General features: G+C 43.7%; 2 protein-coding genes and 2 long non-coding RNA genes across 14 annotated transcripts; 2 read left to right on the top strand and 2 right to left on the bottom strand.

Annotated features, from left to right (window-relative positions):
• Positions 1-75,847: 75,847 nt before the first annotated feature.
• Positions 75,848-201,064, bottom strand: LOC141098924 (uncharacterized). The gene is made up of 2 exons (XR_012234388.1): positions 200,786-201,064; positions 75,848-76,535 (listed from the first exon to the last, which is right to left on the bottom strand). It is a non-coding gene; the product is annotated as an uncharacterized lncRNA (long non-coding RNA).
• TJP1 (tight junction protein 1) lies at positions 200,415-813,459 on the top strand. Of its 11 annotated transcripts, none has more exons than XM_073586922.1 (31): positions 200,415-200,804; positions 294,245-294,377; positions 324,186-324,239; positions 676,791-676,847; positions 700,831-700,955; positions 724,183-724,285; positions 724,631-724,910; positions 727,492-727,595; positions 740,236-740,404; positions 743,148-743,292; positions 752,139-752,281; positions 759,948-760,053; positions 760,186-760,336; positions 760,678-760,786; positions 761,438-761,657; positions 762,152-762,336; positions 763,534-763,629; positions 765,363-765,445; positions 769,533-769,743; positions 771,002-771,102; positions 771,537-771,881; positions 773,288-773,536; positions 774,051-774,905; positions 776,234-776,328; positions 776,982-777,206; positions 781,822-781,872; positions 782,798-782,949; positions 783,133-783,601; positions 784,042-784,259; positions 784,350-784,493; positions 811,757-813,459. In XM_073586922.1, the coding sequence occupies exons 1-31, from the start codon at positions 200,710-200,712 to the stop codon at positions 811,849-811,851; spliced, it is 5,568 nt and encodes a 1,855-aa protein (XP_073443023.1). In that variant the 5' UTR covers positions 200,415-200,709; the 3' UTR covers positions 811,852-813,459. The 11 variants fall into 11 exon arrangements, with proteins under 11 accessions (XP_073443023.1, XP_073443026.1, XP_073443024.1 ...); XM_073586923.1 differs by having other exon boundaries at positions 200,419-200,804; positions 784,350-784,454; XM_073586926.1 differs by having other exon boundaries at positions 200,422-200,804; positions 784,350-784,433.
• On the bottom strand, positions 420,249-437,541 carry LOC141098922 (uncharacterized). The gene is made up of 3 exons (XR_012234387.1): positions 437,411-437,541; positions 428,038-428,157; positions 420,249-420,551 (listed from the first exon to the last, which is right to left on the bottom strand). It is a non-coding gene; the product is annotated as an uncharacterized lncRNA (long non-coding RNA).
• A 231,517-nt stretch (positions 813,460-1,044,976) lies between the features above and the next one.
• LOC141098999 (uncharacterized) lies at positions 1,044,977-1,046,897 on the top strand. Its single transcript, XM_073587046.1, has 2 exons — positions 1,044,977-1,045,291; positions 1,045,403-1,046,897. Exons 1-2 carry the CDS (start codon positions 1,045,083-1,045,085, stop codon positions 1,046,673-1,046,675), a joined length of 1,482 nt encoding a protein of 493 aa, XP_073443147.1. The 5' UTR covers positions 1,044,977-1,045,082; the 3' UTR covers positions 1,046,676-1,046,897.
• Positions 1,046,898-1,049,875: the final 2,978 nt, after the last annotated feature.

Genomic DNA, 1,049,875 nt, shown 5'->3' with positions numbered 1-1,049,875 from the left:
CCGTGTGTCCATGTCCGTGTATTGAAACAATTTGCTTCAATGTTAACCCTATGACTTTTATTACGCACACAGAAGCACACGGACGTCATCCATGTGCGGTAGATGTTTACACGGACCCATTGACTTGTATGGGTTTGTGTGATTCGTGCTGTCGCTCAAAAACGGACATGTTAGCGTGTTTTGCACACGAACACAGGATCCGTGAAAACACGCTGACATGTACATAGACCCATTCGTTTGAATGGGTCTACGTGTGTCTTTGTCTCCGGTACATGAGAGAACTGTCACCACACGTACCGGAGACACTGACATGTGAAACCGGCCTCAAGTGGTAATTTCTCCCCTTACTGTCATGTGCATCTCCCCAGTTATATGATGACTGTTCTGATTTCTGTGTCCCCACTGTTCTACCCCATTTACACTGTATATATGCTGCACATGTGGTGGTGCCTTCAAACTTTGCTAGTGTTGTTGGTGCAGAAAGACAATAGGGCTGATTCACTAAGGCTATGGGCACACTGAGTATTTGATGAGTTTTTTTTATCTTCGTATTTATAAGCCAAAATCAGAGGAAAAGTGTAATAGAAACACGTCACCACTTCTGCATTTTTCCCACTGCTGATTTTGACTTACAAATACTGATGTAAAATACTGACCAAATACTGAACATGTGCACGTCGCTTTAGACTACGTTCCCATGATGAGCTTTTGGTGAGTTTTTGATGTTGCAGAGTTTCTGCACCATTTCTGCACCCATTAGGTAAAATCGGTTGCTTGCATTTTTTCTAAAATACGAAGCGTAAAACACTCACTGAAAACTCAATGTGGCCTAAAGAATGGGCGTTGAGAAGTAAGATGCGCTTAATTCATTAACAGTTGCACATCTATTCATGATTTAGGCTCATCTTATAACTGATATATGCCTCCGCCAGAGATGTACTCAAGTCAGGGACTGGAGTACATTTGTGGCTTATGTTACGCCACTAATGTGGCATAACGTTTCATTAAGTAGATGGCTAGAAGTAGCCATGCCCCATCCTGCTCTTGCTCCTCCCATTATTTTGCTGGACTGCAATGAAAATGCCAAAAGTTACAACTTTCAAGTTGTGCAAACATTTTGTAACTTAGCATATTTTACATCAGCATTCTGGCATAAGCCTCTTAATGACTCAGCCGCATAGTCTCCAGTCACCAATTCAGGCCCACACACAGCGTCAGTCTGGAGCACCTTGGGCCCACCAGAGAAAATCATTCTTGGGGCCACTATGTAGCTACATAGAAATAAATACAAGACCACCAATTGTGTGGTAAAGCACACGAATATCCGGGTATAAGGTAGTACAAGTCTTAATTATGTAGCAGGAGTATGGGTAGCCCCCCTCATAGAATATAAAGCAGCCCCCTCATAGAATATAATGTAGCCCCCTCAGAATATAATGTAGACCCCTCATAGAATATAATGCAGCCCTCTCATAGAATATAATATAGCCCCCCTCATAGAAAATAATGTAGCCCTCCATAGAATATAATGCAGCCCTCATATAGTATAATGCAGCCCCCTCTTAGAATATAATGTAGCCCCCCTCATAGAATATAAGCTGTCCACCATAGAATATAATGCAGCCTCCTCATAGGGTATAATGCTGCCTCCCCTCCTAGGGTACAATGCTGCCCCCTCATAGGGTATAATGCTGCCCCCCTCATAGGGTATAATGTTGCCCCCTCATAGGGTTTAATGCTGCCCCCCTCATAAGGTATAATGCTGCCCCCCTCATAGGGTATAATGCTGCCCCCCTAGGGTATAATGCAGCCTGGACTCACTTATATATAGACAGATAGATAGATAGATAGATAGAGATGAGATAGATGGATAGACCTGGACCCATAGAAGCGAGTAATTGCTAAACGGCCGTTGTCTGGCACCTCTCTCCCCTGGCATTCCTCTAACGTCCTGCATGTCCACATATCCATTGATGGAATTCATGTGAAATAAAGACACACAGTTTTTCAGCTATATTGGTGAGTGCTGCATATTTCTTCTTTTTTCATTTCACATTGAAATATTCATGTTTTTTCATGCAAGCACTTCCGTTTTTTGACTGAAATATATACCGCAATACTTCAGATAAATAGCTCCATCTGTTAATGTGGTGATTTGTGTGCCCTAGTTTGCCGTTCATCTGTTTGCTCTTTGCTGAGATAGATAGATAGAGATAGACATAGATAGATAGATAGATAGATAGATAGACAGATAGATACCCGTATTTTTCGCTTTATAAGACGCTCCGGATTATAAGACGCAAAACCAAATTTTGAGCAGAAAAATAAGAAAATATTTTTTTTCATAAAATGGTGGTGCTTCTTATAATCCTTGCATCTTATTGCTTACCGGGGTTGGTGGCTGCGATGTAGTGGGGTCCCAGGCTCGCTGCTGGAGGAGGCAGGAGAGGAGTGATGCTGCAGGCCGCATTCAGGGATGAGGGGGGCTCCGATGTGTGCCGTTGCTGCGGGGGTCTTGTGCTGCTGTAGGGTCTTGTGCTGCTGCTGGGACTCTCCGGGTGTCCGGCGGTGGCTGGCCGGTGCTGCGGGTGTCTCCGGTGCCCAGCGGCGCTGCGTGTGTGCCTGGCGCTGCCTGGGGCTCTGCCAACATTGTGCGACAGGCCAGAGCCCCGGCATTTCCACGGTTCCCCTGTGTGTGCGGTGGTTACGGTAAAAAATGTCCGCTGCCGCTTGCGCAGATGGAATCTCGGGACCCAGCTCTCGAGAGATGAGATTTCAGATCTCTCATAATAGATAGAGATAGATAATAGAGATAGATAGATAGATAGATAGATAGATAGATAGATAGATTGCAGAGTATTAGATCAGCGACCAGGGCAGGTGAAAGTTTATGTCCCATCATGGGACAAGGTAAAAAGCTTAAAAAAAGTTTTAAAAATGTTTAAGAATATAAAAAAAAATCACAAAATAAAGAAAATAAAGAGCAAAAAAAGAAATATTAATCCAATAGATAAATTTATTTATGTAAAAAAACAAATAAAGTACAAACAAATAAAAGTATAAACAATTTGTTTTTCTATAAAATATCTTATTGTGTAAAAGCATCAAAACATTAAAAAAATGATATAAATATGGTATCGTTGTAATTGTACTGACCCAAAGAATAAAGTTGTCTTATCAGTTTTACCACACAGTGAACAGCATAAGAAAAAAACAATTAATGAGTTGCTGGTTTTTGTTCATTCTGTCTCTCCAAAACTGGAATAGAAAGCGATCAAGCGTTATGTGCCTGAAAATAATACAAAAAAAGTCAACTCGTCCAGCAAAAAAGCAAGCTCTCACATGACTCAGTTGGCAGAAATATATAGAAAAAATTATAGCTCTTAAAATGTGGTGATGCAAACTCGTTTTTGCAAAAAAAGAGTCTTTAGTGTGTGATAGCAGCCAAACTTAAAAAAACAATATTAATCTGGTATCGCTGTACTCGCGACCTGAAGAATAAAGTCATCTAATCACTTTTACCGCACAAGGATTGTAGTAAGGCTCGGCGCACATTTATCCTTCGCTCTGCGCTGAGCGCTTACATCGCGGTTTCTGTGTAAATCTCTGAACTACGTGATTCAGACATAACCCTTGGTGGAAGATTCCCTTTAGTGAGGTAGAAGGAGGCACTGTGGACGTCGTCTGACCTATGATCTGGTGGTGTCTGTCTTTTAAAACTCGCATAACAGCACGGTCGGCCACAGTTTTGTGCATCTCTGAAAAGGACAACACTAAACAAAGGCCAGATGCAGTAAGTCTGCTGCCTCATTATAGTGAATGGATCCCTAGGAGGGTTTCTTCTGAATCAAGCCACTCAGAGATTTAGATGGATGCCCCAAAGTAATTGCTCAGCGTAGAGCACTGGATAAATGTTATCCAAAATGTTATGTAAAATGTTCCCAACAAAAGCTGCAACTCAATCTTCAAAAAAGGCAAACCATCACTCAGGTCTGTCATCTGTTAATGGCAAAATAGGGGGCTTCCACATTACTGGTATTACAAAGGCTCTGGAAAAGCACTATGGCTCCTTGCCCCTAAAATGAATCTAACAAATTCTGCTTTCTCAAATGCCCCCCTCCATTCTGAACCCCAGTGTGTCTAAACCGCTGTTAGCGTCCACATGTTTGACATTTCTGTAGTGATGAGAGTCCGCTTAACTTACAGGTGCATGTGGACCTGATTAAGGCCTACATGGCTGAAATACGTTGTGTTTTTAAAAAAAGTTTTTATTGTCTTTTATAAAGTTTTGTATTTGCTGTACATAGCCAATAAAATATCATATGATTCAACATAAGAGATACTTGGTTCTTTGGCTATATAAATTTCTTACTCTAAATTGGGTTAAGGATCCTCTGAAGGAAGTGCCCTGAAACATCCTTATTCACATTATACCATTCCATACCTGGTCCCCCACGTTATAGAAAGTCAAACCCCCCAACTGCTACACTCAGAAACCCCTCTAATCTTATTAATATTCCCTACATGCCATCTGTCTCTCTTAATTGTGCCCTTTGGAATTCTTGCTCAGTGTGTAACAAACTCTCCTTCATTCATGACTTTTTCCTTTCTAATTTTCTTAACCTTCTGGCTCTTACCGAAACCTGGATCCAGCAGTCAGACATTACCGCTGCTGCTGCTCTTTCATATGGTGGACTACACTTCTCTCATACCCCAAGATCAGACAATAGAGCATGTGGAGGCGTTGGTCTGCTCCTATCACCAAAATGTACCTTTCAGGTTATCCCTCAACTACCCTCACTTGTCTTCCCTTCTTTTGAAGTCCATGCTGTCAGACTCTACACCCCCTTCTCCATGCGAGTGGAGGTGGTGTATCGTCCTCCGGCCACTCCCATCAGTTCCTGGATCATTTTGCCACTTGGCTTCCACATTTTCTCTCCTGTGACATCCCTACCCTCATCATGGGTGATTTCAACATCCCCATTGCTCTTCCCCTCTCCCCATCTGCTACTCACCTTTTATCTCTAACCTCCTCGTTTGGCCTTTCGTAGCTTACTAATTCTCCAACGCATGAAGACGGAAACTCCCTCGACTTGGTCTTCTCTCGGCTTTGTGCAGTGGATGATTTTGCAAACTCCCCTCTCCCGCTCTGACCACAACCTTCTTTCATTCTCTATCAAGAACTACCAGGCCGCTCAGTTCACCCCCACTGTCCATACTTATAGAAACATACAGGCCATTAACACCCAGAAACTTATGAAGAACTTGCAGTCTTCATTGGCCCCTATCTCCTCCCTCTCATGTCCTGATTCTGCATTGAAGCATTACAATGAAACACTTCAAAGTGCCCTGGACAAATTTGCACCTCCTATAAATAGAACACCACAACACAGATGGCGACAACCCTGGCACACCCTGAAAACACATTTCCTGCAGCGGTGCTCCTGGTGTGCCGAACGTCTGTGGAGAAAATCCAATCTACACAAAGATTTCATCCATTATAAGTTTAGGCTTAGAACATACAACATTGCCCTTCACCTCTCAAAACAAATCTATTTCAACACCCTCATCACCTCACTGTCCAATAACCCTAAACGTCTCTTTGACACTTTTCATTCTCTACTCAACCCAAGAGTACAGGCCCCAACCACGGAGCTTCGAGCTGACGATCTGGCCAATTACTTCAAATAAAAAATTGAGCAGATCCGACAGGAAATTATCTCCCAATCACCTCATACCACGCACTGTCCTCCCTCCCCCACTGCATCTAGCTCACTCTTTGATTTTGAACCAGTCACAGAAGAAGTAAACAGGCTCCTTGCATCTTTTTGCCCAACCACTTGCACCAGTGACCCATTTCCGTCACATCTCCTCCAGTCCCTTTCCCCGTCACATCTCCTCCAGTTCCTTTCCCCTGCTGTCACCCCTCACCTAACTAAAATATTTTACCTCTCTCTCTCTTCTGGTATCTTTCCCTCCTCATTTAAGCATGCCATCATACATCCACTACTTAAAAAACCATCCCTCGACCAAAACTGTGCCGCTAACTATAGACCTGTCTCTAATCTTCCCTTCATCTCTAAACTCCTGGAATACCTGGTCCACTCCCGTCTTATTCACTATCTCTTTGATAACTCTCTTCTTGACCCTCTCCAATCCGGTTTCCGCTCTTTACACTCTATTGAAACTGTCCTCACTAAAGTCTCTAATGATCTACTAACAGCTAAATCAAATGGTCATTACTCCATGCTAATTTTCATGGATCTCTCTGCAGCATTCGACACTGTGGTTCATCAGCTCCTCCTCACTATGCTCCATTCCATTGGCCTCAAGGACACCATTCTCTCCTGGTTCTCATTCTCTCCTGGTTCTCCTCCTATCTCTCTGACTGCTCCTTTACTGTATCTTTTGCTGGTTCCTCCTCCTCTCATCTTCCCCTTACTGTTGGGGTTCCTCAAGAATCAGTCCTAGGCCCCCTCCTTTTCTCTTTGTACACTGCCCCTATTGGTCAAACAATCAGTAGATTTGGTTTACAGTACCATCTCTGTGCTGATGACACCCAATTATACGCTTCTTCTCCTGATATCACGCCAGCCTTTCTAGAAAACACCAGCGATTGTCTAAACGCTGTGTCTAACATCATGTCCTCACTATATCTGAAACTGAACCTGTCAAAGACTGAATTCCTTGTGTTTACTCCCGCTACTAATGTACCTATACCCGACATTGCCATTTCCGTGTGTGGTTCCACTATTACTCCCCAGCAACATGCCCGATGTCTTGGGGTCATACTTGACTCCAAGCTTTCCTTTGCCCCCCACATCCGATCACTGGCTCGCTCTTGTTATCTGCACCTCAAAAACATTTCTAGAATTCGACCTTTTCTTACTTTTGACTCCACAAAAACTCTTAGGCTTTGTGCACACTCTGCGGATTGGTCTGCGGATTTGTATCTGCAGAACCGCAGGTAAAACCACAGGTAAAATGACCTGCGGTTTTACCTGCGGATTGGCCTGCGGTTTTCCCCTGAGGTTTATCACCTCTACAATGGAGGAGATGGTAAACCGCAGCAGAATCCGCAGAAAAGAAGTCACATGTCATTTCTTTCTGCGGATTCAAAACCGCAGCTTTTCCGCAGATAAAAATCCACAGCATGTGCACAGCAAATTGTAAATCACATAGATTTACATACTACTGTATACTGTCTGCAGAACTGCTGCAGATCCGCAGCGGCCAAAACCGCAGCGGATCCGCAGCAAAAACCGCAGCGTGTGCACATAACCTTACTGTTTCTCTTATTCATTCATGTCTCGACTATTGTAACTCTCTTCCAATCGGTCTCTCTCTTACCAAACTCCAATCTGTCTTGAATGCTGCAGCCAGGATCATATTCCTCACCAATCGTTACACCGATGCCTCTACCTTGTGCCAGTCATTACACTGGCTACCCATCCACTCCAGAATTCAGTATAAACTTATTACCCTCACCCACACAACCCTCCATGGTTCAGCACCACCCTACATCTCCTCCCTTGTTTCAGTATACCACCCTACCCGCGCCCTCTGTTCTGATGATGACCTGAGGTCAGCATCCTCAATAATCAGAATCTCCCACTCCCGTCTCCAAGACTTTACACGTGCTGTGCCAATTCTTTGGAATGCACTTCAAAGGTCAATACGATTAGTCCCCAATCCCCACAATTTTAAGCGTGCCCTGAAAACGCATTTATTCAGACTGGCCTACCGCCTCAACACATTAACCTAATCTATCCCTGTGTGGCACAGCCAAAAGTTTTACCATAACCAGGTTCCCCGCATCATGTTCCCACATGCTTTATGCCTCCAATAGCCCTCTGTGTCTGTACTGTTACACAGTTAACATTATGGCTGGTCCATACCAATCAGGGCAATTGTTACCACCCACCTTTCGTGTCTACCTTTTTTCCTCATAGTTTGTAAGCTTGCGAGCAGGGCCCTCATTCCTCTTGGTATCTGTTATGATCTATGTGATTATTGTTATGCTGTAATGTCTATCGTCTGTACATGTCCGCTCTGAAATGTAAAGTGCTGCGGAATATGTCGGCGCTATAGAAATTTTTTTTATTATTATTATTCTGTGAATTGCTTGAGAGTTAAAAATGCTCACAGCACCACTAGGTGAAGTCCTCAGGATGTATAGTTTCCAAAATGGGGTCCCTTATGGGAGTTTCTGCTGTTTTCACATGTCAGGGGCATTCACAATCTGTTCCAGCCAAAATTGCGCTCCAGATTTCAATTGGTGCTCCTTCCCTTCTTAGCCCTGCCTGGCACCCAAACAATAGTTTACTGTACTGTTTAGTGTACTCAGAAGAAATTACACAACAAATTCTACTGTCCATTTTCTCCTGTTACCCTTGTGAAAATTAAATATTTGGGGCTAAAGCAACATTTTTGTTGGAAAAATGTATTTTTTAATTTAATTGCATTAATTCCTGTGATGCACCTGAAGGCTTAATCAACTTCTTGAATGTTGTTTTGAGGAGTGCAGTTTTTAGAATGGTGTCACTTTTGGCTGTGTCATATAGGCCCCTCAAATTCACTTCAAATGTGATGTGGTCCCTATAAAAAATGATTTTGTAAATTGTGTTGGAAAAATTAGAAATTGCTTCCTAAGGCTGGTTTCACATTTGCATTGGGCAGAGTTGTGGAGGGCTGCGTACCTCCTCCGTTAAGCCCCTCCCACTGCCACACCTCTTCCATTCAGCTCCGCCTACGTCTGCATGTGTCCTGTGTACCTATCTTTAACATTGGGTACGCAAGCCATGCGGACGTATGCGGATGCATCCGCATGCGTCATTTTGACGCTGTGCCAAACTGCGTCGACCGCAACATGTTGCATTTTGTTGCTGTCGGCGCAGCGTCAAAACAGAATTGAAAAAATTGGCCTGGTCACGAAGGTGTAAACAGCCTGTAGGGTGAGGGGGTTATCCCCTTTCCCTCATCAGGCGTAATAGTACGCCGATGTCAGACTCCCCCTGTTTGGCGCAGTTTCCAGTGCTGAGCCCGCACCTTTCCAGGCACATGTCAGCTGATATATACAGAGCCGCAGGTTGAAACGTGATCCACCTGCGACTGTTAACTAGTTAAATGCCACTGACAGTGACATTTAACTCACGCTTACCGGAAGTGCGTCGTAAATCCCACCCATCGGTGACCCTCTCACATTATTACGGGTCACCGATGGGTCGGCATGACAACTAGACGTCTAAAGCAGACCTCTATGGTTGTCATTGCCGGATTGCTATAAGCATTGCTCCTACTGGCCAGTTTCCTACTCCACACTGATGAGGGGCAATACCCCGAAACATCTGTCTGTGGATGGATACCATGTTTTGGCATAGGTGGTTTCCTTCATTGGAGACTGCCCTTCCCATGGTTGTTCCCACCCAGGGAAAGACATGGCTAGTCATTGCTTGCGTTGAGAAACTTGTGATGTTGTGTCCGTGGCTTGTGTTTTGCATATTTTTACATATTTAATTATATAAACATTCTTTAATTATATAAACAGTAAAAAGATTAAAATTGATGGTGTCGGCCCTTAACAGAACAATGAGGGTGAAATTATAGAGAGCGATGTGGGAAAAGCAAATGTTTTAAATACTTTTTTCTCAACAGTGTTCACACAGGAAAAGGATTTGCCAGGGGAAATGCATAGTGATAATGTAAACTCCCCATTAAGTATTACCTGCCTAACCCAGGAAGAGGTGCAGAACCGCCTTAGTAAGATTAAAATTGACAAATCACCAGGCCATAATGGCATTCACCCTCGGGTATTAAGGGAGTTAAGTAATGTGATAGACAGGCCTCTATTCCTTATATTTAAAGATTCTATAGAAACAGGGTGTCACGCTCGCGCCTTGGCTGAATGGCGCGAGCCGGGGGGTTGTGGCCCCACTGTGCCACAAACCAGACTACCCTGGAAGGGGCGTGACTACGACAGCTACCTTGGTCTTCACTGGAGCCTCTGATCGTGAGGTCAGGCTTGTGCGGCAGATAGCTGCCGGGTGCCACTCCAGGGTGGTGTCTGGCTGTGGCTGCTGATCCCACTCGGGAACAGGACACCTGGACAGGTGCGAGTGACAAGCAGGCTGAGGCACAGGGCAAGCCGGCACGGCTTGGAGACACAGGACAGGCGGGCACGGCTTGGAGACACAGGACAGGCGGGCACGGCTTGGAGACACAGGACAGGCGTGCACGGCTTGGAGACACAGGACAGACTGGCGTGGCATGAGAAGGGGCAGGTAGGGACCTGTTCACACAGCAGGTGTAGGCAGGAGGGAGTGGTGTATGATGGAACAGGATTTGGACCTGTTCACACAGGAGGTGCAGTTATGGATACAGGCAGGAGTGTGGAGTAGGCTGGGCGGCTAAGGAGCCGAGCAGGCAGAGCGGCTAGGGAGCCATGCAGGCAGAGCAGCTAGGAAGCCGTGCAGGCAGAGCGGCTAGGGAGCCGTGCAGGCAGAGCGGCTAGGGAGCCGTGCAGACAGAGCGGCTAGGGAGCCGTGCAGGCAGAGCGGCTAGGGAGCCGTGCAGGCAGAGCGGCTAGGGAGCCGTGCAGGCAGAGCGGCTAGGGAGCCGTGCAGGCAGAGCGGCTAGGGAGCCGAGCGGCTAGGGAGCCGTGCAGACGCACAGATAGGAAGGACACAAGGAGAGACACGGCAGAGAAGGAACCACAGACAAGGAGACTGACAGACAGAGGTAAAACTGAGTTCAGACAGAGACTCAGGGACAAAGACACAAGGACCAGGATATTCTGCCTCCTGGCAGGCGGACAGAGTACAGACAAGGTACTAGGAACAAGACTCAAGGGCCAGGATATTCTGCCTCCTGGCAGGCGGACAAGGTACAAAGCGAGACAAAGAGTATTCCTACAGAGAAGGAGATACACAGAACAGGGCCTGGCTTCCTCAGCAGCAAGATACTAACTGAGTATAGACATTGCACAGGCAATGTTCCAGTGGGTGTGGCAGGGTAAAATAGCCCAGGGCTCTAGGTGATGGGTCCCTGACCAATTAGCCAGGTGCACCCAGACTGCATAAGAACCAGAGAGTTCAGGCGCCGTCCCCCTATACACACAGTCAGGAAACATGGAGAGCAAGCAGGAAAACAAGAGGCATAGCATATGGAGCTCAGGGCTGGCAACAGACAGAATTCACAGCATGGCTTGAAGCAGAAAGTAAGTTGGGGTGCGGGGGATGGGAGGCCATGCAGTGATGCCAGCAGGGTTGTTAAACAGGGTCTGTTCCTGTTGATTGGCGGCAAGCAAATGTGGTACCAATATTCAAAAAGGGGTGTAAAAGGGAACCTGGAAACTATAGGCCGGTAAGCTTAACATCTGTTGTGGGTAAAATTTTTGAAGGGTTTCTAAGGGATACCATTATGGAATATCTCAATGTTAATAAATGTTTAACTCCATATCAACATGGATTTATGCAGGATCGCTCCTGTCAAACTAACCTGACCAGCTTCTATGAGGATGTAAGCTCTCAAATGGACCAAGGAGAATCATTGGATGTCATTTATCTCGACTTTTCTAAAGCATTTGACACTGTCCCACATAAAAGATTGGTAAGTAAGATGAGAAAGCTTGGGCTAGGGGAAAATGTGTGTAGATGGGTAGGTAGCTGGCTTAGTGTTAGAAAACAAAGAGTGGTTATTAATGGTGCATACTCAGATTGGGCCAGGGTTAGGCCTCTTTCACACTTCCGTTTTTTCTTGTCAGTTAAAATCCGCCAAAATGGCGGAAAGCGGATCCGTTTGTAACTGATGGAAACGGATGCCACCGGACCGTTTTTTTGACGGATCCGTTGAATGCAGAATTGTAAAGGAACCGCAATGAGAGAGAGAGAGAGAGAATTTTTTCCACTGCCAGAAAGGATTTCAGGGTTAAATCCCCGGCTGACTTCCTTTGTCCGGGCAAGCGCACTGTAAATTGCGGATCCTACAGCCAAAAAAAGTTGCAGGGTCCGTCCAGGCATGCCGGCGGACGCAAACATTTTGGCGGATCCGCAAAAAATTGGATCCAACGGATAGCCATCCGTCAAGATCCGCCGGTAATGCAACTCAATGGGGAAAAAAACAGATCTGCCAAAAAAAATTGCGGATCGTTTTTTTTCAAAAACTGGCGGATTTTGACTGATGGTCAAAAACGGAAGTGTGAAAGAGGCCTTACTAGTGGGGTACCACAGGATTCTGTATTGGGCCCCCTACTATTTAATATATTTATTAATGATCTAGTGGATGGCTTGCACAGTAAAATATCAGTATTTGCAGATGATACAAAACTATGTAAGGTAGTTAACACAAAGGAGGACAGTTTGCAACTACAGACAGATTTGAGTAAATTGGAGAATTGGGCTGAAAAATGGCAAATGAGGTTTAACACAGATAAGTGTAAGGTTATGCACATGGGAAGGAGAAACAGATGCTATAATTACTTACTAAATGGGAAACTGCGGGGAAATCAGACATGGAAAAAGACTTAGGCATCTTAGTCAATAAGAAGCTAAATTGGAGCGCCCAGTGTCAGGCAGCTGCCACCAAAGCAAATAGGGTCATGGGATGCATTAGAAGAGGTCTGGGGACACGAGATGAAAACATAATTCTCCCTCTGTACAAATCACTCGTCAGACAACACTTGGAGTATTGTGTGCAATTTTGGACGCCAGTGCTCATGAAAGACATTACTGAACTTGAAAGGGTTCAAAGGCGGGCTACTAAAATGATAAATGGAGTTGGTTCACTACAATACCCAGAAAGGTTATCAAAATTAGGTCTATTTACTCTAGAAAAGAGAAGACTTAGGGGAGACCTAATATATATGTACAAGTATATCAGAGGGCAATACAGAGATCTCTCCAATGAATTGTTTGTACCAAGGACTGTGACAAGAACAAGGGGGCATTCTCTTCGTTTGGAGGAAAGACAATTTCTGCACCAGCATAGAAGAGGGTTCTTCACGGTAAGAGCAGTGAGGCTCTGGAATTCTCTTCCTGAGAAAGTGGTGATGGCCAACTCACTGAATGAATTTAAGAAAGGAATGGATGCTTTTCTTGTGAGTAACAGTATAGAAGGTTACAAATAACAGAATATTATAGGTAGATGGTTCACCCAGCTTAGGGGAAGGAATTTTTTTCCCTATGGAGAAAAATGGCTTCTACTCTGAGGGTTTTTTGCCTTCCCCAGGATCAACAATGCAGAACAGCTGCACTAAAAATAGGCTGAACTAGATGGACATAAGGTCTTCCTTCAGCCTTCAAAACTATGTTACTATGTTATATTTCCCATAAGGGATGGGGGCATTGCTCTAGAATCACTGCGTTGAGAAACATGTGATGGTGTCTCCGCAGTGTTGGATGTTGATCTCCATGAGTTCATTCATCCTCATTTTTCACAGTCTTCTACTAGGCATTGCTCCTACTGGTCAGTTTCCTACTCCACACTGATGAGGGGCAATACCCCGAAACAGCTGTCTGTGGATGGATACCATGTTTTGGCATAAGTGGTTTCCTTCATTGGAGACTGCCCTTCCCGTGGTTGTTCCTTCCCGGGGAAAGACCTGGCTAGTCATTGCTTGCGTTGAGAAACATGTGATGGTGTCTCCGCGGCTTGTGTTTTGCATATTTTTACATATTTCCCATAAGGGATGGGGGCATTGCTCTAGAATTGCTGCGTTGAGAAACGTGATGGTGTCTCCGCAGTGTTGGATGTTGATCTCCATGAGTTCATTCATCCTCATTTTTCACAGTCTTCTACTAGGCATTGCTCCTACTGGCCAGTTTCCTACTCCACACTGATGAGGGGCAATACCCCGAAACAGCTGTCTGTGGATGGATACCATGTTTTGGCATAGGTGGTTTCCTTCATTGGAGACTGCCCTTCCCATGGTTGTTCCTTCCCGGGGAAAGACCTGGCTAGTCTCATTGCTTGCATTGAGAAACATGTGATGGTGTCTCCGCGGCTTGTTGATTGCTATACGCATCGCCCGGTGGTCAATGCTCATAGCAAGTGAGCATTTATAGTACACACAGGCGATCTGATCATTACCTGTGTGTAGCAGAGACTATTCAAGCATGCAAAAGGTAAAGAAAAGTTTTTAAAAATATTAAAAAAATAAAAATATATAAATGTTCAAATTACCTCCCTTCGCCCCATTCAAAATAAAACAATAAAAAAACAAATATACACATATTTGGTATTTCCGCATTCAGAATCACTCGATCTATCAATATAAAAAAAAGAATTAACCAGATCGTTAAATGGCATAACGAGAAAAAAATTAAAAACGTCAGCATTACGTTTTTTGGTCGATGCTACATTGCAATGAAATGCAATAACGGGCGATCAAATGACTGTATCTACACCAAAATGGTATTAATATAAACTTCAGCTCAGCGCGCAAAAAATAAGCCCTCACCCAACCCTAGATCATGAAAAATGGAGACACTACAAAAAACAACTGTGGAATTGAATATTTTTGTTCCTGTTTTCCAGTACACAATATGTTAAGACCAATGGAGTCTTTCAAAAGTACAATTTGTCCTGCAAAAAACAAGCCCTCACATGTCCATATTGACTGAAAAATAAAAAAAGTTATGGCTCTGGGAAGAAGGGGAGCAAAAAATGAAAACGGAAAAACCTCTGGAGGTGAGGGGTTAAAGAGTAACCTTAATTTTAATTTATAAATGAATAGTGCACATTAACCTTAGAAACTTTGTAATATATCTTTTCAAGCAAATCTGCTTCTCCTCTTAGACTGATTATTCATTCTCTAAATTCTCAATTTGCAGGTAAAATCTGTATTCAGTAAAGACAAATTTTCTCGTTACTGAGATGGGAGATGGCAATTGCTGAAGATGAAATTCTAGTGAGAGAGAAGAGTATGGAGGGGCTAGAGACAGAGCTAATCCATCCTCCTCCCCCACGCTTCTACATAGAATCTTAGCATACTGTCATCTCCTATTGCAATAAAATCTGTCTTCACTGAATACAAATTTTATTCATGAATTGAACATTTTAAATATGAATGATCAGCGCAGGAGGAGAAATAAGGCTGGAGTCACACTAACCAGCGCATAATACGCTCCGTAGTTTACATGCGTAATACGGATGAATGACCCCTAAATAGTGCTCCGTAGGTCATCCGTAAGCCAGGTGCGGTCGCGTATTTTGCGCTTGTCTGCATCCGTATGTAATCCGTATGGTATCCAGATGCAATCCGTATGGCGAGATTTTCTCGCAGCCTTGCAAAATGGACATTTAACGGTTTTGAGGTCTGCTAACTATTTAAATCATTAGCCCGCACCCTATTTATACACTCAGAAACAGGTGGCTGCCTCCATACTGTCCATTTGTGAGCTTGCTTTCACGAGGTGTGTTGGTGTTCTTTGTGCAACATGGCAGAGGGTCTGACATTCAATACAACAGAGCAGGTTCTCTTTAACTGGCTTTTGTCACGGCACTTTGGGCAACCAGACCCAGTGATAGTGGATCCGCGGAGGAGGAGACGCATGTGGGTCCATCCACTTTTGAGTTAACGACTCACAAGAGGTCATTTTCACCGCCTCTATTCTTCTCTGCGGGAGCATCCTGATAAATTTTACCAGTACTGTCGCATGAGCATTTCCACATTTGATTGACTCTTGGAGACAGTGCGCCCTGGGATAACCTTTCAGGACACAAGGATGCGCAAAGCGATATCTGCAGAGGAGCGACTTCTACTCACAATACGGTATGTACTACACAACCACATTCTCTATGTTCATAATGTGTGTGCTAAAATATGTTTTTTTGCCTTCTTGGACAACGTTTTATGCCCTCATCTTACTCCAAATATGTTTCAACTTACACACCAGAATGTTAGCTCTAATATGTACTGCATATCATTTAGTCATTGTGGAACCAAATATGTGTGTGTTATTCTAACTCAATTCCTCCCAAGTTTGGTTGGCATGTAAGTGATGTTTTTGGACTTTAGGCATTCTAAACTTATCAATTTATGTTGTTCTACAGCTTCCAGTCCACTGGCCTGTCTTATGCCGCCCTCCACCATGAGTTTCTCATTGGAAGATCAACCATTTCAGGCATAGTGAGGTCTACATTTACAGAAATCTGGACAAGACTCCATCAAGTGGTCATGCCCGAGCCCAGGATGGAAGACTGGTTGAGGATATCAAGGGACTTTGAGGAGGACTGCCAGTTTCAAAATTGTATTGGGTCCCTGGATGGCAAACATATCCAGGTGCGTAATCCGCCGAACTCTGGCTCCCAATTCTTCAATTATAAACAATACTTTTTTGTTGTATTGTTGTCTCTGGTAGACCCTCAATACAAGTTTATAATTGTTGACATTGGGGCCTATGGAAGGACGGGAGACTCTAGAGTCTTCAAAACTTCCATAATGGCTCGGCGGCTACGCACCAACCAGTTGGATCTACCACCACCACGCCAGCTACCAGGCTCCCCTGAAGAATCAGTCCCTTATGTCCTTGTGGCAGATGAGGCCTTTCAGTTATCGCGCAATGTCATGAGGCCATATCACCGGCGCAACCTTGACCACAGGCGCAGAATTTGTAACTTGCGCCTATCACGTGCTAGGCGACTGGTGGAGTGTTCCTTTGGGATTCTATGTGCCAAATGGTGGGTACTACAGTCTGCCATTCAGTTGAGTGAACAAAATGTGAATGAAGTTGTGAAAGCCTGCGTTGTTCTGCCTAACTTTACCAGGATACATGATTGTTCCTCCTCTGATGGTGTTGTGCGTAGGCCGGACAATGTGCGCAGGGTGAGACCACCTATGAACCCTCAACGTAGACCGCTCTCTGGCCTCAAAGTGCGTGATATTTTCACTAATTACTTTCTCTCACCTGAGGGGGCAACTTCTTGGCAAGAGCATGCTGTGTCTATGTTATAATTTTTTTCTTTAAGTGTGTCTAAATATATATTACTCAACCCCTTATCATTCTTTGACTGTTTCATTGCATTAGTTAGTGTATGTTTGTATGTTGTGAGGGTTTGTGAAAAATCACACAGAGACGTTAACTATAGTAGACAAATTTTTAGTTTTGCCTTTTTGTTTTGTTTGGTTAAAGGCAAACATAATATTGCCATAAGAACATTTTGGCAATGGGCAAAATGACCCTTTGTGCCTTCTTTAACTTTTTTGAAAAGTAACATTACATAACATAACCCAAAAAAAGATTAGGCAATAACAACATTGCTGCATGAGAATATTAAACTAGAATTGAAAAAAATAGTTGAGCTCCATCACCAAAATAAATGCTAAAAGATGACACTCACATTTCTTCATAATGTTTTCCAATCATAGAAAGATTCCACCATGACAGGCAAGGCTACCTCACGGCTTTCAGACAGATATTACCTGTCTGTAGAATAGAGAATATTTAACCATGCTATACTGTAAACGATGAAAAAACAAAACTAATTTGTTAAGACATAGAGAGAGTGTGATATTCTGAAGGCTGGTCGCCTTGATTTGTTTTACTAGAGATTGCTAGCAAAAAAGGTGACTACTTCACTAAGGCCAGCACGCCTTTTCTAGGCATTAGCAAGTGAGTAGTGTATTTTCATCCTTTCATTTTACAGTATAGCGCGTTGAAATATTCTGTTTTGTACAAACATGTAATATCTGTCTGAAAGGCGTGAGGTAGCCTTGCCTGTCATGATGGATTCTTTCATATGATTGGAAAACATTGTGAAAAAATTAGAATGTTAAATTAGGTAAAAAAGTTTGGTGATGGAGAACACCTGTTTTTTCCTTTCTATTTGGAGCACCAGTTAAACTGCACTGGACATCTCCGGCCATCAGACTTATAAATCCTCATAGGTTGCGGAAGGGGAACGTGGAAGAGCAGCCTGTGGGTGCTGCTGGACACTGTGGCCAACATCGCCCTGTGTGGGGCCATACTGTTGCCCATGATGCTGGAATTGTCCTGCCTCCTGGGACTGTTCGGGATACTGGCCAGAGTAATGATGATGGTGAGGGGCATCTTGTTGGCTGTGGTAGGCACGTGGCTCATACCCACCAAGATAGCCAGATCGTCCCCAACCAGGTTGGGACCAGCCTCCAACACTGGGTGGGTACAAGTGGCCATATTGGTGGGGTTGGCTAGAGGCTGACATTGGGGGCTGCGGAATAGAAGGTTGGGTAGTGGGAGGTAGGGGTTCAGGTGTTGGCCCACGTATTAGGGGCTGTTCGGACCCTGCTTGAGCAAGCATCTGTGTGGATGGTCTCATGCGCATTAGATTTCGGGGGGAGAGCTGCCACCTCTCCAGATATTCAAATACCTCATATGGGGTATTGGGGGGGGGTGCTTGCATCAAGCAGGATCTGAATACATCCCCTAATACGGAGCCTGACCTCACGGGTAACGGCACGGAGATAAAGGGTGAGGCTATGTGCGTAGGCCTCCTCCCCATCATCTGTAGTTACTCTAGATAAATAATTGAGCACCCCTGTGTCCACATTGGTCCTGCTCTCTTGAATAGTGACCTGACGCCTTCTTCGTGTTCGCCATGATGTAAGAGCAGCCTGTGGGGAGGCCCTGATCTGGCCAGTTGGGCTGCTGCTCAAGTTGCCCGGCTCTCCCAGGATGGGTGATGGGGCAGCAGCAGACCGTCCTGGTGGTGTTGTGTGTTGGGCAGCCATTGGGTTGTCCTGTGATGCCTCATCTTCTGCCATCCTTCTTGTAGGGGGAGAAGATGGGCCAGCCACCTCATCCCCTACAAGATCTATTATGGGCTCTGCCTCTGAGGCCTTTCCTCGATCCGTAAGGTTGGATTGAGTTCTGTTATGAAATAGAACAGAGGCAAAAATACATCAATATTTTTGGCCCTGTAAAGTATTTGTGTAATGTGGTGTGAGGTATCTACTTACGGTCTCAGATCCAGAATTGGGGCGAGGAAGGACAGGCGGTCATAGTAGATGTATTTCCTTTTAACATATCCAGCATCCCCACTCCTGGACCGCTGCTGGCATTCCCGGCGGTACTGGTCCCGGATGCTTCGCCAGCGTTTCATCACATCTTCCACTGCAATGTGACAGGAAATATTGTCAAATTCACATATTTGAGAGGTCACATTTTCTACCAGTAGTCTAGGCATGGGACCTTCTGGGGTGTGCGTTGTACCCATGGTGGCATATGTAATTGGGCAGATACACAGGGTCTCTTTAGCTACACTTAATAATTGTTTTGTCTAGGAGGATGAGGAGCTTGTGGCCTAACCCCAAATTATGGCTGTGTGAAGCCATGTGTCACATCCAAATGTAACGGCCTCATGAGGCTAAAAGTACATGCACAGGAAGGAGGGTGCTGATTCTATATTCCTTTTTTCTTGCGCGCTAAGGTTACTGATGTTTTCCGTTGTACTTACGAATTTTATGCTGCTCCTCACGTGGTCGGTCACAAAAGTCAAGGTACATCTGGCGACAGATGCGCCTCCATGACGCCTCCCTTCTTGCCCGGTTTGCATAATTTGCATCGCGTTGGTCCCAGATTTCGGGACGCTCCTGCACCAGGACAATGAGCATCTCAACATTTATGTACGTGGACGCCATGCTGCTGCTGTACTCCGTGGAGGCGTACTTCCTGGATGTCTGGAGCACTTTTTGAGCTCATTTGCATGTCTAGGCTTCCTGATGATGGATTGGCCCATTTCCTGTCACCAGCCAAAAGACCTGTGTATTGCTCGCAGGTCACACGTCTGGTCCGTGTGTAATCCGTATTTTTTGCGCGCCCATAGACTTGCATTGGCGTACTACGGGCGTAGTACGCTGACAATCGCAGCATGCTGCGATTGGCACGGAGCGTAGGATACGGATGAGAAATATACGGCTGGTGCGAGTGACCCCATAGAGAAGCATTTGTCCGTGTCTAATGCGTGCTTTTAGCGCCTCTCACTCGGCCGTATTCCTCGCCAGTGTGACCCCAGCCTAAGCAGATTTCTCATATAAGATATACAGTGGGGAAAAAAAGTATTTAGTCAGTCAGCAATAGTGCAAGTTCCACCACTTAAAAAGATGAGAGGCGTCTGTAATTTACATCATAGGTAGACCTCAACTATGGGAGACAAACTGAGAAAAAAAAATCCAGAAAATCACATTGTCTGTTTTTTTTTCATTTTATTTGCATATTATGGTGGAAAATAAGTATTTGGTCAGAAACAAAATTTCATCTCAATACTTTGTGATATATCCTTTGTTGGCAATGACAGAGGTCAAACGTTTTCTGTAAGTCTTCACAAGGTTGCCACACACTGTTGTTGGTATGTTGGCCCATTCCTCCATGCAGATCTCCTCTAGAGCAGTGATGTTTTTGGCTTTTCGCTTGGCAACACGGACTTTCAACTCCCTCCAAAGGTTTTCTATAGGGTTGAGATCTGGAGACTGGCTAGGCCACTCCAGGACCTTGAAATGCTTCTTACGAAGCCACTCCTTCGTTGCCCTAGCGGTGTGCTTTGGATCATTGTCATGTTGAAAGACCCAGCCACGTTTCATCTTCAATGCCCTTGCTGATGGAAGGAGGTTTGCACTCAAAATCTCACGATACATGGCCCCATTCATTCTTTCATGTACCCGGATCAGTCGTCCTGGCCCCTTTGCAGAGAAACAGCCCCAAAGCATGATGTTTCCACCACCATGCTTTACAGTAGGTATGGTGTTTGATGGATGCAACTCAGTATTCTTTTTCCTCCAAACACGACAAGTTGTGTTTCTACCAAACAGTTCCAGTTTGGTTTCATCAGACCATAGGACATTCTCCCAAAACTCCTCTGGATCATCCAAATGCTCTCTAGCAAACTTCAGACGGGCCCGGACATGTACAGGCTTAAGCAGTGGGACACGTCTGGCACTGCAGGATCTGAGTCCATGGTGGCGTAGTGTGTTACTTATAGTAAGCCTTGTTACATTGGTCCCAGCTCTCTGCAGTTCATTCACTAGGTCCCCCCCGTGTGGTTCTGGGATTTTTGCTCACCGTTCTTGTGATAATTCTGACCCCACGGGGTGGGATTTTGCGTGGAGCACCAGATCGAGGGAGATTATCAGTGGTCTTGTATGTCTTCCATTTTCTAATTATTGCTCCCACAGTTGATTTCTTCAATCCAAGCTGGTTGGCTATTGCAGATTCAGTCTTCCCAGCCTGGTGCAGGGCTACAATTTTGTTTCTGGTGTCCTTTGACAGCTCTTTGGTCTTCACCATAGTGGAGTTTGGAGTCAGACTGTTTGAGGGTGTGCACAGGTGTCTTTTTATACTGATAACAAGTTTAAACAGGTGCCATTACTACAGGTAATGAGTGGAGGAAAGAGGAGACTCTTAAAGAAGAAGTTACAGGTCTGTGAGAGCCATAAATCTTGATTGCTTGTTTCTGACCAAATACTTATTTTCCACCATAATATGTAAATAAAATGAAAAAAAAACAGACAATGTGATTTTCTGGATTTTTTTTTCTCAGTTTGTCTCCCATAGTTGAGGTCTACCTATGATGTAAATTACAGACGCCTCTCATCTTTTTAAGTGGTGGAACTTGCACTATTGCTGACTGACTAAATACTTTTTTTCCCCACTGTATTACCAAATTTCTTATTTTCATATGTACTATCGATTTATTAAATAAAAATTAAAATAATCGTGACTAAGGACTCATAAGAATTTCAAATATGTAAGCTGGTCATTTTAAACAGCATACAGTATTTTAATTCTGATGGAAATATAAAATCTATATTTTTTTTTTCACTTTTTTCAATGGGTGCAGGATTGCAGCTTTTTTTGTCCACTTTTTATTATTCACTCCCAAAGACCTTCTCTGAGAATTGTTGGATGGATGATACCTTGTATTTCATAATTTGGCAAGGCCTTTGGTAGATTTATCATACAAAGAATTCTTAGAAATACTGAAATTCTAGTGTGCAAAAATAATGCTTTAGAAGATGCACACAGTAAAATCAAATTTATACTGAGGGCACAGGAGAGATAAAATGTCTGACAATTATAGAGGTCGGGTAAACATTGTGTCCAGATTTTTCTGCAGGTTATGTCAGGAAAGCTAAATTATTACTTTGCAAGGAATGAAATATGACTCAACCAAATCTCAGCTCCAGGTTTTAAATTGATTGTAAAATCTTACAGTACATTTAGATTGATGGAAGTTGGAAGCAACAGCAGCGATAAACACCATAGTAATCAGAAAGTTGCTGTGAGAATTCCTACCTGGTATCAGATCCTTTGTGGCGTGATATTCTGCTGCCATCTGCGAGTACATGGATGTGTCTCCGTGGAGCTAAGCTTTAGCTGTGTCTGGATCTTCAGTTATTTTAAAAGTTGTACATGTAGTTAGAGATACAGCCTCAGTGGACGGATGTATTCATTGTGTTATCAGCACAGCTTTGAGAAATGTATCCAGTTGTTGTAAGTCACACTTTCAAAAAGTTATGCTAATTTGAAATTATTTTGGTTCATCCATACTTGAATACTTCTGTCTGATGCATCTTTTTTCATGCTGCAATTTTTTTCATACCTATCGCATATGTCACTTGCACCCCAGTAAGTTTTCATTGAGATGGTGTAAGGGGGTTGAAAGAGGAACATGAAATGAGCCAACATTCCACAGCACTCATAACCAAATTGTCAGGAACACCGCACTACACTTGCTCACTGAACCAGTGCGCGTGTCCTGAGTAAGACAAACTGTGCTCAATGATACCTGTGGAGAGGGCAGCAGCAGAGAAGGTGCGTTCTTCAGACCAGCAGGACCTAAAGCACATGACTGCTGGGGGCGTGGCCTAAACCTCAGAGAGCTAGGAGCTGAAGGAAAACTCCTAGCAGGGTAACTACGGGACAAAGTTACCAAGGGGCATAGACAGGCTGGGGTCAAAGCACAAGATAGCATGACAAAATCAGAGGATAGACAGAACAGGGAGTCGTGACGTAGCCAATGAGTCATACGCGGAGATAGCTGCAAAGTACAAGAGAGGCGAGCAAAGAATAGTCAGGTCACAGGCAAGGAGTCATACACAGAGAGGGTAGTGCAGTACAGAATCAACAGGCAAACTCACAACAGGGGACAGAACCAGGTCAGAACCATATAAGCAAGCTAGAAGACAACGAACAGGCACAGGCACACAGGGGTCAACACACTCGGCCAAAGGCAAAAGTATAACTGACGGGGATTGGAGTTTCCCAGGGCTGAGGAAGCTCTCCCTGAAGCAAAGAGAGGCCACAATAATTAACCCCAGGCGTGCAGGTCAAAGCCTGCACTGGGCTCAAGACATTAACCCCTGACTTTCAGGTCAAAACCTGAACTGGGATCATGACACAAATGTCACCACCCACTGGTTGAGCTAAACAAGAAGGGAACCGAAAGATGGGAAGAGTATTCCCGGAGGGATGAGCTTGAAAGGGACACCAGGTCACGTGACAGCTGTGGCGCGGTTGCTAAATATAAAAGGCTGGGACGTTGAAGCGGGAACTCAATTAGTGTCAGGACTTGAGAAGAGGAGGACGCATGAGCCACGCAAATAGCTTGTGGCAATGCCCTGAGTGCCCCATTAAAATTTAAGCAATTGAAAAAAAATTAAAATACCCCCATTTTAGTATTGCTGTGTTCGTAAAAGTCTGATCTATCAAAATACTAAAAAAATTAATCAGATTGGCAAGCAGTGTGATGAGAAAAAAATCAAAGCACCATAATTGAGAGCTTTTTGGTCACCGCAAGATTGCAAGAAAATGCAATAAAAGACCGCTAAAACATCATATCTACCCAAAAATTGTATCAAACTCTGCTCAGGGTGCAAGAACTAAACCGTCACACAGACCCATATCCCAAAAAATGAAAACTTTGCTGGTCTCAGAAAATAGAGACACAAGCAAAATTTCTTTTTCTTACACATTTCCAATTTTTTTGTTCGCCACTTAAATCAAAAAAACTATACTGTACATGTTTGGTATCTCCATACTTGTACTGACCTGGAGAATAATAATGCCAGGTCAATTTTACCATATAGTAAACACAGTAAATACAATAAACTAAAACAATTGGGCAATTGCACATTTTTGACAATTTCTACAGACTTGGAATTTTTTTTCCCAATTCCAGTGCATGACATGATAAATGAATGATGTAATTCAAAAGTACAACTTGTCTTACAAAAAACAAGCCCTGGTATTGCTATATTGACAGAAAAATGAAAAACTTATGGCTCTTGAAAGGAGAGGAAAAAACAAAAAATCAGAAAATTGCAAGGTCGTGAAGGGGTTGAAGAGAACCTTTCACCAATGTTAGCATGTTAAACTGGCCACACCATGTAATAGTGGCTGCGGAACTTCATAAGGCAATGCATTTATTTTTTTCATCTTTGCTGAGGAGATATTCACTTGTAAAGTTTAGATAATAATTTTTGCTTACAAACAAGGGAGAGAGATTCCTCTTTTGGGGTACTGACTTTTTCCCCTGCATGAGGTTGACTATAATTATAAGTAGGAGGCGTTATACACGAAAAAAACACACACCCTCAGAGAATGTCAAACCCAGCTTTCTCTGTGTGAGACATTTCATGACACACAGTTCTGCTCTCCTCACTGATCTCATTGTTGGCTTCTAGTGCAATTATAAGCAGGGGAAGGTTGCAGAGTATAGCTGTGTGTCACTACAAACACTTCTTTCATCTGCAGCTCTCATCTCAGGGGACTGTTACCTCTCCTCTGCTTTTCCTCCCCCTGCACTGACAGTGCCATGAGATGAGAGCTGCAGATGCAGAGGTGTTTGTATTGACTCTCAGCTATGCTCTAGTCCCCTTCCCTGCTTGTAATTACAGTAGATTCCTGTAGTAAGATCAGTGAGGATAGCAGAGCTGTGTGTCATTACATATGTCATACAGAGGTATCCAGGTCTGATATTCTCTGGAGTCATGTTTTTTTATGTCATGTAGAAGAAAAAGTCAACTCTTGCTAAAAAAAATACTCCTACTAACACTACCTAGGTATTAATAAAAAGTTAAAATCTAAATTATGCAACTAAAATTTTTGCAAAGAAGAGAAACTGAAAAATAAAAAATGTTGCTTTATTCAGCTCTGCAGCCTCTATTACATATTGTGGCCAGTTTAACCACTTATTGAGTGTAAGGGGATGAAGCACAAGAAGACTCAGATGGGGTTACCTTTTCCGCTCCTGATCTGGAACCACTTGGCCAGACAGCAGGGTTGCTAGGGGGAAGACTTTCTGCCCTGGACGTGCTTGGTCATGTGACTGCTGGGAGGAGAGAGGAACAGAAAGGAGGGCAGCCTGGGAGCACACGAAGCTCAGAGCAGCGTGTGCAGGGGAGAAGAGAGAACTACCGTTCAGAGGACAAATCTAGGGGGACTGTGCAGAGAGTCTGCATCTTGTGAGACCAGAGACTGGAGTGGTGTGCTCTGACCCCCGTAGAGACAGTGACCACCGTGCGTAGCCCCGATACCTGCGGTGTTGGTGCAGAGCCCCTGACTCCTGTTGAGAGACTTATAGTGACACAAAGCCCTTGATTCCTGCATAGAGACTGTTTAGTTTTGGAGCATAGACGCAGAGCTGGGGACACCTGGAATGCCTTAGAGACTGCAGAGCCTACAGCGACTAGAGAGACGACAAGTGCCGCTGCTGACGGTGCCGACGCGGGAGAAGACGACCCTACAACCAAGTACTCAGCAGACTGATAAGTTCCAAGAACACCTGTTTCTAACTGTTATCCTTTTTGACTGTTTGATATACTGCTTTAAAACCAGTTTAACCCCCACAGCTTTCTCCCTGTGAGGAGTATCATATCCCTGTAAATAAAACCCTTTAACCTTTGATCTGTCCCGGTTCCGTGGTGACATACCAGCACCTGCATGTTTACTACATGAGCACCAATGCAACTTAAAACTGTCCTAAGATACAAGAGAATAGCAACTCTCGATGGATGAAAGCTGCACACTATAGCTGACACCCTGCTGCATCAGTCATGATCGGTGGCAGCACTGACTATGGCCGTTTCACCCCTTAGATGCTGCTGTCAATAGTGACGATGGCAGCTAGCTGGTTAACAGAGTGTGAGGGCCCCTTAACACCATTGGTTCACTGAGTTTATAATTCAGTGGTCCTGATGGTTGCATTGAAATTCATGACCAAATATAGTGACCTGTTCATAAGTTAACAATATTTAGGTGGTAAAAAGAACATTTTTCCTTCCTGTCATGCCACTTTGCATTAATGCCCGAAAAGCACCTGAAGGGTTAAGTGAACTACCTGACAGCAGTTTTGAATATATGTTGAGGGAGGCAGCTTTTAAAATAGTCTCACTTTTGGGGATTTCTCCAAAATACAGGTCCCCAAAGTCATTTAATCAAACTAAATAGGACCCTAAAAAATAAGTTTCAAAATAAGTTCCCTTGAAAAAATGAAAAAATACTGCTACAAGTTGAAAGCTGCTAACAGCCTAAGAAAATATAATAACATTTTACAGATGTTGCTGATGTAAAGCAGACATGAGAGAAATGTTATTTAATGACTATTTTGTGTTTTATTACTATCTGGATTAAAGGAATAATCATTCAAAGTTTGAAAATTTAGAAATTGTCAAATTTCTGATATTTTTATAATCGCAAAACATAGCAACCTAAATTTACCATTATCATAAAATATAATGTGTCAGGAAAAATCAATCTCAAAGTCTCTGGGATATGTTCAAACATATGTATAAAATGAATTATTAGTTAACGAAATGACACAGTGTGAGTGAAATATGTGGGTGTCCTTGAGGTTTCACTTCACTCATGTACTGAAAGTGGAATAATTTAAGCCAGTGTCAAGGGGGGACATGATACAAGCATTTGTATCAAGTTTTTGCAGTCACAAATCAATGGTGGCCAAAACTGCACAAAAATGCCACTAATTATTCCAGCTTGACATAAGTAAAAAAAAAGTGTGCAACTTGAGTGTAGAGTGGTCTTCATTTTTCTAATAAACAAATCTCCGCCTGTTCAGATGTAATAGTTCACTGCTAATGGTTTAGATAATGGTCACTGCTCCAGTCTATCAGAGATGTCTGGTTTCCTATGCAAGGAAAAGCGCTTACAAGTTCTTTGGTATAGAGCTTGTAAGCACTGCTCTGAATCTGGCTGGATCATCCTTCGATGTTGCTGAGCCAAAGCAGCCTTTGCTTGCAGCATGAGCAAGTGCACAGTTGGGATATTGATGTGTTGACGCCACAGGACAATAAAGCAGGCGCATACTTTCTCGCAGAAGATGTGAAAAGCCCCTTAAGCTCAGCTACTCAGCTAATTTATTCACATAAAGACAACTGTATGAAAAAAAAAATTTGTAAAATTTTCATTGCAGAAATGAATTAAACTGTTACATTTCAAAAATATGTCAGAACTGATATGAATGGCGTAAATGGATCTGAATTGTCTAAATCTTGACGCAAATGGTAAATAAGTCTGTCACACAGCTAATCACTATGCTGGCTTAAAAAGTGTAAAATTAAATAAATAAATGTATTCCAGGGTCTTTTTGCCTGCAATACGAACCCAAAGGCTTCTGCACCATAGTTATTCTTCATTTTCATTATATTTGGAACCTGTCCCCGAAATATTTAATGAGCAGTAGCGTCTTGCTTCTTTGTGTCCCTACGATAGGCCGTTGTGGGGGGTCTTATGTGTGCGACATAAACAGTGTGGTCATAACAAGTAGGTACGTGAGAGACGAAGTTGTAATACTTCTGCATCATTTCTAGAAATGTTTGCAATCTGCTACTCCAGCTTCTATTGCAATTCTCTAAAACACACAAACACATTGGAAAAATGCTTTTTAAAAAACAGAAGCGTTAATAGTTTATTTTTATCAATAAAATTTTGGATTTTGGATGTTGCAGCATTATACACAGGTGAATGAGTAGCCAGCGATACCAAGCTGTGCATGTATGTGTATATTGCTATGTTACCAAATGTGTTTACAGTAAATAAAACTATGCTTGCACATATGCCTTTTTACCAGAAGATGGCAGTGTTTGCTAAAAATCTAAAAATGATGGTTGCAGATAAAATATATATCCACAGTGTATATACAATGTATGAGTGTTTACAGTGTAAGATATACTGTTATGAGGTGTATGTATAGTGTGTGTAAGGGAAAGCTCTATCATGCAAAGAAGAAGCCAAATATCAACATCGTCCAGAAATGCTGCCATCTTCTCAGGGTCATTTATAATGGACTGAGGTCAAATAGAAAACTGTTCTCTGGTTAGCTGAAACAAAATTGAAAATTATTTATGGGAGCCACAGATGCCGTGTCCTGCAGACAGAAGAGGAAAGGGACCATCCAGCTTGTTATCAGCGCATAACTCAAAACTCTGATGGTCTGGGATTGCATTAGTGTCTATGGTCTGAGCAGCTTACACATCTCTAAAGGCACTATCAATGCTGAGCATTACATAGAGGTTTTAGAACAGCACACACTCCCATCCAGACAATGTCTATTTCAGGGAAGATCTTGTATATTTCAGCAGAACAATGCTAAACCACATACTGCATCCATCACAATATGGCTTCCCAGAAGAAGAGTTCGGGTGATGAATTAGCCCGCTGTAGTCCTGACCGTTCACCAATAGAAGACATTTGGTGCTTTATTAAAAGAAACATACGACAAATACCCAGGACTGTGGAGAAGAGCCAATCCTACATTAGACAAGAATGGGACAACATTCCTCTTCCATATCTCAAGAAAGTTGTCTCTTCACTTCCCAGACAACTTTTTTGAGATGTGTTGCTGTCATCATTTTCTAAATGAGCGATTTTTTTCAGATTAAATAGAAAAATGTCTAACGTTCAACTTCTGGTCTGTCTTCTATCTTCTGGTGTAAATTAAATATGGCTACAGAATAAAGCATTGCATTCTTGTGTTCTTTACATTTTATAGTGTCCCAATATTTTTGGAATTGGGTATATACAGGGGTTGGACAAAATAATGGAAACACCTAACGTTTTGGCATCATAATCTTCGAAACATGTTATAAACATGCAGACCGTGACATATGGTAATGTTTTGTAGTTGATTATTTGTGTTATGTGATATGTGTATGTAAATTAACTGTTTGTTTTGCAGAATTGTAAGAACATTGATGAGAACCGGATACCAATGGCAGAACTCTCAGATTTTCAAAGAGGCCAAATTGTTGCTGCTCGTATGGCAGGCGCTAGTGTAACAGAAAGTGCCCGAATGCTTGGCGTGTCAAGAGGTACTGTCTCCAAAGTAATGACTGCATTTGAAAGAGAAGGAAAAACGTCCGCAGCAAAGCACAGGTCCGGCCGAAAGTCGAAGTTGACTGAGAGAGACCGTCGGACTCTAAAGCGAATTGTGAGAGAGGATCGCAAGACCACGGCTCCAAAAATCACTGCTGAGCTCAATAAACACCTACAGAACCCAGTTTCCACGAAAACTGTTTGTCGGGAGCTGCACAAATCTGGATTCCACGGAAGAGCTGCAATTAGAAAACCGCTGCAATTAGAAAACCGCTGCTCTCAATGACAAATGTTTCCAAGCGTTTAGAGTGGTGTAGAAACCTCCAGAATTGGTCCCTCGAGCAGTGGAAACATGTGATATTCTCAGACGAATCATCGTTTACTCTATTTCCGACCTCCGGCCGAGTGTACGTTTGGAGACAGCCGAAAGAAGCATTCCATCCAGACTGCCTTCTCCCAACCGTAAAACATGGCGGAGGTTCTGTGGTGATCTGGGGTGCTATTTCGTGGAGATCTGCCGGGCCAATGATATCCCTTCATGGAAGAATTAACAGCTGAGATTATTTAGGCATTTTGGGTGACCAAGTGCATCCTATGGTTCAAGCACTGTTCCCGGAGGGGCACGCCATCTTTCAGGATGATAGTGCACCAATTCATACAGCTAGAATCGTTACAGCATGACACGAGGAACATTCTAATGAAGTTGAGCATCTCATCTGGCCCCCACAATCCCCAGACCTCAACATTATTGAGCATTTATGGTCGATTTTAGAGATTCAATTTAGACGTCGATTTCCGCCGCCATCGTCGCTCAAAGAACTGGAGGGCGTTTTAACTGAAGAATGGGCTACAATTCCTTTAGAAACAATTCACACCTTGTATGAATCCATACATCGGAGAATTGAGGCTGTAATCGCCGCAAAAGGTGGACCTACACCATATTAAACAAACTTTTTTTTGATGTTTCCAGGTGTTTCCTTTATTTTGTCCAACCCCTGTATATAAATTTTTATGTATATATACAGTGGGAAAATAAGTATTTGATACACTGCCAATTTTGCAATTATTCCCACCTACAAAGAATGGAGAGGTCTGTAATTATTATTGTAGGTACGCTTCAACTTTGAGAGACAGAATCTAAAAATAAAAACACAGAAAATCACATTGTATGATTTTTACATAATTGATTTGCATTTTATTGCATGGAATGAGTATTTAATACAGTAGAAAAACAGAACTTAATATTTGGTGCAGAAACCTTTGTTTGCGATTACAGAGGTCAGACATTTCCTGTAGTTCTTGACCAAGTTTGCACACACTGCAGCAGGGATTTTGGTCCACTCCCCCCACACAGATCTTCTCCAGATCTTTCAGGTTTTGGAGCTGTCGCTGGGCAACATTGAGTTTCAGCTCCCTCCAAAGATTTACTTTGGGTTCAGGTCTGGAGACTGGCTAGGCCACTTCAGGACCTTGAAATGCTTCTTACGGGACCACTCTTTAGTTGCCCTGGCTGTGTGTTTCCGGTCATTATCATGCTCAAAGACCCAGCCAAGACCCATCTTGAATGCTTTTACTGAAGGAAGGAGGTTGTTAGCCAAAATCTTTCGATTCATGACCCCAGCCATCCTTTCTTCAATATGGTGCAGTCATCCTGTCACCTTTGCAGAGAAGCACCCCCAAAGTTTGATGTTTCCTCCACCATGCTTCACAGTTGGGACAGTGTTCATGGGGTTCTACTCATTATTCTTCCTCCAAACACAGAGTGGAGTTAATACCAAAAAGTTCTGTTTTGGTCTCAACTGACCACATGACCTTCTCCCATGCCTCCTCTGGATCATCCAGATGGTCATTGGTGAACTTCCAACTGGCCTGGATATGTGCTGGTGTGAGCAGGTGACCTTGCATGCCCTGCAGGATTTTAATTCATTACGGCACAATGTGTTACTAACAGTAATGTTTGAGACTGTGGTCTCAGCTCGCTTTAGGTCTTAACTATGTCCTCCTGTGCAGTTCTGGGCTGATTTCTGACCTTTCTCAGAATCATCCTTAACCCATGAGGTGAGAATCTTGGATGGAGCCCCAGACCAAGCAAGATTGACAGTCATCTTGTGTTTCTTGCATTTTCTAATAATTGTGCCAACAGTTTAAGCCTTCTCACCAAGCTGGTTGCCTATTGTCCTGTAGTTCATCCCAGTCTTATACAGGTCTACAATTTTGTCCCTAGTGTCTTTAGACAGCTGTTTGGTCTTGGCCACGGTGGAAAGTTTGGAGTTTGATTGATTGCGTGTGTGGACAGGTGTCTTTTATGCAGATAATAAGTTCAAACAGGTGCAATTAATACAGGTAATAAGGGCAGAGTAGGAGGGCTTCTTAAAGAAAAACTAACATGTCTGTGAGAGCCAGAATTCTTGCTGGTTGGTAGGTGATCAAATACTTATTTACTTATTTCATGCAGTGAAATACAATTTAATTATGTAAAAATCATACAATGTGATTTTCTGGTTTTACTTTTAGATTCTGTCTCTCACAGTTGAAGTGTACCAAATAAAAATTACAGACCTCTCCATTCTTTATAGGTGGGGATTGGGGAAACTTGCAAAATCGGCCGTGTATCAAATACTTATTTTCCCAACTGTATATATGGTCATTGAGAAAACTTTCATATAACAGATCCGTTCTCATTATTCAGATAAACTTTTATATAATTTGAAATGTTGAAAATAGCACAATATCTTCTATTCAATATTCTAAATTGATTTGTAAGTATAATGAAAAAGTACAAATACATCACATCACCATTTATGAAGATCCCTCAGCCGTGAGTTGATATACAGTAATTTACTCCCTTGATCAGTTCCAATAAAGTGTTACTCCACTACTTTCTTATTGATGACCTATCCTAAGGTTAGATCATTTATAGTAGACTGATGGTGGTCAGACAACCGGCACCCCCTCCCCCCTCGATCAGCTGTTTTTCATGCTGCCAGTGGTTATTGAACAGCACAACTCCATCAGCTGTGTACTTGCCTCATTCAGGTACTGCAGATCTCTTCAGCGGCCATTACAGACTGGACGAAGCTATACTTTTTAGCTCTAGAACTTCTAACCTCCGGATGCCACTGGCACCTAGAACAGCTGGTCACTCATAGTGCCAGATGTCGGAGCCCCACCAATCTGATATTGATGACCCATCTTTTGATGTTCTATAAGAGTAGTGGCGCAACCCTTTAAATAATTTTAATGATTCACCCTATGGAGATTTTACATTGAGTCAATTAAACCGCAGGAGTGTGCTGTGGCCATAATAGGTGTTCTAAGAGTTAAACTTTCTCTTTGTGTAGAGTGCCAAGAGGGCATATGAAGCCAACCTAAATTAGCAGAGACAGAGCTATAAAAAACATTTTAATTATTATTATGGTACCTACATAACTCATAATCCAACATTTTCTTTGCCAATACAAATGATAAGTAACTGAAATATAGATATAGGTTTTAAAGTTATTTTTTTAGGGTTCATATAGAACAGTGATGTGTGGTGTTTGATGCAGTTTTTGGGCTTGATTGTTTAACTTTTTATAACTAAAGATAGGAGTAAATCATAAGTAGAGGAAAACTTTAAGGCACTGACACTAAATTTTCCATTGTAAACAACGAAACTGGGAAAGAAAGAAAGCGCAATAGGGTCTTAACTGGTAACAAAAAGGTGGCAAGGAAAGGGATCCGCTCACCTTATATAGTTTCTACAAAGCAACATGTAACTGGCATGACATAGCTATCAGCTGCAAGGACATCGGTCACTAGAAGGACCAAACAATGCGAAACGATCCGAAGGGAGATGTCACTCCTGCGCTTCTGATGACGAATCCACAATGGCTTCCAACGGACAAAATTTTATTCAGAAAACAGGTTTACAGGGTCAACATGTTTCGAGGCCGCGCAGGACCTGTTCATCAGGACTGAAACCTGGTGTGATTGTCAGGAATGGTTGTACTTTTATACTGTATTCTTTTGAAAAAAAAAGCCAAACTGGGCACGTGGCAGTGTCAAAGTTCAGCAGAGTCATTGGATGAATGTTAGTTGTAGATCTAAAAGGACACTTAAGAATTTATTATACAATATCTGTGACATCCGTACGCGGATCTGGACTGCAGTAGGGACAGCACCCCCAGAAACCCTGAGACCCTTAACCCTTATACAGGGATCTGGAATTGTAGCAAGGCCCAGGGGGTGGCTGTCTGGAGGAGCAGTGCGCAAGAGCAGGACGGTCGCCAATAGGGAAAAAGGCAGGGAACCAAAAACGAAGTCAGAAACAGGGAGAGAAGCGGAGCTACAGAAACGGCAGGCAGTGGCAGAGTCGACCGTCCAGGCCAAGGTCACAAAACAGGAGGGCGGCAAGGTCAAAAACGGCAGGCAGTGGCAGAGTTGAATATCCACGCCAAGGTCACAAACCGGGCGAATAGCAGAGGTACAAAATCGTCAGGCAGTAGAGGGGTCAGAAATTCAGGCTGAGGTCAGAGTTAAACAATAGCAAATCACACAGTAGCACATAGGGGAACCAAGAATATATCCGGCGGCTTGCAAGACCAGTCCCAAGGTATTTGAGGGATCAGGTCATCCCTCACAGGCTCCCGGACTGATGATGTCATCAGGACCGCCCCCAGGACCAGGCCAGATGGTGATGCACCAACCCCTTCATGACTGACAGAGGAGCGGAGCCTGCGTCCATCAGATGCCTGCGCAGGAGCCCTTTCTCTGTAGCCGCAATCAATCGGGGGTGAACCGCGGCGCCTCCCAGTGGCCGAGGCAGGAACAGCAGGCCCCGAGTCTGACGGCGATGCTACAAACCGGCGCCTCCTAGTGGCCGAGGCCGGGACAGCAGGCCCGGAGTCTGACGGCGACGTGACAGTCCGGCGCCTCCTAGTGACCGAGGCCAGGACAGCAGGCCCCGAGTCTGATGGCGACGTGACAATATCACCTATATTCCACACCTGAATAAAAATGAAAAATAAAATATTAATGATAGAATGCATTATAAGAAAGATAAAAGCAATGGAATAAATATATTATGAATGTATAAGTACAATGTCCATGTATAATATACATTCACATTCTATTTATTCCAATGCTTTTTTGCAGCGCAGTGAATATTTATTTCTCTTTAACAGCGGTCACAGGCTTTAGCCTCAGCTGCCGGCTCCTGCCTCCTGTGACCCACTGCTCCGTTGCTGCTGCTTCCCCTCCCTCAGGTATAAGCCGAGTGGGGTTTTTACAGCACAAGGAAATGTGCTGAAAAACTCAGCTTATACTCGAGTATATACGGTAACTTGATCTCTTGGACCCTAACTCAAACAGAGGTTTAAACCATTTTTACAAAATCTTATGTGTTATGAATTTCACTGGTCTACTAATGTGAATTCAAAGAATATATAAGCCAGCTCACCGACTTCCATAGGAGCACGGATCACCATCCCACAGTGGCCAATTCAACAAAGAAATGAAAAAATTATCCAGCTCCAAACGATGATTAATTTTAAAAATTTATTCCAATGAAGACAAGATTCAAGTCAGCTCCAGGGATGCATAGCTCACACAGGAGCGGCATTTAGCTAGCGACGCGTTTCGATCGCTGAGTGCGATCTTTATCAAAGCTACTAAATCAAAATCACACACAAGTTAAAAAGGAACACAGACCAATCCAAAGTCCAATACAAATCACATGATTGGAAGGTCCTGTTCCATTAGTGCAATACAGACAAACAACGAATTTATGAAATATATCTCAAACATAAATGTAAAATATACAAAAAGAAAACTATATGAATGTGAAACACCCATAATAGGAAAAATACACAATTTTGACAAAAACAATAAGGCTACATGTATAAATTCATGAATCATGTGACCGCAAAAAGTGACCTAATCAGCGCAAAAATCAATTAGCGGTATCACATGTATTTGTCACAAAACATGAAAAATATCATGCACAAAATATATACATACGAAATAAATGTAAAAAACATTATATTGAAAAACATGCTCTGAAATACTAATAATGAAACATGATTTCATTCTTTTTGTTTAATCCATCAGGAAATCTCGTCCCCAGGTTAAAAATCCAGAAAGCCTCCCGGGTGAGCAGAGTTCTTCTAAGATCACCACCCCTAGAAGATTTCCTGATTTTTTCGATACCTGTCACCTGCAGAGAAGCAACATTACGAGAATGGAAATTAAAAAAATGTTTGGCTGCAGAAGAAATATTGCGGACTCCACTTGTAACATTAATCACATCATATAGATGTTCAGCTATCCTCGTCTTTAATTTTCTAGATGTACAACCTATGTAGGATTTATTACAAATAATGCAATCAATTTTATATACCACAAAATCAGTGTTACAATTAATAAAGTTATTAATTTTAAATGATGTAAATTTGTCATTATTATAAAAAAATTTAGTTTTTACCATATATTTACAAGTCCTACAATTATTGCCTCCGCATTTATAATTGCCCTTATTGTCCAGCCAAGTACCTCTATTATTTCTGGATGAAAACAGACTTGGTGATAAAATATTGCCTAAAGACGGAGCTCTACGTGCAACTATATTACATCCCTCTCCCAAAACAGCAGCCAAAATAGGGTCCTCATATAATAGAGGTAAAAATTTATTAATAATCTTTTTAATTTCAACAAATTGAGGACTGAATTGAAAGCATATGAAAGGATTTTTGGACAGAACAGATCTCTTATTCTTATTATCAACTGAAACACCACTATCCTCTGTAACTAAATCCAAAGCTCTATTCAGCATCCAATTGGGATAATTTCTATTTCTCAATTTATTGCAAGACCTATTAAATTCCTCCTGCAAACTGTTGTTATTTTTACAATTCCTTTTAATTCTGGTAAGCTCACCAACAGGAATCGACTTTACTGTATGTCTCGGATGACTGCTATTAGCATGCAGGATCGTGTTTCCTGCCATTGGTTTGGAATAGGTACGGGTAGAAATGAGCTGACCTGGAACACCCTGCAAAAATAAATCTAAAAATGAAATTTCATTTTTATTGTGCACAAAAGTAAATTTTAAATTATAATCATTAGAGTTAATGTATTCCACAAAGTCCGGTATGGCAGACACATCTCCTCTCCAAATAATTAAGGTATCATCAATGTATCTGCCATACCAGACAATGTAATGAGCAAATTCATTAGACAAAGAATACAAAAAAATTATGTTCCCAAAAGGCCATAGCGATGTTTGCCAATGATGGTGAAAATTTTGCACCCATCGCTACGCCCTTACATTGTAGATAACAGACGTGATCAAATGAAAAAAAATTATGAGTCATAAGATAAGAAGTGACCTGTAACATATAATTAATTAAATCAGAAGAATAATCACTATATTCCACAAGATGGAATTCCAAAGCTTCTAGAGCAATGTTGTGGGGTATATTAGTATAAAGAGCTGTGACATCACAGCTCAACCATGAATAATCTGGTAACCACTTTTTCTGTGTCAAAATATCAAGAACATCACCAGTATCCTTAATAAAACCAGGAATCATACGAACTAGAGGTTGCAATAAAGAATCCAGCCACTCACCCAGATGCTCATTAATGGAACCAATTCCTGAGACTATGGTCTCATAGATGGAAAATCCTCATTTTTATGAATTTTGGGTAGACCATGTAAAATAAGCAAAACCGGATTTGATACCTCCAAAAAATCTGCCTGTTTCTTCGTTAATACCCCCAATGACAAACCTTCCTGAAGAATTTTATTAACTTTAATTTTATATAAAGAGGTAGGATTATTTGGTAATTTTTTATAAACAGAAGAATCAGAAAGCATTTCTAGAATTTTAACCTGATAATCACAGGAATTCATCACCACCACTACTCCACCTTTGTCCGACATTTTAATAATAATATCCATCATATCCTTCAATTCTTGTATTGCCTTTCTTTCTTTGATAGACAAATTAACTCTTCTACTAAAATCCTTGTTCTTATTGTGTAGAATCTTTAATTCATGTTCAATAGCATCTTGGAAGCGATCCATGCATTCTGAACGCGACTGAATTGGATAAAAAAATGGGTTTTTCGTTTTTAACGCAGCAGACTGATTAATAGAAACATTCTCAACAATATTTTTCTTTGACAACTCTTTCAAAGATATGAGAGAAATCTGCTCCTGAAAGTCCAAATCATGATATTCATTGAAAAAAACCGCATCAGAATCTTCCAAGACATCAGGAGAACCAGTCCAAAAATGCTTCCTAATAGTCAAATTACGAATAAATTTGTTAACATCAAGCAATGTTGAAAAGAGATCAAAATCTTTATCAGGAACAAAATTCAAACCATATGCCAAAACTTTGATATGATCAATAGACAAAGTCCTAGATGAAATATTTAGCACATTGTCAGAAACATTCAATTCCTTCTGTAATCCTTCCTGCGGCGAGTCATCATACCAAAATTGTTTTCTATGTTTGCGCCCACCGCGCCTTTTGCGTTTTTTGACCTATTAAAATTAACTGAACTGCTGGAAGAAGCTTCTGATGTGTCCAAATTATTTTCAGTAGAGTCTCCTTCAGATGAAAAACTGACACGCTGTCTAGAATATATTTTCTTGTGGTTACCTCGCTTCAAAATGGATTTGGGTGATTTGGACACATCCCAGGTGTTCCAATCATATACTTTATTCTGGGAGTAGTCTTGTAGATCTCTCTGAAATTTACTTTTTTTTCGTTGCATGATTTCATCCTCCAATACATTCATATTATCCTGAATGTTTTTGATCCAACCTTCATATTTAATCAAGGAGTCTGATGCATTAAAAGATTGTTTGATATCAGAGATTTCTTTTTTGTATATCAAATAATTTGGTCTCTTCATATTGTATGATCAAACGCATCAAATTAAGTGAGCAGTTACTTAAAACTGCATTCCACTCATCCACAAATTTGTCACAAAAAAACGTAGTACATTTCTTCTTAATTCTTAATCCACGAGGAACCATATCTTTAGAGACATAATTTTGCAACGTAGTCAAATCCCACCAAGTCTTCGTCTCCTGTGTCATCAGCTTATCCAGCTGCACATAAGAAGCTGACACACCAGAGGGAACATTCACATCCACAGGTGCATGAAAAACTTGGGCAGCTTTTTTTATTTTGTCCATTGATGGATCAGACATGTTTCAAAATTAAACACAATCGTGAGATTGATAAAATGCCGTCCTGATATACTGAGAGCAAAAATAAATGCAATCCCATATACATGCAATATTTGGAGCAAAGTCAGGTGCTCGGCTAGCAGGAAAACAGTCATTCAAAGAATATATAAGCCAGCTCACCGACTTCCATAGGAGCACGGATCACCATCCCACAGTGGCCAATTCAACAAAGAAATGAAAAAATTATCCAGCTCCAAACGATGATTAATTTTAAAAATTTATTCCAATGAAGACAAGATTCAAGTCAGCTCCAGGGATGCATAGCTCACACAGGAGCGGCATTTAGCTAGCGACGCGTTTCGATCGCTGAGTGCGATCTTTATCAAAGCTACTAAATCAAAATCACACACAAGTTAAAAAGGAACACAGACCAATCCAAAGTCCAATACAAATCACATGATTGGAAGGTCCTGTTCCATTAGTGCAATACAGACAAACAACAAATTTGTGAAATATATCTCAAACATAAATGTAAAATATACAATATATAAAATTGTGTATTTTTTCTATTATGGGTGTTTCACATTCATATAGTTTTCTTTTTGTATATTTTACATTTATGTTTGAGATATATTTCATAAATTCGTTGTTTGTCTGTATTGCACTAATGGAACAGGACCTTCCAATCATGTTATTTGTATTGGACTTTGGATTGGTCTGTGTTCCTTTTTAACTTGTGTGTGATTTTGATTTAGTAGCTTTGATAAAGATCGCACTCAGCGATCGAAACGCGTCGCTAGCTAAATGCCGCTCCTGTGTGAGCTATGCATCCCTGGAGCTGACTTGAATCTTGTCTTCATTGGAATAAATTTTTAAAATTAATCATCGGTTGGAGCTGGATAATTTTTTCATTTCTTTGTTGAATTGGCCACTGTGGGATGGTGATCCGTGCTCCTATGGAAGTCGGTGAGCTGGCTTATATATTCTTTGAATGACTGTTTTCCTGCTAGCCGAACACCTGACTTTGCTCCAAATATTGCATGTATATGGGATTGCATTTATTTTTGCTCTCAGTATATCAGGACGGCATTTTATCAATCTCACGATTGTGTTTAATTTTGAAACATGTCTGATCCATCAATGGACAGAATAAAAAAAGCTGCCCAGGTTTTTCATGCACCTGTGGATGTGAATGTTCCCTCTGGTGTGTCAGCTTCTTATGTACAGCTGGATAAGCTGATGACACAGGAGACGAAGACTTGGTGGGATTTGACTACGTTGCAAAATTATGTCTCTAAAGATATGGTTCCTCGTGGATTAAGAATTAAGAAGAAATGTACTACGTTTTTTTGTGACAAATTTGTGGATGAGTAGAATGCAGTTTTAAGTAACTGCTCACTTAATTTGATGCGTTTGATCATACAATATGAAGAGACCAAATTAATTGATATACAAAAAGAAATCTCTGATATCAAACAATCTTTTAATGCATCAGACTCCTTGATTAAATATGAAGGTTGGATCAAAAACATTCAGGATAATATGAATGTATTGGAGGATGAAATCATGCAACGAAAAAAACGTAAATTTCAGAGAGATCTACAAGACTACTCCCAGAATAAAGTATATGATTGGAACACCTGGGATGTGTCCAAATCACCCAAATCCATTTTGAAGCGAGGTAACCACAAGAAAATATATTCTAGACAGCGTGTCAGTTTTTCATCTGAAGGAGACTCTACTGAAAATAATTTGGACACATCAGAAGCTTCTTCCAGCAGTTCAGTTAATTTTAATAGGTCAAAAAACGCAAAAGGCGCGGTGGGCGCAAACATAGAAAACAATTTTGGTATGATGACTCGCCGCAGGAAGGATTACAGAAGGAATTGAATGTTTCTGACAATGTGCTAAATATTTCATCTAGGACTTTGTCTATTGATCATATCAAAGTTTTGGCATATGGTTTGAATTTTGTTCCTGATAAAGATTTTGATCTCTTTTCAACATTGCTTGATGTTAACAAATTTATTCGTAATTTGACTATTAGGAAGCATTTTTGGACTGGTTCTCCTGATGTCTTGGAAGATTCTGATGCGGTTTCAATGAATATCATGATTTGGACTTTCAGGAGCAGATTTCTCTCATATCTTTGAAAGAATTGTCAAAGAAAAATATTGTTGAGAATGTTTCTATTAATCAGTCTGCTGCGTTAAAAACGAAAAACCCATTTTTTTATCCAATTCAGTCGCGTTCAGAATGCATGGATCGCTTCCAAGATGCTATTGAACATGAATTAAAGATTCTACACAATAAGAACAAGGATTTTAGTAGAAGAGTTAATTTGTCTATCAAAGAAAGAAAGGCAATACAAGAATTGAAGGATATGACGGATATTATTATTAAAATGTCGGACAAAGGTGGAGTAGTGGTGGTGGTGATGAATTCCTGTGATTATCAGGTTAAAATTCTAGAAATGCTTTCTGATTCTTCTGTTTATAAAAAATTACCAAATAATCCTACCTCTTTATATAAAATTAAAGTTAATAAAATTCTTCAGGAAGGTTTGTCATTGGGGGTGTTAACGAAGAAACAGGCAGATTTTTTGGAGGTATCAAATCCGGTTTTGCCTATTTTACATGGTCTACCCAAAATTCATAAAAATGAGGATTTTCCATCTATGAGACCCATAGTCTCGGGAATTGGTTCCATTAATGAGCATCTGGGTGAGTGGCTGGATTCTTTATTGCAACCTCTAGTTCGTATGATTCCTGGTTTTATTAAGGATACTGGTGATGTTCTTGATATTTTGACACAGAAAAAGTGGTTACCAGATTATTCATGGTTGAGCTGTGATGTCACAGCTCTTTATACTAATATACCCCACAACATTGCTCTAGAAGCTTTGGAATTCCATCTTGTGGAATATAGTGATTATTCTTCTGATTTAATTAATTATATGTTACAGGTCACTTCTTATCTTATGACTCATAATTTTTTTTCATTTGATCACGTCTGTTATCTACAATGTAAGGGCGTAGCGATGGGTGCAAAATTTTCACCATCATTGGCAAACATCGTTATGGCCTTTTGGGAACATAATTTTTTTGTATTCTTTGTCTAATGAATTTGCTCATTACATTGTCTGGTATGGCAGATACATTGATGATACCTTAATTATTTGGAGAGGAGATGTGTCTGCCATACCGGACTTTGTGGAATACATTAACTCTAATGATTATAATTTAAAATTTACTTTTGTGCACAATAAAAATGAAATTTCATTTTTAGATTTATTTTTGCAGGGTGTTCCAGGTCAGCTCATTTCTACCCGTACCTATTCCAAACCAATGGCAGGAAACACGATCCTGCATGCTAATAGCAGTCATCCGAGACATACAGTAAAGTCGATTCCTGTTGGTGAGCTTACCAGAATTAAAAGGAATTGTAAAAATAACAACAGTTTGCAGGAGGAATTTAATAGGTCTTGCAATAAATTGAGAAATAGAAATTATCCCAATTGGATGCTGAATAGAGCTTTGGATTTAGTTACAGAGGATAGTGGTGTTTCAGTTGATAATAAGAATAAGAGATCTGTTCTGTCCAAAAATCCTTTCATATGCTTTCAATTCAGTCCTCAATTTGTTGAAATTAAAAAGATTATTAATAAATTTTTACCTCTATTATATGAGGACCCTATTTTGGCTGCTGTTTTGGGAGAGGGATGTAATATAGTTGCACGTAGAGCTCCGTCTTTAGGCAATATTTTATCACCAAGTCTGTTTTCATCCAGAAATAATAGAGGTACTTGGCTGGACAATAAGGGCAATTATAAATGCGGAGGCAATAATTGTAGGACTTGTAAATATATGGTAAAAACTAAATTTTTTTATAATAATGACAAATTTACATCATTTAAAATTAATAACTTTATTAATTGTAACACTGATTTTGTGGTATATAAAATTGATTGCATTATTTGTAATAAATCCTACATAGGTTGTACATCTAGAAAATTAAAGACGAGGATAGCTGAACATCTATATGATGTGATTAATGTTACAAGTGGAGTCCGCAATATTTCTTCTGCAGCCAAACATTTTTTTAATTTCCATTCTCGTAATGTTGCTTCTCTGCAGGTGACAGGTATCGAAAAAATCAGGAAATCTTCTAGGGGTGGTGATCTTAGAAGAACTCTGCTCACCCGGGAGGCTTTCTGGATTTTTAACCTGGGGACGAGATTTCCTGATGGATTAAACAAAAAGAATGAAATCATGTTTCATTATTAGTATTTCAGAGCATGTTTTTCAATATAATGTTTTTTACATTTATTTCGTATGTATATATTTTGTGCATGATATTTTTCATGTTTTGTGACAAATACATGTGATACCGCTAATTGATTTTTGCGCTGATTAGGTCACTTTTTGCGGTCACATGATTCATGAATTTATACATGTAGCCTTATTGTTTTTGTCAAAATTGTGTATTTTTCCTATTATGGGTGTTTCACATTCATATAGTTTTCTTTTTGTATATTTTACATTTATGTTTGAGATATATTTCATAAATTCGTTGTTTGTCTGTATTGCACTAATGGAACAGGACCTTCCAATCATGTGATTTGTATTGGACTTTGGATTGGTCTGTGTTCCTTTTTAACTTGTGTGTGATTTTGATTTAGTAGCTTTGATAAAGATCGCACTCAGCGATCGAAACGCGTCGCTAGCTAAATGCCGCTCCTGTGTGAGCTATGCATCCCTGGAGCTGACTTGAATCTTGTCTTCATTGGAATAAATTTTTAAAATTAATCATCGTTTGGAGCTGGATAATTTTTTCATTTCTCTACTAATGTGAAGCAGAGGTTTTTAAGGCATCAGGGCCATACAAATTGCAACATAGATACCTTGTACCGATGTCCCTGGAAATAAGGCTGTGTATTATATCAGAATTACCTACCTGTATGATGATGTTTCCATTTTTTATACATTTTAAAAATTACTTTTAGTTGTTTTATCTATATGAAATGTAGAAAAAAAAATATTATTAGAAATAAGCAGACTGCCTACTGTTAGGTTTGTGAAGATTGCACTATTTTTATTCTAATTTTGCTTTCTTGGGCAGGTTCACTCAGACATGAATAATATACTTTCATTTACTTTGAAAAATCAAAAAGTCAAATGGACATAGGAATAACTAATACTTTTGTGAATATTGGTGGTAGGAAGTCAATGAAAACTACAGTCTATTTTTATTATTGCAATATTACCATTCAAAGTATTAATTATACAAAGATGATAGAAAGGATTAGTCACCAGCATCTATGTATGTGTCATGATCCAGGTTGGATTATGAGAGATAAAGGCACTAGTAACCTTTTTTTCTTCCTTCAAGCCTTTGGCTTTAAGGTAATTTTGCCCCCGGTGGCCATTAGGGTCATTGCACTTTGGTGATTTCAGTTCTAGTTCTGCCCCCAGTGGCCGGTAGGGTCATTGCACTCTGATTGCTTTAGTTTAGTGCATGTGATTATCACTATCAGGTGTGATTGCTTTGGTTTAACTATATAGGTGTGTCTTGTTCTCTCACTCACTGTTGGTGATATTGCTCATTTCCAACCAAGTCTGGTGGAGGAAGGAACTACAGAGAGGAGTTCCTTGCAGCTCAGGCAGAGCTCTGGTGAAGTAGCTTCGTGTGGAAGCTGAATTCTGGTGGTGGACTGTTGCTGGGAGCAAGAGCAACAGAGCAAAGCTAAGTAGTGTTACCCCTGTTTTGTAACTTTCCTTTTGTGTGTTTCAGTGCAGTGGTGGGATTAGTTTCTGCACCGTCCATTTGACTAGAAAGGACTAGGTACAGGGCGAGCTAGGGTTTTTAGGTTCCTGATCGGCGCCCGGTGCGGAACCGGCCTAGTGATCGTTAGGAGTGTAGAGAAACTGACTCAGGGGAGTGCAGGAGGTCTCCACGTCCCCGTTCCCTATCGCAGGGCCCTCCATTGTAAGAGTTTCCCTGGTGTTTCCCTTTATTATTTAAATTTGCCCTGCTGGAGGCGGTGTATCCTGTTATACGTGTAATTCTGAAATTCACCTGCTGGAGGCGGTGTATCAGGCTGCACGTTATTTTAGTTAAATTCGCCCTGCTAGAGGCAGTGTATCCAGGTTCACGTGTGCCATAGAAATTCGCCCTGCTGGAGGCGGTGTGTCCAGTCACACGTTGACCATCACAGAATGGTTTTTAGGTAGCAACAACAAATGTTAGTTCATTGCATAAAGTAGGCTGAAAAGAAAAATACAGTAAGTCAAAACAGTTCCATAGATACGGACCATTTTATTTAGTTATCATTTTTATTAACTTTCCAAGGAGCTGTGGCTTACAGGATTCTCTAAATCCACCATTGGATGGCGTTCATAGCAGTTCAGCAATGACAACTACAGGGGTCTCCTGCAGACCCCAGGTTGTCATGCCAACCCATCGGAGACTCGCATCCAGTTTTCATGGGTTAAAGAGATTGACAGCAGCATTTAACTAGTTAACAGCCACAGGTGGATCACAATTCTACCCACGGCTGTTAGGGGCATGTGTCCGCTGATTAGATCAGCTGTCATGTGCCGTAAAAGGTACGAGATCAACACCGGAGCCCGCACCAAAGAGGAGAAGGTGACCCTATGACAAACATTGTACGTCATAGGTCAATATGGGGTTAAACACAATAGATTTCTTGATTCAATGACCCAACCACATACTGGCCTCCCTGAAAGCTGCTACTTCTACACTTTGATATAACGCATAATCATATGACTCAAATATGAGAGGTTTTGCAGATCTTTTTTTGTGAAATTTAACGAAGCAGGAGATAGAATTTCCCTTTCCATTCTCCTGTCAGTGCTCTCAGATCTGTGTTGCATGTTAGCCTCGGATAGCGTGCAATGTCAGTCTTATGTATAAAGTAATAATGTAGACTCAGTAACGTTTGTAGCGCCTGACAGTTCAAACTAAACACACTGTCATTCAATCTGACATGTTCCAACACTATGTGTGCATGTACGGAGCAGAAGATCAGTGTGAAACCATTCCTGAACTAGGCCTGTGAGTGCATTTATTGTTCTGTGTATTTATATCCAGATTTAATCCTCTTTACAGTCTAGTAATACTATTTCCAAAGACAACATCTTAATGGTAAATGCTTTAATTGAAGGAGAATCGGTTTGGGGTCCAGCATCTATCATATTGCTGCTTTGTTGTAGATCCATAAAAACATCATTTAATTGTTCTGATCAGATCACTCTTTTATGGTCACTGCATATTATTATATACGGTATTACTTAAAATACGTACAAATGATCCTCATCAGCCATGACCCGGGTTACATACTCTCTCATTCAATATAGATGCAAGTTCTAGAGCTGGGTACACAATTATTATGCATTTATGGCATCTTAAGCAGCTATTTTTGCCCTTAAGGATGCTTTCACACTGGCGTTTTTCGACACTAGCAGCAGATCCGGCAGACTTCTGCACCTCTGCCGCCTAACGGGCGACTTGTGGCACCGATCCGGCAAGCCACATTCATTCTCTATCAGGCTTGCGGCCGGCCGTGGCAAGTGCAGTTGTGCTAGATCTGCGTGCCACTAAATATGCAGCGGATATGCGGTTTTTTTAGACCGGGAAAATCTACACCATGTCAATTTTTGCTGCGGATTTTCCCACCGTAAATGTACTGTATATCTAATATTGAGGCTTGCAGGGCTGGATATAATATCCGTAGGATGCTGCTGGGCTGTATTTATTATTTGCCAGTTGCAACCTCCAAATTATATATACAGGCCAGCACAACCTCCAAATAACATATATAGCCCACTAGCCCAGCATTGCCTCTAGTTGTTAATATGTACAGCCCAGCACAGCCTCCAGTTAATATATACAGCACAGCACAGCCTCCAGGTAATATATACAGCCCAGCACTGACTCCAGTTAATATATACAGTACAGCAACAGCCTCCAGTTAATATATACAGCCTACCACAGCCTCCAGGTGATATATACAGCCCAGCACAGACTCTAGGTAATATATAATACAGCCTAGCACAGCCTACAGTTAATATATACAGTTCAGCATAGCTTTAAAGGGAACCTGTCACCCCCCACAGGCGTTTTTAAGTAAAAGAGCCACCTTGTGCAGCACTAATGCTGCATTCTGTCAAGGTGTCTCTGTTACTTAGCTTCCGTTCCACCGCTGAAATAATCGTTTATATAATTGTTCAAAAATACCTGAAATTTGACAGGGGGGCAGGTCTTTCCCCCTCTGACAGACGCCTCGTATCCATCAGTCATTTCGTATTTGGCGCCGCCTCCATTTTCTTTTGAAATGCGGCGCCTGTGCTGTACTGTAGTTTAGTGAGCATGCACAGTTAGCGCTGCCCGACGTGCCCGTGCTGTCAGATAACATGCCGGCCTTCATATCGCGTGGGCCTGAGATCCCGCCCCGCAGTCGTTTAAGATTTATTCACACTGCGGGGCTGGGAATCTCGGGCATGCGCAGTGGTTATCTGCAGTTCTCCGCCTCCCGGAAATCCCTCCGCCTCATTCCTACATTGCATCGCCAGCGTTGGAATAATCAGCTCCTCCATTATTGACGTGGCATCGCATCCTCCCCTCTGAAAGCTCCTAAAGCTGAGCGCTGGTGTGTGGGTCTGCCTGTGTTGGTTCTTTGTGGCTGTGGCAATGCTGGGGGTGATGATTGCATGGCACTGTAGTGCCAGGTAGCAATGCTGGGGTAATGATAATACTGCACTATAGTGCCAGGCACCAATGCTGGGGGTGCTGATAATACGGCACTATAGTGCCAGGCAGCAATGCTGGTGGTTATGATTGCATGGCACTGTAGTGCCAGGTGGCAATGCTGGGGGTGATGATTATACCACACCATTGTGAAAAGTGAAAAGCAGCAATGATGGGGTTGATGATTATACCACACTATAGTGCCATGCAGCAATGATGGGGGTCATGATTATACCGCACTATTGTGCAAAGCAGCAATGATGGGTGTGATGATTATACCGCACTATTGCACCATGCACCAATGATGGGGGTCATGATTATACCACACTATTGTGCAAAGCAGCAATGATGGGGGTGATGATTATACCACACTATTGTGCAAAGCAGCAATGATGGCTGTGATGATTATACCGCACTATTGTGCAAAGCAGCAATGATGGCGGCAATGATTATACCGCACTATAGTGCCATGCAGCAATGATGGGGGTCATGATTATACAGCACTATTGTGCAAAGCAGCAATAATGGGGTGATGATTATACCACACTATTGTGCCATGCAGCAATGATGGGGGTCATGATTATACCGCACTATTGTGCAAAGCAGCAATGATGGGGTCATGGTAATACCGCACTATTGTCCCAGTCCCTCAGTCCTGCTCAGCTCTGGTACTCTTACCTGGAGCAGGCAGGGCAGGCCAGAGTGCCAGACCAAGAGGATCCACACTGTCCACTCCACTCTCCAGTCACAGTGTCCGCACTCCGCACATTCCTCCTGAGCTGCTGCTATGGGCAGGGGCATGCACACAGTAGTGACTCACACAGACACGCGACGTCACACACTGACCTGCGGCTGAACTGCAGCCATCGTTTGGCCAGCACCACAGGACAGACAGTATGAGTGACAGTCTGTCTCCTCCTCCTCTCGTCCCCCTCACGGCAGCACAGCACTGACGCTGCTGGCTGATGATCTCACCTTAGCCCTCAGGGCTGCTCTCCTCTCCTCCTTGCGTGCTCTGCAGCACTCGCACTCCACATGGCTAATCTGCATTGAATAATTAGCCATGCGGTGCTGGAGGCTGGAGGGGCCCCCGTGCAATGAACGGGCTGCACGGGCGGTATTATTTAGTGTTAGTGTCACGGATAGGTGGCTATGACCTTTGGCCACACATGGCTATCACATGTGCAGCGGGACATATCTTAGTTATCACTCCACTGCCACACTGTGATGAAAAACAGCAAGCTAGTCTTGATCTAACAATTTACCGCAGGGGAGCTTATTTTAGTTATCTCACCACTGCCAACAATGTTACAAACTGCCGGGATTTATGTATATCCCACTTTCCAGTTCCGCTTTGGAACTTGCAGCTCTCCGGCGCCCCCTTACCCTCAGGTCAGTCAGGGAACTGCACCTAGGATAATTAGTCGCCGGATGTGCTAATTGTTGTGCATTGGCTATTAGGCCCACTGCAGCAAGGGAATTATAAAGGCTCTGGCCGCAGCCAGACAATCAGCTTATAAAACCCCTTCTGTCACTGCCAGCTAGCCCACCTAGCCCAGAGCACACTTCACTGCCACTAGCTGCCAATTTCTCTACTAATATTTAAAATTGATAAAGAGGGTCCGAAGCCAACACAAATTAGTAGCGTAATTAACTTTAGGCATGTGAAGATTCGTGATAGAACATGGAGATGAACTAGTAATTTTATATTTTACTCCAAAAGGTAGGCAGTATTACAGAAGGTATAAAAAGATTTTACAATATGAAACAATTAAAATATGTACAAAGCGCTTACAAATAAAAAGGGAATTAAACAGAAATGAACACTCACATGTTACTTAGATCATCTCAGGCAACCATGCTGGTGGGAGGGGTGAACATCAAAATGCATTGGAGGGTCTTATTGCAACAGCGTCCAGGCAGCAACTAACTGGGTTGGGCTGGGGGGAAGTAGCTTATACTCCTGGGTCATGACATCACTAAAGTGGGTTGAGTCACCACCACCCTCCCCTTTTTCCAGGGTGCACATTTTGGTCAGAAAACTTGTAATAATCATAACTTGGCTTGAGAACCTAGCAGAATAATGGCAGGTCCATCATTCATCTTATATTGAAATTAACTTTCTAAGGATTCCAAACTTGGACTAGCTACTCCACTCTGTTCAGGAGAAATCCATTTCTTGGGTTCTTTTGGTGCTAGGATGCAGCAAAAATCACTGTAGTCTATCGAAGCATGTCCCAATATGTCATTTTCATTTTTCTGTCATAAACTGCCGTCGAGTTATGTCGAAATGATTGGTTTCTATTTATAGGCTATGAGAAGAGCTGGGCACATTTTGAAAGACAAAGACATTCCTTTGGGAGGGGGTGACAGGAAGGAGTGAGTGAGCTGTAGTTTCAGGTTATAATGCTAAGGAGAACACACAGCTGCAGTTGCTGACAGGCAAGGGGAAGGAAGGGGGGTCGCTTGTCGCTGGCAGCTATGAAATTGGCATAAAGTCCTAGAGAAGTGTAGAGGGTGGAAGATTCCGGAAGGTGTGCTAATAAGGGAGATCATAGCTCATAATCACCTTATCGCGACAGTTAGTTACTTTTTTAGTCACAAATATTTTAGCTATACTATTATGGTGGCACGGTGGCTCAGTGGTTAGCACTGCAGCTTTGCTCGCTGGGGTCCTGAGTTTAAATCCAACACCTGCAAGGAGTTTGTATGTTCTCCCAGTGTTTGCGTGGGTTTCCTCCAGGTACTCCAGTTTCCTCCCACACTCCAAAGACATACTGATAGGGAATTTAGATTGTGAGCTCCATCGGGGGCAGTGCCAATAATGTCTGTAAAGCGCTATGGAATTAATGGCACTATATATATGAGTAAAATAAATAAATGTAAATTTGTATCAGAAAATATGGTGCAATAAAAGATAATTAAAATATAAATGAACTCTTAGAAAAACAAAGTTCTCAGTTTGCTTTAAATCTAGATGTTAACAATTGTAGTTGCAATATTACGGCGTGTGCAGTTTATCAATGTATGTACTCCACAGAACACCATTTATTATCAATAGTGTTGTCTGTTACAAATGACTAGACCAATCTGCACCAAGTTTACCACATACAGTAGGTAAATCACGAGATTCCACTCCAAGCTTCAACTCTCCAGGACCTGCCATTCTCTACATATTTGCAAAAAAATGGAATAGAAAAGAAAATATTCATTTACATCTCTTTGGGACACCACTACAATGATGTAAATCCTTTGCTCATAAAAATGTACGAATAACAAACAGTTAAACCAAGTAGACAAGTGTACATATACGTATATATGCTCAAAAAAGTAAAGGGAACACTTAAACAACACAATGTAACTCCAAGTCCTTCACACTTCTGTGAAATCAACCTGTCCAGTTACGATGCAACACAGATTGTGAATGAATATCTACTGCTGTTGTGCATACGGAACAGACAACAGGTAGAAATGATAGGCAATTAGCAAGACAACCCCTATAAAGTAGTGGTTCTAAAAGTGGTGACCATAGACCATTTCTCTGTTCTAATCCTATTTGGCTGTTGTTTTGGTCACTTTTGCATTGTGTTATTGTAAGGGGAAGGAACTAACTAGGCATGTCTCCTCCGTGAAGGGTCCGGAACCGTCGGAGCTGTCATCTATATTGCGAGGTAGAAAGCTTGAGACTCCAGACCGTACTCTGTGTTTGAGAAAAGGGGGCGTGGCTAAGTGGACAGAGCTGTAGCGCGGGAGTGACCAGACAGTTTGGGCGGGAACTTCGGGCGCATGGGACACCTGTGAGGTAAAATCAGCTGAGAGGCATTTGGGCAGAGCAGAGCCTGGGACGGCAGAGCGCTTTGACAGGAGACAGTCGACTAAGTACCACTCAGACACCACTGTCCTAGCTGACATCACTGCCCTTGCTGAGACCACTGACACAGCCGCCCCCGCTGACAGTACTGTCCATGAGAGGCAAGGTCTGTGAACGGGACTTAGGCTTGTGTAGATTCGGCACAGCGAACCGGGCTGCCCATTGTAAACTGTGTTTGGGCAGTGCTGCAAATCTCCATAGTGTTGGGACACTCACCGCTGAGGATAAGGATGTATCCCTCTTCATCACCTCATCTGCTGGACCCAAGACCGCATCAGGATCCCGAGGATTCGCCACCATCATCAGAACCACAGGAGGACACAGCCAGTGTCAAAAGATACGACATCATTTACCTCAGGATTGTTGCAGACTCCCACTGTGACGCAATCTAGGCAGCACCAGTCACAGACAGAAGTTCAACCGTGACTGGCGCCTGAGTGATAAGTTATATTTTATTGTATTATCAGCTTTACTTGTCCCCGTTCCTTAAGTTATCCCCATTAGCCTTTTGCTGTATTAGGGAACGTTATCCCTCTATTTTCTCCCTGCATGGAGTTTCTACTGTATAATAAACCCATTCACCCTTGGTCTGTGTACAGTCCGTTACTGCATCCTACGTGCCTGCAGTCTCCTCACACTATTGCTCTCACACCTAGAGGTACAGTAGCACCCCACAGAAGTTGCTCAGTTAGTGTAGCTCATCCAGGATGGCACATCAATGTGAGCTGTGGCAAGAAGGGTACCTTTGTCTGTCAGCACAGTGTCCAGAGCATGGAGCAGATATCAAGAGAAAGGTCAGTACACCAGGAGATGTGGAGGGGGCCGTAGGAGGGCAACAACCAAGCAGCAGGACCACTACCTCTGCCTTTGTGCAAGGAGGAACAGGAGGTGTACTGCCAGAGCCCTACAAAATGACCTCCAGCAGGTCACAAATGTGCATGTGTCTGCACAAATGGTTAGAATCTGACTCCATGAGGATGGTCTGAGGGCCCGACGTCCACAGATGGGGGTTGTGCTTGCAGCCCAACACCGTGCAGGACACTTGGCATTTGCCACAGAACACCAAGATTGGCAAATTTGATGGCACATCAATGTGAGCTGTGGCAAGAAGGGTAGCTTTGTCTGTCAGCAGTGTCCAGAGCATGGAGCAGATATCAAGAGAAAGGTCAGTACACCAGGAAATGTGGAGGGAGCCGTAGGAGGGCAACAACCCAGCAGCAGGACAGCTACCTCCTTCTTTGAGCGAGGAACAGTAGGAGCAGTGCCAGAGCCCTGCAAAATGACCTCTAGAAGGCCACTAAAATCCATGTATCTGCTTAACAGACTCCATGAGGGTGGTATAAGGGTCCGACGTCCACAAGTGAGTGTTGAGCAGGGAGACTGGCATTTCCCCGAGAACGCCAAGATTGGCAGTTTTGACATTGGAGCCCTGTGCTTTTCAGAGATGAGAGCAGGTTCACACTCAGCACAGGTGACAGACATGACGGAGTCTGGAGATGCCGTGGAGAACATTCTGTTGCCTGCAACATCCTTCAGCATGACCAGTTTGACAGTGGTTCAGTAATGGTGTGGGGTGGCATTTCTTTGGAGGGCCGCGCAGCCCTTCATGTGTTATCCAGAGGTACCCTGACTGCCCTCAGCTACCAGGATTAGATCCTTAGACCCATTGTGAGACCATATGCAGATATGCAGGTGCACTGGGCCCTGGCTTCCTTCTGATTATTATTATTATTATTATTTATTTATATAGCACCATTGATTACATGGTGCTGTACATAAGAAGGGGTTACATACAAATTACAGATATAACTTACAGTAAACAAACTCACAATGACAGACTGATACAGAGGGGAGAGGACCCTGCCCTTTCGGGCTTACATTCTACAGGATAGTGGGGAAGGAGACAGTAGGTTGATGGGTTGCAGCAGTTCCAGTGTTGGTTGAGGTGATATCTCCGGTAGTGGTGAGGAGGCAGCGGGATCATTGCAGGCTGATGGCTTTCTTGAAGAGGTGGGTTTTCAGGTTCCGTCTGAAGGATCCGAATGTGGTGGATAGTCGGACATGTTGGGGCAAAGAATTCCAGAGGATGGGGGCTATTTGGGAGAAGTCTTGGAGGCGGTTGGGTGAGGAATGAATAAGTGGGGAGGAGAGAAGGAGGTCTTGGGATGACCGGAGATTACGTGAGGGAAGGTATCGGGATATTAGTTCAGAGACATATGGAGGAGACAGGTTATAGATGGCCTTGTAGGTCAGTATTAGTAATTTGAACTGAATACGCTGAGGGAATGGAAGCCAGTGAAGAGATTTGCAGAGGGGAGAAGCGGGGAGAGAGATGAATTAGTCGAGCAGCAGAGTTAAGGATGGACTGGAGAGGTGCGAGGGTATTAGCAGAGAGACCACAGAAAAGGATGTTGCAGTAGTCGAGGTGGGAGATGATGAGGGCGTGCACAAGCATTTTAGTAGATTGAGAGTTGAGGAAAGGACGGATTCTGGAAATATTTTTGAGCTGGAGGCGACAGGAGGTAGAAAGAGCTTGGATGTGCGGTTTGAAGGACAGGGCAGAGTCAAGGGTTACTCCGAGGCAGCGGACTTCCAGTACTGGGGAAAGCATGATGTCATTAATTGTGATAGATAGGTCAGGGAAGGAAGATCTGAGATATGGAGGAAAGATGATGAGCTCAGATTTGTCCACATTGAGCTTGAGGAAGCGAGAGGAGAAGGAGGATATGGCTGATAGACACTCCGGGATTCTGGGCAGCAGAGAGGTGATGTCTGGGCCAGAGAGGTAGATCTGAGTGTCATCAGCATAAAGGTGGTACTGGAATCCATGGGACTTTATGAGGTGACCCAGGCCAAGGGTATAAATTGAGAAGAGTAGGGGTCCTAGAACAGAGCCTTGGGGGACTCCAACAGAGAGAGGGTGGGATGAGAAGGTAGTGTGGGAGATGCTGAATGTGTGGTTGGAAATGTATGAGAAGATCCAGGATAGGGCGAGGTCTTTGATGCCAAGGGAGGAGAGCATCTGTAGTAGGAGGCAGTGGTCAACTGTGTCGAATGCAGAGGAAAGGTCTAGAAGCAGGAGTATAGAGTATTGTCCGTTTGCTTTGGCTGTAAGTACGTCTTTAGTAATTTTGTTCAGGGCTATCTCAGTGGAGTGATGGGGGTGGAAACCAGATTGTAGATTGTCAAAGACCAAGTTAGATGAGAGGTGGGAGGAAAGTTCAGCGTGGACGTGCAGCTCCAGGAGTTTGGAAACAAATGGGAGCAGTGATATTGGGCGATAGCTGAACATAGTGGTTTGGGTCGAGGGTTGGCTTTTTAAGGCTAGGCGTGGTTGTGGCATGTTTAAAAGCAGAAAGGAAGGTACCGGATGTTAGCGATAGGTTGAAGAGGTGGGTTAGGGATGGGATAAGTGTGGTGGTGAAGTTGGGGAGGAGATGGGATCGGGTCAAGTGCACAGGTTGTGAGGTGCGATTTGAAGAGGCGATTAAGCTCCCCTTCAGTGATGTTGGAGAAGGAGGTTATGGGGTTTGGGCATTGGTCTGGTATACAAAGGGGTTGTGGTGGTTGAACTATGAAGACCTGCCTTGTTTGGTCGATCTTATTTTTGAAGTGTGTGGTAAAGTCCTCAGCAGAGATGAGGGAGGTTGGAGGGAGCAGTGGTGGGAGGAGGAGGAAGTTAAAAGTTTCCGGTGACTACCTCTTGAAGCTCATCAAGAGAATGCCAAGAGTGTGCAAAGCAGTAATCAAAGCAAAAGGTGGCTACTTTGAAGAACCTAGAATATAAGATATACAGTATTTTCAGTTGTTTCACACTTTTTTGTTAATTATATAATTCCACATGTGTTAATTCATAGTTTTGATGCCTTCAGCGTGAATCTACAAATTTCATAGTCTTGAAAATAAAGAAAACTCTTTGAATGAGAAGGTGTGTCCAAACTTTTGGTCTGTACTGTATATGTGTATATATATATATACACACACACATATATGTAGATTAATTTCTCTTATCTGCTGATCTGCAATCTGCTCTTTTTGCTGGACTAATTCATACCAAATAGGTTAAACAGTGCACTTCGAAAGGTTATAGACCAGGTTTCAGCTTTCTAGGACCTACCGTTCTTGAGCCCGAGCTCACATGAGTGTGTCTCACAGTACCACGCCGACACCTGGTTCGTAATGCACCACCTGAGGAAACATCACAGTGTCTGAGCAGCAGGAATGTGCGGAGTATCACGGCGGTAGATGAGGATGTACAACACATTAGTATTATGCTGGTACAGTTCTTACCTTCTCTATGGGCATTTCATTTCGGTCAGAACTGTGGGCGGCAACTTTTTTACCCGTTTGACTCTGCCTTTTAATTACTGATTATTCACAAATATCCACAAGTAATCATAAATGGCACTACCCATATAACTCAAACCACTGACTCAGACTAGGTGTTCACAAGACTGAGTACTGAAATTAAAAATAGCTTTTATTGAAATAACAAGATATTTACAAAAGCTTTAAAAAAGCAGAATGTCCAGCAGGGGACGCTAGTGTAGCCAAGATAGTATATACCATCCAAATAATAAAAGATATGCAAATGTACAGAAGTGGTATTGAAAAAATTCCGGCACTGTGACCCCCCTCCCTGCAAAAAAATGTTAGAAATAACAGGTATCATATATGTGGAATCAAGTAACTTAAACAAGGAGTCTGATAGATATAAGCATCATGTAACTAAGCATTCAACAAAAGGGAGGTATATAGATCAGGCTGATCCCAAAATAGCAAAAATGTCCTATAATTCCTATATAAAATATAAGTAAGAGTGAATCAAAGAATATATATATGAAATCAATCTTGGACCAACAGTTAAATGGTTATGTGCAATGACAGGAATTTATTAATATCAATACCAGAAGAATCTGGTGGTGAAACGCGCCTCGGGGGTGAGGGACCCCAGTGGTGGCCATTTCTACTCCAGTGTTATTATCTACTTTTCCTGATATATTCATCAATTCCTGTCATTGCACATAACCATTTAACTGGTGGTATGATATTGATTTCATACAATATATAAATATATATAGTATATTTTCTTACTTTGATTTGCTCTTACTTATATGCTATATAGGAATTATAGGATCTTTTTGCTATTTTGGGATAAGTATGAACTATATACCCTTTTGTTGAATGCTTATTTACATCATGCTTGTATCTATCAGTCTCCTCGTTTCAGATACTTGATTTCACGAATATGATACCTGGAATTTATAACATGTTTTTGTAGGGGGGGTCACAGTGTCAGAATTTTCTAAACACTCCTTTTGTACATTTGCATATTCTTTACTGTTTGGATGATACATACTATCTTAGCTACACTAGCTTCCCCTGTTCCCTGCTTATTTAATATTTCTAGAAATATTTTGTCGTTTCAATAAAAGCTGTTTTTAATGGATCTCTTCAGCACTCAGTCTTGTGTACACCTATCTGAACTGGTGGTTTGCTTTATATGATTGAACAGCATCATAGTGGGATAAAAGTACTCGCCCACAGAGCTGAACAAAATGAAATGCCCAGTTGAATGATAAAAAGTTAAAGCATTAGGCACCAGTAATTTTGCTGGACAAGTATCTCCACAATGGAGAGGAGAAAAAAAGATATATACGTTTTTGTCTACATTTCTGCTACTGTATACAGGCATGTACTTACTATAAAATCAAAATTTATGAAAGGTACGAAAATGAATGATCAAGAATTTACTGCTCTAGCGGAAAAGTCAGATTACCCGATTTACCACTTCCACTTGATGGTTCCTGCACTTACTTTGCTGAGTTTTTTTAAATATCTGGGTGTATGACAATGCCTTCCAGACAGGGCCGCAGCTACAATGAGCCAAGTTGAGCCAGGTACTGAAGCGGCAGGCAGCAGGGGGCGAATTATGCGCTCCTCCACCCGCAGCACCTACAATTTAGCCTCTGCACGCTGGTGCTGCGGTCGTGCAAGAGGCTGTAATTGATGAGATCACAGGAGGGAAGGAGTCAGGGGCCCCCTGATCATGTGACCCCTGACTCCTCCCCTCCTGTGACCTCATCACAGGTCCTGTAGTCGCTCCTCTCCTCATCTGTAGCGTCTTCAATCGGGATATCATGTGACCCTGACTCCTCCCCTCCTATGACCTCATCACAGGTCCTGTGCGCATCAGCCCTTGTTTTATGCAGGACTCTGCTGTCTGTCATCGTCCTGGATGAAGGAAGTTTATTTGTGGGGTCAGGGGGGTTTACAGGGTGTATGTGGCAGAGCCGCGAGTGTGTGAAATGTACGGAGCAGAGCTGCAAGTGTACGAGGTTTACGGAGCAGAGATGTGTACGGAGTGGAGCTGTGTGTGTACACGGAGTGGAGCCGTGTGTGTGTACGGAGCAGAGTCGCGAGTGTGTGAGGTGTACGGAGCGGAGCTGTGTGTGTACGAGGTGTAAGGAGCAGAGCTGCGTGTGTACAAGGAGCAGAGCCGCGTGTGTACGAGGTGTAAGGAGCAGAGCCGTGTGTGTATGCGGTGTAAGGAGCAGAGCCGCGTGTGTGAGGTGTAAGGAGCAGAGCCGCGTGTGTATGAGGGTTAAGGAGCAGAGCCGCGTGTGTATGAGGTGTAAGGAGCAGAGCCGCGTGTGTATGAGGTGTAAGGAGCAGAGCCGCTTGTGTACGAGGTGTAAGGAGAAGAGCCGCGTGTGTACAAGGACCGAGGTGCACGGAGCAGAGCTGCACGTGTACGAGGTGTACGGAGCAGAGCCGTACGTGTACGAGGTGTACGGAGTGGAGCCGTGTGTGTGTACCAGGTGTACGGAGCAGAGCCTCGAGTGTGTGAGGTGTACGGAGCGGAGCCGTGTGTGTACGAGGTGTAAGGAGCGGAGCCGCGTGTGCACGAGGTGTAAGGAGCAGAGCCGCGTGTGCACGAGGTGTAAGGAGCAGAGCTGCACATGTACGTTGTAGAGATGTGTACGGAATGGAGCTGTGTGTGTACGGAGTGGAGCTGTGTGTGTGTACGAGGTGTACGGAGCAGAGATGTGTATGGAGTGGAGCTGTGTGTGTACACGGAGCTGAGCCGTGTGTTTGTACGAGGTGTACGGAGCAGAGCCGCGAGTGTGTGGGGTATGCGGAGCTGTGTGTGTGTGTGAGGTGTATGGAGCGGAGCCATGTGTGTGCGAGGTGTAAGGAGCAGAGCCGCATGTGTATGGAGCAGAGCCGTGTGTGTGTACGGAGCGGAGCCGTGTGTGTACACAGAGTGGAGCCGTGTGTACGGAGCGGAGCAGCGTGTGTGCGAGGTGTACGGAGCGGAGCAGCACGTGTGTGAGGTGTACGGAGAGGAGCAGCGCGTGTGCAAGGTGTACAGAGCAGCGCATGTGCGAGGTGTACAGAGCGGAGCCGCACGTGTATGGAGCAGAGCCGCACGTGTATGAGGTGTACGGTGCAGAGTCGCATGTGTGTGAGGTGTATGGAGCGGAACTGCATGTGTACAAGGTGTATGGAGCAAAGGCGCATGTGTACAAGGTTTACGGAGTGGAGCCATTTGTGTACAAGGTTTACAGAGCGTGGCCACGTGTGTACAAGGTGTACGGAGCAGAGCCGCATGTGTACGAGGTTTACAGAGTGGAGCCATGTGTGTACTGAGTGGAGCCGTGTGTGTGCGAGGTGTACAGAATGGAGCCATGTGTGTATGAGGCATAAAAAGCAGAACCGTGTGTGTATGATGTATGCGAAGCCATACGTGTACAAGGTGTATGGTGGGGAGCATTCATACCTGCCAGCGGGACAGTCCCGATTTTGAGAGAGACTCTGCCCCACTGCCCCGGCTGGGAGCTTACTTTTCCCGCGGACACAGGAGTACACGGTGGAGCCCCAAGGAGCACTTTATAATTCACACATGATGTTCCACCGGAAGTGACGTGCTAGAAGCTGACTGGAAATGAGGTAATTTCGGGAGGAGATTGTGACGGAACCATGGAGGCACTTCAGGGAATGCTTCAGATTCATCACCGTATCCTCCCCCAACAGTGCGGACAGCAGGATCGCTGTGGACTCGGGATGCCGGCCATGTGAGTGGATCATGATATGTCCTGCATCGGGAGGCTCAGGTGGGCACTACAGTGGAAGCCGGGCTGCTGTAGTATCTTTATAGAATCTTTCTTTCTTTCCTTCTTCTTTCTTTCTTTCTTTCTTTCTTTCCCCTCTTTCTTTCTCTCTCTGTTCTTTGTTTCTTCTTTCTCTCTCTGTTTTCTTTTTCTCTCTGTTCTTTCTTTCTTTTCCTCAGTACAAGTCAGTGTGCCCACAGTACCAGTCGAATAAGAGGGGTAGGAAACTAGGTGGCACTGGTCACACTGAGCCTCTCATACTTTTTACTGGTGTATAATCATATGCCCTGAGCACCCCAATAAAGTGGGCAAGCGCCAGACAACAGGGTGCGAACAAATCACTATTACTATCAGTCCAAATGAACAATTATATAGGTATACAGGTAAAGTTAATGATGTCCCTGTGCCAAGCACTGCAGAGGATCAGAATACACTGAGGAGACCAGAACAGCGGGGTTTGGGTAGAAGAATTATATGGGGTCCATTATGCTGTATGAAGTAATATATAGTGCCCATTATACTGTATGAAGTAATATATGGTGCCCATTATACTGTATGCAGTAATATATGGTGCCCATTATGCTGTACGAAGTAATATATGGTGCCCATTATGCTGTATGAAGTAATATATGGTGCCCATTATACTGTATGAAGTAATATATGGGGCCCATTATGCTGTATGAAATAATATTTGGGGCCCATTATACTGTATACAGTAATATATGGGGCTCATTATACTGTATGAACTAATATATGGTGCCCATTATACTGTATGAAGTAATATATGGTGCCCATTATACTGTATGAAGTAATATATGGTGCCCATTATGCTGTATGCAGTTATATATGGTGTTCATAATACTGTACGAAGTAATATATGGGGCCCATTATACTGTATGAAGCAATATATGGTGCCCATTATACTGTATGAAGTAATATATGGGGCCCATTATGCTGTATGAAGCAATATATGGTGCCCATTATACTGTATGAAGTAGTATATGGTGCCCATTATGCTGTATGAAGTAATATATGGGGCCCATTATATTGTATGAAGTAATATATGGGGCCCATTATACTGTATGAAGTAATATATGGCGCCTATTATACTGTATGAAGTAATATATGGTGCCCATTATACTGTATGAAGTAATATATGGTGCCCATTATGCTGTATGAAGTAATATATGGGGCCCATTATACTGCATGAAGTAATATATGGGGCCCATTATGCTGTATGCAGTAATATATGGTGCCCATTATGCTGTACAAAGTAATATATGGTGCCTATTATGCTGTATGAAGTAATATATGGGGCCCATTATACTGTATGAGGTAATATATGGGGCCAATTATACTGTATGAAGTAATATATGGGGCCCATTATACTGTATGAAGTAATATATGGGGCCCATTATGCTGTATGAAGTAATATATGGTGCCCATTATACTGTATGCAGTAATATATGGGGCCCATTATGCTGTACGAAGTAATATATGGTGCCTATTATTCTGTATGCAGTAATATATGGGGCCCATTATGCTGTGCGAAGTAATATATGGTAACATAGTAACATAGTAACATAGCTATTAAGGTTGATGGGAGACTTTAAGTCCATCTAGTTCAACCCATATCCTATCCTAACTTGCCCTAACATGTTGATCCAGAGGAAGGCAAAAAAAAACCCCATGTGGCAACAGTAAGCTTCACATTGGGGAAAAAAATTCCTTCCCGACTCCACATACGGCAATCAGACTAGCTCCCTGGATCAACGCAATATTAAGGTAACTAGTGTATATACCCTGTAATATTATACTTTCCAAGAAAGGCATCCAGTCCCTTCTTAAATTTTAGTAGGGAATCACTCATTACAACATCATATGGCAGAGAGTTCCATAGTCTCACTGCTCTTACAGTAAAGAATCCGCGTCTGTGAGTTTGCTTAAACCTTCTTTCCTCCAGACGTAGAGGATGCCCCCTTGTCCCCGTCACAGGTCTAAGAGTAAAAAGATCATTAGAAAGGTCTTGGTATTGTCCCCGCATATATTTATACATTGTAATAAGATCACCCCTAAGCCTTCGATTCTCCAAACTAAATAACCCCAAGTGTAATAACCTGTCTTGGTATTGCAGACCCCCTAGTTCCCTAATAACCTTGGTCGCTCTTCTCTGCACCCGCTCCAGTTCAGCTATGTCTTTCTTATACAACGGAGACCAGAACTGTACACAATATTCTAAGTGTGGTCGCACTAGTGACTTATATAGAGGTAAAATTATGTTCTCCTCATGAGCATCTATGCCTCTTTTAATGCATCCCATTATTTTATTTGCCTTTGCAGCAGCTGCCTGACACTGGCCGCTAAATGTGAGTTTGTCGTCCACCCATACACCCAGGTCTTTTTCAGTGACAGTTTTGCCCAGTGTTTTACAATTAAGCACATAATTATACATCTTGTTCGTTCTACCCAAGTGCATGACCTTACATTTATCCCCATTAAAGCTCATTTGCCATTTATCAGCCCAAGCTTCTAGTTTACATAAATCCTCCTGTAATATAAAATTGTCCTCCTCTGTATTGATTACCCTGCAGAGTTTAGTGTCATCTGCAAATATTGAAATTCTACTCCCTATGCCCCCTACAAGGTCATTAATAAATATGTTAAAAAGAAGCGGGCCCAAAACTGACCCCTGTGGTACCCCACTGCTAACTGTGACCCAGTCCTAGTGTGCTCCATTAATAACCACCCTTTTGTTTCCTATCCCTGAGCCAGCTCTTAACCCACCTACACATATTTTCCCCTATCCCCATTGTTCTAATTTTATGTATCAACCTTTTGTGTGGCACCGTATCAAAAGCTTTTGAAAAGTCCATGTACACCACATCCACTGCATTCCCTTGGTCCAGTCCGGAACTTACCCCTTCATAAAAGCTTATCAGATTAGTCTGACAGGAACGGTCCCTTGTAAACCCATGTTGATATTGGGTCATAAGGTTATTCTTCTCCAGATACTCCAGTATAGTATCTCTTAGAAAACCCTCCAGGATTTTACCCACAGTTGAGGTTAAACTTACTGGCCTATAATTTCCAAGTTCAGTTTTTGTGCCCTTTTTAAATATTGGCACCACATTTGCTATACGCCAGTCCTGTGGTACAGACCCTGTTATTATGGAATCTTTAAAGATTAAAAATAATGGTCTATCTATGACTGTGCTTAATTCCTGCAGTACTCGGGGGTGTATCCCATCCGGGCCCGGGGATTTGTCAATTTTAGTGATTTTTAGACGCCGCCGTACTTCCTGCTGGGTTAAGCAGGTGACATTTAACTGAGAATTTTTATCCCTGATCACGTTATCCGTCATGGGATTTTGTTGTGTAAATACTGTTGAAAAAAAGTCATTTAGCATATTGGCTTTTTCCTCATCCTCATCCACCATTTCACCCAGACTATTTTTAAGGGGACCAACACTATCATTTTTTAGCTTCTTACTATTTATGTAGTTAAAGAATATTTTGGGATTATTTTTACTTTCTCTAGCAATGAGTCTCTCTGTCTCAATCTTTGCCGTCTTGATTTGCTTTTTACAGAATTTATTTAATTTTCTGTATTTGTTTAATGCCTCATCACTACCTACTTGCTTTAATTCTCTAAATGCTTTATTTTTATCTCTTATTGCGCCCCTTACAGCTCTATTTAGCCATAGTGGTTTCCGCCTATTTCTAGCATGTTTATTCCCATACGGTATATACTGTGCACAGGTCCTATTCAGAATGCTAATAAACGTCTCCCATTTTCTTTGTGTATTTTTAAGTCACAGGATATCGTCCCAGTTAATTCCACCAAGATCATCTCTCATCCACTGGAAATTTGCTTTCCTGAAGTTTAGTGTCCTTGTAACCCCTCTACTACACATCTTATTAAAGGATACATGAAAACTTATTAATTTGTGATCACTGTTACCCAAGTGACCCTCAACCCTTACATTTGATATGCGGTCTAGCCTGTTGGTTAATATTAGGTCTAGCAGTGCCCCCCCTCTTGTTGGGTCCTGAACCAGTTGTGAAAGGTAATTGTCTCATAGTAGTCAAAAACCTATTACCATTTCTGGAACTGCAGGTTTCGGTTCCCCAATGTATTTCAGGGTAGTTGAAGTCCCCCATAATAATGACTTCTCCTTGAGTCGCAGCTTCATCTATTTGCTTTATGAGGATATTCTCTGTTGCTTCCATTATTTTTGGAGACTTATAACAAACCCCTATCAGTAATTTATTATTTTTCCCCCCTCCCCTTATCTCCACCCACAGGGACTCTACATTTTAATTAGACTCATATATATTATCACGAAGGATGGGTTTTAAGGATGATTTTACATATAAACACACACCTCCCCCTCGCTTATTTGTTCGGTCATTTCTGAACAGGCTATAGCCCTGTAAATTAACCGCCCAGTCATGCCTCTCGTCCAGCCATGTCTCAGATATCCCCACCATGTCATAATTATGTTCCAACAACATTAACTCCAATTCCTCCATTTTGTTGGCGAGGCTTCTGGCATTAGTATACATGCACTTTATGTATCTCTCTGTACCTCTATTCTTTCTTCATAGAATCATAGAATCATAGAATTGTAGAGTTGGAAGGGACCTCCTGGGCCATCTGGTCCAACCCCCTGCTCAAAGCAGGATTCGCTAAATCATCCCAGTCAGATGTCTGTCCAGCCTCTGTTTGAAGACTTCCATTGAAGGAGAACTCACCACTTCTCGTGGCAGCCTGTTCCACTCATTGATCACTCTAACTGTCAAAAAGTTTTTTCTAATATCTAATCTGTGTCTCCTCCCATTCAGTTTCATCCCATTGCTTCTAGTCTTTCCTTGTGCAAATGAGAATAAAGTTGATCCTTCTACAATGTGACAGCCCTTTAGATATTTGTAGACAGCTATTAAGTCTCCTCTCAGTCTTCTCTTTTGCAAACTAAACATTCCCAAATCCTGCAACCTTTCCTCATAAGACAGAGTTTGCAGACCGGTCACCATTCTGGTCGCTCTTTTCTGAACTTGCTCCAGTTTGTTGATGTCTTTTTTAAAATGTGGTGCCCAAAATTGGACACAATATTCCAGATGAGGTCTGACCAAAGAGGAGTAGAGGGAAATAATGACTTCACGTGATCTAGACTGTATGCTTCTGTTAATACATCCTAGAATTGCATTTGCCTTTTTTGCTGCTGCATCACACTGTTGACTCATATTCAGTCTGTTATCTATTAGTATACCCAAGTCTTTTTCACATGTGCTGTCACTTAGCCCTATTCCTCCCATTCTATATATGCTTTTTCCATTTTTATTGCCCAGATGTAGTACTTTGCATTTCTCCCTGTTAAAAACCATTCTGTTAGTTGCTGCCCACTTCTCCAGTTTATTTAAATCTTTTTGAATCCTCTCTCTCTCTTCTCTAGTATTAGCTATCCCTCCTAGCTTTGTGTCATCAGCAAATTTAATCAGTTTACCCTCAATTCCTTCATCTAAATCGTTGATAAAGATGTTGAACAATACAGGGCCCAGGACAGAGCCCTGTGGTACCCCACTTGAGACATTCTTCCAACTGGATGTGCAGCCATTTACGACCACTCTTTGGGTCCGATCACTAAGCCAGTTATGAATCCACCTAACAGTTGCCTTGTCCATTCCATACTTAATCATTTTTTCAATAAGGATTGTATGAGAGACTTTGTCAAATGCTTTGCTGAAGTCAAGATATACTATATCTACAGCATTTCCTTGATCCACCCAATCAGTGATACCGTCATAGAAGGAAATTAAGTTAGTCTGACATGACTTATTAGTTACAAACCCATGCTGACTCTGTTTAATCACTTCATTCTTATCCAGGTATTGACATACATGTTGTTTAATAATTTGTTCAAAGATCTTTCCTGGTATAGAAGTCAGACTCACCGGCCTATAGTTACCTGGGTCCACCTTCTTCCCCTTTTTGAAGATAGGAACAACATTTGCTCTTCTCCAGTCTTCTGGCACTTCTCCTGTTCTCCAAGAATTTTCAAAGATTATAGAGAGGGGTTCAAAAATTTCTTCTGCTATCTCCTTCAGTACTCTGGGGTGTAATTCATCTGGACCTGGAGACTTGAATTCATTTAGGCTAGCTAAGTGTTTCCTCACTATCTTTCTGTTTATAGATATCCTGGATTCTTCTATTCCCTTAATAGGACAGTGAATAACAGTTGATGTTACATTTCCTTTCTGAGAGAAAACAGATGCAAAATAGGAATTTAAAAGTTCAGCCTTCTCAACATCCTGTCTTACCATTTCATCATTTTCATCCTGTAAAAATCCTATAGCATCTTTGACTTTTCTTTTACTTTTGACATATCCCCAAAATCCTTTATTATTGCTTTTGACATCTCTTGCAAGCCTCAATTCATTTTCAGCTTTAGTTAATCTGATTTGTGCCCTGCAGGTTCTGCAGACAGCATTATATTCTTCTTTAGATATGCCTCCCTCTTTCCATTTTATAAACATTTTTTTCTTCCTTTTTAGCATGTGCTTAAGTTCTGTGTTCATCCATCCTGGTTTCCTTAACTGCTTCCTATTCTTCCCTCTTTTCGGAATTGTTAACAACTGTGCTTTGAGAATTTCATTTTTCAAGATTTCCCATCCTTCCTGGACATTTTTGTCTTTAAGGATATCCAGCCATTGGATCCCTCCAATTCTCTTTCTGAATCCCTTAAAATCTGCCTTTCTGAAATCTAACCTTGACGTCTGAGTCTTCACAGGTCTTCCGCCTCTAGTTATCCAAAATTCTAAAATAGCACGGTCGCTACCTCCTAGGGTCCCAGCCACTTTTACCTCCTCAACCATTTCCTCCCTGTTTATAAGGATTAGATCCAAGGTAGCAGTTCCCCTTGTTTTCTCCCTTACCTTTTGGAAGATAAAGTTGTCAGCAAGAGAGGATAAGAATTTCCTTGACCTGTTAGTTTTGCCTGAGAGAGATTCCCAACAAATGTCTGGATAGTTGAAATCTCCCATGACAACTATGTCATATTTTTTGGAGAACTTGGCCATTTGATGCATAAAGAGTTCATCCATATCTTCAGCTTGCACAGGCGGCCTGTAGTAAATGCCTACAATGGTGTCCTTTCCATTGTTCTGTCCTTGTATTCTTACCCAAACAGTTTCCACAGAACTCCCAGTCTCTGAAGCTTCAATCTCTGTGCAGATATACGCGTTTCTAACATACAATGCGACACCCCCTCCTCGTTTATCAAGTCTGTTTCTTGCAAATAAGTTGTATCCTTCTAGTCTTGTATTCCAATCATGTGTATTGTCCCACCAAGTTTCAGTGATTCCAATGACATCATATTTCTTTTCCTGTGTTAGTAGTTCCAATTCTCCTTGTTTGTTGCCCATGCTTTGTGCATTAGTATAGAAACATTTTAGTTTGTGATTGGTTTCTCTTTCTCCAATATTTTTATTAATTAGATTCTTTCGTCTTTGTTCTTCCTTTCCACTTCTAATAGCAGAGTTCTCAATAGCATTTGTCAGGTGTATGGCTTTTTCTGGTCTTTTGCTTCCCTTCCCATGTTGTTCTAGTTTAAAGCTCTCCTTACAAGTGTAGCAAGGCGACTTCCAAATACATGCTTTCCAGTCTTAAATTATTAACTGTTCTAACCCCACCCCCCATGCCTATCATTCTGTATGAAGTAATATATGGGGCCCATTATACTGTATGAAGTCATATATGGGGCCCATTATACTGTATGCAGTAATATATGGGGCCCATTATACTGTATGAAGTAATATATGGTGCCTATTATGCTGTATGAAGTAATATATGGTGCCCATTATACTGGATGAAGTAATATATTGGGCCTATTATACTGTATGAAGTCATATATGCGGCCCATTATACTGTATTAAGTAATATATGGTGCCTATTATGCTGTTTGAAGTAATATATGGGGCCCATTATACTGTATGAAGTAATATATGGGGCCCATTATACTGTATTAAGTAATATATTGGTCCCATTATACTGTATGAAGTAATATATGGGGCCCGTTATACTGTATGAAGTAATATATGGGGCCCATTATACTGTATGAAGTAATATATGGTGCCTATTATGCTGTATGAAGTAATATATGGTGCCCATTATACTGGATGAAGTAATATATTGGGCCCATTATACTGTATGAAGTCATATATGCGGCCCATTATACTGTATTAAGTAATATATGGTGCCTATTATGCTGTTTGAAGTAATATATGGGGCCCATTATACTGTATGAAGTAATATATTGGGCCCATTATACTGTATGAAATAATATTTGGGGCCCAATATACTGTATGCAGTAATATATAGGGCCCATAATACTGTATGGAGAATTATATAGGGCCCATAATACTGTATAGACATTATGTGGGGATACGGGATGACTTTCTGTTTGTTGTGGATCAGACCGCTGGGACCCCCATGATCCTGGGAAACATAGCTTTGAAGAGCACCATGTAAATGGAGCTGTGGTCAGTCATACGCACTGTGTTTGCCATTCACATGTGGCTCTTCAAATAACTCCTTAAAGAGAGTGATGAGGGGACAACAAAGTATAGCAAAAATTAACTGATTGGGGTGAGGAGTGTTATAGTTTGTGGGCTGGTGGGATTTGTGTGGCAGGTCTGCATTTTTGTCCCAGTCCGGCCCTGTGCCAGGCCTACCATTGCCATTATTGACCCTTGTTCTAGATACTTACGTGTTGTTCTTGTATGTGTGTGTGATGGCGCTGACATCCTTGTGTTTGGACACCTTTTTTTTTCCATTTATCTAAATCAAAATGTCCACTATTGTACTCAGTTTTATAGGATAGATATGAAAATTTACTTGTGTGCGGGGGGGGGGGGCGTCATTTTGCTGTTCGCCTCAGGCAGCAGATAGGCTAAGTTCACCCCTGCTTCCAGAAGGGGTTGTGTGGATGTGCAAAACGTGTGCATGAGTCGGGATATGTGCCAACATTAAAGATCCAGGACCATGTTTTTTTAAAAATATTGGCTTCATATTAGTAGCAAACAATGTTTTTAACCACACACACAAACAACAAACAGTTAACCAAAATAGAAGAGTGGGGACGTGGGTAATTCTGCTCGTAGCATATATTAATTATCTGTTCACGGTCTGTTAATTATACTATGCTTTATTTTAGAAAATTTATACTTGCATAACTCAGTAATACAATTATAAACAACATAATTAAAACATAGGCTTCCCAGCAATAATGTGGAATAAGCATATTCCACCTAATGTAGGCCGCGGATAACAGGAAAAGTGCAGTGTTTGCGCTCGACATTTATTTGGTTTATTGTGCATAATTGAAGGAAATCATTGTTTTGCTCCAAATAAAAACAGCTCTAAGATTAAAAAAGTGATCGTTTTTCATCCTTAGGGTCCCGTTACACACAGCGAGATCACTAGCAATATCGCTGTAACGTCACCGATTTTGTGACGTAGCAACGATATTGCTAGCGATATCGCTATGTCTGATACTTACCTCCGACCGGCTCCCCCGCTGCTCATCGCTGGTCACGCGAGAACGTCCTGGACCATTTCTCGTCGGGTGCTTCCTGCTGGGCTTCCTGTGGCGCCAACGAGCGATGCGTGGATGCGGGCGGGAGGACGTCAGGATCGCCGCGTCTGACAGGTAAGTAGTGACCCCCGACCCCAGCGATGTCGCTGGTGAGATCTGCCTGTGTGGCAGCTCACTAGCGACCACTTAGCGATGCACCAGCGATCCATATCGTTGTCGGGATCGCTGGTGCATCGCTAAGTGTAACGGTACCCTTAGTATCTCAGCCAGGACAGAATGCTGTGTCTCAGGAAGCTTTGCACATGTAAGAATTAATAGAAGTCTGCTCAGAGACAGAGGTTTAACAGGAAAATCACCAAGAGGCAACACACTAAATCAAAAACGGCCAAGTTCTAAGAGGTTGTCAAATTCTTATCTCTGAAAGTCACCTGTGTGTGCCAGAGATTGGGAAAACAAGCTTTAAATTGAGAGACTTGGTTATCTCTTAATCTTAAACTGTCATATTAGTATCAAAGGTTTTAAAAAGTTCCCAGAGACTTGAAAGTAAATAATTTCTTCACATCTTGCAGCTTTTTAACTTTAGTTTGGCATTTAGACAGTATCTGGATAAGAAGCTCCACATTTATATGGTAGACAGGGCTGGTATTGGGGCACCCCCTTAAAGGCCTCAAGTGTTTACAGCAGAAACTGCATTGATAATATATAGCACATCTAGCCGAACTTAATAGGTAGCGATAGACTGGTAAGTCGTCTATAGTTTATTATAGTGTGTGTAAATGTATGTGTGTATGTATGTGCTCTGTGTGTACATGTGTGTGCATGCATGTGTGTTGTGAATTCTCTCTCTGTCTTTCCTCTGGTGATTACTGAGGGTGGTGGAGCTGGTCAGATTGACAGAGGGGTTGCAAGTTCTCTTTCTGGGCTCCCTCTGGTGGTTACTAGAGGTAGTGGAGCTGATCTGATTGACAGAGGCTTGCCACCTGATAATGAGGAAGACGATTGGAGATCTGGGGTTTCAGACTGGGATTTAAGACAGCCGACTCCCTCAATCCCTGCTGGTGATTTTCTTCCTGTGCCTCCTGAGGTCTGATGTCTCCTGCTCTGTCCCTGCATGTTCAGCTAAGTGGTTCATTTGCTACTCTGTTTGCATTTTATCTGGCTTTGTCTATCTCTGCTTTGTGCGGGTCAGCCAGCTCCGGCTGGGGCTGTGCTGAATCACCGCCCATATGTTACTGATTATGCCAGTTTGTTTTGTCCCCTGTTATATTGGTCTCTTTTTGCTTTGTTTTCAGAATATACCAGAGTGCTGATATAGTGGGGTGAAGTCATGAGACTTCAGTGTTTTTTGTGAATCAGACGTGTTGGACTTTTGCAGGGTTTTTTGCGCAATTGCAGACAGTGTCTTTCCTTTCCTGTCCTGTCTAGTCAGTGTGGGCCCCATCGTTTGCTCAGTCTATTTTTCTGCCTGCGTTTGTGTTTTCATCTTGTCTCACCGACAATGTATGTTTGGGGGCTATCTATTCCTTTTGGGTCTGCTCCGGGACAGTTTAGATTTCCCCTCTCTTGCTTTAGGCTTAGTTTGCTGTCCGGCTGTGACGAGGCATCTAGGATCATCGTAGGTACGCTCCACGGCTACTGCTAGTTGTGTGGACAGGATCAGGGGTCTGCAATCCACTTATTTACCAACCTCTCTGGTTTTCTGTGGCTTAGCCTGGGCCTGCTATCCTCCTCGGTGACCCATTCATAACACATGTGCTTTATCTACAGCTCTGGCAAAAATTAAGAGACCATTGCACAGTTTTATTAAAATCAGCTTCTCTACATGTCTGACAGCCATGCCATTCCAGTGTCAGTTGAATTCCAACCAGAGTACACCTCATTCAACTTAATGTGCTTCTGATTAGGTGATCACCTGAACCAAATCTTATTTAACGAAGGAAAGTATAAAAAACTCTTCTATGGTGTTCACAATCCTCTTGCAATAGGACAAGCTGGATGGCAAAACAAGTACTAGTAATATCCCAAAAGTAATAGGAATGAAAAAATAACTTTTAACCATGCCAAAGGAGTTGAAAAGAAAAGTCTTGAATGAGGAAAAGAAGGGCTCAATTCTGGCTTTACTAGCAGTGGGATACTGTGAGCGTCATGTTGCCTCTAGCCTTAAAATTTCGAAGATGGAAGTCCATTACAACAAGGTCAAGCAGCAGAAATTGGGGACAACAAAGCTGCAAACCAGCAGAGGGTGAAAATGACTCTCCACTGACTGGGATGACTGTCATCTTATTTGAATGTCATTCAGCAACCGCAGGATGACATCAAGTGACCTACAAAAGGAATGGCAAATGGCAGCTGGGGTGAAGTGCACGGCAAGAACAGTTCGTAACAGGCTCCTAAAGGCAGGGCTCAGTCATCTAAAGGTAGAAAAAAGCCTTTCATCAATGAGAAGCAAAGGAGAGCCAGGCTGAAGTTTGCCAAAGACCATAAGGATTGGACTATAGAGGACTAGAGTAAGGTAATATTCTCTGATGAGTCTAATTTTCAGCTTTGCCCAACACTTGGTTGTCTAATGGTTAGATGGAGACCTGGAGAGGCATACAAGTCACAGTGTCTTGCACCCACTGTGAAATTTGGTAGCGGATCGATGATGAGCTGGGGATGCTTCAACAAGGCTGGAATTGGGCAGGTTAATCTTTGCGAAGGATGTATGAATCAAGCCGCATACAAGGTTATCCTGGAAAAACAGTTGATTCCTTCTGCTCAGGCAATGTTCCCCAACTCTGAGGACTGGTTTTTCCAGCAGAACAATGCGCCACGCCACACAGCTAGGTCAATCAATGTGTGGATGAAGGCAGTGGCGTAGCAACTGTTTGTGGCGCCCGGGGCGGTCGAAAAATTTGCCGCCCCTTTGGTCAATGATAATCCGGATTCCGGAAGCATCCGAAGAGCCCACACTACACTCAAAGATATAATTTTTAGTCTGCTACTAAAGGTACAGTCACACTTAGCGATCTACCAGTGATATGACGCGGTCAGGATCGCTGGTACATCGCTAAGTGGTCGCTAGTGAGCTGCCACACAGGCAGATCTCACCAGCGACATCGCTGGGGACGGGGGTCGCTACTTACCAGTCAGACGTGGCGATCCTACGTCCTCCCGCCCGGCTCCACGCTCGTCGCTCGTCTCGCCGCAGGAAGCTGACGACAAGAAACAGTCCTGGACGTTCTCGCGCGATCAGCGATAATCAGCGGGGGAGCGGGTTGTAGGTAAGTATCACACACAGCGATGTCGCTAGCAATATCGCTATATCGTCACAAGTTATAGCGATATTGCTAGCGATATCACTTAGTGTGACAGTACCTTTACTCTGCTGTTATTATTTCTAAATTTCTAGACTTTCATCTTCTTGCAGTTCTCTATATATACACACGGGTATAGGATGTGTATGAAATCCAGCAGACCTGTGTATGCGGTCATACATGATGAGAGAGGAACCCCGGCCCCTGCACTCGGCTGGGGGCCACCGTACGGCTGTGTACTTAAGGAGCATCCCCAGAATGACAACCGATGGCGGCGGTGTGACATCACATCACTACGACCATTAGACAGGACGGCTAGATGAGGTCTCCACCATCATCATCTACGACGCAGGACAGAACACTGCAGATGATTGGTGGCATTGGACTGGCTGCAGCGGTCACGCGACACCCCTTCCAGACATTGATGACCATAGATTGCCCAAGACTCTGCTGTGAGCGTGATGAGCGGCGCTGATCCAGGGGGCAAGAATAGGATTTGGGGGTCTCGGCTTAATTATTCCACCTTGGACCCAACAATAAGTGATGGAAATCCCCTTAAACTGTGGTGTAGAGATGAGGAGACCACCCAGCACCGGCCTCACTATCAGGGGGCGCAGAGAATTGCCCCATTTATATCACATCAGGACTACAACCCCCAGCAGACACCCCCACAGTAATGTGCCTGCCCCACACCCCAGGACGCAAGTAATGAGGGGCAGAGAACTGGTGACAGTACAGACCCCAAGGAGCCCTTGTGGGGTCCCAGACGAGGACTGTGAGCTGCCAGTGTGTGCGCCCACCTCCACCTGCCCTGCTGTACTGGGCACAGGAATGGCGCTGGTGTCGGGCACTCACACACCACCGGAGACCTCTCACCTTGTCAGACGGCGGCTCCGCCATGAATGAATGGGGCCTCGGCCCATCCTCCCGGGAAGGCTGCCAGCGTCCCCACTTCCTCCACAGCCCCCAGCGCCGAAGCCGCCTCAGTACCGAGGAGCAAAGGCTGGAGGGGGCGGGACGTTGCTGAACGACATCACAGCCCGCCCCTTCTATCGATGGCGAACAGGCCGCTCTGCTCAGCCTCATGTGCCCGCACACAGGCCAGCCCGATGCTGCTGCACTGTGCCTCCGCGCTTCTCCCACAGAGGAGATGAATTGCTGCTGCTGCCGCGCCGCCCCCACACACGTGCCGCCTGGGGCGGACCGCCCCCCCCGCCCCCCCCACGCTACGCCACTGGATGAAGGACCACCACATCCCTGTCATGGCCATCCCAATCTCCAGACCTGAACCCCATTGAAAACCTCTGGAATGTAATCAAGAGGAAGATGGATAGTCACAAGCCATCAAACAAAGAAGAACTGCTTAAATTTTTGTACCAGGAGTGGCATATGTTCACCCAAAAGCAGTGTGAAAGACTGGTGGATAACATGCCAAGACGCATGAAAGCTGTGAATAAAAATCATGGTTATTCCACAAAATATTGATTTCTGAACTCTTCCTGAGTTAAAACATTAGTATTGTTGTTTGTAAATGATTATGAACTTGTTTTCTTAGCATTATTTGAGGTCTGCAAGCACTGCATCTTTTTGTTATTTTGACCATTTCTCATTTTCCGAAAATAAATACAAAATGTAGTGCTTGGAAATTCGGAGACATGTTGTCAGTAGTTTATAGACTAAAAGAGCAATTTACATTTTACTCAAAAACATACCTATAAAGCGAAAAATAAGACAAACTGAAAATTTTGCAGTAGTCTCTTAATTTTTGCCAGAGCTGTATGTATATGTAGATATGTGCACTGTGTATACATATGTATGTATGCATGTGCTCTGTGTATACATATGTCTGTATGAATGTGCTCTGTGTATAAATACAGCTGGTAAATTAAGGATTGAACACGTCACAAATTTTCTAAGTAAATGTATTTCTAAATTTCCCATTGACATGAAATTCTCGCCAGATGTTGGTATCAAAACATCCATTCCACACAGGCAAATTAATCAAACCATAGATGTCCATAAATTAAATGAAGTGTAATATTGTAAAATGACACAGGGAAAATGCATTGAACACATGAAGAAAGAGGTGCATAAAGCCATGGCTATTCATGACACCAGCTGAAATCTATCAGTAATTTAAAAGCAAACCAGCTACTTAGTGAAAAATAATATCAGCTCGTTCAACTGATAGCCTAAAAAAAGTGCCTCATTTCCAAGGTGCCACACAAGAAACATCTCATGATGAGTAAAGGTACTGTCACACTTAGCGATGCACCAGCGATCCCGACCAGTGATATGACGCTGTCAGGATCGCTGGTGCATCGCTAAGTGGTCGCTAGTGAGCTGCCACACAGGCAGATCTCACCAGCGACATCGCTGGGGACGGGGGTCGCTACTTACCTGTCACACTAGGCGATCCTGCGTCCTCCCGCCCGACTCCACGCTCGTTGCTCGTCTCTCCACAGGAAGCACCGCAGGAAGCTGACGACGAGAAACAGTCCAGCCTGTTCTCGCGCGATCAGCGATAAGCAGCGGGGGAGCGGGTCGTAGGTAAGTATCAGACATAGCGCTATCGCTAGCAATATCGCTATAACGTCACAAGTTATAGCGATATTGCTAGAGATATCACTTAGTGTGACAGGCCCTTAAAACCAGTGAGTTGTGTCAAGACTTTCGCAATCTTATTGTTGCAAGACATATTAATGGCATTGGTTACAGAAGAATTTCTAAACTTTTGAAGGTTGTAGTGAGCACTGATCAGGCCATAATCTGGAAATGGAAAGAACATCATTACACCATAATCTGGCCATGACAAAGTGCTCCCAGCAAGATTTCAAACAGAGGAGTGAAAAGACTTATGGGAAGAATTGTCCAAGTGCAAAGGACCACCTGTGGAGAGCTACAGAAAGACCTAGGTTCAGCCAGGTACAATTGTTTCAAAGAAACATCCATGGCCTATATGCACACTCATCACACGAGACTCCATTGCTAAACAAAAAGTATGTTCAAGCACGTTTAGTGTGCTCAAAAACTTTTAGACAAGCCTGTGAAAAAGTGGTAGAATATAGTATGGTGAGATGGAACCTAAATTGAACTTTTTGGATGCCATAATACACACCATGTTTGGAGGCCAAAATGCACCGCATAGCTCCCCAAAAACACCATACTAACATTGAAGTTTGGTGGTGGGAACATCATGGTGTGGGGCTGCTTTTCAGCGTAAGGCACTGCCAACTTCATATGATTGAAAGAAGGATGAATGGACAAATGTACCATGACATTCTTGATAAGAATCTGCTGCCATCTACTAGGATGATGAAGATGAAACAAGGGAGGACATTTCATTCAAGACAATGATAACAAACACACAGCCAAGGAAACTCTCTATTGGTTTCAGAGAAAGAAAATAAAGCTAGAATGTCCCAGCCAATCACCTGACCTGAATACAACAGAACATTTATGGAAGGAACTAAAGCTCAGGGATCATAAAAGAAGGCCATGGAACCTTCAGGATGTGAAGAGTGTTTGTGTGGAATAATGGGCCAAAATCACCTCTGAGCAATGGATGCAACTAGTTTCTTCATACAGGAGGTATCTTGAAGCTGTCATTGTTGAGGTAGGGCTAAATTAACCCTTCGCGGTTGAGCCAGTGATTTCCAAATTAATTTACAGGGCGTTGCTAGCAACTGGGAATGACCACACGGAGACGGGGGTCTCTGTACGGGAGGATCGAGGCAGATCACTGAGCCCCTTTACTGAATCTCACATTACATAGCATTCTGCTTCATTATGCAAAGTATACAGCTACCAATAGAATCGTAATACATTTAAGCCAATAGTATTGTAAGAAAATCAGAATATGTCCCTAGCTGCGTGACGTAGAATATAGAACAATAGCACATTCTTTTAGGGTCTCATCTCATATCTCATATCTCGTACAAGCTGGAACAGTGTGGTTTCATAACAGCCGTGAACTTTCATCTAGTTAAGTTACAAAATTTAACTTGTAAACAGCAAAATGGCGTCGCAAGCACAAAGATGGATCCCGGAGAACAAGATGTCCCGTACATCTGAATACCGTACTTCACAATTCCCCCCTAGATAAATTTTGATAACACATATGCAGCATCAGAGGTGCTATCCCAAGCTAACAGCTTGAGGGGTACTGGTCTTCACATGACTGATGCCATGTTACCAGTCATGGCTGTCGCGGCGCACTCGTCCCCCCTGTATACTGCAGTTCACGAATAACAATTTTTGATGACAGTGGTGGAGATCTTTTGAAGGTAGCCATGTGCTTGGCTTCAACATCTTCATCAAGTAGCCTTTTGAGATTGGTGCAGAGAAGAGCAGGGGCAACGACGCCTTTGCATCATCATTATCTGGCTTAGTGCAGAATTTCCTAATACATACAGAAATACACCAAAGAACAAGTTTTAGTATCACATATACAACAAGGATACAGGCAGCGGTGTGTAACAAGCTTTGTAAGATCCCAGCTATCCAGCCCCCAATTCCCCTAAACCAACTGGCTGGATTGAGAAAAGAGAAGGTGTCTGACCACCAACTGTCCTTATTACGATCATTGTCTTTATCGTATTGATCTCTGAGTCTTTGAATGTCTTCTAACTTTAACTTCATAGTACTGTTAGGATCTATATAATGACAGCAAGCGGGTCCAATGACCTGACACATACCACCTTGTGCTGCTGTTAAGGAATCCAGCACTATAGTATGTTGATTAGTGACTATAATAAGTTGATTTTGGACAGCAACAGTAGTATTAAGTATGTCCAATATATCCCAAATTTGATCATCTAGATAATCTGTGGCTCTAACCAATTTATCACACATTTGTGTAATCATAGGGTAAATGAAAATGGAACTGACAACTTTATTGGCCACACTCATCTGCACTATATGTGGTCTCCCTGAAGGGCGGGGTGAATTGTCCGCAGCTCTTTTGTATAATGTATGTTTGGGTATAGCCTGTGTATACAACTGTTTGTTCAGAATAACAAAGGTGGCCGGGGTCAAGCGACCCAGAGTACAAGTACCTCTTACCCCTACTGGCAACCATTTATAAGCATTGTCTCCACATACCCAGAACATGTCATCAGGTAAATCCCATAGGGCTGAATGTTGCAGTACCAATCTATGAGCTGTCTATGAATGCAGATGCATTCTCAAGCATACACCAAGCTGGAGATTGTCCTAAAGGACTACAATAACCTACATCGGGATTTCCACAAGTGGGGGTTCCTGGCACATATTCAGAGGACTCATTACAAGATATATTGCCAGGAATACTGGCACAGGTTTCGTTAGAACCCTGGGGAAACAAATTAGAAAATTCCCATGACGTGTTATGTAACCTTCTTTCTAGCAACATTGGTTTGAAAGCATCAGTAGAGTGTGAAGTTACATTGAAACTGACTTGTAAACCATACGTTGGAACTTGCCCTAGATTGGTTAGACTAGTCTTATTCTTAGGGACCCAAGCCCCCCCTTTGTAGGCCAAATATTGAAGTTGTGTATTACTTCCTGACAGATAACCTTGTCACCAGGGGTATCCTACCCATCCCACAATAGGTATTATTATTATTATTATTATTATTTATTGTTATAGCGCCATTTATTCCATGGCGCTTTACATGTGAGGAGGGGTATACATAAAAACAAGTACAATAATCTTAAACAATACAAGTCATAACTGGTACAGGAGGAGAGAGGACCCTGCCCGCGAGGGCTCACAATCTTCAAGGGATGGGTGGTAATACAGTTAAATTCCATAACTTAGCATTATCTGTGGCATTATTAGCGAGTGTGTCAAAACAGTCAGTCCAAGCAAATAACTCCTCGGGTGGAACAGGGATTTACCAATAATAATATGGAAAATGCGAAAGACCAAAACATTATGCCCCTTCATTTGCTATTGACTTGTTGGGTGATGAGGAGGACTTCATAGGGACCATCATACAAGGGTTCTAGTCCGTGCTTCCTGACATGCCTTTTCACGACTACCAAATCACCAGGCTTCAGGTTATAGCAGGTGTCGGTTTCTGCTGAATCTGGAAAAGAAGAGGAAACTAGAACATGGGTGTTAGTAAAAAAATCTTACTAAGCTGAATAACATATTGAACAGCACGGTCATTTTCTTCTGATAACTGCTGAGGCTGTAAATTTGCAACTGGGGGCCTAGCACCAAACAATATCTCATATGGGGACAGGCCAGGTTTTGCAATAGGGGTAGTACGGATGTGGTATAGTACAAATGGGTAGGAGCTCTGGCCATGGAGCCGTAGTCTCCTGCATCATTTTGGTCAATTGTCCCTTCAGTGTGCCGTTCAGCCTCTCAACTTCCCCTCTGGATTGTGGGTGGTACTGAGTATGGAGGGCTACAGTGGATCCAAGCATTGTCAAACCTTCTTGGTACACATGAGAAGAAAAGGCCGGACCTTGGTCACTTTCAACAACTTCTGAAACCCCATATCTGCATATAACTTCCATCACCAGTTTCTTCGCTGTGGTTTTTGCAGTCATGTTGGTAACAGGGAATGCTTCCGGCCAACTGGAGAACCGGGGCCCAGTAGAATTTTTGCACCAGTGCGAGGGCCTGATTCTTTCCTCGATGTGTAGGCCCATGTGCCCATATGGCAATAGCAGGGTACATCCGCTTAGGGAGACACACGAGTTGGTCCTTTTTCCAGAGACCATTATCCATACGTGCCCCATCAGTCTTCCATTGCTTCACCTCTTCCTTTGGAGACATTCTCTGCATCGTCATTAAGCGGTCTCGCGGGGTCCGACATAAAACTCCAGTCTGTTGTAGATCATCAGGTTCTTGTAGGGTCAGTGCTTCTTGTAACTGTTTACGCTGAGAGCGTGTGGTCACCATAGTAGGTATGGTTGGTTCAACGGGTAAGAGAGCGGCGGCTTTTGCTTGCATATCCGCAAATTAGTTGCCAACAGTCTGTGGACTGGTCCTAGGACCGTGCGCCTTAACTTTGATAATGGCCACCTGAGTAGGTAATTTGATCGAGTCCATGAGGGTTTTAACAGCTTCAGCATTTTTCACTGGGGTTCCGGCAGTAGTAATAAACCCTCGATTGGCCCATAGAGCCCCAAAATTATGAGCAATACCAAATGCATACCGTGAGTCCATGTATATATTAGCCCGTCTGTTCTTGGCCAAAGTACATGCAGTAGACAGAGCCTGGAGTTCTGCGTCTTGTGCTGACTGTGAGGGCGGGAGCGCAGCTGCGTGCACTACAGTGTCCTCTGTGGTAACAGCGTATCATGTGTGGAATCTACCAAACTCATCAGCATATCTTGAACCATCCGTGTATAACACCAGATCAGGATCTGGGAGTGGATTCTCACTGACATTTGGTGGAGTAGCTGTTTCTTCAGTCAGAAGTTGGGAACAATCATATTGGAGGTAATCCTCATCACTGCCATCTCTTCATCTAGTTCATTATACCGTCTTTCAAGGCATTGTAAAGGGGTTGCATTATGCGGGATGCATCCGGTATCCACTGACAACAATAAGTGCACAGGAAAACGCTGGAGTTCAGTTTCATCTTTCGGGAAAGGAAGGGAGCTGACAGCTATTTTTCTTTCTTCTGCGAGGTGTCTAACACCCTGAAGGAGACAGTGACCCAAGAATATCACTTGACCAAGGCAGAACTTAAGTCTCGAGGCCGAAACCCGACAGTTCAGTGATGCCAGATACTTAAGGAGGCTAACAATGGCAGAAATGGCTAAAGACACCTGCTCATATTTTTTTGCAAACTGGTTGGGACTGTTTTCGGCCCCTTGTGACATAACTGTCCATGTTAACTGTCGTCCCTGATAAGTGAATGCAAATAGAAACTGGCAGTCTGGGTGTAACAGAATGCTAAAGGCGTTGGTAAGATCAAACCAAACAGCACCTGGGGTATTTGGGACAAAAGAGTATGAGGATTAGGCACCAGGTTTTAGAAACACTCTTACTGGTTCTACAGGCATTTTCCCTATATCATTTGGCCCTTTTGACCAGAGTTTAGATAGTATCTCTGAGAGGTATGGGGTGAGTCATTGATACTCAGGCAATATTGGGGGTGGATCTGGGCCTATCAGGGCCATCATAACTGTAGGAAGGGCATGCAAAATACAGATTTCCTCACTGTCTTCATAACATAAGAGCCATCTGACCATCATCTTGGAATTGTATTCCGGAGCGGAACTGTGATAATAAATCTGCCCCTAGTAAATTTACTGGACATGTGGGGGAGATTACAAACTGAACAGTAACCTTGGGAAAAGGTCCCACAGAAATAGGGTTTATAAAAGTATATTAATTGGGTCTACCATCTACTCCGATTAAAACAGCAGGGGAATGACAATCTCTGAAAGTGTTCGAGTCTGGCACAGCGCCAGCATTAGCAGGGAGGGGCTGAGGAGCAGGTTTCCCAGTAGCTGAAGTCTGAGGGGGGGCCAGAGTTTGCTGTGTGGGCTGAAGGGCACACTGATACTGATAAGGGACTGTGAACTCGCAGCCTCGCTGGGCACAATGGTGGGGGCTGGAGCAGCTGCTGGCTGCTAGCTTGCTTTTTTTTTCTCTGTACGCTGAACAGACAGGTTAAATTCTTCTGAAAACTTTTTTTTTTGCGGGGACTGAGGCTGGCAGCGGTGGCTGATAATAGATACTGTGAGCGTTTAACAAAGAAAAGGTGGGGGCTGCCTCTCGGTCTTCTTGTACAATTGTCATCTAGCAGGGAGACCTCTTCTTTCAAATCATCACTTTTAACTATTCGTCTGCCTAACACATTAGTATCATTAATCTCAGTTCCTTCTTTTAATCACTTCCTCACTCCACAGTCACTTGCTTGAACCACAATACATCCCATCCTTGCCATAATAATAGACAATTTTTCCTTCTTCAACATAGCAGTAACAGAAACAATCAAAATTCACTTCCTCTGTTCTTCCTAACACCTTCGTCACACAATTCATGTGCCAAGCCACAAAATTCTTCTTTTCCTTCCACGGATTCTCTCATTTAGAGCTAAATATCCTTTAGTTGTGTACAATACTGGAGCGGCCGTCTCAGTTTGTTCCACAGGGTCAATAATCCCCCTCTGGGATTGCCCAAAATTCGCGGTACTCAGTGAAAGGAGGAGGGCGTCTCAGACTATCCCTCCGGACACCTCTGGTTATATATATCTATCTATATATACCTGAGTTACGTATCCTACCCATCTTCGATCACTCACCACGCCTGATTACTAACAATGATCAGGAATTCAGGATATTTTGACTATAAAGAGAGTCACAATCACTGGTCAATCCGGGGTGTCCATCCCTTATGAGGTATGGTTCGAGCACTGGGCCCCCAACGGGACTACACCTCTATATGATTCCACCCATGAATCACCCCACCAGGGGACAAACCTCAGATCCTCTTTGCAGCAACAAGCACAGGAAAACCACACCAACGGTCAGTCTGAACAGTATAACTGCCAACTTACCGTGGTTGTCATGGGGGGGTGATCAGTCCCAATTTTCCAGCACCTGTGTCTGCTCCGAGGGTCCTTTGTCTTGTTGTCCTCCGGGGGCAGAGGCGTCCCTATTCGGGGGCCGCACGTTGGGCGCCAAGCTGTTGAGGTAGGGCTAAATTAACCCTTCACGGTTGAGCTAGTGATTTCCAAATTAATTTACAGGACGTTGCTAGCAACTGGGAATGACCACACGGAGTCGGGGGTCTCTGTATGGGAGGATCGAGGCAGATCACTGAGCCCCTTTACTGAATCTCACATTACATAGCATTCTGCTTCATTATGCAAAGTATACAGCTACCAATAGAATCGTAATACATTTAAGCCAATAGTATTGCAAGAAAATCAGAATATGTCCCTAGCTGCGTGACGTAGAATATAGAACAATAGCACATTCTTTTAGGGTCTCATCTCATATCTCATATCTCGTACAAGCTGGAACAGTGTGGTTTCATAACAGCCGTGAACTTTCATCTAGTTAAGTTACAAAATTTAACTCGTAAACAGCAAAATGGCGTCGCAAGCACAAAGATGGATCCCGGAGAACAAGATGTCCCGTACATCTGAATACTGTACTTCACATCATCACCAACATTTCAGTAAGTGCGTTCAATACTTTTTCCCTGTGTTATTTCTCATTATTACTTATAACTTAATTTATGGACATCGATGGTTGGATTTTGTTGCCTGTGTGGATTATATGGATTGTCACTGACATCTGGTGAAAATTTCATGTCAATAGCACATGTAGAAATATATTTACTTAGAAAACTGGTAACGAGTGAAATTTGAGCAGAATTCAATTCCACTCATCTCTAGTACAGTCATATGTTAAAGTTTGGGCACCCCTATTAATGTTAACCTTTTTTCTTTATAACAATTTTGGTTTTTGCAACAGCTATTTCAGTTTCATATATCTAATAACTGATGGACTCAGTTATATTTCTGGATTCAAATGAGGTTTATTTTACTAACAGAAAATGTGCAATCTGCATTTAAACAAAATTTGACCAGTGCAAAAGTATGGGCACCCTTATCATTTTCTTGATTTGAACACTCCTAACTACTTTTTATTGACTTCCTGAAGCACTAAATTGGTTTTGTAACCTCATTGAGCATTGAACTTCATAGCCAGGTGTATCAAATCATGAGAAAAGGTATTTAAGGTGGCCACTTGCAAGTAGTTCTCCTATTTGATTCTCCTATGAAGAGTGGCATCATGGGCTCCTCAAAACAACTCTCAAATGATCTGAAAACAAAGATTATTCAACATAGCTTTTCAGGGGAAGGATACAGAAAGTTGTATCAGAGATTTAACCTGTCAGTTTCCACTGTGAGGAACATAGTAATGAAAGGGAAGAACACAGGTACAGTTCTTGTTAAGCCTAGAAGTGGCAGGCCAAGAAAAATATCAGAAAGGCAGAGAAGAATGGTGAGAACAGTCAAGGACAAAGCACAGACCACCTCCAAAGACCTGCAGCATCATCTTGCTGCAGATGGTATCACTGTGCATCGGTCAACAATACAGCGCACTTTGCACAAGGAGAAGCTGTATGGGAGAGTGATGCGAAAGAAGCCGTTTCTGCAAGTACGCCACAAACAGAGTCGCCTGAGGTATGCAAAAGCACATTTGGACAAGCCAGTTACATTTTGGAAGAAGGTCCTGTGGACTGATGAAACAAAGATTGAGTTGTTTGGTCATACAAAAAGGCGTTATGCATGGAGGCTAAAAAAACACAGCATTCCAAGAAAAACACTTGCTACCCACAGTAAAATTTGGTGGAGGTTCCATCATGCTTTGGGGCTGTGTGGCCAATGCCGGCACCGGGAATCTTGTAAAAGTTGAGGGTCGCATGGATTCAACTCAGTATCAGAAGATTCTTGACAATAATGTGCAAGAATCAGTGACGAAGTTGAAGTTACGCAGGGGATGGATATTTCAGCAAGACAATGATCCAAAACACCGCTCCAAATCTACACAGGCATTCATGCAGAGGAACAATTACAATGTTCTGGAATGGCCATCCCAGTCCCCAGACCTGAATATCATTGAACATCTGTGGGATGATTTGAAGCGGGCTGTCCATGCTCGGCGACCATCAAACTTAACTGAACTGGAATTGTTTTGTAAACAGGAATGGTCACAAATACCTTCATCCAGGATCCAGGAATTCATTAATAGCTACAGGAAGCGACTAGAGGCTGTTATTTTTGCAAAAGGAGGATCTACGAAATATTAATGTCACTTTTATGTTGAGGTGCCCATACTTTTGCACCGGTCAAATTTTGTTTAAATGCAGATTGCACATTTTCTGTTAGTACAATAAACCTCATTTGAATCCAGAAATATAACTGAGTCCATCAGTTATTAGATATATGAAACTGAAATAGCTGTTGCAAAAACCAAAATTGTTATATAGAAAAAAGGTTAACATTAATAGGGGTGCCCAAACTTTAACATATGACTGTATGTATACATGTGCTCTGTGTAAACGTGTATGCTTGTGTGTATGTGTGTATAAAACGTTATGATTATCAGAATGCAATTATTAAAAAATTAAATATCTGCATACTTAATGGGTTTATCTAACACTTTTTTATTTTAAAAATGGTCCCATGGTGGTAGAAGATAGAAAAAAGCTATATACTCATTTCTTGAATTCCAGCAGTTACTCAATATTGCTGCTGATACCCCATGCCGATCTCTTAACTTACTCATCTAGCAGGTGACGTCACATGATATCATCATTCTCTCTTGGCTCAGCAATCACGGTCAGTTGGTATTGTTAAACAGGGTTATTATATGGACAATTAAATTCTAAATGTCACCAACCCCTTAAAAAAAATACTGTATCCCTAATTGGCAAAGATGCTATCTGATCTCATAATCTGAATTGTGTGTACCCTCCATGTGCATCTGTGACATTACAATTTGTGACCTTGCAGTTCTTGCTGAATAGCTCTAGCTATGACTCATTGTCTAAAACAGGGGGTGTAACCTCATCCTTTAATAGTTATAGAAAGTATGTCACCACTCCTGATGTCTCTTTTTCAGTGAATAGTTGTATTCCCCATGATATAATAAATCTCTAACATTTTAGTTATATCTCTGTTTTGTGCTGTACCTCTATTATTTGTGCCAGAGATTTATGAAAATAATTCGATTTGGGTGTTACCTTTCCCATTATCAGAGGCGTGCCTGAATACATAGTCTGGAAATGTCACACCTGATTGGACAATGTCATAATGTTTAGGGACACACCCCTAATTAGTAACACACTGTTGTAGAGTTGAGCAAAAAACTTTGCAGGATCCTGGACCAGTGTCCACATCCGTAGATCATGTCCGCCGGGCTAGACCCTCTTCTTCCTGCTGGCATTCCCGGAGTCTTTTCTGATTAGTAGTGAAAGGTAACTTGGCACTCAACTTAAGGGTCCATAGAAGAAAATTTTATTATGCAGTCTGCAAAACGTTTCGGCCTACATGGCCTTCATCAGTCTGTAATGGAAAACATGTAGGTGAGCTGTCCGGCTCCCTAGTATCGTATATTAATTCAGAATAGTTGTAGGAAGAACCTGTTACATTGAAAAGGAGGCTTGTTAGCAGTTTCTCTGTAGTTACATTAGTTGCCGTGTGGTAGTATAGCAGGTCCTTATGAGGCATGGGAGGTCAGTGGTGATGGGCATCAGGCTGGACGCGGTTTCCGACGCTTGTCTCGTCACAGAGTGACTTTCACGTAAGGCCTCTTTCACACTTCCGTTTTTGACAATCAGTCAAGATCCGCCAATTTTGAAAAAAAAGGATCCGCCATTTTTCTTTGCGGATCCGTTTTTTTCCCCATTACCTTTCATTATTGGCGGATCCTGACTGATTGCCGTCCGTTGCATCCGTTTTTTTGAGGATCCGCCACAATGTTGGTGTCCGTCAACATCCTCAAAGATTTCCAAACGGAGCTTGCAACGTTTTTTTGGCCGGCGGATCCTCCAGACACTGAATTAACCCCAAAATCTGTCTGGGTGCCGGACAAAAAAAAAAAATTCTCTCTCTCTCTCTCTCCTTCCCGGCCAGCGTTTCCTTTAAATTTCCTCATTTTCAGGATCCGTCTAAAAACGGATCCTGTGCCATCCGTTCACATCAGTTGAGAACGGATCCGCTTGTCTGCCTTTTTGGCGGATTTTAACTGATGCAAATAACTGAAGTGTGAAAGAGGCCTATCAGGTTCTTCCTACAACTATTCTGAATTAATATACGATACTAGGGAGCCGGACAGCTCACCTACATGTTTTCCATTACAGACTAATGAAGGCCATGTAGGCAGAAACGTTTTGCAGACTGCATAATAAAATTTTCTTCTATGGACCCTTAAGTTGAGTGCCAAGTTACTTTTCACTATTGAGCTTTGGTTTGGGTAACCTACTTGCACACCCTGCAGTAGTGCCACGCTATATTATACACGATTCTTTTCTGATTAGTAGGCATCATTACATCGTGTAGGGTCTACTAATCAGATGAGGTGCCTGGGATGCTGGAATTTTGTAGGTTAGAGTGCTCTGATTTGGTTACTAATATAGCCACTGGTACAGAATCTTGCAACTCTTTTTGCTGAACTCTACTCACTTAATTTATTCATAAATTTCAAGAAGGAACATCAGAAGAAAAACACAAGTCAGTATTTAAAAAAAAAAAAAACTGCTTCAGATCAAGGTCCCATATCAATATATTACGTTGGTTTACTAAAAGCACCCAAAAGAGTATATGCACACAATGTTTTTTTCGATGTAGGCATACCCACATTGAACCTTCAGAAAAATGCCAAAGGTGTTTACCATGAAATGTCTTTGTGGAGTCTTTTTGCATGTCTTTTGTAGTGGGTTTATTTATTTTTTTAATTATATACTGTATATAACATAATGGTGGCTTTCAAGCCATCAGTAGAATGCACCGGTCACTTCTTTTAGTGGCTTCCTGCCTTTTAAAGCCTGAAGCGGATAAAAGAAGATACAAAAGACGGAACATATGCAGAGCAAGTCGTTTTGAATTTGCTGTGTACTGTATATGTTCATTCTTTTAGGTGTTTTTTTTTATTAGCGCTTTTCCACTCTCCACTCTTCCACTTTCCAGAATCTGCCTGAAAAATATGTTTTGTGCACATACTCTCATTGATGTATTCCCCCATATAAATGTTACGCATATGTGTATTGGGATTGCCAATGTACGGTATATCTAGAAACCGTGTCTCCCGTAAATCTGAGCACATTACAATTTGCTCTGGAATTAATAAGCAGACATGGGTTTCAGCAGTCATAAGAAATAACCTCACTGTATCCAGAGATAACCTCATATATGCTCACGGCATTTCAAGGAACACATAATGTATGCACAAGCCACTAGCGTAAATTAATCTTTACCATTTTCTGACTTGGGGAGAGACGTGTAACAGACATATTCTCCTCAAGCTGCGGATGATTACAGTTCAGTGAATGAAGCCAAAATCTCAGCAAATCACTGATTTCAGGGTATCAGTGACAATAATATATATATATATATATATATATATATATATATATATATATATATAGGATCGTGGATATGTATGATGGGTATATGGGCACGGGACTATGGGATGGAGGATAATTATAATTTGCTATAACTAACCACAGTTAGTTACTATGCCCGGGCAGTGCCGGGCTCTTCAGCTAGTATATATATATATACAGTCATGGCCAAAAGTATTGACACCCCTGCAATTCTGTCAGATAATACTCAGTTTCTTCCTGAAAATGATTGCAAACACAAATTCTTTGGTATTATTATCTTCATTTAATTTGTCTTAAATGAAAAAACACAAAAACAATTGTCCTAAAGCCAAATTGGATATAATTCCACACCAAACATAACAAAGGGTGGACAAAAGTATTGGCACTGTTCGAAAAATCATGTGACGCTTCTCTAATTTGTGTAATTAACAGCACCTGTAACTTACCTGTGGCACCTAACAGGTGTTGGCAATAACTAAATCACACTTGCAGCCAGTTAACATGGATTAAAGTTGACTCAACCTCTGTCCTGTGTCCTTGTGTGTACCACATTGAGCATGGAGAAAAGAAAGAAGTCCAAAGAACTGTCTGAGGACTTGAGAAACCAAATTGTGAGGAAGCATGAGCAATCTCAAGGCTACAAGTCCATCTCCAAAGACCTGAATGTTCCTGTGTCTACCGTGCGCAGTGTCATCAAGAAGTTTAAAGCCCATGGCACTGTGGCTAACCTCCCTAGATGTGGACGGAAAAGAAAAATTGACAAGAGATTTCAACGCAAGATTGTGCGGATGTTGGATAAAGAACCTCCACTAACATCCAAACAAGTTCAAGCTGCCCTGCAGTCCGAGGGTACAACGGTGTCAACCCGTACTATCCGTCGGCATCTGAATGAAAAGGGACTGTATGGTAGGAGACCCAGGAAGACTCCACTTCTTACCCCGAGACATAAAAAAGCCAGGCTGGAGTTTGCCAAAACTTACCTGAAAAAGCCTAAAACATTTTGGAAGAATGTTCTCTGGTCAGATGAGACAAAAGTAGAGCTTTTAGGGCAAAAGCATCAACATAGAGTTTACAGAAGAAAAAAGAGGCATTCAAAGAAAAGTACACGGTCCCTACAGTCAAACATGGCGGAGGTTCCCTGATGTTTTGGGGTTGCTTTGCTGCCTCTGGCACTGGACTGCTTGACCGTGTGCATGGCATTATGAAGTCAGAAGACTACCAACAAATTTTGCAGCATAATTTAGAGCCCAGTGTGAGAAAGCTGGGTCTCCCTCAGAGGTCATGGGTCTTCCAGCAGGACAATAACCCAAAACACACTTCAAAAAGCACTAGAAGATGGTTTGAGAGAAAGCACTGGAGACTTCTAAGGTGGCCAGCAATGAGTCCAGACCTGAATCCCATAGAACACCTGTGGAGAGATCTAAAAATGGCAGTTTGGAGAAGGCACCCTTCAAATATGAGGGACCTGGAGTAGTTTGCCAAAGAAGAATGGTCTAAAATTCCAGCAGAGCATTGTAAGAAACTCATTGATGGTTACTGGAAGCGGTTGGTCGCAGTTATTTTGGCTAAAGGTTGTGCAATCAAGTATTAGGCTGAGGGTGCCAATACTTTTGTCTGGCCCATTTTTGGAGTTTTGTGTGAAATGATCAATGTTTTGCTTTTTGCTTCATTCTCTTTTGTGTTTTTTCATTTAAGACAAATTAAATGAAGATAATAATACCAAAGAATTTGTGTTTGCAATCATTTTCAGGAAGAAACTGAATATTATCTGACAGAATTGCAGGGGTGTCAATACTTTTGGCCATGACTGTATAGTAGAACAAGGATAATAATGGCAGAGGTAGGTTAAGAAAAAGGTAGCAGATAATAGGTTTTCTTTCATGTTTAACTTAAAGCAGGAGTCTCATATAAATATGTTTTCTGATAGATCTAGGACAGCAAATCCCTTCTGGACATCCATCTCCAAAATTATACTGTTATATAAAAAAGAAAGAAACAGTTGTTGGTTTTCTACTGTAACTGTTGAATCATCGGATTGCTGACTCAGAGACTGCATATGTTGTGGCGATGTGCTGCAGCCAGGCGTCGGAGCATGTCATTGTTCTGTCTGGCTGCATGCTACTTAAAGTAGAAGATGCATAGTATTGGAAACAATGTATAGCAGTGAGATGTATGCAATCTGACTTCTATCTGCTCATTAACTATGGCAAGAAGTTAGTAAACAAAGCAATAAAATGTTCACTGAGGAGGAAAATAATCCTACATTCAGTGAGCTAGAAAATTGCTCCTTTCTTTCTTAAGACTTTGTTTTGTTATTTTATGGTTTAGAGGTGTCGTTCTGCTGACCCAAAACTGCGTTCTTAGGACAGGATGCAAAATTATTGTAATTTCAAGTCCAAAATTCTACTGTGAAATTAGAACACCTGTAACAAATCCATGAACTCAACGTGACCATCCACAGTTAGACATGACTCTAGCCATTCTGTGTAACAGGACCAGCAGCTACCTGGCATTTACCGTACATCCTCTATGCAGGGATCTTTCCTTCTTTCAGGGACAATTACAAAAAAAAGAAAAGAAAATGCCAAAGGCGTAAACATGGGTCCTGGAGCTGAATCAAAAGTAAGCCTAGACTCTCACATCGTGTAGATTTCACGTGCAGATTTCTAAACTGAAACACGCAGAATATCTGCATCTAAAATTCATACATATTTTTTCCACTCATTCATACATTTTTATAGGCATTTTTTGCAGCACAAACATACCTAGATTGCAAGAAAACAATTCCAAGCCCGTGGTTTAGGGTATGTGCACACATTGCGGATTTGCCTGTGGAATTTTCTGCGCAGATTCTGCATCTCTTGGCAGAAAATGCAGTTAAAAATCTGCGCATTTTTAATGCATTTTTGATGATTTTTTAATGCAGATTTTCATGCGTTTTTCATGCGGATTCATATGCGTTTTTGTAAACTAAATAAAGATCTATTATTTAACTTTAAAAAATTGTGATGTCATTTCTTTGTCCAACCTCTTCTTCTACATACTCCATCGAAGAATAATGTTTACACACAGATAGATGGATAGATAGATCTAAAAATAGATCTATAGATAGGGGTCCCCCTTTAATTAACAGCCAGAAAAGGCTATGCAGACAGCTGTGGGCTAATATTCATAGCCTAGGATAGGGCCATGGATATTGCCCCCCCCCCGGGCTACAAACACCAGCTCACCGCCGCCCCAGAAATGGCGCATCTCTAAGATGCGCCAATTCCAGCACTTAGCCTCTCTCTTTCCACTGCCCTGTAGTGGTGGCATATGGGGTAATATTTGTGGGCTTGATGTCACCTTTGTATTGTAAGGTGACATCAAGGCCGTCTTACTAATGGAGAGGCATCAATCAGATACCTATCCATTACTAATCCTATCGTTGTTAAAGGGTTAAATAAAGACACAGCCATAATAAAATATTTTAATGAAATAAAACACTAAACGCAGTTTACCATCTTTATTGTACTCCTAATTCCTGTGACACCCTCGATCATCTGTAAAAAAAAAAAATAAACCAATAGTATACTCCCTGTTCCAACGTAATTCATTTAATACATAGTGTCCCATGATGCTCTCCTCTATAGGGCTGTCACATCAGGAGATGTGACCACTCTACAGGGGCTCCAGTGACACTCTGACAGGAGATAATGGCTCCTGCAGCGTTATAACTGAGGGTTCACTGGAGTTCATGCTCTGACTTTACAGCACTGCTACATGAGAATTTTCACACGCAACGGTGCTGCAAGTGACAGCATGAACTCCATTGACCTCTGAAGGCGGAGTGATTCACTGCGGGAGGATACCTGCCATTATTGTATCACCGGAGGCCCGGTGACAGCTCTCTATGGGAGATTGTCGTGGGACAATCATTGTGCATGAATTACGTCGGAACAGGGAGTATATTATTGCTTTATTATTTTTTTTTTACAGGTGATCGAGGGCGTCTTGCGATTAGCTGTATGGTGAGTATGTACTGTATATGTGTGTATGTGTATTTTTTACACTTGAGCACAGTAGCTGGATGATGGGACTACTACTGTCCCATCATCGGCTAGCTGCCACAGTAGCAGGTATAGCCAGATGCGATTAGTAGTGCCATCAGATGATGCCTGTCTTCACACAGGCCCACACACACACAGCCCCGCAGGCTCCCGTCGACCCCCCGCACACGCACACACATACACCCGCACACAGACACACACATCTTCTCCGAACACACTTAGTCTCTGCCCACACACTCTTACTCCTCCCGATCTGCAGCGTTTCACGCACACAACTCCGCAGCAAAACTGCAGATATTTTTAAACCTGCGGTTTTGCTGCGGATTTGCCTGACTCAATGGTAGTCAATGGGCGCAGAAACGCTGCAGATCCGCAAAAAGAATTACAACATTTCTCAATTTCCCATTCACTAACATTGGTGGTGCACTACACTGCGGATTTGATGCAATCCCGCAAGTCCAAAAACGCTGCAGAAACGCATCAAAATGCAACGTGTGCACATAGCCTTAAACTGCATATGTTGGGTCCTTTGTTAAATTAAAAAGTAAATAATGCAACAGAATTGTATGTTGAAGACAGGAAAAGCTTGCATAGGAGAATTTCAAGGCGGTCTTACTGCGCATACTTGACTATCAAATGAAGAACTACTAGGGATACTATCCAGTAGCAACAAAATGTAACCTGGCAGTAATAATGGAAATAATGATTTTGAAGGTATTGTTACAGTAAGAAATTTTAATAGCTTCTGTTACCCTTTCAGAACTTTTAGCAGCATTTTGGTGCTACAATACTAGCACTTTCTAACTCAAGTGAGAAAGAAGGACTCTTCATGATACAGGATATGAGTCTGTTTAGTACATTCAGACAGCAAAAACTATTTATATGTGCATGTCTTTCACAGACAAGTCCAGCAATACCTTTTACATGACCAGTCCATTCTTCCATCTTTGAAAAATCAGGTTTTGAATCAATATGTAAGGCTGAAGAGCTTTAGGCACTTTGAATCTCTTTCCAAGCCTCTGTCACTCCAGCTCTATTGCCTGCCCAGAACTCTTGTTCCTTAGCTATGTGACTACAAGAAAAGGGGTTGTCAGTCACGCAGGAGGCATTGGCGTTGAGTGGGGAAAGGAGCTGGGAAGAGCAAAGGCTTGGGAAAACCTAACACATACTGAAAGCACTTTAACCTCATTTGCATATCTATTCAATCTCTGATTTCTTAATAGGGGACAAACTGACTAGCCATGTAAAGGTATTGCTGGACTTCTCTTTGTAAGAGTTACATGTGAATATAAATAGTTTGTGTGGGAAATGTAATCTTGGTGACAGATTCCCTTCAAAGAAACAGAAATGATTATGTCAATAGTGGCCAAATATATTGTCCCTTGCAGGAGAGATTCAGGCTGGCATCACATTGTATTTCTAAAGTATTTTATAATCTTGTAGTTTTACATCAACTGGGCAACCAGAGGTTGGCATCTTGCGGACCACTAATAAGTTAACCCTTAAGGGCATGTCACACTAAGAGATATCGCTAGCGACATCGCTGTGTCTGATACTTACCTACAACCCGCTCCCCCGCTGGTTATCGCTGATCGCACGAGAACAGGCTGGACTGTTCCTCGTCTGGCGCTTCCTGCGGCGCTTCCTGCTGTGACGACGAGCGACGTGTGGACGCGGGGGCGGGAGGACGCAGGATCGCCTGGTGTGACAGGTAAGTAGCGACCCCCGTCCCCAGCGATGTTGCTGGTGAGATCTGCCTGTGTGGCAGCTCACTAGCGACCACTTAGCGATGTACCAGCGATCCTGACCGCGTCATATCGCTGGTCGGGATCGCTGGTGCATCGCTAAGTGTGACAGTACCTTTAAAAACATGGACTTTTTTTTATTTGAAGCGTCGGTCCTCAGTGATATTGTGCAATGCCGTTGGTGTACTACGAATCTAGCTATAATCTGTGGGAGAACCTCTCAGCACATTCTCATTTTCCTTGCAATGCAGTTGCTGAGGAAACAAAACATTACAAAATAGCTTTTGAATAGGCTGTCCTCATATTGCATGGATGTATATGCACTTTAAAAGCAAGAGAAAATTGCTCTTTCAGACAGAGCCAGACAGAGCTTCAGGTCATGGCAGTGGTGAAGCTGAAAACCAGCTGCTTTGGTTATGTGATTGTTTAACAAGCAATCACTTGATTTTGCATGAGAACAGGCATTGCAGGCAATAACATGTGTAAACCATATAAAGCTTTACTAACATAAAAAAGCACAAATACTGCATGTGTTTAAGGGTGTGCGCACGCGCTGTGGATTGTCCTGCCGATTATTCCGCGCGTATTAGTCAAAAACCGCAGGTTAATCCACAGGTCAAAAGACCTGCGGTTTATCTGCAGTTTTTCTGCGGTTTAGCCTGCGATTTTCCCCTGCAGTTTGACACCTGCCATGGAGCAGGTGCCAAACCGCAGCGGAATCCAAACAAAGAATTGACATGCTGCGGTTTTGAAACCGCAGCAAATCCACGCGGAAAAATCCGCACTGTCTACACTGCGGTTTTCATTTTTCAATGATTTTAATGGTACTGTACACCGCAGCAGAAACTGCAGCGGATCCGCAGGACCAAAACCGCTGCGAATCCGCAGCAGAATCTGCAGCGTGTGCACACACCCTAAAGGTTACAGACACCCTTGACATGGAAAAACCAAGGTTTACATATGTTAATGCTTTACTAATGTTAATAAAATGACATTACCTTTCAAGTTGTATTGCAGCTAAGGGAAAAGCAACTGTATCTAAAGCATCTGAAGTCGTGAGTTAAGGAGCTTGAGAGTGATTTATTTCAAAGTGTGGTATAATTAAATTGTCACTTGTGATTCAGTATCTTTGGATTCAGGGAGCTTAGAAGAGTTTGACTAGTACTAATTCAGGGTTTGTATTTACTAGTTTGTATTCTGGTGTTTTGTCATCCTCATTAGGAAAATGTACTCAGTTTTTGACAATGCCATCCAGTGTACATCTTGTCGCATGTATAAAATCCTTGAACAGTCATTTGAGGTTGTATTCTGCTGTGCAAAATATGAGCACATTGAACATTTGGAAGTGCAGGTATTGAATCTAAATGAACAGCTTGCATCGACATTATCAGATAATACAGTTGTGCTCAAAAGTTTACATACCCCGGCAGAATTTTTGCTTTCTTGGACTTTTTTCAGAGAATATGAATGATAACACCAAAACTTTTTCTCCACTCATGGTTAGTGGTTGGGTTAAGCCATTTATTGTCAAACTACTGTATTTTCTCTTTTTAAATCATAACGACAACCCAAAACATCCAAATGAAAGGTTCACATATCCCATTTCTTAATACTGTGTATTGTCCCCTCTAACATCAATGAAAGCTTAAAGTCTTTTGTGGCAGTTGTAGATGAGGTTCTTTATTTTCTCAGATGGTAAAGCTACCCACTCTTCTTGGCAAAAAGCCTCCTGTTCCTGCAATTTCCTGGGCTGTCTAGCATGAACTGCATGCTTGAGATCTCACCAGAGTGGCTCAATGATATTGAAGTCAGGAGACTGAGATGGCACTCCAAAACCTTCACTTTATTCTGCTTTAGCCAATGACAGGTCGACTTGGCCTTGTGTTTTGGATCGTTGTTATGTTAGAATGTCCAAGTACGTCCCATGGGCAGTTTCTAGGCTGATGATTGCAAATTTGCCTCCAGTATTTGCTGATAATGTGCTGCATTCATCTTTCCTTCAACTTTGACCAAGTTTCCTGTGCCTTTGTAACTCACACATCCCCAAAACATTGATCCACCTCCGTGCATTACAGTAGGAATGGTGTTCCTTATATCATAAGCCTTGTTGACCTCTCTCCAAATGTAACATTTATGGTTGTGGCCAAAGCTCAATTTTGGTCTCATCACTCCAAATTACCTTGTTCCAGAGGTTTTGAGGCTTGTCTCTGTGCTGTTTTGCATATTGTAGGCAAGTTACTTTGTGGCATTTGCTCAGTAATGGCTTTCTTCTGGCGACTCGACCATGCAGCCCATTTTTCTTCAAATACCTCCTTAAGGTGCATCTTGAAACAGCCAAACTGCTAGTTTTCAGACAGTCCTGTATTTCAGCTGATGTTATTTGTGGGTTTTCCTTTGCATCTTGAACAATTTTCCTGGCAGTTTTGGACAAAATGTTTGTTGGCCTACTTGACCATGATTTTGTTTTTACAGAGCCCCTGATTTTCCATTTGTTAATCACAGTTTGATTGTTGCTGACTGGCATTATCAATTCCTTGGATATCTTTTGTATCCCTTTCCTGTTTTATGCAGTTCAACTAACTTTTCCCATAGATCCATTGACAATTCTTTTGCTTTCCCCATGACTCACAATCCAGAAATGTCGGTGGCTGGATGAAAGATGCAAAAGTCTGTCTGGATCCCAGAAACTCACTCAGATTTTATGCACACACACTGATTACAAGCAAACAGGTCACAGGTGAGGATGTTACCTTTTGTAGCCATTCAAACCCATTTGTGTCAACTTCCGTGCATGTTATCAGGTCAAAATCACCAGAGTATGTGAACTTTTGATCAGGGTCATTTGGATGCTTTGAATTGTCATTATGATTTGAAAAGAGAAAACCCAGTAGTTTGACAATTAATGGCTTTACCCAACCACTAACCCTGAGTGGAGAAAAAGTTTTGGTGTTATCATTAGGGATGAGCTTTCCGACATTAAAATATCAGAAATTGGCCCGATATTTGCGATATCGGAATTCCGATTTCCGATTCCGATATTTTTTTCACATCGGTAATCGGAAATCGGAAATCCCATAATCCTTCAGCCTCTGAACCTCTAACCCTAACTATCCCTAACACTTAACCCTTACCACTAACCCTAACCCTAACTAACCCTAACCACTAACCCTAACCCCTAACCCTTACCCTAACCCTACTAACCCTAAACCATAACCCCTAACCCTGCTAACCATAAGCATAACCGTAACCCTAACCCTACTAACCCTAACCCCTAACCATAAGCATAACCCTAACCCTACTAACCCTAATCCCTAACCCTAATAACTATAAGCATAACCCTAACCGTAAACCCTGACTCTACTAACCCTAACTAACCCTAACCCCTAACCCTTACCCTAACCCTAACTATCCCTAACCCTTAACCCTTACCACTAACCCTAACCACTAACCCTAACCCCTAACCCTTACACTAACCCTAAACCTAACCCCTAACCCTGCTAACTATAAGCATAACTGTAACCCTAACCCCTAACCCTACTAACCATAACCATAACCCATAACCCTAACCCTACTAACCATAAGCATAACCCTAAACCCTAACCCTACTAACCTTAACCATTACCCTAACTATCCCTAACCCCTAACCCTTGCCACTAACCCTAACCCACCCTAAACACTAACCCTTACCCTAACCCTACTAACCCTAAACCCTAACCCTGCTAACCATAAGCATAACTGTAACCCTAACCCTACTAACCCTAACCCCTATCCCTACTAACCATAACCATAACCCCTAACCCTACTAACCATAAGCATAACCCTAAACCCTAACCCTACTAACCCTAACCCCTAACCCTAACCCTACTAACTATAAGCATAACCCTGACTCTACTAACCCTAACTAAACCTAACCACTAACCCTTACCCAAACTCTACTAACCCTAACCCTAAACCCTAACCCCTAACCATAACCCTACTAATTTTAACCCCTAACCCTACTAACCCTAACCCCTAACCCTACTAACCATAACTGCTAACCCTAACCCTAATAACCCTAACCCCTAACCCTAACCCTACTAACCATAAGCATAACCCTAACCCTACTAACCCTAACCATAACCCTAACTAACCCTAACCCCTAACCCTAACCCTACTAACCCTTACCCTAACCCTTACCCTACTAACCATAAACCCTAACCCAACTAATCCTAACCCAAAGAAAAAACACAGCTGTTAAGAAGATGGCGACCAGTTTTCCTGCTACAGCTTTCGCTCTGTGCATTTTTCTAGCGATTTTATTTGCTCCTCTGCCTCTGCAAACTCCTTCCCCATTATCCTGAGGTGTTTCCTGCCTATTTTATCCATTATATAGCACTGTAGTGGTCATTTTGTAATTCTGATTTTTTTCTCCCATTGATTTGCATTGATATCGGAAATCGGAAATTCCGATATCCGATATTTTCCAATATCGGAAATCGGATTTCTGATACGATATTGGGCAATATCACTCATCCCTAGTTATCATTCATATTTTCTGAAAAAAGGTCAAGAAAGCAAAAAGTCTGCTGGGGTAGGTAAACTTTTGAGCACAATTGTATGTAAGCAGATGCTCGCTGAGGTCAATGTGGGGGAGAATCGTACAGAGAGTGGCAGGACAGATAGGAAGTTAGCTGGGTGACAATTAGAAGGTGGGATAGAGGGATTACCAGGGTGGCTAGTCTTGATCTTGCACACCTCAACAAGTTTGCTAAGTAGGCAGATGAAGGGGATGTCAGTACATGGGCAATGCTACTACAGCAAGACACACCCTCTGAAAGCTGGAAGAGTGTTTTCTCTAGTAAGGAGGGGAATAGGAACGTGGAACAGGCCAGACAGGTGCTGGCAGTGAGGGATTCCATTTTTAGTGGAACAGATAAGGCAATCTGCCACAAAGACAGGGATCATCAAACGACTATGGCAGACAACATGATTAGGGATACCATAAATTCTCTATTAAAAGTCACTTTGCTTAAACAGTAGGAAGTATGGCGCCACCTCAAAATCACTGAAGTAGACAAATCTCTGGGTCTGGTTAGCATACACCCTGAGCATTGCAGAAATTAAATAGACAGACCATTATTTGTAATATTCAAAAATTCAATAATAACAGGGTTTGTACTCCAGCACTGGCGCATAGTAAATATTAAAACATGGGACAAAATGTGAACCTGTAAATTATAGGCCAGTAAGTTTACCTTCTGTGAGTAAAATCCTGGAACATTTTCTAAGAGATGCTATGCTGGAGTATCTCGATAAGAATAACCTCATAACCCGGCATCAAAATGGGTTTATGAGGGATTGGTCCAGTCAAATTAATCTGGTCAGCTTCTATGAAGAGGAGACTTGCAGATTGGACCAGGTAGATGTTGTCAATATGGACTTTTCAAAGACATTTGAAACAGTGCCACAGAAAAGGTTGGTAAATAAATTGAAAGTAATTGTACTAAGGGAAAATATGTGTAATGGGATTACCAACTGGCTCAGTGATAGGAAGCAAAGGGTGGTTATTAATGGAATAGTCGGATTGGGTCACAGTTAGCATTAGGTTGCCGCAGAGGTCAGCATTGGGCCCTTTTCATCTTAATATACTTATTAATGGCCGTGTAGAGAGAAAACAGAAGTAAAATTTCAAATATCTCTAAATAACATTAAACTCTGCAAGGTAATTAACACCTAGGAGGATACTTTAATATTATGTAAGCTGGAGGCTTGGGCTGAGAAATGGCAGTTGAAGTTTACTGTAGATGAATGTTAGATCCTGCACTTGGGCAGAGAAAATGAAATATATAATTATGCTCGGGCATGTAAAACACTAGGTAAAACTGTCACTAAAAAAGACTTGGGCATATGGGTGGACTGCAATCTCCTCTTTAATGACCAGTGCCATGCAGCTGCTGCCAAAGCAAGTAACATAATGGGATGCATTAAAAGAGAAATAGATGTTTATTGCAAGAACATAGTTTTAAGTCTATACAAGTCACCAGTGTGGCCATACTTAGAATACTGTGTACTATTTTGCAGAGAAGAACGACCAAGGTTGTTAAAGGATTAGGTAAACAGCTTATAAAAGTTTCATTTATTCAAAATTGGAAAAATGAAGGTTTAGGGGCTACCTTGTTACAATGAACAAATATATAAGGGGACAGCACAGAGATTTTTCTAATTACGGTATATAATTACACCTAGGCCTGTGACGGTGGCAAGGGGCATCATCTTTGTCTAGAGGAAGGAAAGTTTAATCATAATCACAGACACAAATTCTTTAGCAGCAATTAGCATTTGCCCCATGGTGTTTTTCCCTTCTCTGGATCAACATGTTAGGTTATAGGCTGATCTCAATATTTTTATGTTGTAGGTGTATCTGTCCTAGTAATATAGGCTAGAGGTGAGGTCTGTGTATACCAAGAACCTGCTATTTCTACCATTTATCCTTTATTTATTTCCTCTTTACTTGCTTTCCTCTTGATCTACAACCTAATTTCTTTTCCCTCCCTGAAACTGTAGATACTTTCTCCCCTCCCCATGCTGGGGAGAGCTGTGTACAACCCCGTCATCTGCTCTATTGCTGGTTTTAACACTGAGAGCAAGAGTTGTGACAAATTTCCTAAAATTGTTGCAGAGCATTAGCTACACATATGACTTACAGGCAGCAAATTGACAGTATCTGTTCGAAGTTGTACATAGCCTTAAGGCACACCATGAGTTACTAGTTTAGAGAGTTAGCAGGAAGCTAGTCATGCTGAGTACGATAGTTAATTTATGACTACTTACTGAAGCAGGGGATTTAGAAAACTCTTCTTATAAAGTAAATGGAATATGCAACCTAAGTGCAGCCGGATATATGAAACAATAGTCATTTTTTTACATAAAAAATATTTGCTTAATAAATACTGTTGTATGCAAACAAGCAAAATGATTTGGTATAAACACAAAAAGAATGTTATGTAACAAAGAACAAAGTAAGATTCCCCATCGGCATTATATATGCAGAAAATGTACCGGAGAAAATGGTATACCAGACATCACTCTCACTCCAATCCTCAGTACATTTACTTATCACTTCTGAAGACATCCTTTATTTCGATGAATATATTTAGCACTGTTTAAATAAGTCACAATTTCTTACTTTTAAATCCATTTAGCCTTTGGTGTTTTCTGAAGAAACACCCTCCTGTGAAATCCTAAATACTTAAAGGGTTGTTTACTGCTGAACTGCATTATTAAAGGAGTTTTCCTAGACTACTATTATGTGTATGATGCAGGCAGAGGAGCTGTTAACCCCTTAGCTGCTGCTGTAAATCTCTGACAGCGACCTTTAAGTGGAGAGAGCATGGTAGCGCTTCAAGTGATTGATAGATGCTGATGGGCTGCCATGGCAGTCAGTGGCTTGTTGATGGCCCCAATGGCTGCCATCTTACTATCTTATTACTCCTGTGAAGCTTATCCCTTGATTGGGCTTCATATAAGAACTTATTGTTCACTTCAATACTGAAATATTGCAATATATAAAACAAGCAATCAAACTACTGCAGATCCCTAATGGGGAATGAAAAATACAATAAAAAAGGAGCGCAGAATATATGAGCTGAACTGCAGCACCTAGCAGTAGCCGCAACACATTGACGGTCGCACCGTCCAGGTTGAAAAATATCCCCCAGACATGGATTACGGCATGGGACAGAACGACCAACAGGTGAGGGATATTGTTGTTTTTTTATTTTTGTTTTATTACAGAAGACAAGGTATTCAATGGAATGGGCATTCTTTACCCCCTTCATTTCTAATAATTTCTCTCGATACCCACGGTTTTTAAATTTCATAGTCATTTCATCTAACCTGAAATCTAATTTTTCTGCATGTGTTAAACCTTTTGGCATTGTGAGTGAGTTAGAGATCTTTGTAAATGTGAAGGGAGAAATGCAAAGTACTACATCTGGGCAATAAAAATGAAAAAAGCATATATAGAATGGGAGGAATAGGGCTAAGTGACAGCACATGTGAAAAAGACTTGGGTATACTAATAGATCACAGACTGAATATGAGTCAACAGTGTGATGCAGCAGCAAAAAAGGCAAATGCAATTCTAGGATGTATTAACAGAAGCATACAGTCTAGATCACGTGAAGTAATAATTTCCCTCTACTCCTCTTTGGTCAGACCTCATCTGGAATATTGTGTCCAATTTTGGGCACCACATTTTAAAAAAGACATCAACAAACTGGAGCAAGTTCAGAAAAGAGCGACCAGAATGGTGACCGGTCTGCAAACCCTGTCTTATGAGGAAAGGTTGCAGGATTTGGGAATGTTTAGTTTGCAAAAGAGAAGACTGAGAGGAGACTTAATAGCTGTCTACAAATATCTAAAGGGCTGTCACATTGTAGAAGGATCAACTTTATTCTCATTTGCACAAGGAAAGACTAGAAGCAATGGGATGAAGCTGAATGGGAGGAGACACAGATTAGATATTAGAAAAAACTTTTTGACAGTTAGAGTGATCAATGAGTGGAACAGGCTGCCACGAGAAGTGGTGAGTTCTCCTTCAATGGAAGTCTTCAAACAGAGGCTGGACAGACATCTAACTGGGATGATTTAGCGAATCCTGCTTTGAGCAGGGGGTTGGACCAGATGGCCCAGGAGGTCCCTTCCAACTCTACGATTCTATGATTCTATGAAGAATGGTTACTCGAATTATGTAGTAAATTGTTTCTATCAGTGGATTTTCTGAACAAATACGTGATGAGGGTATCATCAGCAATTTTTAATACCATTTTGTACAAAAAGATAAATTTTTTTCAATGCTATAATTGACCATACATTTAAATTCTGGCCAAACCGAGTAGATATTTAGTACAAACTTGTGTATCGTCTGAATGTTACACCCCCATGCGCTAAAAATATCTCTATAAAATTACGCCAAAAGATACAATGGATTTGAATTAGTGGATTTCTGCACATGAATTCCTTCTCTAATCATGCTATGTATGTATTAGCATATGGAGGTGCGACAGTCTAGCCCATCGCAGTACCGCTGTTTATAGAAGGTTTCTTGATACATTAAATATTTTTTATTTATCACAAATACTACAAACTCTAGAAAAAAGTATTTTTGTAATTTTGTGTAGTCATTAGTATTTAACGGTCATTCCATGGCTTCTATGGATTTAGAATGTTCGATAGATGTGTAAAGATTACACAAGTCTAGCTTAACTAGTAAACTTTCTGAGTCAATTGTAATATCTTTTATCTCGTTTAAGAAAATGAGATTTGTCTAATAAAAATAAGGTGGATGATTTAGCTAAGAGAGTAAACACCTTTTCAAGGAGAACAGATGGAGACAATAATATGGAATCCATTGAGGCCACTATGGTTCTGCTTGGACGGTTTTGTAATGTCTTGTGTATCTGTGTTAAGACATAAAATACAGGTGTGATAGAGTGTCTGTCAAAAAGGTATTCATTTTGGCATTTTTTTTCAGTGTATTTGTCTACTATTTAGGTTCATTTATGTGATATACTGTATACACCTGGGGATCATTTTTGAATTTTTCAGATATTTCCCCTTTTGATAGTTGAGAGCTAATTTCTCGCACATAGTCATCTTTATCCATAACAATCAAACACCGTCCTTTATTAAAAGATTTAAAAATGAAATAGGTTGACCACTACCTCACTATCGCTATTTGCTCAGTCTGCATCATGTGATCCCCGGCTACAGCCGCTGCTGACATCCATTGATGTCACGTCAACTTCCGGATTTTCTGGATTCACCCAGACATTACCCAGGTGCATGCATTCTCTCTGACTGGGCTTGGGCGGCAGTATCCAGCACACATGCAGCCAATGAAAGCAGAGGAGAGAGGGAAAGCACACGCTGAATACTGCTGGAGATTTCCTTACCGAGATATGTGGATGGTTTGGCAGTTCTTCAGCAATCTTGCCATCGATACACTTTATTGTTTAAATAATCTTCGGTGCACCAGATAAATTTACTTGTTTGTTTTCCAATGTCTTGCTTGAGTTCATTTACTCCTGATTTACCCTGCACTACTTCATACACTCTGCACAACTTAAATAAACCACCCTGATGCACTCTACAAAACTTACATATACCTCCACATTATAAATTCACATACTAGTAAACTACACCCCCAAATCATTTGCAAACTGGAGTCACTTGTGAGGGGGTATCCATTGTTTTTACACATCAGGGGCTCTTCAAGCGCGAGTCGACATAGCGCCCGCAGACCATTCTCCAAACTGTCATTCCTTAATTTCAAAGCTCCGCAGTGTGTTCAAACAGTAGTTTTCCACCACATATGTGAAATCAGCGTACTCAGGAGAAATTGGGTAACAAATTTTGGGGGTCTCTTTTCTCCTTTTACCATTGCAAAAATAAAAAAATTGGCCCTAAACAACATTTTTGTTAGAAATTTGGATTTTTTTTTATTTTGTGAGCTCAATGTTATAAAATTCTGTGAAGCATCTTGGGGTTCAAGGCGCTCAACACATAACTAGATAAATTCCTTGAGTAGTCTGGTTTCCAAAATAGGATCACTTGTGTGGGGTTTCCACTGTTTAGGCACATCAGGGGCTTTGCAAAGGTGACATGACGTCCGCTATCGATTCCAGCCAATTTTGCGCTCCAATAGTCAAATGGTGCTCCTTTCCTTCCGAATCATGTCGTGTGCCCAAACACTAGTTTTCCACCATATATGGGTGTACTCAGGAGTAATTGGACAACAAATTTTGGAGGTCATTTTCTCATGTTACCCTTGTGAAAGCAAAAGAAATTGGGAGCTAAAACAATATTTTTGTAGGAAAAAAATTGATTTTCTATTTTCATGGCACCATGTTTTCCTTGAGGGTTTCCATAATGGGGTCACTTCTGGGAGATTTCCACTCTTTAGGCACATCAGGGGCTTTTCAAACGTGACATGATGTACGTTACTCATGCCAGCAAATTTTGCGTTTCAAAAGTAAAATGGTGCTCATTTTCCAAGCCATGCCGTGCCCTCAAACAGTAGTTTTCCACCATATATGGGGTATTGGCGTGCTCAGGAGATATTGCACCACAAACTGTGTAGTCCATTTTCTGCTGTACCATTGTGAAAAAACACCATTTAGGGCTAAATCTACATTTTTATAGGGAAAAGAAAAAATTTCATTTTTTTCCTTCCACATTGCTTTAATTCCTGTGAAGCACCTAAAGCATTAATAAACTTTTTTAATGTGTTTTTTAGCCCTTTGAAGGGTACAATTTTAAAAATGTTGTCACATTTGGGTATTTTCCTTCAAATAGGCTCCTTAAAATCACTTCAAATATGAGGTGGTCCCTAAAAAAACTAGTCTTGTAAATTGTGTTGAGAAATTGCTCATCAATTGTTAACCCTTCTAACTTCCTAACAAAAAAAAGTTTAAAAAATGATGCTGATGGAAAGTAGACATATGGCAAATATTGTTTGTTAATAGTAAGGAGCGAGTACACTCATTGCTCCTGTTTCCCCAAGAATGCTCGGGTGATCTCCGAGTATTTTGGCGTGCTCGGAGATTTAGTTTGTGTCGAAGCAGCTGCATGATTTGCGGCTGCTAGACAACTTGAACAAATGCGGGGATTCCCTAATAAACATGCATTCCTCACAGGTATTCAGGCTGTCCAAGCACGCCAAAATACTCTGAGGACACCCGAGCATGCTCGGGAAAACCCGAGCAACGAGTATACTTGCTCATCACTATTTGTTAACTATTTTGTGTGTCATAACTCTCTGTTTTAAGAACATAAAAATGGCATAAAAATTTGGCAAAAATTACGATTGTCACGTACCTGCTCCTCAACACATGACTTGGGGTTTGCGCCTGCAAGGGTTAATCTGTCTCCTCTCACTCAGTCCAGCATTCAACCTCTGTTCTATGCTGCAATGGAAGCATATATCACACCCCGACACAGACCACACACCCCGTTTCATACATGCTGCCACCACTCACCGAATACACAGGCGATGAGTCCCAGAAATATTACTACTACTGTCTGCCAATCACCAGGGTCACACACTTTAAGGCTATGGATACTTTAGAGCATACAAGCTTCAGACTGATTAAAGTTTTAAGCTTTAATAATAAAGGTACAGTGCTTACAATATAAAGATATAAAAATGGAAATATAAAGTGACATACAAATATACAAAAACAGCGATAAAATAAAAGGGAGAAAACTTACAGAAATATCAAACTTTGCAGTCTGGTATTCTGTCCCCAAGGGAGGGTGGAATATGAAATGTAGCACATCAGCTAGGCTACCCCTCTCTGTGAACAGGTTTCTATGTGTACAGGCCTAATTTATACAGTAGATTAACCTGGAGATCGGATTTCTAGACCAGCCGCTCATGTTAATTTTATAATCCTTGGTTTGTGACTGTATCCTAGCTATTTTACAAATTAATACATTATTTTTCTTTGAACACTATTTGTGTGACCTTTCTCATAGTAAATAGTGTCATGCTGCAATTGGCGTCACTCCATCAAAGACACCAGAAGGTGTGAAATGTTTCCACTTTGTATGTTCTCAGGAAATCCCCTGGGGTGGGTACCAGAAAGACTGTCTCTTCTCAGGATAACATAGGTCATGACCTGTGTGAAGAGCTGCAGTCTAAGGACAGATGTTAATTTACTGCTGGTTATACATCCATATATATACATATTTCACTACAACAATATTTTCACAAATAAACACTAAACATTTCCACATAAGGCTGAGTTCACACGTGGCTTTTTTTTGCATTTCCGCGGCGGTTTTAACCACTCGATTTTGCCGTGAAAACGCGAAAAATAAGCATCCCATGCATTCCTATGGGATTCCGCAGTGCTGTGCTAATGCTGCGGTTTTTACCGCGGCGGAATCGCTTAGCGGTAAAAAACGCAACATGCTCATTAATTTGCGGAATCGCGGCGATCCCGCACCCATAGGAATGCATTGTTCCGCTTACTTCCCGCTTGTGGCTGTGCACACCATGCGGAAAGTAAGCAGAACAATTGCGGATGGTACCCACGGTCCGGAGGAGAGGAGACTGTCCTCCAGGCTTTGGGTACCATATCCCTGTAAAAAATAGAATTTAAAATAAAAAATATTGTTATTCTCACCTTCCAACGTCCCGCGCAGCCTTCCTGCCTCTCTCCACGCTCTCGTTCCCAGTAATCCTTTGCGAAAATGCCCGCGATGGCGTCCGTTCTCGCGGGATCGCGAAGTCTCGCGGTCTTTCGCTCGACGTCATCGCGAATTACCGCGAGACATCGCGATCCCGCGAGAACGGACGTCATAGCGGGCATTTTCGTAAAGGATTACTGGGAACGGCTGCGCGGGACGTCGGAAGGTGAGAATAACACCATTTTTTATTTTTTTTACATTTTATCTTTTACTACTGATGCTGCATAGGCGGCCCCAGTAGTAAAAAGTTGGTCACACTCGTCAAACACTATGTTTGACGAGTGTGACCAACCTGTCAATCAGTTCTCCAAACGATGCTACAGATCGCTTGGAAAACGCTAGCATTTTGCAAGCTAAATACAGTACGCTTGCAAAATGCTAGTTTTTCCACGGGAAAATCGCGGAATTTAAAATGCGATTTTCCCGCGGAATGGAATTCCGGAACTCTCGCGGTAATTTCCGCAAGAGTTCCGGTACGTGTGCACTTAGCCTGAATGTACCACTATCATAAAGTAAAATATGTCATGAAAAATAAATCTCAGAATCACTGGGATTCGTTGAAGTGCTCTAGAGTTATTACCACATAAAGTAACACTAGTCAGACCTCTAGCGATATTTTATATCCAATGGAAAGGTGACAACTTCCAAAGTTTAGACATTTAAATATTTAATAATGGTAGAATAATTTTGAACTAAATAAAATGGAAAATCTTGTAACAAATAGTAACAAGGTATGTCATATTGTGTTGGGTCTGATCGGAAATCATAATGCTCAATAATTTGTACAGTGAAAAATAGATGTGGGCATAGTATTGTTCTCCTCCAGATGGTTCTGTGTCATGGATGATTGAATGCCCACTGAAGATGATGAAATGTCTGGGTTATCTATTCATTTGAGTTTCTCAAGAGTGAAACATTTAATGCACTATTACTGCATGTAGCAAGTCATAACTAATACTTCTGTTAAACCATTCCATTATATACATTTTATAGTTTTTTTTTTAGATAATCAGCTCCACTATATTCAGTTATCGGGCTCCACAGGCCGCTATACACAGAATAATGGCTCCATAGTGGAATTGTCCACTATGTACAGAACAGCCTCCAATACACAATATGATGTCTGAAGCTCCCCTACTTACAGTATGAGACCCCCAGCTCCACTATATATATGGTAGTAAGGCTAGTTTCACACTAGCGTTTAAACGACGCGCGCACGGCGCCGCTAAGCCACGCCCCCTGTCGGCTCCCTGCCCGCCCCTTCCTGTTATCGCCTCCTCCGAGCGCAGAGGGCTGCATGCGTTATGCGCACCCTATCTTTAGCATAGGGTGCGCAGGCCATGTGCAACTATGAATATAGCGTGCGCTGCGCATTTTTGGAGGTGCGCCGTGCGCGCCGAACGCAGCATGTTGCATTTTGGCGCGCACGGCGCACATTCAAAAATGTGCAGCGCACGCTATATTCATAGTTGCGCACGGCCTGCGCACCCTATGCTAAAGATAGGGTGCGCATAACGCATGCAGCCCTCTGCGCTCGGAGGAGGCGATAACAGGAAGGGGCGGGCTGGGAGCCGGCAGGGGGCGTGGCTTAGCGGCGCCGTGCGCGCGTCGTTTAAACGCTAGTGTGAAACTAGCCTTATGGGGCCCTACAACCTCTTATACACAGAATGATCTTTAAACAGCTCCCCTATTTACAATATGTTGGCCACAACAGCTCCCATATACACAGTATGGGGGTCCCTCAGCTCTGCTATATAGTATGGGACTCCAGAAGTAATAACTAAAGATGGGCAAGCCCGAACAGTAAAATCCAGCATCCATACCCAACACCTACTGTTCGGGTATGGACACCGAACACGGACTTCACCAGGAACTCCATGCTACTGTTTGGGTTCGGCCCCCCAAACACTGGGTATTTATTTCACTGTGATGTGCATCCCTACTCTTAAGGCTACATGAGGGAGGGCCATGGCTGTAGTCATGGCCAAGGACACAGCACGTACCCATGTCGGACCGTATCATACGGCTCCTCAGCATCCTCCCTGTTCAACTCTGCTATGGCTAGATACTCCCTAGTTAGTTTCGCCCCAGACATGAGGGTATCAGCTGCCACATGGTGATAGACCTGCCCTTCTGTACTGTCTCCTGCGGTGACACAGCGTCCTCCCGGTCCAAACCCACTGCATCTGGGGGTTCCCTCAGACATTTTGCCCCGGATCTGAGGGCATCAGCCCATGCGATAAGTTGCCACATTATGGAGCCACCTGCTTCCACGGACTGTCAGTTTCTCTCTTAATCCTTTACCTACATTAGAAGTACTATTCCATCCATGTGACCTGGGACCTAAGTCCCAAGGATGGACTAGTACGTCCAACGCGATCAGCGGTGCTCATGGGGGGAGCACCACTGATCGCGTCCGGGTGTCAGCTGATTATCACAGCTGACACCCAGCACTGTGTGTCAGGGTCGGTCACGGACCGCCCCCGGCACATTAACCCCTGGCACACTGCGATTAACGCAGTGCACCAGGCGCACAGGGAAGAATCGCGCAGGGAGGGGGCTCCCTGCGTGCTTCCCTGAGACCCACGAAGCGACGCAATGTGCTGTGTCGTTCCGAGGGTCCTCCTCCCTGCAGGCCCCCGGATCCAATATGGCCACGGGAGCCTGCAGAGAGGCAGTTTCCTCAGTGCCTGCAGAGAGCAGGCACGGAGGAAGCCTGCAGCAGCACCTGTCAGATTGCTGATCTGACACACTGTGCAAGGTGTCAGATCAGCAATCTGACAACTAGATAGTGATGTCCCCCCCGGGACAATGTGATAAAGTAAAAAAAAACACTTGTAAAAATAATTTTTTTTTAAAATCCTAAATAAATTTAAAAAAATTACATAATAAATTCTTTTTTTGCTAAGAAACAATAAAAGTACACATATTTAGTATCGCCGCATCCGTAACGACCCGCCCTATAAAACTGTCGCACTAGCTAACCCCTTTAGTGAACGCCTTCAAAAAACCCAAAAAACAAGCAAAAGCAATGCTTTATCATCATACCGCCGAACAAAAAGTACAATAACGCGCGATCAAAAAAGACAGATATGAATAAACATGGTACCGCTGAAAACATCATCGTGTCCTGCAAAAAACAAGCCACCACACAGCGTCATCAGTGAAAAAATAAAAAAGTTATAGCTCGCAGAATAAAGTGTTGCAAAAATAATTATTTTTTATATGAAATTGGTTTTATTTTATAAAAGTGCCAAAACATAAAAAAAAGATATAAATGAGGTATCGCTATAATTGTACTGACCAGAATAATAAAACTGCTTTATCAGTTTTACCACACGCAGAACAGTGTAACCGCCCCCCCAAAAGAGAAATTCATGAATTGCTGGTTTTGGTTCATTCTGCATCCCAAAAATAGGAATAAAAAGCGATCAAAAAATGTCACATGCCCGAAAATGGTACCAATAAAAACATCAACTCTTCCCACAAAAAACAAGACCTACATGACTCTGTGGGTCAAAATATGGAAAAATTATAGCTCTCAAAATGTGGTGATGCAAAAACTATTTTTGCAATAAAAAGCATCTTTTAGCGTATGACAGCTGCCAAATATAAAAACCCGCTATAAATAGTAAATCAAAGCCCCCTTCCCTTAGTTAGGGAAAAATAATAACATTTAAAAAAATGTATTTATTTCCATTTTCCCATTAGTGTTAGGGCTAGGGCTGAAATTAGGGTTAGGATAGCTCCGGCCAGTAGCGTCGTGGCTCTGTCCAGCTCATTTCTTTACTTGCACCCCAGTCAGCCAGCTCATTCACTTCATCCTCCCAGCTTCTCACCTGCTTATCCAGCATTTCTGTGGATCATTCACTGTGAACAGCACAGCACCTTCATTCAGCAGAGCTAGGGTAAGTTTGTATAAGTCCTTTACCGTTCATCAGTGTATCTTGCTGTTGTAGATTTGTATCTCCTGCACGCTTTGACTATTGGGCGTATGTGTGAAAAGCAGGACTTTCACTTTTACTTTTACGTTATCATCTTTGAATCGTCCTGTGAGCGTGGTGCCTTTCTCTATTTAGTGATTTTTTAATTGTACGGCTGTACATTATAAACTTCTGTGAAGCCCTTCGGGGTTCAAAGTTCTCACCACATAACTAGATAAGTTCCTTTGGGGGTCTAGTTTCCAAAATGGGGTCACTTGTGGGGAGTTTCCACTGTTTAGGTACATCAGGGGCTCTCCAAAAGTGACATGGCGCCCGATCTCAATTCCAGACAATTTTGCGTTGAAAAAGTCAATTTGGTGCTTGTTCCCTTCCGAGCTCTGCCATGCGCCGATACAGTGGTTCCCCCCTCCATGTCAGGTATCAGCGTACTCAGGACAAATTGCACAATAACTTTTGCAGTCCAATTTTTCCTGTTACCCTTGGTAAAATAAAAAAAATTGGACCTGTAGTAAATTTTTTGTGACGAAAAGTGAAATGTTCATTTTTTTTAAACATTCAAAAAATTCCTGTGAAGCACCTGAAGGGTTAATAAACCTCTTGAATGTGGTTTTCAGCACCTTGAGGGGTGCAGTTTTTAGAGTGGTTTCACTTTTGGGTATTTTCTGTCATATAGATCCCTCAAAGTGACTTCAAATGTGATGTGGTCCCTAAAAATAAAATGGTGTTGTAAAAATGAGAAATCACTGGTCAACTTTTAACCCTTATAACTTCCTAACAAAAAAAAAATTTTGTTCCAAAATTGTGCTGATGTAAAGTAAACATTTGGGAAATGTTACTTATTAAGTTTTTTGTTTGTCATATCTCTGTGATTTAAGGGCATAAAAATTCAAAGTTGGAAAATTGCGAAATTTTCTAAATTTTAGCCAAATTTCCATTTTTTCACAAATAAACGCAAGTTATATCAATGAAATTTTACTACTAATATGAATTACAATATGTCATGAGAAAACAATGTCAGAATCACCAGGATCTACGGAAGCGTTCCAGAGTTATTACCTCATAAAGGGACAGTGGTCAGAATTGTAAAAATTGCCCGGGGCATTAACACGCAAACCACCCTTGGGAGTAAAGGGGTTAAGCTTCTGTTCTAAAACTACTGTGGCCCTCTGCTGTTCTGGCCTGCTGCTGTTCTGGCCTGGTGCTGTGGATGGCTGGGCTTCTCCCTAAACAAACGTTGCATGGTCACTGATATCATTCCGGGCTTTACAGCCCATGCAGGCGGTGTGGGAACCCTGGCCTGACTAACTCCTTTGAGGAAGTCCTCCCTCTCTTAGATGCAGCTGACCCCTCCTATGTTTAACTGTTTTCTAACTGGTTTCACTGCACTATATTACATCTACTATCCTGTCTCATCTAGTGGCCAGAAATGGGTACTACACTTGCCCTAATAACAGGTACACAAAATAGCAAATATATACATTACATTATGCACATAGCAGCAACACAAAGAGAGGGAGTGGGGTATTACACGATCCCGGTACTCCCCTTACAGCTACACATACCGAAAAATGAAAATGTTTTGACTTTTAGAGTATAATTGAGAAAAAGTCAGGCTCTGAAATAGCAAAATATGAGCTGACGTGTTTTCAGTAGAGAGAGCAAAGAAAATGAAAATGACCTTACAGCATAAACCAGTCCATACATAACGGTCAGTACTAGGCGATTTCCAGATTAGTAAAACGGCATAAATCTGAGTAATATGAACTCATAGGTATCCTGTGTGCCATCGGACAGGATCGGTGTATACAGGGATGATGCAAAGAACTAGTTCTGCTTAGCACATTGTGCACAATAGATTCTTTACTGCTGTGTTGTATATAACTGATTTCATTGTTGTGCAAAAGGGAACAAAGACTGATTTTTTTATTATATGTGAAAGCTTATAACTATGTTTGTTATTATGCAAATATACCTGGAATTAATTTACTTTATTAAGTCTTCTACTCGCCCACTCTTTTATAGCAGGAAGCCACCTAAGGAGGCAAATGCTTCACTCACACAAAACATACAGCATGATTCACAGCTATAAGCTGAATAGTTATGTATGCAGCATTATATGTCACTGGGTGGGCGCAACCTTGATTAATAGAAGGGACCAAACCACCTCTAACCTTGTATTTAGGAATGTGCTACATGTTCACTAAACCTGAGAAAATCTTCTGCACCATGGTAAAAGCTATGTGCTGTAAGAACACAGTTAAAAGGATTTTGTTGTGAGTTCATTTTCCCCTTCACCATTGAGGTCTGATGAACTCCCTCTTCTGGTGAAGGAAGGTAGTGAGGCTGATTACCAAGCACCTGAGCAGAATGATGATGACTGGGTGACTGGAATTGCTGACTGGATATAAGGCAGCCGACGCCCTTCTGCCTTGCTGGTGATTTCTCAGAGGGATTCTTGGAGACGAGTCTGATTCCTGCTCCTCAAAAGCTAAGTTTTCTGCTCTGCTTTTTGCATTTGTGTTTTGGTTTTGTTTTTCCTTGTTTTTCTGGATTTCTGCCATTCCTTTTTACTCTGTCTTCAGAAAATACCTGAGTACTGATATAGTCTTTTTGAAGCCTAGCGTCTTCAGGGCTTTTTTCCCTATCAGTCTGTTGGCTCTTGTTTTGATAGGGTTTTGGCAGATTGCAGACAGCAGCTTTTCTATCCTGTCCTATTTAGTTAGCTTGGGCCCCATCATTTGCTCAGCCTATCTTTCTATCTGTGTGAGTGTTTTTTCATCTTGCTTCACCGTCATTATATGTTGAGGGCTGCCTATTGCTTTGGGGTCTGCTCTGGGGCAGTTTAGATTTCCCTTTCTGTCTTTAGGCTATTTAGTTCTCCGGCTGTGATCGAGGGGTCTAGGGCACCGTAGGAACCCCCCACGGCTACTGCTAGTTGTTGTTGATAGGTTCAGGGGTCTGCAATCCGATAGCTGCCAACTTCTCTGGTTTTCTGGACTTAGCTAGTATTTCTGTTTTTGCCTCCTACGGTGACTCATTCATAACAGGATTTTTTAATCCAGGTAAACAAAAGTAAATCTGCAGGTTGCTATTTATTCTGAGGACAGTAAGAGGTAAGTGCTGAGACACTGATTTCAGTGATGTGTCTCTTATTAGGCTGCGTGCTGTTGTTTTAATACAATGAGCGTTTTATCAGCAGATTATCAGTGTCCAGACAAAAGCAAACATGTGTCCTGGTCCAACCATGCCCTCAGCACTGATTAGATTATTGTCAATATAGAATGTGCACAGAAAGCTGCTAATCAGGGGTGTGGCAGGGTTAGCTACGTGCTACGGCCGGAGTCACACTACAGCGAGATATGGCCGAGTCTCACAGGTTAAAACCAAGCTCTGGCACCGGCACTCCGGAGCGCAGCGTGCAGCTCCATGTATTGCTGTGCAGCTGCACTCTCCGCTCCGGAGTACCGGTGCCAGAGCTTGGTTTTAACCTGCGAGACTCGGTCGTATCTCGCTGTGTGTGATCCCGGCCTACATCTAAAACTCTGAATTGCAACTGCTGCACCCAGTAAAGTAAGTGATACATAGCTGGAATCAGGGTCTTCTTTCTATATTGTAGATTGTAAGCTTGCGAGCAGGGACCTCACTCCTAATGTCACTATTTAAATTGTCTTAACTTTTATTGAATTTATTGTCTGTACATGTCCCCGCTTAACTGTAATGTGCTGCGGAATATGTTGGCGCTATATAAATAACAATTATTATTATTGTTATTATTATATTACTCTGCTTTCAGATTAGGTAACCAAAACCTGTGACAGATTCCCTTTATATCAGAAAATTAATATTTTTTATAAAATCTGTTTTCATTTTCCAATTGTAGATTTATTTATCTATTTTTTGCACATGATTATGAAGGGAAGCCAAACCTGCTGCTTCCAGCATTTAGAAATATAACCATTCATAGGAAACAATTGATGTCTTTTGGAGCACAGAACTTTTTTGCTACCTCATGTAAGTATTAAAATGGCCACTACCCCCAAAAAAAATATTAGTAAGAAATCCCCAAAAAATAAAATCTCATATTGTCCTTCTATAGCATAAATATATAGCATGAAATCAAACACACAACGAATACCAACCGTGAATAAATGCATACAAAAATATATTCCAGTAGTGAATAAACTCATACATAATTCCTGTCAGGAGGGCTCTGTTCGTGGTAGCCTGGCAGCTATATTAGGGATTCCATGGACAGGTTTAGTGCTAGCCACTCTGTATACCAAATCCCAAGGTGTTAGGCATCAGGTTCCTGCAACTGCACAGCAGGAATCCAGAGCCTTGCATTCAGCAGCAGTTTCTCATTCTCCACCAACCGCTCAGGAGCTTGCACAGCAATCCTGGCGTTCCAGACGTCCTGCTCAGACCAGCTCTGTGGGTCACGCTGTTGCTGCCACCTCTGGGCCAGCAATAGCAGTGCAGGCTGCTCAGCAGCAAGCTACTTCAGAGGCTAAGTCCTCAAGTCGCGCTACTGGGCATGCTCACAAGACGATCTCCTATTGGAGATCGGGAGTCACATGCTCAGGTCCTTCTCGTGATCTGATTGGTCCATCTCAGGGATCTGGAAGCTTCCGGAAGGTCCCGGCTATAAAAAGTTAGCATGGCCGCTCGGCCACGTGCTAGTATAGACTCTACTTGCTACATGTGTGAATGATGACGGATGCATGAACCTGCGTATGACTCATTAAGACACCCCTCCCTCTAATATTACGTGTGTGGATAGGGACTTAGTCATAGAGTCAGTGCCGGTCAGTGGCACGCTACAGGCCACAGTGCATATCATCACCTAACTAGCGTCCGACAGGGCGCCCCTCCTGGGCACTGTCACATAGCAGCTGTGTCAGTCACCGCGCTGCAGTCTGCAGCACCTGTGGGCGTCCGGGTAGCGACGCCGCATGCACGGTAGGTCTAGACGGACTCTGTCCCTCTGCCTTGGGCTCAGCTCCTGTGACCATATACCGTGCGTACATTTCTCTGAGACCTGTGAGTCCAACAGGCTCAGTACTTATGTTTATGTCTAAGGCATCTCTGTGAAGCTAACAAAGTACGCCCAGTGCACACCGGGTGATGTTTAACCCGTGTGCGATATACCGCCATATTGTGCGTCTGCCATTATATAGCAGCAGTTTAACACCTCTGCACGGTGGACCCCGGGGCGGCGAACGCACTTTCTATTATTTTATATTTAGTGCGTTCCGCCATCCCTAACACAAGGGTTGCGTTGGCTTTTACCTTTTTAGAGATTTATGTTGAACCCAATCTTTAATGGCTTGGACCTTAGAGGGATCCATAGAGACACCTTTTACAGACATGGTATACCCTAAAATGTTTACTTCTTGAAGGAGAAAAACACATTTATCAAGTTTTTCAAATAAAGAATTGTCTCTGAGTCTTTGAAGTACATGTCAGATGTGTAACTCCTAATTAGGCAAAAAAAACAACAATATATTATCAAGACATACAACCATATATTGACGACTTATATCATTAACAACATTTTGAAAAACAGTTGAGACATTACTTAGCCAAAAAGGCATTAACAGACACTCTGAGTGATAAACGGTGTCTTCCACTCATCCCTTTCCATGATAGGGATCAAGTTATATGACCTCTGATTTCCAGTTTGGTGAACCAATAGATTCCCAACAATTAAGCCCCCTTCTCACATAGCGAGATCGCTAGCGATATAGCTAAAGTGTTACTGATTTTGTGACGCAACAGCGATATCACTAGCGATCTCGCTACATGTGACACGTACCTGCGACCCGGCCCCCCCGCTGGATATCGCTGATCGCGCGCGAACGTCCTAGGCCATTTTCTTCTTGCTGGCGTCCCGCTGGTGCCGACTAGTGACGCATGGACGCAGGCGGAAGTCGTCATCATCGCTGCGTGTGACAGGTAAGTAATGACCGCCGACGGGCTGCTGCGTCCCTGGTGAGATCTGCCTGTTTGGCAGCTCACTAGCGACCATTTAGTGATGCACCAGCGATCCTAAACAGGACGTATCGTTGTCGGGATCGCTGGTGCATCGGTAAATGTAACGGGACACTTAGTCTTAGAGATCAGTGATGAGGGGCAGAGGATGCTGATTTTTTTTACTGTAATTTCGTTAAGTTTCTGGTAGTCTTAAAGGACCATCTTTTTACCATGAAAATAGAAACTTGTTCCAACTTTTGACAGGTAAAGTCTGATGTATCTCTTTTGTAGACTGTCTGTTATATAATCTTTTGTGTCCTGATGCCCTGTACCCAATGTCAATGTCCCTGATTCATCAAGGCTGGAGTTTTTATCGTCAGTCTTGATGAGTGGGTGGGGTGCAATGCGAAGTGCTTGATTCATTGAGAGGTGCATAACTCTTAATGAATTATGTGAGTCACAAAGTGCTGTGCACTTGCATATGAGTCTGGTCACAAATCTTACTCTAGTCAATAACTGGAGTAAAATGTTTATGGCTTTAGTAACGCCACCACTTGTCATGAGGTTGATGAGGGGGGGGTCGCCACGCCCTGCCACATCAATCTGTCTCACCCAGGCCTGCCAAGTTTGTCTAAGGGCAGTTTCACACGTCCAGATAATCCCGGTACCGGAGCTGTCCGTGTGTCCGTGTGCATACGTATGCTATCCGTGTGACATCCGTGTGCTATCCGTATGTCCGTGTGTACCATCCGTGTGCTATCCGTGTGCTGTCCGTATGGTGTCCGTGTTTTTGAAAAATTATTTTCAATGTTAACCCTTTGACTTTTAAAAACGCACACGGACAGCATCCGTGTGCGGTACGTGTTTACACGGACTCATTGACTTGTATGGGTCCGTGTGATCCGTGCTGTTGCACAAAAACGGACATGTCAGCGTGTTTTGCACACGGTCACACGGTCCGTGAAAACACGCTGACATCTGCATAGACACATTCATTAGAATGTGTCTACGTGTGTCAGTGTCTCCAGTACATGAGAAAACTGTCACTACACGTACCGGAGACACTGACGTATGAAACTGCCCTAAGTTGGATGAAAAAGTTAAGACTTACGTTGCACAAAATTTTTTTGCAAGAAAAAAAATTGATCCAGCTCCTGATACATTACAGATAAAATCCAAGATTTATTCTTATTCATTTAACCCCTTTCTGTCATGTGACATACTATCCCTTCCATGTGCCCTGGGACTTAATTCCCAGGGACGGGATAGTATGTCACAGCGATCAGCGTCGCCCACGTGGTGAGCGCCGCTGATCGCAGCCGGGTGTCAGCTGATTATCACAGCTGACACCCGGCACAATGCGTCAGGGGCGGTCACGGACCACCCCGACACGTTAACCCCTTGCACACCGCGATCAAACACGATTGCGGTGTACCGGGGGTTAAAGGGAAGTGTTGTGAGTTCATTTTCCCCTTCATTACTGAGGCCCGAGGAACTCCCTCTTCTGGTAAAGAAAGGTAGTGAGCCTGATTATCAAACACCTGAGGCTGATGATGATGACTGGCTGAGTGGAGTTACTGACTGGATATAAGGCTGCCGATGCCCTTCTGCCCTGCGGGTGATTTCTCTGTGGGATCCTTGGAGACCAGTCTGAATTCCTGCTCCTCTAAAGCTAAGTTTGCTGCTCGGTCTTTTGCTTTGGTGCTTTGACTTGGTTTTGCTTTGTTTTTCTGGATTTCTGCCATTCCCTGCTGGGGTGTGCTGAATTCATTTAGCTCTGTCTTCTGAAAATACCTGAGTGCTGATTTAGTTTTTGAAGCCTAGCTGCTTCAGGGCCTTTTTCATATCAGCTTGTTGGCTTATGTCTTTGATAGGGTTTTGGCAGATTGCAGACAGCAGCCTTCCTGTCCTTTCCTATCTAGGTAGTTTTGGGCCCCGTCTTTGCTCAGTCTATCTTTCTGTCTGTGTTAGTATTTTCATCTTGCTTCACCGTCATTATATGTTGGGGGCTGCCTATTACTTTGGGGTCTGCTCTGGGGCAGTTTAGACTTCCCCTTTCTTTCTTTAGGCCTATGTAATTCTCCGGCTGTGATCGAGGGGTCTAGGGCATCGTAGGAACCCCCCACGGCTACTGCTAGTTGTGTTGATAGGTTCAGCGGTCTGCAATCTGATAGTTGCCAACTTCTCTGGTTTTCTGGACTTAGCTTGTATTTCTGCTTTTGCCTCCTACGGTCACTCATTCATAACAGAATCACCTGCCATACCGCAGATCCTAGGGTACTCAATAGCAGGAAAGAATTGTAAAAAAAAAAAAAAGTGTGTATATTTTTTCCTCTATATCTCTGAGGCCGTAGGGGGAATTTTTTTTTTTTCTCTCAATGGAGATAAAGCAATTGTCTGATCGTGTGGAGCAGCTCGCTGCGGAAGTGCGGGGAATTTCCGCCTACCTTGCTCATTCACATGCTGCTGAACCAAAGATTCCTACACCTGATGTATTTTTTGGGGATCGGTCTAAATTTTTGAATTTCAAAAATAATTGTAAATTATTTTTTGCCTTGAAGCCTAACTCGTCAGGGAGCTCCGCGCAGCAGGTTAAAATTGTCATCTCTTTGCTGCGTGGCGATCCCCAGGATTGGGCGTTTTCTTTCAAACCAGATGATCCTATTCTGACTAATGTGAACGCATTCTTTCAAGCTTTGGGGTTGTTGTATGACGAACCTAATGCCATTGATCAGGCTGAAAAGACTCTGCTGGCATTGAGCCAGGGTCGTGATTCTGCAGAATTGTACTGTCAAAAATTCCGAAAGTGGGCAGTACTTACTACCTGGAATGATAATGCCTTGGCTGCTCTCTTTCAGAAGGGGTTGTCAGAAGCCGTAAAAGATACTATGGTGGGATTTCCTGTTCCCTCTGGTCTTGACGATTCTATGTCATTAGCCATTCAGGTTGATCGGCGTTTGCGCGAACGCAAAGCTGCACGAGAGGTGTTGCCACCTGTTGAACAAATGTCTGAACCTATGCAATGTGATAGTTTTTTCCAGAGAGCAGCGTCAGGAGTTCAGAAGGCGTAATAAGTTGTGTTTTTTCTGTGGAGATGCCTCGCATATTATTTCTGTCTGTCCTAAACGAGAGAAACGCTTTGCACACACGTTTTCTGTTGGGGGTGTTCAACCTAAGTTTCTTCTGGCTATTACTCTGATCTGCTCCCTGTCCACATTTTCCTCCAAGGCTTTTGTGGATTCGGGAGCAGCCCTAAACCTAATGGACTTGGATTTTGCTAAACGTTGTGGATTTCCGATGACACCTCTGCAGACGCCTATCCCTTTGAGGGGGATTGATGCTACTCCTTTGGCTAAAAATAAACCCCAGTTTTGGACCCAGGTGGTAATGCGGGTCGCCCCAGACCATCAAGAAAATTGCAGATTTTTGGTGTTGCATAATCTGCATGATACTATTGTTCTGGGGTTTCCCTGGTTACAGATTCATAATCCAGTTTTGGATTGGAAATCTGTGTCTGTGGTGAGTTGGGGTTGTCGGTGTGGCTTTAGTGAGGCTCCGGTGTTTTCCACCTCTCCTCAGTCGCATGATGTTCCTGATTATTTGGCGGACTTTTATGATGTATTTAGTGAGAATGAGTCTGCGTCTCTGCCTCCTCATAGGAGTTATGACTGTGCAATTGAACTGAGCCCGGGGTGTAAATTTCCCAAGGGTCGGCTCTTCAATTTATCTGTACCTGAGCACGAGGCTATGCGATCCTATATTAAGGAGGCGTTGGAGAAGGGTCATATTAGACCATCCTCGTCACCCTTAGGTGCCGTTTTTTTTTTTGTAGCCAAAAAGGATGGATAATTAAGACCTTGTATTGATTATCGTGCCCTCAACAAAATTACTGTTAAATATCAGTATCCATTACCCCTGATTTCTGATCTATTCTCCAGAGTTAAAGGTGCTTGCTGGTTTACCAAGCTTGACCTCAGGGGGCGTATAATCTTATTCGCATTAAGCATGGGGATGAATGGAAGACGGCGTTTAATACTCCGGAGGGACATTTTGAGTACCTGGTGATGCCTTTTGGGCTCACTAATGCCCCTTCTGTCTTCCAGTGCTTCATGAACGATATTTTCCGAGATTTTGTCGATAAATTTTTGATTATCTATCTGGATGATATTTTGATCTTCTCCAAGGATTGGGATTCTCATGTGGAACATATTCGGACTGTGTTCCGGATCTTGAGGGAGAATTCCCTGTATGTCAAAGGATCTAAATGCCTTTTTGGAGTACAGAGGATTTCTTTTTTGGGATTTATTTTGTCCCCGTCAACTATTGAAATGGACCCAGCCAAGGTACAGGCCATTCACGATTGGGTTCAGCCCACTTCTTTGAAGGCCCTCCAGAAGTTTTTGGGTTTTGCTAATTTTTATCGGAAATTTATAGCAAAATTTTCTAGTATTGCCAAGCCATTGACTGATTTGACTAAAAAGGGTGCTGATGTGTTAAATTGGTCTCCAGAGGCTGTTTCTTCCTTTCAGGAGCTGAAGCGAAGATTCACCTCCGCCCCGGTTTTGCGGCAACCTGATGTCTCACTTCCATTCCCGGTAGAGGTGGATGCTTCTGAGATTGGTGCAGGAGCTGTTTTGTCCCAAAAGGATCCTGTAACATCTAAAATGAATCCCTGTGCTTTCTTTTCCCGAAAGTTCTCTCCATCTGAACGTAACTATGATGTGGGGAATAGGGAACTGTTGGCCATGAAATGGGCATTTGAGGAGTGGAGACATTGGTTGGAGGGAGCTAAGCATCAAGTCGTGGTCCTCACTGACCACAAGAATTTGATTTACCTAGAGTCGGCTAAGCGCTTGAACCCTAGACAGGCTAGGTGGGCCTTGTTTTTTACACGTTTTGATTTTGTGGTTTCTTTTCTTCCTGGAACAAAGAATGTCAAGGCAGACGCCCTCTCTAGGAGCTTCTTTGCTGATTCTCCTGTGGTGACCAAGCCTGCTACCATCTTAGGCGAAGGGGTAGTTCTTTCTGCCATCTCGCCCGATTTGAGACGTGCTCTGGAAGAGTTCCAGGAGGACAAACCTGAGCGTTGTCCCAGTGGAAAGTTGTATGTTCCTGACCAGTGGAAGAAGAGAGTGATGTCTGAAGTTCATTGCTCTGCTTTGGCTGGTCATCCAGGTATTTTTGGTACTAGAGATCTGGTGAGTTGGTTTTTTTGGTGGCCCTCCTTGTCTCGTGATGTCAGGAATTTTGTGCAGTCCTGTGGGACGTGCTCCCGGTCTAAATCGTGTTCTCGCTCTAGTGGGTTGTTGATGCCTTTGCCTGTCCCCAAGAGGCCATGGACCCATATTTCAATGGATTTCATCTCTGATATGCCTGTCTCTCAGAGGATGACTGTTATTTGGGTGATTTGTGATAGGTTCTCTAAGATGGTTCATCTTGTACCACTCCCTAAGTTGCTGTCTTCCTCTGAGTTGGTGCCCCTGTTTTTACAACAGGTGGTTCGTTTGCACGGGATTCCTGAGAACATTGTATCTGACAGAGGAGTCCAGTTTGTGTCTAGATTTTGGAGAACTTTCTGTTCCAGGCTGGGAATTCAGTTGTCCTTCTCCTCTGTTTTTCACCCTCAGACCAATGGGCAGACAGAGAAAACAAACCAGACCTTGGAGTCATATTTGAGATGTTTTGTTTCTGCTGATCAGGATGATTGGGTTTCATTTTTGCCCTTGGCCGAATTTGCTTTAAATAATAGAGCTAGTTCTGCCACTTTGATGTCACCTTTTTTTTGTAACTTTGGGTTTCATCCTCGATTTTCTTCAGGGCAGATGGAGCCCTCTGCCTGCCCAGGTGTTGACACTGTGGTGGAGAGAATGCACCAGATCTGGGACCAAGTGGTGGATAAGTTATCTCTCTCCCAGGAAAAGGCCCAGCGGTTTTCCAACCGACATAGGACCATTGGTCCCCAGTTTAAGGTTGGTGATATGGTGTGGTTATCATAAAAAAATATTGCTATGAAAGTGGCTTCTCCTAAGTTTAAGCCTAGATTTATTGGACCTTACAAGATTGTGGAGATTATTAATCCGGTCTCTTTTCGTTTGGCTCTTCCTGTCACATTTAAAATCCATAATGTGTTCCATAAATCTTTGTTGAAGAGGTTTGTTGAACCTGTTGTTCCGGGGGTGGCACCTCCAGACCCTGTATTGGTTGAAGGTAACATGGAATATGAGGTAGAGAAAGTAATGGATTCCTGTCTGGCTAGACGGAGACTCCAGTATTTGGTTAAGTGGAAGGGTTATGGTCAGGAGGATAATTCCTGGGTCTCTGCCTCTGATATTCATGCCAAAAGATTGGTGCGTGCCTTTCATCGGGCTCACCCTGATCGCCCTGGTGGCGTAGATGAGGGTTCGGTGACCCCTCCTTAAGGGGGAGGTACTGTTGTGAGTTCATTTTCCCCTTCATTACTGAGGCCCGAGGAACTCCCTCTTCTGGTAAAGAAAGGTAGTGAGCCTGATTATCAAACACCTGAGGCTGATGATGATGACTGGCTGAGTGGAGTTACTGACTGGATATAAGGCTGCCGATGCCCTTCTGCCCTGCGGGTGATTTCTCTGTGGGATCCTTGGAGACCAGTCTGAATTCCTGCTCCTCTAAAGCTAAGTTTGCTGCTCGGCCTTTTGCTTTGGTGCTTTGACTTGGTTTTGCTTTGTTTTTCTGGATTTCTGCCATTCCCTGCTGGGGTGTGCTGAATTCATTTAGGTCTGTCTTCTGAAAATACCTGAGTGCTGATTTAGTTTTTGAAGCCTAGCTGCTTCAGGGCCTTTTTCATATCAGCTTGTTGGCTTATGTCTTTGATAGGGTTTTGGCAGATTGCAGACAGCAGCCTTCCTGTCCTTTCCTATCTAGGTAGTTTTGGGCCCCGTCTTTGCTCAGTCTATCTTTCTGTCTATGTTAGTATTTTCATCTTGCTTCACCGTCATTATATGTTGGGGGCTGCCTATTGCTTTGGGGTCTGCTCTGGGGCAGTTTAGATTTCCCCTTTCTTTCTTTAGGCCTATGTAATTCTCCGGCTGTGATCGAGGGGTCTAGGGCATCGTAGGAACCCCCCACGGCTACTGCTAGTTGTGTTGATAGGTTCAGGGGTCTGCAATCTGATAGTTGCCAACTTCTCTGGTTTTCTGGACTTAGCTTGTATTTCTGCTTTTGCCTCCTACGGTCACTCATTCATAACAGGGAAGCATCGGCAGGGAGGGGGCTCCCTCCGTGCTTCCCTGAGCCCCCCACAGCAGAGCAATGTGCAGCGCTGCTGCGGGGGTCTCCATTCCTGCAGGTCCCCGAATCCAAGATGGCGACAGGGACCTTCGGGGGCCTGCAGGGAGCTGGCTTCCTCAGTGCCTGCAAAGCGCAGGCATGAGGAAAGCCTGTGCAGTGCCTGTGACAGATCGCTGATCTGTTAAGATATTTCTCTGGTGGTGGGAGTTGACTCGGGTTTATCCATCACCAGTGTCACGGTCACGTGTGTCTGGACGCAGCGAGTACCGCAAGGTGAACCCATATGACACACGTGACCCTGGATACACCGCCTCCAGTTGGGCGAATTTAAATAATAGGATGTGCAGCTGGATACACCGCCTCCAACTGGCGAATTTAGGTATTACACATATTTATACAATAGTCTGGAAACCCCGCCTCCAGTAAGGCGAATTTAAATAATAAAGGGGAACCTGGGTAACATTAACAATGGTGGGCCCTGCGATAGGGATTTGGTCAGTGCGGAAACTAATCCCACCACTGCACTAAACACACACAAGGGAAAATGACAATATAGGGGGAACACGCTCCTAGCAACAGAGCCCACCACCTGCTTGCGTCTTCTCCTCCACCCGGATCCATCACCATACCCGGATCCATCACCATAGTGCAGCCTTGGAGCAGAGTCCACCACCAGTTGCAGCTGCCCAGTAAACAGAGTCCCAAAGATGAGTCCAGCTTCTGCCAAAAAGTCCAGCAAGCTTGAGTCCAGTTTTCAGCAACCAAGTCCAGCATGCTGAGTGCAACTCTCACCATCATCGCCACTCCACCAAGCCAATGAAGAGAAAACAGCTGCACTCTGGGAAATTTTGATTTTCAATGCAAAAATTTTTTTTTATTATTGAAGACACCACAGGGGAATAGTGCTTTGAGGTAACGTTATGACCCTATGTCATGTCTTTTTCAAACCTCACTTAAAGCACAAGAGAAAAAGAAGCAATCACGGCAGTATGAATGTGCAGGAGGGGCTAAAGTGCCATATGTAGAAGTCCGGTCTGGCAGGGACCAGGCAGAGATCCTAAGATGAGCTGGAAGTGTGGGGCAGCTAGCGCCATCTGTGGTGTGGTCTACTCCACCAAGCCATGCAAGCACCTCCTGCTGACACCATAAACTGTGACTCCACCACGCCATGCCAGCCCTCCATGCAGACTCCATAGCTGACTCAACCCCTCTGGCTGGGCTGCCCAGGACTCTCATTCAGCTCCTTCTTTCACCCAGGCTTCCTTGAGAATGACTAACTCACAATATCACCAACAGTGATTGAACACACCTGGCTCTCTTTTATAGAGCCTCACACCTGATTTATAATTAAGTGCACATTAAACCAAAGAAACTAAAGTGCACTACCGCTCACCACCACCGGGGCAACTTAGAATGAACGACACCTCGTGTAATAATTCTAATGGCCACCGGGGGCAATCAACCCACTTTGGCACCAAGCCAAAGGAAAAAAGTTTACTTTGTCCATTTACTTGTCAGATCCACCTTGGATCATGACAACCAGTGTTCAAGGACCATGTTTTCAAGTGGTGGCGCTACGTAGATGATGTCCTTTTATTATGGACAGTACCACCGGAAAAATGTAGGAAGTTTGCTGAGAGCCTCAATGATAATGTATTTAATATATGTTTGACAGCTAATTTTGCAGGTAAAGTGGCAGAATTTTTGGATTTAAAATTGACCATTGATGGACAATCCATTCATACTATTCTTTACAGGAAACCTACCTCCACCAACAGTAATTTACACTATTCAAGTTTTCATCCAGAGCTCTTGAGAAATGGAATACCGAAAGGACAATTTTATCGGTTAAAGAGGAACTGTTCTGATCAACAAGATTTCTTAATACAGGCTAAGGATTTGACCCGACTCTTCTAAAATAGAGGATATCCACCTAAGGTAATATCCAGGGCTTTTTCATCTGCCAGGGATAGGGATCGTGTTGACCTCTTAGGTCCACGACCTCCTAAGGCTTACAAACCTTTAAGTTTGATTACCACCTATAACAAATCAGTGGCAGGATCTACGGGGTATCCTGAGTAAATATTGGGGCATGTTAGTGAATTAGCCCAAGCTTATGCCCCATATAGCATCTCAACCTACTCTTGTAGCCAGGAAGGCCCAATCATTAAAGGATTCCCTATGCCATAGCCATTTTAAACGGCCGGTGCATAGTTTGAATAGAGGCACACGTCTGGTGGGTACGTATGCCTGTGGCAGATGTAATATATGCCATCTAACCACTGGTAGTGAAAGGGTCTCTGTCCCTACCCTGACTTTTCCTGTTGCTTCTAAGACCTTTTTTAATTGCAGGTCTAGGAATCTTGTCTATGCCCTGTTTTGCCAGTGTCCAAAAATCTATGTGGGACAAACCACACAAGATATCCGGAAAAGGATTCAACAACATCTATCTAACATTAATACTGCTAGGACTGACCGTGAAAAAGGTAAACCCCTGACTTCCGTGGCGGCTCATTTTTTATGCGAACATAATAGTTGTGTGACTAGCATCAGGGTAATGGGCTTGGAAGCAATACAAACAAACATCAGAGGGGGTAATATTTCTCTGGAACTACTGAAACGTGAATCCAGGTGGATCTTTGATCTTCGAAGTCGATCACCTGTGGGTTTGAATGAGGAATTATTATTCACTGGTTTTTATAAACAGGTTTGAGTTTTCAATTAGTTATATCTCTTCCTTGTTCTTATCCACAGGTTACCGAGCCTCTGTGCTTGACTTGCTTTCTTTGGACTTCCCTTGATGTTTTTTTCTCTGCGGGGTTCAATACTGTACATCTGGATAATACAGCTTCCCATAAGTCTGGATCAAGTCTCCTTTTCGCCACTTCGATATATCATCTTCTCAAATAGGCCTTGATGATACTTATCTGGACATACAACTAATGAGGAAATTTTGATGTAATGGTGGACTCTTTTGGTTCCATGTGGTTTAGTGATTTGGCCTCTATTGACACCTTTTTTGGCCTTTTTTGCGCTCAAAAGTCTTGTATTTCTAGTGTCTTCTATGATTATGCTAATCTTATTTGATTATTCTAGGGGATTTGAAAATCAATTAACTTTCATGGGTACTTCTCCCTTCATATACATTTTCATACATAGTTAATGTTTAAATTTATTGGAGTGTGTGTGGACATTGGGAGGAGCTTGTGGAGTTTTTTTTTTTTTGCACCCTCTATCGTACGGTTTCACCGTCTTTAGAGGTTGATTATTTGACACTTTCCACTCCCATGATAATGGGGTTTATTTTGTGGAATCACTTTTTCCATTGTGTGTGATTCCCTTCCTTTGGTAGGGTTTCCAGTTTGATAGCGATAAAGATCCTTACGCACATTTTTGGCTACCTTGCTTTTTGACCATCTAGTTTGTCTTTCTCCTATATGAGAATCTTTAGCAGCCACCATTTGATATCTTCAGGAATTTTGATTATAAATCCCCATAAGTACTTCCCCTTTTATACAATCTTTTTATATATGGTCAACATTTAATTCTGGTTGAGTGGTTTTCGACATGGGGAGGATCTTGTGGAGTTTCTTTTGAAGTTGACTAGTTCTACCTTTTCAATGCCAATGATTATGGGGTGAAACCCATGGAGACATTTCTGTCTCTATGGGATTTCTCCCTTCTGACATGGTACTTGGTTGGATAGGGACCGTACTTTTGTACACACCCTGATCATTTGGGGTCTATCTGTTCTCCTATTTTTTGACCCTTTCTCTTATATTCATCTTCAGTATCCATTAAAGGATTGTCTTGGTCTAATATGAGTACATGATGAGACTCCTTGTTCTTCTATGGGGTGATCATTTTTTGTTTATTGGGGATAAATCTCACAATGATATTGTATCTCATGTTGGGTTTGTTTCAATATGTGTGCATATGAATAATATTATACGTGCTGGCTTTCTCCAGAGTCATGTGGCTACTGTATGGTTAACCTCTTATGTATGCATACTTTGGGGGATAGATCCCCAGTAGACGCTATTTTGCATCTATGCACATGTTGAAACTGCGCCATCTTGTGTGTAACACCTTAGTCCTCCTTTGCAAGGTGATGTACCGTCTTGTGCTTGCACAGTAGGTATTTGATGTGTTTTTTACGTGGTGACCATTGTCTGTATATTGGGGATAGATCTCATAATGATACTTAATCTTATGTTGGTTCGCCTCCATAAGTATGTATATGAATAACATGACATGTGCTGGCTGTTGCCAGTTTCATGTGTCATTTAGGCTATCGTATTGTTAACCCCTTGCGTGTACAGACTGTGGGGTATAGTTTCCCTGCAGACGTTACCCTGCATCCATGCACATGTTGCGATCGCATCATTATATGTTCAACAACTTTTTATAATGATGTTCCAACATTGGTGACATTATCAATGTTTTCTATGTGTCGGCGCAATGTCAAAATGATATAATATTATTCTCTGATTATGATATTTCACTATTAGATCAATGCTCTTTTTGCGCCTGCGCAGTATGGATTATGTGTCATATAAGGATTGTTCATATTGCTATATTTGCGCCTTTATTTCTTAGGGAATTGCGCCTTTTCCCCGTTTTGGGTATATTACATAATAATTCAAATCTGTATTGCTGCCTATTGTGCGTCGGCGCAATAATAAAGTGCTACAATCATGATATGCCATTGTTAGACCTAGCCTTTTTTGCGCGTGCGCAGTACAGATGGTGGGTGACATAGAGATCTATTTTGATTTGTATACCGCGCCTTTATTCCTTGTGCAAACATGTTTTCTCATTCCTCCCCTTTCTGGGGATGCTATGATCTGGACCTCCTTCTCTGTAAGGTGATGCATCCCCCTGCGCTTGCGCAGTGGGAATCTGATACGTCACACTACTCTAACCAGGAAATGATTCCCGGGACTACCCCTCTTCCTCTGGCGTGACTGCGCCTCCTGGCCTCCATGTTTAATGCGCCTCTAACAGGTATATCGCTGCGGCTGTATCTTATTATCAATAATTATTGAACATATTTAAATAGTATTTTGCAGACTGACTCTCCAGCCCCTGACGAAGCCACCTTGCGGTGGGGACACGCGTCGGGCACTCCACAAGCTCCCCCACATGTGAGCGATACCACTCTTAGATGATTTAGGCAGGATTTATTTGCTGTATCTGCAGCCTTCTTTGGCGTATGCATTGGTCATGACCTTATTTATAGGTATTGGCATTCTCCTGCCTTATTGAGTGTGTTTCATTATTGTTTTCAGGTACGGCTTCTACATGGCACAGTTGTGCAGGGTGCTAACATGCATTGCTTTTTCATATATTTCCATCACTTTTAGGCCTTTTTTATTGGCATCTTCTTTGGCCTAATCTGTTTTGGTGTATTTATTTCTATTTCCTTAGGAACAGCTTTGACCCATATGACCCTGCGTTTAATATTGCTGCATATGTCACATGTATTATGTCCTGTACCTATGCATTAGCTCTCATGTTCTAGGGTGAGCTTTGTTGGCCCTATTATGGGCCTTGTGTGTGTTTTCTGGTATGTCATTGTATGACTTTTTAATGTTTTTATACATGGTGTGTTTTTTTCTGCAATAAAAATTGTAATTATTTGTGGTGATCCCTGTGTTAGTGATCAGTAGCTTTCTTCTACTTATTCTACAGATCGCTGATCTGTCACAGTGATCTGTGATGTGACAGATCAGCTATCTGTCACATGACAGGTATGTCTCCCTGGGACAATGTAATAAAGTAAAAAAAAAAAGATGTAAAAATAATTTAAAAATCGCTAAATAAATTAAGAAAAAAAAATATTCCCTAATAAATTCATTTTTTGGAAATTAAAAAAAAAAACAATAAAAGTACACATATTTGGCATCGCCGCATCCGTAATGACCTGCCCTATAAAACTGTCCCACTAGTTAATCCCTTTAGCAATTCCCTTAAAAAATAAAAATAAAAAACTAAGCAAAAAATAATGATTTATTATCATACCACCAAACAAAAAGTGCAATAACGCGCGATCAAAAAGACGCATTTAAATATCCATGGTACTGCTGAAAATGTCATCTTGTCCCGCAAAAAACGAGCCACCATACAGCATCATCAGCAAAAAAAATAAAAAAGTTATAGCTCGCAGAATAAAGCGATGCAAAAATAATTATTTTTTATATAAAATTGTTTTCATTGCATAAAGGCGCCAAAACATAAAAAAGACCTAAATGAGGTGTCGTTGTAACCATACCGACCTGAAGAATAAAAGGGCTTTATCAATTTCACCGCAGGCGGAACGGTGTAAACGCACCCCCCAAAAGAAATTCATGAAACGCTGGTTTTTGTTCATTCTGCGTCCCAAAAATCTGAATAAAAAGCGATCAAAAGATGTCACATGCCCAAAAATGATACCAATAAAAACATCAACTCGTCCCACAAAAAATAAGACCTCACATGACTCGGTGGGTCAAAATATGGAAAAATTATAGCTCTCAATATGTGGTGATGCAAAAACTATTTTTACAATAAAAAGCGCCTTTTAGCGTGCGACAGCCGCCAAAAATAAAAACCTGCTATAAATAGTAAATCAAACCGCCCGTTAACACCCCCTTAGTTAGGGAAAAATAATAAAATTAAAAGAAAATGTATTTATTTCCATTTTCCCGCTAGGGCAAGGGTTAGGGCTAGGGTTAGGGCTAGAGTTAGGGCTGAGATTAGGGTTAGGGGTGTGTTGGGGTTAGGGTTGGAGTTATAATTGGGGGGTTTCCACTGTTTGGGCACATCAGGTGCTCTCCAAATGCAATATGGCATCTGATCTCAATTCCAGCCAATTCTGCGTTGAAAAAGTCAAATGGTGCTCCTTCCCTTCCAAGCTCTGCCATGCCCCCAAACAGTGTTTTACCTCCACATATGGGGTATCAGCCTACTCAGGACAAATTGCAAAACAACTTTTGGGGTCCAATTTCTCCTGTCACCCTTAGGAAAATAAAAAATTGGGGGCAAAAATATCATTTTTGTGGAAAAAAATGATTTTTTTATTTTCATGCCCGGGTGTTATAAACTTCTGTGAAGCACTTGGGGGTTCAAAGTGCTCACCACACATCTAGATAAGTTCCGTGGGGGGTCTAGTTTCCAAAATAGGGTCACTTGTGGGGAGTTTCAATAGTTTAGGTACATCAGGGGCTCTCCAAACTCACATGACACCTGCAGACCATTCCATCAAAGTCTGCATTCCAAAACGTCACTACTTCCCTTCCGAGCCCCGACGTGTGCCCATACAGTAGTTTTCTCCCACAATAGGGGTATCAGCGTACTCAGCAGAAATTGGACAACAACTTTTGGGGTCTATTTTCTCCTGTTACCCTTGGTAAAATAAAAAAATTGGGGACTAAATTATCATGTTTGTGGAGAAAATACGATTTTATTTTCATGCCCGGTCGTTATAAACTTCTGTGAAGCACTGGGGGGTTCAAAGTGCTCACCACACATCTAGATAAGTTCCTTAGAGGGTCTAGTTTTCAAAATAGGGTCACTTGTTGAGGGTTTCCACTGTTTAGGTACGTCAGGGGCTCTCCAAAAGCAACATGACACCCGCAGACCATTCCATCAAAGTCTGCATTCCAAAACGTCACTACTTCCCTTCCGAGCCCTGACGTGTGCCCATACAGTAGTTTTCTCCCACATATGGGGTATCAGCGTACTCAGGACAAATTGGACAACAACTTTTGGGGTCCAATTTCTCCTGGTACCCTTTGGAAAATAACAAAATTGGTGACTAAAAGATCATGTTTGTGGAAAAAATACGATTTTTTTATTGTCACGCCCGGGCATTATAAACTTCTGTGAAGCACGGGGGGGTTCAAAGTGCTCACCACACATCTAGATAAGTTCCTTGGGGGGTCTAGTTTCCAAAATGGTGTCATTTGTTGGGGGTTTTCACTGTTTTGGTACATCAGGGGTTTTCCAAACGCGACATGGTGTCCGATCTCAATTCCAGCCAAAAACGTCAAATGGCGCTGCTTCCCTTCTGAGCTCTGCCATGCGCACAAATAGTCATTTACACCCACATATGGGGTATCAGCGTACTCAGGACAAATTTCACAATAACCTTTAGGGTCATGTTACCCTTGGAAAAATAAAAATTGGGGGTGAAAAGATCATTTTTGTGGAAAAAGTATGATTTTTTAATTGTACCGCTGTACGTTATAAACTTCTGTAAAGCCCTCGGGGGTTCAAAGTTCTCACCACATAACTAGATAAGTTCCTTGGGGGGTCTAGTTTCCAAAATGGGGTCACTTGTGGGGGGTTTCCACTGTTTAGGTACATCTGGGGCTCTCCAAACGTGACATGGCATCCAATCTGAATTCCAACCAATTTTGCATTGAAAAAGTCAAACAGCGCTCCTTCCCTTCTGAGCTCTGCCATGCGCCGAAACAGTGGTCCCCCCCCACATATCAGGTATCAGCGTACTCAGGACAAATTGCACAATAACTTTTGCAGTCCAATTTCTCCTGTTACCCTTGGTAAAATAAAAAAAATTGAACCTGAAGTTTTTTTTTGTGAAAAAAAGTTAAATGTTCATTTTTAAAAAAATATTTAAAAAATTCCTGTGATGCACCTGAAGGGTTAATAAACTTCTTGAATGTGGTTTTGAGCACCTTAAGGGGTGCAGTTTTTAGAATGGTGTCACTTTTGGGTATTTTCTATCATATAGACCCCTCAAAGTGGCTTCAAATGTGATGTGGTCCGTAAAAATAATATGGTGTTGCAAAAATGAGAAATCGCTGGTCAACTTTTAACCCTTATAACTTCCTAACAAAAAAAAAATTTTGTTCCAAAATTGTGCTGATGTAAAGTAAACATGTGGGAAATGTTACTTATTAAGTTTTTTGTGTGCCATATCTCTGTGATTTAAGGGCATAAAAATTCAAAGTTGGAAAATTGCGAAATTTTAAAAATTTTTGCCAAATTTCCGTTTTTTTCACAAATAAACGCAAGTTATTTGAATTCAATTTTACCATTAACATGAAGTACAATATGTCACGAGAAAACTATGTCAGAATCACCAGGATCCATATAAGCATTTCAGAGTTATTACCTCATAAAGGGACAGTGTTCAGAATTGTAAAAATTGGTCCGGTCATGAACGTGCAAACCACCATTGGGGGTTAAGGGGTTAAAAAATAAATATCAAAAAAGATATTTGGAAAAAGGGGGGGAAACATGGGAGGAAAAAAGGACACCAAGTCTAAGAACATGTCCTGTTCGAAACGCGTATGGCGAATATATGTCCTTTTTTCCTCCCATGTCACCCCCCCCCCCTTTTTCCAAATATCCTTTGGCAAAAAATTTTTCGGATATTTATTTTTTTTAAATGAATAAGAATAAACCTTGGATTTTATCTGTAACATATCAGGAGCTGGATCATATTTTTTTTTCTTGCATCTAACTGAGAGCTCACAGGATCGCTGATCACGGACTCCGGAACCTGCTGCAGCTGGTGGAGGGTGAGCTGGTTTATTGCCTTGTATTCATGCAAAATAATTTTGACTTTTCAAAACTTTTTATGCCAGGTTTATTTTGTACAAGATTTGATGATTTGGGCTCTATGTATTTTCCCCTTGGGGAGACAGGAGTTAGGTACCAGATAGATGGGACAATTATACATTCTATGTGATGGTAATTTTCCAGATTCTGAAACAGAAAAAAAGATCAGCAAGATTTTCAAATATTTCAGGTAAACCAATGGGTAAGGTTTAGATGGGTTCACCGATAAAGACAAATATTTCTTCTGACAATCAGGATTCCAGCCTACAATATCTCTCCGGGCTATGCTTACGTAACTAAAGCATGCCCAAGACCACAGCTACAGAAAGATTTTCAAGAGCAAAAAACAAAATGAATTAACTACACAGGGTTCCAATAAGCAGGGACACCTCCTTAGTGATATACTTCACCAAACACTGAATAAATGGTATATTATATTGGCAGTGACTTTCATAATATAAACATAGTTTTAGCATTGATAAACCAAGCTCTTTAGTCACTTTGACAAGAACAAAATTTACAGCGGGATTGCAATCAAATGCAAAAAGGCTTCAAGCTACACAGAGTTTTCAGGTAAGATTAACAGAGAACAATACATTTTCAGAATCGTAAGGAAGTACCTGTTAGGAGTCTGAAACATAGGCAACAACTTTTCCTAAAAGTAAAAAAATGTTGGTAGCCTATTGGAAAGTGTCGGTGGTCCTGAACTAACTGGTTTAGGTCCTGCTTTTCATCAGGTGATGTTTGCAGGTGATCCATAGTTTTGGGCTAGCTATTCTGTCATTAGGGCACTGCTCATGCTAGCCTTGCAGATCTTAATAGGGTGTCATGGTATGCCTAGGTTACTTTAGGCAAAAACCCCGGGACCCCTGCGATGTCCCTCAGACTAGGGGAACCCTGTCTGTCCCTCTACCCAGGGTTTACACTGAAGGTGTGCCTGCCTGAGCCTCCACCCTGTCCCTGTCTCCTGTCCAGCCCTAAGCTGAACCCACCACCCTCCACCCAGTGAGGGGACCAGACACCAGACCCCACAAATACGTATGGACAGGGGTAAAAGAAACACCACACAGTTAATACACAAGGGAATACAATAATTTGCAAGGGCAACAAAATATGTATATAACAGATTGGAGAAAGAACCACTGAGGGATATACTGCACCAGATATCAGACGCTCCAACACCACCACTGCTGACCGGTATTGCTAGCACTAGGCTAAAGCTATAGTCGGCGACGCCCATAGTCAGGACGAACTATTTAAAGACCAAGGGCGTGGCCCAGCCCTCAGCCAGCATGACAACCTGGTTAACCCTATCCCGACTGGAACAGAATACCCAACAGGGTATTACCGCTGTCTGCCGGACACCCTGGTGTGAACAGTGTCCGACATGACAGTACCCCGCCTTCTACGAAGGACCTCCGGAACCTCACCATGTCGAGGACCTGGCTTGTCCGGATGGCGACGATGGAACATAGTAACCAGTCGATCAGCATGAATGTCAGAGGCCGGCACCCATGTCCTCTCCTCAGGACCATAGCCACGCCAGTGGACCAGGTACTGTAGAGTGCGACGCACAACCCTAGAGTCCACCACTTTGGACACCTCAAATTCCAACGCGCCATCCACCAAGACGGGAGGTGGTGGCCCGGGGGAACCATCCACCAAACCCAAGACCTTCTTTAGCAATGCTTTGTGAAATACATTATGAATCTTATACACAGCCGGCAACTCCAAACGAAATGCCACGGGGTTGATCACTGCGGAGATTCTAAATGGGCCAATGAACCTGGGACCCAACTTAAGTGACGGTATCTTGAGCTTAATGTTCCTAGTAGATAACCACACCCAATCACCCACACACAGGTCCGGACCTGGCACACGTCTGCAGTCAGCCACCCGTTTGTACCTGGAACCCACCTTCAACAAGCGCTGCTTGACTCTCCTCCAAACAGACGACAATTGAGCTCCCAACTGGTCTTCCTCAGGGACGCCAACTGAGCACCCCTGACGCAAGGTGCAAAATTGAGGATGTTGACCATACACACAAAAAAAAGGAGATTCCCCAGACGATTCCTGGCAATGGTTGTTTATTGCGAATTCTGCCAGAGGAAGAAACGCTGACCACTCTTCCTGATTGTCGGAAATAAAGCAGCGCAAGTATTGCTCCAGGTTTTGGTTCATCCGCTCAGTCTGTCCATTCGACTGAGGGTGGAAAGCCGATGAATGAGATAATTTGATTCCAAGGCGAGAACAAAAAGCTCTCCAAAACTTTGCCACAAACTGCGTACCTCGATCAGACACAATGTCAGACGGGACACCATGAAGTCTGACCACCTCGCGAATAAATATCTGAGCAAGAGTCTTAGCATTGGGCAAAGACGGTAAAGCAACGAAATGTGACATTTTGGAGAACCTATCAACAATTACCAAAATGACCGAGTTCCCTGCCGAGGCGGGCAAGTCAGTAATAAAATCCATGGAAATCTCAGTCCATGGCTTACTGGGCACCCCGAGAGGCTGCAAGCTACCAGCGGGACGGGAACGAGGAGTCTTGGCCCGTGCGCACGTGGTACAGGCAGCCACATATGAGGCCACATCCTGCCGGATTTTAGGCCACCAAAAACGACGCGATACCAGTTCCAGAGTGCTCTTAACCCCTGGATGACCTGCCAGTACCGTGTCGTGATGTTCGCCCAACACTCTAGAGCGTAGATGTAGCGGCACAAAAGATTTATTAGCAGGCAACCCCGGCGGTACCACCTCCTGAGCCTCCGCAATCTCTGCCTCAATCTCTGTCGTGATGGCAGATACCACCACACCCTTTTGGAGAATAGGCACCGGCTCTTCAAATAACTCTCCACCAGGAAAACACCTGGATAAAGCGTCTGCCTTAACATTCTTCGACCCAGGTCGATAGGTAACAATGAAGTTGAACCGGGTGAGGAATAATGCCCAGCGAGCCTGTCTGGAGGACAGGCGCTTAGCAGATTCTAAATAAAGCAAATTCTTATGGTCGGTTATCACAGTAATCTGATGAACAGCCCCCTCCAAGAAGTGTCGCCACTCCTCAAATGCCAATTTGATGGCCAATAATTCCCTGTTGCCAATATCATAATTACGCTCCGCAGGCGACAGCTTCTTGGAGAAGAAGGCACACGGATGCAACTTGGCCCAAGAAGGGCCCTGAGACAGTACAGCCCCCACTCCAACCTCCGACGCATCCACCTCCACGACAAACGGTAAGGAGACATCGGGCTGCACCAGAATGGGCGCTGAGGCAAAACTATTCTTGAGGAATTCAAACGCCTGTACCGCAGGCTCAGACCAGTCAGAAAAGTCGGTACCCTTAGTCATGTCAGTCAGTGGTTTGGCAATCATAGAGAAGTTCTTAATAAATTTCCTATAGTAATTGGAGAAGCCAAGAAATCGCTGAAGCGCCTTAAGATTATCAGGCCGATCCCAATGTAGTACCGCCTGCACCTTTGCGGTGTCCATCTTAAAACCTGAGGCGGAGATTATATAACCCAAGAACGGTAGCTCCTGTACGAAAAACACACATTTTTCAAGCTTGACATAGAGCCTGTTCTCTCTGAGCAACTGCAGAACCTGTCTAACATGCTCTATATGTGTATCATGGTCGCGAGAGAAAATGAGAATGTCGTCAAGATAAATTATAACGAACCTCCCCAACAGCTGAGAGAAGACATCATTGATGAAGTGTTGAAAGACCGCCGGTGCCATAGTCAACCCAAACGGCATTACCAAACTCTCAAAGTGACCCTCAGGGGTATTGAACGCCGTCTTCCACTCATCCCCCTGACGGACTCTTATAAGATTGTACGCCCCCCTGAGGTCCAGTTTGGAGAACCACCTGGCACCAACCACTTGGTTGAATAAATCGGGTATAAGTGGCATAGGGTAAGGATCACGGACCGTAATCTGGTTGAGTTCTCTGAAATCCAGACACGGGCGTAAACCGCCATCCTTCTTTTTAACAAAGAAGAAGCCAGCAGCCAGAGGAGAAGAGGAAGGTCTAATATGACCCTTGCTCAGGCTATCCGCAATGTATTCCTTGAGAGCTAGCCTCTCGGAACCTGAGATATTAAACATTCTAGCTTTAGGTAACTTGGCCCCTGGTTTCAACCTAATAGCACAGTCATAGGGGCGATGCGGTGGTAGTTCTGAACAACCCTTCTCAGAAAATACATCCGCATAGTCCAGCAACGGCTCCGGGATACTGGGGGTCAAAGCGGAAATACATGTAGCCAGGCACCTCTCCTGACACTCCCTGCTCCACTGAATTATGTCCTGGGTCTTCCAATCAATAACAGGATTATGCATTGACAACCATGGAAAGCCCAGAACCATCTGAGCCGGTAAGTTACTAAGCACCTTACAAGTTACCCGCTCTGAGTGTAATACTCCGATGTGGAGTTGTATATCCAACACACACTCTGTGATCTCCCCTTGAGACAATGGAGAAGCATTGATGGTAACCACCCGGATGGGGTTCGGCAATTTCTCCACCGGAAATCCCGCTGTATGCGCGAACCTCTCATCAATGAGATTGGCAGCTGAGCCACTATCAATAAATACTGTAATAGAGAGCATTTGCCCCCCAAGTACCACCCTAGCAGGGAGCATAAACTGGGAAACCATGACGGAGGATACACAAAGGCTCAGACTAGACTCCTCCAAACCCTCTGAGCCTATCAGTTTTCCGCCGGCGCGCCCTTCTTAGGTACCAGGGGGCAAGCGTTAATAAAATGTCCTCCTTTGCCACAAAAAAAACAGAGCCCCTGCCTTCTGTGCCAAGGACGTTTAGGCTTGTTACTCGGTGACTGTGCTATACCAGCGATCTGCATGGGTTCCACGGATTCACCCGCGGCAACCTCACCGACCACTCCCCCACCTCCCGGAGGCAACGAAACCAGCGCCCCCTGACGGAGACGTCGGTCTATGCGTACTACAAGTGCCATCGCAGCCTCCAGAGAGGCGGGAGTCTCGTACATTAGGAGAGTCTGTTTAACCCTTCCAGAAACCCCATGCAAAAATTGACTTCTAAGCGCAGGGTCATTCCATTGCGTGTCCACCGCCCAGCGCCGGAATTCCGTGCAGTAATCCTCAGCTGGTCGATCACCCTGTAGCAGTGAGCGTATCTTAGACTCTGCTAAGTTTAATCTATCCGGATCGTCATAGATCAAACCCAGAGCAGAGAAAAAAAAATCTACAGATTCAAATGCCGGTGAGTCTGAAGGGAGTGAAAAGGCCCAGGCCTGTGGGTCACCACTCAGCAAAGAAATCACCAAGCCCACGCGTTGAGCCTCATTACCTGAGGAATGTGGACGCATACGGAAATACAATTTGCATGATTCACGAAACACCATGAACTTACCACGATCACCAGCAAATCGTTCAGGAAGGGGAAACTTGGGCTCAGCTGCCCTGGCTGCAGCCTCAGCAGGTACTGCAGGAGCTGACAGACCTTGTTGCTGGACCGCCCCCCTGAGTTCAGTGACCTGTATGGATAGAGCCTCCAGCTGCTTGGTTAGGGAAAGTATAGGATCCATAGTAAGTAACCCCTATATTCCCTACCTTTTTTTTTTTTTTTTTTCTCTCACTTTATTATTTGGGCCGACTATAATGTCATGGTATGCCTAGGTTACTTTAGGCAAAAACCCCGGGACCCCTGCGATGTCCCTCAGACTAGGGGAACCCTGTCTGTCCCTCTACCCAGGGTTTACACTGAAGGTGTGCCTGCCTGAGCCTCCACCCTGTCCCTGTCTCCTGTCCAGCCCTAAGCTGAACCCACCACCCTCCACCCAGTGAGGGGACCAGACACCAGACCCCACAAATACATATGGACAGGGGTAAAAGAAACACCACACAGTTAATACACAAGGGAATACAATAATGTGCAAGGGCAACAAAATATGTATATAACAGATTGGAGAAAGAACCACTGAGGGATATACTGCACCAGATATCAGACGCTCCAACACCACCACTGCTGACCGGTATTGCTAGCACTAGGCTAAAGCTATAGTCGGCGACGCCCATAGTCAGGACGAACTATTTAAAGACCAAGGGCGTGGCCCAGCCCTCAGCCAGCATGACAACCTGGTTAACCCTATCCCGACTGGAACAGAATACCCAACAGGGTATTACCGCTGTCTGCCGGACACCCTGGTGTGAACAGTGTCCGACATGACATAGGGCTTCCACGCACAGTTTTTTGTGCTGACCACTCAGTTTACCAGATTCTAGGGGTTGCCTTTGTCTTCATCTTTTAACAGGGATGTAGAATTGCACAGGGGCTTTTGGGTTTGGAACATGGAGTAGGCTGGTGTCTGGTGGAGCAGGCTGGTGACAAGAAAGATAATCATGTGGTCACGACAAGTGATGGGCGGACTCGTGAATGTACGGGTCGTCGGGTTTGGCTGAACTTTAAAAAAAGTTTGTTTACGGTACTCGAACTCGAACGCTGTGACAGTGATAGAAACACTCGCTCTAATTGTCAGTAACGTTACATGGTTACATGTTAACACTGGTCACAGCGCTGTGGTTCCCATGCTGTCATACAGATGAGAGCGTGAGATTGATATAGCAAAATAGTAAAATTTAACTTTTATTAGTCTTATATAAAAAGGTTACTGTCTGACCTCATAAAAAAAGTGCTAAAGTGCTCAAAAACGTGAAAAACAAAAAAATGGAAAATAAAAAAATTGATGCAGCTTTAAAAGCCACAAAGCGTGTGGATCGATCGGTTGGTTTATTACCTGTATCCTCTTTTTAACAAGCAAGCAAATATCTTAGTGGCATCGCCACTTATTACACACAATATTAAACTATTGAGCTGTGGGTTCCATAACTCATTTATACAAAACTGTAAGCCATTAAAGGGGATCATAACAACTCCTCAACCAGTACCCCTTTATATCAAATGATAACAGCAACTAATAAAGTGCATTTACTGTAACATCAATGACCTATACTTATTCAAGTCAAATATAGCACTCTCGTGTATTAGCAGCAATGTGTTAAGCACATATAAATAACTGACACATAAAACTCTGTAGTCAATGTGGTGCTTAATGGAACACTCTCACCAGGCATTTAGGGGGGATCCCATCATTCCCTCATTTACTCCCATTCTAGCATCCGATGTGCGTCCTGATCATGGCCTCCCTCCTGACGCGTTTCGTCGTGCCAGACTCATCAGGGGAGCTGTATATGGCCTTCATACAATGTATCTGGGAGTAAATGAGCCATTTCTGGAGCAGCTGAGGGCTGTGGCTTTTAGTCTGGGAAGGTGCCAATATCCATGTTTCCTTCCCAACCTATTAAGATCAGCCCCTAGCTGTCTGCTTTAGCTTGGCTGGTCATTAAAAATGGGAGGCCCATGCCCTTTTTTAAATTATTTAAATAATTTTAAAAATGGCATGGGTCCCCCTTATTTTTGATAGCCACCAAAAGCTATGCAGACAGCTGCATGCTGATATTATTAGGCTGAGAAGGGGCAATGGATATTGGCCCCCTTCCCAAGCTAAAAACATGAGCCCTCAGCCGCCCCAGAAATGGTGCATCAGTTAGATGTACCAGTTCTGGCGCTCAGCAGTGGCTCTTCCCAATTCCGGTGGTGTGTGTGCAAGTGGTGCAATGGTTTTGGGGTTAATGTCAGCTGACATAAAGCCCAGGGTTTAGTAATAGACAGGTGTCAGATACCCCTAATACTAACCCTGTAATCAAATGTAAGAAAGATAGACAGAAAAAAATCCTTTAATTTAACAAAACACACAGACAAAATGTCATTTAATTTAAATAAACATTCCCTGACTCTCTTTTATTAATTTATTAATGTAAAAATATATAATCAAAGTTATGCAGTCACCTGTCCGTCAATAATCCATAATGCTGGTGTCCTATTATGTTTCCCAACCCTGCTACATCTGGTTGCATTGCTGAGTGGTGACATCAGTAATGGTACTGCTCAGCAAGACAGCCAGCTCAAACTACTGTATGTGTGAAGAAACCGGATTATATTTTAATTACGCAAACGACTATTTTTAGCAAACCGTGGGGCCACGGTTCTCTTCTACTCGGAGCTCTGATTTGGGGGGTTTTGGTCCTGCTATATACACTGCATATCTGGTAAACTAAACCTTCTATTTCTTTCAGGCTTTCATGGGGCCATTGTTTCCACTATCCTATTAGCATTTCCAGTTATTGTACTGGCATATGTCTTTTTTGAGGGGGGCTCCTTATCATGAGGGCTGTCCCTCTCACTTATGTGGGTTAAACCAGGTCTTTATTTTCCTGGTTTCTATATGTATTATATGCCTCATGAGCCATTAGGTTTAGGGTTGATGTTTTTTCAGGTAACGGCTATGCATTTTGTACATATTGGGCCTTATGGCTACTTTTCTGAGTAGATATGTGCTTTTGGTTTTAATTGTGTTTCAATATCTCTTGTTGTGCCAATAAAGCTTGTACCACTATATTGTTTTAACCAAATTATATTTGTGGTGTATAAGTGTGGGGAAGGTGACTTGACGGACAGACGTGACTGGTAGTAGGAGGGGACAGTTTGTGCACTAGAGACAGAGATTGACAGGATAGAAGGGTGACAGCTGGGAAAGGTGGATAGGAGCGTGCAGTACCTAGAAATGACCACAAGATGGCAGGGGGGACTAGCTTAGGACTCAACATCAGCTTATGGCTTGAGAAACGCTTAGTCATGGGGGGCGGGGAGATAGGAATCCAGGAGGGGAATTCCCGGTGAGAGAGGGGATAAATAGAACAGGATAGGGTTCCAGGCAGGCTAGTCCAGAGAGGAGCTCGGTAGAAGATGGTGAAGAGAGAAGAGCTTGACCAGGGGACAGACAGCAAAGAGAAAGTCAGGGGGTGGCCCTGACCCGACGGACCGCAGGACAGACGAGGCCCGGGGGGTACCGGTTGGGCGACGACCTCGGGCAGGTGAAGCGCTGGCGGTAGATTGGTCTAAGACAGCCCCAGCGAAAGATCCGCGAGGGACGTTACTTCGACTGGAGCAAAGGTGCAGGTACCCGGGCCTGGAGACAGAGAACTGTAAAGAGGCTGTGGTGCGTGGTTGTGGTCGTCAGGAGGGCGACGAATAAATCCGGAACTGTTACTATTGAAATCTGTCTCCACCTCGTCCTTGCATCGCCTGGTGTCTGTGTCATCCGGACAGGGGAAGCAGTGGTCCACCCCTCAATCCCGGCCCCTACCACACATTATTTACAGTAGTGCCTTTCTTGTTTTAGTGCCCGTGCGGCAGTTTGACGTGCCCGCCGAACGCAACATGTTTAATTAAAATTACAGGAAGAGTAATGGGGGTGGGTGTCTTATGGATGCCTCTCCATTACTAACCGCTGGGCTTGATGTCAGCTGACATTACAAAGCTGACATCAACCCCAAAACTATTACCCCATTTGCCACCGCACCAGGGTAAGTGTGAAAAGCTAGGCAAGCTGTGTTTCGTGATAAGGAAAACTGAACCTTTATATGTTTATTTCTTGAGAGATCGGATACACGGACTGTGTCGTATGTTTTGTTTTGTTTTCCTGGTAAGCCAGAAAGGCCATGGTTATTTTGCTAACTCAGCACTGGTTTATGCAGTAGGTTTTATAAGCTAGTGGAAGATTTAAAGACACAGAGTTCATGTGTTTACCTCCATGTGCAGCCGAGACGATCTACCGCACACTATTGAATAGCATGGACCAGTGTGCTGTCCGTGTATTATCTGATCAAAAATCCGACAACATAAGTTTGACTTACATGCTCCTCTGCATGAGCCCTTGTACCAAAAAGTAATCTACTAGACCATTTCCTGTCAAAATCCATGCTAAGAATAAGGTTGCCTTTGCCATCAGAATCTGATGGGTTAATCAACTCGTAGTTCATAGGATTGTAGTTCTCTCGAATGCCAGCTGTTAGAATGGGATGTATAATACCACCAATTCGTCCTGTGGATGGCTCAAGCTAACACAACAGATAATCGAATAGAGTTAATTTATCCCATGCAAAGGTTTTACATTATACTCTAAGGCCTCATTTAGACGTTCATTTTTCATGTATGTGTTCTATCCGTGGTTTTCGCAGATAGAATAGATAGAACCAGTTATAGTCTATTTGTCTGCCACAGTGACCAAACACTAATGAAACTCAGATCCAAAACACTGATGCATTTGGACAATTTTTTTTTGCATACAGGAAAAACACTAAGGTTTGAATGAGCCCTAAGAGAGTGAGGGTAGATTGTGTAAATCGTTGCAGTCTCAAACTATTTCTATCTCCCATTTTAATTTTCCCTGGGCACCTAGCACATACCATTAGACACTTCGGCCATGTTCGCATGATTAGTATTTGGTGAGTTTTTGATGTTTTGGACAAAAAAAATTTGGTTTCAGCTCCAGGATAACATTCAAATGCTTTATTTAAACAAGCTTTAAATAGCTTGGTACTAGGTTTGCGTGAGTAAATGAATAAAAGCAAGATGACAAAGGGACACGTTTTGACCGCAAAGGCAGTCTTAAGGGCTTACCTCCGACCGGCTCCCCCGCTGGCTATCGCTGATCGCGCGAGAACGACCTGGGCCGTTTCTCGTCGTCAGCTTCCTGCTGGGCTTCCTGTGGCGCCGACGAGCGACGAGCGTGGAGTCGGGCAGGAGGACGCAGGATCGCCTCGTCTGACAGATAAGTAACGACCCCCAACCCCTGCTATGTCGCTGGTGAGATCTGCCTGTGTGGCAGCTCACTAGCGACCACTTAGCGATGCACCAGCGATTCTGACAGCGTCATATTGCTGGTCGGGATCACTGGTGCATCGCTAAGTGTGACAGTACCTTTAGTGTGAGCTAGTCTCTTCACAAACAAACACAGGTTAAATATACAAATGAACCAATTATGAACAGTTAAGAGTATCACATGATAAAAAAATCAACAGCTCATCAAGAAAATTCCCAAATATATAGCAAAAAACATATTGTAAGAGGGTCACTGTTAATGTGCTGGAGGGGACATATGTTTCATTGAGGTAATTAGCTTCAGTGATATAAACCTGGATGTTTTGCTCCAGCATGTTATGTGCTGAGAGGGGTTAAGCAGTCATGACAGGCCCAGGTCTATCATGAACAGCTGAAGAGGTGGACGGGACAGCTGTTCACCATATCTCCACCCTAGGGAGGAATCCAGAAGGTAAAAGTGAAGCCTTTGGACTTAATGAGTGTTCTGTGTACTCTGGAGGGGAGTTGACCTCCAGAGCTGGGCTGGAATCCTGTTTTCTGTGCAAACCCCGCAGCTATAAGGTCTATAGTGAGTGCTGTATTGTTTATGTCAAGAAGACCGAATAAGTCTATAAATTCTGTTTCCACTGGTTTATGGAAGCTTGTTTTTAATAAACCAGTTGAAAATTTAACCCCTTTACTCCCAAGGGTGGTTTGCATGTTAATGCCCGGGCCAATTTTTACAATTCTGACCACTGTCCCTTTATGAGGTAATAACTCTGGAACGCTTCCATGGATCCCGGTGATTCTGAAATTGTTTTCTCGTGACATATTGTACTTCATGTTAGTGGTAGAATTTCATTCAGATAACTTGCTTTTATTTGTGAAAAAATTGTAAATTTGGAAAAATTTTCGCAATTTTCCAACTTTGAATTTTTATGCCCTTAAATCACAGAGATATGGCATTCAAAAAGCTTAATAAGTAACATTTCCCAAATGTTTACTTTACATCAGCACAATTTGGGAACCAAAATTTTTTTTTCTTAGGAAGTTATAAGGGTTAAAAGTTGTCCAGCGATTTCTCATTTTTACACCATTTTATTTTTAGGGACCACATCACATTTGAAGTCACTTTGAGGGGTCTATATGATAGAAAATACCCAAAAGTGACACCATTCTAAAAACTGCACCCCTCAAGGTGCTCAAAACCAGAGTCAAGAAGTTTATTAACCCTTCAGGTGCTTCACAGGAATTTTTTTAATGTTTAAAAAAATGAACATTTAACTTTTTTCACAAAATAAATTACTTCAGGTTCAATTTCAAGGGTAACAGGAGAAATTGGACTGGAAAAGTTATTGTGCAATTTTGAGTACGCTGATACCTGATATGTGGGGGGAACCACTGTTTGGGGGCATGGCAGAGCTCGGAAGGGAAGGAGCGCCGTTGGACTTTTTCACTGCAAAATTGGCTGGAATTCAGATCGGACGCCATGTCAATTTTGGAGAGCTCCTGATGTGCCTAAACAGTGGAAACCCCCCACAAGTGACACCATTTTGGAAACTAGACCCCCCAAGGAACTTATCTAGATATGTGGTGAGCTCTTTAACCCCCAAAGGCTTCACAGAAGTTTATAACGTACAGCCGTACAATTAAAAAATCATATTTTTTCCACAAAAATGATCTTTTCACTCCCAATTTTTATTTTTCCAAGGGTAACAGGACCCCAAAAGTTATTGTGCAATTTGTCCTGAGTACGTTGATAACCCATATGTGGGGGTAAACCACTATTTGGGTGCATGGCAGAGCTCGGAAGGGAGCAGCGCCATTTGACTTTTTTGGCTGGAATTGAGATCAGACGCCATGCCGCGTTTGGAAAGCCCCTGATGTGCCAAAAAAGTGGAAACCCCACAATTCTAATTCCAACCTTAACCCCAACACACCCCTAGCCCTAACCCTAGCGTTAACCCTAGCCCTAACCCTAGCCCTAGCCCTAACCCTAGCCCTAATGGGAAAATGGAAATAAATACATTTTTTTATTTTATTATTTTTCCCTAACTAAGGGGGTGATAATGGGGGGTTTGATTTACTATTTATAGTAGATTTTTATATTTGTCAGCTGTTGCTCGCTAAAAGACGCTTTTTATTGTAAAAATAGTTTATGCATCACCACATTTTGAGAGCTATAATTTTTCCATATTTTGACCCACCAAGTTATGTGAGGTCTTATTTTTTGCGGGACGAGTTGACGTTTTTATTGGTACTATTTTCGGGCATGTGACTTTTTTGATTTTTGAGGCGCAGAATGAACAAAAACCAGCGTTTCATGAATTTCTTTTGGGGGGTGCGTTTACACCGTTCCAAGTGTGGTAAAATTGATAAAGCGGTTTTATTCTTCGGGTCAGTATGGTTACAGCAATACTTCATTTATGTATTTTTTTATATTTTGGCGCTTTTATGAAATGAAACAATTTTATATAAAAAATAATTATTTTTGCATCGCTTTATTCTGCGAGCTATAACTTTTTTATTTTTTCGCTGATGACACTGTGTGGTGGCTCGTTTTTTGCGGAACAAGGTGATGTTTTCAGCGGTACCATGGTTATTTATATCCGTTTTTTTGATCGCGCGTTATTGCACTTTTTGTTCGGCGGTATGATGATAAAGCATTATTTTTTGCATCATTTTTTATTTTTATTTTTTAAGGGGTTCAATAAAGGGGTTAACTAGTGGGACAGTAATAAGGGCGGGTCGTTACGGATGTGGCAATACCAAATATGTGTACTTTTATTGTTTTGTTTTTTTTATTTTCAAAAAATGAATTTATTAGGGAATATATATTTTTTTTAATTTATTTAGCGATTTTTTATAAATTATTTTTACACTTTTTTAATTTTTTTTAACTTTATTACATTGTCCCAGGGGGGACATCACTGTCATGTGACAGAACGCTGATCTGTCACATCACAGATCACTGTGACACATCAGCGATTTGACACAGGCAGCGCAGAAGGCTTCTTCATGCCTGCGCTCTGCAGGCAGTGAGGAATCTGGCTCGCTGCAGGCCCCCCGAAGGCCCCCACTGCCATATTGGATCCGGGGACCAGCAGGGAAGGAGGCCCCCAGAGCAGCGCTGCTCCGGGGGTCTCAGGGAAGCACGGAGGGAGCCCCCTCCCTGCGCGCTGCTGTACTATGCCGCCGGAACACTGCGATCATGTTTGATCGCAGTGTGCCGGGGTTAATGTGTCGGGGGTGGTCCGTGACCGCTCCTGACACATAGTGCCGGGTGTCAGCTGATTATCACGCCGTGAGCGTCGCTGATAGCGCTAGACGTACTATTCCGTCCTTGGGACTTAGGTCCCAGGTCACCTGGACGGAATAGTACATCTAACGTAGGAAAGGGGTTAAACAAGAAGCATTCCTGTGACTACCTTGTTAAAACAGCCAAATGAACCGATCTACCACAATATATATATAATACGAAACCTCACTAAGGAGAAAATATGACTAATATACACTCAAAAATGAAACATAATTTAATTCCATTTGTTTAAACATGCAGGAGATCTAGTCCCAATTAATACCGTATATACTCGTGTATAAGCCAAGATTTTCTGCCCATTTTTTTGGCTGAAAGTCCCCCTCTCGGCTTATACACGAGTCATATACGGGAGTCGGCGGGGGAGGGGGAATGGGGGGTGTCAGAGACCATAATCCCCTCTCCTGGCACGGTCTCTGCAGCCCCCCAGCTTCCCCCATTATTTTAGTGTCCCAGCTGTTCCTGCATTCAGCGGTCACGTGGTACAGTTCATTAAACTCATGAATATACGCATACCACGTGACCGCTGAATGCAGGAACAGCCTGGGACGCCGACATCATGCTGGAAGCAGCAGGGGCTGAAGACTAGAGACCAGGCTCCAGGAGAGGGCTGGTGAGTATGACGGGGAGCAGAGCAATACTTACCGCTCTCCGTTCCATCGCTGTCTCCGGGTCCTATGGCTGTGACTTAGCGGAGGGCGCGGTGACGTAGTCAGTGCGCACCCTCTGCTAATGTCACTGCACAGGACCCGGGAAACAGCGATGGAACTGGGAATGGTAAATATAGCCAGTTCCGGGGGCCTGAGCCAGGGCTATACCGGCACCTGGCCCCCAGCGACGGAGAGGTGAGTATGTGTTTTTTTGTTTGTGTTTTTTTATAGCAGCAGCGGCAGCAGCTTATGGGGGTATTTTATTTATGGAGCATCTTTGGCCACCATTAACCCCTGTGCATCATATGGGGGGTATTTTATGTATGGAGCATCTTGGGCCACTATTAACCCCTGTGCATCATATGGGGGGTATTTTATGTATGGAGCATCTTGGGCCACCATTAACCCCTGTGCATCATATGGGGGGTATTCTATGTATGGAGCATCTTTGGCCACCATTAACCCCTGTGCATCATATGGGGGGTATTTTATGTATGGAGCATCTTGGGCCACCATTAACCCCTGTGCGTCATATGGGGGGTATTTTATGTATGGAGCATCTTGGGCCACCATTAACCCCTGTGCACCATATGAGGGGTATTTTATGTATGGCGCATCTTGGGCCACCATTAACCCTTGTGCAGCATTTTATGGGGGCATTTATCTATGGAGCATCTTTTTGGACCACCATTAACCCTTGTGCAGCACCACCCTCGGCTTATACACGAGTCAATAAGTTTTCCCATTTTTATGGCAAAATTAAGGGGGTCGGCTTATACGCGGGTCGGCTTATACACGTGTATATACGGTAGATCCAAAAAACTTAATGACTGAGAAGGTGTCTCCTCATATCTTCTCCACGAAAGGGTTGACTATCCCTCTCAATGCCAAAAACATGAAAAAAAGAAGTGTTCATTGATGACACACAATAAAATGATTAGCTACTGATAAGACATTGTGGTAAGTATTTTTATTGTTAGAAATATTGTACAAATGTTCAGATATTTGAACCTTAAGTTTTCAGGAAGCACATCCTATGTAAGTTTTGAGATATGTATTGCGTAGTTTTTTTTTGAAAATTGTAATTAATAAAATGTTCGGTGTTGGACACATTAGATTTATCACAATTGGAGTAAGATTTAGTGCTGATCGTATATCTACAGATTTTACAGTTTCCTGCCACACCTAAAAAAGCCCTTACAATTTAGCCATGTACTTCAGGGCTTAGTGGATAAAAATAAACTTCCAGATAACATATTGCCCAATGTGGTCGCTTGTCTGCCTACAAAATTGCACCCAGACTGTAGCACTGTATTCTCACTAAAAATAGGTAGGAGTTGTTTAATTATACTTTTGATGTCATTAAATTGAGGGATATATTGCAAATAAAAGGTTTATCTGAAAATGCCCACTGTTTATTTAATTTTTTATGTTTTTTATCCACTGTTATTAAATACTCCCACTTATCCTCTTTTGCGTAAATTGCTACCTTAATGGATAACTTCTGCATGTAACTGATCCATATAGTATTGTTGCAGTTCCTTTTAATCCTCGTAAACTCACCAACAGGAATTGACCTGATGGTGTGTTTTGGATGGCTTCAGTTTGCATGCAGAATTGTATTCCATGTGAAAAGTTTCATGTATGTTGAAGTACAGATCATGCTGCCATGTTCACCTGACAATTTGAGATCCAAAAACAAAATTTGAGAAGAATGAAAATAATGAGTGAATTTTAAATTAAATTTGTTATTGCTGAAATAATCCATAAATTTCGGTATGGCAGATACATTGCCTGGCCATATAGTCAACAAATCATCGATGTATCTGCAATACCAATGAATGAAATTAGCAAAAGGATTAGATGTGCCATGACCTAATTGGCCAAAGAAAGTATAATTTGTTGGTCAAGTGTTTTGAGAGAAATGTTCCAGGATGTCCCTGGAATCTATGATATAACCTGGATTTCTCTGGACCATCAGTTATAATAGTGAGTCCGGTCATTCACACAGATGCTCATTCATAGATCCAGTCCCTGAGACAATGGTTATTATGGGGGGGGATCTGTTGCTTTATGAATGGAGTTTTTGATGTTGCAGATTTTACCCAGCATTTTTGCACCTATTATTAGATAAATTAGGATGCTTGCATTTTTTTCATTATTTTTTTTAACATGCATAGTTATCATTTCGTATTTAGATTTGTATGGGTCTGATATACGCTGTTAATTGCAGCGTGCATTGATATTTTTTCTCATCTTATGTAACGAATGGCATCTGATAAAACATCGGATAGCACTCGTCTGAGTTATACGCTGGCTACTTGACAGTGTGAGTGAACCCTTAGGGTGTATGTTGGGGTCATTATGAATTAATAAGCATTAGGGAAGGTGCAGATGAGCGTATTTTCGAGCCTAGTGCAATCCAACAAAACATGGGATTGCACTCGGATGTTACCATACGGGGTCATGCACATGTATGATTTTTTTCCTCGGAGAGTGACTGTCTAAGGAAAAAAATGCTGCATACCCAAATTTGATCTGACATTTGGATCACACTCGGCCTTGCAAATTAGTGAGTGCGCTGATGACATCTGAGTGCAGTCTGATTTTCATGCACTGACAGAATGGAGAAGATGAAGACATTTTTTTTCTCCATCTTTTCTTTGTCCAAGAGAATCGGAGCACAGAGTGATCAAACTCTGATAAGAGCATAATTTGCATGATCAATCTGATTTTCTTGTATGAGAGAATCTACGGCCGTCTGCATCCACCTTTACTATGAAGTAGTAAGCAGTGGTATCTGACGTGGCTTTTTTTTCCCCAAAACTGTGGAAGAGCTGAGGCCGACGTTGGGAGGTGCAGTTCAATCAGCAAGAAGTCGAGGTCTGGACTTTTAACAAATGCTCAGAGAACAGTTACAGAGACAGTCACACAGTGCTAAGATTTATGCACAATTATGGGCTCGGAAACTGCGTGGGGGTTGTGAATTTTTCCCTTTTGCGCCTGATTGCTGAGTTTCAGCACCGTCCCACTGAATACTAAAGTATTTTTGTGCCAATGTAAGGCCGCCTGCAGCCAGAGTTGTAAGCAGCAATTAGTTGCACGATTGCTGGAGTTACAAATGGAAATTCGACAAGCAGTTTCAGATGCACCGAGTCATCTAAGCCTTCTGTTATATGTCTATATAATAGATTGACAAATAAGCATCTGAGAAAACAATGAATAAGATGTGTGCGCCACTGGGGGAAAGAAAGGATACGCTTGATCAGTGATGGTATTTTATTTCTATACTTTATTTATTTGTGTCCTGCGTTTTCTCTCCACTGTTACAATTCTTTGTAATCCTGCCTGTGGTGATAACTGAAAGAGTACTGGAAAGGGGTCTCCACAGGACATAAAGTGTCAGTCTATTACAAGGCTCAGAGTCCAGACTGAAAAACTGCAAAATTACATGATTTCTTTCTTTATAATATGGATGGTTAAATGGAAAATGAAATTAAAAAAATCAGCAACAATTTACAAAAAATTCTGAAAACAAAGGGTAATTCTCTAAAGACACATTAACTTTAATAATTATATGAAAATTGAAAAGGATGTGTAGGAATATAATAAAGATATGGACTTGTGGCAAGATTATCTGAATGCAGACAATTTTCAGGAAGAGGTCAGGGCTTTACTCTTTGAAGGGAAAAGTGAACATAGAGTGTTTGATAAATCAATGAACTCAACTGAATGTATCAGCGGTTTTCAGCGCTTGCTGTGGAAACCCTTTGTGCTTAGTGTACTGAAAACTACAGTGGAGGTTAGCAACCCAAGAAACATGAAGAGTAATATCTAAAAACTGGTATTTCTAGTACAATGTTTAAACCAGGAAAATTGATCTGTGCTGTTTATGCGGAGGAACATAGTAGTGCGTATAAGGAATATACCATACACAGGAGATCTCCTACGGAAATTATTTGCTTTGTACCTTTTTTTTTTTCTATAAAAATGTCACACAAAGCAAAGTGCTAATTAAAATATTCCTACATTAAAAATAAGAATTTTATTTTTATAGGGACTGTATGATAAAGCATATACGGTATGTTCAGATATATATCATAGTGAGCATGGATGTGCAGATAGAAACAGACTTATTTTACATCTGGAGTGACACTTAATTTATGCTGCAGATTTTCTCCGCAGCATGTGGATAAATTTGTTTGTGCTTTTCAGAATTTCTTCTATAACACTGCTACTGTAATAGTTTGCGAACTCTTCCTTTTTGTACCTACTCTAAGACCTTGAAAACTGCAGAAGCAATGGCATAAACAAAATGTTGCAAAAAGAAAAAGAAAACATTAAAATGCTTGCAAAAATTGTCATTAAATAAAAGTGTTGTAGAATGCTAAAATAAGCTCTTGCTTATATACAATTGTGCTCCAAAGTTTACATACCCCGGCAGAATTTTTGCTTTCTTGGCCTTTTTTCAGAGAATATGACTGATAACACCAAAACTTTTTCTCCATTCACGGTTAGTGGTTGGGTGAAGCCATTTATTGTCAAACTACTGTGTTTTCTCTTTTTAAATCATTATGACCCTTCAAGTGCTTCAATAGAACTAAAGCAATTTGGAAGGAAAAAAATTAACATTTTACTTTTTTCACAAAAAACTTACTTTGGAGCCAAACTTTTTTTTATTTTTACAAGGGTATCAGGAGAAAATGGACCATAAAATTTGTTGTGCAATTTCTCCTGAGTAAACCAATACCGTTATGTGGGTATAAGCCACTGTTTGGGAGCAAGGCAGGGCACAGACGGGAGGGAGCACTATTTGCCTTTTTGAACGCAAAATTGACTGGAATCAATGGCAGGCATCATGTCACATTTGGAGACCCCTTGATGTATCTAAACTGTGGAAACACCCAATTCTAAATCCAACCCTAACACAGCCCAAACTGCAATACACCTCTAACCCTAATCCTAACCCTAACCACAACCCTAACCCCAACACCACCCTAACCCCAACACAATTCTAACCCCAACCCTAACCCTAGCCCCAACCCTAACCCTAGCCCAACACTAACCCTAGCTATAACACCAACCATAACCCTAACCCTAGTCCAACCCTAACCCTAGCTATAGCCCCAACTATAACCACAACCATAACCCTAACCCTAGCTATAACCTCAACTATAACCCCAACCATAATCCTAACCCTAGCCCTCACCCTAATAGAAAAATTGAAAAAAAATACATTTATTTTATTTTATTATTTTTACCTAACTAAGGGGGTGATAAAGGGGGGTTTGATTTACTTTTTTATTTTGATCACTATCACAGTGATCAAAATGAACCCATTAGAGAAATCTATTGTTGCCGGGTGCCGTGCGCCCATTTTTTTCCTGGAAGATGATGTCGAGGGCTGGAGGGACCGGGGGCATCTTAGGTTCCGGGGGACCCCATTTCTCTCTCCTCTGATGTGCTAGATTATATCAGAGGAGAGAGACATAGGAAATCTGACTTTTTTTGTTTTGTGGTCACCGTTATTCCATGAATAATGGTGATCGCAACACTGGGGTCAATAGAAAATGACCCAAATCATGTAATCCGGGATCTCAACTACCCCGGTAGCCAAGACCCTGGAGAATTTCAGACGCTGTAGGGCGCTATAACATTATTTCTCAGCGCCGTTAAAAAGTGGTGCTAAAGAATAAGTACCCTTACCTGTCGCCATTAAGAGACGTATTGGTGGTCGTTAAGGGGTTAACCAGATAAGTGTCATCCATTTTTGCACTATAGAAAAACAGCAAAACACAGTTAAATTTTCTTCAATGCTTCATTTATAAAAAAATATACTTTCATTTCCAGTATATTAAATACTTTTCATGGAAATATAATAAACAATTTACAGTCACCATATTCAGCCTAGTGGACTCAAATGCTTGAGGACGGAGGGATCCCAAAACATCCGCCACAGGTGGAGACCCTCTGAATGTTTGAATGACGTCCCTGCCTATGCTGGAGTGGAGAGGATTGTCTACACCGAATCTGCTGCATTGAGTCCACTGCGGTGAATACGGTGGCTGGAAATTGTTTATTATCTAATATTTCCATGAAAAGTATTTACCGTAATATGTTAATGAAAATTTAACTTTTATAAATGAAGTATTGAAGGACATTCAAGTTTGTTTTGCCTTTTTTATATATTGTGTACTATATGGTAGTAAAAGGAACAACTGTATCTTGACATTATTAACACAAGCTGAAGGGATCCCGAAATTAGGGTCTTTTTTTCTTTGTTATCTGTCATTCATTTTTGTCATATGCAAACAGAATCCATAATTATACTGTCATTTTTTTCCCTGATCCATTAATTTTAATATTTGACTTTTGTTCCCAAAACAGACCAGAGTAGAATATGTTTTTTTTTTTTAATATCTATAATCAGTCAGCAAAAAAAATAACCATGTGAATAAACTAAATGAATCAGGAGTGTCTGAAAAGCAGTATGCGCCTCACTTCTAATCTTATTCCAGTCGGGGACAGGAGTAAGATCTCTGGCATAAAGTATGCTACAGTTTGCCATGAATTCTGCAAGTTCCAGCGTCATGCTTTTGTCGCACCATAGCGTTGCCTATTTTAACAGATAATGTCAAAAGTCACCAACTTTTGCACATCTCTGCCTTGTGAAAAAATCTGGCGAGAATAAAAAGTGATTTACACCAGAATTCTGACATAATCACTCTGATGAACCAAGGCCATAAAATATAGTGTTTTAATCTGCTATCAGTGAAAAAACAGCACACAGGGGGAAAAAAAAAAGTTATGAATAAGACCTAAAAAGACAGTGCTATGCGAGTCACGTAAGTTTCTTCCACTTTGTTTGAGTAAGGTTTGTTTTATATTAGGAAGCATTTCTTCTAGGGGGACAATAAATTTATAAAACAATATCCATAGAAGATGACATTTTGCTTTCTGTCAGATTGATATTAAATATAGCAGAAAAAACTCTATGTAAAAAGACTCTATATAAAGGTAGAGGTTCAGAGAAGTATAAGGGTATGTTTCCATGGTCAGGAAACGCTGCGGGTTTGACGCTGCGTATAGCCGCAGCGTCAAAATGTTACAGCATAGTGGAGGGGATTTCATGAAATCCCATCTCCAGTATGCATTTAAAGATGCAGGTGGAAAAACCTGCGTATCCGCACATGCGGCGCGTCTTTCCAGACTGCAGCATGTCTATTTACGTTGTAAGGTCTTCCATTTGAGCAGTTCCAAAATTTCTCCTCAGAAACCCCCAACTCAGGAATCTTTGCCTCTTGGGTCACCATCTTGTCCTTGTCGCCAGCAAGGACACACAAGAAGAACTCAACAAAAAAAGTGTCTGGCAGCACTCGCTGTGTGGGAGGATTGTTCATGCTTACCAAGGAACCCACTTGGAAATGTCCCAGCAACCAATCCAGAGTGTTGAATTAAAAAAAAAGAAGTTTATTCTGCCATAAATAGCACGTTTTGACCCACACTAGTCTTTTTCAAGTCCATGAATGGCCTCTGTGAGGAGTTCCATCTGCCGCATAAGCAACTCCTGTTGCCCGTTCCTGCTGCTGTTGTTGTTGAATCTGCTGCTTCAACAGTTTATTCATTTCCTGTTGTGTTAGATGATGCTGCTGTTGGGCTTGGACCAGGTGCTTGTTCAGCTCCTCCATGCTATCTGACTTTGCTTCCTGGCTTACCTTCACCCAATACATGTAGTTTATCCACAGCTGGCACATGTGCTCCCTGGTGAAATGCCAGAATTCCACATCAACTGTGTTAGATTGGTTCACTTGGTTGCTCACACAGGAGCGTTTCTCGTTATCTACTGGTTTATTTAAAAGAGGCGGCATTAATAAGTGCAAAGTTCAGCAAAATAAACACAGCCTTTCTGGCATAATGGTGAAATAAAAGGTAACATACTGCACAGGTTATGTGGCTGTGGGATCTGCCCGCTCAGGGTAAACAACTATATTCAGCTCTCTCTATCACAAACTCCACTCTGGAGCTTTTGTCTCCAGGAACACAGAACACTGGATGATTCAGAAGGCTTACTATTTACCTTCTAGGCCCCACCCTGGGGTGGAGATATGGTGAACACCTCACACCCACTTTTCAGCTTTTCACATAGTGTGCTAGAGCATTTTGCCCAGGTTCATATGGTCTGAAGCTAACATCCTCAGTGATACATATCTACCCTCCAGTACTTTACCAGTGACCTTGTCACAGTGCATGTCTGCGTACCATGTGTGTGCATGTCTGTGTACTGTACAGTATGTGTACAAGTCTGTGTGCGTTTGTCTGTCTGTGTATGAGTGCATGTTTGTATAGCGTATGTGTGCATAGGTGTATGTCTAATTGTGCATGTCTGTGTATTGTATGTGTACAGGTCTGCGTGTGTGTGCACGTCTTTGTGCCGTGAGTGTGCATTTCTCTATTGTATGTGAGCATCTCTGTGTACTGTGTGTGTATGTATGCGTAAATGTGCATATCTGTGTATTGTAGGTATACATCCAAGGCCACCATCAGGGCATTACTGCCCTTACTGAAGGTTCAGGGCCCCGCTCTTGTGCTTCTACTCACCGGGCCCCACCGTGCACTGAAGTGCTGTGAGCAGCGGCGCTGGGAGCTTTCTTGGAGCTGTGCACGGCCGTCTAACATTGACGGCTGTGCAGCTCCCGCTCCCTCCATCTTCTCTGTACTTAAAGTCAGGTGACGGCACATACGCGATGATGTCATCACGTACACGCCGACATGTACCGGACGCTGGAAGCAGAGATGCACCTGAAAGGGATCGTCAGGGCGATAAGTATGAAAAACAATTTTGTCTTCTTTATAAAATGAATTAAATGAGTAAGGAGAGGAGGAAGGGGACTGCAAATGATGAAGTGCGGGTAAGGGAGACTGCAAATTATGAAGTGGGTGGTTAAGGGGGACTGCACACAATGAAGTGGAGGGGTGAGGGGGACTGCACATGATGAAGTGGGGGGTAAGGGGGACTGTACATGATGAAGTGGGGGTAAGGAGGACTGCAAATAATGAAGTGGGGGAGGGGAGTGCACATGATGGAGTGGGGGTTAAGGGGAACTGCACATGATGAAGTGGGGGTAAGGGGGACTGCACATGATGAAGTGGGGGTGAGGGGGACTGTATATAATGAAGTGGGGGGATGAGGGGGACTGCACATGATGAAATGGGGGGAGGGGGACTGCACATGATGAAGTGGGGGGAGGGGGACTGCACACGATGAAGAGCAGTTGATAAAGAGGGTGGGAGAGAAAGACATGAAAATGAAATGGGATGGAAGGGGCATGTAAATATAATGAATCGGGGTTAGGGTTAGAGGTGGGAGGCACATAGTGGGGGCGTTGAGGATAAAGTGATTGGTAATGAATTGGGGGAAATAGCAAAGGTGCTAATTAATATATATTAGCTGGGGAAAGTGGCTATGTATAGATAGTGGGGGCACAGTGGCGGATTATAATTTATATTTGGAATGGTGGGTTGCATAATAACAAGTTATATATTAATGGTGGGTGCATTCAGATGTGTAGGGTAGAAGAAAGGGAAAAAGTGGGGAATGTGCTCTGAAAGCAGTGCTCTAGGTAACTGTGTGTTATTTTATGCAGAAATGAGTCCTGGCTGGAAAAAGTAATGGCAGTCTGCGCTGGATGAAAAAGAAAAGCAAAAATGAAGGACTTCAGCTAGAGATGTCTCTGATGAGTCAGTGTGTTACCTGTACACTGACACTATACACTTTATACTATATACAGAGGTCCTGTGTATATCACTGGTGATCACTACATTACCTGTACACTGACAGTAAATACAGAGCTCCTGTGTGTAATGTCACTGGTGATCCCTGTATTACCTGTACACTGACACTATATACAGAGCTTCTGTGTATTATGGCACTTAATATTGTGTTTCTTTTTTATTAATGATCAGTATTGTAGTATTCAGTCACCATATAGTGGTAATATATGATCTGCTCATGGTGTTGCAGTATTTGTTCCTTGTTGTGAGTTCATTTTCCCCTTCACCATTGAGGTCTGATGAACTCCCTCTTCTGATGAAGGAAAGCAGTGAGGCTGATTACCAAGCACCTGAGCAGGATGATGATGACTGGGTGACTGGAATTGCTGACTGGATATAAGGCAGCCGACACCGTTCTGCCTTGCTGGTGATTTCCCTGAGGGATTCTAGGAGACCAGTCTGATTCCTGCTCCTCAAAAGCTAAGTTTTCTGCTCTGCTTTTTGCATTTGTGTTTTGGTTTTGTTTTGCCTTGTTTTTCTGGATTTCTGCCATTCCCTGCTGGGGTGAGCTGAATTCCTTTTGCTCTGTCTTCAGAAAATACCTGAGTACTGATATAGTCTTTTTGAAACCTAGCGTCTTCAGGGCTTTTTTCCCTATCAGTCTGTTGGCTCTTGTTTTGATAGGGTTTTGGTGGATTGCAGACAGCAGCTTTCCTATCCTGTCCTATTTAGTTAGCTTGGGCCCCATCATTTGCTCAGCCTATCTTTCTATCTGTGTGAGTGTTTTTTCATCTTGCTTCACCGTCATTATATGTTGGGGGCTGCCTATTGCTTTGGGGTCTGCTCTGGGGCAGTTTAGATTTCCCTTTCTGTCTTTAGGCTATTTAGTTCTCCGGCTGTGATCGAGGGGTCTAGGGCACCGTAGGAACCCCCCACGGCTACTGCTAGTTGTTGTTGATAGGTTCAGGGGTCTGCAATCCGATAGCTGCCAACTTCTCTGGTTTTCTGGACTTAGCTAGTATTTCTGTTTTTGCCTCCTACGGTGACTCATTCATAACAGTTCCTTGTATGTGGTATTATTTGGTCACTATGTGGTGGTAATACGTGGTCTGGTCATTGTGTGATGGTATTTGTCCCTTGTATGTGGGATTAATGGTCATTTAAAAATATGTATGGGACTCATTCCCTTAGAGAAAAATACATAAAAATATATTTATATTTATTTAAAAGGTTAGCATAGAGTAAGGCCCTGCCAAAAGAGTTTATCATGTCATGGTGGCGGTTTAAAAATTATTTTGGCCAGAACAAAAGCTGCTGGTTATGAATGTGATCTGATGTTTGATGGGAACTGTTAATATCTGATTGGTGAGGACACGATGAAGATGTTGAGTTTTTCCAAGAGTGGGCGGTGGGACTGTGAAAGTTTTGAAGGATAGAGGCGGAGCTGGGGTGGAGCCTGGGCGGAGTCTCAAGGGGGCCTGAAAATTTTACAAGTATGGGGCCCCGAAATTCCTAGTGGCAGCCCTGTATACATGTATGCATGTGTGTGCATTTCTGTGTAGTGTGTGTGCATGTCTGTGTAGTGCATGTCTGTGTTAGTGTGTGTATATCTGTGTTTATGTGGGTGTGCATGTCTGTGTGTTTGCATGTCAGGGTATTGTATGTGTACAGGTCTCCGAGTTTGTGCATATCTGCGTATGCTTGTCTATGTTTCTGTGTTTATGTCTGTGTGCACGTCTGCATATTGTATGTGAGCGTGTGTGCCTGTCTGTATTCTTTGTACATGTCTTCATGTGTGTGCATGTGTATGTCTGCATACTACATGTGTGTATCTTGAATTGTCTATGTTTGCAAGATGTGTGTAAGTAATAGTGTATTGTGGTGTGTAATAACATTCATATGTTTGAGGCATATTTATTAAATCTATAAGGACTCTTTCACATCTGTGTTGGTGAATTCCATTTGTCTTTCCAAGTTTAGGAAAACACAAATGAAATGAATCCCTGTACGCACCTTGATGTATCTTTGTCACCATAGGTATGTGCTTGTATGGAGCGGGTTCAAAAGCTAAGCCCATTCCATATTGGGCAGATGTTGGCTGTGATACACAGCTGGCTTCTGCCTGTAACAGCAGTGATCAGAGCTCGCCTTGATTGCTGCTGTTTTAAGTATTTAAATGCCCTTGTCAATGACTAATAGTGGCATTTAGATGGCCGGTGCATGCGCTCACCTGCTCCCATCAGCCCAACCTGACGTAGTTACAGGTTGCCATGTGTTGCTGCCATGTTGGTTGTTCTATGAAGCACAGTCTGAGGCTGAGCTTCTATAAATCATCACAATCAAAGTATCCGGACGTTGTTACAGCATTACTGTAACGGCACCTTGCACTGACTGTATGACAGGATGCAAGTGGCGGCAGGGAAAATAAAACATAATTTTCTTCTGTATCCAACGATTTTCCAATAACCTGGCTAACCAGGCTTTAAATGCTATTCACCTGCAGATTAACCCTAAATCTGCAGATAACTGGTGATTCTTGAGATAATAATAATAATAATCTTTATTTTTATATAGCGCTAACATATTCCGCAGCGCTTTACAGTTTGCACACATTTTCATCACTGTCCCCGATGGGGCTCACAATCTAAATTCCCTATCAGTATGTCTTTAGATATGACAGGTTCTGTTTAAAGAGGTGTCCAGTACACTTGTAGGATTTCACTGTAACACTTAACTTACTGATCCATATGCAATTTGCATAGACACCATCAGATGACATCCTGCTTTTCTTTCTGCTTCTTTCATTGTTTCAGTTGATAAAAGCAGAAGAGAAAGCGGTTGGCCAATAAGTAGGTAAGATTTTAAGTAGGCAAACTGTATATGGAGTGGTAATATGGCTAGTGCATAGAGTATGTAAACAACCGTATCCTAAAACTAAATCCGTATATATATTTTGAAGGTGGAAAATATTCCAAAAGGTTTTTGTTTTTTTAAAGGTGGTGTGAAAAAGGGCCTTGCTCTATAACTTTTCCTTAGTATTCAGTTTTTGTCAACACAACTTTCTGCTTGATGAATTCCGCAAAACTATGAGAATAAATTACAATCTCCAGTCCACAGACTTTTTATTCTGTCATCATGTTCTGTGCCCACATATCTGCGGTAAGCTGGTTTTTGATCCTGTATCTATGTAGTAAGCTCAGTTCTGATACTGTATCTGTGCAGTAAGCTCAGTTTTGATCCCATACTTATGTAGTAAGCTCAGTTCTGTTCCTTTATCTATGTAGTAAGCTCAGTTCTGGTACCATATCTATGCAGTAAACTTGGTTCTGTTCCTGTCTCCATGAAGTGACCTTAGTTCTGCTCCTCTATCTATGTAGTAAGTTTGGTTCTTTTCCATCTTTATGTAGTAAACTTGGTTCTGTTAAAGTATCTGTGTAGTAAGCTAGATTCTGCATCTATGTAGTAAGCCCAGTTCTTTTCTCATATCTATATAGTAAGATCCATTCTGTTCCATATCTATTTATAAGCCACAGTTATTTTTAAAGCGTGTTCATAGAATCATAGCATCATAGAATCGTAGAGTTGGAAGGGACCTCCTGGGCCATCTGGTCCAACCCCCTGCTCAAAGCAGGATTCGCTAAATCATCCCAGACAGATGTCTGTCCAGCCTCTGTTTGAAGACTTCCATTGAAGGAGAACTCACCTCTGCTGTTTTAATACAGTAGCCAGAAATAAGCAGGCTAAAGTAGAGCTGCCGGAACTCAAGAGCCACTGCTTTGTGATTTCTCCCCAGGCCAACATTTGCCAGCGAGCCCCTGATACAATGGCTGTAGAGAAGCATGTGACCAGACCTGTCAATCAGCTCATCCAATTGTAAAAGAAAGCTGTATGTAAAGCTGCATTTCTATTGGAGGCGACTGATGGACTGGTCTGGTTACATGCTCCTCCAGCAGCCATTTTAAGGACAGAAGTGCTGATCCATTCGATTTCCATTTACTACACAGACTACGCTTGTTAGAACATGCCCAAAGGGAGATTATAGTCTACAATCGGACATTTAGCATGCTTGTTATGTTGATTCCTGGAAAAAAACCTCTCATAATTGTCAACACATGCCCCCATTGAAATGCATTACTTCTGTATTCTGATATTTATCCTATATATGAGAAGGCCGCTAACTTCTATCTACTGGGTCTTCCAGAAAAATGTGACACAAGACTCCTAACTATCGCACATCAATTATAGTACAGACCTGGATAAACCCCAACCTATCACTATCCTATAGAGACATCCTTGGCCACATGCATGAGCCTTTACCACACAGCGTTAATATTTCTTCAAATGAGCTCCAGCTTATTTTTGTAATTTATAGAAACCATTTGTTCCTTTTTACTGAACACAATAATTTGAAAAAAAAATTGTATTTATTTTAGATAGATTATATTCACAATTCATACACTTATAACAGATCAGCCATTATTTTTTTTCTCAATAGAAATAAAATGTCACTTTCATTTTCTTTTACTATTGTACATCAATTCCTGTGATATGTTCTCCCACAGAGCTGCTGCTGCCATTAGGGAAAAAGCATCAATCAATTAAGTGGGTAGGCAAATAATATTAATTTGTTACCTTGCTCTTAGTAACCATGAGGGTGCTGCTAATGTCCTCCTCATGGCTCGGTGTATGTGAAAACAATTTAAAAGTCATTAAAATTGCTCTGGGCAAAGTTCTTCATTCCAGAATGCCAACATGTAGGATGTAAAGTTTAATAACATAAACCCAGTGGTAATACAAAATGGACTACAAGACCACTGCTGTGGAATGTATGTTCATTTCATTAGTGCTCATACATAATGAAGGACATTTATGACAGCAGAGGTTTTGGAAGACTTGTAAACTTTTATTCTAGCATTACTTAATGATGAGAGCACATATATCCATCACACTTTACAGTATACCCTTGGGGAATATCTATTCATTCTGGTGGGGTGTGTAAACCTTTGTGGCATGATATCAACATTCATCAATGCAGAGAATTCCTTCTTGATGAATGTGGTGCAGACTAAAAACACATGGCATTGTTTTCTACCCAATCTGGCATTGTTTTACAACACTTTCCTAATAAGACTTTCACTGCACCTAAAGCCCCCGTCACACATAGCGACGCACCAGCGATCCTGACAATGATATGACCTTGTCAGGATCGCTGGTGTGCCGCTACATGATCGCTGGTGAGTTGCCAAACAGGCAGATCTCACCAGCGATCAGGACCAGCGACGACGCGGTTAACAAGCGCGCGCGTCGCTTAGTTACCCGCTGTGTACCTTAGATACCAGAGTGCAGGCGCTCCGAGCTGGTATCCAAGGTAAACAGCGGGTTTCTAAGTGCCGCGTGTGCGTTGGATACCAGCTCGACGCGTGCGCTTAGTTACCCGCGGTTTACCTTGGATACCGGCTCCAGCTCGCTGAGCGATGGTCTCCCGCCTGTCACATGCAGCGATGCATGCTGGTCAGCAGGAGACCAACGATCAAAAAAATGTCCAGGGCTTTCGAGCACCATCAGCGATACCCGGCGGGGGGCCGGTCGCTGATACATGTCACACACAGCGATATCCCTGGTGAGATCACTGTTGCATCACAAAACTTGTGACTCAGCAGCGATCTCGCTAGCGATCTCGCTGTGTGTGACGGGGGCTTTATGGACATAGTCATAACTGTCAAAAAACGGTACACTGGTTTCTGAAAAAAAAAATTAGTCAGCCCAAATATCATATCTTTCAATGAATCAATGACAGAATACTCAAATTTTGGCATCCCCCTACGAAATGAGAATGCATTCATGGCCTGGAGGCATACTATAGGCTAGATTGTACCAATGGCGTACAATCAGATCGCCACCTTTAGTATCTTGAGATGAATAGACAAGCCTCATATGTGAGTCCTAACTCTTTTTCTCTGATTAAACATACAAAAAGAGACCCCACTAGACTGTGTGTGGAGCTCACTAATAGACATTCATGCAAAGATCTCTTAACAGGCTGAGTAGTGAACTGATCCCTTGAACGTTGATAAACTGTACTATGCACAGTCCCTCTTCCCATGAGAACTGGCCAAGAGAAAAGTCTGCGTTCTCTCTTCCTAAGACTACTACCATCCAATGATACTTGATCTGGATGGCCGTCTTATTCGTCACTTTATGAAGCAAAACTGGAGTCATTCTGGTTAACTGTGTTTAATAAAGCCCAGGAAGAAGTAACAAGTTTATCTGCCTGGGTCACCAAACAAGTTTTGCTCCAACTTTGGGTTTCCTACAATTGATGTTTCAGATTTAATGGGGGACATTGTGCACTAAAAGAGCCTGTTACGATTCCTTGACCCAACCTCATGGGACAAAGTTCTTGACATTCATGCTATGGCTTTAGTATAATATAAGCACAAGTTAATTAATATGCTACATATACTTAACTATTCTCTTTCTGTTATTGCTAATCATTTTACATTCATTTCAACCTTTTGACTTCTTTTTCGCAACAACCAATACACCTTGGGATCGAGCATTTTCTCTTCTGCATACAAGTTGGTATTACCACAGGAGTGCTACCAGTTTGCATTTTTTTGCTCGTGCTACATCATTAACCCATGGCCGGACCTAACATGTTATTTTCTGTTGTTCTTGTTTCTGCTTCAAATCTTATATTTTGAAATAGTGACAATATACTGTAGGAATTTCCTATTTGGAATAAATGGCTCTTCATAGGTTTTTGGTCTGGTACTAGCTTTTTGTACTCACTTAAATAGCGCCATTAATTTTCACAGCACTTTATAGATATTATCATCACTGTCACCATTGGGGCTTCCAATCTCAATTCTCTATCATTAGGTCTTTGAAGAAACCGGGGTACCCAGGGAAAACACACAATCCTTGCAGATGTTGTGCTTGGTGGGATTTGAACCCCGGACCCCAGTGCTGCATGCAGCTTTGCTACACACTGAGCCACCATGATGCCCATGTACTTCCTTATATATACTATTTTATTTTCTCATATATTATGTAACAAAAATGTAACAAAATGAAAATAAAAATAATGAAAATCATAAGAAAACTTTATTGCACTGTAGCAACTAAATACCAAAACCACACTTTAGAATATGTGACAGACAAGTATCTGTGACATATATGTGTAAAGAAGAAATATAAAAACTTATCCCACAATATATTCTGGTTGTCATCACCAATGTTTACTTAAGTCATGAATTGTGCAACTGAGATCTGTGCTGTGTAGTATGATATTAAATTATCAGATACAGAATCCTTGTAATGAATTACTATCTCGATTCATTAACCTTTTCTGTTTATTATAATTATAATTTAAAGCCATCATTACATAAACCTTTTAACTAACAGAAACAATGCAATTCTTGGATGTGTATAATTTATCGCAGTAAATGAAGAACATTGAGAGTGGCAGGTGGAAACTTACAATGGATTATTTAGAGCATATAATATGGAAATACTTAGAGACCAAATTATTCACATGGTTTATTATATACTCAAAAAGCTATTTACTGGTCATAAAAAGTTTAGCATGGTTGTAAAATTAAACAAATACAATATGTGTCAAACTTCAAATACTCACTACTTAGAAAAATGTGTTCTTTCCTATATTGATGAATTAAATGAATCATCTATGCTTTACCTATGGACTGCTAATCCATGCAATTAATTACTAAAAAAATGCCCTAGAAATCTTGCAAAGTTTATTGAATTTTTAATTATCGCGTAGTGCATGCCATAATAATATTATGTAGGAGATATACAGTCGTACAGAAGTACAGTAGGTGTTGTGCTCTGTAGATTTCTTGGTTGGTGCCTCTTGAGCCAGTCTTGACAAAGCCATGGTCAGAAAAGCCATGGTGCCTCTTTTGCCTAAACACCACTGCTCTCCTTTGCTTGTGATGTGCGACTCCATCCACAGGGTTAGGAACCAAAATGGTGAGTAACATCACTATGCCAGAACCTTAAAGGAAATGTACTAGCAGGTTCCACGTTGTATTTCTGTGGACTTTCAATATTTGAGCTGGCTTACCTGGCTATGATTGACTTTGGATTTTGCATGTGCAAAACCCAGCCTGACCTTCCGTTTGAACCTGATGTCACTTGCAGTTAGCGACCTGAATCTGCTCTTATTATCCAGCGCAGCCTCCTGCACTACTTAAGTCACTTATATAACAGTTCAAATATAGGAAGATATAAGTCCTGAAACTGCCACAATGACTGCATCAAAGTTGTCTCACCTAAACCGTAATGAGGAAAGACAAGGTTTTAGCAAACCATGAGGTAGTTGAGGTAAGATATAGGAAGAAGGGAGGACTGTTTTCCTGGAAAGCAAGAAGCATGAAACAAATAGAGAAAAAATAAAAAATGTCCATGCAAATAGTAAGCAACTATAGTGTAACATAGTTATCATGCCTCAATCTAGGCTTGTCTCTACCTGTCAGCCACACAATAGAAACCTAGGCTGAGCTGGCAGAGAAGAGATGTGACTCATGTACAGAGTGCACAGCTGCCCAACCAGTCAGATTGCCAGGTACTAGAATAACTGCCCTCTTCCCCGGCAGAGACGCTGACGCTCTCACCTCCACAGCCCTGCACCTCCCCCTCCTCCTGCTGTCTCTGTCATGGTTCTGGAGTCTCTGCACTCTGCCTCCCTACCCCAGCAGTAACACCAACATACTCACCGCCATGGTTTTGCGCCCTGTCCTCATCCTCCTGCGGCTGATTGGGGTCTGCGCACTGCTCGCAGATGCCCAGGCACTGTACTTAGGACGCGTGCGTGGTCCCAGCATATTAAAGGGACAGCACGCACAATCTTAAAGTGTCCCAGCCAATGGCTGGAGAGCACTTATTATTTAAGGCACCTCCACCTGGTGGGAGGTGCCTGTGCAATATTGTAAGTTTGTTCCTAACACTCTTGTTAGTTCTCAGGTCCCAGTACTTATATTCCTGTGTACCTGTGTTGTGAGCTCATTTTCTCGTTCACCTTTGATGTCCGATGAACTCCCTCTGCTGGTGAAAGGAGGTGGTGAAACTGATTTGGATGGGAGAAACCTGTCACCTGAACAGGTGGATTGCGATTGGACATCTGGAATTTCTGAGTGGATATAAGGCAGCCGACGCCCTGTAGGGTTGCTGGTGATTTCTCTGCTCTGAGCTCTGGCCTTCAGTTCAGTTCCTGTCTTCTAAAGCTAAGTTTACTCTGTTATTGTTCCATGAGATTTTGTCTGATTTGCTTAGTTTTGTGTTCTGCCAGCCCCGGCTGGGGCTCTGCTGAATTTCCATTTTTGTCCCTGATCGGTTAAATCTCTTTTGCTCTGTCTTCAGAATATATCGGAGTGCTGATATAGGGATTTTGAAATCTAGTGACTTCAGGGCCGTTTTTCCTATCAGACGTCTTGGGACATTTTTGGTAGGGTTTTTGCGGATTGCAGCCAGCATCTTTTCTGTCCTTTCCTATCTAGTTAGTTGGGCCCCATCGTTTGCTCTGCCTGTCTTTCTGTCTGTGTTTTCATCTGTTTTCACCAACAATACATGTTGGGGGCTGTCTATTGCTTTGGGGTCTGCTCTGGGGCAGTTTAGATTTCCCCTTTCTTTCTTTAGGCTTATTTAGTTCTCCGGCTGTGAAGAGACGTCTAGGACCACCGTAGGAACGCTCCACGGCTACTGTTAGTTGTTGTGAATAGGATCAGGGGTCTGCAATCCGCTAGCTACCAACCTCTCTGGTTTTCTGGACTTAGCTTGCATTTTTGTTTTTTCCTCCTCCGGTGACTCATTCATAACAACCTGCCTGTCTATCAGCTGTGCCCACCAGCCTGTCTATTAACTGTGTCCATCGGCCTGGCTACCGGTCCAGCCTGCATCTGCCAGTGCACTTCTTTAGGTCATCCGGTCCAGCCTGCACCTGCCAGCGCTCATCTCTATGTCAGTCGGCCTAGCTGCACCTGCCAGAGCTCATCTCTTTTTCAGTTGGTCGAGCCGCCCCTACCAGTTCTCATCTGTACATCAGCTGGTACTGTCTTGCATCTGTGGTTCCCGTGTTCTTAAGCGCCTGCCTGCATCTACGATACCTTCCTTCGGGCCGTCCCAGCTACCTGTCCCTAGGGGGTCAGCTGTCATCTACCCAAGGTCAGTCCTGGTGTAGCAAGTACACTGAACAAAAACCCTTTAAAATTTAACTTTTAATTATTATATCTACAGTAAAACTCAATTACAAAAATGAACAAAAATGGAAAACCATAACATCTCCCAAGCCCTCCAAATAGGGGATATCTTGACAATTTATACAGCAGAGACTTTGGGCAGAAAAAAATGGTATGGTGTGAACACAACAAACCTACACTGACCCTAATGGGTCCCTTAAATCTGTGTTCCTGCCTAACAGCGGAGGTTGGCACCCTAAAATTCGATATGGTGCCCCTGCTCAACATCGGCAGTCCCTAAAAGTCCCTGCTTGCCCCTATGGTACAGCTATAAAAATAATTCAACATGCATCCAGTATGCAATTTTTCTTTAATAACACTAGGCTGTTGTTATCAGGGAAGCTATATCTTGCAGTGTTACTATAGATGACAATATGTTATACTGCTGAGCAAATATCTAAAGGGTTTTTGTTTTTCTTTGGTGTACTTTATAAATTAAGCCCATATAAATAATTTTTGGCTGTTTATCTGAGATCGCAATGGGTGAGACTCCTAATTATGCCCCTTCAGACTTTCCTTGGACCCTGGCACAGTGGTTTCACCACCCAGCCCGTTACGCACACTACTGACAATAGTTATGCATTCTTTTCTCAGAGGTCAATTAAGTTTCATTATCCTGCCTTTCTCTTCGGGAAGTTTGTCCAATGCTAATTCCTTATTGTAAAATTCCATTTCCTTACAGGCAAGAACACTATTCCTCTTGTATCAAAGAAGCAGTGCCTTTGGAGAAATCAAAATCATATGTCCATACTGGCTGGCAAAATTATTATTATTTATTTATATAGCACCATTGATTCCATAGTGCCGCACATGAGAAAGGGTTACATACAAATTACAAATATCACTTACAGTAAATAAACTAACAATGACAGACTGGTGCAGAGGGAAGAGGACCCTGCCCTTCCGGGCTTACATTCTACAGGATGGTGGGGAAGGAGAGAGTAGGTTGGGGGGTTGCAGCAGCTCTAATGTTGGTGAGGCAGTAGCTCCAGTAGTGGTGAGGAGGCAGAGGGGTTATTGCAGGCTGTCAGCTTTCCTGAAGAGGTGGGTTTTGAGGTTCCGTCTGAAGGATCCGAATGTGTTTGATAGTCGGATGTGTTGGGGCAAAGAATTCCAGAGGATAGGGGATATTCGGGAGAAATCTTGGAGGCGGTTGGGTGAGGAACGAATAAGTGTGGAGGAGAGAAGGAGGTCTTGGGAGGACCGAAGATTACGTGAGGGAAAGTATTGGGAGATTAGTTCAGAGATGTATGGAGGAGACAGGTTGTAGATGGCCTTGTAGGTCAGTATTAGTAATTTGAACTGGATACGCTGAGGGAATGGGAGCCAGAGAAGAGATTTGCAGAGGAGTAGCGAGGAGAGAGATGAATTAGTTGGGCAGCAGAGTTAAGGATGGACTGGAGAGGTGCGAGGGTGTTAGCAGAGAGGCCACAGAAAAGGATGTTACAGTAGTTGAGGTGGGAGATGATGATAGGCATGCACAAGCATTTTAGTAGATTGAGGGTTGAGGAATGGACGGATTCTGGAAAGATTTTTGAGCTGGAGGCGACAAGAGGTAGAAAGAGCTTGGATGTGCGCTTTGAAGGACAGGGCAGAGTCAAGGGTTACTCCGAGGCAGCGGACTTCTGGTATGGGGGAAAGCGTTATCATTCTGGACAGCAGAGAGGTGACGTCTGGGCCAGAGGTAGATCTGAGTGTCATCAGCATAAAGGTGGTACTGGAATCAATGGAACTTTATGAGTTGCCCCAGGCCATGTGTATAGATTGAGAAGAGTAGGGGTCCTTGGGGGATGTCTTACCGAGTCAATATGATGGACTTATGGTCCTTACATACGTAGCGCTCACTAATTGTCATGTCGGACACTGTTCACACCAGGGTGTCCGGCAGACAGCGGTAATACCCTATTCCATTACAGTATTGTCATGTCGGACACTGTTCACACCAGGGTGTCCGGCAGACAGCGGTAATACCCTATTCCACTACAGTATGCTCAGGGCCTTTGTTGGGTATTCTGTTCCAGTCGGGATAGGGTTAACCAGGTTGTCATGCTGGCTGAGGGCTGGGCCACGCCCTTGGTCTTTAAATAGTCCGTCCTGACTATGGGCGTCGCCGACTATAGCTTTTGCCTAGTGCTAGCAATACCGGTCAGCAGTGGTGGTTTTGGAGCGTCTGATATCTGGTGCAGTATATCTCTCAGTTGTTCTTTCTCCTATCTGTTATATATATATATATATATATATATATATTTGGTTGCCCTTGCACATTATTGTATTCCCTTGTGTATTAACGGTGTGGTGTTTCTTTTACCCCTGTCCATACGTATTTGTGGGGTCTGGTGTCTGGTCCCCTCACCGGGTGGAGGGTGGTGGGTTCAGCTTAGGGCTGGACAGGAGACAGGGTCAGGGTGGAGGCCCAGGCAGGCACACCTTCAGTGTAAACCCTGGGTTGAGGGCCAGACAGGGTTTTCCCTAGTCTGAGGGACACTGCAGGGGTCCCGGGGTTTTAGCCTAAAGTAACCTAGGCATACCATGACACTAATATACTAATTAGGCAAGAGACAAGAAGTCTGTGCTCAGTAAAACAATAGTATTTTATTCTATTGAAATCAGAGATATTAATGAATTAACATATAAATTTGCACATGAATTTTAGCAGCACTAGTCTAACATTACATGATCAATACATCATCTATTCATAGAGAAAGTAAGCATCAATATATTACTGGATATTGTAGCATCACTCCTCTATCAGGGGACTCGATTGGCGAGGAGGAAATATCCCGTAAAACTCCATCACAGAAGATATGCGTCCATAAGTCTCCTGGAACGTCCCTACTCGCCAGTGGAAATTCCCTCGGTTATATACAAACTGTTCCTAGGTATGAATCTAGTCCTGCGCACTACAACTTCTACAAGTAATGTTTACACAAGCTGTACAGCTGCACAGTGAACATTTCAACTCGTGCTCTGCTCGTGTTACGCAAGCGCTGTATGGTTGTTTTTCACATTCCTTCTGCATGTCCTAGTCATGTACTCACAGAGGTCATTCAGCGGTCAAATCCCAAGTCTCTTGTAATGTTGTACTGAATACTGAGTACTGAAGAGCAAGTTAGATGAGAGGTGGGAAGAAAGTTCAGCGAGGACATGCTGCTCCAGGAGTTTGGAAGTGAATGGGAGCAGCAATATTGGACGATAGCTGGACATAGCGGTTGAGTCGAGGGTTGGCTTTTTAAGGATAGGCGTGGTTGTGGAATGTTTGAGAGCAGAAGGGAAGGTACCAGAAGTTAGTGATAGGTTGAAGAGGTGGGTTATGGATGGAATAAGAGTGGTGGTGAGGTTGGGGAGGAGGTGGGATGGGATGGGGTCGAGTGCACAGGTTGTGAGGTGCGACTTGGAGAGGAGACAAATAAGCTCCCCTTCAGTGATGTTAGATAGGGAGGTTATGGGGTTTGGGCATTGGTCAGGTATACAAAGGGGTTGTGGTGGTTGAACAATGGAGACTTGCCTTGTTTGGTCGATCTTATTTTTGAAGTGTGTGGCAAAGTCCTCAGCAGAGATGAGGGAGGTTGGAGGGGGCAGTGGTGGGCGGAGGAGGGAGTTAAAAGTTTTGAATAACTGTTTCGGATTGTAAGATAGGGAAGATATGAGGGTTGTGAAGTAGGCCTGTTTAGCAGAGGTTAGGGCAGATTTGAAAGCGAGTGTTGCCTGTTTGAACGCAGTGAAGTCGTCTTGCGAATTTGTTTTCTTCCAACACCGCTCTGCAATCCTGGACACTTGCCAGAGCTTTTAGTGGTGTTATTGTGCCAGGGTTGTCTGTTGATGTGTCGCACTCTGCCATGAACGAGAGGGACAACTGAATCAATAGCTGATGCGAGAGTGGCATTGTAGAAAGCAGTGGCATCGTCTGTGTCGTGAAGTGAGGATATGGATGCCAGTGGTAGAATAGAGTCAGAGAGTGTGTGAGTGTCTAGGTGTGCAAGGTTTCTGCGGGGGTGCGCATGTTGCTGGACATGGGTGACAGGAGAGGAGAACAGGGATGAGAAAGTGAGTAGATGGTGGTGGGATAGAGAGAGGGGAGGTGGTGAAGTTAGATAGAGAGCAGAGGCGGGTGAAGACCAGGTCTAATGTATGTCCTTCTGTGTGGGTGGCTGAGAAGGACTACTGAGCAAGTCCAAAGGATGAAGTAAGAGACAGGAGTTTGGAGGATGCTGATTGAAGGGTATCAGTGGGGATGTTGAAGTCACCCATGATGATAGTGGGGATGTCAGTAGAAAGAAAGTGAAGAAGCCAGGTAGAGGTTAAAGGTGCAGTTGGAAGAAATGAGAAGACCCACTCTTCCACCGTGTCTGTTGCCAGGGTGAGGAGTGTGTGTGAAATGGAGGCCGCCATAACACAGCACTGCAGGGGAAGTGGTGTCAGAGGGTGTCAGCCATGTTTCTGTGAGGCTAATGAAGGCAAGATTGCGAGAGAAAAAGGTCATGAATCACATGAAGCTTATTGCAGATGGAGCGGGCATTCCAGAATGCTCCAGAGAGAGGGAGCAGGGGGGTGGGCGTCAAGGGCACAGGTTTTACGTTGGAAAGATTGCGATAGTTCTTATTAGATAAGGAGCGGTAGGAAGGGGTAGTAATGGGAGGTATGAGCTATAGGGGTCCAGGATTGGGATATATGTCACCAGCAGTGAGGAGAAGCAGAGAAAAGCAGAGCAGGTGGGAGGAGAGTGGGTAGCTTGTTTTATGTTTAATTAGGACAGATTTGAGGTTGAGGAGCAGGTCAGTAGAGGAGGTCAGTTGGGGAGGAAAGAGGGAAGGGGAAATGATTATTTGGTTAGAGGGTGCTGGGGTTTGGGGATAGCGAAGGAGAGTGAGGATTAATGGAGCAAACACTGTGAGGGCATATGTAAACATGGTGAAGGAGTAAAAGGGTTAATAGAAAAACTAGATCCAAGTAATAGGAAGTGCTTACTCAGCAGACATACCCGAAAGAGACAGATTCACAGTGTGGGGTCCTGACTCCTGCCTTGACTAACTGCCGCTGAAATAACTGCAGCATCTCGATACTTTAGCTGCAGTGATACTTTTGCTGCAGGGAGTTAAACTTACCCCCTTTGGGGGTTTCAGCTCTCTCGTAGGCAAATGGATGTGCACAGGCACAGGATTTTTATATCAAAACAGAATAAAGTTTATTGATCTTCATAAACTTTACAACTCCAAAATGAAAACAACCTTTCTTCAGCACAAAAGAACAACAAAAAAGTGCTTTCTCTGTTTAAGGCAAAGTAAATCACACGGTCTCACTTGACATTACAGGAACCTTTCAAGCTGCGGTACAGACTATTCACTAGGTCTGTCTTTCTCCAGTCACAGACCTCAGGTGAGCTAGACTAGGTGCATTTTATTAGGCAAATAAGACCCGGACTGGAGTATGGGAGTGACCTTTCCCACCCAGGCTCTTTGGATTGCTCCTAAATCCCAGACCAAAATCCAGTCAAAAATAAAACCATCTCAGTAATACATACCTGCCATACATGACCTTACCTCTCGCTTTCTTACACCACTTATAAACTCTAAAATTTCTTAATTCTTTTCAGCTTTACAACCAGTGATGATATGTATTTTTGTACTGTACAATTGTAACTATGACCCAAAAATGTTTTTAAACTAGAATTGCAGTTTTCTCTTACTTTAAGAGACTCTACATACCAAAAGATTAATTTATAGCATAATCATCTGAAAACCATTTTACAAAAAAATTAAACTTACTTGTACATTTTAATTGCCATAATTGCCTTTAGTGAAACTCTCCCTACGTTTTTCTCTTTACCTACATTGGCATGTAAAAGTTTGGCACCCCTTGTCAATATTACTGTTATTATGAACAATTGAGCAAGTTGAAGATGAAATGATCTCTAAAAGGCCTAAGGTTAAAGATGACACATTTCCTTTGTATTTTAGGCAAAAAAAAATGTATTGTTGTTTATACATTTTAAACATTGCAAAAAGGAAAATGGGACAATACAAAAGTTTGGGCACCATTGGAGATTTGTGTGTGTCATGCTGTAGCTCTGCAAGTGATTGCAAACTCCACTAGATGGCAGCAGAGTGGAGTGAGGTCTACAATACAGCACAGAGCAAACCCGCAGCACTGCAGCAAGGCTACCACCAGGTGGCAGCAGAATAGTCAAACAAGCCGGGTCGATAAAAGAGAGTTACGTAGTACCAAGGGGAATCCCACACACAGAGTCAGAGCGCAAAAAGGTCAGTACCGGTCCGTAGCAGAGAGTAACTGAGTACCAAGGGTAGCACCAATTTCAGAGTCAGAGCCGCGCCAGAAGATCAATGCCAGTCAGAAGCAGATTGTCACAGTCCAATTCTTGGATCTGTGTCAGATTCTGGGTTCCCTCATTAAAACCTTTCCTTTCAGGCCTGGGAGCTTAAAATGGGTTTTTGTCCTCGGTGGCCATAGGTATTATTACATGCATGTTTTGTTGTCCCTGTTCATGTGACCACTCCCTTTTCCTATATAAGGTCAGCTGGTCTATAAGCAGGGGTTGGTGGTAGCAGATCCTTTGTGGATTCCAACCACGGTGAAGTTAGCAGCGGGCTGTGAGGTGTTGAGCCACTGCTGAAACCTGGTGAAGTGAAGTGAGCAGCTGCTGAAACTGGTGCTGAACTCTGCCTGCCCGGTGTTTGCAGCAGAGAAAGAGGTGAAGGTGGCAGCTGGCTCTGAGGTGTCGAGCCACTGCTGAAACTGGTGCTGAGCTCTGCTGCCTGGTAACTGCAGCAGACAAAGATAGTGAAAGTAGCAGCTGGCTCTGAGGTGTCGAGCCACTGCTGAAAGCTGATCTGGTGCTGCACTCTGCTGCCTGGTGACTGCAGCAGAGAAAGATAAGTTTTTTGGTGTTTTCCCTTTTTTCCTTCGTGTGTATTAGTGCAGCGGTGGGACCAGTGTCCGCACTATCCAGTTCCCTAGCAAGGGATAGGTGCAGGGATAGTGAGGGACTCAGGTATCCTGATCGGCGACAGGTGAAGAGCCTGTATAGGGAACGTTAGGAGTGTTCAGGGACACTGCCTCAGGGGAGTGCAGGAGGTCTCAAGTCCCCGTTCCCTATTGCAGGGCCCACCGTTGTAACTGTTTCCCCTTTCCCCTTTGTATTGTTGTTTCAGTTACTGACCTGCGGGTCGTGTCACACAGGACAGTTACACGTGTCAGTCTTGTTGTTTCTGTTACCGGCCTGCGGGTCGTGTCACACAGGACAGGTACACGTGACACAAATATAACAGAAACAAGAGACAGAATCAGGTCAGAGCCAAAGCAGAGTTAGATACTGAGAAATCCAAACACTAAGGGAGACACAGAGTCGGGATGGGAGGAGAGGAATGAACAGACATGGGTAAAGTCAGCTAAACACAGTAGGACAAACCAGGGTATCGCCAGTCAGCTACTCACGCCGTAGGCAGAAAATATAATTAACACTGCCTGCAGGAAGCAGTGGAGAGAAATAGCAGTCCTGACACCAGAACGAGGCAGAGAAAAGTTAACCCATGGCATGACCATACCGGGATAGAGGAATACAGAACTCAATGCACGGCCTGGATCATGACAGTGTGCTCAGATAATTTTCACCAAGGTTTCAGACCTTAATTAGCCTGTTAGGGTTATGTCGTGTTCACTATAATGGTTAGGAAAGGCCAGGTGATGTAAATTTCTCAGCTTTATAAAAACCCAGTCTCCTCTAACGCTGCAAAAAAAACTGCAGCCATGAGTTCTTCTAAGTAACTGCCTAGCACTCTGAAAATGAAAATGATGGAAGCCTAAAAAGCAGAAGAAGGCTATAAGATAGCAAAGCATTTTCAAGTTGTCCTTTCCTCAGTTGAAATGTAATTAACAAATGGCAGTGAACAGGAACAGGAAGAGGTCAAGATTAGGTCTGGAAGACCAAGCAAATTTCAGTGACAGCTGCTTGTAGGATTGCTAGAGATGCAAATGAGAACCCAGCTTGACTGGAGAAGACCTTCATAAAAATGTAGCAGACTCTGGAGTTGTGGTCCATTGTTAACAGTAGAACAGACACCTGCACAAATATGACCTTCATGAAAGAGTCATCAGAAGAAAACCATTTCTTCTTCATCACCATAAAAACCAGTGTCAGAAGTATGCAAAAGAACATCAAGACAAACCTGATGCAATTTGGATCAAGTCCTGTGGACTGATGTGGTCAAAATAGAACTTTTTGGCTACAATGATCAAAGGTATTTGTGGAGAAAAAGGGGCACAGAATTTCGAAAAAGAACATCTCGTCAGCCATTAAGCATGGAGGAGAATCAATTGTGCTTTGGGGTTGTGTTGCAGCCAACGGCGTGGGGAACATTTCACAGGAAGAATGGATTCAATGAAATTTCAACAAATTTTTTTATGCAAACATAATACCATCTGTAAAAAATCTGCAGTTGAAAAGGGGATGGCTTCTACAAATGGATAATGATCCTATAAACATGTCAAAATCCACAACAGACAACCTCAAAAGGTGCAAGCTGAAGGTTTTATAATGGCCTTCATAGTCCACTGAACTGAGCATCATTGAAAATCTGTGAATAGACCTCAAAATAGCAGTGCATGCAAGATGACCAAGGAATCTCATAGAACTGGAAGATTGTTCAGAGGAAGAATGGATGAAAATCCCTCAAACAAGAATTGATGGACTTTTGGCTGGATACACAAAAGTTTACAAGCTCCGATACCCACTTTCCTTTTTGTAATTTTTAAAATGTAAAAAATGACAATATTTTTTTTTTTGCAAAGTAAATGTGTCATCTTTAACTTTAGCCCTTTTAGCGAACACTTCATCTTGCTTAAAGGGAATCTGTCACCCCTTTTTTGAGATATCATATAATGATATCATTCAATTGTGTGTCACATAAGGATTCTCTTAGTATTTTTGCTTCCCCCTGACCCCGCACCTTTCATGCATAAATACCTTTTTTATATTGGTTCAGATGTATGTAAACTGCCGCTGTCCAGTCCGATGGGCGGGGCTTATTCACCTGCTCCCCCCCTCCCTGTCTTGCTCTACACAAGAAGAAATGCATAGAGCAAGACATGGAGGGGGGGAGCAGTTGAATAAGCCCCGCCCATCGGACCGGACAGCGGCAGTTTACATACATCTGAACCGATATAAACAAGGTATTTATGCATGAAAGGTGCGGGGTCAGGGGGAAGCAAAAGTACTAAGAGAATCCTTATGTGACACACAATTGAATGATATCATTATATGATATCTCAAAAAAGGGGTGACAGATTCCCTTTAAGCAAGATGAAGTGTTCGCTAAAAGGGCTAAAGTTAAAGATGACACATTTACTTTGCAAAAAAAAAAAATATTGTCAGCACTCACCATATACTGTGTACAAAATGCTTGGCCAGCGTTGTGTATGCCTTCTCTATGGGGAAATTGACTGCGTCTGACAATTGTTACCCAGTTCCCACAGCCATATGATTTTGTGCAGCTGCTACACTATGCAGTGACATTTAGGATTTTACTGCAGAGTATAAAGCAGACCGCCTGGATGTTCATAGTCTAGAAGTGGACCGGAATCAGTTAAAGTTCCATAGTGGGTATGGATTCTTAGGATCAGTGTTGATGAATAATATATCTAGATATTACATACTTGCTATTATACCAACTAATATTCTTTTTATTTACTTTAAGAACAACCACCTAATATGTCTAGTGTTTGTCAGTAGAAGTGTCACCGATTTTTAGTGGCTGGCCTGCACAATAATACCAATTACATTGATACCTGTGTACATGAAGCATGCGACTCAATAACTGAACACCTGTCGGTACTATACACATTAGACGGACATTCTAAGAAGGGACCAAACGAAAACCATGGGGACATCATATCAAGTATGCAATAGCAAAATTCAGACACATGAATATTAAAAAATCCTGTTTTATGTAAGCTAATTATTATTTGTGAGATAAATATAATATACAAATTAAAAGGAACTGCTGTAATTGACTGTGATTGAAAGAACACTGGGGGGTGCTGTAACAAGTATGTAACCGAAAAATCTAGACTCAGGAGCATGAAAATATGTTAATCATTATTAATGAGAAAAACCTTTTAGCAAACATTTTTGTGGAGGAATATTTGGGAGCGTAGGAAAGCTGTCATCTTTATCCTTCCATTTCACTACATATAGACCCATGTAACTGTGATCTTTCAGCCACTAGACAGTATTTTTCCTTGTATCTTTCTATTCTAAGAATTATTCTGATTTTATAATAACATCAGGGGTTTCTATGGCAACTTGACAGACAATTTAGTTGTTTCACAAATCCATTCCAACCACTGTTGTTTTCTCACAAGTTCCAAAATTATCTGATTTAAAAAGGTGCTTTCTCATTTTGTTTAGCCACCCATTTAGTGGCCCCATTGAAGCTTAAGTCCGAACTCCCACAAAACAGGATTCATGCTCTGTCGACACCATAGATAATGGTGTCGACAGAGCAAATGTGCACGCTGCCATGCATAATTTTCGGGCAGACACACGCAAATTGTACTAATTGTACTAAATATGGGATCAGTCATGTGAGTGCTGGCATTCATTTTACAACAAGGTTACAAGACATATGGTATTTTTCGGATTATAAGATGAAAAATTTTGGGGGGGAGAATGTGTGCGCGTCTCATAATCCGAATGTAACTTACCGGCTGCAGTGAAGCGGGGTCCCAGGGTCGCTACTGCAGGAAGCTGGTAGCGGCAGGAGTGGAGCGATACTGCAGGCCTCAGGCTGGTAGGAGGGGGTGTTAGTCGGTGCGGATGCTCTACCGACATTTCGTGAAAGCCACGGCACTTTCCATGGTTTTCAATATGGTGGACATTGGGAAAATGGCTGCCGAAGGTGGATCGTGCACAGATTGAGATCTTGGTACTGAGATCACGTCTCCTGTACTTCCAATCTGCACATGCGCCGCCTCTGGTGGCTATTTTACTAAAGTTCACCACATTGAAAACCATGTAAAGTGAGGGGCTCTTGGCTTTCACAAAATGTCGGCGGAGCCTCTGCACCATCGGACACCCCCTGCTACCAGCTTGGGGCCTTTAGCATCTCCTGACCTCTGCCGAACCCCCCCCCTACCAGCCTAGGGCCCGCAGCATCTCCCCACTTCTGCCTCCGCTGAACACCCCCTCCTACCAGCCGGGGCCCGCAGCATCCCCCCACTCCTGCCCCCGCTGCCAGCTTCCTGTAACAGCAATCTTGCCTCCTAGGACCCCGCTCCATAGCTGTCACTCTCAGGTAAGCTACCATACAAACAGACTATAAGATACACCACAATTTTATTAAAACATTTTTTTTCTATTTTTCTCCACAAAATTTGGGGTGCCTCTTATAATCCGATGCATCTTATCATATGCTAAATTCAGTATTTGTGCTGGATTATCACATTGGACACTTCCATTTGACAACTAAATCGGACTAATCATGGAATAATTATTTTCAATGAGGTTATTACAACCTCCAATTCTCCAAAAAGTTGGAATGCTGTGTAAAATGTACAGAAATGAACTGTTTTGGGAATCTCTTATAGCCATATTTTATTCACCACAGAACATAGAACACAGACCAGAAGTTAAAAGTTAAACATCATTCCATTTAATTTGAAAAAATTTACTCATTTAGAAATTAATGGGGGCAACATGTGAAAAAAGTTGGGACAAGGTTAGCAAAAGGCTGGAAAAATTTTATGATAGAGAATCAACTCATTCGGGAAAAATAGATTGCACCCTAAATACTGTAACTGACCCTGCAAGTACCTGTACAAACTAGAGATCCTGACCCAGCAGTCTCTAGCGGTTTCTGCGTGTGCTGATCTAGCCCTAATCACAGACTAGATTATGGCAATTTAGACCTAGGCTGCCTGAAAGACCATCGTGCGCTTCACGTTCCTCCTAAAGAACCGGAGGGCAGAGCAGAGCGTAAATTACCTACAGAATGGAATGTGTACTGTAATAGAACTGAGCATCATTGAAAATCTGTGGATAGACCCCAAAATAGTAGTGCATGCAAGAAGACAAAGGAATCTCATAGAACTGGAAGAATGTTCAGAGGAAGAATGGATGTAAAGGTGCTGTCACACTTAGCGATGCACCAGCGATCCTGACCAGCGATATGACGTGGTCAGGAACGCTGGTGCATTGTTAAGTGGTCGCTAGTGAGCTGCCACACAGGCAGATCTCACCAGCGACAGAGCAGGGGTCGGGGGTTGCTACTTACCTGTCAGACGAGGCGATCCTGACGTCCTCCTGCCCGCATCCACGCATCGCTCGTCGGCGCCACAGGAAGCCCAGCAGGAAGCTGACGACGAGAAACGGTCCAGGATGTTCTCGCGTGATAACCAGCGGGGAGCCGGTCGGAGGTAAGTATCAGACATAGCGATATCGATAGCAGTATCGCTGCTACGTCACAAAAACCAGTGACGTTACAGCGATATTGCTAGCGATATCGCTTAGGCCTCTTTCACACTTCAGTTTTTTGTGTCAGTTAAAATCCGCCAAAAAGGCGGAAAAGTGGATCCGTTCCTAACTGATGTGAACGGATGCCACAGGATCCGTTTTTTGACGGATCCGCAAAATGAAGAATTTTAAAGGAACCGCTGGCCGGGAAAAGAGAGAGAGAGAATTTTTTTCGTCCGCCAGAAAGGATTTCAGGGTTAATTTTCTCCCTGACTTCCTTTCTCCAGGCATGCGAACTGGAAAATGCGGATCCTACAACCAAAAAAACATTGCAGGGTCCGTCCAGGCATGCCGGCGGACGCAAAAAATTTGGCGGATCCGCAAAAAACAGATCCAATGGATGGCCATCCGTCAAGATCCGCCAGTAATGCAACTCAATGGGGAAAAAAACGGATCCGCCCAAAAAAATGGCGGATCCGTTTTTTTCAAAAACTGGCGGATTTTGACTGATGGTCAAAAACGAAGTGTGAAAGAGGCCTTAGTGTGACAGGCCCTCAAATCCCTCAAACAAGAATTGCAAGACTCTTGGCTGGATACAAAAAAAGTTTACAAGCTCTGATACATTGTGTGTCTAGTTCAACATGAAAAATTTGGTGAACGGTTCTCTTTAATTTAATCCCTTATGGAATTAACCAAGCTTCATTTTTGAGTTTTAATTTTTTCCTTCTCCTCTTACAAGAGCAGGGCCGGCGTCAGTACCCGATGCACATGGGCAAGTGCCAGGGCCCTGAGCAAGCGGGGAGGCACACTCGCTGTTGGGGACACCGGCACACTATAGGGCCCATAAGTTGGGGGGTCTGTGCTTTAAACTGTTGGAAATACTCACCTCTCCTCGTTCCCTGCTGACTGCAGGTCTGGTCTCTTCTGCGTCTTGTGACTCTGTAACGTCTCAGGGCAGTGGGTGTGGTGACGTCATTAGAGCACGCCTTCTTTGCTGAGCAGTTCAGAGAAACAGAATAGGCTGAAGAGACACAGGAGCTAAAGAGGCCAGAGCTTCGGCAAGCTGAGAACAAGGAGAGGTAAGTATTTGATTATTTATTTTTTATGTATAGAGCCCATTCTCTATGGAGCATTATATTGGGCCCTTTGTTCTGTATGGAGCATTATATGGGGCCGATTCTGTATGGAGCACTATATGGTGCCCATTCTATATGGAGCATTATATGGCGCCCATTCTATATGGAGCATTATATGAGGCCCATTCTGTATGGAGCATTATATGTGGCCCATTATTTTGTATTGAACATTATATGAGGCCATTATTCTGTATGGAGCATTGTATGGGGCCCATTCTGCATGGAGCAATATATAGGCCCATTATACTGTAAGGAGCAATATATGAGGTTCATTATACTGTGTGCAAGATTATACGGGGCCCATTATACTGTATACAGCAATGCGAAGTATATGGGGCCATTATTCTATGTGGAGCATTATATGGGCCCATTATTCTGTAAGGAGCATTATATGTGGTCCAATATTCTGTACAGAGCATTATATGGGGCCATTATTCTGTATGAAGCATTATATAGGGCCATTATTCTGTATGGAGCAGTAAATGGGGTCTATTATTCTGTACAGAGCATTATATGGGGTACATTATTCTGTATGGAGCATAATATGGGGTACATTATTCTGTATGGAGCCTTTTATGGCTCCAATATTTTGTATGGAGCATTACATGGGGTACATTATTCTGTATGGACCATTATGTGAGGCCCATTTTTCTGTATGGAGTATTATATGGGGTCCATTATTCTGTATGGAGCATTATATGAGGCCAATTTTCTATGGAGCAATAAATGGAGGCCATTCTCTATGGAGAATAATATGGGGCGAATTATTCTGTACGCAGCATTTTTTGGAGCACATTATACTGTATGCAGCATTACAAGGGGGGCATTATTCTGCAGAGAGCAATATATGGGGCCATTATACTACATGGAGCATTATATAGGTCTATTACACTGTATAGAGTAATATAACAGGTTCCTTAATCTGAATGGAGCAGTTGTGAGGCCCATTATTCAGTATTGAGTGTTATATTGGGCCCATTATTCAGTATGGAGTATTATATGGGGCCCATTATTCTGTATGGAGCATTATATGGGGCCCATTCTGTATGGAGCATTATATGGGACCCATTCTGTATGAAGCATTCTATAAGGCTCATTATACTGTATGCAACATTACATGTGGCCCATTATTCTGCAGAGAGCAATATATGGGGTCATTATTTCTATGTGGGATGAGTTGTAGTTTTAAAGTATATCATTCATTTTACCATATAATCTTCTGAAAAACAGAACAAAAATCCAAGTGAGGTGAAAAATCAACAACACAATTCCATCTTAGTTGTTTCGTTAGTACGGTGTTCACTGTGTCATAAAAATGACCTAGTAACATGATTCTTCATGTCAGTACGATTATAGTAATACCAGCTTTATATGTAAATAGCTGGCTATATTAGAGGTTTTCAAATATGGAAAAAAAAATTGTTTTGTGTCACTATTTTCTGAGATCCATAATTATTTTATTTTCCATCAATGGACTTGTATAATTATATAATATTTTGGGGAGATGTGCAGCTATCAAAAAATGACAAATCTGCTGGTTTGATTTTTTTTATCTGTATTGCATTTATCAAATTAGTTAAATAATTGTACATTTTCACATATTGATACCAAATGCACTATTTTTACATTTTTTAATTCCTTTATTTTTAACTGCAAGAAAAGGAGGTGAACCAAATTTTTATGTTTAAAAAAAAATAATAAAATAAAATAAAGAACAAAAGCGATTGGAGCTAGTTATCCAGTATGGAGTGAACTTGGATCCTAAGCCCACTCCATAATCTTCCTATTCTCCATGACGAATGGTACATTGTGGTGCCAGAAGGGGTTAAAAAGTAATACCCATCAAGGAAAAGGTCTTTTAATACCCTAAAAACACAAGAACTTACACACAATTACCCATGAGTCTTGTCACAATTCAATACCAAGTAAATCTCAAAAGCCTCCCAAGCTACAACCATCTCACCAACTCTCTAAGGTTGTTTAGCCAATTTAACTTTTAGAACTTTCATTTTATTACCCGTTTTTCCAAGACTGATAACTTTTTAATTTTTCCTTCAAAATAGCCATAAGAAGTCTTCATATTTGCGGGAGTTGCAGTTTTGAATGATACCATTCATTTTACCATACAAAATACTGGATAATGGTAAAAGCAATGCAACACAAGAAACAGAAGCAAGAACACTCATCAAAAGTTTTATTGCAAAAAGTCAACAGTTTCACAAAAAATGTATTGAGAAGAAAGGATCCAAAGATTTCACTAGAATTAAACGTGACGCGAGCAGGAACCCATTATCCTCCAGTGCTGTCATATTTCAGAATTGCAATGTCCCTGGAGTGTCCAGAAGCACCAGGTGCTAAGAAACATGGCCAATGTAAGGGAGGCTGAATCAGACACAAATGAAACAAGAGTGGGTCGAGAAATATCTGAAGACAGGTTTTCCAAAGGTTTTATGGACTGATGAGATGAAAGTGACCCTTGACAGACTAGATGGATGAGTGTGAATTAGTGGTGGGCACAGACCTCCACTTCCACTTAGATGTCACCAAGGAGGAGAAGGTGTGGGTACTGCTTTGGGCTGGCATTACTTGAGATGAGTTAGTTGGGCCTTTTGGGGTTGAATATGCACTTAATATCAACTCACAAACCTACTGCCAGTTTTTAGAAGATATTTTCTTCACGCAGCGGTAGGAGCATCTTTCAAGAAAACCATGATTTTTATGCAGGACAATGCTCCATCGCAAGCAGTGAAGTCTCTACTGCTTAGCTAGTGTGTCGCTAGTCACTTCTCACAGCAAAGCCGTGAGTCAGAGTGGTCAAGGAGTCCAAGGTCAGAAGCCAGGAGAGTACATCATAAACAGAAGGAAGAGACAAAAGCGTAGTCAGGTAACGTTCTGAGGTCAGAGTACCGGGAGGTTAACGGATCAGAACTGAAGGGGTTAAACAGGCGGATGGTCAGAATGAAGTCCAAAGTCAGGCAACAGATCAAGCAAACAGAACACAAGGCACAGGAGAGCACAGAGCACAAACCTCACAAGATGAATGTACATCTGGCAGTGGTCTGGGAGAAGCTGCTCAGTTAAGTAGGCATTGCAATTACCTGGGATAGTGAACACCTTAGACAACCGACACCTCCCAGCCACAGATTGGCTAGTCGAACTGTCAATCAACACAGTGACAGCTAAGCACACCCCTGTACCAGATTGGATGGCCATGCTGTCCATCAAAGTACTGATAGCTTCAGTACGCCCCTGTACCAGATTGGACGGCTGAGCTGTCAATAACTGCATCCCAGAAATCCTGAGGGGTGGAACTGTGACAGCTAACCAGAAAAGGCTTTAAAGAATAATAACCCCTTCGTCATCTGACCTAAACAGTATTGAGAACTTTTGCGTCCTTGACTGGAGATTTAATGTGAAGAAAAACAGTCATCTCTCTGAACAGTGTCTGGGAGGCTGTGGTTGGTGCTGCCCAAAAAGTTGATCTTACAGATTAAGAAACTGACAGACTCCATGGATCGACGGCTTATGGCTATTATTGAAAATGAGGGTGGCTATAATGGTCACTAATATTTTTTAACATTTTCAGTTGGTTTATTATTCCCACTATAACAGATGAAATTAAACAATTGAGATGGGAAAATTTATGTTTTTCAATTAGTTGCATAATAATTCTGCAGACTGAAAGTTGCCCAATAATTCTACATACATAGATATTCTCCTAAGAAACAACAAAATTCCCATATAGAGTTAATACAGGAATAAGAAAAGATCCCAAAAACATTTAAAGATAAAACCATAGATTTTGTTAGACCATAATTAAAAACCTTTCACATAATAAAAATGCAGAAATGCTGTTTAGGAGACGTGGAGCATTAAATGCCAAAGGGGGACAGAACAGTATCACATAAGGTATAAAGTGGCTAGCTGCATGGGGCTAAAAACAGGTACCCTATAGCAGATGAACAATCACAAAGTATATAAACATCTATATGTGCAATTAGGCTACATGAAACAGGTCCCTCACTCAATGGCAAGCCTACAGGATAACTTGATAAATCACTAGGCAAAGTATAAATGTAAACACGAAATTAAATAGGTATACACGGTAATCAGAGACAGTTTTGGTCAACAACCCCCCGTGCCCTTCCTCCTACCTGCCCTGCCCTCCTCCCCCAAAACCAACTTCTCCACCATTACAGAAGATCGACTCTCCACTCTACTCTCAAGATCACATCTCACTACCTGTGAACTTGACCCGATCCCATCCCACTTCATCCCAAACCTAACCCATCTCTTCAACCTATCACTAACAACTGGTGTTTTCCCCTCAAGCTTTAAACATGCCTCAATCACACCTATCCTCAAAAAGCCCTCTCTTGACCCATCCTCTGTATCTAGCTATCGCCCTATATCACTTCTACCCTATGCCTCAAAACTACTGGAACAACACGTCCATCTTGAACTATCCTCCCACCTCTCTTCTTGCTTCCTCCTTGACCACTTGCAATCCGGCTTCCGGCCACACCACTCCACTGAAACTGCCCTAACTAAGGTCACCAATGACCTACTAGCCGGCAAGGCCAAGCGACACTACTCTGTCCTCCTCTTCCTGAACCTGTCCTCTGCCGTTGACACAGTGGACCATTCCCTATTACTACAGACCCTCTCATCTCTTGGTATCACAGACTTGACCCCCCCCAACGGACCTATCTATTAAAGTAAACGGCTGCCCACTCTCTCCAGTCCCACAAGCTCGCTGTTTGGGGTTCTCCTTGACACTGATCTCTCTTTCAAACCATATATCCAAGCCCTTTCCACTTCCTGCCGACTTCAACTCAAAAATATTTCATAGATCCGTACATTCCTCAACCAAGAATCTGCAAAAACCCTAGTCCATGCCCTGATCATCTCCCGCCTTGACTACTGAAACCTCCTGCTCTTTGGCCTCCCCTCTAACACTCTCGCACCCCTCCAATCTATTCTTAACTCTGCTGCCCAACTAATCCACCTGTCCCCCCGCTATTCCCCGGCCTCTCCCCTCTGTCAATACCTGCACTGGCTCCCCATTACCCAAAGACTCCAGTTCAAAACCCTAACCATGACATACAAAGCCATCCACAACCTGAGTCCTCCGTACATCTGTGACCTAGTCACCCGGTACTTACATGCACGAAACCTCCGATCCTCACAAGATCTCCTTCTGTACTCCCCTCATCTCCTCTTCCCACAATCGCATACAAGCTTTCTCCCGCGCATCCCCCCTACTCTGGAACTCTCTACCACAACATATCAGACTCTCGCCTACCATGGAAACCTTCAAAAAGAACTTGAAGACCTACCTCTTCCGACAAGCCTACAACTTGCAGTAACCACCGATCCACCAAACCCTGCACGACCAGCTCTACCCTCGCCTACTGTATCCTCATCCATCCCGTTGTAGATTGTGAGCCCTCGCGGGCAGGGTCCTCTCTCATCCTGTACCAGTCGTGACTTGTATTGTTTAAGATTACTGTACTTGTATGTATTATGTATACCCCTCCTCACATGTAAAGCGCCATAGAATAAATGGCGCTATAATAATAAATAATAATAATAATCCAACTATGCAGTTCCTTTGAATACAATAAAACCAGGGCTGACCGCGTAAGGATGGAGATACTGATGGTAACCACCATATGTCATGTCATTTAATGTTGTTCCCAGCGGTTAAGTAACTATACCAGTGACATAGTTAAGTAACTATACCTTTATACTATACAAATTTTATGAAAAAAGTAAAATAAATGAATAAGAGAGAAATCTATATCTAATCAATTTAGTGTGGCATAAGCCTGTCTATAAGTCTACAAAATCCATGACTTTGTGCAACTGTACCTTGAAGAATTGATGTTTTAATGTTGTTTTAAAGGCAAGGGGTGGTCAATAGTTATGGTAGGAAGGTTGATTCGTGGAACTCAGGACCATCAGAAAGTTCAGTGCTCTGTGACAGCTTGAAGGGAGCTCTTTGAATTTCTTACTTTCCAGGAACCCTGGCGCAGCTTTTGATTAGCTGGTCTGTCATGACATCATCTGTGCATCATGTCGCAATGATGACATCATGCCAGCCCAGCTATTCAAAAGCTGTGTTGGGGATGCTGCAAGGTAAGAGGTTGACAAAACTCCTGTCCAGTGGACCCAGATCCCTTAACTGGCAGGTGGGCTGGAGTCTCACAAATTGATCTGCCCAACTCTATGAACCACCCATTGTCTTTAAAACAACATAAATTCTTCTAGATACACTTACACAAAGGTGATAATGATCAGCATTTTGATAAGTAGGTCATTAACGAAAACAGAAACAGCTGTGTAGGAGTCTTAAAATTGGGTGAGGAACAGCTAAACACTACTTAGTGAGGTTGTGGAAGACAGTTTCATTTAGTTCATACATCCTGGCAAGACTGAGCACAGCAACAAAATACAAGGTAGTTATCAGCAAGGTCTCTCCTGGTCAAAGATTTCAACTAGTGTTTCAATATGTGCTGTTCAAGCTTTTTTGAATACGCAATGGGCAATGTTAAGGACTGTAGACACAGTGGTTAGCCAAGAAAACCTAGTGCAGCAGATGAAGGACACATCATACTTACTTCGTTATGAAATTGGAAGATTCCAGCAGTGTCATCAGCTAAGAACTGGCCGCAACTAGTACGACCCAATTGCATTAAAGCTATACCTTTACCATGAAAACTTGGCCAAGTGACTCAACTACAGGTATGTATGAAAACATAGGAACTAGGTTGCAGAGAAATCAGAAAAATATCATCAGGTGCTCTGAAAGTTTGAAATATTTGACTGTAACAGAAAGAGTTTATTCACCGAAGGGCTGAAGAGTGGTTCAATAATGAGTGTCTGCAGGCAACAGTGAAGCATGGTGGAAGTTCCTTTCAAGTTTGGGGCTGCATTTCAGCAATTAGACTTAGATATTTTTTGAGGATGAATGCTAAAAATAATGGAGATACTTATCCATAATGAAATACCACTAGGAAGGTGTCTAATTGGCTCCAAATTTATTCTGCAGCAAAACAACAACACCAAACATAGAGCCAATGTAATTAAGGACTATCTTCTGCATAAAGAGAAACAAGAAGTACTGGAAGTTAAGATACAACACCCACAGGGTCCTGATGTCAACAACATCAAGTCTATCTGGGATTGCAAGAAGAAACAGAAGGATTTGCACAAGCAACTTCCACAGAAGATCTGTGGTTAGTTCTCCAAGATGTTTGCAACAACCTCCCAGTCAAGTTTCTTGAAAAACTGTGTGCAAGTTTACCTAGAAAAATTGGTGATATTTTGAAGGCAAAGGGTTGTCACAGCAAATATTCATTTAGTTTAGATTTCTCTTTTGCTCATTCACTTTGCATATTTACACTTCTGAAAAAAAAGTTTTGACACAAATTTTAGTATTCTACTTCAGTGCTTTTAAATCTTATAGTTAGATGTTTCTTTTGTATAGTAAAGGACAATGATAAACAATCCAAAAGTTTTTATTCAAAGACTCAGTATTTATAATATTAGCCATACTTTTTAAAGACTTCTGCAATTCTCCCTGCCATGATGAATATCAGCTACTGGGGCAAATCCTCCTTGGTGGGAACGCATTATTATTGCCTAATCAATGCCTGGAATTTATCACAATTGCTGTGTTTCTGTTTTTTGAGGATTGACCACAGGTTTTAAAGGGAATCTGTCACCCCTTTTTTCAAATATGAGCTGCCGGCATCGCCATCAGGGGCTTATCTACAGCATTCTGTAATGCTGTAGATAAGCCCCTGATGTAACTTGAAAGATAAGAACAAAGAGTTAAGGCCCTGTCACACACAGTGAGATCGCTAGCGAGATCACTGATTTTGTGACGCAACATCGATCTCGCCAGCGATATCGCTGTGTGTGACATGGATCAGCGACTGGAACCCCGCCGAGTATCTCTGATCGTGCTCTAATGTCCTGGGCCATTTTTTGATCGTTGGTCTCCCGCTGGCCAGCACGCATTGCTGCGTGTGGCAGCGGGAGACCAACGATCAACGAGCTCCCAGTGCTGTAAGCAGACGCTGGTATCCAAGGTAAATATCGGGTAACTAAGCACGTCGCTTAGTTACCCGCTGTGTACCTTGGATACCTGCGTGCTCACACTGGGAGCTGGTATCCCAGGTACACAGATGTTACTAAGTGACACGCGCACTTAGTTACCAGATATTTACTTTGGATACCAGCGTCCTTGTTGGTCCTGATCGCTGGTGAGTCTGCCTGTTTGACAGCTCACCAGCGATCATGTAGCGAGGCACCAGCAATCCTGACAAGGTCGTATCATTGTCGGGATCGCTGGTGCATCGTTTAGTATGACGGCACCCTTAGATTATACTCACCCCGGCGTTCGGTCCGGTCCGATGGGTGTCGCCATCCGGTCCGGCGCTTCCCATCTTCATACGATGCCATCCTCTTCTTTCCTTCCTGTCGTGGCTCCTGCGCAGCCGCACTGCTCCGGGAGAGGTCCAGCTCCTGCGCACTGCAGTATTCTGCTCTGCCCTCAACAGGGAAGAGCAGTGCGCCTTCGCCGGAGCCATGACAGGAAGGAAAGAGGACGGCATTGTATGAAGATAGGAAGCGCCGGACCGCAACACCCATTGGACCAAGTCCAGACCGCCCCCCGGTGATTATAATCTAACACCTTTTTCTTCTCTTTCAGGTTACATCAGGGGCTTATCTACAGCATTAAAGAATGCTGTAGATAAGCACCTGATGTCGGTGCCGGCAGCTCATAGATGAAAAAAGGGGTGAGATTCCCTTTAAATTGAATTGAAAACATTGACATTTTGTGGCCAAAGACCCAAAATGTCAATGTTTTGTTCTCCAATCTACCTATCACTTTTGCCTTGTGGCATGGTTCCCCATCATGATGGTAAAAGCATTGTTCATTATGAAATTGCTCCAGGATCATTGGGAGAAGTTTCTCTTTGCTCCTTCCTTGATGGAATATCACATTAGTCCTGCAAAAGAATTCTGGTGTGGTGTAGAGTAATGTACAAGAGCCGCAGCCCTTTTCTCTTAATTCCAGATACAGATCAGTGTTACATTGATTTGGTAGTCCAGCCAGTGGTAGGGCCATTTCTCCACACTGTTCGAGGAGCGGTTATTCAATATGACACCAGGCTGCACATCATTCGCACAACTCTGTGCAGCTTGCATGGACTAAACGTACTATCATGGTCGGCAGAAGGTTTGGACTTGTCTCCGAACAAGCACGTATTTCATAGTTACATACTTTGAATAAAGACCTAGGTCCATCAAGTTGAAGCTTTCTCCACCAATTGTACATTTTCACTAATTTAACTATAACTCACAATGTTATGTGTATTCAGGAACTCATCCAGCCCTTTTTTAAAAGTTATTATAGTATCTGCCATTACTACCTCCTGTGGTCGAGCTTTCCACAGTCTGACTGCTGTAACTGTAAAAAACCCTTTCCTATTTAGCTGCCGAAATCGCCTTTCTTTCACTTGTAATGAGTATGGAAGGAATAAGTCATGTGCCAGTCCTGTGTACTGACCACACATGCATTTATACATGTAATTAACATCTCTTCTGAGGCGTCTTTTTTCTAAGCAAAACAAGCCCAACTTTTCTAACCTCCCATCATATGAGGCCTTCCATCCCTTGTAATAATCTAGTTGCCCTCCTTTGAACTCTAACTTCTGAATATTCTTTTTAAAATGTGGATCACAAAACTGGATTCCATATTCTATATGTGGCCTCACAACTGATTTATAAAGGGGTAACAATACCTTGAAATCGCAGGATTCTATCTCTCTTTTTATGCATTGAAAAATCTTGTTTGCTTTTGCAGCTGCTACTTGACATTGAGTACTACAGCTCAGCTAACTTGTAATCAGAATACCCAAGTCCTTCTCCTGTTCTGTAATCCCAAGTACACTCCCATTTAATGTATATGCAGCAATAAGATTACTCCGTCCTAGGTGCATTCATCAACATTAAATCTTATTTACCAAGTGTTTGGATCTTCCTTCTTACCTTTCTTAAATATTGGTAGCGCGCCTGCCATCCTCCAATCCTGTGGCACCAATCCTTTTACAAGAGAGTCTAAGAATATGAGATCCACGGTCTGTCAATTACCGAGCTCAATTCCCTCAGTATCCGTGGATGAATGCCATCTGGGTCTAGGGATTTGTCAATGTTTAATTTACTCAGATGCAACCATACTTCTTTTTGTATTAAGCTAGTTATATTATGTGGTGAACTTTGATTTTTTTTTTTCCCTGTTGAACGTTCACTGGAACAAACAGATCATTAATGAACATAGACAAAAAGTGCCTGTTTAATATTTCAGCCTTTTCTTTGTTCTCTATAATTATATTGCTATTATCGTCTTTTAAGCCAATGCCATCTGTTTTTTTCTTTTTGGCATTGATATATTTATACAGTTTTTGGGGATTCAGCTTAATGTTGCTGGCTATTTGTTTATCTGTAGATAACTTTGCTAGCTTGATTTATTTTTTAATTTTCTTATTTAGATCTTTATACTCCTGAAATGCTATTTCTATTTTCTCAGCCTTCAGGATTTTGAATACCCCTTGTTTTTGTCTTTTGAATGTTTGATTGAAAATTACATTGAAACTCACCATATTATGGTCACTGCTTCCCAAAAGCTTCATGACTTGTAGATCTGAAATTGTACCTGGTCTATGACACGCTTGGACAGGTGTAAGTCTGGCGGATGACACAGCATACACCAAAATAGAAAAGGGAGAGTAAAGCTCTAACAGTAGGGAGCGAGGGATGGGACACAGCCTGTCACGACCCATTTTTGGATCTGTGTCAGAGTCTGGACTCTCTTATATAAACCTTCTTCCTTTCTGGCCCTCGGGGGGTTAATATGAGTTTTTGCCCCTGGGTCCGCTGGTATTACTATAACTGTAGTTGGTCGGCCGCTGGTGTTACTACATATTTAGTTAGTCAGCAGGTGGTGACTACTTCCACTTCCCTTTGTAAGGCCACCTGGTGCTGCAGATCACTGTTGGTAATACTGGTCATTTGCTAACCAACCTTGGTGAAGACTGGACCTACCTGGTGCAGAGGGGGTTCAGCTTATCTGGAGCAGTGGTGATGCTGCTGGATGCTGATCGGGTGCCTTACTCTGCTGCTTAGCAGCAGATAAAGCTAAGTTTTGGTTTTTAGTTGCTTTAACCCCGTGGTGTCTGTTTTATCTTTTCCTTTTGTGTTATTGGTGCAGTTCACTTTATTCCCTGTTTCACCTCCTGGGGAGGGGGTTGGGTGTTTAGCTCAGGGCTAAACAGGAGAGAGGGACAGGTCGGGGACTTGGGCCTCACTACCATCAAGTGTACCCCCAAGTTAAGGAGAGTCAGGGCACCCCCTTAGCCTGAGGGGCAGTTCAGGGGCCCAGGTTCCTCGTCTCCCGTTTTCCCCCTACTGCCCCGTAACACAGCCTGACAACAACCTGTGCCTGTCCCTAAGCTCCCCTAATGCCCTAAGTAGGTCCTTCCTCCCTCCACCGTCATGTGCCTAGTTACCCTGATTGTCATCTCAATATACCCTGACTAGTGGGTTGGCCGGCAAGGACTCTAGCATCACCACTGCACATGGTAAAAACATAGTGACGAGACAAACACCGGACAGAAAGAAAAAGGATTAAAATACTCAGCTTTAGGCACTATGTAGTAAAATACAGCACCAGGATTCTGAACTCCAACTGCAGCAGAAACACCACTGATACAAGCGAGCTCCTCACTCCAGGCTGGTCTTCATAGAATAACTTTATTACCGACAGTCAACTGATGAGTCATGTGACTATTTAAAGGATGGTGGGAGTGGTCACCACTCAACATCAGCTGATCAGCCAAAAGGCGGCTGCCAGCAAGGATACTGACTGGATCAAAAGGAAAAAGCAACATTTAAATTATAACCGAACCAGAGCTGCAATTAATCCAATAATGAATCGTCACAGTCTATTTGACAGGACCAGATCCAGCAGATTACCTCCCCTGGTTGCTTAATCTACCAGCTGAGAGAGGTAATTGTCCTGAATTGTGGATAAGAACTTGCAGCCTTCAGCACAATCAGAATAGTCTATGTACCATTGAATGCCTGGATAGTTAAAATCCCCCATAAAAAGGACCCAATTATTATATGCTGCCTTTTAATTTGCTGCATTTCCTCCTCTACCTGTTCAGGTATATTATGAGGCTTCCAGCAAACTCCAATTAGCAGCTTTCCATTATTACCATCCCTATGTACATTGACCCATAGTGACTCTATATTGTCGCAGCTCCCCCCAATGTCATCATTGAGCACAGGTCTTAAGTTGTATTTGATGAAAATACATACCCCTCCATCTTTTTTGTCTTTCCTGTCCTTTCTAAATGTAGTGTAACCCTCTACATTTGTCACCCAGTCATGGCAGTCATCCAGCCCTGTTTCCGTAATGCCCAGCACATCATATTCTGTGACTGACCTAACAGTCTCCAGTTCATTCATTTTGTTTGCGAGACTTCTTGCATTTGCCAGCAGATATTTAATACTATTAGCACATTTGTTATGCACTACTCAACTCCCTACTTTCCTTGCATATCCCAGCTGTCTTGGCCCCTGTAGCTGGTCCTTAGTCTCTGTAGCTGCTCTCAGCTGCTGTCTCGGCCCCTGTAGCTGCTCTCTCTGCCCCTGTAGCTGCTCTCAGCTGCTGTCTCTGCCCCTATAGCTGCTGTCTCTGTTCTCAGTTGCGGTCTCTGCCTCTATAGCTGCTCTCTCTGCCCCTGTAGCTTGTCTCAGCTGCTGCCTCTGGCTCCTATAGCTGCTCTCTCTCTGGTCTCAGCTGCTGGCTCGGCCCCTGTAGCTGGTCTCTTAGGCCTCTTTCACACATCAGGTTTTCGCCGTCAGGCGCGATCCGGCGCTTTTGACAGAAACCGGATCCGGCGAAATGCAATGCCGGATCCGGTTTCCCCCCCATTGACTTGCATTTGCGCCGGATGGCCATGCGTTTCATCCGGTTTTCGCCGGATCCGGCAATGTGTCGCGATCCGGCGTCTGGAAAAAACGGCTACTGTAACGTTTTTTGTCTCCGGCGCGTCCGGCTTTTTCACACAATGAAAGCCTATGTGCGCCGCAATGCGCCTGATCCGGCGAAAGCCGGATCCGGTGGCCGGATCCGGTTTTTTTGGTCTGAGCATGCTCAGTAGCTCTGCCCACTACAACCTGTCAAAGAAGGGCTGTAGGAACATGCTATATATAGTTTTCCAGTAGCCAATCCCGTTCGGAAGGCCACAAGGGTCAATTTTAAAAACCGGATCCGGCGTAATCCGTCGAAAAACGGATAGAAAAACGGATGAACCGGATGAGACGGATCCGGTTTTGTCTGTCAAGAACAAGACGGATCCGGCAGAAAACCGGATCCGGCACATCAGGTTTTACAACACATTCGCCTGACGCCGAAAACCTGATGTGTGAAAGTAGCCTTAGGCTACTTTCACACATCAGGTTTTCGGCGTCAGGCGCGATCCGGCGTCGTGCCGGAATGCCGGATCCGGCAAATGTTTTGTAAAACCTGAAGTGCCGGATCCGGTTTTCTGCCGGATCCGTCTTGTTCTTGACAGACAAAACCGGATCCGTCTCATCCGGTTCATCCGTTTTTCTATCCGTTTTTCGACAGATTACGCCGGATCCGGTTTTTAAAATTGACCCTTGTGGCCTTCCGAACGGGATTGGCTACTGGAAAACTAGATATAGCATGTTCCTACAGCCCTTCTTTGACAGGTTGTAGAGAAGAAAGTGCAGGTTGGAGAGAAGAGCAAGTTACTGGCGAAGATGGATGTTGTCATTGGAAATATTACCACTAGAAGTTCTGTGACGGTTTCAGGGACAATTTTCCACTATACTTTATGTCACCTCAAGGCAGAGTACACTGGGATGACAGAGTGTGAAAGATTTGTGCCCTAAACTTGTGTACCTTCTGGACCAACAGTATATACCTTTGCCAACCAAAGTTGGCTATCTTGTCATGGTCTTACTATTTTTACCTTTAGGCCACAGGTGTGTACCTGGTTGTGTTTTATGCAAAGTATTTCACCTTTTAACAAAAGTTGTGTACATTGGTAGGAAATCACCAACAATAAACACAACTTTTTAGGTGAAATACTTTGCTTCAAACACAACCAGGAACACAACTGTGGCAAAAAGCTAAAATTTACCCACAGTTATATACCTGGTTTTGAATACCTTTTTACCTTTTAAATACCCTGTATTTAACCTTTTTTTAAAACATAGTTCGCCGCAGAAAGAAATGACAGACAACCATTGTGAAACGATAATTTAACTTTTATTTAAATTTTTTTTTTTTTTTGTAAAATGTTTTTAAAGTGCAAAAAACTTTTTTAATAAAGGTTTTAAACCCAATGGGCATTTTTATTACAAAAAACACACATTACAAATCTGTGTACTGTGGGGTGGAAATACTGCTGGAGGGGCTGCGGGACACTTCGACACAGGGTGTGTGGAGAGAGGACTGGGATCGTGGTGGGGAAGGAACAGTTAGAGGTGAAGGTGTGGAAAAAGATACAGAATGGGTGGACATGTGGGAGGCAGAAGAGGTGGTGGGCGGTGGAGTGGAGGGTTGGGCAGGGACTGTAGGAGCAGATGATGTTGATGGAAAGTTGTATGGGGAAGGAGTTTGGTACGGGGAAGGAGTTTGGTACGGGGAAGGAGTTTGGTACGGGGCAGGTTGCTGGAAGTGGGGAGATGTCTGGTACTGGGGAGGTTGCTGGTACTGGTGAGGTTGCTGGTATGTAATAGGAGGGGGAGGATGGAAAGTGGCTGGAGGGGGTGCAGATGTAATAGGAGGGGGAGGATGGAAAGTGGCTGGAGGGGGTGCAGGTGGAGGAACTACAGTGGTGGGAGGTGGAGGTTGGGAGGTAACCTGCTGTAGAGCACCGTGGCACGAATGCATTACATGCATCTGCTGGGTAGGAGATAGCGTTTCCATGCGCTCCACAACAGACCTGAAAAAGGTGTGGTTTGGCGAAGATCTTGCTTCTGAATGCATGGTTTGCAGAAGTGTCTTCACCTCCAGAATGCTGGAGTTGATCTGCTGAAAGCCTGCGGAGATTTGCTCTGACAAGACTTTGAGACAGTTCTGGAAAGATGCATTCAGATGCAAGAACTCTTGCGCATAACTCTTTTCCTGACCCCTCTGCCGCTGCCGCCCAGTACCCGCAGGTGTACTAGAGGTGGCAAGGGCAGAAGGGTGGGGTAAAGGGAAAGCGATCTCCTCACCAGCAGCTTCATGTAATGTAGGCGGCCACGATGCTCCTGTGCTGGTGGATGGGACAGATGGGTCGAATGTGTGGGAAGGCTGGGAAGGTGCAGATGTACCGGGGCGGTCGAAGTGTCCCTCGGTGCCGGTCTCCTCAGGGATCGCCTCAGAAGGGTCCAATCGTGCAGGCTCCCGAGTGCTGCTCACCGTGCTGTGTAATAAAGAGAAAAAAAAACAATTAAAATACTGACATGGTATGGCCCTGGCTGAAAAAAAAAGTTACATCTAACATTTTTTTCACATGTGGTGTGTAATATTTACCTTCTGGTGAGCATTGTTTCCCGGAGGAACGACAGGGCTTGTGCGTACTTGTACTTGCTCCTGCGTCCTCCAGATCCACTCGGGGCCCGCATCTCTTTATTGAACTCCTTCTTGAAACGATCCCTCACAGACCGCCACCGATTCACAATTCTGTTCCCTGAAACGAGAAAGGAGTGGTTAGTATACAACATCAGTGTTTCCCAAACTCCAGTCCTCATGGTCCCCAGGGGTCATGTTTTCAGGATTTCCATAGTAAATAGAAATCCTGAACACATGATCCGTGGGGACCACGAGGACTGGAGTTCGGGAAACACTGGTTTACATCAAGCAACCGGTACTGTATATACTTACGCTCTTTAATCTGGGCCCGAGCTTCGAGGTCCTCCCAGCGGCCCACAAGGAGAGAACAGATTTCCTCCCAGAGTCGTCGGGTAACGATCAGGTCAGCGTGGCGGCGGTCAGCCATATTCCAGAGCGGCTCCCTTTCTCTGACGAGATCGATGAGGCGGTCCACATCAATCCCTCCATCCTCACCGTCAGAGTCGGGAGCACGCTGTGAAGGCTGTTAAAGAAAAAGACAAAAATAACATAATTAGCCTCCACAAAAGAAATGAAATAAAAAGTGCAAAAAAACAAAGCAAAAATATTTATACTTACACGCTGGTGACCGCCGCATTGCTGTCGCCGACGACCCTGGGAGGCACTGCGAGGACCTCTTGGCCGAGCACCAGATTGGGAAGACTAGAGAAGAAAACAAAAAATGTTATGTCTTTGGATGTAGGCATTTGTTTGCTGTGTGTGGTCGGCAGAACGTTGTTTTCTATGTGTTGTGTGTAGTGTGATGTTGTGTTTCTGCGTTTGATGCAAAAAACTTACCAATTGTGAGCCCACTCCAGGTGTCTGTCCACCCCTTCCTTCTTCTTCTGGGAGCTCCTCTTCATCTTGTGATTCCTGTTTTGAAATAAAAGGCAATGAATAGACCTATATTACAGAGATGATGGATTTTGGAAATAAAAACTTACCGTCAAACGCTGACGATGCGAGGGAGGGCTCCCAGAAGAAGATGTGCTGTCCTGCTGATGGCCAGACTCCATGGCTGTGGGTATTGCTGCTGCTGTTGCTGCTGCCAGTGATGCCATTTCTGCTGCTGCTGCATCTCTTTGGCGGCTGTTGAATAAAGAAAAACAAAGGGCCAATGAATATCTTGATATTCCATGGCCCTAGTTTGGAGGAATGGGGGATTTGATAATTACCGTCTCTCATCTGCTTCTGGACTCCCCTCCTCAGCATGTTCCATTTGCTGCTCCATTTGGGGTGGTGGTGGTGCTGATGGTGCTGCAGATGTCTGCTGCCTTCTCCTGGTTCTTGGCTTGGGTGGCATGTTGGGTGTGGCTGTGGGTCCCACTGTCTTGCTTTTATATATGTCTTGTGGGCAGAGCTACTGAGCATGCTCAGACCAAAAAAACCGGATCCGGCCACCGGATCCGGCTTTCGCCGGATCCGGCGCATTGCGGCGCTCATAGGCTTTCATTGTGTGAAAAAGCCGGACGCGCCGGATCCGGCGTGTCCGGCTTTTTCGCCGGAGACAAAAAACGTTACAGTAGACGTTTTTTCCAGACGCCGGATCGCGACACATTGCCGGATCCGGCGAAAACCGGATGAAACGCATGGCCATCCGGCGCGATCCGGCGCAAATGCAAGTCAATGGGGGGGAAACCGGATCCGGCATTGCATTTCGCCGGATCCGGTTTCTGTCAAAAGCGCCGGATCGCACCTGACGGCGAAAACCTGATGTGTGAAGGAGGCCTAAGTCTCCGTAGCTGCTCCCTATGGCTCCTATAGCTGTTGTCTCTCCTCTGCCCCTGTAGCCGCTGTCCAGGGTTTCAGCAGCCCTGGTCACGTGGTGCGCTGCCATCCAGCCCCTGCCGCGGTCTCTGCTCCTGGCTTCTCTGGGTGGTATCTAATAACACAGGTCAACGAAAAAAAATTTTTTTTCTGGTGTCCAAAATATTTTAATGAATTTGGGGTATTTTTGGGGTGCTGATTCTGAATATGTCATCAGTTTTGCCAGATTGGCTCAAGTTTTTGAGATTTTTGGTATCTTATTTATAGCACTTGTTGGTAAATGCGACGCATCATCTCATTAATTTCTTTGGATTAGTACTTGAACTGAGCAGTTCTCAATATAGTTTTGTGTTAATTAGTGTTCTAAAAGTTTGTTCATAGCTTGATTTTTGCACTAACTTTATGTTGTTGTCTGTTTTCCAGTGAAAAGCATGAACTCATCATGAAGAAGTTGTCTTAACGATCCAGACTCATTCTGTTACATTTGTGGTGAATATACACTGCCAAAACATAGAAGAAACATAACACACTTCGTAAAAAAAGTGTATTTTGCCTATTTTGGGGTTATGCTTGGGGACCAAGACAAGTTTTGGGCACCACACATAGTGTGCAAAGCATGTATCGAATTATTACGAAAATGGAGCAAAGGACAAAGAAAAAGCTTCAAATTTGGTGTTCCAATGGTGTGGAGAGAGCCAAAAAATCATCATGATGACTGTTATTTCTGTGCAGTGCAAGTGCAAGGATTCAATAAGCATAAGAAACGAAAATGGGAGTAACATGGAATCTGCAAGAAGGCCTGTCCCTCATTGTGAAGATGTGCCTGTACCTGTGTTTACCATAAATAACAGTCATCATGATGATTTTTTGGCTCTCTCCACACCATTGGAACACCAAATTTGAAGCTTTTTCTTTGTCCTTTGCTCCATTTTCGTAATAATTCGATACATGCTTTGCACACTATGTGTGGTGCCCAAAACTTGTCTTGGTCCCCAAGCATAACCCCAAAATAGGCAAAATACACTTTTTTTACGAAGTGTGTTATGTTTCTTCTATGTTTTGGCAGTGTATATTCACCACAAATGTAACAGAATGAGTCTGGATCGTTAAGACAACTTCTTCATGATGAGTTCATGCTTTTCACTGGAAAACAGACAACAACATAAAGTTAGTGCAAAAATCAAGCTATGAACAAACTTTTAGAACACTAATTAACACAAAACTATATTGAGAACTGCTCAGTTCAAGTACTAATCCAAAGAAATTAATGAGATGATGCGTCGCATTTACCAACAAGTGCTATAAATAAGATACCAAAAATCTCAAAAACTTGAGCCAATCTGGCAAAACTGATGACATATTCAGAATCAGCACCCCAAAAATACCCTAAATTCGATGAAATATCTTTGGCACCAAAAATGCTGTTGACCAGTGAATTGCTTAATATGCTTCTTGCCCGTGGCCCGCCCTGCCCCCTCCCGCGCCCTCTGCAGCGCCGCCGGGGACAGGGGACCGGGATGCTCTGCTAATTTCGGCGTGATCACCGCTAGGTGTTTGGAGCCACAGCCTGCTTAGACCTAGACCAACAGCGGGGATTAATGGGACGCTATTCTAGGTGCTAATAGGATTGCTGGGCTCCGGTGACAGCAGAGGAGGGAGGGAGCAGAGACAGCACAGGGAAGAAGGATGGCGCTGCCACCGCGAGCTGTCAATGTTATCTCTATGTGCCGCTCACAAATGGTGCTCTGCTGACAAGACACGCCGAGGACACAGCCCGGAGAGGGAGGGCGGACAGCGGTCACAGGGCGGCACGGCAGATGCCCGGGAAGCCCAATTTCATGATCGCATGCAGAGGTGTGAGGGGGGGCATCGGAGGGGAGCTACAAGGGGGGAGGCAAAATGAAATACCAGAAATACCTGACTGTGCTGCAGATGGCGATCGGAGTGACTCCATCCAACAGGGGCAACATCCTACCTATTAAGAGGAAGCTGTGGTGAGTACGGCGCCGTGCCATGGCTGCGATGACTGTGCATGCTCCATTACCGGGCCACATGTGTATTCCGCGTGCTGCATTGGGTGCTGGTCGGTGCCGTACACCGCCAGGCGTGGGGGTGCAGTGGTGGGAGCACCGCTCTATGGCCGTCGGTCTGCACGGACGGTGCATTGTCCCCAGCATGTGTAATAGATGCTGAGGCTGAGGGACGCCGGCAGTGGTGCCAGCTGCGGAGTCTGTGCGCCATGCAGGCTGGCAGATACACCCACGGGGTGCTGTGTCGTGTTATACTGGCATTGTGTGCTGTGTCGTGATATACAGAAAATGTGCGTTGTGACATAAGGTGTGGTGATATACTGTATATACGGTGTGTGGTGATACACTGTATATACGGTGTGTGGTGATACACTGTATATACGGTGTGTGGTGATACACTGTATATACGGTGTGTGGTGATACACTGTATATACGGTGTGTGGTGATACACTGTACATACGGTGTGTGGTGATATACTGTATATACGGTGTGTGGTGATACACTGTATATACGGTGTGTGGTGATACACTGTATATACGGTGTGTGGTGATACACTGTATATACGGTGTGTGGTGATACACTGTATATACGGTGTGTGGTGATATACTGTACATACGGTGTGTGGTGATATACTGTATATACGGTGTGTGGTGATACACTGTATATACGGTGTGTGGTGATACACTGTATATACGGTGTGTGGTGATACACTGTATATACGGTGTGTGGTGATACACTGTATATACGGTGTGTGGTGATACACTGTATATACGGTGTGTGGTGATACACTGTACATACGGTGTGTGGTGATATACTGTATATACGGTGTGTGGTGATACACTGTATATACGGTGTGTGGTGATACACTGTATATACGGTGTGTGGTGATACACTGTATATACGGTGTGTGGTGATACACTGTATATACGGTGTGTGGTGATACACTGTATATACGGTGTGTGGTGATACACTGTACATACGGTGTGTGGTGATATACTGTACATACGGTGTGTGGTGATATACTGTACATACGGTGTGTGGTGATACACTGTACATACGGTGTGTGGTGATACACTGTATATACGGTGTGTGGTGATACACTATATACGGTGTGTGGTGATATACTGTATATACGTTGTGTGGTGATACACTGTATATACGGTGTGTGGTGATACACTGTATATACGGTGTGTGGTGATACACTGTAAATACGGTGTGTGGTGATATACTGTATATACGGTGTGTGGTGATATACTGTATATACGGTGTGTGGTGATACACTGTATATACGGTGTGTGGTGATACACTGTATATACGGTGTGTGGTGATTATTATTTATTTGTATAGCACCATTGATTCCTGGTGCTGTACATGAGAAGGGGGGTTACATACAAATTACAGGTATCAAAACTAACAATGATAGATACAGAGGGGAGAGAGGACCCTGCCCTTTCGGGCTTACATGCTACAGGATGGTGGGGAAGGAGACAGTAGGTTGGTGGGTTGCAGCAGTTCCGGTGTTGGTTGAGGTGATATCACCGGTAGTGGTGAGAGAGAAGGAGGTAGTGGGGTCATTGCAGGCTGTAGGCTTTCTTGAAGAGGTGGGTTTTCAAGTTCCGTCTGAAGGATCCAAATGTGGTTGATAGTCGGACTTGTTGGGGCAAAGAATTCCAGAGAATAGGGGCTATTCGGGAGAAGTCTTGGAGGTGGTTGGGTGAGGAGCAAATAAGTGTGGAGGAGAGAAAGAGGCCTTGGGAGGACCGGAGATTACGTGTGGGAAGGTATCGGGAGATTAGTTCAGAGACATATGGGGGAGACAGGTTATAGATGGCCTTGTAGGTCAGTATTAGTAATTTGAACTGGATACGCTGAGGGAATGGGAGCCAGTGAAGAGATTTGCAGAGGGGAGAAGCGGAGGAGTAGCGAGGAGAGAGATGAATTAGTCCGGCAGCAGAGTTAAGGATGGACTGGAGAGGTGCGAGGGTGTTAGCAGGGAGACCACAGAAAAAGATGTTGCAGTAGTCGAGGCAGGAGATGATGAGGGCATGCACATGCATTTCAGTAGACTGAGGGTTGAGGAAAGGACGGATTCTGGAAATATTCTTGAGCTGGAGGCGACAGGAGGTAGAAAGAGCTTGGATGTGCGGTTTGAAGGACAGCGCAGAGTCAAAGGTTACGCCGAGGCAGCGGATTTCTGGTACTGGGGAAAGTGTGATGTCATTAATTGTTATAGCTAGGTTGGATAAGGAAGATCTGTGAGATGGAGGAAAGATGATGAGTTCAGATTTGTCTACACTGAGTTTGAGGAAGCGAAAGGAGAAGAAAGAGGATATGGCTGATAGACACTCTGGGATTCTGCAGAGCAGAGAGGTGACGTCTGGGCCAGAGAGGTAGATCTGAGTGTCATCAGCATAAAGGTGGTAGTGGAATCAGTGGGACTTTATGAGTTGCCCCAGACCAAGTGTATAGATTGAGAAGAGTAGGGGTCCTAAAACAGAGCCTTGGGGGACTCCAACAGAGAGTGGGTGGGATGAGGAGGTGGTGTGGGAGTCGGAGACGCTGAATGTGCGGTTGGAAAGGTATGAGGAAATCCAGGATAGGGCGAGGTCTTTGATGCCAAAGGAGGAAAGGATCTTTAGTAGGAGGCAGTGGTCAACTGTGTCGAAAGCAGAGGACAGGTCTAGAAGGAGGAGTATAGAGTATTGTCCGTTAGCATTGGCTGTAAGTAGGTCATTAGTAATTTTGGTCAGGGCTGTCTCAGTGGAGTGATGGGGGCGGAAACCAGATTGTAGATTGTCAAAGAGCAAGTTAGATGATAGGTGGGAGGAAAGTTCAGCGTGGACGTGCTGTTCCAGGAGTTTGGAAGCGAATGGAAGCAATGATATTGGGCGATAGCTGGACATAGCGGTTGGGTCGAGGGTTGGCTTTTTAAGGATAGGCGTGATTGTGGCATGCTTGAAAGCAGAAGGGAAGGTACCGGACGTTAGTGATAGGTTGAAGAGGTGGGTTAGGGATGGGATAAGTGTGGTGGTGAGGTTGGGGAGGAGGTGGGATGGGGTCAAGTGCACAGGTTGTGAGGTGCGATTTGGAGAAGAGGCGATTAAGCTCCCCTTCAGTGATGTTGAAGAGTGAGGTTATGGGGTTTGGGCATTGGCCTGGTATACAAAGGGGTTGTGGTGGTTGAGTGATGAAGACTTGCCTTGTTGGGTCAGTCTTGTTTTTGAAGTGTGTGGCAAAGTCCTCGGCAGAGATGAGGGAGGTTGGAGGAGGCAATGGTGGGCGGAGGAGGGAGTTAAAATTTTTGAACAACTGTTTTGGGTTGTAAGATAGGGAAGATATGAGGGTTGTGAAGTAGGCCTGTTTAGCAGAGGTGAGGGCAGATTTGAAATCGAGTGTTGCATGTTTGAATGTGGTGAAGTCATCTTGCGAATTTGCTTTCTTCCAGCGCCGCTCTGCAATCCTGGACACTTGCCGGAGCTTTTTAGTGGTGTTATTGTGCCAGGGTTGTCTGTTGATACGTCGCATTCTGCCATGAACGAGAGGGGCAACCGTGTCAATAGCTGATGCGAGAGTGGCATTGTAGAAAACAGTGGCACCGTCTGTGTCATGGAGTGAGGATATTGTTGCCAGTGGTAGAATAGAGTCAGAGAGCACGTGGGTATTGTCACGCCGTGCTCACCTGGGGGCGGGACCTCGGTCCCGACGTCATCTCTTCCGGAGCTGCGGTCACTCCGGGGGTCCCGTAGGGTGCGCACGCGCAGCTCTCGTCCCCGGGCCTCCTCCTACATGTCACGTTTGCGCTTGCGCGCTCCTGTCAGTGCTGTATAGGGCTCGGTCCTCTCTATGGTAATGGAGGACCTGACCCGGAACCTGTAGTGGTCATGTGCTTTCTGGCTAGGTCCTGACCCGGAACCAGTAGTAGTCATGTGCTAGGGGAGGTGCCTGATTATTGTTGTGCTTCCTGGCTTGGTCTGCCGTGTCCCTGCCTGGCTGTGCGCTGTACTCAGGTCCTCTGCCTTGCACTCTGTTGTGCCTCTTGGCACACGCTCTGAATCTGCACTCTGCTTTGTACTTGGTTGTGCCTCCTGGCACACGCTCTGACCCTGTGTTCTGTCTCGTACTCGGTTGTGCCTCCTGGCACATGCTCTGACACTGTACTCTGTCTCATACTCGGTTGTGCCTCCTGGCACACGCTCTTACCCTGTACTCTGTCTTATACTCAGTCGTGCCTCCTGGCACACACTCTGATTCCGTGCTCTGTCTTATACTCAGTTGTGCCTCCGGGCACACACTCTGATCCTGTACTCAGTCTCTTACTCTGTTACACCTCCTGGCACACCTGCTGCCTGACTCAGTGCTCTGACGTGCTCCTTGCACGCTTCCTGCTTCACTCACACCCGGACGAACGAAGTCTCTGTATACCACGTGTTCCCGTGTCCACACTTTACACGTTCCTGCAGACACTCTCACCCACTCGTGTCTCCTGTGAGCCGGCCGCCTGGTGCCAGCAGTCGTGGTGCCTCACCCCCTGGGGCTTGCCCCTGACACTCCCTGTATAGGGGGTGGTCTTCACTAGGTCAGCTCGCCCTGGGAGGGTTGGTGTCACGACCCAGAGGGTCCACTCCAGGAGTCGTCATAGGTATCTAGGTGTGCAAGGTTTCTGCTGGGGTGTGCGTGTTGCTGGACATGGGTGCCAGGTGAGGAGGACAGGGATGAGAAAGTGAGTAGATGATGGTCAGATAGAGGGAGAGAGGAGTTGGTGAAGTTAGAAAGAGAGCAGAGACGGTTGAAGACCAGGTCTAATGTGTGTCCATCTGTGTGGGTGGCTGAGGAGGACCACTGAGTAAGTCCAAAGGATGAAGTAAGGGACAGGAGTTTGGAGGCTGCTGACTGAAGGGTATCAGTGGGGATGTTGAAGTCACCCATGATGATAGTGGGGGTGTCAGTTGAAAGAAAATGAAGCCAGGTAGAGAATTGGTCAATGAAGGCAGTGGTCGGGCTTGGAGGTCGGTATATGACGGCCACTTGGAGGTTGGAGGGAGAGTAGATGCGTACAGAGTGGACTTCAAAAGAGGGGAGGATTAGGGAGGGATGAGGTGGGGTTGGGTTGAAGGTGCAGTTGGAAGAAAGGAGAAGACCCACTCCTCCACCGTGTCTGTTGCCAAGGCGAGGAGTGTGGGTAAAGTGGAGGCCGCCGTAACACAGCGCAGCAGGGGAGGCGGTGTCAGAGGGTGTCAGCCATGTTTCTGCGAGGCCGAGGAAGGCAAGATTGTGAGAGAGAAAGAGGTCATGAATCGCATGGAGCTTATTGCATATGGAGCGGGCATTCCAAAGTGCTCCCGAGAGAGGGAGCAGGGGGTTGGGTGTCAATGGCACAAGTTTTAAGTTGGAAAGATTGTGGTAGTTCTTATTGTACAGTTGTGGCCAAAAGTATTGACATCCCTGCTATTCTGTCAGATAATACTCAGTTTCTTCCTGAAAATGATTGCAAACACAAATTCTTTGGTATTATTATCTTCATTTAATTTGTCTTAAATGAAAAAACTCAAAAAGAATTGTCCTAAAGCCAAATTGAAAATAATTCCACACCAAACATAAAAAAGAGGGTGGACAAAAGTATTGGCACTGTTCGAAAAATCATGTGATGCTTCTCTAATTTGTGTAATTAACAGCACCTGTAACTTACCTGTGGCACCTAACAGGTGTTGGCAATAACTAAATCACACTTGCAGCCAGTTGACATGGATTAAAGTTGACTCAACCTCTGTCCTGTGTCCTTGTGTGTACCACATTGAGCATGGAGAAAAGAAAGAAGACCAAAGAACTGTCTGAGGACTTGAGAAACCAAATTGTGAGGAAGCATGAGCAATCTCAAGGCTACAAGTCCATCTCCAAAGACCTGAATGTTCCTGTGTCTACCGTGCGCAGTGTCATCAAGAAGTTTAAAGCCCATGGCACTGTGGCTAACCTCCCTAGATGTGTACGGAAAAGAAAAATTGACAAGAGATTTCAATGCAAGATTGTGCGGATGTTGGATAAAGAACCTCGACTAACATCCAAACAAGTTCAAGCTGCCCTGCAGTCCAATGGTACAACAGTGTCAACCCGTACTATCCGTCGGCGTCTGAATGAAAAGGGACTGTATGGTAGGAGACCCAGGAAGACCCCACTTCTTACCCCGAGACATAAAAAAGCCAGGCTGGAGTTTGCCAAAACTTACCTGAAAAAGCCTAAAACGTTTTGGAAGAATGTTCTCTGGTCAGATGAGACAAAAGTAGAGCTTTTTGGGCAAAGGCATCAACATAGAGTTTACAGGAGAAAAAAAGAGGCATTCAAAGAAAAGAACACGGTCCCTACAGTCAAACATGGCGGAGGTTCCCTGATGTTTTGGGGTTGCTTTGCTGCCTCTGGCACTGGACTGCTTGACCGTACCAACACATTTTGCAGCATAATGTAGGGCCCAGTGTGAAAAAGCTGGGTCTCCCTCAGAGGTCATGGGTCTTCCAGCAGGACAATGACCCAAAACACACTTCAAAAAGCACTAGAAAATGGTTTGAGAGAAAGCACTGGAGACTTCTAAGGTGGCCAGCAATGAGTCCAGACCTGAATCCCATAGAACACCTGTGGAGAGATCTAAAAATGGCAGTTTGGAGAAGGCACCCTTCAATTATCAGGGACCTGGAGCAGTTTGCCAAAGAATAATGGTCTAAAATTCCAGCAGAGCATTGTAAGAAACTCATTGATGGTTACCACTTACCGGAAGCGGTTGGTCGCAGTTATTTTGCCTAAAGGTTGTGCAGCCAAGTATTAGGCTGAGGGTGCCAATACTTTTGTCTGGCCCATTTTTGGAGTTTTGTGTGAAATGATCAATGTTTTGCTTTTTGCTTCATTCTCTTTTGTGTTTTTTCATTTAAGACAAATTAAATGAAGATAATAATACCAAAGAATTGGTGTTTGCAATCATTTTCAGGAAGAAACTGAGTATTATCTGACAGAATTGCAGGGGTGTCAATACTTTTGGCCACAACTGTATATACGGTGTGTGGTGATATACTGTATATATGGTGTGTGGTGATATACCGTATATATGGTGTGTGGTGTTATACTGTATATTTGTGTGGTGATATACCGTATATATGGTGTGTGGTGTTATATTGTATATATCTGTGGTGATATACCGTATATATGGTGTGTGGTGTTATACTGTATATATGTGTGGTGATATACCGTATATATAATGTGTGGTGATATACTGTATATATGTGTGGTGATATACTGTATATATGGTGTGTGGTGTTATACTGTATATACGGTGTGTGGTGATATACTGTATATACGGTGTGTGGTGATATACTGTATATATGGTGTGTGGTGATATACTGTATATACAGTGTGTGGTGATATACTGTTTATATGGTGTGTGGTGTTATACTGTATATACGGTGTGTGGTGATATACTGTACATACAATGTGTGGTGATATACTGTATATATGGTGTGTGGTGATATACTGTATATACGGTGTGTGGTGATGTACTAGCTATGAACCCGTTCTACAACCGGGTGGCGAGCATTTTTATTGGCATATGGTCTCCCATCCTGGTATGTGCTGCCCCCTCCTATCCTGGTGTGCATGGAACCCCTCATCCCTATCCTGGGATGCATGGTACCCTCACCCCCCCAATCCTGATATGTATGGTCCCCTCATCCCCCAGTCCTGGTATGTATGGTCCTCTCACCCCCCAATCCTGGTATGCATGGTCCCCTCACCCCCCTATCCTGGTATGCATGGTCCTCTCACTTCTGTATCCTGGTATGCATGGTCCTTTCACGGCCTATCCTGGTATGCATGGTCCTCTCACTCCCCTATCCAGGTATGCATGGTCCTCTCACCCCCCAATCCTGGTATGCATGATGTGTGGTGATATACCGTATATCTGGTGTTATACTGTATATATGTGTGGTGATATACCGTATATATAATGTGTGGTGATATACTGTATATATGGTGTGTGGTGATATACTGTATTTACAGTGTGTGGTGTTATACTGTATATATGGTGTGTGGTAATATACTGTATATATGTGTGGTGATATACTGTATATATGGTGTGTGGTGTTATACTGTATATACGGTGTGTGGTGATATACTGTATATACGATGTGTGGTGATATACTGTATATATGGTGTGTGGTGATATACTGTATATATGGTGTGTGGTGTTATACTGTATATACGGTGTGTGGTGATACACTGTATATACGGTGTGTGGTGATACACTGTATATACGGTGTGTGGTGATATACTGTACATACGGTGTGTGGTGATATACTGTATATATGGTGTGTGGTGATATACTGTATATACGGTGTGTGGTGATATACTGTATATATGGTGTGTGGTGATACACTGTATATACAGTGTGTGGTGATATACTGTATATACGATGTGTGGTGATATACTGTATATATGGTGTGTGGTGATATACTGTATATATGGTGTGTGGTGTTATACTGTATATACGGTGTGTGGTGATATACTGTATATATGGTGTGTGGTGAAATACTGTATATACGGTGTGTGGTGATATACTGTACTAGCTATTAACCCGTTCTACGACCGGGTGGCGAGCATTTTTATTGGTATATGGTCTCCCATCCTGGTATGTGCTGCCCCCCTCCTATCCTGGTGTGCATGGCACCCCTCATCCCTATCCTGGGATGCATGGTACCCTCACCCCCCCCAATTCTGGTAAGCATGGCACCCTATTCCTCATCCTGGTATGCATGGTCCCCTCACCCCCCAGTCCTGGTATGTATGGTCCCCTCCTCCCCCTATCCTGGTATGCATGGTCCGTTCACCCCCCAATCCTGGTATGCATGGTCCCCTCACCCCCTATCCTGGTATGCATGGTCCTCTCGCCCCCCCTTTTCCTGGTATGCATGGTCCTCTCACCCCCCCATCCTGGTATGCATGGTCCTCTCTCCCCCCAATTCTGGTATGCATTTGTCCACTCACCCTCCAATCCTGGTATGCATGCTACCCCTTACCCCCCAATCCTGGTATGCATGGTCCTCTCACCCCCCAATCCTGGTATTTATGGTCCCCCTCACCCACAATCCTGGTATACATGGTCCCCTCACCCCCCTTTTGTGGTATGCATGGTTCCTCACCCCCCTTTCATGGTATGCATGGTCCCCTCACCCCCCTTTCGTGGTATGCATGGTCCCCTCACCCCCCTTTTCGTGGTATGCATGGTCCCCTCACCCTTCTTTCGTGGTATGCATGGTCCCCTCACTCCCCTTTCGTGGTATGCATGGTCCCCTCACTCCCCTTTCATGGTATGCATGGTCCCCTCACCCTCCTTTCATGGTATGCATGGTCCCCTCACTCCCCTTTCGTGGTATGCATGCTACCCCTCACCCCCCTTTCGTAGTATGCATGGTCCCCTCACCCCCCAATACTGGTATGCATGGTCCCCTCTCCCCCCTTTCCTGGTATGCATGGTCCCCTCACCCCCCTTATCCTGATATGTATGATCCCCCTCACCCCTATTAAACTACACACATACAAAAAAAAACCATTTATACTCACCCTTCTTTCCTGTGCTCCAGCGCTGTCACGTTCTGCTGGTGGCCAGGCGAGGAGTGTGGCAACGGAGTACGCGCATACCCATAGCTCTGTCCGGCGCCATATTGCTGAAGACACACTGCAAATGTGTCTTCAGTAAGATTGTGCCGGATCGCGCTATGCGCATGCGCGATTCCGGCCGAACTCCTTCCCCGGTCTCTGGCCGAAGAGAAGCGCCTCCTGGTCAGGTAAGTATGTAAGGCCTGTTTCATACTTCCGTTTTTGACCATCAGTCAAAATCCGCCGTTTTTGCAAAAAAAATTTTGGCGGATCCGTTTTTTTCCCCATTGACTTGCATTAGCGGCGGATCTTGAAGGATGGCCATCCGTTGGATCCGTTGTTTTGCGGATCCGTCAATTTTTTTGCGTTCGCCGAGATGCATGGACGGACCATGTAACGTTTTTTCTACTGCTGGATCCCCATTTTTATAGAGCGCATGCCCGTAGGAATGAAGTCAGGAGGAAATTTAACCCTGAAATCATTTCTGGAGGACAGAGAAAAAAAAATCTCTCTCTCTCTATTCTTCATTCGGCGGATCCGTCAAAAAAACGGATCCGGTGGCATCCGTTCACATCAGTTAGGAACGGATCCACTTTCCGCCTTTTTGGCGGATTCTAACTGACACAAAAAACTGAAGTGTGAAACAGGCCAAAGTATGGCGCCGGACACAGCGGTTTGCAGTGTGTACACGTATCGCCAGCGCCATACACACTCCTCACCACTGGATGCCTCATTCTGTCTGAAGCCAAACTGCACAGGCGCGTTGCGCTTGCGCAGTCTATAAAGGCTTCGGACAGAGTGACGTTTAGCTCGTTATATTATAGATATATGGTGTGTGGTGATATACAGTATATATGTGTGGTGATATACTGTATATATGGTGTGTGGTTTTATATTCTACAGTATATACGGTGTGTGGTGATATACTATACAGTGGGGGAAATAAGTATTTGATCCCTAGTTGATTTTGTAAGTTTGCCCACTGACAAAGACATGAACAGTCTATAATTTTAAGGGTAGGTTAATTTTAACATTGAGAGATGGAATATCAAAAGTAAAATCCAGAAAATCACATTGTATAAATTATATACATTTATTTGCATTTTGCAGTGAGAAATAAGTATTTGATCCCCTACCATCCATTAAGAGTTCTGGCTCCTACAGACCAGTTAGACGCTCCTCATCAACTAGTTACCTGCATTAAAGACAGCTGTCCAACATGGTCATCTTTATGAAGAAAAAAGACCAAAGAGCTTTATAAGGATGTCAGGGACAAGATCATAGACCTGCACAAAGCTGGAATGGGCTACAAAACCATAAGACAGAAGTTGGGTGAGAAGGAGACAACTGTTGATGCAATAGTAAGAAAATGGAAGAAATACAAAATGACTGTCAATCCACATTGATCTGGGGCACCATGCAAAATCTTACCTTGTGGGGTATCCTTGATCATGAGGAAGGTGAGAGATCAGCCTAAACTACACGGGGGGACTTGTTAATGATCTCAAGGCAGCTGGGACCACAGTCTCCAAGAAAACCATTGGTAACACATTACGCGTAAAGGTTAAGGGTATGTGCACACGGTGCGGATTCTGCTGCGGTTCCGCAGCGTTTCGGCAGCTGCGGGTCCGCAGCAGATTCTGCTGCGTTGTACAGTACCTTTATTTCCTATGGAAATTAAAAAACGCTGCGCACATGCTGCGGATTTTTCCGCTTGGTTTTGCTGCGGTTTACAATCCGCAGCATGTCAATGGTTTGGTGCAGAAACGCTGCAGTTTTACACCTCATCCATTATGAGGTGTAAAACCGCAAGGCAAAACCGCAGATAAACCGCTGGACTTTTGTCCTGCGGATTTACCTGCGGTTTCCTCTCCAAAATCTGCACACCAAAAAAACTACGTATGCACATAGCCTTACAATCCTGCAGTACCCGCAAGGTCCCCCTGCTCAAGAAGGCACATGTGCAGGCCAGTCTGAAGTTTGCCAATGAACACCTGGATGACTCTGTGAGTGATTGGGAGAAGGTGCTGTGATCAGATGAGACAAAAATTGAGCTCGTTGGCATTAACTCAACTCGCCATGTTTGGAGGAAGATAAATGCTGCCTGTGACCCAAAGAACACCGTCCCCACTGTCAAGCATGGATGTGGAAACATTATGTTTTGGGGGTGTTTCTCTGCTAAGGGCACAGGACTACTTCACCGCATCAATGGGAGAATGGATGGAGCCATGTACCATAAAATCTTGAGTGACAACTTCCTTCCCTCCACCAGGACATTAAAAATGAGTCGTGACTGGGTCTTCCAGCAAGACAATGACCTACAACATACAGCAAAGGCAACAAAGGAGTGGCTCAAAAAGACGCACATTAAGGTCATGGAGTTGCCTAGCCAGTCTCTAGACCTTAATCCCATAGAAAACTTATGGAGGGAGTTGAAGCTACGAGTCGCCAAATGACAGTCTCAAAATCTTAATGATTTAGAGATGATCTGCAAAGAAGAGTGGTCCAAAATTCCTCCTGACGTGCGCAAACCTCATCATCAACTACACAAAACGTCTGACTGCTGTTCTTGCCAACAAGGATTTTGCCACCAAGTATTAGGTCTTGTTTGCCAGAGGGATCAAATACTTATTTCTCACTGCAAAATTCAAATAAATTTATATAATTTATACATTGTGATTTTCTGGATTTTATTTTTGATATTCTATCTCTCAATGTTAAAATGAACCTACCCTTAAAATTATAGACTGTTCATGTCTTTGTCAGTGGACAAACTTACAAAATCAACAAGGGATCAAATACTTATTTCCCCCACTGTATATATGATGTGTGGTTGTATACTGCCGATTTTGCAAGTTTTGCCACCTACAAAGAATGGAGAGGTCTGTAACATTTATCGTACGGATACTTCAACTCAAAATCACCTTGTATGATTTTTACATAATTAATTTGCATGCTATTGAATGAAATATGTATGTGATACAGTAGAAAAACAGAACTTGATATATGGTACAGAAACCTTTGTTTGCAATTACAGAGGTAGTTCTTGACCGAGTTTGCAGACAATGCAGTAGGAATTTTGGCCCACTCCTCCATACAGATCTTGTCACGACACAGTGGTCGGGTGACCCAGGACTAGGGGCTCCTTCCCTGTCCCTAACACTAGGGGCCTCCACCCTTACCTTATCTCATGAGTTAGCCCTCTGTCCTCTTCCCGCACCCTTGGAAGAGGGGCGCTACTGTGTACACCAACGCGACAAACAAGGCATCACAAATAAGGGTTAACAAAAAACTCCAGGCATGCAAAATATTCACTCACATATAACAGAGGAATGGGCGTGGAGGTAGGGGAATAAACCCAAAACAGAGGATAGGGCATTACCATACATACAAGCCAACAGTTACTGATAACTCCTCCATGTCTCCTCATATGAACTCCTCTCCGTCTGTTAGCCATGCAGCAAATGCTAACTCTGACAAGGATTTGTAACAGAGCCCAGATTATAAAGGGGAGAGGAGTGGCTAACCAAGATCAGCTGTGAGCACAAGGATTTGCAACATGGCTGATTAACCACTGTTTTGCCCAAAGGAATTAACACATTTAAAAACAAAGGAGAAGTGCTTCTCTTTCTCAGCGCCAGAGTAGGAGCTATCAGATGCTGCGGTCTTCTGGCTCCACACTGTCGCAGTAACATCTTCTCCAGGTCTTTCAGATTTCGGGGCTATCCCTGGTCAACATTGAGTTTCAGCTCAATCCGAAGATTTTCTATGGGGTTCAGGTCTGGAGACACTCCAGGACCTTGAAATGCTTGTTAAGGAGCCACTCCTTAGTTGCCCTGGCTGTGTGTTTCTGGTCATTGTCTTACTGGAAGACCTAGCTATGACCCATCTTCAATTATTCTGTTACCGAGGGAAGGAGGATGTTGACCAAAATCTTGCGATACATCATCCCATCCATCCTTCCTTTAATACGGTGGTGTCATCCTGTCTCCATTGCAGAAAGGCACTCCCAAAGCATTATGTTTCCCCCACCATGCTACATGGTTGGGACGGTGTTCTTGGGGTTGTACTCATCCTTCTTTCTCCAAACACAGCTAGTGGAGTTTATAGCAAAAAGTTCTATTTTGGTCTCATATGAACTCATGATATTCTTCCATGCCTTCTCTGGATCATCCAGATGGTCATTGGTGAACTTCAAATAGGCCTGTACATGTGCTGGTGTGAACAGGGGGACCTTGCTTGCCCTGCAGGATTTTAGTCTATGATGACGTAGTATGTTACTAACAGCAATTTTGAGACTATGGTCCCAGATCTCTTCAGGTCATTGACCAGGTCCTCCCTTGTAGTTCTGGGCTGATTCCTAACCTGACCCAGAATCATCCTTACCCCACGAGACGAGATTTTCCATGGAGCCTCGTAAGATTGACAGTCATCTTTTGTGTTTTTCCATTTTCTAATAATTGTGCCAACAGTTGTTGCCTTCTCACCAAGCTGGTTGCCTATTGTCCTGTAGCCCTTCACAGCCTTGTGCAGGTCTACAATTTTGTCCCTGGTGTCCTTTGTTAGCTCTTTGGTCTTGGCCATGGTGGAGAGGTTCAAGTGTGATTGATTGAGTGTGTGAACAGTTGTCTTATATACAGGTAACGAGATTAGAGATGGGCGAACCCGAACAGTAAAGTTCGGCGTCGATACCGAACACCTAATGTTCGGGCATGGACACGAACACATTCTTCACCAGGAAGTCCGTGATACTGTTCGGGTTCAGCTGCCCAAACATCGGGTGTTTGTCATGCTGTCATGTGCATGGCAACGTGGCAAACACCGCTTCTGATTGATGGTGAAATCATCCCCGCCGGTCAGAGAGCCGCGGTTCCCACGCTGTCAAAAGACAGCAGGAGCGCTCATCTGTGATCGGAGGTATAAAGTTTACCTCACTCGTGTCAGCTGATGGGACTACAGCTCCATCATCTCACACCTGCAGCCGCTAATAACAGTGAGAACAGGAGCGGCAGATGGGAGTATTCATTAGCCGCTCCTGCTCTGTATATAAATAATTTTTTTTAAAAAAACGGCGTGGGTTCCACTGTATTTTTGCTAACCAGCTGGTGGCTGCAACCATCAGCTGTCAACTTCTGCAAGGCTAGTTATCAAGAATAGAGGGGTCCCCACGCTGTTTTTTTAATTATTTAAATAAATAATTTTAAAAACTGCCGTGGAGTCCCCCCATTTTTGACAACCAGCCTTTCTAAAGCTCACAGCTGGTGGCTGGTATTCTCTGGCTGGTAAGGTGCCATGGATATTGCCCCCCCAGCGTAAAAATAACACCGCAGCTGCCACTTTTCCCACTTGCCCTGTAGCGGTAGCAAGTGGGGTGATAGTTGGGGGGGTTGATGTCACCTTTGTATTGTCAGGTGACATCAAGCCCCGAGGTTAGTAATGGATAGGCGTCAATAAGAAAACACAGACACCCAGAAAAAAGTCCTTTAATTGAAAGAATGCACAGACTCCTTTAATAATCTTAATTAAACCATATTTACGACGTCGCCTAATTCCACCGAAGCCCTCGATCTCCTGTAATAAAACTAAAATCAAAAAACAACAATATCCCTCACCTGTCCGTCGTTCTGTCCCACGCCGTAATCCATGTCTGGGGGATTATTAGTTTTCAACCTGGACGGTGCCAAGATGCGACCATCCAGGCTGAGAACCACTGGTGACTGAGCAGCTGCAAGCGCGGCCTCAGTGACTAGCTCTGACATCATTGAGGTTATGTCCAGTTACTAAAGCTCTGTTCCCAGCCGGGCTGACTTGCGGTGCCCTCAGGGAGGTCCTCGCTAGCACCTTCAGAAAAACTCTCACACTGTCTGGGTACTGTACTGGTACCCGAAGCCGAACTTTTTGTAACTGTTCGGCCGAACCTGAACATCCAGGGGTCCGCCCATCTCTAAACGAGATCAAATAGGTTCAATTAATACAGGTAATGAGCGCAGAGTAGGAGGGCGTTTTAAAGAGAAACTTACAGGTCTGTGAGAGCCAGAATTCTTGCTGGTTGGTAAGTGATCAAGTACTTATTTCATGCAATAAAATGCAAATTAATCATGTAAAAACCATACAAGTTGATTTTCTGTTTTTTATATTTAGATTCTGTCTCTCACAGGTGAAGTGTACCTACGATAAAAATTACAGACCTCTCCATTCTTTGTAGGAGGGAAAAACTGCAAAATCGGCAGTGCATCAAATACTTATTTTCCCCACTGTATGCTGTGTGAAATAAGTATTGACTATACCACCAATTTTGTAAGCAAATAGGTTTCTAAAGGTACTAGTGACATGAAATTCTCACCAGATGCTGATAACAACCCATCCAATCCACACAGGCAAAAAGAAGATCAAAGAAATAACAGGGAAGAAGTATTGAAAACACTTACCGTATATACTTGTGTATAAGCCGACCCGTGTATAAGCCGACCCCCCTAATTTTGTCACAAAAAACTGGGAAAACTTATTGACTCGCGTATAAACCTAGCATGCAAAATGCAGCAGCTACTGGTTAATTTCAAAAATAAAAATAGATACCAATAAAATGAAAATTTATTGAGGCATCAGTAGGTTAAATGTTTTTGAATATCCATATTGAATCAGGAGCCCCATATAATGCTCCATACAGTTCATGATGGGCTCCATACAAAATACACCCCATATAATGCTGCTCAAAGGTTAATAATGTCCCCATAAGATGCGCCAAAGAATAATATGCCCCATATAGTGCTCCATAAAGGTTATGGCCCCATAAGATGGTCCATAGATTATGCCCCCATAAGATGGTCCATAGATTATGCCCCCATAAGATGCTCCATAGATTATGCCCCATACGATGCTCCATAGATTATGCCTCATAAAATGCTCCATAGATTATGCCCCAATAAGATGCTCCATAGATTATGCCCCAATAAGATGCTCCATAGATTATGCCCCCATATGCTACTCCATAGATTATGCCCCCATATGCTGCTCCATAGATTATGCCCCCATATGCTGCTCCATAGATTATGCCCCCATATGCTGCCCCATAGAATATGCCCCCATATGCTGCTCCATAGAATATGCCCCCATATGCTGTGCCATAGATTATGCCCCCATATGCTGCTCCATAGACTATGCCCCCATATGCTGTGCCATAGATTATGCCCCCATATGCTGCTCCATAGACTATGCCCCCATATGCTGCTCCATAGAATATGCCCCCATATGCTGCTCCATAAGATGCTCGATATATTATGCCCCCATATACTGCTGCTGCAAAAAAGCCATACTCACCTCTCCTTCTCAGGACCCGGCCCCTGAGATATTCACCTGCCCGGGGTCCATCGCTGCTCACCGCTGTCTGCCACGTCGTCTGTCAGTGACGTTCAGACAGCAGAGGGCACAGCGCGCACTAACCACATCACCACACCCTCTGCTGGCTAAACATCACTGACACAGGACTCAGCAGAGAGCAGTGAGCAGCGTGGGAACGGGGACAGGTGAATATTGCTATACTTACCCCCTCCTGGCGCGGTCTCTGCAGCCCCGCTTCTCCACTTTCTCCCTTCCTGCCTTCAGCGGTCACGTGGTACCGCTCATTACACTCATGAATATGCACATATTCATGAGTTTAATGAGCGGTACCTTGTGACCACTGAAGGCAGGAAGGGAGACCAAGGATAAGCTGTGGGGGGGGCTGCAGAGACCACGCCGGGGGGTAAGTATGATATGTGACACCCCCGCTCCCCCTACCCCGCCGACTTCCAGGTATATGACTCGTGTATAAGCCGAGAGGGGGACGTTCAGCCCAAAAAAATGGGCTGGAAATCTATCTCGGCTTATACACAAGTATATACGGTACTTAAAGGGAATCTGTCACCCTTTTTTTGGCTTTGCATCTGCTGGCATAGACATAGGGGGCTTATCTACAGCATTGTGTAATGCTGTAGCTAAGCCTCCGATGTAACCTGAAAGAGAAGAAAAACACGTCATATTATACTCACCGAGGTGGGCGGTCCGGTCCGATGGGTGTCGCCGTCCCGTCCGGCGCCTCCCTTCTTCATGTGATGACGTCCTCTTCACCCATCCTGTAATAGCTCCGGCGCAGGCGCACTGCTTTGCCCTGTTGAGGGCAGAGCAGAGTCCTGCAGTGCGCAGGCGTCTGGAGAGGTCTGGCGCCTGCGCACTGCAGAATTCTGCTCTTCCCTCAATAGGGCAGAGCAATGCGCCTGCGCCGGAGCCATTTCAGGACAGGAGAAGAGGACGTCATCGCATGAAGAAGGGAGGCGCCGGACCGCTGTAGATAAGCCCCCGATGTCTATGCCGGCAGCTAATAGGGGATAAAAAGGGTGACAGATCCCCTTTAATGTATTTACTAAAGCCTTTGTTGGTGATGACAGCTTCAAGATGCCTCCTGCATGGAGAATCTAGTCGTATGCATTGCTCAGGTGTGATTTTGGCTCATTCTTCTACATGAACACTCTTCAAATCCTGAAGGTTCAGTGGGCTCCTTCTATGAAATCTGAGCTTCATTTCCTTTCATAAATGTTTTATTGAATTCAGGTCAAGTGATTGGCTGGGCCATTCTAGAAGCTTTATTTTCTGTCTCTGAAACCAATTGAGAGTTTCCTTGGCTGTGTACTTGGAATCATTGTCTTGCTGTAATGTCCACCATTGTTTCATCTTCATCATCCTGGTAGATGACAGCAGATTTTTATCAAGAATGTGTTGGTACATTTGTCTATCTATTCGTCCTTCAAGCATATGAAGTTTCCCAGTGCCGTATGCTGAAAAACAGCCCCACGCCATGATGTTCCCACCTCCAAGCTTCATTGTTGGTGTGGTGTTTTTGGGGTAATATGCAAGGCATTTTGGCCTCCAAACATGGTGTGTATTATTGCATCAAAACAGTTCAATGTTGGTCTCATCTGACCAGGTTATATTCTCCCAGTATTTCACAGGCTTGTTAAATGTTGAGCAAATTTTAAACACGCTTGAACATGCTTTTTGCTCAGCAATGGAGTCATGCGTGGTGAGCATGCATACAAGCCATGGAGGTTGAGTTCATTACTATGACTGGGGTCACATGAGCTTATTTAAAATTGGTACAATTCTCATTCAGAAAGTGGTACCATTTTTTTTCTCCCTTGTCATCCATGTGCAATCCATTTTTTTTACTCATCAGCTAGTAATCTTTTACACTACCATCTGCCATTTCCCATCTTACAGAATTGCAATATATCCATAAAAATCAGATGCCATACTGATGGTCTGTATAGTATCTGATTTTTCTCAGTGAAAAAAAATCATCTATCACCACTGCCTCATTGAATAACATGGGACAGTGTGCTATCCAGTAAAAAAAATCAGGTAGCACTTGTCCGAGTTATATGCTCTTATGAGCGAATCCTTAAGGCCTCTTTCACACATCAGTTTTTTGCCTTCAGGCGCGATCCGGCTTTTTTTGTAAAACCGGATCCGGCAAAATGCAATGCCGGATCCAGTTTTCCCCATTGACTTGCATTAGCGCCGGATCGTGCCGGATGGCATTGCGTTTCATCCGTTTTTTGCCGGATCCGGCAACTTGTCTCATTCCGGCGTCTGGAAAAAACGGCTACTGTAACGTTTTTTGTCTCCGGCGAAAAAGCTGGAAGCGCCGAATCCGGCGCTTCCAGCTTTTTGCTACAATGAAAGTCTATGGGCGCCGGAATGCGCCGGATCCAGAAAAAGACGAATCCAGCCACCGGATCCGGTTTTTTTAAGTCTGCGCATGCTCAGATCCAATTGGCCAGCCCCCAGGAACAGATATAACCTGCTAGACGGATCCAGCAAAAAAACGGATCCGTTTCTACAGTTCTCCAAAATTTATGCCGGATCCGTTTTTTCAAAAAATAGCCGGATCCTGCCTGACGGCAAAAAACTGATGTGTGAAAGTAGCCTAAGAGTTTTCTTTGAAACAGTTGTACCTGTTGATTCTAGGTCTTTCTGTAGTTTTCCCACAGGTGGTTCTTAGCTCTTGGACAACTCTTCTGATAATTCTTTTCACTTCTCTGTCTGAAATCTTGCTGGGAGCATCATATCATGGCTGTTTTATGGTGAAATTATGCTCTTTCCACAACAGTTCTCACTGGACCCTTCAGTAGTTTAGAAATTCTTCTGTAACCAATGTAGTCAGTGTGTTTTGCAACAATAAGGTTTCAAAGGTTTCTTGAGGCAGCTCACTGGTTTTACTCATTATAATGTTTTTTTTGTGTGACACCTTGGTAATGAGACACCTTTTTATAGGCAATCATTTGAACCACCTGATATTATTTTTCTCTAAGTGGCAGGATTGCTTTCTAATAGCTGATAGATTTCAGCAAATGTCCTGACTTTCCATGACTTTTTGCACTTCTCTTTCTTCATGTGTCCAATACTTTTTCTCTGTGTCATTTCTCATTATTACAAATAAGTTAATTTATGGATAGCTATGGTTTGATTTCTTTGCCTGTGTGGATTGGATGGGTTGTTACAGACACCTAGTGAGAATTTCATGTCAATAGCACCTTTAGAAATATGTTTATGTTAAAATTGGTGATGTGTTCAATATTTATTTCACCTTCTGTATATACAAGTCAAATAACTACATTATTTTGCAAATATGGTAATATTCATGAATATATCATTTTATAATACTGGTTTGAATTCAATAGGTGGGAGCAATTCTTCCCCTTATGACACACAATGGGATCTTCTGGCAATTTATTTGCCAGTGGATGCCTATCCATGACGCCTGAGCTGTGTTTTGCACATACACAATACACCACAATGACATCATCTGGCAATATAAGACTACTTATGATGTCTGTGCTGGGACACGAATAATTTGCGCCATCGGTAAATAATTATCTTGTTACCGTATATACTCGAATATAAGTCGAGAGTTTCAGCCCATTTTTTTGGGCTGAAAGTCCCCCTCTCGGCTTATATTCGAGTCATATACACCGGGGGGTCGGAGGGGGAGGGGGGCGGGGGTGTCAGGTCATACTTACCCGTCCTGACGCTGTCTCTTGAGCCCCCAGCTTCTCTGCGCTCTCTCTTCCTGCCTTCAGCGGTCACGTGGTACTGCTCATTAAAGCTCATGAATATGTGCATATTCATGAGTTTTAATGAGTGGTATCACATGACCACTGAACGCAGGAAGAGAGAGCGCGGAGAAGCTGGGGGCTCAAGAGACAGCGTCAGGACGGGTAAGTATAGCGATACTCACCTGTCCTGCTTCTATGGCTGCTTGCTGCTGTCTGTCATCGGTCAGTGACTTCAGACAGCAGAGGGCGCGGTGACGTGATTAGTGCGCGCCGCGCCCCCTGCAGTCTAAACGTCACTGACCGATGACGTGGCAGATAGCAGTGAGCAGCCATGGACGCAGGACAGGTGAGTATCTGACACCCAGCGACGGAGAGGTGAGTATGTCATTTTTTTTTATTTTTACATGCAGCAGCGGCATGGGGTCAGCATATGGTGGAATAATCTATGGAGCTTCTTCTGGGGTCAGCATATGGGGGAATAATCTATGGAGCTTCTTCTGGGGTCAGCATATGGGGAACAATCTATGGAGCTTCTTATGGGGGCAGCATATGGGGGAATAATCTAAGGAGCTTCTTATGGGGGCAGCATATGGGGGAATAATTTAAGGAGCTTCTTATGGGGTCAGCATATGGGGGAATAATCTATGGAGCTTCTTATGGGGTCAGCATTTCGGGGAATAATCTAAGGAGCTTCTTATGGGGTCAGCATATGGGGGAATAATCTAAGGAGCTTCTTATGGGGTCAGCATATGGGGGAACAATCTATGGAGCTTCTTATGGGGTCAGCATATGGGGGAACAATCTATGGAGCTTCGTATGGGGTCAGCATATGGGGGAACAATCTATGGAGCTTCTTATAGGGTCAGCATATGGGGGAACAATCTAAGGAGCTTCTTATGGGGTCAGCATATGGGGGAACAATCTATGGAGCTTCTTATGAGGGCAGCATATGGGGGAACAATCTATGGAGCTTCTTGTGGGGTCAGCATATGGGGGAACAATCTATGGAGCTTCTTGTGGGGTCAGCATATGGGGGAACAATCTATGGAGCTTCTTGTGGGGTCAGCATATGGGGGAACAATCTATGGAGCTTCTTGTGGGGTCAGCATATGGGGGAACAATTTCTGGAGCTTCTTATGGGGGCAGCATATGGGGAACAATCTATGGAGCTTCTTATGGGGTCAGCATATGGGGGAATAATCTATGGAGCTTCTTATGGGGTCAGCATATGGGGGAATAATCTATGGAGCTTCTTATGGGGGCAGCATATGGGGGAATAATCTATGGAGCTTCTTATGGGGTCAGCATATGGGGGAATAATCTATGGAGCTTCTTATGGGGGCAGCATATGGGGGAATAATCTATGGAGCTTCTTATGGAGTCAGCATATGGGGGAATAATCTATGGAGCATTTCCCACCCTAGGCTTATACTCAAGTCAATAAGTTTTCCCAGTTTTTTGTGGCAAAATTAGGGGGGTCGGCTTATACTCAGATCGGCTTATACTCGAGTATATATGGTATTACATACTATTTATACGAGGATTACCTCCATATTCTCTACGTCTTTCCCCTGATGAATCTGATCTGAGCAGCGATTTGCGTGAGGTTTGTCTGTGCTGACATCCTTATTTATTGGATTCCATATTATGGTTTGATTTTCTCTATACTACGCATTTCTGCAGTGTTCACGTTCTGTCCTGCATCGTAGATGATGATGGTGGAGACCTCATCTAGCCGTCCTGTCTAATGGTCGTAGTGATGTGTTGTCACACCGCCACCATCGGTTGTCATTCTGGGGATGCTCCTTAAGTACACAGCCGTACGGTGGCCCCCAGCTGAGTGCAGGGGCCGGGGTTCCTCTCTCATCATGTATGACCGCATACACAGGTCTGCTGGATTTCATACACATCCTATACCCGTGTATATATAGAGAACTGCAAGAAGATGAAAGTCTAGAAATTTAGAAATAATAACAGCAGAGTTAGTAGCAGACTAAAAATTAGATCTTTGAGTGTAGTTGTAACAACCCTGCTGGCATCACTGCATGGCCTCCCATCCCCCGCACACCAACTTACTTTCTGCTTCAAGCCATGCTGTGAATTCTGTCTGTTGCCAGCTCTGTGACTCTGCTCTCCATGTTTCCTGACTGTGTATAGGGGGGGCGGCGCCTGAACTATCTGGTTCTTATGCAGTCAGGGTGCACCTGGCTAATGGCTCCCTGACCAATCACCTAGAGCCCTGGACTATTTAACCCTGCCACACCCACTGGAACATGGCCTGAGCAATGTCTAATCTCAGTTAGTATCTTACTGCTGAGGAAGCCAGGCCCCGTTCTGTGTATTTCCTCCTTCTCTGGAGGAATACTTCTTGTCTTGCCTTGTACCTTGTCTGCCTGCCAGGAGGCTGAATATCCTGGCCCTTGAGTCTTGGTTCCAGTACCTTGTCTGTACTCTGTCCTACCTTAGTCTCCCTTTCTCCTTGTCCGTGGCTTCCTTCCTTGCTGTATCTTTCCTTGTGTCCTCCCTGTCTGTGAATCTGCACCCTTGCAGCTCTGTCTGTGAATCTGCACCCTTGCAGCTCTATCTGTGAATCTGCACCCTTGCAGCTCTGTCTGTGAATCTGCACCCTTGCAGCTCTGTCTGTGAATCTGCACCCTTGCAGCTCTATCTGTGCATCTGTTACATTGAATTGTTCTAGGAACCAATGGTACAGCCATTTCTCTTAAAGGGAATCTGTCACCCCTTTTTTTGAGATATCATATAATGATATCATTCAATTGTGTGTCACATAAGGATTCTCTTAGTACTTTTGCTTCCCCATGACCCCGCACCTTTCATGCATAAATACATCTGAACCGATATAAAAAAGGTATGTAAACTGCCGCTGTCCGGTCCGATGGGCGGGGATTATTCAACTGCTCCCCCCCTCCCTGTCTTGCTTTACACAAGAAGAAGTAGTAATGTATACTGTGTATGTGGTGGCGTGCTGTAGTAATGTATGCTGTGTGTGGTGGCGCTCTGTATAGTAATGTATGCTGTGTGTGTGGTGGTGCTCTGTATAGTAATGTATGCTGTATATGGTGGTGTATTGTTGTAATGTATGCTGTGTAGGTGGTGTACTGTAGTAATGGATGCTGTATATGGTGGTATATTGTAGTATATGCTGTGTGGTAGTGTACTATAGTAATGTACATTTAGGTTCAGAAATATTTGGACAGTGACACGTTTTGACATTTTAACTATTATTTTGAATATAAACATATTCAAGTTATACCTATAGTTATATAATCAAAATGGGCTTAATGTGCAAACTCTCAGATTTTAATTTTAGGGTATTCACATCCTAATTGTAGTAAAGGTTTTGGAATTACTGCTGTTTAACAAGTAGCTGCCTCTTTTTCACTCCTTCACGACCTATGACGTGTATATAGCAAGTCATAGGTCATGTCCCTGCATTTCATGCGGGCTCTGGTGGTGAGCCAGCATGTTTTCCAGCACATGACAGCTGATTTCATCAGCTGACATGTGCCGCTAACAGCCGTGGGTGGAATCACGATCCACCCGCAACTGTTAACATGTTAAATGCGCTATCAATCTCCCGAGAGCGTCATTTAACATGGCCACGCTAGAAGCGCGTCACTACTCCCGCCCATCGGTGCCCATGTCACATGATCGCTGGGAGCCGATGGGTTGGCATGACAACCAAGAGTCTGCAGGAGAGACCACTGTGGTTGTCATTGCCACTGTGCTATGAGCGCCGCCCTGTGGCGGGCATTCATAGCAGATGATTTTTGCTACCCATAGGGCTGAAGTCCTGCTATGTGTAGCACAAGCGATCAGGCTATCGCAGCTTCAAGTCTCCTAAGGAGACTATTTAAGCAAGTAAAAAGAAAAAAAAGTTTTTAAAAATATTTTTAAAAAAATCTAAAATTTCAAATCACTGCCGTTTTTTTATTATTTATTTATAAAGCACCATTGGTTCCATGGTGCTGTACATGAAAAGGGGTTACATACAAATTACAGATATCACTTACAGTAAACAAACTAACAATCACAGACTGATATAGAGGGGAGAGAGGACCCTGCCCTTTCGGGCTTACATGCTACAGGATGGTGGGGAAGGAGACAGTAGGTTGGGGGTTTGCAGCAGCTCCAGTGATGGTGAGGCGGTAGTTCTAGTAGTGGTGAGGAGGCAGCAGGGATCATTGCAGGCTGTAGGCTTTCCTGAAGAGGTGGGTTTTCAGGTTCTGTCTGAAGGATTCGGGAGAAGTCTTGGAGGCAGTAGGGTGAGGAGCGAATAAGTGTGGAGGAGAGAAGGAGGTCTTGGGAGGACCGGAGATTACGTGAGGGAAGGTATTGGGAGATTAGTTCAGAGCTGTATGGAGGAGACAGGTTGTAGATGGCCTTGTAGGTCAGTATTAGTAATTTGAACTGGATACGCTGAGGGAATGGCAGCCAGTGAAGAGATTTGCAGAGGGGAGAAGCGGAGGAGTAGCGAGGAGAGAGATGAATTAGTCGGGCGGCAGAGTTGAGGATGGACTGGAGAGGTGCAAGAGTGTTAGCAGGGAGGCCACAGAAAAGGATGTTGCAATAGTCGAGGTGGGAGATGATGAGGGCATGCACAAGTAGTTTAGTAGATTGAGGGTTGAGAAAGGGACGGATTCTAGAAATATTTTTGCGCTGGAGGTGGAGAGAGCTTGGATGTGCGGTTTGAAGGACAGGGCAAAGTCAAGGGTTACTCGGAGGCAGCGGACCTCCGGTACGGGGGAAAGCGTGATGTCGTCAATTGTTATAGAAAGGTCGGGTAAGGAAGATCTGTGAGATGGGGAAAGATGATTAGTTCAGATTTGTCCACATTGAGTTTGAGGAAGCGAGAGGAGAAGGAGGATATGGCTGATAGACATTCTGGGTGTCAGGAACACCGCACTGCACTTGCTCAATGAGCCAGTGCACGTGTCCTGAGTAAGACAAACTGTGCTCAGAGATACCTGTGGAGTGGGCAGCAGCAGAGAAGATGCATGCTTCAAACCCACAGGACCTGAAACATGTGACTGCTGGGGGCATGGCCTAAACTCTAGAGAGCTTGGAGCTGCAGGAAAACTCCTAGAATGGTAACTACGGAACAAAGTTCTAATTGGCATAGACAGGGACATAAACCAGATCAGGCCAGGGTCAAAGCACGAGATAGCACGACCTAAATTAATTCAAGTCTCCAGGTCCAGATGGATTACACCTCAGAGTACTGAAGGAGATAGCAGAAGAAATTTTTGAACCCATCTCCAAAATCTTTGAAAATTCTTGGAGAACAGGAGAAATCCCAGAAGACTGGAGAAGAGCAAATGTTGTTCCTATCTTCAAAAAGGGGAAGAAGGTGGACCCAGGCAGCTATAAGCCGGTGAGTCTGACTTTTATACCAGGAAAGATCTTTGAACAAATTATTAAACAACATGTATGTCAGTACCTGGATAAGAATGAAGTGATTAAACAGAGTCAGCATGGGTTTGAAACTAATAAGTCATGTCAGACTAACTTAATTTCCTTCTATGACAGAATCACTGATTGGGTGGATCAAGGAAATGCTGTAGATATAGTGTATCTTGACTTCAGCAAAGCATTTGACAAAGTATCTCATACAACCCTTATTGAAAAAATGACTAAGTATGGAATGTACAAGGCAACTGTTAGGTGGATTCATAACTGGCTTAGTGATCGGACCCAGAGAGTGGTCGTAAATGGCTGCGCATCCAGTTGGAAGAATGTCTCAAGTGGGGTACCACGGTTCAACATCTTTATCAACAATTTAGATGAAGGAATTGAGGGTAAACTGATTAAATTTGCTGATGACACAAAGCTAGGAGGGATAGCTAATACTAGAGAAGAGAAAGAGAGGATTCAAAAAGATATAAATAAACTGGAGAAGTGGGCAGCAACTAACAGAATGGTTTTTAACAGGGAAAAATGCAAAGTACTACATCTGGGCAATAAAAACGAAAAAAGCATATGCAGAATGGGAGGAATAGGCCTAAGCAACAGCACATGTGAAAAAGACTTGGGTATACTAATAGATCACAGACTGAATGAGTCAAGAGTGTGATGCAGCAGCAAAAAAGGCAAATGCAATTCTAGGATGTACTAACAGAAGCATACAGTCTAGATCACGTGAAGTCATTATTTCCCTCTACTCCTCTTTGGTCAGACCTCATCTGGAATATTGTGTCCAGTTTTGGGCACCACATTTTAAAAAAGACATCAACAAACTGGAGCAAGTTCAGAAAAGAGCAACCAGAATGGTGACCGGTCTGCAAACCCTGTCTTATGAGGAAAGGTTGCAGGATTTGGGATTGTTTAGTTTGCAAAAGAGAAGACTGAGAGGAGACTTAATAGCTGTCTACAAATATCTAAAGGGCTGTCACATTGTAGGAGGATCAACTTTATTCTCATTTGCACAAGGAAAGACTAGAAGCAATGGGATGAAACTGAATGGGAGGAGACACAGATTAGATATTAGAAAAAAACTTTTTGACAGTTAGAGTGATCAATGATTGGAACAAGCTGCCACGAGAAGTGGTGAGTTCTCCTTCAATGGAAGTCTTCAAACAGAGGCTGGACAGACATCTGACTGGGATGATTTAGCGAATCCTGCTTTGAGCAGGGGGTTGGACCAGATGGCCCAGGAGGTCCCTTCCAACTCTACGATTCTATGATTCTATGGCAATTACCAAAGGGCAAAACAGAACGGATAGTCAAGATGTAGCCAAGAAGTCAGAAACCAGAGAAGCAGATATACAGTACAGAATCAACAGGCAAACTCACAACGGGGGACAGAACCGGATCAGAACCATATAAGCAAGCTATAAGATAACGAACAGGCACACAGGGGTCACAACACTCGGCCAAAGGCAAAAGTATAACTGACAGGAATTGGAGTTTCTCAGGGCTATAAAAAGCTCTGCCTGAACCAAAGAGAGGCCACAATAATTAACCAAAGGTGTGCAGGTCAAAGCCTGCACTGAGCTCAAGACATTAACCCCTGACGTGCAGGTCAAAACCTGCACTCGGATCATGACAGTACCCCCCTCTCAACGGGGGGGCCTCTGGACCCCCAGACTTCCCCGGGTACTTGGCATGGAAAGTCCAAACCAGGCGATCTGCATGTACAGAGTGAGCAGGGACCCATGAGCAATCCTCCGGTCCATATCCCTTCCAGTGGACCAGGTACTGCAAAGAGCGGCGCACCCGCCGAGAGTCCACAATATGTCTAACCTCATACTCCAAGTGACCCTCCACCAACACTGGAGGAACAACAGACTCGGCGTCCTCCTTGACAGACCCCACGGGTTTCAACAGAGATTTATGGAACACATTGGATATCTTTAAGGAGGCGGGGAGACGCAACCTATATGCCACCGGGTTGACTATCTCCAAAATCTCGTATAGACTAATGAACTTTGGTCCCAATTTAGCTGAAGGTACCTTCAAGTTGATGTTACGTGTGGAAAGCCAAACCTTCTCCCCCACCTGAAACGTGTCCCGGGGCCCACTTTTTGTCAGCTAAATATTTGTACCTCCCCTGGGTCCGAGAGATATTACGCTGGACTTCAGCCCAGAGGTTTTTTAATCATTGGACGGACCCCTCTGCCCCTGGACAACCGGAATCCACCCGTGAAAACTCCCCACAATGAGGATTAAACCCATAATTGATTAGGAATGGGGACATGTTGGTGGACTGACTCACCCGGTTGTTAAAAGCGAATTCCGCCAACGGTAACGCATCACACCAATCCTCCTGTCTGGCAGAGGTCAGACACCTGAGAATTTGTTCCAGGGATTGATTGGTGCGTTCCGTCTGACCATTACTCTCCGGGTGATATGCCGACGAGAAGGAGAGTGAGATGCCCAATTTCATACAGAATGCCCTCCAAAATGTGGCCACAAATTGCACACCTCTGTCAGACACCACATTCAGGGGTACCCCATGCAATCGGACCACATGCTGCACGAACAACCTTGACAATGTTTCTGCTGAGGGTAGTGCTGCCAAGGGAATGAAATGGGCCTGTTTTGAAAACCTATCCACCACCACCCAGATCACGGTATTGCCCCAGGAAGGTGGAAGACCGGTAATAAACTCCATGGAGAGATGAGTCCATGGCCTATCAGGAACCGGTAAAGGTATGAGTTCCCCAGCCGGCCGGTTATGCGAGCTTTTGGAATGGGCACAAACTCCACAAGCAGCAATGAATTTCTTAACATCGGACCCCAGTGAAGGCCACCAAAAAACCATGGCTACTGCCTCTCTAGTGGCCGTGATACCGGGATGAGCACTCAGCCTAGACTCATGAAACTCCTGCAGAAGTCTAGGCCGCAATAAATCTGGAACAAACAATTTATCCCCTGGCCTGGTCGTCGGAGCTAGGAACTGAGCCCTCAAAATTTCTTGTTCCAACTCTGATGAGAACCCCGCCACTACCTCCCCTGAGGGAAGAATGGAGGACGGCGGCTCGGGGGGAGACACCGGATCAAAACTTATGGACAGGGCACCTGCTTTAACATTTTTGGACCCTGGTCGAAAAGTAATGGAGAATTGAAAGCGTGAAAAAAAAGTGACCAACGGGCTTGTCTAGGAGTAAGCCTCTTAGCAGATTCAAGGTATGCCAAATTTTTGTGATCCGTGATAACAGTGATAGGGTGAGCCGCCCCTTCCAAAAAGTGCCTCCATTCTTCGAATGCCAGCTTGACCGCAAGAAGTTCTCTATTGCCTACATCATAGTTTCTCTCGGCGGATGAGAACTTCTTGGAGAAGAAGGCACAGGGTTTAAGATTAGTAAGGGTGGCCGGACCTTGGGACATCACTGCCCCCACCCCTACTTCAGAAGCATCCACCTCCACAATAAATGGTTTGGACGGGTCTGGCTGGACCAACATCGGGGCGGACATGAAACATTTCTTAAGAGCTGAGAAGGACTCCTTAGCGAGTTCAGGCCAATTTTTTACATCAGCCCCCTTCTGGGTAAGATCTGTGAGTGGTTTAACCACTTGAAAGAAACCTTTAATGAATCTCCGGTAATAGTTCGCAAATCCCAAGAAGCGCTGGAGCCCCTTGAGATCATGAGGCTGAACCCAGTCTGCGATCGCCAGCACCTTCTTAGGGTCCATACGAAACCTCTCACAAGATACAATCAACCCCAAAAAAGACAGTTCCTGTACGAAAAACGAACATTTTTCCAATTTAGCAAACAGGTGGTTCTCGCTGAGTCTCTGGAGAACTGTCTGTAGATGTTGTAAGTGAGACTGACTGTCCGGGGAATACACCAAAATGTCATCCAAATAAATGACAACAAAATAGCCTATCAGGTCAGAAAACACAACATTGATAAAGTTCTGGAAAATAGTGGGGGCATTAGTTAACCCAAAGGGCATAACCAGGTTTTCAAAGAGTCCCTGTGATGTGAGGAACGCAGTTTTCCACTCGTCCCCTTCCCGAACCCTTATCAGGTTGTAGGCACCCGGAGATCTAATTTGGAGAACCATTGGGCCCCAGATAACTGGTTACATAGGTCTGGGATGAGGGGAAGTGGATAAGTGTTCCTTACCGTTATCTTGTTAAGTTCCCGAAAGTTGAGGCACGGCCGCAAACCACCATCGTTCTTCTTCACAAAGTAGGGTCTATGTGGTGGCAGCGCCACAGCCTCACTTTCGGAAAATACGTCTTCGAAATCCTTCAGGTACTCTGGAATACCTTCCAGACCGACAGACGACACAGATACGGTTTTAACAGAGTTAACAAGAGGCCCCAGGTTACAACATTTATCTTTACATCCCCATTGAGTGATCTCCCCGTCACTCAATCAATGGTAGGATTATGGCATTGTAGCCAAGGCATCCCCAGTACCAGTCCTGCAGGCAAGTTATCTAACACAAGACAAGTTAATTTTTCCACATGAGTGGAACCCACTTTCAGAGAAAAAAGGTCCGACCTGAAACAGATACCGTCCCGGGTAAGAGAGGACGAGTTAATTGCCACAAGTTTAACAGGATCTTGAAGCCTGACTGTCCCTATCTTATTAAGAGTCATAATCCGGGCAGCAGTCAGGTTAACAGCAGAGCCACAGTCAACAAAGGCGGTAGTCTGAATAGGACCATCACCAAGTTCCAGCTCCACCCGAAGCACAAGTTTTGCATGTGAGGAAAAAGGTACCTGAAGGTCTGGGTAGCCTCCTCGACTACTACCCAGACCTAGTTGTTTCCCGCCACCTTGGAGGATGACGGACAGGAGGGGCAGTCCTTCCTCCAATATCCAGATTCCCCACAATAGAAGCACAACTGCTTCTCCCAGCGGCGTCTTCTTTCCTTCTCATCACAGGTGACAGCGCTCACCTCCCTAGACACCGGAGGAGTCCGGGTCTCAACTCCACTGGAGAATAATGATGTTTCAAGTTGCATAACACCTCTTGCCCGCAGTCTGCGATCCATGTGAACCGCTTGGGTCATGGCATCCTCCAGGGAGTCAGGTGGAGGATGGAGTTCCAGGGCATCCTTCAGACGTTCACACAGGCCTCTACGGAACAGCCCCCGAAGGGCAGCATCACTCCAGGAAACTTCAGCTGCCCAACGCCTAAATAATTCAGAACAGAACCACTCGGCCGAGTGCTTCCCCTGACAGACACTCATCACCTTGTCCTCAGCCAAACGCACTCTATCTGGCTCATCATAAATAAGCCCTAAGGCCTCAAAAAACGCATCCACAGTCATTCTCTCTGGGGCAGAAGTGGAAAGAAAAAATGCCCAGGCTTGTGGGGACCCCTAAGCAGGGACATAACCACCCCCACCTTCTGTTTCTCATCCCCAGAGGAGCGGGGTCTCAAGGAGAAAAAGAGCTTACAGCCCTCTTTAAACGCTCTAAATTCATTTTTTTCACCAGCAAACGTATCTGGTAACTTAACCGGGGATTCAGGTGGGACTAAAATGACATCTCTATTCCCCACCTGCTGAAAGCCTGCAGAAAGCACCCCCTGAACTGAGTCCGCAACCTGCCGTTGGGACTGGGCCAGAGCTTGGTGTTCCAAACTTAGCTTCTGCAGCGTCTGAGTCAAGCATTTCACCTACTCAGATAAGGCATGCATTGGGTCCATGCTGCAGAAGTGAGGAGAGGAAAAAAAAGTTCACGGTCAGTTATAATGTCAGGAACACCGCACTGCACTTGCTCACTGAGCCAGTGCGCGTGTCCTGAGTAAGACAAACTGTGCTCAGAGATACCTGTGGAGCGGGCAGCAGCAGAGAAGATGCGTGCTTCAGACCTACAGAAACTGAAGCACGTGACTGCTGGGGGCATGGCCTAAACTCCAGAGAGCTATGAGCTGCAGGAAAACTCCTAGAATGGTAACTATGGAACAAAGTTACTAATTGGCATAGACAGGGACATAAACCAGATCAGGCCGTGGTCCAAGCACGAGATAACACGACAATTACCAAAGGGCTAGACAGAACAGATAGTCAAGACGTAGCCAAGAAGTCAGAAACCAGAGAAGCAGATATACAGTACAGAATCAACAGGCAAACTCACAACGGGGGACAGAACCAGATCAGAACCATATAAGCAAGCTGTAAGACAACGAGCAGGCACACAGGGGTCACAACACTCGGCCAAAGGCAAAAGTATAACTGACAGGGACTGGAGATTCTCAGGGCTATAAAAAGCTCTACCTGAACCAAAGAGAGGCCACAATAATTAACCCCAGGTGTGCAGGTCAAAGCCTGCACTGAGCTCAAGACATTAACCCCTGACGTGCAGGTCAAAACCTGCACTGGGATCATGACACTGGGATTCTGGACAGCAGAGAGGTGATGTCTGGGCCAGAGAGGTAGATCTGAGTATCATGGGCATAAAGGTGGTACAGGAATCCGTGGGACTTTATGAGTTGCCCCAGGCCAAGTGTGTAGATTGAGAAGAGTAGGGGTCCTAGAACAGAGCTTTGGGGGACTCCAACAGAGAGAAGGTGGGATGAGGTGGTGGTGTGGGAGTGGGAGATGCTGAATGTGCGGTTGGAAAGGTATGAGGAGATCCAGGATATTGCGAGGTCTTTGATGCCAAAGGAGGAGAGGATCTGTAGTTGGAGGCAGTGGTCAACTGTTTCGAAAGCAGAAGACAGGTCTAGAAGGAGGAGTATAGAGCAGGGGTCCCCAATCGCCGGTCTGCGGCCCAGCACCGGGCCGCTGCAGTGCCCTTGCCGGTCCGCGGACACAAGGGGAGCCAGGGGCGGTGCAGCAGCTGATTCTCCTAGCCGCGGTCAGTGGCGTAGCGCGGGGGGGCGGTCCGCCCCAGGCGGTACGTGTGTGGGGGCGGCGCGCAGCAATTCCTAGATTGCCCTCATGTGTAGCGGCGGCCAGGGAGCGATCCAAGCAGCTCCACTGCCTGCAAGAGGGAATAGCAGGAGCGGAGCTACAAGGACCCGTCCAGCTTCCTGCCCGCCGCCCGCGCTTCCTGTCTCTGACTGACACAGAGAGGAGCGCGCCGCTGAATGACGTCATCATTCAGCGGCCGCTGCTGTGTCAGAGCGAGGAAGCGTGGGCAATGCTGCGGACAGGTGAGAGGAGAGAGGTGGTGTCTGTGTGTGTGTGTATATATAATGTGTGTATGTATGTCTGTGTGTGTGTATGTATGTATGTCTGTCTGTGTGTGTATGTATGTCTGTCTGTTTGTCTGTGTTTGTGTAGGTTAGCCTGGCCCTGGAGGAGATGGGGACATGAGGAGAGGACCGTGATGGGGAGAGAAGGCCATGATGCCTGGGGTGATGGGAGAAGGCCATGAGGGGGTGATGGGAGAAGGAATAGCAGGAGCGGAGCTACAAGGACCCGTCCAGCTTCCTGCCCGCCGCCCGCGCTTCCTGTCTCTAACTGACACAGAGAGGAGCGCGCCGCTGAATGACGTCATCATTCAGCGGCCGCTGCTGTGTCATAGCGAGGAAGCGCAGGCAATGCTGCGGACAGGTGAGAGGAGAGAGGTGGTGTCTGTGTGTGTGTGTGTATATATAATGTGTGTATGTCTGTGTGTGTGTGTGTGTATGTATGTCTGTGTGTGTGTATGTCTGTCTGTCTGTGTATGTCTGTCTGTGTGCGTATATGTATGTATGTATGTGTGTTTGTCTGTGTTTGTGTAGGTTAGCCTTCCCTGGAGGAGATGGGGACATGAGGAGAAGACCGTGATGGGGAGAGAAGGCCATAATGCCTGGGGTGATGGAAGAAGGCCATGAGGGGGTGATTGGAGAAGGTCATGATGGGGGTGATGGAGAGAAGGCATTGATGGGATCATGGGAGTGATGGGGAGAAGGCAATGATGGGAGTGATGGAGAGACGGCAGTGATGGGGTGATGGAGAAGGCAATGATGGGGAGAAGGGAGTGATGGGGAGAAGGGAGTGATGGGGAGAAGGGAGTGATGGGGTGATGGAGCAGGCAATGAAGGGGTGACGGAGCAGGCAATGATGGGTGCTCTTCAGATGCTTCCGGATTATCAACGACCAAAGGGGCAGCAAATATTTCAACCGCCCCGGGCGCCACAAACAGTTGCTACGCCACTGACCGCGGTCCCTGTCGTTGTCGGCTTCATCCAGCGCTGAGCGGTCACGTGCTACCGCTCAATTAAGGTCATGAATATTGACGTCACTCATCTCCCATAGGTGTGGCGTCCATATTCATGGACCTTAATGAGCGGTAGCACGTGACCGATCTGCACAGGAAGAAGCTGAAGCACCGCGAGATGCAGGGATGTGCAGCGACGGGAAGGAAGTTCAGCGACGTGAGGGGTAAGTATGTTGGGGGAGCCGAGCGGAGCCATATATACATGGGATGGAGAGTGGGAGCGGAGCCATAAATAAGGGAGGGAGAGTGGGAGCGGAGCCATAAATTCATGGGAGGGAGAGTGGGAGCGGAGCCATATATTCATGGGAGGGAGAGTGGGAGCGGAGCCATATATACAGGGGATGGAGACTGGGAGCTGAGCCATAAATACATGGGATGGAGAGTGGGAGCGGAGCCATAAATACATGGGATGGAGAGTGGGAGCGGAGTCATAAATAAGGGAGGGAGAGTGGGAGCGGAGCCATAAATACATGGGATGGAGAGTGGGAGCGGAGCCATGTATACAGGATGGGAGAGTGGAGCCATGTATACAGGATGGGAGAGTGGAGCCATGTATACAGGATGGGAGAGTGGGAGCAGAGCCACGTATACAAGGATGGGACAGGGGAGCCATGCATACAACAGGGGGAGCCACACAGAGCTGGACAGGACGGGGGGGAACCACACATACATTTTCTGATGATTAGAAAATAATCAGCATGTACAGTACTCCAGTACAATTTTTCTTAAGTGCTCAATGCTCCATTTCTTTGTAGGTTCCAATCATCATTAGCAGTGATGGTCATCAGTAGAAGTAGCCCAGTGCTCCCACTGAAACAGAGAAACAAGCCAGGTGCTCCCACTCATTCAAAACCTATGGTGAATTGAGTCACATTATAAATGTTATAATTAAATAAGTATGCACTGCTAAACTACAACCGTGTCCATAGCCCCGCCCCCTTATGACCAAAGCCCCGCCCCTGCCACATCTCCATCCCCGCCCTGCCGGGCCAGGGAAGAATGGTCTTGCTTGAAACCGGTCCCTGGTGCAAAAAAGGTTGGGGACCACTGGTATAGAGTATTGTCCGTTAGCTTTGGCTGTAAGTAGGTCGTTGGTAATTTTGGTCAGGGCTGTCTCAGTGGAATGATGGGGGCAGAAGCCAGATTGTAGATTGTCAAAGAGCAAGTTAGATGAGAGGTGGGAGGAAAGATCAGCGTGGCCATGCTGCTCCAGGAGTTTAGAAGCGAATGGGAGCAGCGATATTGGGCGATAGCTGTACGTGGCTGTTGGATCGAGGGTTGGCTTTTTAAGGATAGGCGTGATTGTGGCATATTTGAAAGCAGAAGGGAAGGTACCAGAAGCAAGTGATAGGTTGAAGAGGTGGGATAGGGATGGGATAAGAGTGGTGGCGAGGTTGGGGAGGAGGTGGGATGGGGTTAAGTGCACAAGTGGTGAAGTGTGATTTGGAGAGAAGATGAGCAAGCTCCCCTTCAGTGATGTTAGATAAGGAGGTTATGAGGTTTGGGCTTTGGTCGGGCATGCAAAGGGGTTGTGGTGGTGGTTGAGCAATAAAGACTTGCCATGTTTGGTCTATCTTGTTTTGACCCCATTCAAAATAAAACAAAAAAAAACCACATAATTGGTATCACTGGATTCAGAATCACTTGATCTATCAAAATCTAAAAAGAATTAATCTAATCGGTAAACGGCGTAACAAGAAAAAAAATCAAAACACCATAATTACGCTTTTTTTGTCGTTGTAGCATTGCAATAAAATGCAATAATGGTGATCAAAATTATATCAATAAAAACTTCAGCTCAGTGCACAAAAAATAAGCCCCCACCCAGCTCCAGATCCCGAAAAATGGAGACACTACTGGTCTCGGAAAATCGTGCCTTTTTTTTTTTGTTGCAAACTTTGGAATATTTTTTTTCACCACTTAAATAAAAAAGAAGCTATACATGTTTGGTATTGGCAAACTCGTAATGACCTGGAGAATCATAATGGCAGCTCAGTTTTAGCATTTAGTGAACATGGTTAAAAAACAGAAAAACAAAAATACAATTGTGGAATTGCACTTTTTTTGCAATTTCACCACACTTTGAATTCTTTTCCTGTTTTCCAGTGCATGATATGGTAAAACCAATGCTGTGCTTCAAAAGTACAACTCATCCCGCAAAAAACCAACCCTAACACGGCCATATTGACTGAAAAATAAAAAACTTACAGCTCTGGGAAGAAAGGGAGGAGAAAACGTAAATGTAAAAACGGAAAACCCCAAGGAGTGTAGGAGTTAAAGGGATCAAAAGTAATTGGCCAATTATTTCAAAAGCTCTCTAATGGTCTTGCTGAGCTATTCTCTCATGAATCCATCATCAATTAAGCAGTCTAGGGATTCAAGCTTTCTTGTAGCTGTTTGGGTACAAAACGGCACTTGATTCTGGTGTAAAAATAGGATTATTACGGTAATCTGTCATAAACCATTAATAGAGTACACACGAAAGCAAAATAGCCTTTACTTGATAAACAACAAAGAAACAGTCCCTTCTCTGGGTAAGCAAAAGATACACAATGTTCTCACCCGTACAGCAATCCAGGCACTGCTTCTCTCTCAGTTTGGTCAGAAATAATGAATCCTCTGCAGTTCTCACATGTTAGACACACCTGAGCCATGTCAGCTGTGTTTTGTATGACCTGCAAAGCCCAAACTGGAGGTTTGGGAACAACCTTTCAGACCCAGACTTTTGGTCACTCCTAAATCCTGAACCCAAAATCTGGTTGCAATATGGCCCTTCTCAGCAACGTACCATTGCAGGGGCCTTCAATTCTGGGACTTCACATCACAGAGTTCAGCCACATCAGTGACACATATCTGCCATAAAGGACTTTTCTAATTCTTTAAAGCAGGTAAAAGGAGTTGATTCCAGGTGTAGTATTTGCATTTGGAAGTTGTTGATGTGAACCCACAACATGCAGTCAAAGGACCTCAGAAATGTTAGGAGTGGACAAATCAGTTTGGTACATTCTGCTAAAAAGAGCACACTGGTGAGCTTGAAACTCAAAAAGGTCTGGACATTGTAACGTGGACTATCTGTGGACAGGGCGTACTCACTTGACAAAGACCATGCTGTGAGGTCGAAACGATGCACCGCTTGGTGCTGGATTAAAATCCACAACTTATCCTTGAACTGGAGTGCTGCCTGATTTTTTTCCATTTATATTTTGCGTTGGACAACCGCATTTTTCAGGAAGTATTGCACCCAAAATCTGCTCAAGTTTGTGCTGCTGTCTGTTTTTTCTATTTAATATATATATATATATATAACACAAAAATTGAGCTTGGTTTGAGTTGGTACACATGCAGCATATAAATGCATGTTCATATGGCCAAAAAGCATACAAATCCTACAAAAACACAAACCCTGCTGTAATTAAATAAGAAAAAAGTAAAAGTGCATTTAAATCATACAGAGTTCTTAGTAATACTGTATTTGGTCGAACATAGCATAAAAGCCGTCCCACCATCGACAAGATGACTCTGTGGTCGGGGCGGTCCTACACTGTCTAATATTAAAAACCTTATCATGGGTATATATATATATATATATATATATATGTGTGTGTGTGTGTATATATATATACTAGATTATGGCCCGATGCTATCGCATCGGGAGGATGTGGTAGCATCACACCTCTTGCCATGTTAACCCTCAACACACACACACACACATACTCCTCTCACCTTTCACCATCTCCACTCACTCTTTCACTCCACATACGACCCCTTCTCTCACTCCATCTCTCATACTCACGCCGTCATCGCCGCTGCTCCACGATCCCCGACATCTTCTTCCGCCGGCGCCATCCTGGATCCAGACTTCCACGCCGGCGACATGTTCTTGCGGCGACGCCATCTTGAGTATCGTGAAATCCCGCGATAGTCAAGATGGCGTCGCCGGAAGAACATGTCGCCGGCGTGGACGACGTCGGGATCCAAAATGGCGTCTGCGAAATCTCGCGAGTTTTCGCCGACGCCATTTTGGATCCCGACGTCGTCCTCGCCGGCAACATGTTCTTGCGGCGACGCCATCTTGAGTATCGCGGGATTTCGCCGATCCAAAATAGCGTCGCCGCAGGAACATGTCGCCGGCGTGGATGCCGTCGGGATCCAGGATGGCGCCGGCGGAAGATGTCAGGGATCGTGGATCAGCGGCGATGACGGCGTGAGTATGAGAGACAGAGTGAGAGAAAGGGTCGTATGTGGAGTGAAAGAGTGAGTGGATGTGAGTGGAGATGGTGAAAGGTGAGAGGAGTGTGTGTGTTGAGGAGTGTGTGTTGAGGGTTAACATGGAAAGAGGTGTGCGGTGACGTCACCGGTTACAACTGGACGGAAGTTGTTACAACCGGAAGCTGCTTAGGGCATTTATTATTATAGATATATATGTATGTACTGTATATATATATATATATATATATATATATACACACTGCTCAAAAAAATTAAGGGAACACTCAAGACATCCTAGATCTGAATGACTGAAATATTCTCATTGAATACTTTGTTCTGTACAAAGCTGAATGTGCTGACAACAAAATCACACAAAAATCATCAATGGAAATCAAATTTATTAACCAATGGAGGCCTGGATTTGGAATCACACACAAAATTGAAGTGGAATGTAATGTCCTTAAAACAAGTCAAAATGAGGCTCAGTATTGTGTGTGGCCTCCACGTGCCTGTATGACCTCCCTACAACGCCTGGGCATGCTCCTGATGAGGCGGCAGCAGATGGTCTCTTGAGGGATCTCCTCCAACACCTGGACTAAAGCATCCTCCAACTCCTGGACAATCTGTGATGCAACGTGACGTTGGTGGATGGAGCGAGATATGATGTCCCAGATGTGTTCAATCAGATTCAGGTCTGGGGAATGGGCGGGCCAGGTCATAGCTTCAATGTCTTCATCTTGCAGGAACTGCTGACACACTCCAGCCACATGATGTCTGGCATTGTACTGCATTAGGAGAAACCCAGGGCCAACCACACCAGCATATGGTCTCACAAGGGGTCTGAGGATCTAATCTCGGTACCTAATGGCAGTCAGGCTAACTCTGGCGAGCACATGAAGGGCTGTGCGGCCCTCCAAGGAAATGCCACCCCACACCATTACTAACCCACTGCCAAACCAGTCAAGCTGAAGGATGTTGCAGGCAGCAGATCGCTCTCCACGGCATCTCCAGACTCTGTCACGTCTGTCACATGTGCTAAGTGTGAACCTGCTTTCATTTCTGAAGAGCACAGGGCACCAGTGGCGAATTTGCCAATCCTGGTGTTCTGTGGCAAATGCCAAGTGTCCTGAACGGTGCTGGGCTGTGAGCACAACCCCCATCTGTGAATGTCGGGCCCACAAACCAGCCTCATGGGGTCAGTTTCTAACCGTTTGTGCAGACACATGCACATTTGTGGCCTGCTGGAGGTCATTTTGCAGGGCTCTGACAGTGCTCCTCCTGTTCCTCCTTGCACAAATGCAGAGGTAGCAGTCTTCTGCTGGGTTGTTGCCCTCCGACGGCCCCCTCCACGTCTCCTGGTGTACTGGCCTGTCCCCTGGTAGCGCCTCCAGCCTCTGGACACTACACTAACAGAGAGAGCAAACCTTCTTGCCACAGCTCGCATTGATATGCCATCCTGAATTAAATTGATTGTCAATCAGTGTTGCTTCCTAAGTGGACAGTTTGATTTCAAAGAAGTTTGATTTACTTGGAGTTATATTCGGTTGTTTAAGTGTTCCCTTTATTTTTTGGAGCAGTGTGTGTGTATATATATATATATATATATATATATATATATTGTGAGGTAGCGCTGTTATTCAAGGTTGGGGGACACTCGCTTGGCAGCCACACAATCAGATCCAGCTCGGGTTTTCATAAGCCATAACAGTCCATGAGTTTTATTTGCCATCATAAACCACAGCAGCAATATACAACAGCGCAGCTTCCATTATATAGCTTCACATGACAGCATAGCATCCATTATACAGGCTATTTAGCCCCAGGGTTATCTCACCCACGTCAGGGTTCCCATATGACTGTTTCTCCAGGCTGCAGACATCCACTCACTCCTCAGGGACTCTCAGACACTGGCCGCCATTACCCACACAGCCGCTCCACAGGCTGTTAGTGAGGAGATCCTTCTCACGGGACCTTCCAAACTGGACCAATCAGGTCCCAGCATTCACTCTTGTGACCTACCCTGGCTACGTTATATGGTCCGTAGCCACGCCCCCTGGGTCACATGGCTATGACCTCATCACAGGTCCTTCACCTACTCACACAGCCTTTTACTATAGGTGTTATCAGACACACCCCTGGGTGGGTTTGTGGGCAGCTAGAACCCACCCATCTCTCCAGCTGCCTGAAGGCTTCTCCCTAACACATAGGCACGACAGATCAGCTCTGCTGATCAGCACATAACCAAGCCTTCATCTCAAAGCCACCCACTTTGAGACACACCACGGCCACTCCGTATTCTGCCACTCATCCTCTCTCTTGGGACATCCACACAGCGCCCCCTAGTGGACACAGTGGTCATTACACCACATACCCCGCCCCTCTGTTCAAACTTGTGGGGTTGAACACACAATCTTACACCAGGATCTCGAGACCGGGCACACATTACACCTTGCCCCACAGGTCGAGAGAACCGTCTCCATCTGTCATACGGCCTCATCTCTGCATTAGGCCTCCCCCGCCCCAAGCGGTCAGAATATCGGTCATTGTCTTTGACCCTCCATTTGCAGTCTGTCTGCATCATCAGACACTGTTTAGTCACCACCCTCCTAGAGTGCGCTTCGTCACCTGACCGTTCTCCCACTGACCGGCTCTCCCGGTTGGTACGGTCATCAGTCTTAATCGGTCCTACTGTCTGGCCTGAGTCTGACCCATTCAGCGTCTCACAGGAACTGCTGTCTCTCAGCCTCGCACGGCCCATCGTACTGCCACTTTCTGACATTCTTCGGCCACCTGCCATGTCACTACTTGGAGGAACCCTTCGGGTCCTTACATCTTGGGTTGGAGGCGGCCGCCACCTGGTATTCCGTACTTCTTTATTAATTCGCTGACAGTCCAGCCTCAACTGCTCAATTTCTTGCAGGTACCCCACCCGATACTCCACGAGCATCCGAAAATCTCTCAGGCTCTCCATGGAGCCAACCACGATGATGGGAATTCTACCCACTTCACTGGATACCGGGTCTTCATCATCAGGAGAGATCCTCACCCTCATCACACCGGAGATATTCACGAGGTCTTGCATCACCTTCCCTGATCTTCCAATGATTCTCCCAATCAGAGCTTTGGGTACCGGAACCAAATCTTTCCGCAAACCCCGCCGATCCATAGCCTCTCTTGCTATCTCTAGGCGTCGAGCAGCCTTCACATTACTCTGCCTAACCAATTGTTTGACACGTAGACACTGCAAATGCATCTCTTTCAGGACAGCTACTCGGTTTGATGTATCTTCTCTGGCTGATACTATCACTAACTGCCGAGTCTCAGGTGCCCAGTGCACCTCACACGCCTTGACCGCCTCTTTGAAAGCTTCATACACACCTTCCTCAGCACAGGCTTCTTGCATGTCCTCTGGTACATCAATCACAGACTGGAAGGTCATGGTCTTGCTCTCTTCCTGGACCGAAGGATCTGGCTTTACCACGGACACTTCCCTCACTACAGTTGCCCCGACCGGGTGACTGTCTTCTTTAGTTCTTAACCCACCAACTTCACACGATGGGATCACTTCATGTCCCTTTGCCACGATGGCTACTGGCAGTTCTTTCTTATTATCACTCGCGTTCACCCGCGGTAAGTCTTCGTCCAACTTCTCTCGCAGAAGACTTTTTACTACTTCTCTGAGTTCCTCCATCTCTTCCTTGAGGTTCTTGTTCACACTTTGCCAGGTGGACAGGTGACCTCTGAGCTCCAAGACTTCTCTCTCAAACTCCTCGACCCTGTGCTCGGCCATTTGTCTCAGTACGCTTTCTCGTTTGACATGTTCATCCACCTCTTCTCTGAGGGCCTGATTCAGTCCTTGCCACGTTACCATGTGACCTTTGAGCTCAGAGACTTCTTTCTCTAGCCCTGCTATTCTGTGCTCCCTGTCTCTCTCAGAGCCACAGTCACCCCCAGAGTCTGAGTCATCCCTCCAGTTACTCACTAACCGTGTGAGTACTTCAGCCGTCTTATCCACCAGGTCAGTGCCAGTTTTGTCACGAGATGTCTGGTCCGTCCGTTGGGCTGACATACCCCTTTTCCCGGTCACTTCCACCTCTGACCTTTCCACGTCAGGAGCCATCACCGTCTTCGTATTGGTTAGCCCAACAGTAGGAATGTCTCCACCCTCCTGGCATATATCATCAAACCTGACAAAGTCCCGGCCCCACTCCAAGGCATACACTAAGTCTGATGGTATACTGCCCCCTTGGCACTCACTGCCTTCGAGACCCTCAAACATTATTCTGTCTACCGCATAGTTCACTGTGACCCCATGTGCACAGCGAACCTGGACCATTTTCTCGGTCAGACAGAAAGTGAGAGGAGTTCCTACCAGCGTCACCTGACTCTTTGAGTCCAACCGTCCCGAGATCCCTTCCCGGTGTAGCATCACGGAACACACTTGCGGCCAGTCATCACTCGGAAAGAATATCCCACATTCTGGAAATGACATACATGAACACTGCAGTTTCCCAGACATACCCACTGAGCCAACCAGTGCTGCCATTTCATCAAACTCGGCCCCTTTCTGGACCACCACCCCAATTTGGGTTACCGCCTCCCTCTGAGACTCCACCCCTTTTTGGGTTACCACCCCAATTTGGGACTCCACCCCCTTTTGGGACTCCACTTCTTTTTTGGCTACCACCCCAATTTGGGACTCCACCCCTTTTTGGGCTACCACCCCGGTTTGGGTCACCGCCCCCTTTTGGGACTCCACCCCCTTTCGGGATCTCCCCATGTCTGTTATACCGGTCTTCTCAGACCACAGTTCACACCACACAGTTTGTCTCTCACGATACCACACAAGTCCTTGCTGGCACCACCACAGCTCCTGCTGTCACCGATCACCGGCACCACCGGCTGCTGTTCACACACACAGCGGCTGGAGTCACTGCATCTCCTACTGCGCCATCTTCGTGGACCCGCCGATCCACCGGAAGCCGCTTGTCACCTTCGTGGCCCCACCGAGCCACATCAAGCCGCTTGTCACCTTCTTGACTCCCACTGAGCCACGGCAGGCTGAGTCGAGAAAAAAGAAGAAAAAAAACACACCACAAAAAATTCAAAACTCACGTGTCCTGACTGTGTGCTATTCAGGACGCTCCTGTCTCCACTTGAGACCGTCCAACACACAGGGCGCACCGGGTGCGATTCAGGGAGCGACCCTCCTCCCAGGGTCTCCCCACACACCGGCCTCACCAGGTTCAGGGGCTTGGCGGGTGCTCTTCAGGACATCTGTCTCCGTCTGAGACTGCCCAACACTCGCGCCTCACCAGGTCCAAGGTCACACCACGAGCTCCTGGGATCCGACTCTGCTCCCAGGGCTGACCCTCCAGGACCTTTCCTCACTGGACCCTCCAGGTACACTGTCTTCCTCACTGACCCAGGTCAGTACCACACGAACAGCTGTCCGATACCTGTGTCGGCCACACGGGTCACCGTTTTACTCATTGACCCAGGTCAGTACCACACGAACACCAGTCCGTTTCTCCTGTGTCACCCACACAGGTCCTCGGGTACCTCTTCTCCACAGAGGCACCCTAGCAATCACCAGTCTCTTTCTCCTGGGGAAGCAGCCGCACTGAGCTCACCGATCCGGACAGCGCCTTACTCACTAGGCCGCCCCACGGTTTCCATAACCACAGCCGGACAGTGGCTTCCCCACTTGCAGGCCGTCACAGACTCTGCTCACACATGGCCGGTCAGCAGCACATCACACGGCTTCCACAACCGTCAGCCCTCCTGGCTCAGCGTTGCTCTTTGCCACCGAATTTTGCCGTCCTTATCCGTTGCTCACAGCAACAAGGCTACACCACTGCCCATAGCCTTCTCCACCAATTGTGAGGTAGCGCTGTTATTCAAGGTTGGGGGACACTCGCTTGGCAGCCACACAATCAGATCCAGCTCGCGTTTTCATAAGTCATAACAGTCCATGAGGTTTATTTGCCATCATAAACCACAGCATCAATATACAACAGCGCAGCTTCCATTATATTGCTTCACATGACAGCATAGCGTCCATTATACAGGCTATTTAGCCCCAGGGTTATCTCACCCACGTCAGGGTTCCCATATGGCTGTTTCTCCAGGCTGCAGACATCCACTCACTCCTCAGGGACTCTCAGACACTGGCCGCCATTACCCACACAGCCGCTCCACAGGCTGTTAGTGAGGAGATCCTTCTCCTCACGGGACCTTCCAAACTGGACCAATCAGGTCCCAGCATTCACTCTTGTGACCTACCCTGGCTATGTTATATGGTCCGTAGCCACGCCCCCTGGGTCACATGGCTATGACCTCATCACAGGTCCTTCTCCTACTCACACAGCCTTTTACTATAGGTGTTATCAGACACACCCCTGGGTGGGTTTGTGGGCAGCTAGAACCCACCCATCTCTCCAGCTGCCTGAAGGCTTCTCCCTAACACATAGGCACGACAGATCAGCTCTGCTGATCAGCACATAACCAAGCCTTCATCTCAAAGCCACCCACTTTGAGACACACCACGGCCACTCCGTATTCTGCCACTCATCCTCTCTCTTGGGACATCCACACAGCGCCCCCTAGTGGACACAGTGGTCATTACACCACTATATATATATATACATTAATATATTGTAATGCAGCAGTAGCACACCTATGCAGTGATGAGTCAGTGACCCTGCATAGTTCAAAGCAAAAGTCTCTTTAATGTGTTTACTTTACACAATATTAATGTCCAACATACTGTATAAATGCTTAGCATTAATGTCCATTTCACATATCCTCTTGATCAGTAAGGCTAGTTTCACACTGCATTCGGCACTGGCAGAGCTGTGGAGGGCTGCGTAGTTCCTCCGTGAAGCTCCGCCCACTGCCTCACCTCTTCCTTTCAGCTCCGCCTACGTCTACATGCGGCCTGCATACCTATCTTTAACATTGGGTATGCAGGCCGTGCGGATGTATGCGGATGCGTCCGCATGCGTCATTTTGATGATGTGGCCACCGCAACATATTGCAACACATTGCGTTCGACGCAGGTTGCAGCATCTTCAAAACAACGCATGCAGAGGCATCTGCATACATCCGCATGGCCTGCGTACCCAATGCTGAAGAAAGGTATGCAGGCCGCATGCAGACATAGGCGGAGCTGACCAGAGGAAGTGCAGCAGTGGGCGGAGATTCACAAAGGATCTACGCAGCTCTGCCGAACGCATATGTGAACCCGGCCTAAACACGCTAGTCCTCCTCTGACCAATTGCCATGGGTGACTGCGCCGCTGTGTTAATGTCTCTTTTCTCACAAAATTTCACAGTACACAATATCCTTCAGTTTACAGTCACTAAACACGCAGTTTTTCTTTTAATAAATTTGCAGAAATTTCTACATTTGTTTTGGGGTGCAGAGTGTACATTAATGAGAAAAAAATGAACATTTTTGAATTTACCAAATGGCTGCAATGAAACAAAGAGTGAAAAATTTAAAGGGGTCTGAATGCTTTCAATACCCATTGTATGTTGTGTGTGGTATACTGTAGTAATGTATGTGTGTGGTGTAATGTATGCTGTGTGTGTTGTACTGTAGTAATATATGCTGTTTTTTGTAGTAATAAATGCTGTGTGGTGTACTGTAGTAATGTATGTTGTGTTTTGTGTAGTAATAAATGCTGTGTGGTGTACTGTAGTAATGTATGCTGTGTTTCATATAATAATAAATGCTCTGTGCTGTACTGCAGTATTGTATGCTGTGTGTGTTGTACTGTAGTAATGTATGCTGTGTATGTTGTACTGTAGTAATGTATGCTGTGTATGTTGTACTGTAGTAATGTATGCTGTGTGTTGTACTGCAGTAATGTATGCTGTGTATGTTGTACTGTAGTAATGTATGCTGTGTGTTGTACTGCAGTAATGTATGCTGTGTGTTGTACTGTAGTAATGTATGCTGTGTGTGATTTATTGTAGGAGTGTATGCATGTGTGGTGTAGTGTGTGCTGTAGTAGTGTGTGCTTTGTATGGTGTACTGTAGTTGTGTGTGGTGTACTGAAGTGTGTGCTGTGTGTGGTGTACTGTAGTGTGTGCTGTGTGTGGTGTACTGTAGTGATGTACGCTGTGTGGTGTAATGTAGTAATATATGCTGTGGTGCAGTGTATGCTGTGTGGTGTACTGTACTAATGTATGCTGTGCAGTGGACTATAGTAGTGTATGGTGTACTGTAGTAATGTATGCTGTGTGTGGTGTACTGTAGTAATGTATGCTGTATGTGATGTACTGTAGTATTGTACGTTGTGTGGTGTACAGTAGTAGTGTATGCTGTGTGTGGTGTATTGTAGTGTGTGCTGTACTGTAGCAGTGTGTGGTTTACTGTAGTAATGTTTGCTGTGTGGTGCTGTATAGTAGTGATACATTTTTTGTGTGACGGTATACTGTACTTTGTTGTTATATACTAAAGCAATGTTTTGTGTGTTGGCACAGGATAGCATTGTATGCCATTAGACTACTGCTATGCCAGTCTAAATCATAAGTCGACCCCTCCAGCACATGGCCCATGGCGTCCTGTACTGTTTGTGTGGTGGGATGGTATCCCTGATTAATATACAGTTGAAACCAGAATTTTACACTATATAAAAAGTCACATATGCATGTTTTTCTCAATATCTAACATGAAATCAGAATAACCTTTTCCCTTTTTAGGTCAGTTAAGATTATCATAGATATTAATATTTGCCAAATGCAAGAATAATGAGAGAGAATTTTTTTAACCCCTTAACGACCAAGCCATTTTGTAGGTTAAAGACCAGGCCTTAATTTTGAAATCAGACCACTGTCACTTTATGTGCTTATAACTCTGGAACGCTTCAACGAATCCTGCTGGTTCTGAGATTGTTTTTTTCGGGACATATTGTACTTCATGATAGTGGTAAAATTTATTTGATATGACTTGTGTTCATTTATGAAAAAAACGGAAATATGGTGAAAATGTTAAAAATTTTGCAATTTTCAAACTTAATTTTTATGCCCTTAAATCAGAGAGATATGTCACAAAAAATAGTTAATAAATAACATTTCCCACATGTCTGCTTTACATCAGCACAATTTTGGAACCAAAATTATTTTTGTTAGGAAGTTATAAGGGTTAAAAGTTGACCAGCGATTTCTCATTTTTACAACACCATTATATTTTTAGGGCCACATCACATTTGAAGTCACTTTGAGAGGTCTATATGATAGAAAATACCGAAAAGTGACACCATTCTGAAAACTAAACCCTTCAAGGAGTTCAAAACAACATTCAAGAAGTTTATTAATCCTTTAGGTACTTCACAAGAATTGAAGCAATGTGGAAGGAAAAATGAACATTTAACATTTTTTCCCCAAAATTTATCTTTGGACACAATTTTTTTTATTTTGTCAAGGGTTTCAGGAGAAAATGAATCACAATATTTGTTGTGCAATTTCTCCTGAGTACACTGATACCCCATGTGTGGAGGAAGACCAATCTTTAGGCGCATGGCAGTGCTCAGAAGGGAAGGAGCCTTATTTGAGATTTTGAATGTCAAATTGGCTGGAATCGAGAGCGAACGCCATGTTGCGTTTGGAGAGCCCCTGATGTGCCTAAACAGTGGAAACTCCACATAAGTGACCCCATTTTGGAAACTAGACCCCCCCAAGGAACTTAGCTAGATGTGTGGTGAGAGCTCTAAACCCTCAAGGGCTTCACAGAAGTTTATAACATAGAGCCGTAAAAGTAAAAAATCATATTTTTTCCACAAAAATGATCTTTTCATCCCCAATTTTTATATTCCCAAGGGTAAAAGGACCCCAAAAGTTGTTGTGCAATTTTTTTCCTGAGTACGCAGATACCCCATATGTGGGGGTAAACCACTGTGTGGGTGCATGGCAGAGCTCAGACGGGAAGGAGCGCCATTTTGGAATGCAGACTTTGATGGAATGGTCTGCGGGCGTCATGTTGCGTTTGCAGAACACATGATGTGCCTAAACTGTGGAAACCCCCCACAAGTGACACCATTTTAGAAAATAGACCCCCCCCTGACATTCTTATTGGTACCATTTTCGGGCACATGACGTTTTTTGATCGCTTTCTAATTTTTGTTGAGGCAGAATGAACAAAAACTAGCAATTCAGGAATTGTTTTTTTTTCTCTTTCATCGTTCCGCGTGTGGTAAAATTAGTATGGCAGCTTTATTCTTTGGGTCAGTACGATTACAGCGATACCTCATTTATATATTTTTTTATGTTTTGGTGTTTTTTACCCAATAAAAACTTTTATAGAAAAAATAATTATTTTTGCATCACTTTATTCTGCGAGCTATAGCTTTTTTATTTTTCCGCTGATGATGCTGTTTGGCAGCTCGTTTTTTGCGGGACAAGATGATTTTTGAACGGTACCATGTTTATTTATTTCCATCTTTTAGATCGCGTGTTATTGAACTTTTTCCAAGCGGTATGATGATACCGCTTGGAAAAAGTATAATTTGCTACTTTTTTGTGTTGTTTTTTTTTTTACGGTGATCACTGAAGGGGTTAACTAGGGTGACGCTTTCATAGATGGGATTTTTTGGACACGGTGATACGAAACGTGTATTTTTTATTTTATTTTTTTACATAAAAATGTGTATTTTTAGGGGTGAGGTCTCAGGGGTAAGGTTTCTCCTTGTGGAGAGTGACATGCCAGCTCTGGCTTGTCAAGGTAAGGAGGATTATTCGCCCTGCAATGCTCCTCTGGGAAAATAATATGCAAATTGTCTCTTCAGAAAGAAAGAGGACTTTTAATCTATAGCGCCACCTATTGGTAGTAGCGATCCTACAAGTCACAATCAACCCTTTAACGAGTCTTGTAATATGACTTAAGATAAAAGACAAATCAGAATCTCAATTTGCAGACACGGTGTTTCAAGCTATTGGCTCTCGTCAGAAAGAAACAGAAACCTTACCCTTAGACCTCAGTCCAGAGCCTCTCACCTAGCCAAATCAGATCTCATACTTTGCACTGACGAGAGCCAATAGCTCGAAACACCTTGTTAGCCTGCCTTCTGCCTCCCCCTCTGAACGCTGCGATCGCGCTTGATCACAGCCCTCGGGGTTAACAGCGGGGGGGTGGCGGGGACGCCGCTCCCAGCTGTCAAAGCAGAAGATCAGTGACTGCAGCGCTGAGCTCCTGCACTAAGATCGGGCAGGAGAGGCTGAAATTTCAGCCTCTCCTGACCAATCGCTGCTGTGTTTGGTCAGTCAACACATTGCTTCTTTGTGTAGCATCATGAGAAAGTCTCAAGAAATCAGCCAAGATATCAGGAAGAAAATTGTGGACTTGCACAAGCCTGGCTCATCCTTGGGTACAATTTCAAGATACCTGAAGGTGCCTCATTCATCTGTACAAACAATTATATGCAAGTATAAACAAGATGGGAATGTCAAGCTATCATGCCGCTTAGGAAGAAGATGGGTTCTGTGTCCCAGAGATGAACGTGCTTTGGTCTGACATGTGCATAGCAACCCAAGGACTAAAGCAAAAGACCTTGTGAAGATGATGGTGGAAGCTGGTAAGATTGTGTCAATATCCACAGTAAAACGTGTACTGTATCAACATGGGCTGAAAGGCCACTCTGCCAGGAAGAAGCCATTACTCCAAAAGATACATAAAAAAGCCAGATTAATGTTTGCAAAATGCACACAGGAACAAATACCTTAATTTTTGGAGACATGTCCTGTGATCTGATGAAACTAAAATTGTACTGTTTGGGCATAATGACAATCATTACGTTTAGGGGAAAAAGTGAGAAGCTTGGAAGCCTAAGAACACCATCTCAACTGTGAAACACAGGGGTGGCAGCATCAGGTTGTTGGGTTGTTTTGCTGCAGGAGGGACTGGTGCACTTCACAAAATAGATGGCATCATGAGAAAAGAAGATTATGTGGCAATACTGAAGCATCATCTCAAGAAATCAGCTAGGAAGTTAAAGCTTGGGCGGAAATGGGTCTTCCAAATGGACAATGACCTGAGTCATACTGCCAAAATGGTAACAAAGTGGATTAAGAATGACAAGTCAGTGTTTTGGAGTGGCCATCACAGAGCCCTGATCTCAATCCTATTGAAAATTTATGGAAAAAAGCTGAAAAGGCTGGTGCAAGCAAGGCGACCTACAAACCTGGATCAGTTCCATCAGTCTTGTCAGAAAGAATGGGCCCAAATTCTGACCAACTATTGTGAGAAGCTTGTGGAAGGATATCCCAAATGTTTGACCCAAGTCATTCAGCTTAAGGGCAATGGTATCAAATACTAATGAAATGTATGTAAACTTTTGACTTTGCAGTAAGTAATAAAAATGCATAAAACATTGTCCCTCTCTCTCATGGTAACACAAAACCCATTCAGACATACACAAAAGAAAGAATACACCAGGGCACCAATGATGGATAGAGAAAAGGTAATGATGTTTGTTAAGAGTAACGTAGTAAATTTTAATAAATGACCATAACTGAAGATATAACCACCATTAATTATATCATCACCATAAGACCATATCCACCCTGCCAGGTTGGGCGATTTTCCAATCAAATAAAGTTGAAAAAAGAGGGAGGGTGCTTCACTGTTTTGCAGGTTTAATGAACGCTGACAGAAAACTGGGACGTTTATAAAAATCATCCCGCACTTTTTCAAATTAACCAATCAGATTTAAATAAAAAAAGACCGCCAAAAAAACTGGTTTGAACCCTGTAACAACCTGCTCGTGAATTCACAGCTGACTTAGAGTTGATCTTTTGACGACAGATGAAAACCATACCATACACCATAAATACTCCACACAAGAAAAAAGGGGACGGTGTTGTGTTATCATGAGTCCCCCATTATATTTGTTATAGGGGACCTCCATTATTCTGGCATTTTGCAAATATTACTAATTATGGTAATCCTAATTGACCGAAAACGGGAAAGGTTTGTTCTGATTTCATGTCGGATATTGAGAAAAACATGCAGATATGTCTTTTTATATAGTGTATGCAAACTTCTGGTTTCAGCTGTATGTGTGTAGGTGGTGATACATTGTACTCTGACTTATGGCTGTGAACACTGTATGGTCCCAGTGCAGGTACAGACCAGTATGCACAATACGTGTGTGTATTCACTAAAAGGTTGAAACAAGAGCGCAATAGGGTCTTATCCGGGTAAAATGTACAAATACTAAAAGTATTATACTCACCTTCTCAAAGAGAAAGTAAAGCCTGCATAGTATGTCAGCCTGCTGCACGTCCAACGGTCCACAGCGGAACCGCACCACAGTTCAATAAGGAATAAATTCTTGGACTTTAAGTGCGCTGCCAGACAGATTCCATAACCACACAAGGTTAAAAAAGTTAACCCTTTCATCCCTACGCGTTTCGAAGCATAACGCTTCTTCTTCAGGTGTCAACCCCTGAAGAAGAAGCGTTATGCTTCGAAACGCGTAGGGATGAAAGGGTTAACTTTTTTAACCTTGTGTGGTTATGGAATCTGTCTGGCAGCGCACTTAAAGTCCAAGAGTTTATTCCTTATTGAACAATACGTGTGTGTGACATTCGAGGAGTGTGACTACTGAGCACATTGTTATGCCGGTACATAATGCAATCATCTTTTCCCTGGACAGTGACGGAGACATCTTTCTGTTGTGTATTAGTTTAGTGCCGCACCGTCGGCTCTGTCACAGGCGGCCTTCTCTCTCCTAAAGCCTGTGCAGAGTAGCAAATGAAAACCAATGTCATATAAGCCTATGCTGCTAATCTTTGGCCTTCAGCCAATTATGTCTATTACTTAACTATATAAACAGCATAAGCTTCAGTAACTGAGGAGCAACATGGCGGAAAGCTGTGGCAGCCGGCTCAGGTATAAGCCACAAGCCTGAGCCCGGGCAAGGAGGCACTCGGCCGTCCCTGGTACAGGACAGCAGGCAGTGTGTTCTGAATATGCTGATTGTTGTGCCTGCAATGCAGAGAAAACCTCCTGGGAATAACTGTGCACAGGGATCACATAGTAAGAGAGCAGAATACCGTATATTTATTACATCCTCGGCCTCTGGATACATTTTAGTAAGGATAGATTTTTATATTCATGGGACTTTTTGTACCTTTCTGTTTATTCGTGTCCAGTGCAGAAAATCTAGCAGAAAAATGATACATCCGTCAGTGCAGGAGGGTGGAAATGCATGACTGGAAATAAATGAAGACGCACTGTAATAATGTAGCAAGTCTGGAACACAATAAAGCACATATGTTAACCCGTTTTTGCTGGTGAAGTGTGTGTCTGGCAGGGTATAGTCACACGTGCATTTCTGCTGCAGAATACCACAGCAAAATCCGTAGCAGTAAATTCCGCTGTAGATATCATTGAGACAGAAATGTGGTGAAGCTGAACATTTCCAATCCGCAGCGCTGGTCACTTTCCTTTATTACCACAATATTTTTCACAGTGTGTACACAGAGTGTCTTATACCTAATGTTGGCATTGTAAAATGTAGAGATGGACAATCTGCTGTGTCAGCGAAGAGTAAGAGCGTGCCCACGGAGGTAGGGCCTAGATCTTGGTACAGTTGTGAAGTCTGCATCAATGTTCTAGGTGCCAACTTAGTTAGCAGACTAAGGCCTTAGTCACACTCACACATCTGTATTTAAACACGTGAAAAAATGGTGCCTGTGTCATCAGTGTTTTGGATCTGTGTATGATTCGTGTGTCCGTTTTACCATCAGTGTATGGTCCTTGTGTCCCTTTTTGCCATCAGTGTATGGTCCGAGTGTCCCTTTTTATCATCAGTGCATGGTCCTTGTGTCTCTTTTTGCCATCAGTGTATGGTCCGAGTGTCCCTTTTTATCATCAGTGTATGGTCCGTGTGTCTGTTTATACCATCAGTGTATGGTCCGTGTGTCCCTTTTTACCATCAGTGTATGGTCCGTATGTCTTGTTTATACTATCAGTGTATGGTCCTTGTGTCCCTTTTTACCATCAGTGTATGGTCCGTGTGTCCCTTTTTACCATCAGTGTATGGTCCGTGTGTCTGTTTATACCATCAGTGTATGGTCCGTGTGTCCCTTTTTACCATCAGTGTATGGTCCGTATGTCTTGTTTATACTATCAGTGTATGGTCCTTGTGTCCCTTTTTACCATCAGTGTATGGTCCGAGTGTCCCTTTTTACCATCAGTGTATGGTCCGTGTGTCTGTTTATACCATCAGTGGATGGTCCGAGTGTCCCTTTTTACCATCAGTGTATGGTCCGTGTGTCTGTTTATACCATCAGTGTATGGTCCGTGTGTCCCTTTTTACCATCAGTGTATGGTCCGTATGTCTTGTTTATACTATCAGTGTATGGTCCTTGTGTCCCTTTTTACCATCAGTGTATGGTCCGTGTGTCCCTTTTTACCATCAGTGTATGGTCCGTGTGTCCCTTTTTACCATCAGTGTATGGTCCTTGTGTCCCTTTTTACCATCAGTGTATGGTCCGTGTGTCCCTTTTTACCATCAGTGTATGGTCCCTTTTTATAATCAGTGTATGGTCCGTGTGTCCCTTTTTACCATCAGTGTATGGTCCGTGTGTCCATATTTACCATCCGTCTATGGTCCGTATGTACCTTTTTATAATCAGTGTATGGTCCGTGTGTCCCTTTTTATAATTAGTGTATGGTCCGTGTGTCCCTTTTTATAATCAGTGTATGGTCCGTGTGTCCCTTTTTATAATCAGTGTATGGTCCGTGTGTCCCTTTTTATAATCAGTGTATGGTCCGTGTGTCCCTTTTTACCATTAGTGTATGGTCCGTGTATCCATGTTTACCATCCGTCTATGGTCCGTGTGTACCTTTTTACCATAATGTATGGTCAGTGTGTCCATTTTGCCTGTTTGTTAGGTATGGTAATCCCTACATGTGTTGACACTGTGGAACAGCCATGAGACATGCAGGCACAGGGACTCACACATAGGCCGGGGTCACACTGGCGAGGAATACGGCCGAGTGAGAGGCGCTAAAAGCACGCATTAGACACGGACCAATGATTCTCTATGGGGTCCCTCGCACCAGCCGTATATTTCTCATCCGTATTCTACGGTCCGTGCCAATCGCAGCATGCTGCGATTGTCAGCGTACTACGGCCATAGTACGCCAATGCAAGTCTATGGATGCGCAAAAAATACGGATTACACACGGACCACACATGTGACTTGCGAGAAATACGCACCCGGTGTCTTTTAGCAAAGCCGGCAATTCAGTGCACGATACAGTAAACTCACACTGACAGGTTTAATAAAGAAACGAAAGAAGAGATATATACACATAGAATACATATATATATTTATATATATATGCATTCTATGTGTCTATATCTATTCTTTGGTTTCTGTTAGAAACCCTGTCATAGGGCTCCATTATATGTCCATTTTGCAAGCCTGCGAGAAAATCTCGCCATACGGATGTCATACGGATTACATACGGATGCAGACATGCGCAAAATATGCGACCACACCTTGAATACGGATGACATATGGAGCACTGTTTAGGGGCCATTCATCCGTATTACGCATGTAAAATACTGACCGTATTTTGCGTCGGTTAGTGTGACCCCGGCCATAATTATTCGAACACGCCGATGGCACTCAGATAGTACCAGAGCATGCTCAGATAACACCTTATCCTACCACGTTCGCTCATCACTAGAGTTGAGCGAAACAGGTCGGCCAGATTCATAAGTTGTCGACTTATGGCAAAGTCGGGTTTCGCCGACCGAAACCCGACCACAGCGTGAAGTCGGCCATGCGGTCGGGAAAACGAGCGACAAAGTCGGATTTCCCAGAATGCTTGCACGTGACTTTTTTCAGCCACTGAGCAAGGAGGTACACTGTGGGCAACGAGATGACATGTGCAGCGTCTGGGGAGAGAGAGAGAGTTTTTGCTCACTTTAAAAAAGCAGTCCGGCATGTAGGTGTGTTTACTGTCCTCCACTCCCTGCCGACTTTTCTTCCCCATTGACTTCCATTGGGCTTCGTGTTTCAGTCGGACCTTCGACTTTTCACGATAGTCGGCCGATTTCGTTCGACTCGACTTTTGAGAAAGTCGGGTTTCATGAAACCCGACTCGACCCTAAGGCTGGAGTCACACTAGCGATTAACCCCTTCACCCCCAAGGGTGGTTTGCACGTTCATGACCGGGCCAATTTTTACAATTCTGACCACTGTCCCTTTATGAGGTTATAACTCTGGAACGCTTCAACGGATCTAGGCGATTCTGACATTGTTTTCTCGTGACATATTGTACTTCACTTTAGTGGTAAAAAATTTTCGCTATAACTTGCGTTTATTTATGAAAAAAACAGAAATATGGCAAAAATTTTGAAAATTTTGCAATTTTCAAACTTTGAATTTGTATGCCCTTAAAACAGAGAAATATGTGACACAAAATAGTTACTAAATAACATTTCCCACATGTCTACTTTACATCAGCACAATTTGGGAAACAACATTTTTTTTTGTTAGGAAGTTATATGGGTTAAAATTTGACAAGCGATTTCTAATTTTTACAACAAAACTTACAAAACCATTTTTTTTAGGGACCACCTCACATTTGAAGTCACTTTGAGGGGTCTATATGGCAGAAAATACCCAAAAGTGACACCATTCTAAAAACTGCACCCCTGAAGCTACTCAAAACTACATTCAAGAAGATTATTAACCCTTCAGGTGCTTCACAGGAGCAGAAGCAACGTGGAAGGAAAAAATGAACATTTAACTTTTTAGTCACAAAAATAATATTTTAGCAACAATTTTTTTATTTTCCCAAGGGTAACAGGAGAAATTGGACCCCAAAAGTTGTTGTCAAATTTGTCCTGAGTACGCTGATACCCAATATATGGGGGGGAACCACTGTTTGGGCACAAGGCAGGGCTCAGAAGGGAAGGAGCCCCGTTTGACTTTTTCAACCTAAAATTGGCTGGAATTGAGATCGGACGCCATGTCGCGTTTGACGAGTGTCTGATGTGCCTAAACAGTGGAAACCCCCCACAAGTGACCCCATTTTGGAAACTAGACCCCCTAAGGAACTTATCTAGATGTGTGGTGACCACTTTGAACCCCCAAGGGCTTCACAGAAGTTTATAACACCCAGGCGTGAAAATAAAAAATCATATTTTTTCCACAAACATGATCATTTAGTCCCCAATATTTTGTTTTCCCAAGGGTAACAGGAGAAATTGGACCCCAAAGGTTGTTGTCAAATTTGTCCTGAGTACGCTGATACCCAATATGTGGGGGGGAACCACTGTTTAGGCACATGGCAGGGCTCAGAAGGGAAGGAGCCCCGTTTGACTTTTTCAACCTAAAATTGGCTGGAATTGAGATCGGACGCCATGTCACGTTTGACGAGCGCCTGATGTGCCTAAACAGTGGAAACCCCCCCACAAGTGACCCCATTTTGGAAACTAGACCCCCTAAGGAACTTATCTAGATGTGTGGTGACCACTTTGAACCCCCAAGGGCTTCACAGAAGTTTATAACACCCGGGAGTGAAAATAAAAAATCATATTTTTTCCACAAACATGATCATTTAGTCCCCAATATTTTGTTTTCCCAAGGGTAACAGGAGAAATTGGACCCCAAAGGTTCTTGTCAAATTTGTCCTGAGTACGCTGATACCCAATATGTGGGGAGGAACCACTGTTTGGGCACATGGCAGGGCTCAGAAGGGAAGGAGCCCCGTTTGACTTTTTCAACCTAAAATTGGCTGGAATTGAGATCGGACGCCATGTCGCGTTTGACGAGTGTCTGATGTGCCTAAACAGTGGAAACCCCCCACAAGTGACCCCATTTTGGAAACTAGACCCCCTAAGGAACTTATCTAGATGTGTGGTGACCACTTTGAACCCCCAAGGGCTTCACAGAAGTTTATAACACCCAGGCGTGAAAATAAAAAATCATATTTTTTCCACAAACATGATCATTTAGTCCCCAATATTTTGTTTTCCCAAGGGTAACAGGAGAAATTGGACCCCAAAGGTTGTTGTCAAATTTGTCCTGAGTACGCTGATACCCAATATGTGGGGGGGAACCACTGTTTAGGCACATGGCAGGGCTCAGAAGGGAAGGAGCCCCGTTTGACTTTTTCAACCTAAAATTGGCTGGAATTGAGATCGGACGCCATGTCACGTTTGACGAGCGTCTGATGTGCCTAAACAGTGGAAACCCCCCACAAGTGACCCCATTTTGGAAACTAGACCCCCTAAGGAACTTATCTAGATGTGTGGTGAGCACTTTGAACCCCCAAGGGCTTCACAGAAGTTTATAACACCCGGGAGTGAAAATAAAAAATCATATTTTTTCCACAAACATGATCATTTAGTCCCCAATATTTTGTTTTCCCAAGGGTAACAGGAGAAATTGGACCCCAAAGGTTCTTGTCAAATTTGTCCTGAGTACGCTGATACCCAATATGTGGGGAGGAACCACTGTTTGGGCACATGGCAGGGCTCAGAAGGGAAGGAGCCCCGTTTGACTTTTTCAACCTAAAATTGGCTGGAATTGAGATCGGACGCCATGTCGCGTTTGACGAGCGTCTGATGTGCCTAAACAGTGGAAACCCCCCACAAGTGGCCCCCTTTTGGAAACTAGACCCCCTAAGGAACTTATCTAGATGTGTGGTGACCACTTTGAACCCCCAAGGGCTTCACAGAAGTTTATAACACCCGGGCGTGAAAATAAAAAATCATATTTTTTCCACAAACATGATCATTTAGTCCCCAATATTTTGTTTTCCCAAGGGTAACAGGAGAAATTGGACCCCAAAGGTTCTTGTCAAATTTGTCCTGAGTATGCTGATACCCAATATGTGGGGGGGAACCACTGTTTAGGCACATGGCAGGGCTCACAAGGGAAGGAGCCCCGTTTGACTTTTTCAACCTAAAATTGGCTGGAATTGAGATCGGACGCCATGTCACGTTTGACGAGCGTCTGATGTGCCTAAACAGTGGAAACCCCCCACAAGTGACCCCATTTTGGAAACTAGACCACCTAAGGAACTTATCTAGATGTGTGGTGAGCACTTTGAACCCCCAAGGGCTTCACAGAAGTTTATAACACCCGGGCGTGAAAATAAAAAATCATATTTTTTCCACAAACATGATCATTTAGTCCCCAATATTTTGTTTTCCCAAGGGTAACAGGAGAAATTGGACCCCAAAGGTTGTTGTCAAATTTGTCCTGAGTACGCTGATACCCAATATGTGGGGGGGAACCACTGTTTAGGCACATGGCAGGGCTCAGAAGGGAAGGAGCCCCGTTTGACTTTTTCAACCTAAAATTGGCTGGAATTGAGATCGGACGCCATGTCACGTTTGACGAGCGTCTGATGTGCCTAAACAGTGGAAACCCCCCACAAGTGACCCCATTTTGGAAACTAGACCCCCTAAGGAACTTATCTAGATGTGTGGTGAGCACTTTGAACCCCCAAGGGCTTCACAGAAGTTTATAACACCCGGGCGTGAAAATATAAAATCCTGTTTTGTTCCCACATAAATGATCATTTAGTCCCCAATTTTTAATTTTCCCAAGAGTAACAGGAGAAATTGGACCCCAAAAGTTGTTGTTCAACTTGTCCTGAGTACCCTGATACCCCACATGTGGGAGAAAACTACTGTTTGGGCACACGTCAGGGCTCGAAAGGGAAGTAATGACGTTTTGGAAAGCAGACTTTGATGGAATGGTTTGCGGGCGTCATGTTCCATTTGCAGAGCCCTTGATGTTCCTAAACAGTAGAAACCCCCAATAAGTGACCCCATTTTGGAAACTAGACCCCCTAAGGAACTTATCTAGATGTGTGGTGAGCACTTTGAACCCCCAAGTGTTTCACTAAAGATTATAATGCCCAGGCGTGAAAATATAAAATCCTGTTTTGTTCCCACATAAATGATCATTTAGTCCCCAATTTTTAATTTTCCCAAGAGTAACAGGAGAAATTGGACCCCAAAAGTTGTTGTCCAATTTGTCCTGAGTACCCTGATACCCCACATGTGGGAGAAAACTACTGTTTGGGCACACGTCAGGGCTCGAAAGGGAAGTAATGACGTTTTGGAAAGCAGACTTTGATGGAATGGTCTGCGGGCGTCATGTTCCATTTGCAGAGCCCTTGATGTTCCTAAACAGTAGAAACCCCCCATAAGTGACCCCATTTTGGAAACTAGACCCCCTAAGGAACTTATCTAGATGTGTGGTGAGCACTTTGAACCCCCAAGTGTTTCACTAAAGATTATAATGCCCAGGCGTGAAAATATAAAATCCTGTTTTGTTCCCACATAAATGATCATTTAGTCCCCAATTTTTAATTTTCCCAAGAGTAACAGGAGAAATTGGACCCCAAAAGTCGTTGTCCAATTTGTCCTGGGTACTCTGGTACCCCACATGTGGGAAAAAACTGTTTAGGCACACGTTGGGGCTCGAAAGGGAAGTAGTGTTGTTTTGGAATGCAGACTTTGATGGTCTGCTGGCGTCATGTTCCATTTGCAGAGTCCCTGATGTGCCTAAACAGGAAAAAACCCCACATATGACATCATTTTGGATACTAGACCCCCAATGAACAAATCTAGATGTGCCCCCAACTAATCTAATGTAAATTAGTAGTGCATGGAGGTGTGGTACAATTTGAAGCAATCCTTCATGCACAGGCCAGGTTTTTCGGGGCAGGTGTCGCACTGGTAAGTGGTGTCCCTGCGTATTCCTTTTTTGTAACACACTCGACACCTTTTTTGCGGCTTACCTTTTCTTGGGGTTGGCGGGACCACCCCCGGAAAATGCTGACCTGGGACAATACGAGCACCTTCAGTTCCTGAAGTACTGGGGCCCGCTCCTTCCTGAGCGCCAAACATCATGGCCTTAACCACTACCTCCTGGAAATGAAGGTACGCCGTATCGCTGGGGCATGCACATTGTGACAGCAGGAATGCGTTGAGCATTGCCATTTGGACGATGTGCACGGCCAGCTTTTTGTACCACACCTTGGCCTTCCTCAATGCATTGTACGGTTGGAGGAGTTGATCGGAGAGATCAACTCCCCCCATTTTTTTGTTGTACCCCACTACACATGTCGGTTTGAGGACCTGTGTAGAGGTACCCCGTACAGTGCAGAGGGTACTGCCATCACCGTGTATGGTGGTCAAGAGATGGACATCTCTCTTGTCCTTGTACTTGACCACCAGTAGGTGGTCGCTACATTGGGCTCTGCTCTCACCTTTTCGGAGCATCTGCCCAAGTAGCATCTTCGGGAGGCCTCTCTGATTTTTGCGGACAGTACCGCAGGCTGCGGTACGTCGCTCAGAGAGGGATTTGTAGAGTGGGATGCTGGTATAAAAGTTATCAGTGTAGAGGTGATAACCTTTATCCAGCAGTGGGTGCACCAAATCCCACACAATTTTCCCACTCACTCCCAGGAAAGGAGGACACTCAGGGGGTTCAATCCGGGTGTCCTTCCCTTCGTAAACTCTAAACTTGTGGGTGTACCCTGAGGTACTCTCACACAACTTATAGAGTTTGATTCCGTACCTGGCCCTCTTACTGGGCAGGTATTGACGGAATCGCAGCCTTCCCTTGAAGTGAACCAAGGACTCATCCACGCAGATGTCCCTTTGGGGCACGTACACTTCAGCAAACTTTTTGTTGAAGTGTTCGATGACCGGCCGAACTTTGAACAGACGGTCAAAGTTGGGGTCATCTTGTGCGGGACACGCTGCATTATCAGTATAATGCAGAAACTTGTGGATGGCCTCAAAACGCGTCCGGGCCATGACCATTCGGAACACTGGAGTGTTGTATAAAATATCAACACTCCAATATTGCCGATTTTCCGGCTTCTTCAGTATCCCCATATGGAGGACCAGGCCCCAAAACTGCGTCATTTCAACTGCGTCTACAGGAGACCAGTTTGAAAATGTTGAACGTGGGTTTTGCTCCAAAAATTGACGAGCGTACAAATTAGTTTGCTCCACCATGAGGTTAACAAAATCCTCAGAGAAAAAGACTTTGAAAAAGTCAATTTCTGTGAGGCCGGTGGTGTCAAACTTGATTCCTGATTCTGCCACAAAATCAGGAATCAGTGGCTCGTAATTTTCGTGGGGCGAGGTCCATACGGGGAGCACTGGGTCAGCTGCGGGCATGGTGGGCGCTGCCTCATCTTCTGTCCTGGAGCGTCTGCGTGGCGGTTCCGCAGGACCCGAGGAGGAAGATGAGGAGGGAGAAGAGGAAGAAGAAGAGGATGAAGAATCCGAAAAATAAAGAAAAGTCGGATCGTCATCCAAATCGCTATCAGTTTCGGAGGCAAGTAAAGCATATGCCTCCTCCACTGAATAGCGCTGTTGGGATGAATTTGATGACATTTTTGTGTAAATATGGTGCTTGGGTGTACACTTTATTGAAAACTGTATGTGTACGTGAGGGGGGGGGAGTGATTGGTGTAAACTTTCTGTAAAGAAAAAGCTGTGGAAAAAAGTATAAAACAGCAGGCCCTAGCTGATAAGTGTCACTTATCAAAACTAGGCTGCTGGATGTGCGCACGGGGTGGCGCAAGGGGGGGGTGGAAAAAAAAAAAAAGGAAAACGGCAAACTCTGATAAGTGAACTGTGTCACTTATCCAAGTTTCGCAGCTGCGGGATGTGTGTACGGAGGGGCTAAGGAAAAAAAAGCGAGCTCAAGTGTTGATCGGTGAACTGCGTCACCAATCAACGCTCGGCGGCTGCGCACGGAGGTGGCGCAAAAGTGGGGTGGAGGGGGGTAAAAATAGGGGGATGGGGGGATTGGGGTGGATGAAGAGAGATTGGGCAGGGATCAACAGTTAGGGTTGTAGTTAGGTGGCACAAAGGGGGGTGAAAAAAATGAAAAGCGGCAGGCACAAGCTTGGATAAGTGACGTGTGTCACTTATCCAACTTTTGCGGCTGCGGGATGTGTGTACGGAAGTGGCGCAAAGGGGGCTAAGGAAAAAAAAACGAGCTCAAGTGTTGATCGGTGAACCTCGTCACCAATCAACGCTCGGCAGCTGCGCACGGAGGTGGCGCAAAAGTGGGGTGGAGGGGGGTAAAAATAGGGGGAAGGGGGATGGGGGGATTGGGGTGGATGAAGATAGATTGGGCAGGGATCAACAGTTAGGGTTGTAGTTAGGTGGCACAAAGGGGGGTGAAAAAAATGAAAAACGGCAGGCACAAGCTTGGATAAGTGACGTGTGTCACTTATCCAACTTTTGCGGCTGCGGAATGTGTGAACGGAAGTGGCGCAAAGGGAGCTAAGGAAAAAAAAGCGAGCGCGAGTGTTGATCGGTGAACTGCGTCACCGATCAACGCTCGCCGGCTGCGCACGGAGGTGACGCAAAAGTGGGGTGGAGGGGGGTAAAAGGGGGGTAAGAGGGGGGGTGGAGGGGGGATGGGGGGATGAAGATAGATTGGGGGGTGAAGATAGATTGGGCAGGGGATCAGGGATCAATTAACACTTACAATTGTAGTTTTCTTTCTTCTTCTTCTTTCTTCTGCAGGGATTGTGATGCTACAAGCTGTGGCACCACAATACCCAGCACAGGAGCTCTTGCTGCGTCCGACCTCTCTGCAGGAATCCTCAGCTAGAGTGAGGACCCCTGCAGACAGGTCAGACAGGTCAGAGGCAGGTCAGGGGGCAGGTCACAGAGCGGTCACATCGCTGCTGTGACCTGTCATTGGTGGGATCGAATGATTACATCGATCCCACCAATCCCTGATCTGCCTGGTGACCATGGCAACTGCCTAGAATCGGAGCTCACAGCGCCGATTACTAGGCAGGTCATGCCCAGGTCACCAGCAGGGCACAGAGCGGTCACATGGTGACCGCAGCTGTGCCCTGTGGTTGGCGAGATCGCCGATCTAATCGATCGCGCCAGCCAACTCCTGCAGGCCTGGCCGGTACTGGCAGGGCACAGCGGCGATATAGCGCCGCTGTGCACTGCGATTGGCGCGATCGATCAGATCGGCGATCGCGCCAATCCGGGTGCTTTTTGCCGGTGCCTGGCGTTGCCAGGCACCGGCTCTAGGATCGAGTACATCGGTACTCGATCCCCGCCTAGGACATCATTGTTTCAGCCAAGCTGATTGGCTGAAACAATGAGAAACGCTGCGATTGGCTGTTCAGAATTGAACAGCCAATCACAGCGCTCTGGATGCCGGGGGGGCGGGATCGCAGCCCGGGATGCCGACGCCATCTTTTCTAAGGTGAGATGGCGTCGGAATTTTAATGCGATCACCGCGACTTTAGTCGCGGTATCGCATTAAAGGGCCCGACGTACTATCCCGTCCCCGGTCATACGGGCCCGGGTACCGTGGACGGGATAGTACGTCGGATGGCAGGAAGGGGTTAAATCGGACGAATGCAATGCGATAAAAAATCGCATTGCAGTCGTCCCTATGTTATTCTATGGTGCTGCTCCCATCATCCGTTTTTTTATTGGATCCGTTCCTCGGACCGAGACAATCGCAGCATGCTGCGATTGTCACCGATTTTCGGATCGGATTCGACAATGCAAGTCTATGGATGCGATTAAAAATCACATTGAAAACGCACCACACGTGTGACTTGCGATTAAATCGCAAGACTTCTCCAGGTCAGAGGAAAGAGCATCAGGCATTGGCAGTGGATGTCAATTTGATGCTTAGATGCGAATAAAATCGGTTCATCCCTGGAAAATGGGATGACAGACGGATCTCTGGACAATAAACCTTTGTGCGATTTCGTACCGTTAAAATCGGACCGATTTTTAAAACGTTGTGTGTGACTCCAGCCTAAAAAAGGCAAAGTCGCTCATCTCTACTCATCACTAATACCAAGCCATAGTGAGTTTTGTGGTAACTGACTAATTTGGAATGCGACAGAATAAAATTGTGCCATACTATGGAGGTACTCTCATCTGGAAAATCTGCCTTAGGCTATGTGCCCACAGTAGCGTTTTTAAATGCTCAGGAAATGGGTCTCCTTCCCAGAAAACGCGCGTTTTTTCCACGCGTTTTTTGGACTATAAGAGATAGCCAAAAACGCGGACCTAAGCGGAAATTAATGAACATGCTGTGTTTTTTACCGCAAAGCGTTTCCTTAGCGGTAAAAAGCGCATCCATTGGCACAAAAAGGCCAAAATGCATTAAAATGAATGGGATGCATCTTTTAAGCATTTTTGATGCGGTTTGACCCCAAAAAACGCATCAAAAACGCTTAAAAAAATGCAACTTGGGCACACAGCCTAAAAGGAACAATGTTCAATTAAAGGTCAGTAGATAAGAAGATAGGAGAAACAGAGATCAGAGAGCTGCCGATCTGTATACGGTAATTATGCGTGTGAGGCTGGATTCACACATCCATGTTTGTGGTCGGTGTACAGACTGTAGTGCATGGACCTACCCCAGGCCTTCGAAGTGAAATCAACAGCCTCGTAAACATTTATCCGTGCACCGAAGTCCTGAACATGGATGTGTGAATCCAGCTGCAGCAGTATTTTAGTGGCAGCATGACTTTTAAACTAAAATTTTACTCCAATCACATTGGTGGCAGTCGCCTGGCTCAGAAGTATATTTCGGTTTCTGTATTGAGGAATCGGCAAACCCTCCCCACTCTGCACTTGGTTGATGGCGCCGGTGGGCTTCTGGTTGAATGTTACAGACATTAATCAAACGAAGGTGTGCAGGGTTGGGGAGATGGCAGTGTTTTTCAGAGCTAGCAGGGTCTGTGCCAGTGCCATTGTGGGAGCGGCAGGCATTGAAGTAAATATTATTATTTTTATTTTTTTTATTTTTAGAGCACCATTGAGTCCATGGTGCTGTACATGAGAATGGATTGCATACAAAATACTGACATAAATTACATTGAAAAAACTAACAATGACAAACTGGTACAGAAAAGAAAGGGCCCTGTGCTGGCGGGCTGCCGGATAATGGGGGAAGGAGACAGGTTGGGGGATGTTGCAACAGCTTTGGTTGTGGGGAGGTGGCGAGATTAAAAATCTAGCTGTTACTTACAGGTATATTTATGCAGATCTCCTGTTCTCCAGTCTATCGCTGTCAGCAGTTTTTCAGAGTAAAAACTGCTGACAGGTTCCCTTTAATATTGGACTGCATTATATGATGCTGTGAGACACACCATATGATGGCAAATGCTCCAGAGCAGCAGGCACTGTGTGTGCTGTGTCTAGGCTTATTACACATTGCTAGAGCACAGCCATATGCAGTTTCCTCTGCAAAACCACAGCAGATTACATTTTGGTACCAAAAGTAAAATAAAAAGTAAAATATTAGTATATTCTGTACAAGTCACTTTTTATTATTCAATACTTAAGCTTTTTTATATAAGGAGGAGGATGCTGAAACAACCTAAGGTTATGTGCACACAACTTATTTTTGAGGTGGGTACACTGCATAACCCACCAGAGAAAGCAGTCAACATTAAAAAGAATGGATATATGCACTGCAACTTAATATGACTTGCTGCACATATGTTCAGCCTTCTTTATCATCTTTTAACCGCTTCACATCTATAAAAATGTGAATTGGTTAAAAAATAAGTGACCGTTACATTCTTTAGGTGGCCTCCGCTCTCCAGCTACACTGTGCATACAAGTCACTAAAGAAGGCAAAATTTTGGCTAAAAACAACCGAGAGCAAGAGGACAGGAACTCAGAGGAAGAGGATAGGAGCTCTAGTGCTTCATGTCGGAAGTAGCAATCTTAAAAGTCAATATCAGCCTTCTAAAGGGTCTTAGGCTAGTTTCAGATTTGCATTGGTCAGAGCTGTGGATGGCTGCATAGTTCCTCCGTGAAGCTCCGCCCACTGCTGCACCTCCTCCGTTCAGCTCCGCCTACGTCCGCATGCGGCCTGCGTAGCTATCTTTAACATTGGATACGCAGGCCATGCGGATGCATCCGCATGCGTCGTTTTGACGCTGCGGCGACCAGCGTCGTACACAACATGTTGCATTTTGTTGCGGTCGCGTCGTCGTCGTCAAAACGACGCATGCGGAGTAATCCACATACATCCACATGGCCTGCGTACCCAATGTTAAAGATAGGTAAGCAGGCCGCATGCAGTCATAGGCGGAGCTGAATGGAAGAGGTGCGGCAGTGGGTGGGGCTTATCAGAGGAACTGCGCAGCCCTCCGCAGCTCTGACATCCGCAAATCTGAACCTAGTCTTAATGGCTTATAATTAGAACCTCCATTTGCAGACACAAGTTTTGAGGTGTTTGCTCCTCATCCATGTACACAACAAGAGAACTGGATGGCTGGGTGAAAGGTCTTTGACAGGGGCTTTAACAGGTAACATTTCTTCCTAAAAGTCAATATCGACCCTTAAAAGAGTCTTACCACATGAATTAGGATAAGAAGAGGAGCCAGAAACCACATTTGAACTCGTAGTATTGAAAATTCCAAAGTGCTAAGAAGTATGCTAGTGTAGGGTCACACTGGTTCATTGGATGCTGAATTTACAAAATCCTTCTCCATTTTCACTGAACATATGTTCATGAGTCAACTATAACTTTATTGTGTAGCCCTTTGGAGTACATTGAGGTTTGAGATGTGTCCAACTTTACATTTTCTTCATTTAGGTGAAAGGGGTGGTCCAATCAAAAGATACTGATCTTTAAAGACGTTGTCCACTTTTAGGAAAGTGGGCCCTAAAAACAACAAACTCAGCAAGTACTCACGCTCCCTTGGTCCAATGCCAGCTCCCCGCCACTGCACCAGTCCCGATGTTCTGACTCGAGCATGTGCCACTACTCTAAACAGTCGCTGACCACAGTGCTCATGCTCAGAGGTTGATCGCAGGCGACATTGAGCTCAGAGACTTGCTAGAGTGATGATGCGCGTTGTTGATGTGACTTCTCTGCTATAGCCAGCCAGTCACTGAGCTTAGCAGCTCGTGAATTGAGCTTAAGAACTTGGATGGGTGCAATGGCGGGGATTCAACTCTGGACCCAGGGCCGGTGAGTACATGCTGAATTTGTTATTTTATGTATTTTACTCAGTTTAGATTCCTTTTTACCCTGAAAGTTGATAACCCCTTTAACATCAGATCAGTGATTGATCCAATAACTGGTACTCCCTCTGTTATCAGCTTCTGTATTGGCCAGATGGAAATATATTGAAAGTCCAGTCGTTTTTGAAAACCCTGTTCACATCATACCAAGAAGACTCCTAACGTACATGCTAAATGAATCCAGAAGGTTACATCAGCGAGCTTGAGGCCATAAGAGTATCCTTTTGGCCTCTGATCGGTAAACGTCTGTATGCATAAAATAGTTATGGAATAACGTATGCTTTTTCCATGCTGTGGAGTTTGTTTAAAAAACCACATTGTCAGGAACACCGCACTGCACTTGCTCACTTAGCCAGTGCGCGTGTCCTGAGTAAGACATATTGTGCTCTAAGATACCTGTGGAGCGGGCAGCAGCAGAGTAGATGCGTGCTTCAGACCAGCAGGACCTGAAGCATGTGACTGCTGGGGGCGTGGCCTAAACTCCAGAGAGCTAGGAGCTGCAGGAAAACTCCTAGAATGGTAACTATGGGACAAAGTTATCAAGGGGCATAGACAGAGACGTAAACAGATCAGGCCGGGGTCATAGCACGAGATAGCACGACAATACCAAAGGATTAGACACAACGGATAGTCAGGACGTAGCCAAGAAGTCAGAAACCAGAGAAACAGATATACAGTACAGAATCAACAGGCAAACTCACAACGGGGGTCAGAACCATATAAGCAAGCTAGCAGACAATCAGAAGACACAGGCGCACAGGGGTCACCACACTCGGCCAAAGGCAAAAGTATAACTGACGGGGATTGGAGTTTCCCAGGGCTATAGGAAGCTCTCCCCTAACCAAAGAGAGGCCACAATAAATAACCCCAGGCATGCAGGTCAAAACCTGCACTGGGATCATGACGCACATGCTGTATGGCAAACATTATTTTACCATCTATAGGTGTTGGATGTCACTGTATTGCTTCCGTCACCGTCTCCATGTAACATGTACAGTAAATACACTGAACTTACCATGAGCATTTTCTGTGCTCTGGAGCTCCATACTATGGCCGGGGTCACACTTGCCAGTGTGATGCGAGAAACTCACGCAAGTCTCTTGCATCTCTAGCCGGCACTGCCACTGGCACTCGGGATTAGAGTGTACGACTGCATAGAAATACATGCAGCTGCACACTCCGGTCCCGAGTGCCGGCGGCAGCGGCGGATATTGAGGTGAGAGACTTGCGCGAGTTTCTCGCATAACACTCGCAATGTGACCCCGGCCTAACATTATGGCTCCCATCACTGAGCACTGATGCCAGTAGGATGGCACGTGACCACTGAGGCCACTGATTAGCTGCAGTGATCAACTGCCAATCTACCTGCAAACAAAAATGGGAGCACTGTCCCAGGGCCGGAGCAAGATTTGCCGATCAAAAAGGTGCAGTATAGTTTTTATTGTGTTTCACAACATTTGAGCTTGTTTGTAAAAAAAAAATAGAAACGTTTGATGACTACGAGACCTATTTATATGAAACACAAAGGAAATAAGAAACGTAATATACAGTAGTTTAGCAGAGAAATCTGCTTCTCTCTCTACCTGGACTGATCATTCATTCTCAATTCTCGGGTAAAGTCTGTTTTCAGAGAAAACAGAGTTTCCCAATAATAAGGTAGAAGATGACAGTTGGTGGGTGCTCATAATGTCCTGTGCAGAAATGTAACAGGAGAATTTGCTGCAGAATGTCTGTCTGCCTCTTTCCCCTCCTCCTCTCTCCGTAGAATGTTATAAGCACCAACTCTCATCTCCTATCTCACTAATGTGGAAAAAAAAAATCTGTTTTCACTGAATACAGATTTTACCCATGAACTGAACGTGAACGATCAACCCAGGAGGAAAAAGAAGCAAATTTATCTGGTAAGATAAATTACAACGTTGCTTATTTTTATGAGTCATGTTGATTTATGAAATAAAAATTCAAATGGCAGTTACCCTTTAAGCCTATGACTTAAAAATTGTACATAAGCTTACTGGAACAAAAGGATTGAAGGCGCTGCCCACGAGGGCTTTCATTAAGTCCATAAGTATCGAGCAAGGTGACAGCCATGGTCATCAAATGCATGAAAGTTTAACAAAGACTCAGATTTATACTAAGGCTGGAGTCACACTAACCGACGCAAAATACGGTCCGTAGTTTACATGCGTAATACGGATGAATGACCCCTAAATAGTGCTCCGTATGTCATCCGTAAGCCAGGTGTGGTCGAGTATTTTGCGCATGTCTGCATCCGTATGTAATCCGTATGGCATCCGTATGCAATCCGTATGGCGAGATTTTCTCGCAGCCTTGCAAAATGGACATTTAACGGTTTTGAGGCCTGCAAACTATTTAAATCATTAGCCTGCACCCTATTTATTGGCTCAGGAACAGGTGGCTGCCTCCATTCTGGCCATTTTTGACCTTGCCTTCACTAGGTGTCTTGCTGTTGTATGTGCAACATGGCAAACAGTCTGAGTTTCATCACAACTGAGCAGGTTCTCTTCAACTGGCTTTTGTCACGGCGCTTTGGTCAACCATACCCAGTGATGGATCTGCGGAGGAGAAGACGCTTGTGGGTCCATCCACTTTTGAGGCAACGACTCACAAGAGGTCATTTTCACCCCCTCTATTCTTCTATGCGGGAGCATTCTGTAAAATTCTACCAGTACTGTCGCATGAGCCTTGCAACATTTGATCTACTCTTGTAGACAGTGCGCCCTGGGATAACCTTTCAGGACACTAGGATGCGCAAAGCTATGTCTGCAGAGGAGCGACTTCTACTCACAATACGGTATGTACTACACAACCACATTCTCTATGTTCATAATGTGTTGGCCAATGTATGTATTTTTGGCTTATTGGACAAAGTTTAATGCCCTCATCTTAGTCCACCTATATATTTCAACTTACAGACCAGAATGTTATGTGAAATATGTACTGAATCTCACTTAGTACTTGTGCAACCAAATATGTGTGTGTTAGTCGCTCTGAATTCCTAACAAATTAGGTATGTATGTACCTGCTTTTTTTGGAATTTGTGCATTCTAAAATCTTCCTTTTCTGTTGTTCTTCAGCTTCCTGTTCACTGTCCTGTCTTATGCCGCCCTCTACCATGAGTTTCTCATTGGAAGATCTACCATTTCTGGCATAGTCAGGTTGACATGTATTGAAATCTGGACAAGACTACATCAAGTGGTCATGGCCGAGCCCAGGATGGAAGACTGGTTGAGGATATCAAGGGACTTTGAGGAGGAATGCCAGTTTCCAAATTGTATTGGGGCCCTTGATGGCAAACATATCCGGGTGCGTAAGCCGCCGAACTCTGGCTCCCAATTCTTCAATTATAAACAATACTTTTCTGTTGTATTGTTGGCTCTGGCCGACCCGCAATACAAGTTTATAATTGTTGACATTGGGGCCTATGAAGGACAGGAGACTCTCGAGTCTTCAATACTTCCATTATGGCTTGGCGGCTACCCACCAACCAGTTGGATCTACCACCACCACGCCAGCTACCAGGCTCCACTGAAGAATCAGTCCCTTATGTCCTTGTGGCAGATGAGGCGTTTCTGTTAATGCGCAATGTCATGAGGCCATATCCTCGGCGCAACCTTGAACACAGGCGCAGAATTTTTAACTTGCGCCTATCACGTGCTCGGCGACTGCTGGAGTGTTCGTTTGGCATTCTTTGTGCCAAATGGCAGGTACTCCAGTTTGCCATTCAGCTGAGTGAGCAAAATGTTAATGAAGTAGTTAAAGCCTGTGTGGTTCTTCATAACGTCACCAGGATACATGATTGTCCCTCCTCTGCTGGTGTTGTGCGTAGGCCGGACAATGTGCATAGGGTGAGACCACCTATCAATCCTCAACATAGACTGGGCTCAAAGTGCGTGATATTTTCACTAATTACTTTATGTCACCTGAGGGGGAAACTTCTTGGCAAGAGCATGCTGTATCTATGTTATAATTTTTGGTTTTATGTGTGTCTAAATATATATATTTCTCCCCCTTCTGATTCTATGTCTGTTTAATTGCATTGGTAAGCGTATGTTAGTATGCTGACACGGTTTTTGAGAATTGAGACAGAGACGTAAACTGGAGTAGACAAATTTTTACTTTTGCCTTTTTTTTTTGTTTGTTTTTTTAAAGGCAAACATATTATTGCCATATGATAACTGGGGCAATGGGCCAAATTGGCCTTTTTGCAGATGTGAACATTTTAGAAATATGTAATTTTCACACATATCCAAACCAAACAGAATGTAATAACAAAATTGCTACATGAGACATTTTGAATCCAAAGGAAAAAAGAGGTGGTCTGCATCAACAAAATTATATAAAAAAGATAAAACTCACATTTATTAGGAAGCTTTTCTAATCATATTAATAAGCCACCATGACAGGCAAGGCTACCTTACGCGTTTCTGACACATATTTCATGTCTGTAAAAAAAGACTATATTTCACCAAGCTATAATGGGAAAGTCAAAGGATCAAAATAGACTACTCACTTGATAATACATAGAGAGAGCGTGATGTTCTTGAGGCTGTTCGCCTTGATTCTGAAATATATTTAGCTGCCAAAAAAGTGACTACTTGAATAAGGGCAGCACGCCTTTTCTCGGCATTATCAAGTGAGTAGTCTATTTTGATCCTTTGACTTTCCCAGTATAGCTTGGTGAAATATAGTCTTTTTTACAGACATGTAATATGTGTCAGAAACGCGTAAGGTAGCCTTGCCTGTCACGGTGGCTTATTAATATGATTAGAAAACCTTCCTAATAAATGTGTGTTTTAGCCTTTTTATCTAAATTTGATGATGGAGACCACCTCTTTTTTCCTTTGGATTGGGATTTTGAGCACCAGTTGAACCACACTGGACATCTCCTGCCATCAGACCGCTTATGGACACTGATGTACAGTATGCGTAAACAATTTGCATGTTTTTATGCTGTTATAAATTGTGGAAAGTTGGGGAAGGAGAAGGCGGAAGAGCAGCCTGTGGTTGCTGCTGGCTTCTTTGACCTACATCGCCCTGTGTGGGGGCATACTGTTGGCTCGGGTAGGCCCGTTTCTCATACCCACCAATATAGCCATGTCGTCCCCAACCAGGTTGGGACTAGCCTCCAACACTGGGTGGGAAAAAGTGGCCATATTGGTGGGGTTGGCTAGAGGCAGACATATGTTGCTGCTGTTGTGAAGGTTGGGTAGGGGGAGGAAGGGGATGAGGTGTAGGCCCACGTATTTGAGGATCTTCAGACCCTGCTTGAGCAAGCATCTGTGTGGGTGGTCTCATGCGCATTCGATTTCGGAGGGAAAGCTGCCACCTCTCCAGATATTCAAACAGCTCATATGGGGTATTGGGGGGTGTGCTTGCCTCAAGCAGGATCTGAAAACATCCTTGAATACGGAGCCTCACCTCACGGGAAAGGGCACGGAGATAAAGGGCCAGGCTATGTGAGTATGCCTCCTCCCCATCATCTGTATTCACTCTAGCCAGATAATTTAGGACCCCTGTGTCCACATTGGTCCTGGTATCTTGGGCAGGGATCTGGCGCCTTCTTCGTCCTCGCCGGGATGTTACAGCAGGCTGTGGGGAGCCCCAGATCTGGGCAGTTGGGCTGCTGCTCATGTTGCCCTGCTCCTCCAGTATGGGTGATGTTGCAGCAGCAGACGGTCCTGGTGGTGGGGTTTGTGGCGCAGGCAATGGGTTCTCTCCTGAGAGGATTCTTCACCCATGCTTCTTGTAGGGGGAGAAGATGGGCCAGCCACCTCATCCCCTACAGGGTCAATTATGGGGTTCTGAATCTGAGCCCGTTCCTCTATCCGTAAGGTTGGAGTGAGTTCTGTTATGGAATAGAACAGAGCCAAAAATACATTAATATTTTTGGCCCTGTAAAGTATCGGTGTAATGTGGTGTGAGGTATCTACTTATGGTCTCAGATTCAGAATAGGGGCGAGGAAGGAGAGGCGGTCATAATAGATGTATTTTCGTTTGACGTAGCCCGCATCCCCACTCCTGGACCGCTGCTGACGTTCCCGCCTGTACTGATCGCGGATGCTGCGCCAGCGTTTCATCACATCTTCCACTGCAATGTGACAGGAAATATTCTCAATTTAACATATTTGATCGGTCACATTTGCTACCAGTAGTCTAGGCATGTGGCCTTCTGGGGTGTGCTTTCTACCCAGGGTGGGATATCTAATTGGACCATCCAGGTCAGATTGGTTGGCTAAGAGGATGAGGAGCTTGTGGCCTGGGCCAAATTATGGCAGTGTCAAACCATGTGTCACATCAAAATCTACCCGCCTCATGAGGGAAAAAGTAGAAGCACAGGAAGGGGGGGGGCTGATTCTGTATGCATTTTTTGATGTGAGGTAATTTTAATCATTTTTTGGCCTTGTACTTACTCAGTTTCTGCTGCTCCTCACATGGCCGGTCACCAAAATCATGGAACATCTGGCGACGTATGCGCCTCCATGACGCCTCCTTTCTTGCCCGGTTCGCATAATGGGCATCACGTTGGTCCCAGAGTTCTGGCCGCTCCTGCACCAGTGCAATGAGCATCTCCACATTTAGGAAATATGGCGCCATGATGCTGCTGTACTCCGTGGAGGCGTACCTCCTGGATGTCTGGAGCGCTTTTTGAGCTCATTTGCATGTCTGGGCTTCCTGATGATGGATTGGTCCATTTCCTGCCCCGGAGCAGACCCCAAAGGAATAGATAGCCCCCAAACATATATTGTCGATGAGACAAGATGAAAACTCAAACACAGGCAGAAAAATAGACTGAGCAAACGATGGGGCCCACACTAACTAGACAGGAAAGGAAAGACACTGTCTGCAATCACGCAAAAAACCCTACAAAAAGTCCAACACGCCTGATGCACAAAAACCCTGAAGTCGCACGACTTCGCCCCACTATATCAGCACTCTGGTATATTCTGAAATCAAAGCAAAAAGACCAATATAAAAGGGGACAAAACAAACTGGCACATGCAGTAACATATGGGCTGTGATTCAGCACAGCCCCAGCCGGAACTAGCTGACCCGCACAAAGCAGAGATAATCAAAACCAGATCAAATGCAAACAGAATAGCAAATGAACCACTTAGCTGAACATGCAGGGAAAGAGCAGGAGACATCAGACCTCAGGAGGCACAGGAAGAAAATCACCAGCAGGGATAGACGGAGTCAGCTGTCTTAAATCCCAATCAGAAACCCCAGATCTCCAATCGTCTTCCTCATTATCAGGTGGCAAGCCTCTGTCAATCAGATCAGCTCCACTACCTCCAGAAACCACCAGAAGGAGCCCAGTAAGAGAACTCTCAATCTGACCACCTCCACTATCTTCAGTAATCACAAGAGGGAAGCCAGAGAGAGAATTCACAACAGTTTATGGACGAGGTCAGCAACCACAAACCGAGTATACGGAAGCATCACCGACACCTAATCCAGGAACTGCCAACATTAAATAGCTGCCCCAGAACCAAATAGAGGCAAACTAGAATTAACCCTGACCAGGATGGAGGCGAAACCATCCTGTCCAGAGTCATGACAGTACCCCCCTCTCAACAGGGGGCCACCGGACCCCCAGATTTCCCAGGAAACCAGGCATGAGCGCACCGGATGATGGGAATGAACCGATCGGGCAGGAACCCATGATCGGGCCTCCGGATCATACGCCTTCCAGTGCACAAGATACTGGAGGGAATGGCAGACCAACCAGGAATCCACGATGCGCTCCACCTCGCACTCTTCCTGACTATCCACCAATACAGGCGGCGAGGGGCCCAATGATTCTTCCACAGCCCCCAATGGTTTCAGCAGGGCCCTATGGAATACATTGGGGATCTTAAAAGACACTGGGAGGTGCAAACGAAACACCACTGTGTTAACCACCTCCATGATCTCATAAGGGCCAGCCAATAAACTTAGGCCCCAACTTTGCCGAAGGAACCTTAACTTTATGTTCCTAGTAGACAGCCACACTTTATCCCCAACCCGAAGGGTGGGTCCCGCCGTCCGTCTCCTGTCCGCAAAAACCTTTATCTTCCTCTGTGCCTCCCCAATATTCTTTTGGACCTCCTGTCATAAATTCCCCAACTGCTGAACAGCTATATCAAACCCTGGGCAATCGGAGTCCAGACGAGAAAAATCCCCAGAGTGTGGATTAAACCCATAATTACAGAAGAAAGGGGAGGTACCTGTAGAGTGGTTAACACCTTTATTGAATGCAAATTCTGCTAAGGGCAAGGCATTGGACCAGTCCTCTTGACTGGAAGTGGCAAGACAGCGCAAAATTTGTTCTAATGACTGATTGGTCCGTTCAGTTTGACCATTGGTTTCCGGATGGTATCCAGACGAAAAGGACAACTCGATACCCAAACTTTTACAAAACGCCCTCCAAAACCTGGACACAAACTGCACACCACGGTGAGATACCACATTCAAGGGTACCCCATGCAAACGAGCCACATGTTGAACGAACAACCTAGAAATGGTCTCAGCAGAGGGTAGTGCCACTAAGGGTACAAAGTGTGCTTGCTTCGTAAACCTGTCCACCACCACCACCCAGATGACAGAATTACCCTTTGGAAGAGGAAGATTGGTGATAAAATCCATTGACAAATGTGTCTATGGTCTATCTGGAACTGGCAAAGGCACCAATTCCCCGGCCAGCTGGTTATGAGAGCTCTTAGCGCGGGCACAAACTTCACAAGCAGACACAAACTTCACATCAGATGTAGGTGAGGCCCACCAAAAAATCCCTCGTGATGGCCGCACAAGTAGCCGAAATCCCAGGATGTCCACTCAGTGCCAACTCATGAAACTCCTGGAGGACTCATAGTCGAAGTTGAAGCAGAGCAAACAATTTTCCCACCAGCCTGGATGGGGGAGCCTTAGACTGGGCTTCCCGAATCTCACGTTCCAAGCCTGCAGACGCATCAGCTACCACCACCCCGGGTTAAAGAATGGAGGATGGAGGCGGGGGGAGAAACTGGATCCAAACTTCAAGACAAGGCATCAGCATTCATATGCTTGGATCCTTGACGAAAAGTGATCGAGACCTGGAACCGGGAAAAAAAACTTGACCATCTGGCTTGCCTAGGTGTCAACCTTTTAGCAGACTCAATATATGCCAGGTTATTGTGATCAGTAACTATAGTAATGGGATGAACCGCCCCTCCAAAAAATGCCTCCATTCTTCAAAGGCCAACTTAACTGCAAGTTCCCGATTACCCACATCATAATTTATTTCTGCCGGGGAGAACTTCTTGGAGAAGAAGGCGCATGGCCTCAGATTGGTCAAAGTGGCGGGCCCCTGGGACAAGACCGTCCCTACTGCCACCTCCAAGGCGTCAACCTGCACCACAAAAGGCTCAGATGGATCAGGTTGAACCAGAATCAGGGAAGTCATAAAACATTTTTTCAGAGTGAGAAACGCAACTACCGCTGAGGCAGACCAGTTCTTAACTTCAGCCCACTTTTGCATCAAGTTGTTGAGGGGCTTGACCACCTGAGAGAACCCTTTAATAAACCTCCGGTAATAATTGGTGAATCTCAAGAAGCGCTGAAGGCCCTTCAGGTCCCGGGGCTCCATCCAATCCACAATGGCCTGCACCTTCTTGGGATCCATGCAAAACCCCTCACTAGAGATAATGAACCCCAAGAAAGGTAGTTCCTGGACAAAAAACGAACATTTCTATAGCTTACATAAGAAAAAATTTGAAAAAAATTAAAAAAAACCTTGCATATGAAAGGTAGACTCACCAAGCCCTGACTGATGCACTAGCAGGACAGCCAGTAACCAAAAGAAAAAGAGGAGCTGGCTGCCTAGTGGGAAAAATGCACACAGATAAGGCTTGCATAGGACATAAGTCACACAGTGCGTTGCAAAGTGTCTGCACAGCCTATTGATCACACCCATAGTATTAGCAGGCGGACTGTTCTTCACTTATACATGCATCACACAGAAAAAAACAAGCCAACATAAAGAGACCCAGCTGCATCCTGCAAAAATGATAAAAAGTGCAAAAAGATAAAAAGTCATGGGGTATTAGTTACTATTTTGGCCAAGACAGATAAGCTCGCAATCCAAACGTCAAGAATCCCCAGATTTCTCTAGATTAGGAAAAAGTTGGTTCTCCCTGAGCCTTTGAAGAAACACCCGAAGGTGACCATGACCAATCTGTGTCTGCTTATCAAAAGAAAAAACCAGAATGTTATCTAAGTATATGTTAGGCGTCGGATTCCTGGGACTGCACAACAGGAATCCAGAGCCGTACATCCAGCGGTCTCCCACTCTCCTCTGACCGCTCAGGGACCTGCTCAGCAATCCCAGCGATCCAGGAGTCCTGCTCAGACTCGCTCTGTGAGCCTGGATGTTGCTGCCACCTCTGGTGCAGCAATGGTAGCGCAACCTGCTCTGCAGGGAACCGCTCCAGAGGCAAAGTCCTCTCGCCGTGCTGCTGGGCATGCCCGCAAGATGACCTCTCAGAGGAGAGCAGGGGTCACATGCTCAGGTCCTGTATCGGTTCTGATTGGTCCTTCCCAGAGTACTGGAAGGTCCCGGAAGCGCATGGCTATAAAAAGCCCTCATGGCGGCTCGGCCATGCGCTAGTGTAGACTATTATGCTATGTGTGAAAGGTGATGGATGCATGTGTCTGGTGACTGACTTATTTGAAACCCCCTTCCCTCTGATATTACGAATGGTGACAGAGTGTTGGTTTTAATCAGCGCCAGGTAGTGGCTAGCTATGCGCCACTGAGCTTACCACGCCATACACTAGCGTCCGACGGTGACCGGTTCCCGGCACTGTCGTTAAGCAGCTACAGTTTACAGCCGCGCTGCAGTCTGCAGCACTTTTTGGCGTTCGCGGCTGCGACGCCACACGCCGGCAGGTCCTGTGAGGTTAACAGGCCCAGCGACTACGCCTAATTTCCTCTAGGGCATCTCTGTGCCTGTAACAAGAGATTGTCCTAGCACCTCGGGTGACGTTAACCCGAGTGTAGTGCTCCGCCTCATAGCGAGTCTGCTATTATTCAGCAGCGGTCTTTACATCTACCGCACGGTGGACCCCGGGCGGCGAACGCACCTCCTATTATTTATATTTGGTGCGTTCCGCCGTCCATAACAGTATATAATCACAAACTGCCCAATATAATCAGAGCATACATGATTAATGAAGTTTTGGAAAACCGCAGGGGCATTGATCAAAGCCAATTGTTTAACCTTTCTGGTCCCGAGCTGGTTGCCATGAAGGTGTACATATCTGAGAGTCTCCGCAAGGGGCATATCCGCCCTTCTGTGTCTCCTGTTGCTGCAGGTTTCTTTTTTGTAAAAAAAAAAGAATGTGGTCTCCGCCCATGCCTTGACTTTCAGGAACTGAACAAGATTACTGTAAGAAACACATATCCACTCCCACACATCCCCGATTTGTGTAATCAATTATCCAGGGCCAAATGGTTTTCAAAACTAGACTTGCGTGGGCATATAACCTTATCCGGGTGTGGGAAGGGGACGAGTGGAAATCTTCGTTTCTCACCTCAGAAGGGCTGTTTGAAAATTTAAGGATACGCACCGCTTGTCTTGTCACCAACTACCCTGTCACCATAATTTATTAGCAGTCAGACTGACGAAGGCCGATAATAGGCCGAAACGTCTTGAAGACTACACAAAAATAAAATTTATCTTTTTAAGGACAATCTAAGTTGAGTGCCAAGTTATTCTATTATCTTGCTTTGCTGTGTATGACCCAGTTTGTCCCCTGACTTTTGCCTCTGTATCCTGCCTTGTACTGCTCTGTCCTTCCTGGTTATCTGACCCCTTGACATGTCTCTGTTTACTCTCTGTCTGTGGAGAGGGAGGAGGTGCTGGGGGATGGAGTAGAGAATTGAAAGAGTTGAAAAGCTGTTTAGAGTTGTGATACAGGGAGGATATGAGAGATGAGAAGTTTATTTTGCGGCAGTGAGTGTGGACTTGAAGCTGGCGAAGGACTGCTTGTATGCGATAAAGTGCTCTGCAGTACGGGATCTCTTCCATCTCTGCTCAGCAGCCCTGGAAGCCCGTCTCAGTTCTTTGGTCAGGCTGGTTAGCCAGGGTTGCCTGTTGATTGTACGAGTTTTGCTGTGCATGAGGTGGGCGGCCTAATCGAGTGTTGGTGTTATTGTGGTGTTATATAAAGTGGCAGCAGCGTCTGTGTCCTGTAGGGAAGCTGTGTGTGTAAGAGGGAGAAGGGACTCAGAGAGTGAGTGTAAATTGAGGTTTAAAAATCTTAAAATTCTCAACGTGTGTACATAGCTATAGACTTTTTCTGGAATATCTAGCCTCTTCATGCTTTCTAGTATGAATGGTGCCATTGACTCCTCCTTCAGGGATTTTTGAGTGTCCCTAGGCACAGGATATACTCGTAGATTGCTACATCAGCGTGCCTTGTATACCTCTAGGAATGGCTGACAGCACAGTTCTGGTTGCAGAACATAATATCCCAGGAAGAACACAAACACTTCTCCTTTTAGTCTACTTCTATCAAACTAGCGTAATTAACATTTAGCAGTTTGCAGATATAATTATACAGGCTCTTGAGAGCTGATGTATATATGTATATTGAGCTCTTTTTTTCTGCAAGATGTACTCTTTTTTTAGACCGAGTGAGGCCAGTATGTTATTGATTCTGTGTCCATCATCAGCTTCCACTGTTCCAGCTCACCACGGTTCTACTGCAGATTTCACCAAAGAACCTTGTGTAGACTTACTGTGGGGTATTGTGCCATTTTTGTCTGCTGTAAGCTTATAAAGAAGAAATCTGCCTTTACATTTACCCTTCAACATGCTCCTCTACTAAATAGTGGCGTAACGTGAAGCTTGTGGACCCCAATGTTAAATCTCAAATAGAAGCCCCACGTGTGTTTAAGAGTAATAGTAAGAAATTTACAATTCGGGAGTAAGCTATACAATTTTTGTGGTGTAAATTATGGTGACTTTGTTGGTGGTGCTCAGCCATGCCCACATATCGCTAAGCTCCATCCACTTCTCAACAATTGGCAGAGCTGGCTCAAAAAATGGCAAAAGTTTCACATTTTGTGACATTTTCAGATTGTTTTACGACAGATTGTTGGAGCAAAACGTTTGGTGACTTGGCCCCTATGAATGTTAGAAAAACAGTCCAAGAAGTGGGCAGCCATCATTCATACTCTATGGACATGTCATAAATGTATTCAGGAGGAATACTTATGTAGGGTGGTTTCACAGACTGCATAGTCTACAAAAAAGGCAATGCAATTTTTTTATGCCATTTTTGGAGCCACAAGTAGTACATATATGCCTCCTTGCTTCTGAACTCACTTTTGACTATGAACATGGCTGTTTAGATGTCGCAATGTGACCCTATTCACTTTTGTAGTGCTGAGATGTGGAAGCGGCACCGATTGAACTTCTGTCGTGCGACTGAGGTCGTTGCCAAAGTCGCTGTGTAGACCTAGCCTTATAATGTAAAAAAAAAAAAGAATGTATTTAATAGAACCCCAAAATTTATTTTTATTTTATTATTATTATCCAAACTGGAAAATTGCTTCAGGTTGTAATGGAGGTGGTAGAGGAAGAAAATTTTGAGCTCTGTATGGTTACTCAGTATGCTCTATCCTTATTATATTGGTCTCTTGACTTTTTTTTAATGTTTTTTGATGTTTCTTTCTTTACTAATTACAACATCACGAAACAATCACTGACCTCAGGGAGACCAGTAAAAGAAAACACTGCGGCAGCCGGCAAAGGCGCTCAATCAGTGAAATCCTAGGTTGGTCTACTAGGCATTGCTCCCACCTAGCCAGAATCCTACTCCACACTGATGAGGGGCAACACCCCGAAACAGCTGTCTGTGGATGGATACCTGGCCTTGATATTTCCCTTGTCATATCTGCAAACTCATAAAGAGCTGTATATTTGTAACGCCGGTGTGTTTGTACTTTGCTTCCCCGGCGTTACTCTGCATGTCTGCATTAACCCTTTGCTCCTCTCCTCCTAACTAGCAGGGATACTGTTGCCTGTTACCGTTATGGATGCTGCTCAGGTCCCTGCCCCGCTGCGTAGCAGTACATGCGTGCTTGGCTCCGCTGCTTTGCAAGACCACCCGCTGGTGCGGTCCCTGGCTGCTGCTGTGGAAAGCTATCCGTGGGTTAATAGGTCCTCTACATTGTGTATGGCTTACCACATTTGTTCAGGCTTGCAGCTCTCGCCAGGTGTCCTCTGCAATGCCGATTTGTTTGGCCTTGCTTAGGGTGCGCACGGCCACACCTCCCCTGCTTTTATGAGGAATGGGTGTGTGCTACAATTGCTGCTCCAGCCTATCACTGTGAGGCAGCTGCTATATAAAATTCCCTCCCCCTTTTGGGCGTCGCCAGAGCTTCACATTGAGTTCCTGAACCTAGTGATGTGAGTATGTGTGTTCAGCTCCTGCTCTGATTGCGATCAGTTCCGGGGGAGCTGTTGCTCTTTGTCCCCGTGTGAACTGTGTTTTGCCACCTGCCAGGAGGCAGAATATCCTGGCCCTCGTTCCTGTCCGCCTTCCCAGGAGGCAGAATATCCTGGCCCTCGTCCCTGTCCGCCTTCCCAGGAGGCAGAATATCCTGGCCCATGTCCGCCCTCCCAGGAGGCAGAATATCCTGGTCCCTGTGTTTGTGTGGAGTCTTGCCTTGCACCTGTGTCTTGTTCCCTGAATCCTGGATCCTGGATTTGTTCCTGTACCTGACCCTGTCTGAACTGTGTCCTCTGTGGGATGTTCCTGAGGTCCCTCCATGTCTTGAACCCTGTGCCCAGTGACTGTGACTCTTTGCTACCTGACTTGCTGTGATTTAACCTGGGTTCATCTTGGAAGTAGGAGTCTGGTGTGTCCACTGGGTTTCTGCCACTCTGTGCTCAGCTGGGGATTCGGTGCAATTCCCTGCCGGTTCCAGTCCAACCCGGCAGGGTTTGCACCAGACCGCTGGGCTTCCTTTCTAGGTCGCTGCCAGATGACCGGAGCCTGATGAACGTGGCCTCTCGTCCGGAGCCTGATGACCACGGCCTGATGTCCGGTGTCTGACGACCCCTTCCAGATGCGCTGTGCCTGATGTCCTCTGCCAGATGTCCGGATCCTATGCTTCTCTGCCCGATGTCCGGAGCCTGCCGATCGCTGCCAGTGGTCCGGAGCCTGATGACTGCGGCCTGATGTCCGGAGCTGATGTCCGCAGCCTGATGTCCGGATCCTGTCGGTCGCTGCCAGATGTCCGGAGTCCGATGCCAGTGTGCTGATGCTCTATCTAATATCCGAGTCCTGATGCCATGCCTGTGTCCTGATGTCCGTGTTCCTGGTGTCCTGATGTCCGTGTTCCTGGTGTCCTGATGTCTGTGTTTCTGGTGTCCTGATGTCCGTGTTCCTGGTGTCCTGATGTCCGTGTTCCTGGTGTCCTGATGTCTGTGTTCCTGGTGGCCTGATGTCCGTGTTCCTGGTGGCCTGATGTCCGTGTTCCTGGTGGCCTGATGTCCGTGTTCCTGGTGGCCTGATGTCCGTGTTCCTGGTGGCCTGATGTCCGTGTTCCTGGTGGCCTGATGTCCGTGTTCCTGATGTCCAGTCCGTGTTCCTGATGTCCAGTCCGTGTTCCTGATGTCCAGTCCGTGTTCCTGATGTTCTGCCCGTGTCCCAATGTTCCGCCAATTCCCTGAGGTCCACCCAGTGATGACATCCTTCTGGGATCGGTGTTTGATGTTCTCCTGCTGAGCCTGTGCTACGCCTGAGGCCTGAGAGAGAGGCCGTCCTAGTATGCCCGTGCCAGAGGATCCTGGACTGCATCAACCCGTGATGACTCCTGCCATCGTCTGACGTCTGTCCTGGGTATGTGTCTGATGTTCTCCTGCTGAGCCAGAGATATGCCTGAGGCCTGAGAGAGGCCGTCCTGATATGCCCGTGCCAGATGACCCTGGACTGCATCAACCCGTGATGACCCCTGCCATCGTCTGAAGTCAGTCTGAGGTCGGTGTCTGATGTTCTCATGCTGAGCCTGTGCTACGCCTGAGGAAGAGGCCACCCTAGTATGCCCGTGCCAGACAACCCTGGACTGCATCAACCCGTGATGTCCTCCTGCCTTCGTCTGTTATCCTGAGACGTGTACCCTTCCCTGATGTGCGGAACCGGGAGCCTTGCATAACTGTTTCGTTTCTGTACCATGTCTTGTTCAAGTAAACTTTGTCTATACCTGAAGTTATGCGGTGTCGTTCTGCCTCCTCGTCCACATGCTCAGCTGCCACAGACCCCGGTCACTACCCTAGTCTGGGTATGCCAGGGTCCCCCCTGTGGTCCAGTGGGTCCACATTCCGTTCCCACCTGGGATGCTCGCCCCACGTCGGCGTGGTCGGTCGACGTGGAGGCGCCGGCTCGGCCGCGAACGCGGTCGCTAGTCGTGACAATATTGACTTAAAGGGCCACTTAATATGGTGGTAATGGTGGTTTCCGAAAGGAGCCACCCCTTGGCTGTGTCTTTCCCTGGAGGAAAATCTGGCTAGTCCCGTGTTTGAGACTCTTAAATGAGGCTCCACGGACTTTATTTGCATATTCGTATTTCCCAGGGAGCATTGCACCTAGGATTTCACTGATTGAGCGCCTTTGCCGGCTGCCACAGTGTTTTCTTTGACTGGTCTCCCTGAGGTCAGTGATTGTTTCGTGATGTTGGTGTACTAGGCATTGCTCCCACCTAGCCAGAATCCTACTCCACACTGATGAGGGGCAACACCCCGAAACAGCTGTCTGTGGATGGATACCTGGCCTTGGTATTTCCCTTGTCATATCTGCAAACTCGTAAACAGCTGGGTATTGACTTAAAGGGCCACTTAATATGGTGGTAATGGTGGTTTCCGAAAGGAGCCACCCCTTGGCTGGGTCCCGTGTTTGAGACTCTTAAATGAGGCTCCACGGACTTTATTTGCATATTTGTATTTACTAATTACAGACATTTTAGGTCACCCAACCCTGGGCGTCTGTGTTTGCTCTGTGGTCGTGCTCTTGGCCTCTGGCACGTCTAGCGGCTTCTAGGGTGTCATCACTTGTTACTCACAGTAGCGCAGTCATTTCCCAGTTCTACTTTAATGGTTTCAATACTCGGTAGACTGCACAGATTTATACCTTATAACTACTAAGGCTTCCACTTGGCAATGTGATGCACTTGTATATTTAAACTTTTATGTTTAGCAGAAAATCATATAATTTAATGAGTGATTTTAAAGTTAGTGCAAATAGAGAACAGAAATCGAAAGCAAGTGGGAATAACACGTCTTTGATGAAATAGAGTCAACCAGTAATAAGTACCGGATGAAAATTTCCCACTGAGGTTATTAGAATATGATAAAAAGTAAGTTTATTATTCCTTCAATTAAGCCTCTGTCTCAAACTGCTCATGAATACTTCTCGGATCTATGTATTTTTCTAACCCAATTCATTTCTATTTGTATATACTTGTTCACTCAGCAGTGCTATTAGGTGAATTAATAAAATGTGCACTTAAAGGAAACCTGTCAGCTGATAAATACTGTCTAATTCATGGGCGGCATGTATTCAGAGAAAAACGCTGTAAAAGTCACCGGGGACAGAGACTACATTGTAGACTAGTTAGACAGGCGGGTCCCCAGAATCTCTTCCCTGTCTGCTACCTTTGATTGACAGGTCTCTGCCTACATATGCCTATAGACAAAGACCTGTCATTCCAGGGCAGTGGGTGGACAGTAGCCGCGGGGACCTGCCTGTCCAGCTAGTCCACAGCGCAGTCTCAGTCCCCCGTGGTTTTTCAAGTATGTTTTTTCTCTGAAATGCTGCAGGATTTCAGAGTCAAACAAACCTGGTTGAGGTCATACAGCCAGTGCCTGATACATGCTGCCCACGGATTTAGCAGCATGTGTCAGGTTCTCTTTACCTCCTTATCGACCGCCAATAAGCATTAAAACCGCAATCGTTACAGGGCCTTAGTTTCTTACTGCCGTTTTAAAACAGCAGTCGGGAGTAAGAGATAGCACCACCCCGTGGCCGCCATTAACATGGATGACAGCTGTACATGACAGTTGACAACCTGCGGTATAAGCCCCGGCCGGTTTTGTTACCGATCGGAGCCGATTAACCCCTTACATAACACTGTCATTCGCGACAGTGATGGCATTCAAGTAGTTAAGAGTGGGTTAAAAGACCCCCTTGATAGGATCGACCCCTGAGTTCGTAATCGTGGGTGCCAATCATTGCCACAGTAGCATGAGGTCATCTGATAACCCCAGAGTATGGTGGCCTGTAAGATTCAGCTAGAAACCGGGTCTCACAGGCACTGTGAGGTCTCAGGCACATGAGGACTAAGTAAAAAATTGAAAAATAAGTAAAAAAAAAAAATACAGAAAAGTGGATAAAAATAATGGAAAGTCATTTCACCACTAAAAAACGCAGCCTTTGTGATAAAACTAAAATAAAACAGTACACATAATTGGCATCACCGCGTCCCGAATGTCCTGATCTATAAAACCGGCACTTTATTTATTTCGGATGGCGAATACTGTAAAAAAAAAATAATAAAAAACTCACCGTAAATGTATCTTTTTCATCATACTGATACACAAAAAACTGAAAAAGCGATCAAAAAGTCATATGTTAAGAAAATGATAAAAATGAAAACACCAGCATGTCGCTCAAAAAACAAGCCCTAATATGGCTCATTGAGCCCAAAAAATAAAAAGTTACAGCTTTCACAAAGTTACAGCTCTGAGAAAATGTTGATGCAAAAACAAATTGATTTTTGAAAAAATATTGGTTTTAGTCTGTAAAAGTAGCAAAGCATAAAATTCAATATAAATCTGGTATCGCTGTAATTGTACTGACCCGACGAGCAAATCTGTCTTATCACTTTTATTACACGATGTACCGTGCAAAAAACAAAACATAAAAGCAATAACTGAATTGCTTGTTTTCGGTCCTTCTCTGTCTGAAAAATCTGAATAAAAAGTGATCAAAAAAGTTATGTGCCCCAAATTGGTACCAAAAAAATCTTCTACTCATCACGCAATAAAATAGCCCTCATACAGCTCTGTACGGCAATAAATAAAAAGGTCACAGCTCTCTGAATATGTCGATAAAATAACAATTTTCTTAATGAAAAATCATTTCTACCATGCGGTATTAGCAAAACATGAAAAGCTATATACTGTAAATCTGCTACTGACCTGAAGAATAAAGCAGAACTATTCTTGTACTGCTGTCTATATGTTCATTTTGCCTCTCAAAAATCGGAATAAGGTTCATTTTGCCTCTCAAAAATCGGAATAAGGTTCAGGTCACCTTTATACTGTGCTCTCCGCTGAATGCTTACATTGAGGTTTCCATGTAAATCCGAAAAACCACGATGCAGACAAAACCCCTGACAGAACTACTTATGAGGCAGATGGAGTCACTTTGGACTCCGTCTGGTCTCCGTCCTGGCAGTGACCCATCATTTTAGGCGTCTTTTTAGCACACTTGTGATCGACCACGGTTCTGCGCACACCTAAAAAGATTGATACCACTAGAGCAAACTCCAAATGAAAAACAATGTGTCTCCATCTACCTCATTGTGGTGGGTGGTTCCGTTGGGAGTCTGAATCGCAGTTTTGTGAGATTTACACGTAAACCCTGACATAAATGCTAAGCGTAAAACACAAGAATGTGATCCCGTCTTATACCGAAAGTGATCAAAAAATGTTATGTACCCCAAAATGTTACCAATAAAAACCGTGACTTATCCTGCACCTCTGGGGCTCAGTTAATAGAGCACACAATCTATTTAAATGGAACCTGCATTCTATAAGCCAAGTAGCGCTCCTTCCCATCCGATCTGTGTGCTCAAACAGTAGTGTACAACCACATATGTGGTACTGACACATTCGGTAAAAATTACATAAATTATGGGGCCCTGTCTCGCCGTTCTATTTGTATTTGGCTGTCGGTGTGACAATGCATGTTTTTTGCTTTAACCCCTTACTCCTTTCCCCCTAATTGAGCTGGGATACTGCTGGCTTTTACCTGTGTGGAGCCTGCTCGGTTCTCTGCTCTGCTGCGTAGCTGCACATGTGGTGTTGAGTCTTTGCTCTGCTGCTTGACCATTCACATGTGCGGTCCCTGGTCGCCGCTGTGGAAGCTGTCCGCAGGTTGTGAGGTCATTTGCAGCTGGTGCATGACTTTCCACGTGTGTCTTGGCTGGCAGCCATGGCCAGGTGCTCTAGGCTGCAGTTCCTGCACTGACTGTGCTGTAATGGTTTCTGTGTGTGCTTAAGGCATGCGCAGCCACACCTTCCCTGCTTTTATCAGGGTTAGCGTGTGTACTTGAAATGCTGTCCCCAGCCAATTGCTGAGGGGCAGCCCCTTTATAAACTTACCCTGCCCTATGGGCGGGCCAGAGTTACTCAAAACTCCTGGACTTTGCTATGTGTGTCTCGTGTCTGTGGACCTCGTCTGTCTCGGTTATGGTATCAAATTCCCTGCCTTGATTCCTGCTTTGTCCTGTTCCCTCGCCCTGCCCCGGGGGGCGGTATATCCGGGCCTGAATCCAGGCTCCTGTACCTGACCCTGTCTAAATTCGCCCTGGCCTAGAGGCGGTGTATCCAGGCTTGAATCCCTGATCCTGTACCTGGCCATGTCTGAACTGTCTGCTGTGTTATGTTCCTGGAATTCCTCTGTGTTTGGAACCCCGCACCCAGTGACTCTGAGACTCTTGTAACCGGTGTTCCTGCTGAGCATCTACTATGCTATACTCTGACTACCTTGCGGTGCTTGCTCCATGCAGGCCCAGCAATCCTGTGGTGTTAGCACCATCACGCTTGAGTTCCTTCCTAGGTCCGATGCCCGGAGCCTGACTACCACAGTCTGGAACCTGATGACCGGTGCCTGGAGCTGGATGACCGCAGTGGTGCCTGTAGGTCGTTTTGGATGTCCGGAACCAAACGACTCCCGTCTGATGTCTGCCGGTGACTCTGATGTCCTGTGGGTGACCCTGATATCCTGCCTGCGTCTGGATGACCTCGTGTATCCTGATGTCCCGATGACCTCGTGTATCCTGATGACCTCGTGTGTCCTGACGTCCTGATGACCTCGTGTGTCCTGATGTCCTGATGACCTCGTGTGTCCTGATTTTGTCTATGTACTGTGACTTTACTTTAAGTAAACTTCACTTTATTTATACCTGAAGTTGCGCGGTGTCATCAAGTCCTACGTGTCCTTGTCCACATGCTCAGCTGCCACAGAATCCCGGTCGCTGCCCTTCCCTAGTTCGGGTAGGCTCGGGTCCCCCTCTGTGGTATAGAGGGTCCATATTGCGTCCCCGAGGGACGCCTGCCCCCTCGCTGTCGGCGTGGAGACGCCTGCTGGGCCGCGTCTGTGGTCGCAGTCATGACAGGCCCATTTTCTTCTATTACCCCTTGTGAAAATTATTTATTTGGTGCTAGAACTGTATTTTAGTGGAAAAAATGTTTTTGTTTTTTTTTCACATCTAAATGTTATGAAGTTTTGTGAATCACCTGTAGGTTAGAAATTCTCAGTATATCCCTATATGAATTCCTTCAGGGGTCTAGTTTCTAAAATGGGGTCACTTGTGGATGATTTCTGCTGTTTTGGCGCTGCAGGAATTCAGTTAATAGAGCCCACAATCTGTTCAAGTAGAATCTGCTTTCGATAAGCCAATTGGCGCTCCTTCCCACCCGATCAGTGCCATGTGCTCAAACAGTAGTGTACAGTCATGGCCAAAAGTTTTGAGAATGACACAAATATTAATTTTTACAAAGTCTACTGCTTCATTTTTTCTAATGGCAATTTGCATATACTCCAGAATGTTATAAAGAGTGATCAGCTTAACAGCAATTACTTGCAAAGTCAATATTTGCCTTGAAAATTAACTTTATCCCCCAAAACACATTTCAACATCATTGCAACCCTGCCTTAAAAGGACCAGCTAACATCGTTTCAGTGATTGCTCCATTAACACAGGTGTGGGTGTTGATGAGGACAGGGCTGGAGATCAATCTGTCATGATTAAGTAAGAATGACACCACTGGACACTTTAAAAGGAGGCTGGTGCTTGGCATCATTGTTTCTCTTCTGTTAACCATGGTTATCTCTAAAGAAACACGTGCAGTCATCATTGCACTTCACAAAAATGGCCTAACAGGGAAGAGTATCGCATCTAGAAAGATTGCACCTCAGTCAACAATCTAATGCATCATCAAGAACTTCAAGGAGAGAGGTTCCTTGTTGCCAAAAAGGCTCCAGGGCGCCCAAGAAAGACCAGCACGCGCCAGGACCGTCTCTTAAAAATGTTTCAGCTGCGGATCGGGCTACCAGCAGTGCAGAGCTTGCTCAGGAATGGCAGCAGGCAGGTGTGAGTGCATCTGCACGCACTGTGAGGCGGAGACTCTTGGAGCAAGGCCTGGTCTCAAGGAGGGCAGCAAAGAAGCCACTTCTCTCCAGAAAAAACATCATGGACAGACTGATATTCTGCAAGAGGTACAGGGAGTGGACTGCTAAGGACTGGGGTAAAGTCATTTTCTCTGATGAATCCCCTTTTCGATTGTTTGGGACATCTGGAAAACGGCTTATTCGGAGAAGACCAGGTGAGCGCTACCACCAGTCTTGTCTCATGCCAACTGTCAAGCATCCTGAAACCATTCATGTGTGGGGTGACTTCTCAGCCAAGGGAATGGGCTCTCTCTCAGTCTTGCCTAAAAACACAGCCATGAATAAAGAATGGTACCAGAATGTCCTCCAAGAGCAACTTCTCCCAACCGTCCAAGAGCAGTTTGGCGATCAACAATGCCTTTTTCAACATGATGGAGCACCTTGCCATAAAGCAAAGGTGATAACTAAATGGCTCAGGGAACAAAACATAGAGATTTTGGGACCATGGCCTGGAAACTCCCCAGATCTTAATCCCATTGAGAACTTGTGGTCAATCATCAAGAGACGGGTGGACAAACAAAAACCTTCAAATTCAGACAAAATAAAAGCATTGATTTTGCAAGAATGGACTGCTATCAGTCAGGATTTGATCCAGAAGTTGATTGAGAGCATGCCAGGGAGAATTGCTGAGGTCCTGAAGAAGAAGGGTCAACACTGCAAATATTGACTTGCTGCATTAACTCATTCTAACTGTCAATATAACCTTTTGTTACTCATAATATGATTGCAATTATATTTCTGTATGTGATAAAAACATCTGACAAACACACATAAAAACCAGAGGGCAGCAGATCAAGTGAAAATATAATATTTGTGTCATTCTCAAAACTTTTGGCCATGACTGTACAACCACATACATTAGGTAAAAATTGTGTAACAAATTATCGGGCCCATTTTCTCCTGTAATTTGTTGTTTTTGCATCTAAATGTTATAAAGTTGTGTGAATCATCTGTAGGTTAAAATGCTCAGCACACCACTAGATGAATTCCTTGAGAGGTCTCCAAAATGGTAGCAGTTTTGGGGGGGTTTCTGTTGTTTTGGCACGTCAGGGGCTCTACAAAGGCACTTGACATTCACAATCTAATCTGTTCCAAAAAAATTTACGCTTCAAAAATAAAATGGCGCTCTTTCCTTTCTGAGCCCTGCCATGTGCCCAAACAGCAGTTTTTGACCACATGTTGGGGTAGTATCGCGTTCGGGAGAAATTGCGTAACAAATTATGGGGTCAATTTTTTCTTATAATCAATTGTGAAAATTGATAATAAGCACAGCATTACATTGGCGTGCATTCGCGTATAATAAAACAAGTCCGTGGCCGTGGATACTTCACTGGCGGTCCATCGATCAGCAACACATTATGTAGGCTCTGACAGTCTACATTGGAGCACTCCAAACAAGGAGCAAGAAAATAGAGTCTTCAGTGTGGTTTTGAAGAACATTGAGAAAGACTTGAAATTCTACATAATTCTCCAGTGTATTATATGGATATAATTTATAGGCTCTTAGTCAGTATTAGCCTTGAATGGATGCAGTGTGCAGTATCAATATTTTCGGATGACTTGACTAATCTATGCCACCGTTCACATGTTAGGGCTTGTCTTCATACACACTGACAGTTCTAATAATGAGAACGTCATACTTTTGCTTGGTTTTGCAATTCATTACAACATTAATTTGCAGGAAAAAAACATGTGTCATTGTTCTCATTAAGTACTGTCAGGCCCTTCTGCTTTCAATAGACATTACCATGTCAAATAAATCTGCTTACACTAAATGGTACTGTACTTTGCTGATGGAAGGGACGTGTGCTAAGCTTTTGATGTGTTGTGGTTAACCTCTTTTCTTCGTCTTATGAAAACTTCTGGATGTGTTTAACACTAGATCTACTAAACAGGCCCAGTTTTAATACAGATATTTCTGGTATTAGAGAAGGTGCACTACCTATAGTAAAGTACACACCACTCGCAAGGTGATAACAGATGGGTATTTAGGTATTATTTAGTATTTGTGAGACACAACTGGAAAGAAATAACTGGACTTAAGTTGGTGGAAGTAAATAACTCCCAAGGCCAAAGGTAGTGCAAGTGTTGTGTTAGGAGAACACCCAGGCCTTGATATCACTAGCATTATGTAGACAAGGATGTAAAGTGTAAATCTAACCACCAAAAGTAGCAGTAAACTTGCTGAGTAAGGTGTTAGACAAACTGCCGTATTTCCCGTGCAAGGATCGCATTGCAGTGCATGGATTGGCCCGTCACCTCTCCTGACCTGAGCTTGGCAGCATGATGTATTTCTATGCAGCTGTCACGCTCAGGTCAGGAGAGCCAACTGTCAGTCCGAGTATTCCAATGTGATCCTCTCATGAGAAATACGGCCATCTGTCTGCCCTCTAAGGGCCCTCATGCACAATAGATAGTTGTCAGCCAATGGATGGTTTGGCCAATCGTTTGATCGACAACTATATCTCCTGATTACTCAGGACACTAAAGCGCTTGCCTAGCACTCTTGTGTGGTCTATGAGAGAGACACTGCAGGGATTTCTGGTGATGGTTTACGTCACTAAGAACAAAAAGATTGGCAGTCTGAAATTGGACAAGCTGGATCCTTATCTCCCCTCACATCATCTGTGGGAGTGGAGTCGATATACTCCCATGCACATTAGACTGTGGCCTTAGCCCGTCAATCTTGAAAATAATGTACGGAACTTAGTTGACTCTATTTTAAAAAGCGTAAAAGCCATCCCACCGCAACAAGGTGTACTGCTTAGGATGGTTCCTTCACTTCACTATGTGTCAGTAGGCCTTAAACTAGACGGGGGGCAGAGCAGAACCTAGACATGAAATTTCACACCTACCCATGGAAAGTTAAATAGAAAAGATGCAGAACCCAAAAAGGGGGGACCATGACCCTATATGTACAACGTACAAGGAACTAGAGGTAAACCGAAGAAATTGTCTTTCTCTTGCCTTCTCAAGACCTTACATAATGACAAAAAGGTTTTTTTTGTTTTTTTTTACGCAGGAACGGAAGCCAGTGGCCGTACGCTCGAGGGGTTGATCAGGCCTCTCTGCGTACGGCCATCGGTCCGCGTCCTGAAGAGGTTTCCGCCCTGCACCAGAAGGGGGGATACGCGGCAGAGGCAAACTTGAACCCCTTTTTGGATGGACAAAAGTCAAAAAGTTTTTTAATATCCAAGTGAATGCCTCCTCGGTGCTTCAAATGATTAGGAATACTGTTAATGTCATTTAAAACAATGAATGTTATATTGCAGGGTCACCCCATCCTCGGAGAACCCCAATGCAGCCGCTTCCAGCACTAGTCAAGGAAAGCCATCTCTACGGAGAATAAAGGGACGAATCCACAGAAGCAAAAGCCTCGATAGTGTGGACCTCTGTGAGTTCAATGTAAGTGTTCAAAAATATTTATTTTTCATTGTTAGATTTTTTGTGTTTTGGAGATAAAGCGACTCTTGTGCTTTGCTTTCTCACTGCCACTATTTCCCAATGAATATAGAAAAGTAACCAAGTTACACAAACCTATACAGAATATTGGTCCATTGCGTACTGATTTATCTATCTATATACCGTATCTATCTACTACCCATTGACCCAATACCTATAGAGTACTCATAGTATAAAGAGATGCATTTTTAATTTTGGAAACCTTGATTTGGGAGACAGCATATTTCTGCTTTCTGGACGGCAGTGAGTAAAGCCAGCATATCGCTCACGGAAATGATTTGCAGATAAACACATTTTCATCCTGATCCATAGGTTATTGTTACAAATCATCTGAAAATGCTGTACCTTTTTTATTTTAGTGCCAATATCAACTTGCATCAGTTATATAAACTATTTTGTTACTCTTAAAACCTGAGATTAACTTTTCAGTTACTGCCTCCCCACTCAAAAAAAAATTCATATACTTTGCAGGCATTGGAGGAGTATCACGTTAAAATCTTTATGAAGCGTCTCTCGGATAATGTCTTGAGTTGATATGGGCGCCATTTGATGCCATTCATTGATTTTAGAAACTATGTACTAGTTATAGCCTTGCATTTTTAGATGTGTCAGCAAGGCAATGTAACCTAGTCTGCTGCCTTTCAAGGTGGTTTTCCAGGGCTTTCATTAAAGGAAGCATATATATCTAGCAAATACAAATGGGGTAAAATCACACTGCAAGATGGGAACCGCAAGGTGGTAGTGATTTTTTTAATCAGGGGTACTTGAAAGGCATCTTGGATCTGCACTAGTAATCAGAGTTGATATTTCCCCTGCATTCTTGCAATGCTATATTCAGACATGCTAAAGCACATTTCTTCCAATATTGGCCTTGTTGAAGTGGTGTGTATTTGCTCTGTGCTCCTGGGCTTGTATTCTCATCTTTCCTGCTTGACCTGCTTGATCATCTGTTTGCCTAGCCCTTTTGTTGTGATCTGCTACCTTCTTGGAATTCTGACTTTGGACTATTACCCGACTACACCTTTGTCTCACCCCTCTGTCTATGACGTACCCTCCTGGCTTTTGACCTAGGACTTCTTTTCCACCCATCCTCACGGCGTGTCACATTACAGTTAGGGCATGTGTACACGGTGCGGATTCTGCTGCGGATCCACCGCAGATTTGCCTCTGCGGATCCGCTGCAGTTCCGCAAGCATTGTACAGTACAATGTTAATCAATGGATTTTAAAACCCGCTGTGCACATGCTGCGGAATTTTACGCGCGGATTTGCTGCGGTTTTAAATCCGCAGAATATCAATTCTTTCTGGGGATTCCGCAGCGGTTTGACACCTGTTCCATTGTACAGGTGTCAAAACGCAGGGGCAAACCGCAGGCAAATCCGCAGGTTAACCGCAGGTCATTTTACCTGCGGATTTACCTGCAAATCCGCGCGGAAAAATCCGCAGCAGAATCCGCACTGCCTGCACTCACCCTTAGCTTATATATTTGTCTTTTTCGCCAATATGAATCCTGTTCACACTTTCTGTGATCCGATGGCGACTCTCACACACGCAGATGTTTCAGGATCTGGCTAAGAAACGGCAGAGTCTTGACTCGTCACAATATCAGTTGCAAGGTGAGATAATTAGTTGGATGAAAGTTTCCCATAGCTCTCCATTGCTGGCAGTGGCTGTGGAGTCAGTACCCTCTGAAATGCAATTGGTTTATCCTTCCTGATAAATTTTCAGGGGAGAAAGACTAGTTTAAGGTGTTCAGGGAGAGCTGTAGGCTACTTTTTACCCTGTGCCCCCAGTCATCGGGGAATGAGTCCCTACTGCGAGGGGGTCCTTAGACTTGATGAGTATAGCTAGGAGATTCTCCCTTCTTAATAAAACATAACTTTTAATACAACGCTAAAATCATGGACAAAAAATGACAAAAAAAAAGAAACCACATATATAAAGTGCTCGTGCATACAAGTGCTTAAGTTAAAAAATGGTTTGATCTCACCAATGTAGCAGACGTTTTCCCATAGCAGGTCCACCTTTAACCATTTATTTTCATAAAGAGGGAAGGGATAGAGCAGAAATGGTTCTCTCTGACTCCCTGTCGTGCCCCTGTATAGCTCCCGTCCTCACAAGGACAGGCCCCAAATATGCCCTGCTATGGGCAACCCACCAACCACAGAAAAAAAAAAAATATCTTCCCTACGCATGTCCTCCCTGTTCCTGGGGATTCATCATGGGAACTGCTAAAATAAAGTCTGTGGGAAAACTCATATGTGTCTGTCTTCATTAAAGGGCCCTGCAGTGGCAGGATATCCCTAGGGCCGTTGTGGTCATCGGTGCCTCAGCCTATGTATGGGCCATTGGAATGAAGAATGTGAGGACAGGAGCACGTGTATCTGAATGAGCTCACAGACGGGTTCACTGTTAAATCATTCTCCAGTCTGCTACGTACGATATCAAATTTTAATGAAAATCTTTAGGTAAAAACACATACTTTTAAGTAAAACAAACATGTGCATAGCCTTTAAGACTATTAAACAATTTGCAATAAAATTTGGGCCTTCTGTGGGCTCATATCAAGAAGTTCTGGTCTAGTAATAGAAGGGGTGGTCTGAGGGTTAAAAGGTGTTTAATTTACCATGAGGTTTTGTGAGAGACGTCACTTTGTATGGTTGGATTAAAAGACATAATGTTCACATGCATTAACAATGCAATTCAGGTTCAAGGTTAATTTTTTCGATTTTTACATTTGATATCTATTTTATTTGATGTACAGGAGGAGGAATCTTAGATCCCAGCCTCCTTCTGCTTATAATGAAGGTCATCACATTTGACATGATTTCCTTACCTCGGGCCAATGTTTCTGAGTAACGGTATCATCCTTTGCTGAATTCTTACATTTTCCATGCCAGGAATGCTTTTGAGAATGATTGGCGAGATGCGCTCGATCTTGTTGTGTTTTCTGCCCAGGTACTTATGCGTGTGTCAGCTAACTAGCAAATGGATGGCAAAAACTTGTCGAAATGGTATTGAAGATTCTTGCCAATCTTGTGAATTATTTGGTACATTTGGTACATGGATAAGAGATCTATATATCAAAATAGATATTGGAATTAATTAAAGGATAGGATGGCTTTTAAAGTGATATTTCCCAATATAAAAATAAGTAATAGTAATTCTTTATTACAGTGTCAACTGCAAAATATAAAAATTCATGCCAACTTCCATTGTAAAATAATTTCTAAAATGTGACAAGGGAGTCTTAATGGGCAGAAAGAAGGTTATGATAAATGCCTTCAGAATATGCTCGAAGGAGTAAAAAGAGTCTAAGAGGAGGAGTCTACTGTACCGGTGTTCACCATCTCAGCCATAGGAGATTTTTAGAACTATGAATAATAATTATTTTTATATATCATCATTCCGCAGCTCTTTACAATTCAGAGGGGACATGTAAAAAGAAAATAAGAAATGACAAGAATAACACATAATTCATCAAGTAACATGAGGAGTGAGAACTCTGCTCCCATACTTATAATCTATGGGCAAATAGTGAGGACCCCAAAGGTAAAAATTACTTGAACGGTCCAGTCATCTTTTATGATAAATAAGGTAATTGATGTGAAACTGCATGAACGGGTCACCAGCCAGTATATGGACAAATATAAAATGCTAACTGAGTGCATGTAGAGTGTGGGAAACTGATGAAAGAAGAGACCAGATGCTGTTAAGAGAAGGGAAGAATTGAGAAAGCTAAGTTAGCCACAGTAGTGTTATAAGCCTGCCTAAAAAATGTTTTTTTAGGGCTCACTTAAAGCTGTGGACACTGGGAATAAAACTGATTGGGGTAGTGCATTCAAGGGAACTGGTGCAGCACGAGAGAAGTCATGTGGAGGGGAATAGGAGGTTTGGATTATGGTCCCTGTTTTTTGCTGCCAGCACACTTACACATAATGTTCTATGTGGCTACTCACGTTACAGTAAGTTCTCTTTTTTGCTGACTGGTAGTCTGCATAACAGAATTATGGACTCTTGGACCAAAAACGGGAGATAATTGGTCTATCCGTTCCACACCAGAAAAAAAATGAAGTATGAATTCAGCCAATTTATTAAGCCTCTTTTATACAAAAGTGTTTTGCAACAATATTAGTGAACCTGCTTCGTTTGTAAAAATGAGTTGTACAGTCTCACAATAAACATTCTGGTGCAGCTTTTGATAGCTGCAAAAACTCCAGAAAAAAACCCCCACATTTTTATTAATTCAGTTAGAAGCAAAGCTGATTGATTTTCTTTATCAGCAATACAGAAGATGTCACAGCCAGTGTGCAAACGCTAATATATACAGTATCTATGCAGGTCCAAATTTTTCATTAGGCTCAAGAATCTATGTCTATGAGTGACCCGGAAATAATACTGTCTAAGGGCGCAGTTAGACGGCCGTAAAAACTGGACCTAGATCGTACTGTAAAGCACAGACCGTCTAGCAGCTCTCCTGACCCGAGCATGACCGATTCATATATTTCTATGCAGCTGTCACACTCAGGTTGGGTTAGGCACTGGCCAGTCGATGCATTGCAGTCCGATCTCAGTTCAATTTATACTGCTGTCTAACTGCATCCTAAGACTGAATCATACAGAGATTTTTTTACTGCAGTATTCTTTTAACTTACACCAAGTGATCCCTTTGCAATTTTTGTTTTGGGGGTTTTTTTTCCACAAATTTCAGACAGCAGAAGAATTAGATGGTACAAGGCTGCTGGGCCTATAGTGATAATCTTTTACTGATGAAACACTGATTTTATTGAAACAGTAACACACATATCAGTAAGTGATAAATTACTGGAATCAGGCTCTCGGCCATTATATCATGCCTCGCTGAGATCACATAGCTAATCCTGCTGACAGATTCCCATTAAATCTATCACATAGAATAGCTAATGATTAAGATTCCTATATTGGTATTTATATTGGCATCTTTTTTTTACATCCGTTTATTTTCTCTTGAACGTTAGACGACTTAGAAGTTTAGCAGCAATTTTTCAAATTTTGAAGAAACTTCCTATTGTTTTAGAGGTTAGCTGAGTTCTCAAATCTTTGAGAGGACGATATATTAGAAACCCCACATAAATCATCCCATTTAAAAAGTCCCCTCCTGTAGTAGTTAAGATGTTTGTTAATGTGACGCTAGTCACCTCTCATGTCAGAGTGGTCAAGGGGTCCAAGGTCAGAAGCCAGGAGAGTACATCATAAACAGAAGGAAGAGACAAAAGCGTAGTCAGGTAACGTTCCGAGGACAGAGTACCGTGAGGATAACGGATCAGAGCTGAAGGGGTTAAAAATGTGGATTGTCAGAACAAAGTCCAAAGTCAGGCAGCAGATCAAGCATATAGAACTCAAGTCACAGGAGAGCACACCTCACAAGATGAATGTATGTCTGGCAGTGCTCTGGGAAACTCAGCTCAGTTAAGGAGCATGGCCATTAATTGGAACAATGAACACATGAGACAGATCACAGACTGGCTTCCTGAGCTGTCAATAAACACACCGACAGCTCAGCACGCCCCTGAATAAGACTGGATGGCCATGCTGTCAATCACAGTACTGACAACTTCATTACGCCCCTGTACCTGATTGGATGGCCGAGCTGTCAGTAACTGCATCCCAGACACCCTGAGGGGTGGAATTGTGACAGCTACCTTCTCAGGTGCTATACATGAACTAGCGTAGAGTGGAAAGAAAAAAATGAAAAAAAAAATCCATGTTTTCCATTAAATATTTATAATAATAATAATAATAATCTTTATTTATATAGCGCCAACATATTCCGCAGCGCTTTACAGTTTAACAGTTTCAAAACACAAGTCATAAGTAACAACATTAACAATACAATAATTAAAGCAAAATAAGACGACCCTGCTCGTGAGAGCTTACAATCTACAATGAGGTGAGGGAGATACAGAGTACAGGTGTGTATTTACAGTTGTATATTTACAATGAAGGTCCAGCCATCTTGAGGGAGTGAAGGAAGGATGGAGATAGTGAATGGGCTACACATGCACACTTACACATAGAATGACTTTGATTAGTGAACGTGATAAGCCGCTCTGAACAAATGTGTTTTGAGGGAGCGCCTAAAACTATGCAAATTGTGGTTAGTCCTAATTTCTTGGGGTAGAGCATTCCAGAGGATAGGAGCAGCACGGGAGAAGTCTTGGAGTCGGGAGTGGGAGGTACGGACTAGTGCAGAGGTTAGTCGAAAGTCGTTTGCAGAGCGCAGCGATCGGCTAGGCCGATAGACAGAAATGAGGGAGGAGATGTAGGGGGGTGCCACACCGTGGAGAGCTTTGTAGGTGAGAACAAGTACTTTGAATTGGATCTTGTAATGAATGGGCAGCCAGTGTAATTAGCCAGATGGACTACCCTGGCTGCTGCATTAAGTATGGACTGGAGAGGGGGTAGTCGAGTGATGGGGAGGCCAATTAATAGAGCGTTGCAGTAAACTAGGCGGGAATGGATAAATGCTACAGTGAAGGTTTTTGTTGTTTCCATGGTGAGAAAAGGGCGGATTCTAGAGATGTTCTTTAGGTGTAAGCGGCAAGAGCGGGCAAGAGATTGTATATGGGATGTGAAGGAGAGATTGGTGTCAAACATAACGCCTAGATAGCGCGCCTGCTGCTGGGGTGTTATTGTGGTACTACCCACGGAGAGGGAAATATCAGATTTAGGGAGGTTAATAGACGGCAGATATTTATTTTATTATCAAATTTTTGATTTTCACCAAGAGTAATATGAGAAAAAAAAACTCCAAAATTTGTTCTTCAGTTTCTACTGACTACAGTAATACCCAGTATGTGGGCATACTCTACTGTTTGGGCACACAGAAAGGCTCAGATGGGAAGAGAGCGCCTTTTATCTTTTGGAGTGAAAATTTTGCTTTATTAGTTTTCATGTGCCATACCACATTTGAACTCTCGAGGCATTAGTACAAAGGAATATCCCCATCTAATGACACCATTTTGGAAAGCTACATCACTCAAGGAATTCATCTTAGGTTGTTGTGAATATTTTTACCCCACAGAAAAATAGATTAATAGTTTTTTTTAATATTAACCTGTGAAAATGAAAAGTAATCTTAAAAGTTATGTATATTCAATTCTACAAGAGATAATAAGAAAACATATACCCCATATTTTCATACTCAATTTCTGCTGAGGAATGGCAGTACTCTTTCTGTGGGATGAACTATAATTTTAAAAGGTATGATTTTTGGGCTTGTGACTTTCTGATTGCTTCTCATTCCATTTTTCAAGACAAAGTTAAAAAAAAATAGCATCAATACAATTATTTTTCTTAGGGCTAGATCATCAATACAATTATAGTGGAAAAGCCCTGCAATCAGCGGCACTAGGATATGAAACTTTGCTTGGGATTATGTAGATGTTTAATGATTCTAATATATATGGCACTGACAACACTGTACATTACATTCTATGGGCAAGATCGGTAACACTGCAGAAAAGATAAGAAGAGATGTTCCTGTTACCAGAGACTGAGATCAATGCCGGAGCCGGATGCTTCATGCAGCAGATAGCAGTAGGCTGCCGCATATAGCATCTGGCCAGCAGAACGCTCATCCCATGGAGGAGAGAATGAGGGAGGAGGGGACCACTATGGCTACTTCTTGGGTATTTCTGCTGTGTGTTATGCTGTATATATGGGGATGGTTAAAATCTCAAGTGATGTGTAAGACTAGACTCACATAAGGCATTTAGCTTAGACACAAGCATGCTGAGAATGCCCCCAAAGAGAAATCAGCCCACCCAGCACATTACATCAGTCATATTCATTTTTTGTGCACATATTGACCCCTAATGGGCAGGTAATTTTGAATGCCTATGGCACCTAGGGATCGTTTTTCTATAAAATGAGTCATATTTTTCAAAGGTGCCATTTTAGGGTACATACAGGTGCTTCTCACAAAATTAGAATATCATCAAAAAGTTAATTTATTTCAGTTCTTCAATACAGTCATATATAGAGTCATTACAGAGTGATCTATTTCAAGTGTTTATTTCTGTTAATGTTGATGATTATGGCTTAATTTTCTGAATGGCCTTATCTTAACAATCCTTTCAAGACTGCGGTTATTCCGATTACTTGTGCACCTTTTTCTACCACACTTTTTCCTTTTAAACAACTTTCCATTAAAATGCTTGGATACAGCCCTTTGTGAACAGCCAGCTTCTTTAGCCATGCCCTTTTGTATCTTACTCTCCTTTTGGAGTGTGTTAATTACTGCCTTCTGGACATCTGTCAAGTCAGCAGTCGTCCCCATGATTGTGGCGCCTACTGAAACAGACTAAATGTTAGGGCTGGCGGAACGCACCAAATAATAAAGATGGTAATAAGGTGCGTTTGCAGCCCGAGGTCCACCGTGCAGGGGTGGTAACCTGCTGCTCAGTAATGGCGGATGCTATAAAGTCACACGCGGGTTATCGTCACCCGGTGTGTACGGGGGCGGACTCTGTTGCTTCACAGAGCCGCACTACCGCTGAACATAAACGCCAGAGCCTGTTTGTGCTGACAGAGCTCGGCTAAAAGAGCGCACAGTGAACGGCCACAGAACGCTACCCCAAGGACACGGGGTTAGAGTCCCTCTAGGCCCACTGAGCGCGCGGCGTCGCTGCCGTGAGCGCTGCTAAAGACGCTGGCAGAGGAGTGTGGAGCACGTGCACTGAGGCGTGCTGGATCACTGGTGAGGACCAATGTCTGACTCAAACCCTGACCTACCTACACCTAAGCCTGGGCGCTAGCAGGCTAGGCTGCACAACACATGTGTACCAAGGGTAGGGGTTTCATAATGAGTCAGTCACCAGATACATTCATACGTGCATACATCTCTCACACCTTATACTCTGTAAATACAGTCTATCCTAGCGCATGGGCGAGCGGCCATGCGAACCTTTTATAGCCACGGGCGTCCGGGACCTTCCTGGCTTCTCGGATGGGCCAATCCGAACACAAGCAGGACATGAGCACGTGACCCTCGATCTCCAATGGGAGATCACTCCACGGGCATGCTCAGTGGCCCGACATGAGGACTTAGTCCCTGGAGAATCTCGCTGCTGATCAGCATGCATTGTCATAGTTGTGCCAGAGGTGGCAGCAGCAAGCAAACCCACGGAGTTGGCCTGGGCAGAGCATCGGGACCAACGAATCTGCTGAGCAGGCTCCACTGCGGCCAAAGAAGAATGGGAGACCGCTGGGTGCAAACCTCTGGATTCCTGCTATGCAGTGACAGGAACCTGATGCCTAACACTAAGGGGCCTTTTTAAATACTTAGGAATCCTTTGCAAGTGTTTTTGTTAATTATTCTAATTTACTGGGATAATAACTTTTGGATTTTCATTTACCGTAAGCCATAATCATCAACATTAACAGAAATAAACACTTGAAATAGATGTTTATTAAGTTTTTTGCTTTCTTGGCCTTTTTCAGAGAATATGAATGTTAACACCAAAACTTTTCTCCACTCATGGTTAGTGGTTGGGTGAAGCCATTTATTGTTAAACTACTGTGTTTTCTTTTTTTAAATCATAATCACAACCCAAAACATCCAAATGACCATGATCAAAAGTTTACATACCCTGGTGATTTTGGCCTGATAACATGCAGAGAAGTTGACACAAATGGTTTGACTGACTACTAAAGGTAACAGCAGTACACATGCACATCATCTGCACTGTCTGAATGATTTTGTGGAGGCCCAGATGACCTATTTTGCTCAGTATATGCTGGATCTTCAGAAGCAGCTTGGCAGGCTGAACAGGAACTCAGAATAACACAAAGTGAATTTGACCGTCAAGCTGAGATTACATGTCTGCTGCTAGAAGGCATAAGCAGTACACATGCTCATCATCTGCGCTGTCTGAATGATTTTGTGGAGACCCAGATTACCTATTTTGCTCAGAGTTATCAGTGTATGCTGGATCTTCAGAAGCAGCTTGGCAGGCTGAACAGGAACTCCGAATAACAAAAAGTGAATTTGACTGTCAAGCCGAGATTACACGTCTGCTGCTAGAAGGCATAAGCAGTACACATGCACATCATCTGCGCTGTCTGAATGATTTTGTAAAGGTTACATCCTCACCTGTGACCTGTTTGCTTGTAATCAGTATGTGTGCATAAAAGTTGAGTGAGTTTCTGGGAACCAGACAGACTCTTGCATCTTTGATCCAGCCACTGACGTTTCTGGATTGTGAGTCATGGGGAAAACAAAATAATTGTCAATGGATCAATGGAAAAAGGTAGTTGAACTGTATAAAACAGGAAAGGAACAGAAAAAGATATCCAAGGAATTGATAATGCCAGTGAGCAGTGTTCAAACTGTGATTAACAAATGGAAAATCAGGGGCTCTGTAAAAAAACCACGGTCAGGTAGACCAACAAAAATTTCATCCGCAACTGCCAGGAACATTTTTCGGGATGCAAAGAAAAATCAACAAATAACATCAGCTGAAATACTGGAGACTCTGAAAACTAGTGGTGTGGATATTTCAAGATGCACATTAAGGAGACACTTGAAGAAAATTGGTTGAGTTTCCAGAAGAAAGCCATTACTGCCCAAATGCCACAAAGTATCTCGCCTACAATACGCAAAACAGCACAGAGACAAGCTTCAAAACTTCAGAAACAAGGTAATTTGGAGTGATGAGACCAAAATTGAGCTTTAGCCACAACCATAAACGTTACATTTGGAGATAGGTCAACAAGGTCTATGATAACAGGAACACCATTCCTACTATAAAGCACAGAGGTGGATCGCTGATGTTTTGAGGATGTGTGAGCTACAAAGGCACAGGAAACTTGGTCAAGGTTGAAGGAAAGATGAATGCAGCACGTTATCAGCAAATACTGCTGTGCATGGGACGTACTAACATGACAACGATCCAAAACACAAGGCCAAGTCGACCTGTCATTGGCTACAGCAGAACAAAGTGAAGGTTCCGAAGTGGCCATCTCAGTTTCCTGACCCCAATATCATTGAGCCACTCTGGGGAGATCTCAAGCCCTCAGTTCATGCTAGACAGCTTAGGAATTTACAGGAACTGGAGGCATTTTGCCAAGAAGAGTGGTCAGCTTTGCCATCTGAGAAAATAAAGAACCTCATCCACTACTACCACAAAAGACTTCGAGCTGTCATTGATGTTAGAGGGGGCAGTACACGGTATTAAGAAATGTGGTATGTAAACTTTTGATCAGGGTCATTTGAATATTTTGGGTTGTCATTATGATTTAAAAAGAGAAAACACAGTAGATTGACTATAAATGGCTTCACCCAACCACTAACCTTTAGTAGAGAAAAAGTTTTGGTGTCATCATTCATATTCTCCGAAAAAAGGCCAAGAAAGCAAAAATTCTGCCAGGTATGTAAATTTTTAAGTACAACTGTATGATGGCATGTTTAAATGAGGAGGGGAAAGATACCGGAAGAGAGAGAGGTTGAAAATTTTTGTTAGGTGAGTGCTGACAGCAGGGGGAATAGACTGGAGGAGATGTGACGGAATAGGGTCACTGGTGCAAGTAGTAGGGCGAGAAGATGCAAGGAGCCTGATCACTTCTTCTTCCGTGACTGGTTCAAAGTCAGAGAGTGAGCTAGATGCAGTGGGGGAGGGAGGACAGTGCATGGTGTGAGGAGATTAGGAAAAAATTTCCTGTCGGATATGGTCAATTTTTTCTTTGAAATAATTGGCCAAATCGTCAGCGCAGAGATCCGTGGTTGGGGCCTGCACTCTTGGGTTGAGTAGGGTATGAGACGTTGAGGATTATTGGATAGTGAGGTGATGAGAGTGTTGAAATAGGTTTGTTTGGAGAGTTGAAGGGCAGAGTTGTATGTTTTAAGCATAAACTTATAATGGATGAAATCTTCGTTCAGATTGGATTTTCTCCACATACGTTTGGCACACCTGGAGCACCGCTGTAGAAAATGTGTTTGCAGCGTGTGCCAGGGTTGTTGCTGTCTTTGTCAAGTTGTTCTGTGTATAGGAGGTGCAGCTTCATCCCGGGCAGTTTGCAGTGTTTCATTATGTTTTACTGCAGAGTCATGACATTAGAGGGAGGAGATAGGGGCCAATGATGACTGCAAATTGTTCATAAGTTTCTGGGTGTTAATGGCATGTATATTTCTATAAGTGTGGAAAGTGGGGGTGTCCTGAGCGGGATAACCGTTCTTGACAGATAATTAAAGAAGGTTGTGGTCAGAGATCGGGAGAGAGGAGTTGGTAAAATCATACACTGAGCAAAGCCAGGAGAAAACCAGGTCAAGGGAGTTTCCGTCATCATGCGTAGGAGAGTTAGTAAGGCCTGTTTCACACATACGTCTTTTACGTCAGCTGCAATCCGTGGAAATGGCGGGACACGGATCCGCAACTGTTTTGAAAGCAACGTGTGCTACCGGACCGTGGCTTTGACGGATCCGGGGAAGGCAGAAATTTAAAGGAAAGAGAGAGAGAGAGAATTTTTACTAGCCGCCAGAACAGGATTTAGGGTTAATTTTCCGGCAAAGGCAATGCTTCCGGGCATGCACAGTGACAAATGCGGATCCGGCCAGCCTAAAAAACGTTTCATTGTCCATCCTGTCATGTCAACGGACGCCAAAATCTTGGCAGATCCTTAAAAAAAACGGATACAACGGATGACCATCCGTCAAGATCCGCCGATAATGCAAGTCAATGGGAAAAAAAACGGATCCGCCAAGAAAAATGGCGGATCCATTTTTTTTTGCAAAACGGCGGATTTTGACTGATAGACACAAACAGATGTGTGAAACAGGCCTAAGCTGCGAAAGGTCGAAGGAGGAGGTTAGAGATAAAAGGTGAGAGGCAGATGGGGAGAGGGCAAAAGCAATAGGAATGTTAAAGTCTCCCTTGATTAGGGTGGGGATGTCACAGGAAAGAAAATGTGGAAACCAGATGGCAAAGTGATCCAGGAACTGACGAGAGGGCCCCGGAGAATGATACACAGCTGCCACTCTCATGGAGAAGAGGATGTAGAGTCTGACAGCATTGACCTCAAAAGAAGGGAAGATAAGTGAGGGTCTGGGGGGATGACTTGAAAGGTACATTTGGGTGATAGGAGCCTACCAACGCCTCCACTTGGTCTGTTGTCCGATCTTGGGGTATGACAGAAATGTAGTCCACCATATGAAAGAGCAAACCAAGTAGAAAAAGAGAGACAATTTTTTCTGTGGTGATCTGGCCGGTGGAGAAATATGAGAGGGAGGCCTTCAAACAGTTGCTGGACAAAGATATCTATATACCCCTTCCTCAGAACCCTATGCTGACTTTTATTGAGTAATATACTTGAGATGGCATGTGAGAGGGGTGTAATTTCAAAAAAGGTAGTGGAAGGATTCATTACAAATTTTCCGGTGGTCCCTACTTTCTACCTTCTCCCCAAGGTCCACAAAGATCCTGTGAATTCTTCTGGGCATCTGATCATCTCTGGAATAGGATGATTATGCGACCCTGTGTGCAAATTCGTGGAACATTACTAGCGACCGCAGGTGGAGACGCTGCCCTCCTACACTACTTACGTCCTGAGACAGTTGGACTATTTATATCTCGAACTGGATATGTTGCTTGTGACAGCTGATGTTAAATTGCTGTATAAGAGTATACGACATGAGGATGGTCTGAGGGCTACTCAATTCTTTCTTGAGTCAAGTAATTTAGATGCAGACACTAGGGGCCTGGTGTTGTAGCTGTTGGAGTTCATCCTAATACATAACTTTTTTACATTCAAGGATCAATTCTTCATCAATGTAGGGGTACAGCTATGGGGGGCAGCGTGTGCACCTTCGTATGGTAACCTCTTCTTGAGGTACTGAGAGAGGGGCATTTTTCCCGATGATGCGCACGACACCTCCCAGATCCTTGGATGGTATAGATATATAGATGACATCTTGTTCATATGACAGGGATCTGTCAATGATTTAGAAACTTTTATATTGGGATTGAACTGCAATTACTCCCAACATCAGGCTCACATACTGTTACCATCAGGAGGAGATCCCTTCCTGGACATCATAATCAGAAATCAAAACGATCGATTATTACATACTGACTGATATCTACAGGAAGATTACCTCAGTGAATGCACTTTTGCAGGCATCTTCAGCATATCTTGGCTCGACTATTAGGGCAGTTCGGACAGGCCAATTCCTCTGTAAGATGAGATTATGCACTTCTGATTCACTATTTGAGAACCAGGCTGTGGACCTTGGGGAGAGGTTTTTGAGTCAGGGCTACAGTAAGAGATGTATTAAACAAGGCTATCATAGGGCTAAGAGTTATTTCCACCCATAACCAACAATGGAATAAAATTAGGGAGATCCTCCATAGACATTGGCCTGTATTGAAAACAGAACCAACACTCTCCAAGATAATTCTATCATCACCCCTTATGACAGCAAGAAAAAGTAGGAGCCTTAAGGATTTTCTTGTTTATAGCCATTATGTGTCCAAATTCCAGGATCTTTTTAATGCAGGACAACAGAGAGAGGGGTTGCTTTCATTGTGGTGACTGCTTAGAGTGTAGAAATTTAGTACATGCCACATCTTTTACATCTGCAGATGGGAAGAAGGAGTTTAAAATCCTTGATTACATCTCCTGCAGCACTACACACGTTATATAGTATGCAACCTGCTCATGTGGACTAATTTATATTGGTCTCACATCACGTGAACTAAGGGATAGGGCACGTGAGCATGTTAGGGAAATTATGGCGGCTAAAAATGTAGAGAATATGAGTCTGTGTATATACACTGGTATTTTAATCATGTGTCTAATACAATTTGTTATGTTTTATATTGGACAAATTGTCTGTCTTTTTCTTCTTGGTTTGCTATGAGACATCTGAGAGTGTCCTGTAGATTAGGCCCTTGGTGCCACTTGGCTTAGGGTTTCATTGAGAATATTATGTTTTTTGTTCTATGGATACTGTTTTCACCATATGAAAGAGCAGCAGCAGTGGTGGTGTCTGACTTCTGGATCCAGGTTTCAATAAGAGCCAGAAGGTTACGAGAATCAGAAAGGAAGAAGTCATGGATGAAGGAGAGTTTATTACACACTGAGCGAGAATTCCAAAAGGCACAATTAAAAGAGACAGAAGGCATGCAGGGAATATTAATGAGATTTGAGGGGTTTCTGAATGTAGTAGATGAGGGGTTCAACTTAGTATAACATGAGGGACTGGGGTTGGGAGAGATATCTCCTGCGACTAGGAGAAGGAGGATAGAAAGAGTGAGCAGATGGTTAAGTGATTTGTGAGAGCGTCTCTTGTGTTGGATGGGGGGACTGAAAGGATATGTGCAGTTTAGCAATGTGAAATGTGCATGAGTGCATATGAGAGGAAAGGACAGAGGGGCTGATCAAGATGGAGTGTAAAGAGTTAGTGCAAGAATGGTGGATGTGAGTGAAGGCAGCTGCCAGGATATAAATTATACAAATGCATATGGTGAATATTTGATGCAATCCAAATGTTCTGGAAATAGGTTTCTTTAAATGTCTTGCCTGTCTCCTGCCCTGTCTAAGTGCCATGATTAACTGTAAGGCACTTTGAAAAAATGTGCTGAGAATAAAATGTACATAAATGCATCCCCAAAGTTATGTCTGAATGTATAGGAGGTTTGCTCTTAGATCTAACAATACTTTGACTCTTTAGCAATCAATCAACTAAGTTAAGACAGCAGGAGACAATAAATGTAGAGATAAATAAACAAGTTTGCAGGCCAACATGGATCATAAACCTCTTTGAGAAAGTGACATGACCTTACAACTTAAGGGACAAGCAGTAAGATGAATGAACTATACTATTAAATATGCTAGCAGAGATGGAAATGTGGTTACAGATGACATGCAGGACATATGCAGCAGATGAATGAACTATATACCATTATTGTAATTATGGGGATACCAAATTTATGTAGTGGTTATTTTTTAATCACTTTTATTTAATATTTTCATGAGGAAAAATGTGTCTAATTATATGTGTATTTTTTATATGTTAATTAATTGGTTTTTCACTTTTATTTGCCCAACTAGGGTATTTACTCATACTTTTACATACTAGGCATTGAACCTTCTACGCATTCTGAGCACATTACTGTCTATCAGTAAAACTCACCACCACCTACAAGGCTATGTAATCCCATATTAAGAATTCCAGGGAATTTTAATAACAGAAAAACTAAATTCATACTCAAACGGATCTGTCAGATGATTGTCACAAATGGTGCCCGACAAATACCGTAGAATATATAACGATCTGTCTGGTTTCTGTAATTTTACTAGAAGAAAAAATACTGCATGTTGCTCAAAATGGACCCCCAAATTCAAATGTAAACAGCTCCTAAAATCACATGTGTATGCAGAGAATATCCTGTACATATTATTTCTAAGTTCCACGGTTTCTAATTGGTGAATATATTTCACCTTATTTCAGATTATGTATGGAGCATAAAATAAGTATACTATATGTAATTCGCTGTAATTCTAAGTGTGAGGCACTTGCTTGGGCCTTTCTTGCATACTTACATGCTAGTCCTACATTCTTGTGAATTTGGCATCTATCCAGTATAGTCTGCACCATCTTACCAGGAAGTTTTCCCCTCTGTGACTCCCTTTTGGTCTGTGCTTAGATTGTATCTTTGCACTGACGTTGTGCTGCATTCTTCCATCATTTTGATGCAGTGACATCTAGCCGAGTGATATCAATATCTTGTCAAGGTTAGACGTGTCAGAAATACCGAGATTTGCTTTACTCCTAATAGAAATTATACATACACATGGAGAATTTTACATAAAAAATGAATCATGGGGGTTGACAGACGCATGTTAGTAGGCTCCAGGCTGGTAGGACCTAATCCGTCACATCTAACCGCATCTGGGCCCCTCACACTGCTATACCACCGACTCTGTCACTCCCCCAATAACCCTCATCCACGCAATTCCTCCACTACCTGTAGATTCGGCGGCATTTTGAGACCGAGCGCCGAGGTTTCCCTCCTCTGGGCCTGGCGGCTGGACCGGGGCGCGTTCTGTAACGTAGAGGCAACGGCTGCTGTACCGTCACGGGGCGCCCCCCGCCAACTGCGTTCTGACACCTGAAGTGCTCCTGACGGTGGGCTGGGAGGCTCCCCGAGAGAGAGGCAGGTGCCCGGAGGCTGGCGGGCAAAGAGGAGGAGGTGGCATTGCGTGGGGTCGGGCACCGGCACCATACTGCCGTTGGGCCCTTTCTGTGGTGGCGTCTGTGGCCCGCACACTCTGCTGTTGGCAGCCGACATGGGATCAGCGATTTGGAGTCCCCTCGGCCTATAGGCAGGCATCGGCTGGAGCTTACGAGGCAACGTCAGTGCTCTGGGGGCCCAGGTGAGTCGTGCACCCTGGGCAGAGGTGAGCTGACTGACGCAACCTGAATAGCTACAAGTGGACATTGTGGAGGAAAAAGGGGCCGCAATTTGAGCCTGGGACTTTAATAAGGTACACAAAAATGTCCACTTAATGGCACAAAAATTTTCCAAACTCTATCTATGACAACACAAACCATCCACGAATGCCACATTTAGGGCTCATACTCACTTGCGAGAGACTCACATGATTCTAGTGCGTGTCTCGCATGAAAACCTGGCACTGCACCCGGCACTCGGACCGGAGCGTGCGGCTGCATAGAAATACATGTAACAGCACGCTCCGGTCCCAGTGCCGGCAGCAGTGCCAGGTTTTCAAGCGAGAGACACGCACAAGAATCATGCAAGTCTCTCGCAAGTGAGTATGAGCCCTTAGGCAGAGAAAGGGAAGTCAAGAGTTATTTTATGCATAAATAATTTTATTAATTCAGCAAAATTGCAAAAAATCAAGCAAAGAATACCGCTAACCAAGCAGGTAAAAGGGGAGAATGTCATCACAATTATTATATTCAATTTCACAAAAATATCAAAGAAGTCAATTTGTGGACACAAGAGAGGGTATTTAATAAATAAAGTGCAAATGCTATATAAATTAAGGTGCCAACAGCCTAGTAGTATGATAATAAATACATAATAAAGTGACAGTGCACAAAAACTATACCAATAGCAAAAAAGTTGCCTTTTATTTTAGTGCATATAGCTGAATGGGTAAATGTCCTCAGAAATGCCCTAGTCCATACAAATAGACTATCAGTACACAACCATTTTTATTTGAATTGAACCGCATATAAGCAGCACCTAATGTCCACAGGGCAAAAAAACAGCCTAGAAAGTAAAGTGCATGAACCTATAGTAAAGTGACTTACATGTAATGAAAATAGACCCCCGCCTGCTCCCTCAACGCGCGTTTCGCCGTTCTTCGTCCTGACAACAAGAGGCATCTGTTAATACCAAAAACTATATGGCTTCCGGGTCGGGCGCTGACTGTGTGAATGTATATGATCTATGTCCCCCAGCCCTCCGCCGAATCCGGATAACCGCCTATAGCTTGGCACAGTTGAGCTGCGACCTGATAGACCACAGTTGATCAAGGCTGTGCAATATCTAGCCCCTATATGTGGTCAAAGTGGTCAGTGGTCAAAGGCAACGCCGACCCTCTAGGGAGCCCGCCATTATGATGTCTACTGGGATGACTTTTGACATTAGACCTGTTGAATCCACCCAGACCGCATCACCATTATCTGGAAACCTAGATCTTCAAATAAACATCCCCTCTGTGGTTGCTAACATGATGGCTAAAATTATGCCAGAAATCAAATCTATCAGTGAAGATTCTTTAAATACAGCCCTAAAGTAATTACAAGATCGGCAAGATGAAGAGGCCAAAAGTATCTCTGAATTGGAAAAGAGAATGTCAAATATTGAAGACAACACCTATAGTGACCACAATAAAATCATATCACTCACCAAGGAGATTGCCTTACTGTGGGATAGGGTCGACGATCTGGAGAATCGGTCACGGTACAACAATTTACGTCTAGTGGGTTTCTCGGAATCTTTTCCACCTAAGGATTTAAAGACAATTTGTAAAATCGAGCTATACAAGGCCCTACATCTTTCTGCAGGTCGCAGAGTTGAGAGGGTCCATAGGGTGGGGCCGCTGACTTCCTCGAATACAGCTGAAGGGAGAAATTTGAAACGCCCACGCCAGACCATTATACGCTTCCTGGACTACAATGACAAAATGGATATCTTACAGGCCTATCGGAGACGTACCCAACCGGTGATGTTGTGTGGTCACAAAATTCTCATTTTTATGACTTCTCAACGGAAGTTACTAGATGACGTAAGGCTTTTAGCCCTATTTGCGCAAGACTATACCAGGAGGGTGTTCGCTTCCAACTCAGGTACTCGATGTTCTGCTGATTAAGGAAAGTTCAGGCATTTCCCACACTTTTGTTTCCCCGGACAAAGGACACGTTTTCTCTAAAGAACTACTAAAGTCAAGAACACAGTCTGCAGACGGCTGTTCTCCGGGAAGACCAAGGGATCAACAAACACCGAGAAGGTCGGCGGATAATACTGTCAACGGACTCCCGGGAGGACATGATCCGCATACCTGACTGTTATGGGTCTCACTGTTAATATTTTCATTACTCTTGCCATGTTACGTGTTTCTTTTTAGACATGTTGGAGGGTTGAGGAGATTCTTGTTTCACAAGGTCAGGTATAAGAGAAGCCCAATTACTGTTCATTTTCCATTTCCCTATGGGGTGAAAGCCAATCCACCTGGCACCCTCTGGGTGAAATGGTCTTGGTAGGACTGTTACTCAATCTCCCAAGGCTGTTTTCTTTGTAATTGTGGATATTACCAAAGTTAATGTTAATGTTGACTGAATGTTTAACAGATAAGTTTTTTCCCCCACTGTCCTCCCCCCTTTCCTTTCTCCCTCTTCATTTGCCTCAAATTACATAAAATGTAGAGAGAGAACTGAAACATGTTGTCTACAACAACTCTCAGATGGCTCTGACTTGACATCTAGACCCACTTTATACATACTTATATATGAGAGTATTGTGCTGGAATGTTAAGGGGTTGCACTCCCCTCAAAAATGAATGATGGTTCTTAGACATTTGAAACAATTTAAACCAGACATAGCTCTGTTAGGTTGAACAATAAGAAATGTTCACTAGATGCCTACTCCTGGCCTAATGGGTATTGATCAAGTCCATGCACTAAAGATATAGCACCAGACACACACAGTAAGCTCTCCTTGGTCAATCTATGGCTCAGTTCCAAGACCTTTATTTTATCCGAACATAGATTTATATAACCCCTGTAAGGGGACTCGGTTAGCTCTAAAATGGGAGTGATTGGATGTATTCCATTGGTTAGTGGGTTGGGCAATGAACTAGTCCATGGTCGGATTCATGAAGTCATCAGGCTGGGTTGGTCCATGAGGTCATCAGGGTGGGCGTCATCATGGGTGGATCCATGAGGTCATCAGGCTGGGTTGGTTCATGAGGTCATCAGGGTGGGCGCCATCGTGGGCGGATCCATGAGGTCATCAGGGTGGGCATCTTTTTGAATACCAGAGCATGGTGTGTGGTGAAACAGGAAATGGCAGCCATGTTTAGTGTCACACTTTGATCTGAGCAAGCTTATGTAAGGTGAAATAATACACTTTATGGGTCGGTTCTCTCAATCTCTTATGTCTTGAGGTAAATTAAGTATTTGATTTTATGGCTCTCCTCAACAGCTTTCCTTCAGGAGACTCATCTGCCTGAGGTGGACTTTGTCCGTATGCGGAGACTTTGGGTAGGGAGTGTTTATGGATCATCATCTGATCATAGAAAGGCTGAGGTAATTACAGTAGTCAGCAAACATTTTGTACACCGCTTGGTTAACCATCAGACTGATGGAGAGGGAAGGCTATCACATTTGATAATGACTGCACAAGGGAGGATGTCTTGATTTTTAAGATTTACGGCCCTAACAACAGTAACAAATCATTCTTTAAGTACTTGGAAGACAAAATTAACTCTGATCATAATCCAAACAAAATAGTAGAGGGGGGATTTTAATTCAGTACTATCTGTTTTTTTTTTCATATGAGTATTCTATGCGCACACTTCTCTTTTGGTGATTGACTTATTTCTTTTGACATTTTGTGACGAGTGTCTGAGTGACTGCTGCTGGAATATTCTTTATGTACAGAAGCGCCACTGAATTCTATTTGGTTTATTTGAAAGATATGCTTGGTCACGACCTGTCAAGCCCCAGCTACACCTATTTTTCTAAAAATTAGTGGAGCTGGTTGGGAGTGGCGTAAAAATGACAAACATGTTTACACAACTTTGAGCTGCACAAAAACCTTGTGACATTTTAACATGTTTTATGGCAGTATTATGGTAAAAACACCCTTATAAATTGGGCCCAATATATGTATTTTTTTCTGTGTGCCCATTTACACAAGCAGGGTCAGTGCTAATTCATTCCATGTAAAGCCAGTGAGGCCCATCCAGGACGGAAACATAAAAGGGTGATTTGATTTTGTAAAGAATACATGAATCAAACAATAAACACAAATCTTTGATGTGACTCGTTAGAAATAATTTATTGTAGAGAAGTAAAATTGGGACACTTTGCACTCTGGATTCAATCACAGCGATGGCAGAGAGTCATTTACATGGAACAGTGGTGGTCTTATCAGTCACACGCAGCTTTCCACCTGATGGGGTCTGTGGCATGAACAGGGTGTATTTTCCAATGATTTAATAACATCCCTTTAATCTTCAGCAGCACTACACAATATTGTGTGCAGTCCCCGAGAAATCCCATATACGCGGCGTCTGGGCTATCTGTACACTGTCAATCTAACACTGTGAAAAGAGGAGAATAGTTTCTGCCAGATGATCCTGTAAATTTAAAGATTTTTCCTGTGACTGATGCTTAGCTTTGACAGGAAAGCGTGGATTAAAACTAAATAAATATGCTTTCATGGAAATGGTAGGTTCTTTGCCATAGCTCTACTTATATTAAGTCCAGATTATGGCATTCAAAGATTAAAGGCAGTGTCAGAAAAAACACACAATGCTTTTATTATAGACCGCTTAGCTGGAGTTGCAGTTTTCTTCACAATTTCTGGATAATTTGATGTGATAGAAGATATGTGGTCTGAGGAATTACGTTCTTTGTGTTACACCAGAATCTGCCATTATGTATTTCTTTAGTAGCATCTTCTGCCAAGTGCCGGTATTTGTGGTCTGTATTTTGTAGATGTCCTTTCTCATTCATGTAAGCCTAAAGTATGAAAGGTCTGCATGTCCCAGTACCCAGATAAGGATCGGGACCTGCCTTAGGGCTCATTCAGGCATCAATTTTTCACCTATGAGTTTGGTTTGTATTTTTCACTCTTACTTATTTTATCTCATGTGGCTGTTCTCCCGTCCGTGTATTTTTGAGGACTAGGTGGTCTGTGCAAAATCATGGAGCCACCTGTTATTTTGATCTGAGTTAAGGATCAAGCTCTCCAGTGCAAGTCTATGGGTCTGTGAAAGAATCGGGCAGCACTCAGAAGTCATCCTTGTGCTGTCCGTTTTTCACTAACTGGTAGGAGCAGCTTGACAAAGCTCTATCATTTTTTTCATGCGAGGACAACTGATGAAACTGACCCATATCTTATGAAACTCTCATAAAAATAACACTGATGAAATTCGGTCTGTCTTTTTGCATACAGGAAAAATCTGTGAATTCGGAATTATCCCTTACCCTATGTCCTGCTGGACTATTGGGATGTGCTTTCTTCTGTGAGTCAACCCCTGTTAAAGGGGTTGACTCATGACACCAACCCCATCTATAAATAAAAGCTAGGAATTCACCATACGTTTGGCTTCTGCAACCAAACAAACATCTGTTATAGTCAGGGACAGTTGTAACCAGCCATACTTGTAAATGAGTGGTAAATAGAAATAATCAAAAAGTTTAATGGGCATAAATTCCAACCTCTGGTCCCTTCTTCAGTTGGACTTCATTTCGGTAGCCGGCATCCTAGGTCCAGCATCTCCTGGGCACCTCTGTCATTTCCCAGGACCCATGAAGTCATGACCCTACGCTTGGTATGCAACAAATCTTTTTGCTTATATCTAATGGCTTATATATGATATAATGGCCAATACATGGACGGTTGTGTCCATCACAACATAAGACACTGGTGTTCCTTTACTCTGCTCTCCAGCTCATTCATGGTGCTCCCAAGAGAGCGACCCTCTCTGAAGCATTCTATGCACTGTCAATCACTGTTGACTCATACACATGGATGCCCAGTTTGTCCAGGTATGCATGTGTTTTCAATGGGGAGAGGTGAGTAGGAAGTTGGCAGACATCTCTTATTGAGAGTCAGGAGTCCCCTATACACATAAAATAGTCAGCCACTTCCTCTGAAATCAGTCTGTTTGGTGTACTTTGCTCTAATGTTAATGGGCACCTTAAGATACCCATAAGTCTTAAAAGGTCCCATTGATTATTCTCATGTGGCCTCCATCTTTAGGAATTGTGGCCAGAAGATGAACACATAATGTAATCATTTCACAAAGCATATAAAGCTACAAAAAAAAATATATATATATACACACACACACACACACAGTATATACATGGGTGTGCATATATAGTAGGTGTTAGGGTTGGCACTGACTGTGGACTGGTTTCAGACCACCGTGCCATAGGAGGACATGTAAGTCCATGAGCGCTGTAATTATCTGTTACTATGGTAACACGTATAATCGCACTAATAGCATCAGATGCAAGAACAACTACTGATAAAATGTCAGATCTGTGCTCAAGTCTGAATAACCAGCTGTATAAATAGTCTGCAGCATTTTTCTGCTGTACACAACTGCAGACCATGACATTTTATTGTCCCTGGAGGTCCACTATTAGCTAAGTATAGAGCGAATAATAAACTACTGATCGGAGATTCTCACTGAAATGTTACATTTGTCCAAAAAATAAAAACGAAATACTTTTGCAGATATTCACTATTGCTTGCATCAGACAAGTCCGGGTGCCTGCAGTGCTACTGAGGGGTCTCCATCTATTTTATCTCATGCAAAAGCCAGAGTGGGTAAAAAATAAAACCGTCACATTGAGATCACACCTAATACTGCTACCACGGGTTCAGGGAATAACATGGTAAAATGGAACGGTTTTATCAGGAGGTCATTTCCTGCCAGCCCAGTGTGTATAGACATGACAGATGTGTATAGATATTAGATGGCTCTTGTGCTAGGTTCACACTTGCACTCATTTGAGGGTATGAGGTTTTTTATCTCCTTTGATCTGGGAAACTGATTCACAAAATTAAAAGGGTTTCCATATTAAAGATATTAGCAAATATGTGTTACAAACAGAGCTGACTAGGGATGAGCGATATTGCCCAATATCGTATCGGAATTCCGATTTCCGATATTGGAAAATATCGGATATCGGAATTTCCGATTTCCGATATCAATGCAAGTCACTACAGTGCTATATAATGGATAAAATGGAGGGGAAACACCTCAGGATAATGGGGAAGGAGTTTGCAGAGGAGCAAAAAAATCGCTAGAAAAATGCACAGAGTGAAAGCTGTAGCAGGAAAACTGGTCGCCATCTTAACAGTGGTGTTTTTTCTTTGGGTTAGGATTAGTTGGGGTAGGGTTAGGGTTTATGGTTAGTAGGGTTAGGGTAAGGGTTAGGGGTTAGGGTTAGTTAGGGTTAGGGTTATGCTTATGGTTAGTAGGGTTAGGGGTTATGGTTATGGTTAGTAGGGTTGGGGTTAGGGTTAGAGTTATGGTTAGGGTTAGTAGGGTTAGGGGTTATGGTTATGGTTAGTAGCATTAGGGGTTAGGTTTAGTAGAGTTAGGGGTTAGGATTAGTAGGGTTATGGTTAGGGTTTAGGGATAGTAGGTTAGGGTTAGTGGTTAGGGTTAGTTAGGGTTAGGGTTAGTGGTAAGGGTTAGGGATAGTTAGGGTTAGTGATTTTACATTATTAAATTAAAACTGCCGGTGGTGATGTCAATATGCCCTTTGACTGACATGTGTCCGCGTTCAGCTCACTGTTAGCGCACCGTTAGGCAAGGCAGGCTTCCCGGAGTGGACCCTCTGGACCGTGGCACCGAGGGGCCCCGGATGAGCAACCAGGTGGAACCGATCCCTATACAGGGATCGTTTGGAGCAGGTCCAGGGGTTCGAATGCCACGGCAGCCGGAACCAAGAGGGGCGGCTCGGAATGGACTGCAGGGACTAACACGGGTAAGCAGGACTGGAGTAGGACTGCCGGAACAGACACGAACAGGCAGGGCTGGAGCAGGGCTGCAGGTACAGACAAAGATTGGCAGGACCGGAGTAGGACTGCAGGTACAGACACGGGTAGGCAGAACTGGAGTAGGACTGCGGGTACAGACACTGGTAGGCAGGACTGGAGCAGGACTGCAGGTACGGACACGGGTAGGCAGGACTGGAGCAGGACTGCAGGTACCGGACACGGATAGGCAGGACCAGAGCAGGACTGCAGGTACGGACACAGGTTGGCACGACCGGAGTAGGACTGCTGGTACGGACACGGGTAGGCAGGACTGGAGGAGGACTGCGGGTACAGACACGGGTAGGCAGGACTGGAGCAGGACTGCGGGTACAGACACAGGTAGGCATGACTGGAGCAGGACTGCAGGTACGGACACAGATAGGCAGGACCGGAGCAAGACTGCAAGGAAGAACAAAGCAATATGAGAGCGGAAGCCAAACACAAGGCAACCCACGGGGCCTAGAATGCTGAAGAAACATCAACGATCAGGCGCCTCCGTTATGGGAGGGCGGCCTGATATACCCGCAGATATGCCCCCATTAGTCCGGCGGTGCTACCGGGTCAGGGCACCGCTGGAGTATAAGATCAGCGAGGGAGAGCCGGCCGCGGCCTATGGCGCATGCGCAGGGCCCGCAATGACGTCACAGGCCGCAGGCCGGTCAGATGAGGACGCCGCCGCCGAACCAAGGGGAAGCGAGGCGGCGGCGCTGGGTAAGTATGAGAGTGCGTGACGGGGGGCATGGCGGCGGGGACCGTGACAGCGGGGGGCATGGCGAGGCGCGCGGCAGGAGGCATGGCGACGGGGACCGTGACACTCACCTTGCAAGTTTGGACGCCTCCTACCAAGCTTAGGGGAGTTACACAATGTTGTCAGCAATTCTTCAGCTCCTGATTGGAAATTTTAGGCTACATTCCCACGATGAGCTTTTGTTGCGTTTTTGATGTTGCAGAATTTTTGCACCATTTCTCTGTGTTATTTAAATTAGGTTACTTGCGTTTATCCATTGCTTTTTTGTATGTTTTTTAGCATGTGTGTTTATCGTGTTTTTAACGCTGCATTTTTTTGTTTCTTGTTGATGCGTCATGCTTTAAATAAAGCTTCTTTGTTTTTGATACTTCCTGTTTTTGTGCTTTGACAAAGCTTTATTGACATACTTAGGTGCAGACTACGTGCATTTTTTTATGTGTTTCTGCTGAGCAAACGTACTAAAAACGCATGCGTTTTTTTGCTGCGGATATTCCCCATCTAATGCAAGTCTATGGGGAAAATCTGCACATAAAACTCAGCGTACTTACAAGAGAGATAGACATGTTGCGGATTTGAAACACGCACCACAGGTTACTTTATGCTGAGTAAAAAAGAACAGTGGGCATGAGATCTCTATAAATCCTGTGGTAGGGGCCGGGATTGGGGGGTGGACCGCTGCTTCCCAGATGAGGCACAGACGAGACGGAGACAGAATCCAGTTGTAACAGTTCCAGGTTTATTTTGTCGTCCTCCTGATGACCACTGCCACGCACCGAAGCCGCCTGTACAATTCTCCGTTTCTAGGGCCGGGTACCTTTTCACCTGTCTTCTAGTCGTGTTGGCGGCCCTCGCGGATCTTTCACTGGGGCTGTCCTAGACCCATCTACCGCCAGCACTTCACCTGCCCGAGGTCACCGTCCAGTCGGTACTCCCGGGGCCTCACTTGTCCTGCGGTATGTCACCTCGCCTGTCCTGCGGTACGTCGTGTCAGGGCCACCCCCTGACTGTCCTTTCTTTCAGTCCCCTGGCCGAGCTTTCTCCGTTCTCTGTCTTCCGCCTTCCTCTGCTAAGCTCCTCCCGGGACTGAACTCTCTGGAACCCCAGCCACTCCTACTTATCCCCTCTCTCACCGGGAATTCCCCTCCTGGGTTCCTGTCTCCCCACCCCTCATGACTGTGTGTTTCTCGAGCCATAAGCTGTTGTTAAGTCCTCAACTATTCTCCCCTGCCATCTTGTGATCATTTCTCTGTACTACACCCTCCTATATACCTTTCCTATTTGTCACCCTTCTATCCTGTCAATCTCCGTCTCTTGTGCACAAACCGCCCCCTCCTACTACCAGTCATGTCTCTCCGTCAAGTCACCTTCCCCACACTCCTCCTCTTTGCTGGAGCTGTAAGGAGATATGTTTTTAACACAGCAAAAACACGCAGCGTGAAAAACCCACCAAAAGCTCATCATGGGAACGTAGCTTTAGTAAGAAAAGATAATGAAATTCTAGAGCCTCCATGCATCACTGCCACTAGTTATCCTGCCAGTGCTGCAGCTCAGACCAGTAACTGTTCTTTTTCTTTGCCCATCCGCTCTACTCCACCTTCACTGGTATCCAGCCCAGTAATGAAAAATCAAGCGGTATGTCAGTCACAGAGAGGGCTGTGACTTGTGACTGCTGCAAAACCTCCCAGATGACTAGCGAGTAGCACTTTCAGTAGGGGGATCTCTGCCATGGAATTTAGGAGCCATATGGTAACATGCCAGTGGGTTAAAGGAAACCTCTCGCCTCCAAAAACGCTATTTGTCTGCAGATATAGTGGTAGTCTGCAGCTAAATAGTGTTTATACCATGCCTCACAAGCGTATTGGAGCAGCGGCTAAGGCTACTTTCACACATCAGGTTTTCGGCGTCAGGCGCGATCCGGCGTCGTGCCGGAATGCCGGATCCGGCAAATGTTTTGTAAAACCTGATGTGCCGGATCCGGTTTTCTGCCGGATCCGTCTTGTTCTTGACCGACAAAACCGGATCCGTCTCATCCGGTTCATCCGTTTTTCTATCCGTTTTTCGACGGATTACGCCGGATCTGGTTTTTAAAATTGACCCTTGTGGCCTTCCGAACGGGATTGGCTACTGGAAAACTATATATAGCATGTTCCTACAGCCCTTCTTTGACAGGTTGTAGTGGGCAGAGCTACTGAGCATGCTCAGACCAAAAAAAACGGATCCGGCCACCGGATCCGGCTTTCGCCGGATCAGGCGCATTGCGGCGCTCATAGGCTTTCATTGTGTGAAAAAGACGGACGCGCCGGATCCGGCGTGTCCGGCTTTTTCGCCGGAGACAAAAAACGTTGCAGTAGCCGTTTTTTCCAGACGCCGGATCGCGACACATTGCCGGATCCGGCGAAAACCGGATGAAACGCATGGCCATCCGGCGCGATCCGGCGCAAATGCAAGTCAATGGGAGGGAAACCGGATCCGGCATTGCATTTCCGGTTTCTGTCAAAAGCGCCGGATCGTGCCTGACGGCGAAAACCTGATGTGTGAAAGAGGCCTAAGGGATGGCAATTCAAGATATATTCTCCCAGTAGCCTCTCGCTTCCAGTCATTGGGGCAGTGCGAGGAGCCATTAAAGTCTCCACTCACAGTTTGGGTATGTGCACATGTTGCGGAATCGTGTGCAGAATTTTCCACGCAGAATCTGCTATTTTTGGCAGAATCCACAGGTCAAAATCTGCGTTTTTTCCTGCGGATTTTGTGCAGATTTATTGCGGATTTTGTGTGGATTTGGCATGCGTTTTTACACCTGTGGATTCCTATAATGGAATGGGTGTAAAAATGCTGCGGAATCCGCACAAAGAATTGACATGATTTTTCCGCAGCATGTGCACAACGGTTTTTATTTCCCATAGATTTACATTGTACTGTAAATCACTAGGAAATCTGCAGCGGATCCGCAGCAAATCCGCAACGTGTGCACATACCCTAAGAGTGCTCTAATCATACCTCTGCGTATTGATTGACAGTTTACTCTGCAGCGTTGTGTGTTGAAAGTGACTGTCAGTCTGTGTCCCGGGAATGATTACAGCCACACTCAGTAGAGTGAGCGCTCACTGTCATAGCACGCTACTCCGCCACAATGACTGAGCACGAGCAGCTGCAGGCAAAATCAAACTTCATTTTCTCCCTGTAGCTGCGCTTGAAAAAAAACAGTCAGACATTAAACACTATTTACCTGCAGATTACTTTTATATGTACAGGTAAAAGTGATTCTGGAGCTAACGCTTCTTTTAACAACCACTTTTTTCAGACAGGTTTCCTGTAAACCTTTCTAAAACGAGAATGTTGGCATTGATTTGAAATATGGGATCCATTTGTGTATTCACAACATATACTGTAATTATAAGCAAAAAAAAACCCATGAAATGAATTAATTTGTGTATATATACGTATATATATACTGTACTTATCAGATAAAATCAAAACGCTGGTTTGAACCTAGCCTTACATGTGCTCTAAAATGAAGTTTCTCATGGTTATCTGCATATGAATGTTCCTGAGGGTGCAGTGATATTGGCTCTTCTGCATTCATTGCACTATATGAATGATACTTTGTGCTGTAGTGTTTCCTTTTAGTTGTTAATTCTGATGTTTTCTTCTACTTCTCTGTTTTCTCATTGACTGTTTGTTTTAAATGCATTTTCCAACAAGGATATACTACATTGTGAATCCGCCTACATGATGGGAGACCTTGAAGCTCAGCAGGTGAGTAAGTACCTATATTTGTCCATAGATGCAGGCGTGTGAGGACAGGTGCCTCTTTTTATGCTTGGCATACAGCATGTTCTGATCTATAGTAATAATAGTCATAGGAGTTTGTGTATCATGAGAGATTATTCAGGGTTTACAAAATCCATCAGATATTATTTCTATACACCTTCTTATTGCTGATGATCTGCTCACTTTACATTATGCACTGTATGTAATGTTATTCCAGAACTCAGAACAGAAAAACATGGCTGCGGGTTAACTTCAAGAGCATAATATGCTTAAAGGGACTCTGTCTGCTCAGAATGACTGATTAAACCAAGTACAGGCATTCGGGGCACCACCTTGTGGCCAATCATTTAACTGCACCTTCCCACCTACTTGGGTTCCATCTATCTCCACCCTTCTCTGGCTCTATCAAGCTAGAGCTGTCAATGAAAGAAGAGGATTTGGTTGGAGAAAAATAAGCAGGTGGGCAGGAGCACTTCAATATTTGACCACGTCATGAAGCACCAAATGACTGTACTTGGTTTGAACAGTCACTCTTTGGTGACACAGCTCATTTAAAGAAGGCCTGTGACTTAAGGCCCCGTCTCACTAAGCGACTCACCAGCGATCCCGACACCGATATGAAGGTGTCAGGATCGCTGGTAAGTCGCTATGTGATCGCTGGTGAGCTGTCACACAGACAGCTTCACCAGCGATCAGCACAGCGACGCCGAGCGCCCGGCATCGCTGGCTATCGCTGTAGAAAATAGTATCAAAATAAAAAATATAGTTATTCTCACCTTCCGACGTCCTGTTCAGCCATCCCGCCTCTCTCCACGCTCCGGTCCCAGTGATCCTTTGCACGAATGACCGCGAGATGTCACGGTCTCGCGGGATAACAAAGTCTCGCGGTCATTCATGCAAAGGATCACTGGGACCGGAGCGTGGAGAGAGGCAGGATGGCTGAACGGGACATCGGAAGGTGAGAATAACTATATTTTTTATTTTTTTTAATTATTTTTTTACACCTGATCGCTGGTCTCCCGCCTGTCACACACAGCGATGCGTGCTGGCCAGCGGGAGACCAGCGACCAAAGAAATGTCCAGCGGTTTCTTCCAGCGATCAGCGATACCGGCAGGGGGGCCGCTCGCTGATCGCTGTCACACACAGCGATCTCGCTGGTGAGATCGCTGTTACGTCACAAAAGTTGTGACTCAGCAGCGATCTTGCTACCGAGATTGCTTAGTGAGACGGGGCCTTTACCCCAAAAAATCTAATGAAATACCTTGAAAAATTCTGGATGTCCCCGGATTGTGCAGCTCTTTTCTGTTTTGTACTGCAATGCTCTGTTTTAAAGATATTCACATTTGTTGAGTGTGGTTGTAATTTTGTAATGTTTGTGCTTGCCGTTTTCCTCAAGATGCTTTTGTCTATTTTCAAAAATTCTAAAAAAAAAAATTCTTACATGTGTTGTAAAACCTGACATATGGGGAATGTTTTATTTGAAAAAAAAAGTTGTAGTCAGTGTGGATCATTTTTCAAGAGGATCTGTCAGTTCTTGTGACTTAACTGCTTCAGTAAATGCTTCCATTCTCCATACCAATTCTAGTTGATCTATTCATAGAATTCACATTATGCAGGAGCAGGCAAGCGTATTTTCGGTCTGGGTGCGATCCTGCAAAATATTGGATCATACCCGGACCAATGTTAGTCTAGGGTCCGTGCACATGTTCGGTCTGCCAAGGAAAAAAATCACTGCATGCCTGAGTTTAATCCAATATTCAGATAGCAGTCTGCCATGCAAATCAATGAGTGCTTGTTTTGAAACATTGGACTTCACTTGGATGACATCTGAGTGCAGTCCTAATTCTGTATCCACACAGAATGGAGAAGATGGCTGTCATGTTCCAGGCCGGGGTTTGTTTCTTGTTATTCTCTTCCCGGTCTGGTCCTGCGGGGGTTAACCTTCTCTGTCTCATTTGGGGTTCTGTGTGGCTAATTCAGTCTGCTGCGGCCTGCAGACCTGCATCAGTGATAGTTTATGCTTCCAGGCTAAAGCAGCTGATCCCTTGATACTGTGTTTTGTCTTCTGCCTGTTTACTCTGTTCCCATGACTTCCCTTTCCTGTCACCCCGCTTGTCTTAGTGTTCGCTCCCTGTGCTTGGACCCGTTGGTATGTGACCCGGCTTGTCTTCTGACCTGTTTGACTGTCTCACGTCTCGGTTATCTCTGCTCTCATCTGGCTCTGACTTCTGGCTTGTATTTGACCACGTCTATTGCTGTGACCTCTGGTACTTCTGCTGCTGACTGTTTCTGACTCGGCTCGTCTGACCACTCTTTCGCCACCTGGTGGCGCTTGTGCTGCTGCTCAGTGTTGCTACGCTGTGTGTGCAGCCTCTTTTCCCTCACCAGCACCTTCTGGTGGAGGTTACGCTATTCTGCACTGCAGCACCATTACAGAGGCTTTTTTTCTCCATCTTCTCACTTGAGAGAATCAGAGCACGCTGTGATCAAGCTCTTCTCAGAATGTCATTTTCATAATTGACCCCTTTCTCTCGTATGAGAGCATCTACGGCCGCCTGCACCTGCGCAAATTGTCACCCATTTGGGGATGTATCCTACACCTTGACCTTGCTCCAGTCAATGCTGACAGTGCAAGAAAGTGTAGGCACATGCCTCTCTGATAAGAAAAGTGGTAACACCCATGTGTCAGTCCCCATAAATGTTAAATAGGAATAGCAAAAATTGAGTTATTAGAAAATATGCTCCAGAATTGTTATTTCATGGAGAATACTAGTATCTACTAAAACAGGCGTGTCCGGCAATGTGACAATTCGTCTTTAGGTAAAATCACACCAATAAGTCATGTAGCAGCAGTGCAGCTGAAGGCATATCCCATCAGTGATATCTATTATTATGAAAACATTATGGATTGTACAAACATTTTCACTGATCCTGCACAAAGAAAATGTAATTGAATTAGCGAAGCAAAAAACATTTCCGATAATAATGAATATCTATTAGTTCCAATGATCCGTTACTGGACTATTTATTGTCTTGGATCAGAATCAACCTTATTTCGGACTTACATTTCCACTCCTCCTTTTTATCAGCCAAATCGTTGAACAAGTGAACAACCTCCATTTACATTACACAATTTCTGGAAGTTGAATGAGAATTTTTTCGCTCGCCCGATCAATTTCATGCACTATGAACGAGCGTTTTTGGACAAATCGTTCAGTCGTTCAGGTAGAATCTAAAGGATTATTGGCCAGGGTAAATTAAGCTTTAGTCTAAGGCCAGGATCACACATGCGAGAAACTCGGACGAGTTTCGCACGTCAATACCCGACACTGGTGCCGGCATTTGGGAGCAGAGCGTGCGGCTGCATAGCAATACATGCAGCCGCACGCTCCGCTCCAGAGTGGCGGTGGCAGTGCCGGGTATAAAGGTGCGAGACTCGTCCGAGTTTCTCGCATGTGTGATCGCGGCCTTATTGTTATTCCGGATAGGTGAATTTAGGAATTCATCCTACCATGTCTCTTTTGTAATGTCTGTGCTGTGAGCAGTTAGGTGCAGTTTGCCACAATTCCACTAAAAAGAACTTGTGGATGATACTTATAGGGGTTGTCTACCTTTAGGGTAATTTTGATTTTGTGCTAATAATAATGTTTTACTATTGGGTTTTATTAAAAACTATAAGGAGGCCTGATACTATCGCATCGGGAGGGCGGTAATGTCACGATGGGGCAGGCTTTGCAGTGTTGAGAATCTCTCCCCCAATGTGCTCACCCACCTATCCACTCTCTCTTTCCCCATGTGCTGACTTCTTCTGTCTGTGCGCTCTTCTTTGACCTATGTACCCCATGTGTTATCCCCCTTGTCTGCTGTCTCTCTCCTTCCTTCCTTCTGTCTGTGCGCTCTTCTTTGACCTATGTACCCCATGTGTTATCCCCCTTGTCTGCTGTCTCTCTCCTTCCTGTGCTGTGTTCTCCCCTCATGTGCTGTCCCGTTTGAGCTGTCTCCCCCCTGTGCTCTGTCTCTCTCACCCCTGTGTCTGACCATGTACAGAACATACCACAGCTCCTGGGCAGGGGAGGAAGCAAAAGACAATACTGACATTACATCAGGAGATCGCAGAGGATACATTTTGTGAGGTAAAATATTGTTTAAAAACAGTCAGTGAAATATTTTGCCTCACAAAATGAATCCTCTGTGATCCCCTGCTGTAATGTCAGTATTGTCTTTTGCTTCCTCCCCTTGCCCAGGAGATGTGGTATGCTCTGTACACGGTCAGACACAAACAATTGTTAAAATGAACTTTCGTTCATGGGAAAACCCCTTTAATGTAACCGGCTTCCTCTGCCTGAGGACACCTGCCGCTGGGATCGGCCGAATGATTCACTGTACCACCAGCGGAACAACGTCGCACTGCGCCTGCGCAAATTCTGCACAGGCGCAGTGCGACGTTGTACTGCTGGTGGTACCGCGCAAGAGGCTGCGTGAGTGTGAGTGAATGTGTGTGAGTGTGTGTGAGAGTGTGTGTGAGAGTGAGTGTGAAAGAGAGTGTGTGTGAGTGAATGAGTGTGAGAGTAAGTGTGAGTATGAGAGTGAGTGTTAGAGAGAGTGAGAGTGTGTGTGTGGTGTGACGGTGTTCCACGTGTGGTACCGCGCAATAGGTTGGTACCAGCAGTAGTTTCCATATTGAGACACCCATCACTTGGGTGTCCCAATATGGCGGTCGGTGAACTTCCTCCGCTTGGAATTCTGGGATACGGTGACATCTGGACAGAACAGGAAATGAAAACATTACAAGTCAATTATATAAATAGATTTGGCACCTTTTGCCTTCTGTAGCCTTTGTGTTGCACTGTCTATTGCTGGCTGCAGAATGGTCATCTGATAATTTGTCAGTAAGCTTGTTCTGATCCTTTGATGGTAAAATTTGTAATTGTTTTATCTGTATAATTATCAGCTCTTATCACCTCATTTCTAGCTGCAGAATACATGCAGTGAAAAAACAACCTGTAAGGCTGAGTTCACACGTGGCGTTTTTTTCACGTTTCCGTGGCAGTTTTAACCGCCTGATTTTGCCACGAAAACGCGAAAAATAAGCATCCCATGCATTCCTATGGGATTCCGCAATGCTGTGCTAATGCTGCGGTTTTTACTGCGGCGGAATCGCTTCGCGGTAAAAAACGCAGCATGCTCATTAATTTCGCGGAATCGCGGTGATCCAACACCCATAGGAATGCATTGTTCTGCTTACTTTCTGCATGTGGCTGTGCACACCATGCGAAAAGTAAGCAGAACATATGCGGATGGTACCCACGGTCCGGAGGAGAGGAGACTGTCCTTTGGGCTTTGGGTACCATATCCCTGTAAAAAATAGAATTTAAAATAAAAAATATTGTTATTCTCCCCTTCCGACGTCCCGCGCAGCCTTCCTGCCTCTCTCCACGCTCCCGGTCCCAGTAAGCCTTTGCGAGCGATGACGTCCGTTCTCGCGGGATCGCGAAGTCTCGCGGTCATTCGCGCGACGTCATCGCAAATGACCGCGAGACGTCGCGATCCAGCGAGAACAGACGTCATCGCGGTAATTGTGGCAAAGGATTACTAGGACCGGGAGTGTGGAGAGAGGCGGGAAGGCTGCGCGGGAGGTCGGAAGGTGAGAACAACAATATTTTTTTTATTTTTATTATTTTTTACATTCTATCTTTTACTATTGAGGCCGCATAGGCGGCCTCAATAGTAAAAAGTTGGTCACACTCGTCAAACACTATGTTTGACGAGTGTGACCAACCTGTCAATCAGTTCTCCAAGCGATGCTCCATGTAAGGATTCCCAAGGGTGAACCCACTGGACCGCGGCAAGCGAACCTCCCCTGGGCGAGCGGACCAGGTGGACCACCCCCTATACAGGGAGCGTTTGGGACAGGCCCAGGGGAAACTACTCACCACGGCAGCTGGTACCCGAGGACGGAGGTGCACAGTAGAGGGTGCAGCGGGCAGGCGGAAGGATGAGCAGGACTGGAACCGGTAGGACTGGAGGCCAGGAACGGAGGCTGAAGGATACAGGCAGGCAAGGCTGGAACGGCAAGACACGGGTCAGACGCAGGGCACAGGCTGAACACGGAGACGAGATGGCGGGCACTGGGAGGAACACAAGGAACGGTTAGACAGGAAGCACGAGGAAAGGGTAAGAGCAGCAGGGAAAAAGGCAGGCAGGCTGGAGCCAGAGTCACAGAGAGAGGAAGTGATGATCAGGCGGTGAGCTGGAGGAAGAGGCTGCCTCTTATAGAGGCAGGAGTTTCCGGGTCAGGTCAGCAGGGTCAGGAGGGCGGGGAGAAGGCCTGGCTTGGCCTGTAGTGGGACCTGGAGCGCAGGGTGCGCATGCGCCCCGGGCCGAACGCCGGGACAGAGCGCGGGGTGGAGGACAGGCGTGCAGGTGAGCGCGCGCCCGCCACGGGAGCACGCCGGAGGCGGCGGGCGCACCCAGCGCGGGGAGAGGCGGCAGCAGGAGCCGAGGACGCGGCGGGAGCGGCGAGTGTGGAGCCGGCGGTGAGCGTGACAGTACCCCCCCTTTTACGCCCCCTCTTCCCACGGCCAGAAAGAAACTTAGCTAAAATCTGGGGAGCTTGAATGTTCTCCCGGGGTTCCCAGGATCTCTCCTCAGGGCCAAAACCTTTCCAGTCAATTAAAAAGAAAGTTTTACCTCTAGATCGTTTCATAGCAAGAATTTCCTTAACCTCAAAGACATCCTGTGCGGAAACGGGCGCGGGAGCGCTGCCAGTAGAAGCATGAAACTGGTTGAGTATGACCGGTTTTAAGAGGGAAACGTGAAACGAATTAGGAATCCGCAGTGAAGCGGGGAGTTTCAGCTTGTAGGCAACGTCATTGATACGGGCTAGAACCTCAAAGGGACCGATGTAGCGGGGACCCAGTTTGTAGGAGGGAATTTTGAGACGAACAAATTTTGAGGATAGCCAAACTTTATCCCCAGGGTGGTACAGCGGAGAATCTAGGCGTTTCTTATCAGCGTGCTTCTTGAACCCGTCTCGTGCTCGCTTAAGTGCGGTTTTGGTCTCCTGCCAGACCCTGGAGAACTCCTTGGTCAGAAGATCGGCCGCCGGCACAGCCGAGGTCGGGAGTACCGGCAGAGGTATACCAGGATGTTGACCGTAGACCGTAAAGAAAGGCGACTTGGCGGAGGATTCGCTGGTATGGTTGTTGAAAGCGAATTCGGCCCAAGGAAGCAAGTTGGACCAATTGTCTTGATGGCCGTTGGAAAAATGTCGGAGGTATGCTACGAGGATCTGGTTCGTGCGTTCCGCTTGACCGTTGGACTGAGGGTGATAAGCGGAGGAAAAGTCCAACGTTACCTCCATCAGCTTGCATAGAGCCCTCCAGAAACGCGAGGTAAACTGAACCCCTCTGTCCGAGACAATGTGCTTGGGGAAGCCATGAATCCGGAAGACATGAGATATAAAAATTCTCGCCAGGTCAGGAGCGGAAGGAAGACCGGGCAGAGGGATGAAGTGGGCCATCTTGGAGAAGCGGTCCACGACCACCAGAATGACCGTGTGACCTGAGGAACGCGGTAGATCCGTAATAAAATCCATCACGATATGCTGCCACGGAGCCGAGGGAACCGGAAGTGGATGCAGAAAACCGGACGGTGGCTGACGTGGGACCTTGTTCTTGGCACACGATGGGCAGGAGAGGATGAAACTTCGGACATCTTGAGACAAAGAAGGCCACCAATAAAAACGAGAGATGAGGGAGAATGTTTTCTTGAGGCCGGCATGACCCGCTAACTTGGTAGCATGACCCCAATGTAGAACTCGCCTCCTGTCATCATCTTGGACAAAAGTCTTGCCGGGGGGCACGGAAGTCAGGTTAACAGGCGCGACTACGATGAGCTTGCTTGGCTCCACAATGTGTGAAAGCTCCTCCTCGTTGTCGGTGACCAGAAAGGATCGAGACAGGGCATCCTGCAGGTGAACAACTGGCTACGTCGATGGTGCCGTCAGCAACGATTTGGATTTCTGGATCACGGAGTGAACTACTTATACGATGGACTACTTGCTAGAGATGGGGTGCACCTTACGAAGACTGGAAAGCATGTATTTGGAAGTCGCCTTGCTACACTTGTAAGGAGAGCTTTAAACTAGAACAACATGGGAAGGGAAGCAAAAGACCAGAAAAAGCCATACACCTGACAAATGCTATTGAGAACTCTGCTATTAGAAGTGGAAAGGAAGAACAAAGACGAAATAATCTAATTAATAAAAATATTGGAGAAAGAGAAACCAATCACAAACTAAAATGTTTCTATACTAATGCACAAAGCATGGGCAACAAACAAGGAGAATTGGAACTACTAACACAGGAAAAGAAATATGATGTAATTGGAATCACTGAAACTTGGTGGGACAATACACATGATTGGAATACAAGACTAGAAGGATACAACTTATTTGCAAGAAACTGACTTGATAAACGAGGAGGGGGTGTCGCATTGTATGTTCGAAACGCGTATATCTGCACAGAGATTGAAGCTTCAGAGACTGGGAGTTCTGTGGAAACTGTTTGGGTAAGAATACAAGGACAGAACAATGGAAAGGACACCATTGTAGGCATTTACTACAGGCCGCCTGTGCAAGCTGAAGATATAGATGAACTCTTTATGCATCAGATGGCCAAGTTCTCCAAAAAATATGACATAGTTGTCATGGGAGATTTCAACTATCCAGACATTTGTTGGGAATCTCTCTCAGGCAAAACTAACAGGTCAAGGAAATTCTTATCCTCTCTTGCTGACAACTTTATCTTCCAAAAGGTAAGGGAGAAAACAAGGGGAACTGCTACCTTGGATCTAATCCTTATAAACAGGGAGGAAATGGTTGAGGAGGTAAAAGTGGCTGGGACCCTAGGAGGTAGCGACCATGCTATTTTAGAATTTTGGATGACTAGAGGTGGAAGACCTGTGAAGACTCAGACGTCAAGGTTAGATTTCAGAAAGGCAGATTTTAAGGGATTCAGAAAGAGAATTGGAGGGATCCAATGGCTGGATATCCTTAAAGACAAAAATGTCCAGGAAGGATGGGAAATCTTGAAAAATGAAATTCTCAAAGCACAGTTGTTAACAATTCCGAAAAGAGGGAAGAATAGGAAGCATTTAAGGAAACCAGGATGGATGAACACAGAACTTAAGCACATGCTAAAAAGGAAGAAAAAAATGTTTATAAAATGGAAAGAGGGAGGCATATCTAAAGAAGAATATAATGCTGTCTGCAGAACCTGCAGTGCACAAATCAGATTAGCTAAAGCTGAAAATGAACTGAGGCTTGCAAGAGATGTCAAAAGCAATAATAAAGGATTTTGGGGATATGTCAAAAGTAAAAGAAAAGTCAAAGATGCTATAGGATTTTTACAGGATGAAAATGATGAAATGGTAAGACAGGATGTTGAGAAGGCTGAACTTTTAAATTCCTATTTTGCATCTGTTTTCTCTCAGAAAGGAAATGCAACATCAACTGTTCTTCACTGTCCTATTAAGGGAATAGAAGAATCCAGGATATCTATAAACAGAAAGATAGTGAGGAAACACTTAGCTAACCTAAATGAATTCAAGTCTCCAGGTCCAGATGAATTACACCCCAGAGTACTGAAGGAGATAGCAGAAGAAATTTTTGAACCCCTCTCCATAATCTTTGAAAATTCTTGGAGAACAGGAGAAGTGCCAGAAGACTGGAGAAGAGCAAATGTTGTTCCTATCTTCAAAAAGGGGAAGAAGGTGGACCCAGGCAACTATAGGCCGGTGAGTCTGACTTCTATACCAGGAAAGATCTTTGAACAAATTATTAAACAACATGTATGTCAATACCTGGATAAGAATGAAGTGATTAAACAGTCAGCATGGGTTTCTAACTAATAAGTCATGTCAGACTAACTTAATTTCCTTCTATGACGGTATCACTGATTGGGTGGATCAAGGAAATGCTGTAGATATAGTATATCTTGACTTCAGCAAAGCATTTGACAAAGTCTCTCATACAATCCTTATTGAAAAAATGACTAAGTATGGAATGGACAAGGCAACTGTTAGGTGGATTCATAACTGGCTTAGTGATCGGACCCAAAGAGTGGTCGTAAATGGCTGCACATCCAGTTGGAAGAATGTCTCAAGTGGGGTACCACAGGGCTCTGTCCTGGGCCCTGTATTGTTCAACATCTTTATCAATGATTTAGATGAAGGAATTGAGGGTAAACTGATTAAATTTGCTGATGACACAAAGCTAGGAGGGATAGCTAATACTAGAGAAGAGAGAGAGAGGATTCAAAAAGATTTAAATAAACTGGAGAAGTGGGCAGCAACTAACAGAATGGTTTTTAACAGGGAGAAATGCAAAGTACTACATCTGGGCAATAAAAATGAAAAAAGCATATATAGAATGGGAGGAATAGGGCTAAGTGACAGCACATGTGAAAAAGACTTGGGTATACTAATAGATCACAGACTGAATATGAGTCAACAGTGTGATGCAGCAGCAAAAAAGGCAAATGCAATTCTAGGATGTATTAACAGAAGCATACAGTCTAGATCACGTGAAGTCATTATTTCCCTCTACTCCTCTTTGGTCAGAACTCATCTGGAATATTGTGTCCAGTTTTGGGCACCACATTTTAAAAAAGACATCAACAAACTGGAGCAAGTTCAGAAAAGAGCGACCAGAATGGTGACCGGTCTGCAAACCCTGTCTTACGAGGAAAGGTTGCAGGATTTGGGAATGTTTAGTTTGCAAAAGAGAAGACTGAGAGGAGACTTAATAGCTGTCTACAAATATCTAAAGGGCTGTCACATTGTAGAAGGATCAACTTTATTCTCATTTGCACAAGGAAAGACTAGAAGCAATGGGATGAAACTGAATGGGAAGAGACACAGATTAGATATTAGAAAAAACTTTTTGACAGTTAGAGTGATCAATGAGTGGAACAGGCTGCCACGAGAAGTGGTGAGTTCTCCTTCAATGGAAGTCTTCAAACAGGCTGGACAGACATCTGACTGGGATGATTTAGCGAATCCTGCTTTGAGCAGGGGGTTGGACCAGATGGCCCAGGAGGTCCCTTCCAACTCTACGATTCTATGATTCTATGATTCTATGATCCGCTTTGAGATTCTTTTCACCCGGACGGAAATGGAGCTCAAAATCGAACCGGTTAAAGAATAATGACCATCGGGCCTGCCGGGGATTAAGCCTTTGTGCTGATTGAATGTAGGCTAGATTCTTGTGGTCGGTGAAGATGTGGAGTGGGTGTACCGCTCCTTCCAGAAGATGCCGCCACTCTTCCAAGGCTAACTTAATGGCAAGCAGCTCTCTGTCCCCGATGGTATAGTTTCTCTCCGCAGGGGAGAAAGTCTTGGAGAAGAAGCCGCAGGACACCAAGCGACCGGAAGGAGATCTCTGGGAGAGAACCGCACCGGCTCCGGTGGCAGAAGCGTCTACCTCTAGGGTGAATGGTTTGTTCGCCTCTGGACGATGTAGCACCGGGGCTGTGGCAAAGGCTTGCCTCAAGGTTCGGAAGGCGTTCTCGGCCTCAGGAGGCCAGTGGTGAGGATCGGCTCCCTTTCGGATCAGAGCAGAGATGGGAGCAGTCAGAGAGGAAAAGTGCGGAATAAACTGCCGGTAATAGTTGGCGAAACCCAGGAACCGTTGGATAGCCTTAATTCCCTGAGGACGCGGCCAGTTGAGTACCGCAGACACTTTTCCCGGATCCATGCGCAAGCCAGAATCGGAAATGATATAACCCAAGAACGGCAGAGACGACTGTTCGAAGGCGCATTTTTCCAGCTTGGCGTAGAGACGATGTGTTCTCAACCGAAGTAAAACTTGACGCACGTCTTTTCGATGTGTGGACAAATCAGGAGAAAACACCAGAATGTCGTCCAAGTAAACCACCACGCAGGAGTAAAGAAGATCTCGGAAAATGTCATTGACAAATTCTTGGAACACTGCGGGGGCATTGCATAGGCCGAAGGGCATAACGAGGTATTCATAATGGCCGTCACGAGTGTTGAAGGTGGTCTTCCATTCGTCACCGGAGCGGATCCGGACCAGATTGTAGGCCCCTCGAAGATCCAATTTAGTGAAGATCCGTGCACCCCGTAGACGGTCAAATAACTCCGGGATGAGGGGCAGAGGATATTTATTCTTGATGGTGATAACGTTGAGCCCTCTATAATCAATACAGGGACGCAGGGACCCGTCCTTCTTCTTGACAAAAAAGAACCCAGCGCCTGCAGGAGAGGAAGACTTACGAATAAAGCCTTTGGCCAAGTTTTCCTGAATGTATTCGGACATGGCCTGGGTCTCGGAGGGAGACAGCGGGTAGATGCGACCACGAGGCGGCGTAGAACCGGGGAGCAGATCGATGGGGCAGTCATATGGACGATGCGGGGGCAGGACCTCTGCTTCCTTCTTGTCGAAGACATCCAAAAAGGCCCAGTAGGCGGAGGGTAATTCGGTAGACATCGACGTAGGACGTGGAAATTTCGGCGGCTGTACAGGGAGTAAGCACTTATCTTGACAAAGTCGACCCCATCGCAGAACGTCACCAGAGCGCCAATCCAGGATAGGCTCGTGGGTCTTTAGCCAGGGAAGTCCCAGAAGGATGGCATGGGACAAAGAAGGCAGCACATAGAATACTATCTTCTCCCGGTGTAAGGCTCCGACCTGAAGCTCCACCTCTTCGGTAACCTGAGTAACGGACTCCCGCAGGGGTTGACCGTCGACCGAAGCAATCTGCCGAGGGGTCTCCAGGGATCTGACAGGAATTCCAAGTCTCCTAACCGCCTCAAGTTGGATGAAGTTACCGGCCGCCCCAGAATCTATATAGGCCCATTCAGAAAAACGTTTAGAATCCAGGTGCAAAAGGACAGATAGGGTCAAGGGTAGAGAGGAGTCAAAATTACCTAGGAAGACCTCTCTTACCTGTCCTAGGCGGAGGCGTTTCCCGGACGAGTGGGGCAGGCACGAAGAAAGTGGGACGCACTCCCACAGTAGAAACAGAGCCCCTGTTCGACCCTCTCTCTCCGACGCTCCTCCACCGGTTTGAGGCGATCCACTTGCATGGGTTCCGGTAGCGGGAGCGTGGAGGCTGGAGTCGAGCGGGCTCGAGGTGGACTCCGAGCGGCCGGAGGAGCGCGGAGAGGTCTCCTGTCCCTAGCGAGCTCTCGGGAACGTTCTTGAAAGCGGAGGTCGATGCGGGTGGCCAAGGAGATTAAATCCTCCAAGGAGGTGGGGGTATCCCGCCCCGCCAGCTCATCCTTGATCCGCCCCGAAAGGCCCCGCCAAAAGGCTCCCACCAAGGCCTCATTGTTCCAACCCAACTCTGAGGACAGGGTGCGAAACCGAATGGCGTACTGACCTACTGAAAGCGTGCCCTGATGCAGATTGAACAGTGCCTCGGTAGCGGAGGCAAGGCGACCGGGTTCATCAAACACCTTACGAAAGGTGTCTAGAAAAATGGAAAGTTGAGTGACCACGGGATCGTCTCTCTCCCAGAGGGGGTTAACCCACGCTAGAGCCTCTCCTTCTAAGTGGGACACGATGAAGGCCACCTTGGCACGGTCAGTGGGGTACTGATGTGGCAGCAACTCAAAATGTAGCTGGCATTGATTTAAAAACCCTCTACACATCTTGGGGTCGCCACTATAACGCGGGGGTTTAGCCAGCCGAGGGGAGGGGAGCGGAACCGCAGGCTGTGCCGGGGCTGCGGCCGCAGTCTGGAGGGCCAGCAGGCGGTTGTCCACCGAGGCCATGTAGTTCAGGATATGAGCCTGAGTGTCGCGCTGCTGGGCTAGCTCCTGTTGGAGGCCGGCGATCTGGGTGGTACTCCCTGGATCCGAGGCCTGTAGTGACGAGAGACGAGACTCCATGGATTTGAGGAACGACATGATCCTCGCTTGATTCTCCCGCAGGAACAGAAGTTCCTTTTGGGTCGGGGTAGAAGTACCAGCGGGGTCCATGGCCTGATCATTCTGTAAGGATTCCCAAGGGTGAACCCACTGGACCGCGGCAAGCGAACCTCCCCTGGGCGAGCGGACCAGGTGGACCACCCCCTATACAGGGAGCGTTTGGGACAGGCCCAGGGGAAACTACTCACCACGGCAGCTGGTACCCGAGGACGGAGGTGCACAGTAGAGGGTGCAGCGGGCAGGCGGAAGGATGAGCAGGACTGGAACCGGCAGGACTGGAGGCCAGGAACGGAGGCTGAAGGATACAGGCAGGCAAGGCTGGAACGGCAAGACACGGGTCAGACGCAGGGCACAGGCTGAACACGGAGACGAGATGGCGGGCACTGGGAGGAACACAAGGAACGGTTAGACAGAAAGCACGAGGAAAGGGTAAGAGCAGCAGGGAAAAAGGCAGGCAGGCTGGAGCCAGAGTCACAGAGAGAGGAAGTGACGATCAGGCGGTGAGCTGGAGGAAGAGGCTGCCTCTTATAGAGGCAGGAGTTTCCGGGTCAGGTCAGCAGGGTCAGGAGGGCGGGGAGAAGGCCTGGCTTGGCCTGTAGTGGGACCTGGAGCGCAGGGTGCGCATGCGCCCCGGGCCGAACGCCGGGACAGAGCGCGGGGTGGAGGACAGGCGTGCAGGTGAGCGCGCGCCCACCACGGGAGCACGCCGGAGGCGGCGGGCGCACCCAGCGCGGGGAGAGGCGGCAGCAGGAGCCGAGGACGCGGCGGGAGCGGCGAGTGTGGAGCCGGCGGTGAGCGTGACACTCCAGATCGCTTGGAAAATGTTAGCAATTCTGCAAGCTAATTACGCTTGCAAAATGCTAGTTTTTCCGCGGGAAAATCGCAGGAATTTAAAATGCGCTTTTCCCGCGGAATGGAATTCCGGAATTCTCGTAATTTCCGCGAGAGTTCCGCTACGTGTGAACCCAACCTAAAAGTCAAACCATGTAAAATTGTATAACAGATTTATAGTCCAAAATACATGCATTTAAATAAAGATAAAGGTGGTGCGCAAACCCTTTAATGAAAAGACCCATTTCATTGATTGGCTTTATTCAACAGTTGTATTGTTTTATTGTTACTGATGATTGGTGGTGGACCTGGAGACTTACAGTGGCATGGAAAAGTTGGGGCACCCCTGGTCAAAATCATTATTATTGTGAAGTTTAAATGATCTCTAAAAGGGCTAAAGATACAGATGACACATGTTTCTTTTCTTTAGTCAAATACACTACCGTTCGAAAGTTTAGGGTCACCCAATTTTGTGTTTTCCATAAAAACTCAGATTTTTATTGCTCAAATGAGTTGCCAAATGAATTGAGAATCTAGTCCAGGCATTCACAAGGTTTGAAAAAAAGATTTTTATTGAAATAATAATTTTCTCCTTCAAACTTTGCTTTGGTCAAAGAATGCTTCCTTTGTAGCAATTATAGCATTGCAGACCTTTGGCATTCTAGCAGTTAATTTGCAGAGGTAATCTGGAGAAATTCAGTCTTCTCTTTTGCAAACTAAACATTCCCAAAACATTACAGCATAACAATAATCACATACAGTAGATTATAACAAATACCAAGAGGAATGAGGGCCCTGCTCGTAAGCTTACAATCTATGAGGGAAAAAGGTAGACACGAAAGGTGAGTGGTAACAATTGCCCTGATTGTTTGGACCAGCCATAATGTTAAGTGTGTAACAGTACAGACACAGAGGGCTAATAGATGCATAAAGCATGTGGGAACGTGATGCGGGGAACCTGGCTATGGTAAAACTTTTGGCTGTGCCACACAGGGATAGATTAGGTTAATGGGTTGAGGCGGTAGGCCAGTCTGAATAAATGCGTTTTCAGGGCACGCTTAAAATTGTAGGGATTGGGGACTAATTGTATTGACCTGGGAAGTGTATTCCAAAGAATTGGCGCAGCACGTTTATAGTCTTGGAGATGGGAGTGGGAGGTTCTGATTATTAAGGATGCTAACCTCAGGTCATCAGCAGAACGGAGGGCACGGGTAGAGTGGTAGACCAAAATGAGGGAGGAGATGTAGGGTGGTGATGAGCCATGGAGTGCTTTGTGGGTGAGGGTTATAAGTTTGTACTCGATTCTGGAGTGGATGAGTAGCCAGTGTAATGACTGGCACAAGGTAGAGGCATCGGTGTAACGACTGGCAAGGAATATGATCCTGGCTGCAGCATTCAAGACAGATTGGAGGGGGGAGAGTTTGGTAAGAGGGAGACCGATTAGAAGAGAGTTACAATAGTCGAGACGAGAATGAATAAGAGAAACAGTAAGAGTTTTTGCGGAGTCAAAAGTAAGAAAAGGTCGAATTATATAAATGTTTTTGAGGTGCAGATAACAAGAGCCAGCCAGTGATTGGATGTGGGGGGCAAAGGAAATCTCGGAGTCAAGTATGACCCCAAGATAGCGGGAAAGTTGCTGGGGAGTAATAGTGGAACCACACACGGAAATGGCAATGTCGGGTATAGGTACATTAGTAGCCGGAGGAAGCACAAGAAGTTCAGTCTTTGACAGGTTCAGTTTCAGATATAGTGAGGACATAATGTTAGACACAGCGTTTAGACAATCGCTCGTGTTTTCTAAAAAGGCAGGTGTGATGTCAGGAGAAGAAGCGTATAATTGGGTGTCATCAGCGTAAAGATGGTACTGGAAACCAAATCTACTGATTGTTTGACCAGTAGGGGCAGTGTACAAAGAGAAGAGGAGGGGGCCTAGGACTGATCCTTGAGGAACCCCAACAGTAAGGGGAAGATGAGAGGAGGAGGAACCAGCAAAAGATACAGTAAAGGAGCGGTCAGAGAGATAGGAGGAAAACCAGGAGAGAACTGGGTCCTTGATGCCGATGGAGCGGAGCATAGTGAGGAGGAGCTGATGATCCACAGTGTCAAATGCTGCAGAGAGATCCAAGAGAATTAGCATGGAGTAGTGACCATTAGATTTAACTGTTAGTAGATCATTAGAGACTTTAGTGAGGGCAGTTTCAGTAAAGTGTAAAGAGCGGAAACCGTATTGGAGTGGGTCGAGAAGAGAGAGTTATCAGAGAGATAGCGGATCAGACGAGAGTGAACCAGGCGTTCCAGGAGTTTAGGGATGAAGGGAAGATTAGAGACAGATCTATAGTTAGCGGCACAGTTTTGGTCGAGGGATGGTTTTTTAAGTAGTGGATGTATGATGGCATGCTTAAATGAGGAGGGAAAGATACCAAAAGAGAGAGAGGTTAAATATTTTAGTTAGGTGTGTGGTGACAGCAGGGGAAAGGGACTGGAGGAGATGTGACGGAAATGGGTCACTGGTGCAAGTGGTTGGGCGAGAAGATGCAAGGATCCTGCTTACTTCTTCTGTGACTGGTTCAAAATCAGAGAGTGAGCTAGATGCAGCTCAACAGCTCAATGGGGTTGAGATCTGGTGACTGCGCTGGCCACTCCATTACAGATAGAATACCAGCTGCCTGCATCTTCCCTAAATAGTTCTTGCATAATTTGGAGGTGTGCTTTGGGTCATTTTCCTGTTGTAGGATGAAATTGGCTCCAATCAAGCGCTGTCCACAGGGTATGGCATGGCGTTGCAAAATGGAGTGATAGCCTTCCTTATTCAAAATCCCTTTTACCCTGTACAAATCTCCCACTTTACCAGCACCAAAGCAACCCCAGACTATCACATTACCTCCACCATGCTTGACAGATGGCGTCAGGTACTCTTTCAGCATCTTTTCAGTTGTTCTGTCTCACAAATGTTCTTCTGTGTGATCCAAACACCTCAAACTTGGATTCATCTGTCCATAACACTTTTTTCCAATCTTCCTCTGTCCAATGTCTGTGTTCTTTTGCCCATATTAATCTTTTCCTTTTAATAGCCAGTCTCAGATACGGCTTTTTCTTTGCCACTCTGCCTTGAAGGCCAGCATCCCGGAGTCGCCTCTTCACTTTAGACGTTTAGACACTGGGGTTTTACGTGTACTATTTAATGAAGCTGCCAGTTGAGTACCTGTGAGACGTCGATTTCTCAAACTACAGACTCTAATGTACTTGTCTTGTTGCTCAGTTGTGCAGCGGGGCCTCTCACTTATCTTTCTACTCTGGTTAGAGCCTGTTTGTGCTCTCCTCTGAAGGGAGTAGTACACACCATTGTAGGAAATCTTCAGTTTCTTGGCAATTTCTCTCATGGAATAGCTTTCATTTCTAAGAACAAGAATAGACTGTCGAGCTTCACATGAAAGTTCTTTTTTTCTGGCCATTTTCAGAGTTTAATGGAACCAACAAATGTAATGCTCCAGATTCTAGCTCAAAGGAAGGTCAGGTTTATAGCTTCTCTAATTAGCCAAACTGTTTTCAGCTGTGCTAACATACTTGCACAAGGGTTTTCAAGGGTATTCTAACCATCCATTAGCCTTCTTACACAGTTAGCAAACACAAAGTACCATAAGAACACTGGAGTGATGATTGATGGAAATGGGCCTCTATACATTTATGAAGATATTGCATTACAAACCAGATGTTTGCATGGTTAATACCTAGTAGCACCCTATTTTGAAAGTATCACACTTTGTAAACGCTTTTTGTAACCAGTCAAGGGTCTTTACATTCTTGTTTGAGGCATTTTCATCCATACTTCCTTGGAAAATTCTTCTAGTTCTGTGACGTCTTGCATGCACTGCTGTTTTGAGGTCTAGCCACAGATTTTCAATGATGTTCAGATCAGGGGACTGTGAGGGCCATTGTATAACCATCTTGTGCCCATTGAGGTAGTCTGTTGTGGATTTTGATGTGTGTCTAGGATCATTATCCATTTGTAGAAGCCATCCTCTTTTCAACTTTAACTTTAGCTTTTTTATAGATGGTGTTTGGTTTGCATCAAGTGTTGGTTTCAATTTCATTGAATCCATTCTTCCCTCTAGGCGCGGAATGTTTCCCGTGCCTTTGGCTGCAACACAACCCCAAAGCATGATTGATTCACCCCCATGCCTAATGGTTGGCGAGTAGTGATGAGCGAACGTTCTTGGATAAGTTGTTATCTGAGCATGCTTGTGTGCAAGCCGAGTGACTTCAGCATGCTTGAAAAATATGATCAAGTCTACGCGGCTGCATGTCTCGAGGCTGTTAGACAGTTGCAACACATGCATTGAGTTCCTAACAAACAGGCAATCCCCGCATGTGTTGCGGCTGTCCAACAGCCGCGAGACATGCAGCCGTGGGGACTCTAACACATTTTTTGAGCACCCTGAAGTTAGCACACAACCATGCTCGGAAAACATCTTATCCGAGCACATTCGCTCATCACCGTTGGTGAGATGTTCTTTTCCTGAAACTCTGTGCCCTTTTTTTCTCCATCATACCTTTGATTATTGTGGCCCAAGAGTTCTATTTTAACCTCATCAGTCCACTTGTTTCCAAAATGTGTCAGCTTGTTTAGATGTTCTTTTGCATAGTTAATGACCAGATCAGAAGCAGCTGAAACGGAGCTGCATCTTTCTAACCAGCATAGAAAGGGTTGTTGACCTCTTCTGCACCAAAGGACACCAAATTACTTTAATATGGTATATAAACACACAGGCCAAATGGAAGATCGGCAATTCACAATACGCAGTGATCTTCTACCCCCAGGTCTCCCAGGTTGGCATGACACACTCGTGGCACTACATTGTGAAGGTGTCTCTGAACAGTAGAACAATGTGCCACGATTCCAGAGTCAGCTAAATCTTTCTGAAGATCTTTTGCAGACAAGCAGGGATTCTGATTTGCCTCTCTAGCAATCAAACGAGCAGCTCTCACTGAAATTTTGCTTGGTCTTCCACACCTTATCTTGACCTTCACTGTTGCTGTTAACTGACATTTCTTAATTACACTTCAAACTGAGGAAAAGGCAACTTGAAAAGGCAGCTGCTTAGATACTGTGTTTTTGGTACAAGGTTAGAGGAGGCATCTTTAACTTTAGGCCTATTATAGATAAATTCAGCTTCATCTTGCTTAACTGTTCACAATAACAGTAATTTTGACCAGGGGTGCCCAAACGTTTACATACTACTGTGTAGGGCTCTCCTCTTTGAGCACAGACTGCATTTTCTTCTTATAGTCTGCCGTTTACACAGGAGCAGACACTGACAACCTTGGTCCCCTGTGCAAGAAATGTGTCTGGCTCCCTTCCTTTTATGGCGACAAAGCTACATACATAAAAATATATTATATATATATATATATATATATACACACACACAGGGTGGGTCATGTATATGGCTACACCTAAATAAAATAGGAATGGTTGGTTATATCAACTCTCTATTTGTGGCACATTAGTATATGGGAGAGGGAAAACTTTTCAAGATGGGTGGTGACCATGGTGGCCATTTTTAAGTCGAAAATTTTGGATCCAACTTTATTTTTCCAATGGTAAGAGGGTCATGTGACACATCAAACTTATTGAGAATTTCACAAGACAAACAATGTTGCGCTTGGTTTTAACGTAGCTTTATTCTTTCATTAGTTATTTACAAGTTTCTCTTTGTTTACAGCCATTGACATGTCGCAGAGGTTATTTACAAGTTTATGACCACTTATATTGACAATCCAACACAATGGGCAGCACTTTGAACACATTTTATAAGTGGTCATAAACTTGTAAATAACTCATGAAAGAATAAAGTTACATTAAAACCAAGTACACCATTGTTTTACTTGTGAAATTCTCAATCTGATGTGTCACATGACCCTCTTCCCATTGGAAAAAATACAGCTGGATCCAAAATGACCAACTTCAAAATGGCCGCCATGGTCACCACCCATCTTTAAAAGTTACCCCCCTCCCATATACTAATGTACCACAAACAGGAAGTTGATATCACCAACCATTCCCATTTTATTTAGGTGTATCCATATAAATGGCCCACCCTGTAAATACATTACACATACATTACAGACAGTACATACAGCATATACCATAGAGTTCATACTCACCAATCACCTAGTCCCTGTCAACCCTCGATCTCCTGTAATAAAAAAAATAAACCAAGCTATACATTACCTTTCCACCGTAGTCCAGTTAATAACGAATGTCCCACAACGATCTCCCGTGTAGGACACTGACATCGGGTGAGGTCAGTGTTCTACAGGGGCTCCTGCGAGGAACTGACAGGCGGAGGTAATCCTCCTCGTTGTATCCCTCCACCGCCGGGAGAGAGGTCCCCTAACTCTAACCCTAATTCTGATGCTGCGTTGCCGTAAAGTGAGAGGATGAACTCAGGTAACCCCTTCAGTGATGCACTGCAGGAGCCATTGTCTCCTGTCAGTGCATCATGGGAGGCCCTGTAGAACAGTGACATCACCCGATGTCACAATTCTATAGGGGAGATCGTCATGGGACCCTCGTTATTAAATGGACTACGTATGAACAGGAAGTATTTTTCCTTTTTTTTTTTCAAAATTAAACATATTGTTCATTAATAAATATCGGCCTTGGTATTATATATCTATACATATATCTATCTATATCTATATATCTATATATCTATCTATAGATATATTTATGGATAGATAGATAGATCTATGGATAGATATATCTATAGATAGATATATTTGTAGATAGATAGCTATATAACAATGAAAAAAAAGGAAAAGCACAATTACTTATCTTCAGGTGCAAGACCCCCCTGGCAGAAAGTCCAATGATTGACCCTAAATACATACAATTCAAAAATGAAGGCAGCACTCCATGTTCTTAGTGGAAAAACGTGCAGGATTTATTCAACCCACATGTCTGGGCGACGTCTCGGCTCTGAATGAGCCTTTCTCAAGCCTTCTGGCATCAGTCGAGCATCCCTGCGGCTATTAGCTACTCACAAATGGTACCCTTACAAAATCCATCTGCTGCAGCATCTCAACAAAAATGACCCAGATCGGTACACTGAATTTGCAGAATGGGCAAAACAAAAATTGGAACAGGACCCTCAGTTTACACAGAACATTGTGTTCGGTGATGTGGCAAACTTTTTTGGGTGGGCCATTTATATGGATACACCTACATAAAATGGGAATGGTGACAGTTTTCTTGCGTAGGTTGTTTTACATTGAAATCTGCTGCAATGGCCCGGGTACTGCGTTCACCAGACATCAACACAATTTCTATCCGCTCCTCACGTGTTAACCTCTGCGACATGTCAATGGCTGTAAACAAAAAAAAACTTGTAAATAACTAATGAAAGACTAAAGCACACCATTGTTTTTATTGTGAAATTCTCAATACGTTTGATGTGTCACATGACCCTCTTCCAATTGGAAAAAATAAAGTTGGATCCAAAATGGCCAACTTCAAAATGGCTGCCATGGTCACTACCCATGTTGAAAAGTTTTCCCCCCTCCCATATACTAATGTGCCACAAACAGGAAGTGGATATCACCAACCATTCTGTCATGATACCAGTGCTGGTGGACCTGCACTTCTGGGGTTAATGTTTTGATCTCAGTACAGACTCTTACCTGCACACCTGGGACTTATTATGGTGGCCTCTCATTGGTTCTGGGAAAGCTTCTTATAGCCTCAGGAAGCTCCCATCCCCGTCAGTTATACTTTCGCCCTTGGCATAGTGTGGTGACCCCTGAGTGTGTTTGTGCTGTGTTCTGGTTGCTTGATACTCTGTGTACGACTCGGTCTGTTCTCTGGATATTGCTTGTTGGATTCTGCTTGGTACCTTCTATGTCTGATTGGTTTTGACCCCTGCTTGGCCCCGACTATCCGTTCTGTCTCATCCCTGGTACTTTACTGCTATCTCTGTGTATGACCTCCGTTTTGCCTGACTCTGAGTATTTCTGTTTAGTGTCCTGCCATCTCTGGAAGCAGGATGCTAAGCCCCACCCCTTGCAGTCACATGACCGTAGGTCCTTCACTGGTTGCTAAACTTCAGCGTCCCCAGGTCCTGTTTGTACTTTCCGGCTGTACCTGACCCTGGGCCCCCCTACAGTGCGGGTGAGTCCCTGCTCAGCGGAGGCTGTATGCTGGCGCTGACAGGACCCTGACATTATAACTGACCATTAAGTTTTTGGTGCAGAGAATTATGGATCCTATACAGTCTCTGGCTGACCAGATGAAAAATATGAGTCATATGTTTCAGGGTTTATCCCTGGAGCAGCAAGCTCTGGCTCATTCTCAGCAGCAGGTTTCTGAGACAGTGCGAGGGGTTTTATCTGCTGGGTCTCCGGGGGCTGGGGCGAGGGATGTTTTTCTGGTGTCCCCGGAACCACCTGTTAAACTGCCTGACTTCTTTTCTGGGAACAAAAAGGAGTTCAGGGTTTTCATGGATGGGTGCAAACCTTTTTTTGGTTTGAGACCACATTCCTCTGGGGACGAAAACTAGAAGGTAGGGGTCATTATGTCCTTATTAAGAGGGTCTCCACAAGCTTGGGCTTTCTCCCATCCTCCCACTGCCCCTGAGAGAGTGTCTGTGAATGCATTCCTTGAGGCCCTCGGGCACATTTATGATGAGCCTGACCGAGTGCGATTGGCAGAGGACATGGTGATGAGCGTCAAGGGAAACACTCGGCTGAGTGGTTTTGTACTGAATTCCGCCGCTGGGCTGCAGAGATCTCTTGGGGCGACGCTGCGCTCCGAGGACTCTTTCGCAGAGGCTTGTCCGAGCGGCTGCAGGATGCCTTGGTGTTACATCCCCCACCTAACTCTCTTGAGGACGCCATGACCCAGGCCGTCCGGATGGACCGCAGGCTGCGGGCCATAGGGGTGATGCAGGTGGAGACTCCACTGTTCCCCAGTGGAAAAGAGACTGCCCCTGAGCTCATGGATGTAGGCGCCCTCTCCCTGAAGGATACGGAGAGGAAACGCCGGAAGGACAAGCAGTTATGCTTTTACTGCGGTAAAACGGGACATTAGAAAAGGGAGTGTCCTGATTGCCCGTCTTCGACCCGGTCGGCGGGAAACGACTAGGTCTGGGTAGTCAGCGGGGAGCCTACTCAGACCCTCAGGTACCCTTTTCCTCGTTTTCTAAGGTTTTACTTCATGTGGAACTGTTTGTGGACGGTAGTTCTTTTCCCTCTACAGCCTTCATGGACTGCGGATCATCGATTAATCTCTTTGACTCCCAATTGGTCATACGCTGCAAGATAGGGACAGTTAGGCTCAAGGTTCTGATCAAGGTGGTGGCCATTGACTCCTCTCCCCTCACTAAAGAGGGAATTCTCTTTATGTCTGATTTGTTTTCGCTCAGAGTGGGCGCTACTCATGTGGAAAACCTAAGTTGTTTGGTTCTGGACAATCTACCTGCAGGGTTGGTGTTAGGCATGCCCTAGTTACAACGCCATAACTCAGTTATCCACTGGAAAACGGGGAGATTGTTCAATGGGGGTTTAATGATTTTAAGTTGTGTGATAAATCTGCACTGCTGGTTGAACCTGTTAAATCTGTGTCTGTATCATCTGTCGAGCTGGAAGGTATTCCGGAATGCCTGAAGGACTTCCAAGATGTATTCTCTGAAAGCGAGGCCGAGACGTTACCGCCACATAGACCCTTTGACTGCGCTATCGAGCTGGTCCCGGGGGCTAAATTACCTAAAGCCCGTCTGTTTAATTTATCCGGCCCTGAGCGCTTGGCTATAAAGGAGTACATTGCTGAAAGTCTGCGCAAGGGACACATACATCCTTCAGTCTCACCTGTGGCGTCAGGTTTCTTTTTTGTAAAGAAAAAAGATGGCGGGTTACGTCCCTGTCTCGATTTTCGGGAGCTTAATCAGATTACTGTACGGAATACCTACCCCCTTCCGTTGATTCCCGATTTGTGTAACCAACTATCAGGGGCAAAATGGTTCTCTAAACTGGATCTTCGGGGGGCATATAATTTGATAAGGGTCCGAGAGGGGGATAAATGGAAAACTGCGTTCCTCACGTCCGAGGGACTGTTTGAAAATTTAGTCATGCCGTTTGGTCTTACCAATGCCCCCGCCATATTTCAGAATTTCATCAACGTGGTATTCTTTCATCTCACTGGTCGTTTTGTTGTTATCTACTTAGATGATATTTTGATATACTCCTCCGACAGGCATTCTCATCTGGAACATGTACAAACTGTTCTCCCAAGACTGAGAGAAAATCATTTGTTTGCTAAATTGGAGAAATGTGTATTTTGTGTTCAAGAATTGTCTTTTTTGGGATTAATTGTATCCTGTGAGGGGTTTCGCATGGACCCCAAGAAGGTGCAGGCCATTGTGGATTGGGTGCAACCCCGAGATCTTAAGGGTCTTCAGCTCTTCTTGGGGTTTGCTAATTATTACCACAAATTTATCCGGGGGTTGTCGCAGGTGGTCAAACCACTCACGGATCTAACATGCAAAGGTGCGGAAGTGAGAAATTGGTCCTTGCTCGCAAAAGAGGCCTTTGCGACTCTGAAAAAATGTTTTATGTCTGCTCCTGTGTTGGTACAGCCAGATCCGTCCAAACCATTTGTGGTGGAGGTGGATGCCTCCGAGGTGGGGGTGGGGGCAGTGTTGTCCCAAGGTCCTGCCACTCTTACCAACCTCAGGCCATGTGCTTTCTTTTCCAGGAAGTTCTCTGCTGCTGAAAAAAATTATGATGTAGGCAATAGAGAGCTTCTTGCGGTCAAGTTGGCGTTTGAGGAGTGGAGGCAATTTTTGGAGGGGGCCAGTCACCCGGTTACTGTAATCACTGATCACAAAAATTTGTCATACATTGAGTCTGCTAAAAGACAAACGCCAAGACAGGCCCGTTGGTCGCTTTTTTTTTCTCGTTTCCAGTTTACTATTACATTCCATCCAGGTTCAAAGAATGTCAAGGCTGACGCCTTATCTCGCAGTTTTCATCCTATGTCTGCCCCTGAGCCACCGTCCTCCATTCTGCACCCTGGGGTGGTGTTAGCAGGGATCTCGTCTGAATTGGAACGGGAAATTGAGGGCGCCCAGTCGCTGGCTCCTGCAGCCAAGCCAGGGGGCAAGTTGTTTGTCCCAGAGCAACTTCGCCTTAAACTCTTGCAAGAGTTCCATGAATCCAAGCTGTGTGCTCACCCTGGCATATCAGCCATGCGACTGGCGGTGGCTAGGAACTTCTGGTGGCCTACCCTTGGTTCTGATATAAAGAAATTCATTTCTGGTTGTGGGGTCTGCGCTCGTTCTAAAAGCTCTCATAGCCGGCCGACGGGGGAGCTGATGCCCTTGGCAGTTCCCGAAAGACCATGGACTCACCTGTCCATGGATTTTATAACCAATCTTCCCTCTTCCAGAGGTAATACGGTGGCATGGGTAGTGGTGGACAGATTTTCAAAGCAGGCTCATTTTGTACCTCTGTCCACATTACCTTCTGCTGAGACCTTATCCAGATTGTTTGTGCAGCATGTGGTCCGCTTGCATGGGGTACCCCTGAATGGGGTGTCTGATCGTGGTGTGCAGTTTGTGGCTAAGTTTTGGCATGCTTTCTGCCAAAAATTAGGGATATCTCTGTCCTTTTCGTCTGCATACCATCCCGAGAGTAATGGTCAGACGGAACGCACTAATCAGTCTCTGGAACAGATCCACAGATGTCTGACTTCTGCTAGACAGAATGACTAGTGTGATATACTGCCGTTGGCTGAATTTGCCTTCAGTAGTCGGGTGAGTCAATCCACTGGTATGTCCCCTTTCTTGATCAACTATGGGTTCAGTCCTCATTTTGGTGAGTTTTCTCATCTAGATTCGGGGTGTCCCAGGGCTGAGGACTCTGTTCAGCGGTTAAAAGATACCTGGGCAGAGGTCCAGCGGCGTATATCTAGGTCTCAAGGCAGGTATAAGTTTTTTGCGGACAAGAAACGAAAACCTGGTCCCATGTTTCAGGTTGGAGAGAAAATTTGGCTCTCCACGCGAAACATTAAGTTAAAGATTCCGTCAGCCAAGTTGGGCCCCAAATTCATTGGCCCGTACAAGATTGTGGAAAAAATCAACCCAGTGGCGTACAGGGTGTGCCTTCCACCCTCTCTCAAGATCCCTAACGTCTTCCATAGATCTCTACTGAAACCTTTTGAAGCAGTCCGGGGAGAATCCGAGTCCGCTGCTCCTCCGGTTTCGGTTGAGGGACATGTGGAATATGAGATTGGTCACATCGTAGTTTCCAGGTTGGTACGGTGGTCAGTACAGTACCTAGTCATTGGAAGGGGTATGGGCCGGAGGACAGGTCCTGGGTGCCGGCCCGGTTGATGCATGTGGATCGCCTGGTTCGGGCTTTCCATGCTAGATACCCGGGCAAGCCTGGGGGTCCAGAGGCCTCTCGTTGAGAGGGGGGTACTGTCATGATACCAGTGCTGGTGGACCTGCACTTCTGGGGTTAATGTTTTGATCTCAGTGCAGACACTTACCTGCACACCTGGGACTTATTATGGTGGCCTCTCATTGGGTCTGGGAAAGCTTCTTATAGCCTCACGAAGCTCCCATCCCCGTCAGTTGTACTTTCGCCCTTGGCATAGTGTGGTGACCCCTGAGTGTGTTTGTGCTGTGTTCTGGTTGCTTGATACTCTGTATATGACTCGGTCTGTTCTCTGGATATTGCTTGTTGGATTCTGCTTGGTAACTTCTATGTCTGTTTGGTTTTGACCCCTGCTTGGCCCCGACTATCAGTTCTGTCTCATCCCTGGTACTTTACTGCTATCTCTGTGTATGACCTCCGTTTTGCCTGACTCTGAGTATTTCTGTTTATTGTCCTGCCATCTCTGGAAGCAGGATGATAAGCCCCGCCCCTTGCAGTCACATGACCGTAGGTCCTTCACTGGTCGCTAAACTTCAGCGTCCCCAGGTCCTGTTTGTACTTTCCGGCTGTACCTGACCCCGGGCCCCCCTACAGTGCGGGTGAGTCCCTGCTCAGCGGAGGCGGCATGCTGGCGCTGACAGGATCCTGACACATTCCCATTTTATTTAGGTGTATCCATATTCATGGCCCGCCCTGTATAACTCATACATACTCTCTGGTCCCAGCTCAGAAAACTGCAAATCCCACAGCGCATAGTGTGTGCTCTGGGGGGATTTATTAGTCTGCAGGCACACTGAGTTACTGCAGACTTATCGATTTGGACTGGGCAACCCCTTTAAACTGCAGTACTCAAAAATGACAGTGTACAGAGTTGTGGTGTTTTGGCTCTGTGCACTGTGTATTGATAACCTATTGTAAGGATAGACCATCAAATAGTGGACTAATCCTTTAATTTTGTGGTTGTGAAAAGAGACCTCTGATGAAGGGTCAAGCAATGCAATACACAGTTGTTATTATTATACACTGTTGTCATTTCATATAATCAGGCTGGTTGTGTATGTAATTGTACCTATGAAGACTCGGGTGAGGATTGAAGAACATATGGTAATCGTGTAAATGCTAGTCTTTCATGTCAGTCCATACTGTTTAGTCTGGCTCTGATATGGAGTTAAAGAGGGAATTGATCACTTACAAAGGATTATGTTGTTTAATACATTGTTTAACTAGGTTGAAAATGACTGCCTCAAATTGTTTCCACTGTATAAGTGCCCTAATTTATGGAAAATGAGGCACAGCACTTTTCTTTATTCTCATGTCAGTTCCTTTGATGTTTATTAGCTTCTTTCTTGTAAACCAGTCACTTAGTTTCTCTTATACTGTAGAATAAGAGTAATTGCTTGCCAATTTAGCTTGGGTGAGGTATTCGAGAAACACAGTCCGGGAAGAGTATTTGTTTGAATACATTTTTAAGCAAGTTAGAAAGACATTAAAATAGAACCTAGACTGGCAGTAGGAGATGTGGATGTGTTTGGAGACTTACTGGAGGAATCTGCCACTTTTAAAAAGAAAAGCAAAATGTAAGAAAGTCAAGACTGAAGAAATCTAATTTCTAGTTGGATATTTTGAAGAAGTGTGGGAACATCTTACTTTCTCAAAGTATTTCCTATTTGGAATAGTTTATGGGTAGATTAGATTAATGTCAGGTACTGCTTGTCTTGGAAATGAAGATTAAGAGGTGCATGTAAAGCAGCGCTGTCCTGGTATTTATATGAAGAGAGACAAGTACATGCAACATCCACCAGAATGTCACTTGAAGGCCTGGAAGAGAAGGTTTTTAGTATCTGGCCATTTTCCATTAACCCCTTAACGACCGCCGATACGCCTTTTAACGGCGGTAATTAAGGGTACTTAAACCACAGCGCCGTTAATTCACGGCGCTGTGATTTAAGTGAATAGCGCCCCCAAGTGTCGGATTTTCTCCGGGGTCTCGGCTGCCAGGGGTAGCCGAGACCCCAGAGAACATGAATCGGTCGGTTTTTACCGACCCCCGCTTTTGCGATCGCCGTTATTAACCCTATAACGGCGACCGCAAAAAAAAAAAAAGCCGCGATTTTACATTTAATTTCTCTTTCCTCTGATGTGATCGCACATCAGAGGATAGAGAAATAGGGTCCCCGATCCCCCCGGTCCCCTCCCGGTACCTCTCCCTTGTCCTCCGTCCCCTCCCGGTGGTCCCGCGCCCGCCGGCATCATCCGATGGGCGCCGCCATCTTGAAAATGGCGGGCGCATGCACAGTGCGCCCGCCGGGAATCTGCTGGCTCCGGCTGGCAGATTCCATTCATTATTTTGATCACTATGATAAATGATCATAGTGATCAAAATAATAAAAATAGTACATAACCCCCCCTTTTATCACCCCCTTATTCTGGCACACATAATGAAATAAAAAAAATATTTTTTTTTTCAGTTTTCCATAAGGGTTAGGGTTAGGGTTAGGCTAGGGTTAGGCTAGGGTTAGGGTTAGGGTTAGGGTTAGGCTAGGGTTAGGGTTAGGGTTAGGCTAGGGTTAGGGTTAGGCTAGGGTTAGGCTAGGGTTAGTGTTAGGTTAGGGTTAGGCTAGGGTTAGGGTTAGGCTAGGGTTAGGCTAAGGTTAGGGCTAGGCTAGGGTTAAGGGTTAGGGTTGGGCTAGGGTTAAGGGTTAGGGTTGGGCTAGGGTTAGGGCGAACTAGGATTAGGGTTAGGATTAGGGATTAGGGTTGGGATTAGGGTTAGGGGTGTGTTGGGGTTAGGGTTGGAGCAAGAATTGAGGGGTTTCCACTATTTACCCACTTTGGGGGTCTAAAAATTGGGGTCTAAAAAATCACTTTTGTGGAAATAAAAAAGACTTTTTATTTTCACGGCTCTGCGTTTATAAACTTCTGTGACGCGCTTGGGGGTTCAAAGTGCTCACCACACATCTAGATAAGTTCCTTAGGGGGTCTAATTTCCAAAATGGGGTCACTTGTGGGGGGTTTCCACTGTTTAGGCCCATCAGGGGCTCTGCAAACGCAACATGATGCCCGCAGACCATTCCATCAAAGTCTGCATTCCAAAATGGCACTCCTTCCCTTCCGAGCTCTCCCATGCGCCCAAACAGTGGTTCCCCCCCACATATGGGGTATCAGTGTACTCAGGACAAATTGCATAATAACTGTGGGGGTATGATTTCTCCTGTTACCCTTGTAAAAATAAAAATTTGGGCGCGAAAAGATCATTTTTGTGGAAAAAAAATGGATTTCTTATTTTCACGGCTCTGCGTTTATAAACTTCTGTGAAGCACTTGAAGGTTCAAAGTGCTCACCACACATCTAGATAAGTTCCTTCATGGGTCTAGTTTCCAAAATGGAGTCACTTGTTGGGGGTTTCCACTGTTTAGGCCCATCAGGGGCTCTGCAAACGCAACATGATGCCCGCAGACCATTCCATCAAAGTCTGCATTCCAAAATGGCACTCCTTCCCTTCCAAGCTCTCCCATGCACCCAAACAGTGGTTCCTCCCCACATATGGGGTATCAGCGTACTCAGGACAAATCGCATAATAACTGTGGGGGTATGATTTCTCCTGTTACCCTTGTAAAAATAAAAATTTGGGGGTGAAAAGATCATTTTTGTAGAAAAAAAATGGATTTCTTATTTTCACGGCTCTACGTTATAAACTTCTGTGAAGCACTTGAAGGTTGAAAGTGCTCACCACACATCTAGATAAGTTCCTTAATGGGTCTAGTTTCCAAAATGGGGTCACTTGTTGGAGTTTTCCACTGTTTAGGCACATTAAGGGCTCTCCGAACGCAACATGGCATCCGATCTTAATTCCAGCCAATTCTGCGTTGAAAAAGTCAAACGGTGCTCCATCCCTTGCGAGCTCTGCCGTGTGCTGAAAAAGGGGTTTACCCCCACATATGGGGTATCGGCGTATTCAGGAGAAATTGTACAACAAATTTTGTGGTTGATTTTCTCTTTTAACACTTGTGAAAATAAAAAAAATTGGTTCTGAAGTAATTTTTTTCCAAAAAAAAGTTAAATGTTAATTTTTTCCATCCACATTGCTTTCGGTCCTGTGAAGCACTTAAAGGGTTAATAAACTTCTTGAATGTGGTTTTGAGCACCTTGAGGGGTCTAGTTTTTAGAATGGTGCCACTTTTGGGTATTTTCTGTCATGTACACCCCTCAAAATGACTTTAAATATGATGTGGTCCCTAAAAAATGGCTTTGTAAATTTTGTTGTAAAAATGAGAAATCGCTGGTCAACTTTTAACCCTTATAACTTCCTAACAAAAAAAAAATTTGCATCCAAAATTGTGCTGATGTAAAGTAGACATGTGGGAAATGTTATTTATTAAGAAATTTATGTGACACATCTCTCTGATTTAAGGGCATAAAAATTCAAAGTTTTAAAATTGCAAAATTTTAAATTTTTTTGCCATATTTCTGTTTTTTTCATAAATAAACACAAGACTTATCGAAGAAATTTTATCACTAACATGAAGTACAATATGTCACGAAAAAACAATCTCAGAATCAGCAGGATCCATTAAAGCGTTCCAGAGTTATAACCTCATAAAGGGACAGTGGTCAGAATTGTAAAAATTGGCCTGGTCATTAAGCTGCAAACTGGCTCTGTCGCTAAGGGGTTAAGTTACCGTACATTCTATTTTATCATAAAACTACCCAACACTGAAAACTGCTAGGAAAATGATAACCAAGATATTAATTCATTTCTTATCTCATGTCAGCACACTCATCTTGTTCACATTAATAAAGGGGAAAAGTACTAGATCAATATAATACTGCTGTAATGGGTATCTACCGACATTGATTCAATTAGTTGTGTCTCTCCACAGTGATTGAGATAGCCCATGAAAGAAGTCTCTGCCAGAAAGAGCTAGCCACACGTAGAGAAACCAATGCTTATGTACAGGCTAGTGACAGGTATTTGTATGGTTCCTCCTTAGGCTTGAAACTAAAGGTATATACAGTATATGGCAGCTAGCCACAAGCACACTGATTTCTGTTGCATTGCTTGACCATCTAATATTTATGAGGACCTCTGACACTCATCTGACAGATGATGTTTAGGAAGATAAGAATTGGGCAACCATTTTGTTCTTATAGGAAATAAGGGTTGGGGTCTTTGACATCAGCTTTCTTCCGGGTCCCAATTGACCAAGCCAAGCAGTCATATATATGTTGGTTGAAGTCAAGAGAAATAGTTGACTACCATTTGGCTGACCGCTAATGTATGACCACCTTGAAGGCAAAGACAAGAACACTAGTCATTTTTGGAAAGATTTGCATAGAGAGGTAAATATTTCTCCATTTACCCATTAATAATATGAAGCCAAAATGAAATGGTTCTATATTGTAATTATTTTAAGATTCTAAGATAATAAAAACCTAGAGGAAAAAAAAGCTATAAAGCTTATGTCCCAATAAAAACATAGCCATAGACTTTTTATGAGAATTTAGTTTCTGCTGTTCACCAGGTAGTATTTTATTCCCGTTTAAATCTTCATTCTAATATCCGCTAATGGAGCCAAGGGTTCTGGTTGAATGAGAAACCAAATGGGACTTCACATTATTGATACACAATATGTGTAATCCCAGCAGAGAGGAAAGAAATGATGATAATACTTGTGGAAGTTTTTTTGGAGTTTGTTACGGTGATTTGTAATTGATAGCTCTGTTTAGTTTGGCTTAAATTAGAAATCACTTTTAATTTAATCCAATCCAGAGATTGCCTTCTTATTCCTATAAAGATAATTGATTTTGATGAGATTTAATGGTAGTGGAAAGCTAATCCCCTTGAGAATGTTATAAAAATGTCAGGATGTTGCCATGAAAGCTATCCAAGTCTTCTCGGGAGATGTTTCAACATCTTACTGCAACTGTACCTGCTTCCAAAACCAACAATGAAGCACTTGTCTGTTGAATAGGATGCGATCCTCGGTGGCACGTCAAGCTCGTTGAGTCTATCGGTTTAGTTTCCAATATGAAGAGATACATGTTAGATAACTCACTAGCCAGCACCAAACAGAGAAGCAAAGTACATTGGATTACTTATTGTGAGTAGACTTCAAATCGTCTAAATCGTCGTAACATGACAAAGAATTTCGACTATTTACAGATGCTCCATTTTGGCTCACACTCAACCTGTGTGCATCTTAATACTATTTTATTCTATGCAATGGTACAGTAAAAAAAACGCACTGCATGGTATAAAGTTTGTTTTACAAAAGTGAGTCAGTGGCCAATACATGTACGTCTGATTTTTACAACTGAAAATCATTTCTATACAACTAAAAGAGTTTAGCTCGTGTATGAACATAATAACATCATACACTCGTCAGCATTCAAATTCCAAGAGCGAGAAGGAAAAGTCATTTAGTTCTGGAAATCGCAGGACCCATAGACATATTAATGATATGCAAATGGTGAAACAAAATGTTTAAAATGCCTCAATTTATTCAGTTTTGAGCATGAGCAATCTGAGCAGAAATACACCACTTACGGTTGAAACCAGAAGTTTACATACACTATATAAAAAACACATATCCATGTTTTTCTCAATATCTGACATGAAATCAGAATAAATCTTTCCCGTTTTTGGTCAATTAGGATTAGCATAATTATTAATATTTGCCAAATGCCAGAATAATGAGAGAGAATGTTTTAAGGCATTTTTATTACTTACTGCAAAGTCAAAAGTTTACATATATTTCACTAGTATCTGGTACAATTGCCCTAAAACTGAATGACTTGGGTCAAACGTTTTTGGGATTCTCACAATAGTTGATCAGAATTTGGGTCCATTCCTCCTGACAACTGGTGTAACTGATCCAGGTTTGTAGGTCGCCTTGCTCGCACCTGCCTTTTCAGCTTTGCCCATAAATTTTCAATAGGATTGAGATCAGGGCTTTGTGATGGCCACTCCAAAACATTTACTTTGTTATCCTTAAGCCACTTTGTTACCATTTTGGCATTATGCTTAGGGTCATTGCCCATTTGGAAGACCCATTTCCATCCAAGCTTTAACTTCCTGGCTGATGTCTTGAGATATTGCTTCAGTATTGCCACATAATCTTCTTTTCTCATGATGCCATCTATTTTGTAAAGTGCACCAGTCCCTCCTGCAGAAAACCAACTCCACAACATGATGCTGACACCCCTGTGTTTTACAGTTGAAATGGTGTTCTTAGACTTCCAAGCTTCTCCCTTTTTCCTCCAAACGTAACTATGGTATTATGCCCAAAAAGTTAAATTGTAGTTTCATCAGACCAAAGGACATGTCTCCAAAAATTAAGATCTTTGTTCCTGTGTGCATTTGCAAACATTAATCTGGCTTTTTTATGTTTCTTTTGGAGTAATGGCTTCTTCGTGGCAGATTGGCTTTTTATTCCATGTTATAACATTTCACTGTGGATATTAACACAATCTTACTATCATTTTCACAAGGTCTTTTGCTTTAGTCCTTGGGTTGATATCCACATGTCGGACCAAAGCACGTTCATCTCTGGGACACAGAACCCGTCTCCTTCCTGAGCGGTATGATGACTGGACATTCCCATCTTATTTGTATTTGCGTATAATTGTTTGTACAGATGAACTAGGCACCTTCAGGTATCTTGCCCTTGTACCCAAGGATGAGCCAGACTTATGCAAGTCCACAATTCTCTTCGTGATATCTTGGTTGATTTTTTTATACTTTCCCATGATGCTATACAAAGAAGTAGTGTGTTTCAGGTGTGCATTAAAATACATTCACAGGAATGTCTCTAGTTAACTCAGATGTTGGCAAAAACCTATCAGAAGCTTCCAAACATATGGCATCATCATATGAGCAGTCCAGAATTATTTAAAGGCATAGTAATCTTAGTGTATGTAAACTTTTGACTTTGCAGTAAGTCATAGAACTGCCGTAAAACATTCTCTCTCATTATCTTGGCATTTGGCAAATATTAATAATTATGGTAATCCTAATTGACCTAAAACGGGAAAGGTTTATTCTCATTTCATGTCAGATATTGAGAAAATCATGCATGTGTCTTTTTATATAGTGTATGTAAATTTCTGTTTTCAACTGTATATACCTTTCTATCAATGAGGTTATTAATGGTTGTCCGAGGAATGTTCACACATGCTGAATGCACTTGGTTCACACGAGTCATCAAGATCTGCTGCTGGCAGATCCCTTTGTAATTGCTGACCAATGACGCCTGAATTGTCCAGAGACACTGCAAGCCATGGTAGGACATTTAGGCCATACAAGCTGATCATAGGTGGCATAAGCAACATGTGGCTTGGCATTTTCATGTTGAAAAACAGCTCCTGGGACACTTTGTGCAAATGGACAACCACTTTTTCTATAACCAAAACAATGTTAAGCAAAGCGTCTTAGGTTGAGAATCTATGACTAAATTGTTGTTCGTGATTTTAGGGATGGTTTTAAAAGTTGAAAGCTATAGGTGTGTGCTGCTGCAACCTTGTTTTTTGCTCCAGTGACATAAAATAAAGAAAATGCAGTACCTATGTGTCTCCATGGTTGCAGACTGAAAACAACCATTTTGTGTAGTCAGAATCATCTGCATTCAAGTGTGACTCAGATAATAATAATAATTTTATTTCTATAGCGCCAACATATTCCGCATCACTTTACATTTTAGAGGAGACTTGTACAGACACTAAAAGACATTACAGAATATCAATTATCACATATAATATCAGATACCAAGAGGAGTGAGGGCCCTGCTCGCAAGCTTACAAACTATGGGGAAATAGGGGAGACACGAAAGGTGGATGGTAACAATTGCTTGTATTGTCCGGGCAGCCATCAATATAATAAATAGTGTGTTTACATAATGCTGCATGAACTAGTCACCAACCAGTAAGTGCACGGACACAGAGAGCTATTAAGTGCATGTAGGGTGTGAGAACAAATAATCCAAGGGACTTAGTTTTGAAGAAAATTTTGTATGGACAAAACAGGGATAGTGAGATAAGTATGTTGAGGCGATAGGCCAGTCTGAACAAATGCGTTTTTAGAGCAGGCTTAAAACTGGGTATTAAGGATTAATCAAAGTGTCCTGGGTGGTGCATTCCAAATAATTTGCGCAGCTCGCGAGAAGTCTTGGAGACGGGAGTGGGAGGTTTGGATTATTGACGATGTTGATGTTAGGTCATTAGCACTCAGATCCATCTGCGCTATCTTCTATTGGGTTAGCAAGAAGACCAGGCAGATGGAACAGAGTTACAAATGACTGCACACTACAAACATTTGTTTGCAGTTTGTAATCATGAAGATAAATGTCTGCCTAGAAGCAATATGCGCTAGATGGACAGTGCATCGGAGAAATGCAAACAACTGGTTGGGAAAGGGCCCACATACTTTTAATTAGTTTTTCCAACCTTTCCACCTTTTCAGCTGCAAAATTATAAACTTTGGCACGAGGTGAAATGTTTATTTTTTTTAAATAATGTACTGATTGCATTTTATCCTATATAACAGAGACATTTTAAGACATGATTTAACTATAATAACTATTTTCCTTACCCATGTACTAATACCTAAGCAACTGAAAAGTTATGACTTTGATTGACAGAGAAAAAACATAAATAATTGGTAACCTTGAACTTTAATATACTGACAGCCTCTGTGCTGTTACTTCAGGCAAATGAGTTGTCAGTCAAGCAGGAGTAGGCAGCACTGGGCAGGGAATAGAGCTGGAGTGACGGAAGCTTGAGATCTAGAATTGGTCTGTAGCCTCATCTGCATGTAAATTCAAACACTGATCTCTCAAACTGAGGAATGGACTGGCCATGTGAAGGTACTGCTGGACTTGTCTTTCTAAGAGTTATATGTACATATAAATAGTTTGGGGTGAAATTCTGATAACAGATTCCCTTTAATTACATTGACTGTATGTGTCACGGAGTGACTGACCAGTGTGGCACAACCCAACAGTTGGACGGTTACCAAACAGCACAACAACACAACACCGATGGAGTAGGGGAGAGGAAGGCCCTGACAATAGGGAATCAGGAATGGTCACCTCCTGAGCTCCACCCTGAGCCTGTCCCTGTTCTCAACTAACACCCTATGCAGGTCCTTGCCCATGCCGACATCAGGATACCTCGTCCCTATTTGTCACCTAGATCTGCCCTGGCTAGTGCACTGGCCGGCAAGGAGCGCTAGCCTCACTTCTGCAGATAAAACACACAAGGGGAAGTGACAGACACTAAAGGGATAAGGTAACAAAAATACAACACTTAGCTTGTGCACACCGCTGCTTAACTCCACACTACAGATAGCACAACTACAGGACTCCAAACACCAGACTTGGCTGAACACCAGACAGCTGCTTCTGCAAAGGTTGGTCTCCGAAGAGGAACTGTTTCACCAACAGTCAGCTGATGCATCAGGTGACCTTTTAAAGGATGTGGGAGTGGTCACCAGCAACATCAGCTGACCCAGCAGCATTGCAATAACACCAGCTCACCAGCAGGGAAAAACTGCAATTAACCCCCGCTGGCCTGAAATGAAAAAAGTTTCAATGTGAGTGGAACCAGAGCTGCCACAAATCCAAAAATGGGTCGTGACAGTATGTTTATGGTTGTTGTCCTGCTGTAGCATACATTTGGAGCCAATCAGATGCCTTCCTGATGGTATTGTATGACGGATAAGTATCTGCTTGTATTTTTCAACTTTGAGGACACTATTATTGTTGACCGAATCCCCAACACCATTTGCTGCAATCTAGCTCCACACTTGCAAGTAACCTCCACCATGCCTCACTGATGCCTGCAGACACTCATTATTGTACCCTTTCTAGCACATTGGCGAACAAGCTGCCTTCTTTTAAAACCAAATATTTCAAATTTTGTCTTATCAGTTCAGAACATCTGCTGCCGTTTTTTCTGCACACCAGTTCCTATGTTTTTGTGTATAGTAAAGTCGCTTGGCCTTGTTTCAATGGCTTTTGTCAGCAATTTTCCCATGAAGACCACTTCTGGTCAGCTTCCTCTCAACAATAGATGGGAATTGCTGCATTCCAATGACAGCTGCCGGTGGCTGAATTGATAGCACTGCTGAACATCTCAACAAATGACCCCATTGTGGAAAAATATTCAGAATTAAGAGTCCTCAGTGGTTGATACCTTTTAATGGCTAACTGAAAAAATGGTAACACATTGCAAGCTTTCGAGACTACTCAGGTCTCTTCTTCAGGCTAGACTAATACAAAATCTGAAGAGTCACATATTTATGCACAATACAACACAGAAAAAATGCAATAGATAAGACAAGCGACGTGAAGCAGAACTATCAATATGGGAGAGGGAGAAGCATAAATATTGGACCAGTTCATAGATAAGGAGTCCGGATGTTTTTATAGTCCTCTGAATGGGGTCTCCTAATGTGTTGTGATGCCTCCACAAGGTCTTGAAAGCAAATTCCTTAATTGATGTAAAAAGACATAAATCCATGCGACACATTCATTCCAGCACTGAGAGTGTCAAAGGTCGTCATAAATTTATACTCCCAAACATGTCTCTCTCTCTGAGATGTGAAGTTACCTTTCATGCTCATCGTCACACAATAAGAGAAAAAAGAATGGATCTACCTGTGGCAAAACATTTTTGTATCCCTGATCACAGCAACATGGATATGAAATTACAGGTATTGAAAGGTAACTTCACATCTCAGAGAGAGAGACGTGTTTGGGAGTATAAATTTATGACGACCTTTGACACTCAGTGCTGGAATGAATGTGTCGCATGGATTTATGTATTTATGTCTTTTTACATCAATTAAGGAATTTGCTTTCAAGACCTTGTGGAGGCATCACAACACATTAGGAGACCCCAATCAGAGGACTATAAAACATCCGGACTCCTTATCTATGAACTGGTCCAATATTTATGTTTCTCCCTCTCCCATATTGATAGTTCTGCTTCACGTCACTTGTCTTATCTATTGCATTTTTTCTGTGTTGTATTGTGCATAAATATGTGACTCTTCAGATTTTGTATTATTATAGCCTGAAGAAGAGACCCGAGTAGTCTCGAAAGCTTGCAATGTGTTACCATCTTTTCAGTTAGCCATTAAAAGGTATCAACCACTGAGGACTCTCAATTCTGAATATTTTGCTATCTACTGGCTAACACGGTACAAAGATATACATCTTTCCCATTGTGGAAATCACTCTCTTCAAGGAATTCATCTGGTGTGTTGTGACTATTGTGGACTCATAGATTTTTCACAAATGTTTATAACATCTAGATGCAAAAATGACAAAATTACTTTTTTGTGCAAAAATGTTGTTTTAGCCCCATATTTTCGATTTTGGTAATGGGAGAAAATGGCCCTCACAATGTTTTCCTAACTGCAGCGGTGCCCAATATGTGTCAGAAACTACTGTTTGGGCACACGGCAGTACACAGAATGAAAGAAACGTTATTTGGCTTTTGTCAGAAAAAGTTTGCTGGTTGTATTTACAGAGCTCTTGTTTGCCAATACAGCAGAAAATCGCCACAGTGACACCATTTCAAAAACTACACCCCTGAGCGAATTCATTTAGAGGTATAATGAGCAGTTTTACATGACAAGTGTTTCACTAATTTCTTCACCATTGGGCTCTGTGAAAATGAAAAAATTAAATTTGTATCAATAATAAGTAGATTTTGCTCTAAATATTTCATTTTAACCAATCAATAATAAGAAAGTTTACCCTGTAAATGTAATTTCTTCCAAGTACAGCAATATCTTTCAAATAGCCTGTATATGGTCATACACTACTGATTGGGTGCAGAAGAGAAAGAGCCCATTTGCCTTTTGGGGCACAAAGTTTGCTGGGGCACTGTCTGTAGAGCCCCTAAGATGCCAAAACAGCTGGAATCTGTAGAAAGTGAGCCCATTACACTAAGGAAATTCATCTACAGAAGTAGTGATTGTTGATCCCATTGGCATTTTCCATTTTCCACCCGTAATAGGACTACAAGTGCACTACGCTTCCAAGGCTGGGCACCCAGTTTGAGAATCTCTGGTCTACATTTACCTATTAATAGGGGTTGTGCATTTTATCTATAGATCTGTCAATTCCTCTGTCTGTTTCCTCAACAATGAAAAAAGTAACTTTTACAAGAATTTAACAAAATCCCAAACTTAAATAGTGGAGAACTTTCAGGGACAAAGTTGAGGAGTGATGTATATGATGTATATATACAGTACATTAATGGTTCTGCCAATTTGAATGTACTACTTGAGCATGCAAATCATCAAGATCCGCTGCAGGAAGCTCTCTTTCTGATTCGCAAGCAATAACGTCCCAGATGTGCTGAATTGGAGACAAGCCCCAAGATGCTGCTAGTCATGGTAGTACAGGGTGGGCCATTTATTTGGATACGAGATGTGCAGCATCTGAAACAACGGATACTGGAAGCCTGTGCTAGCATTTCTGCTGCAGTGTTGCTATCAGTGTGTCAAGAATGGGAGAAGAGGGTTGCATTGACAATCCAACACAATGGGCAGCACTTTGAACACATTTTATAAGTGGTCATAAACTTGTAAATAACTCATGAAAGAATAAAGTTACGTTAAAACCAAACACACCATTGTTTTTATTGTGAAATTCTCAATAAGTTTGATGTGTCACATGACCCTCTTCCATTTGGAAAAAATAAAGTTGGATCCAAAATGGCCAACTTCAAAATGGCCATCATGGTCACCACCCATCTTGAAAAGTTTCCCCCCTCCCATATACTAATATGCCACAAACAGGAAGTTGATATCACCAATCACCAACCATTCCCATTTTATTTAGGTGTATCCATATACATGGCCCACCCTGTACATTTTGGCCACAGTTTAGGCCGTGCAGAGTGCTCACAGCAACAGCGACATGTGGCTTGACATTGTCGCTCCAGGGATTTAGGCCACGGTTTAGGCCGTGCAGACTACTCACAGCAACAGCGACATGTGGCTTGACATTGTCGCTCCTGGGACTTAGGCCACGGTTCAGGCCGTGCAGACTGCTCACAGCAACAGCGACATGTGGCTTGACATTGTCGCTCCTGGGACACTTTGGAGAAATGGCCATACGATTGGATCCACAACCAAATCAATGTAATTCCAAGCTGTTAATGTACCTGGAGTGAAGGTTAAAAGGGTCTGTACATTATGCCTCCATATACCATAATCCTGGGAATATGACCGGTGAGATCGGAGACTGTACAATGCAGGGAGGAAAGGAGGTCTATCCCCTTCTGCGATGAGTGCCGTTTTTGTCTTGGACGCATTGATAGCCAGAGATTTGTTTGAGGACTATCTGGGTGACTGTATACTATAAGTTATTTTTAATGGTTTCAACACTCCAATTAATTATTTTACTAATTGATATGGTTTAATATATTATATATATATATATATATCTCTTTCTGCTAAGGTCAGATCATTAGAACTTGTTCAAACTGTCCAAACAGGGCAAAATAACTGTTCTTTATCATCTTAAACATATCTTCTAAACAAAAGGACCTTTGATATCCAAAGATGAGAGTTAGTTTTATAGACCTTTCCCAGGAGATGTTTATCAGTTTCAATGTCCAGTACACATACAGTACCTTGTTGACATCAAAGAAGTTTATACACATAAAAGAGCACAGAGATATAGAGGGAGGAGGACACGCACAGAGAGCAGAGGGGAGATGTGACAGACGAGAGACAATACGGATGGACACAGATTGAATTCTACCTGAATAATGTAATGTATGTTTAATTCACGTGTATATTTATTGTTTATACTGTTTATTATTTAATCTTATCATTTCTTAAGTAAATTCAACTAGTTTTATTCAATTCTTGTGTGAGCATTTTCTTATTCATTACAATCCATTCAAATCCGTTACAAAACAGTCACTCTATGAAGAGGACTTAACAAGATAATGTTACAATAGTCCTACTCCAAGGATTACAGTGTGGGGAGACATAATGCACAGTAACCAGAACCCTCTAGTCTTTACTCTAGGTACACTCAGTTTGGCATTACACTCATTTGGTTGTCCAGCCAGTGATATAGCCATTTCTCCAAAGCGTCCCAGGAGCCGTTTTTCAGCACAACTCATGCTGTGAGCATCTTGCAAGGATGAAACGTGCTACCACAGCTTGCAGTTTCTACAGACTTGTCTCCCATACAGCACATCTGGGACATCATTAGTCAGCGATTACAAAGAGTTTCCAGCAGCAGTTCTTAAAGATTTCAGTGCCCAAGTGCATTCAGCATGGCAGGACATTCCTCAGGCAACCTTTGATAGCAGCGGAGTGTTTGTGTATTTCTGTTCAAGGTACTCATACTTGATGCTGAATAGATGTAGAAGTCTTGAAAATGTTGTTTACATTTTTTTAATTTTTTCATAATTTTGCATATCATTTACATGTCTATCAATCCTATTATTTCCATAACTCTACGACTTATCCTTTTTGTTGTTGCAATTTAAATGTATATATACAGCGGGTGATATAGAAAATTGGTGACATGTTCAATATTTAAGTAAATGTATTTCTAAAGGTGCTATTGACAAAAAAATTCTCACCAGATGTCAGTAAAAACCGATCCATTACACACAGGCAAATAAATCAAACCATAGATGTCCATAAATTAAGCTATGTATGATAATAAGAAATGACAAAGGGAAAAAGTATTGAACACATGAAGAAATAGAGGTGCAAAAAGCCATGGAAAGTCATGACACCAGCTGAAAAATATCAGTAATTAGAAAGCAATCCTGAAAAATAATATCAACTTGTTCAACTGATGGCCCATAAAAAGGTGTCACAAGGTGCCACACAAGAAACATCTTGTGATGAGTAAAACCAGTGAGCTGTTTCAAGACCTTCGCAACCTTATTGTTGCAAAACATACTCATGGCATAGGTTGTGACACTGAGTCACTACTCATGAGCAAGCTGTTAGACAGGGTAGTCAGGAGGTCCATGGTCAGATACCAGGATGGATCATAGTATAGAAGGGTAAGATAAAGGCTTGGTCAGGTAACAGTCATTGGTCAAATGCCAGGAGGGTACATCAAAACCAGGGAGTACAACAAACAGATAGAGGCCAAGTCCAGGGTCAGATACCAGAAGTCAGAGAGTGTCAAAAGCAGAAGGGATGATTCACATGGATAGTCACAACAAATCCTAGGTCATCAGCAAGATCAGAAGTCAGACATAGAGCAAGCAAATACACCTAAAGCAAAGCTACAAGTGAAACCTACTGCTCACAACAAGCCAGCTAAATACCTTGCAAATCATTAGTGGACAAGCGACACCTGGGGAAACGCCTGCAGACTAGACCAGATTGAACAGGGCTGTCAATCAAATTGTTGACAGCACAGCACGGCCCAGCATTAGATTGGATGACTGGACTGTCACAAAACCGACAATCCAGCATACCACAGATCCCATAGGGCGGCTGACCTGTCACTCACAGTGTCCCCATTTATTATTTTATTTATTATGCTTTGCTTATATAGCATTATCATATTCTGCCGCACTTTACATATACAATATTATCATCGCTGTCCCCAATATGGCTTACAATGTAAATTCCCTATCAGTATGTCTTTGGAATGTGGAACAAAACCGGAAGAAACATACACAAAAATGGGGAGAACATACAAACTCCTGGCAGGTGTTGTCCTTGATGGGATTTGAACCCAGGACTCCAGCTCTGCAGGGCTACATTGCTAAGCACCATGATGCCTATAAGCCATAGTCAGTGATGAAACCATGACAGGTTACATAAAAATTTCTAAACTACTCAAGGCTCAGGGCCAAATTCTAGAAGAGGAAAGAACATTATTTCACCATAAATTGGCAACGACCAGGTGCTCCCGGCAAGATTTTAGACAAAGGCGTGAAAAGAATTGTCAGAAGAGTTGTCAAAGAACCAAAGAGGACCTGTGGAGAGATACAGAAAGACCTGGAATCAGCAGGTAATGTTGTTTAAAAGAAAACTATAAGTAATGCACTCGACCTCAGTGGCCTTTATGCACGCTCAGCACGCAAGACTACATTGATGAACAAAGAACATGTTCAAGCGCGTTTAAAGTTTGCTCGACAGCAATTAGACAAGCCTGTGAAATACTAGGGGAATATAGTCTGGTCAGATGAGACCAAAATTGAACTCTTTTTAAATACCCACCATGTTTGGAGGCCAAAAGGCACTGTATATCACCCCAAAAACACCATACCAACAGTGAAGTTTGGAGGTGGGAACATTATGGTGTGGGCTTGTTTTTCTGCAGACGCCACTGGCAAATTTCATATAACTAAAAGAAGGATGAATAGACAAATGAACCAAGACAGTCTTTATAGTCTGCTACCAGGATGATGAAGATGAAACGAGGGTGCACATTACAGCAAGACAGTGATCCCAAACACACAGCCTATGAAACTCTCAATTAGTTTCAGAGAAAGAAAATAGAACTGTGAGAATGGCCCAGCCAATCATCTGACCTGCGTGTAATAAAAAATGTATGGAAGGAACTAAAGCTCAGAGTTCATAGAAGGAGCCCACAGAACATTCAGGATTTGAAGAGTGTTTGGGAGAATGGGCCAAAATCACACCTGAGCAATGAATGCAACTAGTTTCTCCATACAGGAGGTGTCTTGAAGCTGTCATCACCAACGAAGGCTTTTGTGCGAAGTACTAAATAAATTTCAGTAAGTGTGTTCAATACTTTTTCCTGTGTCATTTCTCATTATTACACTTAATTTATAAAGGAAAAACAGCGTATGCACAACTTCAGAAGGTGCTCAAGTAGGGCCCCACACCATACATGAATAATAAAGAAAACTTGGCACTCAACTTCTAGAATATTATTTTGGATTTTTTAATGCAGCCAGAAAATAATAGACGTTTCGGCCTCACTGGCCTTCATCAGTAACTATAAGTGAAAAAAATATATACAGCATATAATTGACAATGAGAATATATCAATGAAAATTACAACAAAAACAAATAAAATGAAGTATATACAGGATTGGGCAAGGTAATATCTAGACATAAGGTCATGTCAGAATTGAACAGTCAGATACGCTTACTGTGGCATGAAACTACTATTACATTGCACAAAAAAAAAGAGACATACCAGACTGCAGTATAATAGTTAATCGCACTCAGTGCGATAATAGAATTGACACCATAGTCTAAAAAGGTAAATAAGCAGAGTTAAGGACACCAGACTAAATATACATAAATTGGAGGGCATAGTGAAAAAGATGAAAAAGGAGGCCTACCACTTTAAATGTGCCTGGTCATGCACTAGGCGCTGGGCATGGAGCCTGAATCAAATAGTACTTACCTCACTTATACAGAGCTCCCCACATGTTCACACACAGCTGACCAACAGTGGATTCTGGGTCGCTGATGTCTGCATGGCACCCCCACCCACCCAGGTGAGCCTGTAACCCCTTTCATACCGGAATCTGTACTTTCATTGCTTTGGACCAATTTTTATGGCTAGTTATTTCCCTCACTAAGTACTATTTGATTCAGGCTCCATGCCCAGCGCCTAGTGCATGACCAGGCACATTTAAAGTGGTAGGCCTCCTTTTTCATCTTTTTCACTATGCCCTCCAATTTATGTATATTTAGTCTGGTGTCCTTAACTCTGCTTATTTACATTTTTAGACTATGGTGTCACTTCTATTATCGCACTGAGTGCGATTAACTACTATACTGCAGTCTGGTATGTCTCTTTTTTTTGTGCAATGTAACGGTAGTTTCATGCCACATTAAGCGTATCTGACTGTTCATTTCTGACATGACCTTATGTCTAGATATTACCTTGTCATTCTAGATTGCCCAATCCTGTATATACTTCATTTTATTTGTTTTTGCTGTAATTTTCATTGATATATTCTCATTGTCAATTATATGCTGTATATATTTTTTTCCCTTATAGTTACTGATGAAGGCCAGTGAGGCTGAAACGTCTATTATTTTCTGGCTGCATTAAAAAATCCCAAAAAATATTCTAGAAGTTGGGTGTCAAGTTTTCTTTATTATTAACTTAATTTATAGACATCTATCGCTATCTCGCCCAGAAAAATTGCTGTAACTTATAAAAGAGACGGTCTATCATACTGAAATTTGGACTGTACATACCTTGGATCATGAAAAACTGATGTTTTAAAGAAAGTGTTGAAAATGTCCACCGTTCATATCCTAGCATGCCTGCACGTGCCGGTCATTATGGTTGAATGTATTCTGTAGGATGTCTGGGGTCATAGCCTGAATTTCTTGCAGTCTTTTTTCTCGGAGTGCCTGTAACACTCGTCACTTGTTACTGTACTCCTGATCCTTCGAATGACCCAAAAAGAAAAAATCTGGCAATAACTAGCTCTTTTCTCTTGATCGGGCCCTTATAATTTCTGAATGACAGTGATCATGTACGGGCGAACACACCCTTTCTTAGCTGCTCGTTGACATGCGGAATACGACATGCTTGTCTCCTGGTAAAACATATGCAATTATTTTCATGGCGATGCCAGAATTTGCTGCTTCACATCTTGAATTGTTTTGTCAGACATTTTCAGACGTTCGGCATCATGCCTATTCAGTAATGTTCCTGTACATTCCAGCCTATTCACCAATGACAGAATAACCGTTTTGGACGGCGGATTTCGAACTGCAAACTTTTTTAGAAGCTCACTTTGGCACCTCTTTAAGGACTCATTTTTCTAATAAGTTTTCACAATGAAACATGCTCTTCCAAACTGTATCTGGACATTGTTAACAAATGAAGAAGGATTTCAACAGGAGTGAAGTGCAAGCACCACACAAGAACTACCGACACACAGAAAGGTGCGCAGCAAGTCTAACTTATAGTGGAGACCACTCGGAGCGAAAATGTTTCTCGGTGCTGTCGCTAAGGTTCATTGCACTCTCACTTCTCATGAAATAAGGTTTATACAGTCCAAATTTCAGTATGGACGACTATCTCTTTTAGAAGTCACAGCAATTTTTCTGGGTAAAGTAGCAAGTGAATCACTATATATATTTATACTGTATATATATATATATATATATATATATATGTATATTAAAATGACATAATTATGTGAACACAGTATCCTTGGCTCAGTGCATCTGATGCTAATAAATGGATGCAATGTCAACGGTACATTGAATTGGGGCAGATTTGCAAATAGAAGTGTTTAATATATGAAAAGGTGTTATTTTAGTTGTAAATAATTTATCACAACGTTGTACATTAATATATGAGAAAATATAGACTTTTACACCGCACTATTGTATTGTATTTTCTTTTCTCTGCATATGTGGGTTTTGTCCCCTAGAGGGCAGCAGTACAATTTAAGTGACATAAAAAATAGAGTATATGTATTTTTGTTTTAAACCCTCTTCATTATCCGAAGTAGAAGGTATCTGCTATCACCGTTTAAACCCAAAATAAAATATAGGATGCTTTTCACATATTATTATTTTCTTAAAACTGTAGAATACTGTAATCTAATATCATAGATCATGTGAAATGTACATACAAAAGCCTAAACATTTATAATAATTATCACAACCACTATGTGGTAAGCATGAATGTAATACACTGAAAATCTATAACGAAATAAAGAAAAGAATGATTTAAAGCGGTAGTCCTATCTGGAGTAATGATGACATTATTATGTGGCATAATAGATTTTGTTTCCACTGTTGAGACCTGACTCTGTCTTGAGAACTGATACCTTGTTGCACGCTGTTTGGGATGGCGGTTGTGCATACCCATTTCTCTCCATTTTTTCTATAGAGCGCCAATATGCATTGTCCATCTATTGGACTTTATGGATTATCCTGTCAATGAAACTTTAAAGGAGACCTGTCATGTAGAATAAGGCTGTTAATCTGCATATATGAGGTTAATCTGCAAGTTGATAGTGTTCTGACACGCTGTGGCTCCTGCACTGAGAGCCCCGCTGCCAGGAGGAAATGAACTTTATTTTCCCCAGCAGCCTCGCTATTGTGGCGCCAGCGCGGTTTCAGTGAACACTCTGTGTATAGTGAGCAGTGGCAGTAGAATCATAGAATAGTAGAGTTGGAAGGGACCTCCTGGGTCATCTGGTCCAACCTCCTGCTCAAAGCAGGATTCACTAAATCATTCCAGACAGATGTCTGTCCAGCCTCTGTTTGATGACTTCCATTGAAGGCGAACTCACCACCTCTCGTGGCAGCCTGTTCCACTCATTGATCACCCTAACTGTCAAAAGGTTTTTTCTAATATCTAATCTGTGTCTCCTCCCATTCAGTTTCATCCCATTGCTTCTAGTCTTTCCTTGTGCAAATGAGAATAAAAATGATCCTTCTACAATGTGACAGCCCTTGAGATATTTGTAGACAACTATTAAGTCTCCTCTCAGTCTTCTTTTTTGGAAGCTAAACATACCCAAATCCTTTAACCGTTCAACATAGACATGGTTTGCAGACCGGTCACCATTCTGGTCGCTCTTCTCTGAACTTACTCAAGTTTGTTGATGTCTTTTTTAAAATGTTGTGCCCAAAACTGGACACAGTATTCCAGATGAGGTCTGACCAAAGAGGAGTAGAGAGCAATAATGACGTCACGTGATCTAGACTGTATGCTTCTGTTAATACATCCCAGAATTGTATTTGCCTTTTTTGCTGCTGCATCACACTGTTGACTCATGTTCAGTCTGTGATCTATTAGTATACCCAAGTCTTTTTCACATGTGCTGTTGCTTAGCCCTATTCCTTCAATTCTGTATATGCTTTTTTCATTTTTTATTCTCCAGATGTAGTACTTTGCATTTTTCCCTGTTAAAAACCATTCTGTTAGTTGCTGCCCACTGCTCCAGTTTATTTATATCTTTTTGAATCCTCTCTCTTCTCTAGAATTAGCTATCCATCCCAGCTTTGTGTCATCAGCAAATTTAAACAGTTTACCCTCAATTCCTTCATCTAAATCATTGATAAAGATGTTGAACAATACAGGGCCCAGGACAGAGCCCTGTGGTACCCCACTTGAGACATTCTTCCAACTGGATGTGCAGCCATTTACAACCACTCTTTGGGTCCGATCACTAAGCCAGTTGTGAATCCACCTAACAGTTGCCTTGTCCATTCCATACTTAGTCATTTTTTTAATAAGGATAGTATGAGATACTTTGTCAAATGCTTTGCTAAAGTCAAGATACACTATATCTACAGCATTTCCCTGATCCACCCAGTCAGTGATTCTGTCATAGAAGCAAATTAAGTTAGTCTGACATGACTTATTAGTTACAAACCCATGCTGACTCTGGTTAATCACTTCATTCTTGTCCAGGTACTTACACACATGTTATTTAATAATTTGATTAAAGATCTTTCCTGGTATAGAAGTTGGAATCACTGGCCTATAGTTGCCTGGGTCCACCTTCTCCCCTTTTTGAAGATAGGAACAACATTTGCTCTTCTCCAGTCTTCGGTGACTTCTCCTGTTCTCCAAGAATTTTCAAAGATTGTGGAGAGTGGTTCAAAAATTTCTTCTGCTGTCTCCTTCAGTACTCTGGGGTGTAATTCATCTGGACCTGGAGACTTGAAGTCATTTATATTAGCTAAGTATTCCCTCACCATCTCTCTGTTTATGGATAGTGTGGATTCTATTCCTTTAATAGGACAGTGAAGATCAGTTGATGTTACATTTCCCTTCTGAGACAAAACAGAAGCAAAATAGGAATTTAAAAGTTTGGCCTTCTCAACATCCTTTCTTACCATTTCATCACTTTCTTCCTGTAAAAATCCTATAGCATCTCTGACTTTTCTTTTACTTTTGACACATCCCCAAAATCCTTTTTGTAACCACGTCCCTGGTACTGAATGATGGAAGGCACAGCATTAGGGCCGGCTGTCAGTCAGTGTCAGGGGACGGATACAGCCACTGCTCTCTATACACGGAGTGGTGACTGAAACCGTTCCGGCGCCGACCCTATGACTGAAAGCGCGATGTTGCTGGGGGGAATAAAGATAATTTCCTCCTGGCAACATGTTAGAGGAACATACGACAAACATATGACATTGTGAGAGCAAAAATTGCAATATTGATATTTCAAGTTTTTTCTTTTTTTTTTTTTCAGTATGTACGGGTTAAATTATTTAATATTTTTAAAACTTTCATGAATGCAGCATTATCAAATATGCTTAATTTTTTTCATCTTTAAATTGGGAAAAGAAGGATGAATCAAATCTATGTTTTTAATTATTTTGTTATTTTTGAAACACTTCTTTTTATTTTATGTTTTAGTCCCCATCAGGTAGCTTGTTATATATACTGCAGTGGGGGCAGTGTGTTTACTAAACTGGGAGCTATAGGGGCCTTCAGCAGAGCCCACCTGCCATGTCCTACGATCTACACTGTATCTTAGGGGGAGAGGTTGATGGGCTTTCAAATGGACATCCCACCATGCTCGTGTCACTTAAAGTCGTTGTCCCATGAACAAAGTTAATTTCAATCAGTAGATCTTGGAATAATAATAACTTCTGCAATTAGATGCACTTAAAAAATGTTCCTGTGCAGAGATAATAAATGTGCTCCTTCTATGTGCCGTGTAATGGCTGTGTCTGACCATACACCAGTCGCTGCTGTTAGAAGCAGGTGGTGGCTGTAAAACACGGCTGGCACCTACCTTGTGTGGAGCGTGCTCATCTCCTACTAATTTTGATAATAGAATGTAATGGGGCAGAAAGGTAGTAAAAGGCTACCAAATGTTCGACCCTGTGGTATCTAATTGATACATGGAATGCAGTCTAGAAACTGTTAGTAAAAGCGGATAGGATCAAGCTCGACCACTGTTAGGTGCTCAGGGGTAACACAGTAAGACAATACAAAAAATCTAACCCCGGCATACTCAAAAAATATGAAGAGAGAGCTTGTTGCTTTTAGAGATTTATTAGTTTGTCTTGTGTAAAAAAGAGTGGTTTCCAAACAACGTTTCAGCTCAGGCACGAGCCTTCATCAGTGTGGGTCCCGGATTTTCAGATTGTTCTATGAAGTCTGTCAAAACAATGGTTTTGCAAAGATGATGAAATGCCCATAATGTGTTATAAGAGGTAGTTCAGACCACAATGAGCCTTAATCACTTTTCATACAGAAGGCTCCCTGCCTCCACAATGAAGTGATCACAAACAAGGACACAGGTGGGAGCCACATGCCAGTTGCAACCTTCTGTATGAAAAGTGATTAAGGTTCATGTGGTCTGAACTACCTCTTATAACACTTTTTGGGCATTTCATCATGTTTGCAAGACCACTTTTTGACAGACTTCATAGGACAATCTGAAAATCCGGGACCTACACATGATATAACTACCAGAAGATTGTCTTCCTGACGAAGGCTCATGCCTGAGCTGAAACGCTGTTTGGAAACCACTCTTTTCAAACTAATAAAACTCTAAAAGCAACAAGTTCTCTCTTCATATTTTTGGAGTGTGCCGGGGTTAGTTCTTTTGTATTGTAGAAACTGTTAGTAATTTTAACCAATGCATATGTTAACAATTTAAAGACCAATAGGCATTAATAAATGTGAGACGGACAAGTGTGTGATGACAGGAATTGCATCGTGATTGATGCGTGAGAAGCTGACATCGCCATTACAAAGTATAATGCATTTGCCTTCACAGGATGAGTCTGTTTTACTTTTTCTTAGTGGCTTTTTCCTTGTGAATTTCTGGGAGATGTTTTCAGTGGTAACGTTATGAGACTTCAGGGTCACTTGTCACTTGCAGAAGCAGAAACATTCGGACATCCCATCATACATTCACGCACATTGCTGAGGAGACGAGGCGTTTGTTATTCTGTCTGACAACCAGTAAGTGAATGACCTATTACCCTACGAACAACTTCATACTGGACAGGGCACCCTATGGGGTGGAATGTGCAAAAATATATATACGTAATAGCACCATAGAAATCACTTAGTTATTATATATTTACCATATCAAAGTAGTAAAGAGATATATATATATATATATATATATTCAGAGAGAATTATAGCCAAATATATGAAATATGTGGTAAAATATGGTACAACTACCACATAATCCCCCCTGAGACCTGTTGTACAGCTGCACGGTAATTTTTGCCAAGTCTTATTTTTTAATCCCCTTTTCACATTAGAAAAGCCCTCGTTAATACTTGTATCGTGCAAATCTGTGCCCTTCCTGTTATTTCACATTTTGTACACTTACAAGCAAGGTCACTGAAAAGGGAAGTCAATGCATAGTGTTAATTTCACTGTCCTGAACATAAGGGATAAATATTATTCTAAATGTAATGCTATAAAATGTTAACATCAAAGAGTTTGTCAGTCATACTCTATATCCTACCAATCTTATTATTATTTTTTTTTTATTATTGAAAATGTTCAACATTTTATAAAAACACAGACAAAGACCATCTCCCACCACCCCTCTTACAAAAACAAAATCCCTTCATACTGAACATAATTGTTATAGTTCACCAATACGGTAGGAACAGACCACAATTAGCACAAAAAAAGTTGTGTAATATATACAGCAGTAAAACAATTGATAAATCTGTAGCAAATGCACAACACCCCCTTTTTTCTTCTCCAGAATACATAAAATCTTTAATAAACCTCAAATGAGAGAAAAAGGATTGGTATATATTACCTTACATCTTCCTCCCCTTGAGTTGGACGTTAAAGAGTTGGTCTGGTACCTATAAATCCCATGTAAATACATATCTTTAAAGCGAATCTGTCACCTCATTTTTGGTCTATGAGGTGCAGCCACAGCCATCAGGGGCTTATGTACAGCATTCTGTAATGCTGTAGATAAGCCCCCAATGTAACCTGAAAGATGAGAAAAACGAGTTAGATTATACTCACCCGGGGGTCCAGTCCGGTCCGATGGGTGTCGTGGTCCGGTCCAGCGCCTCTCATCTTCTAGCGATGATGTTCTCCTTCTTACTTCTGCCGCGGCTCCTGCGCAGGCGTACTATATCTGCCCTATTGAGGGCAGAGTAAAGTACTGCATTGCTCAGGCGCCGGACCTCTCTGACCTTTCCCGGCGACTGTGCACTGCAGTACTTTACTCTGCCCTCAACAGGGCAGATATAGTACGCCTGCGCAGGAGCCGCGGCAGAAGTAATAAATAGGTCGACATCGCTAGAAGATGGGAGGTGCCGGACCGGACTGCGACACCCACCGGACTGCGCCCCCCCCCGGTGAGTATAATCTAACTCGTTTTTCTTATCTTTCAGGTTACATTGGGGGCTTATCTACAGCATTACAGAACCCTGTAGATAAGCCCTTATGGCGGTGCCGGCAGCTTATAGGTCAAAAATGAGGTGACAGATTCCCTTTAAGCCTTAACCACTTTTGTAATTAGCTTTATTATCATATACCCTATACTTCTATCCTGCTATTTCCCCTTATGTGGTTTTTACGTTACTAGCTGTACCTTTTTGCTTGAGAGGACATTACAGGAGACTGGAGCTGCACTCGCTTCTCTGCTGCGTCTATCACCCCTCATGAAACAGGACGTCATCAAAAGGCATCGCTGCGGTCATTTACCACAAGCTAATGTCATCGCCTTCCACTGATGACATCCTGGTTTGCTAGAGCTAATAGAGAATGACCATATCTTGTTACCAGTGTAACAAATCAGTTCATAACATTTCTTCCCTCTTATACAATCCGCTATCAACTGTTAGTATTATTGAAAGCGGAAGCATTTACTAACCACAGCAACTCAACCACAAATTGGCAGACCATATAAATTTACAGAACTGGATGATCGATGACTGAGGCACATACTGCAAAAAACTACTTCTGGCCTTAGCATCAGCATAAAACCTCTGATAGATAAAGAAATATCCTGCTCACCGTTCAGTATATCTTTGGTTTGTTCGGAGCTCGGAAAGTGTGAATGTGTCAAAGCATGAAGGTATTCACAAAAGTGCATAGTGGGGATTAAAACAGGATTTTCATGATCATGTTCATGAATAAGTGTGCTTGGTCACTTGAAACGCGTTGGTGGCGTCTCCTTTCATGTAACCATCGCCATGAAAATCGTGTTTTAATGCCCTTTCTCCATTTTTGTGAATAAAGATTGTTCAATGTTCATGAGCTGGATCCTCTTTAATAGATAAAGAAAACTCTGCTCCTGGAGCTTCATAACATGGCTTTCTATGGCCAAGTAGCTGTATGCATTTCTCACATCACCAAACACAATGCTGGTGAAGTGGCGTACAGCACGACACCATTGGACTCTGGTCTAGTGGCAATGTGATCTGTGGAGTGATTAATAATGGTTCTCTATCTGGCCGTCCAATAGATGAGTCTGGGATTGTCGAAATGCCAGGAGAACTTTACCTGATTGAGTGCATTGTGCTAACTGTGAAGTTTTGTGGAGGGGGGAGGATGCTCTGTGTTTCTTTTTAGGGGTTGGCCTATGATCCTTTGTTTCAGTGAAGGGAAATTAATTAGCATGTTAAGACTTTTTGGACAATTATATGCCTCCAACTTCTTTCGGGAAGACCAACAAGCAAAGTCCAGAAAGGCATGGTTAGGTGAATGTTAAATGGAAGAACTTGACTAGCTTACGCAGTGCCTTGACCTCTAACCTATCAAACAGCTTTGGAATGAACTAAAATGAAGATAGCAAAATCAGGTCCAAACATCTAACATCAGTGTTGACCTCAGAAATGCATTTATGAGCAAATGTACAAAAAATTCCCAGTGACATCTTCCATAATTTTGTAGAAAGCCTAGAAATCCCAGAAAAAAGTGTTAGATGTTTTAGCTGCAAAGGAGTGACCAACTGTATAAATGGCTTTGGGTTTCAATTAGGATGTCATAAAAGCTTCTGTACATGAAAATGTAGGAGTTACAATACTTTAGTCCCTATAGTTTTTCTTTATCTGGGAAGCTAGCAAGGATGGGAACTAGTACCTTCTTGTTATTGGGGTTTTCTGGGATTCCAGGGTTTGAAAATCTTTCATGCACATATTATTATTGAAACAGATAGCATTTATTAGGAAATTACAGAATGCAATACATACTACAGTAGAATAAACAAGTCAACTCTATATCTAATGTACAGCCAGGAGGTACCGAAGTACAAAGAAGAAGATAATGAGAATATTCCAATCTGTCAAAACAATACAGTAGTTTTCTGCTGTGAAAATATTGTGGTGTAGTGTCCACTGTGTCCGCTAGAGGGCGCTGTGTGGGTGTCCCAGGACCGGCGTATAGCCATATCCAGGGTGGTAATAGGAGCAGGATCCTAAATGACCGTTATGTATCCCAAGGTGGGTGGCCTTGGGATGAAGGCTTGATTATGTGTTGATCAGCAGGGCTACTGCTGATGTTCTGTTCCAATGTGTTAGGGAAGCCTTTAGGTGGTTGGTGAGACGGGTGGGACCAACCACCTGCAAATCCACCCAGGGTCGTGTGTCTAAAACGCCCATAGTGAAGAGTATGTGTGTGAATGGTTGTAGGACCTGCGATGAGGTCATAACCATGTGATCCGGTGGGCGTGGCTATGGACCATATAAGGTGACCAGGGTAGGTCACATGAGTGAATGCTTGGACCCGGTTGGTCCGTTTGGAAGGTCTCGCTGGAAGATGTGTCTGTCTTCCTGAAGTGCCTGTGTGTAATGGCTGCACGTGTCTGAGAGTTCCCAGAGGAGGGAATGGACGTCTGCAGTGTGGTGAAGCAACCATGAGGTAACCCTGACGGGGTGAGATAACTGTGAGGCTAGAGAGCCTGCAAATTGGACATTGCATAAACCTGTGTGACTACAGGGTTAACAGAGTGGAGCTCTGTCATGGACGCTATGCTGTTTGATATGAACTTTCTATTGCTTTGGGTTTATGATGCCTGAATAAACCGCATGGACTGTTATTGTTTTCTGGAAAACCCTTGCCGGATCTGGTTATTTGGCTGCAAAGCGAGTATCCCCAACCTTAAAGACAAGCGCTACCTTACAATATACATTAAGCAAACCTGCGAGCAAACTAACTGATCAATAAAATAAGAAAAATCAACTACTTCTACAGTATATCTGCTCCCACCAAGGGTGAGGAAAGTAAATAATGGAGCTGGCAACCTAAAGACTTTCAAAGGAAAAATAATCTGCCCCCCAATTACTCTCCACCCCACACACACACACAATTCTCCAATCTTCTCTACTAGCTGTAGGTATCAATTCACTGCCCTCAAATGGGTCACCATGACCATATTTTTATGTTATATGTAATTGACATAGCATAAAAATGTATTAGCTTAAAAACCCCTTTAGGGATGTGAAAAGTGCATTGTAAACAGGCAAGCTATGCGGTCAGTTGTCACTATAGTTTATTACCCTCAAGTATTTAGTGGCCTGTAAGAAGTAGTAATGCACACATAGGATTAAAATTACGTCCATTTTTCTTGTCACGAACGCCAACCACTCGCTGCACCTGTGACTTGAGTGTGACTGTCATGAGGGACTGCACTACTCACGCGCTCTTGTCCATGCAATTATTCTGACAATGAGCTAATTGCATCCCATAGCCAGTTCCCACACCACACTTCTTGCCGCCATCCTTGCCGTTTTGTTAGGCCAGCGAAACACCTACCCTAGGTGATACACTAGCACACATGCTCACTCAATTTTTCCAAACACCTGACAAGTACATTTATTGCACTTTGGCATACACAGGGTAACACAGCTCGGCTATACTTTTCCTATTTCAGAATGATAGTACTTTAAGAGCAGCAAGGAACAAACGTATTACATCATAGATTTAATATAAAAAGTACAGTGCTTTCAAAATGACAAAAAGACGAAATAATAACAAGACATAAAGGGCAGAAACAGTACAAAAGCAGAAAGGACAAATAAAAATCTACGGGATCTGACAATGATTTTTTTTTTCTGGATGAGATATTATCAACGGTTTTACCATTACCCCTCACTCTTCCCCCTCAATAGGTGAGCAGAGGACAGCTAATTGTATGCAAGGAAAGATGGTGCAAGGCATTATTCTAATATATGTCATATTGCCCACAGGAACCTCCTAGTGGAATAATATAACCACTATATTTCCTAGCATACTTTCACCATCCTAGACACACCAAACACAACTATAGTCCTGTCTGCCTTATCTTTACCCTTGATGTAGCACCTATTTGGTGGCGAGAGAGTACGCAGTAAAAGTTTCCTCTTCCAGCTATTTGGCAATTAATGTATCTACATAAATACATACTGTCACGATCCATTTTTGGATTTGTAGCAGATCTGGTTTCTTCCTTTTTGGCCATCAGGGGTTAATGTCAGTTTTTTCCCCCGCTGGCCTGCTGGTGTTATTGCATCGCTGCAGGGTCAGCTGATGTGGGTGGTGACTACTCCCACCATCCTTCAAGAGGTCACCTGATGCATCAGCTGACTGTCAGTGTTAGTTCATTCTACAGCAACCAAGCTTTAGGAAGGACCTCTCTGGGTGCAGTGGTGCGTTGCTGAGTTCGCTTGTCAGGTGCCTTACTCTGCTGTGCAGTGCTTTGTAGCAGAGGGAGCTAAGGGTTGCATTTTTTGTTTACCCTGTCCATTTTGGTGTCTGTCTGTCCTTTCCTTTTGTTGTATTAATGCAGCGGTAGGATCAGTGCTCTCCACCTGCCAGTTCCCTACTTAGGGATAGGAGAAGTCAATTGAGGGATTAGGTATCCTGCTTGGTGATGGGGTGAGAGAACCCTTATAGGGACGCTAGTAAGATCAGGGCACTTCCTCAGGTGAGTGCAGGAGGTGTCCATTTCGCCCATTCTCTATCGACAGGGCCCACCATTGTTAAAGTTTCCCTGGTATTCCATTGTATGTTGTGCCATCCGTTGACCGACCTTTTGTGGGGTGGTGTCACACCACTTCAGTCACATCATGACACATACAGAGCAGGATGATTTAGTGATTTTTTGTATTTGGATTTATCTGATCCATAAGTCAATCCATAACACTTGTACAGTACTTCACTTTTGATTAAATAATGGCCCACGTATCAATGTATTTGTGCCTTTTTTGGTGCAGTAGTGGTCCATATTTAAGGAAAAAAACAGTGATAGAATGAGAGAATTGCAATTCAATGGAAATCTAAATGTCTACATTCATGGCCAAAAGTTTTGAGAATAACACAAATTTTGGTTTTCACACAGTTTGCTGTTTCAGTGTTTTTTGTTATCTGAGCCTAGTCTAATAGTTACCACTCACTGTCTTCAGCTGTTCCCAGCACCGCTGCAGTCCCGCGCCACCATCTTGACCGCAACTTCTAACTGACCGTAAGTCAGCGGTAACAGTCATGAGATCCCAATATTGGTCTATGAGACCCTCATTATGTCCTCGTTCTGTGTCTCATAGACTTACATTGAGTTATGACTTCCAGATCACCCAGCAAACACTGGCATGATCTTGGCAGGTCACAAACTGCTGGAGACTGACTGGAACAACCTTGATAAAGATGAACATGGCGGCTGGTATGTATAAGACTAAGGGCAGGGAACTTCAATTAGTAGCACCAGTCCAGCAGTGCAATAAAAGGAAAACTGCTGGGGTGGTGCTTTAACATATGTTTATGAAATAGTCTTTTTAAAAAGTTACAAATTATTAATTAATCACATTTTATAAGTCAGAATTTTCCCCTTTCCAACTGGTGCTGTGACCACTGACTGGTGAGGTGGCCATGTGCGGCACTCTACTCAATTCTGCAGAAGTTTTGAAAGCAAACATGCTTTACAGTATTCAGAAAACTGCATAGTGAAATAGTGGGAAAGGGGTGTGACGAGGTCAGCTTACGCAGAGTCGATTTCTTTAGAGTGGACACTCTGGGTCGTGGCACCCACCCACCTAGGCGAGCTGACCTTGTGAGGAACCACCCCCTCTACAGGGAGTGTCAGGGGCAAGACCAAGGGGGTGAGCCACCACGACTGCTGGAACCAGACGGCCAGCTCAAGTAGACACTAGGTACGAGTGTGTGACGACAAAGGACGTGCAGAAAACAAGACAATACGTGAATTCAAGGTATCTTCATTAAGGCAAATTCAGGAAAACATTAAGTGCAAAACGTCATGGCATGGTACGTGCCAGAAGGTAAGCCCAGTTACCGGCAAGGACACGATGGCATCGGACTCCGGACAGCTTGCAAGGATCAGGGCATCAGGCTGCAGACACCAGCTCTGGACATCAGGCCGCAGTCTTCATGCTTACGATCTCTGGCAGTGATGGCAGGTTCCGGGAATCCAGCAGGCAAACCTGGGTACAGGCAAGGAGGCACGACAGATCTCCAGACATGGTGCGTGTTAGGGAAAACCAGGGTCCAGGGCAAGGTGCAAGGTGCGTGTGTAGGGGACACGCCAGGTTCAACGTGCAAAGTGTGGTGCGTGTATAGGGGACACGCCAGGGTTCAAAGTTCAACATACGAGACAGGGTGCGTGTGTAGAGACACACCAGGGTTCAAAGTCCAAGGCAAGGTCCTGCGCATGCCAAGGGACACGCCAGGGTCAGGGTACAAGGCAAGGTCCTGCGCGTGCCGAGGGACACGCCAGGGACAGGGTTCAAGGCAGAGTCCGCGTGCAGAGGGGCACGCCAGGGTCAAGGTTCAAGGCAGAGTCCTGCGCGTGCAGAGGGGCATGCCAGGGTCAGGTTCAAGGCAGAGTCCTGCGCGTGCAGAGGGGCACGCCAGGGTCAAGGTTCAAGGCAGAGTACTGCGTGCGCAGAGGGGCATGCCAGGGTCAGGGTTAAAAGCAGAGTCCTGCGCGTGCAAAGGGGCACGCCAGGGTATAGGCTAGGACCTGTGCGTGCTAGAGGGCACGACAGGGTACATGGCAAGACCTGCGCGTACTTTTACAGAAGCACGGGGAGGTATGCCACAGGGCAGGCGAGGGCCTGCGCATGCTAATAGAGGAGCACGCAAACACAATGCAGAGACAGCATGAGACATAACGGGCATGAGAATTCAGTGCACGTGCACACTGCTCCAGGGGTCATGCGGCACAACACACATAGCGGGCATGACAGTGGGACTCCCAATTTGGGAGAACACAGCATGAGCAGTAAATGTCTGTGATGAGACTACAACTTTAAAAGGAATCTGTCCCCCCTGGACGATTTTGACCTATTACTTTGGGCATACAGGTAATACGAGTGGTTTAACTATTCTTACCTATACCTTACCCTCATAGCTGTGGTGTAGATCTTGAGAAATTATTTTATAATATTATATGTTAATGATCTTTTCTAGGCAGATAAGGTTATGAGAACCTTATCCGCCCTTCAAAGGGCAGAGTCTTCATCGATCTTCTGCGCAGGTGCTGGGGAGGCTCTGCTACTGCTGCAGTGACTCACCAGCGCCTGCGCAGAAGATCGATGAAGGCTCTGCCCATAGAAGGGCAGATAAGGTTCTCATAAGCGTGCCAGCGGACAGCTCATACGATGACAGCGCCGCGACTACACGTCACAGGTCAGTGTGATGTGCGTGGGAGTGGGGTGCCATTATATTTAAGTCATGGGGCAGGGCTTCCTTCCAGGCACAGCACGCCCTGGAGCCTGGAAGAAATCATTAACATATAACATTAACTGCTTTTCTCAACATCTACACTGCAGCTATGAGGCATCCAGGTAAGACTGGTTTAGCCATTCTGTTACCTGAATGTCCATAGTAATAGGTCAATATTGTCCGGGGATGACAGATTCCCTTTAAATAGTGAAGCTGTAATTTGCAAAAATGGTATCAGGAAAGTTTGCAAGGTTTCCAGGCTTTTTTTAATTTCATTAAACTGAAATGATGTTTTCGCAGCACCACACACGCAGCAACTGTGTGCAATGAATAAAGCACAGCAAGATCCCGAAAATAAAACAGATGTCCAAAGTGTTTTCGATAGAGGAGCACTTCCCGGCACACAGCTATGTCATTGCAGTGCTGACAAGGGACAGCTGCAAGTTCCAAGCTCAGCACAACTGATGCGCTTAGAGTGCTGACTGGGCACTAACAGTGCAGATCCCAGGTGAGGCCTCCACCATGCCACATTAGCCATCAGCAGAGCAGCTGTGTGAGATGAGCGTCTTGTACGGCCACTCATGCATACACATGGACGCCTAATGACAACCAGTCACACGAGAGCTAGTGGCAGACAAACATTTTTAGATCTGAAGCACAAGCCCAACTCCATCATGTATGATACATAATAAATGATATTTATTATAAATGCTTTATAATAGAACATAGAAATGTCTTATTGTTAAACTTCAAGGCCACATCTCGGCTAATTAATAGTTGTCATTATAGAGCGGTGAGCTTCCATATGTCACTTCTTTGCCCATCTAATTATGCTGTTTCAGACCTCATATAGACATCAGCTTTATATGTTGCCTTATTATTTATATTTGTATCCATACAATGGAAATAGCCCTGAGTAGCATCCACCCATTATTCCCTGTTATATTCCTTTTTTTTGTTACCATGTGTAGATGGTATAAGGAATACGGTACTGGCACACCTCTCTTCTGTGCTCCTAAAAATAGTTGATAACTGATTATCTAATTGCAGGGAGAACGTGGTAGAAGATGGGGTGAATAATGCTCAGAATTCAGTTATGCTTCCGATTTCTGGGATCACGGGTTGAACTCATTTTGCTGTTCTTTGCCGCTAAGAACCAGAAGAATCAGTGAACTTGTTATTATAGGGTACAATGCATCTTTGTAATAAACTGTGAATCTGATTACAGATGGAGACAGTGGCCTTTTCAGAAAGCAGTGATGTCATTTATGTTGGTGATTTGGCACAATGTACATTTTGTGTTTGTAAAAGCTACTGTGGATTTTAGGGAGATTAATAGTCCACATTAAAAGTTAGCAGTTCTGGTTTTCTGTGCGGTCAAATGACTAGAACTTGTGTAAATTTTTACATTTTATAGAAAAATAGTACAATTTGAGAGATCTTAGTGGTTAATACCTTTTAATGGCTAACAAATTGCAACTTTCGAAACAACTCAGGTGTCTTCATCAGGGTTAGGGCTCTCAGATTTTAAGATTTTTCTATCTACTGGCTAACAAAGTACAAAGAAATATTTTTCCTGCATCACACATTTTATAGGGGATTATTGCCCCCAAGGTCAGTCCACAGGACATAGACTAAAGGGGTAGGACTAGCAATGGGGAAGACTTGTTAAAATTGTTGTGAAGCCACAGAAGAAAGGTCTGCAGTCTCTTTATGTGTCTGCGGACTGCTGAGTCCTGACAGTGTGCAATACTCACACCGTCACGTTTCCCCTCCCTCACGTGAATGCATGTATGCGCTTTGCATACTCGTGGTCACATGCTGACTAGTCTCACCCAGCTTTTTCAATAGAAGAGAACTGAGAGAAGCACAAGAGTCTAGTTGGCATGTGACCACAAGTATGGAAATCGCATGCGTGAAAACACAAAAGATCACCCGCACAGGGACTACAGGGAAATCGTGACAGTGTGCACAGTGCACACTATTGCAATCGGGACGTCTGGAGTCACATAGGGTGACTGCAGTCTTTTCATCTGAGGCCAGACAAATGCTTTAATGTATTCATATTTTTTCTTGATGAATCTGGTGCATGCAGCTCTGGAGGAGAAACTGATGCTTCTACATTTGACTTGTATTAAGAAAAAAAATCTCCCCTATTGTGTCGCTGCTGCGGCATTTTATGTAACACGATGACCAGATATTAGTCCATCAGACACTATGTCACTTCATTATTTTCAAGCTTTTAGTAAGGTGGAAGTTGTCAGCGCTGTGTATTACCAAGTGGCGCAGGCTCTCACACCATGCTCTGGTCATTGGGATAATACTAGTAATATGTTTCATACACTTTCCACCCCGAATGAGATGACGGAAGTAAATGAATGAATTCATCACAGCTCATTTTTGTGCTGCTAAACTGGGAAGATCAGAAGTCCCTTCTCGTACAAAGCTGTTTTGGAGGAGAGTGAAGAACTAATAGACATTCACAGGACGTCCTAAGCAGAATGACGGCTCCTCGGCCGCGCATCCTGTGTTTCCCCTAATAGAGGACAACAACGTACTGAGAATATTAATGGTTTTGTGCCAAATAACAGGGGATGATGTGATTGCATAACTGATTGTAGGCACAGGGGATAAAGAAACACTGATCATAATCAATTTCTATAAGGTCTCGTTCTTTCTCTTATGAGAACGTCTCACCAGGACAGACGACATTAGGGAAAATGTATGATGATCTATACATGTTAAACTGGTGCGTGAAATTGCACCTACTCAGTGACCACCTAGAGTGCCAGCTATGGCCCCAGAAAGAATAAATGCCCGCATCGTAGAAAAAGTCCTGGTCCTTAATTGTCAGGGTGGCAAGTAGGTGCGTATGTGACCACTTAGCTCTGTACACTGCCCAAGAGGCTCACAGAAGGAAGGCCCTGTGTGCCAACACTGTTTTGGGAGGCTGTTTAGTAAGTGCACCCTCATTTCTCAAGATTTTCTATTCTGGTTTCTGTTTTTTTCTGTTCTGCGTTACGGAAACCTCTCTACATTCTGTCGAATATCAGTCATCTCCAGTATATACAGGAGAGCAAAGTGAAAGAAAAAAAAAAAGCATACCTTATACAAGCACAAAGGTTATTATCTGCAAAGCATATGCAGGAAATTGTAGGACGAGATCAGTGTGATTGCATAGCTGAAGCAGGGTACAATAGCATGTAAAGTAGGCAGACAAGTAGACAAAAAGTCACTTTAGAACGGGGTCACACCAGTGTATTTTTGCTCATCTGAGAGAATTGGGCCGATTTATGCTAATAATACTCTGATCAGAGTGTGATCATAATGTTATCCAATTTTCTCGGATGAGAAGAAGTTGGAAAAAATTTTTTTTTCATGTTCTCTATTTCTGTCCTTGAAAATCGGACTGCACTCAGATGACATCCGAGTGCATTCTGATTTTTCCCAAACACTCATTGACTTGCACGGTTGCGTGCAATTCGAATATCGGGTACAAATTGAGCATCCTGTGATTTTGTTTCTTTAAACAGACTCTGAAAAAATCAAACATGATCTGTGCCCCATAGAATAACATTGGTCTGGGTGTGATTCAATGTTTAGCCATATGTCAGTTGGACTGGAAATACATTTGTCTGCAAGAGCCCTAAAAGGAAGCTATTATCAGAAAATTATCAATTGTTTGGGTCAGGCTTTTGTGTTACATATATAAAAAATGGCAATGTTTTAATATCACAATCTTAAAAATAGAAAAAATAAATACAAATTAGTAATCTTGCAATTTTCATACTGACCACTTGGACTTTCTTTAGACTGACATTTACTGTCCTTTTGCAAAGAGTTTTCAGGAGGCTCTTTATCATCAGAGGAAGGATTGCAGTGACAGGTAATACCTCTATTCATAGCTGATAACGCAGGATCCACCAATAATGTTATGCTTGACCCTGTCTCCTCTCCCTTCACAATGACCTTTGAACAGTCTCAATATAAAAGATGAGGCCTGACTATTGTGGCTATGTACACACGTTGTTTCCTGAAACAATAGGAAGTTAGTGTCTAAAAAGGCTTATTTGGCCAGTGTGAAAATGACAAGGTTTTTCTTTTTTTCATTTTAATACAAATTGTGATATCTAAAAACAAATTGCTGTTTTTAAATACAATCAACACATTTAATTTATTTTCTGATGATAGCTTCCCTTTAAAGTTAGGAGAGTCCAATGAGCGGCTATGATTGCGGCTTAATGTGGCTTCCAAGCAATTAAAAAAAAAAGGTGCATTAACATATGGATGATTATGGTTGATTCTCACCGAATAGCTTTTTTTGGTAGAAATAATAATACAATTTATCTGTAGTTGATTTCCAGATCAGGAGATCCAAGAATTTACAGTATTCTGCTACATTAATGTTGTGAAGGATCTCATATTCCCCTTCATACAGTATTAGGTGCCTGGAAATTGCTCTACATTGGCTTTTTCCTTGCCTTCTTCAGAATCAGCATTGTAGGAGGTGGAAATTGATGGACTTCTTTTTTTCGTTCTTACACAAAAATAACGAAAAATCTTTGTAGACAACAGGGAAGACAGATCGTTTCATCTCTCCGCTGTACTCTAGTGTCACAATGAGGTATCTATCTGCTTTAATGCTGAGAATTCCCTATGAGATCATGTTCTGACACATGGATTGTCTATTCATTATTAGTGCTGAGTAGGTGAGACTTATTCTACACATCACATATACTGGTCTCCAGAGTCTGATACTCATCATTCCACAAGGTTGATGGTTGAAAGTGTAGCCGTGACCTGCCTGCATGTCAAGGTCCTGGGCTCCTCAATGTCATCACATACTATATATTACCCCACTCGGTCAGTCTTTCTCAGGGCAGACACAAAGATTTAGATTATATGCCAACTAAGTAAATATAATAGAAAAAAAGTGCCACTGTGAATCATTTAGTATTTGTAGACTGTGAATTCCCAGGAGGGCGTTTAATCTAATTGTCTATATGATTTATTTATAAAGCACCAGCACTTCTCCAACAGCGAGCTACAGCTATAAGCGCCTCCCTAGATCATCTACCTGGGTGGATGCATAGCTGCCTGTATATTGGGAAAGATGCAAATTACTTCCACAGTAAAATAATTGCTCTGATCTTTACAGATATCTTGCAAGACAAGACATGGCCCTTAAACAACTGGTAGAAACGAAAAACCTGGCACTCTTGATTAATAATAAGTGATTTGTAATGATATTTGCAATCCAACATGCTGCTGCTAAAATGAATCAGTTCTTAAGTGGAAACTCTATAGGCAGTGGGGTTGTAGGACTGGGTAGTGTGTGGACGCTATGGCACTGTTACGCTCAACGTTTCAGTTACTAGAGGAGAGTCAGTCCATATCAATATCATACAGTCTGAGTGAAGAAGGTCCACTTATGGACTGAAACGTTGCAATAACAGCATCTTACGCATCACTTAGCATCCGAGTGTGGGGTTTCTCCTTTCTCTTAGCCAAAGAAGTGGGATCCTAACCGGGCACCACCTGTCGTATAAGCTCTAGATTTTCTCTCCTTAAGGCCATGTTCATACGTTCAGTATTTGGCAAAAAAAAAAAAGTGGTGCACGTGTTTCTATTATACTTTTCCTCTGATTGCTCCACTCCTGGTTTTGGCTTACAAATACTGATGTAAAATACTGACCAAATACTGAGCGTGTGAACGTGGCCTAAAGGGGTTGTCTAATTATAACTAATTATCAATATATGTTAATCATCCTCGTTACAAGATGGAATTCCAACTGGCAACTCCATTCCGTCTCTATGGGGCTGTGGGGAGTAGAGCCAAGTCCAGGACTTAGCATCCCCATAGGGAATGAATGGCAGCAGAGGTCGAGCATGCACACTGCATTCTATCAGGGATAAAAGTTACAATTTTTACATGAAGAGACTGAAGGATTTGCGCAAGCCTACATCCCTGGAAGATCTGTGGCTAGTTTTTCAAGATGCTTGAAACAACCTTTCTGCCGAGTTCCTTCAAAATCTATATGCAAGTGTACTTAGAAGAATGGATGCTATTTTAAAGGCAAAAAGTGGTCACACTATATATTGAATACATTTAGATTTATATATTTATATGTCTTTAAAAGGAGTTGTCTAGGTTTGGCACAAAAGGCTGCAGTCACTCTATGTGACTGCACACCTGTGAATCTTCACAGCACACACAGTGCTGTCAGAATGATCTGGTATCAGCATTGGGAGAGGGCGGTCATGTGACTGCAAGTATGGGATATGCATGCTTCCAGCCACATTCTGATTAGACGAGAGCAGCCTCACTCAATTCACTTGCATTAAAGAAGGTTGTGCACGTCTAGTCAGATCATGGTAGGGAATATGCATATCCCATACTTGCGAACACATGACTGCCTGCTCCCGGCACAGAAGTATTCTGGCAGCATGCGCTTGGCATGCTGTGAAGATTCACAAGTCTGCAGTCACATAGAGTGACGACAGGAAATATTCTGTCACGACCACAATGGTCGGTACAGTGGACAGCACAACAAACACCAACAGCGGGATGGGAAAAGGGGTGGGGGAGGCCCTAATAGTAGGGAACGAGGGATGAGGCACCTCCTAACACAGCCTGTGCCTATCCATAAGCTCCCCTAACGCCCTATGCGGGTCCTTCCTCCCGCCGCCGTCACGAACCTGGTCCCTAGCTGTCACCTCATTTAACTCTGGCTAGTGCACTGCCCAGCAAGGACACTAGCTTGACCACTGCAGATGATACAAACACAGGTGATAGTGACAAGCATAATACAGACAAGGTAAGAAAACAAGTAACTTAGCTCCAGGCTCCTCTGCCAAGCTCCACACCGCAGAGGACACAGAAACAGGACCTCGAACTCAAGAAGTAGCTGATACAGCGCTGACACCAGAGAGCTGCGCTGCATAGAATAACCCTATCACCAAGAGTCAGCTGATGCGTCATGTGACTATTTAAAGGATGGTGGGAGTGGTCACCACCCACATCAGCTGACCTAGCAATTCAGCAGCTTGCAGCAAGGAAAACTGACATTAACCCTTGCTGGCACGAAAGCAACAAAACAACATTTAAATTAAAGCAGAGTCAGAGCTGTCACAAATCCAAAAAATGGATGGTGTACTATTCTTGTTAAACCTGGACAACCCCTTTAAACATCCTGGCTATGGTAGCACTAATATTCATTGTGTTTTATCAAAACAAGACAGACGGTTGTGAATACTATCCTACACAAGAGGCAAATACCCAATTCTATTCTCATGCTTTCAGTATGACATAATGCAGTTGCAACATAAAAAAAAAATAAAGCATAAGAGGGCCTGTCTGCTGGATGAGATGAGGGACGCAGGGGGGTTTATGTATGGCACAGGTATGCTCTTCTCCTAAATTGAGGTGGTCATGGTCTTTGTTATGATGGCAGCCTTCTCCAATTTCCAATGTATCCATTGCCCAATGTACTACAGCACTTTACCATGCAATGATGTAAGCAAACAAGTTATTGAGTGCAGATTCTGTACATCATGGGCAAAAATTCAATATTAAGCATTTGTCATTTAGTTATTCCTAACGAGTATTATTTATCCCTAGGTTTGGCAGAAAATCCTGTGCTCTTTCTGATTGATGAATACCCAGTCTGTCTAAAAAATACTAGAATGATAACATAGTATCGAGCTTACACATTCTCAGATGATAACACCATTTGGCAACTATGTTCATGACAAAACTGGACAAGGGAAGCGATGTCTGCAGAAGAGTACACCGCAGAGAGGGGGAGGACAGGCTTTGCTAAGGTTCATCCTTCTAACAATGCATAGGCAGAAATGATGGAGGGTACACATTGTAGGCCACCCGGTCCAGCACATTTCTGAATGCACCAGTGAACATGCCTCCTGTATAGCCAGACATAATCTGTTCTAACTGCTGGTGAATTCCACACATAGTTTAGCAACAGCGTGGCATAACACTGTTACAAATTATACTTCTGTAGTCAAGGTTAGGAATGTGAAAATACTATGAGGTGTGTACAGTAAACTGCTGAATAGTCAAGTATGGAGAAAACGGGAAATAATAAGCCTGAGAGAATACAGGATGCCACATTTATTGGATTAGATGCCTACAGGGTGATTTATGCCTGCCTTGTATTAACAGAAAATCATAGTAATTATGACCTGGATATAGGTGATGATTATGTGTTCACACAATCCATTCAAGGTTACATCCAAGAAATGTGAATTCCTGCCTCTGTCCCGTCATACGGGGAAAACATTCCGGCATGTTCGTACATAACTGACTCCTGCAGATGATCTTCTACTTATAACATGTCTGTATCGCTATTAATCTGCCGCTAAAACAACCATTGTTCTGAGCATCCAGATCTGTGGTTAGTTATTCAAGATGTTTGGAACAACCTCCCTGCTGATTTCCTTAAAAACAGTATGTACCTGGGAGAATTGATGTTTTGAAAGCAAAGTGTAGTCACACCAAATATTAATTTGATTTAGATTTCTCTTTTGTTCATTCACTTTTTATTTTGTTAATTGATGATAGTAAACTATTAACATTTCTAGTTTTAAAAACATTCTTATTTTGTGTCATTTTCCACCTTCACGCCTTTTATTTAATGCATTGTGTAATGTTTTGAGAAGTAACCACACATAATATCATAATTAATAAGAATGTATTGATAGTGCATTCAGTTTCTGTGTAAATAAATCACTCTTCTGCTTTGGAGCTATTTATTCCAGTTAATGCACTTGAGTTAGTTGGAAGATATCCCATGGCTTCCATAGTTAATAGGTCTGATTGTGAAATGAATAGCCTTGTGGTTATCTCCCTATAGCCCAGGCACAGACATAATAGTGCACACACTAAAAGCCAAATACACCACTCCAGGATCCATTATGGATAGACAACACAATAACATCATTATTTTAGTGTCCCACTAAGAACTTTTATGGTTAGGGCCCCGTTACACGCTTCAATGTCCCAGCGATCCCACCAAGGATCTGATGTGGATGGGATCGCTGGGACATAGTTAGCTGATTGCTGGTGAGCTGTCACATAGACAGACCCACCAGCGATCAGGACCAGCGAGCACGCTGGTATCCAGGGTAAACAGCGGGTATCTAAGCGCCGCACGGCTCTTAGTTACCCGTGGTTTACCCTGGATACCCGATCAGGACCAGTGAGCACACTGGTATCCAGGGTAAACAGCGGGTATCTAAGCGCCGCGTGGCTCTTAGTTACCCACTGTTAACCCTGGATACCAGCTCCCCGTGTCTGCTGTATGGCGCTGGGAACTCGCTGATCGTTGGTCTCTCGCTGTCACACGCAGCGATGTGTGCTGCCCAGCGGGAGACCAACGATAGATTTATGGCCCAGACCATTAGGCAACGATTAACGATCAGCTAACTGATCGTTGATCATTGCTACGTGTCACAAGCAACGATGTCATTCCGACATGGCTGCAACGTCACCAAACTGGTGATGTTGCATCGATATCGTTCACAATATCGTTGCGTGTAACGGGGCCTTAAGTCCTAGAATAGAGACAGATTGCAACAGACTGCACTCCTCCATACACAAGACTACCGTATCTGTACACATGCGGGGAGGGCCGTGTTGCATTTTTCATTACTTGTAAGTGGCTAGGTGTCTGTTTTCCAAGGATTTTTCTTTGTAATTCTTTTTACATTTCCTGGTTGAAAAAAAAAATCTTTTTTTAATTACAATGTGTTCTGAAACTATGTAGCAAGGTAAAATACAATTATTGTAAATTATTTCTAAAATCCAATTGATATGCAAGAAGCTTTAGGATAACTTCACACAGCAAAAAAATATGTACCTGGGAGAATTGATGTTTTGAAAGCAAAGTGTAGTCACACCAAATATTAATTTGATTTAGATTTCTCTTTTGTTCATTCACTTTTTATTTTGTTAATTGATGATAGTAAACTATTAACATTTCTAGTTTTAAAAACATTCTTATTTTGTGTCATTTTCCACCTTCACGCCTTTTATTTAATGCATTGTGTAATGTTTTGAGAAGTAACCACACATAATATCATAATTAATAAGAATGCATTGATAGTGCATTCAGTTTCTGTGTAAATAAATCACTCTTCTGCTTTGGAGCTATTTATTCCAGTTAATGCACTTGAGTTAGGGGCCTTTTACACATAGCGATATCGCTAAAGTGTCACCGATTTTGTGACGCAACAGCGATATCGGTAGCGATATCACTACATGTGACACTTAGCTCCGACCGGCACCCCCGCTGGCTATCGCTGATCGCGCGAGATCGTCCTGGTCCATTTCTCGTCGTCAGCTTCCTGCTGGCGCCGACGAGCGACTCCATGGACGCAGGAGGAAGTCGTCACCAGAGCTGCCCTCTGACAGGTAAGTAACGACCGCCAAGCATCGCTGCATTGCTGGTGAGATCTGCCTGTGTGGCAGCTCACTAGCGACCATTTAGCAAGGCACCAGCGATCCTGACCGGGTCGTATCATCGGCATCGCTGGTGCATCGCTAAATGTAACGGGACCTTTAGTTGGAAGATATCCCATGGCTTCCGTAGTTAATAGGACTGATTATGAAATGAATAGCCTTGTGGTTATCTCCCTATAGCCCAGGCACAGACATAATAGTGCACACACTAAAAGCCAATTACACCACTCCAGGATCCATTATGATCGTTGCTACGTGTCACACGCAACGATGTTGTTCCGACATCGCTGCAACGTCACAAAAATGGTGATGTTGCATCGATATCGTTCACAATATCGTTGCGTGTAATGGGGCCTTAAGTCCTAGAATAGAGACAGAATGCAACAGACTGCAGGATCTGTACACCTGTGGGGAGGGCCGTGTTTCATTTTTCATTACTTGTAAGTGGCTAGGTGTCTGTTTTCCAAGGATTTTTCTTTGGAATTCTTTTTACATTTCCTGGTTGAAAAAAAAAATGTCTTTGTAATTACGATGTGTTCTGAAACTCTGTAGCAAGGTAAAATACAATTATTGTAAATTATTTCTAAAATCCAATTGATATGCAAGAAGCTTTAGGATAACTTCACACAGCGGCAACACCTATTCCTTATGGTGATCGAAATCCGAACCAGTTGAATAATGAGATATCAGTTTCTTAATATAGAATAATTTGATTTCTAAAAACTTCTCCCGGCAATAATTAATTTGTACTTGCGACCACACGGTCGAGCTATTGGTGAGCCGACTCTGTAACCACCATGTTCCTGTGCTGGTTCAGGGACTGGTAAATCTGACTTCCAATATAGTGACATATCTTGTAACAGTGTAGATATAACTTGTGGGTATGACCTAGGACAGAGATACTTATTGCTGGAGGGAACCTCTGAAAATGTTTCCACTCATAGGGCAATGCCTAATGCCATTCTTGTCCTGTGTGCCCCTATGATTTAGTATCTCTGAGCAGGCCAAGAACAATTTGCCTTCCCTGTTTTAAAGATGACAGGTTTTGCCTTTGCTGTGTACTGTGAAATCCATGACATTTGGTTTTGGGTGGAATTTTATTATTGCATTTACTTTTTAAAGTTAAAGACTGTGAAATAAACATATTGAAAGTGTAACATTGTGATGCTTTATGACTGGTATACCCTGTATTACCTATATGTGGCTAGTAGAGACTGTGGCTAATAAAGCCTCCCAAAAAACAATTGACTAACCTCAACCATTCCCACCGATATTGATGTATTGGGCTGACACTCTAATGTCATACAACTGATTGATGAGAAAGTTAAAGATCCGGCATGAGTGATCTTGGACAGCTGATCCCTATGTTCAGAGATAAGCATACAAGCTGTGACTGTGTTCACATAGAACACAGGGATATTAGGCCGAATGCTCCTGTGTATGGGAGAGATGGCTGCCAGCTGAATGATCAACCAAATCATACTTCAGCTGACAACCACCCAATGTGTATGGCGGGCTTAAAGGGAATCTATCAGCAGGTTTTTGTTTTGAACCTGAAGACCGCATTCTGTAGGGGTAAGAACACATATTCCAGCAATTCCTCTGGTATTAAGATCTGTGGTTTTGTTTACTTGCAATGATTGTTTTAGCACCAGGAGCTTCTCATTGTTGGACTAGAGCAGCACCTGCCTCCTGGTCCGACTCTGCCCCCTCCTGTGATAAGCAGCTCACTGTCCATAGATATTGTATATACAGAGCCTGGTGTGGGTGGCGGCAGTTTTCTCATCTCTGCTTAATGCTAACTCTAAAAGCTCTAATTGTGTCAGAACAGCTGAAATCCAGTAATCTAAGTGATACATTGTTGGAATCAGGGTCTCATTGCCTACAGCAGCCTCCTCTAAGATGAGGTAGCAAAAGCTGCTGACAGATTCCCTTTAAGACTACAGTGTGTAGAAATGAAGGTTTGTCTCTCCTACACCGAGCTTTCAGATTTTCTTGTATATGTAATAATCACTGAAATATCATGTTCAGGTCAGTATTGACCCAGCTTTCCATAGTGAATGTGGGAAACGTGTTTTCATGCTCCAGCAGTTTTTCCTTGATTAAACTTCTAATGTACAAATCCCATTCTCAGCTAAGAACAATAAGGCCGATCATGTGCAAATATGTGTCAGGTTCCAGAGACTGGTGAATTACTGTAGTGCAGCGCACCATTCTAGTGTTCATATGCCAGCTGGCAAAAAGCGGGGGTAAACATTTGTCATGTTTAGTGGAAGGACTTGTAATGATTGGAAATGAAAGTGCATGTGTTTCTGCTCGTGGACCTTCGGTAAGAGATGGCAGCCCAACAGAAATGTGAGAAGGAGCCATGGATCTGATTCTATACGCTGGGAGCATAATCCAGAAGTAGATTCAGTCAAGTCCTTTATGGATGGCATATTCAGGATCTGACTTATATGTAGCCATGTGTATAATGGGGCAGCAAGGTGGCTCAGTGGGTAGCACTGCAGTCTTGCAGTGCTGGAGTCCTGGGTCCAAATCCCACCCTGTCCTCCCTGTGTTTGCGAGGGTTTCTTCTGGGTTCTCCAGTTTCCTCCCACATTCCAAAGACATACAGATAGGGAATTTAGATTGTGAGCCCCATCAGGGACCGCGATGACAGTGTCTGTAAAGTGTTGCAGACTATGATAGTGCTATATAAGCAATGCATAAAAAATAATATTGCCTATAAGTCCTCATTCACACGGTCAGTATTTTACATTAGTATTTGTAAGCCAAAATCAGGAGTGGCTGAAATATGTGGTGACGTGTTTCTATTATACTTTTGCTCTGATTGTTCTACTCCTGGTTACCCTGCACTTTCTTACCAGGAGCCGAACAGCAGACCTCTGTTGGCCGCATGTTATGTCTTATTATATATACTATTAACAGTTAAGTTATACTGTAATTCTATTGGTATTGTGTTTTGGTCAGTGATTTGATTTTTTGTGGCACTTAATGATTCACCGAAAGCAAATTATTATTTGTTAATATATGGCGGTTTTCCTGTCTGGGACAATCAATAGGGAACAGTGGGTGACTGACGCTTTGGATGCCTTCTACATATTAGAGGAGGACTGTGGTACAAAAACCAGTGGGGGCGCCACAGCGCAGGTCCTAGGGTGCCAACCTCCGCAGTAAGGTAGGGGATTAACAGTTGGACATTAGGGTTAAGCACCCTTTACATTTAGAGATGCACCAGCGATCCCGACCACGATACGACCCGGTCAGGATTGCTGGTGCATCGCTAAATGGTCGCTAGTGAGCTGCCAAACAGGAAGATCTCACAGCGACCCAGCAGCGGTCATTACTTACCTTTCAGACGCGGTGATGATGACGTCCTCTTGCCCGCGTCCACGCGTCGCTCGTCGGGGCCAGCAGGAAGCGGCCGACGAGAAATGGATGTGGACGATCTCGCGCGATCAGCGATAGCCAGCAGGGGAGCCAGTCGGAGGCAAGTATCACACATACATATGGGACTTTTAAGTGATACATTTTCACACAAATTATTTGTAAAGAATAATATGTCTTCTGGTTGGTGAAAAAAAAAAAATAATGAATACTATTCCTACTGCTGATCACAGATGTTGATCCTGGTATTTTTCAAGTGATAGATGCTGAACATGCTGTTACATTGGAATTTTGGTAGCTGAAGATTTATGTATTTTCCTTCTGTAAGAGAATCCAATAGAAAGGACAGTTAATTTTCTCATTCGAGAGAATCGGGTTGATTATGCTAATGTATCTCCGCACTGGCGTAGCGTGGGGGGGGCGGTCCGCCCCAGGCGGCATGTGTGTGGGGGCGGCGCGGAAGCAGCAATTCCACCCTGCAGTGCAGTGCAGCGGCGGGCAGGGAGCGATGCGATCACGGCAGCTCCGCTGCCTGCAAGAGTGAATAGCAGGAACGGAGCGGCAAGGGTCCGTCCTGCTTCCTGCCCGGAGGCCGCGCTTCCTGTTTCACACAGAGGAGCGCCGCTGAATGACGTCATCATTCAGCGGCCGCTGCTGTGTGAGGGAGGAAGCGCTGGCGATGCTGCGGACAGGTGAGAGGAGAGAGGTGGTGTCTTGTGTGTATGTATGTGTGTATGTATGTCTCTGTGTGTGTATGTCTGTATGATGGAGCAGGCAGTGATGGGAGTGATGGTCTAGAAGGCAGTGATGGGGGTGATGGAGCAGGCAGTGATGGGGGTGATGGAGCAGACAATTATGGGAGTGATGGAGCAGGCAGTGATGGGGTGATGGAGCAGGCAGTGATGGGGGTGATGGAGCAGGCAGTGATGGGGGTGATGGAGCAGGCAGTGATGGGGGTGATGGAGCAGGCAGTGATGGGAGTGATGGGGAGAAGGCAGTGATGGGGTGATGGAGAAGGCAGTGATGGGGAGATGGTCGAGAGGGCAATGATGGGGTTGTGGGTGAGAATGCAATGATGGTGGTGGTGGAAAGGGCAATAAATGGGGGTGGTGGAGGAGGAGGAAATGATGGAGGTGGTGGAATGGGCAATGATGGGAGTGGTGGGGGAGAAAGCAAAGATAGTGGTGGAGAAGAAAATTATGGAGGTGGGGGAGAGGACAATAATGGGATGCGAGGGGAGGAGGACAATGAGGGGTGTGGGGGATTGGGATATACATAATAAAGGAGACTATGTAATATATACCTGTATGTGTGTGGCTATATAACATCAATAATCTATATATATATATATATACTCACTGGCCACTTTATTAGGTACACCATGCTAGTAACGGGTTGGACCCCCTTTTGCCTTCAGAACTGCCTCAATTCTTCGTGGCAGAGATTCAACAAGGTGCTGGAAGCATTCCTCAGAGATTTTGGACCATATTGACATGATGGCATCACACAGTTGGCGCAGATTTGTCGGCTGCACATCCCTGATGCGAATCTCCCGTTCCACCACATCCCAAAGATGCTCTATTGGATTGAGATCTAGTGACTGAGGAGGCCATTTGAGTACAGTAAACTCATTGTCATGTTCAAGAAACCAATCTGAGATGATTCGAGCTTTATGACATGGCGCATTATCCTGCTGAAAGTAGCCATCAGATGCCTGTTCTTAGCTGAGAGGAGTGGTACCCAGTGTGGTCTTCTGCTGCTGTAGCCCATCTGCCTCAAAGTTCGACGCACTGTGCGTTCAGAGATGCTCTTCTGCCTACCTTGGTTGTAACGGGTGGCAATTTGAGTCACTGTTGCCTTTCTATCAGCTCGAACCAGTATGCCCATTCTCCTCTGACCTCAACAAGGCATTTCCGGCCACAGAACTGCCGCTCACTGGATTTTTTTTCTTTTTCGGACCATTCTCTGTAAACCCTAGAGATGGTTGTGCGTGAAAATCCCAGTAGATCAGCAGTTTCTGAAATACTCAGACCAGCCCTTCTGGCACCAACAATCATGCCACGTTCAAAGGCACTCAAATCACCTTTCTTCCCCATACTGATGCTCGGTTTGAACTGCAGGAGATTGTCTTGACCATGTCTACATGCCTAAATGCACTGAGTTGCCGCCATGTGATTGGCTGATTAGAAATTAAGTCTTAACACACAGTTGGACAGGTGTACCTAATAAAGTGGCCAGTGACTGTATATATACACACACGTAGCTTTGACGCCATAAAAGGAGGGGGGCCCGGACACATTTCTTGCACAGGGACCCCAAGCTGTCAGTGTCCGCCCCCTGTCCGCCAAAATAATTTGTACTTTCTGTTTTTTTTTCTGTCACATTATTAAAAATTAGTATTAAAAAAAGCCATTAGGTCTTCATCCAGCATCATCAAGCTAATACATACATATAGAGAACTGCAAGAAGTTGAAAGTCTAGAAATAATAGCAGAGTTAGTAGCAGACTAAAAATTAGATCTTTGAGTGTAGTGTGGGCTCTTCGGATGCTTCCGAATTATCAACGACCAAAGGGGCGGCAAATTTTTCGACCGCCCCGGGCGCCACAAACAGTTGCTACGCCACTGTATCTCCGATCAAACTTTGATCCGAGTTTGCTTAGAGTATCAGCATAGTGTCATCTAATTCTCTCAAATGAGAAAACCATAGAACATTGTGTGGAGAAGATGTAGAACAATTTTTTTCCATCTTTTGCATTGTATGACAGCGTGGAAATCGGACTGCACTCAGATCTCATCCGAGTGCAGTCCGATGTTTTCCACTCACCCATAGACTTGAATCGGTGAGGGGCATCTGATATCAGAGTGAAATCTCAGCATGCTGCAATTTTTTTCACTGAGAGATTCTGTCTTTGAAAAACATCGGTCATCAGCACTGCCCCATTGAATAACACTGGTCCGAGAGCTATCAGATACAGAATCGGATAGCACTTGTCCGATGTACACGGCGGTATGAGAGAGCGCTTAGATGCAGTCTCTGGTCCTGGTGTAAAGATCCTTTGGGCATTGGTTTGGAATGGGCATTTGGTGATGTAACACACAGGTATTCAGGAAATTACAGTCTGCTCGCTGTATCCTTGCATTATGACATGCTTGCTGGGTAAGTAATTTTCATTCAAGAAGCTAATGTGTGGAGTAATGAGGCGATGCGTCTGTTCCCTCACATAAAATGTACAGGGTTACCACAGTTGGAAAGAAATGTTTCTGAAATAACATTTAAAGTTTCTACCCCTGTTACAGTTTCATAAGAAATTATAATATTGGTTATATTATTTAATATGAACCGTCAAAACTATTTCAGTATTATCCCCAAATAAAAATTGCTTAAAATAAATATGAGTTTACAGAACTGTGCAAACATTTTTAAACAGGAGTGGAAAAAAAAATACTAAAACTAGTAGTGTTAGTAATTTATTTTTATCAATTAGCATAATATAAAGTGAATAATCAAAAGAGAAATGTTAATTTAACATCATCATCAGTTCTTATCAATTCTTCCCAGTACATGTGGACACAGTTTTAGAACAAACTCAGTAGGGAGATTGTTCCAAACATCTTGGAAAGCCATATATGATGATAAATGGGAAAGATGCAACCAAGCCGTCAGGAAGAACAGAATTCTGATAATAAGAATAATAACCTGAGGCTGAAAGAGCTTTTTTTTGATATGCTTGATTATTTTATTGAAAATAACAGTCACACAAATCACCCAACGTTTCGGCTTTACTAGCCTTTTTCAAGGGTATCTTATCTAGGTAAAACAAAAAATAAACACCAAATCACAAAATATGAATTATACAAAATATGAATTATTATACAAAATAAATGAATTGCTGACTGATACATATTTATATATCAATATTAAATCTATGATATTGTAGACATATCACTCAAATAGCAAAGTTATAGATAGTTCTGATATCCATCATTGGAGGCAGTTCACATTGAGCAGAAAAAAACATATTGACAAAAAGGTCAAAAAATTCACTAGAACCTAAGGCAGTTTCTGGTATCTCACCAGTGTGGTATAGAAAGAGGAAAAATATATATAAAAAAATTTTTGTATATACCTGTGTAACCGTGAGGATAATGATAAGATTCTAGAAAAGGGAAAGGAAAAAAAAAAGGTTTTTGCCAAATGAAACCAAGTCCATAAAAAACATATTATATACACCACCATTATTGTGAAGCAATCAATTCCAGATGACAAACCTCTAGCAGGATAAGCGGAGAACAGGACAGCGCCGCAGTCAAGGGAGAAGTGAATAGAACACCAGTGAATGAAACTATTTAAAGCATTTTAATTAGGAAAATGTGGAGCAGCTGAAAAGATAAGCTAGCGGTAAAGGCGCGTGAGGAGACCATCAGTCAGGACGGAAGTGTGGCATGTCAGAAAAAGCAAAGAGAAAAAAACGATGTATGAGACATCTGTGTATGTGCACATGCGTCGTCCTGCACTAAAGACGGAAGTGGGGCATGTTCAGACCAGAAGAATGGCTTGATAGCCAGCGAAATATTGAAAGCAATTATCTGTAAAGAATATCTATGGAATGTTCGTATTAGACGCAGTAAATATGTGTGTCCACTATGTGAATAAACATACTATATAGAAAAAGTATTATAAACGCGCCTGGGAAGCAGATAATAAAATCTGATGATAGTAAGTATCATAATGAGCACCATCCACTATAAATACATAGCGGCGCAGCAATGTGGGCATATATAAAAGTGATGTGTATACATGCAAAAGGAAAAAGAAAAATAAGAAAAAGGAAAATAATCTTTGAAGAAAAATAAAAAAATAAAAGATATAAAGGAAAAAAATTTTTGAAAAAATTTTTTTGAAAAAATTTTTTGGGAAAAAAAGGGGAATTTTTTATTATTTTTTCATATGTAATAAGTCATATTTAATATCCAATCATTGATAATGAAAATTAGAACCAGAAGGTGAGTACCATACTCCCACGATTAGGTCTGTGGAAACAAAAACAAAAAATATTAATAAAAATTCAGAATAATTTTTTCAAAAAAATTTTTTCAAAAATTTTTTTCCTTTATATCTTTTATTTTTTTCTTTTTCTTCAAAGATTATTTTCCTTTTTCTTATTTTTCTTTTTCCTTTTGCATGTATACACATCACTTTTATATATGCCCACATTGCTGCGCCGCTATGTATTTATAGTGGATGGTGCTCATTATGATACTTACTATCATCAGATTTTATTATCTGCTTCCCAGGCGCATTTATAATACTTTTTCTATATAGTATGTTTATTCACATAGTGGACACACATATTTACTGCGTCTAATACGAACATTCCATAGATATTCTTTACAGATAATTGCTTTCAATATTTCGCTGGCTATCAAGCCTTTCTTCTGGTCTGAACATGCCCCACTTCCGTCTTTAGTGCAGGACGACGCATGTGCACATACACAGATGTCTCATACATCGTTTTTTTCTCTTTGCTTTTTCTGACATGCCACACTTCCGTCCTGACTGATGGTCTCCTCACGCGCCTTTACCGCTAGCTTATCTTTTCAGCTGCTCCACATTTTCCTAATTAAAATGCTTTAAATAGTTTCATTCACTGGTGTTCTATTCACTTCTCCCTTGACTGCGGCGCTGTCCTGTTCTCCGCTTATCCTGCTAGAGGTTTGTCATCTGGAATTGATTGCTTCACAATAATGGTGGTGTATATAATATGTTTTTTATGGACTTGGTTTCATTTGGCAAAAACCTTTTTTTTTTTTCCTTTCCCTTTTCTAGAATCTTATCATTATCCTCACGGTTACACAGGTATATACAAAAAATTTTTTATATATATTTTTCCTCTTTCTATACCACACTGGTGAGATACCAGAAACTGCCTTAGGTTCTAGTGAATTTTTTGACCTTTTTGTCAATGTTTTTTTTCTGCTCAATGTGAACTGCCTCCAATGATGGACATCAGAACTATCTATAACTTTGCTATTTGAGTGATATGTCTACAATATCATAGATTTAATATTGATATATAAATATGTATCAGTCAGCAATTCATTTATTTTGTATAATAATTCATATTTTGTATAATAATTCATATTTTGTGATTTGGTGTTTATTTTTTCTTTTACCTAGATAAGATACCCTTGAAAAAGGCTAGTAAAGCCGAAACGTTGGGTGATTTGTGTGACTGTTATTTTCAATAAAATAATCAAGCATATCAAAAAGAGCTCTTTCAGCCTCAGGTTATTATTCTTATTATCTTGGAAAGCCAACCACAGATCTTCTATGGATGTAGGCTTGTGCAAATCTTTCTGTCTCTTCATAGAATCGCAGACAGTCCTGATGTGGTCATGGCAGGTACGCGGGATGCAGTGAGGTAGTAACTTTTATAGACTGATGCCGTTAGGGCTAGCCTAAGCAACCAAACAAAATAACAGACATTGTCCTTGCAGGGACCCAATACAAGCAAACACTGGTTATGAGAACACGACTACTCCGGCAAAGGCCTGTCACTATAGGGCCACAGTATGGCCGACTGCGGGTCCTTAGTTATGTTGTGTCTCATCCGTTTTGACGTCCCTCGGCATCCTGGTCGATGGTGCTTCGGCGTCGCAGCCGCTGGGCCCAGCTGCTGAGGATCTGGCATAGTCTTCGGGCGTTCCGACGCCCAGGCGAAGCAGGGGCACAACAGGCCCTAGAAAAGTACTTTGGCGGAGTGTCCCCCAGCAGAGGCAGTGGGATACTGCCCGGGAGTGGGAGAGTCGAGGCCACAGCCCCCCGAACAGGGGCGGACAGCGGCGGTGCTGAGTGGCGGTTGGTAGGCCACCTGCGCAGCCAGCGGCTGCACTAGGGAACCCGCGGCGGGCGACGGCCCCCCTTTCCACGGACTGGAGCGGGGCGGTGGTGGCTGCGGGCGGCAATGGACAAGCCACAGCCGCGATCGGGAGTGGAGCGGCAGCGGGCAGCAGCGGGCAGACTGCAACCGCGAGCAGGAGTGAGGTGGCTGCGGGCAGGCCGCAGCCGCGAGCTGGAGTGAGGCAGCAACGGCCGCGGGTGGCTGCGGGCAGGCCTCAGCCGCGAGCTGGAGTGAGGCGGCAACGGCCGTGGGCTGGAGTGAAGCGGCGGTCTTCTGTCGGTTGGCTCAGCGCCGTCTCCCTGCAGTCCACCGTGAGTCTCTCTCCTGTCGCTGTCCTCTCTGGTTACTGCTCGTGGTTCTGGCTCCCTGGCGCTCCCACGGTCTCCTGCTTCTTCTCTCTGGTTCTGCTGACTCACTCTGACTGGCGTCCCCCGCCCCTTTTATATAGGCTCCTCCCCCAACTGTCCTGTCAGTCTCAGCAGTCCATCCCCTAACTCTGCTCCCTGGAAACAGACCCCCAGGAACCTAGATGAGGGTCCCCTTGGTTCCGGCCTGGACACTCGGCGGGGGCCCTTCCTCCTACACTGATTATGGGAGAACATAGCTCGTCATCCCAGGACCCTTTATTCTTCATGTTGAAGATAACCAATAACATTGGCTGTATGTTTGGGGTTGTTGTCCTGGTGTAGAATACATTTTGGAGCCTATCAGATGCCTCCCTGATGTTATTGGATGATGGATAAGTACCTGCCTGAAAGGATTTTTAATACGAGGTTAATTTAGCAAAGTTGCTTGTTTTTGCCAACATTTGTCAATTTTGACCATTTATGATCATGAGACAATCCCTTTAATTTGTAAATACATAGAATTGTAACCATTTTAGATCAGCTGCACAGTCCCATTTATTGTAATCGTGCTTACCTCCAGAACAACGCCATTAGTATCTATTTATTTGTATATGTATTCTGAAAATAGAGATTACTATTCACTCTCTTCTATAGACAGAAAAAGAATTGATGGTTTATTGATGAAAGATGTAAATGTATGGTAATAGCAATAGGAAATAAATACAAATAGAATATAGATGAAAATCAAACAAAAATAAAAATACAAACGTGGAGTGCTAACAAAGCTGGTGGCCAATGGAAATTACCTCTGCTAATGACTTGTACACCTGCCCTTTGTAATGTGCCAGTTAGTCATATATTGCCATCATATTCCGCATTGCTTTACAGACATCATCACTGTCCCCATTGGGACTCAGTATCTGAATTCTTTATCAGTATGTCTTGGGAGTGTGGGATCTATAGAACTAGTCACAATTTTTTGCAGCAAATCTTGTATCAATTCATCCTATGAGGATTGTTTTAACCATCCAATCCCTTATGTCTTATACCAGCTCAGCTGCAGATTCTTGCTTGTAGACTGCTAGAACACATTGTTAGGTGTGATTAGTTGTACTCATCATTCACTATCATATCCCTTCATAGACATTTTTTTAGGTAAGTTCTCAATCTAAAAATCTTTGCATTTTTCCTTAATTCCATCCTTGACCTTCTCTTCTGCCATGACTGTCATTTGTCATATTGGTAGGCTAAAGACGCGATCGTATACAAAATTGTTGAGTTTCATCCAGAAAGCCTGGATGGGTTTTTTTTTTTTTTTTTTTTTTTTTGTCACTTCCCATCCATATGCAATTCATATGCCATCAGTGTTTTCTTTTTTTTTTTTTTTTTACAGCAGCAGGATGTTATACGGTGGCTCTGTATGGCATCTGATTTTTTTTTCTATGTCCCCCCTTTAGGGTATGTGCACACGCTGCGGATAGGGGTGCGGATTTGGCCGCACTGATTTTGTAAAATCCGCAGGTAAATCTGTAGGTCAAAAGACCGGCGGTTTTACCTGCGGATTAGCCTGCGGTTTTTCATCTCCACAATGGAGAAGATGGCAAACCGCAGCGGAATCCGCAGAAAGAATTGACATGTCAATTCTTTCTGCGGTTTAGAAACCGCAGGAAAACAGCGTGGAAAAATCCGCACCATCTGCACTGCGGTTTTTAATATCCATAGGATATTATGGTACTGTACACCGCAGCATAAACTGCTGCGGATCCGCAGCGGCCAGATCCGCTGCGGAACCGCAGCAGAATCCGCAGCATGTGCACACACCCTTAGACTTGAATTGAGGAGTCTTATTTGACATACGGAAGAAATAATTGCATGCTGCGATTTTATCTTCACATGCAGATTCGGTGAACCTACCCGTAAGGTGATCTGACTAAGGGACGGTTTGGCCCTTCTCCTTGGTACTGTTTCTATGCTGTAATCTCATGTGCCTGAGATAGTAACATAGTTTTGAAGGCTAAAGGAAGACCTTATGTCCATCTAGTTCAGCCTATGTTTAGTGCAGCTGTTCTGCATTGTTGATCCTGGGCAAGGCAAAAAACCCACAGAGTAGAAGCCAATTTTCTCCATAGGGAAAAAAATTCCTTCCCCTAAGCTGGGTCAACAATCTACCTATAATATTCTGTTATTCGTAACCTTCTATACTGTTACTCACAAGAAAAGCATCCATTCCTTTCTTAAATTCCTTTCCACTCCTGTGTCTCCATTCAATGTCAGCAAGCAGTTAATCCTGAATGCTATCTATGTGTTTTCAACTCTGCAAGCTTATATCTGGTAACCAGCTTTTCCAATCTCTGCTCTGAATCCACTCCTGTGTCTCCATTCAATGTCAGCAAGCAGTTAATCCTGAATGCTATCTATGTGTTTTCAACTCTGCAAGCTTATATCTGGTATATAGTTATTTCAACTTACTCTGCTTGTCCCCTTATGTTGTGAGGTCAAGAAACTTTTCAAAGTGCTTTATGATCCATGTAGTGCTGGACATGTGTTTATTTGACCACAACATTTTATTGGGTCCTGGTGTCTCAATTTAGTGTGATTGATTAACGAGAAGAGAGAGCCAAAAAAAAACAAAAAAACTTAGCCTTAACCTCCTATATATTCAGACATAGCTAGGGGGAGCATTTATGCACATGTTATCGAAGTACATGTATCAAAGTACTTCTGGCAGTTATAACATGGAAGTTAGACAGGGCAGGAGACAGGTAAGACATTTATATACATCTACTCCCTGTACATTAGGAGTACAACAAATATATACCATATGCATTTGTGTAATTTATATCCTGGCCGCTGCATTCACACACATCCACCGCCCTGGCATTAACTCTCCACACTCCATCCATATTGGCCCCTCGCTCCTTTCCTCTCCTATGTATAGCACTCATGCTCTTTTCTCATTGTTAAATTGCACAGATCCAGCCAGTCCCACCATTCAACACCAGAGACGCTCTCACAAATCACTTAACCATCTGCTCACTCTTTCTATCCTCCTTCTCCTAGTTGCAGGAGACATTGCTCCCAACCCTGGTCCCCCATGTTATAGAAAGTCAAACCCCCCCACTGCTACACTCAGAAACCCCTCTAATCTTATTAATATTCCCTGCATGCCATCTGTCTCTCTTAATTGTGCACTTTGGAATTCTCGCTCAGTGTGTAACAAACTCTCCTTCATTCATGACTTCTTCCTTTCTAATTCTCTTAACCTTCTGGCTCTTACTGAAACCTGGATCCAGCAGTCAGATACTACCGCTGCTGCTGCTCTTTCATACGGGGGGCTACACTTCTCTCATACCCCAAGATCAGACAATAGAGCTGGTGGAGGCGTTGGTCTGCTCCTATCACCAAAATGTACCTTTCAGGTTATCCCTCAACTACCCTCACTTGTCTTCCCTTCTTTTGAGGTCCATGCCGTCAGACTCTACACCCCCTTCTCCATGCGAGTGGCGGTGGTATATCGTCCTCCCGGCCCCTCCCATCAGTTCCTGGATCATTTTGCCACTTGGCTTCCACATTTTCTCTCCTGTGACATCCCTACCCTCATCATGGGAGATTTCAACATCCCCATTGCTCTTCCCCTCTCCCCATCTGCTACTCACCTTTTATCTCTAACCTCCTCATTTGGCCTTTCGCAGCTTACTAATTCTCCAACGCATGAAGACGGAAACTCCCTCGACTTGGTCTTCTCTCGGCTTTGTGCAGTGGATGATTTTGCAAACTCCCCTCTCCCGCTCTCTGACCACAATCTTCTTTCATTCTCTATAAAGAACTGCCAGGCTGCTCAGGTCACCCCCACTGTCCAGACTTGTAGAAACACACAGGCCATTAACACCCAGAAACTTCTTAAGAACTTGCAGTCTTCATTGGCCCCTATCTCCTCCCTCTCATGTCCTGATTCTGCTTTGAAGCATTACAATGAAACACTTCAAACTGCCCTGGATGAATTTTCACCCCCTATAAATAGAACACCACAACGCAGACGGCGACAACCCTGGCACACGGTGCAAACACGTTTCCTGCAGCGGTGCTCCAGGTGCGCCGAACGTCTGTGGAGAAAATCCAATCTACACGAAGATTTCATCCATTTTAAGTTTATGCTTAGAACATACAACACTGCCCTTCACCTCTCCAAACAAACCTATTTCAACACCCTCATCATCTCACTGTCCAATAACCCGAAACGTCTCTTTGACACTTTTCATTCTCTACTCAATCCAAGAGTACAGGCCCCAACCACTGAGCTCCGAGCTGACGATCTGGCCAATTACTTCAAAGAAAAAATTGACCAGATCCGACAGGAAATTATCTCCAAATCCCCTCATACCATGCACTGTCCTCCCTCCCCCACTGCATCTAACTCACTCTCTGATTTTGAACCAGTCACAGAAGAAGAAGTAAGCAGGCTCCTTGCATCTTCTCGCCCAACTACTTGCACCAGTGACCCATTTCCGTCACATCTCCTCCAGTCCCTTTCCCCTGCTGTCACCCCTCACCTAACTAAAATATTTAACCTCTCTCTCTCTTCTGGTATTTTTCCCTCCTCATTTAAGCATGCCATCATACATCCACTACTTAAAAAACCATCCCTCGACCAAAATTGTGCCGCTAACTATAGACCTGTCTCTAATCTTCCCTTCATCTCTAAACTCCTGGAACGCCTGGTCCACTCCCGTCTTATCCGCTATCTCTCAGAAAACTCTGTTCTCGACCCTCTCCAATCCGGTTTCCGCTCTTTACACTCCACTGAAACTGCCCTCACTAAAGTCTCTAATGATCTGCTAACAGCTAAATCAAATGGTCATTACTCCATGCTAATTCTCTTGGATCTCTCTGCAGCATTCGACACTGTGGATCATCAGCTCCTCCTCACTATGCTCCGTTCCATTGGCCTCAAGGACACCGTTCTCTCCTGGTTCTCCTCCTATCTCTCCGACCGCTCCTTTACTGTTTCTTTTGCCGGTTCCTCCTCCTCTCACCTTCCTCTTACTGTTGGGGTTCCTCAAGGATCGGTTCTAGGCCCCCTCCTCTTCTCCTTGTACACTGCCCCTATTGGTCAAACAATCAGTAGATTTGGTTTCCAGTACCATCTCTATGCTGATGACACCCAATTATACGCTTCTTCTCCTGACATCACGCCAGCCTTTCTAGAAAACACTGGCGATTGTCTAAACGCTGTGTCTAATATCATGTCCTCACTATATCTGAAACTGAACCTGTCAAAGACTGAACTCCTTGTGTTTCCTCCCGCTACTAATGTACCTACACCCGACATTGCCATTTCCGTCTGTGGTTCCACTATTACTCCCCAGCAACATGCCCGCTGTCTTGGGGTCATACTTGATTCCGAGCTTTCCTTTGCCCCCCACATTCGATCACTGGCTCGCTCTTGTCATCTGCATCTCAAAAACATTTCTAGAATTCGACCTTTTCTTACTTTTGACTCTGCAAAAACTCTTACTGTTTCTCTTATTCATTCTCGTCTCGACTATTGTAACTCTCTTCTAATCGGTCTCCCTCTTACAAAACTCTCCCCTCTCCAATCTGTCTTGAATGCTGCAGCCAGGATCATATTCCTCACCAATCATTACACCGATGCCTCTACCTTGTGCCAGACATTACAATGGCTACCCATCCACTCCAGAATTCAGTATAAACTTATTACCCTCACCCACAAAGCCCTCCATGGCTCAGCACCACCCTACATCTCCTCCCTTGTTTCAGTATACCACCCTACCTGCGCCCTCCGTTCTGCTGATGACCTGAGGTTAGTATCCTCAATAGTCAGAACCTCCCACTCCCGTCTCCAAGACTTTACACGTGCCGCGCCAATTCTTTGGAATGCACTTCCCAGGTCAATACGATTAGTCCCCACAATTTTAAGCGTGTCCTGAAAACGCATTTATTCAGACTGGCCTATCGCCTCAACACATTAACCTAACCTATCCCTGTGTGGCAGAGCCAAAAATTTTACCATAACCAGGTTCCCAGCATCATGTTCCCACATGCTTTATGCATCCATTAGCCCTCTGTGTCTGTACTGTTACACACTTAACATTATGGCTGGTCCATACAATCAGGGCAACTGTTACCACCCACCTTTCGTGTCTACCTCTTTCCTCATAGACTGTAAGCTTGCGAGCAGGGCCCTCACTCCTCTTGGTATTTGTTATAATCTACTGTATGTGATTATTGTTATGCTGTAATGTCTATTGTCTGTACAAATCCCCTCTGAAATGTAAAGTGCTGCGGAATATGTCGGCGCTATAAAAATAAAATATTATTATTAAATAAATTCAGTGAGTTGGCCATCACCACTTCCTCAGGAAGAGAATTCCAGAGCCTCACTGCTCTTACCGTGAAGAACCCTCTTCTATGATGGTGCAGAAAAAGTCTTTCCTCCAAACGAAGAGAATGCCCCCTTGTTCTTGTCACAGTCCTTGGTACAAACAGTTCATTGGAGAGATCTCTGTATTGCCCTCTGATATACTTGTACATATATATTAGGTCTCCCCTAAGTCTTCTTATTGACTAAGATGCCTAAGTCTTTTTCCATGTCTGATTTCCCCAGCAGTTTCCCATTTAGTAAGTAATTGTAGCATCTGTTTCTCCTTCCCATGTGCATAACCTTACGCTTATGTTAAACCTCATTTGCCATTTTTCAGCCTAATTCTCCAATTTACTCAAATCTGTCTGTAGTTACAAACTGTCCTCCTTTATGTTAACTACCTTACATAGTTTTGTATCATCTGCAAATACTGATATTTTACTGTGTAAGCCATCCACTAGATCATTAATAAATATATTAAATAGTAGGGGGCCCAATACAGAACCCTGTGGTACCCCACTAGTAACCCTGGCCCAATCTGAGTATGCACCATTAACCCCTTCCTGACATCAGACATTAATAACCACTCTTTGTTTTCTATCACTAAGCCAGCTACCTACCCATCTACACATATTTTCCCCTAGCCCAAGCTTTCTCATCTTACTTACCAATCTTTTATGTGGGACAGTGTCAAATGCTTTAGAGAAGTCGAGATAAATTACATCCAATTATTCTCCTTGGTCCATTTGAGAGCTTACATCCTCATAGAAGCTGATCAGGTTAGTTTGACAGGAGCGACCCTTCATAAATCCATGTTGATATGGAGTTAAACATTTATTAACATTGAGATATTCCATAATGGTATCCCTTAGAAACCCTTCAAAAATTTTACCCACAACAGATGTTAAGCTTACCGACCTGTAGTTTCCAGGTTCCCTTTTACACCCCTTTTTGAATATTGGTACCACATTTGCTTGCCGCCGATCAAAAGGAACAGACCCTGTTTCTATAGAGTCTTTAAATATAAGGAATAGAGGCCTGTCTATCACATTACTTAACTCCCTTAATACCCGAGGGTGAATGCCATCAGGGCCTGGTGATTTGTCAATTTTCATCTTACTAAGGCGGTTCTGCACTTCTTCCCGGGTTAGGCAGGTAATACTTAATGGGGAGTTTACATTATCACTCTGCATTTCCCCTGGCAAATCATTTTCCTGAGTGAACACTGTTGAGAAAAAAGTATTTAAAACATTTGCTTTTCCCACATCGCTCTCTATGATTTCACCCTCATTGTTCTTTAAAGGGCCGACACCATCAATTTTAATCATTTTGCTGTTTATATAATTAAAGAATAGTTTGGGGTTTGTTTTACTTTCCTTAGCAATGAGTCTCTCAGTTTCCACTTTTGCTAAATGTATTTGTTTTTTACACATTTTATTTTTTTCTCTATAACTTTTTAATGCTTCTTCATTGCCTTCTTGTTTTAGCTTCTTAAATGCCTTGTTCTTGTTATTTATTGCCCTTTTTACATCCTTATTTAGCCACATTGGTGTTCTCCTGTTCCTAGCCCTTTTATTTCTGTACGGTATGGCTAGCTCGCAGTGGGTGTGTAAAACTGACTTAAATTTCCCATTTATTTTCTGTGCTCCTATTTTTGAGGACATTGTCCCAATCAATTCGGCGAAGGTCCTCTCTAAGCTGATCAAACTTTGCTTTCCTGAAATTCAGCGTTTTCGTAACCCCCTTCCAGGGCTCCTTACTGAAGGACAAGTGGAATTGTATTACATTGTGGTCACTGATCCCTAGGTGCCCATCGACTCGTTCTTCTGTTATTCTATCTGGCCTGTTGCTTAAAATTTAAGTCCAGAAGGGCTGTCCCTCTAGTTGGGCCCTGCACAAGTTGTGACAGATAATTATCCTTGGTTTCCTTTCTGAGATACGCAGATTTCAGTTTCCCAGTCTATGTCGGGGTAGTTGAAGTCCCCCATAATAATCACCTCATTGTGATTTGCTGCTTTGTCTGTTTGTTTCAGGAATACATTTTCAGTGGTTTCTGTTATATTTGGTGGCTTATAACAAACCCCTATGAGGATTTTATTACTTTTCCCTCCTTGTATCTCCACCCATAGATACCGGGGTCACATGAGAGTTGATTTTCTCATGGGATAGAATCATGCTGATTGTGCAAATGACACTCCAATCAAACTCTGATCCATGTTTGATCAGTGTCAGCTTGTTGTGATCCGATTCTCTCACATGAAAGAATTGTATCACAGGTATGGAGAAGATGGAGTGTGTCATTTCTCCTTCTTCTCCATTGTCTGAGTGCACAGATTACTTCCAAGTGCAGTCTGATGTTTTACACGCACCCATAGACTTGAATGGGTGCCTGTGATCTGATCGGAGGCACTCGCATCAAGCTGCAATTTTTTTCTCATTCCGAAGCGGTCAGCGTTGCCCCATAGCATAACATTGGACCAAATGCTATCCCATAAAACATTGCATAGCACCTTTCTGATGTATACACTCGTGTGAGAGAGCCATAAGGCTAGTTTCACACTAGCATATGGAGGAGCTGCGGAGGGATGCGGACTTCCATGAAGCTCCACCCACTGTCACGCCTCCTCCGTTCAGCTCCGCCTACATCAGCACGTTTCCTGCATACCCTATCTTTAGCCATGGGGTACACAGGCCATGCCGATGTATGCGGATGCCTCCGCATGCGTGGTTTTGACGGTGCGGCGACCGCAACAAAATCCAACACGTTGCATTCGGGTACGCAGGCCGCATGCCGATGGAGGAGGTGCGGCACTGGGCGGAGCTTCACGGGGGAAGTCCACATCTCTCTGCAGCTCCACCATACGCTAGTGTGAAACTAGCCTTAGAAGGACATTACTGGGGAATCAAACAGAGCTTGTAGCTTCTATCCTGACTTTTCTAGTTAATGTGAATTTAATCTTAACAAATCAAGTAGAAAAGTGCAACATTTTGCAGAAGGAAAGCTAATATACAATATGCACGTTTGTGTTCCACATGCACCATGAGCTTTTATATTATGACCAATTTTTATGAATCGGTGATCTGTAACTCTGTGATTTGAAAGCCGCATTCTCTGCTAATAATACTTGTTACATCGGAATAATGTCCCACTAAAATATAATTGTAGTATTCAAAAAGTTCCCCATAAAAAGATCATCTCCAAAATAACACATAGTGTTTAGTCTTAGTAAAAAAAAAAACTGTCTGAAGCACAGGTCACCTAAATGATCACGGCTGAATCACATGAGCAAGATTCCTGCAATCAACTGCCGGAACTACAAAGAAGGGCTCAATTTGTTTCAGATGAGTGGCAGTGTGGTATTTGGGTTCAGCTCAGAGATAGTTAATTTCATTGCCAATGAAATGATGAAAAATGTCATATCTAGGAGAGTAAGGCTGTGTGCCCACAATGAGTTTTCAATGCTGTGTATTTTTGCTGCATTAAAAACGCAGCATCTTACAGTCCCGGCAAAGTGGAGGGGATTTATAGAGATCTCATGCCATAAACTGACCTGTGGTGTGTATTTCATATCCGTAACAAGACAATTTCTCTTGCGGGTCCACTGAGTTTTCTCATTTTTCAGACCCATTTATTATCATGAGACTAGAAAACATATAGAAAGAACACCGTGAGCACAACTCAAGATGGTGCTAAGGTTAGGTTCCCAAACCGTTGAAGCAACAAATATGAACCTAGCACTGAGCTTGTCAGTATATAGGAGAGGGGCAAACGTGCCTCAAGATGCGGGATGGCCGGTGGACACCGCATCTTGAGGCACGTTTGCCCCTCTCCTATATACTGACAAGCTCATTACCTTAGTGAGATCATTCTCCTCAATGCCTAAAGCACCATCGTCCTTTCTAATAGATGCCTATAAGCGCTACACAATCTATATACCACACGTAACTGAAGAAGGTCACATTGACCGAAACGTCTTGTCCTGCGGATTTACATTGTGGTTTTCTCTACAAAATCCGCAGACCCAAAAAACTACGTGTGTACATAGCCTAAGGCTTCTTATGAAATCATCCTCAGGCCTCATTCAGACGGCCGTTTTTTAGTTAGGCCAGGTTCACATAGCGCATAGCGTTGACGGACTGCATTAATGCTACTGTCATATTGTGATGGCGTTTACTGATCACGCTAGCGCAGCTTCTCTACCTGCGCTAGCTGTGACGGACCCCTGAACGCTGCAGACCACGTCCAAGGGTCCGTCACAGAATGACGGCACATGTCCTAAACGTCATGCGTTAGCGATGCGCTCGGTAATGGGAGTGAATGGCAGCGTTAATGGATGCGTTACATCGCGTTACTGCCCTGGTGTAACGCTATCCGTTAAACGGACCTGCCAAATGCTATGTGAACCCAGCCTTACAAGTGCTATGCACATTTTTCATGAATGGCACTCGTACCTATGATACATGCCCATTTTTCTCCTAGGAACAAGTGGTCCATGCAAAATCACGGAGACATGTCTAAAATTGATCCGAGTGTACGATCAAAATCAGCAATGCAAGTCTATAGGTCAGGGAAAAAATTGGACTGCATTCGGATGCCATCCTTTGGGCTCTCTGTTTTGCAGTGACTGGTAGGGGAAGGTGGAGAAACTATTCTCATCAGTGAAAAAAACTGATGACACTGTCATGAAAATCTGACGAAATTCCAAAATCACTGACGAAACTAGGTCCATTTTTCTCGTACGTCACTGATGTCTGAGGCTACGTTCCTATGACGAGCTTTTGGCGTTACAGATTTTCTGCACCATTTCTGCCCTCATTAAGTAAAATAGGTTACTTGCATTTTTTGACAATACGCAGCGCAAGAAAATCACCAAAATCTAATTGTGGGAACATAGCCTAAATGAAGCCATAGGCCTCATACAGACATCCATGATTTTTCATCCATGTTTTTGATCTGATTTTCAACAATGTCTGGTCAGTGTTTTATCAGTGCTGAAAAAAAGAAACCTATAAATGATAAAGCTTCTAATTTACATGGCAATGGTAGTCTCTAACAGCAGATGGACTGCGCACTAATGCCATCCGTGTGCTGTCCATGATTTTCATACACCCATAGACTTGTGTGGATAATTTTGATCCTGGACTCCAATCAAAAACAGACATGTGGCTGTGATTTTTTTTTTTTTTTTTTTTTTTTTTTTTTTTTTTATCGTGGGGCATAGACCACAAAAAATACGGACATGTGAATAGCACCACGGCCTCTAATGGATGCATGTTTTAGCTGACAACATCACTTATGATTTTGTCAGATAAAACACCTTGTAGCTGCCTGGCAATTACTAGTAAAATAGTTATTTTAAAGACTAATGAATTAAAATGACAATTCTAATTTACCATACATACGGTAGATTAGATTGTTTGATATGCGTGTACAATCTAATCTATTTATGGCAAATTAAGATTGTCATTTTAATTAATTACTCTGTAAAATAACTTTTCATGTAGTACAATAAAATGTAACTTTTATTTACCTGCTAGTGATGGGTCATTTCAAGTGGGTCTTTGTCCCCCAGATTACCCCGAATGGGAGATGCTGGGGTCACGTTCATTGCTCTGCTCCTATCTTAAACCTTATCTGTTTCCTCACCCACCCAGGGAGGTGTGAGGCTGAAGTGTATAGTGTTAAGGCCCGTGTTAAGGCCCCGTCTCACATAGCGAGATCGTTAGCAAGATCGCTGTTGCGTCACAGATTTTGTGACGCAACAGCGACCTCGCCAGCGATCTCGCTACACATAGCGGCGACCGGGCCTACGCTACGATCTCGCTGATCTTGCTCGAATGTCCTGGGCCATTTTTTGATCGCTGGTGTCCCGCTGGCCAGCATGCATTTTTGTGTTTGATGCCGACGAGCGACCTCGTTGGCGACTCAGAAGTCAGGGACGCAGGTGGGAGTCGTCAGAATAGCTGTGACAAGGTCCCAACGACCGCTGAGGTCGTTATACGGATCGCCGGATCGTTGCTGCGTTGTTGAGATCTGTCTGTTTGACAGCTTACTAGTGACCTTTTAGCGACGCACAAGCGATCCTTACCAGGCCGTATCATTGTCGGGATCGCTGGTGCGTCGCGTAGTGTAACGGTACCCTTACACTAACCAGATAAACAAGTGTAGACAGACAGGGATGAAAGAAAATTAGATACTCACAAAACAACAGAGTGGAACACAGTTGAGGGATAGGTAGGAGAAACCAAATAGGAGAGAATGAGGATAAGCAATGCAAACCAACTCCAAGCAGAAATCTCCTGAACAACTCTGCAACCGCCTACTCCAAACACTGGATTTCTCCTTCATCACCTAACCAGGAAGTAGAACTACCACTGGCAATTCCCAAGTGCCATTGGTGAGCATATGCATATGCACCAGATGGGAGTGGCCAACACAGAAAATCCTAGACAACTCAGAATGGAGAGCTCCAGGAGAGCAACTGAACTGATTAACCCTTGCAATGACAGAGCAAGGAAAACCTTCATTGTTTAATAGGATGGGGAAGCAGTTCTAACCAGTGCAGGAGTTTGTGTAACCAGACACCGCAATCTTCTAGCCCCTCTGTCCATTTGTGTTTTTTTAAAACTATATTAAATCATGGCATGAGCGCAGTGGCTCAATAGCATACCTAAGCCCAGCTTGTGGAGGAGATGGAGGGTAATAGACACTTTGCGCTTTGAGTTATATAGGAGAGCAGAAGGGGAGTGTGCGCTAATGTAGGGAGAAGCGAAGAGAATAACCGGATAGTTAAGATTAAGTGCTGTGTCGTCAGAGTAGCAATTGATGAATCAGTCAAAAACAAGGTGTAAATGGAATAAGGAATCGACTCAAGTTTTAAAATTATTTTTGGGTTCTAATTTCAGTGGAAACCGTGATTTTTTTTTTTTTTTTTTTTTTTTTTTTATACTTTTCATCTGCATTTTTTATGGGTACGAGCTAACCTTGTTCCGCTAAGCCATTTTCCCTTTGACCAACCTGCTTTGTAACTGGAATTTCATGATGTTTTAGACTAAAATTTGAAAATTTGCTCTTATAAAACGCTGATGGAGGGATCATCTCAGCTATCAGTATAAAGAAAAAAAAGCCACCTCTTGCAAAGCTATAATTTTGTAGAGTTTGTACTTTTCATTATGCGCCATTTTACAGAAATGTTATATGAAACATAATTTCCTGCAGCTGATGGTCCTTATCTCTTCAGGAATTATATATTTTGGGTATCATAAGCTCTGGAGTATTTGAATGTGGCTATTGTGTGTTAGACAGATTTATAAGTAGAGATGAGTCACATGGATTATCAAACATTTTCTGGAAGAACGGCTTTAATCAGTGATTGATGGCAGTATCCATCACTGCTGAGACCTGATTTAGTCACGGAGATGAATGCTCTCATTCAGAGATGGCGGGCAGGTCAGGATGTGTCATTGGTCTCTGCATTAAATTTATAATCGAATTACGGTGTTTTCTAATTACGGGGTTGATCACAGGGAAACATTAAAAAAAAACATTTAAAGCGAGTCTTGAGGACAAAGGTTGGAATTAGTCTTAATATATTAAACTGTAAAAATCATAAATGGAAATACATATGTTACATATTCCTGCTGTTATGCAATAAAACATTCTGAAATTAATATGTACAATGAAAGACTTGGACACAGACATCTCTTTATTATGGCAGATTTTGGGATTATCATATGTTCAATGGTGTAATAAATATGGTACTGTATGTTACAGCAAATCTCCTGACACTATGCAAGTGGTTTCATAACAGTTGACAAATCTCAGAACCTGACTTTTGTTTACAAAGCAAATTTTTTTGGGACGGAAAATCCACTGCAGCTCATTCACATGACCATGTTTTCTTTCTGTTAAAAAAACCGGACAGCACTCGGACCAATGTTTTTCAATGGGACAGTGCAGATGGGCGACTTTTTTTCACTGACCGAATCTGCAAATGAAAAAAAAAAAATTTACGGCATGTACTATATTTTTTTTTTTTTTTTTTTTTCCCAAAAAATCAGATGAGACTCATCCATTTGAGTCTATGGATGCATGAAAAAAAAATTGGAGACACAGTTTAGCATTTAGTGTTTTTACGGATACATTGCAGTTCTGTAACATAAGAGACTGCAAATGGTTCTGTAAATGATTAATAGCTGCTGCTGTCAAATACAGATTGTATACAGATGACAAGGGAGAAAAAATTGTCCCATTTTTCTGGATCAAATCTCATTCGTACACTGCAGGTAAATTGGGAAATCTGCACTATTTGGTACTAATAGTGTTGCTACTGATTTTCTTCTGCCGAATTAATGACCGATGTTGAAGTGCCCATGTCGTATTGGTGACTTTGAAAATGTTTATTGCATGTCTATTAAAAGTCCATTTGGATACTGAATTTTTCTCCTAAAACAAACCGTTTTATCAGCCCTTCCTGCCGGTGTGGCACTGTTCATAGCTTGAGGTTGCCAGTTCCACTCCTGGATGCTTTTGTGTTGTAAATATATTTTGCTTATGACAGTTTTTGTTCTTGATGCTAGATATGTATTTCCTTTAACAGTGTTGTTTTCTAAGCTTTTGGCAATAAAGGAATGCAGATTGCATTCTTTGCTTTTGGTCCAGAAATGGGCAAGAGGTTATTAAGATACCGCATACAATAAAGTGGTTTTCCACTTTCAGGTAAGAAGACCCCAAGCAATGGAAAATGCCTAAAATGACAAGCAGGTACTCACCCTCCCCGGGTACAGCACCAGCTCCCCACCTTTGATTGGGCCTTGGTGTCTTGCCTGCCGCGGTAATATTGTCGACAGCGTGCACCGCCGCTGTAAGTCAGAGAGCTCAGGTGCTCATGTTGTCTATCTCTGTGTGTGCTGTCGATGTGAAGTCACTGCTGAGGCCAAAATACAGAGACCTGAGCAGGGGTGGTGAGACGGAATTGGAGGATGAGTACCTGATCTACTAATTTTTTTTGGGCTCGTACACATGGACATATAACATGGCCAAGTGCTACCCAATATTTTCTCAGATAGCCCTCGGACCAATATTATACTACGGGGCAGTACAGATCTGCTATTTTTTTTCTCATGCCAATTTGGTGCAAGAAAAAAATTGCAGTCATTCTTCGAGTGGCTTTGGAATTTTCATTTACAAATGTATGGGTGTGTGTGAAACATCGGACATCCAGCATGCAGTCCAATTACAACAGACTCAGGCAATGGAACAGATGGAGAAACGAAGTTCTCCATCTTCTCCACACCTGTGCTCCGTTTCTCTTATGCGAGAGAATTAGATCACACTAAGATGACCCGCAGATCAGACTCTGACAGAGTTTGAGCTAGATGTCACTGGCCTTATTCTCTCACATGAGAGCATCATCGCTCGTGTGGCCCTGGCCTTAGAATGGGGTCCACTTTCCTGAAATTGGAAAAACCATTTAATAAAAAAAAAAAATATGCCATATTTGTGCCCAGGTTGAGGTGTGGCTTGAGATTAGACTTGAATATTGGATTGTGCTTCACTTTCTATTAAACATAAAGATGTTAGAAGCCATCAAAGAGTAATACTAATTGAATAAATTGATGTGTGAAGTAGATTGACACTTACAAATATAACGTACGGATCTACTAAAAAAAGATTGACAGCCTTACACAGTGTCCACGGTAAGAGTAGGGATTACTGTCACAACACAGAGTTACAAAGGCCTTAAAAGATCATTTAATCATGATGTCATGTCAGATAATACACCTATTCTGACCCTATTATTAGTGAAGCATAATCCGGAGGAGAGCTTCGTGGTGGCAGCTTATTGCCCTCTGAACAAGTTGATGGATTCATTCACTACATCATAAAACTGATGCTACTAGACATGTAAATTTAAATGAAAGATTTTTTGATGTGATTGAGTTTAATTAGATTTTGGGCTGTTACTTCAGAAACCATTACACTGGGATCACATATTGTGATCTGTTTCAGTTGAGCATTTTACTTGCGCCCATCTACTGAAAGGTTGGTCTTGTCGCGTGATCGATCATAGCCTGCTGAAGGCATCTGATTGCCAATTTTGTCTGCTACTTTATGTCAGTCCTTTGTGCTTTAAAACCTAAAATCATGGTTCTGTTAGATGAGACTCATGATCTTAAACAGGAGCCCGCCATCCTGCAGGTAGAATTCATAGAGCAGGAGGAGTTTAAGAGATTTACCGTACATACATTTTTGCAGGACAGGATTCAGTATAACTTGTATTAATGAAATCCCTGGTGTTTGCATACATTCCAATCCAGTGTGTGGTGCTATTCACTGAGTTACACTCTTCCCTCTACAGAGATAACTGTCAGTCACTGAGAAGGACCGCCCACTGGACTACTATGGGCGGTCAAGGGATTTCAAGCACAAGGGATTTTTAACGAATAGAATTCTAGTTATTAGAGTTGAGCGACTTTGGTCGGATTGGCTTTTGTTTTGAGCTCATTTTCTCCTTCATCTTTGATGTCCGATGAACTCCCTCTGCTGGTGAAAGGAGGTAGTGAAATTGATTTGGATGGGAAAAACCTGTCATCTGAACAGGTGGAGTGTGATTGGACATCCGGAATCTGAGTGGATGTAAGGCCGCTGACGCCCTGCTGGGTTGCTGGTGATCCTCTCTACTCTGAGCTCTGGCCTCCAGTTTAGTCCTGTCTACTAAAGCTAAGTTTTTGCTCTGCTATTGTTCTGAGATTTTGTCTGTTACTTAGTGTTTGTGTTCAGTCAGCCCTGGTGGGGACTGGCTGAACTCCATTTTTGTCTCTGATCAGTTGATCTTTTTGCTCTGTTTTCAGAATATACCTGAGTGCTGATATAGTGATTTTGAAGTCTAGTGACTTCAAGGCCTTTTCTATCAGAAGTGTTGGAAATTATTTTTGGCAGGATTTTTGCGTGATTGCAGACAGTTGCTTTTCTTTCCTGTCCTATCTAGTTAGTGAGGGCCCCATCGTTTGCTCAGCCTGTCTTTCTGTCTGTGTTTGTGTTTTCATCTGTTTTCACCGTCAATACATGTTGGGGGCTGTCTATTGCTTTGGGGTCTGCTCTGGGGCAGTTTAGATTTCCCCTTTCTGTCTTTAGGTTTATTTAGTTCTCTGGCTGTGAACGAGGTGTCTAGGACCACCGTAGGAACACCCCACGGCTACTGTTAGTTGTTGTGAATAGGATCAGGGGTCTGCAATCCGCTAGTTACCAACCTCTCCGGTTTTCTGGACTTAGCTTGTACTTTGTTTTTTCCTCCTCCGGTGACTCATTCATAACAGGATTTCATGAAACAAAATTTGTTTCAGATGAAACTGGTCTGACTAGGGCAAAAAAAGTCGGTGTTTCGTCCGAAACCCAACCCCAATGCAAGTCAATGGGGAATAAAAGTCGGCATTGAGTGGATGAATGTCATCCGCTCAATGCCGACTTTTATTTCCCATTGACTTGCATTGGGGTCGGGTTTCGGACAAAACTCCGACTTTTTTTGCCCTAGTCGGACCAGTTTCATCTGAAACAAATTTGGTTTCATGACACCCGATCCGACCAAAGTCGCTCAACTCTACAAGTTATAAAGCACAGCTTCTTCTCTATACATTGATTTCCACATATCGGACTACATGTACAACTTGACACGATCTCTTTAAGAATGAAAAGAAAAATAATCCAGACCTCTTGATGAGTTTTGTGACTTCTTACTTTCCTCATGAGAGGAAATGTGCGTACCTAGTCTTGTGTACCATGTTGGGGGTAGAACTGCCTAATTGTTATTGGACAGTTCCCAATTGTTTGACCCCTGTATGACATGTCTGATTGATGTAAAATATATGAGAGAACCTCGACCTGGAGTACTAGGGTTATCTAGTAGAGGGTAGTGTTTGTTTTTACTTTTTTTTTTTTTTTTTTTTTGCCTTTAGGTTTGTTGTGGTTAGCACAGCAATGTGTACTTTTTTTTTTTTTTTTTTTTATTTTCCAGGTCTCAGACGGCTTCACTTCCCTTCTGGTGACTCTTTGTGTTGCGCGCCATGCTCATTGTTTGGTTTGTGACCTTGCTTCTACAGGGTCTGTCTGATTCTGGTTACCTGATCTCTTGGTTCAGACCTTTGTCTATTCAGCATAGTGTGCATCCACTGAGCCATCCGATCTTTATGTCCTATACTAATGAGCACGACACACATGATATGGTCACTCACTGCTTACAGAAAGCTCTTTGTGTTTCCCATAGTTAGTCTTTAATGAATTCTGCTAATTGGTTTATTTTTCTCAGCTCGTGTTTTTTTTTCTCGGCTTTTTTACTGTTTTATTTATAGACAATAAAACCTCTTTTTTTTGTATACTTAAGCTGAAGATGTGATGACTCGAGCTTGGGGTTCTTATGACTTGCCATCTTAGAAATGCTGCTCCTTTTTGCCTAAGGTTGCCTGTCCATAACATTTGGCTCAGAATCCTTCTCCGCCACTCATTTGGTACAATGCATTGCACTCTCCCAGCCATGCCAATCTGGCTTCCATTGGTGGAGTGTAGGTAGCTCTTGTCCTTTTCACTTTGATCTTGGTACACAACGACGCGCGTGCTCGTCGTCGCTGGTGCTGATCGCTGGTGAAGCTGCCTGTTTGGCAGCTCACCAGAGATCATGTAGCGACACACCGATGATCCTGACAAGCTCATATCGTTGTCGGGATTGATGGTGAGTCGCTATGTGTGACTGGGCCCTAAGGGCGCGGCGCTTAGAAACCCGCTGTTTACCTTGGTTACCAGCTCCCTGCACCAGCGCGTTTGTATCTAAGGTACACAGAGGGTTTCTAAGCGCTGGTGAGATCGCTGTTGCGTCAAAAACATTAACAAGTTTTGTGACGCAACAGCGATCTCACCAGCGAGATCGCTGTGTGTGACACCTGTCAGCGACTGGACCCCCTGTCAGGTATCGCTCATCGTGCTCGAAAGCCCTGGACTTTTTTTTGATCGTTGGTCTCCCGCTGGCCAGCACACATCGCAGTGTATGGCAGGCGGGAGAGCAACGATCAGCGAGCTCCCAGCTCATATCCAAGGTAAACAGCAGGCTTCTAAGTGCCGTGCGGCGCTTAGAAACCCTCTGTGTACCTTAGATACCAGCGCGCTGGTGCAAGGAGCTTGTAACCAAGGTAAACAGCGGTTTTCTAAGCGACGCACGGCGCTTAGAAACCTGCTGTTTATCTTGGTTACCAGCTCCCTGCACCAGCGCGCTGGTATCTTTTAGACTAGAGTCACCATCGGGGGAAACTTCATCATGTCACAGTTCGGGTGAGTCACTGGTGTAGGATATAATGTAATGCATGTGTAGCTGTGCTCTAAATTCTTCTATTTCATATAGTCTTGGATTCGATAACTGAAATAATAAAGGATTTTCTAATATTTCTATTTTAAACAAATATGGCTGTCATGCAGTGAATCACGGCCCTATAACGTTTTTCTGGGCTTGATGCCTTGAGATTACGCAGTTAAGTCTCGGAATTAGAAAGCATTAATATTGCACTTGGCAAGGATACACCCCGGGATGAAGGAATCTTGTAATCTTCACCCTAAAATGCTACATCTGGAGGTATGTACTTTACGTAGGGAATCCCCGGGTCTTGTCCCTGTTGTAGTCTCCAACAGAAAGTCCTGACTGCTTGCAGGTATTTCCAAAGTCAGGTACCAGCATTAACAATCAAAACAGAGTACTTCTTATCTGCGTTCATGCAACATGGCAAATCAGCGATCCCAACGTGATAATACCCAAAGGCAAAATTAGGAGACATTCCGGGTCAAATGCAAAAAAGCAAACAGATATGTTCACTAAGGATCCAAAGAACATTGCTGCTCAGCCAACATGTAGGAGATGTAAGCAGGCTTAAAGAAGAGAACTGGCTGGGAGACTTAGGCCGGTCCATATAATATGTCATTCTAGCATTAACATGTAATGGGTCATGTAACAATATGGACAGTGTGATGGCAAAAGTGAGGCAAGGAGACTTATATCAGCTGTAAAGATATGCACAGTGGTCGGCTTCAATACAGCAAAAGCTATAAAATACTGTATATTAATTTAATTGCAATTTAAAGAGATAAAAGTCTTTTTAATTTTTTTTTTTTTCAAAAATCAATTGTATACATGAAAATTATGCCAGAAAGGAGGACCAGGGAATGGTACTGTCTTTGCCACCGAGATAAATCAAGGGCCATAAATTTCAGATTGCTTGTAGGTAAAAAATGTTTTATTCAAACTGAAAAAAGCTATATACACAACATGTTTTGGCTATTTGCCTCGCGTCTCTGCAAGATAAATTGACATGCTGTGGTCTGGAAAGATGCGCCGCATGTACGTCTCAGCGGGTGATCCAACCCGCAGCGTTTACTGACCGTGGGAACGTACCATTACACTACTGGTTTTGGCTTACAAATACTGACCAAATACTCAATGTGTGCACGTGGCCGTACAGTAAAAACTATGTATGTTGGTGTCTATAAGACGTCGTGTGAACAATCCTTATAGTTCTCCATGCGACTTTTTAAGAACCAACATTCAGCTCCTATTTCATTAATGAAAAAATATGTACAGTATTCACTGAAGACAGATTTTGCCCATGAATTGAGAATTTTGAGAGTGAATGATCAGTCCCGGAGGGGAAACAAACTGATTTCTCCGATAAGATATATTCCAGATTGTTATTTTTTATCTGTACTAAATTAAAATGACTCTTTATGTATCTAAGCCTAAAAGACTCAAACCTTAACCACGATGGCAAAGAATAGACCCAACCATGTTCATAACAAAAAAGTTTATGGGAAACGTGTCTAAAAGTGAAAAAAGTATGGAATTTAGTGTTTTCTGATAATAAAAATAGTAGGGGTACTTCTAGGTAGACACAGACAATTAATTTACCACTATGTTATAAAGTACAGAAAAATGAGATATAATACAGAACAAGCTCCATGCAGATGGCGGCTTGTTCAGAAACTATCAAATTTGTTGCTGTAGATTCTTGTGAAGTTTTCCCGCTGGATTCTCATACCCCGGTAACACACTTGCTTAATAAAAGCTGATGTGTGTCTTAGCTGGTGAGATCCTGAAATATCGCTTGTGTCACATTGTCACATAGTGAGAATATGGTGATGAGTGACCAGTGATTGTTGTGTCACTCTATTACGAAGGCAAGGAGATAAATTGCTTCTGTTCATCTACACAAAAAGAACTGTCAAAGTGGCGAAAAGATTGAGGCCCTCAAGATTTCCTTATGTTTATGCAATGTTAATATTAGTTATATATTTCATTTGCCAAAAGTAGCTGAAGTACACACCAACTATGTTATCCAGAATTTGTTGTAATTTTGATAGTTTTGGAAAATACTGTAGTCTGAAAAAGGCATGACACACTTTGGGGGCAAATTACTTATCTACATACTCGCTTCCTCTCATACCTCTCTGACCGCTCCTTCACTGTATCTTTTGCTGGCTCCTCCTCCTCTCATCTTCCCTTACTGTTGGGGTTCCTCAAGGAACAGTCCTAGGCGCCATCATGTTCTCCTTGTATACTGACTCTATTGGACAAACAATCAATAGATTTGGTTTTCAGAACCATCTCTATGCCGATGACACCCAATTATACACCTCTACGCCTGACATCATACCTGCATTATTCCAAAACACCAGTGATTGCCTTACAGCTGTCTCCAACATCATGTCCTTCCTCTATCTGAAACTGGACCTGTCAAAAACTGATCTCCTTGTGTTTCCTCCCTCCGCTAACCTACCTATGGTCGATAGGGTCATACTTGATTCAGATCTTTCCTTCACCCCCCACATCCGATCACTCGCCTGCTCATGTCTCTCCCCTCTCCAATTTGTCCTGAATGCAGCAGCCAGCATCATGTTCCTTGCCAATCGCTACACTGATGACTCTACCATTTGCCAGTAGTTGCACTGGTTGCCTATCTGATCTAGAGTTCAATATAAACTCATCACTCTCACCCTCAAAGCGCTCCACACTTCAGCACCACCCTACATTTCCTCCCTCGTCTCAGTCTACCACCCTACCCGTGCCCTTCTTTCTGCTAATGACCTAAGATTAACGTCCTCAATAATCCGAACCGCCCATTCCTGTCTTCAAGACTACTCGCTTGCTGTGCCAATTCTTTGGAATGCACTACCCAGGATATTTTGATTAATCCCCAGTTCCGACAGTTTTAAGCGTGTCCTAAAAATGCATTTCTTTAGACTGGCCTACTGCCTCAACATATTTATCTAACTATCCCTGTTTTGCTCTTACAAAGTTTTCTTCAAAACCAGGACCCTTGTATCATCTGTTCTCACACCCTACATGCACGTAATATTATTATTTAATATTATAGCGCCATTTATTCCATGGCACTTTACATGTGAGGAGGGGTATACATAATAAAAACGAGTAATCTTATACAAGTCACGACTGGTTCAGGAGGAGAGAGGACCCTGCCCGCGAGGGCTCACAGATTACCCTCTGTGTCTGTATACATACCAACTGGTGACCGGTTCATGCAGCGTTATATGAACACTCTATTTTATTGATGGCTAGACCGGACAATACAAGCAATTGTTACCATCCACCTTTCGTGTCTCCCCTATTTCCCCATAGATTGTAAGCTTGCGAGCAGGGCACTCATTCCTCTTGGTATCTGTTGATTTATATGTTTATTGGTATTTTGTAATGGTTTTATTGTCTGTATAAGTCCCTTCTGTAATGTAAAGTGCTGCAGAATATGTTGGCGCTACAGAAATAAAATTATTATTATTAGGCTACAGTATTTGGTGAGTTTTTGATGCTGAAGATTTTCTTCACTATTTCTGAACCTATTAAGTAAAATTAGCTTACTTTTTTCATTGCATTTTTAGTGCATTTTTTTGTACATGTTTTTATCACATTTTTGATGCTTCCTTCATTTTTTGTCCCGTTAGTATTCTCTGTTTTAAGAAAGCTGCTTTGCTTTTGATACTTTCTGGAACTTGGCTATGACAAAACTTTAATAACAATGTCACGTTCAGATTGCATGTAATTTTGATGCATTTCCGCTGCGCAAATGCACTAAAAATTCATGTGCATTTTTCTATCTGCAGATTTTTTATATTTAATGTTAGTCTATAGGGAAAATCTGCACATAAATCTCAGCGTACCCGCAAGATAAGTTGAAATGTTGCGGGTTTCAAACACGCACCACAGGTTAGTTTGCGCTGAGTAAAAAACAAAAAAAGGAAAAAACTTGAGATTTCTATAAATCCCATCCACTTTGGTTGAACTGTAAGGACAGAGTCACACATTCAGTATTTGGTCAGTATTTTACCTCAGTATTTGTAAGCCAAAACCAGGAGAGGAACAATTAGAGGAAAAGTATAATAGAAACACGTCAGCACTTCTGGATTTATCACCCACTCCTGATTTTAGCTTAGAATTATTGATATTGACCAATTACTGAACATGTGAATCTGGCCTTAGATGCTGCGTTTTTTAACTCTGCAAAAATATGCAATGTCAATAATTCTTCGTGGGAACACAGCCTTAAAGGTGTGCGTCTGTGTTGTCGAAACTGTATTTCTGCTATGGTTCACATATGATAAATGTATATTTTTCTACGTCACTTTGGATAAATGTTCATCCTTGTCTCATTGTCATATTTTTCATGGTTGTATTTCACATTTTATGCTTAGCACATTTATGTAAGCCTGTGCTCTCACCATGTACGTGTGACATGTTCACACCATGTTCAATCCGCACACCCAGTGTGTGTGCTCGCGTCAGGGTTGCGAACCTCCTTTGATATTTTTTCTAGACAGCTAGACCAAAGATCATGGATGGCCCCAAACTTTTTAACAACATACACCAAGTCACTTTTCACAAAGAACTCAACATGTAAGAGTTTATCTATTCAAGAGAAATGGTTCTGGGAAAACAAAGCCTTCTGCTATGTTCTTTTTAGGCAGTAGCCAAACCAGGTAAGCCTCCATATCTGCAAACAGATTTATTGTTCAAAATTGCCCGATATTCTGCACATACAGTGGGGGAAATAAGGATTTGATCTCTTGCTGATTTTGTACGTTAAAATCCAGAAAATCAGATTGTATAAATTATATAAATTTATTTGCATTTTGCAGTGAGAAAAAAGTATTTGATTTCTCTGGCAAACAAGACCTAATACTTGGTGGCAAAACCCTTGTTGGCAAGCACAGCAGTCAGATATTTTTTGTAGTTGATGATGAGGTTTGCGCACGTCAGGAGGAATTTTGCTCCACTCCTCTTTGCAGATAATCTCTAAATCATTAAGATTTTCAGGCTGTCACTTGGCAACTCGGAGCTTCAACTCCCTCCATAAGTTTTCTGTGGGATTAAGGTCTGGAGACTGGCTAGGCCTCTCCATGAACTTAATGTCCTTCCTTTTGAACCACTCCTTTGTTGCCTTGGCTGTATGCTTTGGGTCATTGTCTTGCTGGAAGACCCAGCCACGACCCATTTTTAATGTCCTGGGAAGGAGGTTGTCACTAAGGATTTTACGGTACATTTTTCCATTGATGTGGTAAAGTAGTCCTGTGCCCTTAGCAGAGAAACACCCCCAAAACTTCATGTTTCTGCCTCCATGCTTGACAGTGGGGACGGTGTTCTTTGGGTCATAGAAAGCATTTTCTCTGCCTCCAAACACTGCGAGTTGAGTTAATGCCAAAGAGCTCATTTTTTGTCTCATCTGACCACAGCACTTTCTCCCAGTCACTCACAGAATCATCCAGGTGTTCATTGGCAAACTTCAGACGGGCCTGTACATACGCCTTCTTGAGCAGGGGGACCTTGCGGACATTGCAGATTTTAAACCTTTACGGCGTAATGTGTTACCAAGGGTTTTCTTGGTTACTGTGGTCCCAGCTGCCTTGAGATCATTAAAAAGTTCCCCCCATATAGTTTTAGGCTGATCTCTCAACTTCTTCACGATCAAGGATACCCCACGAGGTGAGATTTTGCATGGTGCCCCAGATCGATGTCTATTGACAGTCATTTTGTATTTCTTCCATTTTCTTACTATTGCACCAACAGTTGTCTCCCTTTCACCCAGCATCTTGCTTATGGTTTTGTAGCCCTTTCCAGCTTTGTAAAGGTCTATGATCTTGTCCCTGACATCCTTATAAAGCTCTTTGGTCTTGCCCATATTGTAGAGGTTAGAGTCTGACTGAGTAATTGAGTCTGTGGACAGGAGTCTGTTATAAACGTGACTATGTAAGACAGCTGTCTTTAATGCAGCTAACAAGTCTAACTGGTCTGTAGGAGCCAGAACTCTTAAAGGTTGGTAGAGGATCAAATACTTATTTCTCACTGAAAATGCAAATAAATTTATCTAATTTATACAATGTGATTTTCTGGATTTTATTTTTGATATTCTATCTCTCAATTATAAGATTAACCTACGTTTAAAATTATAGACTGTTCACGTCTTTGTCAGTGGGCAATCTTACAAAATCAGCAAGGGATCAAATACTTATTTCCCCCACTGTAGATATCTCGCCACCATTTCTGCTGTTTTGAGCTTCCTTGAGTTCTGCTGCAGCTCATGAGCTGTAGTTAAGGGGGCTAAAGGGGTTGAGGATATTGAGTCCACATCCTACATTGCTGAGGCCCCTGTAGGGTTATCATACTGTGCATTTGGAGTATTGTGGGGGAATTCACGGTGGGGATATCATACTGTGTGTGTGGGGGTCATATTTATAGGCATCATACTCTAGGGGGCCATCATTGGGGTATGTTAGTGAGTGAGAGCACTAAGGGGCTTCAATGAGGCAAAATTGTTCAGTAAGAGCAGAAATACATTTTCCTCTCCTGACTTTAAAAGTTGGAAGGTATGTCCTTCTGTGACTGCGCCTATGCACTATGACCTCAACCTACTGTGCCAAATATTTTATTTGGGGGGGGAAGGAAGGGGCTTGACGAGGACTTTTGTTATGGTAACACATGATTTCTATGTATGCCCCTGACTGCATTCATGATGATAGTGATCCTCTGATTACCCGAGTGGTGATTGATAGACTGCACATATCTACATTCTGTATATACCTGCCTATTGCAGCTGATCTCTTCTATGTTTGATCACAGCTTCTTTATAATTGCTGGCCTTTTTTTGTCCTGTATGTCGCCTGTTGTAAGAAACCTGGTCAGCTGAAATTAGAATGCTGAGCAAACAAACTTAGACAAGCAGAGCAAATAAAAGGAGCAACATTGTGCTAGCAGTGCGGGAGGTTGCATAAGGACAGCGCTCTGATTACACAGGAGATTTCTATAAGAAGAGTTGCAGCATCCTCGGCTTTGATTTCACTGGGAGTCATGTAGAGAAAGTGTTGTGTCCGCGTTATACTGTCGCAATGTTCATGTTACAAAGCATGCACAGGTTCTGCTCCAGCCCTGACTTAGCCTACATGTGAGCCACTGTACAGTATAAAATCCCGTCATTAGAGATTGAGAAATATGCCTCACCTCTTACAAGAAACCCCCCTCCCCCCCTTTCTGTGTCAGGGGTCTTATTCTGGGTTCACATATTTTGGTTGTGGTACGCCATTGCATTTGTTACATCACATAACACAGTATGACGATATTAGCTGTGAAGGAATATTGAAGTTTCCATTCTCACAAGAGGGAAAGCTTACTAATACAGGTACGCGGTGTTAGCTATGCGTCAGTATCTCCCCAATTATCCCGTGTTGTTTTCTGACACTTTTCAAAGTAGAAGACTGTCAAGAATTCTTCAGAAATGTAATACGTTCAGCACAACTGTGAAACGTGCCTGGTTTTTCCAACACAATAATATCTGACACATGAACAAAAAAGATGGGCAGCACTCCTCCATCACTTACTAACATTACTAATAGTGATGAGTGACCTTACACGGATAAGGTGTTATCTGAGCATGCTCGGGTGCTAACCGAGTGTCTTCAGAGTTTTCGAAAAATGTGTTCGAGTCCCCTCTCCTGCATGTCCCGCAGCTGTTAGACAGCCACAACACATGCAGGAATTGCCTGTTTGTTACACAATCCCTGCATGTGAGCCCGCTCATGCATCACTAATTACTAACCATCCTGCTTTTTATTTTATATGTGACAGAAGTGGCATATGGCTCAATATATCAATACTAGATAGAGGCCCGATGCTATCGCATCGGGAGGGCGGTAATGTCACTATGGGGGCAGGTTTGTAGCATTGAGAATCTCTCCCCCCATGTGCTCACCCACCTATCCACTCTCTTTCCCCATCTGCTGACTTCTCCCGTCTGTGCTCTTCTTTGACCTGTCTACCCCATGTGCTATCCCTTTTGTCTGCTGTCTCTCGTTCCTGTGCTGTGTTCTCCCCTCATGTGCTGTCCCGTTTGAGCTGTCTCCCCCTGTGCTCTCTCTCACCCCTGTGTCTGGCCTTGTACAGAACATACCACAGCTCCTGGGCAGGGGAGGAAGCAAAAGACAATACTGACATTACAGCAGGAGATCGCAGAGGATACACTTTGTGAGGTAAAATATGCATCCCTGGGAACGGAAGTTGTCGCCAGCGCCAATGAGGATTCTGGGGGCCGACAGAGGGAAGTATATCCCGTTTTTTTTTTATTATTTTTAACATTCTATCTTTTACTATGATGCCGCATAGGCAGCCTCAATAGTAAAAAGTTGGTCACACTTGTCAAGCACTATCCTTGGCAAGTGTGACTAATCTGTCAATCACTTTTCCAAGCGATGCTTGAAATCACTTGGAAAAGCGCTAGCATTCTGCAAGCTAAAAACGCTTGGAAAATGCTTGTGTTTTGCGGTAAAACGCATGCGAATTCCACATGTGTTTTACACTCGGCGGGGAGTTGCGGATATGATGTGGACAATTCCGCAGCACTTCTGCAACGTGGGCGCATAGCCTAAATGGTTTGACGCTGTTCGCCAACCACCGCAACTTTGACAGTGCACCATGCTGCAAGGTTGATTTCTAATGACTCCAGACCACACCGCCTCACAGGCACAAAATTGCAGCTACAATGGCTGCCATACAGCACCAAGGCGTGAAACAAAGGTACACATTTTTTTATAACCCAACCCTGACTTGTATTTCTGAACAACTTTGTCCCAGACTTGTTTGGTGATCTCCTTGGTCTTCATGGTGGTGTTTGGTTAGTGGTGCCTCTTGGTTAATGGTGTTGCAGCCTCTGTGGCCTTTCAGAAAAGCTGTGTATATGCTGACAGACCATGTGACACTTAAAATGCACACAGGTGGACTTCCTGTCACTAAGCATGTGACTTATGAAGGTAATTGCTTGCACCAGAAATTTTTAGGGGCTTCAAAAGCAAAAGAGGGGATTACATATGCAGAGAGAGGAGATGCTACGCAGAGGTAACTTTCCGCGCACGCGCGCTTTGCATATAGATTTGAGAGATTGAGGTCAGGTGATTATAATCACATCCGGTTAAAAGGCACACACATAGCCTCTCCGGTACACATCTCCATGAAACGCTGGCGGTGCGTGGACAGACCCTGGTGACTTGGGTAATTCCTTGTAGCATATACTATTTTCAGTATTTCCTCTCTCCCTCCTTGTTTGATGCACTTCTCACTTGTAGTTTCTTTTTCCACATTTTTTTCACCCTCCATACTTTTCACATCAAGGTAATCTTCTTTCTTTTATTCATGTTAGCTGCTATACCTGCCTACACAGTGACCCTATAGTCATTATTAGAAATGCATTTATTATTGTTTTTTCCTGTTGTATGATATGACCGATATTCCTATATAAATTACTTTATAAATTATTGCAATTGATTGATATATAAGGGGTGGAATTTTCTATCTAGTCTATTGTCTAACATTAATGTGAATTATGAATTTTCAACTTCCAGATGTTGATTTCTGGTGCAAGAGGATCTTCTCTACTGTTTTTTATGCTATCTTTATTTTTAGAAAATGATTCATTAAGTTATTTGTATATATTCGACATACATGTTGTATGCAGTTAGTCATTATTATTGTTTTTTCTACATTTAGATAAACCGTGAACAAGGCTATTTAAGCCAAAACGTTGTTTGTTTTTTTTTGTTATGAGCCAAGCGTGTAATTTTTGATACATGAACTGACTATATGCGAACAATTTAATAAACTGTCACTTCTTGCATGAAGTTAGTGCCTCATGGGGCTGTGCGGCGGTCTACCGTGTGTATGCAGGCATCGTCCGATGGGACTACAAGTCCCATCTGACTATGCCTGCTACAGTGGTTGACACATTGGCCAATGATGGGACAGTAGTAGTCTGATCATCCGGCTAATGTGTTGAATGTAAAACAAAAAAAACACACATACATAGTTTATACTCACCATCTACACCTAATCCCCGAAGCCCTCGCTCACCTGGAAAAAAAGCTATAATAAACAAACAATATACCCCCTGTATCCGACGTAATCCAATTAATAACTATTGTCCCACGATGATGTCCCGTGGAGAGCTGTCGCATTGTATCACGCCGCCGCTGACAGGTCACCTGAGTTCACCTGTCACTTTGCGGCACTACAGCATGAGAATTTTTTCACGCTGTAGTGCCGTAAAGTGAGAGGCTTATCTCCAATGACACACTTGCGGGAGGGTTATCTCCGGTCAGTCTGTCATCGGAGGCCTATAGAGCAGTCACATCTGCTGATGTGACAGCTCTATAGGGGAGATCGTCGTGGGACAATCGTTATTAATGGGATTACGTCGGACAGGGAGTATATTGTTGTTTTTTTTTGCAGGTGATCGATGGGTTCAAATGGATTTAGGCGTACAATAAAAATTATGAAAAGCTGTCGTGTTTTATTTAAAATACTTTATTCTTATGTGTGTGTGTGTATTTTTTTTTTATCCCTTTCTTACTATAAGATTAATAATGGCTAGGCCTCTCTATTATTAACCGGGCTTAATGTCACCTTACAATAGCAAAGTGACATTAACCCCTTATTACCACATATGCCACTGCTACACGGCAGTGGGAAGAGGGGGGCTAAGTGCCAGAATTGGCTCATCGTACAGATGCACCATTTCTGGGGCGGCTGCGCTCTGGTATTTGAAGCCGGGCTGGCCATATCAATGGCCCCTTCCTAGGATATGAACATCAGTCCGCAGCTGTCTGCTTAGCCTTTCTGGCTATAAAATATAGGGGGACTCCACGTCTTTTTTTTTTTTTTGGGGGGGGGGGGATCTCCCTATTTTAATAGCCATTAAAGGCTATGCAGAAAGCTGAGGGCTGATATTCATAGCCTGGGAAGGGACCATGGGTATTACCCCTTTCCCAGGCTACAAATATTGGCTCCAGGCCGTTGGCTTTCCCTCTCTGGCGCAGAAAATTGCGCGGGAGCCCACGCCACTTTTTTTTCCCGTTTTATTTTTTCAAAATTAAACATTGTTCATTATTCATTGTTTTCAAAATTAAGCATTGTTCATTATTCATTGTATCATTGTTCATCGGCCGTGCTAATATTTATCTTTATCTATCTATAGATATATCAAAAGATAGATATATATAGGGATAGATATGGATTTATATAGTGTGAGGTAGCGCTGTCATTTACTTGGGGAATTCTCGCTTGGCAGCGAACAAAACACATCTGGCCCGGGTTTTCCATCAAACATAGCAGTCCATGCGGTTTATTATGCAGCATAAACCGATAGAAGCAACCAACAAAACTTCACATAAACAGCAGAGCGTCCATTATAGCTTCCCACTGTAAACCCAGTGTTCACACAGGTTGTTCAATGTTCAGCATACAGGCTCTCTTAGCCTCATTTATCTCACACACGTCAGGGTTCTCTCATGGCTGTTGCTCCACGCTGCAGACATCCACTCTCTCCTCTGGGGAACTTTCAGGCTCTGGCAGCCATTACACACAGCCACAGACCGGCTGTTAGACGGGAGACAATCCTGCGCACGGGACCTTCCGCTCTGGACCAAACAGGTCCCTGCATTCACCACATGTGACCTACCCTGGCCACATTATATGGTCCATAGCCATGCCCACCGGGTCACGTGACTATGAACTCATCACAGGTCCTTCACACACTCGCATAGCCTTTTACTACAGGCGTTTTCAGACCCACCCCAGGGTGGGTGGGTTTGTAGGTAACCAGAACCTGCCCATCTCTCTAGTTTTACCTGGAGACTTCTCCCTTAGGCCTCTTTCACACTTCAGTTTTTTTGCATCAGTTATAATCCGCCAAAAAGGCGGACAAGTGGATCCGTTCTCAACTGATGTGAATGGATGGCACAGGATCCGTTTTCAGACGGATCCTGAAAATGAAGAAATTTAAAGGAATCGCTGGGAGAGAGAGAGAGAGAGAGAGAGAGAGAGAGAGAGAGAGATTTTTTTTTTTTTTTTGTCCGGCACCCAGAAAGAAATTCGGGTTAAATCAGTGTTTGCAGGATCCGCCAGAGAAAAAAACGTTACAAGCTCCGTTTTGAAATTTTTGAGGATGGTGACGGACAGCAACTTTTGGCGGATCCTCACAAAAAACGGATGCAACGGACAGCAATCCGTCACAATCCGCCATTAATGCAAGTCAATGGGAAAAAAACGGATCCTCAAAAAAAATTTGAGGATCCGTTTTTTTTTCAAAACCTGGCGGATTGTGACTGATTGTAAAAAACGGAAGTGTGAAAGAGGCCTAAATGGGAAAAAAAACGGATCCTCAAAAAAAATTTGAGGATCCGTTTTTTTTCAAAACCTGGCGGATTGTGACTGATTGTAAAAAACGGAAGTGTGAAAGAGGCCTTACACTTTGAAACAGCACCTCAGCAATATCATTGCTGATCAATATGCATACCTAAGTCTCTATCTCAAGGCCACCCACCTTGAGATACATAACCATCCTTCAGGATTCTGCCACTCATCCGTTCTCTTGGGACATCCACACAGTGCCCCCTAGTGGCGACAGTGGTTACTACACCACAATAGATATATATGTATTTATTATCTATCTGTGTGTGTAATGGCGTGTGGGTTGGATAAATGTAAAAGAGGAGGTTGGACAGAAATGACATCACAAATCTTTTTTTTTTTTTTGTTAAATAACATATATTTAGTTAGCTTACAAAAACGCATACAATCCGCATGAAAAAACGCATGAAAATCCGTATCAAAAACGAATGATAAACGTGTGGATTTTTTCTCCGCCAAGAGGTGCAGATTCTGTGCAGAAAATTCTGCAGGCAAATCTGCAACGTGTGCCCATACCCTTAGGCTACTTTCACACATCAGGTTTTCGGCGTCAGGCGCGATCCGGCGTCGTGCCGGAACGCCGGATCCGGCAAATGTTTAGTAAAACCGGATGTGACGGATCCGGTTTTCTGCCGGATCCGTCTTTTTCTTGACAGACAAAACCGGATCCGTCTCATCCGGTACATCCGTTTTTCGACGGATTACGCCGGATCCGGTTTTTAAAATTGACCCTTGTGGCCTTCCGAACGGGATTGGCTACTGGAAAACTATATATAGCATGTTCCTACAGCCCTTCTTTGACAGGTTGTAGAGGAGAAAGTGCAGGTTGGAGAGAAGAGCAAGTTACTGGCGAAGATGGATGTTGTCATTGGAAATATTTTGAAGAATTTGGCGGATTTTATAGCGGAGGCGAATCGTTTGAGGGTGATTGATCTGGAGAAGGAGAGAGCGAGACAGCAGCGCATCAGGCATCGTAGATGACGTTTGTGGATCCACCCCATCACAGCCAAGAGAATGACGCGTGGGGTCTATTCTACACTCTGCATGGACCTTCGACGAAACCCGGATACATTTTTTGGATATGTTCGGATGAAAATGGAGAATTTTGATTACTTGGTGGAGCGCATTGCACACCTCATAAGAAAAGCGGAGACCTATTGCCGCTTCTCTGTTTCACCCGCAGAGCGTCTGATGGTGACTTTAAGGTAAGCCACATTTATTGGATGTGATCGCATCAGAGCACACTTTCACTGCAATCTTGTTGGTGGTAGTTTGTATCTCCAAGTGTTATAGCTCAGTTTTGGTATGTAATGCTGTGATTTAAAACTAATTTATTGTTTTTTAATTCCCCACAGATTTCTTGCAACTGGAGAATCCCTTTCGTCACTGCATTTCCAGTACAGACTCGGGATTTCCACCATATCTGGAATTGTGAAGTACACAGGCCGTGCACTGTGGGACTCCTTAGCTGAAGAGTTTTTACCAGAGCCCACAACAGAGAGGTGGATTGAAATTGCTGACAAGTTTCAACAGATATGTCAGTTTCCAAACTGCTTGGGCGCTGTGGACGGGAAACATATCCGCATTGTAAAGCCAGCTGGATCGGGATCGGAATATTTCAATTACAAGAAATATTTTTCAATTGTCCTCATGGCCATCGCTGACGCGGAATACAAATTTATTGCGGTTGATATTGGGGCCTATGGCCGCTCCAATGACTCTCAAGTTTTCAAACTGTCTGCCATGGGGCGTAAACTGTATGGAAACACCTTCCAGTTCCCACCACCTAGACCGCTGCCGCAAACATCTGGTCCACCTATGCCATTTGTCTGTGTAGGGGATGAAGCCTTCCAGCTGTCAGAACACCTTTTGAAACCGTACGCTAGCAGAGGATTGACAAAACCAAAACGCATTTTTAATTACCGCCTCACAAGAGCAAGAAGAATGGTTGAATGTACCTTTGGTATTCTGACAGCCAAATGGCGGGTCCTATTGACTGCGATTAACCTCAAGACAGAAACTGTGGACGAGGTGATCAAAGCGTGCATGGTACTCCACAATTTTGTTATCTGCAAAGAACCCATTTCCATTGAGGACACCTCTGAAGAAACCACCTTGCAAGATTACCATGACATTACCACTAGAAGTTCTGTGACGGTTTCAGTAATGAGGGACAATTTTGCACTATACTTTGTCACCTCAAGGCAGAGTACACTGGCAGGATGACAGAGTGTGAAAGATTTGTGCCCTAACCAAACTTGTGTACCTTCTGTACCAACAGTATATACCTTTGCCAACCAAAGTTGGCTATCTTGTCATGGTCTTACTATTTTTAGCTTTAGGCCACAGGTGTGTACCTGGTTGTGTTTTATGCAAAGTATTTCACCTTTTAACAAAAGTTGTGTACATTGTTATGAAATCACCAACAATAAACACAACTTTTTAGGTGAAATACTTTGCTTCAAACACAACCAGGAACACAACTGTGGCAAAAAGCTAAAATTTACCCACAGTTATATACCTGGTTTTGAATACCTTTTTACCTTTGAAATACCCTGTATTTAACCTTTTTTTTAAACATAGTTCGCCGCAGAAAGAAATGACAGACAACCATTGTGAAACAATAATTTAACTTTTACTTCAAATTTTTTTTTTTTTTTTTTGTAAAATGTTTTTAAAGTGCAAAAAACTTTTTTAATAATGGTTTTAAACCCAATGGGCATTTTTATTAAAAACGCACACATTACAAATCTGTGTAGTGTGGGGTGGAAATACTGCTGGAGGGGCTGCGGGACACTTCGACACTGGGTGTGTGGAGAGAGGACTGGGATCGTGGTGGGGAAGGAACAGTTAGAGGTGATGGTGTGGAAAAAGCTACAGAATGGGTGGACATGTGGGAGGCAGAAGAGGTGGTGGGCGGTGGAGTGGAGGGTTGGGCAGGGACTGTAGGAGCAGATGATGTTGATGGAAAGTTGTATGGGGAAGGAGTTTGGTACGGGGCAGGTTGCTGGAAGTGGGGAGATGTCTGGTACTGGGGAGGTTGCTGGTATGTAATAGGAGGGGGAGGATGGAAAGTGGCTGGAGGGGGTGCAGATGTAATAGGAGGGGCAGGATGGAAAGTGGCTGGAGGGGGTGCAGGTGGAGGAACTACAGTGGTGGGAGGTGGAGGTTGGGAGGTAACCTGCTGTAGAGCACCGTGGCACGAATGCATTACATGCATCTGCTGGGTTGGAGATAGTGTTGCCATGCGCTCCACAACAGACCTGAAAAAGGTGTGGTTTGGCGAAGATCTTGCTTCTGAATGCATGGTTTGCAGAAGTGTCTTCACCTCCAGAATGCTGGAGTTGATCTGCTGAAAGCCTGCGGAGATTTGCTCTGACAAGACTTTTAGACAGTTCTGGAAAGATGCATTCAGATGCAAGAACTCTGGAGCATAACTCTTTTCCTGACCCCTCTGCTGCTGTCGCCCAGTACCCGCAGGTGTACTAGAGGTGGCAGGGGCAGAAGGGTGGGGTAAAGGGAAAGCGATCTCCTCACCAGCAGCTTCACGTAATGTAGGCGGCCACGATGCTCCTGTGCTGGTGGATGGGACAGATGGGTCGAATGTGTGGGAAGGTGCAGATGTACCGGGGCGGTCGAAGTGTCCCTCGGTGCCTGTCTCCTCAGGGATCGCCTCAGAAGGGTCCAATCGTGCAGGCTCCCGAGTGCTGCTCACCGTGCTGTGGAATAAAGAGAAAAAAAAAAATTAAAATAGTGACATGGTATGGCCCTGGCTGAAAAAAAAGTTACATCTAAACATTTTTTTGTCACATGTGGTGTGTAATATTTACCTTCTGGTGAGCATTGTCTCCCGGAGGAACGACAGGGCTTGTGCGTACTTGTACTTGCTCCTGCGTCCTCCAGATCCACTCGGGGCCCGCATCTCTTTATTGAACTCCTTCTTGAAACGATCCCTCACAGACCGCCACCGATTCACAATTCTGTTCCCTGAAACGAGAAAGGAGTGGTTAGTATACAACATCAGTGTTTCCCAAACTCCAGTCCTCATGGTCCCCAGGGGTCATGTTTTCAGGATTTCCATAGTAAATAGAAATCCTGAACACATGATCCGTGGGGACCACGAGGACTGGAGTTCGGGAAACACTGGTTTACATCAAGCAACCGGTACTGTATATACTTACGCTCTTTAATCTGGGCCCGAACATCGAGGTCCTCCCAGCGGCCCACAAGGAGCGAACAGATTTCCTCCCAGAGTCGTCGGGTAACGATAAGGTCAGCGTGGCGGCGGTCAGCCATATTCCAGAGCGGCTCCCTTTCTCTGACGAGATCGATGAGGTGGTCCACATCGAGTCCTCCATCCTCACCGTCAGAGTCGGGAGCACGCTGTGAAGGCTGTTAAAGAAAAAGACAAAAATAACATAATTAGCCTCCACAAAAGAAATGAAATAAAAAGTGCAAAAAAACAAAGCAAAAATATTTATACTTACACGCTGGTGACCGCCGCGTTGCTGTCGCCGACGACGACCCTGGGAGGCACTGCGAGGACCTCTTGGCCGAGCACCAGATTGGGAAGACTAGAGAAGAAAACAAAAAATGTTATGTCTTTGGATGTAGGCATTTGTTTGCTGTGTGTGGTCTGCAGAACATTGTTTTCTATGTGTTGTGTGTAGTGTGATGTTGTGTTTCTGCGTTTGATGCAAAAAACTTACCAATTGTGAGCCCACTCCAGGTGTCTGTCCACCCCTTCCTTCTTCTTCTGGGAGCTCCTCTTCATCTTGTGATTCCTGTTTTGAAATAAAAGGCAATGAATAGACATATATTACAGAGATGATGGATTTTGGAAATAAAAACTTACCGTCAAACGCTGACGATGCGAGGGAGGGCTCCCAGAAGAAGATGTGCTGTCCTGTTGATGGCCAGACTCCATGGCTGTGGGCAGCGTCGGACTGGAACACCTTGGGCCCACCAGAGAAAATCATTCTTGGGGCCCACTATGTAGCTGCATAGAGTTAAATACCAGACCACCAATTGTGCGGTAAAACACGCTAATATCCGGGTATAATGTAAGGTTGTACATGTCTTAATTATGTAGCAGAAGTTGTGGTAGCCCCCTCATAGAATATAATGTAGACCCCTCATAGAATATAATGCAGCCATCTCATAGAATATAATACTGCCCCCCTCATAGGGTATAATGCACCCCCTCATAGGGTATAATGCACCCCCTCATAGGGTATAATGCACCCCCTCATAGGGTATAATACTGCCCCCCTCATAGGGTATAATACTGCCCCCCTCATAGGGTATAATACTGCCCCCCTCATAGGGTATAATACTGCCCCCCTCATAGGGTATAATACTGCCCCCCTCATAGGGTATAATGCACCCCCTCATAGGGTATAATGCACCCCCTCATAGGGTATAATACTGCCCCCTCATAGGGTATAATACTGCCCCCCTCATAGGGAATAATGCACCCCCTCATAGGGAATAATACTGCCCCCCTCATAGGGTATAATGCTGCCCCCTCATAGGGTATAATGCTGCCCCCCTCATAGGGTATAATACTGCCCCCCTCATAGGGTATAATACTGCCCCCCTCATAGGGAATAATGCTGCCCTCCTCATAGGGAATAATGCTGCCCTCCTCATAGGGAATAATGCTGCCCTCCTCATAGGGTATAATGCTGCCTCCTCATAGGGTATAATGCTGCCTCCTCATAGGGTATAATGCTGCCTCCTCATAGGGTATAATGCTGCCTCCTCATAGGGAATAATGCACCCCCTCATAGGGAATAATGCACCCCCTCATAGGGTATAATGCTATATAGATATATAGATATAGAGTTAGATAGATATAGATAGATGTAGAAATAGATATAGAGATAGATAGTAGATAATGGATAGAAAGTAGATAATGGATAGATATAGATAGAAAGATTCATAGAGATAGATATAAAGATAGATATAGAAAGAAATATAGATAGATAGATCGATAGGTAGCTAGATATAGAGATAGATAGAAAATAGATAATAGATAGATAGATATATAGAGATAGATAGCTATAGATATAAAGATATATAGAGATAGAGATAGATAATAGATAGAGATATACAGATATAATAATAATAATAATAATATAGACATATATAGAGATAAATATATATATATATATATATATATATATATAGATGGAGATAGATATAGAGACAGATAGATATAGAAAGATAGATATAGAGATAATAGCTAGATATAGAGATAGATAGATATAGAGTTAGAAAGATAGATAGATATAGAGAGAGAGATAGATAGAGATAGATATAGATAATAGATAGATATAGAGATAGATGGATAGATCAATAGATAGATAGATACAGAGAGAGATAGAGATAGATAATGAGATATAGTGTTAGATAGAAAGATAGATATAGAGATAGATAGATAGAGATAGATATGGATATAGAGATAACAGATAGATATAGCGATAGATGGATATAGAGATGATAGATAGATAGATATAGAGATAATATATAGATAGCTATAGAGAGAGAGATATAGATATAGAGATTAGAGATAGAGAGCGGTAGATAGAGATAGAGAGAGATAGATACAGAGATCGATAAATAGATAGAGAGGTAGATATAGATAATATATAGAGATGGATAGATAAAGATAGATAATAAATATAGAGATCAGATATAGAGAGAGTAAGATAGAAAGATATAGAGATGGGTAGATATAGATAATAGAGATAGCTAGATAGATAGACATAATAGATAGAGATAGATAGAAAGATAGATATAGATGTAGAGATAGAAAGATAGATATAGAGCGATAGATAGATAGAGATAGATATAGAGATAGAAAGATAGATAGATATACAGAGAGATAGATATAGAGATAGAGATAGATAGATAGAGATAGAAATAGCGAGAGATATAGATATAGAGATAGATAGATACAGAGAAAAGATATAGAGATAGATAACGGATAGATAAATAGATAGGTATAGAGATAGATAGATATAGATATTAGATATATATATAGATAAAGATAGATAGATATAGATGGTAGATAGATAATAAATATAGAGATAATAGATATAGAGATAGATAGAGTAAGATAGATATAGAGATAGATAGACATAATAGATAGATATAGAGATATATATAGAAAGATATAGAGATAGATGTAGAGATAGAAAGATAGTTATAAAGATAGAGCGATAGATATTGATATAGATAATAGATAGAGATAGAGAGAGATATATATATATATAGAGAGAGATATAAAAAACAAAACAAAACACAATACTCACCTCTCCTCCTCGCTCCCACGCTGATCCCGGCTTCAGTGTCAGGAGCTGCCCCCTCTGCCAGACACACAGCGGGTGCACGATGTAGTGACGTCATCGCGCACTGGCTGTGAGCCAGGAGCAGAGAGGACTGAGGGCGGCGCCGGCCCTGATGCAGAGCGGCTTACTGGGCTGGGGGCGGGGCCTCTGGGGGGTGGAGACCTGAAATGATATTCACTGCTTCGCAGTGAATATTCATTTGTCTTTAGCAGCGGGGACAGGGGCTCCTGCCTCCTGACACCCGCTGCTGCTCCGCTGGCAGGGGCCCCCATAGCAGCTGCATGGTGTGCGACACACCACTGGCTGGGGGCCCCTGCAACAGCGGGGGCCCTAGGCAATTGCTGGCCCTGTATGCCTGCAGGTGCCAGGGCCCACCGGAGAATCCACCGGTTCTCCGGTGGGCCAGTCCGACGCTGGCTGTGGGTATTGCTGCTGCCAGTGATGCCATTTCTGCTGCTGCTGCTGCTGCTGCATCTCTTTGGCGGCTGTTGAATAAAGAGAAACAAAGGGCCAATGAATATCTTGATATTCCATGGACCTAGTTTGGAGGAATGGGGGATTTGATAATTACCGTCTCTCATCTGCTTCTGGACTCCCCTCCTCAGCATGTTCCATTTGCTGCTCCATTTGGGGTGGTGGTGGTGCTGATGGTGCTGCAGTGGTCTCCTGCCTTCTCCTGCTGCGCTTGTTTGCTTTCTTGGGTGGCATGTTGGGTGTGGCTGTGGGTCCCACTGTCTTGCTTTTATATATGTCTTGTGGGCAGAGCTACTGAGCATGCTCAGACCAAAAAAAACGGATCCGGCCACCGGATCCGGCTTTCGCCGGATCAGGCGCATTGCGGCGCTCATAGGCTTTCATTGTGTGAAAAAGCCGGATGCGCCGGATCCGGCGTGTCCGGCTTTTTCGCCGGAGACAAAAAACGTTACAGTAGCCGTTTTTTCCAGACGCCGGATCGCGACACGCTGCCGGATCCGGCGAAAACCGGATGAAACGCATGGCCATCCGGCGCAAATGCAAGTCAATGGGGGGGGAAACCGGATCCGGCATTGCATTTCGCCGGATCCGGTTTCTGTCAAAAGCGCCGGATCGTGCCTGACGGCGAAAACCTGATGTGTGAAAGAGGCCTTAAAGAGATTTCCTGGTATATGCTTTGATAAAGTGTGTCTTATTGTAGCAATTAGCAAACTATTCCATTTTACTCCTCTAATATCCAGATGTAAACCATGCATGCATTATTAACATACTGTACATCAGTCCTGTGTAAACATGAAAATGGTATTTTTTTTTTTTTTTCTAGATTGCGGGTTGGTAGGTACGTTCCACTTTTTCTGGTAGGGAACATACCACAAAAATTCCTGACACTATACAGCTGCAAAATACCTTCTCCAAGTGTATTATCCAAAAGTTATTTCTTATAGTTTCTACTAGTGGCCGAATTAAAGAATTACTAACCGACCAAAATTGCAACCATTCACTTTACACTTTCATGTGTAAAGTTATGAAAGAATTGACAAAGGTTCAAAGTAAAACAGTGAGACCTTCTATCTGTCTTCACCAAACAGATGACCTTGTTGAGAAGGTTACTAAAACCTTAAAAAGAGAAAACCTTGAATTGGTAGAAAACAGTGGCCATGACTGGGATTGTGTGTTGCCATGCTTATTGCTGATCCATGGTCCACTAGGTTTTCCCAATTTGAATTACAGTATGGGAAACAACCCAGGGGGGTGGCTGGATACTAACCAAGCTTTTGTGGAGTGGTGTCAGAGGAACCACCTTAGGATTAATTCCGGGAAGACCAAGGAATTGGTGGTGGACTTTCGCAAGGGAAAAAATCCACCAGTAGTGGTGAACATTCAGGGAAATGACATTGAGATAGTCGATACCTATAAATACCTTGGTGTGATCCTCAATAATAAGCTTGACTGGGCCCATCACTTGGATGCAGTGTACAGGAAGGGCCACAGTAGGCTTTATCTGCTCAGAAGGCTGAGAGCCTTCGGAGTTAGGGGGGCACTCCTTGCATCCTTCTTCAACTCTGTTGTGGCATCAGTCATTTTCTTTGGTGTGGCATGCTGGGGTAGTGGCATATCAACCAGGGACAGGAATAGGCTGGACAAACTGATTAGAAGGGCCAGCTCTGTCCTGGGATGCCCCCTTGATCCAGTTCAGGAAGTAGGCGACAGGAGGATACTGGCCAAGGTGAGCTACATGGTGCAGAATGATTCCCATCCCATGCATGAGACCGTGACAAAGATGTGCAGTACTGTCAGTGACCGGCTACTTCATCCTGAATGTGAGAGGGAGCGCTATCGAAAGTCCTTCCTTCCTGCTGCAGTTAGGCTGTATAACCAGCACTGTCCAAAACGGAGAACGACCCAAACAGTGAACTGATAGATCCAAAGTTGTGATAGTCCGGTTATATCTTTTTTTTTTTTTTTTTTCGTATATGTACCTACCTACTGTCAATGTAATGCCTTTATGTATCTGTACTTGTTCCTGCCTTGCTGCTGTAATGCTCTGAATTTCCCCATGGTGGAATGATTAAAGGATTATCTTATCTTATATTACTAAGGAGACATTGAATAATGAAAGTACACCCCATAGAAGAGTAATCGAGCATAATACACAGATGTAGGACCGAATAGCCAGTGTTATGCCAATTGTGAGGAAATAAAGCTTGAACACAAGAAACTCAGAGCTGAATTGACCACAGAGCAGCTCAGTTGAGACAATTGAACCCTAGTTACCATGTGTAAGTTCTGGTGCCTATAGTTGAAAGAAAATTCTTAACTAAGTGGCAAAATCCATTTGAAATAGTAGGATGAAGAGGTTAGAAAAGTAAATTAGAAAATCAGCCTGGTTAAAGAAAACAATGCAATTTTGCTAAATAAATTTCATTATGATGTGGCGACTGAGAGTCGCTAGTTGCCACCGCTGAAGTCCCATTCCGATATTGGGTATGTTACTATTGGTGAAACCCTGTCCAAGTCCCTAAAAGCAGCCGTCCAGAGTATTCTCACAGTACAATAGTGATATTTTCTATGACCTCCCTGGTGTTACTGAATTTATTCAGCATAGCATTATAGCTGAAACCAATGTCAAAATAAATGTTAAGCCATAGAGACTCCCTGAAGCATGGAGACAAGCTGTCTATGAGGAGATGAAAAGAATGTTAGCTCCAAGAGTTTTTAAGGAGTCTAAAAGTGGGTGGTCCAGCCCCATAGTGTTAGTGCCAAAACTAATGGCCCCGTTACACATAACGATGTCCCAGCGATCCCACCAACGATCCGACATGGATGGGATCGCTGGGACATCGTTAGGCTGATCGTTGGTGAGCTGTCACATAGACAGCCCCTCCAGCGATCAGGACCAGCGAGCAAGCTGGTTTCTAATGTAAACATCGGGTATCCAGGAGGCGCGGCTCCTGGCTATCCGATGTTTACATTAGAAACCAGCGTCGCTGATCGCTAGTCTCTCGCTGCCACACGCAGCGATGCGTGCTGGCCAGCAGGAGACCAGCGATCAAAAAATGGCCCAGGCCGATCGAGAATGATCAGCGATCCCCGGCAGGGGGGCCGATCGCTGATCCCCGTCACACACAGCGATCTCACTGGTGAGATCGCTGTGGCGTCACAAAATCAGCGAGATCGCTGTGTGTGACGGGGCCTTAAATGAGACTTGGTGGTGCAATGACTTCTGCAGACTGAATGAAGTCTCAAAATGTGATTCCTATTCTAGGCTTAGGATGGATAAATTGATTGAGAGGTTGGGGCCAGCTAGATACATTACTAACTTGGACCTCACCAAAACGTATTGGCCAATTATCACTTTTTGAGGAGGCAAAAGAGAAGACTGTTCTCCACTCCAGATAGCTTCTTCCAGTAGGCTAGAATGCCATTTTGGTTACAGGGTGCCCCAGCCATGTTTCAAATGGAAATGGTCAGAATTTTGAAACCTCACAAGAGGTATGTTACATAGGTACATACCATTGAGGTTGCTGCTTTCAGTGCCGGATGCAGTTGTAGCAAGTAACTGCTACGTTACCAAGTCTGTTATTTTGGTGGATTCTACGGACAAGGATTTAGATACAGACTGGGTGGGATGGTAAATCCCGCACTATACTCCAGGTTTTAGACCTGCTGCGGTGAGTCTCTACGGGTGATTTAAAAGGGGGAATTTGCCTGTGTGAGAGAGAGAGAGAGAGTAACATCTGTGTGCCTACAGAAGCTGGAAAGCTGTGTTCTACTAACAAGAACAAAACCTCTGCTTGACAACGATGGATTTATGGTGACCTTGAAAAGGTGTGCTTCCCTATGATACCCTGCTTGTGTGTCAAAACTGGAGTATGTGAGTGGTGCCTAAGAACTAGACTTTTAATTTCTTTCTTTTAAAAGGCATTAGTTCCGTTGGGCTTTCTGTCTCCAGTTACTCTTCTATTTCCTACAAACCACTTCCAGCACCTGAGGATGATCCAATAAGCTGTAACCCAGACCAGGAGCTTGCACAGCTGCTGCTGTTACAATAACTTGTCAATGAGAGTTTTCCCAGTGAGTGCACCTGTTCGGGCATGGACGTGCAGCCGCCATTTATTTAGTTTTTTACAATGTTCATGAAGCTGAAGGCTAAATTTAACTGGCCAGGGACGCAGAATTAACCATTCTCCTTTCTGACAAGGGGCAGTGTGCCAACTACTGGTTTAATTCTCCATGCCTTACTGTATATTATATAAAACTAGCTGAAGAGCCCGGCGCTCCCCGGGCATAGTTACTAACTACGGTTAGTTATAATAAATTATAATGATTATATATAAAGCTGAGTGTATAGCCCCGCCCGCTCCGCATAGCCACATTCACTATAATATCCCACATCATCCCGTCAGCCAGAGCTACCAGACTACTACCCCTAGTATCCCACATCGTCCCGTCAGCCAGAGCCACCGGACTACTAATATCCCACATCATCCCGTCAGCCAGAGCTACCAGACTACTAGCCCTACTATCCCACATCATCCCGTCAGCCAGAGCCACCGGACTACTAATATCCCACATCATCCCATCAAAGCTACCGGACAACTACCCCTAATATCTCACATCATCCCGTCAAAGCCACCAGACTACTACCCCTAAAATCAGACATCATCCCGTCAGCCAGAGCCACCGGACTACTCCCCCTAATATCCCACATCATCCCATCAGCCATAGCTACCGGACAACTTCCATTAATATCCCATATCATCCCGTCACAGCCGCCGGACTACTACCCCTAATATCCCACATCATCCCATCAGCCAGAGTCACTGGACTACTACCCCTAATATCCCACATCATCCCATCAGCTAGAGCCATCAGACTTCTACCCCTAATATCCCATTTCATCCCGTCAGCCAGAGTCGCTGGACTACTACCCCTAATATTCCACATCATCCCATCAGCCAGAGCCATCTGACTACTACCCCTAATATCCTACATCATCCCGTCAGCCAGAGCCACCGGACTACTACCCCTAATATCCCACATCATCCCATCAGCCTGGCGTCAGAACCAGAGCGCTGAGTGGATTTGCCCTGACTTAAATACCAATGATCCCTTTAATAGAAGCCTGGGGTGAGAATCAGAGCACTGAGGGATTTATCCTAACTTCCATACCGGAGATCCCTTTAAGAGAGGCCTGGGGTCAGAATAAGAGCGCAGAGTGGATTTGCCCTCACTTCCATACCGGGGATCCCTTTAAAAGGGCCCTGGGGTCAGTACCAAAGTGCAGAGTGGATTTGTCCTCACCTCCATACCAGGGATCGCTTTAAGAGGGGCCTGGGGTCAGAATCAGAGCTCTGAGTGGAATTGCCCTAACTTCCATACCAATGATCCCTTTAAGAGGCCCTGGGGTCAGAACCACAGCGCTGAGTGGAACAGTCCTATGTTTCATACCGGGGATCCCTTTAAGAGAGGCCTGGGGTCAAAACCAAACCGCTGGATGGATTTTCCCTGACTTCCATACCAATGATCCCTTTAATAGAGGCCTGGGGTCAGTACCATAGCATTTGAAGGCAGTTGCCCTGACTTCCAAACCGTGGATCCCTTTAAGAGGGGCCTGGGGTCAGAACCAGAACACTGAGTGGAATAGCCCTAACTTCCATACCGGGGAACCCTTTAAGAAAGGCCTGGCGTCAGTACCAAAATGCAGAGTGGAGTTGCCCTAACTTCCATACCAATGATCCCTTTAAGAGACCCTGAGGTCAGAACCAGAGGGCTGAGTCGAACGGTTCTAACTTCCATACCAATGAGCCCTTTAATAGAGGCCTGGGGTCAGAATCAGAGCGCTGAGGGATGTGCCCTAACTTCATACAGGAGATCCCTTTAAGAGGGAAGATGTGCGCAGATTGTTCTTTCGGCCGGAGTGGGCGGAGCCAGGCGGAGGGGCGGATCTAGAGCTGCAACGCATGTGATTGGGCAGCCTGCGGGGGGCATGGCCTAGCGCTGTAGTAGGCCGCAGTAGAAGCCGAGGACTAAATTTAGGCCGGGAAGCTGCAGGGGAGAGGGGGGATAGCGCAGTTGCTGACGGGGAGCGCCGACTGAGCCGGGACAGGGTTGGGAGGGTGTCGGCACTATTCGGCCCCTGTCCCGAAGACTGTCTTCCTCACAGCCCCGCTCTCCATGCACTGTCCTGCTGTATCCGTCCTCAGCCCCGCTCTCCAACCGCGTCCCACTCTGCTGCTTTGTGATTGGTTGGTGTCCCACTCTGCTGCTTCGTGATTGGTTGGTGATACACACACACACACACCCATTCAGATTTATATAGAGAGATTAGTGGCTGCCATAGTACTGTGGTTCACTTCCACCAAAAGACTCCACGGATTCACTTCTATCGTCACAGTACACTACAAACAATTTTCATTCTAAGTTCACAAATGTTTTCCAAACTTTCTATTTGTAGATCTGGCTCCGTGCTGGAAATATGTTGAATATTTTTTGTGTAATCCATTAGAATTTTTCCCTGTTGTAAGATTACTTACTGATGCGGTAATTGCGATAGGCCGTCACGGTGTTGTGGTTTCTTTTTTCTTTTTTTTAAATTGTCAATTTTTATTGAAAATAAACATTTCCAAAGAGATGAACATATAACATGAATATCGACATTCTCTTATAGAAAACAGTGTCAAACAATAAATGGTCAAATCAATGGGCTAGTAGGATGTTGCCGTCATTATATTAGGTGGCATTATAACAAATGATATACCAGCTGAATGTTCAACCATTTTATACATAAATCAATATACTCAAAAGTGGAGGAACAACAAAATGGACACAAGACAGGACATTAACAAGGGGGGGGGGGTATCTGAAAATCAGAAAGGGGAGACCGGGAATGGCTATATAGTCTAGAGAATCAGGTTCATATATTTATTGAGGCCCAAAAAGAGTCCCAAGGAAACCAGATAGAATCAAATCTATCAATCGTGTCATTATGCAGGGCTACATGGTATTAAACATTTCTAACATCTTTAGTTCTGGCATATACGTCAAGTGTAGACGGGGGTAGAAGTTTGCTTCCAATGGGACACCACCAAACATCTGGAAGCCGTCAAGATGTGTAAGGCTAGGTTCACATTTGCGGATATCAGTGCTGCGGAGGGCTGCATAGTTCCTCCGTGAAGCTCCGCCCACTGCCGCACCTCCTCCATTCAGCTCCGCTTACGTCTGCATGCGGCCTGCGTACCTATTTTTAACATTGGGTACTCAGGCCATGCGGATGTATGCAGATGTGTCCGCATGCGTCGTTTTGACGCTGCGACGCCCGCAACAAAATGCAGCATGTTGCTTTTGACGCAGGTCGCCACAGCATCAAAACGACGCATATGGACGCATCCGCATGGCCTGCGTAACCAGTGTTAAAGAGAGGTACCCAGGCCGCATGCAGACGTAGGCGGAGCTGAATGGAGGAGGTTCGGCAGTGGGCGGAGATTCACAGAGGAACTATGCAGCCCTCTGCAGCTCTGACATCCGCAAATGTGAAACCAGCCTAAGAGGAGCCTAGTAGTTTGTTTTTGTAAGGGAAGGTTGGAAAATGTTAAGGAGAAAAATCTGGGGGTCCAGAGGCAACGTCAATCCCTGCACCTTCTTCCAATATGGGCAAATCGGTGAGCAATCCCAGAAAATGTGAAAGATCGATCCTCCCAAAAGGTTGCACCTCCAGCAAGGGGAGAGATAGACGGGTCCAGCCTATGTAAGAATTTAGGTGTGTGATACCAGAAATGAAGGATCTTGTATTGGTTTTCTTTCTATGTGACACAAGATGCCGATATAGCTTCTCTCGACCTGACAAGTCCCCAATCTACATCAGTCAAGGCTTTTCCCAAATATCTCTCCCATCTAAGCATGTAGGGATGTCTCGTCAGGGTGTCTGCATCAGGCTTTTGAATGATGTTATAAATTGCCAGAAATTACCGTATATACTCAAATATAAGCCGAGATTTTCAGCCCATTTTTTTGGGCTGAAAGTCCCCCTCTCGGCTTATATTCGAGTCATATACACCAGGGGGTCGGAGGGGGAGAGGGGGGCGGGTGTGTCAGGTCATACTTACCCGTCCTGGCACGGTCTCTGCAGCCCCCAGCTTCTCCGCGATCTTCCTTCCTTCCTTCAGCGATCACATGGTACCGCTCATTAAACATGAATATGCGCATATTCATGAGTTTTAATGAGCGGTACCACGTGACTGCTGAAGGCAGGAAGGGAGATCGCGGAAAAGCTGGGGGCAGAAGAGACAGGGCCAGGACTGGTAAGTATAGCGATACTCACCTGTCCTGCGTCCATGGCTGTCTGGCACGTCATCTGTCAGTGACGTTCAGACAGCAGAGGGCGCGGTGACGTGGTTAGTGCACTCTGTACCCCCTGCAGTCTGAACGTCACTGACAGATGACATGCCAGACAGCAGCAAGCAGCGATGGACCGGGGGACAGGTGAATATCTCAGGTGCCAGCAGTGACACCGAGTGACGGAGAGGTGAGTATGTCATTTTTTTTATTTTTAAATGCGGCAGCATAATCTATGGAGCATCTTATGGGGGCAGCATATGGGGGAATAATCTATGGAGCATCTTATGGGGGCACCATATGGAATAATCTATGGAGCATCTTGTGGGGCAGCATATGGGGGAATAATCTATGGAGCATCTTATGGGGGCAGCATATGGGGGAATAATCTATGGAGCATCTTATGGGGGCAGCATATGGGGGCATATTCTGTGGAACATCTTATGGGGCTATAACCTTTATGGAGCAGCATATGGGGCATATTATTCTATGGAGCATCTTATGGGGCCATTTTTAACCTTTGTGCATCCATTTTGCGTAGGCAGACTTGGAGGTCCAGGCTGGGAATCTACGCAAGTGAGTTGCCCAGTAGTAGTGAATAAGGTGTGGGACTCCAAGTCCCCCAGTATTGTAGTTCCTTCTTATAATCACTGTAGCCTGTCTGCTTTTAGGGCCAGTCTTCATCATGACCCTGACATTAATGATCTCCTATAGGTTGGAATCGGATGTGCCGTTGTTCCCTCTTGTGATCTGACTGTCAGAATACATTGCTGTTGTGAGTTTTAAATGATTTTTCTTGCCCTGCAATTCCTGGACCCCCTGATGATATCTGGAGTATTTAGTACTAGACCATAGTGGTCTTGATTTTTCGTTTTTTTTTTTCATATACTAATTTCCCAACTGTGTTGGATCCTGACTGTAAAAGCTTTTTAGTACTGGCCGCATTGACCCAGGAAGATGGAATAATGTAAAAATTGATGTTACTTCACTTGTGTATTTTAATAAGAATAAAAAAATAAAAACTTCATGTGTGATTTCAGCTTTAGGTTATGTTCACATGGTCGACTGTGCTTTGCTGCCTGCTTCAAATAAGTGGATACTGCTGAAAATGAAGTCCGGCAGAGCACAATGTGACTCCATATGAATCATTAAAGTCAATAGCCTGTCAGCGTAAGCTTTAGATGTATGCATCTGACAGCAACCTAAACCTTAATGTGAGCATAGCCTTAGGCAAAAGATGGGTTTAAACTGTACGATTAGTGTGAACGAGATTTCATAGTAACGCTGCTTTACAATAAATGTGCAGTTTGTTCACCCGATGGATTAGCAAATCGCTTGTTTGTCTGGTAAAATGATCTCTTGGCTTCCATAATAGATCATCGTTCTCGGCAGCGCATCGTCCTGTGTAAACAGGACTGATGCTGTCAAGAACATTGGCAGCCTACGTGCACTGAGAGGTATATTACTGATCATTCTGTGCGAATCTGAAGTTCGTTCTGCCTTTGTAAATAGATTGAAAGACATCAAATCATCAAACATATTGTAGATTGGCAGTCATATAACGCCGCCTAAGGACAGAAGAGCCGCCTAAGTGCAGTTTCAGACGTCAGTGGCTCCGGTACGTGTAGTGACAGTTTTCTCACGTACCGGAGACACTGACACACGTAGACACATTCGAATGAATGTGTCTATGCAGATGTCAGCGTGTTTTCACGGACCGTGTGTCCATGTGCAAAATACGCTGACATGTCCGTTTGTGTGCAACAGCACGGATCACACGGACCCATACAAGTCAATGGGTCCGTGTAAACACGTACCGCACACGGACGGCGTCCGTGTGCCATCCGTGTGCGTTTTTAAAAGTCGTAGGGTTAACATTGAAACAAATTTCAATACACGGACAGCACACGGATCACACACGGATGGTACACACGGACATACGGATAGCACACGGATGCCACACAAATGTCACAAATTTACACATGGCCACACGGACATGGATATCTCCGGTACCGTTTTTTCCGGTACCGGAAATATCAGGACATGTGAAACCGGCCTAAGGTCAGACAAGCAGTAAATTTTGCGGACCATTCTTGTCTGCTAATTTCAGGCGTGACTTGCTCTGTGTGCGCCCCTGCACATAGCGGACAGGGGCAGGAGCTGCCTACTATTTACTACTCTGGTCTGTAAGTTGGGTGAAACTAGCGCATGCCTCTAATATTTCCTCCTAAACCTGAAGCAAAGATCTTAAAAACTGATTTGAATTTATTTAAAAAAAAGTGCATAAAAAGTGGTATAATTTTTCAATTAACAAAGAATAAGCTTTATTTTATGAAACTGGAAAACTATATAATCAACTCTTCCAAGCCTATCTCTTGACGCAGCAGAATAATTGCATTCATCACACCCATTCATTATCCCCGTTGTTATCATGCGACTCTTTCCAGAGGGGTTAATGCTGATGTTCATGGATAAGATTAACAGGAGAAGGTGGAGTTACAAAGTAAACATCGGCAAGAGGAAGGAGAGGCTGTATATTCTCATAGAAACCGGGATGACTAATGTTGTGCAAGCATTCCTGTCCTCCACCCCATCCCTTACCACAGCAGCAGCCTCTGCCTCTCACCTGAGCCTCTGCTCCTCAACAGACACACATTATCTGTCTATGTGTTCTCATCAGCCGGACGTGAGTGGCCGGGCGGTGATTCACATGTCCAATGCTTACACTGATAATAATATGGCAGCCGAGTAATACTGTTATTATATATAATCTAGTACAGGCCATAAACGTGTTATTGTTTAGCTTAAGGTATGTGTGACTTTTTCTGGAAGATTGTATAAAGGTGAGGTGGTTACTAGTGGAGATGAGCGGATCGCACAAGATTAAAATTCAACAAATCACACAAATCTAATCAGGGAATTTTAATTCACATCAAAGTTATTCTTTCCAAACCCCAGAACATAATAAATGTAGGATGCAAATAAATATTAGCAGTAACTTCACCGCTCACCTGTCCCAACATTACTGCATGTGCTGCTTGAGGTCTACGTATGTCATAAAATTGTGACTTCACGACGAGCGCTACAATGGCACAGCGCACAGAGACATCAGGTGTAGCCAGTCAGAAGCCACCCCCCTGGGTGAAGAAGGCCGAAAAAGACGCTTGTGACTTGGGCAGCAAAAAGAAGAGGTCCAGAGGACTGGACGGATGCCGTAAGGGAAGTTGAACAAGTGAGTAGTGAGGTAAATATTGTTATTATTATTTTTTTTTTTTTTTTTTTTTAATCTTTTGCTGGACCTCTACATTTAAATAAAATGGTGGACATTTGGTCGGTTGCTAAGCAACACAAATTGCAAAAAAAATCAGTATTCTGGAGAATCCGATTTTTTTATTTGGTAATATTTGAGGAGAATTCAATTGCACTCAAATAAGGCTACTTTCACACTAGCCCAGCCAAAACTCCGCCCCCTCCTCCCTGGACATTACAATGGGGCAGCGGAGTTCATTTTCCCCTTCACCATTGAGGTCTGATGAACTCCCTCTTCTGGTGAAGGAAGGTAGTAAGGCTGATTACCAAGCACCTGGGCAGGATGATGATGACTGGGTGACGGGAATTACTGACTGGATATAAGGCAGCCGACGCCCTTCTGCCTTGCTGGTGACCTCTCTGAGGAATTCTAGGAGACCAGTCTGATTCCTTCTCCTCAAAAGCTAAGTTTTCTGCTCTACTTTTTGCATTTGTGTTTTGGATTTGTTTTGCATTGTTTTCCTTGATTTCTGCCATTCCCTGCTGGGGTGAGCTGAATTCCTTTTTGCTCGGTCTTCAGAAAATACCTGAGTACTGATATAGTCTTTTTGAAGCCTAGCGTCTTCAGGGCTTTTTTCCCTATCAGCTGTTGGCTCTTGTTTTGATAGGGTTTTGGCGGATTACAGACAGCAGCTTTTCTATTCTGTCCTATCTAGTTAGCTTGGGCCCCATCATTTGCTCAGCCTATCTTTCTATCTGTGTGAGTGTTTTTTCATCTTGCTTCACCGTCATTATGTGTTGGGGTCTGCTCTGGGGCAGTTTAGATTTCCCTTTCTGTCTTTAGGCTATGTAGCTCTCCGGCTGTGATCGAGGGGTCTAGGGCTCCGTAGGAACCCCCCACGGCTACTGCTAGTTGTTGTTGATAGGTTCAGGGGTCTGCAATCCGATAGCTGCCAACTTCTCTGGTTTTCTGGCCTTAGCTAGTATTTCTGTTTTTTGCCTCCTACGGTGACTCATTCATAACACGCTGCCCCTTTTGTGCAAATTTTCCACAATGTGCGTCGGTACGTCGGCCCGACGCATTGCGACGGGCCCGTACCGACGCAAGTGTGAAAGTAGCCTAAATTGCTCTCACCTTACTTGTTATACTACTTATTTGGAGTCACTAGTATTGGTGGATACTCCAGCACACAATAAGGCCACACCAAGTCCTGCAACCTTAAAGGGAATCTGTTACCCCATTTTTCGAATATGAACTGCCGGCACTGACATCAGGGGCTTATCTACAGCATTCTGTAATGCTGTAGATAAGCCCCCGATGTAACCTGAAAGATAAGAAAAAAGAGTTAGATTATATACTCACCGGGGGGGCGGTCCAGTCCGATGGATGTCGCGGTCCAGTCTGGCGCCTCCCATCTTCATACGATGACGTCCTCTTTCCTTCCTGTCGTGGCTCCTGCGCAGGCGCACTGCTATGCCCTGTTGAGGGCAGAGCAGAGTCCTGCAGTGCGCAGGCACCGGGAGAAGTCAGAGAGGTCCAGCGCCTACGCACTGCAATACTCTGCTCTACCCTCAACAGGACAGAGCCGTGCGCCTGCCCAGGAGCCACGACAGGAAGGAAAGAGGACGTCATCGTATGAAGATTGGAGGTGCCGGACCGCAGAATGCTGTAGATAAGCCCCTGATGTTGGTGCCGGCAGCTCATATTCAAAAAAGGGGCAACAGATTCCCTTTAAAGGGCTACTTTGCAATTTTATAGAGGTTGTCCGAACATTTAATATTGGTGACCAATCCTCGGTATAAGTCATCAATATTAGATCGGTGGGGGTCCGATTCTCATCAATCCTGCTAAACAGCTTTTATTAGCTCTGAAAATGGCTAGATATAAGCACGAATGGATCTGAACACCACTGCTTTCTCAATGTGTAGGGGCCACTGCTGAAATTGTGCAAATAGGTTCTGTGAGCTCTTATTTAAGAGCTGATCAGTGGGGTGCCAGGTTTCGGACACTAACATAACTGATATTGATTACCTTTGCCCTGGATAAATTATCAAATTTATATGTCTGGTTAACACCTTTAGGTTGACCATGCATATCATATTGTCATTCAAATTCTCCTGACCTGCCCCTACTAGTGTGCTCGTCACTCGAGTTTTCTGAGCATGCTCGGGTGCTCTTTGAGTATCTTGGGCGTGCTCGTAAATTATGTCTGAGTCCCGCAGCTGCATGATTTGCGGCTGCTAGACAGCCTGAATACATGCATGGATTGCCTGTTTGTTAGGGAATCCCCACATGTATTCAGGCTGTCTAGCAGCCGCAAATCGTGCAGTTGTGGGGACTCAGACATAATTTACGAGCACGTCTAAGATACTCGGAGAACACCCGAGCATGCTCAGAAAACTCGAGTAACTGAGCACTCTCGCTCATCACTATCCCCTACACATGCATGCTTCACTAATCATGCATGTGTTCTGTGTAGGGAGACAAAGACAAGACTCTTCGATCCTACTCTCCCCTGAAATTGGCAGTTTTAGGCAACTTTAACGTGAGTGGTGTCATCGGGACAGAACTCTACCACCGCTATATTCTTTATATTGGCACTGCAGTACAAATGACTTTATATTGGTAACTATTTAAGATACTTTATGAAAAGAACACTTTTACTTTTACATCTCCTAGAAGAAACATTTTACTGCCTTCTTTACATCTGGGTATAAAGGGATAATAAAATAGCGTATTTTTATATTAATATTTGTTTCCCTCTTTGTTTTATAAGCCTTCCTACCCTAGAATCTGACCAAAGAAAGACATAACTGATCATCTGTTGAAAGCTTCTCTTTGGCAAACCCATAGCTTAAATCCCCTTCCTATGGCCTGAGTCTGTCTGTAGACTTCGGTGTCAGCAGAATGATGTAATCCTTCATACCGCCTCTGTACATTTGTCTTCCTTATGATCCCAAACCTGCAGTTCCAGCAGACTACCAGTACAATCGATTTGCTCACCGCCTGCTGCAGGGTTTCATTGCTCAATGCACAGGAGATTTATGGATTAGGGACATGCCTTTAGACGACACGTACATGTATAGATCAAAACACAATGCAGGAAACGTTATGCAGCCTTGTGACCGAATAATGACATGTGATAATGGGATATATGACAGCACACATCTACAACATACTGCTGTATTATGCTGAACAGAAATCTTGTGATTACCAGAAGGCTTATGGGTCATATTTGGCTGTGGCCGAACCATCCCTTAGCTTAGATGACAATTGTCTTTTGTAATTCCTCTAATATGTGTATGCTACTTTGCTAAATCCAACAGACTTCGAATTGATTCCCAACAACAAGCGAGAGCAGAAGGTAGGGCTGTGTTTTGGAGTCCTGGAGTGGAGACAGTTTTGGGTGGAGTTCGGGCTGTACAAAATGTATTGACTCCAATTATAGCACTGTATAATTTATTAATTAAATGCTCAGCTTGTTGCATATTTTTGTCACAGGCAATTAGAGATATTTAGACATTAACCATAATATATATCGTGTTATCAGTTTGCTTCAGTAAATGATATTACTAATTATTGCATATGAGCCATTAAGAGTCTGAAACTAATATTGATTTACATCCAAAACATAATAATGTAATAGTTTTTCTAATATGGCTTAATTAAAAATCTAACTGCTTTATTTTATATGTTTTGTACCTATTTCCATTTTGATGACACTTAGTTTGACAATCCTCAGTGCATGGTAGGATACTGAAACAGGATGTCATCTGGGGGGCAGAGACTGCGATCATTGCCATAGCTTCTGTCCCCACCCTGAAATGAAGTATCATCGTTGTTATCCGTTTCAGTTGCAGGGCTAGTCGTCGTTCTCGGTTGCAATTCTGATGTATGTTCAGTACGAGCTCTCTTCTTACTGTGCAATATTCTTTTCAAAGCACAATGACAATGCACTCCCTCACTGGCTCTAATGAGAAGTAATGAGCCGGCAACAGAGTGCACTGCCAAGGAGAGAATTTGACAAGCAGAGGTCTGCTCCTTAAAGTGACATCTGATCTGGGGGTGGGTCTGGTCTCTACTGGGCATCTAACACATACTTTGTCAGGAGGATGTTGGTCACTGACCAGATGATGTGACAAGAAGTCATATGATGTTGACATAGATGTGTCCTAGCAGATAAGAAGTCTACTTGGTGAATAACACCAGGTTCAATACCAAAACTGCAAAGTAATGAGCTGGGAAAAATATGCAGAAAATAAAAATACTATAGTGGTAAATGAAAAGGTATGGATGTCATTTGGTTGGCTGTGAATTACTTCCAGATATGTTAGAATAATGCTATTTTTGGGACCCCGGTGAGTTAAATTAGTAGAGAAAATAGGTAGAAAAATGTACGTGTATGTTTATAAGAAAATAGGTAGAAAACTGTAGGTGTATGTTTATAAGGCTATCTGTATGTTATACAGGTGACGATATGATTCTAAACTGCAAGCACCAGCTTCATTAGGAAGCTAAATATTGCCTTTGTGTACCGGCTGGACTGGTAGTAGGTGGCACAGTATGAAGCTCAGTCTGCAGTTTTCTGGTAAATCAGCAATCCAATGTCGGAATCTCGCTCAGCTTTGCTGATTCACTAAGAGATTGTAGAGAGACAGGGCTGCTGTGACAGTGGCCAACAACCCACCCAGTGAATTCCACCTCCTGTATGCAAAGCCCCCCAGATCCTACTTGTGTGGCTCTATAATGAGGACCACCTGCTTTACTTTTTATTGGCAAACGGCTTATTTCAAATGAGTTTATGTAGAAATATTCTGTATTATTCAATCCACATTCTATTATTAGCCCATTTTTGTTATAGTCCTGCTCATGTATGTGGCGTTCCATGGTACACACAATGCCAGGAGCATCAGAAACCTCTCCAATGCGGACAGATGGCGGCCTCCTACTGCCGCAGCAGCCACCTAATGGCCCTAGGAATGAGCTCTTGTCCTTAGATTGCTGCAATGTTATTTTATCAGCCCTTGTTAAGTGATGGCGCGGTGTCATGGAGGTGAAATGCTAAATATAGAAAGACTTTCTAGTAAAACCTCATATTCATTAATTATTCAAGGGAAAAGTCCTAGGAAATGATGTAGGCTGGAAAAGTTTACACGGAGCTCATGGCTGCCAAAAATGCTAATTTGTTTGTGTGTGAGCCTGAGCAGAAATGACAGCTATCGCTGGTGAGTAGGTGGGTTCCCACTCATTCTTTCTGTGTGGGGGTCACTTCAATGAGGAATGTAATAATGTTTTCCTTTCTGGGATGAACCATCCACTCTGTGTTATGGTTTTGCCTGGCGGCATCTTCATAAGGGCTGTATTTACTAGGAAGAGTGTGACGATTGCTGACTCCTAATTCTACATTTACCGCGTTTAGCCCTCACTATGTAACACAGCCAGATAATGCAGCAAAGTGCAGCAGTAGGAAAATGTACAGGGCGGCATTAGCTAAAGGATAAAGGTGCAAACCAATTACTAGATGGCATGCTATGGGATGGAAGGATCGGATTTTATTACTGAAAACTGGTGAGTCTCAGGAAATTAAGTTACTTAGCCGTGAGGAAATATTCTGCCATTTCATAAAAAATACTTTTTTGGGAATATTTGAAAATTTACACTGGCTTTAACGGATTTAGGAATGTGTCCATCCAATCAACTGAACTGAAGTCTATCTATCTATATATTGTGGTACAGTAAAGGGTGTTTTACTGGATGGGAGATACATTTCTCTCAGCAGATTAATGTCTGGCCGGGATTTTTCCTAAAGACAGGACCTGCGATGATGTCATGGTCACGTGATCAGCCCATGTGATGGCTACCTCACCGGTGGAAGGGGTTATGGGCTATTTAATGGAGGTTGGTATTTGGCACATGGTGAGTGTGTGTCTGGAAGTTACAGGAACTTGGCTGGACTTAGCCTGACTTGTATACAGGATCCCCGTGCTGCAGGACTAGAGCAGCAAGACTCTCAACAACCCTGGGAATGGCACATGGCAGATGCCGCAGGACCTGGCCGCCGCTTAGTTAAGCCCGTCCCGCGCAAGGGGTGAGTCTGGGACCAGTGGTTCTCCAAGCTGGAGTACATTTATGTTTTCCTGATTTTCTGTTAACCTGCTGTTTGTAACATTAACCACTGAAATTAGACTTTAAGCCTGTGTGTTGCCTCGTTACTGCTGCCCTGCCATTACCTACCAGAGCGAATCCCTACACTATCTATCTACCTATATATCCCATATCCATCTATCCCATATCTACTGTATCTATTCATATCTATTATTCTATCCCATATCTATCCATATCTATCTATCCATCCCATATCTATCTATCTAGAGTGGGGAAAAAAAGTATTTGGTCATTAACAAAAGTTCATCTCAATATTTTGTTATATATCCTTTGTTGACAATGACAGAGGTCAAATGTTTTCTGTAAGTCTTCACAAGGTTGGCACACACTGTTGGTGGTATGTTGGCCCATTCCTCCATGCATATCTCCTCTAGAGCAGGGTTCCCCAACTCCAGTCCTCAAGGCCCACCAACAGGTCTTGTTTTCAGGATTTCCTTAGTATTGCCCAGGTGATAATTGCATCACCTGTAGAATACAAGGGAAATCCTGAAAACAAGACCTGTTGGTGGGACTTGAGGACTGGAGTTGGGGAACCCTGCTCTAGAGCAGTGATGTTTTGGGCCTCTCACTGGGCAACACGGACTTTCAAATCCCTCCAAAGGTTTTCTTTGGGGTTGAGACCTGGAGATTGGCTAGGCCACTCCAGGACCTTCATATGCTTCTTACTAAGCCACTCCTTCGTTGCCCTGGTGGTGTGCTTGGGATCATTATCATGCTGAAAGACCCATTCATGTTTCACCTTCAATGCCCTTGCTGATGGAAGGAGGTTTGCACTCAAAATCTCATGATACATGGCCCCATTCATTCTTTCATGTACATAGATCAGTCGTCAAGGGTCCCTTTAGAGAGAAAGAGCCCCAAAGCATGATGTTGTCACCCCTATGCTTCACAGTAGGTATGGTGTTCTTTGGATGCAACTCAGCCTTCTGTCTCCTCCAAACATGACAAGTTTTGTTTCTACCAAAACGAATTTTGTTTCTACCTTGGTTTCATCAGACCATATGGCATTCTCCCAATACTCTTCTGGATAATCCAAATGCTCTCTAGCAAGCTCCAGACGGGTCCGGACATGTACTGGCTTAAGCAGGGGGACACATCTGGCACTGCAGGATCTGAGTCCCTGGCGGCGTAGTATGTTATTGATGGTAGCCTTTGTTACGGTGATCCCAGCTCTGTGCAGGTCATTCACTAGGTCCCCCTGTGTGGTTGTGGGATTTTTGCTCACCGTTCTTGTGATCATTTTGACCACACGGGGTGAGCTCTTGCATGGAGCCCCAGATCGAGGGAAAATGTCAGTGGTCTTGTATGTCTTCCATTTTCTTATTGCTCCCACAGTTGATTTCATCACACCAAACTGCTTGCCTATTACAGATTCAGTCTTCCCAGCCTGGTGCAGGGCTACAATTTTGTTTCAGGTGTCCTTCGACAGCTCTTTGGTCTTCACCATAGTGGAGTTTGGAGTGTGACTGTTTGAGGTTGTGGACAGGTGTCTTTTACACTGATAACAAGTTCAAACAGGTGCCATTACTACAGGTAATGAGTGGAGGACAGAGGAGTCTCTTAAAGAAGTTACAGGTCTGTGAGAGCCAGAAATCTTGCATGTTTTTAGGTGACCAAATACTTATTTTCCACCATAATTTGCAAAATAAATGTTGCCAAATCAGACAAGGTGATTTTCTGGATTTGTTTTCTCATTTTCACTCTCATAGTTGTGGTCTACCTATGATGTCAATTTCAGGCCTCTCTCATCTTTTTAAGAGGGAGAGCTTGCACAATTAGTGGCTCACTAAATACTTTTTCCTCCACTCTATCTATCTGTCTGTGTCTATCTGTCTATCTATCTATCTATCTATCTATCCCATATCTATCTATCTATCTATCTATCCCATATCTATTTATCTATCTATCCATCTATGCATCTTTAAATTAATTTCCACTGATGACAATAACAAAATAGCAATGCAAGTTGACCACAAAATGTATACTTTAGGGACATGCCTTTAAAAGGAACCTGTCAGCAGGATTGTGCATAGTAACCTACACACAGTGTCAGGTCGTTGCCGTTATGCTGAATAAAATGATAACTTTGTTGATGAAATCCGTCTTGTGCTTCTTTTTTAATCCTTATTTTTAGGTTTTAGTTAATGATATGCTTGTGTCCTAAGGCGGGGCTGGGGTATGTGGTGCTCTGATTATATATTCATAATGCAGACTGCTGACAGGTCACTGCTCCCTCATGACCTGCCCCTAGTTTGCATAATGAAAATGCGAATGTGTATATTTGAAAAAACATGGCACGTCATCAAAATGGCAGCGCCTGGGCACTATCACTTGTCAGTGCCTATTATATTGCATTGTTGAAAAGAAACAAAAATCACCATCAAAATGGCGCCGTCGGCTGCGCATTGGCATCTATAACGTTCCGATAGATGCTACTGCGCAAATGCCTCCGCCGTCTCCTAGTTGCTGCATACAAAATGAAATTACATTACATCAAAATGGTACCGTGGGCTGCGCATGCGCATTAGCATCTATTGTGTAACGATCGATGGCTGTAGGGACAACGGGCGGGCGGAGGCACTTGCACAGTAGCATCAATCGGATGCTATTCAGAGCACCACATACATGAACCCCGCCTTACGGCACGAGAATCTCATTAACACAAAATTGAAAATAAGGATTAAAAAAGAAGCACAAGACGGAGTTCATCAACAAAGGTATCATATGATTCAGTATAACGGCACCGACCTAACACTGTGTGTAGGTTACTATGCACAATCCTGCTGACAGGTTCCCTTTAATTACTCTCTGCACTTTTCTTGAACTTTCTTTTGTTCTTATCCAGCTCTGCAGTGTAACAGCTGACAAGTGAAATTCCCAGGGCTAAACCACTAAAACAAGACATATGCAAAGTGATTTTTAGCCCAGACAATATTAAGTGGAACAAGTCATATGGTAATCTTAGCACGAATGTGGACCAGACACAAATACTGGCATCTCAAGCTGTTACATCTGTTAGCAAACTTTGGGAATATGTTGGCTACAAATGCCATGTCAGAGAGTTTTCTTACTGTGCCATGCTCTGTCATTTTGCTCAGTCAGATAAATGGCCCCTAACCAGCGCTGATTGACATTATCACAAGCGATCATTGCAATTACTGGGGAGGATTTGTACGAACAATACAATCATTCGTTTTTGCTTTTCTCTCTTTCAATTATATTTTATCAGTCTCATATCCCTGGTTAGTAAGATCTGCCAACAAGCAATGATATGTTTTATGTCTACATAATACATACAATTAAAGAGGTTGGCCACTATTTTTTATTAATGGCCTATTATCCAATCAGCTGTTACCGGCGGTGGCTGGAAGTCCTTGGATGATGCCAGAACACCTTAGCTCCGTTAATACATTAGTAGCCAAGTACTGCAGATCCTTCCCTATTCATTTGGATCTGTAGTACACTATAGCTATCACACAGCTGTTGTGTTCTGGCAGCATCCGAGAACTTCCTGCCAGCGCTGGTGGCAGATGATTGGCAGCAGTGTTGGGCAGCAGACTTCCACCAAAAAAAATAGTAGTGGCCAACCCGTTTAAGCACAAAAGATAGCTGAGCATAATACCACTCAAAATATTCATAAAAATGATCATCCAGGCGATTATTGCCACCTGTAAAATGCCATTAACACGAAATCATTACACAACAAACATGCTCAAACATTGCAAAAATGGAGGGAGTTGAGTTTAGTTCATACCTACCTTCCAAGTAGTCATGACAGGCCATAAACCTGTCTTCTATATAGGTAATTACATATTATGCCCATGACTATTATAATATCAAGCAGTGATTCCCTTATTAATACAGGGGGTGGTGTAAGTGTCATGATTCCAGTGCAGGTTTCTGAGCTGCACACCGGGGGTTAATGTCTGGAGCTCTGTGCAGGTTTTGACCTGCACACTTGGTTAATGATTGTGGCCTCTTTCTGGTTCTGGGAGAGCTTCATAAACCTCTGGGTAGCTTCAATCCCTGCCAGTTATACTTTTGCCTTTGGCCTAGTGTGCTGACCCCCGTGTGCCTGTATATTGCTATAGCTTGTTTATATGGTTCTGACCCGATTCTGTTTCCCGTTGTGAGTTTGCCTGTTGTTTTTGTACTGCGTTATTATCTGTGTATGACTCATTGCCTGTGATCTGACTACTCTCTGCTCGCCCCTCTTGTACCCTGCAGCTATCTCTGTGTATGACTCATTGGCTACGTCCTGACTATTCTCCCTGTCTATGCCCCTTGGTAACTTTGTCTCGCAGTTACTCTGCTAGGAATTGTCTTGCAGCTCCTAGCTCTGTGAAGTTTAGGCCACGCCCCTAGCAGTCACGTGCTTCAGGTCCTGCAGCTCTGAAGTACACATCTATTCGGTTGCTGCCCGCTCCACAGGTATCTTTGAGCACACTTTCGCTTTACTCAGGGCATGCGCACTGGCTCAGTGAGCAAGTTCAGTGCGGTGTCTCTGACATTATAACTGGCCTACAGGTTTTTTTTTCTCTCCTCACTTCTGCAGCATGGACCCAATGTGTGCTTTATCTGAGCAGGTGAAAAGCTTGACTCAGTCACTGCAGAAGCTTAGTTTGGAACACCAAGCTCTGGCCCAGTCCCAACGGCGGGTTGAGGACTCAGTTCAGGGGTTACTTTCCGCTTGCTTCCAGCAGGTGGGGAATAGAGATGTCATTTTAGTCCCACCTGAATCCCCGGTTAAATTACCATATATGTTTTCTGGTAACAAGGATGATTTCAGGGCATTTAAGGAGGGCTGTAAGCTATTTTTTTTCTCTGAGACCCCGCTCCTCTGGGGATGAGAAACAGAGGGTGGGGGTGGTGATGTCCCTGCTTAGGGGGTCCCCACAAGCCTGGGCATTCTCGCTTTCCTCTTCTGCCCCTGAGAGAATGTCTGTAGATGCATTTTTTGAAGCCTTAGGGCTTATTTATGATGAGCCTGATAGAGTGCGGTTGGCTGAGGACAAAGTAATGAGTGTCTGTCAGGGGGAGCACTCGGCCGAATGGTTCTGTACTGAATTCAGACGTTGGGCAGCGGAGATTTCCTGGAGTGACGCCGCCCTGCGGGGGCTGTTCCACAGAGGCCTGTGTGAACGTCTGAAGGATGCTTTGGCACTCCATCCTCCGCCTGACTCCCTGGAAGATGCCATGGTCCAAGCGGTTCGCATGGATCGCAGGCTGCGGGCTAGAGGCATTATGCAACGGGAAACGCCCTTATTCCTCAGTGGAGATGAGACCCAGACTCTTCCTATGGCTATGGAAGTGAACGCTGTCACCTGTGAGGGAAAGGAAAGAAGACGCCGCCGGGAAAAGCAGTTGTGCTTCTATTGTGGGAAATCTGGACATTGGAAGAAGGACTGCCCCTCCTGTCCGTCATCCTCCAAGATGGCGGGAAACGACTAGGTCTGGGTAGTAATCGAGGAGGCTACCCAGACCTTCAGGTACAATTTTCCTCATGTGCAAAAATGGTGCTGCAGGTGGAACTGGAACTTGGTTATGGTCCTGTTCAGACTACTGCTTTTATTGACTGCGGTTCGGCTGTGAACCTGATTGATACCAAGGTTATGACTCTTTATAAGATAGGGACAGTCAGGCTTCACGATCCTGTTAAACTTGTGGCAATTGACTCATCTCCTCTTACCCAAGACGGTATCTGTTGCAGGTCTGAACTTTTTTCTCTAAAAGTGGGTTCCACTCATGTGGAGAAACTAAGTTGTCTGGTGGTAGATAACTTGCCTGCAGGACTGGTACTGGGGATGCCTTGGCTTCAACGCCATAATCCTACCGTTGATTGGGTTACAGGGGAAATCACTCAATGGGGATGCAATAGTAAATGTGGTAACCGGGGACATCTTGTTAACGCTGTTAAATCAGTGTCTGTGTCGTCTGTCGATCTGGAAGGTATTCCGGAGTACCTGAAAGATTTCGAAGACATTTTTTCCGAAAGTGAGGCTGAGGCGCTGCCACCACATAGACCCTATGATTGTGCCATTGATTTAGTACCCGGAGCCAAGTTGCCTAAGGCTCGATTGTTCAATTTGTCTGGGCCTGAGCGCCAAGCCATGAAGGAGTACATAGCTGAGAGTCTCCGCAAAGGGCATATCAGGCCTTCTGTGTCACCTGTGGCAGCAGGGTTCTTCTTTGTGAAGAAAAAAGATGGTGGTTTGCAGCCGTGCCTCGACTTTCGGGAACTGAACAAGATAACGGTTAGGAACTCTTACCCGCTTCCCCTCATCCCAGACTTATGTAACCAGTTAGCTGGGGCCCAATGGTTCTCCAAGTTGGAGGGCGTTCTGTATGAAATTGGGCATCTCACTCTCCTTCTCGTCGGCATATCACCCGGAGAGCAATGGTCAGACCGAACGCACCAATCCCTGGAACAAATTCTCAGGTGTCTGACCTCCGCCAGACAGGAGGATTGGTGTGATGCGTTACCGTTGGCTGAATTCGCTTTTAACAACCGGGTGAGTCAGTCCACCAACATGTCCCCATTCCTGATTAACTACGGCTTTAATCCGCATTTTGGGGAGTTTTCTCGGGTGGATTCCGGTTGTCCAGGAGCAGAGGGGTCCGTTCAGCGGTTAAAAAACCTCTGGGCTGAAGTCCGGCGTAATATCTCTCGGGCCCAGGGGAGATACAAATATTTTGCGGACATAAAGAGAGCCTCGGGAGACATGTTTCATGTGGGAGAGAAGGTTTGGCTCTCCACGCGTAACATCAACTTAAAGGTACCATCAGTTAAGTTGGGACCAAAGTTCATTGGTCCGTACGAGATTATGGAGATAGTCAACCCTGTGGCATATAGGTTGCGTCTCCCCGCCTCCTTAAAAATATCTAATGTGTTCCATAAGTCTCTGTTGAAACCAGCAGGATCTGTCAAAGAGAACTCTGAGACTTGTTCCTCCAGTGCTGGTGGAGGGTCAATTGGAGTATGAGGTCGGACATATTGTGGACTCTCGGCGGGTGCGCCGCTCTTTGCAGTACCTGGTCCACTGGAAGGGATATGGACCAGAAGAGCGCTCATGGGTCCCTGCTCGTTGGGTACATGCAGATCGCCTGGTTCAGGCGTTCCATGCCAAGTACCCGGGGAAGCCTGGGGGTCCAGAGGCCCCCCGTTGAGAGGGGGGTACTGTCATGATTCCAGTGCAGGTTTTTGAGCTGCACACCGGGGGTTAATGTCTGGAGCTCTGTGCAGGTTTTGACCTGCACACTTGGGGTTAATGATTGTGGCCTCTTTCTGGTTCTGGGAGAGCTTCATAAACCTCTGGGTAGCTTCAATTCCTGCCAGTTATACTTTTGCCTTTGGCCTAGTGTGCTGACCCCCGTGTGCCTGTATATTGCTATAGCTTGTTTATATGGTTCTGACCCGATTCTGTTTCCCGTTGGGAGTTTGCCTGTTGATTTTGTACTGCGTTATTATCTGTGTATGACTCATTGCCTGTGATCTGACTACTCTCTGCTCGCCCCTCTTGTACCCTGCAGCTATCTCTGTGTATGACTCATTGGCTACGTCCTGACTATTCTCCCTGTCTATGCCCCTTGGTAACTTTGTCTCGCAGTTACTCTGCTAGGAATTGTCTTGCAGCTCCTAGCTCTGTGAAGTTTAGGCCACGCCCCTAGCAGTCACGTGCTTCAGGTCCTGCGGCTCTGAAGTACACATCTATTCGGTTGCTGCCCGCCCCACAGGTATCTTTGAGCACACTTTCGCTTTACTCAGGGCACGCGCACTGGCTCAGTGAGCAAGTTCAGTGCGGTGTCTCTGACAGTAAGCCCCCTTGGTTATCGGGATATACGAGGTGGTGTAAGCCCCTTTGGTTATCAGGATGTAGGAGGTGGTGTAAGCCCCTTTGGTTATCGGGATATAGGTGTTGGTGTAAGTTCCGTTGGTTATCATGATGTTGGGGGTGGTGTAAGCTCCCTTGATCAGGATATAGAGGGTGGTGTAAGCCCCCTTGGTTATTGGGATATAAGAGGTGGTGTAATCCCCCTTTGTTATCGGGATGTTGGAGGTGGTATAAGCCCCCTTGGTTATCGGGATGTAGCGGTTGGTGTAAGCTCTTGGTTATCAGGGTGTTGGGGGTGGTGTAAGCCCCCTTGATTATCAGGATATAAGGAGTTGTGCAAGCCCCCTTGGTTATCAGGATATAGGAGTTGGTGTAAGCTCCCTTGGTTATCGGGATGTAGGAGGTGGTGTAAGTCCCCTTGGTTATCAGGATATAGAAGGTGGTGTAAGCCCCCTTGGTTATCAGGATGTAGGAGGTGGTGTAAGCCCCCTTGGTTATCAGGATGTAGGAGGTGGTGTAAGCCCTCTTGATTATTGGGGTGTAGTAGGTGGTGTAAGCCACCTTGATTATCGTAATGTTGGGGGTGGTGTAAGCCCCCTTGGTTATCGGGGTATAAAAGGTGATGCTAGCCCCTTGGTTATCAGAATGTAAGAGGTGGTGTAAGCCCCATTTGTTATTGGGATATAGGAGGTGGTGTAAGCCCCCTTTCTTATTGGGATGTAGGAGGTGGTATAAGCCCCCTTGGTTATCGGGATGTAGGGGTTGGATTAAGCTCCCTTGGTTATCAGGATTGTTGCAGGTGGTGTAAGCTCCCTTGATTATCAGGATATAGGGGGTGGTGTAAGCCCTGTTGGTTATCGGGATGTAGGAGGTGGTGTAAGCCCCCTTGGTTATCGGGAAAAGGCGTGGTGTAAGCCCCCTTGGATATCGGGATGTGGGGGGTGGTGTAAGCTCCCTTGATGATCAGGATATAGAGGGTGGTGTAAGCCCCCTTGGTTATCGAGATGTTGGAGGTGGTGTAAGCCCCCTTTGTTATCGGGATGTAGGAGGTGGTATAAGCCCCCTTGGTTATCGGGGTGTAGGGGTTGGTGTAAGCCCCCTTGATTATCGGGATATAGGGGGTTGTGTAAGCTCCCTTGTTTATCAGGATATAGGAGTTGGTGCAAACTCCCTTGGTTATCGGGATGTAGAAAGTGGTGAAAACCCCTTGGTTATCAGAATGTAGGGGGTGTTGTAAGCCTCCTTGTTTATCAGAATGTAGGGGATGGTGTAAACCCACTTGGTTATCGGGATGTAGGAGGTGGTGTAAGCCCCTATATTATCAGGATGTAGGAGGTAGTGTAAGCTCCCTTGGTTATCGGGATGTAAAGGGTGGAGTAAACCCCTTGGTTATCGGGATATAGGGAGTGGTGTAAGCTCCCTTAGTTATCAAGATGTATAAAAGTGCAATTCCACTATTATTTTTTGTTTTTTTTTTTTTATTTACCATGTTAACTAAATGCCAAAAATGACCTGGCAATATGATTCCCTGAGGAAGAGACCCTGCTCTATCACCGCGGCAACCCTCTAGGTAAGCTGCATTCGGACTATAAAATACCCCATCCATTTTCCTCCCAAATTTTGGGGGAAAATATTGTGTCTTGCTGTCCGAAAAATATGTGGTGAAAACCAGATCTGACATTTGTAAGGAAAAAAAAAAATGTCGCCATTTTCCAAGATTAATAATGTCTCCATTTTTTGTGATCTGGGGTTGGGTGAGGGCTTATTTTTTGCACCCTGAGCTGACTTTTTTTATTAATACCATTTTGGGGTAGAAGTGATGGAGTTTGTTCCTGAAGCCTGGAAAAAATCATTAGCATAAAGAAATAAAATAAGTTTTCTCAACAACAAGACCGCTAATATGAGGCATACCGGTAGGAATATATATCACCTGTATTCCCATATTAATAGGTTATATAAATCCCAGGGGTTGACAGGTTCCCTTTAAGCATGATCATCGTACTGCAAAGAGATTTGTGGCTGATACAGAGCACAGATGGGTTTGTGCAGATAAAGGCATGATAAGAAAGGTTTCTGCTAGACAAATTGATTGGATTAAGAGAACAGTGGCTAAAATACCTTTACAAAACAACAAACAGGTATTTGAAATGCTAGTGCCTCTGAGTCCCTAAAACATCAAGGTGTAGGATACTCCAAAGGCTTGCAATTGTGAATAAAGCTACTACTCAGCCACCTCTAAACAGTGATCACAAGCAGAAATGGTTTTAGTGAACCCAGGCATACATGAACACTAATTTTTAAATAGTCTTGTTTACTGATGAGTACCGTGCAACCATGGATGGTCCAGGTGGATGTCCCAAGGCTGCTGTGTCAGCAAGGAGGTGGCAGAGTGACTTTTGGGGTCAGGATCATGGGGAGAGAGCTGGTAGGCCCTCGGCAAAGTGTATAGCGTTTTAGACTGACGACTTTCTTCCATGGTACAAAATCTTCATGCATGTCAAAGCACCATCTCATGCTGCAAAGAATACCTCTGAGTCTTTGGCTGCTATGGCATAAAAGGAAAGAAATGCATGGCGTGGCCACAACCTTACTGAGAACCTTTGGAGTGTCCTCAAGAAAAAGACCTATGAGGGTGAGAGGCAGTTCACTTCAAAACAGCAGCTCTCTGAGGATATTCTGACATCCTGCAAAGAAATTCAAACAGAAAATATCCAAAAACTCAGTGGATGCAAGAATTGTGAAGGTGGTATCTAAGAAGGGGTCCTATGTTAAAATATAACTTGTCCTGTTCAGATGTCTTTGATTAAAAAAAAACTGTTGATTTCAGTAAATGTGATCTCTAAAATGCTGCAAATTCAACAAATGACCATTTTCAGTTCTTAACCTGTAAAATGTTCGTAAACTCTATTGAGCATACAAATTTGGAACAGCGCCTTTTGATTTTTTTCTTTTTGTTTTGAAAAAATTATATACTGTTATCATTGGGAGGTTTGTGCAATAATATGTAATTTATGCTCTAATGTTGATGATTTGAGCATTGTACTGAATAATTTGTGTCAACCATTTAGGAAAATCAGAGAAGAGAAAAATTGCATTTTGCATAATAATTTGGAACGCTGTGTATGAGGGATACGTTCCCATTTTTTTTTTTTTTTCAGTTGGTGAGCCATCAGATGCTTATTCCTTGAGGGCTAGAATATATGAACAGTGCATATACCGTATATGCTTTACATAAATTTTGCTTCATATCTTGGATTATTCTTAATTATTTTAAAAAATTTTGATAGTTTGTATGCTTAACTGTAATCTTATGGCCCTCATTAACACTGGATGGATGTCAGCTGACTCTGCTGATATTTATGGATTCACCTGATGGTCGTATGTTTATTAGGGTGTGTGCACACGCTGCGGATCCGCAGTGGTTTTGGTCCTGTAGTTTCTGCTGCGGTGTACAGTACCATTATAATCAATCAAAAATTAAAACCGCAGTGCAGACGGTGCAGATTTTTCCGCACGGATTTGCTGTGGTTTCAAAAACCAGCATGTCAATTCTTTGTGCGGATTCCGCTGCGGTTTGGCACCTGCTCTATGGCAGGTGTCAAACTGCAGGCTAAACCGCAGACAAATCCGTGCGGAAAATTCCGCAGGACAATCCCCAGCGTGTGCACACACCCTTAGGGTGCCGTCCGACTGATGCTTGGAGACAAATGAAGCGCCCAGATCTGATTTTGGACTGCCAATTGCATTGTTTTCCCCAAGAAGTTTCCGGCCAACATGCCAGTTGGCGACTCTGCCATACAGAACGAAAGCGTGTGCTCCTGTGTATGCAAGTGTTGGCTGATATGAATGTCGGCCAAACGCTTGGACAAAGCGTCCTTTGGTCAATAGCCATCTAATATATATGGCCGGCCTTGGGTGTTTTCAGGTCTGTATTTACCGTTAGGTGTTACTGTTCATCTATGTTTCCTTAGATACAGTTCTTTGTCTTGGACACAATGTTATTTGTGCACCAGACATTTGTCGTTTTAAGGCATCTAAAGAACTAGGATCTAACTGAAATAAATACTGTCCACATGCTGAATAGTCTGAAGGTAAAACATGTGTATATCAAAATAGCTGTTAACACTTTAGTAAATTAAAGTGATCTGATCAGTGACTACATATCTGCAGCCACAAATGGAATTTATCACTACAGCACCAAATCTATCGCCACCTCTCATATATCATTTGACATGTAAGTAATTCAGGTCCCATATAAGATCACCTTCTCACCCCATGTTCCTTTACGAGCTTTATCCATATTGATTCCTGGTGTAAAGTAGAAGGTTTTATGCCTCAAGGTCAGTCTAATAAATCTATACGAGTGGGATACATCCATTTATTGAACCTTTCCGGAAATGATTCATGACATATTGTTTTCCATAGATTTTTGAACAACCTTTTTACATGTTTCCTATAGACTTGGAGAATGGGAATGCCAAAATTGCCTGATTCCCATGGTTGTGTGTAAATTGTCAATTATGAAGGGGAATTTATAGCAAAGTTTATAAGGTGAAGTGTGTGTATTGACCTCCAGGACCTGAGCGCTTCAATATCCCCGGGTTCTGGTGTGTAGTAAATCACAAAACATCTTTATGAAATGACCTACATTGTTTTTGAGACTTCACTTTGCCAGCTGACAGAGAACACACAGCTCAGCAAAGCGCAGGATGCGAGTTAGTTAACTGGAAAAGGTAGAGGCGATATTAATCAAAAATGGATTTACTGGAAGTGAGTTAAGCCTGGAATGTACTTGCAGTGGAGCAGATTTATGTTTTGCCTGGTTCACAACTGTTCTCCGTGGTTATTATTTATCATGAATTTCGAAAATTATTTATGGAATTAATTATTATTTATGGCATAAATAACCATGGCTGGTGCTAGAAATCTAAGCAGAATTTAAATGACCATTTATTAGTTTACGACCATGATACGAGGAGAAGCTGAGTCATAAATGAAGGTAAAGATTTCTATGAGCAGTCAACAAATAAGAATTAATATGTGTGTATATCGAGGTATATATTTCCCATTACTGATATTTTTATAGCACCCTGAAAATGCACTTATGCCATTCATTTTGTTTTTCCAGAACCCTAAAGCACAAATGCTTTCACATAATCTAGGGCCAGTTTCATAGCCAATGAATGGTTATCAGGCAACAGTATAGACCCCTGAAATGGAGTATTGAACATAGATATAATAAATATATATATATATATATATATATATATATATATATATATATGATATACTGTATATATTGTAAGGTAGCGCTCACTGAGTGTATTGGGGGACACTCCAATAAAAATAAACCAGGTCCGGCACAGGCTTTTCACATAACATAGTCCATTCGGTTTATTGTACACGGCATAAACCATAGCAGCATGAAGAAACGATAACAGTCTTACAGCAGACCAAACGAATGTTCATAGTGGAGATCCGCTCCCTTAGCCCTGTGTTCACACAGGCTGTGCTTTGTCCAGCAAACAGGCTTCTGAATTCTTACAGTTAATTACTCCTGTCTGGGGTTACCTCTTAGGAGCTCCTGCTCCAGATGCCGACTCTCGGTTAATCCTTTCTCTCAGGGAAGCGGCCGCACTGGGCTCACCGTTCCAGACAGTGCCTTATTCACTAGGCCGCCTCACGGTTCCAGAACCACAGCCGGACAGTGGCTCCCAAACGCAGTCTGTCACAGACTCTGCTCTCACACGTGGCCTTCCAGGACCTTCCACCTGGACCAATCAGATCCAGGCACTCTTCCCCCATGTGACCTACCCTGGTCACCTTATATGGTCCGTAGCCACGCCCACCGGATCACATGGCTACGACCTCATCACAGGTCCTATTCAAACACCCAGCCATTCACACACATATACAGCTTTTACTATGGGCATTCAGACATATGCCCCTGGGTGGGTTTGTAGGTGACTGGTCCCGCCCATCTCACCAAGCCCCCTGAAAGCCTTCCCTGATACATAGTAACAAACACTCAGCATTACCTCTGCTGATTACCACATATTTCAGCTTCCATCCCAGGGCCACCCACCCTGGGATACATAACAGTCATTTACCATCCTTTCTCCATCACAATAATGGAGATGCCTGTGTGCATGACCCAGACAGCGCCCCCTAGCTGTCACAGTGGTCACTGCATCACAATATGTAAAAGGATCCTGGCAATTTCTCCCTTAATCTTTTTTCCTTTTATTTATTTTTGCCCCATGTTGCAATTTGAAAATTAGCACTAGTATTCGCTGCGGGTTTTCTACAAGACTGGTAGCTTCATGAACTTGCAGGAAACCATGATGAAATGTGGGAGTTCAACTTTTGTTTACTATAATTCCTAGTTTTAGTGTTTTTTTCTGTTAGACAGTTGTTCTCTGAACCTTGTGAACTGATCTGAACACAACGTGCTGAGGATACGGAGGATGCTGTCACATGCTAGAACTTGGCCAATCGAGCTGAGAGGCACAGTAGTTTGCTTAAACAAAGCACTTAAATTAAATAGCAGTAGCTGAGATAGAATCATAGAATCGTAGAGTTGGAAGGGACCTCCTGGGCCATCTGGTCCAACCCCCTGCTCAAAGCAGGATTCGCTAAATCATCCCAGACAGATGTCTGTCCAGCCTCTGTTTGAAGACTTCCATTGAAGGAGAACTCACCACTTCTCGTGGCAGCCTGTTCCACTCATTGATCACTCTAACTGTCAAAAAGTTTTTTCTGATATCTAATCTGTGTCTCCTCCCATTCAGTTTCATCCCATTGCTTCTAGTGTTTCCTTGTGCAAATGAGAATAAAGTTGATCCTTCTACAATGTGACAGCCCTTTAGATATTTGTAGACAGCTATTAAGTCTCCTCGCAGTCTTCTCTTTTGCAAACTAAACATTCCCAAATCCTGCAACCTTTCCTCATAAGACAGGGTTTGCAGACCGGTCACCATTCTGGTCGCTCTTTTCTGAACTTGCTCCAGTTTGTTGATGTCTTTTTTAAAATGTGGTGCCCAAAACTGGACACAATATTCCAGATGAGGTCTGACCAAAGAGGAGTAGAGGGAAATAATGACTTCACGTGATCTAGACTGTATGCTTCTGTTAATACATCCTAGAATTGCATTTGCCTTTTTTGCTGCTGCATCACACTGTTGACTCATATTCAGTCTGTGATCTATTAGTATACCCAAGTCTTTTTCACATGTGCTGTCACTTAGCCCTATTCCTCCCATTCTATATATGCTTTTTTCATTTTTATTGCCCAGATGTAGTACTTTGCATTTCTCCCTGTTAAAAACCATTCTGTTAGTTGCTGCCCACTTCTCCAGTTTATTTAAATCTTTTTGAATCCTCTCTCTCTCTTCTCTAGTATTAGCTATCCCTCCTAGCTTTGTGTCATCAGCAAATTTAATCAGTTTACCCTCAATTCCTTCATCTAAATCGTTGATAAAGATGTTGAACAATACAGGGCCCAGGACAGAGCCCTGTGGTACCCCACTTGAGACATTCTTCCAACTGGATGTGCAGCCATTTACGACCACTCTTTGGGTCCGATCACTAAGCCAGTTATGAATCCACCTAACAGTTGCCTTGTCCATTCCATACTTAGTCATTTTTTCAATAAGGATTGTATGAGAGACTTTGTCAAATGCTTTGCTGAAGTCAAGATATACTATATCTACAGCATTTCCTTGATCCACCCAATCAGTGATACCGTCATAGAAGGAAATTAAGTTAGTCTGACATGACTTATTAGTTACAAACCCATGCTGACTCTGTTTAATCACTTCATTCTTATCCAGGTATTGACATACATGTTGTTTAATAATTTGTTCAAAGATCTTTCCTGGTATAGAAGTCAGACTCACTGGCCTATAGTTGCCTGGGTCCACCTTCTTCCCCTTTTTGAAGATAGGAACAACATTTGCTCTTCTCCAGTCTTCTGGCACTTCTCCTGTTCTCCAAGAATTTTCAAAGATTATGGAGAGGGGTTCAAAAATTTCTTCTGCTATCTCCTTCAGTACTCTGGGGTGTAATTCATCTGGACCTGGAGACTTGAATTCATTTAGGTTAGCTAAGTGTTTCCTCACTATCTTTCTGTTTATAGATATCCTGGATTCTTCTATTCCCTTAATAGGACAGTGAATAACAGTTGATGTTACATTTCCTTTCTGAGAGAAAACAGATGCAAAATAGGAATTTAAAAGTTCAGCCTTCTCAACATCCTGTCTTACCATTTCATCATTTTCATCCTGTAAAAATCCTATAGCATCTTTGACTTTTCTTTTACTTTTGACATATCCCCAAAATCCTTTATTATTGCTTTTGACATCTCTTGCAAGCCTCAATTCATTGTCAGCTTTAGCTAATCTGATTTGTGCCCTGCAGGTTCTGCAGACAGCATTATATTCTTCTTTAGATATGCCTCCCTCTTTCCATTTTATAAACATTTTTTTCTTCCTTTTTAGCATGTGCTTAAGTTCTGTGTTCATCCATCCTGGTTTCCTTAAATGCTTCCTATTCTTCCCTCTTTTCGGAATTGTTAACAACTGTGCTTTGAGAATTTCATTTTTCAAGATTTCCCATCCTTCCTGGACATTTTTGTCTTTAAGGATATCCAGCCATTGGATCCTTCGAATTCTCTTTCTGAATCCCTTAAAATCTGCCTTTCTGAAATCTAACCTTGACGTCTGAGTCTTCACAGGTCTTCCGCCTCTAGTTATCCAAAATTCTAAAATAGCATGGTCGCTACCTCCTAGGGTCCCAGCCACTTTTACCTCCTCAACCATTTCCTCCCTGTTTATAAGGATTAGATCCAAGGTAGCAGTTCCCCTTGTTTTCTCCCTTACCTTTTGGAAGATAAAGTTGTCAGCAAGAGAGGATAAGAATTTCCTTGACCTGTTAGTTTTGCCTGAGAGAGATTCCCAACAAATGTCTGGATAGTTGAAATCTCCCATGACAACTATGTCATATTTTTTGGAGAACTTGGCCATTTGATGCATAAAGAGTTCATCCATATCTTCAGCTTGCACAGGCGGCCTGTAGTAAATGCCTACAATGGTGTCCTTTCCATTGTTCTGTCCTTGTATTCTTACCCAAACAGTTTCCACAGAACTCCCAGTCTCTGAAGCTTCAATCTCTGTGCAGATATACGCGTTTCTAACATACAATGCGACACCCCCTCCTCGTTTATCAAGTCTGTTTCTTGCAAATAAGTTGTATCCTTCTAGTCTTGTATTCCAATCATGTGTATTGTCCCACCAAGTTTCAGTGATTCCAATGACATCATATTTCTTTTCCTGTGTTAGTAGTTCCAATTCTCCTTGTTTGTTGCCCATGCTTTGTGCATTAGTATAGAAACATTTTAGTTTGTGATTGGTTTCTCTTTCTCCAATATTTTTATTAATTAGATTCTTTCGTCTTTCTTCTTCCTTTACACTTCTAATAGCAGAGTTCTCAATAGCATTTGTCAGGTGTAAGGCTTTTTCTGGTCTTTTGCTTCCCTTCCCATGTTGTTCTAGTTTAAAGCTCTCCTTACAAGTGTAGCAAGGCGACTTCCAAATACATGCTTTCCAGTCTTCGTAAGGTGCACCCCATCTCTAGCAAGTAGTCCATCGTATAAGTAGTTCACTCCGTGATCCAGAAATCCAAATCGTTGCTGACGGCACCATCGACGTAGCCAGTTGTTCACCTGCAGAATCTTATTCCACCTCCTTGTTCCATGGTCATCCACTGGGAGGATGGAAGAGAAGACCACCTGCGCTCCCAGTTCTTTCACTTTCTTGCCTAAGTCTTCAAAGTCTCTGCAGATGGTTTCCAGGTCGTTTCTTGCGGTGTCATTTGTCCCCACATGTAGTAGCAGGAATGGGTAGTCATCTGTAGGTCTGAAGAGTCCTGATATCCTGTCAGACACATCTTTAATTTTTGCACCTGGAAGACAGCACATTTCTCTTGAAGTTATATCCGGTCTGCAGATAACGTTAGAGCTTGTAACAAACAGACTAATTAAAAGGAGGTTTCCTTAGTGGCAGGTTCCCTTTTTAAGGAGTTTTCTGGGCACAAAAGATCCCTGTATAGAATCGCCAAATGTTTTTTTTCTTTCCGACTCCCCTTTAACCCTCTGCAGCTATTCCGGTAGCTTGTTACTGTTTACATCCTGAACTTCCTGCTAGATCTCCTTCTGTGCTTCCAGACTATATTTCCTAAGAGGCAGAACTGTATCTGTCCCACAACTCACACACGATGCCCACTACACCTATAAAGCACCATCCTGAGACTTCTATACAGTCTCAAGATGGATAAAAATGGATCATTGCACACACAGTTTCTCCTTCCAAGCATGCCACATGCTATGTATTATCTAGAGATTCTACTGCATTTATTAATGTTAATGTCACTACTCCCACGCAGGCTCAGTGTACTGTATGGGGTATTGAGTCTTATAATATATTCAGTTATTGTTATGTAGTCTAGCATTATGGAATGCTCAGCAGTGTCAGCACCATTCCCTCTGGTCAAAGTTAGACAATTAGTTGTTCTTTCCGGAGTCTGCATCTGGCACTTCCGCTCTCCCTCCCCTTACACATCCCAATTCACAGTAGGCTGAGTCCTGCCCTTCTGCAATCAGAGCTGTGCTTGACTGACTGGCTGCATTCCTTTTTATATATAGACAGGAAATCTTTATACTCTGTGCTTTGAACAGACTGTAGCCGGAAGTGAGGAGCTGGAGGTCATATTACCACATATAGCAGCTCAGGAACAAAGTTTTAATAGCATGCAATTTTTTGTATTTTTTAAAAAAATGTTATAGGCTTTACAATGCTTTAATACAGGGTGGGCCATTTATATGGATAAACCTAAATAAAATGGAAATGGTTGGTGATATCAACTTCCTGTTGGTGGAACATCCGTATATGGGAGGTGGAAAACTTTTCAAGATGGGTGGTGACCATGGCGGCCATTTTGAAGTCGGCCATTTTGGATCCAACTTTATAAATGGCCCACCCTGTAGTTTATTTGTATGGAATGGGGAGTGCAGTGGTAAATGTAAACCACAGCACTCATGCTTATTCTATTCCACAGCATAGTTAAGATAGGAAAGATGTGTTTTAGACTTACAAATGCGCTCCCCATGTCAAAGCGAGAGGCAAAAGGAGGGCCCCTGGTACATGAGAACTTTATACTCACTTTTCAGTCGCAGACTGGAGGGTCGATTTAAATTCTATATTGCAAGAGATTTTATAATTTACAGACATTGACTTATTCAGACATTGATGTATGCAGTGGAGCCCTACTCCATAATATTGGAGTGCAATTGTAATATTCTAGTCACATGTTATAGCTTTGTAAAATAGGAATGCCCCTTTAACTTGCCTTTCTCCAAGAATAAAAGTATTGCAAATAACAGTCTCAACTACAATTGTATATTGTGAACAGTATCTAAAATGATAGATCATTTAAGAAATATGCTTCTATTATATCTGACAAATCATTACTATTATTTATCCGTTGTGCTGTACCAATATTGTCGTCTTTCTCTGAGTGCAGCAAGCAAATCTCTAACGTGCAGTAGTATTGGCGGGAACAAAAAAGACCATGAGTATAATAAAAGTATTTTTTGGGGGATATGCTGGGAACGTCCCCTATGCTTCAGCCACATCTGTGAGCTCCTGAGATGGGGTCAGCGACCTGCGGTTTCTGAGCATTGTCTGTAATCATCATTCTTACACATAAAAGAGAGGATATCCCACTGGTGCGCAGCACAACAATAAGTTCACCTCCTTTTTGGCTGGAGTTTTCTGCGTTCCTTGCTTACTGGCTTTAAAGATTTGTTTTAACATTCAACGCACTCCTCTTTTTTAACCTCTGTGGTATGCAATCTCTGTGTGCTCCAGTCTCACAAGGATGTGAGGGATGAGGCGGACATATTGCACTCACTTAGCACAGAAACAGCCAGCATGATGAAAGGGAAACGAGACTTGCTTCCCCGTCCTGCGGCTCCTCAATCAGCAGTGAAGCCTGTTCCTGTAAGTACACTTGTTTTTTCATTATATTTCACGTCTACTACACTGTAGACTTCTGATCACTATATTAAATGGCAGCTCCCTATTATGCGTCTGACACTCGTCAGCCTCTCACTAGTTTTCTTACAGGAAAGATATATATATCTTTGTACTGTGTTAGCCAGTAGATGGAAAAAGTTCCGTAAAGATGCGGTACATTGTGGTGTTCCATAAAAATGCGCTACATTCTGGTGTTCCATAAAGATGCGGTACATTGTGGTGTTCCATAAAAATGCGCTACATTCTGGTGTTCCATAAAGATGCGGTACTTTGTGGTGTTCCATAAAGATGCGGTACATTCTGGTGTTCCATAAAGATGCGGTACATTCTGGTGTTCCATAAAGATGCGGTACATTCTGGTGTTCCATAAAGCTTGCAATGTGTTACCATCTTTTCAGTTAGCCATTAAAAGGTATCACCCACTGAGGACTCTCAATTCTGAATATTTTTCTATCTTTTCTTAGAAATTCTTACCTTTGCGAAAAATACCTTAGTAATTGCAAAACTGTCAACAATGTCACAGATTTACAGGGAATCTCAGGAAGGAGAACTTACACACGCATAGACCTTTCCGAACACACAATGTGACCTTATAACTACAGTAATAACCTGAAGAGCAAGAATGACAGGAAGGCACGGATGACTTTCCATGATATATTTGTGTATAGAAAGTCAGTACAGGTATACGTGGTGGACACAGCTACATGAGATAGAACATGCGACCTCGCCACCACTCCCAAATGCATGCATCTTACAACACTATGGATACATCGAGCAAGCAGTTAGGCTATGTTCACACGCGGCTTTTTTATGCAAATTTTCAGCTGCATTTTACAGTGCCAACAAAGGCTATGAGATTCCAGAAATCTGGTGCATGCGCTCGTTTTTTTTTTCTTTCCAGACTTAATTTGAGCATTGCAGTGTCGTTAAAATCTGCAGCATGTCACTTCTTTTAGTGTTTTTGCCGTGTTTTTTCACCCATAGAAAGCAGAGAGAAAGTGCAAGCAGCTGCGGTTTTGCAGCATTTTTGGGGACTAAAACTAACTTAATTAAATATGCACTGTAGACAGTTCACACCAAAAACACACAGCAAAAACACACCAAATAATGCTGCAAAACGCAACAAAATGGTTTTGAACGCAGCATTTTTACTGCCAAGAGAGCTTTACAGTAATGACATTGGACGTTGTGCCATAGATGATAGGTGAGAATGCCAAAGACATACTGATAGGAAAATAAGTATGTGAGTCCCAATGGGGACAGTGATGACAATGTACGTAAAACACTGCGGAATATGATGGCGCTATATAAGCAACCATAATAAATAAGTACAGTAGACAGCAGGTGAATTCCAGCACTGGTCATTTCTCTACTGTTTTGTAAGTGTCGTTTTGAAGAATCCAAAATTATTATTTTTTTGTTGTTACCATAAAAACATGGATTAAGATTTGTTTTTGGAATAAAATGAATAGAGACGTGCTGTGGTCTACCAGCCCTCCATGGCTACTCCACCTGTTGTTGTATAACAAGTAGTCTGTAATAAGTCTAAATTGAGAAAAAATAGCCAATTGTACTGCGTTCCAGATTCTGGGATTTAGTATTTTTCTGGGATTGTTTCCTTTCTGAATAATTCTCCATGAAATTGGTTTTGATGAGGCTGGGTTCACACTGGGTGACTAAAGAACCACTGTTTGCTTGCTATACAATATTAAATATTACACAAAGAAATAGACAAAAAGAAAAAACTGACTTACTGAAGACACCTGCTGTAAAACAAGTGCTTGGGCTTTAGCATACTTACTTGATTGTTACATAGTAATGTGAACAAACAATAACCACATGAGAATTGCTGATTATTATTAGTCAAGGTGATTTTCTATAGAGGCTCCTGATCAGAATGAGCTATCCCCTTGACAAAGCATATGGCGAAACGCGCCAGGGTACAGCCATCCATTTAGAGGTTGTATATTTATTGATTTTCTATTTTATTATCTGCTTTGTACTTTTCTAATATGGTACTGAAATGTTGAAAGTTTATGTAAAGCTTGTGCTATATAAAATACTTTATGGCAGATTTGTATGTATTTAAACCTTTTCGTGATTATGCTTCTAAATTGCTATGCACGTGTGCGTGATGTATTTCTCTTATTTCTTTCTCTTATATAATTTTTTAGATGCTTCTAATAAAAATGTTATGTTTAATTTTATCAAGTGTGACACATTGTAGATTCTATGTTACATAGTCAAGTAAACATTGTGGCCCAGGTTCATCTTTTTGAACTCTACTCTTGAGAAATAATGTGCTAAAGTAAGATGCACCAAATAAATTAAGAGGCGTGTTCCTTTTAATTAATTTGGCGCATATTTTGGCTGCCATGAACCACTGCAAGGACATTGGCAATGCTCCCTCTCGACTAAGCTCCGCCCAGTTTTAAAAAATTGGCAAACCTGATTAGTACTGGCTTAAAAGAGCCAAAAGTCGCAAAAATTTTATGCAGTCACAAGCAAACATTTTTGACATTTTAAGTAGGTTTATGCCAGAAAACTGTTACATAATATAATATTAATATATACAGTTGTGTGAAAGTGTTTGCCCACTTCCTAATTTCCGATTCTTTTACATATTTGTTTCATATCACTAAAACAATTTAAATATTAACACAAGATAACGCAAGTAAGCACAAAATCCAGTTTTTTAAATTAAGTTTTTTTTTATTATTAAGGGAAAAAGAAATCCAAACCTACAGTGCACTGCATGAAAAAGTGATTGCCCCCACCCCCCAAAACATAAATTAACTGTGGTTTATCACAACTTTTGGAAGCTGAGCTCAAATTCCCTAGCCATAAGAGAATAGCCGGCCATCTGTTCATTACCTCAAGCTGAAGTGCACTTGGGTTATGCAGAAGGACAATGATCCAAAACACTCTAGCAAGTCCACCTCTGAATGAGTTAAAAAAAACAAAATTAAGACTTTGGAGTGGACTAGTCAAAGTCCTGACCTTAATCCGATTGAGATGCGGTGGTATGACCTTAAAAAGGTGATTCATGCAGGGAAACCCTCCAATGTAGCTGATTTACAACAATTCTGCAAAGATGAATTGGCCAAAATCCCTCCAGAGCGCTGTAAGTGTGGCCCAACCAGTTATTAGGTTTAGGGGGTAATCACTTTTTCACACAGGGTCCTGTAGATGTGGATTTCTTTTTTCCTTAATAATAAAAACCTTCATTTAAAAATTGCATTTTGTCTTTACTTGTGTTATCTTTGTCTAATATTTACATTTTTTTGGTGAAACATTTAAGTGTGATACAGTATTAGACATGCAAAATAATAGGAAATAAGGAAGCGGGCAAACACTTTTTCACACAACTGTATAGAATCTTATATATTGATAATATAGTACCGTAATTATTTGAGGCCTATGTGGATGCTTGATCCAGGGCATTTACTTTTCTGCATGTCTATGAAGTATAAACACAAACACCAACATTGGACTAATATCATCTAGTAGCCGAAAAAAGAGATCCAGTAGCATTAAAATAATTACTTTTTATTGATGTATATTAAAAAATGATTTAAATAACAGAAATGTCCAGTAGGAGGTAATAAAACCACCAATAAATATTCAAAGTCACCAAAAATTAGTATAATTGCCATAAAATAAATAGTATATACAACAGGGCTATACAACGAGTGAAATATAGGACTAGACAATATCTCAATTAATGAAGGATATCATGAAAATAAATTACAGGTACCTATAGTCACAACATAACATTATCATATATAATAGAATCCCACATATAACATATCTTAATACCTATAATCTCAATATCTCAATGTTTGCTAATAACCCGCAATGATGTATTTAAATAAACCAAGGATATCAATCCTAAGAAGAGCACCTAAGTGGCAGGGATACTAAAAACATATAAAAAAACCCGAAGATGAATTACCTCATGTGACAGGGCATTGGTGACTCAGAGTGGTGTGACCTCCTCCACCCCAACACGCGTTTTGCACTAGTTTCTTTCGGTGCAAAACGAATGTATGTCATCCCCTATATACTGATGAGGCTGGTATAGTTACTATAAAAAAAAAAAAAAAAAAAAAAAAACAACAATGTCAGAATAGCTGGTTTTTTTCAGCTATCCTATCTGATATTAAAATGAGTATGTTATGTTATGAGCCCAACTAGAGCTAGACTATAATGCTCATCTCAATATCAGAATTATAAAGCTATTTTGACAGGGATTTACAAAGTAAGTACACCATTCTCAGCAGGTCTAAAAGATCTATATATCATTGTATGCCTTTTATATTGTGAAATCTTGTGACATGTCTGCTTAGATTTTTAAGGTGTACTTGTAACATTTCAGTATATTTTGTAATGCCATTGGTCTATCAATAACATAGCCAGATGTATGTTTTGAAACCGGCAATAATGACATGAGGTACGTTAGGACCTTGTTAAAATCTTGTTAAAATCTCTTGGCACAGAATTATAGTTTACATGGATGAGACTAGACTGCAAAATCCGCATCTGTCATTCTCTGTCCTTTTTGGTTTTAGGTTATGTTGATTATTTTAGAATTGTCTGAACGACTTAATTTGTAAAGTGCCTGAGGATGCGTTGTGTGTCTATATAAAGCATATGATTAAAATCCATGTAAGAAAAAAATACATATTCTGCTTTTTACATATTTTGCTTTTTACACTGATAATATGCGCTGTAAGATAATATTTTCTGTTTATGCGTTTTATGCAACTCACTGGACAGTTTTTCTGTTTCTACTGGGACGGACAGAACAGAGTCATCTCATCTTTAGAGATGGGGTGATATAATAGAAGTTCTGAAATACTGCAGGAGAATTACCGTACATAAGGCAAAATGACAGGAGCTGATGTCACAGTAGTCTTTGTAGGGAATTATAGCAAGAAATTTTGTATTTTCCTGTACCACAAATAATAATAATACGTTTGTTTATTTACAATTTGAAGCAACTGAAATGGGAAACCCTGCTTCCTCCCAACCTAAAAAGGGCGAACTAGTCCTACTGGGAACTGTATTTCCAGAAGTCCATGACAGCACCACCAGGAGGTAGTCCTTATACTTGATAGGGATGGGAACACACGAGAGGTTAAATAGCCCTTCCTCCACCACCACCTACCACTCATCTTTTCAAGTACTGCACCAGGATGGATGCAACATTATTTATTCAACTTCATTCTACATACGTTTACCTCACATAGCAGAAATGAATCCAAGTTAGGGAATAAAAGAGTGCTCTCATGATGGGCTCCTGGAAACACAATTACCTGTTGGACTAATTCCCCCTTTCCACGACGTCCCTCTACCGGGAGGAGTACCCCGATAAGCCATTCAGGGCAGGATAACTGCTTGGAGGACTTTCATCCCAAAGGCTGTCTGTCGGTTTGACAGAATGTAAAGCTTATAATGCCTACAGAAAGTGTTCAGACTTGACCTTGTTACTGCTCTGCAGATCTGGTCCACAGAGGACCCTGCTCATTCGACCCATGAAGTAGAGTTTGCTCTTGTGGAATGGGCCCTGATGCTCTCTGGAGGAGTTTTTCCCTCTGAAGAGAAGGCTGTGCTGATTGCAGATTTGATTCACCTTGCCACTGTAGATTTTGAAGCCTTCATTCCTCTGTTCCTACCCTCAAATTGAATGAAGAGGTTAGAATTAGTGATGAGCGAGTGTGCTCGGGTGTTATCCGAGTATTTTGGGCGTGTTCGGAAAATATATTCGAGTAGATATGGCTGCATGTTATGCGGAGGTTGACAACCGCAACACATTCAGGCCTTGTCTGTTTGTTAGGCAATGCCCGCATGTGTTGCAGCTGTCTACCGCTTCAAAAATGCAGCCACAGGGATTCGAAAATATTATCCGAGCACGACGAAGATACTTGAAGAACACCCGAGCATGCTCCGTTAACACGTTCTCCGAGCACGTGTCTCATCACTAGTTAGAATGTATTCGCCAATCCTTTGTAGTGATCATGTACTGTAGAACCGTTCTTACATCCAGGGAGTGAAATAAATGCTCCTGCTGATTTTTATAATTCAGGCAGAAGGAGGGCAAAATGATTTCCTGATTCACGTGGAAGCTCGTCACTACTTTGGGCTCCCCAACCTCTGCGTCAGTAGTCACCTTCACGTATGAGGACAGAAGCTGTGGTTTTCCTCTCTAGATTCACTGGAGACGACCACCAACTCAGGGATTCCTTCAGTTCTGTTGATCTTCTTACTGTCTTGTCCAGACTGTGTGGCTGTCTGTCTAAGGAAGATAAAATTGCCTGTTTCAAGTCCCTTGTGTGTAATTGACGCCACAGAACGCATGATATACAAGATGTCATTAGATCTAAAACTTTCATTGCCTTTCCAAGGGATATCCATGCCTTCTTCTGAAAGGACTGAATTTTTGCTCTGATCTCCATCTGTCTCTGTTAAGGGGAAAAAAGATGAATGGAGTCCTGAGTCCAGAAGGACCCCAAGAAAAATCTCCTTTTTCTCTGGCCTGAGGTCTGATTTTTTTTTCCAATTTATAATTCATCCCAGGCTCTCACTGATATGGTTGTCATTAGGTCTACCTTCAGCTATGTAAGCTCATCACAAAGCATTCTGATCCTGACAGATATTAGGAGATGAACACTGATACTTTTTGTCGCTCTCGATTATAATCATTGAGAGTGATAACATTTCAGAATCCCCATGAAGAGAAGCTAGACATGGTCAGACATGTATGTCTTTCTTTTTGAACACTTTGTTATAAAAATATATTTTTTTAAAGATCAGACAGGCCTGGTATGTTATATTTACACAGATGGGAGCTGGTAGTACAGCTGGCTCACACATCAGTTTACCTTAGGCTATGACTGTCCAATTTATTAAAGCCATATTTTTGTAGAGAAAGGAAATGTATGGGGTTATGGGGCAGTCTGACACCAGACAGTTTACGCTATGTCTCACTCAGATGTCCTTGATTTTTCATACATGCAAGAAAATTGTGCGATTGTCCTCAGTATATTGGATCTAAGTTTCCTCAGTATTTGGTCCATTCGTCTGTTTTTACCATTCATGTTTGGTCCGTGTGTCCATTTTTACATTCAGTGTCTTGTCCATCCCATAGACGACATACTCCATTTTTTGCATACTCAGCGTCTGCAAAAAAGCCTCAGCTTTGTGAACTGCCCCCTAGACTATAATGGATATGTGTTTGATTCGTAAAAACCATGGATATAACACGTCCGTGAATACTGGATGCCTGAATGAGGCCTAAGTGCGTGAATTATCTCTGTGTATATTTAAGAGGTTTTATTCCGATTGTCCACAGTTTCTAGTGTATCTTGGATCATATCATTGAATGAGCTTTTTATATGTGGTTTTGTGCCTTTGATATAGCTTACTTTTACGTTGTACATTAGCAGTGTGATTCCATGAGTTGAGCTGTTTTCCAAAGTCAAGTTACCAGCAATCAATATCTTCAATCATTGACCTAAAGATACACATATCCAGCTTAATTGTTGGCCTGTGGGCTACATGCCGTCCCATGGAGAAATTAATCATTGCCAATTAGTGAAGGGAAGATGGAAATGGAATCAATCAGACTACAATCATGAGGTATAAGCTGGAGCTTCTGTAGGCACCGGAGCTAGAAACCTTACTTTTCTAAAGCTGCTAGATAACTTTTAAGTTACTGTAAGCTCTGTACAGTTCAAATGTTCACTTATCCATTTGTAAAGATCTGTTTCCCATAGAGTTCGGTGTAAAAAAAACAAACGAGCCCAATTTTTATCCGTTTTTTTTCTGACTGGACAAAAAACTTGTGCAAACTATGTTTTTCCAATCCAGTCAAGGAAAATGGAAGACATTTTATGAAACTTCTATTCCAAATTAAATGAATGGGTCTTGCCCTGGAATATTTTGTTTCTGTTTCTCTGATCCCAGAACGGATCCAAAAGCAACCACTGGACATGTGAACAGAGCCTTATAAAGGAAGCTATAAACAATACTGTTTTGTCACAGAGAGCATGCAAACATCATACTAGGGGTGTACTAGTAGTTTACGCTCTAGCAGATCTGGCACAGCCATGTATTAAACGGTGACCATGTTATACCATATTTCATGCCTGGACACAGCTTTCCCTGGTCACAATGGCCTCCTGCCAGGAGTTAGAAATCTGCTGATTGCTTCATGTTGGTCTCTATGATCATTTTTTTCTTTAATGTCCCTTCCTACGTGTGTAGAAAACACAAATGTGCAAAACCGGTACCAGTGCCAACAGTGTTTTCCATAAGTGTGCCATCATTGTTTTCCATAAGTGTGCCATCACTGTTTTTTCTGGCATGGAAAAAGAAAATTACATTATTAAGCTTCTCCTATACTGTGAAATGTTAAACACGTACAGCACATGGTTGCCATTTGTCTACTGTACATGTTTTTCATGGATGCATAGACGAGTATTGGCCCTTGTTACCCGTGCTGCCGGAAATAAACGGACATGTGAGCAGTCCCATCGGTTAGAATGGGTAAGGGTAGAATCCATGAAAACTACAGTGGGTACGGAAAGTATTCAGACCCCTTTACATTTTTCACCCTTTGTATCATTGCAGCCAATTGGTAAATTCAAAAAAGTTCATTTTTTCTCATTAATGTACACTCTGCACCCCATCTTGACTGAAAAAAATAGAAATGTAGAAATTTGAATGTAGAAATGTACAAAACTGAAATATCACTTGGTCATAAGTATTCAGACCCTCTTCTCAGTATTGAGTAGAAGCACCCTTTTGAGCTAGTACAGCCATGAGTCTTCTTGGGAATGATGCAACAAGTTTTTCACACCTGGATTTGGGGATCCTCTGCCATTCTTCCTTGCAGATCCTCTCCAGTTCCATCAGGTTGGTTGGTGAACATTGGTGGACAGCCATTTTCAGGTCTCTCCAGAGATGCTCAAATGGGTTTAGGTCAGGGCTCTGGCTGGGCCAATCAAGAATGGTCACAGAGTTGTTCTGAAGCCACTCCTTTGTTATTTTAGCTGTGTGCTTAGGGTCATTGTCTTGTTGGAAGGTGAACCTTCTGCCAAGTCTGAGATCCAGAGCAATCTGGAAGAGGTTTTCATTCAGGATATCTCTGTACTTGGCCGTATTCATGCTTCCTTCAATTGCAACCAGTTGTCCTGTCCCTGCAGCAGAAAAACACCCCATAGCATGATGCTGCAACCACCATGTTTCACTGTTGGGATTGTATTGGGCAGGTGATGAGCAGTGCCTGATTTTCTCCACACATATCGCTTAGAATTATCACAAAAAAGTTCTATCTTCATCTCATCAGACCAGAGAATCTTATCTCTCATAGTCTGGGAGTCCTTCATGTGTTTTTTAGCAAACTCTATGCGGGCTTTCATATCTCTTGCACTGAGGAGAGGCTTCCGACGGGCCACTCTGCCATAAAAGACCGACTGGTGGAAGGCTACAGTGATAGTTGACTTTGTGGAACTTTTTCCCATCTCCCTACTGCATCTGTGGAGCTCAGCCACTGTGATCTTGGGGTTCTTCTTCACCTCTCTCAGCAAGGCTCTTCTCCCACAATTGCTCAGTTTGGCTGGACGGCCAGGTCTAGGAAGACTTCTGGTGGTCCCAAATGTCTTCCATTTAAGGAATATGGAGGCCACTGTGCTCTTAGGAACCTTGAGTACTGCAGAAATTATTTTGTAACCTTGGCCAGATCTGTGCCTTGCCAAAATTCTGTCTCTGAGCTCCGGGGCAAGTTCCTTTGACCTCATGATTCTCATTTAGTCTGACATGCACAGTGAGCCTTAACAAATCAAGTCCTATCAGTTTAATTAAACACAGACTCCAATGAAGGAGTACAACCATCTCAAGGATGATCACAAGGAAATGGAAGGCATGTGACTTAAATATGAGTGTCTGAGCAAAGGGTTTGAATACTTATGACCATGTGATATTTCAGTTTTTCTTTTTTAATAAAGTTGCAAAAATTTCTACATTTCTGTTTTTTTCCAGTCAAGATGGGGTGCAGAGTGTACATTAATGAGGAAAAAAAAATGAACTTTTTTGAATTTACCAAATGGCTGCAACGAAACAAAGAGTGAAAAATTTAAAGGGGTCTGAATACTTTCCGTACCCACTGTATATCACATTTACTGGGAACAAGGATGTGTTGAGGAGGCCTAAGACGGGGCGCTCATTATGACCTAACCCCTTCAGTATTTTCCTCCAGTTCTCTTTCTCTCATGCTGTGCCAGTATGCACTATGGTTTGATGAGAGGTAGGTTGTATTCTTGGTGCAGAAATATCGGATATGCATGATAAAACGTGATTAACAGAGAAGGATTCTGTTAATGCTGTATAGTTGGTATTTGCTTGCGCACAAATTAGGTTTGTTTCATCAGCTATAAAGTGATTTGCCCTCATCTGGATTCTAAATATGTCCAACATCTCATTTGTTCAGTTGTTGGAGCACAGTACACACAATTTTCAGAAATGAGTTTGCCTTGTAGCATGAATACAGAATGGGCCATGGCTTCCCCGGAAGGGTTGTCACATTCGATGTGTACTGAGGCATGCCTCCATCCTGAACGTCTCTTTCTCATTCCCGACCGGCCTTTCTTAGGTTTCCTCGGTCCCACAGCTCATTATCTTGCTGCGCTTGATGTTGGTAGTTGGAATAAGAAATCTTCGAATAAATAGGGGTCATTTACAACTTGTTAGTGATCTGAACTCTTTGCAGCCATCGGATATGAGGATGTTATGTAACAATGGTCGGTTACATATGTGAGCGGGCAGATCTAGCCAGACTTATGAATGATTGTAGCATGGAGGAATATGTTTTGTGATTATACAACCATGCAAGAAGGAATGTCTAGGAGGGGCAACCGCACAGCTGCCGTCCGCACCGGCACTGGATGAACTAAAGGACAGCTGAATCCTGAAATACACCACATAAAAATCACAGTTGCAAAAATCTCTTCTAAGTTTCTAACAAGACCCTTAACTACCATAGACCACCAGGGTGAGCACTATTAAACGTTACACCACCACAGACCACCGGGGATGACATGTACTAATTGCTAAGCCACCCTAGATCCTTATCCATATCCCGTGATGGAGGTTTCTCCACCTTCTAACAAACATTCTGGGAAAAATTGACATCACCCATCTGGGTGCTATCCAATTTTTTTTATTTTTAGAGGACCCATAAACTTACATTGGTGAGTTTCGTACGACACTTGGATCAATATTGAACAAGTCTCTGAGGAAAAAATTGGACATATGAACAACCCCATAGACTATCATAGGTAAGAGCACTGTCCGTGAAAAACCCAGATAGCACATGTATGGGAAAAACTGATGTCTGAACTGATTTTCTTGAACTGAGTATGTAAAAAAATGCCACTAATAGAATATGATATTTAAAAAAAAACTTGATTTTAACTGCACAATGTGAATGGGATTTCGCAAGAGGGCAACAGATAAATAAACCTCTTTTTACCGATGACCTGATACTCCTCATCTGAGTAAAAAGACTTCTACACCAAATATGCAAAAATGTCCCATTAATTCCCAGAATCTGAATAAAGAAGGCTTTAGGAAATGAGACACGGTAGTGGAAGCTGTATATGTGCTTCAACCATGGAGTCACAGATTTTTTTTTCCTATTTGATAAATTGGCTCTCAGGTACTTAAAGGCAGCTATGAGTAATAAGCAAACAGCCTCTTATTCAGGTGACCTTGTGAAAGTGACCTTGGAAATAGTCACTACCTGGTTTTCTGGAAGAAAGCTTAGATCTGTTTATCTTTAAATACAGATAAATATTTGCCTATAATGCAAGATCTGGTATTATAGTGCTAGAAACTCCGCTCTGATTGGTTGTGATCAAGTAAGGCACTAAAAGGTGCACTTACACTGGAGGATCGTGAATGAGTGTCCTTAGGATTGCAGTGTAAACAGGCTGCCAATCATCCAATGAATGAGCAAAACACATACGTAAAAATCATTGTTCTCAGCAGCACACTGTCCTGTGTAAACTGGGCGCGTGCTGCCGAGAACAGTGGCAGCCTATGTACACTGAGCAATAGCGTTCAGTGCGCATAGTTTAGTGTGATCTTCCTGTGTAAACAGGCTATTAAATGCCCGCCAGTCGGTAAATATTTACTGATTATCGGTCGTTTAGTGCCGCCTGTTGGCCCATGTATAGAGACTTTTAGGCCACATGCACACATTAAGTATTTGGTCAGTTTTTTACCCCAGTATTTGTAAGCCAAGACCAGGAGTGGGTGAAAAATGCAGAAGTGGTGCAAATGTTTCTATTATTCTTTTTCTATGATCGTTCCACTCCTGGTTTTGGCTTACAAATACTGGGGTAAAAAACTCCCCAAATACTCAATGTGTGCACATGGCCTTAAGGTATGTTCACACAGAGCATACTGCTCCAAAATCCTCATCAAAAACCTGTTTAAACAACATTTCTCTTTATTTCAATAAGAAAAGATGAGTCTCCAGTCCGCTTTTCTTACTGAAATAAAGAGAAATGTTAGTGATAGTTTTGCAAACTGTGTTTTGCAGCAAAATGTCAATCCTTGGGGTATTTCTGCTTGGAAAAATAGCTTGAAAGATGGCCACCAAATCAATAGAAGCAGTTGATGAGAGTTTTGGATGTTGATTTTTCCGTTAGGGCTCATGCCCTTGGCCATGTTTTCAGTCTGAGTGAGATACAACAAAACATCAAACTGCACTCGGCGGACTAATGTCATGCTACGGGGCCGTGCTCATGCTAAAAATATCGCTGCATGCCCGAGTTTGATCTGATATTCGGATCTCTCTCTGCCATGCAAGTCAACGAGTGCGTGGGACCCATGAGACTGCACTCGGATGACATCTAGGCGCAGTCCTATTTCATCGACTCACAAAATGGAGAAGATGGAGCATTTTTTTTCTCCCTCTTCTCCTCATCCAAGAGAATGGAATCACACTCTGGTCAAAGTCTGATCTGAGTTTGATCATAGTGTGATTTGCAGAATCGATCTGATTTTCTTGGATGAGAAAACATTTGATTATCTGCACCTAGCCTAAGGTCTCTTTCACACATCCAGTTTTTGTAATCCGGCACGATGCGGCTTAATTTTTCATAACCGGATCCATCACCGGATCCGGTTTTGTCCCATAAGCTTTCATGGTCGCCGCATCGTGCTGGATGGTTATGCGTCGTGTCCGGTTGCTGCCGGACACGGTAAAAATTAGCCGTCCGGCATCTGCAAAAAACGTTCTCTGCAACGTTTTTTGTCAGCGCCGGACCGGCTTTTTCCACAGCGCGTGCCCGGACTCTGTGAATGTTAACCCCACAAGTGCCTGGCGAGAGAGAGAGAGATCTCTCTCTGTCACCCGGACACTTGTGAGAGATCTCTCTCGCCGGGCACTTGTGGGGTTAACACTCAGTGTCTGGGTGAGAGAGAGAGATCTCTCTGTGGGGTTAACCCCACAAGTGCCCGGCAAGAGAGAGATTCTCTCGCCTGGACACTAAGTGTTAACCACCCATGTCTCCTCTCCTCTCCTCTCCCCTCTCCTCTCCTCTCCTCTCCTCCCCTCACCTCACCTCCCTTTCAGCAGCTGTCTCTCAGCGGCTGCCTCTGTCCACCTCCTCCTGCGGCTCCTTTAAATCATGTCCGAGCCGTATGTCTCGCCGCATACACATCCGGTGTCACGGCTGCAGGCCGGATCCGGCGGCCCGGCTTTTCGCCGCACGCCGCCGGACCCCACACACCGGATGTGTGAAAGTAGCCTGTTGCACAAAAACGGACATGTCAGCGTGTTTTGCACACGGACTCACGGTCCGTGATAACACGCTGACATCTGCATAGACACATTCCTGAGAATGTGTCTACGTGTGTCAGTGTCTCCGGTACGTGAGAAAACTGTCACTACACGTACCGGAGACACTGATGTGTGAAACTGCCCTCAGGCTGCGTTCACATGTTGCATTTTTCTACCGTGATCGAAGTAGAACTGAAACGTTTTTGCTGCAGTTTTGGAAAATCACGGCGAAATGCTGCCTCATATACATGCTCATTAGTACGGTAAGTTATTTTGAGTGGTGCTGTATATTTATATGAGAAGGCCAGCGCTGACATCTTGGTATGAAGCATAGTTTTTTGTACAAAAATCGGTGCCACTGATAGATATAGCTGGTAATCACGTCTTTCCCATTATTGTCTGGCATTTCTCCAAAATCTTCGCCACTAGAAACTCTGGGAGCCAAATGTGTTAACGTGGCAGAAAAGCTCGGTGGATCACTTTAATGCAGGGTGTTAGCTCATTGTTAATATTGGGCGGTCTGACAGCCTCAGCTCACCCCTCAATATATTTCATTTAATATCTCTCAGAAAAGCAGCCGTCCACTCACTTTCAGTTAACATAAATCTTTTTTTTTGCCACTGCAGTCCTTGAGTTACTTTTAGCTAGTTATGCAGTGGCCCCAAAGTGCCAGGGTCCTACATCCTCCGATTCAGTGTCTGTGCACCCCATCACATCCACCATGATAAATGGAGGAATAAATCGCAGGAAACTGAAATCTGAGAAAGAACTGATATGTAAGACGTAAGACTTATCCATAATTGTGAAATACCTTAAAGGGAAGGTATCAGAAAATGACCTGTTTTTGTGTGACATGTATTTAAAAATAATGCAATTTTTTTCTTCTTATCAAAAGCTTTATGAAAAAAAAAAAAAAAGAATTGTAATCTTGCAGTTTTCACCCTGGCTACGTGGGCTCTTTGAAGCTCACACTCCATGTCCTTTCAAAAAGAGTTTTCAGGAGTTTTCTTATCATCAGAGTCAGGATTACAATGAAAGGTAACAGCTCCATACACAGCTAGTAACAAGGGATCCTCCAATCACAATAGGTGATGTCACAGCTGGCTTGCTCCTCCTTCCTTCACAATAACTTTTGCACATGCTCATTAGACCTTTCAATACAAAAGACTGGTCAGATCGCGTCTTGTTGTGACTAATGTACACCTGGTGTTTCCTGAAAAAAGGATGTGTCAGTGTAAAGAGCCCCCGTGGCCAGTGTTTAAAGTTGCATGGTTTCTACAGTTGCAAGGTTTATACTTTTTTTTTTTTTTTTTTTTTTTTTTTGTAACATATAATTTTTATTGAACGTTCTGCCACAAAGTTTAATTCAACACAAACAAGAGTGAAAACCCAGATCGAAGTCACAGACTTGAGAAATGACAAAACTAGTGATAAAAGAAATACATAAAAAACAATTATATTCAATTAACAAAACTAATGAAATATAATAAAGTGATATGACAGCAAGAAATTAGAAAAAGCAATAATCTAAGAAGGGATAAGATGCCGGATCTCTTTCTTCTTAACCAGAAATGCCGAGTCAGCCTAGGTTATCGTTCGGAGATGGACCAGGCAGTGTTGATGAGTACGGTGTTTGCTTCGTCTGGAGAGCAAAATCTTGCAATAAATTGTTTCCACTTGTAAAGAAATTTGCCTGCTTGTTCCTCATTACTGACTCCGTCTCGCTGTTCAAGCCTCCATATAATGTTTCATGTGGGCTACTAATTCCGGGATGGAGGGCGTTTCGGGTTCCAGCCAGAGGGTAAGAATTAGAATTTTCGCTAATAGCAGTAGAGTATAGGCCCCGTTACACGCTTCAATGTTCCAGCGATCCCACCAACGATCCGACGTGGATGGGATCGCTGGGACATAGTTAGCTGATCACATAGACAGCTCCACCAGCGTATCAGGACCAGCGATCAAGCTGGTTTCCAATGTAAACAGCGGGTATCCAAGAGCCGCGCGGCTCCTAGATACCCGCTGTTTACATTGGAAACCAGCGTCGCTGATCGTTGGTCTCTCGCTGCCACACGCAGCGATGCGCACTGACCAGTGGGAGACCAACTATCAAAAAATGGCCCAGGACGATCCTGCACGATCAGCGATACCCGGCAGGGGGGCCGGTCGCTGATCCATGTCACACACAGCGATATCGCTGTGGCGTCACAAAATCAGCGATCTCGCTGGTGATATCGCTATGTGTGACGGGGCCTTAAGTGTCCATTTTGGAGGCTCTTGAATTGGATAGTTATGACATCTGAGCTGTACCAGTAATGTAAAAGTGCTAATTAGGGAGATAACGAGCATTGAGAGCCCCATAGTGTAATAACAATATTCTATTATTTATTTTTAATAGTGATTGTGATTTGTAACAAATAAATCGTTGCCAAAAAAAAAAAATTGGATTCAAAAACCTCATTTCATTAGTGGGTAATTTTCTTCTGATGGGAACCTGACAGCTGATAGATGTCCTCTGACGGGCAGCATGTGTCAGGCACCGGCTGTATAATCTCAGCCAGGTATGTGTGACTATGCCCCCGCTGCCCTGGATTCATAGCTCTGTCTTTACAGACGCTCCAGGGCAGCGGGCAGGGAGAAGACCCGCCTGTACGACTGGTGCACAGTGCAGCTCGGTCCCCGGTGACTTTTAAAATGGTTTTCTCTGAAACACGGCAGCATTTCAGAGACAAACATACCTGGCTCAGATGGTCCAGTTGCCCTCGGATTGGGCAGGATCATGTATCAGCGGTCAGGTTCCCTTTAATATAATATTTAAACACTATGTCCAATTGTAAATAATGGCACTTCAAAAAATCAGAAAACACACTATGATGGCCACAAGATGAACTCACCATAAAGAAGCGAACCACAGAATAATATAAAAAATAATTTTTATTAACAAAATCATATACATTAAAAGGGCCACATACCCATATTTTTTGAAAAAATAACCCAGAAAAGGGACTGCAGCATTATTCCAATATTATAATATATAGGTAAAAAAGTCTATTGACATTGTGAGGGTACGGTCCCTGTAATTTGATCAAACATCACTATATAAATAAATCCACTAATACCAAAAATTGGTTATAATTATGACCGATATTATCCTTATTATAACAGTGGGCCACCCTCAGAAAGTCAACACACTTGCTTCCATATATAGACTCTTGTACCACATAACTAGATCTCTGATGGCAGAAAAAGAGGCATAATTAATCCAATGCTAGATAAATCCACAGCATTAACCCCCATACACCACTATATAATATATTAGTGGAGCAACAAACATATTAATAACAACCGCCAATAAAGAATTATGAATGAATAGAGGCATATGGATACCTACAAGGTGCTAAGTATGATCCAGCCACTGTCCCCTGCGCCCCGACGCGCGTTTCGCCCTATTGCTTCTTCCGGGGGCGTGGCTTACGGGCGTCAGTGAAGGGTTTAAATGTGTGTTGAAATCCAATTAAAAAGCCCCAACCTCATCATGTGACCCGGAGGGGAGTAACTCACGTCACATTACTGAAGTGCCATTGCCATGGTTACACATTACACGGAAGAAAAATACTGCGTCTTCATTAAAGGCAGGACAATATCGGCGCATGCGCCCATCACATACCTCCTGAGTTAAGGAGTGCTTCCCTCACTTCGCCTCGGTAAACAGCGTCATAAGTAATGCGCTGTCACCATCTATGGCGACGAGGGAAGTACCAGGGGCACAGACGGGAGCACGCATGCGCACTGCCTGCCATTAAGGATTCAAACCCTCTATAATGCGTCAGATAAAAAATGAGTGAACTAAATAGATCAATATATAACCCACAACTATATGTAAATATACCGCATCTAGATAATAAAGTGACTTGGTGCAATTAAGTGCGCTATGCATATTACTAAATACTGAATAGACAATAATACCTACACAGTATTAGACACCAATACAATAAAATATATATAAAGATATATCTATAACTATGAACTTCAAGTGACAAATCATTTCAATAGACATATAGTGTAATAAAGTGAATTCAGATACTAATAAATAAATCATATATAATATGATATTTTTCTTCTTTTTTCTTTTTTCTCTTTTTTTTTTTCTTATTTTCTTCCATTTTCCTTTATAGAGGCTTGATTGAAGATTTTCTGCTTTTTTGTAGAAGTGCATATTGAGAGGTATTTTTTATGGGTTGGGATTATATTTATTCATTGATATTTTTGTGTTTTTTCTGTTTTATTCATGTATATTATTTTTTAGTTTTTCCATATAGTCAGTTTTTGGGTGTTTTGGTCCCTTACGTTTGTCTCATCCTGGACTCGGAGGTTGTTGAGTTTTTCCCATTGCCTGGTGGATTTATATATCTTCAATCAAGCCTCTATAAAGGAAAATGGAAGAAAAAAAGAAAAAAGAAGAAAAATATCATATTATATATGATTTATTTATTAGTATCTGAATTCACTTTATTACACTATATGTCTATTGAAATGATTTGTCACTTGAAGTTCATAGTTATAGATATATCTTTATATATATATTTTATTGTATTGGTGTCTAGTACTGTGTAGGTATTATTGTCTATTCAGTATTTAGTAATATGCATAGCGCACTTAATTGCACTAAGTCACTTTATTATCTAGATGCGGTATATTTACATATAGTTGTGGGTTATATATTGATCTATTTAGTTCACTCATTTTTTATCTGACGCATTATAGAGGGTTTGAATCCTTAATGGCAGGCAGTGCGCATGCATGCTCCCGTCTGTGCCCCTGGTACTTCCCTCGTCGCCATAGATGGTGACAGCGCATTACTTATGATGCTGTTTACCGAGGCGTAGTGAGGGAAGCACTCCTTAACTCAGGAGGTATGTGATGGGCGCATGCGCCGATATTGTGCTGCCTTTAATGAAGACGCAGTATTTTTCTTCCGTGTAATGTGTAACCATGGCAATGGCACGTCAGTAATGTGACGTGAGTTACTCCCCTCCGGGTCACATGATGGGGTTGGGGCTTTTTAATTGGATTTCAATACACATTTAAACCCTTCACTGACGCCCGTAAGCCACGCCCCCGGAAGAAGCAATAGGGCGAAACGCGCGTCGGGGCGCAGGGGACAGCGGCTGGATCATACTTAGCACCTTGTAGGTATCCATATGCCTCTATTCATTCATAATTCTTTATTGGCGGTTGTTATTAATATGTTTGTTGCTCCACTAATATATTATATAGTGGTGTATGGGGGTTAATGCTGTGGATTTATCTAGCATTGGATTAATTATGCCTCTTTTTCTGCCATCAGAGATCTAGTTATGTGGTACATGAGTCTATATATGGAAGCAAGTGTGTTGACTTTCTGAGGGTGGCCCACTGTTATAAGGATAATATCGGTCATAATTATAACCAATTTTTGGTATTAGTGGATTTATTTATATAGTGATGTTTGATCAAATTACAGGGACCGTACCCTCACAATGTCAATAGACTTTTTTACCTATATATTATAATATTGGAATAATGCTGCAGTCCCTTTTCTGGGTTATTTTTTCAAAAAATATGGGTATGTGGCCCTTTTAATGTATATGATTTTGTTAATAAAAATTATTTTTTATATTATTCTGTGGTTCGCTTCTTTATGGTGAGTTCATCTTGTGGCCATCATAGTGTGTCTCCCTTTAATATAAGTTTGCTGGGACAAGAGAATGTTTTGCTGTACTATAAACTTGTTCACTTACTTTCAGATATTGCCAATTAACATTCAAAGCATAAATTCCAGGAGACAAAGGCCAAAGTTTTGTATTTATTTCTAAGATGCAGAGCAGGAGCCATATCCGACGGCAGAGGAGGTGTATTTCAGACTTCCTCTGGCTCCACCTAGACAATACAACAGGTACCCATTATAGTCTACGGGTCTATTCACCTGTCTTTGTTTTGTTTGTTTTTTAGACATTGTGTTTACAAAAAAAAAATCACAAAGATTTGTCTGTTTTTGATCTTCGTTACGGATCACAATGACCCATTGAAGTCTATCGATCCTTGAAAGCCATGGAGAGCAGACTCTAAATCTGGAGCAAATTATACATTTCCATATGTACAGTATTTTGGAGAACATCATTTAAGAACAGTAAAATTGGTGATATCTAAGAAGCACAAGACGGAAAACAATGCCATTCATGAAATTATAAAGGAACACTTGGAGTAACCCTGATACATTGTGATATGCCTAAACCAACATGTATAGAACATATGACATTGAGTGTCCACTTTTAAAAAGGATTGTATAGCCATCCTGATATATATTTTCTAGGTAAGTACACCAGCCTCATAGGGCATTAGAGATCTATTTAAAGTGTGCAGTTTATATTGTGAAATCTGATGAATACAGATATGGTGAATATATAAGAGATATAGCACATTTACTCGCCTGTTTCTGAGTAAGCTGAGTAAACTTGGAACCTGGATTTTTGTTTTACTTTATATCAGATAAATTTGTGCTGATGATGGGAAGAATATTTTGTCATTTTAACTTGTTTTTTTTCCCTCTGGGAGATAAGCCATATTTTAGTCCTGTGAGATTCAGTCCATTTTTCGGATTGTCCCGTCTTTACAGGAATCTGCACAATCAGTATTACGGTATGTTCCCTTAAACCCACGCTGGGTGTTACATCTTTTTGGGGAAGGTCATTGCTTTTCTTTTTCCTGTGCTGTACAATACAGGCCTTTGGTCTCTGAGCCCATTTTTCCGACCTTCCCCGTAACAATAGTTAGTGCATAGTAGTTGGCGTACAATGAAAGCTGGAGAAGAAGGACGCAGCAGCTACGTGTTCCGGATCCATAGGCATGCCGCTTATTATTGTGGTTCATGACGCCTTGTGTTCCTTAAATTTAAGGAAGAAAGTGGGTCCTAAAAACAATAAATATTCGACATTTCTGAGCTTAAATCGATAGTGAATGCGAGCTCACATTCTCAGATAAGCCGTTGGTTCTGCTCTTTCATATGGGACAGAAAATCCCCGCAGCTGCAGTTTTTTTTTTCACTTCCCTTGCTTTGTTTTATGCTCAGGAAATTATGCACCGTTAAAACAATCCTTTATCCTGCCACAGCATAATTTCAATGCTCAGGTTCCTCAGAGAAGAACGCCCTGTGGGACCAGAGGAACAAAAATGTTTATAGAACAGGAAAAGATCGGTTAGGATTTATAAGAATGAAAGGTCCTGGAGAAGTCCGATTAACCATTCGGTGCCCTAGTAGCCAAGCAAGTCTTCAATAAGTAAATCCCCACCATTGGAATGATGTTTGGCTTGAATGGGCGGTGTTCTGTGTTTAAAGGGGCTGTGTCTCATACATAGAATGGGCGGTGTTGTGCGTCTAAAGGGTCTGTGTCCCACACATAGAATCTGGTGTAAATAGAAGTTTGTACATTGAACAGCTGATCTACACAGACCCATGGCAATCAGTTGTTATGCGTAATATGGTGAACATTCAAGGGATTGTCTTCATGAGATGAGCCAATTTAAAGGGACTGTCAGCTCAAAAGGTCTGTTCAAACCAAGTGCACACTCTCGTGCTTTACGGCGTTGCCAAATTATTTAAATAGCCTTCTACCTGCTTGGTTTCCATATATCTCCACCCATTTGTGACCCTGTGTAGCCAGAGGTGTCAATCAAATAAGAGAGGCGTGGAGATTGAGGGAACACATACAGGTGGGAAGGTGCATATAAATAATTGGCCGTGAAGCACCAAGCGGCAGGACTTAGTCTGAACAGTCATCCCGCACTGCTGACAAAGTCCTTTTAATGCTTTCACTGAGGATTGATGGTTTACATGTGCTTGATGTATAGAATCAGTTATCCAATATAATTTGGGGGCATGAGACATGCACATGGTTTACCTCGTGGCCAAAGGAGATGCATAATACAGCTAGAAGTTTGTAAAAGTTTGTAAACTTCCCTCCTGAAAGTCCACATGTATTATAAATAGGTGCGTATAATCTAACTCTGAGTTATTCAGTCTGCAAAGTGCGAACTGGAGTCACCTTAAATTTGTCATGGTTGTGTGGGATCTATCATGTCTGTTCTGGTCAGCCTTAGGTGTTCTTAATGTAGTGGAGGTAGCTCAGACAGGGGTGGATATACCATTGGTGCAACCTGTGCAGGGGACTCATTTCTACCTCTAAAGCATGTGCAATTATGCATTTTTACAAGCTCTTGGGCTTCAAAGGACCCATGTATTGTTCTTGCACAGGGGCCCTTTTCTGTCTTTGTCCGGCAGTGGGCTCAGAGCAATCAGAGCTAGCCATGAGGTGGTAGATCATGCAGACTCAGAGCATGGCCGACAAATAATGGAGCTTGTGTTGTATAAAAATCCTTATAATTAATAGTAAGGATTTTTGTCAAGTTCTAAATAACTAATGGGTTTCTATTGTCACAAAGCGGCGCACAAGCCTAAGGTCACCACAGCCAAGTGCCGGCTGATGTAACGTGCACCCCTGGAGTCTGTAGCCCCAGAATTGTGTTCTCTTGAATGAGTCACGTTTTACTGTCTGGCAGTCCAGTGGACGAGTCTGGGTGGGCAGATGCACAGAGGACATCATAAATTAGAGGAGGAGGGATACTATTGTTATTGGACTGTTTATCGTGGGTTGGCCAAGGCTTTTTATTTCCAGAAAATGGTCTTGTTAATGTTATTGCGAACAAAACTATTTTAGAAAAATGTGTGCTTCAAACTTGGTGGAAATAGTTTGTAGTTGCGCTTTCTTTTTTCAGCTTGATTGTTCTTCTGTTCACAAAGGGATGTCTGTGCAGACATGGTGTTAGAAGGTTGTTGTGGGGGAACTCAAGCAACCTGTAAAGAGCCCTGACCTTACTTCCGGTTCCGGCGCTGTGATGTGAGGACGCAGGAGACAGAGCTCCGTGCAACCCTCAGCTACAAAGACCGGCACAGAACACCCCACGGCCGTGAGAGACAGTGGAAAGCGAGAGGCAGGGAGCAGGAGATATCGGTATATGGAGCGGTACCTTCTCCGGAGTGGCGGCAAGCACTTAAAGCAAGGAGCTGCAGAGGGAGACCACACAGCACGAGACCATAAAATGGCGGCAGACGCGGCATACAGCGGTCTGCAGGAAGGTGAGCAGATCCTGGTGGAGGAGGAGGGGGAGAGGCAGAACGAAAAGTCGGCAGCCCAGGAGCGCAGCCAGATAACAGGCATGCACATAGACTATGACCGTTTGGCTGGGGCAGTGGCAGCGCACCTGGCAGACAGGATAAAAGAGTCCCTGGAGGCTATGGTGGGGGCTGCGCTATCCTCCATTAAAGAACAGGTCACACAGCAGGGAACCAGGATGGCAGAGGCGGAACAAAGAATATCAACTGCAGAGGACGAGGTGATAACATTAAAGGAGCAGTTGAAGGAGATGGTGGAGGGCTCCCAGGCTATAAAAGACAAACTGGAGGATTTGGAAAACCGATCCAGGAGAAGCAATTTAAGGCTGGTGGGGTTGCCGGAATCTATAAGCATGCGACAATTGGATAACATTTGTGAAATAGAGCTCCCCAAGGTGCTGGGTCTGACACATAATTGCAGAGTGGAAAGAGCGCACAGAGTGGGTCCTGTAAGAGAGAATCCAGGCCTGTGGAGAACGAGCGGGAAGGAAGACAACGCGGGGGCGACTGGCACAGCCAGACCGCGCCAAGTCATAATAAAATACCTGGAATATAAGGACAAAGAAGAGTTGCTGCGAGCATTTAGAGGAAGGAGGATCCCATTGTTTTTACAAGGACATAAAGTATTGATATTTGGAGACTATTCGGCAGAGGTCACCCGGAAAAGGAAGACCTTCAGCAAGATCTGCACTACACTGTAACCGCAAAGGTATAAAGTTCCAGTTGCTCTACCCTGCCCTACTGAGAGTGACAAGACAAGATGGATCTTTTTTTGTGACAAAAGACTTGAAAGAGGCGGAGAGATGGATGGAGGAGGCAGTGGAAAGTGACCAGACAAGAAAATCTTCGGGGAGGAGGGGTGGTCGATGCGGGGAAAGTGAGGGGGAGGTTCGAGAAGAGGGCCGGAACGAATGGAGGGAGAGGAGAGAGGAGGGGAAGGAGCTCCATACGAGGAATCCCAAGGAAAGAAGATCGCCGCCACGCAAATCTGGAGACCGGGGCAGAGGAGCGCCTTGAGAGAGACTCTAAGGAGAAGATATATCACTTCGGACCGAACTGGGGGACCTATGGGAGGGGGGAATGATGGAAAGTAGAGGTGGACATTTTTTTTCCTTTTCTTACTTCCTGTCTTTGATTCTCCCCTGCTCTCTGGTCTCTATGGATCCCGAGATCCTGCATACTCTGGGGGGGTAGAGGAGCTTTGGCGTTCATGGGGGTCCGGGCTTCTCTTCCGAATCTCTATATTGGGTGCTGGGAGGACCATACCGTTAGGAAGGAGAGGGAGACTGGGTTCAGAGGCACCGAACAAGGTGTATGGGAAAGGAGGGAGGGGGTATTGTATGTTGACAAGATTATTGACCAAGAAGGCCTTGCCTTGATATGGTGGGGAGCAGAAGAATGGGGGATAGGCTATGGGTAATTACTAATCAGTGAGCTGAGAGGGAATTGCGGAGCCAGGAGCATCACAGAAAAAATGGAAGTGAAGAGACGATTGACTGTAAAGGGGGGGATAGTTGAGGGGTTGTTAGTTGATAATAGATTTAGGATGAGCAGATGGGTTCAGGGAAAGCAACGTTATAGGCACACCGAATGCTTGGAGGGATCACAACACCACACATATGAAAGACCACATGTAGACGTGAAATACTTGAGAAATTGGGACAATGGTTAGAATAGTGACATGGAATGTGAAAGGACTGAAGTCACCACATAAACGCATGATGATATTGAGGCAACTCAAAAGACTGAAAGTCGATATAGCATTACTACAGGAGACACACCTACCCCAGGGGGATTTCTTCCGTATGCAGAAACTATGGGTGGGAAAAGTAGTTGGGTCAGGTTCCCTGGGACGAAAGGCAGGGGTGATGATTCTAATTAACAAAAATTTTAATCACACGATAGTGTCTCAGATCAATGATGAAGAAGGGAGGTATATTCACATCAAGCTTACCAGTCCACAGGGAGAGTTTGATATATATAACATATACGCCCCTAACAATCAACAAACTTAATTTTTTAACTTTATCACTACTGAATTGGGAAAAGACACAGAACTCAAACGGATAGTCGGAGGGGACTTTAATGCAGTGGTTTCAAGGGGGGAAGATAAGAGATATAGTAGAGACGACGGCAGACCGATTAGGGAGGTAAAAGGATTAATGGTCAAGCTTTTGGAGGACACAAATTTAAAAGATAGTTGGAGAATGCTTCACCCAAATGACCGGGAATACTCTCACTACTCGCATCCACACGAAGCGTGGTCCAGGATTGATTACATTTTGGTAGACCAATTTCTGATGCATAGGGTAAGGGATGTGGCTATTGGAGATATGGTGATATCGGATCACAGCCCGGTGCTTCTAGAAATCACTGATACAACACTGAGGGGGACGGACTACTTGTGGAGGTTTCCGTCGTTTCTACTTAGAGACAAGGAATTTGCCAAAACACTGAACGAATGGTGGGAAGACTATAGCAGAAACAATAGTGAACATGAGGCGGATATAATGTTGTTCTGGGAAGCAGCAAAAACAGTATTAAGGGGAAGATTGATGGGACATGTAGCTAAACTTAGGAAACATACCCACAAACAATACCAGGCTGCAAGTGAGACCCTCAGAGAGAAGTACACATGGTATCTAGAAAACAAGACACAAGAGGCAAAGGAGGAGTGGAAAGCAGCAAGACAGGAATTTCAATCCTGGCGCGGGGAAAAGGGAGGATCTGATACGATCACAACAGGAAGTTGATTTACACAAATTTGGCAATAAGGCAGGGAGACTATTGGCCAATCTGGCAAAAGGGCGACGACCAATGACTTTGATAACTAACATGACTAGACCGGACGGGAGCAAATCCATAAGCCCACAAGAGATTACCGAGATTCTGGGGGATTATTATGCAAAATTATATAGTAAGGGGGAAGAGACGGTTGGCAGGGAAAATGACTGGTTGAAAAGCATAAAACTCACGCAAATCAATGTGGAAGAGCTGTCTAGATTGAACGCAGAAATAACATTAGAAGAAGTACAGACGGTAATAGGAGATCTGAACGTACACAAGGCACCGGGACCTGACTGGTTTAATGGGGAATTTTATAAAGTAATGAGAGAGCAGGTAGCACCGATCCTGACTAGAATGTATAACAAAATAATGGGAGGAGGGGGAATTTCGGGACACCTTAACACTGCGTACATAAAATTGATACCCAAGGGGGAGGACAGAAATCTAGACAACCCAGCAAACTATAGGCCAATCTCATTAATAAACCAAGATCTCAAAATCTTGGCCAAATTGATGGCCAATAGATTGGCGGAGATACTACCAAACTTAATATCACCGGCACAATCGGGGTTCGTTAAGGGGAGGGCAGCGGTGACGAATGTGCAGAGGGCTATGCTGGTAATGGATGCCATTAGACATAGGGATCTTCGAAAGGAAGAGTGTCCAGCCATGGTCACACTTGATGCTGAGAAAGCGTTTGATAGCGTGGGGTGGACATGGCTGGAGACGGTACTAGACAACATGGGGATACGGGGAGCCTTTCGTACATTTCATAGGGGTATTGTATGCGAATCCTCAGGCGAGGGTGGCGACGCCCGGGTTCCTGTCGAGATCTTTCCCATTGAGCAAGGGGACTAGACAGGGATGTCCACTGTCACCCCTCCTGTTTAATCTGGCCATTGAGCCATTGTCTAGACTGTTAAATGAAGGAGATTGTTTTGAAGGTATTAGGGTCGGGAAGGAACAATTGCGTTCAGCCCTATTTGCGGATGATATCATACTATTTATGAAAAACCCTCAGAGGGATCTCCCAAAAGTGACAAAACAGAGGAGTTTGGGGGCTTATCAGGCTTTAAATTGAACAGAGCAAAGTGTGAAATTTTGTTTCTGTGTGAGCAAAAGATGAAATTGATGGTTGCCGATGGAACAAGAGATGGCATCTCTGAGATACCGATAGCACGGTCTCACCTTAAATATTTGGGAATACAGATGGGACGTACAACAGCGTCGATATACGAATTGAACTACAAACCTTTGATACAAAAAATAGAACGGGAACTAAGGATGTGGGAGGGGCTACCGCTATCATTGCTAGGTAGAAATCATTTTTTGAAGATGATGAGTTTTCCAAAGTTACTCTACCCAATGCAGACAATCCCCATGTTATTGAAGCATACAGACATAAATAGACTGAATAAAGCATTCTCGACATTCTTGTGGAGGGGGAAAAGACCGAGAATCAAAACGGAAAAATTAATGCAATCTTTGGAAAAAGGAGGCATCAAAATGCCAAATATTAGAGGGTATAACTTGGCATGCCTGATGAGGCACGCCACAGACTGGTTAAGGAAGACAAACGGGCATTCAGACATACGTTTAGAGAGTGAGTTCTGTAAACCCTGGGATTTGGGGGCATTACTTCACACGTCATTGGCTAACATACCGAAGAAAATCAAACACTCACTGGTATGTAGAGATACGGTGATGACTTGGAAAGCAGTAAGGAAAAAATTTGGTTTGTCCTGGAGAATCTCCAAACATCTAAATATATGGAAATTCCCATATTTCCCAGCGGGAAGGGACAATAAATTATTTTCAGAATGGAGGAATAAGGGGATAGAAGGGGTGACGGATCTATTACATGAAACGGAGAATAGGTGGCTGACATACCAGGAAATCGTGACAAAATATGGGCTATCCACATTCCAAATCCTTCAATACAAACAGATAGAAAAAGGGTTAATGTCACAATTGAGGGATGTTAGTATGGAACAGGTGACGAATGACATGGACCGAATTATTATGAAAGATCGACATGAGAATACTATTTCAGCTTTATATAAAGCTATGAGGGAGGTTTTGATTCCAATATGCCCAGAACAAATCTGGAGAGCATGGGCAAGACAATTAGAGGACGTCGAAGTAGGGGACAAGATATTGCAGGGGTGGATGACAATGAGGAAGGAGGTGATTAATGAAGGGTGGAGGGATACACAATTTCGGTTGATGCATAGAGCAATCTATGGTTTTAACATCCCAAACACACAACAGATAAACAGAGTGATCCAATGTCCCAAATGTAAATGGTCAAAAACGGACCTGTTTCATGGGATCTGGCAATGCCCAGAGAGCCAGAAATTCTGGAAAAGATTGCAAACATTTATACAAAAAGTGGGGAGTGTGGAAGTCGAACTGGATCCATTGCTGTGGATCTTCCATTATAGGAACAAGGGGCAAATAATAGCAGGAGGGGGTGACCAGAGGCCCAAATTACCAAAATTGTTTCATGGAGTGACTATGATAGGCAAAAGGGCTTTATTGTCCAAATGGCTGGAAGGAAGTGTGCCGTCAGAGGAAGAGGTGTTGAGGCAGATTAAATCATTACTCAGAATCGAACAGCTGGAGGCGGAAAGGAATAAGGAGGGCCTGACGGGTAAATTTTTCAAAAAAAGGAGGAATTTCATAGTACAACAGTGCGGTGAAGAGGAAATAAGGAAAATAGTAACTCCCTTTAAGTATACAGAATGGTATATATTGGAAGATATCCATGGAAATTTGGGGAAATTGAAGGTGATTAATGAAGGTGAGGTGTAAGGTCCGGGTTGGGACGGGGGATAAAACACGTGGTGCTATATCACAGAGGGGTGCTTATAATCTGTGTTTTCCAAGTAGTCTAGGCATAAAGTGTGTGCGAAGTTGCGAGGGGGGGTTACTGAAAATGTACGATGACTAGGGTTAGCTTAAGGGAGGGTTGGATGGGAGGAGGATAGGCTAAGTTATTAAGTTATTGCCTGTTTATTGGAAATACGTTTTAATATATGAAACGGTGCATTGTTTATGAAAATTTGAAATAAAGTTTGTGTTTAAAAAAAAAAGAGCCCTGACCTTAACCACAGTGAATAGGATGAACAGGAATCCAGAATGTGAGTTATGCTTTCGCGACCAACACTTACTAGCTTTACTGTTAGCTGGAAAATTGGGGCAGTAACTGCTGACATCACCATTTCCCTCCCTTTTTGGGTTTTCTAGTATCCCTGCGGAAGAATGAAGAGTAGCATCACAGGGCAGTGCCTTTTTGTGGGTGACTGCCCTGTGATCTGCTATAACCAGCAGTTACTGTCTCTCTCTCTTCCATCAGTCTTCATATGTCTCTGTCACCCAGATTACATGTATCTTTCACCCCCTCCACAATGCCTAGCCATTCAAATTCAAATAGGCTTTATTGGCAGGACCAAAATACAATTAGTGTTGCCAAAGCAAGAAGACAAGTGTGGCAGGGGAGTGGATTAGGGTAGTGGGGATGGGGTGTTGGGGGCAAAATTTGGGGAGTGATTGTCCATTTGGAGGTCTTTAGTTCCTCTCATCTTATGACATGTGGTGACATATTGGGCGGCGACCTCCACCATTGATTCTTCTTCCCCCAGTAGGATGCAGAGTTTCCTCTCCTCGTCCATGGATGGGAAGTCTGGGGTATGGGTGGTAAGTTTCTGGAAGTGGGAGTCCCTCACTGCTGAGTATTTGTTGCAGTGCAGCAGGAAGTGCACCTCATCTTCCAGAGCCCCCTGCTGGCAGTGCTGGCACAGTCTGTTCTCTCGTGGCTTGTATGTCTGTCGGTGCCGCCCTGTTTCCACCTCTAGGTTGTGGGCGCTTAATCTGTATATACTCAGGGTCTGCCTGTCTTTGGGGTGGTGTAGCCTTTCCAGGTATGGAGCCAATGTGTAGTCCCTCCGCAGTGACCGGTAGATGGTGAGTTTCTGGGAGTTCTCCAATTCACTCTTCCAACCCTCTATGTATTGCATCTTGCAGCTCTCTGAGATCTTTTATTTGGGCTTTAGTTAGGGTGTGTTGCTGACTTTGGTTGAGCTGGCTGCCGAGGTTCCTGGCTTGCTCTTGGCTCTGGCTCAGCAGGGCTTTATGATGGTAGGAGCTGGGGTTGCTGTTCTGTATATGCACCTGGTGTGATAGCGCCCTCTTGTGTATAGTGAGCCATAAGGGGAATCGGCCCAGCTCTGCCCGGCAGGCTATGTTTGAGGTGCTGCGATGTACCTGGAGGAGATATTTGCAGAACTCCAGATGGAAGACTTCGGTTGGGCTGGAATCCCACTTTTTCTGGTCTGGATAGGTTGCTGGACCCCATACCTCGCTGCCATATAGCAGTATAGGTGTGATGACGCTGTCGAATATCTTGAGCCAGACTCTCACCGGTGGTTTGAGGTGGTACATTTGTCTTCTGATGGCATAGAAGGTTCTGCATGCTTTCCCTTTCAGGGTCTCTGCTGCTTGCTTGAGGCTCCCGGTTTGGCTTAGCTCCAGACCGAGGTAGGTATAGCTGCTTGTCTTCTCTAGCGTGGCACCATTTAGTGTGAGGGAGGAAGTGGAGGTTTCTTTAGAACTCCTCTTTTGAAACACCATGACTTTGGTCTTCTTTTGGTTGATGGGCAGCGCCCATGTGGTGCTGAATGTTTCCAGCACGGCCAAGCTATCTTGGAGGCCTCTCTTGGTTGGGGAAAGCAGCAGGAGGTCGTCTGCATACAGCAGGATCTTCACCTCTCGGTCGTGCAGGCTGAGACCTGGGGCAGAGGAGGATTACAGGGCCGCTGCCAGTCCATTTATGTAGATGTTAAATAGAGTTGGGCTCAGGCTGCAGCCCTGTCTTACCCCACGGCACTGCCGGAAGAAGGCCGTCCTCTTTCCATTCACCTTCACGCTGCACCGATTCTCAGTGTATGAGCTCTTGATGACGTCGTAGGTTCTGCCACCTATTCCGCTCTCCAGGAGTTTCAGGAACAGACCTGGGTGCCACACTGAGTCAAAGGCCTTCTTGAAGTCCACAAAACATGCAAATATTTTCCCCTGTTTTTTTTCTATGGATGTGGGTCTTGATGAGGCTTTGCAAGGTGTAGATGTGATCCGTGGTGCGATGGTTTGGCATGAACCCAGCTTGGCTTCTGCTGAGGGTGTCCCGCTGGGTGAGGAAGGTGATGATCCTTTTGTTAATAATGCTGTTAAATAGTTTTCCCAGAATGCTGTTAACACATATTCCTCTGTAGTTTGCTGGATCATATCTGTCTCCATTCTTGTAGATGGGCGTTATGAGACCTTGATTCCAGCTTTTTGGGAAGTAGCCAGCACTCAGGATGTGGGTGAATAGTTTTGCCAGTGCTGCATGTATATCTGGGGAACTGAATTTGATCATCTCTGGCAGGATGCCGTCACTGCCCGCGGCCTTCTTGCATTTCATAAATTTTGATACTGTCTTTTATTTCCAGCACACTGATTGGTATGTCCAGAGGTTTTTGGAAGTCTTTGATTGTCTCCTCCATGTCTCTGAGTTTAGTGGTTAGGTGCTTCTGTTCTGGGGTTAGGTCTTCTTCTGGTATGTTCTTGTAGAGGCCTTTGAAGTAGCTGTGCCAGATGTTGCCATTTTGGATGTGGAGGGTGCTCTGCTTGGGCTTTGTGCCGATATGATTCCAGGTCTCCCAGAATGAGTTGTCCTGGAGGGAGTCCTCAAGCTTCTGTAGTTCTTGGCAGATATGCCTCTGTTTTTTCTCCCTGAGAGTGCGTTTGTATTGCCTCTGTAGGATGTCATGGGCCGCTCTTAGGTCCCTGTTGTTTGGATCTCTGTGCTTTTGGTTTGAGGCTACCCTTAGGGAGTTGCGTAGTGACTTACATTCTTTGTCAAACCATTTTTGGCCTTGTTTATTTGTTGGTTTCTTGGGGTTGGTTCTTCTGATGCCTGCTAGCTCTGCCATGGTGTATAGGATGTTGTTAAAGTCATTCACTGCCCCGTTGACCCCTTGCTGGTTTGATGCGTAACTACTTGTGTTGAAATTTACAAGTAGCTCTTGGATCTCGGTTCTGTTAGTCATGTTGGTGTATTCAGTGGATAACTGTTTGGGCCACTTGTAGGATGGTGGCAGGTTGTGTAGACTGGTCAGGTGTGGCTTTTCTATGGGTTGTTTGTCCGTGGATCTCATGTACAGCAGTGTCTGGTTGTGGTCTGACAGGTGGGTTTCAGGGGTGACTATGAAGGCATTTATGTTTGCTGGGTCTATGTCCGTTATTGCGTAATCCACCACACTGCTGCCCAAGTGGGAGTTTAGTGTAAATCTCCCTAGTGATTCCCCCCTGATGCGTCCATTCACTATATACAGCCCCAAGCTCCGGCACAGGTTCAGCAAGGTTCTGCCGCTTTTATTCACCACTCTGTCATAGCTGTTTCTTGCGGTCTGTACTGAATCATTGTAGAAGGATCCATCTCCCATTACATATGTGTTTCCGTCAGGTGACATGTAGTCCTTCTCTGTACCCGTCCTGGCATTAAGGTCTCCGCAGAGGAGCACTCTGCCCATGGACTGGAATTGGGCTGCCTCTCTCTGTATGACCTCATAGATGTCCGGCTTATAGTATGGGGATTCTGATGGAGGGATGTAGGCTGCGCAGAGGTAGATGTCCTGCTGAGAGGTGAGGATGGCGCTGCTTATCCTCATCCAGATATGGCTTTCTCCTCTTTTTACTGCCTTGATGTGCTCTTTGATTTCCTCCTTGTACCATCTTAGTATGCCCCCTGAACAACAACGGCCCTGTTTGATGTTCTTGTTTTTCTGGGCAGAGAGAGAAAATTCCCTGTATCCCATGGGTGTCAGGGATTCCTCCTCTGCCCGGGCCCATGTCTCCAGAAGGATCTGGATGTCAATGTTCTTTAGCTTTTGCTTGAAGTCTGGGTCATTTGTCTTGGACCCAAATGCTGAGGCATTCAGTCCTTGAATGTTCCAGCTGCTGATAACTAAGGATGTCATATTTGGTCGATATACCTTATAATGAAGAAAGATTTTCATAGGACGTAACACGTTCTTCTGGTGGGTTTGGGTGGCATATTTTAAGGGTGTCCCATGAGTTGGCTGCATAGTGTGCTGAGCAATGTCCTTATTTCAGCCATGTTGCTGTTCTCTGTTGCCCTGTGTTGCCATTGTGGGGCATGTTGTCTCCTGTGCCCTGTCTGTGGACTCTCATTGGGGATCGCTGTGCGTTGCCATTGTGGGGCATGTTGTCTCCTTTGCCCTCTCTGTGGATTCTCTCCAGGGATCACTGTGGTTTGCCATCTGTTTGGTGGGCGTCTTGCTTGTAGTCTCGGAGGTCTGTTTAGAACCATGTCCTTTAGCTCTCTTGCTAGATTGCTGACCCCTTGTTTATTGAGGTGTTTGTCGTCGTATAGGTGACGGAGCGTTATTCTGGGGTGGCTTGCCAGCTGTATATTTGGTGTTGAGGCGATACTGGCAGCCAGCTCTGAGTTGATTTGCTGGATTACCTCTTGGTTTATTTCTTTCCTTGGAAGCAGGGCAGACAGGATTATTTTGGTTCTGGGGAATTTTTGCTGGGCTGCTATTGCGAGTTGTTAGGTCCTGAGTGACTGTCTCTTGTTGGACATCGTTTGTCCCGGTGTGTAGTATGAGGTGTGTGGGCTCTGTGAAGTATGGATTACTGATCACCTTCTCTGCTTGTGGGATTGTTGAACAGCGGATTTTTGTGACTTGTGCCCCTGGGAACAGTCTCTTAGTGTCCAGGTATTTTCCATTACAGTCTATTATTAGGACGATGTCGGGGATCGGTGTTCTATTTGGGTCATTTGCTGTTTGTGCATCGTTTGGTCCTTGGGTGATGGTTATCTTTGACTGCTGTGGTGTTGGGGCTGTATTTTTGTTGCAGGGAATGAGGGCACAGTTTTCCTCTGTAGGATTGTTGGTTGCTCTGGTTTGCTGTTTGGGAGTCTGCTGTATTTTTATTGCTGAGGTTGTTTCGGTCTGGTCGGGGCTGTCGCCGGTCTGTGATATGTCAGGCATCGGGGTAGTTGCCGCATGCGTGGGTTCTGGGGTGTTCATTATACTTTGAGGTGCTATGTCCATGTTTTGTTGCAGATTTGATGATTTTAGCAGGGATATTTCTTCTTTGAGAGTTGAGTTTTCTTCCTGCAGTTTCTTAAGTGACATTTGCATTTCACACAAGTCTATTTTCAACCTCAATAGTTCGTCCTTCAGTTGTTCATTTGCATTTTTCTCACCTTGGCTTCTTTGTAAATCCTCTTTGAATTGAGTAAACTCACTTTCTAATCTGGACAGGCAGTCTCTGAGAATATCCATGGGGGGTTGTGATGTAGATGTGGTGGGTGCACATCTTGGGACCCTGTCTGCTGTAATCTGAGATGGAATGGTTATGCCTCTTCTCAAGGTTTGTACCTGGGTCCTAATGTGACTGAATTGTTGTAAAAATTCCTCCAGTTTTTGTTTTGTTCCTTGCACCATGATAGTTCCATTATTATAAATGTTTATGGAGAGATTAAAAGTCTCGGGGTCCTCCTCATCCTGTACTCTAATTTGTTTGCCCCTGCTAATGCCCCCTGTTTTGACATTCTTGTAATGGTTTCTGAGAGTCTGGTCCCAGGCTTCATGGTGCCCTGAGTAGAATAAGACATTTTGTTTTTTCTCCCTGTTCATTAACGTCTATTAGTACTGTCTCTGGAGTTTTTTTTTTATGTTGGCCAGTTTTATTGCCTTACTGGCTGCCTTGGATCTAGCATTCTCAGGGAAGCTTATCACTAATGTGTCAGGCCCCCTGCTGGGTCCTGGCTCCATGTCTCTCTCCATGCTTACAGTGCAATTCCTATATTGTTTAAATTTAAAAGTCCAATATGTGACGAACAGCCCACAGCCGTTCGTCCACTTACGGAGGCGACTAACGGGGGTCCCGCTGCCACCAAAACGCGACGGACAGCGGACCCTGTGTCACCACTATGTCACAGTCCCACCACTGACACAGGTGTATCAGCGGACGGAGGGACGAGACACACTGCCGGCACACGGCTATCACAGGCACCGTTGGGGCTTATCTTAGTTATCCCACCACTGGCACCATGTGACCAAAAATATCCAGCAAGCTAATCTCGCTCTACAATTTGCCGCAGGGGGAGTTTAATTTGGATGCCCCACCACTGCTATCAATCTTCCAAGTACTGCGGGGATTTATGTATATCCCACTTTCTCAGTTCCACTTTGGAACTCGCAGCTCTCCGGCGCCCCCCTTACCCTCAGGTCAGTCAGGGAACTGCACCTAGGATAATTGGTCGCCGGACGGGCTGCCTGTTTTGAACCGGTAATCAGGCTTCTGCAGTAAGGGAATTATTAATGCTGTGGCCGCAGCCCCTCATTCAGCAATATAAGACCCTTCTAGACTGCATTCACTGCAGACATGCTGCTCCTTATCTTACCTTACTGAGGGATGAATCACAACTCCTGCTGACAGCTCCTGCTCTATGCTGATGCTACACTGTTCCTCCTTGATGTCTTTGCAGTCTCTGCTACTCTGCCGCGCTTTTCTCCTGCATTTTACTCATGTCAGTCTAAGATCTGTTCTGCTGGAAGCAGTACTGCTTATGTTAGCAGATCCCTGGGCTCCATGAACATGGCAGCAGAACACTCCCACTACTGTGAATTGTGCAACCCATATAGGGGTGCCCAGTTCACAGCAGTGACATCTCCATTACAATAGATATGGTCGGAGTCCGTCTATTATCTCCTATAACCATGGGGTGCCATGTTATGACACTGAAAGTGTTGTGCTGGTACTGTGAAAGTAAGATGTCAGCCCCCAGTGCCTTCTGTAAACTCCTAAAACACACAAAATATGTTTCAAATGCAATCAAAGCTTGGTTATAACAGCATGTTATGCTACATTACATTGATTTATTAATGATCTACAAACGCGTTACCTTCCCTTTTTGAGAAACCCTTTAAAGTGCACCTGTAAACTCTTTTGACACGTCTATTTTAGTAAATACAGATATAGCCAATTTTAAAATGGCGAACAAATCACAATGCAGAAAGATATCCTGGCACAGAAGCGTGTAGCTTAGCACCAAATATAAATTCAATGGCTTTTATTGTGTTAAGAGTTAACTCTCTGCACTGTGACAACTTTCTTGTTTGTTAGTTTAATATTACATGCATCTATACTTATTCTATTGTTTCAGAAAATAACCATTCTAGGGCATGTTTTCTTGAGACTATATGGTTTGCTTTGTAATTTTGCATGGACATACAGTATATAAATAAGCTTACAAATGGATGTTAACATTTACCGTGACAAATGCTACGTCTCTATACAGCCTATCGGTGTCAGCATTGATTGCATAGTGTTAGCATGTAAAGGACATACTTCTTTGACAAGGGGAACTGTAACACAATTGTAATCTCAGATTCCAAAATTATATTTCTGGAGGAATTTTCTAACATAGACATGCCAGGAGAGCTGACGGGTCCTTCTTAAGTTTGCCACATGTTTTAGTTAGGAATGACTCAATGTACCGTAAGTCAAGTTTATGAACACGTGGACAAGCAGTGAAGGATTAAAATAAAATTCAGAGCAGAAATGCTAAGTTTTTTAGAAGTTATGACATTTGGATTGTTTCCACTCAGTTTCTGTTTATAAGAGTCTTCGAAAAACCCCATGCGCTCATAGTCAATCAATGCATTACCCAACTTTCTCCAGTTTTGGTAAGGAATTTCTATTGCCCCAAAACATAGGTTGACCAACAAGTTTCCCTTTGTGTTTTATTTGTTATAAATAGAGCTGTTTATTTATGAATGATAAAAGTAACTTTACAAAATGACCCTTGTTTGTTTTTCTGTTCTCTGAAAACAGGAAACAATCAATGATTATATGCTGGTTGCCTTGTTACATCCATAGACATTTACTATATGAACGTATTCAGTAATCGTGTTTCTTGTAAGAAAGTAAGATCTTTGCACTTGTTATATTTCACATGTGCATTTTAGGAAACCAGCATTGTGTTATAGGTGGGATCCTTACCTGCACAATAAGATGTGTCCGTAAACTTAGAAGCCCTTTAATATTATAGATAGGACATTCATAATCCTGTTTAAGTACTGAATCAATTTATCCTGACCCCAATTATATCGTGTCTGACATTCAGTCCGTAGAAGGATCAGACATGGCCCTCGGCTTTAGTGTATAAGAAAGACATAGCTGAACTGGAGCGGGTGCAGAGAAGAGCGACCAAGGATATTAAGGAACTGGGGGTCTGCAATACCAAGACAGGTTATTACACTTGGGGTTATTTAGTTTGGAAAATCGAAGGCTTAGGGGTGACCTTATTACAATGTATAAATATATGCAGGGACAGTACCAAGACCTTTCTAATGATCTTTTTACTCTTAGACCTGTGACGGGGACAAGGGGGCATCCTCTACGTCTGGAGGAAAGAAGGTTTAAGCATACTCACAGACGCGGATTCTTTACTGTAAGAGCAGCGAGACTATGGAACTCTCTGCCATATGATGTTGTAATGAGTGATTCCCTACTAAAATTTAAGAAGGGACTGGATGCCTTTCTTGAAACGTATAATATTACAGGGTATGTGCACTAGTTTCCTTAATATTGCGTTGATCCAGGGAGCTAGTCTGATTGCCGTATGTGGAGTCGGGAAGGAATTTTTTCCCCAGTGTGGAGCTTACGGTTTGCTGCATGGGTTTTTTTTTTGCCTTCCTCTGGATCAACATGTTAGGCTGTGGGTTGAACTAGATGGACTTAGTCTCCCTTCAACCTTAAATACTGTGTTACAGTTGTGGCCAAAAGTATTGACACCCCTGCAATTCTGTCAGATAATACTCAGTTTCTTCCTGAAAATGATTGCAAACACAAATTCTTTGGTATTATTATCTTCATTTAATTTGTCTTAAATGAAAAAACACAAAAGAGAATGAAGCAAAAAGCAAAACATTGATCATTTCACACAAAACTCCAAAAATGGGCCAGACAAAAGTATTGGCACCCTCAGTCTAATACTTGGTTGCACAACTTTTAGCCAAAATAACTGCGACCAACCGCTTCCAGTAACCATCAATGAGTTTCTTACAATGCTCTGCTGGAATTTTAGACCATTCTTCTTTGGCAAACTGCTCCAGGTCCCTGATATTTGAAGGGTTCCTTCTCCAAACTGCCATTTTTAGATCTCTCCACAGGTGTTCTATGGGATTCAGGTCTGGACTCATTGCTGGCCACTTTAGAAGTCTCCAGTGCTTTCTCTCAAACCATTTTCTAGTGCTTTTTGAAGTGTGTTTTGGGTCATTGTCCTGCTGGAAGACCCATGACTTCTGAGGGAGACCCATCATTCTGACACTGGGCCCTACATTATGCTGCAAAATTTGTTGGTAGTCTTCTGACTTCATAATGCCATGCATACGGTCAAGCAGTCCAGTGCCAGAGGCAGCAAAGCAACCCCAAAACATCAGGGAACCTCCGCCATGTTTGACTCTAGGGACCGTGTTTTTTTTCTTTGAATGCCTCTTTTTTTTCTCCTGTAAACTCTATGTTGATGCCTTTGCCCAAAAAGCTCTACTTTTGTCTCATCTGACCAGAGAACATTCTTCCAAAACATTTTAGGCTTTTTCAGGTAAGTTTTGGCAAACTCCAGTCTGGCTTTTTTATGTCTCAGGGTAAGAAGTGGGGTCTTCCTGGGTCTCCTACCATACAGTCCCTTTTCATTCAGACGCCGACGGATAGTACGGGTTGACACTGTTGTACCCTCTGACTGCAGGGCAGCTTGAACTTGTTTGGATGTTAGTCGAGGTTCTTTATCCAACATCCGCACAATCTTGCGTTGAAATCTCTTGTCAATTTTTCTTTTATATCCACATCTAGGGAGGTTAGCCACAGTGCCATGGGCTTTAAACTTCTTGATGACACTGCGCACGGTAGACACAGGAACATTCTGGTCTTTGAAGATGGACTTGTACCCTTGAGATTGCTCATGCTTCCTCACAATTTGGTTTCTCAAGTCCTCAGACAGTTCTTTGGACTTCTTTCTTTTCTCCATGCTCAATGTGGTACACACAAGGACACAGGACAGAGGTTGAGTCAACTTTAATCCATGTCAACTGACTGCAAGTGTGATTTAGTTATTGCCAACACCTGTTAGGTGCCACAGGTAAGTTACAGGTGCTGTTAATTACACAAATTAGAGAAGCATCACATGATTTTTCGAACAGTGCCAATACTTTTGTCCACCCTCTTTTTTATGTTTGGTGTGGAATTATATTCAATTTGGCTTTAGGACAATTCTTTTTGTGTTTTTTCATTTAAGACAAATTAAATGAAGATAATAATACAAAAGAATTTGTGTTTGCAATCATTTTCAGGAAGAAACTGAGTATTATCTGACAGAATTGCAGGGGTGTCAACACTTTTAGCCACAACTGTACTATGTACCATGGATAAACCTTAATTTTGGACACAATTGTAGGTATCCCAGTTAAACAATATCTGATCTTTGAATGTTGTGGCCTTATCAGCTGTTTGTCTCCTCGTTATTCTGGCCGCTTAGCGAGGTGACCTCACACAGGCTGACGTTAGCTCGTTCCTATTTGCACAATGTGTCCTTTTCCATACCTACTTATAGACCATCAGCAGTAATAAGACATTAAAACGTTCTTGGCATCTTTCGATCGTGCAATTTGAAATCTGGCCTACATAGGATCATTATGTTTAAAGGGAACCTGTCACCAGTTTTTTGTCTCATAAACCATTCCCATCACCTTTAAAATCATGTAAATGGGGTTATTACAACTCATTTGTAAGACAAAATGTTGCTTTATTCATGTCCCGCGCTGCATGCAAACTGTGTGGTCTGGTCCGATGGGCGAATCCAGATCAAGCTCAACGCCACCCAGTCCCTTTAAATGCCGCCTCTTCTATCTGGACAGAAGTGGATGACATCTTCCATACTTGTTAAATTATACCCATGGTACATAGCAGGAAAACGTCTTCGCTTTTAATGCATAGGTAGTAGAAACATCTGTTCTTTCATTATGAAGAATTTCCAAGGCAATAGGCGTTTATATACAGTAGATGATTACACCATGTGGGATATTAGAGTGACCTGTCCATGACACACTCTAAGGCTAAGTGCTCGCATTGCAGAAATGCTGCGGAAATGTCCGCAGCATTTCCGTAACTCCCTTCCGTGGGTAAAACTCATGTGGAAATCGCATGCGTTTTCCCGCAAAACACAAGTGTTTTGCAAGCGTTTTTAGTGTACAGAATGCTTGCGCTTTTCCAAGGGATTTGAAGCATCGCTTGGAAAAGTGATTGACAGGTTGGTCACACTTGTCAAGCATAGTGCTTGACAAGTGTGACCAACTTTTTAATATTGATGCTGCCTATGCAGCATCAATAATAAAAGATAGCATGTTGAAAATAAAAAAAAATAAAAAATATGGATATACTTACCCTCTGTCGGCCCCCAGAGTCCTCCCGGTCCTGAGCGGCGCTGCCAGCAACTTCTGTTCCCAGGGATGCATTGCGCAAATGACCTCTGATGACGTAGCGGTTACGTGACCGCTACGTCATCAGAGGTCATTCGCGCAATGCATCCCTGGGAACGGAAGTTGCCGGCAACGCCAATGAGGGGCGGACGACTCCGGGGGCCGACGGAGGGTGAGTATATCCCTATTTTTTTTATTATTATTTTTAACAGGAATATGGTACCCTGGGCCTGGAGGAGAGTCTCCTCTCCTCCAGACCCTCGATACCATCCGCACATGAAGCGCTCACTTCACGCATGGTGGACATAGTCACATATGTAAACTGAGCGTTTCAATGCAATTCTATGGCAGCAGAATCGCCGAGATTCCGCAAAAATAATGAACATGCTGCGGATTTTACCGCTATGTGATTCCGCAGCGGAAAAATCCGCAGCATGGGCACAGCAACTGCGGAATCCCATAGGATTGCATGGGGATGCATTTTTTTAGTGTTTTTTTTAAGCGTTTCCACTGCAGAAAAAACGCGGCGGAAACGCATAAAATGCGGCCACACAGCCTAATTCTGCTCTCTACTTACCGTATTTACACAGCACACATAGTAGTTTCTCTTGGCCCACTGTCTTAAGGTGGCCAAGCAGCTTCAATGGTTGATGCTTGAACTCTTATCCAGTCTTCAACTATTCCACCTACCACCTCATACACCTGAATGTTTTGTTCGGCTGAGCATGGGTGTCTTCCCCTTAGGGAGAGGGATGTAAGCCTCTTCTAGTCCATTCTGGAGGTGACTTATCTGTAGAAATTCATACTGTCCAATCCTTTCTCCAACATCCTCGGAGAGCTCAGAGACCACAACTTACGTGCAGACTTTTAACTACATTAAGGTGATAATTTGGGTTTAGAAATGTTTCTCAACAATGGGAAACATAGACTGTCCCTGAACTGCAATCTTCTGGCGCATGCTGCCAGTGTTCAGCTTACTCGCGAGACCACATGGAACCCACTGAATCAAGCAGCCGTTTGTGAACTACATAGAGATTTACATTCTTCAGAGACAGAGAGAAAGAGACTCTGCAAATAGATAAGGCTGCACAACTGGAGACCCTCCACCCACTTTATCAAGGGGGTTTCCTCCAGATTTATTATTTTGCATTCCATAAGCTTAACCACTATGACAATAATAATATCATCTATATTCCACCAATGCAGATCCTGCACTGCCTCTTACTGTTGATCTTTGTTCACATGCTGCAGTGATTATGTTATAACAACAGTATGCATGACCGCTGCAGTCAATCATTGGGCTCAGCAGGGAAGCCAATATAGTTATAGCTGCAGCCTGGGGGGTTATGGCAAAAAGACAGTGTTGTACCTGCAGTGGGTGAGCGTAAATGATTTTATTAATTATTATTATTTTGGTCAAGTATATATTGACTGAAAAGAGAATTTTTTGAAGACCGTTTTAAGTCAGAATTAGTTAATAGGATATTTGTAACTACCACAATTTTCAGTTAAAGAGGACCTGTTAGTGTTCCTAAATTGTCAATTTTAATTGATATCTCTGATCTCTAAAAATTAGAATTCTGGAGCAAATTCCATGGCGTGCTGTACTCGTTAGTTTTCTCCTGTCAATGGGGAGTGTCCCTATACATGTCTCTATTTGACTGTGAGGGTGATCAATGAGTGGAACAGGCTTCCACGAGAGGTGGTGAGCAGAGTTGAGCGACTTTGGTCGGATTGGGTTTCATGAAACAAAACTTGTTTCAGATGAAACTGGTCCGACTAGAGCAAAAAAAGTTGGAGTTTCGTCCGAAACCCCACCCCAATGCAAGTCAATGGGGAATAAAAGTCGGCATTGAGCGGATGACATTCAGACGAAACTCCGACTTTTTTTTGCCCTAGTCGGACCAGTTTCATCTGAAACAAATTTTATTTCATGAAACCCGATCCGACCAAAGTCGCTCAACTCTAGTGGTGAGTTCTCCTTCAATGGAAGTCTTCAAGCAGAGGCTGGACAGACATCTGTCTGGGATGATTTAGTGAATCCTGCTTTGAGCAGTGGGTTGGACCAGATGACCAGGAGGTCCCTTCCAACTCTACGATTCTATGATTCTATGACATCCTGATACTGTCAGCCTTGACTGGAGCGTATCTGATTGTGTAGGGACACCCCACAAACTGGTATCACTTAGTGTTCAGTTTATTCATTTTTTTTTTTGGTTCCTGCCGATGTACATGACACAAGCTGCTGAGCTCACTGATTGGCTGCAGCGGTGATGTGTTCTGTCAATGTGTTATCACTGCTGCACCCAAAATACAGAGCGGGGCAGCAGTGTAGAGCCTGCGGCAGGGCAGTACCATCTGGCTTTGCTATTTTACATGACTACAAGTTTGGGGTCCACTTTGTTGAAAGTGGAGAACTCTTCTAAAAATGATCTTTTTTGTTTTTTTTCCACACTATTTCTGACCTGATTTATTAATGCAGCATTCATTAAAAAGAGATTTCTATACCTAGTTTACCATAGCTGCAGATCCTTGGTTCTCTAGTATTTTATTAAAATGTACAATTATTCAGGTGTTCTTGTAGATTACACTAGACCTGATTTTACTCTTCGTCGACATGTTGCGTAAAATCAGCTGTTATGTTTAAATTCTTTGAATTATAAGAACAGATTAAAAATGGTCAAATTTTGTATTTTAATCCATAAACAATGATAAATATTAGAGTTTATCAGTAATACATTCACATTTGGGATTTGTAACTCCCAGCAGCCATTGAAGTGATATGTTAGCTACAAAGAAGGAGTTTGATCTTGTCTAAATAAGGAAAAGCTGTCTCTTTCAGGGTTAGGTCCGAGAGCCTCAGTGGGTGAACAATGAGCCATTGTGAACAGAACTAATAGTTTATTTGTAGAACTACTTTGTGTGACAGAGACAGCTTACGTGCGCACATTGTGTATTTGCTTGCAGAAATCTCTGTAAAGGGGGCTTTACACATAGCGATATCGCTAAAGCGTCACCGATTTTGTGACGCAGCAGCGATATCGCTATGTGTGATACCTCCGACCGGCTCCCCCCTGTCTGTCGCTGATCGTGCAGCTCCATTTCTCGTCGGGCGCTTCCTGCTGGGCTTTCTGCTGGCGCCGACGAGCAACGCGTGGACGCAGGCAGGAGGACGTCAGGATCGCCGCGTCTGAAAGGTAAGTAATGACCGCTGCTACGTCACTGTGAGATCTGCCTGTTTGGCAGCTCACTAGCGACCATTTAGCGATGCACCAGTGATCCTGACCGGGTCGTATCGTGGTCAGGATCGCTGGTGCATCGCTAAATGTAAAGAGGCCTTATGGTTTCTGCATCTCTTGGCAGAAAAAAGCAGCTGAAAATACGCACGATTTTTATCCGTTTTTGGTGCGTTTTTTCCCTGTCCATTCAATGGGTCAAAAACGCAGGCAAAAACACACAAAGAATTGACATGCTGTAGAAAATAAAACGCTGCAAATACGGACTGAAATTTACTGATCATATGCACAACAATTCGGGATTGTCACTGAATTACCTTGCACAAGTATTCTGTTGCATTATTGGAGCATTTACATGTGTAAAAAAACACGCATCAAATACGCAACGTGCGCACATAGCCTTACTCTTAAGAGACAAAGGTTTGGTTGTAATATAGAACATTTTTTACTCTATCTATCTATCATCTTCATAGAATAGTATCGTTGCTCCTATGGCTGTGTCCATTTTTATACAGGTTAAAGGGAACCTGTCACCCCCCCCAGGCGTTTTTAAGTAAAAGAGCCACCTTGTGCAGCACTAATGCTGCATTCTGTCAAGGTGGCTCTTTTACTTAGCGTCCCTTCCACCGCAGAAATAATTGTTTTTAAAATTGTTCAAAAATACCTGAATTTTGACAGGGGGGCAGGTCTTTTCCCTTCTGACAGACGCCTCACTTACATCAGTCATTTCGTATTTGGCGCCGCCTCCTCAGTGTTCTTTTGAAATGCTGGCGCCTGCGCTGTACTATAGTTTTGTGGGCATGCGCAGTTAGCGCAGCCCGACGTGCCCGTGCTCTCAGATCACATCCTGGCCTTCATAACGCGCGGCCACAGATCCCGCCCCGCCGTCGCTTATGATTTATTCACACTGTGGGGCTGGGAATCTTGGGCATGCGCACTAGTTTTCTGTGGCTCTCATGCCCAAGATTCTCAGCCCGGCAGTGTGAATAAATCATAAGCGACTGCGGGGTGGGATCTGTGGCCGCGCGATGTGAAGGCCAGGATGTGATCTGAGAGCACGGGCACGTCGGGCAGCGCTAACTGCGCATGCCCACGAAACTATAGTACAGCGCAGGCGCCAGCATTTAAAAAAAACACTGAGGAGACGGCGCCAAATACAAAATGACGATGGATGCAAGGTGTCTGTCAGAGGGGGAAAGACCTGCCCCCCTGTTAAAATTCAGGTATTTTTGAACAATTTTAAAAACGTTTATTTCTGCGGTGAAAGGGACGCTAAGTAAAAGAGCCACCTTGACAGAACGCAGCATTAGTGCTGCACAAGGTGGCTCTTTTACTTAAAAACGCCTGGGGGGTGTGACAGGTTCCCTTTAAAGGGAACCTGCCACCTCATTTTGTCGCTATAAGATGTGGCCGCTGCCTTTCAGGGCTTATCTACAGCATTCTCTAATGATCTACTAACAGCTAAATCAAATGGTCACTACTGTTAAGGTACTGTTAGCGATGTACCAGCGATCCCGACCAGCGATATGACGCGGTCAGGATCGCTGGTACATCGCTAAATGGTCGCTAGTGAGCTGCCACACAGGCAGATCTCACCAGCGACATCGCTGGGGACGGGGATCGCTACTTACCTGTCACACCAGGCGTTCCTGCGTCCTCCCGCCCGGCTCCACGCGTCGCTCGTCCTCACAGCAGGAAGCGCCGTAGGAAGCAGACGACGAGAAACAGTCCTGAACGTTCTCGCGCGATCAGCGATAACCAGCGGGGGAGCCGGTCGTCGGTAAGTATCACACATAGCGATATCGCTAGCAATATCGCTATAACGTCACTAGTTATAGCGATATTGCTAGCGATATCTCTTAGTGTGACATGCCCTTTAGGCATCGGATTTCTGGCTCTGCACAGCAGGAATCCAGAGCCGTACATTCAGCGGTCTCCCATGTTAGGCATCGGATTTCGGGCTCTGCACAGCAGGAATCCAGAGCCGTACATTCAGCGGTCTCCCATTCCGCTCTGGGCCCTGTTCAGCAATCACAGCGAGCCAGGCGTGCTGCTCAGACTTGTTCTGTGAGCATGAATGTTGCTGCAACCTCTGGTGCAGCAATGGTAGCGCAACCTGCTCAGCAGGGAACCGCTCCAGAGGCTAAATCCTCGTGCCGTGCTACTGGGCATGCCCGCAAGTTGACCTCTAACTGGAGAGCAGAGGTCACGTGCTCAGGTCCTGCGTCGGATATGGTTGGTTCCTTCCAGGGTACTGGAAGGCCCCGGAAGCGCATGGCTATAAAAAGCCCGCATGGCGGCTCGGCCATGCGCTAGTGTAGCAAATTATGCTGTGTGTGTATGGTGATGGATGCATGGACTGGTGACTGACTTATTAAGAAACCCCTTCCCTCTGATAATACGAATGGTGACAGAGTGTTGGTTAGTCAGCGCCAGATTGTGGCAAGCTACACGCCATTGTGCCTCCTGCACTGCACACTAGCGTCTGACGGTGTCCGGTCTTCCGGCGCCGTCGTGCAGCGGCTATAATTACTGCCGCTCTGCGGTAGCAGCGTCCATTGGCGGTTGCGGCTGCAACACCACTCGCTGGTCATCCTGTTAGGTTAACAGGGCCAGCGTCCTTACATTCTTTATTGTAAGGCGACTCTGTGTCTTAACATAGCTGCTCTCAGCGTTCGGGTGACGTTAACCCGAGCGCAGTATTTTACCTTTTGGTGCATCTGCCATTGTCCAGCAGCGGTCTTACCATCTACCGCACGGTGGACCCTGGGTGGCGAACGCACCTCCTATTATTTATATCTGGTGCGTTCTGCCGACCCTAACATTACACTAGCGCCAGGGTCAGGCTGGTAATGGCAGACGTGCAGTAGTTGCAGCGCTATATTCGGCAGCTGGAGAGCAGGTTGGTGGCTATTGAGAGCGCCAACTCAGCTGCGAATACTGCACTAGCTGCTGCTCAGACAGTTGCTGAGTCTGTCACACGTGTGCCCGCACTTTTGCCCACGCCTACAATTACTCGCCTCCCACTTCCCGACAAGTTTTCGGTGATAGCGCCATCTGTAGGGGATTCGTGAGCCAGTGCTCAATTAAGCTCGAGTTACTGGCTGCAAGGTTTCCTACAGAGCGGGCTAAGGTAGGCTTTATTGGGTCACTCTTGTCTGGCCGGGCATTACAGTGGGCTACACCGGTGTGGGAACGTGATGATCCTGTGGTTCAGGGTGCTGCTCAGCTCCTCGCAGCCCTGAAGCAGGTCTTTTTGGGACCACGGATCACACACGACACCTCTCTTCAACTTCTTTCCCTAACACAGGGGTCACTCTCGGTCAGCCATTATGCCATCCTGTTCTGGACATTGGCTTCCGAATTAGAGTGGCCAGACAAAGCATTAGTCCCGGTATTTTGGAGAGGGTTGGCTGGGCATGTAAAAGATGCTCCAGCTACTAGAGAAGCTCCCACAAGTCTGGAGGAATTGATTGCAGTTTCCACCCACATTGACCTCCGGTTTACGGAGCACGGGCTGGAACGTGCACAATCCAGACGAAGGGTTAATTTGGCTCCCATTTTCACCGAGCCGCTGAGTTATCCTGCACAGGAGCTCGTACCCTCTGAACCTATGGAGGTGTCTCGCACCGACTCCAAGCCACCACCGGTGCGAAGCTATGTACGCTGCTATCAGTGCCGACAATTTGGTCACTCGGCTAGCATGTGTCCTTTGCGGGCGAAAAAATGCCTACGTCCTGTGATCATAGGAAGTGGTCAGTCCAACATGAAACCCTTCTCACCCAAACCGGTATTCTGGGTACCTTAGACAGTGGTCCCTTCACCTGGGAGGCAGAGGTTATCGTGGATTCCGGGGCCGAAGGGAATTTTATGTCCTCAACCTTTGCCCAGAAACACACTATCCTTCAGGTGTTGCTGCCTCAACCATTGACCATCATGGTGGTTAATGGGGCGCATTTGCCCACTCACGTAACCCATCAGACAGTTCCACTCGAGCTTTATCTCTCCCTCCCATCGAGAGATCTTGTCCCTGCTCATATTGCCTGATGGTATTGACCAGGTGCTACTTGATCTTCCCTTGCTCCGTGGTCACTCTCCTCATATCGAGTGGGCATCTGGGAAAATACTGGCTTAGAGCAAGGATTGTGAAGGAAGGTGTCTGAAGGGCAGTCTTCAGGTGGCTTCCATTGAAGTGCCTGCAGATCTCTCTGCGCTTCCTAAATCCTACCATCAGTACGCGGACATCTTCTCCAAAAAATCTGCAGAGACTCTCCCGCCACACCGCCCATATGATTGCCCGATAGACCTCATGCCAGGTACAGAACCTCCTAGGGGCTGTGTGTATCCCCTGTCACTCTCCGAAACAGAAGCTATGTCACAATATATCCGGGAGAACCTGGCTAGAGGATTTATCAGGAAGTCGGTGTCGCCGGCTGGTGCAGGGTTCTTTTTCGTTCAGAAGAAGAGCGGAGAGTTACGTCCCTGCATTGATTACAGAGGTCTCAATGCCATAACAGTAAAGAACAAATACCCTCTTCCGCTGATCTCTGAACTGTTTGACAGGTTGCGAGGGGCCTGGATCTTTACGAAACTAGATCTACGGGGAGGCATGCAACCTGATCCGCATTTGCGAGGGAGACGAGTGGAAGACAGCCTTTAATACCAGGGATGGCCACTATGAATATCTGGTCATGCCCTTCGGCCTGTGTAATGCGCCAGCTGTCTTCCAAGATTTCGTCAACGACATCTTCCGCGACATGCTCTCTACTTCGGTGGTGGTCTATCTGGATGACATACTCCTCTTCTTGCCGTTCCTGGGCTACATCATCTTGGCCCAGGGATTGGCTATGGATCCGACCAAACTACAAGCGGTGATGGACTGGCAGGAACCCCATTCACTCAAAGCGGTGCAGCGCTTCTTAGGGTTCGTAAATTATTACCGCCAGTTTATACCGCACTTCTCCACATTGGTGGCTCCTTTGGTTGCTCTCACCAAGAAAGGAGCTAATCCTAATGCTTGGTCTGAACAGGTCTCCAAGGCCTTCTTGTCTATCAAATCCCACTTTGCTGGCGCTCCCATCCTACATCGTCCCGATGTGAACAAGCCATTTATACTGGAGGTAGATGCCTTTTCTGTCGGTGCAGGAGCAGTCCTCTTCCAGAAGGATGCTCAAGGTCGGAAGCATCCATGCTTCTTCTTCTCAAAGACCTTCTCACCAGTGGAGAAGAATTACTCCATCGGTGACAGGGAGCTGCTGGTCATGAAGTTGGCCTTTTCTGAGTGGAGACATCTCCTGGAGGGGGCTCGGTTTCCCTTCCAGGTATACACAGATCACAAAAATCTGGTCTATTTGCAGACGGCCCAGCGCCTGAACTCCCGTCAGGCTAGGTGGTCACTTTTCTTTTCCCGCTTCCGCTTCACCCTGCATTATCTCTCCGGAGAGAAGAACGCCCGTGCAGATGCTCTTTCACGCTCAGTGGTTTCGGCGGAAGAGGGAGAGGCTGAGCCTCGGCTTATTCTCCCGCCGGAGAGTTTTACGACCGTGGCTCCAGTTTCACTCGAATCAGTGCCACCGGGCAAGACCTTGGTGCCTCCTCAGCTACGACCGGAGGTCCTCGCCTTGGCACACGCCTCCAGGGTGGGTGGTCATTTTGGTAATAAATGGACCACCGAACTCCTGGCAAGGTCATATTGGTGGCCGCATATGGCTCGAGATGTCAGGGAATATGTGCAAGCATGCGTCACGTGTGCTCGGAACAGACCCTCTAGACAGAGGCCGGTGGGGCTGTTATATCCCTTGCCAGTGGCGGATAGACCGTCGGAGATGGTTGGCATGGATTTAATAGTTGGCCTGCCCAAGTCTGGTGGCAGTACGGTCATCTGGGTGGTCACCGACCATTTTTCCAAAATGGTGCATCCGGCGCCACTCGCACGCTTGCCTTCCGCTCGTGGTCTTGCCACTTTGTTCATTAAGCACGTATTCCGTTTGCATGGCATGCCGGACAAAATCGTGAGTGACCGAGGGCCCCAGTTTGCGTCTCGGTTTTGGAGGGAGCGCTGCAGCTTACTCAGCATCGAGCTAAATTTGTCCTCCGCTTATCATCCCGAGACAAATGGCTTGGTCAAGAGAGCCATTCAGACCTTGGTCACCTACTTAAGGCATTTTGTCTCTGCCAGGCAGGATGACTGGGCATCCTTGCTACCATGGGCCGAATTTGCCCTAAACAATGCGGTGGCTGATTCCACTGGTTAGACGCCCTTTCTCCTAAACTACGGCCAACATCCACGCGTCCCTGTCCCGATGCCAGTGTCCTCCTCCCGGGACATTTGGGATCGCACTCAGGATGCTATCCATGCTTCTAAGGAAAGGATGAGGGCGTCTGCCGACATGCATCAGTGACCCAAGCTTCTCCCCTGGCGACATGGTGTGGCTCTCCACCCGAAATATCAAACTGCGGGTCGAGTCCCCCAAGTTTGCGCCGCGTTACATTGGACCATTCAAGGTCCTCGAGCGTATTCGCTCAGTGGTCTACCGCCTGGCCCTTCCTTCACATTTAGCCATTTCGGATGTGTTTCATGTGTCCCTCCTCAAACCAGTTCACATGGCTCGGTTTTCTGAGTCATCGGCCGGGTCGTCAGATGAGTTTGAGGTTAATGCCATCATAGGGCGCAGGTTTGTCCGTGGCAAACATTTTTATTTAGTGGATTGGAAGGGTCATGGGCCCGAGGCTCGAACCTGGGAGCCAGTGGAAAACACCCACGTACCGCTCCTGATCTCGGCGTTTGAGCGCAGTGGGGGAGGGGCGGTAATGTTAGGCGTCGGATTTCGGGCTCTGCACAGCAGGAATCCAGAGCCGTACATTCAGCAGTCTCCCATTTCCGCTCCGACCACTCAGGGCCCTGCTCAGCAATCACGGCGAGCCAGGCGTGCTGCTCAGACTTGTTCTGTGAGCCTGGATGTTGCTGCCACCTCTGGTGCAGCATTGGTAGCGCAACCTGCTCAGGAGGGAACCGCTCCAGAGGCTAAGTTCTCGTGCCGTGCTACTGGGCATGCCCGCAACTTGACCTCTAACTGGAGAGCAGAGGTCACGTGCTCAGGTCCTGCGTCGGATCTGATTGGTTCCTTCCAGGGTACTGGAAGGCCCCGGAAGCGCATGGCTATAAAAAGCCTGCATAGTGTAGCATATTATGCTGTGTGTGTATGGTGATGGATGCATGGACTGGTGACTGACTTATTAAGAAACCCCTTTCCTCTGATAATACGAATGGTGACAGAGTGTTGGTTAGTCAGTGCTAGATTGTGGCAAGCTACACGCCACTGTGCCTCCTGCACTGCACACTAGCGTCCGACGGTGTCCGGTCTACCGGCGCTGTCATGCGGCGGCTATAGTTACTGCCGCGCTGCGGTAGCAGCGTCCATTGGCGGTTGCGGCTGCAACGCCACTCGCTGGTCATCCTGTGAGGTTAACAGGGCCAGTGTCCTTACATCCTTTATTGTAAGGCGACTCTGTGTCTTAACAGAGCCGCTCTCAGCGTTCAGGTGACGTTAACCCGAGCGCAGTACTTAACCTTTTGGTGCATCTGCCATTGTCCAGCAGCGGTCTTACCATCTACCGCACGGTGGACCCTGGGTGGCGAACGCACCTCCTATTATTTATATCTGGTGCGTTCCGCTGACCCTAACAACTACTCCATGCTAATTCTCTTGGATCTCTCTGCAGCATTCGACACTGTGGATTATCAGCTCCTCCTCACTATGCCCGGTTACATTGGCCTCAAGGACACCGTTCTCTCCTGGTTCTCCTCCTATCTCTCTGACCGCTCCTTTACTGTATCTTTTGCTGGTTCCTCCTCCTCTCATCTTCCACTTACTGTTGGGGTTCCTCAAAGATCGGTTCTAGGCCCCCTCCTCTTCTCTTTGTACACTGTCCCTATTGGTCAAACAATCAGTAGATTTGGTTTCAAGTACCATCTCTACGCTGATGACACCCAATTATACACTTCTTCTCCTGACATCACGCCTGCCTTTCTAGAAAACATCAGCGATTGTCTAAACGCTGTGTCTAACATCATGTCCTCACTATATCTGAAACTGAACATGTCAAAAACTGAAGTCCTTGTGTTTCCTCCCGCTACTAATGTATCTACACCCCACATTGCCATTTCCATGTGTGGTTCCACTATTACACCCCCAGTAACATGCCCGCTGTCTTGGGGTCATACTTGACTCAGAGCTTTCCTTTGCCCCCACATCCGATCACTGGATCGCTTTTGTTATCTGCACCTCAAAAACATTTCTAGAATTCGACCTTTTCTTACTTTTGACTCCGCAAAAACTCTTACTGTTTCTCTTATTCATTCTCATCTCGACTATTGTAACTCTCTTGTAATCGGTCTCCCTCTTACCAAACTCTCCCCCCTCCAATCTGTCTTGAATGCTGCAGCCAGGATCATATTCCTCGCCAATCGTTACACTGATTCCTCTACCTTGTGCCAGTCATCACACTGGCTACCCATCCACTCCAGAATCCAGTACAAATTTATTACCCTCACCCACAAAGCACTCCATGGCTCAGCATCACCCTACATGTCTTCCCTCATTTCGGTCTACCACCCTACCAGTGCCCTCCGTTCTGCTGATGACCTGAGATTAGCATCCTCAATAATCCCTACAATTTTAAGCGTGCCCAGAAAACGCATTTATTCGGACTGGCCTACCGCCTCATCACATTAACCTAACTATCCCTGTGTGCCACAGTCAAAAGTTTTATCATAACCAGGTACCCCGCATTATGTTCCCACATGCTTTATGCATCTATTAGCCCTCTGTGTCTGTACTATTTTGCACTTAACATTATGGCTGGTCCATGCAATCAGGGCAATTGTTACCACCCACCTTTCGTGTCTCCCTTTTTCCTCATAGACTGTAAGCTTGCGAGCAGGGCCCTCATTCCTCTTGGTATCTGTTATGATCTATGTGATTATTGTTATGCTGTAATGTCTATCGTCTGTACAAGTCCCCTCTGAAATGTAAAGTGCTGCGGAATATGTCGGCGCTATAGAAATAAAATTTATTATTATTCTATAATGGGGGGGTCTGGTCCTAAGGGTGTCGCAGGTCTGGGTCCGGCACCTCACATCTTCTTGCGATGTCGCCCTCCTGCTTGCTTCATGGCTACCCGGCATCGCGCTCCTGCACAGGCGTAGTTCTCTGCACTGTTGAGGGCAGAGTAAAGTACTGCAGTGCACAGGTGCTGGGCCTCGCTGACCTTTCCCGGCACCTGCACAATGCAGTACTTTGGCCTGCCCTCAACAGGGCAGATAAGTACGCCTGCGCAGGAGCGCGATGCCGGATGGCGATGAAGCAAGCAGGAGGGCAGCGTCGCAAGAAGATGGGAGGTGCCGGACCCGGACCTGCAACACCCACTGGACCAGACCACACCGGACCACCCCCCCGGGTGAGTATGATAAAATTTATTTTTCTTATCTTTCAGGTCGGACCGAGGGACTATCTACAGCACTATAAAATGCTGTAGATAAGCAATGAAAGGCAGCAGCCGCATCTTATATCGGCCCAAACTGCTGACAGGTTCCCTTTAAGGTTTAATAGTTACATTTGTATTTAAAAAGTAACTTTGTTGTACCTTCTCAGAATAAACTGCCCTGGCTTCTTATGTAAGGCATAAAAGTATTTCTGGTCATCATATCTCTTGCACCTTACACTTTCACCAGTTGTTCCTGATATAGGCTCTATCTCTTAATTTGCAATTGACTCTGAGCTGGGTGAAAGAAACTAGCTGGCATGATGTTTCCCATACACAGAATACACTGAGAGATGGATTCCTGCTATTTACTGCATTTTTCGCATTATAAGATGTACTTTTTTCTTCATAATTTTTGGGGAAAATGGGGGTGCATCTTATAATCTGGGTATAGCTTATCGGGGATGTAAGGGCTCCTGCAGTGGAGCGGAGTTCCAGGAAGCAGGGTCGTTGCTGCAGGAATCTGGCGGCGGCAGGGGTAGCGCGATGTTGCAGGCCCTGGGCTGGTAAGAGGGGGTGCCCCAGGCTTTCACAAAATGTCTGGATTCCCCGCACTTCCCATCTTTTTCAATGCACTGTGCTTCCGGAAAATGGTCCCTGATGCGCCGCCTCCGCTCTCTTTTCTTGAGCAAGATGGAGTTGAGCTGTTTATTAAAAGTAGATGGAGAGTTGATAAGGCAGGAGAAGGAGTAGAACTGGGTGCAGAACAAAGCAGGTTTCTCTGATAAGTTTCTTATCATTGCCTATTCTATAGATTCCTGCAGAGGTTGTTAACACTACAGTTCAGTTTTAATTTTGCAAAGGCAATAAAATAAATGTTGACAGCACCTTCATCTGCTGCAATATCTAGCCCTGACTATATGTGGGGACAGGTCACTGTGGATGATTTACTTATCCTTCGTGAATAATCACAGTATGCAGTCATTATTGTTATTTGCCTCACTGAATGCAGTAATTAAATGTAAAAAGTGGAAATATTCAGAACATTTCAGGCATAATAATACATATGTTTCTTCACACTGGACAACATGAAAGGGGTATTCTCTGCATGAACTGTGCCCAGTCATCACAGCCTGTACCTGCTGTTGGATCAAATGGAGCAGAAACCTCTGGCATCACTTCACAAAGTAACAACATATGTAATCCTGTGTTTCAGCGCTGTAAATATCAATAATTCATGATAATTCCACCCAAAGAAATCCTTTTTTCTGCATAAAATGTGAAACACCATGTTTTGCTATGTTACATCTACGAACCCTGTAAAGATAAAATAACTACAGATGAGAAAATTTGTTCGGATTTTGCCCTCGAATCTGATTTTGACATATTCGGGCCATATTCGAACACTATTCGTGCTGAATGTTTGTCTTATGATTGCTTCTGAACATATTTGGTAATTTCTACTCCCATTGACTCCAATGACGTTCGGCGAATATTGCAGAAACAATATTCGATTCCGAACGTATTCAGAATGGAATCCGAACAACTTCGCTCATCTCTAAAAACAACAACATGTGACTGAGAGCGGGCTGATTTCAATGTGTAGGTTGCCTTATATTATAAACTGGTCTCAAGGCAAACCAGAGAAGAATATAGCCAAAATCGAAACTGTCGCTTCTGTATAAGAAAGATTTTGACGTCTTTTATGGAAGTTTTTACCTCTGGAGTCACAGCTTGGTCGACATATTCTTAATCCCTAGTAAGAGGCACCGTTTCAGGGATCTATAATGCACAAATGCGTGAAATAATAGTTACTCCTAGCTTCACACAGTGAGCACATTTGTTAAAACAAGCTGAATACGTTCCATGGAGCGCCCTACTTGTTATTAGAAACCGTGCCTGGGATGAAAATTATTTGCTTAAATAATCACTTTTCTCTGCTTCCAACCGTGTTCGTAGAAAGGGAATTCACATCTTATATTTTCTAAAAACATCCTATAGAGAAGAAAGAAAATGAAGGGAGGTAAAGTTATAACACTTATGGGAATCCATAAAGGTATAGGCAGAAAGTTTCAGAAATAGTTGTGCTGACATCTCCTGCAATGGCTACAGGCTTTGGATGCAGCAAACCCTCAGCTGTAGTACTTCAGATCCTGTGTTCTGCTAACTGTGCCCACCCTTTCCTGAGTAGCACTGTAATGTAGAACAGAAATCAGTCTGGTGGAAATCGCTGTGGATGGGTCTGCCCACCCTGCCGACATAGGTACAATCCCATGTACAGAGGTGGTAGCAGCCTGGCCATGTGGGGGATCTTCTCATGTGGATGCCAGGTACAAGAAGGAACATGAGCTTGGTCCTTTTCTAGGCTTTAATGAAAGTAATGGAGTCTATAATATAGTTACTACTACTGGAGCTGTAAACATTCATGCTCATCACTGATAGAGACTGTAGCAGAAAAATAGCTTCCTATAGTCATCCTGTGCTAATGTGCGAAAGGCAACTTGTGGGTGCATAAGAGATCAGTGTTATAACTAGTGGTGAGCGAACGTGGTAGGATAAGGTGTTATCTGGGCATGCTCCTGTGCCAAGTGTCTTCTGTGTGCTCGAATAATATGTTCGAGTCCCCACAGCTGCATGTCTTGCAGCTCTTTGTTATACAGCCTGCTTGTTAGACGATCCCTGCATTTGTTGCGGCTGTCGAGCAGCCGTGGGGACTCAAACATATTATTCGAGAACGCCAATGACACTCGGCTAGCACCTGAGCATGCTCAGTTAACACCTTATCCTACCACATTCGCTCATCACTAGTTATATAAACAGTCATGTTATGTATGCAAAACCTTGTAACCAGGTAAGTGATCAAGAAGCCCAATATGCTACAGGATGTTGGGTAGTGCTGATACTGATCATACCAGGTACCTGCATTAAATGAAATCTCAGAGGAATCGACATTAAAACCACTAAGCCAGATGCAAAAAGACATTAAGTCATTCATGATACAGTTGTTATTCTTGTAGATCAAGCGACACAGATGCTGTCCAGCCAGGTTAGCAGACAGTTACTGCTGTCCCTTTAAGTCCTCAGTGAGTATCCATTATCTGACAGGATCATCAAAGTGAAGGCTATCTAATAACTTCAGCCAAGGCTGGAAGACAGGTGACCTAAAATAAAAAATGGACCCGAGAAAGATAGACTTCACCTGTCTAATCCAGTAGTTATGACAGGTGGAACAATTCATTTCTCCTATAATGGATCGGCCGAGCCGCTTTCCCAATGCTTTATGAAAACACATTTATTTCTATTCTGTTATTTATTGTTTTATCGAGTTCCCTGAAAGGGAGATTTGTTTGTTGTGTGGGCCGTTTATCTCTATTTATTCATTGCATTACTGTAACTTCTCCACGCTGCCGCCTCTACCTGCAAGGAATGAGTCCTACTGCTTAGTGCTCGTTCTTACAGAGGACCTGTCACTGGGCCACAAGTGGTCAGTTTTCGCTCTTGTTTTTTACCCACTGTTCATCTGAGTACGCCTTTTTTTTTAATAATAAATCCGTCATACGTTATTAGAGATATGGACTTTTTTATGTGGTGCTGATTTCTGTTGTCTTTACCAAGGGGGCTCTCATGATTCTCTGGGGGCGTATTGTCAGGATACTCTTCATTGTTTCTTTGTAAGAAATGTCCTCTTGGAAAAGACCAGAAAAATTAGCACAAAATATAAAGTCATATATTTTGGATTTAAAATAACAAACAAACAACAAAAACATAATTCTCAGGGAAACAAAAGCAAAGACTGGTCACTTATGGCCTGGGGACAGGTCTTCTCCAAAACACGGCGGCATCCCAGCAGTTTGGGTAGGTCTGAAGGGTGTGCATGTTAGATATTGGGAACCTAAGTAGATATCGCAATAAATCATTTTGAAACATTTCCTGCTACAACAAAGATAAGAGAAAACCTTAGAAAACACGTCATCCCCATATACCACGATCCATTATACACATCCTATGTAAGTGTATGTGTCTCAGTAAAGTGAATTTGTAGAGTTAGACGTTCCAGGGTTTCAGTTCCTTCCTTTCTAGTTCACATGCTGTGATTTTGTTCATAGCCAAAAAGCCAAATAAGCCCCAGCAAGTTGTCTGCTAGCGCTGGGCTTGTGGTCTTCTGCTTCCTGCGCTGTACGCAGTGATACCAAACTGGTTCACCACAAGCTGCCGAACTGATTGTAAAGGCTACAGATTAGAGGTGGATGAAAAAGAACAATTGGGATTGATGAGATTCACATATCTCTGGACATTTCTAGTTTCTGTATGGTCCTGTGTTGTTTTCTTTATTTATACAAGAAGAACATCTCTGCCCTTTGTCATTGATCTCTTCTTGTGAGGACATGCAATCCCCTTATACAATCGCAGAAAGCATTCTTTGGTTTTCTTCATACTGTAATTATCTGTCTTCTAGAGCGATCTTATACCGGTAGTGCCCTGGAATTCTGTGGAAATATAGTTTGGTTAGGTATGTTACATAATATATCTCTCCCGCCAGCCTGTTCCGTTCACAACATCAGAGAAGATAAGGTTTATATACACATGTGGATACTATACAGTGTATGTACAGTGGGGAAAAAAAGTATTTAGTCAGTCAGCAATAGTGCAAGTTCCACCACTTAAAAAGATGAGAGGCGTCTGTAATTTACATCATAGGTAGACCTCAACTATGGGAGACAAACTGAGAAAAAAAAATCCAGAAAATCACATTGTCTGTTTTTTTTTTTTTCATTTTATTTGCATATTATGGTGGAAAATAAGTATTTGGTCAGAAACAAAATTTCATCTCAATACTTTGTGATATATCCTTTGTTGGCAATGACAGAGGTCAAACGTTTTCTGTAAGTCTTCACAAGGTTGCCACACACTGTTGTTGGTATGTTGGCCCATTCCTCCATGCAGATCTCCTCTAGAGCAGTGATGTTTTTGGCTTTTCGCTTGGCAACACGGACTTTCAACTCCCTCCAAAGGTTTTCTATAGGGTTGAGATCTGGAGACTGGCTAGGCCACTCCAGGACCTTGAAATGCTTCTTACGAAGCCACTCCTTCGTTGCCCTGGCGGTGTGCTTTGGATCATTGTCATGTTGAAAGACCCAGCCACGTTTCATCTTCAATGCCCTTGCTGATGGAAGGAGGTTTGCACTCAAAATCTCACGATACATGGCCCCATTCATTCTTTCATGTACCCGGATCAGTCGTCCTGACCCCTTTGCAGAGAAACAGCCCCAAAGCATGATGTTTCCACCACCATGCTTTACAGTAGGTATGGTGTTTGATGGATGCAACTCAGTATTCTTTTTCCTCCAAACACAAGTTGTGTTTCTACCAAACAGTTCCAGTTTGGTTTCATCAGACCATAGGACATTCTCCCAAAACTCCTCTGGATCATCCAAATGCTCTCTAGCAAACTTCAGACGGGCCCGGACATGTACAGGCTTAAGCAGTGGGACACGTCTGGCACTGCAGGATCTGAGTCCATGGTGGCGTAGTGTGTTACTTATGGTAGGCCTTGTTACATTGGTCCCAGCTCTCTGCAGTTCATTCACTAGGTCCCCCCCGCGTGGTTCTGGGATTTTTGCTCACCGTTCTTGTGATCATTCTGACCCCACGGGGTGGGATTTTGCGTGGAGCACCAGATCGAGGGAGATTATCAGTGGTCTTGTATGTCTTCCATTTTCTAATTATTGCTCCCACAGTTGATTTCTTCACTCCAAGCTGGTTGGCTATTGCAGATTCAGTCTTCCCAGCCTGGTGCAGGGCTACAATTTTGTTTCTGGTGTCCTTTGACAGCTCTTTGGTCTTCACCATAGTGGAGTTTGGAGCCAGACTGTTTGAGGGTGTGCACAGGTGTCTTTTTATACTGATAAGTTTAAACAGGTGCCATTACTACAGGTAATGAGTGGAGGAAAGAGGAGACTCTTAAAGAAGAAGTTACAGGTCTGTGAGAGCCAGAAATCTTGATTGCTTGTTTCTGACCAAATACTTATTTTCCACCATAATATGCAAATAAAATGAAAAAAAAACAGACAATGTGATTTTCTGGATTTTTTTTTCTCAGTTTGTCTCCCATAGTTGAGGTCTACCTATGATGTAAATTACAGACGCCTCTCATCTTTTTAAGTGGTGGAACTTGCACTATTGCTGACTGACTAAATACTTTTTTGCCCCACTGTATGTGTGTGTGTGTGTGTGTGTGTGTGTGTGTGTGTGTGTGTGTGTATATATATATATATATATACACACAAGTATATATACTGTATATACCGTGTGTATATATATGTGTATATATACATGTGTGTGTAATATATATATATATATATATATATATATATATATATATATATATATATATATATATATATATATATATATATATATATATAGTGAGGTAGCGCTGTTATTCAGGTAGGGGATACTCGCTCAGCAGCCACAAGATCATATCCGGCACACATTTTCCATAAAGCAAGCATAGTCCATGCAGTTTATTCAACATCATAAACCCACAGCAGCAACAAAACTTCATATAAACAGCAGAGCGTCCATGGCAGAGTTTCACTCTGTAAACTCTGTGTTCACACAGGTTATACAATGTCCAGCATACAGGCTCTCTTAGCCTCACTTATCTCACCCTCATCCGGGTTTCCTCATGGCTGCTTCAGCTTACTGCATACGTTCATTCCCTCCCCTGGGAACTCTCAGACACGTGCAGCCATTCACCACAGCCACTTCACAGGTTGTTAGCCAGGAAGCTCCATCTCAGCGGGACCTTCCACACTGGACCAATCGGGTCCCAGCATTCACCACATGTGACCTACCCTGGCCACATTATATGGTTCATAGTCACGCCTACCGGGTCACATGACTGACCTCATCACAGGTCCATCAAGCACTTACACACTCTTTACAACAGTGTTCTTTAAACACACCCCCTGGGTGGGTTTGTAGTTAACCAGGTCCGCCTATCTCTCTTGTTACCTGGAGACTTCTCCCTGACACATTGAAGCAACACCTCAGCAATGTCATTGCTGATCCACACACATACATAAGTCTCCATCTCAAGGCCACCCACCTTGAGATACATAACTGTCCTTCAGGATTCTGCCACATATCCTCTCTCTTGGGACATCCACACAGCGCCCCCTAGTCGACACAGTGGTTACTACACCACAATATACAGTGTGTATATGTATGTGTGTGTGTGTGTATATATATATATATATATATATATACATATACACAGGGATGGAGGATGTGTGATGGGTATATGGGCACTCGACTATGGGATGGAGGATATGTATGATGGGTATATGGGCACAGGCCTATGGGATCGTGGATATGTATGATGGGTATATGGGCACGGGACTATGGGATGGAGGTTAATTATAATTAACCACAGTTAGTTACTACACCACAGTTAGTTACTATGCCCGGGCAGCGCCGGGCTCTTCAGCTAGTATATATATATATATATAACTAACATAGTAACTAACTGTGGTGTAGTAACTAACTGTGGTTAATTATAATTAACCTCCATCCCATAGTCCCGTGCCCATATACCCATCATACATATCCACGATCCCATAGGCCTGTGCCCATATACCCATCATACATATCCTCCATCCCATAGTCGAGTGCCCATATACCCATCACACATCCTCCATCCCATAGTCCCATGCCCATATACCCATCACACATCCTCCATCCCATAGTCCCATGCCCATATACCCATCATACATATTCGCCATCCCATAGTCGAGTGCCCATATACCCATCACACATCCTTCATCTCATAGTCCCATGCCCATATACCCATCATACATATCCTCCATCCCATAGTCCCGTGCCCATATATGGGTCGCCCTCCCAGGGCTGTGGGGTACTTGGTACCGGGCCGGTATCAGTAGGATGTGTCACATTGGTGGTGACCCGGAGCGTGGCCCTGGGCGCCCAAGTAATAGGAAGATGAATGGTGGAATGTAGTTAGATGAATAGTTCGTGACGCCACCTGTGGTGTTCGGCAAGGGAGGTGTTAAGCCAACGCTGCAGACAGATCCTCTGGGACAGATGGTGTGGTGCAGCAAGGATGGTATAGCCCTCCACAGGCAGGGCTGTTGTCCCAGGGCAGTGTAGATGTGGAAACACTTAGATGGTGTAGTGTCCGGCGCAGGGGATGTAGCAGTGCCAGGCGGACGGACGCAGGAAGGAATGGAGGACACCAGGGCATGTAGTTCCAAAGCTTTACTCACAGTCTGTAGTGCCCGCTTCTGTGCCGTGTCCTCCGGGTCAGGGACTCAATCAACCGCCAGGCAAGATGGAATGCTCCCTTCCACACTCCGCCGACTTATGTGCCTTTCCTGAACGTCTCCTCTATAGCGCCTTAAGTGTGAAGATCTCCTAGTACTGTGTTACACTGGAGTTCCTCCTGACTGATGTTCCCAAGAACTCTACTTGCACGGCAGACAGCTGTAGCCTGCTTCGGGGACTCTCTATTCCTAAGTCCCGGTTCTCTATCCGTGTTGCTGTTGTGCCCTCAAGTCTTAGATGGGAGTAGTGCATTTACAGCCCACTACTCCACCGGTGTCTGCTGCAGAACCAATAGTGTCCATACAACCTCGTGGACTGGGCCCCAGCCTTGCGCTTAGAACCTCTAGGCAGGGTTCTTCCTCTAACCCACGTCCTCTGTGTTCCCTTTTACTCCTACGTTCCGTACTTGTCTTTATCTCCTATGGAAGCTCAGGCTTCAGTTCAATGTCTTTCTCCTTCTTTCCTTTCCCGTGCCAGCTGGCTCAGGTCACTGAGGCAGCACTCCTTCCTCCATCCCTCTTCCAGGGATCCCCACTCCTCCCGAATGGCTTCCTCTCTCCTACTCTCCTTCTGACTGACTGACTGACTGACTGACTTCAATCCTGGAACTGTCCCGCTCTTATATCTTCTGAACGCCACCCACCTCCCAGCACGTCTAGTGTTCCAAGCAGGGAACCACCAAAGGTGCTCTGCTTCTCTCTAAGCAAGGAGCTGCAATGTGGTTTTGCTGAACTACTCTATTGTGTGGGGTGCGAGTGTTGGAGCGTGGTCAGGAGCCCCCAACTTACTTGGATGGTGGGGCACCACACCTTAGGAGAAGGTGCAGTACCTCTGTGGCGACTGAGCCTCAGGCGCCACATATACCCATCATACATATCCGCCATCCCATAGTCCCGTGCCCATATACCCATCATACATATCCTCCATCCCATAGTCCAGTGCCCATATACCCATCACACATCCTCCATCCCATAGTCAACCATTATGACATCATAATGAGCGGCGGGGCTTGCAACCTATGCTGACATCAGCGTCGCCATGGCAACCATTATGACATCATAACGAGGGGCGGGGCTTGATACACACACACACACACACACACACACACACTTTTTCCCCATTATGTAGATGGGGGCAAAATTGTTTGGTGAATTGGAATGCGCGGGGTTAAAATTCCGCCTCACAACATAGCCTAGGACACTCTCGGGGTCCAGACGTGTGACTGTGCCAAATTTTGTGGCTGTAGCTGTGACTGTGCGGAAGCCAATCCCGGACATACACACATACATACACACACTTGAGCATTATATATATATATATATATATATATATATATATATATATATATATATAAACAACGACAGAGCAAAGTCCAGCAATAACGTGAGCAATCCAGGATGCTGTTAAAAAGTTTTTTTCTCTTTCTTTTTATTCATAAATCCATTAAAATACAATAGTCCAAGCAGTTCAAAACAGCAATAACGCAGGAAAGTAGCGCAGATAGGACTGCACTACTTTCCTGCGTTATTGCTGTTTTGAACTGCTTGGACCATTGTATTTTAATGGATTTATGAATAAAAAAAAAGAGCAAAAAACTTTTTAACAGCATCCTGGATTGCTCACGTTATTGCTGGACTTTGCTCTGTCGTTGTTCACATTTGTATGGATGGACTCCTACATCCAGATCCGGGCACAACGGAGTTAACCAGGTCAGCTGAGGTCCCAGGTGGTTCACAGGAGTGAGCTGGTCTACATTGTTGGATTTATATATATATATAAAATCAGAGGACATGGAATTGCAGCGCGACCGTGAAAATATCCAAATAACATTTTTCCAATTCTGTGCAGTAGAAGAATTATTTAATAATTTATAGAGGCTACTAATAAATCTGAAAAAGTTGCTAGTTATATAGTGAGTGAGGCTAGACATACACTTTACATATCTGTGTGCTGTTAGCCGACATCTACTACTAGTCCCGAGTTTCCCAAACACATGCACATTTGATCAAGTGGGCACTTGTTTTCAATAGGAATTGAGGAATTGCCGCTGTCAATCACATCTGGCAACTTGAATGCCGTGAAAATAAGGGATTGGCCATATAGAAATTCAATATTTTACTTACTTCTGACATCTGCTGTGGGAGGGTAAAAACACCCGATACTGGCTGGTCAACTATCCCTGCCAAAATGTGTGGGCTCAGCAAAATTCATCCAATTTGTATGGAAACCTTAAAACTCTTGCTCGAGTGATTAGCAGATGGGGCCTTCAAGGAGAATTGCTCAGTTGCATCACACTAAACTGTGGCTCTTCATAGAAAAGACAATGATAGAAGGCATTTAAATACAATCGATGCGGCAGCTTTAATCGTTGAGGAATGTCACGTACCCGTACACGGCAGCGGCCTTTGCTAAACTTAATGAGACATTAAATGGATTTAACTGCTCAGCTCCAAATGCTTGCACTGCTCAGTATACCGATTGTGTTCTTTCCCATCTGTCACCGCAGTAAAATGTTAGGATTGCCATGGTTATTAAATGCCATCTGTGAGTGCAACATAAATGGTAGCTTTAGGCTACAGGTACACAATTATATAACGAAGTCACCTGGAAGTGATGCTTTAAAGAGAAGCTGTCACCAGGTTTTTACCCATATGAGAGCAGCATGATGTAAGCGCAGAGACATTTATACCAGTAATGTGTCACTTACTGGTCTGCTTGTTGCAATCTTTTTTTAAAATCAGTATTTTCTCTGCTGCAGATCTATCAGTTCTCTGAATTTTGAGCTCTGTAAATCCCCGCCCACACAACTGATAAACCACTTTCTGCCTATGCAGAGCGTATACAGCTGTCAATCAGCTTATGTATATGGAGGACTACATGGCACCGAGTTTATTAGTTCTCTACGGATAATCTCCTGCTGATAAAACAGGTATTTTATCAAAAGTACAGCAAGCAGCCCAGTAAGTGACATATCGCCAGAATCAGGGGCACGCACTCTCTACATTATGCTGCTTTTGGATTATACGGTCTACTGCCTCAACACATTAACCTAACTATCCCTGTGTGGCACTGTCAAAAGTTTTACCATAACCAGGTTCCCCGCATCATGTTCCCACATGCTTTATGCATCTATTAGCCCTCTGTGTCTGTACTGTTACACACTTAACATTATGGCTGGTCCATACAATCAGGGCAATTGTTACCACCCACCTTTCGTGTCTCCCTCTTTCCTCATAGATTGTAAGCTTGCGAGCAGGGCCCTCATTCCTCTTGGTATCTGTTATGATCTATGTGATTATTGTTATGCTGTAATGTCTATCATCTGTACAAGTCCCCTCTGAAATGTAAAGTGCTGCGGAATATGTCAGCGCTATAGAAATAAAATTATTATTATATGGCAAAACCTTGTGTCATTATGTGACTCGATCCCAGCAGGTGGCCGGTCAACGGATGGCGTAGCCCACACAAAACGGGATGGAAAAAGCGAAAGGAAGGCTCTAGTGATAGGGAATGAGGGATGGTCACCACCTGAGATCAGCCTGTCCCTACACTCCCCTAACACCCTATGCAGGTCCTTCCCCCTGTCAGGATCCTAATCCCTAGTGTCACCTGTCTCTGCCCTGGCTATTGCACTGGCCGGCAAGGAGCACTAGCCTTTGCCACTGCAGATAGTACACACAGAGGAAAGTGACAAACACCAAAAGGGACTAGGAGAAAAAAACACCAGCTTTAGCTTATATACACCACTGCAAAGCTCCACACCGCAGATATTAACAGCAACAGAACTCAACACCAAACGTGGCGGGCACCAGAGAGCTGCTTCTGCTAGGCTGGTCTCAGGAAAGGACCTGTATACTGTAACCAATAGTCATCTGATGCATCAGGCGACCTTTTAAAGGATGTAGGGAGTGGTCACCACCCACATCAGCTGACCCAGCAGCACAGCAGTAACACCAAGTTGCTAGTGGGTAAAAACTGACATTAACCCCCGATGGCCTGAAAGGAAAAAAGTTTTAACTTAATGGAGCCAGAACTGCCACAAATCCAAAAATGGATCGTGACACCTTGTGACAGATTCCCTTTAAATTCCCTGTTGGCAATCTTGTGAGAGTGGGCTGCTGCCTGCAGTGTTTATATGTTTTTACTTTTTTAAAATACAAGAACAGTATTAAAAATAGCTGTGATAACTGAGTGGACAGTGTGGGTATATTGTATCTGACCGTAATCACAACACTGTGCAATAATTAGTCTTTGTGCTTCCTCATCAATCTGCATACCTTGTCTGATGCAGTACCTGAGTTTAGTGGGCTTCTGGGAATAATGACCTGGCTGACCCCAATTTGGCTACTCCACTATTGATTTGGTGTGTAGCTAGAAATCTCTGCAACGCATTTATTAGGGACCGTATACATGGACTGACCGTTGGCACTAAACTGCTGCCGATCGGTAAACCTTTACAGATCAGTGGTCATTTATGATGCACATCAGATGATCCGTAATGCATCTTCTAATGCACCTAGGCCGCCATCATCCTCGTCAGCGCTGGTCCTGTTTACACAGAACGATGCACCGCCGCGAACGAAGATCTTTTGTGAAAACCAAAAGACCGCCAGCCTGTTTACACTGAAAGATTATCGTGAGATGAGTATTCTTGAGAATGCTCATTCACAATCCGACATCTTACATTCGAGATCTGACCTCATTTCTGGACAGATTGCTTAGAATCCCACTCTGGCGAACATCATTCCAGGCTGATCTGGTCATTTACTCTCTTTTAAATTCAGGGCTAGCTTCCGCTAGCTCATGCGCTGCAAATCTTCTCGAGCTGATGTGTACATTAACTAATGGAGAAAGTTCATTTGTTAAACTTTGAGGATTTACATAGCGGTGCCTGCTATAGACGAGCCATGTGCCAAGAAACGTTTTTTTCACGGGCTAGCAGCCAAAACCTTCTAGGTTTATAGAAAAGCGTTGCTTACCCTAAAATCAATATTCGCTTCTACATATACAGTTATACAATAGGAGACTATTTTGGGAAAGGCCGAATATTATCGTGATGACCATAACAGCTGATCGCTAGCTCTGGACAGTAATAATCAGATTAGCGTTGGTTTCTGCCGGTAGAAGAACTGGGTGTTTGTTGGTCTTACTTGTCATACTTTTTATATGTAGGGTAGCACTGCAGCCTTGCAGCGCTGGAGTCCTGGGTTCGAATGCCACCAAGGACAACATCTGCAAGGAGTTTGTATGTTCTCCCCGTGTTTGCGTGGGTTTCCTCCGGATTCTCTGGTTTCCTCCCACATTCCAAAGACAAAGTGATAGGGAATTTAGATTGTGAGCCCCATCGGGGACAGTGATGATAATTCGTGCAAAACTGTAAAGCGCTGCGGAATATGTTAGCGTTATATAAAAACAAAGATTATTATATGTAACCACCATAAATATTCTTAATGATCTTCTAGGAAATACCCGGGCATGGTGGTGTAGGTCATAGTTTGGCTGCGTATGTAGAAGAGATGATTCATTCAGAGATCATTTTGGGGGGAGGGAGATATCAAAATTAGTGCACAAGATCAGAATGCAGCAGAATTAAAATTGAGGGACTGGACCTGCTTTTGATAAATTTGCCTTATTAATTTTGCCAATTCTTTATATGATCAGTTGAGTTTGCAAAAAAAAACCAGATAGTAATTTTGAAAAATGACCAAGCTTGTATCAAATAAAAGGCGTAAAAAGAGAGATTAGACTCAAAGTGCTTGCAGTGATGAGATTGTTAGAATTCTGTGTGGGCGCAGAGAAGAAATGAACCATTCGAATATTAATACAATAAAGTGAGTTATGGCCATAAAGAATTAAATGGATTTCCTTGAGAGTTCATTTATTTCAGGAATAAACAAACCACAGAACTGGTAGGTCTGAGGTCCCTTGATATATGAGACTGTACTGTGAATGTGATGTGGAATTTTCTAGGTAATCCATAACTTTTTGACTGATGTTAATATGGGGGAGATTACAACTGAATTGTTTGTCATCTGGTGTGAGTGATGAGACCGTACAGAAGGAATAATAATAATAAATAATCTTTATTTTTATATAGCGCTAACTAGAGTTGAGCGACTTTGGTCGGATCGGGTTTCATGAAACAAAATTTGTTTCAGATGAAACTGGTCCGACTAGGGCAAAAAAAGTCGGAGATTCGTCCGAAACCCGACCCCAATGCAAGTCAATGGGGAATAAAAGTCGGCACTGAGTGAATGAATGTCATCCACTCAATGCCGACTTTTATTTCCCATTGACTTGCATTGGGGTCGGGTTTCGGACAAAACTCTGACTTTTTTTGCCCTAGTCGGACCAGTTTCATCTGAAACAAATTTTGTTTCATGAAACCCGATCCGACCAAAGTCGCTCAACTCTAGCGCTAACATATTCCACAGCGCTTTACAGTTTGCACACATTATCAGCACTATCCCCAATGGGGCTCACAATCTAAATTCCCTATCAGTATGTCTTTGGAATGTGGGAGGAAACCAGAGAACCAGGTGGAAACCCACGCAAACACGGGGAGAACATACAAACTCCTTGCAGATGTGTCCTAGGTGGGATTTGAACTCAGGACTCCAGCGCTGCAAGGCTGCAGTGCTATCCACTGAGCCTGTGCAAAGGGAAGCGTATCCAGGGTGCAGACACCTCGTTTTATGGGACTATTGGAAAATTAGTAGATTTAACAGATATCATGTATTATTTGTTGTAATTTACAGAACTAGATTTATTAAACTGCAGCATCTGTGAACACCATGTGCCGAAATAGCCACAATACAGAGGTCAAAGCCTGATGATACGCCATTGTCGGCTAAATCAGGGCCAGACACATGATAAATACATACATTTACTCAGTCTCTATACAGATTAGAGTTCATTCCATATTTAGCCAACAAAATATACTCTTGCCTTTTGGAAATTGAAAATATAGATAAAAAAGAGCCTGTCTATGGTGTCCCCAGAAAGTGATAGTAATTACCCCTGTTGTTTTTGGATAAAGTTAAAATGCATAGCTAAATTCATAGGGTTTTTTCCTTGAAAGACTGCTGGGACCCACAATCTTCACTAAATTAGGGGGTCCTAGTTCTACATTCCCACAGTAAGGAGAAATTTGCATAGAGCGGTGGTAACGCATGTTACCTGCTGCTTCATTCAGTGCCCATGAGGTTGCTGGGAAAAGAAGAGTATGGCATATGTGTGACCGCTCCTCCATGCAAACCTGTCCTCACTGCGCTTCAGAACCCCGATCTAGTGATTGGGTGGGGTCCCCAACAGTTACTGTGTGAATAAATCATAAATGACAGTCCCCTTATATGACGAAACAATCACTGACCTCAGGGAGACCAGGCAAAGAAAACACTGCGTCAGCCGGCAAAGGCGCTCAATCAGTGAAATCCTAGGTGCATTGCTCCCAGGAAAATACGAATATGCAAATAAAGTCCGTGGAGCCTCATTTAAGAGTCTCAAACACCGGACTAGCCAGATCTTCCTCCAGGGAAGGACCCAGCCAAGGCTCCTTTCGGAAACCACCATTACCACCATATTAAGTGGCCCTTTAAGTCAATATCCAGCTCTTTACGAGTTTACAGATATGACAAGGGAAATACCAAGGCCAGGTATCCATCCACAGACAGCTGTTTCGGGTTGTTGCCCCTCATCAGTGTGGAGTGGGATTCTGGCTAGGTGGGAGCAATGCCTAGTAGACAAACATCACGAAACAATCACTGACCTCAGGGAGACCAGGCAGAGAAAACACTGCGGCAGCCGGCAAAGGCGCTCAATCAGTGAAATCCTAGGTGCATTGCTCCCTGGGAAATACGAATATGCAAATAAAGTCCGTGGAGCCTCATTTAAGAGTCTCAAACACGGGACTAGCCAGATCTTCCTCCAGGGAAGGACCCAGCCAAGGAGTGGCTCCTTTGGGAAACCACCATTACCACCATATTAAGTGGCCCTTTAAGTCAATATCCAGCTCTTTACGAGTTTACAGATATGACAAGGGAAATACCAAGGCCAGGTATCCATCCACAGACAGCTGTTTCGGGGTGTTGCCCCTCATCAGTGTGGAGTGGGATTCTGGCTTCCTGGAGGAAGATCTGGCTAGTCCCGTGTTTCAGATTCTTAAATGAGGCTCCACGGACTTTATTTGCATATTCGTAGTCCCCTTATATGTGCCTTTATAATTGTAACATAAAACTAGAGATTAGATAATTGTTTAAGTGATTGTCAGGAGACTGGAGCAAAACATTCAACTTCTCTTAAGGCCCCGTTACACGCTTCAATGTCCCAGCAATCCCACCAATAATCCGACGTGGATGGGGATCGCTGAGACATAGTTAGCTGATCGCTGGTGAGCTGTCACATAGGCAGACTCACCAGCAATCAGAACCAGCGAGCATGCTGGTATCCAGGGTAAACAGCGGGTAACTAAGCGCTGCGTGGCACTTACCCGCTGTTTACCCTTGATACCAGCTCCCAGCAGCTGCTGTATGGCGCTGGGAGCTCGCTGAAAGTTGGTCTCTCGCTGTCACACGTAGCGATGTGTGCTGCCCAGCGGGAGACCAACAATAGATTTATGGCCCAGACCATTAGGCAACGATTAACGATCAGCCAACTGATCGTTGCTACGTGTCACACGCAACGATGTCGTTTCTACATCGCTGCAACATCACCAAACTGGTGACGTTGCAATGATATCGTTCACAATATCGTTGCGTGTAACGGGGCCTTAAGTCAGTTCTTTGCTGCTAATGTCCATGAGAACAGGGCATACAAATCTTTTATTAAGTCAATTAACACAAAGGCTTGATATAAACAGGCTATTTTCCGATGACACATTTCCGTTAAGGGTCCCGTTACATATAGCGACGCTACAGCGATCCCGCCAACGATACGACCTGGTAAGGATCGCTGGTACGTCCCTACATGGTCGCTAGTAAGCTGTCAAACAGGCAGATCTACTCAACGACGCAGCAATGATACGGCGATCCATATAACGACCTCGACAGTCGTTGGGACCTTGTCACGCAGCAGCTATTCTGACGACTCATACCTCGATAGGCGTGCTTCAGCATTGCCTTTTCCACGCCCCTCTGCTCCGATTGGTGGCCACTACTGCGCTATCACTACGTGGTTTGCTCCAGCGTCCCTGTCTGAGTCGCTAGTGCGCTATTTATTCGTGGATCCACAGTCACTGACACGGGGACACGCGATTATTACAGCTGTACATGTTAAATGTTATGATTGCATATAATTGATAGCTGACTTATAAAATGAAACGCTGCAAAGATCCTAATTTGAGACCACCAATCGGAGCTAAGGGGGCGTTGAAAAGACAAAGCAAAATCACACCTGCGTCCCTGAGTTCTGAGTCGCAAACGAGGTCGCTCGTCGTTGTTATGGTGTCAAACACAGCGATGCATGCTGGCCAGCGGGACACCAACGATCAAAAAATGGCCTAGGACATTCGAGCACGATCAGCGATATCGCAGTAGGGGGCCGGTTGCCGCTATGTGTCACACATAGCGAGATCGCCGGCGAGGTCGCTGGCGCGTCACAAAACCTGTGACGTTTCAGCAATCTCGCTAACGATTTTGCTGTGTGTGAAGTACCCTTAAGAGATGTCTAAGGGTATGTCCCCACCGTCAGTATTAGGCAGCGCTTTGGACGCAGCTCCGTCTATAGTGCTGCCGGCTTTTGTACGCACGGTGATTCCGCATGTGTTCATTGAACCATGCGGAATCACCGTGCCCTATACTTTGGACTGTGATATTTATCTTGGAGACTGAGCGTCTCCGCAAGATAAATAGACATGCTGCAGTCTGGAAAGACGTACCGCATGTCCGGTTACACAGGGAAGCCGGAGGGGTCCCTGCACGCATAGTGCAGATGGGATTTCATAAAATCCCCTCCACTATGCTGCAACATCAGGACGCTGGGGGTTGGATGCTGTGGCTGTTCACATCATCCAACCCGCAGCATTTACTGACTGTGGAAACATACCCTGACAGCAGCTCTCTTAAGGAGAACACTTGAGCTCTCTGCAGTGTGAGTGCTTTTATATGTGGGTCCATCGGGCCAAATAGATGATCAAGTTCATTTTTTCTAATTTGTATTTGAGGCCTGCAGGTGCCATGGACAGGAGCTGCACAAATTTACTTTCCTTTCAGGATCCCAGGCTCGGCTTATAATTAGATTTGATGATGAGTATTGATAGTAAATAAATTGCAAAATTGGTGCATTAATGTGCTGGAAAAAAATGGAAGGAAAGCTGCAACCTGTTGACGCATGCTGCACTAGCGGATAGAGATAAACAAGTTGTAATAAATCTCCACTAATTATCTGTCATATGTGTAAGGAGTTAAAAAAAAAAAGGACTCTAAACTGTTTCTGTGCTCCGCTTGTATCATGCTCTGTCAGTGGTCTCATGTAAATAGCTGGCTACACGATAAGGATAGAAAATCTTGAAATGGAAGTTAAAAACAGATATCGCAAGTCATAAAAGAGCCTTGTGTTTACTGCATGTGATAAGCGATAAGCGAAGCAGTGTGTATTGTTCCAGTATCATTGTGCACCGTTCACATTGCGTTCCTTTACAAGTTTACATTTACAGCTGATACCAGATGTTTACATACACTGTGTAAAAAGACACATCTGCATGTTTTTCTCAATATCTGACATGAAATCAGAATAAACCATTTCCGTTTTCGGTCAATCAGGATTACCATAATAATTAATATTCGCCAAATGCCAGAATAATGAGAGAGAATGTTTTAAGGCATTTATATTACTTACTGCAAAGTCAAAAGTTTATTCTGATTTCATGTCAGATATTGAGAAAAACATGCAGATGTGGCTTTTTATATAGTGCATGTAGACACCTGGTTTCAACTGTATGTAATAGTGATTTATGGGTAACAGTAGTGCAAATATACATTATGCTTTATAAGATTTGTAAAATGTGCAATGCTTAAGGCTAATTTCACATTACCATTATTACCGTTTTTTTTCGCAGCGCATCATGCGCAATAGAAACGCATGCAAAAAACGCATTATGCGTTTTTGCATGCGTTTGCGTTTTTTATGCGCATTCGTTCTCTAGGGGTTAAAACCCGTGTCTACACATGTTTACGCCAAAAACGCATTATTATTTTACTCCATGCCTTGTAATGTTAACATAGACATAACAATTATCAGCAACAATCAGTAAGTCTACTGAAGTCACTGGAACTCATCAGTGCAAATTTGTTTTATCCATTGAAACTTGTAATGAGAGAGAGTTTTTTTTATAGAAAGAAAAAACATTTTCAAATACCATATTAGACCACTGTAACGCTGGCCATGTGCCTTAGATGAAGATGGCCCAATGAACGAGCGATTGTCAGCCGCTGATTGCTCCAACCACACCTCACATTATACTGGCCGGTGAAGTGTGTTGGCCGCATTGAATAGAGTTTCTTTACAGCCAGTGCTTATCATCAGGTGGGAACATCTAACACGTCTGACCAATGTTTTACGAATGTTCTCTTGTATGAATGATCATTCATTTTATTCAGTCCAGCTGACAATCGTTCATTAGTGTAAATTAGCCATTTTCCTCAACTTTGATATATCTGAACGGAGCACCGTAACAGTGAGGACAGAGGTGATCTCCCTTTCAGAGCGCCCATATATTTGCCAGTAAAGATTAGGCCTCTTTCACGCTTCCTTTTTTTCTTGTCAGTTAAAATCCGCCAAAATGGCGGAAAGCGGATCCGTTTGTAACTGATGCAAACGGATGGCACCGGAACGTTTTTTTGACGGATCCGTTGAATGCAGAATTTTAAAGGAACCGCAGTCCGGGAAGGAGAGAGAAAGAGAGAGAGAATTTTTTTTCCACCGCCAGAAAGGATTTCAGGGTTAAATCCCCGGCTGACTTCCTTTCTCCGGGCATGCACACTGAAAAATGCGGATCCTACAGCCAAAAAAACGTTGCAGTGTCCGTCCAGGCATGCCGGCGGACGCAAATATTTTGGCGGATCCGCAAAAAACCGGATCCAACGGATGGCCATCCGTCAAGATCCGCCGGTAATGCAACTCAATGGGGAAAAAAACGGATCCGCCAAAAAAAATGACGGATCTGTTTTTTTCAAAAACTGGCGGATTTTGACTGATGGTCAAAAACGGAAGTGTGAAAGAGGCCTTAGCAAAAAAGCCTGTGTCTTATTGTGAAGATTCCAGTATGTTTATTGGTTTCAATGGAGATTGTGTACAGGCAGTTCTGACTCCTAGTTATGAACCAAAGATATTAAAGAAAAATAACTACCGTAATATTCTTCTAATTTCCGACCTCTCTAGACACCCCTGTGGTTCCTGCCGGCCATCTGGTACTCTTTGATTCATTGTTTCACCTCTTCACTATAGGGTAGTAATGACTGAACTCCAAGGTACATGACTTCAAGACATGCCCCGCGACCTTATGTCGTGCAGTGACTTCTGAAGCCAGGATGTGCCCGGAAGTCCTGGCCTATAGTAAAGAGGCTGGAGATGCAACATGCGACAGTGGAAAGAAAATGATTGGATGGTGGGTAACGATGCTGCTGGAGAGGCAAGTGATGAGAAGATCATTGCTGAAAAAAAACCCCAAACTAATACTCACCCCTTCGGCCACCCCACAGCTCGCTGCCTGGTCTTCTTCCCAACTTCACACACCACATTTCTGGACTTACAGCTGCATCCAAGTATCACTGGTCACTAAGTGTTATAAGGTCGAGGAGCATGTCTTAACATCATGAGGTCGCTACCTTACAACACGCAGTCAACTCAAGACCTGGACATGGCTGGAATTCTTGGCTATAGTGAAGAGGCTGAAGATGCAGCGCGATATGGTGGAAAGAAGAGGATCCGAGAGTGGCGGCCGGAGTGGCCAGTGATGAGGTATTAGGGTTTTTTTTGCTGGACGTGTTACAATTTACATACAAATTTGGGTTATGAACAAATCTAGGTGGTAACCCGGGGACTGCCTGTAATGACTTATTTCCCTTAATGGTGGTACTGTAAGGAAACTGATCAGTTTATCAGGGAATCCTTTGAACAAAAAAGAGATCCAATGTGGAAAATGAGTGCTGTAATTAAGTTTACTGAAAAAAGTCAAGGAGAATTCTATTTCTACAATGATTTTAAATATTGGATATGATATTATCCGTTTACCACCTGGGACACAGTCATTTGTGAGATCTTCTGGGAAAGCTCTTTAGATAAGTCACTTTTGTTCCTGAGTGATTTGTATGTATTTACATCAACAAAAATGTCACTTTCTTTTCCTATATTGGACGCTTTGAAGCTGAAATAAAGAGCTGATTGTATCCCATGTTAATGCCTGTGATCTGTGTATGCGCACAGATTTACAGCACAATATGTCTGATGTACCGTTTCTGGTAAAGGAGATGGTTATCACTCCTATTCATAAAATATGATTTGTGCTATAGATTGGCGGATACGAAGAGAGAAACGTGATGAGTTTGCATTCTGGTTGTGATGGAAAGAGGGACCTTTTCATTCTCTTGTTTTCCTGTCGATGTGAAGAATACACTAATACTTCGTTGTTTTTCCATGTATTCCCATCGGCAAACACTCCTTTATGTATGGCACATTTTAGAAAGCCTCTCCCAAAAGAAGCATTCAGTGTTATCAATGTGATGTTTTCATTAAAAGACTTTTAGTTCCAGAAATATTTCCCACTGGCCAACACCTTCATACAGAAAATCAGATTTCTGGAAACAATAACAACTAGTATTTTTATAAATAAACTAGAATATTTCACGGAATCTTGCACACCAGAAGACCTGTTTGTTTGTGATGGCGTCTCCCGATGTTCTGGTAACCCAATGAGGCACAGGAAGTTCTTGATCTGCATTCATTTGGCTTCATAGTTCTTACATTAGTGTATTAGTACCCAGTTGTGTTTCACATAAAAAACTACCAACATATAGCACTTACATAATAAACGCAATAATTAAATTGTACTGTTCTTCATCTGCTGGCCCTGCTGGTGTGAATTATACAATTAACCTTTGTTGTTAATTCTGCACTGAGATTACTACAAATGGAAGCTAATGGGAAAACAAGAGTTGAACATTATGTGAAAGGTCAAATGGGTCACGAATGAAGCAATGTATAATGGAGCAAGGATGCATGCTTTCAACATGCCAACAAGATCATCAGCTGCTACAAGTCGGTGGTGGTGGTAACACTGACATTATTAGACTTAGCTGTCACTAACACAAATTCATAACATGATGAGCAGAAATACACTTTGTTTCCAGATCTAGTGCCATGGTTTACTACCGGGTTTCTGAAGCTGTGTCCCACAGGTACTGCCTGGGAGTCCAGGTGCTGCGGTGGTGTAAATAAGTGGCACAATGTTACATTCTTGGCATTGGAGCTACTTTAATGTGATGTGTTTGAGTAGTAAGGTACTTGGCATAGGAATAAGAAGCACTATTACAGTATATTAAGTCGTATAAGGGAATATTATAAGGCATCAGAAGTATGCTTGTCTAGTCTTTGTTTCCAACAAGTTTGGACATTTTACAGTTGCGTTAAAAGGGTTGTCGCCAACCCCTTCTTAAAAGCCATATAGACCCGTACACATAGGTCTCAAACCAGCGCAGTTTCCTGCAATGTCAACATTGTGTGTCCTGCGTCAGCCAATCAAGACTTCTGCTCTGATGGAATACTGAAGGGCTGCAGTTGATCGGATTGACTGCAGTGGTCATGACATGTCACATGACTGATGGATGACACAATACTGACATCACAGAAACGGTGTTGGTTCAGAAACCAAATATATGTTTATTTTTTTATGATAGGCAATTTAGATACTAAGGATGGGTTTTCCAGTAGTGATCATTGGCAGGTGTCTCCTGATTTGTAGAGATCAACACATAGAATAGAACATTTTATAAATCGCTATCCTATATTGTCCCGATGGCAGAGGAGTGTACACTACATATGATTAGTGTGGTGGTACTTTTTTCTTCCTATCTGTTGGGGTTTTCCTGACCATTTGCTCCCTGGTCGATATTTTTGTTTCTATTCATATCCATTTTGATTGAAATTCTTACATGTCCTAAAGGAGAAAGAGCAGGGTTCAGGGCCTGAATGTCTCCTTTAAGCCGGACCAGTCAACCTGCAGCTTTAGAGTTACTTGTATCATATTCATTTCCATTATACTGCTGGCTCACGTAAAGCTATCACGTCTGAGTCTCCAATAAATTTGTTAGCTGTAGCCATTTGGTCTTTTTTATTGCAAAGTAGAAGGAAAGTGAGTGAGCAGCAGAATTGCTAATTGGAAAAGATTTAGCTCCTGAGCTCACTCCATCACTGTGTTAATCAGGGCCAAGAAGATGACACCTTTGCCTCATGCTACTGTATTGCTAATGTAAACTTCATCTTTTTAATGAACGGCAGTGTGTCAATAAAAGCGGAGAATAGTTTCGGAATCTGTATTTTTTATGCGCAGCTGTGAATTAAATCAGCCATCCAAAAAACAGCTGAGTTGTAGAATACCCCCGTCGGGTATCGCTGATCGTGCAGGAATGTCCTGGGCCATTTTTTGATCGTTGGTCTCCCGCTGGCCAGCACGCATCACTGCGTGTGGGAGCGGGAGACCAACGATCAATGAGCTCCCAGCACTGTAAGCAGACGCTGGGAGCTGGTATCCAGGGTAAACAGCGGGTAACTAAGCGCATGCGGCACATAGTTACCCGCTGTGTACCCTGGATACCAGCGTGATCGCACTGGGAGCTGGTATCCTAGGTAAACAGCGGGTAACTAAGCGCCGCACGCTTAGTTATCCACTGCTTAGTTACCCACTGTTTACCCTAGATACCAGCTCCCTGCGTCTGCTTACAGCGCTGGGAGCTCGCTGATCGTTGGCTTGATTCTGCCTGTTTGATAGCTCACCAGCGATCATGTAGCGACGCACCAGCGATCCTGACCAGGTCGCATCGTTGTCGGGATCGCTGGTGCGTCGTTAAGTGAGACGGGACCCTTACATTTTTTACTTTGGCTTATAGCAGTGTTCCCCAACTCCGGTCCTCAAGAGCCACCAACAGGTCATGTTTTCAGGATTTCCTTGGTATTGCCAGGTGATAATTGCAGTACCTACACAGGCAGGAATTCCATCACCTGTAAAATACTAAGAAAATCCTGAAAACATGACCTGTTGGTGGCTCTTGAGGACCGGAGTTGGGGAGCACTGGCTTATAGGAACTTGTTTCCCTATTTCACTATAAATAGAGAAAAAAGGATCCCTTGCACTTTGACTTAAAGTGGACAAGGCCCAACGATCTACTGTGCATGGTATCCACCCAGCCCCCTATTCCCAGACAGATGATGCTAGGGGAGATAAGGATCGTACATTCTCTCAGGAGATAACCTGCTACCTTCCTCTCTCCCCTTTGAAAAATCATGAATTCTAGCAATCAGACTGTTATCGAAAGTGTATGGGCACCTTAAGGATCCATTACAGCCAATGCTCTACTATGCCAAGTGCTCAAATTATTGGTATTGACTCCTAGCATTATTAGTTTTCAGTCTTCAATATGAGCTTCATAAAAGTTTTTAAATTGTAGAACCAATGATTTCATGTAACCTTTGGTCTATGAATTAATTTGCAGAACCAATTTTCCTACCATAGATGCCATAGACTAAGGGTCTGCTTACACAAACCAACTGGCGGCATGATACGACCAATGATTTTTTACCGATCGGCGGTCTCTTTAATGCCTGTTTACGCAGCCAGACCGAAGTAAATGATTTGCACTGAGCGATCTATACTAGATCTCTTAGTGTGCAGAGGCTGCCATAGGTTATAAAGAATGATCATTTAATCAGCAGACCATTTGTTAAACGTGTTTTTAACAGCGCTCGTTCACGATTATCTTGAAGTGTAAATGTCGCTTAAAAATTGTCTGTATAAGGATGCAGTCGGACTGTCGTGTCACTCTGACCGAGATGGGAAGGCAGTGCTTGGACTGGCTGGCGGCCCTCCCGACCTGAGCGTGACAGCTGCATAGAAATACGTGAAGCTGACTTTCTCGGGTTGAAAGATGCCGGCCAGTCTAACTGCTCCCTACGTAGGGAGGTATCAGAATTATCAGACACATTGAATCCAAATGGTTGATCCTGGAGCTAGCAGCCACTGACACTGTCTGGCTTATTCCACTCTCCCAATTCAGAACGCATGCATGTCCAGCACTAGCACTCATGTAAATGGAAGGATTGGGAGGGAATTTGGTTGTCAGCGATCCGGGTAGGCCATAACCAAGATCCAGGCACCCCCTTTAAGACTCCCTACATAACATGCATTTGAGCAAATTTTCCACTGCAGTTATCATTTAATAAAAATACTAACAATTCTGCATTACAAATTATATTTACCATTCTAGAGGCATGAATTCACTAAAAGGAATCTGTCAGCAGAAATTCACCCCCCCCCCCCAAACAAAAAAAGCCTGTTTATTTGCTCAAGTAGCTTTTGCAAGGACAAATTGATCCATACAAGGGGTGTTCCATAATTTATATACCTGAATATGAACATGGAATTTTCTGTGAAAATTGAACAAGTTATTTTCAGTGTAATCCCCTTTTACTTCAACACTCTCATTCCACTTAGCCTCCAGTGATCGGATACCCTCAGAATAGAAAGATGCTTCATGCTGCTGCAAGGCCCCGGTTACAGCCTTTTTTTACTGCATTATCATTAGGAAATTGTTGCCCATACAGAAATTTCTTCAGGTTCTAAACTAGTTAGTAATCATTGGTAGCCTGATCTGGACTGTAGGATGGATTAAGCTGCATCTGGTACCTTTAACTAGCCAGCCCATTCCTCCGTTATCGAGAAATCAGTTTTAATCAATATGCAAATGAGGCTGAAGTGCTTTCAGCATGTGGAAGCACTTACCAAGGTCTTCTCTCTCCAGCTCTGTTCCCCGTCCAATGCTGAATTCTGATGCTTGCCGATAGTTCCTTTGCTTGAAGTCACACAGTAAAAAATATGTCAGTCAAGAAGAAGGGAATAGGGCTGGTAAAAGCAGAGGCTTGTTATGTGCTTCCAGATGCGGAAAGCACTTCAGCTTTATTTGCATATTGTTTCAAATGGCAATTTCTCACTAATGGAGGAGCAATCTGACTAACTAACGGTATGGGTGAATGTATCATGGCTACATGCACATATAAACAGTTTGGGGGTGGGATCTTCCTGAAAGATTCTCTTTAACGTGTTTTTTTTAGCTTGTTTTCTCAGTGATACATTCATCATAACTGTCATTTGTAGTAAAATTAGCTTACGAATTAGAAATGATAGAAAAGTCACAGAATATTTCAGCGATTGCCAAAGCAGTCTTGTGCCGTGAAAATCCAGACACATGGGACGCCGTGCCATATGGACTGATAACATTTTGTACATGTTTACAGAACAGCCCAGCTTGTGATAAACATACACAGTACATATGGTGCTAATTAATTCCAGACACTTCCGACCTCTGACCCGGAGACCTTGAGATCTAGCCGACTGAGTTGGTTTACAAATGTGATTACTGTGAGCCCAATGTACGTTATATTCTGATATGCCATGATAGGTTTCCTTGTAATCCGATTTCTTTCCACTGGATATCTAATGACTTATACCAGGTCGGGTTCAAATAAATAATGACATCTCTAAAGCTGCACTTTGGTTGTAAGGTTCTGGAGGTGCAGACATGTTGTGACCATTTCATTTATCATCCATTGTTATCATTTTCCTATAGATCTCCCAGACTGTGTTTGTATTCTTTCATTAATGAATAATGGCAATCCTACGGGTGTTCTAAAAGCAGTCGTTACTCTTTTGGGTGGGCTGAGTGGCCCCGTTGGGCTAAATGGACTCATTTTTTAAAACTTCGGTAATCCTAACGTAATAATTTAGTACTAATAAAAGAAACATCTGATTACTTGTGCAATTGGCTATTGAGGTATTTTAATGTCTTTTTTAATAACACAATCCCCATATGAATTATACTCATAGTAGCTTTTAATATTAGAACTACATTGTGCTAAATTGCAGGGAAGGGTCTTACATGACATAGTACTAGGAGACAATGCACAGGTATCCGAGTATAGAAAGGAAGGTTTGGGTTTGTGCTGAGCTGTGTTATTAAATAGAAATGTTCTTGCTGAATTATTATGTGTATATCTTGTTCTGGCTCCTGGCCCCGGTACATGATTTTTATGGTCTGGTTTTTGCATAAAGAATTCTTCTAAAACTGTGAATACTGCATATAGGTTTGATCCATTGTAAAGGAAGTCCGATGACTTTCTTTATTAGAAATTTTTCTGAAGTTTCCTGGGAGGAATTGTAAGTGTTTCTGTTGGGGTAGCTATTGAGGGAGGGCTAAATTAACCCTTCACGGTTGAGCCAGTGATGTCCAAATTATTCCACAGAGTGTTGCTAGCAACTCAAATGACCACACGGAGACGGGGGTCTCTGTACAGGAGGATCAAGGCAGATCACCAGTCCCCTTTATTTTAGTCACTTCTTTTATAATCTTTTGCTTAATTATGCGAAGTTCTCACCTACCTATAGCATCATTTCACTTTATAAGCTAATAATGTTGCAAAAAAACCGGAAACTACATATATGTCCGTATCCAAATAGCATAGAAAGCAATATAAGGCATATTCTTCAGAGTTTTACACCCCCGGTTCCCTTATCTTGCACCTGATGGGAACATACAAAACATACATGTGTTCAAAAACGCCCAGATTCAAAGAATCACAAGGAATGAAGCACACAAAAAACAGTTTTTTTTGTGCAAAAATAAGTTAAATACCTTTATTGATATAAATATAAAAACACGTATAAATACAAAATACATGAGTACATAAGGTGGAAGACTCGAGTTAAATTACCTGATGGGAACAGTCTGGTTTCATGACAGCCCATCCCAATTCCAAAAATTAATTTACAGCAACAAAAATGGAGAAACGAAACCTTCAGAGAATGGACAAAACGAAACTTCAGCTCTCATTTTAGTTTTAACCCTCCACATTCCCCCCTAGATAAATTTTTTTTTTAACACATATGCAGCATCAGAGGTGCTATCCCAAGCTAACAGCTTGAGGGGTACTGGTCTTCACATGGCTGATACTGTGTTATCAGTCATGGCTGTCGCGGCGCACCCGTCCCCCCTGTATACTGCAGTTCACGAATAACAATTTTTGATGACGGTGGTGGAGATCTTTTGTAGGTAGCCATGTGCTTGGCTTCAACATCTTCATCAAATAGCCTTTTGAGATCGGTGCAGAGAAGAGCAGGGGTGACAGCGTCTTTAGTATCATCATTAGCTGTCTTAGTGCAGAATTTCCTAATACATACAGAAATACACCAAAAAACAAGTTTTAGTATCACATATACAACAAGGATACAGACAGCAATATGCAACAAGCTTTGTAAGATCCCAGCTATCCAGCTCCCAATTCCCTTAAACCAATTGGCTGGATTGAGAAAGGAGGTGTCTGACCACCAACTGTCCTTATTACGATCATTGTCTTTATCGTATTGATCTCTGAGTCTTTGAATATCTTCTAAGGCCTGTTTCACACTTCCGTTTTTGTGTCCGCCAAACGGATCCGTTTCCGTTTTTTTGACGGAAACGGATGCCAACGGATCCGTTTTTAAAAAAACGGATCCGTTTTTTTGACGGATCCGCGGTAACCGTAATGGAAGTCTATGGGACAAAAAAACGGATCCTGCAAAAAATGGCGGATCCGTTTTTTTATGGAAAACAACGGATTTTGACGGATTTGAAAAAACGGAAGTGTGAAACAGGTCTAACTTTAACTTTTAACTTCTACCAATAATAATATGAAAATGCCAAAACATTATGTCCCCTTCATTTGCTATTGGCTTGTGGGATGAGGAGGACTTGATAGGGACTGTCATACAAGGGTTCTAGTCTGTGCTTCCTGACATGCCTTTTCACGACTACCAAATCACCAGGCTTCAGGTTATAACAGGTGTCGGTTTCTGCTGAATCTGGAACAGAAAAAGAAACTAGAGCATAGGTGTTAGCAAGATTTTTACTAAGCTGAATAACATATTGAACAGCACGGTCAGTTTCTTCTGATAACTGCTGAGGCTGGAAATTTGCAACTGGGGGCCTAGTACCAAACAATATCTTATATGGGAACAAATCATATTTTGTAATAGGGGTAGTACGAATATGGTATAGTACAATGGGTAGGAGCTCTGGCCATGGAGCCGTAGTCTCCTGCATCATTTTGGTCAATTGTCCCTTCAGTGTGCTGTTCAACTTCTCAACTTCCCCACTGAATTGTGGGTGGTACGGAGTATGGAGGACTACAGTGGATCCAAGCATTGTCAGAACTTTTCGGTACACATGAGAAGAAAAGGTCAGGCCTTGATCACTTTCAACAACTTCTGGAACCCCATATCTGCATATGACTTCCATCACCAGTTTCTTCGCTGTGGTCTTCGCAGTCATGTTGGTAACAGGGAATGCTTCCGGCCAACTTGGGAACCGGGGCCCAGTAGAATTTTTGCACCAGTGCGAGGGCCTGATTCTTTCCTCGATGTGTAGGCCCATGTGCCCATGTGGCAATAGCAGGGTACATCCGCTTAGGGAGACACACTAGTTGGTCCTTTTTCCAGAGACCATTATCCATACGTGCCCCATCAGTCTTCCATTGCTTCACCTCTTCCTTTGGAGACATTCTCTGCGTTGTCATTAAGCGGTCTTGCGGGGTCCGACAGAAAACTTCAGTCTGTTGTAGATCATCAGGTTCTTGTAGGGTCAATGCTTCTTGTAACTGTTTACACTGAGAGCTTGTGGTCAACATAGTTGGTATGGTTGGTTCAACGGGTAAAAGAGCGGCGGCTTTTGCTTGCATATCCGCAAATGTGTTGACAACAGTCTATGGACTGGTCCTAGGACCTTGCGCCTTAACTTTGATAATAGCCACCTGAGTAGGTAATTTGATCGAGTCCATGAGGGTTTTAACAGCTTCAGCATTTTTCACTGGTGTTCCGCCAGTAGTAATAAACCCTCGATTGGCCCATAGAGCCCCAAAATCATGAGCAATACCAAATGCATACCGTGAGTCTGTGTATATATTAGCCCGTCTGTTCTTGGCCAAAGTACATGCAGTAGACAGAGCCTGGAGTTCTGATTCTTGTGCTGACTGTGAGGGCGGGAGCGCAGCTGCGTGCACTACAGTGTCCTCTGTGGTAACAGCATATCCCGTGTGGAATCTACCAAACTCGTCAGCATATCTTGAACCATCCCTGTGTAACACCCAATCAAGGCAGATCACCAGTCCCCTTTATTTTAGTCACTTCTTTTATAATCAAAACAATATCTTACAGCAACAAAAATGGAGAAACGAAAGCTTCAGAGAATGGACAAAAGGAAACTTCAGCTCTGATTTTAGTTTTAACCCTTCACATTTCTCTTTGCACACCACCACTTTACATTCCTGGAGTAGCTTAGGAGGAGGGCACCTGTCAGTGGGTGCGTGGGGGAGTTTCGTACAGCTACAGCTACGACTTAGAAATGCATTGGGTGACGTCAAGAACGTTCTTCATTCTTGAGGCTTCAACAAGGGAGGATCATTCCTTTGCTAATGAAAATTTGGCGCTTAATAAGTGGCGAACGGATGATGAGCATTTCACCGCATGTGTAGCTTTAGATGATCTGAAGTCATTTCTTGTGAACTAGTTTCAGAAGATAAGTGCAGATAAGCATTCTACAAGATATGAAATACAAAATGCTGTTTCGTTAAGCATTTTGGAGATACAGCAAAATGTTTTGAGAGATTCATTTAAGTCAGGTCTTTGATTTTTCGTGCCTCATTCATCTCATACTACACTTATCATGCACTGATGTACAAGCTTAATCATTTATATTAATTAGAAGTCTCAGATCAAGCCTAAGGCATCAAACAGGGCCTACACAAACATCAGAAGGTGTCTGAATGACATTGGCCTACAAGCTAGATGTCCAGCTGCAGATGTTCCATTGATCTCAAACTACCGCTCTTAATGGCTATCATGGTAGAGAGCAAGACGTCAATGAAGTATTTCTCCCAGAAAATTATTGCAATTACACTTGTTTTGTTTTAATATGTTTATTTCCTTTTTGTGTATTGGAACAACACAAAAAGATAGATGAAAAGGCAAATTGGACATACCGTATTTTTTGGATTATAAGACTCACTTTTATGATCCCAAAAATTGGGAAAATGGGGGGTGTCTTATAAAACGAACACTGTTCTTACCGAGGGGTCAATGCTGCGGGCCCAGAGCTGGGGGTGTTGCGGTGGTCCTGCGGTGTGTGGTGGTGGTACGGTGGCGAGCGGTGGTCCTCCAGTGGTGGTACAGCGGCGAGCGGTGGTGGTGCGGTGCGGGCGGTAGCCCTGCGGCAGCATATGGCAGCCGCCATTCTTCTTCCGGGGTCCAGTTTCCGGCTTCTCACTAGGCGCAGGCACAGATGAAGGAAAGCCGAGATCTCTATTCGCGCCTGCCTCTATGCGATGTCTCCAGGAAACTGGCCGTGGATGCCGTGCAGGTGGAGATCTCGGCACCAAAATCTCGGGAAATGAGATCTCAGCGCCAAGATTTCCTTCTGCGCATGAGTCCCCTGGGCAGCCATTTTCCCAGATTCGACGTATTGTAAATAGTGCGGGGGCTCTGGGCTTTCACAAAATGTCGGCGCAGACCCCGCACCGCTGAACACCAACAGTGTCACTCTTGCCTCCTCCAGCACTGACACTGGGACCTGCAGCCTGCACCACCGAACACCGCTGCATCGCACATGCGAAAACCCCTTTCTCCCAGTCTGGGATCCGTAGCATCGCGCCACTCCTGCCTCCACCAGCAGCGACCCTGGGACCCCGCTTCACTGCATCCATCATCCCCGGCAGCGTCGGACTGGAACACCTTGGGCCCACCAGAGAAAATCATTCTTGGGGCCCACTATGTAGCTGCATAGAGTTAAATACCAGACCACCAATTATGCGGTAAAACACGCTTATATCCGGGTATAATATAAGGTTGTACATGTCTTAATTATGTAGCAGGAGTTGGGGTAGCCCCCTCATAGAATATAAAGCAGCCCCCTCACATAGTATAATGCAGCCATCTCATAGAATATAATGCAGCCATCTTATAGAATATAATACTGCCTCCCTCATAGGGTATAATGCACCCCCTCATAGGGTATAATGCACCCCCTCATAGGGTATAATACTGCCCCCCTCATAGGGAATAATGCACCCCCTCATAGGGTATAATACTGCCCCCCTCATAGGGAATAATGCACCCCCTCATAGGGAATAATGCACCCCCTCATAGGGAATAATGCACCCCCTCATAGGGAATAATGCACCACCTCATAGGGAATAATGCTGCCCCCTCATAGGGTATAATGCTGCCCCCCTCATAGGGAATAATGCTGCCCCCCTCATAGGGAATGATGCTGCCTCCTCATAGGGTATAATGCTGCCCCCTCATAGGGTATAATGCTGCCTCCTCATAGGGTATAATGCTGCCCCCTCATAGGGAATATTGCTGCCTCCTCATAAGGTATAATGCTGCCCCCCTCATAGGGTATAATGCTGCCCCCTCATAGGGTATAATGCTGCCCCCCTCATAGGGAATAATGCTGCCCCCTCATAGGGTATAATGCTATATAGATATATAGATATAGAGTTAGATAGATATAGATAGAAAGATAGATGTAGAAATAGATAGAAAGTAGATAATGGATAGATAGAGAGAGATAGAAAATAGATAATGGATAGATAGATATAGAGATAGATAGCTATAGATAGAAAGATATAGAGATAGATAGATATATAGATAGAGATATACAGATATAATAATAATATAGACATATATAGATAGATATAGAGATAAATATATATAGATGGCTAAATAAAAATAGATATAGAGATATATATAGAGATAGATAGATATAGAGACAGATAGATATAGAAAGATAGATATAGAGATAGATATAGAGATAATAGCTAGATATAGAGATATGTATAGAGATAGGTATAGAGTTAGAAAGATAGATATAGAGAGAAATATAGAGATAGATAGAGATAGCTAGCTAGATAGATATAGATAATAGAGATAATAGATAGATATAGAGATAGATATAGAGATAGATGGATAGATCAATAGATGGATAGATAGATAATGAGATATAGAGATAGATATAGAGATATAGTGTTAGATAGAAAGAAAAATATAGAGATAGATATAGAGATAGATATGGATATAGAGAGAGAGATAGATAGATATAGAGATAATATATAGATAGCTATAGAGAGAGAGATATAGAGAGAAACAAATATAGATATAGAGATCGATATAGAGATAGATAGGTAGATAGATATAGAGATAATAGATAGATATAGAGATAGATATAGATATAAAGATAGATAGAGATAGAGAGAGCGGTAGATAGATATAGAGAGATAGATACAGAGATCGATAAATAGATAGAGAGAGATATAGATATAGATAATAGATAGAGATAGATAGATAATAAATATAGAGATAACAGAGTAAGATAGAAAGATATAGAGATAGGTAGATATAGATAATAGAGATAGCTAGATAGATAGACATAATAGATATATATAGATATAGATAGATATAGAGATAGATAGAAAGATAGATATAGAGATAGATGTAGAGATAGAAAGATAGATATAGAGATAGATAGATATAGAGATAATATATAGATAGATATAGAGATAATATATAGATAGCTATAGAGAGAGATATAGAGAGAAATAGATATAGAGATAGATAGGTAGATAGATATAGAGATAGATATAGATATAAAGATAGAGAGAGAGAGCGGTAGAGAGAGAGAGAGAGATACAGAGATCGATAAATAGATAGAGAGGTAGATATAGATAATAGATAGAGATAGATAGATAATAAATATAGAGATAACAGATAGATATAGAGAGAGTAAGATAGAAAGATTTAGAGATAGGTAGATATAGATAATAGAGATAGCTAGATAGATAGACATAATAGATAGATATAGATAGATATAGAGATATCTAGAAAGATAGATGTAGAGATAGAAAGATAGATAGATATAGAGATAGATATAGAGATAGAAAGATAGATAGATATACAGAGAGATAGATATAGAGATAGAGATAAATAGATATAGAGAGAAATAGATATAGATATAGAGATAATAGATATAGAGATAGATAGATATAGAGAGAGATAGATACAGAGAAAAGATATAGAGATAGATAGAGAAAGATATAGAGATAGAGCGATAGATATACAGAGAGATGAGAGATAGATATAGAGATCTATAGATAGCTATAGAGAGAGATATAGAGATAGATATAGAGAGAAATAGATATAGAGATAGATATAGAGAGATAGATATAGAGATAGATATAGAGATAGAGCGAGAGATATAGATATAGAGATAGATAGATACAGAGAAAAGATATAGAGATAGATAACGGATAGATAAATAGATAGATAGGTATAGAGATAGATAGATATAGATATTAGATAGAGATATATATAGATAAAGATAGATAGATATAGATGGTAGATAGATAATAAATAGAGATAATAGATATAGAGATAGATAGAGATAGATAGACATAATAGATAGATATAGAGATATATATAGAAAGATATAGAGATAGATAGATGTAGAGATAGAAAGATAGATATAAAGATAGAGCGATAGATATAGATAATAGATAGATATAGATAATAGATAGAGATAGATAATAGAGATAGAAAGATAGATATAAGAGAGATAGAGAGAGATATAGAGATAGATAGATAGAGACAGAGAGAGTGAGAGAGATATAAAAAAAAAAAAACCAAAACACAATACTCACCTCTCCTCCTCGCTCCCACGCTGATCCCGGCTTCAGTGTCAGGAGCTGCCCCCTCTGCCAGACACACAGCGGGTGCGCGATGTAGTGACGTCATCGCGCACTGGCTGTGAGTCAGGAGCAGAGGGGACTGAGGGCGGCGCCGGCCCTGATGCAGAGCGGCTTACTGGGCTGGGGGCGGGGCCTCTGGGGGTGTGGAGACCTGAAATGATATTCACTGCTTCGCAGTGAATATTCATTTCTCTTTAGCAGCGGGGACAGGGGCTCCTGCCTCCTGACACCCGCTGCTGCTCCGCTGGCAGGGGCCCCCATAGCAGCTGCATGGTGTGCGACACACCACTGGCTGGGGGCCCCTGGAGCAGCGGGGCCCTAGGCAACTGCTGGCCCTGTATGCCGGCAGGTGCCAGGGCCCACCAGATGCCAGGGCCCACCGGAGAATCCTCCGGTTCCCCGGTGGGCCAGTCCGACGCTGATCCCCGGTAAGCAATAAGATGCCTGGATTGTAAGAAGCACCACCATTTTATTAAAAGAAAGCTTCTTACACCTCTCAACTGGAATTTTTGACCACTCTTCTTTTGTAAACTGCTCTAGGTCTCTCATATTTGAAGGGTGACTTCTCCCAACAGAAATTTTAAGATCTGTCCTCAAATATTAAGTTGAGGGTGCCAACAAATTTGTTTTGACCATTTTTGAGGTTTTGAATAAAATTTTGTCCAATTTGCCTTTTTTTCCTCTATTTTTTTGTTTGTTTTGTTCCAATACACACAAAGGAAAACATGTATAACATAACAGGTATGATTACAGTAATTTTGTGGGAGAAATACTTCATTTTCTAGAGCAATTTCAAGGGAGCCAACACTTTCTGCCATGACTGTAAACTGTCATTGTCCATAGAGAGAAATGAGAGTATTGAAAAGTTGAAAAAGCGATTCAGCATTTTCTATCAGTCCCAAGATTTCGAGCCTGGAGAAAACCTTTGTAAACATTCCAGTAGTTAGGTGTTCTTAGTTTTGGGCATTTTGCACTTTTGCTGCTTGCTTTGCAGATACAATTGTCACCATTTTGCTGTTGGCCACAAATCAGATTAAGAATTGGTTTCTTGCATAGTAGTGTTTGAAAAATTATAATTTAGAAAATTTGGGCAAATCGAGATAAAAGGGAAAAAGTTGTCTTTGTTCATACACGTTTTTGTAAGTGAAATCTTTCTTGTGAATTTTCCACGCTACTTATTTTTGTCCTGAAAGCTAAATTCTTTCGACACAGTGATGCTTGTTTTGTGACACACAAATGTGCCATGAAAGACTTGTTAGCCAGTGATTTAGGCCTCATATCAATAATGAATGAGCAGATGCTATTTGAAGGGCAGACATTGTTGTTGTTCATAGTCCCAGGCTCGATTGTATATTGTAATCCAGTGCTGTACAAGTATTGCAAGAATATACCGTATGTCTGGGATGCTCCGTGCTTCTAGTGCCGATGGGGTTCAAAATGGGATACACCCTAGTCTGTAAAGGATGTAAGGACAGCTTTGGAAACCTAGAAAAATAGGATTGGTGTTTCTGCCTAATCAGCACTGAATAATAGTTGTGTTTTTGGAATGTCTATATAAGTTTAGAGGATCAGTGCACACAATGGATTTAAAGAGATTTTCCCAGTGCTAGGAAAATGCGATCACTTACTGATAAGGGGGGTCTGACTTGTCAGACCACCACATCCCTAGAATGAAGGAAAATGGCTGTCATACACATTAGATTATATTTGGTCAAACATACCAATTTGGGTCTGACCGGCCAACCATTTTATGCATATAGAGGTCTTGATTCGATTAAGGGGCGGAGATGCAATACCCAGATGTGATCGCTATACCGAAGACGGAGCTGTGCAGCACCACAACTGAGCAGTTCTAGCACCTGCCGGCAATGGGAACAGCTGATTGACGAAATAATAATAATACATTTTATTTCTATAGCGACAACATATTCCGCAGCACTTTACATTTCAGAGGGGACTTGTACAGACCATAGACATTAGAGCATAACAATAATCACATAGATCATAACAGATACCAAGAGGAATGAGTGCCCTGCTCCCAAGCTTGCAATCTAGGAGGAAAAAAGATAGACACGAAAGGTGGGTGGTAACGGTTGCCCTGATTGTTTGGACCAGCCATAATGTTAAGTGTGTAACAGTACAGACACAGAGGGCTAATGGCTGCATAAAGCATGTGGGAACATGATGCGGGGAACCTGGTTATGGTAAAAACTTTTGGCTGTACCACACAGGGATAGATTAGGTTAATGTGCTGAGGCGGTAGGCCAGTCTGAATAAATGCGTTTTCAGGGCACGCTTAAAATTGTGGGGATTAGGGACTAATCGTATTGCCTTGGGAAGTGCATGCCAAAGAATTGGTGCAGCACATGTATAGTCTTGGAGACTGGAGTGGGAGGTTCTGATTATTGAGGATGCTAGCATCAGGTCATCAGCAGAACGGAGGGCGTGGGTAGGGTGGTACACTGAAACAAGGGAGGAGATGTAGGGTGGTGCTGAGCCATGAAGAGCTTTGTGGGTGAGGGTAATAAGTTTGTACTGGATTCTGGAGTGGATGGGTAGCCAGTGTAATGACTGGCACAAGGTAGAGGCATCGGTGTAACGATTGGCGAGGAATATGATTCTGGCTGCAGCATTCAAGACAGATTGGAGGGTGGAGAGTTTGGTAAGAGGGAGACTGATTACAAGAGAGTTACAATGGTCGAGACGAGAATGAATAAGAGAAACAGTAAGAGTTTTTGCGGTGTCAAAAGTAAGAAAAGGTCGAATTCTAGAAATGTTTTTGTGGTGCAGATAACAAGAGCCAGCCAGTGATCATATGTGGGGGGCAAAGGTAAGCTCGGAGTCAAGTATGACCCCAAGACAGCGGGCATGTTGCTGGGGAGTAATAGTGGAACCACACACGGAAATGGCAATGTCGGGAATAGGTACATTAGTAGCGGGAGGAAACACAAGGAGTTCAGTCTTTGACAGGTTCATTTTCAGATATAGTGAGGACATGATGTTAGACACAGCGTTTAGACAATCGCTGGTGTTTTCTAGAAAGGCAGGCGTGATGTCAGGAGAAGAAGCACATGTCATCAGCATAGAGATGGTACTGGAAACCAAATCTACTGATTGTTTGACCAATAGGGGCAGTGTACAAAGAGAAGAGGAGGGGGCCTAGGACTGATCCTTGAGGAACCCCAACAGTAAGGGGAAGATGAGAGGAGGAGGAATCAGCAAAAGATACAGTAAAGGAGCGGTCAGAGAGATAGGAGGAGAACCAGGAGAGAATGGTGTCCTTGAGGCCAATGGAACGGAGCATAGTGAGGAGGAGCTGATGATCCACAGTGTCGAATGCTGCAGAGAGATCCAAGAGAATTAGCATGGAGTAATGACCATTTGATTTAGCTGTTAGTAGATCATTACAGACTTTAGTGAGGGCAGTTTCAGTAGAGTTTAAAGAGCGGAAACCGTATTGGAGAGGGTCGAGAAGAGAGTTATCAGAGAGATAGCGGAGTGGAACAGGCGCTCCAGGAGTTTAGAGATGAAGGGAAGATTAGAGACAGGTCTATAGTTAGCGGCACAGTTTTGGTCGAGGGATGGTTTTTTTAAGTAGTGGATGTATGATGGCATGCTTAAATGAGGAGGGAAAGATACCAGAAGAGAGAGAGAGGTTAAATATTTTAGTTAGGTGAGGGGTCACAGCAGGGGAAAGGGACTGGAGGAGATGTGACGGAAATGGGTCACTGGTGCAAGTGGTTGGGCGAGAAGATGCAAGGAGCCTGCTTACTTCTTCTTCTGTGACTGGTTCAAAATCAGAGAGTGAGCTAGATGCAGTGGGGGAGGGAGGACAGTGCATGGTATGAGGTGACTGGGAGATAATTTCCTGTTGGATCTGGTCATTTTTTTAGTAATTCGCCAGATCGTCAGCTCGAAGCTCCGTGGTTGGGGCCTGTACTCTTGGGTTGAGTAGAGAATGAAAAGTGTCAAAGAGACGTTTAGGGTTATTGGACAGTGAGGTGATGAGGGTGTTGAAATAGGTTTGTTTTGAGAGGTGAAGGGCAGTGTTGTACTGTATGTTCGAATCATAAACTTATAATGGATGAAATCTTCGTGTAGATTGGATTTTCTCCACAGTTGTTCGGCGCACCTGGAGCACCGCTGCAGGAAACGTGTTTGCAGGGTGTGCCAGGGTTGTCGCCATCTGTGTTGTGGTGTTCTATGTATAGGAGGTGCAAATTCATCCAGGGCACTTTGAAGTGTTTCATTGTAATGCTTCAATGCAGAATCAGGACATGGGAGGGAGGAGATAGGGGCCAATGAAGACTGCAAGTTCTTCATAAGTTTCTGGGTGTTAATGGCCTGTATGTTTCTATAAGTATGGACACTGGGGGTGACCTAAGCGACCTGGCAGTTCTTGATAGAGAATGAAAGAAGGTTGTGGTCAGAGAGCGGGAGAGGAGAGTTTGCAAAATCATCCACTGCACAAAGTCGAGAGAAGACGAAGTCGAGGGAGTTTCCGTCTTCATGCGTTGGAGAATTAGTAAGCTGCGAAAGGCCAAACGAGGAGGTTAGAGATAAAAGGTGAGTAGCAGATGGGGAGAGGGGAAGAGCAATGGGGATGTTGAAATCGCCCATGATGAGGGTAGGGATGTCACAGGAGAGAAAATGTGGAAGCCAAGTGGCAAAATGATCCAGGAACTGATGGGAGGGGCCAGGAGGACGATATACCACCGCCAGTCGCATGGAGAAGGGGGTGTAGAGATGGACCTCAAAAGAAGGGAAGACAAGTGAGGGTACTTGAGGGATATAAATGGAAGAAATTCTCCAGCCCCATGACACTGTGAAAATCAGACGCCCCACTCACATCAAACGACAACAAAGTGGGAGCAAAATGCCAGCACAGGAAATGCAGATGCCCGCGCCCCCAACACGCCTCTGGCATCCAGGCACCCCCAGTCATGACTAGGGGTGCCTAGACACCAGCAACGCGTCGAACGCAAGCATCCGCACCCCCCACGCTGGCACCCCACTCCTACCCTGCCATCGCCCGATGTGAACAAAGAAGTCTGTCCCTCACAACATCGTGACGGGATGGCAGGATGTCACTGCCCCACCAATCAGACATTGATGACCTATCCCAAGTATGGGACATCAATGTAAAAAGTCCCAGAAAACCCCTTTAAGTACTGTGGTTTCCATGCAGGGTTTTCTTTGTATACCAACACCCCCAGCCATCCATTATGTAAAGAATTGAAACACAACTCCAGTCCAAATGCAGTTGTCATATTTGTACACACAGCTTTATTAATGGTCTTTTTGTTAATTATAATGAGATTTTCTGTAACTTAGCGTGCAGTACATTTATTGTCCATTTCACTCCTACAAGACAGTCATGGTTGAACTTAACACGGCAGTGCTTTCAACTGTACATCAGTTTCCTGACCCATAACGTGGAGAACAAATCCTCGCAGTGGTTCTTTATTGTATTCTTCATTGCTACCAGCTTGAGCAACTCCTCAGAATGAGCATGTAAGTGTGCAGCCCGAAGTCAGATCCTGAATTTCATTTCACGCTTTGTCAAACAAAAGATTCAGTCTTCACTTATGCACAAAAATAGAAAAGGGATCGAGGCAGATGTGAAACAAACAGCAGCAAAAAAGGGGGTAATACATGCACTTTATCAAATCAGTTATATAGATGGGAGACATATTCATGTGCCCCAAAAAGTTCTGAAATGGAATACATTACACGCTTGGATGACTCTGAGAACATGCAGCAAAACACTTTTAAATATATTAAAATACAATATGATATAATCCAATCCAATACTACTGCTAAAGCAGACTCAATTATTTCAAGGGAACCTGACAGCAAATTTATGCTACCAGAACTGCGACTCGGCTGAGTTATTGCAGCCATAAATCTCTAGCTCTGAAACACTGCTGGGTCTAAATCCCACCAAGGATAACATATGCCAGGAGTTCCACACCCCAAAGGCGCAAGGGAATTTGGATTGTAGTAGGTGCAGCACGATGACTCAGTGGTTAGCACTGTTGCTTTGTGGCCCAAAGCTTCAGGGCGCCAATCCCACCAAGGACAACATCTGCAAGGAGTTTGAATGGGTTTCACTCCAAAGACTTACTGATTGGGAATTCAGATTGTGAGTCCCAATAGGGACTGTGTAACGAATGGAAGCGGAGGCAGAGATGGTGAAGTTCACATTCGTTTTTATTTTTAAAGTGGAACCTCGGGACCACGGTCCGGGGGGCTCCGAAGGGGGCGTGACTAGTGAGCCCCGGGTACCCGTAATAAAGCCCCTCAAACAGGGCCAGAATGGAATACCCGGAGGACACAGGTGCTACCTCCAGTTAGACCCTGAACACGTGGCAGCTGTCCCAGCGGGACCAAAAGGGATAACAGTAGTTGCAGCAAAGTCCGTAATGAGACGGGTCCTGGATCTGGGTAGTTGGTAAGGAGTCGGTTCCAGTGACTTTCACACAGTCCTTGGACTCGGATGGCTGTTGGCGGAACTGAATGGCTTTCGCCCAGACAGTTGCAGATATAACCAGGAAGCACAGGATACTGATACTCTGTGGAGACAGATAGCATTAGACAATGCACAGAGACTGCAGACGCAGCACAGACAGGTTAGCATAAGAACCGGATGTAGCAATGATTGATACTCGTTGCTCTGGTGCTGTCCCTCTGGAGGAGAGGCCAGAAATAGCAGCCAGTGCGCTGCCATTGGATAATTGCACTTTTTGAAAAATGCACGCTGTCCCTTTAAGAAGGCAAGAGAGCACGCGGGCGGGCCCTAATAGCTCTAGTTGCAGATCTGCCGACAGGACGCCAGGAGGTGGAAGCAGGGGAGTGACCTGAATGCTGAGCAGCAGCATGAAACACAGAGGAGGCAGGCTGCTGCCTAAGGACAGCGTGCGAGGCACGAGGTGAGTGCCCAGAATGGGGAGCAGCGGCAGACCTGGACGCAGCGCCAGGACGGGGACCAGGTGTTACAGTAGCAAACCAGTGCGCCGCGCCAGGACAAGGACCAGGTGTAACAGTCTGTCATAATAATGTCTGTAAAACGGTGTGTAATATAATGATGCTATCATAAAAATCATAAAATAAAAATAAATAAGGTTTGAAACGACGTCCGAGGACTATTTAATTCGATTGACTAGTCCAAAATCCCTGGGAACTTCTTCCCAGTATGCTCCCCCTGACTAACAGGTCATCTCTATGTGTGTCTATAGGGAAAGACCTAAGGAAGTGAGGTGGAGAGAACCTGCCTGGACCCTGCCTTGCACTAGTTATCCCAGATGCATGGTCCAGGACCTGCTTTTAGAGCGCTTCACAGTGAAAATTACCGAGTTGCAATAATGCAGCCAGTCTCTGATTCATGCTGCCCTTGGTTCCGGAAATTATGCCATGGCAGTAGAAGTGTTGCTACGTTTACTGGAATTGTGACAGTTCACAATCGGATATCATTTGCTGGTTTATTGTCAACGCGTTTCAGAGTCCCCCCGACTCTATCGTCAGGACGACCATACACAAGTGCCTGTTTCTGGTAGCATGAAGCTGCTGACAAATTCACCTTTATATATTTAGAGTAATTGTTTATTTGATTAATGGAGTTTGTTGGAATTAAGTAAAGTCTATGGCGGTTGCCAGACCATCTCTATGCCATCTGCTCTCCGCGCAAGCGGTGATTGGGAAGGGTAGATGTTTAGCTATGTGTTTCTCTATAGGAAATGCCACAGGGTCCGCAAATCAACCAAAACGTTTTTGCTATGTTTACTATTTGCAGGAATTTCCATTTATAGCTGACATATATTGATAAACTAAAGTGACATTTGTCCCAAAGGTATATAGAGTTGAATATAGAACAATTGCATTCTTCTTATTTTGCCTGAAGGAAATCAGCAGCCGCATTAAAATCGCCAAAGTTTCCCTCAGCTGGAGATAAATAGTAAAGTAAATAAATGTGCGCCATGATCCCAGCGGTAATTCCTGTTCCTGTTGCTATGAATACAATTCAGCTGAGAGTCTTCGTGGAATTGTACACGTAGAGATGTACGAGACGTTACTGGTAGAAAAACACTGTGGCCGTCAGACCCTTCTGTGCCCGAGCTAGGGTCCGGACTCCTTCTGCCGCCGTGGGCTTGTACGACTCTTTGTACAGAGCAAAGTGTGACCCCACAAAATCATCTCTACTTGCACACGACACATTCTGATGTAGCGAGCGTCCTATGCTTGTTCTTACTATGATAATCCTGATAATCGGCATCATGGTTGGTTTGGGTCATGTTGGCATCCTGGCATCTAGTAACCATACTGTTTCGGTAATCATTATGAAATCGTCTTTCTTATGTGCCTTAGGACGTGTTTACAGGAGACTTTTTAAAACGTGCGGTTGTATCAGCATCAAGAAGGTTTTACCATGAATTTTCAGTTTTTCTGTAACACTTTATGTGAAATGCCTTTTTTCTTATATTTTTCGAACGTAATAACGCATATGACTGAGAACTGCCACACAAAACCCTGACATTTTTTGGTATAATGTCTGGTCTTCATGCCATTTTTTGAATGCGGTTTTGATGACGTGGTGAGAAAGTCTTGATGGAAATGTCCAGTCTGGGACTGGCCTACAGGTGATCAGGTGAATCACCTGGTAGGCTCCTGTGCAGGACTGGCTCCCACTCCCTTACATTAAGTGTTTGACAAAGTATACTTAAAGGGATCTGTCAGCAGGTTTTTCTATGTAATCTGAGGCCAGCATGAGGTAGGGGTTAAAACACAAAATTCAACGATGTGTCACATGTCCAGCTGTATGGTGTTGTTTACTTAGATCGAAGGTTTTATCACCGTGTGATTATCATTGTCCAGACTACAGATGCTCGTGCCTCCTGGTCCGACTCCGCCCCTCCTGTGATAAGCAGCTCACTGTCTATAGCTATATACATTGATAGCCTGGTGGGGGTGGGCTTAGCTGTGGTGTGGGCAGGGTCAGCTTTCTCAGCTCTGCTTCATTGCTAAATCTAAAAACTCTGTGTCAGAACGGCTGCACCCAGTAATCTGGGTGATACATTGCTGTATTCAGTGTCTCTTTGCCTACATCATGCTGCTGTTAGAGGGAATAGAAAAAACCTGCTGACCGATTCCCTTTAATGCAACATGTACAGACCACAAAGGCATCATTTCGTCATTCATTTAGCAAACTGCCCAGTTTATTATTATATAGAAGCATAGGTAAATTTGTGAACCTACGTGGGGCAGGTAATATTAGATGTAGCTGAACATTGTGCCCCCGTATCAATATAACTGGTAGGCTCTTTGCATTCCAGTCTGACACTGTAAATTTTCCCTATCAGTTCAACCCGTTTTAGTTGATGCCGTGGTTATGTAGGCTTGATAACTGTTCTCTATGCCAATGATGCCATCACTGACGTGTTTTATGACAATACAATTAAGACATCTCGACGTTCTGCTGCAGTACACAAAATGCATTGCTCCAGGAAATCTGTGCCAAGTCCTCTGAGGAAATTTCATGTGTGTTTAGTAGAAAGCTTTCTATAATTAAGGTTGAAAATCCAGTTTAAATTATGGGAGTATTTAATTCCTTCTCCTGTCACTGTACTGGTTCTGTATTAACCTTTCATTTCTTAGCAAATCATTCCCAAGAGGGCGCCCATCTTAGCTGCTTCTTTATCTGCACAGCCGTCATTAGATGCAATAATTATACATTTATTGTGGAGGTTGTTCTGACATGTTCTATTGCCTTTGTACAGCTTTCTGCTTTTAGTTATACTTTTGGTCTCGAGTCTCAAGACCTTGAATCTCAACTTTGCTTTTAGACCATTTGTGGTTAAAGATGCGACATTACATGGTTGGCATTTTGGTTACTTGTGTAGATTGCATGCAGATAAGGCCTAATTCAGAAGAGCGTAACGTGGGACTATCCATTATTAAAGCCTTTCAAATACATATCGATGGGTTTGGCCAAAACTGCGTATGGTGTCATCAGCCAAGTGACTGACAGGTGAGATGTCGATCGGGCATGTCCAATTTTGGACTGCCGATTATTTGTTTCTCCCAAAAAGAAGCTACCAGCAGACTTGTCTGTCGGAAGCTTTTTCATAGAGAGCACATGAGTGTTCAGTCGAACGAGCGTCCTGTGTATTGATGAGCTGGCCAGAATAGCTGTTGGGCGAACAATGTCCAAAGCATCATTCGGTTGACAGCCATCTAATACGTATGGGGGCCTTAAGGCCACAAGTATCAATGTTATTGTGGGTCTACCCACCTGAACTAACAGCATCGTAGATCTCTATGATACTGTTCATCTAGTTCATACAACTGACAGTTGGGCAAGGGCATTCTTTTTATGGCCTAATACCAATTGACGGTATCGGGGGAGTAATTATCCAGCATTGACATGTAAATTCCAATACTCATCGGCTGGTTTAGGCTTGTCTCTAGTTTACCCCTATTCACTAATTTATGCTTTACATTTAGCTATTCCAACAAAATCAAAGTATTATGCCCATTTCCAAAGAATGAAAATAAGTTTTGGAGGAAAACCAACCATCAGAACAATGAATGTTTGCCTGTGACTAACATAATAGAATTACTTCTGACGTCCGGAATCATCAGCTCCTCACATCTGGGACTTCAGCTTGAATCTTTGGATCCAGAGGATGGAATACCTCATGGCACAGATGAAGAGGATGATGGAGCAGCGCGGCCAGCAGTGGATGAAGGAACAGCTGCAGCGATGGTCTGGTGATGGCGACGGCGGAGAAGATGGGACCCCTCCGCCTCCGAAGCGGCAGCGACGATCACGGCCTCCTGAGCACCTCAGCCCGGAGTTAAGTTTGCAGCGGAGGATGAGCCCCAATAGCAGACCTGTTGCAGAAGACATCGTGGGGCCGGAGCCAGAAGTCGAGAAGCAGGCAGCAAGGTAACGGGGCGGTGAGTGACGTGGCCGGCCTCCCCTCCATTTCGGATCGCGTCACACAGTGGTGATGCGCACGTCGTGGCCACGTTACCCGGCATGGTCACCTGACCCGGCGCGGTCATCGGCATCGGTGGACGGCGGTGACGTAACGCGGCAAGGAGCCCGGTGGCGAGGTGGTGTGTGACTTCACCGGCCTCATTTCCTTTCTCGCGGCGCTGGGGGGAAGCGGGCGGTGGCTCGGTCATGTGGCCACCCTTCAGCTGCCAGGGGCCACAGGTCATGTGGTCCGGCGTTGCGTTCCCCCGGCGTTGGGTGCCAGATTCAGGAGGTGTTGCCTGCGGCTGGAGCGCCAACCCCCCCCCCCCTGTTTGAGGCTCCGAGCCAGTGACTTTTTGCCATGCGTTCCCAGACGGACAGTCGGTCTGGGCGCTGGCGCTGCGGCCCAGGAGGGCTGCAGTCGGCGTAGATCCATGGAGAAGATCGCAGTTGCGGTGCTCGACGCGGAGGACACGTGACGGCTGTTCCGTGGGGTTCCGTGGAGTCAGCCTAGTAAGTAAGGCTCACTTAAACCTTTATTAATGTCTAGATTATATTGGTTGGGAAGGGTGTTGCTACGTATGGTTTCGGGTGTTTGTCTGGGGGTTCGGAAAGATGCGCGGCTGGTCCATGTGGACAGCGTTCGAATCTGTGAGGGAATGGTTGCTTTGTGGTCCAGGAGGCTGTTTTGTGCACTTCATGAGTGTTGGGAGGTATTTTTTAATTTCATGCTAGTTTGCTTTTATGATAGTGGGTATATCTATAGGTGACGTCATCATTTTATTTTGGTTAGTATAATTGTGGTTGCATTCTCTGGGTGTTTGTGTATGACTGGTGGTGATTCCATGGCGGTTTGTGAGTAATTCAGGTGGTGATACGGATATGGGCAGAGCGGTGGTGGATAGCCATATCCATGCCAGTTTTATGGTTTATTGTTATAGGCATGGGGTCTTTGGGCTGGAGGATTATCGCCGCGCCAAGTATCATAGAATCATAGAATCGTAGAGTTGGAAGGGACCTCCTGGGCCATCTGGTCCAACCCCCTGCTCAAAGCAGGATTCGCTAAATCATCCCAGTCAGATGTCTGTCCAGCCTCTGTTTGAAGACTTCCATTGAAGGAGAACTCACCACTTCTCGTGGCAGCCTGTTCCACTCATTGATCACTCTAACTGTCAAAAAGTTTTTTCTAATATCTAATCTGTGTCTCTTCCCATTCAGTTTCATCCCATTGCTTCTAGTCTTTCCTTGTGCAAATGAGAATAAAGTTGATCCTTCTACAAAGTATTTGATAAGGGTTTGATGGTAGTTCACTGATGTGGTGAGCTGTTTTATCGCCGCGCTTAGTATTTGATAAGGGTTGATGTTAGTTCATTGATGTGGTGAGCTGTTTTATCGCCGCGCCTAGTATTTGATAAGGGTTGGATGGCAGTTCACTGACATGGTGATCTGTTTGGTTAGTGCATCGGGCGGCTTAATCTTTCACGTTACAGTGGGGTGTGTTCTATTGCTGGTCAGAGGTGAGGGGGTAGGTGGTCGAGTTTTCATTAGGGTGTGTTTTATTTATATGCCGGGTTCGGTTCTCCAATAGGGGCTTTGAGTGTACTAAGGGTTTTCATGTTCACTAGGGGCATTTTGGTTTGTTGCGGCAGACGTTCTGGTGAGGTCGAGATGCTTGGGACGGCAGATCTTTCGGGAACCTGCCTTTCTGGCAGCAATGGATGACATTTCCCCCGGGGGGCTTGGAGTTGACCTTTTACCGGATTTGTTTTCCTGGTTAATTTCTGGGGGTACGTAGATATGGCGTGGAGCTGGGGTTATGGTTGGTCAATGTCCGGTTGTTGAGGTCCGTGGTTTTGGTTTCTGTGTGGTAGTCGGGGATTATCTGGTATTAGGGATGGTGCAGTGTTTATTTTCTGTTCATGGTCCAACCTGGGACTATTATCTGGTATTAGGGAAGGTGGTGTGCTTATTTCTGTTCATGGTCCAACCCTTGACTACTTTGGGTTTCTTCATGCTCAGGGCGTTGTTGCGGTTATCATGTGTTTGGATAAGTCAAAGTGTTTGATTCACCTGGGGCCCTATGTCTAAGTCAGGTTAGGTTAACGAGTACATCGTGTCAGGTCGGGTGTCGTTATTAGGTTCCCGTGTATATCGCGCTGCTGTTTTGGGGGGTTGATTTTGGTTATTGAATACGTGGGGCTACGATCCACTGGGGGTTTTTGCATGATCTGCAGTCATATGGCGTTCTTACGGTAATTTGCTGGTCGTGGCTGCCCTGGGGCAGTTTTAACAACTTTTGTATGTAAGGACTGGTGGGTTCTCACTGCGGTTCTTTAGGGTTGCCGATTGAGCTTTTGGCAGACTGTATCGGGTGGTATTTGTTACAGCCGTTGATTGCAGCTACGTAGGAGTTTATTATACAGAGTGGATAGTTTTTCGTTACAATGGGCTAGGAGGTTTATTGTGGGTGCAGCTGGTCCTGCTTTGCATTCTGGGTATACAGCTCTCCTTAGAGTCTTTTCTTTTTGGGTGCCCCGGGACGGGGGGGCCAGGGTGAAGTGTTGCGCAAGGATGATGCAACATTTGAGTTGGGTAACCCAGCGTGTGCTTTACTGGTCTCGGGGGTCCTGGTTGGTGAACGGTTTGTTTATCCAGCGGGTGTTGTTCCATTTGTCAGGAATTCTGTATAGAGCATGAGGCAGGACATGTTGTTTCGATGGCCGTGTGAATGGTCTCCCGCGTGGGTGTAGCCCGTCCGGCAATACATGGCTATGTCATTTATTCCGTTATGCGCACTTGTCAGGACCGGCTGGTATTATGGGGACATGGTTGTGGTGCAGCGCTGCTGCGGGGGAGGTGTACTAGGTTGCAGCTATAACATTACTTTCATTAATGTCGGGCTGGTGGTACGCTGTGGCAGGGGAAGCTAGTGCGATGTGCATCGACTTTTAATGATTCTAAGGACCTGGTAATTGTCTGGGGCTGTGCTCCGTTTGGGGGTGCTTTTTGCGGTGCTTTAAGGCTGAGTGGTGGACAAGCATCGGGCACCGGTGAGTGCAATGTTTTGACGGATGGCCCGGGTTTATGGTGTCTGGGGTTTTCGGGAGACGTGATGTGTGTCTGAGTTTTCCTGGACTTCAGGTGGTGTGGAGTCGCTTTTCTTTCTTTTGTGAGTAGTGTCGAATCCGCAGTTCAGCTGGGAATGGGTGCGGAGTACATCTCACTTTTGGTAAGAGGGTGGCAACAATAGTGTTGTGATTCTGGGTTCGAAGTGCACGGGTGATGCACACAATTAATTCGTTCCGGGTCGTGGTGATTACGGGGTGGATTGGTTTATGTTTTCTAGTTGGGTGGATATTTTAAGATAGATGCTATCACGCAGGGTTGACGGGACCAACAGCGTTTTGGTACTGCACGTGTGTGGTGGAGACTTGGTCGCTGGGGCGTCAAGGAGTTTGATCTGAGACATCGGGCCTGAATGCTCCTGCCTGGGAGCCATGCTCGTGTTGTTGTTCATGACTATATAGTGGGGCACGTTTTTCAAGAATCTGTCGGAGGTTGGGGAACCAGTGTAGGTTCTGTTGTTACGTCTATAATGGATGGCTTTGATTATTATCAGGTGGAGTGCAATTTTCTGCCTGGGAGCCGTGCTCATGTTGGTGTCCATAGGGGCTCCTGTTTGGAATGACTACATAGTGGGTTTTACTGGGCACATTTTCAAGAATCTATCGGAGGTTTGGGGAACCAATGTAGGTTCTTTTGTTCACGGCAATAATGGTTGGCTTTGATTAATTATTAGGTGAAGTATAATTTTCGGAGGCGCCTGCAATGTTGCGGTCTCAACGAGGCAGAGGCGGCGGCTCAGGTTGGGGACTGGTCGCGCAGGCGGTGCATAGGATTGGACGATGCGGTTGGCTAGTTGCAGGTCTTGGGTGTGGCTGACCTTGTTGTACTGGTATTTTGGTGTAGGTTGGCATTGTGAGGTCTAATGGGGATCAGTTTTGATTGATTGGTCTTGGTACAGAAACATTGGTTACTCGAGCCGCAGAGTCGGCTCGGGTTGGGTTTTTGGTGGTGGTACTCGCACGTACAAGGTGTCATACGTGCTCGCGGTGGCGGAAAGGAGGGGGGTATTTGAAGTCGGTGGAATGCACAAAGAGCGGGGGGGGTGAACCCAGTGCAGGAGTGGGTTACCCCTGGTGGTGCAATGGTATACTTGGTTAAGGTGGGTCCCAGCTGTGCTGGGTCACAGCGGGACATGTTAACGTGGGACCCTGCTGTGCTCTGTCACAGCGGGGCATGTTAACGTGGGTCCCTGCTGGGCTGGGTCCCAGCAGGACATTGGTTGGGCAACACTCGGCTGGGTGTCCTCGAGCCGGTGTGGTGCGGCTGAGGGCACGTGGTGGAGCTGGTGTTGCAATCATGTACAATGGACTCTTCATTTACCCCCCCTCCTTTTGCTGGTGGTTATGTTTATGGAATATTTCTACGTTTATGGATAAAATGTTATTGCTTGTTTGGTGTTAATAAACGGGGCTGCTGTGGCCTTTTACATCCAATGTCACGCAGTCGTGTCTTATTTAAGTTAAGAAGGGGTAAGCGTGGGTTTTGGGAGGGGTCATTACAGTGAAGCCGTCAGTCAGACTTTCCTAAGTCATAAATGTTTGCCTGTGACTAACATAATAGAATTACTTCTTTTGTGAGCTGCGGTAAAGAATCGGCACTATGTCTACCAATAGAAAGCTGGTACTGGCCTCAAGTATCTAATATACACTTACCTTGTAATGTCTTCACATCCTGTTCCGTCCAGATGTGTCCGGATCCCAGAATTCCAAGCGGTGGAAGTTCACCGACCGCCATATTGGGACACCCAAGTGATGGGTGTCTCAATATGGAAACTGCTGCTGGTACCAGCTTCTTGCGTGGTACGCAACACACACACACACACACACACACACACACACACACACACACACACTGTAAACGCCGTACGCACCATACACACACAGTATACGCCGCCGTACGCACCATACACACACAGTATAAGCTGTATGCATCACACACACACACACACACACACACACACACACACACACACACTGTATACGCCGTACACACCACACACACTGTATACACCGTACGCACGGCACACACACACGCACACTGTTTACAACGTCTGCACCACACACACACTGTATAAGCCGTACACACCACACACACTGTATACGCCGTACGCACCGCAAAAACACACACACTGTATACGCCGTACTCACCACACACATGCAGTATACGCCGTACGCACGACACACACACATACACACACTGTTTACGCTGTACGCACCACACACACACACACTGTATACACCGTACACACCACACACTACGCAGTACGCACCACACACATACACACACACTGTATACGCCATATGCACCGCACACATACACACTGTATACGCTGTACGCACCACACATGCACTGTATACGCCGTACGCACCACACACACACACTTTATACGCCGTACGCACCGAACACATACACACACTGTATACGCTGTACGCACCGCACACACACACTGTATACATCATACGCACCACACACACACTGTATACGCCGTACACACCACACACACACACACATTGTAAACGCCAGGTCAAAGAAGAGATGACATGAGAGGAGAAGACAGCAGATGGGGGAAAGAGAAAGCTCACAGGGGTTAGAGAGACATAGCACAGGGGGGGAGACAGCTCAAACGGGACAGCACATAAGGGGAGAACACAGCACAGGAAGGAGAGAGACAGCAGACCAGGGGGATAGCACATGGGGTAGACAGGTCAAAGGAGAGAGCACAGACGGGAGGTCAGCACATGGGGAAAGAGAGAGTGGATAGGTGGGTGAGCACATAGGGGGGAGAGAGATTCTCAGCACTGCAAAGCCTGCCCCCATCGTGACATTACCGCCCTTGCATCGGGCCTCCATCTAGTTTTTAATAATTAATGTCAAAATATTTGTGCCTGTATCAGTTACCAATATGATTCTCACAAATATTAGCTAACAAATATCAACAGACATGGTAAATAAAATATATTCTAATGAACGGCATCAATAACGATGAGGTTTGTATAGCTTCAAGTTATAGCATTGTCCGACTATAATATTGGGCTATAATAACAATGAAATTTGGGTGTAAAGCCTGCAGACACATTTACAAAACAAGTGAGTTAATTTCTTAGACTTGTCTTTATCTGATGTGGGTCTTCTTTAAAAAGGTTTATAAGCCAACGACACAGACTCCTGCTATAAAAATGGACGCTATTCATGATAGCAGAACACACAGTTGTCATAGTATGGACAGCTGATAATTTTTTGTGCCTAAAATAGTCATGAATAGAGTTGCATAATTGTGTGTATGATAAGAGTGCGGAGTGCCAGCTATGAAATATGAGGACATATTCATCCTATTAACCATGAATGTTTTAGACTTGAAATGAGACATCGGTGAATTTTTTAAGCTGAACTAGAGCCATCTGCATGGAGGACTGTGCTCAGAGACAGGTCACTTCTAGGATTCACTCTGCTTTGATTGCATTCGCTGTAATAAGATCAAGGAGATAAGACAACCTATATTCCCAACTGTTAGGCATCAGCACACCTGCAGCCCACAGGACGGTGTGGGGCCTGGAGTCCAGGACCTCAGTGATTACCGCATGTTTGATCACTACAGATCTGTACATCTGCTTTGTGTAACCCAGATATGTGAAGAGTAAAGCCCCCGTCACACACAGCGATCTCACTAGCGAGATCGCTGCTGAGTCACAAGTTTTGTGATGCAACAGCGATCTCACCAGCGAGATCGCTGTGTGTGACACCTATCAACGACCGGCCCCCCTGCCGGGTATCGCTGTTCGTTGTTGAAAGCCCTGGACATTTTTTTGATTGTTGGTCTCCCGCTGGCCAGCACGCATCGCTGCGTGTGGCAGGCGGGAGACCAGCGATCAGCGAGCAGGAGTTGGTAACCAAGGTAAACAGCAGGTTTCTAAGCACCGCGCGGCACTTAGAAACCCGCTGTGTACCTTAGTTAACAGCGCGCTGGTGCAGGGAGCTGGTAACCAAGGTAAACAGCAGGTTTCTAAGCGCCGCGCGGCGCTTGGAAACCCGCTGTTTACCTTGGTTGCCAGTTCCCTGCACCAGCGTGCTGGTATGTAAGATACATAGCGACGCCGCGCGCTCGTCGTCACTGGTGCTGATCGCTGATGAAGCTGCCTGTTTGACAGCTCACCAGCGATCATGTAGCGACACACCAGTGATCCTGACAAGTTCATATCGTTGTCGGGATCCCTGGTGAGTCGCTATGTGTGACAGGGCCCTAAGGTACGAGCAACATGGGACTAGGGAAGAAGAGAGAGTCTGTTATATGACCTAATACCTATGCTATGTGTTCTCTGTGATCTCCAAATATTAAAGCATTGTTCTTGTGTTTGGCACAAGTTGTTCTTTGACCATTTTGAATTTAGTTTTGTCAATTGCACTTGGCTAGATTTTTTTGACCCTACCTGATGATTCACCCACAATGAATGAGCTTTTCTGATGATCAGAAACATTAATTATTGTTGAAAACAGATCTTCTAAATTTCAGATCAATGTAGTTGATCTTTTGCCTGTCATCCCTCATGCTCATCACTATAACCACCTTCATGTTTCTGGCACTAAATGGATGCAGAGGGTACTCGTATCTAACCCACTGTCGTGCTGGTGAGACATCTGGCTACCTGTGCCCAGCTTCAAGGTATTATGCAGAAATAGAATTGTCATCTTCTGTCCATGGGCTGTGTCTGGTTTTGCAGCTCATCTCCATGCGGATTAATTAGAGTGAGCTGAAAAAACAGACCTATTTTATGGATAAGTTTGCCTGAAAATAAACAGACCCTTCTTTTCTAATGTTGAACTACCCCTTTAAATTCAAGACAGATGTCCAGCATGTGGTTGCTGTTATATGTTTGACTATTGCAGTATGGCACATATGTCAAACTCTGGCCCACGGGCCAAATCTGGCCAGCATGGTGAGTATATTTGGCACACAATGTCAAACAGGTCCCCCATGTATATTTGGCACACAATGCCTGTTGGGCACCCCGCCTGACATCGCATTTTCACCCGGTATTGCACTGTCAACAAAATTGACACCCTAAATGCCGATATAGTTGAAAGCAGTGATGGAGGAAGGAGCGTCAGCTGTCACTCTTTCTCCCATCATTCCCCCTCTGTGTCTGATGTCTCAGCACAGCAGGCGTGATGACATCATTACAACGCACCCTCTAAACCAAAATGTACAGAGGATCTGAAGACACCATAAAAAGACCAAAGCAGTGGGGGTACAGGCAAAAGTTAGTTTTTTTTTAATGAGGTGCCCAGTATATTGTATGGAGCACTACATGGCGCCTTTTATACTGTATAGAGCACTATATATGGGCCTATAAGGAGGACTTTGTGGGGCCATTATACCATATGGAGAACTATGTGGGGCCATTATATTAAAGTTTGCCTGCGACTTTGCCCAAGCTTTTAATGATAATTATCAGCCTTGTGGTACTGACTAACAGTTTAACATAAATGTATATTGGTAGTAGAGGAGATTTTTAGAAAACCGAGACTCTCTCTCTAAAAGGCCTGGTTCAGACAGGCGTATTGCACTGTCTGCATAAGGACCACAATGCTCAGACTAACTGAGGATCTCAATGCTCAGACTAATGAAGGATCTTTCGATCCGAACTTACAGCCTCAGAGACACATACACGGCTGTAAGTTCAGATAGGGAGACCCGTGGTCACTCCAGGAATTGCAGTCTGGACGAAGTGAGTCATGGACGAAAGTGTTGGCACTCTTGAAATTGTTCCAGAAAATGAAGCATTTCTCCCAGAAAATTATTGCAGTTACTCATGTTTTACCATACACAGGTTTATTTCCTTTGTGTTTATTGGGACAACACACAAAAAAGATCAAAAAAGGAAAATTGGACATAATTTCACACAAAACCCCAAAATTATTGGCACCTTTCAAAAATTGAGGGTAAACAACTTTGTTTCAAACAAATGATGCTCGTTCAGACTCACATGTAACAAGTAACATGTGTGGGCAATATGAAAATCACACCTGAAACCAGATAAAAAGGGAAGAAGTTGACTCAGTCTTTGCATTGTGTATCTGTGCATTCCACACTAAGCATGGAGAACAGAAAGGGGAGAAGAGAACTGTCTGAGGACTTGAGAACCAAAATTGTTGAAAAATATCAACAATCTCAAGGTTATAAGTCCATCTCCATAAATCTTGATGTTTCTTTGTCCACTGTGTGCAACATAATCAAGAAGTTTACAACCAATGGCACTGTAGCTAATCTCCTTGGACGTTGATGGCAGAGAAAAATTGATGAAAGGATGCAACGCAGGATAATCCGGATAGTGGATAAGCAGCCCCAAACAAATTTCAAAGAAATTAAAGCTTTCCTGCAGGCTCAGGGTGCATCTGTGTCAGTCCGTCGACATTTGAATGAAATGAAACGCTATGGCAGGAGACCCAGGTTGACCCCACTGCTGACACAGGGACATAAAAAGCTAGACTGCAATTTGCCAAAACATACGTGAGCAAGCCAAAATCCTTCTGGGAAAGCATCTTGTGGACAGATGAGACCAAGATAGAGCTTTTTGGAAAAGTACATCATTCTACTGTTTACCGAAAACAGAATGAGGCAAATAATAGAACACAGTACCTACCGTCAAATATGGTGGAGGTTTAAAGATGTTTTGGTGTTGTTTTGCTGCCTCTGATACTGGGTGCCTCGACTGTGTGCAAGGCATGATAAAATCTGAAGATTACCAAATGATTTTGGGTTGCAATGTAGTCCTCAGTGTCAGAAATCTGGGTTTGCGTCCTAGGTCAAGAGTCATTGTGTTGTTCCAATACACGCAAAGGAAATGAACATGTTTATAGCAAAGCATAACAAGTCTTACAAATAGAAGGTATCGCCTAAACAAACTTTTAGTTAGTATGCATGGTACATGTGATCAGTTGGAAAAGCTTTAATTGTTCAAGCATAAATGATTTCCTAATAGATCTTTTTTTTTATAACTGTAATTTTTAATGAGTTTCATACATCAGTGTGTCTTGAAGAGTGTCCTTGCCATAGATCTACATTAGCTTGCCTTTGAGAATACATCTCCTTGTGCAGTGGTAGTACATGCGTTATCATGAATTAAATATAATATATATTTATGTATGCATTCTGTCTGTCAACATAATCGCATTGTTGTAATCGGGTGTAGAAGTTCCTGCTCTCAGGTAGCCGCTTAGATACATATGGCACAGTTTTATATCAAAACAGCATGTAGTTTATTGCCCATCATAAACTTTACATCTCTAAAACTAAAACAATCTTCCTTCAGTATTAATGGATAACATAAACAGTCCTTTTCTTCAGGCAGGATGAAACAGCATAAATGTAGCAGCCACACCAACCTCGGTATTCCTAGCAGCAGCTCACACTTGTATTAAACGCGGTCACCAAACACCTTTCTGTTTGGTTCCATTTCCTTTGAATCATAGAATCATAGAATCGTAGAGTTGGAAGGGACCTCCTGGGCCATCTGGTCCAACCCCCTGCTCAAAGCAGGATTCGCTAAATCATCCCAGTTAGATGTCTGTCCAGCCTCTGTTTGAAGACTTCCATTGAAGGAGAACTCACCACTTCTCGTGGCAGCCTGTTCCACTCATTGATCACTCTAACTGTCAAAAAGTTTTTTCTAATATCTAATCTGTGTCTCCTCCCATTCAGCTTCATCCCATTGCTTCTAGTCTTTCCTTGTGCAAATGAGAATAAAGTTGATCCTTCTACAATGTGACAGCCCTTTAGATATTTGTAGACAGCTATTAAGTCTCCTCTCAGTCTTCTCTTTTGCAAACTAAACATTCCCAAATCCTGCAACCTTTCCTCATAAGACAGGGTTTGCAGACCGGTCACCATTCTGGTCGCTCTTTTCTGAACTTGCTCCAGTTTGTTGATGTCTTTTTTAAAATGTGGTGCCCAAAATTGGACACAATATTCCAGATGAGGTCTGACCAAAGAGGAGTAGAGGGAAATAATGACTTCACGTGATCTAGACTGTATGCTTCTGTTAATACATCCTAGAATTGCATTTGCCTTTTTTGCTGCTGCATCACACTGTTGACTCATATTCAGTCTGTGATCTATTAGTATACCCAAGTCTTTTTCACATGTGCTGTCACTTAGCCCTATTCCTCCCATTCTATATATGCTTTTTTCATTTTTATTGCCCAGATGTAGTACTTTGCATTTCTCCCTGTTAAAAACCATTCTGTTAGTTGCTGCCCACTTCTCCAGTTTATTTAAATCTTTTTGAATCCTCTCTCTCTCTTCTCTAGTATTAGCTATCCCTCCTAGCTTTGTGTCATCAGCAAATTTAATCAGTTTACCCTCAATTCCTTCATCTAAATCGTTGATAAAGATGTTGAACAATACAGGGCCCAGGACAGAGCCCTGTGGTACCCCACTTGAGACATTCTTCCAACTGGATGTGCAGCCATTTACGACCACTCTTTGGGTCCGATCACTAAGCCAGTTATGAATCCACCTAACAGTTGCCTTGTCCATTCCATACTTAGTCATTTTTTCAATAAGGATTGTATGAGAGACTTTGTCAAATGCTTTGCTGAAGTCAAGATATACTATATCTACAGCATTTCCTTGATCCACCCAATCAGTAATACCATCATAGAAGGAAATTAAATTAGTCTGACATGACTTATTAGTTACAAACCCATGCTGACTCTGTTTAATCACTTCATTCTTATCCAGGTATTGACATACATGTTGTTTAATAATTTGTTCAAAGATCTTTCCTGGTATAGAAGTCAGACTCACCGGCCTATAGTTGCCTGGGTCCACCTTCTTCCCCTTTTTGAAGATAGGAACAACATTTGCTCTTCTCCAGTCTTCTGGCACTTCTCCTGTTCTCCAAGAATTTGTATTGCACAGGTGAAGCAATTATCACTTGAGCAATACTAAGGAAATCCTGAAAACATGATCCGTTGGTGGGCCTTGAGGACTGGAGTTGTGGAACCCTGGCTTACCTATCCCAGCTGCTGATAATAGGTCTGTGAACCCCAGACTGGATCATAGGATTATCTTTTCCCAGTCAGGTTCTTTTGGTTGCTCAAAAAAACCCATACCCAATTCCAGTTACATTAAACCCTCTCAGTAACCAAGTGTTACTGGTACAGCTCACATTACCGACACATGTTTGCCATCCAGAACCTTACCTTCTGCTTTCCTACAAAGGACATTTATAGATTTCAAAACTGACACTTTATGTTGGCGTCAAACATTTTTACTGACTTGATCGTATCATGGAATACTAAATTAACATTGATTTGAATTTTAAAAGTGCTATAGTAACATGCTGTATTCATACACAGACCCCAGGAAATCAATCCTAGGGAAAAAAGAGACCTACTTGCTAGGTTTTGTTAAACCTAGTGAATAGTTTCTGGATGTACGGTACTTACAAATTGACCAGTACTTGATCTGAAAGTGTAGCTGGCTTATATGAATACTTTATTATTTTTTATTTTTTTTCTTACAAAACCTCCCAAGTAGGTCTCTCTTTTCCCTAGGATTGAAGTCCTGGGGCCTGTGTATGTATATCTGATATTTTTTTAGACTAATTGCTCCAACACTTTGACCAGACTGTGTTAATGAACACATGCTGTATTGTAGATTATTATTCTTTTCCATTTTCCATTTTCCAATAATTCTCATTTTATTGATTATTTCCACTCAGCAGCATATTCTGCAGAGCTGTTCAGGGATTGTCACCATTTACATAAAGCCCTGATAGGCTGGGCTTAGTGTATGAAATGAAAGGCCTCATGTTCATGTATCTCCTGTTACTAGAGAGCTGCATTGTTAAAGTTTTATATATATAGTTTGAATTTTTTTTGGCATTTTCATCAGCAAAAATTTCATTTTTTCTGTGTGGAATTTACATCGGTATATACTTTAGTTCCGGTCAGCAGCATATTCTGCAAGGCTGTACAGAGATTGTCACTAATTACATCACGTCCTGATAGGCTGGGCTTAGAGTATGAAAAGTAGGGCCTAGCTAGCACAGAACATCTCCTCCATGTGCACCGGTTATTAGAGCTTTATTGCAAAAAAAAATTAATTTTTTTTATTTTCTTTTGTATTTTCATCAGCAAAATATTTTTTGGAGCAATTTACATAAGTATATACTTAGTTTATGTCAGAGGTCTCAAACTCGGCTGGGTATATGGTCCGCATATAGAAAAAATTAGAGTTGGGGGGGGGGCGCATTCTTTGAAGGACAAAGTGACATTTTTACGCCGGCAGCACTTTATTTCACTAGAACGTGCGCCCTTGGATGCGCATTCAGTGGAAATGTATTGCCGCGCTGACACTAACTTTATCCTTTATAGTTCACTGAATCTCAGATGTGGTGGTCCGTCCACTCTGGGTATAGAAAAATCTTACATTATCTGCTTAAGTCACTTTCAATAGCCAAAACAGGAAAAACAGTTGGAAGAAAATCAATAAACCTCATCTCATTGATGGCGAGATTGAAGCTAGGACAGAGCAGGAGTCAGGAAATAACAAGTTACGGGTCTCTGATTTAAGATATGGGTCAGTGACTCGGAGGAGCTGGCGTGTGGCTGCTCTATACATAGGTCACTTATTTTCTTACCACTACATGCTGTTTCTTTAGGGATGGTTTAAGTCTTTTTACGTTACGTTACGTTTTATTTTTGCTAACTTATATGACATTTACTTTGCCTTGGGTATATATATGCTCCTTTTTCCTAAATTAAGTACACATCTTTGGGATGCCAAGGGACCACCAGTAACCAACTCCAGGGTTCCAAATTTTAGCTACAAGTAGATGTGACATTATCCTCACAAATTTATATAATAATGAACTGGGTAAATTGTGAAATGAATAAGATGTGTCTGTATATAAGTGACTCAAGTAGATAGTGCCAAGTACTGCTCATATAAGAGAGTGGTGGCCCAGTCTTTCACAGCGGCCCACCGGAGGATTCTCCAGTTCTCCTGTGGGCCAGTCCAAGCCTGGCTCTGTATACATTGCAGGTGTATGGCACTTTACTTGTATTTGCATGTCAGATAGTAATATTTCGTTAGTTGCATATTGATAGTAACATGACTGATCAGGCCATCTGTATAGATTGTACAGTCTACTGTAAAAAGCAGCATTTTTTAGAAAATGAAAATAGGCCTTCATAAATGTAAATCGAAAGGGTTGATCTCATGGGGAAAACCACATATAACATCAAGGCCAGGCTCATATGGCCGTACTAAAGTTGCGAACATGAATGGCCCCAGTGTGCACCTCGGTGTGGTTGTCTGCATAGTGGACGAGTATAGAAGATGTCTGCTATGTACCTGCACTAGTCTGGTCTGTAAATCAGAGCAAAGAAGTGCACACTGTGAATTTTTCCACGCAGACCTTTGGTCGAGTGGAAAAATGAGCCATGTGCACTAGCTATAGCGGATGTGTGTGCTCTCTCTGAGAGCAGTCTTTAGTACACACGCACCGCATAGTACGTTCATCAGAACTAGCCCTTAAGAATGGAAAGTCAAGACAAGACTATTGATAGAAAACATCTAAACTTGGATTCTATGGAGTGAAATCACCAAGATTATTTTGTTCTGGAATAATATGGAAAGAACATAAAGAACAGTGTGGAGGCATTGATAGAGCATGGGCCGTATGGTTCCCATTGGCACTGGGTCATTGATGTATTGTAATGTGGCCGCAGACAGTAGGAGCAGGAAGACTTGTCAGAGGGCGTCCAATGCTATAAAACTAATCATCATTACTCAGCTGGTAGATCCCCCACTGTTTTCATGAAGTTCCCCTCTGAAAAAAGGTGTTAGGAAATCGGGGAGACAAAAGAAGCCTAGGGGTCCGGTAGGTGAGTATATGTTTTATTTTCAGACCACTATGGGCCATTATAATATATAAAAGTGTTAAAATAAAAACAACCAACACAGGAAAACTCAATTGAAAATGCAATGAAAAGCAAAGCAAAATGCTGTTTAATTTTAGCCTAAAGTCCCACGTGCGGGGTGTGATGATCGTATGATAAACGACAAAATGCTTGTTTGTCAACTGACTGCACTTTTTATGCTGGAATAAAAATGATGAATTATTGCCGAGTGGCAGCATATCCCTTCATGGACATAGGGAATGTGCTGCCAACAGTGATGTAAAGTGTGCGGCAAGAAGACGGGGTGTACGAAGCCCCCTCCTGGGTCACTGTCAAAAAAAAAAAAGTAAAATGAATTGATATATAAGATGATATAGAAAATCAGTCAGGGCTTGATGCTGACAAACTATATGACTTTGTAAAAGGAACTTTGTGTCTCATTCAGATGTTGTTTTTTTTCTAATTAGTGAAAAAAAAGACCTATTTTTAATGTGCGGGATCAGATTTTTATCTTTCTGTAATCAGCTCAGTGGACAGTCAGTGAGATATGAACAGCACTAAGATGCCATCAGTGCGCTGTCCGAACTGTTCACGGACGCATAGTCTCATGCTTCTTTTACACGTGTCGTGTTTTTATGGGCCATTTTTGCAGCACCAATAGATTTATATGGGGCCGCAAAACCGGGCTGTAAAAATTTGTCGGTACGCCGTATGGCCGTGAGGGCCGTATTTACGGCCGTGAAAAAATATCGAGCCTGCTCAATATTTTTCATGGCTTACGGACATGGCCCCCATTAAAATCAATGGGGCCGCAAAAACAACGGAAGCTTGAACAGTGTGTTGATTTTGCGGTACACCGTGAAGACCGTATCTGCGGAACGCCGTATTTTTACTAGGACACTCCCATGTACTTCCTGTTTATCACTTCAAAGGCCTGCAGAAATCCGAGAAGATTTTTGCAGCCTGTTTTTGCGGCAGACTGTGAAAATTACGACAATATGGCCCGCAAAAACGGGCCGCAAAAAAACAAGGCAAGTGTAAGGCTGGTTTCACATTAGCGCTTTTTAAGCGCACGCACGGCCGGGGGTAGCTCTGCCCCCGAGCCGGCTCTCTGCCCGGCGTGCCCGCCCCTTGCTTGTAGCGCCGCCTCCTAGCGCACAGCGGCGCCTGCGATCGGAGCACCCTATCTTTAGCATAGGGTGCGCAGATCGTGCGCAGGCCGTGCGCTAGTTGCGCTTTGACCTGCGCTGCGCACTTTTGACGGTGCGCCGTGCACGCCAAAATCCGAAAAGTTTGATTTTGGCGCGCACGGCGCACCGTCAAAGGTGCGCAGCGCAGGTCAAAGCGCAACTAGCGCACGGCCTGCGCACGATCTGCGCACCCTATGCTAAAGATAGGGTGCGCCGATCGCAGGCGCCGCTGTGCGCTAGGAGGCGGCGCTACAAGCAAGGGGCGGGCACGCCGGGCAGAGAGCCGGCTCGGGGGCGGAGCTACCCCTGGCCGTGCGTGCGCTTAAAAAGCGCTAATGTGAAACCAGCCTAAATGAAGTCTTATTGGAACAAAAATGGACGGGTCAATGTTTTTTTTTCATTGTTGACATGAAGTCCACAATAAAGCACAGACATATGAACAGCCATAGGGACAGTGATGGGTACGTGTCTAGCCGTGAAGAAACATGGATACAACATATGTGAAAAACGAACATCGGGAAGAGGTTATAGTCTTATCCTCTTACCAGCATGTTATAAGTTAACAAGTTAGGCACACTAAACGTATGAAAAATCGGTCCGAGTCTCCCAGCCAAGAGTCGTACGAGTGTTCTCCATATGGTCATCCATGTGTAATGCGTTTGCAATGCGATGATGCGATTTTCTCCTACCCATGTATATGTGGGACATCCGTATGACATGCGTATGGCTCTACATTTCTCACTGATTTTCCCCATTGAATTAAATGGCTTAATGGGCTGAAATGAGGACAATGTGTGTGTATTTGTCACAAGCTAGACAGATGGTCTGTGTGGCGTCCAATTTTTGCTTGCGCCATAGGCTTGCATTGGCAATTCTTGGACGATATACGCGTACAATCGCAGCATGCTACAATTTTGCAGGCACGTCTAATATTTCTGAGAAAATATGGTTATGTGAGGTGTACCATAGATTAACACTGCGTTTGGCTGACATTTTATTGTGTATCAGGACGCCGGCCGACTGTCAGGGGAGATGTCCATTGTGCATGTCCGATTTCGAACAGACCGTCGCATTGTTCTCCCTGAGATAAGCTGCTGGTCGACATGTAGATCAGCAGCCTACACTCAGAGAACACAGGAGAAGCTCCGCTGAGTCACCTAAGACGCCTGTATGCCCACAGAAGCATTGTTTGTCCAACAGCCATCCAATGTGTATGTCCAGTCGTTAGCGATGCGTGACTTAGTAGCTCTCCATGTTCTGTAGTTACAATTCACAATGCCTGTGATATAAAGTTGCACCAAAAATATTAATTGGTCTCAGTAGGAGACGCAAAATGATACTTTTTAAATTGTGAAGTAAATGAAAGTAAATGTTGTTACAAAGCACATCTATCTACTGAAATAATAAGACGGCTCTGAAATTTTGACATGAATAGTTACAGTGTGATGTTACTCTTTGCAGGGTGATGAGGTCCATGATATGACCCTGTGAGTCCTATTGGGATTGTTGTTGCTATCAGGGGGAGGTGTGAGAATGGTTTGGGATCTCTGCTCTTTTACCTCCTCCTGACATGAGTTTCAGAGGGACGGGAAGGGAGGGGTCCATCCTGCTGGGAAAACTCCGCTAAGGAATTTGGGTTAATGAAGCTATTTTTAAAGTCCTCAACACTAGGACCACTATTCTGCATGGAGCTTGTCCACACATTTACACCAGCACCTGCTCCTAAAACCACACATTTCTTACAAACAAAAAAAAAACCCCTGAAACACTAGCAAAAGCATTTTTACAGCTTTTTATTCTACAGTAGAGATGCAGTGCTCACATGTCATTTCATACATCTAACACTAAACATGAATGATTGTAGTGCGAGGATTGGCTGTTTAACGTCGTAGGGCTCATACCCACATGCGAGAAACTCGGAAGAGTCTCACACGTCAATACCCGGAACTGCCACCGTCACTTGGATCAGAGTGTTCAGCTGCATAGAAGTACATGCAGATGAACGCTCCGATCCGAGTGCCGAGTATTGATGCGAGAGACTCGTCTGAGTTTCTCGTATGTGAGTATCAATCCTGAGGCCGGTTTCACACGTCCTGATATTTCTGGTACCGCTAGTCACTGAGCCTGTGCCCGCTGCTTCCCATTCATTCCCCAGTAGTTTACAGCCCGAGCGGTTGCATTAGCACTGCTCCAGTTGTAAACTGATTATCCCCAGATATGGATTGCACCGTGGGAATGACTGTACACTGGACAGCTATGGTATATTGTTGGTTTATTTTTTAGGTTTTTTTACAGGAGATTGAGGGATTCGAGATGGGATTAGCAGTGTAATAAAGATGGGAAAAATTTATGGTGTATTATTTAATTAAAAGACTTTATTCTTACTGTGTGTGTGTTTATTTAACCCTTTACTTACTATAGGATTAGTAATGAATAGGAGTCTTATTGACACCTCTCCATTACTAAGCTGGGCTTAATGTCAACTTAGAATAGAAAGGTGACATTAACCCCTTATTACCCCACTTGCCACCACTACAGGGCAAGTGGGAAGAATCCGACAAAGCTCCAGAATAGGCGCATCTAATAGATGCGCCTTTTCTGGGTTGCTGCGGGCTGCCGTTTTTAGGCTGGGGGGCCCATATTCATGGCCCCTTACCAGCCAGCCTGAAAATAGCAGCCCACACCTATTAATTTTGCCGGGTTAGTTAAAAAAAAATATGGAGGACCCCACGTCGTTTTTTTTTCATTCATTCTTCCCGGCTCGTGCTGTTGCCGGCAGAGCAGGGGAGAATGACAGCCGCGTTCAGCACCACATGCAGAGGAACAGCACTTACAGTAGCCGATTCTTCCCCGGTGGCCGGCCGTGCACACAGAGGACAATATACACTGTTCTCCGTGTACACATGTGCAGCACGGGTTGCTGCCAGTGTGTCTGGATCAAAACGGACATGCCTGCTCGTTTTGCACATGGACATCGTCCATGAAAAAAAACACGCATATTTGAATGGATCTACTGTACATGTGTCAGTGTCTCCGGTACGTGAGAAAACTGTCACCACATGTACCAGAGACACTGACGTGTGAAAGGGGCCGAACTGTGTGATACAGAGAGGACTGTTACTTTAAAGCTAGTTATTAAAAAAATGTACAATATCCTTTTAAAAAAGCTATAAGCTTAGAATATTAAAAAAGCTAAAATAAATCGACTATAAAAATGTTTTATTCAGTTGATCACAGTGTATAATAAATGCTGAGCTGAAGAAAACGACTGCACTCTTAAATGCTTAATATGCAAAGCACAACTTCTGCGGCAGCAGAATGGCAATTCATGCCAGTGCCAGCGTTCGGCACAATATTTTCTATTTTAGTTTCTGCCCACACTATTCAAATCAAGTCATTTTACTATTACTTCTAGTAAGAAGAGCTGTAGTGTAAGAAAGTTTGTGGATACAGCTCAGCCCATCCTGTATGTGTGGTGGTCAATCTGGTTCCTGGGCAGTCCGCTCCACTGTGTACGGATAAAGCAAGTTTATGATAACGATTATTATGGTTTTTCAGTGCAGCAAAGCGAATTAAAGCCAAAAACATTTTAATTGTAACTTCATTAAAATATTAGCATAGGCATGCAGCACTGTAGGCGCTCGTTCACGCAACAGTATTTGTGGTGTGAGTGTTATCAGTGAAAAAATAGACAGCACTTGGACCATGTTATTCAATGGCGCAGTGCAGATGAGTTTATTTCACTTACCGAACTGGCGTGTGAAAAAATTTGCAGCATGCACTAGTTTCTTCATTGAATCGGTTGAGACTCACCCATTCAGGTCTATGGGTGCTTAAAAAAAAATTAGATGTCATATGGAGCTCAAGTACAGCGTCTGAATTTTACATATACATTACAATTCTGTAACATAGGAAATTATAAATGGCTATGTAAATGATTAATAGATTCTGATATAAAAAAAATAAAAACTGATTGTATATGGACAGCACACGGATAACAAGTGGGGAAAAAAATCGTCCCACTTTTCTGGATGACAGCAATGATAATATCTGTAAAGATAGCTCTATATAAGCAATGCATAATAATAATAATATGGCTTCAGGGGTCAGGAAAATGCAATCATAGGGCTTACAAAGAACAAAAAGTTGTGTTACATGCTTTGAACAAGATTTCAGAAAGTGTGCAGTGGGAATGGGCACGGCCTAAATTGTGACTGTGATAAAATTGACCCACTGTTTTGTGTAATTTAGTGAACCAAAGCAAGACAGCTAACACATGGTATAAACATCCCCCTTACCGATATCGATGGGTTTGGCTGACATTCTAATGCGTATGGGAGCCCTGGACAATTTATTGTCTGGGAAAATATTGATCCAGCATATATGATTTCAGACCGATGATCGTGTTATTTCCTTGGAGGTAAACCACTTCCAGACATGTTTGGCGATTGATTTCTCATTGAAAACACACTTGGTCGTCCGAATGCTCCTGTGTATGGGAGAGCCAGCCGAGATGGGTGCCAGCGAAACTATCCGCTGAACCATTTTTCGGGTGACAAACATACAATATATATAGTCTTCGGCTGGATACCAAATTTACCAGTGTGAGAAACTGATAAATTGGGTGCAATTTAAAGGGAACCTGTCACCAGATTTTCCCCTTATGAGAGAAGACCACCACCTTTCAGCCCTTTTATACAGTATTCTAATATGCTGTATATATGCCGATCCCGACCCGGCCTGCAACAAAAGAGAAACACCTTTTGCTATATTCACCTGTTGGGCGGTTGGGTCCGATGGGCGTCGCTGCTTTTGGTCCGGTGCCTACCATCTTCTTTCAATGCCATCATCCTTCTGTGCTTTGTGTGGATGAGGTGTCCTACATCATCTACACATTGTTCCCTGGCATTGTGCTCCTGCGCAGGTGTACTTCTCTGCCATGACTAGGGCAGAGTAAAGTACTGCAGTGCACATGCACAGGGGCTCCCAGCACATGTGCACTCTGTGCATATATACAGCATGTTAAAATCCTGCATATCAGGGCTGAAAGGTACTGGTCTTATCTTATATGGGTCAAACCTGGTAACGGGTTCCCTTTAAGATTGTCTACTTTTGTTCTCTTTAAAACCCGGACGGTTTTAGTACATCCGCCCCATTATGTATGCAGATTTTCATAATTTTACAATAGGAAAAGCTAGTTACATTGTCACGGATGGTGGCGATGCCGGCCTCTCGTACCTTGCAATGCTCCTATCTTACCCTTATCTGTCCCCACCAGAACCCAGGGAGGAGTAAGGCTGAAGTATATAGGATTACACTAACCAGACAGACAGGGATAAAAGAAAGCTACAATCATACAAATACACTCACAAAACAACAGAGTGATACACATGTGATGAATAGTAAGGAAGAAGAAGCCAAATAGGAAAGGATAAGGGTAAACATGCATCCAACTCCACGCAGGAATCTCCTGAAAAACTCTCCATCCACCTAGTCTAAACCCTAAACTCTCTCCTTCAACTTCAAACCAGGTGGTGGTAACTATCACTGGTAAGGTCAGAAGCAAAGAGGAGGGTTCTTATACCTGCTGGGTGTGATGAATTCAGAACAGCTGATACAACCCAAGACAGAGAACTCCTGGAGTCCAACTAAGCAGTTTAATCCTTGCAGCAACAGAGCAAAGAAAGTCAGAACTGCTAATAGGACAATGAAGCCGTTCTAATTATCGCTGGTGTATGTGCCGCCCTACGTTTTAATCGTATGACCCCACTCTGTTGCGGTACCACCGTGACGTTCCTGCTGTTTGTGAAACTAAACTTGAGATTTGTATTGGAGACACACAGTTGTGGGTCGATTATTGAAGATTGACATTTTGTATGCCAGTCTTGATCCAAGGTGTGTTGCAGTAGGATGCATTAAATTATTCAGTAGACATGTCTCTTGATGGGACAGCATCCCAGATGTGTTCCAGTCACAGACTACAGTATATTTCTGTCGTAATTTATATGTTCGACCACGTAACCTCCAGACTAGAGTAAGATATGCCTCAGCTCATTATGAATTAGATGAGGTGTGGAATCTAGCCAAAGCTCTGCCCATTTTGGCGGAACTGGTGGGAAAACACCAAAAGTTGTAAAATCTTTGTGAAGCTCCGCTTTTCACAAAAAATGTATGACTTCACAAAGCAGTTTACACCAGAATTCTGGCATAATCGCTTTGATGAATCGGGTTTATGTTTCCTGCCTCGTGTATGAGCCTTTATATTGTTTACATCACTTTTATTTTTCATATAAGGCAAATAGTATTGAATACTTGCACACAATGCAGAATTATTAGGAATCCAGAAAGGGCTGTACAAGTTACCCTGATTAGAATAAGGCCAAGTACAGGCTAAATCTGCCAACATTGCATGTTGTGGAGACTTGCTGGAGTAGCTCTGATGTATGTCACTGTATGCGCGTATTGCTGTGCATTGTGGTGCATAGCTTGATGAAACCCTAAGGAACCCTTTTTATGGCATTCAAGGGTGAAAGGAACAATATGGACAGGTTTGATGTGTACACTGGGAGCTTTTTCTGGTATATTAATACAAACAACTTTGCAATTTACCTCTTATTGAAAACCCTCTCTCTTCCCAAGAGAATAATAATTAATTCCATAGAGTACAACTGCTTGCAAAGGTTATCAGCCGCTCTTCGGTCTCAGAATGCCCAGTTACCTAGGTAAGGATTTTTTGGGGAAAGCAGGCTAAATCTTTATAGCCTGATTGCACCCGCTGGGCCTCTTTCACACATCAGGTTTTCGCCGTCAGGCGCGATCCGGCGCTTTTGACAGAAACCGGATCCGGCGAAATGCAATGCCGGATCCGGTTTCCCCCCCATTGACTTGCATTTGCGCCGGATCGCGCCGGATGGCCATGCGTTTCATCCGGTTTTCGCCGGATCCGGCAATGTGTCGCGATCCGGCGTCTGGAAAAAACTGCTACTGTAACGTTTTTTGTCTCCGGCGAAAAAGCCGGACACGCCGGATCCGGCGCGTCCGGCTTTTTCACACAATGAAAGCCTATGAGCGCCGCAATGCGCCTGATCCGGCGAAAGCCGGATCCGGTGGCCGGATCCGGTTTTTTTGGTCTGAGCATGCTCAGTAGCTCTGCCCACAAGACATATATAAAAGCAAGACAGTGGGACCCACAGCCACACCCAACATGCCACCCAAGAAAGCAACCAAGCGCAGCAGGAGAAGGCAGGAGACCACTGCAGCACCATCAGCACCACCACCACCCCAAATGGAGCAGCAAATGGAACATGCTGAGGAGGGGAGGCCAGCAGCAGATGAGAGACGGTAATTATCAAATCCCCCATTCCTCCAAACTAGGGCTATTGAATATCAAGATATTCATTGGCCCTTTGTTTCTCTTTATTCAACAGCCGCCCAATAGATGCAGCAGCAGCAGCAATGGCAGCAGCTGGAACACCACCCACAGGCATGGAGTGTGGCCACCAGGAAGACAGCACATCATCTTCTGGGAGCCCTCCCTCACATCGTCAGCGTTTGACGGTAAGTTTTTATTTCCAAAATCCATCATCTCTGTAATATATGTCTATTCATTGCCTTTTTTATTTCAAAACAGGATTCACAAGATGAAGAGGAGCTCCCAGAAGAAGAAGGAAGGGGTGGACAGACACTTGGAGTGGGCTCACAATTGGTAAGTTTTTTGCATCAAACGCAGAAACACAACATCACACTACACACAACACATAGAAAACAATGTTCTGCAGACCACACACAGCAAACAAATGCCTACATCCAAAGACATAACATTTTTTGTTTTCTTCTCTAGTCTTCCCAATCTGGTGCTCGGCCAAGAGGTCCTCGCAGTGCCTTCCAGGGTCGTCGGCGACAGCAACGCTGCGGTCACCAGCGTGTAAGTATAAATATTTTTGCTTTGTTTTTTTGCACTTTTTATTTCATTTCTTTTGTGGAGGCTAATTATGTTATTTTTGTCTTTTTCTTTAACAGCCTTCACAGCGTGCTCCCGACTCTGACGGTGAGGATGGAGGACTCGATGTGGACCACCTCATCGATCTCGTCAGAGAAAGGGAGCCGCTCTGGAATATGGCTGACCGCCGCCACGCTGACCTTATCGTTACCCGACGACTCTGGGAGGAAATCTGTTCGCTCCTTGTGGGCCGCTGGGAGGACCTCGATGTTCGGGCCCAGATTAAAGAGCGTAAGTATATACAGTACCGGTTGCTTGATGTAAACCAGTGTTTCCCGAACTCCAGTCCTCGTGGTCCCCACGGATCATGTGTTCAGGATTTCTATTTACTATGGAAATCCTGAAAACATGACCCCTGGGGACCATGAGGACTGGAGTTTGGGAAACACTGATGTTGTATACTAACCACTTTGTCCTTTCTCGTTTCAGGGAACAGAATTGTGAATCGGTGGCGGTCTGTGAGGGATCGTTTCAAGAAGGAGTTCAATAAAGAGATGCGGGCCCCGAGTGGATCTGGAGGACGCAGGAGCAAGTACAAGTACGCAGAAGCCCTGTCGTTCCTCCGGGAAACAATGGTCACTAGAAGGTAAATATTACACACCACATGTGAAAAAAAAATGTTAGATGTAAAAAATTTTTTTCAGCCAGGGCCATACCATGTCAGTATTTTAATTGTTTTTTTTCTCTTTATTCCACAGCACGGTGAGCAGCACTCGGGAGCTTGCACGATTGGACCCTTCTGAGGCGATCCCTGAGGAGACCGGCACCGAGGGACACTTCGACCACCCCGGTACATCTGCACCTTCCCAGCCTTCCCACACATTCGACCCATCTGTCCCATCCACCAGCACAGGAGCATCGTGGCCGCCTACATTACATGAAGCTGCTGGTGAGGAGATCACTTTCCCTTTACCCCACCCTTCTGCCCCTGCCACCTCTAGTACACCTGCGGTTACTGGGCGGCAGCGGCAGAGGGGTCAGGAAAAGACTTATGCACCAGAGTTCTTGCATCTGAATGCATCTTTCCAGAACTGTCTAAAAGTCTTGTCAGAGCAAATCTCCGCAGGCTATCAGCAGATCAACTCCAGCATTCTGGAGGTGAAGACACTTCTGCAAACCATGCATTCAGAAGCAAGATCTTCGCCAAGCCACACCTTTTTCAGGTCTGTTGTGGAGCGCATGGAAACGCTCTCTCCTGCCCAGCAGATGCATGTAATGCATTCATGCCACGCTGCTCTCCAGCAAGTTACCTCCCAACCTCCTCCCACCACAGTAGTTCCTCCACCTGCACCCCCTCCAGCCACTTTCCATCCTCCCCCTCCTATTACATCTACACCCCCTCCAGCCACTTTCCATCCTCCCCCTCCTATTACATCTACACCCCCTCCAGCCACTTTCCATCCTCCCCCTCCTATTACATACCATCCACCTCCCCAGCACCAGCAACCTCCCCAGCACCAGCAACCTCCCCAGCACCAGCAACCTCCCCAGCACCAGCAACCTCCCCAGTACCTGCAAACTCCCCAGTACCAGACATCTCCCCACTTCCAGCAACCTGCCCCGTACCAGACATCTCCCCACTTCCAGCAACCTGCCCCGTACCAGACATCTCCCCACTTCCAGCAACCTGCCCCGTACCAAACTCCTTCCCCATACAACTTGCCATCAACATCATCTGCTCCTACAGTCCCTGCCCAACCCTCCACTCCACCACCCACCACCTCTTCTGCTTCCCACATGTCCACCCATTCTGTAGTTTTTTCCACACCTTCACCTCTAACTGTTCCTTCCCCACCACGATCCCAGTCCTCTCTCCACACTCCCAGTGTCGAAGTGTCCCGCAGCCCCTCCAGCAGTATTTCCACCACACACTACACAGATTTATAATGTGTGTATTTAAATAAAAATGACCAGTTTTATGGTTTCAAAGCTTTATTAAACAAGTTTATTAAAATTTTAAAGTTTACTAAAAAAAACATTTTTCAATAAAAGTTAAATTATTTTACACTGGTTGTCTGTCATTTCTTTCTGCGGCGAAAAAGGTTAAATACAGGGTATTTAAAAGGTGAAATGGTATTCAAAACTAGGTATATAACTGTGGGTAAATTTTAGCTTTTTGCCACAGTTGTGTTCCTGGTTGTGTTTGAAGCAAAGTATTTCACCTAAAAAGTTGTGTTTATTGTTGGTGATTTCATAACAATGTACACAACTTTTGTTAAAAGGTGAAATACTTAGCATAAAACACAACCAGGTACACACCTGTGGCCTAAAGCTAAAAATAGTAAGACCATGACAAGATAGCCAACTTTGGTTGGCAAAGGTATATACTGTTGGTCCAGAAGGTACACAAGTTTGGTTAGGGCACAAATCTTTCACACTCTGTCATCCTGCCAGTGTACTCTGCCTTGAGGTGACAAAGTATAGTGCAAAATTGTCCCTCATTACTGAAACCGTCACAGAACTTCTAGTGGTAATGTCATGGTAATCTTGCAAGGTGGTTTCTTCAGAGGTGTCCTCAATGGAAATGGGTTCCTTGCAGATAACAAAATTGTGGAGTACCACGCACGCTTTGATCACCTCGTCCACAGTTTCTGTCTTGAGGTTGATCGCAGTCAATAGGACCCGCCATTTGGCTGTCAGAATACCAAAGGTACATTCAACCATTCTTCTTGCTCTTGTGAGGCGGTAATTAAAAATGCGTTTTGGTTTTGTCAATCCTCTGCTAGAGTACGGTTTCAAAAGGTGTTCTGACAGCTGGAAGGCTTCATCCCCTACACAGACAAATGGCATAGGTGGACCAGATGTTTGCGGCAGCGGTCTAGGTGGTGGGAACTGGAAGGTGTTTCCATACAGTTTACGCCCCATGGCAGACAGTTTGAAAACTTGAGAGTCATTGGAGCGGCCATAGGCCCCAATATCAACCGCAATAAATTTGTATTCCGCGTCAGCGATGGCCATGAGGACAATTGAAAAATATTTCTTGTAATTGAAATATTCCGATCCCGATCCAGCTGGCTTTACAATGCGGATATGTTTCCCGTCCACAGCGCCCAAGCAGTTTGGAAACTGACATATCTGTTGAAACTTGTCAGCAATTTCAATCCACCTCTCTGTTGTGGGCTCTGGTAAAAACTCTTCAGCTAAGGAGTCCCACAGTGCACGGCATGTGTACTTCACTATTCCAGATATGGTGGAAATCCCGAGTCTGTACTGGAAATGCAGTGACGAAAGGGATTCTCCAGTTGCAAGAAATCTGTGGGGAATTTAAAAAACAATAAATTAGTTTTAAATCACAGCATTACATACCAAAACTGACCTATAACACTTGGAGATACAAACTACCACCAACAAGATTGCAGTGAAAGTGTCCTCTGATGCGAGCATATCCAATAAATGTGGCTTACCTTAAAGTCACCATCAGACGCTCTGCGGGTGAAACAGAGAAGCGGCAATAGGTGTCCGCTTTTCTTATGAGGTGTGCAATGCGCTCCACCAAGTAATCAAAATTCTCCATTTTCATCCTAACATATCCAAAAAATTTATCCGGGTTTCGTCGAAGGTCCATGCAGAGTGTAGAATAGACCCCACGCGTCATTCTCTTGGCTGTGATGGGGTGGATCCACAAATGTCGTCTACGATGCCTGATGCGCTGCTGTCTCGCTCTCTCCTTCTCCAGAACAATCACCCTCAAACGATTCGCCTCCGCTATAAAATCCGCCAAATTCTTCAAAATATTTCCAATGACAACATCCATCTTCGCCAGTAACTTGCTCTTCTCTCCAACCTGCACTTTCTCCTCTACAACCTGTCAAAGAAGGGCTGTAGGAACATGCTATATATAGTTTTCCAGTAGCCAATCCCGTTCGGAAGGCCACAAGGGTCAATTTTAAAAACCGGATCCGGCGTAATCCGTCGAAAAACGGATAGAAAAACGGATGAACCGGACGAGACGGATCCGGTTTTGTCTGTCAAGAAAAAGACGGATCCGGCAGAAAACCGGGTCCGTCACATCCGGTTTTACGAAACATTTGCCGGATCCGGCGTTCCGGCATGACGCCGAATCGCGCCTGACGCCGAAAACCTGATGTGTGAAAGTAGCCTTAAGCTGGCTAAATCACTCCATCCGACCAGTCTAAGTTCCCCTGTGCTTTTTCCATGATGCAGGAACATATCTGCGTCTGCTAGCATCTTGGGAGAGTGCATAGATTGGACCAGCGGCACAAGCATGCCACAACCAAACCACTTGTCTGAACTCCCAATTTGCGGGAGGACACCGCCCCCTGTAAAGCATGAAGCCGGAGCTGGAAGGGGTGCTGTCCTGAAGAGAAGTATGTGAACCCCTTTAAGCTGATGATGGACATTAGGTAACTTGGTTGAAGAAGCTTTCACTCCACAGTATAGGAAAAGACATTGGAGAATTGGCTGAAAAAAGTCTAACATGATTGGTCCTTTTTTCCATAGCGATTACAAGGTAGGATCTGCCAGCAAGGAAACATATTAGATTCTTGGCAGAACCATCACCTTCTTATGTATGAGCAAAATCCCAGCATTGCAAAGCAGCAGAGCTGCACATAATGAAAGGTAGAATCTACTGTGCAATGAAAATCTGAAAGGTATCTAATGCACTCGGTAATTAGTATCTGAAGTGTCATTGGCGTACATTGCTGAAGATTAATAAATACACTAATTTCTGGTACTATTTTGATGCATGGGTGGAAGTGGTGTTACCTGAAATACAGGTGTGTATGGGTGGACTACAACCTGCTTCTTCTGAGCGGTGAGTAACGCTCTCATTACCTGGAGGTAGGGGTGGAGTGGAAGAGTGTAATATGTTTGTATGTGTTCCCTTGCTGTCATTACTTGTACATTGTGCCAGACGAAGTCTCCTCCAGAGGATTTCTGCATTGCAGTGAACACTGTGTGGAGTCCACACACTAACTCTTACTGGATAGTTTGTTGTTCCTGTACAGAGTGAAACTATGCAGTTTCGATGTGAGGCCTCGTATTGGTATGTACACCTAGTAGACTTTGAGCGATAAGAGTGAACACTCCTTGCTTTATGCCTTAGGTTTACACAACTTGGACAGAACGCAGTCAGTGTGTATTAATACAAATCTCCGACAGTGAATCAAACATCTGTGTTGCTGGCAAGTCGGAGAGGAGACACGTTGTCGTCGTTGTTGTCGTCGTTGTTGTTGTCGTTGTTGTTGTTGTCGTCGTTGTTGCCTTTCTTAATATAAGCTGTGCCTCTATTGTTTGATGGTTCTGTGTGCTCTAATGCCAGCAATCACTTCTTTCACAAATGTAAGATACCCTTCGGAGACAGATCCTGGGTAAGAATGTAAGAAATGTGTGTCTAGCAATGGTTAATGTCATTGGCATCCAGAGATTCAAATATAGACTAGTGATAAGGGTTTTGGCGCCTGATAAATTCCAGTGAAAAACCACATTAGTCTTTGGATTTTGGAGGCTTTTGCTTTGTTTAGATTCCTGGGTCCGGTTTAAAGTTTGCCCGAAAATAATATTTTTCTCATACAGCAATATTTTTAAGGCAGAAATATATTTGTTCTAAAACATTGTATATTAGATATTGATGGAAATATGTTAATAACATTTCCAAGAGTTTATTCCTTAAGTTCTGTTATTAACAGGGTTGTCCACCTCTGTGGACAATATGTATATATTTTTACTTAAATGCCTGTATTTTTGTCTATAAATAAGTTTTGTCATTCAGTTTCTTTAAAAATGTTGTACCGTTTGTCTTCTACAGGCTGTTTCCTAGCACATTCAACAATGAGGTGGTCTGTGAACACACATCAGCTGAGAGGAATTGAAAAATAGACAGCCACCAGACCACCAGAATGAGCTCACTGACACATTCCCAGTTCACCCATTCTGCAGCCAGCAATAGACAGTGAAAAAGAGAGAATATAGGAGGCATATGGTGCTGAACTTTTAATGAATTTAGAGATGAACGAATATGTTCGGATTTTGCCCCGAATCTGATTTTGACATATTCGGGCCATATTAAAACACTATTCGTGCCGAATGTACGTTTTATAATCGGTTCCGAATATATTCGGTAATGACGTTCGGCTATGTTCAACAAATACTGCAAAAACAATATTTGATTCCGATCGTATTGGGAACCGAATCCAAACAAATTCAATCATCTCTATTAATGATATGAAATTGCAAAAAATGATTTCAAGCCAAAATTTCAAGTTTTTAAGGAAAAATAAAATTGTTCCCAAAAGTAGCCAACCTATAAAGCAGAAGAAATTTATGGAAACCTTAAATAATGCTTTTTAAGAAGCATTTACCATTACTACAGCTCCTTAAAGGGAATCTGTCACCTATTTTTTCGACTATCAGCTGCTGGCACCGCCATCAGGGGCTTATCTATAGAATTCTCTAATGCTGTAGATAAGCCACCGATGTAACCTAAAAGAGAAGAAAAACGAGTTATATTATACTCACCCATGGGCGGTCCGTGTCCAGTTTTGGTCCAATGGGTGTCGCAGTCCGGTCCGGCGCTTCCCATCTTCGAAAAGTGACGTTCTCTCCTTTGCTTCCCGTCGCGGCTCCTGCGCAGGCGCTGTTGAGGGTAGAGCAGAGTATTGCAGTGCGCTGGCGCTGGACCTCTCTGACCTTTCCTGGCGCCTGCGCACTGCAGTACACTGCTCTGCCCTCAACAGGGCAGAGCAGTGTGCCTGCGCTGGAGCCGCGATGGGAAGTAAAGAAGAGGACATCACCGTTAGAAGATGGGAGGCGCCGGACTGGACCGCGACACCCATCGGACCAAAACCGGACCCAGACCGCCCCTGGGTTAGTATAATATAACTCGTTTTTCTTCTCTTTCTGTCACGTCGCTGTCAGACTCAGGGCCTGCTGTTCCGGCTTCGGCCACTAGGAGGGGCTGGACTGGCACGTTGCCGCCAGACTCGGGGCCTGCTGGTCCGGCTTCGGCCACTGGGAGGCGCCGTGGTTCGCCCCTGGGTGAGGGTGGTGACAGAAGAGGCTCCTGCGCAGGCATCTGGTGGGCGCAGGCTCCGCCCCTCTGTCAGTCATGTGGGGCTTACTGCATCACCATCTGGTCTGGTCCTGGGGGCGGTCCTAATTACATCATCAGTCCGGGAACCTGTGAGGGATGACCTGATCCCTCAAATACCTTGGGAGACTGATCTTGGAAGCCGCCGGATATATTCTTGGTTCCCCTGCGTGCTACTGTGTGAATTGCTATAGTTAACTCTGACCTCAGCCTGGATTCCTGACCATTCTATTGCCTGCCATTTTTGTACCTCTGCCTCTCTCTCGATTTTTTTACACTGACCTTTGCTTGGATTCCTGACCCTTCTGCTGCCTGCTGATTCTGTACCTTTGCTGCCCTTCTGGTTTTACTGACCCTGGCCCGGACTTTTGACTCTTCTTCTGCCTGCTGATTTTGCACCTTTGCTGCCCTCCGGCCTCCGACTCCTGCCTCCTGACCACGATTACGGGTTTTAGTTTTAACCCCTTGGCGGCCGTCCTGCTCTGGTCCACTGCTCCACCAGACAGCTACCCCCTGGGCCTTGCTACAATTCCAGATCCCTGTATAGGGGTTAAGGGTCTCGGGGTTACTCGGGGTGCTGTTCCTACTGCAGTCCAGATTCGCAGACGGCCGTCACACTTTCAGGTTACATTGGTGGCTTATGTACAGCATTACAGAATGCTGTAGATAAGCCCCTGATGGCGGTGCTGGCAGCTGATAGGCGAAAAAATAGGGTGACAGATTCCCTTTAAATTCATTAATTTTAGCTTTAATATATTTACTGGCAGGCATTGGCAAAGTATGAAAAAGTATAACATTCATATCGATTGTGTTACTTTATACTAAATTCCTAGTTCAACTGACTAAAAAACATGGACGTGTGCTGTAGTACTTGGGCCAACTATGTATTTCACATCCAAGTTCATTTTTTGGTGCTTGCTTGTGTTAGACCTGCATGATGACTCCATTCTGAAAACTGAGCTGCCCTGATTTCCTTTGGATTGTATATGTGCGTGTGCTACAGTATGTATCCTGTGACAACATCCACACTAAAGATGTGTTCCACAAACAGCGTTCCTTACAGTCCTGGTAATTCTTGGAAGCAAGGATCACCAAAAAGTATCGGTAAGGCCTGTTATCAAAGATGCTTGGCAAGGCAGCTAACAAATATCAGACAGGATATTGCTCTAAACATAGAATGTTTTGTCTGCCTGTGCACTAAGCTTCTTTAAAGAGGTTGTCCACTACTTTTTCATTGATGACCTTTTCTTAGGATAGGTTGTCAGTCTGATTGACCAAGGTCCTACGCCCCGCACTCCCACCGATCAGCTATTCTCACAGGCCGGAGGTACTCACTTGCGGAGGTGACCAACTCTGATAGTGGCCGCTTCATGGTACTACACTTCTGCCTCCTATTGATTTGAATATGAGGTGGATGTGCAGTACCAAGCTCCAGCCACTGCCCGAAGATGAAGCAGCTTTGCAATAGAGTACCTCTGGCCGGCGAGAATGGCTGATCAGCATGGGAGCCAGGTGTCGGACCCTGGCTGATCAGACATTGATGACCTCCTAAGGATAGGTCATAATGAATTTGCATTAAATGTCCAATCTCCTATTCCACTATCCACACCTTTCTATTAGGCCACGGTCACACTTGCGAGAAACTCGGATGAGTCTCGCACGTCAATACCTGGCACTCGGGTCGGAGCGTTCAGCTGCATAGAAATTCATGCAGCTGAACGCTTCGATCTGAATGCCGGCGGCAGTGCCGAGTATTGACGTGCGAGACTTGTCCGAGTTTCTTGCAAGTCTGACCCTAGCCTAAAAGTCAACAGTCCACCAACATCCTCGGATTATTCTTTACTGATCACCAAAACACGGACCTTCTAGTGACCAGGGATATTCTGTTGATGCTAGTGGACTGCTGATTTGGACTGCAAAATGGACTTCATAGGGATTTTATTTTTGCTCATTTGATTACTTTGATTTAAAAAGGGTATTACTGAATGTTTTCAGGTAGTTTATGGCCAAAACTAGGTGTAGCTCAAATCCCCCACAATTGGGGATTGTAAGTGTGGGAATACTTTCCTGACAAATGTGACTGATTAACTCCCAGCAGATGGGAATTACAGATACCAAATATAGGTCCATTATTTCTGTTCAGCAGGTTTATAGACAAGTAATCCTGCCTGATATGAGGACAAGCCCTTAATAGTTTTGTTATTTGGAACATAAAGCCATAAAATGATCTATCACTAGTGTTTGGGAAACAATATTCCTGCTGTCATAGGAGTAGAGGGTCGAAAGACCTCCAGTGCTCCACAGGTCTAGATTTTTAGCCTGTCTGGTTCTAGTTGTATTTTCCCATTTTAATCAGTGGTGCCTAAATGTTGATATCAGAACGATTTCCCCAATATTGGTGGTGGAGTATTTTATCCCATTACCAGCATTGGAAGGAACACAGCAGTGATCCTGTATTTGTGAAAGCCGCACAATACATACATACATACACCCCCCAACACTTCACACTGTTACAGCTGCTGATTGGACAGGCTGCTCCCATCAGTATTTGTGTCATTAGAGACACAGTGTTCACACATACACTGCACCAAATCTGCTGCTGTGGGAAGACATCAGTGACACAGAGCTGTCTCATTCACACAGCAGAGGCTTTGTCACATAACAGATTACATCAGTGACTGCCATCCCCTGTGCAGATTAGAAGCTGCAGACCCCCATCACTGGCCATCACACAGTCTGTTCTCACTGCTGCCAGCAGCCTGGGGCACTGAAGGAAGGAATTACTGATAATGAGTTATGTCATGTGGACGGGGAGGGCCTGTAGCTATGGAGGGTGGGGTTGTTGCTATAGAGGGCATGTTTGGAGTAGAGTAGGAGGTTACGACTAGTTCTCATTTCAATGCCATAACACCCCCCCCCCCCCCCCCTTGGACGTTCTGTTCAGAATATCTAGAAAAACGTGCAAACTAGTGACAGAAAGTAAATTACTTATTGTCATAATTCTGCAGCCCAGATATGTACTGAGATTATGTGAAAAGCCCGGACAACCCCTTTAAGTTCTTTCTTTAATGCTCGGACGTACATGAGATTCTCAGGAACACTATAGGCGCTGTATAAGTGGTCTCTGAATAAGGACTCTGTACAGTCACTGATGCGTGGTTATGACTGCACTGAACATTATGAGAAATTATAGTAGGTGATGAATGTTTTGTAGTTGACGAAGATTGATCACTATTGCAAATTTATGGCTTAGGTTGAAATGATTGCTTTATTATAGTTTGTATTATCCAATTATGCTCTATTTTATGAGTACTCTTCATTTTTCAATTTTAGACTTTGCATTGTATGATGCTTAAACCTATTTAGTCATTTCCTGTCATGTGTCAGTCAGCATAGGTGTAGCACTACACGTAATAAGGCCAGATCTGCAGTAATGGGGCTGCGGTCCTCCTAGGACTTGTCATCACAAGTGCAGTTTACATAATACTCTTAGTATTCTGACCCAGGCTTGGGTTTCATTCACTAGGACTCTTGATACTTAGTAGGAATTGTAATTGTTATTTATATCAGTGGATGACTCCTATGCTGAATGTGGATCTTCATTTTTTGCAATGTTTTAGTTAAGTAATGGTACATGGAAGATAAATTGTTAAAAAAAGAAGCCTGGAGAACAATATAGTGAAGCCCTGAGATTTGAAACCCTGCCACTTATATGTATGAAGAGCCCCATGCTTTTATTTTGATCACTTTAGCCTTTTCTGTGAACATTCACTCCAGTCTTGTCTGCTGATAAATAGATGATGCCTGGTGACAGGATTCCATGCCAACAAGCAATAAAAGATTAATCAGCGCTAAGCAAGCAGCAGACAGGCAGGCAGGCTTTCAGTTCAGGGCAGTCAAGTCAATGAACACTGACAGGCACAATGCATATTCGGACGTGAGGGGAAAATAAATTAAGTTCCAGCTCCTACAGTGCTGGCAGGATGCTTGTGAAAAGTTACCACCCACCTAAAAATATCGGATGGAAATTTGCAGAATGCTGAAATCAGGACAGTTCTTGGATGTATTAGATTGGGGTATGCAAAAAATAGCTGTTCTACCTTGTTGTGGTGGACAAGGGCAGGAGTACCATGTTTTTCTGCAGATTTTTTGAGAAAGGGCAGGTTAAAGGGGGTAAGTCTGCAGTAACTGTGTGACTGCAGATTTATTAATCCCCCCAGCAAAAGCACTGTGTGTTGCGGGGACTCACTGGTTTCTGACCTGGGAACGGAGGGTATGTATGAGTTACAGGGTGGTCCATTTATATGGATACACCTAAATAAAATAACGGGAATGGTTGGTGATATCAACTTCCTGTTTGTGGCATATTAGTATGTGGGAGGTGGAAAACTTTTCAAGATGGGTGGTGACCATTTTGGATCCAACTTTATAAATGGCCCACCCTATACATACCCCCGGCCGAAGGGCCTCATTCCATATACTAGTAGTGATGTGGCCGTGAATGGAAGTGAGGCCACACACACTGACCGGGAGTATGTATAGCTCATACTTACCCACTGGTCCCGGCTCAGAAACCAGCGAATCCTTGCAGCACACAGTGCTTGTGCTGGGGGGATTCATAAGTCACACAGAGTGACTGCAGACTTATCCCCTTTAATTTTCCCTTTCTCAAAAAAGTCTGTAGAAAAACATGGTATCACACAGAGTGACTGCAGACTTAATGATTTGGACCGGACAACCCCTTTAGGCAAAGTCGATGCCGCTGGTCCTTATAATTGCTGATAATTCAGAATTAGGGGTACACGTGCTAACATTTGGCCAGTTGCGGGCACTTATAGTGAAAGAAAACATCTACATGATAAAGGAGTAAATTGGCTTTATCCCTTGTATCTATCTTGTTCTTGGTTATATTTTAAGTGTCACCAGACCAATCATGGAGCAGCAGGGCATTCCCAGTGTTAGGTATAATAGTATTCGGGAATAATCGGTGCTATTAGAATCAGGCTTTGCATAATAAATATTTGTGTATGATATTCTTATTCTTACACAAGTCTTAATGCAATGACTTACATCTACGTACAGTTGTGGGTTTTCTTACTTGGAGAATGGATATTAAAGGAGTCTTAATGTTTATTTTTGTGCACAGTGTTTGTCTAGTAAATGCGGTAATACTTTGAGCCACGTCCATTTTACATAGCACCTAATGGCCCCCTTACTGGAAGACATTGTAGTCACTCCTAGTTATGCTGCAGAATTTAAGAGCATCTCTCTTAATTTATCATCTTTTGAACTTTTATAAATGAAATCATTGCATTATTTGGATTTTTGCCCCTTACAATTACAGTATAGATTTTTATACATAATTTATATTTGTTACTGTAATCGTTTTTTGTTGTATTAGGCTGAGGCTACACAATTGCTCCATCTGACAATGCACTGAATTGCAGCAGTCATACCATAGCTGCAGTTTGGATGCAAAACACTTAAAAGACCCAGCAAAACTCGAGTGGAAATGTTGCACGCGAGTATTTTGGCATGCTCGGAGATTTAGTTTGTGTCAATGCAGCTGCATGGTTTGCGACTGCTAGACAGCCTGAATACTTATAGGAATTTCCTAACAAACAGGCAACCCACACATGTATTCAGGCTGTCTAGCAGCCGCAAATCATGCAGCTGCATTGACACAAACTAAATCTCCGAGCACGCCAAAATACTCGGAGGACACCCAAGCAACGAGTATACTCGCTCATCACTACTACCGAGGCATCGCATCCTCTCTCCTTTTTTACAACAATCTGTAAAAGTCTGGGAGTGAGGAGACAATTTCTGGCATTCTGGGAGAGAAATGTTGTCCCATTCTTGTTTGATGTAAGACTTTAACTGCTGAACAGTCCTGGGTCTTCGTTGCCGGCTAGAAGAGATTTTGGAGATGTATTTTCAATATCAATCGATCATTCACTGTTGTCAAACAACTGTGATCATGTTTTATTTAATATAGATTTTATGGAAGGCACACTGGTATATAAAGGTTAGTGCTCAGTGGTGAGAAATATGTATATCCAACAGTATATAATTAATCACGGCACTATGATTGCAGTTAGAATTCATTAATCCACAACAGGATAAGTGCAAATATATCACAATACTCAAAATCATTTTTAATAGCTCTGCATACAAAAGCAAAGTAAGGAATGGACCAAGGGCGCCAGAAATGTTTAACTTTCACCTTCTGACATCGTAAAATTTTACGACTTTTGTCATTCTCACGCTGTTGTTGACCAATTATTATTATTATTATTATTTATATAGCACCATTGATTCCATGGTGCTGTACATGAGAAGGGGTTACATACAAATTACAGATATCACTTACAGTAAACAAACTAACAATCACAGACTGATACAGAGGGGAGAGAGGACCCTGCCCTTTCGGGCTTACATGCTACAGGATGGTGGCGAAGGAGACAGTAGGTTGGGGGGTTGCAGCAGCTCCAGTGATGGTGAGGCGGTAGCTCCAGTAGTGGTGAGAAGGCAGCGGGGATCATTGCAGGCTGTAGGCTTTCCTGAAGAGATTGGTTTTCAGGTTCCGTCTGAAGGATCCGAGTGTGGTTGATAGCCGGACGTGTTGGGGTAGGGAATTCCTTAGGATGGAGGTTATTCGGGAGAAGTCTTGGAGTAAGTTGGGTGAGGAGCGAATAAGTGTGGAGGAGAAAAGGAGGTCTTGGGATGACTGGAGATTACGTGAGGGAAGGTATCGGGAGATTAATTCAGAGATGTATGGAGGAGACAGGTTGTAGATGTCCTTGTAGATCAGTATTAGTAATTTGAATTGGATACTCTGAGGGAATGGGAGCCAGTGAAGAGATTTGCAGAGGGGAGAAGCGGAGGAGTAGCGAGGAGAGAGATGAATTAGTCGGGCAGCAGAGTTGAGGATGGACTGGAGAGGTGCAACGGTGTTAGCAGGGAGGCCACAGAAAAGGATGTTGCAATAGTCGAGGCGGGAGATAATGAGGGCATGCACAAGCATTTTAGTAGATTGAGGGTTGAGGAAGGGACGGATTCTGGAAATATTTTTGAGCTGGAGGTGGAGAGAGCTTGGATGTGCGGTTTGCAGGACAGGGCAAAGTCAATGGTTACTCCGAGGCAGCGGACCTCTGGTACGGGGGAAAGCGTGATGTTGTCAATTGTTATAGAAAGGTCGGGTAAGGAAGATCTGTGAGATGGGGGAAAGATGATCAGTTCAGATTTGTCCACATTGAGTTTGAGGAAGCGAGAGGAGAAGGAGGAGGATATGGCTGATAGACACTCTGGGATTCTGGAGAGCAGAGAGGTGATGTCTGGGCCAGAGAGGTAGATCTGAGTATCATCGGCATAAAGGTGGTACTGGAATCCATGGGACTTTGAGTTGCCCCAGGCCAAGTGTGTAAATTGAGAAGAGTAGGGGTCCTAAAACAGAGCCTTGGGGGACTACAACAGAGAGAGGGTGGGATGAGGAGGTAGTGTGGGAGTGGGAGACGCTGAATGTGCGGTTGGAAAGGTATGAGGAGATCCAGGATAGGGCGAGGTCTTTGATGCCAACGGATGAGAGGATCTGTAGTAGGAGGCAGTGGTCAACTGTGTCAAAAGCAGAGGACAGGTCTAGAAGCAGGAGTATAGGGTATTGTCCGTTAGCTTTGGCTGTATGTAGGTCGTTGGTAATTTTGGTCAGGGCTGTCTCAGTGGAATGATGGGCGCGGAACCCAGATTGTAGATTGTCAAAGAGCAAATTAGATGAGAGGTGAGAGGAAAGTTCAGCGTGGACATGCTACTCCGGGAGTTTAGAAGCGAATGGGAGCAGCGATATTGGGCGATAGCTGGACGTTGCTGTTGGATCAAGGGTTGGCATTTTAAGGATAGACGTGATTGTGGCATGTTTGAAAGCAGAAGGGAAGGTACCAGAAGCAAGTGATAGGTTGATGAGGTGGGTTAGGGATGGGATAAGAGTGGTGGTGATGTTGGGGAGGAGGTGGGATGTGATAGGGTCAAGTGCACAAGTGGTGAGGTGTGATTTGGAGAGAAGATGAGCAAGCTTCCCTTCAGTGATGTTAGATAAGGAGATTATGGAATTTGGACATTGGTCTAGTATACAAAGGTGTTGTGGTGGTTGGGCAATAAAGACTTGCCGTGTTTGGGCTATCTTGTTTTTGCAGAGATTAGGGAAGTCGGAGGGGGCAGTGGTGGACGGAGGAGGGAGTTAAAAGTATTGAACAACTGTTTGGGGCTGTGGGATAAGGAAGATACAAGGGATGTAAAGAAGGCCTGTTTAGCAGAGGTGAGAGCTGATTTGAATGCAAGTGTTGCTTGTTTGAGTGCAGTGAAGTCGTCTTGCGAATGCGTTTTCTTCCAGCGCCGTTCTGCAAATTTGGATGCTTGCCGAAGCTTTTTAGTGGTGTTATTGTGCCAGGGTTGTCTATTGATTCGTTGCACTCTGTTATGCATGACGGGCGACTGAGTCGATGGCTGATGCAAGAGTGGCATTGTAGAAACTAGTGTCAGTGTCGTGGAGTGAAGCTATGGAGGACAGTGGTAGAATAGAGTCAGAGTGTGCGAGTGTCTAGATGTGCGAGGTTTCTGCGGGGTGCGCATGCTGCTGGACATGGGTGACAGGTGAGGAGGACAGGGATGAGAAAGTGAGTAGATGGTGGTCAGATAGAGGGAGAGGGGAGGTGGTGAAGTTAGAAAGAGAGCAGAGGGGGGGTGAAGACCAGGTCTAGTGTATGTCCGTCTGCTTGGGTGGCTGAGGAGGACCACTGAGTAAGTCCAAAGGATGAAGTAAGGGACAGGTGTTGTGAGTTCATTTTCTGGTCTACCAGTCAGGCTCCCTATGGTGGTAACAGGAGGTAGTGAGGCTGATTTAATCAGTAGAGATCTGCCACCTGATAATGAGGATGACAGTTGGACCTCAGGAATCTCAGATTGGATTTAAGACAGCCGACGCCCTACTCTGGTGCTGGTGATTCCTTCTGCTTGTCAGGTCTTGGTTCTCAGCTCTGTTCCAGTCAGCTCAAGCTAAGTTTCTCTGCTAATGTTCACACTTGATTTTGTTGGTCTATTCAGTTTTTTGTGGTCAGCCAACCCCGGCTTGGGCTATGCTGAATTTCCACTCTTATTTATCTTTTTGTCCCTTATTAGATTGGCCTCTTTTTGCTCTGTCTCAGAATATTTCAGAGTGCTGATATAGTGGGAGAAGTCTAGTGACTTCAGGGTTAATTTTGCTATCAGAAGTGTTGGACATTATTTTTGTAGGGTTTTTTGCAGATTGCAGACAGTGTCTTTCCTCTCCTTTCTAGTTAGTTTGGGCCCCATCGTTTGCTCAGCCTATTTTCCTACCTGTGTTTGTGTTTTCATCTTGTTTCACCGTCAATACGTGTGGGGGCTGTCTATTTCTTTGGGGTCTGCTCTGGGGCAGTTAGTTTTCCCTTTTCTTGCTTTAGGCTTATTTAGTCCTCCGGCCGTGACGAGGCGTCTAGGTTCATCGTAGGCACGCTCCATGGCTGCTGCTAGTTGTGTGGTAGGATCAGGGATCTGCAATCTGCATAGTTACCAACCTCTCTGGTTTTTCTGGGCTTAGCATGTTTAGGTTTTTTCCTCCTCGGTGACCCATTCATAACAGACAGGAGTTTGGAGGCTGCCGACTGGTGGGTGTCAATGGGGATGTTGAAGTCACCCATGATGATGGTGGGAATGTCAGTAGAAAATGAAGGAGCCAGGTAGAGAATTTGTCAATGAAGCCAGTGGTCGGGCCTGGAGATCGGTATATGACGGCCACTTGGAGGTTGGAGGGAGAATATATGCGGACGGAGTGGGCTTCAAAAGAGGGGAGGATGAGGGAGGGTAGAGGTGGGATTGGGTTGAAGGTGCAGTTGGAAGAATGGAGAAGGCCCACTCCTCTGCCATGTCTGCTGCCAGGGCGAGGAGTGTGGGTGAAATGGAGGCCGCCATAACATAGCGCAGCAGTGGAGGCGGTGTCGGAGGGTGTCAGCCATGTTTTGGTGAGGCCAAAGAAGGAAAAGTTACGAGAGGTAAAGAGGTTATGAATCACATGGAGTTTATTGCAGACGGAGCGAGCATTCCAGAGTGATCCAGAGAGTAGGAGCAGGGTGGTGGTTGTCAGGGGCACGGATTTGAGGTGGGAAAGATTTCTGGAGTTTGTGTTGGTTTGGGAACGATAGAAGGGGGTAGTAATGGTAGGTGTGAGCTGTGGGGGTCCAGGGTTGGGAGATATGTCACCAGCAGTGAGGAGAAGCAGAGAGAGGGAGAGCATGTGGGAGGAGAGTGGGCGGCTTGTTTTGTATTTTATTAGGAGAGCTCTGAGGTTGAGGAGCAGGTCAGCAGAGGAGGTCAGGTGGGGAGGCAAGAGGGAAGGAGAGATTATTATTTGGTTAGCGGGTGCTGGGGTTTGCGGATAGCGAAGGAGAGTGAGGGTTAAAGGAGCCAAAACTGTTAGAGCGTATGTCAGCATGGTGAGAGTAATTTAGAAGGCAAAAGAAATTTAGTACATATAAACGCAGCGTTTAGTCGTACCTTCTGGTCACTTCAGGCTCATTTCAGGCATTATTTCAGATATTATCCTTAGAAGACATCCTTGGAATGACAGACTGAGGTCAGACAGACCTCCGAGTCTGAATTTATAAGAAGTCAATTGCACATCAAACAAGCCAGGTGTGATCAGAAGGAGGAAGGAGCAGTAGGGAGACTGGACAGACACAGGAGACGATTAATTAGAGCTCAGAAAAAAAAGGCAAATGGTCAGATCTAAAAGGACAGATAAAGCATTGATAGGAAACAGATACAGGGGTGATTGATTGGGGTTCAGGAGAGATGGGTGATGAAGGTATGACCAGTGTCAGGATTGGGGCGTGGTGCCGGCGTTCTCTACGCCACAAGTTTTAGGCTGTGTGCCCACGTTGCGTTTTTTTAAGCGTTTCCGCAGTGCTTTTAGACGCGCGTTTCTGCCGCGGAAACGCTTAAGAAAAGCATCCCATGTTATCATAATTGAATCCACACATGTTGTGCTAATGGTGCGTTTTTTTCCGCTGCGGAAATGCTTAGCGGAATAAAACGCAGTATGTTCATTAATCATACATACAGTTGTATTGCAAAAACGCTTAAGAAAACGCATGCGAAAACACTTAACAAAAGCGTCAAAAATGCTTACAAAAGCGTGTCATAAAACGCATGCATTTTCCCGGGAAGAGGGTGTGCGTTTCCGCTCAGGAATATTCTGCTTCAAAAAAGCAACGTGGGCACATAGCCTTATTCTAGCAAGGACTCGTTATATGTAAGAGGCACGAGCCTCTGAATGAATCAGGAGCCTCGCAGTCCACTCTGTCATCAAGACCATTGTAATGATATCTAGTCTTGATGAATCGGGGACAATGTGCACATGGTGCAGAACAAAATGTAGCCTTGCTGTATGAATAAATGGAAGAAGGTAAAAAAGAATTGGTAATTAATGTTTTCCCTATAATTTCAGAGTGTTGAATTGGATTACTAAGGGTCAACAAACTCCCTTAAACTTTTAGTCTTGTCCTTTGAGGACAAAGGCACTGTAAATACAGGATATTGGCACATAGGCAGGAAACCATTAGAAAGCTGGGAATTGTTTCTGTAGACTAGAGAAAGCTCTTGAGTAAAAAGCTTCTCCATAAGACGTCCACATTATTAAAGCTACTAGCCCTGTTGCATTGAGTGCTTCACAGCTGAAATATAGGGAACCGTCAGATCATAAAAGTCAGAGCGCTTTATATGCTGCTTTTAATCAGCAAAGATTAAAACACTATGAGCTGTTTACGGAGCTGAACATTTTGTGCCACCGTCTTTTCATCTTGTAACTGACTACTTCAGGCTGAGCTGTTTGCATTCATGTTTTTGGGGATTATAATAATGCCTGGGAAGCATCTGCTACAGGTGTAGTTAATGTTCTACTGTCAGCAACTAGAATGACCGATCTGATATCATTAATTGCAGGTAACATCACAGTGAGATGTCACTAGAGGTTCGATTCGCACTACGGAGGCAAATTCATAATGTACATGTACTTTGAGTAACTCTAGTGGGTGTGGATCCACTGCACCACAGACCGGACTTACCCTGGAGGGACGTGACTAAATTTCTACAGGGTCTTCACTAGGACCTCTAATGGTGAGGATAGGCTGGGCTGCCAGTAGACACCAGGTACCACACCAGGGCAGTCCCCGGAACTGCAGCAGCTGACCGGAGGGTCAGAGGCGTGGGCACGAGGTATAGGAGGGCGAGACTGAAGCATAGTCAGATGGTCTGGGCAGGCAGCACGGGTACACAATACAAAGCTGGAGTCAGGGATGGAGAAGTCAAACAGAGCGGGTAAACAGGCTGGGTCAATAACGGGAGACAGAATACAAAGATATGCATAAACAGGTCCTAGGAGGCTAGGAGCTAACAGGCTGGAAGGAGCTGCCTAGTATAGACCCTGCTGGCATGGGAAAGGCCAGGGACACTAACCTCTGAAGGACACAGCAGGATTAAATTCCTGCAGAAACCGTCCCTGTCCCCCTAAAACCAAATGGAAACAACATGCAGATGCAGCAGTGCTGAGGAGTTATGCAAGAGGCAGTGCGGTGAACAGTGTGGAGCTGAAGTGGCATGTGAGTTACCACCGTGTCACTTTACCTTTCTCAACAATACTAGTGCTTTTTTGGTCCTCCATATTTTTCTTCATGCTTACAAGTTCTTAAAGAGAACCTGTCATCACATGCCACCTCAGCTTCCCAAACCAGATACATAGCCATGTAGCATATTGAAATACGAATCCATGAATACTTTTGTTTCCCTAAAGCATTGCTCTATCACAAACAGATTGTGTGGCTAGTCACTACTCACGGACAAGCCGTGAGTCTGGGTGGTCAAGAGGTCCAGGTCAGATATTAAGAGGGCTCTTCATAAATAAAAGGGTAAGACAAAAGTTTAATCTGGCAAAAAAATGGAGAAGACGGTTAGCAGGAGCGCCAGCTGCACCCTTCCAAGTGATGGATAAAAAAACAATGCTTCTCCAGCCGGGTGCCTCAGATGAGGGAAAATACTGGAATAAGAGTAAAAAGTCCGGTCCAAGGGGGTGCAAAGGACAGGATTAAGCATAAACATTGCTCATTTATTAGGATAAAATTAGTCCACCATTAGTGGACTAATTTTATCCTAATAAATGAGCAATTTTTATACTTTATCCTGTCCTTTGCACCCCCTTGGACCAGTCTTTTTACTCTTATTCAAAAGTTTATTCTGGTCACAGATCGAGGTAAAATTTCCACTAAGGTAGCGGATTAAGACAGAGGGGCTAGGCAAAGTCCAACATAAGGCAGCAATAGATCTGAGACAGAACACTGAAGAACAAGGCAAATATGCACCACAGATCTAAGGCTACTACTGGAAGTAATCAGAGGCAGACAGCTTAAATAACCAGGAAATCCCTCAGAACAGGAGACACATGAAGGAAATCCAGCATGCCCGGGTCTGATTGGGTGACTGGACTATCAGTCACAAAATTGACAGCTCAGCTCGCCCCTGCCCCAGATTGGATGGCTGAGCGGTCTATCACAATACTAACACCTCAGCATGCTGCTGCCCTAGAGCGAACGCCTGAGTTGCCACTTACTATACTGAGTGGAGGAGTCGTGACAGTAATCAACTTTTGAAGCATTATGCAATTAAAACTGTAAGTGCACTGGGACATAAAAATGCACTTTCATTGCCTTGCGCCACCCTCTGCTAGATGTTTGGTACTTGGGTAGCACTGATGCATCATCACTGTTCCTGAAAACGCCAGCATGCTCTGATCCGCTTTCTTATTGCACCTGCAAAGTATTTTCTGGGTATATAGGAAAATATAGCACAGGTGTGATAACATATCAGATTATCGCATGCGCCTCTCAGGGCAAGATGGGATTGTAGTTTTGTAACTGGTAGCAAGCCGCAGATTGGTGAACACTTACATGTGGGAGATTTGTTGCAGAAAGTTTCATGACTTTTCCACACATCTGAATGGGATTTTGAAAAAGAGACAAATCTGCCATGTGTAGCACATACCTTACTTTAGAAAAAAAATCTTCATGTTACTCCTGTACATTAATCCATCATTTTTGCATGTCATTCGATTGATACTGTCCACACCATGGGCAGCTTGAATCTTAGCCAGGCTACACAATTGCAGCCAGGTATGTTTTATCTGACTCACTCAGACCTTTCATAGAAAACATGTATGATCCATCGCCAGCCCTGGCCGGCTTCTTCCCTCACAGCTCCAGCTAATGGAATTGTCTTTCCCACATGTGTATGTAGAGAAGAATCTGTCAATCAACTAGAGAGGTGTGTGCAGAAGCCAGTCATAGGCGGTACCGGGCTAGACAGGTCTCCTATGGTCCCTCCCTGACTCTTCCAACTTTATTTACTCTGAAATGCCAGAGGGTTACAGAGAAGAACATACCTGGGTGCAATCATGGAGTCTGGCTCTGATGAATGGTGCCCATGGTTTAGGATGCATGAATCGCCTGACAGGCTCCCTTTATATTTTCATAATTTCATGCAACTTTAATGCAATTTTAGTTGAGGTTCCACTCAACGTTTTGGCAGTTTACATGAGACTCATCTGACTTCTTACAGACAGCATTTTCTGTAAGAAGTCAGATGAGTCTCCAGTCGGTTTACTGTGACTATTGCACACAGCTGAGCGGTCATCTGACATAACAAAAAACATACAGTACTTGCTGATAAAGTTTAGTGCATAAAAAATAATATTCTACTTCATCAGGTTTTGGCACCAAAAACGCAGCAAAAACTGATAGCTGCGCCTTTGTAGCGGTTTTTGGACCACTCTTTGCTTTCAATGGGTGAAAATTGCTGAAAGAAGGGACATGCTGCCAAAAAAAAAGTTTTTTTTGCCCAAAATACTGATGAAAAAAAAAGCCATGGGCATGAGATTTCTGAAATATCACACACTTTGCTGGTAATGTAAAACACAGCTGAAAATTTGCAGAAAAATATCCTGAAAAATCGCAACGTGTGAACATAGCCTTACACTTTGGTCGTTATTTTTTACCACTTTCAGCGTAAAACTGCAATATCATGTGCAAAAAATAGCATGCGACTGTTTTTGTGATTGTTTGATGACAAACAAAACATCTGAAAATACTTTGATTTATTCCCATTTAGACTTTCTTTAGAGTTTCTTGAAGCGGAGGTCATGCAGAAAAGTAATGCCTAGAAATCAAGTGACTTTTCTATTGAATGTGATGTGAGAATTGCATATAAATGTGAATATGTTATGAACTTTCATGGATGGTGTCATGTCTAACACATCTTGCAAGACACGCCAAATATTTAGACAGCATACAACACTGTTGTAAATTTGGTGCCACCTCTGCCTGTCTGATGTAGGTTTATCCTATATAACTGTAGGACAGTAATAACAAATCCGTCACGGTGTCATATTCCCAAAAGAAAAAGGGTGCACACAATCATCAACAAGATATATGGGAACCTAGTCCAGGTATTTTATGATGTAGCCCTAAAGGGAGTCTGTTAGCTTGATTTCACCTCCCAAACTATTTTCATCTGTAGCTCTTTCAAAGACAAGTCCAGCAATACCTGTACATGGCCAGTCCATTCCTCCATTACTGAGAAATCAACGATTCAATAGATATGCAAATGAAGCTACAGAGCTATGGTAGATCTCAAGGCGGTGTCACTCCAGCTCTATTCCCGCCAAGCGCTGCCTTCTCCTGTTTGAATAACAGCTTTTAGGCCGGTTTCATACGTCCAGATATTTCCGGTAGGCCGGGGTCACACTAACCGACGCAAAATACGGTCAGTATTTTACATGCATAATACGGATGAATGACCCCTAAACAGTGCTCCGTATGTCATCCGTAATCAAGGTGTGGTCGCGTATTTTGCGCATCTAAGCATCCGTATGGCGAGATTTTCTCGCCGCCTTGCAAAGTGGACATATAAATGGAGCCCTATGACAGGGTTTCTAACATAAACAAAATAATAGATATAGACACACAATGCATATATATATATATATATATATATATATATATATATATATATATATATATATATATATATATATATATATGTATTCTATGTGTATATATCTATTCTTTCGTTTCTTTATTAAACCTGTCAGTGTGAGTTTACTGTATAGCGCACTGAATTGCCGGCTTTGCTAAAAGACACCTGGTGCGTATTTCTCGCACGTCACATGTGTGGTCCGTGTGTAATCCGTATTTTTTGCGCACCCATAGACTTGCATTGGCGCACTACGGTCGTAGTAAGCTGACAATCGCAGCATGCTGCGATTGGCACGGACCGTAGAATACGGATGAGAAATATACGGCTGGTGCGAGGGACCCCATAGAGAATCATTGGTCCGTGTCTAATGCGTGCTTTTAACGCCTCTCACTCGGCCGTATTCCTCACCAGTGTGACCCCGGCCTCAGGGTATGTATCCACATTCCGGAATTGCTGCGCTTTGGACGCAGCGGATACCTGCTCCACCCTGTTGTACACGCGGTGATTTTGCATGTGTTCATTGAACACATGCGGAATCACCGCATCCTATACATAGAGTGTGCCATTTATGTTGCAGAGACAGAGTGTCTCCGCAAGATAAATAGACATGCTGCAGTCTATAAAGATGCACCTCATGTGCATAGTGCCACCTGAGTCTTTGTATGCATAGTGGAGATGGGATTTCATAAAATCCCCTCCAGTATGGCTAGTTTCACACTTGTGTTAGGAGGCGCAGCGCACGGCCGCCGTGCAGCTCCGCCCCCTGCTGGTCAGCTCCTCCTATGGGCGCATAACGCTGCATGCGATCTGCGTACCCTATCTTTAGCATTGGGTACGCAGGCCATGCGCTGGTATGCTTTTGGCGGCGCATGCGCCCTTTTGATGGTGCACCGACGTGCGCCAAAATCACCGTGTTGCATTTTGGTGTGCTCGGCACATTGTCAAAAGGGCGCATGCGCCGCCAAAAGCATACCTATAACGCGGCCTGCGTACCCAATGCTAAAGATAGGGTACGCAGGTCACATGCAGTGTCATGCGCCCATAGGAGCTGACCGGAGGGGGCGGAGCTGCACGGCGGCCGTGCGCTGCACCTCCTAACACAAGTGTGAAACTAGCCTATGCTGTAACATCTGGACGCTGTGGCTGTACGCAGCATCCAATCCGCAGCAAATCCTTACTGTGGAAACATACTCTTACTCCCATCAGCTTACCCCTGCTGCCACTAATAAAAGTGAGAGCAGGCGCCAGCTAATGGGAGTATTGATCAGCCACCGCCTGCTCTATAAATAAATTGATAAAAACTGTGTGGGCTCCCCTGTATTTTTGATAAAAAACAGCCTTGCTAAAGCTCACAGCTAGGGGCTGGTATCCTCAAGCTGGTAAGGGGCCATGGATTTTAACCCCCTCCCCCCACCTAACAAAATAGCAACCTACAGCCACCCAGAAAAGGCACATCTATTAGATGCGCCAACTCATTCCTCTTGCAATGTAGCAGTGGCAAGTGGGGTTCATAGTTGGGGGGTTGATGTCACCTTTGTATTATCTGGTGACATCAAGCCCACAGAATAGTAACAGAGAGGCGAATGGGAAACAGCGCTAACTCTACTGCTACTTCTCAGGCGCTGGTGCATGTTACACTGATGATATCCCTGTGTGCACGTATGTTTGGCGACCCGTGCTGCTGGTAAAAAATGGACACATCAGCGTATTTTGCCCACGGACACACAACACTGGCACTTTAGCCCCAGACATTGCTCCCTGCACACTGGCACCTCTGCCCTGACACTGCTCCCTATAGACTGGCTCCTCTCTCTGCCCTCACACTGCTCCATACATACTGGCACCTCTCTACCCTCACACCACTCCCTGCATAAAGGCAACTCAGCCCCACACTGCTCCCTGACACCTCTCTCTGCCCACTGACTCCTCTCTACCCGCACACTGGCTCCCCTCACACTCCTCCCTGCACACTGGCACCTCGCTCTGGCCTCATACTGCTCCCTGCACACTGGCTCCTCTCTATCCCCTCACACTGCTCCCTGCACACTGGCTCCTCTCTGCCCTCACACTGCTCTCTCCCCTCACCCTGCTCCCTGCACACTGGCACCTCTCTCTGGCCTCACACTGCTCCCTGCACACTGGCATCTCTCTCCCCTCACACTGCTCCCTACACACTGGCTCCTCTCTCTCCTCTCACACTGCTCCCTGCACGCTGGCTCCTCTCTGCCCTCACACTGCTCCCTGCACACTGGCTCCTCTCTGCCCTCACACTGCTCCCTGCACACTGGCATCTCTCTGCCCTCACACTGCTCCCTGCACACTGGCATCTCTCTGCCCTCACACTGCTCCCTGCACACTGGCATCTCTCTCCCCTCACACTGCTCCCTACACACTGGCTCCTCTCTCTGCCCTCACACTGCTCCCTGCACACAGGCTCCTCTCTCTCTCCTCACACTGCTTCCAGCACGCTGGCTCCTCTCTCCCCTCACACTGCTCCCTGCACACTGACACCTCTCTCTGGCTCCTCTCTCTCCCCTCACACTGCTCCCTGCACACTGGCTCCTCTCTCTGCCCTCACACTGCTCCGAGCACACTGGCTCCTCTCTCTGCCCTCACACTGCTCCTCTCTCACCTCACACTGCTCCCTGCACACTGGCTCCTCTCCGTCCTCACACTGCTCCCTCCACACTGGCTCCTCTCTGACCTCACACTGCTCCCTGCACACTGACACCTCTCTCTGGCCTCACACTGCTCCCTGCACACTGGCTCCTCTCTCTCCCCTCACTGCTCCCTGCACACTGGCTCCTCGCTCTGCGACTGCCCTCACACTGCTCCCTGCACACTGGCTCCTCTCTGCCCTCACACTGCTCCGAGCACACTGGCTCCTCTCTCTGCCCTCACACTGCTCCCTGCACACTGGCTCCTCTCTCACCTCACACTGCTCCCTGCACACTGGCAGCTCTCTTCCTGCACACTGACACCTCTCTCTGGTCTCACACTGCTCCCTGCACACTGGCTCCTCTCTCTCCCCTCTCACTCCTCCGAGCACACTGGCTCCTCTCTCACCTCACACTGCTCCCTGCATGCTGGCTCCTCTCCGCCCTCACACTGCTCCCTGCACACTGGCTCCTCGCTCTGCGACTGCCCTCACACTGCTCCCTGCACTGGCTCCTCTCTCTCCCCTCACACTGCTCCCTGCACTGGCTCCTCTCTCTGCCCTCACACTGCTCCCTGCACTGGCTCCTCTCTCTGCCCTCACACTGCTCCCTGCACTGGCTCCTCTCTCTGCCCTCACACTGCTCCCTGCACTGGCTCCTCTCTCTGCCCTCACACTGCTCCCTGCACTGGCTCCTCTCTCTGCCCTCACACTGCTCCCTGCACTGGCTCCTCTCTCTCCCTCACACTGCTCCCTGCACACTGGCTCCTCTCTCTCACCTCACACTGCTCCCAGCATGCTGGCTCCTCTCTCTCACCTCACACTGCTCCCTGCACACTGGCTCCTCTCTCTCACCTCACACTGCTCCCAGCACGCTGGCTCCTCTCTCTCCCCTCACACTGCTCCCTGCACGCTGGCTGCTCTCTCTCCCCTCACACTGCTCCCTGCACACTGGCTCCTCTCTCCCCTCACACTGCGCCCTGCACACTGGCTCCTCTCTCTCCCTCACACTGCTCCCTGCACACTGGCTGCTCTCTCTCCCTCACACTGCTCCCTGCACACTGGCTGCTCTCTCTCCCTCACACTGCTCCCTGCACTCTGGCTGCTCTCTCTCCCTCACACTGCTCCCTGCACACTGGCTGCTCTCTCTCCCTCACACTGCCTGCTCTCTCTCCCTCACACTGCTCCCTGCACACTGGCTCCTCTCTCTCCTCACACTGCTCCCTGCACACTGGCTGCTCTCTCTCTCCTCACACTGCTCCCTGCACACTGGCTGCTCTCACTCTCCTCACACTGCTCCCTGCACACTGGCTGCTCTCTCTCTCCTCACACTGCTCCCTGCACGCTGGCTGCTCTCTCTCTCCTCACACTGCTCCCGGCACGCTGGTTCCTCTCTCCCTCACACTGCTCCCTGCACACTGGCTGCTCTCTCTCCCTCACACTGCTCCCTGCATACTGGCTCCTCTCTCCCCTCACACTGCTCCCTGCACACTGGCTGCTCTCTCTCTCCTCACACTGCTCCCGGCACGCTGGTTCCTCTCTCCCTCACACTGCTCCCTGCACACTGGCTGCTCTCTCTCTCCTCACACTGCTCCCTGCACGCTGGCTGCTCTCTCTCTCCTCACACTGCTCCCGGCACGCTGGTTCCTCTCTCCCTCACACTGCTCCCTGCACACTGGCTCCTCTCTCCCCTCACACTGCTCCCTGCACACTGGCTGCTCTCTCTCTCCTCACACTGCTCCCGGCACGCTGGTTCCTCTCTCCCTCACACTGCTCCCTGCACGCTGGTTCCTCTCTCCCTCACACTGCTCCCTGCACACTGGCTCCTCTCTCCCCTCACACTGCTCCCTGCACACTGGCTGCTCTCTCTCTCCTCACACTGCTCCCTGCACACTGGCTGCTCTCTCTCCCTCACACACCTGTGTGAAGTTGGCACATGGGGTGCCAACTTCACACAGGTCCCTCACACACTGCTCCCAGCACGCTGGTTCCTCTCTCTCTCCCTCACACTGCCTCCTCTCTCCAGTCCTCTCTGACATCTCTGCCCGAGTGCCCTCACACCGCTCACTGGTAGGAAGGGAGGGGACGCTCAGTCGCTTTTTTCCGCCCTCATCCGTCCCACGTGCAGGAGAAGGGGAGGTTTGTGCCGGAGGAGGAGGTTTGCTGCTGCAGTTCACTGAGGGAAGAGCCGCAGCTTTCATCCTTCTCCCGGCCGTTCCCAGGGTTCACCGTGAGGTGGACGGCAGAGCTGCGGGTCACACAGGCGGGATAGTACCCGGAGGCGGCGGGGAGGTATGCAGCACTTAGCTCTCTCCCAGTGTCTACACACAGCGCTGTGGTAACAGGACACGGAGGACATACTGCTCCCGGCTGAGGTAAGCGGAGAAACTTCCCATGGACTTTGTAGTGGGGCGGGTTGACAAGGGTTAATAGCTCCCTGGTGTTGCAGGACCGGCGGTGACAGACACGTCGTGGTGCCCCCTCCCTGCTGCCGGCCTGTCCTGCCGACCTCCATACTGCTCTGGATGCTTCCAGCAGATCTGTAGTCTGTTGTTCTCTGTTGTCATCCATTACCGCCTCACTTGGTTTCTTCTCCAGGATGGACTAGCGCTGTGTGCGCCTGATATATAGTGCCAGGGGACCCAGTATGTGCAGCAGCAGTGATGTTACACAGGGGCCCCAGTATGTGCAGCAGCAGTGATGTGACACAGGGGCCCCAGTATGTGCAGCAGCAGTGATGTGACACAGGGGCCCCAGTATGTGCAGCAGCAGTGATGTTACACAGGGGCCCCAGTATGTGCAGCAGCAGTGATGTGACACAGGGGCCCCCGCCGTGTGCAGCAGCAGTGATGTGACACAGGGGCCCCCGCCGTGTGCAGCAGCAGTGATGTGACACAGGGGCCCCCGCCGTGTGCAGCAGCAGTGATGTGACACAGGGGCCCCCCGCCGTGTGCAGGAGCAGTGATGTTACACAGGGGCCCCCGCCGTGTGCAGGAGCAGTGATGTTACACAGGGGCCCCCGCCGTGTGCAGGAGCAGTGATGTTACACAGGGGCCCCCGCCGTGTGCAGGAGCAGAGATGTTACACAGGGGCCCCCGCCGTGTGCAGGAGCAGAGATGTTACACAGGGGCCCCCGCCGTGTGCAGGAGCAGTGATGTTACACAGGGGCCCCCGCCGTGTGCAGGAGCAGTGATGTTACACAGGGGCCCCCGCCGTGTGCAGGAGCAGAGATGTTACACAGGGGCCCCCGCCGTGTGCAGGAGCAGAGATGTTACACAGGGGCCCCCGCCGTGTGCAGGAGCAGAGATGTTACACAGGGGCCCCCGCCGTGTGCAGCAGCAGTGATGTTACACAGGGGCCCCCGCTATGTGCAGGAGTGGTGATGTTACACAGGGGCTGAGCCTCTGGTGGGGTGTAGATGATGTGTAAACAAGCTAAAAGTAAAGGGGGTTTCTGGATGACCCAATGGTGTAATTTGTGGCCACATGTGTGGCCTATGGCAATCTCTGAAAATGGGGCATTTGTGTGGACCCCTCATCACAGTGATGGCTTCTTAGGGTGTCTTCTATCGTGGTGACCAGTGAAGGGGCTTCTGGCCACAGGTGCCCCCCACAGCTGGGTAACATGGCTATTCTCGTGTTTATACATCACATTATCATTGAGATTTATTACTATTAGTTATTGTGAGATTTTGGAGTTTACTCATTTTGCAACAGAAATATGCAGTGCTTCTTCCGAGGTCAGCGAGGGTCTCGTGTAGTCTCTGCCCGAACTGTGATCATCTGACCCGGAATGTGGCTGACACCACACAGATGCAGCAGAGCTACACCCGCTGTATGCTGGCAGCATATGGCACAGCTGATGTACCAGTCTGGAAAGCGCCGCTTATATCGGTTATCACGTGTCGCTGAGGCGTGTGATTATCCTGATGTCATTAGTGGCTCGGATCACAATGTGTTTGTGGTAACCGGGGTTCAGTCGACGACGCAGGGTTAATATGACTTTCTGCTTAGTGTAAGGACGCTGGGAATCATGTTAGTGATGTCCATGTCCGTACCTGCTTTTTCTTTTCTTTTTTGTAACCCGCACTAACTTGTAGGAAAACCTGTTTGGTTGCTATGGCAACACCCTTACACCGATTTTGTACAAAGTCCGCTATGTACTGATTCATGTGGTGCTGATACAAGTCAGGTGATGTCACGGTACAGAAATGACATTTAAGGATTTTAGGCTTGTGCACACGGACACCCAGGTATTCTAACTAGAAACCTCATCGACAAGTATTTATTGGAAAAGTAAAATGGCCGTATGCCTTATATGTAATTACTGTTTTGTAGGCAAAATTACTTTTCCATTTTAGTTGGTAAAGTTTAGCTTTCATTTTCTAACCTGCAATCAAGACACAGTTAGGCTTAGATCTCATTAGCGTTTGAGTCCGCAGCGTGGTTCTGCGGTCTAATTCCCTTAAGCTTCATCTACTTCCGTCCGCATGCGTCCTGCGTACCTATCTTTAACATTGTGTATGCAGGAACATGCGTTGTATGCGGATGTGTCATTTTGACGTGCCTGCCGAACGCAAGAAAATGCAACATGTTGAGTTCGGTGGACATGTCAAAACAACGCACGCGGACGCATCTGCATACAACGCATGTCCCTGCTACACAATATTAAAGATCAGGACGCATGCAGAAGTTGGCAGCGAGGCCTCAGTGGAGACTGAGGCTGGCTTATGTCCAGCATTCATGGACCAAGTCCAGACTGGTCGTGGGTCTCTTGTTCCAAACTCATAGTGAATTAAATCGTAGCACTACTGTGGAGGTGCTCAAGTAGGTTCCCAAGCCAGAGAATAAGCAAAAACTTGGCACTCAGCTTTTGGTAAGGAAATCCAGAAATTTAATATTCAGTCAAAATAACAGGACTTTTTGGTCCCAGTTGGACCTTCATCAGCCTGACTGCTGTGAGAAATGGAATGGAAGTGAGGCTATATGTGCATGAAGTATAAGGAGAGCCCAATGTGGGTGACAGTGTTGAATATAAGCAAAACACAAGCCGCGGAGACACCATCACATGTTTCTCAATGCAAGCAATGACTAGCCAGGTCTTTCCCCGGGAAGGAACAACCACGGGAAGGGCAGTCTTCAATGAAGGAAACCACCTATCCCAAAACATGGTATCCATCCACAGACAGCTGTTTCGGGGTATTGCCCCTCATCAGTGTGGAGTAGGAAACTGGCTAGTAGGAGCAATGCCTAGTAAAAGACTGTGAAAAATGAGGATGAATGAACTCATGGAGATCAACATCCAACACTGCGGAGACACCATCACATGTTTCTCAACGCAGTGTGTTTTGCATGTTTTTGCATATTTCCCATAAGGGATGGGGGCATTGCTCTAGAATCACTGCGTTGAGAAACATGTGATGATGTCTCCGCAGTGTTGGATGTTGATCTCCATGAGTTCATTCATCCTCATTTTTCACAGTGTTGAATATAGTCCTGCAGTTACAGCAAAAATGTATGGGTCAGGTTGACCAGAGGTAAGAATTGGAGGCCAGGCGCTGTGCCACGTCTCTCCTACACTGACTTGGCGTCCACCGTTTGTCGACATTGGGCTCTCCTTATACTTCAGGTACATATAGCCTCACTTCCATTCCGTTTCTCACAGTGGTCAGGCTGATGAAGGTCCAACTGGGACCGAAACGTCCTGTTATTTTGCCAAGTTTTTGTTTATTAGTCTTGTTCCAAACTCAACTGCCTCATAAAAGGGCTGTGGAGTTGCTATAAAATAGACCAATTCTGACTCCTAAGATATAATACATTGGGTGCAGTAGTACAATGCAGGATGTGCTGTAAATGCCTTCTTAAGAATTTGGGAAAGTTATGCAATGTCCTATAAATGTCTGTTCTGTTCCTGATCTAAGGATCTCTGCTTTTAGTGGAGATGAATCTGTTCTGCACTCTATGTACATGCTCAGTAGTGACCGGTGCTATGGGGTCATAGCTGTGATGAATCTGTGCTGCACTTTATGTACATGCTCAGTAGTGACCAGTGCTGTGGGGTCATAATGGAGATGAATCTGTGCTGCACTTTATGTACATGCTCAGTAGTGATCAGTGCTGTGGGGTCATAGCTGAGATGAATCTGTGCTGCACATGCTCAGTAGTGATCAGTGCTGTGGGGTCGGAGCTGAGATGAATCTGTGCTGCACTTTATGTACATGCTCAGTAGTGACCAGTGCTGTGGGGTCATAGCTGAGATGAATCTGTGCTGCACTTTATGTACATGCTCAGTAGTGATCAGTGCTGTGGGGTCGGAGCTGAGATGAATCTGTGCTGCACTTTATGTACATGCTCAGTAGTGACCAGTGCTGTGGGGTCATAGATGAGATGAATCTGTGCTGCACTTTATGTACATGCTCAGTAGTGACCAGTGCTGTGGAGTTGTAGCTGAGAAGAATCTGTGCTGCACTTTATGTACATGCTCAGTAGTGATCAGTGCTGTGGGGTCGGAGCTGAGATGAATCTATGCTGCACTTTATGGACATGCTCAGTAGTGACCAGTGCTGTGGAGTTGTAGCTGAGATGAATCTATGCTGCACTTTATGGACATGCTCAGTAGTGACCAGTGCTGTGGGGTCATAGCTGAGATGAATCTGTGCTGCACTTTATGGACATGCTCAGTAGTGACCAGTGCTGTGGGGTCATAGCTGAGATGAATCTGTGCTGCACTTTATGGACATGCTCAGTAGTGACCAGTGCTGTGGGGTCATAGATGAGATGAATCTGTGCTGCACTTTATGTACATGCTCAGTAGTGACCAGTGCTGTGGGGTCATAGCTGAGATGAATCTGTGCTGCACTTTATGTACATGCTCAGTAGTGTATCTGTCTCTCTCTCCCCTTTACATTTCCACCACTAGCTGATAATGCGGATCCGTTTTTTCATATTCTGGCGGATTTACACTGACATCAAAAAACGGAAATGTGAAAAAGGCCTAATTTGTATCAGATATTACAATTCAGTCCCCACAGAGAGGAAGAAGAGCGGGTGATCGGTGTCAATGTCACTGATACAGCGTTGATGTCACAGAGCTCTAACAATCAGAAAGTGTTTTCTTTTTGGTCGCTGGTTGCTATGGCGATGTTCTATTACCCAGTGCAGAGATCAAGCCGAAAATAGAAACATTGTGTTATATTTGTTAATTGCTGTCAAAATTACCAATATGTGAGAAGGCACTTCTGGTAAAAGTTCAGCAGAGAATTCTGCTTTGTGGCTGTGAATATTATAATTTTTTTGCATCTGTGTAGTTTTATGTTAAATATCCTTGACCACCTTATTAGGTGAGGGGGGAAACAATATATTGCATATAGCAAACAGCTTGACGCTAATATGAGCAGGTAAAATAGCAATAAGCCATCCTACAATTGCTTGTTTTAACCCTGGTACTTCACAACTGCAGATGAAGCTGTGGCTGCTGCACATTGTAGTGTAATCTTATACCTCACCACCTTTCGGCGTGGAACTGATGCTCTGTGAATGGAGGTTTACCTTTCTAGCCTTGTGTTGTCCGACATGTTTACAATTAGCACCGGCCTAGGCATTATAGGATAATGCATTAAAAGTAATGTAAAAGAATCTCCTGGTTGAATTTACCTTGCCCCAGACTGCTTTGGCTGACAGCCAAATGCAGGGATTCCCAACTGGTGGTTCTGGAGCCACCTGTAGCTTGCATCTGTCAGCCAGCTTGGTGCATTAGCACCGTGTCTAGCAAACAGCTACTGTATGAAGGCTAGGGCTCCTGATAATGCCTTCTGAGTAGTCCTCACAGTAGAGCAGACCTGGATGTACATACACTGGTTATGCATGTGACAAGTAGAAGGTACTGCCAGTTAGAGGGTCTTGTGATGCAATACTGTAGTTGGAGCACTTGATCCAAGAATACTGAATGGGGATAAAGTGGGAACACCTGGATGTAAGTATGCTGCCTTTAAGGCTGGGAGACACTTTCTGTGATTTCTGGGGGAATGCTTTGGTTTGTAGCCATACGGGTAATGCGAGGGGCTTGGGGAATCACTACTTGAGGAGGGTGGGAGAATAGGATGTCACTTACCAGAAGGCTATTGATGTGGCTCACAACCTTCTGTCACATCAGAGTGTGGCTCTTGGGGTAAGAAAGGTTGCTGACCACTGATTGGATGTATATGGGGGCCTCCTGACTCTCCTTGAACAGATGATATCTAAGGAGAGAAGGTATTGGGCTTTTGAATTTATGTAGCTGATCCAATTGTTCAGAGCAGAGATAAGCCTCCGCCAGAAGAGTCTGGCATCACCTCTTAGGGTACCGTTACACCTAGCGACTCACCAGCGATCCCGACCAGCGATACGACGCAGTCAGGATCGCTGGTGAATCGCTAGGTGGTCGCTAGTGAGCTGCCACCAGGGTGGATAAAAATCAATGTTTTTAAAAAAAAAAAAAAAAAAAAAAATTTTTTTTTTTTAAATCAGATTTTTTGCATTTAAATCGGATTTTTTTCAATAAACTGCTTTTTGAGGAAAATATTGTACCATCCAAAGGTTCTTCCATCATGAGATAAAGCTGAGTTGTTTAACTCAGTAGAATAAAGGCTGTATATGTGTAACATTCACAATGCCATGCTCTTCCAGAGGTTTCTGTAGGATTAGTGGGCAGTTTCTCTCCTATATTATCACAGACGCTCGCTTTACTTACGCAGTTCTCAAAACTGAATTTGACTCCGCAGAGGTCCCAGCCTCTTCTTCACGGCAAAAATGTTACAACATGAACAGAGTTGAGAAAAAGACCTTAATCCTATTGTTCTACAAACCTATGAATAGAGAATCAACCCCTTCAGTGCCAAGTCCAAGAAGTTAGACAATATGTTTCTGATTGTTTGGAGTGGAATAGATCTGCACAACACAAGAAGAATGTGAATCTAAGTGTGAGGAGGAGGAAGGGCAAGCAGACAAGAAAAGGAAAGTGAAACTTTGAGCACAATACTGCAGCATAGCCACAGACAGACAAGTCTGGATCTGTTTGTGTGTACGATCTGAGGTTTATTACATTCTTTCCTTATAATGGCAGCAGGCCGTAAAAGAGACCCAGTTTGGGAATATTTTAATGAAGCTCCTTCGCCTATCGGTAAGGCAGGCATGCGTGCAAAATGCAAACGATGCAACAAAGAGATGCAAGGCCTGGTGGCGCGAATGAGGCAACATCATGAGAAGTGCGGTGTTGAAGATGACCAAAGAAACACTTCTGAACAGGCAGGATCTTCAGGTTGGTAAACATTTTTATTGAATCCTATTTCTAAAGACTGAACTGTCATGTGTGAGAAAAATTATATTTCTTATTATTACTGCATGTTACTGTCATTTGGTACAGTTATGAAGAAAAACAAATATTCCTTTTGGGGCAGGGGCAGTGATGTGTTGTGTACAATAAGCAGAAATTGTATAAACAATAAATTAACAGCATTGACTTTTTTTGTTTAGGGGAATTCATGGATTCTGGAAACTATCCACCTCCAAGATCACCATCATCCTGTTCTACAGTTTCAGAGTTATCCATCCAGGACAGTGCTTCATTAGTAGCAGCAGCATCATTATCAGACACCCACAGCCACATCACCATCACCCAAAATGAAGAAAAAACCTTTACCTCCTGGAACCACCATAGATAGGTTTGTGATAAGAACTAGCAGATTAGAAAAAGAGTTGATTGATGATAAAATTGCCCAGTTTATTTATGCAACGAACTCTTCTTTCCGTCTGACTGAGAACCCACATTTCATTAATATGGTTCAGTCACTGAGACCAGGATACAGTCCACCCAGCAGAGCTGATGTTGCAGGGAAACTGCTGGATCAAGTGTATGACAGAGAAATGGAGCAATGTGCAACAGCTCTGGAGGGTAAAATTGTTAACCTAAGTATTGATGGGTGGAGTAATGTCCACAATGATCCTATTGTATGTGCTTGTATAACAACAGAAGAAGGTAAAGTCTTCCTTGCACAAACAACTGATACGTCAGGAAATGCACACACAGCAGAATACTTAAAAGAAGTGGCAGTAAAAGCTATAACGACATGTGAACAAAAATTCAAATGTCTAGTACGCAGTTTGGTCACTGCCAATGCTGCAAACGTATCCAAGATGAGAAGAGATTTAGAAGAGCAGGGAGGGAATACAAAGCTGCTAATAACATATGGTTGCAGTGCTCATTTGCTGCATCTCTTAGCCAAAGACTTAAGTGTTCCAGAAATAAAGGCTAATGTTGTTGAAATTGCTAAATACTTCCGTAATAATCATTTTGCTGCAGCAGCTCTGAAAAGGATGGGTGGAACCAAGCTAACGCTCCCACAAGATGTTAGATGGAACTCTGTGGTGGACTGTTTTGAGCAGTATATCAAAAACTGGCCTATTCTGATGACACTTTGTGAAGAAAATCGAGATAAAATAGATGGCACTGTCACGGCCAAAATCCTCAACATTGGGCTTAAGAGAAATGTTGAACATATGCTGAGCTTCCTGAAACCTCTCTCTCAAGCTTTAAACAAAATACAGAAAAATAGCTGTTTTATTGCGGATGTTGTTGAAATTTGGAAGGAACTGAGTGAACACTTAAAAACAGAACTACACATGGACAGAATTAAATTACAAGCAGTAAACAAACGAATGGGACAAGCACTGACTCCAGCTCATTTTTTGGCAAATATTGTCAATATCCAATATCAGGGTCAAAACCTAAGTGCTGAGGAAGAGGAGTTAGCTATGACATGGGTAGCCAGCAATCATCCATCTTTAATGCCAACTATAATAAACTTCAGAGCTAAGGGGGAACCATTCAAGAAATATATGTTTGCTGAAGATATTTTAAGGAAGGTCACACCAGTAAACTGGTGGAAGTCACTTAAGCGCTTGGATTTAGAGTCTGTTCAAGTAATGATTTCACTTTTAACAGCAGTAGCTTCTTCTGCAGGCGTTGAAAGAATATTCTCTTCCTTTGGACTCATTCATTCTAAATTGAGAAATCGGTTGGGACCCAATAAAGCAGGAAAGTTTGTTTTTCTTTTCCAGATTATGAATAGGAACAAAGAAGAAGAAGATGATGATGAAGATGACGACAAGTGAGCTACAGAGGACAGCAGGGACAGTAGTATTTAAGTTTTTCATGTGTCGGCTGGGCTGACAGTCTAAGTTTCTTAAAATATATATATATTTTGTTTAGCCAAATTAGTTAACAAACATGGATGTTTGTTTAAGCAAATAACTTATGCTGTAATGTTATTGTTTCAGTTGAATAAATCTATTTAAATTGTTATTAAGGTCAGGATTATTTTTCTCCTTCCTAAGTACAACAGAACAGTGGTGTCCAAATATGAATGATTAACCCATTAAACTGGGGAGAAAAAAAGTAATATAAAAAGTGATTCTAAAAATCTTCATCTACTTGCATGTTAAAGTAGCAAGAACTAGTTTAGGTAGAAACTTTGATTTAAAGGGCAGCACGGTGGCTCAGTGGTTAGCGGGTGGGTTCGAGTCCCACCAAGGACAACATCTGCAAGGAGTTTGTATGTTCTCCCCGTGTTTGCGTGGGTTTCCTCCGGGCACTCCGGTTTCCTCCCACACTCCAAAAAACATACTGATAGGGAATTTAGATTGTGAGCCCCATCAGGGACAGTGATGAAAATATGTGCAAACTGTAAAGCGCTGCGGAATATGTTAGCGCTATATAAAAAATAAAGTATAATAAAGTATTTAAATCACTGAATCGTGATTTAAATCAGTTAGATTTAAATCAAATCCACCCTGGCTGATCTCACTAGCGACATCGCTGGGTAGGGGGATCGCTACTTACCTGTCAGACGCGGCGATTCTGCGTCCTCCCGTCCGGCTCCACACGTCGCTCGTCGTCACAGCAGGAAGCGCCGCAAGAAGTGACCGACGAGGAATGGTCCAGGAGCTTCTCGCGCGATCAGCGATAACCAGCGGGGGAGCCGGTCGGAGGTAAGTATCACATGCAGCGATATCGCTAGCAATATCGCAGTGTGTAACGGGGGCTTAAGGGTCCCGAGGGAGCCATGCGTACAAGGACATGGGTAGGGGAGCCATGCGTACAAGGACAGGGGCGAGGGGATAATGCATGCCCGGCTTATACTCGAGTCAATAAGCTTACCCAGTTTTTCGTGGCAAAATTATGTGCCTTGGCTTACTCGAGTGTATATGGTAGAATCGGAAGGCCTCCATGCACATTAGACTGATGGATGAATGAAAAAAATGATCATTTATGAGCCCCTTTAGAAAGATTAGCTTTGTAAAGGCTGCTTCAGATGACCATGCAAATCAGTCAGCACTGACCACATTGCACAGACTTGTCATGGCTGTCCTGACCTGAATGTCCAAGCCTATAGGTATGTAAACATGATCAGGAATTGCTGCGGTTTTGACATTTATGTAGCGTCAAAACCAGAGCTGCCATATATTACAGCATAGTGCATGGGATTTCTAGAAATCCCATGTCCACTGTGCATGCATATGCGGATCTCTGCGGATCACACGCAGAGACTGACATTCGGCGCGTCTTTCAGGTCCACAGCATGTCAATTTCTATTGCGGAGATGCTATTCTCCGCAACAGAAATGTAATCTATAGAATGTAATGCATGCAGTAAATTCACAAGGTTCAGTGAACACATCCGGATTTACTTGCGTTCAGTAGAACACAGCATTTTGGATGCGGCGAACGTACGCTGCTTCCAAAGCGCTTCTACTTCCGGATCGTGAGCACATTGCCATACATATATATGACGCTGTAACACTTGGGTGTCTGTGCATTGCGGTCCATGCATGGACTAGTTTGCATGCATGTCTGAGGCAGCATTTACACTGATGTTTTCCAGGATCGGATTGCAATATTGATGGGATAATAATAATAATTTTATTTTTATAGCGCCGACATATTCCGCAGCACTTTACATTTCAGAGGGGATTTGTACAGACAATAGACATTACAGCATAACAATAATCACATACAGTAGATTATAACAAATAAGAGGAGTGAGGGCCCTGCTCGCAAGCTTACAGTCTATGAGGTAAGAGGGAGACACGAAAAGGTGGGTGGTAACAGTTGCTCTGATTGTATGGACCAGCCATAATGTTAAGTGTGTAACAGTACAGACACAGAGGGCTAATGGATGCATAAAGCATGTGGGAACATGATGCTGGGAACCTGGTTATGGTAAAACTTTTGGCTCTGCCACACAGGGATAGGTTAGGTTAATGTGTTGAGGCGATAGGCCAGTCTGAATAAATGCGTTTTCAGGACATGGGATGTCTTTAAAGGGGATCTGTCACCCTATTTTTCGCCTATCAGCTGCCAGCACGGACATCAGTGGCTTATCTACAGCATTCGGACGGGGCGGCGACACCCATTGGACCAGACCGAACGACAGGGTGAGTATAATCCAACTCTTTTTCTCTTATCTTTCAGGTTACATCGGGGGGGGGGGGGGGGGGGGGGGGGGCGCTGTCTTATCTATAGCATTACAGAATGCCGACGATAAGCCCCTGATGTCGGTGCCAGCAGCTGATAGGAGAAAAATAGGGTGACAGATCCCCGTCAGCTGCCGGCACCGACATCAGGGGCTTATCGTCAGCATTCTGTAATGCTATAGATAAGACAGCGAAAAAGAGTTGGATTATACTCACCCTGTCGTTCGGTCTGGTCCAATGGGTGTCGCCGCCCCGTCCGAATGCTGTAGATAAGCCCCTGATGTCCGTGCCGGCAGCTGATAGGCGAAAAATAGGGTGACAGATTCCCTTTAATGTTCCTTACTAAACAGTTACTTCGAAACTGCTTAAGAGTCCATATAAAATAGAAAAGACATATACTCCCCTCCTACACCAGCTCCATTAGGCCATGTTCACATGGTCAGTATTTAACCGTAGTGTCTGTAAGCCAAATTCAGGAGTTGAACAGTCAGAGTAAAAGTATAATAGAAACACGTCACCACTTCTGGATTTATCCACCCACTCCTGGCTTTGTCTTGCAAATACAGAGGTAAAATACTGATCAAACGCTGAAAATGTGAACGTAACCTTACAGTGATATTGGCGCTGTGATTCCTGGTGGTTTTGTGATATTGGCTTCAGCAGTCGTAAAATATTCTTTTAGAGCCGACGTACACACGGGAGGACAAATGAAGACTGCAGGCAATCAAATGCCAGTAATTGCGCAATAACATTGCCTGAACTGTCACAATTTGGGAAGTGTTTTTTTTTTTTTTTTTTATAAACTTGTTATATGGTGCAATTAAGGGTTTTGCGGTAGAGAACAACTCCTTTTTAAGATGACACAATTATTATTAGATAAGTCAGAATATGACTCTTGGCACCCCCAGCTGATTAGTTATTTGCAGGTGTGCAACACTTATGTAACAGCTGCAGTCTTTTCAATGTTTATTTGGCACCTTCTGCCTGATAACATCTATTTAGTAGCCATTGTGCTGGGTTTTGCAGCACTGTTGTTCTCACTTCAATGGTACGTCGCTGCAATTCTCCACCGACCCTAAAGGCCCAGTCACACACAGTGAGATCGCTGATTTTGTGATGGCGCAGCGATCTCGCCAGCGACATCGCTGTGTGTTACATGTATCAGCGACCGGCTCCCCTGCCGGGTATCGCTGATCACGCTCGAACGTCCTGGGCCATTTTTTGATCGTTGGTCTCCTGCTGGCCAGCGCGTATCGCTGCATGTGACAGCGAGAGACCAACGATCAGCGACGCTGGGAGCTGGCTTCCAATGTAAACAGCGGGTATTTAAGAGCCGCGCGGCTCTTAGATACCCGCTGTTTACCTTAGATACCAGCTTACTCGCTGGTCCTGATCGCTGGTGAGTCTGTCTATGTGACCAGACTAGCTATGTCCCAGTGATCCCATCCACATCGGATCATTGGTGGGATCGCTGGGACATTGAAGCGTGTAACGGGGCCTTAAGGGGTTGACATGCAGGTGAATGGAGCACTAAAAACATTGTGTGAGCGCTGTGGCTCATTTGATGTACAGGGGTTGGACAAAATAATGTAAACACCTGGAAACATCAACAAAATTTAGTTTAATATGGTGTAGGTCCACCTTTTGCGGCGATTACAGCCTCAGTTCTCCGAGGTATAGATTCATACAAGGTGTGAATTGTTTCCAAAGGAATTGTAGCCCATTCTTCAGTTAAAACACCCTCCAGTTCTTTGAGCGACGATGGCGGCGGAAATCGACGTCTAACTTGAATCTCTAAAATCGACCATAAATGCTCAAGAATGTTGAGGTCTGGGGATTGTGGGGGCCAGATGAGATGCTCAACTTCATTACAATGTTCCTCGTGCCATGCTTTAACGATTCTAGCTGTATGAATTGGTGCATTATCATCCTGAAAGATGGCGTGCCCCTCCGGGAACAGTGCTTGAACCTTAGGATGCACTTGGTCGCCCAAAATGCCTAAATTATCTCAGCTGTTAATTCTTCCATGAAGGGTTATCATTGGCCCGGCGGATCTCCACGAAATAGCACCCCAGATCACCACAGAACCTCCACCATGTTTTACGGTTGGGAGAAGGCAGTCTGGATGGAATGCTTCTTTCGGCTGTCTCCAAACGTACACTCGGCCGGAGGTCGGAAATAGGGTAAACTATGATTCATCTGAGAATATCACATGTTTCCACTGCTCGAGGGACCAATTCTGGAGGTTTCTACACCACTCTAAACGCTTGGAAACATTTGTCATTGAGAGCAGCGGTTTTCAAATTGCAGCTCTTCCGTGGAATCCAGATTTGTGCAGCTCCCGACGAACAGTTTTCGTGGAAACTGGATTCTGTAGGTGTTCATTGAGCTCAGCAGTGATTTTCGGAGCCGTAGTCTTGCGATCCTCTCTCACAATTCACTTTAGAGTCCGACGGTCTCTCTGTCAACTTCGACTTTCGGCCGGACCTGTGCTTTGCTGCGGACATTTTTCCTTCTCTTTCAAACGCAGTCATTACTTTGGAGACAGTACCTCTTGACACGCCAAGCATTCGGGCACTTTCTGTTACACTAGCGCCTGCCATACGAGCACCAACAATTTGGCCTCTTTGAAAATCCGAGAGGTCTGCCATTGGTATCCGGTTTTCATCAATGTTCTTACAATTCTGAAAACAAACAGTTAATTTACATACACATATCACATAATACAAATAATCAACTACAAAACATTACCATATGTCACGGTTTGCATGTTTATAACACGTTCGAAGATTATGATGCCAAAACGTTAGGTGTTTCCATTATTTTCTCCAACCCCTGTATATATGGGTATTATATATGCATACAACAAAAAACCTGTCCAGCACCTCCACAAAGTATGAACAGGTGCCTACTGCAATGAATACACAACTTGCTTATGTGCAGACGTTGCGGATTTGCCTATGGAATTTTCTGCAGATTTTCATGCTTTTTTTTAATGCGTATTTGTATGCGTTTGTCAGCTAAAGAAAGATCTATTATTTAACAAAAAAAAATTTGTGATGTCATTTCTTTGTCCAACCTCTTCTTTTACGTACTCCATTGAAGAATAATGTTTACACACACAGATAGATGGATCTATAAATAGAGCTATAGATAGATAGATATATCTATCCATAGATATACCCATCTATAGATATATAATACCAAGGCCGGTGTTTAGTACTTAACAATATGTTTAATTTAAAAAAACTGGGGAAAAATAATTAATAGCCAGAAAGCCTATGCAGACAGCTGTGGGCTGATATTCATAGCCTAGGAAGGGGCCATGGATATTGCCCCCGGCTACAAACACCAGCTTACAGCTGCCCCAGAAATGACGCATCTCTAAGCTGCGCCAATTCTGGCACTTAGCCTCTCTCTTCCCACTGCCCTGTAGCTGTGGCATATGGGGTAATAAGTGGTTAATATCACCTTTGTATTGTAAGGTGACATCAAGCCCAGTTAGTAATGGGCGTCAATAAGACACCTATCCATTACTAATCCTATAGTCGGTAATGGGTAAAAAAACAGAAAAAGTATTTTAAATAAATAAAACCCCACACACAGTTTGCCATCTTTATTATACGCCTAATCCATGCGACGTCATCGATCTCCTCCAAAAAAAAAAAAAAGAAATAATAAACACAAATACTCCCTGTTCCGACGTAATCCAATTAATAGCGAGTGTCCCACGACGATCTCCCCTGTAGAACAGTGACATCGGGTGATGTCTCTGCTCTGCAGGGCCTCCCGCGATGCCCTGACTGGAGATAATGGCTCCTGTAGTGCATCACGAAGAGGTTACCTGAGTTCAGGCTCTCGCTTTATGGTAATGCTGAGTGAGAATTTTCTCACAGCGTTGCCAGTGAGATAATGAATTCAGGTGACCCCTCTCTTCTGGCGGCGGAGTGATACACCGGGGAGGATTGCCTCCGCCTGTCAGTGCATCGCGGAGGCCGTGTAGAACACTGACATCACCCGATGTCACTGTTGTACATGGGAGATCGTCTTGGCACACTCGTTATTAACTGGACTACGGCGGAAAGGTATGTATAGGTTGGTTTAGTTTATTTTTATTACAGAAGATCGAGGGCGTCGGGGACCAGTTGATTGGGGAGTATGTACTGTATGTTATATGTTGTGTACTGTATGTTTTTATTTTGATTTTTTTTTACAGTTGAACACATACATCATCTGATGGGACTACTGCCCCATCAGCAAATGCTGTCACTGTCATATGTGACAGCATTCATAGCCGGATGGGAGCATTAGTCCCATCAGACAATGGCTGCCTACACAGACGAGCACAGTCTCTGCCCACACACTCTTCCTCCTCCCGATCTGCAGCATTTCTCGCACCCACATCTGCAGCAAATCCGCAAATCTTTTTACACCTGCGGTTTTTCTGTAGCTTTGCTTGACTCAATGGAAGTCAATGGGTGCAGAAACGCTGCAGATCCGCAAACAGAATTAACATGCTGCGGAAAAAAAAGCGCTACAAATCTGCGCTGATTTTTCCACTGCATGTGCACAGCAATTCTTAATTTCACATTGACTAACACTGGTTGTGCACTACACTGCGCTTCCAAGAACGCTGCGGAAATGCATCAAAATCCACAACGTGTGCACACAGCCTTAGGATATGTCTGAAGTTTTGTCTCGGTATATGTTGTATTGTAAGCAGGGCATATGCCATAAATGAGCGCCTTATTATGAGCTACTCAGCTGGAATTGGGGACCATGGCTCTATATAATATTGTGCATCATGGAAATCTGTATCGTGAAGTGACTACTAGCCTGTGATAAGGATCTTTGGGCACACTGTTTTTGCACTCAGGTCTGTATACACAGCATTCATGTGTTTTGCTGTTATTGATATAAGCAATGCAGTTTGTGCAGAGTTATGCCATTGCCATGCCAGAATGAAGTTTCCATCAAGAAAAGCAATAGTTTTACTCTGATAAAAAAATAAAAATCTTGTCCAACGCTTCCTGTTTTATGTATTATAAATGTTTGGGTTAATACCACAAAGCTTTAAAAAAAAAAAAAAAAAAAGGAATCCCAGCCTTGGCACTGCATTGCAGAGTTCAAGTAACTGGAATACATGAGATTTGCTGCAACATAAGTTCAATTAAACAATCACATTTGATTTCCCATACTCCATCTTCAAACCTCCTTTTTTTACTGTGTCTTTCTTCGCTGTCTACCTTCAGCTTTATGGGATTATATTTTAGGCTATAAAGGCTAATGCTCCTTCCAATTTCATTTGCGAAATCCAATGTTTTTTTTCCCCCCTTTTAATAATTTGTCGCCATGTTATACTTTTAGTAAGTGCATCCTTTATATTGTGTATGAATGTTAGGCTGGGCTCCCATAATCCGGAAGTAACAGCGCTTAGGACGCAGCGCATGTTCCCTGTGTCCAAAGCGCTGCCTTCTATTGAATGCAGGTAAATCCCCAGGTGTTCACGCAACTGATTTACCTCATCCAATACATTTGATTGAAGTAATTTTTGAGAAATTGACATGCTGCGGTCTTGAAAGACGTGCCGTATGTCAGTCTCCGCAGGTGAGCCGCATATGATTATACACGCATAGTGTACATGGGAGTGCTCGAAATGATTACCAGTATTCTTGTAGCGCAATTTATTCCATGGCACTTTACATGTGAGGAGGGGTGTACTTAATAAAAACAAGTACAGTAATCTTAAACGATACAAGTCACAACTGGTACAGGAGGAGAGAGGATCCTGCCCGCGAGGGCTCACAATCTACAAGGGATAGGTGAGAATACAGTAGGCGAGGGCAGAGCTGGTCGTGCAGCGGTTTGGTGGATCGGTGTTTACAGGTTTTCGGAAGAGGTAGGTCTTCAGGTTGTTTTTGAAGGTTTCCATGGCAGGCGAGAGTCTGATATGTTGGGGTAGAGAGTTCCAGAGTAGGGGTGATGTGTGGAAGAAAGCTTGTATGTGATTGTGGGAAGAGGAGATAAGAGGGGAGTACAGAAGGAGATCTTGTGAGGATCGGAGGTTGCGTGCTGGAGATGAGGTCACAGTTGTAAGGAGGAGACAGGTTGTGGATGGCTTTGTATGTCATGGTTAGAGTTTTGGACTGGAGTCTCTGGTTAATGGGGAGCCAGTGCAGGGATTGACAGAGAGGAGAGCCCAGGGAATGGGGGGGGGGTGCAGGTGGTTTAATCGGGCAGCAGAGTTTAGGATAAATTGGAGGGGCGTGAGAGTGTTAGAGGGGAGGCTGCAGAGCAGGAGGTTGCAGTAGTCGAGGCGGGAGATGATGAGGGCATGCAAAAGAGATTTTGCAGATTCTAAGCAGTAAACTAGAATACACTATGCTGTAACATCTGGACATGGCAGGTTTGACGCTGCATAAATAGGCAGGGTCAAACCTACAGCAATTACTGATCGTGGGCACATACCCTAAGACTGGGGTTTATTTAGAGAAAATGAATGTGAAGGATAAGCCTTCATCTATGCAGACTCTACATCTATGCTTACTGTGTGGGGGGCCCAGCCACTAGGACCCTCCTGTGATCTATGGCAGCCATGCTCTGGTTGCTGTGAACTACTGACCTGACTGTTTTCTTTTGCACTGTTTTTTTTGTAAATATCATAGAATATACAGAAGTGGTTACACAATGTAAGGGCTCATTACCTGAAAAAAAAAAAAGCCAAATTTCATCAGTGTTTTGAATCCGTTTTTTATCAGACTTTGGCCAGTGTCCATTTTAATTATTCTCATATTTAAAAAAAAAAAAAAAAAAGTGAGAAACGGACAGGACACCGGATAGCATGAGAGTGGTATCCGTTTTTTGTTTCATGGACCCATAGAGTTGCATTGGTGAGTGTGATCCACAAGTTGGACATGTCTCTTTCATTTTGTTTGTCCCACTCATATAGACATGTGAACAGCCCCAAAGACTACAAGGGTACAAGTTGTATCCATGAAAACTGATGTCTAAGGGTATGTGTGCACGTTCCAGATTCCGAGCGCTTTGGACGCAGCGGACACCCGCCCTGCCCAAAGCGCTGCCCTCTTTTGTACGCATGGTGATACCACGTGTTCATTGAACATATGCGGAATCACCGCATCCTATACTTAAAACAGTGCTATTTATCTTGCGGAGACTTTGCATCTTTGTACACATAGTGGATATGGGATTTCATAAAATCCCCTCTGCTATGCTGTAACATCTGGACGCTTCGGCTATACACAGCGTCCAATCCGCAGCAAATACGCCACATGGACACATACCCTAAATGAAGCCTAAGAGAATAAAATGGAACCAACCATTGTTGTCAAATGCAGTAACTCATCCTGGCATAAGACATGTACTGAATAGCATAGGGTTAATATAGTACTTTACAACAGAGAGGCTTGATACAGAATGATGAAAATATTGCAACTTAATTTGTCAGAATTATTCACTTAAATCCAAAGATGAAGGGCTCAATATGACAGTGAGTCCTCAGTGGTTGATACCTTTTAATGGCTAACTGAAAAGATGGTAACAAATTGCAAGCTTTCGAGACTACTCGGGTCTCTTCATCAGGCATTGACTAATACAAAATCTGAAGAATCACATATTTATACACAGCACAGAAAAAATGCAATAGATAAGACAAGTGAAGTTCTGCTTCACGTCACTTGTCTTATCTATTGCATTTTGTCTGTGCTGTGTTGTGTATAGATATGTGATTCTTCAGATTTTGTATTAGTCAATGCCTGATGAAGAGACCTGAGTAGTCTCGAAAGCTGCCATGTGTTACCATCTTTTCAGTTAGCCATTAAAAGGTATCAACCACTGAGGACTCTCAATTCTGAATATTTTTCTTGAGGAAATGTAGTATTTTTTACGATATATAACTTGTCTGGTGTGACCATCCCGGAATATCACACTGAGTCTGGGAGTTTTAACTAACTTCATTTGTATAAAATAAAAAATACTAAGTGTAATTACTGTATAATGAGACATACAGCTTTTTTTATGCATTTTTGTCTGTAGATAAGCATTTTTTTTTCTATTCAGGGGTGATGGCCCTTTCACCTCTAGTCTGGCTCTCATATACAGGTGCTTCTCACAAAATTAGAATCTTATCAAAAAGTTAATTCATTTCAGTTCAATACAAACAGCATGATCTATTGTAAGTGTTTATTTCTGTTTATGTTGATGATGGTTTGGGGAGCCATGTCATCTGCTGGTGTAGGTCCACTGTGTTTTATCAAGACCAAAGTCAGCGCAGCCAGGAAATTTTAGAGCACTTCATGCTTCCCTCTGCTGACATGCTTTTTGGAGATGGAAACTTCATTCTCCAGCAGGACTTGGCACCTGTCCACACTGCCAAAAGTACCAATACCTGGTTTAAAAACAACAGTATCACTGTGCTTGATTGGCCAGCAAACTCAAGTGACCTTAACTCTATAAAGAATCTATGGGGTATTGTCAAGAGGAAGATGAGACACCAGATCCAACAATTCAGATGAGCTGAAGGCTGCTATCAAAGCAACCTGGGCTTCCATAACACCTCAGCAGTGCCACAGGCTGACCGCTTCCATGCCACGCCGCATTGATGCAGTAATTGATGCAAAAGGAGCCCCGACCAAGTATTGAGTGCATTTACTGTACATACATTTCAGTAAGCCAACATTTCGGATTTTAAAATCATTTTTCAAGCTGGTGTTATAAAGTATTCTAATTTACTGCGATAATGACACTTGAGTTTTCATTGGCTGTAAGCCATAATCATCAACATTAACAGAAATAAACACTTGAAATACATCACTCTGTTTGTAATGACTCTATATAATGTATGAGTTTCACTTTTTGTATTGAACTGAAATAAAATAACTTTTTGATGGTATTCTAATTTGTGAGAAGCATTTGTATGTATCTGTTCTAGAGACTTCTGTGAACAAGATGCACTTGACTCCATTTCTCAAAAAGTGATTATTCTTGAGCCAAATTACTACCTAGTGTAAAATTATCTTGTAAGACAAAATGTGAAAAGAACTGATATTGTGATGCCTATAGAGACTACAATAGTAATGTATACATTTTATAGTTGTGGTATACTGTGAAGCTACCATTAATTATTAGTTTTTAACTTTTGCACACAATTGTGATCATTGCCAATGATCAATATATGGTAAGTATTGTATTATTGATGAAAATTGATTGCTCATTTATAACTGTGGCATGTTTGTCACTCCATCTTTTCCCTAGCACTCTATTGGTTCCAAGATTGAAGTGTGAGGAAACTTTCTCAATTTCTAACATTGGATTAGCCTAATTGTTAAACTTCAGATCACAGTAATAGATTATCTGTGATTAAATGTAAAGTGTTGTTCAGGGAAACATTAACATCATCTGTTTTTCGTCTCCTGGAAATAAACACTAATGGTACTGATTCAATAAAAGGTTTAGTAATTGTATTACTATCTCCATACTATGAATGGTCTTTCTTTACATGCAGCCCTGTTGTGTTTTCCTGGCCTCTGCTTTATACAAATACTTACCTTCCAATCTAGTTTACGGGCTTCTTCAGATATAAGTTTTTTGCATCTTTATGTGTAAGTTTAGCCAGATCAGTAAGGCTATGTGCACACGCTGCGGATTCCGCTGTGGGTTTTTCCGCGCGGAAACGCAGGTAAAACCGCAGGTAAAGTGACCTGCGGTTTTCCTGCAGTTTGGTCTGCGCTTTTGCCCTGCGGTTTCACACCTCTACTATGTTAAAGGTGTGAAACCGCAGCAGAATTCGCAGAAATAATTGACATGCTGCGGAAAAAAAACCGCAGCGTGAGCACTGCGGTTTTGAAAACCCATAGGCTAACATGGTAAAGTACCATGTCTGCGGAACTGCTGCGGTTCCGCAGGGCCAAAACCGCAGCGGAACTGCAGCAAAAACCGCAGCGTGTGCACATACCCCAAAACATTCTTTAGACGTGGCATGTAAACGCCAATGGCATTTTGTCTTACTGTCATTTTTCCATAATCGGGCAACATTTTCAAAATCCACAGCACGCCCTAAGCTAATGGCATATTTCAGAATCTTATATCTCATTGAAATAAACAAAATAGGATTAAAAAATAAAGGCAAGAAGACCTTTTATATTTTACATCCATATTTCAGCATATACTCTACTGGGTGTAAGATGACACATGCAACTTGGAAGGGAGGGTACCGAGGACCCAAAGACAGTGACGGGCCTCATTGAAACATATTGGTGTAGCTCTAACAAGAGGGAAGTGTGGGTGGATATGTCTTGAATAGAGAGGGGAACAAAGCTTTTACAATGTGCAGATGGGTAATAATTACCCTTTTAAAGTTGAGAATATTGGATGGATATTCTCGATGGAAGCTGGGCAGATCACTGACAGCCGGGGATTCTCCAGCTTACAAACGTTAGTTGTGGAAGAAACCACATTTAGCCAGGCTGAATTGTAGCATTACTTGCTAGCTTTACTAATAGATGGTGGTACATGTAATGTACCTTCGCAGAAAAATGGGGATTTTCATGAGCCAAACACTTCAGCTATATCTCAATTTCTCCTCTAATTAAGAATGCTATGAATAAAAAAAAAGGCCAGCTTCCTCTAAAAGTTTAATTTGTTTGTAACTTTTGTTTATTCTCCTGATCAGTATAATAAAAAAAATATATACGGTACCTAGCCTACCTGGTAATGCCATGTACTTGTAGTAGCACCTCCGTAAAGAATCTGCACTGTGAAATTAAAAAAACGAATGCGACCTGCGTTTATTTTTAGCTTTAATAAATAATGTGAGTATACACACAAGCACAGGCAGCTGAAGAATGGATTACTGTCAGGAAATAATTTATTTGGGATCTGTGAAATTTGTTACGTAACATACTTAGTGCTCCTGCATACCCTTGCACTGTGCTGCAATCATCAGGAAAGAACTATTTCCATGTTGGTGTCTTGTCTAGCACAGAAACAACAAGCAGAAGTGTCTGAACATTAAAAAAGGCTACAGCCTTTCTCCATATCGAATCTTTGCATAAACTTGATGGAATTGTAAAAAAACGAAAAGGTAAAAATAAACTTAAGATATGCTTTTAGTTACACTTCAGTTACCATAGAGACATCTGACTAAAAGATATAAAAACACATTAAGAAGTACCACCAAAATGCTTGTCAGTGGTGTTATGATGCTGAGATTTTTTCCTAGTTCTGTCAATAAGTACCGTATAATAAATTTCCTTCCTTAAGGCTATGTGCCCACAGTAGCGTTTTAATCCTGACACAAAACCGGACTCCTTCCCAGAAAACGCGCTTTTTTTTGCACGTTTCTGCGTGTTTTTTTGGTCAAACGCGTGTTTTTGATGCGTTTTTCTGCGCGTCTTCAGGACCAGAAGAAATAGCTAAAAACACGGACCAAGCCGCAAAATTAATGAACATGCTGTGTTTTTAGCCGCTAAGCGTTTCCTTAGCGGTAAAAAATGCATCCATTGGCACAAAATGGCCAAAAAGCATTAAAATGAATGGGAAGCTTATTTTAAGCATTTTTGAAGCGGTTTGACCTCTACAAACGCTTCAAAAACGCTACTGTGGGCACACAGCCTAAAGGCGTTGCCCTTTACTGTGCAATACCAGCCAGCTTAAGCATTTCAGGAGCGCAATTGAAATAGAAACCGTGTAAACTAACCTCCTGCAGCGGCACTGTTCCAGTGATGTCGGTGTCGTAGTTCACTGAGTGATGTGACTAGATGTGGTACGATGCAGCTTTTACTATTTCGTCATAGTAGACACCTGGCCTAAAGGAATATTGATGAGCTGCAGCTGATGAGCGGCCGCTCATTGACGACAGCCTGCAATTGTTGTTGCTCAGTAGTGGACAACTCCTTTCAATTTCTAAACCTGAACATACATTGGGACATATGGTATAAAATGTTAAAGGGAATCTGTCACCCTATTTTAGCCCTATCAGCTGCCGGCACCGCCATCATGGGCTTATCTACAGCATTCTGTAATGCTGTAGATAAGCCCCCAATGTAACCTGAAAGATAAGAAAAACGAGTTAGAGTATACTAACCGGGGGGTGCGGTCCGGTGCGGTGAGTGTCGCGGTCCAGTTTGGCGCCTCCCATCTTCATACGATGCTGTCCTCCTTCTTACTTCTGCTGCGTCTCCGGCGCAGGCGTACTTTCTCTGCCTTGAGGGCAAAGTAAAGTACTGCAGTGCGCAGGCGCTGGGAAAGGTCAGAGAGGTCTGGCACCTGCGCACTGCAGTACTTTACTCTGCCCTCAACAGGGCATTAAAAAACCACTCTATTGAAAACCAACATGGTGTGCTGCTTTCTTTTTTGATGGACTAGATAGATAGATGGATATATCTTGGATATAGACAGATATATATTAAATATATGCAGTATATATCGATTAAAAGCCTGCAAATGATCTGCCACGTTACAGTATAATCACAGAGTGACAGGTTATCTGCTGTGAAAACACTGAGCATGAACTGCGATGACCTCATCACTGGCGTTTTCCCACGACCCAGAGGTCACCCCAGTTCGTAACCGCTAGTCACTGAGTTTGCGTTCCCAGCATCTCCTCATTCACCAGTGGTTTTTCAGCTGGGGTGGTCGCATCTTAGCACCGTCCAGGTTGAAAAATGTATATCCCCCAGATATAGATTGCGGCGTGAGACACAACGACCGACAGGTATGGTATATTGTTGTTTTTTTTTATTTTACCTTTATTACAGGAGATAGAGGGCTTCACATGGATTAGGTGTGGGTGTAAGGCTGTGTTCACACGTAGCGTTTTTTTCGCGGATTTGCCAATAAATCCGCTATAAAAACTCTTTAAAATAAGCTTCCCATTCATTTCTATGCATTTTGCACTTTTTGTGAATATGGATGCGTTCCTTACCGTGAAAAAACCGCTTCGCGGTAAAAAACGCGGCATGGTCACTAATTTCACGGATTTTTCCGCATTTCTGGCTATTTCAATGTGTCTGGAACCGTGCGGAAAAACGCATAAAAACCGCGTGTTTTTTTCGCGAAAAACACGCAGTTTCTGGGAAGGAATCCGGTTTTTATGCAGAAATTTTCTGCATACGTGTGCACATAGCCTAAGTATGATTTAATTAAGAATAATAAAGGAGTCTGTGTCTTTATTTCAATTAAAGGACTTTTTCAGGGTGTTTGTGTTTTATTTACAATTTGACTTTGGGATTAGTAATAGAGGTGTGTTATTGAGATGTATCCATTACTAACTTCAGGTCTTGATGTCACAAAGGTGACATCAACCCCCCCCCATCTATTACCCCATATGCCACTGCTACTGAGCCATGGGAGGAGCAAGGCTATATGCCAGAATTGGGGCGGCTGAGAGCTGATGTTTTTAACCAGGGGGGGGGGGCAGTAACCATGGCCCATTCCTAGGCTATTAACATCAGCCCTCAGCTGTCTATTAATTATAGGGGGACCCCACCCCATTTTTTTCCGTAAAGTAATCTTTTATTAATTACATGGCCAGTATTTTGCACACACACTATACTAATTGTATTTGTCACTGAAATCTATATATCTACCTATTCTATATGGACTTACTGTATCTCTCCAATCCTGTTGGCTCCTGCAGTGATTTTACAGAAGCTGACAAATGAATTACCGGCTATTCTTGTATATCTCTCTCTGATATATATAGATACTGTATATACACATAGAAAAGATTATGAATATATATATATATATATATATATATATATATTCTAACATGTCAGTGTGATTTTACTGTACACCACACATGAATTGCCAGCTTTTCAAAGGACACTGGTGCGTAAAAATCGGACACCACTCTCATGGTGCGAATGCTGTGCGTTTTTTTTTTTTTCCTCGCACCCATTGACTTGTTTCGTCCGAGATACGCAGCAAGCTGCGATTTTGTTCTCGGTCCGAGGTGAGAAAAAAAAAAAATCGCAGATGAGATGTAACCCATTGAATAATATTGGTCCAAGTGCAATCCGATTTTTTTTTTTTTTCTTATCGGATTGCACTTGTCCACATTTCTCGCAAGTGAGTATGAGCCCTTATGTTACTAAAGGTACTGTCACACTAAGCGATATCGTTAGCAATATCGCTATAACTTGTGACGTTATAACGATATTGCTAGCGACATCGCTGTGTCTGATACCTACGACCGGCTCCCCCGCTGCTTACCGCTGATCGCGCGAGAACGTCCTGGACTGTTTCTCGTCGTCAGCTTCCTGTGGAGAGACGAGCAACGAGCGTGGAGCCGGGCGGGAGGACGCAGGATCGCCTAGTGTGACAGGTAAGTAACGACCCCCGTCCCCAGCGATGTCGCTGGTGAGATCTGCCTGTGTGGCAGCTCACTAGCGACCACTTAGCGATGTACCAGCGATCCTGACCGCGTCATATCGCTGGTCGGGATCGCTGGTACATCGCTAAGTGTGACAGTACCTTTACCCAAGGCAGGGAAATGTGTAATTAACCTCAGGAAGGAGCAGCTTTGAGCCCCTGCTGTGTCGTGTGTGTACTCTTATCATAAGTGACTTAAGGCCCCGTCTCGCACAGCGAGATCGCTGATGCGTCACCAATTTTGTGACACAACAGCGATCTTGCCAGCGATCTCCCTACATGTGACATATAGCGGCGACCGCCCCCCCGCTGGATATCGCTAATCGTGCTCGAATGTCTTTTATTGTCGGCGTCCTGTTGGCCAGTGCGCATCGCTGTTGGCGACGTAGAACTCGGCGACTTAGAACTCAGGGACGCAGGCTGGAGTCGTCAGAAAAGCTGCTGTGTGACAAGGTACCAAGGATCGCTGGATGGTTGCTGCGTCGCTGAAGAGATCTGCTTGTTTGGCAGCTCATTCTCCTACCCCTGATGAAGTCACGACCGTGACGATACGCGTCGGGTTATTGGAGGGGCACCTTGTTCCTCCATACCAACATATTCCTAATGATTATCTGTGTTCAGTGAGCATGTCCTCTTTCTAGCCTGCAGTCTGGGGTGGTAAAGTATGAGAGGAGGGGGTGACTGATTTATTTATGGTTTCTTAGATATTTTCCTAACCCTCCCTATACCTCTTGATCCAAGTGGTTCATTTAACCCTACTGGGCATTGGCTAGTGCACTGGCCCACTGGTATTTGTTGTCAACTCTAACCATATTGTGGCTGTTTCTGATCCTCATTACGGATCCTTTACTATATTTCCCAGTTGTAGAGCTATGTATTTATATATTGTATGTTTATTTATTGAACATGCTGTACATTGTGACCCTTAATTAGGAACCTATATAATATATAAGCATGGTACGAGGTTGGTTACTGCTTCCATATATACAGGTTACGTGTGGTAACCACTGTATATTTTAAGTGTTTTTATTCCTTGTGTTGTTATGTATGTCCTATGAAATAAAAATTGTTACTTTTTCTAAAGGTGATCCCTGCTTATTTGTATGTCTTCTTTGCTCTTTTGGTTATTTGGATTTAACATATAGGCCGGGGTCACACTGGCGAGGAATACGGCCGAGTGAGAGGCGCTAAAAGCACGCATTAGACACGGACCAATGATTCTCTATGGGGTCCCTCGCACCAGCCGTATATTTCTCATCTGTATTCTACGGTCCGTGCCAATCGCAGCATGCTGCGATTGTCAGCGTACTATGGCCGTAGTACGCCAATGCAAGTCTATGGGTGCGCTAAAAATACGGATTACACACGGACCACACATGTGACTTGCGAGAAATACGCACCCGGTGTCTTTTTGAAAAGCCGGCAATTCAGTGCGCTATACAGTAAACTCACACTGACAGGTTTAATAAAGAAACAAAAGAATAGATATATACACATAGAATACATATATATATATATATATATATATATATATATATATATGCGCATTCTGTGTGTCTATATCTATTATTTTGTTTATGTTAGAAACCCTGTCATAGGGCTCCATTATATGTCCATTTTGCAAGCCTGCGAGAAAATCTCGCCATACGGATTGCATACGGATGCTGACATGCGCAAAATACGCGACCACACCTTGATTACGGATGACATACGGAGCACTGTTTAGGGGTCATTCATCCGTATTACGCATGTAAAATACTGACCGTATTTTGCTTCGGTTAGTGTGACCCCGGCCTAAGACATACTGCGGCTGGATCCCTACTATATTCAGTCTAACTGTTTGATGGTGCCCTCCGTGTCTTGTATTTCACTAACGATCATGTAGCGACGCCCCAGCGATCCTTACCAGGTCGTATCGTCACAGTTCCCTGTGAAATCCATTGCTGGGTTTCTATTTTGAATCGTGTATGGCGTTTTGTACAGCTCCAGTCATGTGAACTGTACTGTATGTTTATGCAAGACCTGAAACAAATTGTGAGCAACACCCGCATTTCTAGTTTAGGAACCCACGCCTTCAGGCTGTGTGCACATGGTGCGGATTATGCTGTGGAATTTTCCGCACAGATTTTGATAAATCTGCAGGTAAAATGACCTGTGTTTTACGTGCAGTTTTTGTGCAGATTTCCCCTGCAGTTTTCACCTGCAGATTTCTATAATGAAGCAGGTGGAAAACTGCAGCAAAACCGCACAAAAGAAGCGACATGCTGCTTCTTTTATTCCGCACCAAATCTGCGCTGAAAAATCTGCAGCATGTGCACAGCGTTTTTTTGTTTTACATAGCCTTAAATGGTACTGTACATCACGTGCAGTTCTGCTGGGCCAAATCCGCTGCAGAACTGCACAATCTGCACTGTGTGCACAGGGCCTTAGTATTAAGGGCCTGTCACACTAAGAGATATCGCTAGCAATATCGCTATAACTAGTGACGTTATTGCGATATTGCTAGCGATATCGCTGTGTCTGATACTTACCTACGACCGGCTCCCCCGCTGGTTATCGCTGATCGCGCGATCGCTAAGTGTGACAGTACCTTTAGGGTGCAGTTTTTCATATACAAGGTCATCCATGTTTTTTCATGGATAGATCTCGTACCCATTATATTCTATGGTGCTGTTCACATGTAGGTGGTTCTTCGTGGACTGAGTAGTCTGCACCAAAACATGGAAGTATGCAAGTTTATGGATTTATTAAAAAGAAAAAAAATCAGACAGCACTTAGATCCCATCTATATGCAAACTGTGTGCATTCTGATTTTATTGCTTTTTTTTTTATTTTACAGAAGCTTGAAAAACTTCTCTTGTGCCAAAAAACCCTGAAACAACAAATTGATATAATTCTTGATGGTAAACTTACACACTGACCAAACACTGGTCATAACAGAATGATCACTGCCGTTGTAGCGAAGCCTTGGGTACAGCTGTGACACAACGTTTAATGTGTGGCAGTGCTACGTTTGTTACTGTGCCAGAGCTTGCTGCTGTGACGCTACTGATGAGTCTGCTCATGGTAGTGGTGCTGACATTATACATTTAGGTCTTGTCATTTTAATTATGACTTTGAATAATGCACTTACTGGGCTACGTGGTGAAGATATGAAACGTCTAGATGGACTGAAGATCTGTGTACGATTCTCCAGGGTCCCGGTACTTGTCCGTACAATGAGCCATTTCACTCTCGCGCTGCATGTGAATACATCGTTTCTTGTCACTCTTTTGTTCAGTGGTGTGCAGATGAACTGGAAGGCATGCTGCCAAACAGAATTTCAGGTGGGAAAACAAGCAAGCAATATTACAGACTATGATGATGGAATTAATGGCTGGGGTGGAAACCGCTGGCTACCACCTCACAGTGCAGCACACAGACCACGTGTATGGACATAGCCACTTAACCATTGATATAATTGTTAGGTCTAATATTCCATGATTTTCCCCAGAACAGTTTGACTGTGCTTTATGGGGAAAGCTTCAGTCATTCTTCTCCAGATCACTAAGGGCCCATTAATACACTAGTTTTTCATATACTAGCTCTATCCGTGGTTTTCACAGATGGCGCTTTTACTTATAGTCTATGGGGTTGTTCATGTGTCTGTGAATATTTGCAGACCGAGTGGTCGGCACAAAATTCGAGATGTGATCACTTTTGACCTGAGTCTTGGATCAATTTCGGCAATGCAAGTTTATAGGTATGGGAAAAAATTGGACAGCACTGTTTGATATGAGAAGCTTGCGAAAGCTCCATCAGTTTGTTTTTATTCTGAGAAAAACTGATGATACTCTAAAATTGACTACATTCTGATGAAAAGCATTGATATACAGTTTTTTTTTTTTTTTGCTTACAAGAAAAATCACTGATGTCTGATTGAGGCTATATACTGTGTCAATCTTCAGTCTTACCTGTGCAGACGAGGGCATTTCTAGTTCCTGAGATGTGGTTTTTATACCAGGCTTTTTTGCAGCTTCAGCTCTTTGTCTAAGGCTGTGTGCCCACATCGCGTTTTTTTATGCTTCAAATCACTTGGAAAAGTGCAAGCATTCTGCAAACTAAAAACGCTTGTGTTTTGCGGGAAAACGCATGCGAATTCCGCATGCGTTTTCCCCGTGGCAGGGAGTTGCGGAAATGCTGCGGACAATTCCGCAGCATTTCTGTAACGTGGGCACTAAGCCGAAGGGTTCTTTCACACTTGCCGTGTTTTTGCGGGCTAATTTTGTGGCCCCAATAGATTTCTATGGGGCCACGAAAACGGCCCGCAAAAATACATTGGAGTGCCGTATGGCTGTTTATACGGCCGTGAAAAAATATTGAGCTTGCTCGATATTTTTCACGGCTTACAGACAAGGCTGCAATTCATTTAAATGGTACCGCAAAAACAATGGTTCCTTGTTTTTGCGGTACACCGTATTTGCTGATCGCCGTATTTTTCCCAACATTTTGTTAAAACAGGGAAAAACGGCGATCCAACAAAGTTATTTGCGACCTGTTTTTTGCGGGAGACCGAAAAAATCACGGCAATACGGCCCGCAAAAAACCCAGGAAGTGTAAAAGAAGCGGTGGTCTGCGTGATTTTCATATGATGCTGAGGCAGCAGCAGGGACACTCCTGGCTGTACATGTGAAGCATCATTAGATTTGAAGCAAGAACCTTACAGTGACTATAAATTGCAAGAAGATCCTTGATAAGAAACTGAACAGCAGGAAAGATATTAAGGAGATATCACAAATGTCAGAAATATTTACAAACTAAGGGTACCGTTACACTAAGCCATGCACCAGCGATCCCGACAACGATATGGATCGCTGGTGCATTGCTAAGTGGTCGCTAGTGAGCTGCCACACAGGCAGATCTCACCAGCGACATCGCTGGGGTCGCTACTGACCTGTCAGATGCGGCGATCCTGACGTCCTCCCGCCCGCGTCCACACGTCGCTCGGCGGCGCCACAGGAAGCGCCCGACGAGAAATGATCCAGGACCTTCTCGCGCGACCAGGGATGAGCAGCGGGGGAGACGGTCGGAGGTAAGTATCACATGCAGCGATATCGCTAGCAATATCGCTATGTGTAACGGGGGCTTTAAGGTGTCTGGGTGGGCCTGACGTTTTGAGCAAACTAGTTAAAACTGATAAATATGGTTGGAAAACACCAAACAATTAGAAATGTGTTTTTTTAGGTAACATATTCTATTAAATAATAGTAAATAAATCATAGAGTAACATGTTGTAGACAAGGGGAGCACAGCTTTTTTTGATATATTGTACCACTTTCAAGGTCCACATTCAGATCTGACTGTATTTTTCCGAAATATCTGATAGGTTTCCTTTTGGGGGGACGGCGGGATCTTTAACTTCTCTGGAAAAAATGGGAGCCTCCCTCTCATGTGCTATTTCGGGGAAAATGAATCATGATGGACACACAAGTACAATTTGCATCCATAAGAAACAACAATGGAGAATGCCATGTTCATGAATGTGAATTTTCCTTTCCTAGAGTACAGAACAGACAAGTGTCAGATGGCTAGCGGATGCAAGAAATGGTATTGTGGCTTGTTTTTGACCTCCAGGCTTCTGGTTGTTCTCGTTTTTTAGACATTGTGTGGATCATCCGTTGAGGGTACATACAGAAACAAATTATTGTAAAGCAGAGTTGTATAGTAACCGAAACTTTAACACAAGTTGTTAAATGATGGTATTTGAGATCACTTGTTCTTTGTATTATTTCCATCGTTTGCTTGACTCCTGTAGTGTTTATATAGGTTAACATTGTAAACACCCCAATTCCTCTGTCCGATGTTTTCTCCCTGAACGGTTCCGGTTATGTTTTCTGGATGAACAGCATTAAGTGCATTCTCTTTGTGTACTTCAGCACTGCTCTGTGGGCATCATCTCTCCTCTAACATCCTAGGTCTAGTTTTGATATTTCTCTTCAGCCTCTGGATAGCACTGAATGTACAGTGCCTACAAGTAGTATTCAACCCCCTGCAGATTTAGCAGGTTTGATAAGATGCAAATAAGTTAGAGCCTTCAAACTTCACACAAGAGCAGGATTTATTAACAGATGCATAAATCTTACAAACCAAAAAGTTATGTTGCTCAGTTAAATTTTAATAAATTTTAAACATACAAGTGTGGGTCAATTATTATTCAACCCCTAGGTTTAATATTTTGTGGAATAACCCTTGTTTTCAATTACAGCTAATAATCGTCTTTTATAAGACCTGATCAGGCCGGCACAGGTCTCTGGAGTTATCTTGGCCCACTCCTCCATGCAGATCTTCTCCAAGTTATCTAGGTTCTTTGGGTGTCTCATGTGGACTTTAATCTTGAGCTCCTTCCACAAGTTTTCAATTGGGTTAAGGTCAGGGGACTGACTAGGCCACTCCAACACCTTGATTTTTTGCCTCTTGAACTAGGCCTTGGTTTTCTTGGCTGTGTGCTTTGGGCCGTTGTCTTGTTGAAAGATGAAATGACGACCCATCTTAAGATCCTTGATGGAGGAGCGGAGGTTCTTGGCCAAAATCTCCAGGTAGGCCGTGCTATCCATCTTCCCATGGATGCGGACCAGATGGCCAGGCCCCTTGGCTGAGAAACAGCCCCACAGCATGATGCCACCACCATGCTTGACTGTAGGGATGGTATTCTTGGGGTCGTATGCAGTGCCATCCAGTCTCCAAACGTCACGTGTGTAGTTGGCACCAAAGATCTCGATCTTGGTCTCATCAGACCAGAGAACCTTGAACCAGTCTGTCTCAGAGTCCTCCAAGTGATCATGAGCAAACTGTAGACGAGCCTTGACATGACGCTTTGAAAGTAAAGGTACCTTACGGGCTCGTCTGGAACGGAGACCATTGCGGTGGAGTACGTTACTTATGGTATTGACTGAAACCAATGTCCCCACTGCCATGAGATCTTCCCGGAGCTCCTTCCTTGTTGTCCTTGGGTTAGCCTTGACTCTTCGGACAAGCCTGGCCTCGGCACGGGAGGAAACTTTCAAAGGCTGTCCAGGCCGTGGAAGGCTAACAGTAGTTCCATAAGCCTTCCACTTCCAGATGATGCTCCCAACAGTGGAGACAGGTAGGCCCAAATCCTTGGAAAGGGTTTTGTACCCCTTGCCAGCCTTGTGACCCTCCACGATCTTGTCTCTGATGGCCTTGGAATGCTCCTTTGTCTTTCCCATGTTGACCATGTATGAGTGCTGTTCACAAGTTTGGGGAGGGTCTTAAATAGTCAGAAAAGGCTGGAAAAAGAGATAATTAATCCAAACATGTGAAGCTCATTGTTCTTTGTGCCTGAAATACTTCTTAATACTTTAGGGGAACCAAACAGAATTCTGGTGGTTTGAGGGGTTGAATAATAAATGACCCTCTGAATAAACTTTTCACAATTTAAAAAAAAATTAAACAAAGAAATAACATTCTTTTTTGCTGCAGTGCATTTCACACTTCCAGGCTGATCTACAGTCCAAATGTCACAATGCCAAGTTAATTCCGAATGTGTAAACCTGCTAAATCTGCAGGGGGTTGAATACTACTTGTAGGCACTGTATATGTTTTTAGACTTGACACTTTGCCTCGGTCAGTTGCTCTCCTTTGCTAGCGGCCATGTCAGCTTTAATCGAGTTTCCTTTGATGATGCCTGCATTCAGCTTGGACTACAAAAGTAACAAGTTGTTTACTGAAATTATGCTAAAAAACACATTGCAAATGTGACCTGTCCACACTGCACAGCAGCCAATATGCCAGGAGTTGAAGTTATCCCTATGCTATTTATGATCTACTTTCTGGTTTTGACTGTACTTATGATTATCCCTGTATCACTTGTAATATAGTTGCAAGAGTGCAAAGTCCTTTCTGTAAAAGCATTTCTATTTTTCTATTGCACTTGGCCTTGGATTTTATGGACAGAAGTTGTCCTCTTGCAAGCAGTTGTACATTACTTGGTATGACTCATTATGAATGATGAGGTACCTGTACATATATAGGCTGGTCTGATCGTTAAAAGAATCTCCGCTTGGTCTTCTGGCTTCTCAAGTGCTTTAAAGTACCCATGAGCCACTCACATTCATTATTTCACGGAAGACTGATGAATCACAAGAAGAATCTGTGGGAGATGGAATGGCTGGTAGATTACAACATTCCAGTGTTTGCTCATCTGTTTGTCACTGACCTGGGTGATTGGCCCCACATCTTAGACTTTTATAAGGAAGAAAACATGTCTCCACATAGATACAATTAATGTTGTTTAATGGCTGTACAAATTGATGCTAACCTACTAGAGATTTAGTATGAAAAATCAAGGACATAGCGATTCTTGTGCAGCCTATGATCAGAAATCTTTACTGATAAAGCAACTTTTATTTTTCAGTGTTAATTCATTCTCAAATTTGTCACCTAAAACAGTATCAAAATGTAAGAAGGCTTTAGTGTTTCTGCTAATAAACCCTCTTCCTTTATATTTCTGATTTCTTTAATATATACTTTTGGCCTTTGTTAAATTAAAAACTGCATGAAATATGGACTTTATAAAAAACAAAACAAGTTTGCGTAAGACCACTTTTTTTTTTTCTAATTGATACGTGACAACTTTGATAAAACACAACATGAGATTCCAATGTTTAATGACATGACAGAAAGGCCGGTTTAGACCGCTGTATTTCAGTCCTTACATGAACAACAGTGCCTGGACTGACTGTAAGCCGTCTGGTCATTGTGGTCCATGTACGGACCATGAATTACTTATATCTAAATCAACCTGGCCTGAGGTGTATATAAATACATACTTTTTTTCCCACCCTAAAACTTTCCTGAAACAACATTATTTTGTGTAATAAAAGTTGCGGTGTAGCACTGTCCTTGAAATTGAAATTTACAAAATGCCATTTGCTCATTGGTTTTTAATAGGGCATAGTTAGGGTATGTATACACGGCATCTTTTAGGCTCTGTTGTACCCAGCAAGTTTTTCCGAGCGTCTTGCCATCTTTGTGACCATTATGTATGAAATACTGTCTTCCAAGTGGACGTTGTTGCCTGAATTGTCAGGTCACTTTTTAACCCCTTTGCATCTTTACAAACATGAAGAGATTAAAAGAAACTTAAGACTGACCATATGAACTGCAAGTCGTTTTTACATTGCAGTGTGTATGTTCAGTTTTTGTAACATTAGGCAGATAGTGGATTGTACCCACCTGATAGACGGCATATACAGTACCCTTTAACGGCTTTCGACAGTCTTTGTAACATGCAGCAGTCTGCATTTGCTGCAATCTGTGACTTCACAGGTTGTCTCAGTCATTTTTCTTTTCTGGTTATGTACTGCAGAATGCTTTGAGAGATTTGCTGGGGATTTTCATATAAAGAAAAGGTGGATGCCAGAGATTCCTCTCTCATGTAGAACACGAGTGTTGCAATTGATATGCTTACACCAGTGGTATATGAAGGCCATAGAACAGTTGGACCTTGCTTCATAGTATGTACTTTATATGGCTGACCAAGATGTATGTTTTTTTTTTTTAATTTTGCCTTTTAACTTTCCATATAGGTTTTATGATACACATTTATGATCAAGTTGCTTATTATTTGCACAGAAAAGGTTGTATTGCTTTCAGATCTGTTCTGCATGTAGAATAAGGGTGACAAGCAGCCAATAGTATAGTGAAAATCCTCCCACACATGCCCTGCTTCCTGTGACAAAAAGGTCAGGGGGCAGTCTTACTGCCATAAACTGCTGTAGTAAGCGCAGATTTTTTCAGGGCATCAGTCCAATTGTGAGCTGATATATCACATGAAATGAATGAAGTGTGATTTGTTGGTGTCAGTACAGTAAAGGGGGTTTTACACATAGCAATATCGCTAATAATATCGCTAAAGCATCACCGATTTGGTGATGCAGCAGAGATATCGCTAGCGATATCGCTATTTGTTATACTTGCCTCCGACCGGCTCCCCCGCTGTCTGTCGCTGATTGTGCAGCTCCATTTCTCGTCGGGCGCTTCCTGCTGGCGCCGACGAGCGACGCGTGGACGCGGACTGAGGACGTCAGGATCGCCGCTTCTGAAAGGTACGTATCGTCCACTGTGTCGCTGCTGCATCGCTGTGAGATCTCCCGGGGGGCAGCTCACTAGCGATCATTTAGCGATGCACCAGCGATCCTGACCGGGTCATATCGCTGGTCGAGATAGCTGGTGCATCGCTAAATGTAAAGGGGCCTTAAGGTCCATTTGATCTTGCGTTGTGTGTAACAGCAGGTCTACACTAAAGATTAGTGTAACCTTGAAAGGTTACTGTGCAGTGGCTCATATAAATGTGCACATACAACAGCCATACACTATCCTGCAGATCTGGTACTGATGAAACCTCCATCCTGATCCCTAAACTTGCAATGTAACAACACATTGGCACTTGCTAATAAAACTCCTCCAGCTTGTGTTTTGACCTTGATGTGTTGGCCTACTTTCATTAATGTGGATTAACAAACATCGTAGAAGAGATTTTTAGCCATAGACGTCTATTAGGAATTAATCCTGCTGTCCATCAGATTTTCAGACATTTATGAGCTCATTAACTGTTGCATCATTAGGGTGTGTACTCACATGGAAGAAATGCCACTATTTGTGGTGCAGGGTTTGCACCACTTTCCAGTTCAATGCATGTGGATGGGGGATTCAAAACTCCATCCACAAATATTGGAAAAACACAATGGAAATACAAGCTTACTGCAGGCTTTGAAATGGGCATACACTTTCTGTTTCAGATTTGTACTCTTTGCAATGCATGGGGTGAATTTAACTGCAACACCCACAATCCATCTGCATGTAACTATTGACAGCAAAATTATGCATCATCTTCACATTCAGCAATCGGTAAATATGTTGTGGTCAGTTTTGTTCTGTACTGGGTGTTGTATATTTCAGCATATTTCTCATGAAACATATTAAAATGCATGTAGTGGCATGTAGAATTAAAGTGAATCTGTCACTACAATCAACATCTATATGGGCGTGTAGGTCATGTCATAGGAAGCTGAAAAATGATACCTTAAAGGTACTGTCACACTAAGCGATATCGCTAGCAATATTGCTATAACTTGTGACGTTATAGCGATATTGCTAGCGATATCGCTATGTGTGATACTTAGCTACAACCCGCTCCCACGCTGCTTATCGCTGATCGCACGAGAACAGGCTGGACTGTTTCTCGTCGTCAGCTTCCTGCGGCGGTTCCTGCTGTGACGACGAGCGACGCGTGGACGCGGGCGAGAGGACGCAGGTTCGCCTGGTGTGACAGGTAAGTAGCGACCCCCGTGCCCAGCGATGTCGCTGGTGAGATCTGCCTGTGTGGCAGCTCACTAGCGACCACTTAGCGATGTACCAGCGATCCTGACCGCATCATATTGCTGGTCGGGATCGCTGGTACATCGCTAAGGCTGGTTTCACATTAGCGTTGAAACAACGCTGCGCACTGCGTCGGTAAGCCCCGCCCCGATCCGACTCCCTGCCCGCCCCATCCGGGATCACCGCCTACTATCGCATTTGCACGCATGCGATCGGCGCACCCTATCTTTAGCATAGGGTGCGCAGATCATGCGCTGCCAGTGTGAAAGTAGCAATGCAATGTTGCATTTCGGCGCGCACGGCGCACCGTCAACAGTGCACAGCATGCTACTTTCACACTGGCAGCGCATGATCTGCGCACCCTATGCTAAAGATAGGGTGCGCCGATCGCATGCGTGCAAATGCGATAGTAGGCGGTGATCCCGGATGGGGCGGGCAAGGAGCCGGATCGGGGCGGGGCTTACCAACGCAGTGCGCAGCGTTGTTTCAACGCTAATGTGAAACCAGCCTTAGTGTGACAGTACCTTAAGATATTGTGGATTTCTCTAGAATAAGAGATCAGATCACAGATATTAATATGTAAGTGAGCTGTAAAGATAAAGATTTATGGGACAGACACTGGTCTATATGACAATCAGCCTCCAAAGCTTATTTTAAGTTTTAGGGGGAGTTACCATGGATGGGGCACAACTTTCAAACTTGAGAACACCCCTTTTAAAGGGGTTGTCCGGTCCAAATCGATAAGTTATGTATCTCCCTAGCACAATCATTGTGGCGATTCGCCAGTTTCTGACCCGGAACTGTTGGGTATGTAGGAGTTATGCATACTCCTTGCTACTCTACGCCTCCTCACTTCCATACACTTTTATAGAGCGAAGACTTGCCCACTAAACAGACTCTGGCTGAAAGAAACTGGCGACTCGTCTCAGTGCGTGGGCTAGGGGATTCGTAAGTCACACAGTGACTGCAGACTTGCCAATTTGGAACGGACAACCTCTTTAAGGTTGGTTTCATATGAAAAATGAACACACTATGACTTTGCGCCCAACTCCTGAGAGCCACACTGATACTCATAAGAGATTTGACACAAATAGTTTTGTTTGTTTTTCTGTTTTGAGTATTTCTCCTACTAAATTCATTGAAAGGGCTCATACTCATCACCGTGAAAAAGTTTTGATTTTGGTCCTGAAAAGTAGGACTAGTGTCATACAAATGTCATGCAAGTACAATCTGATTTTTTTTCACACCTAGCATCCGATTAACATCCGAATGGCAATGCAATTGCAATTCAATTTTAACATGAGCTTTTTAAATAGAGTAATTCTCTTGTAATTTACCAACACTTTTCAAGGGAAATATTCTGTCCAATTCAGCAGCCGCGTACAGTAAAATTACAACGTGACCCTATAGAATATGCATACAGTATATACATAGAATAGATAGATATAAATGTCAGTCACATATATAATTAGTACAGTGCATGTGCAGCTTACAGTACATGTATAATAAATGATTACCGTGTATACTCGTGTATAAGCCGAGATTTTCAGCCCATTTCTTTGGGCTGAAAGTCCCCCCCTCGGCTTATACACGGGTCCTATACCTGGGGGTCTGCAGGGGAGGGGGAGCGGGGGTGTCAAAGATCATACTTACCTGTTCTGCCGCGGTCTCTGCAGCCTCGCTCGCTTCTCCACTGTCTCCCTTCCGGTCTTCAGCGGTCATGTGGTGCCGCTCATTACCACTCATGAATATACGCATATTCATGAGTGGTAATGAGCGGTACCACGTGACCGCTGAAGACAGGAAGGGAAGGGAGACAGTGGAGAAGCGAGCGAGGCTGCAGAGACCGTAGCAGGATCGGTGAGAATATAGCGATATTCACCTGTCCCCCGGTCCATCGCTGCTCACCGCTGTCTCTGCTGCATCCTGTGTCAGTGAAATTTAGGCAGCAGGGGGCACGGTGACGTGATTAGTGCATGCCGCCCCTCTGCTGGCTGAACAGTCACTGACACAAGAAGTGGCAGACAGCGGCGATGGACCCAGGAGAGGTGAGTATGGCTTTTTTTTTTTTTTTTTGCAGCATATGGGGGCATAGTCTATGGAGCAGCATATGGGGGCATAGCCTATGGATTTCCTATTGGTTCATTTTGATCACTGTGATAGGGTCTATCACAGTGATCAAAATAAAAAAATAGTTAATCAAATCCCCCTTTATCACCCCCTTAGATAGGGAAAAATAAAAAAATATTTATTTCCATTTTCCCAGTAGGATTAGGGCTGAGATTAGGGTTAGGGGTGTGTTGGGGTCAGGGTTGGAGTTAGAATTGGGGGGTTTCCACTGTTTCGGCACATCAGGGGCTCTCCAAACGCGACATGGCATCCGATCTCAATTCCAGCCAATTCTGCGTTGAAAAAGTCAAACGGCGCTCCTTCCCTTCTGAGCTCTGCCATGCGCCCAAACAGTGGTTTACCCCCACATATGTGGTATCAGCGTTTTCAAGAGAAATTGCACAACAAATTTTATGGTTCATTTTCTCTTTTTACACTTGTGAAAATAAAAAAAAAATTGGTTCTGAAGTAAAATGTTTGTGAAAAAAAGCTAGATGTTAATTAATTATCAGTTCCTGTGAAGCATCTGAAGCGTTAACAAACGTCTTGAATGTGGTTTTGAGCGCCTTGAGGGGTGCAGTTTTTAGAATGGTGTCACTATTGGGTATTTGTCATGTACAGCCGTCAAAGTCACTTCAAATGTGAGGTAGTCCCTAAAAAAAAAATGGTTTTGTAAATTTTGTTGTAAAAATGAGAACTTGCTGGTCAGCTTGTAATTCTAACGTCCTACCAAAAAAAAAGGTTCCAAAATTGTGCTGATCTAAAGTAAAGGTGGGAAATGTTATTATTTTGTGTGACATATCTCTCTGATTTAAGGGCATAAAAATTAAGTTTGAAAATTGTAAAAATTTGCCATATTTCCGTTTTTTTCTTAAATAAGTCAGATCGAATCAATTTTACCACTAACATGAAGTATAATGTCACACAAAAACAATGTCAGTCAGCGGGATCCATGGAAGCCTTCCAGAGTTACTACTTCATAAAGGGGCAGTGGTCAGAATTGTAAAACTTGACCCGGTCATTAAGCACCATATTGGCTCCGTCACTAGGGGGTTAATGTTCAGTTTGTCAAGTGAAGGGTTAGGCTGTATGCACATGTTGCGGGTTCTGCTGCGGATGCGCAGCGTTTTTGGTCCTGCGGAGCAGTATACAGTATCATTGTATTGTATTCAATGGAAATTAAAACCGCTGTGCATTTTTCCTCGTGGATTTGCTGCGGTCTCAAATCCGAAGCATGCCAATTCTTTGCTCCATTGTAGAGGTGTCAAACCGGAGGGGAAAACCGCTGGCTAATCCGCAGGTAAAACGCACGTCTTTTGACCTGTGGATTTACCTGCGGATTTCTCCAAATGCGCAGCACCATGCACTATGTGTACATAGCCTTATTCATCATCTAAAAACAGCTGCACGGGTTCTAAAATAGAGAGCGCTGCTGACCCAGGGCTAGTCCGTTGCTGGAGTGTAGTGATGTCATAGGGCGTAGTGGCTGGGAAGGGGGCCACCATCCCCTCCAAAGCAGGTGTTGTTGCGCATTATGAGCAATTGTGCAGCCGTAGTGGGAGTTCGTGTGCAGGCTGTCAGTGAGCACGCAGCGGTCCTCTCCGTGCCAGGACTGCGCTCAGCTGAGCGGCTAGGGGCGGGTGGCAGATCCTACGTCAGGCCGTAGCGCTGGTGTGTACGCGCTGACGTATGACGTTGCGGGTGGCCTTGGCAGCTCCGCCCCCTTCCAAGTGGCCAGAGCTCCCACAGGCAGTATCCGGGAGAGCGGCCGGAGCAGCGCTAGAGTTGGGCAGCGCGTCCCCGTCCTCCCGGGCTCCGGTGAGTGCTGCGGCTGAGCCCGGCCCCTGCGCTGCGCTGTGTGACAACTTCTCTCCTGTGTTGTTATTCTGGGCAGTGACTCGGCCCGTCAGCTCCTCCCAGGAGACGCCCCGAGCTCAGCGCTCTGCTCCCGGTGTGTGATCCGTTAGTGGGTCCAGCTCTGCTGGGAGTTGTAGTGCCCTCCTCCGTGCTCCTGTTACTTGTTGCTGTGTGTGGTGTCCGTGCACATGACTCACCTGTCCCTTCTTCTCCTCCACAGAACACTGTAATGGAAGAGACTGCGATATGGGAGCAGCAGACTGTCACACTCCACAGGGTAAGTCGGCCAGCGATGGGTTAACCGCGCTCTGCAGCTCAGGATACTGCTGCCACTGGGAACAATAGACAAAAGCCAGATGTCAGGAAGCCACAGAGGAGGAAATGGGGTTTGTCATTTTCCTTTGGTCCAAATCCCTTGTAAACGGTGTGATTGTCAGCTGGCGTTGGTGCTCTGCTCTGGGGGTCCGACCGGGGCCCGGTGTGCTCATTGTCATGGCACTCTCTTCTGCATACTTGTGGTGCTGTGAGCCAAGGACGTGTGTATACAGCCATGTACTGCAGTGTCGGAGCGCAGCACCTCCAGGTAGAAGTCTCGGGGTTTCCTCATGAGCTGGTGTGCGGCTGCTCCAGGACTGTACTTTGCTCTGGGGGTCCGGCCAGGGCCCAGTGTGCTCATTGTCATGGCCAGCGTCGGACTGGAACACCTTGGGCCCACTATGTAGCTACATAGAGATAAATACAAGACCACCAATTGTGTGGTAAAACACACTAATATCCAGGTATAATATAAGGTAGTACAATTCTTAATTATGTAGTAGGAGTTGGGGTAGCCCCATCATAGAATATAAAGCAGCCCCCTCATATACTGTAGTATAATGCAGCGTCCTCATAGAATATAATACAGCCATTTAATAGAATATAGCCCTCATAGGGTATAATGCACCCCCTCACGGTATAATGCTGCCCCCCCCCCCCTCGTAGGGTATAATGCTGCCCCCCCATAGGGTATAATGCTGCCCCCCCCCCCCCGCCCCCGCCCCCGCTCCCAGGGTATAGTGTGTGATATATATATATATATATATATATATATATATATTTTTTTTTTAGATCTAAGGATAGAAGATAGATAATGGATAAATAGATATTTAGATAGCTAAAGATAGATATAGAGAGAGATGGATCGAGAGACTTACTGATTTACAGCCGCATAGTGACTTACTGGGCTGGGGGCGGGGTTCCTGGGGGAGTGGAGACCGTGAAATGATATTCACTGCTTCCCACGCCCATGTGGGTGTGGAAAGCAGTGAATATTCATTTCTCTTTAGCAACAGGGACTGGGGCTCCTGTCACCCGCTGCTGCTCTGCTGGCATGGGCCCCCCTAGCAGCTGCATGGTGTGCGACATACCACTGCCTGGGGGCCCCTGAAGCAGTGGGGGCCCTGGGCAACTGCTGGCCCTGTATGCCAGCAGGTGCCAGGGTCCACCGGAGAATCCTTCGGTGGGCCAGTCAGACGCTGGTCATGGCACTCTCTTCTGCACACTTGTGGTGCTGTGAGCTTTGTACTGCGGTGTCTGAATGCAGCACCGCCAGTTAGAAGTCTCGGGGGTTTCCTCATGAGCTGGTGTGCGGCTACTCCAGGACTGTACTCTGCTCTGGGGACTTAGAGCCAGGCTTTTTAGTTGTGTCAGTCTTTGAATTGTACACCGTAGTGATAAGGTAACTGAGCAGTGTAGCATCACTCCTGGTGCACAGGACTCCCTTAGTGGGCAGGGAGCTGTGTGACATTGGGGGGATCTTAGGATGAGGCCCATTGGCTGTAATGTTTCACAATCTAAGTTTTCTCAGTACATTCTATGTATGAAAGCGTGGTTACGGCTCATTACTGCTTTACTATGTCTTATGTCTGGTGGGGTTGTCCAGTACTTAACTCCTTCTTAGATTCCTAATACTCACCTCCTGCACCAGCATTGCCCCAGCGGTCAGCACTGGGTTCTACTGGGACGTTGTTACAAGTGCGGCAGCCAATCGTTGAGCGCTGAACAGCAGCAGCTTTTCTTCAGAGCACATGTTAGCACTGCTGGAATATTGATGAGCTGCAGCTGATCACTGACAGCTGATTGGCTGCAGCGCTCATTTGATGTAACAATGTTCTGCAAGTGGCTTTTAGAAAGGGGTTGTTCAAGTAGTGGACAATTCCACGACAGAAGAAATGTCAGCACATACAGAGATGTCAAGCCTAGAACTTTTTTTCACATTTCATGCAATCTTGAGCTCCATTCACATGTTGACATGCCTTTTGTTTGCAAATTTATATATATAATTTTGTATTTTAATACTGGATCCATTGCAAAAGAAAAAACAAACGATGCAGAATGGAAATCACCCATTAGGAGAAGTTTTCCTTACTCTTCTAGCTTAAAGAAAAAAAAAAAATCCGTTTTGCTGTATTTTTTTTTTTTTTCCTGGTTAAGAAAAGGTGTGCAGAATACTTTTTGATTCAGCTACAAAGCTAGTGTTGCCTCTTTACTAGCTGACATGTTTTTATGACCCCCAACGTTCCCATTCTAATGAATGAGTCCTGTACTGGAGCACTTTATTTTGTTTTTTTCCAGTGCCAGAGCAGATCGAAAACCAGAGATAACTACGGGGCATGTGAACAGTGTCTTATTTGAAAACTTGTATAAGGCTATGTTCACACGTTGCGTTTTTAATGCATTTTTTTTTTCTTAAGGCAAAACCTGCTCTCTTGTCAGTAAGAAACTTGCGGCAACAAACAGGCTTTTGCTGTGGTTTTTTCATGGTACGTTTGTCTATTGTGCAGACTGATAAACTTTATTGAAAAAAAAATCTGATCCTACTTCATCAGGTTTTGGCACAAACGCAGCAAAAACTGGTACCTGTTTATTTATTTATTTCTTTTCAGCGTTTTTTGTACAACTCATTTCTATCAATGGGTGAAAAAGGCTGGGGAAAAAAAACGCTTTTAACCCCTTCACCCCCAAGGGTGGTTTGCACGTTCATGACCGGGCCAATTTTTACAATTCTGACCACTGTCCCTTTATGAGGTCATAACTCTGGAACGCTTCCATGGATCCCTGTGATTCTGACATTGTTTTCTCGTGACATATTGTACTTCATGCTAGTGGTAAAATTTCATTCAAATAACTTTATTTGTGAGAGAAACGGAAATTTGGCGAAAATTTCACAATTTTCCAACTTTGAATTTTTATGCCCTTAAATCAGAGATACGGCACACAAAAAACTTAATAACTAACATTTCCCACGTGTTTACTTTACATCAGCACAATTTTGGAACCAAAATTTTTTTTTGTTAGGAAGTTATAAGGGTTAAAAGTTGACCAGCGATTTCTCATTTTTACAATACCATTTTATTTTTACGGACCACATCACATTTGAAGCCACTTTGCGGGGTCTATATGATAGAAAATACCCAAAAGTGGCACCATTCTAAAAACTGCACCCCTTAAGGTGCTCAAAACCACATTCAATAAGTTTATTAACCCTTTAGGTGCGTCACAGGAATTTTTTTGAATATTTAAAAAAAAAATGAACATCTAACTTTTTTTCACAAAAAAAATACTTCAGGTTCAATTTTTTTATTTTACCAAGGGTAACAGGAGAAATTGGACTGCAAAAGTTATTGTGCAATTTGTCCTGAGTACGCTGATACCTGACATGTGGGGGGAACGACTGTTTCGGCGCATGGCAGAGCTCAGAATGGAAGGAGCGCCGTTTGACTTTTTCAATGCAAAATTGGCTGGAATTCAGATTGGATGCCATGTCACGTTTGGAGGGTCCCTGATGTACCTAAACAGTGGAAACCCCCTACAAGTGACCCCATTTTGGAAACTAGACCCCCCAAGGAACTTATCTAGATATGTGGTGAGAACTTTGAACCCACAAGGGCTTTACAGAAGTTTATAACGTACAGCGGTGCAATTAAAAAATCATATTTTTTCCACAAAAATCTTTTCACCCCAATTTTTATTTTCCCAAGGGTAACAGGACCCTCAAAGTTATTGTGCAATTTGTCCTGAGTATGCTGATACCCCACATGTGGGGGTAAACCACTATTTGGGCGCATGGCAGAGCTCGGAAGGGAAGCAGCGCCATTTGACGTTTTTGGCTGGAATTGAGATCGGACACCATGTCGCGATTGGAAAACCCCTGATGTACCTAAACAGTGGAAACCCCCCACAAATGACACCATTTTGTAAACTAGACCCCCTAAGGAACTTATCTAGATGTGAGGTGAACACTTTGAACCCCCAAGGGCTTCACAGAAGTTTATAATGCCAGGGCATGAAAATAAAAAAATCGTATTTTTTCCACAAACATGATCAATTAGTCCCCAATTTTTTTATTTTCCCAAGGGTAACAGGAGAAATTGAACCCCAAAAGTTGTTGTCCAATTTGTCCTGAGTATGCTGATACCCCATATGTGGGAGAAAACTACTGTATGGGCACACGTCGGGGCTCGGAAGGGAAGTAGTGACGTTTTGGAATGCAGACTTTGATGGAATGGTCTGCGGGTGTCATGTTGCCTTTGGAGAGCCCCTAATGTACCTAAACAAGGGTAACAGGACCCTAAAAGTTATTGTGCAATTTGTCCTGAGTACGCTGATACCCCACATGTGGGGGTAAACCACTATTTGGGCGCATGGCAGAGCTCAGAAGGGAAGCAGCGCCATTTGACGTTTTTGGCTGGAATTGAGATCGGAAGTTTATAATGCCTGGGCATGAAAATAAAAAAATCTTATTTTTTCCACAAACATGATCAATTAGTCAATATAAAATATTACACCTGCGCTGGCTGACTGAATCCTGTAATGACCACCTAAGTAGGTCGTGAATAAGTAGGTCCGTAGACCTTAGAAATGCGTTGGCTTCTAGTTTGGCCTGTACGCGCCCCCTTCCTTTCTTTCCCTGGTGACGTCTCCTGGTTCTCCTCCCTTCTTGCCGCTGCACGCCGGCGGCGCCTCTCGGCCGGAGAGCGCCGCCATCATTCAGCGTGTCCAGCGGCTGTCAGCTGTAGAGACGCTCCTGCACCACCGCCTATAGGAGGGACGCCTCCTTGGTGCTGCGTCTCCGGTTACCATCGGGGTATAGCTATCTTCACATGTGGCGCACGCTGGATCCATCTGCAGCCCCACAGTTTACAGGAAGTACACTACTTATTCATGAACTACTTAGATGGTCATTACAGGATTCAGTCAGCCAGCGCAGGTGTAATATTTTATATTTTTTATTTTTTGTTATTGATTCTCCCTTGGGTGCGCACAGACCCAGGGCATTCGCCAGCAGTGGCTGTATTGCACATATCCACCATAACTTGTATTAGGTAGCGCCGGTGTATATTTGTTATTCACATGATTAATTAGTCCCAAATTTTTTTATTTTCCCAAGGGTAACAGGAGAAATTGAACCCCAAAAGTTGTTGTCCAATTTGTCCTGAGTACGCCGACACCCCATATGTGGGAGAAAACTACTGCATGGACACATGTCGGGGCTCGGAAGGGAAGTAGTGACGTTTTGGAATGTAGACTTTGATGGAATGGTCTGCGGGTGTCATGTGCGTTTGGAGAGCCCCTGATGTACCTAAACTATTGAAACTCCCCACAAGTGACCCCATTTTGTACACTAGACCCCCCACGGAACTTATCTAGATGTGTGGTGAGCACTTTAAACCCCCAAGTGCTTCACAGAAGTTTATAACGCTCGGACGTGAAAATAAAAAAAAAAACATTTTTTCACACAAAAATATTTTTGCCCCCAATTTTTTATTTTCCTAAGGGTAACAGGAGAAATTGGACCCCAAAAATTGTTTTGCAATTTGTCCTGAGTAGGCTGATACCCTACATGTGGGGGTAAAACACTGTTTGGGCGCATGGCAGAGCTTGAAGGGAAGGAGCACCATTTGATTTTTTCAACTCAGAATTGGCTGGAATTGAGATCAGATGCCATGTTGCATTTGGAGAGCCCCTGATGTGCCCAAACAGTGGAAAGCCCCAATTCTAACTCCAACCCGAATCCCAACACACCCCTAACCCTAATCTCAGCCCTAGCCCTAACCCTAGCCCTGGACCTAACCCTAATGCAAAAATGGAAATAAATAAATTTTTTTTATTTTATTATTTTTCCCTAACTAAGGGGGTGATAACGGGGGGTTTGATTTACTATTTATGGCGGTTTTTATGTTTGCCAGCTGTCGCACGCTAAAAGACGCTTTTTATTGTAAAAATAGTTTTTGCATCACCACATATTGAGAGCTATAATTTTTCCGTATTTTGACCCACCGAGTCATGTGAGGTCTTATTTTTTGCGGGACGAGTTGACGTTTTTATTGGTACCATTTTCCGGCATGTGACATTTTTTGATCGCTTTTTATTCCCATTTTTGGCACGCAGAATGAACAAAAACCAGCGTTTCATGAATTTCTTTTGGGGGGGTGCGTTTACACCGTTCCGCGTGCGGTAAAATTGATAAAGCGGTTTTATTCTTCGGGTCAGTACGGTTACAGCGATACCTCATTTAGGTGGTTTTTTTATGTTTTGTCGGTTTTTTGCAATGAAAACTATTTTATATAAAAAAGAATTATTTTTGCATCGCTTTATTCTGCGAGCCATAACTTTTTTTATTTTTTCGCTGATGATGCTGTATGGCGGCTCGTTTTTTGCGGAACAAGATGACGTTTTCAGCGGTACCATGGATATTTATCTGCGTCTTTTTGATCGCGCGTTATTGCACTTTATGTTCGGCAGTATGATAATAAATCATTATTTTTTGCTTCGTTTTTTATTTTTATTTTTTAAGGGGTTCGCTAAAGGGGTTAACTAATGGGACAGTTTTATAGGGCGGGTCGTTAGGGACGCGGCGATACCTAATATGTGTACTTTTTATTGTTTTGTTTTTTTTTATTTCCAAAAAATGGATTTATTGGGGGAATTTTTTTTTTTTTTTCTAATTTATTTGGCGATTTTTTTTTTTTTTTTTTATTATTTTAACACTACTTTTATTTATTTATTTTTTTTTACTTTATTACATAGTCCCAGGTGGGACATCACTGTCCTGCAACAGATCGCTGATCTGTCACATCACAGGTCACTGTGACAGATCAGCGATCTGTCACAGGCAGTGCAGAAGGCTTCCTCATGCCTGCGCTTTGCATTAGAGTCCATTCAGACAAACGTTTTTTGGTCCATGTTAAAAATTGACCACACATGGATCCAGTGGGAGGTTATGTGCTGCTGAGCATGGTATTTTTTTCACACGTACCTCTGACTTTGGGCTCATTCCCACTTGCGATGAAATGGGACGGTTGCAATCAGATTAAAAATCGGATTGCATTCTGACCACTGTTATATCTATTATTGTGTGTTCATCTGCGTTTTTTTTTCCAGATTAGAACACAATCGGACTTGAAAGAAAATCGCAGCAGGCTGCAATTGTAATCGGGTCGCATCCCGCACTAGAAGTCTTTGGGTGAGAGAAAAAAAATCGTACAGCACTCGGACCATGTGAGTGCTGTCCGATTTTTACACATCGCTCTCATTTGAAAACCAGCAATTCATCTTCTGTGTACAGTAAAAGAAAAGGGTAACAAAGGAAATGCCAAGTGATGTTGAGGGTATCTGTAGTAATAGGGCGTATACAATATAAAATTACTTAAGATAAAGACCCTGCAACCTAGAAGCCAGACCAAAGTGATATTGTGTGGACAATCGATAAATACATAAAGCTGAAAAAAGGAGAAATGAAACCGATCATATAGTTCAAAAGTAAACAGTTTAATGTTCAGTACACGTAAAAATAAAGGACAATTAGCAATGAAAAGATTAAATATGACAAAATGTAAGAAGGGACGCACAACCCAGAGGTATAAAAAGGAGCACTATGGTGTATAAAATGTAAGCAGATAATATACACACAAAACAATAACTCAAAGCGCGTAATAACACATTAATTCAAAGATAGAAATATAGATGGACATAATGCTGAGTGCAATATATATATATATATATATATATATATATATATATATAAAAAAAAAATCATACTATAGCAGCAGTGAAAAAACTAGTGTATGACATCAAAAAATCAAATTACCAAGTGGGTAACACAAAGGTAGAACTGTAACACAAACAAAAAGCACAGAATGACAAATGTGCAGAAATACCTTGCAGTAAGACATATGACAGTAGTCAGCAAGTGCTGATAAAAGGTAACAACAAATACAGGGTATTTAGTCACATTTTTTTTGCAAAAAAGTATTATGCCAAGCTGCTCCACCTCGTCAAGGTAACCCGTATTGAAGCAGTCCCTATCTAATGTATTTAAAACCTGAACATATGAACAGTGTCTAAATGAGCAGGATTAAGACAGGCACTTTCTAGTATGGGCACGTGGTGTAAGACAGCTCCTTATGTGCATGTCACACAAGAGAGGGGTGGGGTCTCTCAAATTATGCATGAGCACGAAAAAAACTGGATTAAAAACACTTGTGACATGCACAAAGGTAGAACTGTGTAGTTTATTGATGTTACCATAGCATAAAATATTTGTGTATACATATAGTGATTGGAGCGACATAATAGCATTACTAAATAGCAGTGCAGTAAAACGTGAGAGAGTTCAAAATAGTAAAACCAAGGTAGGAAATCACTTAGAAAGTAGTGTAGCACGTTTGCTCCTGGATGGCATCCACCCCAACGCGCGTTTCGGCACGCCTGTGTCAGGGGGCGACGAAGGCAGCGTGCCAAAACACGCGTTGGGGTGGACGCCAACCAGGAGCAAACGTGCTACACTACATTGTAAATGATGGCGTCAACATTAACAGAAATAAACACTTGAAAAAGATCACTCTGTAATGACTACATGAGTTTCTCTTTTTTTGTATTGAAGAACTGAAATTAACTTTTTGATATTCTAATTTTGTGAGCAGCACCTGTAGATATATACTGTAGCTGTCAGTGGCATATAAAATTAGTGCAGTGTATGCAGCTTACTGTACATGTATTTAATTATTAAGATTATTTTTCTGAAAAAAAATGGCGTGGACTCCCGCATAATTTTCTCAACAAGCAGAGGGAAAGCAGACTGCTGGAGGCAGATGTTTATAGCCTAGGAAGGGGGTAATACCCATGGAGCTCCCCAGGATATTAATATTAGCTCACAGCTGTATACTTAGCCTTTACTGGCTATTAAAATGGGACCCCCCCTCCCAAAAAAAAAAAGACATGGGACCTGCCTATAATTAATAATCAGCAAAAGGCTATGCAGACAGCTGCTGGCTGATATTAGGAAGGGGCCATGTATACTTTCCATGGGAAGTTTTTAATGGCCAGTAAAGGCTAAGTATACAGCTTTGAGCTGATATTAATATCCTGGGAAGTTCCATTGGTGTTACCCCCTTACCAGGCTATAAACATCTGACCCCAGCTATCGGCTTTCCCTCTGCTGGGTAAGAAAATTACTGGGGAGCCCACGTCATTTTTTTTTTTTTTTTTCAGATAAATTATCTTTTATTACTTGTACAGTAAGCTACACACGCTGTACTAATTGTATTGTCACTGACATCTTTCTATTGTGTATTTACTGTATGTAATCCTTCTATCCTGTCAGGTCCTGCTGTATTTTACTGTACACGGCTGCGCAATTGCCAGATTTTATTCGATCAGTAATATTTTTAAATCCATCTACTCTAGGTGTATATATCCTATTCTAAACTGTCACGTTGTGATATTACTGTATGTGGCAGATGAATTGCTAGGTTTTTATCGATCTATCGTGTGTCGAATATTTCCTTTGAAAATGATGTGTAAATGACAGCGAATTGCTCTATGTAAAAGCCAATGTTAAAATCGCATTGCAGTCAGATGTAAATCGGATGCTAGCCGTGAAAAATTTGTCTGTACTCTCATGAAGTTGTCCGACTTTGCAGGAACAAAATCAAACTGATTTTAATCCCTTAATGACCTCCTATAAGTCTTTTTACTGTCCTGCGATATAAAGGCAACTTGCTGCATCAGCCACGATCAGTGTTTGCATCGTCCATATCTGTTTAACCACTTAAATGTTGCCGTAAATAGTGACTACATCATATAAATGGTTAGCAGAATGTGGGGGCTTCCTCTTTGCTGATTGGGATACCCTGAGATCATGATTGCGTGGTCCTGATGTTTGCCATGGCAATTCTCGGCCAAATAGCGGCCTTAGAGTCTGCCGGCTGTAGCGGTCTGTTCAGAAGTTGCCGATATTTAGGTGGTAAAAATATAATATTCTTGTCATGTCCTTTTGCATTAATTCCTGAAAATTACATGAAGGGTTAATAAACTACCTGACTGAAGTTTTCAATATATTGAGGGGTGCTGTTTTTAAAATGGTATCAATTTTGGGGGTTTCCCAATATATAGGACCCCTAAATTCACTTCAAACCTGGATAGGTCCTTAAAATAAATTTTTAAAATTTCCTTGAAAAAATGATATCCAAGAAGTATCATTTCTCCTTGCGGAGATTGTCATGCGAAGCATGCCGAGATGAATAAACTTAAAGGGAATCTGTCGCCCCATTTTTTGAGTATCAGCTGCTGGCACCGCCATCAGGGGCTTATCTACAGCATTCTGTAATGCTGTAGATAAGCCCCTGATGTAACCTGAAAGAGAAGAAAAATGAGTTAGATTATACTCACCCAAGGGCGGTCCGTGTCCGGTCTTGGTCTGATGGATGTCTCGGTCCTGTCCAGCGCCTCCCATCTTCTAACGGTGACGTCCTCTTTGCTGACTGTCGTGTCTCTTGCGCAGGTGCACTGCTCTGCCCTGTTGAGGGCGATGTTCTCTGTTTGTACTAAATCGCTCAGTGCGCAAAGGCCGCCGTTGTTCTCAGCAGTGCGAATCCTGTTTGCCCAGGACGATGCATCGCTGAGAATGATTTTCTGTGGCACAAAAGATTTTCTCCCAATGAACTAGTGTTTACGCTTTCATTGGGTGATTGACAGCCTGTGTACATGGCTAGATAGTCGTGAATTGAATATATTTAACAACGCTCATTCATGTTTTTCTTGCAGTGTAAGTGCACCACTGTCCCGGTAAGGTCTTGGTTGCTTAGAGCAGCCAATCACAGCTCAGATGCGCCTGCACTAAATTCAGCTGTGTATTTCACCCTGGATACATATGTATGCAATTTCTGGGAGAAAAAAAAATCCGCTACCGATATATAGCATACTGGAATTTACAAAAAAGTCATTATAAGACACCGTTCATTTGCACTGTAAAAAGTAACCACGTCCTACTGGAGTTTTCAATTCGTCCAGGTTATATTGCACAGCTGGTCTCGTGTGCATGCGGCAAAGCAGTGCTTCTGTGACGAAACAATAGCTCTTTCATGGCAGAAGAATACAATTTGCTTTGAGTCATCTAATAAACATGTGAAGGCCTTTTAGTAAGCTTTAATCCAGCCTTTTGTTTCTAAACTAGTTGCTTTAAACTTTTATTTTGTGTGTGAAAGATGTTCCTAAGGCCTGTTTCACACATCCGTTTGTGTCCATCAGTCAAAATCCGCCGTTTTGCAAAAAAAAATCCGCCATTTTTCTTGGTGGATCCGTTTTTTTTCCCATTGAGTTGCATTACCGGTGGATCTTGACAGATGGCCATCCGTTGGATCAATTTTTTTGCGGATCCGCCAAAATTTTGACGTCTGCCGACATGCCCGAACGGACCATGCAACGTTTTTTCGGGCGGCCGGATCCGCATGTCTCACTGCCCATGCCCAAAAGACTTCACTCAGCCGCAAATTTAACCCTAAACTCTGTTCTGGCGGCTGAAAAATTCTCTCTATCTATCCCTCTATCTCTCTCTCTCTCTCTCTCTCTCTCTCTCTCTCTCTCTCTCTCCTTTAGAATTCTTCCTTTGACGGATCCGTTAAAATAACGGACCGGTGCCAAACGTTGTGGTCAGTACAGGAATGAATCCGTTATCTGCCGTTTTAGCGGATGTTGACTGACCAAAAAAACTGATGTGTGACACAGGCCTTAGGTGCCATAGGCACACGGAGAAGTTTACGAATACTGAAAATTACTGCAGATTTTGTTACACAGTGTGATGTAGTACAACGCGACAAGGAGGCATAACCTTTACAGCGAGTCAAATCTATACCAGTATCTAATTTATGCCACTTCATTAGCAAAACTTATTGTAAACTTTTTATGGCAATGGAGGCCCTGCTTCTTCAGTAAAGCACCAGAACCACTATTTAGAATAATGATGAGGGGAAAATTGAAAATATTTTCAAACTATAGAGCACAAAACTTGAATTTTTTCAATAGACTTGCTTAATTAATGTGATAAATTTCCCCATAGTGCAATTAATTCTAAGGCTACTTTCACACATCCGGTGTGTGGGGTCCGGTGGCGTGCGGCGAAAAGCCGGGCCGCCGGATCCGGCCTGCAGCCATGACACCGGATGTGTGTGCGGCGTCTGATACGGCTCGGACGTGATTTAAAGGAGCCGCAGCAGGAGGTGGACAGACAGCCGCTGAGAGAGACAGCTGCTGAAAGGGAGGGGAGAGGGGAGAGGAGAGGGGGTTGGAGAGAGAGAGAGACATGTGGGGTTAACACTCAGTGTCCGGGCGAGAGAATCTCTCTCTTGCCGGGCACTTGTGGGGTTAACCCCACAGAGAGTTCTCTCTCTCTCACCCAGACACTGTGAGTGTTAACCCCACAAGTGCCCGGCGAGAGAGATCTCTCACAAGTGTCTGGGTGACAGAGAGAGATCTCTCTCTCTCTCACCGGGCACTTGTGGGGTTAACATTCACAGTCTGGGCATGCGCTGTGGAAAAAGCCGGTCCGGCGCTGAGAAAAAACGTTGCAGAGAACGTTTTTTCCAGACGCCGGACCGGCTGTTTTTGCCGGATCTGGCAAAAACCGGATACGCCGCATAGGCATCAGGCGCGATGCGGCGATAATGAAACTCTATGGGGAAAAAACCGGATCCGGTGGCAACAGGCGCCGGATCTGGTTTTTACACTTTTCGCCGCATCGCGCCTGATGCACAAAAACTGATGTGTGAAAGTAGCCTTAGTGTTTCCCTATGTGGTAAAACTTTGTGCTAGACAGGCCAAGGCGTACATAGAAATATATGCAGTAACGTCCAAAAGTGTTGACACCCTTCAAATTTTTCCAGAAAATGAAGTAATCTCCCAGACAATTATTGCAATAACACATGGTTTGTTATTGGAATAACACAAAGGGTTGGAAAAAAGTAAACTGGAAATAATGTCACACAACCTCAAATGGGATGGACAAAATTGTTAGCACCTTTCCAAAATGATGGGTAAATGATAGCGATGAGCAAGTGTGCTCGGATAAGGTATGCTCGTGTCCTAATCGAGTATTTTCGGCGTGCTTGAAAAATAGGTTCGAGTGCCCATGGCTGCATGTCTTGCAACTGTTCGACAGTCGCAACACACGCAGGGATTGCCTAACAAACACTCCTGTCCTCATCGAGTAACACCTTATCCAAGCACGCTCGCTCATCACTACTAAACAACTCTTATTCAAGCATGTGATGCTCGTTCAAACTCTCCTATGGCAAGTAACAGTTGTGGACAATATGATAATCACACCTGAAACCAGATAAAAGGGGAGAAGTTGACTCAATCTTTGCATTGTGTGTCTGTGTGTGCCACACTAAGCATGGGGAACAGAAAGAGGAGAAGAGAACTGTGTGAGGACTTGAAAAGTTGTTGAAAAATATCTGCCTTACCAAGGTTCCAAGACCATCTCCGAGATCTTGATGTTCCTTTGTCCACTGTGTGCAACATAATCAAGACGTTTACAACCCATGGCACTATAGCTAATCTCCCTGGACGGCAGAAAAATATTGATAAAAGGTTGCAATTCAGGATACTCTGGTGAATAAGCAGCCCCAATCAAGTTCCAAAGAAATTCCATCTGTCTTGCAGGCTCAGGGTGAATCATTGTCAGCACAAACTATTAATTGACATTTAAATGAAATGCTATGGCAGAAGCCCCAAGAGCCCTCCCCGACAGAAAGACATAAAAAAAAATCTAGACTGCAGTTTACCAAAATGTACGTGAGTAAGCCAAAATCCTGCTGGGAAAACATCTTGTGGACATATGAGACCAACATAGAGCTTTTTGGTAAAGCACATCATTCTACTGTTTTAACGAAAACTGAATGAGACCTTCATAGAAAAGAAAACAGTACCTACAGTCAAATATGGTGGTGGTTCAAAGATGTTTTGAGGTTGTTTTGCTGGTCCAATTTTTTTTTTTTTTTTTTTTTTTTTTTTTGGGGTGGGGGGGGGTTAATTGTTTTCAATGATTTCAAAAAACTTGGGTGTTAAACAGGAAATGGTATGTCTGTAAATATTTGTATTGATATGAAAAAATTCAGGATCATCTCCTCTCCATTTAAGTTTTCCGGCATAGTTTTTGTTCCTAAGGAGTACGCTGCTATATAATAACAAGCATAGCCCCACTCTCATCCTGTCAGGGCTCACCTGGTGAGATGAATTCCCCTAGCCACAGGTTAGGGTGCACACATGGAACGAAGGTGATGGCACAGCTGACTTTTACGGTTGGTATGTGCGAGAGCGGGGACCAGGACTGTAGCCAAGGACACAGCAGAAGACCTAACACCAGGGATGTAGACAAACACAGAAATTGAAGTATAGCCAGTCCAGGAACTACTGCAGCGTAATGTGAACAAGATCAGAGGAGAGTTATTTATGCTTACAGCATACATACGATTATTGGCAAAAAAAAATTGATAGCCCCTGTCATCAGTGGTGGCGTAGAGATGATATTCTGATGGTGCAGATCCGCATTGTACTGTGAACTAGTCCAGAGATGAGTTATGCTAACAGTAGTCGGTGGAATGACGGCCTCAGAAGCACGTGGGAGCTACATACAACCTTTAAGGTATGTGCACATGTTGCGGATTCTGCTGCGGATCCGCACCAGTTTCTGCTGCGGTGTACAGTACCTTTTATATTCTATGGAAAATGGAAACCGCTGTGGACATGCTGCGGATTTTTCCGCGTGGATTTGCTGCGGTTTTAAATCCGCAGCATTTCAATTCTTTGTGCGGAATCTGCAGCGGTTTTACACCTACTCCATTGTCCTGGTGTAAAACCGCAGGGGAAAGCCGCAGGCTAATCTGCAGGTAAACCGCAGGTCTTTATACCTGCGGATTTTCCCAAATCCCCGTGGAAAAATTCGCCGCACAATCCGCAACATGTGCACTTACCCTAAATACTCAGACACTCAAGGTAGGTTCACAAGAGCATATCAAAAAATTGTTCAGAGTTTCATCCATAAAAGTGGGATGATTTTTGTCCTCACTTGTCAACCGTAATGCAATCCATTTATTTTTACAGCAGCTGATATTAATTATTTACAGAACCAATTACATTTTTCTATGTCACAGAACTTCATTGAATTTGTGAACTGACTGTGGCTGTATATGGAATTTTATTCATTTTTTTTTTTGGGTGCATAGGCAAGTCTCATCCGATTTGTAAAGAAAAATGGTGCGTGCCACAAGTTGTTGTTGTTTGTTTTTTTTTTTCACAACAAATTTCCGTCAGTAAAGAAAAACTCGTCTGCACGTTTTTTTCATGGACAGTATTTGGACAGAAAATCCGGTCATGTGAACGAGCTCATAAAGTGTCTGAGTGGCCTTAAAAGGCCTTGGTTGATGTCACTCAAGTTCGTCCACAGGGAGCACAACATAGGGCAGCCACTTTAGGGTTAGAGCTTGGCCCTGTAGTCGTGACCGTGCGTAACGCTGTCATCTCTGTGGATCCAGAGCGTGCTGTTCTGTTTGGCGGTCTTGAAAGTGACTGCACTGTGGATTTTGTAGGACCAGTGAAGCCTGTGATTGGATTCAACAGTCAGGTGACTGAGGCATATCTACTCAGCTCCCATTTTCATAAATTAGAGCCGTTTCAATTTATTTTATACCAGACCTGGTCCTGGAAGTGATTAAAGTTTAATGCTAGACCACATCTTCAAAAAGAACCTGCTGCCTGATCCATGGGTTTTGTGTATCAGGAACTGGTGGCTTGATGTCTCCCTGGTAAATTAGACAGTGAAGCGCTTTGGTGTTTTCAAGAAAAACATACCTTAGGGCTATGTGCCCACGTTGAAAAAATGCTGCGGAATTGTCTGCGGCATTTCCGTAACTCCCTGCCAGGGTAAAACGCATGTGGAATTCGAATGCGTTTTCCCGCGAAACAAGTGTTTTGCAAGCGTTTTTAGCTTGCAGAATGCTTGCGCTTTTCCAAGCGATTTGAAGCATCGCTTGGAAAAGTGACAGGTTGGTCACACTTGTCAAGCATAGTGCTTGACAAGTGTGACCAACTTTTTACTATTGATGCTGCCTATGCAATAGTAAAGATAGAATATTTAAAATAAAAAAAAAATAGAGATCTACTCACCCTCTGTTGGCCCTCATTGGCGCTGCCGGCAACTTCTGTTCCCAGGGATGCATTGCGCGAATGACCTCTGACGTACGGCGGAAACGAAAAAAAAAAACGCAACGTGGGCACACAGCCTGAGAGTCTCTGAGTATATAGTCATATAGGAAACTATTTGGTTCAGAGTCCAAAATACACTACCGTTCCAAATTTTGGGGTCGCTAAGACAATTGTGTTTTCCATGAAAACTCATACTTTTATTAATCAAACTATCCCATTGGGAGGGCAAGTAACATCACGATGGGGGCAGTTTTGTGGCGCTAGGGGTGGCGGCCAACTCGCTTCCGTGAAGTCACAACCGGCAGGAAAGACGGTGTTTTGCGGCCTGTGCTGGAGATGGTGTGCGGCACCACCAGAGGGTGGCCGCACCCAATCTCCAGCAGAGGCCTCAAGCCGCTGTCTTTCCTGCTGGCTGTGACTGCACAGAGGTGGGCAGGCAGTGGCAGGATCCGGCGCGTGTAGTCAGGCGGTGGGTCCTGGCGGGGGTCCGGCGGCATCCCTCCCATTACCCCTTCCTTCATTACACCCCTACCTCCTCGTTACACCCCTTTCACAGCATCGGGATCCGAGCGGCTGCCGGGATCACTACGGCAGCCTGCATCCGAGCGGCAGCTGGGATGCCAGCTGCGGTCGGGATCGCAGTTGCATCCTGGATCCAATTGTCATCACTTGGTTATTCCAAAATGGCGTACTTCCGGTGCGGCGCGATGGATTCGGGGACATCCAGACGGAAGTGGATGACGGACAATTTAAGGCAAATATATAGATATTGATGAGTAGCCAAATTTAAAATCTAGTCCAAACATTGGCAAGGCTCGAAAAAAAGATTTTTATTTGAAATAACTTTCTCCTTCAGACTTTGCTTTCATCAAATAATGCTCCCTTTGTAGCAATTCCAGCATTGCAGACCTTTGGTATTCTAGCAGTTAATTTGCTGAGATAATCTGGAGAAACTTCACCCCATGCTTCCAGAAGCCTCTCCCACAAGTTGGTTTGGCTTGATGATCACTTTTAGCGTACCATACGGTCAAGCTGCTCCCTCAATAACTCAATGGGGTTGAGATCTGGTGACCACGCTGGCTCCTCCATTACAGATAGAATACCAGCTGCTTGCTTCTTCCCTAAATAGTTCTTGCATAATTTGGAGGTGTGCTTTGGGTCATTGTCCTGTTATAGGATGAAATTGGCTCCAATCAAGCGCTGTCCACAGGGAGTCGCACAAGTCTCGCAAGTCAATACCTGGCACTGCTGCTGATACTCAAGACCGGAACACTCTGCTGCATAGAAAGACATTCAGCGGAGTGCTCTGGTCCCGAGTTCCGGCAGTATTGAGATGCGAGACTCCTGTGAGTTTCTCGCATGTGTGACCCCGGCCTAAGGCGGACCCCCACTTGATAAATTATTATTTTTTTCCTTATTTTCTTTTTGAAAATTTGGGTTGCGTCTTATGGTCCGAAAAATACGGTGAATTTTTTTTTTTTCAAATGAAATAGTAAAATGTCGATTGTTCATCTTCTGATCTGTGCTGTTTATTCTGTTGTGAATAAACTTGTGGCTCTGGAGTTTTCCAAATCATTGCATTCTTCTTTTCTTCACATTTTTACACATCATCGCACCTTCTTTTGGACTTATGATTGTACCATTTTACACTAAGGCTATGTACCCACGTTGCAGAGATGCTGCGGAAATTTCCGTAACTCCCGCCGCGGGAAAAACGCATGCATTTTTCCCGCGGAAAATGAGCGTTTTTCACGCGATTTTCGCGTGCGGAATTCAAGCACATTTCCAGCAATTTGAAGCATTGCTTGGAATATGATTGACAGGTTGGTCACACTTGTCAAACATAGTGTGACTAGTGTGACCAAGTTTTTACTATTGAGGCTGCCTATGCAGCATCATTAGTAAAAGAATGTTAAAAATAAAAAAAGTGATATTCTCACCTTCCGGCGTCCCCAGGCCTCAGCGATGCTCCCTTTCCCAGTGATGCCTTGCGACTAAGACCTTTGACGTAGCGGTCTTACGATACTGTAGCGCTATGTCATCACAGGTCCTTGCCACCAGGGCTGTGGAGCCAAACCTCCGACTCCTCAATTTCCCTTACACCGACTCCCACATATATTGCTTATAATTGGTTATATTTAAGTGAAAAATGTATTGTAGTACAATGTGAACATCAGACAAATCATTTTTATGATACAATAATCAAGATATTTAGATGGAACATAATATATATTTATTAGAATACAATTTTAGAACACAAAAAACTAATTGTAAATATGTAATACACTATGTAATATTGAATATATATATATAAATTATATTTTATTTTATTGTACGAGCAATGCCTGTCCTGGGTGTCCTTTTGGGCAGCTATGAGGTGTACCTGACTGGTGCTAAAAAAAAAAAAGTTACTGTGTGCTACCCGGCTTTCATTCTTTCTGGTACTAAAAAGATATGGATAGACAGATATGGATAAATGGATAGATATAGCAGATTTCTAATCTGCTTTTGCTACTGAAAACATTATCTATGAGCTCAAAAACCTTTCAGGTGATGTGGTTTTTTTAAAAATCTGATTTGCTTTTGCAGCTAACCACAGCAAAAACAGTGTGTGTGAATGTAGCCTTAGATCAGGAATAGAACAGCCATTTATAGGACATTTCATAACTTTCCCAAATTCCGATGAAAAAATATTCAGCACATTCTGCATTGAACTACTGTACCCAATTTATTATATATTTTAGGAGTTGGAGTCGGTCCATTTTATACCGACTCCACCAAAATGAGCACCGACTCAGACTCCACGACTCCGACTACACAGCCCTGCTTGCTGCAAAGCATTACTGGGAACGGGAGTTGGCGGGAGCATCGGTAAGGCTGCGCGGGACGCCGGAAGGTGAGTATAACACAATTTTTTTTTTTTTTATTAATATTTTTTTTTTACAGGGATATGGTACCCAGGGCCTGGAGGACAGTGTCCTCCTCCAGACCATGGGTACCATCTGCACATGAGCCGCTCACTTTGCACATGATGGGCATAGCCACATGCGGAAAGTACGCGGATCAATGTATTCCTATGGTTGCGGAATCGCAGCGATTCCGCAAAAATAATGAGCCTGCTGCGTTTTTTTTCCACTATGTAATTGTGCCGCGGAAAAAAACGCAGCATTAGCACAGCATGTGCGCAATGCCATAGGAATGCATGGGGTGTGTTCTGTATGTGTTTTCGCAGTGTTTTCGCTGCAATAACGCATACAATCCTCAACGTGGGTACACAGCCTAAGACTGGTTGATTGGATCCTAGAATTTTCCAGATTTGTGGAAGAAATTTTATTTAATTGTTCTTAGTGTAATTTCTTAACTTGAAGAACCCATTTACAAACTATTGGAAATAATATAAAATAATTAAAAAAAAAGTTACTTATCTGCTAAATCTATTACTTCTGCAGCTCTTTATTACCTTGGTGGTTCCCATAAATTTTTGTATATTTTTTGGAACAATGAAGTGTCCTACAGTGGTCACGTTAATCACCGGCCTCATCAGCCTGCTGGCATATAACTACTCTAGGAAAGTTAAGCAAGCATCAGTGCTGGGGATTGTGTTTTTTTTTTTTTTTGTACCATTTTCTGCAGCTAGTTTATTGTCTTTATCCCTCTGACAACCGCTCTGTTAACTACAATTCTAGTCCGCTGTGTCTGTATGACCTCCTCTTCTTTAGTATAAATTTATGTTAATATACACGTGAGTCACTGTAGTTTCCTCTAAAATGCACAATCTGGCATATTTTACTGTCTAGACATTACCATACCCCTTTATTACTTGCTGCTATAGATGTGTTGTGTACAGTAAGCAGATTATAGGCTTTGGATGGGCTGTTTGGTTTTTGATATGTCCACTACACTGATATATACCACACAATTCATAAGTTTCCCATGTGTTCAAATTTCTGTTAGGATGAGCATGAGGCTTCTATAGTGGTACCACCCCACAGTGATCCATCTAGGGGTCATTTCAATGAATCTTAGTTCTATATTTAAAGAGGTTGCCCCTTTCAACAAACTTTTGACTATAAGCTCTGTTATGGTTAAGAAAGATAAACTTAAGATTTGCTTACCACCTCCACATGAGCGCCTGATCTGGGTGATTGGCTGCAGCCTTTTCTGTGATGTCCCTGCTGTAGTCCTGCATGTGACAGTGGTAGCAGGGGTAGGTGGTTATCTTCTGCTGGGTTACGTAATGTGAATAATTAGCAGGGATTCCCTCACACCAATTTTAGTGGCTGTATGGTTTGCAAACTTTAGAACTTTCTTCAAAAGGGGAATTCTCCAGTTAGAAAGTTCTCTTCTCCATGGGAGAGGGATGACTTCCTGATTATTGTGGGTGCAAACCGCTGAGACCGTCACTGGTCCGGAGGCCTGGGAACCTGAAAAGTCCTGTGTGAATGGAATGGTGGTCCATAATACACAACGTCGCTATTCATTCTAATGGGAGGGCCGAAGACCAGCCAGCTGCAGTGCTCGGCTATCTCTGGTGGTCCCATGAAGAAAGAATTGAGCAGCTGTGCAAATGATTGATGACTGCTGTTTACACATGGGGCTCTTTAAGACCTGTTTCTCGGGATTGGTGGGGCCTCAGCGGTCAGATCCTGAGCGATTGGTAAGGTATCACTAATTCTTCGAGATATGGGATAACTTCCAAACTTGAGACTACCCCTTTATTGGATTTTTTTCTCATACCCCTCAAAATTCAGGTCTAGCTTGCTTGTTCACCTCCTACATCCAGTGCCCCTGAGGTCAGGGTATTCTAGTCTGTAGTATTGTAATGTATGGAAAATATTGAAAATGTGATTGTTCAAAGCAGCTTTTAAAGTGTGCGTCACTGAAACACACTTTGCAGGAAAAGGTCCTGTGGCCTTAGCGCTGCATCGACTACACATCACACTGTGCATTATTCCGACCATCAGAGAACAGCAGATAACTAAAGAACTGACTCAATTGGGAACAATAGATCCCATCTTTTTGAAGCTCTGGTGTGGACCTTTATGTCTCCAGAGTTACAGGTGACATGGCCAATGTGTATTCTGCTCTTTTAGATCAGGGATCCCCAACATGTGGCTCGCAGCGACCTGCCAGCTTTAGTAAACAACTATGACTAGAAGGTGTTCAGATGGTGACTTGTGAGCAGAAGAGCAGATCTGGATGCATGTATGCAGGTGGAACTTAGGAGGATACTGCCAGTTAGTGGGGTTTTGAAGCTGGATGTGATACTGTGGGGTATGTGTTTGACTCATACAGGTAAAGTGTGAATCCCCTGGATGTAAGTATGCTGCCTGTAAGGCTATGTACACACGTTGCAGATCCAGCTGCGGGTTTTTCCGCTCGGATCCGCAGGTAAAACCGCAGTTAGTGACCTGCGGTTTAGCCCTGCAGTTTCACACCTCTACTATGTTAAAGGTGTCAAACCGCTGCGGAATCCACAGAAACAATTTACATGCTGCGGTTTGTAAACAGCAGCAAAACCGCGCGGAAAAACCGCAGCGTGAGCACAGTGGTTTTGAAAAGCCATATGGTTACATGGTACTGTGCCATGTCAGCGGAACTGTTGCGTTTCCGCAGGGCCAAAACCGCTGCGGAAACGCAGCAGAATCCGCAGCGTGTGCACACAGCCTAAAGGAGGGTGTGTGTGCAACGTTTCATTGTGATTTCTGTGGAGAAGCTTTGGCTGTCATATCGGAACTGTGGGGCTTCTCTATGGCTTAGGTGGGAGTGGTCCCACTAAATGTGGCTCTCAAGGGAAGTTTGGGATGACTGCTTTAGATCATAAATTAACCCTAGTGAGCAGCTGTCAGAGCTGCCGGTTGGCACACATTTTCATAGTAGTGATGCTGCAAAACAAAAATATAAAATATTTATTTATATTGCCTACTAGCACTAATGACAATGCAGGGGGATTCCAGAAAGGCAACTATTACATTTATGTCCCTTTTGATACACTTTTGGTGTATCAATTTGTGATGATTTATTTATTTGTTTTTCATGTGGCTGGGGACTGTCATTGCTTGTTGAGTGGGTGACTGCCTTCTGTATGAATGAGGTTAGAGCCTACTTACCGTTATATGACTTCCGGTAGTAGGAAGTTTGGGAGGCTGCTACAAAACAAAATGTTCACACACATTGTGCTTGGTACATTTGCATGTGAGAAATACAAGCAAAATACCAGATTAAAGTAAATATTATACTTCATGGCTCTAATCAACTAAAGTGCTTCCAAGCAACCATAAAATAGAATTTGGCTCCAACATACTTACTCTGGCTGTCCACAGGGCCCCCCTAGTGTTATTTTTTTAATTATTGGAAGCCTGTGCATCACATGCACAGCAAATTTCTGACCCTCTCAGTGTGATTATTGCATTTGAAGAATCAAATATGCGAAAAATAAATGCTGAATAATTATGTTGGAGATAATAGTTAATTTTGAAATTGCCGGTAGATATTTTTATTTGTGCAAATACATGTTGTTTGGAAGTAGTGAATTGGGGTCAGCATGAAAGGGTCAGGGAGGTGACACAGACTTAATAGCTTTGAAAAACAATGTACCTAAAAATTTATACTGCTTTTTTAATTATGGATTCCATATCTATAAAATTTATATGCCCAATTCATCACATCTGCAGCTGTTTTTGTTGTGTTGTCATTTGCGTTTTAATTATAGCTTGAAATTGACTTTTTTTTTTTTTTATATTCAGTTTTATGCGTTTACCCTTCTCAAAGATCCTATCCCAATATGTAGTGGTTTATAATATTAGCAAATTCCTCCAATTAGAAATTTAGTATAGTTTTTTCTGATTCACTATGTTGCTTTCGTGATGTGCAAGCATTGTAGGACCTTAGCTATCCATGGTTACGACCACTAGCAACCAGCTAACTATCACTATATCAGTGGGCATTACCATGGATACTTAAGATTCAATGCTCTTCACAGGAGGGAAGACATGGCGAATCAGAAAAACTATACTACATTTCTAATTAGAGGTATTGGCTAATAGAACACATGCCATATATTGGGATAAAAACTTGGAGGTGGGAATACCCCCTTTAAATAAAAAATAAGCGCAAATGATGAATACTTATTAGATGTATGGACAAGTCATCTTTGTGAAACAAACCCCTGTGAATAGTTAATCATCCTGCTGAACCTGGCAATAAAAACCAGTCGTCGACCTAGTGGTACACCAGCATCTTATGTCTGAGTGACTTCCGTCACGGCTCTTATACACAATTGTCGCCAATATTTTCTGCAGTCTTGAAAGTCACTTGACATTAGAGGGTATAGTTGCTAATGTTTGTGAGATCAGATTCACGGCACCCCAGCCTTTGATCTGTACCATTATAACTCCATTCATGACATGCTAAAAGAAGGAAAAAACTGACTACCGAATCTACAGCATAATGTCCTTATGTGAATAAAGTGTTCAGGTATGTCCCCACCTGGGTGTATACAGCAGGTTTTCCATTATGAAATTGCTTGTTGCAAATCTGTTGCGTTTTACAATAGACGCATTGTGGATGAGATTTCCTGAAATCTCTTCAGCGTAAAACCAATGGTGTTGATCTGTAATTTTGTAGCCATTTATGCTGCATATCAATGCAGATTTTCTATTTTGCAATGCTTAGCTTGAAAAGGTCTGCATCTCCTTCTTTTTGTGAATGAACTCAATCTGTAAATCTTATTTTCCTAGGCTCCAGGATTTGGATTTGGGATCGCAATATCTGGCGGCAGAGATAACCCCCATTTTCAGAGTGGAGAAACCTCTATTGTCATCTCTGATGTTCTGAAAGGAGGGCCTGCAGAAGGCTTGCTGCAGTAAGTGTCTCCTCTGATATGATAGTCGATCATCCATTGGTTGGCTAGTTTACTTACTGAAAAGGTTTCATTATGTTCGCTATACACATTCACTACCTGATTAGCATAATGAATTGCTAGCAGGCCACCAACACCCCCCAATTGTATGCACTTCACTATGTGCCTTTCTTAGGCACAAGTCTTGATGAATATCCCTTCTCTCTTCTGTGTAGGCTGCAGTTTTTCCAGCAGTGTTTCTTCCTATTCGTCAATCCTTTATTTGACAAGCAGAGAGCACAGTTGATAAATGGTCTGCGTTGCCAACTGTAAAGTGGTCTTTTCTGTAATGAAATGGCCCTGCATAATTGAGCTTTGTAATGAAATAGTCATTGATCTGTTAATGTGCTGTATGTATTTCGTAACACATCCCAGCATTGCTCTCATGAATCCTCTGTGCTGCTCAACTTTTATATTGAATATTAAAGTTCAGCATTTATTGCATTTGCCCCTTCCCAACCAGGCTATTTTTTCTTAAATCTGTTTTTGCTCTATTGTTTTTTATTCTTCCCTCTTCTCCAACAGCCATAACTTTTATTTTTCTGTCTGCACAGGCATATGGTGTCTTTTGGTTTAAAAAATAAAATAAAATTCTGTGTACTGGAAAATAAGAAAATTCTTAGGCTGTGTTCTCACGTTGCGTTTTTTTTCACGGTTTTCCCGGGGATTTACCAAAAAATCGGCTCAAAAACGCCTAAAAGAAGCTTCCCATTCATTTTAACCTCTTCACGACCGCCCACAGTAGATAAACGTTGGCGCTTGCTGGGCTTTGTGCAGCGCCGACGTTTATCTACTGTCGGCGGTTTTGTGCCCCCCGGGACCCCCACATACCTTCCAACGCGGGGATCCCGGTGCGCAATGCATGCTGGGACCCCCGACGTCATCGAGACCTGATTGGTTCAGGTCCCGATGACGTCAGCGTCACAGCAGCCAATGGGAGCGATCGCTGGGAAAGCTGCTTGTTTCCCGGCGATCTCCCTCATTGTAACGCGGCTTCTCCCTCTGATCTCACTGACAGCTGATCAGAGGTGAAGCAGCGTTATTGTGTGACTAGATCGCTGCCTGGCACAGCTGTGCCAGGCAGCGATCTTGTCACACAGTAACGCTGCTTCACCTCTGATCATCTGTCATTGTGAGATCAGAGGAGAAGTTGCGTTATTATGTGCCAGGCAGCGATCTTGTCACATAGTAACGCTGCTTCTCCTCTGATCTCACAATGACAGATGATCAGAGGTGAAGTGGCGTTACTATGAGTCAGATCGCAGTGCAGCGATCTTGTGACAAAAATAAAAAAAAAAAGTAAAAAAAAAAAATGCAAGGGCTAGGGTTAAGGCCCCGTCACACTGAGCGACTTACCAGCGATCCCGACACCGATATCAAGGTGTCAGGATCGCTAGTAAGTCGCTATGTGATCGCTGGTGAGCTGTCACACAGACAGCTTCACCAGCGATCAGCACAGCGATGCCGAGCGCCCGGCATCGCTGGCCATCCTGTAAAAAATAGAATCAAAATAAAAAATATAGTTATTCTCACCAATAGTTATTCTCACCTTCCGACGTCTCGTTCAGCCATCCTGCCTCTCTCCACGCTCCGGTCCCAGTGATCCTTTGCACGAATGACCGCGAGATGTCACAGTCTCGCGGGATAACAAAGTCTCGCGGTCATTCGTGCAAAGGATCACTGGGACCGGAGCGTGGAGAGAGGCAGGATGGCTGAACGGGACATCGGAAGGTGAGAATAACTATATTTTTTATTTTTTTTATTATTTTTTACACCTGATCGCTGGTCTCCCGCCTGTCACACACAGCGATGCGTGCTGGCCAGCGGGAGACCAGCGACCAAAGAAATGTCCAGAGATTTCTTCCAGCGATCAGCGATACCGGCAGGGGGGCCACTCGCTGATCGCTGTCACACATAGCGATCTCGCTGGTGAGATCGCTGTTACGTCACAAAAGTTGTGACTCAGCAGCGATCTCGCTACCGAGATTGCTTAGTGAGACGGGGCCTTTAGGGCTAGGGTTAGGGCTGGGATTAAGGTTATGGGTGTGTTGGTGTTAGGTTTGTGGTTAGGGTTATGGTTAGGGCTGAGATTAGGGTTAGGGGTGTGTTGGGGTTAGGGTTGGAATTAGAATTGGGGGTTTCCACTGTTTAGGTACATCAGGGGCTCTGTAAATGCAATATAACGCCCGCAGACCATTCCATCAAAGTCTGCATTTCAGAACGTCACTACTTCCCTTCCGAGCCCCACCGTGTGCCCAAACAGTAGTTTTCTCCCACATATGGGGTACCAGCGTACTCAGGACAAATTGGACAACAACTCTTAGGGTCCAATTTCTCCCGTTACCCTTGTGAAAATAAAAATTGGGGGCTAAAAGATCATTTTTGTGGAAAAAAAATGATTTTTTTATTTTCACGCCTCTACATTATAAACTTTACTGAAACACTTGGGGGTTCAAAGTGCTCACCACACATCTATATAAGTTCCTTGGGGGGTCTAGTTTCCAAAATGGGGTCACTTGTGTGGGGTTTCCACTGTTTAGGTACATCAGGGGCTCTGCAAACGCGACATGACACCCACAGACCATTCCATCAAAGTCTGCATTTCAGAACGTCACTACTTCCCTTCCGAGCCCCACCGTGTGCCCAAACAGTAGTTTTCTCCAACATATGGCATACCAGCGTACTCAGGACAAATTGGACAACAACTCTTAGGGTCCAATTTCTCCTGTTACCCTTGTGAAAATAAAAATTGGGGGCTAAAAGATCATTTTTGTGGGAAAAAAAATGATTTTTTTATTTTCACGCCTCTACATTATAAACTTTACTGAAACACTTGGGGGTTCAAAGTGCTCACCACACATCTAGATAAGTCCCTGGGGGGGTCTAATTTCCAAAATGGGGTCACTTGTGGGGGGTTTCCACTGTTTAGGTACATCAGGGGCTCTCCAAATGCGACATGGCATCCGATCTCAATTCCAGCCAATTCTGCATTGAAAAAGTCAAACGGCACTCCTTCCGTTCTGAGCTCTGCCGTGTGCTCAAACAGTGGTTTAGCCCCACATATGGGGTATTGGCGTATTCGGGAGAAATTGCACAAAAAATTTAGTGGTTCATTTTCTCTTTTTACACTTGTGAAAATAAAAAAAAATGGTTTTGAAGTAAAATGTTTGTGAAAAAAAGTTAAATGTTTATTTTTTCCTTCCATATTCCATTCATTCATGTGAAGCACCTGAAGGGTTAATAAACTTCTTGAATGTGGTTTTGAGTACATTGAGAGGTGCAGTTTTTAGAATGGTGTCAATTTTGGGTATTTTCTGTCATATTGACCCCCCAAACTCAAGTCAAATGTGAGGTGGTCCCTAAAAAAAATGGTGTTGCAAATTTTGTTGTAAAAATGAGAAAACGCTGGTCAACTTTTAACCCTTATAACTTCCTAAAAAAAAAAAAATTATGTTTCCAAAATTGTGCAGATGTAAAGTAGACATGTGGGAAATGTTATTTATTAACTATTTTGTGCGATATCACTCTCTGGTTTAAGGGCATAAAAATTAAGGGTTTGAAAATTGCAAAATTTTCTAAATTTTTGCCAAATTTTGATTTTTTTTAACAAATAAGTGCAGATCATATCTAAAATTTTTTACCACCATCATGAAGTACAATATGTCATGAGAAAACAGTGTCAGAATCAGTAGGATCCGTTGAAGCGTTCTAGAGTTATGACCTAAAGTTATGACCTCATAAAGTGACACTGGTCAGAATTGAAAAAATTGGCCCGGTCACGAAGGCAAAAACAGGCTCGGGTGCGAAGGGGTTAATGCATTTTGCACTTTTTGTGCATATTGATGCGTTTTTTTTACCGCGAAAACGCTGGCAGCATGTTCATTAATTTTGCAATAAATTCCGCATTTCTGGCTATTTTCTGTGTGTCGGGGACACTCCGGAAAAAATCGCGGAAAAAAAACATGCGTTTTCTGGGAAGGAGTCCGGTTTTCATGCCTAAGTGTGAACATACCCTAAGTGTGGTGAAATTGCAAAGAAAAAAAAAAGAATTACTCAATGGTGTGCTTTTTGGGTTTTGTTTTTACTGTATTAGTTACTGTATGGGTTATGAAAATTCATGATTACAGCATTGCCAAATTTGTATAGTTTATTTAGTTGTGGAAATTAATTAGAAATTTGTATTGGGAAAAAAAAAAGTTCAATTGTGTCGCTGCTTTGTAGGACCCATGTTTTCTTCAGTCGATTAAGCTGTATGAGGGTCCGATTTTTGCATGGCATTGCTGTTTTTTAAATACTATTTTAGGGTTGTTGCAACTTTTTGATCGGCTATTGCATTTTTTGTGGCATTGCGGCGACCATTGGAAAGAAAAATGCAATTTTGATATTTCATTCTTTTCGTCATCCAAGTGTTTATCAATTGGGTTAAAGTGTTTGTTTTGACCAGACTTTTATGCACGATCTTGATACTAAAGTAGTTTTATTATTGTGTGTTTTCTTTAATGGGGGGAAAAAGAAGCGTGATTCACACTTTGACCCCCTGGGTGACATGGCAGACCAACAGGGGTTTTTAAGTTAAAGAGCCACCTTCAGCAGCACTTAGGGCCCCGTCACACATAGCGACTCACTAGCGATCCCGACAACCATATGAACTTGTCAAGATCGCTGGTGTCGCTACATGATCGCTGGTGAGCTGCCAAACAGGCAGCTTCACCAGTGATCAGCACCAGCGACACGCGGGTAACAAGCGACGCACGTCGCTTAGTTACCTGGTGTACGTTAAGATACCAGCGCGCTGGTGCAGGGAGCTGGTAACAAAGGTACACATCGGGTTTCTAAGCGCTGCGCGGCGCTTAGAAACCCGATGTTTACCTTGGTTACCAGCTCCAGCTCGCTGATCGCTGGCCTTATCCTGGTTTGTATGCCGGCGACTGCGCTGTGACAAGAGTTCTCGGGCTGTGCGCACTGCCCGAGAACCGACATCAGGCTATTACGCCTGCGTGTTGCCGAGGCCCCAGTTCCCGCCCTGCAGTGTGTTATGATGTATTCACACTGCGGGGCTGGGGCATATGATTGTGCTGACCATGGTACATCATGGCATATGATGGTGATTAATGCGATGGCGGGACTAGTATGTCCGTATCACTAGTCATACAACCATATCTTCTGAGAAAATTGCTCCAATTACGCTAATCAAACTCTAAGAGTGACTATAGCGTGATCCGATATTCTTGTGGGGAGGGGGGGAGATATTTTCTCGATCTTTTCAATTTGTCAGTCCGTGAAAATCAGACCGAATTCTGAGGTCATCTGAAGGTGGTAATTTTTCTCTTCTTTTACACTGACTTATTGACTTGCCAAGTGTGATCTGAAAATCAAATGCACACGTGTTCGTCCCCATAGAATAACCTTGGTCAGTGTCATCAGATGTTTTGCTGGATCGCACTCGTATCAAAAATATGGTCGTCTGCATGAGCCCATTGCCTGATACTGGGGGGGGGGAAAGACTGTTACGGTAAAAACTTTTATGGTGGCACTATAGATCAGAATCCAGGCAAAGTGATGGAGTATTTATCTTCATTATATACACTGGCAAATTTATTATTCTAATCTTTTGGAAAGAAGCAATTTGTAACCATTAACCCACGTAAATTGTTTCTTTGGGATGTATTCAGAATGCCTAATTCTAGCAAGAGCATACAAGGTCCCTGCGGTGATAAGAGCCCATGGTCTCCTTAACATCTGTGCCAGGGCTCTACCTCACTACGTTGCTCGGAGCGTTCCTCTGTTATGACTTTGTGTACCTAGCCGCATCCGTTATCTCCAGTTTCTTCCCTTGTACAGTTTATTTCTAGCACATTGTTTTCTGTAAATTGTAATGTGACCTAGTTCTCATCTGTGGTACGTTTAAAGGAGTTGTGTTTTGAGAACTACACTTTACTAAGGCATAGGGTCTTCACAGAAGGGGTAACTTGGTCTGACAGCCAGCTAAAGTCAGCTATTTGTTAGGGGTTCCTACATCATCGGTCGTTTAGCCAGTAGGAGGCGACATATTGCAATTCCTAAATTTAAAAACTGAAAACATTGGAGGGGGTGGTGTCAGGATTGGTAGTTCGGGCTCTGAGAAGGCTGTCGTGTTGCAAAAATATACGGACGTATTCCAAATTTTACAGCAAAAACTGTTCACACCTGTAGCTGCTTGTTCACATGCTGTTTGCTGGTGCTGCTTTTTCCCTAGGGTACCAGTGAGATTTCTGATATCTCGTGCACATGCTGCTTGTTTCTTCCTTTCAGATTTGAGCCTTTGAACCATCAAAGGGTTTTTGTTTTTTTTTTTTAAATTCTGCTCAAGTCGATTCTTTCAGCGTTCTTACAGTATATTTCACTATTTCACCCATTCAAATGAATGTGGAAAACACTTAAAATTCCATGTTGTGTTGCATTTTTCCTGCAAAATTCTGTGTTTTGCTGCAGAAAAATCTGCTGCAAATACTCAACATGTGCGCGCACAGCCTTACATATGAGTGATTGTGTACTTTATACAAATGTAGCAGCCGCTTCACATTGTGCATGGGTAACCTCTGTGCAGCTATTTGACTGTAGAAATTAATTTTGTGTCGTTCCTAATGCATGAGTCTTGTGCTGGTGAGGCTCTGTAACAAATGATGCGCTGGATGCCCACCATGTTCTTCAGTCCTGAAAAACTGCACTCCACGAGTGTGTGGTGTAGTGCTTCATGACTGACCTGATGTTACTCCTCCATGCTTCTGCTCATCAGAATTTGCACTTGGCCTGGTCATTAAAATATGACCATACTCTGTACACAGCATAAGGGGATTATAGTGTAAGCGGTCCACATCCTTCTTTACCTTGAGAGCCACGTTCAGCTCTGATAGTTGATCATGACCCACATCCAAAGCCCTCCACTCTTCCCCACATAATGACTGTAGACTTTCGTGGAAAACCTGGACAACCCCTTTTAATTTCTCACCAACCCCAAGGCCAATATATGAGTATCCAGAACTGCCTGTGTGAGGGCTACCCGCTCAAGTCACCATTTGAAGACCTGCTCTTCATAGTTGTTTGCCACATTAGTGCATTAGCACTAGGTCTAGCAGACAGCCATGAGAGCCACACATCATGGGTCCACGAGCAACAGGTTGGGGGTTACCTGGTAAAAGCAATAGATGATAAACAATTTTGTATTCTTTTTAGATCTAGCAGAGATTTTTGCACTACTTCTGTAGGTGTAAATTTCTCATAAACATCTTACTGATGTGATTTCCAGAAGGCAGATTTTAATGGCCTCAGAAACAGGGTAGGAAAGGTCCAGTGGCTGGATGTTGTAAAGGACAGAAATATCCAAGAAAGATGGGAGGTGTTGCTAAATGAAATTCTCCCTGCACAATGGGTAACAATCCTAGAAAGAGAGATATTGAGGGAATAATTGGCTAATTTAAATTAATTAAAACTCCTGGTCCAGATGAACTACATCCTAGTGTACTTAGAGTTAGCAGAGGAAATTCCTGAACCACTAGCAAGAATCTTTGAAAAATCCTGGAGAACAGAAATCCCACAAGATTAGAGCAGGGAAAATGTTGTCCCTATCATCATAAAAGGAAAGAAGATGGAGTCAGGAAATTACAGGCCAGTGAGCCTTACTACTATACCAGGAAAGATCGTTGAACAAATTATTAAACAACATGTATGTAAGTATTTGGGTAAGAAAGTAATTAACCAGAGCCAGCATGGGTTTGTAGCAAACAAGTCATGCCAACCTAAACTAATTTCCTTCTATGATGGAATCACTGACTGGGTGGATTAGAGAAATGCGGTAGATATAGTATATCAAATGCTTTGCTGAAGTCGAGCTAAAGTATGTTATACTATCCTTATTGAAATAATGAACAAGTATGGGATTGACAAGTTTACGGTTAGGTGGATTCATAACTGGCTTAATGATTACACTTGACGTGGTAAAAAAATGGTTGCACATCCAATTGGAAAAGAGTTTCAAGTGGGGGTACTACAAGGATCTGTCCTGGCGCCAGTGGTGTTCAACATTTTTATAAATGATCTAGATAAGCTTGAGCAATGGGCAGTGACTAAAGCAATGAGATTTAACAGGGAGAAATGCAAGATTCTACATATGGGCAAGAAAAATGAAAATTTCATCTGCAGAATGGGAGCAATATAACTAAGCAACAGCATGTGTGAAAAAGACTTGGGTATACTAATAGATCAGACTGTTTGAGTCAACAGTGTGACGCAGCAGCAAAAAATGCAAACACAGTACTTGGATGTATTAAGAGAAGCATAGAGTCTAGATCACATGAAGTAATTTTTCCCCTGTACTCCTCCTTGGTCAGGCCTCATTTGGAATACTGTGTCCAGTTCTGGGCACCACATTTCAAAAAAAGACATTATCAAACTGGAGCAAGCTCAGAGAAGAGCACGCTGGTATCCAGGGTACACAGCGGGTAACTATGCGAAGCGCGCTTAGTTACCCGTGTCCTCGCTGGTCCTGATCTCTTGTGAGTCTGCCTGTTTGACAGCTCACCAGCGATCCTGACCAGGTCATATCGTTGTCAGGATCTCTGGTGCATCGCAATGTGTAACGGGACCCTTAGCTGTCTATGATTCTGTGAAAACTGGCTTGATTTGTCTGACTAGTCGGCCACGTGTAGATGATCTAGTATGAATAAATGGCAGCTTGTCGTATGCAGGGTGCCACTGTGTGGTCACTGCCCCTATAAAGCACACAGGGGATCATGGAGATAACCCTTACTCTAATGCAGTGTTCCCCAACTCCAGTCCTCAAGAGCCACCAACAGGTCATGTTTTCAGGATTTCTCTTAAAATTGCACAGGTGAGCTCTGCTCACCTGCACAGGCAGTAATTCCGCCACTTGGACGATATTAAGGAAATCCTTAAAACCTGACCTGTTGGTGGCTCTTGACGACTGGAGTTGGGGAGCACTGCTCTAAGGCTATGTGCCCAAGTTGTGTTTTTTATTCGTTTTCGTTTTTTGCCGCAGCGGAAACGCTTAAACGCTAATAAAACGCATCCCCAAGCAATCCTATGGGATTCCACAGTTGCTGTGCCAATGCTGCAGATTTTACCGCCGCAGAATTGCATAGCGGTAAAATCCGCAGCATGTTCATCTTTTCTGTGGAATTGCGGCGATTCTGCCGCCATAGGATTGCATTGAAGCGCTCACTTTACGCATGTGGCTATGCCCACTATGCGTGAAGTGAGCGCGTCATGTGCGGATGGTACCCAGGGTGTGGAGGAGACTCTTCTCCAGACCCTGGGCACCATATTCCTGTAAAAAATAGAATTAAAATAAAAAATCGGGATATACTTACCCTCTGTCGTCCCCCGATGTCGTTCCGCGTCTCAGCCACGCTGCCGGCATGTTCCGTTCCCAGGGATGCATTGCGCGAATGACCTCTGATGATGTAGCGGTCTCGCGTGATGCTAGTCATCAGAGGTCATTGTCGCAAGGCATCCCTGGGAATAGAAGGGTGGGACGACTCCGGGGGCCGACAGAGGGTAAGTATATATCTATTTTATTTTTTATTTATAACATTCTATCTTTTACTATTGGTGCAGCATCAATGGTAAAAAGTTGGTCACACTTGTCAAGCGTTGTGCTTGACAAGTGTGACCAACCTGTCAATCACGTTTCCAAGTGACGCTTCAAATCACTTGGAAAAGCGCAAGCATTCTGCAATCTAAAAACGCTTGTGTTTTGTGGGAAAACGCATATGAATTCCGCATGCGTTTTACCCACAGCGGGGAGTTGCAGGAATGCTGGCAGCGTCGGACTGGCCCACCGGGGAACCGGTGAATTCTCCGGTGGGCCCTGGCACCTGCTGGCATACAGGGCCAGCAGTTGCCTAGGGCCCCCGCTGCTCCAGGGGCCCCCAGCCAGTGGTGTGTCGCACACCATGCAGCTGCTATGGGGGCCCCTGCCAGCGGAGCAGCAGCGGGTGTCAGGAGGCAGGAGCCCCTGTCCCCGCTGCTAAAGAGAAATGAATATTCACTGCGAAGCAGTGAATCTCATTTCAGGTCTCCACCCCCAGAGGCCCCGCCCCCAGCCCAGTAAGCTGCTCTGCAGACTACAGCTGTAAATCAGGGCCGGCGGCGCCCTCAGTCCTCTCTGCTCCTGGCTCACAGCCAGTGCGCGACGGCGTCACTACATCGCGCACCCGCTGTGTGTCTGGCAGAGGGGGCAGCTCCTGACACTGAAGCCGGCTGCCGGAATCAGCGTGGGAGCGAGGAGGAGAGGTGAGTATTGTGTTTGTTTGTGTTTTTTTTATATCTCTCTCGCTCTCTCTATCTGTCTCTATCTATCTCTATATATCTCTCTCTCTATCTCTCTTATATCTATCTATCTTTCTATCTCTATCTATTATCTATATCTATCTATCTCTATCTATCTATTATCTATATCTATCTATTTCTATATCTATCTCTATCTATCGCTCTATCTTTCTATCTATCTTTCTATCTCTACATCTATATCTATCTATCTCTATATCTTTCTATATATATCTCTATATCTATCTATCTATTATGTCTATCTATCTATCTCTATATCTATCTATCTTACTCTATCTATCTCTATATCTATTATCTCTATTTATTATCTATCTAGCTACCATCTATATCTATCTATCTTTATCTATATATATATATATCTCTATCTAATATCTATATCTATCTATCTCTATACCTATCTATCTATTTATCCGTTATCTATCTCTATATCTTTTCTCTGTATCTATCTATCTCTATATCTCTCGCTATCTATCGCTCTATCTCTATATCTATCTCTATATCTATCTTTATATCTATATCTCTATATCTATCTCTATTTCTCTCTATCTCTATAGTTATCTATCTATATATCTCTATCTCTATATCTATCTCTCTGTATATCTATCTATCGCTCTATCTCTATATCTATCTTTCTATCTCTATATCTATATATCTATCTATCTTTATCTATTTATCTCTATATCTTTTCTCTGTATCTATCTCTCTATATCTATCTCTCTCTCTATATATATATATATATATATATCTATTATCTCTATCTATATCTATTTCTCTCTATATCTATCTCTCTGTATATCTATCTATCTATCTCTATATCTATCTCTATATCTATCTATCTTTCTCTATCTATCTATCTATTTATCTCTATCTATTATCTCTATCTATCTCTATCTATCGCTCTATCTCTATATCTATCTTTCTATCTCTACATCTATCTCTATATCTATCTATATCTATCTATTATGTCTATCTATCTAGCTATCTCTATTATCTATATCTACCTATCTCTATATCTTTCTATCTTACTCTATCTCTATATCTGTTATCTCTATATTTATTATCTATCTTTATCTATCTATCTCTATCTATTATCTATATCTATATCTATCTCTCTATCTATTTATCGATCTCTGTATCTATCTCTCTCTATATCTATCTCTCTATCTACCGCTCTCTCTATCTCTATCTATCTTTATATCTATATCTATCTATCTCTATATCTATTATCTCTATATCTATCTACCTATCTATCTCTATATCTATCTCTATATATATATATATCTGTTTCTCTCTATATCTATCTCTATATCTCTCTCTCTATAGCTATCTATATATTATCTCTATATCTATCTATATATTATCTCTATATCTATCTATCTCTATATCTATCTATCTCTATATCTATCTATCTATCTATCTCTATATCTGTTATCTCTATATCCATATCTATCTCTATATCTATCTATCTCTATATCTATCTTTCTATCTAACACTATATCTCTATATCTATCTCTATATCTCATTATCTATCAATCTCTATCTCTATCTCTCTCTCTTTATCTATCTATTGATCTATCCATCTATCTCTATATCTATCTCTATATCTATCTATTATATCTATCTATTATCTCTATTATCTATATCTATCTATCCATCTATCTAGCTATCTCTATCTATCTCTATATCTGTCTATATTTATCTTTCTAACTCTATATCTATCTATCTCTATACATATCTCTATATCTAGCTATTATCTCTATATCTATCTCTATATCTATCTCTATATCTATCTTTCTATATCTATCTGTCTCTATATCTATCTCTATCTATCTCTATATCTATTATCTCTATATCTATCTATCTCTATATATCTCTATATCTATTTTTATTTATAGCCATCTATCTATATATATTTATCTCTATATCTATCTATATATGTCTATATTATTATTATTATTATTATTATTATTATTATTATTATAATAATAATAATAATAATAATATCTGTATATCTCTCTATTATCTATCTCTATCTATTATCTATCTCTATATATCTATCTCTATATCTTTCTATCTATAGCTATCTATCTCTCTATCTATCTATCTATCCATTATCTATTTTCTATCTATCTCTATATCTATCTACCTATCGATCTATCTATATTTCTTTCTATATCTATCTTTATATCTATCTCTATCTATCTCTATCTCTATGAATCTTTCTATCTATATCTATCCATTATCTACTTTCTATCCATTATCTACTATCTATCTCTATCTATCTATTTCTACATCTATCTTTCTATCTATATCTATCTAACTCTATATCTATATAGCATTATACCCTATGAGGGGGTGCATTATTCCCTATGAGGGGGGCAGTATTATACCCTATGAGGGGGTGCATTATACCCTATGAGGGGGGCAGTATTATACCCTATGAGGGGGGCAGTATTATACCCTATGAGGGGGGCAGTATTATACCCTATGAGGGGGGCAGTATTATACCCTATGAGGGGGCAGCATTATACCCTATGAGGAGGCAGCATTATACCCTATGAGGTGGCAGTATTATACCCTATGAGGGGGTGCATTATACCCTATGAGGGGGTGCATTATTCCCTATGAGGGGGGCAGTATTATACCCTATGAGGAGGCAGCATTATACCCTATGAGGAGGCAGCATTATTCCCTATGAGGGGGTGCATTATACCCTATGAGAGGGGGTGCATTATTCCCTATGAGGGGGGCAGTATTATACCCTATGAGGGGGGCAGTATTATACCCTATGAGGGGGCAGTATTATACCCTATGAGGGGGCAGCATTATTCCCTATGAGGGGGGCAGTATTATACCCTATGAGAAGGCAGCATTATACCCTATGAGGGGGTGCATTATTCCCTATGAGGGGGGCAGTATTATACCCTATGAGGGGGGCAGTATTATACCCTATGAGGGGGGCAGTATTATACCCTATGAGGGGGGCAGTATTATACCCTATGAGGGGGGCAGTATTATACCCTATGAGGGGGGCAGTATTATACCCTATGAGGGGGGCAGTATTATACCCTATGAGGGGGGCAGTATTATACCCTATGAGGGGGTGCATTATTCCCTATGAGGGGGTGCATTATTCCCTATGAGGGGGTGCATTATTCCCTATGAGGGGGTGCATTATTCCCTATGAGGGGGTGCATTATTCCCTATGAGGGGGGCAGCATTATACCCTATGAGGGGGTGCATTATACCCTATGAGGGGGTGCATTATTCCCTATGAGGGGGTGCATTATTCCCTATGAGGGGGGCAGTATTATACCCTATGAGGGGGGCAGTATTATATTCTATGAGATGGCTGCATTATATTCTATGAGATGGCTGCATTATACTATGTGAGGGGGCTGCTTTATATTCTATGAGGCGGCTACCCCAACTCCTGCTACATAATTAAGACATGTACAACCTTATATTATACCCGGATATTAGCGTGTTTTACCGCATAATTGGTGGTCTGGTATTTAACTCTATGCAGCTACATAGTGGGCCCCAAGAATGATTTTCTCTGGTGGGCCCAAGGTGTTCCAGTCCGACGCTGAATGCTGGGGACATTTCTGCAACGTGGGCACTTGGCCTAAAGGCCCTTTTACATTTAGCGATGCACCAGCGATCCGACCAGCGATCCCACCCGGTCAGGATCGCTGGTGCATCGCTAAATGATCGCTAGTGAGCTTTCATACAGAAAGATCTCACAGCGATGCAGCAGCGACGCAGCGCACGATACTTACCATTCACACACAGCGATCCTGGCGTCCGCCCGCCCGCGTCCAGCGTCGCTCGTCGTCACAGCAGGAAGTCTCAGCAGGAAGCGCCCGACGAGAAATGGAGCCGGACATTCTCGCGCGATCAGCGATGGACAGCGGGGGAGCCGGTCGCTGGTAAGTATCACATAGCGATATCGCTAGCAATATCGCTATAACGTCACAAAACCAGTGACGTTTTAGCGATATTGCTAGCGATATCGCTAAGTGTAAAACCCCCTTAAGCCTTATGCAGCTAAAATGTTAAAGCAGGGTTCCCTTTGTGGTGGAAAGTAAAAAGTTGGAAACCTGTAAGAAAAAGCTCAGAAGGAAAGGTGTTGTGTAATTCATGCATATTTGCTTCACACCTTGTTTTATTTTAACTGCATTAACACAAGTAGCTGAAATGTATGAACTGTGCATTAACACCTCTGAGGCACAATAGACTTGTAATGCAGAACCTGCTGTAGTCTTCAATTCTGTCTTTCTCCACATGTATCCCTGAGTGATAAACTGAGCCCTATTCTTTCAGATCTGTGGATTTAAGCTTTATATGGTTATGTGCTTTTCTGCTTAATTTTATATACCCAATACTTTGGCTCCAAACAAACTGCAGCCCAGAATTGTTTGCTCTTTCACATCTTACTGGCACCCATCTTCTCCATTTAATATCTAAAAGAGATGGACATTCACTGGTGCATTTATGGTCACCAGAGTCACTAAACCAGACTAGATGTTAGATATAGATCCTTTTAAAGATATTATGGCAGCATAAAATAAATGACTGTTCAAACCAAGCACATCACCTTATAAAAATTGTACCTTTTTTGTTCAAATCCATTTCTGATGTTGCTATTGCTCCTTATTCATATATGCTAGTGAGGTGCTGGGTGCACCCTGGGCGTAGCCACACTTTCATCTTTACCAGCCTACAAGATACATGACCAAAATTATTTTAAATATTACGGATTGAGATTACAAAAAAAAAATAAATATATACACACTTAAGTGCATCCGATGGTGATGTACAGATGTCTGTAAGTACGGTAGGTACAATATCATGCATATACACATTTCGTTATGAACACAAAAAGAATCAACAAGGAGTGTGTATATACAGTACAGACCAAAAGTTTGAACACACCTCATTCAAAGAGTTTTCTTTATTTTCATGACTATGAAAACTGTGATTCACTCTGAAGGCAACAAAACTATGAATTAACACATGTGGATTTATATAATTAACAAAAAATTGTGAAACAACTGAAAATGTTTTATTCTAGGTAGTTAAAAGCAGCCACCTTTTGCTTTGATTACGGCTTTGCACACTCTTGGCATTCTCTTGATGAGCTTCAAAAGGTAGTCACCGGAAATGGTTTTCCAACAGTCTTGAAGGAGTCCCCAGAGATGCTTAGCACTTGTTGGTCCTTTTGCCTTCACTCTGCGGTCCAGCTCACCCCAAACCATCTCGATTGGGTTCAGGTCTGGTGACTGTGGAGGCCAGGTCGTCTGGCGTAGCACCCAATCACTCTCCTTCATGGTCGAATATCACTTACACAGCCTGGAGGTGTGTTTGGGGTCATTGTCCTGTTGAAAAATAAATGATTGTCCAACTAAATGCAAACCGGATGGAATAGCATGCCGCTGAAAGATGCTGTGGTAGCCGTGCTGGTTCAGTATGTGTTCAATTTTGAATAAATCCCCAACAGTGTCACCAGCAAAGCACCCCCACACCATCATACCACCTCCTCCATGCTTCACGATGGGAACCAGGCATGTAGAGTCCATCCGTTCACCTTTTCTGCATCGCACAAAGACATGGTGGTTGGAACCAAAGATCTCAAATTTGGACTCATCAGACCAAAGCACAGATTTCCACTGGTCTAATGTCCATTCCTTGTGTTCTTTATCCCAAACAGTATCTTCTGCTTGTTGCCTGTCCTTAGCAGTGGTTTCCTAGCAGCTATTTTACCATGAAGGCCTGCTGCACAAAGTCTCCTCTTAACAGATGTTGTAGAGATGTGTCTGGTGCTAGAACTTTGTGTGGCGTTAACCCGGGATTTCTGAGGCTGGTTACTCGGATGAACTTATCCTCCGCAGCAGAGGTGACTCTTGGTCTTCCTTTCCTGGGGCGGTCCTCATGTGAGCCAGTTTCTTTGTAGTGCTTGATGGTTTTTGCCACTACACTTGGGGACACTTTCAAAGTTTTCCCAATTTTTCGGACTGACTGACCTTCATTTCTTAAAGTAATGATGGCCACTCGTTTTTCTTTACGTAGCTGCTTTTTTCTTGCCATAATACAAATTCTAACAGTCTAATCAGTAGGACTATTGGCTGTGTATCCAGCAGACTTCTGCGCAACACAACTGATGGTCCCAACCACATTTATAAGGCATGAAATCCCACTTATTAAACCTGACAGGGCACACCTGTGATGTGAAAACCATTTCCGGTGACTACCTCTTGAAGCTCATCAAGAGAATGCCAAGAGTGTGCAAAGCAGTAATCAAAGCAAAAAGGTGGTTACTTTGAAGAACCTAGAATAATCATAATCATTTAAAAACTACAATACTAATGTTTTAACTCAGGAAGAGTTCTGAAAACAATATTTTGTGGAAAAACCATGATTTTTATTAACAGTTTTCATGCGTCTTAGCATGCTTTCCACCAGTCTTTCACACTGCTTCTGGCTCAAAAATTTAAGCAGTTCTTCGTTTGATGGCTTGTGACTATCCATCACCCTCTTGATTACATTCCAGAGGTTTTCAATGGAGTTCAGGTCTGGAGAATGGGCTGCCCATGACAGGGTTTTGATGTGGTGTTCTTAATTTTTTCCAGAGCTGTATATAATAATGATATATGACTGGTATAATGTTATAGTTAAGTGCATGGGACATGGGAGACTGGGGTTCAAATCCTGTCTGTGTAAAATAAATAAATTACGGTATATACCAAGGCTGGACAGACATCTGACTGGGATGATTTAGCGAATCCTGCTTTGAGCAGGGGGTTGGACCAGATGGCCCAGGAGGTCCCTTCCAACTCTACGATTCTATGATTCTATGACTACAATACCAGGGTGGCTTTTAAAAAGTGCACAACCACCAACATGGGAGACTGGGTTTCCTGTTGGAAATATACCAGTAGTGGTCCTTGGGTAATACTACAAACACTATAGAACTATCTCCATAAACATGAGTGTCATGAACAAAGAGTCATGCCGGCTCGGATGTTGCCCGGATTAACACGGTCCGCACCAGATGTCGAGGAACCTGGACAATCTGATGATAAATGGGCTACTGGAACAAATCATTCATGGATGAGACAAGAGAACCTGGATCTGATGAAATGCTACTCTAACAGCAGACCAAATGAGAGAGGATATATGAAGTGTATGATGAAACTCCGGATACAAGACCTGCATTTTATCCAGCTATTACCACAACTTGAGATGGATCAACTACACTGAAAATCCACCCACATGAAGACCTGGAAGAACATGTGCAAACCCCTGAAAATCCAGATTCAATCCTGCAACTAGAGAGCACTGATCTGAAACAGAAGATCTTGGATAAACTAAATGCCAGCGTTCGACTGCCAAGGCTCAACAGAGAAACACCACCAGACAGTACGCTAGTAGTTGCCAATATAGCACTTGCATCAATACCTACCAAACTAATAAACTCCCCTATTCTATTCTATTCTGCCTCAACAATCATGGAAATGCATGGCTATACTAACAGCACCTGGCCCAGACATGATCCACACCTAATGGCTAAAGAAATTAACAGCAGCACGTGAACGCATGGCAAAGCAGATGAACCAACTGCTAAAAGCAAGCCACCAACCACCTTGGCTAACACAAGGAAGAACAGTGCTGATCATGAAGGATCCTCACAAGGGAACATTTCCATCCAACTACCACCCAATAACCTGCCTTACAACAACATGGAAACTTCTGTCAGGCATCATAGCCACCAAGCTACAGAACCATATAAACCAGTGCATCAATCCAGCTCAGGAAGACATTGGGACCAACACCAGAGGCTCTAAGCACCAGCTCCTAGTAGATTGCTTAAGGGGAACCTGTCACCCCCCCAGGGCGTTTTTTAGTAAAAGAGCCACCTTTAACAGCACTAAGGCTGCGCTCTGTGAAGGTGGCTCTTCCGTTCTGACCCCCAGTAGCGCTAAAATATTAACTTTTATAAATAGCTCCTCATACCTGTAATGCGTCCCATAGGTATGGTGTGTCCCCCTGTATCAGCCGCCTCCCATCCGTTCATCATGCCTTTGTCTTGTGCCTGGGCACCGCCTCCCATCCGTTCATCATGCCTTTGTCTTGTGCCTGGGCGCCGCCCACCATGCCCCTGTGCGCTGCCACCTTCTGTTTTGAATGCCGGCGCCTGCGCTGTGACGAGTTCTCGGGCATGCGCAGTGTGCGCTGCCCGAGAACCGACATCACTCTATCGCGCCTGCATGTTGCTGAGGCCCCAGCCCCGCAGTGTGAATACATCATAATACACTGCGGGGCGGTATCTGGGGCCTCAGCAACAAGCAGGCGCAATAGCCTGATGTCGGTTCTCGGGCAGCGCGCACTGCGCATGCCCAACAACTCTTATCAAAGCGCAGGCGCCGGCATTCAAAACAGGAGGAGGTGGCAGCGCACAGGGGCATGGTGAACGGCGCCCAGGCACAAGACACAGGCATGATGGACGGATGGGAGGCGGCTGATACAGGGGGACACACGATACCTATGGGACACATTACAGGTATGAGGAACTATTTATAAAAGTCGATATTTCAGCGTTACTAGGGGTCAGAAACAGAAGAGCCACCTTCACAGAGTGCAGCTTTGGTGCTGCTGAAGGTGGCTCTTTAACTTAAAAACGCCTGGGGGGGATGACAGATTCCCTTTAAGCCTCAAGATCCAGAAATTAAGAACCTTCCTCAGAAACTCAATGGGGCTATGGAGAACAACATTGGAAGTCAACTCAAGAGAACTAGCACAAGTGACCATTAAATGAGGCATATACAAAGGTGATGCACTGTCCCCATTGCTGTTCTGCATAGGCTCAGTCAGATAATTACAGAGTTTGGCTATGGATACAGGTTTGAGTGCAAGCACCATCAGCCACCACCTCCTACATGGATGACATCAAGCTGTATGCGAAAAACGAACGAGACATCGATTCACTGATCCACCTGACAAGGATCTACAGTGAAGACATCGGGATGTCCTTCGGACTGGAGAAGTGTGGCCGGTTGGTAATAAAGAGAGGCAAGGTAGTAAAGACTGATGGAGTGGAATTACTATCAGGGCATATAGCATATGTAGATACATGCTACAAGTACCTCAGCATCCCACAGGGATATGGTAACCATGATGAGGAGGAAAGGAAAGCGGCAACATCCAAATACTATCAAAGGGTAACCTAGCTCAAGGGGAAGAATAAAATCTGCACCATCAATACATATGCCATGCCAGTTATCAGATACCCTGCTGGCATAGTGTGCTGGCCAAAAGAAGAGATGGAAGCTGCAGATGTGAAGTCCCTAAAGCTCCTCATAATGCATGGAGATCTCCACCCTAAGTCTAGCACCCAAAGATTGTATACCAACAGAAAGGAGGGTGGTCAAGGCTTGATAAGCATCCAAGTCACCATCATGGATGAAACAAGGAGTATCCAGGAATACATCAGAAAAATGGCACCAAAAGATGAGATGCTGAGGGAAAGCCTAAGGCAGCAACAACAACAGATCTGGAAGGAAGTACAGGAACATGAAGCACCATGGCAAGCTTAGCCGCTGCATGGGATGTACCATCAACAGATAATGGAGGTGGTTGACATGGAGAAATCAGCACAGAGGCACCTATCATAGCGGCACAAGAGCAAGCACTAAGTACCAGATCCATAGAAGTAGGAATTTGCCACACAAGACAAGACCCACAGTGCAGACTATGCAAAGAATCCCCAAAAACTGTCCAACACATAGTGGCAGGATGCAAAATGCAAGCAGAAACAGCGTGTACCAAACGCCACATCCTAGTAGCAGGAATTGTATACAGGAACATCTGCACAGCGTATGGGCTAAGTCCAGGTGGGGAGACCCCAGAGAAAGTGGTGGAGAATGAAAAGACTAAAATCCTGTGGGACTTCAAGATCCTGACGGATAAGCAGGTGTTGGCTAACCAACCAGACATTGTGATCGTAGACAAGGATCAGAAGACAGCAATGATAATAGATGTGGCAGTGCCAAATGACAGCAACATCAGAAAGAAGGAATATGAGAAGCTGGAGAAGTACTAGGGCCTCAAAGGAGAACTGGAGAAGATGTGGAATGTGAATGCAACAGTGATTTCAGTGGTGATGGGAGCAATTGGAGCAGTGACCCCCAAGTTGGGAACATGACTACAACAGATACCAGGAGCAACATCTGAGTTCTCTGTCCAGAAAAGCGCAATGCTGGGAACAACTAAGATTCTGCGCAAAACCCACTAACTCCCAGGCCTCTGGTAGAAGACAAAAGCATGAGGGGCGTTCCAGCTGATAAAATTTCTTGCTTTAATGAAAAAATTAAAATAGTACAGCAGCTTACTCCTCAAGAATGAGTGGATGTGCTATGAGGCACTGGAATAACAGCTACTCGTTTCAACCCTACATGGGTCTTTATCACAGCTGTGATTAAGACCCATGTAGGGTCGAAACGCGTAGCTGTTATTCCAGTGCCTCATAGCACATCCACTCATTCTTGAGGAGTAAGCTGCTGTACTATTTTAATTTTTTCATTAAAGCAAGAAATTTTATCAGCTGGAACGCCCCTCATGTTTCTGTCTACTATCAACTATCGTTTGGTCCAGACGAGGTTCCGTGCTGTGGTGTTAGTGAGCTGGCTAGGGCTTTTTTTAGCCCATTTTTTTTCTATTTGTTCTCTGGTAGAAGACCCGAGAATGAGAAAGGACAACATATGGTCATTAGTGATGAGCGAGTATAATCGTTGCTCGGGTGGTCTCCGAGTACTTTGGCGTGCTCGGAGTTTTTCGTAGTCTCAAATGCATGATTTACAGCTGCTAAATACATGTGGGAATTTCCTAACAAACAGGCATTCCACACATGTATTCAGCCTGTCAAACAGTCGCAAATCATGCAGCTGAGAGGACGAAAACTAAATCTTCGAGCACACCAAAATACTTGGGGGACACCCGAGCATGCTCGGGAAAATCCGAGCAACAATGCTATTTGCTCATCACTAATGGTCATGTATCTTCTCTTAGACTGTTATGTGATTTTGGTACATCACTGTACAGTATTCATGATGTAATATTTTGTGCTAATTTCACGCTGTCCCCTTCCCAAATATTTGTTTCCCTTCTGTCTTGTTTTTTTTTTTTTTTTCTTGTTCTTTTTTTTTTTTTCATCCTCCCACTTAGAATTTGAAACAGACTTTCTAATTTTCGCTTATGGGATGGTGTGGACAGCTCACAACTTTGTGATTCCTAGGTCTATCACTATGGGACCTGTAGCTACTAGAGCTGCTGGATGCAAACAGCTGGGCTGGTTTACGAAGCTAAAAGCTGCAAGATTCTGACTTGCCGTATATACTTGTGTATAAGCCGACTTTTTCAGCATATTTTTTGTGCTGAAAATGCTCCCCTCGGCTTATACACAAGTCAGTAGTCCCAGAAAGACTGCGGGGGAGGGGGAACGGCAGAGCAGCAGGTCACAGAGGCAGGAGCCGGCGGCTGTGGCTAAAACCTGTGCCGCTGCTAAAGAGAAATGAATATTCATTTCTCTGTAATATCGCACAGTGGCAGCTGCCGACTTTCAGCACACATCCTACTTGCCTGCCTGCGCGCCCTCGCTGCATCTCATTTGTTACGGCGCCAGCAGCTCTTCCTGCCAAGCGATCACGTGTCCCCACTCATTTAATGAGTTGGGCCACGTGATCACTTGGGGCAGAAGAGCTGCTGGCGCTGGATCGAGATGCAGCAAATGTGCACAGGCAAGGTAAGTAGGATGTGTGTGGTTGTTTTTTTTTTTTTTTTTTTTTCAATTTTTTTTTTTTATAGGACCCATGTATGCCAGGGTGGGGGATAAGGAGCCACGTATACAAGGATGGGGGATAAGGAGCCACGTATACAAGGATGGGGGATAAGGAGCCACGTATACAAGGATGGGGGATAAGGAGCCACGTATACAAGGATGGGGGATGAGGAGCCACGTATACAAGGATGGGGGATGAGGAGCCACGTATACAAGGATGGGGGATGAGGAGCCACGTATACAAGGATGGGGGATGAGGAGCCACGCATACGGGGATGAGGAGCCACGCATACCCGGCTTATACTCGAGTCAATAAGTTTACCCAGTTTTCCGTGGCAAAATTGTGTGCCTCTGCTTATTCAGGTCGACTTGTACTTCAGTATATATGGTTATTTAAGAAGGAAAGAACCTTTGCCTTGCACTTTTTATTTTTTATGGAGCATAAGATTTTTTTACATTCCTGACAAGTGGGATGTGTCCTGTCAGAAAAGGGTGTGTGGCCATATGGCCTTCCTGTGCAGGGGTGCATTATAAGACTGTCTAGGCTGACTCTTAGTAAATCAGCCCCATTGAGTCTTGCAATGAGATGCCGGGAATGATTTAATGTGTTTGCTTGCTTTTTCGTTCACTGACAGCACTGTGTTGAGAGATATAAGTATGTCCTTCTGAGAAGCATAAATATAGAATATAGAGCCAACAACAATAAAGCTTGCTGTACAACATGATTGCTGGATGTACAGAACATCGGAGTAGGGACGGTGGCTGGATAAAAGATCTTCCTTGATAAAGGTTGCAGAACAATGGTCGATTGCATTCACTCACTAATCATAAAATGACTAATAAAATGTTTTCATGAGTATAATTGGTATAATGGACCTTTTGGAGGCATCCGACACTGTGTGCTAGAAATAGATGTATTTGTGTGTGATTTTTTTTTTTTTTTTTTTTTTTTTTTTTTGTGTGCAAGCTTCTGGGGAAGAACATCAATGCTAATTTTATTCCTCTTTACAGGGAGAATGACCGGGTTGCAATGGTCAATGGGGTCTCCATGGATAATGTTGAGCACGCTTTTGCAGTTCAGCAGCTAAGAAAGAGTGGTAAAAATGCCAAAATTGTAAGTCTACTTAATGTATAACATCTTGGTTAATGTATTAGATTCATAAAGGCTTCTTAGCAGCTTTGTGTAGTGCCATCTAGAAGTGCCTGCATTTTCCTTTGGAGCCACTCTGCTGAGTATTGATTGGCGTTTTATTGCTGTAGTTGTGTTGAACTCTGCACAGATTAATTTGCAGAGAAGTCAGTGTTATATTTCTAGCTTGGCACTCGCTCTGACAAGAAGGTAAATCTTGCGTTCTGTTAAATATTTTCTGTTTTTCGGTTTGCAGTTAATGGATTGTGCATTGTATATTTTCTAATAAATTTGTTCACTTATTTGTTCTTCCTACATTAACTAATATAGACTATAAGGCGGAAGAAAAAAGTACAGCTTCCAGTGACTCGTCCTGATCCAGATCCTGTATCTGAGAATGAGGACGACAGCTATGAGGATGATGTGCCTGACCAGAGAAATGCCCCCAGTGGCGCTGCTGCCAGCAGGAGGAGTGAAAAGAGCTGGGTGAGAGACAGAAGTGCCAGCCGTGAAAGAAGTTTGTCGCCCAAAACCGATAGAAGATCCATCGCTTCCAGTCAACCTCCAAAACCTACCAAAGTGACCTTGGTGAAATCCAGAAAAAATGAAGGTATGAAAATGCAGTAGTGCTTTCTATACTCATTACATCTGTTGGTGCTTTTTTGCTTTACTCATTTGTTAAGATACAGGTGCTTCTCAGAAAATTAGAATATCATCAAAAAGTTATTTTATTTCAGTTCTTCAATACAAAAAGTGAAACTCGTATATTAGTCATGACAAACAGAGTAATCTATTTCAAGTGTTTATTTCCGTTAATGTTGATGATTATGGCTTACAGCCAATGAAAACCGAAAAGTCATCTCAGTTTATTAGAATAGTTAATAACACCAGCTTAAATTATTTTAAAATCTGAAATATTGGCCTACTGAAATGTATGTTCAGCAAATGCACTCAATACTTGGTTGAGGCTCCTTTTGCATCAATTACTGCATCAATGTGGCGTGGGAATATCTGGCCATATTTTTGTTATTTTATGATCACATCATGATTTAGGGGCAAGGACCCTGATTCCAGGGATATGACTCAAAACAGTGATTTTATCTAAACTACTATTATCTGCTGTAGATCTACCAGGTCTCTCTAAAGGCCCTTTTACATTTAGCGATGCACCAGCGATCCGACCAGCGATCCGACCCGGTCAGGATCGCTGGTGCATCGCTAAATGATCGCTAGTGAGCTTTCATACAGAAAGACCTCACAGCGATGCAGCAGCGACGCAGCGCACGATACTTACCATTCACACACAGCGATCCTGACGTCCTCCCGCCCGCCTCCACGCGTCGCTCATCGTCACAGCAGGAAGCGTCCGACGAGAAATGGAGCCGGACATTCTCGCGCGATCAGCGATGGACAGCGGGGGAGCCGGTCGCTGGTAAGTATCACACATAGCGATATCGCTAGCAATATCGCTGCTACGTCACAAAACCGGTGACGTTTTAGCGATATTGCTAGCGATATCGCTTAGTGTAAAACCCCCTTAACTCCAGCCACACACCCCTGATTGGCAGCTGTGTACACTGTACATTAGGGTGACCGGATCTCATATGGGGGGGAAAAAATGTCAGAATCTTGTTCGTCTGGACCCCACAAAACGATTCCCCTTTCCAGATATTGAGAGAGCCAAAATTTGAGCTCGATCAAACGACGTTAACCCGTGCCGCTCGTCGCTCAAAGTTTGAAAAAATCCAAATTGAGGTATTTTAAGATTTAGGTATTTTGCATAGTCTGTTAGACTATAAAGAATGGTTCATCTGTGCTACTGAGCAATTTATTAGCCATTAACAACTTTTCATTGTCTGTAATGGTGGGATCAAAAAAACGATAATCCCACCAACTCTGCATTCAAATACCACAAATGGTTCGAAAATTTGGTCAGGGCTATTTCTGCAATGTTGTCACATTCTTTATAGTCTAACAGACTATGCAAAATACCTAAATCTTAAAATACCTCAATTTGGATTTTTTTAAAACTTTGAGCGACGAGCGGCACGGGTTAACGTCGTTTGATCGAGCTCAAATTTTGGCTATCTCAATATCTGGAAAGGGGAATCGTTTTGTGGGGTCCAGACGGACAAAATTCCGACATCGATTTTTTGCGGTCACTCTACTGTACATAGGCAGAAAGCTGCTAATCAGTGATGAGGGCTATGTTGGACTACATGGCAGCAGGTTTTAGTCCTTTAGTGATGATATCCTGCTGATAAAACAGTATTGTTTTCTTCAACATTACAGCAGGTAGCCTAGTAACACATCACTGGATTTGGGGTCTCTTCCTCTAGAATATGCTATTCTCGGACTAGGTGTTAACACCTGGTGACATATTATTTTTCAATGTATTCTGCATTAGCCAGACATACAAATGTGCATATTAACATCTTGTGCAAAATAAATGAAAATCAAGGCAAAACATTATGTATTTTCAGATTATAAGACACACTTCCCCCCCATATTTGGGAGGAAAATGTGGATGATACTTAAAATCAGAAGGCAGCTTACCAGGGAAGGAGGGCTGCTGCAGTGGAGTGGGATCACAGGAGGTAGGGGGTCGCTGCTTCAGGAGGCCGGTGGTGTAAGGAGTACATCGATGCTACAGTACCCGGGTTTTTATAAGACGTCTGTACTGGTGAGCTGAGTCCTCATTCCCATTGATTTTCCATGCTGTGACTTAGTGAAAATGGTCGCCAGAGGCGGAACACGCAGATTGAGATTTTGGAAGAGAGGGCACTCCACTCACCCGCGCCAACATCTTATGAGCTCCCAGGACTCCCAGTCTTGTACAGCCAGGATGTCCCCTCCTCCCAGTCGAGCCCCGCAGCATCGCCCCACTCCTGCCGCCGGCCTCCTGACGCAGCGACCCTGCCTCCTTTATCTTCAGTTCACCACCGCCACCCTCTTCCCTACCTGGTAAACTACCCTTAAAACAGACTATAGCACCACCATTTTATTTACTTTTTTTTTTTTTTTTCTATTTACTCCACCAAAATTTGGAGTGTGTATTATATATAGTCAGCAGAATACTGTGTATATTTAATTTTGATTCACTCTTCTATATAACTGACTTTTAGTGCTCTTTTTCATCTGCTGATGTAACATGCTCATTGTTATTCCAACCTCCTGTGATTGTCTTCCAGAATATGGTCTGAGATTAGCCAGCCACATTTTTGTAAAAGATATCTCTCAAGATAGTCTGGCAGCGAGAGATGGAAATATTCAGGAAGGTGACGTTGTGCTTAAGGTATATTTTCCCCTTAACAAATTTTCAAATTCTTGGTTTATCCTTGTATTTGAGGAATGTTTAAATGTTGCGTTCACATTTGTGTATACCCTGTTCTTTGGTCCCTAATGAAGTATATTTTGTTACATATATGACCAAATCCAGTGAGATGTGATTTGCAGCCACTTGCTCTGAAAGGCTATGGGTACTTATGACATGGGGGAAATAAAAGTTAGTTACCTAGAATTACACAAAGTATCAGTCTTCATCCTGTCTTTTTCAATCACATTACCTGATACATAGATTGCAACCTACAAGTTTCAGATGTTTCTCTTATGGGAGTGCCTCTCCCAGTAATGTAGGCTGGATGTATGTATCCAAAGTGCTGCTGTTTTCACTTGCTTTCGTGTATCAGCTCAGCTCTAATGCTGTACTTATTATTTTTTTTTTTAAAGTGCTTTCCTTTTTGTCTATATCCTGTCTTCCCTGCTCTCCATAAAACGTTAGATACTTTCCCCTCTCTCCACTAGACCTGTATACACCTCCTTTTCCTGCTGTCTCCCAACACTGAGAGAGAGGATGGGAGAGTAGAGAGAACTGTCAGGAGCTCTGATAAATAAGGACTTACAGACTCTGCTGTACCAAAGTGCTAAAATATATATATATATATATATATATATATATATATATTTTTTATTAATGAAGACTAGTTAGAAAATTGCTTAACTTTGTATTAAAAAAATTAACAATAAAACAAATTGTCCAAAGGTTTACATAGCCTTTAAAGCCTGTTTTTATTTTTGTTTTGTTGCTTGCAAGCTGTGGTCATTTGGTAGATCTCCTTTTAGGGTTATTGACATTGGTGTTCTTTCTGAATATTTTTCCTAAAAACGTTTAAATAAATTTGTTTTGTTGTGTTTCACGGTCTTAACATTTTAGCCATGACCAGACTGTGAATATTAGGAGACCACTTTCAAATGTTCAGTTTGTCAGATTTTTCTCTTTATAGGTATATTTTTGAGTAAAATGTAAATTGTTCTTTTAGTTTATAAACTTCTGACAACATGTCTCCGAATTTCCAGGCCATAAATTTTGTATTTTTTTCTGACAAAGAAAAATGGTCAAAATTTGAAAAAAAAAAGTGCTTTCAGACCTCAAAGAATACAAAAAAACAAGTTCATAATCATTTAGAAACAACAATACTAATGTTTTAGCTCGGGAAGATTTCAGAGATCAATATTTTGTGGAATAACCATGATTTTTAAAAACCGCTTTCATGCGTCTTGGCATGCTTGCCACCAGTCTTTCACACCGTTCCTGGCACCAAAATGTAAGCAGTTCTTTGTTTGATGGCTTGTGACTATCCATCACCCTCTTGATTACTTTCCAGAGGTTTTCAATGGGGTTCAGGTCTGGAGAATGGGCTGCCCATGACAGGGTTTTGATGTGGTGGTCTCAATTTTTGCCACAGCTGTACATGACTGAAATGACACAGTCAGTGTCAGATGCTTGCAGTCAGTGGGTGGGGCAGCCTGTATTCGCTGTCAGTTTCCCTTTAAAAGACGATACTGACATGATCGGTTCCCTTTAAACTTCCCCCAGTGTGATGTTAGTGATGTAATCACTAACATAGTGTTCTGAAAGAAAAACTCCAGTATGTGTGTAAAAACACTTTATATCATTAGTAGAACGCAATTGTAGGGGTGGCACTTTTTATAGCTGCGGTCACAGTAAGTCGTGGTCCTGTTAAAAAGATTCATGCCCACCACTTTGTGATTGATTGCCGTGAGTGGCCTAACGTCATGGCAATAGCCTCGAAAACCCTGCACTTGAGCACTGCCCATCAGCTGTCACCAGCTTTTTATCACGTGCGCATTCTCCGCTGCGGCTAGCAGGAATACAGTGGCGCACATAATAATAATAATAATCTTTATTTTTATATAGCGCTAACATATTCCGCAGCGCTTTACAGGTTGCACACATTATCATCGCTGTCCCCGATGGGGCTCACAATCTAAATGTGGGAGGAAACCCACGCAAACACGGGGAGAACATAGATTCCTTGCAGATGTTGTCCATGGTGGGATTCGAACCCAGGACTCCCAACACTGCAATGCTGCAGTGCTAACCACTGAGCCACCGTGCTCCCCCACAAACCATTATGTGGCCTCTGACGCTGACTACACACTGGGGGGCAGGTTAAAACCCAAAATGGACTTGACTGTTTCCCCTTTAGCTTGCTGCAGCCCAAATAGCAGTGTTAAGTCAGTGACCTGCTTTTTACTTTATACTGATTTCACAATTCTGCATCTTATTCTTTTTTTTTTTTTTTGCTGGAAAGACAACAGTAGTTGATTTCTAATTGGAGAATATACACTCACTGGCCACTTTATTAGGTACACCTGTCCAACTGTGTGTTAAGACTTAATTTCTAATCAGCCAATCACATGGCGGCAACTCAGTGCATGTAGACATGGTCAAGACAATCTCCTGCAGTTCAAACCGAGCATCAGTATGGGGAAGAAAGGTGATTTGAGTGCCTTTGAACGTGGCATGATTGTTGGTGCCAGAAGGGCTGGTCTGAGAATTTCAGAAACTGCTGATCTACTGGGATTTTCACGCACAACCATCTCTAGGGTTTACAGAGAATGGTCCGAAAAAGAAAAAAAATCCAGTGAGCGGCAGTTCTGTGGCCGGAAATGCCATGTTGATGCCAGAGGTCAGAGGAGAATGGGCAGACTGGTTCGAGCTGATAGAAAGGCAACAGTGACTCAAATTGCCACCCGTTACAACCAAGGTAGGCAGAAGAGCATCTCTGAACGCACAGTGCGTCGAACTTTGAGGCAGATGGGCTACAGCAGCAGAAGACCACACTGGGTACCACTCCTCTCAGCTAAGAACAGGAAACTGAGGCTACAATTTGCACAAGCTCATCGAAATTGGACAGTAGAAGATTGGAAAAACATTGCCTGGTCTGATGAGTCTCGATTTCTGCTGCGACATTCGGATGGTAGGGTCAGAATTTGGCGTAAACAACATGAAAGCATGGATCCATCCTGCCTTGTATCAACGGTTCAGGCTGGTGGTGGTGGTGTCATGGTGTGGGGAATTTTTTCTGGGCACTCTTTGGGCCCCTTGGTACCAATTGAGCATCGTTGCAACGCCACAGCCTACCTGAGTATTGTTGCTGACCATGTCCATCCCTTTATGACCACAATGTACCCAACATCTGATGGCTACTTTCAGCAGGATAATGCGCCATGTCATAAAGCTCGAATCATCTCAGATTGGTTTCTTGAACATGACAATGAGTTTACTGTACTCAAATGGCCTCCTCAGTCACCAGATCTCAATCCAATAGAGCATCTTTGGGATGTGGTGGAACGGGAGATTCGCATCAGGGATGTGCAGCCGACAAATCTGCGCCAACTGTGTGATGCCATCATGTCAATATGGTCCAAAATCTCTGAGGAATGCTTCCAGCACCTTGTTGAATCTCTGCCACGAAGAATTGAGGCAGTTCTGAAGGCAAAAGGGGGTCCAACCCCTTACTAGCATGGTGTACCTAATAAAGTGGCCAGTGAGTGTATATATGTGTGTGTATGTATGTATGTGTATATATATATATATATATATATATATATATATATATATATATATATATATATATATATATATATTCTCCAATTAGAAATCATCTACTGTTGTCTTTCCAGCAAAAAAAAAAAAAAAAAATAAGATGCAGAATTGTGAAATATATATATATATATATATATATATATATATATATATATATATATATATATATACACACATTACACACATACACTATATATATATATATATATATATATATATATATACACATACACTATATATATATAGTGTATGTGTGTGTATATATATATATATATGGTGTATGTGTGTATATATACAGTGTATGTGTGTATATATATATAGTGTATGAGTGTATGTGTGTGTATATATATATATATATATATATATATATATATATATATATGTGTGTGTATGTATTTATATGATATGTATGTGTGTATATATAGTGTGTGTTTGTGTATGTATGTGTATTTATTTTCAATTCAAAGAAGCTTTATTGGCAGGACTAAATACACATTAGTTTTGCCAAAGCAAGTGTACAGAAGGGAATTGGGATAGGGACTGTAGGGATGTTGGGTAGGGGGGTTGTAGGAAAGGTGGATGGGGGCAGATACAGGATGGGGCTATAGAAGTCCATGGCATAGGGAAGGTGGATGGGGGCAGATCCAAGATGAGGCTATAGAAGTCCATGGCATAGGGAAGATGGATGGGGGGATGGGGCATATCCAGGGTGGGCGCCATAGAATTCCATGGCATATCATAGTTTGTCTTTCTCGCAGTCTATGACATTCGCTCACATATTGCACTGCTATCTCCACTGCTCTCTCTTCTTCCCCCAGCAGGCTATATGTTTTCTCTTCCTCCTTCATGGTGTTGAAATCTGGGAAGAGATGTGAGTGTCCCTCACTGCTGAGTACTTGGAGCAGTGTAGCAGGAAGTGGGTCTCATCCTCCAGGGCCTCCTGGTCACATTGTTGGCACAGTCTTTCCTCCCTGGGCTTGTAGCTCTGCCTGTGTCGGCCGGATTCGATGGCCAGACTGTGTGGGCACTGAGTCTATACCGGCTCAGGATCTTGCGGTCTCTGGGGTCTGGGAGTTTCTCCAGATATTGGGCCAGTCTGTAGTCTCTCTGTAGACTCTGATACATGGTCAGTTTCTGTGAGCTGATGATGTCGTTCTTCCAGTCACTTACGTACCTCTCCTGGCCTTCGTCAACCATCTTCCTCATTCCGGCTTTTGTCAGGTTGCTGTGATTGGTGTTGTAGTCAGGTTGGATTTGGGTGAGCTGTTCAGAGGGTCCTGGTTTTTCTGTTTCACCTACATGTGTCAGGGCTTTATGGTGATGGGAGTTTGGATTGCTCCTACATAGGTGAGCCCGGAATGACAGTGCCCTCTTTAGAACCGTTGGGTGTAGAGGGAATCTGCCCAGCTCGGCAAGCACTGTTGGAGGTGTTCCGATGGACTTGGAGAAGGTGCTTGCAGAATTCCAGGTGGAATATTTCTGTTGGGCTTGAATCCCACCTTGACCAGTCTGGGTAGGTGTGAGGACCCCAGACTTTGCTGCCATACAGGAGGATTGGGGCGATGATAATCGAAGATTTTTAACCAGACCCTCACTTGTGGCTTTAAATGGTAGTGTTTCCTTCGGATGGCATAGAAGGTTTTGCATGCCTTGTCTTTCAGGGTCTCTATGGCTTGTTTGAAGCTCCCTGACCGGTGAATCTCTAGGCCCAGGTAGGTATATTTGTCTGTTCCTGTAAGGGCGCAGTTGTTGAGGACAAATGAAGGGTGCTGGTCTGATTTTCTCTCTCTTCTGGAACACCATGATGTTGGTTTTCTTTAGGTTGACTGGTAGTGCCCAGGTGGAGCTGAATTTCTCTTAAGATTTTCAGGTTGTCTTGGAGGCCTTTCTCGGTTGGTGACAAGCAGCAAGTCATCTGCATACAGCAGGAATTTCACCTGCGCGTCGTGGAGGGTGAGACCTGGTGCTGTGGAAGATTCCAGAGTGGTAGCTAGCTTGTTGATGTAAATGTTGAAGAGCGTTGGGCTTAGGCTGCAGCCTTGTCTGACTCCCCACCTCTGCTGGAAATAGGCCGTTCTTCTGCCGTTCACACTCACACTGCAGAGGTTCTCGGTGTTGGAGCTTTTGATAACATCGTAGGTCTTGCCTCCTATTCCGCTCTCCAGCAGTTTCAGGAATAAGCCTGGGTGCCACACCGAATCAAAGGCCTTTTTAAAGTCCACGAAACAGGCGTATATCTTCCCGTTCTTTGTATTGTGGACGTGTCTCTAAATGAGGCTGTGCAGGGTGTAGATGTGGTCAGTAGTGCGGTGGTTTGGCATGAACCCTGCTTGGCTCTTGCTGAGGACGTTGTGCTCGGTGAGGAAACTGAGGATCCTCTTGTTAAGGATGCTGTTGAACAGTTTTCCCAGGTTGCTGCTGACACATGCCTTTGTAGTTGGCTGGGTCATACCTGTCCCCTTTCTTGTGGATGGGTGTGATGAGGCCTTGATTCCAGGTACGAGGGAAGTAGCCGGCACTTGGCACAATATTGAAGAGTTTAACCATTGCAGCCTGTATTTCTAATGGGCTGTACTTCAGCATTTCTGGTAGGATTCCGTCCAGGCCACCGGCTTTTCTACATCTTATGGAAGAGATTCTCTCTGCTAATTCCTGTAATGTAATATGTGTATCCACGGGGTTTTGGAATTTTTTACTTTTTCCTCCATTGCTTTTAGATTTGCCATTATGCTTTCCTGTTCTTGGCTTAGTTCTTCCTTTGGAATGTCTTTATAGAGGTCTCTGAAGTACTGGAGCCAGATGTTGCCATTTTGGATATGGATGTTGTTTTTCTTGTCTTTTGTGCCTATGTGGTTCCATAGTTCCCAGAAGGAGTGGTCTTGGAGGGCATCTTGGAGTTGGTTAAGCTTGGTAGAGATGTAACTCTGCTTCTTCCTCCTGAGGATGGTTTTGTACTGCCTTTGTATGGTTTCATAGGCTTCCCTCAGACCCGGGTGGTTGGGGTCTCTGTGTTTCTTGTTTGAGGCTGTTCTCAGGGTCTTCCGTACGGCTTTACATTCTCTGTCAAACCATCCGTTGATCTGTTTTTCTTTTGGTCTCTTGTGGTTGACTTTTTTTTAAGGTCGGACAGTCTGGCCATTGCATAGAATATATTGTAGAGGTCTTTTGCAGCTTGACTCGCTCCCTTTGGGTTAGGCTGGTACTCGTAGTTGTAGAAGTGGTGGAGCATCCACTGTATTTCAGGTCTGCTGGGAGCCTCTTTATACTTTAATGCCGAAATTTTGTGCCATTTATAGGATGGATGGCGGGTGTAGAGGCCGCTCTGCTGTGGCTTTTGAGTGGATGGTTTCTCTGTAGATTTCAAGTACAGAAGAAGTTGGCTGTGGTCTGACAGGTGCGTTTGTGGGGAGACTATGAAGGCACTGATATTTGTCAGGATAATATCTGTGATGGCATAATCTACTACACTTCTCCCTACATGGGAGTTGAGTGTACACCTCCCTAAGGAGTCTCCTTTGGTTCGTCCGTTAAGAATATGATGTCCTAAACTTCTGCATACGTTCAGGAGCTTTTTACCACTCTTGTTGACTGTACTGTCATAACTGTGTCTCTCTGTGACTACTGAGTCTTGGCCGTCATTCTCAGCTCCAAATGTGTGATGTTCCCATCCGTGGTCAGGAAGTCGTTTTCTCTCCTTGTTCTTGCATTGAGGTCTCCAAAGATGAGAACTTTGCCCAGTCCCTAATAGTGGGCGGCTTCTCTTTTGTAAGATCTCGAAGCAGTCTGGATTAAAGTAGGGTGACTCTGGTGGTGGTATATAGGTGGCGCAGAGGTGGACATCAGACTGAGAGGTGAGGATGAAGCTGCTGATCCATATGTGGCTGCCTCCTCTCTTCACCGGTTTGATGTACTGGTGGAGCTCCTCTTTTTACCAGATCAGTATTCCTCCTGAGCTCCGGCCCTGTTTGATGTTTTTATTTTTCAGGGCGGGGACAGAGATTTCCCTGTATCCGATGGGCACCAGAGATTCGTCTTCGGCTCTGGTCCATGTTTCCAGGAGGATCTGAATGTCTATATTTCTCAGTCTTTGTATAAATAAAGTCAGGGTCATTTGTTTTACATGCAAAGGCTGAGGTGTTGAGACCCTGAATATTCCAGCTGCTGATTGTGAGGTCATTTTTTCTATATATCTTGGGTGTATATACCTTGTAATGAGTATGGCTGTGTAGGACACACCGGATCTCTGACTCATTTATTAATGGTGTTGGTTCCGTCCAGTCACATTAGTTTCCTGCACACGGTGTTGAGCAGAGGTCTTTATCTCCTCCATATCTCTGCTCTGTATGTCTCTGCTCTGTATGCCTCTGTTTCGCATGTCTGTGTGAGGTCGGTGAACTCCTCCATGGTGGTCTCCTCCTCTGATGGTCCAATTTTGGGTGAGGGTGTATGTTTTCAGCTTCCTTTGGTATTATTGTTTCTTTCCTTCTTATTGTCGAGGGTCTTTTCACGGGATTCTGATTGGTGTTTGCTCCAGGCCTAGGGTGGTCCCTGTTTAGTACAATGTCCTTCAGCTCTTTGGCCAGCAGGCTGAACCCTGATTTGTTCAGGTGCTTACTGTCATAGAGGTGATGGTGATTTATGGAGGGGTGTTGTTCCAGAATCACTCCTGGCACACATTTCATTCTTGCTGTTAGGTCCATATTGATGTTCTGGATGATGTGGTTGGATATGTCCTTTCTTGGGAGCAGAGTTGACAGAATGATTTTGCTGTCAGGGAATTTTAGTTGTGCCGTCTTTGCTAGTTGGGCCAGTTGTCCTGAGATCTGCTGGTGCTGGTCTGGCAGATTGTTTGTTTGTGCCGGTGTGTATAATGATATGATTTGGGTTGGAAAACCGTGAATTATTGATGACCGCTGTCACCTGCTCAATAGTTGCACAGCAGATTTTATTGACCCTTTTTCCTGGGAATAGCCGCCTTGTATTCAGGTATTTCCCATTTGAGTCCATTATGAGGACGGTGTCAGGACTTTGTGACGTTGTTGGTCGGGGATGTGGCTGCTGATGGGGGTCTGTGCTGGAGATTATGCTGGTAGCAGGTTCTCTTCTCTCTTCTATGGGTCTTATTTCTGGCTCACTTTGATTAGACTCGGGTTCCTCCATATTGGGGTTATTTGGCCTCTCAGCCTCCTGTCAAGTGGAGGTCATGTCCTCTGCACTCCTCATTTCCATGGCCCCCTCCTGGCTCAGATGTCCAGGTGTTGGTGCTTTCAGCTTTTCTATCTCCTGTCTCAGCCTGGCATTTTATTTCTGCAGTTCACACATTGCGGCTTTTATTTCCTGCAGGGATGACCCTATTCATATTTCAGTTTATCTCCTTAACTATGTGGTCATTAGCATTTCTGTCACCAGTGTTTCTCAGATGTTCTTCCTTAAATTGTACAAAGTCTCTTTCTAGTTGAGATAGACAATCTGAGGGCCTGGGGTGAGGGGTGTGAAGCATTGGGGGCAGTGGTGTCTCTGGAGGTCTCTGTAGGCTTGTGGACTTCAGAGGTGGCTGGGGTTTGTTGTTCTTTGTAGGATTGGGCCTGGAGTTTAATATGAGGGAACCTGTCTTCAAATTGCTCCAGATTGTCCTCAGTCCCTTGTACCAGGACAGTGCCACTGTTGTACAGAGTGATGGTAAGTGAGCTGCACTCGTCGTCTTTATGGTTTCTGACTCTAATCTGCTGGCCATTATTGGTATCAGACTTGGTTGTATATTGATATTGCTTGCACAGGGCGGTGCGCCAGGCCGGGAGATGCTTTGTGAAGAATAACATATTGGTTTTCCTTTTATCTTCCTCACTAGATGTAAAGTCAGCATAGAGCATCTCTGGGTTTTCTCTAATTGTGGCAGTTTTTATGGCTTTCTTTGTATGACTGTTATCTCCAGGATCTTAGAGAGCTGGAGACACAAGGCAGCAGGGGGTCTATCAACATTTACTTTGTTCAGTTTCCCCTGTTCCAAATTAACATTTTCCATTTTTATAATTCTAATTCTTATTTCTGATAGTTTTAAATTCTAGCAAGATTCTGAGTGTGGTGAGGCTGAGGATGGGCCTACCTGAGGTTGCTTGCTGTCCTCTGGATGTCAGACCTGGTGCTGCCTGGTGGTTGCTGTCTGTCCTCCAGGAGATTCTTGTTTTGTCATTTAGAACTTATTGTTCCTCCTTTTTCATAAAAATCTTTAGTCCGGCTCCATCCTGCTCACTTCTGTATTCCACATGGATGAATTTTTCCAGGCTGTGTCCTAAAGTTTCCTCATTACAAGATATTAAAGTGATGAAAGTTCAGGAGCTCATGTTCAGTGCTGCTTACTCCTGGAGTGGTGTGTGTGTGTGTATGTATGTATGTGTGTATGTATGTATGTATGTATATATGTATATATATGTGTGTGTATATGTGTGTGTGTGTATATGTATATGTATGTGTATATATATATATATATATATATATATATATATATATATATATATATATATATATAATATGTGTGCCGTCTAAAATGCAGAGAAATTTCATCGGCTAAATTGCAGTCTTTTTTTTTTTTTTTTATTTGCTTGTATTGTGCTTTTGGATTATTGGCAATCTTTGCTTCACAGATGTGCCCATCTTCCCCTTCTAGCAGTGACACTTTATCAACGGTTCATGGGGTTGGTGATCAATAACACTGACTGAGCGTACATTTCTCACTTGCTGGAACCTGGAGTCCTTTTACTCATGGATGAAGAATGTGGACATAATTGCTGAGGTGGGACTTCGGTGTCCTACCTTCATCAGTGGCTAAGATTTGTGATGCTGCGTATCGCTCTACATCGTAGAAAGATTGATGATTTCTTATCTGTTTATTCTGTAGTGTTTTGGTTGATAGCTTGCAGACAATTTTGGGAGTATGAACTGTTGCATATTTTGTCCCAGAATGGAGTCACGTTGACACGATGTCCAGTTTTTGGCTCCTGGTCCGATAACATGGTGATCCAGAGGTCCTCAAAATGTGGCCTGCGGGCCACATGCGGCCCATCGAGGACATTTATCCTGACATCGGGTGTTTTTGTTTGAGCGGAATGTGTGCTGCGCTCTCAGACTCCCCTCCTACTCTGTCTCTCGACCAGGGGCGGAACTACCGGGGTAGCAGATGTAGCAGCTCCTTTGAGGCCTGTGATCTCAAGGGACCCCGAGCAGCTGTGCCTCATACTTCTGCTACACCAGTAGTTAACTTCCACAGCCGCTCCTGTTCCCGGCCGACATTGAACTTCGCTACAGTTCAATGCTGCCGGGCCCTGTAATCGTGGGCGGAACGACGAGGCGATGCGCTGCCACTCCGGAAGGCTTGCGGCCCTCTGTATGCAGCACAGACACGTCGCCTGTTCCAGAAGAAGACTCAGTCGAGCAGGCGCCTCTTCAGAGCAACGAGGGTCAAAGGTAAGTAATGGAATTTTTTTTAACGCCAGGTCCTGGTCTATCATGCCTATTGGGGACTCTCGCACCACACCAGTCTGAGCCTGAGGTAAAAGCAGAGTTCCACCAATATGGGCACTGGTGAGGCTGAAATGATATGGACTGGCAAGGCTGCATTGATGGGCACTGATCAGATGGCATTGATGGGCAGTGCAGCATGAATGTCTCTGTGTGGGCAATTTTATTGCTGGTATATTTGTTTTTGTAGCGCTGTATATCTATTGGTATTTTACTAACAGCAATTTGGAATCCCAAGGAAACAATGATATCAAGAAAGATAAAAATTGATTGCGGTAGGATATTCAAAGAACAGTGGACTTATGATTACTTTTTCATGGAGTACAAGGAAAGATCTGTGTGATTGATATGCCAGAATATAGTGTCTGTGTTCAAAGAATACAATTTATGTCAATACTATAAAACTCAACATAAAGATAAACACGATTGTTTGGTCGGAGAAGAGTGAAAAGATAAAATATTAAAAACAAGATATGTGCAGTGTGCATAGGAATTTATTCATAGTTTTTTTTTTTTTTTAAACTATATTTCAGCCCTCCAATGGTCTGAGTGTCAGTGAACTTGGCCCCCTGTTTAATAAGTGTGAGGTAATCCATTGATTTTGCATGATGGCTCCCTTAAAGTGGTGTCTGACGGCAGCCTAATCCCTTCTGCTTATTGAGAACAGATTGGCATTTGGCCAACAGCTATACAGCTGTCTAAATAGTGTAGACCCTTTTATTCTTTGCCTTTTGAGAAACTTTTCCTTTGTAAACCCCATACATGTTTTAGTGGCCTCAAGTATGAGACGGTGATATGTGCAAAGAGAAATTTTCTTTAAGTGTACCTCCCTTTCATTCATGAGAAATTAATACTAAAGAGGTTGTCGGGCTCACTGGATGCTGTGATGATGGCGCTGGGATTGTGGACACCATTTTTTTTTTTCTTTTTTTCTCCTTTATTTACCTAACTCTGCCTGTGGATGTATCCAAGTTTAACAAATTATTAATCTGAAGAGTGGGAAAAAAACAGCAAATGTATGTAAAAAATAAAGACTATAAAACAATCAGTCCTCTTCTTCCATCCTGTGGAAGCCTTGGTCGTCTCCTGCTGGTCAGGAAGTATGTCACATGACAACTGATGCTAGATATTAGAACAGTTGGGTCGTCTTTTTTTTTTTTTTAAAGCTCTAATAAAATATCCTTTAATTCTCAGACAACCCTTTAGATGAAAACATTGCATATTGTTACAGGGTGTCTTAACGTGTGCTGCACTCATACCACAAGTGAAGGCTCTTTGCGATGCTTCTGTACATCTCAGAATAAACCAATTTAGGCTAATAGATTTGAGAAATAATGTTCTGAAAGGCCGTCTGCAGCGGATGCCAGCAAGTCAGACAGCAGTCGTGCTTTGCGTGCAGGATTTTTACAGATCAAATAACTTTGTTGACTTGTAAAATGTCACTCAATTATTTGAAAATTTACGCTAGGCATGAATGAACAGTGATCCCTCAATTGTTGTTTTCCAGATTAATGGCACTGTCACCGAAAACATGTCTTTGTCTGATGCAAAAACGTTGATAGAAAGGTCAAAGGGTAAATTAAAAATGGTGGTTCAAAGGGATGAGCGAGCAACTCTACTGAATGTTCCAGATCTAGATGACAGCCTTCATTCTGCAAATGCTTCAGAGAGAGACGGTATGGTGAAAAACGGCTACTAATGCACTGCTTGTTCTTTGTGTGTCTTTCCTCTAGCATTACCTGGGTTGTTATAAGGATTCTTCACATGTAATTTGCGGGTCTCCATATTTAAGCTGTGGATCAGACTATGCTGTTGGCCTTCTTTTGTGGCAACATTGCTTCCACTGGTATTGTTGGTTAAGCAAGCACTTCATGGGGGTGTCAGATTTGGTCCTTGGGACAATCTAAAGGATAAAATTGTATTTGATGTCCCTTATTTCTGATTTGCAGTGGAGACGCAGTCACTTTATATTAATGTCTGAAAACTGCCGAGTACGTATGCATAGTCTTTGTATCTCCAGCTCTCTCTGAGGAAGCTGAGGACTCCCTTTGCAGCATCCTCTGGAGGCAATGCCATGTGTGAGACACTATTAGGGCTGTGTAACGTATCACTTCAGCATTTTTTTGTATTGCCACCTCTATTGGCTATTTTCTCATGTGTGTACAATATGAGCATAAAAATAATTACCCATCGCTATCGTCTGCCATTTCCAGCACCACCGCTCCATTCCTTCTCTTGATTCATGTAACCTCATCTCTTTCTTGCAGGTCCACACAGCAGACTTACTAATTCTCGCTACTGGGTTAACCACCTTCTCTCGTTAGTGCAGCTTTCCTCACAAACTGAGCAGCATTTCTGTCCATACAATGGCCACTGATGGAGTATGTGACCACACCTGGCCATCAGTCTCCTATAGGAAAGCAGCCCATGGAGGAGGTGATGGTCAGGTCTGGTAGCGTTCTCCTCCTCCAGCAGCCATAAAATGGACAGAAGTATTGGTCACTTTGTGAGGAGAGCTGGCTCGGCAAAATATAGTGGCAGGCTTCTTTAAAGGGGTTGTCCTCTGCTTGGACAAAACCCTTTTTAATCCCTATGTTTTCCCCCAGTAAAATAATATTTATACTCCCCTCTGGTGCTGCCACTGTTCCAGCTGTGTTGTCACTGGTTTTCCTGGGGATCCCTGCTGCTGATCAGCGCTGACTTCACTTTCCCCATCTTCAAATGTATCGCATGCATCCAGAGGAAGTGAGAGTGATTTGTCCAAATTCGGGGAGTGAAGCCAGCGCTGATGGGCCACAGGGATCCCCAGTAGTGCCACTGTGGCATTTTAACATGTTTGACAGCTACATTTAGCAGGTTAACAATCGCGGGTGGAGGCTCAAGACACCTGCAAATGTTAGCTACAAATCTGTAATACACTACCATTACCTGCTGAATATGGGGTGGGCTCAACCCATGAGTTCTATTCATACACCCACTTCTGACGTGCGCCATACAATGTTCGACTTGTACACACGTTAGTGATGGCAATAAAAAAACAAAAACCACTGGAGTGGAACTTTAATATACTCTTGGGGTCCAATTTATAAAGACCGGTCTTGATGAGGCTGCGTGCTGAAGTCAGGTGCTACTGACTCATGAAGAGGTACACGACTCTTCATGAATCTGGAGCCTCTGACGAGTGGCATGACTGGAGTGAGAGTTCTGCCGTTCGGCATGTCAGATTGCACCCCGTCCCACCCATTTCGGTGGAGCTGGGAGAAACTGTTGTGGAAACATCGAAAAAGTCTCACAATGTAGGCTCTAAGTTGTGCCAAAATTTGACAAAATTTCAAAGGTTTTACGTCAGAATTCTTGCATGGAAACTCTGATGAATTGAATGATTTATGTCTTGCAAAAAGGGAAAAAGGAATCGCAGAACTAGCATGGGGCGCCGCTGATTGCCCAGTCTGTATGCTAGATTGTATATTAGCTGCCAGTAGGAAATGCCAGTTTAAGCTGATGATTCCTTTCAATATTTGTGAATTAGAATTTCAGTAAACGATTGTCAAGTATATGTATTGTACAATTAAGTGGTAGATGTGTTTTCTCTGAAACAATATTACTAAATATCTATAGCTTGACTTGTAAAACAAAAGAAATGAATTCAAAATTAAAGATTTGCTCAGATTGATAAAATAATAAGTATTACTGCAGGATGGAAATGGTTTCACTGGGTCCATTGTTGACCTGACTGCTCTTTCTGCATGTACAGTTATGAAAGGAAGGGTGTCATATTAGCATCAATAAATATTTATTATCTCTATCTGGTTAACATTGGGGAGACATTCCCTTTAACCTTTCTAACGTGCCAAAAGATGAGGTTACTTTTATCATGTGCATTCTAATACCAAGCCGCTGGTATTTGCCAGTGAGAACAAATTACTGCGCTTAATGCTTAAGATAGTAAATATATCGCTAAAATACACTTCTAATTAATGGGATTGTCCTCAATACATTTTATTTTACCCTTAAGCTTTCAGTCATACTGATAAAAATATAAAACACCGCTATATTCGCCCTCCCGGGTCCTGCAAACCCTCTCCACCGCTGCTCGGATTTTTGACAAGCTGAAGTGACCTCTCAATTACAGCGCATATGACCGCTGCAGCCAGTCTGTGAGCTTAGCAGCTGCTGCTGTGTGCATCGGCATAACTGTGCAGCCCATTGTTTGGCTATTGCGGTCACATCCGCTGTAGTGATGTCAAAACTGCATTGTGCCTTTTCTGATCACACTAATGAATAGATTTCTACGATCACTTTTACAAAACATAATTTTTCTGAGTAGGTTGTTTTGTAGTAATTGGATTATGTTCAAAGAATTTGATGAAAATTTTTGCTCCTTTTTACTAAAAAGAACTCTTATGTTTTGTTGAACAGACATTTCAGAAATTCAGTCGCTGACATCAGATCATTCCAACCGTTCACATGACCGACCGCGCCGCAGCCGTTCGCGGTCTCCTGATCAGAGATCGGAGCCTTCAGACCATTCCAGACATTCTCCACAACAGCACAGCAACAGCAGGTGATGGTTTCACTACGTTCTCTCCAATTCTTGTTTCATAGAGGGGAGCGACTTTTTCTCCCTTCACTAGCAAAGGATAATGTTTTATTAATCTGCGCAGTGAATTCTGTGGGTAACAGAGGGTTGCTTTCTTTCACATTGTGAGATGAGTGGCAGATATTGGGCTAATACCAGTACATGTTGGCTCCCGAGACACAAATGAGCAGTGCCAGAGCAAACCCGTTTTAATATACACTGGTTTATGATGAGGACTGTGGTTGGTAATATGTTTTCTTTATCGCCTTATTGGGGGACACAGAATACCATGGGTGTATGCTGCTGCTGCTAGGAGGCTGACACTATGCAAAACAAGAACATTAGCTCCTCCCCGGCAGTATACACCCTCCGACAGGCACTAGGCACCTCAGTTTGTGCTTAGTGTCTGTAGGAGGCGGACCGGGATCTTCCCAGATCCGCAATTAACCTTTTCTTTCCTTAGGTGTTCTAGTGTGAACTTTTTAATTCTCTTGTCTTTTATTTTGCAGATTCAAGTCGGCAAACAGGGTGAAAATTCCCTCTGCTTTCCCATATCAGGCGGCTGAGCGAGCAGTGTGGTGATCCCACATCGCAACTCTCAGTGCGCTGGCAGGACTTTGTCCCATATCACCTCCGGGTGCTATGGGATGCGGACAGGTGGCTGGTCCTTGCCAAAATCCCCCTCCTCACCCCTCTCTCGGGACAGGGCTGAGAGGAAGACGGCGATCGCAAGATTCCCCTTGTTATCAAGAGGTTAATGCCGTCTTCTACAGAAAGCGGGTACAGAGGACAGCGGCCACTACCCTAGTGAAAGGCCCCTGTGGTCATCCTCTTCAGGGACTTCAGGTAGGTGCCTGAACGATCCCTCCAGCCGCAGCATCCCCAAGAGGCATATTGGTGGGTAACTGGTCATCACCAGGATTTGAATTTCCCGCCCCTCTCCCTGCCTGTCGGGCGCCGCTCTCACAGCCGCGCGCCTCTCCACTCATATTACAAGGCTGAATACAGGGTTTTTTTCTCTCCCTGTTTTCATAGCTGGCCATGGTTTTTCACAGCTCTCCTGCGCGCCATTACCTCCATTACAGGGACTTTATCCTGCTGGGCGATTTAATCACGGGGCTGCGGCGCTGGTTTTTACTTTCACTTTCACTTTGCTCCCGCTCTCAGGGCGCCTCCTCCTCTTTCTGAGCGCGCTGTCCTCGCGCCTTTTTTAGCCCATCACAGGGCTCCTCATCCCCTTCCTTCATCTCAGCTCCAATTGCGGCTCAGCCGCTAAGCTCCGCCCACCGCTCACCTCATCAGGCATTTCCTGTCTCTTCGGTCCTGCCTTTCTGCGCTGCTTGGGGGACACTTCAGCGTTTCTGCTGCTCGCCGGAACTAGGTAGGCTCTGCTCTATGCAGAGATATTAGCCCTCCTCCGCAGTTCTTTCCCCAATTTCCGCGGACATTCAGCGCAGTTTTTCCTTATGCCCAACCCTGCAGGGGAGCTCTGTTTCAGGCCCACCGCTACTCATTACGCCTGTGCGCGTTGTAAAAGGAAGTGGGCTTCGGGTCAGCCATCTCCTTTCTGCCCGTCCTACAGTCCTTCAGCTATGTCGGCCTCTCAGGAGCACACAGATCCCCGTGATGGGGGCACTTCTCCTCTCCCAGAATGGGCCGTAGCTATGTCTCAGTCGGTATCCGATCTGACCAAAGTCTCTCAGTCCCTGGTCCAGGTCCTAGAACGTTTGCCTCAGCTATCTTCAGCCACCGCTGCTCCGACCGCCTCTCAGGGTGAGTCGTCCGCTCCTGACCGCGACCTTCAGAGGGACAGGCCGAATAGGATGTCCAGGAAGCGTCTCCTATCGGGCTCGTCTTCCAGTTCGCTAGGCCCGTCTGCTTCACCCAGGTGTCCGTCTCCTTCAGTGGACGACCTTGGGTCAGACGACGATCCACAATCAGGATCTAGTTCAGAAGCAGATGACATGTCTAAAACACGACGTATGGTCGATAGTCTTCTTTCAGCTATTTTCCAAACCCTGGAGATTAAGCAGGACAAGCCCCTTCCTCAGGAATGTTCTGTCCCATTTAAACGTTCAAAACCTCCGCCTAAAACTTTTCCAAACCACTACGAGTTTGATACTACTCTAGCCAAATATTGGGAGCACCCTGAGCAACGCTTTTCGGGCCGCAGGCATTTGGATGTTCTGTACCCATTTGAGGCTGATTTGCTTTCTAAATGGACCAAAGCCCCTGAAGTGGACCCTCCTGTTTCTCGCATAGCCTCTAAGACAGTTCTGTCTCTTCCAGACGGTGCATCGCTTAAGGATCCGACGGACAGGCAGTTAGAATCCTTGGCGAAGTCTATCTTTGAGGCCTCCGGTGCCTCCCTCTGCCCTATTTTCGCCTCCTCCTGGGTAGCTAAAGTCATTTCGGCTTGGGCAAAAATTCTTTGCAGGGGCATCTTAGCGGCTGCTCCCCAGGACGAGCTGGCAGATCAAATTAATCACGCGGGTAAATACCTTTTAGCCGCCTCCTTAGATGCGGCCGGTTGTGTAGCTAGGGCTAACAGCAATATAGTAGCTGTACACCGAGTTCTTTGGCTAAAGTCATGGAATGCGGATACCACCTCAAAAAAGTCGCTCACCAATCTGCCCTTCCATGGTTCTAGGCTCTTTGGGGCCAAACTGGATCAAATAATTTCCGATGCCACTGGGGCTAAAAGTACTTCTCTTCCCCAGTCTCGACCAAGACGCTTCTTTAATAGAAAGGGTTTTCGGCCCTTTAGGCCCTTTTGTCCATTCTCGTCCACAGATAGATCTGTCCAGCAAGAGCGTCCTTCCGCTTCTAGGGAGCGAGAGCAGAAGAAACCTTCTTACAAGCCCGCTCCCCGCTGGAGATCTAGAGGACAATACTCCAGGTCCTCAGGTGGCCGTTCCGGTAGGTTTGCCTCCAAGTGACGGGGCACCCCCACCTGGAAATTTTTCCAGGGTGGGAGGCAGACTTTCCTTTTTCGTGGACGCTTGGCTGTCGGTTGTCGACGACGCTTGGGTCAGGGAAATCATCGCATCCGGTTACAAGATCGAATTTTCTTCCCCGCCAGACAGGCGTTTTTACCTGTCTCGTCCTCCAAGACAACGGTCCCACATTCCAGGATTCTTTCAGGCCGTCTCCTCCCTTCTTTCCGCCGGAGTGATTGTTCCCGTTCCCTCACACGAACGGTTTTCAGGGTTCTACTCAAATCTCTTCGTAGTCCCGAAGAAAGACGGTTCCCTGCGGCCAATCCTGGACCTCAAATTGCTCAATCGCCACGTGAAGATTCTTCACTTCAAAATGGAGTCTCTTCGATCGGTGATAGCCTCAATGGAACCCGGAGAATTCCTCTGCTCTGTGGACATACGGGATGCCTATCTTCACATCCCTGTTTGCTTGCAACATCAGAAATATCTCAGGTTTGCGATTCAGGACGATCATTACCAGTTCACGGCTCTCCCTTTCGGCCTAGCCTCCGCTCCTCGTGTTTTCACGAAAGTGATGGCGACGGTCATGGCCATCCTTCGAGCCAGAGGGATTCTCATCATTCCTTATCTGGACGATCTCTTAATCAAGGGCTCGTCCCGTCAAGACTGTCTCCTAAGTCTTCAGATAACTCTGGATACTCTCGACCGTCTCGGATGGTTAGTCAACAAAGAAAAGTCCATCCTCAGCCCCACTCAGCGTCTGACCTTTTTAGGCATGGAGTTCGACACGAACCTGGCCCGGGTGTTTCTTCCGAGGGAGAAATTTGTGGCTCTGTTCAAACGGATTCGAGCCCTCAAACGGCCAACGCCCATTCCCCTTCGATTCTGCATGAAAATTCTGGGGAAGATGGTAGCTTCCTTGGAAGCAGTGCCCTTTGCACAGTTCCACCTTCGTCTTCTTCAGCTGTCCCTCCTTTCAGCCTGAGACAAGACGACGAGGTCCTTAGACCGGCCAATCCTTCTCCCCATCAAAGTGAGGCAATCCCTCACTTGGTGGACGATGTCTACATCAGTCCTCCAAGGAAGGTCCTTCCTCCCGCTTCGGTGGCAAGTCATCACCACCGACGCCAGCCTCCTGGGTTGGGGAGCGGTTTTTCATCAGAGGACGGCTCAAGGACACTGGAACCCTCAGGAAGCTCTTCTTCCTATCAATCTGCTCGAGATCAGAGCAATCTTTCTGGCCCTCCTTCGCTGCAACCCCTTCTCGTCGGCAAGCCAATCCGCATTCAGTTGGACAACGCCACGGCTGTGGCGTATATAAACCATCAGGGCGGCACGCGCAGCCACCAAGTCATGTCAGAAGTGGCCAGGATTCTGCGCTGGGCGGAACGTTTCGTCCCAGCAATCTCCGCCGTGCACATTCCAGGGGTGGAAAACTGGGCAGCCGACTTTCTGAGTCGTCAAGGCCTAGCGTCAGGCGAATGGTCTCTCCATCCCTCAGTCTTCGATCAGATATGCAAGCGCTGGGGTTCTCCGGACGTCGACCTCATGGCATCTCGGATGAACCACAAAGTTCCGCGCTTCGTAGCCAGGTCCAGGGATCCTCTAGCCGTCGCTTGCAATGCCCTAGTAATTCCGTGGTCCCAGTACCAACTCCCTTATCTTTTTCCACCTCTTGCCTTGATCCCAAGAGTGGTCAAGAAGATAAAATCGGAAGGCGTTCCAGTAATTCTTGTGGCTCCAGACTGGCCGAGACGGCCTTGGTATGCGGAACTGGTGAACATGCTCGCGGACGTTCCCTGGTGACTTCCAGTCCGTCCGGATCTTCTCTCGCAAGGCCCCCTTTACCACGAGAATTCTCGGTCTCTGAATTTAACGGCATGGCCGTTGAGGCCGCAATTCTAAGAGAATCAGGTTTTTCCAGCCAGGTGATTCAGACGATGATCAAAGCCAGAAAACCAGCCTCTTCCCGCATTTACCACAGGTGTTGGAAGGCTTTTTTCCGTTGGTGCGACGATAAAAAAGTTTTTCCAATGGCTTTTTCCATCCCGTCCATACTGGGTTTTCTCCAGTCTGGCTTAGATTCGGGTCTGTCTCTCAGTACCCTGAAAGGCCAGGTTTCTGCCTTGTCTATCCTCTTTCAAAGAGAGCTCGCTTCCTTACCGCAGGTTAGGACGTTCCTCCAAGGAGTCGCTCATGTGGCTCCTCCTCATCATTCACCAATAGAACCGTGGGATCTCAATCTCGTTCTTGGCGCTCTCCAAAAGGCGCCGTTTGAGCCCATCCAGGACATTTCTTTGTCACTTTTGTCATGGAAGGTGACCTTTTTGATCGCCATTACATCCATCAGAAGAGTTTCTGAGTTAGCGGCCTTGTCATGCCGTTCTCCTTATCTGGTGCTCCATCAGGATAAAGTCGTCCTCAGGCCCGTTGCTTCCTTCCTGCCAAAGGTGGTTTCCTCCTTTCACATCAACGAGGATATCGTTCTTCCATCGTTTTGTCCGGCTCCTTCTCACCCTTTTGAGAGGTCACTCCACAAGCTGGATGTTGTTAGAGCCTTGCGTGTCTACCTTGCTAGGACCGCTTCACTTCGTCAATCCGATTCATTGCTGGTCATCTCTGAAGGTCACTGGAAAGGGCTTCCGGCATCCAAATCCACGATTGCTCGCTGGATTCGTTCTACCATTCAGGAAGCATACCGACTTCAGGAAAAACGGCCCCCTCCGGGAGTGAGAGCTCACTCCACCCGGGCTGTGGCAGCTTCGTGGGCCGTTCGACACCAGGCTTCGGCTCTGCAACTTTGCAGGGCCGCGACCTGGTCGTCCTTGCACACATTTGCAAGGTTCTACAGGGTTCATACCCAGGCTTCGTCTGATGCAGTTGTTGGTAGGAAGGTTCTGCAGGCGGCGGTGGCGCACCGGCCGACCTAAGCCTTTCCTGTTCTTTCGTTCCTTATTGCTGTTCCCGCCCTTGGGACTGCTTTGGAACGTCCCATGGTATTCTGTGTCCCCCAATAAGGCGATAAAGAAAGATGGATTTTTGGTTCTTACCGTAAAATCTCTTTCTTGGAGCCTTCATTGGGGGACACAGCACCCTCAATGAAGGCTCCAAGAAAGAGATTTCCCTGTTTACCTTGTACCGTGTTGGGTCTTTGAGTCCCCTGTTGGGTTGGTACATATGTTTAGAGAGTTTCCGTTGCTTCTCCTACTGCTTTTTCACCAACTGAGGTGCCTAGTGCCTGTCGGAGGGTGTATACTGCCGGGGAGGAGCTAATGTTCTTGTTTTGCATAGTGTCAGCCTCCTAGCAGCAGCAGCATACACCCATGGTATTCTGTGTCCCCCAATGAAGGCTCCAAGAAAGAGATTTTACGGTAAGAACCAAAAATCCATCTTTATGCAATGTGAACTGGAGATCTTTGTTTTAACTTATTAACAACCTGTAAACGCAAATCTGACGTGTGGTCAGATTTGTGTTCTTTTATTGTTTCCCCATATTTTTTGTATGTTGAGTTTTGGTCTTCAGGGGTTGTTCATTTGCCAGCCTATTGTTTCATTCTGTGCTACACCCACGGATAAAAACATGCCTGCTTTATCTTTCCAAACAGGCCTCTTCCCTGTTTACTCCGACTGACTAAAAATTATTATCTTTTCTGGAACACGTTTCCTGTAATTATAGTTAATAAAGGACAACGTGGTTACAAGCTGTCTTTCCAGAATTATGGCATTGCAAACCTGGTATTATGCCTGACTGCTTGTGCAGTTGGGACAAACACTGAGGTGGTTGATGCGCAGCTCTGGCACCAAGGAAAAGGTTAAATGAATGGTTAGTTAAGTGTAAATGCAAAATATGAGCTTTATTGTAGACTTACTGCACTACTTCTGTTGAACTACTCTTTATATATTAAATATGTAGAGCTATAGTTTTTTTTTTTTTTAGTCAATATTAGATTCCAATTTCTTCTTAAGCAGGCAACTATTCTCTCTGCCATCTGATCTAGTGTGCGGCTAGCCTAAAGTTCATTTTTTGGGTGGACAATAAATTATGCGATATAGTTTCTCCAAAGTGATTGAGATTTCCCTAGATTTCATCCATACACCAGGTATAAAAAAAAATATATGTAATACATATAGAAATGGACTCTGTTGGTTTTACTCAGTAACTAAGCTTTAATTTAGTTATCCTCCAGGCATTGGTTATGGATTTTTGTAATATACTTTGATATCTTATTTTGCTTCCTTCTCTCCCAAACACTATTGTGCAGTGCTTGTCATTTCCCAGTTCGGGCTTCTTTTAGAAGTTCCTTTCAACTGCTGCTCAGCAAGATCCATACACTGTATTCAGATAGTTTTTGTGTATGGTTCTTTCTGAGCAGCTGATAAAAACCCTTTTCAGGAGGGGCATGAACTGGTCATAGAAGCCATATGGTGGCTTGGTGTTTGGGAGAGAAGGAAGCAAAATGATGAGTATTTTTTGCATTATACGATGTACTTTCTCTCCCCCAAATGTGGTTGTGGCCGAGTGGGGTCCCAGGGTCGCTGCTGCAAGAAGCTGATGGCGGCAGGAGTGGGGTGATGCTGTGGGCCCAAGAGTGCTAGGAGCCAGGAGGGGGTGTTCGTTTTTGAAAGGGCTTCACCGACATTTTGTGAAAGCCTGGAGTCTCCGCACTTCCCATGGTTTTCAATGCGGTGAACTCCCGAATTCTCAATTGGTGCATGTGGCGCCCCCAGAGGCCATTTTCCCTGAAGTCCACCACATTGAATACCATGGAAAGTGTGGGGGCACCAGTCTTTCACAAAATGTCGGTGGGCCCCCTGCACCACCGCATAAACCAATGAATCAAAATTATGCGGTGGTATATGATCAATATTAGCATCCTAGGGACTTTCCCTTAGCGTCTCAGTAATGTCTTCAGCAGATAGTCGCTTATTGGGGAGCAATAATGTCAGCAGTCAATGTGTTAAATCCACAATATTTCAGTTTATGTTGCGGATTTTCACTGCTAGCCGCAAAGTAAAGGATAAAATCCACGAGTCTGCAGCAAATCCACATGTAGCGCTGAGATTTTGACTCACTCGCACTTTCTGGGCAAAATGCACGGTAGATTTTACCAGTTAATTTTGTCCTTTTTAGTGTCTTTATGCACCTACAGCATTGATTGATCTGTGTCATCTAGTTGGAAAACTCCTATTTGATAAGGGCAATGTTAACACCTAGTTTATTTATTCATCCACTTCTAGGAGAACAGATGTAGCTGAACTGGTATTGATATTCGGAATGCAGATATTTACCATAGACATGCCAAGGAAGATGGCAGGTTTTCCTTAACTTGGGGCAGCTCCACTGTTCTCTGACACTGGAATGCTAGTGTGGTTGTATCTTCATAAACTGTTTTCTTAGAGAAGAAAAAATTTGTGCTTCCTACTATTAAAGAATGTTACTCTGATTCTGTGCAGTAGACTGTAACTGAGATCAGGCCCCTTTTACATTCTTGATCAGTTACCAATTTTATAGTGGTCCTTAAATTTGTGATTGCATTGTTTTCTTCTTTTTTTTTTTTTTTCTTTTTAAGAAAAAGACATGTTACATTGATATTAATTCTTTTTATCAAAGAGGTTATATCCTCTACTAGGACAACCCCTTATCAACCTAAATGTTTGCCACAGTCAAAACTAAAATCATGTGAAGACATCTGCAAGGAGTTTGTATGTTCTCCCTGTGTTTGTGTGGGTGTCCTCTGGGTTTTCAGGTTTCCTCCCACACTCCAAGAATCACATTGATGAGGAATCTAGATCGTGAGCCCCAGTGGGGACAGTGATGGTAATATCTGTAAAGTGCTGTGGAAATTAATGGCGATTAACAAGTAAAATATGTGATTTATCTTCTTTACATAGCACGCGGAGTAGGGAGGATGAAAGGGTGTCCAAGCCCGGTGCTTTATCTACACCTGTGAAAAATATAAATAGTGCAACCCTCCCCAAAGCCGCAGAAGAACCTTTGCAGGACAGAGCCGAGAAGCAGACTCCTCCTCTTCCAGGTGACTGTAATACATTTAATTCTTCTTTACTGTTAGGCTACTTTCACACTAGCGTTTTCTGGAGCTGCGGATTGATGCGCACGGCCGCCGTGAAGCTCCACCCACGGCCGCACCTCCTCCTGTCAGCTCCGCCTATGGCGCATGACGCTGCATGCGACCTGCGTACCCTATCTTTTGGTATTGGGTATGCAGGTCGTGCGCAGGTATGCGTTTGCCGGCGCATGCGTCCTTTCGACCTGCGCCAAACGCACCGTGTTGCATTTTGGTGTGCTCAGCGCACCGTCAAAAGGACGCATGCGCCGGCAAACGCATACCTGTGCACGGCCTGCGTACTCAATGCTAAAGATAGGGTACGCAGTTTGCATGCAGCGTCATGCACCCATAGGCGGAGCTGAATGGAGGAGGTGCGGCTGTGGGTGGAGCTTCACGGCGGCCTTGTGCATCCCTCCGCAGCTCCAGGAAACGCTAGTGTGAAAGTAGCCTTAGTTGGTTACTGCCATAATGACACCTGCGGTTGGAAAAAGTGCAAAGAGAATAGAGCACATGGGGACATTTTGGTTATGGAGCTGTACGTCAAAAGTAGTGTCCCTGCCGTTGATGCGGGCTCACACCCAGGCCCGATCTTTTACTGTGCATGATGGCTGACTTTATTTTAAAACGATCATTTGCCTTTAATAGCTACGGGTGTTAAATCGGACAGCAGAAATTAGCAGGCGTGGGAAAAAAAATAAAAGTTCAAATCACCCCCTTTTTCATAATAAAAAATACTCGTTTGGTATCACTACGTTCGTAAAAGTCCCATCTATCAAAATATAAAGTAAATTAATCCAATTAGTAAATGGCATAATGACGGAAAATCAAATCACAATAATTCCCTATTTCTCAATCCCCCCCATGACAGCATCACGGAGAGAGGGGATCCGCCCTTCAGGGACAGAAAACCTACAGATAATAGGGCGGTACCTCTCTGGCATCAGTTGGTTTTCTGTCCTTGATGGGAAACCCTCAGCCTGCGGTACCTTGAAGTCTAGATGAAGATCTGAAGATCAAGGGCCAGCCAGTCGGGGTTTCGGTAGTGGAGAGGCCCCTGCCGCAGCTGGTCCGGTGCCTGAGGCTGCCACCGCTGGGACAGATGGGCTCTTCAGGGTGAGCGGAGTGCAGCCGCCGCTCCGGAGAGGGGTCAGGCTCCGGGGTTCTCCGGGCGAATGCGCGCCGACAGCGTGCAATGGATGCTTCCCTCAATGACGCTGCGCAGGAGGAGGGGCGGGACCAGAAGTGACGTCGGCTAAGCGGCAAATTTGAAATGGGGAAAGTGCCGACAGCCTTACTGCACGCAGTCCCCTGCAAACATGGAAGACAGCGATAACCAGCAGCACCTGGAGCAGCAGCAGCAGCGCCACCATAAGCAGTCAATGGTCCAAAGGACAAAGACAGGCGAGGTAGCCGTTCCAGCAGCCACTCCACACAGTGCAGCAGATCTGCTGCAGTGAGCAAGTCACCATCTCTGGATCTTCCTCTTCAAGATCCGATCCCCCCTCCAGAACCGGTACCTGCTACCGCATCTAATGGTGAGTGACCGTTGAGAAAGTTCACCATTGTAATAGGGTTCCTTCTCTTCCCTTACTAGAGAAAGAAGAGATCGGGGAAAATGAAAAACAGGTGTTGCCCCACCTGTAACAGAGCCTTACCGGAGTCCTGGGATAGGAAGCTCTGTAAATCCTGCATACAGCAAATATTGTGAGGAAACCCCGGATTTTACCTTTGATCTAAGATCTGCAATCAGATCAGAAGTTGAGTGCCTTTACTTCCATTACTCAGGGGGGTAAAACATTAAAGAAGGAGGCTACATTCATACTGCGGGGCTGGGAATCTTGGGCATGAGAGCTGCAGAGAACTACTACGCATGCCCAAGATTCCCAGCCCCGCAGTGTGAATAAATCATAAGCGACTGCGGGGCGGGATCTCTGGACGCATGTCCACGCAGGCGTGATAGGAAGGCCAGGATGTGATGTGACAGCACAGGCAGCGCTAATTGCGCATGCCCAAGCAAATCTAGTACAGCGCAGGCGTCAGGATTTCAAAAGAACGCTGAGGAGGCGGAGCAAACTGAAGGAAGAAATGAGTGATGGATACGAGGCGTCTGTGTCAGAGGAGTAAAGACCTGCCCCCTGGTCAAAATTCAGGTATTTTTGACCAATTTTAAAAACTATTATTTTCTGCGGTGGAAGGGACGCAAAGTAAAAGAGCCACCTTGACAGAATGCAGCATTAGTTCTGCACAAGGTGGCTTTTTTACTTAAAAACGCCTGGGGGGGTTGACAGGTTCCCTTTAAAGAAGTCCAAGGTTGGAACCCAGCAAAATTCATGAGTTTCTAGGGCTAACACTGGACTCTCAAAAACAAGAGTGCCGTCTCCCAGTGCGCAAAAAAGAAAACAACATGCACATAGTAACAAAGGCCTTACGGAATCCCTCCATGACATTAAGGAAGGCAATGTCACTACTAGGCTCACTTTCCGCATCTCTACCAGCAGTCCAGTGGGCACAGCTACACACAGATCTCCAGTGGGACATCTTGGAAAATTAGTCGGTGCTATGAGGTCACCTAGAGGGTCACGTAACTCTAAAGTGCCCGTCACACTAAACGATGCACCAGCGATCCCAACAACGATACGACCTTGTCAGGATCGCTGGTGAGCTGCCAGACAGACAGATTTCACCAGCGATCACGATCTCGCTGTGTGTGACGAGGCCTTAAGTTCCTCATCTATTCATTCCCTACTTTAGTGGAAGAATGCCCACAACCTGTCCAAAGGTATCCCATATAATTACTACCGATGCAAGCCCCACGGGATGGGGAGCTCACATGAACAACAGAGTTGCGCAGGGAAAATGGGAGATTCAGGAATTAGGGGCTTCCTCGAACCAGAAGTAACTCTAGGCTGTGGGTCAAGCTCTTTCGACTTTTCTACCCTACCTACGGGGGCATCATGTCCACATATTCTAGGACAACCAGGTAGCAGTAGCTTTTATAAACCATCTGGGGGGCACCAGATCCCGAACTCTAATGGACACTTCCTCCAGGATCCTCAGCCTAGTGGAGGAAAACCTTCTATCCCTCTCTGCACTACATATTCGGGGGGTAGAAAATCAAAAGGCCGACTTTGTGTCAAACTCAACTAAGGCAAGGCGAGTGGGTTTTAAATCAGTCCATTTTTCATCAGATTACGAGGATGTGGGGGACCCCGGTAATAGATTTATTTGCCAATTACAAAAACAAGACAGTAGAGGCATTCTGCTCTCGGAACCCCAGGGGGAATCCTCGAATACTAGACGCCTTTATGCTCCCATGGACTCAGAATCTGACATATGCCTTTCCCCCGATTGTCCTTTTCCGGCAGTCATACGGAAAGTCAGAGAAGACAAAACAAGGATGATACTAATATCCCCCTTTTGGCCAAAAATAATTTGGTTCTCCCTCCTGGCTGAGGATACTGTCTATCACCGACCCTTGGGTGCTACCAGATATCCCGGACCTTCTGTCACAAGGACCAGCGTTAGGCTAGTTTCACATTTGCGTTTAACGCCGCAGCGTCGGCCTGCGCACGGCCACCGCTAAGCCCTGCCCCCTGCCGTGCCTCCGCCAGTAGCTCAGCCTACGGGCGCATGACGCTGCATGCGTCCTGCGTCCCCTATCTTTAGCACTGGGGACGCAGGCCGTGCGCAGGTATGCGTTTGGCGGTGCATACGTCCTTTTGATGCTGCGCCGAGCGCACCAAATTGCAACCTGTTGCGTTTGGCGCTGGTCAGCGCAGCGTCAAAAGGACGCATGCGCCGCCAAACGCATACCTGCTCATGGCCTGCGTCCCCAGTGCTAAAGATAGGGGACGCATGCAGCGTCATGCGCCCGTAGGCGGAGCTACTGGCGGAGGCGCGACGCTGCGGCCTTAAACGCAAATGTGAAACTAGCCTTACATCCTCAAGCAGCGAACCTCCATTTAACAGCATGGAAGTTGAAGGGACTCTGGTGAGGGAAAGAGGGTTCTCAGATAACCTAGTTTCTACACTACTAAAAAGCAGAAAACAAAAAAGTTACTACTAAGGCTTATGGCAGAACCTGGAGGAAATTCCTGTCCACCTCCAAAGTAAAAATCCAGGATGGGGCCTCAATTAGAGAAGTGCTTGAATTTCTACAAGAGAGTCTAGAAAAGGGCCTAGCAGTCAGTACTTTAAAGATACAAGTGGCAGCCTTAGGTGCACTCTATAATCAGGACATTGCAGGTAAACCATGGGTAGCACGATTCATTAAAGCTGCAGCAAGATCTAGACCACTAGTTAGCCAAAAGCTACCATCCTGGGATCTGAATCTGGTCCTATCTGCTCTAACAGGTCCCCCGTTTGAGCCTATAGACACAGTTCCCCTCAAAATCTTATCCTTAAAGACCATTGTCCTCCTGGTAGCTCTAACATCAGCCCATAGAGTTAAGGTACTGTCACACTTAGCGATATCGCTAGCAATATCGCTATAACTTGTGACGTTATAGCGATATTGCTAGCGATATCGCTGTGTCTGATACCTACGACCCGCTCCCCCGCTGGTTATCGCTGATCGCACGAGAACGTCCAGGACCGTTTCTCGTCGTCCGCTTCCTGTGGAGAGACGAGCGTGGAGCTGGGCGGGAGGACGTCAGGATCGCCTAGTGTGACAGGTAAGTAGCGACCCCTGACCCCTGCAATGTAGTTGGTGAGATCTGCCTGTGTGGCAGCTCACTAGCGACCACTTAGCGATGCACCAGCGATCCTGACCGCGTCATATCGCTGGTCGGGATCGCTGGTGCATCGCTAAGTGTGACAGTACCTTTAGCGATATTCAAGCCCTATCTGCAGGACCCCCTTTCACAAAGATCCTAGATGATAGGCCGGGTCAGATTTTAGGATAACTCTATTTACCCAAGGTAGCATCTTGTTTCCACAGGTCCCAAGAGGTAGTCCTTCCTTCCTTTTGCCCAAATCCTAGAAATAGTAAAGAGGAGGATTTTCACACTCTAGATGTTAAAAGATGTCTAGTTCAGTACCTGGAGTCCACCCAGAAGTGTAAGAAGGAAGGATCTCTTTGTGTGCTTTCAGGGGCCGAGGAAGGGACTCGCGTACCCTGGCAAGTTGGATAAGAGATGCGATAGCCCTTGCCTATTCATGTACCTGGAACAACATTCCAGATGGGTTAAAAGCTCATTCCACAAGAGCCATAGCGACCTCATGGGCAGAGAAGTCAGAGGTATCGATAGAACAAATCTGTAAGGCGGCCACCTGGTCATCACCTTTCAACCTTTTTTAAACACTATCAATTAAATCTAGCCTCTACATCTGATTTGACCTGTGGGAGAAGGGTCCTTCAGGCCGTGATCCCTCCCTAAGCTTCCAGTCTCTGTAATTCTCTCCGTGGTGCTGTCATGGGGGATTGAGAAAAATGTAGTTACTTACTGATAACTGTTTCTCAGAGCCCATGATAGCACCCGCTTATTCCCTCCCATCATGCGTGTGGGTGAGCACATTTTAATGTATGTAGCGTGTTTTTTTTTCTGTAGGCACAGTGTTCTCTTCTTGATAAGCAATACTATAATGTATATATATTTTTTGTTGTCACAAACCTGGAGGTCCTCCGATGCTCTGTAAACCAACTGATGCGAGAGAGAGGTACCGCCCTTTTATCTGTAGGTTTCCTGTCCCTGAAGGGCGGATCCCCGCTCTCCGTGGTGCTGTCATGGACTCTGAGAAACAGTTATCGGTAAGTAACTACTTTTTAATTTTTTTTGGCCACTATAACATTGCAATAAAATACAATAAGAGGTAATCAAAGCATCATATCTGTAGAAACTTTAGCTCAGGTGCAAAAAATAAGTAAAAAAAAAAAAAATTGCCTTTTTTTTTTTTTTCTTTTGCAGTTGCAACGCCCTTGGATTTTTTTTTCCCCGTTTTTCAGTGCATCACATGATAAAATTAATAGTGTAATTCAAAAGGACTACTAGTCACTCAAAAAAACAAGCCCCCGTACATCAGTCTGGATGGAAAAATTAAAGTTATTGGTCTTGGAAGAAGGGGAGGAAATGACGGACAATTGCCCGGGGATGAAGCGGTTAATGAGTTATGACTTTCTTTGCGCTGGGAAGCATTACATATTGCTTTTAAGGACTTGGTTGGTCATAACTAAGGCTGATTTCATAACACACTGATGACCTCTACTAGAGGGTCGTAAATTATTTCAACTTGTCCCCTTTTTTGTGGTTTTTCATATTGCAATGGATTTTATTCTCACTAGCGATGCCTCCTGCCATGCAGTTTATCTAACAAACCCATTCTAAGCTTAGCTGTGCTTTAATAACCTGTACAGATTGTCTGTAAATTATTCTGTACAAGTAAATAAACTCAATATTTTACTTCCATGTAGGAAGGAAAGGGAAGGGTGGGACAAATGAAACGGAAAAGCAATTTATTCTCCCCTAGATGCCTAGTAAATATCTACTAATCCTGTAGGTTCAGTTCTCCAGCAGTTCCCTTCTCTGAGTCATTTTACTGTAGTTAAAAGGATATCATGAGATTGAAGTGATCTCTGACCAGGAGATCTTTAGATGAAAAGCATTGTGTCTAAGAGCTGTCAGCATTTCTCATATTGGAGCTATTAAATAGTACTGTCAGAATGTGGGCTTATGGCTAAATTTATTTTCATTGTTTTTTGTTCTACTACAGTGAATGATGCACGTTAGACTGATAGCGGGTTTGGCTGACATTAGTCTGTGTATGATGGCTAACTCGCACTCCTCTGAGAAATGATGTGGGGAGCAATCTGGCTTTCTTAACTTCAGTGGCCGATCTTTTTTTGTTCTCCCTGGAGACGAGCATCTGCCATGTGGTTCTGGCAGCGTCTCTCTTACTGGATGAAAGGAATGCTGTGCCAAGCCAAGTGCTCCTGTGGGGGTGCTAGAAGCGAGGGCTGTTGACTGAACGAATATTTGACTTACAGCTATCTAATTTGTATAAGGACTTTTTAATGTATACCTAAACTGTAAGGGCTAAATGGATTGTGAAGCCAGTGTAAGGTTCTTAAGGGATCCCTATATTGCTTTACTTAGGGATGTTCTATCACTTTATGATCTGTCTGGGTCTGACCTGAGACTGAAATGTGAAAAACCCAACTTTGTTTCAGCCAAAGCTCTATGGACTAGTCCCACAACGTGCACTGGTGCAACAACAGTCTATTTAATTTTTCTCCATACAAACCTTAAGTTAATGTGGAAAATCGATAATGCAAATTGCCTCTTCAGAGAAAGAGGACTTGACCTCTATAGCACCACCTGTTGGAAGTAGCGTTCCTACAAGTCACAATCAACCCTTTAACTAGTCTTGCAATATGACTTAGGATAAAAATGGTTAATGTGCTCTTGCACAGTGACAAACTTTGGTCAGTGTGCCGTCTGTTTAGTCCATTTCAAATTGCATGAATATGCAGTAGTCTAAAGAAGACTATACGCAGTTGTAAGAGTTGCCTCCGAAGGCATGCTGCTCCCTTATCTGTGTGCTAACAACGTTATTCAAAGCTTCAGTATTCTTCTTTTCGCTGTCCTTCTTTGTAAATGAAATTGTATGCCCTTACATTTTTTGTGGTTTTCTTCAGAGCCGAAGCCAGTATATGCTCAGTCAGGGCAGCCTGATGTAGACTTGCCTGTCAGCCCATCTGATGGGCCTTTCCCGAACTCCACACATGAAGATGGCATGCTAAGGTAACATTGCTGTTATGTACCATTTTATTAATCTAAATACTAATCAACCAAATTTGGTTATTAGAAGTCCTAAAAAATAAACATTTGCTGATTTATGTAATGGATTTGTATATATTTTGTTTAATTCTTTAGACCTAGCATGAAACTTGTAAAATTCAGGAAAGGTGACAGCGTAGGACTACGTCTTGCTGGTGGAAATGATGTTGGCATTTTCGTGGCTGGTGTTTTGGAGGACAGCCCTGCGGCAAAAGAAGGATTGGAAGAAGGTGATCAGATTCTGAGAGTAAGTTGCATACAGTTAATAATTTTATCTTTGAGATTTATGAACCTTTTGGTTCAAGGGAAAAGATGAAAATGAATGCAGCAACTTAATTTGGACTCCAAACGGCCTCTGAGAAATGAGTGGCAATCAGATTGTGAAGGGAATCAGACCTTGAACCAAAAAATGTAGTAAATGCCTATACATTATTGCATGCACATTTGCTCTAGATGTTTGTTTGAGAGACTTTCTTTTGTATGTTCTGAATATTTATTATAGATCTTAGATTTTTTTTTTCTTTTTTTCACTTATTTTGATTTGTCAAGATCTGTTATAACATCCAAATCCAATGTTTGATATTGTAGGTAAATAATGTGGATTTCACTAACATCATCAGGGAGGAGGCTGTCCTTTTTCTTCTTGATTTGCCCAAAGGAGAAGAGGTCACAATTCTGGCACAGAAAAAGAAAGATGGTTAGTGCGTCTGGTATATTTCATTTTCATATAATCAATGAATTGCCTTCAATGGACTACCACTCGCATATGTCCTTGTCACTTATTCGGTGTATTAAGGTGATGGGTGCACATGACATAGATAAGAGTTTGGGAGGCTATACAGTTGCTGTCAATACATATATTAGATGTATGGTAGATTCTTATTTTTCTCCTTCAGTAGTAAATTTCATGGAAAGGTAGAATACTGCATCACAACAAAAATTTCCTGATTCTTTGCTCAGGAGGATGAAATGCTGCCGAGGTACTGTCGGCCTTAGGCCTTGTTCACCCTTTCAGTATTTGGTCAGTGTTTTACATCATCAGTATTGGTAAGTCAAAACTAGCAGTGGGTGAAAAATGCAGAAGTGATGCACGTGTTTATATTATTTTACGTGTCCCACTCCTGGTTTTGGCTTGCAAATAGTGATGTTCAGTATTAGGTCAGTATTTTACATGGCCTAACTTTTATTTGCACGGAGTCTAGGCTGAATTTTCAGTATCTGGAGCTGTCCCATAGCAGTGTTTTCACACAGAAGGCACCAGTATTATCTTGTTGGCTATCATCAAATTTATGACTTAATTAACCCGTTCACGACCGATGACGTACATGTTTTTTTCTGTCTCTTACAGTTTATCGTCGCATTGTTGAATCTGACGTTGGTGATTCCTTTTATATTCGTACCCATTTTGAATATGAGAAGGAATCCCCATACGGCCTAAGTTTCAACAAAGGAGAGGTGTTTCGAGTTGTGGATACCCTTTACAATGGGAAACTAGGATCATGGCTTGCAATTCGAATAGGTAGAAATCATAAGGAAGTGGAAAGAGGAATTATCCCAAATAAGAACAGGTAACACAAAGTGGACTCGTAACCCTCCATCTAGGGACCAGTAGTGATACCATTCTAGCATATTCTTTTTTCATTCCTTTCTAGTTGCATTGTGCGCTATCATGGTGTTCTTAATTTCTAGCATTGTTTACTTTTACCCATTAATTTAGTTTTGTTTTTTTTATATAACTTGGTTCATTGATTCTCTTGCCTGCCTTGTGTTAAATGATCTGCTTTCTTTTTGCTTTTGATTTAGAATAAAGGTTATCTAGCTCATGAACCACTTTTAGAATGGACAGCTAGTGTCTTAATTAAATTGGGTTAAATTGTATCTTAATTTCAAGCGTTGCTTCATGAGTTCAACCTGCTTCTTTAAAAAGAAGCCAATCTTCTCTATCAATTTGTGACAATAGCGTCCAGTCAAACTTTTTTAGTTTAAGTTCAGGTGATAGTTTTTCTTACATTTTTCAGTTCTCTTTAAATGTGCTGATTTATTATTTTACAACTTTTCTTAGAGCTGAGCAGCTTGCGAGTGTGCAGTACACCCTCCCTAAAACAGCTGGAGGGGATCGTGCAGACTTTTGGCGCTTCCGGGGTCTTCGAAGTTCCAAGCGAAATCTCAGGAAAAGCAGGGAAGACCTCTCTGCTCAACCTGTTCAGACAAAGTTTCCGGCGTATGAAAGAGTTGTCTTGCGAGAAGGTATTTTTGCCCTTTTTTCTAAATCTGGTGAGATGAATCATTAAATATTAATGGTATGCACTTAATAGGGATGTTTATTTGGTAAGAGTCCCACTAGTTTTTTTTTTTTTTTTTGTGCAAAGAACCTATACCCATTATAGTCTCTTATGTACCCGTTAAAATTCGAAAGTGTGTCCTTCATAAAGAAATCCCTTAAAACACATGTATGTTTTTTTATCCTGATTCATCAGACTAGCCCTACAAATTAATAGGTCTGTGAAGAAAAAATTAACACAAGAAAGCTGTCCGAGTGCCATCTGTTTCTGTTTGTTTAGTAGGAAGGAAAATCTTGGATATTTTTTTTTTTTTTTAAGGGAAATGGAGGCTGCATTGATTGTGTAATAAGACACATGGACTGAAAATTAGATTTACCACACAGATGGATTTGTTTCCTTTTTTGTATATGCAATTAAAAAAATCTATTAGGGTGAGTGCACACAGTGCGGATTCTGCTGCGGATTTTTCCGGGAGGATTTGCAGATAAATCCGCAGGTAAAATGACCTGCGGTTTTCCCCTGTGTTTTGACACATGTACAATGGAACAGGTGTTAAACCTCTGCGGAATCCGCAGAAAGAATTGACATGCTGCGGATTTAAAACCGCAGCAAATCATGCATGTGCACTGCGGTTTTTAAAATCCATAGATTAGCATTGTGCTGTACAATGCTTGCGGAACTGCAGTGGATCTGCACCGTGTGCACATGCCCTAAAGGTCCTGGGAGGGTGCAGTTTCAAGATCTGTGCCCATGTCATCTGCAGTGAGTGTCAGCTGTAACATATTGCCAAAATAAGCAGTCAGTGTCAATCCCAAATGGTTTACCTGTTGTGGTTGGGGGTCCAACACAGTCCTCCAGGTCTGCTGTGTATTGCAGAATATTAAGCCACGCAGGACATGATGGGCATAATACACTGCAATGTAGGAGGACAGTCGTGTAATATGCAAGCAAACAGTTGCAAGGTCATGTTACATAAGACTAAAAATAGGGGAAAGACCGGGTTAAGAAAATAAAATTCCAAGTCAAGAGTAAAACAAACTTTTCCTTTACATAACACTTATTTATATAAAAATACACACAATTAGAAGTTGGATATTGAAAAATCACACCTTATTTCTGAATTGCTCTCCTTTGGCATATTTTCACAATATATGTTTTACAGCTGGATTTCTCAGGCCTGTTGTTATCTTTGGTCCCATTGCTGATGTTGCACGAGAGAAGTTGGCAAGAGAGGAGCCAGATATCTACGAGGTGGCAAGTAAGTCTTCCCCACTTGTAGGCAGTTATCACCATATGGTATAGCGATCGTACAGAAAGTTTACTTGTGAATTGTGGATGGATAGAAAGATTTGTCAATAATAGTGTGCTATTTTTACTTTAATACATAAAAATGTTCAAAATGACTTAACAGTGGAACGAAAAAAGTGATTTGGTACCGTATTAGCACTTTATATATTTTTAACAGTGGAAGTAACAATTTGAATTCAGTGAACAGAAATGATGATTTGAACAATAAATTATTAAAACAATGCATAAATAGCATTGCTACAAGTCCACACCAAAACAGACAATTATGTGTATTGGCGTAAATTATTTTTTTAAAGTTCTAACTGACTGACGGATGCTCCTGATATACGTACTGTGTCTCTTCCATTGGTTTAGGTCTTATGAAGAGTATCTTCATGGGAATTATCTCACACCCTCTCAGATGATATTGGCCAAGGCATCCATACAATGCCCAATGAGTGTAGTGTACATGTCCAATTAAGTGTGAGAACATCAGTGGAGATTCACTCAAAATTATTCTAAATCCAAGGATAAATTACATTTATCACTGCAGATACTATGCCATTTATTTCCCAAGCATTACTATGCCATTTATTTCCCAAGCATTAATAGTCCAAAACCAAAGTGAACGAGTGATATATTTCATTGTTGGGACAGCTGGTTGCATGGTTTCCATTCAAGGTCTGTTTTCAATTGATTTGATTTAAGCAGAAGCATTTTTTAATATGAAAGCTTTTCCTGAGTCCCAACTTGGCAGATCGACAGCTTTATAGGGGTTTCAGAATTTGAAAGTTTTCCCAAAATAAGGGATTACAAAACTGTAACAAACTGACCATAACTTGCCTGGTAAACTCACCGTTGCTGTGGTCCTCCGCACTGGTCTTTACTTATTGTGCGTCGAGGGTCATATGCCATCTAATCACACAATCGTTGCAGTCAGGTAGTGTCATCAGTGATGCGGTCATTGACTGTACCCGATCAAAAGGTGTGACTGCCTGCAGCGGTCACATGGATGCACTGCAAGGACGTCTGAAGCACATTCATCAAAAGCCTGACTGTGCACCACTGGTCTGGCAGTGGGGATTAGATCTGTGTTTCAATATGAAATTTTCAGTGTTCCTTCACACATTGAGGCTATGTGCCCACGTATGCAGAAAATTCCTGACTAAAAACCGGACTCCTTCCCAGGAAAAAACGCATTTTTTTTTTGCGTGTTTTTTTTTTTGGTACGGATTTTATGCGTTTTTTTCCGGCGCGTCCACATTTTCATAGAATATAGTTGGAAATGCGTTTTTCCGCAAAATTAATGAACATGCTGCGTTTTTTACCGCGATGTTTTTTTTGCCGAAAAAAACACATCATGTGCACAAAAATTGTAGAATGCACTACTATAAGAATGGGATGCTTAATGTATGCATTTTTTAAGCGTTTTTGCATGGAAAAAAAACGCTTAAACGCAAAAAAAATTGCTTATGTGGGCACACAGCCTGAGAGCTGGCATTTTATTGAGCCCCGTGTTTTGTTTTTTTTTTTCTTTATTTCAATGGATCCTTCTTTGTGCAGAATTCTTGACCCAAAATCTTAGGTTTTATGAGGAGCCATCTAAGACTTATAGACATTAGACCATACAGGAATTACAATTAGTGGCCTTTTGTCAAGATATTTAAACTCTGAGGCTTCTGTAATGAACGCATTTCTCTTTAGGAAGTGAACCGAGAGACGCGGGAACTGACCAGAGGAGCTCTGGGATAATTCGTCTTCATACAATCAAGCAGATTATTGACAGGGTGAGTGATTAAGACAGTAAGATCTTTTAGGAAATTGACTGTACTGGTCATCGTATAGATATATAGCAGACGGCTTGACTAGCCTCTATGTAAGATTGGTTAACATACCTAATCAGTATGCATCAGTGTCATATAGAAACTGAATCAATGGATTCTTCTGCAGTTTCTACAGGAAAGCTCAAACTGAACATTTCCTTATACACTGATCAGCCAAAATGTTAAAACCGCTAAAATGTGAAATGAAAACCATTGATCATCTGCATTCACTGACTAGTGAGCTATGTTAGGTGCCAGGTGAGCAGTTCTTGAAACTGCGGTGTTGGGAAAAAAGTTGAAAAAAGTGCAAGTATGTGAGCGATTTTGCCCTCACATATTCTCGATGAAGAGACTGCAAAGTCAGGGTCTCCTCTTAATGGCTTATCTTGTGGGTGTTTCTGATATGCAGTACTTAGACCTATTGTAAGTGGTAAAGTAAGGACAACCTCTGAAACCAGCTACAGAGAGTGATGGGCCCCCAAGGCTCATTGGTGCAAGTTGGCAGTGTAGACTATCCAGTATAGAATAAACATACCTCATGGTTACCTGGAATCAAAACGTGTTACTAGTGTTATTCCAAATAATCCCTCAGTGAGGGCAGCAGCTATACATGTGTGGCAGCTGTTCACTAGAACTTTATGAAGCGGGTTCAGGTGCTGTGCTTGGTGCGTTATATGGTTTGCACTTGAGGCTAACTGATGTGATCAGAGCCAGTCCTAATTATTTCACAAGTGACAGTGGCATTTAAAGGGTCTCCAAGATGGCTGATATCTTTTTGGAGCCCATCGACCTCCCACACAATGAGATCAAGGTGTGTCAATAGGTTGTCATGGCAGCTAGTTACCTTCTCAAAACCTTGATGTCTCTTAAAAAAGAAATTATACATGTATCAGATATATTTATTTGCACCCCCCCCCTTCCTTTCCCTAAATGTAAATAGCAAGATGTAAAAAATGAACATGTTTGGTTGATTGCGTAATTGGACAAAATGGTAACATTAAAAATATGCGGAAAATGAATATAAAAAAAATCAAATTGCTAGAATTTAATTTTTTGGTCACTGCACTCATCCCCCTCCCAGACATGCAATCAAAATGTCATATGTGCCCCACAATGGTGTCAATAAAATGTTAGCTCTTAGCACAAAGAAATGAAACCCTTCAAATGCAGTGAAATAGCTTAAAAACTATTTCACTGGACTTTTTTCCCATTCTCATTATATGGTTCAGTTAAGTGTCATTAAGCCCTAAAGCAAGCAGCTAGAGAGCAAAAATAGAACAATAGTTTTATACAGTGGTAACAATTGATGGGTAGAATCGATATGGTATGTCTTTGGTTTGGATGATAGTACATTAATGTATCATGACTGTGTCTATAAGTAGTGAAAGGAGAAAGTAATAGAGGATACTCCACTTAGACATATACCCTATAAGAGACTAGAAGTTAATGTACAAGGTAGACGTGTTGTTGTTATTATTTTTTTTTTTTTTTTTTTTTTTTTAAGACACAGTTTGTTACAGAAAACTGGCAAAAAATACTGGCACTCAATGTATAAAAACGGTCAATAAGTGATGGCACAAGGTATCAATATGCTACAGATCCACACTATGATAATGGGTATAGGCAACAAATGAACCAATAGATGCTTAGAAAACAATACATATGGTATCTACATCGAAAACAACATATGTATCAAAGGAACAGAGAGGTCAAAGGATAATAGTCTCTAAACACCACGTAAGGTAAGCCACACGCTCATAGTTGGGTCTCCCAGATGCTTTGTATGCACAGGTGAGGCAGTTATACAATAGGTATAGATAGAGATTTAAGGCCTGTTACACGCATCAATGTCCCAGCGATCCAACAAACGATCCGACGTGGATGGGATCGCTGGGACATAATTAGCTGATCGCTGGTGAGCTGTCACATAGACCCACCATCTTCATATGGTATTATGTAAAAATCTGATTTATAGCTTACATGCATACACTATGTATCATATCCTGTCCCCTTTTTTGATTTTTTTGAGATGTGTGGGTTTTTTTTTTTTAGATGTTTTTGACTTTTCACTCGATTCTTTTGGAGTTTTTTCTGTGGTGTCTCCTGTAGTCCATCACGGATTATGCAAAACCCTTCCTTAGGGATTCTATTCAGTCTCAGGGATTTACTACTTCTTCTGGTTTCTATATATAAAGAATGAAGAGCATTACCTTTCTATGCTTGGAATACTTATATTTGGTTTGCTGCGTTTTTTTATTTGTAATCCATAAGGATTCTTAAGGCATATTCAAGCAAGATTTAAACTGATTTATTGGATCCTGATTTGAACCTCTTTCTGTGCTGGTCACTTATATTGCATGTTACGCAGGCCCTTTTCCTTCCCAGACTCCCGGGAGCCGCGCATGCGTACTGAACACTTCATTGTGTGTCTTCTGCGCCGCACTGTAATAGCAGCGCGTGTGCAGTTGACACCTTGGGCAGAGACGTCTGCCAGGTTCCAGCCCTCCACGTCTTTTCCGGTCCTGGTCTGACATGTTTCCCCACAAGGGGCCTGGACTAAGCTCTCTACACAAAGGTATTTAAAGGTGGCAACAGCAATGTTCGATATACTTCCCCTGACGAAGCCGTCTTCATACGGCGACACGCGTTGTTTCTCCTATCTGTTATCCTGCCGGCACTGGAACCTCGGTATGGGTCCCTCATGCTTTTTATCATGTTCTGCTTCATACATGAGCTTTTACCTTCAGCTGTGAGAGGGCTGCTTTCATTCAGGCATATCTGTTCTTTTATCAGCATTTTCATGTCTGACATTCTGTAGCCTTTTATCTACACGGCTTTATTTTTTGCAGCTCCTCAGTTAGCGCGTTACTTTTCTCATTTTTATGGGATGGAATGTTTTCTTGCACATTGTGTGCATTATTTTCACCTCCATCTCGAACACTGTGGTTGTTGCACATTTGGCATGGTTGTGTGGTATTTAGCTATTATGATTGATGTTATCCAGGAAACTTTTCCTACCTGAGGGTCATTTACATGTTTGAGTCTCTAATCAGGGCGATCTCATTAGGTTGCACACTATGAGGGGCATCTTGATGTAACTACATTGTCATACATTATTATGTGGATACGCCCATTTGTGTATGCCCGTTGCTACTTATCTTGTTGTTTATCCATGTTGATGGTGTATATATATATGAGACTCTATTCTATTTTGTATGGACTAGGATATACAGTGGGATTGTTATTCATTTTTCTGCTTTTATGTGTTTTTAATGTAACGTTGTTAAAGCCTTCTCCTTGTATAATCATACATACTGGTGGTGTGCATTTTGCCATATGGTCCTTCTTTTTTTTCTTGTTGCTACAGCCAATCGCTTGGAATGCACAAGCATTCCGCAAGCGAAAAATGCTTGCAAAACGCTTGTTTTCCGTGGGGAAAAACGCATGGAAATTTGCATGCGTTTTACCTCCGGTGGGAGTGCGGAAATGTTAGGGAAATTTCCGCTGCATTTCTGTGACGTGGGTACATACAGTGCTGTGCAAATTAATTGGGACAAAGCATTTTTTTAAGTAAAATCATAAGTTGGTTACCAGCCAGTGATTCAAACCAGTTTTAACTGCTTTGATCAGGTGTGAGTGCTTGTTCAAAGCAGTTAAAACTGGTTTGAATCACTGACTGGTATCCAACGTACGATTTTACTTAATTTGCACAGCACTGTGGCCTTAATATCTGCACGCTTCAATGTTATCCAACGTTTTTACTGTAAGTTGTTTTCTGAGGACTAACGTTGAACTGCATGGATATCAAAATCGCAATTCTCCATCTTGTGTGGTCTGTGTCCTTCCGTGGAACTTCACCAGCAGCGCAGAAAAAAACACTTCTATTTCCACAAAAGCAGTTTGGCCCTAAACAACATTCCTCTAATTTCAAGCTTGAGTATGACATGGTAGTTGGCCTTCATTTCTACGTGTACTTTTGCATTTCTTAACTGGTTAGTGTGAATATCTGCGCATGGATTTCTCATTCTATCCAATTGTATTGTTTCTTTAGGATAAACATGCACTTCTTGATGTGACTCCCAATGCTGTAGACCGCCTGAACTATGCACAGTGGTATCCAATAGTAGTATTCCTTAACCCTGACTCCAAACAGGGTGTAAAAACTATGCGAACGAGGTTGTGCCCTGAATCTCGCAAAAGTGCCAGAAAACTTTTTGAACGTTCTCATAAACTACGCAAAAATAATCACCATCTTTTTACAAGTAAGTGAAAATTATTATCAGACATAAATGGTAAAATATGTCATCAGAATGTCCTGTCATGTTTCTTGTCGTTTTTGTTGATAAGCCATTTGTAGCTATTGGGACACCTGGAAATTACTTGTTAAAAGTGAACATAAGCTAATCGTGCTCTCACTGTTATAGGCTACATACACACATCCGTTTTTTACAGCTATTTGCAGTCCATTTTTTATTTGTAACTGGTTTGCGTGTCCCTTTCATTAATCTCAGTGCAGGTCCTATTCGCACCATTTTTTTTTTTTTTTTTTGGATCAGACTGCCATTCACATCTATGGGGGTTTAAAAAAAAAAAAAAAAAAAAAGACAAATGCGAGACCTTTTCGACCGTTTGCGTCCATTTGTTCTTAACTGCTTAACTGCTTTGTGCCAGCGGGGGAAAAAGTATCCTCTTGGTTTTTAACAACAAAGGAGAAATAAAAAAAAATGATGCTAGATGGATGACACCAGAGAATAATGGCAGCTGTAAAACAAAAAAGGGATATGTATGAATGTTGCCTTAGCCTATGTGCACAATTTCCAAGTTTTTTTTTTTTTTTTCTTTTCTTTTCTGTACAGTGTTGTTGCAAAACCTGAAGGGTTTTCGAATGACGGCAAAGAGAATCCTGAAGTCTTTTGCACACGTTGCTTATTTTTCACTTGCAGATCTGAATCTGTAGCACTTCCGTTCTTAAACGTTTTGCTGCTGATTTCACCCATACTAATGAGTGGGGGAAAATCTGCACCAAAAATGCATGTGTATTGTATTTTTTCCTTCCAAGGGATGCAGAAATGGTGTAGATATTTCCGTAGTCTGCGGGATTTGCTGCATTTTGGTAGAAATCCCATTTGTGTCCTACTGCGGACTGGGTAGTCTTTTTTTTATTTTGTATCTCAGCTTTTGTGATTTTTTTTTTTCATTTGTTTTTAGTTTGTCATTTTCTGTTCTTTAAAATCTCTTCTTATTTGTTCTCCACTGCTCACCTGTTTGGTTATTGTGACAATCCTGCACCTCTTCCTAGCATCACTCATAGGTGATATGATCATGGCCATGTCTGGCTTTCCTCCCACTGTGATTCTAGTATAAACCAACTCTTTGTCCATTCCAACCCTCCTCGTCCAGCTCTTGCGATCCCAGTTGTACTTCTGTTTTCTCCCTTTCTCACATTATCCATTCCCTGTAGATTAACATCGCCTGTATTTTTTGAATGACCTATAAGTAAACTGACCTATTTTTTTCCAGCTACCATTAATTTAAATTCTATGAACGATGGTTGGTACGGAGCATTGAAAGAATCTGTTCAGCAACAACAGAACCAGCTGGTTTGGGTCTCAGAAGGCAAAGTAAGACTTATTCCACTTCTTTAATATATTAGTGCATGAGTTTGTGGCAGTGTTTTCAGCATACTCACTAGAATGCAGTGCCTGGACTTCACAGAAGCTGCAAATGTATGAATCTGCTCAAATTACCTTTGATTTAGATGTCACACACATACAACTGATATCATAGTATAAAGCCAGCATTCCTTTCCATATTTGTGTGTTAAATACATTAGCTTCCTAATTCAGCGATGTCCCTCAAAACACATGTGAGAGTAAGATAACTTCTGCAATTGGCAGTATTTAGTGTACAGAATTTTACTAAAGCAGACAAATTCTAAAGAATTTAATAAAGAAACGCTTGAATGTTTACTCTGAATAAAAAATCCTGGACTTCTCCAGCGAAATTCCAAAGCTCGAATTACTAACCTGGTCTAACTTGACTTCATTCGGTGCAGGCAGAAGGTGGCACAGATGATGATCTTGATTTGCATGACGACCGTCTATCCTACTTGTCAGCACCAGGTAGTGAATACTCAATGTATAGCACTGATAGCAGGCACACCTCAGATTACGAAGATACTGACACAGAAGGAGGGGCTTACACTGACCAGGACCTGGATGAGACCCTCAATGATGAGGCTGGAACACCACCAGAGTCTGCCATTACACGCTCATCTGAACCTGTACGTGATGATACATCAGGGATACATCATCAGGAAAGCCAAGCTTACCCATCATATCCACCACAGCCCATTGTCAGAACAGATTCTCCAGGATACAAAAATGTACCTTCACAGCAGGTAAGTCTGGCTGAACACTTTATGCATGCCAACTTGTTTCTTTGTTTTTATTTCTCTTATCTACTAGATATTTTTCTTATTTTATTTTTGTGATTTTTCTCTTCATGAAGTTTCACTAGGAGTGCCCAGTTAGTAGGTACCCCCTGTTGGCTGTCCGTCATCGGCTCTGTTTTTAACAGTGGTTACCGTTAATATCTTGTATCAGAAGTATATTGACACTAGGATGTTTCATAATGTTAAATATAAGCTCGACCACCTAGTGGGCCCCCTCCTGTGGAAATCAAAGCATTAACATATCCATAATCTGAAATACAACTTTGTGTATGCCATGTGTACAATGGGCTTTATTCAGCATGGGCAGCATGCTATTGAGCCGGAGAAGCCGAGCAGTTTGATGTATAGTTAATACATAGTTTGGCAAGAAAGAACTTCATATAGAGACCACGATCAGTCACTGAGTAGGACTCATGAACTCATTATGGCCACGGATAATAAATCTGTAAATTCTGAGTTCTACTGAAACTTAACCTACATGGTTTTTGCTCCCTTTTCTCAGCTCCTCCAGCTCAATAGTGTTTAAAAATGCACAAGTAACATTATGACAAGCTAGGATATTGTTGTAATCAATAGCATTGTGTGCACCCATCCTTAAAGTTTCAGATCTTTAAATTTGTATTCTTTATCTGTAAATGCTTTAGATGACCAGGTTTTTATTAGCATCATTAGTTTGTTTTGTTAATTAACAAAATGAAGTTTAAATAAGATAATTGATTAGTAGGTCTTTTAGCTGCTTGTCCATATAGAGTTACCTGTATGTAAGCCTCATGGGCACCAGTTCGCCTGCATACTGCATGGAAAGTCCTGTGCATTGCCTGTGTGATACTGTAGAGCATTAGATCTTCTGGACAATGTACGGACTCCACATGCTGTAGGGGCATGGTGTTAGTATGGGCCCTAATTCATAACTCTTATAAGTGGTATTACTTTCTACAAACAATTGTATATATCTGGTGTCCTCGGAGGGTCAGCAGAATACAGACCACTTGTGATGGCAGAGCATCTCTTGCTGTCAGTATATTGAGTTGCTGTCAACAGTCCTTAGACAGATAATAATTGTTTCTATATTAAGCTGATGGCACCAAGCAAGCAGCCATGAGGAAGGAACTCCCTGTAGATAATTTTCCAAATTACCACTCCTACGTTTTAGAACTTCCCTTTCTGTACAGAGTAGAAATGTTATGTTAGGACGTAGTGAATAAGACATGAGCATGATTGGTAGCGTAGGAGGGAAGCCTAGCGAGATCACTACTTTAGGATGGTGATTTATTTATTTATTTTTTTTTTTTGCATCCTGTCGTTTTTGTTTTTCTTTTGAAAGTCAACCAATTATTTTACACACTCCACAGAAAGCAGACGCCTTACCTGCTGCCCCTTACCTTTCTCTGCCGTCTGATACAAACACTACAAGTTCAACTGCTGCTGTAAATCCCAATGTAAACCTAAGTAATGTCAGATTGGAGGATCCCAACCCTGCCCCCTACAGCTCTTACCAAGCACAAGCTGGCCCAATGCGATCACCTAACACTGAGGCAGCTCATACAATGCTAAGAGACCAAGAGCCTTCATCTTTACCTGTCCACATAGATCCTGCAAAGGTACCTGTACTACATTGTTGCACCAGTCTGTTCTACTATCTGCCTTACTTGCATCCAAGATTCTTTCTTTAACACTTTCCTCCTAAACCTTGACTTACTGTAGGTACTGGAAAAGCATTTCTGTGCTGATCCAGTACTTGCAGTCATAAAGGTGGATAATAAATTAAAGATTAGAAGCAGTTCACTAGGCTGCATCTAAATCACTGGAATTTAATATGCTTGCCTTTTCCCCTTGCATGGCTTTCTAGTACTGCATGCCCTTCCTTTTCCTTAACATGTTCTGATTTTTGGACATGACTTGCTTGTAAGTTTAGGCTCATTTATACTGTTCACAACTAACATTTCAATAGCTGAACATATTTCTTATTATCTTCACCAGCACTGCATCATCCCTTTTCACAAGGCTTGAGAACACTGCATGAAAGCTGCCATCTTGTGGCTGTAGAATGAAATTATTATTTTTTTTATTATTCCAACCTTATTTATGTATATATTTTTCTTTTTATTTCTACAGGTGTACAGAAAAGAGCCATATTCTATGGAAGAGAACCCTAGGCACAATTACTTGATAAAGCAACAAGTAATTGGCCATCAGAGACCAGAGAAAGACACCAATCCGAATTTTGATGCCCTGCCATCCTATGCAGAAAAAGCGATGAACAGAGAATATGATCCGTCTTACAGATACGACCCTACTTCAGATTATGTGGATCAATTCTCCCACAGTTATGACCCACGAATACATAGCGATGATCATGTGCCTACATATGACGAGCAGTGGGGTTATTACGATGAAAAGCAGTCCTTGTATCCACAAAAGCATAAGGACTTTAGTGTTAGGCAGCATTCAGAAGAAAGTCTTGAGCGCAGCTATTTTCCACAGCAACCTCGTTTTGAGGAGCCACCTCCTGTTGCCTATGACAATCGACCTCGTCCTTCTAAAAATTTTAAAGGACCCCAAATTCATTATGAAGATCCCCCTTCAACAGAATTCGATATGCCTGTCCGTTACAAGCCAGAGCCTCAAAGCTTTCCTTCTGTGCCCGCTCCTCGACCTGCTGAAACAAAACCATATTTTGATCAGCATCCAAGGGGATATGAACCTAGTCCTTCCCAGGGATTTAATACGAAGCAAGGACAATATGATATTTCTCCTAGAGTAGAAAACATGCCACCTCCAGCACAGTTAAAGTCAGACCCTCTGCTGAACAGTAACAAACCTTTACCTCCACCAGCTGCTGTGAGTGAGGATGATGATGACCCAGCCATGAAACCCCAATCTGTCCTTACCAGAGTTAAGATGTTTGAGAATAAAAGAGCCAATCAAGTGGATAAAACAAAGGACTTGAATGATATATCAGCTTTAAAGGTACTGTCACATCATTATTTGTCACATTTTAAGTTTGGTCTTAATCGATCTTCATTCCTTGAACTTACAGTGCACCCGTCTCCGCTTTTGGGGGATTCATTTATATTTGGCTCCTTACATGCAACGTGAAATGTTTGTGAAAATGGTCATGATTTCTAGCAATTTTCATGGATTTTTTTTTTTGCCATTCATTAGTTTGCTAGAAAAAAAAAAGCCATATTCATGCTGCCTTTTGGAAACTTTTGGAAAAAAAAACAAAAACCCATAAGCTAAACTGTCCTTTCCAAAAAGCAGCGCAAAACATTTTGTGAAAATGTGTCAAGTCATTCACATGCTTTTTTAGTTACATAGTTGCACACCTTTTTGTCCTGTCTGTGTGCCACAAATTAAGTCAACTATAGTAAAGGCTGCCCATACATATTAGATAGTTGTTGCCTGCCTTTTCCATACATACGAACACGTTCTATAACAGAGCGGCTCCCAGAGTAAGCTGTTGGTGGTCTTTTTTCTTCGTGAAGTAAAGGAACACTCCAGCATAACGAGTCTGGGAAGAGTTTAGAGGCGTCTATGCACGTTAGGCTTGACCGATCCAAATTATATCTGCAGGTTCAGCCAATTTTAGTCTACGTATGGTGCCCTTAAAGCTATTGAGCTTTGGTGGACCACAACGCCCATACTGCTTACCCTGCTCACTTTGTAGGAGTGTCGGGGCCAGCATAAACATAAAAAAAAGTTTTAACGTTTTTGTGCAACTGTGTTAGGCCAGAAAGCTGGCCTAAATCCCTTGATGAATTTAGGGGAGTTACATATTTTACTTTTCTAGTGACTTTGTGATGTTTGTCATTAATGTTCCATTATTGATTCTTGAAGCTAGGTGCTATTTCCCCCTATTATCTACATAATGTAAATGGTAGCAGTGTTAATTGCCAATTCTGACTACCCGAGTCCTAGTGACTTCTGGTTGCACTGGACTGTTGTTTCTATGCAAGTCCCTAAGAACCTGGATAGCATCTCAGTGGTTTGCAGAGACTAACTTCAGCAGTTGCTGTAGGACTTGGGTAATCATTCGGCATCATGCGATAGAATGCGAGATGGGTCAGAGACTGTTTTCAGGGATTTTGAAAAAAAAAAAAATAGTATCTTACATACATTCTATGTTCCCTTGTATATAGTTACAAGACTGCTCTCGGAGCACACCACATAATTCTTTTCTGCACAGATAGCTGGTAGTTTTCGGCATTTCTACCTTTTCTTTTATTAACAGGAGTATACCGTATATTGCGATGATTGTGGGTTTAATTTTTTTTTTTTTTTTTTTTTTTTTTAAGGCCCCAGAGGTTGCACCCAAACCGATAACTGTTCCGGTAACTGCATCTAAAGCCACCCCACTGCCTCATTATGATCCAGAAAAAGCAACCTATAGGTACGATGGTGTGGGTGTCTGTCTTTTGTGTTTTTGTTCTAGTTTTTCAGTGATTCAACATTTGCAGGGACCACATTCCAGGCCTAAAACTAAACAGTAGCAGTTTAAGCCCTGATTTGAAAGTCTGATTTTAGGCACAATTTGGAACTATTACTACTGTTTTTAGACAGCGTAGTCACCAATACAGAATGTTTTAAGGACGAAGCATCGCCACTGGGAAGCATCGCCACTGGGAAGCATCACAATAGTAAAAAGGGGAAGATCAGTGGTGTATTTCTTAGATTACATAAAGTGGTTTTGCCAGTACCGATGGGCTTTAATTGACCTCCGTTTGCTTTCTTTACTTGTTATTGTTTCCCTTGTGACTTAAAAGATACCTGGAAGGCTCGTTTAGCAGGTAACTTCGTGTATAGTGGTAGAAAACAGTAGCTAACATTGTTTTGTTTAAATGGTTGTTTGGATGTAACCAGATGCCCGTCCTGAAATGCTGGTTATTTGCATAGCTACGCTTGGCATGATAAGAGCCTGACAAGCAAAAATCATTCTAATTTTATAAATGTACATTTGATTCTCTTTCTAAGCGATAAGATGTAGTGTTTTTGAATATGTATGGTAAGCGGTTTCTTGCAAAATGTTTTACTGCTTCTCTTAAGAGTACCTGAACCGCAAAAACCTCAAATGAAGCCCCTGGAGGATATTGTACGCTCTAATAACTATGATCCCGAGGAAGATGAAGAATACTACCGGAAGCAGTTGTCTTACTTTGACCGTCGAAGCTTTGATAAACCCACTCCGTCTCTGTCTGCAAACATCCTCCCTGAGCCTGCTAAACCTGGACAATCTCAGAGCCAACTTAGCTTTAACAGCTACCCCTCCAAGTACGTTTTGACATGCTGCACTTGTCTCTCTGTGACCTCTTCATTGCACCTACATCCTGACCCTTTGCAGTGAAAGACATAGCACTTCATGTGTGAAAGCTGTTCTTGTGACTCCGTCCTGACTTAATGTGTGCTGGGAAGTTGGGGCTTTCTAGAAGTTCTTGTTATGTCACATGAGTTTGTAATGAAATCGTACACTGCAGGTGTATGAATACCATACACTACCTTACATTAGGCACCAGATATCCTATACCAATTGGCTAGTCAATAATATATATGCAGATCTGATTCCAATTGGCTAATTTATAATATGTATTAACCAGACAACTACTTCTTATGCCAAGTTTTAGGTTGCTATATCTTAAATGAACATGACTGTAGAAAGAAAGTGTCTATATATAATCAGTAGTAGTCTCCATATCTTACATTATACACTGCAGTGTATGTTAAAGTGTCCTGCTAGACTAACTCTAACTATTATTGCTTAACTGCGGGGAAAATGGCTTTAAGATTAACTGTGAACCTGTAACCAAAAATACCACTTTCATATACCGGATGTGGCTTCTTTTACAGGCTGATTTTTACATTTCTTTAATGGCTGTGTATTTCATTTACGCGTGTAGCAGGTTAGAATTTAACACCTCATTCTCATGGCTCTTTGACTTCATATTTATAAAGGCCGAATCGAAAGGAACATTTGGACTTTGGCTAAATCAGATAAACTACATAATTTTGCACTCTTGACATGCAATTTAATAGCATGGCGTGTTCTTCCATGTAAACAACTTTTTAAAGGACTTTTCTTCTGTTTCAGGGACTATGTCAGGCTGCTTAGTATACATTTTCACATTTAACCTTGGTGGATTAAATATTGAGTGGAGACGCTTGTGGTGTGCCTAAGATTGTTTGTAATACACTTACTAAAGCCTTAAAGGGGTTGTCCACTACTAGGACAACCCCTCCTTGATCAAAATGTTTGGCGCCAATAAAATAGTAAAACCTATACTCTACTCGTGTGCTGGCGCCGTTCCGGCGGTGTCAGTACTCTATCTACCCAGGGCTAACGTGCGGTTGTTGTGACACCGACCTCCAATCAATATTGTTGTCGCTGTCCCCGTCTTCGGGAAAAATAGAACATGAAGAGGAAGTCCAGGCTCCAGCTGATCTTTGGACTTTCTCTTCTTGCTCAATTCAACAGGAGGTGGGGGGTACAGTGACGACAGCGCCGACTGGGCGCCAGCGTCATGCGTCACAACAGCCGCACAGGAGCCCTGGGAGACACTGAGTGCCAACACCGCGGGTACAGTACCGGCACAGGAGGGGTGAGTATAGTCTTATTTTATCGATGCCAAGCGAGGGGTATGAGAAGTTGTCTAAGTAGTAAACAACTTCTTTACATTTTTTCCATGTTATTTCCGTAACCACAGAGCATGGTAGCAAGGAGACTTAATTCAATTTCAGTGTGGATTTGTCTATTCTGCGGGCTTTTTACATTCTGGGAGATCCAAAATCCAGTGTTGTCTCAAAGTTTAATTTTTTTTTTCTCTCTGGAAGATCTGGCAACCAAACTTTGTCTGCCTTTTTGATATTGTTTCTTACTGTATTTCGTGCCATAGAATTTTTGGAAGCAGAAATGGCTTTTGTTACTTTCGATTTAATGATTTAACTTTGCACAAATCTCCTTTGACATGAATATTCCGCCCGAACAGTATGGAATAGCTGCAGTTACTTATATGTTTGCACTTTGATGTAGGTGGTTGTTTGAAGCCGTTGTGCTTACGAGAACTCTAAGCTGGCCCTTCCTTTTAGAGGGCTGTTGGCCATAAACTTGGTCAGTCAACAGTTATGCCTCCTATCTCCACCATATACATGAACCCTTTATTTTAGTGGGATGTGAGGGAACCGCAAAATGCCTCTTGCAGCTAGATATTTAATAAAGCTGGATCAAAGATTTGGACAGATTAAAAGTCCAACATGCCCAATTCTTCTTTGACCCTAAGCCTAACATCCTAGGAAACTGGTGATACCACCAAACATGTTAGCACAAAGTCCTTTTTCTAAATGTATAGGGCTAGCCCAAACCTGACCTATGTCAGAACAGAAAGTGCTGTCATGATGTCTTACGTCGGGTGTCCTTATGTTTTGCAATACTGTTTTGTTTTTTATTCCCCCTGCTTTTTGCGCAGCAGTGAATTGCTGGAGTGAAACTGATGCAAGATTGGATCCGTAGTTTTTCAGTTACTCTTTAAGTGGAGCAGATGTGCATGTTAACTAACTAGGCTTCTCTGTTAACTGGCATGTGAATGTAGGGGCAGCTGCTCCTTAGGTTTAAGAAGACTTTAGTTTGCAGTGGGAATTCTGACAATTTTGGCCACAAGAATAGTGCAGCTTCAATGTTGTTCTGGCCACCAAAATGATGTAATGGAATGTGTGGCCTATGTGCACAGAGCCTTAGTCAATCATTGCCAGTGTCATCGTGTCCAGTGTTAAGACTAGGCAGACAGCGTGAGGTTTTGTCCAGAGTGACTTAGTTCCATATGACCCAGTTTGCTCTTATGAGATAGTCACTTGCTGCTACCTAGTCTAACATTGTACCGTGGGATACTGGTGGTGGGAGACAGAGAATTTTAATGGTAAGTCTTTGTTTTTTCAATTTTTTTTTCTGCTGTTTTTTGGACCCCGACCCTTTTAATAGTTTGACATCCTGATAATTTATAATTGGTGATTAGTAGTATTATAGATGAACTTTAAGTTTTTTTTTTTTCTTATGGCAACAATAACCTTGTGAAGATTTCTGCGTGCTCAGTTGATTTTCCTGCTTCATTTCACGTCACGTCAACAGAGCAGTGCCTTCCATCCTGGTTTGCTCTACTGACCGGGTGTTCCTGCCAGCATCCTGCTGATGACAGCCGTCCTGCAGTGACACCCTGTTGTCAGAGCAGAAGAGGAGAAGCTGCTCTGTCACCGTGGCTTCACCTGAAGAGCTAGAATCACTGGCAGGAGCTGTTTGACCTCTGTAGGCTGGCAGAGATTGTGACCAGGTAGAACAGGCAGATAGTTAGCAACTACCTTCCTTTTTAAGTTCATAGCCTCACAGGAAAAAAATAACCAAAGTCCTGAATAATCCCTTTTAAATCTCTGTATTCTAACTTACTGTATGTTCAGCTGATTCAATTAGGTTTCAGGAAAATCTAAAAGTTGAAACACAGAAGATTTCTATTACCTATATCACACTTATATATGTGGTCTGGTCTTCTGAGTCCTTATCGCATACATACTGCACTCCGTCAGGATTCTTTGGTACTGGCAGTGAGACGGGCAGTCATGTAACCGCAAGTATGGAATTTGCATTCTTCCAGCCACATTCCAACTAAACTTGGCCTCGTTCAATTTTCTGGCATTGAGCGAGACCAAACATGTCTAGTCAGAATGTGGTCAGAATTATGCAGATCCCATATTTATGGACACTGGATTACCCGCTCTTATTGCCATTACCGGAGAATCCTCAAAGTGCGGGGTGCTTGTGGTCAGGATTCACAAGTCTGCAGGCACACAGAGTGACTGCAGACGTTTAGTAGAAGACCGGACAACCTCTTTTTAACGCCCTACTTTTAGGGTATGTTCCCACGGTCAGTAAATGCTGCGGGTTGGACGCTGTGTACATCCGCAGCGGCCAGATGTTACTGCATAGTGGAAGGGATTTCAAGAAATCCCATGTCCACTATACGTGCACCGACTCGCGGCTTACCTGCAGAGACGGACAGGCTGCGGCGTGGCTTTCCATATCGCAGCATGTCTGTATCTTGCGGAGACGCGAGTCTCCTCAAGATAAATTTTACCCATACAATGTATTGGATGTGGTGATTCCGCACGGTTCAGTAAACACAGAGGAATCACCTGCATTCAAAAGCCGGCAGCAGTTTTAACGCAGCGCACATGTGCTGTGTCCAAAACGCTGCCAATTACTGAACGTGTGCACCCGGACTTTATAGTGAGACTTGAACGATGCATTGTCACTTGATACTAGAAAGATGACGTAAAAAGCAGTATGTGACTGCTGACCTGTGTGAACTTCACAAAGCCAATGTGTAGATGGCTGCTGTGGGCTTATATTGTCTTTTATTAATGTAATGACGTTTTTTTTTTTCATTTCTTTTTTTTTTTTTTTTTAATAAACACACAAACTGGTCTTGTTGCACATAGCATCTCATTACAGCTCTGCTTTTATTTTCTAGAAGCGGCTAAAATAAAAGTTTAATGCTGCTAGCTATGGCCAAGAGGACCAGTTTCTGACTGTTTTTAATGCAGCACAATCTTTCACTTAGCGGATTATGTAACTAATACGGCTGTCACTCTCCTGTTATGTTTTATCTGCCATTGTTGCTAACTTGCTTGGTGTCTTGTTTTTCTGTCTTCTGCAATACCTGCTATCTCTTTGCTGCTGAATGTTTCATAGACTTACCTGTTTTAGAATAGGCGATTGTCAGTCTACAGTAGATATAGATTATCTGTAAGTATTTCTCCATAACAAAAATCGTGCAAGAGATGAGTTGCTTAAAGTTAGAATGACCCTTTTCTTTTATTCTTCTGTCATGTCTGCTTTGCCACCGCCTAGATTTCTTGGCTCTTACACTAGCTATGACTACTTGAAAAGGAACATCAAGTGGTAAGATTGGCATTAACATAAGGCTGTGTTTATGGTGTCATTCCTCCTCTATTTACCACAGCATTATGTGCACCCACAAAAACAAATTTATATTTTTGGAAGGGGAATGTGTAATAAAATTGCTGCTGAAATTAAAGTCATTGTGGGAGAGATGTAATATTAAGACTTTAACTCATTTGTTTGCTGAAAGTAGTGCACATAAAGTTTGGTATTCTTAGTTGAGATGCTTTTGAGACCTAGTTGGCATTTGTTTGTATGTCCAGTTTGCAGAAAATGCACCTTTATGATATGTATGAAGAACAAACAACCCCAGAATGATTCTGTCTGTTAAGAAGAGACTTCAGCAGCTTTTAAGTCTCAATGACTGATTTCCTGCTTGCTCTCTTGCTGCATTTTGATGTTGCAGTAAAAAGGCTTGCAGATTAGATTGATCATCCATTTGGAATGAATAGCATACAAGTCATCCGCCTTAATGTCGTCAAGTTTGTGCTGTTGCATTAACATTTCAATTCTGTGTTCTCGAGTCTATGGCGTAGAGGTTGCTGTCAGTGTTTCTGAGTGAATGTCTACTGTCCAGAAACCCGCCATAAGTGAAAGTCCTCGATTTGTGATGGAAACAAATCCTGAACTTATGAACTGAAGATATAGGCAGTCGAAACTTTGTATTCCACGTCAGAATAGGTTCTAAAACATACCTTATTAAAGGGTGCATACCTTCATGTTGATCCCAGACACATTGCACTCACTGAAATCTTTCATACCACTCTTTATAGATTCCCTCTTGATGTCTACATGTTCAGTTCTGAAGTATGTAAGTAGGGCAAGAGAACGCACTATGTGTACGGTGATTGGAAGACTGAAAGCTTTGTTTTTTGGTCTGTTAGTGTTTCTCTGATATTTACTGACTTTTGCTCAACTTAAACAGGGGAAAACCTACTGAAGTGGATCCTCCCGACAGACCGATTAGTGAGAAAAGATATGATCCAGTCCCACAGGTTACTTCCACCTCCCAGTATAACCCCTCTTCAGCAGTGCTTGTAAACCATACAGCACACACAAAACATACCCAGTCAGAAGGTAGGTGGTTGGTCGCACGTCTTTTCCTCCTTTTCCAAATTGTGTTTTTGAGTCTTCTCTATTGTTTGCTGCTGCCCACATTGCTATTTTTAACCTTTTGTGTAGCCTAATAGTTAACGTACTGTTTTTCTTTTACATAGTTCATTTCTTAAATTGGCACAAATTTTTATTATTTCATTGCAGTCAGCTCTGTTTCGGTGGAAGTCCCAAATCCCCCGCTGCCCAAACCAGAACCACCGCCACCCCAGACCAAACCAACACTCTTCAGACCGGCCAACAGAGATGATACTGTGCAGTCAAACTTCTTTCCTCAGAAAAGCTTCCCTGACAAAAGCCCGGTTAACGGCACTGAACAGCCTGTGAAAACTATCACCCCATCGTATAACCGCTTTACACCCAAACCTTACACAAGCTCTGCCAGACCTTTTGAGCGCAAGTTTGAGAGCCCCAAGTTCAACCACAACCTCCTGCCAAATGAAGCACAAGCAAAGCCTGAGCTACCTGCCAAACCTCACAACTCTCCTCAACCAATTTTGAAATCGGCTAATGTGACCATGTCTCCTGAGCTTGATGGTACTTCCAAGCAAATGGACAGTAAATCTAAATATCAACCAAATAATGTCAATGCAGTCCCTAAAGCAATCCCAGTCAGGTATAGTGACTTCCTGATAAAATGTAAGGGCTATTGTGCTTTTCATCCCACGATATCAATCTAAGTTTCCTGCTGTAACACGTGCACGTACATGTGAGAGCTTGTACAATCCACCTATGTAGCTGATCAGACGGTACAATGACCTGTAGAACTTGTGAGCACTTGTATAAGCTGCCCATTGACCTTGATTCTGGGCATTTGTTTGCAGCCTGATATGTATGGAGCTGGCAGACTTTTTTGACTGCCATGTCAGATAATCTGATCCATATCTTATGGCTAGGAGTTATGTGGTGATTACATTTGTCATTTTATTCTTTATTATAGAATGGTGGTATACAATGTGTAGTTTGCAAATGGAGTGACCTATTTCTCATAGATATATTTGCTTTAACGTCTGCATAAGAATTTTTTTCCCCCCATTAATTTTTTATGTTTTGCAGCCCCTCTGCTCTGGAAGAAGATGATGATGACGATTCCCACACGGTTGTAGCAACTGCTAGAGGTATTTTCAATAGCAACGGTGGAGTGTTAAGTTCCATAGAGACAGGAGTCAGCATCATCATACCTCAAGGAGCCATTCCTGACGGCATTGAACAGGAAATCTACTTCAAGGTCTGCAGAGACAACAGCATCCTGCCACCCCTAGATAAAGAAAAAGGTTAGAAACAAATGTGATTTGCTTCTTAAAAGATACATCAAAAAACTTTTGAGGCACATCATTTTATTCTTGCTTTTTTTTTTTTCCCAGGAGAAACCCTGCTTAGTCCATTGGTTATGTGTGGGCCCCATGGTTTAAAGTTCCTGAAGCCGGTGGAGCTACGCTTGCCACACTGTGCGTCTATGACTCCTGATGGTTGGTCTTTTGCTCTAAAATCATCCGACACCTCGTCGGGTATGCTTTTTTCCATCTGTCCTACTGGGTCGTTTGGTCACTATTGCTCACAAAGCATGATTTTCACAATCAAAAATACTTTTAGTTAAATTCATACATTTGCATTTCGTGTTCCTTCTCACTTTCTGCTTTTCACACATGTACGGCTTTTTTACGATGTACAAAGTTTTAGATAAAAGACAAAAGTGTAAATTTTTAATCTTCCAAATATTTAAAGCAGAGCTTTCTACGTCCTTATCTGAGTACAGCATCCAATAAATCTTGAACAGTTTAGTTTGTATCTTCTCTGTATTTTACTCAGGTAATGTAATGACAGAATAACAAATCTGCAGGTCGTCGGCATCTAGGAAATGGCGACCACAATATTGTGCAGTTTCACTTGTCTTTCGCTAGGGGGACATGTCAGGGAGTCACAAATACAATGAACTTTAGGAAGGCAAAGTTTGACCAGCTTAGAGATGCCCTTAATCTGGCTGACTGGGACAATGTCCTCAGAAATAAGAATACAGATAATAAATGGGAAAGGTTTAAGAATATCCTAAATAGGCACTGTAAGCGATTTATATCTTGTGGGAATAAAGGGACAAGAAATAGGAAAAACCCAATGTGGCTAAACAAAGAATTAAGAGGGGCAATTAACAATAAAAAGAAAGCATTTAATCTACTAAAGCAGGATGGCAACATTAAAGCTCTAAAAAAAAAACAAAAAAAAAACAAAAAACCTGTAGGTAGAGAAATATTTTATCTAAAAAACTAAATTTGCCAAAAAGGAAACAGAGAAGCACATTGCTAAGGAGAGTAAAACTATTCCCAAACTGTTCTTCAACTATATCAATAGTAAAAGAATAAGTGAAAGTGTAGGCCCCTTAAAAAATTGTGAGGAAAGTATGGTTGTAGATGACGAGGAAAAAGCTAATTTATTAAACACCTTCTCCACGGTATTCATGGTGGAAAATGAAATACTAGGTGACATGCTGAGAGACAACCAAAACCCTATATTAAGGGTCACCAATCTAACCCAAGAAGAGGTGCGAAACCAGCTAAATAAGATTAAAATAGATTAATCTCCGGGTCCGGATGTCATACCCCCATGAGTACTAAGAGAACTAAGTAATGTAATAGACAAGCCATTATTTATTATTTTTGGGGACTCTAGAACAACGGGGTCTGTTCCACAGGACTGGCGCTTATCAAATGTGGGACCAATATTCAAAAGGACTCTAAAAGTGAACCTGGAAATTTTAGGCCAGTAAGTCTAACCTCTATTGTTGGTAGAATATTTGAAGGGTTTCTGAGGGATGGATTATCTCAATGAGAATAACTGCTTAACGCCATATCAGCATGGGTTTATGAGGAATTGCTCCTGTCAAACCAATCCTAATAAGCTTTTATGAAGAGGTAAGCTATGTACTGGACCAAGGTGAGTCATTGGATGTGGTATATCTTGATTTTTCCAAAGCGTTTGATACCGTGCCACACGAGAGGTTGGTACACAAAATGAGAATGGTGGGTCTGGGGGAAAATGTGTGTAAATGGGTAAGTAACTGGCTTAGTGATAGAAAGCAAGAGGGTGGTTATAAATGGTATATTCTCTAACTGGGTCACTGTGACCAGTGGGGTACCACAGTGGTCAGTGTTGGGACCTATTCTCCAACATATTTATTAATGATCTGGTAGAAGGTTTACATAAGTAAATTATCGATATTTGCTGATGATTCAAAACTGTAAAGCAGGCAATGCAAGAGAAGATAATGTATTGCTACAGATGGATCTGGTTAAGTTGGAAACTTGGGCCGAAAGGTGGCAGATGCAGTTTAACAATGATAAATGTAAGGTTATACACATGGGAAGAAGGAATCAATATCACCATTATACACTGAACAGGAAACCACTGGGTAAATCTGACATGGAGAAAGACTTGGGGATCCTAGTTAATGATAAATTTACCTGGAGCAGCCAGTGGCAGGCAGCAGCTGCCAAGGCAAACAGGATCATGGGGTGCATTAAAAGAGGTCTGGATACACATGATGAGAGCATTATACTGCCTCTCTACAAATCGCTGGCTTAGACCGCACATGGAGTACTGTGTACAGTTTTGGGCATTGGTTCTTTGGAAGGATATAATGGAACTAGAACTAGTACAAAGGAGGGCAAAAAAATTAATAAAGGGGATGGGGAACTACAATACCCAGAGAGATTAGCAAAATTAGGATTTAGTCTAGCAAAAGATGACTGAGGGGCGATCTAGTAACCATGTATAGTATATAAGGGGACAACACAAATATCTCTCCGATGATCTGTTTACACCAAGGAGTGTGACGGTCACAAGGGGGCATACTCGAAGGCAAAAAAACCCATGTGGCAAACAGTAAGCTTCACATTTAACTTTTTTTTTTTTTTTCACAAATTTTAAAAAAATTTATTTTTGCAAGGAAAAAATGGACCCCCAAAATCTGTTTTGCAATCTCTCCACAGTAGGCAGATGCCCCATATGTGGGGGGAAAACCACTGTTGGAGCGCACAGTAAAGTTTGGAAGGGAAGGAGCTCCATCAGCCTTTTTGAATGTAAAATTTGCTGGAATAATCGGACGCCATGTCGCATTTGGCGAGCCCCTGATGTGCCTAAACAGTGAAACCGCTCACAAGTGACACCATTTTGGAAGCAAGACCCATCAGGGAATTTATCTAGATGTGTGGTGAGAACCTTGAACCCCCAGGTGCTTCACAGAAGTTAATAACAGTGAGCCATCAAAATAAAAAAAATCACATTTTCTTCCCATAAAAAATGTTTTTAGACCCAATTTTTTTTAATTTCACAAGGTTAACTGGGAAAATGGACCTCGAAATTTGTTGAGCAATTTTTCCTGAGTACACCAATACCCTATATGTGGCTGAAAACTACTTTTGAGGCACAGTGCAAAGCTAAGAAAGGAAGAAGCGCCATATTGGAGTTCAGATTTTGCTGGACTGGTTTGAGGTTACCATGTCACATTGGTAGAGCGCAAGAAGTGCCAGAAAAGAAGATCCCCTGCGCCCCCGTACGTGACCCCATTTTACAAGCTATACCTCTCAATTAATTCATCTAGGGGTGCAGTGATCATATTGACACTATTGGTGTGTCACAGATTTTATACCATTGAGCAGTGAAGAAAAAAGAATTATATTTTCACCACTAAAATTTAATTTTAGCTCCAGATTTTAAATTTTCACAAATAGTCACACGGCAAGACTCTGGAGGGATGGAGTACCATTTTTCTCCTGGAGCGCAGATTTTACCAGACTAGTTTGCGGACTCCGTATACAGAGCCTAAATGCTAGAAGACAAGAATTCCCCCTCTCCCCCTCACGTGAGCCCAACTGGGGCTCAGACGGGAGGGGTGCATTTGGATTTGAGAGTGCAGAATTTGCTGAATTTCTTTTGCCTTTTGCGTGACGAGGAGCTATCACACTGTTCCAGAACCTTTGTGCTACCATACCAGTAACGTGGAAGCTCCCTATATTTCCTTTCACAGATGACGGAGCTGAGCGGGGGGCTTAATTTTTTTTTAGTGTATTGATTTCAAGCTTTTGTATTGAACATTTTACATAATGTTTGGGGTTACATTTGGCGCTTTACGCTCAGCACTTACGTTGGTTTTTACATCTAAGGGTCCCGTTTCACATAGCGACGCACCAGCGATCCCTACAACGATACGACCTGGTAGGGATAGCTGGTTCGTCGCTACCTGGTCGTCAGTAAGCTGCCAAACAGGCAGATCTCTTCAATGACGGACCAGCGATCCCGACAACGATATGACCTGGTAAGTATCGCTGGTACGTTGTCACACAGCGGCTATTCTGAATGATTCCAGCCTGCGTCCTCAGTTCTGCGTCGCCAACGATGCTAGATTTAGAGCGTTTTTTTTTTTTCATGCTTGGCTTGTGTCACGCACTAAAAAAAACGCTTTTCTAATTCGTCTCATTGGGGGACACAGGTACTGTGGGTGTATGCTACTGCCGCCTGGAGGCTGACACTAAGTGAAAAAAAGAGGTTAGCTCCTCCTCCGCCGTATATACCCTCGCCCCGATTGCGGGCGGAAACCAGTTTTTTGCTTAGTGTCTGGAGGCACACGTTGGTCTGTCAGGACTGATTTTTTTTTTTTTTCCCTTGAAGATAAGACGGGGCGATGGACCCTATTGAAAGGGTCCGATATCCCCAAACCAACAACGGGCGAGCACGTGCGAGTGTCCCTCCACGTATCCTCTCCCACATTGGGTTTTTTTTCCGGATGTTCCATTTTTTTCACAATGAAGATGAGATAGGGGCGACGGACCCTATTGAAAGGGTCCGATCTCCCCAAACCAGCAACGAGTGAGCACGTGTGAGTGTCCCTTCACGTATCCTCTGCCGCCACGTGGGATATTGTCAGACCACGGAGGTGAGATACGGGCGACGGACCCTATGGAAGGGGTCTGATCTCCCAAAACCAACAACGGGCGAGCACGTGTGAGTGTCCCTCCACGTATCCTTTCCCGCACCGTGGGACATGCCGGACTTAGCCCTGTTCACCCCAGGGTATTGAAGCCCTAGGCTGCACAGAGGCACAAGCGTAGTCCGTGCGGCCCCCGCTGCCCCACCAATGCTAAGGACTGCAGGGGGCAAGGTGGCGGACGGTCCCTCTCCTCACCCCTGCAAGGGGTTAGATGGAGCCTAGGGTGCCTGCCCCCCTCCCCTCTACCTGAGAAGCGATGGCCAGGGAGGGCTCCTGTAGCGTCCGGGGATCCGGTTCCGGCTTGATTCTGGAGGTCTGGCGGTCCCCCCCCGGGCGGATGTGGGAATAAATCAATGGCTGTGGCTTCAGCCGACGCTAGGCCGCGGCCGGAAGTCCCCGCCCCCGGAATTGCGTCACGGTGGTCCCACCCCCGTGACCTTGGCGGACGCCGGAGGAAATTCAGGCCGGAACTAGGCCGCAAAGAAAGGACCGCCCACAGGAGCCTTCTTTTTCTTCCGGTGGCCAGCCTGCAGTACTGGCGCGCAGATTAAAGCGACGCCTCGCTCGCTGAGGACACAGGACTGGGGTAAGTGCTGCCCCCCATCCCCACGGAGAGACCACACTATCAGGGACAAGAATTCATTCTCTGTGCCTAGTGGTTCTTCTAAGGATCCCACTGACCGTCTCATAGAGAACTTGGCTTGCTCAGTTTTTGAGGCATCAGGATCGGCGCTCTCTCCCTCGTTCGCAGCAACGTGGGTAGTCAAGGCCATGATTTCTTGATCAGAGACTTGGAATAGAGCCTTGCAGGACCTAGACCTACCAGCGTAAGTATCAGAAATCCCAAATCAGATAGCCATCACGGGGGACAACTTGATTAATGCATCTTTAGATGCGTCCAACTGCACGGCACTTGCAGCCGCAAATGCGATCTCCATTAGGAGAGCTCTATGGTTAAGGACATGGCGGACTGATTCAGCCTCAAAGTCCTTGACAGCACTACCTTACCAGTGTGGCCGTCTGTTTGGAGAGAGGTTATATCAGCTCATCTCCGACTCCACAGGAGGCAAGAGCGGCTTCCGCCGCATCAGGGCGTCCCAATCACAATAGGGACCGACAGGTCTCATATTGAGCCAACCCATTGGGGAGGATGCGTACTAACCAGTCTAGGTTGAGAGGATCCAGGTCCCAAAGATCTTCAGCCAAATGACTCGGGGCATTTGTCAGGCGGCACCAGCAGGGTAGGCGGCCGCCTACTCCGGTTTCACCATGCCTGGCTCAGTTTTGCACATGACACATGAATGAGAGAGCTGGTGTCCACACGGTACAAGATAGAATTTGTCAGGTACTCCCCCAAGACGATTTTTTTTTCCTTCCCGTCTTCCCAAAGTGGATACCCGGGCAAGGGCTCTATTAGAAGCCATCGATTCGCTCAGTCACAACGGAGTTATTATTCCAATGCCGGAGAACAAGAGGGCACTGGACTTCTATTCCAACATGTTTGTAGTTCCCAAAAAGGACGGGACTGTCAGGCCCGTTTTGGATCTAAAGTTCCTGAACAGATTTATCAGGATCAGACATTACCGGATGGAATCTCTCCGTTCAGTCATAGCGGCAATGGGGCAGGGAGAGTACTTGGCCTCTATCGATATCCACGACGCCTATCTACATATCCCCATTTTCCCTCCACATCAAAGGTTTCTACGCTTCGTCATCAACGGTCTACATTTTCAGCTCAGTAGAAAGGAGGCCACACCCTATTTGTACTGAATACAAAAATGCTGAAGAAAAAGAAAAAAAACTGGAGTAGAGTTGAATGACATGCATGATGTAAAAGCATGTTCACACTGGCCATAAAAGCAAGCAAAACCAAAGGAAAAAACAATGTGTATATACCCTAATGAAAATAAAGAAGTAAAAAAGCAATAGGGTACTTGGTAAACACTATTTTGATCAAAAAAGTATAAAGCTGTCCCACCACTGCAAGGTGTACCCATGTGAGACAATAACTACACTAACGGTTAAAACCTACCTAGTGTGAATAGTGGCAGAGTCTCTGGGTCCCACACGGACACCCAGCTTCAGAGGGACTATAAGTGAACTACACAGCTCAGTAGAACGGAGGCCACACCCTATTTGTACTGAATACAAAAATGCTGAAGAAAAGCAAAAAAAACATTTTCAGTTTGCAGCGCTGCCCTTCGGCCTAGCCGCTGCCACCAGTGTGTTCAAAAAGGTCATGGCAGTCCCCATGGCCTTCCTGCACTCCCGGGGCATAGTAGTATTCCCCTACTTAGACGACCTCTTGGTCAAGGCCCCTTCAAGGCAGGCATGCGAGGAAAGTGTCAGCATTACGCTAGATACTCTTGCCCGCTTAGGGTGGTTGGTCAACGTAAAGAAGTCATCCCTTGTTCCAGCTCAGAGAATTTACTTTTTAGGGATGACCTTCGACACTTGCCGAGGGTTGGTAATTCTCCCTCGAGACAAGGCCCTAGCCCTTCGGCAGGGGGTGCGGGTACTGCGCCAACCAGTCCCTCACACCATCCGTTTCGGCATGAGGATTCTGGGGAAAATGGTGGCAGCGATGGAAGCGATCCCGTTCGCCCAGTTTCATCTTCGTCCCCTGCAGCACGCCTTCTTGTCAGCCTGGGACAAGAATCCATTCACGCTCGATCATCGGTGTCGGTTGTCCTCTCAGGTCAGACAGTCACTTGAGTGGTGGACAATCAGTTCCTCCCTTTCCCCCAGATCAGTGGCTGGTGGTCACAACCGACACCAGCCTTCTCGGCTTGGGAGCGGTTTTTCGCCACCACACGACTCGGACGGTGGTCACCGCAGGAGGCACGCCTCCCGATCAACCTGTTGGAGATATGGGCAATCCGGCTGACTCTGCATCAGTTCCATCACCTTCTAGCAGGCCGCCCCGTCCGGATTGTCGGACAGCGCCACAGCGGTCGCTTACATAAATCACCAGGGGGGCACCCGCAGCAGGGCAACCATGCGCGAAGTAGGGCATGTGCTTCGCTGGGCTTAGAGGAACCGCTCGCTGATATCGGCGGTCCACATCCCGGGGGTAGAAAACTGGGCGTCAGACTTTCTCAGCCGGCAGGGGCTTGCGTCCGGAGAATGGTCACTTCACCCAGAGGTTTTTCAGCAGATTTGCCAACGGTGGGGAACACCGGATGTGGATCTGATGGCGTCCAGGGTGAACGCCAAGGTGTCCATGTTCGTTGCGCTGTCCCGGGACCCGCAGACAATCGCCGTGGATGCGCTGGTTCTCCCATGTAATCAGTTTCGCCTCCCATACATATTTCCCCCGCTGCCTCTACTTCCGAGGGTCATCAAGAAAATCAAGGCAGAGGGGGTGCCAGTGATTCTGCTGGCCCCAGACTGGCCTCGTCGGGCGTGGTACGCAGATCTAGTGCAGCTGCTCGTCGACGTGCCATGGCGACTGCCAGAGCGCCCAGATCCTACTGTCTCAAGGCCCGATCTGCCACCCGAACTCGGGGGCCCTGTGTTTGACGGCTTGGCCGTTGAATCCTGGTTTCTGCCCGCAATCGAGGCGAGGGTGTATATGGCGGAGGAGCTAACCTCTTTTGTTCACTTAGTGTCAGCCTCCAGGCAGCAGTAGCGTACACCCACAGTACCTGTGTCCCCCAATGAGCGTCTCGGAGAAAAGGATTTTACGGTGAGTTTATCACAAATATCCATGTTTTATTGCAAAAACTAGCTAATTAAATAATTTTTCCATGTTTTGGCTGACATGGTCATGTGAGGGTTTGCTTTTTTTGCAGGACGAGGTGACTGTTTTTTATTGGTACCAGTTTTGGGCGCATAATATTTTTTGATCGCTTTCTATTCTGATTTTTGGGAGGCAGAATGAGCAAAACCCAGCAATTCATGAATTATTTATGTCGTTCCACGTGTGGTAAAATTGATAAGGCAGCTTTATTCTTCGGGACAGTACGATTACAGTGAAACAACATTTTATATAGTTTGTGTTGGTGATTTTACACAAACTGTTTTATAGAATAAAAGAATTATTTTTGCATCACTTTATTCTGAGAGCTATAACTGTTATTTTTTGCATTGACTGAGCTGTATGGCAGCTTGTCTTTTTTTAGCGACAAGATGACTTTTTCAGAGGTGCTATTTTAATTTAGCTTGGTGTTTCTGATTTAGTTTTATTCCACTTTTTGTTCGGCGGTATGATAAAGCATAGGTTTTTGCCTTTTTTAATTTAGCGGTGTTCACTGAAGAGTTTAACTAGTCGAACAGTTTTATAGGTCAGGTCGTTCCACTCATGCATTAAATGTGTATTTTTTGTTTTACATAAATGTATTGGTTTAATATTTTTCTTTGTGCTCTATTTTGTGATTTATTTATTTATTTATTTTTTTAATTTACAATTTTTCTTAACTTTTTTTTTTTTTTTTATACATTGTTCCAGCATGGGACATCAACTTTATACTGAGAAATCGCTGATCTATTACTCCTGACATGCAGGGAGGAGGTGTGCCAGCTTGTGCTCTCAGCATGAGGTGTGCCAGCTCGTGCTCTCGGCATGAGCCGACAGGCCACCATCCTTGGGTTACCCCACAGCCATCTTGTGGCCCTTGGGTCATCATGGAGACCATCGGCATAACTCGATCACATTGCGTTTTGCCCATGGGAGCACAGAGGGGGCAATGTGACTGTCACTATTGGCAGCGGCATCACAGGAGTTACAAATCTGCAGTCGATTCTAGCACCAATCGTGTGCGTCACTGCAGGCTTTCAGCTCTTGCATAGAGCTGACACCCGCACTCGATTGCAGTGGTGCTCAGCGAGAGCCCGTGCGATCACAGCGCCGCACATATACACGGTGGTTTGCGGGAACATGTCGAGAAAGGGTTAAAGATGCATAATTTATGATGCCATATAAAATTGGAATTCTTACAGGTGTAAGATTGCTTGTGGTCTGTCATGAAAAACCCTTAGTAAGTTGGAGTAGTTCTAGATGCAAGTTTTCTGCAGTAATTACCAACCATCTTAAATTTAATTACTAAAAATAAGACTTCATATTTTTTTAATATAGCCAATGTGCTGAAATGCCAAGGTTAATTAACCGCTTCAGGACTTTTTACATGTATGTCAAGTCACGTCCCTGCCTTTGCGGGTTCGCACGCTGAACCTGCATCTTTTCCCGCACATGAGGCTGATTTTAATCAGCCATCATATGCCTCTAACAGCCGTAGTTGGAACGACCCTCCCATGCGACTGTTGACCTGCTAAATGCTGTGGTCAATCTCTTTGCACTCATCAGCAATCATTCCACCTGCTCATTTGCGTGCCTATGACATGATCCCAGGGCGCCAATGGGTTGCCATGACAGGTAGGGGTCTGCTGTAGACTCCTATGCCTGTCATTACAAACATTTGAAATACATCGTTAGTGATTTTCTCTATAGATAGCAGTGTTGATGCATATGTACAACACAAGCGATCATATGATCGCAGATTTAAGTCCCCTAAGGGGACGAGTAAATTCGGTGAAAAGTGAAGATTTTTAAAAATAAAAATAAATACAAGTTCAAGTCATCCCTCCCCTTTTTGCCCCACAAAAATAAAACAAAAATTAAGTCTTCATTTGGTATCGCAGAGTTCGTGAAACTCCAATCTATCAAAATATAAAGTAAATTAATCTGATTGGTAAATAGCGTAACGGAATCAAAACACCATAATTTTTTTTAACCGCTGCAACATTGCAATGTTGATCAAAACATTGTATCTAACCAAAAATTGTATCATTAAAAATGTCAGCTCATGGCGTAAAAATTAGCCATCACAAAACCCTAGATCCCGAAAAATGAATGTTACGGGTCTCGTAAAATGGCGTCAAAATCAAATAGTTTTTTTTTTGTCTTACAATTTTCCAGATTTTTTTTTTTCATCCCTTTTAAGTTTAAAAACAAAAACTATGCATGTTTGGTATCTGCATGCTCATATTGATCTAGCGACTCATTGTCAGGTGTATTTTACCATATAGTGAACTTGTTAAAAAAAAAAAAATAAAGCAAGTGTGTTTTTTTTTTTTTTTTGCAGTGTGAAGGCAGCTGGAATTTTATTCCCACTTCCCATGGCATGATAAAATAATGGTGTTAGGCTAGTTTCACACTAGCGTTTTTTTGCGCTGCGTTAGGAGCGCACATGAAATGCATGTGAAAAGCGCATACAAACGCTTGTAAACGCTGCGTTTTTTTGTAGCATTATTGTGCGCATAATGACAAATTGCAGCGTTTTTATGCTTGTAAGCGTTTTTCATGTGTTTGCATTTTTTATGCGCAATAAACTAGAGAAAAAATCCTTGGAAAATTCTTGCAACACACTCAAGCAAAGGGAAAGCAGTGGGCGTGTCTTATGGAAATTCTTTATATAGCCCCTTTTTACAGCTGAATTCTTCACATTTGCTTGCATTTGACTTGAGAAACATGGATCTGCGCTGGAAGCGCTTTTACTTTGACTTGGATCTGGACATGAGGATGGCTCAGGCTTATGCCGTTGCTTGCCATGAACAGAGGGAGAGAGAGGCAGCGAAGACGGCAGCAGCGGCGTATGTGGATACATCCCATTATTGAACTCCGGGAGAGCCGTGGAGCGTACCACACCCTCTACAGTGAGCTCCAGGCAAACCCGGAGAAATTTACGGATTTATACCCGGATGACCAAAGAAACCTTTCACTATTTCCTTGGTTGGGTAAAAGAAGTCATCCGGAGACAGGGCACGCAGCTCCAGCGTGCGATTACTCCTGAGGAACGGCTCCTGGTCACATTAAGGTACGTAGTTTTCATAAACCAATGGCTGCTGATTTTTCTTGGTTGTGAACATGTACTCTTCCAAATCTTGCAGAAAGTTCTGCCATGTCATGAACTAATAAGAGCTGCGGTAATTTTTTCATGGCATGTATTGAACCAAAGGCTGCAGGTTTTTTTTTTTTTTTTTTATAAAAGTGTGTAAAAAATAAAATAACGTATACACAAATATTAATTATTGTTTTCTTTGTGTTACAGATTCCTTGCTACTGGAGAGACCCTCTCGTCACTGCACTTCCAGTACCGGATTGGAATCTCCACGTTGTCTGGAATTGTAGCGGACACCTGCCGGGCTCTCTGGAACGTTCTTTGTCCCGAATTCATGCCCATGCCCACTGCAGCAAAGTGGTTGTAAATCGCCGACAGATTCTGGACTGTATGCAATTTCCCAAACTGTTTGGGAGCGGTGGATGGTAAACAAAAACTGATTATCAAGCCCAAAAGAACAGGCTCTGAGTTCTATAACTACAAAAAGTACTTTTCTACTGTACTGATGGCCATTGTGGATGCAGACTGTAAGTTTATTGCAGTAGATATTGGGGCATTTGGCCGTGGGAATGACTCCCAGGCTTTTAAGACATCGGACATGGGCCGGAGGTTGTATGGCAACAACTTCGATTTCCCCATGCCACGTCCTCTTCCCAACACCGAAGGTCCGCCACAGCCATTTGTAATGGTTGGTGATGAAGCGTTCCAGATGTGCCAAAACCTCCTCAAACCCTACTCCAGCCGGGACTTGGGCCTACAAAAAAGAATTTTTAATTACAGGCTGACCAGGGCCAGGAGAACAGTAGTGTGCTTTTGGTATACTTGTATCGAGATGGCGCATTCTTGGCACAGCTATTAATCTTAAACTGGAATCAGTGGATGAGGTGGTCAAGGCCTGTGTTGTTCTACATAATTTTGTAATTTCTCGAGAGCAACTGAACTTTGATCTTGATGTTGCTCCTAATCCTTTGCCAGAATTTACACAGCACACTCTCAGGTCATCCGTTGAAGTTGGCCAAATGAGGGACCAATTTGCGGCCTACTTCATCTCAGATGTAGGACTGGTGGAATGGCAAGAGCAAATGTTGTCAAAAAAATGTATTGCTTGTTGTTGGTATGTTAATAAAAAAAACTGTTTTGATACCTGTACTGAGTGCATTCTCTGTTTTTACACTCCCAATACCATTAGCAAGTAGCCAGATGTATCAGTGAATTTATGATGCTGTGTTTTGTGCATCATGAATTCACTAATACTCCTGAGTAGGTAACTCTCTACATTCGTGTAATATTGCACAGACTGGATACAGCAAGGTTCCCCAACTTCAGTCCTCAAGGTCCACCAACAGATCATGTTGTAATGAAATAAAAAGAGGATTCCGTACAACATGATCTGTTGCTGGCCCATGAGGACTGGAGTTGGGGAACCGTGCAATATTACAAGAATGTAGAGATTGCTGTGAAAAAAAGTCATGTAGATTTGTTGCGTTGACAACACATCTCCAAGACTGACACAAGAAACATGTCAGTAATAGAGATATCTGGTGGCAGAAACGCTAAGTGTACAGCGCAGTGTGTGTAGTTGGCGACAGACACAGTAACCAATCCAGATTTTGTGAAAGCACAAGCTTACATTTATTTTGTAACAAAAAAAAAATACATTTTTTATTAGGAATGAAGTTTGGGGGAAGTTTGGGATACTTTGGGTGTGTGGAGAGACGAGGAACGACTGGAGGTTGAGAAAGGGGTTCTAGGAGAAGGGGCGATGAAAGTACTTGGGGAAGGGAGCTCTGGAATGGACAAGAAGGTATGTTGAGAGACATTAGGAGGAGAAGGTGGATGGACGAACAAAGTTTTTTTTTTTTTTTTTTTCTTTGACGCAGGAATATCCTGCCCGGACCGACTGGCAGCCTGTGAACGCCTTACTTTTGTTGACCGCCTGGTGACGGTGGACTGTAAAAAAGGGAATGCGGATCCCCACTTTGCTGCTCTGCGGTGGCGGTGCTGCTGGAAGTGGCGGTGCTCCTAGAAGGGGAGAAAGTTGGGTCGGTGCTCCGAGCATGAGGCTGCCTGTCAGGGATCTCAGCCAAAGTTCTTTGGGGACTCCGAGGAGGAGAATGGTGGTGGTTATCTTTCGATGAGGAGTGGTGGTAGTGCTCCTTTGATGCGGAGTGCTGCCGGTGCTCTGTTGCTGATGAGCGCTGCCGGTGCTCTGTTGCTGATGAGCGCTGCCGGTGCTCTGTTGCTGATGAGCGCTGCCGGTGCTCTGTTGCTGAGGAGCGCTGCTGGTGCCAGTGACCCAAGCAGGTTCTGTGGTGGTTTGGCTCCAAGCTGGTGGTGCTCCATACAGGAGCAACGCTTGACATAGTGGTGGTGGCGAAGGAGTGTCCAGCAGCACTCAGACTTGGGGTGGTGTCCGCTGGGAATGTAGGTGGCCATGCAGTGGTATGCAGCAGAATTCGGTAGTGTGGTAAAGCGAGTCAGCGGTGGAACTGTTGGAAATGACACCACTGACTTCTGAACATACCGATTCTGCTGCATAGCCTGCAAGAAAGCAGTGTTGCAGGCCTGTAACACACTCAGCTGTTGCTCAGGACTAAGGTGTTCCGCCATGCCCAGTTCAATTTTACTGAAAAAATGGTGCGCCGGTCTGTTGAGGTTGGCCTCCAGATGGTCAAGGCGCTGGTCAACAGAGTGGAAGCGGTGTTCCATGTGGTTAAAACCACGTTCCATCAGGGAAAAACCGCTTTCCGTTCTGGCGGACAGCGCCTTGAGGCTGGCCTGAAAGGCCTCACTCAAGTGCATGAACTCGGGCGTGACAGCCCTGTCCGAGGTCCTCTGCCACTGGCGGGTAGTGCCCGCATAACCAGTGACAGAGACCTGGGACGGGAACACCTGATGGACCAGCTTCCTGGTCACCAGCTGTCTGTGTTGCTGACCTGCAAGATGCTTCCTGGCTGTCTGATGGCTGGGACGGGTCCGAGGTCGATCGATGAAGAACTGCTCCCGGGACAAGGTCAGGTTGCAGGGTGCTGCTCCAAGTGCTGTGGAAAGAAAGGGAAAAACATTAGTATCATATATTTACAAGAAGCATCACCTGTTGAATTGAAAAGCACATAGTAATAATAAAAAAAAAAAAATACTTACGCTCTGCTGGCAAGGACTGGTCTCAGGAAAGCCAACTCTCGATAGTAGCGGTACTTTCTACTGCGCCTTGCCGCTGAACCACTCCGAACCTGTCCCTCAGCACGAACATCAGTGTTGAAGCGGTCCTTCAAGCGCCAACGTGTGCGTATTTTGTTCACTGTTGTGGGGGGGAATTATAAAATGCACTTAGGCTGTGTGCCCACGATGCGATTTTTAAGCGTTTTTGTCGCGATTTTCGGCGTGGAAACGTTTAAAAATCGTGTACAGAACGCCCCCATGCATTCCTATGGCATTCCGCACATGCTGTGCTAATGCTGCGCTTTTTTCCGCGGCGGAACCGCATCGTGGAAAAAAACGCAGCATGCTCATTCTTTTGTGCGGAATCGCAAAAGAAATGCCGTGATTCCGGACCCATAGGAATGCATGAGAACCACTTACTTCCCGCATGTGGCTATGCCCACCATGCGGGAAGTTAAGCGTCTCATGTGCGGTTGGTACTCACGGTGTGAAGGAGAGGAGACTGTCCTCAGGCCCTGGGTACCATACCCCTGTAAAAAAAAGAATTAAAAATAAAAAATCGGGGTATATTTACCTTCTGACGTCCCGCTCTGCATTCCCGGCCTAAGCTTTCCCAGTAATGCCTTGCGGCAAGGTCCTGTGATCTTGTGAGATCGCTATAGGAACGCGAGACCAACGTCATCACAGGTCTCGCAAGGCATTACTGGGAACACTGATGCCCGGGATGGCAGCGCGGGACGTCGGAAGGTAAATATACCCCGATTTTTTTTCTTTTTTTTTTTTTTTTTTTTATAGCATTTTTCACATTCTATCTTTTACTATTGAGGCCGCATAGGCGGCCTCAATAGTAAAAAGCTGGTCACACTTGTCAAACACTATGTTTGACGAGTGTGACCAACCTGTCAATCACTTTCCAAGCGATGCTTCAAATCGCTTGGAAAGTGCTTGAGAAAATCGTGGCAAAATCGCGAACAGAATCGCTGTGAAATCGCGCGGAAAAAAACGCGCGATTTCTGGGAAGGAGTCCGGTTTTCAGTGTGCGTTTTAAAACGCAACGTGGGCACATAGCCTTAAGGCAACTTGGTTATCAGCACACACAACAGATTGAACTTTTCACTACAATATATCTTGCCAAAAAAGCACCAGCACCATCAGGACCAAAAATCAATGCAGCAGTTGAAGACCAAAATCAATCACAGTGTGCCACATGGCATTGGTGTTTTTAATGCAAGAATATATCTTGCCCAAAAAACACCAGCACCATCAGGATCATAAATCAATGCAGTATCACAGACCATCTTTATACTTACTGAACGCCCTTTTGGAAGCTGCAGAGGCACTGTCCCAGCCACCTCGTTCCAGAGCTGCCCGGTCACCACTGTGTCTTTGTACTGCTGGTCACGGCTGTCCCATAACGGGATACGCTCCTCAACGAGGCGGATCAGGTGCTCGTTGTCGATGTAGACGTCTTCGTCATCCCGTTGTGGAACCTAGAAAAAAAGAAATATATTAGAATGTTTGTAATTTTGGAGAATGAAAAAGATAGAAAAAGAAACAGAGAAGAAGCAAGATAAAAGATAATAAAGACAGAAAAAAAACCCACATTATATACTCACATTGCGTCTCCTCGCCACGACTTGACTACGCTGCTCCCGCTCAGACCGCTCCCGCTCTCCATCTTCACTGCCCGTGTCCGATGTCTGTAAAGAAAGAAAAAATTAAAACACAAAGAGGCAGCTATACTTACCCAAAGGCAGCAAGATTCTCACCTCACGATCAGCTTGGGCCAGTTTTTGCCGAGATGGCGAATAGACCGATCCAGAAGAAGATATGCTGAAATGAAAACCAAATAAGCATTAGTACATTATAAAATTGTACAGGACACAGACATTATGTTGAAGAATACTCACATTTTGGCTCCTGAAGCTTGAATCCACACTTGGAAGGCTCTTCTGGGCTTTTGTCTGCTCTCTGCAAGGCTGTCTGTAGAGTAATTGTCTGACCCTGAAGACACCTTCTTTTTTTTTTTAAGTATGTAGGCGGAACAAAAAATGCAACATGTAGAGTTCGGCGCGTCTGGGCGCACACCTGTAAAATGCGCAGCGCACGCTAAACGCTGATGAGCACGTACATTCGCAAGACCCTGCCATCACCATGTTAAAGATAGGGGAACATTGCGCGTGCGCCCGATAGCGCACGATGTGCTGTGCGATCAAACGCTAGTGTGAAACCAGCCTTACTCACTAATACACGTCGTCCCACAAAAATCAAGGCCTCATACGGCTATGGGGATGGAAAAATTAAGTTATGGCTCTTTGAAGACGTGGATGAAAATGTATTCCTTTTCCCAAATTCCCTATTAACCCCATTACCCCCAAGAGTGGTTTGCATGTTAATGACCAGGCCAATTTTTACAATTCTGACCACTGTCCCTTTATAAGATAATAACTCTGGAACACTTCCATGGTTCCTGGTGATTCTGACATTGTTTTCGCGTGACATATTGTACTGCATGATAGGGGTAAAATTTCTTTGAAATGATTTGCATTTATTTGTGAAAAATGAAAATTTCGCAATTTTTCAACTTTGAATTTTCAAGCCCTTAAATCAGAGATATTTCACGCAAAATACTTAATAAGTAACATTTCCCACATGTCTACTTTACATCAGCACAATTTTGGAACCAAAACTTGTTTGTTGGGAAGTTATAAGGGTTAAAAGTTGACCAGCGATTTCTCATTTTTACAGCAAAATTTACAAAACCACTTTTTTTAGGGACCACCTCACATTTGAAGTCACTTTGACGGGTCTATATGATAGAAAATACACAGAAGCGACACCATTCTAAAAACTGCACCCCTCAAGGTGCTCAAAACCACATTCAAGAAGTTTATTAACCCTTCAGGTGCTTCACAGGAATTTTCTCATTCGACTCATTGGGGGACACAGAGACTGTGGGTGTGTGCTTCTGCCGTCTGGAGGCTGACACTAAGTATACAAAAAAAGAGTTGGCTCCTCCTCCGCCGCATACCCCCTTGCCCCCAGACCGGGCGTAACTCAGTTTTTTGCTTAGTGTCTGATGGAGGCACACGCAGTCTGGAGCTCCAGACTAGTTTTTTTTTTTTTTTTTTTTTCCCTTTCTATGAAGATAAGATAGGGGCGACGGATCCTATAGAGAGGGTCCGATCTCCCCAAATCATCAACGGGCGACCACGTGTGAGTAGCCCTCCACGTGTTTCCTCTCCCGCACCGAGGGACACATCTGGGACTTTTCCCCAGACAACCATTTTTCTTTGTTATTTTTTAAAGAGGCGGCAACGCATCCTGATAAGAGGATTCGGTTTCCCCATGAACCCCAACGGGCGAGCACGTGTGAGTGATCCTCCACGTTGTTCCTCTCCTGCAACGTGGGAATTCATTAATGCCCCTACCACCCCTAGGTAGTGAGACCAGGGGTGGAGTTGGAGGCGCAGGTGAGCCAAGGGATCGAAGCGTCCCGGTGCAGTAGCCTCCCCTTCCCTGCCCAGGGATGGGGTTGAGAGCACCACAAGAGAGCCCCCACGGCGGCCCGGCTCACCTTTGTTGATGGGCGCGGAGTGCGGCCAGAGCCCCGTCGGCGGCCGCGGGCCCCGCTGTATGGGGAGGTCCGAGGTTCCGCGCGCCCACCCGCCGACTTCCGGGGTAGCCGGAAGCCCCGCCCACTAACTTCCGGGGGAGGAGAGCGGCGGGCGCGCACAGTTACCGGGGAGCTCCCGCCCCCCTCCCCCTCCTCGCATTTCCTCGCCGAAGTGCGGCCGGAAGCCGCCGCCTATCTCCCGGAGTGCGCCGCAAGTGCCCCGGCGAGTAACGCCGCACGCCCCGTGGAAGAGACGCAAGGTGGGACATTACCGGTGGGTGAGTGCAACCCCGTTTCGAGTACCGCACTAGTAGTCAAGGAAGGGGTTATCCTCCTCCTCCTACCCTACCTTGCAATATGTCTGGCAAAGGGAAAGGTCACTCTTTCCTATACGCTGTTTGCGTTTCCTGTGGGGTCAGGCTGCCTAAGGCGCAGCCGGGTAAATTTTGTGAAGCCTGCGAGTCGGAGCGAGCCCAGGAGCCCCCCATTGTTGCAGAGCCCAGAGGTCAGGACCCCCCAGAATGGGCGGTGTCTTTATCACACTCTATGATGTCCCTTACAAGGGCAATTGAGTCTCTTCGAGGCCCGGGCAGGGACAAGGATGGTGGTCTGCCAGCGGAAGACAGCTCGTCCACGTCTCAGGACCCTCCGACCGTTAGAGGCCGCTCCAGCACCAGACAAGCTCATGGCAAGAGAGCTCGTTCCCCGTCGGCCGGGCCCTCCGGGGCTTCGGCGGCGGGTATTAGGGCATCTCGTTCCCCGTCGCCGAGCTCAGGAAGCGAGCAGGATGAGGGCGAGGAGGAGGAGGAGGCCTGGAATCCAGAAAGCCTAGGATACCAAGACTCGGTGGACAGCCTCATTGAGGCAGTCAACCAGACATTAGAGATCGAGGACGATGTGTCCACGGCCTCAGGTCACAAGGTCTCCTTCAAGAAGACCAGGCGACCGCATAGAAGGTTTGCCACGCATCCGGAGTTCGAGGAGCTAGTCCAGAAACATAGGGAACACCCGGATAAGCGTTTTGCAATGCAAAAAGCGCTGCAAGCAAAGGATCCGTTTCCTCCTGAACTCCATAAAGGATGGGTGGAGTCGCCAGTAGTGGACCCACCGATATCACGTTTAGCATCAAGATCGCTATTGTCGATACCCAGCGGTTCTTCTATCAAGGACCCAACTGATCGCCTTATAGAGGGGCTTGCCCGCTCGGTGTATGAGGCAGCGGGGTCGGCCCTGGCCCCCTCCTTTGCGGCTACTTGGGTGGCTAAGGCCATGGTTTCATGGGCGGACGCTCTGCATAAGGCCCTCCAAGACAGAGATCTGCCTGTGGAGGTCTTGGAGGTGACAAATCAGATTTCAAGGGCAAGTGATTTTCTCGTCAGCGCCTCTCTGGACGCGGCCGAGTGTTCTGCTGTGGCAGCAGCAAATGCGATCGCCGTTAGGTGAGCATTATGGCTGAGATTGTGGAAAGCGGATTCTATCTCTAAAAAATCCTTGACCTCATTGCCTTTTCAGTGCAATCGGTTGTTCGGTGAGAAGCTTGATAAGCTTATCTCAGAAGCCACAGGGGGGAGGAGTAGTTTCCTCCCGCAGCAGAGGACTAGGCCAGCATTCAGGCAGACACAGAGGCGTTTTCGGCCCTTTCGTAACCCCTGGAGGGGGACTTCGGCCAGAGCATCCACCTCCGCAAATGATGGTCAGATTAGGGAAAGGCAAACCTCTTACAGAGCCAATCCGCTGGGTAGAGGCCGAGGCCGTTTGCCCAGAACGAGGGGGGCCAGATCCCAAAAGCCTCCAGCAAAATGACTCGAGGCGCTTCGTACCTACGGACGACAGAGTGGGCGGACGCCTACTAAGGTTCAGCCACGTTTGGGTCGCAGTGGCACGCGACGCTTGGGTGGCAGAATTGATATTGTCCGGGTACAAGATAGAGTTTGTTGGACTCCCGCCACGGCGATTCTTCCGTTCCCGGCTTTCCGGAACAGAATCGCAGGCGGAGGGTTTGTTACAGGCCATAATGACGCTACAGCGCAACGGGGTCATTGTCCCAGTGCCGAAAAGCGAAGAGACACAAGGTTTTTACTCCAACCTGTTTTCGGTCCCCAAAAAAGACGGGACAGTAAGGCCAGTACTGGATCTAAAAATCCTGAACAAATTCATCAGAGTCAGGCGGTTCCGGATGGAATCCCTCCGTTCGGTCATTGCAGCCATGGATCCAGGGGAGTTCCTGGCCTCGATCGATGTGCAGGATGCATATCTGCACATTCCGATTTTTCCTCCACACCAGAGGTTCCAGCCTTTTGCGATCGGAGGGCGACATTTTCAATTTGTTGCTCTGCCCTTCGGTCTGGCCACTGCCCCCAGAGTCTTTACGAAGATAATGGCGGTGGTTATGGCCATCCTGCATGCTCGGGGCATAACGGTACTACCTTACCTGGACGACCTTTTGGTAAAGGGGCCGTCGTTTCAGGCGTGCCAGGAGAATGTCAGTATCACGCTGGATACCCTGGCCCGTCTAGGCTGGTTGATCAATCGGAACAAGTCGTCCTTGGTTCCAGCCCAGAGAATCGTGTTCCTAGGCATGGTTTTCAACACCTCCCAGGGGCTGGTGATCCTCCCTCAGGACAAGGCGCGAAGGATCAAACAGGGGGTACGGAACCTTCTACAGCCGGGCTCCAGATCCATCCGGTACGGCATGAGAGTGTGTTGGGCAGAATGGTGGCGGCGATGGAGGCAATCCCGTTTGCCCAGTTCCATCTCCGTCCGCTTCAGCATGCGCTCTTGTCAGCATGGGACCGAAGGCTGCTATCCCTCAGTCATCGGTGCAATTTGTCTCCGCTGGTCCGACGATCACTCCGATGGTGGACTCGCGACTCGTCTCTGGTCCAGGGGAAACCCTTTCCCCCGGAACAGTGGTTGGTGGTGACGACCGATGCAAGCCTGCAGGGTTGGGGAGCAGTTTTCCAGAGTCACACAGCCCAGGGGCGGTGGTCCATTCAGGAGGTAATTCTCCCGATCAACATTCTGGAGATACGGGCAATACGATTGGCCCTGCAACAGTTTCAGTGTTTGCTGAGACACCGGCCGGTGCGCATTCAGTCGGACAATGCTACAGCAGTAGCGTATGTAAACCATCAAGGGGGCACGTGCAGCCAAGCAGCCATGCGCGAGGTTGGGCTGGTACTGCGTTGGGCCGAGAAGAACCACGTGGTAATTTCAGCGGTGCACATTCCGGGAGTCGAAAACTGGGCGGCAGATTTTCTCAGCCGACAGGGGGTCGCGGCAGGGGAATGGTCCCTGCACCCCGAGGTTTTTCAACAGATCTGCCAACGGTGGGGGACACCAGACGTGGACCTTATGGCATCCAGAGAGAACGCCAAAGTACAAGGGTTCGTCGCTCGATCCCTCGACCCGCAGGCAATCGCAGCCAGTTTCGTCTCTCGTACTTGTTCCCCCCGCTACCTCTGCTTCCAAGAGTCATCAGAAAGTTAAGGAGAGAGAAGGTTCCAGCAATTTTGCTGGCCCCAGACTGGCCTCGGCGGGCCTGGTATGCAGATCTGGTTCAGCTAGTGGTGGACGTACCCTGGCGTCTCCCAGATCGGCCGGACTTGCTGTCCCAGGGGCCGATCTACCATCCGAACTTAGGGGCCCTGTGTTTGACGGCGTGGCCATTGAATCTTGGCTGTTAACACAGGCAGGATTCAGGCGCGATGTGGTGGCCACGATGGTGAGTGCCCGAAAGCCTTCCTCGGCGAGAGTATATCATCGGACTTGGGAAGTTTTTTTCCGTTGGTGTAGGGATCGCGGAGTGGCTCCTCTGGTTTTTTCGATCCCCAACGTACTGGCTTTTCTGCAGGCAGGGCTGGACGCAGGATTGGCTCCGAGTTCGCTCAGAACGCAAATCTCGGCCCTGTCGGTGCTTTTCCAACGAAAGGTCGCTTCGGTCTGGCAGGTTAGGACGTTTATGCAGGGGGTCGCACATTTAGTACCCCCCCTATAAGGCGCCGACGGAATCATGGGACCTGAACTTGGTGCTCAGGGCCCTTCAGGAGCCTCCTTTCGAACCGTTACAAGAAGTCTCCTTACCTTACCTGTCCAGGAAGGTCATTTTTCTGGTAGCTATTACGTCTATTAGGCGGGTTTCGGAATTGGCGGCTTTATCTTGTAAGCCGCCGTTCCTGACTTTTTATAAGGATAAGGTAGTTTTAAGGCCAGCTCCTCCCTTCTTGCCGAAGGTTGTCTCTGCATTCCATATCAACGAAGACATTGTTTTACCCTCATTTTGCCCGGCACCGGTGCACAGGGTAGAAAAGGCATTGCACACCTTGGATCTGGTAAGAGCTCTTAGGAGGTATGTGACAAGGACAGCACCTTTCCGCCAGACAGACTCTCTATTCGTGATCCCAGAAGGGCGGCGGAAGGGGCTCGCTGCGTCCAAAGCGACTTTGGCCAGATGGGTTCGCCTGACGATCCAAGAATCTTATGAAATCAGTGGCACGCCGGTTCCGGCAGGGATCAAGGCACACTCGGCTCGAGCAGTGGGTGCCTCATGGGCACTGCGACACCAAGCTTCAGCGGAACAGGTGTGCAAAGCAGCTACCTGGTCCAGCTTGCATACGTTTGTCAAACATAACGTACATACCCAGGCATCCTCGGATGCAAGCCTGGGAAGAAAGATTCTCCAGGCAGCAGTTGCGCACCTCTAATCAGGGGCGCAAAATAGCATGGATTGGGTGAACTAAGATCCCGCCCAGGGACTGCTTTAGAACGTCCCACAGTCTCTGTGTCCCCCAATGAGTCGAAGGAGAAACATGGATTTTTGTGAGTACTCACCGTAAAATCCTTTTCTCCGAGACGCTCATTGGGGGACACAGCACCCACCCTACTAGCCAGTTGGCTTTTGCTTATTTTTAGTTATACAAATCCTTATGTAAGGATCAGGGTGGTCCCTTTTCCAGACGTATAATTTCTTGCCTGAATTTAAGGCGCGTTCTCCTACTGCTTATGCACTAAACTGAGTTACGCCCGGTCTGGGGGCGAGGGTGTATGCGGCGGAGGAGGAGCTAACTCTTTTTTTGTATACTTAGTGTCAGCCTCCAGACGGCAGAAGCACACACCCACAGTCTCTGTGTCCCCACAGTCTCTGTGTCCCCCAATGAGCGTCTCGGAGAAAAGGATTTTACGGTGAGTACTCACAAAAATCCATGTTTTGGAATGTTAAAAAAAGAACAAACTTTTTTTCACAAAAAATTTACCTCCTATTCAATTTGTTTTAATTTACCAAGGGTAACAGGAGAAATAGAACCCCAAACGTTATTGTACAATTTTTCCTGAGCACGCCGATACCCCATATATGCAGGTACACCACTGTTTGGGCGCATGGCAGAGCTCGAACGCCATTTGACTTTTTAATGCTGAATTGGCTGGAATTGAGATCAGACGCCATGTCATGTTTGGAGTCCCCTGGTGTGCCTAAACAGTGGAAATCCCCCAATTCTAACTCCAACCCTAACCCCAACACACCCCTAACCCTAGTCCCAACCATAACCCTAACAAACCCCTAGCCCTAATCCCAACCCTAACTTTAGCCCCAAACCTAACACTAACCCTAATGAGAAAATGGAAATAAATACATTTTTTTAATTTTATTATTTTTCCCTAAGGGTATGGGAGTGGTAAGGGGGGGTTGGATTTACTATTTATAGCGGGTTCTTATGTTTGGCAGCTGTCACACACTAAGACACATTTTATTGCAAAAAATATTTTTTGGATCACCACATTTTGAGAGCTATAATTTTTCCATATGTTGGCCCACAGAGCCATGTGAGGTCTTGTTTTTTTGTGGGACGAGTTGACGTCTTTATTGGTACCATTTTCGGGAACATGACATTTTTTAATCGCTTTTTATTCCGATTTTTGGGAGGCAGATTGAGCAAAAACCAGCGTTTCATGAATTTCTTTTTTCGTTCCGCGTGTGGTAAAATTGATGAAGCAGTTTTATTCTTCGGGTTAGTACGATTACAGCAATACCTCATTTTTTATATAATTTTTTTTTATGTTTTGGCGCCTTTATATAATAAAAACTATTTTATATAAGTTATTTTTGCATCACTTTATTGATGGCTATAACGTTTTTATTTTTCTTGTGATGGAGCTATATGGCGGCTTTTTTTTGTGTGGGACGAGGTTTTGAGCGGTACCACGTTTATTTATACGAGTCTTTTTGATTGCATGCTATTACACTTTTTGTTCGGCGGTATGATAAAGCATTGTTTTTTGCCTTGTTGTGTTTTGTTTGTTTTTTTTTTTTTTTAAATATTTTTACAATTTTAAATTTTTTTAATTAGTTCTTACTTTTACACCTTGTCCCACTATGGGACACTCATTTTGTGCAGCCTGCTCGCTTCTATAGCATGCAAATCTGCATGCAGCTGTCAGCGCTGCAGCTTCTGTGCATTGACACAATATGCAGACTATAAAGTGAAAATGCATAGGGTGGTGTAGCTCAACAAATTGGCTACAAGAACCTCCACCAGAATGGCAACATGAACACCCCCTCCTGTCGCAGTTCAGCATTAGCACATCCGTCCGGAGCGCGCCGCCGTCTTAAACGTCTGAAAGGCATCAGAGGGGGGGCATACATGGGAGGACAGTCCCGCTACAGACCTACCTTTGGAACATGACTTTGCTTCATTCACAAACACTAAATTGTTATCTGTACGACTAATAGTACCTCACTTACATCAGTCACTGGTTGCTATAGTTTATCAGGAACATTGTACTTAAAACATTTCCCCCTGCCGCTAAACAGAGGGTGACACCTTCTGGAAATTGACCCCCCTGAACTTCATTTATTTTGGGCAAACGTTACCTTTTTCTGGTGGAAGTACTTGTAGCCACTTTTTTGAGCTATACCAACCTATACATTGTTGCGCTATGTACATACAGTACACTTGTATCTTATCTAGTATCCATTTTTATTGTGGTTAGTTTGCCTCTAGTAGCGCAGTAGTGAATACAGTTATCACTTCTTATTCACCTCAACTGGTTAGCGCGCGGAGCCTGCTGCACTACCAGCAGCTTCAATACCCCAGCACTTGGTGCGCACCAGTCCATTGTATATATTTTTAGTAGTCTAACGTGGCCCAGTGACCAGTGTAACTATAGCAGATTTGACTAATAGTTTATTTTTATTAAATAAAAAAAAGATTGTGATATGGGGGGAAAAAATCATTTTCTGATCCATTCCCTTCAAGAATATTGACGAGTCATTGTGCATGCGTCCTCACAATCTTGAGGATACCTCGGCTTGCCAGTGTGGGGTGAGGATTGTGAACCTAGGTTATGACTTGGTCAGGGCTAATTAAGCACTGACCAGTAGATGACTGGAATATTGGGGCTGTCGCAATGCGTGTAAGTGCTGCGCTGGATTGCAGGTTTTCTTCTGCCACGTGCATTTCACAATGGGACTTCTCCGGAGTTTCCTGATGATGTGAGCAGAATTGCGCCCATACAGCTCATTTCCTGAAAGCATTGTGTACTGAAACTTGATTGTACTTTGTATTTCCAATTTTTTCCACATGGTCACTGTTTTAGTGCTAAAACAAATGACACAAAAATACTTCAATAAAGGTTTTAAGATGTTAACTAGTGGTTTCCTTCCAAAATAAACTCAACACTGCTGTATTTTTAAGACTTGCAGAGTCAGACTGCTAGTCTTTATGACCTGCGGAGGGCAGTGTTGGGTATTTGCTATAACTTTTGTGTATTTTTTTTATTTTCGTGTTTTAATTATCTTAAGGCCTGTTTCACACTTGCTTTTTTTTTGCAGCGCGTTTTTCCCGCAAAAAAAGCATTGAAAAACGCATACAAAAGCATACAACTGCTGCGTTTTTTTCAAGCATTTTTATGAGCATGCATGAAAAAAAACGCAGCGTTTTTATGCTTTTGTATGCGTTTTTACCGCGTTTGCGTTTTTTTCCAACATTAGGTGGCCCCTCACACTAACCCAAACCATGACTTTACTAACCCTAACCCTGACCCTAACCCTTAACCAAACCATACTTAACCCTGACCCTAACCCTTAACCAAACCATACTTAACCCTAACCCAAACCCTAACTAACCTTAACCCTAACCCTTAACCAAACCATACCTAACCCTGACCCTGACCCTAACCCTTAACCAAACCATACTTAACCCTGACCCTAACCCTAACCCTTAACCAAACCATACTTAACCCTAACCCTGACCCTAACCCTTAACCAAACCATACTTGACCCTAACCCTGACCCTAACCCTAACACTGACCCTAACCCTTAACCAAACCATACTTAACCCTAACCCTGACCCTAACCCTGACCCTAACCCTTAACCAAACCATACTTAACCCTAACCCTGACCCTAACCCTTAACCAAACCATACTTAACCTTAACCCTAACCCTGACCCTAACCCTTAACCAAACCATACTTAACCCTAACCCTGACCCTAACCCTGACCCTAACCCTTAACCAAACCATACTTAACCCTGACCCTAACCCTTAACCAAACCATACTTAACCCTAACCCTGACCCTAACCCTAAACCCCCTTAACTAACCCTAACTTTACCCAAACCCCTAAATTCCATTGTCTAAACTAATGGTAAAAAAAAAAAAACGCATGTGCAAAAAAACGCATACATAAGCATGCCAATGCGCACATATGCTCACCATAGACTTATAATGGGTGTCTTGCTGTAAAAAAAAACGCATTGCGCGCGCATGCGTTTTTTTGAGGCAAATCGGACGCACAAAAAATGCAACAAGTTGCATTTTGTGCGCCCGAGCGCATACCGCTAAAAAACGCATGCGCGGTAAAACGCGTACAAACGCATGTGTATGCGCACATAAGCGCATCCCATGCAAAGTATAGGAAAAAAAAACGCATGCGCTATTTAGCGCTAAATTACCGCGAAAAAAAACGCAAATGTGAAACCAGCCTAAGATCTGTGTTTTTAGTCCGCATTAAGATACACACAAAACTGAATGTAAAGAGCCGTACATGTGTAAAAACAAATCACTGAGCTACCTATGTGGCTTTTTTAAATTTTATTTTAGCTTTGTTGGTATGTTAAAAATGCTGTTAAGTTTTCATCCTTAACTAACATTGCTCTGTCTCTCCCCTATACATCCACAGGTGACCCCAAACATTGGCAGAACAAATCTCTTCCTGGTGACCCCAACTATCTTGTCGGAGCAAATTGCGTATCTGTATTGATAGACCACTTCTAGGCCTACAGTGTAAAGATAAGAAATGATGCGAAAATCTACTATGGACCTATTTATCTTTACACCTCCTATTGAGTATTATTTAACCTTTTAAATTACAATGGGTCTCAATAGTGCTTGGAAATTTGCCGGAACTTGCATTTTTTTTGGAGTAGACTTTAAAGCCATGGTCAAAGTTTCGGCCTCAGATTTGGCATGTTGGAGGTAGGCCACTGTCGCACCTTCCATGTCTTTATAACAAAACGCCTTTTACTCGCATTAGTTTGTCTCCAATGGACCAATGCTGATAACACTAAAATGTCATTTTCCAGAATTATCGTCCGAACACACTAATGAATACTACTTGTTTTGGTTTTTCCAGTTTAAACACTCAAACTAGCACTTCTATATATATATATGTATTTTTTTTTTATCTTGTCTTGATCGACAAATGTTTGCACCAGAACAGACTGCTTTGTTTAGGGAAGGAAGATCTGTCTCTTCATAACCTTGCTGTCGAGATCGGCCACCCACACTAATGTAAGGTATTTTCCAGCACCTCACAGGTTTGAATGTTACTACTTAATGAAAAAGTTAGGCACATAAAGTGACTTGTGACATCCAATATCACAATATAATTGATGGTCTCTATTCCCCTTTAAATTAAAACGATCAAAAAGGTGTGTATATCAATCCCGGCATAGGGTTTAATGTAATTGACAGTGGTTCTGGTGCTTCAGTGGACCTGTAAATTAACCATTTACTACACATATTTAACTAGCAGGGATGCCTTACCCTCATGTTACGGTCTTTTTTTTTTTTTTTTCTCTCCTAGTTCTCTGTACTATGAAGTTCATATGGCTTTTTTGCGCTTATTTAGAATATTGTATAATGAAGAAAGATCTAAGAAAATATGAAATATTATGAATTTTTCTACGAGCTGAGCTAGTGGGGTTAAATTTACTCCTGTTGACTCAGAAAATATTGAAGGAAGTTGTATGTTTCTGCTATGCATTTAAAAAAAAATTCTCAAAGATGTTACAATACCTGTATATAAAATGCGTGCATACCACTTTTGTTTTTGTTTTTCCTTTTTTTTTCTTTTCCTTTTTCTTTTCTGTTTATGTTTGTAAATTTAACTTTTTTAAGCTTTACTTTTTGTATAAAAAAAAAGAAAACCTGAACGTTTCTTAAGGATACCTTTGTACTCATACCTTTTTTGAGCCTTGAACTTTGTAACATCTGCAGCAATAAAGCGCATTTCTACAGTACTCACCACAAAAACATTTTGAAGCGAAATGCACAAAAATTGCTATCTTTATAAATGCTGAGCCTAAATCCTCAGAATTCTCGTTTGATTCTTATCTTTAAAGTATCCCTGCTGCAATTTGTGAAAAGGATGCTGTATATAATGTGCCCTAAAATGTATTTTTTTACTAATAGACGATTTATTACGGCACATTCGCACGGTTTCAGTAGAAGATACAGCACTGCATTCTCCTAATCAATTATTAGTCTTCACGTGTGGCTGATTTCATTTTTTTTATTATTATTATTTCTTTCCTTTGCAGTTATTAAAATTACACATTTCTAAATATACAAAATAAAACTGGTTTTAAAATAAAATTAAAACCTTCATGTGTTTTTATTTGTAAAATAAAGTGTTGATTTTAAGAATGTTTATTCTGTATTAATATAAAACGGGCATCGACATTTTATAACCATGTCTAACTACCTTGTTTTACAGCTATGGAACATCGCTAGTCCCATGCACTTGAACAGGGATGAGCTGCAATATCATTATTTATGATAACATTGATGTTACCTTGCAAAGTTTATACATTTTCTGTTCATTTGTTTGAGCCGTTGTTACAAGATTGACAAGGGTAGCCATACTTGTTTAATTGGCGTCTCTGCAGTCAGTGGTGAAGTGTCACTTTTGTAATTGGCATTTTCTCAGAAGCAAAAGTGATAGCCGGTATAGCTGGACTTCCTGTCATCCGTTTTAGTTAATGGTAGAATTGCTGATGTGTAAGCAAATGATTTCCTGCTTGGACGGTAACATTGTTGACAAGTTAAAATAAGAGATCTTGAATATTTGTGGGTCAGGTCAAATGGATTGGAATTTTTTTTTTTTTTTGTCTAAAAGATAGCGAATTCATATGAATGCTAAACTAATTTAATATAACCACTTTTCTTGTATACGTAAATTCAAATTTCCCTACCCTTCCCTCTGACTTCATGTGTTTTTTTTTTTTTTAAATACATTGATCTATTTTAACCCCTTAGTGACGGAGCCAAATTTTTTAAATCTGACCAGTGTCACTTTATGTAGTAATAACTCTGGAACGCTTCAACAAACCCCAGTGATTTTCAGATTGTTTTTTCGTGACACAATATACTTTAGGATAATGGTAAATTTAAGTCGATATATTTTGTTTATAACAAAAAATAACAAATTTGACAAATGTAAAATTGATTAGCGATTTCCAAACTTTGAATGATTCTCCTTTTAATCCAGATACACAACACATAAAAACATCAATAAATAACATTTATTCGGTTGTCCATGACAGCACCACCTGAGAGAGGGGATCCGCCCTTCAGGAACAGGAAACCTACAGATACAAAAGGGCGGCACCTCTCCCACGTATCAGTTGGTTTCCTGTTCCTAGAGGACAGAACTTCCTACAGATCGTCCGTCATGGAGTCGTCAAGGATATTCCCAGGCCGGCTGTCCGATCCAGGTAGCAGGGGGATCTACCTCGGTCAGCACGGGGTCCCTGGAAGCGCCTCGGTGGGGCCGGGTAGGTCGCCACGGCAGTGGATGGAGCAGGTGGAGCATAGGGTCCGGTGGACAACCGCCTCCAGAGTGCCAGCACCAGGTATGTATGCCCCGGGCCCCTCCTGGTGCGTTTCCCCCGGGGTCCGGTCCTCTTCCTATCCGGGTTGGCGAGTATGCGGCGGCGCACGGGGGGGCTGGAGGCTCTCTGGTGAGCGGTGGAGGTGACACGGCGGAAGGGGCGGGGCCGGGAACGCCGAAACCGGAAGTCGGGTGCCGGCTGGCTTCTGGTGTGCGCCGCGGGTGCGCGCCTGTCCTGGGTCGGCGGGTGGGGGGGCCGGGGCGCGGCACTTGGAGGTCGCGGGAGGGTCCCGGGTGGGAGGTGCCACGGCCAGAACCCTGCTGACCCAGACACCAGGAGGCCATATATGGCAGGCGGGGACGCTGCTGGGGTGCTTCCGAAGGCCCAGCAATGGATACAACGGAAGCCCCCATAGACCAGAGCAGGATGAGGCGCAGGAGCGCCCGCAGAAACAGGCCTCAACAAAACACCATACGAGTGGCCAGCAAAAGAAACAGATGAACGAGTGGACAGAGCTGCGGAAGTTCCTCCAGGCTAAAGGATCCCCCTGCCTCCCTCCGTGATCCGGTACCTGCCTCATATGCATGGGTAAGAGACCTCCGTGAATGTACCCTGATGCAGTGTTCCCTTATGTTTTTTCGCAGGGGAGGGAAGCTACGGGAAAACAGAAGCACAGGGAATGTGCCCTCTGTAGTTGCCCCTTACCAGATGGCCACCCTAAAAAGTTATGTCAGCCATGCGTGCGACAGACGGTAGGGGTTGATAGGGAATGAGAGTCCATGGTTAGATTGTCAGGCCCTTACACTCTCCCCCGTTTATGCAGGTAGCAGAAGAGAGGCCTGACGGAGATAATCAGGACAGAGATGAAGGCCCTATCTCAAGGGGAATCTTCTAGAAGAAGAGAAGCTAGTTTCTCAGGCTTGGAGTCCTCGGTCGCCCCTAGGAAAGACGATAACTCCTCAGACTCCCCGGCCTCCTCTTCGTCTTCCTCGGATGAAGATTCTAGATGGTTCTGTTTCCCCCTTAGACCAAATGGATAGACTAGTTAAAGCAGTAAGGTCCACCATGGGGGTTGCAGACACGAAACCGGATCTCTGCACAGGACATAATGTTCGGGGGTCTAGACCCCAGAAAACGCAGGGCTTTTCCATTAAATGATAAAGTCCACAGCCTGATAGAGAATGAAAGAGGCCTGAAAAAAGGGGCACATGCCACCAGCCTTCACGCGGAGGTACCCCTTTGATGACCCAGTAGTAAGCAGATGGGATAAGGCCCCTAAGTTGGACGCGGCAGTAGCCAAAGTGTCCAAAAAATCCTCCATACCCTTTGACGATATGGCCTCCTTGAAAGATCCGCTGGATAAAAAAATCAGATTTGTTTCTAAAGGGAACATGGGAGATGTCAGCAGGCGCACTAAGACCAGCGATTGCTGCCACATGCACAGCCAGATCCATGATGGTCTGGCTAGATCAACTGGATTCCCAGCTAAAAGACGGAACCTCGAGAGCTTCCATTCGAAAAAATCTGCCGATCATCCAGAATGCCGCTGCATTTTTAGCCGATGCCTCAGCAGACTCTGCAAGGATGGCGGCTAGAACTGCAGGACTGTCTAATGCAGCGCGAAGGGCGGGAGATATTCAGGCCAGGTCCCGACTCTGCTCCATTCCTTGTGAGGGGGAATATCTATTCGGCCCCGTCCTGGACGAACTATTAGAAAAAGCTGGGGATGATAAAAAGATTCCCCAGTCTTCCGAACCCTTCTTATAGACGACCCTTTTCCAGGAAAGGATATTTCCGTAGAAGGTCGTCCAGAGATCAGGGCAGATGGGATGAGAAAAGAAGGAAAGGTACAGGATTTATGTCTGGAGGAGGGGGAAGCCAGGAAGGTCCAGCTCGCGACACTAAAAAGCCGCCCCAATAACTTGTTGCCCCGGTAGGAGGGAGACTAGCTGCCTTCTACCCAGCCTGGTCGCTGATTTCCAATCGCAACTGGATACTGGGGGTGATAGCTGCGGGACTGCGACTAGAATTCTCCTTGGTTCCCCAAGATCGATTTAAAGTCACCCCTCTCAGATCTTCCACATCAGAGCAAGCTGCCCTGGAGGCCGAGGTTCACGATCTATGCGGCAAGAAGGTCCTAACAGAGGTTCCAGAGGAAGAATGGGAGAAGGGTTTCTACTCCCCTCTGTTCCTGGTCCGCAAGCCAGACAGCTCCTTTAGAACTATAATAAACCTTAAGGCCCTCAACGAGTTTCTGGTCATACGTCCGTTCAAAATGGAGACAAATCCACAATAAAAATGCTGTTTCAAAACTGCTTTATGGTGCTGTTAGGTTTAAAGGACGCCTACTACCATATACCCATTCATGCAGCTCATCAGCGTTTCCTCAGAGTGGCGGTTCAGTTAGATGGGTCAGTTCGACACTTCCAATATGCGGCCCTCCCCTTTGGGGTGGCTGTCGCTCCCCAAGTATTTACTAAGTGGTAGCGGAAGTCATGGCCCATCTGCGTGAATCTGACATTCTAGTGGTCCCCTACCTGGATGACTTATTGTAGGCAAAACGGCAGATCATTGTTTGGAACAGCTACAAAGGGCAATGTCTGCCCTAGAGCGGTTAGGATGGTTGCTGAACATCAAAAAAATCTTGGTTACAACTGATGAGAGTCCAAAAATTTTTAGGCCTAATCCTAGATTCTGAGAAACAGGAATGCCGTCTGCCTCCTGAGAATCTTGTTCGCCTACACTACCAGGTCCTGAGCGCTTCCAATAACCCTACCATGTCCCTCAGGAAAGCCATGTCCCTTCTGGGCTCTCGTCCTGTATCCCCGCAGTCCAGTGGGCCCAGTTTCATGCTAGAAAACTACAGGGTGAGGTTTTACTAAATCAAAAAGTCCTTGGGGGTTACTTGGAAGGCCAGCTAACCTTGTCCCGAAACACAAGGGAGTCCCTACAGTGGTGGCTAGACAAGGATAATTTATCCAGAGGGGTACCCTGGGAGTATAACAACCCGCATAGTCACCACGGATGCTAGCCCTTCCGGTTGGGGGGCCCATATGGGTGAGATACTAGTCCAGGGCCTATGGGAGCACCATCAGATAGAAATGTCGTCTAACCTGAAAGAATTGACAGCAGTGGAGCAGGCAGCTAAAAAGCTCCTTGTGTATCTACAGGGCCATCACGTACGGGTTTTCTCCGACAATCAGGTCACCGTGGCTTATATCAACCACCAAGACGGGACTCGTTCCAAACCCCTGATGAATGTAGCAGAGCAGTTCCAACTAGCAGAGCAGCATTTTCTATCTTTTAACAGCTCTACATATAAAAGGGAAAAAAAAAAATCACGGCAGACTTCTTAAACCGCAATCCGCTAAAGCAAGGAGAATGGTCCCTAAACACCTCCATCTTCAACCTGATTGTACAAAAGTGGGGACAACCAGAGGTAGATCTCTTCGCCACCAAGGAAAACAGGAAATTAAGACATTTCTGCTCCCTAAATCCCAGAGAGAATCCTCTGGCGGTAGATGCCTTTCTGATAAAGTGGAACTTCAGGCTAGCCTTTCCTCCCCTATCTCTACTACCCCTAGTGATGAGGAAAGTCAGAAAGGACAGAGCAAGGGTGATAGTTATTGCTCCATTTTGGCCCAGGAGAGCATTGTTCTCGTGCCTCAGGACCAAGTCGGTGTCCGATCCTTGGGTTCTTCCGGACATCCCGGATCTCCTATCCCAGGGCCCAGTCTTCCATCCTCAGGTGGCTGGCCTACATCTGACGGCGTGGAGTTTGAACGATCACTGCTAATAGATAAAGGCTTCTCCCCAGACCTGATTAACACCCTTCTTAGAAGTTAAAAAATTATTACTACAAAGATTTACGTCAGAATTTGGAAAAAATTCCTTCAGGACTCAGGAATAGTCGCTGGGGATTCAGCGCCTATAATTCAGATCTTAGAGTTTCTACAGAAAGGTCTGGACATGGGGCTTTCTACCAGTACCCTTAAAGTACAAGTATCAGTCTTGGGGGCCCTCTTTAGCTGCAACATCGCGGGTATTTACTGGGTCAGTAGATTCATTAAGGCCGCAGGTAGATCCAGACCAATAGTGAAGGATAGATTCATGCCATGGGACCTGAATCTAGTGCTCATGGCTATGACGGAAGCTCCATTCGAACCTATCTCATCAGCTTCCATAAAAAACCTGTCCTTCAAAATAGCCTTCCTGGTAGCTCTGACGTCAGCCCGCAGAGTAAGCGACATCCAGTCATTATCTAGACGCCCTCCTTATTTACAGTTTAAAGACGATAGGGTAATACTTGGGCCTGATCCAGCACACTTGCCTAAGGTTGTTTCTAGCTTTCATAGGACACAAGAAATAGTCCTTCCTCCCTAATTCAGCTAATGAGAAAGAAGAGAAACTACATACCCTGGATGTTAGGAGATGCCTCATAGAATATCTGGCAGTTACTGATCCCTGGAAGAAAGATAATGCCCTATTTGTCTCCCATCAAGGCCCTAGGAAAGGTTGTAGAGCATCAAAAAATACACTAGCCTGGTGGATTAGAGAGGCGATTTCAATAGCATACACCTCAAAGGGCAGGTCGCCACCCGGAAAGCTGAGGGCGCATTCCACCAGAGCCATGGCGACCTCGTGGGCTGAGAGATCTGAAGTCTCCATTGACCAGATATGTAAGGCGGCTACTTGGTCCTCTCCGAGCACCTTTTATAGTCATTATAGGCTAGACCTGGGTGCTTCCGCAGACCTCTCTTTGGGTATAAGGGTACTGCAGGCTGTAGTCCATCCCTAAAGTTATTACTCTCTGTAATTCTCTCAGGTGGTGCTGTCATGGACGACCGAATAAAGTCTTAGTTACTCACCGGTTAACTGTATTTTTCAGAGTCCATGACAGCACCCGTACATTCCCTTCCCTAGTTTAATTTGGGTGTGCACGTCTTCCTCATATATGTCCACTGGTGACAAATTAGATAATAATAGTACTGTACATAAATCATGCATTAAACTTGGAGGTCCTCTTGTGCTCTGTAATCCAACTGATGCGTGGAAGAGGTGCCGCCCTTTGGTATCTGTAGGTTTCCTGTTCCTGAAGGGCGGATCCCCTCTCTCAGGTGGTGCTGTCATGGACTCCGAAAAATACCGTTAACCGGTGAGTAACTAAGACTTTCCCTATTGCTTTCTTTAAATCAGCACCATTTGTAAAATGTTATCCTATTATTTCTAAACACTGTTTTTCAGTGATTCCTTTGTATCCCTGTCCATACTGCACCCACACACATAAATGATACACCATTTGAAAGGTAAACTTTCCCCCTTCAGCAAGAAAATAGCCAAACAAACCACACATCCACGATTTGATCACAAAATACAGTTTAAACATTAATTTTCATAAACTGCAATAATGAGAAATGACCTGCAGGTGTCACCACAATACCCCAAAGCACACTACCAACACATTTGTAAACATGCACTGCTTTTTCGCTGATTACTTCGCCCCACACACACGCGATACACCATTTGAAAGGAAAACTTGCTTCCTTCAGCAAGAAAACAGTCAAACAAACCACACATTCATGATTTTATCACTAAATACGGTTTAAATATTAATTTTCATAAACCAGCAGAAAGACACAATGACCTGCAGGTGGCACCTCAACCGGAAAACATTTTTTGGCCTCTACTTATCAAAACAATTTATTGTATTACCAATCTACATATATAAATGATGAGCACAGACAGGTACTGTGCTCATCAGCTCATGAAATGCAATTACATTTGACCAGCTTGCTTTTTCTGAAATTGCCTGCGCCCCTGACGACCAATGTGCGAAAATTTCGCGCGGGCCAAGCTAGTTTTATTTTATTAGCATTTTTTAGGATGTTTAAAAATGTAGCTACAGGAAAGATATATATCTTTGTACCGTGTTAGCCAGTAGATAGAAAAATGTTCAGAATTGAGAGTCCTCAGTGGTTGATGCCTTTTAATGGCTAACTGAAAAGATGGTAACACATTGCAAGCTTTCGAGACTACTCAGGTCTCTTCATCAGGCATTGACTAATACAACATCTCAAGAATCACATATTTATGCACAACACAGCACAGAAAAAATGCAATAGATAAAGTGACGTGAAGCAGAACTATCATTATGAGGGAATGACAGACAGTTATGACCATAAATATTGGACCAGTTTATAGATAAGGAGTGAAAGTTTTATTGCCCTCTGATTGGGGTCTGGATCTGTGTTGTGATGCCCCCACAAGGTCTTGGGAGCAAATTCCTTAATTGATGTAAAAAGACATAAATCTATGCAACACATTCATTCCAGCATTGTGTGTCGAAGGTCGTCATGAGTTTGTACTCAGACTCGTCTGTCTCTCTGAGATGTGAAGTTACCTTGAAATTACCGGTATTGAACATAACTGGCCATAACTGTCTGTCACTCTCCCATAATGATAGTTCTGCTTCACGTCACTTGTCTTATCTATTGCATTTTTTCTGTGCTGTGTTGTGCATAAATGAGATTATTCAGATTTTGTATTAGTCAATGCCTGATGAAGAGACCTGCGTTGTCTCGAAAGCTTGCAATTTGTTACCATCTGTTCAGTTACCCGTTAAAAGGTATCAACCACTGAGGACTCTCAATTCTGAATATTTTTTATGTAGCTGTAATTTGTCATTTTTTCATGGAAATTTGCAAAATTAATTCTTTTAGGGACCTATCCAGGTTTGAAGTGACTTTAGGGGTCCTATCTGTTGAAAAAACCAAAACAAAATTATACCACTTTAAAAACAGCCTGACATATTGGAAACTGCTGTCAGGTAGCTTATTAACCCTTCAGGTGCATTTCCGGAATTAATACAAAGTAGCATGACAGGAATGAAAATGTGTATTTTTACCACTTAAATGTCACTGACTTCTTGAACAGGCCACTCTAGCTGGCAGACTCTAAGGCCGTTATTTGGATGTGAATTGCCACGGCAAACATCAGGACCACACAATCATGATCTCGGTGCCAATGGGGACAAAGAGGAAGCCCCCACACTCTGTTAACCATTTATATGATAGTCATTTTTCACAGCAGCATCTAAGGGGTTAAACAGATATGGACGGTGCCAAAACTGATTATGGCTGATGCAACAAGTTGTCAGTTATAGAATGCAGCCGACAGCTACTGGATTGTCACCTGTATGGGGATGTTATGCTCTTATACAGTATCTCAGGTCAGTAAAAAGATGTATTGGCGGTCATTAAGGGGTTAAAATACATAAAATGCCCTGAACAAATATCTGACAAACCCCATAAAGGCTCAGTTCAAACCACATTTTTGCATTTTATTCCTTAGTTTTTTCTTTTTGTTTTTTACGAATCTACTTTTCCTCTAGTTACCTCCTATACTGATTATTCATTCTCCGTTAACTGCTGCAATCAATTTTGAGAGAAGAAAAGCAGATCACCACACTGCATATGAAACCTGTGGAGAGTGGAAGAGGAGATTTAGAGACCCAGATGCTGCCACTGCCGCGTGTTATACTGTCTACTACTGTCGTGCCCTACTGATGGGTTCACAGCTACACTGCACAGTTCTGCTGTGTAATGGTCTGTGTTTCTGCAGGTGTGCTCCAGAGCTAGGTGAGCAGGATGTCCTCTTGCGACTGTGCTATGTATGAGACATATTGTAGCAGCTAGCCTTCACCCTCCTCCACTGTTTTGAGAGACTGACCATTAAAGATGGAATCTGCTGATGCGGCGTCCTATATGCAGGTTGCAAGTTTTGTAATAGCCAAAACTAATGTCACTCCAGTTGTGCACAATAAATTTTCTGAATAAGCCACCTGAAATGACAAGTACATTTTAGGATTTATTTATAGAAAAGGCAGACAAATGGGCTTTAATATTTTATTAAATATTTTTAATAAAAAAACACGTACAGATTTTCTTTTAATAAAGCTTATAAATGTTAACTTTTTATATTCAGTTTGATATGTATAAATTCATGCTTTTATTGGTCCACACACCTCAATTTCTTAGTTCTGAGTTCCGATACCGCAGGAACGGCGCCAGCACGTGAGGCGAGTATAAGTTTTATTTTATGGAGGTAATAAGAACTGATCAGCTGGTTTGCTAAGGATATTTTATCAATATATCTGCAAAACCCCTTTTATTGTTTACATGTAAAGGGTAAGTATACAATTCCTCCTGAGAATAGTCATTTTGTGTATACATAAAGAATAACACAATTTCTTCCCTTTTATATAACACGTATAGCATCGTAGAACTACCTATTGCATCTTTTACTCCTTATACTTATAATTATGCACAACTGGTTCATAAGTTTCTTGACCTTGCTGTTTATTTTTTTTATCATATCGGATCTCTGTATTAAAGGGAAATGAGTCTCAACCTCTCATTAGTGCTTTCATATTTTGGACTATTGTTTATATTGGATTAGTATCCCTTTTGTCTGCAAAGGGTCTACATTATGTACAGTTGTGGCCAAAAGTTTTGAAACAAATTTTTTGATACCATTTTTGGTTCAGTGGTTTTAGATTTTCTAGTCAGATGTTTCTATTGTCATTCAAGTACAATTATAAGGATTTTCCGTCTTTTTTGAATTAAAAGATGCACCCCAAATTTTGAGGAGAAAACTGGGAAAAAAATTTTTTTTTTTTACTCTTCCTTTGCAGTTTGTTCAAGCTCTTGAATGTTAGCAGGGTTCTTTTTCCCAATGGCAGATTTCAGCTCACCCCAAAGATTTTTAATGGGATTGAGGCCAGGACTCATTGCTGGCCATTTTAAAACGGTCCATTTTTTCTTTTTCAACCATTCCGGTCTACTTTTGGATGTGTGCTTTGTTTCCTTGTTTTTCTGGAGGACCCATGATCTTCGACTGAAACCAAGTTTATTAACACTAGGTAAGACATTTCGCTCTAAAATATCTTGATAATTCTCTGATTTGATGATTTCTGTGATACTCAATTAGGAACAAAAATCTGGTACTCTTTTAGATGCAAATAATTTGTTTATTCAAGTGAAGCAATCCCACAATTATTGTAATGTTTCGGTCACGTAACTTTGACCTTCATCAGACTTGAGATATGAAATGAAAACCGACCATATTTCAAAATTAGCAAAATTAACATACGAAGAAAATAAAATTATGCATCAGTTGTATATAGATACATTGTTATAGAACAGGCAAAATAGTTTTTCTGTATAGTTTTTCTATAGGTGATGACTTTCCACCGGAAGATGTTACCCCTTTCCTAATAGGGACAGGAAATATCAGAGGTAAAATAACCCCTCTCACATCCTCCCTCCTCAGTGTTCTTTTCTGTCACTACTAGGGATGAAGAGGTCATCCATGATTTGCAGTGCCGGCAACAGTCATCGGGAGGGGGATAGATACAGGCAGGGCAGCAGGGGACCAAGCAGAGTTTTCTATCCTTCCTGAATGCTGCTCCAGGTCTCTTGACCCCCCCACTTCAGTCCGGACCTTCGGGCAAGGTCTGGGGGGGATTCTTTGGCTGGAGGACTCTCTGAGCTCTCCAGCCTCCTCTCCTCCAGCGTTGCGGATCCAGGCAGCAGGCCGTGCACATGCAAGAACTTCCGGGTCTGAAGCCTGTGGCAGGAGGTGACCTCACGCACTTGGTTGCTTCAACATTCCAGAGGCAGGATTCTTGCTTTCTACCCTTAAGCGCATAGCAATACAGTGCAGATGGTGTCGGCGGCCCCCTCACACCCCCCACACCTGGACATCAGAGGGAGGAGGTCCTTTAATCAGAGTACAGGTGCTGGAAGTCTGGTAGCCCATATAAGAGCCCTGGATGAGGAAGATGACATCCAAGGTAGGACCACTGTGTGGTAGCAGCATGGAGATGTTATGTTCTTCTCGCTCTGCGTCTGCAGATCCCAGCACCCTCCCGGTTCTAGTAAGAGATATTATTTCTCCTTAAGGTAATATAGAGGAACACCTCATGGCAGTAAGGAGGACCATGGGGATTGAGGAGGAGAAGACGACTGCCCAGATGGTGCAGGACGAAATGTTCAGGGGTCTCCATTCTAGGAAGAAGCATGTTTTTTCCATTCATAAAAACATCAGCGACCTGGTGTTATATGAGTGGGAATCCTCAGAAAAGGGGGTAACCATTCTAGCGGAGATGAGACATGTTACTTGTGGATGACGAAGTGGCATAATGCTGGGCTGAGATCCCAAAGTACGACGCCCAAATTGCGCTGGTAGCTAAAAAAAAAAAAACTACACTACCATTTGAGGTTGCCTCACTGTGGAAGGACCCTCTGGAACACAAGATGGATGGGCTACTGAGAAAATCATGGGAAACCTCGGCATCTTTATTAAATGTCAACGCTGTATCCCGATCGATGTTTAATGGGTATGGAAAGTATTCAGACTCCTTTAAATTTTTCACTTTGTTTCATTGCAGCCATTTGGTAAATTAAGTTTCTTTTTTTTTTTTTTCTCAATGTACACTCTGCACCCTATCTTGACTGAAAAAAAAAAAAAATGTAGAAATTTTTGCAAATTTATTAAAAAAAAAAAAAAAAATCACATGGTCATAAGTATTCAAACCCTTTGCTCAGACACTCATTTAAGTCACATGCTGTCCATTTCCTTGTGTTCCTTTAGATGGTGCTCCTTCATTGGAGTCTAGCTGTGTTAAATTAAACTGATAGGACTTGATTTTTAAAGGGGCACACCTGTCTATATAAGACCTCACAGCGCACAGTGCATGTCAGACCATATGTGAATTATAAGGTTAACCCCTTCATGACACAGCCTATTTTGACCTTAATGACCTGGCAATTCTGACCAGTGTCCCTTTATAAGGTAATAACTCAGGAACGCTTCAACGGATCCTAGCGATTCTGACATTGGGTTTCGTGTTAGTGGTAAATTTAGGTAAATAATTTTTGCGTTTATTTGAAAAAACCTGAAATTTGTTGAAAATGTTGCAGTTTTCAAATTTTGAATTTTTGTTCTGTTAAACCAGTTATGTGACACAAAATGGTTAAAGGGAACCTGTCACCCCCCCAGGCGTTTTTAACTAAAAGAGCCACTTTGTGCAGCACTAATGCTGCATTCTGTCAAGGTGGCTTTTAGTTGGGGTCCCTTCCATCGCTGAAAGAATAGTTTTTATAATTTGTCACTCATACCTCTAGTTTGTCCAGGGGGCAGGTCTTTCCCCCCGGACACAGATGCCTCAGTCATCAGTCATTTCCTCCATTCTTCTGGGCGCCGCCTCCTCAGCATTGAGTTATTTACCCGGCACCTGCGCTGTAATCTTGTTTCCTGGGCATACGCAGTTAGCGCTGCCCGTCCACTGACATTACATGATGTCTTCCTTCTCGCTCCTGCGTGGATGCGCAGCCTGAGATCCCGCCCCGCAGTGTCCTGATTTATTCACACCGTGGTCCCGAGGTTCCACTCTAAAAATAAAAGACGAATGTGCACTACATCACCTATGTCTCCATTTCCGTTCGTTACAATAACCCTAACCACAAGCCTAACCCTAATGCCAACCCTTATCTTAATTCCAACCCTAATGGAAAAATGAAAATAAATGCATTTTTTTTATCATTTTTCCCTAAGGGAGAGATAAAGGGCGGGTTTATTTACTTTTTTTATTATTTTGATCACTGTGATAGACCCTATCACAGTGACCAAAATTAACCAATAGGAAAAATCTTCATATTGTTGCCGGGTGCTGGCCAGCAGATCTCGGCGGGCCCACTGCGCATACGTCCACCATTTTTTTTTTTTTTTTACCGAAGATGATGGCGGTGCCCATGGGGTAGGCCTGGAGAGACATCGGAGCAGCACCACGGGGAGAGGGTGGAATCGGATGATGGGGGGGAGCGGAGGGGAGCACAACCCCATCTGTGGATGTCTGGCCCTCAGACCATTATGGAGTTCGTTTCTAACCGTTTGTGCAGACACATGCACATTTGTGGCCTGCTGGAGGTCATTTTGCAGGGCTCTGGCAGTGCTCCTCCTGTTTCTCCTTGCACAAACATGGAGGTAGCACTCCTGCTGCTGGGTTGTTGCCCTCCTACGGCCCCCTCCATGTCTCCCGGTGTACTGGCCTGTCTCCTGGTAGCGCCTCCAGCCTCTGGACACTACGCTGACAGACACAGCAAACCTTGCCACAGCTCGCATTGATGTGCCATCCTGGATGAGCTGCACTACCTGAGCTACTTGTGTGGGTTGTAGAGTCCGCTTCATGCTACTACGAGTGTGAAAGCACAACCAACATTCGAAAGTGACCAAAACAGCCAGAAGTGAGAAAATGGAAAACTGTCTTTGAAAACTTCCACCTGATGAAGACGGATCCTCCGTCGAAACGCGTTGTGGTTTAAACCCATCTCTTGTCTGAGTCTCTTTCCTGCGCTCCGAAGACCGGTTTCCTTTTTCTAATTGCTCCTATCCTCTAATGGAGGTTTTTCAGCTGGAGTTGCGGTGGAGACCCGACATCCTTGTCTGCCTCTGGGTTGCTTCGTAAGCGCTCCTTTATTACTGCTTATCACTGACTCTCAAAACAGCCAGAAAGCATTGGTACTGAAATGTGGTCTGTGGTCCCCACCTGCAGAACCACTCCTTTGAGGGTGTCTTGATAATTGCCAATAATTTCCATCTGTTGTCTATTCCATTTGCACAACAGCATGTGAAATTGATTCAGTGTTGCTTCCTAAGTGGACAGTATGATTTCACAGAAGTTTGATTTTCTTGGAGTCCTGTTCTGTTTAAGTGTTCCCTTTATTTTTTTTGAGCAGTGTATTTACCACATGCCTGGGATCATTTGCTTTGCATTTATTAAAATACTTGAAGAGGTCATGTTGCTTTACGCTGAAGAGTAGTGATGAGTGAGTATACTTGTTACTCGAGATTTCCGAGCATGCTCCGGTGTTCTTTGAGTATTTTGGGCGTGCGCGGAGATTTAGTTTGTCTCCGCAGCTGCATGATTTGCGGCTGCTAGACAGCATGAATACTTGTGGGGATTTCCTAACAAACAGGCATTCCCCACATGTATTCAGGCTGTCTAGCAGCCACAAATCATGCATCTACATCAACACAAACTAAATCTCCGAGCACTCCCAAAATACTTAAAGAACACCTGAGCATGCTCAGGAATCTTGAGTAACAAGTATACTCGCTCATCACTACTGAAGAGGATATGCCCTTGAAATGGGTGTTTCAACAAGACCATGACCCTAAACACACCAGTAAACTTGCAAATTCTTGGTTCCACTTGAACAAATTGAGGTTATGGAGTGGCCAGCCCAATCCCTGGACCTTAATCCGATAGAACACTTGTGGGGTGACAATAAAAATGCTATTTCTGAGGCAAAGCCAACAGATGCCAAAAAAAAATGTGGGATGTAGTCGAAGCATCCTGACTGGAATAATAGTTGACAGGTCTCAGAAGTTGGTTGACTCTATGCAACATGTGAAACAGTTCTAAAAAAAAACAAAAAACGTTATAACCTTAAATATTAGGTTACTGATTCACAGGAACGCTAAAGCCAAAACAAAGTACATATTCAGTCTGTAAAGATAAATACAGACTTCTATTTATTAGCCCAATAATCAGTTTATTTTCTGTAAAGTAGTCAAAAAATTATATACATTTCTCTATGTATTGAATTAGAAAACAGTGTGCAGTGTTCCCAATGCATAGAAATAAAAAGAGGGGGCTCCATCCCTCTGCCTGGCCTCTAAATGCTGCAATTGATATGAATCGCAGTATTTGGAGGGTTAAAGTGCCGGGAGCTGACACCCGGCGGCAATCGTGCGTGCCCAGCCCCTGTATATGCAAAATTGCCTTGACGTATCCATACATCCAAGGTCGGTAAGTGCCTAACAATCTGGACGTATGGATAAGTCTAAAGTCGTAAAGGGGTTAAGGAAGATTTGTATAATATATATACATTTTCATTCATTCTCAGCTTTATCATTAGTACTCACACTCTGCATTAGGATGTGTCACATGGATATAATAATAAATTTTATTTTTATAGCGCCGACATATTCCGCAGCACTTTACATTTCAGAGGGGATTTGTACAGACAATAGACATTACAGCATAACAATAAGCACATACAGTAGATTATAACAAATACCAAGAGGAATGAGGGCCCTGCTCGCAAGCTTACAGTCTGAGGAAAGAGGTAGACACAAAAGGTGGGTGGTAACAGTTGCCCAGATTGTATGGACCAGCCATAATGTTAAGTGTGTAACAGTACAAACACAGAGGGCTAATGGATGCCTAAAGCATGTGGGAACATGATGCAGGAAATCTGGTTATGGTAAAACTTTTGGCTGTGCCACACAGGGATAGATTAGGTTAATGTGTTGAGGCGATAGGCCAGTCTGAATAAATGCGTTTTCAGGGCACGCTTAAAATTGTGGGGATTGGGGACTAATCATATTGACCTGGGAAGTGCATTCCAAAGAATTGGCGCGGCATGTGTAAAGTCTTGGAGACGGGAGTGGGAGGTTCTGACTATTGAGGATGCTAACCTGAGGTCATCAGCAGAACGGAGGGCGCGGGTAGGGTGGTATACTGAAACAAGGGAGAAGATGTAAGGTGGTGCTGTGCTATGGAGGGCTTTGTGGGTGAGGGTAATAAGTTTATACTGAATTCTGGAGTGGATGGGTAGACAGTGTAATGACTGGCACAAGGTAGAGGCATCGGTGTAACGATTGGTGACTAATATGATCCTGGCTGCAGCATTCAAGACAGATTGGAGAGGGGAGAATTTGGTAAGAGGGAGACCGAATAGAAGAGTTACAATAGTCGAGACGAGAATGAATAAGAGAAACAGTAAGAGTTTTTGCAGAGTCAAAAGTAAGAAAAGGTCGAATTCTAGAAATGTTTTTGAGGTGCAGATGACAAGAGCGAGCCAGTGATCGAATGTGAGGGGCAAAGGAAAGCTCGGAATCAAGTATGACCCCAAGACAGCGGGCCTGTTGCTGGGGATTAATAGTGGAACCACACACAAAAATGGCAATGTCGGGTATAGGTACATTAGTAGAGGGAGGAAACACCAGGAGATCAGTCTTTGACAGGTTCAGTTTCAGATATAGTGAGGACATGATATTAGACACAGCGTTTAGACAATCGCCGGTGTTTTCTAGAAAGGCTGGCGTGATGTCAGAAGAAGCAGCGTATAATTGGGTGTCATCAGCATAGAGATGGTACTGGAAACCAAATCTGCTGATTGTTTGACCAATATGGGCAGTGTACAAGGAGAAGAGGAGGGGGCCTAGAACCGATCCTTGAGGGACCCCAACAGTAAGGGGAAGGTGAGAGGAGGAGGAACCGGCAAAAGATACAGTAAAGGAGCGGTCGGAGAGATGGGAGGAGAACCATGAGAGAACGGTGTCCTTGAGGCCAATGGAACGGAGCATAGTGAGGAGGAGCTGATGATCCACAGTGTCTAATGCTTCAGAGAGATCCAAGAGAATTAGCATGGAGTAATGACCATTTGATTTAGCTGTTAGCAGATCATTAGAGACTTTAGTGAGGGTCGAGAACAGCGTTTTCTGAGAGATAGCGGATAAGACGGGAGTGGACCAGGCGTTCCAGGATTTTAGAGATGAAGTGAAGATTAGAGACAGGTCTATAGTTAGCGGCACAGTTTTGGTCGAGGGATGGTTTTTTAAGTAGTGGATGTATGATGGCATGCTTAAATGAGGAGGGAAAAATACCAGAAGAGAGAGAGAGGTTAAATATTTTAGTTAGGTGAGGGGTGACAGTAGGGGAAAGGGACTGGAGGAGATGTGACGGAAATAGGTCACTGGTGCAAGTGGTTGGGCGAGAAGATGCAAGGAGCCTGCTTACTTCTTCTGTGACTGGCTCAAAATCAGAGAGTGAGCTAGATACAGTGGAGGAGGGAGGACAGTGCATGGTATGAGGTGATTGGGAGATAATTTCCTGTCGAGTCTGGTCAATTTTTTCTTTGAAGTAATTGGCCAGATCGTCAGCTCGGAGCTCCGTGTTTGGGGCCTGTACTCTTAGATTGAGTAGAGAATGAAAAGTGTCAGAGACGTTTTCGGTTATTGGACAGTGAGGGTGTTGAAATAGGTTTGCTTTGAGAGGTGAAGGGCAGTGTTGTATGTTCTAAGCATAAACTTAAAATGGATGAAATCTTTGTGTAGATTGGATTTTCTCCACAGACGTTGGATATGTGAATGTAGCCCAATTGTGATTTTTAGCTGTGTAATCTACCCCACCTAATGTAGAATATGCGCACAATTCATGCAATTTCATAATACAGGAAGTTTTCGTGACTGAAATAGTGACCACCTTTTATTCGGTCGTCCATGACAGCACCACCTGAGAGAGGGGATCCACCCCTTAGGAACAGGAAACCTACAGATACAAAAGGGTGGCACCTCTCCCACGCATCAGTTGGTTTCCTGTTCCTAGAGGACAGGACTCTCTACAGATCGTCCGTCATGGAGTCGTCGTTGAGTACCCAGGCCGGCTGACCGACTCAGGTAGCGAGGGGGTCTCCTACCTCGGTCAGTGCGGGGTCCCTGGAGGCGCCACAGTGGGGCTGGGTAGGTCACCACGGCAGTGGACGGAGCAGGTGGAGCAGGGGTCCGGTGGATGCCGTCTCCAAAAACGCCAGCACCTGGTATGTATGCCCCGGTTCCGCTGCGCTTCCCCAGGCCAGGTCCTCCCGGTCAGTGCTGGCCCCTGGCGGGCTCATGGCAGCGTGCGCAGAGGGGCAGTGGGGCATTCCGGGCAGGAGGCGCTGCGCGGCTCCTTCGCGCGCGCTCCCACAGGGCTCTGATGAGCGGCGGAAGTGACGCGGCGGAAGGGGCGGAGCGATAGCGCCGATACCGGAAGTTGGGTGCCGGCCGGCCTCCGGCGCGCGCCGCGGGTGCATGCCCGTCCGGGGGTCGCGCGGCGACCCGGGTAAGGCGAGGGGGGCCGGAGCATGGGGGAGGGAGTGCGGATAGCCGGGTGGGTGGTGCTATGGCAGGATACCTGCTGACCCGGACACCAGGAGGCCATATAAGGCAGATGGGGATGCCGCTGGGGTGCTTCTGAAGGCCCCAGCAATGGATACAACGGAAGCCCCCTTGGACCAGCAGGACGAGGCGCAGGAGCGCCCGCAAAAACAGGCCACGACAAAACCGCATGCGAGTGGCCAGCAGAAAAAACAGACGAACTAGCGACCAGAGCCGCGAAAGTTCCTCCAGAAAGGACCCCCCTGCCTCCGTGATCCGGTACCTGCTTCATCTGCATGGGTAAGAGATCTCCGTGAATGTACCCTGATGCAGTGTTCCCTTATGTTTTTTTTCAGGGGAAGAAGGCTACGGGAAAACAGAAGCACAGGGAATGTTCCCTCTGTAGTTCCCCCCTACCAGATGGCCACCCTAAAAAATTATGCCAACCATGCATTCGGCAAACGGTAGGGGTTATTAAAGACAGGGAGTCCAGGGGTAGATTGTCAGGCCCTTATACTCTCCCCCGTTTATGCAGGTAGCGGAAGAGACACCTGACTTCACTTCGAACCTGAGAGAGATGATCAGGGCAGAAATGAAAGTCTTACCTCAAAGAGAACCTTCTAGGAGAAGAGAGGCTAGTGGTTCAGGCTCGGAGACCTCAGTCGCCCCTGGGAAAGGCGATAATTCCTCGGACTCCTCGGCCTCCTCGTCGTCTTCCTCGGATGAAGACTCTAGCCGGTTCTGCTTCCCCTTAGACCAGATGGACAGATTAGTGAAAGCAATACGGTCCACCATGGGGGTAGCAGACAAAAAACGGGAACTCTCAGCACAGGACATAATGTTCGGGGGTCTAGACCCCAAAAAACGCAGAGCTTTTCCATTAAACGATAAGGTTCAGAACCTAATTGACAGAGAATGGAAGAGACCGGAAAAAAGGGGCTCCATGCCACCAGCCTTTAAGCGGAGATACCCCTTTGATAACCCGGTAGTAAACAGATGGGATAAAGCCCCGAAACTAGACGCAGCAGTAGCCAAAGCATCTAAAAAATCTGCCATACCATTTGACGATATGGCCTCCTTGAAAGATCCGCTAGATAAAAAAGCGGATTCTTTTCTTAAAGGGACATGGGAGATGTCAGCAGGCGCGTTAATACCAGCGGGAGCTGCCACCTGTACAGCCAGATCGATGATGGTCTAGCTAGATCAGCTGGATTCAGAGCTAAAAGACGGAGCTTCAAGATCATCTATTCGTAAAAGTTTGCCGATCATTCAGAATGCCGCGGCGTTTTTAGCCGATGCTTCTGCAGACTCTGCAAGAATGGCGGCTAAAGCCGCGGGTCTATCTAATGCAGCGCGAAGAGCGCTCTGGTTAAAATGTTGGCCAGGAGATATTCAAGCCCCGTCCCGTCTCTGTTCCATTACCTGCGAGGGGGAGTACCTATTCGGCCCTGTCTTGGACGAATTGTTAGAGAAAGCTGGAGATGACAAAAAGAAATTTCCCAGTCTCCCGAACCCCTCGTACAGACGTCCTTTTACCAGAAAAGGTTTTTTCCGGAGAAGGCCATCCAGAGATCAGGGCAGATGGGAGGAGAAAAAAAGGAAAGGTACAGGATTAATGTTTGGAGGGGGGCACCAGGAAGGTCCAGCTCGAGATACGAAAAAGCCGCCCCAATGACTAGTTACCCCGGTAGGAGGGAGACTAGCTGCCTTCTACCCATCCTGGTCTCTGATCTCTAATAGCAGCTGGATATTGGGGATAATAGCCGTGGGACTACGACTAGAGTTTTCTAGGGTTCCCCTTGATCAATTTAAAATCACCCCACTCAGGTCGTCTGCTTCAGAACAAGCTGCCCTGGAGGCCGAGGTTCATGACCTGTGCGCCAAGAAAGTCCTGGTAGAGGTTCCAGAGGGAGAATGGGGGAAGGGATTCTACTCCCCTCTGTTCCTGGTACGCAAACCAGACAGCTCCTTTAGGACAATAATAAACCTTAAGGCCCTCAACAAGTTTTTGGTCATGCGTCCTTTTAAAATGGAAACAATTAAATCTGCAATAAAATTGCTGTTCCAAAACTGCTTTATGGTGGTGTTAGATCTGAAAGACGCATACTACCATATACCCATCCATGCAGGCCATCAGCGGTTTCTCAGAGTGGCGGTTCAGTTGGATGGGTCAATTCGACATTTCCAATATGCGGCCCTCCCTTTTGGAGTGGCAGTCGCTCCCCGAGTGTTTACTAAAGTAATAGCGGAGGTCATGGCCCATCTACGTGAATCGAACATTCTGGTGATCCCCTACCTGGACGATTTTCTTATTGTAGGTAAAACGGCGAATCATTGTTTACAACAGCTACAAAAGGCAATGTCCGCCCTAGAACGGTTAGGATGGTTGCTGAACGTCAAAAAGTCTCGGTTGCAACCAATGAAAGTCCAACAATTCTTGGGCCTAACCCTGGATTCTGAAAAACAGGAATGCCGTCTGCCTCCGGAGAAGCTTGTTCGCCTCCATTATCAGATCCTGAACGCCTCCAATAACCCCACCATGTCCCTCAGGAAAGCCATGTCCCTTCTAGGCTCTCTTTCGGCCTGTATCCCGGCAGTCCAGTGGGCCCAGTTTCATGCAAGGAAACTACAGAGCGAGGTCTTATTACATCAAAAAGACCTTGGGGGTTACTTGGAGGGTCAGCTAACCTTGTCCCGTAACACAAGGGAGTCCCTAGAGTGGTGGTTAGACAAGGATAACTTGTCTAAAGGGGTGCCCTGGGAGTATAACGTAACCCGCATAGTCACCACGGATGCTAGTCCTTACGGTTGGGGAGCTCATATGGGTGAAATATTAGTCCAGGACCAATGGCAACATGATCAGTTAGGAATGTCATCTAACCTAAAAGAATTGACAGCAGTAGAACAGGCGGCTAAAAAGCTCCTTGTGTATCTACAGGGCCATCACGTGCGGGTGTTCTCCGACAATCAGGTCGCCGTGGCATATATCAATCACCAAGGCGGGACCCGTTCCAGACCCCTGATGATTGTAGCAGAGCGGTTGTTCCATCTAGCAGAACAATACTTTCTATCTTTAACAGCGTTGCATATAAAAGGAAGAGACAACATCACGGCAGACTTTTTAAGCCGCAATCAGCTAAAGCAAGGGGAATGGTCCCTAAACTCCTCCATATTCAATCTGATTGTTCAAAAGTGGGGATATCCAGAGGTAGACCTCTTCGCCACCAGAGACAACAGGCAATTGAAACAATTCTGCTCCCTAAATCCCAGAGAGAATCCTCTGGCGGTAGATGCCTTCCTGATAAAGTGGGACTTCAAACTAGCCTACGCCTTCCCTCCCCTATCTCTTCTACCCCTGGTGATGAGGAAAATCAGGAAAGACAGAGCGAGGGTTATAGTCATCGCTCCATTTTGGCCCAGGAGAGCATGGTTCTCATGCCTCAGGACCATGTCGGTGTCCGATCCTTGGGTTCTGCCGGACATCCCAGATCTCCTGTCCCAGGGCCCAGTCTTCCATCCTCAGGTGGCTGGCCTTCATCTGACGGCGTGGAGTTTGAACGGTCATTATTAGAAGAGAAGGGCTTCTCCGCAGACCTAATTAACACCCTACTTAAGAGTAGAAAAATCATTACCACAAAAATTTGTCAGAATTTGGAAGAAATTCCTTCAAAACTCAGGAGTAGTCGCTGGGGATTCAGCGCCTATAATGCAGATATTAGAGTTCCTACAAAAAGGTCTGGACATGGGGCTCTCTACCAGTACCCTTAAAGTACAAGTGTCAGCCTTGGGGGCTCTGTTTAGCTGTAACATCGCTGGTAATTATTGGGTAAGCAGATTCATTAAGGCCGCAGGTAGATCCAGACCAATAGTGAAGGATAGATTCATGCCGTGGGACTTGAACCTAGTCCTCAATGCTATGACAGAGACCCCATTCGAACCTATCTCGTCGGCTTCCCTAAAAAACCTGTCCCTCAAGGTAGCCTTCCTGGTAGCTCTAACATCAGCCCGCAGAATAAGCGATATCCAGGCTTTATCTAGGTGTCCTCCTTATTTACAGTTCAAAGAGGATAGGGTAATACTTAGACCTGACCCAGCGTACTTGCCGAAGGTAGTGTCTAGTTTCCATAGGACACAGGAAATAGTTCTTCCATCCTTCCTCCCTAATCCAACTAACGAGAAGGAAAAGAAACTACACACCCTGGATGTCAGGAGAGGCCTCATAGAATATCTGACAGTCACCGATCCCTGGAAGAAAGATAATGCCCTATTTATCTCTCATCAAGGCCCCAGGAAAGGTTGTAGAGCATCAAAAAATACACTAGCCAGATGGATTAGAGAGGCGATTTCAATAGCATACACCTCAAAGGGCAGGTCGCCACCCGGGAAGCTGAGGGCTCATTCCACCAGAGCCATGGCAACCTCATGGGCCGAAAGATCAGAAGTCTCCATTGACCAGATTTGTAAGGCGGCTACTTGGTCCTCTCCGAGCACCTTTTATAGTCATTATAGGCTAGACCTGGGTGCTTCCACAGACCTCTCTTTTGGTATAAGGGTGCTGCAGGCTGTAGTCCCTCCCTAAAGCTGATATTACTCTCTGTAAATCTCTCAGGTGGTGCTGTCATGGACGACCGAATAAAGTCTTAGTTACTCACCGGTTAACGGTATTTTTCGGAGTCCATGACAGCACCCGTATATTCCCTCCCTTATAGTTTGATTGGGGTGTGCACGTCTATTTCTTGTATATGCTCACTGGTGGTAAAAGTTTATAATTGTAAAGAATACTGTACATAAATCATGCATTAACCTTGGAAGTCCTCTTGTGCTCTGTAATCCAACTGATGCGTGGGAGAGGTGCCACCCTTTTGTATCTGTAGGTTTCCTGTTCCTAAGGGGTGGATCCCCTCTCTCAGGTGGTGCTGTCATGGACTCCGAAAAATACCGTTAACCGGTGAGTAACTAAGACTTTTTCACAAATTGGTATTTTCAGTTTTATTTTTTGCTGTAATCAAAATGTACCCCAGGCCATTACTGCTTATGGCTATGAAATTCACATACAGCCGTGTGGCACCCCTGCGTCAGAGAATTGCTGTTAGGAGATGGCCTCTCCTTTTTGGCATCACACTGGTTAATTGAAATATCACAAAACTTTGACAGTGTACTAATCAATGGTGCTTGCAAAATATCATGCATATGACTCGTAAGTGAACAGATTTGATATGACACATGAATATATGAAACCAGTGTTGGCGATAAATATCTATAAAGAATTCAAGATGTAAATGGCAGAAGATTCATTTAAAGCACCACTCTGTTTTTGTTCTTAATTTCGGCTCTGGAGTAGTGCTGTTAATATAAGACTAGGGTCAGGGAACTTACACTGTCGACTTGTGACTGCACCTTCTGACTGTCGAGAAGTTGGAGCTCTCAGTGCAAGTCTGCGTGCCTTGTCCTGGCCTTATTCTAGCTCTCATAGACTTACATTGAATTATGACTTTTCGAATTGCTCCAACAAACACTGGAGTGATCCAGCCGGTCACAGACTGCTGGAAATCGACCGGAGTGGCATGTATATAAGATTTAGATGGCGGATGGAAAATATAATACTAGAGTCAAGGTAGTTAGATTAGTAGCACCACTCTTGTACTGCAATAAAGAATAAATTAAAAGAAAAAAAAGCTGCAGTGGTTTCTTCTAATCATACCTATAATGTTCTAACAATGGCTTATAAAAGTCTGTATTAGATCAAACAATATTCACTTCAGCCTCATGGCACAACAAATTGCACAAAAAGGTAGGGCCAGCTGTTTAGAGAAGAGGCAGCATTAAAGGGATATGGCTTAAAATGCACAAAATATTGGTGTAACGAAAGCTAACCAATTGTTTGTATATAGTTAGATAAGTGTCTGATTATGCCCTCTGCATTGGGACTCAGCTGTCAGTCAGGGCCAGATGCGCGCTTACAGCTGCCGTTCTGTGTACTCAGTGCCTTGACTGAACCGGCTCCGCTCCCATGACTGAAAGCTGAGCCCTAATGCAGAGCTAGTGTCGGTGAGTACTGGGGCACGGTTTCAGTCATGGGGCTGTGCCGGCGCTAGTTCTGTCACTGCTCTGAGAATACAGAGTGGCGCCTCTAACTGTGCCCCCCCCCCCGGCCCTGACTGAAATGCCCTCTGCATTGGGAATCAGTTGAGAGTCACAAAATGCACAAAATATTGGTGTAACAAAAGCTAACCAATTGTTTGTATAAAGTTAGATAAGTGTCTGATTATGCCCTCTGCATTGGGACTCAGCTGTCAGTCAGGGCCAGATGCCCGGTTACAGCCGCCGCTTTATATACTCAGTGTCGTGACTGAACCGTCTCTATCCCCATGACTGAAAGCTGCGCCATAATGCAGAGCTAGCGTCAGTGAGTACCGGGGGCATGGTTTCAGTTATGGGGCGTTGCCAGTGCTGTTTCAGTCACTGCTCTGAGAATGCAGAGCAGCACCTCTAACCACCCCCGGCCTTGACTTAAGGCCCCGTCACACACCGCGATCTCGCTAACGAGATCGTTGATTTTGTGACACATCAGCGATCTCGCCAGCGACATCGCTGTGTGTGACGGGGATCAGCGACCGGCCCCCCGCCAGTTATCGCTGATCGTGCTCCAGCGGCCTGGGCCATTTTATTCGGACTCCCATGACAGCACCACGAGAGAGGATCCGCCCTATAGGAACAGGAAACCTACAGATACAAAAGGGCGGCACCTCTCCCACGCATCAGTTGGTTTCCTGTTCCTGAGGGGACGGGATCCTACAGAAGACCGGATCCCAGACCGGCCAGCCAATACAGGTAGAGAGGGGGGTCTCCTACCTCGGCCTGGTGCGGATCTTCTGGAGGACGCCACGGTGGCCCAGGATGGGTGGCACGGCGGTGGCGTGTTCGGCAGGGAGCTGCGTCCGGAAGATGGCCGTCCCCGGGGTTAGGCCGCCGCCGGTGAGTATGCTTCCCCGGGGGTTCCCGGCTCCGGCGGCGCAGGTACGGCGGCAGCAGGGGGCAGTGACCGGGTGGCGCTGCTTCCAGGGCTCCCGGGCGTCCCGCGTGACTTCCGGTCCTTCCCGGGGTAGCGGTGACGTCGGGGGGGCGGAGGATGCGCTTCCGGGTCGGCGCGCCACTGCGCATGCCCGAAGAATCCAAGATGGCGGCGCCCATCGGAAACACCGATGGTGTCGGCTTTTGGGCCGGGTGCAGCGCCAGCTGGGGTAGGGAGCCCTGTTAGGGGGGAGGGGCGCGGCGTGGATACTGCTGACCGGAGGAGGGGTATTTAGGCAGGACCCTGGCAGGGTACCTTGCCTTGGCCACATTATCACAAGCAGCAGCGTACAGCAGCAGCAGTGGTAATGGAGAGTGATCGAGAGCAACACCAGCAGCAGCAGAAGCAAGGGCGACAGCAGCGGCAAGCATCACTGCCGCCCCTGGATGACCTTCGGCAGGTCAAACAGAAAAAGAAGGTGTCCCGTGACAGTAATGAGCGGGCGGGACGAAGTGACCAGTCCACTCGTAAGAGCTCCTCCAGGCAGACAGGAGCATCGACTGAGAGAAATCCCCCTCATTCTCCGGTACTTGATTGTGGCACTGGTAAGTGATCTTCGTGAAAGTTCACTCAGTGACGGGACCCCCTTTCTGTGTTTTTTTTCTAGGGGAAAAAGGCTACAAGTAAGACTAAACATAGGGAATGCGCACTCTGTGCATGCCTATTACCGGACGCATGCCTCAAAAGATTGCCCCCCCTGTATTCAGCAGACGGCAGAAGAGTCGCCCGCGGTAGCGGCGAGTTTAAGGGACATTGTCAGGGCAGAAATGAGGGAAACCCTAAAGTCCTTGTCCCAGCCGGGAAGTCAAAGGGGCGAGGTCCCGGTGGAGTCCGATTCCTCGGTAGAATGGAGAAAAAGCAGAGACTCCCAGGCTTTATCTCCCTCGTCCTCCTCAGGAGAAGAGGACTCGGGGCGATTTTGTCTGCCTCTTGACCGGGTAGACAAGCTGGTCAAAGCAGTCAGAGGGACAATGGAGGTAGAGGAGCCTAAGCCCCAATTATCCATGCAGGATGTCATGTTCTGTGGGCTGGAACAGGAAGCGGAGAGTCTTCCCATTAAATCAAAAGATCCAGGATCTGATCCACAGAGAGTGGAAAAAAACGGATAAAAGAGGGTCGCTACCACCAGCCCTCAAACGCAGATACCCCTTCGACGATCCGGAAGTGAATACTTGGGACAGAGCCCCCAAATTAGACGCAGCCATTGCAAAGGCATCGAAAAGGTCCTCGCTACCCTTTGAGGACATGGGATCCCTTAAAGATCCCCTAGACAGAAAGGCAGATACTTTCCTTAAAAACACCTGGGAAATGGCGGCCGGGTCCTTAAGACCAGCAGTGGCATCGACGTGCACGGCCAGGTCCATGATGGTCTGGTGGGATCAGTTGGAGTCACAATTAAAACAGGGTACATCAAGACAGACAATTTTTGGGGCCCTACCAACCATCCAAGAGGGAGCAGCCTTCCTAGCAGATGCCTCAGCAGATGCAGTGAGAATGGCCGCCAGAGCAGCAGGTCTCTCTAATGCAGCTCGTAGAGCCCTGTGGCTAAAGTGTTGGCAGGGAGACATTCAGTCCAGGGCAAAGCTCTGTGCGATTCCATGTGAGGGCGAATATTTGTTCGGCGCTGTCCTAGACGAGCTGCTTGAGAAGGCGGGGGACGACAGGAAAAAATTCCCAAACCCTTCGTCTGCGTCCTACCGTCGTCCATTTGGTAGGAGTTTTGGCCAGGGGAGAAGGCGCAACTCTTCGCCTATTAGAGATCGCCCCAGATGGGAAGACTGAAGGAAAAGAGGTACGGGCTATATGTTCACACGCTCGTCGAGAGATCAAAAGAGACCAAATCAATGACTAGCAATTCCCGTGGGGGGTAGACTGTCATCCTTCTTCCCGGCATGGTCACAGATTACAAATAGTGACTGGGTGCGCAAGGTAATATCCACTGGGCTTAGATTGGAGTTTACCCAGGTCCCGCGGGACACCTTTAAACTAACCCCTTTAAGATCTTCTCTCGAACAGGTGGCTTTAGAAGCGGAAGTCTTGAGCCTATGCCAGAAAAATGTCCTGGTAGAGGTTCCAGAAGCTGAAAAAGGAAGAGGGTTCTTCTCTCCCCTGTTTCTAGTCCAGAAACCTGATAAGACATTCAGAACGATTATAAACCTTCGTTTCCTTAACAGGTTTTTGATTAATCGTACATTTAAGATGGAGTCCATTAATACAACAATAAAAATATTGTTTAAAGGTTGTTTTATGGCAGTCATAGATCTGAAAGATGCGTACTATCATGTACCTATCCATACAGACTTCCAGCAGTTCCTGAGAGTGGCGGTTTCAGTAGGTGGCACAGTGCGTCATTATCAGTATAGAGCCCTTCCCTTTGGTCTCTCAGCAGCACCTAGGGTATTTACAAAGATAGTGGCCGAGGTTATGGCTCATTTACGGGAGGTTGACGTCTTAATCATCCCATATTTAGATGATTTCTTGATTGTGGGAAAATCGGTGGGTCATTGTAGATCCCAGATAGAAAAAGCTAAAACCAGATTAGAAAACCTCGGATGGATTTTAAACTACGAGAAATCCCGACTCCAGCCCTTAAAAATACAGAAGTTTCTAGGCTTATTACTAAATTCAGAAACTCAGCAGTGCCTGCTGCCACTAGATAAATTGCAAAAGATACAGGAGCAGGTTCTTCGGGCAATTGATAATCCGTCTATGACCCTCAGACAGGCCATGTCCCTGTTAGGCTCTCTAACTTCATGCATCCCAGCAGTCAGGTGGGCACAATTCCATACTAGAGCCCTTCAGAACGACGTCCTGGTTAATAGCAGGGCCTTAGAAGGCTCCTTACAAGGTCGAGTGTTGCTAAGCCCCTCAGCTGTTACATCGCTTAGATGGTGGCTCGATAGCGAGAACCTAGCATCAGGGGTGCCCTGGATAACACAGATAACCCGCATTATAACCACAGACGCTAGTTCCTTCGGTTGGGGAGCCCATATGGGGGACATAGTGGTACAGGGACATTGGGGGTCTGATTCTGAAATCTCATCCAACCAGAGAGAGCTATTGGCGATAGAACGGGCAGTCAAGAAACTCATTATGTACCTACAGGGCCATCACGTGAGGATACACTCGGACAACCAGGTAGCGGTAGCATATGTCAACCACCAAGGTGGAACCCGCTCCAGCGCTCTGATGCAGATAACAGAACGGCTCCTTCAGATAGCAGTGAGAAATTTTCTATCTTTAACCGCACTCCACATCAGCGGAAAGGACAACGTAAGAGCAGACTTTCTAAGCCGCAAGGCTCTAAGGCAAGGAGAATGGGCTTTGAACAAAGATATTTACCACCAGATTGTCCGCAGATGGGGTCAGCCAGAGGTAGACCTCTTTGCCACCAGAGAAAACAGAAAAGAAAAATCGTTCTGCTCTCTGAACCCAAGGGAAAATCCCCTGGCGGTGGATGCCCTCCTGATAAGATGGGACTCTTCTCTGGCATACGCCTTCCCGCCATTGAATCTTCTTCCTCTGGTAGTCAGGAAGATCAGAGAGGATCGGGCAAAAGTCATACTAATTGCCCCCTTTTGGCCCAGGAGGACCTGGTTCGCATGGTTGAGGACCATGTCGGTATGCGATCCCTGGGTACTGCCGAACCTTCCGGATCTCCTCTACCAGGGGCCAATCAGCCACCCACAAGTAGCAGGACCTCATTTGACGGCGTGGTGTTTGAAAGGTCACTGTTAAGGGATAGAGGGTTCTCCAAGAACTTAATTGACACCCTCCTAAAGAGCAGAAAATTAACTACCACTAACATCTATGCTAGGACCTGGAAACGATTCCTGTCCACCTTTCACTTTGACGTCAGAGACGGAATTCCCACGAAACATATTCTGGAATTTCTCCAGAAAGGTTTCGAATTGGGTCTCTCCACAAGTACGTTAAAAATACAGGTTTCAGCCTTAGGAGCCCTGTTTGCAGGTGATATTGCAAAAAATTATTGGGTAGCAAGGTTCATCAGAGCAGCGGCCAGATCGAGACCTATACACAAAGACAGATGTGTGCCGTGGGACTTAAACTTAGTCCTTACAGCCATGACGGAAAGTCCGTTTGAACCTTTAGTTTCTGCCTCACTAAAGGTTATATCTCTTAAGACAGCATTTCTGGTAGCGATAACATCCGCACGTAGGGTGAGCGACATACAGGCACTTTCCAGATTGCCCCCTTACACAGAGTTCTTGCAAGATAGAGTAATCCTAAGGCCAGATCCAGCATACCTTCCCAAGGTAGCAACACAATTCCACAGGACACAAGAGATAGTTCTTCCTTCCTTCCTCCCTAATCCAACCAACCCTAAAGAGCAAAAACTTCAGGCATTAGATATTAGGAGATGCTTACTTACATATTTAGCAGCCACGGATCCTTGGAAGAAGGAGAACGCATTATTCCTATCCTTCCAAGGTCCCAGGAAAGGATACAGAGTATCAAAACGCACGTTAGCAAGGTGGATTAGGGAGGTTATCTCTCTTGCCTACACAGCAGGTGGCGGCCCGGCTCCACAGAATCTGAGGGCGCATTCCACTCGGGCCATGGCATCATCCTGGGCAGAAAGATCTGGAGTATCTATTGATCAGATATGTAAGGCGGCCACCTGGTCATCTCCTTCCACCTTTTTTAACCACTATCGGTTAGACATGGGTGCCTCCTCAGATCTCACCTTCGGGCTAAGGGTGCTGCAGGCTGTAGTCCCTCCCTAAGTTAGTTTACATCTCTGTAATTCTCTCGTGGTGCTGTCATGGGAGTCCGAATAAAGTATTAAGTTACGTACCGGTAACGGTATTTTTCGGAAGCCCATGACAGCACCCTTAGTTCCCTCCCTTGTTCACGTATAACGGTGCACTCCTTTAGAAGATTGTTCATAAAATTACCTTATGTGGGAGATGGTGTAAAATAATTCTGGTAAATAGGGTAGATAGGTTGTATATATTATATGTTGTGTACTAACCATGGTAGCCTCTCAAGCTCTGTAATCCAACTGATGCGTGGGAGAGGTGCCACCCTTTTGTATCTGTAGGTTTCCTGTTCCTATAGGGCGGATCCTCTCTCGTGGTGCTGTCATGGGCTTCCGAAAAATACCGTTACCGGTACGTAACTTAATACTTTTCGATCGCTGGTCTCGCTGGCCAGTGCGCATCGCTGCGTGTGGCAGCGAGAGATCAGCGACGCTGGTTTCTATTGTAAACGTTGGGTATCCAGGAGCTGCGGCTCCTGGATACCCGCTGTTTACCTTGGAAACCGGCATACACGCTGGTTTCCAAGGTAAACGGGTATCCAGGAGTCGCGCGGCTCCTAGATACCCGATGTTTACCTTGCAAGCCAGCGTGTACGCCGGATTCCAAGATAAACAGCGGGTATCCAGGAGCCGCAGCTCCTGGATACTAGATGTTTACATTAGAAACCAGCGTCGCTGGGGCTGTCTGAGACAGCTCACCAGCGATCAGCCTAACGATGTCCCAGCGATCCCATCATATCGGATCATTGGTGGGACATCGTTGTGTGTAACGGGGGCGTCACACTCCCTCTGCATTGGGACTTAGCTGTTAGTCAGGGCCGAGTATACGGTTACAGCCACGCTCTTTAAACAGTGCCATGACTGAACTGGCGCTACCCCCGTGACTGAAACGGGAACGCTGCGGGGGAGAATAATGCAGTTTTCCCTCCACAGTGTTACGCTACATGCAGGCGCCAGCAATATAATGCTATTAGCCTGCAGAAAACCCCATATGTACAGGTTAATAGCGTTTTTTTTTTTCTGGTGACCGGTACCCTTTAAATTAGAAAATCTGACCAATTTTCTTTTTTTGGTGCCTTCGTTCTGATGGAGTATAATTAGGTGGTGCATTATTAGAAATTAACCGGATGTTTGTGAATATATATATAAATACACAAACCTTTGTAAATGTATCCCTTCATCATATGCCTTATTCTATAAATCTGTCCTTTTTCAATTTGACATGCACCCATGATGCCATCTAAAACGCTAGCCTTTTTTTTTTTTTTAAGATAATTTTAAATAAAGACTTTTTATGCTTGTGTGGGTTATTGGACTAGAAAACTGCAGACAACTACGTAATTGTTTGCTACTGTCCAAAGTGCAGGCAATGCTTTAAAGTGGCACATTCCCTAGCAGCAGATTGTAAATAACCCTAGATTAGTTTTAACTGCTGGTCTTCAAGACTGCCTATCAGTGACATTTTGAATTGCTTTTGGAACATCTTAGTACTATTTCAGTTGGAATTTTAGATGTATTTCTGTTATCTAAAACATGCTAAATTAAGACTTAAGACAACAGCCAAATTGCAGTAGTCTGCAAAAGTTAGGAGTGGAAAAATGATGCAAAGTAAGAATACGTTCATAAATAGAAGCTTTAATAGTCTATTTTTTTATCAATTAAGGAAAAAAGTGCATGAAGAAATGAGAAATTTAAATCAATGTTTTGCTATGATTATCCTTTTCCTTAAGAACATCAGTTCTTCTACGTACACTTATACACAATTTTTGAAGGAACTCTACAGTAAGGTTGTTCCAAATATCTTGGAGAACAAACAATTTTCTGTGGATATTGACTTGCACAAATTCTTCTGTCTCTTCAAATAATATCAGACAGACTCATTGAGATCCTTAATTGCAAAGTGTTGCGGTATATGTTGGCGCTATATAAATAAAATTATTATAGGGCTCTCATATCAGTGATTCCTTGTTCTTTATACTGAAATTAGTTCTTAAAGGGGTACTCCAAGAAATGTAATAATAAAAGTATCCATTAAAATTTGAAATATTGAAATGTACTTTATTTTAATTAATTTTTATTACATTTCTCGGAGGACCCCTTTAAGGACATTGGCTGTCTGTTTTGGGTCATAGTCTTACGGCAGAATAAACTTGGAGCTAGACTGTTAATTTAACCCCTTCATGACCGGAGCTGTTTTCGATTTTTCGTTTTTCGCTCCCCTCCTTCCCAGAGACATAACTTTTTTTTATTTTTCCGTCAATATGGCCGTGTGAGGGCTTATTTTTTGCGGGACGTCTTGTACTTTTGAACGACATAATTGGTTTTAGCATGTCGTGTACTCGAAAACGGTAAAAAAATTCCAAGTGCGGTGAAATTGGAAAAAAAAAAGTGCAACCCCACATTTGTTTTTTGCTTGGCTTTTTTGCTAGGTTCAATAAATGCAAACACTAACCTGCCATTATGATTCTCCAGGTCATTACGAGTTCATAGACACCAAACATGTCTATGTTATCTTTTATCTAAGTGGTGAAAAAATTCCAAAGTTTCCCAAAAAAAAAAAAAAAGTGCGCAATTTTCAGAGACTCGTAGCATCTCCATTTTTCGTGATCTGGGGTCGGGTGAGGGCTTATTTTTTGCAGGCCGAGGTGGCATTTTTAATGATACCACTTTTGTGCAGATATGTTCTTTTGATTGCCCATTATTGCATTTTAATGCAATGTTGCGGCGACCAAAGAAACGTAATTCTGGCGTTTTGAATTTTTTTCTCGCTACGCAGTTTAGCGATCAGGTTAATGCTTTTTTTTGATCGGGCGATTCTGAATGCGGCGATACCTAATGTGTGATTTTTTTTTTTTTAAAAAATTTTTATTTTATTTTGATTGGAGCGAAAGGGGGGTGATTTGAACTTTTAGGTTTTTTTTTATTTTTAAACTTTTTTAACTTTTGGCATGCTTCAATGAAGCATGCACAACTCGATCGGCTCTGCTACATATGGGCGATGAGCAGATCGCCCATATGTAGCAGATTTACTGCTGTACTTTGAGCGCCGTCCAACAGGCGGCGCTCAAAGATCTACCTGGAACAACCATAGAGGTCTCTGAGACCTCTGGTTGTCCAGGCAATGCGTCGCCACCCCCGATCCTTTATTATTGGTTTTGACGTCTCTTGCAAGCCTCAATTCATTGTCCGCTTTAGTTATCTGATTTGTGCCCTGCAAGTTCTGCAGACAGCATTATATTCTTCTTTAGATATGCCTCCCTCTTTCCATTTTATAAACATTTATTTCTTCCTTTTTAGCATGTGCTTAAGTTCTGTGTTCATCCATCCTGGTTTCCTTAAATGCTTCCTATTCTTCCCTCTTTTCAGAATTGTTAAAACTTGTGCTTTGAGAATTTTATTTTTCAAGATTTCCCATCCTTCCTGTGTGTGACAGCGATCAGCGACCGGCCCTCCTGCCGGGATCGCTGTAGGAAAGCCCTGGACATTGTTTTGGTCGCTCGTCTCCCGCTGGCCAGCACGCATCGCTGCGTGTGACAGGCGGGAGACCAGCGATCAGCTGGTAACTAGTGCACACATCGGGTATCTAAGGGACGTGCGTCCCTTAGATACCCGATGTGTACGTTAGTTACCAGCGCGCTGATGCAGGGAGCTGGTAACTAACGTACACATTGGGTATCTAAGGGATGCACGTCCCTTAGATAACCGATGTGTACCTTAGTTACTAGCTCCCTGCATCGGTGCGCTGGTAACTAACATAAACAGCGACGCCGGGTGCTCGGCGTCACTGTGCTGATCGCTGGTGAAGCTGTCTGTTTGACAGCTCACCAGCGATCACATAGCGACTTACCAGCGATTCTGACACGTTAATATCGTCGGGATCGCTGGTGAGTCGCTATGTGTGACTCCAGCTTTAGAACATTGTTGAAATCTGCACTGAGTGTTACGTGGGTCTCAGTGGTTGCCTAGCAAAAACAAAAATGGCTACAAGTGAAAAATTTTGGTGAAAGCCACTTTAACAGATCCCAATGGTTGTCCTAGCCTGCATCCTTTAACCCACTGTAATGGGATTTGGACTTCAACATGGGTCTTTGAGTTTGGGCATAGAGTCAGCTCCTGGCCTGTGGTGCAGGATGGCAGAGTGGCCTTGTAGCTTGGTCAGAAAGAGGAGGTATGTGTAGGGATAAAATAGTAAGGCAATAAATGATCTAAGATCAAAATTGGGAATGTCCAAAGGTATTGCAAGCAAGGCATGCAGTTCACTGAAGCTAGTCATGCAGTTCACTGAAGCTAGTCAAATTGTAACCGGCAGTGGCCATCAGTATTTCATGAGCTTAGTAGCTTGCATCCCCATGTAAGCCACGTGACAAAACATGATTACTAACAGGGTGGACAGGTGTATGGTACATTTGGAATCTGTTGGATATGTGGAAATAAGAGGGAAGTGTTAAAAGGTTACAGGGTTGATGATATTAACAGTTTCATATTGACCAATAAATTTGCAATGTAGCTTTCTGGAGGGAACCTTAAAGGGGCATTTTCAAGTTGCTTTTGAAGAACTCAGTTTTGCAGTATCCTTACAGTCTGCTTTTTAGCAGAGGAGCACCCCTCCATTAGTTATGGCGCTGGTAAATAACAGAACAGTAGTATTTATAGAACTTTAAAGCTTAGCACAAGTTTTGCTATAGCACATCAGTTGCTTTTTCTGGTGTCTGCACTACTCTCACTATATTTACATATAGAGATAACAGGAAAACGTGAACAGTCACACAGCTGTGGATAGGATCCCTCCAGAGCAGAGATTAGCAGACTTGTTCTGAAAGGTGTGGGCTGCTGATTTCTAACATCTAACTACATCTCTTCAGAAGATGAGAGGAAGGGAAATGAGCAACTGACTGATTTATAGAGATCATTAGACTGAAGAGAGCTGACTGGGATTTTAAGAGTTAACTTGTCTCCTAGAATATAACTACTGCATACTCTCAGGGTCTGGAGGGCAATCTCCATGGAAACCCACTCTACACTATAAAAGATAAAAGCTATTATTGTGAGAACAGCATGTAGAGAAAAGCAAGTTGATTGCAGACTTGCTTATTTTCATGCTGTCTTAACTATTAAACAAGTTAAGAATTTGAGAACACCCCTTTTAGTTAAATATTTCTGGGGGATAATCAAACCTTGTCTCCAACCCCAAAACATAGTCCATGTGTGCATCTTCTATTTGCAGTAAAGGTCTGCCTACCCTATCCCTCTTCAGGTTTTATCTGATCTTATGCCATTAGTTTGTCTATGGATTTTCTGACCTCAGGGGTGTGCCATTTAAAAGCTGAAAAGAAACCATCGTGAGGGTGATATCAGAGATTGCAGAAGAGCAGGGAGCTATAATAGATTCTTGATAATGATTGTTTTAAAAAAAAAATGGCTAAAGGCAGATATTCCACCCAATCAAGATGATGGTCAGAGATACATCACAGAAGAAATTGCTCGAATGTCTGATTAGAACATTGGTCGCTGAGTAATGGGCAAATGCAAAGGACGGTTCTATTTTTATTTGGTCACAAAATGCCCTACAGAATTTGAAAATAAATTTAGTTGAACTTGAAAAATATTTGTAGGAATCCCTTTTTGATTTACAATGTGCTTAATAAAAAAAAAACAAAACTTGGTTACCTTTTAAGTAATTCTGCAACGGTGTGCAATTTGTCTCCTAGACAACTTGGCTTCAGCAGAGGCTGATGCTATGCTGAGGCAGAGCTGCATGGCTTCCGGCTTATGTGGGTGACGTGCTTTGAGAGAGCGCATCAGAGATGGAGGATAAGGAGGAGCAGTAGGGGGTGGAGGAACTGGTGTAGAAACTGGTGTAGAAGGTGGAGGAAGGCCCTGATTGAAGTAGGGCCAGTAATCCTCGGCGTCGAAAGCACGTACCATGCCAGGGTGTGCCTCAGCCTCCACAGTGTTTACCCAGTGTGCCATCAGGGAAATGTAGCGTCCCTTGCTACAAGTGCATGTCCACATGTCATTAAGTGGACAATCCCAGTAACAGCATTGGTAAGTGCACATGTGATGTTCCTGGACACGTTCTGGTACAAGATGGGGATGCTACAATAGGAAAAAAAAGTGGCGACTGGGGGACTGAGTACCAAGGGACGGCTTGCGCCATGAGTCGGTGGAAATCCTGTGTCAAAAAGCTGAAACAGCAACGTTTCCACGGCAAGCAGCCTGGATATGTGTCCATTTAGCCTTTGAGCCTGTGGGTGGTGGAATGAAAGAGAAACTCTACGGTCAAAGTCCTGGGGTAGGGACAGCTGAATGCTGTGCTGGGACACAAGTATTTGTAATTGACTGATGATGGTAGAGGTTGTAAATGGCCATTTTGTTTGTCTCCGAACTCTTTTTTAAGTCCTAGACTGGGGAACACAACTGTTTGACTGTATTTTTGACAACTACACAGGTAAAACTGACAGTTGAGGGTTGCAGCCCAGACAGCTGCACATTAGATGTGCCAATTCTGGCACTTTGCCTTTGCTCTTCCCTATTGCCCTGTTGCAGTGGCAATCTGGATAATTGTAGTTGGGGTTGATGTCAGCTGTGATTTTGAATACATTTATCCAAAATCACAGCTGGCAGCAAGCCCTGGGCTTAGTAGTGCAGAGGTGTCTGACAGACACTGTCATTATTAACCCAATAAAGAAAACCACACAGGCAGAAAAATAAATTGCATTTAAAAAAAAAAAAAAAAAAAACACTCCCCAGCACATTCCTTGGTTCACCAATTTGTTTTGAGTGGGGATGACAGTAATTACACCGCAAGATTTTAGGGTGTATAAAAAAGAAAATCCCGCAATCCCAACGTATTGACACGTTGTTACAAAGTCACTGACAAAGTACTAGAGGAGAGATATGTATCACTGAGGTTATTAGCTTCAGTGATGTGAGCCATGAAAAATGCTCTAGCACAGTCTGTGCTGAGATGGGTTGATCGGCCATGTTTTGGGCTTGGTTAATTGAATAGCCGTAGAGTGGGTGGGAGGCTGTTCATACCTCTAACCCAGGGTGGAGTACAGATTATAAATGCACAGCCTTCTGGTTCATTTGTGGGCTGTGAGTCTGGAGATGTGTGTGAACATAAAGGAAAGTTGTATCTTTTTTCCCCCTATGTTTGCTTCCCAAGCAAGCAGATACTTTCAAGAAACATGGACTGTGTCATTTGTTTTGTTTTATTTTCCGTTAGGCCAGAAAAGCTGTGTTTTGTTCTTAATCCTGCCATTGTTTATGCTGTACCTAAATAAACCTGTGGAAAATTTAAAGAGACAGTGTTCCTGTGTCTACCTTTATGAGCAGCCAAGTGAATCAATCTACCACACCCTTTATCTAAAGCACTTATGAGGCCACAATATGGGATCAAATTTTTGGCTTCAAATTCTAAAAAGGATATTTAGAAGTTATAGCCAGATCAAAGACATGCAACTAGATTATTACAAGAGATGGTAGGCCTCTCATATGAAAAGTTGAGCTTGTTTATCTTAGAAGAAAGTTGCATCAGAGATTTAATTTTAATGCATAAACATATTTGTGGTGAATACAAAGGACTGGTACATGACTTATTCCATCCAAAGACCATACTTAGGACCCAGGGGCACTCATTATGGGTGGGAGAAAGGCAATTCCGGCAACTAAATAGGAAAGGGATCTTAACATTTAGAGCAGTCAGACTGTGGAAAGCCCTACCACAAAAGGTAGTAATGGCAGAAACTATAACCGCTTTTAAAAAAGGGATGAATGATTTCTTCAGTACACATAACATTATGAGTTACAGTTAATTTAGTGACAATGTATAATTGGTGTGGAAAGGGTGAACTTGGTGGACCTACAGTGGGGAAAAGTATTTGATATACAGCCAATTTTGCAAGCTTTCACATCTATAAAGAATGGAGAGGGCTGTAATTTTTATCATAGGCACACTAACTGTGAGAGACAGAATCTAAAAAGAAAAACACATTGAATGATTTTTAAATAATTAAATGGCATTTGATTGCATGAAAAAAGTATTTGATCACTTACCAACCAGCAAGAATTCTGGCGCTCTCAGACCTGTTAGTTTTTCTTTAAGAAGCCCTTCTACTCTGCACTCGTTACCTGTATTAATTGCACCTGTTTGAACTCGTTACCTGTATAAAAGACACCTGTCTACACAATCAATGATACTCCAACTGCTCCACCATGGCCAAGACCAAAGAGCTGTCTAAGGACACCATGGACAAAATTGTAGACCTGCACAAGGCTGGTATGAGTTACGGGACAATAGGCAAGAAGCTTGGTGAGAAGGCAACAACTGTTGGCACAATTATTAGAAAATGGAAAAAACATAAGATGGCTGTCAATCTTCCCCGATCTGTGACTCCATGCAAGAGCTCACCTCGTGGGTTAAGGATGATTCTGAGAAAGGTTAGGAATCAGCCCAGAAATACATTGGAGGGCGAAGTCAATGATCTGAAGATAGCTGGAACCACAGTCTCAGGCAATATCGTTAGTAACGCACTACACTTTCATGGATTAGAATCCTGCAGGGCATGCATGGCCCATTTGAAATTCACCAATGACCATCTGGATGATCCAGAGGAGGCATGTGAGAATGTCATGTGGTCAGATGAGACTAAAATAGAACTTTTTGGTATCAACTCCACTCGCCGTGGTAGAGGAAAAAGAAGGATGAGTACAAGTACAGCCCCCAAAACACTATCCCAACTGTGAAGCATGGTGAGGAAAGCCTCATACTTTTTTTTGTCTGCAAAGGGGACAGGATGACTGCACTGTATTGAAGGGAGGATGGATGGGGTCATGTATCGCAAGATTTTGGCCAACAACCTCCTTCCCTCAGTAAAAGCATTGAAGATGGGTGTCGTGGCAGGGTCTTCAAGCATGACAATGACCCGCAACACACAGCCAGGGCAACTAAGGAGTGGCTCCTTAAGAAGCGTTTCAAGGTTCTGGAGATGCCTAGCCAGGCTCCAGACCTGAAACCAATAGAAAATTTTTGGAGTGAGCTGAAACTCAATGTTGCCCATCAACAGCCCTGAAACCTGAAAGATCTGTATGGAGAAGTGAGCCAAAATCCCTACTGCAGTGTGTCTAAACTTGGTCAAAAACTACATAAAACATTTGACCTCTGTAATTGCGAACAAAGTTTTCGGTACCAGATATTAAGTTCAGTTTTTCTATTGTATCAAATACTTATTTCATGCAATAAAATGCAAATGAATTATTTAAAAATCATACAATGATTTTATTTTATTTTATTTTTTTTTTTAATTCTGTTTCTTACGGTTGAAGTGTACCAACAATAAAAGTTACAGACCTCTCCATTATTTGTAGGTGGGAAAACTTGCAAAATCGGTAGTGTATGAAATACTTACTTTCCCCACTGTAGGCCTTTTTTTCAACCTACAGTTGTGCTCAATTTACATACCCCAGCATAACTTTTGCTTTCTAGGCCTTTTTTCAGCGAATATGAATGATAACACCAAAACTTTTTCTCCACTCATTGTTAGTGGTTGGGTGAAGCCATTTATTGTCAAACTACTATAGTAGGCAAACTGGGAAAAGGAAGAGCGCACAATAGAGTTTTAAATGTTAAAACAACGCATAAACCAACACAGATCTGCTCACCTAGTGATGTTGCAACAAAACAACATTTAACAAACGCATATATCAGCTGCTGCAGGACAGCAGTCCAAAGGACTTAGAGAAAGAACATATCTGGGTGAAGTGTCACTGTATCACAAGGGTATGTAAACTTTTGATTAGGGTCATTTGGATGTTTTGGGTTGTCATTATGATTTAAAAAGAGAAAACAGTAGTTTGACAGTAAATGGCTTCACCCAACCACTAACGATGAGTGGAGAAAAGGTTTGGTGTTATTCATATTCTCTGAAAAAAAGCCAAGAAAGCAAAAATTCTGCCAGGGTATGTAAACTTTTGAGTACAACTGTATTTAACTCAAATTAGAATGGATAGAAAGGATAAAATGACTATAGTCAGGCCACAATTTACATGTCTCCAAAGAAACATTATTGAATACAGGTAGAGAGTAGAATATGTCTCCATAGAATTAACTATGGAGTGGAGAAAACATTTTGGTGCTATCATTCATATTCTTTGAAAAAAGGCCAAGAAAGCAAAAATTCTGCCGGGTTATGTAAAGTTTTGAGCACAACTGTATGTAACTATGTATATGGCCCTCCGTCCTGTTTTATGGCCCCCATCCTTTGTATATGGCTGTGCCTTGGTATATGGCCCCATCCTGGTATATGTTCCTCCATCACGGTATATGACCCCATCCTGGTATATGTTGCTCTATCACTGTATATGGCCCCATCCTGTCTATATTATCACCTTCCTGGTATATACCCCTACATCCTGATCAATGGCCTCATTTCAGGTATATAGCCCGATTCCAGGTATATGGCCTTCCATCCGTTTATATGTCTCCCCATCCTGTGTACATGGCCCCATCCGTTTATATGGCCCTCCATACTAGTATATAGCCCACATAAGTTCAATTCATAGGAAAAAAAAACATTAAATGCTTCCACTCTCCTTCCTTGTGCTCCCACACAGTGCTGTGTCTTAATCTGTATGTTCTGAACATGTCAGTGTTGAGCTGTGTTTGCAGCCTGTACTGTAATACTGACAGGCTGCGATCACTGCTCCCTGCTGCACATACCTCACCCCGAAAGCCATTCCACAGCACCTACTCCCCCGCAGGCTCCTATCCTTGCACACCCTGACTGAGCAGTGTGTTCAACTACAAGGTGAAAGTAGAGACCCCAGCGTTCACTACAGGCTACACAAAGATGGCTGCGATCTCCCACATCCGTGACCTGGACAGCCCATGGGGCTTATCCAGGTCACAACTAGAGGCTGGAGGACCTGCTTAATGCAAGAGATCAGATCATTGTCTGACCGCAGTCTCTTATGCCCATTGGCTGCCATATGTGAGGTGTGTAAGTGTCGTGCTCAGATACTTACTCATCCCCAAATGAAAATGGCAGCCCCCAGTTGGTAATGTAAAAATTAATAATTACGAATATCTCAAAAAATTTACTTCCTGTGACAAAAACACATTTTTCAAGTTTACCCCCCCAAAAAAGTATAGTTTTGGGCTCTTTGGAGTAATGTAGGTAGATGTTGTATGTGATACTTCATTTTAGGTTAATAAATCAACCTGTCATCCAGATAAACTACAATATATTAACCACTTACACACATGGACAAAACGGTTGAAACAACTTGAAACGAACAATAGAAATTTTGATTTTAAATTTGCTGAATGAATTACGGAACTAATGAAAACCAGATGGTGCTTTTAAATTGGTGTTCAGTAGATAAATAAAAAAAAAAAAAAGTTAATGAAAATGATCTGGACAATAATGTCAGTACCTCTAGAAAAGATTGAAAATAATTTGACAATAGGGAAATGATAAAATGAAGGGTATCATGTAATTAGAATCGCAGGTGTCTACAAATGTGTAGTTAAGCAGTCTGCCTATTTAAAGGCTGAAGAAGTAGTCACTGTGGTATTTGGTATCATGGTGTGTACCACACTGAACATGGACCAAATAAAACGATGGAGAGAGTAGTATAAAAAGGAGATTAGAAAGAAAATGATAGTCAAACATGTTAAAGACCATTTCCAAACAGCTTGATGTTTGTTTTTTATTGTATTTAATCTTTATCCCTTTTGATGAATGAATGATAAACAATGTACTGTTGGGGACCTGTACACACACAATTCTACATCATTCTTACATAGCATAAGAGTAAGAAGCAAAATAATATACATCAAATGACTATGCTATGCAAGCACGCAAGCCGAAATAGAAAAACGTCAATCAATTAAGATGATCCGTGTTAGAAGAGTAATGGGGAAGAAGGGATAGGGAAATCACAGGGCTGAAGCTTTATTGAAAGAACACACAGGGAGGGGAGAAGAAAAGGGGATTAGTCCTCATTGTTGTTCAGACCATCCAAGATGGATTAGTCTCTGAGCAGGCTGTGGATTAGCCTGCTGCGGTCTCGGGTGGACATGATATCCCTCCTCAAAATGAGCCAGTTTCTGGCTACCTAAATAGTGTCTTAAAAACCGTTCATAAGGGGCCTAGCCTCGTGAATGACTATGACGGTATGAACTTCAAGGGAAAAGTCCACAAAGTACCAAATGGTATGATAGGCTTGCTCTGGGGACAGAGTTTCTCAAGTCATCTTCCATGGCAACCAAAAGGTGCTAGGTAAAACTTCAATCTCAAAAGATGTGCAAAGATGTTTCTTTTCTGGGCAGAACTGTGTCACACTGGTTTCAATGTGTCGGCATTCAACATAACATAGTTTTGAAGGCTGAAGGAAGACCTTATGTCCATCAAGTTCAGCCTATTTTTAGTGCCGCTATTCTGCATTGTTGATCCTGGGGAAGGCAAAAAACCCACAGAGTAGAAGCCAATTTTCTCCATAGGGAAAAAAATTCCTTCCCCTAAGCTGGGTCAACAATCTACCTATAATATGTTATTCGTAACCTTCTATTCTGTTACAAGAAAAGCATCCATTCCTTTCTTATATTCATTCAGTGAGTTGGCCATCACCACTTCCTCAGGAAGAGAATTCCAGAGCCTCACTGCTCTTACCGTGAAGAACCCTCTTCTATGCTGGTGCAGAAATTGTCTTTCCTCAAAACGAAGAGAATGCCCCCTTGTTCTTGTCATAGTCCTTGGTACAAACAGTTCATTGGAGAGATCTCTGTATTGCCCTCTGATATACTTGTACATATATATTAGGACTCCCCTAAGTCTTCTCTTTTCTAGAGTAAATAGACCTAATTTTGATAACCTTTCTGGGTATTGTAGTGAGCCAACTCCATTTATCATTTTAGTAGCCCGCCTTTGAACCCTTTCAAGTTCAGTAGTGTCTTTCTTGAGCACCGGCGTCCAAAATTGCACACACTACTCCAAGTGTGGTCTGACGAGTGATTTGTGCAGAGGGAGAATTATGTTTTCATCTCGTGTCCCCAGACCTCTTCTAATGCATCCCATGACCCTATTTGCTTTGGTGGCAGCTGCCTGACACTGGGCACTCCAATTTAGCTTCTTATTGACTAAGATGCCTAAGTCTTTTTCCATGTCTGATTTCCACTGTCACCTAGGAGTGAGCCTAGTCACTATGTACTAAGTCCAGCATTTGCAGTTATCCCCTGAAGAGTCAGTAAATGACGAAACGCGTTGGGATGCATAGGGACATTGCAGGGCTATTTTTGTGAGGGTCAGATGTGGACTGCCCTTGTCAGGGCGGGAGCTATGGGTGTCAGGTTTGTTAGCCCTTACAGGGTTTGATTAGGGTTATTCCCTTTTCCTGACTCGCCTCAACTCCGATGGACATCTGACTATTGGCATCTTCTAGACATTTGGGTGAGATCCTTCTTTTATTGAGCACTCTTTTGGACCACTGTTCTGATTTTCTGATGCCCCTCCTCTATATATGAATGAGTTATTTATTTCATTTGAATACGATAGGGGCTATATATGCTTTCCCTTAAATAACCATTCATGATAAGACACTGGTTGTTATTCACATTGTCTTGTATTGGCATGAATGAGTTAATTAATTTCAATTGAATATGATAGGGGCTATATATGCCTTCCCTTAAATAACCATTCACGATAAGACTGTGGTTGTTATTCACATTGTCTTGTATTGGTCTGTCCAGGTATATTACTTTTTGGACATGGAATTAGCCACATGTATGTACCTTTGGGTAGTCTGAGATGTTAATATAGACAGACACTCTATGGTATAGTCTGTGGCAATCGATCTAGTGGTTTATTTTAATTGCACTTTATCGTCTGGTAGCTTTTATATAACATTAAAAGTTATGTTTTAGTTTTTCTCTTTTTGCTGATTTGCCATGTCTGATTTCCCCAGCAGTTTCCCATTTAGTAAGTAATTGTAGCATCTGTTTCTCCTTCCCATGTGCATAACCTTACACTTATCTGTGTTAAACCTCATTTTCCATTTTCAGCCCAATTCTCCAATTTACTCAAATCTGTCTGTAGTTGCAAACTGTCCTCCTTTTGTGTTAACTACCTTACATAGTTTTTGTATCATCTGCAAATACTGATATTTTACTGTGTAAGCCATCCACGAGATCATTAATAAATATATTAAATAGTAGGGGGCCCAATACAGAACCCTGTGGTACCCCGCTAGTAACCCTGGCCCAATCTGAGTATGCACCATTAATAACCACTCTTTGTTTTCTATCACTAAGCCAGCTACCCTCCCATCTACACACATTTTCCCCTAGCCCAAGCTTTCTCACCTTACCAATCTTTTATGTAGGACAGTGTCAAATGCTTTAGAGAAGTCGAGATAAATGAAATCCAATGATTCTCCTTGGTCCGTTTGAGAGCTTACATCCTCATCGAAGCTGATCAGGTTAGTTTGACAGGATCGATCCTTCATAAATCCATGTTGATATGGAATACAGAAAAAAGCTGCCCAGAGGTTGAAACACGGAGAACCGTGAGAAATTGTCAAAACAAAGAGAAAAGAGTCCTCCAAAAAATTCATAAAAAACAATTTTATTATATTGAACAATGTCAAAAGTTAAAAAAGGGAAATACACATACATAGAAAAAATAAAAATGCAAACATTGAGCAGGACAAAAATATTCAGCCCCCAAAAATACAATTTTTCCTTTTTCCTCCAGATAATAGTAATATACAAAAAAATCTCTATTATTCCATAAAAGGGCTAGACCAGATCACAGAGGACAATGGTTAAAGTGCGAAATACACATGAGCTCTCAAGATAATATAAATCTACTTCCTGGAAAAAGGTAATTCATCATGAAAAAAATACAATGGCAAATTCATTAAGAATTTCTTTATATACCATGACCAATCATTATATATGAGACAGCAGGAGTAACCATAACTAGATTTGTATTTCCTGAAGGAAGTACAGATAGTGCTTTGAAATGGTGCCCGGGCTGCCCCTTTAAGAGACTTGCCTGCTGCCCCTGCAAGACTTTCAACTCAGGATCCGTTTTAACTGTGGGTGCCTCTCAGGGGCCACTTTGGCCTGTGGGGCCCCCTGGGTCTGATTTGGTGGGTGGGGCATTCAGGATCCAATTCGGCAGCCTGGGCTCCTCTGGGTTCGATTTGGTGGGCGGGGCCCCTCAGGGTCCGATTTGGTGGGCGGGGCCCCTCAGGGTCCGATTTGGTGGGCGGGGCCACTGGGTCCGATTTGGTGGGCGGGGCCCCTCAGGGTCCCATTTGGTGGGCGGGCCCCTCTTGGTCCCATTTGGTGGGCGGGGCCCCTCTGGGTCCCATTTGGAGGCCGGGGTCGATCAGCCTCCGATTTGGAGCCTGGGGTCACTCAGCTTTCAATTTGGCGTGCCAGCCCTTTAAGACTCATTTCGGTGCTCCGGCCCTTTAAGAATCACTTTGGCGCGTCGGCCCTTTAAGAGCCAGTTTGGCGCACTAGGCTTCTAAATCCACTTTGGCGCACATTCTCTCTCATGGGCATGCGTCATGTGATGAAGCTAGATTTGCATTTGTGCTGTGGGTTTCGCTGTAAGAGCTGATATTATCTGCCAGAAACTTTGTCCTGGAGAGGTCATGTATAGTTTGTAGGTGTTGGCATAGTAACTGGGTGTGCCTGCGCATATCAATGAGCTTAACTGTCATTTGAATCGCCTCAGGGCATGTTTTCTATGTGGCAACATTTTCCCATTGAAATGCATTGAGGAAAATGTTTTTTCAAACGCAAATTGCGCAAAAACTACAAATGCGATCGACACGAAAATTACTTGGCATACCACTCGTGGACGTTGGCTTCGAAGCGACACCTTCGGGCTGCATTAATTGCGGAAAATCAACTGAATAATAAGAAGCAGAAGAACTAGATGTGTATTTCCTGAAGGAAGTACAGATAGTGCTTTGAAATGGTGCCAGGGCTGCCCCTTTTAAGAGACACTTGCCTGCTGCCCCTGCATTTCCTTCAGGAAATACAAATCTCGTTAACATTGAGATATTCCATAATGATATCCCTTAGAAACACTTCAAAAATTTAACCCACAACAGATGTTAAGCTTACCGGCCTATAGTTTCCAGGTTCCCTTTTACACCCCTTTTTGAATATTGGTACCTCATTTGCTTGCCGCCAATCAAAAGGAACACACCCTGTTTCTATAGAGTCTAAATATAAGGAATAGAGGCCTGTCTATCACACTACTTAACTCCCTTAATACCCGAGGGTGAATGCCATCAGGGCCTGGTGATTTGTCAATTTTAATCTTACTAAGGCGGTTCTGCACTTCTTCCTGGGTTAGGCAGGTAATACTTAATGGGGAGTTTACATTATCACTCTGCATTTCCCCTGGCAAATCCTTTTCCTGTGTGAACACTGTTGAGAAAAAAGTATTTAAAACATTTGCTTTTCCCACATCGCTCTCTATGATTTCACCCTCATTGTTCTTTAAAGGGCCAACACCATCAATTCTAATCATTTTACTGTTTATATAATTAAAGAATAGTTTGGGGTTTGTTTTACTTTCCTTAGCAATGAGTCTCTCAGTTTCCACTTTTGCTAAATGCATTTGTTTTTTACACATTTTATTTTTTTCTCTATAACTTTTTAATGCTTCTTCATTGCCTTCTTGTTTTAGCTTCTTAAATGTCTTGTTCTTGTTATTTATTGCCCTTTTTACATCCTTATTTAGCCACATTGGTGTTCTCATGTTCCTAGCCCTTTTATTTCTGTACGGAGATCTGTAATGTTCTCTCTGTCCTTGGCTCTGATCAGTTTGTGGATAGTTGTTGGCTTCCACAAATCATGCTTGAGTTCTTCCAATTGGTGTTCCCCCACAAACCAAAATACTTCTCTGTAGAACTGGGGCGTCATTGTAAGGGAAGGATCTATCCTATTTGTCCCATCTGAGTCTCCTCCAAAGAGAAAGCATGAAGAAGTGAATAATGAACCTGCTCTTAGAGCATCTCTTCACTCGCACAGTCCGGCGAACGCAGTCACATGTGAAGGAAGGCCGCAGATGTTGGGGATATCCTGGAGGCCCTTCCCACCCTTCCGTGACTACTTGTACATGATTGTCCGCTTAACTCTGTCCACCTTGGAACCCCAGACAAAGCAAAACACTGTCCTGGTAATGGCCTTGCACACAATGGCATGAGGAGCAGGCCTGGGCCATGTACTGCAGCATGGGCAGTATCTCGTTACGCAGGCCAAGCACTTTGTCCTCACAAGTGGGGCATCTGTGGCTCCACAGTCCAAACCTCTGATTTACTTTTTCAAAGTGTTCTTTCCAAGACTTGATGGCAGCTTCATAATTTCTTAACATGACTCCAAGATCGTTGATGAAATCCAGCTTGTAGTGGAAATATGTATTTGCAGGCGATGTAGGACAGGCAGTAAATTGGCATCTGTTCTTAGGCTGCAGCGCTTCACAAAGGTCATAGCCTATGTTATCTATTGCAAAGGTAGCTTTCCTGGCCTCAGACCCCAGGGTGCCTTCCTGAGAACATACAGAACTGGAAACATTTCACACCTCTGATACCTTGAAGGAAGACTCCAAATGGGACCTATTTGCAGCCTGACAATTTCTATTTACTATGGGAGAGAAGAGCTAAGACAAGAACCTTTAGAAAAATAATATATTCATTGAGAAAGTAGCCATGGTCCAGTCACATACCAGGAATTAGAATATTTACCTGAGAGGCTGGTCTAGAAATCTGATCTCCAGGCTGAGTCTATAACTTGGGCCCTACACAAAGAAAGTTGTTCACAGATTAAGGGCAGCCAAGCTTATGGGATCTATTTCATATTCCCCCTTAGGGAACAGAATACCTGACTGCAAAGTTTAGATATTTCTGTAAGTTTCTCCTTTTTATTTTCTAACAGTTTTGCATATTTGTATATCTATTTTTACTTCCATATTTTTATATCCTTTTATTGTAAGCACGGTACATTTTCTCTTAATAAAGCTTAAAACTTTAATAAGTTTGAACCTTGTATGCTCTAAAAGAATCCATAGCTTTAGAGAGTGAGACCCTGGTGATTGGCAGACACTAGTAGTAGTAGAAGGGTATGGAGGAGGCCAGTTGCCAGTTACCGAAGAGCATGGTTTTCAACATCCTGCAGTTAACTTTAGCCCCTGAAGCTTGTCCGTCTGGTCTTTCACATCTGGACGGGGGCGTCAAGTGAGCTCCAGTCAGTGCAGAAAATGGTCACATCATCCATAAAGAGCGAGCACTTGACCTCGTGCTGTTCTGGTGCTGGTGCAGTGATCCCTCTGATCACTCCATTCTGCAAGATAGCCTCTGCAAAGAGTTCTACAGCACAGAACAAAAATTGACAGAGGGCTGCCTTGTCTGACCCCAGAGATGACCAGAAAGGTCATCAGCTATTCACCAACACTGTTGTGTGGATATCAAATATACTGTTTATGAATCTGACATAAGAACAAAACATGTTACTTGAACCTAAACTGTGCAGCACCTTGCCTATGAACTCATGGGAAACCTGGTCAAAGGCCTTTTCCTGACCAAAATTGACCAGGGCTGCATATATGTACGGTCAGCCTCGATGTACTCTCCCAAGTCCTGCATGAGTGAGGCTGTCTGTGATGCAACGTCTGGAGATGCTGCAGGTCTGGTCCAGTTGGATGATCCATCATATGACCGTCTTCAGTCTGGTTGCCATCATTTTGGCCAGAATCTTGTACTCCTTGTTCGGAAGAGTGATGGGATGCCAGTTTTTCTCTCTCCCTTGAACTTGTACAGGATCGTGACCATTCCATCCCCTAGAGACAGAGGCATTCAGCCCTCTTCCATGTCTTTGTGTAAAGTTCCAACAGATCATACAGAGAAGGTCTCCCAGCGCTCCGCTGGAATGGAAGACCAAGGTCCTGCCGGTCCTAAAGGACTTAGTAGCAGAGTGCAATTCGCCCACCGTCAGTGACATTCGTGGCTGCCACACCTTCAGGATCTACATGGTTAGCGCTACCTGACAGGAACTTATTGGTGCCTTTGGGGGTCGGTAGTCTTGTGGGAGTACAGGTCAGTGTAGAAGTCGCTGATGATTTTAATAATGTCATCCTTCACACATTATATGTTTCTGCTCTCGTCTTACAGTTCATTCAGGGGCATGGGCCCAGAGTGGAGTTTCCTGAAAAATAACGCATTCCTGTTGCTACAGTTGCACATATTTTTGAGAAGTTTAAGGTCTATGGGACATTAGCCAATCTCCATGGGTGTGGCCTCAAGAGGAGAATTTATACATTGAAGAGACAAATAGAACACATGTTAGTAGTAAGGGGGCTGTATTACTCGTCAAAAAGAAATCTGACAGGTACCACGCCCCTATCAAAGTGTATCAAACACGCCCCTTTTATACAATTTGATATCAAATTGTTATTAAAGGGATGTGTTTGATACACTTTTATACAATTTGATATCAAATTGTATATAAAAAGGTATTATAGGACAAAATATTTATATGTCCAATTATTTTCTCTTTTATAGGACTTTTAATAAAGTAGAATAAAAGTAGAATAAAAGGATCGTGATTGAATCACTTTTATATCAATCGCTATTGTTTGATATAAAAGATTGTGTTTGATACGCTTTTATATGACCAATAAAGGATCCTTTTCTATCCTTTTTATACTTTAATTAGTATCGGTTCATTGGGCATATTATGTATATGGCCAATATTTTAATAAAGGAATCAAATGTTTGCCTTTTATAGACATTTTATACTTTAATTAGTATCGATTCAATGGGTGTATTATTTATATGGTGAATATTTTAATAAAGGAAACATTTTATTCGAATTGTAAATAAAAAATGAGAGACGCCATTTTTATGAAAAATATAATAGTGTTTATTGAACAACAATCAAATACATTTTATAAAGCAATACATTTGACATTTACACTCATTTTAGAAGTACATTCAATTACATTTTATTTATCACACTGCACTGCAGTTAATCAAATCAAAATATATATAATACAGGACAGTATAAAGTGTTACAAAAAGCGTTACATTCATATATAACAATTTGTATATTTAATATTATAAATATATACATCACATTATTTAATATTATAAATATATACATCACATTTCTTATATAATAATTTAATGCATTACAATTGAACAGAACCAATGTTACATAGTGAGCCACATGGACTGTAGTAATGGAACAGTACTTTTTTTAGGCATCAGTGGCCCTTGTGTGATACCTAATGGTGAGAAGTGTAAAGGACGGATCGCCCGACTGGGGGTGGATAGGGCTCGAGGATTATACACGCCATCAGTTTCATTCATGGGCATTTTTAATTTATCTAAATGGACTCTAGTTGCGGAATTGCCCACAACTGTGGATGGCATATTTAACTCGGCCATAGCGTGCATAAATGTATTCCAGCCCCTTGGTAAATTCCTGCCAGTTAGGGCATGGCTCTGAGTTGTGTTACGCACCAAATCCAGCATATTAGAGCCGGGTATTACAGTTCCTTTGAAAATAAACTCACTTTTATCATTCCACGATGTAATATTTGTGTTTTGCAACATCTTGTTTAGTAGAAGTTCTGCATTCTTTTTATATCGTGGATTTACATGACTTACAATTTCATTGACAGCGGGGCTTTTATCAACGGGTGAATTTGACAATTGTTGGTGATCAGATTCTGGAGTGTTAATGATCTTTAAAGTTGATAGCTCCTTAGCATCTTGTTTAGCATGTACCAAGTATCTTTGCAGTACATCACTATATTTTTTAATTTTCACATCATCCGGCATGTCACAACGCTGTAAAATCTCACTAATTTCACCATCAAGACGTTGGATAACGCTTTGGCGAATGTCTGTGATAGGGGGCCGAAGTTTGATTAGCTCCTGCTTGGGAACAAGATACATTTTCTCGGTATGTTCCATTATTTGCCGGCAAGCAGGCTTGTTATTATTGGGATTGCAAAGCCTAAAAGAGGACCTATAAAGCCACCAGTCTGCTTCAGTAGCTGCTTCTTTTTCTTTATGCTGTGAGATTTATTACTCATGGATTTTATAGCTTTTCGCCACTTTTTTAGTATATTTTTTTGTCGCTCTTTCAGAGGGATTCGACCTTTTAAGATGTTTAATGCAATCTCCCCTATAGCTGTAATTAAATCATGACTCGCATTGCACAAAATAGATTTTCTGATAGAAGGTGGGGCCTTCACCAGTGTTTTTAAGAGTTTCCAGTTACGCCGTATTCTCTCCGACATCTTTACAACACTATGGTCGCAGTGTAGAATGTCTGATTTTGTTTAAAATTCACTTTTTAGAAGTATTTTTCTTTTGAACATACACAGCTGGTAACGCTGGAGGAAACAGGTCCGTCCTCAAGCGAAGGTCCTCAGGGGTATCCGCTCTTAAGTCTAGCAACAAATACCCATAAGGCACCCGCGTGGCATCCTCAAAAGCTTCTAAGAAATAGCGTGTTTTTCCTGTATACATTTGTCGCGCTAGTGTTACAATTTGCAATTTATCCCGAGGGTTATTAAAAAGGACCATGTACTTTGTGTTTAAATTTATCGTGCGGCTTTTCTTTCCTTGACAAAATGTTTTGTACCAGGTAGAAAATTCTGAGATTTCTGTGGTGGACATACTTGGTAAATGCTTTTTCTATTTCGCAGTTATCACTAGCACTCTCCATGAGATCGTCAACAATAGTCAAATTTACCTTTTCAGGAGGGAATAATTCATCATCTACGAATGTATGCGGCAGACCCTCCACAAATCTGATGAAGGGAAAAGAAACAGATTTCATCATATAGTTTCTGCCAGCAGGAATAAAACCAAACAATATTATCAGGCTTATGAGAAAAATGAGTGTCAATATTATGTAACAATTGTTTTACAAAGTAACTTTTTCCAGAATTAGACGGGCCTGCTAGAATACACGAGAATGGATGCTGCAAACGTGGGTCCATCATGAGTCACAATTAATATCCAAATGGCACGGTGGTAAAATCGTCTAATAGTCTGCGCTTTGTGTAAACACACTTTTGGGTTTTTCGAAGAAGTCTTATTTCAACGGACCAGAACTTTTTATTTTTCACAATCCCGGGCTGCTCTACGACAATACGTTTTTGCGTTTCAGAATCAGAATTACGCGGGTAGTCCAGAACAAGATCTTTTAGACTGCTGAAATTAATAGATTGAGCATTACCAACCTTTAATGTTATTCCCTTCACTTTTAAGACGGTTTTACCGGTGTTGAGTTTGTATCCGTAGCTCTTTGGGCCTGCAGATACAAACTCAGTGATGTAAGTGTCATCAGGTATCTCACTGGTCAATTCCCCCAGGTAATCACCTAAAGGAGGACTCCACTCACCTTCTCTCTGCACAAAGATAACAGAATCAGTATCGTGATAAAGGCACCTTTCCTGCAGCCTGTCCAGCAGAGAGTAAAGCTCTAGTCTAGCATACGCTGTTGTAAAACAGGCTATAAAAATGTTTGTGTTCTTGTTGATGGTGTGGTGCCCTTCTGTATATTTCCAATCTATTGTTGCGATTTCATCATCAATAAAATGCAACATCGAAACATCGTAATACGGTAGAAAAACATGTTGAAACAGTTCATCAGGATCGCTAATAATGCTGGTACATGGTAAATTAGATTTCTGGGCAAACTTTCCCCATAAAGAATTTAAGAAAAGTTTGGAGATCTGTCTCTTAGCAGGGTTCTCTCCTATATTTTCAGAGCGCAATTGAATCCCTTCTTTTTCAAGAAAGGAATCAATGTACTGTTGTTTCTTACTGTCATCAGTGCACCAGCTGGGATAGCCTGAGGCCTCCTGCTTATCCCTAAGATGTAATTTAATGTACCGAGAAAACAGGCGGTCACTGGTTTTAGGAAAATCCCAAATTTCATAGATGTGGGCTATCCTATAGCCTTTCTCTATGGCCATCTCAAGCTCTATAGTGCACCATGTACCTGTCAGAGCCCGCTCTTCATCACTATGTGTACATTCCTCTGTCTGCGAATTTACAGAGCATGTGTAGCATAGAGGAAACAATAATTTTTTGTTGAGTTTTACCGGTAGAACAGGAAAAAATAAATCCCTCGGAGGGTAGACCTTGACTTTGGCAATTTCAAAGTATTTTTTAATGAACCCAAAATCCTCATAGATAATGTGTGGATGACCAACGGGATATGTTTTAGTTTTGTTTACAAAAGGATACAGGCTGGTGAAATCATAGTAATGTAGCGTCTCCCCAGGCTTCAGTTGGTGATAAAGTTTAATGGCATTAGTACGACCCCCATAAAGAGCATCGCGGGGGTCTAAAGGGACTGGGAATTCCATTTGGAGAAGAAATGATTGAAGATTAGAATCTTTTTGAATCATTTCATTCCATTCATGTTCCCACAGGACTCTCACTGTGTAGCCACACCACTGCAGAAAACGTTTTTTAGCTAAAAAGGCATAATATAATTGTCCATAGGAGGTGTTTGTGACCTTATTTGAATCGTATTCATTATAGCAGATTGGACACCCATGATAAAAACACCCCTGAAATTCGAATGCGATATGTCTCTCATTAACATAGGCATAACCGTCTAAAAAATATTTCCCAACTCGTTTTTCACCACCTCTTAAAGCATGTTGGATTGCTATGTTCTCTGTGTGGGATACATACATGAGCCACTGTATAGCGGGTGATGAAAACCGTTTTTGTGTCTTGTGATAATTATCACCCGGTAAAATGGCAATGGTCTTTTTTGGAAGAAATTTAAACCTGTACATTGACATACATACAGATGCAAGGGTTACGAGTTGAAAAGGATCAACACATCTGGACACTTCAATTTTTTTCTTTTCTTGCTTACAGTATATTTTAACATTTTTCTGCGTCATTTCCATGACACGCTCCCTGTAAAGTTCACATGAGTGTCTCAGAATCTCAACATCTTGTTTACAGTAAGACTTTAGTTCAGAATTAAAGTCAAAAGTTGTATTTTCCTGCGTCTCATACCACTCCATGAATTCCCCTTTCTCACTAGGTGACATGTACTCTACCCCATAATATTTTACAGCTGGTAGGGGACCCACATAGTTTTGATTTTCTTCGGTGTTAAAAAAGTGGGGGAAATGGCCTTTTGAGCCTGAGAACCCCATAGCCTGTGGCATCTTACTAAGTTTCATCGGTATGAAATTTAGGGAGTCAATAAACCTCAGTTCCAAATCAGGCAGTGTTACACACAAGAGACGGCCACCTCGGGATATTAATTTCACACAGAGTTTTTCAGAAATCAGTTCCTTAACAATAAAGTATGCATCGTATCTTCCAGCATTGTGGGCTATAAACGTATATCCAGAAAATTTACCGGATGTAAAGAATTGCACAAAATCATGAGTTGCTGATTTACCTTCAAACTCCCAGGAGGGGCTACCATACAGCGTCGTAGCATAAATATAATTTGGGATGTGAGTACCTGTCTCCTGCATACATTCAAAGTCATAAAATATATATTGATTTGTCGCCTCCTTTGGTACATACCGGCGCATGTAACAAAGGTGCTCATCAAATTTATTTAAACGTCTGTGACAGACAGGACAGCTCAACCCTTTACATTTATGTTCGGAATCACTTTCTCTGGGGACAAAATGATGACATTTATCACAAAATATTTTAAGTCTGCAGAATGTTGGATTATCTGCAGATAAATGAGTGTGGTGGTCTAAGCACTCACTGGACCGACAAAACACACGACAAATTGGACAGCGAGGCGGCTGATCCGTGTCGGTTCTCTCCACACAACTCTCTTTGACAAGCCTTGCAAAAATATTGACACGAATGATTAAATTTGTGATGAAACAACGAATTGCATCTTTCACAAAAGTAATCCGCGCCGATAAAACCCTTCATATTTTTGATACCGTAGTAGTGATTATCATGATGCAATATGAAAATAGTTCTAGCACTAGGGGTATTACCTGTTTGAAAATATCGCCAGTCGCCCTGACTGTAGTATAATACTTTAATGTTGATACCCAGATGTTTCTCAAAAGCTTCAATATCACTAAAACTTATAAGCTGGTCCTCAGGGATGGCCAGGGCCGCGTGTATGGATTTAGCACAATTCAGTAAAACTGTATCACCAACATCAGTGTCGGTGATCAGGGCGCACACGCTAGCGGCAAAGCACAGATTCGTGATGTAATTATTATAGTCGTAAAGCCATCGTTTCTTTTGCTTAATGATTTGACTACTCGCTATAGATTTCAGACGTCTTTTTATGCCGCCGCGTCTGTTTTTAATAATTGTTATGACTAATTTCAGGGAGCTGTTTGCTAAGCATTCAGCATTGCTTTGCAATGTGCGAGCTACGGCATTTAAGAATGCTTCAGAACTAAAATCCTCCCTTGTCTGTTTTGTAGTGAAAATGGGATCTAACGTGTCACCGCCTTCAAGCCTTAACTGAACAAAGTCTCCAGGGTCAATGTCTCTGATAACTCTGTCCAGTAAAGACTGAATGGCTCCATGCACAATGTTTAGGGCCTCTACGAATGATTGAATGCGGTCTAAATTTACAAATCTGAAATGATCAATATACATGCGAGCATTGAAATTGCGGACATCTCTTTGATGGTGATAAAAATGTTGTAAAAATACTGAATGATCTACGTCCTGTACATTATCATCAACATAACCATCAGATGCATCATCATGTCCATTTTCATCTATGTCCCGTACATTTTCATCAACATGACCGTCAGCTGCAACATCATGTACATTTTCAGCCTGTGTTTCAAGAGGCTCAAAGCTTTGAGCGATTGGAGACACATTGGGGCTAACACCCCTAGGGGGGGATCATGGCTGTGAAACGAGGGACTCTGTGCATGTATCAACAGCTGAGGGTTTTGTGTAGTTATCGGTCTGTGAGTTGGCTCTCGCAGGCTTCTAGCTGCTAGTGAACGTCTTGCGCTAATCAACAACCTTTGAGCGCGTTTAATTGTTCTCGATCTATAACCCCTTTGTGGAGATATTTTAGACAGTTTCTGCAGACCATAACCAACCAAGCCTAGTCACATTGAATTATGTTTATTTGATTTCACAAAGACTGATGGACCATCTGCACAGTCTCTTTGGAATGCATATAGCTCATCAACAATGTCAGGTGTTGGGGCTACAGTTTGTAACCTTTCATAAGTGTCACAGAAATATTTAAGATGAGTAATAACGTTTTTGTAATTTAGGTACTGAGGCGCCATATCATGAAACACCTTATACTGTTCTTCAGGCCACCCAGGGGTAATTGGGGTATTATGTACTTTTTGTTATTTACTTGCCCCCTGGGTCTGGGTTGATACTGTTCGTCTCTTTAAAGGATGTACAATTGCAAATTCATTAGACGTTCCTGCAAAAGTAATATCTGCAGGGTGTATAGTATGACACACACGTATATTGTCCAGATTAGAGGTCTTCTTACCCTCAGCAAGCTGATCAATTTCTCTGTTGATGGCTTCACGTTCAGCTTGTGCCACACCGTCCACGGAAATGATTGAATGTGTATTATTGGGTGCAGCTGAGGCGGCGTTATATTTTCGGGTCGAAGACTTCGGTACCGCCTTCCTAGGTTGCTTGCGTTTCACAGGAATTTCTTCATCCGACAGAACAATGATTGGTGAAAGCGGAGTTGATCTCACTGCCGGATTAACTCTTTGTTGGGGGATCTGCGTTGGCCCGTAAGTATGCTCCTGCAGTACTTGAGGCTGCAGCAACGGCTGTGCATCTTTTTTTAGCATATTCTTTGTATCTAAAAGAAAAAGTTACATGTGTCAGATGTCCATGAAGCTTGAGTAACAATGGAAATGTTACATGTACCAGATAGTGAAGAAACACATATAAGTGTTTGTATAAAGATAGTATTTTAGGTTGTACCCCTTATGAGCAGGGGCCTCACTAATTTTGCTTTAATTATTGTTTTGATAACTGTTACTTATGCCTGGATGTCTAGGAATAGCTGAATTATAAATCTCTGCAGAATATGTAAGCTCTAAATAAATAAAGCTTATTATCATTATTACAGAAAAACGAAATATATACTTACAAGATTGTTCTGGGTATTGGTCTTCTGCACGCTCTGGGTTAATAGTCGTCTCACTATTCACCGTCAGTGGGATGGCTGCATTTTCATTTGAATATAGCCTTTTTCTTGCCGCTCGTTTATCTGCCGTAAATAAAATAAAACTATTAGACATGCCTGAAATGATTTTCTTCACAATACTGATTATCTATTGTTTTCAAGCTCACAGTACCTTTTCGAAACAGCAGCGCCATATTTTTTGGTTTCCCGCTAGGCCTGATAGAAACCCTGGGTGCCCTAATCTTGAGCGATGTGTTTCGTGGTTTCCGCGGCTTTTTAGGATTGTTAGAAACCATGGGCCCATCAACATTATAGCATTCTTTCAAGTGTTGGTCGCCTGTATAAGAAATTAGGGGAAATTTCATCCCTGCATACATACGGACTCTTTTTTCAAAGAGATGTTACTTTTTCCATATGTTCTTACCTTTTTGATATGTTTGTTGCCTCCGCAGCGGATTCACCAGATTTAAAGGCTCTTCAGTAACATGGACGTTTTCTTGCTTATCGTCCGCTTGCAGCATCTCAGCATCTGTATGAGAAATTGTATTTAGTTTCACGTCTACATATGATTAAAGCAGTTATTATACAAATATACAGCTTACCAGTGATAGCATAATGTGAAGTTGCAGTACTTGATTCTCCGCCAGCATTAAAAGGTGCTAAAGGGTATGCATCTATGGAATCCAAAGTCTGAAGTAACTGAGGAAAGGCGCTGTTTAGTGACTCTTCTGAAAAAGAGCAAAATATTATATAATTAATATACAAAACAAAACTTTAATCAGATTGTCTAACACTCCGTTCATTATATTCAATATAAGACCTACCTAGTTGGTCGCATTGTGTGCTCGTAAGAAGAGGCTCGGCTTGTTCAAAATCGTAGTCTTCCATCTTAACTAAAATGATTTAAATTGTGAATACTATTATACTTTTAAAATTATTAACTATAACTATGCGGTGGGAAGTACTATAAAATAAATTATAATCTAAGTCTATGCCGAAGAAATACATTTTATATACTATATGATAATTGATACAAAAGGCAAATAAAATTATAGGTGAACATCAATTAAATAATTATACATCAAATAAATATTGTATTAAATATCTAAATTTCTTCTAAATGAGTAAATCTATTCTAAGGAAAATACAATTATATCCTATATAATAAATATTACTATACAGCAATTGACCACAATATTAATTAAAAATGTGTTAATACTTACTATTTTAAAGAGTAGAAGTTGCTGTCCAGTATAACAGGAATGGTGTCTCAGCCGCTGAATGTGTGTAAGGGCATCACCTAATGGCCTGTTTTAAAGCCAGGCAGCAGGATCGCTCCACCTAGATTCACAGCCCAGTTACGCCTCACCAAAAGGTCTCAAGCAATCAGCAGAAAGTCTACACCTCCAGTTAACACCCACAAGAGCCTCCCAGTTACAGCCCATCATGCTGGCCCAAACAATCATGGTATACTCATAATGATATCAAGCATGATATATTTGTATTACATTCCACATTTTATTTCATTTTATACATTTTGATTTTCTGATAAAGACGGCATTGGTTCATGAGACGATGTCTTCTAGACACGATGAAAAAATATTAGAGAACCAGTATTTTACTCCTAATGCCTCCGGCTCCTATGGCGGAATTGATAAATTATATAGAGAAACTAGATATTACGGAATTAAAAAATCAATTGTGCGTGATTGTTTAAATAACCAGGATAGCTATTTGTTGCACAAACCTGTGAGAAAAAGATTTCTGACAAATAAGATCATTGTCTCAAACATGGATGCATTGTGGCAAGGAGATTTAGTGAGTTTAATTGACTATTCGAATGAAAATGATAATGTTAAATAAATCCTTACCGTGATTGATTGCCTATCAAAATTTGCGTGGTGCGTAGCCTTATCAAACAAGACTGGGGCCGCTGTAGCCTGTTCATTCGAGCTGATATTTCAAAATGATAAGCGCATACCGAAGAAATTACAGACGGATCCGGGGCAAAGAATTTATTAATTCGTCGATGAAGCGCCTTTGTAAAACGTATGATATTCTACATTATCTTACGAATAATGCAGTTAAGGCCTCTATTGTGGAGCGGTTTAATCGTACATTAAAAACTCGAATGTGGCGGTATTTTACAAAAAATAACACTAATAGGTATATTGATATTTTACCAGATTTGGTTGATAGCTACAATCGAACCTATCATTCTACCATTCGATGTAGACCAATTGATGTTACAAGCAAAAATTCACTACAAATATGGAAAAATATTTATGGCTCGAGCATGAAAAATAAACGTATTAGGCTGGTTTCACATTAGCGCATTTTCAGCGCGCGCACGGCCGGGGGTAGCTCCGCCTCTGAGCCGGCTCTCTGCCCGGCGTGCCCGCCCCTTGCTTGTAGCGCCGCCTACTAGCGGACAGCGGCGCCTGCGATCGGCGCACCCTATCTTTAGCATAGGGTGCGCAGATCGTGCGCAGGTCGTGCGCTAGTTGCGCTTTGACCTGCGCTGCGCACTTTTGACGGTGCGCCGTGCGCGCCAAAATCAAACTTTTCGGATTTTGGCGCGCACGGCGCACCGTCAAAAGTGCGCAGCGCAGGTCAAAGCGCAACTAGCGCACGGCCTGCGCACCCTATGCTAAAGATAGGGTGCGCCGATCGCAGGCGCCGCTGTCCGCTAGTAGGCGGCGCTACAAGCAAGGGGCGGGCACGCCGGGCAGAGAGCCGGCTCGGGGGCGGAGCTACCCCCGGCCGTGCGCGCGCTGAAAATGCGCTAATGTGAAACCAGCCTTAATCCTTCTTTTAAAATTGGCGACAATGTACGTTTGGTCCAATATAAACGTACATTTATGAAAGCATATGAACAATCATATACCGATGAAATATTTATCATATCCGAAATTAACACAAAATTCCAATTCCCCCTCTACAAAATCGTGGATTTGTACGGAGAACCTGTGATTGGGTCATTTTATAAGGAGGAACTACAAAAAGTCACATCGGATGAGAATCGCATCTACAAAATAGAAAAAGTGTTAAGAAAAAAGCGCGTCAGAGGGTCCACCCTGTATCTCGTTAAATGGAAGGGATATCCGGAAAAATTTAATACTTGGATTAAAGAAAACCAGCTGACGGACCTCTAATCATGGATTCTGGATCATTTTATATTACCCTAGCGTGTAATGCGTCAAGTAAGCTATTCCCAGACAACACGATTTCGAATTTTACCACTAAACTGGCAAAGCCTGTACATCTTGTAGGCCCGTATGAAGTAGCCCTCACAGGATTTCAGTATCCCCACACCTGGTTTACTTTCGAAAATAGCGAAGGCACATTTTTTTCTTGGAAAACGAGGGGATGTTCTAAGAGAATATTTCGTAAAAGCAGGCTATTATTTAAATATTTCGGACCTTATAAGGGCTATTAATGAACGGATTGACAGCTTGAAAATGGAACCTTTTAAACTTCGCTATGACGAAGTGAAGAGAAGTGTTACTCTATCGGATTCCCCCACGATACATTTTGCTCCAGGCCCAAAATTGTCTCATATTTTAGGACTACCACCTTATATTGAGGCCTATGATAATAGTGTGATTAGCCCCAAGAAGAGCTACGCAGATATCATGAACGGATTTTATACCTTATTTGTTTACTCAGACATTATTAACCATCAGCTAGTCGGAGATTCTTACGTCCAGCTTCTGAGAACTGCTCAGGTGACTGGTAAAAGTGGGGAGATCATCACACCTCAATACACAAGACCTGATTATGTACCTCTATGCAAACAGCACTTTGATTCTGTAAGCATCTCTATCTTGACTGATCAGGGTACGCCTGTTAAATTCAAGTACGGAAAAACTATTTTGCGATTACATTTCAGACCGCGTCGTGATTGACACGTCAAAATGGTGTCGCAACGTGTTTACGAAGATCCGTCCATTTATGCCCGCTACTATATTGCTCAGACAGGTCACGAATTAGAGGGATTTCGGGGTGATGAGTACATGTATGGGGCTGGGCTTGCAGGAATATTTAGAGGCTTATTTAGAAAAGCGGTTCCTCTATTGAGAAAAGGACTCGAATTAGTAAAACCCCATGTAAAGACAGCTGTTTCAAATATTGCTAAGGACGCCATTGCCTCTTTCTCAGCAGCCGCTATGAATAGGCTAAACACACCTCAGGAAGGCTCCGGTATTGTTTATGTTGCTAAAAAACAGAAAAAAAGAAAAAGGCGTGTTCGCTATTCGCCACCACAAATGCTCATGAATAAAATCACACCCGCAAGACGCAAACGCCAGAAAAGAGTAAGACGCAGTGTTGAAGACATCTTTTAGGAAAAATATATAAAATAAATATATTATATATAACATGGCCTTCATACATGATGCTTCGGTGGAGTGCATGAAATCAGAACTGGATATTTTTCAAATACCTCCTACGCAGGTTTCTGTCGAGAAATCGATATTCATTGAAGTTCAGCCTATTGCAGCTCTGGCGGACAATGCACCACTTGAATTTTTCATATCGGGAAGTGGTGAATATTATTATGATTTAAATAATACCCTACTTTACATAAGTTGCCGGGTCGTAAAACAAGATAATTCTGCCATCGCGGATGGAGCCCGTGTAGCTCTCATTAACTATCCATTAGCGACTCTTTTTAATCAAGTTGATGTCACCCTGGGTGATCGCCTCATCTCACAATCAGACAATCTATACAGCTATAGGGCCTACATTGAAACTGCTAAATTACAGCGCACAGACTTTAGCCTCGCAATTCACATCAGGATTATTCTATAAAGATACCGCTGGACATCATGATGTACGAATCCTGGATGGAGCCAATGTGGGCTTCAACAAGCGGGCTCATGCAGTAGCTCACTCGAAGCCCGTCGATTTGCTCTGTCCAATTTTTAGCGACATTTTTAATCAGCCGAAGCTTATATTGAATGGACTTGACCTTAAAATCAAGCTGACGCGAAATAAAGATGCATTCTGTTTAGTTTCTGCTGACCCAGACCCGCTCAAAGTACAGATTCTGAACGCATGTCTCTATGTAAAAAGAGTCCAGGTGGCTCCCGCTGTGAGGATTGGTCACTCTCAGGCCTTACTATCTGCTACAGCAAAATATGCTATTGATAGGGCCTGTATGAAAGTGTACAGCATACCTGGGGGCACCCGAATTTCTAATATAGAAAATCTATTTTTAGGAGCTATTCCGCGAGTAATTATTTTGGGCTTTGTAGATAATGAGGCCTTTAGCGGGACGTATAATAAAAATCCACTGTACTTTCATCATTATAATGTAAACCATGCGGCTTTATATTTGGATGGTCAGCAGATACCCTCCCAGCCATTCCAACCTAATTTCAATATTGAATTAGCTGTAAGAAAGTATATGGCTCTTGCCCATATTTCTGGAAAGCAGAAGGCCGATTGTGCACTGGCAATTGACCGAGAAGAATTTATGGACGGCTATACATTTTTTGCATTTGATTTATCAGCCGACCAAGAACCTGGAGGTCACTTCTCTCTCATAAAAACTGGGAACCTGCGTTCTGAAGTCCGATTTGCGCTAGCCACCCCTCATACGATAAATATGGTGGTATACGGTGTGAATTCATCTATTCTAGAAATTAATAACCGCCGTGAAGTATTGTATGATTTCTACTGATGATGGATTCCATGCAGCTCACTACGATATTGAAAGCCGATCACTATACAGAGTCCATATTTTATGGGGTGTATCCGTGTGACTTGCTACCGTCAAATAGAGTAACTCAGAGGCCTGCGGCGTACATCGTAAATACAGACCGGTCCAATCAGAGCGGCAAACATTGGATATTAATTTTACTTTGCAATGAAAAGAATGCGATATTCTTTGACAGTTATGGACTCTCACCAGACAGCATACTTTTTCCGGATGAATTTATAATCTTCCTAAAGAGAAATAGCGAATTATTCTGCTATCAAGACAGGCAAATTCAAAATAATTATAGCACGGTGTGCGGCCATTATTGCGTGTATATCCTAAAGAAACTTGCAAGGGGCCTTTCATTCCATGAGATTTTGCAACATTTTACTGATGACTTAAATCATAATGATAATTTAGTATATAAATCTGTAAAGCAAGATTTACTTGAATCAAACTATTCCCCCTGCAAACATTCTTTTATATTTAAGCAGTGTTGCTTATCACTGTGCAATATGTAGGCCATTACACAATTTACAATGAGTGTATGATTCTCTCAGTGTCTAGGATGTAGTGACATCTGCTTATCAGTTGTTTTTTTTTGTTTTTTTGTTTTTTTTGTTGAGTTAGGCGTAAATAGTGACCTTTCTGCTCTGTTCAATTAAAATATCGTGACCCTATTGTAAGCCCACACCATAACAACTTATCTTGTCATGTTTACATCTGTATGTCATTTCAACTTTGACCTTTCTGGACTGATCAGTTAAAATATATAGAGCCTATTGTTAGTCCATACATTAACAACTTATCATATTGTCATCTTTACATCTGTATCTCTTTTCATCTTTGACCTTTATGGTCTGTTCAATTAAAATACATAGCTCCTATTGTATTGCAGTGGTACATCCTGTCTGTATTCGATTTTCCGCATTCCTGATTCCCTACAGGGAAAGGTGCCAGGACACATGAAATGCAAGCCCACAGAAAATACACACAGGCTTTATATTGCCCTGTACTATGTATGTGTATATATATATATATATATATATATATATATATATATATATATATATATTGATTTGATTAACTGTAGCACTGTGTGATAAAATGTAATTGAATGTACTTCTAAAATGACAGTGTAAATGTCAAATGTATTGCTTTATAAAAACGTATTTGATTGTTGTTCAATAAACACTATTATATTTTTTATAAAAGTAGCGTCTCTCATTTTTATTTACAATTCGAATCAAATGTTTCCTTTATTAAAATAATGGTCAAATAAATAAAATACCCAATGAACCGATACTAATTAAAGTATGAAAAGGATATAAAAGGATCCTTTATTGGTCATATAAAAGCGTATCAAACACAATCTTTTATATCAAACAATAGCGATTGATATAAAAGTGATTCAATCACGATCCTTTTATTCTACTTTATTAAAAGTCCTATAAAAGAGAAAATAATTGGACATATAAATATTTTGTCCTATAATACCTTTTTATATACAATTTGATATCAAATTGTATAAAAGTGTATCAAACACATCCCTTTTATAACAATTTGATATCAAATTGTATAAAAGGGGCGTGTTTGATACACTTTGATAGGGGCGTGGTACCTGTCAGATTTCTTTTTGACGAGTAATACAGCCCCCTTACTACTCATGTTGGCAAAAAAGCACAGAACTAAAATGATTGTAGTTGAATTGTAAGGTCAAGGTACATTAGATAGCACTATCCGTTGTTGTCTTGGTCAATGTGAACTTTATGTAAGACAACCGAGGAAAAAATCACTATTGATAGCAAATCATAAAAAAGGAGGCTGGAATTTGTTAAAATGCATATTGAAAAGCAACAAAGCTGCTGGGAGAAAGTCCTTGGATAGATGAGACAAAACTGGAGAATTTTGGAATGATACATTAACCGTATGTTCACTAGCATAAAAACTAAGCATGCAAAGTGAAGATTATACCTACTGTGAAACATGGAGGAGGCACAATTATATTTTAAGGTTGCTTTACTACATCTGACAGGGTGTCTTGAATCTGTGCAGGGTAAAATGAAATCTCAAGACTATCAAGGCATTCTGGAGTAAAATGTTCTGCCCAGTGTCAGAAAGCTTGGTCGGTATCGTTAATCAGGGCACCTCCAACAGGATAAAGACCCACAACACACAGCTAAAAATATTCAAGAATGGTTAAAGGGAACCTGTCACCCCCCGCAGGCGTTTTTAAGTAAAAGAGCCACCTTGTGCAGCACTAATGCTGCATTCTGTCAAGGTGGCTCTTTTATTTAGGGTACCTTCCACCGCCGAAATAATTGTTTTTAAAATTGGTCATACATACATGAGATTTGTCAGGGTGGCAGGTCTTTCCCCATCTGACAGAGACGCTTCACTTACGTCAGTCATGTATTCCTGCATTGTGTCTCCGCCTCCAAATCTTTATTTTCAAATCCTGGCGCCTGCGCCGGCTGTGCTATGTATTCTTGGTTACCGTTGCCCGTCCTCTGTCATGACTTCGGCGGCCAGAGATCCGGCCCCACAGTCGCTTATGGTTTATTCACACTCCGGGGCTGGGAATCTCAGGCGCAGATAACTACTGTGCATGCCCGAGATTCCTGCCCCACAGTGTGAATAAACCCTAAGTGACTGCGGGGCCGGATCTCTGGCCGCCGACATCATGACAGAGGACGGGTGACGGTAACCAAGAATACATAGTATAGCAGGCGCCAGGATTTGAAAATAAAGATTTTGAGGCAGAGACACAATGCAGGAATACATGACTGATGTATGTGAGGCGTCTGTCAGATGGGGAAAGACCTGCCCCCTTGACAAATATCAGGTATGTCTGACCAATTTTAAAAACTTATTTCGGCGGTGCAAGGTACCCAAAATAAAAGAGCCACCTTGACAGAATGCAGCATTAGTGCTGCACAAGGTGGCTCTTTTACATAAAAATGCCTTCGGGGGTGACAGGTTCCCTTTAAGAGCAAAGCATTGGACTATTCTGTGGTCTTCTATAAGCCCTGATCTAAATCGTATTGAACATCTGTGGAAGAAGCTGAAATGTGCACCCTTCAAACCTGAAACAGCTGGAACAGTTTGCTCAAAAGGAGTGGGCCAAAATACCTGTGTACAGGTGCAGAAGTCTCGTTGAAAGTTACAGAAATCATTTGTTTGCAGTTATTGCTTCAAAAGGTTGTGCAGCAAAATATTAAGGTAAGGATAGCATTATTCTTGTTCAGGTCATTTTCATTAGATTTTTAACCACAATTTAAAAGCAATGTCTAATTTTCATCAGTTAATATTCAGTACATTTAAATTGAAAATTGTCAGTTTCAGGTTACTTCAATAGCCATTGTGGGGTTTTCTTACTTTAAAGCCAGAGTCACAATAGCGAGAAATACGGACGAGTGCTATGCGAGAAAAAAATCGCATAGCACTCGCCCCAATCTAAATTTATGCTGCAGCTCCCATAATCCAATTTTTTTTATTTTTTTTTTTTTCTTGTCCGTATTATACGTGTGGAGGAAATCACAGCATGCTGCGATTTGCACGTATTATGCCTGAGACTTGCCAATGCAAGTCTATGGGTGCGAGAAAAAAATGGATTACACATGGACCATATGTGTGACTTGCGAGAAATACGCACCGGTGTTCTTTAGAAAAGCTGTCAATTCAGTGCGCTATGCTGTAAAATCACACTGACAGGTTTAATAAAGAATAGATATATACACACAGAATATATATACTGCTCAAAAACAAAACAAAGGGAACACTTAAACAACAAAATGTAACTCCAAGTCAGCCACACTTCTGTGAAATCAATACTGATTGTGATTCAATTTCTCCTGCTGTTGTGCCAATGGAATAAACAATAGGTAGAAATGATAGGAAGGTCACTAACATCCATGTGTCTGCTCAGTAAGAGTGTCAAGATTTCCCTTTATTTTTTTGAGCAGTGTATATGTGTGTGTGTATATATGTGTATATATATATATATATATATATATACTGTACATATATATATACTTCATAGAGTTCTACATAGCATAGTAGCCGTTAAATCAATTGCCGGCTTCTGTAAAATCATTACAGAACCCGACATATGACACATGGTTTACGTATAGTAAACCATGGCATATAAAAACAATTTATATATGTCAGTGTTTAATAAATTTATTAGTTTGTGTTAGTAAAAATTTGGAACTCTAGGGGTTAAATTTAAGGCTATAATCGTGGAAAAAAATTGCGTGGGCTCCCTCGCAAATTTCTCCGCCACAGAGGGAAAGCCAGTGAGTACGGACAGATATTAATAGCCTAGGGAGGGACCATGGTTATTGGCTCCCCCTGGCTACAAACATCTGCCCTCAGCCACCCCAGAAAAGGCACCTGTAAGATGCACCTTTCCTGGCACGTAGCCCCTCTTCCCATTGCCTTTAGTGGTGGCATGTGGGTTAATAAGGGGTTAATGTCACCTTGCAATTGAAAGGTGACATTAAGCCAGGTTAATAATGAAGACACCTATCCATTATTAATCCAATAGTACTAAAGGGTTAAAAAGTACACACACACATTAATTAAAAATTAATTTAATGAAATAATTACACACAGTTTTTGACCAAATTTATTATGCTGCCAATCCAACAGAATCCCTTGTTCTCTTATAACCAAAAAAAACAAAAAAACAACAAGATTCATACCTCTGCTGTTCAGTCAGGTCTCTGCTGCAGTCCATCACAAGGGGTTAACTAGTTTACAACTGGAAACCGTGCTAATGCTACCGGCCCAGCTATAAACCACTGCAGAATGAATGGAAACCAGTTTGCGCAGGCGCCCCGGCTGACCGGGGATGAACTAATAGGCGTGGGAAAGTTTCTGAACTTTTTCCCACGCTCCTGAGTTTACCTCAGGTCAGCCGTGGACTCTGCGCAGCCTTAGTGACCACCGCTCACGTCAGACCATGGTAAGTGCTTCCAACTTGTCACTAATGTGGACAATAATTCTGAGATGAGGGAGGTGTAGTAACTGGCGTAGGAGAAGGGGGAAACTTGGGTCCAAAATTCTAGGTGTCAATGGCATGTGTAAGGTCCCAAGGTGCCAGCCTGAACAAGGTTCACCCAGTGTGCTGTCAGGGAAATGTAGCGTAGATGGTCAAAAGCACTTGTCCATTTGTTGGTTGTTTAGTGGAACTTCCCACTAACTGTATTGGTCAGGGCACAGATTATGTTAAGAGACACGTGCTGGTGTAAGACAGGAATGGTTTTCCGGAAGAAATAGTTTCGGCTGAGGGGGCGACTACAGAGGGACTCCAACCGCCATCAGATTGCGGAAAACCTCAAGGTCCACGAGCCTAAATGGCATAAATTCCAGGGCAAGGAGTTTCAAAATGTGGCTGTTTAATGTTTGGGTCTGTGGATGGGTGGCAGTTTATTTTCACTTGCATTCCAAGGCCTGTGGTGGGGACAGATGAACTCTGTGCTCTGACAAGGAAGTGGACTTAATTGCTGATGGTGGTTGCATAAGTGCAATGACAGGTGCAGGGCTGGAGGCACCGCGATCTGTGTCCTGAAAGGGATTAGCAAACACATAGCTCGGGAATAGGCAGTGTTGTCACCCACAGACACTGATTGTGGACCCAGGTGTTCAGCCCACCTTATTGGGTGCTTAGATGACATGTGCCTGAGTATGCTGCTGGTGGTCAGGTTGGTAGTGGTCTGGCTCCTACTGAACTTGGTACAGCACAAGTTGCAAATGGCTGTTCTCTGGTCTTCCACACTTTTTTTTTTTTTCATAAAAGCACCAGACTGGAGAACACCTAATCCTTTGCCTTTAGGTGCTCTGGGGAACAGTTGACCACTTTCTCTGTCTGCCCCACTGCCTCTTCCTGCCTATTGCTGCTCTGCGGATGCTTCCCCTTCTGTGCTGCTGTGCTCGCTCTGCATGGTACCTTGTCATGTTGGGTCAGTAACTTTATCGTCCACCATCTCTTCTTCCACTTCTTCACTTTGGTCCTCCTACTGACTTGTTCTCTTAATTTAACTTGTTGGCAACTTCCTCTCATCATCATCCATCTTTTGAGACAGTTATTGTCCTTCACCACCGTCTGCTTCTTCTGTCCGTGGCTGCTCAAATATTTGGGAATCACCGCACACAATCTCATGTCGCTCTTAAAACTTGTACGGTGACAGGACAGAAGAAGCCATAAATAGTTAAAGAGCTACTAGGAGTGTCCAATTATGGGGTTACTTGCATCCTGTGACTTGGCATGATAGGAGAAGGAGAATCAAGGTGAGGATTATGTGGTCCATACTCTTGTCTAGTGAGACTGGAACTCGTGGAAGACAGGTTGGTGCTGGGAAACAGACTGGAAGCATTATCTGCCATTCAACCCACAACCTGCTCACACTGTTCTGGCTTCCTACCAATGGCTTCCTTCCAATACAGTCTTCCTACTACAGCAGCTAATCCTACCCAAACTGCAGCTAAGACAAATATTAGCGAATAGAATCTATTGGAATTAGCCCTTAAAAGGGTGTTGCTTTAACCTGACAAAAGCAGCTAAATAAATGCTATAGAACACACTGTTCCACAGCAGCAACTCTTCTTACACTATGTCCGGATACAATGCGCCCAAGATGGCATCTCGGCGTCTTATATAGACCTGTTGAAGCTACTGTATGCGGCCTGGCCAATCACAGTAATGCCAGTAGCCAACATGGCTACAGCATTATCCTGGTTGGCAGGCAAACCACACATATTTACTGGCTGAAAATCCGGCGCCAAATGTGCGGGATTGGTCATCGAGCATGGTGAACAAGTACCCATATGCTTGTTCGAGTGCCAAGCTTCTCAAGCATAGTGATCCTAGACCGAGCACCATACCATTGGCAAATTGATTTTGGGTTAGAGTTTCTCATTTGCTTCTTGAGGTTCAAGTATGTATGCTTTTAATAAAGCATAATAAATAAAGAAGAAAATTCACCTTTTCATGGCTAGCATTTAGAAGTTTTTTGTCAAGCAAGCTATTTTAATCTTAATTTATTTCTTTGAATTTTTCTTGTAATTAGCTTTTGATCCCAAATGCTACATTTTTAATTTAAGCAATATTTGATTAGTTTATCTCTATAAAAGAGACAAAATAGCACCAGGCAGATTAATTTACACAAAATGTAGATTTGGCCTTTTTCTTCATTAAAACATTCAAATATAAACCAAATGAATGGCCAAAACTACAAAAGAAATGAGACAGCTTTTAGTGATAAAAATCAGAATTTTCTATAAAAGGTGAAATAAATCTGATACACTGAAGAGACTGTATATATTGCATGTTGAAATAACACCAGAAATAGGTGCACATTTGCCGATTGTACCTCTATCAAAATCATTTGTAATAGGAACTGTAATAATAGCAAAGACAAGAAAATGTGTTTTATACCCTTGGCCATACTCGAAATAGCTAAAGTTAATGAGTAGGGAAAATGTCATTTTCATCATTTCACATTTCTTTAAATCTTTCCATTAAATATAAATATGGTCTCTCCTATGTCTTAGTGGCTGTCCTCTTAAGAAAAACACACTTTATATTTCTGTTGGTTTTCAGATTTGGGTTTGGGATATGGAGATTGAAAGATTTTGTTTTAAATATAGCTTATAAAGTTCATAGATTCTAGTAAAATATGTATGTTTAACCCCTTTCCGACATCAGGCGTATATTTATGCCGATGTCGGACTCCCTCCCTTTGATGTGGGCTCCAGCGGTGAGCCCACATCTTTCCCGGGACATGTCAGCTGTTTTGAACAGCTGACATGTGCCCGCAATAGCCACGGGTGGAATCGTGATCCACCCATGGCTATTAACTAGTTAAATGCCGCTGTCAAACTCTGACAGCGGAAACCCGCCCACCGTTGACCCGCGTCACGTGATCGCGGGTCACCGATTTGTTGGCATGACAGCCAGAGGTCTCCTGGAGAGAGACCTCTATGGTTGTCAGTGCCGGTTTGCTTTGAGAGCTACCCAGTGGTCGGCGCTCATAGCAAGTGAGAAATTCTGCTATATAGAGGCGATCTGATCATCGCCTCTATGTAACAGAACCGATCGGGTAGTGGTAGCTTCTAGTCTCCCATGGAGACTATTGAAGCATGCCAAAAGTAAAAAAAAAAAAAGTTAGGTTCATATATATATATATTTGGACAGAGACAACATTTTTCTAATTTGGTTCTAGACATTACCACAATGAATTTTAAACAAAACAATTCAGATGCAGTTGAAGTTCAGACTTTCACCTTTCATTTGAGGGTATCCACATTAAAATTGGATGAAGGGTTTATGAGTTTCAGCTCCTTAACATGTGACACCCTGTTTTTAAAGGGACCAAAAGTAATTGGACAGATTAAATAATGGTAAATAAAATGTTCATTTCTAGTACTTGGCTGAAAACCCTTTGTTGGCAATGACTGTCTGAAGTCTTGAACTCATGGACATCACCAGACGCTGTGTTTCTTCTTTTTTGATGCTCTGCCAGGCCTTCACTGCAGTGGTATTCAGTTGCTGTTTGTTTGTGGGCCTTTCTGTCTGAAGTTTAGTCTTTAACAAGTGAAATTCATGCTCAATTGGGTTGAGATCAGGTGACTGACTTGGCCATTCAAGAATATTCCACTTCTTTGCTTTAATAAACTCTTGGGTTGCTTTGGCTTTGTTTTGGGTCATTGTCCATCTGTAGTATGAAACGACGACCAATCAGTTTGGCTGCATTTGGCTGGATCTGAGCATACAGTATGGCCCTCAATACCTCAGAAATCATTTGGCCGCTTCTGTCCTGTGTCACATCATCAATAAACACTAGTGAACCAGTGCCACTGGCAGCCATGCATGCCCAAGCCATCACACTGCCTCCGCCGTGTTTTACAGATGATGTGGTATGCTTTAGATCATGAGCTGTACCACGCCTTCACCATACTTTTCTCTTCCCATCATTCTGGTAGAGGTTGATCTTGGTTTCATCTGTCCAAAGAATGTTCTTCCAGAACTGTGCTGGCTTTTTTTAGATTTTTTTTTAGCTAAGTCCAGTCTAGCCTTTTGATTCTTGATGCTTATGAGTGGCTTGCACCGTGCAGTGAACCCTCTGTATTTACTTTCATGCAGTCTTCTCTTTATGGTATACTTGGATATTGATACGCCTACCTCCTGGAGAGTGTTGTTCATTTGGTTGGCTGTTGTGAAGGGGTTTCTCTTCACCATGGAGATTATTCTGTGATCATCCACCACTGTTGTCTTCCATTGGCGCCCAGGTATTTTTGCATTGATGAGTTCACCAGTTCGTTCGTTCGTTCTTTCTTTCTTTCTTTCTTTGTACCAAACTGTAGATTTTGCCACTCCTAATGTTGTAGCAATTTCTCAGATGGGTTTTTTCTGTTTTTTTGCAGCTTAAGGATGGCTTGTTTCACCTGCATGGAAAGCTCCTTTGACCGTATGTTTCCTTCACAGCAAAACCTTCCAAATGCAAGTACCACACCTCAAATCAACTCCAGGCCTTTTATCTGCTTAATTGAGAATGACATAATGAAGGGATTGCCCACACCTGTCCATGAAATAGCCTTGGAGTCAATTGTCCAATTACTTTTGGTCCCTTTAAAAACAGGGTGGCACATTTTAAGGAGCTGAAACTCCTAAACCCTTTATCCAATTTTAATGTGGATACCCTCAAATGAAAGCTGAACGTCTGAACTTCAACTGCATCTGAATTGTTTTGTTTAAAATTCATTGTGGTAATGTCTAGAACCAAAATTAGAAAAATGTTGTCTCTGTCCAAATATATACGGACCTAACTATACAAGTTGAAATCACTCCCTTTCGCCCCATTCAAAATAAAACAATAAAAAAAATCAAACTTACACATATTTGGTATCGCCGTGTTCAGAATCGCCCGATCTATCAATAAACGGTGTAGCAAGAAAAAAGTTAAAACGCCAGAATTAGATTTTTTGGCCGACGTGACATTGCATTAAAGTGCAATAACAGGCGATCAAAAGATCGTATCTGCACCATAATGGTATCAATAAAAACATCAGCTCAACATGCAAAAAATAAGCCCTCACCCAACCCGAGATCACGAAAAATGCAGACGCTACGGGTATCGGGAAAATGGCGCTTTTTTTTCAAAACAAATTTTGGAATTTCTTTTCACCACTTAGATAAAAAAGAACCTAGACATGTTTGTTGTCTATGAACACATAATGATATGGAGAATCATAATGGCAGGTCAGCTTTAGCATTTAGTGAACATAGTAAAAAAGCGGGATTGCACTTATTTTGCAATTTCACCGCACGTGGATTTTTTTTTCTGTTTTCTAGTACAGGACATGCTAAAAACAATGGTGTTGTTTAAAAGTATAACTCATCCCACAAAAAACAAGCCTGCACACGGCCATATTGATGGAAAAATATAAAAGTTATGGCTTTGAGAAGGGGAGCAAAAAACGAAACCGCTAAACCGTTTTTTGCGGGACAAGTTGTACTTTTGAACAACACCATTTGTTTTAACATATCATGTACTGAAAATGGGAAAACAAATTCCAAGTGCGAAGAAATTGCAAAAAAAGTGCAAAAACGCACGTGAAAAAGTTTGCCTATTTGCTGTCAAAAACGCTGCAGAATTGTCAAAGGAAATGTCAGAAGGAGGAAGAGCGTGTGGGCAGAGAATGTGTGGGCAGAGAATGTGTGAGCGGAGAATATTTTTGAGCGGAGAATGTGTGTGTCTGTGTCTGCGGGTGTCTGTCTGAGGGTGTCTGCATCTGTCTTCGGGTGTCTGTGTGTGTGTACCCATGCGACGAAGAACCCATAGTGATGGCACTTGGGTGTCGTCTGATGGGACTACTACTCCCATCCGACTATGTCTGCTCTCACATATAAAAAAGACAGCATGAGCCGATAATTGGAGAATAGTCTTATCATCCGGCGCCTGAGTTCAATTGTAAAAAAAAAAAAAAAAAATTAAAACATTGACATAATGACATACATATTCACATACTGTACAATATACATTCTCACCGAACACCTAATCCCCAATGCCCGCATCTCCTGCAAGCAATCAAAAATAATAAACCAACGTATACTCCCTGTCCACCATAGTCCATTTAATACCGAGTGTCCCACGTCGATGTCACCCGGCCATCGGTGATACACTGACAGGAGGTAATCGCTCTCGCAGTGTATCACTGAGCTGCTGTGAGAGTTCCCCGGAGTACGTCAGCTGATCAGCTCCTGTGCTCTCACTTATGGCACCGCTGCATCAGAAAGTTCTCACAGCGGTAGTGCCATGAGAGCACCGGAGCTCATGAACTCCGGTGAACTTTCATGGCAGCGCAGTGATACACTGACAGGAGGTAATCGCTCCCGCAGTGTATCGCCTGAGGCTGGGTAGAGCGGTCACATCTCCCGATGTGACTGTTCTACATGTGAGATCACCGTGGGACACTCGGTATTAAATGGACTACGTCGGACAGGATAGTATTATATGTTGGTTTATTTTTTTTGATTGTTTGCAGGACACGAGGGTGTCGGGGATTAGACATTCAGTAAGTATGGTAAAGTAAGGTTCAATAAAGAGTCTGCGTGAGTATTTCAAACAAAGGACTTTATTCTGGCTGTGTGCTTATTTACCATATAACTGTAGGATTAGTAAAGGATAGGTGTCTTATAGATGCTTCTCCATTACTAACCTGCGGGCTTGATGTCACCTGACAATACAAAGGTGACATCAACCCCACAAATTTGAGCTCCACTTGCCACTGCAACAAGGCAAGTGGGAAGAGCGAGGGTGCCAGAATTGGTGCATCTGTAAGATGCACAATTTCTGGGGCAGCTGAGAGCTGATGTTTTTAGCCTGGAGGGTGCCAACATACATGGCCCCTTCCCATGTTATTAATATCAGTCCGCAGCTGTCTGCCTAGCCTTTGCTGGTTTGATTTTATAGGGGGACCCTATGGCAATTTTTTCTGGGGTTCCCCTGTAAACTACCCAGTAAGGGCTAACTTTTAATAGACAATTAGGATTCAAAGTGTAAGGTGCTCAAAACAAACAACACATACAAAGGACTGGTGTGCTAATGTGCAAATCCAATACCAACAAGGTATATAACAAATCCTAAATAATCTCCTTAAATGAGAAACACCTGTTGATGAGATATAAAATAGGCGCAATATCATATACGTCCCAACATCAAATATTGCATCTTCTCGGCCAAAACAACAGGTATCTTAATGCACCAAAAATTATTAAGGTATTAGAAAATAGGCGCAATATCGTAAACTCCCTAATACCAGTATTGCATCTTCTCAGCCAGAATTAATAATGCACCAAGAGATGCCCTTCAGACACAGCATCTCACCATCCTTTTTATTGGTGCTCTTATATAGCAAGGTGCCCACAAAGGTAAATTCTATTGCAACTGTCCACATAGACCTATGGATAATATCCGATTCATCATTACAAATATTGCATCTTCCCATATAGGCCTATTATTCTTAATATTGCAGCAGACTAAACAAAGGATATTGCACAATGATAATCCATTCCAAATTATCAGTTATACAGTGACACAGCGTTTTACCCAGTTCTCTTAAAACACTCAGTACTGCATATCATACCTAGATGCTTTTATTGAAATATACAGAAGTACACACTATGGCGGTCTGGGCACGAAACGGCCACCCATGACGCTCTGCTTCTGTGGCCCCATCTGACTCCGCTGATGACCGTCATCTTATTCAAATGTCACTCAGCAACCGCAGGATGACATCAAGAATAGCAGCTGGGATCAAGTGCACGGAAAGAACAGCTCGTAAAAGGCTCCTAGAGGCAGGACTCAAGTCATGTAAACATAGAAAAAAAAGCCTTTCGTCAATGAGAAGCAAAGGAGAGCCAGGCTCAAGTTTGCCAAAGACCATAAGGATTGGACCATAGAGAACTGGAGTTAGGTAATCTTCTCTGATAAGTCTAATTTTCAGCTTTGTCCAACACCTGGTCATCTAATGCTTAGACAGAGACCTGGAGAGGCATACAAGCCACAGTATCTTGCACCCACTGTGAAATTTGGTGGAGGATCAGTGATGATCTGGGGATGCTTCAGCAAGGCTGGAATTGGGTAGGTTAATCCTTGCGAAGGATGTATGAATCAATCTGCATACAAGAATATTCTGAAAGAACAGTTGATTCCTTCTGCTCAGGCAATGTTCCCCAACTCTGAGGACTGTTTTTTCCAGCAGGACAATGCACCATGCCACACAGCAAGGTTAATCAATGTGTGGATGAAAGACCACCACATCAAATCCCTGTCATGGTCAGCCCAATCTCCAGACCTGAACCCCATTGTAAACCTCTGGAATGTAATCAAGAGGAAGATGGATAGTCACAAGCCATCAAACAAAGAAGAACTACTTAAATTTTTGTACCAGGAGTGGCATAAGGTCACCCAAAAGCAGTGTGAAAGACTGTTGGAAAGCATGCCAATACGCATGAAAGCTGTGATAAAAATCATGGTTATTCCACAAAATATTGATTTCAGAACTCTTCTTGAGTTAAAGCATTAGTATTGTTGGTTCTATATGATTATAAACTTGCTTTCTTAGCATTATTTGAGGTCTTTAAGCACTGATTTCTTTTATTTGGAACATTTCTCATTTTCTGAAAGTAAATACAAAATTTAGTGCTTGGAAATTTGAAGACGTTGTTAGTAGTTTATAGAATAAAAGAGCAATTTACTTTTTACTCAAAAATATACCTATAAAAAGAACAATCTAACACTGGCGTTTTGCGTGTACTATTTAATGAAGCTGCCAGTTGAGGACCTGTGAAACGTCGATTTCTCAAACTACAGACTCTAATATACTTGTCTTGTTGCTCAGTTGTGCAGCGGGGCCTCCCACTTCTCTTTCTACTCTGGTTAGAGCCTGTTTGTGCTCTACTCTGGAGGGAGTAGTACACACCGTTGTAGGAAATATTCAGTTTCTTGGCAATTTCTCGCATGGAATAGCCTTCATTTATAAGAACAAGAATAGACTGTTGAGTTTCACATGAAAGTTCTTTTTTTTTCTGGCCATTTTGAGAGTTTAATGGAACCAACAAATGTAATGCACTAGATTCTCAACTCAACTAGCTCAAAGGAAGGTCAGGTTTATAGCTTCTCTAATCAGCCAAACTGTTTTTAGCTGTGCTAACATACTTGCACAAGGGTTTTCAAGGGTATTCTAACCATCCATTAGCCTTCTTACACAGTTAGCAAGCACAAAGTACCATAAGAACACTGGAGTAATGGTTGTTGGAAATGGGCCTCTATACACCTATGAAGATATTGCATTACAAACTAAACGTTTGCAGCTAGAATAGTCATTTACCACATGTATAGAGTGTATTTATGAATCATTTAATGTTAGCTTCATTGGAAAAAACTGTGCTTTTCTTTCAAAAATAAGTTAATTTCTAAGTGACCCTAAACTTTTAAATGGTATTGTATGAATGTGTGTATATATATATATATATATATATATATATATATATATATATATATATATATATATATATATATATATTCCATCAAAGATTAAAGCAGCACACCATGGAGACTTCAATTAGAGTGATGTTTATTAACCCATCCGGCTATGTGCCCATACAGCAACGTTTCGGTCCAAAAAAGGGGGGTGCGGACCTTTCTCAAGCAGTGCAATTTATGAAGTGAGTGACTTTTTTAAAGCACATAAATTACATAGGCACTTTATAACAATTATACAGTACAGATCATATAAAACATGATTGCCAAGATCGTGATACATGATCATAAAGTGCATAAATAATACAAAGTTCAACAGTGCAAATCACAATAGAGCGATATACGTATATGCATATATATAGTTAATGGACAGTAATTGTTCATTAGCGACAGCTGTAAAGTCATATATAAATAAGCATGACTCACCCCAATAACATTACAAAAAACACGCCAAACACCAGCGTTCCAAGCGGTGCAATGCGCAGGACCGGAAGTTTTACAAGTAACATCCGGTTAACTACTGCTCATGCGCTGTGGCGCATCGTGCAAGTCGGCACCGTCTTGGAAAAGGGAAAACCAACGCCGACATGCGCAGTTCACAGCATCATCATGTGTTGACTTCCACTCATGCGCTGTGGCGCATCATGCAAGTCAGCACCATCTTGGAAGAGGGAAAACTAAAGCCGACATGCGCAATTCACAGCTTTATTGTGAATAAAAAGACATATATGCGCATAAATTCTGAATATAATTATTCCGTAGTAACAAAATTCCAATGAAAGTTATAGGTGAATGAAATAAGCCTTGTAAATTGCTTATAGCAAACGGGACCTATTTGGTATAGGGATAAGTCCATAGGCTACAAGAACACCTCCCATGAGCTGGGATAGGTAACCCGTAACCAGGTAGCAGGGGGAGTGGTGAACCCAGTTAAAGGCACAACACTCAACCCCTCCTATGTTTGGACAATCCCTCTGGAATACCATAAGTTCAAGTCCCAATTCACAACAATAATTACAGCATCAAGAAAAAAATAACAAAAATAAAAATTGCGCATTAAGGTGTTATTGAGAAAAACATGATGCTTAATAATAAAAGATAAATGGCGGAGTCATGTTTTCACATTAGCTGCCGCCATACGATCTGAAAGACAGAGAAAAAAGAAAAAATTTTTTTAAATACCTAAAAAATTATATCAATGAAAAATAAAGAAAATTCTTTTAACAATATTACAGGCAATATACGACAAGATTATTCTAAAGTAATATGCATTTATAATCGGCATTTAAGCCAAAAGGTTTTAGTGTATTGAGCTTTTTTATCCATTGTAACGCCCTAATTTTTAAAAGTTTCACTCTATCTCCTCCTCTCCTCAAGGGGGGATATGATCTATGATTCTGAATGTCAAATCTTTTTCCGTGTGTTTCAAATCCAAAAAATGCTTAGCTACCTGCAGGTCTTGTCTCTTTTTTCTAATTGTGTATCTATGCTGATTCAATCTAACCTTCAATTCACATGTTGTTTCACCTACATAATATAAATTGCAAGGGCATCTCGGAAGATAAATTACACACTCAGAAGAACATGTTAAAAAATAATTAAGTTTATACAGCTTTTGTGTGTTGTCTGGGTGTTGAAAAACATTCCCTTTTCCATATTTTTGAGGTTTGGTATATGCCTGGAAAGCTTGCACCCGTTTTCTTTTGTGCTGCTTTTTCATTTTTATATATATATATATATATATATATTTCACTTATAGTTGTTTTGTGTGTGTAAACATTATATTTGTACATGGTATGTAATGATACCTTCAATGGTCTTCAATGGAGAATGAAAAAGAAGTGGTTGAACAAGGAAATTACATCACAGTTCATTGCACTTTGGTGCGGCCGGTGCAACGTCAAAAGGACGCATGTGCCGGCAAAAGCATACCTGCGTACCCAATGCTAAAGGTAGGGTACGTAGGTCGCGTGCAGCGTCATGCGCCCATAGGCGGAGCTGACTGGAAGAGGCACGGCAGGGGGTGGAGCTTCACGCCGAGTGTACGCTGCGCCTCCTAATGCAAGTGTGAAAGTAGCCTTAGCCCCAGATTTAACATTTTCACACAAGATGTGGGTAAAATTGGCACCAGAATGTGTCCCACAGTTTCTGCTAAATATAGTAATACACCATATGTGGTTGTACAGTACTGCTTAGCCATATGGAGAGTCTCAGTAGGGATGGCACGCTAGTTGCCTCCTGGAGCGCAGATAGAGAGTAGAATCCCCCCAAGTGATCCCATTTTGGAAATTATGCAAAAATGTGAATGCTAAAGGTGGTTTATGGACACTGGGGCTCAAGAGAGGGGAGCATTTGGATTTGGGAGTGCAGAATTTGCTGAATTTCTTTTGGCTTTTCCAGAGCCTTTGTACTACCAGTAACGTGGAAGCCCCCTATATTTTTGTTAACCGATGACAGACCGGAGTGAGGACTTTTTTGTGGATCGAGTTTAAGCTTTTATTGGGAACATTTTTCATAATGTTTGTGATCACATTTATCTGGCGCTCTACGCTGAACACATACTTCGGGGTTTCCATCAAAATCTTTGAGCTACATGACAGATGAAACCCCCTGAGGGATACATTCACTTTAATGAGGCAGCAGGATTACAGGTCACAGTGCCTCCATCCTCCTCATTATAAGGAATCTTACACCAGTAGTTCTGTCTGAATCACGAATTTTGGAGATTTACATGGAAACCCGAATGCAAGCTCTCAGTGTAGAGCACAGGATAAATGTGCGCCGAGCCTTACTGCAATCTTTGGGAGGCAAATGAACAAATCCACAGCAGGTGAAGAATTGGTTTTATTTTTTACATCGTTCCTCGTGCAGTATGTGATTAGGCGACTTTATTCTTCGGATTGCTGCGATTACAGCGATACCAGATTTATCTCCTTTTTCTTATGTTTAGCTTCTGTCATACACTAAAAGATGCTTTTTTGCAAGAAGAATTTTTTGCATCGCCATATTTTGAGATATAATTTTAACATATTTCGGCCAACAGAGTCATGTGAGAGCTTGTTTTTTGCAGGACAAGCTGACGTTTTTATTGGTACCATTTTCGGGCACATGACGTTTTTTGATTGCTTTCTATTCCGATTTTCGTGGAGTATAACAAACAAGCAAAGGTGTAAAACAGCATCCTGTATGTTATAATCAATATTGGATGCTGATAATAATGGATAATTAGAGGATCGGTTGCTCATAACACATAACATAGGGAGGTGGAGACCACAAAAAATACGACCAATAGATCCAAATAGCAAAAAAAATTTATACTTTATTGACAAAATATTCACAGAACGGGACAAATGGGGAACATGTGCAAAAGTGAGCAAAGTGCAGCCTTGCTAGAGGACACGTGACCTAACCCTGACCATATTTGCATATGAATGATTAAAGGTAAGTACCACCTTCACTGAGGAACTACATAGCCTATCAACTCTCGGGTATGCAAAGGGGACAAGTAAATCACATGCTGCCAGTACATATGAGTGCCACTAACAATTAGTCACAATGTGACCGAATCACAAATATAATTAAATATAAATGCACTTAAAAGAAATCAACTTGTAGTACCATGCCCCGAAAAGCCAAGGCACTAACCATGGCACCTAATCCGCCCACCCTCACTGGAGTGAACGGTAGCGGAGAAGGACATTACCTCAGGAAAGGAATTTGCAGATGGCCGGGCGGTCAGTGCGTCACCCCGACGCGCATTTTGGAGAAATACTCCATCAGGGGGCGTGTAATGTATAAAATAAGTGAGTTTAAATAACGCTGGACCGGAAGTGCCCGTGACGTGGACCGGAAGTGACGCAGGTGTAGTCATGGAGACCGGAATCGCAGGATGGGCGCAGCGTTATGCGGTGGGAGGGACCCAGTGAGGGCCAGACACTCCCCCATCGCATGGAGACACCGAGACCAGCCCACGCACCGGGACATGGCTCACACGCGTGCAGGTCCAGCGCCACGTCAGATCCACCATCCCTGAAAGATGGAGAAGAATATCCATGGGGCATAATATAGCTGTCTGTACCATTAACCAAGTTTACCAGGATCCACTATTGCCTCATGCATTAATGATTTCTGTATTTTGACACTGTGTCTTTATATTGCATATTATGTGGATTTAGTGTGGTGCAGGGACACTATTAGCATCCATGTATCCTGGTAAACTTGGTTAATGGTACAGACAGCTATATTATGACCCATAGATATTCTCCATCTTTCAGGGATGGTGGATCTGACGTGGCGCTGGCCCTGCACGCGTGTGAGCCATATCCCAGTGCGTGGGTTGGTCTCGGTGTCTCCATGCGGTGGGGGAGTGTCTGGCCCTCACTGGGTCCCTCCCGCCGCATGATGCTGCGCCCATCCTGCGCTCCCGGTCTCCATGACTACACCCGTGTCACTTCCGGTTGGCATCACGGGCACTTCCGGTCCGGCATTATTTAAACTCACTTATTTTATACATTACACGCTCCCTGACTAAGGAGTATTTCTCTGAAACGCGCGTCAGGGTGACACGCTGACCACCCGGCCATCTGCAAATTCCTTTCCTGAGGTAATGTCCTTCTCCGGTACCGTTCACTCCATTGAGGGTGGGCTGATTAGGTGCCATGGTTAGGGGTGGACATTGTGCCTTGGCTTTTCGGGGCATGGTACTGCAAGTTGATTTCTTTTAAGAGCATTTATATTTAATTATATTTGTGATCCAGTCACATTGTGACTAATTGTTAATGGCACTCATATGTACTGGCAGCATGTGATTTACTTGTGCCCTTTGCATACCCGAGAGTTGATAGGCTATGTAGTTCCTCAGTGAAGGTGGTACTTACCTTTATTCATACATATGCAAATATGGTCAGGGTTAGGTCACGTGTCCTCTAGCACTGCTGCACTTTGCTCTCTTTTGCACATGTTCCCCATTTCTCCCGTTCTGTGAATATTTTCTCAATAAAGTATAAATGTTTTTTGCTATTTGGATCTATTGGTCGTATTTTTTGTGGTCTCCACATCCCTATGTTACGATTTTTGTGGAGGCAGAATGAACAAAAACCAGAAATTCAGGAATTGCTGCTTTTTTTTTCTCCATTCTGCATGTGGTAAAATTGATAAGGCAGTTTTTTATTCTTCGGGTCACTATGATTACAGCGATGCCGCATCTATTTTTTTTTTAATGTTTTGGTGCTTTTACATAATAAAAACTTTTATAGAAAAAAATAATTATTTTAGCATTGCTTTATTCCAAGAGCTATAACTTTTTTAATTTTCTGCTGATGGAGCTGTATGGTGGCTTGTTTTTTGCGGGACAAGATGGCGTTTTCAGTGATACTATTTTTATTTACATTTTTCTTTTTGATCACGTTTTATTCTGCGTTTTCCAAATGGTATGATGATAAACCATAATTTGCTACTATTTTTTTTTTTTTTTTACTGTTCACTGAAGGGGTTAACTAGTGTGACAATTTTATAGATCGGATTTTTACGGACGCGGCAATACAAAACATGTACAGTGCCTTGCGAAAGTATTCGGCCCCCTGGAACTTTTCAACCTTTTCCTACATGTCATGCTTCAAACATAAAGATGCCAAATGTAAATTTTTGGTGAAGAATCAACAACAAGTGGGACACAATTGTGAAGTTGAACAAAATTTTTTGTTTATTTTAAATTTTTGGGTAAATTCAAAAACTGAAAAGTAGGACGTGCAATATTATTCGGCCCCTTTAACTTAATACTTTGTTGCGCCACATCTTGCTGCGATTATAGCTGAAAGTCACTTGGGGTATGTCTCTATCAGTTTTTTACATCAAGAGACTGAAATTCTTGCCCATTCTTCCTTGACAAACAGCTCGAGCTCAGTGAGGTCGGATGGAGATCGTTTGTGAACAGCAGTTTTCAGCTCTTTCCACAGATTCCCAATTGGATTCAAGTCTGGACTTTGACTTGGCCATTCTAACAACTGGATACGTTTATTTGTGAACCATTCCATTGTAGATTTTGCTTTATGCTTGAGATCATTGTCTTGTTGGAAGACAAATCTCCATCCCAGTCCCGGGTATTTTGCAGACTCCCAACAGGTTTTCTTCAAGAATGGTCCTGTATTTGGCTCCATCCATCTTCCATCTTCCCTGTCCCTGCTGAAGCAAAAGCAGGCCCAAACCATGATGATGCCACCACCATGTTTGAAAGTGGGGATGGTGTGTTCAGGGTGATGAGTTGTGTTGTCTTTACGCCAAACATATCGTTTGGCATTGTTGCCAAAAAGTTCGATTTTGGTTTCATCTGACTAGAGCACCTTCTTCCACATGTTTGGTGTGTCTCCCAGGTGGCTTGTTGCAAACTTTAAACAACACTTTTTATGGATATCTTTGAGAAATGGCTTTCTTCTTGCCACTCTTCCATAAAGCCCAGATTTGTGCAGTGTACGACAGATTGTTGTCCTATGGACAGACTGTCTCACCTCAGCTGTAGATCTCTGCAGGTCATCCAGAGTGATCATGGGCCTCTTGGCTGCATCTCTGATCAGTCTTCTCCTTGTTTGAGATGAAAGTTTAGAGGGATGGCCGGGTCTTGGTAGATTTGCAGTGGTATGATACTCCTTCCATTTCAATATGATCGCTTGCACAGTGCTCCTTGGGATGTTTAAAGTTTTGGAAATCATTTTGTATCCAAATCCAGCTTTAAACTTCTCCACAACAGTATCACGGACCTGCCTGTTGTGTTCCTTGGTCTTCATGATGCTCTCTGTGCTTCAAACAGAACCCTGAGACGATCACAGAGCAGGTGCATTTATACGGAGACTTGACTACACACGGGCAGTGGCGTAGCGGGGGGGTGGTCCGCCCCAGGCGGCACATGTGTGGGGGCGGCGCGGCAGCAGCAGCAATTTCTCTCTGTGGGAGAAGTGCGGAGGCAGTGAGGCACAGTGCAGTGCAGCGTCGGGCAGGGAGCAATCACAGCAGCTCCGCTGCCTGCAAGCGGGAATAGCAGGAGCGGAGCTGCAAGGGTCCGTCCTGCTTCCTGCCCAGAGGCTGCGCTTCCTGTTTGACACAGAGAAGCGCCACTGAATGACGTCATCATTCAGCGGCCGCTGCTGTGTGACCGAGGAAGCGCGGGCGATGCTGCGGACAGGAGAGAGGTGGTGTCTGTGTGTATGTATGTCTGTCTCTGTGTGTGTGTGTGTAGGTTAACCTGGCCCTGGAGGAGATGGGGACATGAGAAGACTGTGATGGGGAGAGAAGGCCATAATGCCTGGGGTAATGGGAGAAGGCCATGATGGGGGTGATGCAGTGAAGGCAATGATGGGAGTGATGGAGCAGACAATGATGGGAGTGATGGGGTGATGGAGCAGGCAATGATGGGAGTGATGGGGAGAAGGCGGTGATGGAGAAGGCAATGATGGGAGTGATGGGGAGAAGGCAGTGATGGGGTGAAGGAGAAGGCAATGGTGGGAGTGATGGAGCAGGCAATGATGGGGGTGATGGAGCAGACAATGATGGGAGTGATGGGGTGATGGAGCAGGCAATGATGGGAGTGATGGGGAGAAGGCAGTGATGGGGTGAAGGAGAAGGCAATGATGGGAGTGATGGAGCAGGCAATGATGGGGGTGATGGAGCAGACAATGATGGGAGTGATGGGGGTGATGGAGCAGGCAATGATGGGAGTGATGGGGAGAAGGCGGTGATGGAGAAGGCAATGATGGGGAGAAGACAATGATGGGAGTGATGGGGAGAAGGCAGTGATGGGGTGAAGGAGAAGGCAATGGTGGGAGTGATGGAGCAGGCAATGATGGGGGTGATGGAGCAGACAATGATGGGAGTGATGGGGTGATGGAGCAGGCAATGATGGGAGTCATGGGGAGAAGGCAATGATGTTGTGATGGAGAAGGCAATGATGGGGAGAAGACAATGATGGGGTGATGGAGCAGGCAATGATGGGAGTGATGGGGAGAAGGCAGTGATGGGGTGAAGGAGAAGGCAATGATGGGAGTGATGGAGCAGGCAATGATGGGGGTGATGGAGCAGACAATGATGGGGTGATGGAGCAGGCAATGATGGGAGTGATGGGGTGATGGAGAAGGCAATGATGGGAGTGATGGGGAGAAGACAATGATGGGGTGATGGAGCAGGCAATGATGGGGAGAAGGCAGTGATAGGGTGAAGGAGAAGGCAATGATGGGGAGAAGGCAAGGGTGGGGGTGATGGAGAGGGCAATGATGGGGTGGTGGGGGAAAAATAAATGATGATGGGGTGGTGGAGGAGAATGCAATGACGGTGGTGGTGGAAAGGGCAATAAATGGGGGTGGTGGTGGAGGAGGAAATGATGGAGGTGGTGGAATAGGCAATGATGGGAGTGGTGGGGGAGAAAGCAAAGATAGTGGTGGGGAGAAGAAAATGATGGAGGTGGGGGAGAGGACAATAATGGGATGCGAGGGGAGGAGGACAATGAGGGGGGTGTGGGGGATTGGGATGGGAGGAAGGGGGACTTATAATGGCCTTAGGAACAGGGGGAGGTGGAGGAAGACATTATCGTTTATTATGTCTAACACAGTCCCTTAGTATATAGTGTACTCACTAATTCTGTATAACACCATCCTTAGTTACATAGTTTCCTCTTTTATTATGTATAACACCATCCCTTATTACGTACCATCCTCTCTAGTTATATATGATGTCGTCCTTTATTATATTGCTTCCTCTGCTGTTATGTATAGTGCTGTCTCTTACATAGTGTATTCTTGTTAATTTTGTGATTTACAGTGCCCTCTTTTATTACATAGTCCCCTCTCTTTTTAGATATAAAATGACTGCTGATCGAGGAGCCGGTGACCAAACTACCAGTCCATCAGCTCCTCCATTAGAAAGGAAGCTTTCCCATGCTCCATCAGCCATCATTGCATTATACAGCTAACAAGACAGGACGGTATGTAATAAAAAACAGGGCTCTATATAATCCAATATGTAAGGTCTGTCACATTATTAAAAATTATTATTAAAAAAGCCATTAGGTCTTCATCCAGCATCATCAACCTAATACATACATATATATAGAGAACTGCAAGAAGATGAAAGTCTAGAAATAATAACAGCAGAGTTAGTAGCAGACTAAAAATTAGATCTTTGAGTGTAGTGTGGGCTCTTCGGATGCTTCCGGATTATCAACGACCAAAGGGGCGGCAAATTTTTCGACCGCCCCGGCGCCACAAACAGTTGCTACGCCACTGCACACGGGTGGATTATATTTATCATCATTAGTCATTTAGGACAACATTGGATCATTCAGAGATCCACAATGAACTTCTGGTGTGAGTTTGCTGCACTGAAAGTAAAGGGGCCGATTAATATTGCACGCCCCACTTTTCAGTTTTTGAATTTAACCAAAAATTTAAAATAGGCAATAAATTTCAATCAGCTTCAAAATTGTGTCCCACTTGTTGATGATTCTTCACCAAATATTTACATTTGATATCTTTATGTTTGGAGCATGATATGTGGGAAAAGGTTGAAAAGTTCCAGGGGGCCAAATACTTTTGCAAGGCATTGTACTTTTTTGTTTATATAATTTTTTTTTTTTACAAAAAAATGTGTATTTATTAGTGGATTTTTTAAAATTATTTTTATTTTGTAATTTTTTTTTTTTACATATTTTTTAAAAAATGTTTTCTTTGTTACCTAGTCCCTTTATGGGACATACACTTTTTTCACTTTGATTGCAGGTATAATGCATTGCAATGCACTAGCATTGGAGTGCTTTATAGCTATGCTGAAAGCTTCTGACAGCATGGTCTCAGAGGCTTTCCGTAGCTTGATGGCCCAGGGTCACCATGGCAACGATCGGGCCCCGCGATGACGTCGCAGACACTGCTCTGAAGACAGAAGGAGCTCCCGCCTCTCTGCGATCGCAGCAATTAGGGGGTTAATAGCCAGGGGCAGCGTGGACACCGCTCCTGGCTGTTAGTGCAGAATCTCAGTCATTGGCAGCGATGAGCTCCTGCACTGTTTGGGCGGGAGGTGCTGATATTTCAGCATCTCCTGCGCAATCATGTTGTTAATGGTCAGTCACATTGACTGACCGATCACAGCGATCTGTGTGCGGGGACTGGTGGCATGGGTCTATGCACCCATTGCAGTGCCTCTCAGCTGTCACAGACAGCTGTCGGCACTGAACTACTACTGCCTGTTTACACGCAGCGATAGTTTAAATGCGTGAAAGACACAGTCCGTCGTCAGTCAATGGACGTTAAGGGGTTAATATTTGGTTGCACACCCTTTGGAATAAATAACTGCAATCAATTGCTTCCTATAACCATCAACAATCTTCTTACACCTCTCATCTGGAATTATGGACCACTCTTCTTTTGCAATCTGGCCCAGGTGTCTCATATTTGAAGGGCGCCTTCTCCCAGCAGCAATTTTAAGATCTCTCTACAGATGTTCAATGGAATTTAAATTCAGACTCAGAGGAAAAAAAGGCAAATTTCACACACATCCCCAAAAATGGACAGGAAAAATTGTTGGGATTTAGTTCCAGACTCATTGCTGGCCACTTCAGAACTCTTCTGCAATTTGTTTCCATTCATTTCTGGGTGCTTCTTGAAGTATGTTTGGTGTCATTGTTCTGCTAGAAGACCCATGGCATAGGACGCAAACCCAGCTTTCTGACACTGGGCACTACATTGCGACCCAAAATCCATTTGTAATCTTCAGATTTCATGATGCCTAACAGTGACAAAGGGGTTAAACACGCCATTCCACCAGCACCTCGCTAATACGAACGAATGCATGCCAACCAACTGATACTTGACTGTGTGCAAGGCATTATGAAATCTGAAGATTACCAATGGATTTGGGACGCAATGTAGTGCCCAGTGTTAGGGTTTGCGCCCTACGCCATGGGTCTTCCAGAAGAACCATTACCCCAAACATACTTCAAGAAGCACCCAGAAATGGATGGAAACAAAGTGCTGGAGAGTTCTGAAGTGACCAGCAATGAGTCTAGATCTAAATGCCAACAATTTTGTTAGTCCCATTATTGGGGTTTTGTGTGAATGATGTCCAGTTTGCTTTTCTTTCTCTGTTTTTTGTGTTGTTCCAATACATACAAAGGAAATAAGCATGTGTATAACAAAATAAGTATGTGTATAACAAAACATGTGTAATTGCAATAATTTTCTGGGAGAAATACTTCATTTTCTGGAACAATTTCAAAGGAGCCAACACTTTTGGTCATGTATATATCACTAAAGGTTAGATTTTATTCACATAACTAATCCTTCCCTCACCTTTCCTTATTGCTCATTACTTTTTTAGTGGCATACATTCATGTGCTATGAGATTTCACTATATCTGAAACTGAACCTGTCAAAGACTGAACATCTTCTGTTTCCTCCCTCTACTAATGTACCTATACCCGACATTGCCATTTCAGTGTGTGGTTCCACTATTACTCCCCAGCAACATGCCCGCTGTCTTGGGGTCATTTTTGACTCCGAGCTTTCCTTTGCCCCCCTCATCCGATCACTGGCTCGCTCTTGTTATCTGCATCTGCAAAACATTTCTAGAATTCGACCTTTTCTTACCTTTGACTCTGCAAAAACTCTTACTGTTTCTCTTATTCATTCTCATCTGGACTATTGTAACTGTCTTCTAATCGGTCTCCCTCTTACCAAACTCTCCCCCCTCCAATCTTTCTTGAATGCTGCAGCCAGGATCATATTCCTCGGCAATCGTTACACCGATGCCTCTACCTTGTGCAAGTCATTACACTGGCTACCCATCCACTCCAGAATCCTGTACAAACTTATTACCTTCACCCACAAAGCCCTCCATGGCTCAGCACCACCCTACATCTCCTCCCTTGTTTCAGTCTACCACCCTACCCGCTCCCTCCGTTCTGCTGATGACCTGAGGTTAGCATTCTCAATAATCAGAACTTCCCACTCCCGTCTCCAAGACTTTACACATGCTGCGCCAATTCTTTGCAATGCACTTCCCAGGTCAAAACGATTAGTCCCCAATCCCTACAATTTTAAGCGTGCCCTGAAAATGCATTTATTCAGATTGGCCTACCACCTCAACACATTAACCTAACTATCCCTGTGTGGCACAGTCAAAAGTTTTACCATAACCAGTTTCCCCGCATCATGTTCCCACATGCTTTATGCATCCATTAGCCCTCTGTGTCTGTACTGTTACACACTTAACATTATGGCTGATCCAAACAATCAGGGCAATTATTACCACCCACCTTTCGTGTCTACCTTTTTTCCTCATAGATTGTAAGCTTGCAAGCAGGGCCCTCATTCCTCTTGGTATCTGTTATGATCTATGTGATTATTGTTATGCTGTAATGTCTATCGTCTGTACAAGTCCCCTCTGAAATGTAAAGTGCTGCGGAATATGTTGGCGCTATAGAAATAAAATTTATTATTACTATTTAACTATTTTATATACAGTGGGGCAAAAAAGTATTTAGTCAGTCAGCAATAGTGCAAGTTCCACCACTTAAAAAGATGAGAGGCGTCTGTAATTTACATCATAGGTAGACCTCAACTATGGGAGACAAACTGAGAAAAAAAAAATCCAGAAAATCACATTGTTTTTTTTTCATTTTATTTGCATATTATGGTGGAAAATAAGTATTTGGTCAGAAACAAGCAATCAAGATTTCTGGCTCTCACAGACCTGTAACTTCTTCTTTAAGAGTCTCCTCTTTCCTCCACTCATTACCTGTAGTAATGGCACCTGTTTAAACTTGTTATCAGTATAAAAAGACACCTGTGCACACCCTCAAACAGTCTGACTCCAAACTCCACTATGGTGAAGACCAAAGAGCTGTCAAAGCACACCAGAAACAAAATTGTAGCCCTGCACCAGGCTGGGAAGACTGAATCTGCAATTGCCAACCAGCTTGGAGTGAAGAAATCAACTGTGGGAGCAATAATTAGAAAATGGAAGACATACAAGACCACTGATAATCTCCCTCGATCTGGTGCTCCACGCAAAATCCCACCCCGTGGGGTCAGAATGATCACAAGAACGGTGAGCAAAAATCCCAGAACCACGCGGGGGGACCTAGTGAATGAACTGCAGAGAGCTGGGACCAATGTAACAAGGCCTACCATAAGTAACACACTACGCCACCATGGACTCAGATCCTGCAGTGCCAGACGTGTCCCACTGCTTAAGCCTGTACATGTCCGGGCCCGTCTGAAGTTTGCTAGAGAGCATTTGGATGATCCAGAGGAGTTTTGGGAGAATGTCCTATGGTCTGATGAAACCAAACTGGAACTGTTTGGTAGAAACACAACTTGTCGTGTTTGGAGGAAAAAGAATACTGAGTTGCATCCATCAAACACCATACCTACTGTAAAGCATGGTGGTGGAAACATCATGCTTTGGGGCTGTTTCTCTGCAAAGGGGCCAGGACGACTGATCCGGGTACATGAAAGAATGAATGGGGCCATGTATCGTGAGATTTTGAGTGCAAACCTCCTTCCATCAGCAAGGGCATTGAATATGAAACGTGGCTGGGTCTTTCAACATGACAATGATCCAAAGCACACCACCAGGGCAACGAAGGAGTGGCTTCGTAAGAAGCATTTCAAGGTCCTGGAGTGGCCTAGCCAGTCTCCAGATCTCAACCCTATAGAAAACCTTTGGAGGGAGTTGAAAGTCCGTGTTGCCAAGCGAAAAGCCAAAAACATCACTGCTCTAGAGGAGATCTGCATGGAGGAATGGGCCAACATACCAACAACAGTGTGTGGCAACCTTGTGAAGACTTACAGAAAACGTTTGACCTCTGTCATTCCCAACAAAGGATATATCACAAAGTATTGAGATGAAATTTTGTTTCTGACCAAATACTTATTTTCCACCATAATATGCAAATAAAATGAAAAAAAAACAGACAATGTGATTTTCTGGATTTTTTTTCTCAGTTTGTCTCCCATAGTTGAGGTCTACCTATGATGTAAATTACAGACGCCTCTCATCTTTTTAAGTGGTGGAACTTGCACTATTGCTGACTGACTAAATACTTTTTTGCCCCACTGTACATCATCTGTCAAAACCCTTGTCTAACAATAAGGCACTTCTGTGGAGATGCGAACCCAAACGCTTTTACAACTTTTTTAACAGGAAAATTCTGTAAAATTGTGATAAGGATTAGTGATGAGCGAGGATACTCGTTGCTCGAGTCTCCCTGAGCATGCTTGGGTGGTCTCCGAGTATTTTGGCGTGCTCAGAGATTTAGTTTTCGTCGCCTCAGCTGCATGATTTGCGACTGCTAGACAAGCTTGACTACATATGTGGAATGCCTGTTTGTTAGGGAATTCCCACATGTTTTCAGCCTGTGTACAAGTCGCAAATCATGCAGCTGAGATGACGAAAACTAAATCCCCGAGCACGTCAAAATACTCGGAGATCACCTGAGCATGCTCGGGGAGACTCAAGCAACGATGCTACTCGCCCATCACTAATGAGGATGCCTTTTTGGATCACAAGATACAAATCTCCTAGGAGTTCCGAACTCAAATGAGAGATCTTTCCAAAGGGGAAAGGGTTTCGATAGGCAATAGGAAACTTCATAATTTGACCATAGGTGCCAGTCTTTCAGGGCCTCTTTAATGAACCAAACATTGAGGAGAAAACCTCTTTGATTTTTAAAGTTGAAAAACTCAGTCATTGGCATTGCATTTCAGAGTTTTTTTTATTGAAACTTTTAGATTATACATTTAAAAATTGGAAGAAAATGTGCCATAATAGCTAAATCACAGGGCTTTATTGCTTTTAAGTATGAAGGATTCCTGATCTATCGGGTGTCGCACGTGTATCATGTTGGACTAAATTGTATCATGCAAGAAGAAAAGATAAGTGACTTTTATTGATTTAATAATATATAAGACAAGAACATTGATTTTTCCAAAGTCAAGATTTATATTAATTTCAATAAGTGTTAAACAAATCTGTAATATTTTATAATTCACATGCCGTACAAAATGACACAGTTCTAAGAAGTCACATGAGAAAAATAAATCGTCTTTAGAAACAGTGCACATGAAGGTTATTAGCAACCAAACATATATCTTCTCATCAATCAGAGATTCCAACATTTTCTTTTTGGGAAGAGGCATCTAAATAGTGAACACTTCTCCAGTGTCTTAGAATATTGTAGTAGACGTGTTTAAAGCTGTGTCCTCATGTTTTAATTCTGTCACATTGTTTTGGGACTTACATTATAAGGCTTATTTACTATGATACCATTTGATTAGCTTCTGCAAGAAAATATTGGCACTTAAACATTTATGTCAGCAAACTAGACATTATGGAACTATTTATGTATCGCCCGTTTGTTTCAGTGACATGGCTAGTTGGCATGCCGTAGTTCCAGTACTGTGAAAAACTTTTAGGCAGGTGTGGAAAACATGCTGCAGAGTAAGAATGCTTTCAAACATAGAAATATAAATAGGTTTTTTTTTTTATTACTACATGCAAAGCGACTGAGCAAAAGAGAAATGTAAGTCAAAACCAGTATTTGGTGTGACGAACTTTGCCATTGCATAAAGTTTTTGACCGGTTTTGAAAGAACTCTGCTGTGAGGGTGTTCCAAAAATATTGGGGAACTATCCATAGCTCTTCTGTGGATGCAGGCTTGCACAAATCCATTTGTCTTTCAGGTAATCCCACACACAGACTCATTGATGTTTAGATGAGGGCTCTGTAGGGGCCATTTCAGAATTTCCAGGACTCCTTTTTCATTTATCTTTTATTTATTTTACTGTATAGCACCATAACTTTAGCAATGCTTTACAGAGATTAGCACCATTGTCCCCAATGGGGCTCACAATCTATATTCCTTATCAATAAGTGTTTGGAGTGTGGGAGGAAACCGGAGTACTCAGAGTTGTAGTCCTTGATGTGATTTGATTCCAGGACCCTAGGGCTGCAAGGCTACAGTACTAAGGGTACTGTCACACTTAGCGATGTACCAGCGATCCCGACCAGCGATATGACGCGGTCAGGATCGCTGGTACATCGCTAAGTGGTCGCTAGTGAGCTGCCACACAGGCAGATCTCACCAGCAACATCGCTGGGGACGGGGGTCGCTACTTACCTGTCACACCAGGCGATCCTGCATCCTCCCGCCCGGCTCCACACGTTGCTCGTCGTCACAGCAGGAAGCGCCGCAGGAAGCAGACGATGAGAAACGGTCCAGGACGTTCTCGCGCGATAAGCAGCGGGGGAGCGGGTCATAGGTAAGTATCAGACACAGCGATGTCGCTAGCAATATCGCTATAACGTCACAAGCGATATCTCTTAGTGTGACATGCCCTTAACCATTGAGCCATTGTGCTGCCCACGTGCTTGCTTTTCGTTATGCCGAAGATAGCTCTTAATGATATTCGCTGTATGTTTTGGATTGTTTTCATGCTCCAGAAGTCTGACCAGAAGTGGTCTTCGTGGAAGAATTTTGGCAAAAGCCATACCTTCGACATGGAAACAACGCCAAATAACTCAACTATGCATGAAAACATAGGAATTGGGGTGCAGAAAATGGCAGCAGGTTCTATGGGCTGATGAGTCAAAATAAAAAATATTTGGCTGTACCATTAGGCAGTTTGCCATCAAAGAGCTGTAGAATAGAGCAATTACAGTGAGACACGGTGGATGTTCCCTTGCAAATTTCGGGATGCATTTCAGCAAATGGAGTAGGAAATTTGGTCAAGATTCATGGTGCCCTCTATGCAGCATGTGTGGATAAATTTGTAGCATATTTTCACCACCTGCCTAAACGTTTGCACAATACTGGATATTCTTACAAAATTTATACTAATTAGTCAAAGAAAACTTCATGTGCCTCTATGTAATACTTGTGTTAGTCACAAGTATGCCGTAGTATCTAAGGTGTTGAGTTACGGATTCCCCATATGATTGTGTCTATGAAGCCGTAACATGTCTGTAGACAGAAGTTATGAAAGAAGCATATTTTCACATCATAGATATTAATATACATTAGCACTGGTTAGTTTCTTGAAGATTTCAAGATAGGACGTATTTAATTTAAATATTGTATTTGTTCATACATATTATGTTCCTTTCACAATAATGACATTTTTTTCTGTCTGCACTAGCCTGCGACAAAGTATTTAAATTGTACAATTTCAAGTTCCATGTACTTGCATAAGAATGACATTTATCAATTTATTGAATGCATTGTCTGGAAAATACATTTATGCTACTATTCAGAAATTGTACAACTATTGCTTGACTTGCCCGTTTGAGAGTTATTGTGCATACATTCCTAGTTTTCATTATCTCATGCCTTTGAAATGAAAAATGATTTCATTCATATATTTAACAGGAAATGATGAAGTTGATAGAAAACATGTACAATTATGTGTGTATGATAACATTCACATCATTTGGGCGCATTCCATTTGCAAGTAATATATTAGTAATAGCTACATTGTACAAACTAAAGGCTCACAAAGAATAAAAGAGATGGAGTCAGCTCAAAGAACTTATGTGGTTGCAATAAGTAAGTTATATTTTCTAATGACAAGATTTCAGCAAAATACTGCAAAAAAATAAATCCATTTTCCCCTCTTTTATTTTTTTGGAGGGGGGGGTGAGGGGTAACATCACAGAAATGCCAGGAATAAAGCATATGCTTTAGGAGTATAGCAGGATCTGTAAACAATTTGCTTGCTTTACTGTTAGAGTACAAGAATTTTAGGACTTTTAGGGTTTGTGCACAGTGCACACGTTGCAGATTTGGCCCTGTGCATCTGCAGCAGTTTTACATCAGGTGTACAGTACCATGTAACCCTATGGAAAACCAAATCCGCTGTGCACATGCTGCGGATAATTCTGTGCAGATTTGCTACGGTTTATTTTCCGCAGCATGTCAATTCTTTGTGCAGAATCCACAGTGTTTTTACACCTCTTCCATTATAGGAATCCGCAGGTGTAAAAACACAGGTGGAATCCGCACTAAATCTGCAGAAAATCCGCAGTAAGGCTACTTGCACACTTGCGTTATGAGGCTCAGTGCTCGGCCGCCGCTAAGCTCCGCCCCTGACTTCGCCTCCTTCGGTCAGCTCCTCTTATGGGCGCATGATGCTGCATGCGACCGGCATACCCTATATTTAGCATTGGGTATGCTGGCCGCGCACTGGTATGATTCTGCCAACGCATGCGCCCTTTTGGCGCTGCGCCGACGTGTGCCAAACGCAGCTCCAAAAGGGCGCATCCGCCGGCAAAATCATAACAGCGCATGGCCAGCATACCCAACGCTAAATATAGGGTGCGCCGGTCGCATGCAGCATCATGCTCCCATAGGAGGAGCTGACTGGAGGAGGCGCGACCGGGGCGGAGCTTAACGGCGGACGATCGCTGCGCCTCATAACGCAAGTGTGCAAGTAGCCTAAATCTGCATTAAATCTGCAGGTAAAACACAGGTCATTTTACCTGCGGATTCGGCCAAATCTGCTCTGAAAAATCCACATACAAATCTGCATCGTGTGCAAATACCCTTAAAGCTGACTCAGGCGGCCATGCATTGATTGAGTATTCAGAAAGCACCATATAGCTTTTTGCTTTTACAGGTGTTTGTCTCAAGTTCAGCTTGACTCTGCTTCAACAAAGTGGTTAAATATCTTCCCTGCCACTCATGTCTGTTTTCCTGCAACCATCTATTACTTCCTAGCTCAGTTCCTGAGATCCTGTTGCTATTGCTCTATGTTCTGCTGAGTCAATTTACAAGTCACAAACTTGTTTCTGTAATCAAGGTACCCATTTAGCAATTACTTTATGCTATCCTGGTGCTATTGCTCCCAATTCTGTTGTTCCTGTGGCTAACTGGATTCTTGATTAAAGGTAACAGGTTGCTTGGCGAGTCCACCTCAATAGGTGACCCCATAACACTGGACTTACTGAAGACCCGGGGTTACATCCACGGAGTAAATGTTGGCCAGAGGAGCATCCCTGAAGCAAGAATGATCAATCAAAGCTGAGTCAGTTTCAGAAGGGACATAGTCAAAAACACAATCAGATAGTAGAACTGCAGTCAAAGAAATAGCTGGGGTTGGATATAAGGCCTTAAAGGGAGCAATAAACTATGGATAGTTCTTTAGCATAAGGGGTTATGCAGAAGGCCTAAAGGGCCTTTTACACATAGCGATATCGCTAAAGCGTCGCCGATTTTGTGACGCAACAGCGATATCGCTAGCGATCTCGCTACATGTGATACTTACCTCCGACCGGCCCCCCCGCTGGATATCGCTGATCGCGTGATATCGTCCTGGTCCATTTTTCATCGTCTGCTTCCTGCTGGTGCCGACGAGCGACGTGTGGACGCAGGCGGAAGTCGTCGTCATCGCTGCGTGTGACAGGTAAGTAATGACCGTCGATCTCTGCTGCGTCGCTGGTGAGATCTGCCTGTTTGACAGCTCACTAGCGACCATTTAGCAATGCACCAGCGATACTGACTGGGTCGTATCCTTGTCGGGATCGCTGGTGCATCGCTAAATGTAACGGGACCTTAAGTCTTGGGCTCACCCTACTGCAGAGATATGTTGCACCCGCCTGACTCTCAGAACCAAATCATTGAAGGTGGAGTTTGAATTACAGGCAACAGCTTGTAGGTTATAAACAGCCTAAACGTGATAAAGTCTTTCTAGTCACCTTTTACTTGGTCAGAAAGGTTCACTTTAGATTTGATCACTTGACCTGGCACACTGGCTTGGGCATTAATAGCTTCATGACATTAGTGTTGTTTTGCAAGTTCCTGGACACATTGGTCCTGGCCTTGCATTTGATCAGCCACAACTTGGAGGGGATTCATTTATCATTCAGTTATTGTCTAAAATCTGTCAAAGGTCTGATTACAATATTTCCCCGTTTTTAGTGCCGTTCTGATCCTATTCTAGCCCATGTGACCTGAAAACAGATTAGCTGGATCACAGGCTGCATGTATGTGACGTTTGGTGAGTTGTACACAGCAGTGTATTTTTTGCTGTGAAAAGCTGCAGCATTTCACAGGACTTTTACAGGGTTTTCTTGAGGCGGTTCTGGTCCATCAACAATATTCATCCTACCTCATAGTCACACAGTGCACTGGACATCTAGGAGCCAAGGCTGAAGAGGTATGATGTTGTTGGTGTCGCATCCATGTACTTGTGTAAAGTGAACTTCATAGCATCATTAAATGTATCAGGACTTACATTCTCTAGTGGTGTTTGCGTTCATTTATAATACTCAACGTTTTAACATCTCTGTATAATTCTACCTTGTCTCATATGTGCTAATAGTATTTTTTATAGATATGTCTTCTTAATCTATGCATTGTAGTGGATGAATGTGTTCTAATACACTGCACTTGTGGATGAATAGTTGCACCATTACAGTTTACCGTGTAGTTTTTAAAAGTATGCTTTGTATATAGGAATGCCGAAAGAGGTAGCGTTTGTCCAACATCTATCTAAACTACTGTATGACTTACAGAGGAAATAATATTGATCCAAGTAATGTACGTTTTTTTTCACGGGCAGCACTTGCAATGAAAATACAGTTGTGTGAACGAGTCCAAAGACAGATTTACCAGTTGACTCTGAGAAGTGATTGTTGCAAATTCAGCTTATCCTGGAAAGCAACATCAAGGAATTAGAGACTGCTTGACCTAGCTGATTTGTCTTATCTGACCATTACTCCAAGGATCATAGCTAGTTGAAAAGTTCAGAGAGATCTACATAGCTTCACAGAAAAAAGCTTAAGCAGAGACAATGCTAGCTTGGATGACCATGAATGTATAACACCTCGCACTAAGGGCTCATGCACATGGCCATATTTTAGGTCCGAGTGCGATCTTACAAAACATTGGATCGCACTCGGACCAATGTCATCCAATGTGGTCTTGCACATGTCCAATTTTTTTCTTGGTCAGAGTCAGTCCAGGGGAAAAAAATCACAGCATGTCTGAGTTTGATCCAATATTCGGATCGCACTTGGTCATGCAATTCAGTGAGTCAATGGAAAACATCAGACTGCACTCAGATGCTCACACTCTGATTAAACTCTGATCAGAGTTTTATCAGAGTGTGATTTGCATAATTGACCCCATTCTTTAGGAGGATAGAAAATCTGGTTGTGTGACCCTAGCTGAATACTAAGATATCAGTTAATAAGGTGCCCACATACCAACATGATGCTACTTTCTTCTACTAATATGCACGGAAAATATAACAAAGGAGCTACAGGTAAACCAGAAACGTATCTATAGGCTCTTTATATAGCATAAAACCATCCCAAAAGTTTACATCTCTTTACCACCATGAAGCATGGTGCAGCCCTTAAAGATGTACAGCACTGATTGTACATAAGTTAATAAATGTCCCGCTGTAACTAGCAAAAGTAACTATTATTACCCCCTTGGTGTCATGGATATTTTACAATCATGTTTTCTTTTCTACCTCTCCCTTTTCCAAGAGACATAACTTTTCTATTGTTCTATTGACATATCCATTTATTTTATCATGTGATGTACTGGAAAATAGAAAAAAGTGAGGTGAAATTGCAAAAAAAAAGTGCAATTCAACAACTGATTTTTTATTTTTTTAGATACAGTGTTCATATATTCAAATATGGGAAAAATTACCTGGCAGTTTTATTCTCCAGGTCAGTACGATAGCAGGGGTACCAAACATGCTTTTTGTTTGTTTGTTTGTTTTTTTAAACAATGAAAAGAAATACGTTAAAAAAAAAATCTCTTGTCTCACCAGATTCTGAGATGTGTAACATTTTCAGTTTTTGGGCGATGGAGCCGTGTCATTGATGGCTTATGTTTTGTGGACTGAGCTGATGTTTTTATTGACTACACTTTCTGTGTAGTGATGACCAAAAAACACAATTCTGGGGTTTGATTGTGTTGTCATTACAGCGTTAATAGGGTTACAGCGTATATCGCTTTTTGGGGTAAGGTTTCTACTTGTGGAGAGTGACATGCCAGCTCTGGCTTGTCAATGTAAGGAGGCTTATTTGCCGTGCACTGCTCCTCTTTGAAAATAATATGCAAATTGCCTATAGTCCTCTTTTTCTCTGAAGAGGCAATTTGCATATGATTTTCCCAGAGGAGCATTGCATGGCGAATAAAGCCCCCCGTTACACATAATGTCCCAGCGATCCCACCAACGATCCGACATGATGGGATCGCTGGAACATCGTTAGGCTGATTGCTGGTGAGCTGTCACATAGACAGCCCCAGCGATCAGGACCAGCGACGCTGGACGCTGGTTTCTAATGTAAATGTCGGGTATCCAGGAACCGCGGCTCCTGGATACCCGATGTTTACATTAGAAACCAGCGTCTCTGATCGCTGGTCTCTCGCTGTCACACGCAACGATGCGTGCTGGCCAGCGGAAGACCAGTGATACATGATCAGCAATAACCGGTAGGGGGGCCGGTCGCTGATCCCCGTCACACACAGCGATCTCGCTGGTGAGATCGCTGATGTGTCACAAAATCACGGGGCCTTAAGCCTCCTTACCCCTTGACAAGCCATAGCTGGCATGTCACTCTCCACAAGGAGACCTTACCCCTTAGACCTCAGTCCAGAGCCGCTCAACTAGCCAAATCAATTCTCATACTTTGCACTGATGAGAGCCAATAGCTCGAAACACCGTGTCTTCAAATTGAGATTCTGATTTGGCTTTAATCCTAAAGGTACTGTCACACTTAGCGATGTACCAGCGATCCCGACCAGCGATATGTCGCGGTCAGGATCTCTGGTGCATCGCTAAGTGGTCACTAGTGAGCTGCCACACAGGCAGATCTCACCAGCGACATCGCTGGGGACGGGGGTCGCTACTTACCTGTCACACTAGGCGATCCTGCGTCCTCCCGCCCGGCTCCACGCTCGTCTCTCCACAGGAAGCGCCGCAGGAAGCTGACGATGAGAAACAGTCCAGGACGTTCTCGCGCGATCAGCGATAACCAGCGGGGGGAGCGGGTCGGAGGTAAGTATCACACACAGCGATATCACTAGCAATATCGCTATAACGACAAGTTATAGCGATATTGCTAGCGATATCGCTTAGTGTGACAGTACCTTAAGTCATATTACAAGACTCGTTAAAGGGTTGATTGTGACTTGCAGGATCCCTACTACCAACAGGTGGCGCTATAGAGTTCAAGTCCTCTTTTTCTCTGAAGAGGCAATTTGCATATCACTTTTTGATCTCTTTTTATCTAATCTTTTTGTGATGGTTGTAAGGTAGCGCTCACTGAGTGTGTTGGGGGACACTCACTTGGCTGCGATATTGATGCACACAGGAACACTTTCCACTTAAACAGTCCATGTGGTTTAATATGCCATCATAAACCGCACCGTAAGCCCTGTTACACTTCACAGGCTTACACATAGTCCATCACATTTCTTAGTACAAGGCTTTAACACGCTGTCACTAAACACGCTGGACCTCTTTGTCCAGTTACCGTGGTTGACCGCACGCAGAACAGTTCATTAATGTCCATAGAGAACAACAGGCACCAACAGTCATATCCCCATGTTTGGATTTACCTCTCAGGAGCTCCAGATGCAGACTCTTTGTCAGTCCTCTCTTTCCAAGGGGAGCTGCCGAACTGGGATCACCGTCCCGGATAACGTCTTGATAACCAGGCCACCTGACAGTCCAGATCCACAGACGGACAGTAGCTCCACCAATGCAGTGCCGTCACTGACTCTGCAAACACACAAGCCTCACCGGGTGCTATTCAGGGATCCGACCCTACTCTCCAGGTCTCCCAACACACCGGCCACCAGGTCCAGGGCCTCAGCGGGTGCTATTCAGGACGTCCGTCTCCTCCTGAGACCGTCCAACACTCAGGCCTCACCATTTCCAAGGTCGCAGCACGTGCTCCAGGGCTCCAATCCTTATAGCAGAATCTCCCAACACCCTCCAGGACCTTGCACCCTGAACCACTCAGGTACACACTCTCTCTCCATGTGACCAGACCTCAGGCACATTATATGGTGCCTAATCACACCCACAGGTGAGGTATGGATCAAATGGTCATGACCTCACTACAGGTCCTATTCTCCACACAGCAACACACATACAGGCACATACACACATTGGGCATTCAGACACATGCCCCTGGGTGGATTTGTAGGCGACTGGTCCCACCCACTCACCAAGTCACCTAGAAGTTTTCCCAATACACAGCAACAAACCCTCAGCAGTATTATCTGCTGATCAACACACGTTCAAGCTTCCACCACAAGGCACCCACCCTTGTGATACATATCGGCCATTTACAATCCTGCCGCTCACCATTTCCCCATCACAATAAAGGAAACGCCTGCATGCATGTCCTGGGAAGCCCATACAGCTCCCCCTAGCTGTCACAGGGGTCACTGCATCACAGGGTGGATAATCAAAAGCCAGCATTTCTGGTATTTTTTCTCATGCTTTTTTCTACTACTTTTTTTGTACTTTAGCATGTGAAAATAAATTTTTAACATTTTTTTTTCACTTTTGCAATATGTTCTGATAATCATACCTCTTTCATTTTTCATTTACAAAGCTCTTAAAGGGCTGATATCTTACTTAATGAGCCATAGCTTTTATTGGTATCATTTTTGGATACACTCAACTTTTTAATCACTTTATATTTAATTTTTCTTAGTGCGGTAGGATGAGCAAAAACATCACTTCTGGTTTTGTTTTTTCTTTCTTTTTGAGGGGGTGGGTGGCATTTACTGTGTGGGATAAATAATGATATAGTGTTATAATACATTTTTTATGGAGTACCAAATATGTGCTGTTTTCAAAGGATGTTTATTTAGGTAGCTTAACAGATGATGCTTTTGGAAGGATCTGAGAGACAGAGGTACACTGTGTGCACAATTATTAGGCAAGTGAGTATTTTGACCACATCATAATTTTTATGTAGTTTCCAAACCAAGCTGTATAAACTTATTGATTGAAGCAAATCAGGTGCTATGTATTTGTGTTATGAGGGGGGATGTGGCCTAAGGATATCAACACTCAAGTGCATAACGACTGTGGTCGTGCCAGCAATCGGGTCCGTGAGGGTGAGGGGCCCGTCGACGCCTGCACAAACTTTAACTGGATGTGCTTCATCAGACGGCCATTTAGCTAAAGTGTGTTTGGCGGGTCCATGCGTGGCAATACATGCTGCCGGCCAATCAGAGGCCAGCAGCTGATGTCAGCGAGCACATGACTGGGAGCGCATGGCAGTGACTTCATTCACTCCCATTGCTTGACACTGTAGTCAGCTGCTGGCTTCAGAAGAAGACGCCGCGTGGTGGGGAGCGGATGGGAGATGAGTATAATTGTTTATTTTTTCTATGCATTAAAGAACAGTGGCATAATGCGGGATATATACTGGGATGGAGGATATATATCATGGATATATATATCTAGATGGGGAACATACATACCAGGATGGGGGTTATATACCAGGATGGGGCCCAGGATAAGGGACATATATAGCAGGATGGGGGATATATATACCAGGATGGGGCCCAGAATAAGGGACATATATACCAGGAGGAGGATATATATACCAGGATGGGGCCCAGGATAAGGGACATATATACCAGGATGGAGCCCAGGATAAGGGAAATATACAGTATACCAAAATGGGGGATGTATATATATATACAGCGCTGGCAAAAATTAAGAGACCTCTGCAAAATTTTCAGTTTGTCTGATTTTTCTCTTTATAGGTATATTTTTGAGTAAAATGTAAATTGCTCTTTTATTCTGTAAACTACTGACATGTCTTCGAATTTCCAAACACTAAATTTTGTATTTATTTTCAGAAAATGAGAAATGGTCAAAATAACAAAAAAATGCAGTGCTTGCAGACCTCAAATAATGCTAAGAAAACAAGTTTTTAATCATTTAGAAACAACAATACTAAAGTTTTAACTCGGGAAGAGTTCAGAAATCAATATTTTGTGGAATAACCATGATTTCTAATCACAGCTTTCATACGTCTTGGCATGCTTTCCATCAGTCTTTCACACTGATTTTGGGTGACCTTATGCCACTCCTGGTACAAAAATTTAAGCAGTTCTTCTTTGTTTGATAGCTTGTGACTATTCATCTTCCTCTTGATTACATTCCAGAGGTTTTCAATGGTGTTCAGGTCTGGAGATTGGGCTGGCCATGACAGGGATTTGATGTGGTGGTCCTTCATCCACACATTGACTGACCTAGCTGTGTGGCATAGCGCATTGTCCTGCTGGAAAAAACAGTCCTCAGAGTTGGGGGACATTGGCTGAGCAGAATGAATCAACTGTTTTTCCAGGATAACCTTGTATGCGGCTTGATTCATACGTCCTTCACAAAGACTAACCTGCCTAATTCCAGCCTTGTTGAAGCATCAGCAGATCATCACCGATCCTCCACCAAATTTCACAGTGGGTGCAAGTGTCAGGGTCCTGACAGCGCCGGCGTACAGCCTCCGCTAAGGAGGGACTCACCTGCACCGTACAGACTCCTGGGGACAACAACAGCTGGAAAATAAAGATGCACGGGACCTGAATGTAGAAGTTTAGAAAGCAGGCACAGGACCTACGGTCATGTGACTGCAAGGGGGCGGGGCTTAGCGTCCTGCTTTCAAAGAAGGTAGAAAACTCAAAGTCAGGCAAAGCTGGGGTCATGCACAATACAGGCAAGCGAGGTACAGGAGGGATAAACAGACGGGAGGTCAGACAAAGCCAAAGGTCATACACAAGATCTCAGTAAAGTACCAGGAATGAGACAGAATGGATAGTCAGAGCCAAGCAGAGATCAAAACCAAACAGACGTAGAAGGTACCAGGCAGAATCCAAAGCAGAATCCAGAGAACAGACCGAGTCATACACAGAGAATCATGCAACCAGAACACAGCACTAACACACTCAGGGGTCACCACACAATGCCAAGGGCGAAAGTATAACTGACGGGGGATGGGAGCTTCCTGAGACTATAAGAAGCCTCCCCAGAACCAATGAGAGGCCACCATAATAGGTCCCAGGTGTGCAGGTGAGAGTCTGCACTGAGGTCAGAACATTAACCCCAACAGTGCCAGTCACCCAGCACTGGTATCATGACAGCAAGACGCTGTGGCTTGTACGCCTCTCCAGGTCTCTGTCTAATCATTAGATGACCAGGTGTTGGGCAAAGCTGAAAATTAGACTCATCAGAGAAGATTACCTTACTCCAGTCATCTATGGTCCTATCCTTATGGTCTTTGGCAAACTTCAGCATGGTTCTCCTTTGCTTCTCAGTAATGAAAGGCTTTTTTCTAGCTTTACATGACTTGAACCCTGCCTCTAGGAGCCTGTTACGAGCTGTTCTTGCAGTGCACTTCACCACAGCTGCCATTCCTTTTGTAGGTCACTTGATGTCATCCTGCGCTTGCTGAGTGCCATGTGAATAAGATGACGGTCATCCCGGTCAGTGGAGAGTCGTTTCCGCCCTCTGCCGGTCTGTAATTTTGTTGTCCTCAATGTCTGCTGCTTGACCTGATTGTAATGGACTGCCGTCTTAGAAATTTTAAGGAAGGAGGCAACATGATGCTCACTGTATCCCTCTGCTAGGACAGCCAGAATTGAGCCCTTCTTTTCCTCACTCAAGACTTTTCTTTTCAACTCCTTCGGCATGGTTAAAAGTTATTTTTTCATTCCTATTACTTTTGGGATATTACTAGCACTTGTTTTGCCATCCAGCTTGTCCTATTGCAAGAGGATTGTGAACACCATAGCAGAGTTTTTTTTATACTTTCCTTCATTAAATAAGATTTTGTTCAGGTGATCACCTAATCAGAAGCACATGAAGTAGACTGAGATGTACTCTGGTTGGGATTCAACTGACACTGGAATGGAATGGCTGTCAGACATGTAGAGAAGCTGATTTTTATAAAACTGTGCAGTGATTTCTTAATTTTTGCCAGAGCTGTATATACCAGGAGGATTCTAGGATGAGGGACATATATACCAGATTGGAGTGTATAATATATTATATACTGTACATACACACACACACACCAGGATGGGGAAGCCAAGGTCCAAATCTTGCATCGGTGCCCATCAGACTCTTTTTGCACCATTGTCAACACCCTTCATCAAGGTGTGCATAATTATTAGGCAGCTCATTTTCCTCTGGCAAAGTGGTCCAGAATAGAGATTTAGCTGACTCTGAAATGCAAAAACTTGTTAAGTCTTATAGAAGGATGCAGCACTATTAAAATTGTTAAGATATTGGAATGTGATCACAGAACCATCAAAAGTTTTTTTTGCAAATAGTCAATAGAGTCACAAAAAACACGCTGAGAAAAAAAGGCATACATTAACTGCCAAAGATGTGAGAAGGATCAACCATGAAGTGACCAGGAACCTGTTATCCTCCAGTGCTGTCGTATTCCAGAACTGCAACCACCCTTGAGAGTCCAGAAGGGCAAGGTGTTCAGTGCTTAGAGACATGACCAAGGTAAGGAAGGCTGAAACTCGACTACCAATCAACAACACATTTAAGTTAAATTATTTAAAATCTCAAGAATGGGCGAAGATATATCTGAAGACTCATCCTTCAAAGGTTTTATAGGCTGATGAGATGAGAGTAACTCTCGACGAACGCGCTGGATGAGCTTGTGGCTGGATCAGTAACATGCACAGACTGCCAGTTCGATTCAGACACCAACAAGGTGGAGATGGGGTACTGCTATAGGTTGGTATTATTAAAGATAACCTTTTCGGATTGAAGATGGACTCAAAATCAACTCCCAAACCTACTGCCAGTTTTTAGAAGACATTTTCTTCAAGCAGTGGTACAGAAAAAAGTCTGCATCTTTTAAGAAAACCATGATTTTTATGCAGGACAATACTCCATCTCATGCATCGAAGTCTCTAATGATTGGCTAGCCAGAAAAGGACTTGAAGATGAAAGAATGATAACATGGACACAGAGAGAACTCCAAATAGTATGATATAAAATATAACGTTTATTTTAATAATCTTAAAAAGTTTTTAAACACAAAATGTGAAATACACAAAATATCATCACCAACTTGAAATGGAGACACGCGATGGAAGAGCTGGGGGAGGCTGCCCCTGCTCTATTGCTGTATAGCCCTACCTGCCAGCGGAGGTTGGCACTCTGTTCCTGTGCATTGGCGCCCCAGCTCAGCGATGGCTCTCCCTTCTAACCCTGCTGATCCCTACTTGGGAACAGGATAGAAAACACTTACTGATATATAACAGTTATAAGACTGACATAGGATTTTGATCCAGCTCCAAGGATCCTTTAGTATAAGAGAGCTGGTCAGTCTGCTGGGGAGAAGGGAAAATATATGTTGATATATTAAAGGGAGGCATGAGTGAAATAAGTATAAACTCTTCCTATAGTGCCCTTACCTACCAGCGGAGGTTGGCACTCTATTATAAAGCGAAATTGGCACCCCCGCTCAACAACTATCCCTTGTAGCCCTAATGTGGGATTAATGTCAGGAACTGTATTATTTATAAAGTGATAGAGTGCTTCACTATGTATCAACACCAAAGATTGAGATATCAGGCATACAGTATGCTACCACAACAGTTTCAAAAAGAGAGAGTAACGTGATAATAGCAGGTATTCTTCTCCTGAGGGCTAATACATTTGATGTAAGAGATAAATATACACAGTCTTATTATTCATGTGGTAAACCTTATTTAATTGTCACAGTAATAATAATGTTATAGATCTTCTAGAAAGGGGGCTTTAGAAGTGGTTCAAAGATAACTACACTATGAGATAGTTATAATCTCTATACAGTTCATGTGTTTCTCAAAAGCCATATGTCCAAGGTATCACAAGAAGGCATAGTTTCAACCACGTTCAATAGATGCATAGACAGTGAAAGGAGTATACCAAAAATTCAAATCGAAACGAAAAAAACACTATATATGTAATCTGTCAACTCGACTCGTTTCCCCTTCACAAAGATTCATCACTAGTAATATTAGTGTATAAATAAATGTTAGAGGGACCACTTAGTTGTCAATCATAATGTTTTGCGGTAGCGTCCTCAGCACATAGGAGAAATCTCCTCTTGATGGGCTGCCTGAGCCGCGTGGCAACAAATGCATGTTATATAGTCTCCTAAAATGAAAATACCCTGTGTTGATAGAGGTGAGTGTCAAAAAATGCGTCTCAAAACCACAGGGAAGAGGTTCCCATATGCAATGTTAATGTGGGACCAAGGTCCGCTTGCGTTCCAGGGTGGTGCGCAAAAGCGGAAGTGACGTTATGCATTCCACCTGCGCTCCAAATGGTGCACAGAAGCAGAAGAGATGTCATGCGATCCACCTGCATTCCAGAATGGTTCATAGTGACGGAGATAAGGATTTCCCGTCGTCTACGCCAAAAAGGCGGAGCTGAATACAAGATATATTATCGCCGCCCAGCCGGTGGTAAGTTAGATAAATGCACTGTGGTTGGTGCTGCCCCAAAAGTTGAGCATTAATAGATTAAGAAACTGACAGACTTCACAGATAGAGGGCTTATGGCTGTTATAGAACAGTAGAGTGGTCACTGATATTTTTTTTGGAAATAACAGAAATTTATTTTTGTGCATTTTGAGATGTCTGATTAATATTCAGCCTGTAACAGATGAAAATAAGCAACTGAGATGGGAGAATTTACACTAGGCATTTAGATAATAATTCTGCACAGTAATAGTTGTCTAATAATTTTGCAAACTGAGATATTCTCCTAAGGAAAACAAAACCTCACTTTTACTTAAATATCAGGATTTAGGTTTATTAACTTTTTGGATTGGCCAACAGTAGTTGTTCAACAATAAGATTAATTATCAAAAATATAAATTGCCTAATAGTTGGGCGCACAGGTCATTGTTAGGCCTCCGGCTGCAATAGTTCCTATTGACATCTCTGGATCGCTCTGTGGAGGTGCTAACTAGCTGACTGATGGAGGACCTCTCCTCTCTCAAATTCCTTTTTTGCCACTGCCACTATTGTCACTGGAATAGTAGGGGATAAGATCAGTTAAAATACTGATCCTACCAAAGTGCTAAGGGGTTAAATTCTCCTACCATTCCAACATCACCATCACAATGGTCTTGGTTTGCTCTGCTGTAGTGATGACATGTTATGTATTTATGTGACCCCTGCAGTCAATCACTGGCCTCATTGGTAATGCCTGCATGTAGAGCATGAGGTCATGAAGCCAGTGATTGTCTGCAGAGGTCACATGGATGCATGTGATTTCCTTGCTGCAGAACATTGAGCCAGTGGTGGATTAAACAGATTAGATTTGGTTATTTTTTTATTTAATCACATTGACATACTTTTTGGATAATATTTGTTTTTTAATCACTCTCAACCCATTTTGGAAAAGGAGCAGTTTAAAGTGAGGCCATGTATAACTGCTTAGTTGTTTATTTTAAAAATCCTATTACACTTGCGCTGGATCTTTGGTACTAGATGAGAGTATAAAAATTAATATTTTATTGTGGCACCAGATTTGGCTGTGTTCTCTAGAGTCCTATTTCTGGAGATCAGTGAAAGTCCTAGATTTCTATACTTGGCACAGTATTCTCTCTCTCACTTTTCAGATATTCCTGTTGCCAATATTTAGGTAAGGCTTAGAGGAGTTTCTCATTTTATATCAGTCTTTGTGGAGTTATGACTAGAGTTGAGCGATACCGTCCGATACTTCAAAGTATCGGATCGGAATGGATCGGCCGATCTTTAAAAAAAGTATCGGTATCGCCGATTCCGATACCGGAAGTCCCATTCAAGTCTATGGGACTTCCGGTATCGGAATAAGAAAAACCCTGTTTTTGCCTTGTACAGCCTCTCTGGGGTCTGTACGGGCCTTTCGGGGGGCTGTGCCGGCCTGCCAGGGGGTCTGTGCAGGCTCCGGTGGTCTGTGCCGGCCTGCCGGGGGGCTGTGCTGGCCTGCCGGGGGGCTGTGCAGGCTCCGGGGGGCTGTGCCGGCCTGCCGAGGGGCTGTGCCGGCCTGCCGGGGGTCTGTGCAGGCATCGTCCGATGGGACTACAAGTCCCATCGGGCGATGCCTGCTACCATGACAGTGATTGACACATTAGCCAATGATGGGACAGTAGTAGTCCCATCATCCGGCTAATGTGTTGAATGTAAAAAAATAAAATAAAAATTACATGCTACATACATGCTACATACATACAACATGCATACTACATACATGCTACATTCATACTACATACTACATACATGCTACATTCACACTACATAAATACTACATGCAACATACATACTACATATATACTACATACATACTACATGCATGCTACATACATACTGCATGCTACATACATACTACATGCTACATACATACCACATATATACTACATACATACTACATGCATGCTACATACATACCACATACATACTACATACATACTACATGCATGCTACATGCTACATACATAACAGATATACTACATGCATGCTACATACATACTACATGCTACATACATGCCACATACATACTACATGCATGCTACATACATACTACATGCATGCTACATACATACTACATGCTACATACTACATATACTACATGCATGCTACATACATACTACATGCTACATACATACTACATATATACTACATGCATGCTACATACATACTACATGCTACATACATACTACATATATACTACATGCATGCTACATACATACTACATGCTACATACATACTACATATATACTACATGCATGCTACATACATACTACATGCTACATACATACTACATATATACTACATGCATGCTACATACATACTACATGCTACATACATACTACATATATACTACATGCATGCTACATACATACTACATATATACTACATGCATGCTACATACTACATGCTACATACATACTACATATATACTACATGCATGCTACATGCATGCTACATACATACTACATGCATGCTACATACATACTACATGCTACATACATACCACATACATACTACATATATACTACATGCATGCTACATACATACTGCATGCTACATGCATGCTACATACATACTACATACATACTACATGCTACATACATACCACATATATACTACATACATACAATACATTCATACAATACATACATAGACATACAGTACATATAACATAGAGTAACATACTTACCAATACTTGTCACATTGTTCCCCGAAGCCATTGTCTTTTCCGGAATAAATATTAACATAACAAACCACAAAAATACTCACCCACGATCCGAAGCAGTCCACGAGTGTGTCCCACGACGATCTTGGGTAGAGAACTGCAGCATCAGCTGATGCTGCCGTTCTCTACGGGCTGTAGGAATCCAATGACGGAAGGTAGGTATCCTTCCGCACTGTATTCCTCCGCCACTTAAAAAAAAAAAAAAAAGTCCCTAGTCTCACTTTATGCCATTGCTGTGTGGGAATTTCCCACGAAGCAATGGCATAAAGTGAGACTAGGGACTTTTTTTTTTTTAAGTGGCGGAGGAATACAGTGCGGAAGGATACCTACCTTCCGTCATTGGATTCCTGCAGCCCGTAGAGAACGGCAGCATCATCTGATGCTGCAGTTCTCTACCCAAGATCGTCGTGGGACACACTCGTGGACTGCTTCGGATCGTGGGTGAGTATTTTTGTGGTTTGTTATGTTAATATTTATTCCGTAAAAGACAATGGCTTCGGGGAACAATGTGACAAGTATTGGTAAGTATGTTACTCTATGTTATATGTACTGTATGTCTATGTATGTATTGTATGAATGTATTGTATGTATGTAGTATATATGTGGTATGTATGTAGCATGTAGTATGTATGTAGCATGCATGTAGCATGCAGTATGTATGTAGCATGCATGTAGTATATATGTAGTATGTATGTAGCATGCATGTAGTATATATGTAGTATGTATGTAGCATGCATGTAGTATATATGTAGTATGTATGTAGCATGCATGTAGTATATATGTAGTATGTATGTAGCATGTAGCATGTATGTAGTATGTATGTAGCATGTAGCATGTATGTAGTATATATGTGGTATGTATGTAGCATGTAGTATTTATGTAGTATGCATGTAGCATGCAGTATGTATGTAGCATGCATGTAGTATATATGTAGTATGTAGCATGCATGTAGTATATATGTAGTATGTATGTAGCATGCATGTAGTATATATGTAGTATGTATGTAGCATGTAGCATGTATGTAGTATATATGTAGTATGTATGTAGCATGTAGCATGTATGTAGTATATATGTAGTATGTATGTAGCATGTAGTATGTATGTAGCATGTAGTATGTATGTAGCATGTATGTAGTATGTATGTAGCATGCATGTAGTATGTATGTAGTATGTATGTAGCATGCAGTATGTAGCATGTATGTAGCATGTATGTAGTATGTATGTAGCATGTAGTATGTATGTAGCATGTAGTATGTATGTAGCATGTAGTATGTATGTAGCATGCATGTAGTATATATGTAGTATGTATGTAGCATGTAGTATGTATGTAGCATGCATGTAGTATGTATGTAGTATGTATGTAGCATGTAGTATGTATGTAGCATGCATGTAGTATGTATGTAGTATGTATGTAGTATTTTTTTTTTTTTTTTTAACATTTAACACATTAGCCGGATGATGGGACTACTACTGTCCCATCATTGGCTAATGTGTCAATCACTGTCATGGTAGCAGGCATCGCCAGATGGGACTTGTAGTCCCATCGGACGATGCTTGCACAGACCCCCGGACATCAGCACAGCCCCCCGGCAGGCTGGCACAGCCCCCCGGCAGGCCGGTACAGACCCCCACAGGGTGCACAGACCCCCGGCAGGCTGGTACAGACCCCGGGCAGTCCACACAGCCCCCGGCAGGCCGGCAGAGACCCCCGGAAGGCCCGAAATGACGGCGCATCATGATGCGCACACACCGCGCATCATGATGACGTCAGGCTGTCAATCAACTTTGAACTTCCGATTCCGATGCCGAATTCCGATATTGAAAAAATATCGGAAGTCGGTATCGGAATTCCGATACAGCAAGTATCGGCCGATACCCGATACTTGCGGTATCGGAATGCTCAACACTAGTTATGACGTTTTCTTTCACTTTGTGACCCTGCCTTATTTTATGTCTTTTAAACACATGAAGTTGTCATGAGGCATTACTTTACTTTTCCTCTTACTTGGGCACGTTTGAAGCCACATCTCCTGCACTCTTTGATGTAACGCACATATGCCATCCTGAATGCTAAAAGTAATAGCTGTAAATTAGGGCACTTTGCAATGATAAATAAAATGAGGGCTGGAAATCGTTTTCTCTATTATTTTAATTAAGTGGATTCTATTATTAAAATCCATTAAATGTCATGCTTAAAGACTCAGACTTAGCATTGAATGCAAGAACTAAGTGATTCCCTACATCATGACCTCATTCATAAAATAGTATTAACCCTTATTTAACCTATTTCAATTTATACATTTTTTAAATTTAGAACACTGGAGCCATTTCAACATTTTGGGGATATGTATTTTAATAAATGAAAAGATAATAAAAAAAATTAAAAGAATACCAACCAAAATAAAAAAAAACAAAGTGCTGCACTTAACAGGGGGTTGGGTGGTGATTTCACAATTAGATATAGGAATGACTCATTATTTGCAGATGTTTACAGTCATATTACATGATACAGGGGATTAATAGAGATATTCATCCCTGGCATGCTGTATTTTAAATGTTAAGCTCAAGTAATAAAACAACAATAAAATACTGCTAGTGCCCTTTCCCCCCTCAAACCAATCCCCTTGGTGATGCACTAATTGGGATGCCCCTGCCGGCCAATGGTTCTTAAAGGGAAAGGATCCTACGGCCACACCTACAGGGGTTAAAGCCAGATGTCCGTGCCATTAACTTCCTCTTTCCCTCCCGACGGACACCTGGAAGCTATTGTGCTATTGTCCCACCTCCCTCCCTTATAAGGGTTAGATACTTCTTGGATATCGGTCAGACGCCTCTCTCACAGCCAAGCCAGATCTCACACTTTGCACTGACGAGGGTTCTTTTATTACTTTTATCTGTTTTTTTTATTTAAGTGGCTAGGCAACTCTTTCTTGATGGCTATGATAGAAATTATCATGTCCAGGCAGAGTGATCCATGGACGACATCCAAGAAAATATTTTCCTGATATTAGGGAATAATATTGCACCTCCCCATTTCCTTGAGCACCGTTGCTTGCTCCTGCTAGGGGTCCCTCAGCCGTCTCGCTCCGCAGAGTGGATGTCCATACTAACTGGCAGATAGATGTTAAATTTGTAAATTATACACTCACTGGCCACTTTATTAGGTACACCTGTCCAACTGTGTGTTAAGACTTAATTTCTAAACAGCCAATCACATGGCGGCAACTCAGTGCATTTAGGCATGTAGACATGGTCAAGACAATCTCCTGCAGTTCAAACCGAGCATCAGTATGGGGAAGAAAGGTGATTTGAGTGCCTTTGAACGTGGCATGATTGTTGGTGCCAGAAGGGCTGGTCTGAGAATTTCAGAAACTGCTGATCTACTGGGATTTTCACGCACAACCATCTCTAGGGTTTACAGAGAATGGTCCGAAAAAGAAAAAAAATCCAGTGAGCGGCAGTTCTGTGGCCGGAAATGCCATGTTGATGCCAGAGGTCAGAGGAGAATGGGCAGACTGGTTCGAGCTGATAGAAAGGCAACAGTGACTCAAATTGCCACCCGTTACAACCAAGGTAGGCAGAAGAGCATCTCTGAACGCACAGTGCGTCGAACTTTGAGGCAGATGGGCTACAGCAGCAGAAGACCACACTGGGTACCACTCCTCTCAGCTAAGAACAGGAAACTGAGGCTACAATTTGCACAAGCTCATCGAAATTGGACAGTAGAAGATTGGAAAAACGCTGCCTGGTCTGATGAGTCTCGATTTCTGCTGCGACATTCGGATGGTAGGGTCAGAATTTGGCGTAAACAACATGAAAGCATGGATCCATCCTGCCTTGTATCAACGGTTCAGGCTGGTGGTGGTGGTGTCATGGTGTGGGGAATTTTTTCTGGGCACTCTTTGGGCCCCTTGGTACCAATTGAGCATTGTTGCAACGCCACAGCCTACCTGAGTATTGTTGCTGACCATGTCCATCCCTTTATGACCACAATGTACCCAACATCTGATGGCTACTTTCAGCAGGATAATGCACCATGTCATAAAGCTCGAATCATCTCAGATTGGTTTCTTGAACATGACAATGAGTTTACTGTACTCAAATGGCCTCCTCAGTCACCAGATCTCAATCCAATAGAGCATCTTTGGGATGTGGTGGAACGGGAGATTCGCATCAGGGATGTGCAGCCGACAAATCTGCGCCAACTGTGTGATGCCATCATGTCAATATGGTCCAAAATCTCTGAGGAATGCTTCCAGCACCTTGTTGAATCTCTGCCACGAAGAATTGAGGCAGTTCTGAAGGCAAAAGGGGGTCCAACCCCTTACTAGCATGGTGTACCTAATAAAGTGGCCAGTGAGTGTATATATAAAAAAATGTATATATAGCTGACTATTGTTACCTTTACTAAGTCACAGCGGTAGAAGCGGAGGAGGGCAAAAGTTCGTAACTGCTCGTTGGGCCAACTCGCCTGTCGATCGTGGACAGGATCTCGGTGCAAGCCGCCCGTTATGAAGTGTAATTGCCTTTCTCTGATTATGTAATTAATAAACTGTGACCGACCTGTTCAACCCACCTAGGATTGTCTGTGTTTCATTATGGGATTGGAGGGAGGGGGGAAGGCACTGGTTACGACACACAGGTCTCCACAGTCTCCCAACCATAACCCTAACCACAACCCTAACCCCAACACACCCCTAACCCTAATAGCAACCCCAACCCTAACCCACCTGTTGTGAGCTCATTTTCGGGTTTGCCTCTGGCTTCTGGTGAGGGTTATGGAGCTGGCTGTGCTGACAGAGGAGTAGTGAGTTCTCTATCTGGACTCCCTCTGTTGGTGAAGGGAGGTAATGAAGCTCATCTAAATGGCAGAGACCGGCCACCTGAGGAAGAGGACTGCGATTGGACATCAGGAGTTTCTGATTGGATTTAAGACAGCCGACTCCTTAGTTTCTTGCTGGTGATTTTTCCTCATGTGATTGGCTTATGAAGAGTTGAGCTTTAGTGTCTGATTGTATCCAAAATGTATAATTGTTCATTTCAGGCGATACAAAGAATCCGCTTATTCTTGCTCTGAAAGGCTGTCCTGGAACTAATGAGACAACTGGTGGAGAACTTGTGTTGAGGACCACAGAACGGTGTTGAAGTGACAGCTCATCGGTATCCGAATCTCGTGGTCCAGTCCATATCTCATAGAAAAGTCCACTGTTACCTGGATATGGCGCATTTTCGTATTGGCCAGGTGGGGCAGTTGTACATATTATGACTTGTGGTGTCAGGGATTTGATCTTGCAGATGTTTCCTGCAATGTTGACTTTAACGGGATACATAAAGAAGTCTCCCCTGATGGCGATGTCTGTTCCTCCTCCTACGCTGCCGATATCGGGATACACAGAGTGGATTTCTGGGAATGTCTGATGTAGGAACAATTCTTGTTTTGCACTGATGCTCCAGGCGTCTTTTCTCACTATGGTCTTTCCTTTGTTGAATACGGAGAATGTGATGTTCTGTGAACCAATGTAGCTGCCCGCTGTTTTGCATCGGAGGCTTCCAGTGTCACCATTCACATGTATGGAATAAATGCTTTTAGAGATCTTGTCAGCCATCGAGCACACCGACTTCCACCCGTCTCGGTCAGATGTTATAATTATAGGACCATCAATGAAGTAACACTAAAATCATAGTCTTCGTAGTTGCTGGTCATGATCCTGCCAGTCAGCTCAATGATGCCCCCGGGAACCCCACAAGATGGAGCAACGCCCCAAATCTATGGAGTCTTCACTGCTGAGAACTTGTATTTGATCACTGATGTCTGTGTGACTTGTCCATCATAAAACACCTGCAGCTTGTATGAATCTTCTCGATGTGTCACTGGCCTAGTTTTACATTGGATAGGAGTAGAGTAAGACATAAGAAGCTCACAAATGACTGGTGGCCTCTGTGGACTTGCCATGTGAACTTCAAGATGGGCTTCATTTCCAAAATGGTGGTTGTCTATGATGCTATCATTAAACAGGATGGTAATTAATGTGCCGCCGGTGGTGCTTCCCACCAGCGGATATGCCGTGTAGGTCATGCCATGAGCAAGAGCAAGCAAAACCTGGGAAACAGACACATAAACCAGCCCTGAGATCAGGGAGCATGTCTGGAAATCCTTCATGTCACAGACCCTAATGGCGAGTTGCAGATGACTGTTTCCAGGAAGTGTTACACATTTTCCATCTTTCTGGAGCTTTCTAGGGTCTTGGCGTTGACTTCTCGCGGTGGCAGAGAAGGTCCGGTGTGGTGCATATGTCGTTCGTTCCTGTAATACTGGATCTCACTGCTGCCGTCCAGGGAGTTATTATTCTCCTACCTGTACAAGGCTTAATCATTCACCTAAACTTTTCGGGTCAATTGTGTAGAAAAAAATGTGTACAGGAAGTGATTGAGGCTTCAGTCCTGCGGAGAATAATTACACAGTCACCTGCTGTGGGCCTAAAGCTGAACGCATCATATTAGAGGGGCCATTAGTCTGGAAACGCTCTGCTGAGGTTCATCAGATAGGAATGCACAGTCACTAGCTGGAGGGTGAATGGTGATGGACAACCTGATGGGGTACAGGTGCAGGCACTGGGGCAACCTGGCGCCGTTGTGGCATTACAGGCTGTTGAAAGCCTCAGCTGTTATGGGGCAATGTTGCCAGGCTGATTATGTTATGGGACCACTGTGGTCGGCAGTTTGTGCTATGAGAGCATTACTGCAGGATACAGTCATAACACCCAACCCTAACCCTATTTCCAACCCTAACCATAATCCCAGTCAAAACCACAACCATAACCCTAACCACAACCATAACTCTTACCCCAACACCAACCTAACAACAACATCACAACCTTAACCCCAAGAAAACCCTAACCCCAACACAACCCTAGCCCCAACCCTAACCCTAGCCCCAATCCTAACCCTAACCCTTGCCCAACACTAACTCTAGCCCAGCCCTAACCCTAGCTCTAGCCCTAACCATAACCCTAGCCCCAACCCTAACCCTAGCTCTAACTCCAACCCCAACAATAGCCCCAACCCTGACCATAATGAAAAAATGGAAATAAATTTTTTTCATTATTTTTACCTAACTAAGGCTAGTTTCACACTAGTGTTCTTGGGCGCAGCGCTGCCGCTAAGCCCTTCCCTGGCCACACCCCCTCTGGTCAGTTCCTCCTCTGATCGCATGAGGCTGCATGCGATCAGCGTATTCTATATTTAGCGTTGGATATGCTGATTGTGCGCTGACTGTGCGCTGGTCTGATTTTGCTGGTGCTGCGCCGAGCGCACAAAAACACGCTGTGTTGTCAGCGCACGATCAGTGTATCCAACGCTAAATATAGGATACTCTGATCGCATGCAGCCTCAAGTGATCAGAGGAGGGATCGCGGCCGAGGGCGGGGCTTAGCGGCGGCCCTGCGCTGCGCCCAAGAGGGCTAGTGTGAAAATAGCCTTAGGGAGTGATAAAGAGGGGTTTGAGTTACTTTTTTTTATTACTGTGATAGGGTCTATCACAGTGATCAAAATGAACCAATAGAAAAAAATTTTCTGCTGGGTGCCGGCCGGCAGATCTCGGCACTGAGCATGCGCCTGCCATTTTCTTCCCGGTCAGGGGATATCACGGGGGGATGCAGGAAGGTCCAGGGACACCGGAACTAACTGGGGCGAAATCGGAGGACCCCATTTCTCTCTCCTCTGATGTGTGACCATGGGAGTCGGGCTTGATAAAACTTGGAAACCTGGATAGGTTTCCTTGAAAAAATGAAAAATTAGTGCTACTTTTTAAACCTCCTAAAATGCAAACAAAATAAAATAGCATTTTACAACAGGTGCTGATGTAAAGCAGACATGAGGGAAATGTTATTTATTAGGGGTTTTCTGTGGGATGATAATCTTAACCCCTTCACAACCTTTGACGCCATGTAGGCGTCATGAAAAGTCGTGCCAGAACGACCCATGACGCCTATGTGGCATCATGACTTTAAAGCCCCCCTGCGGGTCGGGTGACCTAGGTCACTGAAAGGTCACCCGACCCGCAGATACAGGGGGCTTTGTTCTTCGCCACAGGGGGCGTGGCTTCGCCCCCACGTGGCTACGATCGCTCTGATTGGCTGTTAAAAGTGAAACAGCCAATCAGAGCGATAGTAATATTTCATCAATGAAAATTGATGAAATATTACAATCCAGCCATGGCCGATGCTGCTGTAGCATCGGACATGGCTGGAGACACCGATTCCACCCCCCCACCGGCGATCGCCCCCCCGCAACTCAATGACAGCGGTGATCTGCCGCCGCTGTCATCATCTGCCCCCCTCCCATTCCCTCTGCTCCCCGCCAGCTTCCGATAACCCCCTCACCCCATCTCACCTCCCCGGCACCTTCTAAGTCCCCCTGTCGCTCCCGGTGTCCGGCGGGTCCGGTTCATGGGCGCCGCCATTTTGAAAATGGCGGGCGCATGCCCAGTGCGCCCGCCCAAATCTGCCGGCTGCAGATTCCATTCTTTCATTTTGATCACTCTCACAGTGATCAAAATGAAAGAAAAAGTAAATAAACCCCCCGATTATCACCCCCATAGGTAGGCACAACTAATAAAGTAAAGAAAATATTTTTATTTTTATTTTTCCATTAGGGTTAGGGTTGAAAAGAGGGTTAGGGTTGAAAAGAGGGTTAGGGTTGGAAAGAGGGTTAGGGTTGGAAAGAGGGTTAGGGTTGGAAAGAGGGTTAGGGTTAGGGTTGGAAAGAGGGTTAGGGTTGGAAAGAGGGTTAGGATTGGAAAGAGGGTTAGGGTTGAATTAGGGTTAGGGTTGAATTAGGGTTAGGGTTGGAATTAGGGTTAGGGTTGGAATTAGGGTTAGGGTTGGAATTAGGGTTAGGGTTGGAATTAGGATTAGAATTAGGGTTAAGGTTGGAATTAGGGTTAGCGTTGGAATTGGGGTTAGGCTTGTGGTTAGGGATGTGTTAGGGTTAGGGCTGTGGTTAGGGGTGTGTTGGGGTTAGGGTTGGAGTTAGAATTGAGGGGTTTCCACTGTTTAGGCACATCAGGGGGTCTCCAAACGCGACATGGTGCAACCATTGATTCCAGCCAATTTTGCGTTCAAAAAGTCAAACGGTGCACCCTCCCTTCCAAGCCCTGACATGTGCCCAAACAGTGGTGTACCCCAACATATGGGGTATCAGCGTACTCAGGAAAAATTGCACAACAACTTTTGGGGACTAATTTCCCATGTTACCCTTGGGAAAATAAAAAATTGGGGGCTAAAAAATGATTTTTATGGAAAAAAATGATTTTTTCATTTTCACGTCTCTGCATTATAAACTTCTGTGAAGCACTTGGGGGTTCAAAGTGCTCACAACACATCTTACATACGTTCCTTGGAAGGTCTAGTTTCCAAAATGGGGTCACTTGTGGGGGGTTTCCACTGTTTAGGCACATCAGGGGCTCTGCAAACGTAATTACGACCGCAGACTATTCCATCAAAGTCTGCATTTCAAAACGTCACTACTTCCATTCCGAGCCCTGACGTGTGCCCAAACAATGGTTCCCCCCCACATATGGGGTACCAGCGTACTCAGGACAAACTGGACAACAACTTTTGGGGTCCAATTTCTCCTGTTACCCTTGTGAAAATAAAAAATTGAGAGCTAAAATATCATTTTTTGAGGAAAAAAAAATTATTTTTTATTTTCATGGCTCTGCGTTATAATCTTCTGTGAAGCACTTGGGGGTTCGGTGTGCTCACTACACATCTAGGCAACTTCCTTATGGGGTATAGTTTCCAAAATGGGGTCACTTGTGGGGGGTTTCAACAGTTTAGGTACATCAAGGGCTCTGCAAATGTAACATGACGCCCGCAGACCATGCCATCAAAGTCAGCATTTCAAAATGTCACTACTTCCCTTCCGAGCCCTGACGTGTACCCATACAGTGGTTTTCCCCCCACATATGGGGTATCAGCGTACTCAGGACAAACTGTACAACAACTTTCGGGGTCCAATTTCTCCTGTTACCCTTGTGAAAATAAAAAATTGAGAGCTAAAAAATCATTTTTTGAGGAAAAAAAAATTATTTTTTATTTTCATGGCTCTGCGTTATAATCTTCTGTGAAGCACTTGGGGGTTCAGTGTGCTCACCACACATTTAGGCAGCTTCCTTATGGGGTCTAGTTTCCAAAATTGGGTCACTTGTGGGGGGTTTCCACAGTTTAGGTACATCAAGGGCTCTGCAAATGTAACATGATGCCCGCAGACCATGCCATCAAAGTCAGCATTTCAAAATGTCACTACATCCCTTCCGAGCCCTGACGTGTGCCCAAACAGTGGTTCCCCCCCACATATGGGGTACCAGCGTACTCAGGACAAACTGTACAACAACTTTTGGGGTCCAATTCATCCTGTTACTGTTGTGAAAAAAAATTGCGGGCTAAAAATCTTTTTTTTTTGAGGAAAAAAAAATTATTTTTTATTTTCATGGCTCTGCGTTATAATCTTCTGTGAAGCACTTGGGGGTTCAAGGTGCTCACCACACATCTAGATAAGTTCCTTGGGGGGTCTAGTTTCCAAAATGAGGTCACATGCCGGGGGTTTCTACTGTTTAGGCACACAGGGGCTCTGCAAATGTAACATGACACCCTCAGACCATGCCATCAAAGTCAGCATTTCAAAATGTCACTACCTCCCTGCTGAGCCCCGACGTGTGCCCAAACAGTTGTCCCCCCCCACATATGGGGTACCAGTGTACTCAGGACTAACTGTACAACAACTTTTGGGGTCCAATTTATCCTGGTACCCCTGTGAAAATAAAAAATTGCGGACTGAAAATATTTTTTTTAAGAAAAAAAAATATTTTTTATTTTCACGGCTCTGCGTTATAAACTTCTGTGAAGCACCTGGAGGTTCAAAGTGCTCACTATGCATCTAGATAAGTTCCTTAGGGGGTCTAGTTTCCATACTGGGGTCATTTGTGGGGGAGCTCCAAAGTTTAGGCACACAGGGGCTCTCCAAACACGACATGGTGTCCGCTAACGATTGGAGCTAATTTTCATTTCAAAAAGTCAAATGGCACTCCTTCCCTTCTGAGCCCTGCCGTGCGCCCAAACAGTGGTTCCCCCCCACATATGGGGTACCAGCGTACTCAGGACAAACTGGACAACAACTTTTGTGGTCCAATTTCTCCTGTTACCCTTGTGAAAATAAAAAATAGCGTGCTAAAAAATCTTTTTTGAGGAAAAAAAATGATTTTTTATTTTCACTGCTCTACGTTATAAACTTTTGTGAAGCACTTGGGGGTTCAAAGTGCTCCCTACACATCTAGATAAGTTCCTTAAGGGGTCTAGTTTCCAAAATGGTGTCACTTGTGGGGGAGCTCCAATGTTTAGGTACACAGGGGCTCTCCAAACGCGACATGGTGTCCGATAACGATTGGAGCGAATTTTCCATTCAAAAAGTCAAATAGCGCTCCTTCACTTACGGACCCTGCCGTGCATCCAAAGAGTGGTTTATGACCACATATAAGGTATCTGTGCACTCAGGAGAAATTGCCCAACACATTTTAGGATCTATTTTATCCTGTTGCCCATGTGAAAATGAAAAAACTGAGACCAAAAGAAAATTTTTGTGAAAAAAAAGTACTTTTTTTTTTACCAATCAATTTGTGAAGCACCTGGGGGGTTCAAAGTGATCACTATGCATCTAGATAAGTTCCTTGGGGGGTCTAGTTTCCAAAATGGGGTCACTTGTGGGGAAGCTCCAGTGCTTAGGCGCACAGCGACTCTCCAAACGCGACATGGCAAGCGCTAAATATTCCAGCATATTTTCCATTCAAAAAGTCAAATGTGCTCCTTCCCTTCTGAGCCCTGCCGTGCGCCCAAACAGTGGTTTATGACCACATATGAGGTATCAGTGTACTCAGGAGAAATTGCCCAACAAATTTTCGGATCCATTTTATCCTGTAGCCCATGTGAAAATGAAAAAAATTAATGATAAAAGAAAATTTGTGGTGCAAAAAATAAAATGTCCATTTTTTCCTTCCACGTTGCTTTAGTTCCTGTGAAGCACCTGAAGGGTTAATAATCTCCTAGAATGTAGTTTTGAGTAGCTTGAGGGGTGCAGTTTTTAGAATGGTGTCACTTTTGGGTATTTTCTGCCATATAGACCCTTCAAAGTGACTTCAAATGTGAGGTGGTCCCTAAAAAAAATGGTTTTGTAAATATTGTTGTAAAAATGAGAAATCGCTGGTCAACTTTTAACCCTTATAACTTCCTAACAAAAAAAAAAATTGTTTCCAAAATTGTGCTGATGTAAAGTAGACATGTGGGAAATGTTATTTAGTAACTATTTTGTGTCACATCACTCTCTGGTTTAACAGAATAAAAATTCAAAATTTGAAAATTGCGAAATTTTCAAAATTTTCACCAAATTTCTGTTTTTTTCACAAATAAACGCAAAAATTATCGACCTAAGTTTACCACTAACATGAAGCCCAATATGTCACGAAAAAACTATCTCAGAATCGCTAAGATGCGTTGAAGTGTTCCAGAGTTATTACCTCATAAAGGGACACTGGTCAGAATTGCAAAAAATGGCCAGGTCATTAAGGTCAAAATAGGCTGGGTCATGAAGGGGTTAAAGGGATAACCATTCAAAGTTTGAAAATTGCACATTTTTACATTTTTGTCAAATTTTTTTTTTTTTTTTTTAATAAATAAACACAAAACATATCGACCTAAGCTTACCATTATCTTAAAGTATAATGTGCCATGAAAAAAAGTCTCAATCACTGGGATTTGTTGAAGAATTACAGAGTTATTACCACATAAAGTGACACTGGTCAGATTTCAAAAATTTGGCTCTGTCACTAAGGGGTTAAACTTACTGCTTTTGAAGCCCCTGACACTCAAGTGCAGCATGCTGTAGATGAGACATAACTGCAGCAGCCTTGTAAGCAAACAATACTTGAAAGATGCTGCCAATCTCTGGATTCACCAGTCTCATGCTATTTACCTTGATATAGCTGTCGGCCTTAGTGACTACAGCAGTTATGTGTTTTTTAGATGAACATCTCCGATGCATCACAAAGACAGCAGCGTAGAAGTGGCGCTGGAGCAACAGTGGCTTTATCAGGTAAGTAATACTTATTTTGTCACCAAGCTTTTGCTACTTCATTTGAGAGCAGGAAAATGTAGGAAAAGAGACCCTGATTCCAGCGATGTATCACTTAGTTTACTGTGTGCAACATGACAGTTTTTACTCAGTTTTTTTTAGAAACAGCATGTAGCCGAGCTCAGAATGCTGACCCTGCCCATATCACAGCTTTTATGTACATTGTCTATTGACAGTGAGCTGTTTATCAGAGGAGGGGACGTAGTTGGATGCCATGGCACAAGTCAGTAGTGATGGGCAGTGATAATGTCCTGGTGATAAAACCTTAATTGTAAGTAAACAACAGCACACAGCCTAATAAGTGACACATAGCTGAATTCAGTGTTTTAACCCCTACCTCATGCTGTCCTCAGATTACATAGCTCAAACCTGCTGACATATTCCCTGTAAAACATAGCCAGCGCTGGTCCTAATTGAAACCTGTCAATCCTATTAAGCACAAGAAAATAAATGCTTTCACTCTTGGTGTAAAGAGAGAATAAAGTAACTATGTCTCTCTATGTCAATTTGGGAAATAGAATTTATAAGGCAACTAATAATAGGATAACTCTCATGCCAGGTACCTAAGGCTTCATTTATCACTAAAAGAAACAATGGGGGTCTTAAAAAAGAATTCTTGTATTTCCTGACAGAATCCCTCAGCAAAGGACCCTGAAAAATTAGTGGGATTCAAAAGTCTAGTGGAATATTAAAAAAACAAAAAAAAAAACCCCATAAGCAAAAAGGCAATCTCTTTCACATCATATGATAAAGTAATTGCAGAGAGGAAGATGACATCAATATAGTAGGAAATGTCTAGAAAACCGCAATAGAAAGATCTCATAGCAGTTACTTATTGACAGCAACCTCAATTTAATGAAATCAGGAAACGGAGTGAGAGCGGTTGATGCTGGTGAATATTCCCACTTGCTCATTCTAATACTTATTGTGCTGAGTTTTAATTTTAGGAGGCTTTTCACTGGCCTTAGTAAACTGGAGATTGGGGGTAAAAATCCAGTGATATATTCACTATGCAGAACATTTTTATCTTGTTAAAATGGAAAACAATTTTTCAAGCAGCCACAATCGACCGCAAGCTCTGGCAGCCAAAATGTATAATAAAATATCTGAGCAAAATGAAGCAGTAGTCAGAAAGTAATTCACAGGTCGACAAGGTTTTTTTTTTTCACCTGTGCATGGAGGAGTTTGAGTATGGACTGTAATGTACAACAGGAAGAAAATGTGATTGTAGCTGCTAAGGCGGACAGCAATAAATGAGCGCTTGCCCGCACTCTAAAGAAGGTCATTCATGGCCTCATGTAAAATTAGGAAAAGGAAAGTTAAACAATGAATAAAGCCTAATGATTGCAAATGAAGTCTCTGCCAGGAACTAAGCAATGTGGTTAATGAGCCCGGAGACAGGAATATATAAGGGGTTCCCATGCAATGGAACACAGTACATTTAGTCAATCTAAATACAGAGCACAGTCTTAAATCTGTTGTCAAAGAAAGTTACAATTGACGTTAAATCAATGTAATTGGAATTTCAGGCCCCCATGCCGCTCATAAAAGTGACTGTGATAAAATGTACAGTGGGTGTCTATCTCCCCTCGCATAATAGCCTGCACTCCATTGAGTCCAGGGAAGACACAGAAGAACAACATCCAGTTTATAATGCTGGTGAATTTCCTCTCTCAAGCCTTACCTACTGCTTCAGTCTTCGAGATTTGGTACAGAGTTAAACTTGATGTTTTTTTTTCTTTTTTAGTGGATTTTGGCTCGATCTTGAACCATGGCGACTTGATGGATGAACGATCAGTAGGAGGATTGATGTTGTGATAGCCTAAGTCCACCAGGGTCTTCTCTGCCATTATCTTGATAGCATCAATCCATAGGGTTGCTGGTCTTCCTCTTCGCCTTGTTCCTCTTATTCTTCGAACCATGATGTCCTTCTTCAGTGATTGCTGTCTTTATAAGATGTGTCCAAAGTAGGCAAGTTGTAGCTTGGTGATCCCTGCTTCCAGTGACATTTCTGGATTAACTTGTTCCAAAATTGATATATTTGTTCTCCTGGCCATCTGTGTTATTGATAACATCTATCTCCAGCACCACATGTCGAAGGTGTTGATTCTTCTTCTGTGTTGTTTATTTATCATCCAAGTATGTTACCACAGAAAAGACCAAACTATGTACGTGCCGTGCCTTCGTTGCCGGTGAAACATTCCTCGATTTGTCGACCTTTTCCAGTGATTTCATTGTTGCTTTGCTGATAGGTATTCTCATTCGTGACTCGGTGCCTCTTGAATGATCATCCAAGTAGGCTGAAGTCCTTTACAACTTCCAGTTTGTTGCTGTTCGTCTCAAATGTGTCCTAGTTGTACCTGGCAGTAGTCAATACATTTGTCTTCTTTGCTGTGAGTAGCAGTCTCATGTTTGAGCTTTCCAACTTGACATTCCATAACAAGTCCTTCATTCCATCTACACTATCAATATTGTATCACCTGCGTATTTAAGATGGTTGATGATTTGTCCAACAGTTTTGATTCCTGTGTGATGTGTTTTCTACACGTTTGTAACATATCTATTTAAAATAATGCGTATGTGTTGTATGTATTACTACTAATGGCCAGCAGGTGGCACCTTGGAACACTGCAGCCCCATACACCGGCATTCTATGATCTCAGGAAATCATTGCACTGAGCATGCACAGCAACAAGAAAACAAATGGATTCACTTACTTACTGGGCAGACAGCAAGCATTTACATCGGGTACTGAAAAGGAACATATTTTGCATCTATATCCAATTTTACTAAAATGATCGCCCCACCTCTAAAGGAAACTCGGGTTGTGTATTGTCATTTGTGCATTATTAAATATTGTCTTCACTCTTTCTCTCTGGGATTTATTACCTGGAAACCTATTATGGCTCTATACATTATGGATACATTGGCCTGTAGTGTGTGCAGGTGACTGCTACAAACCTGTCTCCTAACAAGCAATTAAACTGCATTTGCTGCCGCTTGATTTATAAATTTTACGGCTGCCATCCCGGTAAATCTCTCTGGTCATTTAATTAAAACTGAGCTATGAATATGAGAGGTGTGTGGGACAGGAAAAGAGGACTGAAATATTAGCTGTAATTATGGATCGTTAAGAAAAGAACAATCCGCAGCTCAAAACAACATAATTGTATGCAGCAGGATTATGTGATAACGTACCTAGAATATAAAGAAATCCGACAGCGATCGGAGGGTCAACTATCAGACCCATATCTTGTGGAGCAGTAATGCCAACAAAAATGTAATGTTGTAAATTTTCTTCTGAAGCTATAACTATGGATGGCAGAAGTTTGTATCATCTCACTCGAATATTGTCCTCATTTTGTCTGTGCAGTACATTATTGTAGGGAAGAAACCTTTTATATTTATAGATGTTTAAATTATTAAAAAAAAAAAACAGTATGAGCAAACAAGAATTGACATACTAATCAATCAAAAGTAAACTTGCTACAGGAAAAAATTTCCAAGTGCTGTGATATTGTAAAAAAAAAAGTGCATACCACAGTTGTTTTTTTTTTTTTCCACCATGTTCACTAAATGCTAAAACTCAAAAGAAAAAAAACTGACTGGCACATCCAGACTAGTGTGAATAGGTGCAAGCCAGGAGGAGCTACCTCCATATACAATATACAAAATAAGGTTGCACTCTATGTGCAACCTTATTTTGTATATGTGTATAAATGCTAAAACTGACCTACCGTTATGATTCTCCAGGTCATTACGAGCTCAAAAACACCAAACATGTCTAGGTTCCGTTTTATTTAAGTGGTGAAAAAAAATCCAAAGTTTGTGTAAAAAAAAAAAAAAAAAAGGTGCCATTTGCCAATACCCGTAGCTTCTCTATTTTTTGTGATCTTGTGTTGGGTGAGGGCTTGTTTTTTGCATGCCGAGCTGACGTTTTTAAGGATACCATATTGGTGCAGATGCAATCTTTTGATCGCCCGTTATTGCATTTTCATGCAATGTTGCGGCGAATAAAAAAACGTAATTCTTGCATTTTAAATTTTATTCTTGTTAAGCCATTCAGCGACCGGGTTAATTCTTTTTTATGAATGCTGCGATACCAAATATGTATATGTTTGCTTTTTTATTGTTTTATTTTGAATGGGGTGAAATGGGGGGGGGTGATGTAATTTGAACTTTTATATATTTTTGAATATTTTTAGAAACTTTTTTTAACTTTTGGCATGCTTCAATAGTCTCCATGGGAGACTAGAAGCTGCCATAACCTGATCGGCTCTGCTACATACAGGCGATGATCAGATCACCTGTATGTAGCAGAATTGCTGACTTGCTGTGAACGCCAACCACAGTGGCGGATTATAATGAGGTCAATTTGGGCAGTTGCCCCGGGCCCAGTGGGGTTAAGGGGCCCACAGCCCAGGCCAGTAAATTGCCCCATTATAATCCGCCACCGCGCAGGGCCAGATTAAAGGCAGGGCAGGCGGGGCTTCAGCCCCGGGGCCCCCACCACAAGAGCTTCTAAGGGGGCCCCCACCACATTCCTGCTGGCTGCTGCAATGGCACTCCATCTTCTCCCCACCTAAAAGTGAGTGACCGTGGGGGCGGCATTATGTGCTCTGCTACCAGCAGCATCTACAAGTAGCCTGAACGCTGATGCTGCTGGTAGCGTGCAAAGGCTTGTGATGAGATCACAGGAGGGAAGGTGTCAGGGCCCCCGATCATGTGACCCCTGTCTCCTCCCCTCCTGTGACCTCATCACAGGTCCTGTGCGCACAGAGCACTGAGAGCAGCCATGTATGTGGAGTGCGGCTCTGCGGGTGGAGGTCGGTGCTGGAGGCCCCATTATTCTCTATGTGGAGTGCGGCTCTGCGGGTGGAGGTCGGTGCCGGAGGCCCCATTATTCTCTATGTGGAGTGTGGCTCTGCGGGTGGAGGTCGGTGCCGGAGGCCCCATTATTCTCTATGTGGAGTGCGGCTCTGCGGGTGGAGGTCGGTGCTGGAGGCTCCATTATTCTCTATGTGGAGTGCGGCTCTGCGGGTGGAGGTCGGTGCCGGAGGCCCCATTATTCTCTATGTGGAGTGCGGCTCTGCGGGTGGAGGTCGGTGCTGGAGGCCCCATTATCCTCTATGTGGAGTGCGGCTCTGCGGGTGGAGGTCGGTGCTGGAGGCCCCATTATTCTCTATGTGGAGTGCGGCTCTGCGGGTGGAGGTCGGTGCTGGAGGCTCCATTATTCTCTATGTGGAGTGCGGCTCTGCGGGTGGAGGTCGGTGCTGGAGGCCCCATTATCCTCTATGTGGAGTGCGGCTCTGCGGGTGGAGGTCGGTGCTGGAGGCCCCATTATCCTCTATGTGGAGTGCGGCTCTGCGGGTGGAGGTCGGTGCTGGAGGCCCCATTATTCTCTATGTGGAGTGCGGCTCTGCGGGTGGAGGTCGGTGCTGGAGGCTCCATTATTCTCTATGTGGAGTGCGGCTCTGCGGGTGGAGGTCGGTGCTGGAGGCCCCATTATCCTCTATGTGGAGTGCGGCTCTGCGGGTGGAGGTCGGTGCTGGAGGCCCCATTATCCTCTATGTGGAGTGCGGCTCTGCGGGTGGAGGTCGGTGCTGGAGGCTCCATTATTCTCTATGTGGAGTGCGGCTCTGCGGGTGGAGGTCGGTGCTGGAGGCCCCATTATCCTCTATGTGGAGTGCGGCTCTGCGGGTGGAGGTCGGTGCTGGAGGCCCCATTATTCTCTATGTGGAGTGCGGCTCTGCGGGTGGAGGTCGGTGCCGGAGGCCCCATTATTCTCTATGTGGAGTGTGGCTCTGCGGGTGGAGGTCGGTGCCGGAGGTCCCATTATTCTCTATGTGGAGTGCGGCTCTGCGGGTGGAGGTCGGTGCTGGAGGCTCCATTATTCTCTATGTGGAGTGCGGCTCTGCGGGTGGAGGTCGGTGCCGGAGGCCCCATTATTCTCTATGTGGAGTGCGGCTCTGCGGGTGGAGGTCGGTGCTGGAGGCCCCATTATCCTCTATGTGGAGTGCGGCTCTGCGGGTGGAGGTCGGTACTGGAGGCCCCATTATTCTCTATGTGGAGTGCGGCTCTGCGGGTGGAGGTCGGTGCTGGAGGCTCCATTATTCTCTATGTGGAGTGCGGCTCTGCGGGTGGAGGTCGGTGCTGGAGGCCCCATTATCCTCTATGTGGAGTGCGGCTCTGCGGGTGGAGGTAGGTGCTGGAGGCTCCATTATTCTCTATGTGGAGTGTGGCTCTGCGGGTGGAGGTCGGTGCTGGAGGCCCCATTATTCTCTATGTGGAGTGCGGCTCTGCGGGTGGAGGTCGGTGCTGGAGGCTCCATTATTCTCTATGTGGAGTGCGGCTCTGCGGGTGGAGGTCGGTGCTGGAGGCCCCATTATTCTCTATGTGGAGTGTGGCTCTGCGGGTGGAGGTCGGTGCTGGAGGCTCCATTATTCTCTATGTAGAGTGTGGCTCTGCGGGTGGAGGTCGGTGGTGGAGGCCCCATTATTCTCTATGTAGAGTGTGGCTCTACGATTCGTGACCCCCGTCACGTGACGAGGGGGGCCCACAGAGTCTGAACTGCCCCGGGCCCTGGCTACCCTTAATCCACCCCTGGCCAACCACCAGGCAGCGCTCATAGCAATCCGACATTGACAACCATAGAGGTCTGCAGGAGACCTCTGGTTGTCATGCCGGCCCATCGGTGACCCACGATCATGTGATGGGGTCACCGATGGGCGGATTTCTGGCGTGATTGCTGGAATCGCATGTTAAATGCCTTTGTTAGAGTTTGACAGTGGCATTTAACTGGTTAATTGCCGCAGTTGGATTGCGATTCCACCCGCGGCTGTTCCGGGCACATATCAGCTGTTCAAAACAGCTGACATGTGCCGGAAAGAATGTGGGCTCAGAGCCGGAGCCCACATCAAAGTGAGGGAGTCTGACATTGGTGTACTATTATACCTGATGTCGGAAAGGGGTTAATAGCTGCTAGGACCAAGTCGCATGAAAGACAAGTTGTACAGGGGGGTCCCTGGTGGCTTCTACCTGCCAGCTCCCCTTGAGTGATGGGTTTCCTCCCAGTGTGGCAAGACCAGGGGGTTCAATGCAAGACAAGATGGGCACTAGCAGAAGTTCTGTGCACCTACTAGCTGATGGGGGATCTACATTTCTTTCTGTGATAAAGGGGCTGGAAAAATGAAGGATAAAATATTTCAGCAAACTATGAAGTCTTCAGGAGAAGTCATCATAGCTGTCTGGGCCAAAATGAGAAGAAAGGAACTGGGAACATTTAAAGTCAGAAAAGTCTTGTACCACTGGATTTAACCAGGGCTCCAGTGAAGAACTGGTATCTACCATTAAATGGTCACTGTGGAATACACTGCGTGCAGAATTATTAGGCAAGTTGTATTTGAGAGGATTCTTTTTTATTATTGAACAACAACTATGTTCTCAATCAACCCAAAAGACTCATAAATATCAAAGATTAATATTTTTGGAAGTTGGAGTGGTTTCTTTTTTAGATTTGGCTATCTTAGGAGGATATCTGTTTTTTCAGGTAGCTATTACTGTGCAGAATTATTAGGCAACTTAATAAAAACCAAATATATACCCATCTCACTTGTTTATTTTCACGAGGTAAACCAATATAACAACACAAAATTTAGAAATAAACATTTCTGACATTCAAAAACAAAGAAAAATCAGTGACCAATATAGCCACCTTTCTTTACGATGACACTCAAAAGCCTTCCATCCATAGATTGTCAGTTGCTTGATTTGTTTACGATCAACATTGCGTGCAGCAGCCACCACAGCCTCCCAGACAATGTTCTGAGAGGTGTACTGTTTTCCCTCCTTGTAGATCTCACATTTTATGAGGGACCAAAGGTTCTCTATGGGGTTCAGATCAGGTGAACAAGGGGGCCGTGTCAATATTTTTTCTTCTTTTAGACCTTTACTGGCCAGCCACGCTGTGGAGTATTTGGATGCATGTGATGGAGCATTGTCCTGCATGAAAATCATGTTTTTCTTGAACGATACCGACTTCTTCCTGTGCCCACTGCTTGAAGAAGGTGACTTCCAGGAACTGGCAGTAGGTCTGGGAGTTGAGCTTCACTCCATCCTCAACCCGAAAAGGTCCCACAAGTTCATCTTTAATGATACCAGCCCATACCAGTACCCCACCTCCACCTTGCTGGCGTCTGAGTCGGAGTGGAGCTCTCTGCCCTTTACTGATCCAGCCTCGGGCCCATCCATCTGGCCCATCAAGAGTCACTCTCATTTCATCAGTCCATAAAACCTTAGAAAAATCAGTCTTAAGATATTTCTTGGCCCAGTCTTGATGTTTTATCTTATGTTTCTTGTTCAAAGGTGGTGGTTTTTCAGCCTTCCTTACGTTGGCCATGTCCCGGAGTATGGCACACCTTGTGCTTTTTGACACTCCAGTAACGTTGCAGCTCTGAAATATGGCAAAACTGGTGGCAAATGGCATCTTGGCAGCTTCACGCTTGATTTTCCTCAATTCATGGGCAGTTATTTTGCGCCTTTTTTTATTAACACGTTTCTTGTGACCCTGTTGGATATTTGCCATGAAACGCTTGATTGTTCGGTGATCACGCTTCAAAAGTTTGGCGATTTCAAGACTGCTACATCCCTCTGCAAGACATCTCACAATTTTTGACTTTTCAGAGTCCGTCAAATCTTTCTTCTGACCCATTTTACTAAAGGAAAGGAAGTTGCCTAATAATTAAGCACATCTTATATAGGGTGTTGATGTCATTAGACCACACCCTCCTCATTACAGAGATGCAAATCACCTGATTTACATAATTGGAAGTTGGCTTTCAAGCCTATACTGCTTGCAGTAGGACAACATGTATAAAAAGGATGATGTGATCAAAATACTCATTTGCCTAATAATTCTGCACACAGTGTAGTATGAAATTCCTTAGCATAGTCCTCAGTCGCAAAACTGTGGCCTACATTTTCATGATTACCCCTACAAATACAATGCTATCTGGGTGACCACACTTCTGCTGCTAGCTCTGTCTATGCTGTCTCGGATGCTAAAGCCTTAGCAGTTTTTGGGGAGTTTGGCAGGGGGTCAATAAAACCCTGGTCAGAACCCAGAGTTCAAAACCTGGCATTAGAGAAAACCTGGATAGATGGAAATACAGAGAAAAGTAATATTGAGCAAAGAAAAGAATATATTCACCTTTAAATACGTTTCCAGAGACTGATTAAAGATGCCATTGTAATTGCAGATCCCTGTAAATGAAATCTGCCCTTATTTCATTCGTTCTACTGATCACTTTAGCTCACAGAGCTCACTTACAAGTGACACCTTCTGTGGTTCGGTTCCATGTCAGCAGTCAGATGTGAGGGTGAGTAATTTGTGTCCAATTTATATTATAAAATTTGACATCTGAGCATATCCTAATATGGATGTACATTGTCAATATTAGGACATCTCTAGATGTTGGAAGTCAGAACCAAATATCATAAAATAGTGTCATGGTGAATAAGTTGCCTCTAATGTACAGAACTGTGCAAAAGATTTAGGCAGGTGTGTAAAAATTCTGCAAAGAAAGATAAAAAAATAGAAGTGTTAATAGTTTATTTTTTATCAATTAAAAAATACAAAGTGAATGATCATAACAGAAATCGAACTAAAATCTATATTCAGTGTCACCATCATTTACCTTCAAAACAGTATCATTTCTTCTAGGTATGCGTGTATGCAGTTTTTGAAGGAACTCAGTAAGATGGTTGGGCTGAATATCCTGAAAAACTATCTGCAGATCTGTGGATGTAGGCTTTGCAATATTTTATTATGCATTTTAGGCTCAAAATTAGCCCTGTTTCAAATATAAACTACACAACCAAAAACTTGTCACTCTAACGCCTTTCCTCCATTTCTTTGTGCATTTTCTGTAGAAGAAGAGGATCTTCTGTCTGCTGGTGGACTGCATCGACTAATTCATTTAAAAAGCACATTAATTCATTTAACCCCTTTCTGCCATGGGACGTACTATCTCATCCATGTGCCCTGGGACTTACTGCCCATGGACAGGATAGTACGTTATGGGTGATCAGCCGCGCTCACGGGGGGACCGCTCCCGGCACTTTAATCCTCAATACACTGTGATCAAACATGATCACAGTGTTCTGGAGCCGACGTGGGGTCCTACTCGCTGCCATGGACACCCGATGTCATCATGATGATATCCAGGTCTCCAGACCTGAGAGACTTCCTGTCATGCGCAGTGATGAACAGGAAGTCTCTCAGGTCAGTGTAATAGAAACTGCAGCGCTGACAGCTTCTAAAGCAGGTAGATCTGCATGCTATAGAAGCGATCAGCTTGCACAAAATGAGTGCCCCATAGTGGGACAAAGTGAAAATGATAGAATTAAATAATTATAAAAATATTTAAAAAAATAATAAAAATAATAAAAAAATCATTTATTCCATCAATAAATATTTGAATAAAAAAGTAAACAATAAAAGTACACATATTTAGTATTTCCGCGTCCATAATGACCAGACCTATAAAACTGTCCCACTAGTTAACCCCTTTAGTGAACACCATTAAAAGAAAAAAGGCAAAAAAACAGTGCTTTATCATCATACCGCCGAACAAAAAGTGGAATAACACGCGATCAAAAAGATGGGTATAAATAAACGTGGTACCGCTGAAAACGTCATCTTGTCCCACAAAAAACAAGTCACCATATAGCTCCATTACCGGAAAAATAAAAAAGTTACAGCTCTCAGAATAAAGCGATGCAAAAATAAGTGTATTTTATATAAAATAGTTTTTATTGTATAAAAGTGCCAAAACATAAGAGATATAAATGAGGCATCACTGTCATCATAATGACCTGAAGAATAAAACTGCTTTATCAATTTCACCACACACGGAATGGTATAAACGCCCTACCAAAAGAAATTCATGAATTGCTGGTTTTTGCTCATTCTGCCTCCCAAAAATCGAAATAAAAAGTGATAAAAAAAAGTTATATGCCCAAAAATGGTACCTATAAAAACGTCAACTTGTCTCGCAAAAAACAAGACCTCACATGATTCTGTGGGCCAAAATATGGAAAAATTATAGGTTTCAAAATGTGGTGATGCAAAAACTATTTTTTGCAATAAAAAGTGTATTTTAGTGTATGACAGCTGCAAAACATAAAAACCCGCTATAAAAACCCTCTCTAAATAGTAAATCAAACCCCCTTTTATCACCCCTATAGTTAGGGAAAATAATAATAAAAATAAAATAATAAAAATGTATTTATATCCATTTTCCCATTAAAGTTAGGGTTAGGGCTGGGGCTAAAGTTAGGGTTACAGTTAGGGTTGTGATTAGGGTTAGGGTTGGGATTAGGGTTAGTGGTCTGTTAGGGTTAGTGTTGGGGTTAGGGTTAGTGGTGTGTTAGGGTTGGGATTAGGGTTAGGGGTGTGTTGGGGTTAGGGTTGGACTTAGAATTGGTGGGTTTCCACTGTTTAGGCACTTCAGGGGATCTCCAAACACGACATGGCTTCTGATCTCAATTCCAACCAATTTTGCATTGAAAAGTCAAACGGCACTCCTTCCTTTCTGAGCTCATATGGGGTATCAGCATACTCAGGACAAATTGCACAATAACTTTTGAGGTCCACTTTTTCCTGTTACCCATGGAAAAATAAAAATTAGGGGTGAAAAGTTCATTTTTGTGAAAAAAATATTATTTTTTTATTTTTACGGCTCTTTATTATAAACTTCTGTGAAGCACTTGGGGGTTCAAAGTGCTCACCACACATCTAGATAAGTTCCTTAGGGGGTCTAGTTTCCAAAATTGTGTCACTTGTGGGGGGTTTCCACTGTTTAGGCATATCAGGGGCTCTCCAAACGCGACATGGCACCCAATCTCAATTACAGCCAATTTTGCATTGAAAAGTCAAGCGGCGCTCCTTCCCTTCCGAGCTCTGCCATGCATTCAAACAGTGGTTTACCTGCATATGGGGTATCAGCGTACTCAGGAAAAATTGTACCACAATCCACAAACTGGACAACAACTTTTGGGGTCCAATTTCTCCTGTTACCCTTGGTAAAATAAAACAAATTGGATCTAAAGTAAATTTGTTTTTTAAAACATTCCAAAAATTCCTGTGAAGCACCTGAAGGGTTAATAAACTTCTTGAATATGGTTTTGAGCACCTTCAGGGGTGCAGTTTTTAGAATGGTGTCACTTTTGGGTGTTTTCTATCATGTAGACCCCACAAAGTGACTTCAAATGTGATGTGGTTCTTTAAAAAATGGTGTTTGTGACGATTCTGGCCAAATACGTCCGAGAGTGGACCCTCTGGGTCGTGGATCAGGAGCCCCTGGGCCGAGCTCACCAGGTGAAGACCGACCCCTGTACAGGGATCGTTAGGGGCAGGACCGCAGGGGGCAGAACCGCGACAGCCGGTACCAGGAGGGACGGCTCGAAGGACAGGCAGGCAGAACAAGAGTACCAGGACGGAATAGCGGAGGGCACTGGACAGAAGTCCACAGGGGGAGAGTCGGAGCGGAGGGGACAGGGCAGAGACAGGCAGACGGGAGTGGAGCAGGACACAAGGCACACAGGGGGAAATAGCCCTAGACAGAAGGACAGGCAGGGTACTCTAGAGCAGATATGCGGCCGGTGAGTGCAGGGAAGTCACACAATCACCAGGCGCCCTCAGAATAGGGCGGACGCCTGATATATCCTGAACCAGGAAGTACGTCCTACAGGCCCGCCTCTCAGCGACGCCCCCCACTAGCGGAAGAGAGCGGGGGAACGCGCGCGCGCGGCCTAAGGCCGGCGCGGGTACCCGCAGCAGGGCGGAGGGCAGAGCGGAAGTGCGCGTGGACAGGAGTGCGCAGGTGAGGGAACGCTGCGGCGGGCACCGCCGCTGAAGGGGCATCGGCGGGCACGGCCGGATAAAGTGGTGGATAAAGATCTCGGCCAACTTCGGAGCAGATGGCAGTCCGGACAAGGGAATGAAGTGGGCCATCTTGGAGAAGCGGTCTGCGACGACTAAGATGGTAGTACATCCAGCAGAGCGAGGCAGATCAGTCACGAAATCCATTGCGATTTGCTGCCAAGGGGCCTCTGGCACAGGCAACGGGTGAAGGAGACCGGAGGGCAGAGTCCTCGGAACCTTGTTCTGAGCACAGGTCCTGCAGGAGGCTACAAAGTCCTTAGCGTCTTGGTGGAGAGAGGGCCACCAGTAATACCGGGAGAGAAGCAAAAGGGTCTTCTTAATCCCAACGTGCCCAGCAACCTTGGAGGAATGCCCCCAGCGCAGCACCTCCAGACGCTTGTTCAAAGGGACGAAGGTCTTGCCAGGCTGAAGAGTAGAGAATCTCACAGGAGCCACGGAGATAACTTTAGCCGGCTCGATAATATATGATGGATCCTCCTCCTTTTCAGGTGACTGCAAGGACCTGGAAAGTGCATCAGCCTTGATGTTCTTACTGCCGGGCCGGAAGTGGAGCTTAAACTCAAAACGGGAAAAATACAGGGCCCACCTGGCTTGTCTGGAGTTGAGTCTCTGGGCGGATTGCAGGTAGGCCAAGTTCTTGTGGTCCGTGAAGATAGTAAAGGGATGCACTGCCCCTTCGAGCAGATATCGCCATTCCTCCAGCGCCATCTTAATGGCCAACAATTCCCGGTCCCCAATGGAGTAGTTGCACTCCGCAGGGGAAAAGGATTTGTAGAAGAACCCGCAGGGGACTAGACGTCCGGATGGAGCCTGTTGGGAAAGGACCGCCCCAGCTCCAGTGGAGGAGGCATCCACTTCTAGGATGAAGGGCCTACTGGCCACTGGGCGGTGTAGGATCGGAGCAGAGGCAAAAGAGCGTTTCAGGGCAAGGAAGGCATCCTCGGCGTCGGAAGACCAGCCGTTAGACTTCGTCCCCTTACGGGTCAGGACCGTGATGGGCTTGGTAACTGTAGAAAAGTGGGGTACAAACTGTCGGTAATAGTTAGCGAAGCCGAGGAAACGCTGGATGGCCTTTATGCCAACTGGACGAGGCCACTGGAGTACCGCGGACAGCTTCTCCGGATCCATCTTTAGGCCGGAATCCGTGATATATCCCAAGAAAGGTAACGCTGTTTGCTCGAAGAGGCACTTCTCAATCTTGGCGTAAAGATGATTCTCTCGAAGGCGCTGCAGGACCATGCGTACACTTCTCCGATGGGAGGACAGATCGGCCGAGAAAACGAGGATATCATCCAAATATACCACCACGCAGGAATAGAGTAGGTCCCGGAATACCTCGTTTACGAATTCCTGAAACACCGCCGGAGCATTGCAGAGATCGAACGGCATGACCAAGTATTCATAATGGCCGTCCCGAGTATTGAAGGCCGTCTTCCACTCGTCCCCTGCTCGGATTCGGATTAAGTTGTAAGCTCCCCGCAGATCCAACTTCGTGAAGATCCTGGCCCCCCTCAGCCGGTCGAAGAGTTCTGGAATCAGCGGGAGCGGGTACCGGTTTTTAACAGTGATGTTGTTCAGGCCCCGGTAATCAATACAGGGTCGCAGGGACCCATCTTTCTTCCGAACGAAGAAGAAACCCGCGCCCGCAGGGGACGCGGATTTCCGGATGAACCCCTTGGCCAGATTCTCCTGTATGTATTCCGTCATAGCCGTGGTCTCTGCTGGGGATAGAGGATAAGTTCTCCCTCTGGGAGGGGTGGCTCCGGGGATCAGGTCGATAGGGCAGTCATAGGAGCGATGAGGTGGTAAAGAGTCCGCCTCCCTCTTGCTGAATACATCGGCATACGCGTGATAGGGTGCGGGAAGGCCCGGAAGGTCGGCTGGCTTCGACCACGGACGGGGACGAATGAGAGCCTGCAGGCAGTGCTCCTGGCAGGAGTGCCCCCAACGGAGAACTTCCCCAGAGCGCCAGTCAATCACCGGTTCGTGCCGTCTGAGCCAGGGTAACCCAAGAAGAACAGCATGGGCTAGTTGCGGCAGGACATAAAAGGCTATTCTCTCGAGGTGGAGTGCTCCGATTTGAAGATCTACTTCGACGGTAACCGTGGTGATGAGTCCGGGTAGAGGTTTACCATCGATGGAGGAAATAGCACGAGGGTTCCTCAATACATTTACCGGGATCCAGAGTTTATCAACCTCCTGCTGGCGGATGAAATTACCAGCAGCACCCGAGTCCACATACGCCTCCACAGATCCACGCTCCCGACCTGCAATTATCAAAGCTGAAAGGGTAAGGGGGAGAGAGGAATTTTGATCACCTAGGGGGTCCTCTCTTACCTGACCTAGGTGGAGGCATTTCCCGGCCTCTCTGGCTTCTCCGGACAAGAGCGCACAAAATGGTTGGCCCCTCCGCAGTACAGGCAGAGTCCCTTGGTCATCCTCTCCCTGCGCCGCTGCTCGGACAGTCTGACACGAACAACCTGCATGGGCTCAGGAGCGGTACTAACAGGAGATGCAGGGAAACGAGGGACAGGAGCCTGGTACAGCCTAAAGGACCTTCTCTCCCCGACCGCCTCTCGAGCGCGCTCCTGAAAGCGTAGATCAATACGAGTGGCCAGAGAAATAAGGTCCTCCAGGGTGGTGGGAGTGTCTCGCCCGGCAAGCTCATCCTTGATCTTACTGGAGAGACCTCTCCAAAAGGCTCCCACAAGAGCCTCATTGTTCCATCCCAACTCTGAAGACAGGGTCCGAAAGCGGATGGCGTACTGCCCCACAGTAAGGGAACCCTGGCGGAGGTTAAAAAGGGCCTCCGTAGTGGACGCTAAGCGACCCGGTTCATCGAATACCTTGCGAAAGGTTTCCAAGAAATTCTGAATGCTAGACACTACGGGGTCATCCCTCTCCCACAACGGATTCACCCAGGACAGAGCCTCACCCTCGAGATGGGACACAATGAACGCCACCTTGGCGCGGTCAGTAGGATACTGGAGGGGGGCCAGCTCAAAGTGCAGTCTGCACTGATTCAGAAAACCCCGGCATAACTTAGGGTCTCCGCTGTACCTGGGGGGTTTACCCAGACGGGGAGACGGAGCTGAGACTACGTCCCGGGGGAAGTTGTAGCGGCCGCAGAGGATTGCAGAGCAAGCAATCGATCATCCACGGATGCCATGTAACTTAAGATGTGGGATTGAGCGTCGCGCTGCTGCGCGAGCTCCTGCTGGAGGCTGGCCAGGAGGGGGGCGTGCCCGGGGTCTGAGGTCTGCAAGGCGGATAGCCGGGTGTCCATTGACTTCATGAAGGACATTATCCGGGTCTGATTTTCTCGTAGGAAAAGCAGTTCCTTCTGTGTAGCGGCCGCGGCACCGGCGGGATCCATGGCCTGGTGATACTGTGACGATTCTGGCCAAATACGTCCGAGAGTGGACCCTCTGGGTCGTGGATCAGGAGCCCCTGGGCCGAGCTCACCAGGTGAAGACCGACCCCTGTACAGGGATCGTTAGGGGCAGGACCGCAGGGGGCAGAACCGCGACAGCCGGTACCAGGAGGGACGGCTCGAAGGACAGGCAGGCAGAACAAGAGTACCAGGACGGAATAGCAGAGGGCACTGGGCAGAAGTCCACAGGGGGAGAGTCGGAGCGGAGGGGACAGGGCAGAGACAGGCAGACGGGAGCGGAGCAGGACACAAGGCACACAGGGGGAAATAGCCCTAGACAGAAGGACAGGGTACTCTAGAGCAGATATGCGGCCGGTGAGTGCAGGGAAGTCACACAATCACCAGGCGCCCTCAGAATAGGGTGGACGCCTGATATATCCTGAACCAGGAAGTACGTCCTACAGGCCCGCCCCTCAGCGACGCCCCCCACTAGCGGAAGAGAGCGGGGGAACGCGCGCGCGGCCTAAGGCCGGCGCGGGTACCCGCAGCAGGGCGGAGGGCAGAGCGGAAGTGCGCGTGGACAGGAGTGCGCAGGTGAGGGAACGCTGCGGCGGGCACCGCCCCTGAAGGGGCATCGGCGGGCACGGCCGCCGATGTCACAGTGTTGTAAAAATGAGAAATCGCTGTTCAACTTTTAACCCTTATAACTTCCCAACAAAAAAATTATTTGGTTCTAAAATTGTGCTGATGTAAAGTAAACATGAGAGAAATGTTACTTATTAAGTATTTTGTGTGACATATCTCTGTGATTTAAGGGCATGAAAATTCAAAGTTGGAGAATTGCGAAATTTTCACCAAATTTCCATTTTTTTTCACAAATAAATGCAAGTCATATCAAAGAAATTTTACCACTAACATGAATCCCAATATGTCACGAGAAAACATTGTCAGAATCACCAGGATCCTTGGAAGCGTTCCAGAGTTATTCCCTCATAAAGGGACAGTGGTCAGAATTGTAAAAGTTGGCTTGGTCATTAACATGCAAACCACCCTTGGGGGTAAAGAGGTTAAAAAGCACATATTGCAGTTGTGACAATCACAACTCTATCGGTTGACCAACATTTCACCCCTACAAACCATCTTGCTTACTGTACTACCCTATGGGCATTTGTCTCTCTTTTTCTTTTATTTATGAGCTCATGTCACTGATGAACATCTTCCATTTTTGAAGGGCACTAAGCAAAATGCATCAGTCATATGCTACACTAAGATTCCTTATTGACCACTGCATCTTTGGTCCTCAAAGTTGCCCATTTCTTGGTGTTCCTTCAAAAGAGCTAGAACAGAACATCTTGAAAACTTAGTCGGCTTTTAAATATTTGCATAGAAGTGACGTAGCTGATGCAGTATGCTGCTTTGCTCAGTCCTGCCATAGTGTATGACCTGTGTTGTGTCATAAAACTGTAACCCATCAGCTCAACTTTGTAGCAGAGTTTGGCTGTTCCTCATCAAGTTTTAACCCATAAAGAACCAAGCCACTTTGTATGTGAATGACTAGTTTTTGAAATCTGACCAGTATCAGTTTATGTGGTAATGACCCTGGAAAGCTTCAACGAATCCCAGTTATTCTGAGACTGTTTTTTCGTGACAAATTGTACTTTATGATAGTGGTTACGATTGGTAGATAAGATTTGTGTTTATTAAAATATTGAAAGTTTGGTGAAAATTTCACAATTTTCAAACTTTGAAGTTTTATACCCTTACACCAGAGAGTTATATCAGACAATATAGTTAATAAATAACATTTCCCATCTACTTTGCATCTACATCATTTTTGAAACATTATTTTTTGTTAGGAAGTTAGGAGGGTTAAAAGTTAATCAGCAAGTTCTAATTTTTATATACTGATTTTTCAGAGGCGCTGGAATAGAGGAATGTGAGTGCAGCGAAACTGGACAAAAAAAACACCAATTTTGTCAGATTGAAAAACTGATAATAAAAATGAATACATTTGCGCACAAACCTAATTAATAGAATTTATTACAAATAATGACACAATCAATGGCCTACAATAATAATAATAATACAGCATTATTATTGTAGGCCATTGCCATTATGGTCCATCATATCCAGAGAGTTTATGCTTTTTATTCTATTTATGATTGTGTCATTATTTGTAATAAATTCTATTAATTAGGTTTGTGCGCGAATCTATTCAAGTTCTAATTTTTCAAACAAATTCTGGCTAGGTGGGAGCAATGCCTAGTAGACCAACATCACGAAACAATCACTGACCTAGGCATTGCTCCCACCTAGCCAGAATCCTACTCCACACTGATGAGGGGCAACACCCCGAAACAGCTGTCTGTGGATGGATACCTGGCCTTGGTATTTCCCTTGTCATATCTGAAAACGCGTAAAGAGCTGGATATTGACTTAAAGGGCCACTTAATATGGTGGTAATGGTGGTCTCCGAAAGGAGCCACCCCTTGGCTGGGTCCTTCCCTGGAGGAAGATCTGGCTAGTCCCGTGTTTGAGACTCTTAAATGAGGCTCCACGGACTTTATTTGCATATTCTTGTTTCCCAGGGAGCATTGCACCTAGGATTTCACTGATTGAGCGCCTTTGCCGGCTGCCGCAGTGTTTTCTTTGACTGGTCTCCCTGAGGTCAGTGATTGTTTTGTGATATTAATCCCTTCACGACATGTGCCATATATATGGAGCTGCTTTCCCGCAAACCGTTATATACACTGCCTGACAATCATGATGAGTGCCACAGCGATCAAATGCAGGTGTCATCTCTATATGACAGCTGATACCCTGCAGCAATACTAGCAATGATCACGGGCTTTCAACCTCTCTCATGCTGCTCTCAATATTGACAGCAACATCGATGGGCATCGCAGAGGGTGGGAGCTCCCTCTCTGCTCCCAATGCAATCATGTTGCGCCGATGGTCTCCAAGGTGATTTCCGGCAGAAAAAAGGCCACGTGGTCACCCTGGGACGTTGACCTGTAAGCTTCTGCTCAGTGCAGGAGCTCACATGCCTCCTCTCTGCCTAAGATGCACTGTTATAATGCAATACAATGCAAAAGCATTGCAAAGTATTATATCAGTGATCAGGACAGGTAAAGTTGATATGCCATCCTGGGACAATGTAAAAAAGTTAAAAGGAAATGACTAAAAATCGCAAAAATATTTTTTACAAAATAAAGAACAAAAAAAATGAAAAAAAATGAATCCAATAAATACATTTATTTATGTAAAAACAAAAATAGTACACTTATTTGGTATCGCTGCATCTTGAACGACCCAACTTCTAAAAATATGCCACTAGTTAACCCCTTCAGTGAACACCATAAAAAATAAACAAAAAATGAGGCAAAAAACTATGCTTTCAAATCATTCCACCGAACAAAAAGCGCGATAAAATGTAAATAAAATGGTATATCTGAAAACATCATCTTGTCCCATAGAAAATAAGCCACCATACAGCTCAGTCAGAGGAAAAATAAAAAAGTTATAGATCTTAGATCAAAGACATGCAAAAATATTTTTTTTTCTATAAACTAGTTTTTATTGTTTAGAACCCCCAAAACATAAAAAAAGTATAAATGTGATATCATTGTAATCATACTGAAGAGAAGAATAAAACTGCCTTATCAATTTTACCACATATGGAACAGTATAAAAAAAATAACAATTCCTGAATTACTGATATTTGTTTATTCTGTCTCCAAAAATTGTAATAAAAAGCGATCAAAAAATGTCATGAGGGGGCGTGGCTTGAGCGCGGAAGATGGTGGCAGCTTGAGCACTGGGCTCCTGTACAGTCATCCCAATAAAGCGACCCTCATGGTGCAGAAGACCTTTACCCCAGAGTACCTGAAAAAATATCCACATACCCCTGAGGACTGTATATCTCCATTTCCAGAGAATTTGAGGAGCTATTTATAGAGTTACAGACCCCTGAAGTCGGCGGTGGTGAGAGAAAAGCGGCGGGAAAAGCCTGCACACCAGCTGACTGGGAATTACCTAACACGCAGAATTACCTCACACGCAGTGGCGATGAAGCAACAAGATCCAGGAAGCGGCTGTGAGTCGGGTCTTGGGTAAAGAAAGGACGAAGGGACCTGTGGAAGAAAGCAGTGCTCTGGAGACACTGAGCGTGGCAAGAAAAAAAGAGAAGCCAGAGACCGTACAGAAGGCAGGAAAATGGCGGTGACACCTGCTGAATAAGAAGGGCCAGACAGGCGGTGAGTGGCAGCAGCAGAGGCATAACTGAGAGACTAATCAAAAAATTTTTGGCACTCAACTCGCTGCAAAGATGAAGAATTTTTATTTGCTGTCACAAATATAGACGTTTCGGCTGTATCAACTAGCCTTCATCAGTAAACAAGATTGCTCCTATCTCTATAATTTTCTGCACATCTGTAGATTTCAAAGAGAAGGGGTAGTAGAGAAATATTCCAAACAAGATCATATACAGGATTATTAGATCTGTGACTTTGAAAAGCTCCAAAGGTTGCACCAACCAGAAGTTGGCATAAACATCCTATGGCTATGCCTGAAGGGAATTGTCCCAAAGGGGATTACTTGTGGGATTGTTAAATCCTGTGATGCCGTGATCACACAGGTCCTGCTGCCACCCACCAATGACAGACATTTGAAACTACAGCCAGCTGCTGTTCTTACAGCACGAAATTGGGGTTTTCTATGAGTCACAGGATTTAACAATCCCACAAGTAATCCCCTTTGGGACAATTCCCTTCAGGCATAGCCATAGGATGTTTATGCCAACTTCTGGTTGGTGCAACCTTTGGAGCTTTTCAAAGTCACAGATCTAATAATCCTGTATATGATCTTGTTTGGAATATTTCTCTACTACCCCTTCCCTTTGAAATCTACAAATGTCCAGAAAATTATAGAGATAGGAGCAGTCTTGTTTACTGATGAAGGCTAGTTGATACAGCCGAAATGTCTATATTTGTGACTGCAAATAAAAATTCTTCATCTTTGCAACGAGTTGAGTGCCAAAAATTTTTTGATTATTCTATACTGGTGTGGGAACCTTCTTTTGTGCACCGACACAGCTGTGCCACATTATACTATTGATTAACTGAGAGACTGACATTAATCCCCTGTAAAGAAATGACAGAAGGGGATACAGCTTGGCTGCTTCAGAGTACACTTCTATTTTTAAACCTAGGGTCAGGCAGTGATTAATAAACCATACAATTAAAACTGGTGACCCTGAGGTACTGTAGAAGATACATAGGAACTGATTTGGGAGGCAGAAATCAGCCTGATTCAGCGTGAGCCAGAGGTCAGCGATATAACTGGACTGAGATAACTAGTATAACACAGCCATACTGTGTTGAATTCATATATTCTATAAACTCCTCATCATCCCTGGCATATTTACTTATATGTGCTTAACCCCTTACTGCCATGTGACGTACTATCCCGTCCATGTGCCCTGGGACTTAATTCCCAGGGACGGGATAGTTCGTCACAGCGATTAACGGCGCCCACGTGGTGAGCACCGCTGATCGCGGCCGGGTGTCAGCTGATTATCACAGCTGACACCCGGCACAATGTGTCAGGGGCGGTCACGGATTGCCCCCGACACGTTAACCCCTTGCACACCGTGATCAAAAATGGCGCTGCTTCCCTTCCGAGCTCTGCCATGTGCTCAAATAGTCGTTTACACCCACATATGGGGTATCAGCGTACTCAAGACAAATTGCACAATAACTTTTAGGGTCCTGTTACCCTTGGGAAAATAAAAATTGGGGGTGAAAAGATCATTTTTGTGGAAAAAATATGATTTTTTTAATTGTACCGCTGTACGTTATAAACTTCTGTGAAGCCCTTGTGGGTTCAAAGTTCTCACCACATAGCTAGATAAGTTCCTTGGGGGGTATAGTTTCCAAAATGGGGTCACTTGTGGGGGGTTTCCACTGTTTAGGTACATCAGGGGCTCTCCAAACGTGACATGGCATCCGATCTGAATTAGAGCCAATTTTGCATTGAAAAAGTCAAACGGCGCTTCTTCCCTTCTGAGCTCTGTCATGCGCCGAAACAGTGGTTGCCCCCACATATCAGGTATCAGCGCACTCAGGACAAATTGCACAATAATTTTCTAGTCCAATTTCTCCTTTTACCCTTGGTAAAATAAAAAAAATTGAACCTGAAGTATTTTTTTTGTGAAAAAAATTTATATGCTCATTTTTTTTTAAATATTCAAAAAATTCCTGTGAAGCACCTGAAGGGTTAATAAACTTCTTGAATGAGGTTTTGAGCACCTTAAGGGGTGCAGTTTTAGAATGGTGTCACTTTTGGGTATTTTCTATCATATAGACCCCTCAAAGTGGCTTCTAATGTGATGTGGTCCGTAAAAATAAAATGGTGTTGCAAAAATGAGAAATCGCTGGTCAACTTTTAACCCTTATAACTTCCTAACAAAAAAAATTTTGGTTCCAAAATTGTGCTGATGTAAAGTAATCATGAGAGAAATGTTGCTTATTAAGTTTTTTGTGTGCCATATCTCTGTGATTTAAGGACATAAAAATTCAAAGTTGGAAAATTGCGAACTTTTCAAAATTTTCGCCAAATTTCAGTTTTTTTCACAAATTATATGAATGAAATTTTACAACTATCATGAAGTACAATATGTCACGAGAAAACAATGTCAGAATCACCGGGTTCCATGGAAGCGTTTCAGAGTTATTACCTCATAAAGGGACAGTGGTCAGAATTGTAAAAATTGGCCCGGTCATGAACGTGCAAACCACCCTTAGGGGTTAAGGGGTTAATAGATCAAGCCGTGAAATAGAGAAAGATATTATTTACAACACTGCCATCTGTTTCAGAAGGATAACATTGAAGTCCTTCTAATTTTTTCGAACTGAACTGTTATTATAGTACTTATATAGTGCCTTTTTACATATACAGTGACTAACTTACTTATTGTAGGATTGCTTTCTCCTAATAAGTGAAATAAGTAATAACCCCCTTCCCGCTGTGGTCAAAACATTTATTCTGAAGAAAAACATTGAGTTCCTAGGAATTATATGTGGGTTTAAATTTACTGTTTGAACTATAAGATTTTTAGGACTGTGACTTGCTAAATTGCTTTCAGAAGGAAGACCCTAAAAAATAGCTCATTCTGTGAACCTGCGACAGGAGCCCTGTAAATGGAAAGTGGGGCCAATAGAGTTAAATCCATAAAAAAGGGAGACTCCTCCACTGCTAGGGCTTAAAAATTCAGGGGTCCAAATAATACAAGTCCAACATCAGATTCTTTAAAATCTATTAACTCCTTTAGGTCCAGATCTCCTATAAAAAAAGGAAATATGACCTCGAACTCCCTCAAAAAAAGTATATATTTCATCTTACAGTAAAGTGATACAAGAAGGGCTGGACCAAAGACCTCTGGACCCAAAATCTCAAAATGAGACACAAGGTCACCCACAAAACGCAAGCATTATAGATATTAATCTAGGGGGGCAGATATCTTTGGAGGAGGAGATGGACAGCTCTAAGTCATATAAAAGGAAGGAACCAGAGGAGGGAGCTTTAGGAGGCAGCCCTCGAGCAACGGGTTCAACCTGTGCGTCGCATAATTGCTCCCCCAACCATAGTCCTACTAAACCACAACCAAAAAGGGGGTGCCCGGAGTCTACTGGCTTAGCAGATCCTTCATTTTTACCGGTCAATTTTGAAAAGTTTTTGACATCAAACAAGGTAGCTACTGAGGGATTCATAGCTAATTTCTGCAAAGCCCTGACCGAGTCTATTAGACTCGGCTTTGAGGCGAACAAAGACTCCCTACAAGACGTATGTAGGAGCTTCACACAGAGGTTTGAAAGCAAAGAGGTGTAGGGAGGAGGACCCCCACAGAGTGTCCGGGCCGGAACCAAGGGGACCGCCATCTGAGTTCCTCAGGAAACAGTACCCGGGGAACAGAGGAGGAGAGTGGACTGTTGAGAGTGACAGGACAGCAAGGGGAGGGGCGAGTATAAAAGGGATAGGGAGCGTGCAGACGAGTCAGTTGGTGATACGTCAGACACGGAGCAGGAGACGGAGGGGGCGTGAGAGAACGGGAAGGACACTGACAGTTGAGAGAAGAGACCAGCAGCAGAGGGTAGATACGCAGTGGCCCTCAGGAAAGAGGCGCCGAGCTTACCAACAGGGGACTGCCTCTTCACCCCAATCCTGGGTTACGATCTGCCCCGGTCATCCTCGGCCATTACCACTGAGCTCGAGCCCTCCGCGGCCTGTCTGCTCCCTCTCCCGGCTGCTGCCATCCCCCTTCAGCCCGCGGTTGCAGCCTGCCCGCTGCTACCCACGGACGCTGCTGTTTCACTTCAGCCCATGGTTGCAGCCTGTCTATCACCGCTCACAGCCACCTTCACCCCGCTGCAGTCGGCAGTTGGGGCCTGTTCCTCGTCAACAGAGACACTCTGCACACAGCCTCAGGCTGTGTGCGTGGCCAGTAAACCGCCACTCTTGAGCACTGTGACCCAACCCTGCTTGGGGACAGGAGTCCCATTGAACTCACTAACAAGCGCAACCCCACTGTTACAACAGAGGGTTACTTCATCTCAGGACTCCATCAGGGCCAGTTGTGCCCCAACTCCTCCTGGGTGCTGGAACGCCCAAAGACTACTCCAAATCTTCAGCAGCTGGGCACAGCGGCTGCGACGCCAAGGCAGCCTCATCAAAGACGCCAAAGCAGCCTCATCAAAGACGTCAAAGCAGCTTCATCCGCAACGCAGCTCCAACAGAGACGCCGAGGGATGTCAGGACAGATAAGTGACATTATAGAGTATAAGGACCAGTAGACGGCCATACCGTGGCCCCATAGTAACCGGCCTCGGCCGGGTTAGTCATGGTCTTTTCAAATAGTGTTTGGTTGTACTGAGTCACTGCGTGGACAACTGTTGTTACACCTTTTTGGTTTCTTAGTATAGCCCTAGCGGCTTCAAATTATAAAAGTTTGCTTTTCAAAGTTCAACCAGTCTCGCGTCTCGTCACTGCATCCTGCGAACCTGCTGTTACCTACACTTGGCGTAGTCGGCAGGATGCAGTCTCCGAGCGTGGACAACGACGCCCCAGACCAGGGCAGGGCCGTGAACTCAACAGTTGACGAGGGCCCTCGTTCCAGCATTTCGTTGGGGGCTATGCTGAGCAACCTGCCTGGATTTTCCGGCTCCAATACCATGCTATGGAGCTGGACAGAGTGAATGCTGGGGCTCTTTTGAATGCACCCAATGACTCCTGACCTGGAAGCAGAAGTAGCTCCCATGGCATTAGATGGGGAGGCTTGGAATTCAGTTATGATAAAACCCTCAGGACACCGCAACACCTTTGATAAGGTTTTGCAGATTTTAGCACAGACCCATGGGGACCCAACCAACGTGGGAGAGTTAAGAACCCGGTTGTTCAGTCGGGTGCAGGGGAGGGGGAGACCATCACCCAGTATATGAATGTCCTCCAAGAGTTACACACAGCCATCGAAAGAGAAGACGGCGTAGGGGTAGGACCTGTTGACATTTCACTACTCGACCTGTTGGTGACTGGACTGTGGGACCCGTTAATAAAGCAGGCATTATGGGAGCAAATTAGAATGAATCCACGTATAGACTTTTCTGAGGTGGCAAGTCAAGCATGCGCTCGAGAACAGGAGCAGGGAATGACGGTCCCCGTGGGGAAGGTCCAGAGTGTGGAGGCTTCCCTGAACACAGCTGTGGAGCCTCAATGGGTAGAGGAAATGAAGCAGGAGTTGAAGAACATCCAGGACGAGTTGGCTGAAGTGAAAAGAAGGACTAAGTCTGTGACTGGACGTCCTAGTTTTAACCCTGGTCCCTGGGGACCCCGCCCCACCCGGGGCGGACAGACCTCGCAGACCCAGTGCTATGAGTGCGGGGAGCCGGGCCACTTCGCCCGAGAGTGTCCGCGGCATGGGAGATACCCACCCCGGCGGCCATTAAACTAGAGGGCTCTGGGCTGGGGGGACGCCGCTTGGAGCCAGAAACCACGATTAGGGCTGGTGGAAGTCCCGAAGATTTGGTCGCAAAGTGTCCGATGGTATGGGCAGAAGTTGAGGGCCGTGCCGTCCGGTGCCTGGTGGATACGGGGTCACAAGTAACAACTATGCCTGCAAGTTATTTCCGGCAGAATTCCCCTGAGGCAGCGAGACCCCAGTGGGGTCCATGATCAGACTGGTAGCCGCCAATCAACTAGCGGTCCCTGTTGCCGGGGTGGTGTGGGTACAAGTGATGCTGTGCAGTAAATTCCTCGGCCACAGAGGAGTGGTTCTGACCCACGGAGAAACTGATAAACAGCACCCAGTCATTCTGGGCATGAAAATACTGCGGGAGTTCGGCAACCTACTTCTCAATGATCCCAAGCATGAGACCTTGAAACAGTGGGGTTCCCGCACGGCCCAAGGACAGGTATTCCAGCAGTTGGTGTGGGAAGCATGAGTCCTCCAGGACTGCCAGGAGGGTGAGGCTCTGGGCAAACTCATCGCGCCAGCGGCTCCCCTGCTTGTACTGCCCCCTGGACAGACAGTGGTGGCCATGCCCATCTGAGCCCCAATAACATTGGAAGGCGTGGAGATGAAGGTGGAGCCATGCTACTCGGAGCGCTTACCCCCTGGCATACTTGTGACTCGCTCCCTGACCACAGTGCAGAAGGAGACTGTCCTGGTGCGCTGTGTCAACCTTGAAGACCAAGACCTCACCCTGAAGCCCCGGACAGAATTGGCCAAGCTAGTAAGGCCTTTTGAAGAAGTACTACCGGCCACTGCAGTTCAATTGAGAGTGCAATCGGAGGACCCCTTGGCAGTAAATATCCGTAAATTAATCCAATTTGTCCACAAACTTCAAAAAATTATCAATGGCACTTCAACCAATTCATATATCACAAACCAGAGTAAATGAACTCCAGATAGAAGCGTTCCATTAAAATGAGATTTATTTCAATATATTTTAAAAAAGACATACATAATAAAATGAAACAAGATGTCTCCAAAAATGAGACGTCACCACCAATTAATTTAACCACCATCAATATAAATTTTGGCAAACAAAAGTACATAAGTTATAACCATCAATTTCAAAGTACACAACATATTATGCCAAACTATTGTGGTAGACTGATACAATTTGTATTTGAAAAAGTATATATACCAGGAAATCAATCCTTATATAAAACGGAGCCCAGCTATATTAACCCCATAGTCATGTGCTTATTCTCAATAAGATGAATTATACATATCAAGTGATCCAAATTGTATATTAAACGTTTCCTAAAGGAGATGAATTTATACCTGGTAATATGTAGTGGTGGCGTCTCACTACCCCGACGCGCATTTTGCGGTTTGCTTCTTCCAGGGGCGGAAGACTCCGGACTAACTGCAGCCCAGCTCTCTCAGATAAAAACACTGCTCGGACAGTACCATGAGGTATTTGCTAGTCATGAGGAAGATTTTGGATGTACCACCGCCATCACCCATGGAATTTCCATGGCAGGAGCAGCCCCCATCCGTGAACGATATCGACAGATTCCTCCACAAGTCTACCAAGAGGTGAAAACTTTGCTGGCCCAAATGCTACGAAAGGGAGTGATTCGAGAAAGCCAAATCCCCTTGGCGGCTCCTATTGTGTTGGTCCGCAAAAAGGATGGCACCTTACGATTCTGCGTGGACTATCGAAAGCTGAATGCTTGCACTATCAAAGACTCGCACCCACTACCCCGAATAGAAGAATCCTTGTCCGCCTTGGGGAAGGTGAAGTACTTTTCTACTTTGGACCTGGCCAGTGGGTACTGGCAGGTACCCATGTCAGAAGAAAACAGGGCAAAAACGGAGTTCATACTTCCTATTTGAGTTTAATCGAATGCCGTTCGGACTGGCCAACGCCCCGGGGACCTTTTAGAGGTTGATGGAGCGGTGTCTGGGAGATCTCAATTTTGAGGCCACGTTGATATCATGATCTATGCTGTCACTTTTGACGACCACCTGAAGCGGTTGGGGCAGGTACTTGGACGGCCGCAAAAGTACGGGTTGAAGGTAAAACCCCAAAAATGCCATTTATTTCACACCCAGATTGAATATCTGGGTCATGTTGTCTCAGCGGAGGGCGTAAGGCCGTCCCGGGAAAAGGTTGCTGTCATTCAGTGATGGCCTACCCCCGAGATGATAAAAGACGTGTGGGCCTTCCTGGGGTTGGCCGGATACTACCGTCGTTTCATAAAGAATTTTGCATGCCGGGCTCGAGTCCTGCACGACCTGCTGAAGAGGGCTCCCGCTGGGGCAAATGGATGAAAAATCCAGTGGTGACAACTTCAAGAAGAAGCCTTCCAAGACCTTAAGGCTGCGCTCTCGGATGCTCCGGTGTTAGCTTATGTAGATTTCTCGCAACCGTTCATCCTGCACACTGACTGGAGTCTTCACGGGCTGGGGGCTGTGTTGTCACAAGTTCAAGACGGCCGGGAGAGAGTGATTGCGTATGAAAGCCGCTCACTCCATGATTCCGAGTGCAACCCTGACAATTACAGCTCCTTTAAGCTCGAGCTCCTGGCAGTAGTGTGGGCCATGACGGAGCGGTTCGCAGAGTACCTGGTGGGCTCCGAAGTAGTGGTGCGGACCGACAATAACCCGCTGGCCCATTTGGAAAACGCCAAACTGGGAGCTCTGGAACAAAGATGGGTGGCCCGGATGGCGAAATTCAACTATAAAATTATCTATAAAAGAGGGGCCGATAATGTACACGCTGATGCTCTCTCCAGGAGATTCGACATACAACCCGGGGAAGAGTCGAGACGACGAATTAGAAGGGGAAGAGATACCGTTCACCCTCACCTCTGCGGTGCTTACAGCTGCCACCCAGGATGTACCTCCCACAGAGACCCTAAGGGGCATGCTGGAACAATCCCGGGATAAGTGGATCCAACAGCATCAAGAAGACGAAGAAATTGGGCTTCTCCGGAAATGGGTAACCGCTGGCAAACTGCCCACTGACTCACAAAGACAGACTTTGACTCAGGACATGTCGCTGATGTTATGACAATGGGAGAGACTGGTTATCCGAAAGGGACTCTTGTATCGTAAAATGACATCATGAACAACATCTTTGACGAGTTGGCAGGTAGTTGCTTCCGGAGCCCAACTTAACGAACTGGCTCAGAAGCCCACGAAAAAGGGGCTCATTTCGGAGCTCAATAGTCCTTGCAATGGTTACAACAGAAAATTTACCATCCACGCTTGCACACTGTTGTGGACGAGACTTGCCGAACCTGTTGCCTATGCGAATTAGCTAAACCGCCCGCACAGCGAGCCCCAGTACAAACAATCGTGACCTCAGCACCCTTCGAGCTTCTGAAGGTGGATTACCTGACCATTGGTCCCGCATTCCAGGGGTATGAACACTGCCTCGTCATGGTAGACCATTTCACCAAGTTCGCTGTGGTCACCCCCACTCGAGACCAGATCGCGGAGTCGGCCGCCTCCGCAGTTTGTAGAAACTTTATACAAGTTTACGGCTGCCCTCAACGGATACATTCTTATCAAGAAACATGTTTTTTGGGAAAAATAATGGAGGAACTACACCATCTCTACGGTATTAACAAATCCCGGACTACGCCATACCACCCTCAGGGAAACGGGGCCTGCGAGCGATTTAATCGGACGTTAATCCAAATGTTGCGTACTCTGGAGAGTGACAAGAAGGCCCGTTGGCCCGAATATGTCCCTGAACTAGTATGGGCCTATAACAACCGAGTACATCGAGTTACCGGCTATACCCCTTACTCCCTGTTGTTCGGACGCGAGGGCAAGGGGATCACAGAGGTAGAGGTGGACCCAGAGGAACCTCAGCCCTGGACTGGGGTATCATCATGGGTCCGAAATCACCGGCACAGGCTGCAAACTCTTCATCGAATCGTACATACCAAACTTCAAGACTTAGAACACCCAGGAAAGAGTTCATCTCTACCTCCTGACCTCCAAAGTGGAGACTGAGTACTCGTACTAGACCAATGTCCCCAGAACAAATTAGAGCCACGCTGGGAAGAGGGTCCCTATCGGGTCCTACGCCGTATAAACCCTGAAGGACCTGTGTACGAAATACAACCCGAGAAAGATGAAATGCTGCCTACCTGCATAGTGCATCAGAATATGCTACACCCCTGTATTTCCACCGACCCGCAACAACCTGAACCTGCTCCTCAGGTCTCTGAACCATTGCCTGTGTTCTGGGACTCAGACGACGAAGAAGACTTCCCCACAATAACCAGGGGCTCTCTACTCAATGACAAACCAACTGACACAATTAGCCCCCCCGAACCAGCTAGCCCACCACCGGCCACCACCCTTGAAGACACCACCCTCGTCGAACTAAGACGCTCCGAGCGATCAACAGCCAGCAAACCCCCCCGAATGATACGAACAGGACCAGTTCATATGGCAACGAAAACTGACACCTCCGCAGACCAGCCCAAGTATACTGAGGCCCTCGCCCAAGGACTGGTGAGCTTACAGGATGGGGGAGTGTAGGGAAGAGGACCCCCACAGAGTGTCCGGGCCGGAACCAAAGGGACCGCCATCTGAGTTCCTAAGGAAACAGTACCCGGGGAACAGAGGAGGAGAGTGGACTGTTGAGAGTGACAGGACAGCAAGGGGAGGGGCGAGTATAAAAGGGATAGGGAGCACGCAGAGGAGTCAGTTGGTGATACGTCAGACATGGAGCAGGAGACGGAGGGGGCGTGAGAGAACGGGAAGGACACTGACAGTTGAGAGAAGAGAAAAGCAGCAGAGGGTAGATACGCAGTGGCCCTCAGGAAAGAGGCGCCGAGCTTACCGACAGGGGACTGCCTCTTCACCCCAATCCCGGGTTACGATCAGCCCCTGGTCATCCTCGGCCATTACCGCTGAGCTCGAGCCCTCCGTGGCCTGTCCGCTCCCTCTCCAGGCTGCTGCCATCCCCTATCAGCCTTCGGTTGTGGCCTGCCCGCTGCTACCCGCCGACGCTGCCGTTTCACTTCAGCCCGTGGTTGCGGCCTGTCTATCACCGCTCACAGCCACCTTCACCCCGCTGCAGTTGGCAGTTGGGGCCTGTTCCTCGTCAACAGAGACACTCTGCACACAGCCACGGGCTGTGCACGTGGCCAGTAAACCACTCTTGAGCACTGCGACACAACCCTGCTTGGGGACAGGAGTCCCATTGAACTCGCTAACAAGCGCAACCCCGCTGTTACAACAGGGGGTTACTTCATCTCAGGACTCCATCAGGGCCTGTTGTGCCCCAACTCCTCCTGGGCACTGGAACGCCCGAAGACTACTCCAAATCTTCAGCAGCTGAGCACAGCGGCTGCGACGCCAAGGCAGCCTCATCAAAGATGCCACAGCAGCCTCATCAAAGACGTAAAAGCAGCTTCATCCGCAACGCAGCTCCAACAGAGACGCCGAGGGATGTCAGGATGGATAAGTGACATTATAGAGTATAAGGACCTGTAGACGGCCATACCATGGCCCCATAGTAACCTGCCTCGGCCGGGTTAGTCGTGGTCTTTTCAAATAGTGTTTGGTTGTACTGAGTCCCTGCGAGGACAACTGTTGTTACCCCTTTTTGGCTGCTTAGTATAGCCCTAGCGGCTTCAAATTATAAAAGTTTGCTTTTCAAAGTTCAACCAGTCTCGCGTCTCGTCACTGCATCCTGCGAACCTGCTGTTACCTACAGAGGCAAGAATAATAAAAGTGGAAAATAAATCAGAATCCCTGGAAAAAGAAAATTTGGAAAACTGGAGCTCCTATCGCTGAGATCAAAAATAACTGGCTTAGAAGATAGGAGCAGAAGGAACAATATTAAGATCAGGGGAATCCTTGAAAATGTCTTGCAGATTAACCTTGCAGATTACGCCAAGTCCCTTTTTAAAAAAACAGCTTCTTCACTATCTGAGCTACAGCTCACTATAGACAGCATCCACAGGCTGCCGCGTCAACGAGGCATTGCCGCTGACAAACCGCGAGATACTATCTTGCGCTTACATTTTTTCCAAACGAAAGAACTAATTTTGAAATCCATTAGAGAGAAGGGGTCCTTCCCACCTCCATATAACAACCTTGAAATTTACTTGGATTTCTCAAAAGCCACGATGGAGGCTAGAAAGGCTTTTGGAGAAGTAACGTCCAAACTTATAGATCTGGGAACCCCCTATAGATGGGGATTCCCGGCTAAATTGCTGATTTGGCACAAGGGAAAGAATATCCCTCTCTTTACAATAGAAGAGGGTTTAGACTTTGTGCACTACCTCCAAGAAGAACTAGCCCACAAAGATAAGGGATGAAAACTATGACCCATTTATACTATGGAAAGCGCACAAAGCGGTCATTAGGGGTTGCTTAATGCATCTCTCAGCTAGGCATAAAAAAAAAAAAGAAGGGAAAAAATTTCCAACCTGCAATCCCAAATAAAAATAAAAGAGGATCAACAAAATAAATCTGACTATCCATCTCATGCCATTCACTTGGAACTGATGAAGCTAAGGCAGGAACTTAGGGCGGAACTCATAACAGAGTATCACTCAATTATTCAGGCATCCAAATGTAATGCTTATACGTCCACGAATAAGTCGACTAGATACATGCTTAACAAACTAAAGCAAGAACGCATACATAGGAGAATAGAGAAAATTAGATCTTCCTCAGAAGATCTTAAACACCATCCTTCGGACATTGCAGATGTATTTGCAGAATATTTTAGCAAGCTTTATAATCTAAAGTCTGACTCTGCAATGCCTAGCCCAGATCAAGCTGCCATAGACTCTTTCTTCTCTGATCTAAACCTTCCACAGATAACTCCCTCAGATTTAGAGCTATTAAATTCACCACCTTTCACTGTGAAAGAAATAGCAGGCACTATAAACAAACTTAAATCACTGAAGTCTCCCGGCCCAGATGGGTTTATAAGCGAATATTTTAAAATATTCTCAGATATTATTTCACCTCATTTGAAAACCCTTTTTGACCATGCCTCGAATTTAGGAGCATTCCCTGCAGACATGTTGGAAGCATCTATAATAAAGATACCAAAAGAAACTGGAGACATGGAAAAAGTCCAAAATTTCAGACCCATATCGCTAATAAATGGCGATATTAAGTTATATGCCAAAGTCCTTGCAGAGCATCTAAAAAATATCATGCCTTACCTTGTTAGAAAAGACTAAATTGGCTTCATTTCGGGCAGGCAGGCCTCAGATGGGAGGGACGCGAAGAATTATAAATTTGCTTAAACTGATAAAGACATCAAACATCTCTCTATGCTCGTAAGTCTAGATGCAGAAAAAGCATTTGATAGATTGAATTGGCTGTATCTAAAAACTTCTTTATTTAATTTTGGCTTTGATAATAAATCTATCTCCTCAATCTTTTCCCTGTATTCTCAACCGAATGCAAGAATTTATATTTACAACCATCTCTCTACGCAATTACACATCTCAAATGGCACTAGGCAAGGCTGTCCTTTATCACCCTTACTATTTGCCCTCGTGGTTGAGCCCCTGGCTGAAAAAATTAGGAGTCCTAATTCTATATCTGGCATCAAAACATAACAATGTCAGCATAAGATAACATTTTTTGTTTCTGGGTCATCACCTTATCATTTCAATCTCAGATCCAATAAACTCAATAAAAGCTTTGACCCAGGTCCTAGACCGATTCTCAAAAGTTTCTTACTTTAAGATCAATGCAGAGAAATCAAAAATTCTACCCTTCAATCTAAATAACACGGTAATTGAAAAAAATCAAAAAGCAATCCAATTTTGTATGGGAAGAAAAGGGAATTACTTATTTGGGTATCACTATTACCACTAAACTTAAATCCATTATCCCCACCGATATAGATAACCTTATTAAAACTATTTCCAAAGATTTCCATAGATTTAAAACTCACGACCTGACCCTACTAGGAAAAATTTTAGTGGTAAAGGTCTTCATCTTACCAAAAATTCTTTATTTAGAACTATCCCTTTAAACATACAAGTCTCGTTTATAACAAAAATTCAGAATTTAATTCAGCTCTTTGTATGGAAAAATAAAAAGGCAAGGATTGCAGCGGATATTTTATACAAAACAAAGAGACATGGCGGACTCGATTTGCCCAATATCTGGTCATACTACCAAGCGACACTCATCAAACTCAATCAAGATTGGTTCAAAGAGAGTTCGCATCCGGCATGGCTGGATATAGAAAGAGCCCAAATAAATTATAATTCCATTCCAAAACTTCTTTTCAGTTACATATTGGAATCTCGGCAGAAGGAGCACAACCATCCAATCTTCCAGGTCATATTCTCGGCCTGGAACATTTTGGCTAAGCTACATAGGAAAGAGAATAAGGAGGATATGATTAGAAGACTCCCTCTTTCCTTCTTGGCCCAGATTTACAATTTCTCAATACCAGATACCTGGGATGTGGTACACATAAAAAAGTTGGAGACTTATGGGATGGGAAAGAGTTTAGTACTTTTAGTGAGCTTAAATCCAAATATCATCTGCCCTCGTCAGAAATATATTCTTTTTTCACGGTAAAAGAGAATATAAAAAAGCAGTTACGCAGCAGGGCTAAGAATCTGGAAATTGTCTCTTCATTACTAGTTAATATTAATCATAAGTTTAAATGGAGTATTAAAAATATCTACTCACATTTTAACAAAGATATGTCTTTTTCAAAAAACAATTATATGCACAAATGGGAGCTTGATTTAAATATTATAGTTCAACCAGAATAATGGGAGTATGCCATTAGGCATACCTATAAGTCTACTATTTCTATGGCCTTACAGGAGTCCTTTTATAAAGTCATGAATAGATGGTACTATACGCCTATATGGCTATCCCATATTAATCAGGAGATCTCATCCCAATGTTGGAGAGGATGTGGAAACCCTGGCAATTTATATCATATCTTTTGGAGCTGTCGAAAACTAAAAATGGTCTGGAAGGAAGTCAAAATCCATATTAATACTTTACATGATAGTGAAATTACTGTAACCCCGCAGATGATACTTCTCTCTTTAGATCTGGAGAGTATCAATCCTTCAATCAAATATATAATGATTCACATCTTTCTAACTATAAAAAATTCATTAGCATTTTTTTGGAAAAAATCAGATATCCCTTTCTTCTCAGATTTTCTAGACACATTATGTGTCCATAACTCCACAGAAGAAAGATTTGCTTTTAATAGCAACTCTTTGAATAAATACCACACAAAGTGGGGCTCGGTGGAACTCAACATTTTTGTAGTTACAATAAGCTGCTTACGTTTCCTACAGGAATGCGGCTAAGGTTAAGCTTTAAGTCTGGATTGGTAGTAGTGTTAGGTTAGTTTAGTCTTTAGTTTAATACTATTAAGATAAATACAACAGTAAAATGTTTGTTTACGAAGTATTTGTATTGCATGTTTTGCAAAGCATCTATTCTATAAGAAGAGTTCTCTAAGTTTTATATTATTCCCTTTTCCCTTTTGTTCACCTTTCCTTCCCTTATGAAAAATTAATAAAAATTATTTGAAAAACATATCAGGGTCCTGAGAGCCACATGTAGCTCCCGAGTCCCAGGTTGGCAATCCCTGGTATTTAACTAATAAAAAAGTACTAATGCCGGAAAAAAAAATGTCATGTGGCTGAAAATAGTACATTAACTCGTCCTGTAAAAAACAAGCCCTCACATGACACTGTTGTTCAAAATATGGAAAAAATTAGAGCTATCAAAATATGCTGATGCAAAAGTGTCTTTTAGTGTGTGACAACAGCCAAACATAAAAACCCGATATAAATCAGGTATTGCTCTTATCGCACTGACCGAAAGAAAAAAGTTGTCTAATCCCTTATTCCACATGAGGAGCAGCATAAAAAATTAATAAAACAAATTCTTCACCTGCTAATGATTTGTTCATTCTGCCTCCCATAAATTGCAGCAAGGCTCGGCTCCCATTTATCCTGCGCTCTACGATGAGGGCTTACAATGGGGTTTCAGTGTCAATCTCTGAAATACGTGACTCAGACGGAACCTCCGGTGGAAGATTCCCTATAATCAGACAGATGAAGGCACTGTGGACTCTGTCTAGCCTGTGATTCTTCGCCGTCTGTCTTTTTAGGTGTGCATAAAAGCGCAGTCCAACACAGTTTTGTGTACTTCCAAAAAGAAGGACACCGCTGGACAGAGGCCAGATGGAGTCCAGAGTAACTCTGCTGCCTCATTATAGGGAGTAATTTGTAGATTTAGAGATAAGTGCTCAGCGTAGAGCGCAGGATAAATGTGATCCCAAATGTTATGTAAAATATTCCCAATAAAAGCTTCAATTCAATCCATGAAAAAAGCAAGTCCCCACTCAGGTCCGTCATCTGTTAATGGAAAAGTAGGGTGCTTCAGGTATTACAAAGGCTGTGGAAAAGCGCTATGGCTCCTTTCCCCACAAAACAAAATTCTGCAAATTCTGCACTCCCAGATCCAAATGTGCCTTCCTTTCTGAGCCTATACCACAATTAGCGTCAACATTTTTGGCATTTCTGTATGAGAGCCCGCCTAACTTATAGGTATATGTCTCCAGAAGCATGAGCTGGGCACTACACATACTGGGCACTACAACTTACTGGGCAATACACTGGCAGTTTGCAATTTTCACTCAGCAACATCCACTACTGCTTGTTTCTGCAAAACACCCACAGAATCAAAATTGTTACTATACATGTAGATAAATTCCCAAAGAATTGTAAGTTCCAAAATGGGGTCACTTTAAGGGAGGGATCCTGCTCTTCTAGCACTTAGGGGCTCTGTATATGGAGTTTGCATACCATTCTAGGAAAATCTGCGTTCCAGGAGGCAAATAGTGCTCCATCCCTTCTGAGTCTCACCGAGTGGCTAAGCAGTACAGTACAGCCACATATAGGGTATTTCTATATTAAGCTGAAATTGTGGGACACATTTTGGTGCCATTTTTATCCATTTCTCCTTTTTTGGGTGGTATAAACATATTTTTTTCTTCACTGTCCAATGGTGTAAAATTTTGTGACACCTGTGGTGCCAATATGATCACTGCACCACTAGATGAATTCATTAACACATGTAATTGATAAAATAGGGTCTCTTATGGGGGTTCTGCTGTTCAGGGACCTCAGGGGCCAATATGACATGACACACTCAAACTAGTGTAGCAAAATCTGAATTCCAATATGGCAATTTTTCCCTCCTGAGCTTTGCTCTGTGCCTCAAAAGTGGTTTCCAACCACATATGAGGTACCAGCATACTCAGGAGTAACTGCACAACAAAATTTGGGGTCCAATTTCCCCTGCTATCTAAAAATGAAAAAATTGGAGGCTAAAACAACATTTTTGTGGGAAAAATATATAGATTTTTTCATCTTCACACATCAACATTGTAAAATTCTGTGATGAAGTGAAGCATTTGTGGGTTCGAGGTACTCACCACACATCTAGATAAATTCCTTGATGGGTCTAGTTTACAAAATAGGGTCACTTGTGGGGGGTTTACACTGTTTAGGCACATCAGGGGCTTTCCAAACGCGACATGACAACCACAGAACATTTCATCAAAGTATGAGTCCTAAAATGTCACTCCATCCTTTATGAGCCCTGCCATGAGCCAAAAAAGTAGATTTCTCCCACATATGGGATATCTGCATACTCGGGAGAACTTTCACAACACATTTCGAGCTTCATTTTCTCTTGTTAGCCTTGTGAAAGTAAAAATGCTGGGCTAAAAGAACATTTTGTGGGAAAAATGTCTAGTTTCCAAATTGGGGTCACTTGTGGAGGGTTTCCACTGTTTAGGCACATTAGAGGCTCTTCAAATGAGACATGGCGTCCGCTAATGATTCCTGCAAATTTTGCATTAAAAATGGCTAATTGCACTCCATCTCTTTCAAACACTGCCTTGCACCCAAACAGTAGTTTTTCTCCACATATTCGATATCGGTGTACTCAAGAGAAATTGTACAATACATTTTATGGTGCATTTTCTCCTGTTACCCTTGTGAAAATAAAAAATGGGTCTAAAAGAACATTTTTGTGAAAAAAAGTTAAATGTTCATTTTTTCCTTCCACGTTGCTTCAGTTCAATAAGTTCAGTTAATAAACTTCTTGAATGTGATTTTGAGTACATTGAGAGGTGCAGTTTTTAGAATGGTGTCACTTTTGGGTACTTTCTTTCATATATGCCACTCAAAGTTACTTCAAACATGATGTGGTCCATAACAAAAATGGTTTTGTAAATTTTGTTGGAAAAATGAAAACTTGCTGGTCAACTTTTAACCCTTATAACATCCTAACAAAAAAATTATGATTCAAAAATTGTGTTGATGTAAAGTAGACATGTGGGAAATGTTATTTATTAACTATTTTATATGATCTGACTCTTTGATTTAAGGGCATAAAAATTAAAGGATTGAAAATTGCTAAATTTTCAATTTTTCACCAAATTTCCAATATTTTCAGAAATAAGTCGTATCAAACAAATTTTACCACTATCATGAAGTACAATATGCCATGAGAAAATGGCAGAATACGTGGGATACATTGAAGCATTCCAGAGTTAATACCACATAAAGTGACACTGGTCAGCACTGAAAAAATTGACCTGGTCAAGAAGGTGAAAACAGGCTTCAGGGTGAAGGGGTTAAAGCAGTTAGTTCAAGATGAGTGTGAAAAAAATGTATTTTTTTCACATATGCATAATATTTAGGACACATTTGTAACACATAGTAATGAAAGGTGAGAAAATAGATCCCCAAATTTATAGAGCTATTCATCCTCTGCTCAAATGTAACCCCATTAGTATAGTTTGACTTGACTGAACGATCGAGCCCAAAAGGGATGGAGCATCGGGTCTTTTTAAGTCATAAATTCATTTATATACACACACATTGCACACACACACATATATATATATATTGTGGTGTAGTGACCACTGTGTCCACTAGGGGGCGCTATGTGGGTAGTCCAGGACAGGCGTATAAGCATTTCCAGTGTCCTGATAGGAGTAGGATGCTGAATGATCGTAATGTATTTCAAGGTGGGTGGCCTTGAGATGAAGACTTGTGTATGTGTTGATCAGCAGTGATACTGCTGAGGTTCCGTGTCAATGTCTTAGGGAAGTCTTCAGGTAGCTGGAGAGACGGGCAGGACCAGCTACCTACAAATCCACCCAGGGGTGTGTCTGAAAACGCTGGTAGTAAAAGACTATGTGAGTGTGAAGAACCTGTGATGAGGTCATAGCCATGTGACCCGGTGGGCATGGCTACCGACCATATAAGGTGGCCAGGGTAGGTCACATGGAGTGAATGCTTGGACCCAGTTGGTCCGTTGTGGAAGGTCCCGCTGGGAGATGGGGCTTCCTGCCTGACAGCACGTGAAGTGGCTGTGTCTAATGGCTGCCAGTATCTGAGAGTTCCCAGGGGAGGGAATGAACATCTGGAGTCTGAAGCAACCATGAGGTAACCCTGACAGGGTGAGATATCTGTGAGGCTGAAGAGCCTGAGTACTGGACATTGCGTAACCTGTGTGACCACAGGGATAACAGAGGGAAGCTCTGTCATGAACGCTATGCTGATTATATGAACTTTATGTTGCTGCTGTGTTTATGATGCCTGAATAAACCGCATGGATTGTTATTGTTTTATTGCCGGACATGATTATTTGGCTGCCAAGCGAGTGTCGCCAACCTTGAATGACAGCGCTACCTTACAATTGGTGGAGAATAAGGGCAGTGTTGTAGCCTTGCTGCTAGGAGCAATGGAAGAGGACTGCAAAATTCGGTTGCTAAGGGCAACGGTTTCCAAAAGCACATGGTGCAGTGCTGGCAACGCTGAGCTAGGAGGGCTGACGGTTTTGAAAGCCATGTGATATACTGACCGGGGTCAGTGGAAAAGACTTATAGGACACCTCTGTGGTAGAGGGGTCCGAGAACCTGCGCGGCTGGTGTGAACAGCGCCACATACAAGTTTTTAATTGTGCATTTACATACCAGGCAACCGCCCCCTCCATGTATTGGTAGGCTGTGAGTGGTTGTTTCCCCCGTATTCTTGCACCTGTGTTGCCATCTTAATTATATGGATCCACTGCATCCTGATAGTGCATTTGTCTGGAGGCCTGGACGGGTAAACCTTTTTGCTCTTTTACTGTTTTTTATTACTGGAGGATTTTTAAGTCCTCTTTCTGTGCTATTTCAGTATCGTAAAAGACATAAACTGTTTTGGTGTGTGAACTGTGGTCTAAGGAGACCTGTAGAACGGACATGGGGAAATCCCGAAAGGGGGTGGTGGCCCAAATCGGGGTGGTAGCCAAAAAAGGGGTGGAGTCCCAAAGGGGGGCGGTGACCCAAATTGGGGTGGTAGCCCAAAAGGGGGTGGAGTCCCAGTGAGGGGCGGTGACCCAAATCGGGGTGGTCCAGAGAGGGGCCGGTGTTTCAAAAGAGGAACAGCAATGTTCATGTATGACAGGTGTGTACCATAATGCTGCACCGACAAGGAGTCTCGGGTCGGCTGGACTCAGAGTCAGGTGACTTGACAGGAACTCCTCTCACTTTCTGTCTGGCCGAGATAATGGTCTAGGTTCACTGTAAACATGGGGTCACGGTGGACTATGCAGTAGACAGAGTAATGTTTGAGGGGACCAAAGGTGGTGAGTGCCAAAGGGGCGGGATACCACCTGTCTTAAGGCCCTTTTACATTTAGCGATACACCAGCGATCCGACCAGCGATATGACCCGGTCAGGATCGCTGGTGCATCGTTAAATGATCGCTAGTGAGCTTTTATACAGAAAGATCTCACAGCGATGCAGCAGCGACGCAGCGCACGATACTCACCTTTCACACACAGCGATCCTGACGTCCTCCCGCCCGCCTCCACGCGTCGCTCGTCGTCACAGCAGGAAGCGCCCGACGAGAAATGGAGCCGGACAATCTCGCGCGATCAGCGATGGACAGCGGGGGAGCCGGTCGTTGGTAAGTATCACACATAGCGATATCGCTAGCAATATCGCTATAACGTCACAAAACCAGTGACGTTTTAGCGATATTGCTAGCGATATCGCTTAGTGTAAAACCCCCTTTAGTGTATGCCTTGGAGAGGGTTGGGACTTTGTTGTGTTTGATATATGGCAGGAGGTTGGAGACGTTTCTACTGTTGGGCTAACAGATATTAAGACTGTGACTGCTCCTGACGTGGACAGGTCAAATGTAGAAGTGGCCGGAAGAAGGGGTATGTCTGCCCAACTGACGGACCTGACGTCTCATGACATGACTGATGGTTACTTGATTGATAAGACGGCTGAAGTATTCATACGGTTAGTGGGTAACTGGAAGGTTTACTCAGCAGATCGGGGTGACAGACTCTGGGGATGACTGTGGCTCTGAGAGAGAAAGGGGGCACAGACTAGAAGAGCTAGAGAAGGAAGTCTCCGAGCTCAAAGGTCACCTGGCATCGTGGCAAGGTCTGAATAAGTCCCTCAGAGAAGAAGTAGGAGTACTCACAGACACTGTAAGAGGTCTTCTGCGGGAGAAGAAGTGGGACGAAGACTTGGCCCGAGTGATGAACAGAGTGAAGACAAGAGGAAACTGGAGAGTATGGAAGCATAGATGATCCATATGCAGGAGAAGCTTGCTGCTGCACAGCGTGCTAAAAGGCAAGCACAGCAGGAAAGAGATGAACTGGCTGATGTGATTGTCAACAACAGTGGTAAAGATGCTCTGGCTTTGGAAGAAAAGAGGTGGTTAGAGTCTTGCATTGCACAACTGGAGGAACAGCTGGAGGCTGAAATTAAAGAGCGACAATCTGTAAGCAAACAAGTATGTTGTGCAGAGAAAAAACTGAAGGAGGTACTAATGCAAATGAATGAGGAAAGGCATAATCTGCACAGTACAAAGGCCAGGCAGAGAAAAATAATGTTTGGCTGAAACAGCTGAAGGCACCAGGTGGAAGAAGCAGAGAAAGAGACTTAACATGCCAATACGTTGTACGGTAGATTACAGCGTGAACTGGAGGATGCTACAGAGACAACAGATGCAATGAACCGTGAGGTTAATGTACTGAAAAGCAAACTTAGACGTGGTGATGTACCATTTGTTACAAGATGCATAGATAGAAAAGGAGTTGACGGAGCGCACTATATGAGTGTGGTGACTAAACAGTGTCTGATGACGCAGACAGACTGTGACTGGAGGGCCAAAGACCAAGGCCGTTACTCTGACAGCTGGGGCGGGGGAGGCCTAATGTAGAGATGAGGCCAGATGACAGACGGAGATGGTTCTCTCGACCTGTGGGGCAAGGTGTAATGAGTGCCCGGTCTCGAGATCCTGGGGTAATGTTGTGTGTTCAACCCCACAAGTTTGAACAGAGGGCGAGGTATGTGGTGTAGTGACCACTGTGTCCACTAGGGGGTGCTGTGTGGGTGGTCCAGGACAGGCGTATAAGCATTTCCAGTGTCCTGATAGGAGTAGGATGTTGAATGATCGTAATGTATCTCAAGGTGGGTGGCCTTGAGATGAAGACTTGTGTATGTGTTGATCAGCAGTGATACTGCTGAGGTTCCGTGTCAATGTCTTAGGGAAGTCTTCAGGTAGCTGGAGAGATGGGCAGGACCAGCTACCTACAAATCCACCCAGGGGTGTGCCTGAAAACGCTAGTAGTAAAAGACTATGTGAGTGTGAAGAACCTGTGATGATGTCATAGCCATGTGACCCGGTGGGTTGTGGCTACCGACCATATAAGGTGGCCAGGGTAGGTCACATAGAGTGAATGCTTGGACCCGGTTGGTCCGTTGTGGAAGGTCCCGCTGGGAGATGGGGCTTCCTGCCTGACAGCACATGAAGTGGCTGTGTCTAATGGCTGCCAGTATCTGAGAGTTCCCAGGGGAGGGAATGAATATCTGGAGTCTGAAGCAACCATAAGGTAACCCTGATGGGGTGAGATATCTGTGAGGCTGAAGAGCCTGAGTACTGGACATTGCGCAACCTGTGTGACCACAGGGATAACAGAGGGAAGCTCTGTCATGAACGCTATGCTGATTATATGAACCTTATGTTTCTGCTATGGGTTTATGATGCCTGAATAAACCGCATGGATTGTTATTGTTTTATGGAAAACCCATGCTGGACGTGATTATTTGGCTGCCAAGCGAGTGTCGCCAACCTTGAATGACAGTGCTACCTTACAATATATAAACACTATATATATATATATATTTATAGTTGTGGCCAAAAGTATTGACACCCCTGCAATTCTGTCAGATAATACTCAGTTTCTTCCTGAAAATGATTGCAAACACAAATTCTGTGGTATTATTATCTTCATTTAATTTGTCTTAAATGAAAAAACACAAAAGAGAATGAAGCAAAAAGCAAAACATTGATCATTTCACACAAAACTCCAAAAATGGGCCAGACAAAAGTATTAGCACCCTCAGCCTAATACTTGGTTGCACAACCTTTAGCCAAAATAACTGCGACCAACCGCTTCCGGTAACCATCAATGAGTTTCTTACAATGCTTTGCTGGAATTTTAGACCATTCTTCTTTGGCAAACTGCTCCAGGTCCCTGATATTTGAAGGGTGCCTTCTCCAAACTGCCATTTTTAGATCTCTCCACAGGTGTTCTATGGGATTCAGGTCTGGACTCATTGCTGGCCACCTTAGAAGTCTCCAGTGCTTTCTCTCAAACCATTTTCTAGTGCTTTTTGAAGTGTGTTTTGGGTCATTGTCCTGCTGGAAGACCCATGACCTCTGAGGGAGACCCAGCTTTCTCACACTGGGCCCTACATTATGCTGCAAAATTTGTTGGTAGTCTTCAGACTTCATAATGCCATGCACACGGTCAAGCAGTCCAGTGCCAGAGGCAGCAAAGCAACCTCAAAACATCAGGGAACCTCCGCCATGTTTGACTGTAGGGACTGTGTTCTTCTCTTTGAATGCCTCTTTTTTTCTCCTGTAAACTCTATGTTGATGCCTTTGCCCAAAAAGCTCTACTTTTGTCTCATCTGACCAGAGAACATTCTTCCAAAATGTTTTAGGCTTTTTCAGGTAAGTTTTGGCAAACTCCAGCCTGGCTTTTTTATGTCTCGGGGTAAGAAGTGGGGTCTTCCTGGGTCTCCTACCATACAGTCCCTTTTCATTCAGACGGCGACGGATAGTACGGGTTGACACTGTTGTACCCTCGGACTGCAGGGCAGCTTGAACTTGTTTGGATGTTAGTCGAGGTTCTTTATCCAACATCCGCACAATCTTGCGTTGAAATCTCTTGTCAATTTTTCTTTTCCATCCACATCTAGGGAGGTTAGCCACAGTGCCATGGGCTTTAAGCTTTTTGATGACACTGCGCACGGTAGACACAGGAACATTCTGGTCTTTGGAGATGGACTTGTAGCCTTGAGATTGCTCATGCTTCCTCACAATTTGGTTTCTTAAGTCCTCAGACAGTTCTTTGGTCTTCTTTCTTTTCTCCACGCTCAATGTGGTACACACAAGGACACAGGACAGAGGTTGAGTCAACTTTAATCCATGTCAACTGGCTGCAAGTGTGATTTAGTTATTACCAACACCTGTTAGGTGCCACAGGTAAGTTACAGGTGCTATCTGACAAAATTGCAGGGGTGTCAATACTTTTGGCCACAACTGTGTGTGTATGTATATATATATATATATATATATTACAATGTTCCCAGCATCACATTTAACAGGTTGTCATTATTAAAGATGAGTTAGTTGGGCTTTTTTTGGTTGAAGATGAACTCAAAGACATCTCACAAACCTACTGACAGCCTTTAGAATTACTCCCATATGTCCTATAATGAATGTTCGATATTTGTAACACAACATAGTCTTATATAGCATGTAGCTGTTAGATAAGAAGAGATTGCTAAAAGCTGGTTAATAAATTAAAAAAGGTAAATATGAACATGGCAATTATATATATCCTCACTAACAGGCTCCAGGAAGAGAAGCCGTGTGAAGAGTGTGACATAACAGAGGTGCCATTGCATGCTTTGCACACTTAGTGGTCATACAAATGAGGGCTTCCCTTGTCATCACAATCCCACAAGAATCTAAGGACCTACTAAACATATAGCAAAATTGCTATCCATAACAGGGATGTATTACCTGAAGTTAGAAGGAGTAGGGAGACTGTGGGACAAGCTGTATTCCCCTCACACCCGACGGGTGCCGTTTCACTGCTCGCTTCTTCTGGGGCATGTCAGGCAAGGGGTAACTCATAGAGATTTCAATTTGTCAGTATCTAATTGACACCCACCATGTCATTGGTGCCAAATATCTCTAAGAGACTCAGGATGACGCATGATGCCAGGGCTCCGTCCCATGTAGCAAAGGGGACTTATGGAATCGGGCAAAGGGGAACTGCAATGGAATGCAGAGTGGTCACCTGATCAAGCACTTGCGGAAGTCAAAGGGGAAGCTGTACCCAGCACATGTGCACCGTCATAAAAGAACCGGACTGGCTGAAAGTGTAAAGGTGGAAAAGGAAGGGGGTGATAGTCTAAGTAAGAAGTGGCTAGAGAATCCGGGGAGAAGCCAGCCTTTAATAAGACACCTTCTTAAAGCAGTAGTACAGGAAAAAGTCTGCATCATTCAAAGAAACCATGATTTTTATACAGGAAAAGCACCCTCACATGCATGGAAGTCTCCACTGCTTGACTAGCCAGTAAAGGCTTTAAACGTGAAAGATTAATGACTGGGAGGCTAAGGCTGATACTGTCAAAATAAATTGATCATCAACAGATTAAAATACCGACAGACTCCATGGATGGAAGGCTTATGACTGTTATTGAAAAGGTCGCTATATTGGCCACTGATATTTTGAAATGTTAAAAATGTACTTTGTACATTTTTTTTTTTTAAATTCATTTTACTTTTGTACATTTTGAGTTATTTCGTTATAATTCTCACTTTAACAGATGAAAATAAACAATTGAGATGGTAACATTTAGGTTTTTCATTTACATTAGTTGCATAATAATAATGCCAATGATTCTACATGCATAGATATTCTCTTAAGAAAGACAAAAGATCACTTTTATTTTCTTAAATATTCAGGTTTCAGGTTTTTTAACCTTTTGGATTGACCAACAGTGTTGTAGTTGTTCAATAATAAAGTTAATCCTCAAAAATACAAATTGCCAAATAATTGTACACACACTGCATGTTCAATTTCAGAAGAGCACCATCAATAGTAAGTATATTGCTACAAGCAAACATTTCAATCGGGTCAAGTAGGAAGATCCATGTAGGGGGTTGCAGTCGAGATAGAAATAAACACTGAACAGATGTAGAGATATATGAGTGAAAGTCATTTATCTACTTAACTGTTCTTCATTATGCCATTTGTTCCCCACTATGCAAACACTTTTATTCTTTTTTTTTTCTGAAATGCTACAAGGGGTGGGTGAGCAGAGTACCAATGTAATGCTCTTAGCTAGCATGCCTCGCATTTAGATTTAGCATTATAATGTATGATGGCGCAGTCATGAGACTGCAATGAAATGGGAACATGTCATCATGAAAGAACAAAATTTTCCACTGCAATGTTAGAAGCAATTAAAAGAGCTACCAATGTAGCAGAACCACAGTAGTATCATAATATTCCAATAAAAAATCGGTACACAATTCATAGCATATTAACTGATTTTACAATCCCAATTTCCCAAAAAGATGGGACACTGATAAATGTAAGGAAAACAAGAAAAGCAGTGATTTGGAAATCTGTGAAAGTTATATTTTATTCACAACATAGAACACATATCAGAAGCTGAATTAACTCATTTAGAAATTGATGGCAGCAACATATTTCAAAAAAGTTGGGACATGGTTAACAAAAGACTTAAAAATAATGCTACTAATGACCATTGGACACGTCAGTAATACAGTATGTGGCTGTTAGATTAGGATCCTGATAATTGTTTCCTACTTCCTAGCATCGGCATCTCTTCTTTTGGTTAGCTGAACTGGTAGGACTTATAGTTGTTGGGTAAAGCACACATGACGTTGCTTCAAGTCAAGTAATCAAAAAAAAAAATCTAAAGATGCCATCAGGATGGAGAAGGTCCTCAGAACTCCTGTCCATTGGCCACAGATTACTGACGTGGACAATGGACCAGACCCTGTGAATTGATTCGAATCAACTAGTAATCATCAAATTCTCTTCAAGATTCATTGTAGCAAAAAATAATTGCATTAATAATTATCTATCTATGTGACTGATTGTCAGTAGATCCCATGCAATAGAGCTAAATAAAGTGGTTCTGTTATCAGTCCTCTGCTCCTTATGCGACGGCATCGCAGGATAGAGATCTTGTCTCTGAATATTCAGATATGGAGGTAATATTACATTTTTGCAGGATTTTTAAGTAAAACATAGAGCTGGATTGACAGTTTTTCATGTATACATGCTTGCAACAGGGAAAGCTGTCAATAAAAATCTGTGGGTGGGCATGGACGCTCACAAGCGTCTGACATTTCTGCTTTAACACTCATGAAAATGTAAAAAGTGACATACAGTTGTACTCAAAAGTTTACATACCCCGGCAGAATATTTGCTTTCTTGGTCTTTTTTCAGAGACTATGAATGATAACACCAAAACTTTCTCCACTCATGGTTAGCGGTTGGGTGAAGCCATTTATTGTCAAACTTCTGGGTTTTCTCTTTTTAAATCATAATCATAAATCATAATGACAATCCAAGACATCCAAATGACCCTGATCAAAAGTTTACATACCCTCATGATTTTGGCCTGATAACTTGCACAGACATTGACACAAATGGGTTTGAATGGCCACTAAAGGGTAACATCCTCACCTGTGACAAATACCAGGAAAATTGTTTGGGGTGCAAAGAAAAACCCACAAATAGCATCAGCTGAAATACTGGACTCTTTGAAAATTAGTGATGTGGCTGTTTCAAGATGCACAATAAGGAGGGACTTGAAGAAAAATGGGCTGCATGGTCAAGTTGCCAGAAGAAAGCCAAATGACCCTGATCAAAAGTTCACATACCCCATTTCTTAATACCGTGTATTGCCCCCTCTAACATCAATGAGCACTTGAAGTCTTTTGTGGTAGTTGTGGATGAGTTTCTTTATTTTCTCAGATGGTAAAGCTGCCCACGCTTCTTGGCAAAAAGTCTCCAGTTCCTGTAAATTCCTGAGCTGTGTAGCATGAACTGCGCGCTTGAGATATCCCCAGAGTGGCTCAATGATATTGAGGTCAGGAGACTGAGATGGCCACTCCAGAACCTTTACTTTGTTCTGCTGTAGGCAATGACACGTTGACTTTACATTGTGTTTTGGATCGTTGTCATGTTGGAACGTCCAAGTACGTTCCATGCGCAACTTCCGGGCTGATGATTGCAAATTTGCCTTCAGTATTTTGGTTATAACATGCTGCATTCATCTTTCCTTTAACTTTGACCAAGTTTCCTGTGCATTTGTAGCTCACACATCCCCAAAACATCAGCGATCCACCTCCGTGCTTTACAGTAGGAATGATGTTTAGTGATGAGCGAGTGTACTCATTGCTTGGGTTTTCCCGAGCATGCTCGGGTGTCCTCTGAGTATTTTGGCGTGCTCGGAGATTTAGTTTGTGTCGACGCAACTGCATGATTTGCGGATGCTGGACAAGCTGAATACATGTGAGGAATGCCTGTTTATTAGGGAATCCCCGCATGTATTCAGGCTGTCTAGCAGCCGCAAATCATGCAGCTGCTTCAACACAAATTAAATCTCCGAGGACGCCAAAATACTCGGAGAACACCCGAGCATGCTCGGGAAAACCTGAGCAACAAGTAAACTCGCTCGTCACTAATGGTATTCCTTTCATCATAGCCTTGTTGTAATGTTCATGGTTGTGGCCAAAAACTTCAATTTTCATCACTCTAAATTACCTTGTTCCAGAAGTTTTGAGGCTTGTCTCTGTGATGTTCTGCATATTGTAGGCAATATACTTTGTGGCATTTGCGCAGTAATGGCTTTCTTCTGGCTACTTGACCATGCAGCCCATTTTTCTTCAAGTGCCTCCATGTTGTGCATTTTGATACAGCCACACCGCTAGTTTTCAGAGAGTCCAGTATTTCAGCTGATGTTATTTGTGGGTTTTTCTTCGCAGCTCGAACAATTTTTGTGGCATTTGTCACAGGTCACAGGTGAGGATGTTACCTTTAGTAGCCATTCAAACCCATTTGTGTCAACTTCTGTGCATGTTATCAGGCCAAAATCACCAAGGTATGTAAACTTTTGATCAGGGTCATTTGGATGTTTTGGGTTGTCCTTATGATTTAAAAAGAGAAAACACAGAACTTTGACAATAAATGGCTCTCAAATGGACCAAGGAGAATCATTGGATGTCATTTATCTCGACTTCCCACATAAAAGATTGGTAAGTAAGATGAGAAAGCTTGGGCTAGGGGAAAATGTGTGTAGATGGGTAGGTAGCTGGCTTAGTGATAGAAAACAGAGTGGTTATTAACCCCTTCACCCCCAAGGGTGGTTTGCACGTTCATGACCGGGCCAATTTTTACAATTCTGACCACTGTACCTTTATGAGGTCATAACTCTGGAACGCTTCTATGGATCCCGGTGATTCTGACACTGTTTTCTCGTGACATATTGTACTTCATGTTAGTGGTAAAATTTCATTCAAATAACTTGCGTTTATTTGTGAAAAAAACGGAAATTTGGCAAAAATTTTGAAAATTTTGCAATTTTCCAACTTTGAATTTTTATGCCCTTAAATGACAGAGATACGGCACACAAAAAACTTGATAACTAACATTTCCCACATGTTTACTTTACATCAGCACAATTTTGGAACCAAAATTTTTTTTGTTAGGAAGTTATAAGGGTTAAAAGTTGACCAGCGATTTCTCATTTTTACAACACCATTTTATTTTTAGGACCACATCACATTTGAAGCCACTTTGAGGGGTCTATATGATAGAAAATACCCAAAAGTGACAACATTCTAAAAACTGCACCCCTTAAGGTGCTCAAAACCACATTCAAGAAGTTTATTAACCCTTTAGGTGCGTCACAGGAATTTTTTTGAATATTTAAAAAAAAAATGAACATCTAACTTTTTTTCACAAAAAAAATACTTCAGGTTCAATTTTTTTTATTTTACCAAGGGTAACAGGAGAAATTGGACTGCAAAAGTTATTGTGCAATTTGTCCTGAGTACGCTGATACCTGATTTGTGGGGGGGAACGACTGTTTCGGCGCATGGCAGAGCTCAGAATGGAAGGAGCGCCGTTTGACTTTTTCAATGCAAAATTGGCTGGAAATCAGATCGGACGCCATGTCACGTTTGGAGAGTCCCTGATGTACCTAAACAGTGGAAACCCCCTACAAGTGACCCCATTTTGGAAACTAGACTCCCCAAGGAACTTATCTAGATATGTGGTGAGAACTTTGAACCCACAAGGGCTTTACAGAAGTTTATAACGTACAGCGGTACAATTAAAAAATCATATTTTTTCCACAAAAATGATCTTTTCACCCCAATTTTTATTTTTCCAAGGGTAACAGCACCCTAAAAGTTATTGTGCAATTTGTCCTGAGTACGCTGATAGCCCCACATGTGCGGGTAAACCACTATTTGGGCGCATGGCAGAGCTCGGAAGGAAAGCAGCGCCATTTGACGTTTTTGGCTGGAATTGAGATCGGACACCATGTCGCGATTGGAAAACCCCTGATGCACCTAAACAGTGGAAACCCCCCACAAATGACACCATTTTGGAAACTAGACCCCCCAAGGAACTTATCTAGATGTGTGGTGAGCACTTTGAACCCCCCAGTGCTTCACAGAAGTTTATAACGCCCGGGCGTGAAAATAAAAAATTCGTATTTTTTCCACAAACATGATCTTTTAGTCACCATTTTTTTATTTTCCCAAGGGTAACAGGAGAAATTGGACCCCAAAAGTTGTTGTCCAATTTGTCCTGAGTATGCTGATACCCCATATGTGGGAGAAAACTACTGTATGGGCACACGTCGGGGATCGGAAGGGAAGTAGTGACATTTTGGAATGCAGACATTGATGGAATGGTCTGCGGGTGTCATGTTGCCTTTGGAGAGCCCCTAATGTACCTAAACAGTGGAAACTCCCCACAAATGACCCCATTTTGAAAACTAGACCCCCTAAGGAACTTATCTAGATGTGAGGTGAGCACTTTGAACCCCCAAGGGCTTCACAAAAGTTTATAATGCCAGGGCATGAAAATAAAAAAATCGTATTTTTTCCACAAACATGATCAATTATTCCCCAATTTTTTTATTTTCCCAAGGGTAACAGGAGAAATTGAACCCCAAAAGTTGTTGTCCAATTTGTCCTGAGTAAGCTGACACCCCATATGTGGGAGAAAACTACTGTATGGACACACGTCAGGGCTCAGAAGGGAAGCAGTGCCATTTTGGAATGCAGACTTTGATGGAATGGTCTGCGGGTGTCATGTGCGTTTGGAGAGCCCCTGATGTACCTAAACTATTGAAACTCCCAACAAGTGACCCCATTTTGGATACTAGACCCCCCCACGGAACTTATCTAGATGTGTGGTGAGCACTTTGAACCCCCAAGTGCTTCACAGAAGTTTATAACGCTCGGACGTGAAAATAAAAAAATCATTTTTTTCCACAAAAATGATATTTTTGCCCCCAATTTTTTATTTTCCTAAGGGTATCAGGAGAAATTGGACCCCAAAAATTGTTTTGCAATTTGTCCTGAGTAGGCTGATACCCTACATGTGGGGGTAAAACACTGTTTGGGCGCATGGCAGAGCTTGGAAGGGAAGGAGCACCATATGACTTTTTCAACTCAGAATTGGCTGGAATTGAGATCAGACGCAATGTTGCATTTGGAGAGCCCCTGATGTGCCCAAACAGTGGAAACCCCCAATTCTAACTCCAACCCGAACCCCAACACACCCCTAACCCTAATCTCAGCCCTAACCCTAGCCCTAACCCTAGCCCTAACCCTAACCCTAGCCCTAATGGAAAAATGGAAATAAATACATTTTTTTAATTTTATTATTTTTCCCTAACTAAGGGGGTGATAACGGGGGGTTTGATTTACTATTTATGGCGGTTTTTATTTTGGGCAGCTGTCGCACGCTAAAAGACGCTTTTTATTGTAAAAATAGTTTTTGCATCACCACATATTGAGAGCTATAATTTTTCCGTATTTTGACCCACCGAGTCATGTGAGGTCTTATTTTTTGCGGGACGAGTTGACGTTTTTATTGGTACCATTTTCGGGCACGTGACATTTTTTGATCGCTTTTTATTCCGATTTTTGGGACGCAGAATGAACAAAAAACAGCGTTTCATGAATTTCTTTTGGGGGAGTGCGTTTACACCGTTCCGCGTGCGGTAAAATTGATAAAGCGGTTTTATTCTTCGGGTCAGTACGGTTACAGCGATACCTCATTTAGGTCGTTTTTTAATGTTTTGTCGGTTTTATGCAATGAAAACTATTTTATATAAAAAATAATTATTTTTGCATCGCTTTATTCTGCGAGCTATAACTTTTTTATTTTTTCGCTGATGATGCTGTGTGGTGGCTCATTTTTTGCGGGACAAGATGACATTTTCAGCGGTACCATGGATATTTATATGCATCTTTTTGATCGCGCGTTATTACACTTTTTGTTTGGCGGTATTATAATAAATCATTATTTTTTGCTTCGTTTTTTATTTTTATTTTTTCAGGGGTTCGCTTAAGGGGGTTAACTAATGGGACAGTTTTATAGGGCGGGTCGCGGCGATACCTAATATGTGTACTTTTATTGTTTTGGTTTTTTTTATTTTCAAAAAATGAATTTATTGGGGAATATTTTTTTTTTTTTTTTTTCTAATTTATTTGACGATTTTTTTAAAATTATTTTTACACTTTTTTTGTAATTTTTTTTTAACTTTATTACATAGTCCCAGGTGGGACATCACTGTCCTGTGACAGATCGCTGATCTGTCACATCACAGATCACTGTGACAGATCAGCAATCTGTCACAGGCAGTGCAGAAGGCTTCCTCATGCCTGCGCTTTGCAGGCACTGAGGAAGCCAGCTTCCTCCAGGCCCCCGTCGCCATCTTGGATCCGGGGGCCTGGAGGAAAGGAGTCCCCCGCAGCAGCGCTGCACATTGCGCTGCCGTGGGGGGCTCAGGGAAGCACGGAGGGAGCCCCCTCCCTGCCGATGCTTCCCTTTAACTCCCGGTACACTGCGATCATGTTTGATCGCGGTGTGCAAGGGGTTAACGTGTTGGGGGCGGTCCGTGACCGCCCCTGACACATAGTGCCGGGTGTCAGCTGTGATAATCAGCTGACACCCGGCCGCGATCAGCGGCGCTCACCACGTGGGTGCCACTGATCGCGCTAGACGTACTATCCCGTCCATGGGCATAGGGGCCCAGGTCCCATGGATGGGATAGTACGTCTGATGTCAGGAAGGGGTTAATGGTGCATACTCAGATTGAGCCAGGGTTACTAGTGGGGTACCACAGGGTTCTGTATTGGGCCCCCTACTATTTAATATATTTATTAATGATCTAGTGGATGGCTTACACAGTAAAATATCAGTATTTGCAGATGATACAAAAACTATGTAAGGTAGTTAACACAAAGGAGGACAGTTTGCAACTACAGACAGATTTGAGTAAATTGGAGAATTGGGCTGAAAAATGGCAAATGAGGTTTAACACAGATAAGTGTAAGGTTATGCACATGAGAAGGAGAAACAGATGCTACAATTACTTAATAAATGGGAAACTACTGGGGAAATCAGACATGGAAAAAGACTTAGACATCTTAGTCAATAAGAAGCTAAATTGGAGTGCCCAGTGTCAGGCAGCTGCCACCAAAGCAAATAGGGGCATGGGATGCATTAGAAGAGTTCTGGGGACACGAGATGGAAACATAATTCTCCCTCTGTACAAATCACTTGTCAGACCACACTTGGAGTATTGTGTGCAATTTTGGACGCCGGTGCTCAAGAAAGACATTACTGAACTTGAAAGAGTTCAAAGGCGGGCTACTAAAATGATAAATGGAGTTGGTTCACTACAATACCCAGAAAGGTTATCAAAATTAGGTCTATTTACTCTAGAAAAGAGAAGACTTAGGAGAGACCTAATATATATGTGCAGGTATATCAGAGGGCAATACAGAGATCTCTCCAATGAACTGTTTGTACCAAGGACTGTGACAAGAACAGGGGGGCATTCTCTTCCTTTGGAGGAAAGACAATTTCTGCACCAGCATAGAAGAGGGTTCTTCATGGTAAGAGCACTGAGGCTCTGGAATTCTCTTCCTGAGGAAGTGGTGATGGCCAACTCACTGAATGAATTTAAGAAAGGAATGGATGCTTTTCTCGTGAGTAACAGTATAGAAGGTTACGAATAACAGAATATTATAGGTAGATGGCTGATCCAGCTTAGGGGAAGGAATTTTTTTCCCTATGGAGAAAATTGGCTTCTACTCTGTGGGTTTTTTGCCTTCCCCAGGATCAACAATGCAGAACGGCTGCACTAAAAATAGGCTGAACTTGATGGACATAAGGTCTTCCTTCAGCCTTCAAAACTATGTATGTTACCCAACCACTAACGATGAGTGGAGAAAAGGTTTTGATGTTATTATTCATATTCTCTGAAAAAAAGCCAAGAAAGTAACAATTCTGCCGCTTATGTAAACTTTTGAGTACATCTGTATTTAACTCAAATTAGAATGGATAGAGAGGATAAGAGATATCTAGTTTTCTGTTTAAATATTTTTATTAAAATTTTTATAAAGCTGGTATGTGGAGAGGGAGGGGGGAACAAGGAGGGGGAAGGAAAAGGACAAATGTAAAGGTCATGAAAAATAGAGATCCTTTGTAACAAAGCATACATCAATAAGTATACAATATAGTAATACCAATAAGCGGTACAAAATGCTGAATCTTTGAGGAGAGGCAAGAGGACGGTCTAAACCAACCATGTAAGGAGGTATATGAGAAAAATTTAAATTTAAACTCTTATAAATTTACTGTTCCAAACCTTCCATTTTTTAGTGTGGGCGGAAATAGTATTATTAATAACTGCAAACCTCCATTCAATAGCATTATGTTGGTAGATTTTATCTAAAATGTCTGAGAATTTAGGAGGATCAGGTTTCTTCCAAAAGTAAGCCAAATTATTTTTAACTACCAGAAGGATATGAATAACTACCTGTCTCACCGACGGGTGCATTTGATCCATATCCAAGGAAAGCAATGCTTTTTGGGGAGTCAAAGTAAAGTTTCCAGTGAAGGATTCAATATGACGAGAAACCTGGAGCCAGAGACGTTTAAGCTTCGGGCAACACCAAAAGATGTGGTAAAGATTCCCTGGTTGACCAAAACCTCTCCAACAGAGGGGGGAATGGTCCTTGTTAATGTGAAAGAGTCTAATAGGCGTGAGATACCACCTGGTAAGTAGTTTAAAATAAGACTCATGAAGAGTCATCGATATGTTAGAGTTATACGTATTTCATATGGCAATGTCCCATTGCTCAATCGGAATAACAATCCCAAGGTCGGATTCCCATCTACTTAAATATATACTCTTACAAGAGAGATCCTCTCTATTGAAAAAAAGAGTAGACATTCCTTAGGCTCCAGGTATGTTTATTTTTAGCTGCACAGCAGTGAAGACACAATTTCATAATTAAATGCTTTGCCTAAAAGGATTTTTGTACCCTATCTTTTAACATTAAGTAAGGGAAAAATTCAGAGGAGGGGACATTATATTTTTGCTTTTAATTCGCTGAATGTGAGAAAAGTAGACCCATCGTGTATGTTTTTTATTTTTTTAATACCCAAATTATTCCAAATTTCTGAGAGAGGGAAGTCAAAAATTAAAGCTACTACACGAAGCGGAAACCTCAAAGCCTATTCAACTTTGTTAAATTTTTTATATGGTTTGATCAGTGATCTCCATGCAGAAATGATGGGACTGAAAATAGGATGAGAAGATACCTTTTGAGGCTCTTGAAACAAGAAATAGAAAAGCAATTCTTTTAGAGAGCCAAGTTTACTTATGTCTCTTTCCAGGTAGAACGAAACCGGGAATTTTTGTGTACTGTTGAGCCAATACCAGCTCTGCTTAGTTGATAAGGCCGAGTAGTATGCATGTAAGTTAGGCATGCTCGTACCTCCTCTGCTCTTATGTTTATATAGAATTTCTGACGACACTCTAGGCCTCCTATCATTCCACACGAATGATTTTAACAAATTTTGTAAATTTTGTATAGATTGAAATGTAGAGTGATCGGGAGCGTCCTAAAAAAATAGAGAATTTTGGGCAGAATGATGGATTTCGCAACCATCACCCTACCAAACATAGAGAGTTCAATTTGTCTGAAAAAGGAAATATCCTTGGAGACAGTTGCAAGGATCCCATTTAGATTTGCCTTGACAGTTGCTTGGATAGAACTAGCTATAGTGATCCCAAGATAAACTATCCCTTTATCCTCCCAGGCAAACTCAGTACAAGAGATATCTAGTTTTCTTACCATTGCAAAGCCATCTAAAATGACTATAGTCAGGTCACAATTTACATGTCGCCAATGAAACAAAATTGAATACATGTAGAGAGTTGAATATGGCATTTTCATTATTGTCCATTAGTTCTGAACAACTGCTCACAAAAGCCGAACACTCAAAAGTTATCTAAACTTAGATAATTTTTGGTGGATTTACTGATTTTCTGTGATGTCATGGACTGGTGCATAACTGGTTCATATTTGTGACTAATTCTTGACAATTGCATCATGTAATTCTAGATTTATGTAGATAGATAATCAGTACCGTGCAGACTGCAAGAGTGGTGAAGTGGTCGAGTCAGACACTGGCTGTATGATCACAACCATGTATGTTTTTCTCTGAAATGCTGCAGCTAGGGTTGAGCGAATAGCTTCGGATAAGTACTTATCCGAATAGCTATAGAGCTTACTGAATAGCTGCATCGGGAACCTGGATTGCTCCCGATAATCAGCTGCGGGCGCCGCAGCTGCATGTGTCACAGCTGTGTGACAGTCAAAACACCTGCATGGAGAGCCTGTTTGTTGTGACTGTCACATAGCCACGACAGATGCAGCTGTGGCACCGAACAGCTGATTATCGGGAGCGATCCAGGTAACCGAGGCAGCTATTCGGTAAGTGCTGTAGCTATTTGGATAACCTCTTATCTGAAGCTATTCAATCAACCCTAGCTGTGACATTTCAGGCAAAAGCATACTTTTAATAGCTGTTGGAGACCAAGCTGCACTGGCAACTGACAAGTCTCTGCCCATATGTGCGGACAGTTTGGGCAGAATGTTATCACATTTCAGGCTCTCTTTATATGTTTGCATTATTATAAGACCACATTGTGATTTTGGGAATAGCCCTTTAGCTTGAACTTTCATTGAATGTAATTCATTAAATGCCAAGTTAAACTTTAATGTTTAAATTTATGGTATGTCTTTTTTTCAAAGGAACTTTTGCTTCTATCAAACTGGAAGAGATATCATTTTTCTAATGCAGTTAGGACTACCGTATTTTTTGCAGTATTGCTAAATTGCTTTTCATGGACAAGAATAAATCTAGAATATGTTCCTAGTATTTGATTGCCTGGTGTATATTATGACCACATTAGACCCTTAGAAAAGTAAAAATGTTTTTTACGTCAACGGAAATTATAACATCAGGAACGATTATTTATCACTTATTAGCGGAAGTAGATGGGTCTACTTGCTGATATCGTAGTTGCAGCATTTTAAGTTTAGTATTTAATAAAGGTAAAAGTATTAGTTTTCTATAAATAAGTATATAAAAAATGTCTTTTTCACTGTTCACTTCGGTTCCTGTCCAGAGTAGGGTTCAAAAACCTGACCTCCCACACATACACTAGGAGTAATTTCATAAGAAGCATATAGACTAGAGATGAGTGAATAAATCCAAGTTGAATTGAATTCTACTCAATTTTTACAAAAATCTGCATTTGCCAAAATGCAGATTTTTTTTTCAATTTGCTTTCTGGTCGATGCAGTAAAATGGTGGCTGCTGACCACTATTTTATAAACCATAATGGGCCATCTAAAGGTTAAAAAAATCCTTATATAATGCATATATATGTAATGTGTAAAAAAATAAATAATCATACCCACCTTACTGCTCATCTCTCTGGTGTAACGTCCATCTGCGGTTCTGGGCTGCAGCCAGGCAACACCCCGAGAAACAATGATACCCTATACAGGGATCTGGATTTACAACAGAGCCCAGGAGGCGCTGTCTGAATATGAACAGCGGCCAGAGCAGGACGGTCGTCAGAGTGAAGTACAAAAACCGCAGGCAATAGCAGAGTCAATTTCAGGCCAAGGTCAGAGTCAAAAACCAGGATGGTGGCAGAGGTACAGAATCGTTAGGAAATAGCAGAGTCAGAATATCCAGGCCAAGGTCACAAACCAGGAGAGTAGCAGAAGTACAGAATCGTCAGGCAAAAGAGGGGTCAGAAATCCAGGCTGAGGTCAGAGTCAAACAGAAATCAATCACTAAGTAGCACACAGGGGAACCAAGAATATATCCGGCGGCTTGCAAGACCAGTCCAAAGGTATTTGAGGGATCAGGTCATCCCTCACAGGTTCCTGGACTGGTGATGTCATTAGGGCCGCCCCCAGGACCAGGCCAGACGGTGATGCAGTAACCCCCTGATGACTGACAGAGGGGCGGAGCCTGCGCCCACCAGATGCCTGAGCAGGAGCCACTTCTCTGTCACCACCATAACTAACGGGTGGACCACGGCGCCTCCCAGTGGCCGGGGCAGGAACAGCCGTCCCCGAGTCTGACGGTGAAGTGGCGGTCCGGCACCTCCTGGTGGCCGTGACCGGAACAGCAGGCCTCGAATCCAACGGTGACGTGACAGACCGGCGCCTCCTAGTGGCTAAAGCTGGGACCATAGGCCCTGAGTCTGACGGTGACGTAATAGAACCACGGCGCCTCCCAGTGGCCGAGGCAGGAACAGATGTCCCCGAGTCTGACGGTGAAGTGGCGGTCCGGCGCCTCCTATTGGCTGCTACCGGAACAGCAGACCCCAAATCTGACGGAGACGTGACAGTACCCCCCCTTCCAAGAGGGGCCTCCGGACCCTCAAAACCTGGTTTGTCAGGGTGAAGGAGGTGAAACCTTCTAATTAGTGCTTTTGCATGGATGTCCCTCGCAGGGACCCAGGACCTCTCCTCCAGGCCGTAGCCCTTCCAGTGTACCAGATACTGTACGGACCCTCTTACAAGGAGGGAGTCAGGGACACCCTGGACTTCATACTCCTAGGACCCTCCGACCGAAACGGGAGGAGGAGGGGACGGGACAGGGTGAATTGGGGAGCGATACAACTTGAGGAGAGACTTGTGGAAGACATTGGGTAATTTGAAAGACTGAGGGAGTTTTAAACGGAAGGCCACCGGGTTAATAAACCTCTATAATCTCATATGGACCAATAAATCTGGGACCCAGTTTGGCAGACGGTACTTTAACCCCTTCCTGACATGAGACGTACTATCCCGTCCACGGTACCCGGGCCCGTATGACCGGGGACGGGATAGTACGTCTACCGCGATCAGCGGCGCCCACGTGGTGAGCGCCGCTGATCGCGGCCGGGTGTCAGCTGATTATCACAGCTGACACCCGGCACTACGTGTCAGGGGCGGTCACGGACCGCCCCCGACACGTTAACCCCTTGCACACCGCGATCAAACATGATCGCGGTGTACCGGGGGTTAAAGGGAAGCATCGGCAGGGAGGGGGCTCCCTCCGTGCTTTCCTGAGCCCCCCACGGCAGCGCAATGTGCAGCGCTGCTGCGGGGGGCTCCTTTCCTCCAGGCCCCCGAATCCAAGATGGCGACGGGGGCCTTCGGGGGCCTGGGGAAGCTGGCTTCCTTAGTGCCTGCAAAGCGCAGGCATGAGGAAGCCTTGTGCACTGCCTGTGACAGATTGCTGATCTGTCACAGTGATCTGTGATGTGACAGATCAGCGATCTGTCACAGGACAGTGATGTCCCACCTGGGACTATGTAATAAAGTAAAAAAAAAATTAAAAAAAAGTGTAAAAATAAATTTAAAAAAATCGCCAAATAAATTAGTAAAAAAAAAAAAAAATAGTCCCCAATAAATTCATTTTTTGAAAATAATAAAAAAAAAAAACAATAAAAGTACACATATTAGGTATCGCCACGTCCGTAACGACCTGCCCTATAAAACTGTCCCATTAGTTAACCCCTTTAGCGAACCCCTTAAAAAATAAAAATAAAAAACGAAACAAAAAATAATGATTTATTATCATACCGCCAAACAAAAAGTGCAATAACGCGCGATCAAAAAGACGCATATAAATATCCATGGTACCGCTGAAAACGTCATCTTGTCCCGCAAAAAACAAGCTGCCACACAGCATCATCAGCAAAAAAATAAAGAAGTTATAACTCGCAGAATAAAGCGATGCAAAAATAATTATTTTTTATATAAAATAGTTTTCATTGCATAAAACCGACAAAAACATAAAAAAACGACCTAAATGAGGTATCGCTGTAACCGTACTGACCCGAAGAATAAAACCGCTTTATCAATTTTACCGCACGCGGAACGGTGTAAACGCACCCCCCCCAAAAGAAATTCATGAAACGCTGGTTTTTGTTCATTCTGCGTCCCAAAAATCGGAATAAAAAGCGATCAAAAAATTTCACGTGCCCGAAAATGGTACCAATAAAAACGTCAACTCGTCCCGCAAAAAATAAGACCTCACATGACTCGGTGGGTCAAAATAAGGAAAAATTATAGCTCTCAATATGTGGTGATGCAAAAACTATTTTTACAATAAAAAGCGTCTTTTAGCGTGCGACAGCCGCCAAACATAAAAACCGCCATAAATAGTAAATCAAACCCCCCGTTATCACCCCCTTAGTTAGGGAAAAATAATAAAATAAAAATTTTTTATTTATTTCCATTTTTCCATTAGGGTTAGGGCTAGGGTTAGGGCTAGGGGTGTGTTGGGGTAGGGTTGGGGTAGGGTTAGGGTTAGGGCTAGGGTTAGGGCTAGGGTTAGGGGCGTGTTGGGGTTCGGGTTGGAGTTAGAATTTGGGGTTTCCACTGTTTGGGCACATCAGGGGCTCTCCAAATGCAACATGGCGTCTGATCTCAATTCCAGCCAATTCTGAGTTGAAAAAGTCAAATGGTGCTCCTTCCCTTCCAAGCTCTGCTATGCGCCCAAACAGTGTTTTACCCCCACATGTAGGGTAGCAGCCTACTCAGGACAAATTGCAAAACAATTTTTGGGGTCCAATTTCTCCTGTTACCCTTAGGAAAATAAAAAATTGGGGGCAAAAATATCATTTTTGTGGAAAAAAATGATTTTTTTATTTTCACATCCGAGTGTTATAAACTTCTGTGAAGCACTTGGGGGTTCAAAGTGCTCACCACACATCTAGATAAGTTCCGTGGGGGGTCTAGTGTCCAAAATGGGGTCACTTGTGGGGAGTTTCAATAGTTTAGGTACATCAGGGGCTCTCCAAACGCACATGACACCCGCAGACCATTCCATCAAAGTCTGCATTCCAAAACGTCACTGCTTCCCTTCCGAGCCCCGACGTGTGTCCATACAGTAGTTTTCTCCCACATATGGGGTGTCAGCGTACTCAGGACAAATTGGACAACAACTTTTGGGGTCCAATTTCTCCTGGTACCCTTGGGAAAATAAAAAAATGGTGACTAAAAGATCATGTTTGTGGAAAAAATACGAATTTTTTATTTTCACGCCCGGGCGTTGTAAACTTCTGTGAAGCACTGGGGGGTCAAAGTGCTCACCTCACATATAGATAAGTTCCTTAGGGGGTCTAGTTTACAAAATGGTGTCATTTGTGGGGGGTTTCCACTGTTTAGGTACATTAGGGGCTCTCCAAAGGCAACATGACACCCGCAGACCATTCCATCAAAGTCTGCATTCCAAAACGTCACTACTTCCCTTCCGAGCCCCGACGTGTGCCCATACAGTAGTTTTCTCCCACATATGGGGTAGCAGCGTACTCAGGACAAATTGGACAACAACTTTTGGCGTCCAATTTCTCCTGGTACCCTTGGGAAAATAAAAAAATGGTGACTAAAAGATCATGTTTGTGGAAAAAATACGAATTTTTTATTTTCACGCCCGGGCGTTGTAAACTTCTGTGAAGCACTGGGGGGTCAAAGTGCTCACCACACATCTAGATAATTTCCTTGGGGGGTCTAGTTTACAAAATGGTGTCATTTGTGGGGGGTTTCCACTGTTTAGGTACATTAGGGGCTCTCCAAAGGCAACATGACACCCGCAGACCATTCCATCAAAGTCTGCATTCCAAAACGTCACTACTTCCCTTCCGAGCCCCGACGTGTGCCCATACAGTAGTTTTCTCCCACATATGGGGTAGCAGCGTACTCAGGACAAATTGGACAACAACTTTTGGGGTCCAATTTCTCCTGGTACCCTTGGGAAAATAAAAAAATGGTGACTAAAAGATCATGTTTGTGGAAAAAATACGAATTTTTTATTTTCACGCCCGGGCGTTGTAAACTTCTGTGAAGCACTGGGGGGGTCAAAGTGCTCACCACACATCTAGATAAGTTCCTTGGGGGGTCTAGTTTACAAAATGGTGTCATTTGTGGGGGGTTTCCACTGTTTAGGTACATTAGGGGCTCTCCAAAGGCAACATGACACCCGCAGACCATTCCATCAAAGTCTGCATTCCAAAACGTCACTACTTCCCTTCCGAGCCCCGACGTGTGCCCATACAGTAGTTTTCTCCCACATATGGGGTATCAGCATACTCAGGACAAATTGGTCAACAACTTTTGGGGTCCAATTTCTCCTGGTACCCTTGGGAAAATAAAAAAATGGTGACTAAAAGATCATGTTTGTGGAAAAAATACGAATTTTTTATTTTCACGCCGGGGCGTTGTAAACTTCTGTGAAGCACTGGGGGGGTCAAAGTGCTCACCACACATCTAGATAAGTTCCTTAGGGGGTCTAGTTTCCAAAAAGGTGTCATTTGTGGGGGGGTTCCACTGTTTTGGTACATCAGGAGTTTTCCAAACGCGACATGGTGTCCGATCTCAATTCCAGCCAAAAACGTCAAATGGCGCTGCTTCCCTTCCGAGCTCTGCCATGCGCCCAAATAGTGGTTTACCCCCACATGTGGGGTATCAGCGTACTCAGGACAAATTGCACAATAACTTTTAGGGTCCTGTTACCCTTGGAAAAATAAGAATTGAGGGTGAAAAGATCATTTTTGTGGAAAAAATATGATTTTTTAATTGTATGGCTTTATGTTATAAACTTCTGTGAAGCCCATGGGGGTTCAAAGTTCTCACCACACATCTAGATAAGTTCCTTAGGGGGTCTATTTTCCAAAATGGTGTCATTTGTGGGGGGTTTCCACTGTTTTGGTACATCAGGGGTTTTCCAAACGCGACATGGTGTCCGATCTCAATTCCAGCCAAAAACGTCAAATGGCGCTGCTTCCCTTCCGAGCTCTGCCATGCGCCCAAATAGTGGTTTACCCCCACATGTGGGGTATCAGCGTACTCAGGACAAATTGCACAATAACTTTTAGGGTCCTGCTACCCTTGGGAAAATAAAAATTGGGGTGAAAAGATCATTTTTGTGGAAAAAATATGATTTTTTAATTGTACCGCTGTACGTTATAAACTTCTGTAAAGCCCTTGTGGGTTCAAAGTTCTCACCACATATCTAGATAAGTTCCTTGGGGGGTCTAGTTTCCAAAATGGGGTCACTTGTAGGGGGTTTCCACTGTTTAGGTACATCAGGGACTCTCCAAACGTGACATGGCGTCCAATCTGAATTCCAGCCAATTTTGCATTGAAAAAGTCAAACGGCGCTCCTTCCATTCTGAGCTCTGCCATGCGCCGAAACAGTCGTTCCCCCCAACATATCAGGTATCTGCGTACTCAGGACAAATTGCACAATAACTTTTGCAGTTCAATTTCTCCTGTTACCCTTGGTAAAATAAAAAAAATTGAACCTGAAGTATTTTTTTTATGAAAAAAAGTTAGATGTTCATTTTTTTTAAATATTCAAAAAAATTCCTGTGACGCACCTAAAGGGTTAATAAACTTCTTGAATGTGGTTTTGAGCACCTTAAGGGGTGCAGTTTTTAGAATGGTGTCACTTTTGGGTATTTTCTATCATATAGACCCCTCAAAGTGGCTTCAAATGTGATGTGGTCCTAAAAATAAAATGGTGTTGTAAAAATGAGAAATCGCTGGTCAACTTTTAACCCTTATAACTTCCTAACAAAAAAAAATTTTGGTTCCAAAATTGTGCTGATGTAAAGTAAACATGTGGGAAATGTTAGTTATCAAGTTTTTTGTGTGCCGTATCTCTGTGATTTAAGGGCATAAAAATTCAAAGTTGGAAAATTGCGAAATTTTCAAAATTTTCGCCAAATTTCCGTTTTTCTCACAAATAAACGCAAGTTATTTGAACGAAATGTTACCACAAACATGAAGTACAATATGTCACGAGAAAACAATGTCAGAATCACCGGTATCCATGGAAGCGTTCGAGAGTTATGACCTCATAAAGGTACAGTGGTCAGAATTGTAAAAATTGGCCCGGTCATGAATGTGCAAACCACCCTTGGGGGTGAAGGGGTTAAGCTTGATGTTTTTGGTGGAGAGCCAAACCTTGTTTCCAACTCCCAGGTGTGGTCCTTTGGATCGCCGTTTGTTCGCTGCCGAGGTCTGTCTAACCTGGGCCCCTTTCAAGTTCGAGTTTACCTCACCAAATGGTTTTTAAACGATGTATATTTTTCTCTACCCCAGGAAGCTCCGACATTCTGGCCGAGAATGAGCCAAAGCGCGGATGCAGCCAGTGGTTGCAGAAAAAGGGGGTAGACTTAATGGAGTCCTGATACTGATTATTTAGGGCAAACTTGGCTAGTGGCAGATGTTCTGCCCAATCGGACTGGTGTTCTGAGACGTAGCAACGAAGGTATTGCTCCAGAGCCTGGTTGACACGTTCGGTTTGACCATTGGTTTCAGGGTGGTAAGCCTAGGAAAAAGATAGCTCAATACCAATGCGTTTACAGAACGCCCTCCAGAACTTTGACACGAATTGGGTACCCCTGTCAGACACAATATTGACCGGGGCACCGTGTAAACGTACCACATGTACAATAAACAGTTTACTCAACGTTTCCGAGTTAGGTAACCCCGACAGGGGGACAAAATGACATTGTTTACTGAACCTGTCCACCACCACCCAGATACACGTCTTTCCATCTGAGGACGGTAGGTCCGTAATGAAGTCCATGGAGATGTGGGTCCATGGACTCTCGGGGGTGGGCAAGGACTGGAGCCAGCCGGCAGGGCGATTATGGGAGGACTTGGCGTGGGCACAGACCTCACATGCTAAGACATATTCTTTGCCGTCCTTAACCACCGTCGGCCACCAAAAATTCCTAGTTATCAATCTGGCGGTATTATTGAGACCGGGATGGCCTGCCAAGACAGAGTCATGTGATTCTCTAAGCACTTGTAGGCGAAATGCAGGCGGAACGAACAATTTGTTGGGTGGCGTAGTGTCAGGGGCTTGTTCTGGGGATTTACGGATCTCCTCCAGAAGGTCCAATGACACTGCGGACACAACAATCCCAGTGGCCAATATCGGAACTGGTTCACAGTCCTCAGCTTGTGAGGGGCAGAAACTGCGAGAGAGGGCATCGGCCCTCACATTTTTTGTACCAGGGCGGAAGGTGATTATAAAATTAAACCTAGAGAAAAACAATGCCCACCTTGCTTGTTTAGGATTTAACCTTTTTGCTGATTCTAGGTATGTCAGGTTCTTATGATCGGTGATTACCGTGATCTCGTGTTTGGCGCCCTCGAGGAAGTGACGCCATTCCTCGAAGGCCCATTTAATTGCCAATAGTTCCCGATTCCCTATATCATAGTTTTTCTCCGTGGAAGAGAATTTGCGGGAAAAAAATGCACATGGACGAAGCTGAGTGAGGGATGTAGTACCTTGTGATAGCACTGCTCCCACTCCGACTTCAGAGGCATCCACCTCCACAATAAATGGACGGTCCAGATCCGGCTGAACCAAAACTGGGTTGGCCACAAAGCACTCTTTTAATGTAAGAAACGCCTGAATTGCCTCAGGATTCCAGTTGGCCATGTCCGCCCCTTTCCGGGTCAGATCCGTGAGTGGCTTGGCAATCTCTGAGAAACCTCTAATAAACTTGCGGTAATAATTAGCGAACCCCAAAAATCGCTGCAGCGCTTTCAGCGATTTGGGTTGCACCCAAGCCTTAATAGGCTGGACCTTGGCAGGATCCATGCGGAAGCCTTTACCTGAAACCATGTATCCTAAAAACTGTACCTCCTCAGCAAAAAAGACACATTTCTCCAGTTTAGCAAACAAGGAGTGTTCACGTAGTCTTTGTAGCACAGAACAGACGTGTTGAGAGTGTGTCACAGGGTCAGCAGAGTAAATCAGAATGTCATCTAAATACACCACGACATACACCCCACAAATGTCTCTAAAAATATAATTAACAAAGTGCTGAAATACGGCAGGTGCGTTGCTGAGGCCGAACGGCATTACCAGGTACTCAAAATGGCCAAGGGGTGTATTGAAGGCCGTTTTCCACTCATCTCCCTTTCTTATGCGGACCAGATTATATGCCCCCCGGAGGTCAAGTTTAGTAAACCAATGGGCTCCTGTTAGCTGATTAAAAAGATCAGGGATGAGTGGAAGCGGATACTGGTTTTTTATAGTGATTGCATTCAACTCCCCATAATCAATGCAGGGTCTGAGACCACCATCTTTCTTCTCCACAAAGAAGAACCCGGCCCCAACTGGAGAAATGGACGGTCTGATAAACCCTTTTCTTAGGCTATCTGCAGTATAGTCATTCATGGCCTGACGCTCTGGGCCAGAGAGATTAAATATTCTTCCCTTAGGGAGACGGGCATCCGGAATTAGATCAATAGGGCAATCATACTCTCTGTGAGGGGGTAGCTTTTCAGATTCTACAATAGAAAAGACATCCTCAAAATCTCTGAAAGCAAACGGTATGTGGGGGGTTTTAACCTTAACTTGGTTTACTGCCAAGGATATGCAATTTTTCTGACACTGGGGGCTCCAGCGTACAACGTCACCCAAGTGCCAGTCGATGATAGGATTGTGCTGGCGTAACCATGGCATACCCAGAATAACTGCAGAGGTTAAATTGTCCATCACAAAAAATGACACCAGCTCAGTGTGTAAGGCTCCCACAGACATAGCAACCTTGGCAGTAACAAACTTAACCCCCTCCTGAATAATGGATGTGTCATTAATAGCCGTGGTTTTAATAGGGGCATTAAGTTTTAGTAGTGTTACACCCAGATTCCTAGCAGTCAAGGAATCCATAAAATTTCCTTCAGAGCCACTATCCACATACGCGTTTAAACACAGCGTTTTCTGACCACATAAAACTGAAATGGGTAATAAAACTTTAGCTGCATCTGCGGGCAATACCTGAACCTCTGGGCAACCATAGCCAGAGTAGTTGCCCAGAGGTCGACGTGCAAGGAGTATGGATCTCTGAGGTGCAGCTCTCTCCCTGAAGACTCCAGACTGCCGCATAGTTGTCCAGGAAAATGAGTGATCTTCCAGGCTGGGCAATGCAACGGGTGTTCAGGCTAAAAATCAGCTCAGTCAGAAGAAGGAGAAAAAAAAAAAAAGTTCAGGGAGACTGCTTTTGTATATGTTGGGTATATACACAAGAAGCAGTTAATTTTATGGCCGGATATAATGTAACGTCCGTCTGCGGTTCTGGGCTGCAGCCAGGCAACACCCCGAGAAACACTGATACCCTTTACCCCTATACAGGTATCTGGATTTACAACAGAGCCCAGGAGGCGCTGTCTGAATATGAGCAGCGGCCAGAGCAGGACGGTTGTCAGAGTGAAGTACAAAAACCGCAGGCAATAGCAGAGTCAATTTCAGGCCAAGGTCAGAGTCAAAAACCAGGAGGGCGGCAGAGGTACAGAATCGTTAGGAAGTAGCAGAGTCAGAATATCCAGGCCAAGGTCACAAACCAGGAGAGTAGCAGAAGTACAGAATCGTCAGGCAAAAGAGGGGTCAGAAATCCAGGCTGAGGTCAGAGTCAAACAGAAATCAATCACTAAGTAGCACACAGGGGAACCAAGAATATATCCGGCGGCTTGCAAGACCAGTCCCAAGGTATTTGAGGGATCAGGTCATCCCTCACAGGTTCCTGGACTGGTGATGTCATTAGGGCCACCCCCAGGACCAGGCCAGACGGTGATGCAGTAACCCCCTGATGACTGACAGAGGGGCGGAGCCTGCGCCCACCAGATGCCTGAGCAGGAGCCACTTCTCTGTCACCACCATAACTCACGGGTGGACCACGGTGCCTCCCTGTGTCCGGGGCAGGAACAGCCGTCCCCGAGTCTGACGGTGAAGTGGCGGTCCGGCGCCTCCTAGTGGCCGTGACCAGAACAGCAGGCCTCGAATCCGTCGGTGACGTGACAGACCGGCGCCTCCTAGTAGCTAAAGCTAGGACCATAGGCCCTCAGTCTGACGGTGACATAATAGAACCACGGCGCCTCCCAGTGGCTGAGGCAGGAACAGCCGTCCCCGAGTCTGACGGCGAAGTGGCGGTCCGGCGCCTCCTAGTGGCTGCGACCGGAACAGCAGACCCCAAATCTGATGGAGACGTGACATCTGGCCTCTCCGCCACCCCTGCGGTCCTTGCTGCATCTTCTGATCCCCTTTAGGCATCTGAAGCTGTGCTGGGATTTCTGGATTTCATGCGCCTAGGAAGGTCATGGTGTATGTTGTGATATCATGATACTGTGATTACTGTCCGTAATGATGGTTCCCTTTGCATGACTCCACAGTCTCTCTGCTTCCTTGGGGCAAATTCCCACCGAGTTACTAGAAAATTCAGAGACAAATTGTTTCCAAGGCACCAAAGAGATGATTCTGTTCTGTTCCCTTATTCATCCAAGATGTGTCATAAAAGTAAACATTTCTGCCAGCAAGCTGCCTTTTTTGAGCATAAACAAAACAGCAGATGAAGTAGATGAATCATCGCTCTGGTGCCTTGGAAACAATTTGTCTCTGACTTTGATCTCCCACGCAGGGCCGTTGTTAGGGGCAGGCAGACTAGGCAGCTGTCTAGGGCCCTCGCTCCTCCAGGGGCCCCAAGCCAGTGGTATGCCAATAATAGCGGCACATCACGTGGCTGCTTAGGGGGGCCCCTGAGTAAGAGGGGCCCGGCGCCCCCCGCATTCAACTTATCGGCATCATAGGTGCCGATACAGTTGAGAGCAGTGATGGAGGAGCGAGCATCGCGTGACACTCTCTCTCCCATCACTCCCCCTCTGCCTCAACGTGTGCCACCAGGGGAGCTGATGAGATGCTGAGACATTCTGCAGAAGCCAGAGCAGTGGGGGAATGAGGAGGAGAGGTAAGTATTGTGTGTGTGTCTCTGTTGCACAATACTGTAAAACCTGCAAAAGACAAAATAAGCAAAAACCCTGCTGTAATGTTTTATGGCCAATGTCAACATGCATTTATATGCTGCATGTGTATCAACTCAAACCAAGCTCAATTTTTGTGTTTTGTTTTTTTTGCACAATACTGTGTGGAGGGGAGTGCGCTACATTGTGTTTTGTGTGTGTTAGCTGCATTATACTGTGTGTGTGTGGGGGGCTGCATCATACTGTGTGTGGGGGATGCACTCTACTTTGTATGTGGAGGGCTGATTACACTGTGTGTGGGGGGACTGCACTATACTGTGTATGTTGGGGCTGCACTATAGTGTGTGCATGGGGGCTGTATTATTCTGTGTGTGGGGCTGCATTATCATGTGTGTGGGGCTGCATTATACTCTGAGGGGGCTGCTTCATACTCTACGGGGGCTGCATTATACTGTGTATGTGTGTGGAGTTGCATTACACTCTGAGGGCGCTGCATTTTACTCTGAAGGCACTGCATTATACTGTGTGTGAAGGGCTGGACTTTTTCTGTGTGTGTTTGTGGGGGATTGAATTAAACTGTGTGTGGGGGCTGCATTATACTCTGTAAGGGGGGCTGCATTATACTCTGTAAGGGGGGCTGCAGTATAATCTATGAGGGGGCTGCAGTATACTCTGGGGGGCTGCATTATACTCTGTCAAGGAGCCTGGTGAGTGCATTTTACTATACGTATGTATTATATGGGACCTTCATTATTCTGTATCGAGGACTATCTGTACCAATCATTCTTCCTCAGCCAGAGTAAGGGTAGGTGCACACGTTCAGTAAACCCTGAGGGTTGGGCGCTGTGTACTTGTGTAGCGTCCCGATGTTACAGCATAGTGGAATGGATTTCAAGAAATTCCATGCCCACTATGGGTGCACAGACGCCCGTGGCTCACCCGTGGAGACAGATAAGCGGCGTATCTTTCCAGACCGCTGCATTTTAATTTATCTTGCGGAGACTTGAGCCTCCACAAGATAAGTTTCACCCATACAATGTATTGGATGCAGTGAATCCACACGGTTCAAAGAATACATGTGGATTCACTTAGGTTCAGTAGCCAGCAGCTCTTTGGAAGCAGGGGACATGTGCTGCGTCCAAAGCGCTGCCAATTACTGAAAGCAATACCTAGCCTAAAGAGGCCGGGAAACAAGCATCGAACGACTTCAATATTATCGATCACGCTAGAGGCCTGAACTTAGTGCTTGTAAATACAAAACAAATGTTTCTGGGTGATGGTGCAATATGTGAGCATTTGGGGCCCCACTCTTAACTTTTGCCCAGGGCCCCACTTTGTCTAAAACCGACACTGCTCCCATGTTATTGCTCTGTACCCTACTGGCACAGTGTGAGAGGCCTCGGGAATTAAGTGTGAGTGGCGGGGGATCTGAAGATACAAGGGCAGGGCAGGTGGTGGTAAATTATGGAGCGGCTGGAGAGGTGAGTGTTAAGGTGAGGTGAGTATAATAATTTTTTTATTTCTTTACATATTAAATTTATTATGTCCTGAAATCTGAAGACATCAGATTCATGGAAAAAACTTCTCAGCAAAACGAATATCCAGAGAAAGTCCATGCGAACAGGTGAATTTGAATTTTGACTGATCCACTTATCTCTACTACAAGTATTAACCTATGAAAAGTGTGGTTTGAACCAAAAATACCTGAAGGAGACAGATCTAAAGACAGGGAGAACATATAAACAACAGCAGATATTGGATAGAGTGTTTACAGTATCTACATACAGAAGTATCCTTCAAATTATTACATAATTCTGATTGAGAAAGTGTCATGTACTCGTATCTTGTCTTCTAATAGAGAAATGTAATATTTATTCATGGGACAACCTCTTTAATGCATTGGTTGACTGTTACCAGAGCTGATTTTGTCACTAGTTTGGCAGCTGCATACCAAAGGAATTTATATAACTCTATTCTTATGCACTTAAATTCATAAAAATCTGTGTTTGCCAGATGAGGAGTCCCTTGAATGTCATAAATATTCCTAAATTCCAAGCTGCCTTCATAAAAAGCTGATGGCTTTTGAATTAAGAAAAATATTTCAGAATTAAAGAAGCATGTTGATAATAACAACATTATTAGAATTTCTATTCTCAGATAGCAGAATAGAAGAATGCCAATTAACCCCTTTACCCCCAAAGGGTGGTTTGCATGCTAATGACAGGGCCAATTTTTACAATTCTGATCACTGTCCATTTATGAGGTAATAACTCTGGAACGCTTCCATGGATCCTGGTGATTCTGACATTCTTTTCTTGTGATATATTGTACTTCATGATAGTGGTAAAATTACTTTGATATGACTTGCGTTTATTTGTGAAAAAAATGGAAATTTGGCAAAAATTTAAAAAATTTTGCAATTTTCCAATTTTGAATTTTAATGCCCTTAAATCACAGAGCTATGTCACATAAAATACTTAATAAGTAACATTTCCCACATGTCTACTTTACATCAGCACAATTTTGTAACCAAATTTTTTTTGTTAGGAAGTTATAAGGGTTAAAATTTAAACAGCGATTTCTCATTTTTACAACACCATTTTATTTTACAGACCACATCACATTTGAAGTCACTTTGTGGGGTCTATATGATAGAAAACACCCAAAAGTAACACCATTCTAAAAACTGCACCCCTCAAGGTGCTCAAAACCACATTCCAGAAGTTTACTAACCCTTCAGCTGCTTCACAGGAATGTTTTAAAAAAAAAAATTAACATTTAACTTTTTTTCGCAAAAAATTACTTCAGATCCAATTTTTTTTATTTTCCCAAGGGTAAAAGAAGAAATTTGACCCCAAACGTTGTTGTGCAATTTTGTCCTGAGTACGATGATACCCCATATGCATGTAAACCACTGTTTAGGCGCATGGCAGAGCTTGGAAGGGAAGGAGCGCTGTTTGACTTTTCAATGCAAAATTGGCTGTAATTGAGATCAGATGCTATGTTGCGTTTGGAGAGCCCCTGATGTGCCTAAAAAGTGGAAACCCCCCACAAGTGACACCAATTTGGAAACTAAACCCCTAAGGAACTTATCTAGATGTGTGGTGAGCACTTTTAACCCCCAAATGCTTCACAGAAGTTTATAAAGTAGACCCTTAAAAATTTTAAAAAAATCATATTTTTCCACAAAATGATATTTTCAACTCCAATTTTTTTATTTTCCCAAGGGTAACAGGAGAAATTGGATGCCAAAAGCTGTTGTCCAATTTGTCCTAAATGCACTGATACTCCATATGTGGGAGTAAACCACTGTTTGGGTGCATGGCAGAGCTCATAGTCAGAAGGGTAGGAGCGCCAGATTTTATTGTTATGGTTTGCAGGTGCCATGACCCACTTGGAGAGCCAATGAGGTGCCAAAACAGTAGAACCCCCCATAAATGACACCATTTTACTAACTACAGTGCCTTGCAAAAGTATTCAGCCCCCTGGAACTTTTCAACCTTTTCCCACATATCATGCTTCCAATATAAAGATACTAAATGTATATTTTTAGTGAGGAATCAACATCAAGTGGGACACAATTGTGAAGTTGAACGAAATTTATTGGTTATTTAAAATTTTTGTGGAAATTCAAAATTCAAAAACTGAAAAGTGGGGCGTGCAATATTATTCGGCCCCTTTACTTTCAGTGCAGCAAACTCACTCCAGAAGTACGTTGTGGATCTCTGAATGATCCAATGTTGTCCTAAATGACTAATGATGATAAATATAATCCACCTGTGTGTAATGAAACTGTATAAATGCACCTGCTCTCAGGGTTCTGTTTGATGCACAGAGAGCATCATGAAGAGCAAGGAACACAACAGGCAGGTCCGTGATACTGTTGTGGAGAAGTTTAAAGCCGGCTTTGGATGCAAAATGATTTCCAAAACTTTAAACATCCCAAGGAGCACTGTGCAAATGATCATATTGAAATGGAAGGAGTATCATACCACTGCAAATCTACCAAGACCCAGCCGTCCCTCTAAACTTTCATCTCAAACAAGGAGAAGACTGATCAGAGATGCAGCCAAGAGGCCCATGATCACTCTGGATGAACTGCAAAGATCTACAGCTGAGATGGGACAGTCTGTCCATAGGACAACAATCAGTCATACACTGCAGAAATCTGGCCTTTATGGAAGAGTGGCAAGAAGAAAGCCATTTCTCAAAGATATCCATAAAAAGTGTTGTTTAAAGTTTGCAACAAGCCACCTGGGAGACACACCAAACATGTGGAAGAAGGTGTTCTGGTCAGATGAAACCAAAATCGAACTTTTTGGCAACAATGCCAAATGATATGTTTGGCGTAAAGGCAACACAGCTCATCACCCTGAACACACCATCCCCACTGTCAAATATGGTGGTGGCAGCATCATGGTTTAGGCCTGCTTTTCTTCAGCATGGACAGGGAAGATGGTTAAAATTGATGGGAAGATGGATGGGGCCAAATACAGGACCATTCTTGAAGAAAACCTGTTGGAGTCTGCAAAAGACCTGATACTGGGATGGAGATTTGTCTTCCAACAAGACAATGATCCCAAACATAAAGCAAAATCTACAATGGAATGGTTCACAAATAAACCTATCCAGGTGTTAGAATGGCCAAGTCAAAGTCCAGACCTGAATCCAATTGAGAATCTGTGGAAAGAGCTGAAAACTGCTGTTCACAAACGATCTCCATCCAACCTCACTGAGCTCGAGCTGTTTGCCAAGGAAGAATGGGCAAGAATTTCAGTCTCTTGATGTAAAAAACTGATAGAGACATACTCCAAGCGACTTGCAGCTGTAATTGCAGCAAGAGGTGGCGCAACAAAGTATTAAGTTAAAGGGGCCGAATAATATTGCACGCCCCACTTTTCAGTTTTTGAATTTCCACAAAAATTTAAAATAACCAATTAATTTTGTTCAACTTCACAATTGTGTCCCACTTGTTGTTGATTGTTCACCAAAAATTTACATTTGGTATCTTTATGCTTGAAGCATGATATGAGGGAAAAGGTTGAAAAGCTCCAGGGGGCCAAATACTTTCAAAGGCACTGTACACCTCTCAATGAATTCATCTAGTGGTGCAGTGATCATATTGACACCATAGGTGTGTCACAGAATTTTATACCATTGGGCAGTTGAGGACAAAATAACTACATTTTTACCATCAAAATTTAGTTTTAGTCAAAGATTTTACATTTTCACACAAGAATGGATAAAAATGGCAACAAAATTTGTCCCACAATTTCTACTGAACGTGGCAATACCCCATATGTGGCTGTACAGTGTTACTTATCCATGTGGAGAGACTCGGTAGGAACGGAGCGTTATTTGCCTATTCAAGTGAATGGGTCTGTGGGCAAAACACACTGACATGTCCATTTTTTAATGTCAGCACGGGCCATAAAACGTCCCGCACACTTGCATACACAAAACATACATTGATGTCAACCATGTGACACGCATTGGCGCCGGCGAAGAAGCGTTTCAGTACGCACTGTTCCCTGGCGCTGGGTACTGAATATGGCTCTCATCATTCTTCCCTTCTCTGCCGGCAATCTCTGTGAGCAGGGCAGAATGATGGGAGTTACATTTAAGTAATAAAAGACACAGCAGACAGTGGATGATGGGACTAATACTCCCATCAGCCTACCCCTGATGCTGCTAATTTCAGTGACAGCAGGAGCGAAAGATGGGAATATTCATCTGCCTCTCCTGCGCTGTAAATAAATACGATAATTTTTTTTAAAACGGCGTGGTTTGCCCCCTATTTTTGATAGCCAGCCAGACAAAACTCACAACTTGGGGCTGCAACCCTCAGCTGTCAGCTTCAGTAAGGCTGGTTATCAAGAATATAGGGGTCCCCACGCTGTTTTCTTAAAATTTTTTTAAAATAAATAATAAAAAAAGGCGTGGGGTCCACCCATTTTTGACAACTAGCCTTGCTAAACCTCACAACTGGGGGCAGGTATTCTCAGGCTGGTAATGGGTCATGGATATTGACCCCCCAGCCTAAAAATAGCAGCCCGCAGCTGCCCAGAAAAGGCACGTCTATTTGATGCGCCAATGCTGGTGCTTTGCCCGGCTCTTCCACTTGCCCTGTAGTGGTGGCAAGTGGGATAATATTTGTGTGGTTGATGTCACCTGTCAGGTGACATCAAGTCCATGGCTTAGTAATGGAGAGGTCTATAAGACACCAATCCATTACTAATCCAATAGTTGTATTGTAAATAAAGACACAGCCAGAATAAAGTACTTTATTTAAAAAAAATTACAGACTGCTTTATTAATCTCAATTAAACCATACTTACAACCACATCTAATTCAAGTCAAGCCCTTAATCTGTAATAAAAATAAAAAAAAAAGCAACAATATACCATACCTGTCCGTCATTGTGTCCCACGCCGTAATCCATGTCTGGGGACTAAATAGTTTTCACCCTGGACGGTGCCAAGATGCGACCATCCTGGCTGAAAACCACTGGTAAATGAGCTGCTGGGACCGAAAGTAACATCATATAGGTTACCTTCGGTTACTGAGCTCCGTTCCCAGCCAGGCTGAGCTGCGATCAGATCCCCACTAGCACAGTAACCGCTCACGTTGCTAGCAGGGATCTCACCAAAGTCACTGCAGCTCATTAATGTTTATAATTGAAAAATTTGGAGCCAGAGAAGGACAGTTTTTTTTTTTACCCTGATATGCTTCCCATCCAGCACACCGATACAATGTGGAAACTGTGCGTTTGCTTGGAAGTCCGCTGCTATAGCTAGCCAGTATTCCTGTTTTGGTGGAGCTAAAAAAATTTCCTTTAACTACTCCCATAATACCTAACAGGTATGTGCAACTATCTTGGACACTGTAGTAATCCCTAACAGGAACTCAAAATGAAGTGATGAGAAAGGATTGCCTGTTGCAAGAAATCTGTAATTTTAAAAAAGGGGGAGGGTAGACATTAGTAATCTATTATAAAACATTAAAATCCAAAATTAGTTATTTAAAATAAGGTTGTCATTGCCTCAATGTCACAATAAGCTGCTGTTCCGGAGAAATGCAGCAAAGCATTCTGGTATCCTTGAATGTAATCCAGGGCCGCACTTCTGACAACAGCAAATCAAAAGTATCCATGGACATACAGCAGTATGTGAAGAATTTCTCCGGGTGCTGTCGCAGGTCACTGTACAGCGTATGGAAATGACCCGTCCACGAACGCTGCGACAGAATTGGGTGCACCCACAGCCTCCTTGGTGCAAGTGCAGCTGCTGCTGCTCTCTGCTGCTGCTCTAAATGCTGGTTAAGCAACCAACACAGAATCACATCATCTTCAAACTGCCTCTACATGGTCAGAAAACTGAAATTCAAAGTTTGTGACAAGCAAAGGACACAGAGCTCTGCACACTGTGAAGACCAGAAAAAAAGTCACTGGAGGTTTTTTTTTTTCTTTATTTATTATGGGAGCTCTTTTCTTGCCCTGTTTGGCTCTACAGATACTTAAGCCTGGTTCACACTTGCGTTTGGCTGGTCTGCGTATGGCTGTGTACTTCTTCCCTTAAGCTCCGCATACGCTCCACCTACTTCCGCATGCGTCCTGCGTCATCCTGCGTACCTATTTTTAACAATGGGTACACAGGGATTTGTGTTGTTTGTGGATGCGTCCACATGCGTCACTTTGATGTGTCTGCTGAATGCACAAAAATGCAACATGTTGCGTTCGGTGGGCACATCAAAATGACGCATACAGACACATCCGCATACAACACATGTCCCTGCATACCCAATGTTAAAGATAGGTACGCAGGATGCATGCGGAAGTAGGCGGAGTGTAGGCGGAGCTTAAGGGAAGAAGTACACAGCCAAACGCAAGTATGAACCCAGCCTTAGTCCACCATCCCTCTCTCCCTCTCTCCTTCTCTTCCGACATCCTTCAATGATATTGAGAGGCCCTAATGCATGTTGTGCTGCAGCTCTGTATTGCTGCCACCTGTTGGCCACCATAATTATGTCTCCAGGACCATGTTCACACTTTGAGTTTTTACCTCAAGTCAAAACCAGGAGTGGAACAGTCACAGGAAAGGTATAATAGAAAAACGTCACCACTTCTGTATTTTTCGTCCACTCCTTTTTTTGGCTTACAAATACTGATGTCAAATACTGAATGTGTGGACATAATAGTGAACTTTCCGATGATAGGCCCCCTCCTCTTATGGGCCATTGTGCAGCTACACAGCCAGTATGTCCACCCCTGACAAAATTGTTTGTCTTGTCCCCATTTGTATGGAGCTGTGGTCATGCATGTGCTTTCTCATTCCGTTCATTGTTGATAAAAGAAATTATAGATAAGAGCTGTCATGTCTGCAAATAGCAAACGTGAATTGCTCCGTGTGCTTGTCCGCATAGCACATGGATGCAGGAATGCTTGCTTTTTCATATACTGGTTTGTTCGAAAATGTACCAAAGTAGTGCATACTGTGATTTATTTTTTCACCCGAACACTGGTATACACAGGAACACTGGTTATTATTGGATAAGTGTTCTTTGAGCATAGCGACAACATACTGACCAAAATATGACAATCTGAACAAAGCTCAGGGCAAAAAACAGATTCATTTTTATTGATGTGCTGTATCTAATTTTCATCTGTTTTTGGTTTATTTACCTATTAGTGATGAGTAGTGTTGAGCATTCCGATACCGCAAGTATCGGGTATCGGCCGATACTTGCTGTATCGGAATTCCGATACCGACTTCCGATATTTTTTCAATATCGGAATTCGGCATCGGAATCGGAAGTTCAAAGTTGATTGACAGACTGACGTCATCATGATGCGCGGTGTGTGCGCATCATGATGCGCCATCATTTCGGGCCTTCCGGGGGTCTCTGCCGGCCTGCCGGGGGGGCTGTGTGGACTGCCCGGGGTCTGTACCGGCCTGCCGGGGGGCTGTGACGGCCTGCCGGTGGTCTGTGTACCCTGTGGGGGTCTGTGCCGGCCTGCCGGGGGGCTGTGCCGGCCTGCCGGGGGGCTGTGCAGGCTCCGGGGGGCTGTGCCGGCCTGCCGGGGGGCTGTGCCGGCCTGCCGGGGGGCTGTGCAGGCTCCGGGGGGCTGTGCCGGCCTGCCGGGGGGCTGTGCCGGCCTGCCGGGGGGCTGTGCCGGCTTCGGGGGTCTGTGCAGGCATCGTCCGATGGGACTACAAGTCCCATCGGGCGATGCCTGCTACCATGACAGTGATTGACACATTAGCCAATGATGGGACAGTAGTAGTCCCATCATCCGGCTAATGTGTTAAATGTTAAAAAAAAAAAAAAAATACTACATACATACTACATGCTACATACATACTGCATGCATGCTACATACATACTACATGCTACATACATACTACATATATACTACATACATACTACATACATGCTACATACATACTGCATGCTACATACATACCACATACATACTACATACTACATATATACTACATGCATGCTACATACATACTACATGCATGCTACATACATACTACATGCTACATACATACCACATACATACTACATACATACTACATATATACTACATGCATGCTACATACATACTACATGCATGCTACATACATACTACATGCATGCTACATACATACTACATGCTACATACATACATACATGCTACATATATACTACATGCATGCTACATACATACTACATGCTACATACATACCACATACATACATGCTACATACATACTACATATATACTACATGCATGCTACATACATACTACATATATACTACATGCATGCTACATACTACATGCATGCTACATACTACATGCATGCTACATACATACTACATGCTACATACATACATACTACATATATACTACATGCATGCTACATACATACTACATGCTACATACATACCACATACATACTACATGCTACATACATACCACATACATGCATGCTACATACATACTACATATATACTACATGCATGCTACATACATACTGCATGCTACATACATACTACATACATACTACATACATACCACATATATACTACATACATACAATACATTCATACAATACATACATAGACATACAGTACATATAACATAGAGTAACATACTTACCAATACTTGTCACATTGTTCCCCGAAGCCATTGTCGTCTACGGAATAAATATTAACATAACAAACCACAAAAATACTCACCCACGATCCGAAGCAGTCCACGAGTGTGTCCCACGACGATCTTGGGTAGAGAACGGCAGCATCAGATGATGCTGCCGTTCTCTACGGGCTGCAGGAATCCAATGACGGAAGGTAGGTATCCTTCCGCACTGTATTCCTCCGCCACTTAAAAAAAAAAAAGTCCCTAGTCTCACTTTATGCCATTGCTGCGTGGGAAATTCCCACACAGCAATGGCATAAAGTGAGACTAGGGACTTTTTTTTTTTTAAGTGGCGGAGGAATACAGTGCGGAAGGATACCTACCTTCCGTCATTGGATTCCTGCAGCCCGTAGAGAACGGCAGCATCATCTGATGCTGCAGTTCTCTACCCAAGATCGTCGTGGGACACACTCGTGGACTGCTTCGGATCGTGGGTGAGTATTTTTGTGGTTTGTTATGTTAATATTTATTCCGGAAAGACAATGGCTTCGGGGAACAATGTGACAAGTATTGGTAAGTATGTTACTCTATGTTATATGTACTGTATGTCTATGTATGTATTGTATGAATGTATTGTATGAATGTATTGTATGTATGTAGTATATATGTGGTATGTATGTAGTATGTATGTAGTATGTATGTAGCATGCATGTAGCATGCAGTATGTATGTAGCATGCATGTAGTATATATGTAGTATGTATGTAGCATGCATGTAGTATATATGTAGTATGTATGTAGCATGTAGCATGCATGTAGTATGTATGTGGTATGTATGTAGCATGTAGTATGTATGTAGCATGCATGTAGTATATATGTGGTATGTATGTAGCATGTAGTATGTATGTAGCATGCATGTAGTATATATGTAGTATGTATGTAGCATGCAGTATGTATGTAGCATGCATGTAGTATGTATGTAGCATGTAGTATGTATGTAGCATGCATGTAGTATGTATGTAGTATGTATGTAGTATATATGTAGTATGTATGTAGCATGCAGTATGTATGTAGCATGCATGTAGTATATATGTAGTATGTATGTAGCATGCATGTAGTATATATGTAGTATGTATGTAGCATGTATCATGCATGTAGTATGTATGTGGTATGTATGTAGCATGTAGTATGTATGTAGCATGCATGTAGTATATATGTGGTATGTATGTAGCATGTAGTATGTATGTAGCATGTAGTATGTATGTAGCATGCATGTAGTATATATGTAGTATGTATGTAGCATGTAGCATGCATGTAGTATGTATGTGGTATGTATGTAGCATGTAGTATGTATGTAGCATGCATGTAGTATATATGTGGTATGTATGTAGCATGTAGTATGTATGTAGCATGTAGTATGTATGTAGCATGCATGTAGTATATATGTAGTATGTATGTAGCATGCAGTATGTATGTAGCATGCATGTAGTATGTATGTAGCATGTAGTATGTATGTAGCATGCATGTAGTATGTATGTAGTATGTATGTAGTATATATGTAGTATGTATGTAGCATGCAGTATGTATGTAGCATGCAGTATGTATGTAGCATGCATGTAGTATATATGTAGTATGTATGTAGCATGCATGTAGTATGTATGTAGCATGCATGTAGTATGTATGTAGTATGTATGTAGTATGTATGTTGCATGTAGTATTTATGTAGCATGTATGTAGTATGTAGTATGAATGTAGCATGTATGTAGTATGCATGTTGTATGTATGTAGCATGTAATTTTTTTTTTTTTTTTTTTACATTTAACACATTAGCCGGATGATGGGACTACTACTGTCCCATCATTGGCTAATGTGTCAATCACTGTCATGGTAGCAGGCATCGCCCGATGGGACTTGTAGTCCCATCGGACGATGCCTGCACAGACCCCCGAAGCCTGCACAGACCACCGGCAGGCCGTCACAGCCCCCCGGCAGGCCGGCACAGCCCACCGGAGCCTGCACAGCCCCCCGGCAGGCCGGCACAGACCACCGGAGCCTGCACAGACCCCCTGGCAGGCCGGCACAGCCCCCCGGAGCCTGCACAGCCCCCCGGCAGGCCGGCACAGCCCCCCGGCAGGCCGGCACAGCCCACCGGAGCCTGCACAGCCCCCCGGCAGGCCGGCACAGACCACCGGAGCCTGCACAGACCCCCTGGCAGGCCGGCACAGCCCCCCGAAAGGCCCGTACAGACCCCAGAGAGGCTGTACAAGGGCAGGAAAGGGTTTTTCTTATTCCGATACCGGAAGTCCCATAGACTTGAATGGGACTTCCGGTATCGGAATCGGCGATACCGATACTTTTTTTAAAGATCGGCCGATACCATCCGATACGATACTTTGAAGTATCGGACGGTATCGCTCAACTCTAGTGATGAGTGAATGTGCTTTGATAACTTCTAAAGGCCCCGTGACATTTAGCGATGCACCAGCGATCCCGATCACCCAGTCAGGATCGCTGGTGCATCACTAAATGGTCGCTAGTGAGCAGCCAAACAGGCAGATCTCACTAGCAACGCAGCGATGCTCGGCGGTCAATAGTCACCTGTCAGACGCAACGATGATGACCGTCTTCCGCCCGCGTCCATGGCTCGCTTGTTGGCTCCAGCAGGAAGCTGACGACGAGAAATGGACCAGGCCGATCTCGCACGATCAGCGATATCCAGCGGGGAGCTGGGTCGGAGGTGAGTGTCACATGTAGTGAGATCGCTACCGATATCGCTGCTGCGTCACAAAATCGGTGACGCTTTAGCGGTATCGCTAGCGATATCGCTATGTGTAAAGCCCCCTTTATCCAAGCATGCTTGAGTGTTATCTGAGCATTTGGGCGTGCTGTATATTATGTTCGAGTCCCTGCAGCTGCATGATTTGTGACTGTTTGACAGGCTCAACACATGTGGGGATTCTTTAAGAAACAGGCAATCCCTGCACGTGTTGAGGCTGTCTAACAGAGGTAAATCATGCAGCTGCAGGGACTTGTACATAATATACAAGCATGTCCAGATGCTCGGATAACACCTGAGCATGCTCTGATAAGATGTTATCTGAACATGTTCGCTCATTACTGATATCCATTTTTCCCATCCATGTATCATCAGTTTTTCTAGCAAAAAAAAACCTTGAGGGTATGTGCACAGGTTGTAGATTTGCTGTGGATCCGCATCGGATTTGCCACTGTGGATTCGCTGCAGATCCGCAAGTAACATAGTTTTGAACATAGTAACATAGTTTTGAAGGCTGAAGGAAGACCTTATGTCCATCAAGTTCAGCCTATTTTTAGTGCAGCTGTTCTGCATTGTTGATCCTGGGGAAGGCAAAAAAACTCAGAGTAGAAGCCAATTTTCTCCATAGGGAAAAAAATTCCTTCCCCTAAGCTGGGTCAACATCTACCTATAATATTATGTTATTCGTAACCTTCTGTACTGTTACTCACCAGAAAAGCATCCATTCCTTTCTTAAATTCATTCAGTGAGTTGGCCATCACCACTTCCTCGGGAAGAGAATTCCAGAGCCTCACTGCTCTTATCGTGAAGAACCCTCTTCTATACTGGTGCAGAAATTGTCTTTCCTCCAAACGAAGAGAATGCCCCCTTGTTCTTGTCACAGTCCTTGGTACAAACAGTTCATTGGAGGGATCTCTGTATTGCCCTCTGATATACTTGTACATATACAGTCATATGTAAAAGTTTGGGCACCCCTATTAATGTTAACCTTTTTTCTTTATAACAATTTTGTTTTTTGCAACAGGTATTTCAGTTTCATATATCTAATAACTGATGGACTCAGTTATATTTCTGGATTCAAATGAGGTTTATTGTACTAACAGAAAATGTGCAATCTGCATTTAAACAAAATTTGACCGGTGCAAAAGTATGGGCACCCTTATCATTTTCTTGATTTGAACACTCCTAACTACTTTTTACTGACTTACTGAAGCACTAAATTGGTTTTGTAACCTCATTGAGCTTTGAACTTCATAGCCAGGTGTATCAAATCATGAGAAAAGGTATTTAAGGTGGCCACTTGCAAGTAGTTCTCCTATTTGATTCTCCTATGAAGAGTGGCATCATGGGCTCCTCAAAACAACTCTCAAATGATCTGAAAACAAAGATTATTCAACATAGCTTTTCAGGGGAAGGATACAAAAAGTTGTCTCAGAGATTTAACCCGTCAGTTTCCACTGTGAGGAACATAGTAAGGAAATGGAAGAACACAGGTACAGTTCTTGTTAAGCCCAGAAGTGGCAGGCCAAGAAAAATATCAGAAAGGCAGAGAAGAAGAATGGTGAGAACAGTCAAGGACAATCCACAGACCACCTCCAAAGACCTGCAGCATCATCTTGCTGCAGATGGTGTCACTGTGCATCGGTCAACAATGCAGCGCATGCATAACGCCTTTTTGTATGACCAAACAACTCAATCTTTGTTTCATCAGTTCACAGGACCTTCTTCCAAAATGTAACTGGCTTGTCCAAATGTGCTTTTGCATACCTCAGGCGACTCTGTTTGTGGCGTGCTTGCAGAAACGGCTTCTTTCGCATCACTCTCCCATATAGCTTCTCCTTGTGCAAAGTGCGCTGTATTGTTGACCGATGCACAGTGACACCATCTGCAGCAAGATGATGCTGCAGGTCTTTGGAGGTGGTCTGTGGATTGTCCTTGACTGTTCTCACCATTCTTCTTCTCTGCCTTTCTGATATTTTTCTTGGCCTGCCACTTCTGGGCTTAACAAGAACTTAACAAGAACCTCTTCTAATGCATCCCATGACCCTATTTGCTTTGGTGGGAGCTGCCTAACACTGGGCACTCCAATTTAGCTTCTTATTGACTAAGATGCCTAAGTCTTTTTCCATGTCTGATTTCCCCAGTAGTTTCCCATTTTGTAAGTAATAGTAGCATCTGTTTCTCCTTCCCATGTGCATAACCTTACACTTATCTGTGTTAAACCTCATTTGCCATTTTTCAGCCCAATTCTTCAATTTACTCAAATCTGTCTGTAGTTGCAAACTGTCCTCCTTTGTGTTAACTACCTTACATAGTTTTGTATCATCTGAAAATACTGATATTTTACTGTGTAAGCCATCCACTAGATCATTAATAAATATATTAAATAGTAGGGGGCCCAATACAGAACCCTGTGGTACCCCACTAGTAACCCTGGCCCAATCTGAGTATGCACCATTAATAACCACTCTTTGTTTTCTATCACTAAGCCAGCTACCTACCCATCTACACACATTTTCCCCTAGCCCAAGCTTTCTCATCTTACTTACCAATCTTTTATGTGGGAAAGTGTCAAATGCTTTAGAGAAGTCGAGATAAATGACATCCAATGATTCTCCTTGGTCCATTTGATAGCTTACATCCTCATAGAAGCTGATCAGGTTAGTTTGACAGGAGCGATCCTTCATAAATCCATGTTGATATGGAGTTAAACATTTATTAACATTGAGATATTAATGGTATCCCTTAGAAACCCTTCAAAAATTTTACCCACAACAGATGTTAAGCTTACCGGCCTATAGTTTCCAGGTTCCCTTTAACACCCCTTTTTGAATATTGGTACCACATTTGCTTGCCGCCAATCAAAAGGAACAGACCCTGTTTCTATAGAGTCTTTAAATATAAGGAATAGAGGCCTGTCTATCACATTACTTAACTCCCTTAATACCCGAGGGTGAATGCTATCAGGGCCTGGTGATTTGTCAATTTTAATCTTACTAAGGCGGTTCTGCACTTCTTCCTGGGTTAGGCAGGTAATACTTAATGGGGAGTTTACATTATCACTCTGAATTTCCCCTGGCAAATCCTTTTCCTGTGTGAACACTGATGAGAAAAAAGTATTTAAAACATTTGCTTTTCCCACATCGCTCTCTATGATTTCACCCTCAATGTTCTTTAAAGGGCCGACACCATCAATTTTAATCATTTTACTGTTTATATAATTAAAGAATAGCTTGGGGTTTGTTTTACTTTCCTTAGCAATGAGTCTCTCAGTATCCACTTTTGCTAAATGTATTATGTTTTTTACACATTTTATTTTTTTCTCTATAACTTTATAATGCTTCTTCATTGCCTTCTTGTTTTAGCTTCTTAAATGCCTTGTTGTTGTTATTTATTGCCGTTTTTACATCCTTATTTAGCAACATTGGTGATCTCCTGTTCCTAGCCCTTTTATTTCTGTACGGTATGGCTAGCTCACAGTGGGTGTGTAAAACTGATTTAAATATTTCCCATTTATTTTCTGTGCTCCTATTTTTGAGGACATTCTCCCAATCAATTCGGTGAAGGTCCTCTCTAAGCTGATCAAACTTTTCTTTCCTGAAATTCAGCGTTTTCGTAACCCCATTCCAGGGCTCCTTACTGAAGGACAAGTGGAATTGTATTATATTGTGGTCACTGTTCCCTAGGTGCCCATCGACTCGTACTTCTGTTATTCTATCTGGCCTGTTGCTTAAAATTAAGTCCAGAAGTGCTGTCCCTCTAGTTGGGCCCTGCACAAGTTGTGTCAGATAATTATCCTTGGTCACTGACAGAAATTGGTTTCCTTTCTGAGATACGCAGGTTTCGGTTTCCCAGTCTATGTCGGGGTAGTTGAAGTCCCCCATAATAATCACCTCATTGTGATTTTCTGCTTGGTCTATTTGTTTCAGTAATACATTTTCAGTGGTTTCTGTTATATTTGGTGGCTTATAACAAACCCCTATGAGGATTTTATTACTTTTCCCTCCTTGTATCTCCACCCATAGAGACTCCACCTCTTCATTTCCCTCTTGTATATCTTCTCTTAGTGTGGGCTTTAAAGTGGACTTTATATATAGACAGACTCCACCCCCTTTCCTTTTTTTACGATCCCTCCTAAACAAATCATATCCTTGCATGTTAGCCGCCCAGTCATAGCTGTCGTCTAACCATGTCTCAGTTATTCCTACTATGTCGTATTTTTCCTCATACATTACCAACTCCAGATCTTCAATCTTATTGGTCAGGCTTCTTGCGTTGGTCAGCATGCAGGAAAGAAGTTTTGCTTCCTTTTTCTTAGCTTCCTTCTGAGTACCCGGTCTTGGGTCCTCTTTACCACATCTAGTATCCTTGATTAGTTGGTCCTTCTGCTGCATGTTCTTGTCTGCTGTTTTTCCTCCCATCCCCTCTTCATCTAGTGGTTTACAGTACAATGTTATTCTATGGTCAAAAAAATTTGCTGTGCACATGCTGCGGAAACGCAGCGTTTGTTTTTCCGCAGCATGTCAATTCTTTGTGCGGATTCCAGAACACCACACACAAAGGAAAACAGGGGAAAACTAGCAGCAGCAATCACACAGTGATACATGCAGACCCAGTGGCATCTACAGCTGATAACCCCACAGATTATATAATTATAATTGCTAGGACAGTCAAATCACTGCACACAGCACAACACACAAGAACACATTGACCATAAGTCCTGAATGTAAAAATATATATACTTTATTATTTTATAAATAAAGGTACTTGAGGTATTTTAAAAGTAGCAAAGCATCAGTGTTTTTATAATATAAAAATATACATAAGAGAGCAGTACTATCCATTTCATAAGGGCATACTATTGCAGTAAATGGTGCTAACAAATATATATATCTCAACAGTGAAAAATTTTTTTTTTAAAAACCAATATAATATATATTCATAAGTAAGGTGCATACAAATTAGTAAAAATTGTATATCAATTCCCTATAGGTGTACATCACAATTATACAAATAAGAAAACGTATATACTTTAAAGTGCAAAAAATATATAAGTATTAAAGTGCAATTTTAGTGCAAAAATAGTGAACACCATATGTGTCACTGCATAGATATACCACATGAATAATGGGAATAATACCCAATAGCACCAATAGGTGTCAGTATATGCATAGTTTGTGTCTTGGACCAGGAAAAATTCTGAAAACTGCGTTAGACATCAAAGAGTATGGTAAGTATAAGGTATAACTTACAAGCTACAATGCACCTGGTCTGGACAGCCGCCCTCCCCAACACGTGTTTCGGCCCTTAGCCTCCGTCAGGGGGTGGATTCCGCAGCGTTTTTACACCCATTCCATTATAGGAATCCGCAGGTGTAAAAATACATACCAAATCCGCACAAAATCCGCATAAAAATGCGTGGATTTTGACCTGCAGATTCTGCTAAGAGATGCAGATTCCGCGCAACAAATTCCACACAGAAATCCGCAACGTGTGCACATACCCTTAGGGTTCCCATGCTTCTACTAGCAACCAGTCAATGATAAACAGATACATACACAAAATCATATTTTACAGACATTCATATTTATTCCTCTTTAAAGAGATCCTGACATCAGGCCAAAATTGTATTTTACTTTTTTTATTTTTTTAAATTCACCATGTGATTAAAAAAATATGGACCTTTTTATTTAGTGCAAAAATGTAAGGAGGGTTGTTAATCACAGGGTTGCCCATATCAACAAAACTGACCAAAAGCTGACACTTTTGACCTGGTGACAGGTCTTCTTTAGTCGAATAAAATGGTTTGAAAAATGAATATCATGCCAAGTTGAGCTACTTTCTAACCACTTATCATTTTTATTCAACTTGTACTCCACATGCCCTTATTTAATTGAATACTGAACAAGCAATATACAGTAGATTTTATCCAATTCCCTATGGCCCCCTTGTACTATACTAAAAACAAACCATTTCATTTCTATTCTCATTAGTCTTGTTCGCTAAATGCCAGTCTCATTTTATTACTTTTTATAAATATATTTTTAGATGACTGTAATTGAATGCAAATCCCAAAGCTCGTATATGGTATGTTTAATGTAGTTCAGGACAAGTTCCGACTATATCAGGTACTAATAGCATACATGCGTGTTCCCTGATTTATGTCGGATTGACGACACGAGAATTGCGGGTGAGAACATGTGAGCATGTAAGAGAAATCATGGCAGCACGTGAGGTGGATGATATAACAACTTTGAAGACTCTCCCTAGACACTTTCGGGAAAAGCATAAGTGTAATTCCGGGGATTTGAAAATATGTGGGATCGATAAGATCCGGTTGGGGATTAGAGGAGGAGATTATAAGCGGTCCTTAACCCAGAGGGAATGTAAATGGATTGCAACGTTAGGGACAATGGTTCCAATGGCTTGAATGAGCAATTAAGCTTTGTGTCATTCTTTAGACTTGGTTTTAATCTTTGTGTGTTTTTTTAATTATTTTTTAATTTATTTTTCACTTATCACTTTTATCTTTTTTCTTATTTCTAGTTTTTTATATGTTGTATGCCCTGATGCTGATACCCTGATATGATATATGGACATACATGGACACCATATGTCTGTTTAAAATCCTCTCCGATGTACAATGCAAAATAAAATTGTGGTACCGTGTTGCAGGTATACAGTTTAATGGTGGATCGACCCTGCTGTCCAGTATGTTGTCTCCTTGGATAGGTGCGCATGACTATGCCTTGTGTGATCTGGAGCATCACTGCTGGCATCCTTTAGGCATCTCTGGTTGTTTGTTACCTTGGTAACAATATACTTACCTGATGTGTCATGGTGGAGGCCTGGGGGTGATGTTATTTCTGGCGCACACATCACAGTTACATGCGCCGTATTGATATCCTGGAGCGCTCACTAATGTCCAAGTGCGCATGTCCGCGGCACATGAGATCCAGAGCATCGCTTCTGGCGTCCTTGGAGTGCGGTGTATTGGTCACGGTTGCCATGGTGGCGGCCTTGTGACTATGTGCGCCGCGCTGGATGCTGGGAGCGACATCATTTCCGGTTCGGGCTCCGTTTTGACATGCGCCGAAGTTAGATGTAAACTGGGAACAGCTGTATGGGCATATATATATATATATATATATATATAGATGAACACACAGTACTAGTATAGCCCCCTGAGGAAGCCCACACGAAACACACATTGGGGCTGCTGTGTACGTGGTATCTTTGGAATTATTTGGGTAAGAATTCCTCCTCTTGATTGCGCTATGGCACTTTAATGATTTGGAGCGAGTCATGATGTTTATAGTCGGTTACCGATATTGAGTGAATTCTATTTAACCCATTAAACTCTCCTCCATATAAGTGGCCTTATATATATTGAAGACACTTCAGTACAATATCTATTTATTGTCTTATTGGGGTCTGATATACCCAGTCCTAATATTAACTATTTATACCACTTACGTTGTCACTGTTCATGTCTTTCGCATTTTGAACAATTTGTTGTCCAAAGTAATTTTTTATTACATGTATTATTAATAAAATTGGAATTTTTATGATATTCTAAACAGGTTTTTGTACTCTGTTCTTCGCTGTATGGTATATGGTTTTTGAGTATTCCTGTTGCCCTTTATTTGGTGGCATTGTAACATTTGTTTCTTGGTTGTTTTAAACAGTCTTTGTCCTGAAACTGTGCTCCTGGGCTTTTTTCAGCAAAGATTCTCAGTCCTGGTACACGAAGGGAAATGGGGAAGCACTCTGACACTGAGTGCGGATCCCAGAGCGCAGGCCACAGACGCGCCCTCGCATACAGGATGGTGAAGAGGCTCAGTGGTGGTGAGCGTGTCGGACCTAGTCGGGACACCGGTCTGCGAGGGCAGCTATGGACTTCAGTCTGAGATAATAGGCGGTAAGGTAACACACATTCAGTGTGTGTGGAGGAGGGAACGCGGTCGACCTGGCTATAAGCTGTGACAGGCAGTGTGGAGATGGAGTAAACCTTCTCCCTTCGGGTCAGCTCTCCTCTCGCCAAAAGCCCCGAAAGTGCACACGCCCACTTTTATAACTGACCCGCCCCTTAAAGTCAGATGCTCAGGTCTGTCCAGGTCAGAAAAGTTTCCCCCCAGTAACGATGGTGACAGACCCGACAGTTCCAGCCCAGAGACACATGAAGTAGCCCTAGTTCGGTCCATCCTCCTACATTCCCTCACTCCTTTTGCTTACCATTCCACGGGCGAGGATTTCCGAGAGCCACATGAGTTTCTCTTCTCCGGCTGAACTTGTTGTTGCCAAATAAATTGCTCCTGTTCATAACGATTGGGAGGTTTGCCAGCAGTTGTTCGGAGCGTCGTAAGGTGGAGGGAGCAGTGGAATCCTCTGAAGTAGTAGAATCTGGCTGGTTTAAAGAGAGCCCTGGTTTGTCTGTACTTTCGGTATCACATTCTTCGAGAGCCTCAGCTTTCGCGACATCATTCTCCTCATCCTCTTCTTCGACTGTTCCTGCAGGTATCGGTTCTGGGGCACTGATTCTTCTTCGACCTGTACAGGATCTCTTGAAAGACAGGGTCGGAGCATATTTCAACGCACTATCCGAGTAGGAGAGCCCTCTTCCCCCTCTTTTTGGATTTCATTCACAGGAGCCTCGGAATTGACTCACCGCTTAACCCAGTACAGAACCTGCTCCCAACGATGTACCAATTTGTCTCGTGGATGCCTCTCTTACCAGAACACGGTCTCCCTGCTGTAGATCCGTTGCTCGCGGTGAGGTTCTGTCATCATGTTCCAACTCTTGTAGACGAGTGTGTACCAATCTATGCAATGTCTGTAGGCGATGACAGTGTTCCTGGATCCATGAGGGTACCACAGTTTGTGGTCCTCCTTCTTCTGGGTCCAACTCTAATTCGGTGATACTTTTTCCAGCTCGGCCAAATAGGAGAGAGTAGGACGTGTGCCCTGTGATACGGTGCGCTCGATTATTGTACACCCAGACTAGTTCTGAAACATATTCAGGCCATCAGGCTTTTCGGTCCTCCTCAAGGGCTCTCAACATTTGTATCAAAGTACGGTTAAACCATTCACAGGCGCCGTTTCCCTGGGGATGATACGGAGTGGTTCATGATTTATCTATTCGATACATCCAATGTAATTCTTCCATTACTTTTCCTAGGAAACAGGCTCCCTGGTCTGAGTGGATTCGTTTAGGACAGCCGCAAACTTGAATAAAATTTTTACAGATTGCATAGGCAGCTGACTCTGCAGTTTGATCTCGTGTGGGAGTGACGTCAGCAAATTTAGTGAAATGGTCTATCATCACTAAGCAATGTTCGTATCCCTGGTGGGCCGGCCTGATGGTTAGATAGTCTATCATCAATAGTTCCAGTGGGGCCGTTAGTATGCATGGGGGGTCTCTCTTCTGGTGGTTTAGTTAATTCACACAGACGGCAAGCTTTACAGGATTCTTCCACTTCCCCCTAAAACTGTTGACGGAATATGAAACGATGCAACCACTGAAAAGTTTTTTCGGGGCCAAAATGTGCTCCTTCTTCATGAGCTTCAATGGAGATCTCGGACAACAGATTTTTCGGGACTATAACCTGCCAGAAGGCTCCCGACTCTGACTGCAGTTGTATTTTCCGGTAGAGTAAGCCATTCTTCATCTGCAGACGTTCCCACTGGCGAAGAATCCGTAAGGTCTCTGGAGACAGAGTGTTTCTTTCAGTAAGGCTAGGGAGCCTCTTATAATATCTGGAGTACTTTATTAAAAGTATCATGCTCCCTGGGGGCCCTTAACATAACCGAATCTCTGGCCTCCCCATCTAACGACATAATAGCCACTTTGGCTTCCAGTGCTGGAGTCACGGGATGCATTCTCATCATGCCCCATATGCGTTCAGTCCAGCTCCATAACATGGTGAGAATTTTGGCAAACTAGACAACATCGCCCCTAGTGAGATACTGGACCTGGGGCCACCCACAAATGCTAGGTCTGCCACCTCCGTGCTGTTAGACTGCATCTCCTGTCGACTACGCCAAGTATAAGATGCTAGCAGGAACGCGGGATGCAGTGACAAGCAGGAGGCAAACCAAGAGTTAACAGGTGTTTTATGCAAGGTTAAAAGTAGCAGTTTATGCTCTTAACAGGGAGTGCGGGGATTAACAATGGTAAAACAGTACACAGTACACAGACAATGCGCAGTAAACACTTTGCAGAGAGAAAAATCAACAAATAAAATGTGTACACTTATCAGTTTGTAGCTCTTAAATGGAGGAAGCTTGGAAGAGTCCTCGATTGCGGCAAAGGTGTTTTGCGATAGCGTTGAAATGGTCCCGGATAAAGTTACTGCACAGTCCCTGTCCTGAAACAGTGCTCCTGGGCTTTTCCCAGTGAAGACGCTCAGTCCTGGTACACAAAGGGGAACATGTGAAGCACTCTGACACTGAATGCGTAGTGTGGAAGCGCAGGCCACAGACGTGCCCTCGCGTACAGGGTGGTGAAGAGGCTCAGCGGTGGTGAGCATGTCAGACCTAGTCGGGGATACCGATCTGCGAGGACAGCTATGGACTTCAGTCTGAGGTAATAGGCGGTCAGGTAACACACATTCAGCATGTGTGGAAGAGGAAAGTGGTTGACCTCTCTGTAAGCTGTGTCAGGCAGTGTGGAGACGGAGTCAACCTTCTCCCTTCAGGTCAGCTCTCCTCCCGCCAAAAGCCCCGATAGCGCGCTCGCCCCCTTTTATAACTGACCCTTTGCTGTGTTGCGTAGAAGTGCCCTTTTGAGCTAGTACAGCCATGAATCTTCTTGGGAATGATGCAACAAGTTTTTCACACCTGTATTTGAGGATTCTCTGCCATTCTTCCTTGCAGATCCTCTCCAGTTCTGTCAGGTTGTATGGTGAATGTTTGTGGACAGCCATTTTCAGGTCTCTCCAGAGATGCTTAATTGGGTTTTGGTCAGGCCTCTGGCTGGGCCAGTCAAGAATGGTCACAGAGTTGTTCTGAAGCCACTCCTTTGTTATTTTAGCTGTGTTCTTAGGGTCATTGTATTGTTGGAAGGTGAACCTTCGTCCAAGTCTGAGGTCCAGAGCACTCTGGAAGAGGTTTTCATCCAAGATATCTCTGTACTTGGCTGCATTCATGTTTCCTTCAATTGCAACCAGTCGTCCTGTCCCTGCAGCTGAAAAACACCCCCATAGTGTGATCCTGCCACCACCATGTTTCACTGTTGGGATTGTAATGGGTCGGTGATGAGCAGTGACTGGTTTTCTACACACTTACCACTTTGAATTATCACAAAAAAGCTCTCGGCGATCAGCACGAGCAGGGGAGAATGATCAAAGTTATATTCAACTGATAACTGCAACAGCAGACAGCAGCTCATGGGACTACTACTCCCATCATCCAACACCTGCTGCCGCTAATAACAGTCACAGCAGGCAGCAGTTGATGAGAGTATTCATCCCTCTGTATTTTTGATAGCCTGTCAGGCAAAATTGAGAGCTTGGGGCTGCAACCCTCAGCTGTCAGTGTTAGCAAGGCTGGCTATCATGAATAGAGGGGTCCCCATGCTATTTTTTAAACTTATTTAAATAAATAATTAAAAAAAATGGTGTGGGGGTCCTCCCCATTTTTGACAACCAGCCAAGCTAAAGCTGGCAGCTGGGGGCTGGTATTCTCAGGCTGGTAAGGGGACATGGAAATTGACCCCCCAGCCTATAAATAGCAGCCTACAAGCCGCTCCAGAAAAGGTACATCTATTAAATGCGCCAATTCTGGAGCTTTGCCTGGCTGTTCCCTCTTGCCCTGTAGCAGTGGCAAGTTGGGTTCATATTTGTGAGGTTGATGTGGCCTTTGTGGTGCCTGGTGACATCAAGCCCATGGAGAGGCATCTATAAGACACTTATCAATTACTAATCTTATCGTTATATGGTAAATAAAGACACAGCAAGTATAAAGTCCTTTATTTGAAATAAAGCAAAACACACCTGATGCCTAATTCCACTGAATCCCTCATCTCCTGTAATAAAAAATAAAAAAACAACAATATCCTTCACCTGTCCATTGTTATGTCCCATGCTGTGATCCATGTCTGAGGGAGAAATAGTTTCCAACTTCGACGGTGCCAAAATGCGACCGTCCAGGCTGAGAATCACTGGTGAATGAGCTGCTGTGAGCGAATAATAAGTGACCGGCGTTGACTTCATCGAGGTTACTGCAGGTCATTGAGGCTGCGTTCCCAGCCGGGCTGAACTGCACTGACTTCAGCATCAGTGTCTATTTCCCACAGTGCTTAGGTTATCAGTTGAATACAACTGTCATCATTCTCACCTGCTTACCGGCAGAGCAGGGGAGAATGATGACAGCCTTCTTCAGCACCTGGCACCGGGGAACAGTTCTAACTGTACCGCTGCATCTCAGGTGACGGTGCGTGTGGGTTTTATGCGGCACACAGGAGCGGCACAAGGTTGCCACACATGTGCCATACGTTCTACACACAAGGACACACAGACACAATATCTCTGATACCATGTGAAACAGACCTTAAATCCAGGACTCTAGCAATAGTGCTAACCACTGAGCCACTAGGCTCTTATTCAGCATATTTCTAAATAGAGGACTCCATCATATGATGTCCATATTACTAATTTTTTTGACCTTGTGTACGTTTTTTCTAGTTCCACTCTATTTGTAGTAGTTATAGATTTACTTACCTTCAGGATACCAGCTGTAGAGATTCGACTCTCTCCAGAGCAACGAGAGTCAATCAGGAGGCACGTTCCTTTAAAAGTTCATAGGGTTTATTGCTTCATAACCCATAAAGCAGCACATAACACAAGGAATAGCCTATAGCTCAGGTGAAAGCAAGCATAAATGTCCATTATTTCAGGCTCAGTTCTGGAGCCTCAGCAAAACACAGGAGGCTTATGCCTCCTCACATACAGCCAATATACATAGGCCTCACTGGGTCAGCAGCCTCAGCACGTGGTCTTCAGGAAGGTAGCACACCTTCCTCCACCTAGGCCTTCCGGGACCTTCCACATGGCCCAATCAGATCCATGTGCTCTCTCTCATGTGACCTACCCTGGCCACCTTATATGGTCCATAGCCACGCCCACCGGGTCACATGGCTATGACCTCATCACAGGTCCTACAAGCATTCATACACTCTACTAAGGTGTTCTAGACACCGCCCCTAGGTGGGTTTGTAGGTAGCTGGGTCCGCCCGTCTCACCAGTTACCTGGAAAGCTCTCGCTGACACAGTGTAACAATAGATCAGCAGTGCCTCTGCTGATCAACACACATATTCAAGCTTCCATCCCAAGGCCACCTACCTTGGGATACATAACGGTCATTCAGCATCCCATACCCATTACCACAATGGATATGCCTGTAGGCCCGTCCTGGGACACCCACACAGCGCCCCCTAGCGGACATAGTGGTCACTACAAACCACAGCGTATTTCTTTAGCCAAAATACCCTTTTTACTGCACTATGCAAATTGCCTCTTCAGAGAGGAAGAGGACTTGAACTCTATAACGCTACCTGTTAGAAGTAGCAATCTTAAAAAAAGGAAAAAATCCTCCAAAAAATTCAGATACAAACCAGACAGGCCTAAATGCATCTGCACTAATACAGGGTGCAGTGGACCAAAGTAAAATGGCAGCTGCACAGGTGCATAAATACCACATGAAACAGCCAGCCTACATTCAGGGATTGTGAAAAATGAGGATGAATGAACTCATGGAGATCAACATCCAACACTGCGGAGACACCATCACATGTTTCTCAACGCAGTGATTCTAGAGCAATGCCCCCATCCCTTATGGGAAATATGCAAAAACATGCAAAACACAAGCCACGGAGACACCATCACATGTTTCTCAATGCAAGCAATAATAGCCAGGTCTTTCCCCGGGAAGGAACGACCACGGGAAGGGCAGTCTCCAATGAAGGAAACCACCGATGCCGAAACATGGTATCCATCCACACACAGCTGTTTCGGGGTATTGCCCCTCATCAGTGTGGAGTAGGTAACTGGCTAGTAGGAGCAATGCCTAGTAAAAGACTGTAAAAAATGAGGATGAATGAACTCATGGAGATCAACATCCAACACTGCGGAGACACCATCACATGTTTCTCAATGCAGTGATTCTAGAGCAATGCCCCCATCCCTTATGGGAAATATGCAAAAACATGCAAAACACAAGCCGCGGAGACACCATCACATGTTTCTCAACGCAAGCAATGACTAGCCAGGTCTTTCCCCGGGAAGGAACGACCATGCGAAGGGCAGTCTCCAATGAAGGAAACCACCTATGCCAAAACATGGTATCCATCCACAGACAGCTGTTTCGGGGTATTACCCCTCATCAGTGTGGAGTAGGTAACTGGCTAGTAGGAGCAATGCCTAGTAAAAGGCATAGGTGGTTTCCTTCACTGGAGAATGCCCTTTCCGTGGTTGTTCCTTCCCGGGAAAAGACCTGGCTAGTCATTGCTTGCATTGAGAAACATTTGATGGTGTTTCCGCGGCTTGTGTTTTGCATGTTTTTGCATATTTCCCATAAAGGATGGGGGCATTGCTCTAGAATCACTGCGTTGAGAAACATGTGATGGTGTCTCCGCAGTGTTGGATGTTGATCTCCATGAGTTCATTCATTCTCATTTTTCACAGTCTTTTACTAGGCATTGCTCCTACTAGCCACACTGATGAGGTGCGGAGTTTCCTGAATACATTGAGTGCTGTCTCTTGGCCTTCCGGCATCGCCACTTCAGTGGCTAAAGCCAGTCGCTGCTTTTGGGAGATAGCCAGGAGGTTTCAGGGAGGAAATCCTTGGAGTTGTGGACGATGGGAGTCCGACTTCAATTCTCTGATAGCCGGGTCAAAAATGGATTCAGGATTGACATCGCTGAAGATAAGAAGTTGCATTTTTCCCTGGGATATTTGGTCAACATGGTGTTTTATGACATCCTGAAGATTCGGAAGTCCGATATAATATGCCTGCAGGAGTTTAGGAGAGAAGGCAGGTATGTACTGGTGCTATCTTCTATGGCAGCTTTACTGTGCTGTACTCTAAGGGAGATATCCCACTTGTAGTTTTCATGCAAAACCCTTTTGTTTCCCTGGAGGACATTGCTTTATTTTTGAAAAGACGTTGCATTTATGTTCAGTACTCCCACAGGGTCTTGAATGGAGAAGGGCTCTGGACCGGGAAGTACAAATTTTTTGTGAGATTTGGGATGGATCCCCAAGGCCCGGGAGGCATCCATTACCCCCCTCTTAATTTTTCAATTGGGAAAAATACTGTTTTTTTGTTCTTTCCAGATGCCCCGATGTATTGCAGGAGGTGTAAAAATTTCGGGCATACCCAGGATAGTTGCAAGGAGATGCCAACTTGCAGGAATTGCAATGCTTCTGGCCATATGGCCAAAGACTGCACAAATCCTGTTATGTGTAATGCTTGTGGTGAGGAGGGCCATAAGTATCGGGACTGTAAGGCCAGGATCAGTCCTAGGTCTTACGCTGAGGTCTCAGGTGGGGCAGCTGCACCCCCTGCTGCTGTTGTTGACATTCCACAGGTTTCAGACCCGGAACTTATTGAGGAACCTGAAATCATGGATGCACATGAGGAGGCCCTGCCCCAAACAGAGTCTCCCAGCCCAGAGGTGGCAGTTTTGGAAGCTACTGATGTTGAATGTGAGCTCCCTCATCAGTCTGATGTCTGTGGGGAGGGGGAGTTGGAAGGTACTTTTGGCAATACCCCCAGTGTATCTTGGTTTGCTACTGAGGAGGAGTTGGCCAGTTGTGGAGATCAAGGTGACTTCACTCTTACGAGGTCCTCTGAGGATGAGGAGTCTGGAACTTCCTGTAAGAAGCCCAGAACGGATTGGGCAGACCCCGGTGAAGTTGGTTTAAGTCCGGTAAGTGAACGTAGTTACCCTCAGAATGTCTTCTCTCCTGACACCAATGCTTTTTTAGGCATTCCCGCAGACATAAACAGATTCAAGGAGTTGCAGTTCCAAATGGAAGACGAAAACGGCTGAAGAGGAAGTGGCGTGTTTGTCGTCATGTAAATAACAGTCATGTTATTGCTCCCAAAGCTGGTTGGGGGCATTGCGTCCCTGAATGTCAGGCAAATTAGATCCAAATTCAGGAGGGCAATCGTTCTAGATTATATTAAACAGATGAATGCTCACATCTTTTGTCTTCGGCAATGTGGGATTGTGGACGTGCCAAGCGATAAGGACTGGCCTTACGGACAGCATGTATGGTCTGGCTCATGTGTTAATAGGAATGATGGTGTAGGGATATTAATGGGTAACAGGGAGATTAGTTTAGATAGCTATACGGTGGTAGAGGTGGGTAGATGTATAATTGCACATGTTAGTTATAGGGGGTGGTGGGCTAGAATTATTAATGTGTACTATCCATCAGGACATGACAGGAAAAAGGAGCATCTGGCTCTTTTGGAAAAATTAAGTTTGTTTCTTCTGGGCAAAATGCCTATAGTTTTAGTTGGAGACTTTAATTGCACCACAGAAGGGAATTGTGACATAACTGGTAAAAAGTTATCCAATCTTATTTCTGATTTTTCCCTTCTAGATGCTGCTGCTCTGAAATTTGGCATCCCACCACCGCCAACGTACCATGCTGATAGGGGTGGTATTGCATCCAGGATAGATAAAATGTTGTTTTCCAAAAATATGTTGTGTATGAATTTTGAACAAAATGCTGTACCTTTTTCTGATCATGAGTGTTTGAGAGGTGTGTTTAGTGTGATTGATGACCGTGTGTATGGGGGTGGGGTTTGGAAGCTGAATGTAAGATTGTTAGAAGATGAAGATGTGATGGATGAATTAAAAATAAAGTATAAAGAGTGGAGAGTATGTAAGAGGGATTTTGCGTGTGTACTGGAGTGGTGGGATTGGGTTAAGGTGTGTTGCAAAAAATTCTTCAAAAAGTAGGGCTATAAAAAAGTTGCTATTTATCGGAGTAGATTTAATGATTTAAACAGGCGCTTAGACTGGTTAAGGAAGTGTGGAGAAAGTGGGATGGATGTGTCTGATCTGCTGACTGAGACAAAGAGTGAATTAAAGCGTGTTATGGATGAAAAAGGGAAAGAAATCATCTATTGCACCAAAATAGAAGATCTTGAGAAAGATGAAGAGTGCACCCGGTTCTTTTTTAAGAAAATGAATGGGAGAAAGCTTGATATGGATAAAATCCTGGATAGGAACGGTTTGTGTGTGTCATGTGAGAATGTGATAAAGGAGGTGAATAGGTTCTATAGTAAGTTATATGATAAAAAATGGATTGATTCTGGTCTTGTTTCAGAAGTGCTGAATGGGTTAGAGAACAAGTTGGATAGTGGAGAATGTGATATTTTGAATGAGGTCGTAATTATGGAAGAAGTAGAAAATGTGATGAAGAGTGCTAAAAAGAATAAGACTCCAGGTAAAGACGGATTGCCGGTAGAATTCTATGTGAAGGCGTGGTATTTTCTGGGTGCTGATTTGACTGAGATATGTAAGTATATGTGGGAGAGTGGTAGGTTGTGTGAATCAATGAAAGAGGGGGTGGTTGTGCTTGTGCATAAGAAAGGTGAGAGAAAGTGTTTAGAAAATTGGAGACCTATAACTTTGCTGAACGCAGATTACAAAATCTATAGCAAATTGTTGGCGAATCGTATGCATGAGGTGATTGGTAGTGTTGTGGATGAGGATCAAGTGTGTGCTGTGCCTGGAAGAAGTATGAGTGATAACTTATTGCTATTAAGGGATTTGATTGGAGACTGCATGGGAAGGAAACGGAAGTGTATGGTTCTGTCAATTGATTTTGAGAAAGCGTTTAATAGGGTCTTGCATGTGTTTTTGCTTAAAGTTCTGGAGAGAATGGGTTTTCCTCAAAAATTTGTGAATGGGATAATGTCTTTGTATGATTGTGTGTCAAGTGAGTTTCTTGTTAATTGGTGGTTGAGTGAGAAAGTGAATATTAAGTCTGGTGTAAGGCAGGGGTGTCCCATGTCCCCTGTCTTGTTTGTATGTGTGATTGAACCTCTGTTGTGCTTGGTGAGACGTGATAAAATGATGCGAGGTGTGCTGGTACCTGGGAGTGGTGGGAAGCATGTGAAAGTTCTTGGATATATGGATGATGTTGTGGCTGTGAGTGAAAGTGTTGCGTCTATGAGTAGGGTTAAGTTGCTTCTGGAGTTTTTCTGTGGTGCATCTGGCTTTAGAGTGAATTGGAATAAATGCAGTTTTAAATGTTTTGGGGATGACAGGGTTAAAATGGAGGGGGTAAAGTGTGAGGAGGGTACTATCAAAGTGCTGGGAGTATTATTTAATAAGGACTTGGAAGGAAAGGAGAGCTGGGAGGAGTGTGGATTGCGCATAGAGCGTAAGTTAAATTTTTGGCGACTGAGAGACTTGACCTTGATTGGTAAGATTTTGGTCATAAAAGCGGTGATTCTTCCGATTTTGCTTTTTATTGCAACAGTGTTTCCACCATCATGTAGGAAAATAAAAAGAGTGGAAAAGTTAGTTTTTACTTTTTCCTGGAGCAGTAAAATAGAGAAACTTAAGAGAGAGAGTCTTTTCAAGGCGTGTCACCATGGTGGCATGGCCTTTCCAAATATTGAGATTTTTCTGGGGCTTCAGTATATCAAAACTGTTGTTATTTTGCTGAATAAAGGAAATAAGGGAGGGTATATGGCAAGTTATTCTGCTGGTTGGATGTTATATGGCTTATGTTGGAGAAAGAGGGGTGCTAGAGTGCCTGTTGCTTTCCAGTGTCCGGTCTGGTATGAGGTGATTGAGAAGTTTGTGAGGAAGCATGATTTACTGAGTGTGCCGATGAATGATTTTATTATGGCTAAGAATGTGATGAAAATAATACGTAAGAATGACGTGGAATGTAATATTGTGGGGTTGAGAGGGAATGAAGTTTCGGTTGCATGGAAGAGTTTGGGAATGCATGGGATGTCTAATAGACAAAAGGATATTGTATGGATGTCCTTGCACAATATTTTGCCTGTGCGACAGGTTCAGAGGAGACGAGGTCTGACCAGAACGGATGTGTGCCCGAGGGAAGGATGTGGTGGATGGGAGGCTGTGTGGCATACTATGTGGGACTGTGATTACATGTGCAGTGTGTAGGTGGGTTGTGTAAGGAGTTAGCGGGCGTGAGTTTTATTGACTGGCGTGTTGCAATGTTTGGAATTGGTGCATGTGGTTGTGTGAAAAATAGAATCCTATCGTTAATTATGACTTTTGTGATGCAGAGTTTGTGGGATGTGAGGAATTTAGGAATTTTCAAAGAGAAGCATGTATCTGTGAATAAGTGTGTCGGGCTGATCCTTTCTAGATTATACTTGATTTATAAATTAGACAGCGAAGGCGGTGGTGGTTCTGATGCAGAGGGTGTCTGGAAATTTAAAAAATGGCAGCACCTGATCAAATATCAGTGAATTTTAGTGATGTTTATTGATGTTTAGGATGTCTTTGTGTATACCCTTGGTTTGTTATACTAAAATAAATATGAACCATGATGATGAGAGTTGAAACAACGACGTTTAAGTTGATGAGCTTACATTGAGTTGTTTATAACTAACTTGAATGGTTTAAAAAAAAAAAAAAAAAAAAGAAATAGCTGTCTGTGGATGGATACCATATTTTGGCATAGGTGGTTTCCTTCATTGGAGACTGCCCTTCCCGTGGTCGTTCCTTCCCGGGGAAAGACCTGGCTAGTCATTGCTTGCGTTGAGAAACATGTGATGGTGTCTCCGCGGCTTGTGTTTTGCATGTTTTTACAATCAGGGATTGGCCATGTGGTACACCAGTGCAGAAGAAATAATCCGCATGTGGCAGTGTTCACACAGGGAATGCAGGGCTTCTGGTTCACAACCTCTTAGTAACACCATATTGGGGGGCTGCCCAGTGCCAACTAGAATGCATCCCGTGTGAACAGAGGCCACAAGTTTGCAGAGCTATTTGGGCCCAACTGCACCCTGAAAGAAATATAAAGTGCACAAAAACATATCAATATATGTAAGGTATTGGTTGATATTATGGCCATAATGCGGAAGCTGGCAAACTGCGTCAAAGTTCCTTACACTTGCCAGTCTTACTCTAACATGAAAACCTCAAAAAGAGGAAAAAATCCTCAAAAAAATTCAGATACAAACCAGACAGGCCTAAATGCATCTGCACTAATACAGGGTGCAGCGGACCAAAGTAAAATGGAAGCTGCACAGGTGTATAAATACCAAATGAAACAGCCAGCCTACAATCAAGGATTGGCCGTGTGGTACACCAGTGCAGAAGAAATAATCCGCATGTGGCAGTGTTCACACAGGGAATGCAGGGCTTCTGGTTCACAAGCTCTTAGTAACACCATATAGGGGGGCTGCCAAGTGCCATTTTACTTTGGTCCGCTGCACCCTGTATTAGTGCAGATGCATTTAGGCCTGTCTGGTTTGTATCTGAATTTTTTGGAGGATTTTTTCCTCTTTTTGAGGCTTTCATGTTAGAGTAGGACTGGCAAGTGTAAGGAACTTTGACGCAGTTTGCCAGCTTCCGTATTAAGGCCTTAATATCAACCTATATCTTACATATATTGATATGTTTTTTGTGCACTTTTTATATTTCTTTCAGGGTGCAGTTGGGCCCGAATGGCTCTGCAAACTTGTGGCCTCTGTTCACACGGGATGCATTCTAGTTGGCACTGAACGGTCCGATCAGAGTGCCGGCGGCAGTGCCGGGTATTGATGTGCGAGACTTGTCCGAGTTTCTCGCAAGTCTTACCCCGGCCTTAAGGCAAAAGTCAAATCAGAATCTCCATTTGCAGACAGAATGTTTCTGCCTTTCGTCAGTGCAAAGTATGATAACTGATTTGGCAAGGTTAAAGGCTCTAAACTGAGGTCTAAGGGGTAACATTTGTCCTTGTGGAGAGTGACATACCTTCTCTGGCATGCCAAGGCAAGCAGACTTATTCGCTATACAATTCTCCTCTGGGAAATTTAATATGCAAATTGCCTCTTCAGAGAGGGAGGGGACTTGAGCTCTACAGCACCACCTGTTGGAAGCAGCAATCCTGCAAGTCACTACTGACCCTTTAACAAACCGTGAAATGTGACTTAGGACAAAAGACGAATCTGAATCTCAATTGCAGACAGGGTTTTTTCAGATTCGTAAGGAAAATGGGTAAGTGTAAAAATATTTCAGTTTAGAGCTGCTTCAAATAACGTTGCCTGTACTATGGATGGAAAAAGTTCACTTTACATATTTATTCTCCACATTTAACAGTGGGATTTCATGGATAATAAAGTTTTACATTTAAGGAATCCTACTGAGAGATAAGGCTTGATGTTCTGCTTGATTTTGTTCTGCAGGCAGGCATCCCGCTGTCTTCAGAATATCTTAGTTCAGTCTCCAAAAGTGCTCATTTTGTTATTTTGTCACTTGAAACTTATTTTGGTCACCAAATCTCTCTTTAATTAACAATTCTTTGACTGCGAAATAACAGAATCAGAGATATTATAAGGTTACACTGAATGTCAATGTTATAACTTATTTTGTAGAGATAAAGGAAAAGTGCAACTCAGTAAAAATAGGTCTGCAGTATAAAACATTAGCTATACTGAAATAAAGAAACAGTGGGAACATTGATACTGATACCGTGGATACAATTTGATTATCAAATTTTGTTTAACCCCTTTAAGCTATTAGAGTACCTATTGGGGACAGAGGGAGCCATTACTCTTGGCTGCGTTGCATGACACACCCAGACCCACGGCCGCTGCTGTCATTAGACAGCCCCCGGAAGAAGCCCACGCGAAACGCACGTTGGGGCGTAGTGTGTGGTGTTCATGACAGCAAATGGGTGAGCAATGACCTGGAGGTTATGACCTGGGGACTATTAGCAGGGGATTAATTAGAAATTCACACCTTACTGGGGGATTATTACACCTATGCTAATTAGTGTCCATGGGGCCTCTTGAATATAATGGCACTTGCTTTATACATGATAACTTTGCTTGCTGTTAGTAACCCTGCACATAGTTCCACCTTAGTCTCTTTGTAACGCATTGTCATATTCATGGTTGTTCACTTTTGTCTATGTATTTTATACAGTCTTTTGTGAGTAAATAATGAAGTAATTTTATTTTTGGATATAGACTCCCTTTTTTCTGGTTTGTTTATATAGGTATTGGAGTTTTCCATGGGCTAATGCCTGTCTGTGGTGTAGATTACTTAGTATGCACCACGAGTGTTATGATCTCTGCTGCTGGGATTTTGTATTATTGTCATTAGACAGAAGGCGGCATTCTGAGGTGTCAGAGACAAGGGCAGAAAAATCCCTGGTTACCTGTTTGGTTGAGATTCTGTACACTGCAGAGTAGCCAATCGTAGAGTCTTAGTCCATGTAGTATATGGTGAAGGCTGGTGCTGACCTGACAAACTTCTTATAGGCTGGAAGTGTTGTAGTTAGCTCCACCCCATGTGTGTGCTCTAATTGATCTACGCACACTGGACTTCTTCTGGGTCCTAGTGTGCACCTTAGGTTGAGCTGAGACACTGCCTGTCCTTGAACTTATCTTACAGTCTTTGTGCCCACCACCCACCGCGCGTTGTGTGAGAAATAACCAGTGCCATCCTTAAGCCTTCCTGCAACCTTCATCTGTAAGGGTGGATGGAACTTATTATTTTAATTAATTTCAGGCATGTCATGGTTAGTGTGGGTTGAATGTGACAGGAGAGGGGAATATGTGGAGCTGAAGAAGTGGAGATGGCACTGGGAGCCTAATTACTAAACTACCTAGTATTATGAAATTATAAGCAAACTCCTGCCATAGTTGCTGCCTAGGGAGGGTGTAGATGGTGAGGTAGTGGGCTTATTTAAAGCCCTAGTCTGTTTGTATAACAAGCTCCCCTACAGTAATCATGGCTTGAGCTGCATTGTATTTAATAATTTCATAAAGAGCACCTTATTATTTGTATAAAGCTATTTTAGTGGCTGTCCAGCCTTGGGATAAATGTCTGCAGTCTCTCTATGTGACTGCAGACTGCCAAATCATGACAGGGTGTGGCAAACCTGCTGTCATGAGTCCCCAATTTTACCTTATAGCTGGATCTCACAGTCCACTGTACCCTGGGGTTATGACATGATCTCAGGGTACCATGGTAACCATCAGGACCCGCAATTCTCATTGCGGGGGTCCGATGGTTACAAAGGGCATCTTAGGCCTCTTTCACACATCAGGTTTTCGGCGTCAGGCGCGATCCGGCGCTTTTGACAGAAACCGGATCCGGCGAAATGCAATGCCGGATCCGGTTTCCCCCCCATTGACTTGCATTTGCGCCGGATCGCGCCGGATGGCCATGCGTTTCATCCGGTTTTCGCCGGATCCGGCAATGTGTCGCGATCCGGCGTCTGGAAAAAACGGCTACTGTAACGTTTTTTGTCTCCGGCAAAAAAGCCGGACACGCCGGATCCGGCGCGTCCGGCTTTTTCACACAATGAAAGCCTATGAGCGCCGCAATGCGCCGGATCCGGTTTTTTGGTCTGAGCATGCTCAGTAGCTCTGCCCACAAGACATATATAAAAGCAAGACAGTGGGACCCACAGCCACACCCAACATGCCACCCAAGAAAGCAACCAAGCGAAGCAGGAGAAGGCAGGAGACCACTGCAGCACCATCAGCACCACCACCACCCCAAATGGAGCAGCAAATAGAACATGCTGAGGAGGGGAGGCCAGCAGCAGATGAGAGACGGTAATTATCAAATCACCCATTCCTCCAAACTAGGGCTATTGAATATCAAGATATTCATTGTCCCTTTGTTTCTCTTTATTCAACAGCCGCCCAATAGATGCAGCAGCAGCAGCAGCAATGGCAGCAGCTGGAACACCACCCACAGGCATGGAGTGTGGCCACCAGGAAGACAGCACATCATCTTCTGGGAGCCCTCCCTCGCATCGTCAGCGTTTGACGGTAAGTTTTTATTTCCAAAATCCATCTTCTCTGTAATATATGTCTATTCATTGCCTTTTATTTCAAAACAGGAATCAAAAGATGAAGAGGAGCTCCCAGAAGAAGAAGGAAGGGGTGGACAGACACCTGGAGTGGGCTCACAATTGGTAAGTTTTTTGCATCAAACGCAGAAACACAACATCACACTACACACAACACATAGAAAACAATGTTCTGCAGACCACACACAGCAAACAAATGCCTACATCCAAAGACATAACATTTTTTGTTTTCTTCTCTAGTCTTCCCAATCTGGTGCTCGGCCAAGAGGTCCTCGCAGTGCCTCCCAGGGTCATCGGCGACAGCAACGCGGCGGTCACCAGCGTGTAAGTATAAATATTTTTGCTTTGTTTTTTTGCACTTTTTATTTCATTTCTTATGTGGAGGCTAATTATGTTATTTTTGTCTTTTTCTTTAACAGCCTTCACAGCGTGCTCCCGACTCTGACGGTGAGGATGGAGGACTCGATGTGGACCACCTCATCGATCTCGTCAGAGAAAGGGAGCCGCTCTGGAATATGGCTGACCGCCGCCACGCTGACCTTATCGTTACCCGACGACTCTGGGAGGAAATCTGTTCGCTCCTTGTGGGCCGCTGGGAGGACCTCGATGTTCGGGCCCAGATTACAGAGCGTAAGTATATACAGTACCGGTTGCTTGATGTAAACCAGTGTCTCCCGAACTCCAGTCCTCGTGGTCCCCACGGATCATGTGTTCAGGATTTCTATTTACTATGGAAATCCTGAAAACATGACCCCTGGGGACCATGAGGACTGGAGTTTGTGAAACACTGATGTTGTATACTAACCACTTTCTCGTTTCAGGGAACAGAATTGTGAATCGGTGGCGGTCTGTGAGGGATCGTTTCAAGAAGGAGTTCAATAAAGAGATGCGGGCCCCGAGTGGATCTGGAGGACGCAGGAACAAGTACGCAGAAGCCCTGTCGTTCCTCCGGGAAACAATGGTCACCAGAAGGTAAATATTACACACCACATGTGAAAAAAAATGTCAGATGTAAATTTTTTTTTCAGCCAGGGCCATACCATGTCAGTATTTTAATTGTTTTTTTTTCTCTTTATTCCACAGCACGGTGAGCAGCACTCGGGAGCCTGCACGATTGGACCCTTCTGAGGCGATCCCTGAGGAGACCGGCACCGAGGGACACTTCGACCGCCCCGGTACATCTGCACCTTCCCAGCCTTCCCACACATTCGACCCATCTGTCCCATCCACCAGCACAGGAGCATCGTGGCCGCCTACATTACATGAAGCTGCTGGTGAGGAGATCGCTTTCCCTTTACCCCACCCTTCTGCCCCTGCCACCTCTAGTACACCTGCGGGTACTGGGCGGCAGCGGCAGAGGGGTCAGGAAAAGACTTATGCGCCAGAGTTCTTGCATCTGAATGCATCTTTCCAGAACTGTCTAAAAGTCTTGTCAGAGCAAATCTCCGCAGGCTATCAGCAGATCAACTCCAGCATTCTGGAGGTGAAGACACTTCTGCAAACCATGCATTCAGAAGCAAGATCTTCGCCAAACCACACCTTTTTCAGGTCTGTTGTGGAGCGCATGGAAACGCTCTCTCCTGCCCAGCAGATGCATGTAATGCATTCATGCCACGCTGCTCTCCAGCAAGTTACCTCCCAACCTCCTCCTCCCACCACAGTAGTTCCTCCACCTGCACCCCCTCCAGCCACTTTCCATCCTCCCCCTCCTATTACATCTACACCCCCTCCAGCCACTTTCCATCCTCCCCCTCCTATTACATCTACACCCCCTCCAGCCACTTTCCATCCTCCCCCTCCTATTACATACCATCCACCTCCAGCCACTTTCCATCCTCCCCCTCCTATTACATACCATCCACCTCCCCAGCACCATCCACCTCCCCAGCACCATCCACCTCCCCAGCACCATCCACCTCCCCAGCACCATCCACCTCCCCAGCACCATCAACCTCCCCAGTACCTGCAAACTCCCCAGTACCAGCAACCTCCCCAGTACCAGACATCTCCCCACTTCCAGCAACCTGCCCCGTACCAGACATCTCCCCACTTCCAGCAACCTGCCCCGTACCAGACATCTCCCCACTTCCAGCAACCTGCCCCGTACCAAACTCCTTCCCCATACAACTTGCCATCAACATCATCTGCTCCTACAGTCCCTGCCCAACCCTCCACTCCACCACCCACCACCTCTTCTGCTTCCCACATGTCCACCCATTCTGTAGTTTTTTCCACACCTTCACCTCTAACTGTTCCTTCCCCACCACGATCCCAGTCCTCTCTCCACACTCCCAGTGTCGAAGTGTCCCGCAGCCCCTACAGCAGTATTTCCACCACACACTACACAGATTTATAATGTGTGTATTTAAATAAAAATGACCAGTTTTATGGTTTCAGTTTTATAGTTTCAAAGTTTTATTAAACAAGTTTATTAAAATTTTAAAAAAGTTTACTAAAAAAAACATTTTTCAATAAAAGTTAAATTATTTTACACTGGTTGTCTGTCATTTCTTTCTGCGGCGAAAAAGGTTAAATACAGGGTATTTAAAAGGTGAAATGGTATTCAAAACTAGGTATATAACTGTGGGTAAATTTTAGCTTTTTGCCACAGTTGTGTTCCTGGTTGTGTTTGAAGCAAAGTATTTCAAATAAAAAGTTGTGTTTATTGTTGGTGATTTCCTAACAATGTACACAACTTTTGTTAAAAGGTGAAATACTTTGCATAAAACACAACCAGGTACACACCTGTGGCCTAAAGCTAAAAATAGAGACCATGACAAGATAGCCAACTTTGGTTGGCAAAGGTATATACTGTTGGTACAGAAGGTACACAAGTTTGGTTGGGCACAAATCTTTCACACTCTGTCATCCTGCCAGTGTACTCTGCCTTGAGGTGACATAAAGTATAGTGCAAAATTGTCCCTCATTACTGAAACCGTCACAGAACTTCTAGTGGTAATGTCATGGTAATCTTGCAAGGTGGTTTCTTCAGAGGTGTCCTCAATGGAAATGGGTTCCTTGCAGATAACAAAATTGTGGAGTACCACGCACGCTTTGATCACCTCGTCCACAGTTTCTGTCTTGAGGTTGATCGCAGTCAATAGGACCCGCCATTTGGCTGTCAGAATACCAAAGGTACATTCAACCATTCTTCTTGCTCTTGTGAGGCGGTAATTAAAAATGCGTTTTGGTCTTGTCAATCCTCTGCTAGAGTACGGTTTCAAAAGGTGTTCTGACAGCTGGAAGGCTTCATCCCCTACACAGACAAATGGCATAGGTGGACCAGATGTTTGCGGCAGCGGTCTAGGTGGTGGGAACTGGAAGGTGTTTCCATACAGTTTACGCCCCATGGCAGACAGTTTGAAAACTTGAGAGTCATTGGAGCGGCCATAGGCCCCAATATCAACCGCAATAAATTTGTATTCCGCGTCAGCGATGGCCATGAGGACAATTGAAAAATATTTCTTGTAATTGAAATATTCCGATCCCGATCCAGCTGGCTTTACAATGCGGATATGTTTCCCGTCCACAGCGCCCAAGCAGTTTGGAAACTGACATATCTGTTGAAACTTGTCAGCAATTTCAATCCACCTCTCTGTTGTGGGCTCTGGTAAAAACTCTTCAGCTAAGGAGTCCCACAGTGCACGGCATGTGTACTTCACAATTCCAGATATGGTGGAAATCCCGAGTCTGTACTGGAAATGCAGTGATGAAAGGGATTCTCCAGTTGCAAGAAATCTGTGGGGAATTAAAAAACAATAAATTAGTTTTAAATCACAGCATTACATACCAAAACTGACCTATAACACTTGGAGATACAAACTACCACCAACAAGATTGCAGTGAAAGTGTGCTCTGATGCGATCATATCCAATAAATGTGGCTTACCTTAAAGTCACCATCAGACGCTCTGCGGGTGAAACAGAGAAGCGGCAATAGGTGTCCGCTTTTCTTATGAGGTGTGCAATGCGCTCCACCAAGTAATCAAAATTCTCCATTTTCATCCTAACATATCCAAAAAATTTATCCGGGTTTCGTCGAAGGTCCATGCATAGTGTAGAATAGACCCCACGCGTCATTCTCTTGGCTGTGATGGGGTGGATCCACAAACGTCGTCTACGATGCCTGATGCGCTGCTGTCTCGCTCTCTCCTTCTCCAGAACAATCACCCTCAAACGATTCGCCTCCGCTGTAAAATCCGCCAAATTCTTCAAAATATTTCCAATGACAACATCCATCTTCGCCAGTAACTTGCTCTTCTCTCCAACCTGCACTTTCTCCTCTACAACCTGTCAAAGAAGGGCTGTAGGAACATGCTATATATAGTTTTCCAGTAGCCAATCCCGTTCGGAAGGCCACAAGGGTCAATTTTAAAAACCGGATCCGGCGTAATCCGTCGAAAAACGGATAGAAAAACGGATGAACCGGATGAGACGGATCCGGTTTTGTCTGTCAAGAAAAAGACGGATCCGGCAGAAAACCGGATCCGTCACATCCGGTTTTACGAAACATTTGCCGGATCCGGCGTTCCGGCACGACGCCGGATCGCGCCAGACGCCGAAAACCTGATGTGTGAAAGTAGCCTTAGGACCCCTTTGCAACAACTTACAAACCGCTATCTCGATTGACATCTGTGTTTAAGGGGTTGATAAGCCCTGATAGGTCGCAAAACCGTCTGGGTCCGATAGCGCAAGGGTGTCATATGTCACATACAACTGACATCTGTGGGAATCGCCGCCGTTGGACAGCGCTATGCTTTTATTCCTTAGCGCCATTTAAAAGCGGTGCTGAGGAATAAGGCCCCTTATCAACCATTGTCAATACTGTAAGTGTATCGGCGGTCGTTAAGGAGTTAAGTATAACCAGTAGGCAGAAAGATCATACTAGCAAATTACTTGTGATTGATTAAAGCAGCATCAGCATATTTTAGCAAGTTTTAAGGTGATGCATTATTAAGGGATGGATGGCTATCATATGGGTAAGTCTGCTCAACTGCTGTAGGCAGAAGTTATGCTAAGAAGATGGAAATTATGTCTTAGAATCCCAAGGAATAGGACACTGAAGTATAGAGAAGAACAGAATGAATGTTTCATTTGTGTTTATCATTTATCATATGTACAGTTTATTCAAATATATATTTTCCGACATTTCAACATTTTTGTGATCTTTGTCAAGGTTATCTGTACTAGGAGAATGTAAATGCTGTCAGTGTAAATGCGGAACATGTGGTGAGACAGATGACCTATTGTATCTGATAGCTTGCTGATCACTGTTGGTCTAACTGCTGGGATCCCCAATAATACTGAGAACAAGGTTCTGTAGAGTCTCATCTTAATTGTGCAGTGGTCACTCATGAACAACAATGTTTCATTCATTGTCTATAATACTGTTAAAGATAGCTGAGCACAGCACTTGGACCCCGCGCTTAGCAAATTATCCTGCATCCTGAGGATAGGCGATCATTGCTTTGTTAGTAATGCAGTTATTCTTATATTTTAAAAAATTTGCATCTTTATTATCTGATACACATAATGAAATGGATGAAATATTTATTTT

Source organism: Dendrobates tinctorius, unplaced genomic scaffold (assembly GCF_039654945.1).
Source record: "Dendrobates tinctorius isolate UK_male_01 unplaced genomic scaffold, ASM3965494v1 ptg000097l, whole genome shotgun sequence".
Lineage (NCBI taxonomy): Eukaryota > Metazoa > Chordata > Amphibia > Anura > Dendrobatidae > Dendrobates > Dendrobates tinctorius.
Note: the sequence above shows the minus strand (reverse complement) of the source record. Positions and strands in the feature narration are given on the sequence as shown.

Excerpts from the sequence above, each read along its gene's own strand:
- TJP1 (XM_073586922.1), top strand. The coding sequence starts at position 200,710 with ATGAAATACCAGAAATACCTGACTGTGCTGCAGATGGCGATCGGAGTG. Across the intron at positions 743,293-752,138 it reads CAACAGCACAGCAACAGCAG|CACGCGGAGTAGGGAGGATG; the intron begins GTGATGGTTTCA and ends TTCTTTACATAG. Across the intron at positions 784,494-811,756 it reads ATCATCCGACACCTCGTCGG|GTGACCCCAAACATTGGCAG; the intron begins GTATGCTTTTTT and ends ATACATCCACAG.
- LOC141098999 (XM_073587046.1), top strand. The coding sequence starts at position 1,045,083 with ATGAGGACTGGAGTTTGTGAAACACTGATGTTGTATACTAACCACTTT. Across the intron at positions 1,045,292-1,045,402 it reads GAAACAATGGTCACCAGAAG|CACGGTGAGCAGCACTCGGG; the intron begins GTAAATATTACA and ends TTTATTCCACAG.